Here is a 1,064,592-nt window from a genome sequence, read left to right as displayed (position 1 = left end):
GATGAGACAGTCGCTCGCGTGGAGACCAGCCTCCACGAAACTCTCGGTCCGTACGAAATAATTCAGAAAGGAGAACAAGGCTCGGGATTCACGAATGGATATTCCCAGCCGCCATCCCAGAAGGCGCTGAACTTGGTTTCGCAAGCTTGGAATGAAGTGGGATTATCCCTATCAGAGCAGAAGACTGAGACGGCAATCTGGGATTGCGGAGCCAACATTGTTACCAGCTTTCTGCTGTCGGACTATTTCCGAGGTGCTGGTTACAACATTACTACTCAGGATATTATCCGGAACCCTACTTTGTATCAGCAGGCTTGTCTCATCGACTCCCTGTTGGAGACTGAGAACTAGTGGCTATTCTGACAACAACGCGTGTGAGCCGGGAACATCGGATCGAATACTCTGTGAACTGATTAGTTCTATTCATACTTGAGCAAGTTAATCCAGACAACCCACTTGTCACTTCAGATGGTTCTGAGATCTGCACTACATGCATATCATATTGCAGTGTATATGACTTCTCTACAACGGTGTCATCGAACAATTCATGACTTGGTATGAAGTTTCAAATCCAGACATGCAGATGCATGAGTTCTATGTTTCTGTGAGACGATTTCAGTAACACTATTCTGAACCTCGATGTATGCAAAGCGGCTTTTCTTTTTTCCCAGTCAATCTTTCCTCATGGCACCGCTGTCTACGTATTAGCCAGACGCCCATTTACTCGTGCGGAGTGTTGTAAGTATTTTTCACTATATATTTATATTGCGACTGTACTTATTTTTTGTCAAATGGCCTGAATCCATCACTGGACGCATAACTAGCACACTCCATGCTGGCTTAGCCGGCCAACCTCACTGCACCACGGTCAAAATCGCAGCCGGGCCACTAGACCGATGGTCATGTCGGCATGAATACCACGGGGCGCAACTAAAGGGCAAGTCTTGACGTCAGTCGTCAGTTTGATGCTGGTGGATGTCCGTAGCTGAACATGCGAAGACAACACAGATCGGGAGAATACATGCCGAAATATTCTCCGTCCATACTCCGTACATCATACTCGATGCCGAGAAACCGTACCGTACTCCGTACTGTGTGGAACTTGACTGTCTTGGTGGCTCAGCTCCAGTAGTCGGGCAGGGTTGAGCAATAGTACCAATTCAAGGGCGTGACGTCAGTGTGCAGGAGCGCCAGTCTACCGCTGAGTTGATCACTTCAATGGACATTTGTTCTGTTGTTGACTGCAACGTCAATTATTACGTTGGTTACGGACGACTGTTCTCGTAATCTTGCGGGCCGAAAGTTTCGCGTAACTACGTACTCGTAATACATACATTTCAACCATACATCCTGTTAACAATGTTGCCAGTAATATTACAGTATTGTCGGAAACCCATTCGCCAATGAGAGGGCGCTGGTCCTGTAACTTATCGCGGGTAACATTTACGGTACTCGGTATTGAACGAAAGGTACCGTACGACGCAAGACGCCCGTGGCCCACAACAACCAACGAAGTCTGCATGCACTCCAAACAACAGATGTTCGAGGTTAAGGAGACAGTCGTCATATCGCAAGAACCAGAGTGGCCAATGGCCTGGACGTGCGCTCCATACTCGTAGGCGGTGCCCCGAGAACGAAAATGGATGAACCAGTTTCTTTTTCGAAGCTGGCTCATCTTCCCACTTGCACAATGTATGGCAACAGTCCGACTTTGGACTTGAATTGACTGTCTACTGGGGGATTTGTGAACGAGATTTTACTAGTTCCCAAAATCCACGATCAGACAGTGCATAATCGCCAGAAAATGTCCTGGCTGCTCTCGTATCTCCCCTTTTCCGGAACACAGCGGCCAATGCCGCCAATGGTGCCATCGGATGAAGTCGTCCCTGTGCATATGTTCGATGATACATCGGCTCTCAGAGGGATAATCCTTGTGTGGTTGTTTCGGTTTGACGAGGTTCTTGACCCGGACAAGTTGAATGATGCGCTATCGCAGCTTTTCCAGATGGAGGGGTGGCGGAAACTTGGTGGCAGGTTTCGTCGTCGTGTGAGAACCCAACGGGTCATCTCCCAGTTTGATGTTTATCTTTGCTAACAAACTGATGAGATTAGGCGGACAGAAAACTGGAGATTCATATTCCTTGCCCATTTACAAAAGAACGGCCGCCGGTCCACTTCACCAAGGAACACCTGTCCATGAGTATAGAGGAGCATCCATTGGCGTCGACCTTACCACGGGGGACCGGAAGGATTGCCACATATCCAGGGCCTCGGGCTTTTAATGACTTGTCATTGGGGCCTGGCGCTCCACGGAATTTGAACGACTACATCAATTCTGATCTCCCCCAGTTCTCCCTCCATGTCAAAACATTTGCCGACGGCACTTTGGTTAACTTGGTTCACTCTCATGTGACCACGGACCTTCTCGGGCTAGCTTCGGTGATTGATGGGTGGACACTGGTTCTAGCTGGAAAACCGGAATTGGTCCCTCCGTTTGTTGGGTTTCGGGAAGATGGCATGAAAGGCCTCTATGAACCTCCTCCGGAGGAGGAATACGTACTCTCGGACAAGCAACTGACCGGCTGGCGGCTCGCGTATTTCTATCTGAAGATCCTCCTCGAAGCAAGATACCTTTATCCTCTGGAGTCAAAAGTCGTCTGCGTTCCCCGGGACGTTCTGGAGAGTATGATGGCTCAATGCAAGAGTGATCTTGTGTCTAGAAAGATTACCGATGGCTCTGGGAACGCGCCCTTCATCAGCCAAGGAGACGCCTTGGTTGCCGTTTACTGTCGTGTAATGGCGCACTACAAACCCACATCCAACGTGACGATGGCGCTGGCTCTGGATCCCCGCTCGCGGGCAAAGACGGTGTTTCGTCAAGATGCCGCCTATGTCCAAAACGCACCCACCGTAATCTTCCACCACTGTCCCGCAGACAAAGCTCGCGAGTTGTCCCTCGGAGAACTAGCGCTGATGTGTCGCGACGCTATTACGACTCAAACGACGGAAGCTCAGATGAAGGCTTTCTCGGCATTGTCGGCCGCATCTTTGCGATCAACCGGCGCGGGCGGAATGTACGGGGACAAGGACATGGCTTTCAAGCTGGTTTCGAACTGGCTCAAGGCAAAACTCATTGACAAGATGGACTTTAGTCCCGCGATTGTGAAAGAAGCTCGGGCGAGTGAACCCGGAAAGAAGCGTGGACATCCTACTTATTACCACTCCGGTGATGCAGAAAGTGCTGATGGCCCTCTGCTCATTCCTCTCACGGCGGTCATGGAGATCGACCATTGTGGCGATCTGTGGCTGTCCGTTGTTTTACCGCGTGAGGTGTGGCCAAAGTATCTGGAGTTGTTGAATTCTTTCGGCAGCAATTCCCGGCCGGCCATGCCACCAAAATTGTAAAACTGTGGTGATTTTGTAAAGGCTTGATTCGAAATCATCTGCTTCTGCTGCCGTTGGTATAATGAACAGGAGTCTATCTTTCAGACTGCAGTCTCTCACCCATGAGCCGTTCACAATCGCCGTGGATTACGAACTGTTGCTGGTATGCCACAGCCGAACGTTCTGGCTCGCGGTATCCCGCCACATCAACTGGCATACTGTAGCTTGATTTGACTGCATACTTCTGCAATGTACTTGCTACCCATCAACAATGGTTGAATTAGTATTCGTCTACTCTATCACATTAAACTCATATGCAAATTGACTGAAAAAGACATAAACCCATGACTTATCATACAAGGTACTAGTATCTACTCATGATGTCTGTACATCGAGAGCAAAGTTCGGCACAGAGAACGTGACGTTGGTCTTGGAAGAGAATGCCTCGGTGCCAAAGGCAATGTAGCCCAAGTAGTCGGTGTCTGCCGGGAAATCGATCGCCGCGGCCCCGGTGGGCTGAGAAAGGAGAGGAAGGATGTCGCCGGAGAACCGTTCCGTTCTGCTCGCCGGCACCCACGTCAGAACCTGCTGGCCGACTCCGTTGCGGCCGGTATAGAGATTGCTGGGATACGATTTAGTACGAGGAATGGACAGGAGAGAATGCAGGGCGAACTTACAATGTCGTGCCATTGATGGTCTGAGTGCCAACACTCCCCTTGGCGAGCCCCAGCGGTTGTGTCGCCGCACCAAAACCGGCAAACCAAATCATGATTTCGTATCTGGCATCGCTGGTTTTGGTCGACTGAGACTTGTCACTGTCCACAAACAGATCGATGGCGACGTTGGCGTTGACATCTTGTGCTGCGAGCTCAGATTCGTCGGTTCGAGCTGCTGGCTTGTTTCCAACCCCATACGTCCACTCGACCGTCAGATCAATGCTTCGCAGTCGCCGTAGATCCACGGGCAAGATATCACTGTCCAGCATGATGTTCGGAAAGGCATGCACTGGTTGCGACTCCGGACCAGGGTCATATTGCCACGTGACGGAGAACTCCGGGGCCGTGAGGTTGGTTGCGTAGGTGCCGTTGTTGAACGACGTCACCTGTCACACCCGTTGCATTAGCTCAATCCTTCTGCCGTGGTCTCAATGGCCGGTCGACGTACATTCATGCACAGTGCGCCTGAGTCGTCATCGGTCACGCCCCATTGATTTGGGTTCACTGTTCACCCTCACTGTCAGCATCCGCCGCCTCGGTCACCCCCCTCCTTGCGAGTTTCCGCTGTTCACTCACAGATATACTTTTGTCCTCGCGATGGAGGATGAATGCCAAACGACTTTTGGCAGTAGTTCATCGTCGTGACTCGATCATCATCAGGATTGCCGCTGCCGCCGGTGTTTGGCGGCCCGGTCCCGCCCCAGAGACCGCCCTCCTCGCCGCCGGCAAAGAGCGGCTCTTGCCCGGATGCCTGACGCTGCGCATCGATGCCGACCAGGACGCCGATGGTGGTCCCGATTGGGATCGCCAAAAGGCCGGCGTTGACAAGCCACCGGAACACCATGGGAGAACTGCGATGCGAACTAAGAGACGACCATGAACGGAGCAGTGATGTGATTTTCGACACTCGAAGTTCGTCGCCTGAAGGTTAGGGATGGCGGTGTGCTTTGGACTCTGAGAATCCCGTTATGCAGGACAAAGACTGACAGCACATGTGACGATCATGTTACCTCGCTGCTATATGGGCCTATCAGAGACTCGGGATATCCGGAAGGAGTAGAACAGAGTGGAAGAAGATCAGGGTGCTTATGTAATCAGCGCTAGGGCTCAGCCCTCAGGCAGGCGGATGGAGATCCATCGGGGCCCACAGAGATGGGCGGTTCTCCATGCATGCGTCAAACCCAGGGCCAGACCGCAGACCCTGCTTTGCTGTGAGTGCAGCGCCAAAGACCCGGAATCGCCGCGCTGGGATCTGTCTGAGAGGGAGTGATGCAAGAGCAAGATGGAGCGGGCCCATTTGGCTGCCTGGCATAAGTCAATCATGCGGTGTTCATTTCAGATGTTTCTTTGCAGCGATAGAAATCGGCCAACAATGTTTTTTTCTTTTTGATGCGATGGATACCACTGCCACAGTGGATGGAATTTAGGAGAGACATCATTACCTATTTGAAGTTGATCGATTCTTCGGCTTTTTTTGTAGGTAAGTAGTTCTCATCCATAGGTACTGATTTAGGACAGAAATTTGCAACTGCCATGATTATGATTCCAGCGTAGCGTCCCTTGCTGGCTGCAGGGTGAAGAATTTTTTTTTTTTTTTTTTTTTCCTTGTTCCTGGCAAGCTGACCCTTTCCATGGCAATGGATGGCATGACATGATGATTGCCAGCACAGGCCAGGACCGGTGGATCCCCCAATCCCCGATCAAACCAATTACTGTGGAACAACTGTTGCTAATTTAGTTGCCGCAGCTCCCCATTTAGTTAAGTTTCTCACTTCACACAATCAGAAGCTTAGCCCACCGAAAGGACAGCCATTGCCCAATCACAATCCCCTGAACGCAAAGACCAGCTGTGAAACAGTCCCACAGGGATCCCCAATTCGGGCCAACTGGTGAAATGAATGGAATCATCGATGAAGGTCAGATTCTCTCTTTTGGGCAATCATAATGAGAATTTACAAGAAAAAGTGAGACTGTGTGAGAGCTCTCGAAAGGACCAGTACTTACGAGTAGTATTCCGTAGTGGTCTCCAGATTGCGGCTTTCCCCATCAGTCGAAAGGCAGAGAAGACTGCCAGCCACGTGATTAAGTATCTGAATTGACCCTGGCCGGATCCAGAGTTATCAAAGCAGCAAGAATTTGCCCAGATCCAACCAAACCCATATCCGGCCGTCCCGTCGTTGCCTCGCCCTTATCTACTCGAGGTTGTATCGCTGAACCTCAATCTCCCAATATCCCCCCGGTCTCTCGCTCACCCACACGTACATACATACTTCGTATGTACCTTCGTTCGCTCTGCATCTTGCTGCGGCCAATGTGGAACCCGTGCTGAAAAGGCTCTGTCGATCGTTGTCTCGAATCGATTGCTCCTCGCGTCTCTCGCTGATTTCCCTTCGTCAAACGCTTTCGAGTCGTCCCGCGGCCGGTTCGCTGGAAATCTTGGTCTCCCTTCGCCGCTCGTTAAACCCTGCCTTCAACTTGGGCACGTACCCTCAATCCCGCCGCGGGAAGGTTGGATTGTCGCAATGGATGGGTACCGACGCAACGATACAAATCACCAGGGGCAGAACCAGAACCATCACTGGTACGGAGAGATGATTGAACTGGGCGACCAGCGCGACTACGATCCTTATTCCCACCGGCATGAACCCTCGACTCCCGTTCCGGCCGCCCCGCGGCCCAGCAGGCCGATAGGTTTGGCGTACTCACCCAACTCCGCTAATAGTCTCACCCGTGGATACCGGGGGTCAATGGCGGATTCGTTCACAACCTTGCCGGGGGAATCTCGCGCAAGTACCCCGTTATTCTTGGTACGTGGTGGTCAAACATGCTCCAGTTGGACCATCTCCCCGTGGCTAACCCAACCAACCACCAGCACCCCGATCAAAGCGCCCAGAGCCAGCAGAGTCTCTCAGAGCTCGTCAGCGAGCGGCCGTCTCCCGTGCTGGACAAGAACTGGATCAAGCCAGGCTCTATAGCCCGCCTGCATGATCGCGACGACGCCGAGATCTGGCGAGGTTGGAAACGAACCGTCTTCAAATTGGTTCCCTTCCTCATGTTCACCAATATGGCGCTGTACGTGCTGTATCTTACATTTCGAATTGTGTGCGTCATTTTCGCCCAGCAGGCACAAAGGACCGTTTATGGCGCCGCCTGGGTCTTTATTGCCATCGAGATTGCCGTCGCGTTCCCCAATATCATGCACAACTGCTGGACCATGATGGCGCTGAAGAAGCGACGACGACCTCGGCTGAGGTTGGTGGGAGATGACGTGCCGACCGTCGATGTGTTTGTGACCTGCTGCGGTGAAGATGAGGGAGTGGTGATGGACACATTCCGCGGTGCGCTGGATCAAGACTATCCCACAGACAAGTTCAGGGTCATCTTGCTGGATGACGGGGCGAATCCGAGCCTGCAGGCAGCCGTCAATCAGCTGGCCCAGACCCATCCGAATGCCTACTACATGGCCCGCAAGAAGATCCCCGGCGTGCCTCATCATTTCAAGGCTGGGAATCTCAACTTTGGCCTCGAGGAAAGCAGGAAGCTTCCTGGCGGTGCTAGCCAATACATGGCTGCCCTTGATGCCGACATGGTATGGCTATACAAATCCGACGTGCAACAATCGAACCGCTTTCACTAACACAACCTCCAGATCCCAGAACAACATTGGCTCCGTGCCGTGCTCCCGCATTTGCTTCTTGATCCAAAAATGGCTCTTGCATGCCCTCCGCAGCTCTTCTACAACACACCACGTTCGGACCCTCTCGCCCAGAGCTTGGATTTCTTCGTCCACGTCATTGAGCCCATCAAGGACGCCATGGGCGTTGCGTGGTGCACCGGTTCCGGATATGTCGTTCGACGGGACGCTCTGGATGAAATCGGAGGTTTCCCTCTGGGCTCGTTGGCAGAGGATGTCGCAACGTCAACCCTGATGCTCGGAAAAGGATGGAAGACGGCGTACATTCATGAGCCCCTTCAGTTCGGCACGGTGCCGGAAGACTACGCCTCTCACCTCAAGCAGCGCACTCGTTGGGCAATCGGCACGGTCGACACCGCCATCAAGCTCAAGTTCTGCCTCTGGGGAGATGCCGTTCGTGAAATGACGTTTGCGCAGCGCTTCTCGGGATTTCTCTACGCGACCCTGAGCTTGTACACGCTGTTGCTCGTGGCCTCGTTGTTTGCCATCCCTATTATCCTGCTATGGAGGCGGCCTCTCGTTGCCTTTGCCAACGAAGAGCAATTAAGGTGGCTCATGCGGATCTGCTTTGCCTCGACGATGGCCAACCGCCTCTGTGAGTTTGTCCTCTTCATCCCTTCCGGCTATCACACCGGTCAGCGTGGATCCCGATATCAGCTGTGGATGTCGCCATACATTGCACTGTGCATTGTCCGCTCGTTTTTCTTGCCCAAGTGGCTTGGTGGACAGGCTCAGGCGTTCAAACCCACGGGATCGTTGAGCTCGGCGCTCGAGGAAAGAGATCCGAAGCGGCGGAAGAACATGTTCCGGCGCCTGACAACAATTCTGTTCAACTATATGGCCTGGTTCCATCTGATTTTGGTGTACGCTACGTTGGCCGGGGTTGTCGTTTCTTCATACCGGTGCTTCTACGTTGCCTCTGGCTTCCGCGATGTTTTCCTCTGCCTGACGACCCATGCATTCTGGCCTCCGCTGACGTTCTTGTTCATCTGCACCTCGATGTGGACACCAATCTCCTACGCAATTGAACCGCCAGACATGCCGGATCGCGAGGATCTCCTCCGCCGTGATCCAAAGACTGGTGTTGCCCATCCGACGGAGAAGAGCAAGAAGATTGCCTTTGGCGGGCAAGCAGCGTGGTTCGAGTTGGAGTACACCATCGCCACCATTTGGACTGCTCTGGTTTTCGTTTACTCCTTCTTTTTCTAGAATTATGAGGGTTACGGGCTCCAGTCAATCTTTTGTTTACGACCAGCTTTCCTTTCGGCCACATGTTATTCATCATGTTCTAACCATGTATTATCTAGAACGGAGTTGATGTCGTTACGTTGTCAAGACTTAATGTCTATATTCATGGAACATAGCAGGTATATATTAATGAGGACGATTTCCTATGCTGCATTTTCATGCACCATCTGTTGACTCTCAAGTTGATAATGTCCTCAGACTGGTGGGACTCAAGATTCTTGTAAGGTTCATCGATTCTTTGGATAAATTTGTTGAATTATTGCAGGTTATGTAGCATGTCACAAGTTTCAGAGAAGTAAATGCCGACGGTAATACTATCGTCCTCACCGAGTCTACTCCACCATGTGGGTGGGAGTGACCTCAATTTATGTACATCATCTGACAAACGAAATGCAAGAGACAAAGGAATGACAAACAACAGAGTGAGAAAGGTACTCAAAGAGTGACTGCGATTCATCAGATAATCAACAAGACGAGTTGGCTCCCCAGGCTTTTGAACATTACCCCAAGGCTGCTAGAGGTACCAAGATGTGCTTGTCTACTATGGCGTTTGCTTGATGAAGTACTTTATAATCTCGCGTCCATTGTGTTGTCTAGCAATGTCGAATCAAGCATCACAATATCGTATGCACAATGACCGATTGACACCCACGACGGGATGGACAGCTACAAGGCTTTCGAGATTGGTCTTTCCTCGAGGTACTGATAACGCTGCGCTATAGAACAAGTCTTTTCAATTCGCCTCGGCAGTCGAATACGTAACGTATCTTTTATATCACCCTGAACGATGTCGGGACAATGCGTGAAAATTGAGAAGGGCCTGAAGCCATTGAAATGGATGCATGAACCACTTTGCCGCCGCTTCGGCCGAACTGGTGCATATGATGGACCTTACACAATTGTCTGTAAGGAGTATGAATGTGCTGCAATGGAAGCACTTAATTGCACATGCCTCTCTGGGTGATGTTTGCTCTTTGTTCTTCTCATACCTACTTCTCACTTCGCGGTTCGTACTCTTTCTTCGCTCTTACTTCCTGTTTACGCCTCTGCGGACAAATGTCCTTCAATTTCACCATCTCAACTGTCCATGCTTCCCTCCCATCTGCTGATGTTCCTCTTTTCATGCCCACCTGCCCCCATCCATTGTCTTCTCCATTCTCCATGAAGACGATTCTTTGTTTCTTCCAACATCAACATGCCAGTGTCCGTTTCCAGGTCGTTGGAGAATCATCTTATTAGTTGATTTTGCTGTTGGCCTTATCAACTCCTTCCTTCAGGCAAGGAAGACCGATTCCAGAATGATCAGCTCCTTTTTAGTCTTTCTGAACATTTTTCGATTTTTCTTGCATCATCTCCAAGTGTTCGCCTTCTCATTGCCAATATCTTCCATTTCCATGTAGTTCGTCTTCCCATGGGTATACCCTTTCGTGCTGGAGCATTGCTCACGAGGTGGTCTCAGACAGACAGAGTCAACCGTCGTATTTCCCAATCACCATGTCTCTCGTGGACTCTTTTTACCATCTACCCGAACGTTCCTATAAGAGAAAGTTGCCTATTATCTATTCTTCTTAACGATGGTTTCCCCGTGACTCACGACGTCCCCACTTCCTGACAATCCGCTTTTGTCCAGCGACAGGAGTGTCTTCTCGAAGTCCTTGCGCGTTTCCCATCAAAGAAAACTGAAATGCATTGTTTTGTGCCTAGAGGCCGCCATTGGGTAATTACTCCTACCACTCGCGTAAGGCGACAGTGTGAGGTTCATGGAAATATCATTGGTCTCTTCACACATAACGGCAGAACGTCCCCGTTGGTGGATGTTCAACACATGAACCTCCTGGGGATCGAGTGAGTATCTCCCCTACCATCAGCAATGCCTACAGGAAGCGTGTCGGACGGAAGAACTCCATAAGTCGGATGATGTTCGAATCGGAACTCTGGGATGTTAAGCACAACCTAACTTCCAGAGAAGCTGCGGAGGCACGAGGCCTAGTGCGAGATGACAACGACTGGGTTGCAGTTTTCGAAGCCATCCTCTTTTTGTATGCCTAAAGCATTGCAACGCCTCTTCGTGACTGCTCTCATTCAGGATCCCCCTCTAACCGATCCCTAGAGTTTATGGGAGCGGTTCGCTGAAGAAATGTGCGATGACTCGAATGGAATGAACCTGTAGGTCGAGATTCGAACTCCCGCCACAAAAAGGAAAGACGAAGGGCCAGATGTTTGTTTACTGGTAACTGGACGCGAGCTACGCTGTTAAAGTTGAGAACTGAGCAATAAGGAGAGCAAAGGTCGTCTATTCTTTGTAGTCAATCAGAACGTGAAGGGCGAGTATGTAGTTGCATACACACTCCAGCCAATGTCAGAAAGAAAGGACACAGCCAATCACTGCAATCAGAAGGAGAAACCTTAGCCAATCAGAACACATAGCCTGGACCCGAAAACGGATACTTACCTATTGCTCAGCGCAATGAGAAGAACAAACAGAGCAAACATAACCCAGAAAGGCAGGTTCAACAAAGTGTTTCGCATTGCATGCAGCATTGCAGCAGAACAAACGAGGCAAACAATACCCAGAGAGGCATGTGCAATTAGGTAAGTGTTTCTGCACTACGGACTGCCGTAGTTCAAGCAGCGGTACGACAACAACGGTGGTTCCCTCCGGCGCTACCCATGCTGGTAGTAAGAACAGCATACTCTTGCCTCTGCCCGACGCCATGACGGCCACCATTGGGCTCTGATTGTCCTGAATCGCCCTGATGGCTTCAGCCTGCACGCCGCGAAACTGCATTTCCGCATCCCCAGTCATTTCCCGCAGTGCTGACTCCATGTCCATCGCCTGCAGTTGGCGTTTGCGTGCCATCTGGACTTCAGTCACCATCTCCTCTGGACGGCGCTCCGACGCGTTTGCCGAGCAGGGACGGCGCTCGGCCGCAAGACTCGAGTCCGAGACGCCGGTGCCAGTCGGTACTGCACGCACGGAATTTGGCTCGCAAATCAGAGGCAGAATTGGGCCGCTCGGATATTTCACATGCATACGCCATGCCGGCTGTTTCAGTTTCGCGATCCCAATCGTACAGTATGTCCATCCATTCCTCAAAGTCGATGTCATCGTAATCCTCAGCATTCTCATCCATCAAGTCAAGCTTGCGTCGCTGGTCGGCGCGGAAGTAATTCGGAAAGGCGTTGGATCGTTCCAGTAACCGCCGGCTAATTCCCACTGCGATATCATTGTAGGACGCGATGTCCAATGCGTACTCCAGCCTCGCCTCCGTCTCCCGCTCGAGGACTCTGTTGAGCCGACTGTACGTCCATTCTTGTCCTATTCCTGGATCTGGACCCCACAGGCATGCGTCCTTATTGAAGGGTAATACACAACGCCGACGGCTGTCTAGACGCCCACTAGGAGCCTGATTTGATTGCCACAGAGACAGGTGCCGCACAAACGGCAGTACCAGCCATAAGTACCAAATCACTAACTCTCCGACCTCGCGTGGAAGGAAACGGACGATAAGCTTGGTCTCGGTGATATCGTTGAACCCGGTGACTAATGCCACCATTCCGTCTTCGATGAATATGTTACGCCGGATATTCGATGAGAGGTTCTCGTGTTGTAAGGTGAATAGCTCCGACGGACGCAGCGGTATGCCAGCGGTGACAAGCGTGCAAATCGCTAGTTGCTCTTTGAACCGGGAAATGTCAACAAAGTATTGCTCAATTTTCTCGTTATCAAATACTCCATCACGCATGAAACGCTGCCGTAATTGTCGCTCGTTCTCTATCCGCTGCAGCATCCATCGTTCGCCGTTAACCGGCCAGGTTGTGCGGTCGTCTTTCAAGAAGCTCCATCGAGGTTCGCTGTTCATATGGTTCTCCTGTAGCGTGGTCCACGGAATCATGGGAATCCTAACAGGCCAGGATTCCAAGGTGCCAGATTTTGGGATGCCCAACAACGCTTTCAGCGATTTCTTCGTCGATGCTATCAGATCATGAACAAAACTTCGAAACTCCGTCATGGAAAACTCCATGCCTTTGTACGTCAATGTGTCCTCGTCCACCCAGAATACTTTGCCGGGCACTGTTGGGTCACGTTGAAGCTTTATCCCGTGTTACTGCCACTTTTGGGATGCGTGCATGACCCCGTTTGGATCTGTCCCTAATCGCATCATCCTCTCGACCGCTTCTTGCATCAGCATTCCTCCTCTGATATCAGAACGATCGGTATCATTTGGCTGCTCATGGCTTGACAAGGAAGTCGGTTGGGTTGGCATTCTGTCGGTGACGACTGCGGTATCTTGAACCTCTGAGCAAGATGCCAGCCAGTCCAGTAATGCTTGTATAGGCCCATAAGTCCCGCGAACAAAGAGCGTTCGCACCAGTAACTCCAGATTCTGCGGAAACGCCTGATGCTCTTGGCGGCCAGGATGATCGCTGCGTCCCGAATGCTGGCGGCGCAACAGAGAAGTCGGTTGTACGTGTTCGTCAAAAATGTCTGGTAAAAACCAACAATGAACCACTGTCCTGCTCAATCCCACTAGGATTGTCAATTGCACTCAGTAATGGATGTGAGGCAAGGCGGTCCGGATTCTGCCATATGCGAATGATGTCTCGGGCATTGGGATCCTGCCATAGCGCCCGCTGAACGAGCATGAACCGCGCCACCCTGGCCACCTGGGAAAGCAGATTCGCGTAATCCTTCCTATCATGCCAGCCCGACTTCCTGCGGCTAAGCACGGCCATGGCACACATCAGCACACTCTCATACTCGCTAGCGCGACAGCGCTGATTGAAAAATTCCATGCAAAATTCCAAACACGCCTTCTCAAGAGAGCTCATCAGCCAACCGTCCAGATCCCTATCATCGGTGCCAGCATGGCTATCGCGGTCCACATGGTTCACCATGGCCAACCGCCACAGCCGTTTCCATTTCTCTTTCTGGCGTGAAGTCATTCCATACTTTGGTTGCCGCGCTCGCCACACCCACAGGGCCTGGGTTCGTGCGATGAAGGCTAAGATGTGCTGCCAGGATCGAACGTGTTGCTGAATGCCATCTTCATCCATATCTGCTAGTAACGGGTGGCGTGGAGTCTCGAGCGTTTCGGTCCGCGCCGCCTCCATGCGAATGCTGTGACTGCAGTGCTTGACCGTCCGCAGGCACTTCCGGAACAACGAATCCATGGTATTCCAGATGACTCGCACAGCCTGCTCTGTTGGATAGCGTATACTCTCAGTGGGCGCAGCTACGACATCGAGCAGGTCCTGAAAGTGAACTCCCTTCAAGTATTCAGTCCATGTTGTCAAAAGATAGTTGTTGTTGCCATCGTTGTAATCCAATTGAACCACCTGATCGTCAGGGGCTGGCTCGACGTTCTCCACGGCAACCTGTGGCTCACTGACAGTCTGCTCTGCAACGTCTTCCGAAACGTGGTCCGGCTCCTCGTTACTTTCCGGGTCAAGTGATTGGATATGGACAGGATGAGATAAACCAGTCTCGTTGCAGAAGACTTTTTGCCAGCACACACGCCGAACAGACTTTCGAACTTCATCGGGGGTGCGTTCTCCTTTCTTCAACTGATGGACTTTATGCAAATGTTGGTTTATCACGTCCATGCTGGTACTGATGAATTGACATCGTGGGTAGTCCCGCTGGCACTGCAGACCATCGTCTTGAATAGGTAAGAAGGGGAGCGGCTCGGGCAGCGCGCGGGGGATATGAATCCGCTTTCTGTCCTGCTCGATTGAGTCCCATTGTTGACTGGTCCTGGCGATCTCGTTGGCGTCGCCATCGGACATGCCATGCTTTCGCACAAAGATGATATCGAACTCTCGTAGGCAACACTCCCCGCTTGCACTCTCGGCAGATGAGAATGCGAAGAAAGGGGACAACCTCAAACGGGTGATTCTCCATTACCGCGATTATCACAATGCCTACTGCAAACAATTGATCAATGCAGAAGGGAGTTGAAGAGGATGGGGTCTCGTTTCTCCATGAATGCGGGGAGTAGAACTCCCTATCTTTATTCGTTGCACAGTTCGAGCTACCAAGTTATAACCTAGGTATTATGAATATGTACGGAGTACTAGTTGGTAGTTACTGTTACTGTAACTACGTAACTACGGAGTACTCGTACTCAAGTTAAGTACTCCGTATAACTACGCGAAGTTACAATCTGTGTAGGGAGTATAACTAGGAGTACACCGGCCACGTTATAACTATGTTATTGGTAGTTATACTCCGTAGTTATCCGTAGTTCTTGTTATTACTGTTGAACGCCGCGGGGCTTCCCGGATTTTCCCGAGAGAGGCCCGGAACCTCGCGAGGTATGGCGCGTGCCACGATGCGTCGTTGGAATGCTCAACCCGCACATGTCAGATGAACAACGAGGCTATCTACTCAACATGCCTATTGTATAAAGCAGTAAGTACATCTGTCGACAACGCCCAGGCATGCCGTCGTCGTCTGTTCAAATTCCATAGGAGCCCCCAGCCTTCAATCGCCCCACTTCGTATCGATCTTCCTTTCCGCCCGTGCAAGAAATGGCTTCTCTGTCAGAAAATGAATTCAAGGTTATTCAGAACCATCCCTTGAGCAATTCTCTCGACCGTTTACAAAAGTCACTCCAGGATGTGGAGGATCAATATTCACTTGTCAGTTCTCTTGACGGCGTTGACGACAGATTCGCACAACATTGTCAGAATGTAGTATCGCGACTTCTTCATGCTTTGCAGGGAGAAGAAGCAGCCTTCAACCTTCAGTCGAGTATCAGCAGTCGTGATGTAGCGTCCGAGCTCTTTGATCTCTTCAAGCGTGTTCGAAACGGAGATTTCAGCTACCAAGACTATCGCCCTCTCGTGAAGCTCATCATCCAAAGGGCGTCCGACTACGATATCTGGAGCGCCGTTCTTGATCTCATTGCCAAGCTTTCGAGAGCGACCCCAGTCTCAACAAATCTCCCGCCTGCGTTCGACAGCACGCCCATCACACATACCTCCGCGTCGCTACAAGGCAGCGAACAGATTCGGGCGCTAGTCGAGGCAAGAGTCTTTCAAGAGATCCGGGGCTGCACGTATCAAGATGTGCAGGGATTCTACGAGAAATACTTTGAGGGAAAGGCACAGGAACTGGTAGTACTCATTGTAGCCGTGTGAACCTGAGATAAAGACTGCCATGAGGGAGTCCAGTGCGGAGTACTCCGGACGAGTACTGTCGAGTAGATATACTTTCAGACAGGCCAGCGATGAAATGGTTCAGTTTCTGCACAGTGTCAGCCCAATCATCATAATCAAAACTCAAGGGCTCCCAAGTCAGTACTTCCGTTAAAACTGTCGACGCAGGACAGTCTTCCAGCTCAATGACTGACGGCCGTTGGCTGTGATGCGGCGATGCCCGTCCGCCCAAGGCATCCCGTGGGGCGGATAACTACCAGTAGTTACATACTGTACGGAGTACGTTTGAAGTTATTTTGTGGTAGGTAGTACGGAGATTACATCGAGTCTCGAAAGTTAAGGCTCGCGCGAGAATCCTAGCCTCGATTCTAGTGTACTGTAAGACCGGAGGTTGGAAAGATAGCTGAGATATATGAAAGAACTGGATGAGACTAGCGCTATCGTATCTGGGCTAGTCTGATCCCCCTCCATACAGGGTGAAGGTAGTGGCCAACCCTGTAGCAAGCACTCCCCGTGGAAGAGTCAACAACTCCGCGGTGAACACAACATCAGGATACAACAATGAGAGATAGGCCGCCGCAGTCCACTTGGCAGCAAAGAGACAGAAGGCCTTCAGGAATGGTATCTCTCAAATGGCGACAGAGGCGTGGAATTGCTCAATCAGACAAAGCACACTGGGTATCTAAACACCAAGCAACTATAGAACAATCAACAGTTGATATGTAATCCCGCTTTGATATCGCCAATCGCCTTGCCAAAGGCCTCGATGATTGGCTCATAGAGAACCTTTGACTCCTTCGGTGTACCTGTAAAGATATCGCCGTGACGGATAGGGAATAGGATTCCCCGCAACTCCCTGCAAAGCGGCTTGATGCAATCAAACTCAGGTGGAAACTCCTCTAGAATCTGCCCGAATCCGTTGGCAGTCATATTCCCAATTTTGGCGTTTGCGATCTTCCTGAAGGAGCCAGTATACCAGTCTGTGAAAGAACTATCCGCCGGTCGATCTTTTGGTCTGTTGACAAACTGCCAGCCCCGACGACCGCACTGCCAGATAAGCACATAGAAGAATGACTCGAGATCATGCCGATATGTATGGTCGATATTGAGCAGCACATCGATGGCCATGAACTCCATGGTGCCGGTGCGACAGCGAGCGCCGCTTCGTTGGGTGCCGACCTTCTTGGCGAGATCCAAGTCGATCAGCATCCCCACACGGCCAGTTTTTTCGGAATCGGTTATGATAATATTATTCTCAGAGATATCTCGGTGAAGGATATTATCATAACCGATTCCGAAAAAACTGGCCGTGTGGGGATGCTGATCGACTTGGATCTCGCCAAGAAGGTCGGCACCCAACGAAGCGGCGCTGTCAAAATATCCTGGCCTTTGGAGTTCATGGCCATCGATGTGCTGCTCAATATCGACCATACATATCGGCATGATCTCGAGTCATTCTTCTATGTGCTTATCTGGCAGTGCGCCCGTCGTGGCTGGGAGTTCACCCGGTACCCAGGGAACCGACCGAACTCAAGTTTACTTCGTGAAGTATACACTGGAAATTACGAGAAGATCGCCAATGCTAAACGAGGTAATGTCGGTGCCAATGGCTTTGAGCGGATTTTAGCAAAAGAGTTTCCACCCGAGTTCGAATGCGTGAAACCGCTTTGCAGGGAGTTTCGGAGCATCCTGTTTCCCTGGGATGGTAAGGATATCTTTACAGGTACACCGAAGGAGTCAAAGGTTCTCTATGAGCCAATCATCGAGGCCTTTGACAAGGCGATTGGCGATATCAAAGTGGGATTACATGTAAACTGTTGATTGTTCTATAGTTGCTTGGTGTTTAGATACCCAGTGTGCTTTGTTTAATTGATCAATGCCACGTCTTTGTCGCCATTCCTGGAGAAATCCTGCCTCTTACTGCCTGCCAAGTGGACTGCGGCGGCCTATCTCTCATTGTTGTATCCTGATGTTGTGTTCACCGCGGAGTTGTTGACTCTTCCACGGAGAGCGCTTGCTACAGGGGTGGTGTCCAGCACTCATCCGACTAGGTACCTTCACCCTGTATAGAGGGGTATCAGACCAGGTAGTAGGTAGTGTCGCCAGATACGATAGTTAGCGCTAGTCTCATTCAGTTCTTTCATTATTTTCCCAGCATCTTTCCAACCTCCGGTCTTTAAGTACAGTACACAGGAATCGAGGCGAGTATTCTCGCGCGAGCCTTACCTTTCGAAGCTCGATGTACGGGGATACTCGTATACAACTGCCCTGTAGGTACTCCGTACCCGTCCGGAATTATCTAGTCTGTACAGAGTATATCTCCCGCTTGTTTCCACGGCATCCCCGTATTCCAGAGAATCGAACTCGCCATCATATTCACGTCAACTGGCTTAATGGCATTCTTCCCCGACCAAAGATACATATCCCCCACGATCTGATTCTTCTTCGCACCTTCACCACTTCAAAGTAGCTAGCTACCTTGGCGCATTCGTTAACGATGCTTTGAACAATGCACAAATATCGAATTTGAAATCGAAATCAAAAGTAACTAACTAATCAATAGATGGAAATGAGATACCATATCATCGTCATCATACAATGATACTATTCATCAAAAGACTACAAAACGCATACATAGGTAGGTAGTAGGTACATCAAACACGGCGAGAGTCAGTTCCGTCATAGCTAGTTATATCATGAAATATCAAACAAATATCCCACGCGACTTATGAAGCAACAGCCAGCTGTGCGATCAAGTCCGATGCAACATCGAGATATGGATACGGGCTGGTGACTTCCTTGGGCTTGTTCTTGTACCGTTTGCTGATGGGCCGCCATTCACTGTCGCCGTCAGCGCGAATAACGTTCTGGTAGCCGTCGCACTTGAAGTCGACCATGTAGTTGTTGGCTTCGATCTGGTAGAGCTGGATGTCGATGAAAACCCAGACACCGTATGAGAAGCGCATCGGCGGGATGTTGTCGGGAGCCGACGACGGGCTGCCCTCGGCTGAGGTGCCTTGCACTGCCGCCGCGATAGCCGCCTTGTCTTCCGCGCTTAGGGACGCGTTCATCAGGTTGACCCGTCGGCGCAAGTCGCCGAGGTCGCTGCGGCTACTGTGCGCGCTCATCGACACCCCCGGCGCGGTGACGCCTTCTTTCAGCAATCGGGCCCGAATGAACCACGGGTCGCGGGGGATGTAGTAGTCCGATGGTAGATCGGAATATTTACTTTGCAAAGGCTTGGGTTGGTCTGGAGGAGGAGTAGAGTTGCCTTCTCCGTCTGTGATGGAATGGTCAGACCATGAACCGCCATCGGAAGAAGACAGTTAACTTACCTGACCCCGCGGGGATGATCTCCCAAACACCGCCTTGTGCAGCAATCGCTTTGTACAAACAGAGCATCGCTTCATGGGGTTCGTTCCGTGACCGGATGCCGAATTGCCACTTCCGCGACTTCTTTGGCGGCCCAGACGACTGTCCAAAGGATTCTGGAGGCTCCAGTCGCAGCTTTTCTAGGTCCACAACACTGCGCGCGTGGGGCTTGAGCGACCGCGCAGTAGCAGCCTGCTGCTCCGGCGTTCGCTCCGAAGGTGTGTCCGGGCTATCTAGAGACGTATCCACACTAGAAGGCGCGGAATCTCCCTCTTGCGTCTGGGCTTGCTGCCGTTCGCGCTGTTCCATGATTTGTTCATGGACCCACGGCAAACTGGTAGGGAGGATTCTGATATGACTGACTCGTTCTTCTACCGGCTGTGCAGTTTTCCAGGGAACAGTGTGTTGCGCTGCAGGAAGCGATGCCTCTGCTGGCCGTTGTGTTCCGGTGACAGTCGCTTCGTGAGCGTGAGTCGCTTGCGGAGCTGTCGACGATGAGAGCGGGGGCTGGTCAATAGAAGGCGGCGACGATGGTGGGGACGAGACTTCTAGACTATCTGGAGCTGTTCTGATGTCAGCATCATCATCGAACATTCCATAAGGGATGTGCAGTCACGAACAGTTTGTTTGCATCATCTCGTTTTCGGCAATGATGAAGAAGGCATCTTTGATAGCACTCGGTTCGGGCTTCCGTAATGTCTCTTCGATTTCCTCCTTTCGATAGCCCATGCTCCGTTCGAGCTTCGACACCGCGATGTTGTGAACTCTTTCCTGTACGGAGATGGGTCTGCCAGGAGCGATTCTGTGTGGATCCACCGCCTTGTTCGGGTTCAGGCCTGCGTCGAAAAAGTCCTCGGGGGGCGGCTGCAGATACTTTGGCAAATCCTTCAGAAACCACGGGTCCTGCCTGATCTCGGGGATCGTGATGCGCTGCATAGGGTCAACTTGCAGCATTGCTTTGATCAGCCGGCGCGCTCCTGACGAGATGTACGAGGGCATGTGAAAATTCCCGGCGGCGATCTTCTTGAACAAATTCGGGATGTAGTCATCATCGAACGGCAGACGCCCGACAAGCAAAACGTACAGAATCACGCCACAGCTCCATACGTCCACCTCCGGACCGGCGTACAGTTTCCCCTTGATGACCTCTGGAGCGGCGTAGTTGGGGCTGCCGCAGCTGGTCTTGAGGAAGTTGCCGTCAGTCATGATGTTACTGAGACCAAAGTCGGTGATCTTCACGTTCTTGTCGCTGTCGATGAGAAGGTTCTCTGGCTTCAGGTCTCGATGGACGATCTTATGACGGTGGCAGTATTCCACCGCACAGATGATTTGCTGGAAAAACTTGCGAGCCTCGTCTTCGTTACACCTCCCGCCCTTGACCAAGTAGTCGAACAGCTCGCGCTCGGCGTATTCTAGGACCATGATAATCTCCGACTTTGTCGAGATCACCGTATATCTGCAACGTATGCTAAGTCAGCTACCGGAGCACGATAAAAGGTCGAGGAGACCGACGCACAGTTTGATGATATGCGGGTGTCGCAACAACTGCAGATACTGAATTTCCCGATCGATGCGACCGACCATGTCGCGGGACAGGAGTTTCCGCCGCGAAATGCATTTGAGTGCGACCTGGCGACCGCTGGGCTGGTGGATGGCTAGCTTCACTTTTCCGAACGACCCTTCTCCCAACACCTTGATGGTCTTGTATTGGTCCTTGCGCTGCATGTCGCGCACTGTGGCAGGGGACTGCACCTGCGCAGAGTTGCGCTGCTGGTTGGCATGCGGCGGCGGCGGCGGCACGGGCACAGTGGTAGAGTGGTCGCCATCCCGCGCCGCCGCAATCTCCTGGCGGCCGGGATCGTGGGGAGAGGGTTGCAAGGAGAGCGACAGATCCTCATCGTCGAAGGCGGCGGCCATCGCGGGGACCACAGCGAGTTCTCCGGATCAGCAGAGGGGACGGCAAAGAGCGAGGTTGTCGCGGCGCATGCGACATTCGCTGGGAACGTCCCATACAACGGGGAAAGGAGTGGCCTTTTCGGATTTCCGTTGATCAGACCGTTATTCTTGGATTTGCTGGAATTCTCTTTTTAAGCAGAATCACTACGGTACAAGGTATGCTGTCCAGAGCCGACGGAGGTTAATGACGGTTGGACACCCCCGGTTGCAACCAATCAGAGGAGCTCCCCCCACAGAGAACCACTGGGTGGGGAGAGCAATGGAGACTTCTAGCACTGCTGGTGTCAGCCGGGAAAGGCAAGAAACTGGCGAGAGACGAAAAGGAACGACTGTCCCGGCGATGCTGGAGGAAAAAAGAGCGTTGGGAGCGCACCGTATGCTCTGGCAATTCGTATGATCGAAGATGTGTTGACTTGCCGCCGGCCAATCAGAGGCTGGCAATACCACGGCGGAAACTCATCATGCGTTGTGATTGGTGCGCAATTCCTCAATGTCACGTGATGATATTTGTAATGCCAAGATTGCCTTTGATCCGAAGTTCTGAGTGGCAGCTCGAACGGACAAGAGTTGAGAGCCTCAGGCTCTGAACTGAAAGTTTCTGGCCATCTAGACGGCATACTATATAGCTACACTCTAGGTACCTAGAGGTAGTACTTACATCTATCATCCCCGCCCCATGATCTTCCCATGTTCATCTCCCCTGTTGACCACCCAGCGGCGCAGCGCCTCACCGTCTCGGCACGTATGCAAGCGTTCAGTCTGCCCCAAGATAGCCCATCTACTCTTATCCAGCCAAACCGCCTTTAGCGTGACCGGCGTCATGTCTCCATGGCACAGAGCGGCCTGACGAAGCTGGTCGATGCAGTGGTCAATATGCATGCGCTGGTACTGGGGCGGCAGCCACATATGGTCACGGTAGTACTCGAAATCGATGTGCTGACGGATGGCATTGACGCAATGCAACGTGTGCAGCATGTCCGGACCTCCGTAATACCCTTCCATGGGGATTTGATTATTAGTACCACTATGAGACGTACTATTATGCGCCACGTGCGCGGGGAGCTTCTCGAGCGGTGGGAGAGAGAAGTCCTGGTTCAGCGCAGCCACTTCGTCCGCGAAGAGCCGAATATACCGTCCTGAGAGAAGTGAATCCCACGCCTGGTCAATGTCCGGGGACGGTGGCCCCACGTAACGTGGTTCTTGATCATTGAAGACGGGGAACAGAGTGCCGTTCGTATCAACGTGGAGCGCGTTCGAGAAGCGCTTCCGATGGAGTTTGATTGCCGGCTTCGCAGCGTCTAGATCCAGCGTCAGCTAACGACCTTAACGTCATAGAGAGACGCCATCTCTGGCCGGGTACGGACCAAGCTCAGTCGCGAAGCCATGCTCATAGTCGTCGACCTCTACCTTGATCTTTGAAAACAGATATAGATTCTCGATCAGGAGGATGCCAGCCAGTACGACAGTGGCGAAGAACCACCAAATCGACCGTGTGGCGACGCCGGGGCAGACATATCGAAACAGTGACTCGGTGTGATTGTCTTTGAGAGACTGGTCTGTGGCCGAGTTGTCGTAGTTGGGGACGCGTTCGTACGACGACCACATGGTCTACGAGCGCATCACGGGCTATGTTTGACCGGGCAAGTAGTCTTGGAAAAGGAGTTATGGAGGAATCAACGTGAAGATTTGATTTTGACCCGTGTGGAATGGACATCGCGACCCTTGCAGATCCCCTACATGTTAGAACCAGTCATCAAAACCAACGGGCTTTTAAAGCTGCATGCCGAAAACCAACCACACTACCTTACGTAGCCAAGTATGTACATATATCTTCCCACCGAAGACTGATGAACACAAACAGAAATTGAGCAACTTCTTTGCTACCAGGGCTGTCCCTGCGAAGGCTGTATCGCGTATCCCTTCCATCGTGGAAAAGGCGAACAAACTCGCACCGTCTGGCTCGTTTCAATGGGGCATTCTGGGATATTGCTGGGGAGGAAAGGTCACCAGTCTGACATCCGGTGAAGACCACAAGATCTTCAAGGCTGCGGCGCAGGCACATCCAGCGTTCCTGGATCCTGAGGATGCGAAGAAGGTCGGCATCCCCATGGCTGTGTTGGCGAGCAAGGATGAGGATCCTGTCGCTGTCCAGGGATATGAGGCCAATTTGAAGGTGCCGAAGCTTGTCGAGACCTATCCCGACATGATCCACGGCTGGATGAGTGCCCGATCGAACCTTGAGGATCCAGAGGTCCGCAAACAGTACCAGACAAAAAGCGCCGTCAAAACGAATGGGGGTATCAAAGGATAACAACAGAATCGATCGCTGTTTAAATCAGAACTTGCCATCGAGGCGTCACTCGTCGTCACTATAGTCATTCTGCCCCAAACCTTCTTCCAAAAGTGACTTGGCTTTCTCTGCCGCGTCGACCAAAGATGCGAGGACGTTCATTGGCGTGCGATGCTTGGGCGCGCGTACGCAGGCAAGTTCGACATGGATGTCATCCTTGCTAGGGGGCGGTGCACTGCCAGGACTGGGCGCGCGAGTGATGATAACAACGGCTACCTGAACTGCTTGCTCGCGCGCGGTTGTATTATGGAGATACCACGTTTTCCAGGGATCTAATAAGTCGCCCGGCTGCTCGACCTCAATGCTTCGGTTGTTGTCATTCTCTTGGACAAATGCTGCGTTTCCAGGTTTAGTCTAGTGGTTCCTTGCCGTTTTCTCCGCAGGAGTAGACTTCCAAACATACCACGAACCGGCGTATATCCCATCTCGAAAAAAGATGACGGACACCCCGGCACCATCGCCGACGTCCACTTCATCTGGTCCATGATTGCCTTCAGCGGGGAGTCGAAGTTCCGCCTTGAGTTGCTCAGGTCGTAGAGCGACTGTCGAACATAATCCTTCAGGCCAACCGAGCACGTCGGTCCCCATACATTATCACAGCCGTGGTTCCCACCGCCCGTGTACGCCGTGAGATTGCCGACCCGGAGAGCGACCTCCGTTGTCCAGTTCCCGGGATTGGTGACATTCGGAGTCCAGGCAGCGAGGACTCGGTCTCGGTCGTAGTCAAGCCAGTAGCTCAGCTTGACGAGAAGGTCCTTCTTATCGTCTTCGTCGACAGTGTCTTCATAATACTTTTCCGAGTTCCGACTGTGTTTGGGGTTCTTGCGGATCGAGGGCGGATACGCATCATAACCGAAGAAAAGCTCGATCGGTTTCGGAAACAGCGGTTCGAACTTGATGCGCGTGGAGACTTGTGCTAGACCGTCCAGGCACGTTTCATCCCAGAAATCGCAAAACGCCTGGGTTGCCGGAAGAAGCGAGATGAGGACGAGTCCTGGGACAAAGGCGAACCACAACGCTCGGCGGATAAAGCCGGTCAAGGACGATGGAAACATTCTCTCTATCCGCGAGCTGCGGTTCTCATCCCGTCATCAAACCCGGACTGGCTCGGGCTTACTGGCAGAGCAGGAACACAATCTTTTATGGATGAACGGGAGGGAAACATGATTATTAGGTAGTGGAGCGTGGGACATATGCATGGATCTCATGCCAAGCATAGGTCAACGTCACGTCTGACGAGTAACTAGGCTACAAGAATCAATTTGATGAGCTGACTCAATTATCCAGGTAGATTATTTCTAACTGTCCATCTTTGGGCGCTGACTTGACTCTGCTAAAGGAGACCGTCAATCGTCGTCCCTATGCTGGAGAGTAACAAGAGGATTCTGAGGGAATCCGGAAAAAGCCTAATCCATTCCGTGCAAACAGCTCAAGGTCAACTGGCCTAAGATCTGGGAATATCAATGGCTCCAATGCAGTAAAGTAAACAATCTCATGTATGCCGGAGACGCAGCAAAAGGTAGCGTCGAACAGGGTTGCAGTGCTTACTAGAACTTTGTGCAAACGATGTTTGGCACATTCAATTCAAATTGCAGCGTCTCAATGACGAAGATCAGAATCCAGCAATGCATTGGCATGGTCAAGTAAATGTGTAGGCCTAATATACATGATTTCCCATACAGCTGACTCTCCCGGAGATACATAGCCGAGTCACATGGCTGTCATTTATTGTACATGAATCCCTGCTTCAACTCCCAATCACTCCTGTCCATTATCCATCAAAATCGTGTGGCAAAAACAGTTGGCGAGGGCCACCCCGCGAAGAGAAAACCTCAAAAACCAGAACGCCATGCTAATGCAACAAAATCAGAGACGAGAGGAGAATGTCGTTGAAAGGAAACTTTTCTTCCCGGCAATTGGTGTCACCGCTTGAAAGCGTTGTCGCCACCCATCATAGCGGCTTCACGATCCCGTCGCATACCTTCGAGAACGCCGACAATACCGCCATGCCGGAGTCGCTCGAGGACAACGTTCATGCCCTGCTTGCTTCGGGCAATGGCATCCCGCGTCCGCGTCACGCCAATGAGCTCGATGGTGCGCTGCACGCCAGCAGTCGAAAGAGACGAAAAGAGTCCTTGCCGAGGTGCCTCGACGGCTGTGTCGGCCGATGCCGAGGCAGCCTCGCCGGCTTTGCCCTTCAGGAACCTGCCTTGGCCGAACCGTGACATGAAGGTGACGGTGGTGCGGACGCTGGTCCGCTCTTCACACCCATGACCCGCTGCATCCGGACAATGCTGCCGTTGATAGAATTGTCGCTCAATCACACTCAGAATACCCGTCCATTCCATGTTTCGAGACTCGGTCTTCATCCATCCTTCTTGGGGATCCACCACCGTCGTTTCCAGGATGTAACTCTGACCAGAATTGTCCGGACCGCCGATACCCTTCGGCAATAGCTTCAACAATGCCGATGGAATCTTTGATCTTTTCAGATGAAGCCTGGTGGTGTGCAGGCGCTTTGTCTTTGGGTCGACATAGCGTTCAATCACATCCGAAGTCAGGACATGGCGAGAGTAGGGATTCGGGTAGCGAAGGAAATAGGCGAGAGAGACGGCCGGGAAGGAATAGTCATAGCTCGAGTTGTTCTCGAAGACCTTCATGATGGTAGATTCATCGTGGGACGGGGCTCTTCTGGGTGCAATTCGTGAGTCTCGTGAGGTGGTGATCAGGAAACAGCTTTTGGATTTTCTTGCACTCAAAAAGCTCACTAACCCATTTCGGACTTGATGCGGGGATGAGTCACGTGACTTGATGATCTTGCAGTCATTGTGATCTCAGCTCGGCTGGCGAAGGCGAAGGGGATGCTGCCTGCATCCGGCTCGACTATTACGGAGTTAAAGGGGCCGGAAATGATGTCCACAATGGAAATCCTCAATGGAGTCCAGAGTCCATCGACCATTGCAATTGACTAGATTATTCTTCTTGCTCTCCTGGCAAGGTCAGGACTACTGTGGCTGGAATGAATCCTCGGACAGCATTGCTCAACCAGCATCGCTCGCCATCTACAAGATCCTCTAGCCGGACAACTTGCTCTACGCAGAACCCATATTCCAGCGCATAGCGACGTGTTGTGCCGGCATTACCGCCGCTACTCAGTGGTGGTGTCACCCACTCATGCCCAGTCCTATCGGTCTTTTGGGAGCGGTGTCGAAAGTATGGTGTGGTGATGCTTCCTTCCATGACTTCGTCTTGCGGATTGATCAGTAGGACCTCGATCGGGTCTTGTGGAGATGTAATCCCAACTCGCTCACGCGCTTCTGTGTAGATGTCCCGAGCCGTAGTCTTGTGCGTTGTAAACGCGGACGGATGCGTTCTCTGAGGGTCAATGTAAAGGCGCCATGGCGAGACCGTCAGTGACGGTCTGATGGACGGAAGTAATAGTGACCGAGCTTCCCCGGTGACCGCGGGCTGGACGTCCACTGCGAGATTGCCGTCGACATCAACCACAATCCGGAGTCTCCAAGGCTTGGATCGGTCCGGAATGTACTTGTCCAGCGAGTCGGCGAATTCCTCGGCATCTCTGCGAAGCAAGGCTACCGCCTGATCCCATTGAAATTGCTCCGCGGCGTCCAGGAGCCGATCTCTGTGGTAGCTAAGTAGATAAAAGGGCGAATTCCGAGGCTTGGGATAGTGCTGCGGCGCGTACTGTGCGATGACCTCGGGCAGCTCGGGATCGAAGCGAAGCGAGGAAATGATCTGGAATTGCGCATCCACTGCGCCAGGCAGAGAGGAGTAGGAGGTCATATTCGCATGAAAAGCTAGCTCAGTTCACTGTTGATCTTTGACTTAGGGAATCGGCACAAAATCTCCAGCGAAGCTAGCGGGAGTCATTTGAGAGGGAGCAAACGGAGCAATTCTATTGGTCGATGGCTAAGCTTTGGGCCCAATCCCAGTGAATCTACTGATCCATCTGGATTTTTCAGCGAAATCATCGGCAAACAGCAACAAGAACTCCTCAAGAACAACCCTCGTCGTTCCTCGAGGTCTGGCTGGGTTTGCGCGCTGGTCCTCTTGCTTTTCTCTGTAGACCTTCATCTGGGCCATTGCCATTGACTGGCGCGAGTCACTCCGCGTGAACATACTGGCAAAAATGTCCTCCGTGCCGCCCGTTCCGTCCCTTCAACCCGCGAAGAGTGTGTTCGTCGACAAATCGTCGGTCCCCGCATCCTCGTCAGCGTCGGTGTGGGATCGCATCTCGAAATGGGTTTCGGAGAACAAGGCTCTGGTCTACACAATAGCTGGCGTCGCCGTGGTCGTGACTAGCGCCGGAGTGGTCTACTACCTCTCCGACACGGGCAAACCGGCACAGGCCCCTGCGCCTTCCGGCGCTAAGAAGAAGAGCAAAAAGGAGCGTCGATTGGAGAAGAAGAGAGCAGAAGAGGAAAGAAAAGCCAGGGAAGAGCAAGCGGCCGCTGCTGGTAAGTTTGCAATGGCTGCTGTAATGTCAGAAAAAAAAAAATCTAACCGCGACCGCGCACCATAGCGTCCGAGTCCAAGAAAGCAGAGGAACCGGAGGGGTTGCCCGAGGTGGATGAAGAGTCAGTCAAACTGTTGTCGGAAGAGGTGAGTCGATGCGTTCTCCGCGATCGGCTACTCAGGATTTTAATCATGAATTGCCTCTCCGGATCAGACGCGCAAGGCATACGCCGCGAAACTCAAGGCCGCCGGCAACGACGCATACGGATCCAAAAACTACAACCGGGCTATCGAGCTGTACGGGAAAGCCATTCTTTGCAAGCCGGACCCGGTGTACTACTCGAACCGTGCGGCGTGCTACAATGTCCTGTCTCAATGGGAAAAGGTAGTTGAGGACACCACGGCAGCGCTTGCCATGGACAGCGAGTATGTCAAGGCCCTCAATCGACGTGCCGTCGCCTATGAGCATCTCGGGAAATACAGCGAGGCTCTGCTGGACTTCACTGCGAGCTGCATCATCGATGGCTTCTCCAAAGAGTCCAGCCGAAACGCCCTGGAGCGACTTTTGAAGAAAGTCGCCGAGAAGAAGGCCAAGGAGATTATGCAAGCCAAGGGCAAGAAGCTTCCCAGCGCCACCTTTGTGACCAACTATCTGCAGAGCTTCCGGCCCAAGCCCTTGCCGGAGGGCCTGGATGTAGACGATCTGGATGAGGAGACGGGCAAAGGTCAGATGCGAAAGGGTTTTCTGGCCCTTCAGAAGAAGACGGCGGAGGGCTACGAAGAAGCGTCGCAAGCCTTCTCCAAGGCTCTGGAGCTGGGCGACCTGGGTGACTTGGAAGGAGATGCGCTGAACATGCGCGCAACCTTCACATACCTGCAGGGCGACGCGCAGGCCGCGCTGGCGGATCTCAACAAGAGTATTGAGGTGAAGCCTTCGCTAGTCCAGAGCTACATCAAGCGTGCCAGTTTGCACTTGGAGCTCGGTATGGGTGGATCTTCCTGCACATCCCGGTGAACCGCTAACCAGACCGCAGGAAACAAGGATGCTGCTGCCGATGATTTCGAGTTGGCTATCGCGCAGAACAAGGACGATCCAGACATCTACTACCACCGGGCCCAGCTGCACTTTATCCTCGGCGAGTTCGCCGAAGCGGCCAAGGACTACCAAAAGTCCATCGACCTTGACCGCAGCTTCATCTACTCCCACATCCAGTTGGGAGTGACACAGTACAAGATGGGCTCTGTTGCGTCGGCCATGGCCACCTTCCGGCGGTCGGTGAAGAACTTTGAAGACGTTCCGGAGGTCTACAACTACTTTGGAGAGTTGTACCTCGATCAGCAGAACTTCTCGGAGGCGATTGAGAAGTTCGACAAGGCGATGGAGATGGAGAAGCAGACCAAGCCCATGGGAATCAACGTGCTGCCGTTGATCAACAAGGCTCTTGCGGTGTTTCAATGGAAGCAAGATTTTAAGGAGGCAGAATCCCTGTGTCAAAAGGCTTTGATCAGTACGCGCCCCTTTCAAGCATGCTTGGCATGGTCTGTCCGCTGACGTATCAATCAGTTGATCCTGATTCCGATATTGCTGTCGGTACGATGGCCCAGCTTCTGCTGCAACAGGGCAAGGTCGCGGAGGCGCTCAAGTACTTTGAGCGTGCGGCCGAGCTGTCTCGCACGGAAGGCGAGGTCATCAACGCCATTTCGTACGCCGAGGCGACCCGCACGCAATTGGAGGTGCAGCAGAAATACCCTCAACTGGCGGCTCGACTGCAAAGCATGAGCGCCGGTCTGGGTGGACCGCCGGGCCTGTAAACTCCCGCAGGTTGCGCTCATTTCCTTGCATACGTCTCTTCTCTCCCGCCATGTTTTGAGACCAGGTAAAAGAAGATACTACTCCTGCAACCTTGCCTTTCTCTCAATGTCTTTTCTTACGCTTTCTTTGTTTTCACATTCTTGTCGATTCTGGAGTGTTACGGTGGGAAGTCCTTCCATGACGGTTCCAGACGCGGCCTCGGCCTCATTGTTGACTTTGTGTTGTGGTTGTCTATATCGCTTCAAAACTCCCGCCTCTGGGTCTCATCCTTGCTCTTGCTCTGTTTAATGTCGTGGTCATGTGTCTTTGACCACCACTGTTTGCGGAGGAAAAGGCAAGACGGAAAGGACACGGTCAAGCATCTAGCCTGCTTTCAGACTTCGTGCTCCGTGTGCTGTGTATACTATGTACGGCTTGAATTGATTGAATCAGATTGATTGGGTCTCGGTGGTAATTCACTAGACCGGGATAGAGCTCTGTAATACTATCTTCCCGAGCTTTTCTTGTTTCATTCATTCCGCGTCATCAGTCAAACCACCCTGCGGTGTACTCGTACTGGGTTCGCCCGCAGAGATGCATTTCAAGTAGGCATGTTGATATGTACAGTATTTTGTCATCAGATTAATCGTATCTCTGTTTCTGTCTACCAGCCTAGCCTATTGGCGGGCGACTTGGCCTCCGCTGGTCTTCCTGTTGCTATGAACATCTGCTAGTCGGAAGTCATCATGGCTTCCTTTTCATAGACTTCACCAGCGTGACCAAGGTAGAGATCAAATCGACCAGTCATGTATTTCTCATTACATCTTTCACCTGGTCAATTCGCCGGACGTTGACCGTAGACGGCATAGCTGTGGGGATTATTCGTGGTTAGTTTGATATGGATTGAATAGTAGTGCTGCTCACAAAGGCACGCGGATACTCACAAGTTGAACATCATTGAATATCGCGGCTTCGGGCGTCGGCCCTGACCTTCCTGGCAGAAATCTGGACTTCTTCCTTGATCCACTGCTTGTACCGCGTCAGAGCGGCCATGGCTACGGACTCGTAGTCGCTTGGTTCTGCCTGGAGCTGGGTCCAGGCGCCCACTTTCTTTTGCATGATGTCGGCATTATACGATGTTTTCATGCATTGTTTGGAGACAAAAGGGGGAGGGGGGAGGGAGGAACTGACAAGACGGGGATCCTTTGGCCAGACGCCGTAGGGAATGACAAACTTCTCCTGGATGTTCATGAACTCGGCGTCCTTGAACCATTGCTCCAGCTTGACACCGGACGGACCTCGTAACCAGCTATTTCAGATGCGCCATAGACCTCGTTGTTGTAATACCGGTCGAGTCCGGTATCGTTGATGCTGCTATCCTGAGAGATGGGGTAGGCGTCCCAGTCCAGGAATTCAACCCAGCCGCCAGGTTTGACTGATCTGTTGTCAGTTAGAGGATCAAGATAAGAACCGAGACAGGGAAAACATTTCCGATGGATGGCGTACCGATAACCAATTTCCCAACGTCCTTGAACGAGAACCACAGGTATCGCGTGTGAATGAAGTCAAATGGGTTGCTTTCATATGCCCAATCCGACTCGATGTCATCGACCAGGAACCTCAGGTTCGGAGGAACCATGCCGAGCCCGTCAGTCGTGTGACTTCTGTACGAAATCTTCTTCGGTCAGACTTACAGAGTCGGCTGGACAGGGCTCAAGTCACAACCGATCAATTTCTTGGGCGAGGTTCTACATAAAAGACGACAGCAAGCAAAGATATATTCCTGCTACGCTTGGAGCACTTCAATCGCAGCGCAGAATAGCGATTCTGCACAACACACGGCAAAAATAATAATTTCAAAGACGTAAGTATACGGAGAAGGACTCGTACTGTAGAATTGTCGACATTGTGGAATGTAGTGGTGTTGCGAAAATGACAGGACATTTGTGGCAATGTCGGTTATTAGACCATGCACACAATCCATTGCCACTCTACAAGATCAAGCAACACGTCTAAACAGGCTTACAGATTGGCTGACACTGTGTCTATAGGTAGCCAATATCTCAAGGATGTGAATGATGATGTGTTTTTATCACTTCATCATTTCATCAAATGTGCTATTTGGTGATCTGCTGTAGGTAGAATGGAATGATTGAAAAGTACTACCTAGCGGGAAAGGTGCGCCACACCCTACACCTCGATGTTATATGTACTTGATGGGTAGAATGTGCAGATACAGTGGCTACCAATTACTACCATCCGCCTACCAAGCATGATGGATGGGTTACGAGGTAAGTAGAATTGAGGCCCTACTTTCGTTGACTGATGTACCTACTACTCATTCAGATACCTAGTAGAGACTCATAGTGGGTGCGTCGACGTAAGGCAATATCTATTGTCAACACCAGCATCACAGGCGCGAAACAATTTTAATCGCTACCTAGGTACCTGAGGTATGTGACTTCATTTGGCTCAGGAGTGCTCCTTGACTGCGTTCAAGTCGCCTATGATGGCACTGGGAGGTCAATGTGTTGAACTCGACTAGCTACTTTCTGTTTGTGTACAGATATGAGTAGGTCACTCCCACTCGTACGAGTCAAGTATTTGGATGTGTTTGTGATAACTATAGATGGTCTTTGATCTTCGAGTTTCACCCTGTCAGAGTGATACAGAAATTCCTGATCCTGGTACCGGCGTTGGAGAGTGTCATGAGTGTCATGAAGCGCTTCTTCATTGCCTGATCCGATCTACCTAGTAGTCATGGGCATCATCTCGAGGAATTATCTGGTCTCTCAGAATTGAACTTTGCATTCAAATTGTGTCTAGATTTGTACACTTTCCCTTCTAACTCCCATCTCCTTTCAACCCAACCCTCTATTGACATCGAATTATAGGGAAAGAGTGGCAATAACAGTCTGCTTCTGAACACCACAATCCTGGCACAAACGCCGATCAAGACATCGTTTAGTGATCGTTCACCAGCACGTACCGATAGCGCGCCTTCCCGTTATCCATATCGACGATGGCGGTATTAGCCCCAGACATTGGGCGTTCCTCGATCCATGGCTTGATGTTGTGTTTGACTGCCAAATCGAGCATCTCCCGGATCTCACTGGGACTTCCAATGAGTGTGCCGGCAAGTTGGCGATTGGCATTGATGAGTGAGAAGGGATTCAGTGGCAGCGTTCCATCATCAGGCGCACCCAGTTGAACGAAAGTGCCACCGACTTTGAGGAGCTCAATGAAGCTGGCCAAGGGCATCTGAAGATTCGTCAGTCGAGTCGGTCCTTTCGCTAGCAGGAAGTTGGTGAGTCGGGAACTGGCATACCTTGGCCGAGGAAATCGTCGAAATAATCAGATCCAAGGAACGAATATCTTCCTTCTCCCAACCCTTATCATCGTCAGTGGCAATATATCTGTGGGCTCCGAGTTTCAAGGCATCCTCTCGCTTGTCGGCGCTCCGGGAAATGGCGACCACCTCGTCGGCACCGAGCGCCCTGGCGAACATAATTGCGAAGTGGCCCAATCCACCGACCCCAATGATGCCAACTTTCTTGCCGGGGCCAGCGCCATATTTGCGCAGGGGAGAATAAACAGTGACGCCACCGCACAACATTGGGGCCGCGTGTGCTGGCGGGAGACCATCGGGGATCTTGAAGACGAAATGTGCTGGAGAACGGTGGTACAAGGCGTATCCGCCATAGGACTTGCCGCCGTTCATGTACACGGAGTTGTACGTGGTGACTATGTCAGGGCATTAGGGCTCGCGGTCGGACTCGCATTCCCTGCAGGGGCCCTTGCGGCTCCGGCAGGAATCAGTCTGAGCTCCCACACCGACAAGGTCGCCGACTTTGATATTCTTAACCTGGGAGCCAACCCGCACGGCAGTTCCCACGATTTCGTGGCCAACGCAAACCGGGTAGTTGGCTGGGCTCTAAATGCAGCGTACGAGCGTTAGCCGAATGATAATATAAAGGGCAACAGAGATAAACAGAGTGCACCATCCTTACCCAGCCGCTGCGCAGGGTGTGTAAGTCGGAACGGCAGATTCCGCAGTGAGTGATTTTAACATCGACGTCTGTTTCTTCCCATGGCTTGGGTTCGAACTCCCCCCAAACCATCTTCCCATTGACAGAGTCGGCATCCAGGCCGAGCCATCCTTCAAACTTGTAGTCGGTCATGGTGATTAGGGTTCAACGTGAGGTCCGGTCGATAGTAGAGACTTATCAAAGATCCGTGAGTTATCGATTGAATGCTACCAGACAGGTGGTTTGAGACGATCTGACAAGAGGGAGAGATGCAGGTCTTTTATAGACCACAGTTCGCAATCTACTTAGATATCTTGACGTCCATGGAAGAATAATCTCAACGTCCAACGACATGTCTTCATTCATTGTTGAATCATCAAGTATTGTTGATTGATAAGCAGCTTGAACCCTGTTAGATGGAAAAAAAAATTCTCTTTTCACGTTGTTCATGGATGGGTTGTGAGATCATCATACTGTATTGGACTCTTCTCGCCAATCCCCTTGGAAATGCGAAATCAGATCTTGTGGCATCTCCTGTACTCGACGCATCCGGCATCAATTGAGGATTCTAGAGACTGTGCGTTGCAATGGATCCTGTGCAGAGTAACTCCGTGCTCCGACCATAATCTCCGTCAACACCGGCGTGCTCAAGCTGGGACTGGATTCAAGAGTTCGGACGGGAAGAAGTTGTTGACCGCCGGCACCGGAGCACGGACCAGATTGCCAAGCCTCTCCAGAGTTTTTTTGCCTGATTTAGGAAAGCGCGGATTTTATACATCTTAGCGCCGCCGATCTGCCGTCTTCCATCTGCCTTTTTGATCGTCGACTCTCCGACATTGACGATTCCTGCTTACGAATTGTTACTCATTATTGGTCATATCATACAGTACTTGAATGCTAAAAAAGGTTTGCCGATGCTCTCATGAAGTCACTGAACTGACGCTAGCGTCAGTTTTTTTCTCATCGGTACCTACAGTTAACCTTGGCTGAACTTCATAACGGGGTACACCGTAGGTATAGTGTTCCTTAACTTCCTCCATATGACTTGAGCCAATCGGAATCTGAAGTCTGCGTTAACAAGAAGACAAGAATTGACATCATGACTTGAACCTTGGCCGCTTGGCGAGTACAGATTGTCCTCGGCATTACATGCAAGTTCCACTTTCAGTCCTCCATAGTAGGTTATCGTCAAGAGGCTGCACCGTATCCGTCCAGCCTCGAACTCCGCGTTCCTTGGAGAACCGTCAGGCCGCAAAGTCCGATCCCACCAACAATAGTTATCCCCGATAATACAATCTTTAGCACCCCATACCCATCAAACGCTAAAAGCCCGCGACAATCTTGTACCGAGGCGATCGCTCGTCACATGGTTCCAATGCAGCAAAATCCCGTCCTCATTGAGCTCAGTTAGGTGAAAGCTGGAATCGAAGGAGACCGTTCTCGACTCTGCTTGGAAAGTTTGGTCTCCAAGGATAAGCTTGTTAGCGCATCCAGTAGGTAGGTATATCCGTAAGCATACTACCCTATTAAGTATACTGCTATGGTACGGGACAAGCCTCCCTCGCCCCCGGGCCGCGGCATGGTCGATTTCCTAGTGCACAAGGCTAGAAATAGCCTCTGGAGCCTCTTTCTGTCCATCGTCAAATGTCCGGATTTCTGGAGCGTTAAACCTACTATGTACTGGTGAACGGCTCAATTCAGCGCAATACCTATGCACTTGGCTGTGAGAGCTAGAATTTCGATCTTGGATCAACACTTTTCATTCTGGAGCATTTCTCAGTTCAGTCGATGATAGCTCATCGAAATCGGGTTGCTTGCTTCGAGAAATGGCAAACCACTTCTGAAATGACAACTTTACTACCTAGACAATAAGTATTGAAAGTCACTTACGGAAAGCGGCTGCGAAGAGAGCTCATCATCGATGGCACAACTCTTCATGACCAGGCGCTCGCTAACTGGTACTTATTGCTTTGGCCTAGGAATTACGCAGGGTATGTCTTCCTGCACGCTCACACGACCTATGTATTTACTCCCAAGTCACGGCGCGGGAGTTGCATCAGCAATACTCAACGAGTCCTAGTACCTACATCGTATTCCGTACGGAGTACATTCTCCTGCACTTCGATTACCTAGTAGCCAACCTAGTTGGTAGGTAAGTATTTCTGTCAATAATTCGGTCTAAACTACTCCGTACGGAGTACTCGATAGGTACAGTGGAACCCTCTAAAGTGTCTTGTAGTGGCCCGTAAGACTACTCGTATGAGTCTTGCAGCAGATCAACGCTCTCCGTTCAGTTCAAGACCCTCATTATGTGGACAGTTGTTTGCGATTGTCAATTCGTACCCGGACAACTTGAAGCAAATGGCGACGTCCGTCTTGGTGTTAAACTCGTCCCTTTTTGAGAATCCTGTAGGATACAAGACGTTTCATAACGCCCTTTCAACAACAAACAACATCAACAGATCAAAGGCCATCAAAATAACGAACTCTTGCTGATTTCAGGTCTGCCACACGGCTGCTTCCACGGCGGAGCATTTTGTTCAAGAGATTCGTCTCAGATACAGCCTCCCTTCGATTATCTTTCATGAGTGTGCAGACTAACGACCCTGAAATCCGATCAAGGCCCAGACCAGAGGTACAGTTACGGTTGGTGGTCAAGTCACTTTTCGGATCTGACGCCCTCAAACTTGTCCATTTCTATAACTATAGGTACTTATGAATGTTCAAAGGAAAGATGTGTACTTCCTCCTACTCCGTACAGAGTGATTACCAAATTTCATCCCTCCGTTCCTTGCTTGTCGAAGAACAGTTGCTTGCTAAGTCGCTACTTTCTGTCGACTCTCAAAGTCATGGCCTGAGCGGCATCTCGCCGTCCTACCTTCACTTGAAGTACAGTACCTACGACCGCCGATCGCGATCCCCGCGGGACCATAAACTCAACTATACTATCCATATAAATGGGGACGCCGCTGCTCCTACCGTCATACTGTTCGTCTTTCAGGAATTCCGCTCGAAGACTCGCCACGAAAAAGTGCTACCATACAATCTCAAAGAACTGTAGCTTTGTCATCTTCCTGCTTTGTCGGTCACAATCTTGTTCTTTGGAGTAAATGAACACAGCCGAAGACGTTCCTCTGCATGCTACAGGCTTATTGACTGCTTTCAACCGTCCTTTGGTGTCCATCATGCTAGAGTATTTGGATGTGTTTGTGATAACTATAGATGGTCTTTGATCTTCGAGTTTCACCCTGTCAGAGTGATACAGAAATTCCTGATCCTGGTACCGGCGTTGGAGAGTGTCATGAGTGTCATGAAGCGCTTCTTCATTGCCTGATCCGATCTACCTAGTAGTCATGGGCATCATCTCGAGGAATTATCTGGTCTCTCAGAATTGAACTTTGCATTCAACGATGACTGTCAATCTCATTCTGTCAATGACCAGCCTAACTTTTTCTGCCACCGTTTCCTCATACTGTACGCCTAAAACGTCCTCGGTGGTGCCTCACTTCCATGCTAGCCACCAGCGGTGATAACCGGCCTCCTCATTCATGAACGCCGATCATGAATCCAACAACATCAACTGTGTCCCTCACGCTAGGTAGGGGTCTGCTATCCCAACGACGACCTACTTGAAATACACAGTGGAGGTCGTAGGGAATGTATCTTCATCCATTACCAATGAAATGCGGCACATACAGCCTCTCCGTGAAACCCCTGCAATCCTATGAGTCCTGCCAAACCTCTCTGACGCGCGCTCTGAACCAAATTACAGGTCAACTCACGTCGGGTGGATGCTGCTCACCAGGGAACCGCTCCAAATCAAACGCCGAAACTGTGAGCAAGGGTAACTTCGTCGACCGCTCCTTACCCGATTGTGCGTCCGACACGGTTCGGAGTTCGGAGGAATCGACGGGTTGCATATCACCATATCATGATGATGGACGAGAAAATTGCTCGTCGCTCTGACAATCATATTGCTGGCAAAAGGGCGACCCTCGTCATTTTCGTACACCTGCCCAAGGGTATATCCGAACCAAGGAGCGGTAAATGTGAAGGCTCCTATTTCCGCCCACAACTGCGGCCCCTACACCCTAGGTTAGGCCTATCTCAGGGGTTGCTTATCACGTGGTTCTCCTCGTTGTAAAGAGACGAAGTTGGGTTACAGTGGCTAGTATTCTTCTTCCGCCGCGTTTAGGCTCAGGTCGGGCCGCCGGGGAAGCAGGGGGACCTCGACCCGGCAGCGATGATTGGCAGGAGGGACTACGAGTAGTTGCAAAGAGCTGGGGCGATGTGCACACCAATCCAGACCTCGAGCCCATTGAGTGCTTCCAATGCTCGACTGGCTCAACCGACGCTCACTCCCGATCACAAAGAGATTACTCGTACACTAGTACTCCGTGCATGATTCGTCATCAACAAGGATCTCCGTCCTCTACGGCAGCTCAAGCATAGTATGCGAGTATGGAGACGCCTCCTGTCAACACCAACCTTCCCGACCTACGGCCGTTTCCAGAGGCCACTGGCAGTGCCCAGGTTCTTCGTGACCGGAATTCTTCTCGACCCAAATCCATGTCCCTGGTCCATGGTCAGTTGGTGTCTTTGCTCCCTGGAATAGCTACTCCTTCAAGTAGTACTGTACTATGAAGTACACGTTGACTCAGTCGGTGGAGAGGGCAAACCCGGTTCAGTAAAGAGTGTTTAGAGTAAGACACCCCTGTCACGATTTACCCCATGCGGTGCCAGCTGTTACCCTTTTGGCAGAGGTGCAGCAACGCCGGCGGGGAACGAAAAGTGAGCATCTCGGTCCGCAGGTATGTAGGTTATCGACTTGCGCACATAAATACTGATCCGAGGCAGCAACCGCCGGTCACAGAAGTGCAACTTACAAAGACATTCTGGCTGTTGGGATCAGCTCTCGGAAACTGTTCCGAAGGGTCTTGTATCCAAATCACGAACTGAGTACTTTCTATTTGAATCGTTGACGTGTGATCAGTCAGTCATCGACCTTCCTGGAATTCAACAGAGGATTATTCCACCATGACGGAACCATCTGCTCGGGAACAAACAACCACCATCAACAATGCCCCGGCAAACGTTGAAGTGGACACCTCGGTACGAGAGCTCTCCATTGCGGTACACCAGAGTGCATTGCTTACTTGAGTCGCACAGTTTGAGAATGACTCTTCTTATGGCGATGAACTGTACGTGGTGTGACAACATGGCGCTCCGGATCCCATAAGCATGCTCACACATGTTCATCAACATATAGATCATCGTCCAGTGCATCTCTGACATCGTCAGTGATTGATTATCGCCATGAAAATGGCCGTCGCTATCATAAATTCCGCGATGGGTGTAAGACTTGCTTCTTGCCTGACCAACCAACAGCTGCAAGCTAATCGTTATTTCATAGCGTATCTGCTCCCTAACGACGAAACAGAAAACGACCGCCTGGACATGTTTCATGAACTTTGTCTCACACTATTGCACCGGAAGCTCTATCTGGCCCCGATCAAGAACCCCCAGCGGGTAATTGATCTGGGGACTGGGACAGGTATCTGGGCAATTGATTTCGGTGAGTTTGCTAGCTGGGATCGGCGGACCCAAGATACGGAAGCTGACTTACTGAAGCGGACCAACATCCCGAGGCCGAGGTAAGGGAATACTAGGGGGAGCGATCCCAGATGGACAGAATGCTGACACGGGATGTTGGCCGTGCCAGGTAATCGGCTGTGATTTGAGCCCGATCCAACCGACTATGTCAGTTTAGCATAAGAGCTCGTAGCTAAGTGACTGGGCTGACGGGGATTTGCAGGGTTCCTCTGAATGTGAAGTTCCTTGTGGACGACATCGAGTCGGAGTGGGCATATAAACGCGACCCCTTTGACTTCATCCACGCGCGATGTCTGGCCTTCTCGATCAGGGACTTTGGGAAGCTGATCAAGCAGTGCTATCGGTATACTGACCACTGTTCCGTTTTCTTTCTTGACTCTCTGACAAAAAGCAGATCAGTAAAGCCCGGCGGCTGGGTTGAATTCCAGGACTGGGACGGCTATCCCATGTCTCCAGACGGCAGTCTCAACAGCACCGCGCTCCAATAATACTACGACGAAGTCTGCGGCGCGTTCGAGGATGTTGGCTATGAGGTGCGTCCCGGGCCCAAGTTGGAGCATTGGTTCAAGGAGGCCGGGTTCGTGAACATCCACGTGGAGAAGTTTGTCATTCCCTACGGCGTCTGGCCAAAGGATCCCCATCTTGTCAGTTATCCCCTTTGCCCCCAGACGGTGAATCAATAACACTCCAGTACTGACCTCTTAGACAGAAGAAAGTTGGCGCCTGGAACCAGACCCAGGCCGAGGCGAACGGCTTCGAGGCGATAGCCCTGGCACCTTTGACGCGGTTCAAGCAGTGGAGAAAGGAGGAAGTCATTGTTCTTGCCAGTAAGGCCCGCGCCGACGGCCGGAACCGCGACATTCACATGATGTTCGACTTGTGAGTGTCCCCGTTGCTACTATTATCCGGCATTGCTATACACTAGACCACTAACCACAAATATCATCCACAGCTATGTTGTCTACGCCCAGCGTCCCGAGAACTGACGGGCAATACTATTTACTCCTGTCGTGCCTGGACAAGTTGCTCGTGTAGCCTCGGCGGCTCGGCCTCTCGCTCTCAAGGTCCGAGCCGTCCACGTTAACAGCAATGGAGGAGCCCCAAATTGTACTGCAAATGTCCGTGGCTCTGTGGTTAGAAACATCTAATAGGAGTGTGAGAAGTCATCCATCTGAAATGGTTCTAAGCAGTACATTAGTTACTCGTCCATTTCTTTTTCATTCCTGCAAGCCCTTTCCACTCCAAATGATGCTAGTCAAACAAAATCATAGGTCAACCGATTCCACTACCTACCTACCTATCAAGTGGCCAAGTAAAACAGGTCACGAACATTTCGCTCTACTCCTACACCTGACATCTTCTGTCAATTCGGTCCTGCCTGTGGCTTCCAAATCAAATCTTGATTCTTTCTCTTGTATGCTACCTACTAGTAATGTACCTCTGTCAATATAAATCGGTCTACATAAACACTCGATACAGTGGAACTCTAATGTGTCTTCGAGTGGCCTACTACTAGCGTACTTCATGAGTCTAGCGACAGATCAACGCACTCCGCTCTGTTAAAGACCCTCACCATGTGCACTGCTGTTTGCGATTGTCCATTCGTACTTGGACAACTTGGAGCAATTGGCGACGTGCGTCTTCGTGTTAGACTCCTCGTCCCTTTTGACAATTCTGGAAGAAACAAGACGTTTCATAACGTCCTTCCAACAACAAACATCAACAGATCAAAGGCCATCATGATAACGAATCGTTGCTGCTTTCAGGTCTTGCCACACGGCTGCTTCCACGGCGGAGCATTTTGTTCAAGAGATTTGTCTCAGATACAGCCTCCCTTCGATTATCTTTCATGAGTGTGCATACTAACGACCCTGAAATCCGATCAAGGCCCAGACCAAAGGTACAGTTACGGTTGGTGGTCAAGTCACTTTTCGGATCTGACGCCCTCAAACTTGTCCATTTCTATAACTATAGGTACTAATGAATGTTCAAAGGAAAGATGTGTACTTCCTCCTACTCCGTACAGAATGATTACCAAATTTCATCCCTCCGTTCCTTGCTTGTCGAAGAACAGTTGCTTGCTAAGTCGCTACTTTCAGTCGACTCTCAAAGTCATGGCCCGAGCGGCATCTCGCCGTTGCGGTGGCCGTCACCAACTGCCAATGGTTTGTTGGTTCTGGCATCTCGGAAGCAAGGCGCATGAACGCATCCAAAGTGCACCTGTCGGTGCCCATTTTGCAATGCAAGGCCGATGCCCTGAAAACAACCGTTGGCACTTTCCAAGCTCCGAACCACTAGGTTAGGCCTACCTCAAGATTGCTTATCACGTGGTTCTTTTCATTGTCAAGAGACGAGGCTAGGTTACAGTGGCTATTTTTCTTCCGCCGCGTTTAGGCTCAGGTCGGGCCGCCGGGGAAGCAGGGGGACCTCGACCCGGCAGCGCTGATTGGCAGGAGGGACTACGGTAGTTGCAAAGAGCTGGGGTGATGTGCACACCAATCCAGACCTCGAGCCCATTGAATGCTTCCAATGCTCGACTGGCTCAACCGAAGCTCACTCACGTTGGATTTCCCCAACTCCCAATCACAAAGACAGATCGATTACTCCTACACTAGTACTCCGTACATCACTCGCCATCAACAACGATCTCCGTCCTCTACGGCGGCTCAAGCATAGTATGCGAGTATGGAGACGCCTCCTCAACCCCAACCTTCCCGACCTATGGCCGTTTCCAGAGGCCACTGGCAGTGCCCAAGCTCTTCGTGACCGGAATTCTCCCCGACCCAAATCCATGTCCCTGGTCAGTTGGTGTCTTTGCTCCCTGGAGTACTAGCTACTCCTTCAAGTACTGTATTGTACTATGGAGTCCACGTTGACTCAGTCAGTGGAGAGGGCAAACCCAGTTCAGTAAAGAGTGTTTAGAGTTAGACACCCCTGTCACGATTTACTCCATGCGGTGCCAGCTGTTACCCTTTTGGCAGAGGTGCAGCAACGCCGGCGGGAACGAAAAGTGAGCATCTTGGTCCGCAGGTATGTAGGTTATCCACTTGCACACATAAATACTGATCCGGGGCAGCGACCGCTGGTCACAGAATTGCAACTTACAAAGACATTCTGGCTGCTGAGATCAGCTCTTGGGAACTGTTTGAAAGGGTCCTGCATCCAAAATACAAACTTCATACTTTCTATTTGAATCGTTGACGTGTAATCAGTCAGTCATCGACCTTCCTGGAATTCAACAGAGGATTATTCCACCATGACGGAACCATCTCTCAGGAACAAACAACCACCACCAACAATGCCCCGGCAAACGTTGAAGTGGACACCTCGGTACGAGAGCTCTCCATTACGGTACACAGGATGCATTGCTGACTTGAGTCTCAGTTTGAGAATGACTCTTCTTATGGCGATGAACTGTACGTGATGTGACAACATGGCGCTCCGGATCCCATAAGCATGCTCACACATGTTCCGTTAGTCTCCTCATCAATCCCCAGATCGCACTTCCCTCCCCCATCGGTCCCGAGTTCGCGAATCATTTCGAGGAAAGGTTTGATTTTCTGAACGCGTTCCGCCTCACTGCCCTGAAGCTTCTTTAGAATGTTGGTGCGCGCACGGTTCACGGCCAAATAACTGGCATCGTTCTCGAATCTTTCCTGCTCGTAGGACATGAGGTTTTTGGTCCGGACTGTCGGATCTTTGGCGATTAAGGACCCGAGGTGCGCCTTAGGTATCGCTGGCTATTTGTTTTCTTACGTTTCGTATCCACCGTGCCGGCGCATGTGTGCGGACTCATTTCTTATTTATGTATGTTCCTGTTTTCTTGCTGGCCGACAGGAGAATTTTGAACGAACAAGCGTCTTTGCTTTCGAAGCTGTCAGACTTCGGATTCGCAAGCGGACAGTAATAGTATGAGTGGGTCTGGTTGGTCGCATGAGCAGAATATGGAATCCCACGGTCACACATGTAACGAAGAATCCGATCGCGACCCTCTTCCATCGTGTCAAACTGGTCGCCAACGTTGAGTGTGGTTGTTGGTGGTTTCAGTTGGGACTCCATCTCGAACTCAGAGCAAAGGACGATTGGCGATAGAAAGCAATGAAGGACAATCGGAGATAGAGACAGAGATTGAGATATTGTTCGTTCTGTTGGTGAGAAGACACGAGAGAGAATCGAAGTCCTGAAGAGTGCAAAATTTCTCAGGCGCCTAAAATGCGACTTCATGCGACAAGCGATACCTGACCCTAAAGGGAAGCGGTGTCGCGACTACGGAGTACGGAGTGTTCCGTTCTGCTTGATCATTTAAAAAAAAAGTCACCACGTGACCAAATATTATGTAATACCTAGTTACTAAGTTCATCTTTGCTCCACGTGGCTAAAACAGGTTTAGTCGGTTTCGAGTGTCGACAGGCATCAGCTGACTCTCTGACCGTGACTTGGGCTCACATGCGGGGCCCGTGCCCTAAGCGCCCCGATAAGGCAGCGTGCATGGCATCATTGCCTGATAAGCGTCGAGAGCTGCCTGCTGGGCGATGAGGAAGGAGCGACCGACAAATGGATTGAAGGAAGGCGCTCTCCTCTGTCTCTCTCTCTCCCACATATTGTATTTCCAGCTCTCTTGCATTTCTCTCTCAATATTAGCCTATCTCTCTCTGGTTTCTCGTCCCAAACTGCCCTCTCCGAATCTTCCGAGCCTGACGTCCGGGCAGAGACGCCAGTGACGCATTCCTCTTCCAACGCCCCCGCTCCGTTCGAGTCATCCTCCTGTCTAGACACACCCATCGTCCATCGTCATTGGTCGCTCATCGACCACTTCTACTACTACCTACATTTTAGCACTCTGTGGTAGCGCCGGCAGATGAAGGAAACTCCTTCTTTGAGTTCCTTCCCTCTGCTCTGAGATATTCTGATCCTCTTTCTTTCATTCCTTCCTTCCTCGAAAGTATCGTTTCCCCCTGCGACTACCTTTCCCGGCAGTTGACGGGGCTCAGGTCCTCCAAGCGGAAGGAGCCCGCTGTGTCATTTCCTCACTTCCCCTCTCTCCCTTTTTTGCTCTCTATCTTCATTCCAAGGCCAGTCACATCATGGCTGACCCCCGCGGTATGTTCCCTCTCTGGACGGGAATTCTGCCTGGTGCTGACGGACTCAGTGGTCATCACTCTCCAGCCAATCAACCACCATGCCGGACCTGGCCGCTCCATCGTGCTGACGCCCGATCGTGCCGCGATTCCCATCGGCAGAGCCTCCAAGACCTTGTCGAAGAACTTGATTCCCGCCAGCGACAATGCCTGGTTTGATTCCCGCGTCATGTCTCGAGACCACGGCGTGCTGACCGTGTCGTTCGACGACAAGGTTCGTGCTTCTTGGACGCTTTGCCGGTCGGATGGCTGACCGTCGTGGTAGGTTGTCTACATTCGAGACGAGAACTCCATGCACGGGACCCAACTCAACGGGCGTCGGATCGTGGCCCGACAGGACATCCCTCTGAGTCCGGGGGACATCTTATCGTTTGGGAATAAAGTCTCGCGGGGTGATGGTAGGTATGACAGCCGTCATTGCTGGCCCGGTGCTGACTCTCTTGAAGAAAGTTTCTTCCCGGTTGATGTCCGTTTTGACTGCAGATGGCACGGGTATGTTCCATGCTTCCCCCAAACTGGAGGACGACCGGGCACTAAACCTACCAGCGTGACAACAGAGCATCGGTCGACAAGGGCCGGTCCAGTCTATTCTGGCATAAATACCTTTTCGGTTCCTGATGATGATGACGAAAATAGCGATGACGGTGTGGTTGTTACCGGCTCCAGATCCGTCCACAAGGTTGACCCGACGAGAGACTCCGACTCCGAGTCCGTTTCCGAAGATAGTAACCAAGCACTGGATTCGGCGTCTCCTGCTACCTCTCCCGAGGCCGAAGCAAAGCAGAAACCTGGAAACTCTCGCCCAGCGAACAGCGACACAGATACGACTGTGGCTCCAGTCTCCACGGAGAGTCCTCGGTTGCCGGCTGAATCTTCGCCGCCGGGGGCATTCCCGGAATATCGCGATGCCTCTGAAGGCGTGGAAAGCAAAGTGAACGAGGGTTCGGATAATGGTTCCGAATTCGAAGTCTCTAATGATAGTGAAGCTACGAGTGAGTCGGAGAGCGAAGACGACCATCAGGCACTGGATTACAATGATCGTCCCATGAGTCTGTCGGAGTTCAACTCGCAGCCTCCTGCGTCACCCTGGTCGTCGGCCCCGGCTGCGACAGCAGCAGGGTCGAAACCGCTCGGTGGAAACACCAGGCCCTCTTACACATCACAGCCTGATCCGAGGGATACTGTACAGTCATCTCAGCCGCCAAGCGACAGCATGTATCCGGCAGACATGACCCAGGCAAGGCCCCCTGCCGCTCCGGCGGGTTATCAACCTCCATGGCCGGATTTCACTTTCCGAGTGCCCAGCCCTTCCGATAAGGCCATGGCTAAGCCGGCCAACCATCACAATTACGGATATCCGGAATTTCCCGCGACATTCGACCCTTGGGCGGTTCCGTATCCTTCTTCGATCAACTACAGCGGCTATCGACCAGGACCGGTGAACCCTCGGCTGCAACCTTTGGATGAGCAGTTCTCGTATGCTGCCCAACGCCCATCGTCCCACTCTTCTCCCAGCTCGAATGTTGCGAACGCTAGTGCCAGTCCGGTGCTCCCACATGCGACTGATGCAGATCGGTCCGACGCTGCCCCTGTGCAGCCGAGGTCAGATGAGAGGAAGACTGCCTCAACCGGCAGCACCCGGCTTGCTATTTCGGACATTGTAGACAAGCTGTCTAGCGAAAGTCACCCTCCGGGTTCGAGCAACCGGTTGAAGCGTAAGGCAGCCGAATACGAGGCGGATTTGGGGGAGTCCTCCGGTCGAGCGGACGAGTCGCAGGTCGACTCGCTCCCGGATGCTCAGCCACAGCCGGACCTGTCGGCGATAACGATTGCGGAGAGCCAGTTGCGGGAAATCAAGTCACTGGTTGAGCAACGCCGAGCGTCTGCGATGGAGCATCGGTGTAAGCGTGCGAAGACGGGCGTCTCTCTCCGCAGCATTGCCAAGTATGCGGGAGCCGCCGCCGTGGGTGCGGTCATTGGAAGCTTTACCACGATTGCAGCGCTATCTGCGCTTCCAGCGGAGTACTTTGAGCAGAGATGAGCTCGAGCTAGATACCACTGGGTTCAGGGCGTTTGGCTGGGGGGCCGCGGCGTTGATTTGCGTGGGTCTTTTTCTTCGTGGGGATCTATGGATAGTACTGGTTACGGACTAGGGATTGTTATGGCTTGCTGGTTCACTCCATTCAATATGATTGATTGCTCGGTACGAGATGAAGCATAGTCACAGGTAGAGTGACGGAAGCGGTAGAGGAATACGGTAGAAACAACAGGAGCCTCGCCGTAGCCATCCATCGATGGGTCACAGCAGGTCAAAAGTCATGCATCAAGCCACGCGTATCAGGGGAGCATGAAAAGTATTTGTAGTAGCTTGCAGCCGAATCATGCACGCACAAGCCCGAATTCCATCATGAGCTTAGGGACTGCACTAGTCGTGTGCACGAAGTTTTATTCGCCACGGCATTTCTCCATCGAACACACCAATGTTGATGTCTGGTTCTTCGTCGATGGCACATCGAGGGCCGGATTCTCGGTGAAGAAATCCGCCGGTCGAAGATTGAGCTGATATGACTCCACGGGCCTGATCTCCACGTTAGCCCTAGCTCCCTTGAATAGAATTCCTGGGGGAATTTTAGACGTACATAACGGGCCAATCCTCCACCCGAGGGTTATGCGTGATGCCAAAGACACACCAGACGACGACGTCCTCATCGACGACGCTTTCCCCACGCTTCACTGCGTCCGACACGCCATCAATCTCTCTCTGGCTCTGGAGCGTGTACCGCCCACCGGCATACAGCTCGCCGTCGCGGTACTTGGTCACCCAGACATGATGCTGCGCGAACCGTGCCCTGCGTGCCTGGACGGAATCCGGGTCCGCGAGGAGAAGCTGCGTTGGCAGAGGCGTGAACTTGTAAGCGACGGGTCGCCCGCTGATGGGGTTCTTGGTCGCGGTGTTGACGATCTTGACGATGCGGTTGAGGTGTGGTGCAGCATCGAGCCATGAAGAGCGCTCGATGGGGGAAGAACGGACCTGGTAATAGTTGCCCTGTGGGTTGGTTACGCGGTTCTGCGGCACAGGGTGTGATTCTTCGACCAGGACCGTGTTGCGGTGCCCGTCCACGGCCGGGTCGATGCGCACGGAGAAGATGTGCTGATGGTTCTGCGCCAGGACGCCCGGCCCCACGACGTTGCCGTAGTCGCTCTGCTGCTTGCCCGGGTCGATGTTGACGACGCTGACGATGCCTGTGGCGCGCGTCTCGATGGAGATCCCGCCGGCCTGATCAAATTTGTAGGCGAAGATGTACTCGTAGTTAGCGAGTGTGATGATGAACTGCACGACGAGCTCGCGGCTGCGGACCACGACGGCGCGCTTGGTGCGCCAGTTGGTGTGCTTCCAGCCGATGCCGTTATCTTGCTCGTGGAGGCAGACCACGTTGGGCATTGGGTTTGGTTGGCCATCGCTGGCAATGGAGATTGCGTCGAAGTACTTTCCTCTCTTTAACTTGCTGCATAGGAACAACTCTGTGGGTTCTCTGCACCTACCTTGATAGCACCAACGCAGTCACATCCCAGGGTGAGGTTATTCGCGTAGTTTCCTGCTCCACCGTCTCCAAAGTCGAACGCTTGCTTTCGATGGAACGGCGGACGAGCATCCGCATAGGGCACAGTCTGATCGCCTGTCAGCTTTTACCTGCAACGCAGGCGAACTCTGATACTTACCATTTCGCTGATACTCAACCTGTACATCACACTCCGCCCATCATACCTCACATCATGAATCGTCGCACCCTCACGCGGGTTGAACCCAACCCTAAACCTCCATTTCTGCCACTCCACCAGCGACTCATCCGTGACTTTGAACGATGGCCCTTCTGGCTGGACGATATTCAACGGTTTCAAGTCCTTCCTGGTGCCCTTCTCCAGCAACTCCGGCACATACTCGGCGGGCTTACAGTGATCGATGATATTCGCGCGGTACTCGGACTGTATCAGCGGATCTCCCTTGCCGCCCGTTGCAAGCCTATCAATCCTGACGATCTCCCTCTTGTGAAAGTCCATCACCGGAATGATCGGCAATGGGTAGGCATAGAAATTCGAGTCCGGGTTCCCCGAACGGGTGTCCCGTGCAAAGATCAAGCCCTGGAAATACCGCCGCTTCTCATCGGCGTCATCCAGTCCGCCATAGGGCCAGGGCTCGATGACGACCTCGAAACCCTCCGGGAGCCGGAACTCTGCCAGCGCTGCCTGATAGAGGGGTGACGCTTGACAGGTTTCTACAAAGATTCCGAATTCATCGCTGTACATTGACAAATGTTACCAACCTATCCTGCCCGGGGCAATGGAATGATACAACTTACATCGTCAGCGCAGCATGAAACTCACCTCCCACCTCCTCACTGTGGACAATCTCCTTCGTCTCAACATTGACAACATCATCGTGAAACACGGGGACTTTGTCCGAGTTAATCACGTCGTACTGACATCTGGCCAGGCGTGCTGGCCGTGGAGACGAATCGGTGAGTTTCCCCGAGTGTTCTAGTTCCAGAAAAGGAACCAACTCAGCCTTTGGTGGCTCCTGCGCGTAGATGGAACGGAAGAAGATTTTGACTTTCTCTGGGTACGCGCTGCGGATGACATTGCGCGCGGTGAGCGTCTCTTCGATGGAGAGCGGTTTCAGTGGGTGCGGGGGCAACATCTGTGGCGGTTCTACTGCCTTTAACCCGTGCTGATATGCAGTAGTATGATGGTCCAATCCCAGCCAGTGCGATCTGACCCTGCAGTGAGTCCGACTTGATGATTTAATGCTCTTCCTTGGAGATAGTTTATCTCAAAGACGATCGCATGATCTTTGAATGGATCAAATCATCAAAATACTACCAGGGGAAGCCACACTGGAGGGGAGGGCGATACTGATAGCCATGAACGTCCACAAGTCACGTGCAGTGAGCATTCCAAATTCCGGTTTCGTATTCACAAGAGAACAAAGAAAGGAGATAGAGTAGGCGAGAATGTTGGATGTTCCGCGAAGGAAACAAACGCAACCAATCGAAGCTGAATGGAACAGGAGCCAAGAGGAAGCAAGGCCGCTCGAGCATTGGATCAGCTTCGGTCTACCATCAGCGACGACTAGCGAGCAGCATATACTCCGTAGTAGCTCTAAACTTTAGTTTATGGACAGGTCTTTCTCCGATAACAGTGCAAAACTCAGTTAAAATGGGACTGCTCCGGTCTACTTCTGAGACGAAAGTAAGACAGCATGTTTTCTGTGGTATCGCTTCAATGTGTCTACCGGCTTGGCCCGCGACCAGCACCGAAGACTTCGGGTTTGGTAAGTCTTCGATTTACTTTTTCAATTAACTCGGTGTCTAAGAGATGGATCATGCTGATTCCTTCCAAATTTATCATCAGTAACTACAGTATCATACATATCACGATCAGTCAGCTTCATCAAGACGACATGAAGTGACAACACCACCGGAACCGAGTGGATTTCGATCTTTCCATCTTCAATCCCTATTGCCAGGTATCCAACGGTGGTACCTAGCTGGCAACACATTCAACAGTCCATCATCGCTAGCACCAACGCCAGCTGTATCCCAACGTGCTGGAGCAAGAGAAACATGCCCTATGCCAGCCTGATTGTTCTGCACGAAATGGAATCTCATGCCGTGAGCCACCAAATGATTCAGAGAGGCTTCGTCGGTTTTCTGCAGGTATTTGATAGTACCACTATCTCGGCGGAGATCTGTCAAGCGGCTGAGTTGAGCCCCGTGTGCTCCATGAATAGTAGTAGTATGTATCAGCATCTTTTTCGGCTGCGAAAGGTTGGCACCCTTCTGTCCGCAATTGCAGGCAACCTGGCGCTTCCACCATGAAGTGGATGCATGTTCGCCGTTGATGCTTCAATGCCTGGCAGTTGTCGGTGGCGGTATTAGCCTCGTCTGATAATGAAAAGTACTACTACCTACCGAAGTACTAGTGCTTCGGTAAATACTACCAACCCAATCTTGACTTATCGCGCCTTCATGACTTCCACCAACATTCCCTGCCCTCAATTGCCTGATACTCGAGTCGACTGTTCCACAAAGTCATAATGCTACTGCTGCCGTCTGCACTCTTCTGCCTGCTTTCCAGCCCCATCAGAGCGGTTAGTACAGTACCTACCTACCTCTGTACCCTCTCTCCTGCTTAAAACTGAACTTCCGTTACGGTGAACACAACTTAGGAACTCGTAGCGAACGTCTGCCAAAACTTCAACCTCCCTGTTTCTGACCCCTTTTCTTCCATCCAAGTTCCCTCGAACAAGTTATTAGACCACTTACGCATTTACAGTTGTAACAGTACCACTGGATGGAGTATTCCTACCCATGTAATCTGCGGAGGCCGGAGTACCTAGGGCAAGCTATATCACGTGACGATAGTACATTCTGACTGACCAATTGTTGTCCAGGGAAAGTTCCACTGAACCCCAGGGCACCAGCGATCATGTGATCCACAGTCCCCACGCTCCCAGGGTCCGTCACAATGCACATTGCACACCGTCATTCCAGTTGACGCAGTTGCACTCCGTCGCCTTAATTTCCTCAGGCGGGCAGGCCTATCGGGAGCTGCTGATTGATCAGCACCTCCACAGTAGTTATCCAAATAGGGATATGAGTAACTTCCTAATAAGATTTAACGTACGGACTGGCATGCAAGGGAATCCTGGGAATGGGGCCGATTTGCATAAAGACGGACCCCGCTCCCACAATGATCTACGACGAGGTTGACCTATTTCTTACGCAACTCTTCCCTCTCCCTACTTTCATCCTCTTCTCTTACAGAGTACACTTTCCGCTTCCTCCGTAAATGCTGCCTGTAGCCTAATAGATCTACTGTAAACCCTCTCTGAATTGTGCAGTCAGTCTCTACTACTGATAAAAGCAACGCTTGGTCGCTTTGCTTTTCACTGGCCTGGGATTACCCGGGCCGTGCCCTCTAAAGGAGATGCTAGCTCTCCTAAAGTAGCGCTTCACCACCATTTTGACCAGTGCGACGTGGTTGTCTGAGAGTAAAAGTCACTCCTTACCAGCACCTTTTCTCAGCCTGCATGTCGATGTGCTTGAGCCATTGTCGCTGATCAAGAGTTTGCTCGATTACCGTATCAGATTCCACACGCACAACGTGCGGCTGCTTCGAGAGAGTCGGCGGGACGTAGTGAAGTGGACTCTAGATTTCGGGACGAGGAGAAAACGCCACAAGAGTGGGACCTGGTCATCGACGTGGGCAGGTTCGACGCTGAAAGTGGTGCTCACGCACCCCGCAGGCAACTCGTTCCTGGCGTCCGTGAACATTGTCACATAGTACCTTGGAATGATGCCGATAGATAGTTGGAAGTGCGTGTCGAGTATCGCGTACATCATGGGCACAAGACCCGTCAAGGATCCTTCGTAGAGAGCTGCGGCGCTCTTGCGGTCCATACAACGAGGACGGGGCTTGTCGCATAGTCATCAATGCTTGGCGGCTGCGGCCACAACCGGGCAACTCGGGCGACGAGTACGTCGCCAATGCCATCGGCACCGCCAACCCCGGTGTGGGCTTCACCGGCGTCGTGACAGGGGAGCCCTTGAATCTGCGCAACACCGGGTTGTGACGTTGTCTGTCCGCGTATTCCATGACGGAGCGATTTGTGTATCGAGTATTCGACATGCACACCTATCTGCCCCAGAATGCGCGGTGGCAGAACACACCCACACAATGACTGGAGCGCCAATGCGAGATCCGTGGCGACATAATAGGCAGTCGTCTTTGGCCTTGGTGCAGGCGATGAACTTTCAGGGCAACAGTGCGGAGCCGCCCCCTGCGCCTCGTCCGGCTCAACAAGTCCTTCGTAAGTTCCGTTCGAATTCTCACATTATCCCGACCTACTCATGCGCGGCTCTTCCCAGTCACGGCGCTGCGCGGTTCGGGAACCCCGCGGTGACGCCCTCCAACCGCGGGCCCCCGGTAACTGCGACAAGTTCCTCATCACCGCTTTGGTGGCCAGCCACAGAGCACGGCGGGAATATCTGACAAGGAGCCCACCCCATCCGGTGATGAGTTGGAGTTCATCGAGATTCGCAAGTCCGCCTTCCTTGGCGAGCTCCTCCCTTGCACAGCTCTGGAACCAGGGTTGACTACCGCTCCCCCGCCCGACAATGACAAAAGGCCCCCTCAATCCCAACTTCAAACCGACAGATGTGCCGGCGTTCGTGGCCCTGATCGCATCTCACGTACCTCAGAACGAGAAACAAGGAATCATCGTCCTCAAGGCGTTACGCCATATGGTCGGCGTCAACAACGACCAGGTACTGCTGTACATGGGAGGTGAAGGCGGGGCGGGTAAAAGACAAAACGTGTGCGCAATTAACTCCTTGGAGCGCGGCGACGAATTGATGCTTATGACGCCAATAACATCGTTGGTAGTACGTACCATACTTGCCTGGGACATCACCCCGAACAGATAAGCCCAGGAAGGCAACTCCGCGGCCCAAACGCCGATGGTCCAACAAGACGCTGATGGTATTAGACTAGATCAGCATGGTCGGCATTGCGGCACTGAACAACATCCACCGCGCCATTCAGAACCTCCGCGGAGTTGACTGTTTCCCCTTTCACAAAGCGGAATGGCGATCGGCGCACGCCCGTCGACTAAGAGCGCGCCGCGTATCGGAGTAGACAAGCCTGCGCGCTGGAATTCCGGAACGACAAGGCTTGGAGTGATTTTGCCGGGATATCAAGAGTAAAACGCGCAAATCTTCGACTGTTTAGCTGGTTTCGATCCGAATCATCTTCAGGAATCCGTGGGATTAGGGGAAGGGAGAAAATCTCTGTGTATGGAATGTAGATGTCGCCATGATTACGTATAAGTATTCGAGGCTCGACATTCCGTGGATCTGCCTTTCCACCCGAGAGGAAAGTTGTGCTCTGATTCATCCCAGTTGATTGAATGAGTCGTCGCCCAGCAGACCATCCTCCACAAGCTGAATCTCTTCTCGCGCTTTGAGCTGAGTCGCCAGGACCCGGACAAGATCCCGAACCAGCCCTTCCAGGCGCGCATGGAAACCCAGACATTCGATCGATACTGCCGGGTTTGGAAGCGCTTGCTTCGATATATCCTCCGCACCGCCTCGGACACCGCGCAAGGGACAGCATTGCAGACGATGCTGGGACTAGGGAATAATTTGTTATCTTGGACGATTTCGAGGCTGTTTGCGATGTTTTATTTTTTTTGATCCTTCCAACCTCTGAATTCGACCGGATCTAAACGATGGAACTCACGTGCTTGCGTGGCCTGCTGCGCGAGAACGGCGCCTTTATGGCCGAGTCGTCCAGGACCGGTATCAGCCCTATCTTTAGGACCCGGACGTCGGCACCGAATGGAAACGGGATAAGGACCACCTGCGGGAAGGTAAAGTAGTACTCCAGCAAGCGGCTCGAAAACGTTCGGGCACCCGCGCTACTCACGCATACAAACGGTGCTTCCGAAGTCTCCCCAAAACTTCTTGGACGTGCTCGACGTGCTCATCCTCGTTCTTCGAGTAGATCAAGATGTCATCCAGGTAAACGATGACTGTAATATCCACTAGTCCGCGTAGTGCCTGGTGAATGTACGCCCAGAAGGTTGCGGGGGCGTTGCATAGGCCAAACGGCATAACCGTGTCCTCGAAAGTGTCCCCACCGAGTGCGAAAAGCCGTTTTCCACTCATCTCCTCGTCGACAACGGATGCGAGAATAGGTGTCGCGAAGGTCAAGCTTGGTGAAGACTTTGGCACCTACAAGGTGATCTAACATCTCATCGATTCTGGGGAAATGGGTACCGATTCCTAATCGTAATTTCAATCAAACCTCGGTAATCAACACAAAACCTTATGGTGCCGTCGGCCTTCTTAACAAACAGAATAGGCGCTCCCGCCGGGCTCGTTGATTCTCGAATCCAGCTGCGTTGCTGCATTTCTTCCAGGTACTCACACAGGACATCCAGCTCAGCCTGGGAACACGGGTATAAACGACCATACGGGGGCGTAGTGCCTTCCTTCAACTCAATCGCATGGAAGATTTTCTCCGGTGGTAACTCGCTTGCCTCCTCGGATGAGAACACAGCGGTGTATCGTTGATACGATTCCGGAATCTCCGATCCTGTATCAGGACTCAAGATGCGTTCCGCGGTCAAGGCGAAAATCATGTTGCCCCTTGCGATCTTCGCGAATCTCCTTGGCTTTTCGATCTTGATCTCGGGGGCCTTCTCGGGTTCAACCCGGTATCTCCATGTCCGATCGGTCCAATCGACCATTGGATTGACATAGGAAAGCCAAAAGTCGCCAAGAATCATGTCGTAGCCGCATCCTTCCGTGTCAATGACGTTGAAGGGGCGTCGAAAACGCTGTGCTCGTCCTTCCGAATCAATCGCGGAGAATTCGATTTCCGTGACCGCATAGCGCGTTTTTGTTTTGTCTTGGAGGAATCTGACCGGTGGCTGAAGATTATGCGGCGGTGTCCACCCTTGTCGAAGCAAAAATCGATAATCGATGAAATATCCATCCGCTCCGGAATCCAACATCGCGGATGTTCTGACCACCCCTGATGGCAGGTGCAAGTCCACGGTGATGTCCATTCGTCGCGCTGGTACCTCTCTCAAACCAGTGAACTCGTCAGCGTTCCTCATAGCTATCACCGTGTCGCCTTCCTAGGCCGAACTGTCTCCGGAACCTGAGCCCGTCTTCGACTGCTCCTGTTTCTTGAGCGTTCGGCAACTCCGGGCTAGGTGTCTGAACCGATTGCAAGCGTAACAGCGTGGGCCATCACGCGGGGATTGCCTAGTGGGACTCGACTTGTCATCGCGCCTCTTCCGGGGATCGGTTTGGCCGTGTTGATCGGGCTTTCGGTCTCGGTTACCTGATGGCCCGTTTCCCGATCCAGTTCCGCGGTCCCTATCGGAGAACTTCCGCTTCCGTAACTCGCTTTGTTTTTTGGCGCCGTCGAGCGTGGATTTCCAGTATCGCTCCGCTAAGGCCACCATGTCCGCAATCCTCAACGGAAGTCGCTCGGCACGGTACAGATCCTTCCGCAGCCACGGTTGCAGGCACGCGTAATAGTAGAGCGTCTTCCTCTGCTCCCAAGTATCGGAACGCTCCTCGTCATTGAATTTATTGTAAACTTCTTCGAATCGAGTCAAGAAAGCAGTCTGATTCTCGTGGTCCTTCTGAAACAGGCCATCCCTGAGCTCGACCACTGCGTTAAAGAGGCGATTCCGAGGGTCTTCCACTTGATCCCGAAGCCATCTCTTGAACTCCGCCCAGGTGTGTACGTCTGGGTTGCGCGAATTCCAGGCGGACTCGAAATCTCCCCCGATCCGGTACACGGCGGAATTTACCTTCGACTGCTCGGTCGGGTATTGCTGTTCCAGAGGCGAGAAATATCGCTCCATCTGCTGAGTCCATTTCTCATAGTCCCGAAAATTGCGCGACCTTAGGCTGAAGGGCGGGTCGATTTTTGGGACCTCAGATCGAGGTGCCGCAGATTGACGCTCCAAAACCTGGGCAAGGCGGTCGTCGTTGCGCCGCCGGGCTTCGAGAAGTTGTTGATGAGACGTTGCAAGAGCCAGAATTGTATCCGCGAGGGTTGCTGCACTCGCCCTCCACTCCGGGAAGTCAATGTCGTGGGTCTCATCGAACCTGACCGTGAATGTGAAGAGGGAACGGCAACCTCATCCATACGATCGGGTTCCATCGGCACTTCGTCGTGGAACGGGGCGTTAGACTGTTCCTCGTCCGCGATATTCAATAATAAGCAAGGAGATCCTCGTGGGTACGACATCTTTGACGCGAGGGCTACTGTCAGTGAGAGCAGCCTCACTTGTGATTATCTGTTTAACGCCGGGTGGACGTGGCCGAGTGGCACGTGACCCAGAGCCAGACTTGGTACCGAACGGAGCTCTGGCGACGGCGGCATTCGACGAAGTCTTCGATGGACGCTTCCGATTCCTCTCAACGATATCGTTTTGCATGTGAATGATGGTTGCAGGGGAGAGAGGAGTAGGTAGTGTTGTTTTTTTTTTTTTTTTTGTACGAGAAGGGGTTCCGGCGGAGCTGCAACCTGTCGCCTGTCATTATTATACACATGTTTGTTTTATACAATGTGACCATCACCTCCATCCCAGAAGGCACCTCTAACAGAATGCAGGCCACGATGGGCCCTTTCGATCGCAATCGTCCCTACGTATGGCATGGGGCCTATTTGCATAAAGACGGTGAATGAAATTAAAAGATCATGTGATATGTCACGTGATTCATAAATTTAGTTCCGCGATTATTATTATTATTATTATTATTACTAATTAACGCCGCGTCGGGTTGCCCCGGATTCCTCCGAGGGCTGGCCCGGAACCTCCCGAGGGGTATGGGCGGCGTGCCAAGCTAGTAGAAGGGTTTATGTACACATGTTTGTTTTATACAATGTGACCATCACCTCCATCCCAGAAGGCACCTCTAACAGAATGCAGGCCACGATGGGCCCTTTCGATCGCAATCGTCCCTACGTATGGCCGTTTGCGGTGAGGGTGTGGGTACTACTTGGGAGGTAGTGTAGATGCCTGTCTCGCAAGCCTTGAGCTTATGCGGTGCGCCGTCTGTCTCTGGTGGTTCGCCGAAGTGCTGGTTTCGGCTGGCCGGGTGCTCCCGTAGGGTTCACCTGGGGCATATTGTCTTGTAGAACTTCGTGACCTCCAGCAGCGTCGAAAAGTCCCTCGGTTGTAGACTTTTCAGGTAGGCCACGGCTTCCGCCTTGTTGGCAGGCGGGGGGTCTTTTAGGCCATTGTCTGAAGGTGCGTCTCGCGCGTCGACATAGTACGAGATGTTCCGGACTTTTGCTGTTGCCGCAAGAGCATGTCAGCCGGGCGTCTCTGTGCTGGAAGCGTTCGTGGTATGCCTTGAAGTCGCCATGTGAGGACCGTATGGCAAGCCAGCGATGGAGCGTAGGGCGCGGGAGGTGAAGCTCCGGGGGCGTCTTGGTGCTGTACTGTCGGGAGCTGGAGGCGATCCATTGACGGTACCAATTGGATAATTCGGGTAGCGTCCTCTTCCACCAGCCCTCCTCCGTTTCTTGCCGTAGTCTTTTGCAGATAGTACGGAGACTGCTAGCTGTGGGTGTCGCCTCTGGGGTCTGTTGGGCCGGTGGCGACGTGTCCGGTAGGGTGGCTTGTCGCGCAAGCCTGTCTGCCAGTTCGTTGCCCTCAATTCCGGTATGGCCTGGCACCCATTTCACAGTTACCGTGTGTTTCTCCATGAGCTCGCGTAGTGAGAGAAACACCCAGTTTGATGAGACGGGGGCTTTTCCTCGGCAGCACCGGATGACGGAAGTACTGTCTATGCACAGCCAGTAGTGGCTAGCTCGTGGTGCCAGTTCGAGGGCTTTCTCTAAGCCTTTAAGGGCGCCTATGGCCTCGGCGTCGAAGACGTGTGCTTCCGCACAGATTGATGCATAACCTGTTGTGAGGAGATTGGTTCCCCTGTATACTGCGTACCCATAGCCTACAGTGCGCTGGCCGTTTAGGGATCTTTCGGAGCCGTCGCTGAAGATGATGACATCGGTTGCTGGTGACGCCGACCACCAGGTTTTGAAGGCGGAGGCTGCTGCTTCTTTGTCCTGTTTTCCCGTCGGATCTTGTAGACATGCTGGTGAGTAGTGTGGTTGTGTAACCAGCGGTCTGATGATTGGTGGCAGAAGAGAGCCGAGGATCTGGATCTTTGTTTTGGGAACCTGATTGGCACCCGCTCTCCGGCCCCGTTCGATGCGAGGTAGCGGGATCCTTTTTACAAGTGGGTTCTTGTGGTCGACCACCTGCAGTCTCAGGGCGAATCTTAGTTTGGATCCCTCCAGGGCAACCTCGGCGGAGGGAAGGTCTGAGTCTCGAAAAAGGGTCGCTCTGCGGGTCGTCTTGTAGACTGGTAGTACCCCGCGGGCTGCGAGGGTCAGGGTCTTGTCAATGGTCTCGACGTGCCAGCCTAGTCTGGTGCTGACTTCCGGGTTTCCTGGTGCTTTGTTGGGTTTCGTGCGTCCTCCGTACCATGCTTCCGTTCCATAGAGAGCACTGGGCAGGACGCAGGCGATTGTGGCTTTTCGAAGCGCAGTGGCGGGAGGGCCGCGAGCCGTGCGTGCAAGGTCTTTGATGTGCCTGGCCACGGCGCGTGCCTTGGCAGTCCTTTCCGCGACGTGTCGCTTCCATGTCAGCTTCCGGTCAAAGAAGACTCCTAGCCAGCGCAGAGCAGCCTGGGCTTGTCCGGGCGGTGCTGTGATAGGTTCGATGGTCATCTGATCTCCAATCCGTATCAACGGATTCCTTGTGTGCCTTTTCCGAGTTAGGTGTATCGCCTCCAGTTTTTCGGGAGCGAATGCCACTTTGTTCGAGTTGCCCCATTCTAGGATCCTGCTGATGTCTGTGGCTAGGAGGCCGCAATTGTCTTCTAGTGATCGACTTGTCCGGAGAATGCATACGTCGTCGGCGTATCCGAAGAAGTGACTGGTGTCTTTCTGTAATAGTTCCGCCATGTATAGCATGAAGAGGACTGGGGATAGAGGTGAGCCCTGCGGAGTGCCGCATTTGATGGGGTGAGTGTCTGTCAACTGGTTCTCGAGGCGGATGCAAGCCGCTCTGTCCGTAAGGAAGCTGTCGATCAGCCTTAGTAGAGGGCGGGGCCAGCCCTGATCCGCCATGCGTTGCAGTAGCCTGCGACGGAGGACCGCGTCAAAGGCGCCGAGGACATCCATGGTGACCATTGTCGCTTCCTCATTTTGTGATAGGGCCGCCTCCACGTCATGGGTTAGGGACGCCACAAGGCCATGGCGGAGCGTCCAGGTATCGCTCCTAGGTGCTGGTGGCTAAAGACTCCAGCCTCGAGTGCCGTCAGGGCTATTCTACGCGCTACTATCCTTTCGAGCCCCTTTCCTAGTACAGAGAGTAGCGCGATCGGTCTCCACGACCGTGGCGAGGATTTGTCTCGCTTGCCTCCTTTTGGCAGCAAACCACCTCTGTCTTCCAGACGGCCGGGAAGTGGCTGAGGTGGAGACATTTGCTGTACAGCCCGTGGATGAGGGGCCCGACGTATTGCCAGCAAGCTTTCAAAAGTCGGACAGTAATCTGGTCCTCGCCTGGGGAGGTGCTGCTGACTCTGATGGTATTGTATTCCGTTTCCTCCTCGGAGAGGCATGTTGTCCAGGGGAGTCTCTCGCTGCCGTGCCAATGTTGCGGGCCGAGCGGGTCGTAATCCAGGTCATCGGACGGATCGAAGCGGTCTAGGAGTGCCCTTCGGAGAGCTTCCGCCTTCTCGAGTGGGCCTTCGACTGTGGTGCCGTCCACCTGTAGCGGTGGTGTCTTCAGGCGTGGTTCCAGTTTATGCCACCCCACGATGCGGTAGAGGTCTTTGTCGTCTTTCACCTCGTCTATGATTTGTGTCCAGTATCTTCTCTTGGCCCGGCGCACGGCGTTTTGGAAGCGTTTGCGTCCCCCTGGGGTTCGGTCGTCCCTAAGCCATCGGCGGCGCTCTCTAGCGCATTCTTCTGTCCACCAGGGTGCGCTGCGTTGGCCTTGTCGCGGGGGATGGCCAGACGCTTCGATAGCTGCTTCGAAGAGTTTCGTCAGTGCAGCCGCGTATTCATCCAGTTCCTCTGGGCCCTGTATGCTTTCTATGTCCGGCAACGTTATCACGGCAGTTCTCATGAGGCCACCGAAGCGTTCAAGGTTCCCATCTGGGACGTGGTACAGCCGCCTTTCCGGCGGGGGCGTGCCCCGTCCCGGGACTGTTGTGATCAGTGGGTGGTGATCTGAGCCATTATCCAAGTCCGCGCGCACGACGGTGCGCGCAAATGGGATGTTGGAGAAGGTCAGATCCAGGACGTGCCCTGCGTCGTGTGTGGCGACGCCCGGGTCCCCGATGAAGGCTACGCCAGCCGTGGCAGCCCAGTCCGCGATTTCTTCACCGCGGTAGCGGTTGTCCACGCCTGGTTCAAAGGTGTGGTGATGGACGTTGAAGTCGCCCCCGATTATGGAGCCCGGGTGGGGTGTTAGGGAAGTGACGTAATCTATTACTTCGTCTGTCCCTGGTTCTCGGTATATATTGAGGATCTTGATGCTGTTGACCGAGATCCAGAGTATGTCCCTACTTGGGGCCGTTCTATGCTGGCACACTCGAAGGTCCGTGGTTTTTCGGGTATATGTGAGTACTCTGGGCCGCTCCTCCATGAGGGTATCGGGGTTGTTCCATGATTCCACCGGGGAGGAGCACTCGTACGCTGGGTGGTTTTGTGTTTTTGTGCCTGCTCCTACCCAGGGTTCTTGGATGCAAACGATGTCGCACCCCTGCTCGTAGGCTAGTTGCAAAGCTGTGGTGGGGTTGGGCATCGTTCTGCGTACGTTAGCCCAGCAGATCGTGAGGTCTGCTGAGTCTCTTTGTCTATTAGGGTAGCGGCGTCCGCGGCTTCTCTTTCTATTGTCTAACATTAGTTGGCTGATGAGAGTTCTTCGTCGACCTCCATAACTGGGAGGAGGTTCTGGGCAGCTGGCAAGGGTCTTTCGTTGTTGTGGGCCGGTTCGCTGGTCGGCTCGACCGCGGGTCGCTTGCGGCTGTTATTATTCTGCGCCTTATCCTCTGTTTGGATTTGGGCGTTGGCCGCCTCCTGCGTTCGCGCTTCTTTAGCTGCGCGGGCGCCCTGTGCCCGGATGCTACGTAATTGCCTCTTTGTCGGTCTTACGATAATGCCGTTCACTCTCTGTGGAGCGGTAGGACATTTTTCATGGCCCGAAGGGAACGGTCCGTAGCAGTCCGCACATCCAGGTGGGTTCTGGCAGTTCGGACCTGTAGGCCCGGGGTGGTCAGTGGTGGTCTGGCCGCAGTGTGAGCACCGGGGAAGGCGGTCGCATTTCGGCGGATGGCAGTAGCCTTGGCACCCTGGGTCATGTCTCCGGATTGGAGGTTGTTTGGTGATCTGGCGGGCTCGTTGACTGGTGTTAAACAGCCGGAAGCTCTCCGGCTTCTCTAGGAAGGAAACTATCCAGGTAGTGCGCCCTGTCTTGGGGTCTGCCCCATGTCGGGAGGGGCGGCAGCTGACTGGCTTGATTCCAGTCTGGAAGAAGACCTCGTCGGCGATGAGCGGGCCCGTTTCCATCGGCCTGCCCTCGTGGTCGCGGATAGTGCTCGGTACGCCCGGGACCGCGTAGTTTAGCCACTTCTGGGGGAGATTCACTCCCGTGGCCCCCAGGGCTTGGCAGATCGCCTTGATCGATTCCTCCTTCGTCAGGAGGTCTCTCGTGGCTTGGTTAGCGGGTGTGACCGCCCAGCCGGTGTTGGTGCGGCTAACTTCCGGGATGGACCCCATGGAGTCCAGGCCGGGGACGCAGCCGACCAGGGCTTGACGCACAGCGTATGCCTCGGGGCGCGCTAGGAGGCGCTCGCTCGGCATGGTGATGAGGACTCTCCGGTCTTCCGGGGGGCCTTTGCGACCAGCGCGTCCTGGGTGTTGGATCTTTGCTGGGGTAGGGGTGTTCTTCTTCGGGGGTGTCCGCCGAATCGTGGTGTTTTCGAATGCCTTGCCCTTTCCAGGAGGGCGGCGATCTCTGCCCAGGTGGCAGTTCTTCCATGGTTGCCCTGTGGGGGTTTGGTGCCAGCTAGAGTCGCTGGAGGGCTGTCGGCGCGTGCATCTCGGTAACCAGCAGTATTCGGCACGGTAAGTGTGCCTAGCGAGATAAATTTTATGAAGTTCTTGCAGACTTCGTACGCGTACTTCTGCTTTTCTTTCGTGGGCTGTGCAGCCACGAATTCGTCAATGGTTGTGGCGAGCGCGTCTAGCACGTCGCGTTTCAGTTGGGCTTGGCGCGCCTCCTCGTCAAGCTGACTACGCAGAGCTGCCCTCGCCACGCCAGCGGTTCGTGTTGTCACGCTGCCACCTTCGGGAATCGGCTGCGGGGGTTGAGCCGGGTCTGCCCGCGCTGCCTTTTCGCAGCGTGTGCGGTGGGTTGGTTGGGCTGAGCATCGTCGGCCCTTTCGTCGCTCCCTGGGGAGCTTTGGTACCCGGCGGCCCCCATTCCAATGGGTGAGCGGGGGATTCGGGTAAATTGCTGTGGGATAGAAGAGGAGAGCTGTCGTGAAGCCTATTCCGAGGTGCGATCCGAACGTACCCCCGGCTCACTGAGTAGTTGCAAGATGGGCTGTCGCCTTGTCGCAGGTGCTTCCCGCTGATTAATCGCACGTGACCATGCCAAGGCCCATTAAGTCACGTGATATAGAAATGCACAAGGGTAAGGAGTACGGTGCTTTGGCTTCTGAATGAGACCCTGATTGTGTAGCTGAAATAACCTATCTTGCTTAGTACTATGTATGCTTGTCAAGTTCGTCGGACGAACTTGAAGTTATGATTTTTATACCGTACGTCTTGCCTTTATGCGGAATTGACTGTACGGAGTAGGCCTACTATGCTGCATATTCTCCCTGTGCGCTGGCGACTGGGTTTACAACTTCAAGTGAGCAAAACAAATAACATTCATAAACACAACATTTTGACGTCTGATCTGGAGACATACAGGAAGTAACCGGGCCTCGCTACTGGACTGGAAGAGGTATTGGTACTGTACTCTCCATGTACTATTCCATTTTTCCGAAAGTCTGGATGAGTCCTTCGTTTTCCGCGGCGAAAAAATTACCTCCTGGGGTTGGTGAGCGATGCTTCGTTCCGAACACCGGATTTCGGCTGAGATGCTTCGGGAGAGAACACTGATGATTATCCTGGAATTGTCATCTCAATCTCTTCTGCAGACCGATTGTCGATGCTCCGACGATGAGCGAGAGAGATGTTCCGCTTTTCCGAGCATTGCCGATGTATGTACATGTAATTGCATAAACCGCCACGCTCCATAGACACAACATGGCTCATCTCAACGCTCATCCATCAAATATAACTTGTTGTCGGCTCCGTGACCATGATAGCGTCAATTCCTAGTGCAATGTCAAACAGCAGGTCTTTCAGTTGTTGCAAAGGATGCGATGACTGGATGAGTAGCCTCTCCATGTAACTGTTTGTAACGAAACCATCCACTGCGTCACTCCCGCTGGCCGATCTAGGTTCTGATTGGCTGACAGCGCTCAAAAATAACGCAAATGACGATACCGGAACGGTTGAGCTCAGCTTTTGACTTTGCTTTGGGACTGCTGAGCACTGCTCTCACACTCTCCAGACTCTCTCGACCGGCTGTCTTTTCCCTCCAATTGCCCCTCCTCCTTCTTGATCGCCGAGGGCCTTTGCCTGTGATTACGAACCCTCGTTTATACTGTCGATATCCCGTACGCCATGTTCCGAACAATGTTGCCGCGAGCACCGCGGCGGACTGCGCTCTGCTCCGCCTCTCCTCTGCTTTCCTCGACCTCCGTGCCGGCTCCCTCGGTGGCTCTGTACACTCGGTTACGACGGGGTTATGCCTCGGCGACAGGTACGTCAACAGAAGCGACTGGTGTGGTGCATTGGTGTTGACGTGAAGCAGAAGAGCATGACGTTGTCATCATTGGAGGTGGTGTCGCTGGCTACGTTGCGGCCATCAAGGCGGGCCAGGAGGGCCTTAAGGTACGAGAGTCTATAGATACAGAATTTGATGAACTTTTGTCCTAATCCTCGCAGACGGCATGCATCGAGAAGCGTGGCACACTCGGTGGAACCTGCCTGAACGTCGGATGCATTCCCTCAAAGTCCCTGCTGAACAACTCGCATCTCTATCACCAGATCTTGCACGACTCGAAGAAGCGCGGTATTGAAGTTGGCGATGTGAAGCTCAACCTGGCTCAGATGATGAAGGCCAAGGATATGTCGGTCGAGTCGCTGACAAAAGGCGTCGAGTTCTTGCTGAAGAAGAACGGTGTCGACTACATCAAAGGCACTGGCTCGTTCATCAACGAGCACGAAGTCAAAGTGAATCTGCTGGAAGGCGGCGAGAAGACATTGCGCGGCAAGAACATTATTATTGCGACGGGCAGTGAATCGACGCCATTCCCCGGCCTGAAGGTCGATGAGAAACGCATCGTGACCAGCACGGGCGCTCTGTCGCTGTCGGAAGTACCGAAGAAGATGGTCGTGATTGGTGGAGGCATTATTGGGCTGGAAATGGTGATTGCCCATCTCCGCTTCACAATACTGGAGATCTCGAACGAGCTAACCCTGTGCAGGCTTCCGTTTGGTCTCGCCTCGGTGCGGAAGTCACCGTCATTGAGTACCTGGGTCAGATTGGCGGGCCCGGCATGGACGCCGAAATCGCCAAGCAGGCCCAGAAGATCCTGTCGAAGCAAGGAATCAAGTTTCTCACCAACTCGAAGGTCCTCAGCGGCGATGACAGCGGCTCGACGATTACGGTCAACGTTGAGAGTGTGAAGGGTGGCAAGCAACAAACCCTCGATGCGGACGTGGTGCTCGTCGCTATCGGCCGTCGCCCGTACACGACCGGCCTGGGGCTGGAGAACATCGGCCTCGAGGTGGACGAGAAGGGCCGCCTGGTGATCGACCAGGAGTACCGGACCAAGTACCCGCACATCCGCGTGGTCGGTGACTGCACGTTCGGCCCGATGCTCGCGCACAAGGCCGAGGAGGAGGCCGTCGCGGCGATCGAATACATCAAGAAGGGCTACGGGCACGTCAACTACGGCGCGATCCCAAGCGTGATGTACACCTACCCGGAAGTCGCCTGGGTTGGCCAGAACGAGGCGGAAGTTAAAGCGGCCGGTATCAAGTACAACGTGGGCACGTTCCCATTCAGCGCCAACTCGCGCGCCAAGACGAACCTGGATACGGAAGGCTTGGTCAAGTTCATCTCCGACGCGGAGACGGACCGCATCCTCGGCGTGCACATCATCGGCCCCAACGCCGGCGAGATGATCGCCGAGGCCACGCTGGCTGTCGAGTACGGCGCGTCGAGCGAGGACGTGGCTCGCACATGTCATGCCCACCCGACGCTATCCGAGGCGTTCAAGGAGGCGGCCATGGCGGCGTACTCGAAGCCGATCCACTTCTAGACGCGTTGTGACTCTTTTCGCTTGTACTGCTAGCTACGTTTCCTTTGTTCGTTATATTTGAATCCTAAATAGCTCTGTCATATACTGACGTATCATTTCGTTCATGCCGCTGTATTTTTGTTTTGCCTCCTCGGCCGTATTATCATACCATTCGGGCCACTGCATACACAATCCGCTTCTCATAGCGACAGTCAAACCAGCGTCAACTAACAAGCCACTTCTCCCACATTTGCCGTCGCTTTTCTCTTAGATGTAGTCCGAAGAAAGCCCCAAACGCTCCAAGCGCTCGTCCCATCTCTTAGCGCCCTCCGATTGAATCCGATTGAACCGGAACCTTGTGCGGAGCAGAGGACGATGTGAAAAACTCGTTTGCCCAGTCCATTTCCGGGGCGAACGGGTGGACCCATTCCAGGATGAGGGCGTCAAACACCTCGGTGACGATGGCGATGGCGTCGTCTCGGACTGGATTGCAGCATTCAATGTAGACTGGAGACTTGGTCAGTAACGGACAGGTAAAATGGGTAGAAAAGGGAAAAGGAAAAAAAAAAAAAAAAAAAAAAAGAAACCGTACATTTCACCTTCGGCTCCGTGCCCGATGCACGAAGAGTAAACTTAACGTCCTTTTCAAGCCAGAGCGTGATCATGTGCGTGTTGGGATCCGTGGGCAACTCCGGGATATTATTCGGGGTATCCGAGTCGTAGCCACGGGTCAGGTCGCGCCAACGGAGGATCTTGAACTTGCCAAACTTCTTCCCTTTACCCCAAGGCCCCTCGCGGATCTTCTGGAAAAGTTTTGCGGTGATCTCGGCATCCGGAGAGACGATATATGAGTTAAGGGTCTCGTGGTGGCCAAAGCGCTCAAAAAGCTTCTGCAACTTCTCAAACGGCGTGAGGCCCTGCGCGCGCCACTGCCCTTCGGCGAGGAGGAAGACGGACGCCGCCGTGATGCCGTCCTTGTCGTAGCAGATCTGCGGGAACATGTACCCTAGGGCCTCCTCATAGGCAAACGGAACGACGTAGCCTTCATCCTCTAGCTGCTTGGCGAGGTTACCCATCCACTTGAAGCCCGTCGGGGTTTCGCGGTACTCCACGCCGTAGGCTCGAGCCATTTTCTCGAGCATCGAGCTCGATACGGTGGTTGACAGTACCACGTAGCCCTTCTTGGGGCAGGGCTGCTCGAGCGATTCCAGGATGTGAGATGCGAGCAGAACTCCGATTTGGTTTCCCGTGAATGTGTACCAAGATCCCCGGCTGCGCGAATTGTCAGCAAGAAAGAAAAGAAAAAAAAAAAAAAAAAAGAAAAAAAAAAGTAAGCAAACATCTAGTCTGAACTTACCCAGGTACGACCTGAGCGACAGCAAGCCGGTCGGCGTCGGGATCGTTTGCAATGATCAGCTTTCTCCCACAGTCCTGAGCCGCGAACATGGCCTTGTCGAGCGTCCCATCCTCTTCTGGGTTGGGTAGCGGCGTGGTCGGGAAGTTACCGTCTGGCTCTATCTGTTTGGCAACGGACAGCATCCTCTTGCCGATTCCAATCTGGTGCATGATATGGGGAAAGGGGATCCCACCAACACCGTGCAGTGGCGTGTACATGAAAAAGGTGGGCATAATCAGCTTAGGAACGGTGGATAACTGCTCGCAAAAGGCTTAACCCTTGCTCATCTCGAAGGCATGGATAGAAAGCACCTACCGCAAACTTTCTGATCTCCTCAACCCACTTTCCGATCGACGTGTGGTAAGCGGTGTTGACAAAGAGCGGATTGCTATCAGCTAATTCTGGTTTAACCGGACGCCATGCCTCTGGCCATGGCTCAAGGTTCTCCTTGATCGACTGGGAGATTTCCGCGTCTTCCGGCGATTTCAGTTGAGTACCGTGAGAAAGGTAGCTGGAAGTCATCAGCATTGCGGTACGTCAATCGTCAAACAGATATATGCCCTAACACTTTGTAACCTGTTCAAAGTCAGCGTTATAACTATGATTTGCTTGGGCTCGATGTCGAACCATTGTCCATTGGGGGATTCTAGAATTTCCCGTTAGAACCAGCCAGGACGCCGTATGCCAAATAATGCTATTGTTGACTTACATGACTGGCAGTGATCATCACCCCGGCCGCCGCACCAAAGTACTTCGTTGACCACGACACAAACGGGGTGGTGGCCAAAACCGTATGAAAGTATACCTTGAAACCTTCAGCCAAAAACACGTTCACAACGTGGTGCGCGTATTTGACTGAGTTATGTCGTGCGTCCATGCCGACTACGACTCCTTTTTTCAGATTTTCTGGATCCTTCTTCTTCAGCCACCGAGCCAGACCTTGTGATGTCTGGATCACGGTCAGGCTGTTCATGAAAGCGAAGCCGGCATCCATCTCCGCACGCAGGCCCGCTGTTCCGAATTTGATTCCTGGGTATCGCAATCAGCTAGACAACTTGAACATTTCTGGGACTGGTATATCATACGACGACGAAGACGGCGCTCGAGCTCTTTTTCATTGTTTTCGTCCTTCAGCTTCTGGATCACTTTGCGCGTTTCTGGATCCTAAAACCCGTTAGATAAGCTAGACACACAAGTAAATACCGCTGTTGGCGAGGTACTTTGTCCCATGCCAGCCATTTATTTGTCAAATGCCACAAGGGTGCCTGTAGTCGTCGAGGGTCATTCGCAATTCTGGTCAATGTTGGGATTGCAGGTGACTTGCCTCGGGAAACGACATAATGATATGATATTCCTGGCTTTTTGAGAGGATATACACACTGCACAAGTTCTAGGTTGCTTCCTCGGTCAGGTAGGAGCACAATATAGTATGGTAAGTGATTCTGATCCGAGTTCGATCGATTTTGAGGACGCTGCTGCGGGACAGTCACATGGACGAGGTACAACTGGCGGCAAGCAGGCAACCTACTGACCGGGACCTAATGAGAGCATACCGCCAGAGACAGGCTTGGAGATTTGATCATGAACTCGCCTTGCACGAGATTCCGTACTGTAAGTACCTATGTACAGTACCTAGTAGTTACTTGACCGACGTTGCGCCAGGTGTAAGGACGCGTTGTTGGTATTGGTAACCTCGTTAACGGAATCGTTATACATTGGATACGCTAGCCTAACCAGGTAGTCAAATGAGTTATTTGCAGTTATTTGAAGTTATACTTTACTATTGGAATTACATAATATTCATGCCTTGCAGCCTCAGGCCGCAACATGCTTCAGCCAGTCAGGCCACTCATCGGCATCACGACTCCGCCCCTCGGCAGTCGGTGCATTAGTATGAAGTACAAGAACTTCAGCTCAGCAATCGCTGGGAGCAAATGGTCATCATGGTGGCTCTTTTCGGAATTTAAGACCATAACTCAGCGAGTTCGGATCACTTCCTGGCTGTCCATCTTCGACTGCACCATGGCAGTGTCTAAGCTGGCCGCCTCGGTCGCAGTCCGTAAACAAAGGGTTCTCTCAAGAAGGGAGATCGAGGGCTTGATCGCGGAGGGCCAGCATATCATCATTTACGACGGAAAGGTTCTCAAGACGGATGCATGGCTTGAGTTTCACCCTGGTGGTGAAAAGGCCATCAAACATATGGTTGGGCGAGATGCGACGGATGAAATCAATGCGTAAGTCTTGATCCAGACACCAAACATTCGGGTTACGTGCTTATGAATGTACAGGCTCCATTCGCAAGAAACTTGCCAGCGTATGCTTTCGTTTCAAATAGGGCGCATCGAGAACCGATGGACCAACTTCGTGCCTCCGATCCAGGGCGGTCAGTTCCGACCTTATTCGCAGGACGACAGCGAGTCGGATGACTCCAGCCCGCCGCGCTCGCGGACGCCTTCTATTATATTCGACGAAGCCATTGACGAGAAGACCGGATTGCGACGCAGACCCTCGACAGCTACATCCACGTCATCCTCTCCGTCTACTCTCCCAGCGGACCGCAAATCTGGGCCTCGCCCGCTTTTCCTCGACGCGCGCACACAGCAAGAGATTGCCGCTGATCTGGCAAAGTATCCTCCAGTTGATAACGCCAGTCAGGACGCGATTGTACAAAAGTATCGTGAACTGTATCGCCGACTTGAAGCAGCAGGCCTGTTCCAGTGCAACTATTCCGCATACCTGATCGAATCATGTCGCTACACCCTCTTCGCCGCCCTTTCCTACATTTTTCTCCGTCTTGGCTGGTACGGAACGTCGGCATTCTTCCTCGGTTGCCTTTGGCATCAGCTAGTTTTCACCGTCCATGATTCAGCGCACATTGGTATTACTCACAACTACCACTTCGACACGGTACTCGCGATTCTCATTGCCGATTTCATCGGCGGACTCAGCGCAGGCTGGTGGAAGCGGAGCCACAACGTGCACCACATAGTAACCAATTCCGCCGAGCACGATCCTGATATCCAGCATCTGCCATTCTTTGCAGTCTCGCACAAGTTCTTCACCAATATCCGCAGTACATACTACGACCGCGTCCTTCACTTCGATGCCGCGTCGCGGTTTCTGTTGAAATTCCAGCACTACCTCTATTACGTTATCCTGGCTTTTGCGCGATTTAACCTCTATCGGCTGAGCTGGGAATACCTTTTGAAGCGGCAAGCGCCCCGGAAGGGCCCTGCATGGTGGCACTACTGGCTGGAAGTTACAGGACAGGTGGTTTTCTGGTACTGGTTTGGATATCGGCTGCTATATCTTAGCATCCCGGACTGGGGGAACCGAATCCTCTTCCTACTGGTCTCGCATGTGACCACCTCGCCGCTGCACGTCCAGATCACGCTCTCCCACTTCTCCATGTCTACCGCCGACCTCGGTGTGCGCGAGTCCTTCCCGCAGAAAATGCTCCGCACGACAATGGATGTTGACTGCCCCGCGTGGCTGGACTTCTTCCATGGCGGCCTCCAATTCCAGGCCGTGCACCACCTCTTCCCTCGCTTGCCCCGGCATAACCTCCGTGCGGCGCAGCAATATGTCAAGGAATTCTGCAAGGAAACCGGCATTCCCTACACGATATTTACCTTTGTGGATGGGAATAAGGACGTGGTATCTCACCTCGGGGAGATTGCGAAACAGGTCAGGATGATGGAGGAGTGCACGAAGAGCATGACGAAGGAAGGGATGATCTCGTATAATTGATCTTTCTCTGAGGACTCATGCCGTGATGTATGTACATAGTAGGTAGATGTTACGAGTCATGGTCATGCGTACGCTGGATACACACAAGATGCGCTGATGAACATCGTTGGTCTATCCAGTTGATCTATTTACAGAACTCCTATCATGATCGTAACTTTTAGCTAGGCAATGCCCCAGCCATTGCCATCTTCTTTGCATGCTGATCTCTGCGACGATGGTTGGCCCCTCGTCCCCGTCCTCCCCCTCGACCTCTTCCTCCACCACCACCTCGGCCTTTCGTACCACCTCTGCCAGGCTCACCCCCTCCTCCTCCTCCTCTTCTCCCGCCCCGTCCTCGTCCTCGTTCTCGTCCTCCTCGTTGACCTGATGCCGCAGAATCATCCTCTTCAGCATCCTCCTCGTCTTCCTCCTCTTCATCATCTTCTTCTCCCTTCGTTGGCTTCCGATAAGCCGTCGACTCGAGTGGTGGCTGCCCGGCTCGACCACCAGCCACTCCCGCATCCAGCGCCAACTTCCTCTCCAACCGCGCGGCCTTCTTCGAGTCCCGCTCGAGCATCACCGCCCAGCCCTCAATCGCCTCATCCGTCATGCCAACCTCACGCTTGAGCGCGGCGCGTGCCGATGAGCGCCTTGTCGCCGCATCGCGCGCAAACTGCTTCGGGTCTGCTTTGTAGAGACGGTACAATTTCAGGTCCAGGTCTTCCTCGTCGTCAACATCTACAGACGAGGGGGGCCGCCGGTCACGAGGAACGATGTCACCGTCGGCAGCGACAGCGCTGCGCGTGGCGGCGACGCTGTCTACCGTGCCGCCGACGTCTGCAACGTCGTAAGTGTCGTCGCGTTCGTCGTCGTCAGAGTCGAAAGCTGCCAGCGCGGAGAGGATCGCGGCCTTGTTGGTGGCGTGCTGTTCGCTGCTGCGGTCCGCAAGGAGGGTATCGGCTGTTAAGTCCGCATGGGCGCGGCCAAAGTGCACCTTGCCGCCGCCGATGCCTTCGTTCTTTGCCGCTTGGATGATCTCGTCGTCGTCGTCGTCGTCGAGATTGGCGGCGACGGTGAAAGTTGATTTTGCTCGCGGCGGTGATGGCCGTGCTGTTGGACGAGGGGCTACATGGTCGTACTGTTGGATGATGTTGGGGTCCGGAAGAGGCTCGGATTTGTCGAAGGTCTTCAACTCCGGCGGGAGCGTATCGTCCAATAAATGAGAAATAACCTCTTCGACATTATGATTGTAAAAGTCCAAGAGACGAATGACGTAGCCTCCTCCTAGGTCCGGGAAAAGATCTTGGACTTGCGTGACAAGAGAGAGTTTGTGGGCATGTAGTTCCCCGTCAACGGGCTCCGCTTGATTAGCGCGCCCTTTGCCTTTGTCCCGCCGTTTATGCCGCTGGTATCGACTGTGAAGCGGCTTCATCTCTTGCTGATAAGTCCGCAACGTAGCAACCAGATCTTGCCCTCGCTTCTGAGGGGTGGTGATCATGTAGCGCTCCATCCGGATCAGCAGATCGGTGCTGCACACGAGATCTGACAAGAGATTGCCCTGCCGCTTGGCGGACCCGGACCCAACGGCAGCAGCCTCTTTCAAGGTGAAGAGATGGTCCAAGAGAAGCGACAAATTCGGCTTTGCTCCCTTGAGAAGAGATGTCAGCGCCACATAGACATTAGCTACCAGGGCGCTTTTCAAATCCTGGTTCCCTCCTGCTTGCGTCAAGGATCGATACGAATCCCAGAGCGAATCCAAGTAGTCCGACCCGGTCATCAGAACATGGCCAGCCGACGGTAGCGTGGAGGCCAGCACCGTCAACTTCCTCATTTCATCAAGCAACTCTGGCTTGGCTGCAACGGGCGCAGAGAGGCGTTTTGAGACAGTCGCCTTTCCAGTTTCTATACTGGACGATATCGTTTCCGAGTATTGTGACCAGAGACCAGCCAGCAGCTCTCTCAGCGCTGGATTCGCATGGTAACACACGGCCAGGTCCCCGAGCAGACGCCAGTCCAGCAATTCCTTCGACGGCTGCGATATTTCAAGTATATATTTCTTGAACAGCAGGAAAACTAGCTTCCGAAGCTTTTTGCCTTTCGGCCCTGCATGCAACCGTGCATCTCCAGCCGCAGCGAGGTACGAAGTAAAGAACGGCACGTTAAACGAGTCTGCAGCCGCGCATTTCTCGAGCTCATCCTGCTGGGAAATCTGCAGGCGCAGCTCAATCAAGACCATCCACGCGTCCAGAATGGCGTCCCATTCATCTTGAGGGATCGAGTTCCGGACTGGAGGAGGAGGGACAGAGACCAGCAGGGGTAACTCCATGATGAGATTCCATGCATTTGGCTCTCAAGGGACGCGGGGAGTAAAGTGATGATTTCGATTATCATACACGCCGCGACCCCCGCTGCTAGGCATGATCGATTTCAAATACTACCTGAACAATCTGAACCGCATGGTTTTAAGGGCCATGCATATCTTCTCATTATTCCCATCGTCAGCGCTCGATTTGTCCATGTTAGTCATCATCAGTCATCTGTCCCAAAACGGACTAGCGTTGTTTTCTTGATCTAACCGAGTTCGCCAAGACTTTCACACGCACACAGTTGCTTAGGCACTTTACCGGAAAAGGAAAAACCGCCAAATTGTCGAATCGCAAAGTCCATAAACTTCACGAGTCTGCCTCTCTTGCTCCTTTTCTTCCAGTGCCTTTCATCACCTTACCGAACCTCGTTGTTCAGGTCTTGATTGGCAACCTCGCCGCCTAAAACACCGCCACCATGTCGTTCCAGAAGCCCGAGAAGGATTTCGGCGAGGGTCCGGTGCGTCAATCAAAACTAGCCTTTCTTCCTTCGACAGAGCTCAAACTGACTTCAATGGCTAGAAAATCCACAAGATCCGTATCACCCTCACCTCGCGCAAGGTCGCCTCGCTCGAGAAGGTCTGCCAGGAGCTGATTGAGCGCGCACGCGCCAAGTCGCTCCACGTCAAGGGCCCCGTCCGCCTGCCCACCAAGACGCTGCGCATCGTGACCCGGAAGACGCCCTGCGGTGAGGGTTCCAAGACCTGGGACAAGTATGAGATGCGCATTCACAAGCGTCTGATTGAGTGAGTTCCCAATTCCTCGTTTTCCCTCCGGGGAGCTCGCTGCTAATTCGCGTTTTACCTGGTGCAGCCTGCATGCCCCCACCGAGGTCGTCAAGCAGATCATCATCAACATCGAGGCTGGCGTCGAGGTTGAGGTGACCATTGCGGCCTAAACTAAGGTGGCAGTCACTACGGCGGTGTCAATCTTCGGTCGGGATGTTGCGGGGTTTTGTTACGACTTGTATGACCATTACGAATGTCGAACTAGATTCTGCGACGACGGAGACGGTCGATTGATACCGAATCCTCCAGTTGATAACGCCAGTCAGGACGCGATTGTACAAAAGTATCGTGAACTGTATCGCCGACTTGAAGCAGCAGGCCTGTTCCAGTGCAACTATTCCGCATACCTGATCGAATCATGTCGCTACACCCTCTTCGCCGCCCTTTCCTACATTTTTCTCCGTCTTGGCTGGTACGGAACGTCGGCATTCTTCCTCGGTTGCCTTTGGCATCAGCTAGTTTTCACCGTCCATGATTCAGCGCACATTGGTATTACTCACAACTACCACTTCGACACGGTACTCGCGATTCTCATTGCCGATTTCATCGGCGGACTCAGCGCAGGCTGGTGGAAGCGGAGCCACAACGTGCACCACATAGTAACCAATTCCAAAAAAAAAAAAAAAAAAAAAAAAAAAAAAAAAAAAAAAAAAAAAAAAAAAAAAAAAAAAAAAAAAAAAAAAAAAAAAAAAAAAAAAAAAAAAAAAAAAAAAAAAAAAAAAAAAAAAAAAAAAAAAAAAAAAAAAAAAAAAAAAAAAAAAAAAAAAATAGAAGATTTCACAGTTCCGTCTCGGAAAACATCTTCGGGCCTTCGTATCAATTTCTATGACATCTCTATATAGTGTACATGTCATGGATATACTCAACACTTGTCATCAATATCCCAACCCAGAACCAGAACAATGAGCGCTCCAGCGCCGAACCCGTTCCAATTGCGCCCGGTCACCCAGAGATCAAACAAATGCGTAGAATTACAACCACCCAATGACAAACGACAGCATAACCCAGTACAATCAGAAGTCGAATCCCAGCCACTCCGTCCTTGGCGGCACTGGCGGGATAACCCCATCCTTGAAATAGCCATTCTTGAGGAAAAGCTCGTATGCCTCTTTGACCTCAGGCGTGTACTCGTCGCTTTGACCCTCGATGTCCTTGAGAACCGCTTTCTCGGGTGGCCCATCAGGGAAAAATATCCGGACATAGGTCTTGTTGTCGCCCGGATGGAGGTAACACGGCACGTCGTTCTTGTACTGTACAGGCTGTCCCTTCCACATGGTGAGCTTATTTGTAGCATCGCGCGTAGTCGGACCGTTCAAGTCCGGAAGCGGATTCAGCTCCTTTTCGCCGACCTTGAGAATAGGTTTTGGACCCAGAGGTGCCTTCCCTTCAGCAGTTGTAGCCGGTGCGGCCGCTGTCTGGGTTTGCGCTGCAAATCCACCAGTTGCTGCGGGCTGCTGTTGTGGCTGGCCAAAGGCAGGAGCAGCTTGAGCCTGCTGTTGCTGTTGCGTGCCGAATCCGCCAGTGGCGGGCGGTTGCTGCTGCTGCCCAAAGCCTGTTGTTTGTTGATTGGCGGCAGCAGCAGCAAACGGCGAAGGTGCCGATGACTGACCAAATCCAGGAGCTGATGTCTGGCCAAACGCCGGGCCAGTCTGCTGCTGCTGACCGAAAGCTGGAGCACCTTGCTGGGTAAACCCGGTTTGGCCGAAAGTCGGTTGTCCAAAGGCTGGCTGCCCGAATGCAGGTTGGCCGAAGCCCGGTTTCCCGAATGCTGGTGCCTGTTGCTGCTGTTGGCCACCGAATCCAGGTTTACCAAAGGCAGGTTGTCCAAATGCAGGTTGGCCGAAACTTGGTTTCCCAAATGCGGGTGTTTGCTGCTGCTGTGGTTGTCCAAATGGCCCTGTCGGTTTGCCGAATCCTGCTTGCGGCCCTGTCCTTCCTTGGATGATATCGTGCCGATTAGGATGTTCTTTCTCACCGTCTTTAATATATTTGACTGCTCCTTTGAGATCTTTCAGGATATTTTCCATCTGTCGAAGAGCTTCAGCGTGCAGGTTTTGAGCTTCCTGGATGGCAACGTGCATGTTCCCCGCGGCAGCTGCTTCATAATGGCGTAGCCTGAGCTCTTCCGGACTAATCTCGCGCATTGGTCCCCCAAAGAGTTGTCTTGGGGCATCTTTTCCTGGGCCATAGGCTGAAAAAATCCATTCTGGCCGGCCCTTACCGGGAGTAAGGTCCGCCCGAATATCTTCTGCAGTCACGCCATAGCTTGAAAATCGATTAGCCGACAATTCGCGTCTCTTGAACTGAAATACTTACTTGGCGGGCGCACTTTGTGGAGGTTGAAAGCCTAAAAATTCCACGAGTCAACGTCATGATGTCTCAAATCTAGACAAGAAGAAAAAGGACACTGAAGAAGTTGATAGCTATCAGTGTACAAACAAGGACACGCGACGGGACAAAACCTGAACGCTCTTAGACTCACCTCCCGCCTGCCCTCCCCGTCCACCATCACCCAGTACACCAAAGCGATTCTGCGTATTGCCCTGCGATATGGCCCCTGGATGCTCGTAGCGGCATCGGGCTAGAGATCGGGACAAACCCGGTTAGCTTGCATTGCTTCCGATTGGCGACGTCTTCTTCTTCGACAAATGGGCCCGTACCGCCGTACCTGCACCGGCCCTGCTGAAAATATGTGCAGACAACCATGCTGCAGGGCTGGAGAGGCTGTCTTCTGCTTTGTCTGCTGTTTGAATGTCGATTGACTTCGTTCTTTCTTAAGCAAAGTTGAAGATCGATTTCGAATACAGTACCTGCCTGAATAGGTTAAGCCATTACAAAACTTTCTAAATAGGTTAGTCGCATCTTGGCATTGGACAGCTGGTTATCTTATCGAATTGATAAGCACTGAAGAAGGCATCGACTTCAGCCTGAAGACGTTGAGGACCCAAGTGGCAAGTGAAACCGCAATGTGGAACTCTTTATAATCAATTGACGTAAAGAGCGACACACATTAGCGACACAAATATGGATTGATTTCATTGTGCACCGCTGCAATACATCCCGGAAACGACCCTAGCCCATGCCCAAACTCCAGTGCAAAATCTAGAATACATCCTTGACATAAGAAGCCGAATGTCTGGGAAGCCGGAGATCATCCCAACTGATCCCGTCAACTTTACGGCCACTCAAAGATTCCACTTCGCTCGGTAGATTCTGTGATCTCCCGGTCGCGAGCCGTCGCATCAAAACCGTGTCTTTCGCGCCTGGTAGCGTCGAGGCTTTCCCATTGAGGAGGAAATCCTCAAGCCACGACTCTTCCTGTTCATCAAGAGGCAAGCCGACGAGTTCCAATGCCCTTTCTGCCCGTGATTTCCCTGCCTCTGATTTGATGACGCTCCACACTAGCTGCTCGAAGAATTCTCGCCGGGCGTTTTCGCCGTGCTTTCTGCTAAAATAGAACGCTTCGGTAACACTGGCGCGGCAGAGGATCTCGAAGAACGATCGGCGGACTTTATCTGATTTCAAAGGGGGAGAAACAGTGAGGTAATACGTCACAGCCAGAACGTCGTCATGCTTGGGTAGGTTTTGGAGAGACAGAACATGGAGAATCTCATCCGGAAATGTTGGTATTAGAGATGGCTGTGTGAGATAATCTAGCGCTCTCTGAAATCGAATTTCTCTCAGCCGGCAGACTTTGGAAAACCAGATATGGGATGCCATACCCGAAATTCAAGGCGATCTAGATACCATAGCCCGTGAATGAACATCTCATACTGCTCCGGGAGATAACATCGTCGCGTAAACTGCAAGATCGCATCGCCAGGCGCGCGGCAGTCTCTGAGGAGGTAGTAGATCACTGCCTGTTTATGATGGCTGGGGAACGGTGACGAGATGATTTGTCGATACAGGTTCCTGAGATCCTGGTTGATTTTTGGAGGATATGCTTGCTGAACTACGACAGCCTCAGTATATATCCAACCAGCTCCACGGCGAACAGGTACGTACCTCCTTTGACACCGAGAAGACCAAGTAAGCGATCAATAAAAAGTTGGTTTTCCAGCGAACGACGATTGACCAAGATCTGTTCAACTGTTTTCTTATCGTATGCGATACTCTTGTTGAAGTAGAACGTCGCCTCGAACTGTTCCCATGGCGCCATCTTTGCGCTGTTGCAGTATCAAATTCCCCGGCTTTATGGATTCAAGAGCTCGTGTTCGCGATCATTGCATACAGTATCAGAAACGCAGGCGGTGAGGAGACTGGCCAATCACGAATCACCATCTGCATAATGTCGCCTATCCGCTTTTGGAAAGCTCATAAACAAACAAACCCGACATCGGCTCGTTCGTCTCGTCTTCTGCATCGCTCTCGTGTACAGTTCCCCCAATCCCACAATGGCGTCTGTCAAAGAAGGCAGACCCTCGCGGCGCGCCGCCTCGAAAAAGAAGCTCGTTGTCGAAGAGACATCCGAGGAGGAAGAAAGCGGCAATGTCACCCCCACGCCTACGCCGTCCGTCTCGACAGTGCGCGACGAGGATGAGGATTTCACGCCTGTGCCAGCAAAGAGGCGCGCAAGTCGTCGCAAGACTGCGGATGTTACTAGCCCCTCCGTTAAGAGACGGTCCCGAGCCGGTCGACGGTCTGGCGAGAGCGTAGCGACCACCGAGTCAGAGGCATCCCAAGTCATGGAGAGCGTGGAGGAGCCGGAAGGGAGCACCATCGTATCGGCGCGCGACGAATCACAATCACCATCGGAAATTGCCCGAACTGCTCAAAAGAAGAGGAAGAGTTCGGCATTATCCCGTAAGCGCCGTGAATCAGTTACGCCGACACAAGAACAATCCTCACTTCCTACCCCTTCTCCTTCAGCGTCGCCGGAGCCGTCAGCCACGCGATCGAGGCGGGACTCATCCAGTCCCCTCGCGGACATTACCCAATCCGCCGCGAACCGTCCCCCGTCACCGACGAAGCAAGTGGCCGAGCAGAAGTCGCAGATTTCCATCATCAATCCCCAATCGTCAAACCTGGAGAAACCGATGGACATCGTAGTCAAATCGCGCTCGCTTGGCCTGCCCGTGGTGGAAGAGCCCATGGGCCAGAAACCGCGAATGGTTATCACGCATTTGGTGCTGACCAACTTCAAGAGTTACGCTGGTAGACAGGTTGTTGGCCCTTTTCATGTGTCGTTTTCGTCGATTGTTGGGCCGAATGGTTCTGGGAAGTCCAACGTAATTGACGCTCTCTTGTTTGTCTTTGGTTTCCGCGCCAGCAAGATGAGACAGGGCAAGATTTCTGCCCTAATTCACAATTCGGCCACCTTCCCTGACTTGCCGTTTTGTGAAGTCGAAGTTTACTTTCAGGAGATCATCGACCTGCCTGGTGGCGCACACGAGGTTGTACCCGATTCCCAACTGGTCGTGTCGCGTCGAGCCTTCAAGAACAACACAAGCAAATACTACATGAATAGGAAAGAGACCAACTTCACGACAGTCACGACGTTCCTACGTGAACGCGGGATTGATCTGGATCACAAGCGCTTCCTGATCCTTCAAGGTGAGGTTGAGTCGATCGCCCAGATGAAGCCCAAGGCTACAAACGAGCATGAAGATGGATTGTTGGAATATCTCGAGGATATCATTGGAACCTCGAAGTACAAGACCCCGATCGAGGAGGCCGCCGCCGAGGTCGAAACTCTCAATGACGTGTGTATGGAGAAAAACAACCGCGTGCAGCACGTTGAGAGAGAGAAGAACGCCTTGGAGGACAAGAAGAACAAGGCGTTGGCGTACATTCGAGACGAGAACGAGCTGGTCATGAAGCAGTCTGCTCTTTACCAGATTTACATCTCCGAGTGCAATGATAACATTCGGGTGACGGAGGAGGCAATTGTTCAGATGCAGGAAATGCTGAACTTGGAGCTGGAGAAGCACGAAGGCAGCGAGTCTGGGATCAAAGAGCTCGAGCGAGTCTACAAGCGCAAGACCAAGGAATACGAAGCCCTTGAGAGGGAAACCCAAGCGATTCTCAAGGAGATGGCGAAATACGACAAAGAGTCGGTCAAATTTGAGGAGAAGCGTAAATTCTTGTCGAGCAAGCAGAAGAAGCTGGAAAAGACTATGCAGACAAGTCGTCTGTCCGCCTCTGAGTGCAAAAGCTTGGTTGAAAAGTACACTTACGACATCGAGAAGAAGACTGCCGAGATATCCGAGCTGGAGAAGGAGATGAAGGTGGAGGAGCAGGAGCTCGCACAGATTCGTGAGAGTCTGAAAGGCAAAACCCAGGGTCTGTCGGATCAAATTGCTGAGAAGCAGAAGTCTCTCGAGCCGTGGAATGCCAAGATCAACGAGAAGCAGTCTGCAGTAGCAGTTGCCCGGAGTGAGCTCGATATTCTCAAAGAGAAAAGCAGTGCTGGGGCAAGAGCCATAGAAGAGGCACAGGCAAAAATCGCGTCGATCCAGCAGAGCCTTGAGGACAAGCGGGCCGAGCTGGAGCAGCGAGAAGAGGAGAAGACCAACCTCGAAGCTGAGGTGGAGAATCTCCGCGGTGAGCTTGCCAAGCTCTCCAAGAAAGAACCTGAGCTTCGAAGCCAAGTGTCGAGCGCACGCCAAAAGGCAGACGAGGCTCGCGCGAGTCTCGCCAGTACTCAGAACCGGGGCAGCGTGTTGTCTGGATTGATGCGGTTGAAGGAGTCTGGGCGCATCGATGGCTTCCATGGACGACTCGGCAATCTGGGAACAATCGACGAGAAATACGACGTGGCGATTTCAACGGCATGCCCGCAACTGGACAACATGGTGGTCGACACGGTCGAAGTGGGCCAGCAGTGCATTGACTATCTTCGCAAGAACAACCTCGGCCGCGCGAACTTCATTCTTCTGGATCGATTGCCGAAACGGGACATGTCACGCATTTCCACGCCAGAGAATGTGCCCCGGCTGTTCGACTTGGTCAAGCCCAAGGAGCCGAAGTTTGCCCCGGCGTTTTACAGCGTTCTGCGGGACACTTTGGTGGCCAAAGACCTGCAGCAGGCGAACCGGATCGCGTACGGTGCTCGGCGATGGCGCGTGGTGACACTGGACGGCGAGCTCATTGACACGTCCGGAACAATGAGCGGTGGTGGCACTCGTGTAGCGCGTGGTGGCATGTCGTCCAAGCTGGTCGCCGAGACAACCAAGGAGCAGGTGGCCAAACTCGAGTACGACCGTGACGAGATGGAGAAGAAGTTGCAGGCGCTACAGGAACGACAGCGCCAGCTAGAATTCTCGATCCGGGAGAAGTCGAACGAAATCCCCAAGGTGGAAACCAGCATCCAAAAGATTGGTATTGAAATCGAGAGTGGCAGGCGAAGCCTTGCAGATGCGCAGCGGCGCCTCAAGGAGCTCCATGCGGAGCATAAGCCCTCAAAGACGGATGACAGCCAAGCTTGGGCTCTGGAGAAGCAGATTGCCTCCTTGGAACGGGAGATTGAGGCACTGCGGGTGCAAAAGGCCGGGATTGAAGAGGAGATTCAGACGCTCCAGAACAAGATCATGGAGGTGGGCGGTGTCCGTCTGAGGAGCCAGAAAGCAAAGGTGGACGGGCTTAAGGAGCAGATCAGCATGCTGACTGAAGAAATCTCCAACGCCGAGATGGCCCGTTCGAAGAACGAGAAACTGGTCAAGAAGCACGAAAAGGCCCGCTCGGAAGCCGAGGCGGAGATGGAGCAGTTGCAGGAGGAAATTGAGCAGCTGAACAATGATGTCAAGAACCAGGCCAGCGATGCTTCTGGGTCGAGGCGTCGAGCCGAGGAGGCACAAGAGGTGAGCATTTCGACTCTGAAGATGTGTGTAGGGTACTAACGAAGGCAGGCTCTGGAAACCAAGCGAAGCGAGCTCAAGGCGCTCAAGAAGGAGCTGGACGAGAAGACGGCGGAGTTGAACGAGTCGCGTGCCGCCGAGATTGAGATGCGCAACAAGCTCGAAGAGAACCAAAAGGTGCTGGCTGAGAACGAGAAGCGCCGCCAGTACTGGACAGAGAAGCTGTCCAAGCTAAGCCTGCAGAACATTAGCGACCTGGGCGAGGAGGAGACCTCGACAGAGCTGCCTATGTACACTGCGGACGAGCTGGCCGGCATGAACAAGGATTCTTTGAAGGCTGGGATCGCGGCGTTGGAGGAGAAGACGCAGAACGCGTCTGTGGACCTCTCCGTGATTGAAGAATACCGCCGGCGTGTTGCCGAATATGAGACCCGGTCAGCGGACCTCAAGGAGGCGCTGACGAATCGCGACAACGCCAAGGCGCGGCTTGACAGTCTGCGCTCGGCCCGGCTGACAGGGTTCATGGAGGGCTTCAGCATCATCTCGCTGCGTCTGAAGGAGATGTACCAGATGATCACCATGGGCGGGAACGCCGAGCTGGAGCTGGTCGACTCGTTGGATCCGTTCTCTGAAGGAATCCTGTTCTCGGTGATGCCGCCGAAGAAAAGCTGGAAGAACATCAGCAATCTGTCTGGCGGAGAGAAGACGCTGTCCAGTCTTGCGCTGGTCTTTGCTCTGCACCACTACAAGCCAACGCCGCTGTACGTTATGGACGAGATTGATGCGGCATTGGACTTTCGCAATGTGAGTTCTTCCTCTGCCTCTGGGTTCTGGGGATGTGCTGACTGTAGTAGGTGTCGATTGTGGCGTCGTACATCAAGGAGCGGACAAAGAATGCACAGTTTATTGTCATTTCGCTACGCAACAACATGGTATGTCGGATCTCGTCTTCCTGGTGTCATGGACTATGCTGACGGCACCCCAGTTTGAGCTTGCATCTCGCCTGGTTGGCGTCTACAAGGTGAACCATATGACCAAGAGCGTGACCATTGAGAATCGGAACTACATCAAGGGGCGGTCGCAGCAACAATGAGGGTTTTTTTCATGTTTTCTTTCCTGTAAATAGCGGGTGGGACGGTGCATAGGTTGGGTTTGATGAAGTTCAATTGATGACTTATCATACAGTACAAACGCGTAGGTATAACATCTCCAAAACATCCTGCATATCTTCAATCAACTCCGAATCTTCTTCTCCCCAAATCCACCAACCCCTCAAAAACCTCCCCCTTCGCCCTCCCCCGCTCATCAAACTCGACTCCTTCTTTCTCCAACAACGCCCTTTTCTCCGGCAATCCCCCACATCCTTCCTTCTCGCCCTTATACCCACACAGCGACCGATCCGCCGCCAGCACTCGATGACACGGCACCTGCGGCGCGAACGGGTTCGTCCGCAACGCGTTGCCGACAGCGCGCGGTGAGGAAGACAGGTGATTGGCTAAAACCCCGTAGGTGGTCCATTGTCCCGGGGGAATGGACAAGAGGGTGCGGTAGACGCGTCGGCGGAAAGGAGTTAGGGTTGGGTGGGTGGAGATACGGCGGAGGATGGTGGCTAGCTCTGGCTCGGGTTGGTCTTGGTTGGTGTTGGAGGGCCGCATCACGGCGGATGAGTCATTGTTTGATTTAATTCTCCAGCTTAGATTGATAGGGACTACCTAGGGATTGTGGTTGTGGTTGGAGAGGTTTATATAGTTCTGTGCAAGTATGTACTTCTGGTGTTGATGGAGATATGGCCAATCAGAGAAGATCGGATCCTGAGAGAGGTTTGTTTGTTTGTGTCGAGGCTGGAGATACCGCGTGTTGAAGTGTCAACTGGTATAAAGGAAATAGTATGAAGTTCACAAAGATACTCCGCTAACGCCTGCATGCATGAAACCTACATCTATGCAGTTGGTCAAATTCAACTCGCCATAACCCCCAATCCTTGTTGTTTTTTTTTTTTTTGTATTTTTTCTTCTTTTTTAGTTTGTTTTGGTTAATTCGCGAAAAACTTCTTCACCGTCTCCCGCTCCTTCTTCTCGGCCTCCTTGATGATGCGATGCACACGGGCAATCTCGTTGGTAATCGCGACATCGTCCGGTGCCAGCTTCTGCGCCTCGTGCAGGTCCTTGAGCGCATCGTCCTCCTCCTTGAGGCCGATCTTGGCGACGGCGCGGCGGTAGTACGCCTTGGCGAGGTCGGCATCCTTGGGCTTGGTGTGTCTAGAGGCTTCCAGGGCATAGCCGGCCCAGGTCTTGCCGTCCTTGAAGCGCTTCAGCTTGTTGGCGAGCAGTGACGAGTTGGAGTGCAGCGTGAAGCGCAACTGCTTGATCTTATCAAAGGCCTCCTTCTCCTGTTCCTCCTCCGCCTCCGGGTACTCGTTCAGGTAGCGCAGACCCTTCTGGTACTTCTCGATCGCAATGTCCACGTCGCCGGCCTTGAAGAGCTGGTTGCCCAGCTCCTTGAGCTCGGTCGCAATCTTGACCACATCCGATGGGTTCAGCTCTCCTTCGTAGTCCTGCGGGTAGTCTTCGTAGGCGTCACCGGTGCCGTCGACGACTTTTTCCTCGGCCTTGGCGTAGTCCTCGCCCTTGAGCTCGCCGCAGTCCACGATCACGCAGTCGTCCACCGGCTTATCCGACTGCGTGGGGGTGTTTTCGATCTTGCGCACGACGTTCTTGCCGTTGATCACGCGCCCAAACACCACGTGCTTGCCATCCAGGTGCGGCGTAGGCACCGTCGTGATGAAGAACTGGCTGCCGTTGGTGCCGGGGCCCGAGTTGGCCATGGAGAGCAGGAACGGCTTGTCATGCTTGAGTTCAAAGTTCTCGTCCTCGAACTTTTCGCCGTAGATCGACTCGCCGCCGGTACCGTTGAAGGCCGTGAAGTCGCCACCTTGGATCATGAACTGCTTGATGACGCGGTGGAAAATGCAACCTTAAGACCCAAACAAGTGAAAGTTAGCAGTAGTCGATTTGAGTGGTGCGTTCGCCATTTCGTACCCTTGTAGTGCAATGGCTTTCCGGACTTGCCGACGCCCTTTTCACCCGTGCACAGGGCGCGGAAGTTCTCTGCGGTTTTCGGGGCGACTGTCCTGGTCAGATCAGCTCTCAACTAGGACACTCTCTTCTGCGTCGCACATACCATCGCTGAACTAGACATCAGGTCAGTCTGTTGAAAGTTTCTTCATCTATATAAACACGGGAGAAACCTACCAACTCCAGCGCAATGCGACCCTCCTTCCTACCGCCAATCTCGATGTCGAGGAAAACGCGCGGACGATCTACCAGTAAAGAGCAAAATTGTCAGTGGTTTCCCCGAAGAAACACTGGAGATTTGCAGCTTACTTTGCTCAGCCATGATGAAGGTATTGCACGAATTGCAGGGACAGCACGAGAATCAGTACGCAGAAGACACTCGGGAGTAGCAAACGAAGGGAATTTCACGCTCAAGGAAACGAATTCACGGTGTAGGGAGAAGAGCCGGAGCTGGTGTTCAAGAAGCTTCCATGCGCGTTTCTTCACCGCGGCTTGCCCCGCCTAGCCGGAGCCGTAAGAGAATCCAGAAAATACTGGAATTTCTTTCTTTTCAGAGTTAAAAAAACTCTTCTCCTTAAAGCTAAAAAAATGTTCTTGGGGAGATTCTTTTGGATATTCACATTCTAAAGCATTCCAAAGTTCCTTCCTGAGCTTTCTTTAACTACACAATCCATGGTGAGGCTGTCTATAGTCTATTCACAATGGGAATCATGAACGTCCAGACGTGGTATTGTTTCGAACACAGTCCAAAAAGAACTTGGTTATTCCTCATGACCCTTGCGAGTTCTTGTCCTGAGAGTTCTTGGGGGGGTCGACCTCAATCTCAATCGTCACCTGCATACGGTTAGCTCCGGCTCCATGTTATGTCGAGGACTCAGGAAAACTATGAAAAGCCGAGTCCTACTGCGCCGTCTTCGCTGCGGTAATCGACACCCACCGGCCCATCATTCTTCAGCTCTACTTCCATCATCGCCTGGAAGACGCCGTTCTTCACTCGTTCTGGCTTGTAGAGCTCTGCCACTTTGTTGTAAAAGTAGTCGTACAGCCTGCGCGCGGTCTCGACATCGGCGGCGTTATGGAAATCAGGCTTATTGCCTTTCTTGACATGTCCGTAAAGGGTAAACTGCGATACTGAGAAGCGTCAGAACAGCGCCATAAATGTTGAGAAAGGAAGGATATAGTGAGACATACCGCATAGGATCTCGCCTTCAATGTCCTGCACATTGCGCTTCCACTATCGAACGTAAATCATGTGTCTCTTGATTCGGCCCGAGAGTGACCTACTGGCGAGCCGCTCGATTCATCCGGCCAGAGCTTCGTCTTGAGAATCTTGGACGCCATCGAATCAACCTCCTTCTCCGTGTCGCCCTTGCCGACGGCGGCAAAGACCAGGATGCCGCGTCCGATGGACGAGACCAGCTGCTGGTCCACGCTAACCGACGCGGATTTTACTCGTTGCAGAACGGCTGCAGACATCAGAGAGCGATCAGCCTTGTGTGGCGCTTGCTCGCATACCTTTCATTGTGACTGCACTCGATAAGTAGTACTAGGTAGTACTATAATCAACACTGCGATTCAGTACTTCAGTTGCTCCAATGTACCTCTCTGCGTGGAACGCGCAGTTTATGCAGTCAGTCCAAAGACAATACATCAGCTCAAACACCGCGCCGATGTATCACACAGCCCGAAGGCTCTTGATGCCGCCATCCAAAGGGCACACCCCTCATCCCTCAACACTCCGCAGAAACTTGATCTCCTTTCGGCAGAGGCGACATGCTCTGATTGGCTGCTGAGTTCTCCATTTCTTGGCATTTCTTGGCATCATCAACCTGCCAGGGCTTCTTCACAAGGGCTCAGGGTTCGCTGGCTGAGGACACGAAGACTCGCTGAATCCCCTGCGTTAGATAGTCGTCGCGCGCGTCTTTGTTATACGGTGTGACTTGTTTCCGTCTGGTCCGCTGTCGGACATCCATCCAGAGCGGCGGCTCGAACTCGATTCGCAGACCGGTACATCATGACATCGCGAAAGACACAACAAGAGATTGACAAGACCTTCAAGAAGGTCGCGGAGGGTATCGCGACCTTCGAGGGCATCTACGAAAAGATCAAGTCGACGTCAAATCCAACGCAACGAGACAAGCTCGAAGAGAACCTGAAGCGGGAGATCAAGAAGCTGCAACGATTTCGAGACCAGATCAAGACGTGGGCCGCCGGAAATGAAGTCAAGGACAAGACGCCTCTGCTGGAGCAGAGGCGGGCAATCGAGACCGTACGTTACAACCCTTCGCAAGGAGACGTATGCGCTGACAGCAGGAACAGTGCATGGAACAGTTCAAGGCGGTTGAAAAGGAGATGAAGACGAAGGCATACTCGAAAGAAGGTCTATCAGCAGCCGCCCGAATGGATCCAAAAGAGAAAGAAAAAGCGGAAGCGTGCGAGTTTTTGTCGACCATGGTGGACGAGCTGCAGCAAAAGATCGAGGCCATGGAGGCCGAGGAGGAGTCAATACAGGTGTCGATGCGAAAAGGGAAGAAGGACCCGGCCAAGATGAATCGGTTGGCGGACATTGCGCGGATCACGGAGCGACATCGCTGGCACATCAACAAGCTGGAGCTGGTGTTGCGATCGCTGCAGAACGGCAACGTGGAGACCAGTCAGGTGCTCGACCTGAAGGAGAGCATAAAGTACTACGTAGATGACGGGCATAACGTCGACTACTCCGGGGAGGACGAGACGCTGTACGATGATCTGAACCTCGACGAGGAGGAGGCCCAGTTCGGCATGATTGTGGACACCTCCGACCGAATATCCTCGTCCCAGCAGCAGCAGCAGCAGGATAATCAGCAAACACAAGACGATGAGCCGGAGCAGCCGACGAAAAAGGGGTCAAAGCTGGACGTGGCGGGCACGCGGAGACCAAACGTCCAGTCGACCAAGTCACCACTGCCCGTGCTGGCGACGTTGCACGCGAACTCGACATCATCGTCGACATCAAGTAACATGAAGCCAGCACCACCCCCAACCCGATTACCGGGGGAGACGCTCAAGTACGCCTCAGCGGCGGCGGCAGCCGCCGCGAGTGATAAGAACGGGGTTGGTATTGCCCCATTGCCACCCCCGCCGGGAGCCCACGCACAAGCCAAAGCTGCCTCCGTTGCCTCCCCCCGTGTCTCGACGGCACAGTTGCCGACCAGGGCGACTCCGGCACCAGCTGCTGTGGACGAGCCTTCGCGGCGGGACTCACCTGCTCCGGGCAAAGGTTCAGCTGCCCCTGACGCAGCGCCGTCCAGTCAACCGTCTGGGAAAGGTGAGGCGAGCACAAAGGACTCGGGCGCCCAGACGCAAGTCAACGGTACTGGCAAGGAAGAGAGCAAGAGCGAGGAGTCTATCTACCACTTGCCACCTGGACTGCAAGACCTTATCCAGTCGTTTGAAACGACAAAAACGCGGGTGTCGTCGACATCGACAACATCGGCCCCATCCGTCCAGCGACTGCTCGCCGCCTCACTCAACACGTGCCCCGAGCCGGGCGATGCGGAGAAGCCCCGGCACTACGAACCGCAGAACCCGTACAACACGCCGCTGTACTACCCGCAAGAACCCCTTCCGACCCTGGACGACCGGCGACTCTTCGAGAACGGGCGCATGGACACGGATACGCTATTCTACATCTTCTACTACCGGCAGGGCACATACCAGCAGTACCTGGCGGCCAAGGCGCTGAAGAACCAGAGCTGGCGGTTCCACAAGCAGTACCAGACGTGGTTCCAGCGTCATGAAGAGCCCAAGACCATCTCGGATGAGTATGAGCAGGGCACATACCGGTTCTTCGATTACGAGAGTACATGGTAAGTTCCGGGCCATTGATTACTTCTAGTGCAGTACACCGCCTCTGACTATCCTGAACAGGATGAACCGGCGCAAGGCTGATTTTAAGTTTGTCTACAAGTATCTCGAGGATGAGCTGTGAGGCTATGCCGGTTGTTCATTCTCTTATCGGTTTCCCTTTGCTTTTGTTTTCCTGGGATTGGGCGGGTTATGTCAGCGCGCGCAATGGGGTACGGTCGGGCTGGGGTATGGTCATAAAGCCTAGTGCCGAGATCATCAACTTTATTCAATTCAGATAACAATGCTTGATGATCCGTAGATCAATGTATTCGATCAAGTAAATGATTCCGAACCGACTAATCAGGGCGATCGAATCAATCACGAGATGGGACTCGATGAACTGGCAAGACCTGCTGCAATGGAGGCTGGTCGAGTCCAGCATCCATTCCCAGACACGATGAAGAGGATCCTAGGCTTTTGAAACAAGTTCGATGCGATGAAAACTGGTTTGGCGATCTTGAACGCATCGGTCCATCACCAGCTGAAACCGACTCGTACTCGTACTCCCCGCATCATGCAGGTCAAACCCGAAGACAAAAAGCGGGAAACGATTCTGTTACGGATAACAAGGTATTCAGTTGGGGAGCCCTAACAACTTGAACTCGGGTGGCAATGCTTCCAAACACGACTTCAAAAACACCTCATCCCCAGATCATGGTGGACGACAGAGTCGGGGCAGTACACTTGGGTTCCCCCGTCCAATCGGAGATTGTCAACCGTGAGGAGAGGGATGGCATGCTGCGCCAACCACCACCTCTTCTCTCACAACCAGCCGGATTGGAAGTCAAAGAGTCAAGGACTCGGTGTGCGAGATAAGATTTGACGTTGCCGAGTGGTCGGTCGGCCGTGCTACCTTTATTCCCAGCTGTCCTGCCTTCTCCATCTTCTGGAAACTGTTTTTTTTTTTTTTTTCAAAGAGACTCTACGAGTAGTTGTACTAAGAGTAAGCATACTCACGAGGATCTCTCGAAACGAAACAAAAAAGACGCATAGCCCAGCACTGTAGGCCTACCCAAGGAGGCACTTGGCTTGGACCAAAGTACGTTGACCACTGAGTTCATCGCGGCCCACTGCTATGCAGTCAAGATTCCAATAAGGTCTGCTCTTGGGGTCCCAGGACGAAGATCAGTCAGTTCGTGCCTGGTTTTGGGCTTCTAGAAGCCTTCTCGACATCGTCAGGCCTACGATAGGCTCGATTCGTTCTCCGCAGACAAGGAGCCTAGTAAAAAAAAAAAAAAAGGTGAGCTTCGAATCAGACTGAAACAAAGCATCAATCCTTGTCCATGCCAGGATGCTGGATCATGGATGGAGCTGCACCTAAACTCCTCAAAGGTCCTCGAGCCTCTCGGTCTTGTTGTTGCGGTTGCCAGGCCCCAGACTATGGAGTTCACAACACTTTTCAGCCGCCAATACCCCAAACGAAAAGTATGAGCATAACGTGCCAAGAAGGGATTAATTAACTTTAAACTAAAACGGTTTGGCGTGACAAGATCGTCTTCTAATTGGTTCTTTGTCATCGAGTTCGACGAATGATATTTGATTTTACACTTGGCATACTCCGTAGTTAAGACTCCACTCAGCAGACTGCGGACGAAAGAGGAAAAGGCAGAGACCAAAAACTGTGGCTTGGTCGCTGCCGCGTGACTTCGGCTCGGGACTCGTGACTTGTCACTTTCCGATGGTTTTTGTTAAGAGATGACGATGGATTGAATTGGTGTGAATACGCTGTTTCAACAATAATCGAGTGTATAGTACGGAGTACAGTACGAGTATACGGATACACAGTACAAAGTTGTTCTAGTATTAGGTAACTATGCGTTTTTTTGTCCAGTCTGGGTCCATCCGAGGGGTCCAAAATCTCCGAATCCTGTCAAGCCAAGTGCCAACTGGACTAAAAACTCAACTATACAGTACTCGTACACCAATTTGGCCGTACTAACATCTTCAATCGGTGAAGCGATGAGCCGGCTCTTCGGCGGGCTTTGACTCTCTCGGAAAGTGTTGGCAATTGTTAGGATTTGGACGGGCCGAGGAATGGGTCATGTCAACGAAATTCTGGGTAACTCTGGCATTTGGAAGTGACTCGGAGTTAAACTCATTATTGGCCTAAGACAGAGGACCTGATCAGTTCGTCGGTGAAGATGACGCTGCCCTGCAATCATGACATTAGACGCTGATGAGGCGGCCGATGCTGCCAGTGCGAGCGTGATCATCGCTACAGACTTTCAGCAGTGCCATCAAATCCAGACTCAAAATGCTCCATGGTCTCGTATGTGAGAGGGCTTTAAGCGACTGACCGATTGTTTGTCATGCAGTGTGCATGTTTATTGACCCACTACGTATTTACCTACAGAGTATGGACAGGGCCGTTTCGATGAAAAAGATGGCTTCGAGCAACTGTTTCTTCCTGACTGTTTCTCAATTCCACAATTTCCAACTTTGAGATCCAAAAGACTGGGAGAGGCCGAAAACGCAAGGAAAAAAAGGATAAAGAGCCCTTTGTTCGTACAGACAGCCAATAGAAGCAAGGACAGAGTATCCGCAGTGGACGGTTCTGTTGGCTGCGCTTCTGTAAGGCTTGGAAAGACGCTAAATCCTTCTAGCGTGCTTCTAGCGCTTCTATGGGGCTTCCAATTGAGTTCCAAACCTTCGATGCATTAACCTATTCCTCCGCTCAATCCACTCCCCAGACCTGCTGCGGTCTGATGCGGCCTCATTCTTGCAGCGAGGCCAATCATCGCGATCCAAAGCGCACAGCTGAGGGCCTCGCTTTGATTCCAGTCAGAAACCCTGGGGGATCCTCACACATAATATGTCATTGGTCAATCCCAATGCCGGTGACAAGAAGTGTCGCTGCCATCAGTCGGGAGTTGCACATTCAAGTCATTTATTTAAATCCGGTGCCTGTCCAGTCTTTGTTGTCTCTTTGAATACTATCTCCACGTCCATTTCTCCTCGACATCGCTCACATCACCCTCGTTTGATTTCATGGCAATTTGGATTCCAAAGTCGAAAATGCAGAGCTATCCTCCCTCTCCCGCTTTGGTAAGTTGTCTCGACAGCAGCAATTGGCATTCGATCGATTGCCAATGACGTACCACCACCGCCAGGACGGCTCCTTCGACATTGACTTCATCCACCCGATGGAATACTCCCTCTCCGGCACCAGCGTCGACCCCATGCAGCAACCCATCTTCCCCCACAACTACGGGAGCTCCTTCCCGGGCCAACTCGATTTCTCCATGCTGTACTCGTCGTCGGTCGATTCTTCCTTCCCGCCGCCGTCTCCGGCGGCCTCTGAGCCCGTCGACGACTACCCCCAAATGCCCATGGATCTCCCCTACCTGGACTCTCCGTCCCCGCTGGAACCGTACGAGCCATATAGACCGTCGTTGAGCGTCCCGATCCCGCGATCTCACGGCGGTATGGACGGAGGACAGATGTTTTCCTTTTCGCCGGCCGACCAGTCGCCGACTTTTCCCAGCGCTGTACCCGTCCCGGCGCCTCGGCGGCGGCAGCAGCTTGACAAGTAAGTCAATATTATCTTTGCTGCCACCTTTTTGTTTTTTTCTTTGATTTCTAACATCGGCTTAGTCGACCCCCCCGCCACACCTTCCCCTGCGAACAATGCGGAAAGTGCTTCACGCGGGTCGCCGACGTCAAACGTCACCAGTCCAGCGTGCATGAGCCGCTGCGCACCGACTGCCCGGTCGAGTCGTGCTCGCGTAAGGGCTCTAGCGGCTTCCCGCGGAGGGACCACCTCGTCGAGCATCTGCGGTCCTTCCACCACTTGTCCATCCCGAAGCGGGCGGGCGCCAAGCGCAAAGCCGCTGCTTTGAATACGGACGGTTACTAGACACGACCATGAAATCCGAGGATCGACATCATGACTTTGATGACGATGACGTTTCTCCTTTGTTATTTTTTTTCTCTTCTTTTTCCTTTATGTAACCTATTGGGTTGGTGTTTACGGGATGATTGATTGCATCGCAGAGATAGATTTGGTTTGGTGTGTCGGATACCGTCCTCGGGTGCTTTGACGTTGTTGATGTTCTTAGATGTTTTCGGGGGTCATGATTCTTAGACGGGTTAGAGGTGTGTATGGTAGACGGGGCTTTGGTTAGGGGCAACTCGATCAATCAGTTCTGGGTTCATAACAGATCAATTCACTACTACAAGTATCTGTAGGTATACATTGTAGTATGATGAACAAACGCAGTATTGACGAGAAACTTCTCTGGGCCAGATCTAACCTCTGCTATAGACCGTTTAATCCTTCAATGCCGTCCCTGGCTGACTTCGGGCACACACCAATCCCCCTCGTCCACGGGAGTGACGAATTTCGAAGATGATGGCCTCATCCAATCTCGATCCCGATCCCGCAGGAAGGTTAGCATACAGCTTTCCCCGGAACATCCCTCGACCATTGTCAAAGAACCTGGCACTAACGACGCAGACGGATAAATACAATGCCGGTTCTCCAACAGGTTCCGGCCCCCTCATTTTCATTTATTTCGGAATGAACCGAATGGACTAAACCGTCTGATTGTTTTTTTTTTTTTTTTTTTTTGTCAGGCCCCAGCCCTCTGCACTCTGCAGGGTCCTCTGCCTAAGAATGGTCTCGTCCTCAACTATTCCTCGAAATGGTAGTTGCAGGGGCCCTGTTATCCACCACTTTACCAGTAGGGTGATCCTCGGGCCGGGTTGGGATTTTGGTTTCGAATAGGAATTAGGATGTGCATCGGGGATTTTTCCAATTTGACGTGCTGCTGGAATTGTTTGGCAGGCTACTTAAGCTTAAGTTTTATACCTAGGTACCCAAGGTAAGTACTAAGAGTCAGTAGGAAGAAAAAGATCAGGCCTCATGGATCGTTCCACTCGTTCGTTGGTTTGCTTTGGTTCGAAAGGCGAGTCTTGTCTCAAGGTCTGGATCTCGCAAACTATTAACTACTAGGCAGTTCATGGATTACTCGTACTCCGCATCACTACTAGTCCTCCAACAAATACTGTAGTCACCCTAGCTACTTTCGTAGTTGATATACATATCTAGCATCCATTGATCGTTGCCGCTGTATCCGCGACTCTTTTAAGTGACCAGGGGCTTGTACTTAATCCGGGATGGAATCTTATCAATCAATCCGGGGAAACATTGCGGAACTTCGAATTGAGCAGGGATTGATAGTAAGGTTATGCCGGACAGAGGAGAAAAAAAAGGAACACGAGAACGCCTGGATGCCCGTGAAAGATTTTCACCATGAAACATGGACGGAACAATAAGCTATTATTCGGCTACTCTATCGAACCGAATAATAGTAACATAACCTAACATGTCACCGGGATTGGAATCCTCCCGCCCCCAATTGAGTTCATATTCGTAGTTTGTTCCTGGAGGATGGAGAAAGTCTTTCTTGGAGACTACTTTACTCCGTACCTAAACCACAATTGGGACCGGGTGAACCAGCTGCAGCGGGTGGACACTGGACACGCATCTTGAAGACTTTGCAATTTTTTGGCTTTTTTTTTTTTGGCAGATGCAAATTCAAGTCTTTCAAGACGGTGGAATCGGGGACGTTGGTTGACGTGTGTAGGGACTGCAGTCTGCATGTGTCTATAGGAGCAGCAAAATGCCAAAGGTACTCACCAGGGCAATGAAGGAGTAGCTGAGGTGTTGGGTTTGACTCTCCAACGGTTCGACCGTTTGATTATGAAATGAATGAATTGAGCGGTTCATGTACGGTGCTTGGAATCCCTGCCTGCTTTGGAGGGAAATCGCGTTGGAGAGTTTGGAGCGTGCTAATCGATGTTTTCAATTCGGCGTTGTGGGAGGACGATGGCCTACGGGTACTTTACAGCAGTCTTCACCAGATACACAGCCGCTCCCCATCTTTTTACGATTGTACCCGGATAATCAGATATTTGATTTTCAATTCTGATCATCAACAAGCGGACTCGTGAGGGATCAAGAAGCTGTCCTCGTGCCCATCGGCCAGCTGGAATGTATACAACAGGCCTTGACACGAATTGACGGACATGTCTCACTTGCAAATCCCGGCATGCTAGTAATGCACCAGCCGCTGAGTTACGAGAACCTCTTGCCAAAGATTCTCGGCTCCTGCTCCCTGCGCTCAGCCAGCTTCACATTGATCCCATCCAAATTGTCCAAAGGCAACTGCAAGAATTTATGTTTATTATGCCATGTCACCTGGCTTTCTGCAAAGCCCTCGCTGCTCTCCGGTGCCGGCGGCGGATCAGTCACCTTGGTGATCAAGTACGCCGTCGACGCCTGTGCGATGCCGTACATCAAGACCCCGATAAACGGCGTCTTGAGTACGACGGTAAACCCAAACGCGAAGCCAAACAGGACGCCCTCGCGATCGAGGAACCACCTGCGCTTCTGTTCTTTGGTGAAGCGGATGCGGGAAAAGTACGGCTCCAGCTGGCGACACGATTATCAGGGGTGACTAGCTTCAACATGGTGGGATGATATACTCACCAGCTCTCGCATCAGGTTCCTTGAGGCAAAGTAGCTCTGCAAAAACATAACAAGGTCCCGCTTGGGCAGCACCATGCCGGACCCGAAGATCACCGCGGCCGGAACGGTGCCTACCGACTTGCGGAACGTGTAGAAGCTGGCTGCCGGCACGACGAACCGTCCGATGACCGGAGTCAGGGACAAGACGTAAATGCTGAGCCACATGCCCATCCGTCGCGAGTAGCGTTTGAAAAACGAACCGACCGCCCTGGTCACGGGCGGCTTATCATCCTGCGGTCCCGACTTCTTCGAATACCGCGCCAGATTGGGGTAGTACATGGCTCTAAGCATCGCAGGATTTTCTGCCTGGTGCTTCTGAATATAGGTCTGGTCCACCCAGTACAGGGACAGCATGAATCTAGCAAGTCATTGCTTAGCAGCGTCGAACCGCGAGATTGACAGGTCGACACACATCTCGTCCAGCGTCGGCGTGACGTAGCGCATGAGCGTCATCAGGAGAAACGGAATCTGCAGGACAGACTTGTTGATAAAGTCCAGCCCGCCGACTATGGTATCATCCCATTCTGCGCGGTCCAGGTCGAAGAGAAGCGATGCAATGGCAAGCAACAATTTGATCAACACGATCTGTACCTTTCTGTCAGAGTAAATCTTGGAGGACGATAAGAGCCCGTACCGGAATCTGAACTATTAGGTGGATAAACACTCCCGCTGCGACAGCTGCTGCCGCCTGGTGGAAGTGCTCATGCTTGAAGAGCTCCGGATTGCGAAGTGCGCGAACCGCTGTGTAGATCCGTCAGGCGTCAGCCCACTGCCGCGCTTCCTGTCTGAACTGCACTTACTGCCAACAACCGTGAGCTGCACGCCCCGGAGAATGGCATTGGGTTCGAAATTAGCCATGATGGAGTTTTCAGCCCAGTCTCTTCATTCTGCGTGCCGGACACTGTTTGATGACGACTGATGCAAACGATGCAAACGTCGATCCGACTCTGACCGGGTTCAACGGGTCAGCGCGTCCGTCGATCCCGAATCTTATCCGCCTATCATGAGCCAGCATGTGATGAGATGCCTCAGGCAACGGTCCGTCGATCTTCTCTTCATACTCCCGACACAAAAGATTTGAGGGTTGACTCTGTGGACAAAGAATGACTTGCGTCATTCTGCAGTGTTTAAGCATGTACCAGACAGATTAATAGTCTTCAAAGTGTCGCTCTCTATCTTCCAGGTCGCAAATGGAGAACCTCCGGCCGCCGCGGCGGTCGGCAACGGTGCCAACGCATCTGATGGCCCAGGATCGAATCGCAGACGACCAGTCCGAATCGCCGCATAATAATAGCAGTGACGGGGTTCTCTTTCTCCACCCGTCTGCAAAGATTGTCAAGTTCGCACCCGAAGCGCCGCCTGGCGCATCGCACCCCGCACTCTCGGCAGACTTTGACTATCCCGTGGACACCATCGAGACCCTCTCTTGGAGATCCCCGACCGAACGGACCGTGGCAGTTGGGCGTCTGGTGCTGGAGCGCGTGCACGGGCTGACGCTGTTCCTCAAATGCGGAACTGTCGTACAGCCGATTCTGAAGAATTCGCAATGTTGGTGCGTGGATCGCGTTTCGACGTTTGTGCTGCGCATCCGCGCCTTGACGTACTACCGCATCGAGCTGCCGAGCGATACCGACGAGCATCAGAGTCTGATCACGCAGTTTACGAACGTTTTGCCCAAGATTCTTCGCTACGAGGTCACGCCGTGTCCGTTTCAGCGGGGCTTTAGCGTGGAGATCCCCATCGACGCTCGAACTCCGAAAAAGAAGAAAGCATGGCGGCCAAAGGAGCGGCGTGAGAGTGCGCCTGCGGTCGCCACTCCGTCGATGGACTGGGGCGCTGCCGGCTTGGGGTTGAGGTTGCGGCCGCGGAGTGCGGGAGGATCTGACGGGGGTGCTACGGACGTGTCCTCCATCTCGAGAGGGGGTTCCGAGCAGGATGCTTCCATCAGCGGGTCTGATGCGAGCGGTACAGATGGTTCCTCTGTATCAAAGGGGGAACTCATGGAGGGGGAAATTTCGGAGGATCCTGTTCCAGTGGTGCCCAGGAGACGTATGACCGAGTCGTCCGAGTCGGTCACTAACATCCTGGCGCGGTTTCAACCTATCCCCGAGTCCGACTCAGAGGATGAAAAGGAGGAAGGGAGCGAGCTGTCCACTAGTGTCGACTCGTTTCATTCCATTGAGCCACCTCGGGGTTCTCCATCACCTGCAACCACTCCACCACTGTCGACGTGCGATGTTGCTTCCGAGGATGTCTCCTATGAGAATGGACCGCATCATAGTAGAGACGTTTCGGAGGTGACGGTGACACTGGAGATCGTCACGACGGTTACCAATGAACCTCCCCCAAACCAGGGCGCTGAATCAACTACGACAGCGGACCAACCCACGGAAGAACCTGCGAGCGAAGTCCGACTTTCCGCGCCAACCACATTCGAGCAGCCAAGTCGTCAGCCAGACTCTTCAGATTTAGATGACGCTAATCCTAAACCTCGAGACCTATCTCCCGCCGCTGGGACATCTCTTTTGCGCTCAAGATCTACCAAGCGCGAGCTCTCTCCCCTTCCCCCTTCATCCATCCTCACCACTACATCTCCGCCTCCTCGCTCAAAAGGCGAAATCGCCGGCTCCCTCATTCAAAAGACATTCACCTTCGTTGTGATTCCGCCTCTGCAGCTTCTTCTCCTCCTGATTCTCATCGCCGCACGGATTGCCGGCGCCGCGGCACCGCGGCCGACGCCCTCGGAACCGGTGCGGCGTATCACCGATGGGGAAGATGACTTTGGAGTGCCCACGACGCCGCGAAGGATCTCGTCGCGTGCGTATCGTCGGCGGGGTGATAGTGATGATGAGCGGTGACCACGACGACTTGTTTATTCGTGTATGTATCATAACGTTCGTTTGACACCGTGGCTGGTCCACGTTGTGTACTATTTCTTTCGTCTTTGACTCGGGTCAGGAAGGGATGGGGTACGGGATATGTTGAGCGGGCATTTGGCAGGCTATGTACTTATATATACATGTTGAACTATCTCGTATGTAGGCACCCTTAGTTACTCTCAGTAATAATGTAATATTTCATGAACTCAGCGCTCGAGGTCATTGAAAGCATCACATCATCATAGCATGATATCATCTCGCTGTCTTCAACATTCGATCTATTTGAATCCCATGCCGTAATCAATAAAACCCAAACGCCAAAACTCCCATATTCCCATACAACAAAAGAAGAAAAACGCTCTCACCTCCTAAAAAAAATCCATCATATGTATACATCAGCAATCAATTAACTCTTCCCCGCCTTCGCCTTCGCCTTGCCCTTCTTCTTTGCGCTCCGATCCCTCTTCTTCAACCCCGTCATCCCCGCCTTACACACCTCCGCGTACCGGGCATAAAACGCCTCGAGATCCTCCAACTTGACAATCGTTGAAAACTTGGTCTTTTTCCCTTTCCCCTGATTGGATTTCTTTGTAACTTTCCCGCTGCTGCTGCTTTTTGGGTTTGGGTTATCGGTGCGGCCGTCTGTGGCACGGATGAGGATCGCTGGGGAGGAAGAAGAAGATGATGATGCTTCCTGATCTGTTGAGGTTGGATCCGCTGGGAGACGTTTTTGGATAAGATAGACCGAGCCGTGGGCGGAGCTGGTTCTGTGTGCGAGGAGGGTTGAGAGTGAGGAGAAGAACTGTGCGCTCATATTTAGTATAAGATTGGGAGTGGTGGAATGGGCGGGGGGAAAGGGGGTGTAGTTACCTCCTCGTTGCTAAGATGGGGTGCCATTGTTCTTTATCTACTCCGCAGATTCTGGCGTCGATGGTGTCGGTGCTTGTTTTTCAAGGCAGCGTGGTGTTTTTTTTCTTTTTCTGTGAGCTTTAGCGGAGGTACCTAAAAGCTAGCGGGGAGTGGAGAACCAACGGCCCGTCTCCGCCGACAAAAAATATATCCAGACAGTAAAAAAAAAGTCATAATCACATTCACAACTTGCGATCGCGCAAATTGAAACATGGGACCAAGACGAGGACATGTTACAACCGCTCTTCCAAGACAATTACGCGAAGAGCTCGGGCTACCGGATCGATATGGCGAGAGGAAACTACGGCGACAGCAGCAAACGCAAAGCCTCTCGCGAAAAGAGCGGCGAAAGGCAGAACGAGATTTGAAGAAGAAGAAACAAAAACAGCGACAATTCCAACGGCATCCGAGCAGTGAGGAAGAGGATATTTCAGATGATGAAGTTGAAGGCTTTGAAGATGACGAGGAGGAACTTCCCGAAGACGCGGAGTCAGCGTCATCTTCAGAGGAACCCGACGAGCAGGACGAACCGAAGAAACAACAACCGCGCAAAATCCCCAAGCATGTCCAAGAACAACTCGCGCAAGATGACGCCGAAATTGCCATGCTAGAAAAGAAACTCGGGATCAAGGGCCGCAAGAAACTGCCCAAGATCTTTGAGGAGGAAGGGCTTGCCGAGCTTTTGGGTGATTTGGGAGCGGACTCGGAGGAAGACGAAACTCGGAAGCGGAAACGGGACGATGATGAGTGGTTGCAGAGAAAGAGACGAAAGGCGCAAGGTGTGGCTTCCGAGGATGACGAGAGTGAAGAAGACGAGATGCTCGGCAGTGAGGATGAATTGGGCGATTTGGACGGCATTGAGGAAGACGAAGAAGATGAGGATTTGGAGGATGATGAGATTATGGAGGGCGACGAGGACGAGGAGGAGGTGGGGGAAGAGGATGAAGACGGCGAGGATGGGGAAGAAGAGGAAGAGGAAGAGGAGGACGGAGAATTCTCCGGCTTCGACGAGGACGACGAAGAAGACGAAGATAGCAGAAAAGAACAGCCAAAGAAAAAAGAAAATCCCTACGTCGCCCCCGTCAGCTCATCGAACCGACCAAAATACGTCCCGCCCTCCCTTCGCGCCCCAGACCCCGACTCAGAGGAACAAGTCCGTCTGCGCCGCCAGGCGCAAGGCGCGCTGAACAAGCTCTCCGAATCCAACCTCATCTCAATCCTAGGCGAGGTCGAGAAGCTCTACCGCGAGTACCCCCGACAGAGCGTGACGTCCACGCTCGCGACGCTTCTTCTGAACCTCGTTATGGATCGCGTCTCCCTGCAGGACACCTTTGTCATTCTGCATGCAGGCTTTATCGCCGCCATCTACAAGGTCATCGGGATGGACTTTGGCGCGGAGATTGTCCAGCGGCTCGTCGAGAACTTTGACAAGATCGCCGCCGACGAGCAAGCGAAAGAGGGGAAACAGAACCTCAATCTGATGTCGTTGCTCTCGCAGCTCTACAACTTCCATGTCGTGGGGAGCAATTTAGTCTTTGATTACATTCGGTTGTTCTTGCAGGAGATCAACGAGACCAATACGGAGCTGCTGCTGAAAATCATCCGCAGTATGTATTCGTCACTTCCATTGCGTGCCTTTACCAGACTCTGCTAACTTTCGGTGTAGATTCCGGCCCTCAACTCCGTCAGGATGACCCATCCGCGCTCAAAGACATTGTACTCCTGATCCAGCCGGCCGTTGCCCGCGTTGGCGACGCCGCGCTGTCCGTGCGAACGAAATTCATGATCGAAACCATCACGGACCTGAAAAACAACCGCCTTAAGGCGGGCATTGCCGCATCGGGCCTTGCAGCAGAACACATCGCCAAGATGCGCAAGATCCTTGGATCGCTCAGCAGCCGGACAACCCTCAGAGCCACCGAGCCGCTGCGCGTCTCGCGGGAGGACATCCGCAACGCGGACAAACGGGGCAAATGGTGGCTCGTCGGGGCGAGCTGGCGCGAGGACCCGCTGGAAGCGGCGCGCCAGGAACTCGCCAATGTTCAGACCGAAGCACCATCAAAGGCAGACGATATCGCCGTTCCCGACGCCGAGGACGGCGGCATCGACCTGCGCGCCCTCGCCCGTTCGCACCGCATGAACACGGACGTGCGGCGCGCCATCTTCATCGCCATCATGTCTGCGAGCGACTACCGGGATGCGCACGTACGCCTGACAAAGCTGCGGCTGCGTAAAGCCCAAGAGTACGAGATCCCGCGCGTGCTCATTCACTGCGTGATGACGGAAAATCTGTCCAACCCTTACTACACATTGATCGCGCGCCGCCTCTGCGCGGAGACGGGCCGGCGGATGAAAATGGCATTCCAATTCACCCTATGGGACGTCTTCAAACGAATGGGCGAAACCCCCCTCGACGCTGAGGAAGAAAACCCGCACCCGGATTATGACGGCGATGAGGCGGAAAGCATCACCAACCAAGCCATCATCAACGCAGCCAAGTTCTACGGCGCGCTGGTCGCGGACCACACCTTGGGACTCAACATTCTCAAGATCCTCAACTTTGCCTATCTGCAGAGGAAGACGAGTATCTTTGTCGAGGTCCTCCTCATCACGGTTTTCCTGGAGGTGGACAGGTTGGCGAAGAAGCGGAAAGATAAGAAGAAGAAACCACCGCTGCCGCCGCCACCATCGAGGCCGTTTCCGGATGATGTGATCGTGAGTACCAAGCTCGATGATTTTGAAGAAAAGACCAATCGCGATGCGCCAGCGAGTGCAGAGGACGGTCCGGAAAAGATCTTTGTTCAGTTGAACTCCACGGCACCACAAATTGTCAAGGGGTTGGTGTATTTCATTCGGAAAGTGGTGGCGAAGACGGACCTAGTGTCGGGGAAGGAGAAGAGTATTGTGAAAAGGGGATGTGCTGCTGCGATTGAGGCGTTGGGTGAATGAAATTATTATATTTCCTTTTTTTTTTTTTTTTTCATGATGTATTATGATTTGCATGCATATGGATAGATCTGGCGGAAATGTGTGGTTTAAATGATGTCCCATTCGATTACTACCTGCCACGTCCCCTCGACAGTGCGCCCTAGATCCATCTCCCATGACAGTCCACGGTAGACGGCTATCGTGTCGCCCGGTAGCACTAACGCCGCGCTGCTCCTCTGTGCTGATTTCGGCGGACCCAGGACGAGCAGATTCTTACACTCTTCCGAGTCGTCAGGGTGGACAACACGCGCTCGTGCTAGGATCATCCCCGCCGAGGGCAGTGTTTCATGCCGACAGGATTCCACCTGCGCAGTGAAGAGATACTTGTCCACTGCGGCCGTTACGTGCTCATCCCGCTTCGCGGCCATGTCCAAGATCCACGAGCGGGCCTCGGCTGCCATTCCCCCGGGCGTATAACTCGGGGCTGCGGCGCGCTGACGGGCGCGTCGGTAGGCCGTGGACGGAGGCGAGAAAGCAGCAGTCGGAGAGGTCTGGTTACGGTCGGGGCTGTCTTGAGGTGGGGACCGTGAACGAGGAAGGACAAAGTTTGGTCTACGCCGGATTTGCGACGATGGTGGTTCGGGTGTAGCAGAGTCAACAGTGCGGTTTGCAGAGAGTACAAACCGCGGAGGATTGCGAAATGGCGTTCCCGATGAGCTGTCCCGGACAGGCGAATCCGTTAGGACAAACTGCCGACGAGAAGAAGCTGGCGCGGGCGTCGCAGGTTGACGCCGTGCGGGGGTGACAACGGGCTGTGGGCGTTCTGTTAAGTTGTCACCTGCATGCTCCGGAGAGGATGGCCTGTGAGCTTGCGCATCGGCCCAGGTAATAGGTTCTAGGCTGATTCGTCGCCTCTTGCTACGGTCCGTCTCAGGAGGGAAAAGCTCATCGAACTCCGAATCCAGACTGCATCGTTCCAGGTCGATATCTCCGTGTCCGTCGCTGTCTTCCTCCTGCGATTGACTCTCGACATCCTCAATAACACGCTGTTGTCGTGGTCTTGGATGGCTCTGAAGTACAGGTGAAGACTCATCATCGCTACCCTCTACCTTATCTGCGGGCGGTTCATCCTGCGGAAGAACAAAGCGAGGAGTGGACGCAAATTGACTTCCCGGCGGTGGTGTCGAAGCATTCAGATTGAACCGCGGACCCCGCTTGAGAAGCGTGGAACCGGGAGTGCCATGCTCACCCGGGTCATGGGTCAGACGAAATCGCTACATCTGTCAGCAAAAGAAACTACCCTGCCTACATCGGAGCACGAACCGGAGGCATCCTGCAGGGCGCAGCCCGCCATGATGTTGGCAATGGTTTAAAAAAATGCACGCGATGACACGCCTACCGCGTAAGTTATCATGATTTTGCCGGTCCTATTCTCACCGCCTAAGGATCACCGACTCGATCTCCGGGATCAACTTGTCCAGCGAGTCAATGGCCTTCACATCGGACGGAACGTCGCCGACATGGTCATTCCGATTGAGGAGAACTCCATGCCACCCGGCAGCTAGCGCACCATGGTAGTCTTTCTCCACGTCATCGCCCACATGAACCTTTGTCCAGTTCGCAGACTCGGGCGCCTCGACCAATTTGGCCGCCTGCTGGGCCGTGACATCAAAAATCAAGCGATGCGGCTTCTCCTCGCCTGCCTCATAGCTCGTGATCACCAGATCCACATCATGATCCCCCTGTTCTTCCGCGGCCGCGACCGACTGCGCGTCCAGTTCCTCGTACCCAGGAAGTAGCATACTCGACCGCTCCCGGTCCGCGCGAACATTCCCAACAGTCACACCCAAAGCCTTCAGCACACCCGGTACCCGGTCATCCGTATTCGAAATAACCCCCGTCACCACGCGCTGAAATGGGCCCTCCTGTTTATACCGCCTAAGGGCACTGAAAAACTTGCTGACGTCGTCATATAACGCATAGCCTTGACTGCCCGCGAACAATTCCTGCAGCGCGTCGGTCAAACCCTCTGGCAGAGACCCGGCATCATGCCCGCCATCACGAAGGATCTCGGTAAAACAGCGCACGATGACATTGCTCCACCATTGGCGTGGCCCGCCGTACTCTCCACGCAGAACCTTTGCGCGACCGTAGTTCGGATGGGCTTGACTTTCGGCTTTGTAGGCTTTTTTGAACGCCGTTTGGACTCGAGCAGGTGTGACGAGAGTGGGCGACAAGCCAAAGGAATGCGCAACGGAGGCGTAGAGCTCGGGAACGGGGCGGCGAGGACGGAAGAGCGTTGAGTAGGCATCGAATGTCAACAGCAGAACGCGGGGGGTCATTGTCCGGGACTCAATTTCTCAAAGCAGAGCAAGCTACTACTACTGTACATACTTTGTATAAACAAAGTTGACCTGATATCTGTGCTCGCCTTGGTTGAAGACCAATCCCGAAATGGGATAGAATACACGTAATTTTTCAACTGCCTTGTTAAGCCTAGTCCATCCGTTCAATTGACGTAGGTTAGCTCCGGCTCCAACCCGCATCTCCATCGCATCAACCTGCTGACCTGCAGCTCACTCGGCCTTCAAAAAGTAACTTGGGCGTTCTTCAGCGAAGATCACCCTGCAGGATGGACCCCGACACCGCACCCTCCGACCCCAAGCCCTCGCCCTTCAATTACATTCTCTCTTTCATTCTCGTCGGACTCGCCTGGGGCTTCACCACGCCCTTCATCCGGCGCGCGGCCGTCGACTTCAACAAGCGCCAAGAAACAGCCACCGCAGGGAAACCAGCAGCAACAGCGATCACTCTACGAGCTCGCATCAAGCGCCTGATCACGACGGTCGTGAATCTGCTGCGGACTCCAGCGTATCTGATTCCATTGGTGTTGAATCTGACGGGGAGTATGTGGTTTTTCCTCCTCGTTGGCAAGCATGGTTAGTAAAACTATCATAATTACCTACCCGAGTAGTAGTAATGATAAGAAATGAGCTGGGTTTGGGGTTGTAATGGAACGATGGCTAACGGGAGGTGGTGGAACTTTTAGAGCTCTCGTTGACGGTTCCGATAACGAATTCTATGGCGTTTTTGTTTACAGTGCTTGGGGAGTGGTATGTTGAAGGGAAGATGATTTCGGCGAGGACATGGTTGGGAATGGGATTTGTGTTGGCAGGGATAGCAACATGTGTCATGACCAAGGGGGGAGATTGATTTATTGATCGTGCTGCTGGCGGCATGGATCTATCTATGTATACATACGTGTTTTTGGATTGGATTTGATCAATTGACGGAATCAAATGCTGGGAAAGACACTTCGACTCTGAGAACGCGTCAATTATGATTCTCGAAGCGCAAGTCTTGAAATTCTTCATTCCGTACAACCCTCCCAAAGACATCAAATACATCAGTGTAATATACAGCAGATCAACGCAATGCGGTATCGGTTGAAGCAAGTTTGTATCGTAACCCGTTTTAGCAAACATCATAAAACAATCATACCAAGCATGATTCGGTAGAGAAAAAAATAAAAAAAAAATCATAAACTCCATGAAATAATCAAATCAAACACCGCGGAACTATCTTCGTCAGTATGACTCTCAAAAACTCACGGTTGGAAAGGAACACTCACCATACGAACAACCAAGAACCACATTGCTCCGAAAAACTTGAACAACGATAACCCCGCCACGCTCCACAGAACGACGGACATGTAGATATTTGCGCGTCGGCTCTGCTGCACCTTGCGATCGCCTTCTCCAAAGTTGTCCAGACCGGCCGTAGCAAGGACGGTGGCACCCAGCGCAAAGTTGCAAAACACCCAGACCAGAACGACCGCGCTCCGGAAGCCCTTGTAGTAGTCTTCCTGCTTCTCGGCTTCGGAGACCACACGCTCCTCCTTGGGCGGCTTCTCGGCGAACTTGGCGAGTTCCGCCTCGTACTGCGCGTTGAGATCGCCGTCGTCTTGCGGAATCTCCACGTCCACTTTTCCGCCGGGCTTGATGTTCGCCGAGGGCAGCTTGTCGGGCTTGTCATCGCCCTTGGTTCCCCAGGTGACATCGTGCGTGTTGCAGAACGCGTAGATGTTGAGTACGTTGATATAGGTCGGCGTGAGGAGAATATACTGAATAAACTGCAGGAATCGTCAGTACGTCAAATACCGCAGATGGAAATGTGCTACATACGCAGGTGAACATGTGCCACGGATCCAAAAAGATGAGAGAAGCCAGGAACCACATCACGTAGGTCGAGCCCAGCGACACGATCAAGGTGAAGAATTGTCGGTTGCTGAACAGATCACCAAACGTGAAATCGTTCACCCGTACCTCAGCTTGGATCGACCTGACCGTTACGAAGATTGCCGCAAAGATGAGGTATATCATGACCACCACCCAGAAGTACACCATGGTCATATAGAACTTGTTCGATCCTTGCGGTCGATTGCCCAGAGCCAGAACGAAACATGTCACCAGAGTCGCGAGATAGATCCATTCAAAGATGACGCCCAGAACGACTCCAACGGTGCCCAGCAGATTGTGCGCCCCGAGATATTCCGTGAGAATGTGGAAGACCAGGAAAAAGTTACCGATGGCGAACCAGGCAAACAGCATGCTGACAAACTGATAGAAGAACTCAATGAGAAGCATCGTCTTCCGCATGAAGCTGTGGTCGCTGCGGCCAATCTGGTAGAAATGGGTAACCGCGTAAACGGCGGCGAAGAAACTTCCATTCAACCAGCGTCGCCGCTGGAGAATGAACTCGGCCATGCGGTCAGGCACATCCGTCTCGCCGCTGGACGACTTGACGTACGACAGAATCCACTGGCAGTTGCGCTTCGTGACAATTTCGAAACACAGGATACGATCCTCGGCCAGATACATGTTGGCAGTGAAAATACCCGCATTAGCGCCGTGCATCTTTTCTCCAGCAAAGTACTTCTCCAGTGGACCTTGGCCATTCTTGTCGTTCAGAAGCGCCACGTAACGGTACGCTGAAAAGGCACCCGGCAGCACCGAGATGAACCCAAACGCCGACTCCAGTGGCTTGTCCAGGATGTTGCTCATCTTGTACTCGAAATTTTGCGTCGCCACCAGCGGATTGATGAGTTTCTTACCATGGTCAAGCATTACCTTGATCTCACCGCAGGCGCCACCGCACATGGGCTCAAGATCGAACGCCCGCCATAGCTGGTAGATCGAGTCTCTCCCCGGACGAGTTCCCGCATCAATCAACACGCAGATATTGGGCTCCAGTACGCGACCAAACGCCTGGAAAAACCACCGATGGGAGTTGATCTTCTTCTGGTTCTTCTCCTTGAGACAGAAAATCATCTGCACAGGGACACCAGACCGCGGTTTGATGGAGACTTGCTGTCCCTTGAGCTCCAGGCCGACCTGCGTGGTGTACTCGTAGATGTGAGCTGTCACGTCCTTGCCGTTCACTTGCTGCTTCGCAATTCCGTCCTGGTACACGCCCAAACCAGCCAGCACGGCCCGGGTGCGAGGGTTAATCTTGGCACGACCGTCGCTGATCACGCAGACAACGATCTTCTTCCACGCCTCCTTGCCCCAGGTCTTGCTGTTTGTTCGCGAGCACATGTACTCGATATTCTTGAACACGCCAATCATGGTCCGGGCGAAGAGAAACTCGTCTTCATTGTACATGGTGACTGCAATGAAGAGCTCGGTGTGCCGGGGCCTGGCAAAGAGTTTCTGGCGCAGTGTGAAGCGCTCGTTGTAGAAATCTGCCGGATCACATGTCGCTGCGGAATACCGCATATGGGTGAATTCATCACGACCCGGCGGCTCTACGTGCGGCACCTGATTCAACAACTTGGGCGGAATGGGGCAATCTAGGACCAAGTTGCCGTCAAACAGCGGCACCTCCTTCACGGTTTTCCATCGACGGATAGGCGGGGGACTCGGGTCGGGAGCCGGCGTCGGATGGTCATGGTATTCCTGCTGCGGCTGGGAATAGTCGGCCTGACTGTAAGGCGACGGTGCATAGGGAGATTCCGGCTGGACGATCGGCACCCGGTCATCATACGGGCTCGAGTTTGTTCGCTGCGGATAGTTGGCCGGGTCGTAGTCTTCCTGCGGCGTTGGCGTGGGCTCATATGGTTGGGTGTAGTAGGCGTTGTGGTGATCCTCGGGCCGCAGACTATATTCTTGCGGGCGGTAGTGCTGCTCGTATCGCTCACTATGACCAAAAGAGTTGTGGATGCCTTCAACCGAGTACTGTCCACCAGATTAGATTCGCCTATGCATTCTTTTCCCATCAACTCTCAACACACCGTGGGTTGCGCAGCCAGCTGATCGCTGGAAGGCATTTGCAAGTAGGTGTTGTGGTCATTTGTGTACTGGTTCGGATGAAGACTGCTCCCCAAGGGCTGCGCCGGTGACGGAGTTCGATTGCCGATCTGATGGGGCCGCAGCACGGGCGGCGACGTGGGGTTGTCGTCGTCTGGATACGGCTCTAGAGTCGCGATCAGCACTGACCGTCTGACGCGATCCAGAAAATGCAACAGATAGCCAGTGTCTGGTGTCCCGGTTTGGCTAAGAGTTTACCCCAGCCAGCCTTGGACAGCGGGCAAAGTAGGCGGAAGGCGATTGCGCTCTAAACTCACCGAGCCGATTATAAGACATGATGCCGCGCAGTCGGTCCGCGACCGCAATTCCTCGAACGTTGAATCTGCGCTTCAAGCAAGACTTGTGCCCAAGCAGGCGGCCGCGACAAGAATCCTCACCACCGCTGATTTCCGCCCCGTCTAGTACTCACGGCGTGGGGGATAGGGGAGGCCAGTATGCCTAAAAGTAAACCCAGGGATCGGCGACACAGCTGGGTGATTCGAGGGCAAGGATTCGCCTACAACTCTCCAGAATCTCTGGAGAACATTGGAAAAATAAGAGCAGAGATCTTGTTTACAGACGCCGCCACGAGCTCCAATCCGCAGCCCATCCACAGCCGCCCCGAGGGTGGAGCCGCGGGTCCACTCGTCTGGGCCAAGCCCTAATTTCATGCCGAATTGGGTTAGGGTACGAAGTCAACAGATCACCGGTGCTATTCTTATCCCACTGCAATGAAAGGCGCATTGTGAAGGAGCACAGGGAATTTACAGCTCAAACAGACTAACAATAAGAAGCAATAATGTGGTCCATAAGCTGTCAAGAAATCAGAAAAATCACAATAATCACATAACTATTGTATGAAATAATGCTGCCTGGCGATCCGTCTTTCTTCCCTCCACAACCGTCTTATCAAACTGGGGGAAATTCGCTGTGGCTTCGGTCGAATCACATTGTTCGTATTCGCCGGGCTCAGCCATGGTCTGTCATCAGTTGCTCTGCTGCGTTCCTGAGATTGGCCAGACAACCGCGGCTGTTAGTCACATGACCAGAAGGATGATGTAAGCTTATCATGTGATGTGAGCGCAGGAATTTGAGGCGGTGCCTCAGGCCAAAACCGCGGCCGTTGAGGCTTTGAACCTTCGGATGCATGCGCTCTGGAAGCTAAACGGAATCGTGAAGAAACAATCATGCAGTCGACTCAAACTTAAGAAGCTCACAATCATGCATCTCATGATGCCATGCCGGATATGCCCCGCCATGACTTGCCACCCGTAGCGGGGTTCCACCATTTGCGACTACGACTGCGACTCACTCACTCGGCGAGTGCCAAATTGCAGGTTGACCACTGGCTTTCAAACGACACATGGATAACGTTGCATAGAATTGATGACGTGCGCGAAGTGATACTAAACATCAAAACTAAGGTTGGGCTGGGCATTGGGCTCGAGGATGCGCTGATCTTTCCTGCTGAGGTCATACTTCCGAGTTTTACTCTTGTCCAAATGGACCGACATCAAGGGTTCAATGGCAATGCGAAATCCACGTGTGGCGCAACAAAAACCTCCTCGTCAAATTGACATGGGTTAGGATGATAACACAGGAGGTGGCAACTCGGGTTCGACATCCGCTGCACCATTTCACTTTCTCATGTTAGGAAAGGCCATAGATGTCTTTTGCAGCGACTGCAAGCTGTCATGGCTATTCTTCCAGCATTTGCCGATGATATCCCCAGTAACGAGTCTTCTATTGCTGGGAGATTTTCTGGACGCGGCCAGCGATCGTGTTCAAAGTATTCATAGCAGAAGATCTGCCATGGTGCGACGGAATAGATGATGCATTATATCAATTTGTGACAATGATCTTTGACATAGATCGCTTCCATATCAGCCTCCGATGGATGCATTGCGTATTGGCAAAGTCAGCGACCTTCAATTGGCCATTGTCAACAAGTATATTGTTTGGCTTGACATCTTGATAGAGGATTTTTCGAGAGTAGATACATATACCAGAACGATTCCACAAAGGGCCGAACCCATGTGCTGGGAATCCCAATCTCCTTCATGGGCTTGAATAGTATAATGTACCAGATTTCCTTGCTTTGCGTATGCCAATCTCATTGCATTGGTTCATTTATCATGAACACCCAGGTACGTGATAGTCTGGATGGGATCCCAGACGTTCGTAGATCAAACTTTCGTTGGTTGAACGATCATGTCGCGAACACCTCGTTGTATGTAGTACTGGTTACTAGGAAGGACCTTGGGATATTTCACAACTGTACTATTCTCATCGGCTTCGCAGATGATTCTGGTCCAGAAGAACCAATCGACAGGCATTGTGGCGGCTGCTTTACGTACACGATTTGTCCCCAGACTGTTCGTCAACCGCGGGGTTGTTTGACCCTTCATGAGGGTTGACATTCCGTACAATATCAGGAGAAGCAATGGGGTGGTTGTGGCAGTATTCGCTCGCTGATTAACCTAGCATTACCTCTTGTATAGATCTCCGACATTCTTACCGAAGGTTTATTTTTGATTGTCTAGTTCCTACTAGTGGTACTCCACGATTGATAGAATCGAAATGCAAACCCAGAGCGATGGCCAAGTGCCAGCAAGGATCGGCAAGAGAAGACAAATAGATCTCGAGAGGTCAATTTCTTTTGACGTGCTTGTTGAGGTTGGAGCTCAGGCGGTGCTTGGAGTGGGAGCTCTGACGGTTGGACAGTTGACCCCATCAACCTGGCGCGGAACGCGTCAAATAAGTCCAGTCCGTCGCCGTTTCTCAAGGTTGACCCCCATCCGCTGAGGCAGTGATGATACCATGTCGTCCCACAAACTCCCAAATGTGCCTTCATTACGCAAGCGGCAGCTTCTGCTCGAATTGTATGTTCGACTTGGAAAGCCATTGGCTTCATCGCTAACCGGCAAAAGCGCAAGTTTGAAGCAGGCGCCTCCGCCAGGGATATACGTGACTATCAACAATCCTACCGATCCGACATTCTGGAGCGGCGTATTGTTCGTGCAGAAAGGTTGTCTATGCAGCTAAATCTAGCGCTGCAAAGGGTGTTGACAATTCCATAGGCCCGTATGCTTCGGCAATTCTGCGCTTTACGATCCGATTCCCTCCCTCTTATCCCGAATTACCTCCGCTCGTTGTCTTCAGCACCGATATCTTCCACCCCCTGATCGTGCCCCTGACCACCTACACGTTTACGACTGGCTCGTCAAGCGAGGCTCCGGTCAGCGCGACGGATGAGGAACGACTGCCGCCTGGAGGCTTCAGTCTACGACATGGATTTCCGCACTGGTTTGGCCGAGCGCAACGAACCGCGTCGAGCTCGGCAGACTCGTCCCGCCAAGTGAGCGGCAGCGGCAACACTCACGATGAGCGTCAGCAGTCGGCCGGCGAGTCCAGCGGGGATGGGAAGGAGGAAAGCGGCGGTCAATCTCGCCCGCCATCCAGCGAGAAGACCGCACCGCGCTTATCGCCCGCACCGGCCGCTGCCCCTTATCACCAGACGCAGCGGACAGTCCCAGTAGTGGAATTGCTCAACTACATTCGGTCAACTTTTGACGATGAGGCCGTCCTCGATTCTCTTCCATTCGAGGCAGCCGGCAACCAAGGCGCATGGCATGCCTGGAGAGCGCACCGCAACCCCAAGAGTACGCGGCGCGACGCGGGGATATCTAGAACATCTACACCCGACAGCCAGGCGAGGAAGAGCACGCCGCAGACGCGCCCACCCGGCGAGTGGAACTGGGAAGGCGTATGGGCAAAGCGGGTGCGCAGTGGGATTGAAGCTAGTCAATCCGATGCGATGCTCTTTGGACATAGCCTCCGCAGTGATGATCCGGTATGTCGCCGCGTCTCGGATTGGAAGAGAGGACTAGCTGACGAGGACAGATTCGATTTTTCCCACTCGACGAAGCTGGTTTGAACAGCATCAAAGAGAAGATGATACCCAAAACAGAAGCCGAAACTGATGCTCAGTGATGTTTACCTTAATCTTGATACCCTTTTCAATCTGTTATATAGACACCATGGTGCAAATGAAGCAAGTACATCTGGGCCCGCTCCTTCCTCATGTACTGTCCACCACCAAACAACAACATCGCCATGCCCTCCCTCTCTCATCATGCCTCTTCTCGGCCCAAACCATGAACAATCACCATGTCCTTCAGCGCCGCTAAGCTTCGGACCACGGTCCTGGCCATCTCCCTCGTCATCGTCCCCATCGTGGTCCTTTTTGGCGTTGTCGCCGTGGTCATCGCCTGCGCCGCGTTCTGCATCTCTCCCGACCCGTCTCCTCCTTCTCCTCCTTCCCGCCATCTGCATGGTCAGCGTCGCCGGCGCCGCGCCTGGCATGATCTCTGGATCCAGCCCATCATCACCACTGGTGGCGGTCGCGATTCGGACGATAGTAATGGCCGCGGGAATCCACCCCGCCAGTCCACCTCAACGGCGGGGGGCACCGATTGCACTGAGGCGTATATAGAGCATCGGTTGCCGGTCGAGGGGCGCGAGCACGTTTAGTTGGTTCGGACTTGTATTTTTTTTTTTTTTTTTTTTTTTTTTTTTTGCTGTTTTCTTTCTTGGATAGCACTAGTTCTGACGGTTTGCTGTAAGGGATACAAGCAGCGCGCGCTTGATTGTGCTGGATGGACATATGTTTGAGGGTGTCAGGATATGGTATGGCGTGTTGGATTCGGATTGAGGGTCTGTACAGTGTTGTGGAGGATGGGTCATGTTTGGTGTGAAGCCACCAGCTTGCTTCGTATGTAGTGACCATTGCGACGACTCGGTCGTCTCTACACCATTTGGCGAATCAGACATTGATTTCCGTTGGACTGTGTGTCGACAGTTAACATGCAACCGAGAACGGACCATGTTGCGTAAGCCTACGCGCAATGCTGGGAAAGGTAGGCCGGTTCCATGTCTTAACAGCACAACCAAACTATCCATTATATGTTCAGATGACGCGTCATTAATTCTACATCATGCCCCTGCTTCTTTGGTGACCGGAGGAGCATTCTCCTCCTGGCTAACCGTCCCAACCTTCATCTCCTCATCGGTCGAATGATCCTCCTTCAGACCCACCTTCGTGTCACTGAAGGCATCGATCGTGTCGCGGTACGCCGGCACAAAGTTGACGGCAACGGCATAGGTAAACGAGCCGACGAAGAAGACCAGCGGCACGAACATGGCCTTGCCGGTGCCGTAGCGGTCGGCCGCGACACCCAGGAGCGGCGGCACGCACGCACCGCCGGCGACACCGCCGACGATGAACCCGGAGCCGCGCTTCGTGTGGCGACCGAGACCACGCATGCCGAGGCCGACGATGGTCGGGAAGCAGATGGACTCGAAGAACAGGCAGAGGTAGAGCATGGCAATACCCGTGTTCTCGCGCTCCGTGATGGACGGCGCGATGAAGACGATGCACAGGGTCATGTAGATGCCAAACACCATGCGAGGGCGGAAGTAGTACATCAGAAAGACGCCGACGAAGCGGCCCACAGCGAAGGCGGCCTGTGCGCCGGCCAGCAGCTTCGAGCCGACGGAGGAAGAGGTGTTGGAGCGGGTTTCAGTCGCGTAGTTGATGAAGAACCTAGTCGGGGAGAATTTTTTCAGTCAGTTTTACGGGGAAGCCCATTGGTCGAGACGGTTGTACTCACCCTGCAATTGCGACCTGTGCGCCCGTGTAGCAGAACTGAGCAAACGCGGCATGGAACAGCTTCCATTGCTTCCAGAACGGCTTGTCCTCCACCTCGATCGTTTCCTGTGCCTGCACGGCCATATCGGCGTCTGTGACCTCGGGGATTGTTGAGAAGAAGAAGACCACTGCTAGGATGAACACGAAGACCGCAACTGCCAGGTATACCCATTGCACATTTCTCATGGCTTCCTCGTCGCTGAAGGTGAAGAACACGTATGAGCCCAGGACGGGCGAGACGACGGTACCGATACCGTTAAAGGCCTGTGAGAAGTTGATCCGGATCTCGGAGTACTTCGGCGGGCCGCACACTAGTCCATCATTAGTCGGAAGCTCGTCAGTAGGGAATTGAAGTAGACATACCGGTGATGTACGGATTCGCGGCCGTCTCCAGCGAACCAAGGCCATTGCCGATGATGAAGATGCAGGCACAGAAGCCGCCGAAGCTGTGCGCTTTGATCGCGGGAATGGCCAGCAGACCGCCGAGACCTTATGCATGGTTTAGTCGATGATCTCCAGGCGGGTCCAATGACACTGACCATAGAGGAAGAGTCCCCAAATAAAGACACAACGGTAGCCATAATGACGAAGCAGCCAGGCGGCATGGCCGACGGAAGCCAAGGGATAAGCACTGCGATTGTTAGCTGTCGCGCACCGAGGACCAGAGCTGCGTGGCGGTCCCGTACCCAAAGTATGCTGCTTGGATGCCCGAGGATCGGGCGCGGGTGATGTTCAGCGTGTTCTGAAAATGCTTATTCAAGGTATCGATGAGACCGTACGAGAACCCCCAGAGGAAAAACAGAATGGTGACCAGGCAGACCGGGTAGATGGACTGCCGGAGGGTGATCTCGGGTCTGTTTGTGCGCTCATCTCGGGCGCGCAGGGAGCGTTTCTTCCAGAATTCCTTGCTCAGCATGATTTCAGGACTTGCGGGGGGACACTGCGGGAGGAGACCTGGAGCTGGAATCGCGACGATTGGAGGGCAATCGGGTCTATTAAATAACGAGTGGCCAGCTCGGGATAATATTACATTCAAAGGCCGAGAGGATCACTTTTTTGAGCTCAGGTTAATTCCAAAGAAGCAAGTCAGCTCAAACCTTAATTCATCCAAACTTCATTCTGACCCTCTTTTCTCGTGAAACCCGACTGGGTCATTCTTCTTTCTGTGTCATGGTTGTACTCTGTACGGTAATAAACTTAACCTAATTGTAACTTATCAGTTTTCTGGAAGGTTTTTTGCGACGTCGATTGCTCTCAAACACGGGTTCTTGCAGTCGTGATTGGCTCCGACTCCCGAAAAGTTACCCGTTCTGCTGCAGATCGCGCATTTCCATGATCCATCGCCACAATACTTAGTTACAGTAACTAGGTTAATGGAATGCCTCAGGCCACTGATTTGCCATCCCCCCGCAAGCCTCTCCCCAACCCCCACACTCTCACTGCTGACTCGCTGAAGTGCCAAGCCTCTGAATCCGGGGGAGTGTGGATGACGGGGTAACGCTTTTCCGTTATCCCGGCCAGAACCCGCCACTAACCGAGTCTCGTATTATCCTTCCCCAGGAATCTCCCGTCGGGATTTTTCTCATCGTTTTTACCCCAGTTTCTCCAGTTCTCCGCTGTTCGAGAATCATGCCAGAACGCGCAGAAACCGAGCTGCCCCGGAGCTCTGTTCTCCGCCGGAAGAGGACCTGGAGAGCATGCGATCGCTGCAGCACCTCCAGGACACGATGCGATGGCGCATGTCCTTGGTTAGTAACCCAGGTATAGAGTAGATGGAGTGGGATCATGCTGAGTAGAGCTCTTCGCAGTCGACGATGTCTAGGTTGTGCTCCCGGAGTGAATTCCTAGCCTGAGCATGGCAGTATCATCATCCGATGAGCGAATTCAAGCTAACCGTTGGCTTGCGATAGAGTATGGCTACGCCTGTCACTATGATCGTCCCATCAAGAAACGTGGCCGCACTCGTCGAGTCCCGCGGTCGCCTTCTGCCGGCGGAGCAACAGAACCAGCATCCGCACAGAATCGTCCCGACCAAGACAATGCGAATCCCGAAGCCCGACAGGAATCTGCATCGCCCAGTGCGCACTCGCAGCAGGGCGACCGCTCGATCAGCGCCCTGCGCGGCCTCAGCATCCCCGATCTCATCGACCATGGCGCGCCCTATCCGCTGCGCGCCTCCCTGAACAACGCAAATCGCAAGACCGAGTCGCAATGTTCGCCCTCCTATTTCGATCCCCCCATCGTCCATCGGCCCTTGGATTCCTCAAAATCGCCGACCAACTCGGCCGGGCCGCATCGGCAAGCGGCCAACGGGGATGGATCCAGTCGTCCTGCATACCGATGTCTCGAGCCGCTGCTTCCGTACCTGGGCGACATTATGCCGGAGGAGATTGCATACCAGCTCTTTGATGTGTTTCTCGTCGATCCCGGCACGTCACTGTTTCGTTGCGCGTCGCCGTATATCCTGACGCGGATCTTTCGGAAGAAGTCGCTTCTGCATCCGACGAATCCGCGACGGCTGTCGCCGGCCTTGTTGGCGATCATCCTCTGGTGCTGTGCTCAGGAGGCGGATATTCCCTCCCTGTGCGCGCCGGGGTCAAGGCTGAGGATCTCGAACGCGCTGTATCAGCTTAGTTTGTCACTCATCGCAAAACGCGACCGCGACATGCGGAGGTCGGACGTTGCCGATGCCGGGGGACAACCCCCGGACCCGGACGTCCATCGAATACCCCAACCGATCCAGCACGAGGATCAAACCGAGCTGCTCGACGACGTCCTGACATCGATCCTCCTTTGTATCGTTATCTCCGGCGGGGATTTCAAGCCGGATTGCATGTCGTGGTGGGACCGAGCGGTCCGACTCGCCATGTCCATGGGTTTGAATCGGGAAGATGAGAACAGCCCTCCAGTCCCAGCGTCGCTGGAAGTCATTGAACACCAAGAAGAGCGACGGCGCGTGTTTTGGTTGCTCTACTGTCTTGATCGTCATCTTGGGCTCTCATTCAACCGCGTCCTACAGCTTCCAGATTCTTGCTGTCAAGTCTACGGTGCGTGTCGCCTATTCGGAGTGTTCTCCCCTGCCATCCAAACTAACGGACCTAGCGCCCTTGCCCGAACATATCTGGGAAAGACTGGACGAATTTGAAAGCTCTCTTCCTCCCCGAGTCTATGGCCCACCTATGGTGGTCACCGGGACGGGCTTCTTCGAGTACTTCCTCCCGCTGATGGCGATCCTGGGCGACATCATCGACCTGCATCACCGCCGCCTGCACCCACGCTTCGGGATGCTCGACGACGGGCCTGTAGTGTCCGTGATCGAGGACATGCTCGCCCAGTGCCAGGAGGGCCTCAACTTCCTCGCGCAGGAAGCAGCGCATAAAACGTCGCATGAGGAAGCCACGCACACGCGCATCGTGCTCGCCTACAGTACCCATATCCTGCACGTGCTCCACGTGCTGCTGCACGGGAAGTGGGACGCGATCAGCATGCTCGACAACGAGGACGACTGGATCACTACGCCGGATTTCTCGATCTGCGCGTCGCACGCCATCGCCGCGTCCGAGGCCGTGTCGACCATCCTGGAACTTGATCCGGAGCTGACGTTTATGCCGTATCTCTTTGGTATTTACCTCCTGCATGGCAGTTTTATCCTGTTGCTGTTTGCGGATCGGATGCCACAGCTTGGGCCGAATCAGAGTGTCGAGTTGGCGTGCGAAGTCATTATCCGCGCGCATGAGGTGTGCGTTGTGACGCTGAGTACAGAGTTTCAGGTATTGTCTCGGCCATTTTGTGTTTTTTTCCGGCCGGATTGAGTTTGCTGACGGCTGGCAGAGAAACTTTCGCAAGGTTGTCCGCTCGACGTTGTACAGTGTCCGAGGAGAGGACCAGGAGGAACACAAGATGGCGCGCCGGAAAATTCTGTCGTTGTACCGATGGACCAAGGGGGCCAGAGGATTGGCTATCTGATGGCTTGTCTGGATTGAATCATCGAAATGTGTATACTACAATGTAATGTACCTGGAGTTGGCATTTTCATGGTAAAGCTTGCCGAGCTTCAGAGCTCGAGTCATGAGAAGCAATTATTATTAGCCCGTCGCGTAATGATCGGAATTAATTGAGCTATCATCACGGTCATGAGACACAAGTTTCGTGTTTTTTGCACCAGTAACAATATAAGCGAGGTCCGGATGATTGGGAATATATCCTTCGGATATAAGGCCGATTGCAAACGCTGCAGGGACTCTCCCCCTCCCGTCGGTAATTTCGGAGCAGCCCTACAACAAACCTTCATCCAGACAGGAACAACCATCGTTGAATACCGATAACCGAGATATGTACTCCGTAGTAGAGCTAATATAACCCAATTCACACTCCCGTCCAATTCCAAACTCCCCATGCCCTTTCACAAAGTAGAGTCCAAAAAGTAAATAAAAAATTGAACCCATCATGTCATCAACAACCCTCCTTCTCCAAGGCCAAGTCTTCGCCGTCACCGGCGGCGCAAGCGGCATAGGGCTTGCAACCGCCAAACTCCTGCACCGTCGCGGCGGAACAGTCTACATCGCGGACATCGACGACGCCGCGATCGCCGCCGCGGAGGAATATTTCAACGGCTCCTCGACAAACGGACACGTTGAAGAGAAGAACAAGTCGAATGGGAACGGACCCGTCCAAAACGGATGCAGCAATGGAACAGAGACCACTAGTACTACCGGCAAGGTCAAGATCACCAAAGTCGACGTATCACGACGAGCCGAAGTCGACGCATGGATCGACTCGATCGTGGCGGAAACGGGCCGGTTGGATGGCGCGGCGAACGTCGCGGGCGTGATTGGAAACTGCCATGGCATTACACCAGTCACGGAGATGGAGGATGACCAGTGGGATCGGATCATCGGGGTGAATCTGACGGGAATGATGTACTGCCTGCGGGCGGAGTTGCGGGTGATGCGGAATGGGGGCTCGGTGGTGAATGTTTCGTCGATACACGGGTTGAAAGGTACCTCTATTCCTATACTTGCTTTTCTTTTTTTCGCCCCGGGGAGTAATCAATACTGACTGACTTGTTACGTTAAGGATTCGCCCGTCATGCCGCATACGACGCAAGCAAGCATGGCGTGATCGGCCTGACCAAAGCTGCTGCAATGGAGTGCGGTGATCGAGAAATCCGCGTGAACAGCGTTGCGCCAGGCTCGATTTATACACCTTTGATTCAAAAGGAGTGGGATGCAAAGGGCCGGCCCAAGGATGCTCCGTTTAGTGAGCCCACAGCCTTCCGCAGACTCGGAACGGCGGAGGAGACGGCAAATGTCATTGCGTTCTTGCTGGGGCCGGAGAGTACGTTTGTTAGTGGGAGTGTATATTCGGTTGATGGGGCGTGGAATTGATGTTGTACATATTCAGTATTGCGTTTCCTTTCCGCATTGGGTTTGATTTGTGTTGGGTTAAGTTACTTTCATTCGATGCACATAGACGACTTTCCGCCTTGACAAGAATAAAGTATTGAGCTGCAAGAGGTCACATGAATCTATTCCTCCATTTGCATACTGTTTTACAGAGAAACACTTGCATTCATAAAGGTGACTTTGAATGAAATGATCACCACTGCGACCATCGGGCCGATTGTTGAATTTTAAGCAGGCTATGGCACATACAGCGGAAGCGCGATGGAACGGACCGTGGAATCAGACTGGATTGTCTAGCTGACTTGCTTCCGCTTGCTTGTTGCTGGGTTGTATCCGTCGAAGGACATCATTCCCGAGTATTGAGGTTCAGCAAACAGGCGCTCAAAGAAGCACGTACCTGACAAAGGTCCACATTCAACAAAGACTGGCGATTAAACCGATAATACAACACCATTCGCCTGGAGGATTGACACCAAAGTATGAGCCGTGTCATATCAATGGGTACATACTATACGGTAGTACTTAGTAATACCTCTCCATGAAAACGACGTCCAGTAATCTCATTTGTTTGAAAGAATACCCCTTTGATGACCGTCATAGATGTCGGAACACTATGAATCAGATCAAACCTCCCGGTGGACAATTCCATAGTACAGTAGTCCTACTGCTGAGTAGTAGTACTACTGTAGTAAAGTACCGTACTGAGCAGCCGAGTACCGAGCCAGAGCCGAAGAATGGTGAAACATTTCAGGTCATAAGCATAGCCCATACCTATGTCAACTGACTTTCGATTTCTAACGAGAAGTAATCACTGACTCGCCGATCCATCGTCAAAATGGAGGATGCGCGTTCTTCCACGCCGGCTTCCACGCCTGGACCCTTCACCGCCGCCTCGTCTCCAGGAATGCGACAAAAACTTTTTTCTCTCCAGGAACCCGTCGTGTTTGAAACGGTACTGGAAATTCCTCGACAACTTCTGGAGCCCAGAAAATTCCTATGAGAGGAAGGACGGCCAAACCGTCCAGTACTACCGCTGCTTGATGTGGTCGAAAAAACGACGGTAATGTGGCAGCTACGTGTTCTGTACGCGCGTATGTACTTACTTTTCTTGCAAACAGGGCCTCAGTCACATCCGAAAATCGAAAGCGCAAGAGGACCCGCCCGAGCAGCAATTGCGTGCCCAATGCGCCTTCGAAAAGACCTACACCTGGACGGAACGGTTACTGTCCGGCGGTGCAGCCAAGCTCAAGAGCACAATCACACATTGGATGACCTTGATGAGGAAGAGGTCAGTTATGCCGTATGTGCTCCGAGCAGAAGCAGCGAAAGGCTATTTAGCCACAGAAATTCATAATAATCTGCTTCGGCACCATTCTAAGGATCTTGAGGTTTCAGGTGGGAAGGCGATTGATTACGATTACGTTTATAATTTCTGCCGCCCATACAAGGATAAGTTCGCCACGCACCGCACCGGTAACAGAAGTGAGTGGGATCAGCAGCGGTATCGGGCGGCGGAATGGCTGCAGACGAATGGCTGGTATTTTCAGGAAATAATGGCCATTTGGCAGTCAGACAAGGAGGTGTCATTTGGCTTGGTATTTGCTCATCCAGAACGACTGGAGGCGCTTGTCAAGTATGGGTACCTCACCGTGATGGATTCAACGCATAATACCAACAAACTGCGCTGGCATCTCTTCTCGCTGATTGTGCGAGCAGAATATGGGAACTGGATTCCAGCTGCCCATATTCTGACCGCGAAATTGGACAGCGATATTGTCGCGTCGGCGCTGCGGCAAGTGCGATTGTGGTGTGAGGGGCATGGCGGTTGGGCGTTGAAGTACATGTTGACGGACGATTCAGCAAGTATGTTTTCCCAATTTGGGTTGCGATTTTATCGAGATATCTCCCCATTTGCCACTGTCTTGTTGGATACTGACCAGAATATCGTGGTCAGGCGAACAAGCGGCCGTCAGAAAAGCCTTTTGAGGATTTGCCCGCAGAACCGGTGCATCTTCTTTGTCATGTTCACTGCGAACGCACCATAAGGCGAAGGTTTTCAGGGGACGCAAATAAAGATGTACGCCAGCACCTTCTTGCGGCTCTGTGTTATCGACGGAGCGCGAAGCAGGGTGCTTGGAATCTCTTGAAGGAGCAATTGACCCCTCTCCTCTTCTAAGACTCCGGGAAAGAGGCGGACTAAGCGAGATGAAGATGAGAAGCGACAAAAACCCCCGCCCGGCATGCTCCACGGCACATCTGCCAGGTGTTTTCGCAAACCCGTTCTGGAATTTTTCGACGAACTTGATGCCAAACAAGGTCAGCCAGCCGGACCAGATCAGTCACGGGAAAGGTGTTGCTCAGGGTGCAATACCCATTTGGCACAGTTGCCAAACCTCGCACCGGCGGAAAAACCGAAGGAAGCTCGTGGCAGAGCCCTCTTAAACCTTGAAACGCAGTTGAAAGCATCGGACCGAAAGATGCATCGGATAAAGAAAGAAAATTCCTTGAAATATTGCCAACACCGAGCGGAGGCCGACATCGGCGCCTTGATAAGGCCCTGAGCCCAGAGCCCCCGAGTCCTAACTCCGCTCCAAATGTGTGAATAACTTTTCAGCAAATGTACTCACACAATGGGTGGCCTGGAATCTGGTAACCGCAAGACCCCCAATCTGCTGATCGATACAAACTATACATTTCCCCATGTGGAGAATGACGAGGTAAGTGGTCTGAACTCTGAAGGCCTCACATCTTCAGGCCGAGCTCCAGTAGTGGATCTGTTCCTAACCTTTCTGAAAGGAAGCCCTACCGGCAAAATGCATACACAAGCAGAGGGTTTATAATCCCACCCGCTGCAAGGAACATTTCACATTGGGCAAGTGCCCGGTGTATAAGCTTGGAAAGGCTCATGAGATCCCCGACAAGCATCTGATCTGGCGTGAAATCGGGTTCGCTATTTTTGTGGGGGGAAAGGCCATTTTCTATGGTCGAGGACAAACACTTCCGGAAGGTCTTTCAAAGGCTCAGACCCGATTTCCAGCTCCCCGACAGGAAGACGCTCTCGACCACGATCCTCGACGACACTGCTATGACGTTGTGAAGTCACAGGTAACGGAGAAGGTGAAAAGCATACAGTTTCTCAATGTCACCTTTGATGAGTCCACCAACATTAATGAAAGACTTCTCAATATGTCAATCTCAACACCGGAAGCCTCGGACTATTACGAGAGCGAGGTAATGGGGGACCTCCGCTTATCTGCGGAACAGATCTCAGAGATTGTTGTTGAGAAGTTGACACGTTTTTTGGGCTCATCTCCAGATTGGTCCAGGATCAACTCAATGACCACAGATACATGCAGCACGATGAAAGCCGTCTGGAAGATCCTGGAAGAAAAACCAATGTTTCAACACACCTTCTTTATCCCCTGTGACTCTCACGGCCTTCAGGTGGTTGTGAGGGACCTAATTTTCCTTCCAACCATCAAACCTGTCTTCGATCCGCCGCGGCCGTCGTCAACTATTTTCGATCTTCCCCCTTGCAAACTGCTATTCTCTGAGCAGTAGAGATAACATCGCGCGCTCACTCGTACGAGTGTCGAAACGAGGCGAGCTGCCTCTACATGAGTCTCATGTCCAATTAGTTGCGCGCGATGTTGTCGTCCTCGTAATCGGCGGCTTCGACGTCTCCGGGGTGCGGGCGGAGGAGAGTTGCAGCGATGATGGGATTTGGGTTGCCATTGTCATCATACAGGACGATGAGTCGCCCGGATGATTCGACAAAGGTTCCTGCGGGGAATGCAGGGTGCATCGACGCCCGATACTTGACACGAAAGTCAATTTCGGACTCTGTAGGGACCCCCGGACATTTGAAGTCGCAAGATAGGTCCGTTGAACCTATGGTGGTTCGAGCGTGAGGCTGGGTCTGATCGGGCGGTTCCATCATAACAGAGAACGGACCGAAGATGCGGCCAGAGTTCTGGTGGGTGGCCATGTTTGCTTGGGGCAGATTTTCTGCAGAAAGTAATGGAAAGAGCAGAGTGATGGAAGAGGAGGGAGGAATCACAATTGCAAACGGTAACTTTGAGCGGCTCCATAACCGAGAATCAGTCAGCCGACGATCGAGTGCCTGGAGGAAACCCGCTGATAGTGTGCGCGGAGAATGAAATCTGATGAGATTCTTCTGGGCCTGTTTGTCCTGTGGGAGCGTCCTCGCCCAGATGATCCAAGGTCAAACATTAAATGTCCCGCATGCACCGGCAACCACGCCTTCAAGGACTGCTGGTATGTCCGCCCCCGAGATCAGCCCTCAAAAGACGCCGATTCATATTTTCTCACAGGTTCAACAGAAAAGGAGCACTTAACAACCCGTATTATTATCTCATACGCTCCGTGGGTATCGAGGGTTCTGCACGGTTTGCTACCTACAAGGTAAAGAAACCTTGGGCGGGGACCCTGGGCTAAAACCTTGTGTGCTCGTTACAAGAAGGCGGTGGTAGAAGAGGTGCTCCTTAGCAGTACTACGTCTGGTAGTTCGCTGGCGTAGACTTTGGATGCTGCCTGATGCGTTCACAGAGGGGTATTTTACTGAGAGATGAGAGAGAAGAGCGACTGAGCGAGGGAGGACAGGATTTTATTCGTAGTGTTGTGGGCCAAAGGGTGGAGCCCTTAAGCATCTCTACCACTTAATCACGTGCCTGCTAGACTATAACAGGTGCAAGGCCGAAGCCTAGCCTGTAACCTGGTCCGAGTTGCTCAAAGCCTCAGAGAGGTCGGAGATCTCTGCCTCTGATGGCAGCGATGATGGGATAGGAGCCTGAGAGTCTTGAGTCAAAAGTTCTGTGCAAGTCGAAGGGCGAGACTTCGACTGTTCGACAAATACCCGTTGTATTGTATTTGTACAGGCTACAGTGGAGGAGGACACTCTCCTTCAGGTTCTGTTTTTTGGCAACTTGTCGATGTCACTTCGGCGGAGTGGTCATTGCCATATGGACACTCCATTCGCTCTATCATGTCCAACTACCTCTCTAAGGGTCTCTTGTTGCTCCATCCTAGAGATAATACAGTAGCCGCACGTGGTGATGGGTTCATGGGCGTTATCGTTCACAATTGGCGCTTGGCAGGAGGAGGCTAGGTGATATCTGCATGCGACGAATCACTATGATTCAAATGGCATTTCGTAGGTCGAGTACGGACTCCGTATTAAAGTGAGTTTGTATGCAATGAATCGTTGAGAGAGAGGAATGCTGATAAACAGAGAAAAAGAGGGGAATGACGTCAAACAGAAGACCATCGTTACTGAAATGCACTTGTCCTAAATTGGTTAGCGTATTCTCTATCAGCAAATGAGGATGCAACGGTGTTGCTTTACTTGCAGTGCAAGCCGAGAGCCGAGGCATTACATAAGCAGTTCGCGAAGACTTTCCGTTCCAAGAAGACGGGAAGAACGAGAACGGCAGAGAGCATGGGTCTTGGATGATATAGATCGGAGCTGTCGGCCTATCGACGCTGAGCCTGGGCACCAGCATTCCATCCCGGACGGCGCTGGATCGAACTGCCTGATGGGGTAGGCCTATCATCGAGGCAGTAGGGAGCTCGACATGCGGGGTTTCAGTATCACAACGTCTTCTGCAAGATCATCACTACTACGACTACTACTCGTAGGAAGACAGCTCAAGACCGAAGCGCGTCCCTATATCAGGACCGGAATTGCACCCTCCGCCTGGAAACTCTGTTTTTCCTCTTCCACTTTTCGCCCGTATCATCATCGCTCCACCATGGCTGGAAATCTTGAAATTGAACTCACCGCGCCCAATGGGCGGAAATGGCTGCAGCCAACCGGTCTGTTTATCAACAATGAATTTGTTCCCGGCAATGGCGGGACTATCACTTCCATTGATCCGGCGTACGTACTTTTTTTTTTTTTTCTTAGGAAGTTTCGACGGGATGGAGCTGCTAACTAGTCTAGGACCGACACTGAAATAACCACTGTCCATGCTGCCAGCGAGGCGGACATTGACCGCGCGGTGCAGGCCGCCAAGGCGGCGCTGAAGCATCCCTCGTGGAAGAAGCTGCCCGCGACGGACCGCGGCAGACTGATGCTGCGTCTGGCGGATCTGATCGAGGAGAATAAGGAGATTCTGGCGACGATCGATGCTTGGGACAACGGCAAACCGTACGCGGTCGCCGTCAGCGAAGACGTCGTCGAGACCGCCATGTGCATTCGATATTATGCCGGCTGGGCCGACAAGGTTTACGGCCAGACTATCAGCACGACTCCCGAGAAATTCGCGTATACGATTCGCCAGCCCGTCGGCGTCGTCGGCCAGATTATTCCCTGGAACTACCCGCTTGCCATGGCCGGCTGGAAGCTTGGGCCGGCCCTGGCTTGTGGCAACACGGTCGTGCTCAAGCCCGCGGAGCAGACGCCGCTTAGTGCGCTCTTCCTGGCGCGCCTGATTAAGGAGGCTGGCTTCCCGCCTGGCGTGGTGAACATCGTGAATGGCTACGGCCCCGAGGCGGGGTCTGCGCTCGTGCAGCACCCCCTTGTAGACAAGGTTGCCTTTACTGGGTCAACTGTGACGGGCCGTCAGATCATGAAGATGGCATCGGCGACGCTCAAGAACATCACGCTGGAGACTGGTGGCAAGTCTCCGCTGCTAGTGTTCAATGACGCCGATCTGGACCAGGCAGTCAAGTGGTCCCACCTCGGCATCATGTCGAACCAGGGTCAGATCTGCACGGCCACGTCGCGGATCTTCGTCCAGAGGGACATCTACGACAAATTCCTCGAGATGTACAAGGAGGCCGTCAAGACGACCTCACGAGTCGGCGACCAGTGGGACGAAAACACATACCAAGGGCCGCAGGTGACGCGGCAGCAGTACGAGCGGATTCTGTCGTACATTGAAATCGGCAAGCAGGAAGGGGCCAAGGTTCTGTGCGGCGGAGAACCCTACCGCGACAGCAACGGCAGCACCGACTACAGCAAGGGCTTCTACATTGCGCCGACGGTGTTTACGGACGTCAAAGACTCGATGCGCATCCAGCAGGAGGAAATTTTTGGGCCGGTGGTCACGATCTCGCCGTTCGATACGGAAGAGGAGGCCATTGAGCGCGCCAACAACACCACATACGGCCTGGGCGCGGCGGTGTTCACGCGGGACATCCAGCGCGGACACCGCGTGGCGGCGGAGATTGAGTCGGGGATGGTCTGGATCAACAGCTCGCAGGACAGCGACGTCCGCGTGCCATTTGGCGGACAGAAGCAGTCGGGTATTGGCCGCGAGTTGGGAGAGGCGGGATTGGAGGCGTACACACAGATCAAGTCGGTGCATGTCAACATGGGAACTGTTCTGTAGGTATGATTTCCTCGCAAAAGGATGTAATAAGTTGGTCAAGCAAAATTGAGTTTTCACCCGGAGCTCACGATCGCAAAGGTGATGTTGAGGTAAAACGGCCGTCATTGGCAGCGTGCCATGATGACGTAGAGGCGACATCAACGGCTCAATCAAAGTTATCAAAAATAAGAGCATGTTAGCGCAGGCACAGAACAAAACTTTTTCTCTGAAGAACAACTCGAACAATGCCCGAGTTCAAAAAGGTCGCCGTCTTTGGCGCATCCGGGCAAGTTGGCCGCGCCATCGTCAACGCGCTCGCCCAATGCCACAAGCAAGACTTCCAAGTCATCCAGATCCTCCCACCGGGGCATCGACCGCCCGAAGGTCAAGATCGGAATGCCAATGGCAACGGCAAAGTCGAGAGTCGCTACCTCGACATAACGCACGCTTCCCAAACGGAGCTGGTCTCTGTGCTGACCGGCGTAGACGCCGTGGTGAGCGCGCTCAACGGGCCCGCGTTGCTGGCTCAGCGAGCCATCCAGGATGCTGCGGCGGCAACGGGCGTCAAACGGTTCTATCCGAGCGAGTTTGGGATGCATCATATTTATACCAAGCCGGGGGATGATATGGGGTATTTGCATCCTGTAAACCCAATACCCTTTACTCCTACTACTACCTTTACCCACCTTTTTCTAAAATAGACATGTAAACTGAAAGGCTTTGTTTTTCTTTCTTTGGCAGGTTTGGAATCAAAAACGCCTCGCCAATGAATCCGCCATCAAGCACCCGGCCGTCCTCTCCGGCGTCATGACCTACACGCTCATCGGCTGCGGCGAGCTCTACAACCAAGACCGCGAACCCGTCTGGTGTCCCTGGACGCAGACCGATGCCTCCAGCTACGAGATCCCCGTGGTGGGGGACACGAGCCGCGCGGTGGACTTTACGCACATTGACGATCTCGCCGCCTTCCTTGTCGAAACCCTCTGCCCCGATGGGCGGCGGTCGGCAAACAATGCAATGTTGAACTTCATCAGCGAACGCATCAGCTACGATACCATCACGCGGCTGTTGGAGCGGTATGCACGTCGTCCCGTGCGGTTCCTGCACGTCTCCGACGAGGATTGGCATCGGACGATGGATATCCCTTCCGTGGCGCCGGAGAGGCTCAAGACCAAGGCAAGTAGGACGGCGTTCCCCGTGGATTTCTGGTTGCTGGTTCGCGGGATCCAGGGGCAGGGCAGGTTTACCTATGCTCCTGGACAGGTGCATAATCATCTCTTCCCGGATGTCAAAGTTACAAAGTTTGAGAAGTATTTGAGTCAAAAGTTTGCTTCGGAGAATTCGAGATGAGAGATGTTTTCCCTCTTTGCGTAAAAATGGGATATTCAAAAAAATGCAAAAGCCAGGCGTCTATCAATTCAAGGATTCAGTTATTTTAAGTACAGCGTTCAGTTTTGCAAGGTCAAAACATCGCCGATCCGTAATTGTAACCTCCCGGATAGAATGGCTCGCTACGAGCCGGTATGTTGATCGGCTGTGTCCCCCCGCTCAAAGGTGGTGGTTGTCCTCCATCCGTCTTCTCCTGATGCAATTGTCCCGGTACCAGCCCTAGACCCGAGCGCTCCACCCCTTCCATCGGCTTCGGTTGGTTGAGCTCGTGTAGAATGTCAGCGCCGAACCCTTCCATAGCCATGCCAGACCCTGCGGGGTGCATGCCCTGCGGCGCGCTCTGCGACCAACACGGCGGGGTATCGTAACCCGATATCGCCGGCATCGTCATGGGCAGTGACAGTCCCGCGCTGTTGGGCACGCTACCGGGCTGGCTCGGCCCTGCGGAGGGGAATCGGTCCCACGGCGTCCGCAGGCTGATCATGTCCGAGCTGTCCGGGGTATCCAGCATCTGCCGCAGCGAGCTGGCCCAGTGGTTGGTCTCCCGCGGAGGCTCCGTCAGCCCGCCGGGGGCGGCGAACGGCGGCTGCATCCCCAGATCCTGGAGGTTCATCGGGTTACCCTGTAGGGCGCCCGCCTCCACCTCATCTGTAACGAGGCCGCAGTCACGCTTGAGCACGCCCAGCCAAATGGGGTTGTCCGCGCACGTCTGGTTCCATGGATCGTCGCTGCCGTAGATGATCAAGCGCGCCTGATGTTGAATGCGCGTGTCCGACGGCACGATCCCCATGCTCAGCTGGCTCTGTATGTAGGCTTTGAGCTCCCGCTCCAGCCGCATGAAACAGTTAGCATCCTCGGGGTTCGGCAATCCGCTGCTGGAGGACCCGGTGCGCGCGTGGCCGCCAGCGGCCGATGATGATCCGAAGGAGAGCCGCTTATCGTCGGTGGCCCTGTACGGGTTGAGTGTGTTGCGTTCTTCCGCGATCAGGTACGGCGGAACCGCGTCCTGCACCAGCCGTCGTATGTGTGGTTCAAACCCCCAGTCGCCCTTCCATTGTGCCATGTCGGCGCCGTTCTTAAAGTGCGCGCCGACATGATCAACTCGGTCCTTCCAGGTCGTGAATGTCGCATTGCAGAAGCCGCACCGAGACCTGAACTCGTTTGTCGTGCTTTGCCATCTGTCCATGAAGGGCTCGTACTTGACGTTGTGCATCAGGCGTAGGTGCTGGTTGAGGTGATCCTTCCGGTAGAACGTCCGCTCCTGCATCGTCTTGTCCCGACATACCGAATAGTTGTGCCCTTCAAGGTGATCCTCCGTCGGATTGGGAGTCAGGCAAAACGCACATACATCGGTGCCCTCCGCGTCCTTGATCACGGCCCCAAATGGTGCGCATATCCATCTCTCCAGCGGCAGGTGCACCGACTTCTCGTGCCGCTGCCAGTCGTACTTTGCCGGGAACGAGTCCGTGCAGAACGTGCACTGGAAGATGCGCGCCCCGCGAGGTTTCTGCCGCTCAAACGGCGGCTGCTTGCGGCGGCGGCGGCGCTCCTTGCGGTCAGCCGAGTTGAACGACTTGAGCGACGAGCGGTGCGAGAACGCTGACGCAAAGGACATGTCCGAGATAGACGACCGGTTCTCCGTGTCCATGCTGCTGATGGACGGGGCATGGAACATGGAGCTATAGCTCGAATCGTTGCTGGACCCGGTCCGGCGGGAGGACGAGCGGACATGACCGGACGATGGCCGCTGTTCTTTCAAGCCCGGGAAGGAGGTAGTGGCCATTGCTCGGAGAATGTCTCTGGCGGACGCGGGCTCGTTCTCCGGCGGAGAGTGCTTCCATCGCTCCAAGGGAGTCATGAGTGACAGATCGGCGGCGGAAGGCTGCGAGGCAGAGGGCAGGGGATTGGGGAAATTCGAGCTTTGAGCGGATGCACTGAGAGGTGATTCGCTCTGGGGCGATGGCCGGACCTTACCGCGACGCCGCGCGTTGGCGAGCCAGTTGGCGATCTGACTCCGCTTCAGGCCGGTGCGGTTCTTGAGTTCATCTTTCTCCTCCTCTGTAGGATACGGGTGGTGGGAATGTTCCGAGAGCCAATTCTTCAGGATGCGAACCGCCTCGCGCGAGAATCGCGCACCGGACTTTCTGCCCCGGCCCTCAAAGTCGTCCAGGGTGCTTCCGTTCAGGGACTTGAGCGCCCGCTTGCCCGTTAACCCACCGGTGGCGGTCTCCGTGTCCTCATTGACGGTGTGTAATGTGTCCAGGCCTTTGTCGTTGGTATTCTTATGCGTGAAACTGCACTCGCGATACAGGGAAATGCAGCATGTGCAGCCATTTTTTAACTCCCCCCGCTCGATCAGAAAGCAGTCCAGGCCCATACGGCGGCAGAAATCACATGGCTCGGGGACCTTGAACATGGGATAGTCGGATTTGAATGCCGGGTAGCCTAGATTCTGAGCACTTTCGGGCGAGTCTGCATGATCGGCGGCGGCGGCGGTCTCTGCCGGCCGCTCGGTTTGCTCAGGGGCAGCACAGTCCACGCCCTGGTCCATGGTGAGTGCTTCCATCTTCTCGGCGGCATCCGCCTCGTCGAATTCAATGCAGTCGGACGCAATGTCATCGTCCGAAACATGGGCGCTGTCGTCCTGATCGACCAAGCGGGATGCTCCCTCAAAGTCAAAGTACTCCATCTTGCTGCGTATCTGGGGTCGAGAATTAGGCCGGCCGATTGATACAAGCTGTTCTGGAGCGATCTTCGCTCTTTTTAATCAAGGCCTTTTGCATGCACTCCGGGCTGGCGAGAAGAGTGCGGCAGGGTATCCCTGAGAAACGCAAGACTGAGAAATCGAATGATTGAATGGAAGGAACCCGAAGGAGAAAAATACTCCCCGTGAACAACAAGAGCAGATGGAAGAATCGGCCAGCTGATCAAAAGAAACCCGGCTCAATTGCGGCTGTGAGATGACAAAAAGCCCCCAGGCTGCGGTGTCGGCTATAAGCTTAACTTTGAATAGGTAAATTGCTGTCAGCGTTCTAATTTCTCGCATCCCGGCTCGTGCCAGAGATGGCTACTCGCTGTTAAAAACGACATTAGGTTACTTATCATTCTTATGCATGGATGGTACATACCTAGTAGGTACTGTAGGTTTAGAGTCTGACTCGGAGTTGATCAGCCAGTCCGTGATTGGGACCCCACTGCTTCGCGGCGCTTGCAAGTCGCGCCCTGCGAATGACAACGCTATCCCTTTTCGGGCATAGTGGAGACGCCAAGAGGCGATACCGAGATTCGGATTCGGCCAGCCGAGAATCGCGGTGAATGACCGAATGCGATTCTGCGGGGATAGCGCTATTCCCAATCGGGCTACAAGTACATCTACTACAAATGCCGGACGGAGTTCGGAGAAACCGCTGCAGTGACTTGCAGATCACGTGCTGACCTGATATAGGCTAATGCACCGCCGGCTGCATCCCGAACAGCCCTAACTGCCCAAATCAAGCCCCCTTGTCTAGACTGATGCAGACAAGCTCAACCGAAGGAGCAGAAAGCCGCATTGTTGGACAAATTATCGACCATTCGTGTTGGCGCGGAGCCTCCATACTCCTACAGCCGCATACAATTTTGGCACTCAAATTCTGCAGACACTTGAAAGCCCAGAAATGCATCTCTTTGGATGAGGAATTTGTTCAGCTGTCGTCTGGCTCCTGATGGTCTCCCTGCCTGTCGAGCTCCATGTGTCAAGCTTTCTGTGTCGAGATATTAACCCACGTCTCATTTACTCCTTGTAACAACTTCATCGACCCATTGGTCGAGTTCCCTCCGCAAACTGCTCTCCGCCAATCGAGTTGTTCGCCATGGCGCTGAATTCAGGAGTATGGAGCTGCCGAGAGTTGGATTGAGGAACTCGAAAACCTGCCTCCGGAGGTCCGCCAGTCGATCCATCTGAGCCGCTTCTTGTGCGGAACGGATGATGCCGGGAACAGTTTATCATTTGCCCTGCGCCTCGCAAGGCTTCTTCTGGAGTGGAATGAGCTCGACGCGTTCTCGATTGACATGCCGAACGACCTTCAAGCATCTGGGCACCAATACAATTATGAGCTTTGGTCATGGGCTCTACATCAGGCCTTGCTGACTGCCTTTTCCTGAGGCCGGAGGCGAGAAGTCCCGAAACGTACACTAATCCGAACATCTTCCTCTATCACAACGTTGAGCATTATATCGAGGGGTGTATTCTTCCCCTGGAGCCGCAATGCCTGGCGAATAAACGCCGCTTAGATTACTATCGTGATGTCTACCTTATCCTGGAAAGTCCAGAAATCCCTGGGCCGCGGGGTAGAGATTTACCAGAGGCTGCCAACAAGGACTGTGAACGCATTTGAGAGGAACGGGGCATTGCTCTTCGGCGGGGGATTCCGGACCAGGCGAGAAAGGCACCGTGTTGACAGTGAGATGGATTTCCCCCTTGGATGAGAGAACGTCGCCAACCGGCCACAGCGCCCGCACCTGCCACGTCCTCGGATCCCATACTGTGGATAATGAAGATTTGGAAGGAGTTGCCGACGTTTCTACAGCTACTGCCGCAATGACGCGTTGTCTTTCGTGGAACAGGAAATTGGTTTACTAAAGATGACTTGATCCATCATTCACAGAACCACGGAGAGCGAGGCGATTGACGTTTGATTTGAAAACCCGGAACGTGGCAGAAACATGGAACGACGTAATCCAGCCAGATGAAAGGATTCTTGCGATCCCACATCTGCAGGTGATTCAAGGTTGGAGTTGCCTGGTGCCTTCCTGCCGCTTGCGATGTGTCTTGACTCGCAACTGGGGTTCACATCACCGGGAAACCGACCACGGGACCGTTTTCAACAAGGAGGGGATGTCTTATTTTCACTCTCTCCAGCCTCCCAGGCAAGATCCCGCAGGACGACTTTCTTTTCCCGCGTCTTTCTCCTGGGGCGAGTGCCGATAATAATAGCGAGATACCTTCCTAGGGACTGAAATGATTAGTATTCTGCAACAAATTGACAGCCCATTGGTAAGGGGGGGGGTTCTTTAAACGGCGATGGTAAAGGGGCAGGGGCCCGTCCGCGAGGTTCCGAATTCATTTTTCAGAAAGCATGTCAAGTATCACCGAAAAATCAGGTCCTTTGTTTCACAGGCTACTGTCACTGCTTGTACTTTGCCAGTTCGGTATCTAACAATGCCTTGCGTGGTAGCCATGCAGGGATGAAGCTCCCGCGCCTTAAATCAAGTCGACACAGTCGCGGCACGGTGAATTGGTGGCCATCTTACTCGTACAGTTGTTGGTATCTGGCGGGCGAGCAGATGACATGCTTCAACTGATGTGTTAGGGGTCACAATGGCCGTTCTTCATCTCCTGCGGCGCCAACATTGATGTTACCTGTTAACTGCCCCTTTTCAATGGTTAGGGCAGACCAAATTCGACCTAAACATGGGACACTGGAAGATATGGATTGGTCTCGGCGGTGGTTCCCACTTTCGAATTGGTCCGGAGGAGGTACATTGTGTACCAAAATTTCATGGTTCTTCCCCATTGACGACTGGTTTGACGATTCGCGTTGTCAGTTTACTTGACCCCGGCAAAGCTAACATGCCACGTCAAGCCCTATCCCACGCCTCCCTCTCCGCATCATCGATAATCAACAGGTGTCGTGATAAGACGACACGGATGCCAATCATCTGAATCAATGCCAGCACCCGAATTGATTGACTGACCTCTAATGATCAGCGCGCTAGCACCATCATTGAAGACCTGCGAGTTCAAGTCTCGCCACCTTGTCACCTGTTTCCTAGGTTCCGGTCCGAGGACCACACATCGACACTCTAAGTAGCTGAACTTTGACAGTTGACACTATTCAGGGGATTCCTATGATCCAGATATCCCAATGGAAGCCACTTTGCCAAGGAAACGGGAGACATGATTGAAGCTTACCTCCTAGACGAAAAGGTGAGATAACGAGCCAACTTCTGGGAAGTCGTTCAAAATCGCAAGCTTCACCGCACCAAGTTACGCCCGCAACGTTCAGCGGGGCATGGCGCCGCAGTGGGCAGGCAGCGCCACTCTCCGTCAGTCGTAAGCCAATGACGAATGCCAGTTCATCTTTCTCCATTGAAATGATTTGATGATGATTGACAATCCCGCGGTATCCCGCAGCTTTGTTCCGCATTGTCCAGTGCGGCTGAGGCTCGAATATCGGCTCGCGATGGCTCCTACCGACGGCCGTTGATCTGATCAGGACGAGGCTCCTGTAGCCGGAGGCGCTTTCGGCTCATCAGGACTCCCGGTAGGGCTGAAGTCTCGTTCCAATCGCTTGCTTTTTTTCTGACCCCACGACCCCCATGATGTGCGGACGCCGCCGTCTCCATCATCGTCTGGGCATATGTACCTACCTACATAGGGCAAGCCACACCCATCCCGACACTACGCGCCGCGTTCATCATCAGAGTCTATGCAAGTTGAACGGGATTTGCGGAGCCAAGCTTTATATATGTTCTTGTTCTATTTGGCCATTTTAACTCTTTGCTTTGCCGGTAACACTACAGCTTGGCCTTGGCGTGCAATACGGGGGGGAAGGGGGGAGGGGGGAAGTTGATCCCATCGATAGCTGCCATTGATACTAACCACTTCAGTTGTCAGGCGGGTCATGATGACAACTTCAATTGGTCTTCCCATTGGCACACCTAAGAACACAGACCTGCGCTTCCAACACCAGCGCGGAGACGAGCATCTCCCCTGGTGTCCTGAATCAAAGAACCACTCGTCAGTACTTCCTACTACTCACGGAGTGGTCATGCCGCAACGAATCCGTTTCGGCGATCCCATCGAGGACTGTTGGCAGATCATAGGTACTACCGTTAGGAGTTAATGCTCTTGGAGGTACGATCGTGGTGGCGAGGGTTGTGGAAACTGGCATCCTTCGATTAGTTAACCACTGTAGGATTCGCGCATCTTCGACAGGATGACTCGGAGGAGATGCTCACGTTAGTTGTCTAAGTACTACCTAACCTCTCAGTTAGTATGGAAACAAATGCGCTTCTCTTGCTCCTAAAGCCTCCGAAAGTCAGAGCCAGAAGGTGGCTAGAAATTCGAAACTGATCAATCTGACCTCTGGAATTCTTCTCCTTCCTGTGAAGACTTTGTACAGAGGTGGTTTCAAGATGTCCGATAATACTATGACCAAAACCTCACTAACCTAGTAGTGTATGTAGGCTACTCCGTACATATGTACTCCTCATACTAACCCTGTAGGTAATGGTCTCGGCCGACTTTTTCGGTTCGCCACTACATGTACTTATACGAGTCGCTCAAGTTGTGCGAGTCAGTCTGCATCCCATCCATCGGCTTAGCGTGTGTGGTGCCAAAACCTCAAAACTCATTAGCCTAACTAACGGAACGGTTGGACTCTGATATTTCCACCATAGAGTTAACTAGTTAGTACTATTTTCTCGATGCATTCCAAAGGCATCTTAACCTCCCGATAATCGTTCGTAGGACTTCGACGTCAATGCTCTTTTTTATACCGTGCTATTATATACTATTGCTAAGGGAGAGATTTCAGTCAATGCGGTGGCAGTAAGCAACGGAAGATCTCAACACTTAGTTTAGGGCATGGCAGGTTCGCACGTGATGGATTAGGGAAAGGTAGAGTAGCTACTACGAGTACTTGTTTACCAAAAAAGAACTCCCTGTAATTATATGTAGGGTAGAACTTCAGTCGAATTATCAAAAGAAGCACAGTCTAAACATCGATAAGTACTACTCTCTTAGGGTTAGGAGGAAGGCGTGTAAGGCGCTCTTCGACAGGATCCAGATCCATGGCGCATCCCGATGTCCACGGGCATCTTCCTTCAACGTGGTCTGTGCCATGCCCTGGAGTATTCGTGTTTGTAACTTAACTACATCAAGACCGATATGGACTTCGCCCTCGGAGCTAGCTCTCAAGAACGACAGCCGTAGCATGTTTAAGGAGATCCTAGGCCACCGACAAAGTGATAGGCTACTATTGTCACGATGGTTTACTCGATGCGGCCATGCAGTAGTCATGAATGATCTGATCAGCAATGGATCATTCAATGGATGATCTCCTACATTCCACCACTTATCTTCGCCCATCCATGTAGCCTTACCATTCCCTGAAACCATCAGACTACACACCAGATCTAGACCCAATGACATCTCAAGAGTATTGTATAAGAGACCCGTCACAGCTTCATCGCCCACACTTCCCGGCGCCACATCTTGACTCCTTCGATCTCGCTCGTCTTCAGATCTCGCCGGACAATCCGTGAACATGATTCCCAGTCCGCTTCGTCATCGCTGTCATCGGCATCCATCTCTCCCAGATTCCAGGTCGAAGCTGAGCTCTTCCGGGTGTCCAGCCTGCTACCGACTCGGACCTGGGTGACCTCATCGCTATCGACAGACTCCAGGGCAACGCACACGCCAACGTATTCCACGCGAAGATCGGGGCAGTGGCTAACCGTGTCAGCAATGCCATAGCGGATCTGTCGGACAACATCTTTGATCTTGGTGTTGCCGTGGAAGAGGACCTGAAGCGCACGCAGCGACTTGAGACCTGTGAACTGGAGCATCAAGAAATGCTAGTCCGCATTGTCAGCAAACGAACCGGTAGTCAGCCCTTCCACGTTCCAGTGCTCACCAGGCTATCGGAGTTCAAGCCTATCATCAACTCCTCCAGTTGGCTCCCGTACCTAACAAGAGCCAGGACGCTCTTGCGATCAAACATCCATCCTGTGTCATCCTCGTTACGAACGACCAATCTGCGAAGGGTATGCCCATGCACCTTCAGGACCGCTCGACGGATGTGTTCAATGCGGACGCTGGTCTGTGGTGTCAGTATCGGCGGTTTTGACTTGTAACTTCGTTCGAACAAAAACAATTCAGTCAAGCCATTGAACCTGCCGAGAGCCTGTAGGAACTCGGGGGTTACGTTGTCGGTGTGGATGGACGTGAGATTTAGGGGGTGGTTTGCGCTGGACAGCATTGCCCAAAACGGTCCCTGCGCGCCGACATTCAATAGGGAAAGATGCTTCAAAGCCGAAAGGTCAACACCCTTGGCAAGAACAAGAGGGCGTACGGGAATTAAATATACGGACAGACTGTCCAAGCGCAATCCACGGGTCGTGCGCAAGTACTGCTCCTGGGCGTGCGAACTCGGTGCCCTCTCTTCAGTCACATCGTCCTGACTGTTGCTGGACTCATTTCTGACCGGTTGCTTTCCTTTATCCTCCGTCGACAGCTTCTCCGTGCCGGTCGCGGTGACATCTTTCGAGGACTCGCCCTCTTCGTCCGTTTCATCTGAAGACTCTCCGCCTTCATCGCTTCCCGAGTTCACATCGGGGTGCTCGATATCAACCATATCAGAGAGATCATCCCGTTCCCAGGGCTGAACGGTACTGCTGGATGCAGAGTTGGTCACAACCGCAGATCCAATGCCACTATGTGCTGTCCCGCTCGCAACCGACGTCTCCGGCTGTGACACCCCCTCGCTCTGAGCAGTCGAAGCGGTGAAGGCTTCTGTTTTGCTTTTTGTGTCAGGAGGTCCATTTGCTCCGTCCCTCCAGTCGAACGGAAATGCGGGCGGGTGGCTCCCATCCTCGCAAAGCTTGACCAGGTAGTTATAATATTTGGCATCTCGCGAGCCGTTCATGTTATCTCCACTCGCGTTGGAGGAATCCTGTGATCTGGAAGCGTTAGCGGGAGAGCTCTGCGCTTTGCTGCTCTCCGAAGCAGCCTGCAAGGATTCCTTGACCTCCTGCGCCTCCAGGTACTTGGCTGAAGCTTTTTCCAACTTCTCCAACGCACGGGCTGGCTTGCTCGCGCGTGAGCGTTTGGAGCTTTTCATAGACAATAGATCGTCAACAATCGATCTCACTTTCGCCACAAAGTTGCGATCATCATCTTTACAAAGCCAGACCTTCGACGCAGCCTGGAGCTCCCCGTAGGCCGCCATCATGGCCCGATCAAACTCACGGTCAAACTCAAGATCCTCGGGGTTGTCACTGGAAACACCCAAGACCTGTGCCAGGATTTTCTCCTGCAAAGCGCGTTCCTTGCGGAGTTCATTTTGGCTGGAAGTTCCGGCCTCCGACGATCCAAGCTCATCAGAGCCGGGTGGCGGTGCTTGTTGACTTGGATTCATGAAGTCGTCATTTACGTCGTCCGCAACGTTTGCATTTGTGGATGGTTCTGTCCAGGAGCGCTTGCGAGCCTTGGCGGCCAGCCCCTCCGACAACGACAGTGCCAATGACTTGATCGTGCTGGAGGAGGATCCGATACACGAAGCAATCTCGGGGAGGTATTCGTACGATTCAACATCCAGCACGGCCAGGCTTTTCAGACCGGAAAAAAGAGAAAAATTCCTGGGCTCCAGTGTTGGCCTGTGAGTTGCAAGCCGTTGTACTGGCTTAGGATTCATGTCTGTTCTTCGTGATTGGGAGTAATTACCATGAGACGGATAGTACGGAAGTCCTGGAGGATTCTGTGGAGGAAACAGTGCCTGTCCGTGAAAGATATGGCCTCCAGTGAGGTTCCCGTGGCTGGTGCCGCCCGACGACTCCGTAGGTTGATTATCGAGGAGTCTGATGATGGACGCTGAATGAAGGGACGGACCCGGCTGAAGCCGCACATGTAGATGCTGCAGTGTCCGTAACTTGCTCAAATACTGGAGAACGGATTGGGAGATTTCGACTCGGACATTCCATCTTGTGTGTCCAAGTCAGCTCTCTCTCGCGTGGGCGGTTACTGTAATCACAATCTCTTACTTGAACGACTCCAGAACCGCCGTCCGTTTCAGAACGGCTAGAATCAGCGTGTTCAGAAACTTCCCCGCAGAATGTTCATATTTCAACTCCTGCTGCGCCTGATCCGAGCTATAATTGTTCTCCGCATCCAGTATGAAAGTCTTCATGTACTGGGCGTAGTTGTAGTCGGCGGAGGCCAGGGCCTCCAGGATGCCGGCCAAGAAATCGACCGGTGGCTGATCGCATACTCTTCTGTCGTCCAGAAAGACATGGCGCACCGTCCTGTAGAGCACCGATGCAGCGATTGCATGGAACTCACGAGACGTCCGAGCGACATTGACCAAATCAGCCGGGCCAAGCTGTTCAACCCGGCGATTAGTCGGGGGGGTTGTGGGCAAGGGATCCCGCTCCTACTCACAAACGATAGGATAGTCTTCATTGTTTCGAGAGGTAAATCAGTCAAATTTGGGCCGGCGGGCGTTGTGGACACCGACGCTAAGACCTCACCGGCGCCCGGCGGGGGCATGGCGAGAGATTCAGGCGGCCGGTTCTACAGTGGTTGAGAGTGGGAGAAGGGTAGAATCTGCAATGAAGCGAAGGGATGATATGTAGTCTGGGGGCAGCACTTGGGAAGGCGCGGGCTCTCAAATCAAAGAAGCGACAAAAGAGGCAGGAACTGAAAATAATAGCGATAAAGAGGAGTTGAGGAAGGAGCGGGCCAAGATTCAAAGAGATGGAATATCAACCTGAAGGGCTCTCACACGCAAAAATGGAGGAGAATAGTAGAGTGTGATTGGGAAAGGTGATTGTTGATCAAAATACTACACAAAGATAGAAGAACAAAAAAACGAAAAAAAAAGCAACGAAAAATGCCAGCAGACATGCACCCGTGTGATTGGAAGACAGCGTGAGGCAAGCGTCAGATGGAGTGCAATACTTGATCTGCAGTGCAATCAATCCATGCTGGCAAGATGGACGGATCTTTTTATACCTAAGGAGCACGAAACATGGCAAATTCGTAGGCAACTATCATATCAGCTGATATCAAAGAGTTGGAACAATTCTGGAGTCGATCAAAAGTGAGGCAGACAGTCATTCTTGTACTTTTGATCAGGATTCAAAACGCTCCTGCAGCCATGCAGCGAGATGAAGCGGAGCTGGGGCTAAGAGACTGAGCTTAGTCCACAAATCAGGACTCTCCAAGGGCAGGTTGACAGCGCTGCTGCCTGAGGCTGCCATGGCTCTCTCTCGTTCAGATCCGGCTTTGTGTCGGTTTGCATTCTTTTGTCACCCAACATTCTGTTGTGTGAGGCTTAATTACTTGGACAAAAGAGACATCGTTTCGATGCTTTAAAGCTCTGGGATCATGGAGTTCTGGGTCTGGATCAGGACGCTAGGTATCAGCCAGGCACTTGCTTTAGGGTTTAGGTATGTACTTATTACATTGCGAAGGTTCTTACAGAACTTGAATAGTACTTGGAAGTGCCAGTATAGGAAGTCTATGTTATCAATGCCCAAGTGTCCAATGTATGTCGGTATACGCATATCTTTGAGCTGCTGATTCATGCGGGAAGCTGCAAGATTCAATCTCAACAGAAACCCGGTGGCTCAATGCAGATTTCAACGGTTTCCAATGAGTACTACCTACTTCATAGGTACTGACTGCACCACCTAAGGTAGACCTCACCAAATCGAGAGTTGCTGTGACCAAAGCGTACTCCAAAGGCGATTGGACTTAAATGCCCATGTAGCTCTGGACAGTCATTCACGAGATCACACTGGGCAAAGAAAACAGTGGTACCGGGTCTTGACAGAGCAAGGGACAACCCTACGAGGTCTCTGTTGGAATTCAAGAGTCCGAAACATAGGTATCACATCACCACTTTCGACAACGATTTCCAGCGTTGCTTGGCCCGTTGTCCAATAAACAGGTACCAGTTCTCTGCATCCGTCCATACTGTGTAGAGGCCCCTTACGTCAATTGTCTAAACCCGGGCTGGTACGAGTCTTCGACTTTTCACAAGGCGCAAAGAATAGTTACGAAAAACCTGAGTGATTCGAGACGGAAAAAAAAAAAAAAAAAAAAAAAAGGAAACTTATTGGAATCGGGTCCACGTGCATTTTGACGCAACTCATTCAAAGAAAACTGGATGTAGAGTGTGTGGGCTTGCAAAATAGCAGAATGAAGCAGGTACTCCCATTACCTATGCCGGGGGTATCACAGACATCATGCTTCTTCCTTCAGCTCGTTAATCACCTCATTAAAAGCCTCGAGAATCGGCCCATACAAAATGTTGGGGTCCTTTGGCGTCCCAGTGAATATCGCACCATCTTTTAGATGGAAAAGGATCGACAGGAATTTCCTGCAGAGGCTTGACACGCTCGAATTCCCGTGGAAATTCGAACAGGACATCATCGAACCCTTTGAGGTCCATTTGGCCGCGTTTGCTACGTGCAATTCTTTGGAATGGCCCACAATACCACTCCGTGAACACGCTCTCCGGCTTTCGCGGCCGTTCATTGACCCGATTCACGAATTCCCAGCCACGACGACCGCACTGCCAGAGGAGCACGTACAGAAAGGACTCTAGATCGTGTCGGTAGCTGTGATCACGATTAACCAGCACCTCGATGGCCATGAACTCCAAGGTTCCGGTGCGACAGCGAGCGCCACTCGGCGCGCTGCCGAGCTCCTTGGCAAGGTCCAGGTCGATCAGCATTCCCGAGTGGCCGGTCTTGTGGCGATCCGTAATAATAATATTGTTTTCAGAGATATCGCGGTGAAGAATTTTTCCCTTGGAATAGAGAGATTGATGCGCCTTGATTGCATCCCGGAGCGCTTCCAACAGTTCTAGGAGCGACTGATATTGATGAATCGGCCGGCCAGCGGGGAATATGACGAGACAGCGAAAGATGCGGTTATCGTATGAGCCGTCATTGGTTTCATACAGACTGGTTCCTCGCTCTGATTCCACGTCGTACGTTACTTCACTATGCCACTGGCCCGAACGCTGCCGATTGGACCTGCTTCGCTTAGATTTCGAGCCGACGCCACCAGACTTGCGTTTCCTCAAACGTTCAGAACTGCCTGCGAAGGTTAAACTATCGAGGCTGCTGAGTGGCCGGGACCGGTCACTGGACAGGCCGGAACCTTGGGGCTGTGACACAGGCGACAGCGGGTTGCTGGGAGCACTACGGAAAGTATAAGGCTCCGCGAATGTCAGTCCCGAGCGCATTTCGCTAATGCTGGTGATTGTGCGATATCCAACTAGTTTGGAGATGCCTTCAACTCCTCGCTGATTGGCCCGCTCCAGAAAATCCGCTTCCGACTTTCGTTGGCCCGATGTCCAGGAGAATTTAGCCACATGACTCCATTCATCTGAATCCGAAAACTTAGCCAGGTAGCAGGCGGTGCCGCGGCAAACGATCGCCCGTTGACGAGTAAGGGGGGTCGGTTCCAGCTGTAGTTCCACCTCATCCTCTTCGTGTTCTACGCGTATAAAGTGACGATCGCGGTCTATCCTCATAAACGTGTCCAGACCAAGCTCTTCTTCATTCATCATGGTGTACCCGGCAATCACCCGAATGAATAGTTCGGGCTCCTTGTGGATGTCGAATGTAGCTGGGCTGTAGCATCCTGAACGGTCAAAAATCCATACCGTCATTGTCGAGCCGCTGATGGTGAATCCGTGAAGATAGCGACGGGTGGGTTGATAGGCAAATACATCCCGTGCATACCGGGCGAGCTGTACCAGCGGGCACTTCACGCTATGCTCCGATGCCTTGAGTTCGCCAATCACCTCTATGTCTCTCCAGTTATGTTTGGTGTCCGAGGGACTTCTGTTCTTTCGTTTGAGAATCACGTCAATCTGCCGCGCTGCTTCACCACCGATGAGATCTCGCGGGAGCTCGATCGTGTAATACCGCCGTTGTTCCATCGAGAGAATGTTGTCTTGAAGTCGAAACAACCAGGCAAGCACCTCGTCTTGGGACGGTGACTTGCTGAGCCCAACCCAACCACCGTCAACATGCTGGTCCTTCACGGATCGATAAACCTCTTGTGCACGATCCGTCCATCTCTTCCCTTCGAAATACTTTTCAGAAAATCCTTCCACATTTCGATAAGTGCAGTCCCGAATCTCTTGAAAAAATAAATAGAATCTGTCTTCTTCCGCGTCTGTTCGCTACTACCTTGCTGGGACTGTGAGGTCCTTCTGATCGGCGTGTTTTCCACCACCGGATGTGCACTTGTCGGTGGCGGAGTTACTCGAGAGATCTCGGCAGTGAGATCCAGCACCGAGCTCCATATCTCGACATCAACTGCCTTTTGAACGACAAGTTTCACGAGCGGCCGGTAGTCATCGTAGCTGAAATCGTTCTTGCGGACACGTTTGCAGATATCGAGAAGTTCGGACATTAAATCACGACCGTTGATTCTTGAATGGAGGCTTAATGCGACTTGTGAGTTCGACAAAGCGAATAGAAGATTCGTTAGCAGGTTACCAAGGTGCCTGGATCTGTCCTCCGCGCCCTGGGCAGAATCGGCCAAAGAATGAGCTTGGTCTGCCTCTCGAAGTGCTTCTATGAGGGTGTCCAATGAATGGTTTAAGGGATGGTCTTCGATGACCTTGAGCTCTTTTCTCGACAGAGAAGCCATCGAGACATGTAGACCGGGAGTTCTGGAGTTGGTAGTCGATGTGCAGTTCTCATTGCGAAACCAGATGATATTAGTGAAGGAGGTATGAGTGAACTTGGAGAACTGAGTAGAGTATGGGGTACTATTCTCAATGATGAGTTGATGTAGTTCTGGCGCTTTGAGAATTCTGATCTTGGAGTTGTGGAGAATATCAAGAAGTGCGTTAATTAATAGTTGCTACTTGAAAAAGCCTGTAAGGTGCAACGGTGGCCGAGCCTTGCCCTGAACTTGAAAGGGAGAGATCTGGGAAAACAAGTTCAATACTTCACAAGTATCAACCGGTCATCAATCCTGAATCACGCTAGTCTGGATTTGGATATTAGTTAGTAGTTACGTTTACTCGTAAGGCAACAAGGCAGCAACCTCCACATGGCGGCCGGCTCAGGCACAAGCCAACTGCCAAGTCTGCCAAGCTCAACATTGGAATGCTTTGTAATATGGCCACTTGGCCATTCATCACCAAGAAGCACTCCGCAGTCAAGCACTCACTCCATCGAGCAGCATAATCACGCCCAAGATGCTGCTCTTCCACCTCCTCGCCCTCCTAACACTATGGGCGACATGGGCGCATGGCGAGCACACGTCCAACTGGGCGGTGCTCGTGTCGACGTCCCGATTCTGGTTCAACTACCGACACATGGCGAACGTGCTCTCCCTGTACCGAACGGTCAAGCGCCTCGGGATCCCAGACTCGCAGATCATCCTGATGCTTCCTGACGACATGGCATGCAATCCGCGCAATGCCTTCCCGGGGACGGTCTACAGCAACGCTGATCGCGCCGTGGACCTGTACGGCGAGAACATCGAGGTCGACTACCGCGGGTACGAGGTGACAGTGGAGAATTTCATCCGGCTGCTGACGGACCGGCTGGACGAGGACGTGCCGCGCAGTAAGCGGCTCAACACGGACGCCGGCAGCAACGTGCTCGTGTACATGACGGGCCACGGCGGCGACCAGTTCCTCAAGTTCCAGGATGCGGAGGAGATTGGCGCGTGGGACCTGGCGGACGCGTTTGGGCAGATGTGGGAGAAGAAGCGGTATCATGAGTTGCTCTTCATGATCGACACCTGCCAGGCGAACACCATGTATACGCACTTCTACTCGCCGAATATCATCGCAACGGGGTCCAGCGAGCTCGACCAGTCGTCGTACTCGCACCATGCAGACACCGACGTCGGCGTCGCCGTCATCGATCGCTGGACATACTACGTGCTCGAGTTCCTGGAGAATCACGTCAAGAATGCTAGCTCCAAGGCTACCCTCGGCGATCTGTTTGACTCATACGACGAGTCCAAGATCCACTCCAGCCCGGGCATTCGATGGGATCTGTTCCCGGGCGGCGAGCAGGAGGGCCGTCTCCGCACCGTCGTCGACTTTTTCGGTAACACGCAAAAGGTCGAGGTTGAAAATCAGAACTCAACGGGGCCGGGATCACTCAAGGAAGACATCGAGGCAATTGCGCAGTTGATCGAAAAGTGGAAGCAGCAGCGGCCTGCTGACTCGGCTCTGAACGACACCGTCGTTGGTGCTTCAGTCAGGGAGCCTGTCTCACAGCCAACGAGCAAGAAATCCATGCTCGGAGCTAGGAGAATGGCTGATGAAGACGGGTGGACCAAGCGACTCTTGGGTTTGACTGTCCTGGGTGCCGGCGCAGGGTTATGGGTCGCCGGATCAGTACTCGGGAAAGCATAACCTAGGTTGCTTTTTTCAAATGTGTAACTATTATCATTTCATGTACATAGTTGGTCATGGCGTCATTGGTTTAGAGATATCTATTCATTCCTGAACAGAACTACTGTACTGCCTAGATCCCTTCATGCGCTCACCGGACCATCAACGGAAACAGACAGCAAAGTAACCACAATGCAAACAACATAACGATGCCAAATGATCCAATCCAAAAACAAACAAAACACAAAGACAACGATCGCAAGGGAAGTCATCAGTCATGCCACAAATGAATGAGAACGATATATCAGAAAAAGAAAAACACACATTGTATCAAAATGGCAGCAACATCAATCCGGAAGTAGAGAGCCATGTATCAGCCAACCACGCTCCGGAAGCTCAACGCCTCGAGAAACGCGCCGAGATCCTCCTTCTGCACCTCAACAACGCAGTGCTCGAAGCTATCGATCCGCACCCGTGCGTTGGTCTCCTGGACGACCTCCTGGAACGCGATCCCGAAACGGTTGCGGACGAGATTCTTGCTGAGGGACGCCGGGGACGCGTCCACGTCATCGTCCGTCTCCGAGTCATCGGAGTCGTCGAGGTCGGAGGTTGTGGACTCGGTCAATTCCTCCTCCTCCTCTTCTTCTTCTTCTTCGCCTTCCTCGTCCGAGTCTGATCGCTCCGTGGCTCGTTTGGCTCGGCGCTCCTCGCGCTCCTTGCGTTTCTTCTCCTTGGCTTCTTTCTTCTTCTGCCGCTCTTCTCGCTTCTTTGCGAGTGCAGCGAAGTCGATAACGCCGCCGCCGCCGCCAGTGCCGACAACCACGTACACGCCTCGGTCCTCGTCCAGGCCCGCTAAAACCAGTGGCGTTCCCACGGCGCGCTTCTTGCCAATCTTAACGCCCTCGGTGCGATCCCGCTCTTGTACCTGGATGGCTTCCGCAACCCACAGAGCCAGTTTCGTCAACGCCCCCGGATTGGTGAAGAGCTTCACGTCAGGCCCATCTTTGATCACCGCAATGCGGAATGCTCGGAGGTGACGAATCTGGTACTTGGACAGAAGCGTCGTCCCCGTGCGGAGGATCGCTCGATGCAAGTGCTGCGCCAGGGGGAGCGCCTCGAGCAGTAATGTCGGCGACTCAGAGCCTGTCGGGGAAAGCGCGTCATATGCACTCCAGAACCGCGGATGGAGGTTGGCAGGGTCCGACTCAGATAGCTCGGAGTGGTTTGTTCCATTGGCCGTGCGAGGACGGTACGTCGTGTCGGCATCCCAGGACGATATCGAGCTAGGCCCAACTTCCAGAATCGCTCCCAGGATAACGGCAACATCTGTGGCTGATAAACATGCCTTCCATCCCCAGCATCGCACAAACCCCCAGCCTTCTCGGTTCGCGCTATGGCCCGGCGCGACGGGAGGGACCAATCCGTCCAGACCGTACATTGGCGCGTATTTCAACAAGCGAGACCGCAAGACCCGCTTTAGTTCCATGTCCATATGCGTGTATGTCTGGTGGCATTGTGTCAGGCTGATTCCCATCTTGGCCAGCAGCTTGTGCAGCCGTTTCCGCCCATTCTCCGTCCAGACATGCAATCGAGACGCAAGGTACGGACTATGCAGCATGCTCTCGTACAACGACCAATGTCTCACGAGAAGAAACCTGGGCTCCGGCGACAATCTGATGGACGTGTCGGTGGGGGAACGCCCGGTTGTCGGGATCACATCGGAGCTCCCACCCGGGCCGTCACGGTAGGTCTCGGACGGATCTGGCGGGTTGAGCCGATGCACTTCGTCGCGCAAGACTTGTCGAATACGCTCGCCACGGGCTCCACCCCAGCCAGCTGAGCCTCCGGCCTCTGATGAGTGAGAGATGCCAACTCCGGACATGGTCCGACCGGAGACCTCCATGCTGGAGGTGCCAACAATGGCCAGCCAGAGGAGGTCATTATCCTCGCGACCTAACTCCGAGGCGAGGGAATAGAGCATTGAGGAGATAGGCTCGGAATAAGCCGTGCCCATGGAATAGTACTCTTGTAAAACGCGTTCATGCTTCCGCTTCAGTCGTAGTAGCCGTCTTCGTAGAGCTCGTGGAGACGGCTGCCTTTGTATGGTGGGGGGTGTACTATCTGGCTCTGGCGACGGTGACCTCGAAGAATCTGAGGAATTATGCCCTATCACGCGTCGCGTATTGCTGGGCGAGGAGAGGACCGGTGAGCTCTAAACCGCATATCAGTTATAAATTCTGTCATCTCATGAAACACCTAGAACTGACCATCGAGTCGCTCCGCCGCCGTTGTCGTGGTGGCGCGTCAAAGTCGCTCTCGTCCTCATCACCTTCATCCCGACTCGACCAATGCTTGCGTTTCCTGCTATCCGAGCCCGGAGCGCCATCATCTTCGCTGTCTGACCCATCACTGAGACCATCATCGGCATCCTCGTCGTCAATTTGGGGCATCTCCATCAATGCGAAATATGCCTCACGCTCCTTGGTCATTTCCTCCTCGATATCCCCGTCATCAAAGACAATAATCCCGCCCTTGCCGGACGTGTAAGCCTGCGTGATGCAGCCTCGATCCACGCCGCGCAGTTTCCGACGCATGCTAATCGCATTCCCATCGACCTCCTCGAGCGCCTGGCGCTCCGGCTGGCCATCGAACACATTGACCAGATTCCAGGGTCTGCGTGAGTCGATCACCCACACTTCCACGCCACCCATATCATCCACCACCTCCTCCCCATCCTCCGACGTGCTCGTCAAGCACAGCATCTCACCGAGGTCGACGAGGCCGCCAACGCCGAGACACACCACGACTCCGCCGCTGCCGCCCTCGGAGGTGCGCATTGGACGCACCAATTCCCGTCCGGCGCGTGCCAGGTCGCCATATCCGGACACAGGCTGAATCTTATGTGGAATGTAGTCCCGTTTCAGCAGGGTGGTCAGGATTCGACAGGCGCAGAGCGCATCGGGTTCAAGTGCGACGAGGATCAGGACAGGCGGCGAAAGCGGGTGGTGAGAGCGGAGTAATTGCAGGTAGAGGTGCGCTATAAGACGGCGTGGCAGATACATCGCGTCAAATGTTCATCTGCACGCATTGAAAAGAGTCGAGATGTCCGTTTCGTCTCCGGATGACGCGCGGGAGATTCGCCGTTTCGATCGAGTGGTTGGATTTAGGGGAGCCGAGGACAAAACATGACGATATGATCAAAGCGAGAAACAACTGAAAACACTCGTACACGCCTATCAAACTTGCTGGCATTGGCTGTGGAATCGAGGTGCCAGGCAGGAGTGTTCCTCTGGGAATGAATACCTTTGTTTGCGGACTGTTATCGCCGCGCACGCGTCGAGACGCCAGTCCACGCTATGCCGTTTTAGGCAGGGTGTGAATTTGCTCATTGAGGAAATCTTGACACCTCAAGTTTCAGGCTCAAATCAGTACTCCGCAGTTCCTGTAGCACAGCAGACTGGGATTGTCCTAGGAGCCAAAGCGATGGCGATTCAGTCTGATACAATCTTCTTGTTTGCACTGCACCGACAAACAGTCAGTTTCCCAGTCCTTTAATGCGGCCATTGAACTTTTCCGAGTCAAAGCATCGGCTGTGTTCACAATTTGTGTGTCGCGACACTCCAGAGACTGCGCTGCTTGGTTTTGGGCTCTCACTCTACAGGAACGGTTCAGGGTTCAACAACGGCCTGGACCTTCATTCAATCCTACTACGGCAATGACTCGGGCAATCGCTCCATGATTAACGAATGTTTTCGAAGAGTACTAGTACTCAAGGTGATCCCTATGCACACTCTGCTCGTTTCACCAATTACGTTCGATGGACCTTGAACGGATGCGCCTCCGTGTTATACACATACTTGTTCCTTCCATGACGATCAATCTGCCACTCCCCATCTACACAATCAGTCAGTTGACAATCCCAAATCCAGCACGCAATCATTCTCACTTACCGTCAACGTTGATCAGATACAGGTACTTCAATACCTCCGCGAAGAAGAAGCTCTCCTGGGAGTTTCTGAAACCACCACCCTTCGGGTCATTGACATCGTTGATGGCCGAGTATCCGCTTCCCACTCGGGTGATATCCTTGATTTGACGGAACGCGTCCCAGGCCCAATCGCGGTACTGCAAGATCCTGTCAGTTAAAAGTCCCTGGGAGACGAAGGGAAGGAGGCGCGGTACCTTCTTGTTGCCTGTGACACGGTACGCATAGTAGTAGCTCTCCACGACCTCTGGCCGCAGGATATAGACCGGATTCTTGAGCCAGAATCCGTACTTTTGGAAGAACGCCTTCTGATCTTCCGGGACAGACTCCGAGTCCCAGCTGAATGTCTCCGGACCAATTTTAGTCGCGGTGCTCGCGTAGGTATGATGCCACGAGTCGACCAACTTCAGACCGTAGTCGATCAGGTCCTGACGACCAAGGACGGAACCGCCCAGCAGGTAGTTCCCGCCAATAAAACCAGTCAGATGTTGGCTGTCATGCTGCCGGGTACGGTCAGTTCCATTGTAGATGTCCACAAAATAGAGATCCTGATGTCCTTCTGGATACGATGTGAGATGCTTCATGGTAGACTCGGCCGCTTTGATCCATCGATCCTTGTACCGCGCGAAGCGTTTCGGATCATACACCCACATCTTGATCAGATACTCGTAGAACGAATCATCGCCTCCATTCCAGTGGACAAGGGCATCCACGAATTCGCCCGTCTTGATGTCGATATTCGAGCCGACCAACCCCGGAAACGGCTCGGCCCATTCGGGCTTCGGATCGAGCAGATGCGACTCGGTTCTCTGGGCGAGGCGCGCATACTCGTCATCGCCCGTGAGATCCGATAGATGCGTCCACTCCAGCACCAGCGTACCGGTCGTAGCAAGACCGTTGGTCGTGGCACCGTCAGTCCCAGTGCTGTTAAGCTTGAGAATGTTGTGCGGAATGCCGCTTTCCGTGTCGAACGCGTACTTCAACGCGTCGGCGAGATTCTTCGCCTGCTCCAGAATGGCCTCCACCTTTTCCTTGTCCTTGCGGCCCTTGACAAAGTGCGCTCCCGGACCGGTCAGCAAGTCGTAGCCGGACAACAGGCCGCCGAGGAAGCGGATCGTTGTCTCGAAGAGGCTGACATCCTCGGCGACAGAGTGCGAAAAGTCAATGGTGGGGATATAGTCCAGGATCTGATGGACAATTTTTTCCTTGCCCATGATGACTGCCGTCGAGAGGGCGTCTACGGCTGAGGCACCCCAGCCACCCCTGTGCAACCATGCTGCGTGAGTCAAACCGCCACCACAACACTCAGAGTGGAAGGGCGAGGTTTTCACATACAGACTATCATCATAGCCATTGTCCACAGGATGAAGCTGGTCATGCGGAAAGGCATGCTTGTAGTACCCGTCCCAGGCAATCTGAAAGACTTCCTTGATCTCCTCGGCACGGCGGTGGGACGATTCCTCAGAGGCTCTCTTTGGCAATGATGCCGACTGCCCTGCGGCAGCGAGAACCACAGCGGCGATCGAGATGGACGAAACGCGCATTGTTTCCAGCGAAATTCACCGATCACTGTCAGTTGTAAGAATGATCGACAAGGAGATAGCACTGATGAAGCGAACGGCGGACGAGTAACCGAACGAGCGGACACAACCGGCATCTATACCCCGGACGGGTCAGGGAATGAGGGCACCGAAGAGCGAAACGAATGGAGATGGTAACAATGCTCGAGGAAACATTCCAGAGAACGTCGCATCAAGGAGCCCCCCACGGCACTATTCGAGGCCTGAATACCAGGACACCGTCTCCGACAATGCCATAGGTGGGCTCCTGCAGATCTGAACCGCTAATCAAAAGAGTCGGAATCCCGTTGGGTTGCTCCGTTGTTCGCGGAGAAAGAACAATTGAAATCGCAAATGGAGGTGCTGGACTGATTGTAGTAGATCTAATTGGCGAATCACGTCTTGTTGTGGTTTTCCCAGATCGAGTAATTCAGCCCAAGGTTCATCACTAGGCCGACTTTTAGGGCTAACACCGGCGGAGAATCTGTGTTTAGTTGCATCTATCGTGATGATCTGCTCTGTCAATTCCCTTAAAGAGTATGGAAATTTTCAGCTGGTCAACATGCGGTCACGCGGGGAGAGACGGCAGACAGAGGATGTCACAGTACTTTTTAAACTAGTAGGTAGTACGGCCGTCAGTTACATCTGCCATTTTCCTAGCCCAAAGCAATCCGAACCGGCTATTCCGAATGCTCCGTGACCGAAGAATTAGTCGGTAGTATTGTATTATCGAATCAGTCGAGCGGGGGATGGTGCAGGTCTATCCATCCAAGTACCAGTACCAACCACGAGTACTGGTATTAGCGGGCAGCCCAGCAAGGTTGGAGATGAGGTTGCTCAACACCGGGTGACTTAGCTTCGAATCTATATTCCATTGACAGCGGAGTGCTCTGTACGGAGTACACTAGTAAATAACGTCAGAATCACAGAGTTTCGCAGTCCAAAGCCAGGTCATCAAGACCAAAAGAACCTCCAGCATAGTATGCTCGACAAGAAACCGACAACGTGCCCCATTTCGGCTGCCAGTGCATTCTCAAAGAAATGCCGAGGCCTGGCAGTACAGTAGTGCATGTTACCATAATGTCACATGGCTGATTTCAACATGCTTCCCTCCCACGACGAGCACATCTTCCTTTCGTCTCTCGACCAGATTCGCAGACGGCGGTCAGGCACCAGGAACATCAACTCCAGCCAATCAAACTGCACGACTTGACGGAGAGTGTGGTTACAAGAAGCGGGGTCGGAAGCTGGAAAAACATTTCTCCAGCGATCTTTTGCCAGGATGCTGGTGTAGAATGTACATAGTCAAACCCCGTTATGGCGATACAATCCATCCCTCCAGTAAGTATCGCAATAACGAGAATAATGTCACTCCTCATTATTGTCGTCAAGTGGTCAAAGGGTTACTACGCTTGGTCAAATCAGGTAGGAGTTTGGCAAGATTGAATACTTCAAGTCTATCTTATCTCGTATTTATATCTCAATTTGATGGTAAATTAATGTATTTTATGGTATGACTTGAAATTTTCAAACTTGTTAGGTATTAGCTCCTGCTGGTAAACTTTTTCTGCGCGACAAGTTGTGTGTTGAGGAGCCTGGTATCAACCCATGTTCTATGCTCCGGAGATTCAGCAGCATACACAATATATAAACACGCTACGAAACACAATGACGCCTCGACAATAACCGCCTCTAAAAGTAACACACGGATCAACCACCACAATCGCCAATTCCCACCGCCACACCCGTCGGCCAAACCCGTCACTCGCGCCGCTCTCACAAGGAACAAGCAAGCAATCAGGGACGCATGAAAGCAAAAGATGTCAAGACTAGACGCCCAAGCCTACCTCATCCGTCACGGCTGGACCGGACCCGGCAATCCCCTGAATAAACAACCCGGCAAACACAAAGGCTTGGGCCTAACGAAACCGCTCCTTATCACGCGCCGCGACGACCGCAGGGGCCTCGGCCAGAGATCGAGCAAGGATCCGATCGCGAATCAGTGGTGGTTGAAAGGGTTCGAAAATGCGCTAAGGGGAGTGGGCAGCGGTGAACGAAAAAGCGGGAACGATGAACGTGGGCAAGGGATGAGTGAACTTTATCGGTATTTTGTGAGGGGGGAAGTGTTGCCTGGGACGGTTGGGGCATCTGCTCAGTCTGACAAGGAGGAGGAGGAGGAAATTGAAAAAAAGAAGAAGAGGCGACACGATTCGGAGGACGAATGCAAGAAGAAGAAGAGGAAGAGACGCGATGCGGAGGACGGGGAGGAGAAAAGGAAGAAAAGTAAGCGTCCTGACGCCGAGGACGAGGAAGGTTCCGCGAAGAAGCGAAAGAAGCGAAAATCTGAAGACGAGGAATCAAGGAAGAGGAGGAAGGAGGAAAAGAAGAAGAAGCACAAGGAAACGGAGGTTGTTGATCAGAATCAAGATGACGAAAACCCTGAGCCGAGTTCGACTTTTACACGCTCAGAACGGAGAGACCAAGATACTCAGGAGAAACGAAAATCCAAGACAAAAGAAAAGGACAAGAAGAAGAAGAAGAAGCGCGAGGATAAAGAGCGAAAACGGAAAAAGGCCCAGGACGCATACCCGACACCGACATCGATAGCATCACCGGCGGACTCGAGTCACTCGACAACTACTACCGGCATAGACGACGGAGGAAACAAGGATACCCAGAATCAAACCATACATCGCAAGAAACAGAAATGCGGGTCATGAGTCATGATTCATGTACATAATAGAAACCTACATAGAGGACATCATTTTATACATCACGCTGCTGGCAATTTACCCGGCCGATTGGACAGGATCCAAGGCCTTCTTGTCCAAAAATCATCCTTGATGATGTCGACATGCTCCACGACCACCTTGGCTTTGCGGCGTAACTTTCGTAGCTTCTCCTGCTGCGTACGGGAGAGTTCCTCTGTCCCGCGGGAAGTAGCCGGGGTTTCTGTTGTCGTCGATGATTGTGGGTCTTCGAGCTCATACTGCCGATACACGACGCTGCCCTTTCTGAAAATCTCCGGCTCGTTGTTGTAGTTGATTCCGAACCGGCTGAAGAGGATCTCGTTCTTGTCGGAGGATACCGTTCCCTGTCCGTCTGCTTGAGCATCACCATCCGGCGGGTTCCATCCAGGGGTGAATTCATACCTGCAGCGCCTTCTCAGCCTTGGTGTTGCTCATGCCTCCCTTGAGGACAAGATTCCAAAATGTCGTGTTGTATAGATTATTGATATGGCCTGGTGTATATAGATATGTCAGCGGCAGATGCGGGCGACTTGAAATCAAAATCAGTAAGAAAACTGACAGTCCACCTGTCGCCAGCTCAGATAATCTCGTAGAATCCCCGCGGTGGGATACACAACGGCTCTCCCATCAAAGGTCGGCAAGTGCGACGGCTCCAGCGGCTTCTCAGGGAAGAATTCCGGCCAGTGGAAAATATACGAGGCCGTGAAGCTAGAGACGATCGTGGACACAAGTTTGCTTTGACACCCTCCATCGTCAGCATTTTTGTCCCGGAAGAGGGAGGGGCAAAGAAAGGTATCACCCACGAGCTCCGTCGCTCGAATAACTGGCAACTCGGATGAAACACGAAACTGAAATTCCCTGTTAGCCGGCTTTAGATGCATAAAGTAGACGAGAAATCTACCTGTACTCATCACTGACGCCATACGCAATGTTCAGATCCGGGAGGTCCTTCATGACGTCCACGGCGGCGGCGTTCATCAAATCCAGCGCCCTCCGGTCATTTGGCTTTTCAAAGCCATATTTATCACTGAATCTGTTCCATTATTCATGTTAATGGTCGCTCAGAGGATGTAGATGGGAATGCGCACTTATGGAACCCCCGGCCGTCGATGCGCACCACGATCCATGATTGCGGGAGCAGGTGGTCTGGTTGCTCAAAGTCGCGCACGTATTCGAATCTGCAGTCATGAGCTTAGTTACTTATGTTTTGAGTTTTGATCTTTTTATGTGCTTACTTGGAGTTCGCCATTGGCGATGGTGTTGAGAAAAAAAATGATGGATAAAGGAGAGACGAAATATATTCCAGATCAGAGAAAATCAAGACTTCAAATTCCATATTTCTGGTAATATTCTCTCTATCACCCATGAATGATGATATCTACAGGACGAACACTACATAGAAATACTCCAGCCAGAATAAATCATTAGATTTCTAAACTACTGCGACTCATCGCCCGTCTCGCTGGCCTTTTCAACCCCCTCGCCCGCCTTGTCCTTCTTGGACTTGAGTCCAAAGAAGTTACGACTGCTTCGCGCGTTCGACTTGTCTGCCGGGGGCGCGGTCGAGGTGGTACTGTCAAAACTCTTGCCCAGAGCCGGTTCTCCGTCATTGGCATCCTCATCGATGTCTCCGGAAAACGACTCATTCTTTTTCGCAAATATCCCACCGCGATCCTTCCAGGACAGGTTGAACTTGCTAGAACTGCCCTTGCGCGTGAGCTTTTGGATGAACGACTCCTTTGTTCCGGAGTTATCGGACAGGCTGTTCGAAGGGATTAGGTCGAGCGAGTCGCCAGACTCTGTGGCCACGGACAGGGACCGAGAATTATTGGACCTCCGTGACAATGGCGGCGAGCTGTCATCCGGATTGCTCTCCAGATCTACGGACTTGGGCCCTCCGCTAGATTCTTTCGAGTCCTTTGACTCCTTGTCCTTGGCCTTATCCGACTTCTTGCCGAATAGCGTCTTGAATGAAGGGGCCGCCGGATTGAGCTTCGTCCCCAGCTGGTGCGACGACGCAGGCCGAGTGCCAATGGGCGCCTGTACCGGCCGCTGTTGCTTCTCATATGGTTCCTGAAGAAAATCTGGCTCCGCAGACGCCATGCCAAGGGGTAAATGCGTCGAAGACCCGTACGGCGTGGATGGGCGACGAGAAGGAGCCAATGACCAGGGCTGATTCCAGTCAAGCCCCAGCGAGCCGCGGTGCCCCGGCCCATCCTTGCTTGACCACCCGAAGGGATCCGTAGACAGATGCGGGAGCTGGTTGTCAAATGAAAACGTCGATGACGGACGCGGCGATGACTCTCTCCGAACAGCTCCTAGGATCGAGGATGGATCGATCGGATCATGCCTCGGGCTGAACTGATTGTACCCTTTATTTCCATCAGATGATGATGACTTGGCGTCATCCCCCGAGCTCCCGGACGTGAACATGCTGGAGGAGAAGATGTTCGCAAATGCGCTCTTCTTCGACAAAATGTGGTCGGACGAGCTATCAGCGGTAATCTGTCCCGCCCCGCTCCGCGGGAAGAAGGACATGGGGTTGGCCCAGTTTGCCGCCTGAGCGAGCCGACGGCGCCGCACATTGGCTGCCTCGAGATCGTCGAAATTGCGCGGGAACGATCTGCTTTGCCCCGACTTCAAGGACCCCAGCAACGGTGGCATGTCTACCATGGTCTTACCGCGCTGGCGGTTGAAGCCGAATAGCCCCGATAGCCGCCGCGATGCGCTTTGTACTCCAGAAGACCCCTCTCTCGGAGCTTCCTCTTGAGTGGTCGGCGGGAGATCCACTTCGTGCAGGCTCCCTCGTGGGCTAGTGAAGAACGAGGCAGACTTGGTTTCGGAGGAAACGGAGGGTGAACGTGGATTGTCCACCGTAGCCGTTGTTGGCCCGGGGCTTGTTACCTGAGTGTCAACGGCAGGCGCTGGGATGTCCGTCGGGTCTTCATCTCCTAGAAGATCCGACGGAAGCAAGGTATCTGCTCGAGGGCTCATTGGGAAGGACGCATCGGACTCGGAGGGAAAGAGCTCCGACGGGCCTGGAGTCTCCGAGAAAGTCATGCCGTTGTTGATGTTGAAGAATGTAGAACCTGGAGCAAAGGTAGGAGAATGGCCGGATGTGCCATTGTAATTGGTCGTATGGGAGAACGACGAGTCCATCTGGAACGCCATGGGTGGCGGCACGCTATTGGTAAGTGAGCCACGATGGCGAGGTCGGCGCATCATGGGAGCTTGGGATGAAAGATCCAGCTCGATGGGCTGCAGTGCAGCAAAAGGCCCGGTGCCATTGGTGCGTTGGCTGTTCAGCCACTGAAGGCGCTCCTGGGCCTCCTGGTACTGTTGCTGGGCTTGCGTGTGTAGGTTGACGAGGGCAGCATATTGTGCATGCAGACTGCTTAACCGCGCCTCCCACTGACGAGCTTTCTCCGTATCGATTCGGTCTAGCTCCTTGCCCTCTTCACTGTCGCCGCCTTGCAGCCGTTGCCTCTCGTCCTCCAGTTTCTTGATGCGCCCGCCCTTTTCTTGAATTTCCTCGTCAATGCCTTTCATCTCGGCTTGCTCGGCAGAAATTTTGCTACGAAGTTCGCTCGCTTGTTTGGCGGCTTCCTCCTCAACCCGCGCCTTTTCCTCCCTTACTCGCCCAATGTCCTTGCTCATCTGCGCAACGGCTTCCTTCCAGCGCGCGATATCCTCCCTGCGCTTGCGGCGCTCGGCTTCCTTTTGCTGCAAGAGCCGCTCGCGTTTCGTCTTCTCGCTCTGCACCGTCCGGTTGACACTTTCTAGCTTGTTGACGTGCTTCTTCAAATCCCCACTTGCCTCATCCTTCTCCTTGACCCGCTGTTTCAACTCGTCCCTTTGCTTCTCGAGCTCCTTCAGGGTCGCCATATGTTCCTCCTCCTCCTCCTGGATCTGCCTGTCCACATTCTCGTGTTCCTGTTGGAGCGACTTCAATCGCTCCGCCAGTTGTTCCAATGTCTCGCCAGTATCTTCCCGCGAAGCTGTCCGTTGTTGTTCGTCGGACTGTGAGTGTGACGGATCCGGAGCGGCTGCGGCCGGCGACGATTTCCGGCCCGGGCCCGATCGCTTGTGCTGAGGAGGACCCGCGCTGGGTTCGCGAGCCATCATCGGCGCGGAGGGCGGGGCCAGCGCGGCGGCGGGGGGCCGGGGAACGTAGGCTTGGATGGTCGGACCTTCGACGGAGGCATCTTGTTGGGTTTGCGACAGAGGTAGCGGCTTTGTTCGGACATGAAGGACGGCGCTGGCGGTTTGGAAGTTGGCCGCGCTCACAGCAAAAACGCAAATATGGTAGATGTGCCCCGGAATCAAATCGCCGATGGTGACTGCGGTCTCGGTTCGTTTTGTCTCTCCGACTGCAGTTCCGTAAGCTCCTGTCTCCGCAGGAATCGCAGACCACATATTATCACCTTTGGCACCGTTGACCTGGACGATATGCTTATGAACTGAGTAGTAATACTCGGGCTGTTTCCATGCGATCCGTATTTCTCGCGCCGAAATCTCTTCGAGCGTCACTTCGGGGGCCGGTGGGATGTCCAACCCGAGCTTGTCGACAAGAACCTCATTGGGGGTCTGCAACACTTGCCAGGCGCGGTACAAGAGCCTAAACCAGAAAACCCGATCAGCAATGTCGCGACCACACCGGCAAACCGCCCAGCGGCGGGGATTTCTCACCAGCTCAGCGCCCAAAAAATGGTGCCCGCTAGAAGCAGCGCCATGGCACCTCGGACCCTCACTCGGGGAATCACGGTGGAATAGGCCTCGATATTCCAGAATAGCGGCTCATGCATCCCCACATGGTAGTCCATCCACGAGCGAGACGGACGGCAGCCCCGACAGCGGCTGTCAGCGCGAGTTTGCGTGGGCGATGGAGGAGAGCATTCTACCGCAACGGCGTGGCCATTGAATTTGCCGGCGAGGATCTACATCACGTGATGGTTCTTGCATGCGGTCACATGACCCGGTCTCTGTCCCGAGATTGTGGTCGGATGCCGGGCCTGCGGTGAGCTTAATAACCATGCCACAATTACGGATACATACTGTAGTAACTACTGGCTTACAGCAGTGGACGCCCTCCATCATTCCGTTCGTTGCGTCGTTGACTTCAATGGGTGATCTGTAATCATTGAGTGATGCCGTCATCTCAGGAAATGTGCATCTGAGCCATTTGTTGCGACTTCGATCCCGAAGAGCTTCGGGATTTCCCAGGTTTACCTACTCCGTACCGCTCCTCGGACTGAGGCAGAACAGCACTCCGGCAATGTCAAGACGAGAAAGACTTCGAGTCGCAAAGTCCCATGCTGATATGCTCTCAGTCATGCTCAATGAGAAGAGTTGTGACATCCAACCCTCGGGCCCAATAAATGCCAGCCCCTTAACCGTCATTTGACGCTTCTGGCGATTGCAGTTCTCGGAAGTTCCGGCTCATCAAGGAAGCGTTTTAATGCTGGCAGATCGGATTTGTGTCAAGTATGGGGAACTCATAGACCGGACGGAGGAAGCGACTATGCGTTTTGTTGCCGAGAACACGTCCATTCCAGTCCCGAAGGTCCTATGCGCTTTCACCCATAGAGATTATACTTTACATTGTGATGGAAAGAATCAAAGTGGTCATGATCGGACGCTGTTGGATTGATCGAAGCGAAGAATCAACAATGAAGCTTCTCACACAGTTGAAGAACATGATCCTAGAGATGCTACAACTGCGGCCTCCAGAAGGAATAGGGGTCGCTTCAGTTACGGGAGCTGTACGATTGCCGGTTGCCGGGTGGCCCTTCCCTGCGGTTTGGGCCTTTTGCCAGTGTTCCAGACTTTCATCGACGTTTACTACGTGGCGCGGATTTCGACCCCAGCTTTGAGCCCGAAATCCAAGAACTGATGAAACAGCACAATCGAACGTGGCCGATCATATTCGCTCACGGCGACCTCAACAACTTGAACATTCTCGTCTGGGGGGATGAGATTATTGGGATCGTTGACTGGGAAACTGCCGGCTGGCACCCCTCTTATTTGGAATACAAGACAGCTTGCCAAGTGAATCCGAGTAATTCATTTTGGATTGACGAAATCGGCAAATTTCTCACCCTGCTATCAGACGAACTGGCGATGGACCAAACTGGCTTGAAGCATTTTGGCCTGTTTTGAACGTACAATGCTTGCTGCTTCGGCTAATACCAAATGTTGACGTGGGTGCATGCCATCACTTGACGTCCTGTTGCCACGCATCCTCCGGAGACACCACAGCCTCCGCTAGTTGGTGAGTGAGCATGGGACGGGTCGACTGTCCGGGTGCAGGGAGGATATCAGCTGGAAAAGAAGTCAGTATCTCTATGCCTAGAATAAGCCTCTTCCAACTTCACCGACATCCGCACCTTCTCATGATTGATTTCCTCCATCCTCGCGTCAGCCACTCCATCTTTTCTAACACATCTCTATGGTCCCTTTCAACAAGTATCAAACTGTTCTTCTTGCTGATGATGTCCACGACGTGCTCTCGTGGCCAGAGGGTTTTAGCTGAACTATTAGTTCGTTACGTGCTGCAGCGCACTAGTTTTGTACTCATTTATGTAGACATGTGAAAACTTTGCGCTCAAAGAATCTCGATCACTTTCGCCATCGAAAGAAACTCAGTAACAGTCGAGGACCTACCGACTTCCGAACTGTTCACAGTGTTGGCCCAACCGCTAAGATGAGTGACGTTCATGAGCGACTGCTCTTTTCATACTGCCGAACTTGAAGACAACGAGAGTTTGAATTTAGCACTCCCAAGTTTATCCAGAGCAGTAGCGTCCTTCGTACAGCATTTTGGAAAGCTATATCTACCTAGTAGGTATGGGATCCCTAGACAGTTGGCCCAATGCTTGACCTTCGCCCGCTTCGCAAGGCTCAAGCCAGCACCTACGATCAAGTTACTGCCCGGCTTTATGGTTGCCGGACCGGCATCTCTGGTTGTTCCTGCAGCAAGGTAGTCATGTCATCGAAGCAAAAGTACTGTAAGCACCCTCGGAAGGAAAATTGGTTACGCCTGCCCTCTGAAAATCAGGGATCTATGATCATACCATGTTTGCAGCGCGGCTATTCGAAGTAACTCTCAGGGACATGACACCACCAACGTTTATCATAAAGCTCGGGACTGCTTTTACGCAGCAAATAAGCTTCTCGTTTGGATATTGATCGCAAAAATCAAGGATGGAGACCGGCCGGCAGAGGTCATGCGTACGGCTCCCAAGCAAAACAAAGAAGGCTGGAATTGCGTTTGCTGGGTGCAAGAGGAAGAGGGTTTGGAAGGGCTCCGTGAGGGCTCTTGGTCCCAGGCTCAAGTCACAAAAACACATGGTTCGGCCAACTTCGGCGAAAAATAATAATGAAGTTAATGGATCGGGATTCAGCCACAGTGGCGGTGCGAGTCGGAGGCTGGGATGTCTTGAATCTTAGTTACCTAGTTAGGTTAGATCACTACATCTAACAACAGTATCTTAGTCAGCAATGCATGTGATCGGCGTGAGTGGGCCGAGTGACGCTGTTGAGTGTTGAGAGGACAAGATGAGGCCCAACACTCTGTCGTCGCCTCACTGTTCCCACCCACGCTTTGTGATCGCTTTGTCTGCGGTGCAGTCCGCTTGTTTAATCTCTCCGGCAGCCGCCTGGTGCGTCTTTTCTGTGTCTCGGGCCCTGTTCACGCAATGATCGCTCGTCCTCTGTACATGGGCGCCGGGATTGTCACATGATAATCGGCAATCTTCATCGGGTTCCTCTGCAGGAGTGCGCTCGGCACCGAGAAATCTTACGAGCGCTGCCGTTTTGATCTCATCTTGATTCGTTCGTTTTCGGATCGTAATCGGACATTGGTTGGCAGAATCCTCTCGCCAGCTGCCCGGAATGCAGTACGTGCGAAGCCTGAGCGGTCCGGTATCCAAGACATGGAACTCGATCAACCCGGCGACGCTGAGCGGAGCCATTGATGTGATCGTGGTCGAGCATGAAGATGGTGGGTGTGGCTCGGAGGAGCGGTGATCGGAAGCTATGATGCTGATCGTTGTCTAGGCACCCTGGCTTGTTCGCCGTTCCACGTCCGGTTTGGGAAATTCTCCCTGCTCAGGCCGTACGAAAAGAAGGTACTCTGGTGGAGAGTTGGCAACATCGGCAACTCATGGCTGACACAGCGTACAGGTCGAGTTCACCGTCAATGGAGTCAAGCAGGACTTTCCGATGAAGCTGGGGGAAGGCGGAGAGGCATTCTTCGTCTTTGAGACTACGGATGATGTTCCAGCGTCGCTTCAGACGTCACCACTGGTCTCGCCGACGGGCAGCCCGAAGCCGTCGACTCCCGACCTCCCATCACTGCAAGAACCGCCGGACCTGGACCTGGACCGAGCCCAGCCGCCTACTGCAAAGAGCGACCGCGAAGGTTTGAAGGCAACATCGACGTGGTCCGCAGGCGATGCGAGTGTATCCAAGGAGACCGGTATGGCCCTAAATTTGACTACCCGTTGACGCAGTTCTGACACGCTCCAGGAACAATTACTCCCGTCACCGGCTCGCCTAGCGGAAACCCGGCCCGCTCGCGCGGAAGCTCCTTTGGTGACCAGATTCCGCCTCTGAAGCTGCACCGTTCGTCATCGGACAATGTGCTCCATGGCGGATCGGCAAGCCTGCAGAGCTCGCCCCGGCAATCTGTTCTCGGCAGGGACGATCCGCGCTTGGAGCGCCGATCAACGAGTCCGCCGCCGGTTTCGCCAGAGGAGGCCGTATCTCGAGCAATCTCGCTCTCCAAAAAGCTATCTATATCCAACATCCCCTCGAAAGTAACAGAGACGGGTGATTTGATGTTGGACATGACTGGTTACAAAAGCAACGAGGAAGATGCCCTCCGAGCCGAGGTGATTGCACGTAAAATCCTCGCAGAGGAGCTAGAGGGCAACTACGACCTCGGTGCGCTTATTGGAGCAGATGAGCGCGGGAATCTGTGGATCTACAGCAGCGAAGAGGCGAAGCAGGAGGCAAGTCGGAGGGCTGCGCTGAACTCTCTGAAGTCGGAGGGACGCAACGTGGGAGATGACTCTGTCTCGGATCCAGGCTATCACAGCGAAGGCGACCAGAACGTTCCGGGTACCCCCGTGCAGACGCGCCATCAGCGTGCCCAGTCCGATGTTCAGCCGGGGCCACCCACTCCGCCACAAACGCCGCCGCAGAGCAGCGGCGTTGGCGATCCGAACCGCAATTACGCCAAGACGTTGCGATTGACCAGCGACCAGCTCAAGAAGCTGAATCTGAAGCCGGGCCCCAATCCCATGACCTTCAGTGTTAACAAGGCGACCTGTCCTGCGACAATGTATCTGTGGAGCTATCGAACCCCGATTGTGATCTCTGACATCGATGGCACCATCACAAAGTAGGTGTCTTGAATGTGTTTGTTGGTGCAGTATCTGACATTCTTTAGGTCGGATGTGCTGGGTCATGTGTTGAACATGATCGGTCGAGACTGGACGCATCAAGGAGTCGCAAAGTTGTTCACAGATATCGTCAATAACGGGTACAACATCATGTACCTGACGAGCCGCTCGACTGGCCAGGCCGACAGCACACGCGCGTACCTCAACGGCGTCCTGCAGGACGGCTATCGACTGCCCAAGGGCCCGGTGATCATGAGTCCGGATCGGACCATCGCCGCGCTCCGGCGCGAGATCTACCTGCGGAAGCCCGAGGTGTTCAAGATGGCCTGCCTGCGTGACATTTTGAGCCTCTTCCCTCCAGACCACAATCCATTCTACGCAGGCTTCGGCAATCGCCTGACAGATGCGCTCAGCTATCGGTCGGTGAATATCCCGTCGACGCGGATCTTCACCATCAACTCCAACGCCGAGGTCTCGCTGGATCTCCTCAGCCTCAACAAATACAAGAGTAGCTACGTGTCGATGAGGGAGCTCGTGGACCACTTCTTTCCTCCCGTCAGCCTATTGGTGCAGGGTGGCAGCGAGGAGTTTACGGATTTCAACTACTGGCGAGAGCCCGCCGACCTAGACAACTTCTCTCTGACGGCCAGTGAGGATGAGGAGGAAGAAGAAGAGGAAGATGATATTGGCAGCGACGTTGTGTACAGTGACGAGCTGGGCAGTGAGTACGAGGACGACGAGCACAACGGCATGACGGATAGTTACATCTCACGAGACTCGCTCGCTGAGGATGTGGATGACGAATCGGATGGGGAGTACTCGGACGAAGAAGATGACTTGGCCGAAGATCAGAGATGGCGAGGTGCGCGTCACTCGCGCAGGCCTTAGATCTGGACGGCATTCAATCAGACGACGGTTCTATGGGCTTCTTGACTGCGGATCAAACATCGCAATGGGTTTGAAGGTTTCGTTTGGGACAATGTTGCATGGCACTTTGAGCTGGTCTATTGTACATACACCTACATATGCATCGCCGATAGAGAGTCGGCCTGGCGTATAGAGCTGAATTGTTGCATTTCGTTACGATGCAGGAGCTCTCCATTTGGCGTTGATTTCAGCGTTGCTGGCCTGTCTGCCTGAGCCCTGAGGCGACAATCCATTACATAAGCAAGGCTTTGTGAGGGTGCGCTAATCCAAACTTGGCATAGCGCGTCCGTTTGGCTTTGAGCCTCTGAGCTTGACCTCTTGTCCATCCATCACACCTCCAACGACTTGATCTGCCCTGGAATCTCATCATTAAACGAACGAGATCATTCCCAGAATACATGCTTCAATGACAGGCGATTGGTCGTGTTAGCCGAACTTTTACTACAGAAATCGCGTCATGCCGGACCGCTGAACGTTGATTTCATTTCTAGCCACCCATCGATCATTCTTCTGGATCATTGAACGAGCCGAACGAGAAAGGGCCGACGATGGCATCGCCGCGTCCGACACAAACGTCACATCCTCTGACCCCGCCAGCAGAAGGCACGGCTAATTCCGGGGCCGCTTCAAGTCAGGCCAACGCCGGCGCGACGACGACCACTGCGACGACAACGGCGGGGATGACGAACGGCGATGGGGCGACCACGGCAGCTTCAGCGGCGAACGTGCCGCCGGCTGTTCCAGCGACATCACTCAGCGACTCTGGCAAGTCGCGACGACCGCGGGACGTGCGGCTGATCCACATGCTGCTTGCGTCTCTTGGGGTGACGGCATACCAGGAGCGGGTGCCGCTGCAACTACTCGACTTTGCCTACCGGTACACATCATCGACACTGCAGGACGCGGTGCATCTCACCATGGAAGGCTACGCGGGGAGCGCCGCGCCGGGGCAACAAGGCGACCAGCAACAACAACAGGGGCAACAACCTACCGTGACCACGGTCGGCGGCCGCGGCGCCGTCGAGGTCAGCACGGTGACGCTGCAGGCGCTGCGGTTGAGCATTGCGTCACGACTGCATTACCAGTTCCAGTCGGGCCTGCCCAAAGAATTCCTCATTGACATGGCGCAGGAGCGGAACCGGATTGCGCTGCCGGGCGTGGCGCGCGGCGGGGCGGACCCGGCGACTGCGGCGAAGAATGCGTTTTCGAGTGTCGAGATGGGTGGGGTTAGGCTGCCGCCGGAACGGTTCTGTCTGACGGGTATGGGGTGGAACCTTCAAGATGGATGGGAGAGTGAGGGCGAGGAGGAAGATGGGGAAGAATCCGCTGGGGGTGGTGCGTCCGCGGCGCAGGCTAGCAACAGCAACAAAGCGGGTGAAGAAGGCGGGGAGGAGGAAGACGAGGGGGATGGTAAGATGGAGGATGTATTCGGCGAGGATACGGCCATGGGTGAAGGAGAGGACGAAGATAAAATCATGACGGATGCTTGAAACTGGCATAGGGATTGTATCTTTCTTCCGCATGGGTTTCCGGAGTTTGGGCGCAGTCTGGATGGGAGAAAACTTTGGCATGTACAGTACACTCGAAAAGGTCCTTTTTAAAACCAACAGATGCCTTATAATATACAGGTCCAGAGCATTGAACGTCATAGATCCCAACACACACACACACCGTCCCAACGCCAATGGAGACTCACTCGTAAACCATGGATAATGCAATCCCCAATTCATCTCATCCGACCCCCCTCATTGCCGGGCTTGTTTCCTCCGCTCCTGATCCTCCCTCATCATCTCCATAATCTCCCTCCTCCTCCTCTCCACACCCTCCCGCTCTTCCTGCTGCTGTCTTCGCCGCTCCTCCCTCCCCGCAAACCACTCCTCACGCGCACGATCCTCCTCATCGGGCCCCGCGTGCGCCAGCATGCACGAATTCATGGCGAGGCGCTGCTCGCGGCAGGCCCAAGGGGTAGTGAGTGTTCGGCCGCGGGCGCAGTCTGCGAATGCTAAACCGAGCAAAAAATCCCCATCAGCAATCTATGCAAAGAATACGAGAGGACGTTTAAAAAGGGTTTTTTTTTTTTTTTTTTTTTTTTTTTTTTTTTTTTTTTTTTTACTTTTTTTTTTTTTTTTTTTTTTTTTTTTTTTTTTTTTTTTTTTTTTTTTTTTTTTTTTTTTTTTTTTTTTTTTTTTTTTTTTTTTTTTTTTTTTTTTTTTTTTTTTTTTTTTTTTTTTTTTTTTTTTTTTTTTTTTTTTTTTTTTTTTTTTTTTTTTTTTTTTTTTTTTTTTTTTTTTTTTTTTTTTTTTTTTTTTTTTTTTTTTTTTTTTTTTTTTTTTTTTTTTTTTTTTTTTTTTTTTTTTTTTTTTTTTTTTTTTTTTTTTTTTTTTTTTTTTTTTTTTTTTTTTTTTTTTTTTTTTTTTTTTTTTTTTTTTTTTTTTTTTTTTTTTTTTTTTTTTTTTTTTTTTTTTTTTTTTTTTTTTTTTTTTTTTTTTTTTTTTTTTTTTTTTTTTTTTTTTTTTTTTTTTTTTTTTTTTTTTTTTTTTTTTTTTTTTTTTTTTTTTTTTTTTTTTTTTTTTTTTTTTTTTTTTTTTTTTTTTACTATACCTTTGATTTCAGCCGCGCAATACCCGCGGACTCGTTTGTAGTAGAGTTCTCGGACTTGTTGTTCTTGGTAGGCGGAGAGGGGGAGGGGGTTGCGCATGTTGAGCTTGGAAGAGTTTGTTTGTTGATTTGATTCTGTCTGGGGTTGTGCTTGTGTTTGTGATTGTGTCGTTGCGGGTGCGGGTTCGGGGGTTGTTGATGTTGAGCTCTGGGCTGCTCCCATGGTTTGGAGGACGAGAGTCGAATTGGGTTTCGGTCGCTAGGAGAGACTTGAGAGACGTAGGTACTAACTTAAGTACGGTTCAATTGACAGGAGACTATCGACTCATGTTGCGCGTTCAAATCCGTCCAATGAGAGAGAAAAGAGCAGCCTTCATTGGTTTGTTTTTCTTTTTCATTCTCATCACGTCGGCTCGATCGCGATTCTCGGTGGTTTGATACTTTCGTCAAGAGGACTACGGAGTAACTAAGTGCAAACAGTGCAAATTCTCTCACCGCCTTCCATAAACTATTCAGCCTACTGCTGCAGATCGGATATTTTGATATCGACGCCGAAACGGCAGCTCAGCATCAGCATCAACTTCGACAGAGCCGGTCTCTGCCTTTTGACCGGAGAGGACACTCACTTAATTCAGTCAAAATGTCGTCCATGCGCAACGCCGTCTATCGACGGCAGCACCGAGAACGAGGCCAACTCTCCGGCCGCGAAAAATGGGGTATTCTCGAGAAACACAAAGTACGACCTCCCCGAGAAGATAAATAAAAAACAACGTTCTCTCAGAGAAAATCAAGTGATTAACGATATAATTGATAGGATTACTCCCTTCGTGCCCGCGACTATAACCTCAAAAAAGCCAAACTCAAGCGCCTGCGGGAAAAGGCGCGCGACCGCAACCCCGATGAGTTCGCCTTTGGCATGCTCTCCAAGTCCACGGGCCGGGAAGGTTGCCATGGAGAGCGCGAGCATACACATCTGAGTCATGAGACGGTGAAATTGCTCAAGACGCAGGATGCCGGGTATCTGCGGGTGACGGCGGAAAAGATTCGACGGGAGATGGAGAGGTTGGAGGAAGAAGTGCGGCTGCAGGATGGGTTGAAGGAGGTTTTTGATCGGGAGAGAAGAGGGAGTTCTTATGATGATGAGGAGGAGGACGAAGAGGAGGAGATGGACGAGGATGAGTTCTCAACTGGAGGGAAAAAGAAGAATACACCGAGCAGAAAGATCATCTTCGCGGATGATCGAGCCGAGCAGGAGCGATTAGCAGCCTCCTCCGGAGATGAATCGTCTTCAAGCGAAGATGACGAAGAAGACGAAATGGACGACAACGATGACTCGTTCGGCGCACAGTTAAAGAAGAAACAGCAACAACAACAACAACAAAGTCAACCCCTAACGAAGAAACAACTCGAAGCCCTCAAACAAGCGGAGCGCGAGAAACGCCTCGCCCGACGCATCAAACGACGCACTGCCGATGCACGGCGCAACCGTCTCGCCGCCCTCAAGAAGCAGTACGAAGCAATCACCAAGGCGGAGCGGGAGCTGGAGCTACAACGTGCGCGCATGGCGCATGCCATTGGCGGCGTAAATAAGAACGGCGTGAAGTGGAAGGTCAGGGAGAGGAAACGTTGATCTTCTTCTTTCTACCTGTTTAAATCTTCTTGTCTTTAATAATAGAATGACATGAAACGTTATGAGTACAAAAAATCATTGCTTTTTGTCCAGATACTCCATCCGAATACCAACCGCGCGCTTGTGCGCATCCAACCCTTCCACGGCGGCCAGCTGCATCACCGCACCGGACAGATTTCGCAGACCGTCGGCCGTGAGCCGGGAGGCGGTGATGTGTTTGACGAAGGACCCAAGGTTGACGCCGGAGTACTGCTTTGCGTAGCCGTATGTTGCTGCAAGGATACATTGTTAGCAAAAGCTAGGAGATTTATGAAGTGAAGAGAAAACTTACGGAGAGAGTGGTTGACGCCGGCAGAGTAATCGCCGACACTCTCCGGCGTCCACTCGCCGACAAACACGCTGCCGGCGTTCTGCACATGCTCCACGGCTTCATCGGCGTCCTGCAACTGCAGGATGAGATGCTCGGGCGCGTAGCGGTTGCTTAGGGCGAGCGCCTCGGCGGTGTCGCGGACGACGAGGGTCACGGAGTGCTGGAGGGAGCCGCGCACGATATCGACCCGCGGCAGGGCGCGGGCCTGACGCTCCAGCTCGTCCTCGACGGCGCGCAGGTAGTCCTCGGGCGGATCGATGGCAATCAGGACCACCTGGGAGTCGACGCCGTGCTCGGCCTGGCTGAGCAGGTCCGACGCAACGAACGCCGGGTGGGCGTGGCGGTCCGCAATGACAAGCACCTCGCTGGGCCCCGCGGGCATGTCGATGCTGACGCCCGCCGACGTATCGTTGGAGACCAGCATCTTGGCCGCCGTCACGAACTGGTTTCCCGGACCCAGGATCTTGTCCACCTTGATGATGCTCTCCGTGCCGTAGGCCAGCGCGGCCACGGCCTGTGCGCCACCCGCCAGGACAATGCTCTCCGCGCCGACTTTGTGCGCCGCGTACACGATCTCCGGCGACACCGTCCCGTCGGCCCGCGGCGGTGACGCGAAGACGATCTTCTTGCAGCCCGCAACCATTGCGGGGACGCCCAGCATCAGCGCCGTCGACGGCAGCACCGCCGTGCCGCCGGGGATGTACAGTCCCACCCGCTCGATGGGTCGCGAGAACCGCGAGCACGTCACACCCGGCATTGTCTCGACCTGCAGGAGCTCCTGGTCCTGTTGAGCGGCATGGAATTTCTTGATGTTCTCGAAGCTGAGGTCAATGGCTTTGATGGTCTCCGGGGGAAGCTGCATCAGCTCTGGCGGGAACGGCGCCCTGATCACGGGCGACGTGAGCGACGTCGCCTTCTCAAATTTGTGCGTGTACTTTAGAACCGCCGCGTCTCCATTCTTGCGGACGTCCTCGATGATCGGTTTGACCAGTCCCACGACAGCCTCGTTCGACTTTTGAGATGGCCGCCGCAGCGCCTCCTCCAGTTCCTCTTCGGACGTGTTTGCCGTGTACAGCCGTCGCATCTGGATGCGGTCGCTCTGGGGTTTCGGGTCGGGCGCTTCTTCGACGGCCGGCTTCTTCTGCGTCAGCCCGACTTTCTCTGCCCACGGGCCCTTGGCGTCCCCGGCACGTCGCTTGACCTTGAGGTTCTTGAGGTCGAGGTTCCGCTCAATGTCCTCCAGGCTGACCCCGGCAGCCACGCAGCGGGTCAGGGCAAAATACAGCAGATCCGCTGCCTCAGCGGCAATCTCCTCCTTCGTCTTGGCCTGGCACAGCTCCTCGGCCTCCTCCATGATCTTTGCCTCGATCAACTTCGGCTCGTTGAACAGCCTGGCCGTGTAAGACCCGGGAGGTGCGGACTCCTTGCGCGACTGCAGCGTCTTTTGCAAGCGGGAGAGACCCGCGTAGGGCCCGAAGCAGGTGTTGGTGCCTAGGTGGCAGAACCCACGGCCTTGCTGCTCCGCGACAAACACGATGCAGTCCGCATCGCAGTCAAACCCAACCCGGCGGAGCACCTGGGTGTCGCCACTGGTCTGACCCTTGTACCAGAGTCCCCTCTTGCGGCTCTGGTACACGCCGGTCCCCGTTCTCAGCGCCTCCGAAATGCTTTCCTGACTACTCCACACGAAACCGAGCGCAACGCCCCGTTCGTCCGTGACCAAAGTGGCGTAGAGTCCACTGCTCTGGTCCGCGACCGCGGGCGCAGTGACGAGTCTAGCAACGGGAATGCGAGAATCAGACTGTGGTTCGAAGGTGACTCGGTCAGAGGGAATTACGGCCACAGTGCGCAGCTTGACAGTTTCCCGGACAGCATCCTCGGTCGCATCTTCAGCAAAAACTCTATAAATTTGTTGCGTTTCCGGATTGAATCCAAACTTCTCTGCGACTTGAGACACATCGCCCGTCAGACACACACCGACGTCTTTCCTCCCGTCCTGATCCACGATCCATTTTCGGACAACATCCACGTCCTCATCCGACGATGCATACACCACTAGACGAGACGCTGGCACATCCTGCTCTGCAGACAATGCCTCCAATTGGCGCAGAGAAACGAAGACCTTCGCGGCACCGGCATTGAGAATGTCGACGATGTCGCCGGTCACGGCGATATCCGTGGCGTCAACATATACATCGAGGCGGGCGAAATGCTTGCGGATGAACTCAGACGGCTCCGACACGCTCGACGCCTTGATCAAGACTCGTCCCAGGTAAGCGATTTGCTCCAAGGACACAGCATCATTGGCCGATGAGGGGCTTTGGGAGAGCAAGATTGGGGTCGCCATGGGGTCGCAAAGAGGAATTGAGTGACTTGAGATCAGAGATCCTTGGACAGGATCGTGTCTGACCTCAATCCTTCGACCAAATGCTTTTTTAACCTGTCGAAAATTGGACAATGCGACAGAGTCACACTCAATATGAATGATTCATACCGCCCCGCGGCTCCGATAGGAATGGAAATCAAATTTCGGAGATCTTTCAAGATGAGAAAATTTGAAAGCTTAAAGATGCGATTGACCAATGAAATGCCAGGATTGCCGTAACCTTCTTCAAACTTTCTAACCTTGGCCTTTGGACCCACTTTTTCAGAACAGACGAATCAATTTGTTTTGGTGTTTACCTTGACTATTTGCGGAAGAAGTTAAATGTATTTCGGGACTCGGACTAACCCTTACTCCGTAGTTATCTCCGGTTACAGAGCAGTTATTCGTCGGTAAGGTGGATATGCAAGTAAAGAATATCTTTGTGAATCACATATGTTTGGAGTCTCAGTCCGCAGTACTGAGAAATAAAATAGCCAATCGTTACATTATGTCTTCGAAAGTATCAATTCTTGAACGAGCGTTGGAAACTACATCACACGAGAAGGTACTATTTTCGTAACAGCTGAGATTACAGTATGTGATTCTGCACTTCCGTTCCTGCACAGCTGCACTGCATCTTCCTTCGTTCCATGACATTACAAACATCATTCGGAAGAGGAAACAGGATCCTCCTCAATCATTAAATGATTTGTCCCAAACGACTCTGTGCAGGCCATTCCTCTGACCTGGAAACCTTGCACGCCAACAGGAATCACGGCAACGAGGTCCGCGAGTGCTCCGTGTCTAAGATCTGAATCCATCGGCACGATAGCAACACTGGAGAGATCCCCGTTGGCTGTTGCCACAGATAAGCCATTGGGACTCTGGTCCAACGAGCGGGGACATTGGCCATAACATACATGTTCATCATACGCATAGAGTACGAATTCCTCATATAGAGTGGTTGACGTTGAAGTGTCCTCAATCCTGTCATCTTCCACCCAGTCACCGAGTCTCCTCTCCTACTGTTAGAAGCCCAGAAGGCTGCGTTCTAATACCTCTGCCGGCCCAGTTTATTGAAAATATGGATTCGAGACAGGTATAAGTACCTTAGTTACTTTGCTTGTGATTATTAAAGTCTCCTTCCATGAAGATCTGAGAGCTATCCGGGAGGCTCTGACTGCACAGTTCATTGCACTGGTAGACACAATCTGTGGTTCACGGACTACGAGTTTAGGTCCTACATCGATGTGCCTGCCCAGAAAATTGTTCCGAGAGTACTCCGTACGAGGTCGTTATTACCATTCACTGACAAATTACTCTAGTACGACTGAGCTCATCATCCCATGTATGAGAATAGTGCGGAGTACGGAGTACGGCGAAGGGTTTTTGGATCTGGTGTCCTTGATTCACAGCAGAAACCGACGCCCAGGAGGCCTCTACATAAATCCCTGCGCAGCCCCCTCACTCTGGCGCGAATTAGGGCTACAACTGACACTATCCTCCGTATCCATGATCTCCGGCACACCCACGATAGTCTGCGCTGATGATCGTGGCTTGTCACTCAGCGTTTAAACAACGAAATTGGGGGATGATCAAGGCTCCCAGTGAAGTTTAGCCGCTTGCAGGTAGTGTGTATACTATTTGTTTGACCGTTTGTCGGACTCATACACGCCGTGTCGTTCGACAGTAACTCTACAGTCAATACGGTTTGTATCGTCGCTCCTCTCTTTGCTTCTTCTTTTTCTTTTCGCGATGCTCCGACTTTAGTTTCGGCTTGGACTCGGCCGTCGACTCGGTCGAAGCAGACGACTCAACCCACGCGCGGACGAACCCGTCTTCCGCACCTGTGAAGAGTGTCTTGGACTAGATTATCCGTGTCAACAGCCGCACATGGGTACCTTGGCTATGTAGGGGACCTACCTCCTCGTCCATATAAACTGTCCGGATAATCTCCGGACCATGACCGCCGGGCAAGCGCCAGACAGTTGAGCGGTCAATGTCCCATTTTGTTGCGGGGATGAGCGGGAAGAGATCGAGTCGGGGGTTGCTGGTGTCGCCCGCGGCGAGATATGAGCCCTGACTGCTGGGCAGGATCTGTACGACGTACTGGCAGCTGAGCAGCTGTCGGACGTCGCCAAAATGGATCGGACTGGGGTCATTGGCGGTAGACTCGCTGTCCGGGTCTGTGACTGGGTGGATGGAAAACACCTCGTCGTGGCTGAGCGCGTAGACGGTGTTGTCGGACAGGAATCCGGCACGGTGGATCGAGCCGTGGTTGATCACCTGCAGCAGCACGTCGTCCTCGTCGGCGATAGTCGTGTCGTAGATGTTGACAAGCCCGTCGGTGCTCCCGGAGAGCAGGACATGTCTGCGGGTGGGGTGGAATTGAAGCTGTACGGTCGGTAGTTGCCAAAGAAAATCACTTTGTTGAGGCACATACCTCGGTCACGTCATCATTGTGACTTTCGATAAACTCCCGCTTGGGCTGCTTTGGTGATCGCACGTCCCTGGAAACACGTCAGCGGCGGGGTCATGAATTTCAATCCGGGGGAGTGGCTGTACCAAAGCGCTACAACAGCCTGGGACTGTGCCAGCTCAGTTCCAGACACTATCGTGTTAGTTGCCGGGTCGCATTCGAGGGACAATATAGCACGTCCATTTTCTGAAAGGGCCCGAAATATTCCATGGCCAACCTCTTTAGCCACAATGCAAACTCCAACTCGCTGAATCGACAAGGAGAAATATACCCGTACTCAACTCCACGGCCGGGGCCGCGCCCCCTTTGGCGCGGATATCCCACAGCCGGACTGCACCATCCCGACCAGCCGTCGCAAGGTATCCAGATCCATTGACGTCTCTGTATTCCTTCAATGATGTCACGCCCGAATGCGCTTTTGTCGATGGGGTCGACACTAATCGCAGCGTTTCGCGGTCAAACACGCGCAGCGAATCATCCGAAGCTGTCGCGGCCAGGTGCTTGCCCGGTGACGACGGCGACGCCACCAACGAGTATATGTAGCTACGCGGAGGTAGGCTTAACGATGCGGCAGCCCTGGAATGGAGCTGGTGCATGAGGGTCTCTCGCACTGCTTCGGTTTGCGGGAAGGGATTGGAGAGATTACTCGGTAGCGGAAGATCAGGAGACTGGGCCGACTGAATTTCTTCCGTTGTATGAGGTGCTGGAGCAAATTACTATCGGATCATCAAGCTACAGAGTTGCTGCAATTTTTTTTTTTTTTTTTTCTTGTCTCGAAGTGCTCACGTTCAGTCTGGCCAGCTTGAGTGGGCCGCTTACGTGATGACCGCTCGACGGACCCGAGGTAAGCTAAACTGTAAACGGTAGGTCATTTTTGCGTATTCCAGCGGTGCGGCCGGTGCCGTATCGACCAGAGATTTCTTCCAAACTTCAAGGCTCGATACGACGTTCATCGAATGCTGCGCACAGAGGTATCTTAATCTTGTAGCAGGCCAGGACAGCTCACTGGACGAGATCCTTGAGTGAATGGCACTCATGGTATCCTCGTGAAACCATGGACTCGGTATCTCACAGCTCAAAAACGCAGCACTGGTAGGCCTAACATGTCCAGAGGCAATGCGTCGTTGGTACTTTGAGGGTTTGGGAGTTTAAATTATGAAGTGGTATGAGTGTTTTGATCTCGTGAAATCCATTGAAGACGTCCAGTACGAGAACTACTGTACCAAATAATACCAACATCCTGTATTTAGTGTTAGAGTTGGACGCTTCCGCCGATACAATTAAAGACTTTCAATCCAGCCACTAGAATGAAGACTTATACGAATCAGACTCATGCTATCGGCTGGACGGTAGAAGGATCAACATGGACATGATTTTCGGTGAGAAAGTCCCTAATCTTGGGCCTTTTGACATCGCGAAATCACCTGTTATTCGCTGGATGCAAGCCATGTCGTCTAGATGAGACGATGCCTGCATGAAACTATCGTAGTAGGAGGAGTGCGTATACCCTGTCAACTGTCACCAAAGGTTCTGGAATGCTACAGTCCGGTCACTGAGTTCCCCAACAGGCTTAAAGGATTCCTCCGGAGCGCCGGAACGAACCCAGCCGTATGCACGTCGAGATTCAGGGCAAGACCCTTCCCCACTTGGGAGACCCCCATCGAGGCCAGCGGTCATGCCGACAGCCCGACAGGACCCGTCAATACCTAAGGTACCTACTATGATGCGTCGACCAGGGTGACCTAGGTCGGGGTGACAGGGGTTCAAGTTTAGGGTTTAACCCTAATCATGCACACTAAACCTTTCTCGGAGAAACTCTCCGAGTTGGGGATTTTTGGGCCCCTGACCGGAACCCGGATCAGCCAGTCCGAGCCTGAACGTCCCGGCATGAAGAGAAATCATCTGGTTTTTGTGGCCAATTTTGGTCTCCGTTGATCGAAGAGGGGCCCGATAGCGTGCTTCGATCGACTCGAGGCGGAATTTAAATCTTCAGGACTTCTTTTGCCACTTTGACTTTCTCCAGAAAGGAGATCCGTACCAACCCTTACCAACCTTACCTGCTGGACGAGGACCTCTTCCCGCTGCAGACGACCACCCACAGATCACTCTTCCCAAGCGCCTGGTCAACGGCACACCCAGAGCCAGAATCCCAGACCGGACGGACCCAAGAAGCCGGGTCAGGCGTCTGCTCGGACTGGCCGAGGCTGCCAGGGCTTCGGCGAGAGATTGAAAACCCCCTGTCCGGCGGCTTGCATCAATCGGGTTAAGGGGCGGCGCCGGGCGGACTGGGCATTGCTTGGCGGGTTCCTCTCTTGGCAGCGGACGCCTCTGTTCCGGTTAGCGCCCAGTTAGTGCTGGAGACCCCGGGCGGGAGCATCCGCCAACCATTCCCAGCGCTTTGGTGCTTTGGCCTCTGCCGGTGTGGGCGGCCCACTGGGTGTATTACGCACCCAATGGCAGCCCGCCCGGATTCGGCAGGCCAAATTGGCTTGGGGCTGCCCGGCTGCATTCAGGACTTAATAGCGCCCAGTTAGTGCTGGAGACCCCGGGCGGGAGCATCCGCCAACCATTCCCAGCGCTTTGGTGCTTTGGCCTCTGCCGGTGTGGGCGGCCCACTGGGTGTATTACGCACCCAATGGCAGCCCGCCCGGATTCGGCAGGCCAAATTGGCTTGGGGCTGCCCGGCTGCATTCAGGCTTGGAAAAAAAAAAAAAAAAAAAAAAAAACAAAAGACACTGCATGGAGGGTTTCATGATTCAGCATGGACGAGCAGGAGGCGACTGAGTGAGTCATTTTCCATGCATTCAAAATGCACTCGTATCGATGATTTATTCGCGGCGGTATCTATCTCCAGCATCAGTCTCTAGCCTTCGGTAGTTCCTCGTAGGTTAGCTGGGAGGTGGATGAAGAGGCCTCGCTAAAAGTAGCCCATCAGCCCCTCCCGCCCAAGCTCCCAGTCCCAAATCTCCCTCCCGGATCATTTTGCAACGGCCATGAACTGGCTTCTCCCCGATCCGCTGGGCTTTGTACATTTTCATTCATGACTCGTCTTTTCCGCTTTTCCGCCCTCCCTTCGCACATCCCGTTGCGACTCTCGTGCGAAGATGTACACACATCCGCCTTATTCATATCACAATGCCTATCCACACACTTCCGCGCCCGCCATCGCCCCTTTTCAGCCGCGACAAAACCCGGACGCGACCAGTAGTCACCACCTGAACCACTCCCACACCAACCACGCAGCCTACGGCGGCGGCTACTCTCCCTACACTCACAGCAACGAATCTTTTACTGGCGTGGTCGCCTCTGGGTCCGATTCGACCCCGACAGTTTCCATTCCTGCGACCACAATTCCGTTTTCCTCGTACAAGTAGGCCGACCCGAACTTTTCTTTTTCCTCTCGTACTCGTACTGACGGATGGATCCCGGCAAAGACTGCCCGAACAGTACCCAGACTACGAGGAAAACGGGCGGCTTTATCATGGATACCGCCGCGGCGTCTACCCATTTCCCTGCGATGAGCAGGAAAAGGACCGGCTCGACTTGTTCCACAAAGTCCTGACCGAGGCCCGCGCTGGCGACGGGCTGCTCTACTCGCCGCTGCCACCGAGCCCCCGCATCCTGGACCTGGGCTGCGGCACGGGATTCTGGGCGATCGACATCGCCAACAAGTACAAGGATGCCACCGTCGTCGGCATCGACCTGTCTCGCATCCAACCCGAGAATCGCCCGCCCAACTGCGACTTTTACGCGCCCAAAGACTTTGAAGCGCCCTGGGCGCTCGGCGAGGACTCGTGGGACCTGATCCACATGCAGATGGGCACCGGCAGCGTTGCCAGTTGGCCGAGTCTGTATCGGCGCATCTACGCACACCTCCGCCCGGGCGCATGGTTCGAACAGGTGGAGATCGATTTCGAGCCACGCGTGCAGAACAAATCCCTGACGGAGACGGCTTGGTATCGCTGGTACATGCTGCTCAAGGAGGCGACGGAACAAACGATGCGGCCCATCGCGCACAGCGTCCGGCAGACCATGGCCGACTTGAAGGCCACGGGGTTCGTCGAGGTCGACCATCAGATGGTCGGTCTGCCGCTGGGCACATGGGTATCGGACGTCCATGAGAAGGAAGTCGGGCGCTGGTACAGTCTGGCGTTGTCCGAAAGTCTCGAGACCATGAGTTTGGCGCCGTTCAGCCGCGTACTCAAGTGGCATCCCGATCAGATTCGCGCGTTTGTGCGCGAGGTCAAGGCCGAGACGTTGAGCAAAGATATTCAAGGGTTTAATCTGTTGCATATTTATCGAGCGCGGAAACCTCCGGAGAATGCATAACCTTTTTTTTTTTCTCTTTCTTTTTCTCGTTTCACTCTGCTTACGAAATAGAGGGCGCCTGATGTCCTTCCAGCAATGGTGGCCGCTTTGCTCTACGTTATGATCGATCGATGGATGTTCTCATTGGATGGGAAACTTTTTTGCGCGAGTCAAGCATTTACGACGACATTTGAGTGCGCAGTCGTGTCTGGCGTCTATTCATTTCAATTCATGGATTTGGTCTTGCATGGTAATAGGATGGTTTAGTGGTACATGGTGAATGAATGTATGCATTGAATAGAATATACCTCTCCGTGTATCATTCAAGATTCAAATACTCATCCAACGCGCATCATGCTTCCTATTCTACTAGTTATTGCTTTCGTTTCCTTCCCCGCGCCCCCGTTCCATTCGGGCGCGCTTCGCCATCATCCACCGCATTCATCCACTCCCGACCCGCACCGGGACTCCGCCGACGCATCGTCCCCGGACCCACGGCAACGATCTCCTCCTCACTCTCGCTATCCGACAGATCCAGCAAGACCGGCATCTGGAACGTATCCGCGTCGGCGTCGTCCGCAACGCCGCCCTTGGGCGGCTCGATGGTCAGCACATCCGGCACGTCATCCTCGCGGTCGAGCCGTTGCTTGTGAATCTCCTCTGCGGGATGGATATCGTACTCGTCCTCGCGCTCCTCGTAGGGTACGTTCTCCTCGACCTCGACAAAGTCCGGCGCTAGCGCGGACCACTTCTGCGGGCTGACTACGGACCAAATGTAAATGCAGCCGGACTCGAGGCCGCAGGCGGCGATGAGTGGGCGGTTTGGATGCCACTCAACGACGCCCATCTCCTCGCGGGGTCCTTCGAGGATTTTCACGAGGGATCCGTGGCTGCGTTCCCAGATATAGATGTCCGGGTTCATGAAGGTTGAGGCCATGACGAATTCCCCCGTCGCGGAGAAGGCGACATGGTTCCAGCTAAGCCGGTTGACCACGTCTTGGAACTTGTGCTCGGTTTCAAGCTTGATGCTGCTCGGGTCGAGGCCCATGCCGAGTTGGGAGAGGTCCGGCATCAGGACCGTGCGGATGACCCGGTCGGAGCTGTTGACCAGCAGGTCGCGCCCGTTGCGCGCCAGCCGGATCAGGATGATGACGCCGTTGCAGAGCCGCGTTGAATGGATCGTCCGGCAGGTCTGCGTCTCAATGATATTGATCCATCCCTTTGATGTCCCGGTGATGATGTGATTGCCTAGCGCGGAGAAAATCGTCACGCATGTGCTATTCTTCGCGTCCTGCGCGGCCTGTTTGGCGGCCTTGGCGGCGTCCACGCCCTCGGCTTCCTGGTTCTGCGGTCGGAGGGGTGCCGACGGGAGGATGCGTTTGATCGGTTTCGAGTTTGAGATGTCTACTAGGACAGGCTGGTCTTCAAAAAGCGATGCTACGAACAGCCAGCTGCTACCGTCAGCGTTTTACTTCGATGTGTGTGCACATGGTGTGAACATACTGGTTGTACGGATGCAGCTCGGCGACATACACTGGCGCCTCGAAGCGAACCATGCGCACGCGCGAGCCATCCTTAAGATCCCACAGGATACATTTCCAGTCCTGCGACGAGCTCAACAAGTATCGACCATCTCTGGACCAGCTATTCCAATGTCAACACGCGGCACCAAGGGAATGCTTCGATGATCCTATGAATCGTACCTCAAAGACTGCACTTGTCGAGTATGCCCTCGCAACTTGCGCGCCACCCCATTTGTCTCCAGATCAAATACTACCACTGTTCCGTCTACCTAGACTTCCCATGAGCGACATGTATCAACACAGTCATCGACCATCCGTACCCGTCCCGCTGCTAGATAGTTTCCTTTGCGGCTGAACCGGAGACACGTCGCATGTCCGCTTCCTGGGTGAAAATGTCAGAGCACCTCATCCAATTTCAGATCGCATAAAGGGACGCACTTAATTTGCCAGTTAATGTCTCAGGATAGTCCTGAGCCAGGACAAAGGGGTCAATTAGAGCGAGGTTCATGATCAATGGGGCTCAAAATGCGGTGCACCATTGTTGGGTGACTGGGCAGTGATGAGAAGATGAGCAAAAGAAGCCTGCCTGGACAGTCCAGGAGGAAGTGAATAATATCAAGTTCGTTTTATTCTGGTCATGAGAGCTTCAATCGCAATCAGCATCCGCATTGAGAGCTCTGGGTTGGGCTGCTGAGGGTTGAACAATCCCACGTGCATCGACACAAAAAAAAAAAAGCGGGTAAATCACGTGACCAAATATGCCGCCTTTGACGACCCTCGCTCGCTGATTGGCTGCCGCGTCTCCCTAGCAAAACTCGACGCTCATCGCCGGGACAAAGTGAGGCAAACTTCAATCCTTCTTCAGCCCATCCTCGCCGTCCGCCATCCCCCCGTCCGTCTGCCATCCGAGACTATCGCGTTTCGCATCGCGGTATCTCTTCTGCCAGTCGCGGTAGTCCCGTCTTGCTGGCTTTTCCGCCTGGTTTCCCACAGTCTCCCCCCGTCGGAATCTTCACCACGACCGGGTCCCCGTCCGCCGGTATAACGGGCGCCCTCGTGGCAAGGGTTGCCAGAGGCCTTTTCGGCCAGCCCGTTTCTCTTCGTTCCCTTCCTCGCCGACGGTGCGGCGACGCACGCGCTTGATTTACGACGATCCCACCGGTTCGCCGCAGCGCCTTTGGTCGCTCCGTCTTCTCTCCGTGACTAGACCGCTCGTTTCATCCTTCTCCATCGTTTCGCTCACTCTTCATCGTCGAAAATGTCGAACGTCTACTTTCCCTACTCCAAGGCGCCGTTGCGCACGGTGAAGGAGATTCAGTTCGGTCTCCTGTCACCCGAGGAGATCAAGCGCATGAGCGTCGTCCATGTGGAGTACCCTGAGACGATGGTGAGTGTGCTGCTTCTTTGTCGCGAGTGCACCCCGGTGCTAACTTCGACGCAGGATGAGCAACGGCAGCGCCCTCGTGCCAAGGGTCCCAACGACACGAGACTTGGAACTCTTGAGAGGCAGTTCTATTGCGAGACGTGCGAAGAGGGCCAGAAGGAATGTCCCGGGCATTTTGGCCACATCGAACTGGCGACGCCAGTGTTCCACGTCGGTATGCATCGCCCGTGCGGATATGCATGAGGATAACGTTGACACCTCCGCACAGGATTCTTGAACAAAACCAAGAAGCTGCTGGAAATCGTCTGCCACAACTGTGGAAAGATCAAGGCCAATACGGTTAGTCATCCCTCATGGGATGGCAAATCAAGTTTGGCAGTGCGTAGTATGCTAACATGTGTGTGATCCCGTCAGAACGATCCCAAGTTCCTCGAAGCCCTGCGGATACGGGATCCCAAGCGACGATTTGACATGATTTGGCGCCTGTCCAAGGATATTTTGATCTGTGAAGCCGACCCTCCGGAGGACGAAGAATACAATGAAAAGGGCCCTAAGCCAAAAGGCCACGGAGGCTGTGGCAATGCGCAACCCGTCATCCGCCGCGAAGGCCTGAGCCTCATGGGGACGTGGAAGCCCAACAAGTCCGCCATGATGGACGACGACACGGACATTCCGCAGCCCGAGAAGCGGCCCATCACCGCTGCCCAGGCCTACAACATCTTCCGGAGTATCTCCCAGGAGGACGTCCGGATCATGGGGCTAAGCAATGACTATGCGCGCCCTGAGTGGATGATCATCACCGTCCTGCTTGTTCCCCCTCCCGTCGTTCGCCCCAGTGTCATCAACGGCCGGAGTTCAACCGGGTTGCGAGCTGAGGATGACCTGACCTTCAAGCTTGCAGAGATCATCCGGGCCAATCAGAACCTACAACGCTGCGAGCAGGAGGGCGCCCCGGAGCACGTAGTCCGCGAGTTTGAGGCGCTGCTGCAGTACCACGTCGCAACGTACATGGATAACGATATAGCGGGGCTGCCTAAGGCCATGACCAAGTCAAACCGCCCCGTCAAAGCCATCCGTACCCGTCTAAAGGGTAAGGAGGGCCGTCTCCGTCAGAACCTGATGGGGAAGCGTGTCGATTTCTCCGCTCGTACTGTCATCACCGGTGACCCCAACCTGTCGCTGGACGAGGTTGGCATTCCCAAGTCCACGGCGATGATCCTGACGTACCCGGAGGTCGTGACCCCGTACAACATTGAATTCCTACAGAAACTGGTCAACAATGGCCCGACCATCTATCCCGGCGCCAGATACATCATCCGAGACAATGGCGAGCGGATTGACCTGCGGCTCGCGCGCAAGACTGGTCAGCTTCTCTACGGATGGAAAGTCGAGCGCCATCTCCTGGACGGCGACGTAATTCTCTTCAACCGGCAGCCGTCTCTGCACAAGGAGTCGATGATGGGACACCGTGTCAAAGTGATGCCCTACTCCACCTTCCGTCTCAACCTGTCCGTCACGACGCCGTACAACGCTGACTTTGACGGCGATGAGATGAACTTGCACGTCCCGCAAAGTCAGGAGTCTCGGGCGGAGCTTCAACACCTCGCGATGGTGCCTCTGAACATCGTCTCCCCCCAGCGGAACGGTCCACTCATGGGTATCGTGCAGGACTCGCTTTGCGGGATCTACAAGATCTGCCGGCGGGATGTGTTCCTCACGCGCGAGCAGGTCATGAATATCATGATGTGGGTTCCCGATTGGGATGGAACCATGCCGCCACCTGCAATCATGAAGCCGCGGCCGCGGTGGACTGGAAAACAAATCATTAGCATGGTCCTTCCGCCGGGGTTGAACCTCCTTCGCGTGGAGAAAGATGGGGCGCCGCTGTCCGAGAAGTTCTCGCCCTTGAACGACAACGGTCTGCTCATCCACGGAGGCCAGCTCATGTACGGCATGTTCTCCAAGAAGACTGTCGGAAGTTCCGGCGGCGGTGTCGTGCACATAATCTACAACGAGTTCGGACCGGACCAGGCGATCAAGTTCTTTAACGGTACGCAACGTGTCGTCAACTACTGGCTTCTGCACAACGGATTCTCCATCGGTATCGGTGATACGATTCCTGATGCGGAGACCGTCCGCAAGATTGAAGCGGCCGTGCGCGCTCGCAAGGAGGAAGTTGATTCCATTGTCGCCAGCGCCACTGCGAACACGCTAGAGCCATTGCCTGGTATGAACATTCGTGAGACGTTTGAGAGCAAGGTTGCCCGTGCCTTGAACAACGCTCGTGACGAGGCTGGTAGTGCTACGGAGCAGGGTCTCAAAGACCTCAACAATGCCGTCCAGATGGCCCGCTCTGGGTCTAAGGGAACAACCATCAACATCTCCCAGATCATGGCTGTCGTCGGACAGCAGTCAGTCGAAGGGAAGCGTATTCCTTTCGGATTCAAGTACCGAACTCTGCCGCACTTTACCAAGGACGATTACTCCCCGGACGCGCGTGGCTTCGTGGAAAATTCGTACCTCCGTGGCTTGACGCCCACGGAATTCTTCTTCCATGCCATGGCTGGTCGCGAGGGTCTTATTGATACCGCTGTCAAGACCGCAGAGACCGGTTACATCCAGCGAAGGTTGGTCAAGGCATTGGAAGAAGTCATGGTGAAGTACGACGGGACGGTCCGGAACTCCCTGGGCGATGTTATCCAATTCTTGTACGGCGAAGATGGCCTCGATGGTGCTCACATCGAGAACCAGCGGGTCGACATCATCAGGTGCTCCGACCAGCAATTCCGCGAACGGTTCCGAGTGGACCTGATGGATCCGGACTACACACTTGGACCCGACGTCCTGGAGCAGGCCACCGAGATTGCTGGCGACATCGAGGTGCAGAAGTATCTCGATGAGGAGTGGGAGGCCCTCTGCGAGGACCGGGAGTTCCTGCGCAGCATCGCCAATGGAGACGAAGAGATGATGCAGCTGCCCATCAACGTCCAGCGGATCCTGGAGTCCGCCAAGACGACTTTCGGCATCAAAGACGGGTCGATTAGCGATCTTCACCCCGCCGAGGTGATTCCGCAAGTGCAGCAGCTCCTGAATCGGTTGGTCGTTGTGCGTGGCGATGATCCTATTTCCCGCGAGATGCAGGAGAACGCCACGCGGCTGTTCAAGGCGCAGGTGCGCTCGAAACTCGCCTTCCGTCGGCTCGTGACGCAGTACTCGATGAACAAGCTGGCATTCGAATACGTCCTGGGAGACATCGAGCAGCGGTTCGCCAAGGCGGCTGCGCACCCAGGTGAGATGGTGGGCGTGTTGGCGGCGCAGTCCATCGGTGAGCCGGCCACTCAGATGACCCTGAATACGTTCCACTTTGCCGGTGTCAGCTCCAAGAACGTCACTCTCGGTGTGCCTCGTATCAAGGAGATTCTCAATGTGGCCACCAACATCAAGACTCCGTCGATGACGGTTTATCAGGAACCGCACCGACGACATGACAAGGAGGCCGTCAAACAGCTGCGCAGCGCGGTCGAGCACACGAGTCTCCGCTCCGTGACCGAAGCGACTGAGATCTACTACGACCCCGATATCCAGTCCACGGTCATCGATGCAGACAAAGATATGGTCGAGTCGTACTTCATTATTCCTGAGGACGTGACCGATGACTCGAGCCATCAGTCGAAGTGGCTGCTGCGTATCATCTTGAACCGGCCGAAGCTACTTGACAAGGGCCTGACGGTGCAGGAGGTGGCCACGAAGATCAAGGAGGCGTATCCTCGTGACATTGCGGTCATCTTCAGCGACGAGAACGCGGACGAGCAAGTCATCCGTATCCGCCAGATCCAGGATTACAAGGACGACGAAGATGACGATGACATCGAGTACGACGTGACCTTGAAGAAGCTGGAGCAGCACCTGCTGGACACGCTGACCCTGCGTGGTGTCCCTGGCGTGGAGCGAGCCTTCATTAACGAGAAGAGCATGGTGCGCACACTTGAGGATGGCTCGCTGTATCAAAGCAAGTCCGATCCGCTCTGCCGCGAATGGGTCCTGGAGACTAGCGGGTCCGCTCTGAGCGACGTGCTGGCGGTGCCCGGCGTTGACACCACGCGCACATATTCCAATCAGTTCATCGAGGTATTCGAGGTGTTTGGTATCGAGGCGGCGCGCGCGGCGGTGCTGCGGGAGCTCACGCAGGTGCTGGCCTTTGAAGGTTCATATGTCAACCATCGCCATATTGCCCTGCTCGTCGACATCATGACCACACGGGGCTATCTGACGCCTATCACCCGCCATGGTATCAATCGGGCCGACAATGGTGCGTTGATGCGGTGCTCGTTCGAAGAGACTGTCGAGATCCTGCTTGATGCTGCCGCGTTCGGTGAACTGGACGACTGCCGTGGCGTGTCGGAAAATCTCATTCTCGGTCAGCTGGCCCCCGCGGGCACGGGCGAGTTCGACGTGTATCTCGACCAGAACATGCTCAACACGGTGGTGTCGAACAACGCCGGCATGGGCATGGTGGGCGCCAAGGACGGTGTCATGGGCGAAGGTGGTGCAACGCCGTACGACACCGGCTCGCCAATGGTCGAGGGTGGTTACATGGGCATTGTGGATGCGGACGCCAAGTTCTCTCCGATCCGGCAGGCTGGGTCGGAAACGCCGGGAGGGTTCAGCGCGTACGGAGGACTGGGCAGCGGCTTCAGTCCTGCGCCGACCAGCCCTGGCGGCTACTCGCCGAGCAGTCCGTTCAACCCCACGAGCCCGGCATCGCCTGGCTTCTCTCCGTCGTCGGGCTATTCGCCGACTTCGCCCGGCATGTCCATCACCAGTCCCCGGTTCGCGGCGTCTCCTGGATTCTCTCCGGCCAGCCCGTCATTTGCACCGACGTCGCCCGCCTACTCACCAACGTCACCTAGCTATGCGCAGGCGTCGCCATCCTCGCCGACATACTCGCCCACGTCTCCCGGCTTCTCTCCGACGTCGCCGAGCTACAGTCCGGCGTCGCCCAGCTTCAGTCCGGCGTCGCCTGCCTTTAGCCCGACGTCCCCGAGCTACAGCCCGACCAGCCCGGCGATCGGCGGCGTTGGTCGACATTTCTCGCCGACCTCGCCGACTTCTCCCAAGTACTCGCCGGCGTCCCCTGCGTGGTCGCCGACGAGTCCGGAGAACTATTCGCCGACGTCGCCCAACCTTGCTGGCTCACCGACGTCGCCTCGCTACAGCCCGACGTCACCGCGGTACAGCCCGACATCGCCGCGGTACAGTCCTACGTCCCCTCGATACAGTCCGACCTCTCCGGCCTACAGTCCGACGTCGCCTCGACAGTAGGACGCTGGCTGAATATATCCTGATTTGTACCACTACGAGTTTGTCTGTTTTTCGATCGTGTTGTCATTACACCTTGTTTGGGGAAGTGACTCGTTTATGGATTCGATGTTTATTGTCATGATTGCAGCGGAAGACCGTTAATATCCCGCGATATTTTTTCCTCCTTGACTGTGCTGTTATGGGTTCATTCAAAAAAAAATTACCGAGATGCCCCAGCCCTTCGATAGCCTGGAGTTCAGAGATTGTTGTTTGCTTTGATTCATGCATGCATCCATACGAAGCTGCTGCTTGGTCAGTTGCTGTATTTGTGCGATTGTTGAGGTTCATGTACACAGGTTGCGACGTGGTCAGGACAATACAGTGTGTTTGATTTGATCTTCTCATCGCCGTGTAGTTGATGACAGTTGATGCGTTGATTGCCCCAGTATATCCATTATATAACAGTGATAGTAAATGCCGAGTTATAACTCGTAACTCAGCTCCGACCAGGTTACAACATCAACGAGCATCTGTACAAGTGTCCAGTTCAAACCCTCTTATTAGTCGACAGTCATCGACCTCGTGATCATGATTTCCCGATTTTCCACGGACATGATGCTCTTTGCGCAATAGAAATCCCCGCCTGCTGCATCAGTAGCAACAATGAAGTCCTGGCGGCGGCTGATTCTGCCGCTCCTTGGTATGTACTCCGTAGCGCTTTCGAATGCTCAGCGTTACTCATAGGATAAACATCGCAGTCTGGTCGCAAGCAACTCTGATTGCGTGTCAAAGTGCGGACTCCTCCGAATCCGCTCCAGGCGCAGATCATGATGGGACAGGGTCCGATTGGGACGGCTCAGGTACCACCAACTCTTCGAGGAACTCAAAGCAACAATATGCTGACGGAGTTGATGGAGATGCCGTGGAATCCGCCCTGCGCACCCTCCGCGAGCTAGAAACGACCGCCGCACCAAGCGAACGACCTTCGGGACTTCTCGGGCACACGCTCCACTATGCGAAACAAGCGTTCCATATCTTATTCATGAACGGCCCTCCGCTCGACGACCTGTCGAGTAGCGCTGCCCGCTCGACAGCAAGGATCGATCCGGTGCTGTCAAAGGTTGTGACGGAGCTGGAGGCTGTCGCTACGGAGGCGCAGAACCCGGACGCGATGTTCCTGCTGGCGGAGATGAATTTCCACGGCAACTTCACGCACCCGCGGAATTTTACGGAGGCGTTTCGATGGTATTCCGATCTGGCGGCGTTGAACGGGAATAGTACGGCGCAGTATATGCTGGGATTCATGTATGCGACCGGCATCGGCGGAGCGGTCGAGCGAGACCAGGCCAAGGCGCAGCTGTACCATACGTTTGCGGCAGAGCAAGGGAATGTCCGGTCGGAGATGACACTCGCGTTCCGGCATCATGCGGGTATCGGCACGGCGCGGGACTGTGAGCGCGCGACGCATTACTACAAGAGAGTGGCGGATAAGGCTATTGAGTTTTATCGGTCCGGTCCGCCCGGTGGCCGCACGTTGGCGCGCGAGGCGTACCACTGGGCGGATGAGGAGGGCGGCGTGTACGGCGAGGGCGCCAGCGCGTCGAGCTCCGGGCCCAATGCGATCCGGGACAGCCCGCATTCCAGCACGGAGGCGAATCTGGAGGATGTGCTGGAGTATTTGGATCTCATGTCCAAGAAAGGCGAGGTCAAAGCCACTTTTAGTCTGGGAAAGATGTACTACGACGGCGCGCGGGATCTGCCGCGCAACTTCCGCAAAGCAATGAAGTACTTCAAGGCGGTGGCGAAGCGCTACTGGGCCAAAGATGGGTCCATTCTGGCCAACCATCCGAGCGGGATCGACAAGGTGGCCGCCAAGGCGGCGGGTCATATTGGGACGATGTACCTGCGCGGCGAAGGGGTTGAGCAGAACTTCGGCACGGCGATGGCGTGGTTCAAGCGGGGGCTGGCGAATGGCGACACGCTGTGCCAGCACCAGATCGGGCTGATGTACCTGCACGGCTACGGCGTGCCGCAGGACGCGTTCAAGGCGGCGTCGTACTTCAAGTCGGCGGCGGACCAGGACTTTCCCGCGTCGCAGATCAGGCTGGGCGCGCTGTTTCTGGACCAGGGCGACGTGCAGGCCGCCAGCAAATACTTTGAGCTGGCGGCGCGCTGGGGTTGGATGGAGGCGTTTTACTATCTGGCGGAGATGGCACACAATGGAGTAGGCCGGGAGCGGCACTGCGGCATCGCAGCGGCGTACTACAAGATGGTCGCCGAGCGGGCGGAGGAGCTACACTCGGCGTTCGGCGAGGCCAATGCCGCGTTCGAGCGAGGGGACCGGGAGACGGCGCTGATCGGCGCGCTGATGGCTGCGGAGCAAGGTTACGAGAGTGCGCAGGCCAATGTGGCATATCTGCTGGACGAGCAGCGGTCGGTGCTGTCGCTGGACCGGGTGATATCATGGGTGACGGGACGGCGACGACAGTCCTCTTCAACACTCCTGCGCAACGCGGCCCTGGCACTCATCTACTGGACACGCTCCGCGCGGCAGTCCAACGTGGACTCACTGGTTAAAATGGGCGACTACTATCTTGCCGGGATGGGCACGGCCCCAGATCCGGAAAAGGCCTCGACGTGCTACCACACGGCGGCAGAGGCGCACCACAGCGCGCAGGCGTATTGGAATCTGGGGTGGATGCACGAGAACGGCATCGCGGTCGAGCAGGACTTTCACATGGCGAAGCGGTACTACGACCTGGCGCTGGAGACGAACCAGGAAGCCTACCTGCCAGTCAAGCTCAGCCTGATGAAGCTGCGGATCCGGCATTTCTGGAACCGCATCACGCGAGGAAGCGTGAATCCGATTCGTGATGAAAAGGGTGAGTTCATTCTTAACCCCTTCCAGTCTGATTAATATGCTGAAGCTAAAGTGTCAATTGTAGAAAATAAACCCTCCCGCTCATTCCAAGAATGGATCATCGCCTTCCTCGAAAACGACGAGGAGGAAGAAGCGATGTACCGCGCGCAGCTCTACGGCCGTGAAGGCGGCCAACAACCCGGGGGCAATGCGGAGGACCTCGGCGGCGGCACGGGCGGTCGCCTTGGTGATGACACCGGGGTGTACGATGAGCTGGACCTCGATATTGACGAGGGCGTGCTGGAGGGGTTGATCATCGCGGGGCTGGCTGCGATGTTGCTTGTTTTGGTGTATATGCGACAGCAGCAACGGAATCGACAGCAGCAGCAGCAACAGCAACAACAACAACAACAAAATAATAATAATCCGAACCAGAATCAGGGTCAGGATCAGCAGGAGCAGAATCGTGACGCGCAGGGAGATAATGATGGTGATCGGGGACTATTCCCTCGGCCAGGGCAGCCGGAATTTGCGCAGTGGGTTGCGGGGGGAATTGGGCATTGATTGATATTTCGCGTTTGATTTTTGTTCATGTTAATGTTTATTAGAGTGTACTTTATTCTGTCATGAATTTAGACGTGCATCAAATAACATAGGTAGTAAGTACCTACCAAGTTATTGTGAGATCCAAAGCCGAGGTACCGATAAGATAGCTCTATCTTATCAGCTTATCATCTATCAACAAAGCTCCGATAAGCTGGGGAGCTTCACAAAACTTCCACTTTCCAACAACATTCAACATCTCAATCCCACTCACATTGACCAAGACCGAATGCCAAAATGACCGAGCAAAAGGAAGACGATCAACACGCCGAAACGCAAGAGCAGAAACAACCCCAGAGACCAAACCCAAACCCACGAAAGCGACCTTTTCCCTCATCAACCTCAACATCAGCAACCCTCCTCCGTCCATTTAAATCCCCCCTCATCCGTCCTCCTCCTCCTCCCACAACCACCACAACCACCACCCAATCCACCTCTACGAACAACAACAAACCCACCACGACAGCAACAGCAGCACCTTTGACAAAGTTAATCGACAATGTCAATGCTACTAGCCTCAACGATCTCCAGAAACAGCACGCCGCCCTCCACGCCCGTCTACTCTCCCTGCGGTCCGAGCTCGATACCGCGCAGCAGGCACTACGCATTGAGCGCTCCGGCCGCGATGAGGAACTGCGCGGACTGATCGAGAAGTGGCGACGGATCAGCCAGGATGTGGCGGAGGAGTTGTTTCCGTATGCGCGGGACAGAGTGGAGAGGATGGGCGGGGTGAGGGTTTGGAGGAGGAAGGAAAAGGAGAGATTGAAGAGGGTGAGGGAGGAGTGGGTGGATGATGATGAAGGGGGCCTGGATCCTGATACGGATCGTGATGAGAAGGGTGGTGGGGAAGAAGAAGAAGAGGAGGACGAGGAGAATGGGGAGGATGAGGTAAGTGTTTTGATGGGGGTGGTGACAGTGGCAGGGTGGATGGGATGACTGACGAGATAGGAGACCTTTACAATGGATATGATGCTGGAGAACTTACGGATTGATCTGGGTCTTATAGGGTATGATAAGGAGGGTCAGCGGTGGATCAGGCCAGGTTAGAACTAAAGTCATATTCTCGTGATGTATACTATACTAATAATGACGGATCATGATGGATGAATCACTCCTTGCGAATGTACTTTTCAAACAACTCGCGGACCACCGAGGCGCTCTTCTTGGGGATGCGCTTCTGCCCATTCTTGTAGTCGACGAATGTGACGCCGAAGCGGGATTGGTATCCTTCGGACCACTCAAAGTTGCTGCTCATGTCAGCATCGACCTGCCAGTAAGCGGGGGGCTGGGGGGAAAGGGGGTACGTACTCCAACAAACTCCATGCCAGATACATCTTAACATTGACTCCCTCGTTCGCAGCCTCGACCAACGCCCCGATATAATCCCGGTAATACTGCTGCCGGAACTTATCATCCAGCAGCTGATCCAGCGGCATATCATTCTCGCCCTTGACGCTGGTCCCGTTCTCCGTGACATAGATCTTCGGGTTCCCATACCGGTCCGCAAGCCACTTGAGCAGTTTACGGAAGCCCGGAGCATGGGGCCGCAGCCAGGGGCAGTTGGACTCGGGGCCGATGGAATTGCCGAACTTGTCCTCGAACAAGTGGTCGAGGTTGCCCGCGACATCGTCCTCGGCGGGCTCACCGTCACGATGCCGGATGTAGTTGGCGCAGTAGTGGTTCATGCCGTAGAAGTCGTTGCTGCCTTTGACCAGGGCGATTTCCTCGTCGGTGAAGGTGGGGAGTCGGTCGCCGAGCTGTTTCCGCATGCTGTCCGGGTATTTGCCGTGGTAGATCGGGTCGGCGAACCAGGAGATGGCGAATTCGATCTTGCGGGTGCAGGCCTCGATGTCGCGAGGGTCTTCGGGGTCCCATGGTTCGGCCCAGTCACCTACTCTCGTCAGGCCCAGACTCTAACCACTTTTGTTGGGAAGGCGTGGGAGTGGAAATGGAGGGTACCGTTCAGCGTGATTCCGATTTCTCCCCCATGCTTCTCCTTATACTCCCTCCGGTAAATGTCAACCACCGTCCCATGTGCCACCAGCAGTGTATGCCCGACGATCCACGGCTCACGCGAGCCGTCGCCCTCGGGGCTCAGCTTGCGGTCACTGGTGCGGCCGGGCGCATGCTTGCCCGTGTTGTAGCCCAGCACAGAAATGCACCACGGCTCGTTGAACGTGATCCACTTCTTGACGCGCGGGCCCAGCGCATCGAACACGACTCGCGCATACCGCGTGAAGTCGGCAACGAATTCTTCCTTGTTCAGCGGGCCGCGGTACCGCCGGTACAGCTCATCGGGCAGATCCCAGTGGTACAGCGTCACGACGGGCTCAATGCCCGCGGCGAGCAGCGCGTCGACCAACTTCGAGTAGTACTCCAGACCTTTCTCGTTGATGGGGTCGTTGCGGCCGCCGAGGGGGATGACGCGGGGCCTTCCATATGAATCAGCCAGGAAATAATCAACAGCAAGGATGGTGCAATACTCACCATGCAATCGAGAACCGGTAGACCTGCGCACCGTACGACTTCAGGAGCGCAACGTCCTCCTCCAAGCGATGGTACGAGTCGCAGGCAACGTCGCCGTTGGTCCCGTCCTCGACCTTGTCGGGGGTCTTGCTGAAGGTGTCCCAGATGGATGGCAGCCGGCCATCTTCATTGTAGGCGCCTTCAATCTGGTAGCTGTAGGGCATCACTCGTTAACTTGTGCATCGTCCGGAGCTCCAAGCTCCTGCAAGGTCCTCACCTGGCCGTCGCAAAGCCCCAGCGGAAATCCGGCGGCAGAGTTGCGGTGGTCATTGTGCTTGTTGCTCTTCGGATCTTAACTCGTCTCTACAAATTGACTCAATTGAACTCTGGGAAACAAGAATTCGAGAGGTCTCTTCTTCTCTTTTTATATCCCGCTGGTTCTCGGCATGACTGGAAATCAGAGCTCAAAGCTCCATCCGTAGGCACGGACATTTTTTTCCATGGGGGCCGCCATAGCCGTGGCCCGCAAAGATGACGGAGAGGCCGCCGGAGTGGAGAGCTTCAAGCCTTCAACGGTCCTATGAAACTAACTTACGAACGTGTCATTTGATCATGATTCAACGATCCGGAGCCTCGGCGGTAGGTTTACCTGTTGGCCGACACTCCGCGGTGTATCCGCGTATATAATGGGAGAGACATTCCCCGCAAGGCACGTGGATCGGCCACTCATACGCTAACTAAATTTAGTAAGTTGAAATACGGCAACGAAGCTGATCCAGGGAAAATTTCACAAGGAACAGCTCGCTAGTAAGTTTCAAGATGGACCTTGGCTTTCTATGGACTTTGATTGGCAGGATCTGCTTCGCAAATAGGCTAAATACGGTCTTGGCATAAGAACAAGTCGTATTGAAAATTATAGATGAGAACCCCGCAGATCTCGCCCTGCCCTGAGCTCCAAGCTGGTAAATATGAACTAATAATAATGAGGCTCATGAAGAGAACTCTTTCTAGAATACTACTATCCATGTGAAGCATGCAATGTATTCCTTTGGTGACCAGACCTGCCCTGAATGTAGCCAATCCCAAGCGCCAATCTGTAATGCAACCTCTGAAAGAAATCCGAATACAATAGTCCTCCGTACTCGTACTCCGTAGTCAGAAAAGAGTATCATGCCGAGAGTTCCATCCCATCCTCCTCATCCTCAAACTCCTCCGCCTCATCAATCGCAACGCTTCCGCTGAGCGGGCGGTGTTTCGACTCCAACGCAGAATCGTCGGTCATCGCGTCGACTGGATCCAGATCGGAACTCCCGACGATCCGCGCCCCCATGTCGACCACCTCGCACAGCTCGATGATGCTCTGCCGGCTCAGCGACCGGAACCCCGCCGTCCGAACCACGCGACCCCAGTTCGCCAAGCAGAACTGAGCCGCGCGCCGTCGCAACCACGGCTCGTTGGCGCGTCCGGCTTTCTCCCAGATGATGGCCGCGTTCTGCACGTCGAGCTCACGGCTCAGCCGATGCACGCAGAGCAGCTGCAGCTTCGGCATGTCGTATAGGTGGGCCATGACCAACATGCCGGCCACATCCAGGATGCTCGTGCAGTACGTCGGATGGTCCGAGATGCTGTCACTGTAGAGATAGTATAGAAACGCACGGACCACCGAGTACGGCTCCGGGATGTGCATCCGCTTGGTGTGATACTCGGCCATCTGCGCTGAGTACAGACGCTTAAAGTGCGGCCAACGCGCCTGCAAAATGAACCGGTGCACGTGGATCGGAGGAGATGTGGGCGCCGTCGGGGAGAGAAACGTCGTTTGCGTTGGTGACTGCGCTGGCGACTCGGCTGTGCTGTCCTCGCCAGGCTCTTTCTCGTCCTTCTCGGCCGTGATGATGAAGTCCGTCCCACTGCCCGTCTCCGGTGGCTGATCAAACACGGCGAGCAAGTCCGCACCTAGACTTCGCTGCTGGGGAGCCATCGGGCGTTCAGACGCCAGAATCCGGTTCTGCTCAGACATTTCCAACACAAGGTCGTTGCCTAGCAGTCCGTACTTCTCCAGATCAAGAAACATCACTTGATCTAACGTATTATCGTCGATGAGGCCGAGCGAACCACCAGCCCCGCTGACTACACTGCCCAGCAGCCACACTTTAGTTCCGTTCTCATTCACAGCAGAGTAATGCCAGCGATATCCCGGCCGGAAGATTTCCTTGCCGTCTGCCAGCCGTTGCCAGCGCAACGAGTCTAGCTCCAGGGACGACATGTTGCATGTGGAAGGCCGGACGGTCTCAGACGGCGTGCTCAAGTCCAGGAGAGCGCCAGACGTGTACACGTGAAAATGAGTGCCCGCGAGAAGAGCGGGAACATGCGGCCCAGAGTGAAACTTAACCGACGAAACGGCGCCAGGCACGGTGGTTTTGGTGCGGTGGTTCGGGCGAATCTGGACGCTGCCCGAGTTTGCAGCATAACCTCCAGCGCGAGACGTCGATTGTCGTGTTGGACTAAGCGCGGCACTAGGGCTATGTGACGATGGCAACGGAGAGTCAAAGATGCTTTTCCTGGTTCGTACCGGGCTGCCCTTGAGGTCTAGCCAGAACAAATCTGTGCTCCGCTCCATGTCGCTGCCGAGACCGCCAAATATCCAGAGCCGACCACCCCAAATCCAAGCAGTATGATCGAACCGGGGCGTGAAGCTCCATGTTGGCGACCAGGTCCAGGTTTTCAGGTCCAAGTAACACAAATCATCCAGTACAAGGTTGTTGTCGCCCGTAATCCCACCCGTTACGAACAGTTTGTCTTCGTAAATCACCGCCGCATGGCGAGCCCGGCCCCGCGGGAAAGGACCGCGCACTTCGGGTTGGGTCCACGTCGCAGTTGGAATATCGAAAATGACGATGTCGGATAGATACTCTCGGTGCTCATTCTCGCCGCCAAAGACAATGAGCTTATCTCCTTGATAGAGTGTAGCAGTGTGTCCTTGGAGTCCATCACATCAGTCCACAGCGAACTCTAAAGTTGAAATCATGAAAGACACACCCATGCGGACTCCGGGGATATCGCCATAATTGTCCACCAGTTCCCATGTCAGGGATTTCAGGTCAAGTCTGAGAACATGGTTGTATACTGTCCCGATGTTAGAAAGTTTTGTTTACCAGAATCGTGCATACTCACCTTCATCGGTATACTGATCAAACCCCCCAAAGGCATAGATCTGATCATTCCCGCAGTATGTCACGGAGGCATTGACCAGACAAGCCGGCACATTGCCCGCGGCCTTCTTGATAGTCGGGCGGTAGTCAATGCTACCCCGACGACCTTTCCCCGGGCTCGTTGGCATCAGGTATGTGCTGCGGTCGGGGACGGCGAGCGCAGCGGAAGACATCTGGTGCGAAGAGCCGTATGGCGATCGAGCAACGGTGGTCCAAGAGGCGGAGGACATCGGAGAGTGAGACCCACCGTCGTGGGACGGAGAGAAGTCGGCCGCCAATGCGGATGCGCTGCTGGGTGCAGATTCTGAGTGCCGCGCCATCAGAGCCAGAACTGGAACATGGCGAATCTATTGATGGGATGCTGACAGCGAGCTTTTTAACGGCATGGAATATTCGCCATCATCGTGATCCGCATCGACGTTGAAACTTCAGGCGTCTTTTTCTTCAAAGCCAACTGGTCAAACAAAACCATAACTGGCGCTAAACTATTTTCGGTTAGGGCTGACGCTTGACTAATGCGTCTTGGCGATAATCGCGCTAGTCCAATAATGGATTAGCGCAGTCCGTTGCTATGGAGCAATCATCCGCTCCTTTATTTACTCCTCGTCCATGAAGCTTCAGTCTCACCCTTTTTCTTCTTCTCATCCTCATCTTCCTCTGCCTTTCTCACTCTGATATGCACTATCACTGCATTGTATAGTTGGATATCTGCTTGGTACTGCATATCATACTCTATTTCCCTGCCATTCCTGTCTCCAGTTTCATAGTTCTGCGCCAGCAAGCCGGCTTCTGGTCTGTCCATTGGTTTACTCCTGACCGTCCATATGGCGACAGCTACAGTGAAAACACCAGTCAAGTCTCATCGTGGTCTTTTCTCTGGAAAGAATGCTGGCGGTCGGCTCCCGTTGACCCCATCTCCAGCAAGACCAACCAGAGACGATGACGACTCGAAAGACTCCGAGCCAGAGACTCCGACTCGTGATTTGGCAGAAGGCTCTCGCGGGTCGCACAAGTCGGTGTACGGAGGCAACCTCGCCTCTCACTTTGCCAAGTCCAAGTCTCGAAGCTACCGCGAGTCGCCCAAGTCCAACATTGCTCGGTCACGCCGGTCCCCAAAGCACCTCGAGCTGGGGGTTTCCGATTGGACGCTCACCGGGACTGGGCCAGCCTCGAATCACACCCCAACCAAGGAGCGCACGCGCAAGGATGCGACGAGCCGGTCTCGCGCAACGAAAACGACGATCCGTATTCCCCACAATGCAGGCGATCGGTTTATCCCGAACCGCATGGCAAGTGAGGGCTTGACGACCATGGGAGCCGCGAAACCCGAAGAAGGCCAGCGCCCCAAGTCAAACGGTAACGACGGTTCTGCCGTATTGGCCAACGCGGCGAGTGCCTTCGACATTGGTGGCGGCCGAGCTTCGGACGACGATTTGACTGCCGCCTTGGAGAACCTGGACCTCGATGACAACGAGTCCAGCAGCACCCATCCACGGCCAGCTCCTGATAAGGTTGCCTATGAATCCTCCCTGGCCAATGCTTGCGGCGTGAACCTGAACACACGCATTCTTGCCTTCAAGCCTCCACCACCGGAATCCTCAAAGCCCATTGACCTGCGGGCTCAATACAACCGTCCCCTCAAGCCGAGCAGTGCTCAGTCGGCCCAATTCCGCCGCCGCGTTCCGACAGCGCCCGAGCGGGTGCTGGATGCTCCCGGGCTGCTTGACGACTACTACCTGAATCTCTTGGACTGGAGCTCCGGCAACCAAGTCGCCATTGGTCTCGAGCGCAACGTCTACATTTGGTCGGCAGACACGGGAAGCGTGAGCTGTCTGCTGGAGACGCCACCGGACACCTACGTCAGCAGCGTCAAATGGAGCGGTGACGGTGCGTACGTCGGCGTTGGTCTGGGGACGGGAGAGGTCCAGATTTGGGACGTCGAAGAGAGCACCAAGTTGCGGAGCATGTTCGGTCACGACACTCGCGTGGGAGTGATGGGATGGTCCAAGCACACGCTGTCGACAGGTGCCCGTAGCGGGCTCGTGTTCAATCATGATGTCCGCATCGCGCAGCACAAGGTTGCGGAGCTGGTCTCCCACACCTCGGAGGTCTGCGGTCTGGAGTGGCGCTCGGACGGCGCTCAGCTGGCGACGGGGGGCAACGACAATCTGGTCAACATCTGGGATGCTCGGTCATTGAGTGCGCCCAAATTCACCAAGACTAATCACCGAGCTGCTGTCAAGGCCCTTGCCTGGTGTCCATGGCAGCTCAATCTGCTTGCAACCGGCGGCGGCTCGTACGACCGTCACATCCACTTCTGGAACACGACCACTGGTGCCCGGACCAATAGCATCGACACGGGCTCCCAGGTGACCAGCCTGCGATGGAGCAACCACTACCGCGAGATTGTCAGCACCAGCGGATTCCCCGACAACTCCCTGAGCATCTGGAGCTACCCGACTCTGATCCGCAACGTTGAGATTCCTGCTCATGAGACTCGGGTTCTGCACAGTTGCCTCAGCCCTGACGGTCAGATGCTCGCCACGGCGGCCGCCGATGAGAGCCTCAAGTTCTGGAAGATATTTGAGCGGAAGCCGGGTACCGCTGCTGCTGCTTCTCGCGAAGGGGGTGTTGGAAGCAAGGGCCAAATGGCGAAGTCCATGACAATTCGATAGATTTGTTGTTTTGTTATCCTGTCTCTTGCATTTGTTCGGACTTCCTATCTGGTAATTTGGGTTGGTCGGTCGGGGATTGGTGTTCCGGGATATTTGCTTTGTTGTTGAAGATTACGCTCACTGAGCTTAGACTGCATGTTAGTTCAGGGCATAGTAATCAATCGATCATATTTGCTTGAACTAGAGTCGACATTCGGCTTCAGATCCTTGTCACGACGTTAGGATGGGAAAACTCGAAGCTTAGGGCTGAACGGCAACTTTTGATAAAGGGGTGTGCAGTATGAGCCAAAGCATGCGGATGCCAAGACTTTGCTGACTAATTCTAGGCTACACCTAGAGCAATTCCGCCCGGTGATGGCGACTTTGCCTCATTCAACTCCCGAGACTTCACCTCCAAGACCAGCCAAGTCGCCGGGCTAGCCCCCTCTCCATCATCTCGATTCGTACAGCAGAGTCCAGAAGGAGAATCGCACGATCGCTACGAAGAAGGAAAACTCAGGGTCAGGAGGAACTGAGGCACGATTCCGCCGTTGTCGGAGGCTCCCGCCTCCATCTCTCTCCTCTCTACTATCTACTACACTAGCATATACCTAATACCTAAGTTCGCATCTACGAGCGTCGGCTGAAGACCGCCCTTCGCAACGTCCCTTCTTGGATCACCATGTCCAACTCGCAGGTGGTGAGTGATTGTCTCCTGCCGGCCTGCCTGTTTCCTGCGTGCCGAGTCCTTTACTTCTCCTGATCACTCGGCTGATCCGGGAGATGTCCAGGGCACGGTATATGATCATGTCATCCAGGAAGTATGCGCGGCGTCGCAGGTCGACTTTGAGGAAGGGGGAGTTGATCAACAGACCCTCGAGGAGATGCGAACGGTTCGTATTGAGTTCCCTTTTTTGTTGGCAGCCTCGTGCAGTTTTTCATCTGTAGACACAACACCGCATCTTGTTTCCCATTCCCAAATCAATCCATGGCTTCTCTCTTCCGTCGTTTTCACTCAAACATTCCCTTTTTCTGTCCCAGTTGGAGGCGATGAGATCCTCTTCTTGCTTGGTCTCTCCTCGCTGGGTGAGTCATCTCTCCCTCCGGCAGAGGGAGGCCAAGGCGGGGTTTTTCCAGGATTTTGGGAAGGAGCCACCCTGGGACTTTCCGGCTTTATATCCGCCGCCCCAACCCCCAACACAACCCATTGCTTACCTGATCACCGGCCCCCAGCCAATCACCGTCTTCTTCCACTGCCAATGATGATTGAACACGCTTTGCTGACTTCTTCGCCCAGAGTTGGCAGCAGAAGCTTTCCTCGCTAGGCGTCGCTCATTTCCCCTGGGATCCTCCGCTGCAGCCAACCCCTCCCCCTTCGCAGCCTTCCCACCCCATCCTCCCGCCCATGACCACTGTCCCGTCCAATGCCCCTCAGCAGACCCCCGCTCTTCAGCAGTTGCAGACGACCTCCCAGCCGTCGCAACACCTTCCCGCCACCGAACCGCCCGTCAGCCATAACGTCGGCAGCATCCCCGGCCATATTCAAGTCTCACAGCCGCAGATCAAGACCGAGCCTGGGGTCAATGGGTTGCCGCCGGTGACTACGATTCCGCAGACCATGACCAATGCGCAGGCAGTTGCCCGCGAACGGGCCGTGAATAACCTCCAATCCAAGTATGGACCCGCCGCGGCAAACTCAGTAAGTCAGCTCCAGGCACAGGGTCAGGCGGCCCTGTCACTGCCGGGACAGCAGCGTCCACCGAACGCACAGCCGCCCGCCTCCGTTCCACCAGACGTCAGGCCGTACAATTACCAGTACGTCACGGCGCAGCATCAGCAGCCGCAGCAGTCGCAGCAGCCGCAGCGAATGCCGTACCAGCCTCCGCAGACGGATGGTGCTAGCGACGGCTCGCGTGAGGAAGCCCTCGCTTCGTGGAAAGCGGAGGTTGCGCGGCGTCGAGAAGCAGCCCGTCGGTTTAATGGCGAGGCCGATCGCTTGCTCATGGAGCGGCTGCGATTGCAGTCGCTGAGCCTGGAGGGTGGTGGACTGCTGACTTCATTGGACGAACAACCATCGTCCACCCTGTCGCGACGCAGGGAGACGTCGTCGGGGCCGGCCGCGCACGACGGTCCAGATGAAGACGACGAGGACGCGATCAATTCGGACCTGGATGATCCGGATGATCTGGCGAACGAGGACCAAGACGGTGAGGATGCCATTGGGCAGGTGATGCTGTGCACGTACGACAAAGTGCAGCGTGTGAAGAACAAGTGGAAGTGCACCCTCAAGGACGGGATTCTCTCCACCGGGGGCAAAGAGTGAGTACCATCGGCTGTTGTTACTACGGCGTAGACTGCTGACCGGCTTCAGGTACGTTTTCCACAAGGCACAGGGTGAGTTTGAATGGTAGTTGCATTCCTCTTCCGACCCCATGTCTTCTACATACACCCTTTTAGATGTAAACCATCTCCATGCGGCTGGCGGCGTTTTGGGTTTGAGATTGCAGGTTATGACGGATCCGATGACGGACATGCATGTTTCAGTTTTCAATTGAGGAACGCTTCGAGGCTGTACGATGAGAATCGATGATGAATGTGATTAGGTATAATGGTGATATCCCCGGTTATACACTGGCATGAGTTATTCAGCTGTAACCCAAGTTATGATCATCGCATCTCTTGGCGCGTGGATCGCCCCATCTTGGATCGATCGTCAGCCTAGAATAACTACTCGTAATAACTACTTGACTAACGTACCTTCAATGATGCCTCTGTTTCGCCCCATGTTTCTGCAGATTTTCAAGAACTCTGAAATCGTCCCCCCGTTCTTGACTCCCTGAGTTGATCCCGATGCGACAGTAGCAGTAAAACTGCTCCGTACCAGCCACGCAAGGGTCTTCCCCGCTGAAACTCGACGGCCCAGGGTCCCTCTAGACCGCCGCGTTGGCTGGGGTACGTGTAGTTCGACTGTAATCGCTGATGAGATATCCGGCTGCTTTTGTGTTCTCCAGGGGGTTTTCCTGCATTTTATCGAGTCTAGAGAACACACATGTCGGATTCCCGCATGGATCGACGAATGTCGGTTGATCAAGGTCAACCAACGTTCCAGGTGATCGTTTTGGTGAGTTTCGAGACTTTTGCCCTGTGACCGATGGTATACGCCGCCACAGTTCATTGACTCACGGAGCATCAGGGATACAAAGATGTATCCCAGGGCGCAAGGAACGTCGTCCGCGCGGCCACCAAGGGGGATCCCGAGAAGCTATACGGCACTATTGTTGCTGAGGAATTGACCGAGTACGGATGGTAATTTCAGCGTTTTATCATGTAACTTACCTAGCTAGAACATGTATGATCAATCTCAGAGGGCGGTTCCTTTGACTCGAAGCCCTGTCGTACGTACCCCGTCATGCATCCTTCTTGATTAGCTGAGTCAGGCCTGACATAAGGCGTAGACTGATCGCCGATGCAAAGATGGCATCTTTCGGCCGAGCGAGTGATCGCATGTTGTGTATATATATATATATATATAAAAGCCTTCTGCAACAGTCGACCGGATATGCCATGATCCGATATCGCCAGCAGCGAGACGACTCAACCACGAACCTTACTATTGCATTCAAACACTACACAGGAAGAACCGCTCCTCCTGCGCCTACCGATGAGTCTGCGGAATCGACAAGGAATCATGCGGGTTGGTCTTAAGATTCTATCCCATGAACCGAAGAGGGAGGGAACGGTGTCACGCATCAGGTTCCATTCCCACGATTTGCGGAGAGAGGTACTATGCATGTGGAACAGTGAAGTGACGCACAGAAAAAAAAAACGGGAAAAAGGGACTCTGCTAACCGTCGAGCAGGGTCCAGCCGGCGGTCCCAGAGAAGACAACATCACCGGACTTCTGGTCAGGTCCGCGTCTACGTCATGGACCAAGGGCTCGGTGGTGGCCGTCGACGCCGGCACCATGCTGTCCGGCATCATCCGGACGCTGGAGCCGCACATGACGGTGTCCGAAGATGGCAAGGCGAGCGTGACGGGCGGCCCGTTTGTCGGCCTGCAGCTGCCGCACAGCACGGCGAAAGCCAACGCCGCGTATATCTTCCGCGAAATCATCGCCGCGGTACTAATCACGCATCCGCATCTGGACCACCTGGCCGGGCTGGCCATCAACACGCCGATTGTCGAGGCGAGCAATGGGCCCAAGACGGTCGCCGCCTTACCGTCGGTGATCGCGGCGATGAAAAACCACATGTTCAACGACGTGATTTGGCCAAACTTGTCCGACGAGGACGGCGGCGCCGGACTGATTACGTACCAGCGCCTCGTCGAGGGCGGGAACCCGCATTTCGGCCGTGGGGAGCTCCGCGGGTATGTCCGGGCGTGCGAGAACCTGCTGACAAAATGCTTGAGTGTCAGCCATGGCCACTGCAAGCAGCAGTATCACCCGGAAACGGGTCGACATCATCGCGTCGGCAGCGGAGTGTTCACTGCGGACTCGATGATGGTGCCTTCATCGCTGTCGGTCGACCACTCCGAAGCCGGGTAAGGAAATCCCTCCAGGACTCGAAACCACCGCTTTATTGACGGGGTCTTAGGAGACTTTACTCCCCCACGAGAACCCGGCTACCCAGCGTCAGCGGCAGCAGCGGGAAAGAAAGCGCCTGGGCAACGGTTGAGTCCTCGGCGTTCTTCATCAGCGACGGCCCCACGGGCAACGAGATCATCGTGTTCGGGGACATCGAGCCGGACTCGGTGTCTCTGGAGCCGCGTAACCGGCGGGTATGGGAGATAGCGGCGCGCAAGGTCGCGGCCGGCACGCTGCGCGCCATCTTCATCGAGTGCTCGTTCAACGACTCGGTCGACGACCATTCGTTATACGGGCACCTCTGCCCGCGACATCTGGTCGCGGAGCTCAAGGTGCTGGCGGAGCGCGTCGTCGAAGCGCAGCAGGAGTCACCGTCACGCTCACGGGGCCGTTCCTCGAAACGCAAACGCCACGATTCGGACTCGGGCTCGCCACGGACCACGCGGACGACGCTTCCGCAGCTGTCCGGGCGGAATCCGAACCACACAAGCGAGCAAAACCCGCACGAGGAGAGCGACGACCATGCCAACGCCATCATCATCAATGAGGAAGACGATAACCAAGCAAGTCCCGCCCCGCTGGCCGGATTGACCGTTTATATCATCCATATCAAAGACACGTTTAGCGATGGCCCGCATCCGTCGGAGCAGATCCTGCAGGAACTGCGCGCGCACAGCGAGGCTGCGGGGTTGGGCTGTCGGTTTTATGTCCCCAAGCAGGGCGAGGGGATTTGGATATGATTATTGTTTCTTAACCTTGAGGCAAATCCTTGTTTCGGTACATATTTTCATGATGTTTTATGATTAGACGAGGTATATTATGATTTGTACGTATGTTCATTACTGTCCATAGTTGTAAAAAAAAAAAAAAAAAACAAAAAAATTGCCAGGTATTTGGCGTAAAGGGAATCCTACAGACAATGATTACTTCTTCCTCACCAAGTCAATAACATCCACCCACGCCCCATCCTCCCTCGACGGCCTCTTCAACTCCCCCAGAATCTCCTCGCCATCATAGGCAAACCCCAGCAACGCCTCCTCGGCACCCCACTCCCCCATGGCCATCAATCCAATCGGCACGCTGGACTTGGGGTCATACCCCACGGGGATATTGACCGCGGGACAGCCGACAAAGTTCGCCAACCAGGCAAACTCCATGTTGCGCGTCGTCTTGCGGGCGTCGGAGATGCCGTGCGTGAGGTCGCACTGGCCGCCGGAGATCTCCCAGCCGGGCAGCGGCGTGGTCGGCGTGACGATGAGCAGGTCGCTGCCGCCATCGTCGGACCGGGAGTACGTGCGGAAGAGGTCCGCGAGATGGCTCATGAGCAGACCGCGCAGCTTCTGCGCGGCGACGTAATCCAGGCCCGTGGAGTGGCTGCCGCTGACGGAGACCAGGAGGCGGGTGTGCGGCAGCCATTTCCCGGGGTCGGTGCCCTCCAAGCCGGAGGCGAGCTCGGCGAGGATCGTCAGCGCGTGCGCGCGCTGTCCCTGCGTGAGGAAAGGGATTTCAATATCGACGGTCTTGTAGCCCTTGCGCTCGACGTATTGCTGCACTGCGGCGTCGAAGCGCTCGCGCACGCTGGGTTCCGCGCGTGCGATCCACGAGCGGACCAGACCAATCGTCTTTGGGCGCGGCTTCGCGCCGATTTCGGTTCGTGGATCCGGAAATCTCGCGCTCGTACCGTCCAGCTCCGCCGGCACCGGCGCCGCCATCAGCCGGTACGCCAGCGCGAGGTCATCCACGCTCACGGCCATTGGGCCCAGGACGCCGACGCTCGGCGCGATACTCGGCGTCGGTGCACCCGACACGCGTCCGTGCGTGGTCTTGAGCCCGTACACCCCGCAGAACGACGACGGGATGCGGATCGAGCCGCCGCCGTCAGCGCCCAGGGCGATGGGCACCAGGCCCGCGGCGAGAGCGTAGCCCGAGCCGCCGGAGGAGCCGCCGCAGTAGTAGTTGGGATTATGAGGGTTCAGAGGGGTGCCATAATTGGGGTTGTTGTTGTTGGTATCTGTAAAATCAGCATCGACCATCATATCTTTTTTTTTTCTTGTGAATATTGTGGAGAAAGTCATACCGATGCCAACCTCATGCATGTTCGTCTTGCCGATGATAATCGCCCCCGCCTCCTCCCATTTTCGCACGCACCACGACGTCTCATCAATCCCGCGCTTAAAGTCCAGCTTACTGCCCAAGCAGCGCCCGTATCCCTTGAGATGGACCTCATCCTTGACCGCAACGGGCACGCCGTCCAACGGACCCAACGGCTTCCCTTCCTTGTACCGCTTCGTTGACTCCGCGGCCGCCGCACGCACCAGATCCGCACGCGTTTCGAGGAATCCTACCGAGAATTTCCCCGACGGCTTCCCATCCGATCCACGCTGGATCAATGGTAGCAGAGCCTCGACAACATCCGTCGGCGAGATCTCGCCCGCGAGATACCGCTGGTGGTAGTCGACCGAGGTGTAGTAACCCGTCGTCTCGGAGCTGAGTTTCTTGACCGGCGCGGGGATCTCCTTCGCTTCGGAGGAATCCGTCCATGAAGGTTGTTGCACCGGAGTCACCGTGGGGTCGTATCGCGGCGGGTAATTTGCCAGCTCGGGCAGCGAGTGGAACGTGTTCAGCTCGGCATTGCGCCAGAGAAGGTTTTGGAGGAAACCGGACCAGTGAACGCTGGTGTCGACGAAATTGAGCACGTTAGTTTCTCAATTATTAATCAGGAGGAGGGTGACAGTGATAGAATGTGAATACAGTTTTGACCTACATTGTTGCGCCAATCTCCAACGATGAACCGCGGAGCACGGGGAGGGAGATGTCCTCGAATTGGTTCGGGACGTCGGGACCCTTGCGCCGTTCGGGATAGTTGTGGAATTGCTGGGTCATGGTTGATTAACTATAAATTAACGTGGGGATTGGATACTGATACGGAGAGGGTTGTTGGCCATGGGATGACGATGCCAGGGTTTATGTGCAGCTGGTTGACCGCGGACTTCGTCGCTTGGGGGACCGAGGAAGAACAAACATGCAGAGATAAGCAGTCCCGACGCCCGAGTCGAAGGGCGTAAATATTCTGACTGTACTCTGACTGTTTTGGCTAGAAGCTGAGTCTGTGTACCAATAATGGTTATAGTTTTCTTTCCCACTAGCCTAGATTAGTCAAAAGACAGTTCAAAGAGCAGCTAAAACAGTGCAGATATATAAATCGTGTTTCGTGAGCACGTGAATAGGGCTGGACCTGAGATCTGTCCTCCCAGAACTACCTGATTTCGACTTCCCTGCCAGTTCTCTCCTGGCTAACTCAAAGATTGCGTTCTGAGCGAGAACTTACCGTTATTGAACCGTCATGGACAGGAACATCCCGCGTTGGGGTTTTCCCAGTGTCCAGCTGGTTGTCCTAGGGCGGTTGTTCGAGTCATTGCAGAGCCCATATGTCACCTCTTGGCTTCAGAAGCCAGTCTGATGCTTGCGGAGCCTGTTCAGAGTCGGGAACTCCAAGAATAAAAAAGTGATGCCTGCCCTGGCCCGGCGATATGCTCATGTTAAGTCCGCGTAACACCCAAAGAGGGCATGTTAAGAATGCCGTTGATCTTCTCCTCGATGACGGCAAACAACGCCATTCCGGTTGTGCATCCCTTGCGACAGAAAGAAAAGTCCCTGGATTCAAGACGAAGTGCCTCAAGATGGCCAGCAAGCCCATCGTGCTAATCACCGGCGCCAATCAAAGGATCGGCTTCGAGGTGGCCCGCCAGCTGCTTAGCGCAGGCACTCACCATGTCCTATTGGGCGCGCGCTCCCCAGAGAAAGTTGAGGACGCGGCCCAGCGGCTCCACAGCATCATCGGCCCCGATCCCCATCTGACTACAGTCGTTATCGACGTCACCGACGACGACTCCATCCAAGCCGCCGCGCAGTTTCTCAACCACAAGTTCAAGAAGATTGACATTCTCATCAACAATGCCGGTATATCAGGAACGACCGGCCCCATAGCCAGCCTGCCCCATCGTGAAAAGTATCGCGCCGTCTTCGAGACCAATGTCTTTGGGACCGCGGCCGTCATCGAGGCATTCTTGCCTTTAATCCGCCAGTCCGATTACCATGACCGGCGCATCGTCGATGTCACCTCTGGCTTGGGCCAGATCAACGTCGCGTATGCTCCGGATTCCGAATATGGTGCCCACCAGATCGAGGTACCGTTCTATCGCGCCAGCAAGGCGGCGCTCAACATGATCACGGCCGTGTATGCGGTGAAACTCAAAAAGGAGGGGATCCTTGTCATCACTGCAGCGCCGGGATACACCCGCACCGCCTTCACGGAGCATCAGGGATACAAAGATGTATCCCAGGGCGCAAGGAACGTCGTCCGCGCGGCCACCAAGGGGGATCCCGAGAAGCTATACGGCACTATTGTTGCTGAGGAATTGACCGAGTACGGATGGTAATTTCAGCGTTTTATCATGTAACTTACCTAGCTAGAACATGTATGATCAATCTCAGAGGGCGGTTCCTTTGACTCGAAGCCCTGTCGTACGTACCCCGTCATGCATCCTTCTTGATTAGCTGAGTCAGGCCTGACATAAGGCGTAGACTGATCGCCGATGCAAAGATGGCATCTTTCGGCCGAATAACAGGCCGCAAGTTGTGTATATATATATATATATATAAAAGCCTTCTGCAACAGTCGACCGGATATGCCATGATCCGATATCGCCAGCAGCGAGACGACTCAACCACGAACCTTACTATTGCATTCAAACACTACACAGGAAGAACCGCTCCTCCTGCGCCTACCGATGAGTCTGCGGAATCGACAAGGAATCATGCGGGTTGGTCTTAAGATTCTATCCCATGAACCGAAGAGGGAGGGAACGGTGTCACGCATCAGGTTCCATTCCCACGATTTGCGGAGAGAGGTACTATGCATGTGGAACAGTGAAGTGACGCACAGAAACCCCAATTGTTTGATGAATGCCGGACTCCAGGACCTCTGAAGAAGGTGTCTCGTGGGTCCTAAGCTACTTTATGCTTCACATAAACAATTTTGAACTTGGCGCAGCGAAGTAGGTCAGGATCGAATGACATTACTACCATTGTCCAGATCACCGGGTTTGGCTGTCGGTATTGGCGCACCCAAGTTGAAGACAGCAGGAAAAAAAAAAAAAAAAAAAAAAACAAAAAAAACAAAAAACCTCTCAACTGCTTGAACAGTCTAGGTTTCCAGGACCGCCCTCTGTCGTGACAATGGCCGGCAAGAATCCAGTCAGGTTCGTTGATAACGTCGACGGTCTGACAGATGTGATGGATGTTTGGATAGACACGTCCAGTTCTCGTTCGAATTTGACGTCATTGATGACAACCCTAGACAAACGAAATCCAGAGGTTGATGGACGTCTATAACAGACAAGCTCCCTTGAAGTCCAGCACTCTGGGAAAGGACGGCAAAGGGTCTTGAGAAAGCAAAACTATGGCTTTAAGGGACGGCTGTTTCGAGGTGATACGAAACTCTCTGGCTTCCTGAGAATCGGTTGTTGACGACGCCATTTGGAGGGTCTTTGGCCGCCGGCACCGCTATGAGGGACAAGGGATCGAAGTCAAGCTTCAACGCTTCCAGAGGCTTCACTAGCCCTTAGGAATAGTACAAGGCAAGTTAAAGCCTTCTACCCGTATCTACAAAACACATCGAGTCAAATCTTCAAACGAATATTATACCGCTCCAACGTCAATGCAACGCCTGTCAAAAGAGCCGCATACGAGATCAAGATGGCCATGGCCTGCCACGTCTTCACATCCAGCGTGGGTACCGTCAGATTCACCGCTCCCGTCAACAAGTTCGCCAGCAGAAACAGCGCCAAACCATTCCTGTTGAACGCTGCCAGGATACGGCTGGTTGCACGGCTGACACAGCGCGCCTCGGTCTCTGGGTCCTGGGCACGGTGCACGGACGGGAAGAACGCCGTCTCCAGTGCGCAGAAGACAAGGATCTGTGCGGTGTTGAACGCCGCCACCCAGAGCACATAGGGCATGTTGGCCAGGCGCCGTGACACGGGGATGCTGGCGCCATAGCCGAACGCGGGCGTGCTATTGAAGAAGAACAGCACAGACCAGAACAGCGTGAGCGCCACCAGGGCAACTAACAGCCGCTTGCGGGCTTGCTTAGGGGTGCACGTCTCGGACGTGCCCCGAGGGATGATACGTAGGCCTGTGGCCCGGCCCGCAAGGAAGATGGCCAAATATCCAATGAAGGAAAAGACACCCTCCCGGTTTTGCGACAAAAGGTCCGGCCCACGCGGTGAGACAAGGATATACCTCTTTAAGTCGGTCGATTCCAGGGCCACTTGATATGCGACTGCAACCAAAACAGCAAGAGCCTCATAGGACGGAACAGCGGTGTACACTGTGTGAAAGATCTCCACAAAGGGGGGCAGCAAACCCAGGGTAAAGAAGAAGTTCCAGTGCACGCCGTACTCGGTGACGTGCTCGGCATAGTCAAGCCCTTTGACGCTATAGAGCCTAATCAATCCCAGGACCAACAGCGGCAGCGAATGTCTCAGCGCCGCCACCAAGCGTTGCGCAAGAGGCAATGGGCCTCGCCCCGTCAACGACGACTGCGACTGCTGCTGCTGCTGCCCTCTGAGAATCTGACGGGCTGACACGACGCCTGCGGAGAAAACAAACGAGCCGACGCCGAGATCCATCAACGACGTGCCCCAATTCTCCACCTTGGCGAACCGTCGTGGAAAGACCTTGAAGTCCACCGCCAGGATGGCAAGACACGTAATCACCAGCATGCCTCCGCGGTATGTCGTGAGAAACGGATGCACCGGGACGGGATCCAACTGAGTCGCATTGTTGCTCTCATTCGCATGCTGTCTCGCTGTTGGCGGCGGTTTCGCCTGTTTGGTTGCGCGCGGTGGCGATTTCGCTTGCAGCAGGATCAGTACCGCGGGCGACGCTATCAGGACATTGAGCAGCAGAGGCTGTGAGGCATAAACCGTCGTCGCAAAGAGGATCGCGCAGACATTTAGCAGGAAGTCCGTGGTAAACGCAGCCGGCGAATACGGCGAGAAGAACGACAGACGTGACTGGAGCGTGGACCAGGCGAAGCATGCCGACTTTTGTCGGCCGAATCGACGCGCGTTAGCATACACCATCCAGCAACCCACAACGGAACCATACTTACCGACGCCACGAACGTCACGATACTGATCTCGCCGATCGAACCTCCGGAGAGGTTCGAGACGAAAGCTTCCTTTCGAACTTTGTAATCGTGGTCCATGTTGATGGTTTCTGAGATTCCGGGATCATCCGACTTCAGCTTGAGAAACCAGTTCCAGAACGAAACTAAGCCTCGCGATCGACATTGAGAGAAATCTAGATATTTAATGACATTGCTTCGATCAAGAATCTGGAATGGTAGGTACAATTGCGTTGCGTTGAGAGGACACGGTTGCTTACCAAGCACCGAAGCTCCTCGAAGCTTGAAGCTTGGACTGGGCCGTATGGATCCCCTACGTATCAACTAAGGTTAGGGTTAGGGTTGACTAGAACCCGAAATCTGCCGGTTCCCTCATCCGACGGCACAGCAAGCAACGCCCCGGACCGGGAGTATAAGGCAACCCTACAAGTCGTCAACGATCCCAGAAATGTGCCATGCCCTTGCAGCTGCCCAAAAATGTAACTCTGCTGTCAAGGCTGTCAGGCACCGCAGCTTTGGTTGCGAGTTTTGAGGGTCAATGCCGCATGCATAGTATAGTAGTTCCTCGAGGGTTTAGTATCGCCGAACGATTCTTCCAATCCGAGGCTCACCACGGAGTTAACAGATTGTACTACTGAGTCGTCTGATACTCTCCAAGCACCCGCCAAGCTGGGACCGGAGCTTAGGAGGCGTCAATCCTGGTTCGTTTTATCCGTAAAACCGCGACCTGAGTGGCCTTGACTGGAGTAAAGTTATCCAACTTAGCCCTGTCAAGTGTCAATCAACCCTGGGTGATTTGACAGGTTCATTTTAGTTCGTCTTTGATATGAGCGCCGCCAGCGGTAGGAGTACTAGTACTGTACCTATATTAGACCCCCGCACAACTTCAACATCTGCATTTCCGCAGCTCCGCTAATAACATTCGCTGAAAGAAATCGTCGGGGATTGGACGGTCCAAGAGTTTTCTGGACGTCATAGTTTCCTTTGCAGGAATTTGCAAAGTTGCAGCAATCTTGCCAAATCTCAAAAGGATCATTTAGGTTGGTTTTTTAGGGTATTCTAATTCGTTTCCGATCAGATCATCCCTGGCACGATGCCAATTTTATCCATCGCGTTTTGACTTAGTCAACTTATCTTTCTGGAATTTCATGATGGGGAAGACACGCGACATTCTGAATGGATAACTTAGTTCTTGGACGGAAGAGTGTAGGCCTACCCCGAAGGCAACTAACGCGTACTTGTACGGTTTCAAGTTCTGAAGGAGAAAGATGATCAGGTTCACGATTCCATCCTAACCATCCCACACAGATCAACCAGCAGCCTGTGCTCTTCGGGCTCCACCAATTCACCGAACAAACAACACTTGCCCGAGTTTTACCCATTTTACTGGCTTCGGAAAGACCGAATTCTTGTATGTATGTAGACGACGAGGCGCAATTCTCAGGGAGGTCCCCAGAAGTCTGAGCCATGGTAACCCAACTGTCCCGCCACTTGGACATATTGCCCTTGGAGTTTAGTAAGTACGGAAGTAAGCCTTGGGAGTTGGACCCTGGGTTCGCCGAAACCGTTCCAATCTCTTTCTCACATTTCGTCTGATGGAACACCGCCGCAATATTGCAAAGGCATTAGTTAGACAAAGTTATTTTGCGGCATATTTTGTGCTGCAATCTTTGCAAATCTTTGACATCTATGCTAGTGCCAAGCAGAGGAGCTCGGAGTCTCTCAATGTGGTCTCTGACATGGCCACATTCGCATGGTACAAGGTACTTGCTCTCTCTGGTGGCAATGAAAAAAATGATTTCATTGCCATAATCGAACCATCGAACAGAAAATAAAGCCTACCTGGTAGTTGCAGACTTCTGGAAGTTGAGGAAGATGACTCTCCGGTTTCCTCCATGACATCCGATTGATCGTCGAAGCTGCGTTAGTTTGTGCGATTAAACTTAGAAGCACCTTGGATTTGCAACAACTCCTCCTTTTTGATAATTAGGTAGTAGTAAAGTAACCTCTTTTTAGCACGGCGGTTCTCACACCGCGCAGAAAGAGGCTTGTCAAAGAAATTTGACGTAGGGCGCGGGCTGATCAATCAACATCGAATTATTAAGGGCCTAGAATGTATGTGAATGGCAAAAAAGACGTCAGTCCATGAGAAAGACGGAATTATGTCCTAAAGGCTTAGCGACTTCAATAACCTTAAAACCTTAAAACAAAGAGTAGCCGCACACCGGCCATGAAGGTGTGTAGGTATCTCGTAGATTCAGTGCGCAAGCATAAATCATTCTTCAACTGAAGCTTTCCGCCCTGAGAGTCTGAGAACTCTGATCTTTCTTGTCGATGCGGCTGTGGTTTCTGCCCGCCGAGAACGGGGTCGAGTGTGCAGTTGCTGCCGTGCCATTGTCATTGTCATCGTCATTGAGGGGGATCGAAAAACCCGCACGGCAACAGACGACCGGTACCAGGATGAGTATGGACGACAGACTTCGCGAACCGAGCATGTCGGAGAAGACCGACGAAGGGACAGTCTCCGCGTCCAGCGTGGAGAATTCGTCATCGACGAGAACGACGACGACGACGCCGACGACAGCCTTGCACGTCGATTCGAGCTCGACGTTATCGATGAGCGGGTCAACGCCCGGCCCAAAAACCGCGTTATGGACTACGATGAAGTCGAGGCTCTCCTGTCGGGCCGGTCCAACTTGCCGCCGGCGCGTAACCGCAACCCAAATCCCGACCCAAGCAATAATGCGGACAAGGCGGTCGAGACGGCATCATCCAAAGGAAGCGAGAGCCAAGTGGCAGGAACAACAACGACAACGACAACGGCAACGACGGGAAGGAAGCGTGACGGCACACGCAAGGGCACCCGGACGATGACGCCGGAGCAACTAGAGCGCAAACGCGCCAACGACCGGGAAGCCCAACGCACCATCCGGCAGCGAACCAAGGAACATATTGAAAACCTCGAGCACCAGGTCGCCGAGCTGCGCGCCAAGGGCGAGCAGATGGAGCGAGTGATGCAGCGAAACGCTGTCCTAGAGGCGGAAATTGCGCATCTACGGCAGCAATTGGCTGTGTTGAACAGCAAGCGGGCAATCTATTCGAGTGTGTGTAAGACAGTCAGCCTGCTTCAACCTAGAAAAAAAAGAAAGTCTTGAAGCTGAATAAAGGATTCCCCTCTCCCAGCAGACGACGCAGACGAATGTCAATCCCAAGTCAGCTCGACCGAGGCCACCAGCAGCAGCGTTCCGTCTCCGTTCAATAGCCCACCGGAACAGATATTGGGCACTCTGCCCGGTCAGATCCCCCCGGTTGCCGCCGCACACAGTTCATGGCATGCTGCTGCTGCTGCTGCTGCTCCTCCGTACGCTCCATCCCCCGACGCAACAGCAACAACAACAACAACAACGGGCGAGGTGAACCCGTATGTCATGCCGGGACAGGTTCCGAGCAACCCCCACGCTGCTCAGCCTCCTCCGTCTCTTTCTCCGCAACCTTCTCGTCCCCAAAGCGCGAGTCCTCCAATGGTTGCGGGCCAGGACCTCGGCGGGCTGGAATTTCAGTTCCCGCATCATACTCGATTTGCTCCCGCCGGTCCGAGCTCGTTTCCCGCACAATTATCCGAGCAGTCCATGGTTGCCGGCCATCATCATCATCATCCGCAGGGGATAGTCCCGATGGAGTTGTCGGCAATGGGGTACGACACCAGCAGTGCAATGGTTTCGCCGACGACGTCCCCGGAGCAGCAGCAAATCCAGCAGCAGCAGCCACCGATAAGCGCGCCGCAGACAACAGAGGTCTATCAAGAACATGTGCCAACGATGATCCCATCATCGGGAGTCAACAATCCGTACATATGTCCGCCATGAGGAGTGAAAATGGTGACGAATTGGAAGTAACAATCCAATGATACCCATACATTTCGCTAGTCCCATATATATGTATGTATCATCATGGATATCGAAAATCCCCAGAGTTTAAAACTCAAAGTCCTATTAATGGTAGAATGATACCCCCTTACCATTTGCACTAAGCCCATAGTGTACGAAGTATGCGCCATCGAGCAACATCAGCCCCGGAAATCCCCCGCATCTATCGGGTATACCGGGCCTGCAACTGCTTTGCAATGGTTTGCAACTGAATGTTACTTGTCCCCTCATAGATGGCCCCAATCTTGCTGTCCCGGAACATCTTCTCGGCAATCCCCTCGCGCACAAAGCCCATGCCGCCCAACCACTCCACAGCCGACCCGGCCACGCGGCCAGCCACCTGTGACGCGTACAGCTTGGCCATGGCGGCGTCCGTGACAAAGTCCTGCCCGGCCTCCTTCTTGCGGGCAGCGTTGTAGACCAGGGCGCGCGCGGCGGTGATCTCGGTGTACGCCTGCGCCAGTTGGAATTGCATGCCCTGGAAAGTGCCAATGAGCTGGCCGAATTGCTTGCGATCGTTCCAGACGTAGCTGTGTCGTGTTAGCAATGAACGTCTACCATGTCCAGTGACAAACATACCCCGCGGCATTCTCAAAAGCGCCCAGTGCCAGACCAGTCATCTGCGCGGCAATTCCAATCCGGCCCTCGTTCAACGTGCTAATGGCAATCTTGTAACCCTGTCCTTCCTCGCCCAGGAGATGCGACTTGGGGATCTGCACGTCATCGAAGTTGAGCACGCAGGTGCTGCTGGCGCGGATCCCCAGCTTCTTCTCCTTCTTCGCGATGCTGAACCCGGGCGTGCCCTTCTCGACGAGAAACGCCGTGATGCCCTTGTATCCTTTGCTGGGATCGAGATTGGCAAAGACGATGAAGAGGCCCGCCTCCATCGAGTTGGTGATCCACATCTTGGACCCGTTCAGCCGGTACCCATCCGCCGTCTTCTCGGCCCGCGTCTGCAACGCAAACGCATCCGATCCGGAGCCCGGCTCCGACAGACAAAACGAACCCACGGTATCCGTGGCCAGCTTCGGCAGCCACTTGCGCTGCATCTCGGCGGATCCGTACTTCATGATGACGGTGTTGACGAGCGTGTTATGCACGTCGACCATCACGCTGACGCTGGGGTCCACGCGCGCCAGCTCCTCGATCGCCACGATGGCCGAGGTGAAGTTCATCCCCGCCCCGCCGTACTGTTCGGGGATCTCGATGCCCATCAGGCCTTGCTCAAACAGCTGCTCCACCAGGGCCGGGTCCATCGTCTCGGCCTCGTCCATCTCGCGCACTTTGGGGCCGATCTGCTCCTGCGCGAACTTGGACACGGACTCGGCCATGAGCGATTCCGTCTCCGAGAAGTGTGTGATGGGGGTGGGTGTCAGGTGGGCGAGGTCGTCATCATTCCGGAGGCGATGTGATGTGGAAAATGCCCGGCCACTGTGACTGTTAGCTTCATGCATTCGGAGAACCAGTATTCGGTCGCATACCATTGCAGCGGGGACGCAATAATACGCGTCCTCGCGGAGAGCGAATTCCAGCGAGCGGTTCGTGATAAGGGTCGCAAAGCTCGGGACAGCGTCGCCATGTTGTCGAATCTGTACAAGTATTGTACAACAGACGAGAGCAATGTGTCAAAAAAGATCAGGGAACAGGACCGGCCCAAGAACCGAGCATGATTGAGTTGAGCCGTTCAATGGGGTCTGCCTCGGTTAACGGCGGCCTTCGTCGGTTTAGCCTGATATGGTAGTAACTTAGTAGCTACGACTTTACGAGGACCGAGCATGTGATATCTCCGGACTGTGACTGTGCGCCATCATGTGGCGGTGGTGTGGTGTGGCGGGTGTGCCCGACCTTCAACAAATGCGGGTTTGTCGGGGATGGTGGCGCAGCAATGCCACGGACCAATCAGAATGGGGCCGTTGCCAAGAGCGGTAATTGACACGCGTCCCATGGCTCCATGCGTAACAACCGCTGGCGGCGGCCAAGCAGCTGTGACGATTGGAAGCAGAGAGTTGCTCGCCTTTGGCCAGTTGAGCACTTGAGCAGGGATGAGCATTCAGCAATCTATATTCGGTTTAATAGCAGTTATCTTTATCTCCAAGTGTTGAATGTTAAATTTTGTCCTTTCCGCTGTGAATACATAATTCATTCCTCTCACACTGTTTGTGGCTGGAACCCGCTCCGCCGCCGCGCGCCGGGCTTGAGCTATTAATAGATTCTTCCCGCGACTCGTACTTAGTTTTTGCCAGAGTGACGGTAGTACGTCATTGGAATCTTATACAAAAGGCCTGCATTCTCACACTCAAAAGTCGACTGCAATTCCGTTAGAGTGCACGTCTCTTCCCATTGTTGACACAATGGCTGCGACCCGGAACGACCCTCGCCTGCTCTATAGCATCAACAACATCCGCGCCTTTCACCTGCAAAATGGCCAGGAAACAGAAATCACTCCCTCCCCGCAGACCCTCTCCCTCTTGATGGTCCCGACGACGTCCTCGTACCAGGACGGGAATGACAGAGGCCAGCAGGAAGAGGATTTTTATCTGCATCTTCATATGCCGTCGGAGCTGGATATGCCGCTGCCCGCCACCACGCAGATCTACCACCAACCGCCGGATAGTTACCTCATTCCCCGATGGGATTTAGGCCCGCAGGCGGGCGCGTTTCTTCGACTGAAGTTTCCCAGCATCGGGACCCGGCCGGACCAGGTGACGCAGGAGGACGTTGATACGTTTGAAACGATCCTGGCGCAATGTACGGCGTTCCTGGAGCGAGCGCCGCCGCCGCCTACCAAAGGCGGCTCCACCGCAGGAGGCTATGCGCCGTACGATCCTTCGGCGTATGCGCCCGGAGAGGGATACATCACGTCAAGCGGCCAGCCGGCGCATCCGGGGGGACACATTGTATTGGTCGATGAAGCAGATGGGAGTGTTGTGGGTGAATTGTCCGAGGGATATCAAGTAGTGGAGGATCCGGGAGTGAAACCAGGATCGAAGAGTAGGTTTCTTTCCTTGCCGGTGGCTCTCCCCGCAGTTACTGACTTTTGATTTCAAGAACCCGTTGAGATTACTCTTCCGGCCGAAGGCCAGGGCAATAAGATTAGTGTCGCCAATGTGTCGGACGATTACCTCCGACTGGCCCAGCACCCCGCATATAAAAAGTCGACGCTTGTGCAAACGTCGGCCACGGCGTCACGGCTAATCGTGACGGGCTCGACCATGCTCGCGAACGCGCTCGCCAGCGGCGCCAACAGCTTCACGCAAAAGACCAAGCCACGGCCGAAGCCCGTGTCCTTCTCCCCGGCTGCCCGATCGCGAATCCGCAAAATCAACACCTTCTCCGAGTCGGCGGCGGAGCTGTCGCACAAGACGGTGGGACAAGTGGGCAAGATCGTGCAGGAATTTGGCGCGTCGCTGGCGCGGCGCAAGGAGCGCAGCAAGTACCCCCGCGGCTTCGACGAGAACGGCAACCCGGTGCCGTTCAAGCCGGGCATTCTCAACAAGTCGATGATCGCCTTCACCACGCTGGTGGACGGCATCGAGCAAGGCGCGCGGACGGTGCTCGCAACAGGGTCCGCCGCCGCCAGCACGGTGGTCGGGCACCGGTACGGGCCCGAGGCCGGCGCCGTCGCGCAGGACGTCACCGGCGGGTTCAAGAACGTTGGCCTGGTGTACATTGACGCGGCGGGCGTCAGCCGCAAGGCGGTCCTCAAGTCCGTCGCCAAGGGCATGATCGTCGGCCGCATGCGCGATGGACAGCAGGTCGTGGTCGGGTCGGGCGACGGCGGCGTCGTCTCCAGCAGCGACATGCACGCCATGTCACCAAACCAGCAACTGGGTGTGCCGGGTCCGTCCGGGAATCCGTACCATCGGGCACCGTCGCCAGGTCGGAGGACGCCCCCGCCGCCCACTCCTCCGCCGCCGTACGGCGCGCCCAATACGTATTCGTTGGGCGGGACGCCGATGAATAGCGGGAAACGATAGGTTTCTTTTCTGTTTCTCTCTCTTTCTTTTTGTGTTTAAACTGGCTTATGGGGGGTTAAGGGTTTGATTCTCATGTTCATTCCGCTGTGACAGCATGGTTGCTTTATGACTAACCTTGGGGGATACTGATGCATAGAAATGAATTCAAATCGTGCTTCTTCATCGAATTACTACAGTACCTATGTAGTATGCAAGGGAGACGGACGGCCCGGCGCCATTCGGTTCAAGCTGCAGGGTCCTCCTCGTGCAAGCGCCAATGCTTGATTCGCGTGGCTGGACAGAGAGGGAAATAAATAATGCCGTACTGTAGTCCATCGGTAGGCTTTAGGTTAGTGCAGTAATCGGCATATAGGCATATATGCATGCCAATTGTGTACCTGCACGAGCCGGTTCGGATCCGATGCTTGTCCAGGGTCGGAGCAGTATTTTTTGTTTCGAAACGTTCCACCGCTTCCTTGTCTCTTTAGGCGAATTCTGCGCCGGGGTTTGTTCGTAAGATCAATCAACGGAGACAATCAGCTTACATTACTGCTACTGTACCCCGCTGATGATAAGCAGTACCTACGGCTGAAGTCTGACGCGATGGTACTGTATGGCATGGAGAAATGTTGCAAGTAGCGGATGAGTTTGCTTCAACAGCCGAGTTTTAATGCATCAAACAAATTGTACTTTGTGCTGTACATACTTGCTGCTGTTTTAATCGTCGGAATCTCGGAGCTGATCGAGTAAGTACAGTACAAGTACTTGGGGCAACCATTATTATTGTGCAAACCAACATGTACCGATCCCTCACCGACAAGCTTGCCGAAATTAAGGAGGGACCTAGGTACTGTAAATGTCAACTGGCCGATCGATAAGATGTCGCTTACATCGAGCTGTTGGATTCTGGCGCACGTGCTACTGATGTATCTTCGGCTCGTCGGCTCCATTCTGGAAATGACTGCACTCAACATGTCGTGGCGATGGCATTCGGACTTGACGTTCAACCCAGTCTGCGATAGCACCGATGACGAGTGGCTCGTAGCGTGCCAACACAGCAACAGCTGGCGGCGAGAACCCTGTCGTTACAACCGAGAGTTGCGATGGATCAGGCTAGGTTCGGCCTAATCCATTCATTTTCCAAGCGGTGATTGCTTGGCCATGGGTGGAGATGAAGAGCCTCAAAAAGAGGAATCGAGATACTTACAGTACATACATGTAGTAGGTTATGCGTCTCGGACAAAGGCACGAACCCAGATGGATTTGCAATCAGCATTCAGGATCTTTTTTTGCGAGATTGTTACTGTACGAACACGGAAGTATGAGAATTGAAGACTCTCGGCCTAGTCTCAGCGTCGGACTTCGTGGCATCAGCGCGGCGGCCATGTGGAGTGACTGCTGTGGTACCAGCCCCGGTGGGACGTGCCAACGCAGGAACGATCAGATCGATGACCCTTTGACTCTTGAAGTCTTGATGCCATGGATGGAAGGACACCTTTTCAGCATCTGCCATTTGGAATGATAAAAAAAAAAAAAAAAAAAAAAAAAACTAAAACCAAAAAGTCCGTCCAGGATGGAGAGAGGAGGAAAGAAGGAAGGAAATCCGGAAGATTGTTCGGGCCGGGCACTCCTGCTCCAACATGAAACCAGTGGGGCGTGCCTTCCTCGGAGGGCACTTTGACAACAGAACAGAAGGCACGACCATCGATCGCTCTTGCTCTTGCTGTGAGAGTACCAAAGGGCAAAAACGGTGGGAGGTTAGTCAGCATCCTGCCAGGTGGCATGGCAGCATCATCTCTGGCCACAATTGCAGCATACTATTGTATACGGAGTACTCCGTATGGTAGATGAATAGGGCCATGCAAAAACAATGGCGTACATGACGAGTCGATCGGGGCGTCATTAGTTAGGTTTAGTGGATGGCGATCTGTGAGAGCAATGCCGATTTTTCCAAGACCAAGAGTAGACAAGATGATTTGTTTTTTTATAAGTACGGAGTACTCTGTACAGTATTAATTTTATTATTATGTACGGAGTACCTTCTCGAAGTACTATTTACTATGTACCAGGGCAAGGTAGGTAGGTACAAGTAGACCGTCAACTGTCAAAGATTACATAACCTACTGGCCGCTTAGATCATCGGGGACGACCCGCTTTTCTCCCCTTGAGCTCCGGGGCCGAACCAAACCCAGCCAGGTCAAGCGCCAAGCACCAAAACAACAAACCTTCGCCCTGAGCCCGGCTGTCCTCTGCGATTATTCCATATTCCCTAAACCCTGAACTGAACTGAGAGATCCCTTCTCTTCCACACCCCCCCCCCCTCCCCTCCCCTCCCCACGCCCGCTCTCTGTCGTGCTCTTCAATCTCCAGTTACCCCCTTTTCCTCTCCGTCCGTCCGCTCGCTTCTCCCCAGGCTCCTGCCAGAACCTTCGTTCGCCCTCGTCGCGAACAGTTCGCTACGATACACGGAGAGTCTTCGCCCACGTTGTCGCGCTCGCCGCCCCCCGTCAGCATGTTTCCCAGCCAAATTCCCTCGCATCCTTGTTGATTCTGGGTTTGTGGGCGCGTTCGTCTGTGTCTGGGCCGTGCTGGCACCGCGAACGTTGAATGGGAGTGTCGCGGTCGCGCGGACAGTTCCCCCTGACTGATCCCCCTGCCGTAGCAGTGCTGGTGTCGCTGGTGTGCATCCTGCGTTGGTTGCTGGGGAGTCTTGCTGTCAGGGTCACTGCAATTCGATTGCAATCGGTGCAGTGTCCCGCTCTCCGAGGATCTGCCGCGCAGTCCTGCTGAGAGCCTTTTTGGCCCCAATTGATCCCTCTCTCGCTGTGACTCGAGACCGAGTCAGATTGCAATTGCATTGTCCTTGCCCTGTGTAACGCGATCAGAGAGGAAATCCCGAACATTCCGGTAAGTTGCTCGCTGTCATATCAATCGCGATCGTCCCCGCATTCCTCGAAAAGCATGCGGCCGCCACGTGCATTCTCCCGCTGACAGATGTCTCCGTCCCCATTAGTGTCGATTTCTTTTTTCTTTTTTTTTTTTTCTTTGATATTCGGATCCTCTTGCTGGAGGTCCGGCTGAAGTCCGACACGCGGGGCACGGCAGAACACATCCAACGGACTCATTTCACCCCCCCTCGGTGCGGCACGCTTGTCTCGAATCCCTTCCCTGTCTCCCCGTGCCCACTTCCGGAACAGGAAGAAGGCATGTCGACTGATATGCAGACGGCCCGCCCGTACAGTGCCTCGCAGCCCCAGCATGCGTATCCGCCCCATTCCGCCGCAGCGTACAGTCAGTCTTCCGCACCGCAGTCGGCTCGAGATTCCTCTTCTCCCCAGCACCACAGTCGCGAGTCCAGCTCCAATGGTGTAAACAGTGGCTCGTCCTCATCGGGCCAATTGCCTCGCGCATCCGGTATGGCGGCATCTGGACACGTCCGCGCGCGCTCGGCCGCACCGGGCGACATGATGGGAACCCCGGCCATTCCACCGCGGACCTCGTCCACGCAACGGACCCGCAATCATTCGTATCAGCCCAGTCAACGAAGTCGCAATGGTGACGGTCGCGATCGTCGGGATCGACCCACCGACGACGGCCGCTCCCGTCGACGGGAGGAGCACGACCGACGGGACCACCGTCACTCAGACCTGGTCACCGAAGGGAGCCGCATCATCAATCAACTGGTGATCACCGATCCCAGCGAAGACATCGAGCGAGAAGCAGCACGCCAGAAAGAGGTCCAAGGTCCGTTTGGCTCGGCCAATGACGACGGTGCCGATGATGCTGGCCGTGCCGTCGTGCAAAGGCGCCATCACGACTATCCACAAAACTCGAGTGGCCGGCGAAAAGAAACCACGTTTGGTCAATACATCCTCGGCCAGACGATCGGTGAAGGAGAGTTTGGCAAGGTCAAGCTCGGCTGGAAGAAAGACGGCAGCGTCCAGGTTGCCATCAAGCTCATTCGAAGGGAGAGCCTTGGAGGCAATCCGAGCAGGCTGCCCAAGATTTACCGGGAAATCTCGATCCTCCGAGGGCTTTCCCACCCCAACATCGTAAAGCTGCACGAGATGGTCGAAACCGACCGCCACATTGGAATCATCATGGAATACGCCTCGGGCGGTGAACTCTTTGACTACATCCTTCACAACCGCTACCTAAAGGACAACGCAGCCCGGCGACTCTTCGCGCAGCTGGTGTCGGGAGTCGGGTACTTGCATAAAAAGGGCATCGTGCATCGGGACCTGAAGCTGGAGAATCTGCTTCTGGACCGGAATCGCAACATCATCATTACCGATTTTGGCTTCGCCAACACCTTCAATCCGAACGACGAGTTGAGCGAGGAGATTGAATACAACCTGACCAACAAGGAGTTTGTCAAACGGATGCGCCTGGACAAGGTGGATGCCAACGGTATGAGGCGCGGTGATTTGATGCAGACCAGCTGCGGGAGTCCATGCTATGCCGCTCCGGAGCTGGTCGTCAGCGATTCTCTCTACACAGGCCGCAAGGTCGACGTCTGGAGCTGCGGCGTGATCTTGGTAAGCGATTGTTCATTTGTTTGCCTCTCGATTCACTAACGTGTGCACACACAAAAGTATGCGATGTTGGCTGGCTATTTGCCGTTTGACGACGACCCTGCAAACCCCGAGGGAGACAACATCAATCTTCTCTACAAGTACATTGTCAGCACCCCTCTGACGTTTCCCGAATGGGTTACGCCGCACGCTCGTGATCTCTTGCGGCGGATTCTTGTCCCCGACCCGCGCAAGCGGGCCGACTTGTTCGAGGTTGCCCGTCATAGCTGGCTGGCCGAGTATTCGCACATTGTGGCGCACATCACCAGCAATACCACCAACATTGCCGACATCGCCACGACCACTGTTCCGTCTGAAGGCCTCAATGAGGGCCCATCTCTGACCCGGAGTGCATCCGTTCGCGAGCCCCCCCGGAGCTATCAGACCAGCCCATCTACTCTCGGCGGCCTCAACCATCATCAAGGAAAGATTACCCTGGACGATACCGAGAAGTACAAAACATCGAGAGAGGCCAAACGCAGGACTGTCCAGGTCGAATACGTTGCTCCACAGTCGCAGACTGCTCGCGGCGATGGTTCGACGTCCGACTCGTCCAGACGCCAGGCCGAGTTGGCGGCTGACAAGCCATCGCCGAGCCATGCGCCCGTTGCCGATGCTGCGACTGGGACCAGCCAAGGCGTGCCCCATTCGGCGTCGGAGTCCGCGGGTGCCCACAGCCAGGCGCGTCCGACTACTGGGCATTCGGTGGCATCGCTCGGCGCCGGTCGGCTTCCGTCGCAGGGCTCCTACGGGCAGCCTGTGGCCCCGACGGTGGCGGCTACCAACGCCCAGGGTCGCCTTACGCAACCCAAGAACGAAGGCACCGGTCCATACAACATTTCGTCGCCGGGACCGGCAGAGGGCGACGCGTCGGATCACAGCCGGCCTGGCACCTATGTGCCGTCGGTCTCGAGCACGCCACCGGCATCAGGAGCTTCGTCCCGAGGACATCGACGATCGAACACCGTCAGCAGCATTGGCGAGAAGATTTTTGGGAGGCCAGCATCGATATTTGGCGGTCGGTCGAGCCAGACTGTGCGTGCGAAACGGGACAAGAAGTATCCTCCAACCAGCATGAAGGAGCCGTTTGCAATGGACGAGCCACGGCCGTCGATGGATTCGCGGCGGTCGACCGGTACACACAGTCGTTCCGGAACCATGCAAGGTCGCAGCCGACGATTCTCGCTTTTGAGAGGATTCTCCAGTGGGCGGAGCGACCAGCAATCCGACGGCGATCGTCAGGAGCAGCAGGACAATGGGCGACCGGCCACCGGCCCGGCCGGGGCCTCCATGCGCCAGGCCAGTCAGACCCTCGGGTCATCGCGGGTCGAGTCTCCCACGGCCGAGTCGCCAATAGAGCCGCATCCGCAGGTCCAAAGCTACGAGGATCACATCGACCGACAATTTGCGGAGCTGCACAGCAACCAAAGAGCCTACGCTACCGAAAACTGGTCAAACCCGGAAATGCATCCGGACGCGTCGCAGCGCGGCGGTGGCCGCGGGTACCCGGGTCGGGAAGAGTTCAATGGACACGAGCGCAGCCAGTCGTCGGTCCATCTGGGCCGGCAGAAAGGAGCGGTGCTCCAGAAGTCGAACCGGAAGTTCGCCGACGCGTACGAGTACGAGCGCAATCCGGGGTACCATTCGGGCAGTTCCGGCGCGGCCCGCAAGGTTATGGATTTCTTCCGTCGGCGGGCCCGAGTTCGAGTTGGAGACGATCGGTGAGGTTTATGCGAGCCGCTTTGTTTTCTTCTCTTTCATATTTTGGGACATTGTCGATTTTGCATTGGGCAGTTACTTCGGGGCGAGGCGGTGCCTCGACGTGTATTGACAGGTCTCGATGTGACAATGCTCAGGGCATCGAAATCGCGCCGATTCCGGACGTGGCCGCGTGCATCAGCTCGATTCCGATACTCGATAAGTCGATTTGGATATTGGCTCGGGAAAAGTAGCAGTGATACCCCTACGTGTATGTTGTGGCGGGATTCGATTTCGACTCGATGAATTGCTTGCTTGTTTGCGACTGATACCTATCACGCTACGTTATTGGGCCCGCATGCGAGCCCTAATGCTAATTGTTGGGTTGTTTGTGTGCGGAATGTCCTCTTTTTTTCCTTTGTATGTGTTGTCCGTATGTGTGTGTGTGTGTGTGTATGTATATCGCCTTGTCTTCGTTTTCTTCTACTTTTCTGTGTGCTCGGGGAGGTTCGTTTTCCTTTCTCGAAGTCATGCCAATGTCTCTCTTGGATTGATTGCTTCAGCATGAGGAGCAAGAGGTTCATTCGTACTGTCCTATGGTTTTTCTGTTCCGTTCTTGGTCCTGTCTATTCCTTCGGAAAGCATTTACGTTCTGCCCTGTATAAAACCGTCGGGACCTGCTTGATGTCGAGTCTTGCATGCTCCTTGTTCCTTTAATGATGGGATCATTCCAGATAACGTGTAGATATGGTCTGTCAATGATTGATCGTCAGGGCTCCAGTTTATCGTTTCTCACATGCTCTCATCGTGGCATTTCCCTGTGCACTCTTAGCAACAAGGCCCGATTAATGGAAGATTGATTGGATTGGTAGATTCATGCATGTCCTGGCTACTGGTTCATTTAAGGCTTTGTAGGTGTTGATCGAACGAGATCGGCCTCTGCTCGTCTGACAACTGCTTGAAATTGCTCATGGTCCTTGACAGTCAACGAAAGTAGACGATAAAATTCCCTTGCTATGAAAGAATGGGTACATGCGACCATAGGGTGTGGAAAACAGGGCTTCCCGTCCGCTCAGCCGTACTTAAGCCACACGCCGGCTGGTTAGTAGTTGGGTGGGTGACCACCAGCGAATCCCAGCTGTTGCATGTTTTTTTTTTTTTTAATTTCCCCTTCAACTGCGACGACATGAACTTCTAGAAACATATGATAAGTCGGACCTAGAAGCAGCTCTCCTCATGTCCTGTGGTGATCATTGTCAGTATTTTGACTCGAGTGGTCTGATTGATTCAATGACAGACGAGTAAAGTACTGCCTACTACTATGTATTATCGTACGCTACTTAGATGTATTCCGATCGTTTCTGTTCGGTTGGAATATCAAAAGGAGGGTGAAAACACCAAGAAAACGTTATCAAAGGATACATAGTTACGAAACCATCGCAAAGGCGATATATGAAACTCGGTTATAGCAGGATAACTAGGTATTAAACAGGGAATCCAGTGACCCAAATCCTGTTGTGATGGACGACCAGTTTGAACAGCCTTTGAGTGATTGCCTCCGCAGGCAAGACAGACATCCCGGATACATACTGTACATGTACATAGCTTGTTGTGGTGGTCTCCTGTGTAGTGTGTGTCTTCTTTCCCTGTTCTTTTTCTTTCCCGGCCGGTCTTCCATCATTTGGCTCCAGCGCGTCGGGGCTGATGAGTTCCTACGGCATGAGTTCGTCAGTCAGCCTTTCGCAATGAATGGCCGCTAGTCTTCCGGGGATTGTGAAGGATAAAATGTTGTCAAAATGGTCGGGCATGTATATATACCTATAAAGTTGTTCAGTGTTAGGGTTGACCGAGGCACGCGTGTGGAGTTAGTACAGTAGATCGACTAGTTGTCTCCGGATTGTTGATTTTCCAACTTTTGAACAGTGTGCCGTAAGTAATCATCGGTCAGACTTAAAAAAAAAAAAAAAAAAGTTTGGTTCAGCGAACCCGGGGCTCATGACTGCGATAATACAAAACTACAAGCCGTCTTGGAGTGGGAGATGGTGAAATTGACGGAGCAGTGCACGGAGTACCATCGGTACCTTGTGGATGAGTCATGTGATTGTGATTGATGGCTTTGATGGCCAATTCCAATCCAGGTTCATGCCGGAGTACATAGGCTTACCTACTATCGGAACAACCGAGCCATTGTATCAATCACGACTACCTACATACCTACTGTACCTATGTACTAGGTCTAACCTCGGAACTTGCCCAACTCACACCTTCCGACGCTAGCCTAATGATAACGACTGACGTATGTATGATCGACGACGTGATTTCAGTACATACATATGATTCCCATAGAACATCACCACCGTGCGGGGAGGAAAACACAGTGAAATTGGTATACCAGTACCTATAGGCCTACTCTCTCGAGTGCGGGGAAGGAATATAGTTATTCGTCTTTGGAAATTTCTTTCTCTCTGCTGTGCGGGGTAAGCCTAGCTAAGCAAGCTGTCGCGATAATATTTCGTTTTCGTACGAGGAGTGAGCAGATAGGCTACGGAGTATGTAGTGAGTTTTTTTTCTTCGTCGAGGAGATTGACACGGAGTTCACTCAGGGTGTGTGGTTAGTTTGCTCGGTCCGCGGGTATTAAGATGACGGTTGATATGTAGTTTTATTTTTTTTTTTTTTTTTTAGCCCTAAAAAGCCGAAGCCCCAGATTTCCATGTTTGGTTCGGCTCGAGGAACGAAATCCGAATGGAGCCTCCGGTATTTGCGTTGTCAGGAGATAGTTTGGTATTGTTGGTCTTTGGGAATATCCTCGAATCAGAGGACTCGGCTACACTTGAGAATGGGTGATGATTGGTGAGAATCAGAATAAGCTATTTTAGCCGAGAAAGCCGAGGAATTTTCTTGTGCATGATTCTGCACGATATACAGATTTTGTTGGCTGATCATCTGGAGTAGGTATGGAATTGCCTAACCAAGGAGTTCTGTTGGCATGTGAGGAATCTCTGAGCCGAGATCCAATGGACGACTTACGCAAAAATTCAAAGGTACACTACTCGGTGCTTTTGTGTTTCAATTGTTCCGCGAAGAGAAGAGGATTGGATTGTAAACCTTCCATTCTATTCCATTCCATGTGATAATACTCTAATAGTAATACTGCATGCAAAAGTCAACTCCAAGTTCAACCACGCCCGTCCAATCTATGTACAGAATATGATAATTGACTCGATTCCTTGTCCCAAGCTGGCCTCCTGATTCGCCGACAGCTTGATTGATCTTCCGGGTCCTCCCGCAAATGTCTAAAAGTGCATCTCCAGCTCCATCAGGTCTTGTCAGATGTCTCGGGCTCTCGGGTTCTCACGCTCCGCATGTGGGAATGACATTCGGGAGGCTGCAGCCAACGGGAGAAGGAAAGGAAGAAAGAAAAAAAATTAAAAAACTGGAGCCAAGGAGTGAAGGAACAGATACGCCGAGCCGATTCTAACCGAGGCGAGAGCGGTTCCCCGGGTCGAGAATTCTCGGTTGGAAGAACGAACGAAATCAAGTTCGATGATGATGACGTAGGGGTATTATGAAGAGAAAAGGATTGGGTATTTGTTAAATGTTTAGTTGCCACCCTTGGTAATCACGCGGTCAAAGCCGAGCTTCAGGAATCGGTTCGAAAAGCCCCCCTGTGTCGAGACCGAAGAAGAGGTCGACGTGTTGCTGTCGGCACGATGGACGGGCTCAGCGGTCGCAGTGTCGACGGCGATTGCGGGTGTGGGCTCGTCCTCCCGGGGAAGGGGTGGGTGGGAGTGGACGGTAGGAGCGAGGACGAGGAACTTGTTCAGCTTGGTCAACATGATGTTTTTAGACGTGAAGTTGATCAAAGATAGTAGATTCGTAGTATTGTATGTATGGATACAGAGATGCTGCTATCAAGCTGATCGAGTTGATGATTGTTGTTGGAGAGGAAGAAAGAGGTCGAGGAGGAAAGGACCTCGTTTAAATATTGCCTCCTTGTCCACTGACTTTCATCCGTGATGCCCGGACAGCCCATGAACCAATCCAGCGTCCAGAGAAGGAACGTGGGCTGTGGATTTCCTATTTTGGTACACCGATGGAAGGCACAAATGTTGGAGAAAGCTCAAGTTTGTTTAACTCAATTACTTTAACTAAGTACTTCTCTGGAACGTTGTGATTTGCGCGGACTTCCCTCCCCACTGCATATCCGGTGAGGATCACGTCAGACTTTCGGAGATCCATCTTGGAGCAGTCTAAAGTCGGGGGATAAGGTTAGTCTAGTCTCGCCTTCGCAAGGGAGTCTCGGCGGGGCCCCTTTTTTTTTCTCATTCATTCTGGAGGCTCCAGCTTGAGAAATCCTGGAGGGACTCCGTATTCCTCGTGACTGACTGACAGTTTGTCCGTTGTGGATCTGGTGGATTCAATCTTGTGCTTCTCGTTTTCAGGAATCACCGGGCGACTTTTTCGCAGACTGTCCAAGTCACCCCCGTTCTGAAAAGGAGATGCTGTTTGAATTTGATAAGCTCATATCGTGATCGACTGGCCCTTTGGCCTGATTATGCAGCCATCTGCAGGCGGATAAGATCAAACCATGCTATCAGCGTCAATCAACCTTTACTCGGACGAGTACTCCGTACGGAGTACTCCGTACATATATACGATCATCATCGTGGAAATCTGGAGGATAACTCTTCATGCCGGGTTACTGCCAACTTGGGAAAAGTCGTCGATCGGGATTTGGCGAGCTGACTTGATTTTTTTGGTCAACTGTCTTGTCTGCATCTCGGCTTCTCGCCACAAGGTTGATGATGATCCATGCCATTGGCCACACTCTCTGCAGCAGTGTCTTGATGCGGCGCCGGGCCGTTCGGCAGCGCCAAAGGTACTTTGCCCAGATATCGCACAAGAACGTAAGTTAGGTATCCCTGACCAACGGCGCTGACATGGTGCATCATGTATGGATCGATCTTGTCACGTCGGTATACTCGTAGTATGTATGTCCTGGATCGCCCCCGCACTCTCCAGAGTCAAGGCTGTCGGTACGGAGTACAATAAACAATAATAGTGCACTTTCTAGCCCCTTGACTTTCCTTGCACTCGGCCCATTACAAATTGATTTTTTTTTTTTTTTTTTTTTTGTCCGCGGAGTGCTTAACGAACTTCGGAGGATGCAAGTCGCCGGCCCTACACGCATACCTTCTTCTCAACCAACAAGAATCCCGGTTATGCACTCCTCTGTCGTCGAATGATCTATCTGCTGCCTTGCTCTGTGCGCACGTATACCCCGTCAAAATGGCCCGTGACCAGTGTCCACTGTGAACTGTCCATGGCCTACGGAGTATATGCATCGATCGGTAAACAAAGAAAGTTCCTCCCTGTCTTGTGGCAACGCTGCCTGTGCAGGAGGACTGCAGGCGCAACAGGGTTGTTGTTAAAGGGTCCATCAACGGTCCGGCCATGGGCCATATGCTGCAAGATTTCAACTCTCCACGCCAGTAACGGAGAATAACGACGATTCCTGATCCTGGCCACTACTAGGCTTTTTTCTCATTGTCGAAAAGAAACATCGTACATGCTGAAGACTAGATCTGTCAACAAAGAATCGAAAGCAATGACAATCGTCCCTGTATTCTTATATATAAGAATCGGATATCGAGTAAGTTTTGGTCGGACTACCTATGTTATGTAGGCCCTTTTGTCATCATCATCGAGCATTGAGGGGGGGAGGGGAAGAAGAGTACTATTTTTTTTTTTATGCCCGCAATATCTAACAATGTGCACCATCTACTTTATCGAATACGATTGCGGCTGCGTCATTCGCCAGGACAGTATTGTCTGCTGCCCCGACCGGGACTCACCGGATCATCAAACCAAGTCTCGCACGATGCGCTGGGAGGGCATCAAGTGTCCCGCGCATGAGAGAAAGTAATGGGGCGAAGCTAGACTTGTTGTGTGTCGGGTAGGTAGGTTGTGGAATTCAGATTTGTCATCCCGCCAGGTGGCAGAAGTTGTGAGCCTGACTTGATGAATGGCAGAGAGTGATTCAATGATGCGGATGGCTTGGTCGATGGTTCCGCGGGTTAGTATTAACTCGGCTATAGGTAAGCGACCTTGTTTGCTTGCGATGTGGCGTGTGATGGAGTTGCTGATGGTGATTCGCAGTTGGCCCTGAGGACGGCAATGTTCATAAGAAAAAATAATAAAAAATACAAAAAGAGAATGGACTCGCGGGGAATCGAACCCCGGACCTCCCCGATGCGAACGGGAAATTATACCACTAAACCACAAGCCCATCTCATTGACAGTGATGTGGAGGGTTCCAAAATGGCCTTGTATCCTAAAGAACTCCCAGATTAGACTTTAGGAATGACGACTCGGTACAATAATGCTTTCCAAAACCCAAGAGGTCTAATAATAAATAATGCCCGCTGGTAACATCAGCGACACATGCACATGTCTTCATGTCCATAGAGATCGATTGGCAGACCGCCACGTCTGGTCCGGACGGTGAGCAGCTGGCCGAGCGCATCCGCGCCTTCATCCACGACCGATTTCAGCAGGTACCTCTGCCGCGATTCATCCGGTCGGTGCAGGTGCATTCGTTCGACTTTGGGCGTGTAGCCCCGGAGCTGGAGATCAAGGATATTTGCGATCCGTTTGCGGATTTTTACGAGGAGGATAACGACGACGATGATGACGATGACGATGGTGAGGAGGAGGAGGAGGATGAGGAGGATGACAAAACCGATCTCGAGTCCAACCCGTCGCCGTCAAACGTGCACAACAACCTCGGCTGGCCCTACAGTACAAGACAAAGGGATGATCGCGAGTTGAACAGCCCACCGACTCCGTTTGGCCTCGCAGAGCATGTGCAGATTGCTCGGTCCGGTTCCCCCGCGATCCCCGGCGGCACGTCCAACGTCGGCTACCATCATCTCATGCTGGGCGGGCTGTCCGGGACGCAGACCCCGCTGGCGGCCGCCGTCGCAGGAGCTTCATCCTTCCCCAGCCGGTTTCAACCAGGACCATCAGACGCGCGGCGCGTGTCGTCGCCGACGGAAGAAACCCCACCGGGAGTAAACATGGACGTTGAAGAGCACGGCTCGCCATCGCGGCCCTCAACGGCAAATACCAACCCGTCCGGACTCTCCCACGGCCATCAGAGCGCAGCTAGTGACCCTACAACAACGGGATCCAGCGGCGAGCCTCCCACTACTACTACCAACAACAACAACAACAACAACAATCCCGATCCTGCACGATCACCACGACCATCACCTCGTCCCCGCCATTCCATCCGCGAACAGCAGCGCCCCGAGGACTTCCAGGTCCTCTGCCACGTGAAATACGCCGGCGACATCAAGCTCTCGCTCACCGCGGAGATCCTTCTCGACTACCCCATGCCGAGCTTCGTCGGCCTGCCGCTCAAACTCAACATCACGGGCATGACGTTCGACGGAGTCGCGGTGGTCGCGTATATCAGGCGCAGGTGGCATCTGTGTTTCTTGGCGCCGGAGGATGCGGATGCGTTGTTGGGACCGGATCATCAGAGGGACGGGCACAATGATGCCCCGGGGCACACGGCGCAGTCGCAACGTCGCTACGGGAGTAGCAGTCTCCTGCAGCATATCAGGGTTGAGAGCGAGATTGGCCGCCAGGAGAACGGGAAGCAGGTTCTCAAGAACGTGGGTAAGGTGGAGCGGTTTGTGCTGGAGCAGGTTCGGCGTATATTTGAGGATGAGTTGGTGTATCCGAGTTATTGGACTTTCTTGACATAATCATCAATAAATGGTTGGTAATGTGTACACGGGGTATTCTAGGATTGGGCTGATTGTAGCGACCCATCTGTTGCTGCGTTGCTCATAAAAGCAATAATACACTGTCCTATCGATACACACATGACATCCCGCCCCGCGACCTTTTGAAGAGAATCATCATGACTCGCATCCCCCCCCCCCCCCCCCCCGGAAATGAGACAACTCCTTGATAATGAATTGACTTCACCGATCCTTCTTGGGCGTGCCATCCTCCGGCGCCACCTTACTCCCCAACTCATGGTACTCCCTCTGCAGGCCCTCAACCTGCTTCTTCAGCACCGCCATGTCCCGATCCTTGGCCTCGAGCTCCTTCTTCAGCCGCGCCACCTCGTCCTTGTCCCCACCCTCGGCAACCTGCTGCCGCAGAAACTTCACCTTATCCTCCAGGCGCAGCACCTCGAGGATCATGATGTACGTGCGGTTCAGGATCAGCGACAGGAACAGCGTGAAGCCGCACAGGTACATGTTGCGCTGGGAGTAGAACCGGCGGGCTTGGACTTCCATGCGTTCGGCACCGAGGGCGGCAACGGCTCTACTATTGATGTTAGTTAGGACTGGTCTATTTATTTGAATTGGGGGGGAAAATTTTTGGCTGACCCTCCGCCAACGGAATCCTTGCCATAGGATGCAATCTCGAGTTGAACTCGGTACACGCGGTTCACGCTGTCGATGAAGAGGATGAGGATGAAGATGAAGGTGATCTTGATCATTGCCTTGTCAGCATTCTGTACAAAAGTAATAGAGGAAGATGGTTTGTGTACCTTGAGACCGTACTGCAGTTTTGCAATTGCAGGACTCTCCGAGATCAACGTGAAGAGCTTCCGTCGCCAGCTCGAGGGTAGCGGGATGATGAGGCCAAGGAAGACAATCATCTCCAGCATGAGGAGAACAAAGACCTTGAGGAAAAAAAAAAGTCAGCACTCTCAGAGCTTAGCCTCTGACCCACGATTGCTTACAAGAGTGTAATAGAGAGTCATTTTCGTTGGTGTTGTGTGTGTGTCGACACGCGAAGCAGACTTGCTAGGGAAAAGTTTAACTGTCAACAAACACGCGTCAGATGGATGGTAGAAGAGATGTAGAAGGAAGAAAAGAGACTTGCAGTCAAATTGATCAATTTATCTAAACAAGACTAGACACCGTGCAGGCAAAACCTGGTGAGGTGTCCTTTTTTGATGGTCGGTTTGTCGACGATCGCAGCCTGCACGCTTGGATTCAAGTTACAACAACTTGGTCAAAGACGTCATCTGGAACTACAGAGGCACGTGACTACTTCTTGCTAGATGTATTTCCGCCAACTGGCCTAACGATGAAGCTGTTTTGTGACATGTCGATTCATCATCATCAACGTCATGCAGTCTATCCCTGCGTCTCGATTTCATACGCATTACTCTTGTGCTTCGGCTCGAAGCGGAAATCCTTATGCGCCGGTCCCAGGAACATCTCCGTAATCTTGATCCAATCCTTGTAGTTGTCGCTGCCCAGCAACGTCTCCAGCTCGTTCCGTCCCCGCCACGCCGGCGGGCGATCCTGGATCCGCGGCGGGAGGTACTCAAGAATGCCCACGGGCACGTAGCGGTAGGCAAAGCTCAGCCACTCGAGCAAGAACCGCCGGGTGGTGCCAACGCCGTGCTCGTCTGACCCCCAGGCGTCGAGGCCGTAGCGCGCAAACTTCTCCACCAGCGCCAGCCGCTCCGACGCGGACTTGTCCAGGTACTGGCCGGCCTGGATCTCCTCGAAGATCCATGGCTTAATCAGCGCGCCCCGGGCAATCATCACGCTGTCGACGTTGGCGTGATGGATGTGGTCGTTGTAGTCCTCGTGGCTGAAGCAGTCGCCGTTGCCGATGAAGAAGATCTTGCCTCCATTCGGCAGCGTCCGCGGGTCGGGCTCGCGAATGGTGTCCGCCACGTCGTCGGCTTGTTGGCGGAGGTTCTTGACCAGTGTGGCGCATTCGGCGATGTATCCCCAGTCCGCGCTCTTGGTGTACCGCTGCTGTCGGGTGCGACCATGCAGTGTGATCGCAGCGACGCCCGGCGGGCCGAGGCCTAGCTCAGTCGCCTCGTACCCTCCGAGCAGGAGACGCTCGGCGATCTTTAGCGCGGTCGGGCTTCCGTCCTTGGTGCCCGTGCGGATCTTCACAGTGATTGGAATCTCATTTGAGACGGTGTTCATCCCGCGGACGATCTTTTCCAGTTTCGACGGGTGATCCAGAAGCGCAGAGCCGGCCCCTTCGCGGTACACTAGGTCGATGGGGCAGCCGCAGTTGAGATCAATCACCCGGAGATTGGGCGTGAGATTCGCCATGACTTCGGTGGCTTTGACTGCCACCCAGGGCTTGTTGGCGGCAATCTGGGCGCCGAATCGGAAGTCCTTCGAGTTGTCGTACCCCTTGACGATTTCTGCCGCCCGCGACGAGACAGTTGGAGGTCTCATTTCCGACTCGTGAGCCTTCATCAGAGCCCACTCGGGCTTATGACCTTGGATCAGTGGCAGGCTCATGGCCATTTCGGAGTAAGTAAACTGAGCGCCGAGGTCTGTACAAAGACGACGGAACGGCAGGTTACCCTGCGTCGTCAAGGGAGCAAGCACGGGTGTTTCGGGTCCAAAGTATATCTTCCTCTTTTCGGATGGCAACAATGGTGTTTCCACATACGTAGCCCGTTGTTCCTCCCTCTTTTCCTTTTCGTCCGCTGGCTCCTCCGCAGCAGCGTCCGGCCCGTCTCCCTCGGATTGTTGGCCTTCTGGTTCGGCCTTGCGCTGATTTTGTAAATTCTCGAACTGCTTGGAGGTCTGCTCCAGCCAGTTTACGTATGCATCTGCCTTTGGAGTTTTTGTCTTTTTCTTCGCAAGTGCTTGTTTGTCCTCGGTCGAAACCGAGTTGACGATCCCTTCGCTGTTTGCCATTGGAAATTGCGGTTTTGTCCTTTCTTTCCGTTCTTCGTCCTCAATCAACACGAGCTCTTTCCTGCCATCTGGTGTGTCGCGCTCCGCCATGTGCGACGACACAAACCGACATCTCCAGCCGGATGGACAGGTACCCCGAACCTCCCACACTGGACATACACCGTTGAACGTCTTCAGATCCTCCCGCTTGTATTCCCTGAGGTATTTGCGCAGGTCATGCTCGTATCTACAGCCGTCCCCAAAGGGACATTCGTCGGGTGAAAACTCAGGCCGAAGCATTCGCGTCCCGCATAGGATTTTCTCATCCTGTGACTTGCCGAATTTGCGGTGAGTGTTCATGCCGCTGCTCTTTGGCCGCTTTTTGAGTTTTTGTTGCTCTTGATGAGTCGACGCTTCTGCCGTGTCATCGTCCGGTGTTGTTTGTGACGGTTCGGCAGAAAATGTCACCAGAAACCTGCGAGATGGTTAGCAATGGAAGATAAGGATTGCTGCTGTCCTTGCAGCTCTCTTACTCTTTCTTGATGGGCGCAACGCCCTTCATCCGAGGTGGGATATCAGCGCCCTTGTTCTCGCCATTATCTGGCGCTTCATCCAGCTTGGTCTTCTTGCTCGGCGGTTCTTCATTTGCGTCGGGTGAGTTTCTGCGATCCAAGCCTGTCTGGCTCGAGTTCGTGCCATTCAATTGCGGCGCCGATTCGGGCTCCATGGCCGCTGCGTAGCTCAGAAATAAGAAGTTTCTCGACGTCGGCTTGATTCGAAGCCGTGCCGGCTGCCGTCTCGACCTTTGCGACCGCAGCGATGCGCACGGAAAGCCGACCTCTCTTGCCGATTCAACGACGGGCATTCAGATTGTCGAATTTTGCTGTGGCCAATCACCATGCCACCCACGGATGTTTGCAGTGTTTGCCTGTTTAAGACTGTGGGTCCATCATTCACATCACTGATTGGTTCCTGGCTTGGCTCCATTCAGAGCAAGCCCGCCTCTTACATAAGACACTTAGTTAACCGCGTTTGGCCGCGATCGGCGTGCTTAGAAGCCGTGCAGAACAAGTCGAATGCTTCGAGAAGCAAAAGAAGCTTTTGCGCCACGACGGACCGTCAGGGCTGGCTGCCGACACGTGCAGGGGCGTCGGAGGCTCCGAGAAGGGACGGCGGAAGGGGAGGATTTTCTTTTTTTTTTTTTTTTTTGCTCGAAAGCTGCATTGAATGTGCCGGTCTGCGGGACACCAGCTGATTTTTCCGGGCTCATTGCTCGCTTGCTTTGCGCCTTGGGGCGGCCAAAGTTGGACCGGACATGCGAAGGTTTCCGCTGACTCGCTGAGCTTGTCGCGCCAGAACCATATCGAACGTTGCAGAGGAGATTTCTATCGTTGCGGTCGGATGAATGGACATGGAAATCCGCCGACGCGTCGAATTCTCATATATAACTCTGTACTAGTCATACGGTCATAGATCTACCTGTCTTCCACTCTTCATGAGCGTACTTCTGTCAACACTGCAGCACTTCAAGAGAATCTTCCAATGCAATCAACACTGGCATACTCCATCCATCACTGGAACCCCTTTGCCCTGTCAACAATTCCACCCTGAACTCTCAAGGCTGGATTGTGCAGTGCGCTGCTTTTCTCTTCAGAGTATGTGCTGACGTGAGCCAATCAGAGTGCAGATCCACTCGGTCGACCCAGAGCGTCGGATGGGAAGCACGCTAAAGAAAACGGCGAATCACGTGGCATGTGGACCCGATGAGCCAATGGAGACGCAGACAAGCCAAGGTTGACTCTCGGCCTGGAGCATGATTGGACAAGAGTTGCATGTTTCTGGTAAATTACCTATCCGAAACGAGTAAAGCCGAGTTTGGCAGTCACACGCCGAGCACCCGATCCAGCCAGCGCCGAGTCTATGTAGGTTAACTGATATCCACCCGAGTCACCCGACTAGGAAATGATTAGTGATCACAATTAAGTTAGTCAGTCCATGCTGGGAAAGCTGCAGACCCCGTTTGGGGCTCGCATTGTCTGATTGAATTGACTTGTTGAGGATGCAGAGGCAGAAAGTGTTCGATCTGGATTGGGCAAGGAAGAAGCCAATTCTGGAATGCAGCTTGCCCCCCTTTCGTCTCCAAACCTGCTTGCTTGGAGGCAATTCCGGCGGAGACGGGGTTAACTACCGCGGGTTGGATATCTCTGAACTCCAGCCTTTTCCCGATTGGTGCAAGCGCATTACCAGCATTACCGCGTAATACGAAATATGATACAGAACTACATTACTGTACGCGACGCGGATGCATTCTGATCTTGCTGCTCCTTGGGTGATGATCAGCCGTCGGTTCCATCCTCCACAGTGAAAAGCAATCAGTTGTCGAGACTGGCCATGATAGATGGCGTCTCTCTCTTCTCATCCGACAGATCCGCAGCGCCCTTGCACTGCAGCGCGAAGGCTAAGGTGAAATTTAACCTAGTTAACCACCCGCGCAGTGCCGGGCGGCCCCAAGAAGCGGGTGTAATATTACAAACCTAATACCGGCTCCCTTGGAACAGTTTGACCCCCATTGACCCATTCTGGCATCCATCCCAGCACGAGTCTGTCTCTCAATTCTCCGCCAGAAATTATAGTTATCCATTAGTTATTTCTGAGATGGCCATTTGATCTACACAGAATAAATTGTCCTCCCATTCCTGCGCTTTGGCAGTGCTCTCTCTCCATCGTGGAGGATCGCAGACGCGCTCGTCGCTGACATCCTGGTCCTCCTCTATTCCAGCGGCATCCCGAGTGTGTCGGTTGTTGGCGCGATTCGCCCAGTATCACTTCCAGACGGCGGTTGGCGTTTCTTCTGCCTCTCATTCTGAGGTCATCGACTTCTCAGTCCAATCCATCCTCGAAGCGGACAGCGGCCGTTTCCCTGCTGCATCTTTCCGACCTCCCGACATCTCTCCCAGGGTTGACTGGATTCGCTCCAGTCTGATGCAGGAGACGAGAGACTCGCAAACACCCCCTCTGCTTCACTCACCATCCCCCAGCGACCCCGATCATCCATCCACCAGGGAGTCCACTCCCATCCGGACCCCCGTTGGATTCGACACAATCTCCGTTCGTCGACAGCCCCTCAGCTTCAAGGATCCCGGCAAACCGGGAGACGCAGGCAGCCGCGCCGGTGACCACGACGCCCGCCTGTTGGACCCCGGTATTCAGAGCGACGGCAACAGCATTACTTTCGACCACATCGCCATCGACGACGACGATATCCCCCTCTTCTCGTCCCCCAAATCGCACAAAATGACCAGTCAAGCGGCGCCCATCAACATTGCCACCCGCTCGACCTCGGTGTCTCCGCCCGCCCAGCAAGCCTCAAATCTGACCTCCGCTCTGCAAAAAGCCGCCAACAATGAGCGCAACGACATCCCGAGTACCACCGCCACAAATCCCAGCGCCACCTACAAAACCGCGCCCGGCCGCAAGGACTCGCTGAGCACAAGCATGGCGCAGTGGGGAAATGGTACCAAGCCTATCAGCGTCACGGGATCCAATCGGGAGAAACCACGACGCGAATCCCTAGCAGGTAGCCTTGTGGGTGGCATGAGCTGGGGCGGTATCTCGGTTGGGAGTTGGATTCGAGATGAGTTCGTGTCCCCCCTAGCATTGACCCCTTCCTGGCACACATCTCTCCCTTTCCCGAATTTTGTGCACCTCACCCTGCTCTTGACGCTTGGTCCCGGCGCACGTATCCCTGTCGTGGGACTGAGTGACCCCATAGCGAGAGGCTTCATCATGCTGACTTTGGTGACCATAGTATCATCATGACAGGCACGTCGCCCTTCACAGGGTTCCAATCGCCGTCTTTTCACTCCTCCTCGTATTTGCCGAAATTGGAGGCCAATTTCATGCGCGACTTCAACTGCTGCGGCGTGACGCTGCCGACGCTGCATGATCTACTGCAGCATTACGAGGAGGCCCATGCTCAAAAATCTCCCCAACCCGGCCACCGTCCGAGCCAGGCGGACAGCCGGGCGGCCGCCATGGCAGCTGCCGCTATGGCTCAGCAGCAGGGCCAACAGTCGGGTCATGATCGAGGCATCCAGTCTCACCGGGTCGGCAATGGTCAGGCAAAGTACCATCCCGGCCAGCAGCACGGTCAGATGGACTCTTCCAATGCCTACAACTCCTCTCATCAGAGTCTGGACATGGACACCATCGATGACATGGAGTTGGATGACGCGATGGGGGTAACGGATTCTTCATCGCAGATGTACTCTTCACAACTGCACTCCGGACAAGCCTTTGGCTCGCAGAACCAACGAGGCCTGCAGCTTAATCTTAGCATGCTCCCATCGCACCAGGCACTGAGAGGGTCGCAGCCCGGAACTCCCGTGGCCAATGGCCAGAATGTACTGCAAAATAACCCCACTGTCTCGTCGGTCAATACGCCGACCCTGACGTCGAACCCCCTCCAGAACGCACAGTTCCGCAACACTCCCGAGTCCTCTGGACCGGGAACCCCGGCTGAGCTGGATGAGAAGGTCATTGGTGGCTTCAGCGAATTGTCGATGCACGGCAATGGTTTTCCTGGTGGGCAGCTCTCCGCCTTTGGCGGCAGCAATGATATGGTCAATCTTTGCATCGACGAGCCTGCGAAGCGGTTGTTCAGCCCCAACGGTGGAACTGGAAACGCCGCGTCCCCGGCTCACATCAAACTGGGGAGCTCTCAATATGGACCGAACAGCGAGATCGCTCGCCGGATACGAGAGCAACAACTGCGCGCTGGTGTTCCAGACACTACTGGGTTACTTCCCCACGAAGAGCCCCGGCCATATCGATGCCCCGTTATCGGCTGTGAGAAGGCGTACAAGAATCAGAACGGTCTCAAGTATCACAAGGCGGTAGGTTGCTACGTCTGATTTTGAGTCAGTTATCCACCACTAACAAAAGAAATCGCAGCATGGTCACAACAATCAGCAACTACACGAGAACGGCGATGGTACGTTTTCCATCGTCGATCCAGAGACCTCGGCACCGTATCCAGGGACACTCGGGATGGAGAAGGAAAAGCCGTATCGATGCGAAATCTGCGGGAAACGATACAAGAACCTGAACGGGTTGAAATACCACAGAGCACATTCGCCGCCGTGCAATCCCGAGCTTTTTGCGGCTCGCAACGCTGCCGTTGGCGGTGTTATGCACGGCCAAAACATCAATGTTGCCGGAGTTGGCCTTCCGGGCATCGGCGAGGAGGGAATGATGTAAGCCTGGACATGGGATACAGCCTCTGGTTGCTGCGGCATGATCCAGATTATTCCGCCGCGCATCTGGTGTCGGATTTTTCGCTACTCTTACCAAGTGATATGTCAAATCCCGTGCTCGAAAGACTCGCTGCAGCCGCTGGACGGCGCCCCAGGTCCTATCAAACTACACATTGGTTGCCATCACATCACTTGCATCGCCGAAAGGATTCATCTCCTGCACTTTTTCTTCACCAACTCTCTGCAAATGAAATGATCTCATGCCATGTGTGACGAACCTTGGCGGAATATATCATGTCGAACCACGATGCGACGACCAAAAAAGAATGCATTTTCACGGGCTTTACATCGGAGCATACTTGTCTGGTCCCCTCTGGGAAGGATGATGATAGACGGCGCTATAATCCTTCCTGGCTAGAACGAAGCAGGAAGCACTTGGGCGGTTTCTGTCTATTTACACTTTCTAGTTTGTCGTTTTGCTTTCTTTTTCCTTGCTTTGGGATCGGGCATGGCAGGACAGGACAGGGCGAAAAAAAGAAAAAAAAAAAAAAAAAAGAACAACGGAGAGTGAGAGGGCCGAGAGAAAACGAAAAAAGTACTGAGTGGGAATTGCTCTTGTGTTTTTGTTGTCTGTTCCTTTTTTTTTTTCTTTTATTTTCAGCGTGTTTGATTGATGTACGAGTCTGTGTTGATAGACCCCTGGCTGCTGTTGCTTTTCTTTCTCATGACAAAGTTCCAACAACAATCGATCATCATCCGATGCACACAGGACAGGGGGTTCACAATTTGCTGGCGTTACAAGTTGTTTGCCGAGACTCGGTTGTTAGGCTTTGTTGTTGCTCTTTGATCTGATACCTAGTAGTATTTCGAGCTCCTCTCTGATTCTACAATGCAAGGTGTTGTCTGAGTTTGAGCAATTACTCTACGCCGTACCCATTCGTCAATCCTCATGTCGGCTGAGGGTTTCCCAAGGAGTCCGTTCAGAAGATCACGTGACATGCCTAATCTATACCTAGATAACTTATTATCCATCCAAGGACTCCGTAGGCGGTGTGTGTTGAAGATACTTTTCTGCCGGCCTAACATGTAGACCGCCTTCATTAATGGGGAAATTTTTGCTTGATATTATCCTCGAGACGAGGAGACCTCTGAACAACCAGAAAGCCCGCTGTTACGGAGGTACACTTTCTCCAGTTGATATTTATAGTTGCGTCTATGGGATTGACGGATTGACTGAGTGGGATTGACATTCCTTGTTCTGGAGCATTGATCGGCCAGAAAACTGCAGTCATGGCACCCGGCCGGCTACGCGAAGAGGACGATTTCATTCTGACGCTGTCGGATAATGACGATGCTGCGATTGAGGATGATATCGTTGACGAAGAGGAGAAGGAGGAGGCAGTTTCATTGAAGTCCTCCAAAAAGCGGAAACGCGACCAGACGGAGAAGTCGAATCGAAAGACCAAGAAGCAGAAACAAACCGCGACGCAGCAACGACAAGGAAAGAAAGCGGCGACGAAGGTGGATGTTTCCGAGGGAGAGGAGAACGAGGATGATGATGAGGAAGAACAGGAACAAGGGGAGGATGACGGCGCGCTCAATTCGGATTTTGAGTTCGATGTTGGAGGGAATGCTGCGCAGGGTGTGATTGAGGATTTCGATGGGTGGGGTGTTGATGATGGGAAACGGAATGGGGTAACTGCGAAGGGTAGCAATAAGAAGGGTGTGGATATTGATGAAATTATTGCTCGACGCAAGGCGAGGAAGCAGGAGGAGGAGGAGAAAAAGAAGAAAACGGAGAAACGGCAAGTGTCGGGGTCAGATGAGGAGGAGGATGAAGATGGTGATGATGACGAAGAGGGAGCGGATGCCGCGAGTGATGGCAGCGAGGAGGATGTCGAAGAGCAGGAGAATGAAGATGGTCCGAACTTGGATGACGACGAGCTGCTTGCGCCCGATGGATTTGGAATGGGCGCCGGCAGCGATAATGAGGAATCTGAAGGGGTTGAGGATGAAGACAGCGAGGCATCCGATGGCGAAGCCTCCTCCGGCGGTGACGATGGCGATGATGACGACGAGTCCGTCGCATCCGGGGTTGCTCACCCCCTCGACGAGGCATCGGACGAGGAAGAATCCGAATCACAAGATGCCGAGGAATTGGCGAAGCAAAAGGCCTTCTTCGCACCGGAAGAGGAGGGGACTGAGAAAAAGGGCAAGTCTAAGAGGAAGTCCGACGACACGGGCAAAGATTCATTCCAGAACTACAATCTCTCCCGTCCAATCCTCCGCGGCCTGGCGGCCGTTGGCTTCACCACCCCGACCCCTATCCAGCGCAAGACCATCCCCGTGGCGCTCATGGGCAAAGACATCGTCGGCGGCGCCGTGACGGGCTCGGGTAAGACCGCGGCGTTCGTCATTCCCATCCTGGAGCGTCTTCTCTACCGACCACGCAAGGTTCCAACCAGCCGGGTCGCTATCCTGGTGCCCACCCGAGAACTGGCCGTCCAGTGCTACAACGTCGCGACAAAACTGGCCACCTACACCGACATCACTTTCTGCCAGCTCGTCGGTGGGTTCAGCTTGCGGGAGCAGGAAAACGTGCTCAAGAAGCGTCCCGACGTGATCATCGCCACTCCCGGTCGTTTTATCGACCACATGCGGAATTCCGCCAGCTTTACGGTGGATACGCTGGAGATTTTGGTCCTGGATGAGGCGGATCGCATGTTGGACGATGGGTTCGCCGACGAGCTGGACGAGATTCTGAAGACGATCCCCAAGTCGCGCCAGACGATGCTCTTCTCTGCTACGATGACCAGTTCGGTGGATCGACTGATCCGCGTGGGCCTCAACCGGCCGGTCCGGTTGATGGTTGATGCGCAGAAACAGACGGTCAGCACGCTGGTGCAGGAGTTTGTCCGCCTGCGCCCTGGGCGGGAGAACAAGAGACTGGGGTATCTTATCCATCTGTGCCAGGAAGTTTACAAAAACCGGGTCATTGTGTTCTTCCGTCAGAAGAAGGAGACGCATCGGGTCCGGATTGTGTTTGGGCTGTTTGGGCTTAAAGCTGCGGAACTTCATGGCAGCATGACCCAGGAACAGGTTCGTTACCCTAGAACCGCTGGAGGAGGTTCAGATCTGGGCTAATGGTTCAAACTAGCGTATCAGAGCAGTCGAGGACTTCCGCGACGGCCGAGTGGATTTCCTGCTGGCCACGGACGTTGCCTCTCGCGGTCTCGACATCAAGGGCGTCGAAACCGTCATCAACTACGAAGCTCCGCAAAAACACGAGATCTACCTTCATCGAGTCGGCCGGACGGCACGAGCGGGGCGCTCCGGCCGCGCCTGCACCATCGCCGCCGAACCCGACCGCAAGGTGGTCAAAGCCGCCGTGAAGACCGGCAAGGCCCAGGGGGCCAAGATCGTCAGCCGCGTCGTGGACCCCAAGACTGTGGATCAACTCTGCGAGAAAATCGAGGGCATGCAAAGGGAAATTGAGGAAATCCTCGAGGAAGAAAAGGCCGAGAAGGAGCTCGCTCAGGTCGAGATGCAGGTCACCAAGGGTGAGAACCTGATCAAGCACGAGAAGGAAATCATGTCGCGCCCGAAGCGGACCTGGTTCGAGAGCGAGCGGGAGAAGCAAGAGGCCAAGAAGCGCGGCTTGATGGAGCTCAATGGACCGGAGTCTGTGCTGAAGAAGGAGAAGCGCAAGCTGAGCAACAAGCAGAAGAAGCGGTTGGATGATACCCGGCAGCGGAAGGAAGGCAAGATTTGGAAGAAAGGGAAGAAGGAGCGCGAAGGGGGTGCTGCTAGTACGAAGTTGTCGAAGAAGGCCAAAGCGAAGGCGAAGAAGAAAGGGCGGAAGTGATTGTCATTTTGACGTTGTATATTCCACGGCGCATCTGTGCATGTCATAGGGCGGTTCTCACTTTGGCCGAGAGGGATACATAATCGACCTTGCATTTGCTTGCATCTTGGGAAGAGAGATATTTTCCGATGATTGGGGGAAATTTTGGTCGATCCCAGTTTTCTTGAAAATCCGTCCTCTCTAACCGTATTTGGATTAGCGCAGACTCAGATTTGCACTCCGATTTTGCTCCGAACTTTGAAATTTCAACCGGGGCCCCCTCAAAAAGAAAGAGAAAAAAAAAAATTGTATGACAGTGGAACTTCACGTCAGACTTGGAGACACCGATTGGTGACTCATGGTCGTTCGATTCTGGATTTAAACAGTCATAAGGCGTGTCTTCTGACTCGCAATCTCTTCTTGAAAAAACCAGGTTCCGTCTCCGACCGAGTCCTTCATTCAAACAAAGCTTCAAGTGTACCCGCCGTCTTGAATCCGCCGAGTTAAGAGTCATAGTACTCCACTCGATCGAACCCTTCCTTCACCATGCCGATGTACGTACACATCCTCGGCTTGAATCGGCACCACATGGTCCCTTCTAACTCGCATCTAGGCTCAAAGATCCCTCGAAAAAATATAAGCGCTTCAAACCGCTGCATTTGCCGGACCGACAATGGCCGAACAAGACCATCGACAAGCCCCCGCGGTGGCTGGCCACCGATTTGCGAGATGGTAATCAGAGTCTGGCAGATCCGATGGTAGGGATGATTTCAAGGTGGTTTTGAGAAGGAGGGTCACTGATCGGAAACACAGGATGGCGACCAAAAATGGAAGTACTTCCAGATGCTCGTCAAGCTCGGGTACAAGGAAATCGAAGTGTCATTCCCGTCAGCGTCACAAACCGACTACGACTTCACGCGCCGCCTGATCGAGACACCGGGGGCGGTGCCGGATGATGTCTGGCTGCAGGTGCTGTCCCCATGCCGAGAGGACCTGATCCGGCGGACGGTGGACTCGCTCAAGGGCGCGAAGAAGGCGATTCTGCACCTGTACCTGGCGACGAGCGACTGCTTCCGGCGCATCGTGTTCGGCATGACCAAGGAGCAGACGATAGAGCGGGCGGTCAAGTGCACGGAGTATGCGCGGTCCATCACCAAGGATGACCCGTCGATGGCGGGCACGGAATGGCAGTTTGAGTTCTCACCAGAGACCTTCTCCGACACGGACCCGGACTACGTGATCCAGGTCTGCGAGGCGGTCAAGAAGGCCTGGGGCCCGAGCGAGGAGCATCCGATGATCTTCAATTTGCCGGCGACGGTGGAGATGACGACGCCGAACGTGTACGCGGACCAGGTCGAGTACTTTTGCCGGCACATGTCGGACCGCAAGACGTTTGCGGTGTCGCTGCACCCCCACAACGACCGCGGGTGTGCAGTTGCGGCAGCAGAGCTGGCGCAGATGGCGGGCGCGGACCGGGTCGAGGGCACCCTGTTCGGCAACGGCGAGCGCACGGGTAACGTGGATCTGGTGACCCTGGCGCTGAACCTGTACACACAAGGGATCCACCCGGGGATAGATTTCTCGGACCTGAACTCGGTCATCAAGGTCGTGGAGGAGAGCAACAAGATTCCCGTCAACGAGCGGTGGCCGTACGGTGGACAGCTGGTGGTGTGCGCATTCAGCGGCAGCCACCAGGATGCGATCAAGAAGGGCTTCATGGCCCGGGAGGCCGCCGGCCTCGGGCCGGAGGATCCGTGGGAGATCCCATACCTGCCGCTGGATCCGCAGGACATTGGTCGAACATACGAGGCGGTCATCCGGGTCAACTCGCAGAGCGGCAAGGGCGGCGCCTCCTGGATCATCCTCAAGACTCTGGAGCTGGACCTGCCGCGGGGTCTGCAGATCGATTTCAGCAAGATCGTGCAGCGGGAGACGGAGCGGCTCAACCGGGAGCTCCGGCAGAGCGAGATCGTCGCCCTGTTCGAAAACGCCTACCACCTCAAGGGCAACGCACGCTGCACACTGGTCGACTACAACATCACAACTGAGCGACCCACCGGGGATACCGGGACATCCCCGGCCTCCGGCGGCGACTTGGCCAAGGCCGAACCCGGCAACGTGCCCAGCACGCAGCACCTCAAGCGGCGGTTCACGGGCATCATCGAGATCGACGGCATCCAGCACGCGATCACGGGCGTCGGCAACGGCGCCATCTCGTCGCTGGCGCATGCGCTCTCCACCCTGGGCATCGACCTCGACGTGCAGGACTACAAGGAGCACTCCGTCGGCAAGGGCCGCGATGTCCGCGCCGCGACTTACATCCAGTGCTCTGCCGCGGGCAGCAGCGACTTGGTCTGGGGGGTTGGTATCCATCAGGACGTGGTCCAGGCGAGTTTGGCGGCGTTGTTGAGTGCTGCTAGTTCGGTACATACTCCCCTCCTCTCTCCCTCTCCCTCCTTTTTCTTCTCATAATCGAGTATCACGAATACTAACTCGATATCTACAGTTCCTGACATCCCGTGCAGGCTCCCCCGTGCCATTCCAACCCGTTCGGTCAAATACCTTCACCGATGAAGACCTGCAACGTCTCCAGCAGCTGACCAATGGTGATGTCGTTGCGGATAGCGTGAAGAAGCAAAAGGAACAAATTGAGAAATTGGAGGCGGAGGTGCGGAAGCTTTAACTTTTATTTTTTTCTTCGCATGGTACTCCGTACGAAACGCCGAATAAAAAAAAAAAAAAAAGGTAAAAATAAAAGTTGATTTTTGCCTTTTCTGTCGGTGTTGATGTTCGTTCGGTCTCTTTCTCAAAAGAAAGGTCGAAAAATGAATAAAAAACAATGATCTATGAAGAAAAGTGCTTCTACGATGCATTTACGAAATCAATCAAGATTTTCAGATGATATTTTTCTTTTTTCATTCACAAAATCCATAACGTATATATATATATTCATAGGTTAAGGATAAACTACACACGAAACAATCAACGAGATGGATAGCAATTGCAACCACAATAGAGACAGAAATCAATCATCAACCCATTTCCTTCCTTAGTGTACCCTTGCCTCAAGATCCAACGCCCAGCGCAACACAACAGCAAATGCAAAGTAGAAAAGAAGAATGAAAAACGCCCTAGCGCCGTAAAGAGAGAAAGGAACGCCTGGTTAACCATGACCGCTAATTCCAGCACAAAGCGCGTCCGAAGCAACGTCTCGTAAAACGTCAACGGTTCGCTTTGTTTTCTTTTATGTCGCGTCTGTTGGTATCTGTATACAATATCTACATGTCGCATAGCATAATGATAAAAGAGGGCGAGAGAGAGAGGGAGGAAAGGTCGTCATGTCGTCCGCTCGTCATGCTGGTCCGTTGCGTTGATCGGATTGATTGGTCTGATCGGGAGCGTCGTTGCTGTCGTTGGTCGAGGCACGTCCGACGGCGGCGTCGTAGCTCGGGATCGGCGGCGAAGGTGGTGCGTCGCGCACAAGTGGCGCCTGTGAAGTTGCCGAGCCGTCCTCGCTGTTCCGTCGGCTAGGGTCCGGGCTGCTGTACTCCGGCGGCGGACTGCTAGGCAACGGTCCGGGAGCGTCCAGAAGCGGCTCCGTGCCAAGCCGGCTGGAACCCTCGCCCGCGTCCTCGTGCGAAGGAATGTGGGCAAGCTGCGCAAGGGAAATGTCCGTCGGGGACCGCTGCGGGCCGGGGCTGGTCGGCGGGCCCGGCCGGACCCCGGCGAATCGGTATCCCGCGCCAAGGTATCCCCGGCTCGCGGCAGCACCAGAGGTATCGCAGCCCGTCTCCAGTAGGATGCTGCCCTGCTCGCTCCCGTACGGCGGCGGGGGTGCGAGGCTGCCAGTCATGGGAGCAAGGCCCCATTTCTTGACGTTGGCCTCGATGAACACAAATCCCATCTGCCCAAAGTTCACGTGCACAGAGCAGGAACCGTTCGCTCCAATCGTTGGGAAGAAGTTGGGCGACTTCAACCCGTGCACCACGTCGTCCAGTTTCTTCCCGTTCCGGGTGAAGAAAATGGTTCCAGATCGCGGCCGATATCCCACTCCAATGACATCCCCTTGGGCAAACTCAGGCCCATAGTTCGGAGCGGAGAAGGGCTGATTGAATCTCCTTTGCCCGTTGGAGAAATAAGCGACTGACGTCTTATGATAGCCTGGCGACGTCCGTTAGAATGCTTGCGGTTCTCGATGTTCGGACTTGACGGAAGCATACCTGGAAGTCGAAACATCGGATACGGTTTCGTAGACATGCCGACGGCAATCAATGTCGACGCCGGCTTGTCGTAGATCTTGGCCTCCCAGTAATAGACGTCATTTTGCTTCGGCACCGGAAGATTGGTCTGCACGCTGCATTCCGAGTCGAAGAATTCGATTTCCGTCCGAGCTTCGACGAAGCAGTTGGCAATCTCCAGTTCCGGCTCGAATTCCCAGGCCGACACGCCCTTTTCTTGAATCGCCAGAAACTGAGATAACGAGATATCGGTCTGCATCGTCTCTGGTGGATTGGCTTGAATAAAAGCTGCACCAAAGTCATCAGACGTTAGCCCATAAAGTCTTCCTTTCCCCACGTTAAAAACGATCGCACGTACCCTTCGCTCGGAGGTACTCGGCCCGCGATATCTCATCCATATTCTCCAGAGCCTCCGCCTCCTCCCGCGCAAAGGCCTGTTCATCATCAAACTCTCCCGGCCGGCCTATCCGATCCAGCAAGATGCGCCCGCGGCGAGTGTACCGGAGGAAAAAGACAACGGCCAAGACGATCAGGGCGACTCCGGCCGAACCAAATGCCGAGAGGATCCCGATCAGGATGCCCTTGCCGGTCGAGCCGGAGCTGCCGGCGGTCAGCATCGCTGATCCTGCGGAACGATAGTTGGGCGGCATGATGAACGATGCGGTTGCATGCGAAAAGACTGCGGTGGGAAAATTGGCGGCTGCAGTCCCGAAGGGTGTTGTCTAGCGGTGACGTCGTCAACGTCGGGCGTCTCAATCAGCCCAAGATAGGCGGGGAACCGGAGACGTCACGGGCACATCCAGGGTGCAGGAGGGCAGTCGGAAGGTTCTTGCGGCGGACCAGCGCGGCAACACAGATGAGAGCGACAAGGACGATAAATCGTAGGGTCCTGACGATGAGGAAAACGATAGGAGACGTCCCTGGGGACGAGCGTGGCGGCGGATTGTATGATGATGGCTACTGGTGATCTCTGATGGAGAGAGCGGTTTGGTTGGTTTGTCTTGATTATGTAATTGAACTTAATAGATGAGTGCCTCAGGCAGATATATTATGCTGCCATCTTCAGCCACCAGGATGAAACAGGATGAGAAGACGACTTTGAAGGATTCAGTCGATGTGGTAGTAGTAGTTATACGGAGTAGATAAATCACTGCCCTGCCTGAAGATGGAAGAGATGAAATGATGAATATGGCTCTGCCTTGCTTGCCAGGGGAGGAGGATTTGGTATCTGCATTCGGAATGATCGCCAGTGGCATTAATTGATTTGGCATTTTTGACTTTGTTCGCAGTTGGCCGTAAGCGGCATCGGCCTTCATTCAACCCTTTTTCCCTTTCTCGAGTCCAGCCAGGAGTACAGTAGTAGTAGTACATAGTCGTACGCTTGGTAGGTCTGAAACAGAAGGGAATGCGTGGAGAGTGAGATCTCGATCGTTCGGGCTTGTTCCATTATGCTCCAGATGATGCGATGCCCGGCTTCTCCCTTCAGCCACCATCTGATGGGCCAGCCTTCTCCATAAGCCCCAGATTTAGATAAGTACTGTAGTCTGATAGATAAGTACCTACCTACCGACGTATGCAAGCCAAGGAAGCTCAAAGCCGACGCCAACCGAGCGAACCGATGCCTCCCTCTGATCCGTACGAATACGTTGCTGTCCCTTGAGCGGTCTGTAGATTCCATCACCCAAACTTATCAGCAAGGACTTCAAATGCCAAAATGACGGTGGGCAAAAGTGGTAGCAGAATGACCGCGACGGTCAACCCCATCGAGATTCCCAACATTCAACGTTATCACTTCGAGATATCGCTGTCGGGTTCCAACTGCAACAAATATCCAGGTAAATCATCGATCAAGAAGAGCATGGCAGCGACCGTTAAGTACTAATCAATGGTTGACACCCAGCAAAACAACATGCCCGCAAAGTCGCCGCCAGACTCGGTGTGACCACCGGCCTTATCTATCTCGAAGGGCAACCGACGGTCTTGGTCGAAGACTCGGATCAGCCGGTGCCATTTCGCCAGCGACGCTATTTCTACTACTTGAGCGGGGTGGATGAGCCCGACTGTCGTCTCACTTACGATATCAAAAGCGATACGCTGACACTCTATCTACCCTCGTATGACTTGCGCCATGTGATTTACAACGGCCAAGGGCTGACCCCGGAAGATGCCCTCCAAAAGTACGTTAAGAATATCCCCTCCGCTTTCTAAACAAACATGATCGCTAACCGCAATCAGGTACGACATCGACCAGGCACGGTATATTGATTCCCTCTCCTCGGAAATTGCCTCCTGGGTGCAACGCCATGACCTGAACTCCGACATCTTCGTCCTCCATGCCTCCCAAACGCCGCCCTCTACGAACGGAGCACGCATTGACGCGACCCGCCTGCAACCAGTCATGGATGCTCTACGGGCCATCAAGGATCCATACGAGATCGACATGATTCGGAAAGCAAACATTGTGTCTGGACTAGCCCATACGGAAGTCCTGCGCCACATCGGCAAAATGTCCAATGAGGCCGAAATCGCAGGGTTATTCCTCAACGTTTGTACCGCCCACGGGGCCCCAAAGCAGGCGTATGAGATCATTGCGGCCTCCGGGGAGAACGCGGCAGTGCTACATTACATCAAGAACAACCAGCCGTTCAAGAACCGCCAACTGGTCTGTCTGGATGCTGGGGCCGAATTCAACTGCTACGCCTCGGATGTGACCCGCACCTTCCCTCTCAATCCCAACGGGGAATGGCCGAGTCCGGAGGCGCGCAATATCTATCGGGCCGTAGAGCGAATGCAGGAAGAGTGCATCAAGCGAATCAAACCCGGTGTTCGATTCGCGCACCTTCATGTATTGGCGCACCGGATCGCGGTGGAGGAGCTGCTGAAGCTGGGGATTCTGAAGGGCGGCACGGTCGAGGAACTCCTTGCGTCCGGAGTGTCTACGTCCTTCTTCCTCCATGGTCTCGGTCATCACATCGGGCTAGAGGTGCACGATGTCTCCGAGAAGCCTATCATGGCTCAGGACGACGGAGAGGTCCCCAGTGTGTTGGCACCGACAATGGTCCGGTCACCCTGCACGTTGTCGGCCGCGCCACTGGAACCAGGTATGATCGTTACAGTGGAGCCCGGCATCTACTTTTCATCGGCAGCGCTTCGGAGTGCGAAGACGCTGCCTATCGCGCAGTACATCAGTTTTGACGTGGTGGAACGATACCTGCCTGTCGGCGGCGTTCGGATCGAGGATGACATCTTGGTCACTCCGGACGGATATGAAAATCTTACCACTGCTCCCAAGGGAGAACGAGCATTGGAAATCATCCGTAATAGCCATTGATGGGAGGAGTTGGACATGGTTTCGGGAAATTCTAAACTTGACAATTGGAAATCTAACAACGTCCACCTTGTACACTTGTTCGTGCCACAGAAACCCAGCCATGTTTCGGCGATCCACATCAACGGACTCGGCATCTGTGTATCCGTGTGAGCATGAGCAGATCGTCGGTCCAGCACATTATGCATGACAACGGGGTACTACAAGTTGGATAGGTGTATCAGAATCGTCAGAACCCGATCATGAGTCACACCACTGTACAGAGTAGCTACAGCGATGAAATGCGAGGACTGTACCCTCCCAAAAAAGGCAAAAAAAAAAAAACCTAATCATGAGATTCTGACTCATACAGTACCCGTAATAGTTCATGAGAATGATCTGATCCGAAAAGCTAATTTTATCTGATTGTCCCCATGGCGTGATTAGTGGTGCCATCAAATGCCTCCATTTCCCGTTCCTCTGCAGAGGATCCTAGGTTAATTGCGTCAGTCGAAACGATTTAGGGCTGGAAGCATCCCCAACTGCGCCATTCTTGCAATCTCTGATGGGGCCATTGAGAAATGCCGTGTCGCAATCTATGCTGTACTTTCGACAATTCATCAAGCAATCCCGGAAGATCCCGAGTCGGACCGTTTGACAAATGTTTGCCATCTGCGGGCCCCCTGCGATGACTCACCATAGCTAAGCTACCGTAACCTTATCACCTCATCTCTGCCTGAACTATAAAAATTTGGGCCACCCATCGAGTCATCCAAGATGACTCTTCCTTGAGTATCTGCCTCCCTTAATAAGAGGGAGAGTCGATCTCTACTCTTCAAGTCTTCATCATGACTTTTGTTCACCCTGCGCAGGGGGCAATGGGGGCCTGATCATCTGCACTCCTCTCTACACACTCTCGTTTATACCGACCAATTCGTCTGCAAATCACGAAGCAAAAAAGCAAACGCCGTTCTATCCCGCACAACAGCAAAAACAATGGGTCACCGTCATAACCGACGTCGCACACGTCCGCGATCGCGCAATCGAGTCAATCGGTCGACATCTCCAACGGGACCTCAACCGCCGTCAACATTGCCATCAGCCGGCTTTCAGCCACCCTCCGCTTTGACACCCCCGGCATACCATATCGAACCAATTGCCCCTATCTGGCCTAGCGCGTTCGACTCATGGCAAGCCCGAGGGTATCTCCGGCGGGTGGTTGCTCCTTCGGTTGAAGATGATGAACATTACCGTCTGTTCGGCGGTGAACCCGGCGACGATCTAAGCCTGTGTTACAGAATGCTGGATTATTTCGGACGACTCGACTATATCGACCCATGACATGACGAGCGGACCTTGAGTTGTGTCGCTCTCTCCCCCTTCCCCTCAGTCTGGGCTCGCGTGTGGCCGCCGATGCGATTTCTATTCCCATCCCTACCTTTCCTTCCGGCGATGCTGAAATCCCAGACGACACACCAGAGACGCGGAACCACAAGCCGATCGACTTGTAGCAATGAAGACCGTCGTCAAGACGGTTGGATTGGTCCATCAATGGCTTGCCCGCGCGACTCTGAGTGTTTCCCATGCTTGGCGCTTCGGCAATTTTTTTTTCCGTGAGTGGATGGCGCGCTTCATACCTGGCACCGGTGTCAGGAACACTTCGACGTTCCAACGGGTGGTGCTCGTGCTGCTGCTGCACTTGAGCTCTCCGCTGCGTTCGTCGACTCAAGGTGAAACTCAGCGCAGATATGTTTGGCAACGTCGGATATTGGAAACTCACAACATGGGCTGGCGGCCATTCATGAGAGCATGTATAAAAAATCAGTATATAGACATGTGCTTAAAAGAATAGACGTATTATTGAGCTTTGTCGAAAGAACTATTGTACATACTCCGGAGTTGGAGATGACTCGTACGTTTGTGTTCAGGCCCAAGGTTACGCACGAAAGTGATTCACGTGACTTTCTCTCCTCGGATCATGTGATTCGCTGTAAATGCATGCAGAAGGCGGTCTGGACACACAGCTGTGAACCGTGTCCTTTCCGGCATTCTAGGAGTGCATAAAGCTGCCAGTGTTCATCCTTTTGCTGAACCTTGTCATTCCTTTGGTTCGCGTTCATTCTGTGGTCGGCCATGTGCGCACTGTCTTGATTGACCCTAGCAGTGTTTTGTTCTCGGGTTTCTATTCAGCGCCGACCACGGCGGGAAAAGCCGTGAGATACAGTCATCATGTCCTCCAGAGAGTACAACTACGATGAGAATGTATGAGCTGCCCACTTCTGTTGAGAAATTGGAGCCTCTGAATACTGAGCTGTTGTGCTAGGGTCAATTCTTTCCTTTCTTCGTGCTTACGTTGACCGGCCTGGTCACCCTCCCTCTTACTTACAGTTTACTTAAACCCCCGAAAAGTGCGTATCCAAATGCCTTGAGCGAGAAAAGGACGAAACGTGTTCGACTGACCGGGACTTTTTCTTTTTTCCCCCTGGCCTGCAGAAGTTGAAAGCACTGCTCCCCGAATAAAGCCAGACTTTAGACCGCAACATGACGACATCATCCAAAGCCAGAAGCGAAAACGGCTCCGCAAGGAGCGGCGGGTGAGGCGCGCCATCGCCGTGGTTGTCGGCTGGGCAATCATCGGTTACATGATCTATCTGATTATCGTGACCCGAAGAACGGCACCGAAGATCTGGGATCCATATGAGATTCTTGGAATCTCGAGGGTATGTGCCTGCGGATGCTGGTTTGGATCCCTTGCTAACTTCGCCTAGAGTGCGGATGAACGTGCCATCGCACGGCGCTACAAGCGATTGTCCCTGCTCTACCACCCCGACAAAGTTCGGCCGGATCCCTCGAAGAACGAGACGATGGAAACGCTCAACCAGCGTTTTGTAGAGTTAACAAAGGCCTACAAAGCGTTGACCGACGAGGAGATCCGCAACAACTACCTGCAGTATGGGCATCCAGACGGCAAGCAGAGCTACAGTATCGGAATCGCACTGCCGAAATTGATCGTGGAGGAAGGAAGTGGAAAGTACGTTCTGATGTTGTACGCAAGCCTTCTCGGGATCCTTCTGCCCTACATCGTAGGAAGGTGGTGGTATGGCTCTCAGCGGTACACTCGTGAAAAGGTTCTGGCTGCGAGTGCTGGAAACATGTTCCGGGAGTACGAGGGCACCATGATCGGTGGTCCCATTGTTAACGCTCTCTCCACGGGAGAAGAGTACAACGAGATGCTGAGCGGCCCAAAAGCGGAGGCTGGTCTTGCGAAGATCGAAAAGAAGGTGTTTGCTCTGGACGAGAAGACCTTTTCGTCCAAAGACCGCGACGTTCTGCGTAAGATCGACAACCCCGTCCGAAGGAAGGCTCTAGCTTTGCTGTGGGCGTATTTGAATCGGATCGATCTGGAGGACCCTGTGCTCAACGAAGGTTTATTCCCTCTCCTGTGCGCCTTTCGGCCAGCTAACATGGTTTGTAGAAAAGTACGAGGCCGGATCGATTGCTCTTTCGCTTACGGAATCCTTCACGGCAATTGCGCTGGCCTTTGGCAACCTAATTCCCATCATTGGCGCTTATCGGATCTCTCAATGCATCGTCCAGGCCATCTCTCCGGGATCGTCACCGCTCCTGCAGCTGCCATATTTTACACCCAAAGTGGTAGAGTCGGTTGAAGGAGCGGACGTCAAGACGCATCTGAGCGTCCAAAAGTATCTGGACATGCCCGAGGGACGGCGACGCAGCCTGACTGTTGGGCCCGGCCTGCTGACTGAGGACCAATACAACGCGGCAATTGCTGTCGCCAAGCAGTTGCCCTTGTTTGAGATTTCAAAGGCGTTCTTCAAGGTCGTGGGCGAACGAGTGGTTACTCCCAGCAGCTTGGTGCAGTTGGTGATCAAGGGCCGTATCGTCCCTCCTGGGTCGACCGGCGTTCCGGAAGTGAACGAGAAAGACCTAGAGGACATCGACCCGGACGAAACTGACGTGAATGCAATCATCGGTCGGAAAGGAGCGACGAAACAAAGCGGCAGGTCCGGGGACGGGAACGACGCAGACCGTGTTCAGCCTCCTCTGGCGCATGCCCCCTATTTGCCACGTGACCATCCACCACGATGGCACATCTTCCTCGCGGACGCCAAGCAGGGCAAGATCGCCGTGCCGCCATTCACGTTCACGACGTTCGACAAGCCAATCTTCGACGAGCAGGGCAAGCCTACCTTCAATATGCAAACGTTGAAGATGCAGTTCCAGGCGCCGCCGCAGGTCGGCAACTTCTCGTTTGTTCTCCACATGATTAGCGACAGCTACATGGGCTTCGATGTCAAGCAGGAGATTACATTGCAGGTGGAAGATCCTTCCAAGGCGGCGGTTCTCCAGGAGGAGGATGACATCAGTGAGCCGGACGAGGGTAAGTCATTCCCGGTCGCAGCCAATCTCCCCCCGTTTCCTCTCCACTGACTGGCCCTCACCGCACAGACTCCATTGCCGGACAAATGCAGGCCCTCAAGACTGGCGTGCCACCGAAGAAGAAGAAGGTGGTGACTGAGTCTGACGATGATGAGAGCGACACGGAGGGCGATGAAGAGGATACCAGCGAGACGGACACGGAAACCGACACGGATGAAGAATAGTTTAATCTCCCTTGCATGATAATACTCGCCTTTGGTCTGATTTGGTTCTGCTGGTTTCGTGATTGTAAGCTAGTTTATTGAAGGGACATTTTACAGCATGCTTCTACATGGCAGACATGCTGCCGTAGATGGCGCGTGTACTTCCATACTGCTCATGATTATTGTCAATATGATTCTACTCGTAAATTAATTCCTCATTACATCTGCAGAATGAAATGATGGATACCTCTATCTGGAATGGCTCCTGCGCAATTTTACCCGTTCTTGTTGTTCGCTTGTCCAAAAGAGCGGTCAGGTTCAGCGCCTTTCCTTTGTAGCCTTCTTTTCCCAAAGACTGATCCATCTCCTGTCAGGTTCAGAAGTAGAGGCGGTCGTTCGATCACATCGCGATCCGTATAAGATTCACCAAACACGAAATGACGCCAAGAAGTCAGCAAAAGTCAATTCAATTGCTTGGTATAATATAATCAGGGCCTGGTTCATTGATTCCAAAGTGAAAGTGTCCAGATTTTGAGCCATCGATCTATTTTCCTTTTTTTCCTTTTTTTTTTCTCCTTGTTCGGTCCGATGTGACGATGGAGCTTAACTTAATCAACCCCCCCTTTCCAAATGACGCCGTTAACTTTGCACCTGCGCGGCGATCGAGAATGATAGGACGAGAGGTAGTTAACTTAGGTAGTCCACTTGCTTCGAGAAGTGACGGAAGATCATCACCAGGATTCGAAAAAAAAAGGTTCAGCATGGTTGGTCCACACTCCACAGCCCGCCGGGGTGGCCAGCCGAACGATGCTCTCGGCACACATGGCGATGCATGTCTGGTCACCTGGCGTCTTGGCCCCTGGGCAACTGAGCCAACCTGCCGGCAGTCCACCGTCCGTGAGTCATGGTGCCGCCCCGGCTAGCCGCTGGATGGTCGGGGGAAAAAAACGGGGAAGGGCTGCAGCCGGCTGCTGCGCAGCGATGCTTGCAGGGGATGATAAGTTAACGGTGTCTCGACGGTATGGGGTTTTCTTTTCAGGTATAGTGCCTGTTTCTGTCGCATTTTTTTCCAATCGTACTTGGAATTTCCAAGATGTTGTTGGTTGTCTTTTCAAACTAGATTGAATCCTGAGGCAGACCTGAGCCATCTGATCCGAGCACACAGTCAAACTAACGATTTGAATCTGCCAGATCTCTCGCAGAGTCGCAGCTAGGTTCCGAGAGCTTCTTTGGTTCGCGCGGTTGACGTGCATTTGCGTTGACCAGCTTATTACCTCTTTTGAAGTATACATTCGATTCGATCCATTGACTTGTTCTACAAGGTTGTGAGAGCAATAGAGAACGGAGTACCTGCCTGAAACGAAACAGGGCGAGGGTGGGAATTGATTTCCGGGGCTTGTCGGTCCTGTGCTCCGGACGGACATCCTTTGTCGCCGTTGTTGGCTTGAGGGACCCCGTCGCGGCTGGAGCCGAGTTTCGTTTCAATCGGTTCCTCCGTCCCGTCGGTAGGTAGGTTATCTGTATGTATCTCTGGACCGTCGTAATGGCGTACCCTGCTTCTCTGCACCAGGAATGAACGAGTTTGGCAGTGCATGCGTGTGATTTCATGCAGTGATAGTTGCATCTTCGCAGACGCAATCTCCAGTGACCGGATGAGCGAAGAAACCAAGCCCCGATTCTGATGGACTGTTGTGGCCATTTTCCGACCAAATTCCTGGGAAATAACTTAATCGAGCACGGCGCACCGGACTAGAGATGAGGCTAACTTAGCCCTAAAACAATTAGTTAACCAAAGATCTTACGGCTAAAATGCTGACATACAGGAAACCAGTGGGGGTCGACTGTATCGACTGTATATTATGAGAAGGCGCCGGAGTCCTGGAAAGGACTGGTAGGCTGGTAGCTCCGCAATTGCGTGGCCCAAAAGGCCAAATTAGGATGCATCTTGAGCCCGATGGGATTTTTCTGAGTTCTTTTTGATCCTGGACCTCTACGGTCCATTCTGAACCAGTACAGTAGGTAGCCAATAGCAGAGGGCCAGGTCACGCTTCGAACGGCCTTCAACGCACCGATCAGCGTACTGAGTCCTAACTGTATTCATGCCCGAAGGCTTTGACGGCCATTTGACAAGCTGACAAGGCCACGGCTTGCTGGGAAAAAGGAATCACCACCTGGACGGAGCGGGAAAAAGGGATGCTGGAGTGCTGTACGAATCCTTTTTTTTTTATTTTTTTTTTTTTTCCTTGCTCTCCTCTTACCTTGTCTCAATGTGACAAGTGCCTGTTGAGTGTTGTGTCCGAGGCTGCCATCACTTGTCCTCAGCTGTGAAAGGGGAAGAAGCGTGGACAGGCTGACTTCCCAATCGCTCTGATCGTATCCTGATCCAGGCCGAGTGGTCCGAAAGTGGTAGGGATACAAACACACCCAAATCAAACCCAACCCCCCCCCCCCCAAAGACCAAGCTCCCACCACGGGCACATCACGAAAAACGTTCGGTAGCCAAATAGAAACAATATTTCCTCTAGTCCCCGATTGCCGCCAAGTGGAAAAGGAACGCAGCCGGCACCGAATGCCAGGTTAGAAACCTATGCAATCCACTCGTTGCTGGACCCAAGCCACGATTGGCCCCAGACCAATACTTTTTCCCTCCCGCACGAATTGAGACGACTTTGAATGCCCCTCACTATCACCAACGTTATTCTTCCCTCGGTAGCGCGGGCATGGTGGACGATGGCCGCAGTGTGTTGTCGAGACTTTCAATATCATGATATTGCTCCCGAGGATTGACTCTCTGGCAGGACAAAATCGAGGTCCTGGCTGGAGGACTGCTGTATTGAACCGACTGGCCATTTGTGTGCACCGACAAAACCATGGAGGATTCCCCCACTCCCGATGCGCGTTCCCGAGCTCGCCCGCGACCACATCAAGACTCGTCTGAGGAGGGCCCTGCCTCCAGGTCCAGTACATCGGAGCACAAGGTGCAGATTCCCCGGCTCCAGCGAACAAACCCGGCCAAATCCTCCGCCTCCTCGGAACGACAGAGGGTCAGCCATGCCTGCGAGCAATGTCGACGCCGGAAATCCAAATGCGACGGCGTTCAGCCGACGTGCTCGCGATGTCGAGACAACAACTTGGCGTGCGTGTATGCTGACAGCAAGAAGGACCGGATGAAGAGGTGTGTATTCCTCCTTAAGATCTCTACCCTTCCAGCCACCCCCTGTAGTGTCGTGCTAGAATAGTACTATAACTATACATGGAACGGGGTCGAGGATCCTCAGTTGGCGATCACATCAGCTGATGGGAATCAAATATGCATCCAGAGATGTGCAAAACATGATCACAAAACTGTCCACATACGAGACACTTCTGTCAGATCTCCTGCCAAGCCTGGACTTGGAAAAGCAGCAGACCGTCAGAAACACCCTTGGTGATTTGGTACGTGGAAGCCCAGTGCAAACCCCCTTGCCAATTTTGTTGCTCGTCTTGGACAAGACCATCTGCGTACGATCAACGGCACGACCCAAGGACGACCGCTAACTATGATTGGATGTGCAGAATAGATCCATGCAGGACGCCGATCTAGGGTCTGCCGGCGAAGGCACGGCGTCGGTAGACGATGGCAATGAGGATGAACCAGACCCCAGATCCGAAGGGTCGGCACTTAGAGACGCCACAGGAGAAATCGCCGGCACTGTCGGATCGATTGGCTATCTGGGCCGGTCGTCGGCGGCGTGGTGGTTGACGGAGCTCACTCTTGCTATGGATGTGAACAGTACGCCGAACTGCTGCCGTCTCTCACATTCTCGGTCAGCTGACTTGAGACCATCAGATTCCGGACAAGCTCCCCAGGGTCAACCCTTCGCCTCCTTCGGCAGTGCCAACAGGCCAGATGAATTCCAAAAGCTGCTGGTGGAGAGCTGCCATTATTTCACCGACTATTACGATCTTTCTGATTTCGGTGTGTTTGGGGAGAACGTCAGCGCCTCACAGCTTCCTCCTCGTCAAACCGCCGATTATCTGGTTCACACCTACTTCGCCAACATCCACCCCTATTTCCCCGTGCTAAAGCAACATGAATTCATGATTCAGTACCAATCCATCTTCGATATTCAACATCCACCCTGCGGCGGCGTTGTGTGGGCTGGCATTCTCAATACCGTCTTTGCACTCGGCGCTTTGTACAGCCAGCGGTGTCGCTCTCCCTTTGCCGCCGGCGCAAATGGTCATGTGCTTTACTTTCTTCGATCCAGGATCTTGAGTCAAGAGCCCACCCAAATGAACGGTCTGCGTTCCCTGGAACACGTCCAGTATATGGCCATTACCTCCTTCTACTTCTTTGTCAGCAATCAAATGAACAGGTGGGACACTGCAACCTAGCCTTTGCTCTGATTATGAAGTCAAGGGGCTGACTCGCTGTTCACGAGTAGAGCTTGGGCTCTTATTGGGCTTGCATATCGCTATGCTACATCGCGCGGGCTTCATTTGTTTAGTGCCACTGATGAGTCCGACGGCCAGGGAGAATACCATGCCAGGCTATGGCGGTGTGTGTGCTCCCTGGAACATCTGCTATGTGTGTGGACCGGGCGTCCTTCCGCAATTCCCAGTCAACGCTTTCCCAGCGACTGGCCTTTCAAAGGCGGTGAAGTCGGGGTCGATACCCAAGAACAACTCTTCTCTCAAGTCCAACGTCAGGCTGAGAGCCCAGTAATTCCAGGGCCAGCACACATCATCACTCCGGCCGCGGACATGTTCACGGTGTCACTTTATCTCGATCGTCTTGGATCAGAGGTTCTGGAGCAACTCTACGGTCCTCACGCCGTCAACTTCGTCTGGGCGGATATGCAAAGACTGGTGAGTGATCTGAATGCAAAGCTGAGTCGTTGGTATTCGAGCTTGCCCGGGGATCTGAAGCTCCCCACAGTGCAGCCGAGTTACCCTCGACGAGAGCAACTTTACCTCGCTCTGCGTGTACACAGCCTAAGGATTCTGATCAACTGGCCCTCTTTGCACTCAGCCTGCGATATTGGCACTTTCGCACCGACTCCAGAAACATTCACCCGATTCGATGCGGAAGCGGCAGAGCACTGCAAAACGGCTGCTCGGGCTATCATGGGTCTTATCCCTGACGCCGACATTAGTCCCGCATTGTACGAGTCAATTCCGTGGTGGTGTATTTCTCACTTTGTGATGCAAGCAGGTGCCGTGCTGGTCGCCGTGATCCATTCGGACTCACTACAAACCCCTGTATCGGAGAAACAGCAGTTGCTGGTCGAGTCCATCAATGGTCTTCGGTGGCTGATGAACTTGTCCGAGAATGATGCAACGGGCCATAAAGCTTGGTATTCTCTCGGTCAGTTGCTTCTGTTAGCTGCGACAAAGACTGGGATGGACGTCAGCCTGCTTTCTTCATTTGTGCCTGCGTCACTTCTGTCACCTGACAAGGGCGCTTCGCTGGCGTTGGCATCTTACAGTCCAGTGTACTTCTGACTACATGCCAGGAATCTGGAGATTCCAAAATTTATCTGGTTCGAGGAACGTCAACACGTTATCAGTTAGCGAATGGTTCCTGCCTTGGATCCCGTATCTCACATAGAGCCTTCAGGGGGTAACAGGCAAGATATCTGGGCCGTTTCGGGATTTCAACTAGACACGTGCCCTGCAAGATGCAATTGCCACCGCTTGCCTCCCTCCGCCCCACGGGCGGAGCCGACTTGATACCCAACAATCCTGAGCAGAAATGTGTCCTTCAAATTCACAGTGAACCATTTCGGATTTACCAGAATTTGACAATAGAGACAACTGCATTTCAGCTGGAGCGTATGAATCACACTTGGTTCGTGCATTTGATGCCGGATCGAAATGAAAACAGATGAATGACCTTACGAGCCCGACGAGTGTCCGGTTATAATTTCCCAAAGGTATGTCCATCGGCGTCAGCCAAGTAGCAGGAAGATGGACTTGTTATCGGTCCTGAGAGCCGGTGCCGGTGGTATGGAATGCATTCCGGACGGGTAGCACGTGGGATGCTGCGAACGGAATTCGGCCGTCATGGGCTGACCCTTGCCCCTGAACAAAGCCAGCACTGTCTTGGTAGGGCACCGTCCAAGTATAATCGGGCGAGTTCTCAGTTTTTCGACAGGCTACATCATCGAATTGATATCGTGGGCTGTACACGTGCGCGCCGTCGATGAGGTGGGGGCACTGGAATCCACCGTCGAAAGAGACCTGGTTGAGCGAGGGGATGAGATTTGGCTGTTGTTGCTGTTGCTGCAGTGCTTGGACATCGATGCCAGCACCGTAGACGGGAGAGTAGGCCGTTGCTGGTGGAATCGGCCAGGAGCCATTGGAACGAGGGGGGGCCGGCGAGTCCGACGATTGCGCAGGCTCTGATGGCGTACTGGGGTCTGGAGATGGATCCTCGGATTGGCTTGTTATTAATTCGTTCTGCTCAGTGGACTCGGACGAATCGGCGCAGTCGACGCATGCCGTCTCCAATGACTTGACGTACTCGTTGATTTCTTGGAGAATTCGGTGAGGGTCTTCGATGGCCATCTCGGCTTGCTTGATCAACCCCAGCCTGTCTAAGATGGCGTGGGTGCCCGGCTGGCCATGGGGTGACACCTCCAAGGGAGATCCTGGGAATCCTTCACCATTGACGCATCGTCTATATAGTTCCTGCAACGCCACCAAGTGGATAGCATGCTGCGAAAGGAGCATCTCTACAAAGCTAGAGCCGTGGCCGCAAGGAAGAAAAGAAATGAGGTTTTAAGTCAACAAATCGATTGTCCACGTGCCTTCCAGCAAGAAGAAAAAAAAAAAAAAACCTACCCTCTCGAATAGATCTTATCCTGTGACGTCTTCTTGTCCCGGAAAATGCAGGCCTGGTTATACGACAGACACCTGGTGCAGGGCTGGTTGCCATCGCACTGGATTGGACACGAACGTTATGAGCAAGGATGATCGGGATCGAGCACGTGGCGTTGGGATCTACCTTTGACTTCTTTACTCGGCATCGTTCGCATGCTTTCAAGACGTGCTTTCGTTTTGTTCTGAAGGAATGATGTGGTTTGCTTTCAATAGGGACCGATGATCCCGTATAGTTTGGATCAGGAAAGATTGCCGCTGGCTGGCTTGAACAACTCGGGTCGATTTTGGGGTATAAGGGCTTTGGCGGGCGGGACATCTGCCTTTGCGTGAAGGAGGGAAGAACCTCAAGGGAATGTGTGGTATTCGCTCTGCTAAAAAGGAAAGACAAGCAGGGGAGATGAGCACGGAGTGGCCACAGTGGAGTGAAGGTGGCTGACAGGGAAGTGCTTGCCGGTCGAGTCAGAAATAGGAGAGCCGGGCAAGAACAAAGAGGGAGGCGTCGTTGAATATGAACTACACAGGTACTCGTCGTCGGGCGTGGAGATGTGCGATTCATCACGGGGGATCTGCCGTGTTCACCGAATCACGTCTGACGATGACTGGCCACCTTCCTTAACCCCTCTGACGTGGAAGGAGATCCTCCGATTGATCGGCTTAGAGAAGAGCTGCTCTCTGCCTGATCTGTCCTCGATACCTGCATGCAACTGAACAATGAAAATCAAGGGCTCCAGCGTGGCGTGGAAGTGATTAGTTGGACAGAGCGGATGTGCCAGCCACTTCGTTATGGCATGCATGCTCGGGACAGACCTGCTGACTACCTGGTGGAACAATGGGAAATTGAGTACTCCAACCGCAAAACACCGTTCAGACGGGGTCAGATCCGTCGATGACCCGCTCCATCTGCAGCTGCGCGGCGTCCTGTCCAATTACCTTCTCGGGGACCATTCTGCGGCAGCGAGGTTAAACCCAGGCACCGCGTGGGAGAGGCGGTCACAAACTCCCAACCAATACGGTTAGGCGTGCGTGTTAAGCAGGACTCAGCCTAATGTTTGATATAAGCGGAGAATTGCCAACGAGTTTTGGGGTTTCCCTAAGTAGGGCAGAAATGTCAATGACTCGAGCTGGAGGAAAGGAGGCCAATAAAGGAGGTTTGACGCGGAGGATCACCCACAGAAGAACGTCTTCTTCAGCAGAAGTGTGTGTACCCAAGCGCGCATGGCGAGGTCGTTGCTCCATTTCCTTTGCATTCAGCCAGTGGATCCTGGCTGATCTTGATTAAGGGCAATGACTAAGTTTCGAGGTTCGTCAACGCTCGGGATCCAATCGCAGTACGAACGGAAAATGCATGCGCTTCGCGTGACGAATATGACAAAAGTGCCCGCCGTTTCTTTGGGCACCCAGGAGACTTTTTCTGCTGGCTCGGGTATCGGCAACTTGGAGCATGATTCTGACGGCACGCGAAAGGAGAACAGTAGGTAACGACGAAGATAGCGTCTTGATTAAAGCCAGCGAGCGACATCATGTTGGAGCATAACCGGGTCCTTTGCTGGCCTATCAAACGATGCGAGCCACCTTCAAGGCACAATCGACAGCTTGACAGCAGCTTGGCACATCTATATCTCGCAAGATTGAGCAATCGCGCTGTTTACTTTGACGCTGCGCCTGAATCCCAGACCGCCAGACATCGACTACAGATCATGGGGGTTTTCACCGGCCCTTTTCACGGAGGTTTTCCTCGCAAGTGGGTAGCAATGAGCGTTTCTCCGATTCAAGGAAGGGTCTTCAGGACGCGGGTATATACGGCCGTCGCTGTTTTCTTTTTTTTTTTTTTTTTTTTGATGATCACTATGATCTCATCACACATTGCTGAATCCACAAGATTTGCGGGTTTTGCACTATTGGAACGTATGTACGCCGATCCCGACAACAGCCGTGCATGGGAGGAGTTGCTTTTGTTCAATATTACTGTCACCCAAAGGGGACAACGGCCAAGATATTAACGATTGCTGTTACTACTCTTCAAGGATAGAAAATGACTCATTTCGAAGCCGAAGCGGCGTCGTGGCAGTGTCTCGTCGATAGGGTGTGTTTCTGTTGAGGCGCGCGGCGCCTACTAGGCTCCTGTCAGTGGTGGTTGCATTTGGGGGGTTGGTTGATTCCGACGGGCCGAACCGTTCGGGGGCACAAACAGTCGAACTAGCCAAATGCATTCTTGTCATCTTATCATCGTCATCATGATCAACAGCTTTGTGTGGCTCAATGACAAGGTGGCATTACTTATGCACACGTACTCTGTCTTATTGTACAGCATCAGATCTTTTGTCTTCTTTTTCGTTGCGAGGCGAGAAGTCTAATCCGGGCAAGCGAGATTGCCGACACTATTTTTTTTCTTTTTCTTTTTTTTTTTCTTTTCTTTTCTTTTCTCCAGATCAGCACTGCATTGGGCCTGTTTGGCTCCAGTCCTTTGAATCGAACTGGAGCCACCTTTGCAATACGGGGCGGGCCCTACATATACATGGCAAAGTAAGCTGCATCTAAGCAAGTAGCCTGGGTACCGGAGGGCTGCCGGGCGACGTCACCCCAGTGAGTTTCAATTGGCTCTTGAATATTGAATGCTGAAACTGTCATGACTAACGTATTCCTTATCCTCGGCGATTTTATTGGACCTTTGTGCGAGATTTGGTTTCCTATGTCGTTTTTATTTTTTTTTTTCTTTGCCTACTGAGGGAAATGCAGGGTCCTGCGTGATGATTGGGGGAGACATCATATCCTGAAATCAGCTAGACTTTTGGTTTCCTCATCACGAGAATAGACAAGATGGTCGGATTTTCGGCTGTGATTGCTTGAGCGGATCGAGTGGTGCCTTTGTGCCCTTGGGCACTGCAGAGATTATCAAGAAACTTTTCTTTACCGGATGTAGACGTTGGATGAAGGTGATCCAACCGCTCTGAAATGCTCTCTATGATCGAGGGTGATTTGATTGACAATCGGGGGAAGATAGACGAGTTCATTTTGCATGAATATCGAGTCAAAACCAAAGTCGGAAGGAATGAACCTCCGGACTGAGAGAATGGGAACTAAACGGGCCAATTCACGTCCTCTCGTTGACAAATTGACCAGGTCAAGATGCAGGCTAGCCTTGTGCGACGTCAGAGATGACAGGGGTGGTTGAGGAGGAGGAGGAGGAGGAGGTGGTGGTGGTGGTTAGCGCATGTGTTGTGGACAAAGGCTACTAGGAATTCTTCACTTATGGTGTTTTCTTGAAGACAGAGGAAGAAGAAAAATATTGCCACAGTAGGGTTATTCACTAGTGCAATGTAACGTCTCGATGAATGAGCTTGGGAAAAACTGTCTTTTGATGTTCGCAAAAGAGGTAGCAGTGTCCATGGGATCAACGGACTTTGTTCGGCTTCGTTCAACCGAGGCGAAACGGGGAGATTGAATTGGCTCTCTTACTAACAAACTGAAGGGAAAACGCGAAGGATTCCACTGCAAGCTCTTGACTGTGAATTATCTTGGCGAAACCGAGTATTTTTTTTTATGCCGTAAACATAGGAACCTACTACTTCCTCGGAGGCCGATGAGTTCCGTACACGCACGACTGGCACGCGACAGCAACTGAAACAAACAAGCATTCATTCCCAAACGGAGAATAAATCTGCAACAATAACTGGAAAGAAGTCAACACCGACCGCAAAAATTATGCCGATGATGCTCTCAGGAAACAGAAGGGAAGGATTGCTTGATTGGTCTGGATTCTTTTTCCGCAGTGGCCTTACTCGTGAGCTCAGGGACATTGGGACCAGGGTCTGCGGAGACGTAAAGCATCTAGCCCCGGCAGAGTGTTAAGGTAATGCATTGACGCTCAGGCGCTCGGTGGCTATGTATAAAAAGAGAGATGCAAATACTCGTGATGGTATGAAAGGATTAAAGTGCGGTTTATCGGTTTTACACGGTCATCATCGATTATTAGTTTGTCCTCTTTAGATCGGTCAAGGTCTGACGGATTCAACATGGATGGCATTGCCATATCCAGAATTCCTCTGTGCTCATGGGGGGAAATGGGCTTACCAGGCAAGCCTGAATGACGGCAATGTGTACACTTGAGGAATTGATCGTCAGCGAGGTACTTTGTTGTAACTCATGTAGCAGTGCAACGATGAATGTATCTGACGACCCACTGAGTTTAGGGTTCGATTACGTATTTTGGGGTGACACCTACTATGTTGGGTAAGAGTGGAGGTACTGGTACCCCTGGGGACTTTCTCACTTTTGTCTCGGCTGTCACTTTGTCTGGGGTTCCGGAAGGGCCAGAGGACGGAATTTGGCTAAGCTCTCATTGGTCAGCTGCCCTAGGGTTTAGCCCTACCTACTATTGGAAGGCAGATTCAGCCGATTCTCACATCTATGAAGAAGTCTCACAACGAGTGCATTTTTCTTTGCAAGAATCTAGATAAAGATGGTCCTGATGAGAAAAACGACAAGCAAAGTTTGACTGACCACTTGTCTCTACTAACAGTTCTTATGGCTCAACTCTGCCGTGATCGACGCTTGCTGGTGGCAACGTCGTCGGAGAGCTTCACCGAGGAGAGTCGGGGCCAGTGTTCCTGAAGGTGTTGGCGGGGGAATGAGACCTTTTCTTCGTTTCGCCCGGCAGCAATGACATGGGCGCCCAAGGCAAGAGCAATTTGCACTGCGGTACCACCAAAGCGGCCGGTGGCCGGGGCAATGATGACGGAGTCTCCCGGCTGGATTTCCAGCAGCTCCAGCAGACCTGCAGCCACGGTGAAGGCGTCGTTCAGCGTGACAGGCTCTGCAAAGCGGTAGCCCAGCTTGTCGATCAAGAGAGACTCGTTGAGAGGGTAGATGCTCTCAAGTGGTGGGCGCACGAATTCTGCCATGGTACCGCGCCCTGTTGCCACGCAGTTTCCCAGTCTGATATTATATTAGCCCGACGCCGTGGGAGTGCCAATACAGTATAGCCCTGCAAACTCGAGACCGAGGGATCGATCGCGCGTGACAAGGTGGTGAATTCACAAAAACAAGATGGCCGGGCTAAAGGGTCGTCGCATCTGGTCCCATGGCGTGGATCCGTCTAACAGCTGCGGTGGACAGCGTACATGGGCAAGGAAGATGAGGCAGCTTGATCACTCCAGATTGGATCTTGCGGCTGTTGGGTGAGACGTTGGCGGTGAGGATCCTCACCACGGCAGTGCCGGGGAAGCACTTTGGGCACTGGCAGTGAGTTTCCAATGTGACGGGAGCACCGGAAGCCGCTTGAGTCAGGGCCTGCATTTTTTTGTTGGAGTGATGTGATCCCCCTAACGTCTTCCAGCGCGCAAGACGAACAGAGACGAATGTGAAAGGACATGCCATATTGACGACATCACCCATTCTTATACTCTACGCCCTCTGATAGAGTCATAGTAGATGGTGTGATCTTTTTTCCCTTGGTCTTTGTTGGTTATGTGCAGGGTTACATATTTTTCCGCAGACAAGATAGATGCCGAGGCGGGATTCGAACCCGCGAACTCCGAATGCCGGAAGGACAGAAGACTGGGTCACACTGTTTGGGGCCGGCCCGGCGCGCACCGCAGCATTCCCCACTCCGGGGGTTTCTCTTCGGTCGGACTTCGGAGTGCCGGGTTCGATTCCCGTACCGTCGGCTCTACATCTAGAGCTCTGCGAGATACTATAACTACGGCATCCCATGAAATTTACCTAAGACGTAGGTAACTACCTAGGTACCTAGGACCCTAGGTACTCCGTACCTCGTCCGGATTAGAGATTGCTACTAATACCTATTAGATACTGCCAGTGAGCGTAGGGCTATCAGCCTCGGCGGCTAAAGCCCCTGCTTTGGTTTCAAGAGCGCCTGTGTCGTTTATCGTCTCATGAAACAGTATCAAAGAGAAAAGACCAATGAACCGTACGACTAAGGCGCGGAGTCCATGCCGTTGAGATTTTGTTGGACAGCATTGAATCTCAACGAGAACGAGAAGCTAATAGAAGTACTTACTTACACCGTACTCTGTAAGCTGCATGCTACTAGGTACGTATGTTGCTCGTCCCTTAAGACTATTGGTTGCTCGTATCATAATGCGTTTCTCGTGCATTTTGCGACAGTGTTTTATTTTCTCGTCAACTCTCGACCCCGCATCGTGGAGCAGCCGGTTGAGAAGTAGAATCGATCATCTGGGAAGCAAAGTCTCTGCATTAGAGTCTGCTCGGCGCCAAATGAGACAAAAGACATCAGGATCTTGTGCCCTGGGATCTGCCCTTATTCGCATAGATAAGCTATTTCGCTTCACAAGATCCATTTGATCCTGAATCTCGTTGCTCTCACGATAAACGTTCCGATCCGGAAGACGTCACATCTCCGAATGGAGTCAGATGTCCTCGCACCTTACTCGGTTCGCTACTCTTACTATTCTTCTCAAGAGCCTCTCTGCTGCGCCCTTGAATACAACTGCTGCCGGCGCAAGTGATGGACTTCTCAGTAATTCAACTGAAGTCACGTCATTTGACCGCAGCTTCATTGACGATGATGGCCGGCAGGGTTGGACACCCCAACCCGAAGGGCGCGGAACAATGGATATCATCTGGAGTTGTGGCTTCACCATGACTCTCTGCTCCTGGTCGATTCTTTGCATGAACGTACCGGCGCCGAATGAAAGTCTCTTACGGATCTACATTCGAAAGTTATACTTGACTGCCTTGGCGCTTCTGGGACCTGAGTTTATCTTCCAGATTGCGTTGACGCAATGGGAATCGGCACGTCAATCCGTGAAAGATTTCCACGAATGCGGGTATACAGACTGGACCATGAAGCACGCGTTCTATGCGGATATGGGCGGATTCGTGTTGAAGACAAAGGATTGGGTACCATTCCCGGTGAACGCGAAGCAGCTGCACTATCTGGTCACTGAGGGATACGTTGACTTCCCACAGCTTACAACACGAGACATTGCGGACCGGAACAAGGTGGACAGCATGCTGCGATTCATCACGTTGTGCCAAACGCTCTGGTTTGTCGTCAACATCGCGGCACGTGAATACCAGGATCTGGCAATTACCACCGCCGAACTCACGACTGCAGCATTCATCGTGTGCACTGTCGCTACCATGTACTGTTGGGCCCATAAGCCGGCGGACATCGAGACGGCTATTGTCATCGAATCTCACGCGACCATTGCGCAAATCCTTCTGGAGGCTGGTGATCGTGCCAAAAAGCCATATAGTCGGACGCCGCTCGATTTCGTAAGCCGGAAAGAATGGCCATGGTCGCTTTACTGGTCGAATTGGGTGAACATCCTCCGAAATATGGGACTCGACGTCGTCCAGCTTGAGCGCCCTATTGTTCGATTCGAGAACACGGCGATCCCTGAACCCTCTCCGGCGGGATTCCGGGCCTGTTTGATTTTGACCAGTATCTACGCTGCCATCTTCGTTTGCGCGTGGAATTACAGCTTTCCGACTCGTGCGGAACAAATCTTATGGCGCATTGAGAGTCTGGTGGTTTTCGGCTGCCTCGCCGCTTTCTGGGCCGTAGGTAAATACGCATTCGAAATTTACCCGGAGCTGAAAGGGAAAAGGCGCTTATCTGGCTCCGAAGGCGAGCAAGACGAGAAGGCCTCAAATCAGAACCAAGAGCCCACGACTGGAAAACGTCATAAGAGCCGACTCGAACGTATTGCGGACAGCGTCAGAAATAACTCGGTCGGGAAAGATCCGGAGCTCACAGTTCCTCTGAAAGCCATCTTGCCTATGTACGTTGCGGGCTTCCTTTACTGTCAAGCTCGTGCCTATATCTTCATCGAAGATATCATAGAACTACGATCATTGCCAAAAAGCGCATATCGAACAGTGGACTGGAGCAGCATGCTTCCGCACATATGACGGTTCCTCCATGTGTTGTATGATGTCTGTTGAACATTGTGAATGGATGTACGAAACAGCAACTTCACTGCCGCGATGTGTTGAGTCCAAGGTACTATTTACATGTCGACACAATATAAGGATTCCAAGACAGTTTCGTCTCACAAACGGAGCATGAACAGCACATTCATGACATTCAACATCATCTCAGCAAGCTCATGCGTAACAGTACATCCGTCATCAAGAGTCCAACAAGCTTTTTTCTTGAGTCGCGGTGGATGTCAATGGGGACGGCTTCTTCCCCGTGATCGAAATATATGAATAGTACTGGCAATTGCGGTAAGTTGCGACGGCTGCCACGGCATTGATAAAGTACTTTTCGAGTCTGAATAGTGTGATAAAGAAGTAAGGAATGATCGCGCAGATGTAGAATAGCCGCAGCATGGGGCGCACGTTCTCCGAAAGGTCGGAGACCTGCACGTCTACAAATCCCGCCTCCTCCAACAGCGTCCTCAGAGTTCCTTTTTTGGACAATTCATGGGTCGGCATCGCTGCGAACGTGTTGATGGCGTTGAAGCTTCGTACAACACTATCTGGCGCAGTTTCAATGCCCTTGTGCTCGTATTCGTGCAATGTGATGCTGCCACCGGGTTTGAGTACCCGGAAGAACTGCTGGAGAACGTGCGCGGGGTCTCTGGCATGCACAAAGGTTTCCATGGTGTAGACGCCGTCAAACGTTTCAGGCTCGAACGCTTCCAGGTGGTGATAATCCATCTTCTCGATGCTGATTGCGCGCTCCAGCCCCGCTTTTTTCACATTCTCTCGTGCCCATTTCACGTGGCGGGCGACAACGTCGATTCCACACACCCTCAGACCCTTACGTGCAAGGTAGATGGCAACAAGCCCGACTCCGCAACCCGCGTCCAGCACGAGGGAGCCTGGCTTGAGTGCGAGCGAGTTGTAAAGATACTCCTCCATCCTGCGGAGGGCGGCGTTTATGGGGAACGGCCATATTGTGCCTGGTTCATAATATCCAAAGTGCCGCGCGCCGCCGAGAAAGACGCGGTAGCCAATGCGGCTCTCGAGGGAGGCATAGTATTGTTGAAGGGCAGGGTTTTTGTCGATAAGGGGCTCTTGGGAAAGGGCGGGTGAAGCAGCCATTGTTTGGCTGGCGGCTCTGTTTTATTGTTGTTCGACCGGAACGACTGGTGGGCGGTTGTTTTCCACTCGATCGAGGGGCGTAATTGGTCTCTAGTTGGGATAGCAGGACATCAGTACCAACCGAAACAATTGAGTTTAGCGTCTAACAGGAAGCTGACTTAGGGGACTCTGTTTCTGTCAGAAGATGTCTTCAACGATTCAACTTGGGCTCTTTCATAAAATCTCTATGAAGTTTGGAACGACGCGACAAGGGCGATATTTGAAGCTACGAAATTGTCTGGATCGGTCTGGCGGGCCGAGGCACTCTCCTTGGCAGCGCTAAGAGCTTGTCCAATCAGCCACCGCGAACAAAGGATTAACCGCCAGATCGCCTCGATTGGGGACAGCTTCGTTAGCTCAGATCCGATCAATGACTATTGCAGGAAACCTCGCCATTGCTCGTTGGAGTGAACTTGCGGCTTGGGCGCGGCAGTAACTCCACCAAGCACGAGTACTCCGTACGATGGAAGATTGGCGTTTCAACTTCCATGTTCGATCGGAGCTCACCTTCAGCTCCAATCTTATGTGATCAGGACGCCATGAAGAACTGAATAATAGTACTCCGTGCGGAGAGCTACTCCGTCTTTGATCGTTTGATCTTGTTCTACTTTGCAATCGAAATCATCGTCATATTCATTCTATACCAAGGTTATTCACTTTTCGATATGATGCTCGCCTCCCCGTGGCTCATAATATCGAAGCTCTCTTCACTGGCCGACGTCCTTAGCGGACTGGACGTGTCCTCGAAATCACCCTTCGATCCAAAGTTTCCATCCGCGTCCGAAGCACCCCGGAGAGCAGTCGAGTTCTGATCCCATCGCCGATCGCCGATCCACTCAAGACCGTCTCCTGAACCGGCCCCCTTGAACCTGCGTCGGGACTGCTCCTGCTCCTCCAGGGAGAGAACCGGGGACAACGACGGCAGCAGTAGATTCCGCCGATGCCATGCGCCGAGGAACATCCCGTCTGGATCGACCTCGTTCCTGACCTTCAGCCATTCGTCCATGTCCGATCCGTACAGATCTCGCAACTCCTGCGGGCTAAGGATGGAGAAGAACTTGGCCCAGTGAGGTCGCCCGCCCAGCTCCCGCATCAGCCACTCGAACGCTTGGTAGTATCGCTCTGTGCCTGGCGGGTCGCGACGGTACGGGCGATACATGATCGTATTCAGGTACAGGGTCGGACCGGTGCGGCAGGATGGGTCCAGGTACGGGTGGGGCGAGTCCGTCACAGTGGAATCGGAGACTCGCACCTCAACCGGACTGTGCACGTAGACTCCCTTGGAACTGAAAGGGATGCGCGCCGTTTCCTCATCACCGTGGATCCATGCCGACAGTCGAGTGATGGCTTCGGGTCCTTTTTCCAATGGAAGTGCCCACTCATTTACAAACTGCGAGTACAGGCAGTCCATCAACAAGCCTTTCCGCGCAGTCTCGACTGCCTCGGTGACGTGAACCTTGGGCTTGAACCCATACTGCATGCCAAACACGAACCACTCCACCCACGGGAGGATCCGCGGGAACCATCGCGCCAATGCCAGTAAGTTGTGGTAGATGTGGTAGCCCAATCGACCGCCGTAAAATGACGTCGGTGGCGCCCGGAGAGGGAGATCGGTTTTATCAGCGTGCCAGACAACGGCTCGCTTCATATACGGAAGCCACCAGACGCGCACGTAGTGATGGGACGTCCAGAGGCCGTTGGACCAGTTCTCCAAGATCTCAGAGAGCGGGTATAAGGACTGCTTCCAGGCAATTCTAAACGACCGTGTCGCTTGAAGCGTGACCTCAGTGATGATTCCCAAAGCTCCAAGGGACACCAGTGCGGCGCGGAACAGAGACGGGTTGTTGGTCGCGCTGCAGTGGACCGTCTGGCCATTCGCCAGCGTGATCGCTAAGCTTCGGATGCACTCCGAGAGCAGACCATGGTAGACTGAGCTGCCATGAGTCCCGGTCGTAATGGCGCCGGCAATAGACTGAGCGTCAATGCTGCCGAGATTTGGGAGGGTCCATCCATGCCGTTCTAGCTGTTCGCCGAGGTCCCTGAGGCGGATCCCAGCCTGCACCGTGACGACTCCATCCGGCGAGATGTGAAGAACACGATTGAAATGGTCGAGGTTGACGACCCACGACGACGTGCAGGTCAAGTCCGACGGTGAATGTCCACTGCCGACCACTACGACACGGCGACGGCAGCGCCCGGCCAGTTTCACGACTTTTTGAATCTCCTCTAAGGACTGTGGCTGAATGTACAACTCCGGCAGAGAGTAGAACGTCCGGGCCCAGGTATGGTGGATGTGATTCTGGGTCGCGCGGAAGGGGACGTCCGGATCGAGCCGGGCCAGTTCGCGTTCGATGGAGGGGTCCATGTATGTTTGTAGACTTGGATGACCTGCAGATATGCAGATGCTGTCGCAGAATGCGATTGGCTGGTGGCGTTCTCCTCTCTTTTCTTTTTCTGCGCTGGACCCAATTACAGGGGCCAGATCTCAAGACATGATCGGAAAACGAGAACACGGAGCATGAAGGAAGAAAAGACAAGCAGGATCTACTCTGGGAAAAGTCACTGAATCCATTCCTGTTCTTTTTCGCGATCCCCGATGGATTAGTCACTCTCTTCTACCGATGAGCTGATTTCGGATGACTCTGAGGCGTGAACGTCTGTTACCTGGCTATACTTATATGGGAAGGCGGTGAGCTGAGCCGCCATTATCCATTGGCTCACTGGCATGATTCGGTGATTGGTTAGGGCTGTCGGAGCCGGCTCGGAGAACCAAGCCGGAGCAGAGCGAGATTGAAACGGAATCAGGTTAGGGCTTAGGGCTAGAGTTTGGTTATCTTATCATGCTCGCTGATCTAGAGGTAGTTATCGATAGTATATAACGATCTTCCATGACGGGCTGCCGAATCTGACGACATCACGACAGCTTCCATTGTTTCGCAAGCAGTCATGAAGAGGAGCCGATTCCTACATGCCAGACCGCCGCCATGAAACGTGAATTCCTTTCCATCAGCGCTCTGGCGACGTGGGCGACACTGAACGGGATCAAATTCCCCGATATCGCGTTCGAAAAATCGCAATCGTCAAATTCGGATGCAGATGCCGAAGCCAGAAGGAGCGGCGCTAAGGCTACGGTCGCTGATAAAGGATCAGCTGTTTTCGCAAAGGCGGAGAAATATAATGGCGATCCGGAAGTTGAGAGCTCACGACCGGTGACCCTGATTTCGGTGCCGCGGGACATGGTCCTTTCGTTGGACACGGTGCAGGAGTATGCGAAGAGCGATACTTTGCTGCGGGAGGTATTGGATGCAGTAGGAAGCTTCGGGCGGGTATGCAGAAATTGGTCTTTGAGTCCTTGGACAAAAGAAAGGATTGTTGACCAGAAAGAGTAGACACCTCGAGGCGCGATTCTGATCTTTCTCTTGTTGCACATCACATACACCGCCGTAAGTGATAAGGATCATGATCCCGCCGCGGAGGAAACGAAGATACGTGGGGTTTCAAACCCCTGGTCGGAATACATCAAGTTTCTCCCAGAGACCATCCCCATCCCGACATTCTACACCGAGGACGAGCGCAGCATCCTGTACGGCACATCGCTCAAAGATGCCGTCGACGCAAAGCTTGGCGCGCTCGAACGAGAGTTTGAGCTCCTCCGCACATCGACGCAGAATATTCCCTGGTGCCAGCGGCACTGGTGGGCAGTTGAGACCGGGCAATTGAACATTGACGACTGGAAGACGGTCGACGCGTTGTACCGGTCGCGTGCACTGGACCTGCCGGGGACCGGTCATGCGATGGTGCCGTGCGTGGATATGGCCAATCACGCGGGAGGAGATGACACGGTGGCCGTGTACGAGACGGACGAGAATGGAGATGCGGTGCTGCAGTTGCGGTGGGGGAAGCGGATTTCGCCGGGGCAGGAGATTACCATTACGTCAGTCTCTCCATTCAAAGTGTGACGACAGAATGCAGATGACTCTAACGTTGCATTGCAGTTACGGCGACGACAAGGGCGCGTCGGAGATGATTTTTTCCTATGGGTTTCTTGAGAACACCATGCAAGACGCGAAACAACTATTTCTCGACCTAGACATTCCTGATGATGATCCGCTCAAACCAGCAAAGAGGGCAATTTGCAAAGATGCTCCTGGAGTCAGACTATTCTCTATCAACAAAGACAGCGGCGGAAACCATGACAATAACTCTGCATCCACAGGTTGGGAGAGCGGTTTCGTCTGGTGGGCCTGCGTAAACGAAGAAGACGGCTTGAACTTCCAAGTCCTGCAGACGCTTGAAGGCCAGCGAGAGCTTCGGGCGACATGGAAAGGCCAGCCACTCAGCCCAGACACGACTTCCCTTGAGGATCTGGTGCTCTCCGATTCTCAAAAGGACGTTTTCAAGCTGCGCGCCAACGTAATCATTCAAACTCGTCTAGAGCGACAGCTTTCACTACTGGAAGAGACCGCCAGCGCGTTCGACGAGGTCGAGCATGATCCAAGCGGTGACCGAACAGGTATTCGGAGTGAAGTGTACGAGACGATTCGGCGGCTAAGAGGCTTAGAAATCGATCTGCTGAGGAGAGGGTTGAAGGATTTAAGCCAAGAGGTACGCCCGGACGGCTGATATCTCGCATTTTGATGATTACGTGCTGATACACTGTGCCAAGAGAGAGGAATTGATAAAGTCTCCGACGGTCAAGGAGTTTCTTGACAGAGAGAGGGAACGAGATGTCGATGACTTTTCGTGATCAGTAACAGATTCCCAAACTTGAGTGTACCCGAAACTGATCCACGTCAACGGATAAGAAAATCCAACCGTGATGATCTATCATGACTATCATATACCTGATATTGTACAAGAGCAGTAACCTCAATTATCATGTATTATTTCTTCTCATCTCCGCCCTGCGGTGGGTTTCTTTCTTGGCCGCTTCGACCCACTCCTCATACTTGCCATCCTTGACCTTTTGCCGCACAACGCCCTTGAGGACCTCTCCAATGAAACCCACAAAGTTGGATCGGCGGAGGGAGTTCTCCCACGCCCATGCACGGCGCTTTTGATTCTCCCGCTCGAGAAGCTCCATGTCGCCAAACTCCTGTGCCCGGATGCGCAGGTCCCGCACCACAGCCATCAGATTGAACCGAATCTCGCCGGCAGGATACCGCGCGATCCGCCGCTGGAGGACTTCAATGACCTTCTCCGGAAAGTTCTCAGCGTCGCAGGGCCCATGACTGATCGGGAATGGCTGGAGACCATCCAGCTCGTACAGCGTGCCGTTGACCGGCGTGTAGGCGATAAAGTGGTACAGATCCGCGTCCTCGTCCGCTGGAGCCGGGCGCTGCGTCTCGTCGACAAAGGGTGATGCCCGCGCAAACGCGTTGTGCGCGGTGCGGATCACCTCCGAGTTACTCAGGGCCTCGCCGCGGAGATCCGGGGGGAACCCCGCGGTGAACTCCTTAAACGAGGTGAGCTCGGGGCCGATGTTGATCGGTGCCAGCGTGCTCGATCCGCTGGTTTGGTCATGGTTCAGGATCACGGACAAAACGGCCTGTGTCCCGCAGGCATTCTGGATGGTCTGTGCAGCAAAGAATAGCCCGTTCTCCGTCGCGCTCCGGTCGTAGGTGCCGTCCGCCGGTGATGATGAGTCGCGGGATTGGCCGCTGAGCCACTTGAAGAGGAAGATCACACCGTAAACAGGACTGTGTATAAGGAAGTCAGACGCGATTCTTAATTTCATTGTATTGCCCCACACGACAGTATATCATCTACAGTAGTACCTTAATGATCGAATTGTGTCTGGGTCAAGCGAGATGAGCTCTTCGAATTGAACGCCTTGAACACCGAGATTCTCGATCAACGACGTAAACACGCCCTAGAGACTTATTAACTCAGTCCGAACCACTTCCATACATCTGACACAACGTACTTCATCTGACTCGATTGTGCTCCAGCCGCCGCTCTCCGCCATTGTGAGCTTGACTGCACCAATACGGCGCCGTTGACAGATTCGGTAGGCCTAAATAGCAACGCAGTTGATGAGATTGTTCGGGAATCGTCGAGGCAAAGCCAAAGTGCAACACGCAAACCTCGTTCAATGGCCACGGAATCAAGGCTCCAAACGGGACAGCTTCTCTCCTTCAGTCAGTTTAGCTAGTACTCCAAAGAGAAATGATTTCATTATTGATTGTTAAGAGTTCGACGATTGGGACGTCGTTGAAACTATTCCTAAAGTGGCTAGAACATGCTGAATACGGTTAGATTGAACTACCAGATTGGGTTAGGTCTCTCTGGAGGATTGAGGCCTAAGGCTACGAAGCAACAATGACGGACTGAACAGGCATGAGGCTCGTCGTCATTGCGCTCGGTGAGTTTCTCGACTGATTCCATCCACACCACGATGACTGCTCGATTTCTTTGACGGATACGGACCCAATTGTGTGTGGATTGGCACTTTTGACATACACCTGGAGCCTGACCGCAATGGCATTTCCAGTTCCCATTCGCTTTTCTACTCGTACCTGTACTTGGGACAGTTGCTCGAATCCAAAAGACAGACTAGTCTGTGCAGCAATGCTGGGTTAGAATTCGGAGCATGGCTGAATTTAAAGATTTCTTTAAAGTCTGAAGGACAACTCAGCAGTGAATACCTCGAGGCATCCAGATAGTCATGACAAAGTTACTCCGTCTCCCTCATCAACCGTCCTTTTTCCTCCCTATCAGCTCCGTGAACTCACTGATTTGTTCACCTCGCTGCAGTCTCGCTGTTGTCTCTGATTATTTCCCGGTCACCTCATTGTTACTCTCCAAGTTTTCTTGATTTTCGCACCATGGCGACCAAACTTTTGCTTTCACAGCTCCCGTTCACCCGTGGGTATAGGGTTCTGCTGCACAGTCCGCTATTTCTGTACAAGGAAAAAACATTGGGCGTGTTGCCCTGGGCAAAAAAAAAAAAAAAAGAATCAACGTTGTGTTCATTTCCATGTCTGCTTTCCCGCGACTTTTCGCCTATTTATAAAGCCTACGAGGTCACCAGGACAACGCCTTCATCGATTATCCAAATAGCCTGAGAGCATGATTCCTGGCGGTCAGCACCTGCAGTAGGCCACAGGGTTTTCCCATTCGGGAGTGAGACGCATGAACGCTTTGAACAAGCAGCACCCGGTCGCCATCTATGAAACGAGATGATATATGATGTATTTCACCTCTCCAGAGATGTTTTCCCATAATTCTCACTAACCTTTAATACATAAATCGGCCACATGTTCTCGCTGGGACTGGGCATTCGGTCCTCTGATAACGCGTCAAGTTGAGCATACGACCAAATAATAAGAAAAATCAGAAACTCTCCCAGGGCCTGATCCTGGAAGGGGATGGTCTTTGGGGCGTCCAGGATTTTCCTTGCAGCTATTATGCCGTTGCGTGTAACGAGACCCTGGCGACGGGCCGGTACGATGGTCGTGTTTGGGAAATCCCGGAGGAAGCCTGGTAGTATGTGTTCTCTGATTTTTGGACACCATGACAGGTGCGGTATTGCATAGTCTATTTAGTCAAGGCAGCCTTCTCTGTCTGCTGATCGTGCGCTCGCAGTGAGCGCGGCATAGCAAATGCCGTTGGCTTCGTGGGCGCGTCGCTAAAGGTCTTCCTCAAGGTTGTTTACTCGGCTGACATTATGGCCATTAGCACATATCAAGGTACTCAATCATGCGACATCTAACTCAGTTGCAGAGTCATCAGTAAGCATAATTTCGACATGCCATGCGCCCTGACAGAAGTACGCAGCTCCCGAAGCCTCTCCGCCAATATAATATATCGCGATCTTCTGACGCCGTCAGAACATGCGCTGCTGGCATGAAGTTCGCGCACTCGTCACGCACTAGGGTTGGCGACCACGGAACGCGTCTAGGCAACATGGCTGCCATATGATGAACCAGGTGGGCTCGCACGGTTGACAGTGTACCAGGTCTCTTTTCCGATGTTCATTGATGTAAATTGGTTTGCTACCCTAACAATCCAGCTTGGAAGCCTTGCGGACAGTCGGTGGAGCATAACTACAGGTCACAATCACGGTACTTGAACGTCAAGCATGGGAAGAAGAGGACGAACAACTTGAAAGGATCACAGGCTGGCAAATTCGCTTAGTTCGCTGACCTAAATCAGCATCTGACCCTAGATGCCTTAGATGGCAACCACAGCTGTACGGACCGACAACATTCTTGAAAAGTGGCCTCATGTCGTGGAAGACGCCAGAGCGAATGGTGACAGTGCGAATTGATGAATGAATCAGGATGTAGTATCATGACAGTTTTATACTGCCCAACTCTGTCCTGATCGTTTGACAAGTCGTACTACAGTACCGTCGCCATCTCTCTCCTCTCTAGCCATCTTCCTCGACATTGCATAAAAAGAAAAAAAAAAAAAAAAAAAAAAAAAGACGTAGATAAGGTCCTGGTCGATATTACTGAGGAAGCATGGGCCAATTGCATACAGCCTGTCTTCAAAGACAGCTCGAGGTTTGGCCTTTCAAGCACGAATCCTGCACAACATCGAAGAGGCATGAAGAGGCATGGCCGATAAGAGCCATTCTACAATTGAGTAAGTTGGGCTGTTCTCGGACCCGAACGCGTGTAGATGTTGGATAGGCATACCCGTCACCTGAGGACCCTTTCCACTTTCGTGTCTCGCTTGCAGGGACCAGGATTCTGATTTACTTGAGGCAGCCTGCACATGGTCTTCATCGTTTGTCTGGAAAACAAGAACAAGGCAGGTGATACTTGTGTCTTGATCCTGGTGGTTTGATCGAAAACACTTGTTCAGCATTCGAAGTTGCGAAGTGCATTCTTCTGGTAGGGTTCATAACGACCGATCATGAGAAATGAAGTCTCCGAAACCAGAAGCTTGATTAGTTAGTCCGAGCATCAATCAACTGCAATCAAACTGAGAGATCAGCAGAGATACTACGAGTAGTACAGCTAACTACCTGCTTCGAGCACCTTAAGGATTGATCAACTAAAAAATGGCCGATCTTCCGACGCTCAACACATCAGTGGGATCTCGGACAATCAATCCATGATCTACCTAGCCAATGCACGAAACTGTGATAGCCGAGCCTATATATGATCGATGCCGTCGACAATGTAGCCTACCACCGGTGTAATTGTAATCTACTGAAGTCGAACTGTATTCTCCTTTACTATTAATCAAGTACACATCCCCATTCGATCAAGGCTGAATTCCGTCCTACAAACGCCTGTTTTGCACTTTCCTTGCCGTACCCTAGGTGTAAATAAAATACCTACAAAGGCAAGTACGGATTAATGAGTCGACTCAGACAACCCCTTTAGTTTGTACCTTGATTACGGAGTAGTTCTACTCGTACTCCGTACCCTGGAGGAGAAAAACTTCTTATTACTGAAGGCGCTCAGTAACTGCGAAAGCTCTCGATACTGGGAGAACATAAAGGCCTGCGATGTCCATCTATAATGCACAGCGACCCGAAGAATACCACTCGAATGCTTTGATTAGTTAATCAGTCAATCGAGCTTGTACTGTTGACGCGATGTAAGCCTAGTACACAATAGTAACTCGCTTGCATCGGGCTTCATTGTCAAGGCAGCCCAAGCAGCGCTCGGAGAGAAGTAAAACGCATTTCATCAATTCGTCTGAAAGCGCACTCTAGGATGGCGATGGTTTTCGAACTCTCAGACGAATTTCTCCAGCCTCTTCGTGCCTTTCTTGCTTTTCGAGAATCTTTATTAGGTTGTCGACGTTGACATGGGTGTCTGGATGATCGGGTCCGAGAACCTTTTCTCGCCCCTCCAGTGCCCGTCGAAATATCGTCTCTGCCTTTTCGTACTCTCTTCGTTCTGAAAGAATGGTGCCCAAGTTGTTGGCGCTTGTGAGGGTGTCTGGATGATCGGGCCCGAGAGCCTTTTCCCATCCCTCCAGTGCCCGTCGATACATTGCCTCTGCCTTTTCGTACTCTCCTTGATTTTGAACGGCGTTGCCCAGGTTGTTGATGGTCCTCAGAGTTTCGGGATGGCTGGGGCCCTGGAGCTTCCCTCGTCCCTCTAATTCCCGTCGCCACATCGTCTCTGCTTCGCGATACTGACCCAGGATGGTGAAGCTGAGGGCTAGTTTGAAGAGGAGATCAACCTTCACATCGTCTACCGTTGTTTGACCGTCAAGAGCATGCCGAGCATGTGGGAGGTAGCCTAGCCATTCCCTTTTGCTGTCATATTCAGGAAGTGGAAAAGCCTCTTCGATGCGTCGCATCACCTTTTCCGTCCACTTGCCAAGCTCTCCTTGCTTGTCCAGCCAGTTCATCATTGCAAGTTGAACCAGCCGGTGAATGTCATATACGTCTGACTCCTCTCTTTCAGTAATGAACGCGTACGCCTTCAACGTCCCAAGGGCATCTTCCGCTTCTAACGTCCAAGCGCCTTGAGGAAGAAGAGAGCGCGGAATAGCTTTCTCGCTCAGAAAACACATGAACTTCAAGTAATCAGCCGCGAGAGGATCATGGCCTGCAATCTGCTGGAACGAGATGAGCCACGTTGTAGCAATCGGATTCTTCGCCTCCGTATATCGATGGCCGTCTTCAAAATCCCTGCTCAATAACGCGACCATTTCTCTGTCACTCGACTGGCAATCTGGAGATACTTTGTCGTCGAGATCTGTTTCTTGGCCATATATGTCGAGGCTTGTTTGATGGCAAGAGGCAGGTAGTTAAGAGCGTTGAGAAGCTTTTCTGTATTCTCCCGATCGCTAATCTGACGGCTTGTCAGATGCGTTTCCAGGAGTTTGAAACCCTCGTTTCCGCCCATGCCCTCGACCACGAATAAATTTGTGACTGGAACGCCAAGCTGCACAATAAGCTCACGGTTCCGCGACGTGAACAATAAGGAACCTCGCCGACTGAACGGGAGGTGGCGGCCGAGATTGGTGCTACCGTCGAAAAGGGCTGAGCTGTCGGCATTGTCAACAATCATGAGCCAGCTGCCTGCACTCTCATGACTCAGAGCCTGCTTTACAAACTCCTCCACGTCGGCTTTGTCGTCGTTAATCCCGTTGATTTCCAGTAACTGGCCGATATTTCTGTAGGCGTTTCTGAAGCTGACGGCGTCTATGGCTGGAACCCAATAGATGGAGCAATCAGAGTGCATCTCGCGGACCCGAAAGGAAATTTCGAGTGCAATCTGCGTCTTCCCGATACCACCCAACCCTACAATGCCGGTTCTTTGACAGTCATCAGCGTCCACGCCCGGCGGAACAATTGAAAGGAGCTGTTCTATAATTGACTGTCGACCAACAAAATTCTTGTTTCTTCGAAAAGGCACAGCAAAAGTAATGCGTCCTGACGTCGTAGGTGGCTTATGCTCATTCACGTCGGTGGAGACACGGCGAGAGAGGTTGTCAATGAACCCCCTAATAGCCCATCCATTCTCGGCCAGATAGTTACGGGTGTGTGCTGAGATCCTGCTTGTCTTTTTCCAGTCCGACAGTGTTATGTCTCTTAGCCCTTGATCAACATTGAATCGGAAGTATTGATTATCGCATCCATATCGATCATTCAAGCTGCGGGCGACTTTTTTGGAGGACACGGTCATGTTTTTCAATGCGTTGATTATGGAGGCAGGGGAATTTTCGATAGCAATGACATCTCCAAGGCCCGTGCAATGCTCAAGATTCGCATCTGGCGGCGTTTTGGAAACTGCTTCTGGCCCTCCTGGACTAGGGTTTCGCATGGGTTGTTGTACCCAAAATTAGCATCGACGAATTCGATGTCATCTCGACCAAGTCGTATTGATTCGAAGAAGCCGATAGCAGCTGATGTTGCCCGTGCAACCTGCCAAACGGTGCACAACTCAAAGGTGGTCGGCGAATCGTACGTCGTGAAGAGGGTTGGAGGCGCATCAACGTTGTCTTTTGTAATCGCCAAAACCACCCTATGAAGACATCAACTACTTATAAATTCGCGGGTGCGGTTGCTGACATACGTCTTCGTGCATGTTTTGTCCCGAAAGAGCATGTTCTCATGCGGGCATGTCCGAGCAGTCGATTTGCCTCGCTGCCGGCGACTCTTGCATTCTGCTTCCACGCAGAATGTCTTAACTATCAATTTCATTGCATCCTCAAGGCATCTGGCAGAGAACATCGAAGAGGACGAAATGCGAACATCCGAGATTGACTTCGATGTGAAGATGGTAGCGACTTTTCGTCTGAACTTGCACGGCGAACTCGGCGAGGATTCCCATGAGAAGGCCCGCTTAGCCAGGTCTCGGTATGCTCGTATACACTCGTCGACCGTCATACGCAATCTTCCAAGCATAATTGCAATGATTCTGGTCGGCCAGTCAGTCAATGTGGGACCTCCAGCACGTAGATAAACAATCAACGTCACCCTCCGGTGCTTGTGCCTCCAATGAGGTCAAAGTGCTCGCACGGTCGGGGAACATGGTCAAGACTGTTCTCATCGCGGATCTTCTCCATGATATGTTCGAGGATGAGGAGACTGGAGAGGCCCCGAAACCCGCCACCGTCTCAAGGAGAGTCAGCGACACTACGACTTGGGAGGAACTGTGCATCATACCCAAGGAGAGGATCTTCAGCGGCTCTTGCGAAGACATCGTACGTTTAATTTAAGGGGTTTGATCCATTTGTTTGTAACTTTTATCACGTACAAAAGAATTTCCGTCGAGTCATTGAAAGAGCCTGATCACTGAACCGATGATTAGGAGTCAGGGCCTCGAAGCTGGATGCCCCGCTGCCTTCAGCGTCAGTGTCGAGGAATTCCCCTCATCATCGCCATCGGCACGACTGGATGTAGCTACTGCATAAGCTCAGGTGTATGCAACGAATCAATATTCGACACACTACTCTGTACTATCTAGTACTACTAACCGCTGTTCCGTACCACAACTCGGTTACAGTCTAACCCCGTTATGGCGATACAATCCATCCTCCAGTAAGTATCGCGATAGCGAGATATCGCAGATTGAATTCTCATGTGAGTATTGTAATAAGTACCGTTTTTAGTAGTAAATCAAGTTACATGTAATATTGACTTGCCGCTTTGAGGCCTCCCAGTGCGGCCATCCATGGCGGTCCTCAATGGCTCGTTGTCATTTTCCAGCTGTACAGGCACTCTGATTGGTCAATTATCCTCCCGCTAACGCGATATTCTGGACTTCAGGCATCGCGATATCGAATATCGGGAAAGAGATTTATATATGGCGGAGAATCCGTCCCGCCCATGAGTATCGCAATAACGAGGATATCGTGATAACGAGGAGAAATAATGGGGTTTGACTGTACCAATCCTATTCTGGTTTAGCTCGATCGGATTGATTCACCTGGATCCATCTTGCGCCAAACAAAGTTCAGGCCAGCTACAATCATGATGATCTGCCCTTGTCAGGACTCCTCACTCGCATTTTCGTATTATTGTTCAATCTAGAAGTCTCCATTTGATTAACCTATCAATCGATTATCAACACGAGTGATCATCACCAACGTATCCGATGCCTTGGTACGATTATTTCTATTTATTATTTTCTCCCAACTGTAAGTTAACAACAACCTTACTTGCGACTTACTATTCTTAGGTCCAGTGTCGATTCACCTGATCTGCGAAGCAAGTCACCGACGGGGGCTCAACGGGTTGGACCGATAGAGCATCCTTTTCCTGTTGTGAAGTTAACAACCTTTAAACAACTGCGCAGTTGAATGTGTCGAATTGTTACTGTCGATCCTCAATCAATGTCTTGGGGCTTCCGGGGCGTATAAGCAAGTCATGAGTACATCGGTAGGCTACCGACTTAGGCGCCGGACTTGGTGCCTACTGTACTCCTGCTCACTACGGAGTACGGAGTACTTGACGCATATTTATCAAAACGAGGTAGGTGTCTCGACTCAAGGGGGGGGGCAGGGGGCTTCTTCAAGCTGCTGCAGGAATCTACTGGACGGGGATTCATCAGTTAGGCAATCTCTACTCGACGTCAACCGGGCTCTGCTAGCCTAGTTGCTTATCCAGAGAGGAACATGAGTTGTTCGTCGAGCTGAGCGTTCTCACATTCGCCAAGGCCGAGTGGAAACTCTCTATCAAATACTCGTACAGAACATGAATGAAGCGACAGGTATAACAAGTTGGTATGGATTCACATATGCCCATCCAGTACATGCCGACAACCTCAGAAAACCTGCGCCCATCAAGCGCTAAACAGAATCATGGACACCGTGCCAGGATTTAGACATGTCATCATATCTATCATTCTTCGGACATCTTCGCTGTTTTGTTGCAGAAATGTTGAATTCATCAAATGCAGAGTAAACATGTGTGTATGCATGCAACGTTGAGCATCACTCCTCGCACATGAGAGGAAATCCCACTCTCTTGGGGCCCATTCGAACAAGCCGCGCGCGGTAATTCTTTCTCAACGGAGATCACATCGGTTGATTCAGTTCTAGACCGGGGCGAACCTTGAAAAAAATCCGACGTGTTCAGATGCTGGTACTTTGGCCAGCGTGGTCCGTGCATCATCATCATCATCGTCGTCGTCGTCGTCTCCGCATCGCTCTCGGGGCCGTTGATTGGTTCCGAGCAATGCGGCGCGCATTTGTCGGGCACAGATGCGGCTCATGCATGTGTGATTGGGCGAACGAGAAAAACAAACTCTAATTATTCTCCCAAATTGTTTGCTCTTCGTTGGTTCATGTCCACAGTTCCGGCGCTACTGAATCCATGGAAATCAACGGTTGGTCGTGCAGCAGGCTCATGCTCACAGTGCTGGGCGTTTCCGCAGCAGGGAGTCCGGGATACTCGTCTCCGTACGACGGGGCGGGGGCGGCTGAGAAACCGGGGGAATGCTCAAGCGTCCCCGGATAGCTGTAATCGGAGAGATTTTCGTCTTCGTAATCCGAGGTAATGGGCGATCCCGAGTACATCGCCGAGACGCCCGTGGTGTGTGGCGGGTAGATGTGTTGATGGTAAGGCGACGGTGGTAGGGTGACGGTTGACGGCGAGTGGATCGATGCGGTGTAGGACGAGGAGGTTGTCGTCACCGCGAAATCCTGGAGGTAAGGGTAGGGACTCGGGGGAGTAGCAGCACCGTACTGGTCTAATGTGGGAACGTGCTGGGACCATTGAGAGCAGCTCTTGTACTCGTTGGCGACATGGCGCGGGAAGTCCATCAGCTGCGTAGCCAGATGCATCTCCGGGAGGTATGGCTGCCGTGCCATCCGTGATGCAAGGATATGATCAATGTCCTCGATCGGGGACAGAGCCATGCATCCAAGGTACGAGCCTTCGATCTCCGGGAAAAGGGATTCCAACACGAGCGCGGTGCTGCAGAATTGTGCCAGGATCGCAAGTGCTGTAGTTTCATGCTCGTAATCTCGCAGGATCTTGGTGGGCAGCCAAATCAGCCATTTGCGTAGAGGTTGTAGCTTCTCAAACGCCAGGTCTGGAGACTGCATCGGAAGATCATTGCGCAGCGTCTGGACAAATGCTAGCAGCTCATTCACTTGATTGTACAGAATCCCATTGTGAATGACGCGCTCTCGAACAAGTTGCAGCTCGGAGATGGCCGCATCCACGCGCTCCAGATCTTCGTCCCGATACCGAATCGCGCCGCCCAAATATCGAGGACCGAAGGCTTCGCGCATCGATCGTAGCGAGCGCTGGCTCTTCAGGAATTGTGCCGGTTGGGAGGTTTCCCTCCAGAACGGCTGCATTGCGTCCAGGACCTACCATCTGGTCAGTGAAAGTTGACGCGGCGACGGTCGGAGTGAAAATCTTACAGAAAACATTGATCGTTGCAAAGATGTCAGAGTCGGCCAGTCTGTCACTTGCCACGACAACAGGATAGACGCTGCCAAGATCGCGTCACTATTTTCCTTGGAGAAACCCGCCATGGCGCTCTGCAAGCCCTTGAAAGCAATCCCACGATGATGGAAGGCGAGGCTCTCAGTCTCCTTGTTGCCCGTTATATAAGCCAAATGCGACGCGGAAAAGGCCATGATTGCGCTCATCACGAAGTCGCTCGAGACTGCGATTGCCAGGAAGCTACAGGAAATGGTCAACATCATGTAACAGAAAGTAAGGGGAGGGGGAAAGGAAACGGGAACCAACCATGGAATCTTCGAGGCCCATATTGTTGTGGTGCTCAGTCCGCGGCGGTGCAGTTCGATCGACAGACCAGCGATGTGGTGGATGAGGCGCAAATCCGTTCGCGAAAAACGATGCCAGACGGCCGGCGAGCATTGGCGCAACTCGGGAAACGGTGGGATCCCCGTGAGGCGCCAGTTCTCGATTTCTCGATCAATCTCCGGGGTGGTCATGAGATTGGGATTGGTTTGACCCTTGGACGCTTCCTCGCGCATCGCTTGGATGTCCATGTAGTCGCAACGGCAGTTGTGTTTTGTGCAGTTTTTGCTATTACGACAACGGTCAGCAACTTGCGCGTTGATCTCGAGGCAGCAGCGAGTAAATGTACCATTGCGGGAAGGTCTCGTCGCATCGGATATGCCGTCGCTTACAGGTGCGGCAGCCATTCCGGGACTTGGTATGGCTTTTACGCGGGGGGCCACCACCGGGGCCAGCCATGGTCCTCTTATTCTTAGATTCTTTCGCGGTCTTCATGGCAACGAGCGGAGGAGACATTGAAGTGTCTCCAAGGACGGAATAATCGATATAACTTGGTGAGGGGAGAGCGAGCGGTGGAGTGGGAAGTCGGGGAGGTAACGACCGTGGGCAGGCAGACAATACTATCCGCCTTGGAGAGGAACTCGGCGCAATGATATGCAATTGCTCTCTCGAAAGGCGATACTGGAATGCAGTCAAGCAAGCATCGCCGCAGTGATACTCTCCGTACCAAAAATGGAACACACCCAAGCCCAATTTGACAGCAGCTGCAGGGGAGTGAGAGCCAGATGATCAGGGCAAAGAGAAAGGGTTCAAGATGGATAGGATCTCTGAGCCTTAGCTCGACACGTGCGGATGAAATACGAGAGCCGGGGGTTGGAGCCGCAGAGTTGTTGTAACTTAAGATCAATGAAGTCAACTGCAACGGTCACCAGCAGTTTTTCGCTACAGGACCTCTGTAGGTATGTATGGGGCACATAAGGGGGTGGGCGCTGGAGAATAGTACATCCATTAAGCTCAAGCTTTTTTCAGCTGGTGTCGGTTGAGAAAAAGAAGCAGGGCGCGCAGCGGAAATACTTTTAAAGGCATGTGTTTTGACTACAGTACCACAGCGTCCCAAAGGGACCATTGAATGGATCATCATGGGTACAACATACATACGTACAGAGGTTCTCTGAACTATGGAGAACGCTATGATGACACACTGGGGCATGGGAGATGGAGCAAGGCGCCAAGAAACTTGGATTGATGATTTGTGATGACTCAAAGGCTTCCGATTGGGGAAGCATCAGGTGCAAAGCGTCCCGACATGCAATCCAATGATCCCTGGACTAAGCCCGATGTACATATCGGTATGATGATGAAAGGGAGGACTCAACTCAGGAGAAGCCCAAGATGCTAAGCGAAGCGATGGGCCGGCCGATATGTTAAGTGAATTACTGTACATGGAGCGATAGGATAGGGTGCCGACGGCAGAGAGCCTCAGGCTAGTCTGGATCGGGAAATTGGGCAGATCAAGACATGACTAAGGTGCACGGTGGGATTGATGGCCAAAGCACTGGCCAGAGGGTCAAGTCAGCGCCCAATGGGAACACTCTTGATCGGAAGCAAAGCAGACCACCCTGGTCCATGGACCATTGCCATGGCTCACAGATCCATGGTGAAATGCATTGACCACGTTCGGCCGGGTGGAGCTGTGCTTTCTTGGTGACTTTTGCGGAGTCTACCTAGTTACTCCATACTATATTTTGTACTATCAACCTCCAAGGACTTTTCGGACTGCAGCGAGATCCGGCTAATCTCGAATCCAGCACTGCCATTTGGGCCATCAAACCATCTGCCGTTGTAGAGCGCGGTGGCCATGCCAGATTTCTTTGTAGCCACCTCTGTCGCTTCCCAGAGTCGTCCGTGGCCGGATTGTCTTGCTCAGGGCCTTTTTGGCGGCTCAACCGTGGGGTGTGACAGCAAATCGACCACAATGGTCCTGATGAAAACAGCGGCATGGGCGGCCATGCAGACAATGGGCGCGGAATATCTGTTTGACCGGCATGCATGGCGGCCTCCGATGCCAATCACAGTGCAAGGATATATGCTCTTCAGCTGCCATCGGCCGGCCCGCGTTCTCCAATACTTTTTGACAAGCCAATCAGAGGCCTCAAAGTTTAACTTCGCGAAATGGCTCCCAGAACGGATTAGCGTAATCTTGAGCGACTACTTTACCAGATCAGGACTAGTCTACACTCCTTGCAGACTTCGGATTGGCTATGGTGACATTTTAGCGTCGCCAAATGATGACAAATTTCACCAGGGTCCCAAACGGCCAAACCCCAGCGTGCAGTTGAAGCAATCCCAATCAATCAAACCTCTGGAGCAGGTCGAGCCAGGTGGGAAGGATGAGCCATGTGCAGTGTGCTCCAAAGGGACAGCGAATTGCCCGACATCGGAACAAGGCTCATCTTGAAAGGCACGGTTGCAGAGCCTCCTTCCGGAGTACTCAAAGAGCACCGACCACCAGTTATGTACATTGCTCTGCCTCTAGCAACTGCCTCGATACCAAACTAACCTCCCAGACGTGCCATGCCATCGAACCAGGGTCGATTGTTGACCAGGCCCATGCGTGACTTCATAGACTGATCTCATGGGTTCCACGGAGAAACTCCGTGAATAGCCCGCTCTGTCCGCTCATACCCGGAAGGTTATGTACTCCGTACATTGTACCGATAGAATTCTCCGTGTGATCCAAGCGGCGGACTCTGATTTGGCTTCTCTGGGTGAGCGGAACGCTTGGCGTCTGGGCGAATCTTCTCTCAGTCTCAGCAACTCCAGACCGGAGGAAAGCCGGAGCTCCCCGTTCTCGGCTCTGTTTGGTGTGCGCACGCCGCCGACAGCGCCCGAAATGACTTGAAAGGATAACCGAAAAGGCCTGCCTGTCATGCGAGGCACAAATTGCCATGGACAGCCTCTCTGAACCCAGCACAATGGTTGGCCTAACCTTACTCGTAAGTGAGGGACTGCCTTGGGAATGGACTGCTGCCTGTAAGCGGTGTAGCCTGGCTTCAACAAGACAACAATGACCTCCGAGGAGCCTACTGAGCCGCAAGGCTCACACATATTGCTACTGTCGACACCTACCACATACGCCATGATCCCATCGAGCCGCCGAGTTGAACAAAAAGGCCCGATTAGGACACAATCTGCGAGGTACATAACTCCTGTACAGTATTCCGTCCCGTGCAGTCCCTGCTGGGTTAACATTCTTGGACTACGAAGTATACAGGTCACCACATGCTCCCGCCCTTGGCCAAGCCGCCGATTTTAGGCCGGGATGAACTAAGTAAGCTGGCGTGAGACAGACCACTTTGGTCCCGCCTCCCCGTAGTCGAGACTGAACTCCCCCAGGCCCCTGAGCCTTCGGAGTTCGGAGTCCAAGGAAACCTGAACCGGAGTGGTCGGGGTTCATTATAATTCAGATCGCCGAGTCTTGATTTCCAACATGTCAAACCTCTAGTAACTACTACTGTATTAACCGATCCATAACTTTGTCGATTGAACAAGATGCAGGAGTGAGGATGTTTCATTCATGATGTGACCGCTGTTTCTGCATGTTACAAAAGCAACTGACCAAAGCAAAGGCCGAGCATGTATTGTAACACTGAGAATGAATTGTGTGAAGTAGCAAACCCAAAGGGGTTATTATTGGGGAATACATGATGCTCTCCTTCAAGTTCTCACATTGTTCACCACTTCACCTAGCGGAAGGGACAACCCAGCTGAAGCTGCACCAATGTGGAATAACTACCTAATCCATAAGTGGCATGGAGCAGGTCAATCCAAGTCCCACATGGTCGAAAGCTTGGCAGCCTCACTCCACCTCGCTTAAATTTTAGGCCCACATTTCTCCTCTGTTCAAGCAAATGGATCTAACCTAAATCAGTTAGATTTGGTTGAGCTCCACAGACGCCAATTTAGCAACCGATCAAAGCTCGGTTCCTTGATTGTTCCGGCCGAGAACAACTTGAAACCCACTCGAATAGAGTTAAGCATAACTAACGGTTTTGAGTCAAGTTCCATCATTCAAGTCATAATGTACTGTAATGCACCTTATGATTACAAGTATTCAACTTTTCCCAAAAATGGTATATACAATTGAACATCTAACCTTTCTAGGTTAGTGTCTGGTAAGTATCCTGCCAATTTTGGTTCGCGGAGCAATGTTTTCCCGTGGTCCGACAGTTGAACCTCATCTTCGGCCGTTACTTCAATATTAGACCCCTAGTGATGCGATTCTTTCTCGTCGCGTCGGAATTCTGACCAGAGAATATCGAGTGACCACAACCACAACCTCCGCCGATCGACTCCAGTCTCCCACGTGGTTTTTCCGAGAAGAGTCCATATCCCAAAAAGGAAGTCTGCTCGTTTCATGGTTCCAAATACTGAGCATGGCCGAGCTTGTCCGTCCTTGACTATGAGCTTTAGTTAGATACTATTAGAAATACATGCCTGTTCACTTCAAGTCACCATGACATCCAGTTTTGGCCCAAGTGCTAACTGTACTTGGTGACTTTGTGCGAGATTATGGCGATGCATCTGCCGCAATCGACTACATCAGTGAAACGAGTACATGGGATAAGGATCTCACAGCCACGAACTCACAATGTACTCACGATCACCATTATTGTACCGCGATCTTCAAACTGAATAGCGGCACTGCAATACTGCATGCAGATAGGCCGCCGTTTCAACAAAGTGCAACGAATAGGCTATCAAACATTTTCTAGATCAAAAGTTCCTGTTCATTTTTCCACATGGGAACCAATGAAACGGTGGACAATAAACAATGTTTTTTTTTTTTTTCTTGGATGACAAGTTCCTCGAGGTAACTAGTGAAAGTACTTCTGAGACATGAACAGGCATCGATAGTCAAGATTGGTCAGTGCGGTGAAAAGAAAAATCACTCCAGTACATACAGAGCGGAGTCGGAGTACTACTACAGTATCAAAACGCAATTTCTGCTCCAGTTGCTCCAGGCTTCATCACTGATCACATCATTCCTCACGTCCAATGCACACTACGAGTACCTAGTAGGAGTTTGAAGCAGCCGGTTCGACAGATGCCAGCTGAGAGGCTGTGATTTAGAAAGATTAATAAGTTACTTAGTGAAATGGTCCAACCAAGTCCTTATCCTAGCATGCTGCGCATCCAGAGAATCCTATGAGTTTTATGTACTAGTTACGTGCCTTGGATTTTGTCATCGCAGTAACTGGATGGATGGCTCTCGTTCCTCTATCCAGGCGCTGTATTCATTGCCCAGTCCGCACCAAGTACAGTACATTCTGCGGGACCTCGCCCTTCGTCTACTATCTGCAAGTCACACCAGTAGTAAGTATGAACGAATCGGTAGCAATTGGCAGCATGGTATATGTACGGAGTACATTCAACACACATCTGCAGTCGATGCCCTCCAAATCTCATCTGATATCTGATTCGTGGGAGGATTCGAGTGACATCATTCAACATGTTCGCTCAGATCATCTTCGAATGGATACTCCGTCCAGGAGTTTAACATGGATCAACCCCAAAAATAGCATCTTCAACAACTCTCACAAAACAGCTTAACACATGCTTGCTTGCACGACGAACCCGGTGCATTTGGAAGTTTATTTGCTAGGTACATGTATCCTTCCCATTAGTTAATGCATGGAACAGCAGCTTTATGGGATCAATGATGACAGAGGACTGGTTGGTCTTGGTACTTGCCAAGTTGCTGATCATCGGCTGGATTTTCCTGCGAGAAATGAGGGAAGCGAAAAGTTTGTGCCCTAGATAGATAAAATTTCGCAAGACCATGGCTGAAGATCACCGTCGAACTTAGGCAGATATTGGTTAGAAAAGAGCTGAAACACTGCAGAATATGAACCATATCCCACTGTCTACCCTCCAGCAACTGATCTGGTGGTTAATTTGTCACTCCTGCATTGATGTCATGCTCTCCGCATATCATGACCGTGCCACATTGTTCTAACAAAAGCAACTAAACAGATTCTAAGTATACACATGCACGAAACGCTTTCTAAGCACGAATCAATCATGAAAACGGGTACATCGAAGCGAATCCCTTCCATTACCATCATGACACGGGCGATTCACCGCACAGTTTAGGTGAACGCAAATAGATTTGATTAGCATCGGTTGAACGTGGACGAGGGAAATCGGGAAGATTGGGAAGAAGGATGAAAAAGCCATCATCAAGAACCAAGAAATGCTCTTTGCCACACAAGACAAAACAACGCCGTACATCAAAAAAGAATAAAAAAAAAAAGTCTAAATCTGATAATGTGATTGCAGCTTCTGCGTGACGGCCGGAGGCAGTTGCGAAAGAAAAGAGTCGAAGTCGGGTATCAATTTTTTGTAGCCTTGCAGGACCTGTACCAAATGTCAGTCAAATATCGTGATAGTGAAGGAGGCTTGGAACGCACCTGCTGGAAGGACTCTTGGACATCACGATACTTCTCCATGCTCAATGTCTTTTGAGGTAATGATGCAATGGTCTGGAAGTACATCACCAGACATGACTCCATTGCCTGCGGGTTCCGCATCACCACCCGATTGAAGCCCAGGAAAGCCGAAGCCTTCTCCCGATCAAAGTCTATCCGGGACAAGGACTTCAAGAACCCATCTGCGTACTGGTGCAGGTGCGGCGCCAGACGTTCGGAATTGAAAATCCCCAGCCGGCCCAGGGCCAGCGCGGCATTCTCATTCAACGACCCGGACACGTTCTCGTTCGACAAGATCGTCACCAGCGCAACAAACAGCTGGTCCAGGTATGGAGATAGATCTGCACCCTCGTGCAGCGAAATCTCACCGAGAGACCAGCAAGCGTTGCTTACCAGGGCAAAACCCGTGTACTCGTCACGAATCGAGTCCAGATCAAGTTGCTTGAGCAGGATCGGGAGGATGGTCGGAAGGTACGGCTGGAGATGCGGGAAGAGATAGGTGGCACAGTCTCCGAGTAAAGCGTACGACGACTGCCGCACCTCATCGTTGCTATCGTTCATGCAATAGCAGAGGAGATCAAAGAACGGAGGCTGTGCGTTCGCGACGAGCTCAGCGCTCTTCGCCGGTGAAATCGACTGGATGATGGCGCTCAACAGGTCCAAACTGGTAATCATAAAGTCCCTGTCAGGCTCCGTAGCATCTGGGTTCTGCGCAGCATTGATCGCCTCTTGTAACGTCTGGTAAATGAGCTTGATGCATCGCTGAAACATCGGAGGCGCAAACGGCGTAAAGGCCTCGCCGTATGCCGTCGCAACGTAGCCCAGGCATTCCAACATGGGGTACATCTCCTGGCTGTCGTCCGGCACCTTGTTGTACCGATCAATCAGAGCCGGCATGAGGATGTTCACCATCTCGGGCTTGGCCAGCTCCGCCTGCACGCTGTTGGCCAGAGTCTGCACAGCGTCGTAGAGGATCGCCATGTTACGCTCCTTGTACCTCGCAAAACACTCTACAAACCGACGAAGAATCGGCTCAACATAAGGGATGAGGTTTGTATCTGCCTTGTCCTCGAGGCTGGTAAACGCAGACACGGCCGCTTCTTGAACCTTCTTGTTGCGATCCAGCATCCGCTGCAGCAGTCCGTCGATCATCGGCTCAAAATATTGCGCCTTCGCGGCAGGTTCCTCTAGATGAGCAGCCCATTCCGAGTATCTACCCAGACACCAACACGTGATCGTGCGCACTACAGGTTGCGGATCATTCAGAAGCGAAATGAGATATGGTACCAACTCGGGCAGATGAGGAGTCACGGCCTCCATACAGCCACCAGCGATGGCGCCCAGAGTCAGCACGGCTGCTTCACGGTTCGCCCAGTTCTCATGACGCAGCGTCTCTTTGAGATAGGGCAAGATCAGGTCGAAGATGGACTCGTGGTACACTGTCGCAAAGACGTCCAGCGCCGCAGCGGAGCACTTCCGTACGGACCACTCCTCCTCGGGGTCTCCCCAATCCGAATCGTCGTCGATCTCACCCTCGCTCAGCTCGTCATCATCCGTTGGCTCCGCCTTGCCGGTAGCAGCAGTGTCCGATGCTGCTTCTACGCGGGCGCCCTTGGCTCGAGCGAACTGGGGCTTGAGATCCTCCGCCCGATCCTCCAGATCGGCGTCCTCCTCTTCACCTGCCAGCCGGATGGCGTCATCTTCGTCGTACACCATGCTTTGGAGCAGCAGAGGGACAATCTTCGGCATATGCGGCGCCAAGGGCTGGTGCAAAGCCGGCGTTTCAGCGGCTGTCAGCCAGAACTCGGCGGCATCCAGCGCCAGTTCTGGATCCTCGCCGTTCTTCTGCTGCATGATAATGTAGTCCACCAGGCCGCCAAGGTGGGGGATCAGCTGCTCCGCAGCAACATCCGCGAGTTGAACAAGCGACTGGCAGACGATCCGTCGCACGTCGGTGCTAGGATCATTCGCGAGGCGAAAGAGGCTCGACATGAAACTGTCAAAATTGTCGACCAGCGCCTTGGGCTTGATTGCCAAGAACGCTTGAAGGGTGTTGAGGGCCATCGACCGCACAGCAGCACTCTGGCTCCCGGTAAACTCGAGCAGACGCGGGATGATGACTTCCAGCGGGCGCTGGCCGCCGTAATCCTTGTCCAACAGTTTGCGATTATCCTCGCACACCTTCGACAGGGCGGACATGGCGGCCTCCTGCGTGACCTGAGGGACATCCCCTGGCAAGTTTGCCACCAAGGTGATGAGTTCCTGCAGTACCTGTGGCCATGCCAACAGCCCGCCTTGTTGTAGTATCTCCGTGATCAAACTTCCCGCCGAGTTTCGAATCTGATGGGTCGGGTCGCGTAATCCCAGCAGCGTCGCCCGGCGCACATTCTCCAGGCTCTCTGGCCTGACGGTGTTATAAGCAACATGTATCTTAGTCTTCAGGTTCAATGCGGCTGCAAATCGAACCATATCATAGGTCTGCTGGTCGAGGCCAGTCACAGGTGGTACTTGCGGGGTACAAAAGATGTATGTCAGGTAATTGACAAAATCTGGATTGGAGGTTGCTTGGATCAGCATCTACGACAGACATGTAGTTAGCTGCATGCAAAGCCCTTTGGTCGAAAAAGCAAGCAGGACGCGAGAGATACACAAATGGACCCGCCAACACAGATTAGGTACATACCAACTCAGCGCGTTTCTGGACATTCCGATCTTGCCCATTGAGAGAGTCTCTCAAACAGCAAGCGAGCTCCCTCAATGGTTGATCTTGTGGTTGCCAATGCATTTTGCGATTTGTTCTGGACAAAAACCGCCGAATTCGAAGGAGGAAAAAAGGGACGAGGGGCAGCCGAGACTAGAGATGTGATCGATCAGACACCAACTATTCCTTCCACCTCTTGGAGAAAGAAATATATTAGCCCAGAATGACACGAAAATTGCACGCGACTCTCCACACGAAGCAGTCTGCATATCTGCGAAATAGAATAGTAGAAAATCGTGCGAAGAGAGACCGCGGATATAAAATCATGGTTCAAAGGGGGGAGGGGTTGTTGTACCAGCACCCACGTCAATCCAGACCAAACAAGAAGATGAGAATGGAACGGGCGACACCACCAGTGGCTCGAGCCCTAGGATGAGAGCGTCTTCACAATAGTGAGAAGCTTGGAGGGTTGAGCATTCGCGACTCTGCCACAGTGGGCGACGTTTTGGATGCGAAAGGCTGAGTGTGGAGGGGTGCTGTAGATACACCGCCTTCCATTTAAGTTATGAAACAGGGTTTGGGGTTTGTGTCGTGCCTATCATCGGACTCAACTTCAATGCGACAGAGGACAGCCCTGGGAGTTTCAAGGTCATATTGATTCATAGATTTTCAAACGGTCGAATATCATCAAATCTTATCCATAGTCAGAACCCAAAGAGTATTGTTATGTCTAGTTCTACTGTTCAAGCCCACACCAGCTTCTTGATATCATAGACAAGTTGCTCCAGGTATCCAGTGCGTCTACGAGCCTCGGCCAGTGAGATGATGTTCTTTTCTTCGATGATGGACATCCGCTCGGGATGCCAGCCGTCCCCGGCCATGACAGCTCGCTCGATCTCTCGGCAGATCGCTTTGACCGACGCGGCTTCGCTGACTCGACTTGGACTAGATGAGGCGGCCGCAGCGGCGGTGACGGAATTTGAAACAGGGATCGCCTTGAAGGCCATGATGCGAGTGGTCGACTTTTGAGATCCTCGGAGCCAGGAATAGAAGTCCCAATCGTGACGGGATGACGTTCCCGATGCGTCCTGCACCGTCGGGTCAAACTCGCTACGCAGGGATCGTGTGTTCATGCGCAGCTGATTCGTTTTGCCATCTTCGTAGACAATGACGAGCCCCACGTTTTTCTGCTCGTTGGTCTGCGCTTCTGTCAGCACCGACGTGATGTAGGTGCCGTGGTGGATTTGTCGGATGGAACACAGATTGATGCGCTCGAACGACAGCACCTTGTCCGTATTCCAGTCGAAACGACAGTTGTAAACCGCGGAGTCTGTGAGCAACAAGACGGTCTCTTCAAATGGGAGGGTCCGCAGCGTGTTTGGCTGTCGCGGACTCAGCATGGTCCAGCCGCCCAGGAGCTCCTCGGTCTCATTGTCGACGACGATCTTGCTGCATGCATCGATCGCATTCTGCCGGAGTTTTTGGGCAGAAATGCCAGGGTCCACCGACTTTAGATCCACCTGAAACTCGGAAAACACGTCCATGGACACACTTCCCAGTAAGTAATCGATGCAAGCCTGGGAGAAGTAGTCGTTGACAATGTTGTTATAATACCGAGACAAAGTCAGTCCCAAATCACTCAAAGCGCCCCGATAATTTCGTTTCCGGGTGCGAGTATAGTCTCCCTTCAGCGCAGCTGTGGATGCATACTGTTTGGAGATGGCGTCCCCGTTGTCGGCCCATAGAGTATTGAACCATCGGGTGGAGTCGTCGCCGTGGAGATCGATGGCCAACCCTTCACTTTCGAGCTGCTGCTCAAGGGCCCTCTGGGCGAAGGCGCACTGAGCAACGCCCGTTCGATCCAAGCAATCCATGCAGTTTGTCCGGACGATGCCGCTCTGCTCGCGGAGAACGGTGCTGCCCTGCACCACCGTGTAGCCAAAATCATCCAACGTTGTCTGCAGCTTGTCGACCAGTCTCCGCACATTGTCAAACTTCATTCCGCGGCATTCCTGGTGAAAATCAAACCATTCGAATCCGAGTGTGAGATCGCTTGAATTGACACTCTCGTTGAAGTTGCGCACGTATGCTTCGTACGCCTCACCAATCTTGATTTCGGGCTCATGCTTGTCTACAAGCGACACCGCTTGTACCTTCCCGTACTTCTGGCTCAAGTCACGGAAGTGGCGGTTGAAGGCGACTTGGTTTACGTCACTCGACCGGTGCATGACCGGCGCCGGTCGCAAGGCGTAGGGTGACTGAGAAAAGTACAGGGGTATCGAGCCGCGTATCTGCAGCAACGAGTATACCTTCCGAGAAGGATCCCATTGCGGCGTGGACAGGATCTGCTCCGTCTCGACGGTATTAGCAGCGTTCCCCTCATCATCCACGCCGCGTCGGAGGTATCGTAATCCCGGTCGCTGAACTGATCTCCGGGAAATAAGAGTGAGGAGATAATGTTGCGCATGGCCTCGTTCTGTATGGCGGGGACTGATATCCTCCAACCGGTCTTCGGACTCCTCGCTGGGATCGATGGCCCCTTCTATTGTTGCAGAGTGGTCTTTGGTCGGAGCTACAGTGAACTCGCGTTGGCCAACGAAGCCCTGGATTAAGGGCAAAGCGAACAATTCTCCGCTAGGATCATGATCAATGAACGGCCTTAATAAATGCCGGTTCCAAAAATACTACTGCAGTCGTCAGTCTCTGCGCCGAATCGAGAAGGAATCAGGCGGAGAGACAACATACCAAAGGATCTACGACACTATGAAGCGGCAGATGGGCCTTCCGTGTGTGATGAACCCCAAACCGCCGCGTCAGATCGTAATCGTAGGCGAAGAAGAAATTGCGCGAGGAGAAGAGCAACTTCGTATACCGAAGCAGTTTTGGCATGAGATCAATCGGCTGGGCCGTTCCTGCCACCGCGCTCGCTGCCGCTGCCTCCTCTGCCCCGTTCACTTCTGCAGCAACTTCACCCTCTGTCACGGCCTCCTTCTGTGTACCAGCGTAAGCGGCGGCTGACCGGTCAGCATCGGTCGAGGACTTGCGAATGCTGTCCTCGGATTTTCCGAACTCGGTGCTGCTCGCCGCGGCTGGGCCGATCGGAGCAGGCGGACCCCAGTACTTCCAGGGTGGCCATCTAAGCTCGAAGCGTATACGGCGACCGCGAGGGTTAATGACCTCCTGGGCAATGTTACCAGTGCTATCACTACCTGCCACCGGAGGGTGAGCGGCCGGCGGCGATGTGCCTGTGTCGCCGGTTGGCGTCACGGGGAAGACACTGTCTTCACTAACATTACTCTCCGTATCGCTGACCTCGGAAAGGCATTGGTCAGACAACCCCTCTTCCTTCTCCTCGGCTCGCGAATTGCTTCGCACTTGCTCAATGGCATGGTCCGCATCTGCTTGCGAAGATAACGGAATCACAGCAACATCGGTGACGGCATAAATGGGGCGGCCCAGGATCTGCGCTACCTGCTCGCGCCTCGTGATAAAGATGAGGAATGAATGGGAGGCGACGCTCAGAATCCCTGAGGCGATCGCATGAGTACTTCTTGCCCAGCAGCCACAGACACATTACGCGCCGTGCATTCTCATAAATTGGGGAACAAGCTAATCTCAAACGGTCGTTCTTACCGACAACGCCATAAGCTTCCAGCTTTGCGCCCTCGGAATTCAAGTTCGCAGCTACAGATGATGGTGGTAGCGCCGAAATCTTCTGCGTCTTGTAGGCGATCTGAATCGAGGGCAGGCCACTGCTGCCACTGTTGCGATGCCCATTTCCATTGGGCTGGAGAACGAGTCCGTCGACGGCGGCGAAGATGAGGAACCTTCTCACTAGGCTAGGCATCGTGCCTAAGCTATTGCAGAAGGACCAGGCAAAATCAGATCAGTATGTGCATGATCGTTATTTACAGTCATGCGTAAGCCTCTAATCAGGCGGTCTATGCATGGAATTTCCGCGAGATCGTTGGTAACGAAGCCCAACTCCATCAAATACATCATCGCGCCGCAAACACGCGGATCGACTGACCGAGGGAAGAAATGCCAAGACTAAGAGCCCGAGACGGACTTTCAAATTTGAACAAAACTTACGAGTACGGCGGACTGTATAGCTCATACATAGCGATCAAAATTGTTTCACACCTGTAATGCTGGTATTGCCACTAGGTCTTGCCTTACGTTGACGCACCGACTATGAGTCTCTCTACCTTGGGTATGTATCTGAATGGCACCAGTACCTACTCATTTGATGAATTGATGAGATGCTAAAAACACATCATCCACATCCTTGAGATTGGCTACCTATAGACACAGTGTCAGCCAATTTGTACGCCTGTTCAGACGTGTTGCTTGATCTTGTAGAGCGGCAATTGGCAGCGGCAACTCATGCACGGTCTAATAACCGACATTGCTACGAATACTTACAGTATCCTGTCATTTTCGCAACACCGCTACATTCTACGATATTGACAATTCTACAGTACGAGTCCTTCTCCGTATACTTACGTCTTTGAAATGGCTGCTTTTGCTGTGTGTTGTGGAGAATCGCTATATACTGCCGTGCTGCGATTCAAGTGCTCAGGTTGTACCAGGAATATATATTTGCCTAGTATTCATGTAGAACCTCGCCCAAGAAATTGATTTGCACAATGGTTCAGTCAACATCGGCATTGATGGTTCCTGGATTCATCTGTCGGACCTTGACGCGCTCGCAAAGAATGTCTCGCACAAACAGGGCGGTATTTGACAAAAGTTTTTGACACAGAACTTGTCCCCAGAGCTCAAAAGATGTTAGATTAATAGTATCGTAATGGTGTGTTGGATGAAAGGAGAGTTTTGGAGAGTGACGGGCAAGCTTCCTGTCGGTGTGTGAAGCCGCAGATACTGTGTTGCCTCGGTACGAAGTACCACTCCATACGAGGATATAGTTCGCTCATTTTGTCCATCACCACAGTAATAGTTTCAAGGCATGGCTACATACGTAGAGAAAACTGAGGATCTACCATCCTCTGAGCTCTCCCATGACCAACGACAGCAGCATCTAGTACAGAGTTCTTACGCAGACGGAGACTCATGACCGGTGCGTGGACGTAAGGCAAGGCCCGGTGGCAATACCACTGTTACAGCCACAGAACAAATTTTGATCGCTATGTAGCTACTCCGTACAGGCCGCCGTAAAAACTTGTTTAAAAATCGAAAACTCGAAATCAAACCACGCAACCCTTTTGCAATTCAATCTAGAATACAGGTCGTGCTATATACAAGGCCAGTCATCCCAAACGGACCATGCAGCAGAACGCAAGGATCATCCAGTTCGCTGGAAGCAGCAAAGACAGATTAGCCAAACACTTTGCGATCGAGCATTCCCACACCGGATCCCACGCTTGATTCACCGATCAAGACATCTAGAAAAAACGTAGCGTTCATGCAGAACAGAAATACCCCTTGGCGGCAATGGAGAAACAACGTCGGAGTTCACCCGCTTTGGCAAAATCAGCGGCCAGATGTAGCGGGTCAAGATTCAGAACAAAACGATGTTTTACAGAATCGTGTTTAGAGACTTTGCTAGCACCCCGGAAAGACGGCACTCAGTTGCTGTTATCTCGGACGATTTTTCTGGGTGAGTCCTTGGGATGAAGATGATCTATCGCTATCTTCGCTCCGCTTTCGCGTCGGACCTGGCTCGCCGTCGTCTCCTTCCTGCAGTTCTGTCAACACGATCTCGGCATCATACGAGAGCATAAGACCCTCTCGGTCACTATGCCCATTCAAGAAGGCAATGCTAGAAGAACTCCGCCGGTGCGGATCCTGACTTCTTCGCGCTTGCATGGAAAGGCGGGTGGAGTAGCTAGCAATACCATCAGTGGGGATTCCATCTTCATCCTCGTCTTTGGTTGCCAGCGTTGTCCGGCCGTCCGGATCCGTCCGTGACAGATTGAGGAGGTAGACTCCGGAGAAGATGACCAAAAACCCGCAGAGTAGTGAGATGGTGCTGACTGCGTCCGTCGTATTGAAGCCTTTGAAGAGAATGAAAGAGGCGCAGAGAGTGGCAGTCGTGAAGGTGACATAATACAGAGGATTGACACTGGTACCAAGTCAGCAAGTTGGTTCTCCAGACCGGCTTCCATACTTACATGTTCGTCGAAAAGGCATTCAGAGCTTTGTTAAAGTAATTCATCTGGGTGAGGATGCAGACTACTGTGACAATCATAAACACATACGTCGAAGCATGTGTGAATTGGTTGTTTCCACCAAACGTCAACTTCACCGCAATGCCAAAGGCTTTGACGGACATGACGGAGATCGAGCCCACGGTCGAGCAGATGGAGAGGAAGATCAGAGGATTCTTCTTCCCATGAGTCGGCGCAACCCGGTAAATCATGATCGTGGAGAAGATGGCTACAGCCAGACAGTACAAAAGAAACCCTGCAAATGCGATGAGTCTCCCAATAGAACGTTCGACTGAACACCCATTACGTACCTGGACTCAAAGCATAGTTTAGAATCTCATCGATCGTTTCCACCGGCTTGTCCGGTGGAGCATGCAGGACAATCACGATGGAGCCAAGCAGACTCATGGCGCAGCCAAGTTTTCCCAGGATCCCTAGCCGCTCATTGAGAAAGTATGAGCCGAGAACCGCGCTATCCTTCAATCAGCAGAGGTCCCTCGAAAAACGTTGCTACGACTACTGACCCTATCAGCACGCTCAATGCTCCCAGCGGAGTAACCAGAATTGCGGGGGCAAAGGCATATGCGGCGAAGTTCGCAACTTCCCCGATAGCCACTGCATTCGCTTGTCAGCGTGCTTCCTTGGCGCATACGATGCAAGAAATATACTTGTGACGATTCCTCCCCACCAGATGGGACTCTTCAAGTATGAGAAACCTTCCCCCTCAAATCCATGTCTTCGTGAGGCATGCATGAGACCCTGGACGATCCTTGGATCAGTTGCCCAACCCCGAAAATTCGTTTCGGCGAGCCCTCGCCGAATGCTATTCCTGGCAAACGAGCACGAACCTTTTTTGTGATTACAAAACTAGTCCCTGGTACGTGTCAGACTTCACTCAATCGTTTTGCATGGATAATCTCGGGTACTCGGGACGTACCAATGGCAGCGGTGGAGAGGACGGCTAATGCCAATCCGATGTATCTAGCATCCTTGTCAGATATCCCGAGCCCAAACGCTGCGCGCACAAGTGCTCGATCGATCTGCGTACTTATCCGACACCATCTTCTACCGACCCCGGTGCGCACAGCAGTGCCAATCAGCCAATGCTTCCTATATCGTTTGGATTGAATCGTTCACGCTACGACCGAAACTGGTAGAGTCGAATCGACAGGCAACCGTTTCCAGGAGCATTCAGTGTGTTCGGTACACTCGGTCACTACAAACAGTCTTCCGGTACACGACTGTGCAGGAAAGGATCCGGACCTGTCCACCCCGTTGTTGAACGTGAGCCAGTCACGTTCCAGTTTCCCAATCAAATTAAACGGTCGACTCGGCGCGAAGGACGTCGGAGAAACGCAACGAAACAAACAGCAACATTCAAGAACGTCAAGATTCGATTGCAGGCCGGTGGAATGTCTGCAGGTCTCAACAATGGACGCGCGTCGTAAGTCAGTAGGGCTGTAACGAACGAAGTGGCCAGGTTGCGACTGGGCTGCGACCAGGGGTCAACTGCAACGGCCGATTAAAGGGGAGGAAGGGGGAAGTAAAAGAAGAAACAGCGAACGGAAGGAACGAAAATCAAAAGGTGTCACTGTGAAATGTAGATCGGCCTCCTAGAGTACATCGGCGTTGAACACCTTGTCCTTTGAACATCCTTCAATCTTCATGTTGGGGCTGGACCGAACGCTTTGGATGAGGTGTGACGATTACATAATCAGGATCATGATGGACAGATGGAGTTGCTTTAGTGCCTCAGGCCTTCAGCGCTAGTCCCGTTAGGGACTAGGGTGTTGCTGACACAACACCTCCTGCGAAGGTGTTGTGATTAGCTAGATCATGGCAACTGTGTCTCCGACTGTCTCGTACCCTGCTCCCCACGTTGCGAGTGATTCTCAGCCGTCTAATCTCGCGCATGGGTGTCTTCGCGGCATTCCATCTGCACCTGCGGTGGCGAGCGAGTGCTCTCGTGACCCTGGACTGGCATTGACACTTTCCTTGTCCTGTTCTCTAGACTAGCTTGTTTTCAAACGCAATACGCGACGATCGAGCAAGGCAATACGCTCAGTGTGCCGATCGTTGGACGGGGCTACCGAGTCCTGAAACCCTTCTCGATCAAAGTGGATTGGGATTTGAGGCTCGAAAGCGTCGACTATCCAAACTCTTGAGGAACTGAGCTTTCGTGGGAAGCTTGCGACGAAGAAATTCGTCCAACTGTTCCGAGTTCCAACTGTCATCTTGTCAACCCAACATGGACAGCTTCCAGGGATGCCGTTCTAAAGTAAGGCTACGTACCAAGAGACACTCAAGAGTCGAGACAATATTATTCGACTGTACGCCTTGATCACGCACATGCTTGTTCAGTTAATGGCATAGTATCTATGCTTTCTGGCAATCTGGCCTCCGGCGACGACCATGGTCAACAAAGCATTCTGTATCTCTACTTCATTTCATGAAATACAAGGTGATGCATAAGATACGATGTTAAGTACCCATTCCTCTCACCAGATCAACATCGTCCCGTCCCAAATCTCAAACCCCAACGCAGAAGGGCCAGTATCACTGTCCCACGGCATTGGGTAGATGCAAACTGCTACTACATCCTGGTATCATACAGAACCGTACGCACAAAAACATAGGAGCCAACGAACCTGTTGGCTTGCAAATCCACCAACCGAAACGCCGTCCGAAGTATCTTGGAAAATCTCGGAGCTGCTAACCTCTCCGAAGAGATACCGGCCCGCAAACGCCAACACAACGCCAGAGGAAAACGAATATGGCGCAAACATGAAATATAAAAACGAAATGTTAATCCTGCACTGGTAGAGGGGTACGTACCTGGAGATATAGTGACAACCACAGGAGCCAGGCATATCATCCAGCTCCAGTCCGCGGAGCAAGTAAGTAAGTGGACCGACTTGACAGGGGCAGTTGGGCATCAACCATCCGCATTGGATGCAATTTCGACGAAATAAGTAGAATGTGTAGAGCTGCTAGGTGAATTAAAGTCAGAGGGCTTGAGGCGGCGGGCGATGATCCAGGGGATTCATGACGACCGAGATCGCTTGGTATTGGGCGTCGGAGAGCTGAGGTGATCCAAGTCATCTTCCGGGTCGCGAGTCCGCTTGGCAGAACCGCGTTCACGCGATGGAGACGCATCGCCATGCGAACTATTCCTGCGGGCCGCTTCGGCTCCGGTTCTGGGCTCATCGACGTGAACGTAGTCGTCTCCGAACCCCAGTTCATCAACGCCCTGGCCATCCTCTTGGCCCGCATCTTCGGCAGATTCCACAGGCGATGCTTCGTTTTCGTCGATATTTTCCTTTTCGGGATGTGTAAAGATCTCATCGTCCAGGCCTAGTAGATCCTCTGGTGCCTCAGAAATCTGTCGGCCTTCGTCTGTTCTCGAGGAAGTCTTGGTGGGTTTCGCTCCATCCAAGGCTTCCTGGAGAGCATCGTCGGCCTCCGGAGCAAGCTGTAGGTCATTGTTGTCATCGTCGCGGGGGGAATTTTCTTCATGAGAGAGCGTTGTAGAATCATCCTGTGACTCGCCTGGAGCATCGACGAATTCTATGGCAGTCTTGTCCTCAACATGCCACTCATCACCATCAAAGTCGCCGGGTTCTTCATAGTATGTCTCATCCGCGTCTGCGGTCTGCGACTCATCTTGTTCATCGTCCTCGTGATCATTGTCTTCTACGACATCCTGTGCTTCTTCAGGCTGACCTTCACCCGGTTCATCTCCAGGAAGGGCAATCAAACTGCCGCCATCCTCGGCTGGGGCTTCGGCACCTTCTTTATCTTGATGGTCTTCAGCACCGTCTGCCGAGGGTTGCATCAGAGTTTCACCGATTCCGGCCCGCTCTTCAGCTTGGTATGATGTTTTCTCCCGCGCTTCGCTACCGATGGAAGAGGCTTTCTCGGGGAAAGAATGGGCCTTGGTACCATGATCAACATCATCGCCTTCGAGCACGTGGGCAGGCTCTTCAGCATTGTCACCGGGATCCTCAATGTCGGGTTCTTGGTCTTCTGTCGTTTCAGGATCTCTGTCCGCACCTTTAGTGTGCTTGAGATCCGCATCATCAGCGCTCGATTCTGAGACAGCCTCAGGGGCACGATCCGCATTCTCATCTGCCTGTTCGATGTGTTTCGCTTCATGACGTTCTACCACAGCGGCTTCTTCATGTTCACTCTCCGCAGTCTTTTCAGCAATCACAGGCCTATCAGCATCTTCTTCAGGAGGCTGGCCCTCCGACACATCAGCTCCACGGTCGTCTGTCTCCACGGGCAAGTCATGCTCGGCCTCATCCACATCCTCTTCTTCATAGGTTTCCCACGTTTGGGCGTCTGAGATACCCTTGCCCTCGTTGGCGATCTGCTCCAGATTGGACAAGACCGCAAGGAGAGTAGGCTTTGTAGTCAAGGTCAAATACAATGGCTCTGGTTCCTCGATGCCGTCGTTTTGGCACAAGAATAGGTATACATCTACAATCTGAGACAATGTCACCTTGCTTGCATACATATTGTCCTGGAACATGTTAGACAGCTATCAAACAGCGCCTGAATCGGAAAGTGCTCACCTCTGCAATCTGGATCCCCAATGAGTCGATATCAAAAACAAGCGCATCCTCAGCGGACACATGGTCACCGAGGACATGGCGACATGATGCCATGAGGGTTGCAAGATCCTCATACACAAGGCTTTCATCCTCGACGAAGAACGTCTCCGAGGCATCGCCCTCACGGGGAGGGAACATCGAAATTTCGTTGCCTTGATACAAAACTTTGACCGGATGAAAGTATTCGTCGTGGTGGTCAGAGTCTTGAAAATCGCCCTCTGGTTCTTGCTCCTCTTCTTCACGTTCCTCTTGGGCTTCTGCTACGGCTTCTTCCTCAGAAACCGCATGAGGACCATCAGACTGTTCCTCGGCAACTTTGCTCGCCTCTTCCTGGGGGCGAGCATCACCGAGGTCCCCTGATGCCTCGTGCCCATCATCTGCAACTGCAGCGGGCTGCTCGTCTTTGTTCTCTACTTTCTCAACGTTGTTGTCATGGCCTTCTGCCTGGTCTTCAGAAGTTGCGGTCGCAGCCGCTCCTTCCGTTACTTGGGCCACCTCCGACACGTCGTCGGGCTGCTTCTTGTCGTCCTGAGCGGCTGCATCCGCGACATAGCTTTGGTCGCCATTGACTGCCTCAGGATGTTCTCTTTGCTCTGTTATTTGTTCAGAATGCTCCGCTGGGGTTGTCGTAGTCTTCGCCGCTTCGACGGGTGGTTGTTCTTCGTAGGCAACCTCCGAGTCGACGATGGGTGCATCGGCATCCTCTTCGTAATCATCGTCTAACATCTCCGACTCGTACGTTGTATTCTCTGACACGAAAGACCCGCGCTCCTGACGCGTTGTTGTTTCGTGGGGTGCAGCAGAATATGGCTCGGACGACTCGCCGACATCGTCCATCATGTCTGCATCTGCACCCTGATCCTGGTGAGCCGGCTCGGGGGACGCATCGCGTAGGTCGTAATCACCGTCTATGTTAGCTGTGTCGTCCTCCATCACATCGATGTCGATCTCGAAATCGTCTCCATGGCCTCCATAAGGAGATGCCACGTCCATCGTATCGGCGAGAGGGTCTTCCATGGCTATAGAGGGTAACTGGATGGCGGAACTCATCACAACGGATTAGGGGTCAGGGGGAACTATGGTGGCGAAGCAAGTGTCGTGAACGATTAAACGGATCCCAGAAATAAAAATGCAAAAAAGAGGTCAGAATCGACACCTCTGCCGCTGCTCCATCTATCAAAGCTGCAAAATGAAGAGAGTGAATGGTGAATCAGAATCTCATCGTCCATCCGTCGTGGCCACTCGGAATGAGAGGAGGCGTTGATGGTGGAGAGACAAAAACTGGAGGTGCCCGACAGCTTGGAGTAAGCGAGCGTGTCGTGCACAGACCACCGCGATTGCGGCCTGATTCCTGAGGCAGAGACGCCTCTCCCAAACGGGTAAATGAAATTACGTACGGGGTGTGAGTAGTCTAGAACAGCTAAGCCAGCAGACAACCACTGAACGTCCCGACTGTTGAGGACACCCTGTCACCAGGCCCTTCTCGTCTTGTCTGAAATTTGGGGAAAAAGGCTGGATCATACTGCCACCATGGTACGTCCTCTACACCATTCCCACGGTCTTGCGAAGACGTGCTAATTCCACACACAGGTTGTCCTCGCAGCGTCCATATGCACTCGTGGCGGGAAGGCCGTGCTATCGAGGCAGTTCCGCGAGATTGCGCGGTCGCGAATTGAAGCGCTCCTCGCGTCGTTTCCGAAGCTGGCGCAGTCCGGAACGCAACACACGACGGTCGAGCAGGACAATGTCCGCTTTGTGTACCAGCCACTGGACGAGCTGTACATTGTCCTCATTACCAACAAGCAGTCCAACATCCTGCAAGATATCGACAGCTTGCACCTGTTTGCGCAAGTGACCACGAGCATTTGCCGAAGCTTGGACGAGCGGGAAATTCTGCGCAATGCCTTCGAGCTATTGAGCGCATTCGACGAGCTGGTCACCCAGGGATACCGGGAGAACCTATCGCTGAGCCAGATCAAGACGTTTTTGGAAATGGAGAGTCACGAAGAGCGGATTCAGGAGATCATTGAGAGGGTGCGTCGAGATCACGAGCGTGAGCTTCTGCGCCGACTGACAACTCGCAGAACAAGGAACTCGAAGCCAGCGAAGAGCGCAAGCGGAAGGCCAAGCAGCTCGAAATGCAACGAAAGGAGGCGGCCCGAAGCGCTCGCGGTATTCCTCCTCGCACTCCTTCATACCCTGTGTACACGCCACCCACTCGCCCGTCGGTACCCGAGACCTACGACACATATGAGGCAGAGAAGAAGAAGGCTTTTGCAAAGTGTGTTCTTCCGAACTTCAAGCATTTCGTGACTATCACTAACGAGCACAGGCCTCTGCCGACACGCGGAAAGGGCATGCAGCTCGGCAAAAAGTCTAAGGCTACAGATATGTACGAGAAAGTTCGTGGCGAACTGGGCCCGGAGGCCGAAGAGTCATCACCGCTGGTGACTCCCCAACCATCAACCCCTCAAGCACCAGAGGCTCGAGCAAGCCTGGCGGCTGACCGCGAGCCAGTGCACGTCACCATTGCCGAGACCATCGCTGCTCGGCTGAGCCGAGATGGTGCCTTGAACTCCTTCGAAGTGAAAGGGGATTTGCAGCTGCGTATCTCGGATTCGGCCTTTACCCGGATCAGGATCAACCTACAAGCGAATCCCACACACAATGCCCAGTTCCGAACACACCCCAATGTGGACAAGACCGCCTTCACCAATTCGAATGCCATTCAACTGCGGGACCCATCCAGGCAGTTCCCAATCAACAATTCGATTGCTGTGTTACGGTGGCGCGTCGCCAGCAACAACGCCGACGCCAGCGAGGTCCTTCCAATCCACTTCACTGTTTGGGTGAACAAGGGCTCCGACTCCACCACCGTGACGGTGGAATACGAGTTGACGGGGTCGGATACGCTGCGAGACGTGTCGGTGACAATTCCGTACAGCTCTACAGAACCGGCCGTGTCCAGCTTCGATGCTGTGTACGAGGTGACTGGAGACAGCCTGGAATGGAACTTGGGCACGGTGGACTCGAGCAACTCGTCCGGCAGCTTCGAGTTTGAAGTGGCTGGCGAGAGCGACGAGAACGAGTTCTTCCCGATGAACGTGCACTTCAACAAGACAAACCCGTTTGTCGACGTTGATGTCACCGGAGTGGCTCTCTTGGAGATGGCAGAGGGTGTTGGTTTCTCCAAGGAGGTCAAGACGGTGGCCGAGGGCTACGTGATTGAGTAAACTTGTCCTGTGTGATTTTCTGCTTGTTGATGAACTGAATAGATTAAACAACCAAATGCAATCTCTGTAATACAGTTGAATCAGCGCCAGAAAGCTCCGCCATTTTGTAAATAGCTTGACTTGAGTATCTATGACGCGACAATTGTCCTTGCACTCTCCTAGAGCTGTACTTAGTTTTTAACAGGGCCAACCTTTCCCCGCGTTTTCAACGATTGACAAACACGCGACAAAAGAGAGTGTCGATCTGGCCATGATACGAGACGAATAACTCTAGACAATCTACGGCCAATCAAGGGACTCATATCCAGAGTACTTCTCCAGTACATTCGACGACAGAACCGAACCGCCATGTCATAGACCAGGATCTTGACGTTTGACACCCAGACTTAGGACTCGATCTCCTCGCCGGTCTCTCCGAACGAACCAACGACCTATCCCATGTCTGCGCCATCAATGCCCAACCTCAATACTCTGCGTCGAGGCCGAGGCGGGTTACGCGGTCGCGCGCGAGCTCCCCGCGGCTACCCCTCCGGAGAGGACCATCCACACGACAGCGACAGCTGGCAGGCCAAGGACCGAATCATCCAGGGCACGGATAACGATGCAAGTATCTCGCGCCTCAGCGCGGTAGAGCTAGGGTATCTGGAGGATCAGTTTGCGCGGGCGGTGGCCCCGTCGATATCGTCGTCATCAGCACAATCTACAACATCAGGGCCCGGCACCAACGTGAGGAGGCTGCCTATCATCAATCGAGGTATGCTCTGTTGCCTTTGACTGCATGGCATCTATTGCATGCTAACAGGATACTTCTAGGCACTTATGTCCGCACAACAGCAATCGATGAGCTCGTCAATCGATTCCTGGAAGAGAACGACAGCGACAACGATCAACCACCGCGGAAGAAGCAGATCATCTCCCTAGGCGCGGGGTCTGACACGCGAGTCTTTCGGATCTTTGCCCGCCGACAGCGTGAGAACCGCGAGCTGCCTGTCTACCACGAGATTGATCTACCTGCCAACACGGCGAGCAAGATCCGGGCCATCCGCGCGTCGCCAGACCTGCTGCAGCTGACGATTGGGATCGGCCCGGAGGGCCGCAACGGCGAGGGGGAAACTGGGAGGTCAGTACAAGTAGAAGTGTCGGACGCGGGCGATGCCCTCCATTCGGCCAATTACCATATCCACCCGGTTGATTTGAGGACACTCGCACCACCCAGTGGCGACGAAGCGGAGTCGGGGACATCATCGGCGTCCATGTCTCTTCCCGGCGTCGACACCACGCTGTCAACCCTCCTCATCTCGGAATGCTGCCTGGTATACCTGTCTCCCGCGGACGCCGCGGGCGTGGTCAACTACTTCGCCGCCCGCTTCCCGCCGTCGACACCGCTGGGCCTGATCATCTACGAGCCAATCCGTCCAAACGACCCCTTTGGCAAGACAATGGTCTCCAATCTCGCAGCTCGGGGAATCCATTTGCAAACACTGCACAAATACGCGACGCTGGAGGCGCAGCGCCAGCGTCTCGAGGAGCATGGCTTCTCCTCTGGCCAAGGAGTGGCGGACATTGACTTTATCTGGAACCATTGGGTTAGTGAGAAGGAAAAGGAGCGCGTCGCAGCCTTGGAGATGCTGGATGAGATGGAGGAGTGGGTGTTGTTGGCAAGACACTACTGTCTGGTATGGGGATGGAGAGAGGACCCGGATGCGTCAGGCCAAAGCGTCTATAGGCGTTGGAAGGAGGTCAAGTCGCAAGACACAGAAATGGACCGATAACTTGGTCTTTGAAATACTATGTACATGAAAGTAAAAGCCAACGCCCTAGCTATGCAGATATGAACGAGAATAATGTCTATATGCATCTGTCGGGTATCAACTCGGAACCGCAACAGCCTCACGAGAGGCCGACTGTTCAGCGACATCACTGACTTGCGGACTCGCTTCTATCGTATCCTGCTGCTGTTTCAAATCCTTCTTGCTGGGCTGCATGGCTCCCAGGGCAATCGCTTCTTCCGGCAGTGGACGGACATACGGCTGGCACACCCACCAGGGACGGCCGTACTGGGCAATGGTGGCTTTCGAACCCTCCAACTTCTCGCCGTCGGCGTCCGTGAGTCGATACATTGCGTCGTATTTATCTGGGTCACGTTCGTAATCTTGAATGCCCTGCTTGACGACCCCCTCCACCATGGAAAGGATCTTCTCGAATGAGGCAATGTCTCCCGCGCGAGTTCGGGCGAGGGCATCCCGGATATGCGTGTGCTTCGAGACTAGCGGTCTCAAGAGCTGAAAAAGATGACCTTGCATGGCCGTGAGGTTCGGGTCGTACGTTCTCATCTCCTTGTCTTTCTTTTGCTTCTTCTTTGGCGGCTCCTCGGCTTCTTGCTCGGCTTGCTCAGTGCCCGCCTGAGACTCTTCCGGAGCCGGCTCCGGGTCGGATGGGATGTACAACGGTTTTCGCTCAGGTGGTCGCTGGCCCAGTACGTATTGATGGATTATATCCATGTAGCGTCGCATCACGGCATCCATGCGGTAGCCGCCATGCCCGGTGCGGCCGCGCCAGTACTCGCGACCCTCGCTCCCAGCGGGCGGGGGCTCAGCGAAGATGCTAGGGTCGGATAGGTTACCCTCGGCGCTCATGACGCCGTCCGCTCCCGTCTCCTCGAGACATCGTTCGAGGTCGTCGTGGTTGAGGATGTTGCCGTTGGCGAAAATCACCGTGTCCGGCGGCAAGTTATCGCGAAGGTACCGAATATAGCTCCAATCCGCCAACCCCGTATTGTGACCTTTTTGCTCCCTCCGCCGTCCGTGCACAGTGATGATGCTCGCGCCGGCGGAAAGAATCATCTTTGCGTACTCGAGCGTTTTCTCCTTAGTCTCTAGGATGCGAAATTTGGCGGTGACGGGGATCGGGAGCTCCGTGTGAAGCTTGTTGATCAGACGGTAGATCAGGTCCCAGTCTTCTTGCAGGAAGGCGCCGTAGTGGCCCTTGCGCGCGATGCCCTGAGGACAGCCCAGATTCAAATCCACCGCGTCACAATACGGCGCAACATGGCGCGCGGCTTCTAGGAAGTCGTCCGGGTTGTTTGCGCAGAACTGGACAAAGAGAGGGCGATCAAAAGCCAGGTTTCCGTCCAGAAACGGCACCTGTTCACCTTCGGCTGTGGTGCGAATCGGCTGAAAGTGTTGCGCTCGAAAACCGCCAGTTTCCTTGAACAGACGAGCATGAAACATGGGCGAGTAAGCCAAGATGGGCCGTGAATCGGACTTCATGAACGAGCGGGTGAGCATTCGCCACGCCTGGTCAGAGGTTAGTCCAGTTCTCGAACGTAACTCGCCGAACGCGGTGAGAACATACGAACTCAGAACGATCAACCATCGGCGCAACCACATATTTAGGACTGCCGATACTCTCGTAGAATTGCCTCCCGGTCAATTTCCTCGGAGCAACCTGCGCGGCTGCCCCGTCGGCCTCTTGAACCGGTTCCTGCGCCATAGCGCTGATGGCCGCGCCTGACCGGAAAGACCTGAGAGGACTTCTGCCCCAAACGGGGACTCTCAAAAACCTGTGCAAAACTATTTTGAAAGTTTTCCACACTCCCTTTTCCTGTTCATGAATGAGTGGCTTATTGGAATTCAAGTCCTCCGTCAGGTCCAAAGGATCTGATATTTTGTCCGCAACAACGTTGATCCGATTCCGAGATAAGATTTGATCTTATCTTATCGCGCTCTGTTCGACCGACGCCGCATGCTCAAGTTTTGTTAGACCGAGCTCGAGTTGATGTGAGTGTGGACTCGGTTGCATCGACATGCGCTGGAATCGAAGGCGAAGCCAATGGTTTTTGCCACTTGTACAGGGATAGAAGCCAATTGAGGTTCGATCAACCAAGATTTTCAGAGGAACTACTCCGTACTTACTATGGCTTCGCATGCACATGGAGGTAAACAACACGTTCTAAACAGCTACGTACCTAAGCACGGTTAACATGAAAAGTGTCCACGACCGTCATTTCACCGGACGGGCAGTACCTGGCCCAAGTCACTGGGAGCAAAGTATCAATATACTCGGCAATACCGCTCGACGATGGGTCAAGATTCATCGGTTCAATAACATTGAAGGAACCACTCGCGTCGCAATTGAAAGTCATCCGAATATCCTCGAGAAAAGGAACTCACGACTCGAGATATCAGAAGAAAATTTCAGTATCTTCTTCTCTTCCGCGTCGGATCCTGTGTGCCGGGGAAAGCCGAGTCTCCGTCTACGATTTAGAGTCGGGCAACTGGGTAGCTGATGTCGACAACCCCGGGGGCACTTGTGTCGAGTTCGGGGCCAACGAGTCCGAGGTTCTCATCTTGAATGCGTGGATGACGAAAGCGAGCATTGCAGATGTTGACACCGGCCGGATAATGGTTATCAAATCGCCCAAGGCCTGCAGCCCGCAAGCCCAGGGTCACGGCTACCGTCCTCGAACGGGACAGTTTGCCATATTGCTCAAGCCGGAGGCAACCGATTTGCTGACCATTCACGAGCCGAGCAGTTACGACGTCATCAATAAAGTCTCTTTGCCGACTGTCGATGCACAAGGATTGAAATGGAGCCCAGATGGCCGGTGGCTTGCCGTATGGGATACGGCGAGCAGTGGTACTCGTGTGTCAATCTACACGGCGGACGGCCAGTTCCTACGCACGTACACGGGGCCGAAGGATTTGGACAACACCCACGATCTCGGTGTGAGGGCCGTGGAGTGGGCTCCTGCCGACAAGGATCAAAAGACGCCTTACTTGATCGTCGGGAAGAATGATGGGACGGCAGACGTCGTCAATGCGCGCACGGTGAGTTTTCCCAAAGAAGGATTGATTATGTTTTTTCTTACGCGCTGCAGTTTTCCTGCTCGACCGTGCTATCACATACATTCCACACCCCTACAAGCGCCCCGCCGGTTTGGCGCGAGCAAGCATCCCCTTCCAATGGAGAGGCGGAATATGCAGAGGCTTCAGCGTTTGATACAACTCCGGACTCCTCCGGATTGCCCCGCGGTGTGTCCGTTCTCCAATTCTCGCATGATGGCAGCTTCCTGGGGACGGTAGACCAGTCTCGGCCGAACGTTGTCTGGATATGGTCATTCCGCCCGTCGATGGGGTTGGTATCCGCTCTCATTCACAACCATAACGTGCGCCAAGTACTATGGCATCCATCCAGAGAGGAACTTTTGGTCACAACTACTAATCCGGCGCCCACCGTTTATACCTGGTCGAGTGCTGAGCATCCAGCAATTGCCAGAGTCCCAATTGCGAGAAACGATGCCGGAAAATACGAGGTTGCATGGGTGTCACCTTCGACTCGCGATGAACCATCGACTTTCTGGTTAACAGCCTCGGGAGATGCCGTGCTCGGACAGGTGACAAACCTGGGTGAAGGAGGACAGAGGACCTTCAACATCGTCTATTCCACAGCGCGATAGCAATGGAAATCTGTACGAGACATGTATCCGTTACCCTTGGTACTGCCTGACGAAAGGATCATTTATCGTGCAGGAACGGAGGATAGCGTAAACGGCGAAGATGCAGTTCACTGCTGCCTCACAGTGAACAGCTGCCGGATAGACAGATGGAAAAGAATACGCAAGCAGACCCAACGCCGTCCAAGAAACAACAACATAGGTTTGCTAGAAAGCTGAAAGGTGTTAGCCAAGACCCGCCATGGTGAATGCTACTGCTGCCCTTCTACGGCAAACAAATCATGGGGGTCGCATAACGTTGACCAGGGCGACACAGGCTAGTTTGATGCTGCTGGAGGCGGTCGAGGAGCCCATAGAGATGCGTGCTGCCGTCTTCCCAGACTGTTGGGCGCCCCGATGTTTCCAGACGAGCGGGCTGGATGTGATCCACTTGGGCATGCTCCAACAACTCGTCGTGTTGACACCAACTCAGTTATCCCAAGAAAGCCAGTATAACAAGACAAGGTATGGTATGCTCCTAACATGAAACTTGCAGTAGAGGCGATCAAAAAGTGTTGTTGCACCTGACAGTCTTTTCCATCAGCATTTGTAGCTCGGGTATTCTGGGTCATCGTTAGACAGCCAATTAGACAAGGATGCGTCGAATTTCTTCTCCGCTATTGTATTCGAAGTATCGGGAGCGCCGTCATCGCAATACGGGGTCGAGACGGAGGGCGCACTGCTAGTCACAATTTGTTCCCTGGGCAAACTGGCAGTCGTTTACGGGTTGCCAGTCCATCAACCCCGACTGAGCAAGAAGGTCGGCAATTGAATTGGTTCAGCGGTCTGTAACAGGGGTTGTTTGTATCGCTCCAGCGAACCGGTTGTCCATGCACGAAGGTCGGCTTGGAGCACAGTACATCAGCGGTCGACAATGTTGGACGAATTCGCTGCCAGAGCCCCTCGTTAAACAGCACGACGACGTCAGTTAGAGGCAATGGTCAAGCAACGCTTAGCCTCGAGGCGCTCCTTTTGGGTGTGGTATTTCCTTGGGCAACCTCGCTGCTTCTTGGACTTCGAAGCAGGTTGTTAGACATGCTGGTCGATCAGGTGGCTAGACTCAAAAGCTCAGACAATGGACTTCCAATGGACTTCAGAACAAAAGGCAGACAATGAGACTATGAACTACCAAAGGGCAGTTGAGGACATGTTACGATAACAATTGAATCATCTACCTGGATGCAATTTTCGGCGAGCATATACAGTACCTTATCGGGGGTGCGGGCACGAGTTGTACGAAATCCACAACAACAAGGTAACAGAAGACGGTAACGACGTGTAATCTTCTCGACAAACACGAATGGTATCTGATTGCAGGTGGCTTGCAGGGTGTATGTGTCATTGACCTCTATAACGAAAAAAACTAGCCACACAGGAAGATTTTGTGTGTCCTTTTAAGCGAATATCACATGACCGGTGCCATGTATCCAACCCGTAATGCTCGTAAAACACCGTCTGTAACCCGTAAATTCCAACACGAGTAAAGTTGACATGGCCTGCAGTCTGAGTATGCATGAACCGCGTAGCCAATAGCCAATAGAATGCCTGGTATCACGTGAGTGAGGGTTTAGGGTTTGACTATATGCTTAGTCATTCCCCCACTGCGAATTTCGCACTTGGCCTAGGCGGATCTCGCTAAAGCCTCCCGGATTCTGAAGTTTTCCCTTCACGATTCCGTTGAGCATCACCAACCGACACAATGGTGAGTTGCAGCGAATTGACTGATGAGAAGTCAAATCTTAACCTCTCGTGAATAGGCACCAGCAGCGTCCGGTGGCAAGAAGCAGAAGAAGAAGTGGTCCAAGGGCAAGGGTACGTTCTGCGCATCCGTTACGGGAAGGGAATCCGAAACTCGATCTGACGATTCCTATAGTCAAGGACAAGGCCAACCACGCCGTTGTCCTCGACAAGACCACCCAGGAGAAGCTCAACAAGGATGTCCAGTCCTACCGCCTGATCACGGTGGCTACCCTGGTTGACCGCCTCAAGATCAACGGCAGCCTCGCTCGGCAGGCGCTGGCCGAGCTGGAGGAGAAGGGGCAGATCCGGCAAGTCGTGGGGCATTCGAAGATGAAGATCTACAGTACGTTCAATTCCTTTCACTACCCTCGAGTTTTGTTGTATGGTTGAGGCAGTCGCTGATGATGCGTTTTCCTTTTACAGCTCGCGCCGTTACCGGGGAGTAAAAAAGTTGTTTCCCTTTGGGTTCGATGTTTTTCTAGATCTTCGCGTTTTTTTACGGACGTTACGGATATCCTACGAGAGCTTGGGCGGTGTCTGTGTGGGCATGCATCAGTTGGCATTGTTCAGAAATCCGATTAGGATGTAGGACAGGACATGTCAATTTGTCAATGTCAATGACATTTTTCTACTGCAGACACGATAACGCTCCAATTTGCCAATCCCATATCGTACAAAGGAAACAAGAAATATGGCAATCAGCTTGCGTAGAATTTCCGGTTCAACTCGCTCCTCTTGGGCCGATTGCGCTTCGCACCTTCGCACAACGGTCTTACCTTCCCGTCGTCTTCTTTAGGCTTTCCATCCGACACTACCTTACCAATGGGGAAATACTTCTGGTGATTCGAGTAGAACTCCACCCAATGTTTGACCTGCGCGCGGACTTTCTCCAGCGCTTCGTCCCGCTCCTGTTTTGCCCGCTGCTCCTTGTGGAACGCGCTGAGTGACCTTTCATGGGGCGAATCGTCATCGTCCTCAATTGGTATGTACATCTCCTCCACGCCGCGCAGGTCATCCGTCAGGTCCTCACGGAAACACCCCGTAACAAACGCCCGAGTCGCATCGCGACCGACGAAGAAATTGTAGCTTCCGCCCGGCCCGTAAATCGCGCGGTTCGCGCTGACGTCGAAAATCGTCCCGTTGATTGCGAGGTAGAGTGGTAGATTGGGGTCTGTGCCGTTGTAGAGAGCAAGTTCGTCGGGTGTGAGGTTGATGGGGCCTTTCTACAGAACCCAGAGGTCGGGTTAGACAACACGGAACGGTTCAGCATCATCCTTTCTACTCCAAAACGAAATGTGCAGACGGGAAGAAGGAAGGAAAAGGGGACGTTACAATCCATCGCTCGATTCGCTTCGGCTGTAGCCACCATGGCCGTTGATAACCCCAGGTAAAACTATCACCGCTCGTCAGGTAGTAGCTCAATCCCGCACCTAGGACAACGAGCGTGACGATAACCCGAATGATGTCGAGGGTGCTGATAAAGCGGCCTTCGTCATCGTCGTCGGTGACGATCCGGAGTTTGCGTTGATGCTTCTCTTCTGGCGTTTCCGTCTCCGAGTCTGTTCGCACGTCGTCTGGGGATGTCTCGCGTGGTTCCGATGTCGGGACGTTCCGGTGTCGAAGAGTGCTCATTTTTCTTTTTTTTCCATCTCGATTTTCTCTAGGTGTTGTGGAGGTTCTAGGTGTGTTCTGGTTGCACTCGTCGGTTGGTGACTGGGATGTGTCAAATCATCAGATGGGTCAGATTAAAGTGACCCATGACGTTGAGAGAGGACCTGATGCTGCACAAATACCATCCTCTCTAGATGCCGACTTCAACACCGTTTTACGGATCAGAACTGATGTGGTTCAGTCTCAACTCTATAAGTGACGATGTTGGTACGTACTTAGTTGGTACGGTAGGTAGTTACTACTACTTCTCAAGGCATGAATGAATAGTAGTACTATAGCTGTGACAGTCATTGGTTCTGACAGATACCTGTAGTATACTACATACATGCTTATTCTTGCTCCCATCCCCTCGAGAAAATCTCATTCAATGCATCCTGAAACACCCGACAGTTCATATCAATCAGCCCCCGCTTGTCTTTCGCTTCGGGGTTGCGGATCACCGACACCAAGCAGAGGTATCTATCATCCGTTAGCATCGCCCGTTACGGATCGGGACCGGAGGTTCATTACTTGTTCATCTCCATTAGATGGATCATGCTCCGATCATGTAAGATGACATGGCTCTCCGCCTCGCGCACTTGATCACCCTTTGGCGTCCGATCAGGGTGGTCCCAGGAATACAGCTCCGAGACATCCACAATCACGTCGATATAGTCGGAGCACATCTCGTAGCACGCCATGTCCACCGGTCGTGTGTCGGACGCGATGTAGATCTTGCTGAGCACGTCGAAGAGATACGTTTTCTCAAAGCCGCAGTTGTTGGCCAGGATGGTGATGAGGTTTTCCAGCGCCGGAAGCTGCGGAATGAGCTTTTGAATCACTTTGCTAAATGCCTCGAAAACCGAGTAGTCGTAGATGGACGTCAGATAATAATGCACAGGTGCGTTTTCGTAGCCCGCGTCGCTGAGCTCGTCCGAGATCCGCTGGACAATGTCCTGGAATGTGTCGGTGCGGTATTCTTCGGACAGTCCGTCGACTTTGTGGATGAACACCTCGATGTTGATATTGGGATAGTATTGCTGCACAGTGAGGATAGTGCGATTCAGGCGCGCTACCGAATCGAGGTAGTCGTCCTGCGCATCGATCACCCATACCAGCGCCCCGAGCGAACCAAAAATATCTTCTAAATCAAAGGATGGTTCCAGATATTCTAGCTGTCCGGGAAAGTCCCAGACTTGAAAGTCCATAAACGAGCTGTCGTCTCGGTCAGGTAAAAGTGCCCAGTTCGACAGGGACCGAACATACTGTATGGAATCTTTCTGTATCCTTGTCGTTGATTCCAGAAATAATGTCTCGTTTGGCGGCATTTTATGGAACACAACACTGGCAATGGATGACTTGCCACTCCTAGGAACAACTCGTCAGTCGGACAGGTGCTTCTCTGATTGCAAAACGCCTACCTTCGCAAGCCCATCAACAACAGCCGGGGTTTGGCATCTCGCGCTCGGCTGGCCGATGGCTGGCCAGGTCGTGTCAACGTCTGATTCGTACCCTGCAATATTTTTCCAAGTCTTAGCTGCGCTTCCGTCCGAGTTATTGGAGGCTGTCCATGCAAGAGGGAAGAATCCACAAACAACTCCCATGGCGGGCCTGGTACCACGAAGATGCGAGACCGACAAGGAGCCACCGGCATTTTACCGCCAGCATGTATACAAAGTGAATTTAATCAACGAATGAGCAGCTGCGACGCTTAGAAACCGACGTCGAACCCCAATCCAAGGTAGGTTCGGGCATGGTCTCCAACAAGTCGCGGCGACATCACGTCAAGCAACATCAGCGCAGCCGGTGGAGATGGTGATCATATCTCGAGCCATGTCTTCAAAAAACCATGCAACGCGCCGGCGACTTGGGCTGCTTGGAAGCGGCTGCACGTGTCCGGGAATGGAGCTCTGATGGAACAAAGGGAGCGAGGGACCATGACTTACGTCCATGACGATCGGTCTTGCACCGATTTTTTCCAAACCAGGAAGTCTAGATTTATAGATTACGGTGATGAAAGTGGTCGGTTCACAGCATTCTGCTCGAATGGTATCAGTGACATGGCACTCGAAGTCGTACCCATTGGCGGATCTAATTTGGGTAATCACGCATCGACGGCGAATAGAAAGGGGGACGCCATACAATTCCGATGCCTCGTGTTTGTTTTTGCCCTCTTGCACCCGCTTGCTCTTTCTTTGTATTTGGACACTCCAGCTCAAGGCAGAGCTGACATTGTCAACAGCGCTGAAGTAGTGGGATCCAAAGAGCTTGCAAGCCACTGCACGTCCAACTGAATTGCAGCTTCGCAGACCAACCAACCGCCTTGAAGTAACGGTGCGATATTTCACAAGGCTCAGACCGAGTTCCTGCGAAGACGAGCCAGTATTTGAACTCGAGACTCCTTCACAGTGAAGTACTTAGTCGGGGATGGTAGCTGGCGCGGAGAATTCCCAATGGCAACTATTCGAACCTCTCCCTCTTGATCAGAGGACACACCGGCAGTGCTTTGTCTGCAGAGCTTGGATCAGTTGAATGCGTTCACCGTGCATTTCGATGGCAGCGCGGGGTATTACTGGCACCAGTACGCTGCAGAAACAGTAAGTACCTTACGTTTTATTTGAACGCAGCCGTGTCAGATCAACAACAACTGGACGACCAGCTTTAGCCAAGGACCCGAGGAAGGTGTGGAACTTCAGACCCAATTAACGTCGCATGAATCGGAGTCCAATTGTTGAATATTTAGAAGTAGTAGTGTTGTGCGGTTCATGCGCGCAGGGTACCATGTACCTGGCCGAATCAACGCAAGTACTCCGCAGGCCTAGCCGTAATGACCTGGTGGTTCGGTATTTTCAATACCAACACCGGACTGTTCCTAGGCCGTGATTCTCCGCGTCGAAAGCCTCCAGGCAGACCAATATTTATCGCGTCGATTGACGTGCGTTCTATGGTATGAAAATGTGAGTCCTCCACCGTCAGCGTCGATGAATGAAATGATAAGTAAGGCGCCAAGGGCCCAGCTCAGAAAGTGGTTCCTTTTGGAGTTTTGGTTGTGTCGTTCCGCCCTACGAAACATCCCACTCCCATGATCTCTCAACACAGTCACTGCCAGATCAATCCTTCTTGGAGAACAGTTGGCTTCCAATCGCATCCAATGAACCCGTCTGCCGCCCGCACAGCTTGTGAAACTTCGATTCTCGGGTTTCTCACACCCGGCACGAGGCGTATGTCAACAACAGATGTTCGGGTCGACTACAACCTACTCGTACACACGATTCGCTATCGGTTGCAAGAGGACGAATGATGGAACCCTGTGAAAGCGCGCTTAGAGCTACCGACGATATTGTCAAGTCTGCCGCTCAAACTGCTGTCGAGGTCGTCAGTATCTGGTACGAGTTCGCCTGGTGCCACGGTGTGAGCTTTTTGATATTCAATGGTCACTACGAAGCCTAATAGTTATATTGACTTCGGGCTTGTTTTGGTTCTCAAAATGAAGGCGGTACATTCTTTTGTCTGATGCAATGCTGGCTGTTTTGTGTTCCTAGACTAGGACGTTGCGGATGGATCTGCCTCTGACGCGATGACCTATTTTCGATGGCGACATAGTTTACAGTGTGACCTGCCCGTCAGGAAGGTCTTTCTCCCATAGTCAGGAGCGCCGAGCATGTGTCAAGAGATTTCGTACCATTTGCGATGTCTATGTCATCGCATGGAGGTTGCGAGCGAAGTCGCATTGTTGGATCTCGAGACTGGAAAGAGATCAATTTGGACCGAAGATTACTATCCGATTGCTATGGTGTTATTTTTGCGGGGAAGAGGTATGCAAACACCAAGTGCCTTCAAGTTTTCGGCCTCGTCTAACAGTTTCGTTGGCAGCGACTCTGATCGCGTGGGTTACACACATCACAGCGATACGCAAGAGAGCTTCCTTGATCCGTCTGCCAGAGTTATATGAAGGGCAAAATGGTCATAGTTGACTTTGAACCGAGTCAACCGACGCCGCCTCATCCTGTCTACATTTGCGATCTGAACTGCGATAGTTTCCAGATATGAACAGCTCCTCCGATCTGTGGTTGTGGCACGTGGACGCGGATGAGGATTCTCTGGTAGCATTCGAGATCGACTGGGACGCCCATTCGTCGGAAGTGCAGCAGGCCAAGTGAGCTTTGGTTGAACGGCTATTACTCGACAGAAGACATTCTTAGCCATCGCTGCTTGATCATTGTATGGGCAGAGAGACGCTTGAGTCATCAGATATGGAGCCAACGCAGTTCAGAAATCTCACCTATGGCCACATCACAGTGCGGAGTCTGCCTTATCGTGCTTTCTACCAGAGATTTGCGCGTTCGACCTCATGGACGACCATACCATCGACAAGTTTGACTGTCCAACGGAATGAATACGCCCCGCACGTTTCACCCTACCCGCCGTTTAACGCCGTTCTAGTCCCCACGTTGTCTACAACTGGGCCAGCCGTTACAGGATGCTCGAATTGTAGACGCCGAGAATAAAGCAATCGGTATATGGTGGTACCAAATGCATACCGGAGACGTCGGACTTCGCAAACGATTGGGCTCCTGGTGCCCACAATTTCCCCTACCACTCTTCGGCGACCGTGACATCACTGCATGGCCAGCGGAGACGGCGTCAACTCTGGGTTCTCAATCCCAACTTCACTCCCGACCTTCCAGGAGCGACGTCTTTTCCTCCACTGGAGGAAAGTGTGTGACAGGACAAAGCCCTTTGATGTGCCTATCTCCCGTTCGTGCATAAGAAGCTTATCCGATGTCTCACTGACCAACCTATCTCCACCATTGATGACTGAATGCAGGATATCATAGGACAGAGAAAAAGATCTTTGCCAGCCGTGGCCATCCGGTCCCGACTCTCATCCTGCACAACAGCAGCCCCAGCAAGAAGTCTTTTTGCGGGCACGCTTCTGCCAAAAGTTAGTTTCTAACGCTGAACGCGAGTCCTCCGCTTTCCGGAATGCGTTCGATGCCTCTTAGTAGCGACGCTCAATTCATTGTTATGTTTAAGCCAGACGAAACTCGAGGGTCAAAAGCCATTCGGAAACTCAACCTCAACTCGGACCAAGCGCAAAGCCTGAATCGTACTACTATCTACCTAGATAGGTAGGTAGGTAGTTAGTAATAATGCTTTGAATGGTCAGCCGGCGTCAGACAGTTTCTCCGTTGGTCATCATGGGATACACAGGGTTTCAACAACAGGAATGAAGTCTTTACAGATTTGCATACGAGTACTAAACTACCTTACTTGTACTCGACAAACCCCAAAATCATAGGCCTATGCCGAATTATTAAGTACTTTGACCCATTATTTTTGGTCAATTTCGAACATCTCTCTCTATGGAGCATTTGAATGTTGGAGCCATCCAGAGAGACTCTAGCCACTACATAGGTTACCTAGGTAGGTAGGTAGGTTACTAGCCTCAGTTAGGGACTAGCGGGGAGGGCCTGAGGCACTGAGGCTAAGTTCATACCTAGGCCAGGCTTGTGTCACGTGATCTAGGTAGATAAGATAAAGGTTGGAGGTCGGTACCTCCCACACAGAATGCCAGGGCCATTCAAGCCTCCAACAGTAGGGGTTATCGAGGTAGGTTTCCAGGTACATACTCCGTACTAGGTAGGTATTTAGTACCTTCGGCACAGTAGGCACCTCGGTTTTTGTATGCTGATTTATGGTTGATGGTGAAACAGAAGTACTACCTACCTAGGTACATATTCGACCAGCGTTTAGTCAGCACGTTGCTAAGCTACAGCTCTTTTGTTAGGAACAAGAGCACCTCCTGGAGGGGGACTGGAGGGCCTGAGGCACGAGGCAACCAAGCTCTTATTAGTGCAGCCCACACATACGGAGTATTCAGGGGCTTTCTCTCCTTAAGAGGTCTCCTAGATTTCGTCAGATAGTTGCATGGATCGTTCCATTCTTGGTCTTCCTTTGAATAGGGCACGTCTAGTGCCATAAGAAGGCAAGTTGTCAACGGAATACCTAGTCCGTACTGTAGTACTCGTTGATGTTCGGGAACTGGGGCCAGGTTCGGCCTAACCTGGCTGCCCCTCCATCGTTTCTAGAATCCCGAGACTTTGATGTTTTCACTATCTATGTACGAGTACGGATACGGAGTACGGAGTAGTACTCCGTATGGTTTTCTGATAGTCTCACTATGATCTTTGAGGCACAAAAACTCCCGCAAAAATGGTTCAAATTTCGCTGAAACCTGGTGATATCCGCGATAATGCCTCTTCGGCACCCCTAATAACTATTTCAAAAGTAGAAATTTCATGTCAAGGTGGTGGCAGTACGCGACGGAAAAGTTCTGCACCTTGAACTTGAGATTTCGCAAGTGATAACTATCGAAAGTACTCCGTACTGACTCCACACTCCATGTATGGAGTACCCTAGTGAGTTACAGATAAAGAAACTACGCGTAAAGTACCAGCCAAAGTTTCCCATTTGGGTAAGAAATCATAGTGAAACTATCAGAAAACCATAGTGAAAATATCAAGGTCCGAATCCCGGCTAGATCTAGCATATCAGGAACAAGTTGATAGCTTCAATTTTGATTGCGTCAATGCATCCATCCATCGACCGCACAGCGCACAGCTTCGGTATCTAACGGCATGTCTGGGAACGCGTAGCTGGCGAAAAGCGTTTGATTCTCTGGTCTCTTGCGTCCACAACGACGACAGTGTCAAAACAGAGATGCTGTATCCGGTTGGGAGACGCGATAGCTAACTGCAGCCCGAACTTCAAGCGATATCAGACCTGTTGCACGAGAAGGAATGGGGAAACGCTGTGAAAGCGCGTACGATATCGTCAGCTCGTTGCCTCTGGAGCTCCTGCTTGAGATTGTCGAGTATCTGGAACCGGCAGACATAGTCCGAAGCCGGAGGGTGCGCATTTTCCCATTCTTCGATAAAAAAAAAAAAAATAACTCAGCTAAGGCACAGCTTAACTGGTTGTCCTAGGTCTCCAAACGATGGCAGTCTGTTTTCTCGTCTGATACGATCACTACGTTTCTCGTGCGCCGAACGCTAGCGTTCCTGGACATAGAGCGCGCAAATGTAGCTGCTCCCGAAGCGACGACCTACTTCCGATGGCAACATGGTTTACAGTACGCCCGGCCTGTCAAGAAGATCTTTCTTCCATGGTCACAAACGCCGAGAATGCCCATGAATGCTACCTACCATTCGCGACGAATATGCTACTCCTACCGTATGGGGAGCACCACCTTTGTTGAAATATTGAATCTCGAGACTGGAGAGAAATCAACTTGGACCGAAGATGAAGAACTGATGCACAGCTATTGGAATCTCCTACTATCAGATCGCCATGTTGTTATCTTCAAGGCGCCGAGGTATGGAGTAACATACCTGGTACAAGTACTATTTGTTTCCAGTTTGCGGGCTTGTCTAACGGTAGCTCTGGCAGATGTGCCTTGGCGTGGGATACACACACTTTACAGAAACACGCAAGAGAGCTTCCATGTGCCTTTCAACATGCTTCTCTCGAGAAGGACAAATTAATCATGGTTGATTCTCAATCAAAGCCTCTTTGCACTGTCTACATTTGGGATCTAAGCTCGGGCCGCTTCCGAAAGATAGGTAGCTTCCCCGACCTGTGCTTGTGGCATGTGAACGTGGATGAGGACATCCTGGTGGCATTTCAGATCGACTGGGACACCCATCCGCCAGAAGTGCAAGAGACCAAGTGGACTTTGACTGGGCGGCTGCTCGACAGAAGGCATTTTCGCCTGTCATTGTCGGATCGTTGTGTGGACAGAAAGATCCCTAAGCTATCGAAACGCTCCATCGATATACCTTTTTACGATTGTCGCACCTTTGGCCATAAGACTGTAAGGAATCTGGACTATCGTGATTCCCAACGCCACAAAATCAACCTCATGTACGACTTCGCCACCGACAAATTAAGCGCCCAATGGTACGATCTGGTCCCTCCCGCTTTCGATTATTTCAACTACTTTTCTGTCACCGTCCTCACCTCCCGAATTCTCTACTTCTGGTACAAAAACACGGAGCTCAATCTCTTCGACGCAGAAAACCGCACCATCTTCGTGCGGCCGTACCAATTGCATACTCGAGAAATCAATTTTCGCAAGTTCCTGTGGCCCAGCCAACGTGGCCGACATGGGGCGACAACCGATGACGAACGACGACCCTTCCTGATCTTCGGCGACCGTGAGGTCTTTTGTGTGGCTACTGAAGATGGCATCCAGCTCTGGTTCTTCAATCCGAAATTTACCCCCGACCTTCCGGATGCGGAACCTTTTCTTCCTAGCCAGGAGAGTGGATGAGCCATCAACCAATGTCCCAACTTCCATCCTGGCGTGATGACCTATTTGCGATGGCAACATGGTTTGCAGTGTGCCCGGCCTATCGAGATCCCCCCCCATGGCCTAAATCGCCGAGAATGCCCGTGAAGGGAAGGGTGCCTACAATTCGCGACGACTGTGCTACTGGGATCTAACAGAGAGTGGAAATTGCAAAATCGAAATGTCGGCTCTCGGGACTGATCGATTTGGGTCATGGGCGCACCACCATTGTTGCCTAGGAAGGGGATATCCTCCTATCAGATCTCTATGTTGTTATTTTATCGGTATAGTGTGCGTACAGGATAATTTTCTCTTCAATTTGTCGGCGACGTCTAATAGCAATGCTGGCAGATCTGTCGTCGCGTGGGATCTACAAACATCAGAGCCATACGTGAGAGAGCTTCCTTTTTACAGCAATCAGATCTCCATCGAGAGATGACAAAGTGTTCATAATCGAAGCGACTCCGCTTACATTTGGGATCTAATAAGCTCGGATGGCTTCCAACTGATAAATAGGTCCTTACATATGTGATTGTGCCACGTGAACGTGGATGAGGACGTGTTGGTGGCATGCGAGATCGACTGGTACACACATCCGCCGGAGATACAACCAGGCCAAATGGACTTTGACGGGGTGATTTCCCGACCACAAACGTGTGGAAAACCGAACCAGCTGGCGTCTGAGGCCAACCTGCTGGCCCTTAGAATGTTCCAAACACACCCTAAAGAATCCTGCCCAGGTCATTCAGTCCTCGAACAAATCAATTGCATACTTTCAAAAATCATATCAAGGATTAGTCAAGTGCTAGAGGAAGAGCAAAGTAATTTGCGCAGCGGGGCAACCCTCGACAGGAAGCAAGGCAGCGAGGGTTACCTAGGGTTTTGATTGACTGTACGAGTGGTTACGCCAGTTGCCCTCGATCAACAGTTCAAAATACAGCCAGACCTCCATCAGGTCGATATCACATCAGAGAGTCCAGTGCAGGTTTACCGTCTACCATACATGCAGGGTCTATTTGACAAAACGTGCACGAAACACACCAGCCCACCCTTTTTGTTCAGTTTGTGACTTTTTTTTAGTAGCCCGCAATTGACTTGTGCTCATCATTCTTCCCAAACAAACCCTCATCCAGATTCTGCAGGCATTCCGCCTTCCACTGCTTTGGCGTAAACTTGTCGACAATCGCCTTGAACGCTTCCAGCGTGCAGAACGACTCATCACCGGGCAAATGGTTCTCTGGCTTGGCGGCGCAGCCGGGGATGCGGACTGGTTCGTCATTGTAGCGGATGCGGACGTAGTGTTTGCGGAGCTTCTGCTTGGCGGACTCGTCGAGTTCGGAGAGGGGGACACGTGCTGTGCTGCCCGAGGACTTCTCCGGCGCGGCTTTGCTTCCCTTCAAGAAAGACAGGATTCCGGACGTCGACGTGTTCGAAGTAGTATTGGAAGGAGCGGGCGATGATTGCGGCTCGTCGGCTCTCGAAAAAAGTTCAATGGCAACGGAGGAGGTAAATGGTGGCCACTTCTCGTTGTAGGCACCCAGACTAGCGAGGATGGCAGCCAGCGTAGTGTCGTGGCACCCACTCATGGCGAACTTGATAGGCACTGAACTGCCAGGCTTGGAAGACACAACGTTGCTGCGCCAGCCGTTCTCCACGGCGGTACTGACCATGCGGTCGACGACATCGCCCAACAACGGACCGATGCCGAGTCGTCGATACTCGGAGTTCTCCTTGTATCCGCCGTACCACTCATCGACGGCGATCTTTTCGACGATCTCACGGGCCTTCTTATCGTAGAACTCCGAAGGGAGCTTGGTGGCCGGTCCGTGCGCAAGAGTCGCGTTGATCGTGTCCATGATTCCCGACAGACGAGGATGCGAGTCGACCGCTACTCGCTTGTTCTCCGGCATCCACTTCGACCATAGTTTGTTCAGGTACTCCATGTCTTCCGTGTTGTTCCCTAAAATGATGACAACTCAGCAACGTCAACAGAAACAAACGGGGAGAGCAGCGCTAACATCTTTCAGCCGCACGGTTGGCAAAAGCTCTCGACAATTGACGGAAGCGCCGACAATTAGCATCGTTGGGGAACACCGTCTCATCAGCCGGCGAGCGGACGACAATCGTCGGAGGGGTAAAGTCAGCGGTGCGAGCAGATGCAGGGTACATTCCCAGGAAGGCCTGCTGCATTGACTCGAGCGCGCGCGGGATCGGGCTGGATCGGAGATACATGTCCTCCGCGTTCGATTTGATCTTGGGGAGGAAACCAAGCTGATCGACGTAGAGATGCCGTAGGCGCTGACCGAGACGGAATGTGGTCTCTCGCCCTTTGTCGGTCAACTCGCCGAATTGACTACAGAGTATTAATCTCTCGTCCGCCGACAACACATAGAGATCTAGCCTACCAAATCTTGTCGACTTCCCCCGCGGGACCCGTGGTCGCAACGGCTTCATCGTCATGACCAAAGGTCTCGATTCTCCTGCGCCATTCCAGCGTGTCCCATTTGGAAACATCTTCACTGGTAGCCACCATGGATGCCATGCGGCGTGCCACAGCGCAGTATGGCCAGTCTGAGCACACGGTCAGCGTCTACCAGGAGAGTTCAACCTAGGATCATGATTACATGTTGGAAGGCCGGTCTAGTAGGAACCTCATTAGCAATCAATCCCTGCAACTTGCACTTGGATCGGTATGTAAATACATTTTGAAATCGAGCAGACACCGGCGTTCGTTCACCTTGTAGTAGTCACTCGTTGTCAATGCGACGACCGCCAGGAATCCACAATCAAGGAAGAGTACCATGGCGTAGAAACTGAACCCATTAGTTTTCTGTTTGCGCATACCCTGCGAGTTACTTGACTCACCACTTGCACCAGCTGGAGCTTGAGTTCCTTTGGATACAGACGCTCCAGCTCCTCTTTGGAGTAGGGCTCTTGGAATTTGAGCGATGACATGGCGCAACCAATGGACTGAATTGAATAATCGCCGAGTTGGTCGTATCTTCAAGTACTGTACAATGAAAAATTAAAGGACAAACTGCACGGTGAAGTTTCTCAGACAGCTACATCAGCCAAGCTTGTTGACCGTAATTTCCGACAAAACACGAGAGGGCTGATAGCTTGGGCAGGCGGTGAGAGGTAAAGATCTGGGCCAGACCGCTAGTCCTGACCGGGGCTAGGGTTAGGGTATTTCGTACCGAAAGTCCGCAAGTCTATCGACGTTCAGTGTGACCACAATGCCGCATGGTGATCTTTCATTTGATATCAAAGAGATATATCAAAATGGTAGAATTGGAGTGAATATATATATATCGTACAATTAAAGGTCGGGCAAATACACGCCTTTCTATGCAAAGACCCATACCCCAATGCACCTCATCCAGGGACAACATACAAGTATGCATGTATACTACTCCGTACTACTAATCACGCACTTCCGTGAGCCTTCGCCTTCCCAAGCTCGTCATCGCTGATCTCCCATCCACTCTCTGACTCGCTAGCACTCCAAGCAGAGTGGCCTTGCTTCTGCGGTGCCTGCGCCAGCGCCTCCTGTGCTGCGGCGACCCGCTCTTCTGTCTTCGCCTTCTTCTTACCCTTGTTCTTCTTCTGCGCATTGGCAGCCTCCTGGGCTTGACGCTGCAGCTTGAGGCCCGCTTCTTCCTCAGCCGCGGCGCGCTCCAGGCGGTCAAGGAGCTTCTCGCACGCCGGAGAGAAGGCTTGCGCGATGGGGAAGTCCTTGACCTTGAGTCGCATGTAATCGAAAGCGATGACGTGTGGCATGCTGGTCGGGGCCGGAATTTTGGACACAGGCGACCGCGGCCGCGTGGGCAGCTCAATGTCATCGCCGGGATTTGTCTGATTGTCCGGATCGATGTCCGGGGGGGCGGCACTCGGAGTCATCGAGGCCGCCGGGTCCTGGCCCTTGCGCCGAGGGTCGCCTCTGTCATGGAAGATGGCCGTCTTCTGGTACCGCTGGCTGAAATGCGTCAGGAGCACCATCTGCGCATTCATGCGTCGGCCAACCTCCAGCGCCTCATCCACCGTGCAATGCCGCTTCGCAAGGGCGGAGCCCCTCATGCTGTTCTGGAATGTGGCTTCGTGGATCAGAACCGTGGAGCCCTTGCCAATCTCCGCAAATTTGGCGGAGGGCCGGCAGTCGCCCGAGTAGGACAATTTGAAGCCGTCCGACCACGAAAGCGTGACCGCCATAGCGCCCCGGCAATGGTTAACAAGCACGCAGCGAGCGTCCTCCAAACCAGTGGCAGATCGCAGGAGCACCGAGCGACTTGAGAATTCATTGAAACGGAACTGAGACATTTGCGGACGCGTTCCAGGCAGATGAGAATCCGGATACGTCCCATCTGCTCGGCAATGTCGGTAAACAAAGGTAGTCTGGGGGCCAGCCCCGTTCTTCGAATCCTGCGCGACATAGGTCGCCAGGGGGAGCAGCTTCGAAAACCCATAGTCTTCGACCCCGGCATATTCCTCGAGCCAGTCAATCATCGTGGGCTCAGCCATGATCACAAGGCGCTTCTCTCTCAAAATCTTCTCTACATCGTGCTCAATTGTATTGTAGTCTGGACAGTGTCCAGGATAGTTCTCTTGATACCAAGCCTTGATAACCGATGCAGTTCCCAGATGGTGGTCCGCATGCATGTGACTGATCCAGATCAGGCGAAGATTCCTCAAGACTTCCCGCAGTTCGTCCGGCGGGAAGCATCGCCGTAGCTGGCCGATGGTGTTCTCTCCGCAGTCAAGCAGGTAGTATCCATGGCCGGGCACGCGGACCAGCGTTGCAGACACATTTCGGTACTTGGATGGAGTGGATGACCCCGTCCCCAATGTGAAGATCTCCGCCTCGGCTCCCGGAAGATTCGCCTGCAGCTTCTTGAGCCAGTCCTGGAAAGCGGGTTTTTCCATCCGATGTTTAATGACCTCCATTCTTTGCTCAACAGCCACTGGAAGACCAGACCGCAGGGGCTCCCTCGGATCGAAGAGTGGAACGACACTCGACTCATCGACACTGAAGTCAGGCTGGATGTTGATGATCAGGCCACGACGGGCAGGCTCTAGCAGGCCACCCATCAACAAGTCCTGGGAGTTTGGAGAGCTGGAGTCAGAAGTTGCCCCGCCCTGCGGCAACGTCACGTTGTCATGAACCGGGATCAAGAAATTGTTGCTGTTAAGGCGTGCCAAGTGCGTGATCGACCCGGCAGCACTCTTCATCGCGAGATAGTTGGGACAGTAGTCGGTCCCCGAGACAATATGCTTGCAATGGGACATGCGCGTGACAAACTCCCGAAACCGGGAATCTTGCCCGACGCCAGGTCCTAAGATCCAGACAAAGACGGACAAGCCCGACGTTACTGCAGGTGACTTCCACTCTGGACGCGACAGTAGATCATCAAGGTAGGCCACAGTTGGGATGTCCATGAAGGCAAACCCTTTGCCAAGCCGCGGAGGTCCCAAAACCATCTCAGGAGTAACGGTTTTGCCGTCCTCGGCCACAACGCTGAACCCATTCGTTAAGCGACTATAGTCGGGGCCAGGTGGGACCTTCAATTCCTTTGCTTTTTTCGCATCGAATTTCCCTCTGGTGTCATGACTCCGCACGATATAGCACATGGATTCCGTCGACGGCCGTGTCGGCGGCAGTTTGTTGACCGTCGCACCAGGCCAGGGAGTACGCACGAGGACATTGATGTCCGGTACCGGCTCGCTGCCTCCGGGCATCGGGCCACGATAACGCTCCAAGTCTTTGGTTTCAGGATTGCGAACGAAAATCGTGGCGGGCATCTGGACCTTGGAGAGCGGGGTCTCCACGAGAGCGTCTAGGGACCAGTTGGAGTTGAACATGTCCGAAACCACAGCGTGCCGCAACGACTGGTCTCTGGCAAACTGATCAGAGACACTACCCGAATCAACTCTTTCCTCGAACTCGTCCAAACTGCGTTTCCTCGGACTTGTTGTTCCCGACGAGGCTGCGGAGTCGCCCGTAGGCTTCAGCGGCATTGCCCACACTTTGATGTTCCCATCCGACCACGAGGGTTTTTCAAACGGATCCTTATCCTTATCCCCACCAGTAGGACGATCATTTGACATATATTCCTTAGTCCGGAGCGGAAGTCCCTTCCTGAAAATGAACTTCCTTGCGGTTGCAACCAAATGCGTGATATTTCTCCCTCCATGAATATTCATCTCGATAGTAGGTGTGGTCTTCTTGTCCATCTCCGCCTCCAGCCTAGCGAGTTCAGCCTCAGCTTCTTCTTTGTTCGGCAAGGTACTAAGATGGCGCAACCGACGCATCCTTTTCTCCTCCATGGCCATCTCTTGGGCAGATGTGGCGCTGATATGCGCATCCGCCACGGTCAAGATGACTCCCAGCAGTCCGCCCGCATTATGCCACCCCGTGGGCCCCGTTATGAACAGCTCCTGGAGGCTGGAGAACTTTGTCCCAAGCTCCGCAAACGTCCTTTGGGTACCCTCCGCGGCATGACCAAATAGATACCGCTTATTTGTCGTATCAAGAATGAAGGTTGTGCCGGGGGTATCGGCCGTCGGCGTGCAGAGGATCTGAAAGTAGAACTTCATTGGCTTCGCACCCACAGGGGCCGGCGGGCTTTCGGGAAGGGGAGGAGCGTAGCGATTTCGATCGACAAGGAGGTATCGCGCACAGAGTTTCGGATGGTTGTTCTGCGGCGCCTGGAACACCTGCAGACCCGGAAGCGCGACCTGCGTCTGCGACAGCGGCGGGTGTAGAAACTCGGAGCCGGTCTGTAAAAAGTGACGCGCCGGTTTGGACAGCGTGCGATGCTGATGGGAGATAGCGGCCGGACTGAACGTCCAGGTCCAAGTCGCAACGGACCGGGGCAGAGAGGTCCCGTGGGTGGCTGTTGAGAGCAGCCGCCCAGATCTACGCCAGGAAGCCAATGTGACGGTTTTGTGAGAATTCCTATGGAATTCACGTAATAACCGCAAGCATCACCTGGTATAACCTTTCTGACCGAATAGCGAAGCGGACTTGTCAAGACTGGGTATGAATCTGGGGTTTGCCGTTAAATTGAGGTCAGTTGCGGACAGCAGTAATAATTTTCTTCTTGGTAAATCGAAACGTCGAGTCACAGGTACGGGATGTACCCCGTATTAGCCATACCGTATCTGATTTAGCGCAAATCAATCTCTCATATTACATTTCGTACGCTAATCTCTTTTCGATTTAGAGAATACCAAGTAGATGTAACAATGCGGTATGGCATGTATTATTGGCAGCAATGGACTGCTCCGAGTTTCTGACTCGAGTGTTCGTCTGTAGGGGATGTGTATGCCAGGTCTGCGAGACAAAAACAACTCCGTTATCCTCCATTCCGTATGTATCCCACACATATATATACAAAGCCAGCCCAACCCCAACGCCGAAAAGCACAATTGTTACTCCAGATGTGACGTTATCCTCGACACTCGGTCAAAAGCAGCATTCATGCTGGCACATAATAGCTCGAACCGACGCCTCAGTATCTCTGCACTGACTTTCGTTGACTCGCCTTCCACGATCAACTGGTAATGCAAAAGTGCTTTTTCCGGTTTAATCCCTCCACACATGTCACTTGGAACACTCGGCCTTTCTATCGCAGGCACTTCGTCGGCAAAAAACGCGTATGGAGAATCTGACTCGTCGAGGTTCACATTGGGATTCGCCGTCCCACATTGTATTGTCTTTGTCAACTCAGCTGCAGGAGGTCGCTCGAGGCAAGGAACATCGGATTTAGATTCATCCAAGCTTGATAGAGGCTCCACGACACGAGAAGTTTTGCCAGACAGCGCTTCTGTGTCGACTGCTGGGCCCTCCGGCACATCCAAGAGTGCAAATACTGGTGTATTCATGAAGCTCATATCCAGGCCAGAGTTCCAACCTGGAATCTCACGCATGTTTATGCCCTGCTCCGGCACCATGACCATTCCGACTTGGAAATGTTGCTGAGGCTGGCCTTGCAACTCCTGCGCGTTTTGCAGATGTGTGTTGGCGTCCTTGGCAGGAGGGTTGGACTGCATTGCAGGTTGGACCATGGATTGTGAGGTGGACGGAGCAATGACCTGTTGCTGTTGCTGTTGCTGTTGCTGCTCCTGCTGCTGTTGTTGTGCTGCTTTGGCAGCCATGTCATTCAAGAAACTCGAGAAATGCGGAGACGAAAGAAGCATGCGGGTCAGATCAGTCAGGCGAGAATTCTCTTCCATCAGAGCTTGATTCTGCATGCGCAGGTCGTTCACTTCGTTCGCCTTGTTCGCCACTTCATTTTCCAATTGGGCGATGTATTCTGATCACCGGGGTCAGCGTGTCGCCCAAACTGCGTATTCAGTGCAACACAAACCTTTTCTGCGTGATCGAAACGCGCGTGCCGACACCTTGTTGCGAAGTTGACGCCGCTCCTTGCTGCTCAACTTCTTTCCTTCTTCACTGGCCAATAGCCGCTCGTCTTCATCCATCTCACTCTCGTCTTTTTGCTTTCTAGTCGGCTGGGGCAAAGATATCACGGGACGAGACGACCCAGAGCCTTCCTGCTTCGTGGCGCCGCTCTGGTTATTCGTGTTGTTCATACTGGTGTTATTGTTGTTGTTGTTATTGTTGTTGGAGCCGTTGGTGCTTCTGTTGGCGGTGGTGGCTGTTGTCGTATTCCGGTTGTTTTGCCTCATCTGTTGTAGAATGCGCGAGATTTTCTCCTCCACGACGGGATCGATGTTGCGGCCAGAACGAGTGGCTGGCTGCGTCGACTGCGGCGGGGGGACCGTCTGTCGGGTTTGATCTTGCTGATGCCGTTGTGCTTGGCGCATCATTTCGGCCTGTCTTTGTGCAGCGGCGCGAGCCATGGCTGCCTGTTGGTGCACTCCGGGATAGACTCGCCCGATTTGGGTCGGCGGAACTGGCGACACGTCCTGCCCACCCAATGCGGTTGGATCCACGAACTGCAATTTGTTCCCATCCGACGGGAAGTAGAAGCCAGACAGGCCAGTAGAACCGTCCGGCTCGGCATCCATCTCAGAGGAGCTTTTGGCCGGGACCGATCCAAAGTCGATAGGGGACTCCTCCTGCTTAAACCCAACAACCGACGAAAACATATCACCGCCCAGAGTATAAGCCTGACTGCCAGTACCAAAGCTGTTCAAGGAGTCATTGAACACCATGCCATGTGCAACCGCACCAGGCGGTAGGCCCGTTTGTTGCTGATGGTCTCCATACTGATGGCTGGGACCCGAGAACGGAGTTGACTGGGATTGACTCGCGGCGTAGGAAGATTCATTACTGCTAGAATCCGATACGTTCCTTGATGGTTGTGAAGGGATGGAAGGGTTCGACTTGGCGGGTTCGGAGGGTGTCAGTTGGTCGAGGTTTAGGAAGGATTCCAGGTCGGGTTCGTAGGAGACATTGAGGTTCGGCAGCCCTGGCGTCAACGGCAACGCATTGGAATGGAGTTCGCCTGCCGAGGCCATGACCAAGTGAGGTGGCGGAGGTTGTTTATCGATGAGCGGTGATCCGGTTGATCAGAATGGACAATCGAGATCGAGGAGACAATGAAGTCGGAAGGACCGGAGGGGAAGGGAAGAAATGGAAAAAAGCCAAAACCAGGTCGCAGGAATAGTGAGATCAGAGACTAAGTCTTGAAATTGTTGGCTGGACAGAGCACAAGAGTTCTCTCGTCAGGCAAGGAGACAAGTTGATCGAGCAGCATCAGGGGGGGGGGGTGTTTCAGCGGAAGCTCGCGGTTAAGAGCGCTCGGCTTGTCGGAGGATTGGTCAGAATGGCGCCGGCCGATCCTTAGTCATCAAAGTGGGTCCAGGATGCCAAGACTTTATGCCAAGCCCACTAAGCAGCTTCCAGAAATAGCATGGGGCGGATTGCGTGTTCTTTTCTCCGCCGGCACTTGCTCCAGGCAACACAGTTAAATTCAACCCTGTTGGCTTCCAACTTGCTGCGAGGCATATTGCTGATCTGGATGTCCAATTGGCCCTGTGCAGTCGGGTTTTCATCGGACCGATCTGGTATTCCTTTGATTTCTCTGCCAGCGTGAGGTTTGTTCGGCAGAGAAAGACAGAGCGTCGGCATCTCACTTTTTCCGCATTCCGAGACAATCGTCGCTGCTGAACTAAACTAAATACGGTAAATAATGTTACTTCCATATACAGTATGGTGGCCGACACTATCTCAATATGGAATAGTGCCGCATATCCTGATCGGTCTTCCGATCTAGGGCTCAGGGTTCGGGCCCCCGATTTTCAGCTGGGGTTGGGCACCTTGGCAAGCTTGGCTTTTTCTGTTGTCATTTTCCAGGTCCCAGCATTCCGCCCTCGCAGGGCTGTGATTTGGCCTCCAGTCCATCGTCACCGACACTGCGTGCATCGGAGTTGATCCTGTGAGCAGTGCCGAGGTCCCTCTTTGTGCGATTGCATTTTTGGGCCGGTCAATTGCCATGTAATCGGGCCATCTCGAAGGCAAATTGGCCCAAACGAGCAGGATTCCACAAGCCAAAGTCAAAAAGATTCAAAGGGTTGGGAGGGCCATAGAGGGCGGGAAGTTCGGAGTATCTGTAGAGCCGGAACGGGACTGGACATCCCAGAGCTCCGAGGATCACATTGTTCTCCGTCCATGTGCCCGATGGATCTCCAATCGCCGATCCAATGGTTCCTCACCTACTCCGTATGGCTGAGCGATCTAATAATCTGATGTTGATGTTGCGCGCCGCCACTTTCGCCGAGTATGGCTGAGTATGGCTTGTCTGATACTATCCAATGCCGCTGTGAAGTCCTCCGTATAGCGTCAGAAATCCACTCTCACTGGGCCCAACGGAGATTATCAAGCACTCCGTAAAGGATCTTTACTGCTAAAAAAGGCGTTGGATTCCGCTGAAGGATCATTCGTTGGCATTCAAAGTTCATGCTCCGATCTGACACAGGGCCTCAGTAGGGCTTTTGTCCGACATTTCGTCAATTAGTTATTTTGTTGCTCTGCGAACTTGCATGCCGTTTTCTCGTCAAGTTTCTGTGACAGCCGGCAACAGTTGCCGACGACAAAGGTTGGACTGCATCAGATCGGTCGATCATCTACAACCCTGCGGCTGCAGATCGCGCTCGATCCGCATATCAATTTCGAAGTAAGGGCCCACAAGCTTGAGATGTTGTTTCCATGTCGCATTTGCTACTCCGTAGTTGTTCCGTGATTAGCCGTCGAATTTGGTTTCTGGACGACCCTACGTTGGACAAAATCAGCTCCATGGGTTTGAGCGTGTATGTTCTTTGCGCCCAACCCGATGATACGGGGGCTTGGTTGCTATGCGACAGTGTCGTTGACAACGAGATCTTTTCGCAACCCATCAAATGTAACGTGGATATTCCCACCATTTTTGACCTGACCCATCCAAGAATCAGTTGCCGGTGGCCATTGCCAGCAGTTTCGTTCACGCTCACTACTGTCACAGCAATGCAAAATCATGGAATGGGTCCCTGGTAAGCTACTATCTTTGTAGCAAGTAAAGGTTGTTGGGGAGTCATCGATTTAGGGGAAAATGAACGTCCTCCATGGACGGGTATACGACGTACTTGCAAGGAAAAAGTATTCACACTCGGTCCATAGTTCGAACCTCCAGTTTTCCAAATCAGCCACACGTCAGCCGCGATGCACTCTCGATGCAGTGCAGCATTTGGATCGGGTCGTCGAGAGCAGCAGAGCATTACCTAACGGCCGACGTCCCATTCAAAACCTCAATAACAAGATTCAGCAGGTCTCGACGAATCGATCAATGGTAAGATTAGTACTCAGAGCAAAAAGTAAAAGAGTTAAGGTGCCTTCTTGATTCTCCCTCAAGTTTAACCTAGCCTTTAACTCCCCATCTCATCCAGCGCAACAGGGTTAAAGGCTGGGGAGAACAGCCACCCTTGCAACTTGGAAGTCACAGGCCTACCAACTAGGCCATTGGCCCTAGACATGTTACCAGTGCTCCTGAAATTGTGAGTGATGAAGGAACTGTGAGATGCCTAAACGGGAGGGAGTTGTTTTTCGAGATGCACATTCGCTCCGCGGGCAAGTCTGTTCATGCCTGCTCCAAAATCAGGAGATCATTACCTACTACTGTACTCAGCATCCTATGGTGCAATCGAGGCTAGAGTTTCTCCAAGGCTTTCCATGGTCCAGTCAACTGGCATAATAGCGCTATTTGGAGATCCGAAGCTCGGCTTCGTGCCCCAAACCCGCCACCAGTACAGTACTGACTTACACACGGGTCATGTTCGTAGTTCAACCTACACATATACATAGAACTTAAAATATCTACCGCAGCGTCAATCCAATTGCATCAATTACCTTCAGTCAGTCACGAAAAAGCTTTACCTACCGAATAGCAGGGGAAAGAGAAAGGATGGCCTCTCCTCCCCGCGGACCACCAATGCCAGATCCCACACCAGCTCCCCGGCCCTCTCCAGTAACCCTCAAAGGCCGAACAGTTACACTGGAGCCCATCAATGCATTCCACGCAGACAAACTCTTCCCTCACGCGAGCGGGCCAGAAAACGCCTGGATCTGGGACTACATGCACTATGAACCGCCCTCGACGGCCGACCAACTGCGTGCCCGTTTAAACAACTTTGCCGATCCAAGCAGTGGCGTCTGCCTCTGGGCGGCACTCATCCAAAACCAGAACCAGGACCGAGATCAAAAAGAGCAGAAAGAACATGACGACGTGGTCGGCTATCTTGGGTACCTAAACATTGTCCCCAAGCACCGCACCATTGAGATCGGAAATGTCTTGTTCACGCCCACCATCCAGCGCACCACTGCGGCCACGGAAGCGGTGTACCTGCTGCTGCGCCACGCGTTTCGAAATCTGGGCTACCGCCGCGTAGAGTGGAAGTGTGATAACTTGAACGAAGCGTCCAAACGGGCCGCCCTGAGGTTTGGGTTTACTTTTGAGGGCGTCTTTCGACAGCATATGATTATTAAGGGTTGCAATCGTGATACAGCGTGGTTTGCGGTGCTGGATGGCGAGTGGGAGCGGTTGGAGAAGGCGTTTGAAGGATGGTTGAGTCCGGAGAATTTTGATGATTGGGGAAGGCAAAAGAGGAGGTTGGAGGAGTTTAGGGCTGAAACTATGGATTGCTTTTGAGACTAGTAGATACCTATATAGATAATGTTTCCATGTATATCCGCTTTCTAGTCCCTCAGGTTCCCATGCGCTTCGCCAGTTATAAGACATGAGCCAACAAAGAAATTCCCAACATCCCTTTCGGTTCGAAGGTCTTCATGTGGGCGTTCTTGTGCGAACAGGAGCATCCCAAATCATCCATTGGGCCAACGGTAGTTTACGTGGAGCCATTCGACAAAATGAGACGACTGACAACTCGAGTGACAAGTTCCAATTGTCCTTGGATTCATATCCAGGTTGTCTAGCTTCATAAACACGACAACTCAGCCGCAAATACTGTAACGGGAGTCGATGTCTGTGCCCGTCTTGGGAGTACTGTACCGTTATTGTAGCACGTAATCCCTTCGGGCAACAAGTCGGTTGCGCCGCTGGCGCAGTTCAATTCAATCCTCAGAATGGCTCCGTCTTTGGCGCCGTTTTTTGTCGTTGTCCATTCGTTTCACTGCGAGCTCGTTTCGGCTTCGAAACCTTCGAATAACTATCGCTCGTGTTACTTGGGTGCCGTACTCCGTACTTTTGACAAGCAGCCATGTCAGTGATGCATCATTTGCCACTTCTGGTGACCGTATATCTCCGAGCAGTGAGCGCAAGTAATCTCAGTGGCTATGCCAAATGTACGACGTATTCCCGTTAGATTCGCGCCTTGTGAAGACGGAGAATGCCCGTTATAAACAAACATAGCTGGTCGCACAAGCGAGATTTTAGACAGCCCAGCGTCGATAATCCAGCTATCAACTGTCAAGTGCGGCAGTGCCACGATCAGACCGCGTCGTCAACACAGGCGATGAGAATGCAGTGCCTCTTCTGGATCACATACCATGGCTTTCCCTCCTCGACGGCTAAGCCGTTGGGGTTAGAGGTCCTGCCGTTACGAGCTTAGCGTACTCGGAAGCTCTGCTAGGGCTGAACCCTATCTAACCCATGTAGAGCCTATCGTGCCCCACAACACAATGCATAAACCAGCAGGATCTCCTGCTTCCTCTCCTCATCCCCCCGTGCGCTCACAAAACCGATGTAGAAACTTCCCGTAGCTGCTACGATCTACAGACGTGAAATCTCTACTTTAGCCTCCGGACTCGAGATGCCTGCCTTCTCCAGGTAACTTTGGCAGAGCATCTCACTCACCCCTTTGTAACCTCATGGAAAGCACCAAAACCGGTCACCCTTTTTGTTACTCCTCCCATTGCGGCTCACCCTACGCAGCAAGGGGTGTCAACCGCGCTCCGGTGCCGTTTCTGTGGCCCTCAGGTCAGTCACGGAGTGTAGGGGGCACGTGGACATGTACCACGCACCGGACGCCCTTGATGTTAACTCCAAGACTCATGGCACCGGTCGCCTCCTCCGCGGGGCGCTGGTGAAGGCCTCCAAGGCCAGGGCTTTCGCGGGTGGCCTTATAAACCCTGCTCGCCGCAATGTATGCACCGGAAAGTTATGCGTCAACTGCATTAAGTCATTGAGCCGTTTTGTACGCCTTCCGCAACGGTGATAAAATGCCGACATCGAGCAGTTGGAGTCTCCTGCAATGAGGCGGCAGTACTGCTGTTGCGATGCGATATTGGCCAGGTTCACATTGACATGCGATCCATGGCCGCCAAAGATCAACATTCATTTCTTCCTCCCCCGCATGGGAATCCTCGCCCACTCTCTAAGCGCGGCTTCAACCCTCAGCACGAACTCAAACTTGTACTGAGACCTCCAGCGAACCATACTTGCTCCAACGAGCGCGCGAGATTTCTTGGACATGTTAATCTGTACCGCTCGGAGGATAGCGTTTGCAAGGGGGAAGACCGAAAATAGTTGACGACCGCCGCGGCGGCATCGAAGACGGGTTTGATGGCCGGAAGAGAAATTAGGTCCCTCACAACCAACTGAAGGCCGTGAGTCACAGGGGATAAAGAAGGTGTGTTGAAACATTGGCTTTTCTTCCATGATCCTCCAGACAGCTTTCATGGTGCTGCATGTATCTGTGGTCATGGAGTTGATCCTGGACCAATCTGGAGATGAGCCCAGAAAACGTGTCAACTTCTCAACAACAATATCTGAAATTTGTTCTGCAGTCAACCGGCGGTCCCCCATTACCTCGCTCTCGTAATAGTACGAGGCTTCTGGGGTCGAAAATGGCATATTGAGAAGTCTTTCCTCATTGATGTTGGTGGACTCATCAGAAGTGACATTGAGAAACTGAATGCTTTTCACCTTCTCCGTTACCTGTGACTTCACAACGTCATAGCAGTCGTCAAGAATCGTGGTCGAGAGCGTCTTTCTGTCCGGGAGCTGGAAACCAGGTCTCAGCATTTGGAAGACCTTGCGGAAGTGTTTGTCCTCATCATAGAAAATGGCCTTCCCCCCCACAAAAATGGCGAACCCGATTTCACGCCAGATCAGATGCTTAGGCTGGAGGGCACATTGATCCAGGCGCTTCTGCTTTTTGTCGGGGATCCCATGAGCATTTCCAAGCTCCAGCCGGCAACAGTTGCCGACGACAAAGGTTGGACTGCATCAGATCGGTCGATCATCTACAACCCTGCGGCTGCAGATCGCGCTCGATCCGCATATCAATTTCGAAGTAAGGGCCCACAAGCTTGAGATGTTGTTTCCATGTCGCATTTGCTACTCCGTAGTTGTTCCGTGATTAGCCGTCGAATTTGGTTTCTGGACGACCCTACGTTGGACAAAATCAGCTCCATGGGTTTGAGCGTGTATGTTCTTTGCGCCCAACCCGATGATACGGGGGCTTGGTTGCTATGCGACAGTGTCGTTGACAACGAGATCTTTTCGCAACCCATCAAATGTAACGTGGATATTCCCACCATTTTTGACCTGACCCATCCAAGAATCAGTAAATCAATCTCTCATATTACATTTCGTACGCTAATCTCTTTTCGATTTAGAGAATACCAAGTAGATGTAACAATGCGGTATGGCATGTATTATTGGCAGCAATGGACTGCTCCGAGTTTCTGACTCGAGTGTTCGTCTGTAGGGGATGTGTATGCCAGGTCTGCGAGACAAAAACAACTCCGTTATCCTCCATTCCGTATGTATCCCACACATATATATACAAAGCCAGCCCAACCCCAACGCCGAAAAGCACAATTGTTACTCCAGATGTGACGTTATCCTCGACACTCGGTCAAAAGCAGCATTCATATCCACTACTGGAGCTCGGCCTGAAAATATGAGGCCTTCAGAGTTCAGACCGTTTACCTCGTCATTCTCCGCACGGGAAAATGTATAGTTCGTATCAATCAGCAGATTGGGGGTTCTGCAGTTAATGGATCCCAGGCAACCCATTTTGTGAGTACAGTTGCCGGGAAGTTATGTACAATCGGAGAGGTACCGGCGGTCGGAGAGTTGTTCTGTTGAACTTGCTGGTGATTGATGATGGAGAATGAGAGGTTCAAAACTTCAGAATGTCGGAGCCGGGAGTCTGGGGAAGACATTATTTGGAAAATGTCGAACAATGCTTTCATCTCGAGAGCAGTTGCCCGGAATATCTGGAAATATATCGACCCCAAAAACCCCGAGTGTGGGATGTCTTGGAGGAACCGAAGCTTCCTGATTTCCGGAACTACGAAGTGCGGAAAACTCGGACAACCCAAACCGGAACCGAGGAGCCAGAGGGCGAGATAATTGAGGTAAACAGCGCGGCCGACTTGAGCACGAAAGGACTCCAATCATGGAAGGCCGACCAGAGATGTTCGGGGATCGGAACGACCGGTATAAGATCCAGAGGGATGCCGTCACCAGCCTCAAGGAATGAGTCAGAAAGTCAGTCCCGGATTACCACCTCAGGTCAGCATGCAACCCGAAGGAAGAAATCCACGTGCGGTATGCGAACTTGAAGAGGTCAGTCGGAGTCGACTCGGAACTGCATCGACAACTTGTCAAGGAGCAGTATCTGAAGGTGACCATGGTCCCACGCAAAAACACGGACCCTATCGCCTGGGTGCGACAATGGGAATGTGCAATGGCATTGACAAAAGAATGCAACCTCGCGCAAGTAGCATACGCGGGTGGCTGGATGCAAGACTTCGGGAAGGCTCTAAAGGCCATGGGATACGGCATCTGGTATGAATCCAACAAAGCTGTGTTTAGAACACAGATATCGAACAACACGTTGGATTACCGAGAAGTGGCCCATACCTTCCACGCATCGGTGCGCGAGGACGGGCTAACAACCACGGCACCCGAGTCGATCATGAAAGGGGCGTTGGTTTCATTCAATGGCGCAGAACCCAGCGATGATGACTCCAATGACGATGGAAGTGGTGATGAGTCGGCCAATGAGAAGAAGCGGAAACGGTCGCCGACGCCACCGGCGCGATCGAAGAAGAAGCTGGAGTGTGCGGCATGCCGAGGCAGAACGCACAAGACAGAAGACTGTTATTTCCTGTTCCCGGATTGAGGTGCCCAGTGACTTCCGATTCGACGAAAGAGTCAAGAAGTCGAGAAGCGTCTGAAGTCCAACAAGAAGTTGCGGCAAGAAGTGGAGAGGCTGAAGCACCGCAAGGAGAAAGAGAAGGGAAGAGGACAACATTGACAAGCCGACCAACCCGGAAAGTCTCAGGGAAAGGTGATTATCCTCAGTGCAGCCATTTTCCATGTCACCGATTACCCGCTATGACGACGGTCGGCGACATTGGATTCCGGAGCGACAAGTGCGATAACCCACTGTTAGGAGCCTAGTAATGTGGTAATGAGAGAACACTGAAATGTACAATAGAGCAGGGATGTGTGTGTATATGACGATCAACTAACGCAGCGAAGAGAAAAGAATTTGTAGGGTTGACTCGTTGTCTCGATATCCCAAGATCCTTCCCTTTTGGTAAGTATTACTCGTAATTACCGTAAACCTCTTCACCGATTTCACCCGTCGTCTGCTCCGATACTTACCGGCCCAGCCGGTACCTACTACAGTACCCTATCCTTGGCTAACATTCCAACACACCCCCCTGGACACAGCAAAAGCTATGTCTCGTCGCGTGAAAGCCTTTAGGTCTATGACTTGAGTAGGACAGAGTTCGACGAATACTGTAAGTATGCGTTGGCGACGCCGTCGAAGCGTCAATTCTATCAACAGCCAATCCCTCAATACTTGGACTCCCGACACCAATGTCCACTCTTCCCTCCAAGCTTCTCCAACAATTTGACCTCCCCAATTACCATGCCCTTGTCAACCGCCTTGCACATATCATACACGGTCAATGTCGCACCCATTACCGCCGTCATTGCCTCCATTTCCACCCCAGTGCGCCCAACGCATGTCACCGTAGCCCTGACCTGGATATGCCCATGGTCATTGTCTCCACTGCCCATCTTTTGTCCTCCTTCACTGTCAACCGCATCTGCTACCTCATTTCCCCTCTCCGGCGGGTGCAGTTGAACGTCAACTTCAACCCCAGTAACCCCGATACCGGGATGGCATAACGGCACCACATCCGCGGTGCGCTTCGCGGCCATGATTCCCGCGATGCGCGCCGCGCTGAAGACGTCGCCCTTTTGGATCTCACCGGCCTGAAGCAGGCGGCGAGTTCGAGGGTCGGTGAACCGGATGATGCCCATCGCGGTCGCGCTGCGGGTGGTGACGGGTTTGTGTGAGATGGGAGTCATGTGCACCTCGCCGGAGGGTGTCAGATGTGGGAAGGATTCGTGAGAGGGTGGTGTTGGGCGCTGCTGGGACTCAGGATTGGCGGCCATGGGCGTTGGCGATTTGGATCTGGTGCTGTAGGCGCGGCGGGATCGCATGAAACTGCTTGCCCAGAAGGAGTCAAGGAGGTGTGTCGGTACCGTTGTCGGCAGTCCAGGCGGAGTCCTTCCAGTACGGTGGTCTACGAGCAAGAAAGCCCCGCTGTCAGTCTATGTTCATGATCCTTGCATCCTAGATGCTAGGTACACATTCATAGTCATCGTGAAATCTCATGATAGGTATTCCGTACAGCTGGGAGTATGCAATCTACCCACCAATTAAGATCATCGGCCGATTCTTCATCTTCTCTAGCTCGCCAATCCCTGCATGTTTCGCTTTCTTGCGCTTGACGGCCATGCCGATGACGTTGAGGAGTTCCCGCTCCCGCTCGCCGATGGCACCGTTCCCTTCCTCGTAAATGTGAGTGGCCCGTCGTCCGGACTCCAGCAAATTCAGAGCACGCATTGCCTCCTCGTCGATGGGTTTGCCATCGTTTTCCCTTCGGATGATATCGCGGAGGGATACCTCTGCGTTGCCGTGCAGACACACCTTGAGGTTGCCGTCCGCCGTGATCCGCAGGCGGTTGCATGTCCCGCAGAAATCATGGGTCATGCTCGTAATGAACCCGACTTTGCCTGCAAAGCCGGGAACTTGGTACGTTTTACTCGTGTCATTTCTGTGGTCCGGCACCTTTTCCAGCGCGGGATAGGCTTCGCGAATCGTGGCGAGCATCTCCCGGAAGGGCACCATCTTGCCCTGACTCCACTTATTGCCGTCAAATGGCATATACTCAATGAACCGCACCTCCATGGGCTTGTGGCGGGTCATTTCCACAAACTGCACCATCTCCCGGTCGTTCAGCCCGCGCATCACCACGCAGTTTATCTTGAGCTTGATGCCTGCGCTCCGCCGCGCATTCAGCTCAAGAATCTGGTCGATCGTCTTCATCACCGCGTCGAAGCCATTCCGACGAGTCATGATCTGGAACTGAAACGGATCCAGCGTGTCCAGACTCAGATTGACCCCCGTCAAGCCCGCCTCGACCATCGCGTCCACATGCCGGTGCAGCGTAATCCCATTCGTCGTCAAACAGAGCTCTCGCAGCCCATCCCGGCGCAGGTCGCCAATCGCCTGCATCAGCGGGACAATATCCCTGCGCACAGTGGGTTCGCCACCAGTCAGTCGGATCTTGGTGACGCCCTGCGCGACAAAGAGCGACGAGAGATAGACGATCTCCGGCGTTGTCAGGTTATGAGCCGGCGGAGAGAGCTGCACGCCTTCTTCCGGCATGCAGTATAGGCAGCGCAGGTTACACCGCTCGGTGACGCTGATGCGGAGGTAGTCATGTTGACGGTGGAAGCTGTCGGTCAAGAACTCCGAGAAGGGCTTCGCGGACTGGATGCGGTCTCGGCGCGAGGCGAGTCGCGAGGTGAGGTCTGACCTCGGCGGCGGCGTGTAGACCGGCGATGATGGGCTTGTATCGCCCGCCGCAGGGGAACAGGTGCTTTGGCATCGGCTGTATGTAGCTATTCGGTGACGACCGGCTGCTGGTCGTCGAGTCAACCGGAGATAGGAGGGACCGGCCAGTCTCAGGAGGCGAGACTTGGCCTGCCTCTGGAAGGATGGTGTCGCCATCTTCAATCCGCCGTCATTGTGGGTTCATCGGAATAGACAGGGTGTCTACAAAAACAGCATCCCCGTCTTCGTTCTTCTAATCCGTGAGAAACTCCCCGGAGTTCAAAGTCAAGGCACAGATCTTGATTAGGTAATACGTCATTGTAGCCAGGGATTCCCCGCATCTCTCCGCTAGACGGGATTATTGAAATGTCAATCGTCCACCAGTCGAGACTAGAGAATACAAATTCATGATTCGAACATTTCTATCATGATCAATCATTCCACACAGCATCCGATTACAGTGTCTTCTTTGGCCCCGACGCCGAGAACAACAATACCCGCCCAACTACCCTGGTTTCGACACTGTCAAAGTGCTGACGTAGCTCATTTTCGAACATCTGTTGACTATCGTCCCGATTGGAGAAAACTCCCTTGCGGTTATACAGAGCGAACAGCAATCGGCCGATGAAATTATGCTTGACACCCCGACCGAGAATCGTCGCGCCGTACACCACCCCTCCCTCCGCGATATACGGCTTCAGCCGGCGCAGTAGCTGCGGCTTCTCCGGGCCGCCGGGCATGCAGTGGAACAGATAGAACAGCGCGATGGAATCAAATGGCTTCGAGCGCAGCTTGTCCTCGGGCAGCGGCTGCGTGACGTCATGTTGGATGCACTGCACAGACTCGAGCCCCGAGCGCCGCCGTGCGGTTTCTAGCGCGTTGGGGTTGAGATCGATCAGCGTCAGGTCGGTGTCGTTGGGGATGTCCTCCAAGAAGTAGCCCGTGCCCACGCCGATGTCGAGGTGCCGGTGGCCCAGGTGTTGGCGGTAGAACGGCTTCAAGACGGCCTGGGTCGGACAGCGCCATGCATACGAGTTGGAGAAGCGGAGGACGAACAGGTCGTAAATTCGCAGGACAAGCGGGTTGTAGATGGCGGCGCCCTGTTCTCCTTCCGTCGGCATGTTGGCCGTGATTGCGAAACGATGACACTCCGGCGAATGAGAAAGCGACCGAAACACAGGCCGAAGCTATCCCAGCGGCTTCGAGTTCGAGAGAATCACCGAAGCACGAGGCAATAGCAAAACAAAAAGGTCGCAGGAACGTGAAGATAACATCAATGAGCCGGCCGTGAAACCCTACAGACTCTTGGGGTAATTAAAATCCAAACCCATCAAATCCGCCGGTTAGAGAAGCTGGTTCCCGCTCAACAAAGCCAAGTCTCTTCCTACAGTGCCCAAGTAGGTGTAGGTACAAGGTATAGTAACTAGTACATAGTTACTCCGGAGTCATGTCTGATAAATCACTCCTCTCAGCTCTCTGACTAGTGAATCGCTCCAATCCTTGACTCGCTGCAAACGCTTAACTTGTATCGTGACGGTATCGCCATCGCATTGAGTGAAAGGAGCTAAAAGCTTCTTTCACTGACAAGAGACAACGTCGCCGGAGCTTGCTTTGTCCGCCATTGGTGCCTCGGCAGATGGCCGGGCTCTCCTTTTGCGCTTCAAGGTGGTGGATAAGGGTCGCGTCGTCGAACCAATCGGGTCTTTTTTATGCACGATTACTTGCTCCAGTCACGTGATACACACAGCCCTACTGCCTGATTGGGCAGAATCCTTAGGGCTCATCCTCTGTTCTTCAGCCGCGTAAAGAGCCGTCCTCCTTGCAACGCTGCAGGCTCGATGATGGGAGCCAGCACGGCGAATAGACGCGTTACTTGCAGACTCGTGGATTGCCGATTCTACCGAAACTCATAGTCATGTTTGACCCATGCACTTGAGACGATCGAAGTGTGGTACTGTACTGTACATGCAGGGAGGAGTACCTCGTACCTCGATACTAAGCTCGTAGCTCGCAGCATGATACCGAATCGGGAAAGGGAAATTCGTTTCAGGGCATTCGACGACTCGGCAGACTATACAGAGGACATGTACTCCCTACAGGGAGGGAGAACCTCTCTTCGTGGATTGGTTCAACACCATGCCTACTCCCGCTCATGGACCGCAAGAACAACGAGGAATGAGAAGACAGCGCCAATTTCATTTTTGAGACCTCCATGATGTATCAGCCAGCCATAATCATTCATCTGTACACAAATTCACTCGTCATCATCATCCTCCTCTTCCACCTCCACCTCGCCCTCTCCTTCACTCTCATCCTCATCGGAGTCTCCCTCGTCTTCATCTTCCGAGTTCTCTTTTTCGTCCTCAATAGAAGTTACCCCATTGACCTGGTGGTCATCTTCCGACACATCAGACATAACCAAGTTTTCCTCCTCGTCTTCCTCGCCCTTAGCCCTCCTCTCGTCGTCCTTGCGACTCTGCTCGAGGAGCGCCGCTCGTTCTTCGCGCTGTTTCCGCTGCGTTTTGACGAACGCACCAAGCGGCGTCGTCTCCCACTCCACGTCCTTCAAAAAGTTATCCACTTCAGCCCGATCCTTCGGGGCGAAGTTCACCTTGGACCGCCGTTCTTCGATCCATCGAGAATTCAGCTCGATCTTTTGCACGAGGACCGCAATCATCTGGTTGACTTTGGCGTTTTTGTTCCCGCTGGTCCGCGAGCTGACGCCCTTAAGCCACCGCTTCAGCATGACCACGACGGGGAGCGATAGTTCGGAGAAGGCGATGTTCTTGGACCACAGCACAAAGAATTCGGACAGGAGCTCAGCTACCTGCTCACCAAGGCCGTCCTGGTACACGCGCGTCCGTAGGTACGACTTGGGAGCGCGAATGGACGTGTTGAAGTCTAACGCTTTGAGGGTGCTGGACTTGGGAGGCTTCCGCATCTCAGGTGAGTTAAGCACCTCAAGGAGTATGGGGGCCAGGGGAATGTAGGTGCCCGTTGCCCGGGACAGCCGGAGCAGCGCACGGGTGAGTTGGAAGCGAAGAGGGAAATACTGCGGCGCAGGAATGAGCCGCGTCGCTCCGAGAGTGACCTGAACCACCGGGTAGATGAGAGGCCGCAAGGCCGACTGTTTCCCGGCCTTGGCCTCCACCAGCGCGTCGCAATGTTGCGACAGAACCCGGGACCAAAAGTCCAAGGAGTGCACGTATTGCCAGTTGTAGATGGCTTTGTAGGACTCTTTCGTAGTGTGCGTGATTGTCTGGCGAAGGTGAATGGCGAGTTGCCGAATAAGGGTGAACCCGGTCGTGTAGGACACGTTCTGATCGATCCCCCAAAGCTCCACGGCCGAATTCTTCATGAGGTTGATTCCGGGGAGCGAATGGACGGTGGTGGTGCGGGAGCCCTTCACGATTCCCTCATACGTCGTTTTCAGGACTGCCTCGCGGATGCCCGCATCACCAATCACCACCAGGCGTCGCAGGACGAGGAACGCTGTGATACGTGTGGCCTCCGAGTTCACAAAATCCGACCAGATGTCGACCACGGTCCGGACGAGGACCTTCAATAACTTCCGGAATTGCAGGAGATACGGCAGCATCCGCTCGATCGACGAGAGAGTCAATTTGAGAGTAGATGCATCAGACAAGTTCGTCAAGAGATGGTGAACCGACGTCGTATGAGACTTGATCAGCGGCGACAGAGTCTTGAATTTCTTCGAATCCATGGACACTCGGACCTTGCCACTGGCTGTCTCCTTGACGGGGAGGTGGTGGCCCAAGACCTTCGGCACGTGCTCCAGAGCTGTAACCAGCACCTGGTGGTAGACGTTGGAGTCGGAAATGGAATATTTGCTGACCTGGGTGTCTGCTTCATTCAAATATGCGGCCGCCCGGAAGGCCAACACAATTTGCCGCATCGCTCTGATCGAATGCTGCTCCTCCATTGACTTCTGCCATTTCTTGACCATGGCTACTGTGAGTGTCTCTGCTTCCCCTTCATCTTCGTCCTTGGACGGCTTCTTCTTCTTTTTGGCCGGGCCGTCCTCTTCACCTTCGCTAAGCTCGTCCACTTCCGCCAAATCGCCGTGGTCGCCGAATTCCAGTAGTTCCGCATCGTTTTCCTGAAGATACTTGTAGAACTCGGGATCCTTTTCCTTCAGAGCCTCTAGCTGTCCCTTGTGCTCGTCAAAATCGCCCACGCTGCTGGCGTCGGAGTCTTCGCTCTCGCTACCGCTACCACTGCGCGAATCGCCACGCTCGGATTCCGAAGCCTCGTCCTCAGATTCTTCGCTGCGCTTTCGCTTTCCAGTCTTCGGAGGAACTTCCTTCTTCTGTGCCTTCTTTCCCTTTGCGCTCGGTTGTTCTGGGAGCTCGAAGCCGCCTGCGAAGAAATCGTCGACACTCATTTCAGCAAAGGCCTTTTCTCTCGCCTCCTCTTTAGGGTCGGCTTTTTCTGCCGCCTCTTGCTCCCGTCGCTCGGCATTTTTGGCCTTCTTCTTCTCCATCAACTGCTGTCGCTGTTTGATTTTGGCAATTTTCTTGCGCTTCTCCAGCACATCGGCGAGATGCTTTTTCTCGAATTTTTTGGTCGACTTCTTCACTTTCCCAGCCATTGTTGCGGCGGGTTATCCTGCAGCGCTGCCAGCTGCGGATCTTGTTGCCAATAAGTAAAGAAGAAAACTGGTTTATTGCGTACAGGTTTCACGATTCAGGAATTTCTGCGCGCGTTCAATTTTACTACATACGAAGAAAAAAGCGTGAAAGGTGCACGGATCACCCGCCCTGCGCTTAGTAAGCTTGGCCATTTGGCCAACCTTCCCGCCCAATCAATCGATTCCACTGCTCCAGCGGAAGCCATCGCTGAACATGTATCCCCAACGGCCATTGTCCTATGCGCCTACGCCGTACAGCTATACGCCGAATCCTTCTCTATCAGCGTCCATTAATCTCGATGAGGTTATTAGTGTCTGCTAAGTACTGCCAACGTGTCTTCGCTGACCGATGAGCAGGAAGTGAAGCTCGCATCGAGCCCCGCGGAACGAGACCTCTATGAAACGCTGGCCGAAATATACAGCATCATAGTCACCCTCGATGGGCTAGAAAAGGCGTACATCCGAGATGCGGTTTCAGAATCGGAATACACAGAGACCTGCTCTCGACTGTTGAAACAATACAAATCGACACTGAATGATGAAACCGTTGCGCAGGAGTTTGTTGATCTTGAAACGTTCAAACGGACATGGGGGGTGCGTTGACAGCCGCAGCATTTGTCATCTTCACTAACTTTGAAACAGCTAGAATGTCCTCGAGCTACCGAACGATTAAGAGTCGGGCTCCCGGCGACTGTTGAGCAAGCATCGCATGGCACCCACACTCCCAGCAATGCCCCGGGAGGCGCAGGTACTGCTCCGTCAACGGGAGCACGCGGAGCTTTGATTCTGGCTGCGACGGAGAATTTTATCACCTTCTTGGATGCGCTGAAGCTTAACATGGTATCGAAGGACGCGCTGCATCCGTTGCTGTCCGAAGTCATCCAGTCGGTTAACAAGGTGACTGAGCGGGACTTTGAGAACCGCAGCAAGATCATTCAGTGGCTCATTACCCTGAATCAGATGCGAGCAACGGAGGAATTAAGTGAGGAGCAGGCCCGAGAACTGGCGTTCGATATCGAGCAGGCATATCAGGGCTTCAAAGCAACGTTGGATTAGAGATATAGCACATGATATATCACGACGGTTCATGACAGTATGATACCCAATCAATTTCGACGTGGTGCCTTGTGTTTAGTTGGGACCCAAACCTATAATACCTTATCTTCTGGATATCATTTCGCGCAGGCTGTTCACACATCGATGCCCCTGTTGAACTATGGAGTACGGATAACCTATTTTCCTGTTCGAGGTAAACGCAATCACGTGACTGTATTCTAACGAATAATAATTGAGTCCATGGGCTGAGTCAGCATCAACTTATATGCCATATGGATGTTGCCTCAATGCGGAGGTGTTGAGTCAGCAACACCACTAGTCCCGTTAGGGACTAGCGCAGGAGGGTCTGAGGCACTGAGGCAAATGGATTAGCGCATATCGAATACCAATCATCCAATCCGATCATCCAGTGATTTTGACCTTAGACTTACAGACTGCATCGTTGCGAAGTCGCGACAAGCACTCCGTTCTTTCGCAACCAAGCTGCCAGCACGCGCTGCTTGTACTGGAATAACTGGCCGTGTCTTCAGCATTGGCAGCCATGGCGAACTGCATCGATGCAGTCGACTCCGATTCTTCAGAGGCAGCACTTGCTTGAGTCGATCTAGGACAGAAAGAAAACTCAAACCACGCAGACATACATTCAAGGGAAAGCTTTCGGATCTGCTCCTCAAGGTAGAATACAAAGATGGACGCAGAGTACCCGCCGTTGCCATCAGCACCGCGGTCATCCAGCGATCCCATCGATCTCAAGTCGACACAAAAAGATGCACCAAAATCCGGTCGGAGGCTTTCAAGGGAACTGAGCGTTGGTGCAAATGGAACCAAGATTATTTACAGGATTCTCGCGCGAGATGGGGATGTGGTGCTCGAGTACGTTGATTCGGCTGCGACCAGTTCGATGACCACCTATCGTTGGCAGGTTCCTAGTGGCAACCTTGTGTGTAACAGTCCGTTTTTCGCTGCCATGCTTGATCCCACAAAGTTTGCCGAAGGAGCACGATTTGGTGAAAGAAGGCGTTGGGCGACCCCTTCTGGTACGGATATCGCTAGCGAGCCGAGTGGCCGTCCAAGCGAACAGTCTTTGATGGAGGATCTCCCAATCTTTAGCCTCAATGTCTGCAGCTTCAGCGGAAAGAATAGAATAGATGCTTTGGAGTTGTTCCTCAAGATACTTTGTTTCGGGTCCTCAGCGACCGAAGAACGGCAGTCCCGGCTTCTCGAGGAAGTCAGAGAGCAACCCGTGTCTGTAACTGCCATGCTGCTTGATATCTCGGACACGTTCAGCTCTGCACAGATCGTCATTGATACCCTCAGGCAAGCGAATTATGTACCGACTGTCAAGGGAAAGGCCTCCCTTACAGTATTCTCCCCCGAATTGTTAAAATTGGGTGAAGAACGCATACGCCAAATCATCTATATAGCCATGTGCCTGGATGAAAATGCCATCTTTCGGGTTCTTACGCACACCCTGGTCCTCCTAGGCTCTGCGGCTTGGGTAGATGGAGCCGGAGTCCGAGACACAACCGGCCGACGATGGACATATTTTCCAAATGGAATCGAAGGTAGAGGCCGACCTCTGTTTGCCCCTCTGCTATTCAGGCCTCGTTCGCTAACTCTAGGAAAGAGGAATTGTACTGCAGACGCCAGTTTATTCTCAATACGATAACAGATATTCAAGCTCACTTCCTGCGCGCGTATGGGGCATTGGAGGATGAGGAAAAGAAGGACGAATATCCTCCGCACGGGCACGCCGCGGGTCCGCCGAGGCAACGTCCAATACAGTGCCGCCTGGGCTACAGCAATTCACGGGCCTGCGACTCCTTTCACCTCGGGGAGATGATCCGGTTCTTTACTCTACGCAGCAAAACGATCTTCCTTGGGTCGACACTCATCGATCCAGACTTCGATGTTGATGGAGATTGTCACGGCATCCGCAACGTCAACGAAGACAACGACAACGAAGAACCAGCACAATCAACACCAACTAAAGGAACAACAACAGACATCCTTTCCATTCTAGCATCTCTCCGTCAAATCCCCGACTATCAACTCGACGCAAGCCACACCGGCTGCGGGATAAGACGGCAACTCCTCCCCGTTCTAGACTGCGTGGACCGCTTTGTCAGCCATGTTCGTGGTGTGGTTGGGTTGAGCGACCCGTCGGTGTGGAAAAAATCGCCCGTGGGGATGACGACCAACGCGCATGGCGTTCCCAGATTCAAGCAGAATCCAAACTCCTGGTCGAACCGCGGTTTGACCAGAGCCGAGATCGTCGAGGTACATGGGTCCAACATCATGAACATATATGTGCGACAATCATCATCATCATCGTCAGCAACGTATCACCACCCACGGGTGGTCGAGTCTAGTAATAACCAGACTGTAACGGTTGAGAAAAAGAAGCGAGGGGCGATGGGGAAAGCCGTGCCGCCGCTGCCGCCATCGTCGTCATCATCAACATCATCAGCGTTGATGAAGGTGGCCAGACCACTTCCCATTGAAAGAGAAGCGTGGTTTTTGTTTACGGCTAAGAGGAGGATTTGGGATGCTTAGATATTTATGCTGGCATAGCCGATTTCTTCTCAGTACCTCGATACATCTCATGCATCGGAAGCACAAGAGCTTCTCAGCAGCAAAGATCAACAAGCACGGTTTGTTCGTACTCTAGTTGTACATAGACTCAATGCAATACGTCAATTTCCTCTAATCCTGACGTCTTTTCCAACTCTCGCAGCTCCTGACCGAACATCGGCAGCGGACTCTAACGGTCAAAAATTTCCCTTGATAGATTCATCGGTGGCTGGATACTACTGTACAATTTGAGGAGATTGTCCAGGAATATTTTGCTGTTCTTCGTTTTGTGTGCACGTTGAACGAATATGGACTTGTAAGGTGAAGCTCCGAGTTAGGGTTTTTGAAGCCTGTGATTGAGACAAGTCAACCCATTGGTCAGGTGCTTGGAAGGTTAGGGTTTTTGAAACTCAAGTCTGTGAGCTTCTTGTCATCGAATAACATTGAGGATCGAGGAATATTGACGGAAAGTATGACGGCCATCTATTCATTCGGTCTCTAGTCTATCGATCTAATAACCAGCGATGTATCAACATGATCTGCAAGTGAACACGATATGTTTTGTCCACGTTGTACAGTAGGAGAAAGTGTAAGAAAAAACAACATCGACAGAATATATCAACATTTAAAATATACCTCGTACAGGAATCTTGAACGTGATGAATCTGCTCAACACCTGGCTCAGTATACATATCCAAGGTCAAGATCGATATTGGCGGTTGTCGGCGGGAAAAACGATCCTGTCAGCTGACCCGTCGCGGGGTCGTAGGGGAAGTATTCGTCGAAAGCGCCAGCGCTCCCTCGCAAGCTGGACGTAGGTAAGCTCTTATCAAATAGATCCATCGAGTCCGGATCCATGAAGGGAATCGTCGGAGTTGGCATTTGCTGCTCGAGAAAAGACGTGTCGAGGGAAGGGACGAAGTTGACGGAGGATGGATCCAGAACAGGTTCCTCGCCGGGTAGATCGCTAATGTCGATGCCCACCTGGGGCGCCAACCGGCGTAGGAACTCATCGCACAGACGCCAGGCGCGCTGGGCGGAAGAGTTGAACTTAGACAGCTCGTAAAGCCACTGGATCGCCTTCTTGACCGTTCGCGACACCTCCACCCCCTTTTCTGGTACATGTTCGGCCCGGAATGAGAGCTCGAGCAGCAGGACCGTGGTAGCCTGCATCAAGTAGTGCAGAACACACCACCAGGGGGACAGTCGATAGAGTGTAATTGGGTCCACACTGTCCGGCAGGAGACTGAGGAGTTGCGTGGCCGCCTCCACGCACTCGGCGGCAGTCTTTGTGCAGAACTCGTAGATATCATCACTCTGGCAGTTGCGCTCAAGCCGACAGAGGCACGGGCGAGTAATCGCGACTCTGGTGCTGTAGAAGAGCATTGCAAGGCCAAGCTTCTGCGTGGACAGAAACCCCCCAGATTGCGTGTGGGTGCTGAAGTCGTAGACATCCGGGATGTTCGCAAGCCAGGCGTTCGTCTCGGACAAGAGGCTTTGAATCGTGAATTCAAGACTCGGCCATGGTGCATGGACAGTTTCGGCGCTGTAGAGCTTCATGATGGCCCTCTTGGATATCGAAGACAACGTCGCCAGATGAGAAAAGTAAAGCGACATGCTCGTGGGGACATTCTTCAACCAGTTGGAAGTCGTCCCAGACTCGGCTTTAGTCTTTCCGCTTTCAGTTGTCGAGTCGTCTCCCTGGGCTGGGCTAGGCATGTGCGATGGAGGAGATGGGTTCCAATCATGCAGCCATAGGCCCTTGCGAGATGTATCGCTCAACATTTCGGACGCATCTTCCCTGCCGAAATCTCTCTCGTCAAACGGTATTGGCACCGGAGTCGTGCATGCATTATCCATGATGCACGAAGGCCGGCCAGTCATGATACTAAGGAGATGATCCAGAGTATACAGTGCCCACCATACACGGTACCGAAGCTCCTTGGAAGTGTCAGAGATCGAACTGCCGACGTTCCTCAAGTGAAGTCCGAGCGCGATTGCTCCACGAACAGCACTGCCGGAAACCTTCCAAGCTCTGCCATTTGGCCCTTGGGTCAGTACTGCTCATTCTGCCCTCATCCGACTCCGGATCGTACCTGTTGATTTGCCCCGTAGCCAAGAGGTAGAAGCCAGTAAGCCCTTCGATTTGAAGTTGCTGCAGGTCTGGGTGGTCCATCAATGGGTCCTTCATGCTGAGCGCTCTCGCTCGCGCAAAGAAAGTCACATGGTCGTCTTCAGATGATTCCCAATTGGCGCGGACCAGATGGGAGTACACTGCAGCGATAGCAAAGATCAGATTCAAAACTGCCAGCCACTTGTTTCCCGGCTTGACAGTAGGCTTGCTGAAGAACAGCTGATACTGGGCAATGAACGTCGACATTCCAATGATGGGAAACGTTGCGTGAACAGAGCTGAAATACGCCTTGAAGAGTCTATCAGCAACGTCGCGCGAAGGAAGTTCATGGGGTTGGACAGGATCGGGCAACTGCATGTCTGGACTATCGGCATAATAGCTTAGAGACACGATGGCCGAGTCAACATCTCTGCCGGGGGTGAGCGGAGGAGATGATTGTCCAACAGCTGTCGGCTCTGCGATTTTTCCATCCACTTCTCTGAGAAGTTTCTGGAGCCAGGATATCTCGGAACTGCTGCCTAGGAATCCGGTGGCACGAGCATTCTCGTCTCGATTGAAGTCTTCTTCCACATGATCGGTCTCGCCAACAGACCTGGCCGATGGGGAGCCCGAGGATCTTCGCTCGGTACAATCCCCAGAAAGTAACTGGCGGCCCCTACTAAACATCGAGGTATCAGATTGACCACCAAGACCACCGTCACCGGCATCCTGCACTTCCCATTAGCGATACGTCCGAGCTCCAGCCTCGCCGCTCCTACCGATGTCATGGCATTGCACATGAGTTGTTCGTCGGAGACTCCGAAACGCAGACTCATCTTTCGAATGACTTCCTCGTATGTTTGCACCTTGGCCGACAAAGTTGCAAGCTGGCTGTATTTACGTCAGCTTCCGTTACGTTTGTGATGTCCTCTGTCGAGGTCGTACCGCTTTGATTTCTCTCTCTTCCCGTCTGTATAACAACAGATTATACCAGCTTCTCGGCAGTTTCTGCAGCCAGACTTGTCCCCAGTACATTTTGTCTTTCGCTGCCGGCATGACTCGCAGGCTCGTCGGACATGGCGTCGGTGAAATCGTCCGAGAGAGCTGAGTCCAGCTTCCGATCCCTCAGGTAATCTTGGTATTGCCATTTTCTTCCCATTGTTTGACTCCGGTTCTTTGGCAGCCGGATTGCGCTCATCCTAAGTCAGAAACGCTAATGAGCCTCTGCGGATAAACATTGGCTGAAGCGAGCAACATACTGTCGCCGACAATGGACTGTATGTCGTCGGGTCTTGGTATTGAAGCGAGTAAAAAGGTGGTTGCATTGGCCATTTCTGAAGATTCATGGCATCCATTGTTGATTGAAGTTCTGCTGTATTGACTGGACTTGTTAATCCAATGCGTATTAATGTTTTCCTGCATCGTCTGCCCTAACAAAAGAGCTCTTTATCCTCCCGATCAGGGGCATGAGTGACTCAAGGGGACTTGTTTCGCACATGTATAGTCCTCGAAATGACTCGACGTACCTAGAAGCAATTGGATTGCTTGAATGCTATTATCTTGTGTGTCTGCCTTTCCAGAACGAATCCTGATCAACAATTGGTCTCATGATTTTCATACAAACTAAGACAGACACACACGCCCATCGCGAGATAAAAGTGCAAGCTATAGATGCGTCATACATGACTAAAACAAAGTCTACGCTCCAGATCTACTCTGATGGTCCCGCTTTTTGGAAGAGCGCCCTGAAAGGGGTTCTCAGTCGCTCGGAAACTAAATGCGAGTGGAGACTTCAAGCTACTCAAAAGAGATCCTAGGCGAAATGCATGCTCTTGAGCACAAGATTAGGCGTTCTGGGGAAACTTCGAAGCCCAGGGCTAGACCATCTAGCCTTCCATCATCTTCAACTCGGAAAGCAAGTCCGGTGCGTGGACTTTCAGCGGCAAACGACGTGGCAACAGAGCGGTACCAGACATGGACAAGCTGATCCTTTCGCGATGGCAGGTGACATTTCGAAGCGTTGCCTCGCCTGATGGATGAATTCTGGAGATTGAACATGCGAAGCCTTGTTGACAATTGTGCGGTCATCCTCCAGCTGTACCTTGAGACAATGCTGGCTTTTCCCTGGAGAGACTGGCTCGTTCTCCATCGAACCAAAGTCCTGGATTCCCAGGAACCCAGACCGCTGTATAGGTTACAACATAAGTACTACTACTATCGGGCTGTCAGCCGTGGTAAACAATCGGATACCGCATCTGTTGGCTGCCACTTAAACTAGTATGTATGTACTCTATTAGTATACGGCTTTTCGCTGAACTGTATTGGCACACGAAGTCACGATCTGTGCCGTCTTTTCGTCGCCGAAATTCGACCGCTGACATGATGTGGACCTACCGACATTTCTCGGTAGGATTGATCCTGCCCAAGCCATGGACAGAAGGTTGTCAACATAACTCAGGAAAGGAGACTCAAACAAATCTATAGAACGCATCATATTGACGTAGTACATCGTTCGATCCATTTTGGCTCGCATTCATACTACTGTTGAGAACTCGAATGATAACTTCAAGCGAGTTCTTGTTGTTTCAAAGTTCAATTTAGGGTTCCTGTCCTGAGTCGCAAAATTGTCGAATCCTAAAAATTGCGACTTTTGCAAGACAAGGGGTCTCACTCACCGTTTCGGCGTCTTCTCCTCACCCTCAGCCCTGATTGGTTTTAACTACTCGTAAGTCACGTGCTTTGAGTATGACCACATATGATTGGTTGAGAAAGACGTTACGAGTAACTCCGTACTCCGTATACATACTCCGTACAAAACCGGTGCTGGGTTGGTTTCTTAGCCCTAATCAATGAGCCATGAGCATTGATGAGCCTCTTGGCCGTCCTGGCTTGACTGTTCCAGCCTTCCAGTTTTTCCAAGTGCGAGGGATTTTTTCGAAGCGAGTTGGAGGCTCACGTACTCTGAGAACCCTATTGGTTTTTGAGCGGCAATCCAACGCTGCGGGTTTGGCTCCTTCAGCATCGCGTTCGCAACTGTAGCGACGGTGTGAGCTAGCACTCCAAAGGGCAGTATCTACCCTACTCGTACGGAGTAATTGTAGTGATGAACTAGAGTTCCGTGTGGAAACCGTACGAATAGAATTTCACGACGGCCGGCTGTCTCCGTAGCTACTTAAGTACTCCGTACAGAAAGGATCATGCAGACCAGATAGTGAGTGCATGATGCAGAATCGATAGATGCAGATAATTAGTGTAGAACCACAGATCGTACATACGGAGTACAAGCGGATCGACCCGAGATGAGTCTCAGTTCTCATATCGGGGTGGACACGACGGCATCCAAAAATCTCTGGGCAGTCGTTAGTGCGGAATATGTACAGGACGCAACGGTCTCGAAAAGCACTGAGTACGGAGTATGGGTAACTAAAATAGAAGTAAGTATGAGCATCAGTCCAGTAAGCAATACTATCCTATGCCTTCACTGCACAGATTCCGTCTGCGCCTTGTTATCTTGAACCTCCTGTGAACTTTTACGAAAGGCTCAGAAAGTGTTTTCGTCTTCTCGACTTTTCGTTTGTCGTTTGATCCACTGAGTACGGAGTTAAATAGTGAGATTAGTTTCGTTTTGACATTTCCAAATCCACTTGTTATTACTGTCTGTGTGTTCAAGGCTGCTGCGGTAACGCGGTTTAGCGGTCGGGATTTGACTTGGGAGACCGATCTTTTTTGATGTATCACAAATTTGACATATAACTAAGGTACTCTGTTGTAGTCAGCCTCAGTCCAAGGGATCAGCGCAGAAGGCTCTGGGAGGCTATACTCCGTATTAGAGTATGCATCACAAATGGACAGTAACCCGGGATCCCCGAACTGTGCCCCGTGCCCTAGGAGGTGCAGGGCGGAGTGTGGCCACGGACAACTTTCTAGAGGTACCAGGTAGGTACAAAGTACTGTCTTCCTACAACCACTAGTGACCTGGCGACATGTGAGAGGATCAGAGGATAGTCTTTTCAAGTAAGAGTTCTGTGAATATTACATACACCATAGTCTGCCGATTCGTACAATCACGGAGTACCGAGGTGCGAAGTACGAGAGTTACGAGTATGCGGCTATACTTGGTAATTAGCCAGCTTCATGCCACTGAAGTTCTGAACTAGGCTAGGTAGGTACTTAACTTAGCGGGAACCATCTATTAGGGTGCAGCTGCTACACACAGTAGAAGGGGTGTGCAACTCAGCGATGGCCGCACGAGATTGTCATAGCTCTCAGCGGACGCACAGAGGCAACGTGAGAAATAGAAAGTAAGAAAAGCATAGGGCGGGAAGTACGAGAACAAGTTTTTACAATGCCGTATGTGCTAACCACTATCTCTTCTTAACTTGAGACTGGGACCTTGGGTTCAGATGTGAATGACAAAATTTGATATTGAAACTCCCAACTCTATCAAGTACTGTATCCAAAAAATCACATGGAGACGTATCAAGTACATAAATCGACTCTATACGAAAACATTCCGCCATGATACGGAATCCGACGCCAAGATAGTGACTAGACATACACGAAGTAGTTTCGACACAGCGGACACGTGCTCTGGTTACTACTCTTGAACCAGCGGAATAAGCAAACCGAGTGGAAGGCATTCTTGCACGTCGCACAGCGCCTGTTCGGCATCTGCATGTCCGTTGAAATCACCGAGTAGCAGATAGCGCATTCGCTCTGCCCTTTGAAGACACCCTGCACGTTTCGTCGGAATGCGAGAAGCCCGTCGACGAGGTTGTGAGAGAACATGATAACTCCTTGGATAATGAGAAGCCAGTTCTGCCATTTCTTCTCGTCGACCAGGGCGCGACTGCGCCCGGTGACAACTGCAGGCTGCAGCGGGTATGCTCGGGGCAAATTGACGGCTATCGCTACAGGCGGTGACTCATCGTCAACCACAATCGAAGCAACGAGTTCCGCGGTGTTCCATGACACCTTGACCGTAAGTGGACGCTCTTCATCCTTGTCTTGAGTTTGAATCCAGTCAACGACGCCTTGCAATGCCTCTTCGATAATTGATGGCGATATCTGAATTTGTCAGCTCGGCCAAGACTAGCGATTCCCAGGGGTCGCTCTGGTTGCCTTACATATTTCTCCGTCCATGCTTCGACCAAGCCCTTGATCTTCTTCTTACTATCAAGCCACCAACTCTTGGTAAGGATCGGAAGATGCTTGAGAGACAGGAAATACAAGTGCACAAGGAGCCATTGAATCTCTTTTTCTGAGGACTCGGACTCATCGAGTTCGAATGTTTTGACTTTGAATTTGGAGGCATCGATGAGCTTGCCACCTTTTTCGAGGAATTCGAACGTGAATTCCAAAAGAGGGTTCAGAGCCCCATGTTCCTTTATGTCCGCTGCATAATTTTCTTGCACCGGTACCGACTGGGTTTCGATTAGTATCAGTATTCTCGGTTTTTCAAATCGTCTAGACTTCTTACAGAATTCGCGAAGTGATCAAACACAATCTTCCAGCTCAGCAGATGAGATCGAAGGCCGACCCAGACGCCGGCATCCCTTGCGTTTGCAGAGAGAGCATCCGCACGAGGCGGTTCCAGCAACAAAGATAATAGCTCGTCGGGAAGATGCACGGTGGTTTTGGACAGTGCCACCTCGAACGACACCTCCTGTTGGGCTTTCGGTATGTACCGGTGGAGAACTTCGAAGGCTGTTCGCTGGATAGCTGAACACTGCACGGCCAGAAGCGGGAAAAGATCTCTAACATTGGGAATTTTCTCGATGGAAATCGTGTTCAGCTGGCGCCGTAGAAGATCCACCGTCATATCACGCGGTTGATTGTGTTCACTTGCTGAATCTGCAACTTGTCAGGCAGGAAGAAGTAGATTCTCGCGGATTAACCTTACCGATTCGGCTCAGTAGAGATACGAGAGACTCGAACAATTTCCCCTTGGAATCTTTCCATGCATCCTCAAGGTCATCGTTTCCATCTCCGTTTGCCATGGAGTTGAACAATCCAAACAGTCTGAATGACGCGTGTAACACAGGTATTTCAGCATCGCCGGCTTTCGTCTCCTTCCACAACTTGTCCAACAGGTCGAGGCTATCAGCCCAGTGAGAACCAAATATCTCTCCCAGCGCCGGCAAAGAAATTGCAAGAATCTTGAATCCTTCAGCCAATGCAGAAAGTCCGCTCCCCGATTGAAGACATTCGATAATGTGTTTTACAAGGAAAACAACCCGCGGAGTTGGGATCGACCCTACCACGCTACGGTCCTCTTGAGCGAGTATATTGAGCAAGGTCATGGTTGTCAGACCTGTACGCATTAGTAGACGTGCTCACTTCGGTTATAGGTCTAGCTTACCATGAACAGGATCCTTCTCCAGATCGATTCCTGTAATCTCAGCAACAAGTTCATTGCATAGCCTCGTTCCCGCGGCACTGGAGAGCATAATCGGTCCCCATACAGCCAAACTGGCCGCTGCACGCATAGCATTCATCTTGCGAATCTCTCGCGTAAGTCCAACAAGTGTACCCGTATCGGGACGAGATTCTGACTGGGACATAATTCTTGCGTATGCCTCGCCGACTCTGTAACTCTCTGGCGTTTGGTCTGTCAAGGACTTGAGGATCTTGTCCCAAAAAGCCAAAAATTCTTCTGAGAGAGATCCAGAAGCGTTCGTTTCTGATGCTTCATTTGAGTTAATCCAGTTGTTAATGATGGATCGGCCTCGGTGGACGATCCCCAGGTACTCGTCTCGGTCTTCTGGAAGCTCCAGCCCGGTTATGCCGAGAGAGCCTTCGATACTCAGGTCATCATCAATCAGTTGAATGGCCAATGGAAAGTAATAGAAAATGCCTTCTCGATGATTTTGGTCAATCGAAAGAAGAAGGCTCGGATATGAAGAAAGGATCTCCGTAGTAAAGGCTGTCAAACGAAGCGCCGCTGACGCATTATTAGAATCTCGTGCCACATTCTCCGGATTCTTTGAGAACGACTCGGGGAGATCAGGCTGAATTAAGTTCACCGCGCCGCCCAAAGGACTAGTAATGGCACTGGATCGTCGGGGGGGCAAAGCTAGAAAAACTTCCAAGGACTGTTTCCAAGTCTCGCGACTTGGCAGCATAGTACTCCCGAGGTTGGGAATATCATCTGCTTTGCAGTTCTGGATCAGCTCTTTGGCGATGTTGACCAATGATTCGACACTGCCCAAGGGTCAGCGAGGTTTTTAACCCTATATTTTTCGGTCACGGCTACTTACGACAACGACTCTGGCCCGACCTCGAGTAGATGGCGCCTGACGACCTCTAAGTCTGACGTGGTACTCACGTCCTTTGGCACCAATTCCTTGAGGCGCCGCTCGAGGGTTTCAGCGTCATGGGCAATTTCGTCGGTCGCTGACTCCGAGAGATGAATTAGTTTTCCAATCAACTTCGGACCATGAACGCCACTCTTCAGGTGTTTAGACGCTCTTGGGCTCTTATCAAGGAGCAATGAAAGTCCATGCAAAGCACCCGTGACAGACTCAGATGACAGCGCGTCAACAATTGCTGTTACGATGCTGTCGAGAACTCCGTCCGGTAAGCTTGGGTTTTCTGAGACCGCCAACACAGCACTCCAATCAGAATTTTCGCCATCAAGCGCTTTGCGCAAACGCTTCATCACAACTGAAATTAAATCTGAGGTGCCTGGGGTCTCCTTCAGATTGACGGCTGAGAGGAGTTCCAGGACTGCAGGAGATAAAGGAGCCGACTCAGTGGCGGTCATATTCTTCAGAGACTCTTCGAGTATTGTGTCGAACCCCTCCCAATCGCGGCAGAGCAGGATAATAGACACAATATGTTTACTAGACGGGCTCAGCAGAAGCGCGGGAACTAGTTCTCTGAGGGAAGGAAGCAATCCTCCCGTGTTTTTCACGACTTCAGGAACATTGCGAATGGCTTGTTCAAGTACTGCTGCCGCAGCATATGGTTTGCCATTCCGAGAATGCAAAACTTGTAATGAGCCCTCCAATAACGGCACATTCGTGGTCTGAAATATCTTGACAATTCCTGGCTGATGATGTGTTTCCCCCGTTCTTGATAAAATAGCTGCTTGAAGGGTGAAGAAACGAGTTGCCTGGGCTGAAACTTCATCTTGGGAAGGCCTGAATTCTTTTGATTGTTCTGGACGTGACAGTTTTACTGCCTCGAGCAAGGCCTCTGCAATATGTACCCAAAACTCGCTTAGGGACTCTTGGTGCCCACGTTCAATCAGCCTGACAAAGGCACTCGAGCAAATGTCTTCGCCCGTTTGAGAAGGCAAAGTATAGTGAGAAGGTTGCGAGGGCTTAAGCACATACTGCTCAAAGATTGGCAGGAGATTGTTGCGGACAAGATCTCGCCCTTCCTCAGCTTTCAAGACAGCAGATAGCCACAACCCCAACTCAATAAAAGACCTCCAACCTGCCGTGAGATTCTGTCGTGGTTCGTCCCTCGAGCCAAGTCCTTCCGAGAAATCATTCGCCAAGGTCACCGCCTGAGTGTAGCTAAAATCCTTGTCACCTTCTTCCTTCATTCCGTATTTTGCTAGGGTTTCTCGTGGGAGTAACTTCAAGATCTCCACGAGGTTTGGCCAAAATGACTCTGCCGCCCCTTGGGAGCCCTTTTTGATATACTGTTGAAGCCTCTTGGCAACAGACGTCTTTCCAGTATAGTCTGTCGTCCAGAAATGCGGTCGAGTCTGTGTGATCAGTAGCAAAGTTTCTGAAAGTTCTGCTGCCGATCCCAGTTGCGGTGTCGATATGGCCTTGCCGATTAGGACCGAACTGATCACCTGCCAATCGATGTCCAGACCTCCTTTGACCACTGTCTGGAGAATGCTGTAAACCGCCTTACGTGCGAAGGAATCCTCATGGTGCGCAAATGCCCACAGATTTCGGCTGTTCAACAAGGTTTCTATCAGCTCTTGATGCTTTTCCAATTGTCCCGAAGGGGAAGAGCCTAGTCACAAATGAGTCTCCTGAACATCAACTACGGGCGCGAAACATACTCAAGATGCGGTTGAGAAGCAAGATAGCCGTGGCGAATACTCTTGCAAACTTTGCCTCGGCGTCATCTGACTTCACTATTCTCTCGTCGCTGAGAGTTTTGGCGGTTTGGTGGAGTATGACATCTTCCGCAAACTCTAGAATGGGACCGAGGAAAAGTCTCCATAAATTATTCCGTTTCTCCTCCGTTGGAAAGACATCAGAGATCGACTCAGCCACGGTGCGAGACACAACTCTGTCAGTATCGTAGAGTCCGGCCAGCCAAGCGCCGATGACATCGGGTAAATGACGAGCAATTCGCTTGCCGGCCAAGGAAGCCAACTGCCCCTGGATTATATGTGCCAGATGTCTGATTCTGCGAGCATTCTCAATGGAGGCGCGAGGATACACTTTCACCTGCGATTATCTTAGCGCATGCTTTCCATGGCCTGCGAATGTTCTTACCCAAGCCTCCAGGACACCCTCCTCAACCTCACCGCCCTGCTCTTTTATTCGGGCCAAATGATCCTTGATATCTTCCAAAGCTTTAGTTTTCGTCGTGTCATCTTTTTTGGAGAGATTCTTAAAGGGCACAACCAGAAGCGGCTCGGATATCCGGGATAGATCTGGGGGCTCTGCAACATATGATAGCGATGACGGTGCAAAACTCTGAGAGGAAGCCGTAGAAAACCCCCCAAACGCGCCGAAGCCACCGGCAGCTGCGCGGCTGCTCGACGCCTTGGGCTTGAATTTCTTGCTCATAGCTCTGCGGCGGGGTACTTGTATCGAGCAGATCAGTATCCGATAATCGTCAAACAGATCTCTTACGCAAAACTAAAAAATGATGAGGTTCCCCGTAACCACCAAGTGGCTAAAGTTATCGGCACTGCCGATATCAACCTCTGATCCACGCGCGTGCTGCTGATTGCGTGCGATGGACTCGTTCATTCAACCTCAGGTGTTCCATAGGTACCTGTTTTGGGAAATATTGAACGCTGAGTAATAGTTACTTACATCACGTGATTTGGCGTTTCATGTGACGTAGAGACCAAGCTTTTCTTGACGCGTCAAGATGGGGATAAGTGGGCGACTGACCGGACGAAACGACGGTGGTGAGTTTTTCTGCTGGATCTGCTGATGCGCAAGCACAGTTGTTCTCCAGAGGTTTTGACATTCGATCACCTGGGTGAGTCTGACTGGAGATAAGGCCGTGTACTACCGTCGCTTGTCGCCCTGGTCACTCCAATACCACCACCATGAAGTTCGACATCGAGTAAGTGAAATCCTGCGTCTGAGGCCTGCTTAATTGAGTCGAAGTCTCATGGTTTCAAACTAGTGGTCTCCCTGTACTCTTTCCCTACGAAAGGGTCTATCCGGAACAGGTCCAGGTTAGTGGTGTTGAATGAGTGCTGGACAACTACGATTGATGGATGCAGTACATGTTCGATGTGAAGAAGGCGCTCGATGTCGGCGGTCACTGCGTCCTTGAGATGCCTTCGGGCACAGGCAAAACTATCACTCTTTTGTCCCTCATTATCGCCTTTCAACAGTACCATGGCGACTCCCGAAAGCTGATTTATTGCTCTCGAACTATGAGTGAAATCGGTAAATGCGGCCAACGTGGGCTCGAATGGCGGACGGCTTACACGAACGTATAGATAAGGCTCTCCATGAGCTCAAGATGTTGATGAAGTATCGCGCATCGCAACTAGGGTACACAGAAGAATTCCGAGGATTAGGGCTTACCAGCCGAAAGAACCTGTGCTTGCACCCCTCGGTCAAACGCGAGAAGAGTGGTCAAATCGTCGACGCCAGGTGTCGTAGTCTCACTGCATCATTCGTAAAGGAAAAGAAAGAAAGGGGGGAGAATGTTGAGCTTTGTGTATACCACGAGGTGTGCGACCTTGCACGGCCTTCATGGCCTGATGCTGATATACAATCTGTCAGAATCTTGATCTCCTCGAGCCTCACGATTTGATCCCTCCGGGGGTGTACACATTCGACGGCTTGATACGATACTGCAAGGAGAAGGTCACATGTCCATACTTTACAGTGCGACGAATGGTAAGTCAAAGCGAGTTTTCTTTCTGTTGAAGTTGCGCTAATATCGGTCAGTTGCCATTCTGCAATGTCATCATCTACTCCTACCATTATCTATTGGATCCAAAAATTGCGGAACGAGTGTCCAAGGAGCTCTCGAGAGACTGCATTGTCGTTTTTGATGAGGTGTGTTCCTGGATTCGATTCCATGATGGCGTGCGTTTCTAAGACTGAATCAGGCTCATAACATTGATAACGTGGCAATCGAGTCCCTCAGGTCAGCCATTCGTTCAAAGATTTTTCCAGAGGCGATCTAACAAGGCCGTAGTATCGACTTGACAGAAGACTCGCTCCGGAGAGCTTCGCGAGGGGCAAAAGACCTCGAACGCAAGATTGAGGAAGTGAAGGCCACTGATGCGGAGAAACTTCAGGGAGAGTATGCCAAATTGATTGAGGGTCTTCGCGAGACAGAAGCCGCGAGAGAAGAGGATGCCATCATGGCGAACCCCGTATTGCCTACGGATCTCCTGAGTGAAGCAGTACCAGGGAATATTCGCCGTGCAGAGCACTTTGTTGCATTCCTACAAAGGTTTATCCAATACCTGATGACGAGGATGAAGGTGACGCACACAATATCGGAGACACCGCAGTCGTTCCTGGCTCATCTCAAGGAACTCACATTTATCGAACGCAAGCCTCTACAGTTCTGTGCGGAGCGTCTGGCATCGCTTGTTCGGACGCTGGAACTCATCAACATCGAAGACTACCAGTCACTCCAGGAAGTTGCCATGTTCGCGACACTATGCGCCACTTATGGCAAAGGCTTTCTCCTGATCCTTGAACCGTTTGAATCAGAAACAGCTACTGTGCCTAATCCCATCCTACATTTTACCTGCTTGGACGCGGCAATCGCAACCAAACCTGTCTTTGACCGATTCAGCTCTGTCATCGTCACTTCAGGAACTCTCTCGCCTCTTGACATGTTGCCCAAAATCCTCAATTTCACGCCAGTGTTGCAAGAGTCGTATACGATGTCATTGGCTCGCCGGTCGTTTTTGCCTTTGGTTGTGACTCGGGGATCGGATCAAGCGCAGATCTCATCGTCATTCCAAATTCGAAATGACCCGGGTGTCGTCCGCAATTATGGGAATTTATTGCTCGAATTTGCCCGCATCACGCCCGATGGTCTGGTGGTCTTCTTCCCCAGCTATCTGTACATGGAGAGCATCGTGGCGATGTGGCAGGCGATGGGGATCCTGGACCAAATCTGGCCGTACAAGCTGATCTTGGTGGAGACGCCGGATGCACAGGAGACGTCACTGGCGTTAGAGACGTATCGAACTGCGTGCTGTAATGGCCGCGGGGCCATTCTATTGGCCGTGGCGCGCGGTAAGATTTCGTACGTCTTCTAGGTGCACCCTCCCAGTTCGATCAGAAGTCTAACCAAGCAATTATGCAGCGAAGGAATCGATTTCGACCACCATTACGGCAGAGCTGTCATCTGCATCGGGGTGCCTTTCCAGTATACCGAGTCCCGGATCCTGAAAGCGCGACTCGAATTCCTGCGCGAGAACTACAGCATTCGCGAAAACGACTTCCTGTCTTTCGACGCCATGCGTCACGCTGCACAGTGCCTTGGCCGTGTCATCCGCGGCAAGGACGACTACGGGGTCATGGTTATGGCGGACCGCCGGTTCCAGCGAAAACGCAACCAGCTCCCCAAATGGATCGCCCAAGCCATGCTGGAGAGCGAGACCAATCTCAGCACTGATATGGCCGTTGCCAACGCCAAGAGCTTTCTGCGCACCATGGCTCAGCCGTTCAAGGCCAAGGATCAGGATGGGATCTCGACCTGGAGTCTGCGTGACGTCGAGGCGTATATCTCCAAGATGAGGAGTGAGCAGAAGGATCAAGCTATGCAAGATGTCTCTGCCGCGCCGACATCGGTAAATGGGGCTGCGGTTTCTGGGAATGGAGCCGGGGCCACTGAGTATGACGATGAGATCGTGGATGAGGATTTGATGATGCTAGATGCGCCGTGAGTCCTTGCTTGTGATACCGCATGTGTCGGGGGTTCGATGTGCCAGGAAGCTCCTGCGTTTGGATCGATATTAGGCGGTTATGATACCATTGTTTTCCTGTGTACTATATAGTGAAGGTAGACACATTCCTGGGGAAGCCCAATGAAATATAGAATCCTGAATTTCGAGTCATAGGTGTATATAATTGACAAACATACAATTTTTTGCCCCCTGTAGATACAGCCCAATCAACGCCGGCGCAATTGACTGGAAGATCATGACAATAACGCAAGCATCTCACATGCACATCAAACCACAAAGTCATGCGCGGAAAGACAGAGAAAAAACATCAGGTAGTTATGCTACAGGAGCAAGAACATCCAGCGAACCGGTGCCGACCGTGTTGAGCTTGCCCACAACGATACGACTGCTAGGACTGTTGAGGTTATCCCAATCCCGCTCGAGGACCGCCTCCTTGAGGAAGCCCACGGTGGTTTCGAAGCTCATCTTAGCAAGCGGCGATGTGCTATCCTTGACGAGGCCATGGCGGGTAAAGCCACGGAAGCCACCGGAGTGGGTCATCACGTCGCTGATGAGGTTGAGATGGCGGTAGTCAACGTTGATGGAGTGCGAGGCGAAGACTTCGGACATCTCGCGGACGATGGAGGCACGGGCGGCCTCGACGCCGTAGTAGACAAGCATGTGGTAAATGGAATTGGTGCGGATCGAGTGCGGCTTGATGACGTCCTGGAAGTCGCGGAAGGCGAGCAGGTTGACACCTTCGATGTCGAGGTATGCGCCCTCATTGGACGCCGGGTCCGCCTTGACGTACGTGCACTGACCCAGCCCAGGGATCGATTGGATGACTGCGGACCGGGCCGCGGACTCGACCAGCGGGAGAAGCAGCAGCTTGGGTGTGGAGATGTCGTACTCCAGACGGATGGAGCACGTATTGCCCTTCTTGGGGTCGAACTTGAAGGCGGTGATCTCCCGGTATTTGCCCTTGATATCGTTCTCACGGAGTTTCGCTTCCTTTGCGAGGTTAAGCCGTTTCGCTTCGGAGTCACCATCGACGGACATCTCGTCGTCATCGCTGCCGACTCCTTCCGACTCGCTGTCGTCCGAGTCCGAGTCCTCCAAGCGCCGACGGTAGGCCTCATCCTCTTCGTCGGGACCTTCGTAGCTGACTTGGTTCTTGCGATTGGCACTGCTCTGTCTGCGCTTGGCATCATCTTCGTCCTCTTCCTCATCGTCGTCACCACCATCGTTATCACCAGCCTCCGGTCCCGTGTACTCTTCGACAGTTCCAACAGACACGCCAATCTCTGGTTGCGCTGCGGAGAACGCGCTAAGGTTCTTTTCGTTTTCGCGCTTCTTGATCTCGTCCGTGGTGAGTTTGTGCAGCCGACTCACGAACGAGGTGTGCAGCGCTTTGAGAAGATCCTCCGTTCTGATGGCGTATTCCTTGGTGTACTCCTCCGGGGGGAAGAATTCTATGTGGATGTCGTAGATCTTGGACTTGGACTGGCCCTCCCCCGTAGTGCTCTCCCGGATTTGTAGCTTATCGATCACCTCCGCAAGAGTCAGTTTGCTGATACCCTTGGCAAAACGCTCGCCCTGCTCCTCGGTGATCTCATCATTCAAATACACTTTCATGGTGGGGGTGGCAATGTGCGTGCTGGCGTTGAGGATGTCCTTCAGACGAGGCAGACCCAGTGTGACGTTGCGAGCACTGACACCAGCCAAGTGGAACGTGTTCAGTGTCATTTGCGTCGAGGGCTCTCCTATTGATTGTCCGGCAACGACACCAACGGCTTCGCCAGGCTCGATGACCGAGTTCAAGTATTTCATCAGGAGCACACTCTCGAATGACTTCTTGCTCAGGAGGCCCTCCACGCCCGCCTTCTTGTCTTTCAACAGCTTGTCGGGATTCTCCTCCTCGTACTGCCAAGTCGTTAGCACTGGGGACTCTATCAAGGAGCGAGAGGATAGTTACCTTCTTCAAGGCCTGAGAGAAGTTTTCGGAGACGCTGCCAAGATGTCCACCTGGATGGTAGCGGGCTAGTACCGGATCCATAGCATCCAGTTTGCCCGTCTTCCGGACCTTTTTCATTGCTTCTTTGTGCCACCTGGTGACTTCCTCCTTTTCCAACTTCCGGAAGTCCTGGGTCATGTTGACTTGAGCCATGACGGAGACGTAATTCGACGCCAGGAAACTGAAGTCCTTAAGATGAACCTGCTTCGTGATGTCGAGGCCGTCCTCGCCGTAAAGGAACTGGATGACAGATCCATCGGACGAATCACGAATTGACGAATCATACTCCGCCTTCAAGCTTTCCATTCCCTTGATCAAGCAGCGCTGCAAGTAACCCGATCGTGACGTCTTGACGGCAGTGTCGATCAAGCCCTCACGCCCGGCCATGGTATGGAAGTAATACTCCTGGGGCTTGATGCCCGTTAAGAAACGACCACAGACATATCCTCCAGCCTGGGGATGGGTATCGAAAGCTTGGAACGAAGGCAACGTTTTCCCACTGACCATCACAGGGACACGGCGACCCTCCAAAACTTGCTGGCCCAAGTTGCATGTGATCAATGCGTGATTGACACCACTGCCCTTGGCTCCGCTGGTCGTCATCACGGACATTTGATTATGAGGGAACTGTTTGGCAAGACCACTCGGGATGCAGGCAGTGGAGACTGCGGACGTGAGCTTGGCCGTTCGAGCGTTAAAGACGCTATCCAGGCCCGACTGTTTATTATCGTCTCGCAGGACGTCCTCCAAACGGCGCTTCAACTCCCCATCGACGTCCGGGCCCGAGGCCTGGTCAAGAGTAACGTATTTGAGAGCTACCTCTCTCCCTATCGCGGCGACTTCGCTGAGTTTCTCTCGACGACGACGATCGCCTTCGGGAGTCAATCGAAGGTCGTCCATACCGCAAGTAAAGGCACGCATGTTCTCGTAGCGGGTCAGAAGTCGACCAAGAATGCTGATGAACTTTCCCGCGACAGTGGGTCCGTAAATCTCATGAACAGCATCAATGATACCTCCGGCGGTAGCACCGATCTGCTTCTTGTCTAAGATTCCACATATGAATTCGCCGTCCTTGAAAATCACATCGCCTTCTTCGCTCCCTTTACCCCATCGATCACCGGGAGTGGACGATTTACCGCGAAGCGTCACGCCCTGCCGGCCAGGAGGCATGATATTCTTCAGAATTGTGGTGATCACCTGCTTTCCGGTCCAGAGACGCTTTGGGCGGTGGATTGCCGGTTCTACCAACTGAATCCGCTCCGTGACAGTGTGCGAATTCTCCGGTCGCAAGCAGCTATACAGCAGTTGTTGGTAATCCTCCTCATCAAAGAAAGTGTCCCGGCTTGTCAGATGCGTCGAGACGGAGATATGATCTTGGATCAGACCTCTCAGAGGCTTTCCCGACGTAGCCACCAAATATTGATTGTCGGCATTAGCGAGCATCAAAGCCTCACTCCTCCCTGATACACTCTGGGGGAAATGCAGGTTCATCTCATCACCGTCAAAGTCGGCATTATAAGACGTCGTGTTGGCATAGTGAAGGCGAATTGTCTTTTCGTTCGGAAGAACTCGAGCCTTGTGCGCCATCAATGAGGGCTTGTGAAGGGTCGGCTGACGGTTCATAAGAACCACATCACCAGTGGTCAAATGACGATGGACCTTTTTGTTGCGGTTTCCTTTCATCTTGCCGTTTGATGGAGCCAGAAGTTGATTAGCAATGGCAATCCGCTCGTCCAGAGTCTTGAATTTGAGGTTGATGATCCGGCCATCTTCCGATTCTACTGCACTCGCCCCAGGCCATCGGTCTCCGTTGATCACGGCCGCCTTCATCTCAAAGAAGTTGTTCGTGGTCACAGGCTCAGGGAAGGTCAATTTTCGAGCGAACACCAAGGGGACGCCAATTTCATTCGTCTCGATGTTCGGGTCTGGTGAAATAACACTCCGGGCAGCGAAGTTGACACGCTTACCCATCATGTTCTTTCGGAACAGACCCTCCTTCTTCTCCAGCATTTGCTTGATACCGTTGGCGGCTTGGGCAGCCGCAGGGCCGGAAAGGGCGCCTCGGTCCCTGTCGATAAGAGCGTTCACAGAGTCTTGCAGCGCGACCATGGCTTGCAAAAGATCTCGATAATTTCGCGCCCTGGCGGCCGAATCCGAAACGCCAGTCTGTCGCTCTCTACTGATCTGATTGAAGATATCGCAGCTCTTCAGAATCTGTGTGAATGCGGAGTTCTGCTGAGCTTCCATCACTTCATTCTGGCCCTGAATGGCCGCCGGACGAAACTTGTTTGGTGGTACAAGGATGTTCTTGATAAAGAACATTTCCGGCTTCACAACCTTCTTGAATCCCGGACGAGAGTTGTAAACCAGGTTGAGAATCTCACTTTCCTTCTCAAACAACAGGCAAATCGAGGCATAAACCTCTGGTGACGGCAGATACCGATCTTCCGAACCGTCATCCCGGCCAGGGCGATCCTCCACCACACTCGAAACTACGGCGTTGGCTCGAGCAATTTCTTCTTCGGCTCCATGAACTTCAGTAACTACACCATCGCTATCATTGCTGGTGACTCCATTGGCGGCGGCCTCCTCGGAAGGCTTGCTGGGCTTCTTGTTCAGCTGTCGCGCCTGCTGCAGGACAATCAGGGGATTGGGCGGGGTTAGTCCAGCGACTTTCACGGCGAGCCTCGCTTTCTCGGGAAGTGCCTTGCGGAAAATCTTCGAGTAACGGTCTTTTCGGTAGGATGGTGCCGGGCTTTAGGAAAGCAGATGTTAGCTTCGCCGCATGCATGAAGGAAGTACAAAGGCATCCTACTAGCTGCAAGTGGCGCATTTCTTGACAAAGACAGTTTCCTTGAGAAATTCCCTAATCAACTCTCGTCGGGCTTCGGTGGCCACAGGATCTTTTGCACCGCCACGAGCGCCGTCCACTTTTCCCGACTTTTGAGCTTCCCGGATTCGGCTTCTGACAAACTTTGTCCGTTTCTCGATCAGATCCTCGGGATCATCTTCACCTCCAGACGCCTCATCCTTGTCCCCTGCGGCCGATCCAGTTTTTATAGTGTCAATCATCGCGGCATCATTGACCAAACCATACTGCAGGAGTCGCAGTTTGCAGACGTAGGCGTTGAGTTGGACACGGCCCATCCGCAGCCGAAAACAATGAGGGCACTGCGCCCGGATCAGGCGGTACAGTTGGTCGAAGAAGGTAACATTGTACACATGAATGGGCAGCTCGATATGCCCAGGATGGCCGGGACATGACCATGAGCTTGCGCGACAGGTGGTGCATCTGTTTGAGCCCGCAATCAGAACGGTTCGACGGCGAGTTGGGCCACAAGTCGGAGAAACTCACACATGGTCACCCCAGGCACCCAACGCCGGATCATAGAGACCTCCCGGGATTGGATTATTGAAAGAATCCAAAGTCGGCGTGTTGAGGATGCGCTTCACAGAGATCTTCTTGATCTCCTCCTCGTCGAAGACATCGAAGGCAATGTCGCGAATCGCCGACGGAATTGGACGGGCAAAAAGCGACATGGTGAATTCTAGTGCAGCCCATCGCAGGGCATAATGCGACAGTACAATTCCGGTCCAGCCAAGGCTGTCGCAAACTGATCCGATGCGATGCGGTCGGTGGTGGGTGAAACTTTTTTTTTTGCGGCGCCAATTTTTGCCTCCTCACACCGCCTTAAGCTTCCGCCAATCACAGCGCACTCTGCCAACCCTGCCAACCTTCAGCAGTGTGAGACTTCACTCCAGCTTCGCCATCGGTATTTGACAGCCTGAGCTCGGATTCGCCGCGTTCTATCGTCAGTTAGCCGCGGAACTTGTGGGTGAGTAGGGCCCAGCGCCTCAGTAATCATGGCCGACGTGTCCGGAAACGTGCTGAAGCGGCCTCATCCGGAGAACGATGATGCGAACGCGCAGAAACGATCACGTTCTAACGATGGATCTCCAATGCCGGCCGGCAATGCGCCCGCCGCGGGCAAGATCGATATTGAAAAGATGGTGGCAGATGCACGCGCAAAAGCGGAGGCTGTCCGAGCCCGACTGCAGGCTGCCAAATCAGGAGCAGCGGCGCCGGCAGCGGCCACTCCGAGCCCTCCGCCCGCTTCCACGGCCAGCACTGGGATGTCTCGACTGGAGCAGATGAAGGCAAGGGTGGCTGCTGTGACTGGGAAAGTAAACGCTGCTGCGCAGGCCCGCGCTTCGACTCCGAGCTACCAAAAGCCGACGTACGATGATGAAGGGCTTCAAAAAGCGCGGGGTGGTTTGGATGTAGGTCTGCATCCAGCCCTCTTGTCCGACACGATCGACACGAAAGGCACAAAAGGTCGGCAAGCGATGCAGCCCCGGTTTGGAACTACAATGGCGAATCGCCGCACGGAGTCGCCCGTGCCAACTTCACAAGCCGAGAAAGAGAGGCCAGGGCTGGATTTGTCGGGTCCGTCACTGGAGGAAATCAAGCAGAACCCGTATTACGATAGCAATCTGCATGCAGCGCCCAAGGCGCGGCACTCGCGACAACTCATTTTTAATCAGAAAGGCAAATACATCCAACAAGCAGCGGCGCTGAGAAGACAGGCCCATTTGGAGGAGATGAAGAAGCGCATTGCAAGCATGGCACGCCAGGCAGGTGTGGATGAGGACATGGGCGTGGAGCGAGCTTTTGAAGTTCCCGAGCCGCCAGCCATCGAGTGGTGGGACGAGAATCTCGTCAACGGCAGCGACTATTCTGCCATTGATGATCCGAAGAATCTTAAAATCGATACCCCTGACTCGATCATCACAATCTACATCCAACATCCTATTCTTATTGATCCTCCGCAAGAGAAATTGATGCCGGCACAGAAGCCCATGTACCTCACGCCGAAAGAGCAAGCCAAGCTGCGTCGGCAACGCCGCATGGCAGAACTCAAGGAGCACCAGGCCAAGATCCGGCTGGGTCTCGAGCCGCCCCCGCCGCCCAAGGTCAAGAAATCGAACCTCATGCGGGTGCTGGGCGAGGAGGCTGTGAAGGACCCCACCGCCGTCGAGGCACGTGTGAACCGCGAAATCGCGGAGCGGCGGGCCAAGCACGAAGCTGCCAACGAGGAGCGCAAGCTCACCAAGGAACAGCGACGAGAGAAGCTTGCCGCCAACCAGGAGAAAGATGCGGAGCGAGGAATCTGGATGTGCGCTTACCGTATCGACAACCTCTCCAACGGGCGCCACCGGTTCAAGATCAACAAGAATGCCGAGCAGATGGCCTTGACGGGGATCTGCATCCTGCACCCGAAACTCAACCTGGTCGTTGTAGAAGGCGGCCTCCATTCCATCACACAGTACAAGAAGCTGATGCTGAACCGGATCGACTGGACGGAGAACGCGCCGCCCATTCCCACGGACAGCAACCGTGGCTCGGCAAGGGAATGGCTGAATCCGGAGGACGAGCATGGCGAGCTCAAGGATTTGGGCTTCAACACGTGCCAGTTGGTCTTCGAGGGCCAGGAGAAAGCGCGTGCGTTCCGCAAGTGGCACGGGAGTCGCGTCTGCGAGACCGATGCCGACGCCAAAGAGCAATTGGCAAAGGCCAAGGTGGAGAATTTGTGGAATCTAGCCAAGACATGGAAGCAAGCTGCTGCTACGTGAGTCCTCTGGGGCGTATCCTCTCTACTGCGAGTGCAATCAACATGGTCACCGTCATGTAGTGTACAGTATTGCTAGGTAGATGGAGGAATCATCATGGCTATACACTCCAATAGTACCGTTTTCTGTCAAAGACACCATACCTGACCAACTCCTTCAGGAGATCAGGAAGATCAATGCAACTGTGAAACCCCTAACACCCAATTTAATGCACAGATAACCCACCCCAGACACCACCTTGGTATCAGAGAAACAGATACATCTGCACCGACATGAAATTTACTGCGACGGCGGAGGTTGCTGCGCCGCATTATTCCCGCTCAACTGTCGAAGGATCTCCAGCTGCGCCTTGACTTGCTCAAACGCGGCTTGGTTATTATGCTGGGGTTGCTGATGCTGTTGCGGTTGTTGAGCCTGTGGCTGCGGTTGGAACTGAGGCTGGAGCTGCGGGAACTGCTGGGCGAGTTGTTGATATTGCTGAAATAATTGCGGGTTTTGTTGCTGAAGGTGCGGCTGTTGCATCTGCTGCAACGCAGGTAAAAACGCTGGATTGATGTGTGCGCCTGGCGGTAATTGACCGAAGAGATTCGTAGGGGGTTGTTGTTGCGGTTGTCGTTGTTGTTGTTGTTGTTGTTGTTGCTGTTGCTGGTGGAATGGCTGCGGGAATTGAAAAGGGAATTGAGGGATACCAAAAGGTTGGAACTGGCCCTGCGGGAGCTGAAATTGTGGCTGAGGCTGAGGCGGCTGTTGTTGTTGTTGTTGTGGTTGCGGTTGTTGAGGCTGCTGTCCAGGATACTGGTACTGACTGGCAGCGCCATTCCGAGTGTCTGAGCGATACTCGCCGCCGTTCCAGGCACCTCCTCCTCTTCCACGACCACCTCCTCTCCCTCCTCGTCCTCCGCTTCGGTCATATCCTCGACCCCGTCCTCGACCGCCGCGGAACGCTCCTCGGCCCGGATAGGGCCCGTTTTCGACCGGCGCTTCCTGCCCGCTTACTATCTCGTGGTAGTTCTTTGGTCGCGCGAGCGGCGTGTATCCATCGTCGGCCGCTTCGCCGTTGTCATCGTAGCTCAATTCCGACTGGCTGAGTTTCGACGGACCCGGTGGTTCCCGTTTGCCGCCTCGGCCGCCAGATGGCTCGCCCCGTTTTTCCTTCTTCTTTTGCTTCATGCGCCGTTTGAATTCGGCCTCGGCTTCGTCGTCTGAGAATTCAATCTCGTCCTCTCCGACTTCCTCGTCGTGGATATTGGATGCATCGCTGCCTTTCATGCCTTTTAGGGGTTGCGTGAAGACAAAGGTCGAATGCTTCTCCACGTAGAAGATTGGCATGCCCTTTGCGAGGCCGAACTCGTTGATCTTATCCTTACTCTGGTATCGAATGGTGTACAACGGCTCTTCGACCCTGCCCAACGTCTCATATACGACACCTATCACCTTGCGATCCTCCAGACAGAGGACGGAATTGGACTCGAGAACCTGATACTCACCCGACACGTTGGCTTTGATCAAGACGATGTCGTCGATAATGTTTTCAATCCGGCCAAGCAGCACGATCGACATGTCCGGTGTCACCTCAATGTCCGGAATAGGAGGAGCCTCTTCTTCCAGTTCATTCGCTGTCTTCAACGGCTTCCCTCCTGGTGTCTTGCCATCGCCATCGTCATCGGAGCCGCCCTCCGCTTGCATGAGGATCCGAGCGGTTTCTTCAACGCTGAGCATGGGGTAATCTTCATCCTCGTCCTCTTCGTCTTCGTCGCTGCTGTCGTCCGACGAATCGCTCGAGGTATCCGTGCTCGATTCATACGGTGACGAGTCGGTCTCCCACTCTCGCTCTTCTTGACCTTGAGCGTCGCCTTGTGCGTCACCGCTGACGGATGTTTGCATGGTGTCCGCGGGCTGAGCCGCTGATTGTTCTGCGGCGATTGATGTTGTATCTATCCCGGCTGCTTGTGCAGCAAGTAGTATATCCTGCGGAATTTGGGCGTTCGAGTCCACGGTGACGGTTGGGGCCGTTTGGGACTGAGCGTCCGATTTAGACCCATCGGCTGTCTCTACCTTATGAGATGCTGCTTCTTGGGCTGCGTCAGGCGCGTCTGTCTCCATGACATCTGCATGGTGTTCTTGTTGATTTTGCTCGACGCGTTGGGACTGCGACTCAGCGGAGCCTTGGCTCGTCGATTCCGGGACACTTTTCCGCTCTTGTGCACTCGCGAGGACCGAAAGACCAGGAAGGACGGAAGTTGACTCTTTCGACGAGCTCCCAGCATCTTCTTTTTCAGCCGGTGTGCCTATATGGACAGGGGTTGCACCTGTCAAAGGAGTGTTGTAAAAGTCACTGCTATCGTCGACTGGCGCTGGATTGGGGTTGGTCGGGGCCTGCCCTTGCGAACCCCCGCTGGGTATAGATGTGTTCGATTGATCGGCCATGCTTATTGGCCTTGAAATGGTCCGGAACAGAAATCAATGGCGATTTCCTGGAAGCTCAACGTGGCAATGAAATCAACTGAATTTTTGGCAGAATTGCTCAAGTGGCCGCTTGGAACGCCGTACTTATCAGCTTATCAGATCAGATCAGAGATTGATAAGATCGCCAAGCTTTCTCAACGCCGCGAGGTGAAAGTAAATTGTTGGGAACGAGATTATGACATCCTAGCGTTTTCGGCAATGTCGTCCTCTTCGGAAGATGATCTTCCTCCTGAAAGGCAAAGAGCCTCTCGCGCAGCTCGCAGGTGCGCCAATTCCACTGCGCGTAAGCCAGTCACTAACCCCAACTGAAGAGCTCCGTCCCCCTTCTACGTCCCACTGCCCGTAACGTTTTACATCCTCCTCATCTCGAACGGTCTCGCTGCCGCCTACGCACCCATCCAAGACTGCGATGAGACCTTCAACTACTGGGAACCAACGCACTATCTTCAGCATGGCCACGGACGACAAACATGGGAATATTCCCCCGAGTACGGCATCCGCAGCTGGCTCTACATTCTCCTCCACGCGGCCGTCGGCAAAGTGAGCTCCGTATGGGCCTCGCGTAAGACGACGCAGTTCTATGTCATCCGCTCCGTTCTCGCCTTTGTGTGCGCCGCGTGTGAGACCAGGCTGTACTCGGCCATTTCGCGGTCGCTGAACCCGCGGATCGGCGTGCTCTTCCTGCTGATCGTCACGTTCAGTCCGGGGTTCTTCCATGCATCGGCGGCGTATCTGCCGTCGAGCTTTGCCATGTATACCTCGATGTTGGGATTGGCGGCGTTGTTGAATCGAAGGGGAAACCGCCGGTTTGCTGAGGGGATTGTATGGTTTGGCGTCGGCGCGATCGTCGGATGGCCGTTTTCGGGCGCTTTGCTGCTGCCTCTGTTGCTGGAGGAAATGGTTACTGCCGGTCTTTCGGGCAGGTTTTACTCTACCCTGTGGGACGTAGGCCGTGGAGCATATGATTGCATGTTGATTCTGGTGGGTAGCCTTGTCATTCCATGGAAAGAGACCTGGGCTGATAGCATCAGGGCCTCGAGGTGTTGGTCGACTCAGTCTTCTTTGGCAAGACTGTCGTGGTGCCGTGGAATGTTGTCGCCTATAATGTCTTTGGAGGTCAGGGCCGGGGCCCGAGCGTCTTCGGCACCGAGCCATGGACCTTTTACGCACGGAATCTGCTCCTCAATTTCAATGTCTGGTTCATTCTGGCCATGTTAACCGCCCCACTCGTCATCCTACAGGCCCTCTTTCGGAATCAGACGGCTCAAGGCCAAAGCTTCATCCGATCCATTACCTTCATCTCCCCGCTGTACATGTGGTTGGCCATCTTCACCCTCCAACCCCACAAGGAAGAGCGCTTCATGTACCCGGTTTACCCGTTCCTGGCACTCAACGCGGCGCTCTCCCTCCACTGGATCCTTTCCTACATTGGAACCAGTCGGCCAGGTACGCTGATGGGGCTCATCCCCGCAAAACTGAAGCTAGCAGCTGTGGTGGCATTCTTGTCCCTCAGCGTGGTTGCAGGTTTGCTACGCAGTCTCGGCGTGGTCACCGCGTACCGCGCTCCGATGGAGATCTACAATGCCCTGGAAGAAGTCCGGGCGACCAACACCAACCATACTGTCTGTCTGGGCAAGGAGTGGTACCGTTTCCCGTCGTCATTCTTCCTCCCGGGCTCGATGCGGGTCCAGTTCGTGCGGAGCGAGTTTCGCGGACTCCTACCCGGCGAGTTCCCCGATAGTGAGAGCGTAGGGGCCATCCTCGCGGGGACGTCCAGCATCCCCACGGGGATGAATGACCGGAACGAAGAAGATCCTGGCAAATATGTATTGTTCATTCCCACTAACTGAAGTCACCGAAGCTAACATCCACGGCCCCAGGTGAATCCGACTGAATGTACATTCCTCGTGGACTCGTCATTCCCCAGTCGTCCGTCACCGCCAGAGCTCGAGCCAGACTACATCCAAGACGTTGAATCGTGGGAGAAAGTCTCCTGCGCAAAGTTCCTGGACGCTGGCCTAACGCCGACAGTCGGGAGATTGGTCTGGATTCCAGACGTATCATTCCTCCCAGATCGATACAGGCGACGATGGGGGGAATACTGTCTTTTACGGCGTCGTAGTTTCAATTCCCTGTATACTACTTGAGAGACACAATCCAAGAATCTAAACTGCCCTGAAAACGAAAAATCAGCAAGTTATGGAAATGGCAAAAGTCAGGTGACCGCATCGCCCTACCTAATTCGACCAGCAGAACCTCTCCTCTCCGCACACAAGTCGGCATCAACGCAGAGGTTTATCGCATTGGACCCCCGATTTGGCAAAATTCCCAAATCGGGTAAAAATATCCCGCCGCACTGCGATCCATCAGGGCACCGCCAGACCAAAACACCGAGAAACGTAATCCCTAAGCATGGATGTTATCGATAGGCCTACAATGCAATTTACGTCGGGGGAGAGACAAAGGGAAAAAGGACGTTGATCGACTGCCCCGATCCATCGCTCGAGGGAGCCTATTCAGGAAAGACGTCACTAACAAGCCTCTCTCTCCTCGGACTGTAGGGCAGGGAATATCAAGATTCAAATGTAGGATTTCAAATCATCTGTTTTCTTCGACTATTTGTTTTCTAGACTGTATCCTTTTTGAAAGGAGCAGAAGTTTCTTTTTTTATTATTATTAGAGACGAGAAAAGAGACAAAACAAAAATGACCATGCAAACCGCCCTCCATCGAACCTACCACCGCCTCTCCATCCCGGAAATCATCTTCTTGGGAATCACAATCACCTCCGTGATTCTATATGGTTTCTTGCAGCTAGTCAGACGAAACAGCAGTGGCAAGACCTCCGCGCAGAGGGAAATCGGCGGCAAGAGCAGCACAAGGGATGTCGAGAAACAAAAGCCTCAACGGAAACCAGGCGGTACGGTAAAACTCCATCAGTCACATCAATCGAACCAAATGCTAAATATAGTATGTATTGCGTGATGATCAGAATGGATTCCCTCGTCGTTTCAGAGACCAACTCCAAAACCGTATCCGAACTGGGATATTGAGAAGACGAAGCCGATTCCGTATCGTCCGTTTCGATATGGGCCGTATGGTTTGCCTGATTGGGGTTTGTTTTTTTTTTTTTTTCTTTCTTTTTGTGATGGAATGAGATTGCTGATGTATGTCGGTGCAGCAAGTATCATGTCACTATGGGATTGAGGAATATGAATTGGGATGAGTGGATTGGTATGACCGATCCCATTCCCATCCAATCTCATCGGTCGGTACTCTGTCGCTGATTCGTGCAGAGCTCGATAATGAGTTCCCCAAATTCCACGCGAATAAAGCACGTCGGATCCGCGAACGAGGCGCCAAGTGCTGCAAGACGGCACCTGAGGCGATGGACGGAGCGATCGAGCTGCTGGAAGAACTGTACGCTCCTCCAACCCATGCCCCCTTCATCAATGCCCCCGCAAAAACAAAAAAAAAAAAAAGGGTAAGATGATGACTGAATCATCGAACAGATGCTCGTACCTCCCCGCGCGGTACCCAACCCTATACAAGAAAACCCCCGTCGGCATCGACAACCTCTACACGGGCGAATCCTTCAACATTGTCCAACGGCCCTTGCCCGAAGACCCCATGATGACCTGCGCACGGCTCGTCCAGGATGACCTCGCCCTCATGTTCGAGCGAGAAGACGGCCAATACTACCTTCTCGCGGGCGCCATCCTTCTCCCGGGATTCTGGCGCCTCGAGGACAAATTCGGCATGCCACTGAGCGAGATCCACACCTCGGGAAACGTGCCACAGTACCGCGAGAAACTCGAAAGGGGCATGATGAATTTTTTCCGGCGTCTGCGGCCCGAGGACCCCGTGCTGCGCAACAATTACTTCATCCAGGTCGACGACCAGCTCGCCTGGTCGACCAGCATCGGCTCCGAGGATGATGAGGAGGTGTCGTGGAACACCGCCGAGAAGAACCGTGCCATCGAGCATCATTACTTCCGCTCCGAGCGTCAGTCGCTCCGTCGCTTGCCGCGTTCTGGGGCAATTGTGTTCACGATCCGGACGTATTTTGTGCCGATTACGGAGATCGTCAAGGAGCCGTATGTGCCCGGGAGACTGGCCTCGGCGATTCGTTCCTGGGGGCCTGACGTCTCGAGGTATAAGGGTCGGGAAAAGTATGAAGAGGTGCTCCTCGAGTATCTGGACAAGAAACACCAGGAGCAGTTGGACAATGGGCTTGATTTGGAAAAGGAGGAAGAGTATCATCGTTATCCTCTGTAGTCGGCCTTTTTTTTTTTTTTCTTCTGTCATGTGTACATCCCACATGAATGACTTCTGAGATATGATCAATGTACACTCTATCCAACTATTGCAGTCGCCGTCGTCTTGCTCTGTCGCCGCCGTCGTCGTGTAGCCAACTCCTGCTCCTTGTCCTTGCGCCATTCACACTCCTCCCGGAACTCGCAGATCCGACACTTCCATGCATCCATCACCTCCACACCGCGTGGTTCGCGCTCCCCCCGCCACCAGGTCATTTGATCTCCCAAGTAGTCCATCAGAACCACAGGGTCGAACAAGAAGGACCGACTGCCAAGTGGCTCCGGCACTCCAGTTTCCCCTGGCTCCGCCGACAGGTACTTCGCCGTCAGCACCGGCGACAGTACGGTCGGGTACTGCTGGAGGAACTCGGGCTGCGTATGATACGGAATCGACGGCGCTACGTTGCCAATGTTGCTGGTGGGCAGGAACGTCCGCCGGAGCTGATTTTTCATCAGCTTCCACAGCCGCGTTAGGTTGTTGTGCTCCAGCAGGATGGTCATCGAATCCTGGCTCGTCACGGACATGGACGAGTAGTCCGGGTCGGACGACTGCGAGGACACCGCGTCGAAGAACTGCTCGTTCAGCCCGCCCACCTCCGCGATAAATCCGTCGGTGAAGACGCGCTCGGGATCCAGTCCATAGCGCTGTGCAAGCAGTTCGACCGTCACGTCGTCGCTCGTCACCATCCGGTTCAGCATGTGGTAATACAGATGAAGCTGGAGATGGGTTGGTCGGAACGACGAACTTGACACCGACGGAATGGAGCGACTCCCTCGCGTCTTCACGTCCGTCATGTAGATCCGAGGAATGTCCCAGCCCGGATTGTAGCCATACCTTTCGAGGCCAGAACCCCTCTCAGGTTCCTGAAGGCCCAAATCTCGCAATCGCTTCCCACCCGCCGCTGGCGACAGCAGATAATCCGTCAGAGACATTTGATACTCCGGCAGTGCTCCCCGAGCCAATCGCGCATTCGCGTAGTACTCTGCGGCAGACGCCTCCAATTCCCGGTCGGGACAAACATAGGACAGCTGATCGATCACACCAGTGACAATCTCACCCTCGACCACGCCCCAGATTTCCAGCTCGCGCGTCATGCCGAACTCACGGAGCGTCCGCAATCCCTGAATCACATTCCATATTCTCAACGCCCAGCCGTCCTCTTTGGTCGTGATCTCCACGGGCACCGTCGTATGCACTTCATCCTCGAGTACCTTGTGAACGGCACTGCCTTGCTTCATCGCCGGCGTTCTCCGTTTTCGCCCATGCTTGGTCAAAGTATACCAATACTGGAGCTCGCACCAAGCGGGCGCAATCAAATCCGACACAGAGAGCGCCTTGTTCGGCGGCGTGCGGAATCGAGCTAGCGGTGACCGCTGATAAACTTCCTCAGACTCGGCCTTGCTCCCGGCGTCCGCCTCGTCATTGCCGATCGTCGAAGTCCAGGCAATCTCCCGTTCCCGTTGCTTCTCGCGATCAATTATCCGTCCCTCAGTGGAGTTCGGATGTTCTACTAAACGCTTCAGTCAGGAGTCAGCTTTTCACCAAAACTGATCACAAAAATAGAACATCTCCCACGCAGAATGAAGTAGCAACGTACAAATGACCGGAATGCTACTGTCCCTTGCCACCGGGTCTGACCTCTGTGCAGTCCGGCGCAAAGTTGTAGAATTGATCTGGCGCTGCTGCTGCTGCCGCCACCGTTGCTGGGAATTCCAGGTCTCGCGGCCCAACACCTTCGGCACACGCGAAAAATGCAAGGGGTCATAATCCTCGATATCCGGAACAGCGGTCGCTTGCGAACCAGACGAATTTTCCTCGACCGCCGCTTGTGAGCCCGACTCTACTACTGCTGTCGCTGCGACGGCGGCGGTGGCGGTTGAAGTAGGAGGAGGAAAGGTGGTGTTTGACGCGGCAACGCGAGCCAGCAGATCGTTCAGTAACTCCTCTTCATCAGTTGAGAAATCGGAACCATAGTCACTGCTATTGTTATCATTGGATAGAGTGGAGGCCTGCTTGAGTGAGGATGGCATTGCAGGACATGGCTTGTGGCAGACTGGTCGCGTTGTCGTGCCCCGAAGGTTTGTTACGGAACCGTTCAGGAAGTAACCTACGTTACCGTAAATACCTTTGTTATTGTCTGCTTGGCGTTTCACGTGAGTGAGTTCGAGAAAGTCACGTGCAAAAGCCCAAGGATCTTGCGGCCTGAGGCAACAAAGAAGGCGTCGTGCTAATTTTGGGTTTTGGATCTCTTGATATCTCTTGGCGCCAAGCCCCGCCAGAGCCAGGATGATCCAGAGTGTCGGAGGGTCCACAGCCCCGCCAGCAACGTCATGGTGCGTTGACTGTTCTTGGCATTTTCACGTGAAATCACAGTCACTTCTGGCTGTGAATGATCTGATTAAAAATACAACATTGAACTCCAGTAAATAGTAACGGAGCACCACAGTATGGGCTACTCCGTACAAGGGCGACCATGAGACGGTTCCAATTGAGAAGCGAGAAACCTACTATCCATCCCTGCAGAACTCAATGATCACTTCAAGTACCTAAGAGTACTCAGTCTGCTTCCTCATGAAGTCACCTCGATTGCTACGGCGACCGCCTCTTGTAGCTATTTGTTTGATTAAACGATCGCAGACGGAATATGGACGGTCAGTCAAGCCAGACATACCAAATGATGCACTGCTTAGGGAATAGTCTTCACAATTTCAATTCAAATCATTTGTAATCCACACAGACTCTATTAAGCTCTAAAGACGAGATTATCATAACTCGTAACCGTTGTAAAAAGTAACCGACCCAGAGTACCCAACTCCAGAACCCGCTCTAACAACGGAAACCATGCAAAGGGTATGTACAAATGCAAGCAATGCAAGAGTAGTGGTCGACCAAAAAGAAGATCAGAGAAACCAAGAACAGAGACGGAATGAATGACGGATCACGACGATGGACGAGTCTGTTCCTTGGACTCTGCAAGGACTCCATCGCCAGATGGAACGGGCCCCGCTTCGATCGCTGTTCGCTCCGAGTTAACGTCCCCAGATACTGTTTCTCTGTCACCGTCAGAAGACGAAGGGATGCTCTTCTCCTTCATACGCTCCAGAGCAGCCGCTGCCTCGGCGGCATACTTGCAGCGAGCTCTGATCGTTGCACCGTACTTATAGAAGAGGAAGGGGAAGGGGACGCAGGCGACAGCGAGGAAAGCCGGGATGGAGGAGGCCCAGTGGATGCCCAGGTTCTCGTACATGCGAGTCGTAAACATGGGGAAAGCTGCTCCGAAGAGAGAGCGAAGCACGGAGCTCGCTGCAAGCACGGACGCGGAGTAGACGGTGTAGGAGTCGATCAGGTAGCTCATAAGACTGAGGAAGACCAAGACCATGCCGAAGCCGAAGGGAACGCCAGCAGCGATACTCGCCAGCCAGTGAATCGACGGATAATTGGTCCATGCAAACCAAAACAGGCCAATGGGAAGAGCAACGGAGCCAATCATGGTTGGAGGCAGTCGAGCCTCCGGAGGGGCTATACCGCCATGCTTCTTGACTTCCCTGAGATAACGTTTGTTATCAAACAGACTGTAGGCGAGGGAGAACAACATGCCGACCATGATGCCCAAGAAGGCCAGGCCGCTAATGCCGATGCTCCAACCACGGTGCATGTGGTAGACGATGGGGAAGGCCGCAAAAAGCATGTAAAGCGTGCCGTAAATGACTGCCATGTAGATCGACAGGAGCAGAACAATCGGTTCCAGGAATAGGAGTTTCCACGGGCGGGACAGGGAGGCACGGATGGCAACGGCCAACTTCGGCTTGCCCCGGGCATGATCAATATGCGACACATAGACTCTGCCGGTCATCTTGGACAGCTTGTTGGCTCGTGCACGCAGCAAGACGGGCGCGTAGGTTTCGGGGATGAACAGCGAGCCGAGGATCCAGACGGTGCCGGAGAATGCGGCCAAGAGACCCATGACCCATCTCCAGCCGGCGGACTCGCCCAGAAAGCCACCCACAATGGGACCCACGACGGGACCCAGGAACGGTGCGGCGGCGAAGAGACTCATTGCGACACCGCGCTCCGAAGCCGTGAACATGTCGGCAATGACGCCGCCGGCATTGGTGAGAGGCGACGATCCAAATGCGCCGGCGAAGAAGCGCAAGATGATCAGCGTCCACGAGTTCGGGGCACCGGCAGCGCCGGCGTTGAAGGCTGTTAGGGCACAGTAGGTGCCGAAGAAGAGGATCTGACGACCCCACAGTTCACTCAGAGGAGCCCAGAGGAGAGGACCGATGGCAAATCCCAGGACGAACAGCGAGATGCCCAACGTCACCACATCCTGTGAGATACCAAACTCTAGAATGATCTCGGGTACGCCGCCGGAATACGCGGATGACACCAGGGCTACGGCGAGGGTCGAAATGGCCATGATCAAGGTGATGTACCATTTCTTGACTTTGGAGAAGCGCATCGGATCGCGGGGATCATTGGGGATCCACGAGATAACATAGGGGTCATCTTCGGTGCCCGAGCCGGGGTATGGATAACTGGCGACCTCTGGGGTGACACCGGCATGGTCGATAATCATCCGCCAGTATGGAATGCGTGTTGGCGAGACGGGTTCCGCCTTTTCGTCATTGCGGGCCGCCATGGTTTGTGGCCGACGAAGGAAAAGATGAAGAAGGATCAGGCGGGCTGCTTTCTACCCGTGCGCGGGTTACAATCGATTGCACAGTCGTTCGTGGGGGATCTGTCAACAGCGAGAATAAAAGTGGTTTATATCACCACGAAAGCCGCAGAGGATAGGAAGAACTCGGGCCGGTTCTTCCGTATTTAATAGATTAGGGGGGGGTGGTGGTTTACGGAGTAGAGGTGAGGTTTAGGAAAAAAAAAAAAAATCGACCCTAAAATAATAAGAAATAATAAATGATCCGCCATGTGTCTAGCAAGGACGCACGCTGTTGGCCAGTTCGCCAGGATTCGCAGCCGATTGTCACTTTGTTTCTTTTGACGGAGATCCAGAGCCGAGGATCACTATCAGGATGCCGATTTACCCGGGTGGGCGCCAAGCTCAGCCGGTCTCATCGGCCCATGATTAGTCAGAACTCAGATTTTTCCCCTTTGTTCCTTCTTTCCTCTTACAGTACTCTGGAGTCCTCTGTATAGACTCCGTACGTGTATTTCTATTGTTTGCTCCAAATGCCGCCATTCTTCATTGCTCATCAAGCATGAATTCTTCTCTCAGTTCACCCGATCGGATATCCGATTTTGTCACATCCATTAGTTACGTCCGCTCCTTCGTCCTTGGCACGGAAGGGTACACCGCCGAGAGCCGAGTCCACTGCGGCTCCACTGCGAGCTTCTCACAGCCCTACGAGTACAAGCGTCCAACCAGTCTGCAGTTCTGCTTGCGGCAACCATACTTGAAACTTGTCGTCTGTTCAGCTTTGCAGACTGAACTCGCCCTTGCAGCGAAGACTATATAGTGTATTTTAATTGGCAGTGCAGTCGATGGTTTAGACATGAACAGCAATCCAACTCTGGCTAATCGTGGGTTCAAAACAATTATTAAAGCAACTAACAAACCTACTCAGGTAACAAATTAGTTCTGCCAGCTGACCATGAACTAGACGGTCTAGATGCAAGCGCCGTCTCAATAAAGACAGATGTCAGCATGATTGGCCTCCACCAGTCGTTGATCATGACGAGTCCATGGACTCCATGCACTCACTTATCGAGCAATGAGGTTGCCGAAATACAGAAACTGTTGGACCCTGAGCCGCGGGACTCGGGACTGATTCACTGATAAGACAGGCTCAAACATCATACCTTTTTCGGAAATGTTACCTCGGTATTTCCGAAGATGGTTTAGGAATGAGCCTACCTTACAGATCTTGGCATGCAGCCAATGTGGAAGGAAATAGCTTGACCAAAAACCCGATTCGGGAGGGAACTTACGTGTACATTCAAACTCGTCCTCGTACGATGATCAACAGGGTTACCCAGCAGCACTTCGGCTGGCCCGTGCCTGTCGGTGTCAGTTACCGCGGCTCCTCGACATTGGCAAGCTTGTCAAGTTTCAGAACTGATCTGATCGGCAAAACGTCATGTTTGACTTCCGAGTCCCAGCTGCACATCCTCCGTATACATGTGAATCGGTACATACTGATGTTTTTGGACCCCTGATCATGTATGACCCGCCGTGGTGCCTTACGCAATCATCTGCAGAGCAGACAATGGACATCCGGTTGACAGATCGAGATCCAATGTCGGGCTCGGCTGTCGGCTTCCCGAAGACTGTATCCACTACCCACGAGTACGGAGTAGATACAGTACATAGTACTCATATGTTAACATGGTTATCGGATTGAAGGGAGTACTTACTACGTGGCCGATGAAGAGACCAGCATGTGAATTCACTTCGCGATCAGGCCTGACCAACTGCATTCCAGAACAACCTGCTACGTATTCGGATTAATATCAGTAAACCGGGTAAGGACGGAGTACTCCCTGATAGAAATCAGGCACCTACCTACTCCATGCTGTACTAGGTATCAGGCACTGCTGCAATGGAGTTTACTGAGAGCTGAGAATGAATGAAGGAAGGTCAGCAGAGTACACCTCAGTACATCTTGTGGATTATCATTATTTTTAAAAGGACCGATGGATGTAATCAAAATTATTATCCCATCATTCGAAAGACTGTTTCAATTTGTCTTCATATCTGATTCGTGGACAAATCTGTGGGAGGCTATTCACCTGCAGAAGCTGAATAGTTGTGCACTCCACAATAGTTACCTTCGGATAGGTACCTATTAACTATGCTATATTGACCCCTGACCAGAGATATATCATTGGATCAGCATACTCAGCTGTCAATACTGAGAAATGACAGCTTCGCAACTGTCATTCAACCTGTTACCTATATCAGAAGAATATATTGCACCATAATACCGCTGACTCGACGATCGTTGAGTTGTCACTGCTAAAGCACTGATACATTTGGCAGAGCCAAAAACGCGAAGCTTCAACAAATAAGTACTAACCCTGTGCCCTTTCAACAAATGGAGACGTTGAGGCGATAGCCGATGCCAACGACGCCTTTTTCATCACCTTCTTCTTCTTCTTCTTGTGGCCATATTTCCTCAAGCGGAACAAAGACAGATGAATGGGCAACATCACGCCCTACGACACGGTTTGTTCTTCCATCTCAATCTCGGTCGGTCGGTCGGTCGGTCGGTCGGTCGGCGGCAGCGTCTGCCTAGGCATCAAGGTCTTACCAGTCTTCACCCACGCTGTTAATTTCCACCCGGGTTAGCCTATGACACATACTCAATGGCTAAACTTTACTGTCCATGGTCAGCAAAGACTTGGGCAGGTTATGATACATACGCGGGTAGTCAAGAGAACGGACTACTACTTGGAGAGTTTGCATTGCTTAGTATTTCTCCTCCGGCCAGAGGGGGTTATCAGGGCCGTATTGAAATTCATGATGAGCAAGAGAGAAGCTCAAGGGATAAAAAGTACATTAGGCAGAAACACATCCATGATAAATCCAACGAGTATTGGCGATTCATCACAACTTCAAGAGGCGAAAGAAGCGGTAAGAAAACTTTGGCGACTCCGATATGATACAAGACGCGCAACTCTCAAGTCAGACATGAGTTGGGAATATCAGCGAAGATTGAGATTCGACAAGAACTTAAGCTACAAACGGCTCAAGAGAGGATCAGAGTATGTCAGAATCGAGACAACTCGATTGTCACGATGATAAATAATATACACCCAATCGACCCACTTGCCATTGCAGCTCAGGATGAAACCCAGAATAACCCTTTGAAACAAAAAAAACAAACCCATTAACTCTCGCCGAAGTCATAAACCATAAACACAAAGCCCCATATCGCCAACCCGGGAATCAGGAGTCTAAAAGAAAAAACTTGTCATGATGACCCATGATTGGGAAGTGACGAGACACCTTACGAGCGCTCGCCACGCAGGCGGCGGGCCAGCTGGATATCCTTGGACTGGATGGTGACACGCTTGGCGTGGATGGCGCACAGGTTGGTGTCCTCGAACAGGGAGACGAGGTAGGCCTCAACGGACTCCTGCAGGGCACCAATGGCCGAGGACTGGAAGCGCAGATCCGACTTGAAGTCCTGAGCAATTTCACGGACCAGCCGCTGGAAAGGAAGCTTGCGGATCAGAAGCTCAGTGGACTTTTGGTACCGACGGATTTCACGCAGAGCGACGGTACCTTGGCTGAAGTCAGCCGACTGTCGAGGTTGATGGTGCAGGATGACACGACTTACCAGGCTTGTAGCGGTGAGGCTTCTTAACACCACCGGTCGAGGGAGCAGCCTTACGGGCGGCCTTGGAGGCGAGCTGCTTCCGGGGGGCCTTGCCACCAGTCGACTTACCTGAAGTCACGTGTTAGTGACGCGTCCAAGGGGATCATCGAAACACAACGCGACGACAGCGAGGTCATCGTTGGAAAGGATAAGGGGAAGCACTTACGAGCTGTCTGCTTGGTACGAGCCATTTTTATTTGTGTTTTTTGATGGAAGAGTTGAAGTTGTTGATGAAAAGTTGATGGAGACGATGAGTGTGGTGATGACTTCCAGTGTTGGTTGTAGGCGGAGACAAGTGAGTTGAAAGAGGAAGAAAGCAAAGTGGGTGGGGGAAAGGTATTTGTAGGAGCCGGGGTGTTGGTTGATCTTGGGTCACAGTTGGATCAAGAAAAAAGTCTGGGTGCGGAAAGACCGTTTTCGAGCGTGATTTTTCGGGCACGAATTTGCCTGGCAAAATCAAAGGCTTGTTTGCTGGGAAATCAAAATCACTAAGCGAACCTGATTCCCGCCCGCCAATCAGATTGCAGGATCACTGATCGGATGCCTGTCACTCCTTCCCTGATCTTAGCCGCAGGACTCGGGACACTGGGTGAACTGACGCGCTTCTGGAATCATTTTACACGCATACCAGAGAACTGCACCTCGTGTACAGTAACTGATCATGATGATCAAATTGCAAATTGATGAATTCTAGCCACTGATTACTCTCGCGGACACCCCGAGTGCAGGATCAAAGGTTATCCCCAGATCAGAGCTGCGGGAAGGTACCTCGCTTCTGATTGGTCGATCCGTTTCTTAGCGCGTGATCCTGACTCCTCCCCGGATCTCCTCGTGCATATAGAAATCTCAACCACTCGGAACCCAATCTCTTCTCTTCATCCTCACCATCTCCCCAGCTTTCAGAGTTGTCCCCGTGCAATTTTAGACTTTTCCGTCAACCTTTCTCACAACTAATCTTCTTCAACTTCATCAGCCTCATCTGTCACAATGACTGGACGTAAGTCTAGACCACCAGAGCTCTCGTCAGCCTGGTACTGACTCCTCTCAGGTGGAAAGGGTGGCAAGGGCCTTGGCAAGGGTGGTGCTAAGCGCCATCGCAAGATCTTGCGCGACAACATCCAGGGTATCACCAAGCCCGCTATTCGTCGTCTCGCACGCCGTGGTGGTGTCAAGCGTATCTCCGCCATGATCTACGAGGAGACTCGTGCTGTCCTCAAGAGCTTCCTTGAGAGCGTCATCCGTGACGCCGTCACATACACTGAGCATGGCAAGCGGAAGACTGTCAACTCTCTTGATGTCGTCTACGCCCTGAAGCGGCAAGGCCGTAAGTACTCTGTGATCATCAGGGTCTCGAGTCCTGTCTGACGCGTCTTTAGGCACTCTGTACGGTTTCGGTGGTTAAATGCTTTCTTACTTTTGTTACGGTGTTCAACGCGCTCCGGGGATTTGACGCGTCGTTGCGCTCTTCTGGGTCGGTTTATGGTATGACTGGGTTTGAGGTGTTTTGCTTCATGGTTCATGGGTCTGGGATTGCATTTTTGATTCTATTGAGACGTCTGGGCTTGGGCCTTGCTTCTTGTATCATAGTGGCCGTTTATACAGGCGGAATTCACGCGATAAAACGCAAATGACGACTATGACCCTTTACTGTTTGCTTTGTAGACTCGGATACTCGGCGGTGGCGTCCGCTGGGGCTCGGAATCAACCTGTATGAAGACCCGTCGTACCTGGACCTCATGCATGTGATATTGTGAGGCGAGTCGCAGCCTCTTGTCAGCCTAAATTGAAGGTTCGACTCGCGGTGGTCGTGACATTGCCGGCATGGGGCACTGCAATACAAGTAGTACTCGTATGTCGGTATGAGTCATCTCAGCTGACAGAGATGTTGAGATGTATCCTGTTAATTTCTGTCTGTTAGACGCGTTCGCACGGTGTACAATCCCGTTTAACCAGGGGGCTTCTGGACGCGTTCGAAGGAAGAATTCTTCGATTTTGACTGATGGCTACACGCATAATATACGGCGGCCTTGATGTTGCTCTCGCAGTCATGTCTTACAAGGCAAGGTCAAGCTAGAGATCGCGGAGGAAACATCCCTGGTCATCTTCATCTTGTGATTATTTAGCCGATGGCACCATAAGTACCTCGTCGTGATATGGTGACTTCAGGGCCTCTTTTTTTCGGTCTCGGCTCGATGCTATGATTCCATCAGAGGCTGGCCCGCGATGGCCCTGATAATGCCGGCATGGGATACTTTGTTGGGATGAATGTATGAGATTTGAATCGCCTCTACAGAATGTTATCTGTCGAAACGTGTGATTCGCGCCGTGTATTGTGGTTGTTGGATACTATGCTTCAGCGCGCATCTGAAGAGAAATCCCATGATCATGGTCTGTTGCGCATATATACGACCTTGATTTTGCTTCTCGGTCATGTACGAGGCATGAGCAAGCTACCTGCGTAGCTACCTAGATTGCTGGAACCCCTTGAGTCTATCCTCGGGTGTCTCATAGCCTGCTCATCTTCGCCTGATTCGCGCCGTACCTCATCGTGATAGAGGCGATTCGGCGCCTCTTTTCCGTCTCTGGTCGATGATTTCAGCGGATGACGGGCCCGTGACGATTGTGAGAATGCTGGATCCGTTACTATTATTCTAGTCTGGCATAAACCATGGGGAATGATGCGGTGTTGTTGAATTCATTCGTCGGTGTACTAAAACCGCTTGACAGGGATATATATATTCACTAGCAGCTCGAAAAGGGACATCCCATCTCACAGCCAGTCATTCATGGCATCCCCCATTATGCATCTCATATTGCGTCTAATATTGGCAGAACAACCCAGGACAATATCACATGGCCCAATCCTAGTTTAAGAGTCACCAGCCAAGTTTTTAACACACTCCCCGGGGTGTTGCGAGTTGGATGGATGGGTCGTTGCTCGTGCAGACCGAGAACCAGTCTTGACGTCACAATAGTTCTTTGGCCAGTTGCATGGAAGCAAGATCATTTCAAACTTCCAATAACTAATTAAACTAAAAAGAAAAAAAAAAAAAAAAAATAAAATTTACGGCCATCATGAAGTCGACCCAACAGTCGTAGACTCGTAGGGCTTCGAAAGAATCCGGAACATTGCGAGGCAAAAAATAACTACGCATGTAGCATGTCCTAGTTTCGATCCAGGGACCTCCGGGTTATGAGCCCGGCGCTCTTCCTCTGAGCTAACATGCTTGACGTCGGAAATGATGCACCAAATTGTGATACATGGTGGGGGTGCCGAGGCTAGGCGGTCTAGCGGTACGCTCAGGCCTCTGATCTCCGACCCTTCAAAAATGACTACTCCGTAACCTAATTACTGTCGCCTCGAATCCGCTTTTGCCCGGTCGCCAAGGATTGTGCAATTGTTCCTGAAGCATATCGGCTCACTACTTGTACAAAGTAGACATCGGACTTAAAACGGAGTCAAATTACGACGGGAAAGCACGGATGGATATTTGTCATCGCTTGCTGTTCTCGTGCGAGTACTTCATAATCCGTATGGTACCTGACAAACGCCTCAACCACCTAGGAGGTACCTACGGTGCCTAGGTACTATGTACCACATTCGTGCTCGTTCCGGACTGGCATTTGTATATCCGATGAGTTGCACCGGGATGGATCGGTACTAATCATCAGCGCGAAGTGTCTCTTAGAAATCATCATTCCTCTTGACATCTCTTGTCCGGAGTACAGTCTTGTCTCCGAATGTAGAATTGAGTAGATTATGATTACTCATGTATGGATGCATAGAGTTTGGGTATCGTTCACAACTTCACATTTGTTGAATCCTCGCCAAGTCGACATCCATGTTGTCAGAGGATGGCGCAATTTCGGAAGAATAGTTGTGGTCAGCTATGCCGGGGTATTGATATTGTAGCATCGCTTGACTATCAAAGTTGAAACGTGGGCATGATACTAGGCCTGTCCTTCCCACCTACAGCTACAAGTAGACAAAGCGTTGGGGCACGATCAGCAGTAGGTCTATGCTACAGTGTACGAGGACGACTCGCAGCAATAAAAAACGTTGGGGGAAACGGTCGCTTCAGCGGTTTGTCTGTTGTCACCGTTGCAGAACGATGGGAAAATTTTTTTCTGCTTCATTGTCATGAACTGCGCGAGTGCATGAAGCAAGAAAAAAGATTTTTTTTAAACTCAAGCATGCCGAGTCAAAAGCGCCGAACAGGAAAGCTAATTCCGGACTTTGACACATTCGGCATGCTTCTAGAAGCCGAAAATTTTTCTAGTGCCGATCTTCCGTGTCTCCGGCGGGCATCGGTACGGCTCCATGCATTGTTTTCGATTAGATAACCTAGCCTTATTCAGTGCTGTAACGTTACAATACGATCGCGGTAATCTGTTTTTCGAAGTGAGGGAAGAAAAAGTTAAAAAAACAAAAAGTTTGTGCGCTAAAAACCAATCCCTGTCAGATTTCAAGAATAGAAAACTTAAACCTGCAGGTTCTTGCATAAACTCTCCTATGGTAAGAAAGCAAGAGAGAAAAAAATTTTCTTTTTTCCCTCTCGGCCGTTTCAGCATTAGCTTGCAGATGATTTGTCCATCTCGTAGGGCTGGTGAACCTGTGGCTGTGCTGCATTGCTTGGGAACGATGGAGCACGTTGTCGTTCCTATGGTGAAATGTTGAGTTGTTGAGATCTGGGGTTTGCCCGACAAGCTAGCTGGCTCTGTGGCCAGATGCCTGAAAGCAGCGTATCGAGACGCAGTTGCAGTTGTTACTCGGAAACCTGCCTCGGAGACATGATTCCGAGAGCATTGAAGAGAGTCTGCTCAAGTTCAGCTACGAAGTATGTAGTTACATATACTGATCAGTGAGAAATTGTTTGAATTTTGAGAGAGCGATAGCATTGATACTGATAGCCTATTGGCCGATATAGCCGAGCGCGTATACATACTCTATCTCACCCGTTTGAACCCTAGATCGCTATCTTGATAAGGGTTCTTGAGTACTCACCACTCAGCACTAACTAGTGGTAGCTGCCGATTACCGGAGACATGGGAGATTTACGATCTCCGTTGTCGGCCATCGGCAACGATCAATCTACCTAGGTAGGTAGGTGGACAGGCTCGCCCGTGCTGGGCATTCTCTGATTCACATTGTCAGAGTGTCAACAACACTAGTACAACCCGATCGAATCCGATCTTGCAGTGATCAGTCATCCTCGTACTTCTCCCGGACTCCAGCCAAAGAACATTGCCGTCCGAACTGGCTCGACTGGGCAGTTCACAGCGATAAGTACCCCGGATTTTCTCAGGCTTACATAAGGGTTCTGGACCCAACCTCAGGGTCTGGTACCTCTATCATGGGGTCTGGCCAGTTTGGACTCTGGACCGTGCGCACAAAGCCTCCATCTGACAGGAAGAAAAGTAGGTTCTCGTTTAGAACCCAAGAGTCAAACTGGAGAGTAGTAAAATTTTCACTTACGAGAAAAGTAAAAAGTAAAAGCCAATTCTATGATTCGTGGACTCTTCCAGCCGCGCCCGTCGTACGTAGAGGATTGATTTTCAATTAATCAAGTATTGACCAGGCCTCATTAATCAGCGAAAAAGCTTTTCCCAATGCCAAAATGCATCGCCGGCAGTGCCTTGCGAGTCCAGAATTGATCTGGTCATTGCGGCTGTCGGCCGAATGTAGCCGAGACATGCTTCTTGGCCAGTTGCCTTGGATTCCGTCATGTCAAGTGCTGGACCAGTGTTGGTGTCATCGAGAAGATTCGAGAGATACAGATTCTCTGAGACTTCGCGGGGGAGGATTTTCGAGTCAGCTGATTATGCCGAGAGCCTGAGTCAGGTGACCAGCAAATCTCTCGGTCAGCTGATCACCCCGGACTCTGGAGGGCTCAAGTTTCCAGTGTGCTGCGGAACCATCTGCTGCAATCGCCATTGTTTTTGCCAGCACATTCGGTGAGCTGCTCGCTTGTGGCTGAGTCGTCCGTCTAGCGAGGGAGTCGGGTACTCGGTACGGAGTACACCGTACAAGTACACCGTCGCCTCTTGGCAACAGGCCGTTCGGACCGAGTCACCGACAGCGTGGATGGGAACATGTGGAAACTGGGATGGGATGATGTGGCTAGTGTGTGGCTAGTGATGATCGACCGATCTAAAACAAAAACGGAAATACTTGACTGCATGAATTGTGGCTGAGGAGAACCCTTTTTTCAGTACCCAACCGAGTACATACCTAGGTACTGTACAAGCCACACCCGGAAGCCGGAATCCTTCGGGTGAGGCCCGAGCGACGGTGGGACGGAGCGAGGGATTGGATATATCCGCGTTGGTAACGCGGCTGTAATCACTAGTATGACAGGGATTGCCCTGTTTCAACAGTACTGTCTGTACCGACTCCATCTGTAATATAAAGTTTTACGCAGATGCTTGCAGTTGCAGCACGATGACGTTGCGGCTTGGCAGGAGAAGAGGATGGGATTGTGCAAATGAAGCACACTCTCTGTCGGTGTAAATATCTTTATAATCATCATGTCCCAGAGAAAAAAAATCACACAAAATTCACATCGCCTTTCTTTGTTTCTCCATTATATTATTATTTTATTATTATCCAACCAACCGAACTGTCCCTGCCTTGATTCATCCGCGTCTGCCTAGGGATCAATCAATCAATCAATCAACCTATCCTGATCGAAAAAAACAAAGCACGCGACTCATTCTGACCCGCGATCGAGTCATCACTGCCGTCTCGGATTTCAACCTCGCTCGTCCGAATCGGCGCAACCGTGGATTGTCCGTTGCCGGGGCCCGAATCTTCCACCTATTTCGATGGCCAACCAGTAATCCGCACCGCCTGGTGACCAGCACCAACGATTTCCGCATCGATCATTGCACGGCCACAGAGCCAGCGGAGATCCGCGGATCCGGCCGTCAGGAAAACCTTCCCGCCAGTGTCTCCAGTGATATATTATCGCGCCCCTCCCCCGGTGGCGAGTCCCGTCTGCCATCCTGCGGTCTCCACCCCCATCCACCTCTGACGTTTCGCAACCAAACGATGCTCGTTGATCCTTCTGTACGTAAGGATCTCATCACTCTGTGGCCGCCCGTCTGCATACAAGACGACCCGCTCCCGCCGCCTGATTTCCTCCCCTCCGATCCGCAACTGTCTCATTGCCGTCCCGCCGAGCAGCACGTCTCCCACCACCATCATCCTCCTCCGTCGCTCGACTCTCCGTTTCAGTCGCCGTCGCGCAATCATCTCACATCGCCGTCCCACGTTTCCTCCGGTGCTGCGTCTCCCGTCTTCTCGTCGCCGTCCTTCTCCGCGGCCCGCACTCCCGTCACGGCCGCCTCCAACGACTTTTCGTACACAGCCGGGGACGGCGGCTTGTACGACGCTCCGTTGATGAGTGCCGCCCCGTCCTGCAATTCCGAACCTCAGATCCATGATCCATCGCTGCCGTCCTATCTGAACGGCACCAGCCCTTATCCGACACCGCATCTGCACAACGGCTCGCCCATGTTGGCGCAACAGCAGAGCATCGCAACCAACCCTCACGGCTGGGACAGTGACTCCACCCTCCAGCTGCTGAGTCCGGTTCGCGCGCAGAGCGGGATTACATGGCTACACGGTGCGACGCGCAAGCGGCCGGATCCCTCTTGGTCCACGAACAAGCCCCAGGGGAATCCTTCGCAGACGACGTCGTTTACCCCATCGTGCGACACATCGTCCTTGTCGCAGTCCGATACCTATCCCAGTACGAAGGCGCTGCCGACTCCCGTGCAAACGCCTGTGCACAGCTCTCTCCTAGCTGCCCCGTTTCAAAACTACGACCCTTCCTCACAGAATGGCGATAATGCCGCCGCTGAGCAGGCGATGAGACAGGCTGTCATGGAACAACAGCAACACCAGCAGCAGCAAGCCCAGCCGCCAAATTCGGGTGAAGACGGCTCCTTCCACAGCTCGCTGGTGCCTTCCGTTTCCGGCATGAACCGCAACTCCCCCGTTACCCCCCAAACCACCACTGCTTATGACGACCCCGATGACGGCTCCAAGGCGGTAGTCCATGGTGAGGATCGAGCTTCTGATCGCTGGATGGATGAGTACTTACAGTTCGATGCGCGCCCAGACTTCAACGGCCAGGTCCCTGTTGGCGTGCCCAAACTGAACCGCACCATCAGCGATATCTACCAGGATGAACTGTACAACGCGACCGTGGTGCCGTCGCCGCAAGTCCGCAAACCGAATCCGAGCCAGCAGTTCACCTCGTCCGCGCCTTACCGGAACATCATCGCCGACCGCCTGAATGCCGCCAGTCAGGGCCACATGTCCGCCCGATCGGGGTCGCCAAATACCATGCACCGGGAGAGTTCGCCATTTCGCCAGAACTCGCCCTTGGCCGCGGAATTCGAGAGCACGCGCCTGTCCGGCTCGGGCCTGAGCACCGCCATGCAGGCAATGGCCAGCCAACAGAGTGCGCAGACGGAACCGAAAACAATCTCCCCCAAAGACGCGCTCTTGGAGTACCACGAAGGCCCCAACGACGCCGCGATGCCGCTGTTCCCGTCGAACCAAAACGGGTCTGATTTTGGCGGTTTGGATACGGACAGTCTGTCGCTGCGGCGGCAGAGCGCATCTACGGTTCCGACTACGCAGTCCTATTCTCAGATGGACTCGTTCCCGACCCAGTACACGACACAGGCGGGTTTACAGCAACCGCAGTCCAACAACTTTCTGCAGCAACACCACCACCACCCGCGTCGAACGGATCCCTATCTGCAGCCGATGTCTGGTCTACCAGCTGTGCCGTCTACGGCCGAGTCTACAGTCGCCGATGGAACGTCCAGTCGACAGGAGAGTATCCATCGGCCGGATGACACATCGTCGGATAGCGGCACCTACACCTGCACCTACCACGGGTGTACGCTTCGCTTTGAGACGCCCGCGCAACTCCAAAAACACAAGCGTGAGGCGCATCGCTCTACCATGCCCGGCACGCGCGACGGCTCGCTGGGCATGCGCAACTCTCAGGCGGGGCCACACCGGTGCGAGCGGATCAATCCGTCGACGGGAAAGCCGTGCAATTCGGTCTTCTCCAGACCCTACGATCTCACGCGACACGAGGACACCATCCACAATTCGCGGAAGCAAAAAGTGCGGTGTCATCTGTGCACGGAAGAGAAGACCTTCTCGCGCAATGACGCGCTCACTCGGCACATGCGGGTTGTCCACCCGGATGTGGACTGGCCGGGAAAGCAGCGACGCCGAGGAAGGGACTGAAAGGGCTATTCTCGAATCTACTCGTCCACTCACGCGTGGGGTTTTGCGCGGTAGCTTTGCGCTGCTGCTCTCGAGTTTTTCCCTGGCAATCATGCCTTGGGAAGCCGTCGACGTCATCACTATGCCTAATCAGGCAGTGATCATCACCCCACAGTCCTTGTTCATGATTGGCTGCCTTATCTGGAAGCGTCTCCACACCTTCATGAACACCAATGACGTCATGGTGCTTACGCTTGGTCTTTGATCTTGGAAGAAATTCAAGAAAGGAGGAGAACATTCTTCATCCTGCGTTCTACAGTCCATTGACAAGAATCTCGGGGTTTGATTTGGCGGGTCTTGTTTTCTTTGGGCGTTCGACATAGACGGGTTCGTGGTTTCGGCATTTCCGGGTCTCAGCAATCTTTCCGTGTTTCAGCGTGTTCTCGAAAGTTGTGTATGGTATGATACGCTTCATGATGGTCTGGCCCTCGGGATGATGATCATCTCACGTCTTATGAACCTGCATTTGGAGGGTGTTTTCATGGGTTTTTGTCTTATGTTTGTTGTCTGGTATGACACGACTGTATATGGGCACGATGATAGACTGTACATTATGCGTTGTATAAATAGCATCCAGTAAGTAAGTAATAATTGGACATTGCTGAATATTGACTTCCAATTGATTCGAATCTAGATCTATGTTCTTTCCGTATAGCCAAGGTCATGAGTTCCGAGTACGGTTTGAAACCAGTACTGCAAGCGCTGCGGAGCTTGCGGATAGCGATGGAATAAGTTAACATGTCTTTGTCATTGATGTAAGTCTGATGGTAGGATGCAAGGGACAATGTGTGAGCCTTTCCTTTTCCGTTACTTAGTATTCACTTGGGCTTAGTATGAGATGTGGCCATGTAGAGCTTCACATTGCTAGAAACGGGGGTCTCTATTGCACTTGGTTGAATTTCTTCTTCATCATCTTCTTCTTCTCTCTGGGATGGTGATTCTTATGGTAGGAGATACCATGCATGGTATTTTCTGTCATCTTATATAGGGTCACCCGAGTTGATTTCCATGTCTCTCTGAACGCTGGCCAGATAACTTACAGTTGGATAAACTCTGTGAAAGTCATGTTTTGTGGGAGTGTTATGGGGATTTAGGCCTACTAGTTATCTCGGCAAAACTTACAATCAGCTACCTACCCTGCAAGTTGCGAAGCAAAGACCTGACAGATTGCTCGGACTACTGACCGAACCAATCTTCGAGATGTCACTGTTCACCAAGAATGAAGAAAAGGCACCCAGTTTTTATTTTTATCATAATATGTACATCTATGGTGATAAGTGAATCGAGATGTAAGATGAAAAAAAAAAAAAAAGTCCCGAACTGTGATGGATCGCTACATTTTACTCCCCAAGAACGGCAGCCTGGTTGGGGAATCACTTATTAGCCAATGACATCCTAGACGTCCCAAAAGGAGTAAGATACATAGTACTTACCATAGCATCCTCATACCTGGCTTCCAACCCAGTCCAGTGTTCAAACTGGTAGATCCCTTGGCCGACCAAGACGTCCAAGCCGGGCACAACGACCCACCCAGCGTCGCGTGCCAATTGCATCAGAGGCGTGACGGCGGGCTTGTACGCCATTTCGAGGAGGACGTGCTTGGCTTCAATCTTGCTCGCCGGGCGGTGATTGAGGATAGCGCACAGCAACTCGCGCATGGACGGGTCGATGGGTTGGTCTCCGGGAATCGTGGCGATGGCGACAAGCACGTCGAGAGAAGCCGGGTCGACATCCTTGTTATCGCCGAGCACTTGGATGTCATAATCGGCGGGGAACGTCGAGATCATGTTCTTGATCTTGGCCGGCGACCGCCCCAGCACATAGATCGGAGAGTAGCCCATGTTGTGGAGAGCGTAGATGGCCGCCCGCGCGGTCCCGCCGCCCCCGATAACCAGCCCGCTTTGGTTGCGCCGTGCCCCGTGGGCTCCCGCTTCGCGCAGGCAGCGGATCATCCCCTGCCAGTCCGTGTTGCGGCCGACCAGTAACGTCGACTGCCCGTCATCGCTGACCCGGGGCACGATCGTGTTCACCGCGCCGATCACATGCGCCTCCGGACCGATTTCATCCAGCAGCGGGATGACGTCCAGCTTCAGCGGAATGGTTACGGAGGCTCCGCCAAAGTCTGGCGAGCGGATGAACTGTTTCACGTCCTCCGTGTTGTCGGTTTCCACCCGCTCGTACTTATGCGGAAGGCCGGCCTGCGCGAAGAGTTTGTTGTGCAGGGCGGGCGAGCGCGACAAGGAGATCGGCTTGCCGAAGAGGGCGAATCTCTTGGGCTTGATCTCCCCCATCAGCGACAGGCCTTGGCGGATTTCCGCGGCAGAGAGTTGTCCCGGAGCAGCTTTGAAGGGGAGCGCCGGGTGGGACACTGGCGTCATGAAGCGATTCAGGATTCGACTTAGCCCGCCCTTGTCACCCATGTTGATCGCGATGACCGGGACGTCGTGGGCCTTTTGGGCCCAATCCTTGAATGACTTCAATGCCAGGTTGTCGTCCAATGACTTGGCAACCCCGACCAGCTTGATGATGTCGCCGTACTGGAGGGCCTTGTTGTAGTATTGGATCCAAGACCCATTGCTCCACTTCAGCTTGCCTTGCGGGTCATGGTGCGACGCAATGATCCTGGAGTATCCCTTCATCTCTGTCACCGCGCGCAGGACGTGCTCCGGGAATGTAATCTCCAGATCCACAAACTCGCACCCGCTTCGGAACGCCAGGCGGTATAGACTCAACGCTGCATCGTGGGCATCGTCCGGGAACCGGCCGCCCTGGCTCCTCGTGCGAATGGTAAACACAATAGGGAGAGAAACATGGCGACGGTAGAAATGAAGCTGTGATTGGACGTAGTCGACGGATGGGATGTCACTGTCCGATTCCGGATCCTTCAACAGATCAACGCGTAGTTCAACTGCGTCGCACCCATTAGCGACCACCTTGAGCAGGTCGCCGCTTTGTCGAAGGTCAGGTAGCGTGAGCGACACGAAGAACGACAGATCCTTCTTCCGGATAGCAGCCAGCGGATCCAACTTGCCCGTCACCTGCTCGATGAGTCGTTGGAAATCTCCCAACGCAGTCAGAAGCTCCGGTACCGGGCAGTACGGGCTGTAGTACTGAACATTGCTGCACTCTTCGTACCAGGGCTTCCGCCGTTGCCACACACTCAAGATGTCTTCAACGTAGGCCGGCCGAGTTTTGTCAAGCTGCAGGTACTCAACGACGTCGTCGATGTTTCGCATCACAAGGAGAACATTGCCCTTGGTTTTGTGATATTCGGTCAGAAGCTTCCTCGCCTCCGGCGTCTCGACCACGCCGCCGCCACAGGCAAAGACATGCCCAGTAGGCCGTTCGGACATGACCGACTTGAGCAGCTTCAGTTCAGCCTCACGGAATCCCTCCCAGCCGCTATCCTGGATCATCTCAGGGATCGTCTTGCCCTCCCTCTTCTCCAGTTCGTCGTCAAGATCGACAAACGGGCGGTCGAGGATGTTGGCGATCCCCTGTCCCATCGTGGTCTTCCCACTGCCGCGCATGCCGATAACGAATATGGATGCGGAGGATCGCTTCGAGCGAGCAGCCTCAGCTGAATCCCCCTCATCGACTTCTTTGCCCTGGAGGTTCGCTCCGAAGCTCTGCTTCAGGGCATCCCACCACCCGGGCCATGTCTTGGCGACGCAATCCTTCTCCAGAATCAACGTAGGCTCTGGAGCCACGAGAGACAGCACACTGAAGCTAAAGGCCACGCGATGGTCATCATAGCAGTATACCCCGCGCGCGGGATGCTTTAACGTCGATCGATCGATACCATCGATCTCAAGACCGTCGTCGTGTTCACGGCAGACTACTCCGAATTTCGCCAGCTCGTCTTTCATGGCCTTGATGCGATTGCATTCCTTGACTCGCTGATTGGCGATGCCGTATATACGGGTTGTATTAGAACCGTCATGTCCCTGCGCAACAGCAGCGAGGACCGAGGCCGTCAAGAAAGCATCGGTCATGGGCTCCATGTCGATGTTGGGAAGGGGCCGCAGGACACCGTCGGCAGGGCCAGTCACTGTGGTCGAGGTCTCGGTCTGCTCAACTGTGCAGCCCATTGGACGAAGAACTTCGACAGCAAACCGAGCATCGCCTTGGAGAGAGCTCGACCCGATGTTAGGAACCGTACATGTGGTCCCCGTGATGGCCGCAATGGCAAGCGGATACGTTGCGGAGCTGGCATCGCTTTCGATCACGTATTCGCTCGGGTTGGTGTACGATCCCTGTGGGATGTGGTAGGTGTGTTCCTCGGTGGTAGACTTCTCAACGTTGATTCCGAACGAGCGCATCATGGCCGTCGTCATGTCGATGTAGGGCTGGGAGATGGGTTTGCCGCCGACCAGCTTCAGAGTAACTGGTTCCTTCGCATATGGAGCGCACATCAGTAGCGACGACACGTACTGCGAAGACACCTTTGCAGCCAGCTTGATTTCGCCTCCCTTAAATCCACCCGCGGCGGTAATCTTCAGCGGCAAACTACCAGTCTTCTCAACGTATTTGATTTCGGCTCCGTTGGCAGTAAGCGCATCGATGAGGTCGCCAATAGGCCGCTGTTTCATGCGGTTATTGCCGGTGAGAATATTGTAGTCAACAGAGGTCTTGGAGGCTAAGGTAGCGACGGACGTCAGGAATCTAGAGGCTGTCCCAGCATTGCCCAGGTACAACTCCGCGGGGGTCGCCTGGAGCTTGCCACCGTTACCATGGACAACGAGTACATCCCCATCCTCTTCCCACGAGAACGTGGCAGCACCCAGTTTCTCAAGTGCGTTAAGCATCACCTCAGTGTCGTCTGAGTGCAGGAGGTTCTTGATGCGGCAAGTTCCAGACCCAAGCGCAGCGAGCACCAAGGCACGATTCGAAATGCTCTTCGAGCCCGGAGGCGTACACACCACGTTTAGGTCCTTTGGTATGCCGGGGTTGACGGTGATGCTAGGTGCCAGAACCGCTTCGATGTCCTCGTTGGCGACAACGCTGGCTTTTGGCTCATGAGTCTTACCAATGGCCGAAAGAAGCACGATCTTCTTCTTTGGTCCATCGTTCTTCTTATCCAACGCCAGGTTCGCCATCACTTGCTGGAGAGTGCAACGCTTGCCCGCCGAGAGCTTTCTGATGCGAGCGTCTTTCAAGGACGTGGGCAGGCCATACTTGGTCAAACATTTGACAATTCGCGACACACCCACTCCTTTCAAGATTCCCAAATACCTGGCCAGTTCAGCTTCCTTGACCATGCCGATCGCCACGCACTCTCCGTGCAGAATCTGAGGGGTTAGAATTGCCTCGATGGCATGGCCGATGGAGTGACCGAAGTTCAGGAGATTACGCAGACCACTCTCGCGCTCGTCCTCCGAAACGACAAAAGCCTTGTAGCGGGCAGAGGCCAAGATACGCTGCTTCAGGATGCCCTGAATGTTATCGAAGCGACCACTGCCTGGCGGGCTCCTGGCAGCGTTCATGATCACTTCGGCACACTCCTCCAGGGCTGCGAATTCTGTATCGTCGGAGATCGCGGCCGTCTGCAACCGTTAGTTCACCGTCTCCTTCCTGGGCGCATCCGAACGTTACCTTGATGACTTCAGCCATGCCATTGATGAACTCTCTTTCAGGAAGCGTGTTGAGGAACTCGAGATCGATATAGATCCGCTGGGGTTGCCAGATGGCGCCGATGAGATTCTTGCCCAGAGGCGTGTCGATAGCAGTCTTCCCTCCAATGGACGAGTCCACCATCGCGAGCAATGTCGTCGGGACCTGGACGAAACGCACACCTCGCATGTAGGTGGCGGCAACGTAGCCAGTCAAGTCACCAATCACACCCCCTCCCAGCGCAATTATCACCGTGTCACGGCCACATGGTGGGCTTTGACTGAGCATCCAGTCTTCGATCTCTGCCTTGGTCTGCCGAGACTTGGAGATTTCGCCCGGCGCAATTTCGTGGATCAGAAGGCGGGGCACAGGCGACAAGCCGCTCGCGGCCGCATCGAACGACCTTGAGAAGGTCTCATTGTAGATGGGCCCCAGATTCGTATCGGTGATCAGCACGTAGGTCGTCGATGGGCAGCTTGATAGAAGATCTTTGGCCACATAGTTGCGCCAGAGCCCAAAGTCGGCGATAATACTTTCGCGGCCGAGGACGCTGATTTTCGAGGGCTCGGCCGTCATATTTCGTCTAGAAGATTTTCGGCGAACCGGCGACTGTTAGTATGTATGTATCCGGTAGGTGAGATCAATTCATGGCGCAGGTTTCTCCTGTTCCATCGCGACTATGTCAGCATCCACCACCGCTATCGCGATTCGAGGTGATGTTGATAGAATTCGAACCTGCGCAATTGAAAATATCAAAAGCTGCCGTTTCGGCGCAGAACAGTGAAGGGCTCACGGGCGAAAAACCGAGCAACAACACCAATTCCGTGCCAACCGGCGCAGTGGACGAGAAAGTCAGATACTTTGTGTGAAGTCATGACTCAAAAAAGGACATGATTTTTTGTTGCTCCGATATCGCCGTCGATTCTGCCGCTTCTCACCGCCTTATCAATAGTCCAATCACATGCTGTCTCCTCAACAAGGGCCATCAAGCCCAATTTACAGAGCAAGGACCTAGAGGTACCTACACCAAGGGTATTTGACTGAAGATCCTAAAGCTGACAAGGCAGTCTGCTGTTTTGACAATTATGTGATTGATACGGAATTCAAATCCCGAGCACAGTATGTCTTCAGATTTTCCATACCTGGGTATATATAAGTACAATTACTCGTAACCCCTCATCATCTCGTCCCTTGAAACGCCAAACCCACGAAACATCATCAATCTATATGAAGTACTCGTACAGAGATTCGAACTTAATAGCGACCATAGCCGGTATTGCGACGCGGAGGATAGCTGTCTCGGCCCTGGCCGTAGTAACCTCCCCGCTGATTACCACCACCGTATGAGCTGTACCCAGAGCCACCCGACGGTCTATAGTAGTCTGGCTGAGGCTGATTGTATCGCGGAGGCTGGTTGCCTTGCCCATACGAGCCATGCGTCGAATGGCCATATCCACTTCCAGCTGAATGATAGCCTGATGGCTGTAACGGCGGTGGCGGCCCCTGGTATGGTGGCTGGTAGTAGCCACCGCGGGACAGAGGAGGCGGAGGACCACGGGAGAATCCTGCTCCCGGAGGCGGAGGGCCCCAACCAGGAGGCGGAATGAAGGATGGATCAAGATGAGCAGCAAAAGGATTCGGCCGATCTGCAAAGCTCGGCTTACTAGGACCGTAATTGATAGGTCCATTCCCCTTCCCATTCTGAAGGGGCGCTCCTCCGTAGGACCGGCCATTGTTGCGCGCCTTGGCTTTGACGATATTGATCTCCGTTTGACTCAATGCTGGGGGAGCAAACTTGACGCCGCGGAGAATCATCGACTTGTGGACGTGGGGCGACTTCGGAATTTCATAATTCACCCTGTTGTAGTTAGTTTCGTCATGCAGCTATTTCGTGGACGGAGCAATGCGTACATTAGTGACCGATCCTCGTCCAACGTAGGCATTTTCCCATTATCAAAAGGAGGTGTCAAAAAGCCATGAGGAACGTAGAGCTCGTTTCGCTCAACCCTCCCCGCCAGTCCGTTGCTAATCCGCATGTTGAGGTGCAGCTTAGAAACGCCTTGCTTCTTGGAGTAGAAAGCTGCAGTGATGTGCTCGTAGAGCGGATGGCGATCCGAAATAAATAGCACATCCTTTCCAACTGTATTCCGCGCTTTCTCCTCCTCAGTGAGAAGTGGATATCTCTTCTCCATTGCTGCAAGGAGGCGCTTCTCGTCGATAAACGGAAGCAGGACGACTCCCTGCCAGGCAAACTTCTTGCCATTGAGATCAACTTCGAACTCCTCCGGGTAGAAGTCGATGATCTCACTGTCAGGGCTGACCATGAGATCATGGAAGATTTTTGGAAGTGCATGATTCGATGACGCTGGAAGGACACCCATCAACTGCTCGAACGGGAGGAATGGCTTGCCCTTTTCAAAGTGCACTTCCATATCCGCGATATCCACAAAATCCGCTGCAAAAGGAGCATAGTGGTAAGGATAATACCATGTCCAGGATGGGCAACCCTGGAAATAGTACAGTAGCACCCACTGCAACCCCTCGGCATAGGATCTTGCCACTTTTCGTCGAAACTCGAGATCCTTGGGATCCACGCGGAACTTTTGTTCGTAGTATCTGTCCGCATATCCTTCTTCCCAGAGTCGGACGGTGTCCGGTGGAAGTTCGTCGACATCTTTTGCTGCCACTGGCGTGTCTCGCCCTGGTGTTCCAGGTTCAGCGTCATCGTCATCATCCTCATCCTCATTTTCACCAAGCGGCCTTTTGCCCAATGGTGTGGTCGGCTCGGCTGTTTCGTGCGTCCCACTCTCGTCCGGAACGCCATTCGACATATTGGAGCCTTGACCACCCTTCAGAAGCTGGCTTTTGAGAACAGCAGCTGCGCTCTTATTCGCCATGTTCGCTTTGTAAACATTTCCACGGTTGACAACGAGGCTGTGCGTCAGCTCTCTGGTCTCCCTAGATAGGTTGCCGCGGCTAGGCGTGATGAGATCCACGGCAGTCGGCGCCGCGAGGTCCCCTCCAAGCTTACGCGTTTTTGTTGGCGGCGGGCCAGACTCGAATGGCGCATAGCTGGGTGAGCTTCTCCGTCGTTTCCGGGCCCTTTCCTCGCTGCGCATCTTCTCTTCCTCTTTGCGGCGTTTCTCGTTCGCCAGCTTCCTCTCCTCGGCCTGCCGTCGCCGACGGAAGATGGCGTCCTCCTGCTTTGCCAGCCCCGACAAAATGAGTTGAACATGCTTGAAATCCACCTTGCCATCCTTTGTAACGTAACTATCCATGTACGGGACACAGTCACGCCAAATTGAAATGAGGGTATCGATTCCATTCTCGCGGATTTCCAAAGACGGCAGATGTGGGAGGAAATCATTGCCAACAAAGAAGCACATGAAGATCCAGTCGTCCAGCGCACGCTCGAGGTCAAAAGGGAAAGGCTGGTTAGGAACGTGCATCTCGGCAGCCAGGTATTCCCTGAGAATCGAGACGTGCAGCCAGATGAATGGCTTCAAGGCCGGGGATTTGTGCTTTTCATCGAATTCCCCACTCTTCTCCTTGGCTCGACCCCTACACTCTTCTGCCTTGTGACCGACTTGTCCACATAGTTGGCATGTCCGAGGTTTCGATTCCTGGAAAAACACATCCTCTCGGAGAACGCGGAAATGCGGTTCGTGTGTTGCAAGTCCCAACATAATTAAATCGGCATCCTATGTGGCTGTTAGCGTATTCCGTCTGGAACTGGACAGTGAAGTAACGAACCAATCCATACAGGACATGACGGGTGTTCGGGTCATGTTCTGGAGACGCTCTCTGTGATCGGATAAACTCCATAATCTTATGCTCGCCCTCTCCGGGAACAGTGGAGTCCGAAATGATGACTTTCAGCTGCGACAGAATCAGTATCAGTAACGGTAGTAGGCTGCCATATTCCACGCACCTTTTCCCAGGCCGGATCGGTATTGAGTTTGTACGCAACCCAGTATCTCAGCGAGGTTGCCAAAATATCCATGAAGGGTGTTCCCGGCGTAATAACATTGCTGTCCCAAGTTTTCTTGATGACATTTTCCACACTGGTCGGCGCCGAACCATCACCATTCTTCTTGGCGAGCATCTTTTGGAACTCCTCTTTCTTCTGATCAGCTTCTTTGGCTTCCTGCGCCGATCGGAATCGACGAGAGCGTTGCTGGTTCATTTTGGCGCGCGGCGCAACTCCATCTGCGTGACGAGAATATGTGTTAGGACGAAAAACTTCAGAGCACGGATGTCGGATAGGGAAGATTACATACCCACTGCGATCATCAAGAGTTTCCTTGGGCGCACCATGTTCACTACACGGTCCGTGTATTTAAAGATTTCCAGCATCATTTCCTCTTCATTTTCCGGCGGCGGCCTCCCTTCTGGATGGGTGCACGGATGAACGATACCGTTCATATCCAGATAGAGATTGTCGAACTCTTCCCCATTTGGATTCGGCTTCGTGGTATCAACGGGAATGACTTCTCCATTAACTTCATACGGCTGCTCCTCGATCACCGGTGAGATGATCTTGGGATACTTGTTTGACAGCCACCGAAACAGCGCCGGAATACCCATGGTGGCTGCGGTGTTTCTGTCGCGTTGCGCTCCGATTCAAAGATGAACACGAGTTGAGACTCTCCAGCTTGATCACGACATGGGCGACCGACTCAGATCCGAACGCAAACTGATACACCCGTGTATCCGACTAGATCAAGGGCAATAAATACGGAGATGCCGATGTCTCCGCAGAAGTTGAACTGGCGATAGTCGGTTCACGTCAAAATCACCAGGTTCGAAGAGTTGGTGAACTGCCAGGGCTCGGCATAACGTTTTCCCGGACGCGATCAAATCTAGTCCGATTTGGGCATAGTGCATGCAATTGGCATGCATTCAGGGAACCAATCAAGGAACGTACTCGGGCTCAGGAACGTGCTTAGGTAATCAAATCAAATTGACCGCTTGTCCACTTCAGAACCACTTGGCAATTTGATGAGGGTCATGGGAAGACTGTCTGAACTCTGATCAGTCTGCGGAGCTCCTTGCGCCGGATCTCTCGTCCATGTTGTGCGAGTCGCAGTGGGAGTCCACTGCGACCATGATAGCCGAGCATCATGTTCCGAATATTAGAATCGCAGGCGCCGGCCAAACAGACGGCCACAGATACCATCAATGTCCTGAGCAATAGGTTACAGAGTGCAACTCTGTTGGAGGACCGTCGAGCAGCAATTCTGGGTCTAAGAAGCTTCGCCAAATCCTATCCGGCGTCTGTGGCATCTGGGGCGCTTAGAGACCTCATCAGTAGCATCCGCAGAGACGCGGAGGACGTCGATACAATCAAAGTGGTTCTGGAGACACTGTTGACGCTGTTTTCGCCGGATGAGAACAGTGTCAGTATATTCTTTGTGATCGCCCACCGGACTTTGAGCGATGACTGACCAGAGGCACAGCCGGAGGCATCTGACGAGATTGTTCTCTGGCTAGCAGACGAATTCACTCAGGTGCGCTGCCCGAAGGACCTGCAATGATCCCCGCTTACAGGTTGAAAGCGCCAAGATAATATCACGGCTCTGTTAGACTTATTAGACTCTAGCGACTTCTACTCTCGTCTCTATGCCCTACAGTTGATGTCCCAGATCTTTGCTGCACGGCCGGATCGGACACAAGAATGCATTTTCACCGCACCATTGGGCATTTCCAGACTCGTGAGCGTGCTGGATGATGTCAGAGAGCCTGTGAGGAATGGTATGGATGTGTTCTAAGAGGCTGCCAGCGATGAAGCTAATGCTCAGTTTGATGCAGAGGCACTCGTCCTCTTGATCGCCCTTACCTTCTCTTCAGGGGAACTTCAGAAACTTGTTGCCTTTGAGAACGCATTCGAGCGGACTTTCTCGTTGATCAAGGCTGAGGGCTCTCTATCACAAGGCTCCGAGGTAGTTGAAGACTGCCTGTCACTTTTGGCCAATCTCCTCCGTCTGAATGTTCCCAATCAGTCATATTTCCGGGAAACTGGTTGTGTCAAGAACCTCACAGCGCTGTTGCTTGATGCCACAAGGGCACCAGAGGAGGAGTCTGAGCTACCAGTGTGGACCGTTGCCCGAATAGAAAAGAATCTCTGGGGTTTGTTATCGATCATTCAGCTGTTTTTGACCAGGGGAAGCATAAGCACTCCTGTAAATCAGACGACATTCTGGCAAAATGGCATCATGGAGCAGGTCCTACGAATCGCCTTCAGCAAGAACTTCAGTGCCAAAGTGATATCGAAAGTATGTTTACTCAGCTACGTCAATTGAGCAACTGCTGATGTCGGGCCAGGCTCTAGAAACGTGTGCGGACTTGATCAGGGGAAATTCGACTCTTCAAGAAAAATTTGCCGATGTCGAGGTGACTTGGTACCATGCGCCTAGCCAAGACAAAGCCCCCAATGGTCACCCTGAGTCGATCAGGATCAACGTCATCGAGGCGTTGTTGAAACTAGCACTCGACCCAGCACCTATCTCCGCCTTGGACACCCGTCTCGCCGCTTCCGAGTGCTTGAAAGCATTCTTTGCTAACCACCCCGGAATACGCCTGCACGTTCTGCGAAGGGCAATCGATGGCCATGTCAGCGGGAATGATCAGATTCCAAACATACTATCAGTCGTCCTGGAATCTCCAGAGAGTCGAGGAGTAGTCGACCCTTACCGGAAATGGATAGCGGCTGTCCTCATGTTCCATCTGTTATTCGAAGACCCAGAGGCGAAAGCATTGGCAATGAAAGTGACGGAAGGGAACGCTGAGGAAGGTGAAGAGGTTATTACTTGCGTCCAATGTGTAGCTGGGAACCTTGTCACAGGCATGCAACGCGGAGACGACGAACGAATATCGGTGGCATATATCATGCTACTCTCCGGGTGGTTGTTTGAGGACCCTGACGTGGTAAATGACTTCCTCAGTGAAGGAAGTACCCTGCAAACTCTGATTCAGGGCATCAAGCATAGCCCTACTGGCAGTGTTCTTCTCCCCGGACTGTGCTCTGCTCTCTTGGGGATCATCTACGAATTCTCAACCAAGGATTCGCCGATACCTCGTGCGACACTACATGAAATTCTGACTAGCAAGCTTGGGCGAGAGCAGTATATCGATAAGATCACCAGGCTTCGGGAGGATCCGCTTGTACGTGATTTCGAGGTGTTGCCTCAGACCGCGCAAGGCGATCACGATGGCGGATTGCCAGAAGTGTTCTTCGATCGGACTTTTGTGGATTTCCTGAAAGACAATTTCAGTCGTCTGATTCGCGCCATCGATCGGGATCCGGGCATCGAGGTCCCGGTGATCACGAACGGAATTCAGAAGGGAATCTCTCGCGAGCTGGTGGACTCCCTGCGCGCACAGGTCGACGAACGTAACCAGACCATTCAGAAGCTCGAATCCGATTTGCTAGGGGTCCAGCAGAAGTTGGATCAGGAGCAGTTGGACCATCGGCGCACTAAGGATTCCAGCAACCTGGAATTGGCACGAATCAGGCAAATCAACGAGGCTCTTCAGAAAAATCATGAAACCGAGTTGGCTAAAATGGAGGAGAAGCTCAAGCAACAGCGCGACCAACTTTTGAAGCAGCATGATGAGCAACTTCGGGCCATAGATACTCAACTGAAGGACACTATTACCGACTACGAGAGCAAGGGTGCCAAGTTACGGGAGCGTTACGAGAGAGATGTGGCCGACCTTAGAAAAACAGTCGAGCAACTCCAGGCTAGTCTTGACAAGGCCAACAAAGAGCACTCCTCGGAGCTCCAAACTGCGCGCGAAGAGGCATCTGCTAGGTACGCGGCTCTGGAGACGCGGATCAAGGAGATGGAGCAAGAACTCGAAAAACAAAAAGGCCTGGTTGCTCAGCTGGAACAAGAGCTAAAGGAAACCCGTGATGCTCTGAGCCAGGCCAAGGCAGAAGTCGAGTTCAAAGAACAGGCCCGTAAGGAGATCCAAAGTGAGCTGGAGGACCTCTTGATCGTGTTCACCGATCTCGAGGCCAAGCGAAAAGAGGATAAGGTAAGTTACTGAAGTGCGACTTGGCCAATGTCTACGCAGTCCTGCTGACTTGCAGCAGAAACGATTAAAGGAATTGGGACAAGAGGTGTCAGAACCAGAAGACGAAGATGACGAGGATGACGACGAGGAAGAGGCGGAGTAGATTGATTCTCGGGACTGAATTACGATACCCTTGACAGCCTAGCGATCAATTCGGTGGGAACGTCAAGTCGCTCATACATACATGGGTACATTCTACTTTCCCATAGGTAGCCCTCCGTTTCGTAGCCAAACGGGGTGCTTAGGGTTAGGGCTTGATCAGACCATTATCAGGAAAGGCGGTGAGATTTTCGACCAATCAAAGGCGACTTTATATAAAAACGTGAAGCCTGAGTAAGATTTCTGCCACTGCGGGGATGACTCACATTGGCCCCGCGACGGAACAGCAAGAAAAAAAAGTGCTCGACTTCCAAGAACAACTTCAGTAGCCAATTCGACCTGGAAACACACCCACCATGTCGATCGACTTCCCCAAGGAAGAGGAGGTCGTCCTCAAGCGGTGGCGAGAGATCAATGCCTTTCAACGCCAGGTCGAGCTGTCGCTAGGCCGCAAGCCGTACACTTTTTACGATGGCCCTCCCTTCGCCACGGGTCTCCCGCATTACGGCCATTTGCTGGCCTCGACGATCAAGGACATCATCCCCCGATATTGGTCTATGAAGGGCCACTACGTCGAGCGCCGCTTCGGGTGGGACACCCATGGAGTGCCCATCGAATACGAGATTGACAAGAAGCTGGGCATGTCTGGGTCCGAGGCGGTTGAGAAGTTGGGAATCGCCGGGTACAATGCGGAGTGCAGAGCGATTGTTATGCAGTACGCGGCTGAGTGGAGGGAGACTATCGAGCGACTAGGGCGTTGGATCGACTTTGACAATGACTACAAGACCATGAACCCCACGTTCATGGAATCCATCTGGTGGGTTTTTAAGCAGTTGTTCGACAAGGGGATGGTTTACCGCGGGTACCGAGTGATGCCCTACTCGACAGCACTGAACACTCCGCTGAGCAACTTTGAGGCTCAGCAGAACTACAAGGATGTCCAGGATCCCGCCATCGTGGTGACCTTTCCTTTGTTGGACGATCCTCAGACTTGTCTGCTCGCTTGGACCACGACCCCGTGGACCTTGCCCTCCCATACGGGCCTGTGTGCACACCCGGATTTCGAGTATATCAAGATCTACGACGAGAATTCAGGCAAAAATTACATTCTTCTCGAATCATTGCTGCGCACGCTGTACAAGGATCCAAAGAAGGCCAAGTTCAAGATCGTGGATCGATTTAAGGGAAGTGCGATGAAGGGCTGGAGATACGAGCCGTTGTTCGATTACTTCTACGAGCAGTTCAAGGACTATGGTTTCCGGGTGCTTACCGACGAGTATGTCAGTGCTACCGATGGTGTGGGTATCGTTCATCAGGCCCCGGCTTTTGGTGAGGATGATTACCGCATTGCCATGCGGGAAGGAGTGATCACAGATAGCCGATTGCCGCCAAATCCCGTGGATGACCGGGGTCGTTTCACGGCCGAAGTGCGTGATTTTGCTGGTCAGTACGTCAAAGATGCCGACCGCGCCATCATCAAGCATCTCAAGGGAATCGGTCGTCTGGTTGTTGATGGCCAGGTCACACACAGCTATCCTTTCTGCTGGAGATCGGATACCCCTCTCATCTACAAAGCCGTGCCGTCTTGGTTCGTCAAGGTTGGTCCAATCATCCCGACGCTGCTCAAGGGTATCGAGGAGTCGCACTGGGTGCCCTCGTTCGTCAGGGATCGACGCTTTGCCAGCTGGATCCAGAATGCCCGAGACTGGAACGTGTCGAGAAACCGTTATTGGGGCACGCCGATTCCGCTATGGGCGAGCGATGACTTCGAGGAGATTGTGGCTATAGGCAGCGTAGAAGAACTCCGGCAATTGAGCGGGTACACCGGGGAGATTGCGGATCTGCACCGGCACAATGTGGATCACATTACCATTCCCAGCAAAAAAGGCAAAGGTCAACTCCGTCGAGTCAGCGAGGTCTTTGACTGCTGGTTCGAGTCGGGCAGCATGCCCTACGGCTCCCAGCATTATCCATTTGAGAACAAGCAAAAGTTCGAGAACAGCTTCCCGGGAGATTTCATTGCAGAGGGTTTGGACCAGACCCGTGGCTGGTTTTACACCTTGGCCGTGCTCGGGACGCACCTCTTTGGCAAGTTGCCGTTCAAGAATTGCGTCGTGAATGGAATTGTGTTGGCAGAGGACGGGAAGAAGATGTCCAAGCGGTTGAAGAACTATCCCGATCCTATTCACATCATCAATACCTACGGTTCGGACGCCTTGCGTCTGTATCTGATCAATTCGCCGGTGGTGCGCGCCGAGCCGTTGAGGTTCAAGGAGTCGGGTGTTAAGGACATCGTCAGCCGGGTGCTGCTCCCTTTGTGGAACAGTTTCAAATTCTTTGAGGGCCAAGTGGCGTTGTTGAAGAAGGTCCAGAACATTGACTTTGTCTTCGACCCTAGTGTGGAAGACACCAATACGAACGTGATGGACCGCTGGATTCTCGCCAACTGCCAGAGCCTCTTGAAATTCGTCAATCAAGAGATGGCGGGCTATCGACTGTATACAGTGGTTCCGCGCTTGCTGGGCCTGATTGACGACACTACCAATTGGTACATTCGATTCAACCGGGGTCGTCTCAAGGGCGAGAACGGCGTGGACGATACCTTGCACGCACTTAACACGTTGTTCGACGTCCTTTTCACCCTGGTGCGCGGACTGGCTCCGTTTATTCCATTCATTACGGACAACATCTACCAGCGGCTGCTCCCGTTCATTCCGGAATTCCTGCGCGGAGAGGATAGTCGTAGTGTCCACTTCCTACCGTTCCCCGAGGTGCGCGAGGAGCTGTTTGATGAGGCTGTCGAGCGAAGAGTTTCCCGAATGCAAAAGGTCATCGAGTTGGGGCGCGTCTCGCGAGAACGACGTTCTCTGGGCTTGAAGACACCGCTCAAATCCATGGTGGTCATCCACCCAGACCCGCAGTATCTGGAAGACGTCCGGTCGCTGGAGAAATACATCTTGGGCGAGCTGAACGTTCGGGACCTAATCCTGTCGTCGGACGAGGAGAAATACAATGTCCAGTATACCGTGACTGCTGACTGGCCGACTCTCGGCAAGAAGCTGAAGAAGGATGCCCAGAAGGTCAAGAAGGCACTGCCGTCTCTCAGCAGCGACGCGGTGAAGCAATTTGTCGCGGATGGAAAGATCATCGTCGACGGCATCGAGCTCGTGGCGGAGGATTTGGTCGTCCACCGAGGCCTCAAAGAGAGCGATTCGTCCAAGGGCCTGGAGACCAATGCCGAGGATGATGTGCTGACGATCCTGGACGTCAACATCTACCCAGAGCTTGCGCACGAAGGGGTTGCGCGCGAGGTCATCAGCCGCATCCAGAAGCTGCGCAAGAAGGCCGGGCTTGTTCCAACGGACGATGTCAAGGTGGAGTACAGAGTGCTCTCTGACCCGGACAATATCGGCCTCAGCGACGTGTTCCAGACACAGGCCGCGGCGTTCGAGAAGGTGCTCCGCCGGCCCATCGACAAGCAAGAGTTGGTACCTGCTGAGGGTGAGAAGGAAGAGAACCTCATTATTGAGGAGGAGCAAGAGGTTCAAAAGGCTACATTTTCATTGAGGCTGTTGAGATTGTGAGGCTTTGCCTTATGACGCCCAAATATTAGAACCAGAGATACTACTTGCGGTGGAGAGATCGATAATACAATAAAATGTCTATTCTCAACCGATTCAATTGACTTGGATATTATGTCTTCTATTTCTTCTTTGCCGCTGCCTGAAGTAACGATCAGTACTAGGAATCTCGATTCTCCGCTGAGAAATGCAGACCAAATAACAATCCTTCAACTTCATAAATTCCTTTGCACACATATCCTTACGAACGGAGTTGTAGTCCGCGACAACACATCTGCCATATGCAGCAGCCTAATTGGAAATCAGCATCAGACCTGTTCAACACGTTGGGACGGTCATTGCTGAGCACACCTCTGCAGAGCACTGGGCGACGGCCTGAGCGAACTTCTCGATGGGCCGGACCCTTCCAGACATGATCGCAACTCGGAGAGATGGGTGATAGTAAGCGTCTGCACGATCGTTCAGTTAACCGAGCCTTGATTTGCTGCTCGTTATGGAGCACAACGCCGCAGGTGGTTGATGACCGGACCTGCCTCAGGCTCACAACTTAAAGAGTTAGAGTCACGTGACAATCAGGAATGTATTTCACAGTGATGGGGATAGGCGAGCGCTGATTGGTTGGGACGTGTCGCGCGGCGAGGGATGCCGCATGGAGGAGGAGCGAAAACAAAAGCCAAATAACAAAGCGAGTCCATCGAGGCTCAACGACGCCAATTTGCCGTGCGATGGTTCTCACCGCCGAAGCAATTTTGGCTCCCGAATTGCCGCAATGACTTTGGATGATTGCTCAATCTGCGGTGTTGCTGTTGTTCTTGCTGTGTATATGAATTCTCGTCCTCCGAATGAAGGCGCTGTAGTCCGACTTTTCGATGCCTCCCTTTCCGGCTCAACGGCGGACTCTGTTGGATGAGGACCGATATCTCTCTGATCAAGGTTTGGATGGGCCAAGATCGTTGTCGCGGGCTGTGCGCTAACATACCGGCCGGGAATTAGATGTCGGTCTCCTCTATCAGATCATCATTCGCGCCGAGCGCGACCCAGATGTCGAGCGCCGGCCATTCCGTGCGCTCTTCGCCGCGTACGATGAGGTGATTGCGGAGCATGGTCCTGAGGCCGACCAGGACCAGGTCTGCATGCGGTTCCTGTTCAGGATGGGTGCGAAAGGGTTGCGCGACCAACCCCTGTTTGAGCGGTTCGAGGAAACGTTGCGGGCGATGGGCATCGTGCTGGAGATGGATAGCACTGGAGATGGTAGCGAGGAGACCCGCGCGCAACATACTTCCAGTTTGGGCGTCGACCCGCCACCGCCCACTGGAGAAGCGCTTGACCGAAGTATGCCTCCTGCGGAGGATAGCACGCAGCACCGGACCAGGCGACGGCGCGCCTCGTTCAATTCCATGTACGATGTTGGAGAAGATGCGACAACGCAGAAGAGCGTTCATCGTCCGAGCTCGAGGTCGTCCATGTCGCGGCTGGAGATCGGCAAACCGGATTTCCCAGAACCTCACGAAGACATTGCCGATAAGCGTGCCGCCGCAAAGCGGGAGCGTGCGAGCTCCCAATTGGATCGGAATCAACTATTGGCGCAATTTCTGGAGATGGGACGCCGCTTGATGGATGGCCTGGATCCGTTGGCGCAACCCACAAAGCCTCAGGAGATTCCTGGTAATGGAGATCATGTTCCCAGCGTGTCGATGCCACCGACCACCAGCGGCCAATTGACGTCTTCATCCTCGCGGGGCTCCTATCGACGATCAATCTCGAATATGTCGAGTGACAGCGAAGAGTCGTTGTTCGATGCTGAGAGGCAGCGGACAATCGTGGATGTCAACGTTGCGGATACCATGCCGCCGAAGCCTAGCCTAGCTGATATGCTACGGGATGCCTCGACCTTTGCTACGTACCGGCGAAGAATGACCGCACGAAGGATTTTGATGAAATGGCTCGAGAAAGCGGTTCGGTCCCAGCAGAGCCACCGTGACATGGAAGCCCTCGCCGTCAACCGCGATCGGGTAACGCTGCTTCGCCAGGCGCTTGATGTTTGGCGGGCACAACTTCAGAAAAAGCGACAGAACATACACACGGAGCGTTTCTTCAAGCACTTGGAACGCCGTGCTGCGCGCGCCCGCGACCTCTACTTGATGACAAAGGCTTTCACCCATTGGGCTCAAGTCACGTCCGAGAGGGTGGCGAGGACGGCGGCTGCCAGGCAGCATATCTTGCTCCTTAAATACTTTAACGCTTGGCGGGAAATCACCGCGGTCAACGAACTAAAAGTGCATCGCTTGAATGCGAAGAGACCTTTAGATGCTTGGAGGAGGCGATTGCGGCGAACCCGCGACGACGAAGCGACAGCGGACGCCGTGTTGGCTGCGAACCTCAAGAGGAGATACCTGTTGTGTTGGCGCTGGGCTCTCTGTTATTCGCGCTGGGCGCCCGAGTACAGCGATTACCGGCTGGTGCGGCGGTCTCTACTTTGCTGGATTCGAGCTCTGCGGACTCAGCGCGAGCGAGAGCACGAGACAGAACAGCAATACCGTCGGGGCCTTGTTCAAGACGCATTCCAAAAGTTGCTGGCAAAGTCCCGGTTGGTGGCGGCAGCGCAGACAGAGGCGGATTCGAGGTATCGGAACAAGCTGCTCGCCGCGCATTTCGAGTCATGGCGGATAGAAGCTCGTCTGGCGCCCCCGGCTGCACAGGTTGCGAAGAAGGTGGACCGACGCATCCTCAAGACCGCCTTTGCACATTGGAGACTGCGTTTTGAGGCCATGCAGCAGGCAAAGGAATTTGATCGGCTTAGAGTCATGCGCAATGCCTGGACGAACTGGAATGACCAACTGCGTTGTAACGCTCTCAATGCGCGGATTGAGGAACGCTTGAAGATGGAGGCAATGTACAAGTGGATCCTTGCAGAGAGATGCCGGCTGGCACAGCGTGTCCGCGACCAGCGTATTCAACGGGACACCTTTGCTATCTTCATTTCCACGGCTCGCGAAATGTCGCGGGAGTTGATGCAGCGAGAGGACGAATATGTTTCCCGGCGCGATCGTGACTTGGTCCGGTCTGCGCTGCATGTGTGGAGGGAAAAATTGGCACTCCAACGGCGGCGCGAATTTGCAGCGTCAGAGTTCTATTCGCCTCGCGTCACACGCGACGCCTTGGTGGTTTGGTCCGCGAAGCATCAGCATGTTAGGAAGCTCGAACGTTGGGCGTCTGATGCGCGCTACTATTTCTTGATGTCCCGAGTGATCAAGCAATGGCGGCGGGCGACGGCGAATGCCGCGAAGAAACGCCGCCAGGACGCTTATCAAGTGGTCCGACGAAAAATCAAGATGAACCTTGCAACGAATGCGCTGGGAGTGTGGCGCGCCAAAGTGCAGCATGTGGCGGAGTTAGAGCAACAGGCTGACCAAATGAGACGGGAGCGACTACGCGCCGTGGCCGCGGGCGCGTTCACCCAATGGCATGAGCAGGCTACGAAGAAGTTGCAAGACATTCAGGATGCGGATGTCTACTACCATCGCCAACTGGCTTACGACTCTCTGGCGCGCTGGACCGAGGCTTTGAGTCAAGTCCGCGCGCTCGAGGAACAAGCCTATCGCATCGATCTCGCGCGTGTGACGGAGGCCGCGTCGGCTCAGCTCCGGAAGCTCAGCCTGCGCATCTTCCAGGTCCGCAGCTCGATCGAGACGGCCGATGCTATGCGCGAGCGAGTCCTCCGAAGGCATTTCCGGAGACTTTTCCACCACTGGCTGGAGAAGGCGAGAGCGCAGCGCGACGCCCGCGATTCACCGGGACCGGCATTTTTTACGTCCACCACGCCTCTGCCGACCGTACCCGAGGAGACGAGTTTGGAGCCTACCACCCCCGGCCCGGCACAATTCGAACCCACTCTGAATGTCAGCGAGCTGATGACGGCGCCTCGGAATCAGAACGAGATGGTTTCCACGACCCCAACAACCACACCAGCGTATCTGCTGTCGCCGTCAAAGCGAGCTGCGCGTGCCCGGTCGTTGGCGCAAATGTCTTACACGCCGGCCACACCGTTGTACTCTCCGTTTCCGGGGCGTCTACGAGGCTTTTCCAGTGCGAGTCGCCCGCTATCCAGCCGAATACAGAGCAGCCGCCGCCCCTCGCTGGGCACGATGGTGCGGTTCGCTGTTGAGGAACCAGAGTCTCCCAGCGAGGCACGAAGATCGAAGAGGGATTAGCTGTCTCATGTTGATTTGTGTACAGATTATGCCAGCGACTTGTTTATTGGGTGTATTGATGATTTATCATGTTTCATGCATTCGGAGATACCCAGTGTGCATTTGCATGAGGTCGGTATCGGTGTCTGGTATTCGGTCAGTCATAGGAACTATTGTACGAAGGCACTGTAGATGAGCAATGGAGTGGATAAATAAACTGAAATGCCTCATCAAAGTGTAAGAGAGACCGTGATTTGGCACTTTTTTGTCCGCGAAGTTCAAATCAAGTTGCGGATCGCAGAAAGGCGGCCTATGATCAGTCGTCATCGTCATCCCGTCGCGTCGGAGAAGCAACAATTGACCGCGTCCGCTTAACTTCCTCAACTCTCATTTTGGAGCCTCGTGCCAACCAAATCTTCTGTCTCGCCTCTTGTGCTCTTTGAATACTTCCTGGCCATGGTGTAGCTGGTCTCACCGTTTTTCTCCATGCGCGCGGTTCTGCCGGGGAGGCCGCAGTCGAAGCTCCAGGCTCTCAGCACTGTGCTGTGGGATGGTCTTCGTATCGTGGTATGCCTGCACTGGCTTATCTGAAAAAGAGATAACAATCGGGCTGACTTGTGGCTGTTTTTTACTAGGCATACATTTCTGGCCATGCACTGGTCATCCTGAACGGCGCCCGATCCCTACTCCAAACCATCTACATCGACGACGCTGAAGAATCGCTTGAGGCTGTTGCGGTCCACGAAGCCACGGGTCGGATCGCCGTGTCTGGAGGCCCTCAAGTGTTCGTCTACTCTCCGAACGGGCTCAAGGGCGAGGCGCTGAAAGTGAGTTTCCGTCAGGTTGACAGGGGGGGTTCTCGCTTGTGCTGATGAGTTGGCGTTTGTGGGATAGTGGACTCTTGTGTACACGTTTCGCGCCGATCATGACAACGACTACCAAGACGTTACATACCTCTCCTGGGGCTCCGCCGACGAGCTGCTGGTGGCACATTCCAGCCTGGCGCTGTGGCACCTGAATCCGAACGGTGAGCCGCGTCTCGCGTGGAAGAAGAAGCTCGCTCGCCCGGCAAGGATCGCTCGTTTCTCGCCCGACGGTGAGCTCGTCGCGTCGACGGGCCAGTACGATCGCCTGGTCAAGCTGTGGCGGACACTCGCGTTTGGCGCGCAGAATGTCGGCTTCGAGGTGTTCTATCTGCCGCACCCGGCGACCGTGACAGGGATACATTGGCGCACGCGGCGCCATCGCCAGGAATCTACAGAGAATGTACTATATACTATCTGCGCGGATAGTAAGATTCGGATATGGACAAGCACGGAACCCCAGGCGCTGTCGGCGATGCGTCTGTGGGCGGAGATTGACATGTCGGTCTCGGGTCCTCCCCGTTCCATACCTGAACGTCGGTACGGCTTTGTGATTGACGGCGGTGAGTTAGCTGCCGCCGCCGAGAGAGCCGTGCTCCGAAATGCAGAGAAAACGAGCCCCTCTTTGGAACATCTGGCCCAGATCGCGCAGAGGGGCGTGGAGGCATGTGTCGTTGTGGATGACGCCGGCCACATGTGTGTCTGGGGTCTAGACAATGTGGGCTCGAAAAACCGGGGTCCAGACAACATTTTCAAGCTCCTGCAGGTGGAGGGACTGAGGTTCTCGTTTCCATCTAGGGATGCTCCAATGGACGATTATACACAGTTTTATACCTTTGAGGGATCGGCGCCGGATGGCTCGCTCTCGATTCTGGTGCATCATTTCGATGGCCGTATAGAATGGCTAGATTCACCGGTCGATGCGCTGTTTGACCCCCGAGCTGCGCGGCAGAACCGGCTCGTTTCTCAAGGCTTGTGGTCTGGCCATCAAGAACCGATCAAGAAGATCGTTCGCAACGCTAACGGCCACGTTCTCGTGTCGCGGACTGATGACAACAACGCAGTGATCTGGCGGCAAAGATCGCGCCCGTCGGGTCCAGCTCTGGTTCGGCAGAGCTTGCTCGCATCTAGCGAGCATATCCACCGGACGTGCGTCATCGGCGATGGGAAGGTCCTTGTGAACCTCCACCACGATGGCATCTCGGTATGGGACATACGGAGTTCACCAGCCGAGCAGCTAGCTCGGTGTACCTCAGACTTGCCTCGCAAGCCGCTCTGCGTTCTAGAGGTTCCCGCTCCGGAGCAGTCAGACAGGCTTGTCTATGTTGCTGCGATCAGCGCGGACTTGACAGGGACCGCATGGGAGATCAACCTAGCAGCGCTCAAGCCAAGGACTGGGCATGGCAACGAGGTAAACGGGGAGATCCCCTTTCTGCGGCAGTTTTGCACGTTTAGTTTGAACGGTATCCACGAAGATGTTTCATATATTCTTCCAGTTGATCCGGCCGGACGGCATGTGCGGACAACCGGGTTCCTGGACCTGTTCGCGCCTGACATTGCGCTGTCCTATACCGAGACCGGAACCATCCAGACATGGGCTGTCAGAGTCGACAGAGCAAAAGGCAAGCTGGAGTGGCTGCGAACATCGACGGTAGAGACGGGAATTGCAAACCCGTCGCTGGCTAGCGGAAGCTCGATCCGCAAGGCTGCCCTGGTCGACCAAGATCGCACGCGGTTAACCATCTGGGACACGAGTGGTGCACAGTTGGAGTTTGAGGAGCGATTTGCGTCACACGACATCATCAAGGATTTGGACTGGACGTCCACGCCGGACGAGCAGTCGATCCTGGCAGTCGGATTTCCGTATAAGGTTGTGCTGCTATCGCAGCTACGGTACGATTATCTCGATGCGGGTCCGTCGTGGACGCAGGTCAAGGAGATTCGGACCCGAGACCTGACTCCGCACCCGATTGGCGACTCCTGCTGGCTGAGCAGCGGCAACCTTGTCGTCGGCGCTGGAAACCAACTGTTTGTGTACGACAAGGACGTTGAAGTTCGCAGTCAGTTGGTGTCGCAGCTGCGGATAGCAGCACGGGACGGGACGGTAGACCTGTTTGACGTGGTGACGAGGCTGAACGGACCCTTGCCGGTGTACCATCCGCAGTTCCTCGCGCAGTGCATTCTCTCGGGCAAGATGGATCTTGTCCATGTGATCCTGGTGCATCTGCATCGGAAGCTCAAATTCTATACGGAGGGCGATGAGCTCGATACTCTTCTAGGGATTCCTATCGAGACGTTTTATCAAAAGGATGTATGTTGCCGATGCCGCAGTGAATGCTTGTGCTGTGCTGACTCGGAGTAGGATACGGAACGCTACAACGAATTTGACGATGAGCCAAAAGTTGTGGACGAGGATGTTGCCGATGCTCTGTCAGAACAACTCACACGCGTGACCCTGCCACCGCTTTCTAGCCAAGAGCAGTTCCGGCTGGTGGATACGATTGAATGCGTTGCTACGGTGGAAAAGCATCGGCGGTCCATGGACGACAATGCCGCGCGGTATCTATTGTTCTTCCGCCAGCATATGCTGCGGCGAAGCCAAGGCGTGGCCAACAAGGACATGGTGTCGTGGCGGGAGATTGTGTGGGCGCTGCACAGCGGCAGTCAGGATATCCTGACAGACTTGGTGTCGCGGCAGTTTGGTGGCAAGATGGTCTGGAAAGCGGCGCGAGAGAGTGGGATGTTTATGTGGCTGTCGGATTCGGCTGCTTTGGTAAGATATCAACCAGTTTGGCAGGGTACTTGGCTAATGGGATTCGTAGAAAGCGCAGCTGGAGATCGTCGCGCGGAACGAGTACACCAAGACGGACGAGAGGAATCCCGTTGATTGTTCGTTGTACTACTTGGTGCTACGGAAGAAGAATGTGCTGCAAGGGCTGTGGCGGATGGCCAGCTGGCATCGCGAGCAGGCAGCCACGCTGAGGCTGTTGAGCAATAACTTTCAGGAACCCCGGTGGAAGACGGCGGCATTGAAGAATGCGTATGCGCTGCTTGGGCGGCATCGGTTTGGTGCGTTGTTCCTTTTCATTGCCCTCTTGTTTTTGGCGCCTTATTAACAACGCGTTGGTAGAATACGCCGCGGCGTTCTTCATTCTCGCAGATCGCCTTGGCGATGCGGTCCAGGTTTGCATCAACCAGCTCCAGGACATCCAGCTGGCCATTGCGATTGCACGGGTGTATGAGGGCGACGACGGCCCGGTGTTCCGGCAGCTTCTGGAGGAGCGGATCTTGCCGCAGGCCGCCGCGGACGGTAACCGATGGCTGGCATCGTGGGCATTCTGGATGCTAAAGCGGCGGGGGCTTGCCGTGCAGACCTTGATTGTGAGTGACATCTAACCCGCCCTTTTGAGATTCAGACTGACCGAGTACGAGTCACCGATCGAGTCGCTCCTCCCATCCCTGTCAGAGCTGCCTAGTCCTCCTTCGGACAGCGCTGGAGCCGTTCCACTACAGGCCAAGTCCTACCTATCCAACGACCCGGCCCTGGCGGTGCTGTACGAACAACTGCGCGAAAAGACATTCCAGACCCTCCAGGGCGCGAGCCGGATCTCCCCCTCCGCTGAATGGTTCTTCGTGATGCGCAACGCGCGGCTCTACGACCGGATGGGCTGCGACCTTCTGGCGCTCGACCTGGTGCGTCACTGGACGTTCCTGCATCCGTTGACCACGACAACCACTCCCGTGCAGGGGCGCCATCACCGCCGGGCTAGTAGTCTGGTGATTGATGATCGCGATCATCAGCGACACCCCGCGGATGAGTCGGCCGAGGGTCCGCTGCCGTCGTCGCCGTCCGCGACGAAGGCGAAGGTGGCCCCGACGATGTTTCAGGAGCCGGATGCGAATACATTGTTGGATAGTTTTGGGTTTTGATGAGAGAGTTGCATCGCACTGGACCGTATAATGATCCTGTAATAATATCTCTGGCTTGGGGAGGGTGGTGGATAGCATTGATGGCGGTTGACCGTAGATTAAATCTAGACTAATGGATCACGCATTCAATGATGAATTGGAAGCATTGGATGGACCACTCATGCTTTGAGAGAGCCGGAATCACGGACTCCATCATCCACACCGTGAGCCAGACAAGTGACGAAACAACCTCTACGATTGGAATAGTATTGCATCGCGGCGGCGTTTGCGCTTATCCTCGTAGACTATACAAGTATGGTATTGACTAGACCGGAGATGATGACAAGCCGTTAATAGTACACGAGAACAGTGAACCCAAACTCAATTCCGCAACCCCAGCAGCAGACTTGTATTCTTTCCTCCCTCCTTTCCATCGCCACCACCTGGCAGATACGTCACGTTGGGGTCATTTGCCAGAGTCTGGGCAATCTCCCTTGTGGCATCGATACGACGGATCTGGATGAGGCCGTCCCCAGCCTTTGCAACAGCCTTGCTGATGATGTCCGCACTTTCGGCCTCACCCTCTGCACGGATGACGTTTGCCTGGCGTTCCTGCTCGGCGCGCTCGACAACGAACCGGGCACGCTCGGCGTCCTGCTGGGCGATCTGCTTCTGCTCAACGGCGCGGGTGAACTCCTTGCCAAAGGTCATATGCGTGATGGAGACGTCCTCGAGCGCGATGCCGAACTGCTCTGCACGCCGCATCAGGTCCGTGCGGATGCGGTTCGAGACCGCTTCTCGCTGGGTGATGAGCTCGGCGGCGTCGAACTGCGCGACGATGGCCTTGAGGACTTCGTTGCCGATTGAGGGGAGGACTCGCTCGTCGTAGTCTGTTCCGTAGGACTAACACTGAGTTAGTCCAGCTCATGACTTCCTGGAGAGAGAAAAAAAAAAGAAAAAAACAAAACTCACCTGGTAAATCTTAGGCAGCTTCTGCACCTCTGGTCGGTGCAAAACCCGGAGTGTCAGACTGACCATCTGCAGGTCCTTACTGCCCGTCGTGGTGGAAATGTTGCGCGGCTTTGTGCGGACGTCGTAGATGATGCTCTTCTGCAGCCAGGGGATCAGGAAATGCGTGCCTTCGCCGATGACCTTGTCCTGCACACCCGTCAAGCGGTCGAAGATGACGGCGCGCGACCCGCCCTTGACGTCGTACATGGACGCGTCGATCAGCATGGCGGCCGCCACGGGCGGCAAGGCCCATCGGAGGAGAGCGTTTGTCATGTTTAAATATTCGGTTGTTGACCTTGTTGGCTCGTTGATCAGGCCGGTTTCAACAGCTTGATGATGTCCCGGATGTTCCGCTCGGCACTACTGGCCGTAAATCGTAATCCTTGTAACTGTACTCATATTCCATATTAGGTTTAGCGCAACTAATCGATCTCAACTTCCAAACTTCCGAATCATCATCGTCTCTCCCCGATTGATTGACTTTTTGACGTCGCGAATCGAACGACCTGCTCTACTCCTGTTCAACGGTTCCAATTCCTGATCCTCGCCACCATGCACGAGCACGCTGATCCTAAGCACGGAGTGTGAGTCTCCTGTTCCTCCTGCCAGACGCGGCTGAATCCGCAATCCTTCCATTGAACAATTCAATGCTAACGACGACATAGTTACTTGGGCGGCTGGGGTGACTTTGGTACGTATTCATCCATATTCTACACCGAGCCGACTGCACGAGAGGCAAACCACCGCGATGATCTAGACCAGCATCTAACCCCGATCTCCGAATGAACAGGTTGCCCTACCCCCCAGCGAGGCATCGTGACCTACATGCTCTCGCCGAACCGGCAGCGTCCGTTTGCCGGCGCCGCGCACGCTGCCATCTTCAACACCTTCCGTCGATTCCGCCATCAGGTGCTCTACGTGGCTCCGCCGTTTATCGCGGCCTATTTGGCCATGAACTGGGCCATTGAGCGGTGCGTAGATCCATATCCTATTCCTCGGGCCTCTAGTGTGTTAAAACAGGAACTGACGGGAGTAGCAATGAGTATCTCAACTCCAAGGCTGGCCGTCTGGCGGAGGGTGTCGAGGAGTAAACATGTCTATTCTGTTGGACTATAGAGCAAGGCATGGCCTGTACAGTATGGATGGGATGCATTGCATTCGTTTCGTTAATTCAAATCATATATTCCATCTGTTTTCTAATGTTTGCATTTCGATTTGACAATGCGGCATTAAACCTGGCCGAGCCGCGATGTTTTTTTCGCTTGGGTCCGGCTTGGGCATGATAGCAGATAGCAGTCGCCAGTCGGCCCAGTGGACCAAAAAAAAAAAAAAAAAACCCTACTTTGACCACAGTCTGACCAGTCAAATCACAAGATTTTGCACCTTATTCGAACCTTTTTTTTTGAGGCATGAATTTTCGACCCCTCATTTCTTTGCTAGCTATTTCTTGCCCACTACTGCCATACTCTCTCACCGTTTGTTCTTTGATCCCCTCGCTCGGGTTCTGATCTTACTCTTTTCTTCTGCTACTCTTTGAAGACATTGATTATAATTGTGAGAAGACCAGCGCCGTGTTTTAAAAAAAAAACAATTCATTGAGCAAAAATGAGCGAGATCACTCACCCCACCATCAAGGGTATATATATACCCCTCGGAAAAGAATAACCCCATCCTGTTTCAATTGAAGCTCACGAATTGAACAGATGGATGGTTCGTCGAGGCGAACGACATGTGGCCCGGGCAGGCCATGACCCTCAAGGTCAAGGAGGTCCTGCACCATGAAAAGTCGCAGTACCAGGACGTGCTGATCTTTGAGAGCACGGATCACGGCACGGTGTTGGTGCTGGACAATGTGATTCAGTGCACTGAGCGGGATGAATTCTCGTGCGTTTCTTCATCCCTCACGGCTGAGTTCTGCTGGCTGACGGAAGAGGGGTGCAGGTATCAGGAAATGATCACCCACCTGGCAATGATGTCCCACCCGAACCCGAAGAAGGTCCTCGTCATTGGTGGCGGTGATGGTGGTGTGCTGCGTGAGGTGGTCAAGCATGAGACGGTTGAGGAGGCCATTCTCTGCGACATTGATGAGGTACTTCCTTTCAAACAACAAAAAAAAAAAGTCAGACAGCTAAGAAGGTACTAGGCCGTCATCCGCCTCTCCAAGAAATACCTCCCCGGCATGAGCATCGGGTTCCAGCATCCCAACGTCAAGGTGCACATCGGCGACGGCTTCAAGTTCCTGGAGCAATTCGAGAACGAATTCGACGTGATCATCACCGACAGCTCAGACCCCGAGGGTCCCGCCGAGAGCCTTTTCCAGAAGCCCTACTTTGAGCTGCTCAACAAGGCCCTGCGGGATGGAGGGGTGATCACCACCCAAGGTTGTTCGTTACCTTTCATACTCCCCTGCAACCTCTCCTGAAACAACACACAATGAAGCACTAATTTTCCGTTTTTTTTTTTTTTTTTTTTTTTTTTTTTTTTTTTTTTTTTTTTTTTTTTTCTTTTGCCATTACTTAAAGTAAATTATCTCTCTCTGTAAAAAAGGCACCTTGCTAACGAGATCAACCTTCTTCCAGCCGAAAACCAATGGCTCCACCTCTCCCTCATCGCCAACCTCCGCAAGGTCTGCCGCGAGGTCTTCCCCGTCGCCGAGTACGCCTACACCTCCGTCCCCACCTACCCGTCCGGCCAGATCGGTTTCATGGTCTGCTGCAAGGACCCCAACCGCAACGTGCGCGAGCCCGTCCGTCGCTGGTCCAAGGAGGAGGAGGAGAAACTGTGCCGGTACTACAACGCCGAGATGCACCGTGCGAGCTTCATCCTGCCCAACTTTGCGCGGAAGGCGTTGGGTGATTAGCTCATTATTCTTCTCATTCCAATTCTCAGCAGCGGTTGTTTTGTTGTTTCGGATATATGTGTGTATGATGGGATTGTTGATAAAATTATCAAAAAGCAAAGAATGGATACTACCATGTGTTTGATGTACCGTTCGGGTTGGGTGTCAACAGTATGTTATGAATACAGTTACAGTATTATATGTATGGCGTGTATTTTTTTTTCTTCATTGGAATTACATTAAAACATAAACGACCTATATAAAACATTTTTCAATTTCACTCTTTATCCTAATCCCATTGCATTCAATCCGAAGAAAACAAAAAAAAGGGAGAATCTAAACCAAGTTCTGGAAAGCCCGGTTGATCGGCGAGCGCACCTTCTCGCCCTTGTAGAACTCGATCGTCGCCAGTGCCCGCTTGCTGACCCCCTCCGGGGTGAACTCGAACTTCTCGTAGAGCTTCTTGTACGGCCCAGAAGCACCGAACCGGTTCAGGCCAAACTGCTCATGCGAGTACCGCTCCCAGCCAATCGTCGACAGCGCCTCGACCGACAGCACCGGGATGCCGTCCGGGATCACCTCCAGCCGGTACTCCTTGGGCTGCGCATCGAACACCTCCCAGCACGGGATCGACACGACGCGGGCCGCCAGGTTGTGCTTCTCCTTGAGGTAGTTGGCCGCGTCGACGGAGAGGCCGACCTCCGAACCCGCGGACACGATCGTGATGTCCGCGTTGGCCGCGTCCTGAACCACGTAGCCGCCCTTGAGCGCCTTCTCGATCGTCGACGTCTGCAGCTGCGGCAGGTTCTGCCGCGTCAGCGCCAGGATACTCGGCGTGTGCTTCGCCGTCAGCGCAGAGTAGTACGCCGCGCTCGTCTCGTTGCCGTCCGCCGGCCGCCATACCATCAGGTTCGGCGTCGCGCGGAAGTGCGCCAGCGTCTCAATCGGCTGGTGGGTCGGGCCGTCCTCACCCAGACCGATCGAGTCGTGCGTCGCGATCCAGACCGTCCGCACCTGCGACAGCGCCGACAGACGCACCGCACCCGCCGCGTACGACACAAAGTTCAGGAAAGTGCCCGCAACCGGCAGCACGGTGCCGTACGCCGCAAGGCCGTTCATGATGGCGCCCATGCCGTGCTCACGCACACCGTAGCGCAGGTAGCGGCCCGACCACTCGCCAATGCCGTACTCCGGAGGCTGGAAGTCCACGGCCGACTTCCAGCGGGTGTTGTTCGAGCCGGTCAGATCCGCAGACCCGGACAGCAGCTCGGGAACCGCGCCCTGGATCGCCTCCAGCACGGCCTCGGACAGCTTGCGCGTCGCAACGGCCGGGTCCGTCGGCTTGTACGTCGGCAGGTGCTTCTCCCATCCCTCGGGGAGGTCGCCCTTCAGACGGCGCTGCAGGTCGGCGTGCTCCGCCGGGTACTCCGACGCATACTTGGCCAGCAGGGCGTTCCACTCCTGCTCCTTGGCGGCACCCTCGGCCGAGCGCTTGTGGTACAGGTCGTAGACGGCCTGGGGCACCACGAAGCTCTGCTCAGGATCGAAGCCGAACGCCTTCTTGACGTTCTGGGCATCATCCGCCTTGAGCGGGTTGCCGTGCACACTACCGGTGCCCTGCAGCTTGGACCCATAGCCGATAGTAGTGGTGATCTTGATCACGGACGGCTTGTCCTTGACCTCCTGAGCCTTCCGGATGGCCTCCTCGATACCCTGCAGGTCGTGGTCGCCATCCTTGACCCACAGTGTGTGCCAGCCGTAGGCCTCGAAACGCTTCAGGACGTCCTCCGTGAAGGCGCACTTTGTGTCGCCGTCTGCATCCATTAGCCCTGGTTCATCCGTCATGCTCTCGAATCACCTTACCAATGGAGATGTGGTTGTCGTCGTACAGCGCAATCAGGTTGCCGAGCTTGAGGTGGCCGGCCATACTGGCAGCTTCGGCGGCGACGCCTTCCATGGCGCAGCCATCGCCAAAGATAGTATATGTGTAGTTGTTGAAGAGGTCATAGCCGGGCTTGTTGAAAATGGCGGCGGAGTGGGCCTGCGCGATGGCCAGACCGACAGCGTTGGCAAAGCCCTGGCCGAGAGGACCGGTGGTCACCTCAACACCGGGGGTCTCGTGGGCCTCGGGGTGGCCGGGGGTGATGCTGCCGACTTGCTGGATGGAGTTAGTAAGGTCTTCTACTTCTTTTGTCTTTTCGATCTACGTACTCGGAAGTTCTTCAGGTCATCCAGAGAAACATCATAACCGAAGAGATGCAGCAGGGCATATTGCAGCATGCAGCCATGACCGTTCCTGGGGTTCATTAGCAGGCGCTTCGACCGCCCACGACAAGGGGAAACACTCACGAAAGCACGAATCGATCCCGGTTCACCCATTTAGGATTCTTGGGGTTGAAGTTCATAAACTTGTTGAAGAGCACATGGGCCGTGGGAGCCAGGCCCATGGGCGCGCCGGGATGGCCGGAGTTGGCCTTGGAGGTGGCATCCACCGCGAGCACGCGGATGGTGTTGATGGCCAATTGATCGACGTCGGAGTAGCCCATGGTCGGCGATACCTCTGATGATGGCAACGGTCAGCAGAGAGCTCGAGGTCCAAGCCCAACAATAGCACCAGCACGAGCAATTGCGGGGCGGGGAACAAGCAAATCGGACATACCAGTTCAGACCAGACACGGGAGATTGCACAAAAGAAAAAGAAATCGATCCAAGGCGACTCTAGACAGGTCGATCAGAGGATGTCAAGAAGAAGAGAAGAAGAAAAAGAAGAGAAAAATTCCGGCAGAGTTGGAGATAGAAGATATTAGAAGCCAGAAAGAGAGAGAGAGAGACGGAGAGGGGAGGGGCAGCCAGTTTGGCGGGGCGTTGGAACGGCTCTTCTTGTCTTGTTTTCTACTCTCAACTTCACCTAACGTAGTTTTAGTTTCTCCAGCGGTGGGGGAGATTGGGAACAGCCTGGGTGAAAAGTCTGGCCTCTGACTCCTCGAGCAGTCGAGATCTAGGTTAACCTCTGGAATTTCTAATCCATCTTCTTCTTTCAAAATGCCACCCAGTCTAAAGCAGATAAAGAGACAAATCCAATTGCTCCCAGACCCCCCCGGGCTTCTTGCATGCTTCTGCATACTTCTTTTTTTTCCCACGTCTTACGTCATTTTTGCCTTTTTATGTCCCATCATCATTTTCATTTACCCTATGTACGATACTCTTACTCGTACGGCGTTGGCGTTGGCGGGTGGAACGGAGTTGAAACCGCAAGGGCAATACCCGATGGACCATCCGTCCAGCAATAGGTTATTATTATTATTAAATCCTCAGTAATCTGTCAACATACTGTATTCCCCTATCCTCGCTCACCGGCCACTGCCCGTGTGCATTGACTAATCCTGAATTCCTGCTGCCGGACAACACTCCGGCAGGTCCGCCGAGTGAACAGATGCCGCCTCAGGCACCCAATTTAGCCGAAAATCGAGGTTCGGCAGGTCCAGTCTCGGAGTTTCGCCGGCTTCCTTCTGCCGACGCAGCCGTCCCGAAATCGGACCTCGTCGAATTAGCCGATTGTCGATTCGACACGGGGGTTCTGAACTTCTGGAGAGAGTACTATTGTCATAAAACTCATCGGTAGTTAGTATTCCTGCTAACTATTATTTAAAAGAACATCATGATCCACAAACTGTACGGAGTACATGCATACAAACAAAAATCATGGTATATAATTCACATCAAATTGAAATCCAACGCCACGCCGGCTATCCAAAATTCCAACGGTCCAAACCCCAAACGAAGATCCAAGGGCATTAGGCAACCAATCGAGGATCCCATCCGTCAAAGAACCCCAAATCCCCAAGCTCATCGTCAAGCGCCGGAATGGCAATGCCAGGCGCCGGGAGATCATCGCCACAGCCCGAAAGGCTCGGCTCTGAGTAACTACTCGCGCTCTGCGGCCCGACCAGGTCCGGATAACTGTGCGTCGTCAGGTCCGTGCTGCTCGCCGACCACGCCGTCGGTGACTGTCCGTGTGGCGGGGAGGCGGCGGCGCCGCCGACGCCTGGCCGCGTCATGGGATGGCCCGGTGCGGGCGCGGATCGCGCTTCGGGCGATACTAACGATGGAAAGTGGGATGGGCCGTCGATGCATTCTTGCCCACCGTAGATCCCGTCGTAGATATTGCCTTGGCCTCGGTCGATGTTGCTGAGGATGAATTCCCAGTCCTCGGGGGAGACCGAGGGTTTGGGAACTTCTCGCACGGCATTCAGATCAATTTCGAATACATTGAAATTGTGGTCTCCGGAGAGATCGCCAGAGTGGCGGCGATCCACGTCAGCCGGGGGTAGTTGGTACACAGCGTGGCTGTGAGTGACTGGGCTCGCGGTCGCAATCGTGGCACGTCGCCCCGAGGACTCCGACTTGCGGGCCGGGGTCCGGGTGTCGCCGTCCACCGAAGGACGGCTCTTCACCTTCTGCTGCGCCGCGGTCATCTCTGTAGAACGCGACTTTGGCGATGCTTCCGATCCGCTCTTGGACGAGGAGCGTGAAACACCCTCCCCATGCGGGTTGGAGAGCATGCTGAATTCCGCAGCTGCCGCAGACGATTCCGCCTCCAGCTGCTCAATCACGTCGGACAACAGCCGCTGGCTCTCCTTGACCAGCTTGCCGTCCCGCTTGAGGTCTACATTCTGCCACAGTAGGCCCAGTCCGGCTAAGTACACCAGCTCAGTGCGGTTGATCGACAGAGAAAGACTCAGACGACGCTCATCCAGGAGCTGCAGGATCTGCACGATATGCTTGCTCGAGTCTGCCAGGGCCAGGATGGACGGTCCGGCGACGTTCGGGGCGCCGTAGCAAGCGGCCGGTCGGTGCACCAAGGCCTTGATGAAATAGTACACCATCGACTGATTCCCGTTAGCGGCGAGTGGAAGGATTAAAAGAGTAAAGTTACAGTGGTCATACCAATAGCGGCGAGCGGCTGCTCGTCACGTTCGTACTCGGCTTATCCTGGGAAAACACCAACTTCAAATGCTGCGGGAGGTCCTTTTCCCACGAGTCCAGCTCATCCGCGAGGGCTCTGAACCGCGAGACGCAAATCTCGTACTGCACGGGAGCTGGGTACATGTTCTCCAGCACTTTGGTCAGGATCTGCGTCGCCTTGAACAGCGCCAGCGCGCTCGACAGACGAGTATGCTCTCCGGGCAGGGACGGCGAGAATCCAGTCTCGGAGACATTCTCGTCGTCGACATCGGCGGGAAATTCTGTGCTGATGTCATTCTCGCGAAGCATCATCGGAAGGCCGGTCAGAGCAGCCGCGAAGCTGACCAATCAGCAAGGATGGTTCTCTCTCGACGACCGAACCAGAGAACCACTTACCGATCGAGAACATATTGACACCAGAAGACCTTCTTCCGCGTCTCGGTGGTCAGCGGATCGAGCGCAAATGGCGTCTGGTTCTGGTGCAACCCAAGCATCTGGCAGACTCCAACGGCTTGACCGCGATAGCGGATCAGCGTCTTGTAGTCTCCGTTGGTGAGGCAGTAGATCTGGGCGAGCACCAGGCACTGCAGTGCCGGCATCGACAGATCGCCGCAAAGCGATTCCAAAACCGGGAACCAATTCTTTTCAAACACAGTTGGATCTTGGTGTGTGCGCGACTAGACCGGTAATCAGCAACTTAGGTCTTTCCAATGACATCGACCGCGATGGCATTCACCTTGGCCGATAGGGCCGCAATGCTAAAGATCAAATTCAATTGCGCAACGACAAGCGGTTCACTTTGCTGCAGCGCAGCGGGGTCTGCAAGGAATCGATCGTACGCCTTGAGGACGGTCGGCCGGTGAACCACCGGGTAGAGCGGCGCCCATTCTTGGAAAAAAATGTTAATTAATTGATCAGACACGAGCCGCGGCGGGGTCTTCTGCGGCTGCCCAGCAGGATGGGCCATAGGCTGCGGTGAGGCGGTCAGGGCATCCGTCGAGACCGTCGACGGTGACCGGCCATGCTCGAGCAGCTTGGCCGTGAAGGTCGCGGAAAACGCGCGCACACTGGACGGCCCCGCAAAGGGGTTTTCCGGAGTGGGATTTCTCTGAAGCGCGCGAACAAGAATTACTTTATCCGTGTCTGATGATGACGACTTGGACGACTCGGTCGCCGAGGACGGCGACTGGGACCAACGCCCCGGAAGGTTCGGGTGCGAGGCCGAGTGAAAGGAATGGATCCGCGACAGCACGTCAATCTTCTCATCCTTCTCATCCAGCAGACTCTTCAACTCGCGGACCTCCGCCTCCAGACACCGCACGCGGTCCTCGAGGGACTCGGTGTAACCCCGCGGAAAGGCGCGACGGCTGAGTTTGTCGCTGGTCTTGCATTCGAAGCCGACGTTGGCGCATTGGGTGCAACAGGGGCGGATGCCGTCGCAGCGGATTTTCTTGCTGCGACAGCGATCGCAGGCCTGGGCAATCCGACTCTGGGACGAATTGCCCATGCGGATGACTTTCATTGGGAGGATGCCCGGCATGGTGGCGGTGGAGGACGGTGCACAGCGAAGAATCTGATCATTTACACATGGAAAACCACCGCGGGTGCCGGTAGAAGACGACTTGGGAGGTGAAATCGATCAAAGGGAGAAGGCGAAGAAAATGGGTCGGGGAGGACGGGAGGATATAATCCCCTATGGAGAGAAGTACGAAAACTCTGGCCGCGGCGCACAAGGATTGGATAAGCGCGGAGATGAAACGGAAAGTCTGGGGAAAAGCGGAGAATCTCTCGATTGGGTCATGCTGGATTATGCCAAGCTGTAATTTCAAGGTTCGGTGTGGTATTTGAGACTCTGTTCTTCCTTCACAAGTTCACTCTGAGGTCTGAAAATCGCCAGATACCTTTCTCTTTTTTTTTCTCTATTGAGTCTACTATTGTATAGGTATCTATGGCTGAATGATAATAATCTAGTTTAGAGTCCATACTCGACTTGGATCCAGAAAATGCTCCATTAATAATCACAAAACCAATGAACAAAACTATCGCGAAATAAAATACCACTAGTAATTTTCCAATTGTCAAGATCACATGAGCCACGTGCTGAATGCTGACTCATCGCTCCAGGGTCATTCCACATTGCCGGAGAGCCACTCAGGGTCGGGTCATTTCTGCCCCAGAGAAAAGCCGCATGACGAAAATAAGTCGCCACCAACTGGCGTCTTTTGTTCTCTAACCTAGGCTATGCCCCTCTTGGCGGTCTTGAAAGTCTCTCCGTTCTCCAGTCGATTTGTGATTTCCCCGGACTGGATTCGATGCGGTGGCGGTGGACCCAAGGATTGGGTTGGTCGACAACCAGGGTACTTACGGAGTAGAGAATAATAGTACTGACTGGTCTTTCACAGTATTAACCATTTCGAGTTATTGAGAAAGGTTCTTCGGCCTCCTGGATCGGAACACTCGGGAACGACTATATGCGGCTTTATCGAACATTCAAAGTTTTCATCCTTCGTCACAGGTTGGATCGTTTGACTGGTCGGTAGCTCTGATAAGACTGCGGTGGCTGTGAAAGTTTGATCAATTGGCTTCCGGGTTGACGTCGATGAGAAGATCATTCCGGAATTGATCGCCTGGGATTGGTTCAAATTGATTCTCAGGGGAAAGCTTTGGCTGATTGCCGGCTTCACGAGACGGGATGGTTGTGAAGTTCTGATCAATAACCTTCTGGGTTGACGTCGATGGCAAACTCATTCCCTCTGAAAACCGACTTGTCCACTGAGTTGAACCCTGGGATTAACACCCAGTTTGCTGGACAACGGATAGAACTTGAGTTTGTTCATCGCCGGTGTCATCATTCATAATCGCTAACCAACACAATCGCTTGCTATGTACATCAGGGAAGCAATATCCACGTCGAACGAACGAACGCTTGGCCCGCTTGGCAAGGCACTTGATCCCCTTGCACACGTGCCATAATACAAGTCCAACAAAGGAAACTGGGGAAACAGCGAAGAGAATAAATAATGAAACCGCCGGGCCAAAGTTCAGTAGTTGATCATCCTCGCCTTGATATGTGGGAGCACGTCTGGCGGAAGCTCCTCTTCTCGGACCAATCCCATGGACAGGAGATCGGCCCAAAAGAAGAATGCCCGATCCTGCGCGTAGGAAATGTAGTCGAACTCGTCCTCGCCGACCTCGAGACTAAGCTCCTCTTGCTGCTGAGACGGCGAGGAGGTATCGGCATCCCGCGGAGGATCCACTCCTGGCACCTTGGCCTGCACAATACCCCATGCCACCCACTGCGCGGAGTTGAAGACGCGCCAGAGTCGCGTCTGGCGCATGAGATACTGGACCTCCCGGTCGACGGACTCGTCGACGTTCTCCTGCTCCGCCAATGATGACCCCGACGACGGTGCCGGGAGGCTGAGCGCCGGGCTCTCCAGGGAGAGCGGGGCCATCCGTGATGATAAGGGGTCGGACGCCGGCATGATCTCGGGCGACGCGTTATATCCAAGCTGCGACCGATGGTTCACGTAGGCGGCAATGAAGCGGTACTGTTCCTCGGGCCTCGGATAACCGCGAGTGTTGCAGGCCCAGGACCGATGAGGATCATGATAATTGTAACACCATTCCGACTTTGCCGATGCGTCAATAGACAACTCCAAACACACCAAGGAAAATGGCTGCTTTTGGGAACCTACAAAATGGTTGGCAAACTCGTGGCCGCGCGTATTGGCCGAGGCATACTCAAAGTCAATCACGACCAATTGTTTGTGGGAGTTGGCCGGCAACAGCAGCGGCGACTCCTCAGCCGGCTGCATCCGAAGCAGATTTCCATATTGAGTCTGAGCCCGTCAGCATACACAACTCGCTAGCAAAACACACATATCGGAGAGAACTCACATCGTTATGGGCAAAGACCAGCTGCTTATTGATCTCCTGCAGCCCGCCGAGCGTTTCAATCAGCCACTTCCGATAATTTTCAACCGCTTTTCGAAACATCGGCCATGGCACGCCGCAGGCGAAGCCGCGCCGGAGCCATTCGGGCCCGGTCTTCCGGCCACGGCCCCCGGAAAAGACGTGCCGGTCCAGCACCGAAATCACCTGTTCGCAGCGGTCCACCCATTTGTCCCAGTTGCGGAACACAAACGGCCCACCGTTGCGCTCCTCGTCGAGTAGCTCGATCCCGTCATGCAGTTCTCGCATTCGCTTCGCAATGTGCCGGGATGTCTCTGGGACGCGAAGGTCATGAGGGGTCAATGGTTGAGCATTGAAGTACTCTTCGAACCGGCCGTTGTTGAACGTCCCCAGCACCCGAGGGCCGATGTTCTTACGGCCGAGTCGGCGGAGGATCTGAAGTTCGTTTTCACGGTCGATAAGGTGATCAACCTGCGGTCCGTAGATGCGCAGCAGAAGTTTCCTATGGCGTGGTTAGCATATATGTCAGCTTTGAAAGAACCCGAGCAGACGACTTACGGAGGCGGTCGTCGTGGTGCCGGGTTGGATTCGCCATCGCGGTTTGAGGGCTCCGGCACCGATTGCGGCGGGCCAACCACGTAAACCGCATTGGTCAGCGCACCGCTGAGACGTGTCACTTGGATCTCGCCGCTGCGGTCCATGGGCACCCGCCGCCAGCCCTTGAGTCGCAGGGTATGAGTCAAGCGAACGATCTCGGACTTGAAGGTAAGCCAATGCGAATTCTCCTTGGTATTCTTTGCATCACCATCGTCATCGTCCACTGCGGAACCCCCGCCGTAGCCCAAAGTCTTGCTGTTATCAAGAACGGCATCTACGCTGGGAACCACGCAATCATCATAGTAATCCGAGTCGGAGCCCGACCCTCTTCGCAGGCCCTTGATATGGGCCGACCGACGACGGGGCAGGCGTCGGTAGGAGGACACGCTGGGAGGCACATCCTTGAACGTAGCTGCATACTGCTGCAAGATCTTCTCTAACTGATCCAGCGCCGAGTGCCAGTCAGCGGTGTCGTTGTGTTTTGCAACCACAGCGCCATCTTCGGAACCCGATGAGGGTGTGGGAGTGCTGCCGTTGCTGGCGGTACGCTTGGCTCGTTCCTGCTGCAGCCACGACCACACCTGATGGAACAGCACATGATCCGGTCGAACGGCCCCGCCGTCGTCATCCTCCTCCGTCGCATCAAGTCGCAGGTGCGAGACCTGATGTCGCAGGGAGACCACGGGCGAAGGCTGGACGACCGGCGAGCGGGCCGTGACCCGTTTCGTCATGCTGGCCTTGTACTGTTTTGGAAAATACGAGTCCTTGACGGCCGTTCCGGGCCCTCCGTTGCTGATAGTACCAGAAGATGACTGCGTCTGGTCCGCATTGGACGGGGCATTCTCCGAGCCCTGTGCGGGAGCAACCTCTTTTTCTGGGGGAAGCAAAACGTCAGCCCTTCTGCTGCACACGGACTGGTAGACTGCAACACACGTGACAGCACTTCCCCGCGACCACCTCGAGGCGTTGCGCCCATTAACCGGCAGCAAAGAATGAGACACAATGGGGGTTTTATGAGAGAAACTCACCTGGAGCTCCCGGTTGGGCTGGAGGGCCATTTCTATCATCATCCACCTGCAAGGCGGGCATGGTCTCTCCTCCTTCTCAGGCCGCTAACAGCCGCGCGAAACCTGTTCGGCGTTCACGAAACTCCGCTTTTAGCCACTTGTTTCCTTCTGATCGGTCCTACAAAGACAGTGGAGCTCGAAGCACTCCAAGCACTGTGATGGCAAGAGATTGAAGGCTCATTGACAGCCAATACGGCATGGAAGACCACACGGGGAGCTTCCAACCTGCAAGAAGCGGATGGAGGGGCCGATGATGGGAGATGATTGATGTCGGTTGATCTGGACGATCAACCAAATTCTCTACTCGTTCTAGTCGAACCCCGTTTACCTGCTTTTGCTCTTAGGCCTAGAGGGAGTTTTGCTCTCGAAAACGGTCGAGTGTGATGGGTGGTGTGGATCATAAAGAAAAATGACGATCACATGGTTTGCAAATTCAAAGAACGTCATTTGAATCAAATTATCACTCTGTGACTTCTTTGAATATTATTTGAAAAGATATGAAAATTGGCTGTGATTGGCCAGCCGCCGCCAGCGGACCTTGAGGTGGTTTTCTCTTTGCCGGCAAAATCACGCGAATAGAGTCGCATCCGGTCGAAGACTGGAGAGCCCATGCTTTTTTGGCTTGGATATATTCGAGGTCGAAAATTTTTACTAGAGCATAACTCTGCGAGATAATACTCCCAACCGTCATGATCTAGGTTAATTACTCAATAAGAATACCGTAACGGCATAACCATTTCGCGAGCCAAGCTCCCATTTAAATCCATGCAAGGAAAACCGAAAGTCACCGTCACAGGAGCCTATCACAAACGCCGCGTAGAAGATGATAGAGCAAAAAGGCAAACTCTAATACATAGTTAAAAAAGTACTGATACAGGCCAATCATACGGCGTAATGACCGAAGTTAAGCCCTCGCCCATTCGACCACCTCGAGAGCGCACATGACCAGCACAAGCGTCGAGGGAAGGATCCTGAAAGACAGTCAGTTTCGGCCATCTTAGATGACTCGACACTGGCCACAACTCACCAGATCAAGTAGCTCTGGAACAAAATCCGAGACATGGCGCCCATGAACACATTATTGAGTTGACAGATCTGCGCCAGCTGCAGGGCCGAGGGCGCCCCCGTTAGCAAGAAGCAGACAACGACAAAAATCGGGTCGTCTATGATGCTGATGGGAGCGTATTTGGCCAGCAGCGCTAGTATCGGCGCCATGATGACGGTCGGAAGCAGCATGCGTGCCACCAGAGAGGCAATGATCAAGTTGCGCTCCTCTTTCGGATGCGTATAGTCGCCTGCGTCGCCCGTGGGCAACGTGTTCCGGGCCAAGTTGGCTCCCAGAACGACGAGAATCAGCGGAACTGCCACCCGGCCGTTCTGCTCAATGGCTCGCGTAATGGAGTTGCGCACGAACGTTCCTTCGTTGAAAAACAGCGCTTGGAGCCGCGGGATCGAGGCGACGAGGATGGCAACCAGCATCGCCCACAGAGGGGGATTCATGAACGCCCAGAGGCCGCTGAAGAACCATGCCAACCACGATGCTGACACAGTCAGGGTCTTCTGCACCCCAGCAGGCAGGGCATGGAACATTCTCCGGCAGCAATCCTGCAGCGACTTGAATGATCGGGCCAGGACGTGCCGCATCGAGCGACGACATCGATGCCAGAAGCCTTTGAAGCCGCGCGCAGACTGACCATCAAATGCCCGCTCCTCGAGGCGGGGAAAGCTCAGAATGTCTCCATTGGGACTGCGGTATGAGGAAATGTGGCCGGGCGAGGACGGTCCGCTCTCCTGATCGGCACCGTCGCCGTCCTCATCATTGTCACGGGCCGAAGCCTGGGCCCCATCCTCGGTAGGGAGTTTGGTGTACGAATAAGGACCGTGATAGACTGGGGTTTGGGTCCCGGAGTCGAAGTCGGTGGAATGGCCGCAAGCGGGGTCCAACAATGCCTCATGGGAGCGCACTGTTCGGATCAGGGGCTCATCAGGATCTGTCGGGTGAGGATGGTCGGTATACTCTTCTTGTCCTACCCTTACGGAATGGACGCTGGCCTCTTCAACAAATCGATCCTTCGGTGCCAGCAGCACATGGTACCCCCAGCTCCAACGGACCAGCTGCCCCAGCTGCTGAAAGATCAGCAGATAAAGGATCCCCCGTGCGGCCACTTCGCCATCGGTATCGTTTGGGACCCGATGCCAATGCAAGCCGGTGAGGGTTTTTGACAGAGACATAATGAGGGAGATGGGAAGTGAATTCGAGTTGCCAAACACCTAGCGCAGTAACCGTGAGCATTTTGATCCTTGCGCGGAGAGACGTGACCGATGCGCACTGACCGCCATGGCCGCGACGAAGTTGGACTGCCTCTTCTTGAAGCGGAAGCATGCCGCGATTAGTTTGGCGCACAGGTATGACACGCATGTTTGGATGATGAAAATGACGGGAATGATGGCAAGCCCAGACAGCTTATCGAGGGTGAGCTGCGAGGCCAGCTTCGTGAAAACTGGGATTGATTAGGACCAGACCCATGCGCACGGGGGCCGCTCCGCGCTCTCACCTAGGCATGGAGTGAAAAGAGCGACATTGAGGTTTGCGACCAGCTTCTGGGCGTCGGCATCGAACATGCCCCTCCGGGCGGCGATGTATCCGGGCAAGCTTACACAGAAGACCTGCAGCACTGCCTGGAATACGAGAAAGACGAGGGAGAAAAAGGAAGGATGGTTGTGGGCTGACGCGGAGGAGGGCTGGAAGATTTGCTGGACGTCATCGCCACCAAGCTCGAGGGCTAACGATTGCGCTGTAAGTCGGGATGACGGCAGGGCTAGGCCCATGGTCCTGGTGATGCCTGCAGTGGGTTGTTGCTCAGGGAGCAGAAGATGGGCGAAGGGGAATGGTCATGATGGACGGGAGGAGAGGTGTGAAACTCTTTTTCTCTGAAAATCTTGATTTTCATCCCCTGTTGATGTGATCTGGAAATGATCTCACAGATGGAGCTGGAGCAACGCTGTACATCGTCTTGGCAGGGCCTTATCGATAAAGGATTCCAGTTGGAGTGAATATGTACAGGGGATTATGTACAAGAAAAAAGGAACTGTTTATCGTTGATAATTCACCGGTTGTAATTCAAATCGCTGAGCCATTCTGAGATTTCTCATATTCACCCAGCGCGAGAATCATGTAGTATTGATCTCCCCAAAACACCCGCAGAGAGCTGGATTGCATCAGGCGCGGAAGCATGTCGATCTGCCAAGATCCGATATCCGTTTCTGGCAGCCATTTTTCCCTGTCCAATCACCTCTCAGCAATGGGGCTCGTGCTCTGCAGGCGCAGCTAGCCACTGGTGCAAGTAATCATTGGCTCTGTGGCTGAGACTGAGCCACAGAGTGGCTGTCGAGGCTTTCCCTTTTCGATCATTAGTGAGTGGTAGGATTATGTCATCCAGAGATCCATTTTGCCAGTTGACAGTGACAGCTTTTACATATTGACGGCGCAAAGTGCAAAATGTCTGCGCGTCTCTTCCCAGTTCCCACAAACGACCAATCTGAATCGGGATTCGCGGTGGCCAAGTCCCTGGTCCACCGTGGTGGCAAACCTCTCATTAACCTCGTTGTGAAAAATGCTTGGTTAGGTTTGCGAGCTCTGGTTGCTCCTCCGGACAAGTTCCGCATTATTAACTTACAGCGGTGGTTCTCACTTCCGCACCCTGGACTCCCGAAAGTCCCATTATTTCCTCGCGAAAATCTCTGCATAGGTGGCATCATTCACTTCCGTAGTCACCGATCGATCGACGCTGAAGTTTTTCCTGGCCGTATCTCTCTCCCCTCTCCCGGCCTCCTAGTTTGCCTCCTTGCCCCCCGTGGTATAGATGCGAGGCGTTCGATTGGGAAATCCTGGGCCGACCGTAGTTCTCAAAGCCAGGGAAATCCCAGCAGACGGCAAACCACCGTCGACACCCACGGATTCTATCTCCCGTTGGGGCCTTTCGACTCGCCGGATGATTTTGCCATCGGCCGTGACAGAGGTTCGACTTTGACGGTACCTGGTTGCCCATCTCCGTCGTCTTGCCTCTCCCCCCCCCCTGCGTCTTCCACGAGAGCCTCCAGAGTCCGTTGCTCTTGTGCGGTTTCTGTTTCCTCCCGCGTGGACGACCGGATGCGGAATTGCGCTCGTTAAGCTGTTCTTGTCTCACGGTCTCTCCCTCGTCTTGGTGACTCCCGCCTGCGCCTTGACCCCGTGGGTGGACACAATCGCAGCTCCCCCGCACAAACTGTCGCTTATCTTTGCCTCGACCGGTCGCTAAAGCATATTATTTCCGTTCTCCCCCAGCTCCGAGAAACACCAAAGTCGGAAAACTGCAATCTACGGCACCACGAAAATATTGTCCGGACCGACAGCGCAAAACCCGCTGTTGAGACCTTCCCGTGTAGGGAATCGGTCGTGAAGAAGGTGAATCATAACGGGCCTTCTCAGCCAGAACAGGGGGTATCCGTTGGGTCAATACCGGCCTGGAATCGCACGAGATGGATGATCAAAAATGCCCAATAGTGGAGGATGTTCCCGTGTCGCCAGACTCTGAGCAGGGCTCGGAGTCTCCCCTCTCGCCCACTCTGCCATCAGAAACCGTGCAATCCCCGAATCGCACCTCCATTCCCTCCTTGCGAGGACCGGAGCCTCCCAGGGGAGCGGCGAGATCACCAAATCCCCTGGGTCAACTGGATGCGGCCCGCCGAGGTGGAATTCCACCACGGTCAATGCCGGCCATTGGGGGTCACCCAGGGACCCTGAATCAAGAAATCCTGGCCCGCATGAAGGCCTTTTCACTCTCTCGCCAAGGCGCACCGCCAGGACAGAATGTCGCTTCGACCGACGCCTCCGGGAACGGAAGCGCAACGGCAGCTGTACCCAACAGCCCAGTCAACGTATCGTCCGGAGCGATCACTGGTGGGTTTCCCGGGCGTTTCGCTCCAACAGCACGCCCACAGCCTCACAACTGGTCATCTGCGCCTCCTGTATCCTCTGCGAGCCCAAAGTCCGGAGGATTGGCGGCGAAGCGAAAGAAGCCAGGACTCAGGCTGTCGGATGCCTCCAACCCAGCGGGTGGCGACAATGGCACGCCAGGATCCGGAGGTTCGACAAATGATGTGACCAAGACCGTGTTTGAACAGTATGCCGATATTATCGACGCCAAGTCGGGCAAGCTCAATCTTAAGAACAAGGTCGTGATTCATGGTGGTGGGATCGAATTCTCGTCGGGCCACAAAATTCAGATTTCCTTGGATGAGATTGATAGACTGGAAGAGCTGGGCAAGGGCAACTACGGAACGGTCTACAAAGTACGCCATAGTCGGCCGCAGATGCGCAGACCAGGCATGGGAATCTCGGGCATTGTTAGTCGACCGCCCGGTGAATCCAACCAGTCGGAGCCAAAGGATAATCTTACGGGCATTGTGATGGCCATGAAGGAAATACGGATCGAGCTCAACGCGGAGAGGTTCAAACAGATTCTCATGGAGTTGGAGGTTCTCCATCGGGCCGTCTCTCCGTTTATCATCGACTTCTACGGCGCGTTTTTCCAAGAGGGTGCAGTATACATCTGTGTCGAGTATATGGATGGCGGCTCTGTGGATCGATTGTATGCCAAGGGCATCCCGGAGAACATTCTGCGAAAGATTACTCTGTCCACTGTGATGGGCTTGAAATCGCTCAAGGATGACCATGAAATCATCCATCGAGATGTCAAGCCGACCAACATCCTCGTCAACACTCGGGGCCAGGTCAAGATTTGCGATTTCGGCGTCAGCGGCAATCTGGTCCGGAGTATGGCCAAGACGAACATTGGCTGCCAGAGTTACATGGCTCCGGAGCGCATTCAGTGCGGCGATGCTTTGGGCGGCGGGACATACAGCGTACAGAGTGATGTATGGAGTCTTGGGCTGTCCATTGTCGAATGTGCTCTGGGACGATATCCGTATCCACCGGAAATCTCCAGCACTATTCTCAGCCAACTTCATGTAAGCGCGCATTCATCGAATAGGGCGAGTTTCACATGGTACTGATTCGCTTTTTCCATCTAGGCTATTGTCCATGGCGATCCGCCTACACTGCCGGCTGATTCTTATTCCGAGAACGCCCATGCGTTTGTCCGCGCATGTTTAGATAAGAACCCTAATAGCCGACCCAGCTATGCCATGCTCCTGCGACACCCTTGGCTGGCGCCCCTTCTCGAACCGCCGCAGAACGCGGACCCCAACGCGGAGCCGGGATCGCTGACGGCCGAACACGAGCCGTCTCCCCGTCCGATACTGCGGACGAAGAAGTGGCTGCATGGGTTCAGGAAGCGCTTCGCTGTCGCGAACAAAGCCGACAGGCGCCTACGGAGCGGCCGGCTCTCCATGCTGTTCAACTCGATGCCGTTTCCGGCAGTCCTATTGTCGAAGAACCATCCACGCAAGCATGACCCCGTCCGTTGTACTGGCAAAGCGATTGGTTTTCTGTGAAATGTCTGTGAGCTTCCACGACCACGGCGCGGGCGCCGGTTGGATAACAAGAAGGCATTGTCATTGGGTCTATCTATGCCATCGTCGTGGTGCATGTGTCTTGATCATGTTGCAAACCCTGCACCAGTTGATGTCTTGTATCTGAAGTGTCGGAATCCTGTGTACACCACCCCGTCCTTTTTTTGCATATTCAAAGCTGTTCTTGTGCAATTATCCGGTGGCTGACTGTATGGTCCATGTACTTGGACTCCGTACATAGCACACGAATAGAGCGAGATACCGTCCTGCTACCATCATTCTTCCCCTGTTTCTTCCGTCTGTTTCTTTGCCATCCATTTACTAATAAGCTGCAGCAAGACCATCGCGCGGCTGATGATGATCCTGGCCAGCCCGATGGACTTGGTAGAGAACATTGCCTAAAAAAGTTAAGTGTTGCTCTCGCATTGCAAATTTTCCGCAGCGTAAAATCTCGATTTGAAATTTCACTGGTCAAACAAACAGCAGACCTGACACCATCGAGACCCCGCGATTATCAATCAATCAAATCACACTATCCCGGCCTGAACAGACAGCGTACAGGACTATAAATCTAGGATATAAGACCCGGTAGTCTTGCCTGTCTTTCTCTCGGCCGGCATGCTTGCTGGGTTCTCTGTTCATGCGCGAACAGCCTCTAGAATCAGGTTAAGAACAACCCCTTTCGCAAAGAGATCCTTATCGACTGTTATTACTCCCGGAAAGCAGAGCGGACGGCCTACAGTAGTGGCATTGGCCAGGCAATCGGCATCGTCACATTCTTCCACGATTTTTTCCCGTCTAACTGGTCTGTCGGGACATTTGCCTTGGAGACCTCAGAGCAATATTAACGCATCCGAGTATTCGACAATGGCGCCAATCGAAACCAAGACCTACGACTACATCGTGATCGGAGGTGGCAGCGGCGGCAGCGGCAGTGCCCGCCGCGCCGCGGGCTGGTATGGCGCAAAGACGGTGATCATCGAAAGCGGACGCGCGGGCGGCACCTGCGTGAACGTCGGCTGCGTGCCCAAGAAGATGACGTGGAACTTTGCGTCGATCAATGAGAACCTGCACGCCGGGCGACACTACGGCTACGATATTCCTCAGGACGTCAAGATCGACTACAGCTCCTTCAAGCGGATCCGGGACGCGACCATTGCGCGGCTGAACGGCGCTTACGAGCGCAACTGGGGCAACGAGGGCATCGACCTGGTGCATGGCCGGGCGCGGTTCGTCGAGCCCAAGGTTGTCGAGGTCACCCATGACGATGGCAGCAAGACGCGGTACACGGCCAAGCACATCCTGATCGCGACGGGCGGACGGCCGATCGTTCCCGACGTACCCGGAGCCGAGCACGGCATCACGAGCGACGGGTTCTTTGAGCTGGAGGAGCTGCCAAAGAAGTGGGCCGTGGTGGGCGCGGGTTACATCGCCGTGGAGTTGGCCGGCGTGCTGGCCGCCGTCGGTGTCGAAACGCACATGTTCATCCGCGGCAACACGTTCCTGCGCAAGTTCGACCCGATGATCCAGGAGACCATGACGGAGCGGTACGAGGCCGTCGGAATCAAGATCCACAAGAACCACAAGGGATTCCGCGAGGTGCAGCTGCTGCGTGACGGGAAAGGCCCGGAGAAGCTGCTCAAGGTGATCGACAATGACGGCCAGGAATACGAGTTCAACGAGCTGCTGTGGGCCATCGGCCGCACCCCGCAGGTTGAGGATTTGGGGCTGGATGTTGCGGGAGTGAAGCAGAACCACAGCGGCCACATTGTGGTTGATGACTACCAGAACACCAATGTTGAGGGCATCTACGCCTTGGGAGATGTTACCGGCCAAGCGGAATTGACGCCAGGTAAGAATCGTCCCGTCATCACATGCTTCAAGGTACTAACCCTGCGGGTTTTTTTCTTAGTGGCCATTGCCGCCGGCCGCCAACTCAGCAGCCGCCTCTTCGGACCTCCCGAACTCAAAAACGCCAAACTCTCCTACAGCAACATCCCCACCGTCGTCTTCGCACACCCGGAAGTCGGCACCATTGGTCTCACCGAGCCGCAGGCCCGCGCCAAGTACGGCGACGACAAGATCAAGGTTTACCGGACGCGCTTCACGGCCATGTTCTACGACGTGTTCCCGCAGGAGGAGAAGAAGAAGAACCCGACGCTGATGAAGTTAGTCTGCGCGGGCCCGGAGGAGAAGGTTGTCGGCCTGCACATCCTGGGTCTCGGCGTGGGCGAGATGTTGCAAGGGTTCGGCGTGGCGGTGAAGATGGGTGCGACGAAGCAGGACTTTGATAGTTGTGTGGCAATTCACCCGACGAGTGCGGAGGAATTGGTTACGATGCGGTGATAGATTTTATATGAGCTACGTTGTGGCTATGATGGATGTACACTCTACTCTTTGGTGGTTGTTTTGACGCATTGTGTACTACATATGCAATAATAGACAAGCATGTTTTTTATTGTAAAGAAAACATTGGTGAGATGATTCATCGTTGGTACATGCAGCAAGAACTTGAAAGCTGCAGTTTGAGATTCGTCGTAGATTGGTTTTTTGTGGAGAGATGATGGTTTTATCTCAGACTGATATCGACATCACCGAATCCAGCCATTGACACCACAGAGCACGTCTTCGAGGACTAGTATGTACTAACTGCGGGATTGTATCGGAGAGCTCGGCTGCGTCTCAATGGAGGAGAGCGGAGAGCATGTCTTTGGACGAGACTGAGTGAACATTTGATCCTCCGACATCCATATATCCGCCAACACTCTTCCTTCACCGAGGCGTTACTCCTTCAGCGTCGCTCGGTATGGGATCAGCCCGCAGCCAGTACGGGCACTTTTTTTTTCCCTCATATTATTTAAAAAATTCCCGTCTGCACTCTCTCAATCATACCGTCCGATACCGATCATCAACCCTCCCCCCATAACTCTCAATCTCCGCAATCAATTCCTCCCTCTCCCTTAACTTTGAGCGAATAAAATCCACCGTCTTGCTCAGCACAATGCTCTCACTGCGGCCCTGGCCCTCCAAACCCGGAACCAACTCCGTCAACCGATCGAATCCTTCCCGGATCGCGGCGCGACGTTTCTGCTCCGAGGCGATGTGGTTGTTTTTCTTCTCCTGCTCCGTCAAACGCGGTCGTTCGGCTCTCTCTCCAGTTCTCGTTGGCTGCTGCCCGCGATCAGTCGTCGAGGTGGTGGATCTCCGGCCGTGTGGTTGCTGGCGGGAACTGTTGCTACTGTCGCCGGTGGGCGTGATTCGTGACATAGTACTATGAGGAGTCGTGGAGGAGGATGCGAAATCTGGCGAATTTGTGTCTGATCGCGCCCACATGAGTGTGAAGCCTTTCGGAAGGAGTTCTGGTTGGGATGAGAAAGGGGAGTCAAGGGGGAATCACAAGCAGAGGATGAAAAGCATGTGATTGAGGGATCCGGGGTCTCGAAAGTCGAAAGCTTGTTTTTATTGCTTATGTAAGCTGAGCCAAGCCTATCCTGTCTTGGCATTTCTAGAACAAAGGACCTTTCCATTTTGGCTGGAGTCAAAACAGTTCTCGTTGGAAAGTACCCAGCTTGAAAGCAAGAGAAGTCGCGAATCGTAGTAGATAGATGGGCAGTGTGAAGATTACATAGGAATTGACGATACAATCACCGTACGATCGCATCGACGCCGTGATCTCTGGAATCATTTCTGCCTCAACTCACCGCTTATAGTAGGCTAGACCCCATCTACGGAGTAGGTATGTACTCGTATGCTATCGAGACGAACAGGACCCCTCCAAGTGCAACCGTCGGAAAGGGAGATTTTTATTTTTGAAGTTGTCAACCCGCTCGCCTATATCCATCGTGGCCCGAAGTCCTCACGCCACCGCAAATGGCAGACGAAAAGACCCCCCTCAACTGCAAGGAGACTGATGTCCCCCCCCCGCCATACGAGGAGTCTCCTAATACAACTACTACTACCGCCGCACCACGTCCGGCTCTCCCACGCCCACCTTTCCCCCTACGAATACCAGCCTTAGACGACCTCCGCAACAAGCGGGTGATCCTAGCCTCACAGTCTCCCCGGCGGCGGCAGATCCTGTCGTACCTCGGCCTGCCCAACATCGAGATCATTCCGTGCACGGAGCCAGAGGATTTTCCCAAATCGCTCTCGCCCGTCGAGTACGTGCTCGCGACGGCGACCAAGAAGGCACAGGTCGTGTACCAGCAGGAAGCGGTGAACGAAGAGAAGGGTGAGCCGGCGTTGATCCTGGCAGCGGACACGATTGTCGTCGATCCCGTTCGGGGGTTGATCCTGGAGAAGCCCCGCTCCGAGGCGCAGCATGTCGCCATGCTGCAGGATCTAAGGGATCTGGGTGAGCATAAGGTGTATACGGCGATTGTGGCCATGGCGCCGCTGGAGAGCGCACGCCAGCCGGGATACGCGATGGAGTCCCATGTCGAGGAGACGAGCGTCTGGTTCGACAAGTCTGTGACGGATGACTTGATCCGCGCGTATGTCAAGACAAGAGAGGGCGCGGATAAGGCCGGCGGGTATGGCCTGCAAGGGCTGGGTGCGATCCTCGTCGACAAGATCCAGGGCAGTTACGATAACGTTATCGGGCTGCCGCTCAAAGCGACGCTCAAGTTGATTGAGAAAACCCTCGCCAGAGCAGATGACGATGAGCGTTTACCAGATGATGGAGAGCTGTCGATTTCGGAAGAGGAAGAGGAGCATTCTTAATGCGTTACGTTTCGACATTCATTGTTCAATTTCTGTACCATTTTTTTTTTGCACGTTGTAGCTATCGGTTGGCCGGATAGATACCCGGATCGCGCAGCAGGAATAATTCGGATAGACGATGCTAGCATCAAAGCTCGAAAGGATAGTATTCCCTGACGTGGTACATTGATTGCGGATATATAAAGTACATACATAGGGGTCCTGTCAAACCTTTTTAGGCCGTCCAAACCCGCTTGATCGCCTCCGTCAGGCCGACGTCATTTGTCTCGAATTCATAGAGACCAACAGCGACGGCCAGTGTCGAAGCACGCAGAATCCAGGTGAGTGCCGCACGGGTCTTGGGGACACGCCTTGTTGGGAAGTAATCGGTGATCATCGCCCTGAACAATCAAAGTCAGCGGGGACGATTCCTAGAACGTGGCCGTCGACTACTCACTGGAATCCGATATGCGAGTGGATGACCAGAGTCGCGCAGAGGATCGAGTCCATGACGGGGCTGAGAGTGCCCGCGGCAAAAGGAGCGACTGTCAGAGGAACCAGGGAGGCAGCGACGATTCTGGAGGGAGCGGATATATCAGCACCTGCCCTAAAATGATTTTCTCTTTTGTAATTTTTGTTCCCGAAGGGAAAAACAGTACCGTTCGAATGTCCAGTGGTAGCTGCCGTGCGTAGGCGAGGTGGGCGGAACGGGAGCGGCATCATTCACTGGTCGTCATCCGTCAATTTCGCTGCTTCATCAATTAAACAAGAAGAATACGATATCGGACATACTCGTTCCCTTGATGACCTCTGCACGACCGACTTGTTAGTGGACTCTGCTCTTGCACACCTTGTCGGCGAGGACACTCACGCGGCTGGGCCGGCAGGATCTGTCTCTTCCCCGAGGCATGGAAGAGCGCAATCTGCGAAAACACGGGGTTCTTTCTCTGCAAAGGACGCAGCAGGGTCGACGCGACGGGCGACGCCCGGGTCGAGTAGGGCATCATCGCGGTCGTCGGGAAAACGGTAACCGGTCGCAAGACCGCGGAGGGGCGGATGAGGGAGGCCATGGCGTCACGACGGCTAGCTCGGCTGCCTTGGTGAGATGCGAATGTCGAAAAACTGCACTCTCTGTGTTTTCGCCGGGATTTACACCCAATGTCAGCAACCAGGAGAGTGCCTCGTTGATGCGTCTGTGTGAAGTCGAAGCTTCGGAACTTCCTCGGGATACGGGAGCAGAATGGTCATCGAATTGGCGGTCATGTGATTGGCTGGACGATATTTTACCCGAGACGGTCCGATCGGCCGACAGCAAACACACTACAACTTGCTTCACTAATACTACATGCAGTCCTCATCGCATCAGAAGCAAAAGGATTAGACTACAGCATAGAGCTGGAACAAATCAATTGCTAGCTAACTGGCAACTCTCAGGACGCTTATCTAAACAGCCAATGTCCCCGGAAACTGTCATCAGTCCTAGTACTTCAACACCGCCTTGCCAAAGTTCTCGCCCGTGAACAGAGCCACGAATCCCTCGGCTGCTTTGTCAATGCCATCCGCCTCCCAGATCTTCTCCTTGATGCTGCCCTCCTTCAACCACTTTTGAACACGCTCCTGGTGCTCCTTTCTGTACGCTTCAAAGTCAGGATCTCCGACAACGAACCCGCGGATGATCAGTCTCCTGTTCAAGATTTCCCAGATGTTGCGGATGGGATAGTGCTCTTCGGGGGGCTTGTTGTACTGGGAAATCAAGCCGCACACGGCAATCCGGCCCCATGTTTTCATATTATTGAGCGCGGCCTCGAAGTGCTCGCCGCCAACGTTCTCATAATAGATGTCGAGACCTTCTGGCGCGAGGCGCTTGATGGCGTCGCCCGGCTTCTCCTTTTTGTAGTTAAACCCGCCGTCGAAGCCCAGCTCGTTGATGATGTAGTCCAACTTGGCATCCGAACCGACGCTGCCAATGACCTTCAGCCCTTCGCGCTTGGCCAAGCTGCCGACCACTTGCCCGACAGCACCACTGGCCGCCGACACAAGAATTGTCTCTCCTTTCTTCGGTTTGCAAATCTCGTAGAACGACGAATACGCCGTCAGACCCGGCATCCCCAAGATGCCCAGAAAGTGGCGAATATCAAGCCCCAACGGGTTCTCGATGCGCGTGAGCCCCCAGGCTTTGATCTCGGACGGCGTCACCTTGATGAACTGCTGGAAGGGCAGGAAGCTGAGCACAAGGTCTCCTTCCTTGAAATCCGGATGGTTCGATTTGAGCACCTTGGCAATGTGCGTGTTGTCGATTGGCTTGTTGAGCTCGAACGGCAGGGCGATTGCCTCAACCTCGGGGGATCGCATCCGTTGGCGCAGATAGGGATCGTAGCTGCCATAGAGGTTCTGCAGCTGAAGGCCGCCCTCGGGGGCGGGAGCGCTGGCGTCATAGTCTGCCACCTCTTCGACAACGAGGTCCTTGCCCGCAACGGGCAGGCCGTTGGGAATGCTCTTGTAGATCAGAGCTTTGTTTCCAGGCATGGTGATGGATAATCTGGGTGAGGAGAAGTGTTCAAATTCAGAGGACTGAGTAGAGCTGCTGATTGAGGTTGACGTGCCACGGTTGCAAGGTAATGTACCTAGTACTTTACATCGCCATTTTATAGTCGTGCTGAGACATTGTCGCTTGCGGCCCAGAGATTACCAAGCGGTTCCATGATTTCTCCATCCTCAATTCTCTATTAAAAAGTAAAGTGTATCAGTTTTGATCAGGAACTGAACGCTTCAACCGGAGGGCGGGCACCACGCAGATCCTCCTCCGAGGTAGTTCCATTTTCGGCCAACTCGGAAGTTTTATCAGATCTTGAAATCTAAGCATAGGCCTTCCAATAATGTTGGTTGGAATCAAGGTTCTCGCGTGACATGTGGCATTTCTGACAACTTTGATGCATCTCTTTGAGCTTTGCCTCCTTGGAGAGGCGAGCTCTAGAAAGATTTCTAGAGGGTTCATCCCCACCTCGAAGACTGTCGGTTCACTCCGTCCCGCTAAAGATGACAGTTGATAGGCTGGAATCTTTTTTCTTAACCATCCATGGGCCACACACCTGATGCCTGATGCGGATGGCCTCACAGGCCTTGCAGTGCTTTGCACAGAATGTCTTCGCCTAGTCTCTAGCAATACTCAATTAACCTCGGCCGAAGTCCCAGGGAGATGGGAAGCCTCCAGTTTGATAACATACGGAGAGAACGATTCGTACCTGTGGACGACGGAGCGGATACGTTAGTTAACCTTAGCGGGGAAACTTTGTTGATCCTGTCCAATGATCATACCGCTTCGAACAATGCCAAGCCGCATCAATTGGTCCGAAGCCCGAATGACGACAGAGAGGATTAATAATCCCATATCTATGTAGTACTTTTGTCTTCTCCATCTGAACGACAGGCACGGCACTGGAGTCCCCGATGAGTGCTGCCAACTCTTTGGCAGACACTGTTTTGTTGCTGTTGAAGTCTTTTCTGGCGGAAACAATCTCAATCCACCTTCCTACTAAGCCTACTACCGTCCTCGTAAGTACTACGGTAGTACTCATTGTAGTGCTCTACTAGCTACGAGTACTCCGTGCTATGAACGTATTCTGCTGTGCAGTAGTCTTTTCGCTACAATAAAGTATGATTGATTGCATTTTACAGGGTTGATCTGATTTGCCTCCAAACCCAGTTTTGCTCACTGCTCAGTACGAGTATGTCAGGACAAGCATGTCGGCTGCTCAATTCAGTTCTCACCATGTCTGCCCTTTCAGTCGAATGTGTTCGTCCCAAACAGCGATAGTACTACTGTTCTCTACTCTACTTCACTGCAAGTACTACCTACATCCTGACTTGATACTACTCGACCAGTATGACAAAACACAGGCGGGATGTAGTGAGATGGACAATGGTCTGGCCCCCAATGCCTCCGAAATCAGAAAACCACGAGACATAAAGTCACCATTCTCGTCGAGAAATGCGCACCTTGGCTCGTTGAAACCATTGAGCAACTCTAGCCCTAAGCCACTCCTTGTGAAGTAACCACCATGCCCACCAAGGTCTCGGGTGGATAGCTGAACGCTGGACAGAGCCAGAAAGCGTTGCAAGCAAGACTAAGTAAGGCGGTAAAATCTCAAAAAAAGGTAGTTTTAACGGAGTGAAGGCTGAAGGAAGCGCTTGCCTCAACGCCTGTGCTAAGAAAACGAAGGCACAGCAATAGCCAAGATGTCGCTGAAGGGGCGTCAACCGTCAGTTAGTTGCAATATTATCTCTACACATTTCTGTGCCTCGTTGAGGAAGCTGCCCGTTTTATACAGATTCTCGCGGATATTGAAAAAAGTAGGGCGCCTATTCAGTACAGAGTACACAGATAGCACAGTCCAGTGACAGCACTGTAGACCTGCTAATAATACAACGAGTACGGTGTAGTTGAACTCGCCTCAGCCAGTCCATTGTCACGAGTATTCGATATCTTCAGCTCACGAAACCAATCAAAAGCCAAATCCCATGCTTGAGCTTTTCGTGTTTATTCGTCCTTTATAACATACCGACAATGTGAATGACATGAGGTTTCGCTTGTCGCTTGTGAAGAAATCGATCGAGATCGGAAGCAGCCGTTTCCCAGTGTTGTATGGTAGAAATTCTCCGACTAAGAACAGCATCAAACTCAATTCAGTTAGATCGAGCCTCAATCTGGATAAACACATGCTGAGTGAGCGCCCTATTTCAAGAAGCATGGTTACCATACGAAGTGTAGAAGAAGCCGTTGTGTGCTTTCGATGAAACTCAGACTTTTTAGCGGCGCGTGCTTGCTGCGAATTTGCCCCACAAAACCGATCTCCCCTGATCTCCAACTTGATTGGTCTCTCTCTGCAAATCATGGAACCAAGGATGTTTTAGTGGCCGCTGGTAGCAAGCTTGGCTTCAGCCAAGCGCTGATGCGGCTCCTTTAGAGCCAATCATAACCCAGCAGTTCCAGATCTTGATGTTCTATTTATGGCTGATCTCTATAGAGTTTCCCCAAGGCAACGAGCAAAGCTCATTCGCCGCGATTCTTCCCATCATAGTACATGTACTATACTATCGTAAAGAGACGCGGGTGTTTACAGCGGATCGAGACATATAAACCGATTATCCTGCTGAATGCTGAACTATAGCGTGCATTTCCCCCCTGCAGCTGGTTTCTGCACATCGATTGTGATTCCTTTCTCCCTGTTCCCGTGTACATTTCTCTCTTGTTAGCATCGGAGTGTTTGCTGATTGTCTGTACTGGACGAACCTGGTGCTTTCCAAGTCTCTTGTATCTTCATTGGTTTTTGTTGCATATTATTCATTGTACATTGCATTCGACTTTTCCAGCACCATCATCATGCTTCGCGATCTTGTTCCTCTACTTTTGCTGGGGATCGCTTGGGCAGGCCCGGTGCAGTCCGGCACACCTGACTCTGTCTACGACTTCAATCCCGACATGGCAGAGTTCTACTCAAAAGTCAGTGACTACATCAACAGCGCCACCGACAAGTCTGCCTCTTGCGATGTGTCGACTGTTTCCCTGCCTCCCGACGCGTCTGGACTGCCTGCTCCCAACGCAACATTAAAATATGTCCTTCTCGGCATTGGCACGCAGGTAAGAACGTGAGGTATCCGGAGATTGCATCCCTCTAAACTAACGTGCCGTCTTTGTGCAGAATTACACCTGTGTGGATTCTACAGCGAGCACTGAGCCTAAAGCTGCCGGCGCGGTTGCCAACTTATACGACGCTTCCTGCTTGGCTGCAAACTACCCGGACCTCTTGCTCCTCGTTACAAAGATCGGACTGAACCAGAGGATAGCCACCGCCGCCATGTCCGTCTTGCCTCCGAGCAATATCAACTTGGTCGGTTACCACTACTTCAGTGACAAGACCACGGCCGTTTTCAATCTGGATACTACCGCGGACCGCCAGTTTGGAGTTGCTTTATCGAACAAAGTGGCGCAGACTCCGCCGCCGGCCGACGCGGTTCGCGGTCCTAACAATGAAGGCAACGGGGCTGTCGACTGGCTTTATCTGCGCACTATTGATGGGACCACGTGCGGTTACACGTCCATTTATCGGGTGAACACTGCCGGTGGTAAGCCCCCGGAGACATGTGCGGGAATGCCGGAGGAGTTTACGGTGGACTACTCTGCAAATTACTTCATGTATGCTTGAGATACTCCTACTCATGTTATGGAACGAAGTACTCCGTAAACAGTACAGTTGTATGATGATATAGAGCAACTAGGTTATCGATAGAGGGGTACGGAGTACGCATTGAAGTCAATACCTACAGGATAGGGATCAATCACACTACTTTGGTCTGAACCACAATGAAATGCATAGTAGGTACTATTGTGAAGAAGTCAAGTCGGATCACTCCATCTCTTCGTATTTAGATATATTATACACTAAAGGCGGTTGTTATCAGTCCACCCACCGTGAAGAGCCAAGCCTGGCTTCCTTTGGCGTTCAGATTATCCATCATTGTCAGCGATCCTGTGACTTCGAACCTTTCAGTTACTTTGCGCGATTCGGGGCGTCGAAAAAGAATATCACACAATCACGAAACCTTAGTTTCGTCCAGGGTTACCACCCTTGGAACGCTCTGTGGTGGTGGTAGACCCTGTTTGTGTGCTACTATCATTGGCACAGTTGGAATCCTGGTGCAGATCGATTGCTCTGATGGCCACAGATAAAATTTCTAGGTCAAATCAAAGTGATGCCAAAGACGGTTATGTCCTTTGCCGTCTCTCAGGCCGTTGGGCGCTTCTGATTATTGCTCCTAGGTAGTGTTTCAGCACTCTTCAGCTCGCATATACCGTCCTAGCATTCAAGACGCTACTCTATGATATATTGTTCTTCTCTGGCTTGGCATCGTATGAATTTGGAGAAGACACACGAGCAACCCGAAAGCACGATCTGTCAGCCATGACGAATCGTTCGGGGTCCGCATTCATCATGCCTCAACTATTGGCTGCATTCACCTCCAGGCTTACTGGCAAGCTCAGTAAGAACATATCCGCTTCTCCGATGCTCAATGTACAGGTACTAGCTACTCAAGTTTGGAACATGTCCCGGCAACAGTAAGCGCCCGAAGAGTCGTTTACGCGTACTCTGCACCAATCCATGCCATCAGTTTCAGCTAAAGAGCAGCTCCATCACAAGACTGGTTGCGGCAGGCCAGTGCAATATATAAATGTTGATATGTCCTCACTCTGTAAGTCTTCATTACGAATACTGAAGCTTTACGTCCTACTCTCTTGTCAAAAATCCATAGGAAAAAGTGCTTTGTTCCCGGTATTTGGTAGCTTGGCGAGCCAGCATGTCTCGTGCATTTTCCACTGCAGCACGGAAACTAAGGAACTCTCCTGGAACAAGAATGGAACAACCAAGGATGTCACATGGGTTCAACTCTATGCCGAAAAGGCTGTCGATCTAGTTCCTCAACTTCCCGATAAAGGTGATTCGGCAACTATACAGTAGGTAGGTACAGATTGACACGAGCTTTCTTATGTAGCCACGTCAACTAACAGGAGATTAGGGGCGACCCCCATGAAACTCCAAGAAACAACGACCCTCTCCACGATTCTATCACATTGATGAAGGGTGACATTCGCATCACATCTGCACATGTGTACCCTAATGGCACAGTCATTGTTTCAAAAGCGGAATATGGTCGAGTGAAGCTCCAGTGCATTCCTGAGGCCCCCGAAGGTTCCAGTCCTTCCCAATGATATTGGGGTTAGTTCGTACGAAAGGCTAGGGGTCGCAGCGGTGAGGGACGCAAATTGCCGTCATGAATCTTAACGTATACGTGGAATGAGCAGCGGGTTAGTCGAGAATAATCGAGAAATAGTAGCACATGTCAGGACCCGTACACATTCTTATCAATAATGGATTCCGTAAGTCAAGCCAGGATCGAATGCTTACCCATGTGTTCGTCGGTCTGATTGTGAATTCAGTTCTCGAGTTTCAGAAAAGGATGCTCCATCAATTGACGAGCTGTTTTCCTTTCCTCCGGGCGCCAGGTAAGCATCTCTCGAACAAAGGACGAAAAAGCCTCTCGCTCCTTCCCTTCGAGGAATGATATTGTGTCCGACAGATTATGGGACGCAATCAACGCAGAATGGCAAAATTCGCCTTAGAATGTAAGCAGTAGACTCCACGACGCGCATGCCCGAAACAGTACCTTCGGTGTCAAAGAAAGGCCCACCAGGAAATTCTTGGGCATTCTTGCAAAGCTTGCCAACATCATTCCTGATGGCTTCGGGCCAGTTGAGAGTCGACATTGTTTTGGATTTCATGACAAATTCCCTGGGAGGTGGGCCGAGCAGGGCGACCATTTCAGCGAGATGTGACCTCGCGTTATACTGGCCGCCGGTGTCATGTATCTGCTGGAATAATCCTCTACTTCCGAGGATATCCCACAGCTTGAATACTGGATGATTAGCATCGAAGCAAAGCTGGAGAACGGAAACAAACAACAAAAGGATAGGCCGCAAGGATATTTACGAGCCTTACCAGCACGCCGAAATTCCATATATCTGCTTTGGAGTCCCAACGACATCCAAGGATAACCTCAGGAGCACGATAATGATCAGGTTGGATAGGATAGATGCCATGTTGCTCCCTTGCCTCTCCGTCTGGAGCGGATCGTTTGCCAAGTCTTGTCGCCAGCCCAAAATCGACTATTTTTGGGAATATATTTATATTTGTCCCATCAAGCGCCCCAAAGTCACTATGACAGCGGTAGACCGGTCTACCGCTTTGATAATCAACCTTGTATTGCATCAGATGTCGTCGCTTGATAAAGTCGAGGAGAATATTCTCATTCTCGAAGCTCATCAGGATATTTGCCAACTTTAAATCTAACGGAGGTAAGGCTACCATAGCTCAGTTGCAAACGGAGGATACTAACCTGTGTGAACAACTTTGCATTCTGAATGAAGATAATCAAGGCCAACAAGTAAAAAGTAAATGTATGCCTTCTCAATTGGCAGCGGAACTTTGCGATCAACGAAACGCCGCTGAAAAATCCAGAAGGGTTCTCTAATCGGTTCGTATACAAGGCAAATGTGCTTTCCTTTTGGACCAACTATTTCAAAGTCCTCCAAAGGAGGTGCGGAGAATCACGCGACCTCGATGCTCTGGGTTTTGAAGTGCAATGTATCTTTCATTTTCATTTTCATGCCGAGCATTATCAACACCGTTGTTGTTGGTGATCTTCAATGCCACAATTTGTTCGGTCTGCTACTCGAGCCTGCGTTTCACCCCAAGGAGTCAGTTTCTCGATGTAAAGCAGAAGAGCACGATGGGAGTAGTACCTTGAAATATCTCGGGCCAGCCAAACGGTTGATTGAGATCCCCAACCAACTTTCGCTAACAGTTGGAATCTCTTGGCCAGAACTTCCCCTGGTTTTGCTGGGTAGAATGCGGCTGAATCGTAGCCAGGGCATACCTCCTCGTCAACAAGTTCTCGCTCAGGAATTTGCGGTCCTGACCCCGGTGGAAATTGCCATGGCGACTTTCTTGCGAAGGATATCGTTGTACTTTGAGGTGCCATATGCAACCGCAGGAGTTGTGAAATGAGTCTTCTAGGATTAGTGGAGGGCTTCTGAATGATCATTTTTCAATGGAACAGATGACAAACTGCCAACTCATGAGGCTATCCAGATCAGGGTTTCACCTTGAATTCTTGCGGTCGTTAGGGTTGCGGGCGTAATCAGCTAGATCGGTTTGATTTGTCACGTGATATGAACATTACTAATTCGTAAATCACGTGATCAGTGCCCTATCGAATATCGCGCTAAGCACTTTTCGGTGCTTTCTCGGATGCTTTGTTTCCTTTTTGGGCTTGTTAACATTCTCCATCCATCCCTTGTCCCTCCTTTTACCACGTCCTCGTCTCACATTCCCCTCCCAGTCGTCTACATTGCGCGGTAAGTATTACCTGGCGAATCTCCTATCTCAATTTGTTTATCCAATATCATCTGGGCTTTTCACAATGTCTCCCCAGGGACAAAGTGGACAATAGTGCAGTTCATGCAAGCAGACGCGTCCTGTTGAGGACTTCGATGTTAATAAACACGGCAAGAGGAAGATGACTTGCAAAGCGTCACGCTTCAAAGCGTGTGGAGTTTGAAAATTGGGACAATTTCATTCAAATCCTTCTTGCTTGGAACAACGGGCCGAGTCCAATAGCTCAAATCTTACGGGGTCAGCGCAAAACACTGGATATGAATCTCACATTCAACCTGGTTGCTCTGCCAGTTAGATTTGGCTTGCTACTACGTGGAAAATCGAACTCGAGTAACGTCGGGAACGACCTCCCCTCCAGCGCCTTTTCCATGGCACAATCGAATACCGCCATATGTGATCTCACCGAGATCTTGTAGAAGGGGACGTATTTAATATCATGGATAACCTAGTGAGCGATGCTGTTTCCGATGAAAACGCTCTCAGAGATTCTGTAGGCACTGGCAGTGAACGCTAAAGGAAAGAAAAAAAAAAAAAAAAAACCCCTGAAATCATCACGTGAAACACGTGAGCCGTAAAATTGGTCTAGTTGATAAGGGTCGCCAATCGTGAAATCACATTGTCTGCCAGAGTGCAGCGAGCAGGTACAACATCCTTTGATGCACAAAATGGCCGCTAGATAACCCCAAACTGAGATCAATGGTTCTAATACTGCTCAACCATAACGATTGCGGTCGTCCCTCCACATACTTACTTACAATACTTCCCATTCCAAGGATAACTAACTACTAAGTAACTACTGGAAATTGATGCCATGGCATGGAGGGGAAAGATTATGACTGATTCCCCGATATGATCAATTGTCGTAGATCGTGTATGCTATTTTCATCTTGCAATTGATTCTGAAGTCACCAGTTTTTGCATTCGGAATGCTCAGTTTGCTTGCTGGTTCACCACTGAGACTTAAGGATGGATTGGACAAGCAAGTTCAGTCCTTATCAGGGAACCCTGCTTGTCAGATAAGATAAGTACTTTTATCAATCACGTGATGGTAGCGAATGATCTTGGCGCTAGACCAGGATTGGAATAGCGCATTCAGATTTGCAGCCAGTGCAGAGCAGGGAAAAAAAAAGCTCCAGAAAATCTCGTTTTCCTACGAATCTGCATTGTTATCGACACAATTGCCAACGGCCGCGCCTTTTATCGTTATACGGGCAAGTATTTATTCGAAAAAAGCCTGTATATCGCAGTCGGCTGCGAAAACCCCGGTAAATTTCGGATTGCGGAGCGCCTTGATTCGTGCGTCGTTTCCTTCGGCCGCTTTACCTCGCTGTGCACGGCGCTGAATCTTCTCGACGACCCAGAATAGCCGATCATATCCCTTCAGCTATCGCGATTTGATTGTAACAATGGCGCCGCCGCGTGGAAGAGGAGGTCCGCCACGGGGTCGAGGAGGTGGTCCCAATCGTGGGCGTGGCGGTGGACGTGGTATGCAGATACACAATCTGCCCGAAAGCTGGAGAATGATACTGATACGTCTGATTCTCAAGGTGGTGCCGCTGCGCGAGGACGGGGGGGCGCTCCTCGCGGTAGGGGAGGCAAAGGTGTGTCTTGGCTCGAGGTGGAAGTGGAGGGATAACAAAGGTCATTAACATGCTTTGTCGCAGCAGGGCGCGGTGGTAAGGCGAAGAAGGGCGCCAAGGGTGGACAGAAGGTTATCATCGAGCCTCATCGTCACCCCGGTATCTTCGTTGCTCGCGGAGCCAAGGAGGACTTGCTGGTCACCAAGAACCTGACTCCTGGTGAGTCGGTCTACGGCGAGAAGCGCATCTCTGTCGAGAGCCCTGCTGGAGAAAACCAGCCGCCTGTGAAAACCGAGTATCGTGTGTGGAATCCTTTCCGGTTAGTCCGTCCCTATTGTGGCCCGCATTGAGTCGATGCTGAATCGTCTACTTTCTACTTGCAGGAGCAAGCTTGCGGCCGGTGTTCTCGGCGGTCTCGATCAGATTTACATGAAACCCGGTTCGAAAGTTCTTTACCTTGGTGCTGGTGCGTTCCCTTTGATGAGCGTTGTTTTGCGAGTACAATATCATGCTGATCCTCGCGTTAGCCTCGGGAACCAGTGTGTCTCACGTTGCGGACCTGGTCGGCCCAACTGGCACGGTGTATGCTGTCGAGTTCTCCCACCGATCTGGCCGTGATCTGATTGGGATGGCCACGTGAGTGACACCGTGAAAATATGTTCAGTCGGGATTGAGCTGATGGCGCTTCAGGAAACGGACAAATGTCATTCCCATTGTCGAAGATGCCCGAGTAAGTCGGATTTGTTCAAGTAGCTATGGAATTATGACTAACTTTTGTCTCCCAGCATCCGTTGAAATACCGGTATGTTTCTTTTTTTTCATTTGCTTGGCTCCTCGTACTTGCTGACAAAAACAGGCTCCTCGTCCCCATGGTCGATGTCATCTTTGCCGACGTTGCCCAGCCCGATCAGGCTCGTATCGTGGGCCTTAATGCCCATACCTTCCTCAAGAATGGCGGCGGAGTCCTGATCAGTATCAAGGCAAGCTGCATTGACAGCACGGCCAAGCCTGAGGTTGTGTTCGCTCACGAAGTCGAGCGGATGCGAGCCGAGAAGATCAAGCCCAAAGAGCGTAAGTAGACGGGACATCCTTTCCACGCGCAGACTGACATGACATTTGCTGACTTCTGTCTCCCACAGAACTCACACTGGGTAAGCTTCTAAGAGACCTGTTGCTGGAATCGCATATCCGTCGACTAACAGCATTCTTGCAGAGCCCTTCGAACGCGACCACTGTATCGTTGCTGGTATCTACCAAAGAACGCAGTGATGTGTCATCTATCTGTTCTTGTTATGCCTGTGTTTTGTGTTTTGGCGTTCAGTATGGTTTGAATGTTACGGTTCTGTGTTTGCAGTTTCAACCTGTGCGAATGGACTTGAATGGACTCCAAAGGGCTATTTGCATTGCCAAAGTGAGATTTTGAGAGGAAAATTTGCTACACTGTACAGCAGGGAGGAATCAAATGGATCGATTTACCCATCGGCATCGGCGTAGTCATTGTTACCGTTGTACGCCTAGGCATGCTTCGGGCCGAGTATTTTCCCACAGGTACGGAGTACACCGTATGTAGTATGTACGAGCAGAATGGCGACCAGGATTTGGAGCATGTGTGGATTCAGTTCATATTTAACTGACAGGGGCGTCCATGGACTTTTTCAAGTGGCCTGATTTGCAGGCATCCCGGATGCCTTGTATCGGAAGTCGGCAGTCCCTGTAACTTCTCGTTACCGGTGGTAGGTTAACTGACAGTAATTTTGAGGTAGGCCGGAACAATCTTTTTTCCGAATTATCCGGGGAGTGCGGGGCCATGCCGGGGCGCTCGGGCCAGTTCGAAGGTTCTTTGATCAGAGCCTCGGAAGGTTAGGTAAGCCTTCTCCCTTTGTGTCGTACTTTTGGAGATCCATATGTGCGGTATTCGATAAGCCTGTTCATTATGCATGAAGTATCTGGCACTGATTTTCCGGATCCTTTCCCTTTAATTCCGTATATTTCCGGGGCCTGCAGTAGAGAAGTACCGAATCGCAGTACCGACACCTCCACGCCCGACGGGATGTGGGATTTTGTGGGGATGGCCTGATGGGGAAGACCTTTTGCTCTTCAGCTGTCAACACTTTATTATATCCGTCCGAATATATATAGTAGTTTCTGAAGTATCTCTTGTGTTCCCTGTGCCCAGCTTTGCTCCATAGAAGTAAACCAATGTGCTCAGAGACTGAGTGAAAATGACCAAAACGCCGAAGGACCTGAAAATATGCATAGTCGGCGCGGGTAAGATGCAACGACTGAGCTTGTAATGCGATAAGCTGCTGAACATCGATCACAGGCATGGGAGGCCTTGCCTGCGCCCTGGCACTGGCAAAAGAGGGCTTCACCAACATCCATGTGTTTGAACATGCTCCAGACATGGGATTCGTTGGCGCAGGCATCCAAATGGCGCCCAACATGGCTCGAATTCTCGATCGTCTAGGCGTGTGGGAGCCGATCATTGCAGAGGCTACCAAAGTCAAGGACATTAGCATTAGAAGTGCGTGGCGATGACCTGGTATATGATGCTCATGTTGCTGTGCGCGCTGACTGTCGGACAGGAGGAGCTACGGACGAGGAATTGGCCAATGTCAAGTTTGATTATATTCGAGAGACGTACGGATACCCGCATGTGGTTGGTCATCGTGCTTCGCTGGCCAACTCGTTGTACGCAGGGTGCAAGAAGGAGCCGGCGATCAAGTTCCACCTTAACACCGCAGTCACGAGCGTCAGCTCATTTGGTCCGAAACCCACTATCATTGCGTCGCCTCGTAATGGCGAACCCCCGTATCAGTTCGAATCGGACGTACTCTTGGGCGCTGACGGTATCAAGAGCACTGTCCGGGTTGAAATGTTGAATCTACTCAAGGTCGACGCCCAAGTGGTTGACACCAACCAGGCTGCCTACCGCATCATGCTGCATCGTGACCAACTGAAGCATGACCCAGAGCTCCTCGAATTGATCAACAACGACCAGGTGGTGCGGTGGATCGGCCCCAAGAGACAGATCATCGCGTACCCCGTCTCCAATAAGACCATCTACAACATTGCCACCACGCAACCTGATGTGAACTTTGCCGCCGCACCGTCGGCTACCTACACGACCACGGGATCGAAGAAGGAGATGTTGCGTGTGTATGAAGACTTTTGCCCCAAGATCCAGCGGATACTCAACCTGGTACCCGATGGGGAAGTCGTCGAGTGGAAACTCCGGGTGCACTCGCCGCTACCGACCTGGGTGCACGGATCAGTTGCCCTGGTTGGCGACGCATGCCACCCGACCCTGCCCCATCTGGCGCAAGGTGCTGCGCAGGCCATCGAGGATGCTGCCGTCATTGCGGTGGTGCTCTCGCGTCTCCCCGACGCGTCACCCCAATCCATCAACACCGCGCTCCGTGTCTATCAGGAACTTCGCAAGGAGCGTGCCGAAACCCTCGTCGAGCTGGCCGCGATATCTGGCAAAACCCTGTTCAGCGAAGGCGAAGCTCAGCAGGAGCGAGACAAACAGTTTGCCGCGTTTATGCAGGGAAAAGGCAAATCCGTTCCAGATAAATGGGCTGATGCCGATGTCCAAAGAATGGTTTACAGTCATGATTGCACCATTGAAGCGAAGGAGTCATTCGATGAGTTGTTCGCCAAACTCTCGTCGACGCAAGCAAATGGGTCCCGGCCACGCATTTGATATGACTCTTCTGTAACGATTGTGTATCAATGTAAATGGGCTTCTGCAAATAAGTCAATAATAGCGTTTTGGTGGAGCCCAATGGATGGTACTATTTACAACTGAACGTCCGGGATAACGCAATTCGGACGGCTTTCTGGTGAGATGAAGAGTCAAAACCGTACCCGAAGACACCTAGAAGAGTAATCATGAACATATACGTTGAAAATAAAGGAAAATGGGCCCAGACCTCAGATGCACTTGATCTTGACTGCTCATAGCCCTAATCACGTGATTCTAAACGTGAAGCAAAGTGAGCAGGGCATCTCAAATTTGGGCAATGATACGGACCGAAGAGAATGTAAAAACACATCATTGACAAGCTATACGTCCGGATTGCTGAATTGTCGAAAGGGAGTGAGGGCCGGGGATCTGGGAGAATGGGTTGTCAGAGTTACGGTGCTGAAAACTACTTACCAACTGCTGCCGCGGGGAAGAAAGTGCTCTTAGTACGGAGTACGAGTGCTAAGATATAGGTATAACAATTGATTGCTTTCTCCTAACACCCCGGACCTGGTGTCCCGGCAGCTTGGCCATGTGGCTCTTCTACCATAGAACAATCCCTCTCTTTCGGCCGGATCAAAGCTGTTTGCTTCACGTTGCGCTCCCCGCCCTATGACCAATCGTTCGCGCTAGGCGTGACTTTACCCCAATCAGGGGTGGACTCCTGTGAATGATTAACAAAGCACTCTTGGCCATCGTGGAAGGCCCCTGTCCCTACGTATGGGATAGTACGTGAAGTGGCTCGGAGGGACAGTGTAATGTTGCGAAGCCCTGGAATCTGGCAATACAACTCAGGATCTCTAACAACCGCATGATGAATCGAACTCCATACGTAGCAGCTATGATACCTTAATTTAGATTTACTTGCCTGGACTCTCACTTCGAGCGCTCGTGATTCGTGCTCCGTGCTTGTACCCGAGTTCGGAGATCTTGAGTCGACTTGTTAGAAGTACAACATTCCCCAGAATTGGCATTGATCATGCCAAGTCGTCGCTCTCACTGAGTCCATGAAGGCTCATTCTTGTTGACGGTTATCATCTCCTGGCATTCGTTAGTATATCGGTCAGCTATGAAAGTCGCTCCTTTGCTCAGATTCTTCTGGCCGTCTCGGTCACGGCTGGTCTTTCACCTGACCGGCACAATGGGCGACAGCATATCGAAGTCTTATTGGTAGTGGGCCGTAGTCGTCAACAACACGCTCGTGACCCGCAGGCACCCTCTGCGGTGATACCGAATGTCTTGTGTGGGCCACAGCACATATACGATACAGCATACTACTGGAATCCTCTTAAATTTGTCCCTCATAGCAACTTTGGTCATATCATGTCCATCGACACGTGGGCGGAAACCGAGTCCGGGGCCCGGGTGGAATCTGCCGGCGCTAACCTGCTCGACCTTCACTACAATGACACGAGTGCTGCGACTGCCAACAGGATATCCCCAGCTGAGATCGACGTCACCTACGTCGGTCCACCATAGATCAGTCCCGGGTCGGCCCCGGGCAATGGGATGAATCCAATTTGGTCTGAGAGGACAAGGTCTGACTGCACCTACCTATCATCTTCCTCAGTACGAACTGATAATGGTAGTACTTCTACTCTATGGAGCACTTTAGTAATCTTATCGACGTTATCAACAGCCATAATAGTATCCAATGCAAGGCGTTTGAAAAAAATTGCTGATCGCAACGGCCCGACTTTGCGCCTGCGCAGATTACCTCAACGTCTGACGAACTACGAAAGGATGGCGAAGACCTGCACTCGGACGAACGCGCTGTTCGTGGGGCGCAAGGGTGCTGCATTTATCCATTGAAATTGTGATATAATTACCTATTTTGGTATAGTGTATATCGGGAGGGTACTGCAATTATCCGGCGTGGTGATCTCCGCTGCAGACGGAACTCCTGCGATCCTCCACAGTAAAAGAGCCGCCTTCGAAGATTCCATTTCGCTCGCCATGTACGTTCTTTGAAAGAAGGGCAGAAGGACACAAGGAAGTGGCAATGCCCCAATTATCCACGGTCGCCGAAAAGGCGCTGCCAGCAAAATGCAGAGAATTGGCGTACTGTCCTACCATGGACCTCATCGCGACGGCTACCGAGGACGAACATTTACATGTCTTTCGTTTCAATGGCCAACGAGTCCTCGACGCCGATTTCGCTGGAGATCCGTATCTTGACGAGAATGGCGAACTGCGGTCTATCGCTTGGAAGGAAGACGGTAAACATCACTCGCGCCCTTACTTTTGCTCAATCTAATGCATTCCGTAGGCCATCTTCTTGCCGTCGGTGACGGCCAGAACAAACTTCGATTGATTAGTTCATACAATGGGAGAACGGTTCATAACTACTCTTGCCGGCCTCCTGATGCCGGTACTGCAAAGATCACTTGCTTGGGATGGGGCGTCAATTTCACAGACAGCAAAGCTGCCTACCGCCATCTTCAAGAGAGTGACGGTGCATTGTCTGCAGAGGATTTGCTCGCTCCAGATACCCATCCCCAGAAGGCCGTTGTTCTTCTCAAAGCTGACCTTCCTCGCGAGCTGGCTCTTCTCGATATGGAGGGCTCGCTGCCGAAGCTGAGCACTCTGCCCGCAACCGGGGCCGAGTGAGCTCCCCCAGTACCAGAAGCCGCGAAGGATATAACTGACGCAGTTCCAGAGATGACGTTTTCAGTAGTCGGGCTTCGATCGATGCGATATTCCACTCTAACCGAAACTCGAGCGACTCCGTGGACGTTTTGCTCGTCGGCTTCGAAGATGGCACGATCCACATTAGGATTTTTGACTGCTTCGAGATCGGAAGCATACCCGTTTCTCCCTCCGCAGAGACTCTTTTGTACGCCTCGCAACCAATGAGCTCAACCCATGCATTGCTAGTCGCCGAGTCACCGAGGGAGGAATCCGAGTCGAGGCTGAAACTCTTCACTGTGGATCTAAGGTTCATTACCAAGTCCGGGCGATATCTTTCCTTGCTAGCTTCAAAAGTTACCCAGTTCCAAAATCTTCTCCGGTACATCAGCCAGGTGCAGCGGCAAATCCAATTGGAATGGAAGAATATCATCGAGTTACCGGCTCGGTACATGAGAAGTGTTACAGACGAGCTTCAGACCCAATGTCATTGTGACTTCGTGACAGCGATGTATCACCTTGTGGTGACGGGGCATTGCTATGCACCCTTGAAAGAGTTTCTGACTGATATTGTGGGTGACAGAGTAAGTACATAGACTAAGTCCTCGCCAAGTCCATTCAAGGATAAACTGACCAAGGACCTGTAGGGACAAAAACGATGGGAAAAGACTGTATCCGGAGGTTACGAAAACATCCGCCGGCTCAGCCATGAATGCCTGCTGCCCGCACTAGAGCGATCCCAAGTGCTTTTGAGTCGACTAATAGGAATTTCGAAATTCCAGAAACTGGGGCCAATCTTCGGTCTTGAGACACGCCATCTCCAGGAGATAGTTGAGACTGTTGATTGCCTCCATCTTTTGGTTCATAAGATCTTGCTGCACAGCGGCCGTGAGCTTCAGGAGTTCATAGCATTCTCCAGATGGTTACAGCATGAAATCGCCGTGCAATCGGCTGAGCCCATGTCGCAGACTCTAGAAGACCTCATCGAGAAGAGTGATCTGATTGATCATGGCACAACTCTTGCGTATATTCGTGGCCCATTAACGCGAAGTGCATTGCGAGACTTCATTGGCACTACCTCAGGAACGCCCGGAATGTCTTCAACGGAGGAACCTTCCTCCTCGAAATGGGCTTCTGGAGAGCAGGATGGATCATTTTACGAATTCTATCGTCGGATGCTGGCTCTACATGAGCAGCATGAGGCTAATCCGGATGCCTCTCAGCCGGTCGAACTCCCCAAACTCACCGATTTGATCGGACGGTTGGAACGGCAATGTGACCGGGTGTTTGCACAGATTGCATTGGCCCAGAGGAGAAGCATTCTTCATCGCTGCTCCTTGGTTCTCCACCCAGAGAGTGATAGGACGGTTCTCGCAATGACGATGACCGGCGACAATTACAGTCCTGACAGGTCTTCAATCTACGTAGCCACGAGACTCAAAAATTCTCCTCATACGTGTACGTTCACCGCTTTTGATCGGCAAGGTTGATACTGAGTTTTCGCTCCTTAGTATGCATCTATCGCTTATCACTGGAGTCAGTCAACGGAGTCAGCTCAACTAAGGAGACTTCAGTTGCCACCCTGAGCCTGCAGCAGGGCGAAATCAAACAAGTTCAATTTGTACAAGATGGGACTATTATGGTATTATACACTGATGCGGGTTCGTGACCTTTGTGCCTCAACCTCGATGGCCATCACTAACTGCCGTTTTTCAGAAGGGCATTCATCCCTTCTCCAATTTCCTTCTGCCCCCCAGGACAGTGATCATGCAGATTCTTTCTACCCTTCCTACCAAACTTGGAACGTGACTGCGAGCTCTCTTTCGGATCTTCCGGAAGCTGCGCCGCTCGACTTCTCGACTACTCATGCACAACTCGTGCTCCATGCCTTCCCTTCTCACGGACCCAAGTCACGGCCCGGTTTCATCAGCGTCAATGGGCGCAACACGCGACGCGCTGTCTGCGTCTTGTATGCGGATGCGCTCCATTACGAGGTTCTAGACATGGACAGTCGTGTGGAAGACGGATAGTTTGATGGATTCATCCTATCCCACGGCTGTACTCGAGCCACTTACTGCTCTGATGGCGCCGGCAACATGGCAGTGGAGATAGGACCGTGCTGTCACCTGGAGGAGCCGCAAGCGGCCTTTATTCGACCTGGCTGCAGAATTTTGCAGATACAACTATGTCGTGCAGGGCACTGACGGTCATCAGAGTACTACCGGAGGCTTCGTTGGTGCTAGATCTCCTGCGCCACAGAAAGAAGCAAACCCGCGGAAAACCGTATCTGTCAGTATCGACACTACCTACTGTATATCTATCTACCTAGGTCATGATAGGCCATAGCCCTTTGTACAGCTGTACATAATACTTCTGATTGCCCCTCCCTTTTCCATTTTAGATCTACCGGTTTGGGCAGGTGGTCAAGCTTGGCCCTTAGTCATCCAAATCACGTGTTTCCGATCCCGCAGACGATTCTTGGACGAAGCGTGGTCGAACGGTTGCAGGCTTGCAGACGAGAAGAAAAGGCAGAAGAAAAGAAAATCAGGAGTAAGAAGAAGGCCCTCCTCTTCTGCCATTCCTCATTTTTGCGATTTCTTCGTCTTCTACTTTGTTCTCCTAGCAGTCTGCCCGTTCCAGTTTTCAATTTCGCTCTTTTCACCGGAAACACTCGTCATAGCAGATCCACAAACACTCCAGGGACCAGACTGCCGCCTTTTTCCCACTTCCACCAAACAACAAACCGGCCTTCCTTTTCCCGGCGCATTTGTGTTGAATCTTTTTCTTCTTCTCTTTATCCCCCGCGTAGACGCGTCTTTCTTCCCAGCGATTCTCATCCCCTTTGTATTATCGGATCCTCCCTGGCTGTTTTTGACGCATTGCCAACATGAACGTCACTTTGGTCTTGGAGGGCACCTTATCGCCTGGTGAGTGACCGATTCTGTCGACGCGCGCCTCTGTCGCACGGGCAAGTCTCGGAAACTAATCGCAAGTCGCTGACGGTCGATAGATACCAATACGCGTCAGAATGCCGAACAACAACTCGTTCAGGCCGCCGAAATCGATTTTGTGAGCCGCCCCTCTTTGTCCCCGTTCCCATCTCGATCATGCCCTCAACCGACATTCGATTGAATGCGAATTCTCTTTGCGCTGACTGAAAATAGCCCGGTTACATTACAACACTCTCCCAGGCGCTTGCCAATGAGGAGGTGCCAAGCCATGTGCGAATCGCCGCCGGTCTCGCCTTGAAGAATTCTCTCACATATCGAGATATTACTCGTTTGCGAGAAGTCCAAACGCGATGGATTCAGCAAGTTCCTCAGCAGACAAAAGCGCAAGCCAAGGAGCTCGCGCTGAAGACGTTGGGATCGGCAGATGGCCGTGCGGGACAGTCTGCGGCACAGTTCATCACGGCCATTGCAATCATCGAACTGCCTCGTAATGAGTGGCCGGACCTGATGGCCACACTAGTCCAGAATGTAGGCAGTGGTTCCGCTTCACTGAAGCGAGCGTCTCTGGCAACCCTAGGTTTTATTTGCGAGTCCCGGGATGCCGATCTCCGTGCCGTCCTCTCAGCGCATTCCAATGCTGTTCTCACGGCCGTCGTCCAAGGTGCCCGACGAGATGAACCAGATAATGAAGTTCGACTTGCTGCTCTGCAGGCCCTCGCCGACGCCACCGATTTTATCGGCGCTAACATGAACAACGAGGGTGAGAGAAATTACATCATGCAAGTTGTGTGCGAAGCAACGCAAGCGCAAGATACCCGAATACAGGCGGCTGCATTCGGTTGTCTGAACCGTATTATGAGTGCCTACTATAGCATGATGCGATTTTACATGGAGAAGGCCCTGTTCGGCCTTACCATTATGGGAATGAAGAATGAGGAAGAAGATGTTGCCAAGCTCGCGATCGAGTTCTGGTGCACAGTATGCGAAGAGGAGCTGGAGATTGAGGATTACAATGAAATGGTATGACTATCCTTCTTGATTTTCTCTGAATTTCGTCTAACGAATGCCTTCTCATAGGTTGGCGATCCTGCCATGATGAAGCAGTCGTTCCAATTCGCCCGTATAGCCTGCCGTGAGGTCGTGCCGGTTCTCCTGCAACTCATGACGAAACAAGATGATGAAGCATCTGATGACGAGTACAATGTCTCCCGTGCTGCTTACCAGGCCCTTCAACTGTACGCCCAGATTGTGAAGAGCGACATCATCCCACCAGTCTTGACCTTTGTCGAAGCCAACATCAATGACCAGGATTGGCATCGTCGAGATGCTGCTGTGGCTTCTTTCGGCGGTATCGTCTTGGGTCCTGAAGAAGGCGTGTTGGTGCCCTTGGTGAAGCAGGCGCTGCCCGTCTTGATTGGAATGATGAATGATAGCTCTGTCATTGTGCAGGACTCGACTGCGTTTACCTTGGGTCGGATTTGTGAGTATTGTGCTGAGGGCGTCGATAAGGACAGCCAGCTGCCGTCCTTGATTGCTGCTCTCTTCAAGAACCTTGACAATACCCCCAAGATCGCTTCCTCGTGCTGCTGGGCTCTCATGAATATTGCACAAGCCTTTTCAGCGCCACACCATCAGACAAACGCCCTCTCAAGGCACTTCCAAGCTGCTGCTGAGAGACTTCTCGCGATTACGGAAAGGTAATTTGTTCATATTCTTTCTTGCTTTTGGCTCTCATGCTAACAGATTGCTAGAAGTGGCACCGATGTTCAGTTACAGGGCGCGGCTTATGAGGTTCTGAATCAATGGATCAGCAATGCGGCGGAGGATACCCTGCCTATGATTGCCAGCGTCTCTGGCGTGATCCTCCAGCGTCTCGAGCACACAATTCCCTTGCAACAACAGGTGGTTAGCGTCGAGGATCGAATGGTCCTCGAGGAAATGCAGTCTAGTTTGGCAATCGTTCTTTTGGTAAGTCTTCTTCTCATTCATTGGAAGACTAGCTAACCCGAAACAGGCTGCCATCAACCGTCTGGGCAGCGAGATTCGACCTGAAGCCGACCGTATCATGCAGATCCTACTTCAAGTTCTTTCGTCGCTACCTCCTAGCTCCAGCGTTCCCGATCTGGTACTTGCTGCGATCGGCGGCGTCGCCAACGCTGTCGACGAAGACTTCCTCAAGTACATGGAGTCTTTCCTTCCATTCCTGTATAAGGCCCTGGAGAACCATGAGGCACCAGGACTTTGTGCCATGGCTGTTGGGCTCGTGGGCGACATTACTCGGGCCTTGTCGGAGAAAGTTCAACCTTATTGCGATGCTTTCATGAACCACATGCTCAAGATTTTGGTACGTGAACACGAAGCGGCAAGAATCGTGCAATCTCATGCTGACTTGGACAATGAAGACCAGCAGTGGCTTGCGAGACACATTGAAACCTTCTGTGCTTGTTACATTTGGCGACATTGCCCAGGCCATTGGCACTCAATTTGACCCTTACTTGACCGTTGTTGTCCAGGTTCTTCAGCAGGCTTCTCAGGTGTCCTTGGCTGAAGACGTCGATGTTGACACCATCAACTATGTCGAATCCCTTCGTGAGGGCATTGTGGATGCCTGGAGTGGAATCCTACTTGCTTACAAGGACAAGCCTCAAGGTCAGTTCATTGTCCAAGATTCTACCCCTGCGTTGCTTGTTCTGGGCGTTTCTGACGTCTCGATAGTTGTCCAACTGCGGCCCCATGTGGAGTCAATTTTCCAACTCCTGCATTCGATCTACGAGGACCCCCACCGCGGCGAGGGACTCTCCCGGTCCTCCTTGGGAGTCATTGGCGACTTGGCCGATGCCTTCCCCAATGGCGAATTTGCAGAGTATTTCCGTGCTGACTGGATCACTCAATTCATCCGTGAAGTGCGATCCGAACGTCAGCTTTCTGAACGAACCATCAATACCGCACGTTGGGCACGTGAGCAAGTCAAACGTCAAATCTCCATGGCCACTGCGGCAGCCATGTCCTGATACCGTGCTGAACGATGGTATTGGCTCGATTACAGGGCTGGGGTCCGAACCTCCTCCGATCCACTGTCCCTCCGCGTTCTACAGATCTCATAAACGAGGAAAGGGAATTACTACGGATGTTCGGAGGCCGCCCGAGTCCTACTCTGATTCCTGGAGGGGTAAGCTTGATTTCTCAGACAAGCGATCCTCACGAATTGCCCGATCCCCGATCCCATACCTCGCCTCCCCCAATACCACCGACTCCTTTTTTTCCCCATCGCTCCGTCTCACCCCCTCCTCGCACGCTTGAGTTTCTGTATTTTGGACATGATCATCCCCGTTGCTAGGTTGCTAAATCCTGTTTAACACAGCGGCCGTTTTCCTGTCGATCACCCCCTACGCATAGCTCCTTAATTAGACAACAACCACGACACCTTGTTCCCCTTAAGTCATGTATGCCCGAGATATCATGTAACCTCATTGTGATGCGAGGATCACGATAGTACTGCACCAATCCTGGCATGTTTTAGACCGAATGAAAGGTACGGAAAATGGAATGTCGGCTTCATTATTGGCCTGCTGTGATGCTATTCGTCGATTGATTGACGGCACTCGTAGAATCTAGCAAGAGGATGAGCTCTTCAACCAAGCTATCTTCGTGAGTGTACGAACTGCTGAGTATCACCCCCAACTTTCTAGGCTCATATTATTCGGTTTCCTCATTTTCCCAGCCTCATAGAGGACAAAGGAGGCATAACACGGCCTATTACTAAAAAGGGTAAGCAATCCTTGAAAGAGGTGTATAGTCACGTGATTTAAAGTTCTTCGTGGCCAATGACCGCCTTTGCTTTTTGCGCACGTTGATTGGTGGCAGCACGAATTTCAGGGTTTCTTGTGCAGAAACCCTAGCGCACACCAAGAAAAAAAGCTACCAACCCAGTCTTGAAAATACGTGCAGCACCACCGTCGTGATCCTCCTCAATCTCAACCACCCCGTTGCATTGCAGCGTCCATAGAGGTATGTACAAATTGCAATTCCTTTCCCTTGCTCGAACTGTTTTCGAGAGCCCGAGGGAGGCCATCACCCGCCGAATGGATTGGTTGACACGACCTCACCTCATCCACGACACGGGCTGAAGACCCCTTTCTCCTGGGCGGTGGAAAGGGCACTCTTTCTGGCTCGAGGGCTATTTGGCTAACGTCTACCGCGTTGGGGAAAAAAATTTCTTTCCGGCCCAATGGAGGGGTACGGGAAGGATTTTTTTTTCTCATGATGCTTTGCGGCCTTGATGATCAGATACCTCACGTCCACGGAAATCGTCGATTTGAGAATCTCCGTGAAACGCTGCCGTCAAGATGACTCGCACCTCCGTTCTTAACGACGCTCTTGTTTCGATCAACAACGCCGAGCGGGCTGGCAAGCGCCAGGTCCTGATCCGGCCTTCCTCCAAGGTCATCGTCCGGTTCCTCCGGGTCATGCAGAAGCATGGTGCGTTACGACACACATATCCTCTCCTTTAGTGTCATGGGCGGGGTCCGGGAAGAAACGTGTGAGATTATCATCGGGTATATAACTAGGCAGCGGATCGAAGCTCGCTCCACGACGCTTGCCTTTTAAGTGCCCGAGAGATTGAGACCGGAGGTTGCGCAAGCAATCTCTTACGAGGATTCTTACACGTTCCCGGACCGCGTCCCGTTCCTGGCAATGTTTAAGTCCTCGTCACATTGCTAACATTATATCTTTGTTTCAGGCTACATTGGCGAGTTTGAGGAGATCGATGACCACCGCTCCGGCAAGATTGTTGTCCAGCTGAACGGCCGGTACGTTTTTCGACATGTGTTTGCTTATCTTGAGGGACGTGCGTGCTGATACTCTCTCTCACAGCCTCAACAAGTGCGGCGTCATCAACCCTCGCTACAACGTCCAGCTGCGTGACCTGGAGAAGTGGGTCGTGAAGCTTCTGCCTGCGCGTCAGTTTGGCTTCGTCGTTCTGACCACCTCGGCGGGTATCATGGACCATGAGGAGGCTCGTCGGAAGCATGTGGCTGGCAAGATCCTGGGTTTCTTCTACTAGATGCCATTCAGGGCTGCGTATGGAAATACTTGTGATAGAGGAATGATCATGGCCTAAAATGGTTATGAAAAGTTGATGATTCATACTTTTTTGGTATCGTGTTAAGAATGATCATTGCGCAAAACGTTGTCTGGGAGTGTGGAAAGATTCTCTGGTCGGACATCGAGCCGAGGTAACTTTGATTTAAGGGACTGCGAGTCCTTAGTATTTTTCTCCGTAGGCCCTTGATATGCCATTGCTCCTGCTCAGTCAAACAGTGTTGTCTATCAAGCTTCTACTCCTTCCCCTCGAGAAGGCATCATGCCGTTGGACACAATCTACTTGACCCGGCACGGGGTACGTTCTCTATCTTACCGCCGACCCGGCCCAACTGACTAACCTCGATATCACCACTCCTCAGCATCGCATGCACTGGACCCTGGACCACAAGACAGGGACATATTCCAGCGTCTTTCCAACTCCCACGGGCAACGCCGCCGATCCGACACTGACATCCCACGGTGTGCGACAATCACACGAACTTGCCGCCCATCTGACAAGCGACGCGGTCACACCGAAGCCATGGCGCGTGTACTCGAGCCCGTTCTATCGGTGTCTGCAAACTATCCAGCCGAGTTTCGAGGCATTGCGGGAAAAGGGTATCGACGTTGGCGAGGGCGTCAGAATTGAGAATGGCCTAGGGTAGGCGCTCCTTGCTACATATACCCCCTAGTACCTATACGTAGTGCGGTCCTACTCTTGTTACGGGGCGAGACATTTATACCTACCATGGTGACGTATACTTGAGTCGATGAACAGAGAATGGTTCGGCGCATCTAGCTACTTTACACATCCCCCGCCGGCATCCCCGGCAACACTCCGCAAACACTTCCCGTCGCTCATCCCCGCGAGCCCGAGCCGCGTGTATGTCGCGCGCGTCACGCCTTCCGTCCACGGTGAGTCTATCATTCAGCTTCACCACCGGGTCGCCGCCACGTTGGCCGCGATCATTGCCGACGTCGACGTGGAGATAGCGACGTATGAGGCAGAGACGGGTGACAAATCCAGCAAGGCGATCTTGATCTGCTCGCACGCTGCGCCATTGATTGCTATGGGCCGCGTCCTGACAGGGGCAATGCCGAGTGATCCCAACACGGAGGATTTTCACGTCTTCACGGCCGGTTTGAGTACGTTTGTTCGGCGGCGGAGGCCGCAGCAACAGCAGTTATCGTCTCCGAGGGGAAGTGTTGATAGGCGGTTGGGCCTTCTTGCCCCCGGTACGAAAGTCAGTCCGGATAATGTTGTTGCGGTGCCAGATTGGATGGATGGGAAAGGGGTAGGTGGTGGTTGGGATTGCGTGAAGAACGGGGATTGTGGGTTCCTGAGTGCCGGTGCTGAAAGAGGATGGTAAGATCTCTTCTCCACCCACTGATGAATAACCTAGTAACTCATCCTCTGTAGGCATTTCAGTGGTGAGGAGTCTTTCGATACAGGTCCTATGGATTTGGAGCAAGACTCCAAGTTGTGATAACTACTACCTATTCTCTGCATTGGTGATAGACGGAATGCAAGACACTCATGCAGCTATTCTTCACCCTGTATTACCTACTGATTCCTCTGTCGTCCAATCAAGACTGGGAAGGACGTTAGTCCAAGAGGAGACGGATGGGAACGTCAATAATAACTAGCATGTACAGAGACGTCTATAAATCGGGAAAACTGTCTATCCTGCTTGTCCTTCAACTTCAGCGTCTGGACGCGCTTCCTGACTGTTGCCGGGGTTGACGTTTTGACTGTCGTTTCGAGGATCGGCATTTGCATGATCCAGAGCACGATCATTCCTAGTTTCAGTTTCTCGCTGCGCTCGCTCGGCATTCCGGGCAGCTTCCGCCGCGGCAGCGGCTGCGTTGTGCGCCCGGACTTGTCTCTCGCCAATACCGGGCACAAGACTGGCAAAGAACAGTGCAAGCAGTCGTTCGACGCGACGGAGTGTGCTCTGATTGTCTCCTCCAAATGGGCCGCCGCGAGGACCAGCCGCAGTTGCAGCCTCTCTACCATCACGAGCTCCACCTTCTCGCTGCCCACCGATCTGACCGCCGTTGATGAAACCTTCGAGTTGTCGGTGAACCGGCCCCATGACCGCTTGGTGGATGCGACGGGGGAGGTCCGTCTCTGACAAAAAAGCAATGACCACTGACAGACAGATAAGGAAAACCCTCGACCACGTCCCCGGGTCGCTGAACATGTAACAGAAAAAATACAGTCGGATGAACAGCCAGAGCCTTCTCGCGAAACGAATGATGGTGCCTGCGCCATTGTTCCGTGCTGCTTGGTTCAGAACGGCCTGCCGGACAAAATTCTCCATCGGCTGTGGAGGCATTCTCGCAGCCGCCTGAGCCCTACCCGTCTCGGAAATCGTAGTCGTGGGCGCGTGGTTAAAAGGAAAACGGCGGTATAATGTCGGACTGGGCGGCGCCACAAGAGCCTGTTCGCCAGTCGGCGAGGTGAGGAGGTAGTAGTTACGTTCAGCCAGTGCTGAGCTAGGGACACTCATTGCACTCTGGGCCGATGGCGGTTGCACCTGGGGAAGACGAGAAGCACGAGAGTAAATTTGGTTTAATCGCGAAAGGAAAAATTCTGCCTCGGCTCTTCTCGATGGCGGTTTCCCATACTGCGCATCAAGAAACTCGTAAAGCTGATTCCGCACCGCAACGATGTCATCAAGCGGTGGAATACGGTCCTGGGAAAGCATGACATCAAACCGGAGGATCTCTTTCCCAAACCGGTATGCCGGTGAATTTTCAATATCGGTGCTCAATCCACCCGGAGGAAACGGGGTTGCACTAGTATTCGAGGACCTGTTCAAGATCTCTGGCGCTGCCGCACCAGCCGAAGTCGAGGTCGTGCCGGTGGGAAAACGTGGTACCCGAGTCGTATGATTGCCGGGAGCAACGTTACTCGCAGTCGATATTCCAGAAGATAGACTCTCGTTGACAGCAGCCATCTCAGATTCCCTTCTGCTCGAGTCCCCGTGCATTTCCCGCACACCTTCATTTCTCGAAGCATACCCAGCCGTCGATGGGTGGAAACCGCTCAGAGTCTGCTGTTGGGCAGCCCGGGTTCGGAGGGCGTTATAATTCACAGTATATCGATCAAGATTCGGGCTGTCGGATACAGTCCTTGCGTCAGTCATGCCAGAAGATTGGGATGGTGGAAGGACAAGATGTAGGGTATGTGGCGAGCCCTGGGCAAGTTAGTGAATCGAACCCTGGATATTTCTGAGCTTACATACGTTAGAAGGCTCCAGCAAGCTCTCTAATCTAGCGTTATCATCGTTAAGAGGGCGCCCACGATAAATCAATCGCATTTGATCTCTTGATGGACGGGAATGAACGACGGTTGTAAGATGATCCTTGACATTGCCGATGGTGAAAGTTGCCGGGAGGCTCAGTATCAGCTGATAGTTTACATCAAAGTCTGGTGAGAGAATACGGAGGGAGACTGTTGAGCTTTGAGTCTCAGGCACTTGTCCGTCATTTCCGGCTCCAGTCGCGCTTGAACTCATGTTGCTAGCGTAGGAGTACTTCTCGTGGGCAGAGCCCTCTTCAGGTCTAACGGTCCGTAGAAGCAATAACTGCGATGGATTGCACTTGATGTCAGAGATGAGCCATCCGGGTGAATTCCAGTAAAGAGACAGGGAACTCACGGCTTGGTGCAAGCTGTCGCTCCCACGTGCGACAGGTTTCAGTGCACCATGAGTGGATAGACTCGAATCAAACCTCTTCTTTGTAAGGCAAAGTCAACAGCCACCACCAGACTGCAACCCTACTCCGAACAGCCGCATTCAGTTCGTTTAACTACCGCAAAATAAAAATACGATTCTCCTCACTCACATCTGGAAGTTGGGCAAGCTGGCCGTACCATCGATGTCGTCGATTCTGGCGGGCGGTGAGAGCGGTGCCGTTACGGTACGTAGTGGGCGCTAAGCTTAAATAGGTAAATAAAACTCAGCTGCAGAATGTATAAGACAGTTGACAGTTGATGAAGGCAACGTCATCGCGGTAAGTTGCGGGACCTGCGAATAGTTGGATCGTGAAATCGAGTTCTGTGATGATCCCAGTCGATGCGAGAAAATGGCATCATGTATGAGGACCCAGGGTGCGGTCTTTCGCCAAAGAATTCCCATCGTTGCTGGGAATGCGCAAATTTGCTCTTGTCCAAGACGGTTCTGTTGCGCTAGGATCCCCCAAAATACTCGGCATTTTTCTCAGTCTCGAATACACAGAGATCACACCAGGAATGGCCATGAAGAGCCATTCAGTACGCGGCTGAGGATGGCATGGAGAAACACCAAGGTTACCTGGCACCCAATCCCGGTGGGATTGGGTATCGCCTCCCTTGGTGTTCTACAGTTCTACCGCGTACGTCGAAGAGAGAAATTGAAGGCCGAACTGGAAGACAGCCATGAAGACATTCCCCGTCGCCGGAGAGTACGTCCGTCGGGACCATGGCAGGTTCAAGTGATGTCGACGCTACCGTTGAAAGCGATGTCCAGACTCTGGGGCCGATTCAACGAACTTGATCTTCCAGTATGGCTGCGGATTCCCGGATTCAAACTCTACTCGTGGATATTTGGAGTGAACCTCGACGAAGTTGGAGAACCCGATCTGCGAAATTACCCGAATCTCGCATCTTTCTTCTACCGCACGCTGAAGCCCGGTGTTCGACCCATCGACCCCGATCCGTGCGCCGTGGTATCGCCGTCCGACGGACGTATCCTTCAATTCGGCATGATCGAGCGGGGCGAGGTGGAGCAGGTGAAGGGGATGACTTATAGCTTAGAAGCCCTGTTGGGAGAAGCCAGCCCATCGCGGGAGGCACTTGAGAGCCATGGATTGGAAACGAGTGGGGATGGTACCGACAGCAGTAACATGGCCATGGACGAGGAGTTTGCCAGGGTCAATGGCATCTCCTACACGTTGCCTCACCTATTGTCCGGGTCGCAGAAAAACCCCCAAAAGCAAGGGGCCATGGATGCCTCGACACATTCGACGGAGAACTCGGAGGCCAAAGTCAAGGAGGATCTCGCATTGGGCGAAGGGCGGCCATGGTACGCGCCCAAAACAACACACCATGCTTTGTATTACGTCGTGATCTACCTGGCACCTGGCGATTACCACCGTTTCCATTCCCCAGTTTCCTGGGTGGTCGAAAGCCGGCGGCACTTTGCTGGCGAGTTGTACTCTGTCTCCCCGTATCTACAGCGCACACTGCCCAATCTCTTCGTCCTTAATGAGCGTGTTGTGCTCCTCGGCCGCTGGCGGTGGGGGTTCTTTAGCTACATTCCCGTTGGTGCGACCAATGTCGGATCCATCAAGCTCAACTTCGACGCGGAACTCCGAACAAACAGTTTGACCACCGACACGGCAGCGGATCGCGCTGCAGCGGAAGCCGCGAAACGTGGAGAGCCGTACTCTGGATTCATCGAGGCCACCTACTACAACGCCAGCAAGACTCTGCGAGGCCACGCGCTGCAACGAGGCGAGGAAATGGGCGGCTTTCAGCTCGGCAGTACTATTGTCCTCGTCTTCGAAGCTCCCATGGGAACCCGACGGAGCTTCGATCAGGGATGGAGCAGCGGTGAACGGAAAGGCGGCTGGCGCTGGGCCATTGAGAATGGACAGAAAGTGAAGGTTGGCCAGAAACTGGGCCGTGTGGAATTGTAATGACGAGCCTACTCGTGTTCTCATCACTTATAGACTTCGTGATACACTGTATATACTGCATGATATTCAGACTTTAATAATAATAATCAATAGAAGGTCAGGTACCGAGGTACCTCTAGGTGCCATAGCACTGGAGGTAGATGAGATGAGCGAAGTTGGTCCGTTGGAGCTGTTATTTTGCGGCCTGAGGCAGACAACTATACAGCTTGATAGGGCACTTGACGCGCCAAGAAATCTCCCCGAGGGATGGATTAGGTAGGTATGGCCTGAGAAATCAGGCTAGGAATCACAGTGGAAGTGAAATTCACACGCAGTGTTGAAGGTCAGTTGAGAACGACCAACAATGCTTCAGCATTGAATCTTCCCCTTGTTCTTTCAGTTTGGCAGCAATCGCCAAAGGCCATGCATAACAACGATGCGTCGACACATGCTACGCAGAACCCCTGCGGACCCCTCAACGCCGACAACAACTTCAGTTCAGGACCCGTCTCCCCGCGCGACAGCTCCGATATTCGAAACGCCAACGGGGCCTCAAGCTCGTCGGGATGCGAGTCGACCTGGTCCTGGCGCTGATACCCTGGAAGGCGGCACTGGGCCAGCATGGCAACAGCAAATGGACCTTCCTGCGGATGCCATGGATCCCGCTGAAGGTGGTGGCGATCTCGATGAATTGGAGCTAGAGGACGAGCCTGTTGAAGGGGGCGAGGAAGGCGGAGAGGAGCAGGAGCATGACGAGGAGGAAGAAGATGCGGAAATGATTGACCGAAGTCGGTACTACAGAAGAAGAGGATAACATTGCCTTCCTGAAAGTAGTCGATTTCTAACAATGCATGTTTTTGCCAGATCGGTCCCCCTCACCGCTCCCTCCTGATCTCCGCGAAATCTCTTCGCTAGCATCCTGGACGGTGTCTACCTACAAACCTGGCTGCGGCGTTGCGGCCCTGCGACACCCTTCGCCCACGCAGTACTGGCAGTCGGACGGTCCCCAACCGCACACGTTGACGCTGCATTTCTTCAAAAGAGTCGCAATAGTCAAGTTGCGAGTGTACCTTGACTTTGAGCTCGATGAGAGCTACACTCCTACCAAGATGGTGTTCCTTGCTGGCATGGGGGGAAACGACCTTGTCGAGTTCCAAACATGGGAGGGCGAGGCGCCCTGTGGTTGGGTGGACATACCATTGGACGGGGTCGGGGGACGAAGTAATCGACGGAGGAAAAGAAAGGGTGGACGTCGACGGTCGTACGTCCTTGATTCATCGTCGGATCTCGGAATCAACGAGAGCGAAGAGGATATCACCGATGACGATAGTGATGACCCGGACAACCCCTATGAAGGCAGCACGCTGAAAGCAATGGTTCTTCAGATGCGCATTTGTGAGAATCACCAAAACGGCAAGGATACCCATGTGCGTGGCTTTCAGGTTTTCGCTCACGACGATGACCGGCGGCGCGTGCACACGGCGTCTCGGAGTCGACGACAGAGCATGCGCAAATCTCTTCAGGGTAGTCGTGAGAAAAAAGAACAAGATGGAGAGGATGACCGGATACACACTCTGAAGGAGCCAGATTGGATGGGGGAACCGGTTATCCGATAGTCATTTTTTTTTGCAGGATTTCTCTAGTTTCAGGTGGGAGTCGCTGGCGTTCGGTATAGAGAGCAGTGATACCCAATGGTCTTGTTTACACAGAGGCATTGGTCTGCATGGACCATCGTAATTTCAATATTCGTGATCACTTTTTTTTCTTTACAAAGTCCGATTATCATCTGGGACATACAGTGTTTACCGGGGCATCAAAAATCCCCATGCCCAACGGACAAAGTTACTGCGTCAGCAACTTCTCCAATTCCGCCGCAACGGCGTCTCCAACTTGACTCGTTGACGACGAACCGCCGATATCAGCGGTACGAATACCGGCTTCAATAACGTTGCGCACGGCTGTTTCGACAAGACGAGCCAAATCCAGCCGAGAAAGGGAGTACTGCAGGAGCATGGAGACAGAGAGGATCGCAGCAACTGGGTTGACGATGCCCTTGCCAGCGATGTCAGGGGCGGAACCTAGTCAAGTAGTCGTGTTAGTGGTTTCTAACTTTCCCTATAGCCTAGGTAGAGAACGTACCGTGAATCGGCTCATAGATACCGTTGACCTTGCTCTTGCCGTCGGGGATCCCCGTCAGACTCGCGCTGGGCAGCAAACCCAACGAGCCGGGAATCACACTCGCTTCGTCGGAGATGATGTCACCGAATAAGTTGCTGGTGACGATGATGCCGTTCAGCTTGCGGGGATCCTTGACCATGATCATCGCCGCGGAGTCGATCAGCTGGTGGTTGAGCTGCAGCTGAGGGAACTCGTTCGAGATGACCTCGGTGACGACCTTGCGCCACAGCCGGCTCGTGGCCAGGACATTGGCCTTGTCGAGCGACCAGATGGGCAGCGGCGGGTCATGCTGCAGGGCAAGATGCGCGGCGAGACGGGTGATCCGCTCTATCTCCGCGCGCGAGTAAGGTTCGGTGTCCAGCGCGTTGCCGTCGCCTATGTCCTCCTTGCGCTCGCCAAAATAGATCCCGCCCGTGAGTTCGCGGATGATGTTGAAGTTAACGTCTCGACACACTTTCGCCTTCAGCGGTGAGATGTCGACCAGCGACGGCGCGGCGAAGTAGCACGGTCGAAGGTTTCCAAAGGTGCCCATTTCCTTACGCAGCTTCAGCAAGCCCTGCTCGGGGCGCACGGAACCGGTGCCCCATTTCTATTCGAGCATTGATGAATTAGCCATGGGTCGTGTTTCATAAGGTCTCATAAGCACATACCGGCCCGCCGATGGCACCGAGAATCACAGCATCTGCAGCTTTCGCGGCGGCAAGAGCTTCATCGGTCAGTGGCACGCCTGTGGCATCTATTGAGGCCTGTCTTGCATTGCGATGTGCTCAGTAACAACTTGAAGTTGTCGAAAGTCCACGGGCCACCCCGCTTACCCCTCCAAGCAGATGTTCTTGAAAGTTGAAGCTAATCTCATTGCCGCGGTGCTTCTCAATAACGCGGAGGACCTGACAAACAAGGGATCAATGTTCATGCCATACAAACCGTATGCTCTTGAGACCTACCTTGAGAGCTTCGGCCGTAACCTGTCATCAAAGGATCAGAAGCTATCCTGAAGAACGACTAGCAATAACACACCTCTGGACCGCAGCAGTCCCCCGCAAAGACCACGATGTTGTACTTAGGCATGGTGACGAAGGGAAATCAGTTCAACTAGGAAATGTGTGTCGAAGATTGAAAGAGAGGAAAAAACAATAAAAGTGATATAGTGTTGGAGACTAGAGCTCTCCGCGGCACATTGTGATCAAGGACTTCCGATATTCCCGCATCTCCGATGCCGGAGGGCCAAAGCTGAACACGAAAACACCTGAGTAGATTTGAGGAACACTACTAAATTTTTGTCATTGCATGTACAGTAATTATGCTACATGAAGGCAGAAGAACTAAGGATACGGGGTACAGTAAAAAGAGGGGGAAATCATAACCAAGAATAGCCAACATTATATCTCCCTTCGACGCCGATCCAGCCCAAATATGACCCTAGTATGATACTCGAAAAGTCCACGACAAGGTCCATACAGATTAGGTGCTGACATGCAGAGTACGTACCCGACATCGATGTCGCCGAACGTTAAGTCTTTCGAATGAAATTGATCTGTAAGACTAAAGGACGCCCGCACAGCGAGACGATAGAGTTCACGGAAGCTTTCCCGCCGCCCGTGCTGCTCGACGCTTGAGAAGGTCTCCTTCAGCAAGCCAATTGCTGGCCTTGACGAGCTGCACGATGTTGATGAACTGCTTCAACGCCATGACCGGTGCAGAAATTCCCGTGATCACCCAAGGCCAGAAACTGTCAATCTTGTTGGCCCGGGCGAGCTCCAGGGCTCCGGCACTGTATGGACTGGCGAACAGAGTCTGTGGAGGTGGCTGGGGGGGTTGGGTTCTGGAAGTCCGAGGACGGCTGCAGGAGAGACGGCGACAACATTGGAGAGGAGAACGACAGCAGGTAGAGACCGATGAAGAACAGCTCGTTCAGGGCACAGCAAACAAACAGGACGGTCTACGCGAAAACGAGACGAATTAGTCGACGCATCTGGGAAGGAAGAAGATCGCAACAAACCCTGTTGGTATAGTATTGGTGCAGAATCCAGCTTCGGCTGGAATCCACTTTCTTGTGGCTCTGGTCCGCGCCGCCCCTCGACAGGGTGGCATACATGTGCATATAATGGCTGGACAGATCCAGACTGATCAGGCCCTGGAACAAAATGGACCAGCGTGGCCAAGCCGAGCTCAAGAACACCAGAAGGCAGGCAGTCGTACATCGATCCGTCACCATGTCGAGCACGCTACCGAATGTGGTGGATTGATTGAATCGCCGCGCAAGGTATCCGTCCAGTGCGTCCAACAAGCAAGACACGCTATAGAGGAAGGAACATGTGCGTGGGTGAAGAGGCATGTAGTAAAGTGAAGCCACGGCAAGGATAACTCGTACATAGCCTGAACTGTGGTCAGGCTACAAATGCAGCTTTGCAACACAAAGATAGCCCGAACGTACCGACAATGTTCGGCCAAAACAGAAATATGTTCTCATGCTTCTCCTCTTGGGCTCGCTTTGACTTGACTGGTGTTCCATTGCCCAATGGCTGCTCATCCGGCTTTCCGGCAGTTTCAGGAGGCGTTGCCACTTGTTTTCTCGTTCGCGCACTCATCTTGTGTGTATGGAACTTATGGTCTGGCAGATGAGATACTTTGAACTGCGAGTACAAGCGCCGGGTAGGCCCCGCCTGATGTTCGGGGATTGTTGACGAAGAGGACTGGCCAGGAGAAAAGGACAACTGTCAGCAATGCTAGAGATTGACGAGTCCAAAGCCGATCTGAAGCATGGGACCACAGCATATAAATTTCTCCGTCACTCACTCAAAGTCCTAAACTCTCAAGGCCTGAATGACTGCCAAACCGGTTTCGTCGTGCCTGGCAGTGTAGTGTAGCTGGCTGGAGGACAGCAAGAGGCTCCCTATTCAAGATGCGCACTTGATGCACAAATCAAGGAATGGAAAGAGATCATGCAGACTGGGGGAAGAAGAAAACGAGGGACGAATCCCCAGCACGACAGTCGAGAGATCGCTGAGGAGGATACGAGTTTGTAATCAGGCATCTGATATGATAGATTGCGATCGCGACAAAAGTGACTGAGATAAGGAGCTTTTTCGGCGACGTTGTATTCGTATTTTACTTCATTGGGAATCTACCTTAACCTTTTAGGTACAGCACACACTAAACCTTTTTTAGGTTATTACTCGTAGTCTCCGCGGAATGCCGACACTAGCCATCACCAAATTCACCATCGGGTGGCCAGGATAACCAAACCCACTAAACTGTAAATGGAAGTTCACTGACTTGATCAATCAGCATACCTAGGTAGGAAACTATAATCCTCTCCTATTTCCGTACTTTCAGGTAACTACTTACAGAAGTTACAGTAACTACCTAGGTACCTACTCGTCGTGCTGTACGAGTAAACACGGTAAACTTACCACTGACCCCAGCTGTCAAGAGAAGTTCGCAAAAACCAATAGCCAACCAGTAGGACTATGTATTACCTAGAACCCTGCATACTGTACAGTCATGTGTCTCGCGTGATTGACAAGATTTGAAAGATTTACAGGAAACACCGCCCACAACTTCAAGTTCGAGATCGGCGCGGATCAGTGGCTTCTTGCCTGCGAAAGTCTCTGGCTTCCTTGGTGCCCATGCTTCCGACACCACCTTCTTGTCTTCGCTCCCAGCCACCGAGACGCACAACGAGGCACGTCGCATTGTCCGCATTGGGACTCACCTCAGTCGCAAAGTTGACTACATCGCGGGCTGCCTGTTCGGGCGTATGAGCCTCCTTGATCGTGTCGACAATCTCCTGGTCAGGAAGCACCCCGCTAATGCCATCGGACATGAGAACCAAGAAGGAATATTGTGCTGGCCCCATCTCGATGCGCCGGATATCCGGTTCTGCGGAGACTCCCAGGCGCTTGGAGTGAATGTCCCCAAAGGCGCGGGTATTTGCCAATCCACTCATCCGTTCTTCTCCGAAGGAGTCAGTGACAAAACTCGTTGCATAACGACGCAAACGCGACGCCTCGGTCGGAGACGAGGGATGATGGTTGGTTGTCAAAGGAATAGCAGCCCCGGTGGCAGTATCACAGAGTAGGATTCTCGTATCGCCAACATGAGAGACAAGCAGTGATGAGGAACTTGCTGGATGCCAGAATGGCGTCGGTGTTGGCGTGGAAATCATAGCCACGCTGCAAGTACTGCCGCCCATGAAGCGTTTCGGGCCGCCTATCGGCGGACTGCGATACTGACTCGGGCTATGAAGGATATCATGATCATTCAGCGGCTTCTCGGACTGCACTGGATCGTCCTCATTCTTGGCAGCCTGGGCAGAGATAAAGTCCAAGTCGGCCTTAAGATAGGCATACTGAATCACTTCTTCCATGGAGACGCCATATTCAGGGATGTCATCAGTAGCGTTTGCGGAGTCGCCATGGCTAGAGTGTCCTGAAAGGACTCCGGGCGTTGGAAACGAGAAATATGCCGGTTTGAATCTCTTGAAATAGCCACCGACTAGCTTTTTCCAGGCACCAATTAATTTTTGCTCTAGTTCGCGGATCTTCTCCATGTTCGCCGCCTGAATGATGGAAAGGTCATGGGCATAACCTGCAGCAAACCGCCGATGCTTGTGGTTATTTGCAGACGAATTTGGCTGCAAGCTCGATCGGATCTCGAACTCTTCAGCAGCCTTTTCGATATAATCATGCAGGCGGTCCCTGAGGAAATCACTGCATTCGGTGCCTCCATGACCGTCAAATACGCCGAAGTAAAAGACTTGTGGGTCTCCGCTAGCGCTTTCCGCCGCGCGTGCCTCTTGCGGCGAGGACTCGAAAGCATTCTCGGATCCCGAACGCCGGCGAATCGTTACGGAGAGAGGTACCCGTTTTGCAAACGCGGGCACCTCAATGACACCTGCTTGGTAGGTGTCCTCATTGTGCCTCCTGGAACCGCGCGAGACTGCTGCGCCGAAATGGTGCTTGGCACTCCGCAGAGGGATACGTACGACGGTCGTATCCCGGATCAAGCCTGCCGGAGCCTGGACGGAGGCCGGGGGTCGGCCAGAACCAGTATCTGGTGTTGACGCGGCACGAGGAAGTTTATGGAAGGATGTGGATGGACCCCGTGAGTCTGGGTGGAGGGAGGATCGTGGCAGATGCGTGACAAAGTAATCGTGGAAATATCGTCTATCAGCTGGGCGACAAGGGCGGGCTAAGGAGGCGACGAAGACTGTTTGATCTGTTAGCCCATACTCGGATCAATAATGATGTTTTTCATCGACAGGGGGGGATGTTACTGTAGTTTTCGGCCAACGTCCAGCCATGGACGGTTATCCGGTTGGTCGGACATTGAAACATGGATATCACAGCATTGGCGGCGCACAAGATGTCTCAATGACCAAAGAGGGCTCCTTGACTGCGATGTTGCGATATGGGTTTGGGCCGCAGAGCCGCTCGTGGCAGCACAGCGTTCTTGATGATGCCGTATTTTTCCCCATGCAACTTCTAGGCACGGCACTGCGAATCGGCATCGCCGCCGTATGTATGTACGCCGTACGAGGACTAGCTTGTATGTTGACAGCGACAGGGGCGTAAATTACAGCAGAATTACACTCAAGTTGCCTGTTTTGAATTAACATCGTATGTTTGGGAGCTGCCAGAAACGGCATCGTGTGGTGCCGGTTCTGGCACCGCTCTTACGGTTTGCCACGGCCACCCGTCTTTCTGCCACGCACCTTTCGGTTGGGCAATCACAGTTTGATCCTAAGAAAGTGACCCTTTTCCTACCGTGTTGCAAAGCCAGACATGCACCAGGCAAGACAACCGCTTCATTCAACAGCCAATAGCCTATCTGGACTCATTAGTGACTTCATATCTAACAGTACTTATGAGTACTCGAATCAACCCGGAGCTTGATGAAATTGGATTTTCATTCATTCAAGTAAACTTCGTGATTACAGCTGGCAATCAGCTGTCTCACTTTCACCTGACATGATGGAAGCACAACCCCTGTCATTCCACATCATCGATAGAAAGGGCAATCGGAAAACATCCAGAGCTCAGACAACTAGTACATAACACAGAGAATGAATCGATTGCCAAGCTGGCACCGTTATTCCTTGAATTCCTGACCTTCACTTTGTCTCCTGTCTCTGGTGATCTGTTCATTCAGCGGAGGCATACCATAGCCGATGATCACCTTGCTCATGGTGACCATGCGCATTCGACGACGCTGCTGCGAGTAGTCCCCCATCCAGGTAATCGGGGTGAGTCCCAACCTCACCTTCTGATTCACGAAGGTTCTGCTCTCCGCGGCATCCGTGACCATCATGGTTTCTCGGTTGAAGTCCTCGTGAGGCTCTGGAAAGTGGAAACGAATCTCGTACGGTGCAGAATGGAGATTGAGAGCCAGCCTATGGGCTTCCCTGACGATTTGCTTGAGGGAGTCGCGGGCAGCAACGGCCAAACTAGGGCGCATTGCAGGGCCTATCAACCTCCACAACCTCTCCGAATGATTGTCCTGCAGTGCTTGGCAGATTTGATCGAAGTCAGCACGGTTTCTGACGATATCGATCTGCCGGATAGTGGCTGCCAGCAAGGAATGCATCACAATGGAAGCGGCGTTCTTTGCTATTCCAAGACGTCAGCGCCCTTCTTGAGCAGCAAGTTGTTCCGGTTACTATAGAGGTACTTACCGGCATGAAGGTTCTTCTTGAGCGACAGAAGCTCTTTATCGACAGCATGGTCAACGCCCCGGACGACATTATAGAATTTCACAATATCTTGAATGATATAGCGGTTGATCGCTGTGATCACAAGCAGACACCGTATGGTAGGGTCATTGGAAGGCGCAGCTAACATCTTGTGATCCGGAAGGAAGGAGAGCACGTATCCGATGTTCAATCCATTGGGTTCATCAACTCTAGCAGTGAAATTGCGACCAAAGGCATCGGTCATATCCCAGAGGCCATGGAACTGGCTGCTGAAGTATGCCACTTTATGCTCAAAGGCATCTACCACAGTGTTGCTGGTCATCCCATATCCATTCTGTGGTCTGGAGACCTGAGGCCGCGACGCGAAATGTCCAGCATAACGATATCTCACTAGGTCCTGATTGGGAACAGACGACTGCGACGATGCAAAAGGGCCAGCATGGTGATTCGCAGTGAGAGGGGAAAGGGTGTTCTGCTGGTGCGTTTGTGGCATGGGAGCCGGCGGCCTGGTCCAAAGAACCATGCTATTGCCGTTGCCGTTTCTGTTGCGATTGGAGTTGTTACTAGGCAGAACATTTTGTGGACGTTGAGCAATGATCTTGCTCTGCCGAGCAATGGTCATCTTCTGCTTTTCGATAATGTTCTGCAGATGCGAGATTTTGGCCTTAAGGGAGGAAATCTCATAAAATTGACCACGAGAATGCTGTTGAGTTGTCTGAAGAGCTTCCGTGGCCCTCGCTAGCTCATTCTCAGTCTGCAGGCAACGGATCCGCAGCTCCCCCAGCTCCTGAAGGATGGGATCGTTCTGTTGATGCTGGTGCTCTGGGAACTGTGTACTGGGACTGGCAGACCTCGAGCCGACCGGATCCTGCGCCTTGATCTCGATGTTGTTGGCCATGATGAGCAGCAAAGGCACAGGCACAACGGTAGACGATTGACGAGGGAGAATGACTTTTTCGTGAACGGAAGATTCCAGGCGGTGGCTTTGCCGAGCCCTGAAGGCGACACTGAAGTCAGGAAGATGCTCACGACCATGTGTAGGGCTTCAATGAGGAATGAGTGAGGAACCCTTTACTCCGATAACAAGCATTAGGATAGGGTTCATGCTCGTTGAAGAGCTCTTCTGATCAGCTTGCTACGCGGAGCCTGCTATGCGTCCCTATTGTACCCGAAGGGGACTCTAGAGATTCATTTCTGAGCTCCGCGACATGATTTTGAGCCCTTTATGGACGAGATTATCACCAGAAACATCTGTGATGATGATGACCAGTTCACTGTCCAATGAAGAGCATAGCTGCGGATGTTGCGGCTGGAAGACTAGTAATTGCACTCAGTTTCATACCATGACTGAGGATTCATTTCATGTTTTGAGTTCTATAGCAATTGTTAGGGTACAATGGCGGCAGCACACAGTCACAAGGACCGCATGTTCTCAGCCGATTGGACAAGCAAGCATCAGATGCTACCAATGTCTCCAAAAGACAAAGAGATAAAATCTCCATGGCCCCTATTCATCGAACGCCTATCACAGGATTGAGTAGACACGCCAGCCAGGAGTACAACCATAACTACATGAAAATAATGGTGATGTAAAATAGTCTACTTGCAGAAGAAACAAGGAATAACAAATGACCTACCATGAGCTCCCACGTCTTCAAATCGCCTTCGTACGGGAAAAGAGACTGCTGTAGACAGCGTCGACAACAGGCTGCGCGCTGATTTGTCGGCCACCAAAGAATCGTCCATTGAGGCCCTTGATGGCGTTCTCTCCGCCCTGGACTCGGTCGAACTTGAGGTAGATGTCGCCTTGCGAGTTCGGATCTACAGCAATGTGAACCACGTGACCATATTTTTCTTCGCACTCCTGGCGAACGTCTTCTTCCAACTCCTTGATCCAGTTTTCGCCCTCTTCCCTGCAAAAATGTTAGTGAATCTGCCACGGAGTTGACGGAACGAGCGTCGACTTACTCTGCAGGGTCAAACATGTTCCGCAACAATACGCATCGACTTGCCATGTTGACATTGACCGGCAGTGGCTTAGTTTCTGTCTTCGGCCGGAGCATCTGACGCTGCTCATCTGCAGACTGTTCGGGTTGATCTGTTCTCGCCAATTTGCGCATCAATGCATCTCTGCTATAATTGTTGAAGTTCACACCAGCAACGTCTGTATCATCCAGCGCGCTGGCACCACCCGCGCCACGATCATTGTCTCGACCCCCAGCACGGTCGAAAGTGCTGGTACCGCCGGCATGCACTCCGCGGCCTCCATGGCCAGAGAATGAGGAACCCTGGTACCCTTGCTGACCTTGGCCCTGGAAACGTTGCAGTAGATTGGCCGTCGATTCAGGGGTGAACTTATCGTTGCCAAGGCCAACGCGGATCGGCCGACCAGCAAGGTCGAATCCGTTCATTTTCTCCAAAGCCTCCCTAGCAGAGTTGGGGTCACGGAACCTATGCAGGAGAAAAGGGGCGTTAGTACTCGAACGACTTGGAAAAAAAAAAAAAAGAGCGGGAAAACATACTGCACAAAGCCATAGCCCCGGCTCCGGCCAGCCTCGTCCTTCTGGAGCTGGACGAATTCTAGTTCACCAAAAGGTTCGAAGACATTCTGGAGATCATTCTCAGTGATACTGAAATGAATGTTACCAACGTACAACCTGTGAAACGGCGCGGAAGCGGAATGACCAGAATCGGAGTGTCGGGCCTGACGATTCTTCTCGGCTTCGGTCAACTGTGCGATGATGGGAATCCCTAGAAGTTTCTGGCCAGTGAGCTGAATGGCAAGCGGGACAGATTCTTCGTTCTTAAATTCAACGTAGCCCACGCTGGTTACCACGGTTAGCTTAGGTGATCAGAACACCAGTCAGGAGAGAAAGTGACATACCCTTTCGACCTTCCACTCACGCGATCCTTCACGATCTGGGCTTCCTTGACGGGGCCCACCTTCTCGAAGAATTCAATCAGTTCTTTCGTCCTCAGGCGCGCGGCAAGTTGTTGGACAAAGATGGTTCTCTTGTCACGCTCATCATCGTTGGGTGTTGGTGATCGGGTGCGGCGCCTGGGGCTAGGGCTACGTCGTCGTCCGTCGCGATCACGACGGTAGTATCTGTCGTCATCACGGTCCCTGCGGGATCGTCCCGAAGGGCGATAGTATCTGTCGTCGTAGGGAGAGCGTGACCTTGTTCGCGTACGGCCTCCACCGCGGTAGTAATCACCCCCGTAGCGGTCGTCACGGTCACGGCGACGACTCCGACTTCTCCTTCTACTTCTATGGCTCCCGTTAGCACTGCCATGCTCGCTCCTCGGACTCCTCAAGTCATCTTCGCCTCGATCGCGTCTTCGATCCCGACTGCGATCTCTGTGCCTGCGCTCCCGGTCAGGAGAACGGGGGCGATCACGGTCACGGTCGCGGTCGCGGTTACGGTCATGGTCGCGGCGTTCAGATGGATCCTCTTTCAGGCGGCCTCCGTCCCGTTCTTCAGATGATTTCTCCGTTGTAGCGGAAGCCGCAGCGGATTCGAGAAGCGCTTCCACATCGAGCGCTGACATGGCGGACAGTGCGCTAGTATCTCCTGAACGATAACTGACAATGAAGATCGACGATGTGGCGGAAAGGGGTGATCACTTTCAACAAGCTAAAGGCGAAAGCAATATCGATAACGGATTTGCAGACCTTTTCTCTGGTGCAGTCAAGGAGAGCAACGGAAAACCAGCCGGCTGTTGAACTCTCAGGGCACGACTGAGGCGACCGGAGCTTTGGGCAAAGAACAAGCGTGAAGGTTTGAGAGTCGAACCGCCGAACAACGCAGTGTTTTCTCTGGAATCGATTAGTAATGCATTTTAGCCACGTTTGGAAATTACAAGATATACCTTCCTATACAAGTAACTACCTACGTGCACAGGTACTGTACCTACCTCTAGTAGTAACTATACGCAGTCCGGAGTACCCCGTACTCCGTACGGAGTACCTTACTCCATACCTTACTCCGTACATACGAGTACTGAACAAGTACCCCGTAGTTGATACTCCGTACGAGTACTCCGTAGTTACGAGTACGGAGTACATATTATGTACTCGTATGGAATACTCTGTACGAGCTACTGTAAGAAGTAACTAGGTAGCCAGAACAATACGGTAACTGTCGGTAAGTTAAGGGGTAACGGACTCACCGAGTAATGCAGTAACTACTCGTAGTAGGAGGATACTCTGTAACTTACGAGTACTTACCTCAGTCCCGACTCCGTACATAGTGGTAATTTTGAAGTTGCAGTGCCTCGGCGAATGGCAACAATGAAGCAATGACGAACAATATACTACGGAATAATCCTAGACTTCAGGCTAAGGGATCGTCTTATGTACTACCGAAGCAAGATAAGTAATATCCATTCTCAACAAATAAGATAACATGACAAGAGTACCCCCTATTATAGATTACAAACCTTCGAGCTCTATCGGAAGTCCGGAAGCGAAAGGAACCCAGCGAGGAAAAGGAAAAGTCGACGGATATCATCAGGCTTGCCATCAACGCTATGGAAATTAACGACGACCTTCGAAAATGGCAAAGTTAATCCGTCTTGATCTCGGTTGGCGGAGGCAATTGAAGCTCGGTGCCGAAGACACGGTCCCAGAAACGGCTCGTCACACCGAAGCCATTCTGGAAATCGGCAAAATGATGCTGGAGATGGTACTTCTTCAGCTGCTTGTAGTAGTAGGGCAAGCTGCAGACAGGTCAGCGATGAAAAGCCCCTCACCCATGATCTGCGGATTACTGACTTGCGATGATGAAGAAAATAATGTGTCATGTCGTAACATACGTATCCAAAGATACCGCCACAATATGCCAGAACGGCAGCATGCCAGTTGTAGAAAATCACTGCGTGAGCAAACTTGTAGAAGGGTGCAGCAAGAATAACGAACAGCGCCGGCGGTAAGACCAGTCGGTACCGGTCCATTGGCAAGTAGTGGTGGATGCCGTGGAGGAGAAAGTGAAGGGAGATTCCGACACGATTATCAGGTAGCCATCTATTTACCCGTCAGCATGAGCGAGATGAGGCTCGAAAGAGCAGTCACGACATACTTGTCGATATGGAATAGAAATCGATGCATGACGTATTCAACAAGAGTCCAAAAGAAGAGGCCAAACAGCCAGTATCCCGCAGCAAGCACGTAGTTATTGAAGCCGGAAAGACCAACAGCTGTCCCATATGCGACGCATGGCAGCCAGATGATAGGTACCAAATACCAAGGTGTCTTAGATAAAGGTTCTAGGAAGTTCCCGAATAGCGGCGCGGATTCCCCGCCCTTGTAATGCCGGGGACGATGGACCTGTGAGAGATAGAACTCCTTGGAAAAGCCACCATACCAGAGCTGGGGGAACAGTGGTTTGCTCAGGTCGAGGAATTTGTGCGTGCGGTAGTCCGCAACAATGTCTGTTTCCTTCGATAGGTCTTCTTCCGATGCCATTCCAGTACTGGCATATACGCGCGGGCCGGACCCATTCGTTTCAGCAGTTGTGGCACTTGACTTGTCGTCTGACTCGAGGAAACCGACATGGCATTCCTCCAAAATCTCGTACGCAGCCTCAGTGTGGATATGGGAGATGGGATCACGCATAATCTTCGTCACGTCGGAACCTGCATGCTGCAGAATCAAATCGGCACCTCCGGGATGATCGTCCAGAAATCCGGTCACGTCATATACTTTAGAACCGATTGTCACAAAACATGACTTCTTCGAGTTGTGTGATCGAACTTCGGCTTGTGTAAACGTAGGCAGGGGTTTGCCTGGCATGATGGGTTCAGCGTGAATCTGGACGGGAGAAAAATGACCACAAGACAGCAGTGCAAAGAGTAAGCTAGTCGAATGAGGAGCAATAAAGATTGATGGGCACTGCGGTGGTGGGAGATGGGGCTTCAATATGCGCAGATTGTTGATTTTTTGAGAAGCATGGAGCAAAGCCATGTGATGGGTTTGAAGTCTGTTAGGTTAGGTTACTGAATATACGGATCGTACGGGGTACCCGTCAGTTACGAGGCCATACTCTCGACTCCGTACGAAATTGCTCAGAAATTGTCAGCTGATATTGTGAGATATCCCCTCACCAGTCACCACCATAGGGTCCCAAGCTTCAAGAAATTTACTCTCCTATCCTTTCCTCAAAGTGAAGTTCTCTTTGCAGCATCTGGGCGCCAGTGGATGGGAAAGTTTCGATGTAGGTAGTTATGAACGCTCCACCGCATTACGGAGTCTTTACCAATCTTCCCGTAATTATGGAACAATCAGGTGCATTAGTTAATTACCGTGTGCACGTGATTCCATCATGCCTTACGGAGTACTCCGTACAAGTTACAAGTAACTAGCTTAGTCATCAGTTCGGGAGAACCCATTCCGAATAACGTGTAGCTTCCTAATTAAGTATGTACGAGTAAATACTCCGTAATTTTTGTGTACGGATACTCTGTACCTGCAGGCTGCAGCTAGGATAGCATCAGCCCATCAACTCGCCCCTAGGGTTTGAGCCCTAACGCACCTCGAAGTTCCGTGTACAAAAGCATTTCTGCGTCCCAGAATCCTTCATCGATGAGATGAGGGGGAGCATCGACATGATGAATTCATCCAGTAGCTCTTTCTTCCATTGTCACCTCTGTCGTCCATCCTGAAACTTCCAGACCAGGAACTCATCTATTTCGCACCAGTTCATTCCAGTACTACGAGTAGTACTAATGCTCGTAGTATCTACTCCATAGTACTACTGTTAGTCCTTAGTGAGCCCTCTCACTTTTGCACGATCGAGGACAAGTTTACTGCCATCTCTACATACTTGTAATAACTAGCTCTCCAGAACTTGAACTCGTAGGCAACTGCTGTATTAGGCATTTATTCGATTTTTATCAGAGTTGTCAGCTTAACTGCGAGAAACTTCAACTACTACATAGTAGGAAGTGAGATATAGCCTTTTAACGTTTGACTCTGCGAGTCCACGAAGTTGAGACATCGAGTTTAACCTTTGGTGGATTACGAGGAAAATACTCTGAACGATGCACGGAGGCCCGTACTGGGGTTTTCTTACTACTTACTACATACAGGGTATGGGTACGGGAGTACTCGGACAGTAGTCGCCTACGGAGGATTAATGTGTGAGTGCGTCCCTGGAGCACGGATTGTTGCAACTCGCAGCGAGCGAGGTGTTTTCCAGGTATGCAATTGCGCTCGATTGCATGAAGGAGAGCTACGGAGATATTCGATGCGGAGTTGCCCGGCCGCGAGTCTCGTAACTCTCTTGATGCTGGCCTGGAGTCTATGTATTCTGAATTTCTGATTGAGGTATTATTTTGTCTCTGATTGTCACTCGAGTTTCATCCTTCGAACCATGTACTCATAGCTTGCGCTGTGAGACCCATTGCCTCGCTTCCGTCGTCAACCAGCCGAACGAGTTGGTCTGAAGAACCTGGGCCAAGAAGCCCAGAGGCCATTATTATATCTCCGCTCCAGAGCTCCCAGGCCCTAGGGCTCGCACTGGCAAGGCTCAAGCAGCATCGTGGCGGGGTGCCAACGTGCCAGCGCCACTCGATTTGGGAAATTAATTTACTAACTAGTAGGTACTCCGTACGGAGTCTGTACGGACCACGGAGGACCACACTGTACCATGGACTACGAGTTAGTCGTGTTCTTGGCCAGTATGGATCGACACTGGGATTTTTGGTGATTGAGGTCGTTGAACTGCAAGAGTGCAAGTCTATTGTGGTGATTGTCCCATCCTCCAGGGCTAGAAAGCGCGTATTAACGCCTATGGCCTCGGAATGAGAGTAAAAGAAGCTCACCTGTCAAGCTTCGGACGTTTTTCTCCTGTGATGCGACTGAAACCAAGTTAAGCATGCTAGTGCCCGGTGGTGACAGTGGTCCCATTCAAGAACGCAATTTTAAACAAAGTTAAGAGTCGAGATTGCGGGATGCAAACTGAGTGGACGAGACGCGACCTCACGCTGTCGAGACTCGAAGCCCCAAGCCACAGAGGGAAAGCATAGACGCTAACAGCGCGCCATCATTCCCAGTCTGGCCGACGCCTCTCGATCTGATGCTCTCAAATTCTTTCCACGCCCTAACCTATTTCCCCATCGAGTACTCCGTACTCCGTACGGAGTAGATGAGTACGGAGTAATACTAACCTAAAAATGCCTTCAAGGTTGGCAGAAGAGCCGATCACAAGCCTAGAGCAACTAGCGGAGCTATCATCTTGATTTAGAGCGAACACACTTGAGCTTACATATAAGCGAGACTTCTCAAGCCCCGCGGACATTGCTTGAACGCTTTGGGTACTTCAAGGTGATCAAGGGCTTCGGACGCAATCACGGGACCAATCGTGAACAATTGTCAAGTAAGGCAGTGTCAGGACTGATCGCGACAAGCCTGGGAGGAAAAGAAGGGCGAGTTGTCAATCTCCTCAGATAACACCAAGCAAATATGTCATCTCCTGCACCGGCGCGTCCTCAAATTCATCCAATTCGCTATCATCTCGCGCGGCTGCAACAGACGAAACCACATCTGCCCTATGGTCGGCTTATCTGTGTCGCTGCAGCCCCCTCCGTCACGTCAACGGAGATGTTGCTGGAACTCGCAGACTTGGTCGGGCCATACATCGCCATTTTTCTGATCCAGGCCGACGTGATTGACGACTGGACACCGGAGACGGGGCATAAGCTCACCGTGATCGCCAGAAAACATGATTTTATTCTGTGGGAAGGCGGCAGAGTGTTGAATGTCAGTCCCAGCGTGGTCGGGAAGTCGGAGGAGGAGAGATATCATGCGACGCAGATTATGCAACGGAGATACACCAAAGGCATCGTCCAAATTGCCTCTTGGGCTGGATTGGCGTCTTACTGGACCACTCCAATGCCAGCAGAAATGCAGGAACATGACCATTTGATCCCTGCTCTGAAGAGCGCCGCTCGAGAAACTGTGGCTAAGATCTCACGGCTGGTCCAGACGGAAATCACTGTGGAAGATGACGGGCAAGGATCCGAGACCGCTTCGCAAACCGACAACCCCGCGCGCCGTGCTGAAGAGGACCTTCCGATCAAGTTCTCGAATATCTCGATGACTCAGTCGATCACGCAGTCTTATGAGTCATCCGATAAATTCCATCACGTTTTGCAAGAATCGGAGACAGCGGTTAACCCAGGAGATGGTTTCGAGGGCGCGGAAGAGACCAAGACCGTTTCTTCAGCGTTCCACCTTGCCCGAGGTTTGATACTGGCGCTTCCAGCGGTTGATAACCCATACCCTTTCGTATGGGATTACCGTGACAGTTGCCTAGCGGCCGGTCGCCTCAACCGGGATTTTGTGGCAGGCTTCCAAGTCCACGATCATTGGACCGTTGTCTCGCGAAACCCCAATATTCTCAAGGGGACCAGCCCAGCCGCGGACCCTTATGGAGATAAAGAGAGGCAATCGGGAGAGGATCCCGACGGTGGGTTTATCATTTTGTCTCCGCTGCCAGGCGCGGAGGAGTCGTACGAGGCCGATCAGATTGGAGCTGCTCTCGAGGAGCTCATCAAAAAGGCTATTGACGCCACTGGTGACAACAGCGGCCCAGTTGTACCCCCGAACCGCATGCTTCATATCCCTGTGATCCCGCTGGGAAATCAAAAGAAGCGTCAGCTATCATGACCGGTATGACTTGTGCACTTGGTGGCATGCAAGCGATACTACCCTAGAACATCATCCTGCTTACGGAACTTTTCATACATAATGCATTGTTCTGGTTGTGGATTGATCGGTATGTTAAACGCGTTCGAATCGATTGTTATTGAAGGATTAGTATCGAATGCACAATGGTTCATGAGCAGTACAATACAGTATCTGCCCTAGGTTTTCTAGAAAGAACGGAGTCGGAATGGACCGTGGTTCTCTGCTGTCGACGGAGGAGCGGATGACACCAGGCGTTGCCCTGATAGGCTAATTTTTTTTTTTTTTTGTCCTTATCAACCGACAACCATAACCTACACAGTTCTTAACTGGGCATAGTTTAACCGTCTGAAGAGACAATAAAACTCTCAATATCTCCCTACTCCGTATCGAAGTCCGCCAGTTTCGTTTGCGAAGTGCAGTGTGTGTACTAGTAGTCCTCGTATTGTTTGCGAGCAGTGTCTCCAAAGGTTCACGGTCAACATGATAACAGCTGTTGATGACGAGCAGCCTTTGCATGGTACGTCTCATTTATATACGATTCGGTCCGAAATTGTCGAGCTTGACCACTGATAAGTGGACCGTCCGCGGCACTACCAAAAGAGAATTACAGTGTTTGATCTTCCTCAGTTATACCGCAAGCCAACTGCAGAGGAGCTCCTTCAAGCTTTAGAATTACTCGCAATCAGGCCTAGAACTTTCGGCAGCGCGGTCGGTGATGCGCCGCGAAAAGTCGTCGTCGATCCAGCCGGCGTCTCGCGATATCTCACGTCGATAGTGTCTAGTTCGCTCGCGTGGATCGAGTCCCACGAAGCGAGGGAAGAAGTGTGGAATGCAGCTGCAGTCAGGCTGAGCGAACGGTCTGGCCGAACTGCCATGCCGTCAATGTCACGTGTGTTTCACATACCACTCTCCGCCACGCAAGAAGTCGCTCTGACCTTGCATGAGCCATCGCTCACCGCTGACAACTTGGGGATGAAGACTTGGGTGTCGTCCTATGTGCTGTCGCGGCGTCTGCACACGATCCTCGACGCCGTACCCGAACTCGTTCCGTCAGAGTCTACCACCTCTCAATGTAGCCAGCAGAAAGTGCGGGCCTTGGAGTTGGGATCGGGGACTGGGCTGGTTGGCTTATCATTTGCTGTCCTCCGCGGGGCATCGGCATCGGTTCATCTCACGGACCTGCCTGCTATTGTACCCAATCTGTCACATAACGTCGAGTTGAACCGTAGTGTGCTAGAATCGAGTGGCGCGCAGGTATCGGCTGGTGTGCTAGATTGGTCCGTTGTTCCCGATACCGAACCAACACGCGAGGACCGGTACGATATCATCCTCGCTGCCGACCCGCTGTATTCTCCCGAACATCCAAAGTGGCTTGTGCAAACGATTGCTCGATGGCTCAGCTCTGGCGTGAATGCACGTGTTGTCGTTGAAATGCCGCTGCGTGAGGCGTATCTTCCGCAGGTTGAGGAGTTTCGGCAGAGGATGACTGAGATTGGTCTCGGGATAATTGAGCAAGGCGAAGAAGTCGCCTATGATGACTGGGAGACTGCGACAGGGGATCTGATGGAAGTGCGGTGCTGGTGGTCTGTATGGGGATGGAGCGAGAAGGTTTGACATTGGGTACGACAGCCCTACTGATTTGACGTTGTTATGATGATGAGAGACGACGGTCACAACAGACCTAGATAGTATAGACTCATGAAATAGAGCATATAGAGCATCTGACAGACCTCGGCGAAACCCGGACACCAATTCCTGCAGCACGATAAGTTCCTGGTGCCTCATTAGAGTACCGGGGGCCTTCGCCATCGCGAATTCGCTCCGCCATTCTGAATTCCAGGTCTTCCAACGTACGGAGGGCACCCTTCATATCAAAATTAGAGCCGCAGGCCTCCCCATTGGACTTCCCCAAAGGATGATGACACCTCTAGCATGAGGGATCAACCCCTCAAGCATGCAGAACGTCCGACATGACGCCATGACCTTATGACGTCACCTGCGCTTTGGAAACAGTCAGATGCACATCCATCCTTTGAAAAATGAAGCTGATCTGCCGGTGAGGGAAAAGAAGCATCAGAGGAGAAAGAAAAAAGTAAAAGAAATGGTGTTCGGTCTCTTATCCATCATCTCGATCCCGACAGTGACCGGCATCTCACTAGGGGCAAGCGAGCAACGGAAACGGAACCGTCGGCGAGATGACGAGAAACGCATGGCTAAATTCTTCATGGATGTGTACTGCGATGGGCAAAAAGAGGTAGTGCAGAAGTTGAATGGACAGAGAGTTGTTTTAAGGAACAATAAGGTACCTTGGACTGTACCTCCGCCAGAACTGTTTTTTAGGTCCTGGATTACGACATTTGATGCTAATGGCGGAACCTGTACATCAGGCATATCTTGACCACGCAGATCCATCTCTTGGAACCCATTCAAGTCATACCGCGCAAGCATTCTACATCGCTTATCCCGATGAATCTCGAAAACGCGGCGATGGGCTTGTGAGTTCCGTTTCCGATGATCCACCCATGCTCAACTGGCTTTATGTCGATAAGGATACGATGGAAGTTAAATACGGGAATAGAACGCAAAGTATAGAGCATATTGTTGGACCATGGGATTGGACCGAAGGGGATGATGAAGAAGTTGGGGTGGTACTGGAACGGGCAGAGGCATTCGCTGCGGTCGAAGAGGAAGAGGACGTTTGGGCACTCTATTATGATCGATATGATGAGGGTCTGGCCGGATATGTCGATTCTGGGAAGAGGGTCATCCCGGTCAGCATTGACAGGACTTTGGTTGAGCCTTCGCAGCAAAATAGGTGACATCGGATTTGATTTCTATTCTAGAGGTACACTCCAAGTTCATGATATTGGGTATCATGTACTCCGTATTCTGACAAAGGTATTCAGTGTGACTCAATTTTCGCTGCTCTGGGACTCTGCCCTCCTCTTGCGACTAGCCATGATTGCTTCTTTCTTTCGCCGTTCTCGTCGACGGTCATATGCGCTCTTCGTACTGATCCGATTTCGTCGGGCCTCACGAGCCAGCTTCTCATCCCCTCGCAACTTGGCTGATGCTTGTCTGGCCTTGACGCCATGTTTCTTGAGATACTTCCTGTCCTCTTTACTGAGGTCTGGGAGTGCATCCAGCAGCCATTTCTGCACGGATTTATCTTCGGTTCGACCTTGAAGTTTTTCGCTGATGTCGATCATGTTCGCAATGCTCTTGACGTAGGGGATATCCTCTTTCGTATAGAAAGTCACTGCAACGCCACCCTCGCGACCTGCACGACCTGTGCGACCAACACGATGCACATAGGCTGCGCTTGATGTGGGTATGTCGTAATTGATGACGCCGTTGACGCCGCGGAAATCGACGCCTCGAGCCAACAGGTCAGTGGTGACAATGATCCATATCTCCCCTTTGCGAAAACCTTTCATGATCTCGGAACGACGCTTTTCGGAAAGGTCCGAGTGCAGGACTGCAATGCGCGAAGAGCCTCCGGCCTCCACAGGGATATCGTAAAGCAACTCGGAATACAGAGCAACTGCACGAGGAATCGTTTGCGTGAAAATCAGAAACGGTGGCCTCAGCCGCGGTTCGTTCGAAGGAACGGGCGCAGTCGGATGAATCAGCTGCCGAAGACCGAGCAGTTTACCCTGTTCATTGCTCGCATAGACCAGTTTGTGTCTGATGTTTGGAACAGCGGTATCTTTTAACCCGATGACGACCCGAATCAGAGGCGCGGCACGACTGACGCCTAGGGAAGCGCGTCGGTCCTTGATCATTGACTTGGTGAACTCCTCAATGCTGGAACCCATCGTAGCAGACCAGAAAGATATTTGTAAATCCGCATTTGTGCACGCCTTCCAGATTGCCGTTGTTTGGTCGCGGAAGAGGGGATCCAAGAGTACATCCGCCTCGTCAAGAACAAGATGCCGAACCGAGGGCAAAGGGGACACAGCTGTTTTCTGTTTCGCGGACAGCGCGTTCACTAGAACCAATGGTGTAGTCACGAGGATGTCGCTCTTGGTGAGGGCAACGTTTCGTCGTCGTCTTTCATCATGTGACTCGTCCGGCTTTTCTTCATCATCGTCGCTAGATTCAGTTGACGATGAATCTTCACCTTCTGTATCATCTTCCAGTTCTTCCTGATCATCTACTACCCTCATGCCTTTTCGCATGGCCGTAACCTTGACACCAGTCCCGAGAGCAAGCTTGCGACCCTCATTGGCAATCTGTCCAACCAGCTCCTTTGTCGGGGCAACAATGATTGCGAAAATCTCACGTTTACCCGGATTTTCTCGATGATGACGAACCACCTTGTGGATCAATGGGATCATGAATGCTAAAGTTTTGCCGCTGCCTGTAGGGGCAACCACCATGAGGTCTGGATTGGTATGAGTCTCTGTGTCGCTCTCCGTTGATACGGAGATGCCCCCAAGAAGTATAGGTAGGCTGCCGATTTGGACTTCGGTTGGAACACGAAAGCCTTGCTCCGCTATATTTTGCTCGAGGCGTTTTGATATGGAATATCTCTTGCGTAACGCTCCAAAAGACGTCAACGGCTCCGGGTACAGTTGTCGTGCCTGCTTTTGCTGCTTCTTCGTCATAGAGGCTATCATCTTGTCTATCTTTTTACTCTTCGTCTTCCCGCCCAGTTTTATGGCCAGAATCTCCCTCAAATCCCTTAGATCGCTGACCTTGATCTTGTGCGACTTGAGAATGGAGCGACGCTGCGCTTCATCCATGCTTTTCGTGTCCTCATCTTCAGCAGACTCTTGGTCGGCCTCGCCTGATCTTTGTGAACGTTTCAACACTGTCTCATTCGCACTAGACGAGGCCCTCTTCGGCGCTCCGAAGAAGTCTAGAGTCTGATCATCGCTTGCCTCGGAATCATCGACCGTCTCTTCGCTATCCTGTCGTTTTCGCTTCTTGGACGATTGGGTATCAGCGGAGCGAAACAGCTGGGGATTCTCGGATTTGCCGGCGGATGGAAGACGAGAGGATGCGGTGGCAATCGGTTTGGGTTTGATATTGGATGAGCGAGTCAGGACTTTGAGGGCATCCATGACGACCCTCGCGTCTGCTTATTTGTTCGCCGCTTCGCGTTGACAGAGAAACACAGTCGAGTAACACGTCGAGATCGATGGTATCGCGGTCGTCAATACTGCGTATGAGTAGCTTTGAAGAAAAAAATATCATTGGTCTGAAAAGTCCAGCCAATCAGGAGGCTCCGTTTCGTAAATGGGTCTGGCATTAGTTATCCAACCCGCTCTTCATGCTGACAGGATAGAAGTACTCCGTACTCCGTACACTTTGGAGAAACTGACAAAGACCAACTTACGTTGTTTCTTTACCATGTTACTTGCCTGGTATATGTATCTGCGCAGCTAACATCTCTCCATTGTCTATCATACAATAGTACAAGCCGCCGTCAACAGCACAAACAAAGGAAATGAAACACAGTTGTAGATGCCGATGGTGTGTCGATGCGAAAATCAGGTCATAGGAAGAGTGTGGTATGAGAATCTACCTAGTGACCTCTCGCGTGTTCAGGCTCTCCTCGGTACCCAACCAAATGACGGCGGCCAATGATTTCGCCAACAGTGAAGAAGCCGAGCACCTCTGCGGCAGTCACACCGATCAGGGCCAGCTCCTTGTTGCTGAGGTTGCGCACACGATTGATGATAGCCTGAGGTGAGCCGACGGTATTGCTCAACGTAGAGGGGTTGCGGAGCGCATTGAAGAGTGGCGCGAAGTACGAGCGGAACGTAGCCAGATCACTGCAACGATCGAACCGTTAGAGCTAACAATCCGTGGTGACGAGAGTATTATGAATAGGAGAATGTAACTTACGGCGGGTACATGTTCTGGCCACGGAAAACAAGTCTACTGAGCTCGAAGCCGACTTTGGTGTAGTAGATAGTCGGGGGAATCATGCCTGCATAACATCCAGTTTAGCAAATTGCACCAGGAAATGACAGAGTTAAAGGCGACAAAGAGCCGCTGAAGGGACTATGAACAGAACAGGAGGGGTTCATACGGTCCACGAAAGAAATGACTCGGCCGGCCGGGCCTCCGATCTTCCTGAGCGCACTACCAATATTCTGCGCGGCATTCGCGATGACCGGTCCAGCTGTGGAAGTCACCCTAGACAAGCCTTCCGAAGCCTTTGACGCGGTCGATGACGCAGCCTCTCGGGTTTTATTCGCTGCTTGTGACGAGGAAGAGTTGTGGCGGATAGCGGTCCTTCGGGTCAGGAATCGCGACTGCCGAAGCACGGCGCGAGATACCGTTGTAGGGGTCATAGTGCCTTCAATCCTTCGAGTCGGCGGTCAGGGCAGACACTTGGACGGCAAGGATGGAGAACAAAGTGGTCGGGGTCCCTGTTGCAAGGGCAGAGGAGACTCAATTGGCGGGCCTCGAGCGAGTGCACCTTCTGACCATCCAGGCCGATCGAGATTGCGGAAGAGTGGACAACACCGGAGAAACTAGGAAATCCTTTCAATCACGTGATAATGCTACAAGTTCCCAGCTCCACTTTCCATAACTGGATAACTAGTTCGTAAGTTCGTATTTCCGTTGCTTTACGTTATGTAGGGTTAACTATTTCCAGAATAGGCACTCCGTAGGTAAGCCATCAATGTGAGAGTGTGGAACTAGACGTCCGAATGAATGTATGAATCTATGGATGACTAATGACCTAGATACATGTAGAGAACCACCAAGAGAATAAAGCCCCCGAATGGTGGACTGCACAAGAGCTGGACAAGCCTAAGCGAGTGCTGACTAAGCACTACATCCAACAGAGAGTCCACTTGCAGCTTCATTTTCTTGACAACCATCATGTGCAATGTGCAGCTCTACGATTATGAATCTTCTTGAGAATATCCCTCCTTCTGATCATTGGGAAACTCCAAGCCTAACACATGCTAACACATGCTATTCAGCAGGTCCAGATTGTAACTACTAACATCAAGAAAGGAAAGGATCACGCTGTTAGGTACTATCTACCCATATCCCGAGGTTGAATCATGTCATCCCTTGACGCGAAGAGGCTGTCAAATCGTTCATCTTCGGTCCCGGCGCCACATTGGAGAAGTCTACCCTATTGGATTGGTCGGCGAAGAAAGGCGACGATCATCCTCTTATGAACTTTGCAAAGGGATCCCAGCAGAATGAACTGTACTCTGAAAAAGTACTTATGCGTGTTTCAGTGAGCAAAGTTGCAGACTGCAGAGCCAGTGGACTCAGGTAGAAGCTTTTCAGGAGGACAATCGACATGCCGATCCATGATTCTCAAGATCTCTTCTACAGAAGCTTCCCATCAGCCATGTGAGTCTCCAACCACCCAATTACCATCTTCGTTCTCGCCAAATCAGCAAAGTTGCCATGATCCGGGGAGATCACCTCCCTGTAGACAGGATCCTGTCTGACATCGATATAATCTTGGACATCTCGGAATGTGATCTGAATGAGGCAGTCAAAATCCGCCATGCCTGTCTCTGGAAAATCGCCAAAGATCTGGTTCATCATTTGTCTTGTTCCCGTGGTATTGTGCGTCTGTGCTCAATCACGATTCAGTCCAGAGACCTTGGATCCTTTGTGAGACAAGAAGATTTTCCTCACCATTGTATAACCAAGGATTCTCTTCTTGATCAGAAGCTCTTTCACGAGAGGCGCATGCTTTTCACTCGTGTAGCGATGATAAGCCTCTTCGTCCATCCCTGGCAATCGATACGCACAAATAGTGAGAGCAAAGACACGAGGAAGCTGTCCCGTCATGGTGACTGAGTACGGCGAATTCTCGAACATATGCAAGCTTCCCTGCCTGAGAATAGCTGATTATCTCTCATCAAACGATTTTGCCTCCTTTTATGTTGTTGCAGCCGGAAATTGGTGCTCTACGCATACCCTGACTTGTAGCATATCCCTCCCCACTAGATATCTCATAATTGTCCATTTTTTGTGCTACTGTGTGGCAGAGGGTCCTGGATGAGTCTGGAAACGGTAGGGAATCCGGATAAAAGCGGGGAAGAGAAAGAGCGAGTACACCAGGAGTAATTCAGACACATGATGCCCAAAGCACTCGGATGCTGGATCTGTACAATTGCGCTTGTACGACGCTCCTAACAGTGTTCTTCAAAAGTGGATTGCATATTACCTTCAATATTATGGAAACTGGGCATTCTTTATCAGTTCGGAGTCACAGAATCAGTGGCTTGTAGTGGCAGTTGTGTTGCCACACGAGTTTGGTTTCTCATGCTTGACCCTAAGTCAATCCATTGTTAGGCATTGTTAGGAACTTATCGGGGATATCAGCACAACAAAGTGACATTCATCTTCAGTAAATGACAATAACTAGTAGTTGTATCCTCAGTTTCCCTTGTAACACCAATCTCAACAGTTCTTGGCTCTTGTTCAAGGATTGGAGAAGGTCAAAGCTTCCACCTACTAATAACTGGGACTGCTATTAGTCTTTATTGTGACCAGTCATCGGCCTGAAGCCGTTTGTGAACACTGGACTCTGCTGCACTTTATCCCAATCGTGCAACATAAAACCATTCTGCACGGAGCATTCAACCTCCTCCTGTCCGCGAGCCAAAACCTCTGTGTCGTAGGCGTGAACAGCCTCGCAAAGACTTGCACTGCCTGATCTTACAAGGAGAATGGCTTCTGTCAAGTGACTGACATCGCAGATGCAGTGATTAAGACCCTGTCCTCGATCTAAACCACCTTATTGTTAAACTTGGGATATTTCACGCCTCGGGACAGAAATACGCACATGGAGGCATAGGGTGTGCAGCATCTCCGACAAGGGTCATCCGGCCACCGCGGTTGTTCCACTTCTTGGGAATCCAATAGCTAATATCTGCTTTGTGAACTTGAGTGTCGTCGGGAATCCATGTGAAAGCGGATCTAGCCGGTTCGCCGAGAGTTTGGGCCTTTTCTTTGATGAGCTTCAGTCGCTCACTGTACGACAGCGAGTTGTCGTAGTCCGCAAACCAAGCCATTGCCAGATGGAAAATCCAAGTCTCTGGATGATCTGGTCCATCAGGCATGCTAGAAACTATCGATAGGTAAGAATATTTTCAGGTGAATTGCAATAGTTGGTACATGAAACCCACTCGATTGGAATGCATGGAAAGATCGATCGCTTAGAGCTAGGTAACTCGTCGGAAACCTTTCTCTCAGATATCGAGCCTTTTCCGCATCCCCATAGCACACGGTCATGTTGGTATGAAAGATGGGGAACTTGGTCACGGCGGCCTTATCCGCACCGCCAGCGGCGAACTCGCGGACCTTTGATCGCGGACCATCGGCTCCGATAAGGATGTCCCCGACTGCGTTTGTACCGTCACTGAAGATTGCGATGACGCCATTTCCAGACTCGTTGAAGGCTATATCAATGAGATTTTTGCCGTACTGATTGCGTCAACATTATACGGCTCTTCTGGAAGTTCAAGGGTTCAAGCACCGTACCTGGACATCAATGCCTTCAGCAGCGAGTGCTCGCATCTTGCTGCGCGGCACCCTTAGACCCTTCTGATAAGGAACTCCAGCCAAGAGATTGCCAGACTCTCCGTGAATGATTGGATATTTTCCACCTGCATTGATCGGAATGGCAGGATTGCATGACACCTTATCCAATTTGGCAAATATATTGGTAGGAAGCAACTTCTCGAGACGATCAAGTGCCCAGTGAATTGCCATTGTCCATTCGTTGCTGCGATAATTCATCATGACTTCCTTTTCAAAAATCGTGTACTTAATCCCATTCTATGGGCCGTCTTCGTTAGCAGATTCCTTGCACCACTTCGATCTAGACCTCGCACCTTCTTCAATGCTTGTGCTAGTATCAGTCCAGTGATGCCTGTTTCTCAATAGTGAGTAATGACACTCGAAAGAACTTGAGTTTCTCACCGGCACCAATGATGATGACATGAAAGTCTTTCTCGCTCATGGTGCAGATGTCCAGGGAAAGAGAGATCTGGCCATCTACAAGTCAGTCCCCTGATTGTAATGGTACTCTCGTCGTGGTCAGAGCCCAGTATTAGACTCCAGAGATCTTGTTTCTCCTACCTAATTTCTCGAATGGCCGAAGGTAGCCGCAGTTTCTTAATAGTGTTATCAGTTGCTCGAGACACCGTTGCAAACGAATCGTCAAGAGTCCACAGTTCGTTTCTCCGACTTGTTTGCCACTTTTTCATGAAGAGTAAGTATCGGACCAAAAGAAAGTTGGATCAGAGTCCATTAAATAACTCTCAATGTTGCTTCCGTGCATGAGTACTATGAGCCATCAACCGGCTAGTTGCACAGAAAATGTAACCCGGCTTGGAGAATGGATACTTATAGAACAATCATCCTTGTATTCACGTAACATTCAATTTTGTTCTGATGTACTCCGTAGGTAGGTCTCGGTTACAGTACTCCCTTCCATATCCATTGCCTAACCCGGAAATTCTATGGGGCCAACTCCAACTTGCCCTAAAATCTCAACAGACTTGCAACGGAAACAAAAAGGTACTCTGTACCTATTATGATTGAATTCTGATACTTAGATGCTGCTAGTTCTTCATTGTCTTGAGTTGCGAGTTGGTGAATCGGAGCGAGCTAACAAGCAACATCATGGAATCGTATCCCTGCTGTCATTTGACACCAGCGTACCAGTACAAATAGCCGAATGGAGGAAACACCAGTTCTTCGCCAATCCGAAGCTCCCAGAGATTCAAGGTTTCAATTGATCCCCTCCGTTCAGGTTGAAGCAAAGCAATTATTTCTTCTGGAGTTCGTCCACGAAAACATGAGGCATAGCTATCCCAGGCATAGAACAGAGGAAATATTGGGAGTATGTAAGTGAAAAACAGGTGGAAAGGTGAGTACCAGAAAGACGTGATTGTGAAAATAAAGAACGATCAGGAGCAATGTTACGTGGATTAATGCAGCAGGAGTGCGATGAGCAATTTCGAATATCCTGATTCAACTCGTCAGTATCAAGTCCAAATAGTCTCGCACTCAATGCCCTTTACAGACACAAACGCATCCGCACCATTGATAGTGCTCCTGAGCACCCTCCTCGCGTCCTCGTCTCTGAAATGATGAAAAGACATGGTAAACAGTCGACATTCCTTCGGCTTTTTGTGATCTTTGTAGTTCTGCTCCGTTCTTCCAATTAATGATAAATAATCAACAGTAGTATTCGTAGCATCAACCGGCTCAGTAATGTAATGAATATGCTTGCTTTTTTGATGGATTTCTGCCCAGGCTTCCCTGTGTGAGTGCAAATCAGCAAGGACAAATTCCACGGGTGGCAAGCGATTTTCCACCAGCTTCTTGTTAAGTATTGACTCGATTAGGGAGATTGGACCCTCTGAGCCAGCGCAGCAGTTAATAAAAATATAGGACGAAAGCTTCTTGAGAGTGGGGTCTTTCTCCTTCAATTCGGTTGATGATAGAAGATTAGACACAATCCATCACGTCGCAGGCATATGCAGCTGGCGATTCGACCGGAAAAGCCCTGTCGTTCGTCATCCATCTGCAAGAAGTCATATGTGCGTAGTTTCGCAGAGCCAAAGGTGTCCACTTGAGGTCTTCGATATCAACGGCATGATGACGAGGAAAAAGAGTAGGTAATCTTTTGGAGCATTTGCTGTTCTCTGTATTTCGGAGTTCCCCTGCTTATCCATCCCAAGTCCTTCGGACCCCTTAAAAATTGATACATACAGGTGTCCGGATCGACGCACAAAGGATTTTATGGCAAGCATACCTTCTGTACATCTGCTGTTATCAATACAGCCTGTGCAACGGTCCCAGTTCATAGTGCGCACAAATGCCAACTATTAGTCCTGTTTGATTCAGGACCTTGATGCACAGTTACACTAAATCTAGTACCTATTAGCGTAAGATCTGCTTTGACATTTGTGGATAACTGGGAGCAAACAAAAACAACCCAGCTCGGTGGTTACAAAGGTCTCAACACATACTTATGAGACTTGTACCTCATCTAAGGCAATAACGACTACCTACAAGAGCCGCTGAGGTCGAGGGGTCAGTCCAGTGTACCGGACGGCGAGGTGTGTACTCCTGGGACTATCCGCAGCCTTTGGCCGATTTGCAGTTCTCAAGAGTGTTTATTTTGCAGAAATTACCCTGGAACGTCAAGGAATGATCTTATGTGGTACGTGGCTGACAAGTTCATCCATCGATACTACTTCGTTAGCCCTAATCCTAACTTAAACCTTTCCGACTCATCTTGGATTGTTTCTGGTCACTACCCTAGCCTAGCTACCATGTAGCCGTCAATCATTTTACGAGTTCTTCACATTGGCCTGCTCCTCCTTTTCCTCTTCATCTGTTTCGCGCGTTGAAGAACTCGAATCCTTTGTACTCTCTTCAGAGAACAGATATAGATCTGGGTTTCCGAGGGGAACTGTGGCAAAGCGCATCAGCGCAGCCCGATTCACCTCCGGCGTTAACTGGGCGCCGTCGCCAATGAGTTCTTCCAAGTAAGAGAAGTAACGAACAAAGAATCCCGGCGTGATAGTGTTAATGAAGACAGCTTCCTCATCGAATGGGTTGCTAAAGCGGTGCGGTAAACGAATTGGAACGGTAACCATCTCCCCCGCCTTTGCATCGATATCAGGTCTGCCCGGAGAATGAAATCGTACAGTGCCTTTCTGTCATCACGTTCAGAGATGGATCTGTCAGCTGGAGAGGGACGCAGTGTTGACGTACCTTGACGAAGAAGCCCTCGTCATGCATTTCGTGAAAATGGAAAACAGGGCCAGTGCTTCGTGGAGGCAATAGGCTTTCAATGACGGCAAGGCGATACTGGGTATTCGATCCGTCTTCAATCACCCGGTATAAATCTGCGGATTTTTCATCAGACTGTCAGCATGTGAGTGAAATTACTTTGACTAACATTGGCCCAGACGGCGCCATGGCACGTCATCTGGTTTGAAATGATTCATTCGCAGTGTTTTCGCATATTCAGAGGTTGTGTGGTCCATGTTTGAGCAGTAACTGCCGTTTCCAGAAGCCGGTTATGAGTTGCTGAAAACCCAGAACGTGGTGAGTTCCCAGAAAGTATACTCAGAGGGTATTTAATGTGCATGTAGACCTCCAATTTCAATGCTCGGTAAGACGAACTGCACTACGTGAAACTACAGTCAGACGAGGTCAGGGCCAAAAAGAAGGATCGAGACTATGTCGCCATACGTGGTACAATATAGTCTTGCAAGCGTATGCGCAAAGCAAAATTCACAAAATATGAGTATGGTAAGGCTCGGATTCTGACAGAATGTCAAGGGGAGAGTACGTTTCACTCTTCCTTCCAATGCACTTCCAGAAGACATCGACAGCTGTGGGACGTATAGGCAGTGCGGCAGCTAGTCTTCCACATATTGGTCAGTTAGTAGTACGGAGCAAGGACAAGTCAAACGCACCACGAATGATGAGCTAGCACGTTGAATGAGTTGCATCCATTCTTTCTCCGTCCGCGGTTTCACATTGTGCATCGTGGTCAAGGTAACATCTCGGCGGCGGTATATCTTTTCGTCATGTGGCGCAAACAAGCCATGCTCAGGGGAAACCAGCTCGTTGATCAGCAGCACTGCTCGTGCGTTACGTTTTAAGACAGATACTAGGTCTTGTAGCACTGCCAAGCAGTCTTCATCTGACATATTCCAAAACAAATTGAAGGCTGCGTAGATTATATTTTGGCCGGAATCCGAGTTGTCGACAGCGGCTTGCTGAGGAGAGGAGGCCGAAATTTCGCGCTCATCGAGCGTGATGTTTGTGAACGTTTGAGTAAGCAGAGTTGAGAATATCTGGTTCTGTCTCCCAATCTCAACAACTCTCAGTAGTTCATTTCGTCTCTTGTCGAACCATTCGACAAAAAGAAACATCCCAGGATCTAGACCTTAGGGTTAGGGTTAGCACGGAGTCCCGTCGAGTTCGCAATTAGCTTTAGACTAACCACTCCGAATAATTCCTTCCATGGCAACTTTGAATTGAGCTCCCTTGTCAGGGTGCGCTGCGTGCCAATCGTACATCGATTTTCCCCAACTTGAGCTTATTAGACATGGCACTCAACATGCAGCGAACTACTTACACGTAATCAAAAGCTGGCTGGCCTTCCCAGTAATCATTCGGCATAATTTTGAGAGCATCAGCAAGATGAGCACTGGCAACACGAGTCTCAAAAAGTCTATGATAGCATTAGAAATGGCACTATCTGCAGGCTTGTTGACGTACTGGAAACATAGAAATGCCCTGAATCTTGCATCCTTGAGAACCTCTTCCGAGATGGCCGTATGTGCGAACCAACAGTCAGAGACCTCTTTCACAATATCCTCACATGCGTTGAGTCGCAGTATGCACAGAAGTTTCCTCTCAGGCAGGCCTGTCTTAGCAGCAAGCTCCGAAACGTGGGCTTTACCATGCAGAGGGATGGCATCCAGGATCCTATGTTCTAGAAGCGCTAAAAGCGCTCCATGATCCCAGTTACATGAGACATATTCATGAAGAAACTCATGCGGTCCATTCAATAACTTGGTCAGCTGCTTGGTGAGGCCGAATATGGTTCTCTTGGCCTCCTCGATATTGCTCCTCCGGTCACCCAAATAGGTTGGCTGAGAGGTCCACAGATCTGTTCTGGCACCGACATCGAGCGATGGCTCCGTTATGGAGTTCTCTTTGAGACGCTCAATGAGATCAGAGGTCTGCTGGAAAATTTGCTCTGCTAGAGAGATCAGAGTGACTGGCATGGGCGCTGTCATCCTCCTTGAATTCAATATCAATGTGAGAGAGACTGCGAGTAATGAATATGTTGCAAAACTCCTACTCAAGAAACTTAGCTTAAAGATGGATAGAAGTCGTCACAGGCCAAAGAATCGTCTCTAAAACAGTATCAGACGAATTGAGTAATTGGGCCCCGAGACTGTCGAAAGTCTGTGACATAGATGTGGTCTAGTTATACGACCTTCTTTCTTTGCTTTCACATGCTCCAATAACTGAAAATGTAGTGTTCCAAACCAAAGCAGATCTGTAGATACTACTAATTAGGTACAAGTATGTAGTAGTACTACTACCTACCTCCTAGATGCTTGGACTCCACTGAACCGGGACGCCAAAAGTTCCAAAATAAAATGTGTCTCTCTCACGTCATTTGTCATTGTAATTTGTAGCACAATGAATGTCACACGTAAACAACCAGAGCAGATATTCATGCCTCTTCTGTCATCATATTGGATGCGCGAAAGTTCCGACCGTCAGACCAGGGTTATCACGTGACAATAGCAAACCCTAGACTAGTTCTGATCCATGGTGCAGCGAGAATATCCAAGCTCACCACCGTAGTACAATTAGTGGTGGAACATGTTAGCACAAGGCATGTAAAGAAAAGTGAATCTCATAATCCAGGGGGTCTTAGCTCGTACTTATAAGTAGTAGTACTCATGAGTCCATAGTACAAGACTGGTACAGTTTTCGCACAACAGTCATACTATTACATGCAGGTAATGTGACTTGCAAGCGATATGAAATAGCTCAAGCTAGTATGACATTGAATTCACAGCTTGAGTAAAATATTATGGCAGATTATGACCAAGCTGCATCATTCCGCAACGTATTCAATTCTGTGTAAAGTCGTTCAACAGCATCTGCAAGCCAAGAATCGGATGACAGGATCTGATCTGATCAACCCTCTCAGAAACAAAAGTAAGTGTGTTCTTTGTGTACCGCTTTTGGTTCGTCACATTTTCCAATTATTCTTTGAGCTGTGTCCAGAGCCTGGTCTGTCTGGAATCATTCATCTCGGACCCAACTGATGAGTCGCCTCTCTTCGCGACGAACAAGCTCGACCAAAGATGACAAGTGGTCCTCTACTATCACCAGTCGCAAGTAGAGGGACTAAATTCTCTCGTAGAAGCGGGGAATTCGTGACACAAGGACTTTCTCGAGTCGATGCAGTTGAAGTGCCATTGCCATATCGGTATTCTGCATCCCATCGAAAGTGATCTGACACCGAACTTGGGCTAACTGATACTGGGGGACGACCGCCTTCTTCATCTCGCTCCGTGAAAAGTCTGTCAGACGAGACCAAGGCAATTTTTGACCACCGGATCAATTTCGAGAGCACCGATAGTGGCTCTGATTTCCGCCTTCGAAACGGACAATTCTCGTGCCGAAGCATGGATTCCACTCCATACGCCATCAGACTCAAACTCAAGCTCATACTTCGCATTGGGATATCTCGTGCAAATTGCATCGTAAGCTTCTTGAAAATGGGTCCCGCTGTTACTGAGAGGCTTTTCAAGCGATATAATAGGAGAGAGTGCGGAGCGGAGATATCCATGGAGTCGCGCCTGCGCTCGTAAGGTAGACATAATTCGTCACGAGTTCATCCATTGTTGTGGGATGACAGCTCGGACGTCCCGCATGGTATTCATCGCAAGACTGGAAATACCGGATGTTCGCTGGAAGATCATGGCAGAGACTTGGATATTGAGACAAGAGTCTAGGCAGCACAAGGAAACGCAGAACTGGAATGAGAAGGCACAGATTGGTCACCATCCAGACAAATGAATTCTGTCGAGACACACGGCTGAGCCAGCTTTGAATGTTATCCGCACCTTGAAAAACGTGACGCGTCAATCGATGCTTTGTGGCAATCTGCGGCGTTGGCTTTCTATTCATGTCCCGATTATGTGGTGACTTAACGTCAGGAGTCTTGCGTGACTGGACCCATGAATTTCCAATCACTTCGGTCATGTTAAAGGAAATGGAAGGCATAATTAGCTCGGGCCCTTGGAATGAGGAGGAATCTGTTGCCAATGTTGACTCCGGTTGACTTATTCTTTCAAACTAATTGGTAAGGTTAGTCAACACCATCCACGGGGTCAATGATAGTCACGACAACTCACAATGCCCGAGAAATCTCCTGGTTGGATGACTTTCTGATGATATATTTCATGAGCCAAAGTTCACAGTGCTTCTTGCTTGGCTGGTTGGTTACGAAGAGTAAGAGGGATTTTGGTGCTCAAGGAATGCACGAGGGTTAGTAACTCGAGCTGCACTACCCAGTCGTTCTATCCTATGCTAATACCTATAAGAACAGCTGAACCGAACTCCCAGACAAGATCTTTAGGATATCTCACTGCACGTTTGTTAATGTTGCAAATTCCGCGCATGGCGCCTGCCCCTCCAGGCACGCCACGATATGCTTTGCGTCGTCTTTCCACAACTCCGCGCAGCAAGAAGAGGGTCAAGCAGGTCAGTAGACTGCTTCATGTACTCAACGAGAAAAAGGCCGATGCGCTGCGGGAGAAAGGTCTCAACGTCGAGGACTTGGATGAAGTGGAACAGAAGCAATATCGGCTGGAGATTATGGCAGAGTTGGTCCTCAACGTCTTGGAGAGGGCGGCTGGTCCGGAGCAGGTGCAGGACCAGATTTCAGCTGCGGCGCGTGAGATGAATGCTGTGGATGTCGATATATCGATGTATCTCTCCAGCTGAAGGCTGGGTCATGTGTACGTACTTGATGATTGACTACTTGTACTAACAAGACCCTGCATAGACTTTGAGCCGTGAATAGTATTGCCAATGGATACCATCAAAGGACCAACCATCTCCAGGTACCCATACAGATGCCTCCGAAACATTTGCGAACGAGCCCGACCTGAAGATTTCCACCGTCTCTGTTTGCGGACACACCCGGTGCCGCCTCTGTTTGGAGTTGATAAGTTGCCGTCCTTCATCTATTCCTAATGCTCGGTCACTTGCTCTCCATTGATACTCCTTCAATGCTTTCCCTTCTCCAGGGCCATTGTGTCTCCAGATTCTACGAGGCCGTTCCACAAGGAAGGAGCGCAGACGTGCCCTTTTCCTTCCCACTACCTGTCCTGCGTCTTAGCTTCCCCCCGGCAGTGTTGCTCACCACCTGGCACCTTCCCACTCTGCCAGCAACTGCGGCATTATAAATACATCAAATGCTTCGTCTCCCTCTCATTTTCCTTTTCTTCTCTTCAAATCTCGTCTGCTCAATTGGACTCGTTTACCATTGCCATCTCTGCATTGTTGTGACCATGTCGTCTCTTCGCTCCATCCGAGGGATACCCCGCTCCAAGGCCCATTGTGGCCCTCGTGGTCCGGACCAGGTGAGTAGGGCCCCCTCTGAACCCGTCTTGACCTCCTCTCTCGGTCTTTCTCCTCCTGCTCCCTCCCGTATTCCTATCCCTGTTCGCGGCCCACCGCCGCCGTCATCGCCCTTGGCCCTCGTGTCTCTTTCCACCCCCTCGCCTGTCCCTCAGACCCCCGCTTCCCCCTCTGCCGGCCTCTCTGAGCGCCGCAAGGCCCGGGAGAACCGGGCGCGGCCATGGGTTGAGAACCTTCCCATGAAGTCGAGTTGTCCCCATTCTCATGTCTCCCCTTCTGTTTCTCCTGTTTCTTCTCCTGTTTGTCCTTCTGTGTCTCCTTCTGTTTCTTCTGGTTCTCCTGCTTCTTCTGTTTCTTCTGTTTCTTCTGTTTCTCCTTCTGTTTCTCCCGTTTCTTCTGTTTGTCCTTCCGTGTCTCCTTCTGTTTCTTCTGTTTCTCCTGCTTCTTCTGTTTCTTCTGTTTCTCCTTCTGTTTCTCCTTTTTCTCCTTCCCCTCAAAACCCCCCTTCCCTCTCTACCGTCCTCTCCGAGCGCCGCAATGCCCGGATAAACCGGGTGCGGCCATGGGTTGAGGACGGCCATACAAGGACGCGCGCGACAATCGGTAATCAGCCAGCGCGCTCGGTTCGCTTTCCTCCTCTTCCCCGTCCTCCTTTCCGCCCCCGTGTCCGCGACAAGGTCGCCCCCTCAGCGATACCGAGCTCCGTGCTGCCGCCGAAAAGTATCCTGGCCAAACTTGCGGACGAGGCCAAGGAGAAATCCACGAAGCGCGTCCAGTTTTCCGACATCGTCCGCATCCAGCACGTCAGCTGCTGGATTTACCCGAACAAGCACGTCTTTTCAGAGCGGGCTTCTCGTTCTGGGTAGACTCCAGGGCTGCGTGTTTCCCCTTTGGAGAAGCCAGATGAACGATTGCTCGAGTCTGAGCTATCGCCAGAGGGGAGTATGCACTGTTCACAACCCGGCTGTTTCTGGTGCAGGATCGCGCGCTTTGAGTAACGCCTTGCCTTTTCCGGCGTTCGACTCCCCGAAAGTGCCGACGTGGTTGGGCTTGGAATCTTGGAAAGATTTGACAACGCGAAAAGGTAGCTAGCGCCTTTGAAGCGTCTGTTGATCACCCTCCGACTTCCATGCCATGTTACTCGCCGGTATGATGCGGGAGAGACGATGCCCTCACACAAGGCATCAAGGCTACGCAGTGCAGCGTCAAAAGCGTCGACGGTGAGTCTTGCTACTTCGATTATTCTTCTTCATGTTCTGACTGCTTGAAGCACTGCACTGGTCAACATTGGGTTGTGTTCAGTGTTTCGCTTGGGGCCTGCAAGGAGGGCAGTTCCCCGGGGAGGATTGGTGAATGTGTGGAATACCAGGTGAGTGCCCCCCATCAAGGATTTCGTATATCGAAATGCTTGGAGGGGGTTGTTTATCACAAAGTGTGTCAACCCGAGGTCTTTGATGGGCGAGTGGAAGATCAATATACATGCTTGTTGTTTGCGTCAATCAGGTTGCTGGTTATGCAGATACTGTTTGAATCAATCGCCTGTCAGTCAGTGAACTGGAGCACGCAAGATCGGATTACCGGATGGCAGTCAAGCATCCCCTGGGTGTAGGTAGATTAGATTATGGGCAATCCATCTGTATCCATGGAAAGCCTTGCCAGCCTTTTGAATAACAATTCCCCAAAACGCACCAAATTGATACGATTAGAGTAACGTCTGTTGCCCTGTGAAATTAATACTGCATGCCCTGTGAGGCCAGTTTCCCTTGACCAATACGGAGTACGAGTACACTAAACCCGATTTGATTCTTTTTCGAATTGGGACTACCTACGGAGTACTCGTAGTGTCCTGTGAGAATTACGTTCTGCCCTGTGAGAATATAAAAGGACCCTGTTCGGAATGCTCAATTTGGTACAACTGTTCCGGCTTGTGTCGTGTCCCGTCTTCTGTCGGATTACGTTACATGACTAACTACGTAACATTGTGAAATTTGAAGATTTTCCTGGGACTACGACACGACGGAGTACTTATTTTTAGGTACCTATGTACTAGTACTCGTAGGCCTGGCAGCCTGGCTCGGCGACCATCGGATCGGAGAAACTGTCTGGCCGTGCAATTGCCTGGACCATGGGCTCGGCGATGTTTGTTGGCTTCGTGAAATTTGACAGCTCAAACACCGCTTGGTTTGGGCCGTTCGGCTCAGGAAAACACTCTGGTCACTGAATTGTACTCGACAACTTATTTCACCGGTTAGCATGAAATCGCTGAGAGAGACTAAAGTCCGATTCTCATCACAACGCCATCTCAAGCCATGTGCTCACGTTGTCTCTGCCTGAGAAAACAGCTTCTTCGCGCCGTGAAGCGGCAAAACATCCCACACCGGACCAGCGCGTATCCTCGATGTTATTGCTACTACACAAGACTTTCTGACCGACCTGCCGTTACATCCATACCTGGCCCCAAAGTCAGGTATTGCAGCACTTCCACCGCGAGCGCCAAACTACAAACGCAGGCAGTAGATCATCGAGAAATTGGAACAGCTCAGGAACTTTTTACGACATCCCTCTATAGTCCTGGTTCCCCCCTCTTCCTGCCGAACGGAACGCATGTCGTCAACAAATTGATCGCATTTCTTCGCGCGCAATACCGGCAATATGGGTTTCGTGAAGTTCTGACTCCGAACATATATAAGAAATCTCTATGGGAGGTTTCAGGCCACTGGCAGAACTACAAGGATGACATATACGAAGTGCGTGGGCGAGGAGCCACGGGCGAGACGGAAGGGGCACAACCAGGCGAAGACGAAACGTATGGGTTGAAGCCAATGAATTGTCCCGGGCACTGTCTTCTATTCAAATCGCAGAGGCGCTCGTACCGTGATCTCCCCATACGATTCGCTGATTTCAGCCCTCTGCATCGCAATGAGATTTCGGGATCTCTGAGTGGACTGACCAGAGTGCGACGATTCCATCAAGATGACGGCCACATATTCTGTCGGCCACAACAGATCAAGAAAGAGATTGCCTTGGCATTGGGATTTGTGGACATGGTGATGAAAACTTTTGGACTGGGGCAGTATCGATTGGTTCTTTCCACCCGGCCAGAAAAGGATTTCATCGGAAGCCTGGAACTATGGGACCGTGCCGAAGCGCAATTGCGAGATGCCTTAAATAACACGGGCCGCAGTTGGGAAATCAATGAGGGCGATGGTGCATTTTATGGGCCGAAAATCGACATTCAGCTACAAGATTCAGATGGGAAATATCATCAATTGTCGACCATCCAATTGGATCTTAATCTGCCCCAGCGTTTCGGGCTCGAGTACCAGGTGCCAGAGGGAGAGGAGGACTACAATGCTGACACTCCAGGGAGGGCAACCCCGGTGCTGGTCCACCGCGCGGTCTTTGGATCGTTGGAACGTTTCTTGGCCCTGCTGATCGAGCGGTCCTCAGGTCGTTGGCCATTTTGGCTATCTCCACGACAGGGTATCATTCTCACTGTTCAGCAAGATGATGCCGTCCTTCGCCAGGCAGAGACAGCGTTAACCAAGTTCTCGGGGTTTCGAGCACTCTTATCCCGCCCTGATGACGAAACTTATTCACCACCTGCACCCATCAGTCCAACGGATCCCACCTTTCTGATTGATCTCGATACAAGCAGTCAATCCCTGGGAAAGAAAATCCAACGAGCGAAACAGATGAAGTACAACCTTATATTCGTGCTGGGGTCGCGAAACCTCGCTGATGGCAGCATTGAGGTGGACATCTCAGGGCAACTCCAAGGTTGCGGGGACGACAGGGCTGGCTTGGTACGCCAAGTATTCGCCGATTATGCGACGGACCCTTCATTGAACAATCCGCGTGCAATCAAGATGCAGATTGAGGATGTATATCCAGCCCTGTTGCAGCTGGAGCGGAACTTCGTGTGATGGTGCTGGAAGAATTGACTGCATACTCTGTAGGTTACCTTAGCCTTTCATATCCCGAATAGAATGTACATTAGCTAGATGAAACTGCGGAGCAGAACAGATTTCTCATGCCAGGACATGCCTTCCGGGATCATCCGGAAGTACGTAAATTGATTGGATGTGATCATGCGTCGTTCTGGATGACTTGGACACTCTTCAGTAGCTTACGGTACTCATATACTTCGCGAACGATGAGACGTCCCTAGTCCCTGGGCGTCCGTTCAACACAGCTAGTTCGTAGTTCGGGAACTTCCAAGTAAGGTGATGTTTGCCTTTCATGATTCAATTCAAAGGCATCCAATCCATCGATTACGAAGTGCTTGTACCTTTCTAGCCAAGGAGATCCACGTACGATGAATTGGAGACCATATTCTTCGTTCATACTAGCTATTGCCTGGGCCGGAAGAGAAAAAAAATGTCAAAGTATGAGACCATAACGGGAGTCGAACCTGAGAAGTTGAATGTAACTCGGCCATGCAGGAGCATGGAACTTGAAATTGAACACATCATCCATCCCGACAGTGCAGCGCTGAAAACCACCAACTCCAGTCAGTTCAAGCTACGTTAACCAAACTGGGTTAGGGTAAGTCAGATACATGGATTGTTAATTTAACCCAGGACAACCAATAATGACGGTCTGCTCACCGCGGGCGCTTCTGATCGCGCGCGGCTCGGTAGCATCACAATTTAGGTACAATACCCCTTCCGGTTTGGCGCGGGCCAGAGTTCTGCAAGCCGCATCATCCATCGATTAGCTACGGTACAGTTGTCCTCCCGTCGGTACGGAGTACGGAGTAGTTGTGGAGAAGAAAAGAGAGCGCGGTGCTGAGTGAGCCTGACAGATCCATGAATGGGTCGACTCCCAGAACCCCCACGAGTTTTGCTGTCAGCCACTTGACGCTAGCCTTTTGGCTTGTGCAGATCAATAGTCCCGTCCATGGCCAAAAAGGAAGAGACAACCGACCTTCAACATTCTCATCATCAGCACTTCAACTGATCGATGATGCACTTGTTGTGGTGAATCTTAGAAGTCCTCCATCCACAGCTGCGGTGGCGTCTTTAGCGCGCCTCCTCCGGAGGAATGGCAGAGCCCACTCCTCGCAAGTCCACCAGGAAGAGTGCCTTTTCCTGCGAAGCCTGTCGAAAGCGAAAGGTGCATTTCAAGCTCCTCTGTTGGATATAATACATGACAAAATACAAAAACTTAGTTTGAATCGAAGACGCGTGTGGCTGATACGCATCACAGGTCAAGTGCAATGGTGCCACTCCCTCGTGCGCTCGATGTGCTTCACGCGGTGAGCCGTGTGTCTATGCAATGTAAGCTACGGCTCCTTAAGTTAATCTTTTGCTCTCGGCCCCGATTTCCTGCTTTGTTACGAGGCTGATCAGTCGTGAATCGGTTCAGTACACCGTCAATATCGTACACGAAGAGTCTCGAGGCCAGAGTCGCACAACTGGAAGAAACACTAGCAAAACTCCAGGGATATCGCTCGGACAAAGCCTCTGAATCCAGTCCGGGCGGGTCGACCGGTGTGCAATCTAATAGCCCTGTAGGGAATACATCCAGGGAAGAGGCTAGTGAAGATGTGCCAGACTTGACAGGGGGCTTTCAGGGACTGACGGTGGAAGACGATGGGCGTATCTCGTTCCATGGGCAAACTAGTCTCTTCCACCTCCCTGGAGAGGTAGTTAACGAAATGACAACGAGCTCCCAGGTTCCAGCGGAAATGGAGGCCCGAAAAGAGCGTCTGATCAACAATGCATGGCAACAGCGGGCATTTGAACAGCTCTCCGGCATCCCGGTAATGCCTTTTATTCGAACATGAATAAGAATGCATATTAACATCAAAAACCAGGAACCTATACAATACTTGCTTGATTTCCATTGGTGCTGGATTCAACCACTCTTCAACTTTGTCTACCGTCCGGCATTCACACGTATGGCTCTCTGCTCATCAAAAGGAGATCTCACAGACTGGTAGGACTCACTGCTGAGTAGGCGACATGAAAGTGGCCGGACCGTACTATTCGGATGCACTGCTTAATGCCATCGTTTCACACTCGATCCGATGGTGCAAAGACGAGCCTCGAGTGGTACCACTGCTGGAAGCATATGGAGGAAGTAACAAGTTCTTCGAAGCCGCCATCAGTGGCGTCTTTGATGCTCTCAAGACCGGTTATCCAAGAATTCCAACAGTACAGACACTCTTGTTACTCAGTGCTCAAGAGTGTGGTCGAGGGAATCGAACACAAGCCTGGTTGTACAGCGGCATGGCATTTCGATTGGTAGAGGACCTCGGGATATCGGTCGATAGTCGCAAGTACTCCAGATCGGTTCCCTTCAGTGATGAGGACATTGAGGTCCGCAATCGATTATTCTGGAGCTGCTATTTCTGGGACAAACTAATATCGCTCTACTTTGGCCGATCGCCCATGATACAGCACTCACGGGTCAGTCCACCACGAATAATATGTAAGTCCCAATGACCGAGCCGATCGAACTCTGCCTGACGATGGACCAGTGGATGACACTGCGGAAATCGACATCTGGTACCCGCACGGAGTGACCTTTCCAGAAGGCACTCAATACCCCCCAATGCAGGCTCATTCGACATCATGTTTCATGAAAATGTGCAGCCTCGCCGAGATCCTGAACCAAATCATTATCCATATCTATGATCCATTGCGGCAGACCGGGGAGACCGAACTCAGGAATTGTGTTTCGGAACAAGAAAAGAATCTTCGTCGCTGGTGGGACAACCTGCCCGACTACTTGAAACTTGTGACAAGTCGTCTTCCTCGATACTGTCCCCCTAGCCATATCGTCACTTTAAAGTAAGTCGCTCTTCATTGCGCCTTCGAAGCATCAGCTGAGCCATTTTTGTCAGCTGTCTTTATCACACGGTAAATATTCTCCTTCACCGTGCGATTCTGTGCGGTCGGTCTCTTGGATCCAGCAGAGAACAGCCAGATGCGAAACATCTCATTCATTGCTTGAACTCTGCGACCTCAATCCTTGCGCTATTTGATTTGTATCGCCGTACATTTGGCGACGGCTATGTCGTTCTGTCGTTGGCATACAGTGTATATACAGCATCGTCAATATTTCTCCTTGAAATCAAGGCACTCAAGTTCGCAGCACCAGCTACCGTTGAGAAGGTTAAATACTGCGTTCAGTCTTTGAAGCGACTACAGGGCGCCAACCCAGGTATTTCCATCTCCCTCGCCATGAGAGCTTGTGCTGACCTGCGAATTTGATAGTTGTCAAAACTGGCCTGGGTCTCATCCATCAGGAGTTGCAGAAATTGCATGTCGACATCGACGTTGCATCTCCCAGCTCACCTCCTTCGAATATGTCTTCGATACATGCGAATCTCTCTCAAGCAAATCACCAACAGCAGCAGCAACAGTCCATCAGTAACCATGAGTCCCCGATACCGCCATCCAGCTCTGTACCAGCTCCAAGTTCGATACTTATCGCTGCGCAGACGATATCCAAGAACTCTCCACCAGGCCCTTTCGAGCCATACGATTACCAGCCGCACATGGCATCCTTTGCCGTCCCACAGCAACAGACCGCCTTTCTCACAACGCACATGTCCGGTACTCCGCATTTCCATTGTGGCACCATGGCACCCGATTCGATGCTGAATCTCGACGCCTCGGCGCCACCATACGATAATCTGCCAGAGGTCTACCAGGCATTCTTCGACACTGAGCCTATCAGCGCCAATATGCATCCCGGAGAATACGATCCGGCTGGGTGGGGAACGTCTCCGAGGGGAGCATCCCGATGATTGTCTCAGACTCATTTTCTGAACCAGCTTTTCTTCGTGCAGGTCTGGAACGTTCTTAGTCTTCCAGTACATATTGGCCAGTCGTGTGTTTCCGACCGCCCCTTGTCATCAGCTACGTCTGGTTCCTGCATGATACCAGAACAATGCTTAGACTTTCAAGATGCCGAGTACGACTCAGGACAGGATTGTCGTTTCCCCGTAGTGTCCGCGATCTCTCCTTGCGACCGTCTCCGCTGGGGCAGGAGTGACTCATTGAGAGCCACTTCAACTTCGTGGGTGTCTACATGACTTGCATCCATATTGTAGGCCTACTGGCACAAGAATGGTCTCGTCTCAGAGAAGCACACGTTCCGCCATGACTTTGGGATAAACCCATCACATGCCTTGCTAGAATTAACTCATCAATAAGCTATCATGGATGAAGAGAGAAATAGCAGACAAGGGATAAAACTAGCACATTATCAACACATGTCGATCAAGTCCTGGTCTCAACGTGAGCCTGTTTCTCCACGTCCGAACGAGCGTCCGAGTCAACCCGTAGCTTTGGCTCAGCCCCCATATCTGCAGAGTCGGGGACCGGACGTGGCTTTGCCCGCCAGTAGAGATACCAAGGCCCCTCGAAGAGCTCGCCCATGCGCTCCATGGGGATGCCCTTGGTCTCCGGGGCAGTGATCCCGAGGATAATAAGACCCGAGAAACATATGCAGGCCCAGAAGATATAGGCGCCCCAGACATTCAACGAAACAAACATGTTCGGTGTGACACGAACGACGGCAAACTGATAAAACCAGTGCAGGGACATATTGATCGCGTAAGCGACGTTGCGCTGGCGTGTCGGGAAGAGCTCCGTGCCGTATAGGTAGGGAACCGTGCAGAGACCTATTGACCAACCCGCTGCGTACACGAAAACGGATGCGATGGCAGCCTCCGAGGCCCGTTTGTTGGAGCTCGCGTCTGGAATGCCCATATACACGGCCATGTAGACGTGAGCGGCCAGCTGGAGCAAGAGGCCGACAAGGAAACACGGCCGACGGCCAAATCTGTCAATGAAGACCCACGAAAACGCCATCGTCACGACCAGCTTGACAATTCCGTACGCGCCTGACGAGATGAGGGACTCGGTGCTTTCCTTCACACCAGCATATCGGAAGATCTCGGGGACCCAGTACGTGATTCCGTTCCCGCCAGTCCATTGCGCAATGGCGTGCATGGCAATCACCAGCCAGAATCGAGCCCGGTAGTTGCGATTCAACTGCATCTCTTTCAAGATGGACCACATCGAAACCCCCTCCAGGTCGGCGATCTTGGAACGAACCTGGGCGTCGATTTCCTCGAATTCGCTCAAAACAGCCGGGTCGGTTTTCTTGGAGCCTCGCAAGCGGGCGAGAACTTCCAGTGCCTCGTCATGTCGCAGCTTCGACGCCAGATACCGCGGTGTCTCGGGAATGTGGAAGAAAGTTGCAATGAGGGTTAAGCCTGAAGGGATCAGGGGGATTGCCTGAACCAGGCGATACTGTGTGCGAGTAGGAGCCATATGTTTCTCAGCGGCATAGTTGATGAAGAACCCTAAGCCACTCGCGCGTCAGCCCTTTTCCAATCACGACAAGTACCCGCTCGTGAAATACCTACCTAGTGCAAGTGTGGTCAATAAAACCACCATATACGTGCTCACAACCAACCCACGTGTGCGCGCAGGGGCGATTTCACTCAGATACAGCGGTGCAATCACAGTCAAAGCACCGGAGCCAAGACCGCCGAAGATGCGAGCAAAGAGAGTGAGACCGTATATCCCAGAGGAGAAGATCTGAATGAACGTGCCGACCATGTAAGTGGCCACAGCTATTTGCCATGATCGCAGCCGACCGAGTCGATCGTTACCGAGAACCGCAATAATAGCACCAAAGGCGGAGCCCAGGACCATAAAGGACGAGATGTTAGCCTTGCGATTTGCAAGACCAGTTTCATCATTGGTCCAATTCTCTGGGATCAAGTTGTAGTCTCGCTTGAATGACTTCAAGCCGACATTTGCGCTAAAGCCGCCCTCATCATAACCTGTCCATTGAGTGAGTTTGATGCCCCTTCGCCTTCATTTGTGAACAGTTGAGATGATCAAGGCCGACAAACCTTTTGGTATGCCTCCACAGGCAACCAAGATGACCACGCTAGCGTAGTACCAGTTGGTTCTAAATAGGGAGAGACGTTCGAGGAATCTTGAGGTGGAATTCATTGCGGATGGCGCTTCAATCACCTACCGACTACGCCGGTGACCAGCAGAAGGCGGGGTGCATTCACCGAATTTAAGTACTGCAATACTGATAGGGGGAACTGGCATGAGGAAAATTCAGTCCAAATTGACAGCGATTTTAGTTTCTTGCTACCCTTGTCCTGTTGTTAGTCTAAAACTGACAATTACAGTATGTATCTGCGGAGTCTGGAGGATCATAGGGTACCGGGATGTGGTCCACTAGCTGGAGCCAATTCCACCTAGGGGCCTAGCTTATAAAGACTATCCGTCGTCGGTATGCCTAGTTTAGATTGATCTTCGGATTCTTTCCGCCCTGTCTAGTCTAAGGATGGTCTAGCCCTCGGTTACGAAAAGCCTATCACAGTCGAAGATGATCTCATGCCTGAGCACCGGACAATAAATTCAATGCACAAGAGAAACTGGTACTTATTATGTCGTTCTCCTTGAGACTGAGAATATTGTGACTGAGAGTCATTGACCAGAAGCAGGGAGAATACCGCGACGAAATAGGGAAATCGGATCCCATCAATCGGATTAGACGTCGACGAGGATTGACTCGTCATTGCAGCATTCAGGTCGCTTCAGGATTGGGTTTAACCTATGAATGCGATAGATGAGTCCCGAATCAATGGCTTCGACAAATCGCGATGCCAATCAGCAGGAAACGGAGGTTTCTGGGGAGGTCAAGGGAAGAGTGCCTCTTGGGTCAAGATGAATGAACTGAACCGAGAAAGCAACACTGCAGTGGTTACCATGGACCTCGACTCACCCACACCTCGTTCCTGGACCACTCCTTGCAATCCAACGCCTCGGATACCATCCGTTTCTTGAGGTCGCCGGGAGCACTGCATTGGTACGATGGTGCCATTACCTAGTTGTACCGTAGCAACGTGCAAGTTCAAGTTCCTGTCGAAAGTTGAGTCCTTCAAAGTCTGTACTGCTAAGGACGGAATACAAGCAACCAGTACTCGTACGGAGTGCTTGTAGCAGCCAGCTTTACTGTAAGAGGTACGGAGTAATCGATGTCCGAGAACGAGTGCATGCTGTAAGTACTTTGAGTTTGCAAGTGTAGGATGAGCATCGCGATCTCGCAGACTCATAACGAGGTACCTTAACACTGGCGCAGGTACCGTACTCGTACCGTTGGGAAATTCCTGCGGCCCGAATGCAAACCAAAGCAAACAAGCTTCACGCTTCGGGCAGAGGCCCATATTTCTATTCTATGGAAACCAATAGTAGCACGTTATGGGTTTCCTGGCTGTGGAGAATGGGATTTTCTGACTCTTTATTGGCTAAGTTAGTCTTACAACCCTAACCCTCCGAGTGCTCAGATACGGAGTTGTCAGAGGGTATGGTCCAGTATGTGTACGATACGTGTATCGTTACCGACGCTTGTGTTTACAGCAATGGGCGCGTCATTGTTCTGTTTTACGTCGACGATGTTCTCTGGCTCTCTCGCCGCTCCGACGCCGCCGAGCGGAATGCTATCCGCAACAAGCTGGAGCAGACGTTCGTTTTCCGCTTTATGGGCGACGCCAGAACCTTCCTCGGCATACGTATCGTCCGCGACCGCACTGCTCGCAAGCTCTGGCTTTGCCAGGACGCTTACATTGATAAGCTTGCGGACCGTTTTCATCTTGGTGGCGTCCGACCCCCGCTTATTCCGATGACCAAGCCCCCTGCGCCCTTCGACGGTCAAGCTTCCCCCGGTCAGATCAAGGAATATCAACAGAAGCTCGGCTCGCTTATGTACGCTGCGGTAGCAACCCGCCCGGACGTTGCCTACGCCGCCAGCGTCCTCTCACGCCATGCAGTGAACCCTTCTCGAGAACACCTCGACGCCGTTGACTGTGTTCTCCGATATTTGGACAACACTCGTTTCTTCGCTCTCGCGAGTACGGCTCAACGGACGTTCCCTCGTTCACTGCATCCTCTGACGCTGCTTTTGCGAACAACCTTGACCGCAAAAGCACAGAGGGTTTTCTGTTCACCCTCTTCGGCGGATCCATCGACTGGAGATCCGGCAAGCAGCATACTGTTTCCACTTCAACCACGGAGGCTGAGCTCCTCGCGATGGGTGCCGCTGGTCGTCAGCTTGTTGCCTGGAAACGTTTCTTCCACTGCATCGACTTCGATCCAGAGCAGCTTTACTCCATCGCTGGCGACAATCGCCAGACTCTGCGCCTTCTTGTGGCGGACACCCCTCAGCTCCAGACGAAAATCCGCCACGTCGACATCAATCACTTCTGGCTCCGTGAAAAGGTCCAGGACGGTGACATTCACGTCTTCTGGACTCCTAGTGCAGACCTACCAGCAGATGGTCTGACCAAACCACTCCCGCGCCAGCGTTTTGAGCTTTTCCGTTCCCAGCTCGGTCTTGTTGACATCCAGTCCAGGATCCAGACACAGTGATGCGAGCTTCAGAGCGCTGAGGGGGTGTGTCAGAGGGTATGGTCCAGTCGGACAGCCAGTCCCCTGCTCTCTTTCTTTTTCTCAGACCTCGTTCAACAAGTGCATGCACCACTTGTAGTCAGCTCTTATCTCTTCACTCAACGCGAAGCAGCTATTCCCCCAGCTAGACGGCACAATTCCTAGTTGGATCGTGGATCCCTTCGCAGCATTCTTCTCGTCAGCTAAGTCTCACAATGGCCAACTCGACGAGAACCACAGTCATTCTTAGGGGACCTGAGAATTGGGTTGACTGGATCGAACAGATCCGAAACAGGGCCTTGAACTCTCAAATCTGGGAATATGTCGACCCTTCCACTCCTGACGACAAGGCTCCAACCCTCACGAAACCGGAGTACCCGGCCATTGACACAATCATCCCCGATGCTAGCACCCGTGAACCTTCATGGTACGAGAAACGCCGCCTCGATCAGCTCGAGGAACAATACCGCATCGACATCAAAGAATACTGGAACGCCGACAAGGCCCTCAAGGAACTCAACCAGTACATCCAAGACACTGTCGGCCTGCATCTCCTCCCTCGTATCCGTCAAAACTCGGGCGCCCGCGACCGCCTCAAAAGGCTCCGGAGTCACTGCGCCCCTGCACCATACGACCGCCGCCAGGTCGTGCAACTCCGCGTTAATAAGGTCAAGGAGGGACCTTCCAGCCGCAACCTCGACCGTTGGTTGCAAGACTTCGAAACGGTCATGTACGAGGCCAGGGAGGTTGGCCTCTCCGATGCAGACAACCACAAAGCCATTCTAACGTTTTTCGCTCTCGTCGATAATTACTTCCCATCAGCTGTCGAAGGATGGGAACGTGATCTCAGCAAGCTTCCGGAAGAACAATGGCCCTCCCTCCATGAGATCATCATTGACTTTAACCGTCTCAGGAACTTCCGCAAAGCTAGAACCTCTGTCGCAGACGCTCTTCCGAATAAGTCCCCTCGCTCACGAGACGCTTCCTTTCCCACCCTGGGCGGCAAGGACGAGAACGGGCGCACACGCGATCGCAACCAGACAGCAAACAATGACAAGTTCCAGATTCCTCCGTGCCTTTGCCGTGAGAGGCACTTCTACACGAAGTGCCCATATCTCAATCCTCACCGAGCTCCACCAGGATTCCGGCGCGACAGGCGAATCGCGGAAGATATCAACCGACGCCTCGCTCGTGACCCCAAGAAACGTGAACAGGTCGCCAAAGCGCAGCAAAAGGCCCTACGGGAGACATCCAACGCCTCCGCCCAACCTGCCACTGCCACTGCTTCCGAGCCAGATGATGACACGCCTCTGCAAGTCCACGCCGCAACGTTCTCCACGCCGGATACCTCAAACTATTCTCTTCGTCGGTCATTTATCCTGGACACTGGCTCCAATGTGCATGTCTGCAACGATCGCAGCCGCTTTCAGGACTTTACTCTGTCCCAAGACACTCTCTACGCCGGTGACTCCAGGCCAACCATTCTCGGCCGCGACAAAGTCACCATCGAAGCCAAGTCCCCTAGCGGGAAAACGAAGAAGATCACTCTTTCCGAGGTCCTCTTCATCCCGTCCTTCCACACCAATGTTGTCTCTGCGGCTCGCTTGAACCAGTCTGATGTCTGGTTCGATAACATGACTGACACGTTGAAGCTCGGCCGCACTAACCCTAGGACCATCTGTCTCTTGGAACGGCGGCATCAGCAATGGGTGATCGAGTACAACCCCGTCACCGAGACCAGCCACTCATCCCACTCTTCCCAGGACGGCGACAACTCTTCCTCGTTTCAAAGCTCACGTACTCCCAAAACTTTGAGCGGCACTATCTATCAGTGGCATGTGCGTATGGGCCACATTGGACTGGAACCCCTTAAGCGCCTTGCTTCTGCCTCCGAGGGCATTCGGGTCGTTATCGGTGGTCCTGACATTTCCACATGCGAGACATGCAAATTCATCCGAGCTGACCAGCAGATATCACGTGTTCCCATGCCCCGAGGCACACGACCTTTCGAGAAGATCCATCTAGATCTCATCAACTTGAACGAAGGCATCGACGGTTCCACGTGGGTCTTGCATTTGATCTGTGACTTCACGGCGTTCGTTATCGCGGAACCGCTCTTTTCGAAACGGCTCGCTCGCGACAAGCTTCTGGCCATACTGGAATACATCCGGCGTCAGTACGGCCAAGAAGTCCGCATCATACGAGGTGACAACGAGACGTCCCTTGAACCACTGCTTCCCTTCTTGCGCTCCAGTGGCTACGTCTTCGAGACCTCCTCGCCGCGTACTCCTGCTCAGAACGGCATCGCTGAGCGTTCTGGGGGGGTGATAACACGCTTCTTATCATCTGGCAAATTGGCTAAGTTCTTTAGTTGCTGCATACATTATTCTCAGTCTGGTGGCGATTGGCCAGGAACTTGAGAACCCATTCGGCAAGGATGTCAACGATCTCCCGCTGGATCTCTACTGCGACCAGCTGGCGTCGGAGTTGGAGATCATCAGCGCTGCTCCTCCGCCCAAGGTGGAAGATTTCATGCCCCGCAGCGACAACCTCGTGATGTACCCGCTGAGTTTCGAAGGGTACGATCACTGGAAGAACCGCAGTGTTGATGACATCCGGGGTGCGCTGCGGACCAGGGTTGTTGCGCATAAGCAGGGGCGGTCGGCGGCGCAATCACAACAATCCCAGTCGGCGACGGAAGTGAGCGAGGGGGGTTCCGGGACGACCATGGCTTGAGTTGATTCTCTTGTTTTGCTCAAAGTTTTAATATTCTTTCTGAGAGAAAGCATCGCAGCAGGCAAATGCGCCATACTCCGATCAAATTCGGCTGTCACCATCTGTCGCTGCTAAAACTGAGTTAGACGCTGCAAATATTCCATTAACTATAACTACTAGAAATAAACATTCATCATTCTTCATAAAACCCGAAGATACCAATGCCTCCCAAACACCATCCAACCATATTACGCCTTGAGCAACGTCTCGAGACGGTCGAGCAGAATATCCGCTGTTTGCAAAATCCCATGTCAGCACCAGACCCACCGAACCTATAGCATCGATCCACTTACCATGGTGTTGCTGGAACACCAGCATCGGTCGCAACCTCACCGCGCTGGTGCCGCTTCCGCCAATGTTGATGCCCACCGTCTTTGCCTTGGCAAGCAATTCATCCCGGTTCGGCGAGTCCCAGGCAATAAATGTGCCCTGACCCTTACCGCGCAGGTTCTGGATCTGATGCGGGTACTTCTTGGCCAGAGATTCGAGTCCGCGGTAGAGGTAGTCTCCGGTGCGAGCCGTGTTCTCAACCAGATTGTTCTTCTGGATCTCCTCGTAGATGGCGCGGAAGAGGAGGGCACGGGCCGGATCACCCATCCAGGTGTTGAACTGGCGGTAGGGCTTGTTCGGACGAATCGCGGGGTTGCCGTAGTAGAACCCAGCAGTCTGCGCCTTCTTGGAGAAGGTCACAATGTCCGGAGGGGTCTCCAGGTTCCAGTGCTCATGGGCCCAGAACTTGCCCGTCGCGCCGACGCCGGTCTGCACCTCATCCACGATGAAGAGCACGTTGTTGCGCTTGGTGATCTCGCGAAGGCCGCGGAAGAAGGCTGGAGATGCATGATTGTCACCTCCCTCGGACTGGATCGGTTCGACCACCACGGCGGCGACGGGGTTGTGGTATGTTTTGATGATCCGCTCCGCCTCTTCCAAGCAGCGCTGCTCCTCCTCCGCGTTCTCCTTGGCATGCTCCTCCAGCGGATACTTGAGGGCCGGGAAAGGAGCTTGGGGCCAGTCAAAGGCCGGAATGTCCAGCTTGTGAATCGGTTTGCTCCGAGTGGTCGACAGACTGCCAAACAGACGGCCGTGGAAGCCCAACTTGAAGGGTTGTCCTCTCTGCTCCAACTCTTTGTTGTATTCCGCAATATCAGACTCGCCGTCATCAAGCAGTGGACTAAGGCAATCTGTGAGCAAGGTAAACCTTCGGTCGTCTGGCGATGGCATCGTACGCACGTCAGCTGCCGATTGTGTTGCAAATCGTATTTCAGCTTGGCCAGCTGCTCGGTGATGGCCTTTCCCTCTGCGAGTTTCTCACTCTCGGCGGCGGGCGCATTGCTAACGGACCGATAGAGGTCATCAATGGCAGTTGTCTGGTTGATTCTCCCCGTCAATGACAATTCTTCGAGAAGAGCAAGGAACGGGTTACAGACCAGAATCACTGGCCAGCGCTCCAGCGCCGAAGTGTATGCAAAACTCTTTGGATCCGACGTGCTATATTGTGCTGTTTGGCGGCATTGTGTCAATTGGCGGGGCTGGTCAGCGTTGTACAATTATCCTATCGATGTTTTGTTCAGGGAACACAATCGGAGGTCGTATAGGAGAGCGAAGAAAGGTTAAATACTTACGCTGATCAGGATCGTACTCCATCTTGCCGGTTGTTCGACGATTCTATCTGTCTTGTCTGCTGAAGCTTTGCGGCGGGTGCGGGGATATTATTAGAGGGGTGACGGTGTTTGTCCGATATCGGCGGTATGATTACATAAGGACAGACCAGAGTCGGCAAAGATCGGAGGACTAACTAGTCATGAGAGAACATCCAAAACTATATGTACAATACACTCAACAAACACCACAAAGCGCCAATTCAGTACAGAGTATGTCAGAAATCTATTAGAAATCGGCGTCACGGCCGCCTCAAGATAATTGCACTGATGAATCATCAATGGGCGACTCGGCATGGTCATCGATGTAGAAATACCTCAACGCCGGAGCCTCGTCAGATTAGGCACAGGAATAGCGACTACAGCCGATCCATGGTCATGGCTGAGGGCAGAATGTTCGCTCTGAAATTGTAATGGGCATGAACCTCACTAAGAAAAGATACTGCCAGCATATGGACCTGTGTTATGTTCGAAGCATGTCATAAAAGCGACTACTCTACGCCATCTACATGCCAACAGTCAAAATTCATCGCTCCGCAGATTCAGTGCTAGATTCGTCTCGCCGTCTTGTGCTCATCATGCTATCCAAATCCAATCCACTACGCTCAATGGATATCCGTTCACATCATCATCATCGACATGAGAGAGTTCGTGGCATATGCCTACAGCCCGTCAGCAAATGCACCAATTTCCCAAATGTATTCCGAGTTCACTCACCATCGGCTTGATATCAGGATGCGGCACCGCATCAAAGACATGGTAGTCAAGCTTCAGATCCGGTCCGACGTTAATGTAAGCGCCCTTATTCTCCGTCGCATCACAATATCTCGGTGCCGAGAACACCGTGATGCACCGCCCATCGTGCTCAATCTCGTAGCCGTTCATCCGCACCTCGTGCGACCGGATAATCGCCTCCAGGCCGTTCTTCTCGCAGAAACGCTTCGTCACGTCTGGCCCGAACTGGAAGCCGACGCCACGCTTGCTGGGTCCGCGGCCCGGAGTGGGCTGGGGGTCCGTCCAAAGCATCTCCATCATAGGGCCGGACTGACCCGGCTGCCGCTGGTTGTGCCGGTTGATCTTGCGGATGTCGTCCAGCGTCGTGTTGTCGTCCGAAAACAGGCCGCCGTGCAGCACGAGGTACTTCTTGCCGACCAAAGTTGCCAGTGGAAGGGCGGAAAAGGACTCGGAGAACACCTGGAACAGGCGCTCGTTGTATTTGGCCTTGCATTCGCCCTCGAAACCATACACCTTGTTCATGTCATCTGTCTCGTGGTTGCCCCGGTTGAGGAACATGCGGTTCGGCCGCAGCCACTTGTACGCGTACAGGAGCAGAGCGATAAGCGTTCGATTTTCGAAACATGGGCGCATGCTAAGCTTGCTTTGGCATGGAAAGCGCAGCATGCGACTCGCATCTCGCCGTTTCTCTGGCGCCACTTTTGACTCGTATTTATCAACAAATTTTGCATCTTGGGAACAGTTGTATGAAAAGGTCAAAGTCTGGTGGGTTGTCGCGGTGTGCTTGAAACGAAATCCTCCCTCTTTCCAGATAATCTCAGCGAGATCCGCCATCGCCGCGTTCAGTTGTGATCTTTGGGAATCTTTTGAGCCGACACTACCGGGCCCAGAATCAACTGCATTTTCGAAGATGCGGTAGGAACCGAATCTTACTGGGAGTGCGTCCAAGCTGAACGTGTAACTTGCATTCAGAGTCTCATGCTGATCCTGAAAATCGTTTGCATAAGCATGAAATGGGGTAAGCTGGGAGTCCTCCAATTACTCACGGGCCTGTTCCATTTACGGATCAACTTGATGAACTCATCCCAATCGTCAATCTGCAAAGGGCGCTTCTTGCTATGACGCTTGCACGTCTTGTTTCTCTTCCCTTGGTTGTTGAGTAGAAATTCATCAACAGGGAGAAGCTTTTTGCATATTTGGCAATAGTTCTGCTCATATCCTTGAGTGGCCATTGCGGGCGGTCAAAGGAGCAACACAATGAATGGAGAATATTGGCAGTTGAGGTTGCAGTTGAACAAGGAATGCGACAAACCAGGATGGTGGTGGGAGAACGCGTAGGAATCAAAAGGGGAGGTGTAAACAGAAGCGCGCTGCTGACTAAAAACAAATCACGTGGATCAGTGTAGTAGTCATATTCCTCTTAACTAAATTTATGAAAATTCACGTGATTTGTCTTCTCCTTTCTTGCTCCTTTTTTTTTTCCTTGTGTTCAGCTCAGTGTCTTTTAGGCCTTTATGTCTTCTCTTGTGCCGTCTTTTCCGTCTTTCAGGCCGTTTAGGCTTTTAGCCGCTTCTTTTCCATGGTTCATGTGTTTTCAGCACTCTTCAGCTCGCTTGTACCGTCCTCTTTAGGACGCTACTCATTTGTGTAGGTTTTTCCTCTGGCTTGGCATCATGTGTATATAGAGCTCCGATTGCCCATAGAGTCGGAGAGCAGAGTTCTAGCTAGCAAGGTCTTGTGTTTGGTTCTCTCTCGGTCCAGGATAAGCCCAGTTCTGTCCGATAGGAGTACAGCGTATTATTACGAGTACGGAGTATGTACTCCGTACTCCATCCTCATATTGAGCCGTTTTAACGGCCACACCTGCTTTGCTGCTTGGCAGCATCCCAGCATGAGCCAAGCCTCCACCTAATGTGCTCTGCCCAGTGCCGAGACCGATTGCCAGATCTTGGTATCTCGGGAAATACCCCGTGAAATACAAATACATGGCGTCTAGAGCCCTATGAAGGCAACCCTTCGGTCAAGTTCCGTCGACAGTGGTCGCGCACACTGAAGGAATCTGTATGATGTGGCGAACAAGACTTTGTGGCGGACAGGCGGCAATCAAGTAACAGAGTCCGAGTTGGCTGCTCGGAATCCCGATACAAGTCGTTTGCGATCAGCATCTCGATCTCGTGACAATCAAGTCCAGTTGAGAACCTGACACTCGAACTGAAGTTTTGCAATTTCACGCATTGATTTCCTTTATAGAATGGATCATGACTGGAGAACCTAGGAAAAACCCCAAGTCAAGTAAGTTTCGAATCACGAGCTCTTCGGGGACTGTCCGTTGAAGTCGGGGGAAGCATGTTCAAAGTTTCTGGTCATTTACAACTGCTTCGGCAAGGCACTATTGTTTCCACTTCGACAAGTTAGGGCATCGGCAGGAATCGCCACAACGAGCTGATTCATCTCGTCGGGGATCCTCCGTGACGTTCTAAGCCCGGCTGATTGTGTGATGTCCTTTATATCTTCCTTGAGGCCGCGCGTAGCGGCACGCCTGATGTCCTGTAGCTCTGTAAGTCCGTACTTCATTCTTCTATTTTCTTCCCTCGCGCCAGGCACATCACAGATCCTATGACCAGCGGTCAATGCCTCTAGATGCGTTACTTCGTCAACATGCTTACGATTATCAAGCGCAAGGCATTCTTGTTTCACAAACGTTGCCGGACATACAAGATACCAACATCTGCTGCCTCTCCAGAAGCACACCACGCTTGTGTGCCCGTGTCAGAAACGTCCAAACTCGCTCAAAGAATCCCATGCCAATCATGGGACAGTCATATGCATGTCGTGGATCCTGCTCGATATCCATTGTCCGCCAAAGCACTTTACATACCCCATCCTCACTCCCTGGCAGATGCGGAAGCATTCGAGGCCACTCTTGGGATCAGCAATGTCGTGCTTGTTCAGCCTTCCATATACGGATTCGATAATTCATGCCTCCTCGATGCGTTGAGACAGTTGGGACCGCACCGGGGCCGTGGAGTGGTCGTCATTGACCCTGAAAATGCTGACCAAAGAGAACTAGCCCAATGGCACGTTTTCGGTGTCCGAGGAGTTCGCGTGAACCTCAGATCAGTCGGCAGCACTCTCTCCGGCGAGGAGTTAAAGGCCACACTTCGCAGACATGCAGAGATTATCCGACCGTTTGGCTGGGCCATCCAAGTGTACATGCCTCTGAGTCAGCTACCTGATATCGAAGAGTGTATACCCCGGCTCGGTGTGAAATTCATCGTCGACCACTTTGGCACGCCAGACCTGTCCTCTGTCGCGGGGAGAAGTACATTTAACCCTTACGACATACCCGGGTTTGGATCAATGGTGCGCCTCCTTCAAGCTGGACAGACCTATGTGAAGATTTCTGGGCCCTACCGGTTTTCTACGAATCCGGAGATGAAGGATGTTCGAGTATTGTTGAAGGAGTTGCTTGATGTTGCTCGGAACCGGGTCGTGTATGCCTCCGACTGGCCGCACACCCGCTTTGAAGGGTTCGACATCCGGCCATTCACGGAGTTGTGTCTCCAACTATGCGGTGATGACGAAGAGATGGTGGATCGGCTATTTCGGCGGAATGCGGAGGAGCTGTGGGATGTCTCGAGATGATTTCCTTTCGTCCAAACAAGAGTTGTATTATTCCGAACCATGGGTCCTATAAGAGTATAGAATTCGGCGTCTTGACATCCACCCATTTCCTTCTGCGTTGCCAAAGAGTCCGCTATATGTGAGTCCGGATATCCTTGGAGATATGGAGTTATAAATCCGCATCATGATCTTGACGTTGCCACGCTCGTGCAGACCCATATGTCATCCTAATAACCATTAAGTAGCATCAAGTGCCCATGTTGGTAATTAACCCTAAAAGAAAAAAAAAAAAAAAAAGCCAGAGACTAGACTCAAACTCACCACAGAGTAGCAACACCACAATCTGCTGCCTGTTCACACTGGACGTTCCTCGCCCCTGGCACTGGGGTGCCTGATTTCATGTCAGTCAAACCATTGCCGGAAACGCTCGGAGAACCAAACCGTACAATCGTTCACAATGAGAATCTTCCCATCCAACACTTTTTTCTAGATTGAGGTTTCATCGCAGCAGACTGGTGTTTGCACCATCCCACTGCCGTCCCGCGCCAAATCACATTTCCATACTTTGCCGGTTTCTTCCTGTGCCTGGACGCTGACCAAGCTCGATGGGAGAACGGTGATGAGCGTGAGAAGTGATATGGGGAGAAACATCTCTACTAATCTCAAATTGTGCACTTGTTCCTTTGATTCGGGTCTCACAGGTACCAATAGCAGGGTGGGCTCTAGTACTATGGTTGGAAACCCTGATGGTTTAAATGTACAATGCCACCTACGGCATCAAGGATGAGAAATGAGGGGGTATTGGTATGAAGTACATTGGCTGGCTCACACTTGTCGAAGGAAAATTCCGTCCCATCCATTGGTTATTTGACTCGAGGTGGGTGCAGGTACATACTCCATAGAAGACGGTAGACTAGGAGCTGGGCTCAAACAGTTTGCGATGAAAGGGTACTAGATTGGGATTGAATTAGGGCTGGAATGTTGAGTTGTGCCTTGCTTCCAGGACTCCTGGTTCGAGTATGTATGGAACTTGGCTCAGATGCAGCTGCAGAATCCATTGCTGCAGCCGCATCGGGCGACGAACGTCGCTTGAGAGCTGAACAACAGTACTATGTACCAGGTATTCCCACAGCACATAGTCGGAAGTTGTCGTCCATGGTACCACAGATTGAATGTACAATCTTCGTACCCTGCTACGTACGTACGGCGGACTAGATTTCGACGACTTATGAACGAGGTCTGTCTCCATTGTCGTTGAATTTTGACCAGTTTAACCAATGGCGAGCACTACTACTGCAAACCCCAACTCATCCAGGCTGAGTGGTACAGCATCCATCTGTAGCCTACCAAATCTAAGTAAGTACCTCTTATGGTATGATGTAGAAAAGGGCACTGCATTTATCTCTACGTTATACCTAACTTCGTATATTATCCCATGGGTGCGTCAATTACCCTACTAGGGTACGTTTATCCATGTGGGAAACGTAGATCAACCAGTTTATTGTACACTTGGTCCACCGAAAGATGTACATTTGGCTCCTTATATGTAGAGGAAAAAAAATTGCTTTCCTGCCATCTTAAAGCTTCGATTTCTCTTCAGCATGCTCAGCATGTTCTTCTTCTCCCTGACTTTTCTCGATCGCATACGTCTTAGCAACGGAATTCTGGCTGCTTCCGGACCCGATATACTCGGAGAAGGCCAGGTCATCACCAAAGAGTTCGGCAATTTCCTCGAGGGTCTTGCCACGAGTCTCACTGGAGAGTAGGAGTTAGCATATCCCACCATGATAGGCACACGAATGGGGCTGCCGTACGGATAGAAGACGAAGAAGGAGAAGGCGGCCACGGCGTCGCAGGCCACGAAGACTGCATAGTATCTCCATCCAATAGCGGTGAAAGCCATGGGAGACAGCTGGTTGAACAAGAGACCAACACCGGTTCCCATGAAGGCGCAGACTATGATCGTTTGTTAGCGAAGGTTGCCAAAGTGATGGACTTGGGCGTCAGGAAGTAATCTTACTGGCTGTAGCGCGCGAGCGAAGTGCAGTAGGGAAGATTTCCGCAATGTAAACCAGCTGAATGGCGTTGTAACTAACAAAAAGTTAGCCTTTGTCAGGGAAAATACGATACGATCGACGAACCCAAGGGAGAATATGAGAGAGAAAATGAACATCCACGCAATGGTAAATCCTTGACCGACTTTGTTGTCGCTTTCGGCAAAGTATTTCGTGAAGACCATGATAAGGATCATGTCAATGACGAGAGCAACGGACGTCCAAGCCAGAGGGAGCTTGCGGCCGACCTTGTCGATAAAGCACAGGCAAATGGCGTTGGCAATGGGACCCATCATGCCTGGCAGCCGATTAGTGTCTGATTCGCGCATAATACGCAAGCACCCACATACCGTAGCCAGCCGACACCCAAAGCACGTCGCGGCCGGTGATGCCGACACCGGAGAACAGACTGGTCTGATAGTAATTCACAACATTGACACCGGTGGTCTGCAGGAACACCTGCAGGCCAATACCCAGCAAAAGGCGGCGCCGGTACGAAGGCTTGATAAACAGCGCCCACCAAGACTTGATGGTGACTTCACGCTCGAAGTCAATCTGCTGGCGGATCTGCTCGAACTCGCGCTCGGCAAAGTTCATGTCGGCGCCAATGTCCGAATGCAGCCGCTCAATAACGGCCTTGGCCGCGTCATAGCGGCCTTTCTGAATCAGCCACCGCGGGCTTTCGGGCAGCCAGAACAGGCCGATGATCAGGATCACGGCGGGCACGCATTGAATGCCCAGGGGAATCCGCCACTGGGCATTTCCCACAGCGAAGCTCCCAAACAGGCCAATCCAATTGGACGTTGCATATCCAATCGAGATCAGCTGGGTCTGCAAACCGACGGTGATACCTCGGATCTTTGGGGGCGCGATTTCGGCATTGTAGATGGAGCTGACTGCGTAGACCAACCCGACCGCGAAACCGGCGACGATGCGGCCCACCAGGAACATCTCAATGTTGACCGCGGCGGTTTGGAGAATGGCGCCAATCAATGCTAGGGTTGAGGCAAGCCAAATGGTCTTTTTGCGACCGAGCAAGTCGCCCAAATAACCACCAGCCAAATTGCCCACGCCTTGACCACCACTGTAGGTCGAGACAATGGCACCGATCATGTTATCGGACGGGTAGTTGAAGTAGGACGGAAAGGTCGCCTGACCCAGGGTCGTGCTAATGATACCGGAATCATAGCCGTAGATGAATGACCTAGTGTACGGCCAACCGTGGTCAGCCGATTCTCTACGTCTAGGTGATGGGCCAACTAGAAGATGTGTTCTCACCCTGTGGTCGCAAAGATTCTGCAATCAGCATTTGATTAGCAGCCGGACCTTGCCATGCCGACCTTTGTTATGCCAACTTACGAACAACGGATTGTGTAGGATTTGCCGCCCATTGCGATGGGAAAAGCTCAGTCCCGGACTGACACAACTCGGTACCAAGAGCGAGGCGGTGGGATTATTGAACAAAGAAGCTACCCATGGCCTCTGCGGCGATCAGGGGCACTTTATGTAGATGATGGGTGAGAGAATGGCTCGTGCAATATCATGATTCTACGAGGGAAAAGCCGCCGTTGAGAAGCTTCTTCAGCATGTGCCAAACTGGGGCCAGAGAACAAAAAGAAGCTTCACGACCTCGATCGACCCTGGAACGAAAGCCGAACAAACCGTGTGATTGGGCCATGGCGTGATTTTTCGCTCGAGGGTTTCCCCGTTCCCTGACATGAAAGTGAAAATTTCGACCAGACAAGAGGCTGCGGTTACGAGTAGGTTAGACCTGACTCGGAAAGAGCTGGATTGGTGCTGAGGCACCAAGCTGCCCATGGGGAAACTTGTTGCGGGGTGGCTAAACCTTGGCTGCACGTTTGAGAGCGACTGGCGTCCAAAGCCGAGCCTCCGATTCGCCAAAACCGAGAATTCCGGCACATTGTGCCAACTCGCGCCGTTTTTCTCGCTGAAACTCTCGCAAGTAATACTTAAGTAGTACTCGCAAGTGAAAACGATAGGTAGTAGGTAGGTACTTGTTATCCGGATTGCTGGAATCAGCAATAGCAGTGTGGACGCTGACAATGGAATCCGATCATATGAACGTGATCTAGATCCAGCCACCTCGGGCCTTGGAGCTGAGAGAGAGAGTCTGAGCGGTCAGAGGTTTTTTTCTTCCACCACGACCTTTTTCGACTCATTCATTCGACTCATGATTGAGGGACTGTCACGATTTCAGAAGGCGGTCGACCTGTGGTCAAAAGAAAAGAAAGCAAGAATGTACTAACCCTGCTCCGGGGTACGCGGCATTTACCTAAATAAACTGCGAACCTGAGTCCGAGTAACCCAACCCAACCTTGTGTTGAACTTATTGAAAGCTACTCCAACACCACTTCACCTCAACATGATATCCCTTCTTGCCGGCGTTCAACAACTCCGCATCTGCAACGATCCCTGGAAACTCGAACAGTGAGCCCCAAACATCGAAATGCCTTAGCACTTAATAGTGCACTCAACTCCTGGTAGCCTATAAGTTGCAGTAAGTGCCAAACTTACTCCGCCAAACGTGACGTGAGGCATCCATAGCGAACAAGGGAGGAGTCCCGAGCACAAAAAACCCCGTACACGGTTCGGAACGCGTCTTGCCTTGTTTTGACGTCCAATGTCGATATCAGAATCGTTGGTACAATGGAAGAAGAATCGAAGCGAACAATCCGCGACTCAATCATAGGTCATCCCAGGTCTCATCAACAGTCTTCTCGGCACGGTTGGTTCGACAGCAACTCGCATACTGGGCGATACTCTGAACAGCCTCCTTGATCCCAGGGATTATCTCGGATCAGTTCACCCTTTTGTGTCGAGGATCGAGGAATCCCTCCACGACCTTCGCCCGGATATCCAGATGCGCTTTCTGGCATTGACCATCTACCCCGGAAAACATGCTTACTTTGTCCTAGATGTCAACAATGTCGACTATGACTATGAGACTGCTCATTCCAACCTGGCACCGATCCCGGTCTACGTTCTTCGCCTATCGAGAAGACCAAAAGTGTTCAGACACCGTCAGCTAGATGATACTCTCGCGAAGGTGCTTGCGGAGATGCACAATGGACACGGTTATGACCCTTTGCCTTTCGTTGAGGATTATCACAAAACGGTCGAATACCGTAACCCGCGCAGCCTCCAATCCCGATTGATTAGTAATACCACTCAACCCACCTTGTCTACGTGATAAAAAAAGACAATCTTCCGGCGGGTCTGTCATCAGATCCCGCATTGCACAAACGTCTACCGACCAATCTTGCTCTCCGAGGCCGTTGCGTCGGCTAAGGCGATTGCTCGATGGTGGCAAGCCTTAGTTGCCTTGGAAACTTGCATTGGCAGGGTCATGGAAGTGGGAATGTTGAGTCTCGGAAAAGCCATGTATGAATTCAACCCGATGTTTTCCAGAGTGGAATCAAGGATCGTGAACTCAACCAGATCTAGTCGCGTCTGTGTTGGGGAAGGGAAACTTCAGTCGGGAGGGGCGGAAAGACCAAATGCGCAATTGCACCACCAGTTCCTTCAGCTATCCGTACTTCGAGTACGGCGAAGGAGGCTCTTCCAGCTTTCAGCAGACATCGTTTCAGCGCTTCTGTTTCGAAAGAGAATGTCGCGTTTTGGGCGCTTGGAATAGCACCTTTTCCACTGTACCTTTTTTCCATCAGCAGGATAAGTGAAAGCGCCAGTTTAGACTCCGTTCATGAAACAGTGATGCTGTGATGAATTTCGCCGAGTAGGTACTCGGTAGGTAGGCCGATTATGCTAGACGTCTCCTCCGTACGGAGTACTCCGTGGTCGTACGTACATCGTAAGGTACATGCTAACCGGGCGTTGTGCATCTGATCAGCATACATCATTGGTACTCACGTCAGTCACCTTCTCCTCCTGCACCCGCACACACTGATCAGAGCTGTCAACTGCCGAGACATCGCATCGCCAGCCCGCTAATGAGGAATGATGATGGACCAGGTCACCTGACTTCCAGAACCCACGGCAAGCTCCACTACGGTTCAATCGCCGATGAATTTAGCCGATTTGCTTCCGCAGGAATTTTCCGAAAAATCAACTGTCATAATCCCCCGTCATAGGTCAAGTAAGACAGAACTCCGTAGTCGTGAAAGGGAAAATGCTCGAAGCCGCAGGGCTAAGTACTAGATTATATGGTTTCGTGAGATTTGGCCAAGGCCCACTGGTGATGAAATGTCTTATATTAACCGTGAACATTGTAGAGAATTTGACATGGAACAAAACAAAGCTGGAAGCTCTCAGCACATTGGACATACCATGATCCGTTCCCTCGAACACCTGAGAATTAACCGTGATAAGCGTGTCTTCCCGCGGGGTCTGAGGGGCGCATCCGCCAGCAGAGCTGCAAAGCATCACGAGGACACCAATCATGGTGATAATAATGGCCGTCCAGCTCCTAATCTGTAATACCCGATCATGGCCGGCACCCCACCGATTGCTCCGGTATAAACGGGCAAGTTCTACGCACTGCAGACGCAGCTTCTTCTGCCATCTGACGAAACCTGGACAACGCTTGGGGAAATGAGCGTCGCAAGTGCACTTACAAAGCCCAATATCGGGGTCTACACCAACCCCAACCATGATCTGTGGATCGCAGAGGCAAGCCCGTCGTTAGACGACGTGAAGACGGGCGCCGGCCTCAAACCCGGCGAAGTTACGGTCGAGATCCGCAGTACGGGAATCTGCGGGTAAGGTTCGGAGACTGGAGAGGCTGGAGGCCGTGAAGGCTGATTCGGATGCGATTATAGATCAGACGTGCATTTCTGGCACGCAGGTTGCATTGGGCCGATGATCGTGACCGGCGATCATATTCTGGGGCATGAGTCGGCAGGTGTCGTTGTCGCCGTCGCGCCCGACGTGACGACGTTGAAGCCTGGCGACCGCGTGGCCATTGAGCCCAATATCATCTGCAACAAGTGCGAGCCATGCCTAACCGGCCGCTACAATGGATGCGAAGCCGTTGAATTTCTCTCCACACCGCCCGTACATGGTCTCCTCCGCCGCTACGTCAACCACCCTGCGATCTGGTGCCATAAAATTGGCGACATGAGTTTTGAGAAAGGCGCGCTGTTGGAGCCCCTCAGTGTCGCTCTCGCGGGCATGGACCGGGCGGGTGTTAAGCTGGGTGATCCCGTTCTCGTAGCCGGTGCTGGCCCTATCGGTCTTGTTTCTCTCTTGTGCGTCAAGGCCGCTGGAGCTGCGCCGATTGTCATTACCGACATCGACGAAGGCCGGTTACGCTTTGCCAAGGAACTGGTCCCCAGCGTCCGCACATGCAAAGTTGCGGTCGATCGAACTCCCGAGGAAAATGCGGCGGGAATTCTGGATGCGCTCAACGATGGTCACGGCGATGCCCCTGACGCGATCCGGCCGAGGGTGGCGCTGGAGTGCACCGGTGTGGAGAGCAGTGTTGCGTCGGCCATCTGGAGCGTCAAGTTCGGGGGGAAGGTCTTCGTCATCGGGGTCGGCAAGAACGAGATGAAGATTCCGTTCATGCGCCTCAGCACCTGGGAGATTGATCTGCAGTACCAGTACCGGTACTGCAACACCTGGCCGAAGGCCATTCGGCTCGTCCAACACGGCGTGATCGATCTCTCGAAACTGGTCACGCATCGGTTCCCCATTGAAGATGCCGTCAATGCTTTCAAGACGGCAGCGGATCCGAAGACGGGGGCCATCAAGGTCCAGATTATGAGCTCGGAAGAGGATGTTAAAGCTGCCGCCGGTGCTGCTCAATGAGTTTACATGTAAATAAGTATCTTCTTTGGGCTGAGTGTGTCTATTTAAAGAGTATAAATAACTAGTACTACTACTTACTCGTACAGCCAGCAATCGAGAATAAGATCCCCTGTTGGATGCTTAGGGTCGGGAACTCTTTGTTTGACCAGACTACGAGTACAATGCATGATATTCATGTTCTTTATCCGCTCCATATTCGTCCTATGTTTGACGGAGGGTCGGGGTGTTTGAGAAGTTCGACAGTTGGTATACCACAATCAACAGGAGACTCCTTACAGTACGGAGAATGCACAGAGGAGGCTACTCCGTACCCGGTGCTTTGAGACGCTTTACCGTCAACTGAGCTCGGCTTCGGCTTGTTGAGCTTTGATGATGGTGGGGAATTTTTGAATCCCGAGAATGATTATGAAATGAAAAGCAGGCGGAGATTTGACAGGGCACGCAGAACCGAGGTCAAGCCTTAAAGAAGTATTCGAGGTACAGTATTACTATTATTCATTACTTACTGAAGAAGGGAAATGGTTCCTGGCAACACACCATGGAATGCAAAAAGAAAGTCAGAGAACTCCCGCAGCGGACAATTATCGGACTTGGCACTCCAACCTCCCCAGCCGGGCCCCCGGGTTTTTGCTCTTTCCTGAAATCTGGAGTTCTGGACAGACACCCCGATGAACCAACCGTTCGCAGGGACCAGTTCCAACGGTGGCATGACCACTCATGGACACCTGCCCAATCGGTTCTGCCCTGACCCTGAGTCCCTGACACTACCTAAAACCTACTTACCCGAATCGGTATCCACGGAAATGGCTGAGTAAGCGCCAAGAAAACCTCGGATCAAAGGCAGCAAGGCGAGTGGCCGGGGTAATGTCGGGAATTCGGAAAAACTAATTTACCTCCTCCGCCTCTTCCGCTTCCAGAGTCCAGACGAGCTCATACTGTAGTGACAGTGTCAAAGTATACCTGCACAGAGGGAAGCCAATGACCGCTGCGGCCAAGACGGGATCATCCCGATCGACAGGCATCGTATTGCCACGCACTGCGATTGGCGAATTTGGCGTGTACCTTGGTCATGGCAGAGCTTGGATAATGGATACCTACTGTACTGTACATAGACCTAACCCTGACAGAAGAGTCAGGTCAGGGCAGCCTCGGCATGCTCGGAGCTCGGGACTCGCATCGGTCGGAGAACGCTGGTGGAGGAGTAAGTACGATACAGTACTATTGTACTCGTATGGAGTCCATCTACTCAATCAGACCATCGGGAATGATCGAGAAGAATGGGACAATGTCACCATGGCGCAGGCGGGACTGGGAGTGCGACGAACCCCGCAGTTTCGTTTATGCAGGACAGGAAAATCGAAACATTTCACTCAGACCAGGGCAGCCGACAAGCATACTATATAAAGGGTCCAATGATCCTGCAGTAGTCTCTCTCCCTCGAAGCGCGGCCGTTCGTTGCATGTCCCTGTTCAAGCACCGTTGAGCTGAACTGGGCATGACCATGTTGACCAAGCCCTTCCTCCTCGCACTCGGTGCCTGGGCCGCTGGCGCTCTGGCGGCTCCCGCACCAGCAGCGTCGTCTTTGGAGCAATGCCCCGGCTACAAAGCGACCAATGTGCGGCAGACTCGCCATTCCCTGACCGCCGATCTGAAGCTGGCCGGCAAGCCTTGCAACACCTATGGCAAGGACCTAGACAATCTGGTGCTCAAGGTTTCCTACGACACCGGTACGTGACTTTGCAAGCGGGCCCGCCGCGGCATTGCATTGTGGTCGCTAAACTCGACACATCGCAGATACTCGCCTCCACGTCCAGATCTATGACCGCGATGAGGAAGTCTATCAGGTCCCCGAGTCGGTGTTCCCTCGTCCCAAGGTCACCGACGGCGCGCGTCGTCCAGCCTTGAAGTTCGACTACACCAAGGAACCCTTCTCGTTCGCGGTCTCGCGCAGAGACAGCGGCGAGGTTCTGTTCAACTCGTCCGGCTCCAATCTGGTGTTCCAGTCCCAGTATGTCAGGCTCCGCACGGAATTGCCCGAGGAACCCAACCTCTACGGCCTGGGTGAACACTCGGACCCTCTGCGTCTCCCGACGGAGAACTACACGCGCACAATCTGGAATCGTGATTCGTACGGCATCCCCGAACGGACCAACCTCTATGGAGCTCACCCGATCTATGTCGACCATCGGGGGAAGAAGGGCACCCACGGAGTGTTCCTTCTCAACTCCAATGGTATGGACATCAAGATCAATCGCACGACGGATGGCCAGCAGTATCTCGAGTACAACACCATTGGCGGCGTCATTGACCTGTATTTCTTTGCGGGTCCTTCGCCCAAGGATGTTGCCAAGCAGTACGCTGAGGTTGCGGGCTTGCCGGCGATGCAGCCCTATTGGGGTTTTGGCGTAAGTGACAAACGGTGTCCAAAGTAAGCAAAGGCTGGGCCGTTTCTAACATGCTGGCTTTCACAAACAGTTCCATCAATGCCGCTATGGCTACCGGGATATCTTCGATGTGGCCGAGGTTGTGTACAATTACAGCCAGGCCGGCATTCCGCTTGAGACGATGTGGACGGACATCGACTACATGTACCGCCGCAGGACCTTCACCAATGACCCCGAGCGCTTCCCGATTCGGAAGATGCGGGCGCTGGTCGACTATCTGCATGAGCATGACCAGCATTACATTCTCATGACTGACCCTGCGATGAGCAAGAGCGACAATCCGGCCTATAATCGGGGAACGGAGCGAGGAATCTTCTTGAAGAACGCCGATGGTTCCCAGTATGAAGGTGTGGTGTGGCCTGGCGTGACTGTGTATCCCGACTGGTTCCACCCCGACACTCAAGACTGGTGGACCGAGGAATTCAGCATCTTCTACAATCGCGACACCGGGATTGACATTGACGGTCTGTGGATCGATATGAACGAGCCGGCCAACTTCTGCGACTGGCCATGCGAGGACCCTGAGCAGTACGTCGAGGACAACGACCTGCCCCCGGACCCGCCGCCGGTGCGGGAGAACCCTCGGCCATTGCCTGGATTCCCGGACGAGTTCCAGCCTCCTCGCAGCCACTCCAAGCGTGCGTCGGGGTCGCGCAAGGGCAAGAAGATTGGGTTGGAGGGCCGTGACTTGCTCACTCCGCCCTATGCTATCCAGAACGAATACGGCCCGTTGAGCCAGAAGACGATCGACACCGACCTCGTCCATGCTGGAGAGGGCTATGTCGAGTATGACGTCCACAGCTTGTACGGAACGAGTAAGTCTCCCCTCTTTGAAGCTGCCAGTCCGGACTGTGTCCCTGCTAATGCATTGAAACCAGTGATGAGTATGGCTTCGCGAGTTGCCATGCTGGCACGTCGTCCCACTGTGCGGCCGTTCGTGATCACTCGAAGCACGTTCGCTGGTGCGGGAGCCCACGTCGGTCATTGGCTGGGCGACAACCTGAGCAACTGGGAGCACTACCGGATCTCGATTGCCCAGATGCTTGCCTTCGCGTCCATCTTCCAGGTTCCGATGGTTGGATCGGACGTCTGCGGCTTCGGAGGGAACGTCACGGAGAAGCTGTGCGCTCGATGGGCCCAGCTGGGTGCCTTCTACCCGTTCTTCCGCAACCACAACGAAATTGGCAGTATCTCCCAGGAGTTCTACCGCTGGGAGACCACGACGGAGGCGGCTAAGAAGGCCATCGATATTCGCTACCGATTGCTTGACTACGCGTACACCCAGTTCTACCGTCAGACGGTGACTGGTGAGCCTTGGCTGCAGCCCATGTTCTACGTCTACCCGAACGATCCCAACACCTACGGCATCGACACCCAATTCTTCTACGGCGATTCGATCCTTGTGAGCCCCGTCACCGACGAGGACGCCACCTCCGTCGATGCTTACTTCCCTGACGACCTCTTCTACGACTGGTACACGGGCAAGCCGTTCCGCGGACGGGGCAAGAAGGTCACTCTGAAGAACATCGACTTCACCACGATCCCGATCCACATCCGGGGCGGCAGCATCATCCCGGTGCGTGCGTCGAGCGCCAACACCACGACCGAGCTGCGCAAGAAGCCGTTCCACCTGATCATCGCTCCGGGCCGCGACGGCAGCGCCAAGGGCAGCCTCTACCTCGACGACGGCAACTCGCTGCACCAGAAGGCCACGCTGGAGCTCGACTTCTACTACAGGAACGGCCGCCTCCGCGTGAGCGGCAAGTTCGGCTTCAGGGCTGCGGTGAACGTCGAGTCCATCACTCTTCTGGGCCAGAAGGCCAAGCCCAAGGCCGTTAAGGCGAACAGTGCTGACGCCGACGTTGAGTTCAACGGCGAGCGTGAGAGCGTCACGATCAAGACAAATCTGTCGCTCGACGAGCCCGTGGAATTGACGATTGAGTAGATTGAGGCTTCTGAACCTCTTGGGAACTGAAGGGGTGGAGTGGAGGTTTGACCTGTTCAGTTGTTGACCTGTTTCTTTATCTTCTTGGTGTACACTACGAGTACATATTACTCTGTAGTTTATCTTAATCGATTTTTTTTTTTCTCTTCGCGATTTGTATTGTCCTTTTTACCCTGACCATGCTCTCGGACGCACCAACACAGTTGTGTCACACTAGAACCGTTTCAGCATAACGGGCAATTCGTCTGAAACCGAAGCTCCAAAGTCTTCAAACTCGTTTCGATCGTTAGTTTTTGCAATGACCACCAACCTATTCTCTGGGACTAACTTATTTCAAAACCGTTTTGTACCAATGCGGTGGTTTGTTGAGCCTTCTTAACGGCGTCCATGAGTCAGGAAACCCAAGTCGCTTTACCGACGTGACAGGGAGCCGGCTACGATAGGTAATGATGAATTTATTTTCTTGAACATGATATCTTCCTTTATTGGCGGCTTCAAGCAATGGTTTCTACTTTGGAGATTTTGAGACTTGAGGTATTGTTATGGGAATGGAAGGAGTAATCCCTTTCGACTGTACCTGCTCATTCCACGGTTTCCCGCCTAGGTGCGTTCAAGGAGTCCATAATCCGATTCTTATTTGACAGAGGATGTGAAGTAGTATATACATGCGTACTCGTACATTGATATCGACATGCCAAGGTAGCAAACTCACTAAAAAAAATCCCGAAAGGACTCAAAGACAAATCTAGATTTGCTTCGAGGGAGAAAGCAGCTGGTCTAGAGTACAAATAACAAAAAAGGGTATTATGTAAAAAGTACAGTACCTGAGAAATGACCATGTCGATTACAGGACAAAGCCGACCAAGACAACCAGAGACGTGCAAAGAGCGATCAGGGAACCCGACACGCGAGAGCTCAGCACAGCCGCATCCGGCGCCTCCAACTCCGAGGCAGCGGCGGACGACTCCGCCGACGAGTCGTCATCGGAGTCCGTCCCGCTGGTGTACGTGATGCCGGTAATCGGGTTGGTTATAGCATCCTTGTCGGAAGACGACGGGGACGAACCACTGGTGCTGGAAGAAGGGTCGGAGATCTTAGTCTTTGTCGAGTCGGAAGTCGAAGAGGAGGTCTTGTCGTCGTCATCCTTGTCATCCTTACCATCCTTGTCGTCCTTGTCGTCATCGTCATCATCATCATCACTGGGCGAGGAACCTCCAATGACCTCGATGCTGTCGGCATCGCCGCTGTGGTCGCTGTAGTGGTAGGCCTTGCCCGGGTTCGCGTTCTCAATCTTCACCTCCTTCACGTACATGGAGAAGGGAGCCTGCGAGTAATCGGTCTCGCCGCCGGCCCACTCGATGGTGCCAGGGCTGTTGTCCGGGTCACCACCCGCCCAGATGCCCACCAGCAGGCGCATCGGGGTCTGAGGGTAGTGGTCGCCCGCTTCGCTGGCCTTGAGAGTGCGCACAACTTTCCCGTTCACGATCCATTCGAGCTTGTCCTTCTGCCAATTGACCTTGTATGTGTGGAACTTGGTCTGCGGCGAGTCCACAGGGACATGCGTTTCAAGGCCGTAGATGGCCTCACCCTTGCCAAAGTAGTTGGTCTGGATGTGGGCGTTGTCCCCTCCAAGTGCTTCCTAGAAACACACAAAACATCAGCGTCAATTGTCGTTCCCTCCAGCTTGGAAAACTTATCCGCGGGGGGGTGGGGCGGGGGCTCATTTTCTTACCCAGTCAATCTCATCCAAAACATCCGACATCAACACGATGCTGCTCACGATCCCGGTGCCCGGGGCAGTCTTCATGACAACCTCGGCAGTGCCGAAGAAGAAGTACTTGCTGGTCTGGATCGTCGGGGACTGGCCCTTTCGGGCCACAGTGAGCTCGACGCCATCCTTGCCGTACGAGACGGGACCCTTGACTTCTTCCCAGTCGCTTGATTTGCCCTTTGTGAAGTCGGTCGTTAAGGTCTTGCCCATGGCTGGGTTGTCCGGGCAATCTGTAACAAGAGTAGGTACGAGCATTAGCAAGCTTTTGGCGAACCCCTCATACTAAGCAGCGCACACCTTCTTTCAGAGGATTGCAATCCGTATAGGTCTGAGCAGCAACCAAAGGCACCGCCAACAAGGCGGCGAGGGTCGCGAGCGGACGCATTGTCGTTGACGATTGGATCTAAGAACGAAACAGGGGCAACCAGGCAGACTGAAGCGGGATGGTACTCCAAGAGACTCAACAGCAAGAGGCGGGAGAAGGCGCCCTTTATGATAGCGGACTTTGAGCACTCACCGTCTTTCCATCGATGCCCTTCTCCGCTGCGGCTGACGGTTGATTGCTCTTCATCTGGAGAAGCCCTTCTGAGGATACCTCCTCCAACGCCATTTATTGAACGTTGAAGCTGCATGCTTGGCTCAGCGGGACTGTGATCCAAGCTTCATCACAATCTGATTTGTCATGGAAGCGATAGCGTTGGCACTAATAACCACCAGAGCCCGCATGAGGTTAGGGTTGTACTAATTTTGACATCTTAGTGACCGCAACGTTGCCAATTCCGGTACTTACTGTAGTAGTTAGTTTACTCCTGAATCTGATCCACACTCTGCAAGTTAAGTACTTACACCTATCTATCTTCAAGGATTGGATCAAATCACGATAAAATAGAAAATCCTGTCTGGAGAACCTGGCCGTCGATCGGTTCCTTCTTGATGTCACTGATTTACGCGTCAATGACGCGGCGGAAAACCACGTGAGCGGCAATCAATGTACGGATCCACAGGACATTGAGTATGCGGTCGGCTGTTGAATTGTTCTTGTTCAACTCCCGACATGGATACAGTAGTACTACTCTCGAGACCTGTCCTAAGAGTGCGGTCAGCTTGATAATGTGGAGTAGATGCCGAGCTGAAAGACGATCAGATATGAACAGTCAGCCCTCAATCTAACATATGCCCCACGGGATTGTTGGTAACTTGTCGAGTGTTAGGCCTAATTGATAGAAACTACTTATAGGTAAATACTAACCAGTAGTAGGGCAGCTAGGACATGCCTGAGACAGTCGCCTGCTCACCACTGTAGGAGTGGTACAGAATGCTGCCCTGGCTTTATCATTCTTGCTGCCAACAGTCATTCGGAGTCTGATTCTAGTGGCAGTACGGAGTACTGGATGTGCCAACTGAAACATGCGGATTCATAGCAAGTTCTCGTGGGAATACTTCGAGCTCTTGGGTTACGGGAAGTGATACAGTTACTACTCGTATTCCTCGATCCGATACTACCTTGTACGGAGTACCTAGGCTACTCATAACCTCTTCGTTCAACGTTTATGGGCCATTTTGATTTTCGCAATGGTACTCTGCACTCGTCCTTATGCCGCCGAAGCGAAGCAGAACAGTTGACACAGTTGCTTCAGAAGTTGGCCAAGCGGCATTTGATTGGGATTAAGTTAGTCTTTCGGCCCTGTTGCAAGCCTGCAGTGCAAAGAACGAAGAACAACTCAATCAGCTCTCGAGGCTCCGACAGTTGGACAGTAAATACTACTCGTACTCCGTCGTGGTTGGTCAAGAACGTCAGGATTCAACAACTTCACCATCAGCTGTCAGCCCAGGGCTTGGCATAAAGGCTACCTACGGTAACCTCTCGTACTCGTACATATCTGCTCCACAAGACAAGGCGAAGCTCGCTTGCATTCTTGCCCAGGTTTTTCCGTTCCGAGAGTCTAGCAAAGGCTATCGGGCAAGGCACTTGGCAATCAGCATCGTACCAGGGCGATAGTAAAAATGGAGGCTCTGTTGAACAGATTCATGGTTTAATTATTTCGATGCAAAGAAGGCATCGGTTTCACCAGCTCCTCAACGTGTCGGAAATTCCACAGCATTGTAGCCTACCTATACCCTAATCGCACCGTCGCACGCCATGTCCGCCCCAACTGACAATGCATCGGCTCTGACGCGAAGACGCGCACCGAAACCCTCCACACCATATCAAAACGTTTTTCGAGTGCAATTCCCAACGTCGAATCAGACGGCGCAGTCTGATTCGCATCCCGTAAAGAGACAATCTGTCAAGCGGCGGAGTCATCGCAAATCGAGACTGGGATGCGGGAATTGCAAACGCCGACGAGTCAAGGTGAGCCCAGGCAAAAAAAGGTTCCGGATCGCGCACGTCGTCTGATGAGGTCAGTGCGATGAAACACAACCTCACTGTGAGCGATGTCGTAAATACGGGATAACTTGTGATTTCGAGACTTTGGGAGATGCTCCCTTAGATTCGACCCTCGAAACCCTGTCCCTCGACCTGATCGAGGACACCGTACGGCGGCTCGTGGGTCTCGATCAGTGGAGGCACGAGAAACTCGTGCGCTTGGGCCCCGATTCGTCTCGATATACGAACCTTGCCTATCTTTATCACTTCATTGTCGACCTTTCCCAGGTGATGCTTCAACACAATCTTCGGAAAGTCATGCAGACGGACATGATCAAAGTCGCCTTCTCGGTAAGACCTCCCGGGTCTCATATGTAATTTACAGACATGATATCCATTCTGACAGGTTTCACGACTAGTGTGACCATTTGATGCACACGATTCTGGCGGCCTCATGCCTACATCTCAACCATTGCGACCCAGGGAATAAGGCCCGACAAGCGCAGGAAGCATACCACTGGAAGAGCGCCGTCAATTTGTATCGCAAAGCAATGCGGTCACCAATCGGACCTCATAATGTTGATGCGCTGTTTGGGACCTGTATGCTTCTAGGCAGCAGCACTCTCTGTCCGATGGGGTTTCGGCCGGAGCAATCCTGGGTATTCACCTCCAATCCGGCGGATTTGAATTGGCTGGCGCTGCAAAGTGGTCTCCGCTGCCTGATCTTAATGGCTCACCCGTATATCCCCACCAGTATTTGGAGCGTTCCGTTCTTTGAAATGGGTGAGGAACAGCGAGCACTCCAGGACGACCGACCCGGTCGTGAGGGTCTCCACCAGGGTCTAGCAGATTTTTGCGGGATTGACGAGACAACCACGGCGGAAACGAGTCCGTATCATGACCCTCTGCGCATTCTGAGTCCGTTATTAGAGTTGAAGCCCTGCGATCAAGTCGAAAACTACAATGTCGTTGTCTCGTTCATTGGTCGTTTGCAACCGGAGTTTATCAACCTCCTGCGGGCCAAAGACCCTCGCGCTTTGATGATTCTAGCATACTGGATGGGCCGCATCTGCCCAATGTCATCGTTCCAGCCCTGGATTGTGACTCGAATCGTCCCCGAATGCATCGCAGTCTGCATGTATCTTGAGCAGACGAGCACGGATCCGTTTGCGTTGAGCCTACTGGAGTTTCCGGCGAAAGCGTGCGGATACTGGCGAGATAGCAATGAAGAGTTGAACCCGCTGATGACGACCGCGTTGAGCAACTTACATTTATCTAGTGCATCTTCTTGAGAAGCTCGCCTGGTTACCACAATCGCCGCTCTCCTTGATGACATCTGCCAGCAAATCCATTGTTACTCGTCTCTCGCACAAATGGTAAGCACTTCAGAATTCGGGCATACATCACACGTATATGGACTCGTCTTGTTTATCATGCGATTCTCGTCCGCCGGGCATGAGGATACCGCAATCAGTTAACCGACTATTGTTAGGGTTCTAAAACCAACTGTTGCAACAAGCAGGTGCCATAGAGAATGGGAAAGCACTTGCTGCTCTGCACATAAATCCAATCTAACCTATGAGATGTGGAATACATGCAGTAGACTGGGTAGTCCAAGCGAGTCATCCATGGAATACAAGCACTTGTGAATTGTGACAACGTTAGGGCAAGCGGGGGATTTCCGCCAACCATCTGTCGTCCTTTTCTTCGAAGTCTGTAAACATACGTACTTGTATGAAAACAATGGTGTATCTCCTTCAGCGCAAGTAGGACAGGCGAGTAAACGTGATGAAATATCACACCGCTAAATACATGCGTTTGTTCGTATGAAGTAACTTGAAGCGTTCTGCTGAGAGGAACCAGTCCGAAAGCCACTTCAACGTCCCTTGAATTCCCGTGCCACTCCGATTTCCCGTCCTCCGCCGGGGGAATTAACTGCCGCAAGCGGAATAGTGTACAGTCTGCATGTGACTTTCTCCGCCCCCCCGGCCCGTGGCAGGCCGATCTCAATTCCGCGAGTAAGCGGGGTTATCCCGCTGCTCAGTTGCGATAAGATCGAAGGATGAATACCGTGATTGCGCTGCATCGATCGGTGCATTTTTCCTCAGACTCCCGACGAAAACCTTGTATATATTTCGGTTTCAGGTCGAATTGACTCTCTATCAATGGTACCTACTCCGCTGTTTAGACTTTATCGGTTTGGCAGAACCCCCGCGGGAATACCCCGCGCCGGAAGAGCGTTGACTGACTGAACAGGGTACCTCGGGCCGGAATCTTGGAAGCGTGTATTCGACATAAGAAAGGCCTGCATCGATCTCAGAGAATCCCGCGAGACTTTCAAGAAACAAAGATTAGTACTGCACAACAACTGAGAGCAATGTCACAACGCCCGCCCTTCAAGGAAGTGGAGGCATCTCGGCCTGAATGGGACGAGTCCCGCCGTCCGACATACACGCGCACGCGGAAACCATCATGGACGCCAGGTTCCGGCCCCAACAGCAACGACCACGTCGGCAAGTCCCATGTTGAAATTGATCCCTACGCGGCGGGCCGTCCCCCGCAGGACAACTACAAGCTCCTGATCAGCGCCATTGTCCCGCGTCCGATTGGATTCGTGAGCACCATCTCCCCGGATACCAACGGCGATGGCGCACAGACCGCCAACCTCTCTCCCTTCTCCTTCTTCCAAATGATCTCCTTCGATCCCCCCTTGTTCATCCTCAGCACCACCGGAAACAAACTCGGTTCCAACCCGCCGACCAAGAAGGACACCGCGCGCAACATCCTCGACACGGGCGAGTGCACCATCAACATCATCTCGGAGCACTTCCTCGAGGCGGCCAACTTCTGCAGCATCGATGCACCTTACGGCGTGTCCGAGTTCGACATCGCGGGCCTAACGCCGGCCCCCTCGGCGATCGTCAAGCCCCCGCGCGTCAAGGAGGCCGTGTTCAGCGTTGAGGCCAAGTTGGTTGAGAACCGCGAGTTTCATTCCCGCGTCGATCCGTCCAAAGTTTCGGCCACGTTGCTTGTTCTCGAAGGGGTGCGGTTCTGGGCTCGCGAGGATGCGATCGATGAGAAGCGCACGTTGATTGATATCGACAAGTTGCGCCCGATGGCGCGGTTGGGAGGGATCACGTATTCCCGAACCAATGATCTGCTCGAGATTCCCCGTCCCCAGTGGGACAACTTGTCCGATGAAGATAAACAGAGATTCTCCAAAAAGGATCGATAGACGAAACAGAAGTCATGAACGTTGTTTTTTTTATTCTTTGAATATGATTCATCTACATACAACTGCCGAGAAAGCTACAAAGGGTACTACAACAATATACGAAGAAAACACCAAACAGCTTCCCCCCTCCAAAGGCGCTCATCGTCATTGCCGGAAGAGCGCTACCGTCGAACAGAAATTGCTCGTGTTGTCCCCTTCCAGCACCAACGCCTCCCCGGATGTAGAGGTGAACATGTTCTGGCTTGCCTTGGTGCTGATGCCGAACATCGTTACCTGCGAGCAGTCCACCTCGATCATGTTCTCCTGGCACGACTCCGTGTCCAGGCAACTCTGTCCGTAGTTTTCGAAGAAGCTGTACAACCCGCCGCCGTAGATGTATACGTCCGATGAGCCCAGCACCCGCAGGCCCCAGGCTTTGCGGCAGCCGTCGGTCGTGCAGGAGGCGAAGTCGGGATCGTTCCACTTGCTCTGAGGCTTGAATGGAACCAGGGCATTGGGATTGGCTTGGTAGTACCTGCAACGCCATGTTAGTGACAAAAACCACCAATACATATAGTACTATATATGAAGACGGGGCCCGGATCGTCAAGGGATGGACGTACGGCGTCTCCGTCTGAATCAGTCCCATGAACACATTCTTGGCATTCTGAAGCTGGTAGTTGTACAGCTGGTTGTGCTCCGACCCCGTGCCGTAAAACCACACCGGATTCTGTGACTCGATCAACACGCCGCGCCCGTTGTAGATGTTGATCTGTTTGTAGTCGTCCAGGTCGAGCTCGTGGTCCGACACCCAGAACCACGAGTTCTCCACGTACACGCTCGCCTGCTCCGTCACATGGAACAGCATGAACGCTCCCCGGCACTCCGGGTCGGGCGTCGTCGTCACGTCCGGGGTCTTTGCGCATCGGTCGCTCTGCAGCTCCGTGCCCGCAGAACCACCCACGCGGAAATGCACATCCCACATGCCGGCCGAGCCCGCGCTGCTGCCGGCCACGTTCCACTGCATGAGGATGGCGCCCGGAGCAGGGCCCTTGGTTTCGAGGATCAGGTCCGAAATCTCCACGTCGCCGACATCGCCGGGCTCGCCAATCTGCAGCATCGGGATAGGGTTCTCCTCGTCCTGGAAGGCTTCCCCGGTTGCCATCAGCAGCGGCCAGATCTCGCCGGTGATCTTGATATTCTTGGGCACTTTGATCGTCGACGTGATCAGATATGCACCGTGGTCAAAGTACACAATCTGGTCACTGGTAGCGCTGTCAAAGACTTTCTGAATGGCTGCAGTGTCATCCGTCTTCCCATCACCTTTGGCTCCGGCATCTTTGACGCTGACGAATGAGCTGGCGGGCACATTGTTGTAGAATGGCCTCGTTCGCTCAAAGATCCGCCCGTTGCTGTCCAGGAGACCACTGGGCTTCGGCGGCCGCTGGACGGGACCCTGAGTGCGCGACTTTTCCACAGTCGGCGTGGATGAGCATGCGACGGCTTGATTGGTTGGCGACGTACGGGTCGCGCTTGTACTCCCAGCGGAGCCTGACGCGGTGGACGTCTCCGCAGCGGAGGCGACGGACGTTGTTCCGACAGACGCAACGTTGCCATTTGATGCGATCACCGGTGCCATTGCAGAGGACGCTGCAAACCGAGTTTCCGTGGATGCCACGGACTCCGAATTCTGAAGACCAGCGCCAACGGATCCGGCGGCAGGCGAGGGTGCGAGCACGGGCGTCCTAGCTGGCACCATCGTCGTGCTGGTGACCGTCACAACCACCGGCGCCGGGCAGACATCGTCCCCTTCAGATAAGCTCTCAGACGCATGTCGCTTTTCAACAACGCCGGAGTTGCCGGGCGGAGTGTACGTGTTTCCTTGCACCCACGAGTCGACGACCGAGCCGCCTTCCAAAACGGTGCTACCGTCAATATGAGCCACAGCTACCTGGGAGTTTGTAAAGTCAACATTGTCGAGAACCAGCACGCCGCCCCCAATCGGGTTGCTATCCTGCGTCCAGGCCGTAACAATAGATTCCCTGGTCGTCGCGATGCTGCTGTCCAGAATCATGACAGATCCCACGGTCATCTCGGGCGGATTGTTGGACATGTTCAGAGCCACACCGCAATCGTTGACGGTGATCGACTTGAATGTCCAGGCCCAGTTCCAGTTCATGAACATGGCCGTGTTGCACCCATTGAAGGTCAGGTTCCTGGTCGTGAACTGCTGGTTGCCAAGGAACATGCCATAGTTCCCGCCGTTAAACACCAGGTCCGACATGAAACCTCCCGATCCATTGTCCATGAAGATGCCTTGCTGCACATTGTTGTCGCCACCGCGCACCATTTCAAAGCGAATGTTCTGCAAGCTCGTGGCCTGTCCAACTTGCCAATGGATGCCAGTTCCCGAAGTTGGCGGCATGCCGGTCAGATCGATCACGAAGTTCCTGATGGAGCGGAAGAAGTTGTTCTGGTTTGTGTACCAGTTCTCCCCCGTGTCGGTGTAAGGGTCAGAATCGATGACCGCCATGCCCGTGAAGTCTGCCGAAGCTTTGAGCACGGGCAGATCGAGCGCGTCGCCAACCAGCTGCGTGTAATAGTACTGAATGATGGGTTTGGACACCACATACGTGCCCGGTGGGAAGTAGACCAGGGCCGGAGTGGTGGTCGAGGAATCGCAACCTAGACCACACCGATCCCCACTCGAGATGGCGGCATTGATAGCCTCCGTGTCGTCCGTTGACCCGTCGCCTATGTGCGTCAGTGAGTGTCTGCTCTGAGCGTCATGGTCCGAACTCACCTTTCGCACCAAAGTCCTTCACATTCCGGAAGATCTGGTAGTCAGATCTTCCAAAGGCGGCCACTCCCTGGCGCTTAATGCTAGCCACCCAGAAGTCGGATGCTGCTGGAGCATTTGCTTGTGGCGTGGGCGCAGCCTTTACAGAGACAGAGACAGCCAACAGGCCGAGAGCAGTGAGCAAGTGAGTGAGAAGCATTTTGGTATCGACAATCGTGCTATGATAAATGTAGAATTCTCCGGTATCTGTCCAGCAGATGCGGAATTGTTATCTATCGAAGGAGGGTAAATTTGGACGCGGCCTGACTGGGCATCAGAATCATCAACATACGCTGGTAATGACTCCAACCCTACCAGCTGTCGGTCAGAAAGGAATGACACTTGAATCAAGGAAAGTCGCTGCAACAGACTCACACCCTGAGAAAGCCGCCAGCAGCGTAGACAAGAAAGGAGAGAAGCAGTGGCAGAGACAATCTCTGCCACGGAAAAAAAATAAAAAAAAAAAAAATAAAAAGGAGCGAATTAGGGCTGGGCTTCAATAAACAAGCGGCCCCGGAAAACAAAACAAAAGTGAATGAGTGAAGAGCCCCCAATGAATGGGAGTGAAAAAACAATATTGACGTTCTATCCGGGAAATATCCTCTTAATGAGGAACTATTGACCACCGCAAGGCACTTGGTACCCGGACGACCCTAGTTGCCGAATGCCGACCTTCACCAGCAGTGTGATTCGACACCGTCGCTGAACTCCTCCACAAGGGATCGAGACGACTTCACTCCGCCGGGGTGTCGCTCAGGCACCGAACCGATGATTGGTGGGTTGATCTCCTTGCGCGTCCGAGATGAAACGCTTCGAGTCTGTCTGGCAGGAGACGGTGTTGAATTGTGTTCGAAATCAACGTTGATCAATGAGGGAAGAGTGGCCAGAGTCGGGTTCTTTGCTGTCGGCCAAGACGCCTGGAGCAATGGGCTTGTGCTGGATCTTTGATTCCACACAAAGAGCGAGCAATAGTATTATTTACAAACAGAAGGGTGATTGACAATGGGCCATGGCGATGCCTGCGTTTAAATATTTCCAAAAACACTCCCATTCTCCATTTACAAGCTCTCCGCACGCCTCTGTTGACGCTCAGTGGCCTCCGGGAATGCTATTGTGGCATCTGTTTGACTGATCATTCCTCTCGTGATTATGGTTGTCATCACGGGGTACGGAGTACCTACCTCTACGTACATACATGTCGGTAATTCCATGTGATAACTCGAGTCTCAAGATTGAGAGAACACACGCTGATCACACCCTTATCCTCCGACGATCAGCGTTCGGTTAGTTTTCTCCCAAGCAACCACAAACATGCTGGTGCCCATCAGGATCTCACTGTGCAACGGGTTCCAAACAGTTCTGGTACTCCGTACGGAGAAATTCCAATCAAGAATGCAACTGTGTCAGACAGACATGGCATCGCAAAACGGAGAGGAAACCCCTGGGTGTCTCATCGTGTATAGAGATTCTGACAAGTGTTTCCTGGAGGGAAACCCCCTGTCCAATGATGGATGGGGTCATGCTCGGTTCTGCGGCGTCCGCGAAACTTGGTCAGTCAGGGGCTCCTGGAACACCTAGAGCCCCGAGTCTCCGTTACTGACCTCCGCCCTTCGGCCAGGCAAATTCCAAAATTTCTCAAAGCCTTAGCCCTTACGGAGTACACTTGATCCTGATTCCTAGGTTAGGTCAATCTGTACAAGTCAACGCGTTTTCAATGTTTTCCACTGCTTGAAATTTTCGTTTCGGAATGCCAAGTTAGTGGGCTTGTGCTTGGCAGTACTGTATGTACATCCGTACAGAATGCCAAGCTTGTCTGATCAACTGGTCAAGGTGGGAAAGTCAACCTACGTCATACGTGACTCTTCATCGCGGGAAATTGACCGACGAACTCGTACGGAGCAGTACACTTTGTCCTTGAATAAAGCAGACCTTCATCGACATTGTTCCCACAATCGTAGTCTTTTGTATTTTCTTTTTGCATCCCCTATGGCTTTCTTCAGAATGTGTACGAGTAGTACTTACTCGCTCTAATTCAGATTCCTATGCCTGTTGAGGGAGATCAATCTACGGGAGACTTCAAATGCAGGAAACCTACTGCTCGCGACAGGATGATGTCAAGTTGGAAAGGCCTGATCGGCACGATTACCATTCCATGCCTGAGATTCTGAAACCTAGTAGTCCATGCTTGATTTTGATGATCCAATGCTGGTATATAGACCGTATCTATCGTCAAGGATGATCTTCGCCCTCAACAGAGTGATCTCCGCTCTTTGGTTGTTCATGACTTCATTGATCAAGGAGACATTGATCTAATGATGACTTTCGTGACAGTGAAACTGGGGGTGACGATAGTGAACGACTAAAGCTGTTCCTGAATCCATAGGATCAAGTCGACTCATTGAACGAAAAGTTGTCCTGCTGAGATGCATCTGGAGTGGGAAAAGTTATCCATGTTGAATGTAGAGTTCTGTACAACTTCTGAGCTTGGTAGCAAACGAGACCGATACTGAAACATAAAAGGTCAATGAGTTGACCATCTCAAAGAAATGAGCAACTGCTCTTTGACCTCATTGTCTTGTTACTACTGTTGAGCAGGGTGCTGCTCACACAGATTCATACGATTGCGTCAGTAATCACGGATTTCGTTTTCACCAAGGTTGGCACTTGATTACTGACGGCAAAGAAATATACTTACCTTATTCTTTTGAAGATTGAACGGCCGTCGAGGTTTCCCTATTAATAGATGGCACGACATGAAAGCAACTTGTAGGTTGCAAAGAGTCCCAGTCGAACCAACTGCCAAATATCATCAACGCGGAGTCAGCTGACCATTGAATTCCTCATCGATGGTTTTTTTTTTTATAGCAAACAAGAAGAATGTCGGTGCAGTGACATCCCGAGGAATGCCATCAAGGACTGCATGTCTGCATCATCTGCATAATCAGAATCCAGGAAAAGATGTGGACTTATCCATAAGCCATGCCACATGATGCTGGGTACCATCCAACGGGATCTTGACTCCATGCTACCAACCACATACATAGCTTTGTCTCGAAGCTTGGTTTTGACGTCTCTTTGAGAGACTAACTGGAAAAAGAATGGATCCGCGATCGTCACAAAAGCAATGTCGGTCAGTCGGACTCGGCACTGAGGTCGAATCTTAAGAGTATACTGTATACCCCGTATACATGTTCTGTTTCCGTCCCTTTGAAGGATCCCGGGTACGGTACTCCTGGTGTATATTATTCGGCACTCGGCAGCAACCCAAACAAGACCCAGGGTTCCAACTCTGAATGGGACAATGGGTTGACCCTAAGCTCTGAAAGGCTTTGATTTGACAGCGTCCGAGTATTGCGTACACAGGCGAGGAGTACGGAGTACAGAGAGCGCGTCCAGGACGATGTACATACCCGGAGTCACTGCATAACTTTGTATTTATCGGCTTTGACGGCTTCTTCGGAAGAAGGGCAAGGATAAAAAAAGCACACGATAGGTTAGTTAGTGGGGGGATTAGTCAGCGGCGTGTCGTATTTCGGCGCACCAAGGTGCTAGCCTGCTAGGGCCCTAGAGGTGGCGGTTCATTTTTCAGCCTGAGGCCCACCATCAGAGTCCAGTCCCTCATTCCACAATCCACATCATCCTTCAGGCCTTGCTCAACTTGCTCTGCATTGTCAAGCAATCCTCACGAATGTGGCCTTAATTCATTAGTTCAACGTAGCACTCTTCCCGGATCTATTCCTGGGACCATCCATTGTCTGCATTATCAGATAATCAGGCAGTGCAAGCACTGTTGACCCCAAATACATACAACGGTTTCTGGCATCCTGTCCCCCCTTGTTTTCTTTTCAGCCCGCATGAACTGAATTTGCATCCAAGCCCAGCCCGTGCTGTGACGTTGTGGAATACTTAAAACCCAATCACTCGAACTTTTATGCAACGGAGTGTCCGGCACAGCACACTGCGCCTTCCCCTCCCCTCAGCCTTTTAGGAATCTCTAGAAAACATCCTCAGGAAAGCAGAAATAAACAATTTGCACGTTATATCACTCACGCCCGCCGCGGGCAAATACGAGACCACAAACTCTCTCTGCGGCTGTTCATCATACCACAATAATTGGCCTGTCAAAGCACGTGTTCCGATCAACCCTGACTCGGCGAGCTCTGCGCCAACCTCTGCGATTCCGCTTTCTCCGTCCTCCTCCCGCAGTCCTGTCAAACTCCTCTTGTGATTGCGCCATTCCCGGAGATCTTTTCCACGCCGTAGACCATTCGCCTCGAGTTCAAAAACCCGTGTGGGGATTCCCATACTCCATAGCGGCTCATGATCCATCAGTCGCACCGGCGACGACAGTTCCGTTGAGCATCCCTCTCCAACACAATGTTGTCCGCTCCGGCAAAGTCGGCCCGTCGGATCTCGTCACTGTTCGCCCTGAAGTCGCGAGATTCGGCCGCGCAGTCTGATTCTCCTTCTCCCGATTTAGGACCAACTGTGGACCATAGACGGAATGGAAGCTCCTCACACGTGAGCCCACGCCATGTGTCATCACCAGCGGCACATCCTTCAGACATACGGCCCACGGCAGGCCTGGGCAATTTTCCCGTACCCGATGATCTCTCCGCCCTGCCCCCGCCTCCGCCATTGGTTGCGATCAACCAGGACCTCGCCGATGACGGCGCGCATAACCCACAGGCACGCGGAAGGCGCTCCCTCAGTTTATCGCGGCCCTCGAGTCTTATCGGCCTCTTACCTTCGCGGCCGTCCTCACGCGCGGGATCTCCTGAGGCGGGCAAGAGAGGGAGTCTGGTTTCTGGCAAGCATGCGCAGCCCAGTGCGAGCCCCATGGAAGCTCGCTCCGCGAACCCCGATGCCTGGATCGCCGGATTGAATGAGAAAGTTCCTTATGATTTGGGCCCTCTCGTGCGAGGCGAGCCGGTGCGTTACCCTTTTTTTTTTTTTCCTGCATGTGATGAGTGAAATGTTCTCGCAGGATGACGGCTGATGTTCACCAATTTGGCCAGATCGAAGAGCTGTGGAACGAACATGGCGATACATATGTCTATCTCTTCCCCAAATTCACCCAGCCCGGTGCGTCGTTCAAAGTAGATTCTGCCATCTTCGCAGATTCCCCTTCGTTAAACTACATGGCACGGGGTACCGATCCGAAAATGGAAGCATTGCAACAATCAACACAGAATTTGACCGTCACCGATTCCGACGGCATGCCGGAACAGGATCAATGGGCCGATCAGGATTGGGCGAGTACTGCCAGCAATCGCATGGCAATGATCGAGGAATCTGAAACTCAGGAGCTGCACCTTTATCTCCCGATTCCCTTCAACAGCGACGTAACCAATCGACAGAACGGCCTGTCGCCAGAAGATATCGATTCTTTGTTACTCTACCGCAATCTCTTTGCGTTCTTGCTTGGCCAGGCCCTCATCTCCACGCCCCGGTTCCCCAGCCTATTTTCGATTTTGCTTGAGGTCTCCGAATTGCTCCGACGGTTCGAGTTTTCCAACCTCGACGGATCCACCTTTGGTGAGGTTGCCACCACCAGCTTCGCCAACTACTGCGATGAGCTTCAACTGGCAGACGTCCGCAAAAGCCGCGAGAAGACGATCGAGGCCATCGTTCTGGGCGAGAAGCTGCGGTACTTTCCGCTGTTCCAGGAGGGATTCGTGCATGGCGTCGGCAAGATGTCGGACTTGCGCCAGCTACGGAGCCCCAAGTACGACCTGATCAGTACCGTCACGCAAAAGCGGCTTGAGCGAGGCTACATCGATCTGGAGAACCGATTGAAGGTTATGCGGGGTAAATTAGAGGACTTTGACTTTCCGTCGTTGTTCGCCGGTATCGCCAACTCCAACTCAGCGGCCGAGAACAAAGTCGTCCGCTTCAAGATGTGGAAACAGGCCTTCATGGCGATGCGGAAACACGTCATGGGATTCTACCGCCAGAAATACGGCTCATGGCCTCCCAAGGCCAAATCGAAGAAGAACGACTTTGAGGAGAGCGGGCTGAACCGGCTGCTGCTCAAGGAAGTTTACGAGGACTTCTGTAACCTCTACGACATCCTCGCCGACCGGACGCAGTTGACGACGCGGACCACAGACATGGCATCCGAGGACCTTGACGTACCCGATCCGGTGGAGGCAGTGTACCGGGGCATGCGTCGCATGATGAGCGAGTACGATCGCAGCACGCCTCCCGTGCAGCCTCCGATTCCCTTTGATGTCCCGCAGCTTCCCAGCTTATCGGCGGTGTTCCGGAAACCTCTTGACCCCAAGCAAGAAGCAAAGGAGCGCACCAAAAAGTTGGCGGACTCCGACATCAATGCGATCCTTATGGCGTCGTACAGCCGCGAGAGCCTGAGACCCACTGATTTCGTGGAGAGCTTCATGCAGTTCGAGCGTCGTAGCGCGCATGGAAAATGTCTGGACGAGCTCATCGACAATCGCATCGGGCAGTGGCTTTTCCTCTACGCTGTCATCCAGTCTCTGCCGTTGCTGGTCATGGACGCGCCTGATCTCCGGCATACGCAGGGCGTAGAGTACTTTTTGTGCGTCGCCCCCCGGGGCGGTGCCCCCTGGGTGCAGAACGACTCTAAGACGGGCCGGAGTTGGTTCGGGGTTGCCGGCGGCCAAGGCGTGGTCAGTCTGCCGTCGGACGTGGTGACCAACGGGGTGGAAGGCGTGTATCGTCGCAGCCACTGCTGGCAAGTTGCAGAGCAGTGGGCCGAGAAGAGCGTGACCCTGAACTCGCCGATCACGAGTAATGAAGATGCGGCCTCATTGTTCTCGTCGCCCACACCGGCGCCGCAGTCGTCCATCGGGTCGACATCGGATATGCTTAGCCCCGGTGGCACGTCGCCAATCAACGGACCGCGGACGAACTCTCCCGGCTTGCTGACAGCCGGCCATCGAGGCTCGATTCATCCGGGGCTGGAAGCCCTTCCCCTGCCCGCTGGGGTGATGCCGGTGGAGCCGCCATCGAAGCCATTTGTCCGACACAATCCGACCATGAGCTTTGACGATATTCTCAAGGACATTCCGAATGGCAAGAAGCGATAAAAAAAACAAAGTTTCCTTTCTTTCATTCATCTTTGTTTTTTTGTCTTTCTTTCTCAGCGTTTGCATTTCGGACCTTCACCAGTAAGTGCGTTTTGGTTGAGAGGAGGATCAAAACCAAAAACAGAAACGGACACTTCGATCAGACTTTATGGATTTCACATTCACAGTCCCTACTACTACCTAATATTGTACTGATTTATTGGGGATCCGCGAGATCCATCTGTCCTTTTTGCTTTTCTTTCTTGTTCCCATTGTTTTGTAGAAGTCAACAAAAACAGGAGACGTTGAACCTGGTTAATGTATTCTAATGGGGTGCTTTTTCACATTGCATTGTCTCTACTACAGGATACCTTGCATTGGACTAAATTAGAAATCCATGAATTAATGAGCGTCGATATGTATTGATTCGTGAGATGTTCTGTAGTTGTACGAGTAGTCTATCTTTCACCTCTCCGTCACGAAAGGAGATCTCAGAGAATGACCGTGATGTATTTGGGTCTTATGGCCTTACGAATCCCTCATATAGCACGAATTCGGAGGTCAGTCTCAACTCTAGCATTGCAGATCAGCCCTTCAATAAATAAATGGATGTCGACGACCAACCAAGATAGACATTCAGCAACCATGTTGTAGATGAATTATCACAGCCAAGTCTAATCGAATTGCTAAATAGTCCTTACCAAACCGGTCCTCTGAGAGACAAGATAGTCACAGCAACATCGAAAACTGATCAAAATCTAGTAGTCAATAATACATCCGGGAAAAAGAGCCGTCCATCATGTAGTGGTTTCCTCCTCTTCGTCCTCTTCATCTTCATCAATCGGCTCAACAAGCAGGTTCCCCCCACGCCCGATGCGCTCCTTGACGGTGACGGTGCCGGCGGATTCCACATCATACACGGTCCGGGGCATGGGCGACACCAACCGGAAGCCATACTTGTGCTCGAACCCTTCTGGCTCCGAGACGGGTTCCGGCCGCTGTTGTTGCCCTTCCTGCTGCTGCTGCTGCTGGAGGATATCGTAGCACTCCACAAACGCATACACCTCCTCCAGCTCCGCCTCTGGGCGGAACCGGCGAATGACCCGCTCGCCCGATGGCATCCGAATGCTGATGCGGATGGCATCGGTGACCTCCGGGCCGGGCTCGGCGGGGATGGACTGTGCGCGCCACTGCCGCCATTGCTGCAGGTCGCGCGCGCGCTTCTCTTCGGCGGCAATCCGCGCGGCCGCCTCGGCTTCGGCACGTTGCCGCGCGGCTTCCTCTTCGCGGCGCCGGCGGGCCCGTTCCCGGTCCTGCTCCAGGGATCGCTGGTACGCCGAGTCCTGCTGTTCTCGGAGTGTGCGCGCCGCCTGCTGCTCCGCGCGCCGGGCACGAACGCGGTCCAGGGCCTCGGAGTTCTGTGAGATGGCGGCGCTGAGCTTCTGCAGGAACTCGGACGGGGTGGTGGCGCCGGAGATCCGCGCGATCGTGGACATGGCGTTGGCGCCGGCGTCCGGGGTGTGGACGATCACCGCTGCGAATGGGAACTTGGTGCAGCGCAGCGAGTTGGCCACATGGTACGCTTCCGAGTCACGGACGTTGCCGCCCCAAAGCAGGATGCGGTTGTCTGGGTTGGTGATGTACTCGACAACCTCGCGCGACAGCAACGTCTCCTTCACCCACCACGTCGTGTGATCGTGCTCCGGCGACAGGAGCACCACGACGAGGAATTTGAGTTCTCTGTGCGCCATCTCTAGCGCCATGTTATACCCATTTTCGAGGAACGGCAGCGGGTGGCTGCCGAACTCTTCCTCGAACTCCCGAATGAATCTCGCGGCGGTGTCTTTGGGCGCCAGCGGTCTTCGGCCACTCGTGCTTCGCAGGCCCCGTAGGGTCGGAGTGACGCCGATACTATTGAAAAAGCGAGGCAGAAACGGGAAGAGCGTGCCGAGTAATCGGAAGGAGCTGTAGAGCAGCCGGTAGAGTAGGTTGAAGGGGGAGAAGAGGATGCTGAGGAGGAACGGGGGCCTCAGCGGAGGCATATCCTGCGGCTGTGTAGTGACGCGCGGAGCAGGTTCTCGACCGGCTGCTCGCGCGGCCGCGGGCGTTCGACGAGGAGGAACATCATCATCGTCCAACATCAAGTTCTGGGTACGCCGGCTCTGCGGTGGTGGGTCATGGAGCGCCGCGCGTGCTTCCTCGAGGGGATCGGGACCTTCGCCGTCGTAGAATTTGGAGATGGCAATCTTGCAGAACAGAGATTAGCTTTGAAATCGTCGACAAGTTGTAGCTACTATATAGCGAGGCATGTATCTTACCTGCACGTTCCATTGCGATCGCCGCAGCAGGGGAATGGCCGCGGCAGGGTCCTGGCCAGTTACAGTCGTGAAGGTTTGCAGAGCAGCCCGTTCGCTCTCTGCCAGCTGTCCAACATCCGCGGCGTCTGTCGAGGACATGGCGGACCAAACCGTTTCCTATGAGGTGGACGAGTCGGAGGGCGCCATACGAGATTCACGGCTAACTGGGCTGATTGAACGGTTGCGTCAGGATCTGCTGGACTCGGCGACAAGAGACAGCAAAGGTTGAAGCAGCTTCGGAGGGAGTTGGTTGAAGGAGACGACGATCTGGCCAACTGGTCGGAGCTTGTCTACCTACTATTCATCATCCACTTCCGTACGGAGTACCTAGTCCGTCGATTTAAGCAGTACTGCCGTACGGGCAATATGACCTTTAGCCACCCACAATGGCCGATTTTACGGGGCTACAAACGGACTACGATGCCGATCATCTCCACGATGACTCGTTCACTTGTTGACTTTGGGCGCTCGTCGCTGCACTGATCCATAACCTAGTAAACTGTAATCTGCCATGCCCCAAAGCACCATCGAGACCAAAGGCGGTGAAAGCCAAGCTCATGCATGACGCGAGGCCAACCGATTCGACGCTTCGCAGTTTCACACAAGCCTCGCCGATCAGACCTCTGATGTAGAAGTAATCTGTCCTCCCACTCCGTGACCAAGCCCCGACCGTAGAGTGTGGACGGTTCTGCGACACTGCGCGGGTGTCTGAATCCTTTGGGGCCGATCAGATCGACAACATCGAATATATTGGATTCTGTCAGATCACTCTCAACTTCCCCACCCATCCTCCATCTGTCCTGCGGCGTACGGCATCTAAACGTCTTGGAAGCGTCCCCCCATTGATCTGAACCCGCCAGCACTCAGCGTTTCGGTTGCTAGTAGACGGCCGTGAGTCTTTGCACAGATTTCGGTTCGACGCCCGATTGTCCGGCTGCGGGGAAGATTGTCGTCGGCATCGTCACTCCGCGTCACCCGCAGCGAGGAATGCGGCTTCCCGAACGCCGTCGTTCCGCGATCTCCCTCGCTGTCAATTCAATGGAGACTCTTCGGGGCTGACTCAAGGCACCTTTGATCCGTTGGCAATCATGGCCTCAACTGGGAAGCCTGGCCTCGACGAGTCCCGTCGCAGCACGGGGTCTCCCAAGCCAAAAGGACGAGGTGCGTGGCACTCTTCCAGCCATCACGTATTGTTGGTGCAGAGGCGTTAGGGTTATCCGGCGGCTCCTCAGACACTTGACTGCTGTGATCGCTGGCTAACAGGCGCAGGCATATCTGAAAATGCAAAGGACACCCTATGCCGCAATGTTACCATCTATGGCAAATGCCGATATGAAGATAAAGGTGCATTCGGGAATTCTACCGGCCTGTCCTCTGTTCGATCTGCTCTTGAGGCTGACTGTTATCGATACGTATAGGCTGCGCATTTAATCACGATCCAAACAAGTTCAGTACAACGCATCAACAGGAAAGGTGCGCATTCGACATCACTCGGGTGCCGTCCCGCAGTCGGACCTCACCCTGGCAAGGCGGATCTCAGTCGTAGCTCGTACCGAAGCTGATGGACCATTCCACTGCAGCAGCAAGAAGCGCCTGAACGTCGAGTCCCCGAGTTTTACGCCCTCGCTTACCAGCAATGGCTCCTCGCCCTCGGCGTCCTCGAAGAAGTCCACAATCTCGCCCCAGGCGGCCAATGCGGCGCCCTTCCAGCCCAAAGGTGGAGTTCCCGCGGACGTCTGAGGTGCGATTTGCGTCAAGATCTCAAGCTGACGGCGAGCAGGATCGAGTGCGAGCACATCCACTCCGTCCGAATGGTCCGTAGCGGAAGTGCAGGACTTTGTCCCGCAGGGCTTCGACGCGACGATGGTAAGTGCGCGCTTTCCTTTTTCGCTCTCCCTTGCTTTTGTTTTCGTTTCTTTTTTTTAGGACAACAACAATACGGCGGCGATGGTGACGGCCGGTGACGACGACGACATGGCGTCCTCGGGTGACTTGTCCGGTCATCTCAACGCCCTTGCGAATCCCTTCGAACCCCGGAACATCCGGTCAACCTCGTTGCCCTTTGAGTGGTCGCCCGGCTCCTTGTCACCGTCCCGGGCCTCCGTCCAGCGACCATCTCCCAGACCGCGTTTCCCCCGTCCAGCTTTGGCTCGTCATCGTGCGGTGCGCTCTTCTGCTGACTTGGGCGAGTTTCAATCGCAGGTGTCCGTGTCGGGACCAGGGAATGGAGCGCTTAGTCCCGCCGCTGCTTCGTATGATCCGTTTGTTACTACCCCATCTACTTTGGCTGCGGGCAACGGCACCGTGCCGGCCAACCCTTATTCGCAAGACACGACCGCCGCCGCCGCTACGCTAGGTGCTGCATTCTATCCGGCCCAAGCTGGGTATCAGCAACCGGTAAGTGTTCTCTCGTCCGCGTTGGCTTAACTGCAGCGTTAACTGCCTGTCATTCAGCCTCAATATCACCTCTACGCGCCTGTCGGACCGTATAGCCAGAACCTCACGAGTTATCAACGAAATGTCCATGACCTGTTCCTCCCAGGCGACCTCCGAGAAGAATTACAAAGGAAAGCCGCCGCCACTCTTCAAACGTTGCCAAGTATGCTACCGCAGGCATTTCCTCTCCAGGACAACAATGCTGATTTCTCATCACAGATTCGACATTACCGACACATGTGGAACACTTTCACTCGCTCGTCCCGTTGGATCTTTCCCATCAGAAAAATGCTGCCGTATTCGGCTACCCAAGTTGGGTGTACAAGGCGCAGTCGAGTAAAGATGGGAATTATTACGTGCTTCGACGGTTGGAAGGCTTTCGCTTAACCAACGAGAAAGCGATCCGTTCCGTCCAGGCGTGGAAGAGAATATGCAGTGCCAGCATTGTGACCATTCACGATGCCTTTACGACCCGGGTCTTCCAGGATAGCTCGTTGATTTTTGTCATGGACTACCATCCGCTGTCGAAGACTCTGGCAGAGCAACATCTCGGTGCCGGGAACCGCTTTCAAAATCGGCATAATGCGCCTATTCCGGAGCAAGTGCTCTGGAGCTATGTCACACAAATCGCGTCTGCATTGAAAATCATCCATAGCAGCGGGCTTGCGGCTCGGGTGTTGGATCCTAGCAAGATTCTGCTAACGAGCAAGAACCGAATACGGCTGAATGCCTGTTCCATCTTAGACGTGGTTCAACATGACACGGAGCGATCCATGTCGGATCTGCAGCAAGAGGACTTGGTGAAATTTGGGCAGCTCATCCTGACACTCGGAGCGAATGCGCCGAATGTGATGCACAGCCCGGGCAAGGCTATGGAACACTTCTCGCGTGCGTACAGCCCGCAATTGAAGAACTCAGTCCTCTGGCTCTTGAATGCGCAGCAGAAGGATCAAGAGCGAAACATTGATATGTTCATCAGCGGGATTTCCTCTCAGCTGATCTCCACGTTTGATTCAGCACTTCACTTGGATGACCAACTCACGTCAGATCTTTACCGGGAGTTAGAGAATGGTCGCCTGGTGCGGCTGCTGACGAAGCTCAATTTCATCAACGAACGTCCCGAGTACGAGCACGATCGACAGTGGTCCGAGAATGGGGAGCGATACTTTCTCAAACTGTTCCGGGACTATGTTTTCCACCAAGTGGATGCGCAAAACAATCCGGTGGTCGATCTTGGCCACGTGCTAATGACCCTCAACAAGCTGGATGCGGGTACGGAAGAGAAGATCATGCTGATCAGCCGCGATGAGCAGAGTTGCTTTGTCGTTAGCTACAAGGAGCTGAAAAAGGCATTGGAATCGTCGTTCCAGGCATTGTTAAAGCCTTCTGCTGCGACGAATGCCCCGAGCAGCACTCCCCGGCGGATTCACTGATCTGCTCGGTTGGACCCGTTGGATGTAGATTCGGCTCAGCGTCACGCAGCTTGGTTCGGTTGGACATTGGTTGAAGGATCTGGACCGGATACGGAGATATGTACTCGGCTGTATGTATTGAAGTATAGAGGTAGCTGGATCAGGATGTTGGCCGAAATGTTTCAGCCTTCGAATTTTGCATTCATGAGATTTCGTATGGGTATCTATGCGGAGAGGATCATCTACGACAAGCAGGTGGTCCCAATGGCAAATCCGGCGCGTCGATCAGTAAGTAGCCTCCGCTTACAAATCAGGGACTATCCCGCTGCGGTGCAGGTTATGAGGGTGTGCACCGTGTAGTCTGGAGACAAACCACGACAGACCAACACCAGACCGTCACTCCTCCTGCTGCACAAAGGGATTGGCAATCTCCTCGCTGCCGTCGGCTGGGGAGATGAGCACCAACAGTGTGCCGCGAGCGACAATCAGGCCCAGCGACCGGGTGGTTTCGTTGCCATTTTCATCTTCCGTTTTGTTAGCCACATTGTTCAGAAGACAGCAGAGCAGTTGCCGACATACCGCGCATGGTCTCCTTGACATCATCCAAGACAAGATTCATCAATTGATCGTATCCCTTGAGGATGCCGCCGACTGCAACCAATTCGTCAGATAAACCACTGAACCCTGACACATTGGGGGAGATCAGCAAAGACTCACTCTCTCGCCCGCCATTGAACTTCACATTGACCTTCTTGTCCATGTACTTGGACAGATCCAGAATGTTTTCCTTCTTGGGTTTCTCTTGCTGCTGCTGCTGCTGCTGTGCACCGCCACCGGCACCGCCACTTCGCTGGGCGCCACGTCGATCTCCGCCGGCGCGACTGCTGCGGCCGCCGCGGAATGAGCTTCGGTCGGCCATGACCACGCTGTTAAGAGATACTCAGACTGCAGGACCTTGTCTGAAGGACCGCGAGGGGCGGCGAGTCGCTGAGTCCGCGTGCTAGTCTCGTTTCGGTCGTGTCTTTTTGAGTCTTGTGGCCTGGAAATATCGTAGCAGAAAAGTGAGGGTGGGGTGTCACAGCCCAAAAGCGACAAACGGAGCGCCCGGAGAACCAAAAGGCTCAAAGCAAGGGCCATGGCGGGCACACGGACCCCGCCTGCCTGTCGGATGAACTCTGCTCCGTTCCGAGATTAGTCAGGCGTGGCCCTTACTATGCCAGTTGGCGGTTGGCCAGGCCAAGCTGGGGAGACTGGAAGGCTTGGTAAGGCGTGGAAAAATGCGCACAATCCGAGGAAGCCACGGGGAAATTCCGTGGTCGGACATGACACGCCCGATACCGAGTCAGCGAGCATCCGTGCCTCCTGGTCGAATCAGAACGCCCCGATAATTACAGAACCGTTACAATGAAACGAACGCCAGCCAATCCGCGGCAGCTCCGACGTCCCCAGCGGAATCATCCGGCGGAGCCTTGCCTCCTCCGCTCCCTCCACTTGGGCACTCAGCCTGCAGGCTTGTCCAATGTCCACTCGTCGGGCTCCAGGGTCGCAGAGTGTGCCGGTACTGGTAGGCCCAGGTCATGTCGGGGTGTTGGCGTCGTGTGGCTGTTACCCTTTGAACAATGATCTGTGCATTCCCTGGGTTGGTGGTCGTGGCAAGGGTGCCAAGGCGCGAAAGGCAATGAGGTTGAGGTCACATTGCCGCCCTTAGTCCTACGTGAAAGAAATCATTGCCATTCCTCTTCCCTCCGTAGTTGGGAGTCTCGGTCTCGAATCAAATCGTATTGATGACCACCCATAACCAACATCACATTCCTGTGTTGTTCATGTCTCATGAGCCAAACTTCTAACTCAGCTTGGGGACCTTGATTCTGGAGCGTCCCTGGAGAGTTTGGGCCCTTTGGGGCTGGAATCCCTGCAAGCGCTCTTCCCCGTGCCGAACCCAACGCCGGGCTGATTCTTCCGCTCCGGCTGGCGCCCGCCTCCGCCCAACCCCCCTCCTCCCCTCTCTCAACACACCCAATTTCTCTCCTTCGTATCCTACTTCAACCCTGTAAATAAATTTACCACTCATGTGTTCCTGACCAGATGGACTCCAGAACGGCACCGTCCGATTCTCCTTCCAACAAGAGACCGCGCTCACCGTCCGGGGATCAGCCGCCGGTGAGCAAGGCTCCCAAGACCCAGGCCAACCACCTGCATATCAACTACCTTGCGCGGCAGTATCAGGAGAACCTGCCCCTCGTCTCGACCGATGACAGCTTGCACACCATCTTGCGCTTGATTGGCGAGTACGACGGCGTGCTCCAGCGCCATGAGAGTATTGCGGGCAACCTGGGCGCCTGCCCGCTGGGCCCGATCCTCATGAAGCGCTTCGAGCGCCTGTTTGACGGCCCGCCGCGTGTGCTCAAGTCGCATGGCAAGGATGGCGGCAATGTAACCTGGCTGGACGTGATTGAGTTTGCGAAAAACAAGCCCGAGCAGTTCAACCTTGAGAGGACTCGCAATGGCGTGCGGGTTTGTCAGTTCTATACCAAGCAGTGTCGCGTCGAGATTTCCGAGGAGGATTACGTCCTGATTGCGTCCGGCATGCCCCAGAAACTGATTCCCCAGCAGCCCATTGATGAGGACGAGGAAAAGGAGCTGGGCGCGCTGGAGATTCTAGAGAAGAACCTGCAGCAGATCATTCAGATGGCAGACTCTGGTAAGGCGTGGATCGTGGCCTAAGAACGGCGCAATGGGTTGCTGACGTTTGCAGCCGCTGCGCGAGCTAGGCAATTGACCTATCGTCTGAGAAACCGTCGCAACGCAATCGCCAGCCGACGAGAAATGGCGATGCGGGAACAGCAGCGGAACCAGTCGGCCAGCCCGGCCCGTCATGACGGCATGGCTGAATCGGGACCGACTAATGGCAACCCTGGCTATGGCACTTCCTACGGTCCATCGACGGGCTTCGTGGCTGTGAATAGCATGCGCCCGGGTGATGACGATCCGTCTTCCCAGTTCATGAGGTCGCATCCAAACACTGACAACATCACCATCATCAACGGCACGTCGATCAAGGGGGCATCGCCCCAGACGCGGGCCGAATTAATGAAGAAATTCTTCACCACCTCGGAGCGTCAGGCACGCGGCTATCCGGACGGCGATGCCCCGGCCACCGGTCATTCGCGGGCCGGCGGCCGGTCACGGGCCCGGGACTGCGGATTCGTCAGAGCATGGCGGATACGGCCACGCTGCCGGGGCGGTGCCCATCCCTAACACCCCGTCATCACTTCTTCCGCAGCCCAAGTCGTCCCACCAGAGCGATCGGGATGACGGAGGGCCGTTCAAGATGGAGATGGTTGCGCGCATGGAGCAGCTGCAGCGAGGCATGCGCATCATGCCGCCATGTGACCGCTGCCGTCGGCTGCAAATGGACTGCCTCAAGAACCTGACCGCCTGCCAGGGCTGCACGAAGAAGCACGCAAAATGCTCCTGGAAGGAAGTCAAGGAGGAGGAGCTGCGGCAATACCCCATCCCCAATCGCCGAACGGATGATCCGGCTCAGCTGCAAGACACTCGCAATGGGGGATCCCGCGAGACGCAGCGCAACGACAAACGCAGCACGCAAGCGGCGCCGAAATCACCGCCGAACAATAATACCTCTAACGACTCTCGCCGAGCGGAGTCTGCCCCTACCGCACCGGTCCCATCGGCCAGCAGCAGCACCAACGGCAACGAGCACCAACGCGCGGCCAGCGATCCCCAGAACCGCCCGCCAGTCTCCACCCCCAATGACACGAACCGCCGCAAGCGCCAGAGTAACAGCGCCGACGATGACGATGATGGACCGGACTCGGAAAGCCGCCTGATGCAGGCCATCCTCGACACGGTGGCGCAGCATGATCGTATGCAGGCTGCCAAGAAGGAGCAGCAACTGCGACAACAGCAGCAGCAGGAGGAGAGACAGCCGCGACAGGACTCGGGGCAGGCGGCGAGTTAATGATGATATTGTATTATTCTTTCTATTGCAAATGTGGGCGTGGGACTGGGATGGTAGCTCGGAGTTTGTTGGTGGTGCTGGGATTTCATTCAGGACGGTTCCATGCATTGCGATGTTCTTAGCAGGACTCTTCTCCTCACTTGCATTTTTCACGCGGACTTTGGTGTTTCTGATCTCGACTGATGAACTTTGATGATGACTTGCTATGGACTCATCTTCGTGTAGTAGTCATTGATTATTATTACACACCCTGTAGCCTGTATCTAGGTATTTACAGTGGTTTCTTCCGAAATGCCATGCTCGTTACAAGTTGTGAATCATCCCACCATCTCACCAAACTCCTCCTCGTCCGCGGTGCCAGCGTGGTCATCGTCCTCGCCGTCATCATTATCACGCTGGACGACCGGGAGCGGCATGCGCGCAGCATCAGCTGGTTTCTTCCCAATCGCTCTGAGTGACCCCTCGGGGTCCTCGATCCATCCGCCCATCTTCTCCATGCGCTCGACATGTTCGACGCTGACGAGGAGATTCAGGCCCGCGCTGAGCGCGCGCTGAACGCGCGCTTCGCGGCCCTGCGCGATTAACGTTCGGAAAACACGCGTCAGGAAACCAGACAGCGTCTCCAGGCTCCAGTGGTCCGGAATTGCGGCGAGCACGTCATTGACGTCGAACCACGGCGCGAACCGCGCCAAGAGGTCGCCTGTGCGCTCCACCCGTTCGGACACGTCCTCGATCTGCAGGAACTCAGCGAAAAGGTGCGCGAAGAGCTCCCGCTTCTTCTTCCCTTCTTCCGACGCCTGCGATCCTTCCTCAGATGGTGGTCCTGATAGCGCGGCAGGAAGCATCGCCGCCGGCTGGGAAATCGATGCGCCGCCGTACAAACAGTACCGGATCGCCGAGTCGTAGTCGCCCAATCCGTGCGTCAGGAGATGCAGCGCCTCGCGGTGTCGCCCCTGCCTCCCGTCCAGGATAATACTCTCTGAGACCAGCTCGTTCTGGAACGGCTCGATCCGCGACAGCACCGTCGAGATCGAGTACGGCAGGTCGCCGCCCGGTGCCGACGTGTACTGCGTGCTCGGCCCACCTAGCAGCTGTAGCAGTCGGAGCCGCGACTGCCACCACGCGTCGGGAGGCGCGTTTACGGTGATGAAGTTGAGGTAGGTCGGCTTCGGTGGCTGCAGAGCCCGATACGTCGAGTACGACTCCTTCAGCAGCGTGCGTGCCTCCGGTGACGATTGCAGCACGTTCAGCACTGTGTCGAGATAGTACCCGATCAAGTCATCGGCGTATTGGCGGTACTGAGGACCCTCAAGTCAGTCAACATAGCTCTCCCAAGCAAAGCAGCACGCGAGTAGGGCCCATACATGCTTCGCAAACACGAGATGCTCGAGATAGTCCTGCACAGCGTCCGGCGCCCGTTCCTTCAGCATCCGAACGACACTCGGAGGATCGAGCTTGACGCGACTGCTGTCATCCGAAAACACCTGGATACCCAACGTCGGATTTCGGGAAGCGAGCCACGTCCCGTATTCTTCAACAAGCTGTTCATCGCGGATGCGGACGAGATATTTCCGCATGTGCGCCTCCGCGGCCGATGCCGTGAAGTCCGGATCCGCCTCCGTCCCTTGGTCGGCAATGCGTCGCCAAGTCTCGAGTACTCGACCTGACATCTTTCGGCTTTGGTACAGCCGACTCAATACAAAGAGTCGATTGTACTCTTCCAAGAGCACCACAGCTCGATCAAAGCTGCCCTTCCAGTTATCGACCAATCGATAGAGCTCCGCCCGGACCGCGCCCCCCGGCCGAGATTCGCGTAGTAACTGCGCATCTTGTTCCAGCAGTAGATGCAACAGTGCTGCGTCCACGCTGTCAATCACATACGCTTCGTCCGTCACACTGCCATAGCCTCGCTTGCCCTGCCAGACGAGTAGATATCGCTTGACCATATCCAACAAAAGCTGCGCCGGGACTCGACGCCCGTGCTCGCTGTCAGACAGGTGCTCCAAGTAAAACTCGGCAACCTGTGCGAGTCCTCTTTGGACCCATATCCCTTGGGGACCTTGAAGTACTTCGTCTTGAAGGAACGGAACCAGCAGAAGTACTAGTCGGGGATCAAGATCGCTTTCCGTGAGAATTGCCTCAGTGGTTCGCAAGTCGGCATCTGTGTATTCCGGTCGGTCCTTCGAAAGCAGATCAGCAAAAAGAAGCAATGCAGCCTTCTGCCTAATGTACGCCAGTCCAAGAAAATCGGCCTCAGTTCTGGCCTCCGTGTTCTCGATGGATTGGATGAGGTCTACAACGGCACCCCTGCGTAGGAATTTAAACCGACCATCCTCCCACACTTGTGCCTTCTGGAGGACGTCATCGAGGTGTAAGGGCAATGGATTCCTCAGGACACGCCAGATGCGATTCCCAGACCATACAACCAGGCTGCTTCGGACCTTGCCCACGTCACGCGCAAAGTTCGTTTCCTCCCTGATTCTTTCAGCCTCCCAAGATTCCACTGACTCCGCGCTGGATGATACTCTCCCGCTTTCAGGGTCAATCTGCTCTTGTGACTCGAAAAGAGCTTTTTCTTCACGAACCCGCTCGATACTCGTTCGGGTTCGCGGGTCAGGCTCTTCCGATGGCATGCGTCGTCCCGTGTTCTGCGGTGACTTTAGTCTAACCCGTCGTAGAAGATCTCCCAGGCTAGAAATGTTCACTTGGCTAGGTCCTGTGGTTTGGCGAATCCCGACGTGGTTTGCATCCTGCGTCGGGATGGGTAGCATAAACTTCGGTCGTTCCCCTTCTCCAGGGTCAACGTCCCACTGCTGAATTTCCAGGTACTTGTGACGGCCGTCTCCAGTACCCACCACTGCGAGGATATAACCTTCCTGTGAATCACTTCCGTGTCCTTTTGGACCAGGATGTCCATCGTCATCGACGACAACAGCTTCAGGATATCTCCGAAACTCCATGGTTCCGCGGACAACGTCACCATCCATGTTGACAAACATTCCGACGCCAGGCTCTGTCGCCTCCGTACCGGTTACTAACAGAAACTCGGAAGGCGTTGGCGAGACAATGTGCGGCTTCAGTGGTGTCAAGTTCAGTCTCGGCGCTGGAGGTAATGGCTTATGCCTGTCCACCCCTGCTTCAGGAGCGGGCGGTGCTAGAAAATCCCTTCCTGAAGAAGGCTCCCGAGGATCCTGTGAGGTAGACCTCCTTGGTGAATCGGTCGACGAGATCGATTCCGTTGAATCATTTCTCAATCGATCTAGGACAGAACTGCGCGAGCTTTGTTGCCGTCTGCCAACTAATCCTTCTATGGGCGTGTTGAGACTAGTGCTTCGCCCATGTCCACTGGGCGAATGGCGTGGTTCCCTGCTGCCGTATGACGCTGATGATGACCGGACGAGCGATCCGCCTTGGGGAATATCCTCTACCACTCCGGTCTCGAACACTTCACTTGAAGAGGAGATTGGGAAGAGATGGATCTTTTGCTGGTGCTCAACGTCCAGCAGCGAATAAGACGTCTCATCAGCCACGCACGCAATCGTGCCGCGACGTGACGCTGCAAGACATCTTGGAAACTCAATGTTCCGGATCCGTCGCGCCTCATCGCCAATGCGCACCAGCATGATTCGGTTTTGCACAGCAATCATAACCACCGGAAGCTCCGGCGCATCCTCCGAAGGGGTGATATTTAGGTCAAGACCCCCAATCCATTGGCAATTCTTTACCTTGGTGTTCTCAAAAGCAGGGGTGAGCTCGGGCAGGGTGTAGAAGGTGACGACCCCGTTGGAGAGGATGCATGCTTTGCTCGCGGCGGGTAATAGAACGATCTGTTGAATTCCATGTCTTTTGTCTGTGGATGAGCTCTGCGATATTGGCAATCGTGATGCGAGAATGAACGTCGGCTCGCTTGACTCATTGGCGGGATCCGAAGGAAGCGTGACGAAATGAAGGATCTCTGCCGCCGAGGTGCCAATGTACAAATTTCCACCTGCACAACGGAGCTGGGTCAGACAACAATCTCCCACAGCAGCTCAGGGAGATATACTCACTCCAATATTCTACGCATGTAATGTGCACATCATCTCCCTCGCTGCTCTCCAAGGGAACATTGTCCAGCAATTGGCGGAGGACATATGGCGCTGCCTGGTCGGTGGAGAGCTTTCTCCGTTTTCGAGGGCCAGCGCTGTCCGCCATTGAGAAGATCCCACTTCCCTCCGCGCTGTAGAATCATGTCCGAACCAGGGCGAAGGCAGCGTTGCGCTCTTATCAGACTATTGATAGACCGCGAGGACCGAGAAGCTGCGGTTGATTACCTAATGGGATAACTAGGTATTAACTAACTAATCTATAAGGAAGGTACCGAGTCCAAGTATTCGTACCAGGTACCTCTACAGTCTCTACATGACATGATTTACTCGTACTCATAGGTTAGGTTACCCTATAAAAACCAAAGTAACCCTTATGTTGAGTAAACCTGCTGCTTCGTTACGTTAGGTCGGCTAGCACGGGCAAGAGTCCTTCAAGGCCAGTTGGCCAATGTCTCAGAACGGACTAACGTCGGCCCGGTCGCCCCAAGACGCGCGTATCAAGCAATCTACTTGATGCTTACTGTCAGGGAAGTTGACTACAGCGGTCCAGTTGGTGACGGGAGACCGCCGGTTTGTGGAGAGAAGTGTCTGGATTGAAGGCCTCCCGTGTATATATTGATTGAGCCTGTGAGAGATGGATGCCCTTGCAGTCGGCGAGTCTAATCTTCCACCACCTCTACGGAAGCCAGATGGCCAGGATGGCTCGGCCACTGACGACAATGTCAGCGGCGAAACAAACAAGTTCCAGCGCGCGATTGCAGCTTGGCGCGGTTCGTTCATGGATTTTCCGCATTCCCTTTGGCCATTCTAACGCGCACTCTGCATGCAGGTATTGACTTGACCAATGCGATTCCCAAGCTGGACTCGACTGCCTCGGAGATCGTTGCAAATCAGCGTGATGCTCTCGTTCAGAGAAAGGATCTTGCTCAGAAAACGAAGGATTTCAAGAAACTGAGCGATGCTGAGAAGCTCGCGGAGTACAAGGGACTTTTGAAAGGTGAGCAACTGGCCATTTATCCTCACAAAGCAGCTGCTTATATATGAAACCGCCAATAGCATACCAATCCTTCATTGATACCCTCACGAGTCACGGGAAAACATCTTCTTCCGCCTTCTTGCAGTTATACTCGTCGTTGTCCGAGGCGCCGGATCCGTATCCGCTACTAGAAGCATCGGTCGATTCGCTTGTCGCATCAGAAGATACCGTGCCGAAGCTTACCTCAGAAAAGGAGCAATTACAAAAGTCGGTGGAGCGATTGACCGGACAACTGGAATATACTGAGAAGCGACTGGAAGAGGAGCGAAGCGCTCGTCAGAAGCTAGAGGAATCCCAGGAGTCAAGAATCAAGGAAATCGAGTCGTCTTGGGAGGCGGTCCTGACCGAAAAGACGAACAACTGGGAATCCAAGGAGAAGAGTTTGGAGGAAAAGATCGAGAATCAGGATCGCTTGTTGAAGGAGCTTAAAGCATCTCTGGAAGTGTCTCAACGTCTGGGCAACCAAGAGAAGGCGGATAGCAGTCGCAATGCTGCTGCTGCTGCTGAGCTGGAGATTGCCACATCCGAGCTGGAAAAGGCCAATCTGCGGTTGTCCGAGGTCGAGGCGCGCAATGAGCAGCTGCGGCTCGAGTTGGCGCACGCTGTGTCCCACGCCAGTGCCGCGCCCAGATCAGTAGATGATGATCCCGCGTACTTGCGATTGCAGTCGGAGAACCAGGCCTTACTTCGAAAACTTGACGCCGCACGGATTGAAAGGGACAGTAAGAGGCACGAGCTGGAGAGTAAGATCCGTCAGGTAGAGCGATTGAACGCCCAAGTCACGGCCGAGAAGGAAGAACTCCGGAGCAAGCTGGACAAGTGTGCAGATTACGAGGATATCAAGCGGGAACTGGAGGTTCTAAAGGTAAGAATCTCTTCTCTGGTGTTCAGTGTCAACAGCAGCTGACCTGGAATAGTCCATTGAGTTCTCGATGGGCGACGACGATGTTCCAGGCGTCGTTCCGGATGAGGCCACAAACGGAGCATCCAAGTCCAAGGACAGTTCATTGGAACAGCTCCTCATGGGGCGTAACAAGAAATTGACCAACGAGCTCGCAGTGCTACGTGTTTCACACCGCGAACTGCAGACCCAACTAGAGAATCTCCAGCAAGAGCTGAGCAGGACGAAAGAGGAGCTTGAGAAGTCGCAGCAACTATCTGCAACATTAGAGAACGATCTCATCCGTATGCAGAAGGGCTCCAACGCGTACCCATCGGCAGCGATGTCGGTTGCGGGTACGTATTCCTCACGACACCACCCGTCGCGCCGAGGTGGGCCTTCATCGCCAACATCATCGATCATCTCCGGTTTCGACCAAGGAGCGGCATCCAACAGCACAGGTGGAGGAGAAGCGATGGGCGGTGGCTCTGGGGTTCTCCCGATGGTCCAGGCGCAGCGCGACCGGTTCAAGCAGCGCAACGCCGAGCTAGAGGAAGAGCTCTCCAAGACCTACGAGACAGTGAAGTCACTCCGGCAAGAAGTTGCGTCGCTGCAGCGGGACAACCTCAATTTGTACGAAAAGACGCGGTACATGTCGACATACAGCAGCGCCGCCTCCGCATCAAATTCCTCGTCAGCATACGGGCGTACGCATACGTCGTCGGCATCCTCCTCGGGGCTTGATCGCTACCAGTCCGCGTACGAGGCACAGCTGTCCCCCTTCGCGGCATTCCGGGGCCGCGAGGCTGCTCGCGCTTACCGTCGGATGCGCCTGCCAGAGCGGCTCGTCTTCTCCATGACGCGCATCATCCTCGCGAACCGCATGTCTAGGAATTTGTTCGCAGGGTACTGCTTTGCGCTGCATATCCTCCTCTTCGTCATGCTGTATAAGATGACCGCCGTGGAGATTGAGAAGAATCACATTGACAGCATCGCTGGCGCGGCTGCGGCTGCGGCTGCGGGAGCCGGCGCCGGGGGTGGTGCCGACAATGCAGCGGCTCAATTGCAAGGGGATGATTGGCAGCAGGAGGGATTCCATTGATTTATAGTGTCATGTTAGCGAAGGTTCCTTTCTTTTTGTCTTCTCGACTTCATTTATTCTTCCATGCTCGTGTATCAATACTTGAAGGTCATGAGCTTGCATGTGTATATTAGAGATTCAGAGTACCAATGTATCTAGAGGTAATTATCGAAATCACTTATTATACCCATCAATTTCAGCCTGTATTGTGATCGGTACGCACTGCCTTGTCTACGAATCTGTCCAAATGGATCTTGTATTTCGTCTACGTTCACCGGAACGATTCAGTGTTCATACTGTACAATTGAAACTACAAAGGAAACTCGAGATATGAGAGTCGAACGCTCCACCACATACACACAACAACGTACAGGTCATCGATCTATGAATTGAATGATGAAGGCCCTCGCGGATACGAGCCTGAGCGAGAGAATGTATGATAAACTCTAAAACGTTCCGTCCGTTGATCCTCTGCTCTTTACGAGAGCATCCGGCTCATGTCGTTGCTGACACGCTGGAGGTCCAGGAGACCCTCGACAGCACCGTACGCGCTGACGGCGAGTTCCTTGTCCCTGCATCCGATGGTCAGCAGTGGTCCTTGAAAAGGACGATAACCATGATGGTACGTACCAGATTCGTCGCTGGGCAAAGTCCATGACATCCTTGGGAGTGATCTTTCCAATTTCCCGCTCAATGTCCTCAGGGCCCAGTCGACGGCCGGTAGTGATAATCTGCCGGCCAATGTCCTCGGCAACGGCCGTGGTGCCGTCCAGGGACAGAAGGATCGAAGCCTTCAGCTGAGCCTTGGCACGCTCAACCTCGGCCTCGGTGACGTTCAACGACAGGCGAGACCACTCGCGGAGGGTGAAGTGCACAAGGTCATCGAGCTTGGTCTTGTTCTCGCTGACAAGGTAGATACCCCACAGGCTGTATGAGGTTAGTTGACCCGCATTCAGGAAACATTGTGCTGATTCGGCACTCACCCAGTGTCGCTGTAGCTGGTAGAGAAGCTCATGAAGCTGTTGGCCAGGTTGTGGTGGGCAATGAAGCTGCTCAGCTTGTTGCCGAGGTAGGACGAGTTACCCATGGTGCGGTCCCAGTTGCCCTAATTGCAGTTAATCCAATGGGCACCCCAACGTAGCATGCTCTTGTAACTTACCACAATAGCCTGAGTGAGCAGAGCGACAAAGTAATCATCATCCTTCCAGCTGACACCCTCGACGGCCAGAGCAATGTGGGCGGTGGACATGGTATCGTCTCGGATGCGGACCTCCGACCCGTAGAACTCGGGCTTCTTCTTCTGCTCAGCAATCAGAGCCGCAGCAGCGGTAGATGGCGGAGCGGATGGGAGGTTGCCAAAGTGCTGCTCGGCCAGCTTGACGAGCGTCTCATGCTCCACGCCACCAGCGCCGACCAGGACAATCTTATCCGCCAGGTAGTTAGTCTTGATGTAATTGACCAGATCATCGCGCTGGATGCTCTGAATATTCTGCTTAGGACCCAGGATTGTGCGGCCGAGGGGCTGGTTCTGGAAGGCCGTCGCATGAAGGTGGTCAAAGACAACCTCCTCACTAGGATCATCAGCAACAAACTCCTTGACTCTCAGGGACGGCCTCTTACGGGATCTTGTCCACCTCCTCGGCTTCCCGCAGAATCACGTCCCGCTCTCGCTCAATCGCGGCGGGCTCCAACTTGGAGTTCTGCAGGATATCGGACAGAATATCGACCGCCTTCGGCACATCGGAATTGAACGTTTTGGCATAGTAGACCGTATTCTCTCGCTGCAAAGATCATCAGCACCTGCCGCAGAGGAACCAATCGCGCTGATCCCATTGCATCACCGTACCGATGTGTATGCATTCAAGTGGGCACCCATGTTCTCAATCTCCAGCTCCAGCTGTGATTGGGTTCGCTTGTTCGTTCCCTTGAAGGCCAGGTGCTCCAGGAAGTGCGCAGTGCCGTTCGTCTTGTCGGTCTCCGCACGGGAGCCGGCATCGATGTAGACGCCGATGGTGCTGGTGGCGGCGTGGGGCTGATACTCGGTCGCGATGGTCAAGCCATTGCTCAGCTGGAGAGCAAAGAAACCGTCAGCACCGGTCACAAACGAGCAATTGCCTCACTGGTAATACCCACCGTTGTCGATTGCGTCCGGTTGGGCAGGACGACAGGGGAGGCATATCCGCGCTTCTTGACGGCCTGCAGGGCCGCGCGATTGCGCAGAGCCTGGTGCAAGTTGAAGGCGAGCCGACGAGAGGCCATGGCTGCAGGCAATGGGGGTCGTAGGAGAAGGTGATGGAGGGAGCAAACAAGAAGCGAGGGCAACTCGTAAGGAATTTGGCGTGTTGAGGTCAGGTTCGATCCGGCAATCAAATTGTTCAGCCAATCACATGACTTGCTTTTCTCACCGCGCCGATTCCGTTCCGGCTCAAGTTCGTCTAAATTCTGACTAATCATTTCCCTCTCTTTCTCTTGCACATGTTTTTGAAAATGAATGAATGCATCCCAATGAGTATAAAAAAATGGGATCTATTCGATTGGTGTTCTTCATTCTATTCATATTCATAGCTCCCTACATACAGCAACTATTGGAATCTACTCGCAAACCTCTTGACGTTCTCGACAAACGGAATATCATCGGCAAAACCCAGCTCCCTCGCCCGAGATGGATCAAAGTATGGCGACCAGCTCCGCACAATCCGGTCGACATCCGGGTCGTACTTTTCCTCCACGAGGGCTCTCCGCTCTGGGCCACCAATCTGCTCCAACGCATCCAACATCTCCTGGACAGTAACGACAAGGCCCGGCAGGTTGACGGAGCGCGAGTTGCCAAACTTCTCGGCGGGCACGTCGCGAGCATGAATGATGTTCTTGACGACCGTGTACGGCGAGCAGATCCAGACCGGGATGTCCTTGGCCACGGGCAGGATGGCCTTCTTGCCCTGGAAGGGCTCGCGGATGATGTCGCTAACAAAGCTGCTGGCGGCCTGGGTGGGCGCGCCGGCGCGGACGGTGACGGTGGGCAGCCGCACGGCTCGGCCATCCAAGTAGCCTTTTCTCGAGTAGTCGTTGAGAAGGATCTCGATGGTGAGTTTCTGCGACCCGTAGGACGACAGCGGCACAGGCGGGAGGTTCTTCTCGGTGATGACGAAGCCCGGCTCCGTAGGACCGTAGACGGCCAGCGACGACGTAAAGACGACCTTGACGCCCGGCGTCACGGTCTTTAGTCGGTCCAAGATGTACCGCGTAGCGTCGAGATTGACGCGCATGCCGAGTTCGAAGTTGGCCTCGGAGCCGCTCGACATGATGCCGTGCAGCAAGAAGACGCAGTCATAGGGCGCCTCGGCCGTGATCAGGCTGTCGACGACCGACGGCACCGTCAGGTCCGCCGCGACGCTCTTGATCTGGGAGGCACGGTCGGCGACCGATTCGGGGACGGGCGGTGCCCTAACATCGGTGATGGTCACGATGGTGTCGGGCGGCGATGACCGCACCAGTTCCGCGGCGAGTTCCTGGCCGACGTAGCCGCCGGCGCCTGTGACGAGATATGAGGGCATGGTTCAGTCTTCGAGATGTTTATATACCCCACAACAAGTGTCGAAAGATTTCAGAGGAGTGACCAGCCAAGTGATAGTATAGTATAGAAAGACAAAAGATACAATCACGACGTTGCAGCAAGTGGGATCCTTCGGACTATTTATTCTGTTCCACGTCGTCTTATATTTCATTACTTGGATTCTGCTCCGTCTGGAGTCGGACGAGAGAAGTCTTGAGCGCGCAAGGGTCCCCAGCATCAACCACCCGGAGTGAACTCCGACTCCACTGACGTCGAGCTTCCGAAAGGGCACAATGTACATATATTTTGCATGTGAGATCACGAGGCTCGCTCACGCTCGGTTCAGAAACCGATCATCGGAGCCGTGGAATCTGCATGTCCACCTATCCGAAGCGGCGTGGGATGGGATTTTTGGGCGGACTTGGTCGCCCGCCGTCCGATGCCCATCGGAGTTGCCCCGACTTACTCCGCTCTGAACTTTATTAGGGTTAAAGAACTTACAAGTGAAGTTACTCAGCGATGAACAGGTACATGTAGCCGATAGAAGATACATCGGATGCTTGTTGCTTATTCCTTTTCACAAGCTATCAAAAGTTCTATGTCGCTAATCTATTAATTGCGTCGTCGATCGACAACAGGAGATACTCAAGACCCATACAAGCGTAACTCCGAGCATATGCAAGTGACAATCATCCACCAATTCATCCAATAATAAAGTACCTTCTGTAAGAGCATGATGCTCTCACAATCTGGTCTGGATCATCTCACCCAAGTAACCCAATTCATCCATAAGCTCTTTCAACATCGTCGACTGCGTCATATATGAGTTGACACTGGAATGGTTCGTCGGTCCCTGCGTGTCAGCCTTGCCAGACACAGTATCGGAAGCGCACCACCCTTGATCTGACACGGCCACGGATGTCGTCGAGGCCAAGTTCTCCAGATCAGTGAACATCCCGGCGTGGCGTTTGGAGTCAGACCCGGCGATTCGGTGGTAACAGTCGTCGATCACCAGGGTTGACATCCCAAAGTCACAATCGGGAAGGCGGAACATGTCGGAGAAGGAGGGCTTCTCCATTAAAGAGGACGACTCGGATCCAGTGACGGCAGACATTTCAGACATGCGACGCCCATCGCTCAAGGTAGGCGTCGTCGGCGCGGATTCCTGCTTCGAGAGGCCAATGTGCGAATCGGTGCATGATTCAGCATATGAATGATGGGACGGGTCCGGATTGAACGAAGAAGAGGACGTCATGGACGCCGGAGAAATCATGTCTGTATCCGTGGCCTCTGTATCCGAGGTCCAGTCTGGGAATGAGCTCCTTTCCACCAGGGAGTCCATGGACAAGTCCGATGAATCCACAGTGGTGTCAGAAAAATGACTGCGCAGCACTTCCATGCTCGCTAAACCGTGTTTGGCATTGATGGCACGTAGTTCCTCCTCCATGATGGAAGAGGGCGAGTTAGGCAGGGTTGGGAGTCTCTTCTCCGTGTCCAGAGGGGTTGATTTATGGTCGAGTGGAATTGCGGTGCGAGGTTTCTCACTCGATCCCGGCGTGGGCGTATTCTGCTCAGAGAGACCTTCTCGGTGAGGCTCGAGATTAGGAACCCGGAGCAATCCCGAGGAACCCTGATCTTGTGCTTTCCGCGTTATGGTCAATGGAGCCGGCAAAGGGGAGCCATCTCTAGTCCTCGACGAAGCGCGACGTTCCTTAAGCGGAGGCCTAGGGGAATGTCCGTTGTTTTCCACTACAGCTCGTCGCAGTGGCAGCCTGCTGATGCCCAAGCCATCAGCAGGGCTGCTAGCAGGCGATGTTGTACGTGAGCTGTCATTGGATCGAGATCTGGATGAAGGCGCACGGGCCGTTCCTCCCTTCGGAGAACGCCTGGGATGTTCATCCTCTCCACTCATGTTGAGCAATCGAGGTTGGGTTATGTTCAAAAAAGCGGTTTTCAGACCCCGGGACGGCGAGGGAGAAACGGATCGCGCCGGCTGTTTCCGAAGAGGCACCAGACGGAATCGCGGAGGATTGTTAAAGGCAGCCGGCTGGGACGTGCCCCGAAAATCGTGGTCAGATGCCGAACTCCCACTTAACCCATGGGGCTGCTGATGCAGTGGTGATGACGTTTTCAGGCGAGGGAGCTGAGGCTTGGGCTTTGGCGGAGTCCTCGGATTCATGTATTTGTCTTTTGGGTCCATTGTTCGATGTTCAGAGCTAGCGGGACTGACGCTGTTGTCCCGCGAGCGGAGGGCGTGAGTGTCGGGCAAAACGAACGGCACATTGAGGACGTTCACCGGCTGTCCGGGCAAAAGAGGACATGACGTCGTCACAGGGTCTCCTTCATTAACATATTCAATATCGCCATCGAGGCGGTACTGCTGCAGAATTAGCGTCTGCTCGGCCAGATCATCTTCGCAGCGCGAACATACATAATACCAATACGTTACTCCCATCTTCAATCCGCCACTACGGCCGGGAGAATAGCTCCGAGACGTCCCATCGCAAATTATATCGGTGAATGTATGACAGCCGCGCCAATGGCCAGCACCGGTTCGTCTGTCATGTTCCATGGGGTAGGCTCGCTGGAAGTTATCCCACGACCCTAGCAGCTCCACCTTTCTCACAGAAGGCGGAGTACGCCTGTTGAGGCACTTGTCAGCCATTATATCCCATGACCATTGCGCTGAGAAGGAAACTCACAGAATAAAAGTCACTAGTGTGGTTGATGCGGACATACTTGCTAATCGACAACACAAATACCCAAGGAAAACAATGCAGAACGAACGCCAATGGAACAAACAATTTGATAAATAATCCGACCAGGGACGATTATGAACAGAAAGAACGAAATGTAAACAAAGTCTGCCTTGGAGAGGAAGCGTTCCTGGCGAACACCAGGCGAGCCCAGGCTGCCGGAGGCGTTGCTATGTATACGTTGACAAGCAGAGAAGCGCCTTGCGGGCCGAGGATGGATCCGAGAATCGATAGCCAGGTCCAGACTTCAATCGCTGCTCGTTGGACCTAATGGGGATGCAGGTACAACGCCCGTCTGGGCCGCGGCGGCGCAACTCCCTTGCTGCTGAAACGAGTTAGAATCAAATATCAGACGTCCTGAGAGCCCTGAGACGGACAGATGCTGGAACAGCAAAAGAGTAGACGCGGCTCATTAGCCAGACTTCCAGAAAACTACCAGGGAGCTCTCGATGACGCTCCCCCAAGGCTGAACAGCCACACCAATGACAAGCGCCAGTTCGTGGAGTAACAGGCGCTTAGTGAGTTCGCCCGACTCTCTCAACGATAGCAGCACGCGCTGACAGCCAATGATGTGGTCATCCTGGCCCTTGACTGAAGCGACTCCTAATGAAAGGCTGTTGTCGGCTGGCGCAGAGAGATACCGACAGGGCTGCAGTTCTCACTGCTCAGCGATGCGTTGGCAGCGGAAAAAGAAAATGTCAGAGAACAGTTCATCGAATCCAAAGCTTCCGACGACTTGAAGTTTATTTAGCACAGGACGAATTAACTCAGCGAAGACTCCGATACGAAGACAAAATTCAAGCTAATTTACAGGATGCCGTACCAATCGCCGCGTTTAGATTTTCGGGACATGCGACAGCCATCAAGCGGAGATCCGGACGGATCAAGCCCATCTTTTTCATCTCGAGTTCTTTTTCTTGTCTCGTCGAACAAGGTTGACCAAACAGATTTCCGCATGCGGCGAAGATCCGACAGCATGAGATCATTGGGTCAGGGGTTGCAGGCCAGTTGGCCAATCAGAATGCAGCGTTTGGGATAAAGATCCCACAATCAGCCAAAGCCATGTGCTGAGTGCGGAAATTTGGGTTTTTTCTCTGAACTCGTCCAGAGTGTCAAATGATCTAATAATTCTCAGAAAATTCTCAGAAACGATGGTGTTTCTACGATAAACTTGCCATTGCCAGTATGAATGCTCAGCATCAATCAGTCTACGCTCAGTGATTGCAAATTACAAGCGATTAAGGTTGCTACCGGCTGCGGCATTGGCAAAGGAGTGTTTGTTTCATCAGGCGCGGTCCTGGGTCGACTGGCTGGCTAAACGCTGATCCTTGCAGGGGCCATGGTGGAGGCGAAGAACCACCGAATCGGCGATCCAGGCAAAGGGGTCATGCATATCATCATATGTAGGGATGATCCGTAACAGAATCAGAGATCATCTGTCTCGGTCTGGGAGGCAGGAAAGTGAGAGTTTGAATTCAATATCGCTGAAAACGGAGAGTTACAGTTCTATCCATGATCGACACATCAAAAGCAGAACACCTGGTCACTCATCTTGGACATCAAATTACCTTTGTCGAACCCCAGCTCTGCCAAAGCATCTCTGGTCGCATGGATCATCCCCGGCGGACCACAGAGTAGAACCTTGGTATCCTTTGTCGCAGGAGGCAACTTTTCTCTGAGGACGTCCTTCGTGACAAACCCGGTGCCGTACCGCCACCCCTCCCCTGGATGATCAAGCATGTACCATACCTCGAGCTTGTGCGGGTATCTAAAGGCAAGTTCTTCCAATTCCTCACGCAGCAAAATGTCTGCCTCGGTGCGGTTCGCATAGATCAGACTGATCTTCGTGTCGTCGGCCTCATCTTCGCAAATTGCGCGGATCAGCTGGTACATGGGCGTGATGCCGGTCCCGCCGGCCACCATCCCCAAATGCTTGCAGAGCCCGCGTTCGTACCGCATTGCGCCCTTGGGTCCGCGCACCTGGACGGTGTCGCCGACCTCGAGATTCGCAAAGTACTGACTGGTCATGAGACCGTCCGGGTACAGCTTGATGATGAGCTCTAGCACGCCGAGATCGCTGTCGTTGGAAATCGGCGTGTAGGATCTCGACACCGTGGTGCCGTTGATGTCAGCCTTGATCGAGATGTGCTGGCCAATGGGCAGACCGAGCACGGCTCTCGTATGTGGCAGAGCAAAGGTGTAACGGATGACATTGGGAGAAACGGGCTCTTTGCGGACCAGAGGAAGAGACTTGAATTCGTTGGGCGAGAGGAAGACAGATTCGGAAGGGGGCGGGCTGTCCTCTTGAGTCTCTGTGCGGCGACCGGATAGACCGATAGCTGCGATGGCCAGGACAAAGGCACTAGGGATGCCACTCCCCAGGGCGCGGCCGACAGCGCCGGAGGCAAAGCTTATTAATTTGAGCCAAGACGGAAACAGTTTCTCTAGTGTTGGCCTCTCCCGACTCATTGCATATGCAGCGAAGAATAATCCGGCCAGGAGACTCATTGCCGGCACTGCTGGTGACAATGGAGCTTCCGACGGCTGCTCTGGGACCTCATCCTCTTTTGATTCTATGCGTTCCGTGGCAGGCTCCTCTGTGACAGGTTCGGATTCAGATTGAGCCTGTTGAAGTTGAGCTTGCTCTGGTTGTGTCCGCTCGGGTTGCACCTTCGCCTCTGTCTCAATTGGCGCCTTCTTCTCCCCCAGCGATCCAATGAGATAGTTACTTAGGAGCTCATTGGCGATGTCGGAATGATTGTTATCCTCGTAACCTTCGGTGGCATCCGTCCCGGCGACTTCAAGGAGAACATCCTCGCCGCCCGGATGCTCGTAAATATAATCTGTGATATTGTATACTGAAGAGCGTCAACAACGGGCGAACGACAGAGAGTATATAGTAATATTACCTTTTCCCCGAATGACGACCCAGAGGTCCTCAGCACTCTTGTGCGCAGCGACTTCTTCCAGCGTGTAGGTTTTTAATGTCGATTCTGCTGACATGTTTCTCTGTTGTGCGTTGCGAGTGAAGGGTTATGCCCTCGTTGAATGAGCCCTAAAGATATATATCCCCACGATGAGCGGAAGAGAACGAGGGGATCACAGAGAATGGAACATTTATCAGTAACGTAAGGAACAGATCATTGTTTTTTATTCTATGCTTCTCAGGGGACGTTGCAGTATACCAGACTCTCTTGGTCTCGATACGTCGTTCTCGAAGCCTTGCACGGTTGACGCGGTGGCCAGATACCGACGTCGGACTCCGACACCCATCGTCCCTTTGCAGCCGGTCCGGTAACCATAAATGTCTCTACTCGTATATGTATTCGTGCTGATCGAAAAAAGCAATTCGACAATGTGCTGCTGGGCATTGCTATTTTTGTCACAAGGCTGAGTCCCGAGTCGTTGACTCCGGAATGTTAGTTGTTGGTACGGAGTACATAGTACCACTTTTCGATCGACAATCCCGATCCGGAGGATATAACATTACTCAGTACTGTCTTTCTCCTCTCTTCTCGCATCTGTTATTACATATCCAGAGTGCATGATTGGATGAAATCGAGTTCTCCGAATGAATCAATGGCAAAAACTACCAGAGTTTGACCTCGTGAGTACAGGTCAAGACAGTCACTCAAGGTACCTTCAAGTCTTTGGGCTGCCATCGCTAGAAGCCCAATCTATCCATTTTCATGCTATGTACAAGCAGTACTGTACAGTATTTACCTATGATAAATTTCGGATACGTAATTACGGGGCGGACCATGCGTGATTCCACCATGTGGCCTGATACTGCGGCTAAGATGGATACCTCCTCTTCGCAAGGTATATAAAAAGTTGTCGATAACCTTAAATCTTACCTTCTATAACTCCTTCTTCAAGAAATGCTCTGGCTTGTGCGTGGTCTCGTAATCGACATGGACGAACGAACGCTCCACATCCGGCAGCGATTCAAGTTTCATCTGCAGTGATTCGGCTACGTCGTGCGTCTCCATCAACGACGTTGAAGGGTCCATGACGATGTCCACCTCGACGAGTAGACGGGGCCCGGATGTGTAGGCGCGAACGGTGTCGATGGCGGTGATCAGGGGTGAGTGCGTCATTGCTTCCTACACATCAATATGGACTAGTGAAGACCGGATCAGGGACTCACCGATGTAGGTTATCAACTGCTGCGTTTTGATGTCCGCTGTGACGCCTACCAGCAGTTGAAACTCCGAGTATGCCGTGCGCAGCCACAGGCCGGAGATCAACACCGACAGGATCATGGCGCCCATCGGATCGATCCACCACCGCAGTTTACTGCCGCCAACTGAGGACAAGATACCAAATCCGTTGATGAAGAGATCGTTACGGTGATCTTCCCACAGAATGCGGACCTGAGAGTACTGGTTCCGAATGGCCCAGCAGTAGAGAAACAACGAGAGCTTTGTGCAAAAGGCTACCACGACGGCGACCACGGACGGCAGGTGGAATCGCCGAGTGTCCTCCTCACTGCCAACGCTGAGCTCCCGGATGGAGAAGACAATCAGGATAAGCGAGACGGCCGTCATCAGAAAGCAGAAACAGATGTTGCCCGCGGTCTCGAGTCGGGCCTTGCCAGCAGGGAACTTGCGCGGGTCCACGCGCGCCACCGCCTTGTGGCACAGCATGAGGGTCAGGTTGGAGGCTGGGTCGAAGATGGCGTCGGCCATGGTGGTGAAGAGCGAGAGGGAGCCGGACGAAATGGCCCCGTACATCTGCACGATGGACAGCACGACGTTGGCGGCAAAGCTGCCATACACGGCAATCTTGTACTTGAGTTGATGTTGGGTGTTGAGTTCCCGCGCGGCGCGCACGTGTTCCTCGACTGGGGTTAGCAGGCGCTCGATGTTCTTGTTCTGCGTCTCGTAGAATCCCTGCAGCTGCTTCAACTGCGACCTGCCCAGAATCGAGGGCGCGCACCGATCTCGCTTGCGCGCCATGTTTGCCTTGATCGCCTTGATATCATCGGGAGACTTGATCTTGGTTGACAGCTGAAAGGGATCGTTGAGCGTCGTATATTGTGGCGGAGGGTTCCCTTCTTCATCTCGCGGCGTCACGCGCATCTGAGGGGCCGAATCGGCCGGCTCGATGGCCGTGCTCGTGGCCACGGGCCATGATGGACGCGATGCTTGTGATGTCGATGGCCGGGCATCTCGGTGAGGGAATGGATGGGGATGGAGGGAAATGGAATGGCGGAATTGGTCATCCATGATGACGCGTGTGCGTGTACTCGATTGCACAGGGTGCTTTCGTTGTTGTGCAGGCCCCTCTTGAAGCGACGGGGATCCTTGCGAATCTCCGTCTTCTGAACCAGAGGAGCCGTCGATAACGGAGATATCTCGATAACTTTAAGATGTGCTTAACCTGGTTTGGTTAGTCAATAACCTACCTACGGAGTAGTCAACGCCGTTATCGGCAGCATTATGTAACTAATACAGCTTCCAATCAGAACCGGCGAAATCGCCAAGCTCAGCGCCTCAGGTTGCGTCTCGATGGAGGCTGAGCAGCAGCGTGAGCCGTGAGGCCGTGATGGGAGTGGCAGCCAGAGCGATTAATTGATCACACTCGGGCTGTGGATGCTCGGCCCGGCGGGGTCTGCGAGCTTTCGAACTGCTGGCGGGACCGAAGACCGGAAGAGGAACGAGTCGAAGAAGACTCGAATCTAGATCGACTCCAGACCGCGTTGCGTCGACGTACTACGTACTTCTAGTAAGCAGACGGCGTCAGATGAGCACCACCTGTTGATTAATTAAGATGGCTCGCACTAAGCGCTAAAAAGCCAGCCGATCCCTCAAGCAAATAACTGGGCGATGAGAATATTTCTGGAGTAGAGCTCTGACCTGGCGCCGCGTTGCGGATTTAAGGCAGCTTCCGGCATCGAACTCACAACTTGGAAGCTGGTCGCTGGCGATCGCAGTCACTGCTTCAACCAAGGACTCAGGTCTCGCATATGCCCATCATGAAACGTGTCTTTCACGGCCTGCAGCGCCGTGCGAGTAAGCCCAGGGACCCGTTCGTATGCTACTACTAAGTAAAGGTAGAGCTAACAGCACGGCAGCCCAGCCACTGGACCAGATTCGCAGAACAGAAGAACAGTACCCCCCGGATTCTCCAGAGGCAATTGTCCTTCGAGAAATCGTAAGTTGCGCAACCACATACAAACTAGGACAAGCATTAATGAATACTACTCAAAGAATGCTTTCTGCGAGGCTGGGCTTGGGCGTGATAATGCGGTATGTTGTGTTCGCCGACTGTTTTCATAGGCGAGCTTCTGACGACGGTTCGATAACCCCAGGACTATGTGCATCTCCCGGCCATTGTGGAAGCCGCCGAATCGAGTCCCAATGCTGCCAAAGAGGCCGCCCACCGCATTCGAAAGTACCTGTCGAACCCGTCGAAGCCGCAGGGCTTCGCCCAATACAATGCTGTGATGCTGATTCGAATTCTGGCCGATAACCCGGGGGAGACCTTTACACGCAACTTCGACGCCAAATTCGTAAGCACGATCAAGACGTTCCTGCGCGACGGTCGGGATATGTCATCGCAGCACTTGCTGCGGGAGACGCTCGACGTGTTTGAATCGCAGAAATCCTGGGATGAAAATCTGGCCGAGTTGCTCGCCCTTTGGAAAAAGGAGAAGAAGCGGGTCGGTTCGCTACTGAATGGGGTGAGTTTTGTCGAGAAGCGGTATTCCCCTCGATTGCTGACGGACCACCAGCGCCACGGCCGGGTGCCTCGACAACCCCCGCCGTCAACGTTCTCCCAGCATTCCTCACAGGCGTCGCGGCAGCTTCCGCCGCCCGAGGAACTCGCGGCGCGGATTGAAGAGGCCAAGTCATCCGCCGACCTGCTCCGGCAGCTCGCGGAGACCACGCCAGCCACTGAGGTCCGATCGAACGAGCTGATGAAGGAGTTCTCGGAGCGCTGCCACCTGGCGGCGCAGTCGATTCAGCGATACATGAACGCGGAAAACCCGGCGCCGGACGAGGATACACTAGTGACGCTGATCGAGACCAATGACCAGCTCTCCATGGCTCTGTCCAAGTATCAACGTGCGCTTCTCAATGCCCGCAAGGCAGAGAGCCAGACCCCCGGAAGCGACACCAACAGCAACACACGAGAAACAGCTGGCACCGGCAACTCACCTTACCTGCAGCAGCAGCAATCACCACAACAGCCTGCACGTCTCAAGAAGCCACCATTGTTTCCCTCCCCGTCCCCAACGGCGTCCGTGCAGTCGTCGCAAGTGGTCCCAGCCAACACGGCACCACCCCCTTCGGGGTCACTGTTCAGCACATCGCGCTACGAGTACAACCCCAATGATTTCCGAGTCGATAACCCCTTTGCGGACCACAATGTCTCCCCAATTGAGCGGTCATCCACGAACCCGAACGGAAATTCGAAGTTGGCTTAACTATTGACTGACGCATATTTTTACGATTATGAACATATTTGTCGTTTGTCGCTTCTTGGATGTAGTATTCCCAATGCCGGTCGTTGGATGTTGTACGGTAGCTTTTTCTTTCGCTCGTCTTCTCTTGTCATGCAGATGCACGGAGACGGCACGGCAAACCTCCATGTTTTTCTTTTTCTGTTAGCCTGACTGGGCATGTTATGACTATCTTCAATGTTCATAATTATAGCTGAATGTAGCTTTTATCTAATTCGATTCATCACTACTCCGTATTGTTCAGCCAATATCCATGAAGGATTGAACTATTAACCATTCTAGTATACTATTGAAGCTCATCCAGTCATCATTTGAAACTTTTTTCCATTCCTAAATGAAAAACATTGCTCGCTCAGAACATGTCCCGTATGAAAAACATCAGGAACTAGAAAAAAACTCCAACCATCTACGCCTCGGTGATAGCGCGACGGATCTGAGCGCCTCGCTGTCGCGAGCTCAGATGGGCGGATGAACGGGCAACGGTCTGGGGAGCCTTCTGGACAACCTCCTCACCCTCGGTCAGGATGAGCTCGATGTGGCATGGGCTGGTCATGTAAGGGTTGATCTAGACGAGTGATTAGTCAACGCCTTGAATATGCAACGGAGAATGAAGAAAGGACGTACACGGCCGTGCGCCCGGTAGGTGCGTCTGCGACCCTTGGGAGCCTGGTTGACCTGGATGCGCTTGATGATCAGGTTGCCGGTGTCGAGACCCTTGGTGTCGGCGTTGGCTTCGGCGTTCTTGAGTAGGTTGAGGATGTGCTTGACAGACTTGACGGGCCAGCGGGCCTTGGTCACACCGTGAACCTTGGCTGCAAGGACATTGTTAGATCCTTTCCAATTCCCAGTGAAAATGAACGTGCGACAGCCGCGATAGAACCAATAGAACCCAGACAATTCCTGGGTCGAATCTGAACCCAGCGGAACTCGACGGAACCCTCCTCCATTCGCCGAAAAAAACAAAACGAACGCATCGAATCAAGGTACGTAGGGTTACTCACCCTGAGCAGTCCGGCTAACGTCACCCGCAAATCGTCGGAACGGAACGGCCTCCTTATGGTCCAGGACGTTCTGGAGGTACGCATAGGCGCGCTGCAGCTTCATGCCATTGATGGCCTGGGCGGTCTCGCGCGTGTTCTTGAAGCTGACACGCAGGTAAGAGCCCCGAGCGCGGGCGCTCTTCGCGGCCGGAATGTCCTGAGCGGCGTATCGGACCTGGAAGAAAAAAAGGATCGAAATGTTAGCCAGAAGTTATGAGACAGCGTAAACCGGCCGGATAATGAAATGTAATGCAGAATGGAAAATTCGAGAGACAGAATCGCCCGCGTAGATGCACTCACCATCTTGAATTACCGGCGAAGAGTGGCCCTGTGTCGAGTCGGATAGATGTTGTCGCTTTTGCTGGTCAGCAAGTCAAGTAACTGAAGGTGGTGCGGTTTTCAGTCTTGGCACGTTGAGCCCTAAGCGAGCCCTAGCCTAACCGTTTCGGGTGGCTTCTCCACTTACTGTAGAGTCACGTGATAGATGTACTTTTGAAATCAGGCAGCTTCAGGCTGACTCCGAAGTAGGAGGTTGTCTCCTGGAAAGAATCGAACGACGGCTCATGATCATTAAAAAGTACTAGATCTACGATTCTATGTACAATCACCGCTTCTTCTGTTCAGGAACCTGCGTGAGCAGTTCACCTTTCTCAATGGCAGACCGCAAATTGTTTAGAACCAGCAGCTCCATCTCCTTCTGCGTTTCGTAGGTCATGGTGCCGATATGCGGGAGGAGCATGGCGCGAGGGTTGTTCAGCAGGCCCGATTCTACCTGCGGCTCATTCTCATACACGTCCAGACCGACGGATGCAACCTATTGTTGTCAACATGGTCTGCAAAGTTACTTGGTGTTCGATGTACTCACCTTGCCTGACTCGAGCGCTCTGACGAGCGCCTTTTCGTCAATTAGAGCACCGCGTGCCGTGTTCACAATCACCACTCCGTCCTTCATCTTCGCCAACTCCTTCTCGCCGATGATGTGTCTTGTGGAGGCATTGAGAGCCAGGTTCAGGCTGAAGACGTCGGACTGGGCCAGCAACTCGTCAAAGGAGACGTACTTGGCACCGTCTTCGAGCTCCGGAGGCAGCTTGTTGCGGTTGTGGTAGATGATGTTCATTCCGAATGCGCGGGCGCGACGGGCCACTTCCTACAAACGGCTGAGTCAGGCTTCACAATCGGAAGAAACGAGGTGACGTACTCTGCCGATGCCGCCCATGCCTAGAATACCCAAGGTTTTCCCGTTCGGGTCGTGTCCCAAGGTGGTTTTGCCGTGCCATTCGCCTGATCCGTCAGTGTAAGAGTCGAGAAGAAGAGTTATTGAACCATCATACCCGCTCGAATGGCAGTGATGGGAACATAGGCCTGTCGCAATGCGCCAATCATGAGGAAAATTGCGACATCTGCCGTAGCATTGTTGACGGCAATTGGTGTGCTCGAGATGGCGATTCCTGCTCCTGGTGAGCATCGGCATTGACAGCGCCATGCCATAGTGCATGCATACCTGCTTCGGTCGCAGCATCGACATCAATGTTGTCGTACCCAGCGCCATTGTGGCAGATGTACTTGACGGATTTTGGCAGGGCCGAGATCAACTCGCGATCAAACGGACCGGTATGCTGTCATGACGGATCAGATCAGAAACCATCCTGCCCGTTGTGAGACTTTTGCTTCGCACCTTTGTTGAGATGTTCGACCTGTAGATTGCAATGACATCGTCATATTGGCCCGACTTGCAATTTTCTAGAAACTTTTCCCGTCCGCCTTCGGGGAATTCCTGTCGAGTTCCACCATTAGAGTCGATTTTGTCTTCATTGCGATAGACCCGCGTGTTTGTACCTTGAGCGTCACCAGCGAAGAGAGCGCCTCCCACTCGGCGCGCGCATGGACGATATCACCGATAAGCAGAGCAGCTTGGGAAGGCATGTTTGCACAAAGGCGTGGGTAGAATAGAAAACTCCAAAAGAAAAGATGATTAAGAAGAGAATGAGAGCTACTGAATGCTACGACAACCTCGACTCAATTTTACCCGGACGTCATTCTTCTTTGTCACCTCTAGGAATTCAACCGGCGCCGATTTCAACGTGTTTGACGCTGATCGACTTCCGAATTGCTTGTCCCGTCCTCCACCGGACACTAACCAGATCAGGCTAGCGCAAAGGTCAATAGCCGACACCCCACGTGGGGGCACTCTGCCTTTCATTTGCCGCTTTCGGACCCTCGGAACCGCCTCCGAGCGGGTATACTGTAGTAGGTATCATTCAGCCCTAAATGGATTCGCTCCGATGATGGTTTTTATTCAAGATGAGTCGATGAGGAAACGGGTGAGCTTTCCGTTCAAGTGATCGCCGGGAGAGACGGGCGTTAATATCATCCAGGTCCAGCAAGGACAGCAAAAGTATCAATTTTGTGTGAATCCTTTGAGAGAGACTGTAGCCGCAAAAACATCGTGGCTGTTCTCTTTCATCGTGGCGCTGTGGGGGTGGCATCTGAACCCCGCGATTTGAGCTTTTGATAGCTCATTGTCTGTGTTCGAGGGCATTTGAGCGTGGCATAACCTACGTGGCATGGAAATTGTATAAATACTAGCTTTTGCCGGTAGTCGACAGCTTCAACACAGCTGTAACATCGGTTGTATACTGCTCTACTGGTCTTTGCTTCCATCAGATCCAACCATGGCATCGGCCACCGTGACAGAATCAAAAGCCCTCGTCTTGCACGGAGCCAAAGACCTACGACTGGTAAGTTTCTCACAATCTCCAATATACGACACCGCTCGCTAACCATCCATCCACAGGAATCCCGTACGGTCTCCCCTCCCACCGGCACTGAGGTTCAAGTCGCCGTTCGTGCCACCGGCATCTGCGGCTCGGATCTGCACTACTACAACCATGGACGAAACGGGGACTTTGTCCTGCGGCAGCCGATGGTGCCGGGCCACGAGTCCTCCGGCGTCGTGACGGCCGTCGGCCCGGACGTGAAGACGCTGCGCGTGGGCGACCGCGTAGCGCTCGAGGTCGGGGTTCCCTGCGGCGGGTGCCTCCTCTGCAAACAAGACCGCTACAACCTCTGCGTCAACATGCGGTTCCGGTCCAGCGCCAAGGTCTTCCCGCACTTTGACGGCACGCTGATGGAGGTCACCAACCATCCGGAGCACATGTGCCATAAGCTGCCGGACAATGTCTCGTTCCTGGGCGGCGCGCTCGCCGAGCCGCTCGCCGTCTGCCTGCATGCTGTGCGTCGGTCCCGCCCGCCAACAAAGGAAGACGTCGAGCTGGCCCGCAGCCTTAACGAGGAAACGGCTGCACTCATCTTCGGCGCCGGAGCGGTCGGCCTCCTCCTCGCCGCGGCGCTCGCCGTGTCGCAGAATTTCACCAGCATCATCATCGCGGATATCGACGCCGGCCGCCTCGAAGTTGCCAAGTCCTTTGACCTGGGCCTCAAAACGACTCTCATCACCCGCTCCGCCACCCCGCCGCCGCCCAAGGATGCGCCGCAGGCGGAGCAGACAGCCTATGCGCTGCAGACGGCGCAGGAAACCGCCAACCTGATCAAGGAGGCGCATGGCGTGCCGAATGGGTTCGCGCGCGTGTACGACTGCACGGGTGTTCCCGCGTGTGTCCAGGCGGGTATCTATGCGTCCGCGCCGGGCGGCATGTTGGTTCAGATCGGCATGGGTTCGCCTGTGCAGACGCTGCCCATCGGCGCCGCCGCGCTCAGAGAGGTCGACCTCGTCGGTGTGTTCCGGTACGATCGCTTCGCGTACCCGGCAGCGCTCGAGTTGTTGAAGAACGACGTCTTCAAGCGAATCGAGGAGAAGATCGTGACGCATCGGGTCAAACTGGCCGAGGATGGTCAGGGCGTGAGGGCCTTTACTCTTGCAGGGAAGGGAGTGGACGAGAATGGTGTGCCGGTAGTCAAAGTCATGATTGAGGGATGAATGGCATGTGTTTCCAAGTTATGGGATAACGACAAGGCATTGTGTGTCATGTACTTTCTCATTGTAAATAGTTTCTATATATATATACAGGACGTTATTTGAGCCCACCGGCGAGTAGTAAGCTTTGGCCTGTCATGTAGCCCGTCGTCACCAGCATCGTCACCACATTCGCTACCTCCTCCGGTGTTCCCAACCGCCCCAACGGAATTGACGCCGCTGCCTCCGGATACGCGGCCGCGTTCGGGATCATGCCCGTGTCGCCAATCAGGGCGGGCGCGACATCGTTAACGGAGATATTATACTCCGCCAGTCTGGTCGCCAGGTTGCGCATCATGCCCGTCATCCCGGCTTTGGATGCAGCGTAATCTGCGGCACGTCAGTAGTGTCTCTATCAAAAGCATCGATCGCAAATCACGTACGGCAGCCATTGATGCCACCACCGTATCCCGCAATCGACGACATGAAGACGATTCGGCCCCAGCGTTGCGCCTTCATGCGCTCCACCACGCCCTTGACGAGGATGAATGACGCACGAAGATTGACGTTGATGGTGTAGTCAAACTCTTCGATCGGAATGTCCCAGATCTGCGTAATGCGTTTGCCGTACCCGGCATTCGACACCAGGATGTCCGGTCGCTCCCCGTGCTGTGCATCAATCTCGGTGAACATTCGCTCGATTTGCTCTTGCGAGCCGACGTCCACTTGATGCACGGTTATGCGCAGATCACCGTGCTTCTCTTTCAGTTCCGACACCAACTTCGTGATGCCATCTCGATTGGTGGAATACGTCAATGCCAGATGTACACCACGTTCGGCCAGTTGTCGCGCACATGCAGAGCCGATCCTAATCGGGTAAGCTTCGTAGAACCTGACGCGGAGAACTCAGATCAACTCACCCACCAGATGCACCGGTGATCAGGGCCAATCGACCCTTGATGTCATTGAGTTGTGCGTTTGCCATTGTGGAATCAAGAGAAACACGGCTCACCAACAATGTACCCTTCGGTACGGTCGGGGGAAGCTCACGGGTATATATACCCCACCCCCGCATAATCCGCATCGGAGCTCGGCCGAGGATCCGGAGCGAAGACCTTCTTCACGCGGTATCTGCAACCGGACGATATTGGACGTCAAAACAGCAGACTGCTTGACATGTCCCCAGCCCAATTTGAATTTTGCCACACCTGCGACCCCGCGGTTGTGTACATATTGCCATCCGACAATGTATCAAGCCCAACGAAACCGGTCGCCATCTGATCATTGGACACGTAGTCGCCGACGGCTCCCAAGTCAAGCCACGAAAAGTCATTCGCTGGGCTGAACTGCATCTGCGGTGTATCAGGGAGCCGGCTTCCCAAGCCGCTGGGAGGATGATACTCCTTGCTAGTACGTGTATCGCGAGCCGACGTCGGCACCGATTTGGTCTTCCAGAGAAGTTCCAGGAGACGCGCATACCGGGCGCCCGTATCGTTTGGTCCAGCACTTGCACGTTTGAGTCGCTCTGTGGTGCATGTGACGAGTTCTCGGACTATGGCCTCTTCGTTGGCCGTCACGACGCCGAACGACCGAGCCTGCAAAATCTTTTAGTTCATGCTAATTCGAGGATTCCGAAACAACGCCATACTTTGTACAAGAAAACCGCAGCATAGATGCTGTAACTGCGTAAGGTTAGTAGCGCACATGGATCGCCAGCAATCAACTCACAGATAGTACCGCAGTGGCATGAACCGTAAGTGCTGCTCCGGATCGACATAGTTGACTAGAATCGTCAGGTACGCCTTAGCTGCGTCCACCGACTCATAAATAAATCGGGCATCCGACATGGATGCTACATTGCTGAAGACTGCCCGAAGGTGTTCTCTCTGCGCATGAGCGCCGGTTGTCGGTCTCCTTGCCATGGCCTGTGAGATCGCAGCTTGAAATGCGAATGCGTTGGTGTAAAGTCGAAGATATTCGTACGACATTTGGAGCGCAGCCTTGAGGGGCGGCGAGCCTGCCGATAACATTCAGTGCGTGTCCCGTAGCTAAAATGCAGTGTTTTCACGTACAGGCCAAGGCGCCCCATTCACGATTCCACCGCGAAATCGCTGCCCGGAAATCGTCTGCATATTTGATATAATCGCCCATGAGCATCATTTGGTTACTGGTACGCATGCCAGAATATAATATGTCGTGCACGTTGCCATACAACTGGGTCAGGTCAAGCGTCGCCAAGATGATTTTTGCATAATCCTCGTCTCCGTCGTTGACAGGCTGTAGAGAGGGAAAATCTTGACTCATGAAACCTGTCATGGGACCTGGTCCGCGGGACCAAAAAGCCCGCCCAATGCGAACCGACACTAATCGATCCGAAATATAGCAGCAGATCCACGCCAAGCGCCTTCTCGCGTCGTTTTCCGCATCCCCTGCTTGGTCGCCTCGGAATGAGGTGCGGTCCAGGCCAAGGAAATAACCCGAGCGCAGTGCTAGCCCAACGTGCATCCACGCTGCCCGGTCTTCCTCACCTCTTCCAACGGAATCGACTCGACGGCAGAGACCTTGCGGTTCCCACTCCGCCAGTAACAACAAGGCCTCTACTGCTTCGACGTCACAGTCTGCACCGGCAGCAATTCCTGATATCAGTTCATGCATGTATTTGGAGCAATATTCATGAATATGAGGCGAAACCACAAGATCCTTTGACGCGATTGTGAGGACTGCCGTCAGCAGATGCTTCTCCGCTGAGGCAAAATGGTCAAGATTCGCACTGTCGAAGTATTTTCGTGGTACAAGCGGCAGGTAAGGATGGAAGTTGCGCTCATAGCGCGCAATGAGCTGGGAGACGATTTCAGGATCCAAAGACCCATTCTGGACTAACTTGTAACTTCTGATCCCGCCGTTGGCGCTGGCAGTAGCTGTGCCCATTCCATGTGCTGCTGCAATGCTACCTGCAACGGGCGCGTATGGATTTCCCGCATGACTTCTTTTCTCAGGATTGTCGGTGCCACGTTTCGCGATATCGGTGAGGCATTGCCAGGCGTCCGACGGGTTTCTCGGCACTCCCGAGTTGATTGCGCTCTCTGCGGTGGATGCTGAATCATCATTGTCGTTGACGGGCTCCGAATTAACGGGATGCCCGTTAGCGTCGGCATAGATGTCGGTGTTGTTGTATTGTTGTGGTTGGGGGATCGAAAACGAATTGGACTCCAAGCGCACGTCACTCGGTGGTGCTTCGTTCCTGGGCGACTGCTGCTTCGCGGGCTTCGTGCCATTCGCAGCAATATTCTCAACCTTGCTCTTGCGCACCCGTCGACCGCCACGATTGGAGCTTCCCAGAATACATTCGCGGCCGTCTCGTCGACAGCGCTGGCAGGGCGGGGTACCTGGATGACCGCTGCCATCTCTGCGCAGCGAGTAGATAGGTTAGCGGCTTGCCTTGCCCGCAGACAATCAAATCACATGGGACGCCACCAACAGATCGCATCGGGATTTGCGCTGACGGCAGTGTAAGCAGGCTCTGGACACCCGCTGTCTCGGCCCGCGCCTTCGATGACTCGGAGCTTTCTTGGTCGCACTACCGGACGGTTCGGGACTCATCGTTGCCGACTAAGCAGCAATGGTTTGACCGACAGAAAGGACTATAATGCTTGTGATGTACAAGCGCCATCTGTATCTGCAATTTACCAGGCGGCACTGCCTTTCTGATCATGGGCAGACAGGACCTTGGAGCGTTGGCGGTGTTGTGCATCTAATGATCGTTGTTCAAGCGGAGTATAAAGTTACTGCCTCAGGCACCAAGTCCTTCCCCCACAATGCATGGGGTATGACCTCTAAATCTAATCAACCTTTGGGGTTACACCCTAAGACGGTCCGGATCTAAGCAAGAATGCATAGTTCTGTACCATGTCTAGACAGCTACAGTACTCCGTACTCGGTAGTTGAATGTCTGGTCTTGAATGAACGAGTACTAATTCTTTTGGTATCCCCAGGCGTCATGACGGATAGTACTATACAATAGTTTCAATAGCCGGAGCCGGCAATGCTCTCTTTGTGTCGGCAATTGAACCGATCGCCACCCACTGCATGTGATGCCTGATGGGGACTGCGATGCAGTGGATGCAGCCCGAAGAAGTACAGATATATTCCGTACCTACCACCTTACGGAGTACTAGTAGTTTATAAAAAACAGCACTGTCAAGTGTCGTACCACTGTTATTGCTGCCATAACTGCTTAGAGATTGCCTTCATTTCAAGACTCTTACCACCGGGTGGAATTTACAGTGAAGGGATTGAACTGAAGCCATGGCGTCCACAATTCCATCGCTGTTTTCTCTCAGCGGGAAGACCGCAATCGTAACTGGAGGCACGCGGGGCATTGGACAGGCCATGGCCATTGGCCTAGCCGAAGCTGGAGCTGACATTATTCTTGTTCAGGTGAGACCAACCAGAGAGCATCCAGCAAACGGGAAGACGGTAGCTGACATGAAACTACGCCCGTTAGAGGGATGAGTCGAATACCAAAACCCGTGATGAGATTGTGAACCGCATCGGCCGCAAGGCCATAATCCATGTGGCCGAACTGTCTGACAGGGCCGCGGTGAAAGAGATCATTCCTTCCGTGGTGAAACAAGGTTGGAAGCCGGATATCCTGGTCAACTGCGCCGGGATCCAACGAAGACACCCGAGTGAGAAATTCCCAGACGAAGACTGGGACGATGTATGTCGTATCTGCCGGGACACTTTCTGCAGACCGAGTTGATAAGCTAATGGACTTCTGAAAGGTCATCAACGTCAACTTGACATCCGTCTTCACTCTTTCCCGCGAATTCGGTGCCTACTTGCTCTCTCGAGATGCGTCCGAGTTTCCCACCGGGCGACGGGGATCCGTGATCAATGTTGCCTCCTTGCTGTCCTTCCAAGGAGGCTTCACCGTGCCAGCATATGCCGCTTCCAAAGGCGGCATCGCTCAATTGACAAAAGCATTGTCCAATGAGTGGATGGCAAAGGGAATCAACGTTAATGCCATCGCTCCAGGTTACATTGATACGGACATGAACGCTGCCTTGATCAACGATCCCAATCGGTACCACAGTATCACGTCTCGAATTCCAGCTGGCCGTTGGGGTAAACCTGAGGACTTCAAAGGAGTGGTCATCTTCCTGGCAAGCGATGCCAGTGCTTATGTGTCGGGGGAAATCATCACGGTCGACGGAGGATGGATGGGCCGATGAGTTTGGCAGTTATTGTGAACCTTTGTTGTCATAATGGTCACCCCGTTACAATGCAGTGTCAGAGCAGGCCTCTTCTCTTTATCATGACATGGTGCTTCTTGAATCTCTATGGCTCCAACTCGGATTACGAAGTCACTACGCAATAGACTTCGAGCTTTTCTGTCTCATCTGAGACACCACATCAATCACACATTGACTTGGGGGAGCTTTAGCGCTCCGTAGGGAGTCCTGAAACCTGCTCGCAATCTCGAACAAGCGTCCGCTGTCAATTAGTTGCACTGCTTATCTATAGACGTGGATCGTTAGGTGCGCCAGCGAAGATCCACATGTTAGAATTATGGTCACTATAAGACGGAAGTACCAACGGTTCATGTCGACAACTTTACCAGAGGCAGGTACAAATCATGCAATGCACGTTGATGACGTCAATGACTGCCGTTAAGCAGAACAATGATGTCAAACGTCGTGAGGCCTTCAAATTCCCCTTTCTTCCTTTACATGTTCTTCCCCGATCATGAAACATAACCCGAATGTGTAGAGTATCTATCTGAGGCATACAATAGACACTTATATAATGCCTACGTACTCCGTGGTTGACAGTCGAGATCATCTTTGACGACGAAACATTTGGTGTCTTGCAACGAGAGGTGTCGGAGCCGCATATTCTGCGTCAGGAAAGATGTAGGGACCTGGCCAGACTCAGTAATCTCGCGAGTCCGCTCCTGAAGACGCCATTTCGAATCTCCGGTATAACCCTCACATCCTCGCCCGATTCCTTCCCAAAGGCATACTAACTTGGGACCTTCGCAGGAAATCCTGTTTGGAGGAGGAGAGGCAGAGGGAATGATTGGCAAGCATTTGAATGCACCAGCGGATAGGTACTTGGTGTCGATCCCCCGAGGCCAGCAACTGGACGTGCAGAGCATATGCCTGCCCATGTACTCCGTATCTGGCAGGAGAAATGTTCGGGCACACGCTTGACCTTGCCGGCATTGAACGACGTCAATGCGAATGCTGCACTGTAGTACTGACGAAAGCGAAAATGATTCGAGAATGGATGGCTTCAACTTCTCCTCCGACGACTAGTAGCCTAGTGAAAAGGGACTGCAATCGTCTAGGCGGCTCTTCGAACAGAATGAGCTGAACAGCCCTTGTTCGACAGCACTCTAACAGAAGTGTCGCAGAAGTGCTGCTGCGGACCGGCCCAGCTTTCCATGGTTCATTCTGCAGCGAGCGAAGCGAGCAATACCTCCGGCCAGTCCAGGCTGTGTACCAGCAACTTCGAGTACTCTGATTGGCTGGAGTTTCTCCTTCTGATTGGGTAGGTTCTCTCATTCTGATTGGCTTCTGTGTGGATGCTACGACTCGCCCTTGCCGTTCTCATTGGCTACAAGGAATAGGTTATGTGTCGTTCGCTTTCCTATTGGTCAATAATCCGTACTCACTGCGTAGCTCGCGTCCAGTAAACAAACATCCGGCCCTTGTCTTTCTTTCCTGTGTCGCGTGTTGAGCACGGCTTTCGACTTGAACAGGTTCATTCCATTCGAAATGTCCAAGGACTGCTCCCGTTGCCGTCGGCTTCTGCCTTTTGATCAGTTCATTCCCCTCCTCAAAGCCCCCGACGGTGGGACGTACACGAAGATGTGCTTCCGCTGCCATTAAAACCTCCGCGAGGCCGTTGCCAATGTACGTCTATCCCGCTCTCTCTGTTCGTCCGATTCTCGCTATTTCCCCAGTACCGCAAGCGCCGACGCTCTGACAGTGGAACTTCCCTCCGTCTCGATTGCCCCGTTTGGCCCCTCGCCCTCCCCAGGATGTAGCGGAAAATCCGAATGCTTCTGCAGCGGGGGTTTTTGACAATGGAGTTTCGCTTCCATCGCGTTCATTGCCCCCTTTGGCCGCTCGCCCCTGCGTGACCGGAGCGTAACCGTGGACAAGTGGGAGTTGCTCTGCCGCCGCATTCAACCCGTCGTTCCTCATGAAAGTCCGGCCTTCATTGACGCCCTCCGAATTTACTTTACCAAGGAGCGCGTCAGACAACCCAATGAGGATCGGTTGCGGGCCCTTGGTCAATCAGTGCTGTTATCTCGGCTGTGCATGAGGGAAACGGGGCTAGCCAAGCCTCTGAGGATGAGGCGGGAAACCTACATGCCTACCTTTGCCTCTCATTACGCTGCCAGGTCATGGTGACTGAAACTATCTGGGTTGAGCGCGGGTTGGTAAACGGGGTCATTGGCATGCTGGAAGACGTTGTCTGGCCACCGGACACTGTCGGCCCATGCAGCCAACAACCGATGGCGCTTCTGATTTACTTCCCCGGGTATAATTGGAGACCGTTGAGTATATCTGAGGAAAGGCCTTTGGTTCCGGTCTTCCCATCGAGACGGGGATTCTTGCATAACAATGCTGAATGTTCTCGGTGCCAGTTTTCTGTCACGGTTGCGTACGCGATCACGGTGCACAAGGCACAGAGAAGCACTGTGCCGAGGGCTGTTCTGAACATAACGGACAGAGAGTTCTTGACCGGGCCACAGTACGTCGCCATCTCCCGGGTGAAAACCCTTGATGGCATTCTGTTTGAAGAGCCATTCGATTATGAGCAAATGGTGAACAGACACACATCCCCCATCGTCCGCATGCGTAATGGTGACTACGATCGTTGCAGAGGGCAGCACATGGAGGAGCCCTTATGTGCATAATCCTCCGCTTTTCGATCTCATTTCTGACACATAACTCCTTTCGGTGCATACTTCTTTTCTGTACATGACTCCTGTACGTAGCTCCTTTCTGCACATACAACGTTGTCTTGAACCTCTCGCTCCGGCTTCGCTCGGTGCGCCCCAGCTGGCTTTCCGGCCGCTAGGCCGCTATTCTGGCTGTCACTGCAGCCGAAAGTTTGTGATTTCGTCAGCGCCCCCCAGGAATCCAGGGGGGGTATGATCAGGATAAAGCGCGGAGAACAACAGTTGCTTACTGCCTTTTTTTTCAAACTTCTTCGTGCTCGCATAAAGGGGACGAGGTCGTTTGCCCTAAAAGGAAGAAGGAGTTGGCTATGGGAGAGCGGTGCTGCGTAAATTCGCATCTGGGATTTGGTGGAATAGTACCTAATTCAGGGTTCAAGTCCTCAATTTCACGCGCTTGACCGAACGATACGAAAAGTGTTGGCGGATGGCCCAATGGTCCCGCACTCCTGTGCAAAACACTGCTGAAGCTCTGGATGGCCCTTCAACAGTGTAGAGAACTCCGTTTCGCGGAGCTCTTTTGTGTTCAAGTTCACATCACTCCAATCGATGGTGACTTTGTTTTGCAAAAAGCCATCAGTAGCATTGATGGAAACCCATGACGAGCAAGAACCAATACTATATATACAATCAATTTTGGGTCACCATGTAAATGATTCCTCAACAAAGTCAATGGAAATTCCTCGATCCATGTGCTTGCGCGCGGCAGACCTAACGTCGTCTGCAAAGGCTCCTGGCCCGCAAACCGAAACAATCGTCGCCCCAATCCGGTTGGGGAGAACTTCGCGAAGAACTACATCCGGTCGACATCGTCCGGGAAACATCTGCACTGTGTCACTGGGTGACTTGATTTCGTGGCGGTGCCTGGGCTTGGAGACAAAGAGCTTGATAGTCAGGATTTGTCGTCGGTTCGGCATTCGCAGAATCTGATCCATCCACTCCCGTACCCAGTTCAAACAGTCCGTGTGGCGGATGGCCCAGATTAGGTAAATTCGTTGGGTCGCAACACAGCCTTCGTCCGCTCGCAACAGCAAATCTCGGACGTATAACATGTGATGGGTGATGCCTGCACCACCCGAAAACAGGACGGCCGTCCCGTAACTTCCCATGGGACATGCGTTGGAACAATAGGGCCCCTCAATGAAGCCAACGGTTCGCAGGATGCCCTTGGGACAGCTCAATGCCCTGTTGTAGAGTTTTCGCGTCATGCCCGATCGTGCCGCCACAACCAATGAGACGGCTGTCTCTTGTTTGCTCAGAAGCTCGCGCGGATACATGCCAATGGAACCCTGCTTGTCCGAACGAGACCGATTCAGAATAGACCCATAACGCTCCAAGTCGCCCTGTATCATGTCTGCTGGATGTGTTCGAGGTGTCACGCAGATTTCCGGGTCCACCCAGGCAACGGAAAATGGATGCGACATCCACCAGGAAACGGTCGGGAAAAACACGTACACATGACTTCCAGGCTTGATATGCGCCCGGCGAGGGAGATGGAACGTCACTCGGCATGCTTCCCCTGGCATGGCTTTTATTAACACTGTCGTCATCTTTCCACGGCTGAAATTGAGGTAAAATCGGCGAATCCAGCGCAGGCTTCGCTCGAATGCCCACAGCGCCATGATCAAGCAAGCCCAATGACGTTGCGGCAGCCTATCGATGCGTACGTGGATGTAAACACCGACTAGAGCAGTCAATGCAAAAAGCTGATGCAAGTGCAGGAATGTCTCATAAAACGCATGCCGGATCGGTGACGGTGAATGACTGATCAAAAGAACCATCGCTATTGCTCCCACTGCCCCCCAGCTGAAAAATGGCGTCGTGCGGATACGAAAAAGAGCATCCGACAGACTGACTTCGTTTGACGCATTGATAAACCACGCGATCACATGCACGACAGTTTCGACAACCACAATGCGGCCCAGCCAACGGTGGAACAAGTTGTAGGTATCGAAACTGACACCGAGGAGCCAGATCAGGATATTGTTTCGTCCGGCAAATATGAATAGTGGAACCATATTCAACACTGCCAGATTTCCCGACCGCCCCCGAAGCTCCGCGATCAAAGCTCGTTTCTCATTGACAGCATAGTCGAGCAGAGTACAATAGGCCACCTGGCTCAAGAGGTAGACGACAAGGAGCGTCGTCTGCAGACGCGATGGGAGAATGCCCATGTTGACCGCACTGGACAACTGAAATTCGCGATGGTGTCTCTTGGCCAAGAGGGAAGCATACACCACATGCTTTCTGAATTTTGGCCACCATCCTCGTTCCTCCACGCTCCAGTACATTTGTGCCCGTGGCGCCGCACCTAAGCAGCTCACATGGCGAATGTACGCAGCACTGAACTCGTATATTCGATATAGAAGAAGGGCAACCGCAACCAGGCCGAGGAAGCCACATATAATTCGGATAATGAGGACATCTCGACGGATATTGACGCCATTAAGGCCTCTGGAATATCCATAGATGTACGTGTAGTTATGAGCCAAAGAGTCCGTAGAGTTCATGGAGAGGGTCTTGACGCGACAATCCGATGACTCCCAAGTCCCAACCCTCTTTCGAAGAAGAGTCGTGGCCACCAATAAAGTAATGTACTATTCGGCAAGGTTCGACAATTCGACGTGAGCAATCTGGGCGTACGACTCAGCACGCAGTTGGTCATAGCAACAATGACTTGTCACATAACGTACCCTGGCAAGTACTTGAGCGTCTGAGGTACCAAGGACGGTACAATCTTGGTGCCGCAAGCCTTACCGCGATCGGCGGGGTCAACGTCTGAGGATGCTCGATTACAAGATACTTCACTTGTTGGTAACCGACAAAGAAAAGTTCGACAGATCGACGTACCGATGGCTCACGGTTGAGCTGGTGCGTAAGGTGCTCTCGTCGTTCTCGAGGATACGGGAAGAAGGAAACTCTGAAACCTGTGCCCTAGGTATGGACTGTTGCGAGGCGATTAGGCGGCTGGAGAGAAGACTGCGAGTCCATTAATCCGTGGTGCTGCTAATTTTCACAACTCCAAACAAAGACGGCCCAAAAAGAGCAATCTGGGTCAGATGTTAACGGCCGAAGGCTTCTCGTCCATTGAAACAAAGACAATGCGTCTAGACTCTTGGTCAACCAAGTCCTTGAAGTCAAAAGCGTGAATGAAACCCAGAATCATATTTCTGCATTTCATTGCAGTGAGTATGTAATCTTACGGTTGTTTAAGTATGTAGAAGCTGAAGAAACACAATCATGGACAGAAGAAGAGGCTGGGCCGCTGGGGATGCCGTCGATCCCACATCCTTGCCAACTATCCGGATCTTCGAAACGCAAGGAACGACACTGGGACTCTGGGGGCAACGTCAAAGACGTTTCTCATAGGTTGTTGCATCATGCAAAATGCAGGCGTACCCGGCGCAGTGATATGCAGGACTCTGGCCCACCCAGCCTCATGCCGCAAAGACGATTGGGAATGGAGGTCGATCTGCCCACACTAACAGGTCGTCAAACTTTCTTCCGCTAAACAGCTCAATCGCGTCCATATGCTGTCCGCTTGGCATGCATATCCAGACGCTGTCAAGCTGTGTCCAACCTGGGTATGCCTGGTGAGTTGGGGCCAGTCAGCCCCGACGGCACCCAACCACAGAGTACTGTAGGTACCCAAGACGGATTGATCGAGTATTGACCCTCGTAGTCGTTCTAACTGCGATAACTAGCCTAACGGGATGGTTTATCACAAAGTACGTGTACAATCATGCCACGGAGTGCGTGTGTTGTGTGTTGTCAATTTACACCGGTTTGGGATTGGAGGCTGAAGTCCTGCCTATGATCGATGAGTGGCTGCTGGCTTGCAGATCATTTTCCCCCTGTGGAGATGGCTTTCTCCAAACAGGCAATTTCGCTACGGAAACAAGTTCCATTGGTCCAAGGACTCTATGGATCAAGCTGATTTGATTGGCAAACGAGAAAATCACGTGATACATACCAACGCGTGAAAGGCCATTGATTGACTAAACCGCTTTAGGTAAGTAAATGGTAAAGTGAACTAGTTAATGCCTATATAGGTTTAGTGGATTGGCAGCTCTCCGAGCAACTCTTGGACCAAGTTGCTTGCTCCGACGAACATTCCCAGTTCTTTTTGCGAGACTGTTGCTAGCTACTTCTCAATCAACACACCAAACAACGGCATTCGCAAGTAAGGGATACTATACGCGCCGATATAACTCGATAAAGGGACATATTTCTGGGTTACCTACTGTACGCAAGTATACTCTTTGATTCAACCAATTCCGCGAAGTGCCCTTAGCTTGGAAGGGTGAAAGCCTGCAGGAGCTTCCGCGCCTCCCATTTAGAGGCTCTACCGTCACACTGCACCATTTGCACGCTGTATTATTCTTGCGCTTCATGGCAAACTGCTCAGAGACCTACAGCGGAGCTATTTTGCTTTAAGCGGCAAAAATGGACGAGCAAGGACAATCCAGTGATCTGCAAGGCGAACAACGCCTGAAGGCATTGCAAAATTTTTACTTCCTTCAGCAGAAGGCTGTGGCGACAGCGGTCATTGGTATACTCGAGCAAATCGACTCTCTCGACTCAGTGGATGCCAGAAGTGTGTCATCAGAACCTTTGCGTGAAACTCCCTCCGAAGAACGCGAGTCGTTGGATATGAGCGACGGGCCCGGTCGAATCAAGAGCCTGGCGAGGATGGAGCCCTCGACCTTTCACGAACTGGTTTCCTGGTTGACAGAGAACACGGACCTGGCGAAATCTAAGCGCCGCCGAGGACGGTTGACTCCTGATGAGAAGGTCCTCATTTTCCTTTACATCACCACAAGAGCGGCGTCCTATAGGAATGCAGCTGAACTTTTCAATTATTCCTTGGAAACGATATCCACGTAAGTCAAACTGCGAAGGAGTGAGCTGTTCATTGCTAAAGGTAGGAAATAGATCTTTTCATCAAGTGTTAGATGCGCTCTGTGTACTATGCCGACACACAGTTCGGATACCTTCGTTTGCATATAGTGAGAAAAGGCTCTGTGACAACCCAGAGTTTTGGCCGTATTTCAAGGGCTGTCTCGGGGCTCTGGACGCGATTTATATTCCAATTACTGCGACGTCCAATCAACACCCTGCTTGGCGGAACCCAAAAAACGTCGTTTCTCAAAATGTTCTGGCTGCTTGTGACTTTGACATGAATTTCACGTATATATTTGCCGGTATGGAGGGCTCGACGCAAGACAGCCGTGTTTTCTTGACTGCAAGGGAGAAGGACAGTACATTTTGCCTTCCCTCAAATTGCTATTTTCTTGCAGATGCCGGTTTTTCCAGCAAATCACGGTTTCTGCTGGTTCCGTATCGAGAGGTCAGCTATCATCCGCAGGAGACCCAACAGACTGTGCACCCGCCAGCTAATCCCCGCGAGCTATTTAATGTTCGCCATGCCACACTGCGGAGTGTAATCGATCGCACTCTCAAACTCTTCAGACGGCGATTTCGTTTGCTGAGAACCGCAAGAGAAGGATTCTCCGTACGAACGCAGGTTAATCTGATTTTCGCCTTGGCAGCAGTCCATAACTTCATCAATCAACGGCAGGGGTTGGACTTGGATGGGGACTCTGAGGGCGAGGATGACAATGATGAGACATGGAAGACCAGCCCCATTGTGGATGACTATGACGGCAATCTGATGATTCGAAAAAGGGATATAATTGCAAAGGAGATGTGGGAGCAATCCCAAAGGTCAGCTAGCTAGCATGGTAGCGGAAAGGCAACAACCATAGCAACTGGACAAGAACAACTAATTCTTCCACTTGCCTGGTGAAATGAGATGGTGATATCGAAGATTCCAGTTGGCCCCCGTCCTCTGTGCTTCTGGATATCCATCAGAAATAAACTTTCTCGGGTTTTGGCAATCGGTACGGAGTGCTATCAGTTGGAAAAGAAGTCAACAATTGCTGTCTCTTTTTTCAAAAATGAGCACATATCCAGTGGCCTCTGATGTCAACTGTGTTAATGGCAGGCTTGCTGAGATAAGCATTCCCCGATAAGAGACTCCCCCCGAGCACCCGCTGTTGATCCCCGCATTGATTTGCCAATTCATAGATGGCACATTCCGGCACTATACTATATTAGGCTAGGGCCGGAATGCGGCGGCCCTTATCGATTACAGTCGTGCCTTCGATCTGGTCTATCTTCCCAAGATCTTCCCTCGTCTCGAATCGGGCACTCTGTCACCTCTCACTGAGTCAAGCTCCTAGGTGACGATGCCGCCAAACCCAGCGGCTTCATCAGAGTTGGGAAGATCGCCGACGCTGTCCCCTGTCCCCGACACCGCTGCCTCGACCACGTCAGATCACTCCTACAAACGCATTTGGCGCATATGCTTGATCATCTTCGCGTTGCTGAAGGTTTCGAACTCACTGCTCGAGCCGCCGCTCGTCAAACTGACAGAGATATCCAGCTGCAAACAGCACTATGGTTCTAGCTGGTCCTTGGGTCGTGACTGCAAAGTCGATCCGGTACAGAACAGGCTAGAGTCGGTGATCCAGTGGCAGCGGTTGTTGGATACTGCACCGGGGATATTATTGGGTGTGGCTTATGGGATCTTATCAGATCGATATGGTCGGCGTATGGTTCTTGCACTGGCGTTGTTGGGAGTTATGTTGGGTGCTCTCTGGACTCAGGCAATGCGTATGTCCTAGGCGGTTTGATCTGATGATTCGTGACTGACTGATTCAGTGTTTTGGTCAAATGTTTTCCCTGTTAGACTGACATGGATTTCCACGATATTCTACCTAATCGGCGGCGGCGGACTTGTCACGACCGCCATGATCTTTACCATGGTTGCTGACATCGCTCCGGAGGAGAAACGGTGTGTTCCGTGGCCTCGCTCTTCCTACAGAATCGGAACTTACTAGGAGGACTAGGGCATCGAGGTTTTTTCGGCTGTACGCAGTCACACTTGTGTCAGACATGATCGTGTCCCCCGCCAGTGCCGCATTAACCAAAATTCAACCCTGGTGGCCCGCGCGATTCGGTTTGGTGTGTTTAGTAATGGCCATCCTCACCCTTGCGCTGTTGCTACCGGAGACTCTTCATCTGCGCCGCCAACGGTATGCCGCCTTGGAGGGTACACTGATTCAAGAAGAGCCGGAAGACGAGGATGACCCTGTGATATATGCGGACGTGCCGAAGAAAGGCTTCTGGCAATTTGTCGACGCAGTAGTTTCGCTTTTACGGGATGTGCGGTTTCTGTGGGCGTCCAGGTCGTTGCTCATAACTTTGGCGCTTTTCTCGATAGGGCACCTGTATGACCAGTCCGCCGATTTCTTTCTGGAATACATCTCAAAGCGATACGGATGGCGGATATCCCAAGTATGTTGCTGGTCTTGACTCTTTGGAGTGTAGGACTGACATATTTGACAGGCCAGCTTCTTACTTTGGTACCGCAATCTAGTCAACCTGTTTCTCCTGAGCTGTGTTCTCCCCTCTATCAGGTCGAAATTAATCCGTCGTGACCCGAACGTTCGCCGCAAAGATATGTGGTTAGCCAAGGCCAGCATCATATGCCTGGTTATCGGCTCTTTTATCACGGGCCTGTCGCCTTTGACATGGATGATGTTTCTAGGTACTCTGCACAGCGTATCCTTCTAGCTTCGGCAATCTGGCGCTAACATATCCATCATTAGGCCTAACCATCTTCTCGCTTGGCCACGGCTTTGTGCCCCTCGTCCTAAGTTTGGCCACGGATTTTGTCCAGCCAGGTCATACCGGGATGTTGTACTCGGCGTTGGGCGTGAGCGAGACGATTGGGAAACTGACTCATCAGCCATTACTCTCTGCCAGTTTTCACATCGGGATGAGCGTGGGTGGGATAGTCATCGGCCTCCCGTTCATGGTCATTGGAGTGCTGTTGATGACCGCAGGGGTCAACCTCAACTTTGTGAAATTCCCACAACCGGCCAACCATTTAGATTAATATGTATGGTGCTTGTACGATTTACAAATGATGAATCATATAATAGTTTCAACGATAGACCAAGGACTAACGAATGGATGTTCATAATTCGCAAATTGCCTCTTAATGAACGTGCTGAGCCAAGTGCACCGATAGTCCGTTGAAATCATGCTGAGCAAACATTTGACAATGGAGAAGCGATGGCTTGTCCGGAGACGGTTTATCTCGCTCTTTTAACAAAGCAATATGAGACTGGAGAACGGCATTAGGGTTAGGGTTATGCGGCCCTGGAGAATGATTGCCTGTACATTACGGAGCATCCATTAATAGACCAACAGCTGTCAAAACTACAAGCTACTAACCATACAAATCGCTAAGCCAATTGACTTGTGAAACAGATGTGAATTGTGCTCAAGTCGGAACAAAGTGATCAAATACTAGAGTGATCAAGCCGCTAATCGATTCATCGAGCTATGAGGTCATGATTACCTACAGACCAGCAAGCTATCAACACAACCAGGAACTATTAAGCTGACGAAGGAAAGAAATCTCAGGTATATACCTTACCTATCTGGTGAAAAGCCATGCGGAAACGAATGGTAATACGGTCCAGACAGTCATGGCACTATTCCGAGCTGTCTCGATATCATCCCAACATGTTACTAGTACGCAGTGGTGCATTCGCTGCAGATCTTCGCTCTTCGATGCCACTCTAAAGCATGGTCGGATACCTACGTCGGCAGCAGCAAGGTTACAGAGCAGCCAGAACTACAATGACTGGAGTTCAGCCCGATCGTTCGCCACCGTGTCTGAAGAAGACGCCGTTTGCGCCAAGGGATCGGCTGCCATCCCTCCTCGCGATCAGACGTCACCGTGGGAGAAAGTAGTTGTCCTGGGCTCCGGGTGGGGAGGATATGTCTTCTCGCGCAAACTGTCCGACAAACAATATGAATGCACAGTGGTCTCGCCACGATCGTACTTCGTCTTCACGCCGCTACTGACCGAGACGGCGGTGGGAAAACTCGATTTCTCGAGCATTGTGGAGCCCATGCGTGATCGACACGGTCGGACGGATTATATCCAGGCGGCGGCCCGAAAGGTGAATATAAAACGCAAGACGATCCTTTGCGAGGCAACGATCGTCAAGAGCGGTGTCACCGAGTCACCGCGAGTGGAGGAAGGGGAGCGCAAGTTCGAAGAGGGTCCGGATACGGGAAAGTTCAAAGGTCAGCAACATCAACGGAAGTGGGAAGCAGGGCAGCTGTTTGAGATTCCCTACGACAAGTTAGTCATTGCGGTGGGTTGCGTTAGCGAAACTTTCAAGACACCGGGCGTGCGGGAGAATGCGCTGTTCTTCAAAGATATTGGCGACTCCAAGCGCGTGAAGCGACGAGTGAGGGAAGCCTTCGAGCTCGCCGTACTCCCCAACACGGACGAGGAGATGCAGCGAAATCTTCTGCATTTTGCCATTGTCGGAGCGGGGCCGACGGGCACGGAACTGGCCGCGACGTTGCGGGATTTCATCTGTGATGACATGGAGCAGTTGTATCCGGCTGTCAAGGGCAAGGCCCAGGTTTCGTTGTATGATATCGCACCGACGGTACTGAGCATGTTCGACAAGTCGTTGTCGCAGTATGCGATGGACACGATGAAGAAAGAAGGTATCAACATCAAGACGTCGCACCATGTGGAATCGCTCCGCTGGGGGCCACCGAACACGCCGGGTCCGCATGAGATGGATCCCAAGGGATGTCTGACGCTGAGGACCAAAGAGGAAGGCGATGTTGGGATTGGCATGTGTGTCTGGGCCACAGGAAACGCCATGAACAAATTTATCAAATATTCCTTGGACAAGGTGGACGACTTCCCGTCATCCTCAGCCGTCATGAAGGGAGACGACGAAAACAGCAACGGGATATCCTCCGAAGAAGGAAACTGGAAGGTCAAAAAGGCTCCCAAGATCGGTGCACTGCTCGTCGACGGGCACTTTCGTCTTCAGCTGGAAAACGACAAAGGCCAGACGGCGGTGCTCCGAGACGTGTTCGCCATCGGTGACAATGCAATGCCCGAGACGGGAGCACCACCGGCAACGGCGCAGGCAACATCACAGGAAGCAAAATGGCTGGCCGACAGATTCAATAAGCGAGATCTCGACAAAGTACCCGGGTTCTCGTTCCACAACATGGGCTCTCTGGCATATATCGGCAGCTCGAAAGCATTGATGCAGATCCCTCATGAGGAAATCCCCGCAGGATCGGGCAAACGACGCAATCCTTACCTGCCGGAAGGATTGACGGGTCGAACGGCATGGTTGGTATGGAAGCTAGCCTATTTGAGCATGGGCATGAGCTGGCGAAGTCGGTCGAGGATTCTCTATCGATGGATGATCAACCGCATGTTTGGGAGTGACGTCTCTCGATTTTAAGCATTTCCTACATTGTAAAATAGCCTAACAACGAAACATAAATGGCAATCCCAGAGATCCTGGTTTTGGACTGCAGAAGCTTGCAGACTTATTTCCATGCGCCCGGGGACCAGACCATACAGCGCTAACCCTAACTTTTCCGCAATGGGCCAGGCCTTTTAAGCTTTAGAGCAGGCTTTTCACATGAGTCTTGAAATCGGTTAATCCAACCGGCAGGTTCTTCGTCTGCAACGAAGGATCAAACACATTGCCGTCCTTCTTCTCCAGGAAGAAAATGACCGGCGTCTTGGCCGGATCCGCCTCGACATGCTCCACGGTGAGAGTCTTGTCGGTCGCCTCCTCGACCAGGGCCACGATATCCTTGCCCGAGAGCCAATCGTTCGCCAGCGCCAGCCAGCGGTTCTTGTACTCGGCGGGATTGCGGAACGTCTCAGCCAGGACGCGGCCGATATCCGAGCGGAGGACGAATGGGTACTTGGTCTCACCTTTGCCGGTGATCTTGGCGGTCGAGGTGGCGAGATCCCATTTCACGAGCGAGGTGAGGACAGAATCGAAGAACCCGTTGATGGTGGCAGTCCAGCCTGGAGTTTTTTGTGCCGTCAGAAACTGACTACATATGCAATATGTGGGGGGACAACAGAAGGGTTTGCGGGGAGAAAGAAGAAAGTTATGCTTAGAGCACGACTGAGAGTGGACTGTGGGGAAACTAAGGAAGAGAAAGCCGGGATATTCAACCCGTACCATCGGGAAAATTGGCAGCCTTGACAGCCTCAAACGCCTCGACCTTGGGCTTGAAGAACTCAGCATCCACGTTTCGGTGGTCCATGCCAAATTCGCTCGGGATGAATCGCTTGACCCCCTCCGCCTTCGCGCGGCGGATCAACTCCAGCTGGTCCTTCAAGCCGGCCGGTCCTGAAAGATAAGCGCGTATCAGTAACTAGGACTACTACCTACCAGATTGTCCCAAGGCTTTATAACGTTGAGGATATCGTACCAACAGTAGAAACAATTGCATCGATACCGGCGAGACTGATGTCTGGCTTCTGTGTCTGGATGCCAGCAACAGTCTACTTCGAGTTAGCGTGTTGTTACTTATTTCAAGGACAGATCAAATCATCAAAGTCGGTGAACGGACCGTTTCCTGTCGCGACAATGGAACAACTTCAAATCCTTCCTCGGCCAGGACGCGAGTAACTAAGATGGCATCAGCTCAAGAACCAGTTCGAGAACAATTCAAGGATGCGGAATTGACATACTCTCACGACCCAACTGGCCAGTCGCGCCAAAGACAGCGATCTTCTTGTACGACATTTTGGATGGCGACCGTTTGATGAGCAGCTCCGGCTTGTTCGGTCTACAAGTAGAAATACTGCAGTCGAATCGAGTGATCGTGATGCTGGAGACCAGGGCTTTTGTGCCGGGTGGGATTCAACTCTATATATATTGGAGACTTTTGCTGCGGAATCCCGCTGTCGGATGCCGGACGGCTCGGCTGGATTATTGAGACGCCGCTGGTTTGAAGACATGCTTAGAGTACTTGTGAACTACGTTCCAACAAACATCGGCTCGAATGACGCCATCGTATGTACGTGGTTCTCGGGGCTACCCGCTGCAAGCTCCATTGTTGATGCAGAATCTCCGGGGACCCTGTGGTGGGGCTCTGCAGGTGGGAGATACCGGAGTCCGACCTTGACAGCTCGTACAGTTTGCCTCCTCGATTCTTCAGCCAATCTTACCGGCTTGATGATCTGTATAAGGCTACAGCGATTGGAAATTCTGCACTCGTGTGAATATAGGTAGTAGTATCAGTGTATTATATACAGGCTTGTGATGTACAGTACCATGCCCAATCACTAAATCCATGATATCCAATCACGGTGATCGGGGACTATTACATTGTTGTCGTGACCCAGAACGCCCGCTGACACGGAGAACTCATTGCAGCTGCGCATTATTGAGAAGTTTGATGTTCACCAGGCTGGTTGTCCTGATCCGGATTCGTCAGTTGCGTCGTATACCCTTGCTGTTGATCGCCGAAATAGCTGAGCACGTCTTGCGGCAGATACTCGAGCCAGGGAACAAACTCATTGGAGAATGAGAAAGGAAATGCACCCTGGTTTTGGAGGTGATTGACGTCGACATCCTGACTTCCAATCATTGTGCCACCAGCATACGTGCCAATGTGCGGCATGGGAACGTCGTACGTTGGAGGGTGACTGGGAAGAGTTTGAGCCGCACCCCCGGACATCCCGTAGCTGAGAGATGACGGACCAGCTACAGGCGCTGCTGGCACGTCGTTGTAGGCCACATCGCCGGAATTGGCATAGGTGTCTGTCATCATCAGATTGTCTCGAGATCCGTCCACATGAGGCGCGATGGCTTGATATTTCGGCGTGCTTGAAGCAGTGGTGTCTGGGGAATACGATGCCGACGCTTGTCCAAATGGAGCTCTCGAACCAGGTGCTCCGGTCTGGATGGAGGCCGAGAAACCTTGACGAGTTTGTTTTTGTCCCTGCTCTTTGGTTGGTTTATCATTCACCGGCGGCGCAGGCATTTGATACAACAGGCTGAGGTTGGGTTGCGATGAATTGATTGCACCGGTGAGGGCCCATCCGATTGCTGCAATGCATTCATTAGCGGCGCCCAAGAAGTGCTGCGTTGCGGGGTTGATAGGAACTCACCATGACTTGGATCGATCCCGGGAAACCGGGCATCAGTTGAGTTAGATTCTTGAATACTTGCACCCGTCTCGTCAGCTTTGTGGCTAGTTTGTCTATCGAACGAAGGCTGTGACGGAGGCTTCGTCAAGGGTGGACGGCCTGCATGCGCCGGAGAAGGTGCCACATTGAAGGTGCTCTCCATTTCTTCTGCTGTATACAACAGTGGATCACCGACTCCCTTTGCTTTCTGGTCTAGAACAGTGAGAATGTACCTTGTGCCCTCCCAGTAAGTTTCCAATGCTTTCAGCGCCTTGTAGCATCGTTGATAGTTCTCCTTTGCAGCCGAAGCCAGTAATACATGCTTAGGGGTCAACTTTCTCTCTGACCCGTTGGTAGGGTCGATTTCTGGAACAGAGATCTCATTGCTCTGGTCCCCTCCATGCGCGGGCGGAGAGCCGGATCGAGACGATGGAGACGAATAGTACGCACTCTCCATCAAAAATGCGCACGCGGCAATGTACATTGGCTGGCTGGTAAAAGGATTGCCAATGAAACTTTTGCCGTCAATGAGCTCCGAGAAGGACAAAATATCGGCAATTGTTTTCGCTGACGACATGGACAACTCTCGACTGTTTGGGTATAATTGCTGTATTCGGCCGCCGAAGGCATGTAGAAGTGTCGGTTGATGCAAAAGAACGATCAACGTATGAAACCACTGTGACTTGATTAGCGAAGCGTCAGTAGTTAAGGAGGGCGCAGCGTACAAAGTGAAGGAGAATGAAGTTGGTCCCCTCTTGTGCTCTCACGTAGGCTTGGAAGTTGACTGCGTTGAAATGGAGTTTCGGCGACAGCCGTTGGTATATGCCTTTGGCCGTTAGCATCGCTATACCTTGACGATGCAAAGACACAATTACCTGTTAAATCACTCTCCATCGCAGCGAGACGCTTGAGAGTGTCCTCATCTATATTATTGTCCTCTATCCCATTGATCAAGTCGGTTACCCGACCATAGAGGTGAATGATCCGAATCAAAGGCGGAAAAGGTGCCGGCCATCCATTCGGGAGTTTGGACTCTGACTGCAGTGGAAATCGCAGTTCAATGTCCTCATCGCGCAATGTAACTGGCCTCCCTGTTCCCGATGAGATGACGCGATCGAGGAAAAAGACACTCCAAAACGTGTCTACTCTTTCCCGCTCCAAGGCTTTCTCTTCGGATGAGCTGGTGGTAGCATCATCGCCATTCTCTTCGGTTTCCTCGTTGTCGTCTGGGCCCAACTTCCCTGCCTGGCCACTGATGATGGCCTTTGGCGTCAAGCCTGTGCGCCCGTACCTGTGTTTCAGGCCTTGAAGCTTTTGCATACCCAGATCCTGCGCCATTCGAATCGCTATTCCCAGATACATCCAAAGGCCACTGTCATGATAGCAACCAAATTCCTCGTATGCAAGTAAGAGACACGCTTGAACACCGGACAGCGTCGGACAGGATAATGAATCTACCACCGCGCTCATCGCACGTTGGGCGAATGGTTGACCTTGACTCGATGGCTTCGTATCCTGTTGTGGCTCACTGCCATCTATACTAGGCGCTTGGGCGGAACTTAGCAGCGGATGAGGAGAGAAGCGAGCTGCCAAGGCACAAACGGCATCCACCAACATCGTGTCAAGGCGTTTCTCTTTCAGATCGACCAAGAAGCGATCGCGCTGTAGAAAGGGGAAACTACAGCCAAGGTGGACAAAAAATAACTCGCACAGATGAGTTACCAGATTACTCGTCGGTAAGCCATCGTCTCGGTCGTAAAAAGGAATGGTGTTCGATTGGCCCGTTTCACCTAATGCGGCAGCCACCGAGGACTCAGGGTCCTTGAGTTGCGGGCTGCGCAGTGATGGTAGGGAACCTGGAATGCGTCCACGGGGTCAGATGTTATCCGGAATGGAATGCCGGGCTATCCTTACCGGAAGACTGGGAGTGATTCGTCTTTCTCCCATCTCGCACGCGTACCACCTGATTTCTGTTAGCTGGCCTGACCTACGATGAGGAGCAAGGCGGTCCACCATTTGCTTGAAGCCAGGGACAATAGCCGTGGGCCCAAAATACCGGAAGTATGGGACGTGGGTTCGATGTTTTAAGCCTAGCGAGGAACGACCTGAAACTCTGAGCATCGTCTCTTACGGTCCCGTTACGGTCACCGACGTACTGCTCACTGGACTCTCCATGGCGAGAGCCTTATCCTGACCCTGGTTGGCCTTGGAGAGTGTGTCATCGGCCGCGGGCAACTGCAGGCTCGAACTCTTAGCTTCGTCAGGAGACTTCACATTCGACGCCGAGGTGTTAGTTGTTTGCGTTGCCACCGTGAAACGAGCCGCTGCGGCTTTCTCCTCGTTGTCAGATCTACTCGACGGGAGAGCGGTGCTCGATGACGTTTCGGCGGATTGAGGCTTGTCCGGTTCCGAGTATCCGAGACAGGTATGCTTCATATCGATACACGTTTTACACACTGGGAACTTTCGTCAGGAAGACTGGGCCACGGTCAATTGACGGGTCAGGTCGCACTGACCTGGTTGCTCGCCCGAACATCGGATCTTGCGCTTGCGACACGTCAGGCATCTGCAGGAACATGAAGTTAGTGGACAGGTCGTCTGCGCAAGTTTTGATTAGCACATACGCCGCGTTTATCCGACGCCGCTTGGTTTGCGGCAGGCCATCGCTGGATACAAAGCGGATGGGCCGGCCTTGCGACTCGCCATCCTTTTTCTTCTTGGATGGAGGTCTGCCCATGACTATCGCCAGACCATGGATCCCAATATGCCCAACAGCATCAAGGCGCGTGACAGTCCGGAAATCCGGGGGCGGGGAAAATCAATGCGCTATGGCGCGGAAGGAAACCAACAAAAGCTTTGAAATGGATGAGTTGCGAGATCCATGAGAACCGACGACGTGAACAGATGCAAGAGCACTACGGTCCTGGGCGAGGCTTTCAGGGACGGTGTTGACAGCAATTGAGAAAAAGCTCCCAAGCGCACGGAGTAATCACCGGGTTGCGAGTCCCAAGGAGCACCGTTGGCTGATCCCAGGGTTCCAAGACCGAAGCCGAGACCAATGCCAAAGTCAAAGCCTCTGAGACAGAATTGAATGCTTTGACCAAGCACCTTTCGTATTTTTAGCCGGATGCGCCTCTGGACTCGCATTTCCTCGACGTCGGGGAGGTCTCGCCGTGAAGCCCGCCAAGGGCCTGGGCCAGGCGATCGCAGATCTGAATGATCATTTTTCTTGATGATGGTCTGATCATCAAAGGAAGCGAGACTTGTTCAATTTCATTGAATTTTAATTCTAAAAATGTGTTCTTGCATGATTCTAGAACGGCCCACTCACTTTCCAAACTCGTATTAGTTTACAGTATATACATACAATCCATAGCTAAACCCGTTGAGGTAAGTAGCTAGATACGTAACCTACTGTGCTCCGTACTGTATTTTCATACGGACTTTGTACGTTACGTCACCCAGTGACCAGTGTCCCCAATCCTTCTCGTTTGCCCAACTTCGGTTTATCGATGCCAGTTGATCGCTTTAGACAGAACTGCAGTGACAGAATACTGGCGTGTAGCTGATTCGTTCGGCTTTCTATTGCCTAGAGGCACCTGTCTTCCTTTTCGAATCGGTATCTCTAGAAGTAGTACTACCTATCTTCGCAGTCGAACAATCGCAAGGGGGTTCAACGCCTTCCATAAAAGATGAGTGCCAAGCACAACAGCATCATCTTGATGTCAGATGTCCACAGCGCATGATCGAGGCTCGTTCCCAAGGAAGTGCAGTATAAAAACATGTAGCTTGGACATACTCGAAGTGTCATCTTCACTTCATACTAGGGAAGAACTTGAAGGATCATCACCTCATCATGCCAGCTACAACCAAATACAGCTCGTACGAGTACAGTACCTCAGCGTCGGTAACGTCCACCCAGGATGGCGAAACTACGACCCGAGACTGGGGCAAACACAGTGCGCAAAGGGTGTATCGTGATGACGAGGGCAACACCACCGTGAGAACATTTACACACACCCTGGGCGAAGAACCTGTCATCGAGGAAAAGCGATACGACAGAGAGGGCCGATTGCTAGCTGTTGAACGCCAGAGGGGCGGTGAGGGGAGAATTGAGAGCCTCGACGAGGAGGGCCGTGCGACGATCGAGGGCGCAAATGAACAGAAGGGCACTTGAATGTCATTGACTCATCGGTGGTCTACGAATGCTGTAGGGCCTAGAGAGTACTTTATTATCCTTTCATTGGCCGCGCTGACTCGAATGCATGACTGAAGATGAGGACGCTGAACCCGAGCTTCGAGAAATGGTGGAGGGCTCATCACCATGGATACGTTAGCGACTGTTTAGCATGCGATGAGGAAGTGGAGGCTTTTGAAGATCATGACAATGATGCTTTGTGTAAGCGATAAGCACTCAGCCTCGTTCATTGTAAGTAACGCTATGTGAAATGTACGTAACCCGGAATCTTTACGCCACATGGCGTAGTATGGGAAACGTTTAGACCGCTTAGACCGCAACCTTTAGACCAACAATCTTCTCCGCGGCAATACCATTCTTGTATCGCTCCTCTGCCACAGACCAATTGATCACCTTCCAGATTTCAGTAACGTAGCCAGCCTTGTTGTTTAAATACTGCTTGTGATTAGCAAGGGGCGTCCTGAGCACTCACTCGATTGCAACGTACCTGCAGGTAGTATGCATGTTCCCACATATCAATGCCAAAGATAGGCACATCTGGCTCGGTGACTGGATCTTGGTCCTTGGTTGTCACGATATCCAGTCTCGCATGAGGACCGCCTTTGCTAACAAGCCAGCCCCAACCACTACCCTGGATTCCCAACAAGGCAACCTTGAACGCATCGATAAACGCCTCAAGCGAGCCCCATTGCTCAGTGATGGCAGCGTACAGAGCCGGTGCAGCTTCGGCATTGATAATTGCCTCCTTTGACCCTGGCGGGGTAAGATTCTTCCAGAAGAGCGAGTGGTTGATGTGACCGCCGCCATTGAACTTGATCTTTTGCTGCAGCGAAATCAACTGCGCCACGTCATTTGCTTGCACAGCAGCCACTTGGGCTGCGAGAGCGGCATTAAGGTTGGTTATGTACGTTTGATGATGTTTCTGATGGTGCAGCTCCATGATCTGTTTCGAAATCACGGGTTCTAGAGCCTAATGATCGGTGGGAATGACATCAGCGAGCTTTCCCCTGCAGTCAAGAGACAATGAACTTACATGGTAGGCATACGGGAGGGGCGGTAGAGTGTACGTCGGGGAAGCCATGATGCTTTTAGACCATCGGTCGGTAAATTCAAGGTAGAAGGTGTGGTGTTGCACCAGTCAGTTGAGGGGAAGGTATTTGATACCTACCATAGTACATCTCGCAAGGTCCTCACGCATATAGTCGTTCTGGTGTGATTCATCGAGTATTGGCTCAAAGACAGATTATGTTTGCTTAAGCCTCATGGTTGATTTGGAAAACGTAGTTCGCAAGGAGACTCGAGAGAAATCATGCAGATGGCCGTCCGTTAGTCCACTCGCCCTTGGGCATATGGTTTGGTCCAACAGATAAGTAGTACCATTGGACTCGAGGCGAGTATCCTTACAGTGATGAACATTGCAAGGGCGATGGTTGAGCACTTTCTTCAATCATTCAGCCTGCAACACCTCCAATACCACGTAATGTCTTGGTCCAGGCAGCTCAGCACCGTCATGTTTTACCTACCTGGGAGACATTCAAGTGCAAGTAGGCCAACCTACCTACCTCTACATGTACCTAACCAACCTATTGTACAATACTGAGTCCTTCCTCAATATGAGATTCCAGGGATAACTAGAGTGTTCGTCCGGTAGTTAGTCGTCCTTGTGATTATCCCAAGCCTGCATGGAATCTAGACTCGAGTAAAAGGCGCTGTTGCGATCTTGATCAATGAGAACCCCAAATCCGAGGCCAAGTGAACATCATTGAGATGGTCAGTATGAGTAGTACAGGAGTACATATTGACTCAAAGAACTTCCGCTCTGCTTTCTTGGGGCGGTGCCTGAGGCCTTGCCGCCTTGGTGGCAGCAGTGGGGATCGGGGTGGGGTGACGGCCAAATTTCAACTTCCTGGACGGCTTGACCTGCGAATGAGGAATTTCAAGCAAGTTTTCATAGTTAGAAGCTGTATTGCTGATGAAATTAATCTGTATTTTCAATGATTTGCAATGGAAACTGCTAGCCCTACTCGTAGTCCGTCCTAGGCAAATGGATGACTAAGGGGCTCAGCCAATCAAGTTCGTTCCAAGATTCAGGTTGCAAGTTCTCCTCCAGCAGTCGCGAAAACGCTTTGTGTTCATCATCAACTGCACTTCCGCGGCGCTGACGTGCAAGATAGTATTTCATTCCTTCTTTCTGTCTTCCTCTTATTCTCTTTTCACTCTTTGCACTGTCTCTTTCATTTTGTTCTTTCATTCGTCGTTCTGATCTCAAATCATCCGCGCGACTGCCGACGAGTTCTGTACATAAGAAGGGCTGAATGAATCTTCCGTAAGGCGACTCGAAATGGCTGCTTCTCAACCACGACAATGGGGCGTCACACCGCCGATCTCTATGGCGCTCCCAACCGCAGAAGAATTGGCGGCCGACAAGGAGCTTACCGAAGAACTTGTTGCTCAAAACAACTATGAGAGTCCAAAAGAGACAGAGCGCAGGTGAGATCGTTTGCTCGCGGATACCTCGAACAATCAGTATCTAAGAAGATATAACAGAGAGAAAACGCTCCAGTTGCTCAAAAAGGTTACCATCGAGTTTGTTAAAGAAGTTGGCCGTGTAAAGGGCCTGTCCCCTGCTGCTATTGAAGCAGCAGGTGGCGCCCTGTTCACGTTCGGAAGTTATCGCCTCGGCGTTTACGGACCTGGTGAGTGTCGACAGGTGCTCACATGCATACTTGATGCCAACAATGAGAGTCCAGGATCTGATATCGATACCTGCATCGTCGCACCGAAGCATGTCCAAATCGAAGACTTCTTTGCCCACTTTCCTCCAACGCTCGAGCGAATGGCTCCCCCTGGGAATATCCAGGAACTAACTCCTGTTCCCGATGCTTATGTGCCTATTATCAAACTTCAGTACGCCGGTATCAACATCGATCTCATTTTTGCGCGACTGATGCTTCCTTCTGTTCCGGAAAACATCGACCTCAAAAACAATGACTGTTTGAGGGGATTAGATGAGAGGGAGGTACGATCTCTCAACGGGACGCGGGTAACTGACCAGATTCTTGATCTGGTCCCGCAGCAGAAGACGTTTCGTCTTGCGCTCCGGGCGATCAAACTGTGGGCACAACGTCAGTACCTTCACGGTATGAAACGAGAGGTGACATTGCTGACATGCCCTGTAGGACGTGCTATTTACTCAAATATTGTGGGTTTTCCAGGGGGCGTCGCGTGGGCAATGCTAGTTGCGCGCGTATGCCAGCTTTATCCTCAGGCTACTGGGTCTGTCATCGTCGGCAAGTTCTTTCGAATAATGAACAGATGGGCTTGGCCCCAACCCGTTCTTCTGAAGCCCATTGACGATGGCCCTCTCCAATTGAAAGTCTGGAATCCAAAGGTGAGGGTTTGCGCCTGGCTGGTTTGTCTGCGGGGGGGCGCGAGTCTTGCGATGCTGACAGGAGCAGATTTACCATGGGGACCGCTATCATCTCATGCCTATCATCACTCCGGCGTACCCCTCCATGTGTGCGACTCACAACATCTCGCTCTCGACAAAGACCGTTATTCTTCGTGAGCTTCAGCGTGGCGGCGACATTGTGGACAAGATCTTCATGAAGCAACTGAAGTGGAGTGATCTATTCGCTCGTCACACGTTTTTCTCTCAAGACTACAAATATTACCTCTCTATAACTTCCTCAAGCAAGACGAAAGAGGCACAAGCCACCTGGTCCGGCCTTGTGGAGTCGAAGTTGAGGCATCTCGTCGGGGCGCTGGATCGAAAACCAATGATTGCAGTAGCACATCCTTTTCCGAAGGGATTCGAAAGAGTCCATGTTGTTAAGGACGAGAAGGAGGCGGAGGCAGTCAAAAACGGTTCTACTGCGTATCAGGTGCATGACTTTAAGACAGAGGCTGGTGAGGAGACCAATCACGCAGCACAGAACGGTGTCCAAGACAGCGAAGGTTCCCGGACAAACGTCGACAATGGCCGTGTGATCTACACAACGACATTCTACATCGGGCTGGAATTGAAGCTGGAGCCTGGTCAGTCAAAGTCCCTTGACATCTCGACAGATGCGCAGATTTTCAAGTCGACGTGCACCTCCTGGCAAGGATTCCAGGTAGGTATCAACGATCTGAGCATCACTCATGTTCGAAAGTAAGTATCTCCTCAATCATGGTGGCAGTCAACTAACAGCACAAGCTTCGACCTGCCGGATGATGTTTTCCAACCCGGCGAGACACGACCCACACGACCGAAAAAGAAGGTCGTCAAAAAGGCCGAGACCGGTGCCACAAAACGCAGCATCGACGCGCTCGACGTAAGTTTTTGGAGCCGATACCGAGGGGAACCAGCGTTGCTGGGCGTCTTACATTTCGGCTGTGATTGTTGGATTTGTGACGTGGTATATTCTAACATTTTTGTAGGATTCTACACAGCGAGATGCAAAACGCCAGGTGCCCTCTACAGGTGTTACGGGAACTGCAACTCCTGCATAGGATCAGGATTCGACAGACGACTGAGACCGATCCACCCGCGTCGGGGCTTGCCCCCTCCTTTGTGGTACAGTTATCATGTGCCGAGTACAGCCTGCGCTGGTCGCCAAGCGAAGGGCAGTAGTATGTTGATTGTCAACGGCCTATAACTCTGAGCCACGGCGTTTCGCTCCATTGGAGCCACCGTAATGATCCTGATTACATTGCCAGGTTGGTCAGTTTTCTTCGCTGTCCCTTTTCCAGTCGTTCTTCGTTTCGTTCCCAACCAATCTGTCGGGAGGACTGTGGGCGGATTTTGCCGCGCCGAAGTTACTTAGACCATATTGAACACCATTATCAGCGCCCGAGGATTTGGGCATGTGACGATCACATAACAGTCGCAGAGAACGTACTCTAGCTAGCTACCGAGGTAGTAATCTGATAATATCACTACTTATGTTTGTATTCGTGCTGATTCCAGGCATTGGTCCTTTCTCTTGTAGTTGGCGATCAAATGCAAATCCACAAACTCGGACTGATGGTTTCAACCCTGATGCCTCGAGGCGTCCTCTAACCAACATATGGCACTGTGAGAAGAAAAATTTCCTACTCCAAATAGGTAACCAAACTCGGAGTTTTCTGTACGGTCTCTCAATGACTCAATAGTAGACTGTGATCTGCTGCCTGCATCCCTGGCGGGGTAATCTGAGCCAGAGGAAAGACACGGCAATTTCTTGAGGGGCGAGGCTACTATCCAGACTCGCTGCTGAACTGCACTCGCAGGAGTATCGAAGAAGAGTGCTTTGTGTTTTCGTCTTGTGACCGTTGAGCTTTATCAATCACTTGGGCTCACATTATTCAGATGATCGAGGATAGCATATTAGAGATTTTATTTTGAATGCTCAACTCCATGCCGAAGACGTAAGCATCCGCTTTAGGGAGTAGGCAACAAAATTGCAACATCGTATGGATTCTCCAGTCAATCGTTTAAATTAGCGTCTTGGTTGCGTTGACGAGCACTTCAGACCACAACAACGTTCTTCAGCCTCCAAGCTATTGAATACTTTAGTACCCTTTTCACGAATCTCCCGGATCTCTTCAAATAAATTGCACCGAATACACCTTACGGATCAGAATGCCATTTGTCCAAGAGCCTCTCAAAGTCGAGGATTGCACGCTCCTCGTTGATTTGGCCAAGGATGCCTTCGAATCCACAAACCAAATGTTCTACACTCTGCCGATCTCTGAATCCTCTCGGCGGCATCTAGGCGAATACAGACGGAAACGACTGTTCGCTGACCTCGAAGGGCAGAAGGAAGAGGGCAAGAAGTCGGGACAAAAATTCAACTTCAAAGCCATTGATTCGGAGACGGCTGAGGTAGCGGGTTGTGCGTGCTGGTCAATTTACGAAGATGATCAGGAATTGACCCAGCCGATTGACGAGCAAGTCAAGGGCCGTATCCCGTCGGGGGTGCCCGAAGTACGGGTGGACGCTATGGCTGCTTTTTGGACTCTGCTTTTGCGCAAGAAGCGTGAGGTCCTCGGTCTCCCTCGGCCAGAGCCCGGCCAAGGTGTTGATGGTGTCACCAAATTGCGAAAGAGGGTGGAGTTGGATCTCCTGATAGTGCATCCCAAGTATCAGGGTCGTGGAATAGGGAAAATGTTGCTGCAGTGGGGTTTTGAGTACGCGGAAAGGGCTAAACTGCCAATTTATATTGAGGCCACCGAGGCTGGGCGACCAGTTTACGAGAAGGCAGGCCTGAAGGTTGTGGATGAGGATCTCTTTGATTCGACACAGTATGGAGGCATCGGACAAGCGAGATTTTTTGTGAGTTCTTTGTGTTTATCCAGGCGGTTTTCTCAAGCTGACAAAAACCTAGTTCATGTTGAAGGATGATCAGCCGAAAAATTGAATGAAATTGGACAAGTCATGGTACGTGCTACATCTGATTCTATACCAATTGATGTAGTTCTCTGATTAATGTGATTTATCTGGTCCTGTATAATTCTCCTGCAGGATGATGGATTCATCTCCGAAAATCGCCTCACAAGACAGCTAGACACTCCGTTAGCCACACCAAATCAAATGCTCCGATTTACGATCGAAATCCGTAGATAGTACTCGCACGTGTAGGGAGCCTACTTTGTGATGTCATGGAACTAGCATGTGTACATCCATTTTATTGTCAAGATGGTGAGTTTGGAGCCAAAAAATATTTACTCGTAAGAGTACCGAAGAGTTCGGAGATGGTTCCGGGCTATCTCCGACCTCTCCACACTTCAGTCGGATGATTGCCGGTTTCCGTTGTCGGCGCAGAATACATACAGTACATGTACAGTCCCGTTCACGTACAAGGTCAGCAAGTACAAGTACTGAGCCGAACCTCAGATCTCGATTGCTTCGTAGATAAAACACACGGGGTTTCTCCGCTTCTACGTGACTCTCGCAAGCTTGATTCCGGAAAATATCACATAGAAATCATGTCAGACCTATCGCGCCTTTCCGCCTCGGAGGCCTTGCGAGGCCTTCGGCAGGGCGATATCACAATCGAACAGTATGCCCAAGCTTTACTCTCTCGAATAGCGCAGCGAGATCCAGTAGTGCATGCATGGGCATATCTTGATCCGGAATATGTTCTGGCTCAAGCCCGTGAGCTGGACAAAGTATGCCCATCCGCCCGTGGTCCTTTGCATGGCCTTCCTGTGGCCATCAAGGATGTCGCCCTGACCAAAGGTAGGTTCGTTTCTCAGCCGTGAGGTCAATGTGCAGCTCTGACCATCTTCGCAGATATGCCTACGCGCTACAACTCCAACATTTTTCGCGGCACGACAAACTCCTCTGTTGATGCCGCAACTGTGATGACACTACGAGCTGCAGGTGCCCTGATTCTGGGCAAGACACATTCGACTGAATTTGCTGCAACGACAGAGGGCGGGCCCTGTGTCAATCCGCACAATGCAGGCCATACCCCAGGTGGATCATCCTCCGGCTCCACTGCTGCGGTGGCTGATTTCCAGGTTCCTGTTGCCCTGGGAACGCAGACGGGAGGCAGTGTGGTGCGGCCGGCTTCATACACAGGGGTATATGGATTCAAGGTGATTAGCAAAAATCCCCAGATTTAGCAAAGCGGGCAATATACTAAAAAATAAGGTACGACTAGCCGACATGGGGTGCAATTTCACGGGAGGGTCTGGCACAGTATTCCATCACCTGCGACACACCCGGCTTCTTTTCAAGAGATGTTGACGATCTGAAACTTCTCGCCGAGGTCTTCCAACTCGAAGACGATCATCCTGTGCCGGAAGAGCCGTTTTCTGTTCGAGGCGCGAAGATCGGCTTCCTGAAAACACATGTGTGGTCGTTGGTTCCCGCTGGGCCGGGATTAGTTGCTGCCTGGGAGAAGGCAAAGTCATTACTGGCGAAGCATGGTGCTGTGGTTGAAGAGATCGAATGGCCAGACAGGGATTTCGAGAATCTCACCCAGTGGCATTTGAACATCATGAACGGAGAGGGTAGATCCGCTTTCCTCGGGCGTAAGTTCCCTTGACGTGATTTGGATTAGATGATCGTCACGACTAACGTGTACAAGAATACAAACTTGACAAGGCCAATCTCGCCCCGTTCCTTGTGGCGCAAGTCGAGAACCACGCCAAGGTCAGCCGTCAGGCATTGCTCGATAGCCTTGACGGGTCTGCTCGTCTGCGTCCAATCTGGGACCAATTTGCCGTCCAGTATGATGCTATTATCACTCCGAGTGTGCCGGATGTTGCACCTGAAGGCCTGGAATATACCGGCGATGCACGATTCTGTCAACCGTGGACTCTGCTACACGCCCCTTGTCTTAATCTGCCCGGCTTTGTGGGAGAGAAGAGGCTTCCAATCGGGCTAACTCTGGTTGGTGCCAGGTATCATGATCTGCATGTGCTGCATGCCGGGCAGGCAATAGGGGAGATTTTTGAAAAGGAGGGAGGATTCTTTTCTAGTAAATAATCCACAAGTACGTTAGACAAGGCCGAAAATGCATGGTTCAGAGTGAAACTCTAGCTATAGTACCTAGGTATTTGTGACCTGAGCTAGTCGTCAAGAAAGACGGATTGTCCCGGAATCCGCATCAATAGTATTTCTGTAACATAACTAGGCTCAAAGTTTCTGACCAGACAGCAGCATCCCTCCATCACTTCGAATCGTTGCGCCATTGATATGTGCTGCCGCACGGCTTGCTAAGAACACCACCAAACCGGCAAAGTCCTCCGGTTTTCCTAGCCGTCCATTCGGGGACTTCGAGGCAACAGTCTGCGCACCACCCTGGATCTCCAGCAAGCCATTTGCCATTTTAGTGGGATAGAAGCCCGGAGCTATCGCATTAGTGAGAATGTGGCGAGGTCCCAGTTCGACGGCCAGCGTCCGCGCAATACTGATAGCTGCTGCCTTGGACGCGGAGTATGCGTAGGTGCCGTTAGCCCCGATAGTCCCGATACCAATACCAGCAACAGACGCGGTGATGATGACCCGGGATGGGTTCTCTTGTGTTGCCTTTGCTTGAAGGAGAGGCGTGAACCTGGACGATGATGTTCAGCCAGCTGGGCATGACGTTGTAGGACTAGGGTCTTACTTTTGAATAAGATAGAAAACGCTCTTGACGTTCAGGTCCATCACCTTGGAGAACGCAGCTTCGGGATACTTGTCAAAAGACTCGCCCCAGGTGGCGCCCGCATTCGCGAGCAGGATATCGACGTGGTCGGTGGTCTTGCTGACCTCTGCGACCAGCCGGTCCAGCTCTGACATCTTGGAGTTATCGGCTGGCACCGCAATTGCTTTTGCGCCTGGCCGCTTGTTGGGCAAGGCGTTCAGCGCTTCAACAGCTTCGTCGCATGCTTTGGCCTTGCGCGAGCTAATGTATACTTTGCTGCAACCAGCCTGGAGAAGTCTAGATGTTAATGTTTGATTAGTATTGATAAACATGAGCTTGAAATGCAGTTGGTGACAGACATACCCGCTGGCAGCATGCAGGCCTAAACCTCGCGATCCGCCCGTAACAACTGCAACTTTGCCTTCTAGGGAGAAGATGTCCTGGAAATTGTCCAGTTGGACCTGGGCAGCAGCTGTCTTCGACATTGCAAGAGCTCGTTTGAGTGTGTCCCGACCGCTGTCAAACGATAGTAGGTAGTAGTAGTATGGATGTAAGTGATCGCAACAAAAGGCTCGAGATTTACTGGAACAGAAATATGGCCGATTGATTTGATGGTAGGCCTAGTAGCTGAACAGCTCGACTACATAGTACTGTACAGTATTGCAGTGCTGTTATCCAGGGACCATCATAGTCCGTCCTTCCTGGAGCCGAGGAATAGTTGGTAATGAAACGAGCTTTACGAATCTTAAATGGGGCCAAGTTACTCCGTCCACTCTAACATCCGAGGAACCTCGGAAATCTCTCCGGTTATCAGATCCATCTCCTCCGTGCTCCGTAAATCGAGGAGCACCACATGCGGAGTACATAGGTACTACCGTACTCTGTAAGTAGCCACAGCTTCACTGGATTTGACCTTGCCTGAATCTGGAGAACTACTGTTTCTTGTATTCGACCCTGTGATGCTCGAATTGTCAATGCAAGAAAATGGCTGCAAAACCCCAATACCTTGCCATTGCAGAACGGAAATGGCACCAACTCAACTCATCAATCCCACCGGAATGGCGTCTCCCGGATCGATATATCCCTTACGGAATGAAGTTGTCGCCACTAGACTCGATCCATAAAATTGACGAATACAGAAAAGATACTGGTCAATTGTTCGATGTTCCACGAGAATGCGGACTGCTATCGGACAAGGAAATAAGGATCACGGAAGGATTTGATGTCCGCGGGCTTCTATCTGAGATTCACACCGGCAAGCTGAAGGCAAATGATGTTGTGAATGCGTTCTGCAAGGTTTCGCCCTCGCGTACCCTATGGTCGAGAAGTGATTGCTAATCGTCGTAGCGCGCCGCAATAGCCCAACAACTGACACGGTGTCTTTCAGAACCGCTTTTCAATAGTGCCTTGGAGCAGGCTCAACGTCTCGATGACCATCTACAGCGCACCGGCCGAGTCGTTGGGCCCTTACATGGCCTCCCTGTCACTGTTAAGGATAGCTTCAATATTGCAGGGGTGGATTCGGCTGTTGGAATCACCGCCCTGGCATTCAAACCCGCAACGTCAGACGCATCATTGGTGCAGTTACTTCGTTCCCTTGGTGCGGTGATCATTGCGAAAACAAATGTCCCCCAGACCATGGGCTTCTTGGACACTGTTAATCATCTCGCTGGCCGCACCCTCAATCCGCGGAATCGACGACTGACCGCTGGTGGCAGTTCCGGCGGTGAGGCAGTCGCGGTAGCGATGTGCGCTTCAATGGTAGGTTTCGGCACTGACCTTGGCGGAAGCGTCCGAATTCCAGCAATGTGTAATGGTATATACGGCTTCAAGCCAAGTGATGGTCGATTGCCGTTCGGTGGGCAAGCGACGGGACAACCGGAGGGCAAGTTCAGAGTCGGGTTGAAACCAGTAGCAGGGTTGCTCGCTCGGTCAATAGCCGATATTGACGCTGTCATGAGAGAAATTGTTCCGCGGTCTGAGCTGTTTGACTCGGACTGCATTCCGGGCAAGTGGCAGAGTGAAACGCCGTCACTGCCCGAGAGTATTTCTCAGAAGCGACTCACTGTGGGTGTTCTTCGTTCCGACGGTCTCATTGCTCCACTCCCGCCAGTTGCCAAAGTGCTGGATGAAGTTGCACGAGTTTTGAGGCGGACAGCTGGCGTTGATGTCGTGGAGGTGCCCACGCCGCCACTCATGTCGAAATGCCAAGCTGCGGCAAACCGACTGATGGATGTGGATGGCTCAGGTCCGATCTTGGATCTGTTGGCTCAAACGTCCGAGCCGCTTATGCCCTATCTTCAGGGGAAAATGGTGCGCAGACCGCCGCTCAAAATCGACCAACTCTACGCCCTTCAGGCGCACCGCAAGGAGCTGGAAAATGCGATCAAACAGATTTGGACAACAGAGGACGGTCGCAGAGTAGATGCAATCATCCTCCCTGTTGCACCGCACCCGGTTCCCGAGATTGATCGTTGGGGTGGAGTGTCGTACACATCAACATTTGTCCTTTGCGACTATCCCGCGGGCACGATTCCGGTACGAGACGTTACCGAGGCAGATCTGGAACAAGAGCTTGATGATGCGACGAAACAGCCGTTATCGCGATCCGATGCTCTCAATAGGAAGCTATGTATGTTCTTGGTGAACCGTTTGCATCATCCCACTTACTCTAACGACGAGGAATTAGGGGACAAATCAACCGTTGATCGGCGAGTGTATCTCAATTCAAGCCTAAGTATTCAAGTCATCACCCCACGGCTCCATGAGTATGACTTGTGCCAGGCGATGAGGATCATAGAAGACTCAATACGGAAGAATGGGCTAATGCAGAACCTGCCGACACCAAAGTTATGAAATGCACGTCCCAAAGGACTGTCATGTAAGAATGCACTCTTCGTATGAAAGACCTCATGAGCGTGATCGGCGCAGGCATCCACTGTCATTTGATCGGACTCGTTTCATGTACGATACCTAGTCACCAAAGAAAATCAAACTGCGAAACCTCAAAGATCCAACTGGGCCCATTCATGTTCAGTTCTGCTCGACAGAGTTCTCATCCTCAACTTTGGAGAGCTCAACTGTTTCTGCTATTTGTCCTTGGATTGATTGAAGAGGGAGGACGTGAACTAAGTGCGGACGGAGCGAGTGGGTGACATGAGCACCGTTCCCTTGAATATTGGAATTACGAATTTCTTCGCGAAGCCTACTATCAATTCGCTTGACGATTAATTCTAGATTGATTTCATTGCTGACATGACAAGGATCAAGTAAAGCGTTAAAAGATGTCGTCACATTTTCGTACGCGCATCGCATCACAAAACAAGCCCTGATTTCAATGCAACAGTTCTGCACCAATCGCCCAGATCATCAGATCATAACTGGAGAAATGGAAATTGTTAACTGAGCGTCATAAACTAAATAGCAAGGCCATTGCCCCAAAACGTTATGATAATCACCTGGCGGGTTGGCCGCGAAGTCAGTCCTAGAAATGACAAGTATGATTTTCCTCTCAGAGTGCGAGGACTTCATGGACATGCCGACTATGCATTATGCATCGCGGTATCATGCTGGGCCATTTCTAGTTCATTCCCATCGGGATTCCTTTTTGCCTTTGAAACTTCTCGCGAAAGCTTTTTTGTGGTCTCCCCTTCAGCATGAGATTCGCGGTCAGTAGTCGGCATTACCGTTGTCGATGCTGATGAGCCAAGGTCAACAATAGGCTCGTGAAAAGTAACAGCGCTGGCATGGCGAACGAGATCCGAGGCATAGACGTTCGACTTTTGCGACTGGCCGCTCCAGACAGCCATGAGTAAGGCCAGAATGCTGAGGAACATTATGGCGATGTTACGGCGGTCACTTGCCAAGACCTTGATGTAGTTGATCAACAACGTCCGCAAGTCGATATCCCTAGCGGAAATGTTTGAAGTTTCCACAAAGGCTTCTGCTCGAGGTTTCAGGCCAGGCCCTTCGGGAGAAAGAAACTTCTGCGGCTCAGGACCGAGATCATCGAGGCCATCAAAATGTTGTTGGTTTAAGGGCCTAGCGTCTTCCTTGCCGTGAACAAACTGCTGATGTGGTCGGATATCCTCGTCAGCATGGATTTCACTCAGGATTCTGCGCTCTAACTCGGTTCTGACGTTGGCCGGCAACCAAAGCCCAACCTCGACATCGACTTTCTCCATCTCTTTCCAAGCGGCTTCCCATGCATCTGCCTTCATCAATCCGTTTGCCGCAAACACTCGGATTTCCCATTTTTTGCCGGCGTCACTTCGTTTGGAAATGTGTCTCCCGCAATCAGGACATTCCTCCCCTTCAGAATCGCTGTCCTCATGCATGTAGTTTTCTTCTCCTGAATCTTCCTCATGATTTCCCAAAAAGTGGCCATCCCGCAGTCGAGGTTGTCGCAACTCGAGGCTCTCCAGAAGTCGTTCTTCAAGAACATCATATGAGTCTTGTGGATGAGAAATCAACACGCCACGGTCTCGAAGTACGCCAGATCCGACGACCTTTTCCTCTAGTAATTTCCAACGCTTCCAAAACTTCTCTGGCAAAACCTCTTGTAGAATGCGTCGACTTGGTTGCGGTAACCCGGGGGCTAAAATCAGGCTCGGTGGCAAGAGATTGCAGTGGAGTAAGACCAGAGGATATTCTTTCTTCACTGTTTGTCTCTTTCGTGCAGAGCGGTAGCCTGTACGCATTTTTGGCGGCGATTCTGGCGCGCGCATTGACGATGGAAATCGCTCGTATGCCGGACCCCGTACTAGCCTGGATGGGGACGCATGCATGTCATCTTCGTCCTCTGTGTGCATTTGCATTTGCACAACGGAGCTGGGACGTCTGAAAGGCGAGTCTCGATCATGAATTTGTTGTCTGATAGAGCCTCCATGCTTGGCGTAATTCTTTGGATACTTGTTGTCTATCGGATGCACGACGACCGAATCTGGGATTGAGGAAACTGACGAACGGCTGGATGGAGGAGAATCCATTTGGTCCGTTTCATCATCTGCATTGCTGAGAGCTTTGTCACTGGAGGAAGACGACGACATGTGGTCCAAAACCTGGCAGTTCGTGTTTCGTTCGGATTCGCACTCCTCCCGAGAATCGTGTCTCACATTCCATGTGGTTTCCGCAGCAGCAGTCGCAGTCGACGTGTCCAGGTCGAAGTCCGTAGGACACTGGCCAGAATTGTCTAATTCATGGGAAGATAATCCGTCCATAACTTTGCGTTTTGAGCAAGTGAGCAATTCGTTCCGTACTGCCACGCTGGGGCCTTAGTCAGCCAATGTTATTTGGTTTTTAACGATCAGGCGTGCCTACTCTATCGTTCTGAGCCCTCAAAAGTAGCAACGATCATACTCATCATCGAAGCATGGGAACTCACTTTACGTCTGTCATAGGCCCATGTGCATCGGAGCTAGCAGTTATTGTTGGTGGTGTTTGCAAACGTGCCGTTGTACCAGGCAACCAGCCTGACCAATCGTTCACTCGAAAATCAGCAGGAGCCATGACCATCAGTACTCCGTCTGTATGTACCATTTTGTTACAGTGCATCATACGGAGTTACGGACACTCCCCACGGAATACCTCGTACATACGACCATAGCTCTGAAAATTACAATTAAAGAAGGATCTGTCCTCGCCCAACTGTGGCTCTCCGAGTCTCTGTGGTTCCACGTGCACAAATTTCGAAGACTGCGGTTGGCAAACTGGAAATGCAAGTTAACCTTCTCCGTACCTTACTTCAAATTTGCGATTGTAACGTCTTGTACGAACTCTGTACCCGTACGGACTCACGGAGAACGGAGATCATTGTCATCGGATTCGGATTGGCGATGGCAAAAATGCAATGATCTCCTGGCAATTAACACAACCTAAACTAGATATGGAAAATGGCGATTACGCCCCTTGGGATTGCATCCGGCAGGCTCCGCGATCCCGATTGGTCAGCCGAAAAGTTTTCGGATCGAAAACAACAAAAAAAATCTCGCCCTTCCTTCGGGCTTCAGCCGTGTCTAAATTGTCCAGGTTTCCCAGCCTGAACATTCTGGCCTCTCCTCTCCCCCTTCTACCTCTTTTTAAAGGGCTTGAATTCCCTTGATACTTGGTCACAATGGCTGCTGTTGCTACAGAGACCAAGAACCAGCCGCTGAGCGGCATTCAACTTTACTCCCGTTTCGCATTTGCTGGCGCTGTCTGCTGCTCCGTCACTCACGGCGCATTGACGCCCGTCGATGTGTAAGTTCATGCCTCAGGGAGTTCTGTTAGATGCGATATGGCCCGGTGAAGCGAGAGAGAAAGAAACTCCTGGCTTAGGGTGACGATTCGCTCTCACATCACATACCAGTACCAAATTGGCAGTCCCGGATGCTGACCAGATTGAACGAATTTAGTGTCAAGACCCGAATCCAACTGGACCCCGTCACGTACAATCGTGGTCTTTTCGGCGGCATTCGTCAGGTCATCCAGAATGAAGGTGCCGGCGCCCTGCTGACGGGTCTTGGGCCCACCGTTGCGGGTTACTTCCTCCAGGGTGCCTTGAAGTTCGGTGGTTACGAGTTTTTCAAGCAACAATCCATCAACTTCCTGGGCTACGAAACTGCCCGCAACAACCGAACCTCGGTCTACCTTGTCTCGTCAGCTCTTGCGGAGTTCTTCGCCGACATTGCTCTCTGCCCACTGGAGGCTACTCGTATCCGTCTCGTGTCTCAGCCCACTTTCGCCAGCGGTCTTGTCGGTGGTTTCACCAAGATCCTCAAGAATGAGGGTGTTATGGCGTTCTACTCCGGTTTCGGTCCAATTCTCTTCAAGCAGTATGTGGCATCACCAAGTATGATTTCTGCACACGCAGTAGGCTAAAGCTTCCCCCTAGGGTTCCTTACACTATGGCCAAGTTCGTCGTCTATGAGCGAGTTGCGGAGCTTGCGTACCGCTTCCTTGACAAGGAGAAGCTGTCCGACGGTGGCAAGACTGCGGTCAACCTGGGATCTGGCCTGATTGCCGGTTTCGCTGCTGCCATTGTCTCCCAGCCCGCCGATACCATGCTGAGCAAGATCAACAAGACTCAGGGTCTCCCTGGCGAGAGCACCACTTCTCGTTTGATCAAGATCGGCAAGGAACTTGGTTTCCGTGGCAGCTTCTCCGGTCTCGGCGCTCGTCTGTTCATGGTCGGTACCCTGACGGCCGGTCAGTTCGCCATTTATGGTGATGTTAAGCGTTTGATTGGTGCTGTTGGTGGCATTGAGATTTCCAAATAGATTGTATAGACATTGCTAGTATGCTCGCTCTTTACCAAAAATTCAGTTTCCATAGGTGCAATGTATATTATGCTTTGGTTGATATAATGTCTGCAGTTTTTGAGCGCTCTTACGACTTTGCCAACTTTACTTCCAAATAATAATGGTGGTTTCAACAAATCGTGGGGTTCCAGGCAAACTGTCAGATTGTGTTTGCTGTTCAGGGTTTGATTGGATTTGTTCATTCACGGATTGATCAAGTCAAGGCCTCAAGCTACGAGCTACAAAACCCTCCAAGCGATCAGGAAGGCAGAGGAGCTTACCTGAGTGTTCCAGAATTCGAGCACGTTTGGTTCCCCCTCGATGGATGTTGTGAACGAGGTACCGTTCGCGGACAGAAACTGATACATGGGTAGGTAGAGAGTGCTCATCGCCCAGCTTATACGCTCCTATGGGTTGCGCCGGTTGGTTTCTGTTTTGAGATGAATTGACGTGTGCTCCAAGCAGGCCGTTTCTTGCATCTTTTAACCATGGCAGCTGCCATTTTTTGAAAGCGATGCTTCAGGACAGGAACTAGGCGTCCCTTGGAGGACTAGGCCTGCGCTGGGCAGACATGTTGAGATCGAAATGACGGGTTGATAGATCATTCAAGCTCCACACTTGAACTCCGTGGCATACGTTCTATTAGCACTCCTGTTTTCCATGGGGCTTCATTATATGTCTTCGAATTCGAATGCGTCGAGAACTCAATTCCACCGTCTTGTGATGGCCAACGAAGTACTAGTCCTTCTGTGATCTTGACAAGAAAATCAGACGCGGGTGGAACTGCGAGCAGCAGCAACAAGCTTATCTATTCCAGGGCGTGAAATTGGACTGGAACGGCCTCCATTCGACGTGGGCATATCCTTCCGTCACAATCAGACCAGTTCATCGGAAAACATCGACCAGTTCATCGGCAAAGCATGGACCAATATGAGGCGGTAATGCGACAGTTCAACCAATGTGATCGTGGACCTAAGATGAGAGTGTTTGGTGTCGACGATGAGTGTGAGCAGGTGGGCATTGAAAAAGAAACCTCTGGAACAATGCGGCAACCTTGATTGTCATTCCGCATACTGATGGCATCGTTGTTATGGTCACACGTGTCAGCTGAACTGCTCTCTCTGCTCGGTGAAAAATGACACCTGCTTGACCGCCAGATGGATCTGCACTCTGCAGGTTAGATACCTCTAGACTTCTGCACAGTGCGCGCTCTCTTCTGAAGGCCATGAATTGCCGCCATATTTTGCAGGTTTGACCTAACGATTGGCAATCGGCACCAACATTCCGAGATCGGAAAGAATTCCGAATGCCCGGGGGTTGGACCGACCCGTTTCACGTGATTACTCATTGGGCAATAAGATTGTGATGGAAAATTATTGTTGTGTTGAAGCTGGAATTAGACCAAAGGTACTAGGCTAGTGATGAGAGAAGGACTGTAGTAGTACTGTGCCATGGGAATGTAGAGGCTCCTTCGTTGGTGGCTCATTGTTGTCTGCATGTTCTCCAGACATGTCGGTGAATTTGTTGTTGACTACACCAACGTGTACCCTGGTACGGAGTACTTGACGGAAGGATTGAACTGAAGCATGATGTTAGCGATAAGGCGGACAGGCCCTTCCAGACTCCAAACGCATCACAAAAAATTTATCCGGCATTGACTCAATCAATGTCTGTTCGCAATCTGACATCCCCCACTTTCGGCAGGGTTATGAATGCGGGCAGATTGCAGGAGACGTCCTAGTCTTCTCGCCGAGGTATCTTCATGTCGTTGGTGCCCCTTTCCTGCTAGAAGGCTCGCGTTGGGATGAGTCAATCAGAGTTTCCCCGTACCCGGGGAGAGGAAAATATAGAGCAAGCATTCGTCACGTCTGCAGGCGGTCCCGTGGAAAATGTTATTTCTTTGAAGGAGTCAGAAGAGACACTGCGAGTCGAAGATCAGACGAATACAGAGATCATGCACGAGCCAGTCCGTCAACAATATGGCAGCCCGTCTTCCTATCAGTTTCGTCGAGTGGCGTCCAAGACGCTGGTGTCCTTTGGGCCAGATGATCCTGAGAATCCATTCCATTGGGGGAAGGCAAGTAAAGCAACGCTGAACTCATACCAACCCAGCCCTGCTAAGGCAACTGTCGCGCAGGGCAAAAAGTTTTTCGTCGTTGTATCTGGCATGATGCAGGTTATGAACAGCACCATAGGATCTTCACTGCCGAGCGGCGCGATGGATTTCATTGCCGAAGACCTCAACATCACCACGTCGGAGCAGTTCGTGCTCCCGATTTCGTTGTTCCTCGTCGGATATGTCATCGGTCCGTTGATCTGCGGCCCGATGTCTGAACAGTACGGACGAAGATGGCCTCTGACGATCGGATATGTCATGTTCCTCGTTTTCACCATGGCATGCGCTCTGGCTCCCTCTTTGCCGGCGTTATTAGTGTTCCGACTCTTCAGTGGGATGGCTGCCGCCGCTCCGATCTCTATCATCACAGGGACGTATGCAGACGTATACGATGATCCAACCAAACGTGGCCGAGCACTGGCTTGGTTTATGGCGGTAAGCGGCAACAATTTCTCTGACAGTGACGTCGTACTAATCGAGAAGTGTACCACACTTGGCCCAATCATTTCCCCGTTCATGTCGGGTTTTGTCGCAACAGTCAGTTGGCGCTGGGCGTTCTGGCTGGGATTGATCATTGCAGGAGCATCTTGTCCGTTCATCATATTCTACCCGGAAACGTACGGCCCCGTCCTTCTTCATAAGAGGGCGAAAAAGTTGCGAAAGGAGACTGGCGACCAAAGCATCGTCGCTCCAATGGACCTCATGTGTCGGAATTTTCGAGAGACAATGGCCATCACGCTTTCCCGGCCGTTTCGCATGATCATCGGCGAATATATCGTATCCTTCACATGTTTGTACCTCTCATTAGCATATGCGATTTTCTATCTTTATTTCCAGGCATATCCTATTATCTTCCAAGGTGGAGTCTCCGAAATGTCTCACAATGGAATCCAGCTGATTCCGTTGCAGGAGTGTATGGCATGAGCCCAGGTGTGGCAGGCTTGACGTATTTGCCGAGTAAGTCCCTGGTTGGCAGCTGCAGGTGTTGAGTGCTGACTATGATCAGTCGGCATTGGTGCGTTCATTGCATGTGGCATCTTCATCTGGTATGATGGCTACCTCGCCCGTGCGAAAGAACGCGGGTTGAAGTGGGCACACAATGAAGACTACCGCCGCTTGCCATTGGCTTGCATTGGAGGGCCTCTTTATGTGGTATCACTGTTCTGGCTGGGCTGGACTGCTTCTTCCGACATACACTGGGTGGTTCCGATGATGTCTGGTGTCATCTTCGGCTTAGCGTATGAATTGATTTTCATGGCAATGTTGAATTACCTTTCGGACGCCTATGAAATATATTCGGCTAGCGCGCAATCGGCAGCAAGCTGTTGTCGAAGCATTTGCGGGGCACTGCTTCCATTGGCAGCAAGGCCAATGTTCGACCGACTGGGGATCAGCTGGGCGTGCAGTCTCATCGCTTTTCTCAGTCTCGGCGTGTCACTGATCCCGTTTGCCTTTATTTATTGGGGTCGCACGATTCGAGACAACAGCAAATTCTGCCAGCAACTACGGCAGCTCAAAGAAGAGGAGCGCCGTGCATGGGAGCAGGCGAATGCTGGAAATCAAGCGGATGATGTTGAGAAAGCCAGGACGGCAGCGGAGCCAGGTGAGAGCGATGCTGACAGAGTTTGAATGGTTGCGCTACCACGGCCAGGGTCGACGAGATGGTTGCAATGTTGACGGCAGCCCCATGTCCCACAAAGCCCACGTTGTCAGGTAGCCACCAAACCAGCAGCTCCGCCCGAATCTGGTCGACGAGCATGAATTCTAAAAAGATCCGCTTATGGCATCAATGTTTTTCTCGGGGACGCCTTATTCTCTTGCGGCAAGAAGCTCATTTCTACCGATCTCTTTCCAATATGGCAGTGCCATTTGTCGCCATCGCTGAATCGGTTTTCAGGTCGAATGAACTGCGTCAACTGTCGACCGGGGAGGGGTTTGATAGAGGACAAAAATGGCATTATGATGGTACGGCGTTTGGGGTATTGTTACCTTTCGGGCATCAGATCATATGTTATTATTACATGGCCTAATACTTAATCGGATGAATAATGAAGTCGTTACGATAAAAGGAGCTGCATCTGATTCTCACATTCAGATTGATCGTTGGTGGTACTAACGTTTTGGAGTCGGCCTGTTGAGCCCTAAGCCCTAAACCCTAGGTATGATAACATCAAGGGTTTTTTTGTAAAATACCCATGTTACTCACGTGATCGCATAACCTGAACTCACGTGCATACACGTGCATAAGAGTATGTCCGCTCTTGGCATCGTCCGGGACATTGGGTTTGGGCTTTGGCGGACACTGGCGGGCAACAGGGAGAGGACGCGCCCGCGCATCAATCGAGGGTCTCTCTCGTTTCTGTTTTCCTGGGTTTGGACTTGGAAGGTTGAACCTTCGGTTAATGAGCCAATAGCCGTAGCCTGTATAGTTTCTAGGTAGGTGATTGTACACTGATTGGGTAGAGTTAAACGGTTTAACCTAAGCTCAGTTGCAGAGTTTCGGTTCTGCAGAATGGACGAGGTTGTTGCGTAAGTTTTTACCCCGGACCTCGGTATTTGACCTTCGACCCACGATGGAGGATGGACTAGGGAGGAAAAACAACCACTGCTATTTCACGTTCACCGGTTGCTCGAGTGCTCTACAAGGACATCAAATACTGTAAATATCTCGAACTGCTGACCTCGAAATGTTTGTTATCTGGTTCGCGACCTCCTACTCATAGATTGGCAGTGCTCATAGACCAGCATCACCAATTCGTTCGTCTTCTGCATGTGATTTTCAAGATTCGCATCCATGGTTCTGTCAACAGCCCTAGAAGTTCAATCCACTGCTCCCTGACTACAGCGTGTGTGCGGGAGACTGTTCGACTGCATTTGATCTAACAGCTCGCCTGCATCGAGAACTGGAACTCCGCGTGTTCACTATTGCGTAGAATGGCGAAACGAGTGACGATTTTCGACCCGCCTCCTTTGGACACGGCCAAAGCAGGCATCGAGAACATTCTGGAGTTGACTCCGATGCAAGACATTGGGCCGGTATGCATAGAGGTGCGAGCGATCGTGCTAACCACAACTGACGTGAATCGAACTATTCAGGATGTGTTCACGAATAGCCGTCCTCTATGGCATCCGCCTGGAGCCCGAGGCGTATACGGCGGAGCAGTGATTGCACAATGTCTGGCCGCAGCGCAGCGCACCGTTCCTGAGGGCTTTACGGTTCATAGTATGCACTGTTACTTCGTCCTGGCTGGGGATTCGGAGATTCCCATCATATACCACGTCGAACGGGTACGCGACGGAAGAAGCTTCGCGACACGAACAGTCCAAGCACGACAGCGCGGGCGTCCGATCTTCACCACAACTCTCAGTTTCAATAAGGATGACAGCGGGGGCAAGATCAAGGTTGAGCATTCGTCGCAGATGCCATCTGTGCCCCCGCCAAAGGATCAACCGCCATCGAAAGCATCTCAAAGTCCGTTTGAAGTTCAAAGAATACGGACAGAGTTCGGTAGGATTGTCATCATTCAGACTCCTGACGGGCATAGAACACGCTGACTGACTGGACTGCGACCAGGCTCCGAACCCATCGAACAGCGCCGTTTAGTGCAATGGTGCCGCGTCCGCGACAAGATTTCCGAAGAGGGTGGGCATCGAGCTCATCTCTCTGCCCTTGCATACATCTCTGATAACTACTTTATCGGTACCGTACCGCGCGTCCATAAAATCCCGCGCTTTTCGTCCCCAACCGTTATCGAGAAAGCGTTGAAGGCGCTTAAGAACCCGTCTGACCTCGGAAGTGACTTCGTCGCGAACTATATCAATGAAGTTGCTCCCGGACGGCAGGCCGAAATCCGCAAACTAGCCGAAAGTCATGCAAACGGTACTGCCATTGATGCCCGGAAAATCTCTTCCATCATTCGAAGCGAGGATCCGAGAGAGATTGGCATGATGGTCAGTCTGGATCACACGATATACTTCCATAACCCCCGCGCTTTCCGGGCCGATGAATGGATGCTGTGTGTAATGGAGAGCCCCTGGTCTGGCGATGGTCGGGGCCTCGTTCAGCAGAAGATCTGGTCCCGGGACGGAGTGCATATCGCTACCTGCGTACAGGAAGTAGGTCATTATCGTTTCCCTGAAGATTTAGGGACGGTGTTCTAATTTGGATCGTAGGGCGTTATTCGATTGAAGCAGGACGAGCCGAAGGCAGAGTCAAAGTTGTAATATCAGGAGTAGTATCTAAGTAGAGATGTTAATAATAAACCTCCATCGAGAGGGCACGGGGAAGGCGATTGTATTGTTGCCAGAACATGCATCCTGATCGAATGGCTATGCGAGAAATCGTGAACAAGTCGCTGACATGCAACAAATTCTATATACATGAAATGGCAAGCCAGTAATACATGATCATCCGAACTTGAGATGCTCCGTCGAGAATACAAACGGACGAAACTCTAGCCATTAGTACAGTGCAACCCAGATTGTTGTATCATGATCGAAATGGCAAAATGTAGGCATTCATCTTGCGTCCGCAGCGAGTTTGACGCTATCCAGAGCCACAACTCGAGGACCAATATAATCCTTTCGTCGAACAAACCACCAAGCGACGACAAAGAGCGTGAGACCACCAGTAATCAAGCTCGTATAGTTCATAGATTGGGCGTCGGTAGGAAGCGCGTAAGGGAAGCAGAAAATGACGATGAAGGCCATGATGTAGATGCAGCTGAGAGCGTTGACGATAAAACCGATGGGACCTTTCATCCAGAAATAACCCGGCTGGACAGAAGAGCGGCCACTTAGCAGATGTGGCAAGATGGCCGCCAGGTAGGACAGGGTGGAAAGTTGCACGTATGAGCCCACGAAAGCGTTGAATGCCGTTGTTGACCCGACGTAGATGCAAGCGAGCACCGTGATGAGCACACCGCAAACCAAGGTGGCGTTGAAGGGATTGTGCATTTTCTTGTCGACTTTGCCAATCCATGTCGCAAAGGGAGTCGCATTGTCGCGAGCAAGAGTCCACAGCGTGCGGCCAGCGGTGATGAAGCATCCAATGCAAGTGATCACGGTCGGTAGGAAAGCAACGATCAGCAAACCAAGGGCACCGCCTCTCGAGCCAGTCGCTTGTCGGTAAATCTCTGCCAACGGGAAGGCAATGACACTGTTGAGAATTGCGTCAAGGTCTTGAATCGAGTAAAACATGGCAATCATGTACAGAAATCCGGTGAAGAAACCAACACCCACTTGGGCCAGAACCGCCTTGGGGATGTTCCTGCTTGGTCTGGAACGTATTAACGTCTGTCTGCTATGCGGCGAAATTGAAACACTCACTTTGGGATTTCCTCTGCCAGATGAGACGTAAGATCACAGGTTCCTACGCTGTAGGCACCGTTCAGCATTCCAAGAACAAAAACAAATGCCTGACTCGTGTAACCGATATCGCTCGACCAGCTGCGCCAAACAAATTCGTCGGAAGCATGGCCAACTCCGTTGACGTACGGCATCACGGCGCAGACGATGATGCTGACTAAGACTCCTCCGACGATGAGGAATGCACCAATGTTTCCAATGGTCGGCAAAAGTCGATTAGCAAAAAGCACGGTTGCGCAGCAAATCCACGCAGCGAATATCATGCCCAGGAAAGCGTGCCATGCTTTGGGCTCGAAGTCGGGATGCATCAAGGCGTACATGGAAACAGTCTGGTTACCAATGATGGACGCCATTGAGGCGGCTCCAAAAACCCAGGCCAGCGTATTCCAGTAGCCGGCAAACCAGCCACAAATGCGTCCATACTTTCCGGCTGTCACTGATGCCCAGTGGTAGACTATGTGTCCTTCCGTTAGATGCTCATTGCCCATCATGCAGTCTTATTGATTGTTGACATGAGAACTTACCGCCGCTGGCGGAGGGGATAGCCGAGGCCAACTCGGCAATAGAGGCAGCAACGAGCCAGTAACAAGCCGACACGGCGATGCTGTAAAGGTCCTATTAGCCTACAGAACACCATGAGATGCGGGGGCGGTTGATGTACAATTCATAGATTACACCCGCAGGACCTCCATTGGCGATATTGATTGTCTGGAAACAATCGAGTCAGCATTGAAGCAGTACTTCCATAGACCTGGATGGTAACAACATACCACACTGCCTCCTTGAGCAATCCAAGTGTTCCCTGTTGTAACAGCAATCGCACAGATGCTGAGGAGGTTGAAGTTCCGCTCCAGCTCCTGCTTGTGACCAGAGGCATTGACTTCTTCGGATCTGTGATCCTCCGGGACCGGTGCTTCCACACTTTTGACCTTCTCCGGCGAAGATACTTTGGTATTCTCCATTATGACCTGAGAACGAAATTAAGAGAGCGCGAGACGGTGCAGACCCTTGCGAGTAATGGAGCGATATTCACGCGGAACGGAGAAAAAGAAACAGCGAGAGAAGTGATAGGCTAGATGACAAAAGCTCAGGTCAGGCGAGACGCGTTCCCCATGTTCCTCTATTCGCAAACGAGTGACTGAAGTTGAGATTGTGTTTGTCCTACGACTAGGACTCTTTATGCTCTTATCGCAGAGGTCGCAGCCCCGGCGAATCTGCCTTGTACTTGAATCTTATCCACATAACCTATCGCCGATGGTCTAAAGGGGTGCAATAATGCGACTCCAGGGTCCAGATTCAGAGATTTCTGGCCATTGGGAGCAGATGCTTCTCGCTCCATTCCGGAAAATGTGGCGACAGGAGAGTGTGATTGGCCGATAAGACCAGGGGAGCATGGAGATGATGTCAGCAAATCGTCTCAAAGAGGAAATTCCAACAGATCGCAGCCAGGGCAAAGCACTTGTCACGTGACGATGTTATCAAAGGTATTTCAGAGAAGTTGGGGTCGGGGCCCATGATCCATCGACTGAAGTTGAACGGGTCCGGGATGGTTGTCCTCCGTACGGAGTACTCCGGATAGAGTCCTCTGTGCTCCCGTACTCGTACCTAGTAGTTATTTAGTGGTTCATTGGGCGAATGCGCGAAGCCTGAGAATGCTGAGGAGTCTGCACGGACACGCACCCAACCTCAATTGCACGTGGCCTGTGATCGTCGGTTAAGTAAGGAGTCCAGACTAGGTCATTGTCGGGAGTTATTACTCGTAATCAGGTATGGAGTTACTCCGTAGTACGAGTAGAGAACCTACTATATACATACTACGAGTACTTCCTCGGCCAATTGTGCAAGTGCTTCATTCTCATCCATTCAGTCATCATCTACGAGGAAGTGGCTTCAAGTTTCAACACTTTTCGTAGTCACCTGTCGGCAAAAGATATTAAGGCAACGCCACTGCAACGAGGCGCCCTCCTTCGTTGTTAGTGCTATGTCGCAGAGCCTTGCAGTCGAAGAACCCAGATGAGTTGATGACAGGACAGACGGGCCGGACCCTGCGAAAAAGACACTATCCCTCGATAAAATAGTGCTCGTAACTGTCGTACTTTAGTCTCAACCCGCACCAGGGGCTTCGCTTGTAAAAGCACGGACTTGAAGTTGAACCGAGTCCAAAACACAACAAAAACATAACTTCCTCTTCATCAACCAGCCATCCCGTCCCACCGTTAGTTCCGTAGTCCGAACGGGAATCTAGATCCACAGCCACCCAACCAGCCAAAATTGAGTATGAGTGAGACTCCGTACGGACTACTACGGAGTACTCCGGACTCGGTACGAGTAGCCGAACCGAGTGATGTACTCCGTACGAAAGAGTACCTAGGTTACTCGGCAAATATTCTTTTCCCTCCCTCAGTCCAACTAGGGTAACTTCGATGCAAAACAGACAACCGCGAAGGCGCAAACTATAATACGGAGTACTGTACGAGTACTGAAGTACTGTATACTCGGAGTTACATGGTTACATACAGTAAATAATGCTAATAAGCATTAGCACCTTGCCGATCAAGACGCTAGTATGTTGTCCACTCGGAAATGCTTCCTTTCGTAAAAAGGATGTTGCCACGGGGAATTCGTCGATGCAATTCGACAAGTCGCGACAAACTCCGTAACTACTCGTAGACTAGTACTCCGTACCTATCCGGAATACTCACCAACTAGTTAATTAGGTTCAATTGCCTCGAGTCCTGAAGCTTATTCAGGGTCCGATCCCGGGATCCCTAGCACCTTACAGGTACAGTACCTACAACTGCTGCATTTGTTACGGTCCAAGAAGGCCGACGGTACTCCGTACGTTACATAAGTACATACATAGTTCGTCAAGACCGGGACAGGCTACCAGCCTACCACCCCATGGCCCATGCATGCCCGAAACCACAGTGGGCTAGTGGAACTTATGTTATAGGATCCACTGACATAAGTACAGACTGCCATTATTCGAATCAAAATTCCCGAGGGACATGCAGATTGAAAGCCAAGGTTGTACCTGCAGACTCTGCAGTTGTCCACAACGTGGCAGGGGTCTGTAATCTGTATCTAGCCCAATGGAACAAACGGGTTTGTCACGGTAGGCCTACTCAGTACGGAGTACAGAGTACTCCGTACAAACTCCAGAGTTCAGCCAACAACGCCATACACCTACTCAGCGGGCTGATTTCACATGCTTTGAAAAAGTATTGTCCTGTCACGATTCCGTACTCCCTACTCAACTACTTCCTTGAGGACGGAGCATTCAAGTCACAAAGTCAAATAGTTAGTCTAAACCCATTGATGACATTGCGTTTTCTCATGGACCCATTGCATGAGCGCGGGGACCGCCACAGATCTGGAATCGATGCGCTAAAATTTAAAGTTTGACTGTGGGCCGAACTCCGTTCCTCTCAGCGAATCACGAAGGGAGACAAGGGTATCCATTTGATTACGAAAACTGAATGCCCTAATTCAATAGGTAGCGATCTGATCGATAGATCGGACAGCCACGTGCAAAGTTTGCAGAGTCAAGAACTGATATTCCACTTTAGATGCTGCTTAATCAATGTTCTAACTAGTAATAGTATTTCTTGCTTGCTCGCCGAAATCGCGCGCCCGCGCTTGGATGTCAATTGAGGTACTTGCCAAGGTAGCTAGAAGCGAGAATGGCCAGCATGTCAAAAAAGTTTGGGTTTTGTCGTTGGTCCTTGGAACATACTTCAAGCCATTTCCTGGAATTGACCGGCGTGGAGAGACCTCCACCGTTTCCAGTGTTGGTTATCTACACAAACTCTCTCTCCCAGCTTGCTCTTATCAAATGAATGCTTTCTGTAATCCTGGAAAACAGTGGACTTAAAAGTACCCGGTTCTTTTTCATGAATGGGCTGTTCACTGGTTATTATCCTTGTTTGACCATCGCTAAGTTTCATCGCTGCGACAGCGACTGAATCTGTGAAACCATGGGCGCCACTTCACCAGAGTTCGCCCAAGCGTTCAGACGCGAGACATGGATCCTCTTCTCAATCGGAGTTCTGGTGGCTATTCTGCGATTGTAAGCCTCGAATGAGAACATGGCAGCAAGCAAGTGTGCGAAGGTCTAACCGGTCTGATCGCAGTACTGCACGCATCCGACGGCTCGGGATCCGGAATCTTCAGGTCGATGACTATCTCATGGTATTTGGACTGATATGGTACACGATCCTTTGTGTCGCTATCAACGAAGTCATCTTCGGCGGAGGATCGAATTTGATGACGCAAGAGGACATTGATAATTTGACCCCCGAAACACATGCCGAACGAGTACGTGGTAGTAAATGGGTGTTTGTGTCTGAACATGCCATGCAGCTCGCCATCTGGAGCTGCAAGGGCTGCATGCTCGTGATTTACGCTCGTATGACAAGCGGACTCTCAAAGAAACGTTTGGTCAATTACCTGTCGATATACGTCGGGCTGGGCTTTATTGGTTCCGAGCTGGCACTCTTCCTTACTTGTATTCCGATTCAAAACTACTGGGCTGTTCCCACACCGAACTGTGCGTCCCCCATCGTTGTCTGATTATTGCAGGATTTGACTCTGACAATTTCATAGACCAATGCTCCAGTTACCAGCATTATGAAATCATTCAGGGTTGCTTCGCCATCACCGCAGATATTGCGATGTTGGTAGTTGCGATTCCAATCGTCGCTCGCATTCGCGTGCCGCTGAGAAAGAAGCTGATCCTTCTCATTTTGTTCGGCATGGGTATCTTCGTCATCGTCTCCGCCGTTCTGACCAAAGTGTACTGCCTGGTGCCGTCGCTGATTTCCTACGTCTACTTGAACTGGTACTTCCGTGAGGCCACGGTGGCTGTGTTGGTGACGAACCTGCCCCTCGTCTGGTCCCTCCTGCGTGACCTATTCCCATCAGTTGGCAGCTGGGGAGGATCGAAGAAGACTTCGGACCGGTACCATTACCAGGGCACCGGTACAGGTCCCTCGGGCAGAACATTTTCGTCGCGTCGACGTTACGGTCCTGGCAGTCAGATTCAACCCGATTACGATCTGCAAGATCTGGAGACGAACGGCAAGGCCTCCGGGTCTGCGAGCACCTCCGCTACAGAGGAGCGGAATGGTGCGAGCAGCGACGACGATTCCGCTCGTGCTCTTCATATCCGACAGGACATCACGGTGACGATCCGAAGTGAAGAGAAACCCGCAGAGTCCCATGACCACCAACCACAAAATTGGCCATTGAAGACGCATCCATCACCACCACGGCCTGGTGCCCAGTACTGAAACGAGGCTATGAATTCTATCATGCTGTAGTACTGGTACTACAGCCCATCGATAATGACTGATACTTGGCGTTATGAGAGGAAAGGAATGAAATTTTGGCGTTAAAGGCATGCGACTTTCTTGTCTGCTTTCACGGATGGACGCTGGATGCTTGTACTACCGGATGTACAGTAGTACTAACTATATACCGTTCATTTCCTGTTCATTTTCTCATCACCAGAGGATGTCGGCACGAGGGACACGAGGGCGTCCAATTCTCCGAATTCGCCTCACAACTTACAGAATTGCAAGACTCGCAAACTTTGCACGGACATTCCGAAACTACAGTCCAGAAATCCGGATCTCGTTGCTGAGCTCTGGTAGGAGACAGAGATCGTTTGTACTAAGCGAGTTCCTGTACGATTAGTACCTTGACCACACGGAGATAGAACTCTCCGCAATCTGCATCGAGAAATCAGGATATGTACATCCGAATGATCCGATGGTATGGGTATGCTGGAGCATGTGGGGTACTTACACAGTCATGGTGTTGCTTGATTGATTATTCTCTACCCATGTACTCCGTACCAGGTAGGTAGGTTAGTTTTCAACACGGAGAGATCACTTGCAAAAATTCCTCCTCGTACGTTCAGTCCAAAGTGCTGGACAGCTGAGCTCTTCCATCGCGTACTGCCACCACCCTTTTGCGATATGTAAACAGGAGTGCCGACTGCCGAGAGAGCATTGTCCTGGATGTCTCCAAGTTCAAGCGAAACACGAACGAATTGTGTGGGTGTTTTGGTGCCCTAAATTTCATAGTGAAACTATCAGAAACAATAGTGAAAATATCAAGGTCCCCATTTTCATGGCTTGAGAAAGCCAACCGGGCTTTCAGTCGGATTCCATCATTGTGGATCACCAACAGCCTCGCCTCGTTCCATGGATTCGACTTCTGTAGAAGACTGAAGACTTACCAATAAGTCATGTCCAATTGTCCATCTTGTGATCGGATCCCTCGGAGGCCCTGCTCCGTCATCGGGAATGAGCCGCCGCATTCTGAGAAAGTCCTGTTCCATGGTTCTGTAAACGATATCTCAGTTTTGGAGGGTACCTTGAGGGCGCTGGGAACAGGAACGGAGCACGTGAACCGAGTACAAGAGGGACGCTGGGAAGTGGGAACATACTCCGTGCCTCGAATCAACTTCCATGGTTACAGTACTCCGTAGATTGTGGAAAAATGGCCGATAGGGCTTTCAAACCCCCTCGTGCCTTTGTTCTTCCGCCTGAAAGTTTGCATGGTACCGAAACCCGTGTTTAAATTCAGGAACTCAGAGCGACATGTATGTACAATCCAGTATTCCTGTCATAATGAGCACAAAGCTTGGTTTCGAGAGTCGGGAATGCTCCGCTGCGCCCATGATGTGCAAATCCCATGTCGCCAAACGCCTTTTTATGTGAGTTTGTGTTGATTATCTGATGAATCGCAGTCACTCTTTGAGTACCTTTCTCACTCTGTTGTCTGTCATTCCTTTGTCTCTTGCATTTCGTTCGTCAGATGATGTGCATAAATTGAGGTCACTCCCACCCACATGGATGGGCAAGTAGACTCAGTGAGAATTGACAATAGCCTTACCGTTGGCATTTACTTCTCTGATACTTTGACATGCTACATAACCTGCCATAATTCAACAGTTTGAACGCAAGTCCATTGCAGATGATTTCAGAGGCGTGACTGCTCTGGGCTATTTGGACAGCACGACTCGGACGAGTCATGAGGAGCCGGGGGCCTGAGACTCCTGGACAGGACAGGAGGTTCATCATGCGGTTTGCCTAATGGGCTCGCAGAATCGACCATGAAAAAACGTTGAGTATACTGGTTAAGTTCGACAGTACGGAGTACGGAGGACTCACAGTCTTACATTAGCATGTACTCCGTACCATAGTGAAAATTCTACATAGTCGTCTTCGACGGAGTTCCCGTCGCTTTCCAAGGACAAGATTTGGTGCTTGCTCCAGGGTTTGGCTGCCAGAAGTTCAGAACTCAGGTATGTACAGACAACAGAGGTAGTACTGCACGTATTACCGAATATTTGCCTATAATAGCAAGTGAAATGATATTATATTAATTGTAAACAGGTTACCACTTCCGGTATTGGGTTATTGACGTCAGGAGTCAAATAGTGAACGGAGTACTTACTCCGTAAGTTATTCGTAGTAACTACGGCAGTTATACAAGTTGTCACCAACATGGAAAGTTTATTTTGTACAGGTAACTGTTACTCCGTACACTGTCAGAGAGGCCTTGCCCTATCCGGTCTAGCGCGTCACCTCGCCTAGGGCTGAGCCCTGAGGTCCACGATCATGTAGTTAGTCGAGAGCCAGGTTGGTCTGTTCCTTTTGGATCATCGGAGAGGAGTTCGAAGTGAGCTGGAGGTGTGATCCTGGAGTGGAGAGCTTTCAATGAGAGTGTGTCTTTTCCTCCTTAGCCCAGTTCCGGGATAGTCCTTTTCCGTCATACACCAAAACCTTGAATAGCAAGTGTGATTCAAAGATTAATTCAACCACCAAACTGATCACATCACCTAGCGGATCAGTCGACCCTTCCAAAGCTTCGATTTTGCATCAGTTGTATCACCACAACTGATAGTACAGATTTCCACCTAATCTCTTTAAGCATCGTCTACACTGTTTCACTAACCGCTTGAAATGACGATACATATTCGCACGATGGCGTGCATACTAAGCAACGGAGCGAGCTCATAGATCAATCTGAAAGCTGCCGGATGCATCTAAAACACTCCTGGGTGACCTTGCGCCCTTGCGGGCTTCGAATACCTACAGCAGCGTAAATGCTGCATCATAATTCGAGCTCTGTTCTCAAGACTACAACGAATATACATTGAATACTCCGGGGCATGGTTCACTGATAGCTAATCTCTTGATTGTAGAATGCAGGAACTCGTACGAGCTTCAACGTCCCTATTGGAACCATCCTAGACCATGACGTCATCACAATCAGGTCAAGCTGCACTATATTAATACAACAATGTCCAACAATCGACAAGTATTCAGGAAGTTATACTACATATTTACTCAAGTTTCCGTGTCAATTTACCTACTTTTTAAAATATGCCAAAAACTGCGAATAATTTAACCGACTCTATTTCAAGGTGACGTCAAGAAAGGAGGGGTAGCCTACACTGCATCTGCAAAAGCCCAATCATAGTACTAGGGCGCACAGTACCTTGATATTAGCTAACCCTAATAACCCGGATTGACTTGAAGTACTGTCCATCTACCGGCTACCGCGCTTCGCATGAAAAGGTACATACTAGCTGGGGTTCTTTATGTATCTCACGGATCCTAGATCTGACCTGAGAAATTGTGTTTTCGTCACATTTTCTCTCCTGCCGAGGACACGACACAGAAATCAACCTTCCGAGCGACGACCACGGACTTTTCGATGCAGTACGAGTCTACGGCAGCTCTCATGTGACCTTGTGCAGAGTCCAGACCGAATCGACTCCCTTCTTCAGCAAATCAACCAGGTGGTATCAGTCCCAGCACGAGAAACTTTGGCCGCATTATCCTCCGTGATCCAGATCTGTTATCTTGATTCCTTCTCCCGCAGTGACGAGGATCAGTAGTTACTGCTGAATACTAGCTATCAACACTATCAAAGACGTGATCATGTCGCAGAAACCAATCTTCGTCGCGACCCATCCACGGGCCTGCTCCACTGCGTTCGAGAGGGTAATCGCATCGACGGGACGACAATGATCCAGCTCACCTGTCAACAGGTGTTCATGGCCCGCCGGAATACCCTGCAGTGCATCCACGAGCCCTTTGGCGATGCATTTTACTTCGGCCCCGAACGCCTCAGCGTGAGGTACGAGCATGATGAGAAGGCTCGTCGGGAGAGCGGGTTCAGCGAGTCTACATATCGGACCATATTCGACCGCATCGAGAGAGAGTCCGCCGAGGTGTCTCATTATCTTCTTGTTCTCCTTTCAGATCGAAGCAATCTAATTGAAGAACAATCTCCAGGGAAAACGCATCTTCATCAAAGATATCATCCACTACTTGGTCCCGCCGGACGGTGCGCCCGCCAGCATCGCACCGTCGCTGATTCAGCACACTCTGCCAAAGCGCGGAATTGGCACGAATGGCGAAGAGCTTGCCCAGCAGAAAAAGACACCTTGTAACACCCCGGCTGAGCCGGGCAATCCCACCGTTGTCCCGACCTCGCTGCTGGCTGGGTTCCACTTCACCTTTCTCATCAGGGACCCGCATTACAGCATTCCCTCGTATTACCGGTGCACCATCCCCCCCTTGGATGCTATGACGGGGTTCTACGAGTTTTACCCATCGGAGGCGGGATACGACGAGTTGCGCCGGGTGTTTGACTACCTGCGCCAGGTAGGTCTTGTTGGCCCAAAGACTGCAAGCGTTGTCGAGAACGGAGACCATCATGATGGAACCGCCGCCGCCACCACCACCACCACCACCAGCAATGGCACGACGACCAACATTGCCAACGGGACCAACGGTGACCAAAGCGAGGACGTCGAAATCTGCGTCATCGACGCGGACAATCTCCTCGACCACCCGGAGACCGTGATCAAGGCATTCTGCCGCAGCGTGGGCATTGAATACGACCCCGCCATGCTCAAGTGGGACACGGAAGAAGACCACGAGATTGCTAAAGCGGCGTTCGAGAAATGGAAAGGGTTCCATGAGGATGCTATCCAGTCGACGGGGTTGAAACCACGATGCGAGGTAGGTGTCTTCACTTTCGGCTCTTTTGTTCAGGCGGCATTGGTAACTTGGCAAACCAGCGCAAATCCCGGAAATCGGAAGAAGAATTCGACGCTGAATGGAAGCAGAGGTTCGGCGAGCAGGGAGCGCGCATCATTCGTGAGACTGTGAATCGCAACATGGCGGATTACCTTTACCTGAAGCAGTTTGCTCTCAAGGTCTGAAACAACGTTTTCTACTTTTTTCTTTCTAAGAGAAGGGGAATATGAACCAAGCTCATTCATTCATGCTGTACCTGCTGGCCGAGAATGATACTCCTCAAGAAACCAAACTGTGACACCCAACACAATAATCAAGTTGGAATTGCGATGCATTGATTCAAATAACAAAAGAAATGCATGGAAGTAGGCAGCCAACGTTGACGGAAAAAGGATCATCAAAAACGTACATCTATCGTACTATACAGCACTGTACCCTCCCCGTGGCCCGGGCCCTTGCAGCGTGTTTACGACTCGTCGGATCCAGTCCTGGAGTATGTACGGAATGTCGCGGATTGTGTCGCCGTGTGGAAGTAGATCCCAGCCTCTTGCACCGTAACGGTTGTAATTGAGCCAGGACCCGAAAATCAAGTAGGCAGCAGCGCCCAGGAAGACACTGATCTGTCAGCAATGTACTCTCTTGACAATGATTCCATGACAATCGGAAATTGAGATCACTGACATGATGATTAGCCATGTGAAGAACCCCCAGTGACCGCCAGACTTCTTGGGATGCTCTCGCACGTAGTTCTCGCAGGCGTAGCGGGTGCGCCAGTCCATCCGAAGAACGTAGGATTTGTCATCTACCGGGCCGAAGCTCTTGAACCGCAAGCTACGACGATCGTCATCGTTGGGCTTGTGGTCGCCGCCCTCGTCTTCATTGTCTTCATTTCGCCGACGTCGTCTCGATTCGTCAGAGTTTTCCGCCTCCGGCAGGCCCTCCAAACCTGTTCGGTCCGGGTCGCACTGGAATTCGAACACTGCCGACGCGGGCTTGCCGCGTTTCTTGTTCGAGTCGGGTTCGTGGATCTCACCCCCGGATAGCTTCACGCGCACGCCCTCCGTGTCTGGATCCTGCCCTTTGAGCCGTGTGATTTCGGGATCCTTGCTGCCTCCACCGCCGGGCTGCAGGCCCGCGATGGGCAACTTTCGCACTTGCTCAACCTCGCCGTGGATGATCTTCTCCTCGAAGCCGCACACTGCAGCTCAGCCAGACAGGCCAACGGTTAGTACCTCTGGCCCCCCAAGGTCAACAATGGCAAAGGGGCAAGCGCACCGTTCATCGATGTCCCGCATCGCAAATCTCCGCGTATCGACTTCTTCCCGAGAATTCCGCAGATATTCAACACCCACGTCGTGTTGAGCACGTAGTCATCAAACTCCTCCACGTGCCAGATTTCATGGACACCTCCTAGCGGGCTCAGGTCGAACTGCACGCCGTCAACACGAACATTGGAGCAATCGAAGCCGACGGCTGCCGCGAGCGAGGGTACGACGAAGGACGCCAGAGCCAGCGCGGGCTGTGGGTGTAACCACATGATGGGAGCCCGGAGAGCGATCTCTCTCCTCTTGCTTGGGTTGCGCGGACGGTCGGCCAGACGATGTTAAGGGGTAGTTAGTATCAGATCGGGACTCGCTGGTCAACGCGTCTCGCAAGCGGGATCTAAAATGTCCCGAGGAGAATGATACTGTTCACGTGGATCGAGTTCTGCGGTGGACTTCGCGTAGAAGGCTCGACATAAGATTGGGGTGAGATGAGCCAAGACTGGAGAAACGGAGCTAGTTAAGTTAACCAGCTCAGATAAGTAGCGGATCATCTATCTTGGTTATCAAGGTAATAACGTTTCCTTCCTTATAAGGTTAGCTTATTGGCATAAGAGCCTGAGTTTAAAGTTACCAGTAATACCTTCTTAATGCAGCAATAAGACCCTCTTACGCTCGGATCACATGATTACACAGCAGTCCCTCATTCGAAGCAAGTCGGGTCAAATGGGCCTGTCGAAGTGAGCAAAGGATAGTATCTCAATGAATGCCCATGTACTCATAGTGTAGTCCAACGTTGACCAATCTGTGAAGCAAGAGCGATAAGTGCCCAACATGCTACACCATCGCATGGTACGAAAGCCTCGACGACGTTTTGAGAAAGAATGCCCAATACTGAACACCAGAAACAATGTCTAGCTCTCCAAAGAAGAGGAAGCCTCCGCAGGCGACGACACCCATGTACGGCGCGAAGATCAGGAGAAGATCAACCGGTTCAGCCGATTGCACCAGCGGGAGGGCATGCTGGAGGAGCAGCTCAAGATGAAGCAGGTTTGTATCGTTCATCCTTCGTTGGCCCCGCGACGGTGAGATAGCATGCTGAACGCAATGCAGAAAGATAAAGAGGAGCTAGAGGAAGTCTCAACCGAATTGGAGCTGGCGGACGAGGACGAGTTGGTTCCGTATGCCTTTACTTTTTTTTTTTCCATCTACAGGCGGGATGATCGATGTGCTCACTGCAAAATAGGTACAAGATCGGCGACTCCTTCATCAAAGTGCCTCTCAGCGACGCCCAATCCATGCTCGCGGCTGCAACGGAAAAGATCGAGAACGAAGTTAACCAATTGGAGGAGTCGCTCAGCAATGTCCGGGAGGAATTGTCCCAGCTCAAGGTGGCACTTTACGCACGCTTCGGGAAGAGTATCAATCTGGATGTCTGAGGCTTTTGTTCCTGTTGAGGTACTGTGATGGGAGATTCTTAGACTCTGCTTCGATTCTCTTCCTGAAAGATTGTCATGGTATCTTCTGTGCACATTGCGCATCATGACGAGCATAAACAGAATCGATCCTTCAATCGCTAACCTTTTAAAAGAATGCCAACCATAACCATGCTCAATGCGAGAAACTCCAAGTCAACGTCCATTCCCGTGCCAGAATCGATATCATCACGCTCTCGCGCGCAAAAGGGACAAAGGAAAAAGAAAATGCACAATGTGGAGATTAAATGTACACAATCCGTTCAGCCTTTGATACGTGGCAACGTATATATGCAAGATGATCATGACACCCGTGTACGTGATCAGCTCTTGAAAACAAGCAATCCCATCATATGATGCTGGCGATCGTCATGCGTGAATTGGACGAACTCGACCGAGCTGGTGGGTTGGACTGGAGGCTATTATTGTTCGGTTCTGTAGGCTGCGTAACCGTCGTCGTCTGTCGTTCCGACGCACGACGCTGCTGCTCGTTTTCCAAGTACTGGACGGTCTGCTCAATCCACTCCCACCCTTCCCAACGCTCCAGCTCTTCTGAGCCATAGTCGGAGGATCTACAGGTACCATCCACGTGCAATGATTTTACCGATGTCACTGCTTCCAGTTGCGAGCCAGTTTCGCTCCCCTGCCAGATCCAACTGCTAGTTGTCGACGCTTGCATGTCCCCGGATACGTATGCAATGATTTCTTCATCTTGGTCAATCGGTCGAGGATCGTTCCGTTGCAATCGATCCAAGAGACAGCGCAGAAAGAACGCGATGTACCGCCCGCATGATGTTGTCACCGCATGCGCGTTTCCGATGATTTTAAATGCCTTGATACACACCAGAGCAGCTGAGAAATCCTCTCGGAAGATGAGAATGAGTAAACAACGCCAGATATGCATGCATAACATCGTTGTGGCCGAGGAAGCCAGCAACGCTTTCCAATCCTCCTGCGGGTCACTCGGACGCGATGGTGACCCTGCTGTTGGAGGATGAAGGCACCGGGAGAGTACGCGGGTGGTGTCGCGCGCGATCGACAAACAGGTATCAAAGGCAGTGGACCTCGCCTCAGATGGGCAAGCGGGAGAGATATTATGGCGATGGAGGATAAATCTCGCGTTTTGCAGATAAATGATCGGCGGCAATGAACGCGGGTCCAGATACTGATCGGATGAAGGGTGATAATGGATAGGAAACGTTGCCAAACAGGCATTGAAATGGCGATCAAAAATTTCCAGAGTGGCCGCTGTGATCACTGGCGACCGTAGTGTTTTGGCCAACTGCCCGATCGACCGCACGACATGAATTGTAGCCAGAAGAGGTGTGGTTTGCTGAGCCTCGGGAATTTTCCCCGAATCAGATATAAACTGCTCGTCGACAGGGCAGGGAAGGTCAACGTCGCAGTCATGATCATGGATCGACATTGGCTTCCCCAATTCAAGGGACAGCAATCTGCATCCGATCATCCATCAGCCCAAGGTCGTGACCTGGACACCAAAACGAAGTCGGTCAAAGTACATACCGGTCCCAAGCATAGATCCCCCACCACAGTCGTTTTCGCATTTCTTCCTCAATTGGGGGCCACGGTCCAGATTCCATATGTAATCCAATGTCCTGGGCAATGCGCACGGCAGAACTCAGCCACACCCAACTGGCAGACTTGGAATTCATTTCAAAGAGGCCGATGCTCATCAGCAAAGCAACACGAGCCTGATCCAGGGTGAAGTCGTCACTCCACACGTCGATGACGTTGTTGGCGATGGTAAGAAACTTTTGGGCTCCCGATTTTTTATCTGGCTCCAGCGTGTGCAAGACACCGCATGCGAAGACGCTGAAAAGGAGGGCGGCCCATTCGCGGCATACGCCACGGAGAGAACCAGTCTGGTATATCCTTTCGTATTCGTTGACGAAGGTCGGCCAGTGCAGAATGGGCAACACTGCATGGATGCAGGAGTAATATTGCCTCAACAGCCGGTCCGCCACCGGCTTGGGTGGAAGGGTGGGAGCGTCCACGGACAATACTGATGACGAGCTCTTTTGCCGGTAAGGCGGAGGCACCTTCATTATGCCTCGGCCCACGTCCCGGACATGAAATCGGACGCGAGATAGATCCTGGGCGACGGTGAGCCGGGTACGGCGCGGCGGCCGACCGCCGATGTCGGGCAGCTTCAGGACGGGCTGGCCGCTAGGGTCCAGGTCTAGGTCTACGATGCTCTCTCTCAGCATTCCGGATCGCAACTGCTGGAGTTGTTGCTTCGTGGAGTTGAGCTGCTTTTCGAGATCCTGCATTTGCCTAGGCGCGGCGAAGTCAGTCCTGGATCGTTGGGGGCAAGTGTGATGGTCACTGGCAGCGCGGTAACGTACTTGATGGACGACATGCGCCGGTTGGTCTCCTTGGTAAATTGACAGCGAACTTTGCGGTTGGTGCACTCTGAACAGCTAGTCGACTCGGAAGCATCGCACTAGGTACCCCGAAGCGTCAGCAATTCCCCCCAAGTGGGCCATCTCGAACGGTCTGCCCACCTTGACTTTGCGCTCTCGGCAAGCATCGCAGCTTGGGTCCTTTCTCCGCTGGCGGTACGCCCTCTTCTGCGGAGGATGGGTGACGCTGCCTGTGAGGGCGGGAATCATTACGGGACCATCTGGAAGAGAGCCGTTGGAATCGGTGATCGTGGACGAGCGGTCCGCCGGCGAGGCGGAGGCGGAGTCATAGGAATGCGCATATGGCGAGGAACCGGACAATGGCAAGGCCGCCGTTGGAGGAGGTGGAGGCTGCAGGAGATGCGCCATGTGCAGGCCGCTGCTAGGCCGACTAGGGGGTGCGGACGAGACGGCCGGGGGAGCGGGCGCCAGAGTCGCGGTTGGCGAGGCGCGTGATGACGGGCCATACACTGCGCCGGAGTGGTTGGCGAGGTGGTGATTGTTATTGCTGCGAGAGGGATACGAAGTCATGATTGACGACAGCATCAATCATCATTCGCAAGTCAGCGCTGGGGGAAAACAAGATCCAAGGGCCAACCGCCGAACGTAGAGGGCAACGACAGGTCGGGGACCAAGCCGATGGAGGCGACGCCAGCAGGTGGACACGACGAGAGGGGGGTTGCGGTTCGAAGGGGAAGGTGAGCGACAATCGGACTGGATCGAGGCGTAAAGAATAAGGCATCCGTCGGGAGGGAGTTGTCGAGAATGCGTCGTTCAAATCGAATTGCAATGAAGATCAGAGGGCTCGGTGCTGGCCAGAGAGGGAGAGAGTCAACACTGAACAATTCTTACTCGCGCGACGATACATGTCTGACATCAAGCCTACGGCAAAATGTCCAATTCAACGGCTGTGGTAAAAGGTACCTTAGAAGTGAATAATAACTAAAAGCAGAACTCGGGCGTGAAACTCAACTCTGGTGGGCGGATTGGAGACGAGATTCCCAAGTCCCGTGACAGTGCGATTCCAAGTGTTTGGGAGCGCCCAGCCCGGCTCTGCGAACCGACGCAAGCACAGTCTCCGGCACATTGGCCCAGCAGAGAGGGAGATGGAGGTCCCATGGGTCAAAGGTTAAACCGACGACTCCCGAGCCGGAGGCGGTTCAGGAATCTCCCTCCCCTGGACCCTGGTAAGTAATTTACGAGTACGAGTACTCCGTAGTTACAGAGTATGTCCATCAGCAAATACCTCCGCACACAAATCAAATCTCGTCAATCAGCCACACTAAAAAAAGCGTGGCACGGGCCTGGAATTACACATTACAGTATGTAAAAGGGTAGGTAACCTAATAACCTTGTAACCGGAATGGCCACAGAATACATCCAGATATTACGGATTCGAGGACCTGGCGATGAGGACAGGGTTGTGGCCACGGCATTTCCTCCTCGATTCTGAATCAAGGAATTCTCGCTGCGAGGCTGCTCGAGAACCCAAGCCGACCCCTTTGATACTGTACTCGTACTTACTCCGTACTGTACTCCATCCGTCATGAGATCATTCAATTCCGGGTTTTCTTTCCAGGGTGGCGAGCAGTGTCCCGTCACAATGGGGCAGCGGAACTGGGGGGTCGCCGTTAAACTTCGGCTTAGGCGGCTAGCCCGGAGTAGGCTCGAACCTAGGCCCTGATGAAAGCACCAGATGCACCAAAATGAATGCCCTCAAGCTGGGGCCCGAATTCTTCCACCTGGCCTGGGTCTTGTGTTCTCTCTTTCCCACGAGTTCGAGTTCTACTTATCTCGGTTCGGCATGGCATGGTGCACAGAGGGATTGAGAGTGCTGGTCAGCTTTGTGCCAGCCAGCCTCGAATAACTCAGTCATCCTCTCATGGCCGCTGCCGACATGCCGATTTGTGCACTTGCAGAGCCAAGAACGCATATCATCACCGGTGGATGATGGATGATGGATCAGCTCCCAGCCAACGGAATCTCCCGACTCGCCCGTTAAGCAGGGCCATGCCGCCATGGTCTCATGGATCCCATTCCCCAGCTTGTGATTTGCTGACAGTTGACTGGATCACACGGGACTCCAAAATTCTCAAAGCGAATCGCTTCTTTTCATTTCTTTCCGGGATCCGACGCCAGAACAACCCTAACCAAGAGCGTCTGACCCAGTGAAATCCTTCGAAACAACTCCGAGTTTCCGACACTCCGTTCTCCATCATCCGTGGCATGCTGCTGGGAGTCCTGGCTCAGAGCATCTCATACGACTGATATATCATACGACGAGTATGGAGTACGGAGGCACTGTACTCGCTACGGATGAGAACTCCACACTTCGGAAATAAAGTCGATCGACAGAGTACTTCTGACATCAAGTCCCGGAAGAGCGCTTTCATGACTCCGAGTATATAATTGTTTCGCTTGGCGCGCTTGGCAGATGGCGGTGTACTCGATGAACCAACGGCGGCCAGAAGCTCACGGAACTCAGAAGCAACGGAATTGAGCGATTACTGAAGCCACAACGGCATAAACTGTTTCCCGAGTACCCGTAGTCTAAGTGCCCAACCTGCAACATGACTCCGTAGGCTACAAGTAAACTTACTTCCGACAAGATAACACGTTGAAAAACTTGTAATGAATGCTGAGCTGCGAAGACGTAGGTTACCCAATCCAACAATGATGGACATCTGCAGAATGCTCGACCAAAAGGATAAGTTACAAGAATGCACACGGAGTGTTTAAATCGAGTCATGCAGACATTGAAACCCCGACCCTTGAATTCCACTACAGGTCAATTTTGACATTTGCGCATGTAACATACCTCACAGGTACTCCGTACTACTGTACCTTATAACCTATGCAGTACGGAATACCTGAGACGTAGGTATTTTCCCGATCCGTACGGAGTAGAGCATACTCCGTAATATATACTAGAGAAAAGGGTGCAGGCACGGCATTATGCAACCGCGCATACGCAACTTTTCAGGTCAATAGGCAGCTGGATCCGTCGTTGTCTAGGTAAGGTCTCTTTATGATGCGCATTCAGTTGCTAGTACTAGGAGTAATCAGTTTTGGATGAAGGATTACCAAGTCAGAATTGGAAGATCTGCCTTCCGACTCCTTTTGCGATGTTCCTGGGGATTAAGTGCTAGACGTCCACAGCAAAAGCACGAACATCCTCGAAGTCAGTCAATTCGAAAGATTATCAGACGCATTCGGCGATGGAGAATCGATCATGGCCCGAATAAAAGCACTGATCACCGTACCCTGTCGTCGTGACGACGTCCTGTCTTGCTGTTCGTCTGTAACAGAATATCGTCAATGCCGAATCTGTACAAATGGGCAAGGGTCTTCGTCATCCTTCATCATGCTATCGTTGATTGACAGCGCTTCAGCGATTCTCAGCGGTCCGGGCTTGCCACTTGTCCATGATGGTCGTAATAATCTTTGAGAATCCTTCCATTTCCTCTTCCGCTGTCGAGCCCAGCGCGGCCGGGTTGAGATTGCAGCCTACGTACACGGGTAATCCGGTGCGCCGCGCGAGCACCTTAGACGTCCGAGTGGCATAGTCAATGCTCCCTGGGGACGAGAATAGTGTCGTCGTAATGGCCGAGGCAGGATTTGTCCGCTGGGTACCGGTCAGCATTTCCCGTCACCACTATACCCTCTCACTGTCCGAACTATCAAGTCATACATCCGGCATAGAGTAAACGAAGCTTCCCATTGACTTTAGTGGCCCTCCACCTTGAACCGTGTCACCCGGCGCCGTCGTCGAGAGAAATACGAGCGTCGATGTCGCCAGGAATGTGAGATGAATATGAAGGGTAGTATGAGGAGTCTTTGGCAAAGGAAAAGATAACTCCATTGGCTGCAAAGACGGCGACACTGACTCCATGGTGCTGGCTAGCGAGCTGTGGCGGAAATATTCCACCGAACTCGAATGGAACTGCCTGTATCAAGATTAGTGGGATAGAAGGGCGAGGGCGTTCATGACAGATCTCGCCCAAAGGACCAGGTTGGCCCAACTGAAAGTGATGGGTGAGATACAGACCTACACTGTGAGTTTATTGGTCAATTGCCCAAACCTGTGACTGATATGGTGAGCGGTGTGTAAAATTGATAGGTACGGAGGACTTCGGACTACAGTTTTTTTCAAGAGGTAGGCCTATTTTGTTCAAATATTCTGTAGTGAATGGTGCTCTTCCAGTTCTCATTCGATAGTCCTCTTTGCCTGAGTGCATTGCCATTTTAGTGGATGACTGCGTTGTTGCGTCAAAATGACAGACCCGAACACTCCGGATTCGACTCTAGAAATACCAGAACCCGATGTTCGTAGTTGGGATGGCGACTTCGATCCCATTGCTGATGCAGAGGAGCGGCGGGTTCTGTTTGCAACGCTGGATTCTTTCCGGTACAGTAGGGCTGCTATTGCGGATTGTGTTGCTCCTTTGTCGAGTGCTGAGCACTTTGTCTGACCATGCGTCAGATTTGCGCTTCAATGCCGGATTGTCTACTGAACTTGACTAACACTGCGACAGACAATATCGCCAGGCTGCTCATCTGAACATCACACACCGTCGCCGGCAGGCATTTTACGCACTTCCTTCTGAGCACTGGCAGATGCTGGCCGAGCCGCCATTCTCCATCTTGGACAGTCTGAACAAAGTCGACGATGCCATTGACGCCAACGCAGACATTGCTGACGCCATTCTCGATACGGGACTTCGCTCCTTTGGTCTGCCCGCAGATCCCGATCCGAATGACCCGCTCCAGAACTGGCATGGCACCGCCACAAGCACTGACGTAGGGAAGGCTCACTCGACCATTCGGCAATTTTACCGGGACTGGAGTGAAGAGGGAAAACGCGAGCGAGAAATCTGCTACGATCCTGTGATAGCTGCTCTCGACGAAACATTCCGGGATCGGGACAAGCACAATGTCCGCGTGTTGGTCCCCGGCGCAGGGCTGGGTAGATTGGTGTTCGAGATCTGTGCGGCCGGGTACGAAGCGGAGGGCAATGAAATCTCTTACCACCAGTTGCTGGCGAGCAGCTGGGTTCTGAATCATACTCGGGGTCTCAAACAGCACGCCTTGTACCCGTTTGCCCTCCATTTTTCTAACGTGCTGTCACGCAAGCAGCAACTACGAAAGGTGTTGATACCCGATGTCCATCCCGGAGCGGCCATGGTCGCTGCACAAAGAGAGGATGGGTCATCCTCCTTTGGCTCAATGAGCATGTCGGCGGCAGATTTTATCACTCTTTATAGCCGGGAGTCCCAGGCAGAGGCGTTCGATGCCGTCGCCACAGTATTCTTTATTGACACGGCCCCAAACTTGATTCGTTACATCGAGGCAATTCAAAACTGCCTGAAACCAGGGGGCATCTGGATCAACATGGGGCCGTTCCTGTGGCACTTCGACAACGATGATCGACGTGCTGATTTCAAGGATTACTCGCACGACTCGAAAGATAACCATGATACAGGAGAGGAGCTGCAACAGGACGGGATCGGAGAACCGGGTAAGGTGGAATTGACCGAGGAGGAGGTCATGCTCCTCGTCGAGCGGATGGGCTTTGAATTCGTACGCAAGCAGGATCCCGCCGAGCGGCCATTCTGCGGTTACATTCAAGATCCGGAGAACATGTTGCAGAGTCTGTATCGGCCATCATTTTGGATAGCGCGCAAGAGATGACAGATTACTCCTCAGTGTCCCATCATGATAGTATACTGTAGACAATCCTCGAGTACGGGTCACAAAAGACGGATAGGCCGTCATGCCCTTCACAAGGCTCATCATCGCCACCTCATCAAGCTGTTCCTCTCTAAGGCTGGAGATTCGCAGATGGAGGTGTTTCTCCGACAACCGAACGGTCATATCAGCGGAATATTCAGGATTTCGTATCAAATTTCCTGCCCTTACAACTCCATGATCCTACAGGTAGAGGCTGTAACAGAGGGCAGTCGGCCTCCGACTGGGGGAAGCCCGCTGGAAGTGCGAGCAAAGTGGGCGGCAACTGGAAAGCATGAGAAAGGTGGACATCTCAGCAGAATATGACCTGTTGAGATACATGACAGTATTGTGTTTGTTAAATGCGTCTGAACCATGTGTCTGGTTCGCTGGTGGTGTTTCAGAATGCGCTTAATCAGGCAAGATCTGTCTGATTCTGTCTGACGGATGTTCGCCTCGATACATCCGGGCTTGGTGTTGCTTCTCAACAGGAGTCAGCAATCTTAGCTCGGTCCCTGAATCCATTGTTCTCCTGTCGATCCGAGCTAGCATGCCACGTAACCTGCTCACTTTCACCACTGATGAGTTTGGGAATTTTCTCCAAATTCAACAAGTCGGTTCCTGCGAATGAGAATAGTCGGACCAAATGCTCATGCGCAAGCGACGAATGGTTTGGATGGACACTCGATGAATTTCATCTACATAACCAACTACGAGTACGGAGTAGGTACTCCGTACTCGTAGTGTAAGGCGAAATCACATCCAAAGTACTCCGTACTCGCTGGGATACCTGGCACCAACCTGGATATATATTTTACTGATCCGGAGGCGCTTGCTGGAGCTGAAATCTACCGAGTATTCACTCTTGTTACCTACGGGTCCGTGACATTCTCGAGGAACTTTTTCGTCCGGCCTTCATGTTCGTTCGCCATCGTCGAGCGGTGGGTTCCTCTTCATGCGTTGACTCCGTTGAGCAACTGAAATGAAGGTGACTGCTGGAAGAAAGAGGTCCGTGCCCTTGCGGCTCATACTTCCACTTTCCAGCTCAGGCTGAAGTGGGACCGTTGGTTCATGAATGACTAATCCTCTTAGTATGTCACGTGATTCCAATGGATCGCTTTGGTTTTGATTTTGACTACGAGTAACTACCTAGGTTAATTGTGCGTGGAGTCGTGGACTGTGCCTGTGGCAGGCTGGGCTAGGCGTGGGGCGGCAGGGCATGCCGCAAGAGCCTCCCCGGATCCGATAACCTCGAGGATACAATTCCTCCGGAGGTGCTGGTGATGATGTATGTACTATGTATGGATGTATTCAGGGCAGTCTTCAACCTCACCGCGTTGACAAGGCCGGCTCCTGCAAATGCCGCAGGACCAAATGTGAACAAGCTCAGAGTGGCGAATTGTACGGATGTAGGTATTGGAGTACCTATGTAATAACCACGGTACTGTTCGGAGTATCTCAGGGGTAAAGTCATGCCGTACCGGTCGGTACTCGTAGACGCGAAGACACGAACCGTCGTGGACAACCAGGTACAGTATTGCTCCGGTTCCGATCTTCAATCTCAACCCAAACCACTCCGGATGAACTGTCAAAGAAACAAACGACCGTCAACTCGGAAATATTCCAGGCAAAATCATCCAGGAAGCCTGCCGGTTGGCGAGTCTGGCGCACAAGCTCCCGGAGATCCAAGGACCCAGGTCCGAACTCACGGCCAACCGTTTCAAATGCCCAACAAAGAACCAGCTGAAATCCCCTCCTTTCTGCAGACGCCAGACGGCAAATGCAGTGCAGACTCGGGTGGCATTCTTCCATTCGCCAGACTCAGCTGTGATCACGTGTGGGAGAAAAGGAACCCGTCTGTGGGCTGGGCAATAATGAGAGAGCATGTTGCCAACGGTGCCTCAGGCTCGCCAGGGCCGCCGATTCGCTGGTGTGCGCGTTAGTGTGAGGGTTAGCCCGTTCAGCCGCCAGCTGCGCCCAACACGAAAGCCTCCAAAAGGAAGAGGAAAAGGAAAAAAAAAAAAAAAATGAGAGAGTCGCACCGTCGGGACACTCGGTGCGGAGCAAATGAAATATTCCCTCGCAGTCTGGACATACCGTACCTTTCTCAATCTTTGCTGATTCCATCTCTCTTCTTGCGCGTGCGAACAATCGGTTCTGGTGCGCTCCATCTGCAGCCATTTTCCTGCGTCTCTCTGCGCCAGTCGCTGACCGCGATTGTCTCCGCAGCCCAAGGTGGTGGTGAACTGGTTGCGGACAATTCAATTTAATTTATCTTTGACCCCCTGCTACCAAATCGGTCCTTTGCTGAGAGCAGGATTCCGCAAATTGTCTCCTCGAGCGCTTAGATACGATCCCCATCTTCTCGCCTCTGTCTTTCTCGCTGCATTCCATTACCCGTTGCTCACCATCTCCCTCGTGCCTTGCTTGCCTTGCCTCTACTTTCCTCGCGACTAAAGCAACGCCCGCTTCTGTGGCCCCGTGGTCCTCCCGCCCCTCCTTTTCTTCTCTCTCCCCTCTCTCTCTCGTCTTTCTTTCCTCTCCTCCCCCCCCTCCCTCCCTCTTGGCTCCGTGTGTGAGCGCATTCAGTCCCCATGACTTCCCGGCTGAAATCGCTGGGGTTCACTAAGCGCAAAAACAGCAATAACTCAATCGCCTCCTCCTCACAAGCGTCATCCACCGCACCAACGTCCAGCGCCGCATATATCCCCCCAGCGTCGAGCACCTCCTCGACGAGCCCACCGCCGCCATCCACCTCGTCGACAACGAGCTTACCCATGAACGGCCAAAATCCCACCGCTCGTCCTCCGAGTTATTCCTACCATCCCGCTGGCGCAGGACGGCCGACAAGTCCGATGCCACCTCCAGTCACCCAGCCACTGACCCACCCGGCCCCGCTGAATCCCGCTCTGCAACAGTATGGCCAACCGCAACTGCCTCCGGCACCGACGAATGCACCGCCGGGATATGGCTACCAACAACCACAACAACCCCCTGTGCCACCCCCGATCCCGGCGAGCCTGCCTCCCCCTGCCGTGCAGGGAGGGCCGCGAAAGCCAGCCGAGATCGAACAGAACCGGAACAAGCCGCAGTTGATCGTGGGCATCGACTTCGGCACGACGTTCTCTGGCGTGGCCTTCGCTTTCATCGCCAATGGCGAGGTGCGAGAGGACATCATCACGGAATGGCCCGGCGCCGGCACCTTCGCGAAGCAGAAGATTCCCACCGTATTGTACTATGACCAGTATCAAAAGGTGGTTGGTTGGGGCCCGGACATCGCCGATGCACTTTCTCCCACGGGCTATCCCAAACCAGGCGTGCAGAAGGTTGAGTGGTTCAAGCTGCAGTTGATGATGTCGGGCAATACCTATATAGACCCCATCAACCTGCCTCCGCTGCCGCCGGGCAAATCCGAGATTGATGTGGCCGCCGATTACCTGTTCAAACTGCGACAAGCCATGCGTAGCCAATTGCAGAAGACCCTTGGCGAGGTGTTTAATCGAGAAGAGCGTAACATCAAGTACTTCTTGACAGTGCCCGCCATCTGGAATGAGGCTGCTAAAGCTGCCACACGCGCGGCTGCTATTCAGGCCGGTTTCCTGCGCGATGAAAACGACAATCGACTCACCCTGATCACCGAGCCGGAGGCGGCAGCCATGTTCTGCGCCAAAACCGGACTGCTCAACCTCAAGCTGGGAGACGCCATCTTGATCGTGGACTGCGGCGGTGGAACCGTGGATTTGATCGCGTACGAGGTGGAGGAGGAAAATCCCTTCACGGTGTCCGAATGTACGGCAGGGTCGGGTGACTCGTGCGGCTCCACGGCACTCAACCGCAACTTCAGCAACATTCTGCGGGCCAAGATCCGCAAGATGAAGTTGCCCGACGGGTCGCGCACGGTAGGCAAAGTGTATGCCAAGTGCATCATGGACTTCGAGAATCGAATCAAGGCCGACTTCCGCAACAACGGACAGAAGTGGGCCGTTGACGTGGGTATTGAGGCCGATTACCCCGAAGCGGACATCGAGGAGGGTTACATGACCTTCACGAACGAAGAGATTCTGCAGTGCTTTGAGCCGGTGGTCAACCGGATCTTGGAGCTGGTCCGCAACCAGATCATTGCCATTCAGGCGCAAAACCGGACACTGCAGGTGCGTATCTGAATACATTTTTGCAGCGAAAGAGCCAATCCTGAGCTGACTTGTTTCTTTCCCGATAGAACGTGCTTGTTGTTGGTGGGTTCGGTGCGTCTGAATACCTGTTCCAGCAGATCAAGTTGCACGTCCCGCCGCAGTTCCAGTCCAAGGTCGTGCGACCGATGGATTCGGTGGCAGCAATTGTCAAGGGCGCCGTGACAGCGGGCATCACGGAGCGACTCGTCACACATCGTGTGGCCCGTCGTCACTATCTGATGGCGACGCTGCAGCCGTTCAAGGAGGGCTACCATCCGGAGCAGTACCGAGTCCCGAGCCTTGACGGCAAGGATCGGTGCAAGTACACTCGACAAATCTTTGTGCAAAAGGGTGAGCGTGTCAAGATCGGCGAGCCGGTCAAGGTCAGCTTCTTCCGGCAAGTGGCGCCGGGAGCGTCCTTGATGTACGAGGACGTTCTCTACGCGTGCGATGAAGACGTTTGCCCGGAATATGTGAAAGACCCTCGTAAGCTACCCAAACAACTAGGAGATGAAGTTCTCGCATGGGAAGGATGCTGACAGAGTATTAAGGCATCAAAGAAGTCGTCACTTTAACGTCGGACCTCTCCAGCAAGAACCTGGAGAAGGATTTCGAGCGCATGGATACGCCAAATGGTACCTTCTACCGAGTCTACTTCGACATTTACCTTACCTTGGATGGCTCCGAGTTCAATGCAGAACTGGTGTGCCAGGGTGAGGTGATGGGACGGTGCTCCGCACGATTCAAATGATTCTTTTTTTTTTATCTTCTGGTGACTTTCACCACTTTGGTAGAGTTGATTTCGTCATGATGTATGCATTATTCAAGCTGAACTTGATGTTGCTTGTTTGAATGCGGTGACCTCTGTTTACATTGTCGAATTTTGGAGTTTGAACTTTGGTTTTGCATCTTGGTTGATCTCTTGCATACGATCCTTGTGAATACCACTGCCGCCGTGTATCTACATACCCAGATATCATTACTGTTTCTCGGTAGTAGGCACCGGGTCGCCCTCCGTTAATGAAGCGCGGCATATTAAGTGCTTGTGTTCTCTTCAACTTGGTACATACATCTCGTACCGGGTCAAGGGCTGGAAACCATCCCGGTCGGCTTTAGCTTCAGCAACATGAATGGATGATTATTGTGAGCAGTTCCCTTCTTAAAATGAGTCCCGTCCTTGTCTTCCTGACTTAGATGCACATCCTTCAGATATTTCGCTACCATTGTTAGCGGAGACGGTTTGCCATCTCTCTCCTCGAGCAAAGACGATGACGTTGGGTTCTTCTCGATCATCGGCGCTTTGCTATATTGCTTGTCAATTTCGAGACCCGCATCTTAGCGACGTGAAGTCCGCGTGACGAGTCCAACACGGCCGGCAAGCTCCTTTGCACCGGTCCTCGGGATGATTTACCCAGAGCTGGGATAATTCGCTATGAACCTATCCACTATCCACCTATATTCGAATTCCGACTATGCCGGAAATCAAGAACAGTGATTCGAACGCCATGAACCCTGACTCGGAGTGATTTGATGATGACACCAGTTAACCCTTGAAGCGCTATTACCTAAGATCTGCAACTGGTCAGATGATGACCTACTGCATAGGGATGGTTGTTAGTACTACCTATTACTTGTAGTGAGGTTGATGCTTTTTTCTTTTTTTTTACCCGGGATTGCCAAACCTCCTCCCACAATCAAGGGAACTGACGTGGGCCCCTGCTCAAAACGAGCATCAAAACACTGCAGTGCAACGACGCCACAACCAATTGACTACGTTCTATTACCATAACCATATTGATGAACAGATCGGTGGAATGCGCTCGGATTGAAGCGATTGCGAAGCCGGCACACCAGCACCCCTCGAAAAAAAAAAAAAAAAAGAAATGGGAATCGCGGATCTCCTCATAGATTGGTGAAGATTGCCGATGGAGAGAGCTTTTCCCCTTTGGGAACTTGACAGCTCGACACGTGGAGGTCTGCATGAACCGTGCCGGAGTTGTTCAGTCGTTGAAGGTGTGTGTGCGTGTGTCTGAGGAAGGAATGGAGCTGGGTATGAGTGATGCGAGTTTGCCAGAATCTTCGAGCAGGACGGAGTTCTTCAGTCAAGAACAAAGCTGACGTTGAATGTGTCCGGGGACTTGTGGATCGTTGGACAGAGCCTCCAATGGCCACTCCATGTGGTTCGCTGTACGAGTTCAGTGTATGTACAGACGGTGACTATGCATGCAGGGATGTTGGTCGATTGTATAGCGAGTACAGGTAGGTCCTGAGAGACCACTCATTGGTCGTATTGAACCACAAGGTCCAGGGAGTCAAGGTACCAAGTACATACGAGGAGTTCCGAGTTACAGTGTCCAGCATGGCTAGCAAAGTCGAGCCGTGATCTAACTCGACGGTCAGTATTTAGGCTTAAACTGCAAACATATCCTTGGACCTTGGGTGTCTTGTCAGAGAGAATTGAGTTTAGCAGATCAAATCTGGAATCCAGTCACGCCGACGATTTCTCGTTCGGGCAGGCAAGTTGACTTTTTAGAGCTCGTAAGTTCGTAACCCCGAACATCAAGCCCATATTATTTGCCTGTGAATCTCCAGTTCTCGACTTGACGTACTCCCGTAGGTGTATGCAGACGAAATCATGCCCCGTCAGGCCCGCCTGATCTTCCTGCACCGCCTCTTGGACTTTGGAGAAGCTTAGCCAGAGAGGAGGGGCAAGACACGAGACAGGATTTGGTTGGTCCTGGGGTTCCTAGCATTCTGCTTCAATCCGTCATACTGCAGTCTGGATTCTTGTTCACAACTTTTGGTCCTTTTGTCGTACTCGTACTCGTACGAGGATGACGTATGTACCTACACGGTCAGGTGCAGAGACAGCTTTTGAGGCTCCCAACTATGAGTGCGAGTATACTGGTAGTTCCAGCACATTCATCTGAATCCTCCTATCAAAACACCGGATTGATTGTTGAGTGGTGATCGTTACGGGAATTGGTAGCTCCATATACCGAATACGGTTTAAAGGGTAGTTTGCTGAATAAGCACATTGGCTCCTCGGTTGAAGCTCCGGAGAATACATACATCAATGACTCGACACACTTGGCGAGTTCAGTTGTGGCTGTGCTTCCGTAGTGCCCACGTTCACCGCGGGATGCCAGAGCAATCAAGTCGGAACAGCCCGAGAGCTCGGATTGGCTCGTTTAGCAACGATATGAAGTCATCGAGCACACAAATCAACTGACGATGGGTTCTGCACTGGATTTTGTTGACCTTTTCCTCGCCCGGACTCCCCGGAGACTGGGCCAGCGGCAACCGCGCTTCACGCGCAGAACCGTGCACGGCCACAGAGCAGAAGAAAATTCAGTGCCGCCGTAATTCAACAAAAACAAAAGAGAAAAAGAAACTGGATACAAATATTCAGCTCAATGTGATACAACCTGGAGCCAAGGATTTTCAAGTGAGAAACAGAAAAGGAAAAAAAAAAACCAAATTGCTGGCCAGTTCATAGTTCATACTGACAGATGTTCATTGGTGCTAGCAATTGGATTGACTATGAGATTTCGCCGCCATTATTTTATTTTGTCCAAGTATTCCGTGCAATCATTCCGACAAAGGTGACTCGGAAACAAAAAAACTGGAAAAAGAATAGCAAGCATTGAGGCCCAAGCCTTTGTGCTTGTGGAACGGCAATTGCATTCATGAATTAATTCAGATATATGAACCTACGAGTAGACGAGGTTTTTTGGTCGCTGGACGAAAAACCGTTCACCGAAACGTGTGTGTCCAGAGTACAGTACTGTACATACGTACTCCGTACATAATAGGCCCACTTCGAAGCGAAGCTCACAATGCTCTCTCCGCCCCAAAGTCCACCGCAACTAATCAATCAACAGACATCCGCGGCGCAATTGCCATGACGTACGACGGGGATTACATTGGTTCCTGGCCAGCCAGAGCTGCCAGATCGACAACCCGACATTCTGAACTGGTGGCAACTGACGATGAGCAAACAAATGGTGAGATGGATCTTCCAACGAACGCTTGTTATCATCACGCGCCAAGTTTCACATCCCCAGATCATCACCTGGTGGATCAGGCACTAAATAAGCTCCATAGCCTCCATTCCAGTGATCCAGACTCTCACTCCAGCATTTGTACTCGTAGTCCTTTACCACTCTTAGGGTATGAAAAAGAGACTGGCCATTACTAGCGGCGCAACGTTTCATTGCTCATGTCCAACCAAACTGGACGATCCACGACGCAGACCCGGTTGCTGGGCCTGATCTTCGCAGCACCGGACTCGTGAGGCTTTTACGGCCCTTTGACCCATGAAATCCGAATTGCAGCCCAAGACAGAAAAAAAAAACGATCCGATCATGTGGCAGGTGCTGCATTTTGTGGGGAAAGCTCTGGCCACTGCGCCAGGCACCTCGCTCAGCAGAACTGGCAAGTCATGGATTCAGGCCTTCCGTCCGAGGATAAGGGTAGATAGTAGTAGTATTACGCGAACTCATTTAAAAAGGAAGTCCGAATCGATGAATGGCTCCAGACCTTGGTATAGACTTTTATTCTTGCACGGCGTGGTGGTAGATCCAGGAATTTCCCCTCAACTCTGCGTTGCCCTGTCACTTGATCGTCTGTGAGTTTGAAGGTCTTGTTCAATGACAAGCTTCGATCAGCAGAATTTTAATGCACCCTCGGATCACGGAGGCTTACCTCCTCCCCGATCAAGCATGGTCTGTTCTATCTCGCTGCTGGCATTGTCTGTTATTGGTGTGCTTGTCAAGTGGCTGTGGAAGTGGTTGCCGTCGTTGCTCAACAAGAGCCCTCGCAAGGACCTTGTTGATGATGATGTCACGCATCTGCCCCCGTACCCTTGCGAACCGATCAAAGGGCGGCGGAAGTTTCACATCACCATGGGCCTGCGGAAACTTGACGAGTACAACTGGTTGACCATCGACAAGAATTACATGCGGGAACATGAGGTCCGCCTGGAACTGCTCCAGAACAACCGAGAGAATGTCATTCAATACTTGCCTGAGTCATATGCTGCCTGCGAAGAGCTCCTCGAGATGGTCACCAACTTTCTCTGTAGTCGGTTCCCAACCATGTTCAAGATGAAGAAACGTGGGCGTGAAACCGAGATTCACAACCTCAAGACCAATGAGACCTTCACGTTTGGCGGGGCCAATCCCAGCATGCATCCCTTGGAGATTGCGGTACGCTTGACCATGGAAGATCTGAGCGTCTTGATGAAAAATGCGGATGGCGAGTATTACCTGTATGCGCACATTTCCCCTTGTTGAATACGTTCTTTGTCGCAAGTTAATGACTGATCCCATGCACAGCGCAGCCAGTGCCACTTTGTTCCCGGTGGGATGGACCGTCCACCGACGCATTGGATTTACATTATCCCAGCTCCATGGGCCAGTACCACAATGGAATGAGAAAATCGGACGCTCAGTTCACAAGTAAGCCTTGCCATTCGTACCTCGGAAAGCACAAAGTTCCAGTCGTGCTAACCGAAAAATCACAGATTCATGTGTCGATTGACCCCCAAGTCTCCTATGGAGCGGTCCAACTACTTTTTGGAAACCAAAAGGACCAATGAGGATCTCTGCACCACATTATTTCGTCCGGACAGCCTCATGGAGGAGGAACATGGCCTTGCTCCGAGCAATGTCATCCTTCGACGGGAGAGGCAGACTTTTCGCCGACTGCCTCGTACACAGGCACTCCTGTTCACGGTCAAGACCACGCTGTCCGCCTTGGACGAGCTTTCTCCCGAAGAGGTTCAGAACCTCGCTGCAGAGATTGTTAGCTGGCCAGATGATATGGCCAAGTACAAAGGACGCGACGTTTGGGGGCGGACGGTGCTTGAGTACGCCGCTAGCTTGCGTGACCGAGGGAGAGAGCAGACGAAACCGAATGATGATGCCATGTCATGACGATTTCCGGACTTGTTTTTTCTGAGGGCATTTTTGCATCAAATGGGTTTGGGTGGCTGTCTGAACACTTTTTTACAGTACTAGCACTTCCTAGTTGTCTATTACTAATGTCGCATTGTTCGCACACAATGAGCTTGGACGTGGACTGCCGCTGAAGGATAGTAATCTGAGATGACTTGTCTTTGAAGGGAATAGTTGTACTCGGTATTTAGTTCAAGAAAACAGAGATATTGGAAGAGTAACTCCATTAGATCCTTGCTGATGGTCCGTAGGTTGGGACCGCAGTGCTGGCAGCATACATCCTTGAGACACAATAGCGACTCGACTCATCACCGTTGATGGCCAAGTACCAATTTGGTACAGTACAATCAACTAGTTAGATACCCGGTATTTTGCAAACGTCGATCATGATGTTGCTATGCAAAGTACATGGGACTCGTACTCCATACTGACTTCAAAACATGACGGCGTGTCATAGGAATTTCAGAACCGAGGAGTCGGAAACAAGAGCCTGAGCCATTATCTTAGTTAAAGGTACCTAGAGCTAGTCACGGACTGAGCATATGGCGCTGAGTAGTAACGTCTAAGCCAAAGTAGCAGCTTTCTATCTTTATCTGGAGCAGGGTTATGCGAAACACAAATACTGATCTGCAGAGTGCAGAGGTTTCAAGTTGATCATCAAGTCAAGAATTGAAGGATGCGTGAGGCTAACGATTGGTTCAAGTTGGCCTTGCTAAGGGCTGATCTTTCTTAGCTGGCGCTTGGATCTGGTTCCTGAGGCTTGGCAGAGCTTAATGAGGAAAAGCACTAACCGTATATAGCATTACGTGTAATGATTAGCTTCCTAAAATAGGCAGATGGAAACCCTGTGGGACACACCCAGTTAGGGAGCTAGTAGGTTAAAGCCCTAACCTCTTCCTCCGTGTTGATCGAGTTCAAACCTCAAACAAAGCACCTCGTCCACTCGTTTGTCCAGTCATGGTTTCTTTGATACGAATGGTCCTCATGACAATGTGGCAAATTTGCTTCATGTATGGAATTTTCAGTTACGATTGGTGCCGAAACTGAACAGGAGTCAAGAATCCCGAGCCACAAGACCTGATCAAGCTAAGTAGTGACTCAGGTACTGCCGGTACTTTAGGGAGGTGTTACTACTACATCCGAGAAATAAAATGACAACAAAATCCTTTGGATTTCTCAGCTCTTCAGATTCTTGATTCTTTCAGTAAATAGTACTGATAGTGAACGAAGCTCCATCCTTTATGTGCTGTCAACATGCTGTGGATGTCAATGCTCTACGTCCTCCTAGATCACAGCCACGCCCTCCACCACATGAAAACAAGAGCTGCTCAAAAACCCAGCTTTAGCACCCAGGAGCGACCATTCAGGATATCAAACCACTGTCCTGTCGACATCTACCCGGCAATCATCACACAGCATGGAAGAGGCCCAAGCACGGGAGGATATCGCGCTCAGCCCGGCAATACAACAAATTTCACAGTCAGCGCAGATTGGCAGGGCCGAATATGGGGGCGAACGAATTGCAGTTTTAATGGGCAAGGAACAGGTCCAAAGGCAGAAGGGGGTTGGTATGGAACAGGCCAAGCATGCCTCACAGGGGATTGCGGTGGAGTGATTGATTGCAAGGGAACTGTGAGTTTGACAAGACATGATCTCTACCAAGAAGTATTAACTCTAACAATTTGATCTTCAATCTAGGGTCACCCAGCAACGTTGGCAGAATTCACCATGTCATCAGATATGAACCTTTCTTTTTATGACATCTCCCTCGTCGATGGCTACAATCTTCCAATGGCCATTGTGTCGCTGCACACCGAGTCCGATGATTCATCGCTGGCTAGCATTCCGCCTAATATGACGAACCCAGTGTGTATCGGCAGTCCGAACTTCTTGTTGCCTCTGGACAGTATTAGTGATACGGTGGCTACTGTACCAGTCAACGTTACCGTTGATTCGATGACTTACAAGACCCCATTGGAAGAGTCCTTGGAGAGGCATGCAGTCTCGCGGTGGTGCCCGTGGTCTCTCCAACTACAACCTCCACCGAAACCTGGCGACGGTGTTTTCCCATATCCGGATGACAATATCCCTCGTCCTGACTTTGATCCCTGTCTCTCCTCTTGTTCCAAGTATGGGAGGGATGAAGATTGCTGTGCCGGAAACCATAATTCACCCTCCACTTGTGGTCCAAATCTGTACAGTAAAGCTGCGAAAAGGGTGTGTCCAGATGCATATAGCTACGGTAAGTGACGGAAACTTTCTTTGCATCATGCTACTAGTATCGACCCTGCGCTCACCTGTTCACAGCCTATGACGATACAACGTCGACTTTTAGTATCCGGGAAGGTGCGGGATTCGAAGTGATCTTCTGTCCCAAAGGTCGTTCGACCAATATACAGAAAAGTATGCATAGCCAAGGACAGAGTCTTTGATGATTGTGCTCGGTTCAATGCAAGGCTGGAATGGAATTAGTACCTGGTACTGATAACATATTCCTACTAATCACGTGTTGCATAAATCTGATCTATCATGGACTCATAATATTTTCCTCAATTGGATGCTTGTAAACAAGGCACTCATGCGCGTGAAACGCCTTGAACATGTCCAATTCTTCACTCGCTTCAAATTCCTCTTTAGGAAGCATCTTGCAGGCAGCACTTTTAATTGAGCACAGCGTTCACAGCGTCGATTCTTCCTTTGCAATCTTACAGAGCCTGGCTATTTTCCAATTTCACGACGAGAAAGCCAGTCTTCGTTTATCAAATACTCGTGATTCAGCACTCTGTGCACAGCGGAGAAACATGGCGCACAATGGCATGACCGATGAAGACACGGAAGTAATTCTCCAGCTTCTGCAAAACGATGTTGAAGAGATACTTCAGAACCAAAAGGGAAAGCAGAAGGAAGGAGAGGAGACTGAAACAGACGCCAACCTCAAAACGGTTATCTCTGAGCTTCAGGCACAGATCATGCTCTTGACCGACCGAAGACTTGCTCAGAGCATCACAAACGCTGTTTGTGATGACGGTGCTGTACTTACCCTTGCAATGCAAGAGGAGGCTAGGGCCACTGATGATAGGCGGCTGGCGCTTCGTCTTGCCGGACACAACGAAGAACCACCGCAAAACAATGAACAGCTCGAAAATGAAGCATTTGAACAGCTCAAACGCCTTGCTATTGTGAAAACCGACAATGAGCATGAAGGTGACGCCTATGGATGCCCTGCGGAAGTGTACAATGGAGAAAGTAGCAGACAGGCGGGACATTCAAGCGATCGTCCCACGAGCCTGATCGAGTGTGATGTCTGTACAGAAAGAAAGTTCAACTTCGACACTATCAGGGTTCCATGCGGACACGTTTACTGCAGAGATTGCATCATTCGACTCTTCACTGACTCGCTGATTGATGAATCCCTCTTCCCACCCCGATGCTGCCGTCAAACCATTTCGTTGTCGCGAGTGAGAATCTTCCTCAGCATCGCGCAAATTGCTGCATGTGAGGAAAAGTTCATTGAAGTCAATGACCCGAGTCGGACGTATTGCTCCCGTGCGACATGCTCCAAGTACATCCCTCCTACTAGAGTTCAGATGTACGTTGGTGTCTGTGAAGCGTGCAATACGCGCACCTGCGTTCTCTGCAAGAGAGAGGCCCATGACGGCGAGTGTCCTGATGAGACAGAGGAAGTCCTGGAGATGGCCAGAGAGCGAGGATGGAGGCAATGTTACAGGTGCGGTACTCTGGTAGAACTCAGTTATGGGTGCAATCATATGACGTGAGTGAACACTAATTCTATCAACCATCGGGCCCATGATCTAACAAAATCCATAGCTGCCGTTGTCGAGCAGAGTTCTGTTACGAGTGTGGTCTACCCTGGAAAACGTGCCGTTGCGATCAATGGCGAGAGGACAGGCTCGTGGAAAGGGCCCGCGATATTGTCGCGCGGGATCAGGACGCAGGCGGAAATCCGGAGCCAGCACGTATACGCCAGGTTATGGACCATCTTCGAGAGCGGCACGAATGTCGCCATGAAGGCAGATGGAGGCGACTCGACGGAAGGTTCAGGTGCGAGGAATGTCGGTACAGGCTGCCGGTTTACATCCTGGAATGCCGACGGTGCAACCTCAGAGCTTGCCTTCGATGCCGACTGAACCGACTGTAATCGTTCATCTACCATGGAAACGGAAACATTATTTCGTTGTCGAGAGTACTAGTACTCACTTCGTGTCATGATCATTTCGAGGTCAATCAAGTACCTAGGTACTAGTACTATCACAACTGAATAGGACATATCGACCTCAGATAGGCCCGACGTCATACAGTACCTAACCTAAAGTGGTGTGTGCATCTAGAAAACATGTACGAGCACGGAGTACACCTAATCTGTCTCTCTGATTCCGATCGGTATCTTGTAGGCTGGTCCCATTACATACATAGGAGGCCAACAGCAGAGTAGAGCTTTGGTAGTAGTTACCTAGGTAGGTAAGGACCTGGTAGTTCCATCGGAAAGTCTGCAAGTCTTGCAACTGCATGCTTGCCGTCGTCCAGTTACCTTCAGAGAGTCCAGGCTCCGTGAGACCGACTCCGTAGCCTCGCCCCAGCGTATATCGGGATCAGCTGGATTGGTGCAGAATTGCTGACGTTACGAGACTCTTTCTCTTGCTTCAGGTAACGGTACATGTTTTGAAGTACTATCAGGGCAAATTGCACCTGACTTCGCTGGCACAAGGTACGGAGTACTACTGCTCACTTTGATCGAACCTGGTTGAATGCAGGAATTGATTGAGCAATAAGCCCTCACATTGCACATACTGTCGTTGGTTGACGTGATGTCATTGTATCAGCTTAGGCTAATGGATACATTAACTCAAATTTAGCTATAAGTACTAGGTACCTATGTTAGTTCAACCAAGAGCATAAATATGGACAGTTCGTTGCACCATGGGCTTAGAGAATCTTCTCTGTAGACACTACTGGCTCTCATTCCGGATTGTGAATTCGTATTCTTTACTCATCATGCCGCTCGAACTTACCGTCTCCGCGGGCCCCAAGGCGCACTTTAGAGACACTCCCATTCCGACCCCCGGCGATGATGAGGTCGTGATCAAGGTCGTCGTGTCTGGGAGCAATCCCAAGGACTGGAAACGGCCCCAGTTTCAAAACTCCAACCGCAACGAGGGCGACGACATTGCCGGCGTGGTGCACCAGGTCGGAAAGAACGTGCGGGATTTCAAGGTGAGCGTCAGATCCACGTGAAGCAGGGGAGCAATTGCATGGATTGACGGATGGGTCAGTCAGGCGATCGAGTGGCTGCATTCCACGAGCCTGGTGCTCCCAATGGAAGCTACGCTGAGTACGCTGTGGCGCCAAATCACACCACTTTTCACATCCCAGACAATATCACCTTCGAAGGTAAGCGATTGAGGGTGATCTCATCTATACGAAGGCCGCGCTGACATTGAAAAGAAGCTGCGACGATTCCGTATGGTGTACCGTCTGGTTTTGCCATCTGGGTCTTGACTGATCTTCTCGCAGACTGGCTGCGGCTACCGCATTAGTCGGCCTGTTCAAGAATCTGCGGCTCCCAGCACCATGGGCGCCAGCCACGGACCCGACGCCGTTGCTGGTCTATGGCGGATCGACCTCCGTGGGTGCCTTTGCGATCAAGCTCGCGCGCCAAGCGAATATCCATCCCATCATCGCTGTGGCCGGCAAAGGCACGTCGTATGTTGAGATTCTGCTAGATCCTCCCAAGGGCGATGTGATTGTCGACTACCGTAAGGGAGCCGATGCCGTAGTGCAGGAACTCCAGACGGCACTGAGAAAGTCCGCACCGGGTGTCTCTCAGTTCCCCTATGTGTTCGATGCCGTTTCCGAGCATGAAAGCATCGACATCGTTGGGAAAGTTATTGATCCCAAGGGAGCGGCTACATTTGTGCTCGACTACAACGCCGATGTCCTCCCGCCGACCGTCAGGCATACCCTCACATTCGCCATCGACGTGCACAGCGATGTCGCCGCGAACCGCGACTTGGGCTTCGTCGGGTTCAGGTACTTTGGAAAGGGGCTGAGGGATGGCTGGCTCTCGGGGCATCCGTTCGAGGTGCGCAAGAACGGTCTCGAGGGCGTCGAGGCTGCTCTGACCGACCTCAAGAACGGCAAGGCCAGCGCAGTCAAGTATGTGTTTAAGATTGCGGATACGCCGCAGTTGAAAGCTTGAATTTCTGCGCTTCGGATTGTTCGAGTCCTTTACAGGCACAAGGGGTAGGCCGTAGATTCTCTCCGGCCGCGAGCGCATTGCTGAATATCAACCCTGCGCCGCAGAATAATCTACACACTCTTCTTATCAGATGTCGTAGATGGCACTATAGTCATTGATTATGCGATCGCCAAAAATGATTGGCCTGAACGCCAGCCACGAAAATCAGGGGGAAACGAAGAGAGGATAGGAAGATCGCGTAGCAGCAACCCCGACATGAGGAACAATGGGCCTGGACGGTAGTATCCAAAATGGTACTCCAAACTGCTGCAATAACCTCGGCTTGAGCTCCCTTCTCAACTGCGAGTATCACCCTGGGGCCAATGTTCGCGAAGGCAATCCATGCAATGCGAGTCAAGACATCATGTCACTGCCAAGGCAGCACCTTGACGATGCCGGGGGATTTTCTTGTCACTTAGGCCAACGCCAGCACCGGTATCAGTCAAATGAAGGACCAGCAAGCCAGACTAAGATATGCTCGCTATACCGCCGCTCTAGCCAAGTGGCCCAACCTCATCAATGCCCGAGAGTAATTAGTGGTTCTCAAATGTCGCGTTCGTTGAGAGCAGTACCGGGATCAAGACCAGTGATCAGCACGACATGTCCTCGAGAGCCCAGAAGCGTCACATCCAGTTACGAAATCCGCGACGGCATTTCATACTGCAGAAATATCGCGTACCCAAGCATATATTAAACGCTTGTCGTGGAATTCCACTTCTTTCCAAATACATATCTGGCAGTTAGAAGGAATCAATTTTGAACAACGGAAGTCAAGAACACGAGCCTCCTCGGATTGCCGTTGTCTTCCCGCGGAACTAACTGCTCAGCAAGCTGGCCGTCTGCAACTGGCTGTCCGGGACGGCTTTGAACTTGGCAGTGGCCAATGGGTTCACAATTTGTCCATGAATATATAAAGTTCAATTAGGCCAGTAGCATCGGCATGTTAGAAGTCGCAGCACATCATCGTTTTGAAGCAGCTTGGGATGAGCATGGGAAATCATTCCAGGGAAGGGGAGACAATAAACATCACTCCTCGGTACGTGACCTTCAACCAATCGGAGATAAGATAATACTCTTCCGATATAGAAGGGAACCCACCGTGTGCGGGAAAGTTTACTGTAAGAATCTCCGTTCCTCCGACTGACCTTCACTGCCACTTGTCTGGCCCCTGAAGGACATCAGGCTCACCTGGATCTGTGCAGTAGGCTACTCCTCTTGCTCTGCCAGCTTCGATGAACGGCACAGTGCAGCCTCCTTAGTACATCTGGGTTTATTGCATCAGGTTTCGATCTTCCCGTTGGCCACGGCTCCGACTTCGAGCTCTAGTTTCTTCTGAAAAAGTGCAAATATTCAAGGTTTCCATTCTAAGCTCTTACTTCGGGTGGTCGGGATAGCCAAGTCCTTGGATGCTGCAATTTCCTTTTCGTCTACTCGGTAGGTACTATGTACGATGCCCCTCCAATTCGGCTTACGTTCCAAGATTGTGTCGAAAACAAAGCATCCTGTGCATGGAGTGTCGGTAAAGTTCCCCGCACTGATAGCATGTAGTTGATCGAACAGGCGGACTCGTTAATCCAATGAACACAGTGACAGCGTGCTCTGTAGGCACCTACCTAACCTAGGGAGTGTTATGTTTGATGACCTTAAATAAACAACCCTCAAATTCCTCTAGGACATGCAGCCTAGATATCTAGTAGGATGAACTCCTGCAACTACTAGGTCGCCAGCGAGTGCTGAGTTTCATCAGGCAGATAATCGCCGGACACTGGCAAACCCCCGCTTAGAAATTCGTCAACCGATTGTCGAATTACAAAATTATCGTTCGATTCTCGGAGATATTACATACATTACTGTTACTTTACTAGGCATTCTTGATCGAATCCAATGGAATGCGGAGATTGATCGAGCATTCGAGCAACAAGTCATCTCATTCCCCATACCACACGTGATGTCATTGCATCAGGTTAAGCCAAGATATAGCAACACCAAACAAATTACTAATTGAACTAACTGAACGACAACGATAAAAGCGGCCAGTTTCCTGCATCGTGGACCTTCATAGTCTCCTTTGTAGCCTCTGTACTCCGTAGACCCTCATTTCGGATTGTGAAATTCGTACTATTCTTTACTCATCATGCCGCTTGAACTTACCGTCTCCGCGGGCCCCAAGACGCGCTTCAGGGATACCCCCATCCCGACGCCCGGCGATGATGAGGTCGTGATCAAGGTCGTCGTGTCTGGGAGCAATCCTAAGGATTGGAAACTGCCCCAGTGGCTTAATACTGACCGCAACGAAGGCGACGACATCGCCGGCGTAGTGCACCAGGTCGGCAAGAATGTGCGCGACTTCAGGGTGAGTCTGAATTCGCTTGAAGCGGGAGGGTGATTGCATGGATTGACGGATGGATAAGCCTGGTGATCGAGTTGCCGCGTTCCATAAAATCGGTGCTCCCCATGGTAGCTACGCTGAGTATGCCGTGGCGCCGGAACACACTGCCTTTCACATCCCCGACAATATCAGCTTCGAAGGTAAGGGATTGCGGGCGCTGGCATGCATAGAAAAAGAGACGCTGACTATCGACTAGAAGCTGTTACGATCCCGTACAGTTCACCATATGGCTCAGTCTTCTGGTTCCTGACTAACATCTCGCAGACTGGCCGCTGGTACCGCTTTAGTCGGCCTGTACAAGAACTTGCGGTTACCAGCGCCGTGGGCGCCAGCCACGGACCCGACGCCGTTGCTGGTCTACGGCGGATCGACCTCCGTGGGCGCGTTTGTGATTAAGCTGGCGCGGCAAGCAGACATCCATCCCATAATCGCCGTAGCCGGCAAAGGAGCCTCGTACGTTGAGACGCTGCTAGATCCTTCTAAGGGTGACGCCATTGTCGACTACCGTAAGGGAGCCGATGCCGTAGTGCAGGAACTTCAGACGGCACTGAGAAAGTCCGCACCGGGTGTCTCTCAGTTCCCCTATGTGTTCGATGCCGTTTCCGAGCATGGAAGCGTCGACATCATCGGAAAAGTTATTGATCCCAAGGGAGCGGCTACATTTGTGCTCGACTACAACGCCGATGTCCTCCCGCCGACCGTCAGGCATACCCGCACTGGAGTCTCAGACGTGCACGGCGATGTCGCCGCGACCCGTGACTTGGGATTTGTTGGGTATCGGTACTTTGGAAAGGGTCTGCGGGATGGCTGGTTCTCGGGGCATCCGTTCGAGGTGCGCGAGAACGGTCTCGAGGGCGTTGAGGCTGCTCTGACCGACCTCAAGAACGGCAAGGCCAGCGCAGTCAAGTATGTGTTTAGGATTGCGGATACGCCGCAGTTGAAAGCTTGAATTCCTGCGCTTTAAAATCTGAGCATTTGAGTACCTAAAGTACGATGAAGTAGTAGTTATCGTTCAATTTGACGTCTACTACCAACGATATTCCTGTTGGTACTGTATCTACCTAGGTACCTACGCACGTAGGTAGTAGTACTTATGTACATTGAAAGTCCCTCTTCGTCGCCCAAGTTCGCACCCAGCCACGACACCATCTTGCCCTGGTTGACAACGAAGCGCCCCAGTGCTGCTATAGCCGGGAAACAGAATTTCCAGCCTGAAAGAAGCATCAACGAGTAGTCTCTGTAAAGCATGGCACCTTCCCGAGAGAACTATCACAGTTGTAGAAGTACTGTCAAGTCCTAGTGTGTGTGTGTGTGTGTGTGTCTATTCAACGTCCAGGGTCAGGCCCTTAGGGGGCACGTGACATGAGCCCGAGTCGGACTATAGGACGGGCGGAGTGATTAGGTACCGCCTATCTGTGACTAGATACATATGAATAAGTCATAAATGGTGAGGGGCCGCCGATGCTGCACCGGCCGTGGCCTATTCTTGCGCAATGCCGGAATTCTCCCCAATCCAGCCCATGTCCCAGGTCCCTCATCCCGCGGTGTTGCAGTTCCCAGGAGTACTAGTCACCATCCTCCAAGTCCATGTGATAGGTCGGCGTAGAGGAATAACCCTCCGTGGAGGGAGGAAAACCCCGACGAGCATCGATCGTGGTATCTTTCGTGGGGAGGTAGTGGTCGCCTCCCTTAGGGCCCGGAAGCCCGATCATAGGCCTCGGAGTGGCCGCCGCCAGGAAGCTCGTTCAGTCAGTCTTTTGTCCATGACGAGTCGAGAAGCGTCAGAATCTGTTCGATGAAGGCCGCTCTCTTTGTCGTTGGCTTGTCACGCTCGACACGATCCAATTCAACCGACGCAACGGGTTCCTGGGGCGGCGCTCGACAGGGGGCTCACTGAGAGCCAATGTTGGCCGCTCTGCTCTTGGCCATCACCAGAAGGTGATGTTACCAGGCTGCACCACGAGGAGGTGGCAGAGTCAGATTTCGCAGCCCATGTCAAGTCCTAGTACGGAGTACTCTGTAGGGGTTTAGGGTTGGGTGAGCCACGTGATGATATGGAAGGCTCTGATCACGTGTTGATACGGTTCGTGTCGAGAACATCCCCGCTGAAAAAGCTTGGCTTGATTTTTCTTACTCTTCTCTTTTTCTCCCTCCTCCCCCCCTGGCCACAGCCAGGAAAGGCACCCTATACTTTCGATTTGAACTGCTTATATCTCTGGAGTATACTGCTACGTTGAGTTTTCTGGTTTTTTTTTTTTTTTCTGGATCAACGCCACCATGAAGTACGTTCTTGTGTCCGGAGGTACGTCAGCGTCACGCGTCGCTTATCATAATTTTTGTGTTGGAGTAGCTTTGTTAACATGATCCTTGCTTCGGGGCAGGTGTCATCAGTGGCATCGGAAAAGGCGTAATCGGTGCGGCTCCCACCTCATCCTCGAAGTTAGCACATATGATAGCTGGAGATTATTTTTGTCTTGATCTCTCTATGCACGTGAAGGAGTTGCCCTGACAGTTAACCGTGGTTCAGCGTCTTCAAGTGGCCTCCTCCTGAAAACGATAGGATGCAAGATATGTATTATCCTTCCCTAAGCGCACTGTAGACCAATTGTGCTGACAGCTTTATACGTGACGTCTATCAAGATCGACCCGTACATGAATGTCGATGCCGGTACTATGGCTCCGACTGAGTATGTAAAATGAACCCAGACGCCCGTGGCTTAAAACACAATGTGCAGATTGGATAGTATGTTTCTGATGCTGTGAAACAGACATGGAGAAGTTTTCGTCTTGAATGATGGCGGCGAGGTGGATCTGGACTTGGGTAACTACGAGAGATATCTCAACGTCACTCTCACGAGAGACAACAACGTAAGTACCCTGGCCACTTTCAACTTATGGACTGGTCTCTGATAAGCTAAAGATTACCACCGGGAAGATGTATAAACATGTTATCGAGAAGGAGCGTCGTGGTGATTACTTGGGCCGCACGGTTCAGATCGTACCGCACCTCACGGATGCAATTCAAGACTGGGTTGAGCGCGTTGCGCGAACGCCGGCGGATGATAGCAATGAAGAACCTGACGTTTGCGTTATTGGTATGTCCGAAGTTGAAATTGCTTTTGAGTGGGGTTTAACCTTTGATCCTAGAGCTCGGCGGAACTCTTGGTGACATCGAGAGTGCACCTTTTGTTGAAGCTATGCGCCAGTTGCGCCGGCGAGCTGGGAAGGACAATTTCCTTCAGATCCACGTCTCATTGGTCCCTGCCATCCATGGTGAGCTGAAAACAAAGCCTACGCAACAAGCGATTCGCGATGCGCGTTCGGCCGGGTTGAGCCCTGACCTGGTATATTTAGCCCAACTCACGTTGTTGTCAATATTTTTTTATTCTAATGGGATATATAGATTGCGTGCCGCTGTGAGAGATCGCTCGACAAAGCGACGACAGATAAAATTGCCATGTTCTGCCAAGTCGAGCCCGAGCAAGTCGTCAGCGTTCATGACGTTGCGTCCACGTATCATGTTCCTATTCTCTTGGAGCAGCAAGGCTTCCTGACCCAACTGTGCCAAGGTCTTAAGATCAGTAAGCAAAGCATTGCTCCGTCCCTTGTGACAAAGGGTGAAAAAATTTGGAGACAATGGAAGACGCTCGCCACGTCCCAAGAACATGTGTATGAAACTGTTTCTATCGCCCTGGTTGGCAAATACGTGTCCTTGCATGATTCTTATCTCTCGGTGATCAAGTCACTGGAGCACGCTGCCATGGCGTGCCGCCGAAAGCTCAACATCATTTGGGTCGATGCGACCAACTTGGAGCAGGAAACCAAGGAAAGCAACCCGGAAGCTTTCCACAAGGCGTGGCATGATGTTTGTACTGCCGAGGGTATCCTCGTTCCCGGTGGATTCGGCGCTCGAGGAACCGAAGGTATGATTGCCGCGGCGCACTGGGCTCGGACAAAGGGCAAGCCATACCTTGGAATCTGCCTGGGCATGCAAGTCGCGGTCATTGAATATGCCCGTAATGTGTGTGGCATCAAGGGCGCTCACTCGATTGAATTGAACCAACAGACCTCAGACCCAGTGATCATCTTCATGCCTGAAATTGACCCCGTGAATATGGGTGGGACGATGCGCCTTGGGTCACGTCCGACGATCTTCCAGCCGAATACGGAATGGTCTAAACTACGATCTCTTTACGGACTCGATCGCACCACCATCGATGAGCGCCACCGTCACCGATATGAGGTGAATCCCGAATACATTGACCGTCTCCAGGCTGCGGGGCTCCACTTCATCGGCAAAGACGACAAGGGCGAGCGGATGGAAATCATCGAGCTGAAAGATCATCCCTGGTACGTCGGGGTTCAGTTCCATCCCGAATACCTGTCTCGGGTGCTTGCTCCCAGCAAGCCGTTTTTGGGTTTCGTGGCCTCGGCGGCCGGCGTGTTTGATCCAGTCGTGAAGGCCTCGCAGGCCAGGGAGGCGGAGCTGGCCAACGGCGTGTCGGAGATTATCATCTAGGCATTGTCATAGAGATAACCAAGGGTAGATCTGTCCCTATGAGACTTGTGACGAATGTATAGATGAGTTGGCGTTATGAGATATAGACGTGGATTGGGTTTCTAAGGTTGGGGGCGGCGGCGAACAGAAGATAGATTCGGGGGAATTCTCGCTAGGATATATGTACCTAATTACTGGACAATGAACTTACTGTGGTGACTACCCTTCCCTCCACCATCCGTCCGACAGTAACTAGGACTCTTTGCGCGACTGAGTCCACTCAACTTGTTCCTCCACGTACATTCGACCATCAAGGCTTTGGGATGAGAGGTGGCCGTTGCTTCGCGACTTTGGGCACAATGCTGAATATCCAAACCTGCGCCGCATGTAACTAGTAGTCTTGCGGAAATTCGGCGGCTGCCTTGCTCTGATGAAGTTTTACAACATGTTTCTTCATGGAAGTTGTAGATGGCACTACAGAATTCCAATAGAGGCAGCACATTGGCAAGGTGTATTGCGTCAAGAGTTACGGTACCTAGAGGTACTGACGCCAGCTACGCCGCAGCTCCAGCGGAGAGGCACTGCGTCGATGCCCCGAAGTATTCGCACTCGCGTCCGAGGGAGAGAGCCGCCTGGTTATTCAAAGTGTAAAGTTAAATGTCACGGCCGATCGAACTGAAAGCTGGACCATGAGAGCAATCGAAGGCTCGCAAGTGTCGCATTCGCCGAAAGTAGTGCTGGGAACAGGATCAAACGTCTTCTCTCGAAACCACAGAAGCGCCATGTCCAAGTACCATGGGTCAAACCCGTGGCCATTCAGCGGTGCCTCAGTACACAAGTGTTACTACAAAAGCATATTGAACGCTCATCATGAGATTCCACTTTCTTTTCAAAAAAAAAAAAAAAAAAAAACATGTCTGGTCATCAGAATAGACCAAGTGTAGATTTGGTGCATGGCCGCAGGATAATCGAAACGGACTGACAAAGACCGAAATCTGCGAAACCACTCTGAATGCCACGATTTATTGCGGTGTTCCTGCTGGTGTAGAAGTTACGAAAGTGGCGGAGATAGTGCTAAATGAGAAAGTGGCAAAGGGCGAGCATGTGCGTCAACAGGGAAAAAGGCCGAGTTGTAATCGGTGAGAAGTATGGACATCCATCAGCGTGATTTGCCAATGGGATTGTGGAATGGCTCCAAATAAATGACCAACATGCTACTTTACTTCTCTTTGTTAGTCCTTAAAGCCAAAGAGTCTTTTGAAATCCTAAAATTTATATCCGTCTGTCAGCAAAGCGCCATCTTAACAATGGGATCTGACAAAGACCTTCCTGTTCGCCTGCCATGTATGAGTTGCATGGAAGACTTCTGTATATTGATAGAAGTTTCCCACAAAGAAGCACTTGAAAATCGAGTGAGTCGCTCAACATTGACGGAACTGAACTTTGACAAACATGCTCCGGACGGACAAGCAGTGCAATGCGGGTGATCTGAGACGGACATATGTGTTCAATCATGACGATAGACCTACACAGATGGTCAACTTAACGGGGTTTTTTGTGAAGAATGCAAGTCCCATCTCGAGAATCGAAACCTATATAAGGACTTGGAAGACTTTCTGCACTGCTCTACAAAGTCACATTCGAATCAAGTTTCTGATCGTCTTGATCTGCAAGGTTAATCACTGACTATCGAAGCGGTTTACTTACAGCCATGGCTCCCAGGGTCCCGCGACCACCGCCTGTCAAAAGTCAGATGGGCAAACCACTGATTCACAAATTTGCAAAGTGCGGGCATACAGTTGAAGAAGACAAGTGCGTGCCACCACCGAAGAAACTCATGAAGAAGGCAGAATGGCCATCTTCTCGTGACAACCTGGTCATCTGGGATCTGAACTGCATGGACAGTGATTGGAAATCCACTGTGGAAGAAGCTGTCTGCAAACTCATGAAGGACCAGATCGCCATTATGGAGGAGATGCGTGTGCCGAAAGCCAATGTTGGCGAGACGAAGACTGTGAAGCGAGATACGTCTCAAAATGGCATCATCCGCATCTTATGTCCACGCAACAAAGAAGGACGGGAGCAAATTCTGGAAGCCTTACAGCTTCATTGCCAGGCCGGCCAGGTCGTTGGACGGAGACATGTCCCACAATTGGAGAGCCTTCTTGGCTGAGGCCAAAAACGACTCGGATTCCAAATGGCGGCTCTACGGCAAGGTTTGCGCGATGGATTTTGAGATTTCGGAGATCATGAAAAAATTCGAACAGAAATGGAACGAAGACGGCCACGAAGACAGCCACGAAGATGGTCACGACGATTCGTTAACATCGTTTCCTAATTTCAACGAGGTCGAATATTTTGACCCAGACCAGGCCGACCACTACAACGATGATGAGATCAATGAGCTCATTGAATTGTTTGAGGAAGAAGCTTAGTGGGAGATCAATTCTGTAGTCACAGTCTCGACCGTATCCTAATGGCAACTTTCTCTGTAATCGGTCCATCTGTGGATAGGAAGTTGAGGTTCTTGTTGGAAGTACTGGGTAGAGGTGGAGTGGCATGGGTAATGAATGTACTCTACCTCCAGAACGATTGTTGGATACAGCGAAGTACAAGTATGATGGAAGTTCAGAACCATAAGTAAGTAGCGTAGGTGTAGTTACTTCAATCACATAGCCCTAATCGGAGATGGTTTGGAGATCGAAAGGGTGTGCATATATATCTAGGCCAAGTGGTTTACATACAAGTACGGCAATGTGCACGTATAACTATACCTACTCTAGGTAACTTCGGTAACTTACTTACATAAACTCCGTACCTAGTTACATAACTTAGTTACATGCTCTTGGCGCTTCCATAATCGGTGTAATCCTCAAATTGGGCGATGATGATTGGTCAGATGCTCCATGAAAGCTTAACATAGGTTAACTATCTCAATCTCATATGGTGAAAGTGTGGATGTGATTGAAGGATGGGTGGAAAGCGATCTGCTCAGATATAAGTAGCAAGACTTGTGTAAGAAAACAACGCCCTGCTTCTTTGTTTCAGGGCATCAGCGTGAGCAGTTCGCGTTACTGATCAGTCGACTTCAAGGCCTTGGGATGAGAACTATCGTCACGTGACTTCGCGTTTCGAACGCGCGACTTCACCCATCCTTCGCGCCGCAGTATGAGAGTCGATTGTCAGGTGTCCAGCCACAAAGGACTAGCTGGCTAGCCATGGTTTTCAAGCCATTTCGGCCTCCCTTGATACGTAAGTCGAGTCAATCAGCTGCATCGACGTCGACAGATGAAAATGAAACGACTCGGCCGGGGAAGCGGCCGCGACTCAGTGAAGACAAGGCTGCCGTCGACAATGGCGAAAAAACGGAAACACGTGTTGAAAACTCATCTGGAAATTTGGTTGGAAAAACACAGCCCTTGTCGCGCGGGCCGCTGACACAGATAAAGAATGGGTCGCCCGGTGACACTGTGGGTGAATCCGGCCCTCACGCGTCAAGAATGAGGGGAAACATCGGAAACGATGTCGAGGCATACTACAATGTCCTTTGGTTCGTCGAGTCCTTATACTTCGGCGTTGGCTGACGGATTGGTTTGATGCGATGTATTCGCGATTGGCTAATACCTTTAATACCATTGCGCAGGCGGAAGTTCACAGTCAAGAAGCACAAAACATGGGATGGTGATGGGATATTATCCGTCCGTGGAGGATACGGGTACCTTCGGGACGTGTCTGGTCGGGAAATGGGCCGAATCATGATTAATAGGACGTTGGAGCCGGGCGAGAACCTCTCAATTGGGGGAAATGAGGTGGAGATCGAGTCAGAGATGTCAAAAGAGGAGTATCTATCAGGTCGGAATTTGCTGGGGGGAGCAAAGAAAACCACTTCACCTTCCCCAGAACGCTTGATTCACAAACGGCAAGATTCGAGCAAATCGGCGTCAGTATTCAAACCCCTGACAGTCCCCAGTGCAGCACAGAGACCACCCAGCAGAACAAGCTCTGGTGGCGACAAACCACAGTCCGCCAAACTTAGCGCCTTAGTTACTACGAGTGCGGCGGTTAGCAAAAGCTTTAGAAGTCCGTTGCAAATCAATAGCCGCGTTCCGACCCCGAGTGTCAATCCTGTTCCCCGACATGATCCCAATGCCCCGGGCGCTCTGGTGATGAAGCGGCCTTCATCCGCGCCAAAAGGGAAGACAATCGTCGACGTTGTGGTCGACCCAATTCTCGCGAAACATTTGCGTGAGCATCAACGTGAGGGAGTCAAATTTTTGTACGAATGCGTCATGGGAATGAGAGACTTCAACGGCCAGGGAGCTATATTGGCAGATGAGATGGGACTGGGGAAAACACTCCAGACCATTACGTTGTTGTGGACTCTGCTGAAACAGAACCCGATCTATGAAGATCCTCCAGTGGTAAAGAAAGCTCTGATTGTCTGTCCTGTCACCCTGATCAACAATTGGAGGAAAGAGTTTCGCAAATGGCTTGGGAATGAGCGCATCGGAGTGTTTGTGTTTGACGACAAAAGGAAACGTATTACGGATTTTACAAGAGGCAGGGCCTATCATGTCATGATCGTTGGATACGAAAAGCTGCGCAGCGTTCAAGAGAGTCTCAGCCAGGGTCCTGGGGTTGACATTGTTATTGCTGACGAGGGCCATCGGTTAAAGACCTTGCAAAACAAGAGTGGTCAAGCAATTCAAGCCCTGAACACACCGAGAAGGATTATTTTATCGGGAACTCCTATTCAGAACGATCTCAGCGAGTTCTTTGCGGCTGTTGATCTCGTGAATCCCGGTGTACTTGGCTCATACAAGAGTTTCATGAAAGAGTTTGAGGGCCCAATCGTGCGAAGCAGGCAGCCAGAAGCGACGAGAAAGGAAATTGAAAAGGGCGAGGCAAGAAATGAAGAGTTGCGAAACCTGACAACGATGTTCATGCTGCGTCGGACAGCTGACATACTCTCCAAATACCTTCCTCCGAAGACCGAATACGTGTTGCTTTGTAATCCTACTTCAGTACAGGCTACCATTTACCGTCATGTGCTGGCATCACCTGTTTTTCAGACAGCCTTGGGGAATACCGAAGGGGCGTTCCACTTGCTTACGATCTTGAAGAAATTATGCAACAGTCCGTCTTTGCTGAACCCGAAGACGGGCGACGAGCCCCAGAACTCAACAGTCACAGCATTGCTGTCCACAATCCCTCAGAATCTTCTCCGCTATTTTGCGCCTTCATCAAGCGGGAAGATCCGAGTTCTCGATCAACTCCTGCACAACCTCCGCACCACTACTACCGAGAAGGTCGTTCTCGCTTCCAACTACACGTCTACGCTGGACCTTCTTTCCACATTACTCACATCTTTGGGGCTACCATTTCTTCGCCTGGATGGATCCACACCATCCGGAAAACGACAGCAGCTCGTCGATGAATTCAACCGCAGCCCCGCCAGCGCATGCTTCGCATTTCTCCTCTCCGCGAAAGCGGGCGGAACGGGTTTGAACCTTGTCGGAGCAAGTCGGCTTGTCCTATTTGATGTGGACTGGAACCCAGCGACCGACATGCAGGCGATGGCCAGGATCCACCGCGACGGCCAGAAACGTCACTGTCGGATCTACCGCATCATGATGAAGGGCGGACTCGAGGAGAAGATCTGGCAGCGGCAAGTGACGAAGATCGGACTCGCAGACAGCGTCATGGAAGGTGACAAGAGCGGTGGCAACGTGGCGCAGTTCTCGCGGGAGGAACTCAAGGATCTCTTTCGACTGTACGACGGCGAAGGCTGCCAAACGCATGAGCTATTAAACTGCAAGTGCGGCGCGCGAGGAACACCACCGGCCGAGGCGACCCCGTCAGGCGCCGTCCAATCCGACAATTCTTTCACCGGAGAAGACGAAAAGGACGAGGAAGACGACAAAGACAGCGATCACCCCGATCTACCGCCGCTGATCAAAGCCTCAGAACTCAAAGAATCCCAGACCGCGGCTGCAGATTCCACAGCCGGAACTTATAACAAATCAAAATCCAAGAAGGATCATGCCCGGATGCAGCAATACCTTGCTCAATTCAGACATATAGACCCTGCGGTGATGGCGGCAGACTCATCATCGCCTTCGGAGGATATCCTGGATGATCCAATTCTTGAGGGACTTTTGAAGGAACCCGAGCATGGCGTGGGGTTCATCTTTGCAAGGACGGGAGTTTCATCTGGTGGGTGAGGTGGAGAGTAGCAGGAGGAGGGCCGGGGGGAGAGGGCAAATATTGGGATTAGGGTTAGGGTGAATACGCCAGTTGGTTGTATTTGGTATGTTTTAGATGGGAACAACCACTTGCATTAAGACCTCGCCTACGTAAGGTACCAACCTTAGGTACCTACATAGATAGGTAGACAGGAAACATGAATTGCATTATTTGGATAGTTGCTAACCACGAGTCATATATACCATGCATCATCAGTTAGACATAAGAAACGTGCGCCATGAACAAACCATGCATATGCAATCTGATCAACATAACAGCGTGAGAAATGAAAAGACATCATCAATATCGAAACTTCCCAACCAGACTAAACGTATACGCCGCCTCAGCTTCGCTCTTCATCTGGATCATGTACACGCGGAACGCGCCGCCGGTGACACCGCCCTTCTCCGCAATGTTGCCGCCCTCATGCTCCTCCCAGACCGACACGGCGATGCCAGTGCGTGCGACACGTTCGAACGAGCTCTCGCCCAAGCAGACGTCAAGTAGCGTCTCGCCCGCCGTCTTGCCGCGAATGATTATCCGTTTCTCCTGTGGCAAGATCGGGCGACGCGGGGAGGTGCTGCCACCTATGGGTGGAGGAGGGTTGGTGCCATCAGCGGCAGTGGCGGCTGCGGCGGAGACCTCGTCGGTGTTGTTCTCTGCAGTACCGGGCCGCGACAATGACCTCGGCGTCGCCGGCATGATGGTCAGGCGCGCTGGTCCCAAGTCTCGCCACTTGGTCGTGCTCTCGCGGACGTAGAGTCTGATCTTCGCGTTAGACAGGCCGATCCCCCCCGAGTTTCGGATTGCTTCCGCCATCGACGCCAATTTCGATCCGCCCATCCCTAGTGAACCAGAGTCGTGTTGACTGCCGTCGCGGCTACCTGTCCGGGACGTGATGGTCGATCGCGCAATGTTGAATAGTCTGTTCCCGGCGCCAAATCGCTTCAGAGCCGAGAACGCAGTGCTCATTGTTCCAACGCTGCTTTCGGATGCCAATCCCACCGAGGGCGCATGCTTGGCGGCTCGGTAACTGTTCTTGCGACGCGGGAAGCCGAACCAACTTGTGCGCTTCTCGGAGCTCGTCGAGTTGTACCGTGTGAGGGATTCTGGCTGGCCGCTGTATGGGTCCCGTGAATTTTGGAGAGCAATATATGTCGGGTTGTTGATTCTGGCGTGATTGATGAGACCATAGAGGACTTCGCATTCTTCTACGTTTCGTGTCCGGAACAGGACGTTGTTGCTCTTTCGAATCTTGGATCTCTCGAGCGGTGGAGACCGGACGCTGATGTCGATGGCAGTGCCTCGCCGAATCGGAACAAGGGGCGTCAATTCAAGGGCAATAATCGGTCGCTCTTTGGGTTTTTGGTTCTCGTTGTCGCAACTATTCGCGTCCGCCTCTGCTTGGTCGGACTGCGACTGCTTGCCCGTGATCTCGTAGGCTTCGATCAGCCCAGGCGATACGACTATTGTGCACTCGTCAGGACACATGCTTTCCCACTGACCATTCTCGCCCCAATAGAACAATGACGCAATGGCCTTGGTCGATTTCGCCGGCTGTGAGGGCACCCTGGGATGAGGTCCCAAGGACGCGGAGTTTGGTGGCGACAGGGTACCGTTTTCAGCAGGAGTATGCGCGGTTGGCGATTCTCGCTTCGGATGCTTTGACGGAGAAGCGATTGGCATCGGTACCTCATCTTCCGAAAGATCATCTTCATCTGAAGTATACGAAGATGACGAGTCTGAAGGCGAGTCCGAAGTCGAGTAGTCCATGCTGTAATGTCGTACAGTGGATGTTTCGGACTCCGAGGATGTTTCAGATGCAGTCGATGGTTCGTATTCATGTTTCAATGGGGACGAGGTCCGCCGTCTTTGCCGCATAGCTGTAGGAGTGAGCACAGGCGCTGTCTTCAGCTGGGCAGAGCTGGGTGTTCGATGAGGAGGCGGCGTGGGTGGCACGTCCGACCCGCTCTCTTTGCTTCTGCCTTGCCTACTGCTCGGAGTCTTGATATCGGGCCAGTCCTCTTCATCGTCGGAAAACACAGAAGGCGAGGCTTCTTGACTGGAACGACTGCTTGGCCGGAGTCGTTTGATCGTCGGCATCTCCGTCGACGGAACTGAAGATACTCTTTGGTGGCGGGGTGCCCGTGGAGACTCATCCGGAGTTGCCTCTCTCGAGGACCGAGGGCTTGGAGAATTGGTCGACACATCAGATACCGCTTTGGTATTATCTTTTGCGCGACTATTGCTCGGAGATGTTGTCGCAGGCAGCAAGCCTTGCCTCTCCGGAGTCGGCGATGACTTTTTCGGGCTGCCAGACTGGGGTGATTTCCCTGCTGGCTTAATTCGTTGCGCCTTGGCCCGCCTGAGAGTTGGCGGTGTTTTGTTCTCCGGTGTGGATTTCTCTGCCAACTCCTTTGCGGACGGAAGCGATGCGCGCGCATCCACGGAGGGCGTAGGAGATGACTCGCCTGCACGGGGGCTATACTCAGTGAGAGCGGAAAGAGAAGAAACAGACGCAGCACCATCTGCGGAACTGAATATAGTGCTGGGCCCTGAGCTGTCAGCAACGGAGCTCTTCCCCAAGCGGCTGATGACACTGGCTTGTTCTCCAATCGGCACATTGATGTCGCTCGGACTGGGCAAGCGTAATGTCTTCTTCGGTGTCGAAGTTGTCGGCTTGCTACCTTCTTCCTCGGTGCTGCGGCGGCGGGATTCCTTTTCCTTCGCCAAGAAGCTCTGAGTCCGAGAAATCGCTGGGGGAACGGGGTCTGAGCCGAGCATCTCAACCCATTCCAACGCGATCTCTTCATCTTCGATGGTTAGACAAAGCAGCTCTTGCCATTGGCGATCGTCCGATAATTGACCACGGATCATAACAACGATCTCGCCCCTGGAGTCTCCCTTCCTTGATGACACGCAGTTTTTCTCCACTGGAGGGAAGAGAAGCCAACGGTCCCTATCATCAATTTCGCAGACCAAGAGGTCGCCACCCTCACCTGCTCCGGGTGCATTATCTCTCAGGAGCAGTTCAGCCCGACAGTCAATTCGTTGTCCACTGGAATGATGCAGCGACAAGTTGAAGAAGTCACGAGCCAAGACCCGTCGTGACTTGTCAATCGTGACGCCAGTTAGAACACCTAGTGTCTCCGGATTCCGGGCTCTGGTGCTGTCGATCGCGTTGGCTGACTCGTCTTCAAGTCTCGCCCGCTCCTCATGCGAGCGCCGACGAGCCAGCTCAACAAGTTCACGGTAAATGCCTGCAACCTCTTCGGCCTTGGGAGAAGGGGCCACATGATTGATGCCCTTGAAAGTCTTCGAGAGGTACTTCAGTCTAACTAGGGGCCTCTTCAGCAAATAGGCAACATCCACTTTCTCGCCATTGCTGTTGACGACGTCACCGTTCTCGTCTCTTTCCAGGCCTTGGTCTAGACTCTGAGTCTCGGCATTTGGCGAGTCCCCCTCCTCTGGCGGTGCCAAGTTAACTACCACGTCCTGGAAGCCCATGCGCCATGCCTTGAGGTAATCGCGATACACACGCTGGGCTCCCAGCGCCCACGACAGCAGAGCATCACTGTCCTCAAGAGGTATTCGCTTATGCATGTTCTTTAACCGTTCCAGCACGACACCCATATCCACGATCGGTCTGGTGAAGTTAATGTCATCAGTCGGGTCTAACGAGGGGCGGAAAAGGCCAGCAGCCACGGCCGAATCCGATCGAGACAGAACGCAGGTCAGCAAAACAGGAATGACGCCTCCAACCAGCGTCCGGAGCTCGCGCATATACTTCGCCTCATCGGCATTCAATTCCTTCATTATATCCTCGAGGGTAGCAGTTTCCAGCCTGGTCCTGTTGCTGCGAACGCTTCGAGTAGATCTCACGCTTCGGCGGCTTGACTTTGGGTTTGACAGCACGGACATCAAGTCGGAGTGTTTTGTCAGACGTCTTTGCAGTCCAGTAGTGCTGGCCGAGGGCACATCTGAATCAAATTTGTCCCTCTCCTCTTCCTGGAGATTCGACTCCTCCTCGGCGTTCGTTGAATCCTCAGCTCCATTCTCAGTAGAAGGTCCAATCACGGAGGGAATGTCGGCCTTATCCACCATATTATCCACTGTAGAGTGTTCATCTCTGGCGCTGCTTAATGTTTCCTCGGACGCAATGGTGGAAAGACGCGCACCTGTGCTTGGGAACGGCTTCCTGACTCTTAGTGGGAGAGCAGGTCGATCGCTGGACTCTTCTCGTCGCACGCGCTGATAATTGTCTCTCGGGAATTTCGTTGGACTGGTCAAGTCTTTCACCTTAGTTACTTTTCGATTTGGTGTACTGTTGGCCGTGTATGTTAACGGAGACGAGTCAGGACTTTCGGGTTTCGAATCCATCAACTCGGCGCCGGGTTTAGGAGACGTTGACCTGCTCCTACGGCCACTGGTATCGCTAGTTGATTCTTTGTGATATTCTGAGCTCTTCTTTCGTCGACTTCGCTCTCTAGAGATCTCGGTGTGATCGCGTCCTTTGTCCGAAGACTCTGACGCGAAAAGTTCTCGCGGAGAGTTTTCCTTACTCCTGCGACGTGTCTTCAAGGGAGCCGGCATATCAACCACCGATACGTCACCACCATCACTGTCCACGAAAGGATCCGGTGTATTGGATAGCCACGCTTCGATTTTGGCTTCGCGATTGGCTGGAGAAATCGGCTGTGGAGGCGGAGGAGGTGGCGCAAATACTTTTTTTGACTCTCCGAGGACCTGGTTGATAATTCCTCTGGGCTTCTTAAATGCATTGGGTCGATCATAGCCACGACGTCTCCGTCGAGAGAGCTCCGTGAAGTTAGCCTCACTGGCAGCCCAGTCATCATCATCTTTCGGAGGAGGAGTGGCTCGTCGTAAACCTTCGACCTCAGAAGCGAGGCTCTGCTTGTCAGAATCGGCTGACGTTGACGACTTTGGTGAAGATGAACGTCGCGAGGCATGCTTTTCCTGATGGGTGCGGCCCACGTTTGGTCGTTTTGAAGGCCTCCTCGCTGGCGTATTAGCTGGGGACCTGCGAGTTGACGGTGAAGGGTGGAGTTTGATCCCATCTTTGGCCAAACGGGAAGGGGTCAGAAGAGCCCTTGCATCGTCTTTCCTGTCTGCAACAGAAGATGACGATTTTTCAAACTCGTTTATTTTGTAAACGGTGATGCGCTTCGGTGTCGGAGCCTTGGTCTGCTTTGGCGTTGTAGGCGGGTTCCGGACTTTGCGCCAGTGCTCGTCGCTCACCACCCGTTTCTTTGGTGTGCTGTAGCTTCTCTTTCGAGTTCCATTCTTTTCGCCGTTTGCGCCATTCGGTATGCGATTATCGGCTTTTGAGCGTGTTGGTGTCTTTTGGAGTTGTGATTCCTTGTCCGCCTTTGACTGCAGAGGCAGGTTTTCCGTCGCTTCGTCGTCCGCCTTCGCGGCGGGATCGTTGACGGTGATGACACCGCCACCCTGCTGCTGCCAGAGCCGGATTTTGGCGCGCACTGAGTTGGTGTCATAGTCACCGAGAGGCAGACCGATGTCGATCGGTTTCGACTTGCCGGGGGTGCTCTTCGAACCACCCTGGTGGTGTCGACGGGGGGTCGTCGGAGTGGGCATTTGGTCTGGAGTGCTGACGGTCAGCTCATTTGCGATACTTTTCAACAGCGTATATTTGAACTTGGAGACGCAGAGAGTGGTAAATCATGTGGCAGGGTCATGTGTTTATATATTTTGGCCGGTTGATAGCCCGACTCTGGCACGGCGTAACTGGCCGCAAAACAGACAACGCTGGTAACGAGAGGAAAAAAAGAAAACAAACATACCATTCAACAAGCCTGGTACACATGCTCGAGGATCAAAAACATAGAGCAAAGAGGGACTTGGTCCGCCAGAAGTGATCGAGCAGCGATGATGTTCACCCAAACTGACTGAGAGTATGACGATGCACGCTGCCCCGGTAACCAGAAAAGAAGGGCGCTGATTGGCTGATTGCGATCATGAGATCGTCGAATGATCAGAGACCAGGCGCTTAGCTAAGCGTGCTGTTATCTCCTTTCGGCAGGCAGAGTTACTAATTTAGGCTAGCCATTGGACTAATCTCGTTTAAGTTAGTAAGCCTAATACACTTACCAACTTTGGCAACTCAGCCTCCAGTTTCGGAAGTGCCGGTTCCCGCCAGACCAGAGACCATCCGTCGATACTAGTAGGTTATCCCTTGCGAGATAAGTAGCTGCTGCGATCTCAAGGAAGTCACTGTACGGAGTGCTCGGTCAGGTACCGTCTGCAGTGATTATTTATTTCGTTCACAGTGGACCTTTGGCCACGACACCACTGTGGCTTCCCGCCGACGTGGCACGGACAGACCCTCTCTATTTACAGGGATGCAACGGTCCACCGTCCTGACCGCCGATCCAGAAATCAAGGTCGAGAAATGTCATTCTACCGGAATTTCTTCTGGGCATTGATGTGGTTGACAACCCGGAAAGCACCAGATATGGCGGCCAGGCTCTGGCGGATCAGAACTGCAATGGGGTTAGCACCGGTGGCTGCAGACGACCGCACAGGGGGCTCCATTCGGACGTACAGGCTGGCACAACAATCCAAGGGAGGTTCATTAGGACAAAGTACGCCAAAAAGTATAGGGGCTCAGGCCGACTATGCGATACCCCGTGGACATACTGCTCGAAGAGACTGGTGGCATAGTAGAGGGTAGCGCCATAAAGGTGAGCGACGCTGGCAATGATTTGCAGGGGATGCCGCAGAGGGTGATCAACGATGGTCAAGTATGCCACCAGAAGACACAGCGGACCCCAGACCACCTGCTCGGATCCCGGTCAGATATGATCAGGGCTCCTCATCCTGCATCACGGAAGAGACAGACCACAGTTATAGTCTCAATGCTGGTCACAAATCCGTCCGCAGTTAGGTACCGCGAATCTGACTTGGAGTATTCCTTCCACAACTGCGCGAGCACGTTCTGTGATCCCGCGATCTGCGCATGGTGGGTGACGAGGTATCCCTCGAAACCACAGTGCAGAGCACCAGCTATGAGTTCAAATCAGCTCATCTGAACCAAATGTAGCCGCTGTCGTCGGGACGTACATAGAGTAAACCACAGGACGTTGAACAAATCGCCGCAGGAGATAGATGGACGCAAATAGCGTGCCACGATGAGTGCAGAGGCGAGCACCGCCGTCACGCCGAGGGAAAAGTATCCCAAGATCAGGACCAGGGGCCGGTCATTGGGCTTGTAGCCGACGATGTCGACACCAATTGGGTAATATGGGTGCGGCTCCATGTTCCAAGGTTTCCGTAGATCAGCGAACAATCCAACAAGCTTCTTCTGATGAAGAATATCAAGCAAAATTTTCGAGACAGTACTATGCAGCTACTCCCAACAGCTGACCAAAAAGAGGCTAGCGTGATGGTTCTTGGCGTAACCGCAGGAGACGGGGCACAGAAACTCCAGCTCCCAAGCTCAACCATGGCGTCAAGATCCGATCGCAGGACCTCGCTGAGGCTGGACCTGCCTCAGGGTCCGCCGTTGGAGTCGCCGCCGGGCATAGCGGCCCTGTTCCTAATCCGCTTCGACATCAAGAGGGGGTGAGTATCGTCCTCCCCGCCATGTGGTCGAGGCATATGTCTGACGTCGACGCTGGCTAGATACGAAATTGCGTGGAAGGAGTCGTTACCAGGAGGTATGGCGATGTGATTTGAGACGTTAGGCGCAGAGCATGGGCTGAGATATATGCGAAAACCGCAGTGGAGCTGGAAGGAGTCGTCGAATACAAATCACTACCATCGGGTCTCCATAACGTAACAGAGGACCTCGTGTAGGCGCCCCATGACAGATCGTGCGCGGTGATCAGGACTGAAGCGTCTTGACTGCCCAGATACTTTGTTCATGGTCGATATGCAGGGATCAGCGCCTTTGTGAATCGACCCGGCGCTGAGAGCGAGCGCAATGCACTGATGCTAGCAGTAGGGATATTGGTCCCCTTGAGCTACGGACGTCTAGGGAAGAGCTGGCGACATGCTGCCGGTTTGAAGATGCTCGCAGAGTTGGTTGATCGAAAGTGCGCCGTTGTCATGATAGTGGACTGACGGGTTGGGTTCAGGCAATGCGTAGACGATATAGCGAACAGGCAACCATTGGCCGAATACTGGGAGAAGCATCGGGTTCAGGATGACGACGCCCAGATTGAAACACCTCCGGAGTCGCCCGCGACGTTACGGCCCAAGCCGGTTCGGAATCGGCCCGATGTACCGCATTGGAGACAGTCTATCAGCGAGGCCGCCGGACCGGGTGGGATATGGCCTCTGCTGGCTCCGCTCCATCCTGCGGCTTCGCTGCCAGATTTTATCTCCTGCTTTGGACCCCTGGTCTTCCCCCTCTACCGGGCGTCGTTGTTGCGCAAGCGCATCTTATTCATGAGCGAGGCGCCGGTCCATACAACCTGCGACTACGGTATGCATAGTCATCTTATCCAAGGCCTCCAACTCTGCTAACTGCTGCAAGTATATGACCTTGCACTGCTATCGACCGTACCGCAGTCTCTACTCCCACTACTCCCTAGTGAGGGCGTCCCACCTTTGCGCCCACGCCCGCTCTTCAACGTTGGTGTGATCGACATCTCTTCTCTTTCCTCGGCAACCGGGCCGGACGACTTCTCGCGCTGGATCGCGTGCACCACAGACAGCGTCCTGGCTCACAAGCAGGCCTTGTACGACATCCTCGTCACGCTGCCGCCAGCCTACTCCAAGAACGCGGCACGCAAGGTGTATCCAAAGATCACGTTCTCAGCACCATCCGTTTCATCGAAGGCGGTGACTCTGAAAGCCACGCAGCGCGATGCCCGTCGCTACACTGTTCTTCGCAACGGTCTCCGGCGACTTCCTCGCAGCAATGACCCCGAGCCTTTCGACACCACAGACACTGACGCCGATGCGGATATCGACTCCGACGCGGCATCTACATACTCGACAGCCTCGATCGTCGAGCCAGTTTCCTGGCCACGGCTAGCATACACCTCATTCCTATGGTGGGCGTCGGCAGGCGAAAAGCGCAGTGGACTCTCCGAGGAAGAGGAAGAACAAGACGAACACGACCGAAGCCTTCTCACCGGCGGCCACGACAACCGCCCGAACCCGAGCGCGGCCTCCGACCCACATGATCCGAACATCCAGCCGCAGGAAATCGCACTGATTGCCTATTTCCGTCGGCTCACAACGGTGATCTTCACCGTGCTTGCGGACGCCGTGGCGCGTCAAGATGACCGCGACGACGGCGTTGCGGACTCCTCCGCCATTGCTGCCGACGACGACGACACCAACAACAACAACATCGAGAGCGAGGTCAACCGTAATGCGCAACACAACACACCAGACGAAGAAGAGGAAGAAGAAGCCGCCAGCAGCGGCGAGGACGACAATGACGACCGTCCCCTCCTCGGTCGTAGATCACCATCGTCGTCCTCGTCCGACGTGTCCCCAGTGACCATCACGGCAGACGACATGACGCAGATGGGCCTCGACGTGTGGAGCGTCGCGGACCGGGCGTTTGTGCAGGAGATGCTGAAACTCTGGTGGGGGCGCGACGCGAATGTAGATGCGACTCGGATCCGATGCTGTGGAATTCCGATTCTGTAAAAATTCTTTGAAGGAAAAAAAAGTTCACATGGAAGTGTTGAGTGCTCGGGTCAAGGGCTTGTTGGATATGGTGTCAAGCATTGCGGATTGTATATATTATGGTATAGGACGTTATGGTACTGCTATGAGCCTTCTTTGCATGTTGCATCATAGACTTCTGGAGAATTTATTCATTCTTGATTCAGGACAAATGTAAGCCGTACGCAAACCAACTTTTGTTCATTCCATCTCCCACAGATGACAATTACAAGGAATGGTTGTATCCCGACACACTATACACATTATACAGAGGTTGAAGCATAGGGGAAGTGAAGTATGTCCATCACCACCAATATCGAGATTTATCTTACCGGGCCGGGCTCATCTGTCTCTGGTACATGAGCGCCTCCTGCGGCCAGTCACCCGCCCAATTCGTCGGGGTGGTCGGCCCCGATGACGCCGCCGTTGCCGGCGCATCGTCGTCCAGGCGGAGCGAGGCCATATCATTACGGAGACTTTCGTGGCCGTCCCCGCTGGCGGTGGCGTGGCCGTGGCCATGGGTGGATCCGTCCTGGGCAGCAGTGCCCGACGAGCCCGAGGTTCCTGGCGGTGGTTGGACCTCGATCGTCGGCGACGGTTGGACGGTCTGCCTCGAAAACTCGGGCCCAAAGTCGAAGCCGTCGTCTGGGCTGACGAGCGGAATGCCGCTGCCGCTGCCACCCTTGGGGGTGGAGCCGCTGTTGCCTTGCGCTGGAGCGGAGACGTCCAGGTTCAGTGGCGGAGGGGCCGGCCGTTGTTGCTGGCCGGCGGCATCGCTTCGACCGTCAGAGGGACTTGTGGGCAGGGGCTCATGATACGCACCGTGGTTCAGAATCTCCTGGAAATGCTGCTCCTCCAGATCCTCCTGCGACGGGTACGGAGCATCAACCAGCTGGTGACGTCTCAGTTCCATGCTCGCTGGTGGCTGTGACGCTGGCACCGGCGCGCGGGACACTTGTTCGTGCTCGGGCACCGTGCTGGCTCGTCGCTGACTGCCGCTGCCTTCGATGCTTCCCGTCTTGGAGCGCCGGATATAGCGCCCGTGAGACTCGCCAGACTGCGTGTCGCCGCCGTCTGCATCCCGGATGCTGAACTGTGCAATTGTTCGCATCTTCCGGGTAACCCATGAGCCTAGGATTTTGCCTCGCTGCTTTTCTCCGAGGCGAGACCGCGGGAAGTCGCCTTGCGCTACAAACGCCACGATGTCAACAACAATCTGGTGGTCGTTGAGGATGGCATTGACGATGACCGGAACAAGGGACGCCAGGTACGATTTGCGCGTCACCTCGACAAGGACCACGACGAGTCCCCCCGCTTGGAATACGGCGCTGGACAAGTCAGCACATATGGGAACCTAGACAAGGGGACATGCACGTACCATCCACCGGGCACAATGTTTCGGTGACACCTTTCGACGGAAGCTTCAATGTCCATGGGGAAATGATTCAGCCCGTTGACCTCAAACGTCTCACCGATGCCGCCCAAAACAAACAGCACCTGCATCTCCACAGGCTGACCACCAGGGCCAATTGGTCGTGTCACCGTATGAAGGAACCCTAGATCACCAGTCCGGACATATTTCACGGATGTGTCGCCACCGACGATGCGCCCGTTAAACCTTTCCGCATCGAACTCCTGCTTGCTGCCATAGAAGGCATTGACGCAAGCATCTGACTGCACCCAAATCTCACCGTATTCGCCAACGCGGCATAGCATGCAAGTCTCGGGGTTGACGATCGCAATCTGCGTGTTCACCGGAACCATTCCTGAATCTTGGACGCGAAGGGCCGTCGGATCAACGTCCGGATCAACCGGGTACACCAATCCCCGCCGAAGGGCCCGCATGTCCAGGAAAAGCTCGATAGGTTCAATGCACATATACGATCGGGAGACGATCATCGGATTCAGCACGTGCGAATAGATCGTGTTGATGGCCGTACGGTCCAGTGCGGCCGAGGCAAAGTGCAGTCGCACCTTCTGGTCTGTGGACAATCCATTATGCATGAGCATCATTTCAGAACAAGTTTCCGGAGGAAGCGTCGCTCTTACACAAATCCACCCGCGGACGACCATCAGTCGCGATCATCAAATTCTTCAGCTCTTGCAGCTGGAAGCCCTTCGCCGTCATGGTGCTGATAGCGTAGTCCAGCATCTGCGTCGTCGCATATGTATCCTTAATCTTGTACCGCGCTAGCGTGACAAACAGCGATGTCGGATTCTGTGCAAAGTCGACGGGAGACACGAGGTACGTTGGAGCTCCTGTGGACGCTTCAATTAGCCGAACAAATTTCCTCTCGAGCTCGATTCTGAATACTGACCGATGTAGATTCCCATCAGGCATGTGTGTAAAAATCCCAAACCAACAGTGCTTCGGACACTTCCAAGAACCGGACGCGAGCTCGTCATTTGGCAAGTTTCCTTCTGCACCTTGCACATGGCCATGAGGGTGTCGTGATTCAGTTGAACGGAGATCCGCCTCTGGTCAGCCGTCCAGTAAGTCCAGATGATGGCCGGATGGGAGGTCTTCAACCAAGACTCCTGCACGACATATCCCAGGTCACGGCAGCTGTGAGACTGCTTTGGAGGCTTAGTCGTGTTGTAGATCGCCGGGACGCCAATACGGAGGACCTGGGCCGACTGCTTGATGTACTGTGACACTGACTTTTGCTTCAAGACGTGATCGACATCGTTGTTCACGATAATGGCTTTGACCCCGAAATCCGCCACGACATGCAGAAAAGCTGGCGCATCCTCGGAGAGTCGGTTCTGATCGATCGGCGCCATCGGGATAGCGATAACACCGAGGCAAAGGCAGGCGTGGACGGCATATACATACTCCTCCGAGTGTGTATACATCAGAATCAGATGATCGCCTGGTCGCACCTTGACTTTGTTCTTCAGATACGTGGCAACGCCAGCCACTTTACTGTCGAATTTCTTCCATGTGATGCCCTTCCCTTCGCGGCCCCGGCCATCAATCGAGCAGTAGCACAGTTCGTCGCCGTGTCGCGCTACGCGCCAGTGCAGCAGCGACACAATGTTGCTGAAATTGTTCAGCGGCGTCGATGTTCGATCGTCCATGACGACGTCCCGGTAGTCGACGCCCGAATATTGCTTGTCCTCCATGGCCAGCATTTCTTGTCTACTCGCCGAAGACGAGGGTGACCATAAGCCACCCACTGGGTCGACGCCCAGAGGCAGGTTCATCACCGCTCGATCAGCCCCGAACTTGACGTGCACGCAAGGTAAGGTCCCATTGTCAAACTCCTTGCGACAGAGCATGTTTCCGATCTCCTGTCGGCCATTCTTGACCACCCGAGGCAGTGTATTGGGTGCGGCGATCATCACGCAATACACGCGAAGATGATGCTCCTGGTACAGGACTTCCATACATCTCTCCGATATGGTCTCGAGAAGGGCCATATCCAGTTGGCGGGGAGGTCCACCGGATTGAGTGGGCGCCGTGGAGGCAGCATAAGATTCCAGTACCACGACGGGAAGATGTTCCTCGTTCACGAAAACGTCGAAGGCGGAACAGTCGTTCACCTTCGGAACATTTCTCATGATGCTGAGGATCAGGTGCTGGACGAAGAAGTATCGATGCTCTACAACTTCCTGCCCATGCTCGACCCACTCCACTTTCTGCCGCAGCCGATCTTCGTAGAGGCCCAAAACAAAAACTTTGCCGTCGATGATGCAGCCCAGAAGACCCGTCCTAAGAAATTCTGGTTCTACCAGCACCGGTGTTGGGTTCCCAGGCTCGAATTTGTACGGTCGCGCGTGGAAGATGGTCTCGGTGTGTTTGGGCAGCGCCCAGAATCCACCTGAGAGGGACGGGGAATCGACCCAGATCTCCCCAATCACATTTGGAGTGCACAGCAGATTGGTCTCTGGGTCAACGACGGCCAGCGTCGCATCCGGGATGGGATACCCAAAAGCACCCACACGGACTGTATTTGTCCGGGATTCGGCCTGTTTTCGAGCTTCCTCTCCCGTAGCAACGACGACAACCTCGTTAGACTTCAGGGCCTCTTTGTCAAGCAAGACCTCGGCTAGCTGGTTTTTATCATCATCTTGTTTCTGAGTAGTAACTGGCTTGCCGCCAAGCAAGCTGCTCCCAAACCCGTCGTTGTTGCTTTCTGTTTTCTTCTTCTTCTCTTCTTCCTCCGCCTGTTTTGACTCTTCACGCTCCTGGGAATGTGAAAGCGGACACCCCAGCCGTTCTTCTCCTCCCAACCAGTCCCGGACACTGATAACCATGCCGCCATGCTCCGGAAGGCAGAGCATCGGGGCGACAATTTCCCTTGCACGTGGATTCCGCATCGGTCTCAACCATCGATCCGCTAAGATTTCATGGAACTCGCAGTCCACTGTGAGCGTATCAATGAGGCAGAGCTTAACGCTGGAGAAGTTTGGCTCTGAATTCTTTTTGAAATGCCGCGTGCTCATGGGGTCCTGTTGGTAATTGTACGCCACGCGTTTCAAGCCGGGGTAGTCTGCAGCCATGATGGTCGCCCGGTATTTGGTGATCAAGTGCGCATACAAACCAGGGGTTTCCAGCGCTTGTTGTTCTAGCCACACAGTGGTATGCCCTCCATATACAGTGAGAAGCACACCGAGGATCATACCAATGCCTTGTCTGGGATCCATGTAGCTAATCAGTGTTTCTCCATGCGGAAGGCGTGTCTGCTGGGCCGATTTGCCTTGTTCACCAGGAGCAGAGGCCACAATGGCGCTGAGACATGCCATCTGGTGCATGATAGTTCGATGGCTCATCACAACACCGCGGAGATCCCCCGTCGGTGCCCTCGAGAACTCGATATATGCCAAGTCAGGAACGGCAAGAGGAGGTGTGTCGTCCTTTTTCTTGGGATGGTAACTCCCGAATTCATTGGTCTTCCACCACTCTACCCCTCTGGGCCACTGGAGCTTGTGCGCGGCGATGTCGCGCTGGAAGGCCTTGAGATTGTTCTCAGTGGTCAAGGCAAGATGCGCCTGGGTGGACGTGAGGATGACGTTGAGACTCGCATAGTCCTCAAGGTTGTTGATGGGCACCGCAACAACCCCGGCAATGAAGCATCCCATCAGGGCGACCGCGAACTCGATGATCTCGGTATCCCGATACACCAGAGCGACTCGATCCCCGCGATACAGGTTGCTTTTATCGCGAATGATTTGGGCAACTTTCTCCGCGCGGCTGGCAAGTTTTTCCCAGGTAATGGAGGCAGTCTCCTTGCCTTTCTGGTCCAACACCCAGTAGGCGGGCTGTTTGGGGTGTTTGCGAGCGCGATGACGCAGCACCGCGGGAATGTTGTCGAAACTCGACATGTTCGTGTTGGCATCATGTGGATCCTGTGCCGTGATTTGGGCATCGCGCGGTTCTAACGGCATCAAATGATCTAACATGACTCCTGGCGACATTTCCGGAGCGGGCGCCATTGGTGGCGGCGCGTTAGCCGACGGAGAGAACGCGTCCGAATGTGAATAGCGATGAAAGCCTCCACCATAGCTTTCTCTGTGGTCGTCATTTTGGTGACCGGCAAAGTCTGAAAAGTACGCTTGCGAATCCACCATGGTCGACTGCCTCGTGTGACCGCCGCTCGGATCATAGAGATCCTGCACTGGCTGGTCATATTGGGCGTCATAATGCATCTCCGGATTGAAGGCATAGTTCTGACTCAGCAAGGTCGCCGTACGAGAATTCTCATTGCTGGTTTGAGGAGGAGGTTGTTTCGGGAGGAAAAGGGAGTCCACGGACGTCCTGGATGCGGCACGCTCCGGTAGCTGTAGGGAGGCCGGCTCCTGCAAGCGAACCGGAATAAGTTTCTTCGTTGATTACAGCACAAGCATGTATGTCGCGCTCACCTGTGCTCCCGGATACTGATAGCCGTCGCCGCCGGGATAGCTCGAATATCCCTGGACCGAATGGCGCTGCGGACTGTGAACATTGATAACCGGTCCTTGAGAGCCACTGCCATCCTGTCCGAAGTAGTAAGAGTACAGCTGTGCTTTGCGCTTCTGATACCTGCATGCGTGGTAAGCATATGCGACTCAGAGGGATGATGCGTTTGTGTTGCCCCGCGGCACCGGGCGAAGACCGCGGGCGCATCGATCTAGGAGGAGCTTGTCGAGGCGCGCGTACCCTTTCTCCGTGATGTCACCTTCCTAACGATCGCGAATGAGGTTAGACTCCGAAGCAACACGGGTCAAGAAATACGTAGAGGCCATGAGAAACGTACCTCCAATTCGCGCTCCAGTTCCTCGAGCGCCGCACGGAACTCCGGGTTGTCTTCGGCCATGGTTGTTCTGTGCACAGCCAATATTGGGATTCTTAACAGATCATCCGAGAGCGCATGGGATGCAGCCAACCCGGGATCACCACTCCTACATGGAGGACTGCAGGCCGTGGTCAGAGCCAAAGAGTGACTAGTAGAGCGAGACGGAGCGGGACCGTAACGGTCGGCCGGGCCGCCGCGGGTGTCAGTGTCTCACGTGAGCGAGGGGAAGTTCTTGCGTTGGGAGGTCAAGATGAAGGCGACAGCGACTAAAAATGAGTTCCTGGTAACTACTGGTTGAATCGTATAGAAGATGTCCAACGCTGGAGACCGTCGCTGCGATGATGTGAATGACTTTCAAGGAGTCGACCGATGGAGGCCTATCACTGAGGGCTGACTATGAATCCAAATATATGTATGTATGTACCTCCGCCAGGCCAGGAATCCGCCCTCATATATGATTCTCTACTACTTATCCTCCATGTTTCATCGAGTCTGTGTATTTTAAAGATTCTGATCTGGTCGACCGTAGGGGCCTGTCATGTCTCAGACGGAGACGGAGACTTGCGCGACTCGCCCTCAGGGCGCATGAACAATGAGATGGTGAAAGTGCCAGGATTGGATCCAGAGCGCGATAAATCACCGCATGATCAATTGCCAGCAACGGTATATTTGAGTAGTCTGGGTATCGATTTCATCCTAAGTCATGCTACGTCAAGTCCAAGTGATCAACTTGAATTGTGGTGCCGATGATCAAACGGCCGGAATTGAAAACGAGAGTAAAGTTACGAGGGAAATGCGAAGGATGACATAAGCGGGTGTAAAGCTGAGTAAGCAGTCCCAATAGGGTTAAGCTGGATCACCTGACTAGAAAGGCATGATTGGCTTAGGAATTCGATGCTCCACACACACAAACGGCAATCCGCTAAGCGAGCCACACCAGCAAATTCCTTCTGCTCAGCGTCCAATTTCCATCGACGACCGCTCACGCTCGACGCTCTGCCTGTCCTTCTCGACAATCGACAACAGCGTCCACCATGTCCGACACCGGCGAAGTTGAGGTCGAGAGCCCGGTTGGCTACTCCAACGTCATCCCCAAGGACGTCCAGACCGACTCCATCAAGCTCTTCGGCAAATGGAGCTATGTGAGTATCCTGGCGCAACATTGGCCATTGCTGGCAGAAATGGCCAGGTGCGGAAGAAAAGGGATACTGATTGTACACAGGATGATGTCGAAATCAGGGACATTTCCTTGACGTATGTGAATTCGCTCGAGATTCGTCGAATGCAAATGACAACGCGCGTGGACAATGACTAACGCCGGATTGTGCCGTACAGCGACTACATTCAGATCCGCTCGCCGGTCTACCTGCCGCACTCCGCCGGTCGCTATGCTTCGAAGCGGTTCCGCAAGGCCCAATGCCCGATCGTCGAGAGGTAATGCACCCGTGGGCGCTCGGATGTACACTGGAAATTTGGTGCTAACGCATCGGGCGACTTGTAGACTGACCAATTCGATCATGATGAACGGCCGCAACAACGGCAAGAAGCTCAAGGCCGTTCGCATCGTCGCTCACACTTTTGAGATTGTACGTGTCATTGCTCTCGTTTGAAGATACATGGGACCGCTATTCTGACTCTGCTCCCGCGAATAGATCCATCTCATCACCGACCAGAACCCTCTGCAGGTCTGCGTTGATGCCATTGTCAACTGCGGCCCTCGGTACGAAATTCGGTTTTCCCTCAAAGCTCAGTACAGTGGAACTAATCATCTGCCGACAGTGAGGACTCCACCCGTATCGGCAGCGCCGGTACTGTGCGACGACAGGCCGTCGATGTTTCTCCGCTCCGCCGTGTCAACCAGGCCATTGCTCTGCTGACGATTGGTGCTCGTGAGGCCGCTTTCCGCAACGTCAAGTCCATCGCGGAGTGCTTGGCGTATGTAATCCCGCCGCTCGTTGACCTGAAAGAATACTAACTTCGGGTTTAGTGAGGAGCTCATCAACGCCGCCAAGGGCAGCTCGAACTCCTACGCCATCAAGAAGAAGGACGAGCTGGAGCGTGTCGCCAAGAGCAACCGGTAAAGGGATTCCTGGGTGTTTTGTGGTTGCTTTGGGTCTTTCTTTGCGGGTTCGTCAGGTTCCATCATGTACGCGGCTGTGTAGGAATAAAGCAGCCCGGAGACGCAGGACTAGAAAATATGTGGTCGGCTGTCGTCACGTTGAATGCTATCATGAAAAGTTGATATGCACATGTCTTCTACTCGTAGGGTGAGGCCGATCGAACGTTCAACTGCCGGAAGCAAGTAGTAAAGCAATTGGAACGGAGTAATGCTTTTCCAAGACTAAATTTCCGTATATTGTTCCATGAAGTACGGAGTACTGCGTAGAGAATCCGATGATGGTGTTGGCATTAAGGCGTTGATAACGAATGCCGCTATCAACTCGGATTGATTCGATGGATGGATCTGATAAACCGGCGACAAAAAAAAAATTCAACATCAACTCTTCATCCACGATCGACCTGAATTCTCAACAACCAGCAATTCCAGCGCCATGGGCAAGAGAAAACTCGGCGCGCTGGAAAAAGTCGAGGCAGATTTGTAGGTTTGCCAGACGACGACCCCCTTGAATGACAGCGGCGGCTGATCAAATTCTTACTCTAGGCCCAATCTCCAGCAAAAAATCCGACGCGATCCTCAGTGAGTAGACTCGAGTTGCAATAGCGATAATCGCGATCGCGGGCGCTAATTGAATCACCGTGCAGGTCCTACGTGGAGGATTTCCTCTCGCAGTACTATCAGTATGAGAGCCATCGCGAAATCGTCATGGCTGCGCCCTCCGGCAGCGCGGAGGCCGGCCTCATCTCTCTCCGGGAGCTCATCGATTTCATCGCGCATGTGGCCGACTGCTATCGCGACATCACGAAAGACTTTCCACAGCAGTTGATGGACATGCTCATGCAGCACCATACGGTTCTGGAGCCGGAACTCCGAGAGAAGATCGTTACAAGCCTGGTGCTGCTGAGGAAGAAAGACATTATTGACTCGATAGCGTATGAATCCATCAGAGTCCCCGTGATGATTTGCTGCGTTGCTAAACTGGTGTCGTGTCTAGTCTTCTCAATACCCTCTTCCCCATCCTCATCTCCACCCCGAGTAAAACCCTGCGAGAGCTCCTCTTCAACAAGATCCTGTCCGACCTGCGAGCGTCCAATGCTAAGGCTACGAATCACAAGCTCAACCGGACCATGCAGACTGTTCTTTACAATCTTGTCACCTCCGACCGGACATCGCCTAAGGCGCTCTGGGCGATCAGGATCACGCGGGAGCTGTGGAAGCGCCAGGTCTGGACAGAAGCCAAGGCCGTTGAGATTATGAAGGAGGCAGCGCTAGCGGACAACGAGAAAGTGATCGTCGGCGGCGTCCGCTTCTTCTTGGGGAGCGACAAGGAGCGCGAGGAGTTGGACGATGAGAGCAGCGAAGAGGAAATTGATATCGGCCGGATTCGGCACCAGACTGGCATCAATAAGAAGACCAAGAAAAAACAACGGCAGCTTGAAAAAGCGGTAGCGACTGTGAAGAGGAAGCAGAGGAAGAAGAACCAGCCTCATTTGCTGAACTTTTCAGCTCTACATCTCCTCTACGATTCTCAGAGTTTCGCGGAAAATTTGTTTGAAAAGCACTTGCAGAATACCAAGTCGAAACTCAACCTCGAGCAGAAGCTGCTGGTGCTGCAGTTGGTGTCGCGCTTGGTTGGTCTGCATAAGCTGACCATTATCCATCTCTACTCGTACTTTCAAAAGTACCTGACACCGCGTCAACCATCGGTCACGTCGTTTCTGGCTTCTCTGGCTCAAGCTACACATAACCTCGTACCCCCTGATATGATCGAACCGTTGATCCAAAAGATCGCCAACGAGTTTGTGACCGAAGCGGCCGCTGCGGAGGTTGCTTCAGCTGGTCTGAACGCCATCCGTGAGATCTGTGTTCGACAGCCACTGGCCATGAACGAGACATTACTGCAAGACTTGGTACTCTACCGAAAGAGTAAGGATAAGGGCGTTATGATGGCGGCCAAGAGTCTACTAGGTCTTTATCGAGAGGTGAATCCAGAGTTGCTGAAACGGCGCGACCGAGGGAAAGACGCGACACTGGCCTTGATGTCTGGGGAGCAGAAAGAAATTCGCTTTGGTGAAGAAGCGCCGGGAGAAATCGAAGGCATCGAGCTGCTTGAGAAGTGGAAAGAGGAGGAGCGACGCAAGAAGCGAGCAGAGAAAGGATTGCCTCCTGACGGGGATGACGAGGAAGAGGAAGATGAGGAAGCAGGTTGGGACAAGTGGGACGTGGAGGAAGATGATAGTGATGATTCTGGTAGCTGGATTGACGTCGAGAGCGACGAGGACATTGTCTTGAGTGACTCTGACGATGATGAACGTCCGAGCAAGAAACTCAAGCAGGATGATGAGACGTCTACAACGGTGGCGGAAAGTGGTCAAGGAACGACCAATAACCCGCAAGAAACCGGCAGCAAGCCAGTCAGCAAGCTCGCAACGACTAAGATTCTCACGCCCGCCGACCTGGCCAAACTGGCGGAGCTCCGCCAGACCGCAGCCGTGACGGCGCAGCTTCCGTCTGTCAAGGCACAACGCGCAAAAGCCGCCAGGCTCGCCGCCGCCCAGCGCCACGCGGATGACCCACTGACAGCCGAAGAAATTGAGAGAATGTCGGCCTCCAAGGCCAAGCAGACTCGAGAGGAGCGAATCGCGCACGCCAAGGAGAACAAGCCGGATCGGTCCGAGTTCAAGAGCAAGGCGGCGCGCAAGAAGGAGCGCAAGGAGCAAGAAGGGAAGAGCTTGACGAACAAGGAAAAGGCACGCAAGAAGAACGTATTGATGACACTAGGCAAAGCGAGGGCGAAGAGCAAACGCAGCCTTATCGAGACGCGAAAAGCGCTGAAAGCTCATCGCGAGCGGCAAAAAAGAGGAGGGCGACGGGGGAATTGGTGATCCTAACGTGTTATGTACATTCATTCTTCATTGCCTACCCCCAATACATGCCCCGAATATCAGGACAGAACGGATGCTTAAAGTACTTAACCCTAAGCCTTGAGCCCTTGGTAAGCACAGAATAATAACTAAATCACGTGATAGCATTCCGGAAAAGGTTATATGGCAGTCGCGTCAGTATCCGCGTAAAAGCGCGTCACAGCGCGCCCAGCCTCCTCTTTGCTCTTTATCCACTTCACTCCCGAAGGAAACTAGCCCATGTCCTCGAAGATCACGGTTCTTCGCCCTCGAGCAAGCACACAGTTTCATTCCCAAGATGTCCCAACCAGCAGCAACCATGCACTCGTCCAAGAAGCGCCGATTCCAGCCCCGCATCACGAATTACTTCTCTTCCTCAACGACAACGACGGGGAATACCAGCGAATGTGACGAACATGATTCCAGCACTTCGTACGACAATTACTCCCTACCAACCCACAGTGTCACGCCCATACTCGCACCGGACATTCTCTCAGGGCTCTTGGGCGTGGGCGCCCGGGTACGCAAGTCGGTCGCGGAGGGCTACAAGACGGAGCAGTCGCTCGCGCGTCAGAAGAAGCTGAACGAATATCCATACCCTACTACGTCATTGCCGGAAAATAGCAGTGGCGGTCGGTGCTACGCGGAGCTGGAGCCGTTCTGCGGCATTCATAAGATTGGGAACTACGCTGTGCAGACGTTTCCGCGACCGCTGGAGGAGTACGACGCTAATGATGGTCGGACTGTTGTCAATGACGAGGGGGACGAGTTTTCGATCCCGTCGAGTAGCCAGGAGTCGATGGCCTCACAGTCGAGCAACATGAGCAACAAGCGGCCCCTTGCGATGGTCCACTCGGATGATGAGGACGAGGAAAACGAGGCAACAACCCCGGGCTCGGACGGTGTCGCTCTGCCATCTCACCGACCAATCTACACACGCGCACGTCAACAACAACACAGACGTGTCTTCCGAAGTTCCAGGATAGGGAAACCCGCCGCGCTGTCTATGCAAAGCGTACCCCAGGCCAGTGGCCCGGACACGACGGCAATGGACATGGACGAGGATTTCGGCGAGGCCACGTTTCTGCGTAGCAGGGAGGAGGTTGATTTTTGAGTGCCGCAAGGCGTCGAAGTGGTGTCACCTTTTCCTACATTGATTGCATCATGTTCGCTTCGTTTTGCATTATTTTATTTTTTTTGTCTTGTACTTGATGGAGCTGAATTGGACTCAAGGGACGGGTGTTTGGCGTTGGATGGGGAGTGTGCTCATGGGATTGTTCCGACTGTTCTTTGTCCTGGTGGTTTGTTCTATGCGGTATGCTGAAATGAATACGCCTGTATCAAACATTCTGACGGCATAAAATGGAATACTGCGGAATTCCAGCGAGTGAACCGCGACATACGAAGTACAACAGTTCGGTCTAATAATTAACACGACCAACAGAGGTTAACCACTCCGCTTAGTATACAGGCCAAACCATATATCATGCATAAACACCTCATTAACGATTATAGTTCATCCTTGACTGACGGCGTCGCCGATGTGGATGATGACGATGACGATGACGTCGCATTCTTCGCGCCCTTGCTCCTCTTCTCCTTCCCTTTGTCCTTCTTGCCTTCGCTCTTCCCCTTGGGCTGCTGCTCCGCCTTTATGTAAATCTGGCGCAGAGCGCGCTGAATCTCCTGTGCGCGCTGCGAAATGTCGGCCACCGTGAGGACGGGGTCGTCAGAGGCCTTGAGCGTCGACTGTTTCTCACGCTGAGTAGTGAGCCATTCGCTAGCGGAATTGAGGACTTGCTGCAGGCGATTCAGATCTGCGGGAGTGTAGAGCGTGTATGTTGGCGTGGAGGATGATGGTGGTGCTGAGGATGTGTCGGATGAAGTTTCGCTCCTGCTGCTGCTGCTGGCGTACGGATCCTCGTCTAGATCGGACTCGTTGGTGGCAGCGGCGGAGGTGCTGGTCTCGCTGCTGGCGGATTGTTCGGAGCTGGAGCTAGAGCTCGACGCCGACCGCGCCGAGGAAAACGCTTCCTCATCCGCCTTGATCTGCTGCGTGACCATCTCCAGCACCGACTTTGCCCCCTCGAGAAGCTTCTCAAGTTGAGCAACCTGGTCGTCCCGCGCCGCGTGTTCTTCCTTCCTGCGGACTGCCGGGTCGACGATATCCCTCAAAGATGACAGTTTCTCCTTCAAAGCCTTGATCTTCGCTTGTTGGCCATCCCCGTAGAGCCAGTCGTTGACATCTTCCAGCCGTCCTTTGAGCGTGGCAGCTTGTCCGTCCTTGAGCGCGATGACAAAATCCTCATCTTCCAGCAAGCCCCGGGCGTGGTAAACGAATGCTTCCAACTCATTGAACGCTTCCTCGCGCTGTACTCGCTCGCGATCCGCCGCATCGAATGCAGCCAGACGCTTCTTGATTCGGCTTAACTCCGCACCTGACAATGGTGGTCGTCCGAGTGGTGAGGATTTGAGGGCGATCTGAATGGTCTCAACTTTCACCTTTGCTTCGTTGTTTGCCTTGGATTCAGTTGCGTTGGCTGCACTCGACTTTTCTGTGCCTGACGAGGTCGAGGTCGAGGCTGAGGTTGATTGTTCCTGGGATGTAACAGATTCTGGTGTTTCGCTCTTCTCCTCTGCAAGTGGCTTTTGCTCGTCTTTCTTCGAGCCGAGCCCGAAAAATCCTTTGACATCGTCCATGACGCTAGTCTTCTTGCTCTGATCAACCTCGCAGCTGACGGAACCAGCGACAACCTCCGGCTGGCCATCCGTCGGGCTCAGACGAACAGTGAACTTTGTGGTGACATTAGCGGGTGCGCACCCAAACTGACTCTTCAGCTTTGCCACGGACGCGGTCAAGTTTTGAGTCGCAACGCTTGTAACCGGAACCTCAACAGGGTCGTCTCCCGCCGGAATCAGCTGGTAGAATCGGAACTCAAAGTCCTCCAGGTTCTTGACAGTGACTTCTTTCTCCACACCGGCCAGCGAAGTTGAAGTGAACAGTTTTTGCTGCCTTTCCTTGCCATCTGAGGTCCATTCCACTTTGATGGTGTAATAGCCAGCGTCGGCCGTACGAATATCCTTGACTCTGAAACTCGGACTCAACGCGGCCCCCTTGAATGCCGCTCCAAAAGCAGCGGCCTCGTCGGCATTTACACTATTCCTGAGCTTCTTGGAATCTCCAACGGCCTGCTCAAGCTGTTTTTGAACGAATGGCGTCCGAGTCAGCCCGCCATGGAGGATCACTGAAGTGATCTTGTCAATTCCCAGGCCAGCCGCTGCCAAAGCATCATCCAAAGGTTTCCGAACACGACTAGCATGCGCCTCGGCTAGTTTCTCGAAGTCTGAACGTTTCAGGTCGTATCTGATCGTCACGTCATCATCAAACACGCCTTCCAAAGTCGACCCAGTCTCTGTATTTGCGCTCAGAATGTGTCGGACTTTTCCGGCCTCCTTCCACAACTTGGCCATGGCCTTTCCATGAGCCTTGATATCGGCTTCGGTTGTTCCCTCTCTTAACTTGTTACTCGCGAGTAACTTGTCTACCATATCATCCACAATGAGCTGATTCAAGGAGTCGCCACCGAGAGTCCTGTCGTGCCCCGTGCCCAAGACATGGACCTCTTGAACTGTCTTGTTAAAGCGTCCAAGCTCCTTGATAGTACGGCTCTGGAACCGTAGAACAGTGGCGGTCGTGGACCCAGCGCCCGAGTCGTAAACAACATGATACTCAGGATCCTGACCTTCTGTAACGCTGGGGAAAGTCCGGGTCGTTGCGTAGTTGAGTCCCACGGCCAGGCCATCGCTGATCAATGCTTCCACGTTCAGACCCGCGAGTTCCGCTGCCAACTTGACGCTCCTTTTTTCTTCTGCAGTATAAAAGTTCGGGTAGGTGATAACGACATCCTCAACAACGCTGCCCTCTCCAGCAAAGTTTTCAGCGTTCACTTTGATCTGCTTCAGGAGCATGGCAAGTATCTCCTCAACCATAAAGGCATCCTTGCCCTCGGAGCCTCCTAATTTGTTACTCCGCAGCCCGACGGTATCCCTGTCTCCGGGCGCTCGCTCAAGGCGTAGAGCCGGATACCGGCTCTTGTAAAGATCGATAATACCGTCGTTGTCTGCGAATGAGACCCCGAGGAGGGTCTTCAAGTTGATATAAACATCATCTGGGAATCGCGGCGCGAGGGCGAGCGCATCACCACCGTAGAACCGTTCGGGAAAGACGGCGTCACTCTCACGGGCAGGCTTGAACGCGACTGCGGCAGATTCCTTGCGCTTCGAATCCTTCGTCGGCACTATCTCCAGCGGGATGCCAGGCTTCACTAGGACGGCTGTCAAGTATTCGGTCCCGAAATCGATGCCCAGCACGGCAGAACCCGCTGCCGACGCTGGCGTAGCAAAGCAGAGGAAGAATATCAGGAGCGGCGCGATAAGGAGAGTGAAGAACGGGGCGGACGTTAAACGTGGCCCGTTTCTTCGGCGAGCGTGCGTCTGCATGGTGATCTGAGTATATTGCTGTTCGCCGGGACTTGCGCCCTGTTTGCTGCTCAATGGCACCGTAACAGCATGCAGCGACTTGAGATTCCCTGAAGTCTGGCAGTTCTCAGGATCGAATCTCGAGAAATCAGCGAAGACAGTTCAAATGGGACTAGGTTATGTAGGAACTAGCTCCGAACAATGCGTGGAATCGAGTGTTTCAGACGCATCAAAGACTCTAGAATAGGTATTGGAGCAAGACGAGAACGTTTCTAAGGCTGCTCAAGATTTCCAGCCATCTTTGGGGACAAGTGTCCGAAACAAACCATGTGGACACCAGCTTCGAACAATCCAGAGAGGACACTTTGCGTCTTTGCCATCGAGGTCCAGTAAGCCTATCTCAGATGCAAACATTTCCAAACATGGAATGTTTGCATTGACTACCTAGGTTAGATTCTCATTTGTCAAATGCCCATGGTCTTCGACTCTACGGAGCTTAATCATCACCCGAATCCGAGTCACTCATCCACCCGTTGTCGTACTGTTCTCGAAGTTCTCCCAAGCCATTTACGAGCGCCTCTCGTTCATCGATTCCAACGGTTCGCGTAGCCACGGTCTGCAGCTCCTTCAGTGAATCACGAACTCTTGTCGTGGTTGACAGAGCGGCCAAAATATTGACACCAGATTCCGATTGGAATGTAGGAAGCATATCCCGAGGATAACTATCGAGGAAAGGGAATCGTAATGGAGCCGTATATCTAGCGAACGACTGGATTAGTATTTGTACCGACTGAAAATAGTAAAGTTCCATGACGTACTTTGCAACCTCTGGTTTGGAAGCGTAAACCGGTAGCTTTCGTTCTAACTCTGTATCTGTTTCGGGGGGCTCGTCGCGCTTGCCAGCTGGAGAGTCTCCACGGAATACTTGGATTTGAGTGAAAACGCTGGAGCTGCCGGATGACGTGCCCTGGAAAGTATGATCGATATCAAAGCCTGTGATTGCTTCGTCTGATTCGAAGAAACTTGCCAATAATATCTCGCTCTGCTGAGCATTCAGGAATGAAGACTGTAAAGAGAAGATTGTCTGCGTTCCTCCACTCTGACCAGCCAATGCAGCCTCGAAATCGTGATTTCGGCGAAGTCGCGCCGGCAAGGTAACAGTTTCAATTGCTGCTGCGACAAGGGCAGAAGTATACCATTGTGATCGAGGATCAATGGAAACATAGCCGGGAAGCGAACGGGGAGGATCAATGATAGGGCAATATAAAGATGCCTGCGGCGCGATGGCACATAATGTCCTGGCCGTATTCGACATTTTTAGGAGCTGCTTTTGCTATAGAGTGGATTGTTAGAAAGCAGCAAGACTGCTGGAGATATTCTACGTACCCGTTGCTGTTTGGCTCCGTCTTCCACCGCCCATACCCAAACTCCAGTTTTTGCATATTCATCTCTCAATCTATCGATGTACCTCGCCGCAAATCCACCCCAAGAATCATCAGATCCAGTAAATATCTGAAGAGCACCAAGCTGATCGCACTCTTCGGCAAAGGGCCGGACGTCTCGATCTAGCAAGTCGTGCTCTTTATCCAAATCCCGGAACAGATCTTCCCCAGTTGTCCAGTTGTCAAAGGGCATCAACTGGGAGTGAAGCTCATATTCGTTAAGTTGGACTATGGAACGAGGATGATAGAACAGTCTATTGAAATCGGACCAGTACCTTACGGTGTCTGATTTGAGCGGCGGAGGAGTGGTACCCTCATCCAGACTCTTCTGGTACTCTGCTTTCGGGATTTCTGGCTGCTTTTCAACAACCTGGGTGCCATCCCTGGAGGATAATAGTCAGTTGCGAATCCGATTCTGCAGTTTACCTACTTACCACAGGGCGGCGGGGACATCATCGTCCGATTCGTACAAGGCATTGTATTTACGCAGAGTGCCGAAGCCGCCTTTCAAGTCATAGATCAATGTCCGGGGAGTGAAAGTCTCGCTACCATCGGCACCGATGCCAGGGCGAAAATGGACATCGTGATCTATCGGAGACTGCTCGTTCTCGCCATAGGTGAAATATGATTCCTAGTCAAAACGTCAGAGCAGGAACTTGCAGAAGAATATGTACATGCAGAAGAACCTGAATATTCCAGAAATGGGTAGCAATGTAATTGCTTCGCTGGCCTAGCTGGAGGGTGATCACTTCATGCATTCTGAGCCAAGAGAGGGCGTAGCATCTTCCAAAAGGTATCGATCAATGAGCCAACAACACTTTTCTACCGCGGGGTGATCGTGATAAGAAACGATAAGCTACTTTTGTTATTCACGTGACATCTACAAGCACGTGGACAGCATATCACGTGACTGTTGCTCCGGCAACCAAGCGCCAAGGCGCAGGGTTCACCACACCGGGACGCGGGCGCCTCCTGTTGTGTTGTCTTTCGTTCCGCCAAAAACACACACCTGGATCGGTAACTCGACCCTGGCAAAGCGACAACTGAGGTTTAGCTTGCTCAATCACACTGCACATCTACCGTCTCTTGTCATGACACAGTTGCTAGCGTCTTGACAATTCACGTCGCAATGGATTCATCACCAGGCTCGACATCCCTCTCACCCACAAAGGGGCCTCTGTTCCCCACGACGCCGGAACGAATGAACCAACAAAAATTCGCAGCATCACCATCAATATTCTCCGATGACAAGCGTTCGCCGGGCAAACAGTCAGACGTCCAGGCGAAAATCGCCATGTTGAACAATCTCTCTCGCCTTGGAAGTTCGACCGGAAGTACTGGTCCGTCGCAGAACCATAAGCCGGCTTCAGCGACATCGGCAGCCGCACTGCAACGAGCTATTCTGGGCCGCGAAGAAGCGGAAGCAGCGCTTGCCACGGTCAAGGCAGAGCTGGAGGATGCGAAAGATCGGGAACGAGATATCAGCAAACGGCTAGAATCACTGCTCGAAGAATTGCAGGCAACGAAGCAACGCCAAGCCCATGAGCGGTCGCTATTCGAAAAGGAGGTGCGCAAAGCGCGAAAAGAGGCGTTCCGCGCTAGTTCGACATTGGTCAAGGTTCAGGAGGAGTTGAAGTTGTGCAAGACAGAGATCAAAAGCCTCAAGGAAGAAATTCGTTTGGAAAGGGACTCCAAAGAAAAGGCGAAACAAGAAGCATTTGAACGTGCCTATGCATTGGCCGGATTGACAGAAGAACTTCAAGGGCTGAAAGACCAATTGAGATCCTTCGAAGCAGTCGCCCGATCAAACAAATGGCAAGCGCATGCGGTGCACATGAAACAGGAAGGCAGCGATCGGGACATGTCTCCGGGCGAAGAGGATGCTCCACGCCACCGTTCGCCTCGCAGACCGAAGCGAAGTGCAGATGCCATCGAGCTTCAAGGTTCGCCCTGCCGAGAGAGCAGCCATGAAGACGAGACGCCGCCGAAGAAGGCTCGACTCTCGCGCCGGACTTCGAACAAAGAAAACGAGGACCCGGATGTCGAGGAAGACCAAAACGATCTAATTGAACAGCTCCGAGCGGAAATTTGGTGGGAACAACGGCAACGACGGAGAGCTGAGGACATGATTCATTTTATGAAAATGGAGTGCCAGTTCAAGCGATGCTCATGCCGAATCGCGGAGGAGCAAGGCTATGAGTATGTGCATGATCGCGAATGGGCAGAAGCCCACCCTCAGCATCAGGTCAATCCCAATTTGGAGAACGAAGATTCAGGACCTCGCGACATGCCAGAAGACCATGTTGCATCACCGCAGTCACCAGCTGGCAGCCCCGCGTCAGCCATGACCCCGCCGACACCACATGAAAGGGACGATACGCAGATGTCCCGGCCCACCAAGGCATCGCGGGAGTCTATTGTGACTTTCTGCCCGGAAACCGGCACTTTCAAGACAGTCCCGTCGCCGCAGCATCCAAACACTCTCCATGGCCCACTGGAGCGGAGTCATACAGGGTCGCTTGTCCTTCCCAATGCTCATGAGCCCGACGAAGCATCGCCGGAAAATGAGCGATCGTCTACTCCGGAAGGCTATCCCCAATCTCATTACATGGATATCTCTACCACCCAGCCGAGTCATATCATGGGACCTTCATTCGGGCATCCCGATGAACCAGCCCCGTCGACCAGCAATGAGAACACTGTCGAGGACCGGCCGTGCAGTCGGAGATCCGCTATGACACCGGTAGAAGACTACCCCGGTACAACAGACCGGACCGTGCTCCAGACAGTACCGCTGCGGACCGAGGACCACCAGACCCGCGACCCGTCGGCCAAGATTCCTGGCACTCCAGTCACCCGCGAGGAAGCCCTGGCACAGATCCGCGCTCGAAGGGGACGGGCGCGCACAATGGTCAAACGTTCAGCCAGTGCCAACGCAGCGCCTCCTATCCGCACGGCCGGCGGAATGAACGTTCCGCCAATTCGAGGAACACAACGGATTCCTGGAGTTCGAGTCGGTTCTGAGACAAAGAGCGAGCCGGAGGTTCATGTCGGTGGTGATCGACGAAGAGACATCTCGGCGCATGTCAGCGCTCGACGACACTAATAGCCAACCCTGCTCCTTGGGCCTTTCGATTCCTTTTCTTTCCGTCTTTTGAAGTTTAGTTTTCTTTTTCATGGCTTCTTTTTTAGTACGGTTTGCTTGCTTTGTGAGTTAGTCGGGCGTTGGTGCAATGGTGCTTATCTCTTCCTTTTCCTCATGGCATCTTGTTGCATTGAGCATAAGGGCGGAGTATATCAGCAGCTCTTAGCGGACTTCCTTTTTGCATCTTGTCTCTTGTGTTTTTGGAGCTGGAAAACATGCATGACCCGCGTTAGAATGGGGTAGAATGGGGGGCGTTTGCATGGTTGCATGTGATATCCGTACCAAGATTGCTCGGGAGCAGCATGCCAGATGAATGGAATACCTCTAGGTTCGGGAGTCGCATGTCCAACAGTCAATCGTTTTTTTTTTTTTTTGCCATGTATTTTCGATAAAATACTCGCTCGCAACTTACACGCCTTTTCTCCTATTATTAGGAAGGCCTTTCACCGAGGCTTGAGCTTATAAGTATCCTGGCCGTTCAAGAACTAATATACTAACTCCAGTATGCTCGCTGAGAAGAAAGCCTCCTAGCAGGTCTTGTCCTCGAAACAGGAGATCGATATGGCCGGAATGGAGAAGAGTAGCGGGGGAAACCACGCTCGCACTCCAACCTCACCCAGACGTAATCAAACGCAGCAAAATTCCTCGACACGCACGGTGTCCTCGCGGAAAACGCAACAACATCTGCTTCAACAAGAGGCTCGTCGATACAGCCGGGGACTTCATGGAGGGTGATATTGCACCGATCGTACGGGGTAGTGCTCGAGACCCCAACTTCAACGGAAACAGAGCGAGAATCGACATTTCGGGGGGTTACATTGGGGACCGAGACGCACTCGCCGGCTTTGATGTCGACAGCCGGGGAGCGGATATTGGCGGCGGCAATGTCGCGGGGGTGGTGCTTTTGGTCATGTTTTTGCTCGGGTGATGGGATTGACGGGTCGAGCACGTCGAGTTCTCGAGGACAATTGCGATAAAAGTTCACCCAGACAGATCCGGTCGTGACGGCGGTCGTGAAGCACGTGCAGAGAAGGAAGACGAAAGAGAACTGGAAAAAATGATGCATTAGTAAGGGAACGATGGCTTAGAAAAAACACGAGGGCGTACGATGAGATGCATTGTTTATGACAGACGCGGTGAATGCCAAATCGAAAGGATTGGTTTCTGGCCACAAGGGTAGATCGTGTCTCTCCAAAATTAAGACTGCCACGAAGATTGAGAGGGAAAGACTGGAGAAAGATTGATTAAGTATTCCAGTCCTGTTTATCTGGCATGTTCATAGGGTAAATCTTCACGGAGATTAGTTCACAAATAGTTACACGAAACTTGGGTGGTTAATGTGTATATAGGGGCACTTCTGAAGATCTGGCGAACATGCCCATCGCATTCCAAAGCTGGCAGGCCACATTCCAAGTCGCGTGTTTATGTGGAATAAGCGGCTGCCGCCCGGAGTTATTTCTCAGATGGAATTTTGAGCAAAGCTCGATACTCAAGTTTGCGTTTGGGGAGTGGTCTATCGCGTGCCTTGATTACCTCGACGGTACCCATATATCTTGTAGCTGCTGGCATGGAACGTTACCGGGACTGTCGACCGGGGGATGCAGAGGGTGGTGTAAGTGTAGTCGTAAGGTGGGAACCAGTGAATGAAGCATGTCCTCCAACTCAATGAAACTGCGAGTTCTGCGGAGAACCTGTGGGAGACATTAGATAATACCAACCTATGCCTATACATGGCAGAAATGGTGATGTGATAAGTTGGACAAACGAGGGCCAGAATCCGGATGAGTAGGTTTTAGCAGACTTCGGTGCATCTTCAGACTCTTTCCTTTGTACTGTAACTCCTGCAGTTGGACCCTAACAAGTGACTTTAAGAGGAAGAACGCATCGGCAGGACCGAACTCCTGTCATATACTTGCCAGTGGCTATTGGTTTTCCAAGAGCGTCTGCTGTTGTTCCAGAATTAAACCTGTCGATGCTGGATACATACCCAGCAATTGGATTTTCAGTCGGATTGCCGAGTCAGCCTCAACGGAAGGGAAAACCGCCTTAGTCGAGCCTTGTCAAGCGCAACATAACGTCTGGGTTCAGCCAGTCAGTTGGAATGTTGGTACGTATACATGTCGAACCCCTCAACGAATCCTGCTTCTCACGGTGTTCTTTCAGTGTAATAATAACACGCCGATTTCGCTGCTGAATCGATTCAACAAGACAACGACACCTCGGCCATCAAGCCCGCCTTCAATTGCGCTTCGATACAATGTAATCTTCACCCCGATGCGAAAGAATGGTTGAGCTCCGAAGTCGAATGGCTGTGGAGGTGGCAAGATCTCAATCCTGAATGTCAATGGGCGAGTCTACCATTGACCGATTTTCATGGTGAGACGCGATTCGAGAGAGACTAGCTGGTTCTTTCTAGTAGCAAGCAGTGGCACTTGTTCTCTTGGGACAGGGAAGGTGGGAAAGTTTGGATTTTGTCCAGCCGTTACCAGACGTCAGCTGGATCCTCGGCTTCTCCGTTTTCTCTGTGAGTAGCAAAAATGCCTTCGAAGTCACATCGTCAGATCAGTTTCCAAGTGTTCTCTCCGGTCATCTTTCTGGCTGTTCGATAAAGGCGCTGTGGTTTCGCTCCGCAACTTGTTGCTAGCACGATGATTCTCATAGCCAAGCAGTTCCGCACTTCTGTCCTTGTTCTTGCAGCCTGCAGGGGGCCGCCGGATGCAGGTCCGTGAACACAATAACACGAAGTACAATATAGCTATTGTACGGCTGTGAAACTGACCAACCAGAAGCCTCTGAAGTAAAGGGTGTTGGGTATGGAGGCACTGAAAATCTGAACAATCCAAGTCCCCTGAAATGAACCTCCCAGTCATGCAGAACGTTATTTAACGGGCACCTGTCAAGCCCTTATCTCATAACCAAATCGAAATCTTCTAAGTAATCTACCGAGTCCTCTGTACGAGTACGGAGTAGTTGAATAGAACATGACGGCTACCGAGTCGTTACATAACCTACCTCTAGGTACCTAAGGTACGTACGAGTAGTAACTGCGCCTACTACGTAGTCCTTCTGTTCTGTTCTTAAGGATTAGTCAAAAAGCAGGAAAAATCTTGGCCCAAGAATCAGATAACCTTGGCGAGTTCGGTGCGAGTCATTCGGACTCGTAAAAGGTCCATTCCTTCCAGGTTCGGGCTGTTAGCTGGGTATATTAGGTACCTACTAATACATACTGTAGATGGTCATGATCAAAGCCTTAGTTAAGTAGTACGATTACTGTGAAATAAGATTTTAGGTTAAGTTACGGTTAATCATATCCATCCTCTCTCTACGGAGTACTCGTAGTCATATATGGATAAACATCCATGGCCGACTTAACTTCCCGAGCCACTAGGCCTACTCCCCCTTGGCCCCTAAACAATTAGAGAGGTGCTAGTGATTTGTCTTTGCAGCCATCTGAAACAGAATCAGAACCTTTGATTAATTTAACAGGTACATAGTACTCCGTACGGAACATATTTTAGGTATCCATAGTATGTAGGTGAGGAAGTTATTCGAAATTTCCACTTTGTCTCCCATCCAACAATTGAACTGGCATTTACATGCTGACTGGCCACATTCAGACGCTCTGTTCTCTGACAACGGACCGTACAGTGCGAGTAAGAAGAGTAGGAATAATTATGTGAACCAAAGCTGCACTTTCTGCGGAGTATCTACGGAGCACTCCATGAAGAATGGGATGTTCCATGGGCATAAGGTAGGCCTAACTGTCTCGTCAGCACTACTGTATACCCCGAACGCCCCGTCCTTTTTAGCCCCATCACCATGCCCTCCAACAGGATTCACGCAGGCAACAAGGTGCTGACACTGCTGAGAGTTTTCCGTACTGGACTTTCTATACCTGTCAATTAATGTGGTTGCTTTACTCCGTACTCCATAGATGGGGTACATTTCCATGTTGGATCATTTGAGTTGGATCCATGTTGGTCGCATGGAGTATAGTACATCCTCCATGCAAAAGTAGGTTATCTTAATACAGTAAATGATGAGATTCGCCAGTTATTGAGGTCGTGGGCCTGCTGTACTCCGTACATTGGATCTTCATGAAATTCATTGGTTAGCTGGATTGCAGGATCATCAGGGTCATAGCCTATCTGTCGGAAACCGCAGACCAGTGATCAGCTCCTTCAATCCTCCAGGAGAGTAGAGAACGTTAATGAGTTCACTTGGAAATTAGCGGTCTTCGTCTCTCAACTATAAAGCAAGCCCTTTCCCCCTTCATCGACGCAAGACATACGAGTACACTGCTTGAAGAGCTTTCTCACTGTTTCAAAGTGTCCAAGACGTTGCATCACATCATGAAGTTCTCAACCGCTGTCGCAACTCTTCTTCCTCTTCTGGCCTCAGTCGTGAGTGCCTATCCGCCGACTGACAAGTTTGTGGAGATCATTGCAGACGAAGCTGGGAACTGCGCTCTTCACTTCCACAATTGGGGGTCGAACGTGAGACCATGCAATGTCATCACTGAACCCATTGGAGTCCTTGACCAGGCCACGTCCAAATGCAAGGCTTTTGGTATGCCAGTTCCGTGCACCCTTTAAAGATCAACTATGCAAGCTGAGAACGCCTTCCACTGACTACGGTTGATAGACGGCTCGGCTCAATCTCCTCCGGTTCTATCCTGCCACGACACCGCCAACACTTTGATTTACAGTGGCCAGTATTACGGGGGTATCTACGCCGTTGGCACGAGTAGCGGGTTTGCGACCAGATTCCCTCTCGGGACCAAGCTCGGCTGTCGAACCTACCTGCTGCCTTATGAAAGCGATGAACAACCTGGTGGGGAATGGGTGCAGAATGGCTGCGATATCGATCCGCAACTTATCATGCCGTACACTCAGTGGTACAATCGCCACTGAAAATGGCTCCTAGTCTTCTCTCAGAACTAGGTAGCTGGTTCTCATGAAGTCCGTCGGCAACTGCATACGTGAATTCGTACGTTGGGGAGATGCCGGGTGAGATTGAGTGAGCATTCCCCAGGGCATGGATGCTGTTGTGCTAGTATGCACCTGTATGGTACCGTTGTGTACGGAGTACGTTGATAGTATGTATTCGTTAATAGTATGTATTACTAGTACTTCCATAACATGTATGCCAGATTACATCAGGGTGTGTTTGTTTGGGTTGTGCTTGACAGTCACCATCAATGGTGGTGAGTTGGACAGCAACACTCATGACAGATTTACTGTGTGCTGCACGAGAGCGCCGACTGGGATTTCCCTTACATGCCGGAGCTCCACCGCCGACAATTTCCGTCAAGCTAGCTTTTGCCATGACCATCAACAAGGCACAAGGAAAGTCCTTTTGGAGCATCTCGGCGTGGACTTTCGTCGATCTGTCTTCAGCCACGGTCAACTTTATGACCCAATGTCCCAAGCAACGAACGCATCTGAGATTACTGTCAAGACAAAGGATGGGGAAAGGCAAGTCCGGGATGTTGTCTTTGAGGAAGTTCTAAACCGTTTATAACGGAATCCTCATTGTCATTGCGATATTGTACTCTAAACTCTCTTCCGTAACGCTCAATCTGAAGATCCTGTGCCGCTCAGGTTCGGCTCTTCTCTAAAACCTCGCACCAACTTCCTGCCTCAGACCCCTGCCGTTGACCACACGAGCTCATGTCGCTTCTCCCTTCTGCCCATCCCCCTTGAATATCTTCACGAAGTGAGTTACTTCCAGCTGTTCAACTCTGCCAACACAGATGTATCAGGTTCTCCACTGCCTTTCAGCTTCTGATTGCCGTCTGTGACCCTTATGAGGATCTGCATTCGCTTTCAAACACCAGTCTGTCTCTTATCAAATCTGCATGATTCACACAGTCCTCTTTGCTTCTCCAAAGTGCGCTGACGATCCAGCTCCAGTACGACCTCTTGACCTACCTCAAAAAATAAATGGTCAGTAACCCTAACTTCGAAGCGGAGGAGTGCCGCATCTTTACGGTCCGATTTCATGTTTTCTACCTATCTGATGGGAAACGGGCAAAGTTTTGTCTGCTTCGACATACATTGTTGTTTACCTGGCAATGCAGGATGGAAGAATACTCCATTGCCCCGGTTAGGCGGCGGGGTGTTCGTCGAAGGCGCCATCATGGGTCTCTTCGAAGCCGCCGGGCGACGCTCTCCGATAGTTAGTAACGTCGAGACCTTGATATTTCTCAACACGCCGTCTGCTCCTCCACCTGCTCCCCCGCTCTCCGCGAACCCATCGCCTCCGACGTTTGCAGCCTTCCCTTCAAACTGTTGGTTCGTGTGCTGACCATCTTCCAGGCGCCAAAAACGCTTCAAACGGGTCAATCCACTAATGCACTCTCAGACAGACAGAGAGTGACTGGTGATGGCCTCAACGATCAGATAGATAATGATCAGCCAGCTGTCCTCTCTCTCGAGCTATAAAGCAGGCCATTGTCCCCCTTCGTCGGCCGATATATTCACTCCTGGAAACCAGCAAATGTTGGAGCTTCTGATTGATTAAAGGAATCGGAGATACCGCATCTCATCATGAAGTTCTTCTCGACCAGCGCCATCATTGTTTTTTCCTCTCCTGGCCTCAGTTTCCGGGGCAATTCTGGATCATAATCCGGAGGATGCGGGTTAGATGGAACTTGTTGCGGAGGCGGGAGGAAACTGCTACCTCAAATTCACGAATTCGGAACGAGAGAGAACCCATGCACTATGCGTACTGAGCGCATGAATTGGACTCGTTGATGGGCCATTTACACATGCAGAACTATTGGTAAGCCGAGAGCGTACTCAGTTGGGACGCGGTCCACTCCCTTGGAAGACAAATCGGTTGTCGAACCAACAAGGAATATTTTAGGTGGGAAGATGAATCACCAAGCCACTGCGTTCTTTTGCGCAAAGGGGCTGTGACATGAATCCTCCTCTCGTCGAAACCACAGGCATCGAATGGTACGATCGTCAGTGGTGATGGTCACATTTTTATTTTTTTCCAATTGGCTAGATTTTCGGTGAAATTCGATGACAACGCTGTGAATTATAGTATCCATCTGTTTACTCAGTCTTTAGGTTAAGCAACTATCGCGATAGGGAGAAATAGGAGGTAGCTACCTACTACTGCTAATTTACAGCATCGACTCTTTAACACAGACGCGATCATGTGCCATAGTCTGGGAAAATTGACCCTGAAGATCTCTTGCCTCTCTTGCCTCACTGCTAGAAGACTTGAACAATCAAGTAGACTGTTGCATCTGTGATCAATTTAGGGTTTGTTCACCAAAATCATCCATGTTGATCTTAGAGCCTCCACCAGGAATACTTGCAGCTAAAGCGCACTTGGGCGAGATGGTCGTGATCGCTGGACCAGAGGCTTGCCAACTAGTACTAATAGTACAACTATCTGGACGATGGTCGTTTCAAACGGTGGTCTTCAAGGATGCATCGATCTTGGCAGGTATTACCTCTTGCTTTCGAGTCGTAAGCTCCACGCTTGTGAGCTGAGCGAGTCAGTTGATCCCAAAAATCTTATCTTGCTACACAAGAGGCCTCTTCCAGTTTAATAACCATATTATCCATGACCCGTCATATAGAACTACTCGCACTGTATGAAGAGAGTCTTGATTGCTAGCTTGAAATACAATGCATACGGTGTTGATGCTCGTTATTTCATGAAACAAACTGTCCAGCGAACAGACCATGGATGCGGCCAGGCCGGCCACCCTTCTAAACATTCAACAATAACTATTTCCAGTCTGATTACGGACGAGTATTTCTGGCAAGACTTTGTAGAGCATTACAGATTTTTGAATCACACAAAGGTTCCGCCTGAGTGGATATAGTTGGGAGACTGGCAGTATGGATTGTTCGTTTGCTGGTGGCCTGGTCCTGGTAGGAACAGTCAGTACTATCCAAGCCGAGGAAACATCAAATTAAATGACTCGTACAGTGTCTCTACAAAGACACATCTTTGACAGTAGTACGCTTTGGGACTCTTGGGCAAGCCTTTTCCGCCCATGAACTTCAAGGGCTAGTTATCCGAACCGTGTTTCACTGAGTGGTATCTCTAAGTGACCACCGGGTGAACAAGGATTCCATCCTGCATGACAGCAAACGACTCGACGAAAGATTGGTCAACCACGTCTCCCTGGTTCTCGAGCTATAAATCAAACCGTCCTCCCTCTCCTTCGTTCACTCAACACACAAGCTACAGGAAGGTATCGAGCTTCAAAGCTTTCTCATTGATTCGCGGAATTGAAGACGCCAGCACATCGCATCATGAAGTTTTTCTCGACTCTCACCGCCGTTGTTCTTTTCCTTCTGGCCTCCGTCGTGAGCGCCGATCTGGACCACAACCCAGAGGGGGCCGGGTGGACAGAGCTAGTTGCGGACGCGGAAGGCAACTGCTACCTTCAGTTTACCGATTGGGGAACGGAAGGCTTCAAATGCAATGTTCGCACTGAGCGAATCGGGATCGTTGATCATGCCACGTACACATGCAAATCTATAGGTATGCCAGTACCAATCACGGATGGAAAGTATGCTAGTAGAGTCCTGATCGACTCACTATGAACAGATGGCGCAAGAGAATCCCCTGCAGTCCCCTCATGCAATTCCAACGTGGAAACCTATATTTTCAGTGGCGAAGGATGGGGTGGTTTCCGCCGCAAAGGTCTCATCAACGGCTGGGAGCCCGTATTCCCCCTTGGGGTTCAGATCGGTTGCCGGACATACCATCGAACCTTTATAAGCGTGGAAGAACCTCCCATGATATGGGCGCAGAGGGGCTGCGACATGGATCCCTCAATTGTCGAGGATGAAGGAGTTGAATGGTACGATCGGCAGTGGTGATAATGGCTGCTATTATCCGGAATTTAGTGAAGTTCGTTCACAAGTATGTTGTTTGTTCATTGGGAAGTGCCGAGTTTTGTTGAGCATCTTCATGTTAGATGCTTGTCAGATATACTCACGTATTCGTTACTCTCGTGTGCTACTTTAGCTGATATTACTTTTATCACTTTTCTATAATCAACTCACATTCAGCTTGTGAAAACGAGTCAACGATAGCAGACACTTCGTTGATGTGGCTATGGGGACTGTGAAATGTGTTGTAGACTTGTAATGAATCCAAGACTGGGGCGACATTTCTCAAATAGTATGATGAATGTCTGGCAGTTGATGACGCATGCAAAAGTAAGTAGTACCTGGTAGACAAGAACAGCTCTCTTCTGATTGATTCCCCTTAGTTGTAATACTACCTAGGTACTATGGAGTACTACTCTCTACTAGGTACCTACCTACCTCTAGGTGCTTAGTAGTAGGAGTAGTAGGTACTCTTAAGTTCAATGACTCCGTCTACAACATAGATAGTAGTGCTCACGCTCCAAATCTGAAGACAACTGCCCTGAACATCCTTTCTATACTCTAGAAATTGCATCAGAGCCAGAGGACATGAACAACCAAAGAGTTTGTTGCATAGTACTAGTACCTCGTACATAGAGTAGTCATAGCCATTTGGTCGATCTAGGGTTTGCATCGCAAGGCCTTTTTCAACGACGACATCATTGCTACAAGGCCGAAGAGTGAATAGCTACTACGGAGTAGGTACTCGTGAACTCCATGACGCAAATGATAAACGAAATACGGAATAATGACCGCACGGCCAAACCAAAAGTCTACCATTTACGTTTCGATTACTGTAGATCAATGTAGGAGTTTAGAGAACTCAGGCCAGATGTCTAGACGATGAAGTTCTCGGCTTTGGTCAGGGTTTCCGAATGTAACTCACCTTAGGTTAACAGACCTAAACTTGACCTGCGGAGGATTGTGCAGTTACTCAGTTACCGTACTCGTACAGTATTCACTGACGCAGTGGGGGTGTCCACCACCAAAGCCCCGCAGTAAGTATGTAACTTACGAGTAGTCTAACCGACTATGGCAAGTGGTGGCTCAACTTCCCTGTTTGAGAGCAGGACCGCTCGGAAAGCTATGATCGGACTTTGACTGGGAACGCTCCAAGAAGTTGTTGCTGGAGCTTTGTTGGAACTGGTAGGTACTGGAAACTGCTCGTACATACTTCACATCGATACATAGTACCTAATTGTTCATCCTGGAAAGAATCGATCAAGAGTACTAGGTACTCCAAGGAATGCCGGACTCGCCAACCTCTTCACGACAAAAAAGGTGCAGAACCGGGTGTCAACGTTGCCGATTAAGACGCCGAAAATGTATGCCAATCTCTGTGCCCATTGTCTCAAACCTGCTACGGTTCTGTACTGACTGACATCGATCGTAGGCGATGAGGGGAAACCCCGGTGTCGAAACTGCGTGGAAAAAGGGTTTCGGTGCGAATATGGGACAAAGCTGACGTTCTTGGAGAAAAACGTGAGGACATTGGAGTCAGAGCGTCGCGGTCGGGATCCGAAGAAGTATCCAAGCATAGAGGTAGGCCTACGGATTTGGCCCATAACTACGAAGTAGTGCTTAGCAGAAATTCGTCGTTGTGGAAGCTGACCAATGAGGGATTCTAGTTTGTGGACGGGAGGTTTCCGAGCAGCCCGACACAGCGCATTGAAAATAAAAAGCTGAGTACATCTCTCGACTCTTCCGGTGTAAAACATGGCGATGTTGTCACCAGCTCCATTCACACGACACCAGGGCAAGAACCCACACCCAGCGCGGGTTACCCTGTTACAATTACCGAGGATGACCCCTCGGATCGTTTGACCACATCGGAAGACGTCGCAGCCAACAGTCTGTTGTCCCTGAGCGCCGACGAAGCGCATCGCCGTCCTGAATTCGGTGATTCATCCATTTATCAGGATGATAGTAATGGGGCAGTTTCCTCGGCGAGATCTATGATTGCATCTTACACTACTACTCATCGTGAAGTTGATCCTCAAGGATCTGTGGACGAACAGACAAAGCTCAAACTTCTGAGACACTTTCGATATGAGGTTGCGCCGTGGGTTCGTTGAAAAGCTTCACTCCAGATCTTGGCTTTGAGGCTAACGCTACTCAGCTCGATATCTGTGATCAGACCCAGACTTTCGGCATCGTGGCCATCCAGACGGCGATGGAACCAACTCCAGTCGCGTCCCAGCTGTTATCGTCGATACTTGCGCTCGCCAATACATCCTTGAAGTCTTTCAATTCAGGTGATGCACGTCAGAATGCCGATTGCCAGCCGATCGGGGCTGCCAAGGATTCCTGCTATGCCTTCACGCCACATGTAGTCGCGAAGGATGGTACTACTTCGACACCAGCTCTACTCTCGTTTTGCTTGGATATGATGAGACTGTTTATATCAGATGTGCGAGGCGCGTGGTTAGGGATGAATTGCAACGAAATTTTGAACTCAATTCTGATCACAAATGTGCGCTTTTTGAACTTGAGCTCTGCCACGTATTTGCTTTGTTTGAGGCTAGGTATAGTATTTCAACGATCGGGCGTACAAGGAAGCTAACAGTGATTAGCTGCCAGTAAAATACTAGCGACTGGCGACTTTCGAAGTATTCTTCCCCTACCGGACACCACTGACGTACCGGTGATCGAGCCGATGAGCCGTTCTGAACAAATTTTTCATTACGCCAACAGACCTTTGTTCCTTTGCGCTAAAGCCTTCACTCTCTGCAGAGAAGGCCCTCAGCAAAGAACCGAGCACATCCGAGAACGTTGGATGCATCTCGTTGATGAGCTCCAGAACTGGTATCGCAATAGAAATGAGGAATTCCTGCCAATTCTGGACTTCAGTTTCTCATTGGAAGAAACCGGAGACACGCTGAATACCAACTTCCCTTCCATTGTGTTCACAAATGGCGCGGCTATTTTTGGCAACCAGCTTTATCACACAGCCATGCTGGTTTTGCTCTCCCGTAAGCCACGAACGATTCAAAAGGCGGATCTCCGCCAGCAACATCCGTCGATCCTGTCGCCGTTATGGCATGCGCAGCGGATATGCGGGATAGCGTTGAATAACGTTCATAGAGAGCACTGGGATCCCTGTCTTCTTTCGTCATTCATTGTCGCGGCGAGATGCATGACGCACGAATCGCAGCAGTTGGCAATACTTGAAGGGCTTCGGCACATTCGGAGCCTTACAGGGTGGAATGTCGAGTCTGTTATCTCTGACTTGCGCGAAGAGTGGAGGTTTATGGACGGAGTCTGATTGGATTCTCATCGAGCGGTGAAAACTCGATATGGATCATCAATGCTTTCCTCCTGGTGTAGGGCGTATCCCCATGCAATCTCCAGGTCTTTGATTCTCCAGGTCATGCCCCATCCTGTGGTTTTTTCGATTGAACGGATTAAGTTGGAGATTATCTCATGCTCGGATGGGTGTGTGAACAGACGACCAGCGATCCAGAGCGCTTGAGTAGCATTGTTTAGGCAGCCGTGATGTGGATTTGTCAAGGAAATGCCACACACGCGACGTGCATGCCAAAGCGGGGTCGTCCCCGGATTAGAGCGAAGCTTCAGGTCGGTGGGCTTGATGCTGAGCAGTAAAATGCATGATGCGTGGTACAGCTGATTGGAGGAGATTGCCGCCCAATGGACGAAGAATATCCGCGGAAAAGGTTTCTCTTGGATAGTTTGAACTGGGAGCAGCTCCCTGGGTCGATGGTCATACCAGTCTTGCAAATCGTCCCAGAGCCGGAGCCAACGTTCATAGAATGAGTCGCCGGTGCAGCCGTTGTCAATCCCAAGCTCTGTGTACGTTGTATGATCCGACAACAGCTCACTGACCTTGGCACTAAGATAGACCGCATAATTTGCATGCATGTCTGGAGTCTTTTCACCATAGAACAGCCGACGGGCATCAATGTGATCATGACCAGGAGGAAGCCATTTCGAAGGAGGCAATAGTGTGCGATGGATGCCATCTGATATCATGGCACCACAGACGTCTACTCAATTAGCAAAGCTCCAGTAGCAATGACTTCAGTACTCACCCATTCTTGCATAGCACCAGAATACTGCCCGCAGAAGACCGTCACTAAAGCCATGAATACCAAAAGCGTCAAATAAGGCCGCGCATCCCTCGAGGTGCCTTCTCCAGTCTTGCGCCCGCGCAGACATCATCTCTAGGCAGCAGAGTATAACGCAAGCTGCTACAACTTTTTGGTCCCGAACCTCAAGGAGAGGTCTAAGGAGTCGGATGGATTCCTGGTAGAGTTGCAAGCTGTGGAATGAGTCTTGCTGGCTGCCCTGCTTGCGTTCTATCTGGCGCGCAGAAATGGCAAGCATTGCATAGTACAAAGCAGAGAAATCGCGCGCCAAAGCAGGTATTACAATTCCAAAATGGCGCTCCTGATCAAACATGTCCAGCTACAGCACTATCGTCAGTCTCTTGTTCTGCTTATCTGCTACCATCGTAGAGTGCAAGGAAGCGAGAAGCTTACCCAAGGGGCGACCTCTCCAATGTAGTTCTCAAGATATCGAATCTGATTACTCCTTGAAACAAACAGCGGTGCCTGCGATGTACCACTACCTGGGCCAGCTTGTTCGTCATTGACGAAACTGGCAGGGCCCGTTGATTGGGCGACATTCACAAGCATGCATCGTAGCTGTTCCCGCGAGGCAAGATACCCAGGATCTTGTGAGAAATTGTCATTGGCAATTGCCCAGTCGTCCAGAGGAGCGTGAACATCCACTCGTGGAGAGACATTAGCAGAAGTTCTGAGATCGGAGTCCCCCTGCTCGGCAGTGTTCCAATGAGAGACTGGAGCATGCAATGTGCTCCAAGAGCCTGTAGATGATGGCAGAGAGGGAATCATGTCGGGATTGATCCCATGCTTGATGTTTGACAGAGATGTCGCTTTCGATCTGTGGCGAAACCCGAAACAGAGCGCAGACTAGATATTTGTCGGACCCTTGACGCACTGTATATTACTGCAATCTTTCGTGGTTAACACAGTTCGGAGTACTCCGACCTCCGTACCGAATTGCGATCAAGATCCGCGTGGGATTAGGCTATGTGCTGCCTCGCTCACGTGACGCAGAGTATTTATTACGGAGTACTCCGTCTTTATTGTTGAGTGGTAACTTGAACCTAGCCGAACGACGCCCGCAGAATGTGTTGCCTGCTGCTGGTCGGTCGATCGGTCCTTGCCGTCCTTCGGACCCTCTCACTTCGTTTCGGGGCACGCCATGAGGAAATAGTAAGTAATTTCATGTCTTAAGGAATCGTCAAGCGCGGACAATGTCGGTCCCCCATCATTCATCGCTGCAAACAGTGTGAACATTCACCTCTCTCAAGATTGCCCGGACGTCCGTGACTTGACGGTCGTTGAGGAAAGCTTCATCGCTCTGTACATTATGAAACTCCGACCGGGACCTGCGCTCAATGGTGTGAGTTCTCAGTCCCTACGGGGTCACGCAATTGTAGTCCCCCAAAAACCCTTCCTGTTTGCTCGATTTTTTTCCCAGTCTGTCGCTGCGACCTGAGGAACGTATTCGAGTCTTTGTGGTTGGCAAGAATTCACCTGATCAGGCGCCCCTGAAGCCACATCGAGTACGAAGGATGACGTATTGCGTGCCCTCCAATGGCTCGTCCAGAGCGATGACCTGTATAAAAATAGGGCCAGGATCAATCACACCACCTCGGACGAGTGGGAGGGTGAGTTCTTTCCTCAAACTTTGGTAGAAAGCATCGCCAATGTCTCAGACTCGGACGCCAACGAACATGAGGGTGGGCCTGGAGGCTGGCAATTACGAGAATGAGCAGATTCCTTTGGCGAGCGCCTCCGGTCCAAATCCGAGATGCGCGGCATGTTCGTCAGATATGACATGGCAGGCATGCCGTGGATCTGGCTTACTCTTAACCCTTCTGACCTCCGGGATCCGTTGGTTCTGAAGCTGGCTGGAGAAGACGTCTCCACTTCCATGTCAGCCTCTGATTCATCCCGCTTGCGGCCGAAGGTTGTGCTGTCAACCCGGTGGTGGTGGCAGAATTGTTCGACCGAATTTGCAAGGCCATGCTTGACGGTCTTCAGGTCAACAACGGGGCCATCGGGGACCTAAGCGACGTCTTGAACTACTACGGCATCATCAAATCAAACTGCGGGACACCTGATTAAGTGGATTCTTGCCAACCTGAAAGCCTCGAATACGTTTCTCGAGTCGCAGCTGGGAAGAAAATCGAGCGGACCGGAAGTGCTCTGGGGGGACTACAATTGCATGACCCCGTAGAGACTGATAACTCACGCCCTTGACCGTGTCCCGGTCGCAGTTTCATAATGAGGATAATCGGATGGGACAGAGAAAAAAAAGCTTTTCTCAACGACCCTTTAAGTCACAGAGGACGCCGGATAATCTTGACAGAGGTGAATGTTCGCACCGTTCTCGGCGGAGAAATTTGGAGGATCGACGTCCGTGCTTGACAATTCCTTAAACCATGAAGACAATTCCTTTTGGCATGAAGAAAAGTTATTTCTCGATTGATGTCTATGTGGACGGAGGTCATGTGCTGTCTCTTTGTTGCGGAGCGAAACCACCTTCGCATGGCTCTCAGACCATTTCACTCGCTACGTTCGTTTCAGGACACCCGAGCAGGATCTACACTGTTCAGGGTGAACCTCACAACTCTCTTACCGTGCCCGTTGCATCCAACAATCGAAGCACTACTCATGAGAAGGCACTAATATTCTCTCCGAGTAGGACTGCTTAGTCCTATGACCTGGATTTGTTCATATAGTATTGATACATAGCGTTTTCAGAGCAGTACTCAAGAGTTCAGGTCCAGCGTGAAGTCCACATCATCGACCACCATAGTCTTGATACTGCCATTTGCAGGATTCGAGCAAAGTTGCAGGGCATCCATTGCCTTTTCCAACGGAAAAATATGCGTGACCATCTTCTTCAGATCCAAAATCCCGCCGCTGAGACAAGCAATAGCCGGTGGCCAAGTGTCCGTGTAGCGATTGATGAACTTCAGATCGATCTACCCTCGAATTAGTGTGTTTTATTTCGGAGTCAGCAAAGAACACGAACCTCAGCCAAAGACAGATGCATAAAAGGTAGATTGTTTAGAATCGATTTTCCAACCCCAATGAGGATCACCTGCCCTCCACGACGAGCAGAATACGAAGCTATACAGACACTGCTTTGAACACCAGTACACTCAAAGACCGTTTCTGGGGCCGAGTAGGCATCTCCGAAGAGTGCACGGATAGCTTTGGCGTTCTCCTGGGCGTCGAGGTCTCGGTTAACCTGATAGGTGAGGCAGCTAGGAACAAGCTCCTTTGCAAACTCCAGTCGACGGGGTTCCAGATCGGTGATGACGACGGGGTGGGCTCCGGATGCTCGCGCAGCAGCGAGAGTGATCAGGCCAATGGGTCCAGCACCACAAACGAGGACGCCGCGACCCAAACTCAGGCCGGCGGTCTTAAGGCCGCTCATGGCGACAGACAGGGGCTCGAGAAGGGCGCCTTCGGCATATGACAGGTTGTCCGGCAATCTAGAGGGTACGGACGAGTCAGTCCTTCTGATCATGAGCTCGGGCTGCGTAGAAGACGAACTTGTGCAGCCACTTGGCCGGATGCACCTTGTATCTTTGCATGGTGCCATCATAAGGATAAACCCCGGCAAACTGGACCTCTTCGCAGAGATTATACCGCCCTTCCATGCACAAGAAACATTCTCGGCACGGCACGCCGGGTTCGATAGCTACTCGGTCACCTAAATAGCAGTTAAGTCTATCGCATTCAACAAGTAATAAGGGCTTGACGGACCTGGTTTGAAATTGGTGACCCCTTCGCCGCAAGCCAACACCACTCCAGACGCTTCATGGCCAATGATGCCATCACTTTCGAATACCAATTCCCCGATGCGACCGGTTTTCCAGAAGTGTAGATCAGAGCTAGAACATCCTGATTGTCAGCTATGATTTGTTGGTCGATAAATCAACATGGCTACGGACCCGCAAATCCCGGTAGCTTTGATGTGTAGGAGGACCTCTCCACGCTTGGGCTTGTAGACCGGAGCCTCGACTAGCTTAATCTGCTGATCTGCAGTAACTTGCAGCGAGGGATTCGGCAGAGGGAGATTCTGTAGAACCTCGGCATCAGGAAATGAAGCCTTGGTGCCGGTGGCAGGGCCGTTCTGAGGCTGGTCGGGGAGCACTGACGGAGACATCTTGACAACTACTACGACTAGAGGCGATTAGAGATTACGCTCTGCTCCCGACGTGGGAGGGAACCCCAACTTATAAGGACAGGTCTAAGCTGCAGCACCCCTGTATCACAATCGATGGTCAGTGCATAGTACTACATAGTATCCCCTCACCGTCACCCCGCCGGTATAGACAGCGAAGTCAGCGAACCGATCGGCCAATGATCCGGGGTAAAGCCAAGACTTAGGGCTCGGATGATCCCAATCAGGAATGCGGTGGCTCCGATTTCCCAAATTGGCAATTCCGAGCTCTCTTCAGCAGGTCCATCTTCGAGCCACCGCGATCAAGTCGAAGTGGGACAGGTCTTTGGGCCATGTTATAAATACGATCATCGTACTTGCTCATTGTATGAGATGCGCGTTACATAGTGGTTTGTCTAGAGTCCTGATCACGAGATCTGGTGTAATCATGGTCGAGTCAACAACAGCCAACCGCTCCGATTCAGCGGAGGCAACGTCCGCGCTGCCCCTGGTGAAGCAATTATCCTCGGAACATGACCTGGTATTGAAGACATTCCGGCTGTTGATCTCAGATTTGTGCCAGCAATTCAATGGCGGACATCCGGGGTAAGATTGAATTTCCCCCACCGATTACTAGAGCTCGTAGCTGAAGGGGATGCTTGGTGCAGAGGCGCCATTGGAATGGCCGCTATAGGAGTTGCTCTCTGGCGATATGTTATGCGCTATGCACCGCATACACCAGATTGGTTCAATCGCGACCGATTTATCTTGTCTAATGGTCGGGATCTTCCCTTCGCATCTGAATGACACGAACTGACAACTACAGGCCACACGTGCTTGTTCCAGTATACTTTCCTCCATCTCACAGGCTACAAAGCTATGACTTTTGATCAACTCAAGTCCTACCATTCCGAGCGCGTTGACTCGATTTGCCCCGGACATCCAGAGATCGAGCACGAGGGTATCGAAGTCACCACCGGCCCGCTGGGACAAGGCGTGGCCAACGCCGTCGGGTTAGCAATGGCCACAAAGCACCTTGCGGCGACTTACAATCGGCCCGGTTACGACGTCGTGTCTAACCATACCTGGTGTATGGTTGGAGATGCATGCCTACAGGAGGGCGTTGCGCTCGAGGCAATTTCCTACGCTGGACACTTGAAACTGAACAATCTGACAATTATCTACGACAACAACCAGATCACCTGCGACGGCTCCGTGGATATGACAAATACAGAAGACGTGAATGCCAAAATGCGAGCTTGCGGGTGGGATGTTATTGATATTGAAGACGGCTGCTACGATGTCGAAGCCATCGTCATCGCTCTAGAGAAGGCGAGGGTGTCCAAGGAGAAGCCTACCTTTATCAACATCCGGACTGTCATCGGTCTTGGGAGTGGCGTCGCAGGGACTGCTGATGCCCACGGCGCTGCGTTTGGGGCCAAAGATGTCGCGGAGCAGAAGAAGGCATATGGATTTAACCCGGAGGAATCATTCGTCATTAGCGACCGAGTGAGGAAGTTCTTTGAAGACCTCCCTGCTCGGGGCGAGGAATACGTCAGACAGTGGAATAAGCTTGTTGATGCCTATGCTGCTGCACATCCTGATCTGGGTGCTGAATTCCGGGCTCGAATTCGCGGAGAACTTCCGGAGAACTGGAAGACCTTGATTCCTACAACGTTCCCCGACAAGCCGACTGCAACCAGAGCTTCCTCGGGACTCGTTTTTAGCCCCTTGGCAAAGGAAATCAATACCTTCATGGTCGGTACGGCAGACCTGTCGCCGTCGGTCAACATGACCTGGCCGGGAAAGGTTGACTTTCAGCATGTAAGTTGAGCTCCTGAACCAAAATTAAGCCGGTCATCTCTGACAAGACCTGCAGCCCGACTTGAGGACAACATGCGGCATCAACGGCAACTATTCCGGGCGATACATCCACTACGGCGTCCGGGAGCATGCCATGTGCGCCATCTCCAATGGCCTTGCCGCCTTTGCCCCCCACACGATCGTTCCGGTGACATCCTCTTTCTTCATGTTCTACCTGTATGCCGCTCCAGCGGTTCGGATGGGCGCTTTGCAGTGCCTCCAGGTCATCCACGCCGCCACCCACGATTCGATCGGCATGGGCGAGGACGGACCCACGCACCAGCCCATCGAAAACGCGGCCCTCTTCCGCGCCATGCCAAACCTGCTCTACATCCGGCCTGGAGACAGCGAGGAAACAGCCGGAGCCTGGATTACGGCCATCGAGGCGAAGAACACGCCGACGATCATTTCAACCTCCCGCCACGCTGTGCCCCAGCTCAAGCAGACTCGGCGTGATGGGGTCAAATTCGGTGCATATGTTCTCGACGAACCCGCAGATGGCAAGGCGGACGTTACGCTGATCGGCGTCGGCGCAGAGCTGTCCTTTGCATTAAATGTGGCAGACGAACTGAAGAAGCATAGTATCGTGGCGCGAGTGGTCAGCTTCCCATGCCAGCGTCTCTTTGAAAGGCAGACAGTCGAGTACAAGCGGAAGACGCTGAAGCGGCATCTGGGCATTCCTGCTGTGGTCATCGAGCCGTATGCGCCGAATGGGTGGGAGCGCTACGCAGATGCGGGCATCTGTGTGACGCGCTTCGGGCGTAGCTTGCCCGGTAAGGCTGCGTACAAGTACTTTGGGTACGACACGGAGACTTTGGTATCGAAGGTTCTGGGATATTTAGAGCGGATCAAGGGTGATGAGTATCTGAGGAGAGAGTTTGTGGAGCTGTAGATATCATAGACCGGGTTAGGTCCATTCCTTATTCCTCGGACATCAATACATATTACGTCCGTTAGTTGTTCTGAGCCCATCTGTACAATGCACTGTTTCCTGTACACCATGATAAGCATCGCTAGAGACACACTTTCCAAGATGGAAATGATTCCGAGTACTGGTTTGGCCCCTATGTACCGAACACTTCGTTCAGCTTGAGCGGGTTCTGGAACCCCCTCCTTTCCCACATCTCCATAGTCCGCAAGTAGTACGCATGCTGCTCTTCTTTCGTGGGAATCCTTTGGTCTGCAACGCCTCTTGCGGCGCGAGACGCGTGTGTCTCCACTAAGGTTGCATCTCCATCCGAGTCGCCGTCTGTAACTGTAAACTCATAACTTCGGAAGTCGCAGTTTTCCCAGGCGCTGGCTACCAGAAGATCAGTACTGCATATCAACGTTTACCAATACTCAATGAGTAGACTGCACCGTGTTCTTCCTCGCCAATTCCTGTCCAATCTTGAGTGAAGTAATGAAGAAACCCGCCATGGCTGACTACAGCCACTTCTTTTTCAGGTCGTGCCTTGAGCCATTTGCGGGCATCTCGGGCGCGAGCAATGATTGCATTGGACGACGGAGCAAATCGTCCTCTCTGTGCACCGGATCAGTGAACGTTGACAACAGTCGAGGTCGCGGGACGGAGTAGACCTTGACATGCCAATTTTCATCCAGCAAGCTCAAGTCTACCACTTTCCCCTGCGGTCCAACAATCCCTCCAAACTCCTCTTCCAGCTTGGACACCTCGCTTCCCGTGTCGCAAGCCACATCGCTCGTCTCTTGCAGCTCGGGCAAAACAACGATCTTCACACCACGGTTGATTGCCGGCTGAAACGAACACAGTGCTGTTTGCACCGCTCTCCGCAGGGGCGACGACACAATCAGCTCGATTGAGGATTGATAGGGAAATCTTGACTCCAGGGCCTTGCATTCAGCGATGCCCGCCTCTGTTAGACGAGGATCGTGAATCAAATAGGCGTCTCCGCCTTTGTTGTGCTCCCCCTAGTCGTTGTCAACTGATGAGTACTGTACATTTACTCTGCATTTCCGATTTTCAACTAAATGTACCTGAGCATGGCGCACACAATGAAGAATCGGCGCCATTTGTCGAGCTGCTCCTAACACAAAGCCCTTCCTGACTGCAGTCCGCATCAAGAATCCGAATCCGAGATGTTGTTCTCCAATTGTCAGATCCAGTGGGGATAAGTTGGGGAAACAAGCGACCAATCAGCGTGGTTGCAGCTGACATCATGGAGATCCATCAATCATCTCCACGGATTTGTCAGCACTCAGCGGTCCCCCGGGGCGGTAATCTCAACGGTCAGTTGGCCGTCAAAGTCGCCTCGGAACGAAGAGTCGGAGAACATAAATGTGAGGGATAACTGTCCGCGCCGTGCTCGTCGTGATTTCTGCCGGCATGCGCTGAGATATCGCCGAACTATCTCTGCGAAGAGCACTCCCCTCTGGACCAAGGGGATGGCTTACCAAACCATGTCCTCGAGCAATCGAGGCAGGGACAGTGCTGTTAGTTCCGAGGTGGAGGATACGGGCGATGAGTTTGACAGCCAACATGGAATGGTCCCAGCGACAAAGCCAGCCGAGGTCACGGGGCAAAGCTTCACGCCGCGCTCGCTGGCCGTCGGGTTGCTCATCGGCAGCTTCATCGTCTTCTCCAACACCTACTTTGGCCTGCAGACGGGATGGATGAGTTTGATGACGATGCCGTCGTCCCTGATCGGGTTTGCCATATTCAAGAGTCTGAGAAACCATCTTTCTTTTCCATTCACGCCGGTCGAAAACGTCCTCATCCAGACCGTTGCCGGTGCCGTCGGGACGATGCCCCTGGGCTGCGGGTTCGTGGGCGTAATACCTGCCTTGGAATATTTGCTGAGAGATGGCCCGGATGGTCCGTCGGGCGACGGAGGCACAGGAGAGGGAGGTCCGCTGAGGGTTAGCTTCTGGAAACTGGTGATTTGGAGTCTAGGGGTGTGCCTGTTTGGGGCCATTTTTGCGGTTCCGCTGCGCAAGGAGGTTATCATCCGGGAGAAACTGAGATTTCCCAGTGGCACGGCGACGGCGTTGATGATCCGCGTGCTGCATGGCGGCACTGCCGGTGATGAAAAGCTTGCCGACCGCCGCAAAATCGGGGATGCAGACGGAGACGAGCGAGAAGTTGAACGTCAGAGACTGCTAACAGGCGAATCATCCGATGAAGTTGAAGCACGAACGATTGCCGTTAGTGGCAAACATGATCAAGGCCGACGCCGGGATTGGAAGGCGAACCTTCGATTGCTTATCGGGGCCTTTGTCGTGTCTGCCGTTTATGTAGGGCATTGTAATAGTTCGGTTGGCACAAATGTACTGACTCGAGACAGACTCTATTCTCCTACTTTGTTCCTCAGGTTCGAGACCTGCCAATTCTCGGTTTGACCCTGGCACAGGACTGGCTATGGACTTTGAATCCATCGCCGGCCTATGTTGGACAGGGCATCATCATGGGCCCGGCAACGTCTATGCACATGTTGGCGGGAGCTGTGCTGGGATGGGGTATTCTGTCACCGCTTGCAAAGCGCAAAGGCTGGGCACCGGGTCCGGTCAGCGACTGGGAGAATGGCAGCAAAGGCTGGATCGTGTGGGTGTCACTGGCCATCATGATGGCGGACGCCATCATCAACCTCGGCTGGCTGGTGGTGCGCACGGCTGGTCCGTGGGCCATTGGCAGCCTTCGGTCTCTCCTCAACAGAGCCCTCCGCGGGCGTTCTTCATGCATCGAATATTCTGCTCTGGGCGCCCATCCAACCACAGCGGAGGACACTGAAGAGGACGCACCGCCAAAGGAATTGATCTCGGCACGCACCGTGATGGTGCTCCTCCCGCTGACGCTCGCCCTCAACGTCATCTGCATGCACATCGCGTTCGGCAGCCTCATCACCCCAGAGCTCTCCACCATCGCCACGCTTCTCGCGGTTGTCCTTTCCGTCATGGGGGTGCGCGCACTGGGCGAGACCGACCTCAATCCCGTTTCGGGCATCAGCAAACTCACCCAGCTCCTCTTCTCCCTTGTCACCCCACCATCCTTACACACCCGCCGCAGCGCCATCGTCACGAACCTCCTCGCCGGCGCGGTTTCCGAGGCCGGCGCCCTGCAAGCCGGCGACATGATGCAGGACCTCAAGACGGGCCACCTCCTCGGCGCGAGCCCCAAGGCGCAGTTCTACGGACAGATCATCGGCAGCCTATGCGGCGCGGTGCTCTCCACCATGGTCTACCGCCTCTACACGCACGTCTACGACGTCCCCGGCGAGCAGTTCCAGGTGCCGACGGCGTACGTGTGGATCTTCACCGCGCGGCTCGTCACGGGCCAGGGCCTGCCGCGCATGGCGTGGACCGTCTCGATGATCTTCGGCGGGATCTTCGTCATCACCACGATACTACGCATTATCTTCAACGCGGGACCAAAGAGGACGCAGGGCATCGTCCCGTACATCCCCGGCGGCGTCGCCGTCGCGGTCGGCATGTTCAACGTGCCGTCCTTTACGCTGGCCCGCGCCATCGGCGGCCTCATTGCCTGGTGGTGGTCAAGGCGCCGGCCTGCCGTTCAGGGTCAGGAAGACGCCACGTCCAGCGTGATTATTGTTCTCGCGTCCGGGTTGATCCTCGGCGAGGGCGTGCTGAGTATCGTCAATTTGATCCTGGCTAGTTGTGGTGTTCCCCATTTATAACATAATTGTCCCTGATAGATGATGAAGTAATACTGTATGACAAGGAAAAAAAAAAAAAACGTAAGATATGCATCGATGATTCAGGAATGGATTTCATTGTCGCTATTCTCTATCAATGCATCAAATGCCTTCAATACGATACACCAAGTACGGGTACATCACAATGAAACAAACCTCGATAGCTAGGTAGCTAATTTCTTGACTCAAAGTGAAGAACGTTGCACATGAGCTGATTCCTCCATAGCTGGCATAGCAAATTCATGTCAACGTTCGTTTGGCGGTCCGGCATCCATCACGCAGCATCCATTCCACGAGGTCTCAGTACCAGACTGCGGAATGATTCGAGTAGTCAAGAAAGGAAGAAAGAAGAAAGCAGTGTGATAAATATGAACACAGAAAATCAAAAATGGCAAGAGGAGAAACGATCAGTTTGGAAGGATAGTCGTGTTAGCGTTGGTGCTGTGTCGGGGTTGCAGGCCTCGATGACGGCCCACCAGGGCCATCAGGGCCCGAGCGGGAGCCAGGAGGGGTCGGGAACGTCGGCCCGTTACGGCTGGGCGACATGGAGCGTCCTTCGCCGTAGAAGCGCGGTGGCCCGTTCGGGGGAGGTCCTCGGCCGCGCGCGGGCGACTGGGGCCGGCTCGGCGGTTTGCGGGGTTGCAGAGGTCGTGCTGACAAGCAGGTGCGAGGACAGATACCCCGGACGCTGCCATCCATGGTTGTACAGAGGCACTATAATCCGTACATTAGTTCGTGTTGTTAGGGTTGGAATCGAGGGGACTTACCCAGCCGTCATCGTAAGTGTGGAGCAGTCGCACCAGTTGGCCCGCACGCAGTTCCATTTCGTCCGCAAGGGAAGGCGTGAAGTCCATTTGTACACGATGCACATTGCTCGGAGCCCCGCCGTTGGGAGTCTGAGGTCTCGAGCCGGCAGCGTTGCCGGGAGGGTTCGGCGGAGGTGGGTTAGGTTCATTCTGGTGTTGGGTAGCTGCAGCGGCAGCACCAGCAACACCAGCAGCAGCGGCGGCTGCCGTAACTTCCATGGCCCCAGCGTCACCGATACCAGTAGCTCCAGCAGGCCCAGCATGACCGGTAGGACCAGTAGCACCAGACGCTCCGGCAGGACCAGCAACGTTAGCCGCATCAGTGGCACCGGTGGGATCGGCAGGACCGCTAGCGACAGCAGGACCGGGAGCACCATTAGCATCAGCACCATCAGCGCTACCAGGGGTATCAGCAGCTCCAGTAGCCCCAGAAGCAACGGCACCAGCTGCGCCAGTAGCACCAGTGGCGCCAGCACCAGCCGGGGTAGTTGTGCTAACAGGAGTCAAGTCTCGAGTACCAAAGGCACCATCGGCCGAGGACACTGGAGACGGCACGAATGACGGCTCAGCACCGGCGTCGAATGGATTGACCGGATCGTTGAACGGATTTTGACTTGAATCGCCGCGAGACACGTCCTGTGGAGAGCTGCCGACGGCCGGCGTATTGGGTTGTTGATTGGACACAGCGCGAGCTGGGCCAGAGGCAACGGCAGCGACGGCCACTCCGGTACCCATCGCGGCTGCAGCCGCAGCAGTGCCATCGGGGGCCGGAGTCGAGTGATAAGTCGGATTGAACGGGGTAAACGATTGTTGCACGCTCACTCGAGGCGCCTGGGATGGCGACACTGGCTGTGGCACGCGTGTCTCCTGACTCGGTGGCACATTGGCCATGGGCGGCGGCTGGCTCGTCCAGAACTTTTCATTTGCCTCGGCCGCGGCCGCAGCCTCCCTGTTCTTCTTCTGCTGACGAAGCCAAAGTAGGGCCAATCCCGCAATCACCGCCACGCCGAGCAGAACGCCAATGGCAATGCCCGCTTTTTGACCGGCGGAAAGGCCCCCTGATCCAGAAGAACTGGCCGCTGCGGTTGCAGTTGCCGTTGATGAGGCCAAGCCTAGACCGGCGCCGGTGACCCCTTTATCCGCCGAAGTCGTCGACGTGGTTGTGGAGAGGGTTGTCGATGAAGTAGTGGAGCTGGTCGTGGTGGTTGATTCCGTTGTGCTGGTTGAAGTCGTCTTGCTGGTCGTCGCTGTCTCTGTAGATTTGTCCTTGCTTGTCGTACTCGTAGTCTTGCTTGTCTTGGAAGTACTGGTCGTCTTGCTCTTCGTCGTTGGCGTCGGAGTCGTGGCCGGCTTGGGGGTGTTCTTCGGGGTCGTCTTGGTCTGGTCCGGGAAGATGGTCACATAGCCTCCAATTTTGCCGGTGAAGGTAGGTTTCGCGGTGACGTAGACAGTCTTGACCGTCTGGGCATCGGAGTCGTCGGCTCTGGGCGCATTGTTTTTGCCCGACTGGCTATCATTGTCGCCGCCCAGGCCAAAGAAGTCTTTGATATTATCGAGCCAGTCCCGGCGAGGGTGACGGTGTTGTCGGCGGCGGTTGCGAATGTGCGGCATGGTGCCAGCACCGGTATGAACCGCTTTTCGATAGTAACGAGCGAAGTTCAATCAATGCACCCGGTTCAGAATGACTGAATTTCACCAGTGCATGTGTCGAAGAGAAGGTGGGAAATTCGGCCCTAATTGCCAATGGCTATTCCTGCGCGCAGGCAGTGGTCGGGAAGTGCCGCATCAACGAAACGAACGAGGGATAAAGAACGGCAGGCCTCTCTGGGTGCCAGTCCCACGAGTATCGAGCATGTACCGAAGGGAGAGGATCACAGAGACATGCCCGGTCTCTGAAGGAAGAATTGGAGGATGACAGCCCAAAGGGGGCTGGGCCAAAGTTAATCGACGCTTTTTTTCTTTTTTTTCTCCGGAGACTCCGTGATCGAACACAATACGGAGTACTGGAATAATAATAAGCTCATGGACACATTGAACCTGGTTGAGCCTCTGCAGCCCGCCGTATATTCGTATGGATTCCGTCACGACTGTACCCCAACGGGGAAGTGTTTGCTCTGTTTTTCCCTGACCGGGTCTGCCAATGCCTCTGATTGGAGACATAATCCTTGTTCCTGGTAACATTTCACAGAGATTTCACAGACACCAAATCCGCCCCCCGGCATGAGGAATGACCACTCGGCGTTCAGCGTCAGGTCTCGTTCGTATGATGAACGAGCGGCACGAGGTGTGATTGGCCTCTTGGAGATGGAATCTAATCATTCCCTTTTTGGTTTAGTGCCAGGAACCGATGCGGTCCCGTGGTTCGTCCGGCGTTTCACCCGGTTCCGTGATGTCATTGGTAAGCTTGTTTTGGCAGGTTCTCCCACCTTCCCACGAGGGACTAGCTCGTCTTGGCGTAAAAAAGTGACGAATGCTGATTGGCTGAAAAAGAGATCTCGTATTCTGCCCTTTCATTCATTCCATTCATATTCATTGCATGCATCTCGGCTACAACGGCTAACCTTGAGTCCTCTGACAGCGAGACTTTCAAATAGACTTTGAGTGAATGAACCAAGGACACGGATGCTTCAGAATGCGAGATGAGTTCACTAATTTATCGTTCTTGAGAAGCTGCTCCAACCGTGGTCCCGGCATGTCTAGTAGCCGAAAGTCCGATCCATGCATGGACGATCTGGCCTCTCTGGAGTGTTGGTTTGGCCGAAATTTCCAGTCCGGATTTCAGCCCGTAAAGAACGGGTGCTGCAATGCCTGTACAATGCAATTAGCCCGTGCGAGTCAACGAGTTTTCGCAGCAATATACCTCTTCCGCCGTAAGCCGTCGAGAGCTCTCGTACACCAGCAGGCGACTGACAAGGTCCCGGCCGCGAGACGACGCTCCCTTCAACAGCTGCTGCCAAGGTTTGGCGGGATACTTGTTGAACTCGAATTTGCCCCAGTCAGGGAAGTTGGTGCACTCCTGGATCTCAGAGTCAGGATCGTCCTGGCCCCACGTATCACCCATGGCGACTTACCGGCCAGATCTCCTCGTCCGGCGTGCCGAGCGTCGTAAAGATGGACTGAATCAAAGTAAGATCGCTCCCGACAGGCCCCGCGTCAAACAACGGCTTGTGGTCGGGGACAACGGCTTCGGCCACGACACAACCGGCCGCCCACAAATCCAGCGCCGTGCCGTAGCCTTTATAGCCAAACAGGATCTCCGGCGGACGGTAGCTGGTGGTTCCCACGTCAATGATCTTCGCGAGCGGATCTTCCGATCGTTGCTCGTTCTCTTTCCACGCAATGCCCAAGTCCGCCAGATAAGCCGGCCCACTGGGCGACTTCAGCAGGATGTTGGAGGGCTTGATATCGCGATGAATGATCCCTTGACTATGCAGATGCGCCAGAGCCCGGAACATGTCTCGCAGGTGGGACCGGACCTGCGTGGGAGTCAGGGCATCCCGGCGGAGCAAGTGGTCCAAGCTGTACTTCATGAACGGGAATACCATGACCAGCCGCCCGCCGGAGAGATCGAACGAGTCGAGCAAGGGGATCACAGTGCTACCAGCGGCCTGCCGGAGGAGCTGCACTTCGCGTTTGGCGTCGTGAGGGGCCTGCATCAGATGCGGAGTTGTCACCTTTAGCGCAACCACAGACCCATCCTCAGAGCGATGGCGATAGATCGTCGACATCGGCCCGTCGGAGTGGACATGGCAGTTTTTATACTGACCAAGGTCGATCCCCTTGCCACTCGGTTCCTCATCGTCCACTGGTTCCTCGGCCTCCAGCTGAGGGGAGCTGATGATGGGAGCAGCTGAGTGTTTTTCCTCTGCCTCATCTATCGCTTTCTGCACAAGTTCATCATATTCGTCCTGCAACCCAATGTAAGCTTGCTAGTCTCTGGCGATATGTCCCGAACAGCACACCTTGGATGAGGCCTTTTCGTATGCTTCACCCTCGTACCTCCTCGCCTCCGACTGGGCTTCCGCAAAGCTGGCAGCGGGGGATGCGTACCGATACGCCGCCGTTCTAGACAGCATGAATGAGACTACAAGTCCATGTCGAGCCGGGGTTCCTGCCCTTACATTGATTGAATTGCGGTTAATCTGTCTGTAAAACTGAGCTCTTTCTTCCAGTCCTCGCTCATCTTGACCTCTTCCTCGACTGATCACTATAGAGGATTGACTAGCACGTAAAATGACTCTCTCCTCTGCTCACAACAGCACGCCGCTTTTTCTAGTCGGTGGAATCTTATGACGGGGGGACCAGTCACGAGCCAGACGGAGTCGGCCGCCGTGGCGCTAGATCAGAAATGGAAGCTCGGCAGTCTCCCTCCCGTAAACTTGAGGCCTCAGGCATCAATTAGGTAATGCGGATCGATCAGCCTCCGCATGAAGATGGCCAACGGGTGTTGCTGCATGTTGGTTCCTGGATTGCGCCGGATTTGCGAATTTATGACCTCTGGCACCTTTTTCGAGGGATCCGGCCTTGTGCGCACGTCGGAAAGGCGCTGTCACGATTAGCTCTCGGACGCATTGCGCCGGAATCGCCTCCGAAGCGTTCTAGGGATTATGCGAGTCGCAACGTAGACGTATACGACGATGGATGCGTCACGGCAGGAATATCCGGCGTTGCTGGTATGTTGTGCAGATGCTCTATATCGCATGGCGACTAACAATCTTCCCCGATCTTGAGCAGACCGTTTTACAGCCGCCACAGGCCGCGGCAGTCCTCAATGATCGGATACGGCTGATCAACAAGATCAACGCGGATGTCGCGGATTGGCTCCAGGTCGGTTCCGGTTTTCTCATACAAGATTACCTGAACTAACCTTACGTCCGGGAGGAGTAGGAGCGCCGGCGGGTGGAAGAAGTCTATGTACAAGGACTGCGCAAACTGGCACGGCGGCCGCAGCTGGACGGAGGAGCTGCATTGGGGTAAGAGTGCCTGGGAGGTTTTTCCAATTGTGCTTGCTAATCGAGTCCTTTGTAGAGTTTTCCAAATCCCATGGCAGCGAATCGTCAGCGCAACAGAATCCTTGGCAGCATCGCACGAAACGTTCGCCGCGAAGATCGAGTCGGACGTGGAGCGACCCCTGAAGGAGTATGCCACAAGAAATCCGGACCTTAGCGCGTTACCTTCAATGCACAATGACCTCCTTAACCTGTCCAAAACCCTGGATGCGGCGCAAAAGAAGGCGGACAAGGCCAAGGACAAGAAGGCAAAGGGTGCCGACAAGGCGAAGCTTTCCTTGTCAGAGGCAGCGCGACAATGGGAGGCGCGTGCGCCTTCTGCGTTTGAACAGCTGCAGGCAGCGGATGAGAACCGTTTGATTCACCTGCGCGACGTACTTACACAGTTCCAAACCCATGAAGTTGACCAGATTGAGCGCGCGCGAGAGATCGCCGAGAGCTGTCTCAATGTTCTCCTGAACGTCGAAACCGCGGATGAGATCAAGACGTTCGCGGCCAAGATTAGCGGGGGAAGGGACGAGACTGCTCAACGGCCGAGCACCAGTGCAACCGCCGCGACCACTACAAATGTAGACATCCCGGCTCCCACTCGGACTCAGGACGAGACAGGCAGCCAATATTCCAATCAATCAGGTCGGGCGGCTGGTCCGTCGCCGCCAGGTAGGCTGCGGAATCATATACGTTTACCGCCTTTGAATCGAGCTGACGTACACAGTGTCCGAACCCAAACCCACTCCGAGGATGGGCGGGCTAAGGCGGTTAGGGACTGTCATGAACCGGCGGAAGAGCATGGCTTTCAACCAAAGTTTTTCATCCCCAGGCTCTGAGAAGAAGGGCCGATCACCATTTGCATTCCGCAAGAGCGAATCGAAGGATCATGCACCGTTGCCGTCGACCCCGCCCAGCAACGAAACTCCTGACACTGTTGCAGAATCTGTAGCGACACCGTCGTCGTCTCAGCCTATGCGGAATGGGCAGCGGGTGTCGGAAGACCCTGATGCCATTACGCCAATTCCAGAAGAGAGCGTGGCTCCAGCTACAAATGGAGCGACCGCCCATGCTCCGACGCCGTCGGCTCCCTCTGAGTCAGAACCGGCCAAGGTACGTCCGACAAACTATGCCATCTCGCGAGCTCATGACTAATTCTGTAGCCACGAGTCGATTCAGAGGGGTATTCGGAACGGCCGGCACTCGATGACGAGATTACGCGAGCTCTACGGGAAGCTGCCGGGTACGCGAATACTATCTGTCGTCTCGGGACTGGACTGTTACTGACAAACAAGCAGGACCGAGGACACCGGCTTGCACCTGACCATCCGAGATCAACCGATTCAAGAGGATGAAGGCGAAGCAAAGCAGGCCTTGGACGACACGGCAAACGCCCTTCGTCTTGTAAGTGTCCAGTTTACAGAATGCGTTCGCGCAATCACTAACATCATCCAGCAAGGCTTGCAGTCCGGGATCCGACGGAATGCAGGCACTATCCGAGGGCGCCGAGATGTACGGAACACAGTATTTGTACCAACTCCTACGTCTGCCGACAGTGGTCCCACCGGGAGCTCTGTATCATTAGAGGCGCCTACGCCTTCTCCCGGTGCGCCGCCGCCTCGATCCGCAGGCCCACCCCCGCTGCCTTCTGGTGCAGAAGAACGTGCCACATCGGACACTACCTCTGTCCATTCGTCACACACGTTGCACAGTATCTCTGGGCCCGTGATTCATCCGGAGCTGCACGAACCAGGGCTGAATGCGTCAATCATCGAAACTGTGAGTTCGTGGTTCGCCGAAGGCACCGTCACCAAGTCGTTTGTCGTTGGGGAGCTAGCCCTGGCCTACAATGGCGCCTTTGAAGCTCAACAGATGAGCACGGTGCGGCTGGACAACTTCCCGATCCTCGAAAAGGTGGCTGCGAACCCGCATTTCGTCACGGACGCAGCATCCAAGACGGATGATGACAGGCGGGGAGAGTACACCGTGGCACTGTCCAGCATCAATCGACCCGCTCCGACAGTCGCCTTCAAATATCAGATCCACATCTCACCCGAAGACCAATCGCGATACTCACCCATCATCCTCAAACCCGCTTGGAACATCCAAGAATTCCAAGCCAGCGTGATCATCGCCTACTCCCTCAACGAATCCTTCGTCTCCAGCACGCCGCTGGAATCCATCGTGCTCAAGAACGTTCTCATCACCGTCGGCCTCGACCTCTCCCCCGAGGAAGACCCCACGACTAAGCAACCACGCGAGGTAGCCCGCGCCACAGGCGCCATGATGTATCCCGACACCGGCGCATCCTTCCGCCGCAAGCAGTCCGCCGTGGTATGGAAGCTGCCGGAACTGGAAATCAAGGCCGGTGCGGACAACAAATTCCTCGCACGATTCACCACGGCCACCAGCTGGCCCCGCCGCGGCAAAGTCGACGCGCGGTTCGAGTATCAGACCGCGGACGCGGCGGCAAGACTGGGGATCAGCGCTGCCGCATCTTCTCCCCCTTCGTCGGGCGGGGCGCAGGAGGCGGAATCCTCGAACCCTTTTGCCGATGAGAGCCCCAGTCCCGAGAAGGAGAAGACGACGTGGACGCCTGTGCCGACGGTGCGGAAATTGGTTACGGGGAAGTATACTGCCTCATAACTCAACACTTTTTTTTTTCTTTTTCCCCTTCCCTCGTTTTGTCTTTTCTTTCCCTTTTTCTTCCCTCTTTTCTTGTATTTTCCTTGATCTGGGCATTTTGATTGTGTATCATCTCGTTTGCGCGCTTTGTTCCACCACCACAAGGGGTTGTTGTGGTTTCCTGGATTATTGGACATTGGACTCTGGACATTCGTTGTGATTTCTCGAGTTTGTTGATTACTATTAATGTCTCTGTGAGCTTATGTTGTAAGGTAGAGAGACTGAGTGAGTACCAGAAAATTGTCACGTCAGTTCCTAAAGGTAACTCTGGTACTTTAAAATTATGTGTAGCCATGGAGAGGCAGAGCAAAAGATGCAGCAGTGTGAGGAAGACGGATGATACAGTTCGGAAAACCATCCTTGGAATCAAACAACTCTATTATTAACACAGCATCATTCCAAATCATAATCAAGAGAGTGATGATGATGATGATGATCAATGTCTCGCCGCCCTCGTAGTCTTATCATAAAACTCCAACGTCATCGCTGCCAGGAAACACGGTATATCCTTTCTCTCCTCGACCCAAAACTTGATGAGATGGCGAATCTCCATCGCAAAGAGACTGTTGGGCCCACCGGAGATCTTCATCGTGCCGTTCTCGCCATCAAAGATGATGGAATTCTCCTCGCCATTGCCCATACTGCCCGGTCCGCGGGCGTCCGGCGGCGCGTTTCGATCCCCGTGACGGTATTGCGGGGAAACATGGAACATGGACGTGACGCGCACGCGGCCGTTGGGCAGGAAATCGAGCTTGTAGCCCAGTACCGAGGCCACGGCTTCGCGGAACTCCGAAGACTTGGCCGCCCAGATCTCCTTGAGGCGCCGCATGCGTTTCTCTTTCTCCGCCACGGTGCGCTCTAGCTCCTGCAGTTCCAGCTTCAGGCTCTCGACGGTGCTGACGGGGACGACTTTGACGTTGTGGTGCTCACCCTGTAGCTGAGCCAGGAGGTCGCGATTCTCCTGCCGCAGCGTGCGCAGGGTGGAGAGTCTGATTTTTTCTTCCTGGGCCGTCGGGTTGTCGCGCAGCTCGAGGATGCGCGTGCGTGATCGCTCTTGGAGGCTGGCCAGCTGCGCCTTGGTCGCCTCCAGTTCTCGCTCCAGCATTTTGGCGTTCTGCTCAGATTTGGATAGAGCCTCTTGCAGCTTGCGTGTTTTCCGCGAGAGTACCGCCACCCGCTCCGACTCGTTCTCGTCGCTTTCTGACGGCGACAGCGGTCGCTTGACTCCTCGGGGACCGGTCTCCTGCGACGCTGTCTCCCGTGCGGTCAACTCGTCGTGCGCCTTCTGAAGTTCAGCGCGATACTCATCCACGAGATTCTCCAACTGCGCAATCTGCTCCGCCTTTTGTGCATCGTAACGGCTGTCGTCTGCATTCAGCGTGATTTCCTCCGTGTCAAAGGCCTTGAGCTGCGCCCGGAGATATTCCACCTCTTTGATGGCAAGTGTTCGCTGACGCTCGAGTCGCAACCTTACCCGACTTTCAGCGTTGTTTGCTGAGGAACCAGAGGCACGGAACTTTTCGAGTTCCTGCTTCAATTGTCGTTTTTCCTTTTCTAGTCCTTGGATAATCTCGTCCTTTTCCAGTAGTTGCGGTTCAACACTGCCCAATTTATCGATGAGGGTAATCTTCTCAATGCGCTCCTGCACGAGGGCTCGCACCACAGCTTCCGGCGAGTCCAGAGAAGCTGTGGCCTCATCCGACTGCAGTAAACTTCTCCAGGAATTTCGCTCGTCTTCCAATACCTGTTTTTGAATTCGAACATGCCCAAGTTCCGTTTCCATGTCCTTCATCAATTGCAGCTGGTTCTCCAGTGCCTTCTTTTGTTCCTCAACGACCTGAACGTTCTTTTGCACTTTGCGTAAATGGCGTAGTTCTGCAGCCAGCTCGCGGTTGATGGTTTCGAGATTCCTAGTGTGAGCAACCTGCTCGGAAAGCTGTCTTTTAAGAACGGCCATCTCTTCACTCCCGGTCCCCTCGGTCCGTAACCGCAAGTTCTCCGTCTCGAGGTTCGCAACTTCGCTGTCGCGCTGCGAGAGACGTTCCTGTGCGCTCGCTAAGCTCTCCCGTGCGGTTTGTAGGTCGCGTTGTAGATCCTCTACGGTTTGGGCGAGCGATGAACGGATGGTCTCGAGCTCATTTATTTGATACTTGAATTGTCGCTCTTGATCGGCGAGTCTAGCGTCTGCATCGGCGATGTCTTCTTGCAATGACTGGTTCTGGTCCTGCAGTGTGCGAATCTTCCGCTCCAGCGCGGCCTTCTCGCTCAACGCGGCCTCCTGCGTTTCCTTCAGCTCCTTGGCAAGAGCCTCGGTTTTGTAATTTGCGCGCGAATTCGCGGCCTCGGCGCCCTACCCATACGGTCAGCACCACACGAACAGTCGGAATCGCACAAACCCACCTGCGCCTTCCGAAAATCAGCGTCAGCTTTGAGCTGAAGATCTCGCAGCTCTTTCTCATGTCGGAGTTCCGCTAATTCGCGTTCCTGTTTGAGATTCTCCAGTTCATACCGTAATGCGTTCACCTGGACGCGCAATTCCTCGTTCTCCGCATCTAACGTCGTCAGTCGCATGAATCGGCCAATTTCAAACAGCTTGTGCTCACCATGCTTCTGCGGCTGAGAAGGCCGAACCGACTGTCGAAGCGATTGCTGAGAAGGCCTGCTAGGGGACGGAGGCAATCCAGCCAAGAGCACGTCGCTCGGTGGACGATTCGCGCTCATCTGCGTCGCGAAGTGAGTTGACTGACCTCAGCTGGCAATTCAACGCGGAATTCTAACAATCATACCTCGCCGGCAGAAAACTTGAGACCATAGTCTCGCAAATCACCGAGCAGTGCGCTTGTTTACATGAGAGCTCTTGATTGTTGCTTCATGACCTTTGCCGCGAGTCCCGCCACAGCCGTTGCTAGCATGACTAAGCACAGAAGCGGAGAGCGCTAATCCTAATTTGGAATAGTGCAAACCATCTCTTGGCAGGCCCAGATTTCCTTTGGAGAGAAAAATCAATTTTTTTGGTCTGAAAATCTACAAGCAGTAGAAAACAAAAGTCCAACAAGGAGAGAAAAGGTTAATTAGTCGAATCAGTCACCATGGGCAAAGATAAATCGGAGAAGAAGGAAAAGAAGGAGAAGAAGGAGAAGAAGCGCTCGGAAACGGACGGCGTTCACAAGCAAAAGAAGGAAAAGAAAGAGAAGAAGGTTCTCAATGAAGCCGCAGAGAAGGAATTGACGACGAAAGTCCTGGAGGGATTGGACAAGACAGAGTCCATGACGCAGTCGCAAGAGCGAGAAGATGTCGAGGTGCCCGATGCAGTCGACCGCCCAGTTGGGGCACTGGTGCCGTTTGCGAACCCGTTGGTGGAGGATAAGACGGCAAAGAAGGTGCTGAAGACCGTGAAGAAAGGTGCGCTCAGTTCCGCTCCCTGTTGTGTTGTTCTCGCGGACCTTGTGCTAACTCGATTTGACCGCAGCCGCCGTCAACAAGTCCCTCAAGCGAGGTGTCAAGGAAGTCGTCAAGGCCGTCCGCAAATCGCCCATTCCCTCAGCGAACGCCCCCCTCACGAATCCTCCGGGCGTTGTGATTCTCGCCGGAGACATCTCGCCCATGGACGTCATCTCGCACATTCCGGTCCTCTGCGAAGACCACGGCATTCCGTATGTCTTCGTCACATCACGCGCAGAGCTCGGGGCCGCAGGCGCCACGAAACGACCGACGTCGGTGGTCATGGTGACGCCAAAACCGGCCAAGAAGAAGGAATCCGGAGAGGGCAGTGACGAAGAGGACTTTGAGAAGACATATGCGGAGCTCGTCAAGTTGGTGCTGAAGGAGCAGCAAAGAGCGAGGTTCTGAAGGGTCCGTTTTCTCTGTTGTTCTCTTTGATGTGCTTTATGCTTGGTGTACATTTACGATTGAGTTCGGATGGGTTGTTTCGCCTGGGCATGCATTTCATGGGTTTCTATCTTGACATGTCGAAACAACATGGCGTTCTATTGCGGTGTACTCTCGAGGTGCAATTAATGGGAAGTGATCTTAGTTCTTCATATCTAAAGCTCGCATGACTATTTACATGATGATGACCATCATCACACGGAAACTGAACTCAATCAAGCCCGATGGTACTGATGCGGCGACGCAACATTGACGCCCAACTCTTTCGCTACATTCAGAACCCAGGCAGAATCACGGAGGAACTGTCTGGCGACCAGGATGACGTCCGCCTTGGGTTCTGGGCCGGACACGGCGGCCTCCGCCGCGGCAGCCTCCTCTTTGATAGTAGCGCCCTCGACGATATCTCTTGCCTGAGACGCCGCCGTGATGCCCCCCACGGCACCAATGAACAAGTTCTTGATTCCAGCGGCATGCAGTTCCTTGCGTACGCGTCCGGCAATATCGATCTGGTAGCCGCCAAACGGGTCGATGCGCTGCTGGGGATGGTTGCCGCCGGAGCTAACATCGAGCAGATCCACGCCCAGACTCGGCAGTTCCTTGGCCAGTCGGATCGTGTCTTCCACCGTCCAGCTGGCCCCGGCTTCTTTCTCAGCGTCGGTACCCTCGAGCCATTCCGTAGAGCTGATGCGAAGGAACAGTGGCATGCCCTCAGGGAGCTCGGCGCGGACTGCAGTCAAGACCTCGCGCAGGAATCGCGTGCGATTCTCGAACGAACCACCATACTCATCCGTCCGGCGATTCGTCACCGGGCTGAGAAACTCCGTGATCAGATAGCCGTGCGCGCCATGCACTTCGATGGCATCGACGCCCGCGCGAACCGCGGTGCGAGCGGCTTTGGCAAACGCCCGCACCAACTCGGCAATCTCCTCGCGCGTGAGCTCCCGCGGCGGGTGATAGGGCTTGCGCGGTTCGGACTCGTCGACAGTCTCCCAGGTGAATTTTTCGCCTCCAGATGGACCCACCACATCCTCGGGCCATCCAAAGTCTTCCTTCTCTGCTCGCAGGCTGCGCACGCCAAACTGCTCTGCCACAAATGGCGCCAATGTACTCGCCTTGCGCCCGGCGTGCGCCAGCTGCACAGCCACCTTGGCTCCCTGCGAATGCGCAAACTCCACGACGCGCTTCAACCCTTTGAACTGCTCTGAGTTCTCATCACCCCAGAGGCCCACATCCCACGGGGTAATGCGGCCATTGGGAGTCACGGCCGTCGCCTCGACAATGATCAGGCCCGCTCCCTTGAGCGCAAGATGGCCGAGATGCACCAGGTGGAAGTCGTTCATCGCGCCGACTGCCGGCGACGTAGGATCGCCTTCGCTCGAGTACATGCACATTGGCGAGACAATGAAGCGGTTTCGCAGAATCACATCTCTGATTTTAATGGGCTGGAAGAGCGTAGGGGCTGATTTGCCTTCATCTTTTGCTGCAATTGGCACGCCGGCGTTGTTGGCCGGCGTGAAGTAGGGCACACCAGAGGCTGCCTGGGGCTTTCGGGAGGCCATTGTCAAACACCAGGAATGATCTCTATTCTATAGAAATCAAGATGATATGGAGACGAGAAGTTCTGGACGTCGTGCAGGCCTGAGATGTAATTCTTATATACCGCAGTTCTTATTTCCTGGGCCCTAGATGTGCCTTGAACTGTAACAAGCTGCCTTACAAATCAACCCTCTCGAAATGTGGAGAAACAGAGACTGCCGGACCAAGGGTTCTCTTTGTTCGATGAAAATTCAGTAAAAATTCCATCATCAACTGTTCTTGGGACTGCCGAAAGCACGTTTGTATGGAGCCGATCCCGAGTTCCCGAGTGGCGGGGGTTTTTCCGGCTTTTCAGATTTAGGCATGATGCAATTCGGGCCCTGGTTGAACAACATGCCCATATGGCCGGTCTTTTTGGCTGGCTCAACTGGAGTTTCAGTTTGCAATGATTATTAATTCAAGTCTTGTCGCATGAGGCCTGGAGAATCGTGCACGGATGCTCATCGAATACGCCCCTGAAACCGTGGGCATCAAAGGAGAACACGGTTTTCCAGCCATTTTCGCTTGGCCGAGTCATCTGTGTTCAGGAATGTAGGCTAGTTGAGCTCTTGAAAGCTGAGACTGGTCATTGTGGGAGAGAATCTCAATAAACATTGCTGTTGTGTGAGGGCAGGCTTTTACTCTGCCATTTCTGCTTGAGGGGTTTGACGTTCTCGCGGTTAGCCTAGGCGGGCTGCCCCGCTTCGTATCACGTGATCTCAAAGTTTTCTGATTCTGATCAAACTTTGATGCAACTTCTCAATTTCGGCTTTTGCAGTTTCAACTTTTCAAGTTTCAAGTTGCGCCACTGCCGCGGCGGCAGTGCCGCCAGTCCGCCACGGCCTCCGCCTGACGGGTGACCTGGCGCGGCTGGCACATCAGAATTGTCAGGTTGGAGAATCTTGCTGAATTCGACGTCCACACCTTCCACGGTCCCATGGCATGCTCGTCAACGCTGTGGGCTATGCTTCTATGCTATCCCTTTGCCGCGCAGGTCATCATCACTAAAGTACTGTCAGTGATCAGAGGATAGCATCGCTAGTTTGCTCCTGGTCCGTCCAAGAGTCATAGAGTGTACATCGTGCTCGCTCAGGGAATACACCATTTACAGCCTAGAGCGGGCTGCTTATCCTCATTCCGAAGCTAATCAGATGTTGTCAACACCAAAATGAAAGCAGTTCGATCTGTTGCATGTATGATTTGGATTTGACCTCAAATCAGCCGACACCTCGATTGAGATGAGAAAGTTGCCTAGAATGCAGAAGACCGCATGCTGGGGAGAAGTTTCAGAATAGCAACTATTCATATCTACAGCACATAGATCGGTATGATTCGGCATACAAGCATTCAAAATTGGCCATGTCATGCCCTTAATAGTAGTACTATACAAGGAATTCGCTCCTTGCGAAGTGTTCACGCCGGCTCATCCACCTTCAAAGCACCATAATGCTGCACTCGTTCCGTGGTCGCCGAGTACCCGGAATCGAGGCCGCTCTTTGCCACGGTGCGCTGGAACTTATTCTCCGCCAGCCGGCCCGGGTCCTGATTAGACCCGATGTCCGACTGGAAGCTGGCATTCTTAGCATTGGGGTTGACATCGCCCTGTGTGATATTCTTCCCAGGCATATTGGTGTTACCGATGTTCCGTGCCGTCGACATGACGTAGTTAGGCGCGGGGCCACCCTGCTGGCCGCTGCTCCGGGCCTCTGGCGGCTGCTGGCCACGATCTTGTTGAGCAGTCGTGACATACTCGCCAGCCTGCTGGATGCCTAGGTCGCGTTTCGCTTGGCTTGAGCCGCCAACGTATCCTCCCACGGGGACATGTGCGCCGGGAAACGTGCCCTGGCCGCCTAGGGCCTCCGGATATCGTTCTTTTGTGTCGGGACCATCACGGGCAGGGGCATCCTGGGCCTTGGGTAGGGTCGTGGCTCCCGATGTGTTGGTGGTGTTCAAAGTGGATTTGCTGCCGGAAACGCCGAGCGGCTCGCTGCCTCGGTTTTCAGAGAACCCGCCTCCTTGTCGCGTCGATTCGGCAGCAAGAGAGTCGTTGGCGACCTGGCCGGCTCTTTCTCGGATGGGGTTGTTGAATGTCCGTGGGTCGGAGGTGACCTGAGAGGTCAGCATTCATTGAGAATTGGGCTCGGTCGGTACATAGGTACCTTGGTGCCACCAGACGTGTTTCCGCTGGGAGTCCCTTGCATATCCATTACGCTCGTCTTTGGGATAATCTGATAGTACTACAAAGTGAATAGATAGACTGATTTGGCCTGTAGAGGTAATATATACATTGCTAAGTTTAACTGCACGACAGAACTATGCCCATGGAGCATGGTTGAGCGGAGGAATACGTCATACTGACGAGTGATGCCGATCGGATACGTCAGGTCGCCTCACCGTCTGGACGCCTGGAACGGATAGATGGAATACAAGCATAGCGATCTCTGTAATACCGCTTCTCGCTGAGCCCTATGCTTCTCGATGGCCCGGCGCTCAAAGCTGCACTGGTGGTCTCTATGGCGTCCAGTGTGTCGACACTGTCATGAACCCTGGTTGTGAGAAAAATTACACGTGTAGAACTCTTGACCTGATCAATCAAGATTCAAGATATTCACTAGTGACCTTCATTAGGGTTACGGTGCAGCATAGTAGTATTCTTCGAATGAGTGCTAGTCTCCGTTTCGATGCATCGAACGCAGTTGCAGACTGAGTCATTTTCGCATTCAATACAAACTGTACACAGCTGCATAGTGCTCAATATCACATCACACAGAGAACGCCAAATATATGGAATTATCCTGATCCTTCATCGAATCTACCGGGCCTTCGCATCCTTGGGCAAATCATCCAAATTGTCATGACCTTGCCGCCCAACCCCCGAATGCGGCTCCGTCAGTGTCTTGTAATCATCTCCGTCGATGCGAACACTACTCGTCGCCGTTGCAGGATCCCGCAAAGCACTGTTGCCTTCACCAGAGACCGGCCCCGAGACGCTACCCGAACCCACCCCGGTTGTTCGCTGGTCGGCAGACTTCAGGTCACTCGCTGCCGGTGGTTGTTCGGGAAGTGGTAGGTTTGCCTTAACCCGTTCGACTTCGGCGGCCTTGTCTGTGTTACTGTCGATGATGGACTAGACATGGTGTTAACATTGTTTCTGTGTCTGGATTGGCGAGTCAATAGAGCGCACCTTCATGGCTGAAACGTTCGACACAGCCGGTGTTCTGCCTTTGTGTAGACGGCTAACATGCGATTCAGCCTTGCGAATCTCGTCTTTGGTGGCGTGGAAAGTTGCGTCGGTCATGGTGCGGGATATTTGGAAACTGAACTGATTGTAGATGGTATTATGAAGATACTGCAGTTCAATGGCGATTCTCAGTCTGTTTGAGACACGAAAATGAGAATCTGATTCCGAAAATGATTGTATTTAATCAAGTCCCGGCCGCGAGGTGTTTGCGGCGAAGTGGAACATGACGACATCCCTAGGGCTGTACCCACGTTACTATCTTCCAGGTAAAGTCCAACTATGACATCATGGATGTCCAAGACTTCTTCACATAATCGTAAATCGAGAGTGCTAGTTGTCCTTGCTGAAAGTATGATCGGAATTACTCGATCGATGCACAGACCCAGACGATTTATCAAATCTCCAAAGACTTTGGGAGAGTTGATTCGACGCGGCCAACCGATGAATCTCATTCGCCTTGCTCAATGATTGTGCTCTCAATGCAGCGCCCATATGCCCCAGAATATAGGCGGCACATGTACAAGATAACGTATTCCTGTGCCTCAGTTTGCTCGAGGAAAGTATGTACTAGGTAGAATACTTGGTAGGCACTGATACTTGTGTCTAAAGCAGCCATTATCAGGACGAGAAGGTACCAATTGGAGAAATTAGTAACTCTTACCAGCTTGCATACTAGGGCACTGTCCTTAGACATGCTTTTTGATTCTAGCGATTGATAACTGACCTCCTGATGCCTGGTCAGAACATCCCTACCCTGTTAGATTAACGTCTTGAAAATTTCCAGATTGGGAAATTTTGCAAACCGCACAAGATTTCGCCGGACTGATCCCTAGACAAAAACAATCGGGTCTAAAAACCGTCAATCCTCAACCCCCAGATGAATAACATCTAATCACGAACTTGCCATGGATTTCAAGTTTTTACCGTCCCAACTGCTCATCACAGCGACTTTTGTATTAGGGTTAGGGCTGCAACATCTCACCGCCCGCCCCTCCGATCCGGCAGAAAATCATCTCTGGATTTGGAGGGGCTCTGGTCAGTTGGCTCAGTGCTCTCAGTACAGTTGAGTCCTCTCGAGGTCTCTCTCCAATTTGCAATCTCGGTCCATCATGCCACGCGATCCATTGATCGGGCTGGTTGGAAAGGTTAGTTTCGTCCTTAGACACCGCGTTCGACGCTGACAAAAAAGTTTCGCAGCCCTCAAGCGGCAAGTCGACAACATTGAACAGTCTGACGGATGCTTCTTCGAAAGTTGGTATGTTTCTCCGAAAACAGACATGCAATATGATAGTCCATGTGCTCATGTGCTATAGGCAATTTCCCGTATGTTCTTTATCGGTCCCGCCGCATTTCCGCACTGACCGACCTTGTCAAGATTCACGACGATCGACCCCCAGCGCGCAATTGGTTACCTCCAAATAGACTGCGCATGCAAGCGCTATAATTTGTCGGACAGATGCAGACCCAACTACGGCAGCTGTGTCGACGGGCGACGATCGGTGCCGATTGAACTACTGGATGTCGCTGGCCTCGTTCCGGGGGCCCATGAAGGGCGAGGGCTGGGCAACAAGTTCTTGGATGATCTTCGGCATGCGGATGCTCTGATTCACGTGGTGGATGTCAGCGGCACGACAGATGCCGAGGGTAAGACTTCCACTCGATTCGCCGGTCCAGAACGTCGTTAATGATGGTTTCCAGGCAAGGAGACACGCGGGTATGATCCGTCGAATGATATCGTTTGGCTGCGATCAGAGATTGTGCGATGGGTGCAGGGGAACCTGATGGAGAAATGGTACCGTAATTTTACTTTCACTGCGAGAACAGGGTTAACGAGCGTAGGGGATCGATAAAGCGACGACATGTGGCAACTAGTAAGGATGTCCGTGATGGTACCAAGATGAATGCTCACGCAAGCAGAGGCGAATCCCGTGGAGACATTACAAGCCCAGTTTTCCGGATACGGCAGCACCGCGAAGATTGTGCAGCGGTGTCTTGACAAGCTGGATCTAAAGGAGCCTCTGGAGGAGTGGTCTAATGAGACGATTGAGAAGGTGGTCAACGCTTTTGTCGATGAAAAATTCCCGACAGTCTACGCATTGAATAAGATTGACCATCCCGACGCGGACAAGGTTAGTTGCTTCCCACGATCGACTGAGCAGGCTGTTGATCCAGGCGTAGAACATCAGTAAAATCGCGCGCATGCAAGACCCCAAGACCATTGTACTGTGCTCGGCAATATCAGAGGTTTTTCTCCGAAAACTCGCGAAGCAGAAGTACATTCGATATGTCGAGGGGAGCGAGTTCATCGACACGCGGGAAGACTTGATAGAGATGGGAGATCCAGATGGCGGAGGCCTGAAAGAGATGGACGAGAAATTGAAAAAGTACGCTCTGAAACCTGGTGGCCGAAATGATCAACTAACGGATGTAGCCGAGTCGAAAATCTCAAAGACATGGTCCTGTACCGGTTTGGATCTACGGGAGTAAATCAATGCCTGACGAGAGCGGCAGAGCTCCTGGGCCTGGTGCCTGTATACCCGGTACGGAACATTCACACCTTTGGGTCGGGATCTGGCAACTATGTGTTTCGGGATTGTGTGTTGGTCAAGAAGTAAGTCCGAAGCCTGCATTCGAACCCTCTTTGGAACAGTATTCTGAAAACTGACGAAAAAATTTAGAGGCAGCACCGTTGGAGACGTGGCCCGCAAGGTCATGGGCGACGTGCCGATTTCCTATATCGAAACTGCCGGCGGCGTGCGAGTATCCGAAGATGAAGTCGTGGGGGTTGGAAAGCACGATGTACGTGTGAACATTTGCATCGCGAAGCTGGTATATACATCACAGACTAATTATTACTCGACAGATTCTGTCCTTCAAAGTAGGACGGTAGTGTACAATCCCCCACAAGAATTAAACAATCGAATCACGCGTGTTTCTAGACGACGTCAGTCCAATAATGCCAAAGCAAAACAAAAATGAAAGGAACAAAAAAAACAGAAAAAAAAAAGCAAAACTTACACTCCCCCTCTCATCCTCCATCCCAATCACCGGCCCCGGCGCCTCCGGAAACTCCTTCTCCGCAGCTTCCTTCCCCTTCGCGGTATCGCGTCGCGTGGTCGCGGAACTCAGCGTACTATCCGCGATCCCTTCATTCTCGTCATGCTCCTTGCGCATTTTCGCACTACCTTCGGTCTCCGGATCGGTGGTGTCGTTGGCGGCGGCGCGGCGCACGGCATGGTCCTCCGTGCGCGTCCCCTTCCAGTCTTGCCATGGGGCATTCTTTGCGTGGGGGTTGGCGGTATCGGGATCGGTAGTCTTTTTGTTGTCCCTGGGTGTGTTATGTTGGAGCCGTCGGGAAGAGGAGAGGATTCGGATAGTCCTGGTAGGGTTGTGGAGGGGACTGATTGATCGTCGACTGAGTAGCATTGAGAGAGGAACCGGAAGGGTTGGCTTTGTCCAAGACATTTTTTTTTTTCTTTCGTTTCAAGCCATTCGATAGATAAAAGAGAAGAACTCGATGCTTGGGGTAATGAGAAGTTGGGCAAATCATGGTGGTTTTGTTAGGGTTCTCTAGAAGTCTGGGGGTGAGAGAGGATCCTATATGACGTCGCCATGGTGCAATCGTCATCCATCTACCAACCGCCCTGGCTACAATCAAGGCAATTTTCACTCTTAAAATAAGGCATTCGATTCAAGAATAACAGTCCACAAGATGCAATGATGGCATGCAATGCAATAACAAAAAAAAAAAAAATGTACGCCAGATATACTCTAACAAAACAAATCCACGCCACAAGGTCACCCAGCCTCCCTCCTCCCAATCTATAGTATTTACACACATCCACGGCACCCACCCAATGCATTGAATCCCACTCAACGAATCGCCTCGATCGCCGCATTCAACGGCAGCACATGCGGCGTCGTCTGCGCGACCGGATGCCGCCGGTCCCATTTACGGAACGCGATCGTCCGGCAGCAGTTATTCTCGGGCACGCCACCGACGGCCACGAAGCTCTTGGGGATAAACGGCCGGTCCTGCAGCGACGCGGCGAGGATGCCGTACTCGTGCGCGAAGACCAGTGCGGACGCGAACTCGGCAGCTCGGTGGGATGCCTCGGCTCCGACGATCCTAACCAACCTTCAGTCAGAGAGCGGGATTGGCGAAGATGGACGAGTGTGTGTAACTTACACGTATAGTTCAAAGAAAGTGTCAAGGATGTAAATGTCACGCGTGCGAAGGTCCTTCTGGCAGAATGGCTCGATCTCTTGCACTGTGTCGTTGGGCCGCGTCACCGGCGACGAGGTCCCGGTCCTGCGGCTCCAGAAACTGACGCGCTGGCCGAGCTCGTGGTCGATGCGCAGCAGACGACACCGGAATTTCTCGTGTTTGGCTTTCAGATGCCACGGGTTGTCATCAGAAGATGGTGACGACGGCGGGGGGGTCGGGGAGGTCGGGGAGAGACCCGACTTGTGCTCGGGAAAGACTTCGAAGAAGCTCTCCGGCTCCTCGCCCTCGCTGACCTCCTCCATCTCCCCCGTCAGACCCAGTGCCATGCCGATCAGCCGCGCGCCGCCAATCTCGTCCGCGCCGCTACCTTTGCCTTTCCAAAGATACAACTTGCCGAAGGGGGCTGAGATGACGAACGTAAACGCGGAGCACAGGTTCTCTCGCTTGAAGTCCACCTCGTCAAACACGATCTGCCCCAGGTGCCGCCGGCCGCACAGCATGTAGAGAGCCGATGAGCTGGATCGCGAACTGGACCCGCGGCGCGTGATCATGATTCCTCCCAGCGCCTGCACAAAACTGGCCGGTTCTTTGCCCTGCCGCAGGACTTCCAGTCGGGTGCCGTTCTCCCGGGCCACTTTCCGCGCGAAGAGCTGTGCGTCTTCGATGGCTGCCTCGCTCACCTCATCGCCGCACCAGAGATAGACGTCCGTCTTCGACCCGGCGATCGTTTCGTACGTGTGCACGCAGAGGTACATGCTCCCTTCGAACATGATGTATTCTTGATTGACCGGAAGATCCTGCCGTTTGCCGTCGCCGGTGATCTCCCAAATCTGTTTCTTGATCGTCCTGATTTTCGGGGTATTGAGCTCTGCAGTGACCAGCAGCTGGGGATCGATCTCAACCCGGTCACTGCTCTTGGGAAGGGTTTTGAAAAAGTCCGAGATCACCCTCGTCGACTCCGACGTGCGAGGGATCGGCGACGTCACAGGCTGTCGGTGATCAACGCCCGCTGTGTCTGTTGAAATATCAGCAGGCTTTGGAGGAACGGGAGGAGCGCCAGCAACCTTGGACGCGTTTGCGCCAGACTCTTTCGGCGAATCTTGCTTGTTATTCTGGAAAAAAGAACTGCCAATGCCGCCCAGCCCGAGCTTTGACTGGTTCGCAAGCCCCTCTCTTAATCGCGTGGCGAATGAGGGGGACGAACTCGTACTATCCGGCGATGGCAGCGACGCGGATTTGGGCGGTGGCGTCGGCTTAGCACTCGAGGAATGCGTCGGAGTTTCTTCGCACGTTGCTTTCTGAACAGTCGACAGTTTCGGAGGAACTTCCGGCCCAGTGCTACGCTTAGACGGGGTTTCGAAGGCGGATTCATCTTTCTTAGAGACGTCAGGACTCTGGGTCAGAGTTTCGGATTTGGCGAGCTCCGGAGACTTTGCAGCTACGGCCGGTTTGGGTCGCCAAGAGGCCTTTGGAGGGATGGGAGGGGAGTCTTTCGCCGGTGTCGAAGGGGCCTGATCCTCAGTCTGCCTGAAAGGTTCAGGCCGAGGCGAGGTTGATGGCACCGACTTCTCGCTCACCGTCGCCGGCCGCTCCTCTTTGGCGCTTGCCTTTGCATTCTGGGCGGCAGATGTGGGTAGCCTTCTCTTCGGACCCCGTGCCCGCCCCTTGGTCAGAGGCGTAAGCGGACCAGAAGACGTCGGCACGGAATCCCCTTGCTCACCGGTAGTGGGAGGATCTTTCCGAGCAGCCGTCTTTGTGCCAGAAGCGCCACCACCGACACCCGGCGGGCCACGAGCCAGGACGTTGGCCAGGTTTGGGTTCAATCGCCCTGCAAGAGATCCCTTAGCAGCAGGTCCCCGAATGGCAGTCGGCGCGGCTGACGCATCCGACACGGTTGACGGTCCAGAACTGACCGGGTCGACTTTGCCTCGCGGCGGATCGTTCCTCGGTGCAGGAGCTTCCAATGGTTTGGCAAGCTCTTCGGCGGGATTGTCCTTGGACGGACTGCTCGGCTTCGAGAGGTCGGGCCTAGAGAGCTTAAATGGGGAATCTTTCAACGGCGACGGCGATCGATCGGCCAATGGCGACGCCGGAATCGACGACGACGGTGACTTGCTGGTATCCACCCGCATGAGATTTGCTCGCTTCGAGAGAGCCTCGGGCAACGGGTCTGGCTGACGTCGATCGCTATCGGTCGCCGCCGGCCGGCTCGACCCACCGCCAGCCTTGATGGCCTCTCTCTGTTTCAGCAGGCTCTCCCTGAGCTCGTCCACTCGCTCCGTCTTTCTGGGCCCACCGGTAGCATTCAATGCCGCCTTGCCTCTGACGATGTTCTCCTTGAGCTCGTCGGGCGGTTTGTAGGTGGACCGCTCGGTTTTGCGTAGTTTATTGAACACATTCTTGAATTCGGGCTCTTCCTTCGCTGTACTCTCGCTGTTTGTCTCTGTCCGACGGAGAGACGATTTGAAGTCGATTGTTCCAGGCTGTTTCGGCTTCGGTGAAGGTGTATCAAGGTGAAGCTTCGAAGTTGTTGAGGATGTAGACCTGAGCGGAAGCACTTCCGGCTTCTTCGAGGGCACCTCAGGCTTCGATGGTGTTTCGGCCGCTCGCGAAGCAGGTTCCGGCTCTATTTCTTTCACTGGAGACTGATCTTCGGTAGGAGCAGTCGCAGCGTCCTCAGTCCTCTTTTCCGGACTATTGTCCCTGGTGCCCGCTCGACCGGCAAAAGACTCATCCTTCGACGGGGTCAGCTTCCCCAAATCGACACTCGACTTGGACTGTCGCGATCGATTCAGATCCTTCAACCACGCCAGCGACTGTTGCACTGCCGGGGATTTGGATCGCGGCGACTCGGGACGGTTGAGCGCGCTTTCCAGCCACGTGGCCTTGGTTGGACTCCAGCGCTTAGTTTCGCTCCTGGTTGGACTGCGGGAAGCGTTAGACTCCGGCGATTTGGGAATATCGATGGATATCGAGCTCAGCGACCGTGCATGGGACCGGCTCGGTGACGAACCGTCCCCTGCCGCCCGCCGACGCTCCCTGGTGCTGTCACTCGCTCCCGTTTCACCGCTCCGCTGGGGTTGCACCACCGTTGCCTCGCTGTGGCTTGAGCTCGGTCGAGAATCCATAGGGGAAGGTTCGCGCGCCGTCCGCGATTCCGCAGCGCTCCCCAGGGAATCTCCATAGACGGACCGTCGATTGCCCAGGGCGGCATTACTCCGAGCAAAGCCTGTGCCAGCATGCACGCTACCCCGTTTTGATACGCTGTCGGACCGCTTCATCATGGCGCTCTGCACGAATCCGCCGAGGCCCTTGGTTGGAGAGGAAGAACGCTCGGGAGAACTCCGGCCGGGTGAAAGGGGTGTGCGGTCGTCAGATGCAGTCTGATCGCCTTTGCGCTCCTGTCTCTGCGCGGACAAAGGTACCGGCCAGCCCAAGCCCGTCGTCGACACGGAGGAAATACTCGAGAAGCGATTGCTCGCGCTGCTAGTCCCGTGCGTGGAACTAGTCCGAGACGGCGAACGTGACCGGTCCGTCCCGGATTCGGGCTTCTCCGATTCGGCTGTCGACTCACGACTCAAGCCGGGCAGCTTCATGCGCCCCGTGCCATTGAGCGACGGAGAGTCCGACGCGCTGACGTCCTGCACGCTGCGGCGATACGCGAGCGAACCCACACCACGGTCTGGCGTCTGACGGAACCACGAAGGATCTTTCTGCTCAAGAGCCTGCGAGATCTCCGCACGCGACTGCATTGACGGGTTTTCCGGTGGCATTGCTGTTGCTTTGCCGTCCGACGCCGGATCGAGTTCACCACTACTCGAGTCAACCAGCGGCGCACGATTATTTGTGGACTCGTTCGACGTTGAGGCGTCAGCGGGCGTCGTCTGAAACTCGGCGTCGCTGCAATCGGTATTTCGAGGCGGCGTTGGTCGTAGATCCAGCGGCGGATCAACAACGGACGAACGCTTGGACAGACGGAAGTTGAGGTCTGACGTGGAGGACAATGGAGAATCCTTGGTGGGAGAAATAGACCGTGCACGTTCTGGTGAAAACAAGAAAAAAACATGGATCAGCGTGTGTCGTTTTCCTTTTTTATATTGCCTCTTGTAGCGTTGCGCGCTGTGAAATTTTTCCCTCCTCACTCCGTTGGGTTATGGGAATGGATCTCACCAGCACGCCGAGCCTGACGCTCTTTTCGGCCCTGGAGGATTTCCTCCTCTAACTTTCTTGTCCTCTCTTCATCCTCTCGGTCTCTTTTGGCTCCAAGCTCACGGATTCGCTGCAGGAACTCATTCACTTCTTCTGAGCTGTCGTTCGTCGCCATACTGTTATGATTTTATATCCACGGGCTTGATTCCGAACGGGTTAACAGGCTGCGCTGGATGTGGGATTCAGCTTCGACAATATAAATGGATTGAAAGTAGAATCCAGGCGCAGGAAACCTATATCTTAGGTACAACGCAAGTCATAATGATCTTCACGCAAAACCGGAACCTCCAGATCTTAAGCATCCCGACTTGTCCGAAGGGATGAGTCCGATGCGTGTTGACTGTGGAGCACACTGGAGGGACTCCAGTGTTATGTAATCAGCCTCAATCACGTGGACATATTCAACCCAACATGGGTACCCAAGTTCAGGAACAGTGAGTTTTTTCTTGATTTGTGGGCATTGTGCAGTGAAGCTCAGTCGAGCCTTTGTCTGTACATTGAGGTTTGTTGGAATGTACTTAGGTAGTAGTAGATTGAACGGGATTGGCGGATGTTGACAGGATAGTTACTATGATAGACACTATGAACACGACTCATTGGAATGGCAGATGCTTCAAAACCAGGGTATCCAGAAAAACTGAAGCTGCCCGAGGCGGATCAATGATCAAACTCCTGAATCACGTCGGCCCGTCGGGTGTAGCTCGGGTGCGAGAAGGCTCGAAAGTGCCCAAGGGCTCTCGGCAACTTAAAACACCATCGGCAAAGCTCTGACCCAGCTCAGTACAAAAACAGCCGGTCCTTAGCATCCTGGACAAGCCATTCAAGGCCCTCATGTAGATTCAGCCCCGTCATCGCACTGCACCGGAAGATTGTCCACTTGTGCGTTCTGATCTCATCTAACCGAAGGCCCTGTGTCACAACGTCATCAAAATCAAGGTTCCCGCAAGGAATCCACCAAACCCAACGGAAACACTCGGAAAAGTCTGATTGGGAACATAGAAGCATACCTGTCGAACCTCATTCTCATCCATACAACCCTCAACATCGGTTTTGTTCAGGAAAACCAACAGACTGGCGCCCATGAGCCGCTGTCCGTAATTCAGTTAGTCTTAGCCGAACCCTCTCTGCCAGCGGGGGAAAGGAATTCGTTCCGTACCTCCTCCAGCAACAACCCGGCCAGCTCCTCACGACAATCGTCAATCCGGAGCCGATCCGTGGCATCGACCACCCAGACCAGGGCATCTGTTTTCTCAAAGTAATTCCGCCAGTAGGAGCGGAGGGTTTTTTGGCCACCGACGTCCCCTGAGTGTCGGTCAGTCTCCACTAAAAAAAGAATCGTCTGATGGGAAGAAGACGAACAAATATTCAACTTGTACCTGTCGCTCAGAATGTTAGCAAACATTACCCTGCCATGACACACAATCATTGTCTTACCCTTGAAAATCAATCGTCTTGATGATAAACCCCAAGGTCGGACTGACAGTATTGACGTCCTCTTGCATAATCTTCTTGACGATGGTTGTCTTGCCTGCATTATCGAGGCCCCTACGACCGACAACAACATGGTTCAGTCAATGCACCCGCAGAATATTTAGGGTCAGGCTGATGCTTACAGCATCAGAATTCGCATTTCCTTATCCTTGAGCCGGGCTTTGCGGAGTATGGACAGCATCTTGACGGCATCTGTGAATCAGACTGAAAATTATGAGGTGGAAAGATTGGAAGATGGTCGAAAGCTCTCCCAAGGTATCCATGGGCATGTCCTATTCACTTGTATATATGCACCCCGATTTCCTAATATGGAGATTTTCAACAGCTCACCTTCACACGCTTGACTCGCAGCTTTTTGTGAATTTCAGCGATTTCTCTTTTCGTGCAATGATTCAGGCTTTGCTGAGCTTCTCCTGTTTGTTTTCAAACAGTTGACTACAAGCACTTATGATGTGAGGGCGCTCATCCTGCACATTTCACCCTCTTAGATATACCTAACCAAATTCCCTGAGATCTTCCATCTCAACTCTGAGAAACTGTGCACTGAGAGCCTTCCATCAAGTCCTAAGAACTCCTATCATCATGACAGACACTAGGGAAGAGGATAATGCCGCCCTGTGGGCAAAGTACCAGCAGGTTCTCCGCTCTGACAAGCTGCCAACCACCACGACAAACAAGCCTCAGATGTACCCTCCTGCTACTTCGGATAAGACGAACGCTCCCCAGCCGACACCTGTCTCTGAAACTGACCCGTTGAAGATTGAGCCCCGCGGCACGGTGAACAATGTCAACAATGCGAACGGAGAGGAAGAATCTTCCTCGCAGGGGGATGTTGCCTCTTTGGACGTTCACCCCGACGACCAACTTCCACAGGAGGCTGAAGAGGATTGTGACTCTCCCACAAAAGTTGGATCTCCCACAGCTCTGCCCTCTTTCTTGTCGGATGCCGCCTCTTTGGCCTGTATCTATGGCTCAAGGCCAGAGATCTTGCCTGAAGCCGTCAACGGTGATCAAATCCCTGAGTTCACAGGTAAGTTCCCACCTCTCGACAGGAGTTCTCCAGACCAACACGAGACAGGCAAGATGAGTTCCATGTCTGAGGAGTCGGACGTTGTGCTCATCCAGGCACGAGCAAAGACCACTACTGTCCCAGCAATTACTGCCGCAAACACCACCAACAACAACAACAACCAGACTGGTCCAGCCAGTGAACAATCCCTCCCCAAGATCAGCGTCACTGTCGAGGAAGGCCCCAAACCACCAAGACCCCGCCCTCTCGTGCGCACGGAGGAAGCCACGGAGGAAGTCAAAGAAGAACTCCGCCGTCTCAGCGAAAACCTCCTGGCGGGGATCGACCGCCGCAACGTCCACGACCTCCTCGAAGAGGAAGCGCAGTTTGCCTGCTACGAGACGCTGCAGATGGTGCGCGACGGACCGGGCACGGATCCCAATTCGGCGGTTTACCGGCACATCGTGCGGCGGCTCAACGTGGTGCGTGCGGACTCGGTGTTTCATTTCCCCAGCGGCATGGCGGAGAAGGAGAAGTGGGAGCTGCAGTGGATGCTCTATCGGCGTGACGAAGCCGTGTATCCGGACCTCAACGAAGACGGGGAGCTGGTGCTCCGGGAAACTCCGCTGCCGGAAAGCGAGAACAAGACCGACATTGTGTCCATGGCAGACGTGCTCGCCCGCTTGGCCCGCTACCCTTCGCCGCGGGAACTGCGCGAGTGTGTCGACTGGGTCAGTCAGAACGCATTCCGCCGGACCAACGCTGACATCGATTCCCGCGTCAACTGGCACTACGTGCGCCCCACGGTGGTCGCCGAGGCATGGTTCCGCGAGTGGCTGTATGCCTGGCTGGACGGGACCCTGTCGCTGCCGCACCGCGTGGAGATCCGCCGGCGGTCCTTCTTCGACGGCACGGCGCACCCGGACGGCTTCCAGGGCATGTTCATCCCGCACCTGACTCCCGTCGAGCTGCCCGTAGACCCGACGGACGAGGAGTCGCGGCTGCACCGGCACGAGGTTGTCGATGGGTACCGCGTGAATTACGTCAACAATCAAGAGCGGAACAAGAGGGCGTGCATGGATGCGCAGCGGGCCGAGTATCTGGCGGCGATGCGCGGCAACAAGCCCTTCACGATGCCCCTTGCGGCGACGATGACGGCGTCCACCCCGACGTCCACGATGCAGTTATCGCGCCCGCCGGCGCCTGCTCCACCCCAGCATCACCGCCGGGGCCCTTCCCATCCAAACATCTACCTCCGCCCCGCCGAGGAGCGCGACGCCGACGAGCTCGCCGCACTGTATGACTGGCACGCGCGGCACACCGCATCATGCATCGACACCAACCCCATCACCCCCGACATGATCAAAGCCCGCCTGGCTGAATCCCGGCGCGACAACCTCCCCTTCATCGTCGCCGTCAAGCGACAGCCCCCAACCACACCCACCTATCTCCATCCTCACCACCTTCATCGCCGCCAGCGCCGCAAGACCACGACCGACCACACCCTCAACAATGACGTTCCGTTCGAGAAACTCGCCGGCGCCATCCGCCTCACCACCTTCCTCGGCAGCCAGGGGGGCGCCCAACAAACCATCGGCCACCACACCGCCAAAATGGAAGTCTTCGTGCACCCGCATCGCCGCCACCAGGGCGTCGCACGGTGCCTCGTCGACGGCGTGCTCGCGATCTGCGACCCGCTCGCCGAGCCGTCCTCCTCCAGCGGCGGTGGCGGCGCATCATCGCATGCCCATGGCCTCCTGTCGCCAACGGCCACCCCGTTCGAGTCGTATCGGCGACTGCGGCGGATCCTCGTGGAGATGGCGTTCCCGCAGACCGACAAGAAGGGATTTGACCGGGTGAAGAACTGGTTGGAGAGGGAACACCGGTTCCAGGAGCAGGGCTTGTTAAAGGGCGTGGCGAGGAAGTTTGATCAGACGTGAGTTGGTTCCCCTGATTTCTTTTCTAGCTTGATGAACTGGCCCCGTTGATGATCGTGTATAGGCTCGACGTCGGATACCTGGTCCGTGAAATCATGTACGTTCCGTAGGGCCAAAATTCGATGAATCTCCGGTGTTATATATCGGGATTTTGATTCCAACACTGCTGATTTCCAACTGCCATTGTTTTCCTTGACTGTTACTTGTGGAATTGTGACCGAGTGTTGCTATGAAGGATAGTCAGCATCGTGTATGGCGGGTCGACTTAACTGCGTACCTGCTGTTCCAAGGGGCATGCTACTCATCCGCTACGCAAATCAACAGGATTAGATGTCTCGTTCAGTAACAATAGATTCCGCCCGATAGTTCCAGGCAATAACCCTATCTAGTCGCGAGGATCAACAAAAGCAAATCCCTGCATAAGCAGGAACAAAAAAAGAACAAAAGCCTCGCCCATCGCCAAGTTATTTCATAAAGAATTTAAGCAGAGTGAATCAAATCAAACATGGGATGTTGATAACACATCCAGCAAACGGCCTCCGGTTCAACGGCCAAGAAAAGAACAAAGAATCACGGACTGAAAAAAAAAGAAACAGATGCCGCCGGACTCAAACATGCCATCAAAGCCGTGGCAAGGAAGAATTCAAAAGTTCAGTCACACCAACATCGTCCAGGGACAGCTGTACAACCTGAACCGTCAAACATCGACATCGACACGTAATTCAAAGAGCAAGCCAAAGAATTTCACAAAAAGCTGCCGGGTTCCAATGCCCATGATCCTCGACACGCTGCCGTGAGAAAACACAATACGCCAACAAATGTAGAAAAAGAAATCAAGACAAAACAAACTCCCCCAAAAATCACTTCGCCTCGTCATTAGGTCGGTGCTTATCTTTCGATCGCCAGAACATCAGACGACTGATACGATTGCTCTTCTTCTTTGCCTTCTCTGCATCATCCCGTGACGGCTTCGCCTCGAAGCTCAGCTTACTTCTCTCCTTGTGCGCAGCGCCAACAAGCCGCGACAGACTCACAAGGCTGGACCGCTTGACACTGTGCGAATCGCTGCTCCCCGGCGGGCGCGTGTGCGAGAACGCACTGGATCGTTCCTCAGACGTCCGATTATAGAACGCCGAGATCCGCCCGCGAAGATTCGTGCGAGTAGATGCGCTGCTAGTCAACGACGGGACATCTTCCACGGATTGCTCATGGAATGGATGATTGAACGTGGTCTGGTCCGTCATGGACGACGCCGTCGCGGACCGAGGGCCGTCCAAAGACATGTTGGACGGGTCCGGGGAGGGGAATGGGGAGCCTGATGACGGCTGCCGAGGCAGTGAGAGCCGGGGAACCAGAGGACTGACGTCCATCGGCGACGAAGATGGGCGCTTGTCAACTGGGACCATCAGAGGCGAAAAGTCCGGGTTCGACACAATGGGCGGACGAGCCTGCCAATCATCCTGTTCGACGATCTCGACCGACCTGACAGGCTCAGCACGCGGCGACGTCTCAGGAACAGCCGCAGGTTCATGTTCAATTGTATCACCGGGGCCGTCTTCCGCTACTAGAGGCTCTTCCGTGTGTTCCTGTTGTTGAGTTTTCTGAGAGGCCTCCGACGAGGAGTCATTTGCGGGTTTCTGAACTGTCTCTTGCGAGGACCCCTGAAACGGCTCGTTCACATCCGCTTGGCTCTCATCATCATCCTTTGTATCTCCGGTTTCTGAGTCCTTGACCACGGTGTCCACCGTTTCACTGCTTGATGGCATTGCTGGGCGGTCAGTATCGACGCTTGACACACGGTTGCTGTTGGAAGCCGAGTGACTGGTAGGCGACTGATTGTTGGCCAGAAACGCATCTTCCTCTTCCTCATAAAAGACATCCTCATGAGCCATGGAGGCATCCGGACCCAGCCGGGAAAACCCAAACGCGCTGCGATCGAATGGCGGCATCTCTGGTGCGCTCTCCGCACGGCGGTGATAGCGCATCTCCGGGCCCACAAACTCGCCCCGACGACCCCCGCTGTACATGCGCTTTGACGCCTGCAAGAAAGCACTACCAGCCACTCGAGGCGTGCCCATTTCGGGCGTGTTGAACGGGCCCAGGGCGGCATCGAGATCAATCACGGGACTCATCCCCTCGTTCTCCATGGTCTGCTCGTAGAAACTTCGGGGCTTCCACGACGACTCGAATGCGTCCGGAGTTGACGGAACCGCGGGCTCGGCCGGTTTCGGCGCATCCGGATTGGTGGGTGTTCGAATGATGACGGTGTTATCCTGGTCAAAGTCCACCGCAAGGGATGCAAGGTCCGAGTCCATCCGTTTCAGGACGGGCCGCGCAGGCGAGTTCGGTCCCGCGACGGGCTTCTTTACACGAGTCTTCTTTGTCTTGAGCGGGAAGATCGACCCGGCCCAAGACCGTACCTTCTTTTGCTTTCTGTGCAGCTTCCTCGTCATTGCTGTGAGCTCGCCCTCACTTTCCGAGTGAGAGTGGGCACTCGATGCAGACTCCCACTTGTCCTCGGACAATTCTCCAGCCTCCTGCTGCTGTTGCTGCTTTTCAGAACTCCGCCGACTCGCCCCGCCGCGCTTCTTCTTCTTCTTCTTTTTCTTGGACTTTTTTCGATCCTCTTTTTCTGACGCTTCTCCCTCTTCTCCAGGTGCACCGGGTTCGAGAGAGATTTCGTGGGAAAGACAGCTGCGAGGGCGACCGACGGAGGACAGGTCAATTGTTGGCGGAGGAAGGAGTAGCGATGCATCTGCCGTTTTGGGCCGAGGCTTAGCGGCAGATGGGGAAGATGAAGAATTCAACAAAACGTTGGGACTTGCGCTGTTCGAGCGCGAGTGGCCCGGGCGTATTGTAGATAAGCTGTCACCCGTATCCGTAGAAATCATGGACGACGGGCGGGTTCGCTCGTCGACCGCGATGGTGTTCCGATAACCTGGGTGGAGGTGGGTGGATCGAATGACTGGTGAGGCCGGAGGAGAAGGTTGACCCAGAGCGGTCGTTGAACGAGAGACGGGTCGAGAGATGTCGTCAAGCAGAGGACTCCTGTTTGCTGGGCTTATTGGAGCACTCCCAACCCCTACGTCCGAGCGACCGGCCTTGGTTACCGCACTCAGGTCGATGCTGGACAGGGCGCCAGATCGACGGTGGGCATGGCCCCGCCGGCCTGGACCACGGCCACTCATGCCCGGGCCAGGCGGAGGAAGGCCCGCCGAGTTGGACGGAGGGCCGACCTCGGTGCTTGCCGAGAGCCTGGGGCTTGGAGGGGCATCTCCGACGAATTCACTGGGTTGCCTGCGATGGTTTACCGGACGCGGGGCCCCTGCAACGCTGGACGTCGATGGCTTGGGGGTGTGGATATGGCCCGGGTTGAATGAAAAGGGTGGAAGAGGAAGAGGGGTGTGAGACTCATCGGAGGAACCTCGTCTTGGGGGGAAGACGAAAGGGGGGTTGGGAGGAGGGAGTACGGATACATCGGATGGTCGTCGCTCAAAATCCGACGGTATCGAGCCCAACGAAGGAGCGGAGCGTTGGGGTTGCGGCGCCACGGAAACCGAGGCCATGGCGTTCTGTGCCGGGGGCATCAGCACCACGGGAAACGAGGGAGGGTGCACAATGAATGATTTAGTCCTTTAATCCTTTTAATCCTTTCCTTTTTTTTTCCTTTCTTTCTGTCTGCCTCTGACGATATTTTTTTTTTAAGTTGTTGAAGCGACTGAACAGGTTTACAGTTGGCAGAGGGTGGATGGAGGATCCAATGGGGACATGAGGAAAAGTGAGGGTGAAAACGACGAAAGACAGGCGTAACGATGCGGTCGGAATTGAATTGCGAGGAAGTAAACGGGACAACGGTCTCAGTGAACCCGCAGCGAGACTAAACGAGCGGACTTTGGGTCGACACGCGGCACGAACCGGAGGGGAGATGGTGGTAATGAACGGACGGCCACCAGGCTGGGCCAGACAAAAAGGGAGCGTTGCGACCACCGCCTCCGGGGGGGAATTGGACAGCGAACGGGGCGAAGGACGGAGATGGGAAAAGGGAAGGAGGAAAGAGAGAGGAGAAGAAGAGAAGAAAAGAAGAAACCTCCAGGGAGAAAAAGGCTTCTCCCAGGCGGGCTGAATGCGATGGACGGGATGGAAGTGTTGTTCGCTGTGGGCTGGAAAGGGAGCGAGGATTGTTTTTGGATTTGAGCCTGAGGCCACTCTGCGGAGCGCTAATTGGTCCGAAATTTTAGTGCCGCTGGGGGCGATTACATAGGCCACTTTGCAAACTCTACCTACGGAGTACAATACAACTCAAATGTTACTGTCGGTAGATACGGTTTTCTGTACCCGTATTCAGTACGAGATGTTCTGCTGAACATGCTCCTACTGTTTTTTCTGTCTCTCGTCTTGTACATACTGTACTCTCTATGTACTGTACGAGTATCTGAACTTCCCACGGAAAGAATCGATATCATGGAGCTCGTAACGGAGCACCACCCGAGTTCCGAGCCAATAAACAACTGCCCAGTCGGAATTAGGTCCTCAAAAGCCAATAGGATGTCGGAAAAAAGAATGCCAAGAACGGTTGTCGTTTCGGGTTCGCAAGTCAAAAGAGAGGTCCAATTTTGACAAGACCTGCAGTTTGGGGCCAGGCAGCCGCCCAGCGCCCTGCAGGGGAAATGCTGTGGACAGGGGCCCCTGAAGGTGATTGGTTCAATGCGCCACTTCTGTGGCGGTGCGTTTCTTATCCAGCCAATCAGAACCGTATGCCAAGAACAAGCTCCGAAGTTGGTCATGTGTTCCGCCAGACCTCCCAAAGGCAGTCTGACGCTCATCTGATTCTTCGCCCTTACATCGACCAGACCATTATTGATTTCGCAGGTCTGTTGGAAAAGGGGAATGTCTTTGCCTGAGGCATCTGAATTAGTCATGGCAAGATGCATCTCTTCCAGTCATAGTTACTATGTACATAATACTCGGTATCGAAGCTCTTACCCGTGACCGGGTCTGATGCGGAAGATCAGAGCTTGAGCACCGACAAAGGTCTGGATACTGCGATGAGCAAGGTAATCAGTTGATTCGATTCTCCATCTTCTTCGGACAGAGTTTGCGTATTCTCTTGCCGAATGACGTCGGCATACGCGTCCCATGATCCGTGCTCTTGCTCCTCAATCTTTCCCAACATTAGTGCTCAGGACAGATCTTAGCCGTGTCCGGGCCGAAACAAAGGGCGCGGAAGACAAGCGAATGCCGATTCTAAAGAGTATTTTCCGACTAGTGCCTTTTCATAACTACATCGCGTCAACGGCGGGTTGCTTGGAGGCTTGTCCATCGACTGCCATTAGGCTCCTTCAATCGTTGGGTCCTCCTGCTGACGTTCATCATCTCCCGGCCGAGCACACTGGCATGGAGATCGAGGCAACCATACCTGATCTGAGTACGGAGTACTCCGTACTCATGAAGCTTTTCAAACGAGACCTGGCGTCAAGCAAGGATCGAAGAGTACAAATTTGCTTATTTGCTCACTCAACAGGGTTCGGAGGAAAGACGGGGAAACCTTTCCTCCTTTGCTGATCAACGGAGTGAATCGCCCGAGTGCTCCAAGTTAGGCCTTGAAAATCAAAGCCAGTACATACCTTCAAAGCTCACGAACTGCATTCCAATATTAGAAAATGCTTACGATCAACAGTCCGCTTCCTAGCCTAATCTCGACTCCTGAAGCCCAGGAGAAGGAGGCGGGAGGAAAATTACCCGAAATGGAAACGCCAGCATGAGCATCACGTGACCGTAGCTCAATCCTCTGATGCCTAAGGCATCATTGCACTGCCTTAATCCAGCCTCAGGCTCAAACCCATCGTCGATCATCCCAGACTAACCAGATCGGAGTCCTACCGACCACCATAAGCCCATGATTCTCCGCGACACACAATAGGAGCGCGGTCCGCACATTTTTGAATTGTCCGTCCGGATGAATCACTAGAAACCAAAGCTGAAAGCCATAGCCGCAGAGAATGACCGACGAATACAGCGCCGTTATCGGACCCGGCAAGCTCAGGCTCAAAGGCGTGCAGGACGGACGTGTCGAGAAAAAGAAAAAGAAAAAGAAGAAGAAGGAGGGGGAAGAAGCGGGTGAGGGGGAGGAAGCGCGACAGCGATCGATGACAAGGTCGGAGGAACCGGAGGCGCAAGAACAACGAGAGAAGAGCGAAGGCGTTGATGAGTCGGGTTCCGCTCGGGAAACAAGTCAGGAGCCGGTGGGCTATTACAAGACGGAAGCGGAGAGAAGGTATGAGGAGGCGCGACGGCAAAGGGTATGTCTTTGTTTCCTTGGTTCTCTTTGTTGTTGGGATTTGAGCTAATGTGACTTTAGTTGAGAGAACGTCTTCGTCGCGAAGGGGTCAAGACACACAAGGAGCGCGTTGAGGAGTATAATCGGTACTTGAGTAAGCTGAGCGAACACCACGATATGTGGGTTTTCCCTTTCTCTGGTAAGATTGGGGTTTCCTTGCTGACTTGATTGTTGCAGGCCCAAGATTGGTCCCGGGTGATTCATTCAGTTTGGGCAGTCTTTGTTCGTTTCCCGGTAAGATGTGTATTACACCAAGCCGTTACGCCTACTCGTGCCTAGGATGAGTCTACGATGAAGATGAACCTGTATGGTACGGAATATTAGACCCGTCCATTCTATTCTGACGAGGTCTATCCTATGAACATCCACCCCTAAGCCATGATGAACCACACATAAATGGTAGCTGGATACAATCGTAATCCATGTCACAAAGCAAGGAGCACGCCCAACGCCATGCGATCGCAAACCGCTGAAACCAAGAACCTCCAAGAGAAAAAAGAAAAATGGTCCCAAACTCCCCAAGATTGTGTGGGAGCGTTGTAGTAGTCGTGACGATGAGGTCAATTACACTCCCTTGATGACCGTTGTCCGCTCGCTGTTCAGCTTATCGGCATTGCGGGCATGGGATTCCCGCTTGCAGTCTTCTAACCCGCTGCAGTTGTGCGACTCGAGCATGCGGTGCTTTTCGCAGAAATGGCCGTTGCAGAAGGAGCAGTCGCCAATGATGCGCTGGGCGGGCGTCTTGCAGTCCTTGAAGGTGCAGCGCTGCTTCTTGGGCGCCATGGTGGAGTTGTTGAGGTCTCGGCCGGAAGCGTAGGTAGGGGACTTGGGAGATGGAGGACAGCTGAGGACCAGCTCGGAGCCGATAAGGTCTGCGGAGTAGGATAGGCAAGGAAAAGCGGACGTGGATGGCGGAAAGAGAGCAGGTGGTCACCGAGAGTTGGGAGTTGTTGGGACTGTAAGCGAGAGTCGCCAAGGAGATCGCTGAATTGAACTGGACAAAGGACCCAAAGGCAAGTCTAGAGGAAGAAGAGGGAAGAAGGAAAGAGAGTCACCGGGGAGGACGAGGTATCGGTATTTATGATTAAAGGACGGGTTGGCTGATTAAACCTTGGGCCTCAGGCCTTTTACCTTTTTTTCTAACCTAAGGCGGTCACAGGGGGAACAAGTTGATGACTGATCTTCGCCTCTCGGGAAAGCCGGTGGACCCTTTCCCCCTTCCCATTCTTCCATTGATTCTCCCAGAACGGGCCTCGGTTCCTGTTTGGTAGTTAATTGTACCTTCTCAATGGAGTACTGACTTCGATTTCAAGTAACTGGACTAACTGGACCGGGCCATGTTGGCCAAGTTGGTTCAGTTCAGTTCCAGTTCTGGTTCCACCAATTAACCTAATCCTCTCTAGGAATGCATCCCAAGTCTGGATCTCCAGGGAAAGGCGCCCGACCAAACTAGAAGCTTCTTGAGCGGCAAATTGCGAAGCCTTGCCTCTTCTCTTCCAGAGTGCTGACTCATCTCGGAATAACTAGGTAATAGCCGTCAGGTTTTTCTTCATTCTCGTAAGCGAAGTTACTTCCAATGAAGGATGCTTCAAACCGAGAGCGGCAGATGAAACTAGTAGGTACTTACTTCTCGTACGAAACCTTGCCAAAGCCACACTAACTATGTATACGTCACTGGCACCGCTTCTCATGTATGTATGAGAATAGCCTTTGCAAAGCATCTCTTACAGCTGCCAATCTGCCACTCATACATATAGTTCTCTAACCGATCGCGAATCCAACGCTCTTTCTCCCTGCCAAATGATGCAATTCTCTGCCGGAGTTACATTACATAGATTGCCTACGTGTCAATCCCCGGCGGATCGCTCCCCCGCCGTGTGATCTGTCTAGTCTATTCTCCTAGCGAGCACTTGGCGTGGCTGATTGGCAACATGGACGATGCGCTGGCGATCGACGAACTCAACTTTATCCGCTGGTCTCGTGACTTCAGCAAGGGTGTTCCTGATCATCGTTGCTACTAGTCATGAGCGAAACGCTGTGCCATCGTGATGGGTAGTGATCATCTCGTCGATGGAAAGATTGAGACATTGACTTTGCTGGCCAGCAGTTCAATTTTAGATATCCTCGGCATGATGCTACTATTCAATTACAGTGCGTAAGGATCATCATCCTCTCAATCGAATGGAATAGGCCGTAATCCTCCTCCTCCCATCCGCCGCCGCATCTCCTCGCCCGCGGCGACAGTGCTGGGCACCTTGATGCCGCAGCAATCGCCCCAGAAATCATTGTCGTGCGAATGGCGATGCGGATGTTCATGTCCATGCTCATTGGCATGCTCACCCTCGGCCGGCTCGCTCATCCCCTCAGCCGCCGGGATCAGACTGCCAAAGAGGAAATGCTGCATGATGGGCAGCTTGCCCAACACCTCGCGGACAAACATCTTCTTCATGCCGCCCTCGATTTTGGCCCAGTTGCGCGCACCGGAGATGTCATCCAGCATCGGGCTGTGCCAGCGCAGACCTTTGACCGTCTTGACGCTGTCCACCCACCGGACTTGGTCCAAGTAGAGATACTTGTCCCCTTCCTCGTCGAGCACGGCGCCGTTATGGATTGCCCGGGGTGTGATATACCGATGGTCCACGAGCTGCGCCGCGCCGAATAAGAACGGCAGGAAGTGGTAGTCGTCCAGCCCCCAGACGCCATGCGAGCCAGCTGGCTCCAAGTAATACGTCGTCTGGATGCGACGCATCAGAAACATGTAGCGTCGGTATACGCAAAACACCAAGGACTGGAAGTCCGACCGAGTGACAAGCCGCAGCTCGTACAGACAGAGCAGCCACATCATGAAATTCAACTCGTGGCCCGAGCCGTAGTCTAGCCGGTCTCGCGACCCGAGCGAGTGGATGAGATATGTCGAGACCTCCTCCACCGCCGCCGCGTCGTTGATGCCGAGAATCTCGCGGTGCCATGCCGGGCTCTGCGCCGCCGTGTCGTCAAACAGATCCCGGAATGCGGGGTTGCCGAAACGCGACCCTCCCTGGTCAACGGCGGGGTGCTTGTCGACCAGGGCGTGTATCAGGTCGACACATGTCAGGATCTTGCGGATATTCTCCGGCACCGACGCGTCGTCGTTGTTGTTGTTGTCATTCGACACGGGCAGGCCACGGACGGTGTCCGACAGACCAAAGATGAACGCAACAATGAGCTCGTACGACGGAGACTTGCGGAACAGTTCAAAGTCATTGGGGGACAGTATTCGTTTCCTCGGGCGCTGATACGTGTGCGCGGTCAGGTCAATGGGGTCTGGCAGCGTCGGCGTTGGTGGCGGCGGCTCCGAGGAAGCTGGCGCTCGATCGGCGCGTTTTTTGCTCGCTCGGAGCTCTGCTAACTTTTTGGACAGGTCTGGCTTTCCTGAGTTATCATCGACTGCAGCCATGGTACATTATTTATCGAGAAGCAGAGTCCAAATCCTCCGGCCATGAAGTCATCATGGCTTAGTTGCCTCAGGCTTGTCTCAACTGGGACTCCTCACCGCCGGGCATGCGCCCCACACCCTAAACCCTAACTATGTCCCAATTTGCTCTAGCGCGCCCCGGTTCAAAACGCTGATCGTCATAACCTAGTAAGTAGGTAGTGCTCGAGAAATAAGAGCCCATAAACAGCCTCGGTCGATGATACGTCAAACTGTTTCCGAGAATGAGCTACGATCCTGCCGCACGCTGAGTTCCATCAGAGGACCCAACTTAGCAGAGAGCTCAATGAGCCTGCTGTCGTCCCACTTCAAGCGACAGCAGACGCGCCATTGAGCCTATACCAGTACCCAGCGCTTCACCATGACCGCGAACGAGAACACGCCCATCGTAAACAACCCATCGTCCCCGGTCGCACGACGCAGTTATAAATCGACGGATACCGTGCCGCGAGAAACCGGTGGTACTCCCGAGCAAGCCCCATCGCAGCCGAACCAGGATCCTGCAGCAACCAGAAGTAATACAGACCGGGAGATTCCCCCGACCGCGAACGGCGGCGACTCGAATCCGTCATGGTGGCAGCAGCTTGCGGAGAAATACGGGTCATTGGAGCTTGAAAATAAGGGGAGCGTTGCGAGAGATCATCTAGCGTTGGGTATGAACGTTCCCTTCCCTTCTCTTTCAACCTTTTTTTTTTTTTCGACAAAGTTGACTTGTGTAATTTGAATTGTCAAAGAGCGCACATTCCTCGCCTGGCTCCGCACATCCCTCGCCTTTGCCTCCATCGGCATCGCAATCACGCAGCTTTTCCGCCTGAATAGCTCTATCGCCAGCGACACACAACAATCGCAACCTTCCGGCGACAAAAACTCCGCCACCCTCCTGCCGCCTCAAAACGATCAGCCCTTCACCCTTCTCGACCTCCTCTCCCCTTCCTCCTTGTCCCAGGGGGGAAATTCACCCCGCCTGCGCAACGTCGGCAAACCCCTCGGCGCGACATTTATCGGTATCGCCATCCTGATCCTCCTCGTCGGCTTCCGGCGCTACTTCGAGGCGCAGTACTGGATCGTGCGCGGCAAGTTCCCGGCGAGTCGCGGCAGTATTGCGCTTGTGACTTTTGTCGCTGCGTCGTTGATCGTGACGAGTTTGGTGGTGATCTTGGCGATTGCGCCAATGTCTTCGGAGAAGTGACCTACATTTCAATCTTTCGGATGTATCATAGTTATGATGGAGGTATGATGATTGTTTTTCTGTATGTATGCGCTATGTTGGTTCCAACGAGATGAATTTCATGACCTTTCGGATACAAATATCATCCAACCTCAACACCAATGCAAAACGCCGAAAAAAAAAAAAAAAACCCTAGGTCCTGGGAATAGAAGAAAGAAAGCAACCAGAGAAGAATCATGACGCCCCCGCATCCGGATCGAGATAATTCTCCTTTTCCGCCGCCTCGTACTCGGCCACCAAATCCGTAACCACTGCCCTGGCCTCATCAAACTCGCCCAGTCCCTCGGCAAACGGCGGCTCCTTCTTGTACTGTTCCAGGAACGCGCTACGTTTCCGCAACCGGTCGTACTGCTGTACGATACGCTTGAAGAGAGTCGCAACGGAGGTGTGGTTTGCGAGCATCAGGCCACTGACGCGGTGCGTGTGTTGGATATACGGCGACTTCTTGGTCAGCGCGACCTGGATGCTGGCAGGCCCCCAGGGGATGAAGGACGCGAGGCGGCGCTCGCGGATGCGCAGCAGTGACTTGTGCACGTCCGTCGGGTCCGCCTCGCCCTGGATGATGTTGAGGATGCTGATGTAGCAGCTGGACTTGCTCGGCGTGACGGACACCATCCGGTTCTTGGGCTGCAGCAACCGCCGCATCACGTCCAGCACGGTCGTCTTGCGGACGGTTTTCGCTTGCTCGATGTTGTCGCCCGTGAATGGCGTGTAGGAGGTCACTAGGAAGTGGCAGCGAGGGGTTGGGATCAGCGATGCGATGATTCCGACGAGGTCGTTGTGCATGTATCCCGGGTATCGCAGCGTGGTGGTCGATGCAGACATGACGGTCGATACCTGCACGAGTTTAGCTGTTGCCATACAAAGGGAAAGAAAAAAAAACGAATGCTCGTACCAATTGGTTCGTCTGCTGGAATGACGGCTCCTGAACGTGCAACCGGTCCGCAACAATCCTCGACAACGCCCCGTTGTCCAGCACTACGACCGAGTCCGCATTCTGCGCCAACCGCCGCAAGGCAAGCAAGCTATTGTACGGATTCACCACGACATCTGCCGCCTGCGAGTCCGGAAACACCGAGTACGTCTGGATCAGCTTCTTGGGGAACCGGTCGTTCATGTGCTCCATCAGATAGCTGCCCAGGCCAGATCCGGTGCCACCTGCAATAGAATGTAGCAGCATAAAACCCTTCAAACAAGTCAGACATCCCACCCTACCCATACCTAGAGAAGTTGGGGGGGGGGGGGGGGAACCGGCACCTCCAGCGAATCACTACCATCGGCCTCCCGATCAATCATGTCAAAAATCTCCTCCTGCACGCGGTCTCCTGCCGCATAGCCCGCCGCCCAATTGTTCCCTGCGCCGCTCCCATCGGACCCAACAAAAAAGTTCTCCGGGTTGTAGATGTGCCTGTACGGGCCGCTTTGGATGCCATTGATGACCTATATGTAGAACGCCCGCGGCTCAGTACACACACGATAACATCCAATCGACGAAACTTCACGTACTCTCGGTTCTAGATCAAGCAGAATGGCTCGTGGGATATATCTGGTGTCGTCGCTCTTGCGGCCATGTCAGCATGTCGCATTCCAACCCACACTGACGGATTCGATCGAACACACCTGGTAGAAAAACACATCCTTGCGATCGCCGCCCTCGGTCGCGAAATCCTCGAGGTTGCCGTCCGGACTGATGCCGTGCTCCAGGCACAGTTGTTGCCAGAACTGGCTCCCGACTGAACAAAGTCAGCATTCGTCTCTGGACCGAGTTTCGCGAGATGTGTTGCGGTGGTTGTACCGTTGTTGCCGCATTGGCCGGCTTGGATGGTGATTATTTCGCTGAATATTGGGTCAGTTCTCAGCTCAAGTGTAATCGACTTTTTGATGGTGAGCTCACCGAGGCATGGTTATGGCCGCACCTTCATTACTGGCAGCTTGTCCTCCCAAGCAACCACATCGCGTTGAGCCGCGTTTGGATCGTGGATTCGTGGGAGACGAACTGCAAAACGCTGTTTAGCGCAATTTTCCTAAGAACTGATTTTCATTTGCAACATCATAAAAATTTTAAACCCCATCTATCCATCAGGATATGCGGGGTCTTTACGTCATGCTCAATTAACAGTCGGCATGAAATTGATCATCCAACTGATCTCAAAAACCCGCTCTGCAAGCATTGACAAGGAACGCAATTCCAGCGACAACTCCATCAACAATAAACACATCCTTACCCTCTTCTCCATACGCCTCAACACACCCTTGCCGAACAGCCTCCTCCATCCCCGCCATCCCCGCACAACCCAGGCACACCGCTCGCACCGGGCGGGAAGAACTCCTCGACAGCAATCTGACCGTAGCAGCCGTGATCCTCCGCCGTACTTCATCCGCAGGGACCTCGTGGAGCTCAATGGCTGTCAAGCCCGTACTTTCCACGCCGGCAAAGCGGCCATTAGTAGCAGTAGTATTCTCAGCTATGCCGAACATTTGGGCAACGGCGGTCGTGAGCTCAGTCTCCCAGATCTTGCCCGTGGTGACGATGCCCCATGAGGAGTTCTCCTCCTGCGTTGTAGTCTGGTCATCTGTGATCTGAAAGCTGCTCGCCAGTGTCAAGGCGGTTGACACTCCGACCTCGAAGATCCCGGTCACGTAGACACGTTTCTTATCATGACGACGGATCATGTCCTTGATCATCCCAACCAACGGATGCGCCGAGAAGCAGGCGACCAGGAAACCATCGTAGTCGGAGGCGGAGACCAGCGCCTCAATGTGAGGACGGACATGAAGTGCAGATTGGATGGAGTCGGCGCCCGAGTTGATACTGGGCAGCCCAGAGATTTCCCTGCCATCGGGGAGTTTTGTGGTTGTGGTGTGCGCGGTAAAGTAGTCGAATTGGATGTCTGATGGATAATGGAGGCCGTCAATGATGGGTTTGAGCGCGTCGGTCATGTGCGCTGAGATGTTGGGGTTGATAATGAGAATCTTGATGGAAGGCATGTTGCTTGTTCTTGTCTAGTCTGGAGTGAACAAGAGATTCAAGGTAACCTACTAGTACTTAGGTAGGTAGAAATCCAGGAGTGGAGTAGTGAGCACTACGTACCTACGGTAGTTGACGGTCTGCGCCCAGTGGGTGTTCCTTCTACATGCTGATCATGGTGCCTTGTAACAACCATAATCACTCTTTATTCAGAACCTGGCTAACTATTTCTTAAAGATGGCAGCCACTGTATCATATTCGTACTTCACCTCCTTATGCCAATAAACCGTCGTGGTGGGTTTCGCAATCAGCCAAGCTTGATCCAACGCATCCACGACCTCCTGCGGCAACGGCCCCTTCTGCAGATCCGCCAGGTTGTTCTTCAGATGATCCAAGCTGCTGACACCGATGACAATGCCGTCATCGCCATCCAGCACGCGGAGCGCAGAGTGGTGGACAAGCCACCGCATCGCCGTCTCGATCATTGTCAGGTTATGCTTCTCGATCACCTGCTCTATCAGTTGCAGCGCACGGAACGTCTCGTCCTTGTAGTAGCGGGCCCGGTACAGGGGTCCCGCGGGTCCGGCATCGCTGAAACGACCCTCCTCGGGCACAAAATCCTTGCTCTTGATCTTGCCCGAGAAAAGGCCGCCCGCGAGTGGGTTATAGATTACGATGCTAATGCCGAAGCGACGGCAGGCATGGATGAGCTCGGTTTCAATTGATCGTGCTAGGCAAGTCAGTAGCCACCCAGATCAACATGAGAGAGGGAACTCACTGATGACATTGTACATCGCCTGGTAAATGGTCGGACGTACCCATCCTCGCTCCGCACAGATTGTGCAAATCTCCGCGACCTCAAACGACGTGTAATTGCTTAGGCCCAACTCCACGAATTTGCCTTCCTTGTGCAGCTTATCCACCTCTTCCAGAGTCTCCGCGAACGGCACTGACCGATCCGGCGCATGCAGATAAAAGATGTCCACGCGGTCGGTTCCCAGTTCCTTCAGCGATTCCTCAAAGTGCTTCCGCAATTCAGCCGGCTTATGAATGCCAAAGGTGTTCGGGTAGACTTTGGTCGCCAGCTTCAGACCCCGCTCCTTCCAACGGGCCTCCCGTGTGAAGCCTTCTTGTTGCCCGCCGATGTAAGTCCGGGCAGTGTCGACTTCATTGTAACCTTGCGATTGGAGGTAGTCCAAGTGTTTGTTGAATTCGTCGAGGCTTGTGATCCGTGCCCCTTTGGCGGGGTCCGGGCCGTACGTCATCAGGCCCAGGATGACGCGGGGCTTCTTGCTCGTGGATACGAGAGGCATTGTTGACATGCGGGCGAAAATGCTGGAAAAAATAAACAAGCTCCGAAACAAGGATCTTGCAGCCGGAACAAATGGAAAGATGCCGGCTCTCCTCGAATTCACCGAGATTTGATAATCTCACTGCTGGAGTACTGCTATGTTCTTGTATTTAAACTGTGGTGGGGTAGAGTTGGAGTCGTTGGGGAAGTCTACGAGTGTCATCGACTCGCTTTTATGTATGTTGCGTTGTAGACTGCCACTCGGTCAGAATCATTTCGAAACTCAATTGATTTCTAATCACGCAGACATTTGATCGGTGATGACGAAGTGCTAAGATTCTTGACGAGCCAGGCGGTGCGCTTTGTCTCCAGTTCTATCTCCGGTGGCAGTTACTTTCGTTATGGATTCGCCCTAGATGCCACTCCCCCATTGACACCTTGTCTCATACTCGGAATTTCGGCTCGTCCGCTCATACCCAGTCAATGCTGTCACGAGCCTAGCTCCAGACAAAGGAATAGCTTGAACTGTAGTATTATTCCTACAGAAGTCACACGAGCCTTCGTTTTTCATCGGAGGTAACCCTTGCGACTGGGCAGTGAAGTACTAAATGATCATCTTCATGGCTCGTTCGATATGATTGTTCGACAAAACTCCCGGTCATGCGCCATCCCATGCTGAGCTTCCATTGCCGAGGACATGAACATTCCAGACATGAATGGCAGCCGTCCGTGAGGTTACAGTATAAACGGATTGCTCAATGTGTAGAACGAACTCGGGGTGGAGAACCGCCATGTCGGGTTAGGGCTAGGATACACTATCAATCCGCCTCTGGCCGGAACGTTGATTGCACAAATAGTCCATACAAGAATGGGTTTGCATGGAGGTGCACTGCACCATGCCCCATATAAGTATATAAGTTCCATAGTTCCATGGCGAAAACGGCGTTAATGGGATATTAACGCCGAAAAGTTTGCATGGAAATTTGATTCCTCCGTTTTCATATGATGCAGTGCGATGGCCCATCGAATCTTCCACCGATGCTAATGGCCTCGACGCGATACTGAGTTTCTCATTATTGGGGAAACTCAGCTGGATTGCACTCCCAGTCCCTCAATTGACAAAGAAGTACGAGTGGCGCGTCAATCTCGAGCTTTCGATCCGATAGAGTGGTGGATGAAGAGCTCGTCAAGAAGCCGGACGCGGAAAAAGTCCTTGAGTTCTCGCATGGTTTCGGTTTCATTTCTAGGCGTGATTAAACGATGGTCAGCTTTGGCAGAGGAACAATTCTTGTCGACAGCCATCAAGATGTGACATTTGAGACATGGGACCTTCCTCCATGTCAGCCCATCTGTAACAAAGAAGAGGTGTGCCGAATGCGATGGCAGGGATATGTTGTATGTACCTAGCCCCAATGAGCTGGGGCAGAGAAACTCACGTTCAGATCGAAACCTGGAGCCGTTCTCGAACGGTTCTGCCGACCGATGCCAGTTCCCGGTGAAGCCACTCATTTTTAGGCCCCCAGCCAATACTGGAAACATGACTGCGTCCCCCACGGCAAAGCTCTTCCCTCATGGTGAATTCTGCGGCGTAGACTCCGCGCAACCAACACTTTCCAATTAGTACGCTCCCCAAAAAGAACTCCCCGAGACCAGTCCGCAATTTGATGTCAAGAAAAATTTTCGACAAGGCGGAGATAAACAATTTGATAGTTCTAAGTATCGCAATGAGTCCTCAGCAGATCACAATGTTTCCTCGGTTAGTGGCATGACTTCCCAGTCTAGTCTTACCGCTTCCCCGGACCGTTAAGAAGGCCGAACGAACTGGATTCAAGGCAATAGAACCCCTCTACTGATGTCAATTGGCAGCTATTCCCATTCAGCCGCCAAACCGGCGGCCATGCATAGTACTGCAGTATTGATCTTGATTGCGTCTTGGCTAGTTCTGAGGCGTCTCTTCATTTCAATTGATAGTATTTGCAAGGTCGATGTCCGCTCACTCAGGCAGCTTGCAAATCGAACCTTCCGGCGTCGCATTTGTCGTCGTCCATGCATGACACGTCAGTCACATGCAGGCAATGCATTGTTCAGACATAGATGTGTTCGTATGTCCCCGCTAGGAAGACAGCAAGGAATCAAGGAGTAGTGATCCGTACAGAGGGCCTACCCCGAGGCCCCCGGAGGTCTGGGTACAGTAGTAAGTAAAGTACTCTCTAGAGATAGGTACTCTGTACAGAAGAATGACTGAATAGAATCCTCTAATCCTGCAGAGCTCATCCTTGAAGAGAGGAATATGAAAGACAGAATACATCATGAGTGCGAGTCGGATCGAAACTCAGCAAACATATCGACTGTGCCTAATTACATGAATGCGCCAATGTTGTCAACCGCACACTATACATACATACATCCACTTTAGCCACATGCCACACCAATCCAAACTCGGCTTGGAGAACCAAGTCCAATTACCGACATTTACCTCTTGACACGATCAGGATTGAATGTATGTAAAGACCTTTACCCCCACATTTCTGTTCTGCCTTCCTCTGGACTGTTATTACTCCCAAACTCGTTGCGTTCTCCGATTACCACAAGCAACGCAATGGCTTCACAAAACCAAAGACGCCCTCGTACCTGCCAGGAGGAGCCGATGGAGACGAGGCGCTGCTTAAACCACTCAACGCGCTTGTGTCGGCCAAGAGGGACGGGCTTGGCACAGACGCCGGAGGCTTCAACCCAGATGGTTGGAATCGAGCCGTGACTGCGGTGCACGAAGTACCGACCGGATAAAACATCCATCGAGAGAGAGAACTGCGAAAGTCGATACCGCAGACATTTTGTGAGAGAGATGGGGGAAGTGGGTGCGATTCAGGAGCGCAAAATCTGGCCGAGGTATCGATGAGAATAAAAGCGACAAAAGCACCTACCCGAAAGCATGGAAGTCGAGAAACATTTAATTTCAGGTGCATCCCAGCATAGCCATTTTTCGATTCCAAGACCTTACGAGCAACTTGACGAACTATGCGAGGGCGCTGTGGCTACTGGGGTACATATGGACAGAATCATCATCCGATTCCAACCTCACTCGGCAACTCCAAATGGGGCCCCTGATTGTCGTCGATGAGTACACTCGTTTTGCCTGGATCCTCTTCTCACACACAAAAATCACCTCACTCTTCAAAGCCCACATCAACTTTCTGAACAGACCAATTCAGTTGCGAGGTAGAACGGCTGCGGACAGACAAAGGCGGAGGATGCCGAAACTGTCATCTGACGTGGATTCCAAAAGTCCCTGTGCCTCCTCTACGACGAGATCCATCATCAACGAACTGCTGCTCCAAATGACGACGTCACCCTGTGCCCTGGCACCGGAGAGCATGAGCTTCTTCACGAATTTCTCGCTCCCCTTCTCCAATTGGTCGTCTACCCTTGAACTCATAAAAAACGGGTTGCCAACAACGGCTGACCATCCTCGTCTTCAAAGCCGGGCTCGTACTCCGATTCGGAATCTACATCTTGCCCTTACAAGTACACCTGCTCCTACGCTTCAATCCGGTCATTGATATCAGAACCCGGCAGCGGCGCAAACTCGGGTCGCAAGGCCAATCGTTCGTCTAGCCAAAACAGGTGGCGTGGTTCGTCGTTGTACCGTTCGAAACATCTATGGACTTGGTGGCTCGAAACAATAGACGATGTGCTTGCACAACAGGAACCAGAAAAGCCCTGCACCCACAGACTTACAGACTTCTTGCAAGCGGCTGCACTTCTGAAGGCGGAGATATTCAAAAATCAAATCAACGTCAGCCTCTGATGGCGGCTACAGGAAGTCGGCCCTATGGTGCTCCGACGCACTTTCGCGGGCCGAGACGCGAGCGTTGTGCAGGAAGCGGCGCCGTCACACCGCCGGTAACATGAATCTCACTGCGTTTTTTTTTTCCTACGTCGAAGCGATGAGCTTTTCGTTTCGAACGCTCAAGAGGGGTAATCCTGCGTGCGTATTGTTTACCTGCATGTCCCGGACCTTTTGGATGGGGCCGCGCTCTGAGCACTCGTTTTCAGAGTATCCAACTTGAAACATCGCCTTTGAATCTCGCGAGGCGATCGGGACCCTGGGATGCACTTCGAGTCTTGGACTATTCTTGGATTAACTGAGTATCTGACTACTACTAGTAGTAGCTGGCTCCCACTGAGCGTGTAGAGGTGCAGTTATACCAGATTTAATCAATCCTGTACCTAGTCCACCAGTTTTGTGGTGTAGGGAAACATTGGAAAAGCCTGTGAGGATGGAAGGAGGAAAGGTTGGGAAGAAAAGAAGCGGGGAAATACTATAGTTCTGGCCAGGCCTGAAACTGCCCTTCTCCCAATATTGGGGTTGGTTAGGCGACTCCGAATGTGGTGGAATAATGGTCGTCGTTTTGACTGAATACCCTAACCCTAGCCCTATGCCAGTTGGACTTTGGCATCATTACAGTATCATCATCAGTAATAATAACGATAGCATAGCAGTGGTTTCAGCGAGGAGTACGAATAGTGCACCATCCATATTAGTATCGTACCAAAGGCTACAGCGTGGACAGCACGAATAAAGACATCATAGATTTTGCCCAAGCTCGAAAACGAACCACCAACGCCCTCAATCAACGACACAAACATGCAACCATCTATCAATCAATACAGTCGAAAATCTCTATTTTTCTCCCTCTTACACAAACACAAATCAAACCCAAGTAAACTTCGCCTTGACCCTTTCCGTTCCCGCGCTCGATGATCCTTGTCTTTCACGACCACGACTCGTGGGTGAAGAAGTAGTCGGAGTGGAAGGCGTAGCGCCACCATTGGTGGCCCTGACCCCAACCCCGGCGGCGTCCTTGGTCGCCAGTGACACGAGGTCGTTGAATAGAGTCTCCAGTTTGCCGTCCCGGATGTACATCTCCAGCGTCTCGTTCTCCTGGTCCAACTCGGCGCGGATATGCGGCCATTGTTCTTGGCGGAAGCGGCGCTGGAGGACATCGTTGGAGGAGTGGAGGATCTGGGATGGTGTGAAGCGGGGATAGAGGGGTGTGTTTGATTCTTTCTCGAGCATATCTAGAGAAAAAGAAGCGGTGCTTTAGTAAGAGTGGAAATTATTGAAGATTGGGGGTTTGGGGTTTGCTTACCCTCCGTGGCACACTCTGTCAGAGTCCGCACCAAGGCGGTCTGCCGCACCTGCGCCTCGACATCGGCGTCCAGCTTTGGCTGCTTCTGTCCCTTCCCCATGCTGGCCCAGTCGTCTCGGATCATGCACCGCCGCCAGATCAGCTTCGCCAGAGCCTCGTGGTAGGCCGGCTCGGTCTCAAAGTAGCGGCCGAGTCGGAGGAACCGTAGCGCCAGGTGGAATTCCCGGCCGAGCAAGGGGCTCTCTTCCCCGTCGGGAACGCTGACCGGGTCCATTAAAGTAAGGACATCGATGGCTTGCTCGACTGTTAGCGACTCGTGGTTGACAACCCGGGCCAGTGCGTCCTCGAGAAGCTCCCTGAGGGCCGGCCGGCCACCAACAATATGCTGCGCAAAGTGCTCCATGGCCAGCTGGAGCTCCGCCTTGCGGTCAATGGCCCCCTGCAAGGCCGGCGAGATGTGATCGTAAATCAGCTCCTGGAGGCCCGTCGTTTCCAACAGGTCGTCCAGTTTACGGATCTCATTCCGCGACTCTGACTGTACGCCGTCCATCTTCTCCCAGATTGCTAGCTGGGTGAGTTTTGCAAGTGACAGCTCGACTCGCTTGTCCCACACCTTGGACTCGTGTTCCAGAGCCAGCTTCTTCAGGGTCGCCGACGCGGACTCGTAGTCGCCCTCTCCGAGAATGTCATTGATCCAAGACAGGCGAGCGCGCGACCAGTCCTTTCGGAGAAAGCGGGTGACGTAAGGCTGGTACTCGTTCATCGACAACATCATGCCGGGCTGCCCGGTGATGATCTGTCGACCAAAGAAGGCTTCGGCCCATGCTTCTCCAAACGTCTCAAAGTACCTGCCAATCATCTGCTGGAATTCCTTCTTATTGGCCACGACTGGGTCCTGCTTTGCCCAAATTCTTTCATTCGGAGGAGCGCTCACTCCCGCGAGCTGGTCCTGAACTTCGACCATGAGCTCTACCAGAGCTTCCATGTCGCGGAACTGCTCCGCAAGGGATATCGCTTGGCGCAGCTGACCAAGAGCTGCGGCCCTGAAAAGCTGCCATTTGCGCTGCTTTCGATGCGTCTCCTCAAGAGCTGCACACTCGTCGAGATACTTCTGCTCCGCCTGGGCGGACAGCCAGCGGACACGTTCATTATGCATCTGGCCAAACACCCGCAGTCTACGACAGCTGTTCTCCGCAATTTGATGCCATGTTGACGCGGTCGACTCATCAGGCTGTTCGCCCTTGGAGCTAACCTGCTGCTGCCAAGACCTGCAACTATCAAGCTCAAGGTCCAGCAGGTGGTCTGTCTCCGAGTACACGATGGAGCGAGACGTCCAGAACTCCGGCAAATCCTTGTACGACGACACAACACCGTCTTCAAAAATTTCCTCCTCCAAACCAAAGTTGCTAGCATGATTTTCTCTGAAATGGAAAGCCGTCTCCAGCACGGCTAGAGACAACTCACCGGCTTGGAGAATGTGATCCGCGAATTGCGGGGACGACCGCTGCGTTGTTCTCGAGTCCCGCAGGGTATTGAAGATCCAAGGAATGACATGCTCCATTTGAAACGAGTCATGAATGAACCAGTGCCGCACATGGTCATTCCCGGCGGCGCCATCCGGTGTGAATTTTGTTTTGAATCTGTCCGACATACTATCCAGGACGCGCGACAAGAACGTCTGTGAGCTGCCCGGTCGCCTCCTGAACCCCTCTTCAACCTTCCACATCGCCCGTTGCGCGGCAAGTTTCTCGGCTGCCCATAGCAGCTCCCACCGCGCTTGGCGCGAGATTGGAGCTCTACGCCGTAAGAGCTCTGTTCCGAGATCGCTGATAGCCTTGGATCGTAACCGGAGATGTTGGTCAAGTGAGATTGCAGCGCTCGGGACAAACTTGGAGCTTGATCGTAACAACTCGTCGCAAATCGCTAGTGCCGCCTCTTCTATTTCCTCGACTGAGAACGCAGGATCACTCTCGCTGTCAAAGTCCAACGGATTGTTCGTCATTGTACCGTAGAAGACCGCTTGCTCGAGTTTTTGTTTCGCCGTCACGCGAATTAGCTCCGACTCGTCATCGCGCTTCTCGCGCGGCAACGTCGCGATACGGAGCAGGCCAAACCCGCGCACCATTACCAGGCAGCCTGAAGACTTGATCTCTGGGCTTTGATCCTCAATCCCGCAACCTATAACCTCATACTTGCCATTTCCTCGGAACTGGAGGCGGTCCTGAAACGGCGTCGGAGCGACATCCATGAGCAATTGTGCTGACGGTGACGCCGCCACTTCGGACAGAGAGAGAACAGTGATGGCTCCGCTCGAGACAATGAACGCCGTATCGAGCGGCTTGGGAACGTATAATCGCGGTGTTGGAGTGCTCGAGGCCGACCTGGCGTTGATGGGATCGACTTCATGGGTCGATAAGACTTCGAGTTCGTTGTCGATCAGGTTGCTCTTTATCACAGCCATACGCCGGAATTCACCTCCATATACAAGGAGTACCAGCAGGAACAGCAATGTTTCCTGATGAGGCTCCTCTGGTTGCGATTGCGACGATGACTTGGAGTCCTTAGGAACAGTGACCAGATCGAGGATCTTCACGTCATAAGCGGCTCCATAATCATCACGCTCCGTATGAAGAGCGTGACGGACATCGTCGCGAATGTCCCGTTGCAACCGCATCACATTGACTCCATTCCAATGCGTATCCCATAGCTCCATCAAGCCGGACGAAGATGCAAGGACGACATCCCGTTGACCGCGCTGCGAGGAGTTGCCGGGCCGAGCGGCGGCAACATCCTTCTTCCACAGGTGACCGCCCAGTACACTCTTGAGGCTGCCAAATAAACCCGTCGGCCCCATTTTCAGCGCATTTTTGAGGAAGTTGGCGGAGATCGTAGGCTTCCCCTGAGGATCCCTTAACGTAATGAGGCAGACGCGGCCAGACGACAAGGTCACCAAGACACCGGACGGCTCTGCATTGACTACATCCATCACCTGTTCCCCAGACATGAGTCCCGAGATCGCGCCTTGCAGCCCGCTCTGGCGTTGCTTGGGAAGTCCGAAAACGGCCACATTGGAGGCGCTTTCCCAGTACATAATCCTGCCGGTGTGGGGACTTATCACCATCAATCCTGGGGTAACTGAAGTCGGACTGGACACAAAGGTTCCCATCAAAGCGGTTTCATCTGGCGTTCTGCACCAGTTGGGAATCGCGATCGAAAGGACCTCGGCTGCCGGATTTGAACTGGTCGATATATACCTCCAAATCAGTGCGTGCGACGCGGTCAAGACAAGCGCGTATCCATTGTCGCCAAATACGCATCGCGAGGAAGCTAGATTTCGATCAGCTACGAAACTCGCCATTGAGTATGAAAGTCAAAGGGAGCATACCGCCTGAGCTTGCCTCGAGGACTTGATCTGGTTGGGACGGAAGCTGCGAAACAGTGTAGTAGTCATTTTGCGACTGGTGACGAGCATTAGCATTCAGAGCAGAATGTGTAATCCACAAAATACTGTACCAATACTATCGTCCTGTCGGACGCATCCGACTTTTCGGTCTTCTTTGGCCCTCTGACGGGGAGGTTCTTTTGCGTTGCCTCCACTCCCTCACCATCAGACGTCTCAATGCTGGTGATAGGCTTCGAAGGCCGGCGCGGCTCCCTTAGGCCCGAGTCAGCGGCCGATTCCGGAGCTGAAAGAGCGTTTTCGCCTAGAGCTGATCGCTGTCGCTTGGCCTTTGGCGGTTTCACCGATTCATCGGAGCTCGTCCTTTGACGCCGGCGAGAGCTTCGAAGCGCGCGACCTGTCAATATTTCCGGTGCGAACATCTTGCGCTCAAGTATCACGGGTGAGTTGGATTCATTTGCAGGTCGTGGGCGTGAGATTCTGGATTTACGAGGGCCAGGAACAAGCGCAGTGGCGGGAAAAGAGGCGCTCTCCGCGTGTAAATGCAATGAAGCTAGACACTCGAGGAAATTCTCGGCGCGGAGAGAAAGACAGGCGTCGAAACAGGACGCTTTGTTGACAGCACAAAGCTTGGGTCAACATGGTTGACTTGGGGAAATAATGCATCTTACCGGATCGGGACTAGCGGATTATGTATTCTGCAGTCCTGATTACATAATCTGGTTATTCCCGGAGTTACGCTCTCCCGTTTCCCACGGTTACCGTAGGTAAGGAGTCGGATCGAAGCACGACAGAAGAGCCGGTTCGGGTGCTTGGCCGGAGCAATATAACTTGGTCCCTGTCAAAGTCGCCAGTGGACGACTTCGTAATGCCGAGCAGTTGCCATCATGCTCGGAGCTCAAGGGTTCGCAGCTGAGACACGTCGTCTTGGACTCTGGTGCCTGTCATGATGCTGTGCTCGATTCCCCGGCGCATCACGGCGCGATCTCTCTCGGTTTTCCCCCGGAAGAGATGGCCGTCGACAGGACAATGGCTTTCTACGCAAGCGGCCACGGATTCAGCGCCGCTGCGGACGGCTCTCTTTTTCCCAGGCAGGTTTCTGAAGGGCCCCGCTTCCAGAATGGAAGTATCGGCTAACCATGCGACAGGCCATGGTGTCCATCGCGTCGGCATGGCCACGCCATGGCTCGACGCATTCCCCCGAACCTCGCGGCCGTTCATGGATGAGATGGACAGTATCCTGGGCTTCTCATTATCTCGCGTGATTGCTGAGGGCCCAAACTCCAAGCTGAACATGACGGAGAATTCCCAGCCGGCAATCATGGCAACATCAATCCTGATCCTTCGTGTTCTCGAGCAGGAGTTCGGATTCCAGACAAAAGACCGAATTGACGTCTCGCTGGGGCACAGTCTGGGAGAATACGCGGCGTTGGTCGCGGGCGGATACATTGACTTCTCGTCTGCGCTGACCATGGTGCGCCGGCGCGCGGAGATCATGGCCGAATGCACTCGCAAGGCCACAGAGACATCCGGCCAGAGCTTTGGAATGATTGCCTTGATCTGCGAACCGGAACATCTTCCGGGCCTAATTTCAGCCATCAATGACTTTATCGAGCCCGGCTCCGCGGTCTCCAGAGACGATTCTAGCGACGATACGTCCCCCTTCCAACAAGTCCGTATCGCGAATATGAATTCCAAGAATCAAATTGTGCTTAGCGGGAATATCGAAAGAATCCAGTCGCTGCTGGTTCAGCTCCGGCAGTTTGGCGGCCATGACCCCCGTGCGGTACGATTGAAGAGTGATAGTCCGTTCCATAGCCCGATTATGGAGCCCGCAGCACGATATATGAGACACGCATTGGAGCAGGTCCCCATCACCTTCCCAGCGACGATGCCATGTATCTCCAACGTGACAGCCTTGCCGTTCCGGTCCAAGGAAGACTTGAAGGACCTGCTCTCGAGGCAGTGCGTTGATACAGTGCGATGGTGGGATAGCATCAAGTATCTCGACCAGGACCGAGGCGTGAAGCGCTGGGTTGGCATCGGACCGGGTAAGGTTGGGAGGAATCTCGTGGGCAAGGAGGTCGGGCGCGTCCCTACCAAGGGAGGTGGTGTCTGGGCCATATGCGACCCGAGAGATGTGGAAGATGTCTTGAAGGAGCTTGAGAAGACGGAAAGCGAAGATCTAGACTTGATATAATTCTTTCTTATCAAAACTATTTGCTATCATGAACTTGCTCATGCATTAGACTGTTGAAACATCGTGAATGTGCTACTAGCCCTCGAGAGCATCTGTTGTCGCAACTGCCATTTCAAGCATTTTATTCCGTCGCGCTCTCAACGCGGAAGGCCTGTCTCCAACTCTATCAGACGTTCCATCCAGTGGAGTCTTAACGCAACGCCCGACACGGCGCATTTTTGGACCCCGACTGGGACGACCGAGGACCCCGCTAAGCTTCGTAGCCGAGCCCTGTCCAATTCGATCAAAATCTGTCGGCGTGAGTAGCCTCCGCACACGTAGGCCCTCTAAGCGAGTCCAAAAAAAAAAAAAAAAGATAGGAGACCATATCACAGTTCAAAGCTGAGTAACACCCGGTGCCCACGAAGTGCCGATCCGATTGACCTCATTGATGAACTTCCGATCTGTGATGCTCACGGACGGGCGAGTAGAAGTCACCTTCGCAGCCGCGGTATGATCATCTGGGTTATAGAACGGATTCTGAAGCAACCGGATATACGCTGACTGTAGAGCGCGAAATGCCTGCAAATCATATGAATTAATCTGAGCACAAGTGGGAAGAAAATCACGCCCCAAGCATACCGGCTTCAAATCCGAATCTTTAATTCCCGTTACCGCTGTCGTCCGAGCATCGCCCGCACCTCCCGATGGAAGCTGCTTGCCACCCGCGAGATCGACAAAAATCAGCAACTTGACGCCCGTGTTGGTGAGCCATCCGTAGACAGCCAATCGCTCGTCCAGCGCTTGGAGCAGGCCCAGGTCTTGATCTACAGATGTGTGCTTGCGTCGAAGATCGAAAATATCCAGACAGGAGTTGATCAGGAAACTGAACTTGAGCCGGGATTCGGTGAAGGGTGGAAAAAGGGCGATGTGTAGTGGATTATCCTGGTTAATATTCGATGCTTAGCCTAGTACTGAAAAGATTGTCAGAAGTTTTGTAGCCGTACATTTTTTGCGACAATCCCGATACAGGCAATGGATGGCATGGCCGCTGAATTAAGTGCTGAAAGCTGGCCGGAGCGTCTATGAACTTGTGAAGCTGGTCCTGCTCTTTCGTTGAAACCCGTCGAGAACTCGAGGTGGGAGAGGTGTACTCGTACTCCTGTCGAGCCCAGCCAATCAGAGCCCGGGTGGTTTTCAACGCCCGGCGTTTTGCTTTTCTCTGCTATCCACCTCCAAGTAATTACTACATAGTACTATTAATCGTAGTGATTTAGTTGCATCCGAGAAAAGAAACAAAGATCTCGTTCTCTCTACATATTCTTGAACCTGAAATGCTATGTAGCTGGAAAACACGGGAGCAAGCCCGGAATCGCCTTTGGTTGTACCTGAAGAAATAAGACTTCAATTGTCACTATCTTGTTCGTAAGTGTGCCAGCAACGATCATGACATCGGACTGCCGCGGAGACGCGCGGAAGATAATCCCCAGTCGGTCCTGGTCGTATCGCGGCATCGAGACATGCATCATCTCGACGCCGCAGCAGGCGCGTCCGAAGGTCACCGGCCACAGCGAGCTCTGCCGGGCCCAATTGATGATTTTATCCAGCGTGGTTCTATTTTTGACCGTAAAACGGCGGTCAGCCTCTACAATCTCTACAGTACTTTCCCATATAGCGTGCAAGAGGTCGTCGTACAGTTCATATTCCATCGCGCTCTTCTTCCGTTCTTGACTCGGCAGAGCCACCTCTCACCGGATCTTTCCCGACGCGGTCAGGGCAGTACTGCCCTCATCTCTGTGCTGCAACGCAGTCGCGGGTTTCGGTGCAGTGCTTGAGATTCGTGCTACTTGCGGCAGGAAACTCAGAGGAGCTGTCCGAAGGGATGCTATGGCCGGTGAGTCTTCGAAGGACATCCCAAGACGAAGTCTGAGAGAGAGGACGTACGGCGCAAAAGCCCCGCTCGAGTCAACGATGCCATCTCGAGTTCTTTCCAGATATTCAACGCATGAAAGGTGCGCAATCTTGAAGAATGCAAGGCTCTGCTCTAATCTCAATCGAGGACACAGTCAAACCTCGTTGTTTATCTCTCACATCCATGACAAGTCATCCCGGCGTTTGGCCAATCCCGGATCGCGGGATGAATTCTTCCGCCCATGATTCCAAATTTCGCAAGTCTAATAGTCTATGCAATACGAAGGCGAGTAGAGCATCGAATTTAGTTGACAACTGACATAGGGCTACCCCAGAGGCCCAGACCCAAATTAGAAGCTATCGCTTCACCGGGAGATCCACAGACCAATCACAGTCCTCTGACTTCTCCAATTGGGGCCAGAGCCCAGAGCTTGGCAGCACTAAATATGTATTTCGCCGTACGGAGTTGAGGGAATGCCCGAATTTTTCCGTGCCTAGCCAGTCCCGGAACCTTCCGATGATACGATTGCACGCAACTGCATGACCACCTTGCTATGTTGAAGAATACAGAGTAGTCCAGCCTCTTCGTCCAGTAGGCAACTCAATCATATGCAGGGAGTCTCTCGACTCGACTGCAGTCGTTCTGACATATGGCCGCTTGCAGTGGCCACCGACTGTGTTCTCTCCTTCGATAAATACCTAGTACACACTTGAAGATTCAACTCCATGTCCCAGGTCCCTGATCCCGCGATGTCTCAGTTCCCTAAAGTAACCGCTTCTCGTCCGACTACACAGACTCTGGAAAGAGTTGGTACAAGGGAAAGAGAACCCGTCCGTAGAGGGAAAACCCTTTGAGAGTAGTATCACTGTCTGTCAGAGATTAAGGAATCCATCTTGGACCCGGAAGCCCAGGGTGTTGGCTGCCTAGTGATCTGCCATGAGAGTCGCTGCGTTGGAGGCACGGACCATCGACCAGCTTTTTCACTGACAACTCGAGAAATATCAGTGTTCGGCAAATTCTCTGGAAGCTGCTCCTCAACGCCGTTGACTTGTTCCGCTCGTTTTGAATGACTGGACGTGACGGGTCTCTGGAGCGTGGCCTCCCTGATCTTGAGCCATCACCTTTCAGGAGGGTGACTGCATTGGCTGGCCTGCACCGCGAAGAGGTTGCAGAGTTGGACTTCGCAGCCCCAGCTTGATAATCTCGTCTGAGGACAACGAACCAATCAGGATGTCATGAAATAATCGACCTCAATCCCGCTTAGTCAAGAAATACGAGTAGCTGTATTAACTACCTAATAAGGTCAAACTTACCACGTGATAATACGCAAACCGTTTAGTGCGTTCCGATGAAGACAGGCCAGTTACGGTAATTATTCTCAGGCACACCCAGTTTCCGGGGAGAATGAACACCGTTCTGTATCAAGATTACCACTAGTAATTTACCTCCAGAAAGGATCATTCCGACCATCTCCCGCTCGTCACTAATCGCCACAACCACATCTCGCGAACATTGTCCGAGATACAGAACCCGGCTCTTTTCAGGATCGCACCGTTCATGCATTGGGATCCCGAAAAGAACTCGAGATGGCATCGTTGGCTCGAACAGGGCTTTTGCGCCGTAAGTCCCGGCCTCTCTCAACCTTCAACTCCGTGCATCCTTCAAAGGCTCACCCGCCGCAGCATCCCTCCGAGCAGCTCCCCTGAGCTGCGTCCCGCAAGTCGCACGCATCTCGAGCACGGCGCCGAAACCCGCGACTGCGCTGCAACACAAAGATGAGAGCGGAGTTCCCCTGACCGCGTCGGGAAAGATCCGGCGGGAGGTCCCTCTGCCGAGTCAAGAACCGAAGAAGGGCGCAATGCAGTATGCGCTGTACGGCTAACCCCTATTTGTCCCATATGAGTATTGAGCGCAGAGGCTGACCGCGCAAACAGGACGACGCTGGATCAAATCGTGAATTGGGCCCGGCAAAGCTCGCTCTGGCCCATGACCTTCGGACTCGCCTGCTGCGCCGTCGAGATGATGCACGTCTCGACACCGCGGTATGACCAGGACCGTCTGGGTATTATCTTCCGCGCGTCTCCGCGGCAGTCCGATGTCATGATCGTTGCTGGCACACTTACGAACAAGATGGCCCCCGCTCTACGACAGGTCTATGACCAGATGCCCGATCCCCGATGGGTGGTCAGCATGGGCAGCTGCGCAAATGGTGGTGGGTATTACCACTACAGCTACTCGGTTGTTCGGGGCTGCGATCGTATTGTCCCGGTGGACATTTACGTGCCAGGGTGTAAGTGGGCAAATTCCCTGGAGAGGCGATCCACGTTGCTGACATAGTTGTCTAGGCCCGCCAACTTCTGAGGCGCTCATGTACGGCATTTTCCAGCTGCAGAAGAAGATGAGGAATACGAAGATCACGCGCATGTGGTACAGGCGATGAGCAGATTCCTCGGGCCATACCGAGGAGATTGGGTGTAGTTTTAGGAGATAAGTGGCAAAAGTCAGCTTCCCTATGTTCTCTAGCTTGTACAGTGCCAAGTCTGTCGTTTCTTCAGGTGCTGCCAAAGGCGGTTGGGTCTGCTCTCGCGTTTCCTAGTCATTCAAAGAATAGAATAGCATTGCGATTTATACAATCCGTCTACTGGCTATCCCATCTTAACCATTGACCACAACACCTCCATTTGGGTGGAGGCATTGTCCCGAGATATAACTACTATCCGGGCTAGCCAGGAACACAAAACAGGTTGCGACCTCGCTGGGCTGCCCCGGCCGGCCCATGGGCACCATGTGGAATTCTTCCATTGCCTTGGTTTCCATCGTCGACGGGATGAGCGGTGTCCAAACTGCATACTCCATTAATTGATCGCCATCGGGGGAAGATCTCTGAAGAAGTCACGTACTAGGTCCTGGGCAGACGCAGTTGACGCGAATGCCCTTTTTCAGCTGCTGATTTGAGAGAGCCCGGGTAAAGGCGACAATGGCGCCCTTGGTCGAAGTGTAGTCCAGGAGATCGCCACGGCCAATGTAGTGGTTTACGGAGGAGCAGTTGATGATGGTGGCGCCGCGTTTCATGTGCTCCAGGCAGTACTTGGAGAGATAGTAAAACGGGTGAATGTTGGTGTCAAAGGTGCGTTCCCATTGTTCCCTGCGCAGTCAGGTCAGCCACTGCCGCGAGACCTCCACAACTAGGAATCAACAACAAACATACTCCGTAAGTTGGCTTATGTCCTGCAACATATGCTGGAACGCCGCATTGTTGACGAGGATATCGACACCACCCATCTCCTTGATGGCCGTGTCGACGACCTTTCTACAGTTTTCCTTCTTCCGAACGTCAATGGCCAGGAGATGGCACTTGACGCCGTGCTTCTCAACGTCACGCTTGGTGGCCTGCGCGTCCTGCTCTTCCTCGGGCAGGTACACTAGCAGGCTTGAGGCGCCCTCCATCGCATAAAGGATGGCCACAGCCCGGCCAATGCCCGAGTCACCACCGGTGATGATGGCCCGTCGGCCCTTGAGCTTGCCCGCCGGTTTGTAGGGCTGGAACCCGCCATCGTCGGTCGGAAGTTGGTCATCTATCGGTTTGGGATTGGGCATTTTATACTGGAATCCCGGCTTATCCTGATGGTGCACAGGGATCCGGTGCCCTTCGCGTCCATGTTAGAGAGAAATGCATACCAATCGGTTCAAGGTTTCCGGGGCTCACCGGGCTGAAATTGATCCGTAGCTGGAGCTGCCATTTTTGTCTTTTCCTTTGCTTGTCAAGCGCTTGAAGCAACAGTCCTGAGGAAAGATCCACTGCTATCGGTCAAAACTGTCAAAAGTAAGAGCCACACATGGCAATCCTCGACTCTCTGGAAGCCCAGATATATCCTGCTCCAGTGAAGCTCTGTCACGGTGACGTTGGTAAGAAATTAGATGCCAATGACATCTTGCCTCGAGGAAATACCCTGTCGCGGATCGGAAATTTCTTCCTACGGGGCTCCTGCTTGACCAGGGGTTTTTCGGATGGTCTTTATATGCCTCTAATGGCCGTTGTTCTGGCCCGATATTGGTGGATCATCGCAACCGAAGTTGCGGACCGAAATTCATTGGATTCGAGCAATAATAGCCTACTATATCAATGTGCCCTCCACTCTATTGAACTCGTGTCCCCAAAACCCGTCTGAAGTCGAGATCAATAAAACTCGCAACATGGCCCGCATCAGCCTCTTATTCCTGTTCAAAGTCCAATGTCCAGCATTTTTTCGACTCGCGAGTATGTATACTAGAGAGTATATGACGACATGGAGCGATCGTTGTCCAATCAGATGGTTGTATCACATGATAGAGACCCGTATACTATTATCACGTGATATTTTGTGGGGACCAAGATTTTTTTTTCTTGTTCAAAGCTGCAACTTTGCAACAGTTGAACATTGAGATCTTCAGGTGCAACGCAGCAATGGCCGACGCCGCGACGGTCACGCACTCCATTACGGAGTCGCCGCACTCGTTTCTTCAACCATCCAACGAATTGCATCAAGCCTCGCGGCTTTTGGCCAAGAATTACCTTGACCCGTTAGCAAACAGTCTCTCTACCTTCCAACAGCAACGACAGAAGGTCCAGAAGAAGCGCAAACGATCAGAGGCAGATGTAGACGGCGGCGAGAATCTGCGATTGCAAAAGCTCTACGTGGATGGGTTCGTGGCTGGTCAGGTATGGGAGCAGGCCATTCGGATCATTAATGCGACGGCGAACCAAGTCACACGGGATCTCTCCGCTCTTCAGAACGAAGCGCGACGGGTAGAGAGGCAGAGTCCTTCAGAACATTCTTCGGATTCTGAGGAAGAGGAGATTGCGGATGAAGAGAGTGTCCAGTCAGGCTCAGAAGCCGATGAGGCGGAGGAGTCCGAGTCCGACGGGGTGGAGGAAGGTGTGGAAGATGATGAGGAGGCGGTCGACCATGATGAGGACGAACTGGCAGAAGGAGGCGAGTCCGAGTTAGAGGACGAGGAGGAGGAAGAGGAGGAAGAGGAGGAAGAGGGAGGGGGAACCTACGTTGAGGACCCGTTCGGGCTGAACGATGGCTTTTTCTCAATCGACGAATTTAATAGACAAACGCAGTACTTTGAGCAGCTGGACGAAAGAGGCGAAGATGAGGAGGATGACGATGATGAGCCAATAGACTGGCACGCGGACCCCAATGCCATTGCGAAACCGGCGGAGACTTCCAAACAGAGCAAAAAGAGCAGTCGACGGGAGGCCGACGGTGAGGAAGACGAGAGCTCCGAGGAGGAAGACGGCCCCACATTCGATCATATTACTGGTGATGCAGACTCGGACGACGAAGAAAAGTCTGACGACGGCTTGGGCGAGGATCGCGAATGGATCAACACCAACGACATCATGTACGATGATTTCTTCGCCCCTCCAGCGCGCAAAGCTTCAGAGAAGAAAAAGAGCAGACCGCTTCCAAAGACGCAGCCTGAACCGCAGTCGCAAGAAGATCTGGAGAGAGAAGTTGAACGGGCAATGGCAAATGTACGCCGTGATCTGTTTGAAGATGACGATGTCTCCGACGAGGACAAGTCGGAGCAGGAGAAGTCACGTGCGGGAAACCAATCTACGCACGAGAGACAAAAGGCAAGGATCGCAGACGAGATCCGCCGCCTGGAAGCCGCCAATGTAGCCAAGAAGGAATGGATGTATGCTGGTGAAGCCAGGGCATCGCAGCGTCCGTCGAACTCGCTGATCGAGCACAACCTCGAATTCGAGCACGTCGGCAAACCCGTACCAGTCGTGACGAGCGAGACAACTGAGGAAATCGAGCAACTGATCAAGAGGCGCATCATTGCGCGCGAATTTGATGAAGTAATCCGGCGCAACCCCTTATCTGTGGCCGATGGCGAAGGGCGACGAGGCCGAATCGAGCTAGACGACAACAAGCCGCAGAAGAGTCTCGCAGAGCTCTATGAGGCCGATCATCTGCAGGCTACGGACCCCAACTACGTCGACCCGAAGGACCAGAAGCTGCGCAAAGAGCACGAGGAGATCCGGCAGATGTGGAAAGAGGTCGCGAGCCAGCTGGACACTCTGTCCAACTGGCACTACAAACCGCAGCCGCCACAGGCGCAGATCAATGTTGTTACGGACGTTGCCACCATCGCGATGGAGGAGGCGCGGCCGACCGCTGCGGGTGTCGGCGTCGACGAGCAGAGCCGGCTGGCTCCGCAGGAAATTTACAACCCGCGCGAGCAGGGCGCGCTCAAGGGCGAGGTGGTCACGAAGAGCGGCGCGGCGGTGGCCAAGGACGAGATGAGCCGGGAAGAAAAGGCGCGCCTGCGGAAGAAGAAGAAGAAGGAGGCCAAGAAGAAGGCAGCTACGCAGACCACCACACAGAACAGCAAGGAAGAGGAGAAGAAGCAGCTTCTCTCCGACCTGAAGAAGGGCGGTGTCAAGATCGTTGGAGAGAAGGGAGAGCTGAAGAGTCTCGACGGCAAGAAGGTCGGCGAGAACAAGAGCCAGGCCGATCGATTGAAACTGTAAGGATGAACTTTTTATATAGAACGGGTATGTTTGTGTATATTTCCGGTGCAAAGGTTAATCTCATTTTCGCCTCGTTATTCTATAAAGGAACAGATTTTCCCGTGCGTATGCACTCGCATCCACAAAGCCCTGAAGATCTTCCACGTGAAATTTCTTCTTGATCTGCTTTATGCACCTTAGATCCGCTCTTCTCCGCCTCTTATAGCAAAAATAGCAAACCGTATCCGGCCCAATGAGCCGCTCCATCGTCTCAATGAGCAGCGGGAACGCCGGCTCGAAATAGACGCAATCCGCCGCAAGCACGACGGCAGGGTGTTGCGGGATCTCCTCTGGCGGAGGATGCGCCCAGTCGAGCACGACGGGCCGCACGCGGGGTGCGAGGTCCTTGTTTAGCGCGATGTTCTCCTCCATCAACGGGAACATCGCCGGTAAGTCAGTGATGTAGATTAGGTTATCATCTTGACCATCATCGAGTGGGGGGCAGCCACGGGCGACAGCTAATCCGACCAGGCCGCCGCCAGCGCCGAGTTCGACTCTAGTACATGACTCGAGGTTAGTAGGTCTGGCGGTTTGGAGATGTGCTGGGACTAGTGCATACTACGGACATAGTTTTCCCTCGAAGAAATTCACTCTGTTCGCGCAGGAGATACTCTGTTAATAGCATTCCGGCAGGCCATAGTTGGCCGCCGCAGCCAGACTTGAGGTCTTCTTTGAGAAGGAGGGGCTCGTCGAGGAGCCCGTCAAAGGTCAGGGAGGTGATTCCGGGGAGCTTTCGTTCCCGCACGGGGACCAGCGACTCGTCGAGGGCGAGAACCGCATTTTCGTCCTGGTCGGACATTTGGCATGATATGCTGTTCCTTTTCCTGTCTGTGGCCATTTCTTGGTGGGAAGACAAAAAAGACCTGCCCAAATGGGAAAGAAAAATGAGAAGCGGAACAACGTCGGCCCGCCAGCGCTCGATCATCCACTCCAGAGTTGAGACAGCCAGACTCAAAGTACTTCTCCATTGAGCTGTCGTGCACTCGACATCCCATTGCCGCCACGTACATGATAAGCAAATACTACGTTGTCCATCCAACATTTTATCCCAATACATTGGCCGTACACGACATAGCTGAGGGTGTCAGAGGTTGTCAGTCATGGTACTTACTCTTAGTCTACTACCTACTATACATTATGAATAGTTCCGCAAGCCATGGCTCACAGGTGTCGTCAAGACGGTCGGCGCAATACCATCAGGGTCTCCCGGAGACTCAGTTTGCCTTCGAAATATAGTACTGTAGATGTAGGTTAATGGCGGGCGATTCCAAATGAGTGTTCACTTCAAGTTGGATCCGGGGCCACTTTGGTATGTAGGATTGATACATGAAGGAATAGCCAGAAGGAACAAAAAGAATCTCTAGAAACTCCGAATTATTTCGCCGTAATCCTCTTCTCCGGTTATGTAGAGGGCTCAACCCTATCACATGCATCCAGTAGGAAACCAGCGAGGCACCGTTCGATTTAGGACATGCACTACACGCTCTGCCGCGCGGCTACAGCTGGGTTCGAAAAAAAAAAGCTTCCGTTGGATCAACGCATCGAGCGTCAACTGTCATGAATTTCACGGGGTTAGGATTCATCAACTCCAAGCACAAGCTAGAATCGCCTGTTTCTGCGGGGGGGAATCTGACGTCATTCCAGATCCGGCCAAGTTCTTCCCAGTTCGGGCATTGATTGAAACTGAATGAATTAACTGAACCACTCCGCAGCCGGACCAAGGCACCGCATTCTCTTCTCCTCTGCAAAGCTATCGACAGTCCATCGCCCAGGCCAGGGTTCAATGCTGTCATGACGACGTCATCGTTGATGCACTCGGTCACGTTAAGCGCTAGTCTCAGCGACGGGGGTGGTTGAAATACGCCTTCAAAGCCGCTTGTCTTCTCTTCTTTCTGATACGACCTCTGATCCGAAATATCTGCTCTTCTTATTGCTTAATCTACTATTCTTCGAAACTTAATAAACAGCAATGGCAACCTTACAATGTATGTCCATGTCTGCCACGGAAAACAAAGAACACGGTGATACTAATCAATGGCCCAGACTTGCCGGCTGTCAAGCCCTCTGCCATCGCCTTGGGCGCCGTGTTCACTCACACTGCCTCTCTCGGAATCCTGGCCCCCGTCTTCGGGGATGTCTACCACCGCGCGCAGTCCGCCAACACGAAGGAGGAATTCGTCAAGTCCAAGGAGACGACGGGCGCAGTCGCCGCTTGGGGAAGCTCGGCGGTCGGGAGCGCCTTGCAGGCGTACGGTGTCGGCGCGCTGATTAACGCGACCGGCACGCTGTCCTACAAGGGCGCTGCGTATTTGGGGAGTTTGATCTTTTTCGCCAGTTCGGCTCCGAGTGTATGTTTCATTTCGAAACTTGTTGCGGTAACGCTTTGCTGACGAAGGTGGATAGTTCCTTGCCCAGATCTTCTCGGAGAAGAGACCGTTAGACACCGTAGCTGTGGGATTGGTCAGTCGGCTGTTTGAGACTGTCGGGCTCAGTTTGTTCTTGACCTGGTGGGGGACGCGAACGAATCCTTTTGATTAAAGGAGTTGGTGATTGCCGTGAGATTTTGATTCCGTGGTTTACCATGTAAAGTATCATAATGTCGGGCGACCGAGTATCATCTCGATGCTAGCACAGGATATATGATTGATTGATTCCGCATCTGTTAATTGTAGACATCTCGAAGAAGCTGTCACATTGCCATCCTGATTATGTACAATGTCGGAGCACAGAAGGTGCAATCTAACTCTATTGTATTGCCTGTAATCTAGACAAAAGTCCGGCATGTATACCTTCAAGAATTAGCATCCATTCAAAGAAATAACAACCTCGGAGGAAAAAGACTTACTTCTCCGGATACCCATGCTCCCGGTCCACCTGATACTTCGCATTCGAATTCAAGTTCACCGGTAGCGGCGGCAACCCATTGGCGTCGAGTACATTCTTGATGCTATTCCGATCCCGCTCAAATACCGCTGCCACGCCCTTTCCCTCGCCTTCCTGCTTCACGGCCACCAGCTGTTTCTGGCCCGCGTCGCCGATCTGCAGGACATCATCCCGCGGCGCGGCCTTGCTGCCGACGGTCAGAAGGCCCGCCACATCGGCCTGGTTGACGACGGAGGGCCGCGGGTAGTTGCGCCGTGTGTCACGTTTCCAGTACGGGTTGTCCGCGATGTCGGCCGCGGGAAGCGTCACGGGGTCGTCGTAGCTCTGCGGGGGCAGCGCGCCGGGGTTCGGCGTGCGGTACTGAGCGTTGATCGGGACACCCGTGGAACGCTCGGGGACGAGCGCGAAGATGCGGCGGATGCGCTCCCAAATGCCGGTTGATTGAAGGGTGTATTTCTGTTGAAAAATTTTCAGTACTAATTGACTCGTAAGCGGCATTGGTGGTGGTTCTCACCTGATTCACAGGGATCGCATGCGCAGCCGCTGTGGCTGCTTTCACCACTTGTTGGCGGGTCATTGTACGGGCGGTGGTGCGATCTGGGAAAGTCAGCAGGGTCGTCAACAATGTGGCAGTCTCGATGGAGTCCAATCGGTGTTCTTACATGCACTCACTGTCGCTCGGTAGGTGATCTCGAATGATGTGAAGCGTTCTTGGACTCGGAGAGGTTCACAGAGATTCCGGGAAATCAATCCTCCGAGCCGGATTCGCCAAATTCGGTAATTCCAAAGAATCTCACCAGGGCAAGTCTCTTACTCGAACGCACAGAGGATGAAAAGGTAGGTGATTTACAACGCAGAGTACAAATACACAGAGGCTATTCAACTCACTCGGACTCCTTCTTCTCGCCGTCCTGCTCCCCTGTCTGCTCACCGCTCTGCTCGCCATTCTCTTTGCCCGCCTCCTTGTCACCCTCACCACCTTGCTCCTTTTCGCCCTCTTTCTTCTCCTCTTCCTTCTCGATCCTCTCTCCGTCAGCTTCCTTGTCCTGGCCCTCCGTCTTCTCCTCTCCCCCTTCCTTGCCTCCCTTGACCAATTTCTCAACCGCTTCAACTGTCGAGGCGGGACTGCCTGGCTCCGACACCAGCACCTTGCCCTCCTTATCCACCACAAAGACACCCCGAATAGTCCCCTTGGGGCTCTTCTTCAGCCCAATGCTGCCAATTAGCGACGCCTTGGGGTCGCAGAGCAATGGATATGGAAGATTCTGCTTGGTCTTGAACGTGGTGTTTGCCTTGGGCGAGTCTGTCGAGAGCCCGTAGATGGAGAGGCCGGTGGAGGTGAGCTGCTCGTAGCCGTCACGGAACAGGCATGCTTGTTTAGTGCCTAGGGTTGTCAATCTAATTCCATTTCCACGTATAATAACTAGTACATGAATCAATGGATTGGTACTTGTGTAGACTTACATCCAGGAGTCGACGCCTTGGGATACGTGAAGAGCACCACGCCGGACTTGCTCTCGTCGACCAGCGCTTTCAGCGACGTCTTGGTGCCCTCGTGCGTCTCGATCTCGCCGCCAAATCCCTCCAGCGCGATGGTATCGCCTACCTGGGGCGCGGCGACCTTGTTACGGTTACCATCACCGTTGTTGGTCTTTGCCTTTTGTTCGCCGGATCTGGTTCTGGACTTCTTCTCCGGCGCCGGGGCAGGTTCGGCAGGGGCTTTCCGCTTGCGCAGCTCGACAACCATTGGGATGTTTTGGCTTGCAGTGGTTGAACAGAAGCAACCAAGTACTCGATGAGATAGATGATTCCAAGTTGAAAGTTAGGTTTCCCAACAGGGGGCTTTAAAGGGGAATGTTAGATGATGGCTTGAATCAGGAACGCGTGCCGTAACAACTGGGTTTCGCGTTGTTTATTAATGAAGAACGAACCTTGTCTTTATTTGGCCATGGTCGACTATGCGACTCGAATATTAGGCTTGTCCCGTCTCTAATATATGGCTTTACTTGACCTTTTGCCAGAACAGACAATTTTCAAGCCCTACTCCTCTTAGCACAGGACCCATGAGGATCTGTAAGGTAATGGTAAACCACTAGGGTAAACCACCCCGCAACTCGGATCGGGGCCGAGCGACTATCATCAACACAGCACTTCTTGCCGGTAAAATAAGAGAAATAAACATCCTCGCTGCTCGCGCAGTCTCTGATGATGACCGTGCCCGCAGAAGAGATCCCCCAGCCCGGCCAATGGCCCGTAGATCCGCAAGAGGATGAACCGGTGCGTGAGGACCGCATATGGGTGGATGGGTGTTTTGATTTCAGCCACCATGGTGAGAGAACCATCTACCCTCGTCAGAAGGTTACTTCTGTTGAGTCGACGTGCGGCTGACACGATCGCCTCGCCCAGGTCATGCCGGTGCTATGCTCCAGGCCCGCCGCCTGGGCAAGGAGCTCTACGTGGGGGTCCATTCCGACAAGGCGATTCTTGAGAACAAGGGCCCAACTGTAATGACATTGGAGGAGCGGTAAACATATCTATTCCACCCACCTGATTTTCTTTACTTCTCCTCAGCTGACACCGCCGAAAAGAATTGCCGCCGTGGACGCTTGTCGCTGGGCCACCAAATCCATTCCACACGCGCCATACGTAACATCCCTGCCATGGGTCTCGCACTACGGCTGCTACTACGTCGTGCATGGCGATGACATCACCTCGGACAGCAGCGGCGAGGACTGTTACCGGTTCGTCAAAGCCGCGGGGCGGTTCCGTGTCGTCAAGCGGACGCCGGGTATCTCGACGACGGACCTCGTCGGCCGCATGCTGCTCTGCACCAAGACGCACTTCGTCAAGTCCGTAACAGACACACTAGAAGGTAAAGAGGGGCCCGAGAGCGCGGAAGAACGACAAGCATACAGCGCGGATCTCCGACAGCGCATCAAAGACTATGCTACGGATGAAACAGGGCTGAATCCGGGGCCGGAGGTGTGGATGTGGGCCGGTAGCGATGTTGCGAAGATTGGCGAGAACGTCGAGGTCGAGGAGGCCGGGTCATTTACGAAGCTTGTTGATGGAAAACCGCCGCGGCCCGGCCAGCGCGTTGTCTATGTGGACGGCGGGTTCGATCTCTTCTCGTCGGGCCATATCGAGTTCCTGCGGCGCGTGTCGCAGGCTGAAGAGGAGGAAGGACGTGCGCGGGGTTGGTACGAGCCCGCAGCTCGCGAGAAGCGCATCGCAGAGCATGGCGAGGATTACGGGCCGGCGTATATCGTGGCGGGCATCCATGACGACGCGGTGATTAATCACTGGAAAGGCCTCAATTATCCAATCATGAACATTTTCGAGCGAGGGCTCTGCGTGTTGCAATGCAAGGTAAACTTTCCCCTTTCCCCTAAGAACTCTCTCTCTTTCTCATCCGTTCCACCACTAACGGGAGGAAAAAAAAGTACATCCACTCCATCATTTTCTCAACCCCCTTCACCCCCACCGAGACCTTTCTGCGCGCGATGCCGTGGGGTTGCCCGGACGCCGTCTACCACGGCCCAACGACTTTCATCCCGCTGACGTACGACCCGTACGTGGCGCCGCGGCGCATGGGCATCTTCCGGACCATCGGCGAGCACCCTTACCAGCATGTTAACGCCGGCGAGATCGTCGCAAGGATTCTCAAGAGCAGAGACGCATACGAGGCGCGACAGCGCGCGAAGCTGCAAAAGGCTCTGCTGGAGGAGGAGCACAAGCGGAGAGAGGAAGCGCAGGCAGCCAATTAACTGATCCGAAATAACTTCTGAGGTCGAGTTAATCTCGATCCTCATGCATATCCAGCTCAACTCTGGATTATTATGCAACATGCTGGTCATCACGATATATGGACATGCAGATAACGACCGTAGAAGTCCTCTATTGTGCTTCTTTGACTGCTCTATGTATAGAAAAAAATACAGATATGCACATCATGAGTCATCATCAAAATGCAGAGAGGACAGCCCATGACACAAAGAAAAAACCAACTTTTGACGGATATCCCGAGAATCAGACAAACGCCATGAACCGAATGCAACGCTCGAAATCACAAGACGCCTCGCTAAGTTAGTAATAACGGAACAATAAGAATGCTCTGGGAACGTTGTCGTCCTGTCATGACGACTCGATCTTCTGCGCCTCTCGTTCTCGCTGTTCGCCAAAAACGCGCCTGCTCATCTCCAGGACCATCTCGAAGCCCTCTCGGCCGCGCTTGGCATTCTCGCGGAATCGCTCCACGCTGGCCTCCTCGACCTTGTTCTTGATCTTTTGCCAGCCGCTGCACAGCGCGGTGAAATAGGCCTCCTGTTGGAAGTCCGTCTTGGTGGCTGGGCACTGCCGCGACGGGCGGTAAACGACCGTCTCACGCACGTTGAGCACGTTGGACCACGTCAGGTTTGTCGAGCACATGGTGACCTTCTTCTGCACGGGGTCGATATAGGAGACTTCGTAGACGTAGGAGTACTCATCGCTGCCGAAAAGGGAAGTCACCCATCGTGGGACGGCTTGCTTGCATGTGATAAGGCGTTCGGTTCGTAGCTGCTGCTGTCAGTCTTCCATCCGAAAGTCCTTGCTAATTGGGCAATGACACGTACAATTCCCGTCGATGGATCGACCCTCCGCGATAATGTGTCTACTGCCTTAACGTGTGTAGACTTGCTGTTCCATGGGCAGTATTTTCGCCAGTTGGCTGTCGACACTTCTTCCCACGAGTAGTTGAATGTGCAGTCCGCGGCGAAGACTTTCATGTTTCCCAGGAAAACGGGCCCGACACCACCGAACGAGAGACTCCCAAGCCTTTATCGGCGGAGAAAGGGATCGGACTGAGACTCCCTTGGTAGGAACCAGGCGCGGGAGAATGATCGTGTCGTAGATGGGAATCAACGGTCGTGATCAGCGCCAGAATCAAATTCGAAATAGGTACGGATGGATAAACACAAAAGTGTGGAGGTATATTCTGATGTCAAGTTCGGTTCGGAAGGCAATTGAAAAAAAAAAAAAAAAAACCCATCGGAACTCGGTTCGGTGAGCAACCCGGGTGGAACCGGGTGGTGCTTCCAATCAGAGGCCAAGAAATTGTGCTACCTGCAAAATTTATCCGGTTCACCGTTCGTTCCCCTGTCACGTGACTGAATGATGCATTCGGCCGAGGATACGCTTACATCAGCATCCCCTTGATGCCTTGCTGCCTTGCTGCCAGATTTTGGAGGCAACACATGGCTCGGAGCCTCGGACTGCACAATTGCCTCCAACCTTGAGGCTTGAGCTCATGCAGCAGGTTACCGTTGCAGTGACCTACATACCATCGCAGCAAGGATCACCGCCATGCTGTTCTGGAACAGAAGCCCAAGATCCACCAATCGAACTTTGATCAATCCGTCCCCAGTCACTCCCAAAGCCCTGGACACACCGTGCATTGAGGTCGTATTCGTCGGACTGGGGTCCAGGATGGTTACGAGGCTTTGTGAAAGGTTTTGGATGGGAACGGACTGTATATCTACAGCAACTGCAGTCCATTCGAGTAGTAGGTTTAAAACGAGGCAGTCAGGAACAAACTACTCCGTACTGTACTCTCCGTACAAGCACAAGAAGTTCCGCCCAGTCTCATATTTGGACCTTGGAGAAGGATGATCTGTACCATGGTCATATCAAGGCTAAAATATGGAGGTGGATAACTAGTTATCAAAAAAAGGAACAAGGGAAAGACTACCCGGACTGACCGCATCGCGCAGCTTCGTTCTTTTTTTGCCGAGTTGGAGGGCCTTCTTTTTCGGCTGATGGGTTGGCGATAGAAGCAAGATCGATCTAAGTTTAAAGTAACTAACCTATGCGTGCAGCAGAGCTTCCCCCAAATTGCGCCAATGGCCGTTTCGGTTGCAGGCACGTTTTGTGCTACGCCGGAAAGAGGAAAGAGCTATCCACATCGGGCAGGGACTAGCGCTGGAAATGGTTTAGTCGGGATCCAGAAGTGATCGCTGCATTTGAACGTTCCTCTTGAGTCTCGACGTGTTGTTCTCTTCAGTCTTCACCAGTTCTTGCAAACTGCGAAGAAAGACTGCGAGAGATCAGTCATTTTCCCAACACGTCTGCAGTTTCGGCAAACCGCGGATATTCCTCTTTATCTTCTTTTTGTTTTTTACATGTCAATCGTCTCGTTGAATCTCAACACCCCGTTCGCCTTCATCACCCCATTGGCACCCTCCGGCATCTTGAACGCCCATTCCGTCGACACGTTGAGAGGCCTCTGAGACGACGCCAGGGTGGTTGCTGGTCGCGCCACTTCATCCGACGTGTCCGCGACGAGGACCAGGCCTTGTTCTTTGATCGTTTCGATCAGCGCGGGCATGATGTTCTTTGCATCGGTCAGATTCGTTGTTCAGAATACCATTGAGAAAAGAAACATACCAGTAAACTTGATCGACAGATCAACCCCATCAAGTTGTTGCTCTGCGCTATTCGCGCTGCTTCCTTGATGGACATTGACGACCGCCCACTGGACAGAATTGCCGGATGCGCCGCCTCTTCCCCCGTAAAGTCGCTGATCTTGCCCAGGTCATTGCACAACAGCACGGGATCTAGCAAATCTCAGCGCAGATTCCCAGACATGAAGGGAACTAAACTTACAGTTTGGCTGCTTCCAGTTCAACGCCGTGCAGATATTGGCATTGTACGAGGTAAACACGATGGACCGCATAAAGTCCGGATTCCGTTCTCGCGACGCGCGCGCGTGGTCAAACACCACGGTGAGAATTGCGTCCGCAAAGGTGTTGATATCTGCGAGCGCGTGCAGGCCCAGTTGCGCCTCTTCTGTAATCGACGGATACAAGATGGTCAGGTTTACATGGACCCCCAAAGGCAGATGCTCGAGGACATCCTTCAATGCCAAAAACGACGTCGCAAGCTGCCGGTGGATCTCCGGGATGTCGTTCGGGGTCTTGTCGTGCAGCCACCCCAATACAGCGCGCTGGTCGACACCGCGCCGTCGGCCCAGACTGGCGAATTGCTCGTACGTCAACGAGCAAACGGGAATGTCGATGCCCTCGTGATCGACCGCGTACCGTGGATACAGCACCGGATAGCCATCCTTGCTCAACTGGACAAAGAGCTGACAATAATCCCCAGAGAGACTTGAGCCGGTCACCAAACCGTTGTGCTCCGTATCGAACGCGCTCGTTGCTTTCCAGTACGTCGCAAAATGCGTAATCTCAAGCGGATCGCCGTGGTACGGCTTGATCACTTGATAGTGGAAGCGGATGTAACCAATAGACCGCAGTCGAGGGTCCAGCAGCGGCAAGCAGCGCGAGCCCGCGCTCGAATTCTCCCCCATGAAGTGGTACGGAAGGGCCACCGTCTTCGCAATGACCTTGGAGCCAAAGGTCGGGAAGATCTCAAAGTCAATGGCAAACGTATCCAGATGATCAATCTGAAACGAGACCATCCGCGTATCCTCTTGGATCGGCAGCATGATCGTCCGAGGCAACGCATCCGACAGTTTGGATGACATGGTCATACGAGCCGCCGGGTACCGACCCGTCTGATTGAACACGATCGGGCCGGGGCCCGAAAGATCAAAAATGATCTGGACAAACGCCTTGGCGGATCAATTCGGCGTACGGCACCCATGACGAAGGGAGTGTAGCCAGAAGGCCCTTCTGCGGCGGCGTGTACTGTGCTGGCGCGGCCGATGTCGCGGTGGTTGAGGATGCCGCCCGCCATGGTATCAATTGTCTTGTTCGTGCGGGGACAAGCGAGACGCGTCGAGACGAAGACGAAGTCGTAGCGAGCGGCGCGTGTGAAAGCCGTCGTCGTGTCCAGACCGGGGGTTTCGTGATCAGCCGCGGCCGCATGGCGCGGGCCAGGCACGGTCCGCACAGAGAAGACAGCATGGCTGTGGTTGAGATCTGATAGGTCATTCGGCGAATATCACGATGACAGGCTCAACGACATCATGCAGGGTACAATTCATGGGTCTTTCTCCCTTGTTCCAATTTTTGATATCCACCTCCGATATGGAGTTCTTCCTCGTTGTTTAGTCAACTGGCCAATGGCGGAAGAGGATGAGTCAGCACCATGGCTCAGCGGTTCTCGGTCCTTCGGGCCAGCCCCAACCTCCACCATGATCGCGATCTCGGGTTAAGGTTTCTGCGTACGCCCCCAGTCTCGGAGCTTATGCAGCGTCGCAGACCCGCTCAAGCACAAAAAAGACAAAACAGCGGTCGATCCACTCTCCGCCATGGTCGGCGTCATGCCAGGGGGTCCTATCCCGGCGCCGGCTCGCCGGGATACATATCCCTCCTCGGTGCCGTTCAAAACCTCCGCGGTGTTGACGCCGGATACCAACGCATACCTCATGGGGACGATGCCTGCGATGGCGGTTGGGCCCATTGCGACTCCGCATGCTGGCCCCCAGAGTGCCTCGGCCATTTACCATCATATCCAGGACACGGCCGCCAAGCGGATTGCGACGCTGGAGTATCTCCGCAAAACGTGAGGATGACCCGTGTTTGATGATTGTCGATCTTTCTCTGCGTATGGAGTACTGAGAATGGAATTAGACATGAAGGCAAAGTACATTGGTACAACACGGTCCACTTCTCGCGCGCCGATCTACAGCGCCTGCCCTACTTCGAGTCGAGGAAGCTCGGCCGCCGCGCCATTCACTATCTCCTCTTCGGCCTGTCATTACCGCCGATCCTCGACGTGAGCACCACGCCGCTTGAGTTCCTGCGGGCCCTCAATGCGCTGCTGTCCGAGTTCGAAGCCTTCCAACAGACGCATAACCCGGACGGGCCCCAGTCAAACGTCCGCGCGCGCCTGCCGCAGATGTTCCGTCGCGCCACGCAGTCTGGCACCAAGACACGACGAACTAGCTCGGCCAACGAGATGGGGAATCCACTGCACCTTGGTGACTCGGCCGACGTTAAGGCCATGACGGGAAACCTTGCAGCAGGATCCGCCGCGGCGTCGACGACATCGTCGGCGGGAAACACCGAGGGCTTGGAACTGCTGCCGGGAGAGGAGTACACGTATCTCATGACGCCGTCGCTGCCGTTTGAGCCGGATTATTTCGAAACATTTTTGACGCTGTGCGATGTACTGATCGATTGCTATAACCGCTTTACTGCGTTGGTGTCAAGCCCGTTGATTTGCTCGTCGACCATGGGAGAGCTCTTTATTAAGACCGATGCCAAGCTGCGCAAGGTGATCATTTCCGGCATCGTCAGGGAGTTTGATGAAGCGTGCCGGAACGGTGCTAAGAATGAAATGGCGGGGGTTAGCCGGGTTGTTTTGGGAGGGTTGTTAGGATGATGACTACTCGGTACGGAGTACATATCTGACATGTTATCTTTGAGCGACGGCGTTGGGGTCGGGATCGGGTTTTCATGATTATGTGGATGCATATTGCACGATGCAATGCATGGCGCATGATTATATATTTCCTATTCGTACACATCCTCAGTTTATATATAACATGCCTGCAGATCTACTACTGCTCTTCCGCAGGAACCAGAACGCCTTTCTCCTCAAGCAACTTGGCCAACTCCCCGCTCTGGTGCATCGACATGAGGATATCGCAGCCGCCGATAAACTCCTTATCGACGTAGAGCTGAGGGATGGTCGGCCAGTCGGAGTATTCCTTGATTCCTACAAACGAGTCAGCTCCGTTCATAGGCCCAAACCAAGAACAAAAGCCAGCAAAAGGACTAACCCTGCCGCAACTCCGGATCCTCCAGCACATTGAACGCAGTAAACTTCTTCGGATCCACGCCCTGCAGTCCCAGGATCTGGATGGTGGCGCGGGAGAAGCCGCACTGGGGGGTCTCGGGGGTGCCCTTCATGAAGAGAACGACTGGGGCCGAAGCAATGGCCTTGTCGATCGCGGCGCGCGTCTCATCGGAGAGGAGGCGTGCTTGGAGAGGGGAGAGTATTCGGGGTGCGGCGAAGATGCTGCTCGTGGTGAATCGGGGTACTGCGGAGCGCGCGGCGGCGCGGGATGTCGTCTGTTCCGAGAGTCAGCTTGCGGAATACAGCAAGTTTTTGGACTGGTCTTTACAGAGAAGAGAGTTCTCGAAAACATGGTGAATGCGTCTGGTGAAGTCAACTGTCAAAAGTTAACTCTTCGAGTTGACGACATCCGCGGACCTGAAGATCAAACTTGGTACAATACTTACCACGTTCTTACTTTTTACGGATTAGCGGTGATGTGTTAGCCAATCAGTCGCCGGAGCGCCCAAACAAGTGATGTTTCTGTTTGGTATGAGGACTCGGTACAGCTCAGTGATTACAAATGTCGATCCTCCGAGTAGTCATCTCCGAAGCCTCCCAACTCCGAGGTCCAACTCGCAATGGCCTCCTTCACCGCCGAACAGCACCGCAATGACGGCAAACACCACATCCTCCTCGCCGCCAGCGGCTCCGTCGCGACCATCAAACTGCCCAACATCGCCGCCGCGCTCGGCCGGCACCATCCCAAGGTCTCCATCCGGATCATCCTAACCGAATCCGCCGCACAATTCCTCCGCGGTCAGAGCGCCGAGCAACCCGCCGTCGAAACCCTAACCGACATTCCGGGCGTCGACGCCGTCTACCGCGACCGCGACGAGTGGGCCGAACCGGGCTGGACGCGCGGCGCACCCATCCTGCACATCGAGCTGCGGAAATGGGCGCATGTCCTGGCCGTGGTTCCCTGCTCGGCGGATACGTTGGCGAAATGGGCAAATGGATTTGCAGATAATCTGCTGCTGTCGGTACTCAGGGCGTGGGATACGACGGGGTTGGTGGATGCGGGGATCAAGGAACGGAGGCCGATGGTGTTTGCCGCGCCGGCAATGAACACCGCGATGTGGCGCCATCCGGTCACCGCGCTGCATTTGCAGACGCTGCGGGATGAGTGGGGGCGGAGTGCGCCGGGTAAGAAGAATCCGTGGATTACCATCCTCGATCCCATTTCGAAGGAGTTGGCTTGCGGGGATGTTGGCGATGGTGCCATGATGGATTGGCGCGACATTGTCAAAGCAATCGAGAGTTATCTCGGGCTATATGTACAGGAAGGGTAGAATGAAAAAAAAAATGGTACAGGTCATGCGAAGGATACGGCAGAAGTCTCATCCCGGGACTCCTCGCGGTCATACCATCCAAAGTACTGCGCGAGGTAATCGCCCAGCAAGCCAAGCGAGATGCCTCCGCCAGTGATCCAGCAGCCGTTCTTGAACCACCACCAACAGTTCTTGACGTCCTTCAGTCGCACTCTCCAAATCATGATGCCGAGCGAGAGGAGCGCGCTGCCGCAGCTGCCCGCAAAGAAGATGGGACCGGCACCGGCCGCGACGCCAGCCGCGGTGAGGAGCGCTACCTGCACGGCCGCCAGCCCGGACAGCACCGCCTTGGTGTTGTGCTCATGACGCACGGCGATCGACCTGATCCCGGCGGCCACATCATCCTTGATATCCATATGTGCATAGATCATATCATACATGACCGTCCACGAAATGCAACTAGTATACAACGCCGAAATCGTCGCCAGGACCTCTAGACGACCGAGAACATCGATGCCTAGCGCAGGGAAGCCCATCATCGCGCCCCAGGAGAACGTCAGCCCGAGGACCACCTGCGGGTAATCCGTAAATCGCTTCGCAAGGGGATACGTCGACACGAAAAGCAGGCTCGGAATGCCCCAAAACAGGCATTCCGTAGGGAACTGCACGAGCACACCCAGGCCCGCCAACAATTGAAACCCTGTAAACACCAATGCCTTTTGCGGAGTAATTGCGCCCCGGGCAATGGGCCTGAACCGGGTGCGTTCGACGCGCGGGTCCAGATTGCGATCCCAGAGGTCGTTAATGGTACAACCCGCACCGCGCATGATCAACGCTCCCGTGAAAAACAGGGCCGAGGTGCCCAACACTGTCGTGGGGGCCACCATCGGGGTGGCAAGCGGCGCAGCCATCAAGGTTGAGAACAGACAAGGGAAGAAGAGATAGTATGTGCCGGTGGGCTTATCCAGACGGATCAATTCGGCGTACGGCACCCATGACGAAGGGAGTGTAGCCAGAAGGCCCTTCTGCGGCGGCGTGTACTGTGCTGGCGCGGCCGATGTCGCGGTGGTTGAGGATGCCGCCCGCCATGGTATCAATTGTCTTGTTCGTGCGGGGACAAGCGAGACGCGTCGAGACGAAGACGAAGTCGTAGCGAGCGGCGCGTGTGAAAGCCGTCGTCGTGTCCAGACCGGGGGTTTCGTGATCAGCCGCGGCCGCATGGCGCGGGCCAGGCACGGTCCGCACAGAGAAGACAGCATGGCTGTGGTTGAGATCTGATAGGTCATTCGGCGAATATCACGATGACAGGCTCAACGACATCATGCAGGGTACAATTCATGATCAAATCCTGAGCCGTGTTGGATCTACAGACTCGGAAAAATCGGCTCGATCCATCGTCAAAACTTCTTTGATCCATGGCCGGCCCGAAGCCGGACTGCCGGAGAATAGCTTATGTAATCAATTAGGGCTCGAATCAAACTAAACCTTACTAGGCAATTAGATATTCAACCTAATTCTTGTAATTCACGTGCAACTGCTGTGGGAGCAAGCCTTCATTCAAGTTTCAACCAACTACTTAGGCAATCGTTTTATGCCCAATGGCAAGGTCATCAGGATCTCTCATCCAGTACTTTGAAGTGGACCAACTAAGCACCCTTGTATGGATATTTCAATCGCTCGAGCTGTCCCACGTCGACCTCCAGCAACAACCTCCTCACTGCCAGGATGACAAGGAAAACAACTAGGATCCACAATCAGCGACTTCACACCAACATCGAATCCGCAGGGGAGGTAGCTCACATCCAGGAACGAAATACAGCGCAAACTGCTGGTTAGCATCCCAGAACCATCCCAGCAGACCCCAACCCGCCAGAGCCGCACTCAGCGCCGTATCTACTCGAAGCACGACCGGAACGGCGGAAGCATGATAATTCGGTCCCGGCTGCAGCGGCTGATGGTGTTGCTGCTGCTGCTTGCGGTCGTCGGAGGGAAAGGCGTGAAAAAATCGCATCAGGTATGCACTCATGCCCAGCGACGCCATGCAGAGTAGGATGGCTATTTGGTCGGCGATGGACGATCCCGAGAATAGGGAGGGGAAGTAAGCGACGGCGGCTGCGAGGGGGACGATGGTGAAGACGGTCTAAGGACCCTGGTGATCAGTGTGGGCAAGCAAAGGAGTAGGTTGGAATGGGTCATACGTGGTAGAATGCATTCTGGCGGTTGTTTTCCTTGCGGAGGTTCTCGATGAGACGTTCTTGTTCTGGGTGTTGTTAGCTCGTGACCCGTCTTCTGGTCGCTCAAGTACTAGGAAGTGCGGTTATGATAGACCTTGCTCATCGAGTTCGTCCCGAGGGCCGTCCTGATCCTCATCGGGGTACTTGAATGTCCTTCGCAGGCGGGCGGCCATTTTGTCGGTGTTGGCCAGAGACTTTGAGCTTCGTTGTCTGCATCATGAACTCAAATCGGATAAAGCACATGGACACGACACAACGGTCCCGGCCCGATGACGATGATAGTAACGAGTCGTAACATGTAACTTCGATAACTCATAATAACTCGTATTATCTCAAACGCCGATCCTTGGAAGATTTAACATCAAACAACAGCTTCAAGAAATACTGTTCAGTCAGTCGAACATTTCAATTCTCCTTCAAACACCACCACCATGCTCTCCCGACAATCACCGCGACTCGTCCGACGAGTCGCACCATCACCGACCACAATTCTCCTTCCCCGCCGCACGCTCATCCCCGCCCCATCCCCCAACTCCGGCCCGCTCCTCGCACGGCGGCCCGACCGCGCCCTCCCCAACGTCGATCCGCACGAGACGCGCACGAAATGGATGCGTACCTTGCCTTTCTTCGGCGTGGTTGTCGGCCTCGCCACGCTCGCCATCTTCAACTACCAAAAGTCGTCGAGCAGCGTGGTGAGCAGCACACTGTATGCATTGCGGAAATCCCCGCAGGCGAGGGAGATCCTGGGGTCGGAGATTTACTTTGCAAGTAAATTCCCCTGGATCAGTGGGACGATGGATCAATTGCATGGGGTGATTGATATTTCGTTTTGGGTCAAAGGGACGCGGGGGAGGGCGAAGATGAGGTTTCGGAGTGTGAGGCCGGATCGGTTGAGTTATGTAAGTCTACCCTTTTTTTATCATTCATCGTGGGAACGGATACTGACAAAGGGACTAGTTTAAAACAGAAGAATGGAGTCTGGAGTTGGAGGATGGGACGGTGGTTCATCTCCTACAGCCGGATGAAGAGGATCCTTTCCAGGTGTAATCTCTACTCATTGCATGGACGATGTCTGAGCCGAAACAAAACGCTAGAATTGTATAATATACACTTGTACACTTTGAAAATCATGAATCACTCGAACTCGTAGTCGAACTCGAAGAAGTCGCAATAGTCGGCCAAGGCTTCTTGAGGGCATCCTGAATCTGTACGATACACCCTTTTGGACCACTGACGGCACCTACAAAAGAAAGGAAAAAAAAAAAAAGTCAGCCGAATCGACTCGAGAAACTTGGTATAGAAAAACGAAAGGAAAAAGCATACCATTCACCACAACAATCCCATTCTCGCGATCAACCTGCAACACCCGCAGATTCTGCACCGTATTGCGCTGACCACCCATTCTCCCCGCCATTCTCTTCCCAGGATACACACGCGAGCCACCACCCTGGCTGGGACCCACGGAGCCGATCGACCGATGCGTCAAACTCACACCATGACTGCGATCCTGACCACCCATCCCATGCCTCTTCATCACACCCGCAAACCCTTTTCCCTTGGTCTTTGCCCGTGCATCCACAAACTGGCCCACCTGGAACCAATCCGCATGGATCTCGGTCCCCACGGGCAACAAGCCCGACTCATCCCGGACGCGGAACTCGCGCACCACGCTCTTGGGCGGGACGCCATGTCTCGCGAAATGGCCCAGCAGAGCTTTCGTCAGCCGGTTGGGCCGCCGCCAGCCGGCACCGACTTGCACGGCGTAGTAACCATGCGTCTCCATGGTCTTGTGCGAGATGACCTGCACGCGGTCGAGCTGCAGTACCGTGCAAGGGATGCGCTTGCCCGTCTCCGGGTCGTAGACGGCGGTCATCCCGCGCTTGATGGCGATGGCTCCAGTGCGCAGCGGGAGGGTGTTGGCTTTCAATCGCCGCTCATAGGCTGCGGAGGGGGAGGAGGCGAGTTGGGGGAGGTCCTTGCCCGTCGTATAGGGCGTGTGCTTGGGCGGTTGGATCGAGCGGATGCCAAAGTGTCGGACTGTCGATGTCGGTGTTGTTGTCCTGGGGAATTTCGTTCGACTTATCGACAAAACTTGCCCGGGCAATCGTCCCCGGAAAAAGCCCGTGAACATGCCGACCTGGAACCGTAACCCTGGCGGCATTGTGGGCAAATGATGGTTAGAGATGCATCAACGGATTATCCAGACCAAAATCCTCAAAACCTCTCCAAATCCATGCCAAGAACAGGAACTCAACGAACCAATCAAACAATACAAACAAGCCAAACAAGCAACCGCGGGAAATCCGGAACGTCATGGCGCTTTTTATTATCAAATGAATCTGCAGCCTCAGCCCTACGGTACTAACTTGTGTTTAAAAGAACCGTCAGCCTTGATTACCTTTTTTTTTCGAACAGCATTTCCAAACAATGCTTTTGAGAATGACATCACTCGCGCGACTCCGACTCTCGAACCGCTTCGCCGCGGGGTCTCTACGGCCCTCGCAATGGACAACAACAACAACAAGAACATCACCACACCAGCTCCAAACAGCAAACCCAAGCGCACCACTCCACCAACTCCGACAGCAACGATGGACCAGCTCACAACTCCGACCACCGACACTACGCTCTAATACCCGATCATCATCACAATCATCACTGTCCTGGCGAAGATACTTCTCCTCAAACCAGCAATCGCAGCAACCCACCTCCCTCTCCGCACGCCTCAAGACCCTCTCCCGCGAATACGGCTGGTCCGCGCTCGGCGTCTACCTCGCGCTGTCAGCGCTCGACTTCCCCTTCTGTTTCGCGGCAGTGCGCGTCCTGGGCGTCGAGCGCATCGGGCATGCAGAGCGTGTCGTGGTGGATACCGTCAAGGGGTTATTGAAACGGTTGTTTCCGTTTGGCGCAACACAGGAAAGTCACGGGGAAGGAGGGGTTGAGGGTGGTGAAGCGGGTGGTCTTGCTGCTCGGTTCGATGATGATCATCATGGGGTTTTGGAGGCGACGAAGGCGAATGAGGGTGAGGGAGCAAGTAAGTGTCTCTCTCTCTCTCTCTCTCTATATATAGGGGTTGGGGGAATTTTGAGAATTGACTAGGTTAGGTATATGGACACAACTCGCTCTCGCATACGCAATCCACAAGAGCTTCATCTTTATTCGAGTCCCTCTGACGGCGGCCATCACACCCAAGGTGGTCAAGACCTTGAGACGTTGGGGGTGGGATATCGGGAAGAGACAACGTTCATAAAGAAAAAAAAAATCCACGATTCCGATCGACCAGACCCCGCTCATTGATAGAAATGTTTCTTTTAGACAGGCTGTATTTCTGATGTTATTGTACTCTAGACTTCATTAGTTAATCCTCTATGTACGGAGTACCCCAATAGAGAAAACTCAATCAATCCTACTCTCACACCAGCCAACCCTCTCGACGCCAAACACCGTCCCCCGTCCCCCAATATTAAAACCGCGGATATTCCTCTTTATCTTCTTTTTGTTTTTTACATGTCAATCGTCTCGTTGAATCTCAACACCCCGTTCGCCTTCATCACCCCATTGGCACCCTCCGGCATCTTGAACGCCCATTCCGTCGACACGTTGAGAGGCCTCTGAGACGACGCCAGGGTGGTTGCTGGTCGCGCCACTTCATCCGACGTGTCCGCGACGAGGACCAGGCCTTGTTCTTTGATCGTTTCGATCAGCGCGGGCATGATGTTCTTTGCATCGGTCAGATTCGTTGTTCAGAATACCATTGAGAAAAGAAACATACCAGTAAACTTGATCGACAGATCAACCCCATCAAGTTGTTGCTCTGCGCTATTCGCGCTGCTTCCTTGATGGACATTGACGACCGCCCACTGGACAGAATTGCCGGATGCGCCGCCTCTTCCCCCGTAAAGTCGCTGATCTTGCCCAGGTCATTGCACAACAGCACGGGATCTAGCAAATCTCAGCGCAGATTCCCAGACATGAAGGGAACTAAACTTACAGTTTGGCTGCTTCCAGTTCAACGCCGTGCAGATATTGGCATTGTACGAGGTAAACACGATGGACCGCATAAAGTCCGGATTCCGTTCTCGCGACGCGCGCGCGTGGTCAAACACCACGGTGAGAATTGCGTCCGCAAAGGTGTTGATATCTGCGAGCGCGTGCAGGCCCAGTTGCGCCTCTTCTGTAATCGACGGATACAAGATGGTCAGGTTTACATGGACCCCCAAAGGCAGATGCTCGAGGACATCCTTCAATGCCAAAAACGACGTCGCAAGCTGCCGGTGGATCTCCGGGATGTCGTTCGGGGTCTTGTCGTGCAGCCACCCCAATACAGCGCGCTGGTCGACACCGCGCCGTCGGCCCAGACTGGCGAATTGCTCGTACGTCAACGAGCAAACGGGAATGTCGATGCCCTCGTGATCGACCGCGTACCGTGGATACAGCACCGGATAGCCATCCTTGCTCAACTGGACAAAGAGCTGACAATAATCCCCAGAGAGACTTGAGCCGGTCACCAAACCGTTGTGCTCCGTATCGAACGCGCTCGTTGCTTTCCAGTACGTCGCAAAATGCGTAATCTCAAGCGGATCGCCGTGGTACGGCTTGATCACTTGATAGTGGAAGCGGATGTAACCAATAGACCGCAGTCGAGGGTCCAGCAGCGGCAAGCAGCGCGAGCCCGCGCTCGAATTCTCCCCCATGAAGTGGTACGGAAGGGCCACCGTCTTCGCAATGACCTTGGAGCCAAAGGTCGGGAAGATCTCAAAGTCAATGGCAAACGTATCCAGATGATCAATCTGAAACGAGACCATCCGCGTATCCTCTTGGATCGGCAGCATGATCGTCCGAGGCAACGCATCCGACAGTTTGGATGACATGGTCATACGAGCCGCCGGGTACCGACCCGTCTGATTGAACACGATCGGGCCGGGGCCCGAAAGATCAAAAATGATCTGGACAAACGCCTTGGTGTCCAGGAAGTTGTGGCCATACCGGCGCAGGGGAATGATTGGGGGCGGCAGCTCCAGGTCCGGGATGCCGTCCGCAGGATCTCTTTCCAGAGCGTTCATGTCCGCTTCTCCTGATGCCGGCAATGCTCCTTGTTGTAGTCCAGTGAGCACTCCAATTGACCGCTGAGGAAGACTCTGATCGGGCCGCTTCGACCACAACAGAACCATACACTCTAAATGCCCTTCCCATGCCGCATAATACATGGCCGGCAGGTTCTTCTCATCCACGACGGATGGATCAACGCCTAGCTCCAGCAGCGTCCTCAGGCCGCTGACGCAGCCCTCGCTGGCGGCATGAAACAGCGGTGTCCATCCATAAAGCTTGTCCTTCTGATCCAAGTCTGCGCCGTGCTGCTTGAGCAGCAGCAAAAGCTCTGGAGACTTCCCCGACCGCGCAACCAGATGCTGCGGAAAGAGTCCCTCAGCATCAGGCAACAGCGAAGCTCCTCTTTCAAGAAGCATCTTGGCAATGGGGACCGATCCATGCTGGCAGGCCAAATTGAGAGGAATGTGGTCAGAATCAGACGCAGGATCAATCCGTGCCTTGCTTTGCAGCAGAAGCTCGGCACACGCCAGCTGGTTTCGCACAATACTATGGATCAGCGGAGTAAAATTATCGTGATCCAAGAGATTAACGGTCTGCGGCCCTGCGGCGATCAGGTCGCGTGCCATGTCGACCCGGCCATGCATACAGGCATAGTGAAGCGGGATGCGGCCGTACACGTCAGAGCGCGAGACATCCACACCGCTGGACAGGCCAGTTTTAAAGACGAATGTCTGTCCCGAAATCGCCGCTTCATGGAGACAGTTGCGTCCGTTGATGTCGTCTTCGGCATGGATGTCGACCAAGCCACTCTCCAGCAGAATCCCCAAAATTTCGTCCGTGAACTCGTTGGTGGCCGTGAGGAACAAACGCGTAATCCGGTCACTTGCGTCCGGCGACGAGCTCAACCGGCCAAGCCACTCGCGCAGCGCCTGCAGATTTCCACCGGCGGCGATCTGCAGCACCTGCAGATCCGACTCTTCTTCCTCACTGCCCACGTGACTTGTGCGATCAGCTGGACGCGCGGCGTCGAACTGGATGTTCTCGCCTTCGGCCCAGGCCTCGAGTTCTAATCGGGCTGTGGTCGCCCTATCGGACAGATCTCGAAGAACTTCTCGATTGAAGCAGGGTTGGACTTCCACCGCCCTATGGAGATACAGCTCTCTCATGCGGGACTGACCGGGTTAGCAGCTCGGGCCATGAACCCCAAGCCAAAAACGTACCTTGGAAGTTTTGTCCCACTATGACCGTTAGCCACAGAATATTGTACGGAAAAAAAAAAAAAAAAAAAAAAAAAAAACAAAAAATGAACGCACCTTTTTTAGGATCTTCGACACGGCCGTTTCATTGATCTCCACAAATTGCTTCACAACGATAGGTGAGTCGACAATCATCTCCTGGAAGGGATGCAATCTCACCTGCAGTTTGTTCAAGTCGCTGTCAAATGATTGATACCCTTCGAGTAGCGATACAAGATTTGCCGGGGCCTTGGAGTTGGCCGTTCGGCGCGACTGCACAACCCGTTTCTTGTCAAGGAGAGTTTTCAATCGTAATGAGAACTAAACCCGTCAGTCAATAATGGCAGCACAGTGGACATCAATGAACGCACCTCGGACTCCTTTTGCAGGTAGAACACGTTGACCTTTTCAATCTCTCGTTCCTAGAACAAAGGGTACCAATCAGCATGTTCCCTACGATCCCCAACTACCCAAAACGCTACGTACCAATCGGAAAAAGAAAACCTCCTTATTCGCCCGCAGCGCCGCCTGCGGATCAAGGGTTCCTGTCTGTGCGCTATCGAGCGCACCCTGGGCGGTGATGGTCGGTGTCGCACTCAATTGCTTGATGAGCTATAAAACCAAAAGAGAGAAAAGTTAGCGCCTGCTCTACTTTTGCAGCACGCTCCCCCCATCAACGAGTATTATTGGACACACTTTCTTGAGTGCTTTGTAGTTGATAAAGCTGGCAGCGTACTCGGGCAGATCGAGCTGCCGTCGCTGGATTTGTTTACCAAACTTCCTGCGGGAGGAGACGTGGAGTCAGCCGCTGCACTACGACCTGGATACGGTGCTCATCCAGCGAAAGGCAAGAGATCTTGGGCGGAATGGACTAGGATAGAGCTGCATGCATTGCGGCAATGGCATGGAAGGACATACATCTTGAAGAAGATGGGATCTCCAGAGACGGAGCAAGCAACACAGTCCGATCACGGAGTGCGTGGGAGTGTATATATGTAATCGTCGATCAGAAGGAGACGGGCAACCTCATCGACAGGTGGAACAATGCGAACAAGCACGGGCCGATGATGCACAACAAATAATCCGACCTTCGACAGGCCCGGCTGGGAAGGGTGAATTTGATGAGAGGTGCCGCGCACGAGTATCCACCGAGCAGAAAGCTACTATCTTTCAGATATTGAACGCCAACGAAGCTGTATCCATCATGCGCCTTCTTCCGTCCACGGTTTCGTACAGCGCGCGGCTTGCCGCCTTTTCGAAGCGCGACGTCTTTTAGGGCGGGAAGAATCGGCAGAGCTAGGCGACGCTATCCGATATGCCTTGAGGAAGCAAGTCCCAAAGCACAGTACTCGTTTGAGGGCAGCCGGAGACGAGGAACAAGTCCGAGAGAGCACTGGATTCAAATTTCCCGTTCCGGAGCTGCTGAATAAGCCGCTCTTTCGACGAATCAACGACAGAGAAATCGAGACCTGGCAAGGGAAGGAGCGCGATACGTACGACACAGAGAGAAAAGAGAAAGAGCAGGGGGAGGGGGGGGTCAGAAAAGGAGAAGAGGGAAGGTACAGACTGAGAGGGGAAGGGGAAAAAACCGCGGGGCCTTCCTTCCCTGTTAAGCGCGCACAAAAAGAGTCAAATCTTAGGTTAATATGGGGAGACGAAACGTGGCAATGCCATCTCCGATCATTTCACTACCCGGACTGACCGCATCGCGCAGCTTCGTTCTTTTTTTGCCGAGTTGGAGGGCCTTCTTTTTCGGCTGATGGGTTGGCGATAGAAGCAAGATCGATCTAAGTTTAAAGTAACTAACCTATGCGTGCAGCAGAGCTTCCCCCAAATTGCGCCAATGGCCGTTTCGGTTGCAGGCACGTTTTGTGCTACGCCGGAAAGAGGAAAGAGCTATCCACATCGGGCAGGGACTAGCGCTGGAAATGGTTTAGTCGGGATCCAGAAGTGATCGCTGCATTTGAACGTTCCTCTTGAGTCTCGACGTGTTGTTCTCTTCAGTCTTCACCAGTTCTTGCAAACTGCGAAGAAAGACTGCGAGAGATCAGTCATTTTCCCAACACGTCTGCAGTTTCGGCACGCTGCCGAGTTGATCTTCATGCAGATGTAGCTGCCCCAAAGCTGGATCAGGGAACAGACCAATCCCAGAATGGCCGTCTAACCGGAGGTGCGCTGCAGATCATCAAAGCTCTGATATAGATAAAGACTCGAGGAAAGATATCAAGAGCACTGTTTGACATTAAATACATACAATCACTGCTACCTACACTAGCAGTTGCTCCTGCGCAGTGACGACAGTGCAACGAGCGATCAATTGATTGATTCCCCGACATCGTCTTACCCCAGGTCTGGGGATCAAAACCGACGGAACGCCGAATCCGGAATATCCTGACGAACAGTCCAAGAGATAAAATAACAAAAAGAGAGAAAAAAAAGGAATGGCGTGTGCAGTGACGTGGGAGTCTGGTATCCTCAAAGTGAAACAAAAGAAGGAAATCCAAAATCGTCTGTACAGAAGAACAATGGACTCGAAAAATTAGATAGAACGTACACAGGCAACACAGCGCCCGGAGCATACACCGTGATCGAGAAAAGGAAGGGTGATGTGAGAAATAGACGAGAGTGAAGAACAACGAAGGAATGGCAGCGTCGGCCCATCTAGAAGTTTTGCGCAATGCCGGAATTGGCAGGCGGAGGAAACACGCCCGGACTCTCGATTCGCGTATTGCGGCGAGCCTGCACGTCACGGATGACAGGAGGATGCCCGTCATAGCCGCTATCCGCGTACGGATCGATGTACGGATCTTGCCCATAGTAATAATGATGGCCGTCGTCGGTGAGGTCCGACTGGTCGCCTTGAGAGTACCCAGACGACGCATTCGATGGCCCTCGTTGGATCCCTGGATCGTGTGCACCCACGGCGCCGATGACGCCCACCTCGCCCGAGTCGGGTCGTCCAGGTCCTTCGCCATATCCGTCTGCGTATCCCACCGTGCCCTCGCTCGGCGTGTGTTGGTGATACCCCGAGTTACTGCCCGTATCGGAGAGCGGGATACTGCCGCCGGGGCCGCTGGAAAGATTGGTGGATGGCTTCCGCGGATGCGAGGTCGTGCCCCACCCCCGATAGCCCGAACTGTTATCGGGGGAATCGTATCGGTCTTCGTACGAAGTGGTCGCTATGCCAACGGCCGGTAGCGTGGGATCCTGGTTCGGGTTGTACCCATACTCCTCGACCTCCTTCCGTCGCTCCTCCTCCGTCAGTTTGTTCGCCTTGTGCTTGCCCCACCACCACAGCAGCAGACAGATGATAACCGCGACCGAGACAACCGGCACGACGACCGCGACCGCGATCGTTCCCCCGGCAGACAGGCCGCCGGTGTCGTCTGAGCTGGGCAACGAGGGTGCTGACGAGGGAACTGCAGTCCCCGTCACTGAGCTGGTCTCCGAGCCGGTGCTAACGGGATCACTGACTGTGCCCGTCTTCGTAATGACGACGGTTGTCCGTGAAGACGTGATCGTGATGGTCGATTGAGTCGGCGACTCATCGGACGTGGATTCAGAAGAAGTGGTTGGTGAGGGTGAATCAGTCGTGGAGTCATCAGAGGACGTGGACGTGGAATCCGATGACGAGGAATCGGAAGTAGGAGTCGGAGATGGAGTGGGATTGGAATTGGACGATGATGATGTCGAAGATGGCGGGTTCGGCGATGGTTCGGGCTCATCTTGCGACGATGTCGGTCTAGGCGGTGGTGGCCTGGGCTCGTCTTGCGACGATGTCGGGTCGTTGTTCGTCGGCGTCGGCCGGGGCGTTGTCTGACTTTGCGATGACGTCGGCGCCGGAGAGTCCTTTGACGACGAAGGAGGAGGATCCTGATCCGTGGGTTGCGGCGCGGGGGTTGGGCGACCGCCGCCGGGAGCTACAGGCAAGGGGAACCACTGGGTCAGCAACGCGATTGAACCATTGCTCTGAACGCGCAGTGAAACTTACGCGGTGCCGATTCTGAGGCCATTGTCAATTGTCGCTCCTAGCCACGCGGACCTCAAGCCTTCAAAGAAGGGACTTTCCGAGGGGCGGGCACCTTCAACCGCAACTGCGACGGTTCCAGGACATGTGTCAAAGAAGGAATAAAGCAAAGGGGATTCTCCAAGAACCCAAGGAGGGAGAATGAAGGTAAGGGAGAGACGCAAAAGAAAAAAAAGAAGAGTTTAGAAAAAATAAAAAGAATAAAGGGACCGCAATGGGCCGAACGACGACGGGGAATGCAACTCGAACAGAGCGAAAAGGGCCTCCTGGGATGCTCGAAGTTCCCAGAATTCCTTAGTGAACAAATACGAGCGTCTGGGCTGCCTTGGCTGGAAACCTTGCATCCACGATTGCCGATTTGGGTCTAGCGCATCACCGAAAACAGGAATGGCGGTGCTGGCTAAGCCCACTGCGGCTTAGTTTGGCATTTGCAGGTCAGCTGAATCACGTGATCGTCTTCTGTTGGTGGCTCTCTGTGGTTGCGGCTTTTGAGCTGCCAGGCAGGGTTTGTGGAAGAACTCAGTCGAACCTAGAGAAGGGTGAGACCGATCTGAGGCGCGCGTGTTTACCGAGTGAGGTATATTCTGTATCAGACAATCGACTCATACGAGCAAGACAAGACAGATTAAATTGGCCTTTCTGAAACCCTCAGTTGCACACTTGGATTCAACCCTTGGATCGATCAATCCTTGACCAAAATTATATAGATGGTCGAATATAACCTATTCACAGGATGGGTTTTTGAGAACAACAGTGAAATGTGTTTCCAAAGCGAAAGAATCAAAGTGTGACGAAAAAGAAAGAAAAAAAAAAAAGAATGCAAATCGAAGAGAAGTCTATGTACGCTGTTCAACATGGAAAAAAAAAAAAAACGAGACCCACGTCGATCAAGGTCAGGTCAGAAAAGAAGAAAATAACAAGAAATAGAATACTTATACACAGAATATTCATGATCCAGAAGCACCCGACAGATCATGCTCTGAGATGCAGTGTCATCAGAAGCGAACCAGGAAACCGAACGGAACATGGAGCCGCCAGGGCTCTGCTTATGACCCCCGCATGTCCCATTTTGGTCGCAGACTCGACTGGAGATCGTCCATGGTGCCAACCGTATCCGCCGGCAGACGGCTGACCCGGTATGCGCCCTTCCGAATATTATGCAGATGGACGGGCGAGATACCACTACCATGGCTGCGGACACTGCCCGCATCGCCCGCCCCCGCGTCAGGATTCTTGAATCGCTGCGGGGGCGCAAAGTCAAGCGCCGAGTAGGCTCCCGATTTCCGCAATGCGTGACTGCGATCAGTTAGCCGAAACGATGTGAGAAGGCGAAGGGGAACAGGTTCACTTACGGGCTAGGAATGGCAGAAAGTTCGTCAAACGCAGAGACGAGAGGGGAATGCGCCGGAGCCGCCGGGGTGTATGGACGAAGGCCACCCCGTGGAGTGTCCGGTCGACCCTCTCGCTGGTCTTTGATGGTCTTGCCGGGCGCGTAGTCGGTGGGCATGATCGACATGTCGTCCTTGATCAAGTGCGGCGATGGGAGCTCGTGAAGCGGCGGAGGTGCCACCGGCGGCTTTTTCGGCATGGCTGGTAATCGGTTGGATGCGGACGAGAATGCGCGAGGCCCCGGATCACGGTGTCCCATCGCGGAATTGCTGCCCATATTCCGCGGCGGCGGACGCGGCGGTGGAGTCATGGCCCGACGGCCCGGGCCTTGGGCGAATGGCTTGGGCGGCATCGGGAGATACTCGCCCGCCACGTCATACACGTGCGGATCGCCGTAGAACTCCGGCCCAAAGTCTTCGTAGTAGTAATCGTCTGGGCCGTTCTTGTTGTCATCAAAGTACTCCTTGTAGAACGACCGGATCCTGTTGGCCCGTTGCTCCGGGTTGTCCGACGGATCCTCCGGTGGCAGAGGGCGAAGGCCCACCGTCAGCCGTTTGGGATCGAAGCTGTCATCCAAGGCACCGAAATGTTGTGTCAGACGATATTTCGACAGGCGATTGGCTACCGATACACGTTTCGACATGGGACGAGCGGTAGACAGGCGATTGGACGATTCAGAGGGATTATCCGTACCAGCCTGGTCAGACTGGGCCTTCTCCGCCGCCTTCTCCGCCTCATCAGCAGCGGACGAGACTTTGACGGGGGAAGACGTGGACGGGCCGTCTCCGTAATCACTGCCACCATCGCTCGACGGAAACGAAATCCGCGGCGCCTGGGATGAAGTGGAATGTGCATCGATGGGTGGCTCTCGAATGGTCGGAATGGTCTGATCGAACGTGTAGGACGACTGGCGGTCGTGTGCACCAGATTCGTACTCATCCAGAGTTGACTGTCGAGGTGTTTCGTGACTGGTTTGTTTGGCGGTGGCGCGGTCGACATCTTTCGTGTGGCCGCCGTGCCCCGGAGCAAAATGATCATTCTCAGCAGGATCAAGAGAAAAGTTCCCGGTGAGGCGGTTATCGCTGGAAGCGGCATGACGACCAGGCTCCAGGACCGCTGGCAGGGAGGATTCCTTAAGGGAGCTGTTGCGCTCACTCGGATTGGCACTGCTGCGGGCGGGATTTGGAGCTGGTGACGAGGGTGGGAGATCCAGATCGAAGTCGTTCAAGGGCTGCTTGACGTGGGCTTGCTCCATGTTGGAGATGGGTTCCTCGCGCGGATGGGGGGAGGGCGATGGGGTCAACCGGGGCGGCGGAGGAGAAGATCGAGACATCCTCGAGGCATTCCGGATCAGTCCGTCATGCGGGTCGTCAGGGCCCGTTCTCGGTGAATGGGCGAAGCTGGAGGCGTCATCTCGGACCCATCTCGAGTGCGAGTGAACCGAGGCGGTGTCGTTGTACTTGGACAGGCTGGTTGCGGGCCGATACTTGTCATCTTCGGCGGTCATTGCTCTGCTGATCTCGCGGAGGGACTCCTTTGAATCCTGCAGCTCTGGCGGCAGCAGATACGGGCTATTGCCGATATCCAGCGACAATCCCCCGCGTTTGTGGTGGCCCTCCTTCTCCGGATCATTCCCGCCTGACGGGACGACTTCCATGCCAAAATCCAGCGACTTGTGCTTATCATTGGCATCTTCATACTTCAACCTGTACAGAAGAACAATGGACTCGAAAAATTAGATAGAACGTACACTACGATCACAGCCCTCCCCTTTTTTCGTTGGCCTGAGTCACGCGCTAACGAGGTGAGCAGTATAATGATCTAGGTGTCAATTGGGCAGGTACACTCCTGGGCTGCGTCGCCAGCGTCATGGCGCCCATCCCAATCGCCTTCTACTTGTACGGGCCCAAGATCCGTGCGCGCAGTCGGTTTGCGCCGACTTTCGAATCTGCAGCGGCGGCGCATTGTGACGATGACTGATGATGATCATGACCAGTATAGACTTGGTGTGATCGGTATATAGACTTGGAGTGTTTTGCAGTGCGTTTTTGGTTTGGTGTGATACCCCGGATTGTTGTGTGTTAGTTCAAAAGCCGAATTGGTTTCAAGAGAGATGTTTTACTCGACTAGGAAATCCGTAGGTAACCATCTTAGTAATCATAATCAAACAGAATCATCAAAGATTTTCTTCAAAACACGTCGAGAAGAAGCCGCATGGGGGATTGCCGCCTGACGGGACGACTTCCAGCCAAAATACCAGCGACTTGTGCTTATCATTGGCATCTTCATACTTCAACCTCTTCACATGGCGTCGATGCAGAATGAACAAAACAACGGCCGCGCACACAACGGGGATTCTACGTCATGACGAGTTAGTCTTGCTGCTCGGGGGGGCACTCTGTTGCGTGCGGAGCCGCTTACAGCACCCCGAGGACCACCGGCAATGTGGTCGACATGGAACTGGCGGGTTTTTCACACTGCGGCGAATTATCACCGGGAGTGCATCTTGAGTTGGAGGCACTGTCGGCGCGACGGACAATGGACGGAGACTCCAGGGAGGTTGTCGCAGGGGGCCTGGGCGTCAGGTGGTGGTGCACATGACGGTGCGCGTGACGCGCAAAATGTCGATGGGGCATATCTCGTCCTCCCTGGCCGATCCCGCGGTCTCCGGTAGAGAATCGACCTCAGCAGGCCTTTGAGCACATCCAGTCGCACGACCGGCAATCCGCAATCAGAAATTCACGACGACACCAAGGCAATGAATTCGTGACTTTGGCAGCAGGCACACTGTCCCCGTGTTCCCAGTCTCAACTGGCCAGATATCGCGATTGGGTTCAGTCTCAGTCCACTTGGGCGCAATGGTCCAAAAAGGGGTAAAGAGCGAAATGGCCGAAGCGCACGGGGATAGAAATGAGAGACGAGGGTGAGAAGTGGTGGGAAGAGAGGAGAAAACGACCGACTGGAGGCTCTGCCTGATTTGTGTTTTTTGTTTTTTTTTTTTTTTTTAACTGAGAGAAGAGAAGGGAGGGGGAGAGGTTCTCCTGGATGGCCTCGTTGAGGGCATGAGAAAGCTGCCGGGCCAGACACCGGCCCGGGCAGCCTGAGGCAGAAAACGCGGTGGAGCCACCGCCAAATTACTTGATGGAGAAAACATGAGGCTTGACCGCTTCGCATCAGCCACCCATTCCTTCGTTTGTGCGATGGCTCTTTCCTCATTCAGCAAGATGAAAACTTAGTTCCTTCTTGCCGTTTGCAGAAATTAGGAACCGCCCCACCTGGTGGACCAATAATAATCAGGAATAAGTATCGCGTTCTGTTTTCCTCCAACACTTCCACCGGACTGCGGGATGGACATACCCGTCCATTGAATGCTGCGTTGTAGAATGTATATAGATACGGAGTACTCCGTAGAGCGTTCTCAAATCCATAGATACTGCTACTGTACCCAGGAGGTACAGGTACCAGGTACCAACCGATCAGGCAATTATTGCAGTGAAGCACCGTCGATGAACCGTGGTTTCAATAGTGCCACGAGAGCGGGGCTGCCCCTGGCTAGTGTCAGGAACCGGCTCTCCCCATCCAATCATCGAGCGGCTGATTCTCCCGAGCGGATCGAGATCACGTGGTCCGATCGAGTTCCAAGATTGTGGTGCCTGGATTTTTGGGCAGCTCCGGCAAGTCTTCTTTCCGCACGCTGATCCCAGGACATAACACTGTACCTAACGAGTAGGTAGTCTTGCATGGGGATCCTCAGCGTCAGGCCAATGTATGAGTCGTACTCCGACAAGACTCCCGAGTTATTCTTGTATGGATAGTACTTACTCCCTCGTATTCTTATTCTTAGGACATGGTCAAGTCTCAGATGATAAGAGGTTATGCGTCACAGTCTCGACGACTCCGCGCTCGACGCAAGGGGCAACACATGCCCCTGGAACATCGACTGGTGCATGGATGATGGAGCTCAGCTTCTGCAAGGGGCTTCATTATCGTTCATTGACGGTTAGACCGACTGTGATTGACACGAGTTGGCCAGGAAAGTCTGGAGGAGTCGAGAACAGGTCAGAGATGGTGCCTTGGATGGATGGAGCATGGATGGGATTTCAGCGTCCGCATAACCTTGTAGGTACTCCGTGCGGAGAGCAGTTCATCTCTTGCGACACAGCATACGGAGGAGTTGGTCCATTTGCATTCGACAATGGAGTACGCAGAGGAGCAACTAACTAGCAGGTACATACCGAAGTACAGATTACTTCCTGCTCCTTGAACATTCCAACATGGTTGACCGTGAACTCGTAGGCGCACCCCATGACCACAACAACTATTTTCCATTCCCATACTTTGTACCAATACATAGGTAGTTACTCCGTACTTTGTAGGAAATTGCTCAAGTCGCCGAGGAAGCGTGCTGTTCAATCAATCTCCCGTTAACTGTCAGCCAGCGAGTTCCATCGATTCGATCAGTAAGACTCTCCAGCTCTCGGAGTACGGGGAATACTCCGTGTCTTAACAGCCGAGAATCAGAGCACGAATCCCGACTCATTCGTCCGATAATGCCATGGCATGCCGATAATAATGTGCGGCAAGGGCCGAAGGCAGGCTGTTCAATTGGAAATCTCTCCCGAACTGAGTGAGAGAATCAGAGAATCCGATCCTGAACCTACCGAGTTAACCGACGGAATGTGACGGGATGAACTGGAAGGCCCTGCAGCGTTCTAGAAGAGTTCTTTGCAGAGCCAGGAAAAATTTGCTGCATGGAAAATCCCTTGAAAATCCCTAATTTTAGAGGCAGGCCATCGCTTATCATCGGCTAACATCGGCGATGGGGAGACAGGCCAAAAATTCAGTCTCAGTAATAACTAAAAGAAAGTAGACCGCTTCGGCAACAAATTCTCAATTCAAGATTGCGAGCTACAAAATGGATGATCTGCTGTGCTTGATTTGATATGATTCGACCACAAAAGTGAGACACGTCAATGCTTACAAATATCCCACCAACTGTCATGAAGAAAACAGAGTTTACGTGTTCTCTTGGGACGAGACGCCGAGCAGTGCCGTGTTCCGACTCCCAACCCGCAGCGCTTGGCTTCGGAAAGCAACTGCAATGCAGGATGATGTCATGCAAATTCATCTGCTTCAAATTTGCCTGTTTCGGATGAAAAATGCTATAAGTCCCAATGCTACCTCCATCGTGTAAACAAGGAGAAAAATTTTTCTTCGAGTAAGGATTGAGATTCAACAGTGTCTAGGGACACACGAAGTAGCTATGAATGCATTGGATCGGGATGTCGAAAAGGCCGAGCTTGAGACTCTCCCGTCTCGTGCCAAGGCGGAGGACACCGGCAGGGAGTATCTAGTGAGCAGGCAATCTTCCAGATTATCTTCCTTGTCGACCACGACGACTTCCAGCTCCTACTCAGACGATGGCGACGCTCTCGAACGCCATCCGACCGCATTGAGCCGCATCGCAACCCAACGGAGCCAACATAGCGGAACCGTGGGCGCGGATGTCAAGGCGCGAGTGAGCGAGAAGCCTCTGCCGCCGTTCGGGGCGGGGAAGCCCTATCCGCCACCGCTGCCGCAAAGGGAGGAATATGTGGTCGAGTTCGACGGGCCCCGGGACCCGTTGCATCCGCAAAATTGGCCGCGTGGGAAAAAGTAAGTCCGAGCGCGGAATCATGACCGAAAAATGGTGTGGGAGAGTATGCTGACCAAGGGTCTCCAGATTGATAACGGCCTGCGTGCTGGGTTATACGACTTTTTGCGCGTCCTTTGCAAGCAGCATCTTCTCGCCAGTAGTCAGCAATGTCGCCGAGGTGCATCATGTATCGTCCGAGGTTGCTCTGCTCGGTTTGTCACTCTACGTCTTGGGCTTCGCAACCGGGCCCGTCTTCTGGGCACCCTTGTCCGAGCTGCGAGGTCGCCGTCTGCCGATTCTCCTCGGCATGTTCGGGTTCACTGTCTTTCAATTCGCAGTCGCTACCGCCAAGGACCTGCAGACTATCCTCATCAGTCGGTTCTTCGGCGGCTTCTTCGGCGCCTGCCCCATCACCGTCGTGGCGGCCGTGTTCTCAGATATCCTGAATAACAATACCCGCGGACTGGGGATCACCATCTTCAGCATGGCCGTGTTCAACGGTCCGCTCGTCGCACCCCTGGTCGGCGGATTCATCACCGAGAGCCATCTCGGATGGCGCTGGACCTCGTATCTGACCGGAATCATGGGCGCCGCGGCGCTAGTCCTTGATCTCTTTTTATTCCAAGAAACCTACCCGCCCCTGATCCTCGTTCAGAAAGCCGCCGAGCTGCGCCGCCGCACCAAGAATTGGGGCATCCACGCCAAGCAGGAGGAAATTGAAATCGATTTTGCAGAGCTGATCCACAAAAACTTCAGCCGGCCGCTTCGCCTTCTCTTCACGGAGCCGATCGTCTTTTTGCTCAGCGTCTACATGGCCTTCCTCTACGGCCTGCTTTATCTATTCATGACCTCTTACGCCATTGTTTTCCAGCAGGTTCATGGCTTCGACAAGGGAATCGGCGGTTTGCCGTATCTGGGCATTGCAGTGGGAGAGTTCCTGGGCGGCGCGTTCATCATCGCCATGCAACCTTGGTACACCCGCAAGCTCAGGGCAAACAACAACATCCCCGTCCCGGAATGGCGTCTTCCGCCCGCCATTGTTGGCGCCATCGCTTTCGCCGCCGGCCTGTTCTGGTTCGGTTGGACCGGGTACACCAAGAACATCCATTGGATCGCGCCAACATTATCCGGTCTGCTGACCGGCTTTGGTTTGATGTCGATTTTTCTGCAATGCATTAACTATCTCATTGATGCTTACCTCGTTTTGTAAGTGTCCATGCACTCCTTTGTTCAACAGAACTCGATACTGACCAGTTACAGCGCCGCCTCTGCCATCGCAGCCAACGCCATTCTTCGTTCAATCGCCGGGGCTGGCTTCCCCCTCTTTGCCACGTATATGGTACGATCACAGCCCTCCCCTTTTTTCGTTGGCCTGAGTCACGCGCTAACGAGGTGAGCAGTATAATGATCTAGGTGTCAATTGGGCAGGTACACTCCTGGGCTGCGTCGCCAGCGTCATGGCGCCCATCCCAATCGCCTTCTACTTGTACGGGCCCAAGATCCGTGCGCGCAGTCGGTTTGCGCCGACTTTCGAATCTGCAGCGGCGGCGCATTGTGACGATGACTGATGATGATCATGACCAGTATAGACTTGGTGTGATCGGTATATAGACTTGGAGTGTTTTGCAGTGCGTTTTTGGTTTGGTGTGATACCCCGGATTGTTGTGTGTTAGTTCAAAAGCCGAATTGGTTTCAAGAGAGATGTTTTACTCGACTAGGAAATCCGTAGGTAACCATCTTAGTAATCATAATCAAACAGAATCATCAAAGATTTTCTTCAAAACACGTCGAGAAGAAGCCGCATGGGGGATTGATTCGTTGGATTGATTAGACAAATCTCTACTCCGTAGAGTGAGTTCTACAGTGAGGCTACAGTAGCTGCAGTAGCTAGGGGGCCTGGAGACGCCCCTCGTTCTGCGAATGACCCCTCTTCTGCCCCGACTGACCCGCGGCTTGGTTGCCTCCGTCTCGCGGATTCAACGCCATCGCTCTGCATTTCCCCGTCTGTTTTCCAATTCTACAACAACTTCTGCGGATATGTCTGCGACCATGGACCCCGAGACCAAGAAGCATTACCTCGCCGATTCGCCGCCGACCATCGTGAGGCTCGAGATCAAGCCGCATTTCGAGGCGCTGCCCGATGAGAAGCTCCGGCGATATGCGCATTTCATGAGTCGGTGAGTATTCCTAGCTCGAGCGCGGGTCGTTTCGGCATTGTATTCATGTGAGAATGCTCCCCGGCTGATGGGTTCCTAACCCAGTGCTTCCTTCGAAGGCACCCGGATCACCCTCCGTCAGGTGTCGCCTGAATCGGAGCCCATTTACGATCTAATCGTTGCCCTGTACAAGTCGGTCAATGGCGATTGGGAGTCCCTGGCCGAGAAGACCGGGGTTAGTAAAGAAGATCTGCGGTACTTCCTTGAATACGCCGCGCAGTTCCTGGGGAATGCGGGGAACTACAAGGGCTTCGGAGACTCCAAGTTCATTCCGCGGCTCAGCCCGGAGGCCTTCAAGGCTCTCGCATCGGTGAATGAGGAGACCCAGGCCGCTTTCGAGAAGGCCAACAGCACGGGTGGCGGCATCTACGAGACTGCTCCAGCCCGCATGCATCTGGGCTATCCGGAGAAGGGACACATGACGACATACTATCCGGACTCACCGACCATCACCAAGCAAGAGATCACGGCTGTCGGGGATTTTTTCGAGAAGAAGGGCCTGCCGCTGGAGAACACCCGACTGCGAAAGACCCCCAGCGGGGACTTTGAGCTTCTCATTGCGTCCGCAGATCCTTCGCCGCCTGCGCAGGACCGCGATCTGGGCGAAGAGACCTCGTGGGAGCTGGACGGAGCCCTCAAGGGCAAGAAGCTGCGGCTGGTATATGGCGATCATCAGAAGGAAATGGGCAGGATCACGAACAGCATCAAGCAGGCGGCACTCAATGCCGCCAACGACACTCAGAAGAAGATGCTCGAGCAGTACGCCAAGTCGTTCCACACGGGATCCATCGAGGCGTACAAGGAGAGCCAGCGGTTGTGGGTTAAGGATCAGAAGCCGGCGGTGGAGACGGATATTGGTTTCGTCGAGACGTACCGAGATCCGCACGGCGTTCGGGGAGAATGGGAGGGCTTCGTCAGCATGGTCAACCTGGAGCGCACCAAGGCCTTCAGTAGGCTGGTGGACAACGCGCCCGAGTTCCTCAAGCGGCTGCCATGGAGCAAGGAATTTGAGAAGGACCAGTTCAACCCGCCCGACTTCACCTCGCTGGAGGTTCTCTCGTTTGCCGGTTCCGGCATCCCTGCGGGGATCAACATCCCCAACTACGACGACATTCGGCAGAACCTGGGGTTCAAGAACGTGTCGCTGGGCAATGTCCTCAACGCCAAGGCGCCGAACGAGCCGATTCCATTCATCGCGGAGAAGGACCTCAAGCTCTTCCAGGACAACCGCGACCGCGCATTCGAGGTGCAAGTCGGCCTGCACGAGCTTCTGGGCCACGGGAGCGGCAAGCTGCTGCAGGAGACCGCACCCGGCGAGTACAACTTTGACGTGAACAACCCGCCCATCAGCCCGCTCACGGGCAAGCCCATCACGACCTGGTACAAGCCCGGCCAGACCTGGGGTTCGGTCTTTGGCGCCATCTCGTCATCCATGGAGGAATGCCGTGCGGAATGCGTCGCCATGGCCCTGTCCTGCGACTTTGACATCCTGAAGATCTTCGGCTTCGGCGACGGCACGACGGATCTGAACAACGAGGCCGGCGACGTCCTCTACATCGGCTACCTGCAGATGGCGCGCATGGGGCTCCTCGCGCTCGAGTACTGGGACCCGCAGAGCCGCAAATGGGGGCAGGCGCACATGCAGGCGCGGTTCAGCATCCTGCAGACCTTCCTGCGCGCTGGCGACGACTTTGTCAAGCTGCACTACACCAAGGATGATCTTTCCGACCTGGAAATCCACCTCGATCGCAGCAAGATCTTGACCCATGGCCGCCCCGCCGTGGAGAAGTACCTGCAGACCCTGCACGTGTACAAGGCCACCGCGGACGTTGTCGAGGGGACCAAGTTCTACGAGGACATCACCTCCGTCGATGACTGGTGGGCCACCAAGGTCCGCAATATCGTCCTCGAGAAGAAAGTGCCCCGCAAGGTCTTCGTGCAGGCGAATACCGTGCTCGTCGAGGGGGATAAGGTCGTTCTCAAGGAGTACGACCCGACCCCGGAGGGTATGATCAAAAGCTACGTGGAGCGAGATATCTGATCGCTATAGAAAAAAAAAAAAAAAAAAAATAAAATTAATGGAATTATTAACGTAACATGGTAGCCAAACACACAAAATATGTACTATCCAAATAAGATGAGAGAAATCATGAGATTCCACAACGCTTTTTTTTCAAAGCAGACTTGCATATTTGTCCAGCCCTTGAGGCTGTCCCTGGTTCTGGTTCTGGTTCTGGTTCTGAGTCTGTCCCGACCAAGCATTCAAACTCCCCATGTTTGCCCCCGTAGGCATAGGGCCAAACCCGGAGATGGGCGGATTAGCAGACGACGTCGACGGAGGAGGTGGGATGGAAAATGCCGCATAATTCGGGGTCGGAGTCGAGGATGTCGACGACGTCGCAGGGAGAGAGTTCCGCAACGAGGAAAGGCTTGAGAGAGGTTGTGATGACGACGACGACGACGACGTTGTTGTTGTTGTAGTTGTCGTCGATGCGGTGGTTGGTTGGAGGACGGGAAACTGGGATTGGGAGGAGGTATTCGATGCTGTCCCGGTTCCCGGGCGACTCGGCTCAAGGGAAGGGAAGTTGTTCATCATAACGCCGGTGGAGTCCGGCGTGATGGAGCGGGACGTTGAGGACCAGGAGAAGGTGGGGGAAGTGATGGCGGGGGCGGTGGTGCGTGGTGCTGCTGTTGTCGTCGTCGTCGCTGCTATTGAAGCCGGCCGTCGGGACGCATTGTCGTTGCTGTCGAGAATATCAAGACCATTGCGGTTGGTGCTGGTGGAGCTGCTCCGACCCAGTACGAGCCGCTCGAAATCGCTCGTCGCCGAGGCCGATCCGTTCACGCCCGATGAGGATGCAATCAGGAGACTGTCATCGTTGGCGCGAGACGTCGTTGCGCCGCCATCGTCCCGAGCAGAGAGCTCCTTCAGTTTGCGAGAGTGCTCTCGCTCGACCTTGCTCGAAAATGACCGGATTACCCCCATGTACTGCTCAAACTGCGACAGGTTCAACAGCGGGCCGAGCGCGAACGTCCAGAGGATCGGCAGCACTTGGAGCGCGAGGAACTCTGTGTCAACAATCTGGCCCACGCGGAGGAAGACCTTAAGCGCGGCCATCATCACAGCCGGCTCCTTGGTGCGGATGGCCTTGAGCAGGGGCACGAGCTTCTCTTGCACCGTGTACTTGTCCAGGATGGATGTTGCATTGGGCTTGGAGCCGCGCTTGTCGTCGCCCAGCACGCCGGTCAGGCCGTCCGGCCCGAGAGCCTCCTCGCCGAGGGGCTGCTCGGGTGACCCGCCGCAGAGGACCACAAACGACTCGAGGCCCCGGATCTTGATGGCCAGGCTGTTCGTCTTGCTGAACGTCGACGCGATCGGCGGGAACACTTCGTTCTTGACCGTGCTGAAATCCAGCACCGGCAACATGTGCGGCAGACACTTCATTGCCGCGTCCACCAGTGAGTGAGTCGGCGACTCCATGCCTATCTGGATGAGCGGCAGGATGTCTGGTTTCGTCGTCAGCATTCCGGTCGCTGATCAAGAAAAAAAAAAAAAATAGATACACTGACATTCTTTGAACTCCTTGCCCGGGCAATTTTCTGCGATCGTTTCCATATGCTCCAATACTACCATTAGCCCGGCATCCCGGGTCGCGTCCCTCTCCTGCACCGCAGGCCGATTGCCGCCAGTCAAAAAGATGTCTCGCAGCTTGGAAACCACCATCTCCGGAAACACTCGGCGTCCATTGGGCAGTTGTTTAATGATACGGAAAACATTCTGCAGGATAAGAGACAATAGTTCCCGGTCCTTCGTCTCTTCCAGCAAGGCACCCAGAATCTTCCTCTCGAGGACTGACGCCGGGAAGTCTGGGAGAACTCGCTGCAAGCCGCGCAAAAACTGCGACTTCTCGTGCGGCGTCTTTGCCGGAAACGACTCCAAGAACCGGATCGTGGACACCAAAAGGTTATCGAAATACGGGGACTGCTGCAGCTCGCGCGCGTTTAGCCGCTGAGCCGGCCGCCGAGTGATAAGCCTAGGGAGGACATGGGACGTGAGGTCCTTGGGGATGGGCCTTGTGCAAAGGAAACTGTTGCTCTGGGACGGGGTGGTGGAGGGAGACGCGAGGAGCTTCTTATAAGTGGCTATACTCCCATGTGTCTGTATAGGCGACCTATGGGGAGAGTTATATAGCGCAATAATGATCAAACCAAGAGAAAAAAGATCGGCCGCCGGAGTCACATTATTGTCGAACACAAAGTCCGGCGATGTATAATCAAGGTTCAACTGGACGGACGCGGGAAGTCTTGTATCCTGGTATAAGACTTCCGAGAGAGCCAACGGCGGAAGGTTAGACGGCGAGTTGGAGCCCTCGGGCGGGCTGGCGAAGGCTAGGCCAGCTATTTTCCAGTCGGATTTGGCATTGATGAAGATGGCCTCTGGGTTCAAGTTCCCATGCACCAGCCCGGCGGACTCATGGAGAAACTCCAGACCCTTGGCGATCTGCAGCAGCCCCTTTTGAATCTCCAACTCATCGATCTCAATGTCTCGCCGCCTGCGCCTCCCGTCCGGCTCCTCAATCATATAGCGGCTCGCCCTGGAGCCCCCTTCCTGGACGTCCTTTTCCCGCAGCAAACCAGCCAAAGAGGCCGTCACCGGCTCAGTCGCAAACATCAGACCGCCGCTCCGCGTCTCCTCCACGGGCTCCAACACCTGGAGCACGGATGGGTGGCGGAGACGCGTGAGGGTACTGATCTCCCGCTTCAGCCGATCGACAACCTCATCGTGAAGTTTCCTCAGCACCGTCGAGCTCGACCGGCCACCAAATGCCCCCGTCCGTGGGTCCAATAGCTTTCGGTCAAAGATGAAGATTGACGCCGCATTGCCGGTCGACTTTTTCTTTCCCTCGTGGATTTTCCATGGGCCGGAAATCAGAACAGGTTCTTGCGAGACCTGGTAATTAGACAATATGTTCGAACCGAACGACTTGAGCGCCGACGAGAACATGGCGTCAATGCGGGAGCCGATGGAATGCTGCAAGAATTAGGACGCCATGAACATGCCGCGTTGGGCTCCAGCCCGACCGAGACAACGTGGGAGTTCTTTTCAAGGGCTGGTCATGTCCGCTTTAAACGCAGAGGATTCCAAAGTAGGCGCCGTCAGCAATTCTCTATGCCTTACGACTCACTTTCAGCCAGACCAGTCGGTGTCTGAAGCTGTCACAAATATTCACGTGATTTGGTGGCATGCTAAGAATGCCAAGAACTCGGCTTCCAGGCACCAAGGCATCAACGCCCTTCGAGCGCCGCCGCCGTGGCTACCCGCGCCGGAGTCCGGAACATACTCCGATCGTTTTTCTTTACCGATTGGGGAAGAAAACGCAAAAGACACACAGTGACTCACGCTGTTCACGACTTTTTAACGCCTTGTTTCTGCTGAATTGTCATCTATCCTTCAAGTCTCTTTGCTGAGCTCTTATTTTAGCCGTCTAGTCTTCTCTATCACAAAATTCTGCTCGCGCCGCCCAAAATTATCCGAGAATTGCCTCCCTGTTACAATGACACTATCGCATCGATTGACGCTGCCGTCATTGCGCGCAGCCACGACGCACCCCGTCTCGATCAAGTACTCGGCCGCGGTGGCGACGCGACTATGGCAACGATCCTATAGCAGCAATGCGCAGTTGCCCGACCTCGACCTCTCCAAGCTGACCATCACCAAGACGACGAGCCCCAAGGAGCTGATCCCGAACGAGAAATTGGTGTTTGGAAAGTCGTTTACGGGTGCGGCGTGGCATTGCGCACAGTCATAGAAACAGGGGACGAGCTGACACTGAGCTATGTTTGCAGACCATATGATCACGGTCGATTGGAACGCGTCGGAGGGTTGGTTGCCGCCACGTATCATTCCGTACCAGAATCTGAGCCTGGACCCGGCAACCTGCGTGTTCCACTACGCATTTGAGTGCTTCGAGGGAATGAAGGCATACAAAGACAAGCAAGGCAGAATTCGACTATTCCGGCCGAACAAGAACATGGAGCGATTGAATAAGTCGTCGGCACGCATTGCCCTACCGACCATCAACGGCGATGCTCTCATCAAGCTGATTGGCGAGCTGCTCAAGGTCGACAGCCGGTTTATCCCCAAGTAAGTTTGTGCTGCCATTGGGTTCTGTGCGACGGGAATTGACGATAACAGCGTCAAGGGTTACTCGCTCTACCTGCGCCCCACGATGATCGGAACGCAGCGTGCGCTGGGCGTCAATCCACCAACCGCGGCGATGCTTTTTGTGATCGCGAGCCCTGTGGGACCCTACTACCCGACTGGATTCAAGGCGGTGTCGCTCGAGGCCACCGACTACGCTGTGCGCGCATGGCCTGGCGGTGTTGGCGACCGCAAGCTGGGTGCCAACTACGCGCCATGCATTGTTCCGCAGCAGCAAGCCATGTCGCGCGGATTCCAGCAGAACCTCTGGCTCTTTGGTGAGGAGGAGTACATCACGGAGGTGGGCACGATGAATCTTTTCCTCGCGATCAAGGACAAGGAGACGGGCCAGAACGAGCTGATCACGCCGCCTCTGGACGGCACCATCTTGGAGGGCGTGACGCGCGATTCGGTGCTCGGCCTGGCTCGCGAGCGACTCGTGCCGGAGGGATGGAAGATCTCGGAACGCAAGATCCGGATGTCCGACGTGGCGCAAGCGTCCGCGGAGGGCCGACTCCTCGAGGTTTTCGGCGCTGGCACGGCGGCGGTTGTCAGTCCCGTGCGCAAGATCAGTTATCGTGGCCAGTTGATCGACTGCGGACTGAAGGAGAACGAGGAGGCGGGAGAAATTGCGAAGCGCATGAAGGACTGGATCGAGGCGATTCAGTACGGTGAAGAAGAGCATGAGTGGAGGTAAGTGCAATCTTGAGTCTGATGGGAGGAATGATGCTGATTGGCCTAGTTACATTGTCGAATGAGCAATTGATCAACTCTGGCGTCGAAAAGTCCTTGGAGAAGTCTCTTGTATATCAAGTGCATGATATTATATTTTTGTAATTGAATCTGTATTAGATGTCGAATACACAGGGGACAGATCCCCAATGCACATAGTCAAATCCAACTGAAAACCCGGGGTGTCCTTTCGCGCCTCACTTTCCAATGCCGATGCTCCTCCATCTCAAAAGGAACTCACAACAGGATTAACAAGAAATTTTTTTTTCCAGACGGTAGTACCTACTCCGTACTCCATGAGTTTTAGGCCATGTTCCTTCAAAGGTGTTCATTCACACTCGAGTCGAGTCGATCCAGGAGAGCAATTCCGATCCATTCATCTAGTGTACTCCGTATGTACCAAACAGCGGGCAGGACGAGAATGCCTTCAGATGGTCGAATAGCTCCGTCGCTTATCCCTTTATTTACATACTAGTACATTGACCTCGTGCGTGTCCATATTTACGATGCAGGCTGGCTGATGGAGTGCCGACCCAACTTGCCAAAAACTCGAGTTAAAGTAGTTTCCTAATCAGGTTAGAACGACCAACTTTAGTGCTGAGCTGAGCGAAAGGACCCACAGAGCTTAGGGTATCCGTCTTGTCCAAAAATGGAAGTTAAGAGCTTCCACAACATTGGAAATTAGGGTTCCAAAGGGATCGGTTGGATCGTGGTAAAGAGATGGCTGCATCAATTAACAGAGCAGAGTGCAAGAATACAAAGAGAATGAAACAATGAACAATGTGTTGAGTTGATCTAGCCCTGCCAGTAACTAAGTCAACAGAGTCATGATTAACCTTAAAATTAGCACCTGGCCATTCAGCCCGGGGTTGACGGGCTGCAGCTCGGTCCAAACTTGTCCCATACCGATCATCCACCAGCCAGGCCAACAGGGGATTTTAGGGATGACTTTACATATCTCCATTATCCACTTCAGGTCAAGGTCAATTCCATTAAACATGGCCACACAAAGCAAAATCAACACGTTCACTTCATGCATAGTAGTCGAGATCATGATACAATCGCTTCTTTGACGTCTGGCATGGGCCCCTGCAGTTTGATAGGCGCTTCGATGAGTCAATAGGATTGTTGTCTCGACGGTGCCTGTTTATATCATTCGACGGGAGAGCAGTAGCCAGGTCATCTTCGCAACCCACGCTTCTCTCGTCGAAAGGCTGATCCGCGAGATACAGATCCATCATGGGGTTCTCCTTCAGCAAGCCCGCTGTACTGGCCAAGGTTCCGACGGACACCGTCCTCCCTCTTCATTATTTTGATGACCAGGAGGTAAATCGAGCGATCCGTCTCCAAATCAGTCTCTGCTTGAGCGATGTATTGGATGCGGAAAAACTCCGCGGCGCGTTCGCTCGGTTGTTGGAGATGGAAGGGTGACCGTGCTGAAATCCAGCACCGGCAACATGTGCGGCAGACACTTCATTGCCGCGTCCACCAGTGAGTGAGTCGGCGACTCCATGCCTATCTGGATGAGCGGCAGGATGTCTGGTTTCGTCGTCAGCATTCCGGTCGCTGATCAGAAAAAAAAAAAAAAATAGATACACTGACATTCTTTGAACTCCTTGCCCGGGCAATTTTCTGCGATCGTTTCCATATGCTCCAATACTACCATTAGCCCGGCATCCCGGGTCGCGTCCCTCTCCTGCACCGCAGGCCGATTGCCGCCAGTCAAAAAGATGTCTCGCAGCTTGGAAACCACCATCTCCGGAAACACTCGGCGTCCATTGGGCAGTTGTTTAATGATACGGAAAACATTCTGCAGGATAAGAGACAATAGTTCCCGGTCCTTCGTCTCTTCCAGCAAGGCACCCAGAATCTTCCTCTCGCATTTAGTGATGCCACTTGCGTGACGATAACTTTTCTTCATTCCTTGACGGATGCCATGGGCTTTGCGGCCATCCTGCGGGCATGGCTCGCGATTCTCCACGGCAAGGAAGAAGAAGTGCCGGCTTTTGTCGGCTTCGACACTGATCCCATGTTGTCGGTCCTCGAGAAGCAACCTCCGCCGCGCTTTGTCCTCGCAGATAAGATTCTCCGTGGCTTCTCCCTGTTTGTCTACGGAATGCGGATGTTGTTCCAATCCTACTGGTACAAGGACGAAGAACGAGTGCTCTTCTTGCCCGCAGACAAGGTGGACCGGATGCGTCAGGACGCTTTGAGGGAACTGGCCGCGCAGAACCCTAACGCCGACGAGGTGCCGTTCGTCAGCGAAAATGACGTCTTGAGTGCGTGGTGGACAAGAATCTTGACACGAATCGTACGACCCGCCGCCGACCGCACCATTACCATCATGAATGCCTTTGACTGCCGGGGCATCCTTGCCCAGATGGGCCTCATTCCGTCCCCCGACGTCGGGTTGGTCACCAATGCCGTGAACGGCTGCTGGACGGTCTTGACCGCCCGTCAGGTCCTCGAAGAGCCGCTCAGCTCTCTGGCATTGCAGGTTCGCAGAAGCCTCGAGCAACAACGAACCGTGGAGCAGGTCCGGGCGAGCCTGGCGGAGGTCAAAGATGCCATCGACAGAACGGGCTACCCCAACGTGATGGGTGACTCTGGCATGATGATGATCACCATCTCCAGCTGGCAGAAAGCGAAATTCTTCACGCTCGATTTCTCACCGGCAGTCATCAAGGTTGGGACGCCGCTCGAAAAGCGCGATAACCAGCTGGGTCGCGCATCCTACATTTGTGTCATGGGCACGACTGGCGATGGCATCCCGGTTACCAATGGGGGCGCTGTGATTGGAAAGGATGCAAAGGGGAACTTTTGGTTCAGCTTCCAGCTGCGCAGTGCGTATTGGACTAGTATCGAGCAGCAATTGAGGGAGATGTGACTGTTCATCCCTATTATTGAATGTGTTGAGTCAATGACTATAGACTTGACATGGCTTTGTTTAGTAATAATGGTACTCCGTACAATCTCTTCAACCATGGATGCAGCTTCCCCCCCCCCCCCCATTCCATATACCTTGACATTGAACTACTCGGCAGCATTCGTACCGCATGCGAACAACGAGGCCGGAATCGAAAGAAGGCAGCCACGTGGCTCACGTGCCTGACAGACGGGGGTTACCTTGTGAGCCTCATTCTCCCATGTTGGAGCTGTATTCTGTAAAAGATCTAGCGTTAGGATTGGACATGAGACTCGGCTTGTGAGTCCAGTAGAACCGTGTATCCTTCCCATGACGACCATCCGCGCAAGTCAATCCGAGAGTGCGCGCTTGTATCCATTTTCCCGAGTCCTGCATGGACCAGACCGCCGCAAGCGTGCGCAAGCTTCCAGCGGCAGGAATTGCTCTCAAGTTGACAGGTACAGCAACTTATCGTTCAGACAGTCTATCCCATCACCCATTTGTTCCACGTCGACCTCGTGCGTATCAAGGTCTCCACGAGACAGGGCTGGCTGATTTCTGCTGGAGAATTCAATGAATTGGCGCAGGGTTGCTCGATTGAGTTGCATAGGATCACCAAAATGTGCGGAGCTTCGCACGAAAAATCCACAAGCTTGTCGGTCGATCAGTCGATCTGGTCTTGCTCTCAAGAGGCTCAGATACTTAGGAGCTAAAGTCGGCCTATCGGCCTGTAGGGCTGAGGTGCTGCGGTCTGCAACTTAATCCGTACGTTACAAGTATTTTGCTTCCAACCGCTTTTCGTGTAGGTACCACATGTTCCGCGCATCCAGATTCCAGGGACTGGCAGGGGATTATGATCCGCGTCAGGATAAGGTCAAATGCAGATCAACATGGCCATCGTAATCTACGAAGGCTGCTACATATATATACAGAGCATGACACAGTCGATTCTCAGATATCTGAAATGGTTTCCTTCGCAGGCCGAAGTTTGCTTTGAAGAATAAATCAAACTGGTTTTTCAACGGTGCTCCGTCTTTACACCATTCGACGAGAGACTACCTCCTTCTCAGTCAACACTTCTCTCGTTGAAAGTCTTGCCTGCGCGATACGGGACCTACTACCCTACTGCTTCACCATGGGTCAGCCATTTAGCAAGTCCGCTACACCTGCAAAGATCCCGACGGACACCGTCCTGCCGTTGAGTTACCTTGACGATCAGAAGGTATATCGAAAGATGCGTCTTCAAGTCAGTTTATGTTTCAATGATGTCCTAGATGCGGAGAAGCTTCGCGGCGCTTTCGCTCGGTTGCTGGAGATGGAAGGGTGGAGGAAACTGGGCGCTCGTTTGCGATTGAATGTCAGTTTGAACTGGCTACGAAAGGAATTTATTTAGATGGTAGATCTGACAATATCCATGGGCTACTAGTCTGAAGGGAAGCTGGAGTATCATCTCCCCGCGACATTCAATAAAGATCGTCCGCCATTTCTGTACAGTTTCGAGCATTTTGGATCGTCCATCGCGGACCATCCGGTCGGTTCTCGTCTCCCTCGTGGCTGCGATCAGCCGATGATTTTTGAAGGAGCAAGCAAGTTGAGTTCACTGCTGGGAGACCCCCGCATACCTCGCGATTACAAGGAATGGATCAAGTTAGATATTCCCCAGTTGGGCCTTCGAATAGTCACATTTAATGATGCCACTTGCGTGACATTAACTTTTCTTCATTCCTTGACGGATGCCATGGGCCTTGCGGCTATACTGCGGGCATGGGTCGCGATTCTCCACGGCAAGGAAAACGAAGTGCCACCGTTCTTCGGCTTCGACACCAATCCTATGTCGGCGGTCCTCGAAAAACCTTCGCCGCGTTTTGTCCTCGCTGATAGAATCCTTCGTGGCTTCCCGTTGCTTATGTTGGGAGTGCGCGCGTATCTTGAATCACTCTGGTACAGGAACGAAGGAGGAGTGCTTTTCTTGCCTGCAGAGAAGGTGGAGCAAATGTGCCAGAACGCTTTGAGTGAGCTGGCTGCGCAGAACCCTGACGCCGACAAGAAGCCGTTTGTCAGCGAGAATGATGTTCTGAGCGCGTGGTTTGCAAGAGCCTTGATGCGCATTGAACAACCCGCCGCCAACCGTACCGTCATCGTCACCAATGCCTTTGATTGCCGGGATGTCCTCGCACAGATGGGCATCATCCCGTCCCCCGACGTCGGCCTGGTCACCAATTGCGTGAACACGTGTTGGACTGTTGTGACTGGCAGTCAGGTCCTCGAAGAGCCGCTGGGCCTTCTGGCATTGCGAGTTCGCAAAAGCCTCGAGCAGCAACGAACCGCAGAGCAGGTTCGAGCGAGTTTGGCAGAGGTCAAAAATGCCATCGACAGGACCAGCTACCCAATGATAATAGGTGACTTCCATATGAAGGTACTAAACATCTCCAACTGGCAGAAAGCGAGCTTCTACACGTTGGACTTCTCACCGGCGGTCACAAAGGTTGGGACGCTGCTCAACAAGCGCGACAACCAGCTGGGGAAGGCATCCTACATCTGTGTGGCCACGATGGGCGTCCCGTTCTCGAATATGGGCGCGGTGGTTGGAAAAGATGCAAGAGGGAATTGGTGGTTCACCTTCTCGATGTGCAAGAAGCTATGGTCCGGCATCGAGCAACAGTTGAAAGAGACATAACCTGCTTTCCTTCTTGGATGACTTAGCAATGACTGTACGGACTATAAGAGGCACTACTACGGAGTAGTTGGAGTCCTGATGGTCTTCTGATGTGTTTCCTAGCTGCATACTTAGATATTTGGATGTCGATGGCAAGAGAATCGCGGTGTTTACCGTGTGTTTTGAACTCTGACAAACACTGTTCAAAGGACAAAGATACAACAGTCTATACTTCAAGCTCTCTCGGAGCATTCCGTACTAATACTTAGGTATTATGTAGTACTAGGTAGCACGAGAAAGCTCCCAGCGACAGGATTACTCTCGGAAATAGTGGGCAACTATCTGTGATTCGTCGCTTATCCCATTGTTCCTCTCCTGCATGACCAGTTGTCCATGAAGCTGGCTGGCTGGATGCTGGAGCGCCGACCCGGTTTGCTGGGAATTGAGTTTGCGCAGCTTTCTTGATCAGGCCATAAAGGCTAGGATCATCTCGTACAAGGGGCATGGAGCTTATCGGCGCTGCTCTAAAATGGTGAACTAAGAGTTTCCACATTCTTGGTAACTTTTTAGGGTCTGATCAGGAAGATCAGAGCCAGCAAGGCTGCAAGCTGTCGAGGTGATGAAGAATTCATGCAAGGTGATCAGTCTCTTTGAGGCTGGGGCTACAGAGAGATCAATCACTGTACATTGATTCATGAGCCGCGCATCAGCCATCCCCAATGATCCCCTCAACCAACTGAAGTTAGTTCCTTCAAATTTCGACTCAGTACAAATTCTACTGTGAGTCTGGCTCCATACAGATCATATACATCAGGGACAACCAGGGGAGCATCTAGTATACTGCAGTATCCACTCCAAGATCAAGTCGACTCCATTCGACATGGCCACACTGAGCGGAATCTACGGATTTCGCTACATACAACTTTAGGCAAGATAAATGGACTCTTGCACCTCGGTACTTGCTCAATTCAAGTGCCGTATCGACAGTGTTCTTTATTTATTCGTCGGGAGACTGGTGCCCAGGACGTACTCACAATTGACGCTTCTCTTGGTGAAATCCTGGCCGTCAGTCTATACCGGGAGACAATAACTGCAATGTGTCTTTCCTTCAGGAAGTCAGTTGCGCCGGCCAAGGTCCCGACGGACACCGTCCTGCCTGTGAATTATTTTGACGGCCAAAAGCTAACTCGAGCGATTCGTCTCCAAGTCATTTTCTGCTTCAACGATGTCTTGGATGCGGAGAAGCTTCGCGGCGCATTCGCCCGGTTGCTGAAAATGGAAGGGTGGAGGAAACTGGGCGCTCGTTTGCGATTAAATGTTAGTTTGAGCTAGTTACGAAAGGAATCTAGATGGTTAATCTGACAATATGGGCTAGTCTGAAGGAAAGCTGGAGTATCATCTCCCCGAGACATTCGATGAAGATCGTCCGTCCTTTATATACAGTTTTGAGCATTTCGGATCCTCCATTGCGGACCATCCGGTCGGTTCTCGTCTCCCTCGTGCCGGCGACCGGCCAATGATCTTCGAAGGTGCAAGCAAGTTTCACTCGTTGCTGGGAGATCCCCGAGTCCCTCGCGATTACAAGGAATGGGTCAACTCGGACATGCGTTCTTTGCCTCTCGAGCTCGTCATTCACGTCGTGAGGTTCCTGGAGCAGGCTGGTGTGATTCGAAATCAAAGAGTATGGGCACTCGATATCTTCGAGCGATACAGTTCTCAGGAGTGTCTTGACCCGAACGCTTGCGGCACTGGGCTTGGACACGACGAATGTAGCGAGTGCCAACCCAATGTCCTATACTCGATGGCTATCTGGCTTGCAGTTTGGTCGCCCGGTAAAGAAAGTTTTTTTCCCATTGTCATGGTCAAGACACTTTGAAGACGTGTGCAATCCGCGGCGATTATGCTACACCATGCCCGGCCACAGAGTTGCCGTGTTGGATCTCGAAACAGGGAAAAGATCGATCTGGCCTAACGAGAGGGAGCTTCATCTTCTACCGGTCAAAATGTCTGATCGTGATCTTATTAGGTACGGTATCAAAGAGATTGTAAGGAAGGTGGCTTGTTCTTGTCGGCGCCGTCGAACAACAATAGCCTTGGCAGGAAGGTCAAAACGTGGGAAATCCGTATATCGCAGATGATGGGAGAACTTCGAATCGTCACATTTAGTGATGCCACTTGCGTGACGGTAACTTTTCTTCATTCCTTGACGGATGCTATGGGCTTTGCGGCCATCTTGCGGGCATGGCTCGCTGTTCTCCACGGCAAGGAAAAAGAAGTGCCGGCTTTTGTCGGCTTCGACACTGATCCCATGTTGTCGGTCCTCGAGAAGCAACCTCCGCCGCGCTTTGTCCTCGCGGACAAGATTCTTCGTGGCGTCCCGCGGTTAGTCTTCGGAATCCGCGCGCGTTTCCAAATGTTTTGGTACAAGAGCGAAGATCGAGTGCTCTTCTTGCCCGCGGAGAGGCTGCAGCAGATGCGTCAAGACGCTTTGGGGGAGCTGACTGCGCAGAACCCTGACGCCAATGAGAAGCCGTTCATCAGCGAGAACGACCTTTTGAGCGCGTGGTGGGCAAGAATTCTGATGCGCACTGTACGACCCAGCGCCGACCGTACTCTTGCCATTTTGAATGCTTTTGATTGCCGAGGCATCCTTGCACAGATGGGCCTCATCGCGTCCCCCGACGCCGGCTTGGTTACTAATTGCGTGAACGGCTGCTGGACGGTCGTGTCCGCCCGCCAGGTCCTCGAAGAGCCGCTCAGCTCTCTGGCATTGCAGGTTCGCAGAAGCCTCGAGCAGCAACGAACGGTGGAGCAGGTCCGGGCGAGCTTAGCGGAAATGAAGAATGCCTATGACAGAACGAGTTTCCCTATCATCGTCGGTGACTCCGGTATGAAGCTGCTCTCCATCTCCAGCTGGCAGAGAGCACGTTTCTTCACGCTCGATTTCTCACCGGCAGTCATCAAGGTTGGAACGCCGCTCGAAAAGCGCGATAACCAGCTGGGCCGCGCATCCTACATTAGTTGTGCCATGGGCACGAGCGGCGTCCCGGTCGCAAATGGGGGGCTTGTGATCGGAAAGGATGCTACAGGCAATTGGTGGTTTAGTTTCCGGTTGCGCAGTGGTTATTGGGCTGGCGTTGAGCAACAGTTGAGGAAGATGTAATTTATCATTTCGGATGGGTTGAGTCGATGACTGTACTCGAGGGTTGAGATGAGTTTGGAGTGATGATGGATTCGTCCCTTAATCTGGAGGAAATCACAACTTGTACTGCTTAGTGATACCCCGTTTTCCATTTCGAATGTAAGTTGATGGACAGTTGGTAGTTCAGTTACTCGGCCGCGTTGTTGAGAACGGGGGGTGTACATTTGCAGGTGGGGTGTGTATTTCCGACTCCGACATTCGTTCCGGTTTTTTTTTTTTTTTTTTTTTTTTGGCCCGGCCAACACGACATCCTCGCCTCAACTTCGACCTGTCGACCTTGAACTCGAATACAGCACGCCAATTAAGACCCTCCGATCAACTCCTCGACGTCACATCCGCACAAATTTTCCAGCTTGTTCTGAATCCAGCCCCTCCCGCCTGTAGGAGGATCGGCAGACCGCGTCGATGGAGTACTCGTAAATGTTATCCAGCCTGATTGATCGGTTCCCCCACCTCTTGCTACGATTATGAGAGCGATTGTGCCTCGCTGCGCCGTGCGATTTAATCCTCGCATTGTCTACTCGTCACAATCGAGCTTCACACCAGCCACCGCTTGGACATGTCGGCAATGTCAAGTACGGTCCGATATCTTACGGACGGCGTCCAGGAAAGATTATCATGCCACCGCGAGACAATTATCTGGCGACATTGGAGCCAGCGGCGGCGATAGCAGGGAAAAGTCGCGGCGCAAATGGGCCGTTCGGCTGGCTGCAGCAGGAACTGTGCTGGCCGCAGGATTCATGTTCTCGGATGACGTCCGGCACGCATTTGCGGCGGCACAGAGGTCCGGGCGCGTGGTGACCGCGTTAGCAATCTGTATCAATGAGTGAGTGAGGCGCGCAAAGAGAACTCTCTTGGCCGGTCTCGTAGTGCGATGCTAAGCGCTTGTGCAGCTACCGAACAACGTTGAACAAAAAGGACCTCAGCCCGGAGGAGCGTGCCGAACAGCTTCGCGCATGCCATAAACGTTCTGCTGAGCGCACACTGCGAGTACTAGAGCAGAATGGATCGATCTTCATCAAACTCGGGCAGCACCTCAGCAGCATGGGGTATCTCCTGCCGCTGGAGTGGACCACGACGTTTATCCCGCTGCAAGACAAGTGCCCTGTGTCGTCGATCGAGTCGATTGAGCAAATGTTTCTGACCGACACCGGCAAGTCGATCGACGAGCTTTTCTCGTCATTTGATCCGCAACCGATTGGCGCAGCGTCGTTGGCTCAGGTGCACGTCGCCACATTGAAGGAGACGGGGCAGAAAGTGGCCGTCAAGGTTCAGCATCCGGCTCTTGCGGAATGGGTGCCGCTGGATCTGGCCCTGACTCGGATGACGTTTGCGGCACTCAAAAAGTTCTTCCCAGAGTATGACCTGGAGTGGCTGTCGCGGGAGATGGATCTGTCGCTTCCGCAAGAGCTAGACTTCCGGCGGGAGGCGGAGAATGCGATTCGGACCAAGGAGTACTTTGCAGAGCACTCCAAGGCGCCGTTGGTGATTCCAGAGGGTACGTTCATTCCCTTTCTTGGTAGACTAAAGCTGACCGGTGCAGTCATGTGGGCGCAGAAGCGCATCCTTGTCATGGAGTATCTCACCGGCCACCGGCCGGACGACCTTGACTTCCTCGACGCCAACGGCATCGACCGCGACGAGGTGTCCGCGGCGCTGGCGCACATCTTTAATCTCATGATCTTCGGGGCCAACGCCCCGCTGCACTGTGACCCGCACGGCGGCAACATCGCGATCCGGCGGCGCCCGCGGGGGAAGCCCAACTTCGACATCATTCTGTACGACCACGGCTTGTACCGGGACATCCCGGCGGATTTACGGCGCAACTACGCGAAGCTGTGGCTGTCGGTGATTGACGGTGACGAGGCGCAGATGCGCAAGTACGCGTACAAGGTGGCGGGCGTGACGGACGAGGATTTCCCGCTGTTTGCCAGCGCGATTACGGGGCGCGACTACGCAGTGGTGTCGGACCGGAGGATCGTCTCGACGCGGGACCTCGAGGAGAAGCGCAACATCACGCACGCGCTGGGCGAGGGCATGCTGCAGCAGCTGGTCGAGTTGCTGGGCAAAGTGCCGCGGATCATCCTTTTGATTCTTAAAACCAATGACCTCAGTACGTTTTTTTTTCTATCTTTTGTTTCCTTTTCAACTCTAACTCTGCACAGCTCGCAGTCTCGATGAAAACCTACAAACCCGCCAAGGCCCTATGCGCACGTTCCTTATTCTCGCCCGCTACGCAACCAGAACAGTTTTTGAGGAGGAAATGGATTCCATTGCGGAGGAAGGGGGTCTTCTCCTTCGGCCGCGGAATCTCTGGCGCCTTGTAAGGGCGTGGACCGCGTATCTACGGGTAGAGCTCAAATTGCGGATCTACGAGGCATGGACGAGATTGGGGTTTGCAGCGGCGTAAGATGTACCATATAGAACGATAGACTGTAATACTACTCCCTGATGGCTCATTTGATTCCAGGCTTGGAAGCGTTGACGGGAAGAGGAAAAGTACCAACGATCTGTGATATTGCCATGCTCTATGCTGCAAGCCATCCAACACAGTGCCTGCTTTCGCCATTTCGGTGGGTTTGTTATTTAGTCCCGGGATACTCGTGAATGTGGTCGCGGCGAGCCCTGATGGCTGCTAAGCTATTCTGCCTCCTGGAAGTCCACCAACAGGGAGATCCTAGGTCGTCGAAGTCTTGGAGGATCTGGTCACGAAGTGAAAGGTAGTAAGTACTTTACTATGTCTGACAGACGGAACGACCACTAGGCCAAACAAAACCTAAGGTATTCTAAAGGTACTCTAAAATGGTTGGTCCAAAAAGTGGTTCATGATCCTTCTCACAGTATCCTAGTGATCCTTATCGAGTTGGATACGATATGCTAACCGTGACGCAGATTGCATTCGAGCGCAAACGATTGACGAAGTGCCCAGGACGTACTCACAATTGACGCTTCTCTTGGTGAAATCCTGGCCGTCAGTCTATACCGGGAGACAATAACTGCAATGTGTCTTTCCTAGTTCATCTCAAGTGCCAGTCCTTCATGGATCCTTAGACGACATTTCTTGCAAGTTATTCCATACGCTGGAAACTTGGAAGGGAAAGGTGGTCGATTTCACCGCTACGATTCTCCATACGTTGATTATAGCTGTATTTCTCTGCTCTTCCAGATGTCTGGAAACTAACACCTTTATATACAGCCGGGACATTGTGAACATCATGCTTCCGTGGCAGGCCAACGCCAACACGACATTACCGGTTCTTTGCCTCTCGAGCTCGTCATTCACGTCGTGAGGTTCCTGGAGCAGGCTGGTGTGATTCGAAATCAAAGAGTATGGGCACTCGATATCTTCGAGCGATACAGTTCTCAGGAGTGTCTTGACCCGAACGCTTGCGGCACTGGGCTTGGACACGACGAATGTAGCGAGTGCCAACCCAATGTCCTATACTCGATGGCTATCTGGCTTGCAGTTTGGTCGCCCGGTAAAGAAAGTTTTTTTCCCATTGTCATGGTCAAGACACTTTGAAGACGTGTGCAATCCGCGGCGATTATGCTACACCATGCCCGGCCACAGAGTTGCCGTGTTGGATCTCGAAACAGGGAAAAGATCGATCTGGCCTAACGAGAGGGAGCTTCATCTTCTACCGGTCAAAATGTCTGATCGTGATCTTATTAGGTACGGTATCAAAGAGATTGTAAGGAAGGTGGCTTGTTCTTGTCGGCGCCGTCGAACAACAATAGCCTTGGCAGGAAGGTCAAAACGTGGGAAATCCGTATATCGCAGATGATGGGAGAACTGTCTTCTATCTGGACTCTCCTCCAGATTACTATTTTAAAGGACAAGGCGGTCATCGTCCCAGAAGCCACTAACAGGCTCTCCCCTCACGGCGTTTGCGTTTGGGATCTGCACCAAATCAGTCTCCCTCGTTCTCTGATCGGTATTTGTACCATGCGGACGCGGAGGAGAACGTGCTAATATCATTCCAAGCCAATTGGGACGCACATCCGCCGGAGGTGCAGCAGACTAAGTGGCCGTTAACCGGCGGGAAGCAGCTTCACCAGAAACGCTTCCACTCTCGCTGGGGGGTCGAGGTGTGAACCGGAAGGATCTCTCGCCAATACGCAACGACAGTCATCGCACTTATGGCCACAAGACTTCAACTCTCTTTCTTTTTTTTTTTTTTTTTTTTTTTTTTTTTTTTTTTCTTAATTCGGATCGGTGTGCACGATCCACCTCAAGTACAATTAGTCCGTCGACCGGCTAAGCCTCCGATGGATTGACTGCTCGGAGCCTATCAACGACCTCGTTCCGGGCCCTTGCGGCTCTTCCGCCCCGCAAATAGTCTACCACCGCTGGGTGCAGCAGTTCAGGGGAGTTGCGATCTACAACGTCGATACCGGCACCATCTCCGTGCGCCCGTACCAGTTGGACATTCATGGAGTCGACGTCCGCAAGTTGCCGGGTGAAATCTCTTCTCTCTCAATATAGTTATTCCTTGCGATGCTTTGGCGATCGTGAGGTCTTGGGCGTGTCTAGGTAGCGACAAGGGCATACAGCTCTGGTTCTTCAATCCAGACTTTGTACCGGACGTCCCTGATGCGGAGCCATTTCTTGCCATGGAGGAGAGTGGATGAAGAAAGTTTCTTTGGCCTCCTGGCTTAGTTACAGTTGGTCTGGTAGGTACTATGGATAAGTGTGGCCTAACTAGCAGTAGTTTCCGGTGAAATACTAATATTTGAGTAGTTATTGCCCTTGGCCCTGACCTTAGTCTCGTATTCGTAGGCAGAAGTAGCTTTGTTCCGGTCCACTGACTCGTAAAGGCACACGTTTGACAGCCTCAACAAGGCTGCGGGGCCGTTCTGCCTCCAGGAAGTTCACGAACAAAATGAGCCTGGCCGCCGTGGTTGTGGAGGAAGCTTCTCTCGCTCATCTCAATCATGATGAAATAGTGCTTGTGTCCGAGTGATTTGGTTCAGTTTGAAATCCGCGAACGACTAACCCCCGGTGCAGACTACATGCGAGTGAGGACAATATCGAACGAAAGAATGCAGAGAGACTATCCAGGCCAAAGCGAACTTGACATTATCAGCTCTTTGCCCCTACAGCTCGTGGTACATGTCGTGGACTTCCTGGATCAGGCCGACGTTATTCGAAGTCAGAGGGTATGGTATTTGCTCAGTGTTCCTCTATACGAAAGAGAAGGTGATCCATGACAGTGCTTTTTTTCTTTTCTTCTGACAGGAAATCCGTCTAAGGTTTCGAAGCGATGGCGCTCCATTTTCTCGAGTGATGCACTTCTCAAGAGTCTCTTGCCCCGGACGCTTGCGGCACTGGGCATGGAAAGTACGAATGTCGCGGGTGCTAACCCAATGACCTATATCCGATGGCTTGTTGGGCTGCAGTTTGGTCGTCCTGTCAAGAAAGTTTTCCTTCCTCCCTTGTGGAGACACTCAAGACACGGCGCAGACGTTGTTTTCCATTCGCGACGACTGGCTTTCGGTATTCCTGGTCACACAGAAGTCACCGTGCTCCATCTGGAGACTGGGAAGAGATCGACCTGGCCCCTGGATGAGGGGCATAGTCTTAGATTCATCATTCTGTCCGACCGATATCTTATTATTGGCTCGAGGGATAAAAGGTAAGTGGGAGAGGTGGTTTCCGTTGCTCTTGCCAGCGTCGTCTAACATCACTTGTCCTGGCAGTACCTTGATAGCGTGGAATCTGCACACATCCCAGAAGGTGGTAAAACGGCATACACCTTGGAGTGACGTTGAGATTGTTATCGTGAAGGACAAGGTGGTCATCGTTCCTCGGTTCAGTTCTAGTGACAATAGGTCTTTTTGTGTTTGTGTTTGGGATCTACATGGAAATCGGCTTTATGAATTTGGGTCCTTCTCTGACCTGTATTTGTGGCATGTGGACGCGGATGAGAACGTGCTGATAACAATCGAGTTCAACTGGAATGCACACCCGCCCGAGGTGCGGCAGACCAAGTGGACGTTGATCGGCGGACAGAAGCTTCACCAGAAACACTTCCGCGTCTCGCTTGAGGGTCGACCCGTGAACATACTCGATTTTGGGCCATCACGCAATGACTACTATCGCAGCTACAGCCACAAGACTATAACCCTGATGGAGTCTTTATCAGAGAATCAAACCATCCTGCACATCATGTACGACTATGCCGTCGACCGGCTGAGTTTCCGATGGATCGACTGTGCTTATCCCATCACCGAACTCGTCCTGCTTTCATGCGGCTCTCCTACTCCGCACATCATCTACCGCTGGGCGCATCAGCTCAGGGGGGTTGCGATCCACAATGCCGATACCGGCACCATCTCCGTGCGCCTGTACCAGTTGGACGTTCACGAAGTCGGCGTTCGCAACTTGCTGGGTGCTGACCTGCCGCCACCCTCACGGCCAATAGGCTTTTTCGATCTTCTTGATTGTGCCTCGCAATGCTTTGGGGATCGTGAGGTTATTGGCATGCCTAGCGAGGACGGTATACAGCTTTGGTTTTTCAATCCAGACTTCTTGCCAGACATCACTGATGCGGAGCCTTTTCTTGCCCTGGAGGAAAGTGGATGAAGAAAGCAATTGGCCAGGCACGGTTGAAGCTACTCCGTAACTGACCGAGGTCAAGTTCTAACAGGTACCTACCTACCTAGGTAGGTATGTAACTTACCTTCCTAGGTAAGTTAGGTAAATAAGTAACCCATCTGCTAGTTATCTACGAGTGTCTACTTATGTACGTTCAACCGATGACCTCATCTTCAATACACCGTTCAACCTTCCATTCAACAACTTGCATGAAATGACTCTTAGAGATGCCGAATAGTGAACGCTAAGAAAAAAAATGACCCAATTCCGCCTGCGCTTGTCTTCTCCTCTTTCCAGAACCTTTTTCCTCCAACGACCACAACCACCACGACCGCTCCGAGTGCTTCATCATCAATACTATCCCCGACAGTGGTTCTCGACGGACAAAAGCAATGACCAAACTCAAGACCACTCGCGACCCAAAACATTAGGCCGTCATCCACGTGTATGCACATGCTAACCAATCCGATAACTTAGTAAAGCTCTATAAGTACTGATCGAGTTGATATTGAACATCAAAAACAGTCCATCACAGCCCCCCTGGCGGCATTCATCATGGCGCTGATCCTCGCAGCGTACTCGATCAAGCGCATCCGAGATGCAAAGTATCAGCTCTCCGGGGCGCCGTCGTCGCCGTTGAAGGCGGCGTATGAGCGCAGCGAAGAGCGGCGGCGGAGGGCGTTGCGCGGGCAGGAGAAGGAGGAGGAGGATTGGGTTGGGAAGGCGTTGGAGGAGAAGAGGCGGGAAGACGCTGATAACTGACTGAGTAGAGGGAGATCCAATTGACCATGACTCTATATTCTATTATACAGAGGTATAGGTTAGGGTAGTCTAAAGGAAAAAAAAAAAAAAAAAAAAAAAAAGAAAGAGAAAAAGACTACCTAGGTACTATTTATGATGGAGCGTCGGGGATGTACAGAGAAAAGAGAAAACATGTCCAGGGGCTTTTTTATGAAGGGTCACAAGATGAAGGTATCCTCCCTAACTGTTTCTCACCCTCATGCTTCATCACTCCGATCAACTTCTTGAGATATTCGTAAGTCAGCATCGTCGTCATCGCTGCCGGCACCGCCCGGATAAGGTTCGTGCCGATGCCCGAGTAAAACGCGCGCCAGCCTTCCTCGCGTAGGATCGTCTCGCATGTCCGCCATACCCCCGAGTATCGCGGACGGTTTGGCATGCCGTCAGAGCTGGCTGCGCCGGGGGGCCGCCCCTGGGCGTGCGCGGGCAGGTCGAGCCCGCCACGGAAGGCAATGCCCTCGGGGGAGGAGCCCGGCGGGTGGCGCTGCTGGGTTTGCAGACGCGTGCGCAGCACCTCGTGCGGATATGTTGCGGTGCTGGCGCAGACTTTGCTGAGGAACGTCGCCAGCGAGATGCCCGCCCAGTGCGACCCGCCTTCGTCCGGGTGCTCGCCGATGCCGTACCCGGTCAGCGCCATCTTGAAGTACTCGTACAGCGGGAATTGGATCGCCACGTGCGATAACCCCAGCAGCGCCGGCGTCAGCCCCGAGTAGAAGGCCCGCACGCCTTCTGTTCGGTACATCTTGCGCGCTGCGTCCCACGAGTTGCGGTAGTAGTACGGTACGTAGCCGTCGCCGTTCGCGCCCCGCCCGCCTTGCGACATCAGCCGGGTCTTGATCACCCAGATGGGGTTTGTCACTAGCGTCGAGCACGCCCCGGCTGTGATTGATGCTACCATCCGTGCCACCCACCAGTTGTCTACTTTATGTTAGATTGTGTTGAAACATCCTGTACAATGCGTTGCTGCTCACCTGTTCGCGCCTCGAAAAACGCTCTCGACCGGTCGTATACTGTCAGATAAACCGCCCACGTTGGCAGATACCCTAGGAGCATCGGGCCCAGCCCCTGATATAACCCTCTGATCCCTTCCTCCCGCCAGATCAGGCGTCCTGTCCCGATCATCCCCTTGTATATTCGTGTTGTATTCGCCAGCTCCCCTCGTCTTTGGCGCATGAACCCGCCCTGCGCCTGGAGTTTGGTTTTGATAACATCGAGCGGACATGTCACGATGCCGGACGCCATGCCGGCCGCCGCCCCGCAAAAAGGCGTCACGTAGTAGTCCGGGATTTGCGTCGAGTAGATCTGGACGCGCGCCAGCAGCCCGTGCGGCGTGTACGGCCTCGGCTCATGGTGGATGGACATGGGCTGTTGCCGCTGCTCGAAGTCCTGTGATGATAATGCTGATGTCGATGCGTTGCCGTGGCTCCGCGCCGGAGACATCGTAAGGCTCGGCTCACCCCCCTCGAGCCCACGATTGTAACCGGTCTCCCGTGTAGGTCACTGGCGGGTCGCGGATTCGAGCACAGCGGGCGCTCGAACCCGGAACCCAGGACCCCTGCGCTCTAGTGAAGATGGCGATGCCAGCTTGATCGATCTTTGTCTTGCTCGGTGCGCTAATGCTGCGTCTGGGCAGGGCTCTTCTCAGGCCGGCGTCGGACGGAAGGTCCTAATAGAGATCGCAGAAGGGCACTGTTCTATGATGCCGTGTGGGGATGCCTCTTCACCTCTTGTCGACCCGATCTGATGAACAGAGGGGCGGCCAAACACCAAAGCCGCCGACAAGGAACCTGCCACAACCCAACCCACCAAAGCAGACTATTCTACAGAGTCCTCCTCACGGCTCGCGAGGGCAATCAAATCCAAAGGAGGGGTGGTCGCGAGGAGAAAATCGGCCGAATGGGATCGTAGAATAGAACGGAACCGCAGGGAAAGCGCAATACCGGAGATACCAGGCAGCTCAATGTGATCGCAAACTTGTGCAGGGGCTGCAAAGCGAAGGTCTATGCTGTACAAAGCGTGGCGGCGGTACTGGGCATTTGGAGAATGAAATTTGGAGGGTGTGTGGATTTATTTCGGAGCGGAGAGTGGAGAGCAGAGAGGACGAGGGAGTCACGAGGTTCCGGCGTGAGGAGAAGATCGGAGACTCTGCGGTGCCGTCATGTCGCCATCCGGTGAGGGAGAAGGTACATTTACCAGGGCTGGTCTGAACTCGCAACCTCGGCACGGAGAGAAATTGTCCTGAGCAAGGTCAAAGTGCGCGGATTGAACGTGATCGTCACAAGAATCCCGCGTGCTGGGCTTCCAGCCGGAAGCATTTGATACGTTCAAAAATCTGCGACTTCCATGCGGCTTCCAGAACGTAAGATTACGGCCAAATTACCAAGTTGTAACTAACTTTGTGTATTTTCTGCCTCAGGCGCCCACTAACTACCTCGATCGCTTCCGCATTTCTTCCGCAATTGTCGGCAGACACCATCAAAATCAATACCAATCGGCCGCGATTCGGTTCCCCCTTCGCTCAGCCTTTGCGACCACCGTCCATTGCTGCTCCCGAGCAACCGTGTCACCATGTCTGTGCCGTCGCTGGCCAACTACATCGTCAAGCGGCCCGCTCTGCGTCGCTGGATCCAGCCGATTGCCGAGTGGTATGCCAATGCCTCCGGCTACCGACGTCTGGGACTGAAGTAGGGGTTATCCGGAAAGATTGATAGGTGATGATGGGTTCTGACGGTGGCTAGGTCTGATGACTTGATTCCGGAGGAGAATGAGCTGGTCATGAAGGCCATCCGCCGCCTGCCTCCCAAGGAGGCCTACGACCGCGTCTTCCGCATTCGCCGGGCGTTCCAGGTGCGTTGATTCTGCGACGGGAGTGCAGGTTGGGAGATTAGAGGGCAATGCGTGCTGATTGTATATGTTCTTGGATAGTGCTCGTTGTCGCACACTCTCCTTCCTCCGGAGGAGTGGACCAAGCCGGAAGAGGTATGCTACTCGTCCATTGGCTTCTGGCACACGATGCTGATGACAATTACAGGATAAGGAATACCTCAGCCCCATCATCCGTGAGCTCCAGAAGGAGCAGCAGGAGCGCCAGGATCTGGACAACCTCGTCCTGAAGCGGTGAGAAGTCGACTGCATGCCGTGATAGACGTCTCCTCATGTGCTTGTTTTAGAAGGAAAAGGAAAAAAAAAAATCATGTAGGAGATATTCCTGTACTCTACTGTACAAATCAAGAATTTCCTTTGTATTGATCTCTACCATGGCTACTATCCAACCTGCCAGTACGGTGATTACAACATCTACTCCAATGCTTGTATATCGACGTCCACAATCTGCCACATATACCACATAAATAAACTCCTGCAACCCAATCAGCAAGCTCATCGCTCGATCACAAGTGAACTACCAACCTATAGGGCCGGAACTTCTCCGCCAACGCCAGCATTTCCGCCTCCGACATGTACTTGAACTTTCCGCCTTTAGTCTTGAGTTTAGACACATCGCGTCGGACAAAATGCGCACATCCACGCCTAACTTGGTCAGTAAGTGACCACCGATCAATGAAGGGGAGACGATTGGTCCGGGGAAGGAAGGTAAAAGAAAGGGAACAAACTGAACACCCAAATCTCCCGTCGAAAACACATCTGTTCGCTTGAGGGTAAAACACGAAAACATCTCGACCGACCACTTCCCTAGGCCGCGCACGGCGATCAGCATTTCCATGATCTCCTCGTCCGATGCCGTCAGCAGCTTCTCCGTCGTCAGCTCCCCGGACGCAAATTTGGCCGCAAGGCTTTGTATGTATTCTGCCTTCCGCTGCGAGAGGCCCGCGGTGCGCAGCGTGCTGAGATCCGTTTTGGCAACGATTTCCGGCGTCGGAAAAGGCGTTGCACCTTCCTTCTTTTCTTGTCCGTTCGTCCCGTCTGTGGTTTCGGGAAAGAAAAGACGGACAAACTTCTGCTTGATCGACTTGGCCGCCGCGCCGGATACCTGCTGGGAAATGATACTGCTGGCGAGGCTCTCCCATGGATTGACGGGCTCCGCGAGGCCCTCCGGTGTGAACAGCGGGCACCGTCGCCGCTCGATCAACGGCTTCATGCGCGGATCCGCCGCGATCAGATGCGCCTCCGCCTTCTCCAGAAGATTCCCCGTCGTGGCCGCTACCGCCGCAGCTGGGTATGCGACGGCGGCGCTGTTGCCCTGCGGCGAGACCAGCGGGACGTTTGTCTGATGGGGCTCGATGGGCCGGTCGAGCACTGGCTCTGCCGCCTCCTTGGCCAGATTCCCGTCACCATTGACGACAGGGCGGTCGCTCTTTGCCTTTGCCTTGGCCTTGGCTTTGAGTCTGGGTGGCGCGCGGTTCTTTGCAACACCTCCATTGCTGGCAGCGTTCTTGGCTTTCGCTCTTGTTGCTCTGATTGCGTTGATGCTCGTTTCCGTCTTCTTTTTGCCACGCTTCTCCTCCCGCTCTTGTTTGGCTGGCACCGCAGCCGCCTGTGCGCTGATCCGCTGCGACCGTCTCAGCGCCATTACGATGTGCAATCCACGCTCCAGGCGCGGAATCTGCGAGCCCGTTGGGAGAAAGCCCAGAGGGCGTCGGAACAAAGAGATGAGATGGTGGTGAATGGCCACGGTGAGTAATATCCGTACGAATGTTGCTACAGCATGCCTGCCTCTTTCAAACCAGCCGCAATTCGAGGACTTTCCAACGTTTTCAAAGCACTCGGTGCTCTCCACGATATTTAATTTACTCTGTACTCATCATTCCATATCATCCCCCATTCTAGGCAGACACTCCCATATTACAAATACAATATCCCAATCAGGAATAGCCAAAGGTAGTTTGTTAGCCAATAGCTACACGCTAATGTCATCTTTCTAAATGACATCGTCTCTGATTGGACACTATTGCGGCAATGGGTGACTCGGTCTAAACTAGTTTAGGAAGGTGAACTAACCGTACCTCTCTTCTGCTGCTCATCGTCTCATGAGTTCGTGTCGACATTTGCTATGAGCATGTCTCTATCATGACCACATACTGTAGTTCAGAACTCATCATTGCGCCCTCACCACGCCCGCAAAATCCGCCTGTGACATGATCATCTTCTTGTATGCATTGATGTCACCGTCAAACTTCTGCACCCGTCCATTATCGCACACCCAGAGACTCGTGCAGACCTTTTGGATGAGCGTCACGTCGTGGGAGACCATCAACACACCGCCCTGGAACTTCTGCAGGGCTTCCGACAGCGCGTCCATGGCTTCAATGTCCAGATGGTTCGACGGCTCGTCCAGGACCAGGATGTGCGGGTTCACCAGTGACAGGCATGCAAAGGCCACGCGCGACTTTTGACCTCCCGAGAGCGAGCCGAGCTTCTGGAGGCCCGTCATGCCCGTGATACCGAAGCTAAGACGGCGTGTGAGCGCGTAATTTTCTATATAATGCAGTAATAAACAAAAGGTCCACTTACGCTCCGAGATGTCGTCGATATTCCTCGTCCGTCTTGCCCGGGTAGTTCTTCGCCATGAACCCAACGGCGCTGTCGTTCAGGTCCAGCGCATCCACGTGGTGCTGCGCAAAGTAGCCGATCCGCAGTCTCGGATGCGACGAAACCAGACCCTTGGTCGGCTGGAGTTGGCCGATCAGGAGTTTGAGAACTGTGGTCTTGCCGGCACCGTTGGGCCCGACAATGCCAATTCGCGAGTCGAGCTGCACGTCCAAGTCGACGTTGTTGAGCAGCGGCTTGTCCTTAGTGTACCAGAACGAGACATCCGACAGTTGGATGATAGGAGGTGAGAGCTTCTCCACCTCGGGGAATTTGAAGTGCACGCTATATTCTGCCTCTGGAGGTTGCAGTACAGGCATGCGCTCGAGTTTCTTGAGCCTCGATTGCGCCTCCTGAGCCTTGGCAGCATTGTACCGGAACTTGTCGATGAATGCTGCGGGAATGTCAGTCTGGCCATACTGTATGATCATTGGGAGAAAGTTAGTACCTTGCAAGTGTGCCCGCTGAGCCATCTGATTCTCGTATTCTCGCCTCGCAGCCCTGCGTCGTTCTTCCTTTGTCGCATAGAACGAATCTAGCATTCATAAGCAATTTGTCAATCAGCCCGCAATGAACGAACGTACCAAAATTGGCTCCCCTGTAGTAGTCCAGTCGCTCAGAGTGCTGATGAATGATATCGGTCGCGACTTCGTTCAAGAAAGCCCGGTCGTGGGACACGACCAACACAGTGCTCGGGTAGCTTTGGAGGTAGGTGGACAGGAAGGTAATGGACGGTACGTCCAACATGTTTGACGGTTCTAACGGCTGTCAGAACATCCGGCTCTCGCGCATAGACTGGGATGCAACCTACCGTCCAGCAGCAGCAAGTCCGGCTCGCAGAACAGAGCCCGCGCTAGAGCCAGTCGCATTCGCCAACCACCGGAGAATGTCTTGGTGGGGTACTGCTGTCGCTCTGGCGAGAATCCCAGACCAGCCAGGATGCTCGCGGCACGCGATTCTGCCTTGTCAGACTCCATCTCAGCCAGTTTGGCATGGATATCGCTGAGCGTGCTATCCAGAGCATCGCGCTCTTTATCCAGCCTGGCGGCATCTTTCGATGTGTCTGCCATGGAGGATCTTTGAGCCTCGATTTCTGCGAGTTGCTTGGTGATTTTCTGCAAACAGTCAGCTCATTCGTCTTTGACTCTCGACGGGTACGAACCTCCTGCTCTCTAAGCAGATGCTTTCGCCATACGTCTGCGTCGAGAACGGACTGCAGCGCAGGCGTGTCGTCTCCAGTAATCTGGTCGGGGCGCGTCAGCCACGGTCTTGATATCCTTTGTATGCCTTCCTCACCTCTTGCTCGACATGGAGGATCGAAATATGAGTCGGAATGGCGACTTCTCGTCGACTCAACGCACGGAGCAGCGTACTCTTTCCGATACCGTTCTGCCCTACCAGACCATATTTTCGGCCGTAGGTCAGAGTCAGCGAAGCATCCGTGAGAATTCGCTTGCCGGCAATCGAGATATCGATGCCTTCGACCTTGATATCCTTGCTCTTGGACTGCGAGTCCGCGCCCATTTGCAGCGGATTGACGGCCATGAAGAACTCTTCGTATGACTGCTGCTCGCTCTTCTGAAGCAGGCGCGATCCTTCGTACTCGACAAACTTCATGGCCTTCTTCTCCTGCTTGGCGCGGATCTTGCGCTCAGCCTTCTCCAGCTTCTTGCGGTCTACACGCGATTCCACCTTGCGCGTGGCCGCCGACTCGAGGTCGACATTGCCGCCCACCAAGCCGAGCGTGGAGGAGATATTCCGCTGGGAGCCGACATTGATGGCCTGATCAAGCCGCTTGGCACCGACTGAAGTCTGACGGCGCTCGGCATCGACTCCGTCGGCGGAGTTGAGCGAATTGATGAATTTCTCGACCAGGTTGCGGATGGCGAGCTCGTTTTCAGGCGAGAAGTCCCCGGATGCAGATACCAAGATCTCTGTCACCGTATCGGCGGCTTCGGACAGGGGCGACGGCGCATTTGGGTCAGTGTCTTCTACATAGGCTTTGGCCGCATGGGTGAGATAGCCCTAGAAAAAAAAAAGAATGTTCAGCATGACACTACGACCAACGGCACGGCTTAGTACTCACCACAGAGTACTCCGATATCACATGGTCAAGGCCCGGAATCTGGGCCTGGAGTTCCGCCTCCATCTTTCCTTGCCCGCTGCAATTGTAACCAGAATTCCTCCAAGCTTGTTAGGTACATCCAATGTCAATTGTGCTTGAACTCAGCGACTTCACGCGGGTTGTGGATAACTTGGAAGTTGATGCTTGATAACCTCTCGGTGGGGTTTGACCTTGGGAGCAGCTTATTGGCTATAAGGCGGACGAACTATTCTAAATGAAGTATTATTTGGTATGTCATCAAGAACAACTAGTACAAGACTGGAAGGAACTGGATTTATCTGCCAGCCCGCTAAACTATATATAGAAGGTTTAACTTCTATGCTAAACCACGGGTTCAGGTTAAGCGGTTGATGATGCTGCGCCAACATTGAACATAGTATGTAGCACTTGGACCGATCTTTCTATCCAGTGTGCACCGAGCATGTGTCACGCGCTTCAACGTGATACCTTACCGATTGGTATGTAGCTGTCCAAATGGCATTGCAGAGCAGTAGTTCAGTTCCTGGCAGACAGAGTGCTACTATTTACCAGTGCTTCTTACTTACGGACAGTACTATTGACATCATGATGCTGAAGAGTGGACAGGCTATTACTTGGGGAATGCCAAACATGTGTTGATACTTTGTGATCAGCGCCGCTTCTAAATGTCGCCCGCTGGGCGTGAAATCTGGATAGAGAGCCAGAGTTCAACGCGGGTGTCCCAATGAAGCAAAAGACAAGCTCACAATCGCTAAAGACTGGCACATCCCATGAGTCGTAAGGGATACGTCTCCGCTGCCCTTGAAGTGTCAAGCTCGACGGGGTGCGAGCTCGGATCTTACTGTGGCCCCGGGATCGGACCGGGTGCAGGGCTACCGCGCCGGTGGCGGCGTTGTATTTGTAGAAAAGCGGTAGATCAGGTTTGGGGTCAGATACGCGGAGAACGTAAAATTGCTATCGGGAATCTTTTAGTAGATGGACTCGCAGGCCATTCACCGGACGCTGAGCTGGTCGACGGCGTAGTTGTACTCGAGATACATCGCAGCTGGCTTGTCAAGAGGAGTACTACAGTCGAAGAAGAGATGAGCCACGGTCTTGTGGTCGAAAGTCTGGGAGGGATAAATGACGCAGCTGTTCACGGCATGACCAGCCGGCCGCGGCAGGTGAACAATCCTCGTCTCAAGCAGCTGCCCGTCCTCGTCGTCCACTTGGTTTGACATCCAGCTAGGAACTCTGGAGGCTGTCTCCCAGAGAATCTCGAACGCCACAAGGATGTTCCCAATCGTATCCACATGGAACAGTCTGAGATTTGCAAAGATGCGAAATCTCTTGAACTTGATTTGAGCTCAAATCCCAAGCGTAGATTGGAGAAATTTCTCCATGTGCACGAGAGAGATGACCTTGTTCTTGACAACTGAATACAGGCCGTGTGTGCCAGGAATTGGTTGAACGAGGTTTTGTATGTACATCCCACGCCGCCACCAAGCGATGCAAGCCCATCCTAGTTGCAACAATCAAGTGTTAGTAGTAAACAACAGTCAGTGATATCTAATAGTTACTACTTATGTTCTGAGCAATTCCATAACGTTGTCCCGATCAGATAGCTTGTTGGAATCGGCAGATCATCTTTGCTGCTAGGACAAGTCCACCTCTCAACAGTCTCAACATTTAGACTCTACCGCCTTGTCACTTCAGCCTTCATTGTTCCCTTCCTATTCCTACAACGTTTTGTGCGGGAGGCTCACGCCTGAATTTTTTCCAAAATTAGGGTTATGCTCACAGCAAGGCCCGTTGGAATGCCTTAGGGTTGGATGGAAATCACCAACAGGATTTAATCCAGAATAGAGTGCTTTCGGCCGCAAAAGCAAATATCACTAACGTTAATACTTGAGTACTTATTATTTTCCATTTTGATAGAATTCATGGGAAATTGAAAACTGCAAACACCAAATAGTACGGAGTACATTATCGAAATGCTTCACCGATCCAGCTCAGGGTGAAGGTGGGAGTTAATGCAGGGTTCATCCTGTTCAGATCGTGCGAGGGGCTCTCATTTGCTGGATTCTAAAAATTGTTCTGACACGGTCTTACTATGACTTCTATCACTGCAGTCAGGGATGGCAATGCCAGGTCGCAAGGACGGAGGGTGTTCTCAAAAAAACTCTCCTTCCTACATGCGCTGTCGCAGAACGCTCTAGATTGATTCTCTGACGGATGCTGCTACGACTCGCTGATACAGTTTGAGCGGCAGATGGCAGGAGCCACTGATTAGTGACATAAACTCCAGCCAGATTCAGATTCTGTCTGGATCATTATTGATGTTCTATTGACCTCCCTTGCTGCTCAGGATTCGTTTATTATTGTCGAATGTCATATAAACAAACCGATTCGCGATAGGTGTCTTCAGGAACAAGGTTGCATGCAGCCAACGAGAAACGAGCTTCGAGATCTGGAGGAGCTTCGATAGGACCACGAAGCCACGATCTCGGTGCTAACCTTAGGCCGTTTCGAAAAAAATCCTGGCAAATTGGGCAATCAAGACAGCGATACTTGCAATGGCAGGGCCAATGATGTTGAGATAGTTTGGTTTCATCATGCAAAGCACGCATGATGCATATGCGGATAATCGCAGGCTCAATGCGCGTTTCCACTTAGACAGTCCCTCAAGGGGAAGAACGTGTCGAGTCGTAAACACCATGGGAGAGAACTAACCTACCGAACTAAATAAGGTGTGATATACAACTGGAGATCGAGCCGCCACGGGTCGAGCTCTGTGCGGCTCAATTGTCTGTTCCTCGGTTATTCTTTTCAGGTACGATCTGAAAGCCTCCACAAGCAATTCGACAGGGCCCCCAGCAATGAGCAACGATTCGCTGCAGAAGGCCGACGGAGTTTATTAGTAGGACGAAGTGCCGTGCCGCTGTGGCAGGATTTGGTGTCATTCAGGTGCTTCGGAGCCTTGCGGCAATACCTAGTACTGTGTCCCTGCCTCGTCGAGTGTACCCTGTCCTTGGTCGTTAAAGTAAGTTCCAACAGCATTTCATGATTAATTCTGTACAGAAATAAATCGGAGAGTTTTTCAGGCAGATTGCTCGAATTGAGGGCTTGCGAGGTGGAAATCCTCGAGGGCAGATGAATGGCGGAGCTGAGATGATTGAGAGCTGTGACAACAGCTGTGATTGGTGAATACTATCAACCAATTAAAAGCCTTAGTCACATTTGTTGTGAGGAAGGGCTAGTTAACCTAATACGGTATGGCTTAGTATTGTTTGCTTGGGAATGGATCCTCGATCTGTCAGCCCTACAAAAATGCTCGTATTTCTTCGTGGGGTACTCCGTACGGTGTACGAGTCCCCAGGCAGTCCTTTGATCCCTTCCTGACACTCCGGGAACTGAGGCGGTTTTGGTGAAGGGTATTACTGCTAGGTGATCGTATGTACTTCACAGTCGGATGGTCTTGACTCTGCAGTCACCTACTGGAATACGTACATACAGTACTTAGTCTCTTGTCCACCATGGTCGATCAGACGCCAGGGCGAGTTGGACTATTGATCACAGTTGACAATAATTGGAACTTCCACGTTGATCCTGGGATCCAGGAGGGCATTCTTCCTTGATTCCTTCTTAAGTGACAGATTGAGAAACTGAAATAACTACCTATGTACCGACCTAGGTACATAGGGTGATCTACATATTTCCCCGTCGGTATGGCATCAAAAATTGAATCTTCGCTCAAGCTGGTGCAAAGCAGAGCTCCGCCTTGATCGGCCTGCCAAAACCTTGGATTGACTCTGACCATGTTGAGGACTTGGTTTAAGGCTAACCTTCTTTGAGGGAAAAAAGAAACGAGCAAGGATCACTAACTTAGTCTGATGAAAATGAGATTGTGATGTTGGTGCTGATCGATAGTTAGGCCTACAGAGTACATACTACTTTTTGTTATTGTTGCTGATCGCGGCTTAGTCAGATCAGTACGGCTGATCGGGCCCTGGTGTGTTGTTTCCGTTCACGCCGCCGCGCTGTAAGCTCCGACTCTGTTGTTCATGATCTCCTCCATTTTCATTGCTGACCTGTTCCTCTCTTTCGTCTGGACAATCGCATGGCAGCTTCATAATGACCCGCCTCTAACCCTGTCCTCTTCCCTATCGCTGTTCTCAACCTCCTCCTCCATTGCACCCACGACTCTTCCAGTGTACTCCGCGTTCACCTGCGACTGCCGATCACAACACGACACCCTCATTCCCCAAAACCCTTGTTTGTCCACCAGTTTCTGCGTCGGCGCTGGGAGTCGATGGCACCGTAGCCTCAAGCAGAGCCGTGGACCTGGTCGCCGCCGCAGCCACCATGAGGAGAACCGCTAGTGGGCGCCGTTGAGACTGGGACGACCATAACAGCGTGACGTGCGTTCTGGCGTTCCTGCTTGCCGCTATGGAGCATATCTCCACTGTAAGTGCGCTCCTTCCTTCTAGCGCTCCTTCCTTCTGGATGCGATCCTGCCTCTCTCCATTTGCGCCTTCCTCTTCTTGCCTGCTCCTCCAACGCGCGCCCAATTCTGGCAACCGCCCTCCTTCCTCCAGAGCACTACTTGCTGACATAAGGCTTGCTGCAGTTGTGTGCCCTCAGCACTGTCGGTATTGCCGCATCGGGCTTTGCTCTGGCCCGGCCAGACAATCCCTCGCGCTCTGCGACCGCCGCGGCTCGCCGAAGCACCACCTCCCATGGTCTCCCGCCCCTGTCCATCAGCTCATCCCGCTTCGGAGACACCCGCTCAGACCTGCCCACCCCAACATCGGCCGTGGCGTCCAGTTCCCAGAGCACAGGCCTGTCTCACTCCGGGATTGCAGAGCGGCGCAGGGACCGGCGTCGACGCCGGGCATACACCAATCCATCCAACCGGCTGTCAGACTTGTCCCACCAGGAGAGTGCTCTGACCAGTGGCCGTCCGTCCTCCTCGTGGCGGCGGCGGCTCTCATTGATTTCGTCGTCGCACGACCGACCACCCTCTCGCGCCCGGCCGACGTCGGCGCATGGTACGTTTCCACCCGCGGAGACTGCCCTCAAGTCCCCGAACAAGCTGGTAAAGCGGGCGACTTCGCAGCATGGTAACGTGTCTTTTGAAGGCAATCGGCCCCGAACCATGTCAACTTTCAGCCTTCGCCGCCCGGCCACGAGCCATCAGCGAGACGCCGAATTGGAGCAGCGAGTCGCTGCGGACAGGGACAAGCGCTGGGATATGCCATTGAGCGCGCGCCTGCCAGATACCGATGCTAAGGACACGGTCTGGCAGCCTTACTTTCGTTCCCGGCACAACTCGGAGACGAGGCATACTATCCGGCCGCCGGACCCGTTCTTGTCCCGGCATCCGGTTGACTATCCTACCTTGATGCTCTCTACCTCGATCAATTCCCCAGTTGACACACCTCTTTACACGCCGTCTTCCCTTCCGTCAGAATTCCCCCGAACGTTCCCTTCACATGACGCCAATCCTGAGCAGGCACAAGACTTACCGTCAACTGACAACCCCCCTTCACCTCGCTCTCCTTCGCACCGGGAAGATACCGGCCTAGACCCGCAGGTGGAACCTCTCAGGCCCAGAGACGTAGATCGCCCCTTGGAGAGCATGCGAACCCAGGACAGGCGGCACGCATCAAATCCATTGCCGCCGTCCTCGCCAATGTATCCTCCTCGGCTTCGGAGAAAGAGAAATTTCAGCGACTCTACCGCATTGCGTCGGCCTCTGACCGCACCCAATGGCGAGCTGGTCGAATTGCTGTCGCAGCCTCAGGAATCAGGTCCGAATGGCCTAAGCCCGTGGATCTCGGGGCACGGACGGACTGCTTCGGTAAATCCGAACACCAGTCAACAGTCGTCCAATGCCACACCGCCATCGGTCATTCGCTATGCGCGAGTCAAACGACCTTCGGTGACGACGTCGGATCGGGCCTCGACCGCGATTGGATCAGATGACACGCGCATTTTCACGTCAGGAGACGAAGATGACAAGAGCGACTCGGTCTTTGACTCGTTTCGTACGCGTATCAGTTCCAGCAGCATTCCAAAACACCGCGGTCCTAAAATCGAGACCATATTCCACGATTTCTTGGACGACGACGATAATTTGGACAATGATCATGCCATAGACAGCATCGGATCGGATCAAGATTGGTCGGCCACGCAGGCAACATCGCGGTCGTCGACGTCGAGCAGTGACTTTTTCAACGACTCCTGCAATGCCCAAGGCGACCATTTCTCCGCGAAACAATCGGATGCAGCATCGACACCGTCCCCTCAGCGCGTCAGTAAAGACACTTCTCAGGAGGAACCACTCCCGAGCCCAACCCTGTCCGGGTTCGAGGTCGAACAGAACAATTTTGGCGGTCGTAAAACGTCGGGGACAGCTGCGGCAAGTGAACAGAATCTGGCCCGCAAGACATCGAATCTTGGGACCAAACCAAGCGTGTTTGACTGGTCTGAGCAGCCTTGGGCAGAACGAGATCATCCGGACACGCAACATCGGCCAAGCACTGTTGACGGGAAGCAAGCCATGGGATTCCGAAGTAACCGGGTAGCCCTCCGGAAACCGCCATCGTCTGTTCATTTGCGTAGTCAGAGTGTTCCTGTTTCGCGAGAGCTTGCACCCATGACAGGCGGTAGGCGTGGGTTTGGCACCTGGGGTTTGGGACATAAAGGCGCCACGGAGGACTGGGACGGAGACTTTGAATTTGGCGATTCCGATAGCAATTCCGAGTCTGGAGGGGGTACTGGCGAGAAATCGGCAAACACGCGCACGGTCAAGGTGCCGCAGGCAATAATGGAACGACAGGCGAGCGTGCATGGGCAGTACGGGCAAGTGCAGGAGCTGACACTGCTGGTGGAGGAACTCCGGCGGCTCCGTTTGCAAGGGAACAAACTACAGGTGGTGCATGGCCCTTCATACGAGCTTTGGAAGGAGGCGGAGGGGATTGTGAACCTGGCGACGTTTGACGAGGACGAGAACAACTTGTCTCCGCTCTCGCCATCGTCTCGAAGCAGCTTGGAGGATTATTTTGAAACAACCCCGTCGCCACCACACAAGAACCGAAAGCGTGCGGATAGTGAGGTGCGGCGACCGCCTCTCTCGGTGTGGGCGAATCCAGGACAAACACCCCCTCCTGGTCGTCGGGAACGCCGGGATTCGTCTGCGAAAGCCAAATCGGTGCTGGAGACGATTTATCAGCAGCGCGAATCCACGAACGGGTACTCGCCGTCGCAGCAGAAGGTGGCGTTTGACACCCAGTCCCTGCGGGATCTCGTTGTCCGCGCCGGGGTTGTAACGCGAGCATTGAAAGAGGTCATTCGACGAGCAGAGGACGTCAATGTGGCTGACGACTCTCCGAATTCTTCTCCTCCGCCGGCACACAGGGATCCTCCGTTTCGTCGAATCTTTGACCAGACTCCGGAACCATGACATGACTCTGAATGAAGGTCTGGATCGGATATGATGATGACACGTCGGCAAACTCCCTCGTTTTCTTTCTCACTTCCTTTCGTTCGATATCCATTCCTTTGCGTGCACTCTGATGTTTTGGGCCATGGCATAGACGGGATCAAAAGCTGTCACTTCCTTCGCAGGAGGTTTGATCTTTCTGTTCGAGCGACGCTCGTTGTCAAAGAGTTAAAGACTCTTTTACAACCCCTGGGTTTCCTCCATTTTTTCCTGTTTCTGTCGTCTACTTGTTTTCACGGGCGAATGCTTTTTTTGTCTGGCCAGGGCGTATGATGATTCTTGATTGATGGATGGGCTGGAATGGGATGGGATGGGACCAATGTTACGAGTATTACTATTGACATTCCATTACTGATGGTTATTGAAGCTACGTGTATCAAATCGTGGCATTAATGATACGACATGCAAAAGAGGAATCATCGCTCGATGGACCCGAACGGCTACGGTACATGTACACCGAAGAATGGACAATCAACGCCAGAACCAAACCCTGACCCCATTCAATCATCACATAGAACACCGCCATTGCAAAAGGAAAAAAAAGGACACCCTCTCTCAACAAGTCAAAGAAAGAGAGAGAGAGAGACAGAGATCATCGACCCAGCGGAACATCATGTCGATGCAAATCCTTGGACCACTCCGGAAGAATCCGATCCCGTTCGTAGAGAAAGCCGCAATTATGGCAGAGTGTCTACAACGAAAAAAAAAACGCGCGGTTAGCATTGTCGTTCGTCTTGTCAATTGAGGAGATTTTGTGGGGAAAGGGAAGGTTTTGACCAACCTTTGGTCCAGCAGGACCATCCCGGACATTCCACACGGCTGAGCCCCAGACCTGACAGTTTGAACAGCGCCAGGATTGGCGTTCCCTATTGTTTTTTTTAGTGTTAATGTAGACAAGAGGGAAAAGGAAGTAATGGAACGTACCAGTCGGTAAGCTGCCCGCCGCCACCGCCGTAGCCCGAGGTATCCGGTGTTCCCCGAGCACCCGGCGTTGCGGCGGACGGGCTGAGACTACGAAGGCGGCGCTTTCGGCGGGTTGTGCGGCCGGCGGCGTGATGGTGGTAATCATCGTCCTGCTGCTGTTGCTGCTGGGCCAAGCCGGCGGTCGACGAGAAGCGGGCGGTTTCGCGGCGAAGGCGACGGATTTGCCGCTCGCGGTCTCCCTCGCGCTTCTCGATTTCTTCCTTGGATAGGGTTTCGACCTTGGGTTCCCACTCGTCGGCGAGGGTGTCCGGGTCGTATCGCCAGCCGGCCTCGGCGCCGTTGGCGGCCATGTTGTCGATTTCGGGCCCGTAAGATGACGTGTATGCGCCGCTGGTTACCACCATCGCGCCGCTCTCGCACACCTCCTTTTTCAGCTTCAGCACCGCCTCGTAGATCCCGTGCGCAATTGCGCCCGCCCATTCCCCCGGAAGGCCCAGGTCCGCACATGTCACCCGCGCAAACTCCTCCGCCACCCCCGGCGGATGCAGCAGCGACCACTCGAACTTGTCCGTGTACAGTTTGTTCTGGAGGTTGATGTTGAGGTTGATGATGCACCGGTACGTGTCGTCCGGGTTCAGCGTGGGGTCGTCTCCCTCATCATCTACCACGAGCGACGCGTTGGCCACCGTCGTCGCTCCTTGTTGCGGACCTGTCGAGCTTTCTGGCGTCGCGACGGCCGTGGTCGTGGCCGTGGATGTGACCGCCGCCGCCGCTGCTGCTGGAGTTGTCGAGACGGCCCTCGATGTCCTCCCGCCGGTTCCCGCTGCTGATCCCGTTGTAGCTGTTGGACCCGGTTGCTTCCCGTGCGAGCTCTGGAAGAGATCGTGCAGCGCCACGCCCGCATACTCCTCCAACTGCTGGCGGATCTGCGTGCTGATGGCCTGCGCCGTCGCCTGCGCGTTCGGTAGGTCCAGGTCCCGCACGAACGTCGTCGCAAACTCCTCTGGCGTCGACAGCGCCTCGTGCAGGTTCCACAAAAACGTGTCTTTGATGCGATACGCCGGGACCGGGTCCGGCTTCCGGTACGCCGGGAGCGTCGCGTTCACTCCCGGATCCGTTGCCATCCGGGGCAGCGGGAACGGCTCCGCCGGTTGGTGCGCGGGGACCTCCAGGTCAATCCGGATGGGAATGAGCGTCAGCGGCAATTGCGACTGGATGTACAGCTGTTCGGCACAGCTGGCCGCAGAGCAGGACAGCAAATCAGTACCCCTGGTTCGATCCTGGGGGGACGGGCGAAAAAGGTGTTCCCCCCAGACAAACATCATACTTACAGTGGTCTGACCAATCGCTTCACCATCCAGTCTCGAAATATCCCCTGCACCTCCACCGGCCTGTCGGTTTCCTTGCCCACTTTTTCTGAGAGCGGTACTCTGTCGGCCGCCGAGTCCTCTCTTCGACTTCGCAGCCCCGTTGGGCGGCGGGGGCCCTCGCTGTCGTCAAAATCGTCATCGTCAAACCCATCCTCGGCGTAATTGATCGCTGTCGTCCCGCGTTTTGTTGTCCGTGTTGCCCCCGGTTGCGTCGGCGGGATGACGGGAGTGAGGAGCGCGTTGGAGTAATGGCGCAGCCGGGGTGGGTAGGACGTGATGTAGCCCCGGACGGGAGACATCTTCCCCTCCTGCTTTTTCCGTCGTTCCTCCTGCATGTGTCGAGAGTCGCGGGGAATGTCAACGCATCGCTAGCTGGGTCGTACACCCGCCGTTCATCAGCAGCTTCGAGCTAGTAAGCTTTGAAGCCCTGGTGCTGAGATCTGGGCAAACGAAGGTCGCCGGCCGCAGAACAAACCCCCCACCTGGGCCTCAGTCGTGCGTTCGTACTTCTGAATAGTCCGTCTGATTGTAAAACTCCAAACTCCAACACAAACAACGATTTCCAGAGAAAAATGCGCTCAGAATTGACGTGATCACGGTTTTTGTCGCGTCTTTTTGCTCTGGCTCGGCGTGTGCCTATCCCTAGTTTGGCAAGTCACGTGAAAATAGTGGTGCATGCTCTGACCAATCAGCAATAATGCGGATAAGTCTCCGGCTGCGATTATGTAATGATCTCATTCTCAAGGTCATGTTCTTGACAAGTTCCCTGTCGCCAACGCATTGCTCAAAACATGAATGTAACTGTACTAGGTATATCGGTAGCCAAAATAAATACACTGACAGTGAGCATTTCCAAAGCGGACAAATAGTAATGACGCCATTCTTGCCCTGAAAGACAATGCGACCACAAGAGAAAAGGAAAAAAAAAAAAAAAAAAGACGAAGTCACGCTGAATGCTTGGGATATCCTGCAAGAACCAACGGATGAATCAATGCGTGACGGGGTCCAAAGCAATGCACCCAGTGCAGAACTATCGTAGCCCAATGACGCTCTAGGAACGCATCAGTAAAAGCAGTTCACTCGGGTATTGGAAATAGGATATGCATACCATTTCCAGTGTCCATACTCTCCGAATCCATACCTTGAGTTTGCCCTCAACTCCGGGCACGTTCTCCAGCTCGACGCCCTCCCACCAACATCGCCGAGCCGGCTTTCGCCAAAAGAGCAGCAATTTCTGCGCCATGCCCACGGATGCATTGTTGGAGAGGTCGCCCCTGATGTCTGTCCGGAGCTTGGCTAGGGCCAGGCTGCAAATGACAGCCTTGTTGGGCTCGGGTGCCCGGTGGCCCCATCTATCATCATGGTTGAAGCCACTGGAAGTCAAAAAGTTTAGCTGTTCTGTCAGTCAAGTCCTGCTGCACGAGGACTTACCCCGCGGTAAGCATCTCGATCAGATGCTGCTCCGTGCTGCCGGGCTCGTTACTTTTCCGCAAGCCCGAAAAGATTCCATCCTGCCCAAGGAGGATCTGGCCCGCCGCACGCTTGACTTTGATCATCTCAGCTTGGTCAATGTCAGGTCGCGGCGGGATTACGTAAAAGTCCAGGTCCTCCCGAAGTACGATGATGCCAGCGCGGTCTTGCAGCATGTCCCGCGTCGAGTTCTGGGATGAGTCGGCGGCATCTAGCTCCGGAGAGCCTGATGGCGACGGTGACGCTGACGGGATCGACTGCGCGACGACGCGGAAGAAGTCAAGCATGTACTGCAGCGAATTGGGGTCATACTACGAGGGTTAGCACTAAACTTATTCAATAGACCGATCCGATCGACTCACGTCTACCGAGTAAACTTCACCCTCGTGGAAGCCACCCATGTGCCCGTCTGGCAGCAAGCCATTCGGGAAGAGCGAGAGCAGCACAAACTCGGGTAACGTGAGGAGCTCATCGCGAGACAAGGTAAACCGAGTACCTCTGCGCGCATTCAGCCTGCATCCAGATATTCATTCCCCGACCCCGTGGCCCAACTCACCTCAGGTCAAGCGTGATATGCGACTCGCCATTCACATCTACAGACCCGCCCAGTAAGCATACACGGCTTGTAGAAATGGAGGACTGGGCAACATACCTCCCAATGTGTTGAGCGGCGCGCCGGCCTGCTGCACCTGGGTGATGATGCTGGCGGCACCCCCGGCGGCAGCCATGACGTAGGTGAATGCTTCTATCGGACTCGACCCTTCAGTGTACGGCGGCGGGGGCTCTCGATCGTCTGCAGATTTGCCTGACGATTCGCCCTTGCAATCACTGTCAAGCGCGGCCTTGGTATCCGCAACGACCGGGGGGGTGGGGAGCTGCTCCGAATCGTCGTCGTCGACAGCAGCAGTGGTTTTAGTCACCGCCGCCTTGAAACGGTTGGCAGGGGGTTCCGGAGCGGAGGACTCGTAGATGGACGAGAATGGCGGCGGGCCGGGAGAAGAAGCGCGGGACGAGGAAGAGGCGGAGGCGGAGGCGGAGGCGGGAGCGGAGACGGCGGCGGCAGCAACCTCGAAGAAGGGAGGCTGGGGTGGCGGAAGGTCGTAGGAACAGGAGTCCTCCGCGTCAGGAGCAAGGGGCGCCGTGGGAGGCGTGCCCACACGATAGGTCGGAGGCGTCGTCACGGCGGTGATTTAGGCTAATGATGGGATCATGAGTTTGGGGAACTGGGGTGTGGTTTGCGCGCGTGAAGTTGGGACGAGTTGGGGTTCGGTCTTGCTTTCGAGAATACTCTCTCCGTGGCCAGTTTGATTCGGACTGATCAAAGCGGAGCGACAGCCACGAGGCAGAGGATGCACTGAATCAGGGCGTGCGGCCGGAGATGAGGTCGATGTGGTCGGGCATCTGGACCAGCTGGTTGATGGTACTCGGGGCGTTGGCGTGTGACAGTATAATTACGATCTCGATAACCTGGGTAAATATCAGTTATACTATTTGCACACCCCTGCAGCCGATCAGGTCACTCTAGTACTATGAAAGAGATTTAGACCACCTCATGAGCATGCATTCAATTCTTTCATTGTGATTGTCAAGATCCTACCCTAATCACTCCCCAGGTCTCCAATTCCAACGCCATGAAATGCATACCCCGGCTTCCCATCTCTGAAATCATCTTCAATTATCACATCATTCTCGGCATCTTCCTCTGTTCGCCCCGCTGATCCAATGGCTCCTAGCACTCATTATCAGCGGAGTCCATCCCAGAAAATGACTCTCTGCTTACCGAACTAGCTCTCTTCTGCCGTCCAAGCGGTACCTCCCTCGACATCTGCTTCTTCTCATCGGAGGGGGGAGTTCGCACCCGCGGCGCCGCGCAGACGACATTACCGGATCCTCGGACTCGAATGCCCGCATCCACGTCCAAGTGCACCATGCGCGCGAGATTTTCCGCCGCGTGGGCTTTATTATTATTATCAGTAAGTTGTGGCAGCGCATCCCGCAGCGCGTCAGTGATGAGCCCCGCGAAGAACCCGTAGCGTGTCCGCTGGAAGGCATGGAGGTGGTTGAGCGCCTGCGCTGCGGACGTATGACTGTTTTGATTTTCATTGTTGTTTTCCTCACCCGCATTCTGCGAGGAAGTCTTGCTGCCACTGCGGCTGCTGTTGTCGGCGACGTTGACCGGTGGAATGGTGATGACATTCCGGTCGCCGATGATGCTGATTGAGGCGTCGATCTGGATGGTGATTGCGGCGTTTGTGTTGGGCGAGTCATCGCCACCGCAGTAGTCATCATCGTCGTCGACGGAGATACTGGCGTTGGCATTCTGTGCGCTTTGAATGAAGGGCGGCCGTGCGGCTGTTGTCGTCGTGGCCCTCGTTGGTGCCGCGACGTACAACGGCCGCTCGGACCCGGACCTGGTACGTTGGCGCTGAAGCTCCTGGAGGAGTAGAAGGAGCTTTTGATCGGGATGGGACAGGGGATCGGATGGTGGAAGCATCTCTGACGTCTAATACAAAAGCACCCACTCGTCACACAGATGTATACAGTAATGCTGGCACGGGTGAGCAAAGCAACAGCGACAGCATGCAGAAACTGCGGAAGCAGCGATATTTGGATGTTCTTAAATAGTACCAACATGCCCAGTCGACAATGATTCTACTTTATTATCACTCACTACATTCCCTCAACAGAGCATAACGACGCTGGCAAGCCGACCATTTTTGCCTTCTTTCATTGATTGAATCAGCCATCAATCTCAATAAGGCCAACGTTCCCGCTGCGCATTATGTGCAACACCAACCGCAATGCGAGCCGTGCACATGCAATCCCTGCAGCGAACAGATTTACCCTCCGGACACTTCCCCCATTGTCAGCTTGGACATGAATGGCTGCATCCGGAAAAGCGCCTGCGGAGACAATAGGTAGCACAGGGCTGAATGGGCGATTGATTTCCACTGGCGGGCATCAATAGGCCTGCATGAATAGGGTTGAAGTAGAGTCACGTGAACATATGGACATGCGCTGACTTTCTGATTCGACGGTGCTGGCTGGCAGGCCTGGTTTCATCATGCGAGATGTTCAATAAATGGCCTATTGAGAACCCCCAGTATATATATCAATGGCCTATTGCATCTATGAGGTTATCAATCTGGACTGGAAACCGCGCCGCCGTCACCACTCACCCTCCAGTCAATCATGATAGCGTCCCGGGTACCCCCGTCCACCAGGATGCAGCGGCTGCGGAGTCTACCGTAGTCAGCTGAACCGTCTATCGAACACTACGGCCATCTGACAGGTACAAAGAAAAAGAACTTGTTCACCCGTAGAGTTTCTACTGGGGACTGACTTCACGGAACTCATCGCCCTCGAGCTGCACCTCTCGGTCGCGGATCCGGCGCATCAGAGCAAAAAACTGGCTCTCCTTGAACTTTTGGCTCTGGTCGTGGCTGACCCTGTCGAGGATTCGCCCCGCAGTGCGCGCGAGTTCGTCCGGGTCATCCCGCCGAGGCTGGCCGTCTTCGGTCTTGTCGTCAATCAGGTCAGAGCCGATGCGAATTCGCTCCGCCGTTGACGGTCGTCTTTGCGTGGTATCTGTGCCGTGATCTTGAATTTCTGCCGCCTGCTCTTCTGATTCGCTTTGAGAACGTTGTTGTACTTCCAGTTGCCGCTTCATCTCCTGCTCGGCTTGATTGAAAGCCGCTTCGAATGCCGACTCGTCGAAGGCCTCTTGCTTCGTCTGAGGCTCGTTTTGGATGACGTTCTGCCCAGTCGGTACCATTCCCAATGGTGTCTGGTAGCTGAATGGAGATGATGGAAAGGCTCGATGGACTTGCTCATATCGTTGGTGTGCTTGTTGTTGTTGTTGTTGTTGCGAAACCATTTTCTCCTGTTGAATAAACTCACTCTGCCAGCCTTGATTTGCTGCTGGCTGAAATTGTTGCTGCGGCATAGGTGCCGGCCCGGATATTTGTAGTTTCTGAAAGTCGGCCGCCCAGTCCGCGGCGTTGGCGGAGAACGCTTGTTGAGGAGCATGACTGGGAGGAGCGAAGGGACCGGGTTGTTGGAATTGGGGATTGGGATGATTCGTAAAACCCTGTTCGAATGCTTCGAATTCCGCATCCAAGGCGCCTGCATTGGGATTTTGTGATCGGAAGCCCTAAGTACTGTCAGTATGAATCCGTCTTGATCAGCGGCCAAAACAAACTTGAGCGGGAGATTGACGGTTCACCAGCCGGTCCTGCTGAAGCGTCCGATCAGCAGAGGTGTGCTTTTGGAGGTTTTGGAGCGGATTTGACGGGCCGCAGACAGCGTCGGCCATGATGACAGTCTTCCGGATGGTGGTGGCGAGGGACTAGACGGTTGACACCAGGCTCGGATATGTATCGGTCGAAAGAATCATATAGTATACAACGAGACAAACTCACAGATGAACGGATGAGATTGTGGCGGAAGATGAAGATCTAGAGCGATTCAAGAGTACAATGTCTTGGGTATTAGTATCGAACCGAGGTCAGTACAACTCTCCGCGGGGAATCGATAAGATAATCAATGTGAATGTTGCCTGAGGTTTCAGGCAGACAAGTTTCCTAAAAAGTAGGTACTCCGTACACGGTCTTGGCATCCATAGGTAGGTGCTTTTGGGTGAGCTGTCCTAAGTCTAGACAACCGCAGCACTCGCAGCAACGACTCTCAAGCGGAGGAAACAATTGGAGAGTCGTGTGAGTGTTTTGACACCGGACTAAGGTCTTTTTTAGAGTCGCAATCATGGTTAGTTTGTCGTTCCTTCTCTGCAAACACCGCTGACCATTCTACCAGGCGCAAGTCATCTCCAACTCCGGCCATGATGACATGATCGTAGGTCGATCAGAATCTTCCGGGGGACACTCGCTAAGAATGTACTATTCAGCACGATGCGAGCCTGGATTACTACGGCCGACGGCTCGCGACCTGTTCCTCCGACAAGACGATCAAGATCTTCGAGATTGAAGGGGAAACGCATCGACTGGTCGAGACATTAAAGGGGTATAACACCACTTGACAGGCAGATGAGGATTGCGATAGCGGGGAGTGAATTCGTAGCTGATATGGCTCTGCAGTCATGAAGGGGCAGTATGGTGTGTGGCATGGGTATGGCCGGTTGATGGCGGGATTTTTTCTTCTCTCTCAACTCGGCTAATCTCTGGCAATGTTTAGGCACACCCCAAATTCGGCACGATCCTCGCATCCTCGTCCTACGACGGCAAAGTTCTAATCTGGCGGGAGCAATCGTCCGGTGCGCCGACTGTCTCGGGCAGCTCGTGGAGTAAAGTCTTTGACTTTTCGCTGCACACCGCGTCCGTCAACATGGTGTCGTGGGCGCCGCACGAGAGCGGCTGCCTACTCGCCTGCGCCTCGTCGGACGGCAACGTCAGCGTGCTCGAGTTCCGCGATAACAGCTGGACGCATCAGCTCTTCCACGCGCACGGCATGGGCGTCAACGCCGTCAGCTGGGCTCCCGCCGCCGCACCGGGCAGTCTTGTCAGCGCGACGCCGGGGCAAGGGCAGCAGCGGAAGTTTGTCACGGGAGGGAGTGACAATCTGGTCAAGATCTGGGAATTCAGGTATTGCCTCACCCAACCCCCTGAAACTACTACCGAAGATATCGGCTGAAAAAATAGGGATACAGCCAAGAATCCAAAACCTACAACCCCGTGCAAACCCTCGAGGGCCACACGGACTGGGTCCGCGACGTGGCGTGGTCGCCCAGCATCCTGTCCAAGTCGTACATCGCGTCCGCGTCGCAGGACAAGACGGTGCGCATTTGGACGTCGGACGCCGCCACACCGGGCCAGTGGAACAGCACGGTGCTCGAGTTCGATGCCGTCGTCTGGCGCGTCAGCTGGAGTCTGAGCGGGAATATCCTGGCCGTGAGCGGCGCCGATAACAAGGTCACGCTGTGGAAGGAGAACCTCAAGGGGCAGTGGGAGAAGGTCAAGGATATCGAAGAATGAACGACTGTGTATGATTTGTTCTTTTTTCTCATTCTCCTAATACAAATCTTCTCTACACGTTCAAGGAAATTAGAAAATATAAATGAAATCGATTCAGACCATTAACTACGACTATCCAAAAAGCAAATGTCACCTGTTCTCCCGCTCTCGCCTCCGCCGCAGGCTCTCCTCCACGCCCCATCCATCACTCAGCAACCCCTTGACTTCCTCCAGGCCCATCCCGCTCATCTCCGGATAGATGAAATAGATGCACACCCAGCCAACCGCACAGACCGCCGCGTACGAGACAAACGTCCACCCGGGCGACAACAGCTCCATCATCGGCAGGAACGTCAGTCCAACGATGAAGTTGGACCCCCAGTTGGTCGCCGTTGCAAACGCAGAGCCCAGCGAGCGGACCGACAGCGGGAACAACTCCGACTGCTGCCACGGCACGTTGCCGAGACCCGTTGCGTACGCGGCCACGTAGAGCGTCATCGAGATGAGGATGACGATGGGCATTGACGAGTCGGCGGCGGCGTTGTCGTTGTCATCGCCGCCGCCGCCGCCGTTATCATCGGCACGACGGCCGATCTGGGGCGTGCCCGAGGGGATCTTCTCCAGACGGAAGAATGCCAGCGCGCAGCACATCAGCGCAACGACCATGAACGGGACCGAGTACAGCAAGATCCGGCGGCGGCCGATGCGGTCAATCACGGAGAACGCAAGCAGTGTGAAACAGAAATTTGTCACGGCGACAGTCAGCGAGGTCAGCGTTGGCGATGAAAAGTGCAGTGATGCGAAGATGGTCGCCGAAAAGTACATCAGGCTGTTGAACCCGCAGAGCTGCTGCAGACCTTGCAGCATCATGGCGATGATCAGCGCCCGCCGATTGCCGCCCACCCGCAGGAGCTCGGACAGCGTGTGCCACGAGCGCTGGTACCACGTCTCGTCCAATTTGGTGCCCATCTCCTCGCTTTCCTCCGCCACCTCGCGCTCGATATCCCGCAGCACCATCTTGGCGCGCTGTTCCGCGCGGCGGTTGCCACCAAAAATTCGAACCAAGACGGCCTTGGCTTCATCCGCACGGTCTGCCCGGACCAGCCAGCGCGCTGACTCGGGCAGGAAGAGGAGGATGCCCAGCTGGAACACCGTGGGCACCGTTCCCAGCCCGACCATCCATCTCCATCCTCCCGGCATGGTCGAGAACAGCCAGCCAATCACGTAGGCAACGACTTGGCCGCCGGTGATGAACAGACTGAGGATGGTGACCAGCCTTCCTCGGATCTCAGAGGGGGCCAGTTCCGAGATGTATCTGGTGTTGTCAGCAGGTTGTTCAGCCTTAGAATGACTCGGAGAGAACCACGGAACACGTACAAAGGAGAAACCATGCTGGCCGCACCCACCGCCAGACCAACGGCACTCCGGCCGGCGATCATGCCGGCGACGGTGGAGGTGTAGGCCATCAGCAAGGAGCCAAAGGCGAACAGGCCGTCTGCGACGAGGATCACATGTTTGCGTCCGGCGCGATCAGCGAGAACGCCGGCCAGAGGGCTCGCAACGAGTGCAAACAAACTGGTGCACGAGGTGATCAGGCTCTTGTCCAAAGTGGTCAGAGGGCGGTTGGAGAGGTCGGAGCCGATGGAAACGAGGGTCGCAGAGATGACGCCGGTGCTTTTGGTACAGTTCCTCAGGGTCAGCAAAGGAGAAGCACTCACAGTATAATATCCAGTTGGTTCTGCTCACTCGTATCCAAAAAGCAGACCGCTGAGACCGGCGGTGAAGGTCAGCGACCAGACGAACAGGGAGCCATGGGAGGGCTCGGGGGATTCGACTTCCTCCTGGAACTCGGCAGACTCTCTGAGAAGGGGGGCCTCGACGGCAGCACGGTCGTCAGACGCGTGAGCCATGGCGTGGGAGCTGGTGTTGAGAATGAGCCACGGCCATGGACAAGGATTAAGAATATGGATGGCTGACTCTTAGCCAAACTGGGTAATCATGAAGCTGGAAATCCGGGGAAGCAGAGCCGGCTTACTTAATGGTCTCACGGGATTTGGTGGATAATGACCTTACCTTTTTCGGAAATCTCCCAATCTAGTAACTCCGGCTAGGTTTGTACTTTTGGGGATTACTTTTTATTTCTTTCTTGAGTCGCTTCAGGGACAGAATCGATTGGGAGCTCAATGGAGATTGGGCATTGGTGATGGATTGATTGAATTGTCAGGCAGATTCGCGCGGACAACGACGAGCCTTGGTAATATTTAGAAGGGCAGTTACTCCGTACTGACCGATTGAACCGTGCCGGCGGCGATATCTCCCCAATGCCTGCAATCGACCATGCCCAAGTCCAGCCCCATTCTACGGGCTAGACGACAGCGCGTCCATGTGCTGCGCATTCTGATCGTGGCGCTCTTCGTGTTGCTCATCGATTACACACGTGTCCACCATGAGCTCTCCCATCCCGGATCATCGCGCAGCGAACCCTCAACGACAGCGAAGACAAACACCGACCGCATCTTCATAGCCAGCACCCACTGGAACAACGCCGCCATTCTGCGCTCTCACTGGAATGCCGCGATCCTCAACCTCACGAGGGCACTGGGCCCCGAGCGCGTCTTCGTCTCCGTCTACGAGAGTGGCAGCTGGGATGACAGCAAGGCGGCGCTGCGGGAGCTCGACGCGGAGCTGGAGCAGCGGGGAATCCCGCGCCGGATCGTGCTGGACAAGACCACGCACGAGGATGAGATCTCCCGACCCCCGGCAGGTACGGGGGAAGGGTGGGTCGACACACCACGAGGGAGGCGAGAGCTACGTCGGATTCCGTTTTTATCGAGGCAGCGGAATCTAAGTCTCCAGCCGCTGGAACGGTTGGAGCAGCGGTTTGATCGGATATTGTTTCTAAATGATGTGGTGTTTACTGTATGAGCAGTGTAGAGTCTCCTAAAATCTCAAGTAAAAGTTCTTGTCGCCGGAGGCTAACACCGCAAACCAAACAAAAACAGAATGAGGACTTTTTTGAACTCTTCGCAACAAACAATGGCGAATATGCGGCCGCATGCGCGCTCGACTTTGCGCACCCGCCGTTGTTCTACGATACCTTTGCCCTGCGCGACAGTGAAGGCCACGAGGCGGTGATGCAGACATGGCCATATTTTCGTGGACGGCAGTCACGAGAGGCGCTGCAGCGCGGGGAGGACGTTCCCGTGGCGAGCTGCTGGAACGGGATGGGTCAGTGAACTGTCTCCTACATCTCCTCCTCCCCCAGCTTGAGATGCAATGGACTAACCCCAGCAGTGATCATGGATGCCGCGCCATTCTACGACGAAGCGCACCCGCTGCGCTTCCGCGGCATTGCCGACAGTCTCGCGACGCGACACGTCGAAGGGTCAGAGTGCTGCCTGATCCATGCGGACAATCCAGTCAGCGCGCAGAAGGGCGTCTGGCTGAACCCGCGGGTGCGCGTGGGCTACAGCGGGAAGGCCTACGAGGCGGTACAAAACCAGCAGCGAGAAGGATCATACTCCCGCGTCTGGGAGAACCGTCTCCGACGATGGTTCACGACGGACCGGATCAAGGTCTGGCGCGTCATGCAGCGGGTGCGCGCATGGGAGGCCGAGGACCCGACAGGGTCGCGCGGGGAGAATGGGGAGTTCTGCCTGATCAATGAAATGCAAGTCATCGTTGCGAATGGATGGGCGCATGTTTGAACCATTTCGCCCGGTACTATCTATCTACTACCATCTACCGCAATCAGTCATTGGGGACAAAATGTACTTTCAAACTAATATATACTATATATATAAACCGTCGAGTGATTTACAGCGGTTGCCGAACAGCAGACTTGAACTACAATATTACATCCACATAAGCACAACATTCCATAGGTACCCAAAAAAAATCAAGAAAGAGAAAACTCACCGGCACAATCGTCGTCGCATCCAAATCCCACACCCCTTCCTTCGCATACACATCCTGCGACAACAGGTTGCGCACCTCCTCAATACTCTCCGCCTGGTAAATCGCCATGCTGCCCTTGAACGCCGGCGTCTCGCCCTCCACCGGGTGCCGGTCATTGAACATTGCGCCTAACCCAGAAACCCTCCATCAGAATCCAAATTGTACCCAGACCAATTGAAGACCCTTTTTTTTTTTTTTTGGGGTTAAAATGAAACCCACCGCCAGCAACAATTGTTCCATTCTCAATCAACGGCTTCAGGTTCGCCAGATGAGTTCTACAACCCTATGCTTAGTACCTAGCACGCCTACTACTTTGAGAGAAAAAGAGAGAGGGTAGTACATACGGACGAATCTCCAATCTCTTCTGCAGCGCGCCAGGCTTGTCCGGCACAATGCAGAGAAACTCCTTCTTCTGAGACATGATTGCTGACGATAGAAAGGTTCGTCGAGGGAGAGAGGAGAAAGAGGAGAAATGCAGGAATGAAGTCGACCAAGTGGGATTTAGAGGACGAGATCGGATCAAGTTCAGAGACATATATATAAATTGTCCTGGGGAACACGGTACAGACTCTGCCTCTATCCGTGTGTCGGCTATTTATACTCGGTTCTCATCGGATGTCAAATCTAGGGCGTGAATTTCTAATACCCGGATGGAGAATAATTATGGTTCCTGGCCGGAGTTTGTCCGGTCTCGTGGGATGGATTTGCATTGCGGGGTTCGCATCGTGCCGATAACTGACTGGACCAGGAAGTAAAGAATCATCAAGATTATATACAAGAAACACATTCATGAACTAGTAGTGGATCTATATCACGACAATGCCGACATACACACGCATCATCATCAACCCGGCGCCAGACCAAAAACCGTACACAACCCGAACAATCAAACAACGAACTAAACTGGACCCCGTGTCTGCGATATCCAGAAATATCCCATGATTCAGAAAAAGATTAGGGCATTATGTATAATCATCGAATGAGGTGGGAAAAGAAACGGAATCACTGCTTGTCCTTTTCCTTGTCCAGATTGCCCGGCTTTTCCTCAGTGTCGATGTGCCACACCACGTAGTTGGGCAGCCCAATCACTTGGTAGCCGGCGCGCTTCGCCATCTTGGCAAAACCCTCGGTTTCTGCTTGGTGCTCGAACGAGTACGCGGGGAAATTGATGCCTGCGCCAATGTCAGTCCTGGGATAGAGTCCACAGGTGGAACGGGACTCACCTGATCGGTGGACATCCGCCTTGACCAGAATGTTGACGCCGCCGATGCCGTCCAGTTCAATCTCCTCGTCCTTGTTGTTTCGCCAATCGCCCATCTTCGCCATGTGCGTGCGCCCCGTGTCATACTCGGCGTATCCCTCGACCAGGATCTCGTCCGGTGGCAGCGATTCCGCCAGTTTCCGCCCTTGATCCGACTCGATCCATGAGTTGTAGTCGAACCGGCCCTCGATGTCATGCCCGTCCACGTATCGGTGGAACCAGATGTCTGCTCTGGGTCAGCGAATCGTCCCGTAGAGAACAAAAAAAAAGACTTACTCGGCACGAGAATGTCCTTGTCGTGCGCGATAAAGTCCTCAATGATCTTCTTCGGGCAGTCCACAATGTCAACGTCCCGCCAGTAGACCCACGAATGATCGGGCTTCAGCGCCGAGTAGAGCAGGTAGTTGCGGGCACGACCCATGGCCTTGCGGCGCTCCGCCTGCACTTCGAACGCGTGCCGCGAATCGACCTGCATGTCGAGAGTGACGCCAAAATCCTTCTGGATGATGGTGGCACTGCGGAAGGCGATCTTCTCCTCGACCTGATTCTGCACGCGGTGCAACTCCGACGTCAGAACCGCCATTGTGTCGTCCGTCGAGTCGCTGACCAGGAACGCCAGATCGATCAACTCGTGCGGATAGGTCAGCTCGGAGAGGAGATCAAAGTACTTGGGCAGATACGGCGCCGCGTCGCGCAGCGGGGTCAGGATCAACACACGCTCACGGTTCTCGACCGCCTTGGTGGTCGACTTGATGGGATTGAGGTCGACGGTGCTGATGCTCGACGAATTGACCTCGTACGGCTCATGATTGTTGACCACCACGGGGGTCTGGAATCTCGAGTCCCACTCAGCAATCTCGTTGTCGGACATCATCATGGGGGATTTCGGGGGCCCGTAGCAGTAGAATCTGACCACTTGGTCAGCAAAAAAAACTATTCCTTTTCTCCCTCCACAGCCAAACATCAGCCATTACCTTTGCACTTCCGACGCCGTACTTGTGATGGCCCGCCATAAGATCACCACCAATCCGGCCAAGACTACTGTCGCCAAAAACCGTGGCCGCGTCACCAGTACTACGACCGCGCGCCATGGCGGTAACCTCGCCCGGGCGGCTTTCCATGTGATTCCGCCTTTGGGAAGCAACTTCATTTCTCAATGCAAACGGGGAACAACGTCGATGTCGGTCAAAAAGGATGGCGGACGGGGGACAATGAGTCGACAAGGCACAGGCACAGGCCGAAACTGTGCAGCCAGACCCCCGAGCTGCGATTCCGAATCGTCCAGGCCAGATCACGAACGACGCAGGTATCCGGTACAGAAGCGAGTGAGTTGGGGGGGGGTGCTGTCTGTTACAGGAACAGCGAACAATGAATGGGGTACTTTGTTCCTCAGAGACCGCGTAGAATCAGTTCCAAAAAAGAAGACAGTTAAATAGCAGCAAATGATTGGAATCTGAGGCTTTTCGGGGTGAAGTCGCGAGACCAGACAGGCAAAAAGAGCCTGGATGAACAGATGGCCCAAAGCGGTTAGCTTCGTGGTCGAGAACGTCAACTGATTTTGTTCCGACAGTACTGATTGGCCGGACGGAAGCGCTATATTTACCTACGAGCTGGGCTTGTTATGAAATGATCTTCCGTCAGAAAGCAAACACAGCAAGATCCGGCAACATCAGGCATTTTTTCTTAAAAAGTACAGAGTACGACAGGTTAGCAGCCCCCGTACTAATGTCTTGTTGACATTCAATTGACCAGCAGAGATATAATTCATGTCCTCGACAAAGTTACTCAGGCAGCTGCATAACTATCATTGACGTATCTCAATCTTAGCCGCCTCTTTATGCAAGGATTTCAGCTTTGCAAGGAATAAAGCCCACACTGACAGAAGTATTCGTTAACCTCCACAGTTAGGTCCAAGTTTCAACCGGTCCTGATGGCATCCATGAGGCCTACTCCGCAATACTGGCAGGAATTCAACCAAGTTGAGAGGAATGTTAATCTGAAATTCTCATCATGACAATTGTTTCAGCAATCATTCCAGGGGTTTAAGCATTTGGAACCTAACATGGAATACATCAAGGAAAAATCGTGATCAGAGACTCTTTTGGCTAAGATTCTCAGTGTTTTGACTCGTGTTCTCGTTTCGACATAAGTTCGGACAAATCAGGACATTAGGGTTGTGACGAACACGGCAGCATAACATCCATCCGACCAGTGACAAACAGCATGACAGGAACCCATGAATCATTAGGCGTGGGGTAACATGATGCAATGATGAAAACAAAAGGCCATCCATCGCCGATCATCACACATCAGTACTAAGTACATTAGGTATTCCATAACATCATGAGTGTGTGAGCAGGTTTCTCGTTACATGTCGAGGGTCGTCTCCTGCGGTGGACTGCCATGGCAAGGACGACGACGGGCAGAGCGGGGACGACGGGTTCGTGGCCGGAGGAGTGCTTTGCCAGAATGAAGGATGACTGCCTGTGAAACTGCTCGCGGCAGAGCTAGTCGCCGACACTGCTATGGGCGAAAAAGATGATGAACCCTCCAATTCATTGCCCGCAGCCGACTCGCAAATCACGCGCGGACCAGGCAAGTCTTTCGTCTCATCGCCGGCATCCTCGGAGCTCGATGATGGCGGCGGCGGCGGTATGGCGCGGTGCGTCTCCGCCTTGACCGACCGAACCGTCAATTCATAGGCCTTTACGCGAAACTCCATTTCCCGGTGGCGGTCGAGGAGATCCTCGTACTCCTGCTTAAGCACACGGATCTGCTGCTGCAGGTTCTCATTCTCCGCCTGCAGGCCATTCATCTGCTGCTGGAGGTGCATGTTCCGCAACTGGATCTTCAGATGCTCCGTCAACTGCGGCGGCGCAGGCTTCTCCGGAGGCAGCAAGTGCTCGATGATCACCAGCATAAAGTCGATCAGGAAGATAGCCGCTTGGACGATGTGCTCTTTGGACTGCGGCAGATTCTTGGCCGGGTTCCACCCGGCCCGCTGCAGGAAGAGATCGTGCACGCGGCTGTCCAGTTCGCGGTGCAGCTGGCTCAGGTTCTTGCGGCGATTGCCCTCGGCGATGCGGTGCTTCTCGCGCTGGTCGTCGCCGTCGCTGGATATAAAGTCGTTCTTGCGCTTGCGGCCGCACAGCTGCTGCAGTGGGGGTTTGCGGGTGATGTTTCGCGGCGCGACCAACTCCATGATCTCGGCGCGCGTCAATTCATGCGGCCAGCCGGGAGGGAACCACTGTGTTGTTGTTGTTGTTGTCGTCGTCGTCGTCAATGATGACGAGGTGGAGGAGGCTTCCCGCGGCGAGAATTCATCCGAACTGGTCGATGACGGCGGAGAGAGGCTCTGAACTCGCGGCGACCACCGCCCGGTGGTAGACTTGATGGGGAACGAGTCCTGTGAGTTGGGAGGACTCGGCGCATGATACGCGTATGATGACGTGGTGAACGGACCGAACGGCCCGGGAGGAAGAGGCTCAACTGGAGGCAAAGGGGGCAGTTTCCGCAACGTTGGTGGGCTGGCGGCGCGCTCCATGTCCTCTGCGCAAGTGTTCAAGATACTGAGCGGGACATGTCAGCGCCGCGTTCGTCTGTCGAAAGAGGAAGTACCAAACTCACGGCAACGAGCAACGACGCGCTGCGTCTCTGGTCTGGGAGTCGTCCATCATGGTGAGGGGTACAAAACTGATGTATGTGCCAAGGAAGACGAGGCAAAGAGCAAAACAACACGACCAAACCGGCATCAGCTGGGATTACAGTGTGCAATGTACAAAATCCCACCGAAACAAGAACGAGTCCAGACAAATGAAACGAGCCCGCAAAGATCGTGGCCCTACGAGGGGAGACACGGCCAAGCACGAAGAGCAAAAGCATCCACGTCCCGTCTTATTATATATGCGCTAGCCTGATCATTGCATCTGGCCTCTTCTCTCAGCCTTGGATTTCGCAGATCTGATCTAGAGGAAGAGAGGTTCATGCACATGCACATGGGTCTGCAGGACGTGGGCCGGATCCACGAATCTGAAATTCTAAAAGAAGCAGATTGGATTGAGACCCTGCCCTCTTTTTGCCGGCAGCTGGCCCAAGCCTCAACGAGGCTTTGCGTCGACCAGCCTCTTCTCATGAGGGTTCCCCGGGAGCTTTGCTATGGCCCTGGCAACTCCGGCATCAATTGACCCTTTCCACCACATCGTAGCCCACCGAATGGCCCTACAGGAACATGAAGCATCCTTTTTTTTTTTCTATCCCAACCGAGCAACAATACGGCCTCGGAGACCCTCAAATTAACTCTACGCAAGGGTCCCCAGATCTGCAAAAACTGCAGACCCAACTTGATGTCGGTCATTACGAAGCTCTCAATCCCTCCAGCAGTACTACTCGTCAGAATCGTCATTAAACTTTTACGATGCGTCATACTTCAAGATCTTAGCTGGCCGATCGGATACACTAAGCGAGCGAACGAGTTCTTGAAGATCTCTAGCCAGCCCTTGCATGCAGTTGGCAACAGCGGAGCACCCTCCAAATCTGTCCGAGGTAAGGTTTGACCTAACGAAGGATCAGAAGCCGGGGCAAGCAAGAAGTTCGAGAACTTCATTAGAGAACAACAAGGCCCATGTATTACTTAGTACAGTACGATCTTACTAGTAATTTATCAGTCACTGAACCGCACACGACCACCTTCACATTTCCATTACCTAGGTGCTTACCATTGTAACGGCCTTGACAGGGGGGGTCTTCTCTTTTGACTGTTCTCGGTGAAAGCTACAAGTAAGGGCAGGGCCCTTTATTTCCTCAATACATACTGTTGTAGATCACCACACCTACTCGTACATATGGAGTACTGAGTACGAGTAGATATAGCCCTGGAGACTTGGAAATTCCAGATCAACAGCAAGCCACTGCAGAGATCCTTTCCCCCCCCTCTCCTCTCCGCGCCACGAACAAGCCAGCCCACTAGATACATGTACTCCGTATGTACCAGTACGTCCAATCCAATCGGATCGTTATTTAACCTCAAAGTCCCAAACACCAGGAACAAAGCTTGGTTCCAAGGTTCATTCGTGCACTGGGGCAATCTAGAACGAGGCACAGTCGGGGCTATCAAAGTAAAAAAAAGAAAAAAAAAAAAAAAAAAAAAAGTAACGGAGCACTCCGTAGCCAGTCGATTCAAGCGAAGATCTCCAAATCTCAAAATATGGTCCTGACGCAATGACCAACTCCTCGAGGGTCTGACCGCACTAAATACATAACTACGGTAGATACGGAATATGAATTGTGCTAGCTTGCCCTTGCAATGTCTGTAACTCGTAGTTACTCACTGGCTCCGGTACGGAGATCTCATCTGGGAAAGTTTGGTTCATGGTCGACTTGAAATTGAATGATTCTGTCTGAGCTGTCATATGTATCTACCAATCTATCTTTGCTGATCGGGGCAGGTTCATGCCATGGTAGCCAAAACTATATATGTATTGATCCTGGGAAAGTCTTGCAGGATTGTCTGAGCGCAATGCGCCGCTCCTTTCTCTGGGCTTGAATAGTAGTGTTGAGTCGAGGTGCAGTCTTCTTGTCAGAGTACTGGCAGTCTAGCTCCAAAATAGGTCGGCTGTCCGAGGAGGATGCTGGTAATGCTCAGAGCCAACTGCAACGAATGATTCTCACTAGCAGATGGGTTCAACAATACAGAAGCTCAACCTGACCATGCGGAAATGGGCCACTGGACATCCAACGCTCTGTAGTCTACCGCTCTCTCGCATTTGATGTGTCCATGTAGTGGATTGAAATCTACTGCCCAAGCAAACAAGGAGAGAACCAAACCAACCGTACAAAAACAACGCTCAAACAAAAACCAAAGAAGGATTGATTATTACCATACAACAGTCGCGAAGGAAATTAACCCGCGATATAACAACGCAACCAGCGTAATCATCTCCGATCCAGCCCTTGATCGAACCTCGAGACCGGCGAGCCGACTAAGGCTTCTTACATCAGCAGCGCAAGCAGACCGCACACCAACGCCGTCAGGCCGGTCGGGGGCACCAGGTTGCTCACAGCAGCATCCTCGGACTCCGAGTCATCGCCGCTGGTGCTGGAGCCATCCATCGACGTGGGGTTGCGCTCGTTGGCCTTGCACTCGTACGTTCCCTGGATGGCATCGTTGTCACGAAGGTCATCGAACTGGCTGCAGTCGAAGTCGTTGTTGCTCTGAACGTTGAAGCCGCCGCTGACCTGCTCCAGGGCCGGGAACTCGACTCTAGATTTCCCGTCAGCATCAAGGTGTGTGGCAGGCAAAACCTCTCCACCCTCGAGAAAAGAAGAAACTTACTGCTCAAACTTGCCCACGGCATCCACAGCACCGGTGACCTTCTCCAGGTTGGGGAAGCCCCGGATGTCGGTCAGTTCGTTGTTGTGGGTGATCGACAGACCGCCGTTGATGGTAGTCAGCCTCGGGAAGGAGATGTTCTTGAGGTTCCGGTTGTTGTCCAGGCTGAGGTCACCGCACTCGGTCAGGTTCGGCGCCCGAATGGTCTCCTGGTCGACGGCAATGAAAGCCAGCTGGCCGGACAGGGACTTGAGGGAGGGAATCTGGACATCGCTGGTGTTGCGGAAGGTCATGTTCTTGCCCTCGGCCAGGTTGGGCAGATCAACCTTGAGCTTGGGCGAGTTGGCGGCAATGTTAAACAGACCAGTCGAGTTCTTCAGGTTGTTCACATTGATCTCCTGCAGAGCCTTATTGGCGGTGATATCAAAGTCGCCCACGGTCTTCAGCTCGATGCCGTTGAGGTTGACCAGACCGGTGTTGGTGATGCTGACGCTACCAGCGTCCGTCACACCCTTGGTGAACTGCAGGCCCTGCAGCTCGGGCAGGGCGGCGAACTTGATGGAGCCGACGGAGGAGAGCTCATCGAAGTTCAGGGAAGTCAGGCGCAGGAGACCCTGCAGCTCGAAGGTATCGCCAATGCTGCTCAGCTGCGGGGCGGAGATCGAGGTGATGTTGGCGGCGCCGCGCGCGATCAGGCTCCCCTCGATCTTCTGGATCGAGCTGAAGGTGAAATCACCGGCAGCATCCTCGTGGAAATGAATATCGCCCTTGATGGTGCTGCAGCTGCCGAGGTCATCCGCATCTCCCTGGGACTGGATCGTGATCGGTTTATCGCTGCCGTCACACTCTGCCCAATCGGTCGGTCAGGTCCCTGTGTATTGTAATAAACGATTCCCCGAGCAAGGGGGACTTACTGGAAGCGGCGAGGGCCAGGCCACTGGCCATCAAGGCCTGCAAGAGGTATTTAGTGTAGGCCATCTCGACGACAACCGACGATGGTCAGAATCTGGTTTGAGGACACACAAATCCGTTAGTCGAGACGGCAATTGCACACACCACGGAGATTGATGATACGGGGGAATATGAATTGGGGGATGCGAAGAGTAGGGTGGCTTTGTTGCTGTTCCCGCATTCCAGAGGAGTTGCTCTTTCCCACGCCATTCTCTCCATATCATGCAGGCAGCCAGCAACACGCCGATGAGGGAGCATTCCCATTCCGGACAGACGGACGCAAACGGGGAGGGGGGACAGACTTACAGAATGATGGGTGGTGATAAATGCTGGGGGATAGCCGGGGCGGAATAAGCGCGAAGTGAAGGGATGGAGAGCGGACCGAATAAAAAACAAGACAGAAAAAAGAGCGGCGAGAAAAAATTCAACAGAGGCGTCGAACGAGGGAGAGAAAGCAAAAGACGAAGGAACAACTGACCACACCACCAGTTGTGGCAAGAACGAGGCTTGGGGAAGGAGCGATTGGAGTTGGATCAAGGGGAAGAGAGTAAAATAAGACAGGAAGGACCCAAGAAAAGAAGGAGCGAACCAGGACACCCTGAGGGAGTTGGTCAAGAGGGAACCAGGAGAAGGTCTGCATGCCGCTGATTGGCGGACCGCGATCGGCTTGGCCTGTTCGAGCCTATCTTGACCGGTTTTGGTCACCAAAGTCTGAAACAGAAGGGTTCCGGTTGGTTCGATCAGGGATGGAGAGTTTCGGAAGAATGGTAGTTCCGGTCCGGAGCCCAAAGTTGGCCTCGAGGCTCCGACCGAGGAATCTTTGCTGGACCCTGGTCCACAGGAATTTTCCCATGTTTGAAATCACCAAGTTAGTATTTATGCAGCGACAACAGGCTTCGAGATTAGACAGGTCCATTATTAGAGACAATTGTCCCGATGTTGTGCTCGAAGACGTTGTAGTGATACATACATGGGCTTGCTGGACAACAAATCCATGGGGTAGTCATCGCTCCACTGTTGTGTCGAAGCTGGAATCGTTGATTTGATCCATGGCATACGTCAGCCCACAGGAACAGGAACTCTTCGGACGCGTTCTTTGCCAGAATCGCCCCGGAGTGGAGTGGATTCTGCAAGCTGAGCCTGCGAGAGTCTGAGAGATCATGAACGAGGTCCGCCATGAACGAACGGTACGGTAGTTCTCTTCATGACCCGAGGCACAGTCAAACTCTCAGTGACAAGATCTGGTGAATCGATAGGTAATCTATAAGGAGCTTTTGTATCCTGGGATGGTGGATATCCAGAGCAGCATGAATATTAGATAGATCGCGTCGAGAAAAATCACAAATCCAAAGGAAATTATGGACTCGAAGAATGACAGAAAACAATCACATGCATATAGTAAACAACGTTCCAGTATACAGACTAAATGCAAAAAAAAGAACATCACATCATTCATACCATACTACCATCGCTAGCAAAAAAAAAAAAAAACATCTCAACCATGGGACAGAACAGACATGACCGCATGGACTAACCACTGCACATCAGGCATGCCTCCTTGTTCTCAATGCTGCACTGGAGCACCTTTTGCGCGTAAATGTCCTCGTCCCGCTCCTCGCTCTTTCCATCCTCCTCGGGGCTGTCCCGCTGACCGGCAGCGTCCAGCGCCCCGTCATTGCTCACAGTGCGAGGAGCTTCATGCGGCAGGCCACCGGCCCGCCGCAGAGGGTCCGACACCCCGTTGACGGGCGAGCCATGCGGACGCGACACCACCGCGGTTCCAAGTCGCTTCTTGCTGATGACGTCTGCCCGCGCGACGTTCGTGTCCGCCACCTTGAGCTGCTCCTGGTCCACCGTAAACTGGATCGGCGCAGATGCTGCCATCGTGCGCAGGTAGTACATGCCCGTCTTCAGACCCATCTTCCACCCGGCAAAGTGCATGCTGGTGATCTTGCCCATCGTGGGCTCCTTCATGTGGATGTTGAGCGACTGCGACTGGTCAATGAACGCCCCGCGATCCGCTGCCATCTGCAGAATCGTCCGCTGCGGGATCTCCCACACAGTCTTGTACAGCGCCTTGATGTCCGCCGGAATGTTGGGAATGTTCTGGACGGACCCGCCTTCCGCAATGATGCGGTTCTTCATGTTGTCCGACCAGAGCCCGAGGTCGACCAAATCCTTCAGCAGCCAGGGATTGACCACCTGGAACTCTCCCGCAAGCACACGCCGAGAGTAGATGTTCGACGTGTACGGCTCGAAGCACTCGTTGAAGCCCAGGATCTGGCTCGTGGACGCTGTGGGCATCGGAGCCACCAGCAAACTGTTGCGAACACCGTACTGGGCGATCTCAGCCTTCAGCGACGCCCAGTCCCAGAGGTCCGTCGGGGTGCGGTCCCACATATCATACTGGAGAATGCCCTGCGAAACGGGCGAGCCCTGGTACGTCTCATACGGGCCCTCCTCCTTGGCCAGCTGAACCGAGGCCGTCAAGGCAGCGTGGTAGATGGTCTCGAAGATCTGGATGTTCAGCTGCCGAGCCTCGGGAGAGTCAAACGGCAGGCGCAAGGCGAGGAAGGCGTCCGCCAGACCATTGACACCGACGGCGATGGGCCGGTGGCGCAGGTTGCTCTTACGCGCTTCGGGCACTGGGTAGTAGTTGATGTCGATGATCCGGTTGAGGTTGCGGACCACAACCTGCGTGACCTCGTGCAACTTGCCAAAGTCGTATTCCCCACGGGCGGCATCGACAAAGGTTGGCAGTGCCAGCGACGCCAAGTTGCATACCGCAACCTCATCTGGCGCCGTGTACTCGATGATCTCGGTGCACAGATTGGAGCCGCGAATGGTACCAAGGTTCTTTTGGTTGCTCTTCCTGTTGCAGGCATCCTTGTACAGCATGAAGGGATTGCCAGTCTCCGTCTGCGCCTCGAGAATGGCATACCACAGCTTCTGCGCCTTGACCGTTCTACGACCGCGACCTTCCTTTTCGTACTTCTCGTACAGGGCCTCGAACTCCTCGCCATACACGTCAGCAAGGCCAGGGGCCTCGTTGGGGCAGAACAGCGTCCAGTCCTGATTCGCCTCGACGCGTTTCATGAACAGGTCCGGCGTCCAGAGGGCATAGAACAGGTCACGTGCGCGAACTTCTTCTTTGCCATGATTCTTGCGAAGATCCAAGAACTCAAAAATGTCCGCATGCCACGGTTCCAAATAGATGGCAAACGCGCCAGGGCGCTTGTTGCCTCCTTGGTCGACATACCGAGCAGTATTGTTGAATACGCGCAACATGGGAACCAGACCATTGGAGGTACCGTTGGTGCCGCTGATGTATGAGCCCGTGGCCCGAATGCGGTGGACATTGAGACCAATCCCACCGGCCGTCTTCGAAATCATCGCGCAGGTCTTCAAAGTGTCGTAGATACCTTCGATGCTGTCCTCTTTCATGTCGACGAGGAAGCATGAAGCCAGCTGAGGCTGAGGAGTGCCTGCGTTGAAGAGAGTCGGAGAGGCGTGTGTGAAGTACTTCTGGGACATGAGGTTGTAGGTCTCGATGGCCTTCTCGATGTTTTCTCCATGAATGCCCACAGCAACACGCATGATCATGTGCTGGGGGCGTTCTGCCACCTTGCCATTTATGCGCAGCAGATACGAACGCTCCAAGGTCTTGAAACCGAAATAGTTGTAGTTGAAATCACGGTCGTAGACAATGGCCGAGTTGAGCTCATCGGCATGCTTCATGACGGTCTCGTACATCTCTTTCGAGATCATTGGAGCGGGTTGGTTGTTCTTGGGGTTGACATAGTGATAGAGGTCCTCAATGACGGCAGAGAACTGTTTCTTGGTTTGCTTATGCAGGTTCGACACTGCTATCCGGGCCGCGAGGATGGCATAGTCGGGGTGCTTGACAGTCATATAGGCAGCGGTCTCGGCAGCCTGTACATACATCGTCAGCTTGAGATAGATGGTCAACTGGATGAGAGTTCACATACCAAGTTGTCCAGCTCCACCGTAGTCACACCCTGGTAGACGCCAGAGATGACCTTTTGTGTGATAGCGGCAGCATCGACATGCTCCATGTCCAGGCCGTAGCAAAGCCTCGAGACACGAGCTGTGATCTTGTCGAACTGCACGCGTTCCTTTCGCCCATCTATTCGACCCGTTAGTTCCAGGACGAAGTAACGTGACAACGCACTCGACAAGCATCTAATCGTGATGTCAAGAATGACTCACCTCTTTTGATGACGAACATCTTGTCTTATGATGTGTTATGATCGGAGAATGACTGGATCGTGTACACCCAAGATGCTTCAAAGTAGTACTTTCTGCTCGTGGTGGCTATAGGGAAATGGTGTCGAAAGAAGAGGGGATGAATGCAAGAGACGTGTCGTTGTAGTCACAAACCAACACTTGGAACAATTAACAAATCACAAACGTGCACCTTTCGAAGGTTGAAGGTACACAGGAGAGGATGGTGGGAGACGAAGAAGAGAAAGTCGAGGGCGGAGGGTTTTGAGAACGAGACGCGCCAGACAACGCGATTTTCGTGTTTGGCGGAATCGGATCTCTTGGCTTACAAAACGCGCGACCCGTAGTCACGTGATTTGATTGATTGATAATCATCGCGGTCCACTTTGAGAGGATCGACCCAATAATAAGTAGTTTCTGGACCACCTCTAGCTTCCAACTCAAGCCTGCATACATATCAAAGTGACAACAATCCGTCTGCACTTTGCAGAAGAAAGGCTGGGCTAAATCGAACAGTATGACGGACGATTTGGAAAAGACTTTTCATGTGCTATCATTGGCAATCACTCCATTAGGACGCAGGAAAGCAGAGCGTCGAACCTTTTGCGCTTTGTATCAGTGGTGACTTGACGGAATCGGAACTTCTGGATTCTTTTTTTTTTTTTTGTTATTGGGGACTTCGAAGTTGTTAGTCAAACACTCCACTTAACTCCTGCACGTCTTTCGTGGCTTCGACATCCACTGACTAGCGTACGGAGTACTTCTTAGAGCGTCCGGAGTACAGAAAGCACTGCACATCTACACAAAAACTATTAAAGGTAACCATGTACATTGAGCAACCAGCTCAATCTGTAGAAAACAGTCCCAGAAACGAAGGAGAGTTATTATTGGGTCCACCACAAGACCCGGTGGTCTCGGGAAAAAGCAATGGACGATTTACAGAAGGGCAGCAATGCCAATGACGACAGCAGCGATCCCAGCAGTAGAGCCAAGCTGCAGGGCTGGAGCAGCATCCGGCACGTCGGTCGGGGCCGCATTGCCAGAGGACGAGGAAGAAGAATCATCGGAACCAGAGCCGGAGTCGGAGTCGGAGTCGGAGTCGGAGTCGGAGTCGGAGCCAGACGAGTCATTGGAGCCAGTTGCGGTAGAGGACGCACCCCCCGACGCAGTGTTCGTTGGGGTAGTGATTTCTGCCGAGTGAGCATGGACACGCCGATTGAACCCTCCGGGATTACGTACTGACGGAGTGTCCGTTATCAGAGCAAATGTCTGCATACGCCTGCAACGCGGCCTGCGCGTTGGAATCGCAAGCGTCTCTAATCGACTTCTGGATATCAGAAGAATCGGATCCGCAAACTGCCTTGAAGTCGATGGGATCGGGTTGCTCTCTAGTACATCGTTAACACCTATGATCACAGTTTCCAATCGTCCAACCCCTACCCGACGACGGTAAGCAAGCAACCCGGAGTCAAGGCCACAACGGTGTGGCACAGGGCGATGGCGGAAAGAAGCAGACCCGGCTTGACGATGCGCATGTTGGATTCTCGAGGTGCTCGCAATTAGAACCTAGGGTCCTGGCGAATGACGGTTCTGCGGGATTGAGTGAAAGAAAGGAGTGACAGTAAAGGAACGACTGTGCAAAAACGACCTAAAGAACGACAGGAAACGATCGATGTGGTAAGGAGGTCACAGCATCGAGAAACAGAGGGTGAAGTTAAGTCTGACTGTCTACGAGTATATTTTACGGGGACTCCGAAAGTATCGAGGTGAAACACGCTAAGGCGCCACATGCACCGCCACAGTTGGAGAAGCCAAGGCTAAGAAGGTGACAGTTAACATTCACCCAAGGAGAACTGAACGAATCAGGCACATAGCTCGACGTTTTATACACTTGAATCTTGAAAATACGATACTAGTAGTACCTCACTGAGTTATGAATCCTAATCCTCTATGTACAGCCATTGTCCTACAACAACTCTCTATCTATCCAACTGCTGCTCTATACCTACTAGTATATATGAAACAACTGAACTTCGACCCACCAACACGGAAACACTTACTACTAGTAGTTTACTCATTGCTCCATGCAGGGTCTTCTTTGCTGATGATCACCTCCTGAACCGGCAGGCGATGATCCACGATTTGTCGACCATTGACTAGATCATTTTCCAAGGCTCTTTTGTTCGCTTCCTCTTCGTCTTTGGCAATGCCGGCCTGGACATGGCGCTTGATCAACCTTTTTCGAGCGGTCTCAAAATCGACCTCCACAAACCACAGCTCGTCCATGAGATGCGCGGCAGATTTCCACGGCTCTTTATCGAGACTCAGATAATTACCCTCGAAGAAGATCACGCGCGATGTGGGCGGAATCGGGATGTCGTCTTCCACGGGATCTTTGACCGCATGATCGAAGCTGGGTGCATACACGGTCGGCGTGGACGGGGTCAGGGTTTCCCGAAGCCGCTTCACTAATTGCAGAAACTTGTCTCCATCGAAAGTAAATTCTGCTCCTCGACGGGCCGCAGCATGGGCGGGATCTGGCATCGCAGCCAATTGCGCACGCGTGAGATGGTATCCGTCCATGGGGACGAATGTGGCTACCAAAGGGCGGTCAGGATATTCATTCACATAGAGGGCATTGACTCGATCGGTCATGACAGTAGCCAGTGAAGTCTTGCCAGATCCCGGGATGCCACTGATGCCGATAAGCAAGCGGGATGTTGCTGGAGCGGACTCGAATTTTGCTGATGGTCGGTCAGCAGGTATCCTTTGTGTAGCACCAATCCAATCAAATGGTTGACTTACTCCATATCTTCTTTACCAACCGGTCTACTTGCTCCTCCATCGCGGGGGTGAGGAGTTCTGAAGTATTCCTCAAGCTAGTACTACAACGTGCGAGAGTCTCAGGTGTTCCTTGGCAGAGTAACCAGCAAGTGAAACCGCTCTATTGACGTCAACCCAAAGACAACCTTGCGAATCCGGTCCCTGTTGAGCAAAGTCAATCATTGCTTTGGAGCATGGAGATTGGTGCCATGGAGAATGGGAACGGACAGAGCATGGGCCAGTATGCTATCCTGGCTTAACCGATTTTGGTAGTCAGCGTAGTATTTCGAGGGGAAACGCTTGGCATTTTTACCTATTCAGGTATGTATGAGTCTCTCTACGTAAAAGCCCCTCCGAACATTAACAATGCGGGGCACCGGCCGGATATTTATGCGGGACTTCCGCTGTCTCTAGAGCTGCTCTCTTCAAGGCCCTTCTGATTTTGCGCCCCGAACCAAACAGGGTCATTTGAATCGACATGCAGTTCTTTGTTCGTCTTGAGAAATCGGCTCGACTTCGCTGACGGTCAATGCTTGTACCCGTCCCGGCTGAATGGCGTGAACTGATGGCGAAGAGTCCGTTTCTAGGCTTTCCAACGTCCGACTCCTGTATGGGAGACAGGACTGTCTCCAGCCGTCTGCGTACCGACCCGATTTCGACATCTGTCGATTACAGGATGATCGGCCTATGTTTGCCACGATCATAAGAGGTGTCTCCTCCAGCAGCAGTCCCTCATGGTATAGCCACACACGAACTACAAGGGGAGGATGCACGCTTTCTACTGCTGGCATCGGCATTCCTGGCTAGGCTCTTTCGGCAGGGACATCGGGCGCGGGTTTACTCTAGCATTCTGTTCTCAGTGATGCCATGCGTTCAATCTAGCTCTTACATCAAGGACAGTATCGTGCAGATCTGTACCAGTTTTCGCAGATTTGGCCATGATGACGATGTTCCCCGACTCCTGCACCATATTAGCGTCTGTCAAACTACTATGCAGCACCACGGCCGAGGCTCCAGGGTCATCATTATCATTCATGAAACACATGCATCCCGCTTACCCAGTTCTTTTCACTTCCCCTGTTCAATGGGCTCTCTGGGTATGACCCAGGTTGTGGATTTCAAATCTTAACCTCCTCGTTTTCAATTGCTACGGGAGTTTCCCAAATGCTGAACGGTCGCCATGGAGTCTTGGTAGTGGTGCTGCATGTCATGGACGGACCTTGCATAACAATCCACAGGGGCACACCGGGCGCTATCATTTTTTGCGTGAACTCGTACATGCCTGCACGATATTTCGTCCTCGTTGTATCGGCAGAAATGCACCTGTGACAAGATATTGCTAGAATAAGCCTTCGTCCGATGTGGCACGTGCAAAGATTCTCGCCGAGGATCGAGGTGGTCGGCAGTAGAACTCGTGGATCCTGTCTCTGGCATTCATCCGAATTGACCGGTTTATTTATTATTACTGTGGCAGTCAAAATATTTGATACGAGGGGGCATGCTGCATGTGAAGACGGTCAGTGGACGCTGGCAAGCCAATGCAATCACTGGCCAGTGCGGTATGATCTCTGCTGGATTCTCCTCCTTGTCGTGCCGGTCTCCTAGGGCACTACAAATCATGTGACTCATGGATCAAAAGCACCAGGGCATTCATTCGAATGATCCGACCAAACGTCTCATCCGAGGACTTCAAAGTCTCTACAATTCTCCATAGGTGAAACCGCCAATGGCTTTGCCATGTGGTGGACTTTCGTTTTTCTTTGCCACTTAAATCATGATGCTTTTCCTAACCCTCTATGCGCCAGGAAAGACAATATAATCACAGTGCCTGTGCAAGGACTGCGGATTACATCTTGTGTGTCGCAGCCATCCATAACCTCAACACTCCCTAAAAGTAGTGACGCCTGGAGAAGATGGGATCGCATCGGTCGATCTCACGGCAAATGCATTAATGACCTTCCCTTCCCTCTGTTTCTCTTGTTCAACCAGGAGATGCCATGGCTTCCCTTCCATGCATGATCCAAACAACATAATATCACGGCAACACACCAGACGACAGGCCAAAGCACAATGTTTGGAGAAAAGGAGAATTCAAAAAAATTCACGTCTCGCCAGGAGACAGAGGAAAAGAAGTCACAGCTCGTTATTATTATGATCATTATTCAGCCCTCGATTTGACGACTCCGATGATCGGTCGATCATGCGCGGCAGTCCAGCTACCGCCCACCACGAGTCCGGAATGTCGTCTCGACGGGCCAGCCGATCGGCAATGCCCTGCATCTGGTCCGGCGCCGAGGCCTGCGCCAGGACGGTTGATATCGGCGGAAGTCTCCGCGCGGGGGGCTGGTTGTCCTGTGTCATGCCTAGGGCGAGGTTGTGCAAGAGAAAGCGTGCGCGACGGCGCACCTCGGAGACATCTGGGCGCTGGCTCGAAGAGTCTGCTTCGGTATCGGAGTCCGTCGTGCCATCTGGGGAGTCGCAGGGATTAAAGTAATCTGGGTAGGGATCCAGCATCAGGTGCATAGTTGTGGGTTGGTTCGTTGCCGCCTCTCCTCCCGAACGCGCCGACCTGGATGTGTGCGTAGAGGATGCTGCGGCGGCATTTGATGTAAAGGACGAATCGGCGCTGGGCAGCGTGGAGTCCGGCGTGATGGTGGTCAGGAGCGTCTCCCACGTGTCCTGCTCCTGGTCGTCGTCATCCGGACTCGCGCTTCGCTCCCGATCGCCAAGTCCATCGATCACCGGTCGGTGAGGCGATGCGCTGCCTCGGGTCTCGTTTGTTGACCGGTTCTCCGGGCGATGGAGGCCCATGCGACGACGGAACGTCCGTAGACCAGAGCGTTCGTCCTGGGTTTCCGACCGCGGAAACGTGGTTTGGGTGATGATGACATCTGGGTGAGGCGCATAACGGACTTCACCATGGTACGCCAACGCCGGCGCGAATCGTGGAGTGTACAGGGGTTCATCCGAAGGCGGGCGCGTGGTCGGGGTGTCGCGATCGGCTGACGCGCTACTAGATAAGGGCATCTCGAAGCGGAGGTTAGACTCTCGTGGAATGCGCATGCGCCGACCAGGTCGGTTGTGGCGAATCGCGTCGCGGAGCAACATTGGGCCTAGTTCTCGGATCGTACTGTCAGGGTCAGGCGATCGCGACTGGCGCCCGGGCCGGGAAACGTCGTCTCCATCGTGATGGTAAACCTCCGACGTCTGCCGGGATAGTGAGGAGCGCAGTGGTGCGTTGCTTCCATTAGCGCGCGACAGGTATCGCACCGCTCCTCGTCGGCGAATCGACGAGCGCGCTTGCGCCGACGGGTCGCTCTTGAGAGACGCGGACTTTGCCTCAGCCGAGGACGGCTCCCGATACATCCTGCGCGCATAAACATTAGCCACCGCCCCTCTTCTCTCTAGAGCTGGGCTTCTTAGAAAGAAGCGACGCTCTAAAACGCTATCGAGTTGACTTACGGGAGACCCATGGTGCCAGCAGGTCACGGCAACACCCAACTCGTCGAACTGTCGCGACAAAAGAAAACAATATCAGAGGAGTTCAGCAGGACACGCGATCCGGCAGATTATCTTCCAGAGGAAAGTCGAGGTCAAAATCACAGGAAAACACGAGGTGATCTTGTATCGCGGCGTCAGGAAGAACCAGGTTTGCGCGGATCGCAGAGCGCGCTGGGGGAGGCGGGAGGCGATAGCAAATGTGGACCAATCAGACGTCGTGAGTCGCGCTGCGCTGATGCGCCAAGCAAACATTGAGATCAGTTATTCAATATCTTTCACGTGACTTTGATGCCCCAGGCAGAAATTCATTTATAATCCAATCGCACAGGTTCGTGTGCTTTTTCCAGGGCCTGCACGCACTGTACCGCACGACCTCGAGTCACCTTGTAGAGGCAGCTCATTGTCGGCAATCCAGATAATCATGCCAATGGTACAATCGCTCTCGCCTGCCTCTCCGTCCCGCATCGCCTCCGAGATACTAGTATGATCGAGCTCAGTCTCGCCCGAGTATCTCGACTGGTGCAGCCGTCGTTACTGCGCTGGAAAGCAATCCATATTGCCGGAACAAATGGCAAGGGATCGATCGCCGCGTATATATCACGCCTCCTGACGGCGGGTGGGGTTCGATGGGGTCGCTTTACTTCGCCACACCTGATCGACCGCTGGGATTGCATCACTGTAGACGAGCAAGTGGTCCGGGAACCGTTGTTCCGCCAGGTCGAGGATCAGGTCAAGCATCGGGACCAACGGCTGGGATTGGGTGCAACAGAGTTCGAGCAGCTCACGGCAACCGCATTCGAGGTATTTGATCGCGAACAGGTCGATGTCGGGGTCGTGGAAGTCGGGTTGGGTGGTCGACTGGATGCTACCAATATTCTGACAAATGTTCTCGTCTCTGTCATCGCCAATATCGGACTTGATCATGAGGCCTTTTTGGGTAACAACCTCGAGGCGATTGCAAGTGAAAAGGCAGGCATTCTAAAGTCTGGAGTCCCATGTGTGTTGGATGGGACCAACGACCCGGTGGCGCTGCGTGTGCTGCAAGCCCGCAGTGCGGAACTTAAAAACAATGCGGCCATCGCCGAACCCAGGATGGTTGGTCGGCAGTTCCCGAATCTCGCGCAGCTGTGGGAGCAGGGGGACTTTGAGCCGCACCAGAAAGCTAACATGGCTTGTGCCGTGCTGGCGGTGCAGAAAGCTCTCGCGCAGATCAAGCCCGAGAAGAATGTTGACGATCTGGTCCCGGTCCTTTCTAGTGTGCAGTGGCCCGGCCGTCTCCAGCACATTTCTCTCCGTGATCTCGTGGGATACAAGCAGCCAGCCCTGTTGGATGGCGCGCACAATGGCCAGTCAGCAAAGGTTCTGGGACAGTACGTCGATCGTAAGTTCCGCCGGACGGAACAGCCAGTGACCTGGGTCATTTCTGCAAGTCGTGGCAAGAACCTTGCTGAGCTGTTCGGTCCACTCATTCGGCCCGGGGACAGCGTCGGCACTGTCGCCTTCGGTCCCGTGGACGGGATGCCTTGGGTCCAGGCTGTGGATCCGATCCAGCTTGCAGCGTCTGTCAAGTCGCTGTCTGGCGTCACCCACGTTCGCGATTTTGGCGGGCAGCTTCTGATGGCGATGGAATGGGCGTCTGCGATGGCCAATGGTGGACCCATGGTTATTGCTGGCAGCCTGTATCTGGTATCTGATGTCCTCCGTCTCCTCCGTGATCGATCTTCAGGACGATATGCCGAGTACGAGTAGACTCTGCAATAACATCTCTGGCGACTGGCGTACACTGGACAATACTTTTGTGTGAGATCGATGATAGCGGCTTTGGCAGATAGAGACACCAATTCGAGCAGCAACACCTGCAACAAAAGACTTTAGTACAACTTTGTGAGCATGGCCACTAGCACAGTAATCATGGTAATTTTTTTTTGGGAGAAGCAGTTAGTACTAGTAGCTGTTGGGGCTGCGGCAAGCATCAATCATCAACTCCGGCACTGCGGAGACACAAATCACCTCCGTTTCACACCCTGATGACCTGCATAAACTGTGAGTGTGGTGGTTCGTCCTTCTTTCTCCAGATTCTTCATTCTCATCCAACTGACCGCATCTGATAGCAGCCAGGCTTGCGAGGATCGTGTTTTAGAAGGCGGTTTTTTGGGCTGGCTGTAAACAACACCTCCGTCCCGCCGAACAGCGGTGGAAATTATCGCAACACCACTATTGTGCTCGATCGCTCGAGAACTGAGCTTCTAAACTCTCTCTCTACGACTGTCTCCGTGTCCCCCAAATCGACCAAATCCTCTCGCTCCGGGCCCCCCTCTGCCTACCTGACATGCGGTCCGTATCCCCGCGTGCTTACGGTTCCCCTCCTTCGTACCGTTCCCGCTTGAGGCTGAATATTGTGCCGGCATTGGTTCCGAGATTACACTTGTGAATTGTTGGTGCTTGGGGAGGCTCCGTTGTTCGACTTTGCGCCATTGAAGATGGCGGGCCGTCAGGACCAGGCCGGGGATGGCGACACGGCCGTGTCTCGTACTCCCACAACGCCCGGAAAGCCTCGACTGCAAAAGTCCAACACCAGCCCGATCAAAAAGGAAGAAAAACATCAGAAACAGGCTGCCAAGGATGTGTCGGAGCTCAAGGACTATGTACGAATTTTTCCCGTGGGATTTGGCCCGCTCAAGTGGAATGGACGGTGCTGACGATTCATCGCTGCAGCAATTGGGCGACTGTCTGGGCAAGGGTGCCTTTGGATCGGTCTACAGAGCGCTCAATTGGAACACGGGAGAGACGGTAGCCATCAAGCAGATCAAGTTGGCGGATCTGCCCAAGAGCGAACTGCGAGTGATCATGGTTCGTGGGTCTTCTTGTTCCATGGTTCCGGAGCCGTCTATATACTAACGAATCCATTGCTTTCCGCAGCTCGAGATTGACTTGCTCAAAGCCCTAGATGTAAGCCAGAGGCTCGCGATTCTTGAAAGCTCATGCTTGATATTGATTCGACCAGCATCCAAACATCGTCAAATACCACGGTTTTGTCAAAACGCCAGATACCTTGAATATCATTCTAGAGTACGATTTGCCCGAGTTCAGAGTCGGCCCGACATCGGTTCCAGGCTGACGATCTCAGGTACTGCGAGAATGGCTCGTTGCATTCTATTGCAAAGAACTTTGGCCGATTCCCAGAGAATCTGGTGGCCCTGTACATGGAACAAGTCCTACAAGGCCTCCTGTATCTCCACGACCAAGGCGTAATCCATCGAGACATCAAAGGTGCGAACATTCTCACCACAAAGGAGGGACTGGTCAAATTGGCCGACTTTGGGGTCGCCAGCCGCACCACCGGGCTGCATGAATCGAGCGTGGTGGGGACGCCATACTGGATGGCCCCCGAGGTCATCGAGTTGTCTGGTGCCACCACGGCTTCGGACATTTGGAGTTTGGGGTGCACTGTGATTGAACTGTTGGAAGGCAAGCCTCCGTATCATAAGTTACAGCCCATGCCCGCTCTCTTCCGCATCGTCAATGACGACCACCCTCCATTGCCGCAGGGCGCATCGCCGGTGAGCAGTTCTTCTTCCTTTCCCCGCTTAGACGGGACGAAGAGGGGCAAATGTCTGACTCGAGAGACAGGCGGTGAAAGATTTCTTGATGCAGTGCTTCCAAAAGGACCCCAATCTGCGAGTTTCCGCTCGGAAGCTGCTGAAACATCCCTGGATAGTCAATGCGCACCGATCCGAGTCGGTCGTGCCGAAGAAGCCGACTGAGTACGAGGAAGCCGTCAAGAGCGTGCAAGAATGGAATCAGGCCCTTCGATCCCCGGATTCGACAGTCAGGCGACCGCAAAGGTCTGATCCCAACAACTCCGCCCATCACCCACGCGCCGCCTCGGGCCAGGTCGGAGAGTTGCCCAAGTTGACCATACCGGACAATGCATCCAAAGCGGACGCGGATCGGTTTCGCTCGCCAGTCATGGAGGATAACTGGGATGACGACTTTGCCTCAGCGATTTCGCCCCGAGCGCTCGATCTCCCTCATTTGCGCCCGCAGGATCATCTGGGTGGATTGCTCTCGTCGGAACGACTCAAGGCGTTTGCTTCGATTGATGGTCCGAACGCGCGAGATGCATCGGATAGCTCCGTAGAAGGCGAAGCCACGGTGAAGGGTCCAGTGCAATCTGAGGAAGCCGATCCTCTGGAGACCATTCGGCCAGTGCCCCGCAAGCCGTCGAATGAGGAAGAAGGTCAGCACAAAGGCAGATCTCGCCGGACGACATCCAAGGGCTCCTATCTAAGCATTCCGATCCTGGGTCGCCCTGCAACCCCACAACCGAGACCCCCTCGACAGGCGCATCCAGCCGCTTACTACGAAGAGAGTGCGGTGGAAGACTACTCGGATCTCATTGAAGCCAATGACGATGTTCTCGAACGGAAACTCGGGGTCCTTCAGGTAACCGCTTCATGCTCGGTGCCTGTTTCGCGAACTAACAGTGAAATCTTTCTACAGGAGGCCGAAGACGACGGTCCTCGGACAACGATGCTGGTCGCATCCCAAAAAGAGTCGATACGTAGTACCAAGTCGGAGGAGAACCGATCGCGCCGTCAGCAACAGCAACGAAAACGTAGTTTCATCAAGCGCAGCCGATCGTCGATTGAAATTCAGAAGTTTGCCGAAGATGAACACGACGAAGATTTCTCGGATATTCTCGGCGTCGAGCAGCGTGTTCTGGAGACAGCGGAGAGTGAAGATGGATCCGACTTCATGCTCAACTCTCGACTGTCCAATTATTCGTGGCTCGGCGATCAGGATGACGAAGATGATCCGTTCGCTCAGCTGGAGGAGGGTTTCGACGAAATGGACCTGGAGGCGAATATCGCTCGAGACAAGAACGCCCGACTCCGGAACCAGGTCGAGAGCCTGGTCAGCTCCTTGAAAACATCGCAGGACGACGACGTCCTTGCCGATATTTCAGAGCAACTGGTCTGCATCTACAGTGACCTGCCGGAGACAAAGAACATCATCTTAAGCGCGCACGGGATGCTTCCCATGCTGGAGATTCTCGAGACGTGTCGCCGCCGAGACGTCATTTACAACTTGCTACGGATCATCAATTCTCTTATTTACAATGACTATGAGGTCCAGGAGAACCTCTGCTTTGTCGGTGGGATTCCGATTATCAATCAGTACGCATCAAAGAAGTATCCTCGCGAGATCAGACTTGAAGCGGCTGCTTTTGTCCAGCAAATGTATCGGTCTTCCACTTTGACGCTGCAGATGTTCGTCAGCGCCGGTGGACTGAATGTGCTGGTTGAGTTTCTCGAGGATGACTATGAGGACGAACGGGATCTCGTCTTGATCGGAGTCAATGGCATATGGAGTGTTTTTGAGTTGCAGGTGCGTGTGCCTACGCGAATCCTTGGATGAAGCTTGCTGACGCGTGCCTTGCCTTTTTGTCACAGGGGTCAACACCCAAGAATGATTTCTGCAGGATCTTGACACGAAACTCGGTCCTAGATCCCTTGTCTATTGTCCTTAGCAAAGTGCTGGACGAGGATGACGAGTTGGCGGAGATCGAAGGACGTATCGCGAATATCTTCTTCATCTTCTCTCAAGCGGAGAATCATGTCAAGGAGATGGTTGCGGAAAGGACGGTGTTGCACAGTGCGTGCCTCCCATGCCGACATTCGAACAATCTAGTTCTTCGACTGACAATTGCCATTTAGGGGTGCTGAAAGAATTGAAGCGAATGACACCAGCACATCAGATCACCATGTTGAAGTTCATCAAGAACCTGTCCATGCTCTCGACGACGCTGGATGCGCTTCAGAATTCCAACGCCATCGATGTCTTGACTGACCTGCTACGGTCCACGATGAAGAAACCTCACTTCCGGGAGGTGTCGAACCAGATCCTAAACACAATCTACAATCTGTGCCGCCTCAACAAATCCCGGCAAGAGGACGCCGCTTTGAATGGCATTATCCCGCTTCTGCAGAAGATTGTCAAGACGGAGCGGCCGTTGAAAGAATTCGCGCTTCCCATTCTCTGCGACATGGCATATTCAGGCAAAGTTGGTCGTCGGGAGTTGTGGCGCAACAAAGGCCTGACATTCTTTATCTCCCTTCTGTCCGATCCTTACTGGCAAGTGACGGCATTGGATGCCATATTTACATGGTAAGTGCATCTCGTGTTTGGAATGACAGTCTTCTCATAGGGCGTAGGCTTCAGGAAGAAACGGCCAAGGTCGAGGAGCATCTCTTGAAAGAACGCGTTGATGGGCTCACCTTTACGGACGCCATCGTTCGATGCCTAGCACTGTCCAAAGCTAATGCGTTTGAGAACATCCTCGAGCCGCTCCAGAAACTGTTGCGTCTGAGCCCGCCGATTGCTGCCACCTTTGCGCGGTCCGATCTGTTTTCCCGAATCGGCCAGAAATTGCACCACAACAAGGCTGCCGTCCGTCTAAATCTCCTCCGTATCCTCTCCAGCATCTGCGATGCAGCGGAGGAGCAAGGTGACCTGCTGGCGCAGTGCGGCCTTCTTGACGCGATCCGAGAGCTCGAGAACGACCCCGCCGTTCTCGTGCGCGACATGGCAGGCAAACTGGTCAAACAATTCGAGGAAAGCGAGCACCTGACCGGCGCAAAACGGCGAACCCTCATGAGACGGACCAGCATATCCACCATGTCCCACCAGAGCCTCGGCCAGAACCTGTCGCGACCTACCACGCCCCAGGTCGGCCGGCCCGGCCAGTCCAGGGGCTTCTTCGACGTTCGCGACGCACCATCACGACATCCACGCAACGGTGGCCTTAGCGGTCCCGCGCCGCATCTTCGGCCACCGAGTCGCGACGGCAACAGTTCCGTTCTGGGACCTGCCGGTGGGAATGGAGGCGGTGGTGCTGGTGCCGCGGCGGGGCGCAGCCGGGTCCCACGGCCCAGCAGGCTGTCGTTGATGGGATCCTTGCCCCCGGACGACACTAGGCCGCCGACCCCGTCCTCCAGCCGTTCCCCGTCGGCCGTGAATCCTCCCAGACGACGACGGATGACGAACAGTGACCTTGAATGGTCATGACGATCGTTGTTGTCGTTCTTTCTTTCTTTGTCGTACATCGTCTTCTTGAATTTCCTCGTGTGTTGATGGTAGTGAGTTCAGTGAGTTCAGGTAGAGATGGTGACGGGAGAGGATCTCCTGCTTGCATAGCACCGGCGCTGTGGGTTGCGATTGTGTGTGTGTTGGTTCAATTATAATATATTAGACCTTGTCTTTCTTTTTTTTTTTTTTTTTTTTTTTTCTCACAATTCGACGGAGGAATCCCAGAACCTGTCGCGACCTACCACGCCCCAGGTCGGCCGGCCCGGCCAGTCCAGGGGCTTCTTCGACGTTCGCGACGCACCATCACGACATCCACGCAACGGTGGCCTTAGCGGTCCCGCGCCGCATCTTCGGCCACCGAGTCGCGACGGCAACAGTTCCGTTCTGGGACCTGCCGGTGGGAATGGAGGCGGTGGTGCTGGTGCCGCGGCGGGGCGCAGCCGGGTCCCACGGCCCAGCAGGCTGTCGTTGATGGGATCCTTGCCCCCGGACGACACTAGGCCGCCGACCCCGTCCTCCAGCCGTTCCCCGTCGGCCGTGAATCCTCCCAGACGACGACGGATGACGAACAGTGACCTTGAATGGTCATGACGATCGTTGTTGTCGTTCTTTCTTTCTTTGTCGTACATCGTCTTCTTGAATTTCCTCGTGTGTTGATGGTAGTGAGTTCAGTGAGTTCAGGTAGAGATGGTGACGGGAGAGGATCTCCTGCTTGCATAGCACCGGCGCTGTGGGTTGCGATTGTGTGTGTGTTGGTTCAATTATAATATATTAGACCTTGTCTTTCTTTTTTTTTTTTTTTTTTTTTTTAGTTCGTAATTCGACGGAGGAATCACTTTTTTTTTTTTTTTTTTGTTGTTCCACCGTGTGTACAGATCCACGTGCTGCTTGATTGGATACTTGATCTGATCGATGCACAATAGCCGATCTCAATGCTGTTGCGTAACGGCAGAGTAGCTTGAGGATAATTGATCACTATCCGAGGCCAGGAGGCCCATCATTAACTGATTGATGTGCGGGACGCTGGATTAAGGGCAACGGATGCGAATCCTCAAAATATGAATGAACTGAGACAGGACTATACTATCTGGTACGATATTGCCAAAGCGTTGTCATGTACATGGCTAGAATAGTATGTATTAAAAAGCTCGAGATAGGTACCAAAGTCGCAAACACAGAGAGGTAGGAAAGGAAGAAACGCAGCACCCATCTATCCCCTCAACGTTGATAAATAACTCGATTGAACTGCAACAGAAAAGAAGAAAAAGAAACAGAAACGGATCACGGATCATGCTTCATGCCAATGATTCATGCTTCAATTCCCATCCATCAGAGAAGAAAAAAAAAAAAAAAAAAAAAAAAAAAAAAGGAGAGATATAAACCCCATCAGCCGTCCCTACCGCCATTCAAATCATTGTTGGTCGACGGCGACGGTCGTCGTCGCGTTCGCATGCGCGCCTTCTGTCGTGTCGATGAGCGCTGCGATTTCACTAGGGCCCTTTCCGTGCTCTGCTCCTGCTGCTGCTCCTCATCGTCGTCAGACTGCTCACGCTGAGCATTCCTGCGTCCAATTTCGTCCAGTTCCGTAATGTCACCTGGCTTCATTCGCAGCCACTGCATTCGGGGCCCGGTCTTGGACCGCTCTGATACGCGGAAGCCGTAAATTTTCGGCTCGTAGATCTTGCCTTTGCCCAGGCTCGGCGCGAAGTTCTGGGTAAGCATACCGTTGATCTGGGCTGGCTGGTCGGGAGGTGGCTCTGCGAAACAAGCGGCGGTTAGCTTGATGTTATTACGTTGAGGGTGGAAAGGAAGAAAAAAAAAACGTAACTTGCAGACAAAGCGGCCTCAGCGCGAAGACCGCCGATATCCAGCTCCGGAAACGTCATCAAAAACAAACTCCCAAATGTGGTTCCAAAGAACGCGCCGTCGACAGACTGGAAACGACTGTTGGGCGGAGTATACAGGTCGTAGCAGCTCGGGCAAAACAGCTTGACTGTGTCCTGGCCCGGTGTGTCCGTTCGTCCCACCGGAAGTACCTTGGTGCCGTTGCAGTAGACACGCGGACACACTCCGAAATGTTGCATTTCGTACTTTTCCAGCATCTGCTGAATTCCCTGCCGCGACGTAATATAGCGCTGGTGAATTAACCCGTACAGAAGCTCCGCCGAGCTCTCAATCATGCTCAAGTCGCTGGCTACTCTCGCATGCCTTCGCTCGCCCGCTCGGCGGTAAACTAATGGCTTATCACCCAGCTCATCCTCGTCCTCATCCTCGTCTTCGTCCTCCTCTTCCTCTTCGTCCTCCTCGGGCTCAACGTCGAGGATCATCTCAAGAGCCTCCTTATACATGGGAACTTGCGATTGAAGCCCCGTCAGATTGAAGTCATCCTCAATAAAGTCCTCAGACACTTCGGCAAAGTATTCATGGCCCATGAGGGAACAGAAGGACGAGATCCATGATTCACCCCCACCTTCTGAGGACGACATCGCGAACGACCCGGAGAAAGTCGACGGTGTCTGGGACGATGAAAGCGGACTTAAGTCCAGCCTGCTCAGGCCCTCGGCCAACGTCGGTACCGTTACTGTCGACACCTTGCTGGGATGCCAGAACTTCTCTTCAAGGGATCAGGTGGACTGCGCCTCTGGCAAAATTGTTCTCGAGGATCGTGCGCCACTGTACAGTGTGATGATTGGCCTAGCAAAGCGGAGGATGGCTCATGAGGTCTGGCCGGCTGGCTACCGGACTCAAAGACCTCGGCAATGCGATGATCGGCACGATCCACGGGAGGCTAATTTAATCAGCTAATCTACTCCGGATGAGCCTCGCACCAAGTAACGAGATCGGGAGCGGCTGGGCGAGACTTGAATGGAGTCTCCGTCCAGGGGGGTAGAAGCAGCGAAAGAGAAGAGCGGAGACTCTTAAAGTGTCGGGGATGGAGAATCGGCAGCGGAAGAGGGAATCATTGAACACGGACAAGCAAAGGACTCACAGGACTCGCATTACACCGTCATCGTCGTGGGAGGAGACTGTGTGCTTTCGAGTCTATCAAGAGGGTCCCGCTGGTGTGGATCATCGCAATCACGTGACAAACACGGCGTCCTTTTGGGCTAGATCTCGATCTTGATCTCCCACAAGTCCGGGACGAGTCGTAGTAGTACATACTGCTGAATGCTGATCCATGCTATGCTGCAGACGGATTGGCCAATGGCCTCCAAAAGGCCGTCATGCAAGGTTATTTTCCGTGAACAGGAGCCTGCAGGCGAGAATCTCATATCGGCCTCTAGAGATCACTTTCGACGGTAGCGTCCCGGCCTTTCGCACGCGCTACTTTGAACCGGAGCAGCCTGCGGTTCTCCCGCCGAAGACATTCACCACGGTACCGGCTTCTTCTTGCTGGTTCGTCCGTGCAATTGGCACTGGCGCATCTACGTTGAACTACGATTACTTGTTTCAATTCGGAGACACCCTCGTTCCGCTGGAACTCACCCAACCGCCTTCAGCCGACCAGGCTTCCGACGAGAGCTTCCATCGTTTCCATGCGCCGTTCAGCATCTTCCTCGATTGGACCCGGTCAGAGCAGACGAGATTGTTTCGTCTGTACCTCGCCCAATGCCAGCTGAGCGACCTCCCCCAGCCTCTGAGAGACGACCTTCCGACCCCAGATCTAGTACTGAAGACGGGCAGGGGGGACGTATACGATGCCAATCTATGGCTTGGGCTTCCGCCGACCTACACGCCGCTCCATCGCGACCCGAACCCCAATCTGTTCGTGCAGCTGGCTGGCAAGAAGCACGTGCGGCTGATGTCACCAGAGGCCGGAATGCGCATCTTTAGCGAGGTTAAGACAGCTCTTGGACAACACGCGGATCGTGGCGCAGCAGTCTTTCGAGGTGAAGAGATGATGCAGGGGATGGAGAAAGTGCTCCTCGAAGAGGCCATCTGGGGCGAAACGAAGCCGGAACGGCAGGATGAGACGGGATTCGAGGCGGTTCTCGATGCAGGAGATGGGATATTCATTCCCAAGGGATGGTGGCATAGTATCAAGGGCGTGGGCGAGGGCGTTACGGCATCGGTAAGAGCAAGTTGGTAAGTGCACGTTGCTGATCGATGCTGACAGTAATAGGTAAATTGGTGGTTCCGGTAGGCATTGAATGGAATAAACAACCTAGGAGAACTTTTTCATCGTAGCACAGCGTCAAGGCTACTTTAAAATGAGTGTAGAACTGACAGATGGTATGAGTCTGGTCTGGCTTCTAGAAAGCTCTCATACGTTCTTGGCATTCAGCAAGTCCATCGTCTATTAAAGGCCTCCATCAGCTTGACAACATTGAAATTTCAGACGAATGACGAAATCAAACTCTATCCAGCGTTTCCTGATTTCTCTCTTCCTGATCGCTGCCGTTTTCCCCTGCGCTGTCGCCACCACACTCTACTTTTCCGACAGCGAGCTCGATTCCACTTGCCCGCGAGAACCACCACCTGTCGACCAGTGTTCGCTCTCTTCCTCGCATTCAGACCTATTTATGTTCCACGGCCTCGTTCGTGCCGCGGCACGATCCTCTCCACTCCGTCCTTCGCTAGCGAGCAACTACTTCTCTAGACCCTTCTCAGCCACCCGCGCGACGATGGCTTCCACTTCCACCGAACCCTCGACTCAGTCCCAGCCGGAGCAACAGCAAGGGGAACAACCCCAGGACCAAACCCCTAAGCAACTCCCAGCCCTCCCATCCGTTGAAGATGCCACTGGTGCCAAGAAACTCGACGTCAGCAGCGGCGGCTCGGTGGCCCTGGACGAGCTGGGTCCCCTCGTGGTCAATCAGGACGGCACAGTGAGCCGCATCGCGAATTGGGATAAGATGACGGAGATCGAGAAGAGGAACACGCTGCGGGTGCTGGGGAAGCGGAATCGGGAACGCATGGAAGCGTTGAAAGCGAAGCAAGCTGCAGAGGGGAACGGAGAGAACAATGCAGAAGGGTCTTCGTGAGGGGTGGAACATATGATCCCTACGGGATTGCATGTACAAGGTGAATGGCGTTTACTTCGGTATAGGTAATGGATCGTGTCATGCATTAATGATACATACATTCTTGCATTCATTGTGCAACCAAACTTGACGATGTTTTGTAGAATGTCGACGACCTTTTTTTTTCTTTACTCTCAACCGCCCTTCGAAGAAGACGCGCCCGTCCTGACGTCAGAAGAGCCGCGGTCCCATCTCGGGTGCTTGGTATTCGTCAGGCCAAAGAAGCAGTCGTCGTCCTCGAAGTAGAGATAATACAACAGATCGGACGGCATGGTTGTCTTGTTCTGACGGGCCGCATCTGCTTTGACGTCATCTCCAATTCCGAAGCGAATGAAATCATCACAGTTTACCTTGAGAATGAGGACGAGGGTCTGGTGGCCAAAGTCGGGGTTGGTAGTGTGACGCCGAAGCGAGCGTCGAGCTGGATGGATGCAACATGATGATACTGCCGTGATACTAGAGCATGAAGCTGCTTGGTCGGGGATCGAAGCAGTGGGAGGTTGAGTAGTCCATTATTTGATGGTATGCATGTAGGCCGCTCTCAACCAGGGTCCCTGCACGACGAGCCGTAGGTGATCAGGTGACGCCAGGTCTAACCGCTGTTAACCGTGGACGAGATCAGCGATGTTTCTGCTCTGATCTTCAGTTTGTTCCTCCAGTACGTGGCAGACGCGGATCAATGCATGTAAATATTAATGTTATGCTCGGGCTGTTGGCGGCGAATGGGACTGCGGGGTTCAATTAATCTGAACATCGTCATCTCCGGAGCTTGGCAGTGTATGTTTGTTACGAAAGTTACGACGGGTACTAATACAAGACTAGTACGACTTTGTTACCACACAAGGTCCAGAAGATTGCCACGGATTATGGTATCATGTATTGGTAATACAAATACATGACAATTCCTCAGCCTCGGACCGAATGAAGACATGCTCACCCCGCCGAGTAGTAAGTAATAGGATGTAGATAGACAGCACTGCAGTCAACAACAGAAGAACTGACCGACCTAAGGGCCCTGACATAGAGCAGCCATGACCGAGCAGACTAGCCAGTCAAAACGCTTTGAGCCCAAGGAGCCTGTGCAGCTCGACCCGCCCAAGGACGACCCGATTAGCAAGGAGGAATTGTCCAAATGCGATGGTGCGTCATGGCTGGCTGATCTCTTCTCCTGAAATTGATCGTGTTGTTGACTCGAATCACTCGAACTTCTTGCAGGCACGGATCCTAATCGTCCAATTTACGTCGCGATCAAAGGAACCGTGTTCGACGTGACCCGGAACAAGGCATATGCACCAGGGGGAAACTATCATGGTAAGCTCATTCTCTGCCAATTCACCAGCTGTGGTTCAATGCGGAAATCGCTGCTCGCTGCTAACGCTGTTTGTTGTCTAGTATTTGCCGGAAAGGACCCCTCTCGAGCCCTCGCCAAATCCTCCCTCAAACCGGAGGATTGTGTCCCGGATTGGTACGATCTAGATGATAAGGAAAAGACGGTCTTGGATGAATGGTTCACGTTTTTCAGTAAGAGGTATAACATTGTTGGTCGCGTGGAGGGGGCGACCAACAGGTGAATGAAACCGGGAAGAAATAGGCTTGATCATCAGCGGCATAATTGCTCGGGAGTCATGATACGAGTACCCCTGTACTTCTGGAATCTGTCCGTTCTGGTCTATTATTATTTTGGGTAAATACATTTCCAACGTCAATGCCTGTCTTATGCTTTCCCACTCTTGCGCTTCTTCCGTTGCATGCGCTTGCGAGCAATGATCCGGTTCCTCTTGGCTATCTTGTTCTTCTCCTCCTCTGTTGCGGGCTTCTCGGTTTTGGCCTTTTTCGATTTTCCTTCGCCCTGACTCTTGGACGAGCCTCGTTTTCGTTTCGTGCCTCGGGGTGGTTGTCTATCTTCCTTGTCATCCTCGCCCGATGCCGACGATTCCCGCTCGTCTTGCTGCTTCTTAACTTTTTTCATCAAGTTCCGCATCTTCTCCTGGTGCTCTTTCCGGCGCTTGACCACCTGTGCATTCTCGATCGCGAATTCAACGATGAGTCGCTTCTTCTTCGTCTTGCCGTTCTCCCCCTTGACCTCAACCGGGTGACCATTGAGCCATCGAAGACCCATGAGCGCGTGGCGGTGCGTGTAGTACTCGATGAATCCGTAGCCTCTGCTTCGCCCCACGCCGCTCTTCTCGCTGATCTTGCTGCCGTCGCGCCCTTCGAAGATGATTTTGGCCTGCTTCACAACGCCTTTGCCCCTTTTGCGGCGCCGCAGGTCGTCCTCCTTTGTTTCTTCGTAGCCGCGCCGTGCTTCTTCCGGAGATAGTGGTTGACGGCGGCCTTTCGCCACGTCCTCTGCGAAGCCGGCAATGGCCCTCCGCGCCAGGGCTTTGAGGTCCTTTGAGCTGATTTGCCGTGGAATGTTACGCACGGACAGTCGAGTCAGACTCAGATGTAGGGACGGGTTGTTCTTGATGAGGGCCTTGCGCTGCTTCAGGCTCTCTTCCCGCAACTTGATCTCCGAAGGTCCGAGCATCTTGTAGAGAGGAGAGCTGGAAGGGATTGTGCCTTCGTTGAGGAGGAACAAGCGCCGCTTGTCCTTCTCCCGGCGCGTAGCTCCTTCTTCTTTGAGTTTCTCAGCTTCGGACTTGCTCACCGCATGAGTCACGATCAGAACACGGTCATCCATAGTGTAGCGGCCTGCCGTGTCGACCGTATCGTCCTGCAGGACGGAGTTCTTTACTTTGGTCGCTGACTTTTTGTCCTGTCGTTTCCCCTCAACCGGTTGCTTAGATGCTTCCTGGACACACAGCGCGGCGTCTTCTTGTCTGTGGAAACATACAAAGCCGGTTCCCCTGGGTTTCTCAGTTTCGGGATCAACAACGACGCGCGCGTACCGGACAGGGCCGAATTGTCTGAAGTGTTGGTAAAGGATATCGTCGGTACACGTGAATGGAAGGTTTCGAATGAACACCGTCGATGCGGTTCGATCATCCTCTTCATGATCCTGATCTTCCTCGTCTTCCTCGTCTTCTTCCTCATCTTCCTCCTCATCTTCCTCATCACCTTCTCCCTCACTCTCCGAGACATCGCTGTCAGAGTCCTCTTTACCTTCATCTCCCTCAGACGCCGATGCCGAAGCCTGTTCCTCGTCCAAGTTTTTCGACGTCTCGTTGGCCTGATCCTGTTCCATCGCATTCTGCGCATTCTTCACCTTCTCCCAGACGCTCTTTTCCACTGCCCAGTCAACCGCCAGCGGTCGCCCATCAACCTCCTTTCCGTTCACACCTTCTATCGCCCTCTCCGCATTCTTCCGCCCTCTCAAGACAACGAACCCGAACCCAGTCTGGTATTTGCCTTTCTTCGGAAGAATCGCCTGCTTCACCTTTCCATAACTGCGAAACAGCGCCGCCAGTTGCTCCGGTTCCTTGATCGACCACGGCAGATTGCGAATGATCAGCTTCGGTGGCTGCTGCCGCTCCTTTTGCAGAGCGCGCTCCGCCTTGAGCTTCTCAGCGGTGGCCGATGGCAAGCTCTTCCCACTTGCCTCATCAATTTGTCGATGGCGAGGCTGCGCGACCTCCACTTTGATCTTCCTGCCCTCGAATCGAGCCCCGTTGAACTCCTCCAACGCGCGCTTGGCATCGTCGAGATCGGCAAAGGTAACGAACCCGTAGCCTCGGCATTGCTTGGTCTGCGGATCGACCACAACCGTCGCATGCTTGATCACGTAGTTCTGGGAGAAGAACTCAGCCAGACTCTCGTTGGTCGCCGTCGACGGGAGAGATCGCACGAAGAGTTCCCTTCGTATCGGCGGCGTCTCGGGGAGTTCCGCCGTACCGGCGCGGGAGGAATTGGGCTGCGACGCATCGGTGGACGCGGCCTCATCGGCCTGAAAGCTCCCGCTTTCGGATAAACGCCGTTTCTTGCGAATTTCTGTCATGATGCTTGCATAATCAACCGTCTACTGGGATATTTGGTATCCGTTCTGGTTCACTTGGGAAAAAGTTGGCGGCAGAAAATTGAATGGAGGATTCAATAGGAAAGCGGTGAACATATCAGTCTTGGCACCGCCTTGCTATCTCTACGAGCAGAAGGTACTATTTGGTACAATACGAGTCGGCTCAGTGATCTCCCTCACTTCCTTACGCAGACTCGGAACTCGTAGACTACGTATTTTCCGGGCTGGACCGCCAGCCTAACACGCATCGTCCTCTTACAATATGAATCCCGACCCGAGTCACGGCTCGGCGCAGCCTGCGCCCGCTCGTGCTGCCAGCACAGGCTCGCGTCCAGAGTCGACGACTTCCACAACACCAGGACAATCAACAACAACAACAACAACAACAACAACCCGTGCCAAAGTGGAACAACCCACTCCACAGGCCCTGCCAAACCGTACTGCTCCGTCCGCGATCCTCGTCTCACCTCGACAAAAGGGGAACCCGGTACTCAACTACATCAAACTCGTACCATGGGAGTGGGCGGCCGACATCCCTGCAGACTACGTCCTCGGCGCGACGACCTGCGCGCTCTTCCTCTCCCTCAAGTACCATCGCCTGCATCCCGAATACATCTACTCGCGGATCCGCATGCTGGCGGGGAAGTACCGGCTGCGGATCATCCTGGTGCTGGTCGACGTGCCGAACCACGAGGACAGCCTGCGCGAGCTCTCCAAGACGTCCATCGTCAACAACGTGACGCTGATCCTGTCCTGGTCCGCGCCGGAGGCCGCGCATTACCTGGAGCTGTTCAAGTCGTCCGAGAATGCGCAGCCAACGGCCATCCGGACGCAGCAGGCGCAGTCGTATCGGGATAGCCTGGTTGACTTTGTCACCACGCCGCGCAGCATTAACAAGTCCGATGCGACGAGCCTGATCTCCACGTTTGGGAGTCTGAGAGCGGCGATCAACGCGCAGCCGGAGGAGATCAGCGCCGTGCCTGGGTGGGGAGAGAAGAAGGTTCGACAGTGGTGCGGCGCCGTGAGAGAGGACTTTCGGACGGAGATTGCAAAGAAGCGCACGGCGGGAGGGCAGAAAAAGTCATCATCATCGAGCGACCGCGTGCGGCCTCGGGATACTGGTGCCACGGTCTCCGGTGAGGTTGAGGAAAATAATGGGAGTACGACGACCGCAGAAGCTATCCCGCCGCGGAACAAGCAAGACGAGGAAATGAGCGCGGGAATCATGGAAGCTCTGGCTAAACTGCGAGAGCATGGTGGATGATCCCAAGGAGAACTAAGGGGACTACAGTGTCTGCAACACGTCAAAGCCAGGGGGACCATGACTTTCAAGCCCTTTTTTTGCAGACTCAACCGGCGGCCCAATGGGGAAACTGAAGGCTCCGAAATATTGATGGGCGATTTGATTCCATGGCATCGAGTCTGCCGCGTCCCTGCAGTTTGGTATCATGTCAAGCTCTTTCCGAGCACCAATTTTTCCCGTGCGAGGGAAAACAAAGAGGAGATGTGTTTGGCTCGGCACATATACGGCGGATACACCCCTAGCTACTCGATAATCGCTCCTTCTCCGTCTCATCCTCCGTCCGGCGCGGCATCCACCTCACAAGATATCTACCGTATCTATCACAGACCCCGTGTATATGTACATTCCTCGCAGATCATGTCTAAAACCCCGTGGCCAACCACATCGAACATTACCCAAGATAAGCCCAACCAAGAAGAATCGTTGATCCAACTCCGTCATCATGAGAATCGTAACCCCTTGGATGGATCCCACACACCTCCCCTTCCGGCACCCGCCGCACCACTCCCTTGTCCAGCACTCTGCCCCGAACTAGGTTTCGGTGGCTGAATCCCCGACGGCACGCTATTCCCCGGCGTGGGAAGTGGTCCACCGAATCGGATCCCCATCTCCGGGGACCACACCCTGTTGACAGGTTTCTCGGGTGTGGGAGCAGCAGGGGCGGGGACGGAGTTGGGCGTCGACGTTGTGACCTGGGTGGATAGAGGCGCTGGTGATGCGGTACTGGATTCCTCTCGCACGGGTTGCTTTTGGCTCTGGTTGGTTACGGGTGGTGAGGAGGGCGGAGGGGCCGATGACTGGGAAGATAATTTTAACCCAGCCATGGCCGCGGCGTTTGTGATATCGCTAAACAGCGAAATTAGCTCAAATGAACTTTCTGAACAGGAGGTCGGCAGTCGACTCACTTTTCCAATGTACCCGCTTCCATCCTTCTCTTGGACACAAACGCTCGACAGTCCTCGCGGAATCTCCCCACGATCTTAGCCAGGTCATTGTAGAATTTCCGACCCGTTTCGATGTTGGAGAGGAGCTCCTTGTATTTGTTGTACCCGTTCTCGAGTTCTTGCAAGGCCCGCTCACGTTCTCTGCTTGATGAATCCCCTCTGCGCACCCGGTTGAATGCAGCGTTCGCTTCGCGCAATTGAGCAGTGAGATTTTCTTGTTCTGTTCGTTCCTTCTCCAACATTTCCTTGTCCGTGTCGTAGAGCTTCAGGTGGTTGTTGAACAAATCTTCGAATTGGCTCGCGGAAATCGGCTGCATAGGGAACTCGCGCTCGAGCCGTGCAGTCTCTTTCAAGAGCGCCGGGTCTGCGTTTTTCGTCTGGTTAGCTCATACTTGAAAGGTGAAATAAGGGAAGTCACGTTCGAGACATACTGATATCGTCCGACCTTGCCTTGTCCTTCAACGTTTCAATTCGTCGTTTTCGCCGCTGCTCCATCCGACTCACTTCGTTTAGACAACTTCGTAGTCGGCTAGCTTCCCGCTCCAACTCCGGAGTCAGTGTTGCCCGCTGACTGTTCGGGACATATGATTCCAGGTCGCGATTGGTTCCGGTCAGAACACGGAGGATCGCTTCCGAGTCGCGAAGTTTATTATGAATCAACTCGTCTGTGCTCTCGGCGGACGTGAAGTACCCGTTAATCTCCTTCGCGTTCGCGTACAGTTTCTGACCCGCGACTTCAGACGGCTCCCGCGTCCAGCGGTCAGTGCCGTGCTTGATGCGCGCCCGGTCATCTTCCTCCTTTTCGGCAGACAAAAGGTCTACACCCTCCTGGTACACGGCCAGGTCGTTGGCTTTGATCTTTGCGATGTCCGTAAAAGATCGCCGTAGCCGATTGAGGCCGTCTTGCTGCCTGATTTCTTCTGCGCGGGAGACTAGGGTCGCTGGGATACCCAATGGTTTTTCTAAAGCCTGTAGAGAACCAGGAAGGTTCAAAGATTGCAAAACACTGTAAACACGGCGTCAGTCTTTAATTGCCTTTACCGTATCGGCTGGACTTACTCTCGTATTCGATCAGTCATTGACTCCAACTCGCCAATGATACTTTCATTTACCAACCGATCGCGGCGGTCAGAGTAGATGCTCGCAGCAACATGCACTGCATACGGTACCAGTTTCGCCAACAACGGCGGGCCCAATGGAGCATTCTCTCCCAGCATAGAAATAGCGTCAGTGACCTGTGAAGGAGCTTTGGGCGTCACCATCGTGGCGCGGTCTAAAGGCTTCATTTCGGACTTTGGAGGAACCGGATGCAGGTAAATAATATCGTTGTCCTTCTCTGCTCGTTTCAAGTCCTCCGACACGCGATTCTTCAGCCCGTTCAAGTCGCCCAGAACAGTACGGTTGATCCATTTCGATTCTTTGAGCGCCTCATTCACGCACGCGAGGCTATCCCGAAGACGTGCAACCTCCTCTCCATATTTTCGCTTGTCAAGGCAGTCCAATGACTGTCGATACTGCGCCGCAGCGGCGAAATGATAATGTTTGGCCGTCATGTGGTGGATCCAGTCGGTGCTGATCGCGTCGGATTTGACGGCATATTCGCTTGCATCCGCGTAAAAATCGGATACTTTGGCTGCCAATCGAGCAATCGACGCATCCTTGAGACCATCCTTGACCGCTTTTTGCCAGAAGCACTCCTGCGCCTGCGCTAGCATGAGCTCCTCGAGACTCTGGAGTGTCATCTCGTCCATGTCCTCCGGTGGCGACGCGCGAAGGTCGGGAAGAATGTCTTTTCGGAGATGTTGGAGCACACCGGCCGCTTGGCAGAAGTAATTACAGGCCTGCTTGAGCCCGTCGGAAGTGGTCCGGTTCAATGAGTACGCAAGCTGCGAGTAAAGCGAGGCAAGATTGAAAAGGATGTTGGCGAGCTCGAAGCGGAGATTGTTCTGCGTGACTAGACACAGGGAAAATCAGCACTCCAACCTCAACCTCCTCGCCGACGCAGTCCTTGAGATTTGATTCTACTTACTAGGCCGGCCTGTATTGAACCCGAAAGCAGGGTACCACACAAAATCAACGCCAACCTTGAGAACACCACTCATCAGCATGGCAATCCAACTTGACATGAACAGGTGTTCCTCCACTCACATCAACCGGAAACTTCCCACCCAGCCATTTCAGCTGCGCCGCATAAGTCACCAACCTGCTCACCCCGCTGACATGCGGTTCCTGCACGTTGATGGCCTCAGATCGCAGGCGATCAAGGATCATCAAATCTTCCGCAAACATGTCCGGGCGCTGGTCATATTTGGAGGATATGTACTGGGTGATGGCGTCGGAAAGAGAGACGGCGTGAGAGCGCCGGAAGGGCAGCTGGAGGATGTTGCTGCAATTCCGCATCAGAAATTGCTCGACTTAGCAACTTGATCCGCGGAGCACCACTCACGATGACATGATGTATGTGCGCCTAACGCGGGCTGGGAGGGAAGCATGGAGATGCCCCCGCGCTTCGACTTGTTTGTTGACAGCCTGAAAACAATCCCACCTCCTCGCAATCTGAATGGATGACGTTGGGTCACGTGCGTCGATTTTGTTATCTTATCGTGGCCTTCGGGTTTGTCATGTTTGCATCGTGCTTTCTCAGGTCCTGCAATAATGGTCTCGCCTCTCCAAAGATTGATTGAGGAAGAAACAATGGGCTGTAATGCCATGCATCCGTTCTCTTGGGTATCAAGTTCCTAATCTACCTACACGTATATGAGGTCATTCACGTCAAGGGCTATACTATCATGCTTTCGGCCCGGTGTACGGAGTACACGATATGGAATATAAAGCCTTGCCGAGCTGTTCTCGGACAGTTATGCATCGCAAAATATTTGCAGGAAATCAGATATCGACATGCAAACACCCCATCCCGTGACCTTTTTCAAAGTAGACAATAGCGAGGCTCACGATCAAGCTTCCAATGCATTGATCTTGGTCTTGGTGTACTCAAAAAGACTGAACAGGATCATGTTTTGGAAACTGGTCCGCAGAAGCGACACCGTCAGTCCTTTGTACATGCTCGACCGTGCAACAGCAACGGTTGCCTCGCCAATTTCCTCGGACCTGCCAAGGAGAATACTCTGGGCGCGTGTCTTGCGAGTATCAAGGGAATATGTCTAGGCCAAGTCAGCGTGCGTGTTGGATGGAGAATTCAGGTGATACCTACCACAAGCCAGGGAACCGTTCCGCATAGTGCTCCGGCGACCATTGGAGGACCGAATGGCGATTGCGCCGGTTTCCCCATCTCTTTGGCGATGATCTGTTTCACCGTTTCGTAGACCCCAAAGTACAGGCCGGTGCCGATCATATCCCTCACAGCATGGAGGTAATATCCAGTATAGAGTCCTCGAATACCGTGACGGCTGAGGATGCGCCTAAAAGCTTGAATAGTTCCCAGGCGGGGCAGCTGTCGGACACGGGGATCATTGACCGCACCAGGCCGCGCCTGAGAGCGATGGGACATTAAGACCGACGTCTGCACGACATTCTTGGCCAGTTCAAAGGGGCCTGTTTTGTATTAGCATGTGAAACTCTGGAGGAACTCGAGCCGAAACGTACAGGCAAAGGGTGACGCCGCCAATCCGGCACACATGCCAGCGACGGTGAAGGTCATGATGGTGGCCACAGTGGGCACACTGCCCGGCTGATTGTAATAGACCAGAGGGGACACCCCCGTGTGCCGCTCGAATTGTTCGGAGATCCGGTACTTGACCACCTGATAGGTACTAAAACTGACCACGCGGACAAAAGTCACGCTCATAAGAGGTGGAAGGAAACCTGAGCAGTTAGACCAGGTTATTGCGCACGACGTTGATAATTGTTCATACCTGCAGTATAGCCACGGAACCCTTCAGTCCGCCATATGTACTTTGCACATTCTCGAATGTTGGTGAAATTGTGGCTTTGCAAAGTCAGCTTTGTGCCCAATGAAACTCGCGCACCTGGGACCTACGTTTGCATGCGAGTTTTCAAGTTCTCGAGCGGCGTCTATCATAGCATTGTTAGTCTTGGTACTCCCGATTGAGCTTCGGCACATACCGCTGCCAGCGTGGCACATATTGTCGAAGTCGCCGAAGCCACTTGAGTCCGATACTTCTTTAGGAACCGGTTTCGCTTTTTGACGTCGAAGACCCATGGGTACGACGACATTGCGGCAGCAGAAGCGCGAGAGGTTGGTGACGAGAAGGGACCGTGACCGGAGTTGTCGTTCATAATCACGTTGGGAAGTCTGGCATTGGGATGGAAACCGCGCAATCACCAGGCCTCCAGCAGGATTGACAGAACCAGGCTGTCTCTGACTGATTCGCGACTGGGCCGGGGAACCCGATGGAACGCAAAGCGGTCTCTCAGTGTCTGAGATGACCGTTTGGCGTCCCACAGATTTCCATGAACCGGGATGCGACACCAGAGTGCAGTCTGGGCAATTCAGATTTCTCCCAAACCTGAGTTGGCTCAGAAGAGGCGGATTGACCGAGGGTAGAGTTGCGGGAAACTGAGTTCACCCCAATGGCGGAACGGAACCGCGGTCGATGCGAAATCGGCTCAATTGTCGACAATGCGCAGCTCGCCGGACCGACAGCTGATCAGAACCGCAACTTGGAACCGGGAACGAGTAAATGGAGAGATGAGAGCGGCGAACTCGGTCACACTGCCGTCAAGCAATGAGCATTGCGAATGTTCTGACGGGGTTTTGCGATGCGCAAGAAAGAAAAACGAAATCTCGGATCGGCGAAACGCACCTCCACTTCGCAGAAGCTCTCGGCCAAAGTTACAGTACCGAACTTTCGGATCTCACCCTCAACGCCTGGGCGAGATGGTCATGCCACTTCTCTGCAAAGAATGGTGAATTTAATTCCCAGCAGCGAGACTTTCAAAGCAACAAGGTGTCAAGGCAAAACGCCATCTACAGCGGTTGGAGGGAGGGGTATCGCAGCCAGACGGCACGAGGAGGTGAAAAAGACCCGACGAGGACGAAGCGCATGTGAATCCACAGTTCCCTGTTGCGGTTTAGCGGCTTCTTGTTTCGGACAGGGCCACCATGGATCGTCTGCTGAGAGAAAACGAGGATCATGTCAATTATCAATTGAAGTTTCAAGCTGCATGCTGAGAAAAGGGCAGAAGCGGAGGGGCGGGAGTCGAGAGTGATCTCATGGTCGCGATGGGGCGAGAGTCGGCAAATGATCGCGGACGCTTGCAGGGGAGCTTGATTTAGGCTACCTACTCGTTATCGAACCCTAGCTCTTGGGAGCCGATCGGGTTTGGAGGATCTTTCACCCTCTGGCAGTTTAATATACATAAGTACTCCGTAGTACAGTATAGGTTATGTATGCCATAGGGCTGTCGTGACTTTCTTTCCGGCTAGCCTCGATGCACATACTAAGCCAGTTGGCCAATCATCCTCTTTGACCCCAGAGCTTCTGGCTTGACTCTACACCCAGACGGGAAAATCGTCGTCTGCTCAAAGTCTCATGGAACCTTGCCAGTGACAACTGAAGCCTCTTTTGTCGATCAAGCTGAACGCGGGGAATGATTACGAAATCACGCTCATATGTGAGATTTCCAAGCAGATTCCAGCCCATGAAACCGCGGAGTACCAGTAGTCGTACTGCGTCCGGAGTGCTGTTTCGTAAAATAGAGGCAGAAATGATGGATCAAACGCGACTGGGATGAATCAATTCAGTGACTTGGTCGGGTTCAGCCTCAGTCAACTCTGGAATCCGGATGACGATCTCAATCCCCAGCAGCAGGTATCTCTATCATAAACATCGAACGGAATGATCTCTAGACTGGAGTTCACATAACCTAATCTGTACTCTCTATGTATTTGTCAAGGCTGAGGATGAACCGAGGCATGGTTCATTGACGTATCGTAGGCGATATGTTCACGTGACTACGAGCTTACGTTGCTGACATAATCAAATGTCTCCACCCATCGCCAACCACCTTCAAAGCCAAGGTCAACCAAATTTTTTCTCACCAACTTATCTACAGCACAGGTCTCCAACATACCCTTGTTGATGGTATCAAGCTCTGCTATTCCATCTACAAATTTTAGTTCGAGACCGAGATCGAACCAATGCTTGTTCTAATCCCGACGACACCCGCTATTTTCCATGCGGTGGCCGGGTTCGCTTATAGCATACATCCTGAAGACCCCTTCCCTGCTCTTTCTTTTTCTTCCTGCCAGACTCAACGAGGGCTAGAGATGAGAGAGTCCTCTACAGTCTACATTTTTTAAATCCAAATTCCAGGTCAACAACACATGATTGAATCACTAACCGGCTACAGTACTACTAACGGTACAGATCTCACCACAGGAACGAATCAATCATCGTGAGCAAAAACATCTGATTGACTGCAAGGCATTTTCGAAGACTCGTCTGTCCTGTCCATGACGGCACGAGGTCAAAATCTTGCCGAGAGAGAATTTGATGATATTGTTCTCCTTCGTGTTGCGTCGGCTGTCGATATCTTTTGATACCAGAACACGGCTGGCGTGTCAATTGGGGGAGAGACATTCAAGCAGGTACCCGTGTGCTTGGACCTTGATCTAGGCGCGCACTACAGAAGAAAAAAAAAAAAAAGTGGACGATTACAGAGTGTTTGGAATGTATGTTCAGTACTGCATATGCAGGGTGCTGAATACAGACTCGAAGTGTATGAGACAATTTTCATGGGATGCAGTCAGGAAGGGGTTTCAAATGACAAGCTTTCAACTCCCTGCAGATTCTCGATGATGCAGTATGATCCTGGTATGCACTGAATGCTTGCAGTGTCTCCATAATCTCCTGTCCATTCCCATACTTTGTAGAAAAATCTTCAGGATTATCCCTCCTCACATCCAATGAGAGAGATCAATTATCCACGATCAACATTCATACAGCGAATCCTCACCTCCTTCCACCCCTACCGCCATGATCATGCCCTGATAAATATCCCGCATCCTGGGAGGTTTTCCCTTACTCGAGCTGATGATCAACTTATGTAGATCCTCGAATCCCGCCACTTCGCAGCATCGCCGATGGGGAGGTGTAGAGAGAGAGGAACGGAGGGATAATAATGATGGAAGATCTCAAGCCCAATATAAACACCCCCACAAGGCCACTATTCATTCTTCTGTTCAAACCACTCCTTGTTCGATTCATAATTCCGTGGCAAAGGTTTCGGTCATTTTCCTAGTCGCTCCTTTCTCTCTGCTTTCGAGGCAAAAGATTGACCAAGGCCGACCCCGATCCCCAATCTTTGTCTGACAAAAGAGAAGCAAAACATGGCCCGCTTCAGTTCCTTGTTGAACCTTGCGACCGTCCTGGCCCTTCTGGCCGTGGCCGCCCATGCCCGTCCCGCGCCCGCGGATGGTGGCGTGGCCGGAGTTCCGGGACTCGACAACTTGTTCGCTAAGGAGGACGCCCCGTCGAGGGAGGCGACAAAGGACACCGACAAGAAACACGAAGAGCTCAACAGCGTGGATAAGGTCCAATCGCTGGCGGATGAAATCATTGCTGAAGCCCAGGTAGGCCCCCGGCACAGGATTGTTGCTCGGTACCTGACGCTGACGGGTGCTCAAGGCCTCTGAAGCCTCATCGTCCGCTAGGGCGACTCCTGACGTCCCGACGCCGTCTTCGGGTAGCACAAAGGCTTCTTCTGTGCCCTCAGCGTCGCCGAGCTCAAAGCCCTCTGAAAGTCCGGATAACCCGCTCCAGAACGTTCCCCTGATTGGTGGTCTGGTGAATGGTCTTCTGGCGTAGTATGCGAGACTACTATCATTGTCAAAGGCCCCGGTAGAAAGATGCTGGAGCGGGAGCGGGTGTGGATGGTCGGCCGGTCTGACATCGCGTTGCCATTTTGGCAGTCTGTGGAGTTTGCAGATTTCAGAAATCCCAGATTTTCTCGTCGGTGCAAGTTCACCCAGTATCCCGAATTGTTTGCATGATCGTTTTCCACCTCGGTGGTGTAGACTTGGCTGTCTCCCGTTTGTGGACCAACGATCCTGCAAGTTGACCCGGTAGAATGTCGGCCCCAAATCTATCTATCATCATATCAACAAAAGTCCAGAGGCTCTCGCCTTGCCATGCAGCGACATGAACCGCAAAATCAATAACGCGGTCCATTACATGCCGCCGTTGTTGGGCAACGACAGCAGCACCACTGGGCTGAGGACAGTCAAGGAGATGGAAGAGAAATGCCCATCCAGACACATCTGTCGGATGAGCCAGGCACCAACTGAGCATCTTTTGAATCAGCACATCCTCAACATCCGCGTTACAACCACGCGCCATGACGTCCGCGTGCAATTGGCGCATGTAGCTAAAAGCGTAGTAATTACTCGGATGCAGCTCAGCCGCTCGAAGCACGACATTAAACTCATCTACCAGCATCTTGCCGTGATCCACAGCTGAGTCGAGCTGCATCCTCACCGTCCACAGACGATGCTGCCATAGTGTCGGGGATTTCGTATGCCGATGCAGCGGCGAACACACGTATGTCGTCAACAAACTCATCTCTCGCTGCAGGAGAGCGGACACAAATCCACTGTTCAGTCCATCTCGCTTGACCAATGCTCGGATCCGCCGCTTCCGCCAGTTGCACGCGGTGATAAATTCGCAGTCGAACAGGAGGATGACCTCGCTGGCAACGCTGTCGCGAGCGTCATGCTCGATGGTTTCAATCAGCTGCGAATCACTCATGCGGTGGCATTTGTCAAAGTATATTTGTCTGGCGGTCAGAAATGCCTGCGCAAGAGCTTTCTTGTTGATTCCAACAGCGGAGCCATCTTGCAGCAATGACCCGCCCAAGCCGGGGGGCAGGACTTCTATCTCCAGAACTTCTTCGGAATTTCTTGTATATAGGATCTGCGCCAGACCTTCGTAGAAATCTTCGTTCTCCTCGATAACATTGGACGGTGCGTCTGGGCCGGACATGGCGAGGTGTATTGGCGCTGGGACGGAGTTGCGGGCAGATGAATGGCAGATCTGGTTGAGTGTTGTGCGTTGTCCGTCGGGTCTAGACGTCATCGTCATCTCCATCTCGGAATCTCTTTTGGATTTTAGCTTCACGCTTTCTCTCACTATCTGACTTTTGCCAATTGTTCTTTTGTTTCTTGTCCTTGTCCCGCAGTCAACTCATCGCCCATGCGCTGGAAGTCCGGGGGCTGAAGTTCAAGTCGGTCGACCAAGCGACGTTCGTTATTCCTGACCTTACCTCTCTTTTTCACCATCTCAATCCATTTGTGCGCCACGCGACAATATTACCTTCAGGATATATTGGACCAAGCCTGGTCAACGGGCCTCCCGACGCCATGATCTCCATCGTGGTCATTGTGTTCCTGGTGAATCTGGCCATCTACCTGATCAACACAATCGGCGCAAACACAATAGACACGCTGGTATGAAGGATGCAAACTCGCGCCGCAATATGAATCAATACTAACAGCGGCATTCGCTTGATCGCTCAAACAGCTATGGATTCTCTATCTCCGCCTTCCTACGTCGCTTTCGAAAGATGCCCGCAAACACCGCGAACTGAAGCGTGAAGTCATTCGACTTCGCACCGAAATGAATTCGACCAGCTCGCAAGACGAATTTGCGAAATGGGCGAAACTCCGCCGCCGGCATGACAAGACGCTCGAGGAATTCGAGGCATTGAGTGCGTGCATCATTTCCTACCGACCCTACTACCGAACCTTTGATCTAACCTCGGGGAAATGAAAACAGACCGCGCGATCGGAGCGAAAAGGAGTTCCTTCGACTGGACCATCCGAACCACACGTTGGCTCAGTACAACGGGTGTTAGGCTGCTCCTACAAATGTACTACTCGAAGACTCCCATGTTTGACCTGCCTCAGGGTTGGTTCCCGTATCCCATCGAGTTCGTGCTCTCCATGCCGCGTGCGCCGTTGGGCACAGTGAGTATCCAGGTCTGGGGGTTCGCGTGTGGGAAAGTGATTTCGCTAGTTGGAGATGCGGTGATCAATGCGGGTAACAAGGGCCAGAAAACTTCAAAGAAGGCACAGGGTACTGGAACAGAGAAAAAAGAGCTCTAATACTGCCCTCTTCATGCTAAACGATCCGATGAATAAACAATAGATTCGACCTTTTCTACGACACAGCTTATTCCCGTGGATGATGTTCATCAGATATTACAATCGAGTCTTCATTGGATCCAGGCATAAAGCACAGGATCCTCTGTGCTTGACTCTATGATTGCTATATCATCATATGAACATGAGAGACAAAATGTAGAGAGTCCGGCCCCTTCGACAGGGCATCTGCAGTGAGCTCAAGGCTCACTGCCGCTTTCCATAAGCTACAGACTCGTGAAAAAAAAGGAAAAGAGAGAAAAAAATAGAACTCCTCGCCTCAAGAATGAGCCCCATTGAGTTACCCCATCTCCAACCATAACCCGAGGGTCACAGCCGAAGATGCACAGGCAATCGCATCACTATCGAACCACGACGAAGAGCAACCCTTGTTGGATATTCTCCAACGCCTTTCCCCTCCATGGCCCATCCACGCCATTGTTTCCGTCCGTACGAACGTCGCATAGACGGCCAAAGAGGGCAAAAAAAGAAAGGCCCAGGGCGTAAGCCGCTATCAAATTGCTTTTATGGCGGCGCGTTTCCGCAGTGCCTGCCAGTGATGCCATGCGCCCCAGGGGGGCAACATGGTGCAGGTTGTCCGGGGACTTTCTCCCAAAGCTTCGGTAGGTGAAGAGGTACCGGGTGGTACACTCTTGTATGTGAGCTTTGAATGCGATTCTTTGAGCGAGGAGTTGGGAGAGAAAAGAAAATTTCGCCGTCTCTCGGAGAATTTTTGCCTTCCGACTTGAAAAGTTTGCATTGTTTGTCTTCTCACTTTCGCTTATAAATTACAGTAGGTCAATTACTCGGACGGGTTAGTTCGGTTAAGTACGGAGTACCGAAGTAGGGTAGGTACCTAGAGTAAGCACAGGTACTTGTACCCACTCATAAGGCAAGTAGTTACTTGTGCGGTGCCGAAAACTCCTCGGAGATCAGCGCCTTGTCCAGTTGTCCTTGGTGCTCGCCCAAGTTTCTTGTAGTGGACTCATTCCCAAGTCCTCAAGTTCTCCAGAAAATCTTACTTGTACTCCAGGCTGCCTTCTCACAATACACGATCATCGGGAGTAGTGTTATGTTCAACAATTTGAGGGTATCTACGCAGCTTACTGCCGAACCGGTCCCAACTTTCCACTCATTGGATCTTCATCACATTGAATTCTATCGCGAAATACTCCTGTAGTCGAGCCGTCCGCACTATGAACTGATGAAGGACGATAAGGATGGCCACCCGTTTATGGTGTGTTAGTAGATTTAGTAGATCTGGGTCCCCTAGCGTTGTCTCACGGATCTCGTGTAGTACGTTTGTCAGTTTAGGGTTAGCCGGAAGACAAACTGATGGTGATGGAAAAGTTGAAGGCTGCCAATGTACGAGGACCCTGCAGGCTACTTGAAAACCCATCATGGCCATGTACTGTGAGAAAACTAAAATTATGATTCAACCGTAAAGACATCCGTATAAACATGACACCCTCTATCCGCATCTATGAACAGAAAGAACAACAAAGTCCCATAACAATGCACCGAAAGCAAACCACCATGGTATCTTTAAAAGAAAAAAGGCCAAAGCAGAAAATAAAATCGAACCCAAAGGTATGTGCCTCAAATCACCACCAGTCACCCTGCTCATACATCGCCTCAGCAACCTTGATAAAGCCAGCAATGTTGCTGCCCGCCAGAAGACTCGGCAGAGCACCTTCGGGCGTCTTGACGTATTCCTTCGCGGTCTTCAGACCCCAGTTGAAGGCGTTCTCCATGATCTTGTGCAATCGCTGGTCCACCTTCTCGCTGCTCCAGGACTCCCGCGAGGAGTTCTGTGCCATTTCCAGGCCGGAAACGGCAACACCACCCAGGTTCGCCGCCTTGCCCGGGGCGTACCAGACGAAATTGGTCGTATTAGTCTCGCGATGGGTCTCGAAAACGTCGATCGCCTCCTGGGTCGAACCCATGTTCGAGCCCTCGGCCACATATCGCGTACCAGCCGCGATAAGTGCCCGCGCATCATCGCCGGAGATCTCATTTTGGGTGGCACACGGCAGAGCAACGTCGACCTTAGTCAGGTTGGTCCATGGCCGGGCATTCTCGATGTACTTGTACTTTGTGGCGTAGGGTTCCTTGTCCGCCAGGGTGCTGATTTGCTGGCGATCCACCTTCAGAGCCGCAATCCGCTCAATCTCCTGGGGCGTGAACCCTTCGCCGTCTTCGTCGCGCACGACGAGGGCGCCCTTGCTGTCTGACATCGAGATCACTTTCCCGCCAAGTTCGATGGCCTTCAACGCGGCATACTGCGCGACGTTTCCGGAACCAGAGATGGCAACCCGCTTCCCGGCAATGGACTCCTTGCCATTTGTGGCGTACTCGATCATCTTCTGAACGTACTGTGTCGCTTGTCAGAAAAGGTCTCTTCGGTTTCGATCCGTTGGCACTCACATAAATGAGCCCGTAGCCAGTGGCTTCCGGTCGGATCAAACTGCCACCCCAGCTGTTGCCCTTGCCAGTGAGGACACCCTCCCACTGGTTGCGAATTTTCTTATACTGGCCAAAGAGGTATCCAACCTCGCGTCCGGAGACTCCAATATCCCCAGCGGGGACGTCGGTGTCTGGGCCAATGTGCCGCGCCAGTTCCGTCATGAACGCAACACAGAATTTACGGATCTCATTGTCGGATTTGCCCTTGGGATCGAAATCGGCGCCTCCCTTGCCTCCGCCGAGGTTCACTGGGCAGGAACATCCGTCAGCTTGCCGTACCGCAAATGTTCTCTTTACATTGGAAACTCACATCCTGTCAAGGCATTTTTGAAAATCTGCTCGAAACCAAGGAATTTGAGGATGGAAAGGTTGACTGAGGGCCAGTCAGTCAGATCTGTAAAATCATCTTTGCAATCAAGATCCCAGGCAACGTACCAGACGGATGGAAGCGCAGGCCACCCTTATAGGGACCCAGCGCGGAGTTGAACTGCACACGGTAGCCACGGTTCACTTGCAGCTGCGTCGGGATCAGTACGGCTCGGCTCCTTCTGATTTGCTTGTTTCCCAGCAATTTACCTCGCCCTTGTCATCTTCCCATACTACGCGGAACTGAACTACTCGTTCCGGAATCGCAGCGATCCGCAGAGCTTTGCGATACTGGGGATATTTCTGAAAAAGAGTCGAATTCTCGAGCGTGATAGCGAGTTCTATTCATTTAATCTTAGCTCGAAACAGGGGCTGCGTGAACGAGATTGACGATACCTTTGTAGGCCTGCTCGAACTCGGGCTCGGAGGGAAGGACAGTCATGATATTCAGAGACAGAAGAGACCGATATGTAAGGAAACGGGCGACACTGGAAACTCAAAAGAAGGCTCAACGGGCAGAATATATGGAAGACTGGTGCAACCCCGGGCTACACAAATGCGACAGTTCTCAGAATCGTACAAAACGCAGAGAAGGGAAAGAGAAAAAAAAATCCCACCGCAAGGAAGAATAACAGGAATAAATAATTTCTGGTGCGGTGGATATCCCCAGCCCGACGGCCGGAGGCCTCCACGCCGTGGGTGAGCCTGAAAGCAGCAGGCGCAGTGGTTTTATATTTCAGCATGTCAAACAATCTGCTAATATATTATCAATTTTACTGATAAACGGACATGGATCATCATTTCTCCGCCGGGCACTGGAGTTGACTGGAGTTGGGGGTTACAAAAGATCGAAACGATCAAGTAAAAGATTCTGTAACCTTCGGGTGACGCTCACCGTAGCTCGCGAGTTTTCCCGATGGCCCATCATCTAGCGCTTCCCGAAAAATTTCGGGATTCCGAGATCGGCGTTGGCCCTGGCCACTACCTGTTATGAATTGTCCTACTTACTGTCCACCTGAAAAGCCCGAACAGGCGGGATGAAAGAAACAGTGGGAAAGTGAGGTGTTTTGCAGGACCTAAAAAACGATCGATTTCGATACAGTAGCACAAGATCGAATCTGGGGTTCATCGACCGAAGATTCTGTTGGAATACGCTAGTCCACAAAAGGAATAGTCTGTATGTACCCTACGATCTTGCCGTTCTGAGATCCAGCCACACAACCCACAGGGCAAAGAATCTGATCCTTGAATAAGAAGGCCTACACGTGATCATGGAGCATCCACTGGATCCCAGTCTTGGTGTCCATCAGCAACTGCATCGAAAAAAAAAAAAAGGTATCCTTACCAGTCACAAGGTATTCGTCCAATGCGTCCATGGCCTTCATATCCTCATCCGATATCTCGGCCCCGTCAACCTGCGCATTGGAAATGATCCGATCCTTATTGACGCTCTTGGGCAGTGGCACGTATCCATGCTGCAAACTCCACCGTACGAGCAACTGCGCCGGCGTATAGCCATATTTTTCTGACAAGGACACGATCGTAGGGTGGCGCATCCGATATCCGCGAGCCAGTGGTGCGTAGGCTTCGACGACGATGCCATTCTCCTGGCAAAACTTTGTGATCTCGGTTCGGGTGTTGAATGGGTGTACTTCGATCTGATTGACGGCCGGGCGGACACGAGGGTTCGTTGACAGCAGCTCCTGTAAATGCTTGACACCGTAGTTGCTCACGCCCGCCGCGCGGATTTCATTGTCGGCGAGGGCATCTTCGATCGCGCGCCAGCATTCCAGCCGCTTGGCTCGCCCGCCATATGGAGAGTGGATCAGGAACAGATCGATATAGCCCAACCCCGAGGCCCTGATGGACTCTTTGATCGACCGCCGAGTTGCATCGTAGCTAATGTTCGAAGCCAGTTTCGATGTGAAGAAAATATCTTCCCGCTTCACTCCATTGGGCTTGCCCTTCTCGGCTTCGAGGAACCGCAAAATGGAATGACCGACTTCTCGCTCATTGTGGTACATCTGGGCACTGTCGAATCTTTATATCCATTGACATCGATCAGTTAGGTCTCGTTGCATTGGTGTGAGGTTCGGATGTAGGGCTCTACCCTCGATAACCAGCCTACAAGCTGTTCGATCAATTCTTCACAGCAGCCTTCAAAGGAACCGTCGACTCACCTCCAAGGCATACTTCACAGCATTTTCGGTTTCTTTTCCCGAGGTTAGGTAGACGCCCAAATGAATCCGTGGCATTAACACCCCATTGGAAAGCTGTCGACGGCCAAGAGCTGTCAACTTCCATGCTTCCATGCATCGGATCACAATATGCAGCACGACTCACTTGGATCGTAGAAGAGAGCGAATAAGCAGTCTTCGGTGTCGACATGGTACTCGCAGTAGTGGGTTTGAAACTATATAAGCTAGTACAGTGCTGAGTAGTACGAGTACAGTTTGCCAGCTGTGTCTGAACTGATGGCCTGAACTGCTGAGGCGACACTGGCAGTTGTAGTATTTCTACAGGGCACCTCATCCTCCATGATACCTAATACATATGTACATACAGTTCTCGGCGGGATGTCCGGAGTCCTCCGTTTTCGAGCCTTGCGAAAATCTTAGGCTAACCTATGACGCAAGTGGGGTTCCAAGATGAAGTCACCAGGCCAACCATTCTGATTCAAGCACAAGATGGCGACCTCTTCGCACTGTTTGCAGCGAAGAAATTTTGTTGGAATAGTACCCTTTGCATTGATCTCTCAAAAGCTGGCTCCCAATCCGCTAACCCCCGACTACGCGGTCACGCGAGCAAGGATGTCGTAAGGTCGCAGACCGCAAAACTCCAAGACTGCAGGTCAAACGGCCAACTGGCCATATGATGGCCAAGCTGACGAGAACAGCTGGCCCGAGCGGTGGGCGCCGGTGGCGGTGCAAATTCATCAGCCACAGGCTCGGTCATTGCGGGATTGGGCCATCGAGGCCCATGAATACTCGTACTTAGCCGAGTTGCCGGCCACAGATTGATCGGAGCTGACCTGACAACGGACAGAATCGATCTATCAACAAAGCCATCAATCATGTTCATGTTCATGTATGCAACCGTACTGCAATGCAGGCGGGAGTGGTGATGAACTGTACAAAGCATTGGGTCCCATGAGATGCATCGGCAACGACTTCCCACGACTAATTACAGTAGGTAGTACTATCTACGACATGAAGCGAATTGCCTGATAGTACCTCATCCAGGACCTACTATATATATAGACTTGAAGTATCAATCTTCATCGGTCGCAGCGGGAACGTATTCCCGGCCCGGAACGTTGAATCAGCCCCGTTTCGAGCACCCGACTGTCGGCAAGTCCGCGATTGCATGTAGATTCAGGCCTTTTACCTTCAGCCGAAGGACTGGATATGAATACTGGCCCGGGACATCAGCAATTCGGTGATACAGCCATGTATGAATCTGCAGAAACAGCGTTTCAGAGTCACGACGATCTGCCATTCGATGTCTTTGAATGGTATCCCCGATATCAAAGCTGCCAGCGGTATTTCCTCGACCATGCTCAGCACAATGCGACTGTGCAAGCCCTCTCCGCGTTCTTGAACATCCATCTGCCGTTCCAGAGGCAGCCCTTTCCGATCTTCAATTCTTCATCTGCAGGGACGACCGGCCCTGGTCAGCAATCTCAGTCCGGAACCAACGCGCCACCGGCGGTCTCTCTCGTTCCCTACATCCGCCGCCTGGTGGCCACCGGAATGGACTTTCCCGGAGTTCTACACGGCTTCTTTGGTGATGACTGGACGGCTGGTGTTGGACCAATTCACGAGCAAGAACGACGCAATTACCTTTTCGCAGCCAAGAGCGGCGGCTGGGCAATGGTGAAGAAACACTACGAAATGACTCCGGCGGAAACCGTGCCTTTTCTACGGCCTCTGCAAAGTCCCCTCGATTCAGAAATCGAAACCGCCGAAAGAAAATGGAGCGAATGGCTGGCAATGGAGGATTGGATGGTTGGACCACGGGCACCAGACACACTTGTTGAGTCGTCTTCCCTTGCGTCTCTCCGCCGAGAATCGCGTTCATGAAACAGCCCTGGGACATTGACTGCCGTCGTGCGATGAACTTTGTCTCGGCGTCTTCGAGATCTTCATTCTATGTTGTCATTGCTCGACTACAAGATCAGACATTTGATCTCCGCACACGAGGTTCATGAATCATGAATCATGAACTCGCCCTCCAACTCACGTCATGTGAAATTTCACATGGAACTGGAAAGAAAGGGCGACGAGAACTTACAAGGCACACGCTACTCGGCGAATCGATTGGTATTTCTGAGCTTGATTGCATTACTCGTTCTGATATTGTTACAGTTTTCTCTATTTCTCGGAAGCTTCTGTAGTTACTACATAGATTTAACCAGGGTCATAGAGTCGGAATCATGGAATCTGAATCTGAGGACTTCCCACATTATCTACAGAGTCCCTGTTCCTAGTTCTACCGGGCTTTCTTCCAGTGTGTCCGCCATGACTGTAATTGTACCTGAAGCTAAAACTTTCGGTTGAAAGACTCACTCGAATCGTTGGTAGGTTGTAGTACCGGTTCGGCAGCCATGCGACTGACGGGATCCCAGCTTTCACCTCAATCCGCCTTCAAATTGTATGCAAGTCCGCACTCCATATACAGATCTAAATCATCCTTTTCAGAGCAGAATAGTACTAACGAATCAAGTAAAGCAGTGCTTTTGTTCTTCGTGAACAGCTGTTCTTCTCAGCGCAGAAACGTTGATGTCTAAACAAGTCACGTGACGTAGGTCCACAGCCGGGACTAGTGCCATTGTGTCAGCCTATCAGATGCCCAGTAGGCTACTGCTGAGGTCCGTGATCCACTGGAGGTCATCTTCAAGGATTCATTCATGTGCCGCAAATCATAGCGATGATCGGCCCTGTTCCTGTGAGGCCTGCTACGTTGATTTGACATTGCGAATACTTCTCATTCCAGGTGCTACATGTCTTGATTGATTCCTTCCGGATATTGATCGACTAAGCTCAGGGTCGGGTTGACCATGCACAACTTGCCCTGACGATGGGAACGCCAGTCAATCAATGGAGGAAACTGTTCCAGCAATGTCTCACCCGGCGTGTTGGCGTCCATGATCTCCAGAAACTGCTGGGTGTATTATGGAGGCGTTCTCCGCTGGCGGAGGCCTCCATCGTCGATGCGCTTCTCGAATGTCGTCCGGCGACAGGTCAATATGACCCGCTGATCTCGCTTTATATGGATCTGTTGGTCAAGATTGGGCTTGTGAAGATACCTACCGTCCTTAAAGAATTGTTCCAGTACTGCTCAATTGCCCCGAAGGATGAGCGTCTCGTTGATCTTAACGCGAAGACGCCCACCTTGATGACAGATACTCGAATTGTTCAAGATGTGATGATCTTGCTGTCTTCGGGTAATTGTTCGTTGTCGCTCTCTGAAACTGTGGCCATCTTTGCTGTTCTCGCGGACTGGATTTTGGCAATTGCGAGGTGGCATAGCAGCAGCCTCAGCGAGGATCAGCAGACAGGCGGGATACAAAGCTCACCGGATGCCTCCTCCTTGTTCGAATCTTTGGGCATCCTGTTTGTTGCCGTTTCTGGACTCGAGAAGGGTCTCGAGGCCCTATCGTTAGATAAGCCCGAGGGTACGTGTGAGATACTGTGGTCAATCATCGATCGTGTTTCTCACGTGCCGTAGGATTCAAAATCAAACTAGGGCAGGCACTCAATGCATATCTGTCATCATATAATGGCATCTCTGTGAATTTGCGAAACCGACTGGATAATTTGCAGAAGGCGTTTGATCTTTATGGCGAGCCTCCGTCTAAGTCGCTGGATATGCCTATGATGGAAGCCGTCAATATCAATGTGCTGCAGTTCGAGGAATCCGTCATGGACAGGCCCGTGGTGAATGCTAGAGCAGGACTATACATCTACATCAACGCTATGGTGAGGTTGCTGGTCCTTCGTGATGATGCCGATGCTAATGGCTTAGCTCGTCGGGCGACCTCTTGTCGATGACACCATGCTGATGAATTACTTATCAAACCGATATGCTGTAAGCTTTGATCATCGATTCAATATTGGGAGCATTATTCTAACGATTGCTTTTAGGGTGATCCTCAGATGCTTGTTGAGGAGCTCATCACTGCGACCTTTGACGTCCTGTCAAATGCCATGTACAGGAACGAGTGCCGTCGAAACATGTTCGTCTTCCGCTCATTTCTCGTCAACAAGTTACCGCCTTTCCTCGCTGGCATGGCTGCGACGTCAATGGAACCCATTCCGATGGAAGTCTGCATCAGCAACGCTTTGAGCCGAGTAGATCCCAACGCGTTCCCGTCCTTCTCACAGATGTTCGAAATGCCCGGGAACACGGTACTTTCAGATGTTCGCCAGGAATTTCTGTTTTCCTGCGCTCTCCATCGGCTCATCCCAGAATCGAGCATTGAGCGTTTGTTGGGAGAGAATCCCATGCAGACCTTGCCTGTTGGAGGCCGGTATATCAAGGACAATATCATCAGTCAGATTACATCGAGTCAAGACCGGGCGGATCAACTGATATCGGAGATCGAATCCATGGAAGGCAACGCAGGGATTATCGTAGCCGCCATCACGGATGTGAGTGAGTGAAGTCGAGGTAGTAGACCTTGTTTTTAACGTGGGACCAGGTAATGCACAGTCTCTGCAATCAGAGGGAGACAGTGACGTTGAAGACCCTTTGCAATTCCCTGTCTCGGCGACCGCAGGTGTTGGATGTAATGCTCCTTTTCCGCAGTCCTAGAGCGATCCTGCAGCCGCTCTGCGTGCTTTTGGATACATGGCGGTGGGACGAAGACCAGGGTCAGTGCTAACATTGTATCGCTGAGAATGACATTGTTTCTGACCTTCTACCAGACGAAAACCAGCCCGTCTACGACGAATTTGGAAGTGTTTTACTCCTGGTGCTGGCGTTCAAGTACCGGTATGACCTGACTCAGTACGACCTCGGCATCTCCGATAGCCAGTCCTTCGTCTGGACACTATTGGACCGTGGGTCGTGCAGCATGAAGTTGGAAGATTTGTCAGAGAAGCAGCACAAGAACCTGGGGGCATGGATCTCGGCTCTATTCATTGCCGAAGGGATCAGCGAGGACACGATGTCATCCTGCAGTCCACAGGAGTACTACTTGCTGGTGTCGACACTGTTTAGCCAGACTGTTGGGGCCTGCGAGATGGGAAAGCTGGAGTTTGAAACACTGAAGGGGGGATTGGAATGTGAGTACTGTGGTATTCCGGTAGAATCCTTTATTAGACTGACTGGCACCAGATCTTTTGGAACCGTTCCTACTTCCATCTCTGGTTTTCGCGCTCACTTGGTTAGGAAACTACATTTGGGAGTCGGAGGCAGAACCGACAATTGCCCTCAAAGCGCTCCACGCGTTGGTCAAGCCTAATTCTATCTCGGGAGAAGCGGATGCCATCCACAAGACAGTTTTGGGTATTGTTGCACGTGGACTGGAGGAACAGCTCCATGACTTGTTCAAGCGACATCGAAGTCGCACTGACATCAAGCCCATCTTGGATGTTCTGGAGCCCTACGTCTCTTTCAAATGCAATGGGAGCAGCAGTCGGCGGTCAGACTCCGATCGACGCTCGGAACTGGACACTTGGACGACCCATGCCGGAGGCCTGATGGGAGTTATCCAGATGACCTTCCACTCTCTGGTAATTTGGAGCGCTAATCCAGAGTCAAACATGTCCCCACCGTCCTACACTCATCGACTGATCCTCACCGGTGTTCGACTGCTCTCGGCTACACGGGTCTTGCCCGTTTTGATTGACGAACTGCATGCTCAGGTTCAGGCGGGAAACCTTGATCTAGCCCTCGATGTGGCGGCGACCTTGATTTGTGCGCCGATGCCGGAATCTTTCGCGGTGGATCAGGCCATGTTCCGCCCTCTTGTGGAATCCAGTAAGGAAGCACAGCCGCAAAGCGCCCTTCTTACGTTGCGAGACGCACTTGGGCTGCAGTATGAGAGCGTCCCCAAGATTGCGGAGAAGGATCCGTTGCGGGCGGAGATCATTGTGCGTCTGAACCGTCGAGTAAATGCTCTGCTGGCGATCCCAGAGGATGTCACCAATTTGGATATGACCAACATCATCGAAAACATCAACATGGATGCAGGTGGCAACTTCGCGCCCGAGGTTTCCAGCGAGCACAACGAGATGAATGTGGGAGCGGTCACCGACGGTCCCACCGACGACTTTGATCAGATGCTGAAAGACGCGGCAGCGGCTGGCGGCAATCAGGCGCAGAATTCTGGCATGGAAACGAGCAGGGGACTGGACGGCGGCATGGGCACGGCAATGGACACGAGTATCGACGACATGTTGAATGCCGCAAGCATGGGCAATCCTGAATTGCTGACAGATTTGGATATGGATGGGATGTTTGGATAATGGATAGAGTACAAGAGTCCTCGTAGGGGCTGCTAAACAATGGTCAAGTTCCTCCAGGCAAGACGACTCTACCTCGTGGCTATGGACAATTGTCCCTGTAGCAGTGCGAGTATGATGAGAGCTGTAATCTGTTACTCTTCTACAGAGGGCTTCGTACCAGGTACCCTACCCATTGCTCCGGGCAGGTGCTTTTGTTCGTCTCAAGTGCATAACCTCCGGAGGGCCTCCGTACCTCGGCTAACCTAACCTCTCATCACTATGTACTCAAAACATAGGCCTATATTCCTGTGTGCCGTGCCCACAAAGCCTCATGATTGAGGTTCTTTGCTAAACCCTAACCTAAGCTCCACCCTTACCTAGCCCTCTGCATGTGCAGACTCTCCTGGGCCATGTTATGATTCCCGCGCACTCGGCTGTTCCAACTTCCATGAACTGGACGAAGGACTCCGTTCAGGCGTCCACTCGCAGGTTACTCCGTAACATGGCTCGTAATTACCACGTACTTCCGAGTCCTCCGAGAGGGACCTTCCGTAGGTTCTACCTACTCCGTATACTGCTCAACAAGTAATTGGGAGTCGTAAGCAGCTCGTATATAACTTACCATGGCGTCGGTTATCCAATCTTGTATCGCGGCCAAGGGTAGGTTTATGAGTATATCGCCAGTCATGCACGAACCGATGCAACGGTATCCAATGAAATGATCCACCAGATTGGCTAGTCGAGAGTTAGTTTCTCTTCTCGAAATTCGTCCTTTTTCGACCGTGAAGTTGTCAAACCACTAAAAAATATTGAAATGTAAAGGAATGAGTTACGAGGTACGAGTACGGAGTATGTACCTCGTATGACTGTCAGGAGTGCACTACTTTCACTGGTTGTCTTGCATTCAACTTATTGATTTAGTAGAGAAGAAGGTCCTGGACTCTGGAATCGAAAGCGCTCCTTACACTTATGAATATGGTTATGGAACAGGGTACGAGTTAGGTTAGGTTATGCGTCGAAAGACAGCAGCCGTTGCCTCTGCAATTTGTTACCTAGGTTAACCTACCAAGGTATATGTTCTACATATTGAGGTCCTTGCATAACGCCGTTACGCCTACCAATAAGACCCAATGTCCGCGGTAGTTCCGTACTTATACACTCTGTATGGAGGAGGTTGGCCTATGTACGGAGTAAGGTACGGAGTACGGATACTCCGTACCAACCTAGGTTAAGGTACTCATACGAGCACATTGTTCTGCAGCTTCTGCTCCAGTTTACTCCATGCAAATTCCCATCTCGTTCCAGACCACGTGCCGATTTCTGGCAGGTTAACTGAGGAGAACTCCGTACAATTTTTTTTCTATCGACTGGCTAGAACGTCAAGAGTTCGGCTGTTCCGGAGCGGGTTTCTGTGAGTTTGAAACTAGGAAGTCCCAATATTGAGGCGTGGGTGCCAATATGTCCATCCATGCCGTACTCGTACGAAATGTGGAATGTACCGTATGGTACGGGATAAGGAGGATGGATTGATTGTTACTTGATACTGATAGGTTGTAGTCGTTGTCCATTCCACCTGGCGAATCATAGGTCACTCCGTAGGTTAATTAAAGTTAGCACGGAGAACAACACTCTGTTTACCCAAGAAGTTAAGTGGTCAGCTTTTTGCATCCTGGCCAATCAGCAATCTCTGAATGCAAGAAAATCAATCATTGGCCCAATTTTAATTACTCAGACGTTCAAAACAATGACGCTTTCCCTCTTTGAGCGGTGCCTCCGAGGAATGTTTCAGTACGGAGTAAATGTGAGTGCCATGGAGGACCTTCTCGTTTCATACAGTACTCGTACGGAATACTGTATATATACTTTCAACTCAACTGCTTGGAGGGCGATCATTCTCAAATGAAAGCAGGCATTAATTCATTTCGGACTGCATTGTCGATCTGGAGAAGCCGGCAATTTCGGCATTGAGCATTAACCTCAGGGCGTACGAGTTGGTTATGAGGTAACAATGCACTCCGTCGTCGAGGTGGATTGTGTGGCTTTCAGTTTCAGGAGTAAGTACGGAGTTATATATAACTATGTACCATTGGCCGTTCCGCATTGATTGATGCATGTTCATGGAAATCTTCCATACTGTTGTCCTTTCTCCGTACTCCGTACAGTGTACGAGTATATATTCCGGCTTCGAGGAATAATAAGAATTCAACGAGTCCTGACTTGTTCCTCCCTTGGCAAATGACTTTCTCGCTCCCAGTGAGAAACCAGTCTGGAGTGGAACTGGAGACGGGCGGAAGTCCAAGCTTCGTTCCGGGCGGGATTGTGGGGCTCGCATTATATAACCTGCTAAATAAGGAAAGTGGCTGAATGCCACCAAAGCCAGGCAAAGCCCGACAGCCTTGGCTGCAGTGGCAAAGAGCTTGCAGTTTGGAGAGCTTCGCAGTGATTCAGAGACCATATTCTCCCAGATGAAGGTTGAAAGGAAAAAAAAAAAGATGAACCTCGAGCAGAATACGAGATCCATCGCTTTATAAGTTTTCTTGGAATTGCTGAATCGGAAGAGCCGGACCGCGTTACCCGTTGCCAATGCTTCAGGAACGTGACCATGCCAACCGGCCTGGACCATTGAGATGATGACTCAGCGCCCACAGTGGGTGAAGTGTGAACAATGTGACGGCTTTTTGTTATCTGCAAGCTTCACATTTTTCTCTGCATCCGATTCGTGCGAGGACAGTAATTTAATCTGCGGTTGGCCAGATGCAATATGCAAGCGGCGGGAGTTGGAAATGGACCTGCAGTAGCGTGGTCTGACTTTTTTTTTTCTCCTCTCTCACCTTCCATTCTCACAATCCTCCATAGGCTCCATTGACCATACGGAAGACATGGAAACATGGGATTGTTCTCCCTCGCGACGTCCAGGATTACGCGTCTGGACTGAGACGGGTGATATTCAAGCAAGAGCTTGATCAATTGCATCCATCAAGATCACAGCTGGGATTTCCGGGATTCCCGAAATCTCACAACACGCGACATGATTGCTTTGTAATTGACACGATAGCTGCATGGATGCTGCTCAGCTCATAAGGTCTTTGCACAGAAGTTTTCCCCGGCCGTTTTCCTCGACGCCAACCGCGCCAGTGGTTCAATTCACATAAGTACGGAATATTAATCTATGCGCGGCTGTGCTATGATTTATTGTGCATCATCGCGTGACAACGAAATTGCCCATCACGGCAACATGCCATCAGACCCATCATGTCCCGGAACAAAAATACATCACAGACTTGCACGCCTGCATCGGAACTGCATCACTGCATCGGGATTTTGAATGATGTCGATGGCGTTAGTACGGAGGATTTTCATCATAATCATCCGACCATGTGCTTCTCACGATCAAACTTCAGCAGAGCCAGACGGTTCAAATTATTGAAACCGAGACCCTATCATTCTCCCCCAATCGTGATCTGACGATAAACAATCGCTGTACCCCGAAAATTCCTGTTGATTAAAATCAGTGATAAGCGATCCAGTCGATCACGATCTGATCGCACTCTACTCTGTACGAGTCCTCGCACTCGAGAGTCGAGACACGCTCCCAGTCTTGGCTAACTCCATCTTGTCTCACCGGGACGCTAGTCCGGGATGCCGACTCCAGCAGCTTCATCGATAACTGATCGCATGCGCAGAGATCGATCAGCCAGATCGATCAGATCCTGCGATCCCAGATTTGCGGCGTCAGATGATGTGACTAGTTCTTGTATGAACCGAGTACATACATTGGTCAAGTTCGTCATGGAGGGGCGCGGTTGGTTATTCCGTACCAATGAATGGATGGTACCGAGCACTCCATGTTTGCATGTACGGACTACGGAGTACATACAGTATGTAGGCAGAAGAATTTTTCTCGCGAAACTCGGCATTGCTTTGGCCGAATTCCTGTCAGCTTTCACTTCTCAGCAGTCAGAACATGCACGATCGTGAAAGAATTGTACAACGACGACGGAGCACGCCATGGACTGACTCGACTTTCTCCACGATCGGCTCCATCCACAGCCTGTGCATGCTAACGAGGACAGTTAGGTTAGGTTTAACCTACTCGTCGATTAACTTCCAACGCCTAGGTTAAAAACGTAAACAAACCCGGCTGCCCCGTACTACGGCTCCTGGAACCTGTTCCTGGCCCACTGGGTCCGATGGCTCACGCCTCACGGTCGTAGACCTCCATCTGGATGAGCTAAACTCCTCTCGTTCTCCGCCCTTCTTAAAACAACCGAGCCAATGCTCGGGCAATGGGCCGGCGATTGGATTCTTCCCCAGCGTCTTTGGTCAGGGACTCTCTATCGACACTAATCCGGTTAAGACATGTCCCGGGCTTCTGGCTCATCTGTCCAACCGGCCCAAGTCCGACCTCTTCTACATAGACTCAGGAGTCAGGACAAATGACCAACTGATGCCAGGTCCACCATAACCTAACCTATCCCGGTGGCGGAAAAGTCCAATCCAGCGGTCCACCGCAAACCGGAGTTAACCTTGGAGCGTTGCCATTCCAGCTCCGGAATGAGAGCCAAAATGTTGTTCCGTTCAGCATAAAAACAGCCCTAAAAGTCCTCACGCTTTGGACCGGTACGGACTGCGAACAAGAACTCGGATTGAATCCAGAAATGCAAAGCTCTGACGGAGTACTCTTCCCTGCAGTTCAAAGCAAGCCCGATCGAGTGCTGCATGCAGCCAGCTCATTGTGGAAAAGTCCGAGACTTGCACTGGGGCCTGCGGGGCTTCTGGAACGAAGCTCCAAGCGTGCTAAGCGCGAAGGCGACGCTTGACTTTTAGCCTTTCTTAGCTTGCCACTAGCTAACCGAAGGAGAGACCGTTGCCGAACCGTCGTGATGGCCCAGCTGTCAGTCTGTCACCTTTGACTGGCACTCTGCGAGCTTCTCGTCTCGCACCGTCACCCCCCGTTCGCCCCGTCCGGTGGAGCAAATCATCGTTCGCCCTCGGCCAGAACCCTGGGGACCATCCGAGAAACGTCCCTCGAAAATTAAGCTAAAAGTAGACTCTTGGACAGTTCTTTACAGTATTAGTCGTGTGTGCGTAGTTAGCAGGAGTCAGACGGAATCGCTAATCACAGTCTCCTCTTCAACGGCCCTGTTTCGTTGCCCCTAGCCCTTGGGCCTTGATTTCTCCTCACCTTGGTTTTTTTTCTTCCCTGCCCTTGTTTGTCCTCTGCGCTGGATTCCTTCTTGCTCAATCGCTTCGGATCTGGCTCTCCCTCGGCGCCTCTCTCTCTTGCTTGGGATATTATATTCTTGCTCGCTCTTCAATTGGGGCCTACGTACTGCAAACCACAGTACTACTGCGCTCGATCCATCGCTGCTGGAGCGGCCTCCACTATACGCTGGGTCAATTAAATTGGAGATCAACACCCACTCCTTTTGCCCTTGCGTACGTGTGTCGCGCGTGTCTTGCAGAGTCCTTGTGTCCTCCACCAATCTCGGCCGGCAACCTCTCCAGCCCGGATGTGCAAAGACACACCCAGAAGTGGCTGAGAGTTCCCGAGTATTTTTTTTTTTTTCTTCGCCTCGGTTTCATACAATACTATTCAGGGCTATCCTCTCTTTCGCTTCTGGTGCTGCCGGCCCAGTCACTCGTTGCTCTGGCCGTCGGTCAACAACAACCCCTTGATTGGGTGATTTCTGGCTCTCAAAGGACTCGAGGTCCCGTTGTTTACATCGCGCATAATTCAAAGTACAAACAAACAACCCTAATCGGCGCGGATCAAGGTACGTCTCGCCCAAGTCGAGGGATATGGTGGCATTCCATATTTACCCTCCCTGCCATAGGACATTCCCACCCCTTGTGCCGTCCAATAATCACAATCTATCGGGATAGAGACCCCCTACATACTATCGATTCCTTGGTCTCTATCGATAATCGACTCCACAGTGTCAAGATTCCCCGCTTCTGGACCCTGGTCGGCTTGACTCCTTCGCGTAAACATCTCGCGTCCTTCGTTCTCCCTCATCGATACTCCCTGGGTGTCTGTCTGCTTCCTGAGCCCGTCGGTGGCCGCTGGTGACCATGATCATTGGGATCTGCCTTCGTTGAAACGAATCCGTCTCCCTCATATCCTGCCCTTGGATTTGGTGAGAGCTGCTTTTGGAGACGCAAAGAGTACCATCAATTTGGTCGATCCTCTCGCGGGACACGGCGAGATCATGGAAAGTCGACCACCACCAAACATCGCTCCATTGAACCTCCGCAAGGGCAAACAGCGCCCAAACATTCCCCATCTGACCTTTCAGTCTTCTGCGTCGTCGGCTCGCAAAGGACAAATGACTCCCCCGACGACGCCCACCACGAGACAGGCCGACGGCTCTGTTGACCAAAACAACAATCCGGTCTTCCACAACTACCTCCGCGCGTTCTATCCGTTCCACCCGTCGGGGTCCTTGTCCCCGTCCACCGTCACCCTCCCGCTGAACCAAGGCGATATCATCTTGGTCCACTCCGTGCACGTCAATGGCTGGGCCGATGGCACCCTGCTGGAAACGGGGGACCGGGGCTGGCTCCCGACCAACTACTGCGAAGCATACGATCCACTGCCCATGAGACCCTTGCTGAAGGCCTTGACGGACTTTTGGGATATGATCCGGGGTGGCTGCGGCACGTCACTGCGTGACTTTGGCAACCAGGATCTGATGCGAGGCTTGATTGCCGGGGTGCGATTTCTTCTGGTAAGCGACCACCGTGATCCTCTCCGGTTTGGCAGATGATTGACAGTGTTAACTTTCTAGGAAAAATCCGAATGTTTAACCCGTGAATCGCCCTTAGTGCAGCAACATGATGCCCTGCGCAGGAACCGCAAGGCATTGTTGGCTGATCTGTCGTCCCTGGTCAAGACGGCCAAGCGCCTGCAGGAGCTGGCCAACGGCGTACCCACCGAAGAGGAGGTGGAGGCGGTGATCGATGAAATGCTGCTCAAATCTTTCAAGATCGTCACCCGTGGGGTTCGGTTCCTGGACGTCTGGAATGACTATGTTGGCATGACACGTACGACGATCTTGGAGATTGAACAATCCAGTGGTCCCTGCGATACTCCCCTGTTGACTCCGTCGACGGATACGTTTTCGATTTCCGATCCCCTGGGTTCCGTCGCATCTCCGACGGAGAAGAATCGGGGTGCAAGTCGCACCAACCTCAGTCGAGCCTCGGATCGGTCGGACAATGGGACCTTGCATGCTCCTCAGCGCGCGTCCATGCAAGGCAGCAAGCGAGTCTCGGTCTCGCATCGAGTGTCGTGCGCCGGGTCATCCACTGCATACCGCAACCCGAACATGGCTTCAGAGCGTCTCAGTGCCGCGTATGATGGCTTCCTGGGCGTTCTGGGCTCCTTCATCGGCCTCCATCTGCATTCTCGGTCGTCGAACGAGTTGATCATGACAACGCAGCAGGCGGTGCAGTCATGCCGCGCCCTGCTGACCGTTGTCGAGGCAATTCGTGACCATGACGTGCAACGAGCATCGGAACTGGAACAAGCCAAAACCACAATGTACGAGCGAATCGCCGAATTGGTTCATGCCGCGGGTGATGCTTTCCCGTCGAGCGACTCAGATGACGATGTGGTGTTCATGCCGGACGAGGGGAAGCGCCTAGTCGCTGCGGCGACAGACTGCGTGCGAGCAGCTGGTGGCTGCGTGGCCAAGGGTCGCTCGGCATTGGAGCAAATGGGAGACTTTGAGATGGAGCCATCTGCCGACGGCGTTGACTGGACGCCTCGACACTCGACTGGGAAAGGGCCGGATCAGCCCAACATGCGTCTTCCCCCGCCGCCGCTGTGCATCCCGGCCCCAGACGCGGCCCCAGTTCCGCTTCGTTCGGACGGTACCATGTCGACGTCGATTCTGTCCCAAGGTGGTGCGACCACGAGCCCGACCGCAACCAACGGGAGTACCGTCGAGTCTACCACGACGACGACGGAGGGTGCCAGTCCGTCAGATTCGACATACCAGGAGAAAGCGCAGACGCGCGGCACGGCCAGCACGGAAAGCTCGTTTACTTATCAGAGTGCCATGCGGGACTCGGAAATGAGCGGTGTCTCGCAAACGTCGACTCGGGCAACGTCGCCGGATGTTGGTGGCCAGCAGCAGCAGCAACAACAACAACAACAGCAGCAGCAGCAGCAACCGCAGCCGCAGCAACAGGCGCAGGTGCCCACGCTCAAGGGTAGCGTCAGCCAGTCCACGCTCGCGGAGGAGAATGAGGAGACCGAGGCGAACGTGCTGGAGAAGACATTTGCACACGAGCTCATGTTCAAGGATGGCCAAGTTGTTGGCGGTAGCCTTCGGGCGTTGGTGGAGCGGTTGACGGGGCACCAAGCGACTCCGGACGCGACGTTTGTGTCGACGTTCTACCTGACTTTCCGACTGTTTGTCTCGCCGCAAGGGTTTGCGGAGGCGCTGGTGGACCGATTCGACTACATTGGAGACTCGCCCCATGCGGCGGGCCCCGTGCGGCTGCGGGTGTACAATGTGTTCAAGGGATGGCTGGAGTCGCACTGGCGGCACGACTGCGACAGTGTGGCGCTCCCATATATCGCGGAATTTGCTCGTACCAAGCTGACGGCGATGCTGCCCAACGCAGGCAAGCGACTGTGTGAGCTGACGGAGAGGATCTCGACGGTACACGGGCCGGTTGTTCCGCGGCTGGTGTCGTCGATTGGCAAGACCAACACGGCGATTGCGCAGTATGTGGCACCGGATACGCCGATGCCGGCGCCGATCATGTCAAAGGTGCAGTACCATCTGCTCAAGCAGTGGAAGACGGGATCCGCCAATGTGAGCATTCTCGACTTTGATCCGCTGGAGCTGGCGCGGCAGATCACGATCAAGGAGTCGCGGATCTTCTGCTCGATCCTGCCGGAGGAGCTGCTGGCGACGGAGTGGATGAAGAAGAGCGGGTCGCTGGCGGTCAACGTGCGGGCGATGTCGACGCTGTCGACGGACCTGACGAACCTGGTGGCGGACTCGATCCTGCAGCTGGAGGAGCCAAAGCGGCGGGCGGCGGTGATCAAGCAGTGGGTCAAGATCGCCAGCAAATGTCTGGAGCTGAACAATTACGACTCGCTGATGGCGATCATCTGCTCGCTCAACTCGTCGACGATTGTGCGGTTGAAGCGGACGTGGGAGTGTGTGTCGCAGAAGACCAAGACGACGCTGGAGTCCCTCAAGGAGATTGTGGACGTGTCGCGCAACTACGCGGTGCTGCGGCAGCGGCTGCAGAACCAGACGCCCCCTTGCCTGCCGTTTGTCGGCGTGTACCTGACGGACCTGACCTTTGTGGACCATGGCAACCCGGCGACGCGCACGCTGCCGACCGAGCACGGCGGCATGGAGGTCATCAACTTTGACAAGCACATGAAGACGGCCAAGATCATCAGCGAGCTGCAGCGATTCCAGATCCCTTACCGGTTGACGGAGATCCCCGAGCTGCAGGCCTGGATGCAGGACCAGCTGATCCGCGTGCGCTCCAACGGCGAGAAGAGCTTCCAAAACTACTACCGCCGCTCGCTGATCCTCGAGCCGCGCGAGACGATGCCGTCCGTCCAGCGCACCGCGACGGATCTGAGTGCCAGCAGCGGCAACAGCAACAACAACCACAACAATGGCAACGGTTCGACGGGAACGACAACACGAGACAAGTTCGATTTTCTCAACTGGACGAATTCATCCAAGATGAAGTCCGTGATGACGACTGGCTAGACATGAGTCCCGACATTTATTATCGTATATACTCTTTTTTTTTCTTTTCTCTCTTCTTCGACCTTGTTCTTATATCGAATCTTTTATGATTTACGAAGATACCAGATACCAGATTACCTATGGGCCATGGGAATCGTTTTCAGATGTTGAAATGTTGAATTCATGTTCTTGCAAATAATGTTTTCAACTTACAAATTTTTGTTCTTTGTTCTGGGGAGGCATTTTGAAGCATTTTCGGTTCGGCATGGATTCTTTTTTTTTTTTTTTCCGAACATTCGAAATTGATCTGTAACGTACTTTGCTTGTTGATAGTTGGGAGTTAGAGAAAAGTTCTGCCCGTGAATTCAACAGATCAACGGAACATTGTGTTTTGGTTATTATCTACCTAGACTACGATTTATATTCATCTTCATACTTGTTCAGCCTGCGATTGACAGACATCTTGTGCTACCTAGGTACGTACTTGGTCCTTTCTGTCATACCAAGGCCGAGAACAACATTGATTTTAACCCTCCGGAGAACCGAGTTTGTGTTTACCCATCTTTTTTGAACTCCGCTTGTCCAGTCCAACCGTCTCCGACCAACGACCCCATAAATAGCAATTCAAGATACGGAGTAGGTACAGAGTACTCCGTACGGATAGGATCTGACTTCTTGCGGTAGAAAAAAAAAAAAAAAAAAAAACAAACCTAGCAGCTACAAAGTACTCATACATGTATAAGTTGGGCCGCTATCTAAACAATTTGATAGTAGATCGAATGATTTTGATCTTGATCGATCGATGCATGATGCATGCATGCATGCCAACGCCAACGTCAAGCAAACAAATAAACAAACAGACAGACAATCGGACCTTATTTTCGAAGTGAGTCATCGATCGACATGTATGGATCAGATCCACCACCAATCGGATAGGATAGGAGATCCAGAGTCCAGACTGTAGAGTCTAGAGTGGCAGCGGATGCATGTGTGCTACTCCCGAGAGGTTAGGTACTAACGTATCCATCCATGCAGGGATGGATGAGCTTCCTTGTTTGCTTGACAGGTATAGTGTAGCATGCTCTCGGGGAGTGGAGGTGTGATGGCTGACATCCGGATAGGAGGAAGAGATCTTGTGAGGGATGACTCAGAAAGTCGGTAGGTAGGTAGGATCTTGGTCAAACAACTATCAGTGTATTGGCAAGTCCATTACCAAATGCTTTCATTCAATAAATGACAATTAGGTAGATTGTATTATACGGAGTAGGTACATGTACAAAGAATCCAGGCATCACGTCGTAACATGACCATTTCTGATTGAGTTCCTAGGAAGCAAACGATCAATCCGGCCACGGGGCGAGATCATGCATGACTCCATGCCACCCATCCCGCCGTCGAACATCATCATCTTCATCGACCCGCTCGTCGGGGTCAACCACGCTCCGTGGCCGGGAGTACACACCACCCTGCGAAGAAACGGTGGCAGCGCGAGGAATATCAACCATATCCTTGCCGCCGCTCCGCGATGAATGTCGGGAGTGATGAGAAGATCCCGGACGCGAACGCCCAGCTTGACGTCTCCGGCTCCCGCCCGGACCATGGCGAAGGATCACACCCGGGATCGGGTCGACTTGTTCGCGCGCCTCGGGAACCAGGTTCAAGTATAGAGGGAAAAGGCATCCGACCGCGATCAGCGGGAGGATCACAATGAACGAGCGACGGGTCGGATGCTCGGCCATGTTGCGGGCCAGTCGGTAGGCGAGTTGCGGCCAGGGGAAAATAGCGGCCGCGCTCACGGTTGTGGTCAGGATGGCGGCGCCGCGCTTGGTGCGGCGGCCGAGCCCCCGCAGCGAGATGGCGAAGACGGTGCTGAACACGCCGCTCTCGAAGAAGAAGAGCATCAATCCCATGGCCACCCCGGCCACTCCGGTCAGCTGCCGGATGAGAATCGCAACGACGAGCATGCCCACGTACAACGCCAGCAGAATCCACCGCGGCGGCAGGAACCACTGCGCCAGTGCGGTCAGAAACCGGCCAACGGCGAACATGCTTCGCCCGATGAGGAAGTAGTCGAACGGCTGCAGCGGACCGGGGCACGCAGATGTGGACCCGGTGCATCGGTTCGCGACGGCCAGGGCCTCGAACGTCGTCGACAGGCCCTCCTGCGCCCCCGTGTAGCAGAATTCTGACAAAACGCCCAGCCCAAGCGTCAACCATACCGTTGGGATCAGGCCGGCGACTTTGGACGAGTTGACCTCCTTGCGCTTGTTCGCAAGGTCCTGTAGATCATCGTCCGACGCCTCCGGCACCGGCAGGTAGTAGAATGCCACTGCCAAGAGAATGTCAAAGAGCGAAATGGCGAGGTACGTCCATTGCACCTCGACCAAGCGCGCCGCGCTGTGCACCGACTTGAAAAACACCTTTCTCGCCAGCAGCGGTGCCACTACGCTGCCAATCGCTTGTACCCCTTGCGAGAAGTTCAGACGGACCTCCGAGTTCTCCAGAGGTCCGCACAGCGCGATGAACGGGTTCGCCGCCGTCTCCAGGATCGCCAGCCCAGAGCCCACGATGAAGTTGGACACCGTGAACGCGGCAAACGACGTCAGAACCGCCGACGGCCAAAATATCAACGCCCCGCAGGCGTAGATGCATAGCCCCGTGATAAACGTCCGCTTGAAACCCCACCGCGAGAGAACCCACCAACCCACCGTCATCGGCGCGGCCAGGTACCCGCAGTAATACGCCGCATGCAGTCCTACCGACCCCCACTCGCTGACACCGGTGACTTCCTGGAACTGGTGGTTCAAGATATCTAGGAACCCGTAGGCGACGCCCCAGAGAAAGAACAGGATCGTTATAAGGGCGACAGGTGGGATGGACTCGCGGTTACTCATTTTCAGCATACTCTTGGGTTTTTTGATGGTGACAAAATCGTAAAAAGTGATGTTCTGCGGAGTTGACCCAGCGTCTGTTGCGACACTGCTCTCCATGTCGGCATGGCCGGGCGGCGGCGCGGCGAGAAAGTCCATGATGGTCACATATTCCTCGGGATGAGTCGGCTCGGAAGAAACCTGGGTTGCGCTGCTGTCGCTTCCGCGGTTAGACACTTGGGGTGAACCCGAGAGCCGAGAACCTCTACGGTTGGGTGCCAATGCCGGCGTCGCGGGGGGCGGCTCCAATCGAGAAGGAGGAGGCGAAGCACTACGCGCATCGTAATAACGAATCTCGTTCGCACTGGCCGTCACAGTATCACCACTCCCGCGAATTAGCCGGGGCAGGAGACGCGCGGCCAGCGGCTTGAGACTGGGCACGCATGCGCAAATGATGCCGATATTGACCTCGACGGATGACCACATGAGTGTGAATGCACCATACCCTACACACCAGGGATTAATGTACTGAACAAAATCATTTTCAAACCAAAAAAAAAGAAAAGGGCATGTCCTACATGAGAAATCCTGCGACGAGAGCGACTGGGTTCGGCGCTCCTCATTATTCTGGATTGTAAGCGCTCGCGTCGTTGCGGCACTTTGCAGGTAGGCAACCCGCAAAACATCGACGACTGCGGTAAAGAAACCGAAGCTAAAGGTCACAACGAGAATGATCTTTTGTTTCTTAGGCAGTCGCATACGGGTGAGGATCGGAATCGGGAGGAAGAATATGGCAACGTCGGTGGCTAGATTGACAGGAGCGGACGACAGATAGAGAGTAACAATGTCCACGCAATGCGCATTTGGAATGTCACTATAGATGGCAGCGCGGACCGGCGAGCATTGAAACACATTGAGCATGGTCAGCGCCAGGCCGGCGGCATTAACGACGAATATGGTGGTATAGTTGGCCCAGCGGAAGGATTTATTGGTGCGTGTCAAGGTGAGGTAGAAGACGAGGATGGAGGTTTTCAGGGCCATCAGCGCGGGGTTCTAGACAACGCCAGTCAGCAAAACAGAAATGAATTTGCGGGTCGGTGGGCGGTCCGACGCACGTAAAAGACAGTGGCAAGGTACTCGGCGGTGTTGAGGGCAACCTCGTTGGCGGGCAGGACATCCTCGGAATGCAAACCGAGACCTTTGAAGGTGGCATAGCTGATCGAGACAACGAAGGCCAGATCAATCAACTAAGGTTCGTCAGCAGAGGGGATACAAAGTGGCGGGAGAAAGTCACCACTCACCCAGGCCAGCAACATGATATAATCGTGCAGCGCGACCCGGCGAACTATCCAACATCGCGAGAGGAACCTCAGCGCGACGAATACCGACGCCAGGATGAAGAAGACAATCGTCACGACCCTGGACGGCGTGGCGCGGTTGTCCATGGTGATGGCGATTAAAGTCCCAAGCTTCCCAATGCTCCTCGTTCTATCCTCTCCGGACTTTCTCCCAGGCGTTCCAGTGTATATGGCAAGCGGGCAACGTTTGGGCCCATCACCTCCATCGTCCCCTCAAGGCCGGCACGACGCACCTGGAACCGCTCGATGGCGTTTGTGTTGAGCTCGTGTATGGTGGCGCCGCCGCATGTACATAGTCCAACAGGAGGGTGAATACTAACCAGCTGGACTAATTATTCTTATATCAATCAAAGTAAAGAAGGAAATTAAAAAAGAACACAAGAAGATCAAACAGCGTTTTCCCAATATTCCGGGTCGACCAGAGGAAAAAAGCTGATCTTCAGGCGACGGAGATTGGAGGAGGGCCGGTTCTGTCTTACATAATTACCGAGCAAAATGCATTAAATGCGGAGAGAAACGGGACAGCTTGAGCCCGTTTTAGCTTTTTACCACGGACTTCCTCCATCGTGGTCGACGTGGGATGGGTGTACAGATACAGGGCAAGCTGCAAAGTCGATGATCATCGACAGCGGTGTCGTCCCTCGAGCTGTGATTGATGGGCCTGATGGGAGTATTGTAGCCTTAGAGGTGATAATTTTGGGCCGTCACAAAGGCCATGGACATGAAGCGAACCTCTCCTTTTTCGCCGCACAATACGGAGGCCCGGAGTATCAAGTATGTAAGTATGTACTGTACCAAAGCTGGGAGCTCGGGCCACAACCGAGAGTCCTTGGTGCTCCTAGCGCTGACCGCTGCAGAGGATCAGACGACTGTCATCTTCACGTGACCGACCAGCGAGCCCTAATCATCACGTGATAGAAAAGCCCTGACTGAATTCAGCCATATCCGACAACCCGTCCCTTTAGGAGGAACTACTCCGTACTTAATAGTCTCCTCAATTAGGTTAAGTTGGAACTGCCTCATAACTAATAATGGGGATTCCGAAGTGCACCCCCTGGTTTTCAGTTTTATATCATCATCCATCGCCTTCCAACACAACTCCTGGGTCGAAATGTCGTACAGTAGAACAAAAAAGAGTCGGTCTGCTCGCTCTGATGACTGAAGTTCATGCGCCAAGTTCTTTTGCCCAATCCCTTGCGCTGGCTGTTACGAAGCCGTCGCCTCACTGCACGCGCAATTCATGCCAAAGCCACAATCACATATTCACCCATGACAAACTGCCAGTGGCATCCTATTCTGGCTTGGTGCTGAAAATAACACCATCATCTCAATATTTTGGCTCAGAGCAAAAAGTTTTATCATCATAACCTCTGGACGGAGCACTCTGTACCTGTTGGGAAGTCAAAGAAGCTTGCTCTTGAAAGGGGGAAATATCGGATTTTGGTCCACATTCCAGCTTCAGGATACGAACTGTTCAGTCTGTTCTCGACGCCGAGGACAAGGCTTGCTCATCACAGCCTCACAGTGCTCGCAATGGTACGGAGTATACGGAGCACAGGATGTAGTGTAGTTTCATTACCTGAGCCCCGACACAAGTCTCCGTCCAATACGATGCGAAGGTGCAATGGGAGGAACATTTTTTGGCATCATTTCAAATCTTTGCATTTTCCTTGAAATTCCCGCAGCTAGCAAACTTCTGAGCTTAACTCCTTATGAACTCGCTAATCAAACTGATCATCAAACGGTCGATCGAAACATGTTTCATTTCAGTCCATCCAACCACGCATTTCATTGTTTCTAACCCAAAACCTAAACACAAATTCATCCCGTTTGTCTTGTATTTTTCCAGAACCGGCTGAAATCTCTCAACTCGCCAGGAGCCCTTTTAATTTTATCATCAAGCCGGACGCTGCCGACCGTCATCATTGATTCGTAAAAAACTCCCTGACTGAATTTGCAACACAGAACGGAAGAAGGCAAACGAAGCGATATGTCCATGTTCCACACGCCCTTTGGCACATAGGATCCGAAAAGAAATATATGCAAACAAGAAAGAAAGTACCATCGACCTTACTCCCAAGCTCCGGAAGTAAAGGATGGATAAAGAAGACAAGTCTATAATATGCACAGTAGAAAAGAAAAAAAGAAAAAATTGGCTGTGACCGTCGCAGCCACGCCGTATTGATCGACGGAAGAGAAAAGAGCTTCATTTAGTTCTCGAACCACCAGTCCACAGTAATCCGGCCCAGATCCTCATGGGCACCGATCGCCGCGAAGAGGTGGCGCGACATGTCGATGGAGGTCGCGGAGCAGCCGGGGCACATGTCAACCACCTTAGCCTGGACTGGGGGGTTCCCATCGTAAGAAACGCTGATAGTCTTCCCGCAGAGGCTCTCGTTCATGATGGCTTGGGAGAGAGCGACAACGTCCTCCTCAGCGCCCTTGTTTATGGTGCCGCAGTAGCTGGGATTGGTCTTGAGCTCCGCAGTGTCATAGAAGGTGCCATCGCCGGTTTTGACATCAGCCGAAGGACTGCCACCGGAGGAGCCGCCGTCTTCGTTGCCCTTCTGGGGTGGAGGGGTGACGGGGGAAGTCTGAGCCGGTGGAGGATTGTTCTGAGTTTGAGTTGTCTCAGGGACTTCTGTTGGCGCAGGCGGAGGCGGGCTCGGCGGAGAGTTCTGAGACTGAGTGGACTGAGGCTCCTCCGTCTGAGGAGGCGCAGGGTCCTCCGTCTGGGCAGGGGGGGAGTTGGTCTCGGGAGCCGGCAGAGCGGACGACGACGGAGTCACCGCCGGTTCCTGGACAAAGGTGGTCGGAGCCGGGGCGGTCTCACCGGGGGGGACTGTGATGGTGGTGGTGAGAGTGACCCATTCGGTCTCGGTGACGGTGGTGTAGACGACCTTGCCATGGCCATGGCCGCGGCCCTTGCCCCGGTGGTTGGTGACGGGAGAGGCGGAAGTGAAAGCGGCGAGAGCGACCGCAGCAGTGAAGAACTTGGAGAAGATTGCCATTTTGAATGGTTTGTGAATCAAAGGACTGACAATTGCACGCGGAGACGCGGAGTTGGATTGGTCAATGAGGGAACCAGCCGGGCGATCCCAGGAGTGTTTTCGCAGATGTTGTAGAAAGGAGAGAAGGTGGTCTGCACTGCAGAAGCGATTGACAGGCCCACAAAGGAGGGTATGAAGTTTTTTTTTCTTCAGGTCAGGGAGTGACTATGTAGAAAAGAAGATGACGGTCGGGATGGGATGAGAGGGCTAGATTCGAGGGGGAATTGGGCACAATTTAAAGGTGAGCTGACGGGGGCTAAACGGATGAATGATTGACTGCTTGAGTGGTACCGAATCTCCGCCCCGGTGGCACCGTAGGCTCAGAACTCCGCTCCGCCCTAAACCAAGGCGAGGATGGCTCGATGGATCTCTTCAGCCCAAGAAAGACCCGTAGGACAAACTCAACTTCGATCGAGCCATTCGAGCCCACCAACGGGCCACCGGACAAGAGCCAACCACGTCATGCGCATCTCGCATGCAAGATGTCTCCAATCCTGAGCGACTCAGTGACGTGTCCGCGCTGTGAACACTCTACCGATAATCTCAATGGTTGCCAGCTGCCGCCCGAAAGCAGCGGAAACTCCCCTGCGAACAAATCTATTCAGGCCATCAGCAAAAGTCTAAGCCCAGGCACCAGGGGCAAATCCTCGCACTGAACATGGACTGAATCCAGTAAGGTCAGGAACACGAATCCGACAGAGTCAGCCAATCAGCAGTCGCGATCCGACTTTTCGTTCTGTCCATGCCGAATTTTCGCGGTTGGCCCACTGCGCCGGTGCCACGCGGTTCCACAAATCAAACTCCGCCTAAACCTTTTACGGAATACGTTTCAGGCACGCACAACATGGCCCTCGTAACCAAACCCAGTTTAGCGTTGGATGACCTGGGCCTGGAACCTGGACGCCTTATGGCCTGAGGCATCAGTTACCAACTCCGGCGAATTCTGGACTCTCCAACTTGCAATGATGCAAAGTTGTGCAGAGTTTTGCGCAGATTTTTCTCTTCATCAATTCAACCTGCTCCTTGCACCAGACTACCGAGGGGTTTTTCCTTTGCCACCTTTGAAGTCACATTTGCAATCAAGCCTTTGAACCGCGGCAGGTCTGCGTAGAATTCTGCCCATTGCTCAAATGGTAGGCCGACGTCCTATCGAGCTTGAGCTGCCTCAGAAAGTCGTCGAGCAATGAGAGGCGAGGTATTGAGAACATTGAACCATCTCGATCTCATACATAGGTACCAGGTACCTACCTCTAGGTAGTTCTCTACAATACTACTACCTTCTACCTACTCCTTAGCTCCATAGTATCTATTGTCTTTGTCGGCACAGGTCCAGAAGTTTGTCAACTCGTACTTTCATTGTTCCAACCGTCTTCCCATGCCGACGCTTTGCCCCTCGCTAACCTATAGGTACCTCCTTACTATTTCCGGCGAAGAGGGAGAGCACAGAACATCAGAAGCACACAATCAGACCGTTCAACCGTTTTACCGCCGTGGGGGCCGGCAGGTGGAAAAGCAACCCGCAACCAAGGATCAGCAAGGGATCGGGAAATCAACTCCTAGGATATACCTACGGAGTACCAAACAGTTCTTTGCGGAGTACATAGGAACTGTAGTGAGCGGATAGGTAAAGAAGATAGGAAAAATACCTCACCATCCAGCTCGCATCCGATGACTCGGAACCAAACAACTTACGTGGCAAAAAGACAGAGCCGCGGCGCTTTACCTATCGATAAAAATCTGATGGAACATTGCAGAGCTTGCTATGAAGCCATCAATTGCATGACGTCGAAGGTCTTAGCCGGTGGTCAGGTTATTGATAAAGGATGCGATCGGGATGAGAACCATTAGATAGAACCGGTGGGCCCTGACAGGGCATCGAAGTTCTAGAACGCTTCTGAAAGCTGTACATACTCCGTACTCGTACGGAGTATTCATCCTGGATCCAACGACAGAGTACTCCGTACCTGTAGGAACATACGGTACTCCGTACCCATCACGTTAAATGGTATTATTATTGTGATAGGCCACAGTGATCACAAATCTTCTCGGCCTAGGCCTAGACCCAGGTCGAGGCCTTGTTGCTCGCAATGCATAAAGACGAACTTCGACCAGCCTGTAAGTTGTGGGCTCCATAGAGCGATGGACACGGAGCCTGTGGGAGACATGTTTTTGATGTGTACACGCCTTTTGTGAAACAGGACTCTTTGCAGGAATGAGCCCAATGCACCAAAGCGCTGCCTTGCTGGCTGTCAGATCACAAACCTGTCATCGAACGCTAATCGGCAAGAAGTAAGACGACGAGTAAGGATTGATAGTAGTAGTAGTAGTAGAAGTAGTAGTAGTAGTAGTAGTAGTAGTAGTAGTAGTTGTTGTTGTTGTTGTTGTAGTTGAGGACTTGATGGATAAGCAAATCAGAGGTTGATCGCTCCTGGACAGTTGGTAAGCCACAGGACATGAGTTTAGATTCCGCAAGATTGAGATAAAGAGTCTCGATCAAGCATGATAATCTATTGACAAATTGGTTGCCACTGTTCATTGTTCATGATACTGCCGAGCTCCTTCTCCAACTTACTCCCCGGGGCAAAGGCAGCGCATGGGATATCCAAGAGCCCATATCAATCGACAGAGAATGGCGTTCTCCATCTCCCACTGTGACCGGAATCCTGCCAAAAATTGGAGCCCATTTCTTCGTCGATCTTCGTGGGAGTGTATGCGGTTCAGTTACTGCTTGCACCTCTGTCTCGCTCTTTCCGCCGAGGAGATATGTCGTCAAGATACGACCCTGAGACGTTTTGTTGAGGAATCGCCGGATTTTCTTTGGCCCAACTCGTCCCAAGAAGCCAAAGACGGCCGAAGCGAATAGAATAGCAGCGGCGAGAGAGAGAACGATCAAAGCCGGAACGGCATACTCCCATCGGTACCGGATTCGTTTTCGCATGAACGTGACAGCAGGAGTATTCGATGACGGCCTGGTAAATGCATCGTCGAAGTTCCCTGCAGTGGAAGGTTGGACTCTTACCCCGTACAGGCCCCTAGTGCCAACGACAGCATTGGAAGCAAGATCTGTCCAAATCAAATTCAGGATTTTCGCAGTGATTTCTGCCTTGCTGGAAAGTTCGAGGCACCTTCGAAGTGTGGCAAGGTCCCGTAGCCACGAATAGTCGGGAACGGGATCGACCTGCGGCGCTCGGAACATATTTATCAGGTGCCTAACGTAGAAGTCGATCCCTGGAAGGTTTTGGTACTGTCTGCTGAAAACGATCGCGCCACTGGGACCAATTTCGTATCCAGGAAGGTACAGAGACTCTTGCCTCAGCGTGTTAGGCTAATGTTGCCTCGGTATGTGTCCGATATCAACCCCCATAGTGGCCGCGCGTCTGCGAGTTTTTTGTCGGAACGTTCGATTCCCCAGAGAGGCTTGGATGTTTCATTCGGGTAAACTTTGTCCACAATTTCGGTCACCTTCAAAGACGACAAATCATCGGTTCCGTTGAACTTGAACGTCACCCTCTTGATTGTGGCCTTGATAGCCATGATGCACGAGTAGAGCGGGACTGTCCAGCTGCTTCCCACTAAGAAAAAAAGAAAAAATTGGCTGTGACCGTCGCAGCCACGCCGTATTGATCGACGGAAGAGAAAAGAGCTTCATTTAGTTCTCGAACCACCAGTCCACAGTAATCCGGCCCAGATCCTCATGGGCACCGATCGCCGCGAAGAGGTGGCGCGACATGTCGATGGAGGTCGCGGAGCAGCCGGGGCACATGTCAACCACCTTAGCCTGGACTGGGGGGTTCCCATCGTAAGAAACGCTGATAGTCTTCCCGCAGAGGCTCTCGTTCATGATGGCTTGGGAGTAGGTAGGATCTTGGTCAAACAACTATCAGTGTATTGGCAAGTCCATTACCAAATGCTTTCATTCAATAAATGACAATTAGGTAGATTGTATTATACGGAGTAGGTACATGTACAAAGAATCCAGGCATCACGTCGCAAACAAACAACCCTAATCGGCGCGGATCAAGGTACGTCTCGCCCAAGTCGAGGGATATGGTGGCATTCCATATTTACCCTCCCTGCCATAGGACATTCCCACCCCTTGTGCCGTCCAATAATCACAATCTATCGGGATAGAGACCCCCTACATACTATCGATTCCTTGGTCTCTATCGATAATCGACTCCACAGTGTCAAGATTCCCCGCTTCTGGACCCTGGTCGGCTTGACTCCTTCGCGTAAACATCTCGCGTCCTTCGTTCTCCCTCATCGATACTCCCTGGGTGTCTGTCTGCTTCCTGAGCCCGTCGGTGGCCGCTGGTGACCATGATCATTGGGATCTGCCTTCGTTGCTTCCATGAACTGGACGAAGGACTCCGTTCAGGCGTCCACTCGCAGGTTACTCCGTAACATGGCTCGTAATTACCACGTACTTCCGAGTCCTCCGAGAGGGACCTTCCGTAGGTTCTACCTACTCCGTATACTGCTCAACAAGTATAGAGTCGGAATCATGGAATCTGAATCTGAGGACTTCCCACATTATCTACAGAGTCCCTGTTCCTAGTTCTACCGGGCTTTCTTCCAGTGTGTCCGCCATGACTGTAATTGTACCTGAAGCTAAAACTTTCGGTTGAAAGACTCACTCGAATCGTTGGTAGGTTGTAGTACCGGTTCGGCAGCCATGCGACTGACGGGATCCCAGCTTTCACCTCAATCCGCCTTCAAATTGTATGCAAGTCCGCACTCCATATACAGATCTAAATCTTCACTTGCAGCTGCGAATAGTACTAACGAATCAAGTAAAGCAGTGCTTTTGTTCTTCGTGAACAGCTGTTCTTCTCAGCGCAGAAACGTTGATGTCTAAACAAGTCACGTGACGTAGGTCCACAGCCGGGACTAGTGCCATTGTGTCAGCCTATCAGATGCCCAGTAGGCTACTGCTGAGGTCCGTGATCCACTGGAGGTCACGAGAGAATAGCAAAGAAACGGGGAAGAAGAAAAACGTCTTTCAGGGACGGTCCAATCGGTGAACCACGACACGAACTACTATACGCGGTCGTGATCAAGGAACGGTTCTTGACTGTCTGTGTTGAATCATCATTTTCTTGACTCGATCAAAGTACTAAACTTTATCGCCGGTTATTAGTGAAGATGAATCAGCTCAAAGCCTGAATCAATCAATCAATCCATTGATTGCTCAATGCCTTTCAGTGTCTGTGTCCACAAAGAAGCCGGCTCGGTCCAACTTCTTTCAGGATACCGAGAAGAACAACTGGCAACGCAAGAGGGATCGCAATTTGGACTAGCACACGATACTTCTCAGTTACTTCGAACAACACGCGCGACAACAGGTGTGCACATACCCACGGTTACAGCAGCGGCGATAAGACCGGAGACATCTCCAACATCGAGATCACCGAACAACATGATGGCGGCCGACAAGCAAGCAAGGAGGAATAATCAGAAATGTTTCAGAACAGAAAACGGAGTCATCATGGCATCGTTCTTATAACTTTATCGGATGCAGAGGACATTGAGCCTCCATGAGGGTACGAAGAGAGTAAGCCTCTGGAGAGAAGCCCAAGGGCAGTTAGGGTACATGGATATATGCGCCAAGGTACCTGTAGGTAGGTACTACCTACCTCTAGGTAAAGCCCATGTTGATTGGCATGAGATATCAAAGATGTCAGCGCGCTTGTGCTTAGTTCTTTCCAAGCCAACAAAAGAGACAGAAAAAACCCCGAAGTTGCTCAGCCATTGCTGCATCAAGAGCTGCAGGTTGACTGACTAGCTAGATCCAATTTGGACTTGTCTAGGACAAGAGTGCTCACGGTTAGTCTAGTAGTAGGTACTCTCCGTGCTGCTTTCTGATAATCATGCGCGTAGCACCTGCAAGTTCAGCGGCTAAGTACCAGATTTCAGAAGGTCCGATACGGAGTATCTACTACTCCAAACCTTGAGGCGTTACGCGCGCTTAACCTCGGGCGGGCTTGAGCGATTCGCCCTTTTACCTTTCCTGTCGGCTGACTCGGCTCTCCCTTCAAGTTAACTCAAGTGTTAAAATGACTTTTGCTAATGGTACGATTATGTAAGCGTACTTGCCTGGCTCTGTTGTCCCAACACGGTACGGAGTACGCAGTAGTGAGGGTAAGTACTTTCCAACGTTATTCTCTCTGAGACAAGAAAATGAAGATTGACGGCGGGAAGAGGTTCCGCAATCAGGTCAAGCTAGAGGTGACTTCAAGAGCAAGACAATTGACAAGACTTGGATTCATCGATGGAAGCATTTGCTGAACAACATAGTCAACCCAGGTACACCTACAAATGACTGTTGCAAGCCATTCCAGTCAGCAAAAGCATACATGCACAATGGTGAGAGTGAATCAGGGGTATTAATGATTAGTATTCAAATGACCAAATGAAACACAGTCACAGTCCAAAACAGGGGCATGTATAAAAACAGAGATGTTGCAATGTACCAAACAGACATGACGAGAAAAATCCTTTTCACACAACTGCAAATGGATATGTGATCGTGTCGGCGTAGCTAGTGCACTCGCAGCCTTTGCTTATCAACACCTGGAACTCCGAGATGGGCTCAAAAATATCACTCTCGGAAACGTTTCATTCCTATCCTCCGAAATCCACGAGCGACGTGTCAAAATTGAGATTCAACTGCTGCATGCTGTACAGGTGGGAGAAAGATCTCGCTGATCATCGACAAATGCAAAAGTCAGGGTGGTGAAATAGCCAGACCGTTCATCAACTTGGGGAGCGGCTTCCTTCGGGCAGTGTTGGCCGATTTGGATATGCGCGGCATGCCCTGCACCATCCGAGGCTCCTTCATGAACGCATGATCCAGTTTGGCAGGCACTAATACTGCATCAGCTATGGCTAGCGGCATGCCGACAAACAATTTGACTCACCTCTCTTGATGACTTCCGAGTAGTCATCCACCATCCCCTGCTGCGGCCGCGTCTGTGCAAAAGAGGTGGCCGCCGCAGATCGCCACAGATGATTGGAGGTATCGGACAGAAAGTCGGTAGTCATGCGCCCAGAGAATAGCGATGAGCGCCCACGGTTGCGCTTCGACAGGATGATTTCATCGAATAGAACGATCTTTGGGTCCTTTGCGTTGGGTTTCGCCCGTTCGCGCTCGCTGATGAATTCGTTGAAACCTAGAAATGTCAGCTTGGAGACAAACGATAGGGAGATGTGCTTACATTGAGTATGCTGCAAGTGAGCCATGTACTCTGCATGCTCTGCGGGCAGGCTTCGCAAAAAGGCCTCGACGTTGAAATGGTACGTCATGCCCGCCTTCTTCTGTTCCTTGCTGGCCGGCAGCAGGAACTTCTTGTACGTGTACAGTAAGCTGGCGAAACAACGCACAAACGCCGCGCGCACTTGCTCCGGGTGAAACGCAGCCGGGCAGACGATGCAGATCATAGACGCGCATCGACCATGGACGACGGTTCTGCACCCTGTGCACTTGTACATCGCCTCATCGGCCTTTTCGTCGCAGATACTGCACGTGGACTTGTCCGGATGCGCCTGCCGTTGCAAGCAGTGTCCCTCGATCAAGGTGGTACTATCCGTATGGGACACCGGCTGGGGCACGACCTGGGGCACGATCGTCGACGCAGCCACGGTGGACGCCGCGTAAACTGACGGGGCATACGTTGACGTGCCGCCGTAGTCGGTACTAAAAGTCGTCACGGACAGGTTGGAAGCATGGCCCAGGAAGGGCGTGCTTGGCCGCCGGGACATGCCCCGTAGCTCCATGCCAAATGACGAGCTGCGGCGAGACGTCGCATCGAAGTGGCCGGACCGTTTCTCCCTCAAGGATGCCTGAAGCGCTGAACCCGAGTCATTGCGCGAGACGGACGTGATTGGAATTGGTGGCGGCGGGAAGTGTCCGCTCGATGGCGAGCTGGCGCTGGGCGACGGCGGTGAGCCCGTCTTCGACGTCGAGCCCGTTCCGGGCCGCTCACTGCCGCGCGAAATGCCCCTCATCGGGCCTTGTTCATCCCGGGCATGCAGGAATGCGTTATAGATCGGTGTGGGCGGCGGCGGCACGGCGGGGTCATTGCCAAAGGCAGACGAGTTCAGACTGACGTACCGCGCCAGATGGGTCGGCTGGGCTTGGGCGTTGAAGATATGTGCGTGCTCGGACGGGAAAGAGTCAAAGGGGAAGGACTCGATTGCGTAGGCGGGTGGACCCGGCCGAACGCCGAACCGGTGATGGTGAGGCGCAGCCAGCTGAAGCAGGGAGATCAGCTTCTTGCGCTGGTGGCGGGGCAGCGGAGTTGGCGGCACATCGCTTTCAATTTTATCCTCATCCAGGTCAACCAGAACGTAGTCTTCCGGCGGCAGCTCGACCTTCTCATATCGCCTCTCGATGCCGACCATGTACGGACAGGGGGCGTCCAGGGCCTGAATGAGCCGGGCGGGCAGCACGGGAATCAAGACCCCGGTCCAGTGGAATGGGAACAGGAGATCTGTGAGAGCCTTGATGGCCAGATACAGCATTGACGTGTGCGACGATATGAAGATGATTCGAGACTCGACTAGGGCATATTCAAACAGCACAACGATGTTGTTGATGGAAAGGGATCGGAAGAGAGCATAGAGATCCGTGTTCCGAGACCCAGGCAACTCGTTATCCGCCTCCTTACGGGCAAAAAGCCTTAATTCGCGCACGGCCAACTCGACTTGCGTTTTGGAGGAGACAGGGCTAAACGCTTCCGTACAGAGATTCACCACGTAGCGTTCCAATGGCTGCCAGATGCCCACCGTTGGGGAACTCGCGGGCACCCTAAGCACGCCGCCGTTGGTCCTTGGCACGGCGATGGCCTTGAGCCATTCTTTCCAGAAGCTGGTCATGTTTGGATCCCGGCCTAAGATGCCATACGCGCGGGGGATCCAGAACCCGGTGTCGTCCGTCAGGCCCTCAATCTTGGATGCCGCCCCATGCCGCACGGGGCGGAGGAGGTCAGCCATCAGCCCGATTTTCTCTTCTACGGCACTGATCTCGTCCTCTAACTTCTCTCGTTCCGGAGAGCCCGACGGCACCGTGGGCAGCTTCGCGAGAAGTGCAGACAGCTTGGCGCGTTCTTCCGCTAACCGGCTTCCCAAGCTCGCAGCCAGTTCTCGCTCTTCGTCTGTCATGTTGTCCTTGCGCCACTCCTCACAACATTCCTCCAAGGCTTCGGCGGCTTTCTGGCCCAGTGGAATCCAGAGAATCACGCACATGCCGTGCAGCTTGGTCCCGTCAGCGGCGGTCATGACGAAGCCATGCCATGTCGAGCGCGGCTTCTGGTCAGACGAGACGATGTTGATGTCGTTGGGGAACGCGAACATGGGTACGTAGTCCGGAAACGTGCCTCGTTGCGATTGTTCCTCGGGAGGTGCGTTCCTGGGCGGGTATCGGTCAAGCAGAACTGGCTCGAAGCGGCGCTTCAAGGGATGCATCGAGGGCGAAGTCTCGAGGGGCTGCGGAGAGGGGATAACCGAGTTGTAATTGCTGAGGCGCCGAGAAGTCCGAACCGAGGCTGCAAGGATCGTGGGTAGTATGTCAGCGCTGTGCACCCGCTGCATGCAATCTGCTGCGTTGTGTATCCATTGGGGGAAAGCCACGAACCTTGTCGAGCAAGAGACGGCTGTCTTTTCATGCTGTTCATGTCACGGAAGGACATGTGGCGGCGCACGCTGCCGATGCCCGACTTCAACGGATTCGTCGAAGTCGGCCGTTGTTGTTCCTCCGCGGCGGGCTTCTGCGGACGGGGCCGCGGCCGGGGCCGGGGCTGCGTGATGGCGCCAGCGCTCAAATTGAGGTCGGACAGAAAAGACTCCCGTTCCGAGGCGAATTTCATCAGGGCTTTGTCAAAGTCAAAATCGGAGCTGCCATTGGAGACCTGGGACGTGCGATTGGGGGAGGACGCTCCCCGGATGGTTATGCTGCTCCGATTACTGCTGGACTCCTTGGGTTCTGTGATTCGGGTGTCCCCGGACACCCTCGAGAGGCGCTGATATGAATTTCGGGCGCCGGACCGCTGGTCGAGGGACGTCGAGGGGGGCTGCTCATCGGGCTCGGCATCTTCTGCAATGGTATCCGAGAGGGTCGGGCCGGGGGCGCTCTGCCGGTTGGCCTTGTATTCGTCGCGGAGCTTGCGGTAGGTATCCTCGATCTCCTTGCCGTCGACGCCGGCAATCCAGAAGAAATCGGCGAGGGGCGTAGTCGACTCGGGGGCCATGGTAGCAGCAGACCCAGGAGGAGGCATATTCTGGGACGCTAAAGGCGGGAATTCATCGCAACGACGGATGGAAGAGGCGGAGGATCGAAGAGAGAAGGGGATGATGATCAACGGCGAGCCATGCTGGTTTCTGGTGGTTCTATTTTTAATCAATCGTGGGATCAATACTGAAGGGAGTTAGTCTGGAGATAACCTAACCCAGGGGTCTTGGGGGTGGGCGAGGATGTTGGAGAGCGGGGAGATTTACGGAGCGAGTCGTGTCGATTCTGTTTTTTGTTTTTATTTTTGCTCCAGGAAGAAAAAAAAAAAAAAGTCGAGAGAATAGCAAAGAAACGGGGAAGAAGAAAAACGTCTTTCAGGGACGGTCCAATCGGTGAACCACGACACGAACTACTATACGCGGTCGTGATCAAGGAACGGTTCTTGACTGTCTGTGTTGAATCATCATTTTCTTGACTCGATCAAAGTACTAAACTTTATCGCCGGTTATTAGTGAAGATGAATCAGCTCAAAGCCTGAATCAATCAATCAATCCATTGATTGCTCAATGCCTTTCAGTGTCTGTGTCCACAAAGAAGCCGGCTCGGTCCAACCGTTCCCATTTAACCATTTCACATGGGGCTAATCCATCCATCCTGCAGAAGAACCGTGGCCGGACTCGCGATGAGCAATGAGTTTGAGGGCTGTTCAGCCGGTACCCTTGGCTATTAATATTTCAGAATACCAGGATGGATGGATTATTTCAGTGATCAACGGCTGAAAGATTTATCCGGCTGAGACTTCATTTAGGTACCTTACATAAGATATGAATAACTAGTTACTGTTTATGTCCACGGCTTACGAACAAGCAGACATGGAGACGTTCTTGTCGAGTCTGTTCCGAAGAGGAACCCTCCTCTTGCCGAACTCCTCCCTGCATGTCGAGAAACGGCCATGGACGGACCGTTTGGGACAGTGGGTGCATGCAGCTCTCCGTTTTGGGAAAAGAGCGGAGAAGTCGACTCACTCTCTGACGACAACTGCTGGCCTGATTGGGACTAGCGCAATGAATCCCAATCCGATTGCGGTTAGTCTAGTGGTAACCTCAGCCATGGGCCAATCCCGTCCGCCGAGGCATCGTTCTCGGCTGGCCTGTTGGACCCCTGAAGGCCCTCACAAGATGTCGTGCGTCGTCATCGACATGGACTTCACCCACGAACCAGACATTAGTTAATTGGCAAAGGGGTTTGGCAGAAAAATCCTCAATTGTTCTGTTTCTTCGTACTCACTGAACGATTTCAAAGCCCCTCGGTAGTACAGTAGGGAACTTAGTCATCTGCTAGCACTGCTTCTGTGCCATTTGCTGCTTTTGATTCCTTTTCGTTGTCCTGAATCACTCCGTACAGACTTAACCAAAGTACAAGTACAGAGTGCTAGGTATGCGATTCGTACTCTTTCGCCATCCGATCAAAGAACTCAATAAATTGCCCGGACGCGAGTCCGAGGTTGATGCAATGGTTTTCGAACTTGTCTGCTCCGGGAGACACTTCCAGTCCAGAATGGCGTGAGACCCCTTGGAGACGCTCGTGACGGGGTCTGCGAATTTGAAGCTGCTTTCGACGCTCTTCTCGCTCTGGGCATCTGCGCAATACTTAGAAGGCTCCATGGGAAGAGAATCCATCGTCGTCAATGCGATTGATGTCAAAGCTCATCCTCTTCTTGGACCCTTCCCTTGAATCTCGAGGACTGGAGGTGAGAAGTATAGTACTTAGTTGCTCGTAAGTCTGCTTATCTTTGAGATAAGATGGAATTTCCGATGTAAAACCGATCGAACTTGGGCTCACTGAGAGAAAAGACTCGGAGAGTCACACCCTACGACTGCTACGAGTTGATACATGCTCCATATGAGGAGACTCGCCGTTTTGTGAATGCACTTTTGAACTTTGCGGATACAGACAGCGAGCATAACCTACGCTTATGTAATCGTCTAAATGGTGAAGATGATTGCGGGACTAGCGCATCGGGCCTGAGGCTGATTGGACGTTTGGGATAAAAGCCTGTCAAAAGCGCGACTCGCTCAAGCTGGCCCGAGAAGCGCGAGCGAAACGCCACAAGGCTTGTTGTAGGAGCATCTGAACTTGAGAAGTCCAGTAGCCGCTGAGCTTGCAGGTGTCGCGCATGTTGCCGTGTTCCTCTCCTGAGCAATGGGCACCAGGAAATCGTAGACTAACCCTATTCTTGACCCAGACAAGTCCAAATTTGATCTAGTCAATCTGCAGATTCATCAGCACGGTGCAGCAATGGCTGGTATACAAAGAACAACATCGGGTTTTCTGTCGGTCAGTCCGCTTGGCTTCAGCAAACCTGAGAGCACAGGCGCGCTGACAGCCTTGTCATCTCATGCCGGTTAGCATGGGCTTTTTATATGCCCTAATCTCCCTTGGGTTTCTCTTCAAAGCGGCTGACTCTTTTCAAAATACCCTCGTGGAGGATCAATGCCCTCTGCATCCGGCTTAATTGCGAGGACGATGCGGTGATAGTTATTTTCGCTAGAATTCGAGTCTGGTTATTGTGACTTGGTTTCTGGTCGGCCACCATTATGTTGTTCGGTGATCTCGATGTTGGAGATGTCTCCGGTCTTATCGCCGCTGCTGTAACCGTGGGTATGTGCACACCTGTTGTCGCGCGTGTTGTTCGAAGTAACTGGGCATACGTTGACGTGCCGCCGTAGTCGGTACTAAAAGTCGTCACGGACAGGTTGGAAGCATGGCCCAGGAAGGGCGTGCTTGGCCGCCGGGACATGCCCCGTAGCTCCATGCCAAATGACGAGCTGCGGCGAGACGTCGCATCGAAGTGGCCGGACCGTTTCTCCCTCAAGGATGCCTGAAGCGCTGAACCCGAGTCATTGCGCGAGACGGACGTGATTGGAATTGGTGGCGGCGGGAAGTGTCCGCTCGATGGCGAGCTGGCGCTGGGCGACGGCGGTGAGCCCGTCTTCGACGTCGAGCCCGTTCCGGGCCGCTCACTGCCGCGCGAAATGCCCCTCATCGGGCCTTGTTCATCCCGGGCATGCAGGAATGCGTTATAGATCGGTGTGGGCGGCGGCGGCACGGCGGGGTCATTGCCAAAGGCAGACGAGTTCAGACTGACGTACCGCGCCAGATGGGTCGGCTGGGCTTGGGCGTTGAAGATATGTGCGTGCTCGGACGGGAAAGAGTCAAAGGGGAAGGACTCGATTGCGTAGGCGGGTGGACCCGGCCGAACGCCGAACCGGTGATGGTGAGGCGCAGCCAGCTGAAGCAGGGAGATCAGCTTCTTGCGCTGGTGGCGGGGCAGCGGAGTTGGCGGCACATCGCTTTCAATTTTATCCTCATCCAGGTCAACCAGAACGTAGTCTTCCGGCGGCAGCTCGACCTTCTCATATCGCCTCTCGATGCCGACCATGTACGGACAGGGGGCGTCCAGGGCCTGAATGAGCCGGGCGGGCAGCACGGGAATCAAGACCCCGGTCCAGTGGAATGGGAACAGGAGATCTGTGAGAGCCTTGATGGCCAGATACAGCATTGATCATCGGTGTTAGCAGATGAAGTGAAATGATAACAAAAGTCGACTTACTTGCCAAAGAGAAGTCGTCGACAGTATCCACCTCGAAGGGATTTTCATACAGAGGATTTTGCCCGAAGTCCAAGCCATCCAAGTAAATTCCATAATGGGACGACATCCAAATTCGTTTGAGACCAATGCCAACGTCAGTAGTGAGGCTGGTGTTTGTTGATGTCGTCAACGGGAATTGCTTTCCCACATGGGAGTTTAGGTAGTCGAATGACTCGAAGTTATCCGGACCACTGGCATTTCTAACATTCTAGATGATCTCCTCGGATTGCGGGGATAATTCCATGAAGCAGATGGGGCAGTCGCCTTCGATGGGCTTGCGATTGTTGGATTCCTGTTCTGTTTGGCCGGGGCCGGGGTCTGCGGGGGGAGCTTTGGCGAAGATCTCCCGGAGTTCCTGGAGAAATCAGTCCTTGTCCTCTCTTGGAGAGACGCGAAAAGGGAGACGTACTGATGAGAGGAATGCGAGTTGGTACCGCAGATGCTCTGGGGCTTTGAGAACATTCACCAACACCTAGATCCGGTCAGTCAAACACACTTTGTCCGAGCCATGCTCAGCGCATTTCTACCGGGGTTGTTGCGGGCGAGGCATGCTCATTTCAAGGATCTTCTCGCGTGTCGGGACTGTTGTCGATTGGATCGGTTTGAACGCGTCATTGATAAGAGTCACGTGGGAAGTCACGTGGAGATTATATGTAGCTTTATCACGTGATCAGCTCCGAAGGGCCTCCGTGCATACCCCCGGACGCTGAGCCTCCGGAGTCCGGACACCGGAGGGTTTACCTAAAGGGAAGATGTAACGGACAGGCCAAGTGAACCATTAGTATTAATATTGTATTAATAATGCAATTCCTCTATGAATACCTTCGAGTACGAATACGACGACTGCCTGGCCCATCGGACACATACCGAGGCAACATTAGCCTAACACGCTGAGGCAAGAGTCTCTGTACCTTCCTGGATACGAAATTGGTCCCAGTGGCGCGCTTATTTTCAGCAGACAGTATCAGAACCTTCCAGGGGTCGACTTCTACGCTAGACAATTGATGAATATGTTCGGGGTGCACATAGATTTTATCGGCATCGACTATACGAGGCTAGAGGACCTTGCCACGCTTCGAAAAATGCTGGAATTATCCAGCAAAGCAGAAACCACCCCGAAGATCCTGAATCTGATTTGGACCGATCTTGCCTCCAATGCTGTCGTTGGCACGAGGGGCCTGCACGGTGCCATAGTTCAACCCTCCACTGCAGGGAACTTCGACGATGCATTCACCGGTCCGTCATCCAATACCCCTCCTGTCACGTTCATGCGGAAAAAAATCCGCTATCGATGGGAGTATGCCGTTCCGGCCTTGATCGATCTCTCCCTCGCCGCTGCCATTCTGATCGCTACGTTGGTATTTGGCTTCTTGGGACGAGTTGGTCCACGGAAAATCCGGCGCTTCCTCAACAAAACGTCTCAGGGCCGCCTGTTGACGACATATCTTTTCGACGGAAAGGGCGAGAGAGAGGTGCCAGCGATTACCGAAACTCATACACCGGGGTCGAGTTCGACGAAGAAATGGGTTCAGATTTTTGGCAGCATTCCAGTCACTGTGGGAGATGGGGAACGATGTTCTCTGTCTATTGAGATGGACAGTTGATTCATGAACGATGAACTTATCCCGTGGCTTACTGACCTTCCAGGAGCAATTAAGCTATGATTTGTTTGGAGATTGACCATGATTGTCGGCATTCGCATTGTCGGTCATGTAGAGTAAATAAGTACGACTAAGTAATACTTGGTGTATAAGGGGCGCTCATTTTAGGGCTGGTGAAGTATTGATCGTGTATGGTCAGAGGATACGAGTTGCCTATCTTGGTCAATCCCTCCATACACTTCCGCAAATCCTGTCCGACACCATCCGTTGTAGGTCGAAGCCAAGTTGTTTTCGGTTTGGTGCTTGCACTCACAAGTCCGCCTGCGGCGCCGCGGCCGAAGCACAATGCGTGCTTATATGCAACCTGAGAAGCTGTGATGAACCCCGTAGCAGGGTGCAGCGCAGATCACGGTTTCTTACGGAGCTGCCACGGTCGTAGACAACGGGGGGAATTCTTTTCTCAAGCGTAAGTCTGTATTAGTGGATGACTACCGTTTCCGCGTCAGCAGGTTGCCGGTCATGAGAACACCCCGATCGCCCATGGCCCCGCGCCATTCGATGGAAAGCTGACCGAGGGCTGCGCGTCCAGTCCGCTTGAGGTCTCGCTGAAGGGCTTCGACTCCCTCGTCCTGGTCTGCCTCCTGCTCGATGAGGAACGCAACCTGAAGAACGTCTCGAGGATTCAACATGGGCTTCTCTGTCTCGACAGAGTCCGGCCTCTCCATGTCCCAGTTGAGAGACCTCTGCTTGAAAGGAGGTTTGGGGTTGAGCAGCGTTTTCTGATACGGTCAGAGCGGGACGCTCGATTGGGAAGGAGAAGACCGTACCTCGATGACTACGGGCCCGTCCCCGACATTCTCCAGCTGCGCCTCCAACACATAGCGCAGGAGTCGGGACTTTCCATATGGCCCCAGGGCTTTGTTCTCGATTTCCAGCGCAGGCAGCTCCGAGGCCTTTGTTCGCACACTCAGGCACGGCTGAGCAACGAACTGATACAATTTTCGGAACGATCGGACTCGGCCACTGGCCGCATGACTCCCATCGGCCATCAAAGTCTCTGTGTAACTGACACTCACGGCCAAGATATGATTACCCTCTTCCTTCAGGTCGAATTGAACGATCTTTTGAATAGACTGTCCTTTTTCTAGCCGCCCTCCAAGAGGCTCGTTCTCGACCGGTTGTAGTTCGAGCTGCACCACTTGCGAAGGAGTCTGCATCTCTGCAAGGATGTGGACCGAGGTGACCACCTTGGTTTCATTGTCCTCGGGGATTTCATTGTTCGCACACAAAGAGCACGAGAACGTCTCTCCAACGTAAGCTGATCCAAATGCTGGTGGGAGTGTAAGCTTGAACGCAGTCAGATCATGCCACAAGTGTAGTTCATTGGAGACCAAGCCGCACGAACATTTGGACTGAGAATGAATTGACTATCGAAATCATTCGAGGGGTACGCCAAGGAAGCCTTGGGTGAGATCGCAGTATTGTCCGCCGGCAGCGGATGCTGATACGACAGCGATGGCCGCGAAAGTCTAGGATTCCTCAGCGAGAACGTCCTCCATCGTCGCGATTGTGTGCATACCGGAGAACTACTCTGCATCAGCTATGATACGCAGAAGTTCCTGGGCGGGTTTACCTTTGAGAGACACAGAATGCGGTTCTTTCGGACCGTCAGCGCCGGAGTGCGTGCGTGGTCGCGCCATGGTCACAAATCAATTTCAAATAATAAATAGAAACTCGATATTAGACAGTTGGACGCCTCATCAGCTTCAGGAATACATCTGAAGTCTCAGCTTAATACTCTCCAAACTCAAAACCGCCTTGATCATGTCTTAAGACAAACAGTGCAAACACCTCTTCATCCCTTATCGGAGTTATCGGATCTCCCCTTCGTATCTGATCAACCCTCGCCACGAGGACTCGATTTCAGGCGCCTTCTCCTTCCTTGTGATCGAGGGAATCGGACATGCAATCGAGCAGGGTTCCATTGATTCGCGAAAATTCACGCAATAAATACACGATCTGACAGCGACGTTCAGTCACAATGGTTCGTTACTCGACCGCATGGTCAAGTTCAACCACGCGCGTCTATCCGCCAACAACAACGCCCTCCGCATGCGCCGCCAGCGGCAGAAAACGAACCCATGCTGAATCCTCATCGTCCGACAGATCTAAGCGACAACGAATCACATCCAGCAGTAGTACGTCCAATGCGTTTCGTGACTCGCGGCCCGTCGAAGTCATCGACCTCACCCAAGACGACGACAATGAGGGTTCCCGTTCCAAGTCTATCTCTACCGGGACTAGCAGCGGCCCACAGGAAGCGACAGCCGTTGTTGTTCCTAGTGAGCCAGTCCGCGAAGAGCGGCGTGCAAGGAGGTTTCGAACGCACCCGCCGCGATCATATCTTGAGAAACTGGAGCGAGCAACCACGCAGCGCATGTTTGTGATCGGTCGCAAGCGGAAAGGCACCGAGGAGGTACCTGAAGAAGAAGTCTACATGGTTGGTACGACGGGGAATATCTATCGAGTTACAATTGCGAAGGAGCCCTCGTGTACCTGTCCGGATGCGCGAAAGGGGAATCAATGCAAACATGTGGTATATGTACGCTCACCGTCCGGCCAGCAGGGTTTCGTGCATTGACTGACCGGATCTAGGTGTTGGTGAATGTTCTCAAAGCCCCAGAGCATCTGCGGTACCAACTCGCATTCCTCTCATCAGTACGTCTCCCTTTTCGCGTCTCTCCAAGAGAGGACAAGGACTGATTTCTCCAGGAACTCCGGGAGATCTTCGCCAAAGCTCCCCCCGCAGACCCCGGCCCCGGCCAAACAGAACAGGAATCCAACAATCGCAAGCCCATCGAAGGCGACTGCCCCATCTGCTTCATGGAATTTTCCCCGCAATCCGAGGAGATCATCTACTGCCGAACCTCGTGCGGCAACAACGTGCACAAGGCCTGCTTTGAGCAGTGGGCCGCATCAACCGCGAAGAACACGAATGGCGTTCGGTGCGTCTACTGTCGTGCGCCATGGCCGGAAGAGACCAAGAAGGTCGATCTCAAGGCGGCGTTGGAGCGGAGTACGGTGTCGCACGAGGGTTATATCAATGTTGCCGAGAGTTTTGGGTTGTCGCGTTTGCGAGGTGAGTCTTAGATACGAGTGCCTGGTATCGAGATACATGGATTGCTGATATGGGGGAAATAGATTATTCGACGTATTATCCATACCGTCGGTGGGATAGCTGGGTTTAGACTGCTTTGTTGTCGCTGTTTCCGTTTATTTTTTTTATTTTTTTTTCTTATATATAATCATCACATGATTTATACCTGTATCATCGAGTGTTCCTATGTACCTTTTGATACCCAAGAAAGCTTGCGCCAGTGTATTTACAAACCCAACTTGAACTCCGAACCGGTCCATGCATTCCGTCCCAACCAAACATGTTAGAAACAAGCCCTACTGTGAAACAACCCTCTGCCCCCGTCGCACCGTCGCCGAACTCACCCCTTCCTGTCCCGTCATCCACGGCGGCATCCGCTCCGGATCGATGACGCCGACCTCGGCCAATTTCCGGAATCCGCCAATGACGTCCGTGCCTGTGAATGTCAGAGTTAGAGTTGGCGTCGCGATGCCTATACCGTCATCATCCTCGTTGTCGTCGTCCTCGTTATGATTGCCCTGCGTAGATGGCGGATCGAGCAGGCGGATGTCGAGGCGGTCCAGGGCTACGGAAGATTGCGGTGTCCCCGCCGTTCCGAACCGTCTTGCGATCATTCGCTGTCGCCGCTTCGCGGCGCGAGGATCGGTTGCTGCGTGACCAGAGGAGGTTCGTTTGGCGCCGCGAGCATGGTCGTCGCCGGGTGGCTCCGTCTTCGCCTCTGGCGATATGTTTTCTTTGTCAACCGTTGCGGGGTCCTCGGCGCGATACTCTTCCGGGGCAACACTCTCTGCGAGCCGCGGGTCCGCCGGGGTGCCCTCGACAACAGCATCCGCGAAGATACTGAACGCGCCGTTCGCGTTGTTGGTGCGTCCCGGCCCTCGCAGAGCAAGGAGGGTATGCAGGCTCTTGGCCGCAAGTGATGTTGGCTGGAGCTCGTAACGGTCGTGTGGCCGCGACAGAGCCTTCGGAATCGCATCTCGGACGAGCCGCTGCAGCGACCGCGCGTCGGACACGCCCGACTGAGGCCGAGGATTGATGGGCTGCGATAGTGAGGTGTAGACGTACGGGCTGCTGTCCGGGAAGGCAACGTAGAGAATCCTCGTCGAATCGAGGTACACCTCTGGTCGATGTCGAGGGTACTGATACGGCGAGTCCGTCACAAAGATGCGCAGAAACGTCACGGGCAGTGTCTTGGATCGCGCCAGGTAGTAATGGGCCTTGACCAACGACGCGATTTCCCGCTGCAGGTTGGATAGAAACGTAGCGGCGTGTAATCGGGGAATGTTCGCCGACAGCTCTGTCGACTCGTCGTCCTGATCCCGGCGTGGCTTTTTCTTGTCGTTCACCGAGACCAGGCGCAAGGCCGTCCAGCGCTGGCTGGCGGGATGTTCATCGATATACCGGAGATCCGCCATGGCGAGTTGCGCCAATGTCAAGCCATGCCGCCAGTCTCCCTCGAGGATCCGATCAATGACCTCCCGTTTACCGCCCTTGCGGCTTTGCAGGTCCTCGTACGCCTCGCGCACTTCGTCCAGCGTCTGCGCCGCGGGGTAGGGACTCGTGTCCTGGTCTCCGGCGGCATTCTCCAACTCGTCCCGCGCAAGAAATGGAGGAAAAGCGTCCCGATGCTTTTCGGACAGCCATGTTAAGACCAAGTCCAGCAACGACTGCCGCGACAATCTGCCCAGCGTTTTTACGAGAGCTGGTGCGTTGCTCGGTATTCGGAGTGAATTGGGCAGGCTCGAGACGGTGGGCGCCCGGACACACTTTGTCCGAGCCATGCTCAGCGCATTTCTACCGGGGTTGTTGCGGGCGAGGCATGCTCATTTCAAGGATCTTCTCGCGTGTCGGGACTGTTGTCGATTGGATCGGTTTGAACGCGTCATTGATAAGAGTCACGTGGGAAGTCACGTGGAGATTATATGTAGCTTTATCACGTGATCAGCTCCGAAGGGCCTCCGTGCATACCCCCGGACGCTGAGCCTCCGGAGTCCGGACACCGGAGGGTTTACCTAAAGGGAAGATGTAACGGACAGGCCAAGTGAACCATTAGTATTAATATTGTATTAATAATGCAATTCCTCTATGAATACCTTCGAGTACGAATACGACGACTGCCTGGCCCAGTTCATGAAAGTCATGCAAGTCGACTTAGCAAAGCCAGAGTCGAAGTGCCGCCGTGTTGGGATGGCCATGAGCAAAACCAACAAGTTCACTATCTGATTCTGCCCTTGTGAACTTTGTGAACTCTTTGTGACGAGGACAGGGCGGCGAATGGTCGAGTATGGCCCTCTGATAGGCTTGAGATCTCTCGGAACAATCTCCCATTCGACCGTGTCCCTGAATCCCGGCCACAGGGAGGGGTTTAACAGAGTCCAAAGGTCGACCGCACCAACAGCGGCTTGATATTCCAGAAGCTCGCGGGGCGGCGGGACATGCAGGGATGATTGGCCATTTCTAGCGCTCAGCGCGGTAAGCCAGCAAATGCTGGTAGGCATTTCATAGTTATGTTATGTATGTACGGAGTAGTATGTACGCATACAGGAGCAGCAGGGTCATTGAAGATTATGGAAATTCAACTCGCTTCCTTTCGTGCGGGGAGGATGGGACAGACAGCAAAGTGGCAGGTAAATTAAGATACCAGAATTGGCAGTGGGAGGGGCCCGACTGCTGCCGAGGCCAAATGTCTTTTTCCGATTCTCGGTCCCGGTGAGGTCGAGTCGATGTCATCCGGTGGCAAGTCGAATCAAGATACATATGTAGTATGTACGGAGTATGGGTGGGAGAATTGAGCATCGAGTAATATCCCTTGAGAAAACACCGGATAGAGTATGTAGTCCATCTTCAGTCTGGTGATCGTCGCTGTGAACTGTTGAAGCAAGCAAGAAAGAGACTACTTGGCGGAGGTCATAGCGCCGGTGAACAGGGACGAGAATCGAGACTCGAATCAAGGTTAGGTGTTTTTTTTTCCGCCCGAATCGACTTCGGCACATACTCAAGGCGGATCGGCGTGAATTAGTCATCGCCCCTCGCGAAGAAAAGGAAAATTCCCGATACATTCGCACTTCACGTCTGAACATCGCTTTCTCTTCTCAACGCCCTTATCAGCCCTCATAACTGGCAAGTACATCTGCCGCTGCTTGGGTTGACAGCCTGCAGGCACCGGCTGCAGGCAACGTCTCTCTCCGTTCGGGCTTTGCTTTCTGCCATACGCATTCGTACCCGAGAACCCTTCGGATCTCCAGTGTGCGTGCCCACCATGTCGAGTTACAACGGGCGGCGCGCCCCCAACTTCTCGCAGTACCTGGAGGATTTGAATGCCGTCCCATCGCCGTTTGAGCAATCAGCTCAGCAGAGTGATTTCAACATCGATGCCGAGCTGGCTCTGTTCACCAATGCCGAGTTCTACGACTTTGGCCATTTCGGCGACCTGAACATGCCGCCTGTCTCCTACGAGTCGTCCGAGACGAAGACTGAGCATCAGGACCATGCGGGCATGGACAAGCAGCAGAATGTCGACTATGTCGACTTCTTCAATGGTGAGTACTGTCCCGTGTTCGCTGATTCTACGCTTCGCCTGGCATGGCCATGAGGCACGAACACCTCTGCCGAGTTTCGTGGTTACTTCCGTGTGTGTGTGTGCATGTTTACCCATGTGTTTGCCACTTTTTATTTGCCGTGGGTTCCAATATCAACTGCATGGATGCAGCCTTGTACTTTGATCTGCAGTCTGGCCCATCCAGCTAGCAGGGGTGTGCGGTTTTAGCGGCCGCAGCGATTGGCCGCCAGGCACGAACTGCACCTGCTCGATCACGTCATCTGCACGTGACCTGGTGCATTTTCGACGTTGCAGACCCTTGAGCGTTGCTGAGATGCGATTTTCTTGATTTTACGTGTCTTTTGGATGGCATTTCTCTCCGTGCCAGGTCGTTGCGCTTGGATTGTTGAAGCTGAGTTCTAACTTGGCGCTTGTGCAGCGGACCTTAACCACATCCCGGAATATCCCTCGACGGACTTCCAGCCCTCCGAGTCGCAAAATTACTTCTCCATGTCGTCGCCATTCACAACAGTGCCGCCAGTGCAGAATGCGACCTACAGCACAGTCCCTCCTGCGGACAAGTCCAATCCCGTCACATCCCGGGCTCCTCCGGCCGCGGCTCCCACATCAATAGCGACACCTGCCGCTCCCACCCAAACCGCCGGGACCAAGCGGAAACAGGATCCCAAGACCATGGATGAGGCCGCTCGATTAGCCGCCGAAGAGGACAAGCGGCGCCGAAACACTGCCGCCAGCGCCCGATTCCGCATCAAAAAGAAGTTGCGCGAGCAAGCGCTGGAGCGCACCGTCAAGGAAACAACGGAAAAGAACGCACAATTGGAGGCGCGCGTGTCACAGCTCGAGTTGGAGAACCAATGGCTGAAGAATCTCATCACCGAGAAGAACGGCGGTGACCTCGACGGACACAAGAACGAGGCCGACATTGCGCAGATGTTCAAGAAATTCCTCGCGCAGAAGAACGAGCGTGAGAATGCCGCCAACAAGGATTCGAAGCCCGCAACTACGACTACGAGCGTTGCAACATCCACGGTCAGCACATCAAGTGTCGGCACCTCGACATCGTCTGCTTAACCAGACCAAAAGCGCTTGAACTTAATGACGCGCCTAATGCGCACCTGAACGGGTTGGACGTCTTTTCTTTTTCTAGTTCTAGTAGATGATTTGGCGTTTTCTAGTTACGTGTCATGAGGACTGTTCGGGACGGGTGGTATTCTCACGTGTCATTTTTTTTTCGGTTTGTGATATCTACAAGGTGGAAACTAGGGAGGATGTTACAATACACCATTCCACGAGTATATTCGAGACAGGAGCCTTCAGACCAGGACCAAGTCTCGTAGTTGAGTACTGCCGTACCTCGGGTTGGTCACTCTCTCAAACATGTCTGCAATCATTGCATGAAATCACAACTCAACGACTTAATATATACAGCATCAAACATGGAATGAAAGGAAAAAAAAAAAAAAAGAAACACTCAAGAGAGGAATCGGAAGAATCCGCCCAGCGCGATTGATCGATCATATCCGAATCATCAACTGTGGAACACCAACCAACCGAGCAAAACCATTGAATGGCAGCAGACATGTGGTATCACCATACGAAAAAAAAAGAACTAAGAAACCCAAGAGCAACCGCAACCGCAAGCAGAATCACAACGCAGCGAACAATGACGGACCCTCGGAAGCAAAAAAAAAAAAAAAAAAAAAAAAAAAAAGGGAAATTGGGGAGACCTGTCCTGACGAAACAAACACGAGTGATCAAGAAAAAGCAAAACAGCAGACGTGTACTTTAGTCCGTGTACGTATATGCATAATAGTTTGGATTAATTCATCTCATTCCCGGATTCAAAAGTCAAGCGTTCTCATGATTCCTCTCGTTAGGCTGTGTGGGTGAATCGTCATGATCGTTGTCATGTTTCTCATTCTCGTCGCTCGTTTCGCTGCTGATTTCCCCCCATCCGGAGCTGCGTCGGCTGATCCGTCCCGCGGGGGTTGCGTTGTTCGGGCTTGATGTCGATGATGTCAGCGGGTTATTGGTCAGCGGGCTGCTGCCGCCGATGCTGCCGGCCACGCTGCCGTTGCGACTGTGCGACTGCAGGCCGCTGCGGATGCTGCCCGCGTCGCGGTTGTCGCCGCCGCTGACTTTGCTGCCGGCGATGAAGCTCGTGCGTTCGCCGGCTCCGGGGGTTAGTGGGGAGGTGCCCGTTGTAGAGTAGACGCTGGTGCGCTCCGCGCTGGCATGTCCGCCCATGCTCGGTCGGCTAGCACTGACCACCCCCGAGGCGTTGGTCACGGAGGTGTTGGACGCGTCGGCGCCGCCGGCGTTGGGGCCGCTGAGGACGCTCAGCGGGAGGCTTTCGCGACTCCCGCCGAAGACGGACGACGGGGCAATCGCGCGGATCGAGGCGTTGGTGTCTAGCGAATTGCGCCGGCGGCGCTTCGACGATGACGCCAGCGTCAGGATGGACGCATTGTCTGTCAGCAGGCCGTTGGCCGTGGCGGCGTGGTACGTAACTGGCTGCTGTGTTGTGGCTAGATGCTGAGGTAGTGCCGGCAGTGACGAGTGCGGATACTGGGCGCTGAACTGAACTTGCAGCTGGGCCCCAGAGGCGGAATTAGTATGCGAATGATGATTCTGGTTGCCGCCGTACAAGGTGGCTGACGGTGCGGTTGATTGTACCGTCGTCAGCGTCGTCGTCAGCGACCGGACTGAAGGCGTCGGCGACGAAAATGTGCTTCCTTCTCCGCCGCCCGTCGTTGGTGCGTTCCCCGTCACCATCGTCCCCGCTTTGGAATATCCCGTCTCGGACCGCGCTGTGTCGCCATTCGTAGATACCGTCGGCGCAGTCGACTTGGCGCTTGTCTCCGGAGCTTGGTTATCGAGACTGGAGCTCCGCGCACTGACGGAGTCTCGCGGGAAATCTTGTGTGTCAGAATTCGCATCGGTAGCGTCTCGGTGTCGCACCCCCGAAACGGTGCCCGATAGTGGATATGGGTTGTTCTTGACCGGCGTCGGTTCCTGTTTCTTGCCTTTTGATGCGCTCGCTCCGGTCCGCTTACTTGACGATCCGTTCATGTGGTCCGCCGACGAGTTCTTCAGGTGGGTCAGCCGTTTCACCCAGCTTGAGAACGGCCGCCGTCGTGCCTGGCGATCTGTATAGCGGTCAGCTACTGACTTCTTGGTCGCTGAAGACATGTACACCGTACCTCGAGAGTTGGTCGATGTTTGCGCCATGGCCATAATTTCAAGGGGTCTTGTGCGGAGTCGATTAAATTATTGCACAGTGAGCGAATGACTCCACGGATAAGTCATTTATAGGTAAAGATGAATCGGTCATGTAGAGCGCAGCGGACAACTAAGCTCTTCGGCCTGCAGTAAATGCTGTGTGCACCCGAATCAACCAGATCAATGTGGAATGGGAGTTCGTCAGGCCGCTCCGGCTCCGTTACCCAAGCTGTGCGCCAGGGATAGACAGGCCAGCCCGTCATCGATTGCCATTATAGTCACGTGATTATACCGCAACGTTCATGATTGGAGACGCTGCAATCCTACGGCATTGATGTTACAGCAAGGGGTTGTAACTTTAGCACTGACTGCGATCCGATCGAAGAAGCTTCAACGGAGCTTGTCGCTTGTCATTCAACAAAGAAGCCAGGCTGAGTAACAGAGCTTATTAAACTGCAAAATAATTTGCCGATATATCACGTGATAGACCGTGCTAACCGAATGAGGAAATCAAGCGGTACTACTCCGTAGTTCTTTGTAGAAGCGCACCTTCCTTGAGCTCCATGCGTGCATATCAATGCGTCAAGGCCGATGATTTCCTGAAAGAGGCCATATTTGCTGGCGCAAAGTGATAGAAATATTTTGGACATGATACGCAGCAGAAATCCCGGTCCACACGGCCTGCCCCAGCTGCAGCGTCGTCATCATCCATCCGCATTGGAAGCGTGAAACTGGAATCATGCCCCCCAAAGCGGCGATCAAACCACTGCCGCCGGACGTGGCGGCGAAAATGAAGTCGTCCATCTCCATCACTCATCTGAATGGGGTGGTGGTAGAGTTGGTCAAGAATGCTCTTGACGCCGATGCCGGCCACATCGACATCGTAGTCGACTATGGAAGGGGAGGCTGCGTGGTGGAAGATGATGGCCACGGACTTTCCACAGCCGAGTTCATGGAAGGCAGTGGCTTGGCCAGGCCACATCGTATGTTGCTTCATTCACCATATTGTCCTGGATACTCACCATCATCATAGATACATCCAAGGCCGGCCGTGGTAATATCTTTGGGTCCAAAGGCCTGTTCCTGGCAGCGTTGGCTGCAATGTCATTGTTGACTATCACCTCCCGTCACTTTGACGAGCTGGAGACAAGCACCCTTATCCTCCACCGCTCGAAAGTCGTCTCCAGGCTGATTCCTTCTCCTGTCCATCATGGCTTGAACCACAGACATGGCACCCGAGTGACTGTCAACGACTTGTTTGGCAACATGCCGGTCAGAGTCAAGCAGAGGGCCTTGTCATTGCAAAAAGGTGGTGATGTAGACAAGGAATGGAACGAACTAAAGCGAATGTTGACTGCTGTGGGTCTCGCGGTTGCACGACCGTTCAAGTTCCGACTGTCGACCGCTGATAAAAGTCGGACAATGACTCTGAGAGACCAAGCATCGCCGGGTGAGGGTGTAGGGGATGTTGAACGCACACGATCTATTCTCTGCCAGGCCGGCCTGATTTCGCGAGAAGTAGGCGATTGGATCACGTTGTCTGCCAGCACCCTTGACCTCTCAATTAGGGCGTGCCTATCTTTAGTTCCTTGTGCTACCAAGCAAGTCCAGTTCATTTCGATTGGTATTCTGCCAGTGTTCAACACGTTTGACAACCCCAATCCTATCTACCGTGAAGTCAATAAACTATTTGCCGCTTCGAAGTTTGGCCTGGACGAATCGTCGGGTTCAAAAGAGCAAAATCCCGTTACAAAAGGCTCGACAAAGGGTGTTGATCGTTGGCCCATGTTTCACATTCGGATCGACATTTCCAACTCATGGGAAATGTTTGATCAGTGTGAAACGATTCTGGAATCAAACAGAGCTCTTCAGCATATCATAGATGTTCTAGGAGCTATGATTAACCAGTTCCTGGACCAGCACCATTTTCGACCACGCGGGTTGAAGCGACCGAAGACGTTCGATGCGAAAGCTGTACAGCAAGCACATGTGACGCAAATCGCTAAGACGAATGATATTGAGAGAGCAGCACACCAGAATGCCTTCGTGACCAGGGGCACTGAGGAAGGATTGGACAGTCAGATAAAGTTCCCTGCCTTTCGGAGGCAGTCTTGTGACGCAAGCTTCAGGAACTGGTCGCGAATCAAAAGCGGTAGCGAGAGGAATCTCGAAGAGCTCCTATCATGTCCGCGCAAGCCAGATAATGCACACTTTGCACCCGACCAGGCTCGGCAAACGGAAAACGAGCATCAAAGTCCGGGAAGGGGAGATGAGCTTGTCTATTGGACTGACCCTACCAGTCGCCGAACGTTCTTAGTCAATTCGCGAACTGGGCAGTGTCTGAAAGCGAGAGATGCCGGCAGGAGTAATTCAGAACAGCTTGCAATCAGGAATCGACCCTGCTCTGCCGGGATGGTAACAGGCCGCGTCACTAGGGACACGATAGTCCGACCACAGTCGGCGCCAGCTAGGAGCAGTTCTCACTGGCTGGAATCAGTCATGGACAAGTGGCGGAACCCAGTGTTTGCTCGCACGGAAGAACCGATCGTCTCTGTGTCTTCACTTACAAATGAGCCTGGGAATCCGCCAATGTCACACTTTTGTGTTGGCAACGACGGCGGGGCTGGAATAACTGGCTCGGGTGAGAAACTGACTAAAAAGGGACTGGCAGAAGCGAGGATTATTGCCCAGGTCGACCGAAAATTCATTCTCCTGCGAGTGGCAAGTTCAGCTGGCAAAGGTGAGATGCTGGTCCTGGTCGACCAGCATGCTGCGGACGAACGATGCCGAGTCGAACAGCTGTACGCTGATATGTTTGTGTCGGAAACGTGCATTGACTCACAGCGGGTTTCCATCAACACATTCGACCTAATAGAGCCGATTGACTTCATGATCCAGCGATCTGAAGCCCCTCTCTTTGCCCAATATCATCCGTTCTTCGCATCTTGGGGTATTCACTACACAATATGTGACGTATCCGGAAACAAACCAAGGATCTCAATCACTGCGCTCCCGACCCTGATTACGGAACGCTGCCGCACGGAACCGAAACTGATCATCGACCTGTTGCGGGAAGAGATCTACAGCCAGAATGACACTGGTGCAAAACCCATTCGCCCGAGTCGTGTCTCCTCGACATCAATGCCTCTATGGATTGATTGGATAACGTCGTGTCCGAAGGGCGTAGTCGAGCTGTTGAAGTCTCGCGCATGCCGGACAGCGATCATGTTTCATGATCCATTGTCAATGGAAGAGTGCCAGTCATTGGTCACACGGTTATCGCGATGTGCGTTTCCCTTTCAGTGCGCTCACGGGCGGCCATCTATATTTCCTGCATCGAATCTCGATGTTCTGCGATTGGGCCAGTTGGGTAGCAAATTGGATAGGGATGAGCGGGGGTTTATAGAGGCGTTTCGGGCATGGAAATAATATGTAATTACTTCGAATCATACATATAATTTCAGAGAACGTATATAGACTTTTCCAACGTTTGGACACTGCTTTTTCGACTCAACATACGTACATACATATCTGACCCAACGTCGACCGGATTCAGGAAATGGAAAACATGCCAGCTAATCACGCCTTGGCCTTCCTGCTACTCCTCGTCCTCCTCGCAGGCGGACCACTGGGGGACGATGCCACAGGCGTCTGCGGCTCCGGTTCAGGTTCAGCCTGGACCTTTCGTGCCCGAGTCTTCCTCGGGGTTTGCTTCGGGACCTCCGCGACGGGGTCGACGGGTTTCGCGGGCTCAGGCTCGGGCTGGGGTTGTTGAGCCTCAGGCTCCGGTTGCGACTGCGCCTCGGGCTCAGGCTCGGGCTGGGGCTCCGGGTCGGATTTGGTCTTTCTCGATCTGGTGGATTTCTTGGGGGTGTGCTTTGAGGGGGTCACGGGGGTTTTGGTCTTGGTGGCAGGGGTTGGGGGTTCTGGTTCCGGCTGGGGGTCGCGCTCTGCAGCCTCCTCGGGCTGAGGCTGCGGCTCAGGCTCATCGGACTTGGCCTTTTTGCCCCTGCTCTTCTTCGAGGGCTGTTTGGGGGTATCGGCGGGTTTTTCAGCGGCGGGGTTTGTCGCGGGTTCTTCGGGCTGGGCCTGAACTTCTGGCTGAGCCTCCGGCTCGGGTTCGGGCTGAGGCTCAGGTTGCGTTTCAGTCTCGGGCTGCACGCCGTTCGTCGCCGTAGACGGTGCAGGGGTCTCGTCGGTAGAACCCTTGGTAGAATCCTCTCGGACAGCGGAAACCTGATCAACGGACTTGATGGCCGGCGCCTCAAACTCATAATCCATGAGCTGCTTCAACTTCTCCGCTTTGAGGTTACGCCGCTTCTGCTCCAGCTGGATGCTCTTGGCCCACTTGTCGCGCGTCTTGCCGCGCTCGAGCCGCTTCTTCTCGATCTTGTTCCACGGCGTCTTCTTGAACCGGCGGTTGGCGCCCTTCCAGATGTCCGGGTGCAACTGCTCCGACGGCACGAACTTGCATTTCAGGATGTGACCGTACATGAGGTAGTTGTCCATCGTTTCGGCGACAATCTTGGCCACGGTGGCCGAGGCGAATTCGATGAAGGCGTAGTGCTTTGATCGGCCGGTGATGCGGTTGCGGGAGAGCCGCAGGCGGGTGATTTCTCCGAATTGGGAGAAGTAGGCGCGCATCTGGTGCTCGTAGAAACCGTGGGGGATACGACTGTATCCTGGTTAACACAAAGCTAATGACTGCCGTGCGAAAATTGGCACTTACCCAACATAGATCGTCCCCGGCTCTTCTGGCTCATTGAGCTTCTTCTTCTGTTTCTTCTGAATCTTGCGTTTGGTTTTCTTCGAGTCTGGGATGCGAGGAACCGGCTGGCCGGGCTCATAGCCCTCGTCTCCCGAGGGATCCTGCTCATCGCCGCTGCTCTCGAAACCTTGGACGAGCTGGGCGATTTGGTCGTCAATATCATCTTCGTTTTCGTCGGACTCGGACTGGCGCTCTTCCGAGGGAGCTTTCTCCGTCTTCTTCTTTTTCGCCTTCACGTCCGCAGGCTTCTTCTCCTTCTCCTTCTTTTCCTCCACTTCCTCCTCCTCGGACTCGGAAGCGTTTGGTTCGGCACTGCTATCGCTATCATCGCTCAAGAAATCGGCCGCCCGCTTTCGCGGCGCAGCCTTGCGAGTGGACTCTCCTCCATTGACGCCATTCGCAGCTGCGGAGCCATTGGTCTTGTCCTCTGACTTCTTCTTTAGAATCGATTTCAGCGGTTTTTCCTCCTTAGTCTCCTTTGTCGTTGCTGATAACACTTTCTTCGATTTTTTGGCCGGAGGATCTGCTGGAGCGGTTTGCGCTGCTGCGGGTTGTTAGCAGAGGAAACAAAAACCATGACCGAACAATAATGGAAGTTATTTAGAAGCAATCAATCGCATACCCTTGCGTTTTTTCTCCTTTTCCACAGACATGTTGCTGGTTCCAGCTCTGATGATTCTGAGAAGAGCGCAAAAACCCTGGGTAGATTTTTTGTTGTAGTATCAAGCTATCGTATTGTACGGTAAAATTACAGATTTTCCGGTTCCAGGCTCATCCGCTAAACCTAACAAGGCTAGCGCTCATGATAGGTCTCCACATACGTGACAGAACGGCGCTCTTCCGTATCACTGAGTCCTGAGCAGAACCGAGTCCAATGCTTGAGCTTCACGAAAACCAAATCCGTTCAAGCCATGGGCAAAAACACCGGCAAGCTATCGCACGAGGAGATATGGGATGACTCCGCGCTAGTCAAGTCATGGGATGAGGCAGTGGAAGAATACCGCGTATGTACGAGCGCTCCTCACATACTCCCAACTCTTTTTTTTTGTAGTATTCATGTTTATCCTCGAGCTAACTTCAATTGCTGGAGTTAATTATTATTATAGCACTACCATAGCATTCATGCTCGAGGCGAAAATGTGGAAGAGATCTTGAAAAAGGCCGAGGAAGAAGGCATTGAGCGCGCGGTGCAAAGCGTCACAGGCGGTGACCAACAACAGGGTGGTCACCCGATGATGGTGGAGGACACCGGCGAGCAGGTAGCCAACCACACACGATGGGCGATTTCCGCGGAGGATCCTGCTTCGTGTTGGTTGCTGACGATGAGGGTGTCTAGCGGGACGAAGAAACCAACGAAGCTGAACAGGGGGCACAGACAGCGACGCATGAGACTGCTCCGACTGGAGACCAGGTTGCCGATGAACCCGGCGAACAACCGGACACTTCTGCTCAGGCGCAAGCCGCGGGTGCGACGGTGGCGAATGTTCCCGAAGCGATGTTGGGCCATGGTGAGCATGCAATCCTTTCGAATAACCCATGGAGGGGATCTTTCTGACGCCATAGCAGTGCAAGATCCGGCGCTGAAGAATCTCATGATGGCTTGGTATTTTGCGGGGTATTATACGGGTCTGTATGAGGGCCAGCGACTGCGAGAACAGCAACAGCAGCAGCAGCGGTGAGAGATGGCCTTTCGATCACAGTAATTCGCCATTGCAGTTCGCATCGTCAGGATACTTTGTGCCGGACGGCCAGCGCAGTCCGGGTGCACTTCGGCAGGCGGCCGACCTCCGATCTCGTCGTACGGACACGCTGTCGACGAGAATTGGTTACACAGTGTGTCGAGGCTTGGCTGAGGTTCAATTGCAACGACGATACGAGAATGACGTCCGTCCACTGCTCTCACACCGGATCCCCAGGCTCCATTAGATTATTCCGGATCTACCCTCCACGCCTAGTTGTAACGGCACATCATGAAAAGGCAGATTCTCAAGTGTCCCAGTCAATTGATACGATTGTGCACAGCCCGGCTCTTCGAAGCAAGTCTCCGTACCTAGATACAGCGTAGTACCGATCGCTCCCATTGTACCAATCATCCATATAGAAAACCATCAATCAACAACGGCATGGGTATTCTCAAAAAGAAAAACCATCAAAGTCTGGTACCATCTCCATGACATCACAAGACAAGAAAAGGAAAAAAGCGGAAGAGACTCAGATACCGTTACTGGTTAGTTGGCTTCTCACATCCGATCCGTCCAAGCAATGCCTTGCGATCGGCCTGATCGCCCAGAACCCCGCGGCGAGAACGCACCGAGCCGGTTTGCGAGAGTCTCGGGGCGGCATGGTCGGAGCCCGTACCATCCGCAGAAACAACGGGGGAAGACTCCTTGCTGCGCAGGCGCGCCTCGGTCTCGCTCTCCTCGTCTTCCTCCTCGTCCTCGCCGTCACTGCGCGAGTCTTCAGTGCTGCCAGAGCGGATGAAGCCGATCGCGATCTTGACGATCATCACGAACCAGAGCAGGTTCAGCACCAGCAGCGACAGCAGGAAGGACAGGAAGATCCACTTCACGGTCCGATTCATGCAGATGGGCCCGTCGATGTTGAAGTACGGCGCAAACAAGTGCGCGAACCGGTCCGGGTACCCATCGGTCGTCAACATCTCGGCCGTCGTGCCCGAGTAGCACCCGTAGGCCATGACATCGGGCACGTTCTTGTAGATCGACCAGCATAGCATCGGGAACAGGATTTGCCGTGCAACAAGCCAAGTGATGAGGAACACCACGAAGGCGGCGTTGCACAGGTTCTCGTACCCAAAGTACTTGAAGATTTTCGCAGTCTGCGTGGTGTTAGCATAGTTTCAGCTACCTTGAAGTTCAGTGACATATCTCGTACCGGCAGGAGAAAGTCAACGACATCCATCAGGCACAGCACGACATTGCTCACGTTGTAGAACCGGTAGATGTACGCTGACGCCACCAGAGTACTCGTGATGAGATGGTGCGTCAGCATCTGATAGTGATCCTTGCGCGGCGCCTCGATGTTGATCACAAAGATCTGCTGGAACCAAAAAGAGAGCTGTGTCAAGATGTACCACTTCTTGGCCATTCCCAGCTCCCGTTTGGGCCAATCGTACCAGATGGCCTTGAAATCACCCCAGTAGTTCGAATTCTTCCAGAGATACTAGCAAAGACGAACAAATCAGCCCAACAATGTCCTACGTCGCGCACTCCGGCTGGCATACCCACCATGCCAAAACTCCAGACGCTCAGATCGTAGACAAACAGCCACGCCTGCTCCGCGAATCGCATCGAGGCCTTCTTCTTCAACCCTGCCTTTCTCGCCAGCGGCCGGAAGATCCAATCAATGAACATCGCCCGGATCGCCGTGAGAGCCAGAATCGTGCTGAAAACATAGTACGCGTCATCCCAACCGGTGCTGTACAGACCCGTCTCGGGTTGGTAATAGGACAGCTGGAAAAAGGGCGTCGTAAACGATCGCACGGTCGGGTAGAGGTTGTGGGCGGCGAAGAGGGTCAACAGGATGGTCAAGGAGACCCCTAGAGCAGGTGCGTCAGCAATTTTGTCCTCTTTATTCCAAGGCATTGGACTCTACCGATCTGGTTGTTCACCGCCCACTCGCGGAACGTGGTCTCTCGCTTCTTCGACACGCGTCGAGACCCATTGGACGTGGATGTGCAGGCACTGAAGTCCTCGACTGATTGTTGTCGCGGCGGGGAGGACTGTTTTGCCATGGTGATTGATTGGGGGAGACAGGGGCAGAAAAGCAGACTCAAGACCAGAAGAAGATGGTCCAAGTGCCAGAGTAATCTAGCCAGCGTAACTCGAGGGACCAGACAGGCGGTTCATAGGTTTGTTGAACTTGACGATCTGAGAACTTGGGAGCTCTTGTTTTGCTTTTCGGGGCTGGTGGAACTCCTGGGAACTCCGCAAAATTCAATGGCCCCAGCAACAAACAATTAATAGGCACAAAGAATCAGATGTCACAGCACGATCCCTGGTTGAGTCCCAACAGATCTAAAAGGCCCATCAAGCAACCTTTTCTTGCTCTGTCGACCATTTCAAGGCGACACAATGAGACAAGGCCTCGAGGGTTGCAACTTGCAAGACTCGAGATTCGGGAAGTCGGAACTGACATGCATGACTCCTTCACCGCATAACTGACTGTTCCAAATCGCTGATCAATCAATTTGTCGCAATGGGTGTTATGACTACAACTAGGTTAGAGCCTGGAGTTGACCTCGGGGCCCTACCCCTCTTGACTCCGATGCCAGTCAATCCAGGATGCACGCAGTGTCGCGCGTGGCGGAGCTACTGGCGGAGAATATAGGTCGATCATGTTCCGAACGCCACTGGGCAGCAGCCAGCTTTCTGAACAATCATTGAGCTCATTTGCTACTCTATACTCCGTACTCTACTACTCTATTTATGTTTTTGGACCCCCGCTGGGCCGTGTCCCCTCCTCGGCATCTTCCAACCCCGCGGTGAGGTTGTCAACGAACTCGCCCGCATTGTTCCTTAATTGCGTCAGGTCGAGTCCACCATTTCTCCCGCGGCCCTGCATCACTCGAGAAATCGCCCGCGCAACTTCTTCTTCCTCCCAAATACTGCTCCCCGCCTTTGGTACGCTTGGGTCGCTGCTCTCCATCGCCACGACGGTGCGCCAGTAGATGTCGTCGCGGGCCTTGAGCGTGTTGTCGCGGACAACAGCATTGCGCGTCACGCTCAGACCATGAAGCTTCTTCAACGCGTTGCTGAGCGCGGTGATTCCCGCCCCAACGGCTTCGTCAACCTGCTCCGCAGGTGACGGCGGACTGAAGAAGAACCGCCCCGTGGCCGACAAGTAGATGAGAGCGGCGCACACTGCGTCAAATACGGCGAAAGAAAGCGGTCGTAGGAAGCTCATATTGTGGAAGAGACTCGGAGGTGGAATCTGGTTGGCAAGCACCAGAGGCGACGCCTTCGCGACAGGGTCGAAGGTGCACATCACGTAGATGTCAATAGCAGCCAGCACCATTGCACTGGTGGTGAACCATCTCCTCCATTTTCCAGCCTCGACTCCCGCAAACGGCGCCGAAGTCACCAACCCCAGCAGCGAGAGATGTAACAGATGAGGCAGCAGACTATGAAGTGGCAGGTAGAACAAAAGGCTCGATTTGAAATCGCCCGGAGTGCAAAACGCGCAGGAAATAAGCGCATCTGGCCCGAAGCGAAGGTAGATCTTCCGCGCCGCTAGCGAGGTCAATTTCTCCTGCAGCAGAGTATCCGCCTCCGTCAACGTCCGGCCCGGCCGATGACGAGCGAGTCGAGAAAATATAACCCCCACTGGCGTGTCCAGTCGAGAGCCTGTCTGACGGAACACATTTGGATCTGGCGCAAACGGGTGAATCGGCAAACTCAGCGTCAGAAACACGATGATGGCGGCGAATAAGACATTCAGTGCGCGGTTCGCGGAAGGAGGAAGTGGCCGGGGAGGAGGCCGAGATGCGACCACGGCTCGCAGATTGCGGTAGGCATTGATCGCCTTAGGGAGCAGAACGGGGCCGAAGAAGATCAAGAGCGATTTGAGACTGATCATTCGTATCGTTAGTTTTGTGACAGTAGTATCTCAAGTTTGAATGTTCGTTGCTTACTTTGAGAAGGTAAACAATGAAGCAAGTGAAGCACTCATCTTTGAACCCGTGCTGCATGTCTAGATTCCAGTGAAGTGGTATATTCGCTCGGCTTGAAGCCTGGACATGTTTGTCGATTGAAGAGTGTTGGAAAGTGTTAAAGTTCAGGTTGTTAACAATGACAGTGCCGACTGCCAACGCCCGACGAAACGTTGAAACTTCCGCAATTCGCAGCGAAGTAGGGGAAAGTTGTATGCAAATTGTAAACTCAAAGAAATTCGTTCATCCTTATTAACTATAGTTAGTATGTAAATAACTACTTACGTAGTAAATTGCAACAGTTTAGGAATTTGCACACTCGTCAGTGTCAACTGGGCCAACCCTAACAGTCGTATCAATTACCTAAGTTTCGAAGACCACGCCATGCTTGAGTGCTGTACTAATCATAAAGATGCCATAGCCTTAGATTAGAGCGATAATCACAATTGTATATCATGCGAAATGTCAGAAGTCAATATAAATACAAAACGATTGGGTATATTTCTGAGGAAACAACTGAACCCAAGACCCCATGAAACGCCTCCCTGCAAAATCCTGGTCACACTTCTCCCTTCAAGGCCGGGTGATGAGCCAACTTCGGCGTCATTACATGGGCTTCTGAGGCGGTCCTCATCTCGACCGGGCTGGTCGGACTGGAGATCTTCAAGGGAAATCGCTTCGAGTTTCGAAAAGACGTTCGGGTACTGGAACGATACGAAGGGAGCGTGTCGCCACGGTTCAGACCCAGCTGGAAGGACCGATGACTGCTCTTACGCTCGACGACCTTGTCCGCGACGGCGCCGTAGGAACGGACTTGACGAGCGGTGAGGTTGTTCTCGCTATCTGCAAAGATGAAACTCTGTGAATCCGGTAAGTTTGACGCTCCAGAATCTAGCCAGGGAAAATACATACAGCAAAGAAATTGAGGATCCCAGCGGTCATAGAGAGAAGGCCTGCAGACGCAATGATCCTCCAGAAAGGGGTGTCCAAAGCTTTCTCGCTGTACGCTTCATTGTTGAGGTATCCAAGCACCGAACACCCGAGCACGATCATAGCGAGGGAGAGAACCATCAGCCCAGACTCCGGGCCCAGCTGTGGCCAGAAGCGGCTGAAGAAGTTCTGAAACATCGGCAACTCGGAGAAGATGAGGAAGACTAGAACAGGGGTCAGTTCAGGTCAGAGGCCCGTCGATTGGGCGTAGACTTACTGCTCACGCTTGCAGTCACGACATGACTGACGGACTCGAAGAAAAAGAATGCGTTGTTCAGCTTAATCTTGACAATCATCACCACGCTGGCGGCAATTACATCCAGCAGAGCGACGATATTGACGACCCGGAGGATGTTGAGAATCACATACCCTGGCCCTGCCAGGGAACCTTTGAACAGGCCAGCCATAAGCAAGGGAAACGATTGTTTTCGTAGCCGCGAATATCGGATCAAGACCCGCTGTCCACTCGAAGAAGTAAGAAAGAAGAGTCGTCGCGATCTGACCAGCGGGCGTAGATTAGAAGGAAGAAATACAACTGCAGCTCATAAAGGAAGCTGAGATTTGGATCTAAGTCAACAACATGGCGATGCTGAAGAAGACTTTGTCCTCCCAGGCTGAGTCATCTCGACTGCAGAATACTAGCATGCAAAGGGTCTGGACTGTTTATTGAGGCGCACAATGCGTCTTTGGTACTTTGAGGCTCTTGAAACAATGACTATTCATGACGAACAATAGTGGCCATTCAACTCTTCTGTTGTCCCAGCCATTGATGCTGGGTGAAGATTGAGCAGAGCAACGCGACTCATTGGGCGGCCGGCTCTATTGTCTGTCCATTCAAGCAAAAGCTTGGTTATCTTTGATCCATTCCAAAGCGATCTTATTGTTGATGGGCATGTATCCGTTTCGACCCTGGAATGGAGTGGCTGTGAGTGCAAGATGCATAGAGAGATGAAACTCGTTGATGCCTTTAGCGCCTGACCTTCCTGAAGTAGAAATTGGAAAACCTGAAAAATCTTATGTAAGCGCCTTCTTTCAGACATTTCTAGCCGCCCAGGTCGACGAAACCGCAACTTTCTGCGAGCTCCTAGATCGATGTATGATTGCCCTCCATCCCACAGATTTAGCTTGCATTGTGAAGACTGCAAGTCGTGACTTCGTGCCTCACTACGCACGGCCGTGCTAAAACCCGCAAGGATCTCAAAGTTACCTCCCAAGACTGCTCGAGATCGGCTGCCTGTCTTGTCTATCCGCGGCGCTTACAACAGACTCCCTCCATAACCCTGCACGTTCTAGGTTTTGAAAGGGTATGGCTACATGTATTATCTATCCTCATACCCTCTACTTTTTCCATTTCTGAGGGCTGCAAGGTGATGGGAGGTAATGCCGGCACTCCGGCACGAGCACCGGAACCCAGCCTTGATTCTGTTCTAAGCGTATGATGGACCCTGGACGCCGGTGGGCAGCGGGGGCTGGATACTTATTGTCTACAGTAGAACTACACATCTGCTATTTGCGTAGTCTAGCACCCTTACAAATACTCCTCATCTCTTGAGCGTCAGACCTGGGACATACCGCAGCATCGTCCGTGGCCAATACCAGAGATATCGAGGACCCTATGGTCAATGTAAAGACATCCAAGCCTCAATTGATCCAACAGCTGATCCCCGACCTGAAGTCCGGTGGTGAAGTATCCAAAATACTCTGGGAACGTTGGCGTCATGCGACGATCCGAATATAAGTGCAATTTCCATTTAGTCCGATAAAACAAGAGACTGAGTATCGTAGCGATTCATGGCCTCAACCCCACCAACAAAGAGTTCCATGCTGAAGAGGCTTGGATGTCTGGCATAAGCTGTGGCTAAGGGACTTTCTCCCTGCCCAGTTACCTCGTGCGACGATCATGCTATTTGGGTATAACTCCAACTTGGCCTTTCAATCCTCAGCAGCAGGTGTTAGGGAGCATGTCGACAATCTCTTGAGCAGACTATGGCTAGCCCCTCAGGTAAATGGAACCAGGAATCAGCCCGACGGTCTTACCTACCCTAACCGGACGGAATACTAGGGAGCCGAAGTGAGGCCGTTGATATTCATCGCCCACAGACTAGGCGGCAAAGTCGTCAAACGAGCCCTTGTGCAGGCCAAATTCGGGGAGAAGTACTTCTCCATCTACTCGACTACCCATGGCATTGTATTCTTTGGCACTCCCCATCGAGGAAGTGTCCCTGGCCAGATTTGGCGATATCGTCCCAAAGATCACAAGGACCATCGTTGGTAATCAAATTCATTGATGTCTGCGTTGAAACAGAACGAGTTCTGCGCTAGTGAGCTAATTCAGAGCTTTCAGCAATTGGTTGAGAGTTATCAGTTCATCAGCTTCATGAAACGAGGTCACTGAAGGGCATAGGATTGGTTCATCTCCCGCTTGCTTTGGTACAGGTCGCCAGTTTCATGCAGCAAAGCACCGTCAGTGTCAGCGAATACTTGACTCTGTTAAAGGACGGAGAAGACACGCAGGCAGAGTTCAAGATGCCTACACTGAGCCAAATCAAAGAAACGCAGCCTAGAGCTGTCGAGATTCTCTCCGTGATGGCCTACCTTGACCGGCACGAAATTCCCAAGGCGATGAAAAAATGATCGCCTGCCGGCACTCGTCAAAGCACTCAGCGAACTGAAAGCATTCTCTCGATCACAGAAGGACGGGTGGCAGGTTCATTTTCTCCTCATCGTCTTGTCCAATTGGTGACGCGACAATTGATTGTATTTTGGGGGAACGATGCATTATTTGCTCCGGAAGGTTTGGCAAGGGCGTATGAACTCTATCCGGATGCCACGTTCGGGGATTGAAGATGCGCAGCTTACCTGCCACCTGCCCAGTTTATACTTCAGCTCACCAAGGATGTGGAGGGCGAGCTTCGGAGAAACCGCATCCATCCTCATGCGGGTATTGGCTTCTGTCTGTAGTCTCAAGGTCGCTACCAGGAGGAAAAGGAGCTTGATTTAATCGTTCTGGAAGACAAGAAGGGCTGGGTCCGGAACAACCAGAAACTATGCAGTGTATGGCATATCTGGCCATTACTGATGAGCGCCAGTGCCTGTGAGAAGACAGTGCTGAGATAGACAAGCAGATCGTCGAGTTCAACAAGAACTATGGAATGGATTCCAATATCGCGCTAACGAGCATGTCTAACCTTGCAGGTTCGTATCAAAATCTGGGCCGGTTGAATGAGGCAAGAGAGCCTCGGATTAGAGAGTGTCAAGAGACGCAAGGAAAACATTAGGTAGTCCGACGCATCCACATGGGCGCCAAGTGCATCTTGCCAGTTTTCATTCCGATACCTAGTGGTCAACAAAACAATGCCGAGGCATTGCTCATTGAAATACTCAAAGAAGAGACGGTGGCTCTAGGCCGCATGCATCGGTTAACGTTGGACGCAATGTATCAACTGGCATGGGCAAGGAAAGGCAGGGCAAGACTGCAGAAGGGTCTAGAGGGAGCTAGATGATGCGTGAGCTTGTCCGCGGTCGAACGATGGCATTGGATCCATAGTCCCAGTGCGCAAGCTGCCGAACAGGATTTAACAAGTGTATTCCCGACGGGAAACTCTGGTGCAGTGGGAGATGAAAACAGCATCAAATCCATCTCGAAGGTAGAAGACGGATTTTTGGAGGATTTCAAATGGATTGATTTGGGTGGGGGTTCCACCAAGCCATGACTCGGATGAAGCTGTGCCACATCTGTTGGCGAACTTTAGACTCGTCAAGTTGCCGCCACGATTCTACAAGCTTGAAATTTCTCTCCTCTTCAATCAGTATAGGGATCGACTTGTCTTAACTACTGGTGTAAACAACGTGCAACGAACACAATGTCCCGGGGCAATCAGCGCGAGAGAGACCGCAAGAAGACCCAGAAGAAGGAATTGGAGAAGTCGGTGAGTCTTTACGTGCTTCCGCGTGCGAAGGCTCCAGCTGCCTGACCATAGAAAACTGTAGAAAAAACACAAGAATACTATGAGCGGCCCCGAGTACCAGCGTGAGAGGGAGAGAGTGGCTGCGATCATGCAAGAGAAGCAGCGGAAAGGTATGGTCGAGGGCGTCGGGAGCTAACGCGACTTTCCTCCGATCTCTGACATGGGATGAAAATGCAGCGATGGAGAGAAAGGCTGCCGAGGCAGCGGCAGCAGCGGCAGATGCAAAGAAAAAATGAGGAAATTGCCGTCGATCTGTTCAATCTTTCCGATCTCATCGCTTCATTTTGAAGCCTCTCCTTGACGCACAGACGACGTACGAGATCCATGACATTCCGGCATCATAGCGGCCGAGCCCTCCGATTGATCGTCGAGCCTTTCCTTTCTGCCTTGTTCTTGTGCTTTTCGTCGATAATAATATATCTATATACCACATTATCTACGGAAAGATGGGACTACTTTTATTGCCGAGAAAGAGGAGGAAGCTTCTGTCGTGGGTCGCTTCTGCATGGGCTACGGATGTTGACAAGTCTTTTGCATTTGACCCCATCTTCTCCAGTGCGTTTTTAGCGTCTGTTTTGATCCCTGCAAAGCACCTTGCTTTTTCTATCTTGGAGTCTGTTGTTGATTCTGAGACAGAATGGAATTTTCTATCGACATCCTGTTTGTTCCGCGATTTGGCTAGCATACCCAGTACGAGTCGTCTACAGTGTGACTTGCAGTCCCTCAACGCTGATTCGGTTGCAGACTCCAAGTTTCATTCCCAAGAACCCGAAGTGAATCCATTGACGAAAAGGAATACTAGATACAAATACAAGTACAAAAGCAATGACCGAAAAGGCTCGACATGATCATGAATTCATAGTCGAGAACGAAGTGAAAGTGAAAAAAGCTGCCCGCCCGCAGACCGCTTATCGGGTCCAGGGAATTTCGCCTGAATACCTGTCAGTACGTCCCCATTGAGGAATGCTAGTTTCAGTGACACGTACCTTCCATCCCCCCAACTGCGCCGATGCCAGCGCCGTCTGGGAATGCACCCGCACCGCAGAGGCATGAGCAGTCGCAAGCTCCGCCGCTAGTCCAGGTACCAGTGCCCTGGACGACACCGGAAGTCTGCGCGGCAGGTGCTGCTTGTGACGTCGACGACTGAGCCCATGCAGAGTCAGTCGAGGCGGAAGATTCTGCTGGCCAAGCGGCAGCGGTTGTCTGGGCCCAACCCGCAGCCTGCGTCTCTGCAGCTGCAGTCATTGTCTCGGTGGTGCATGTACCAGTTGCACTCACCGCGGCATTTCCGGCAGCATCACCGAGACCCCCTGCACCAGCACCACCGGCAGCACCGCCAGCGTCATCACCGTTCTTCAAGGCGTTTTCCAAGAACGCTGCATGCGACTTCTCCTCAGTCGGGTTGATACTGAAGACCATGCCAGCTCCACAGTGGTTCCCTTGAGCGCAGTACATCCAGATCGGCTTCTCAGTCATGACCTGAAATTCCATGGTCGGTGGCGGATTGACGGTATTGTTGGGGTTGGGAATGAACCCAGAGTCCACGCCACCTTCCATTGCCACGCATGGTTCAGCAAATGTTGATTGTGTCACAGTGTGGTTCTGCGCCATGAAGACGAATTTGATGATGTCGCCGACTGCCGCATGAACAGAGTCTGGGACGTAGACAAGGCCAGCGTCTCCACCGACAATCACCTACAGCCCTTGGTAAGCAACCCTCATGCTGAAGAATGGTTCTGCATTGGGGACAACGTACCTCGTGAACTTGCCCGGGCTCCATGGCGTAGTCATTCCACACTTGATTCTCAGCGCCGGCACCAGCATTGCCCTGGACGATCCAGACATCGGAATGCTTTGTCTTCGTTGTCGACATTTGCCAGGCAGATGCTTCTTGTTTCTGGCTGTTGCTAGGCCACCACGATGTCTCTGCATTCTGTTGCTTGTCGCCAGACCACCAACTGCCCAAGACTGGCGAGGGGATGGAGGCAGCGAGGAGAGAAAGAGCGATGAAGCGGGCCATTTTGGACAGCAGTGTTCCTGACACTGAACGAACGAGACCTGCTCGAGGATAGATAGAAAATGAATCAATCCGAATAAAAAGCGAAAGAAAAGAGAAAAAGGGAACGAAAAGAATGGCTTTAAGCCAGGAGCATTAACGATGGCAGCAGAGATATCCTCTCTGATCTCTCTCTCCTGGGTTTGGATTGGAACGACCATGGGCCTGGTTATATGGCTTCGTTACCCCCCCATCGACGCCATCAAGGAGAAGGAGAAACAACTCCATGGTTTCATGCTTTACCCCGTTATGTTCATGCCATGCTACAGGTTCATGCGTTTCCCGCAGGTTCTGCAACAGCTACTGTGATGTACATAGTATCGATTGACCGCGATGAGGCGCAAACGAATACGATCTGGACTGTGGTTTTACCTGAAAAGGAAAACGTGAGGCTTGATGCATAAGAGGCTGTGAGACTCCCCGACACCATGTGTCGCGGGTTGCAGAACGGGGGGTGTTTGATCTGCTTGTTTCACATGATGGACTTCGTACCTAGTGGTTCTTGGCACGATCAAGGTGCAACGAATTTACTTCAATTGAGTTTTGTAAAGTAGATTTTGGAACGATCTTAAGCGAATTTGCATGAAAATTCGTAATATAGTAGTCTACGAGTACGAGTACAGTACTCCGTACGAGCAAACTTGTACAGGTTGGTCAAAATGCCTCCTCAATGGTCATAGCTTGCTCCGGCCATCCTTCTTGAGCATCTCCTCCGCCACCTTCCGGCGCTGTATCTTCCCCGTCGCGGTCTTGGGAATCGCCTTGAGAAGCCAAACCTGTTAAGGGGAAAGTCCCCATGCATCAGTACTTTTGGTTTCACCACCAAAATAGCTTGGTCGAGGCCAGGGATGGTTCTCTTACCTTCTTGGGCACCTTGAATTTGGCAACCTTCGTAGCGGCCCACGCTTTCAGCGAGTCCTCGGTCAGACTAGCATCCTTTGCAACAACGGCTACGCCAATGTCCTCGCCGTAATGGCCCGGATCTGGGATCGCAAAGGAAACCACTTCCGCGATAGCGGGATGCTGCGCCAGCGTGTTGTCAATTTCAATGGGACTGATCTTTTCACCACCCTTGTTGATGAGCTCCTTAATACGGCCCGTGATGGTCACGTATCCGTCTGCATCCTGCTTGCCTTGATCGCCCGTGCGGAAGAAGCCGTCTTTGGTGAATGAGGACGCGTTGGCGGACGGGTTATTCAGATAGCCCTTGGTCACATTTTCGCCGCGGACGCACACTTCTCCCTCGGTGCCCCGCGGCACTTCCTTACCGTCCTGGTCCAGAATCTTGACCTCGACGCCTTGACCGATCCCGACGCTACCAGGCCGGCGCTCGCCCGGCGGCAGCGGGTTACTGGTCATCTGGTGGGCGGCTTCTGTCATGGCATAGGCCTCCAACACCGGCGCACCGAGCGCCTTTTCCAGGTCATGGAACGTTTGAGGCGAAAGTGGCGAAGAGCATGATCGGATGAACCGAATCTTGGGAACGGGTTTGGGCAGCGGGTTTTTGAGAAGAATCTGGTGAATCGTTGGCACAGCGGTGTACCAGTTGGCCTTGTATTCGATAAATTCAGGCCAGAATTCACTGGCAGAGAACTTCGGCGGGACAATCGCCGAGCTCCCTGCATGAAGCGGCGCAAGGAATGCCGCGAGCAGTCCATGGACATGGAATAGCGGCATGACGAGGTACGTTCGATCGGCCGGGGTGAGCTTGTAGGTGTCTTTGATATTCTCTACGTTCTGTCAGTAACCTCCCCTTGCAATAAGCTGGGAGAGAGACGTACTCATAGTTCGCGTCAAATTCCGGTGTGTGAGCGGCACCTACATCGCCGTTTAGGGCCTGGTTCTTCCAATTTCGACCAGCCATGGAAACCACTTACAGCCTTGGGTCGCCCCGTTGTCCCGCTTGTATGCAACACCAGCGCAATGTCATCTGGCTGCGGCTGTAGGACCGGTTGACCGCCTCGACCCTGGAGCTTCCCCAGTTCCTTCACATCCAACACCACCTCATTGCCATTGGTATAACACTCCGCAATCGCAGCTTGGTATTTCCTCGCCGCTCTCACGGCTGGCCCATTCTTTGCGTAAAACCCCTTGGGAATCAATGCCAGCGCCGAACTCAGATCGTCGATATAGAACTCGAACTCCTCCTGCTTGTAGGCCGGGTTCAGCGGTGCGGCGATGGCACGCTGCCAGGTGCTTGCGAGAAACGAGACGATAAACTCGTAAGAATTGGGGAGCGCAATGGATACGGCGTCTTCATGCCGAATGCCTATGTTTGCCAGCGCCTTCTGGAAACTCTCAATCTGAGCGTTGAGTTGGCGATAGGATACCACGAGCGGCGAGGGTTTTCCGGGCACGATGAGCGCCGTTTCGGGGCTCTCTCGGGAAAAGGACGTTGCCAGCGTCGCCATTGTGTAGATAACAGGTTTATATACAGGAAGGAAACCTTGAATCAGAGTACAGATTGAGACTAGGAACCAGTCCTGGATATTTACGGAGCTTATGTACTATGCGCTCAGTATTCCCAGTAGTGACGCCGTTATCGACTCCGGACTCCTGGCCGTGATTGAACCCGTTCTTTGCCGATTGTTGGCTCCGCATTTCCCCCTCATTTCCGAGTACAATGACGTGAGTGTGCTTGAGTGTCAATTGCTCGCTGAGTGGGACATCGGAAAAATCTCGCTTCAAGAGCTCATCCTCTGAATTAAGGGCAGAATTGAACGACAGTTCCTCGATCATCCTGGCATGCATGGAAATGCTGTCAAAGATGTCCGAACCCATGTGGCTGAAGAACATCTGTGTGTAACGCTTCCGTATCGCACGTGGAGACCTCCGTAAATTACGTAATATAAACAGGACAAACACGCCAAGCTTCAAGCTCTGAGCCGCCAACCGCTACCTTTGCTTGACATGGATGGACCTTGGTGATTCTATCAGCAAAGAGCCACTTCTTTGCCGATTGTTCACGTCATGGCGCCCGAACCGAGTCGGCCTTCCGGCGGCGGTATGCTGTCGCTTTATGCCAACATTCCGGATCCAGAAGAAGACAATTCTACGACGCCAGGAACGATATCGCGAGCTCCTGTTGTCTTCAAACAGAGCTCAGAGACCGAGTCGCATCAAGATAACGGCACAGAGAAACAACAGCAAATCGCTGCTGGTATATTCTGATTCCGCGTTCGACGACATGGATCAGCGTAGGTAGTTGCTGACGTGAACTCCATAGCTTCGTTGCGTTTCCAGCCTGTCAAACGACCCCAATTATCAAATCAAAAATCCAAATCAACACCAGGAATACCGAAGCCGGTCTTCAACGCAAACTCGGCAACTTCAAGCGATAATGCAAATGCTACAGGCGCGCGGGCTCCAGTGAAATCGACACTTGCAGACTGGGCAGCTGCGGACGACGATGATGTCAACGGTTTCTACGCTAACAAGCCGCAGCGCGGCGGGCGAAAGAAGCGGAAGAAGAATCGCGATGCGCAGGCAGCAGTGATCAACTGGGACGATATCTACGACCCTTCCCGCCCGAATATCTATGACGAATACAAGCATAGTGACGAAAAGATACGCGAGATCAGAGAGTGGAAGGATCGCTTATATGCCCATCGCATGGCCAGGCAGCGTAGTAGTGATTTAGATAGTGACGAGGAATATGCTCGACCAGCGAGTAAGTACTTGGGAACCGTTGAGTTCGAGCCGATGCTGATCAAAGCAGGACAATTTGCTCCACCTCAGTCTTACAATTTCGCGCCGCCTCCGGATTTGAACGAGCCATCTCGTACCCCTGATGCCCCTACTCCTCCAGATGACGCTCCCCCTCCTGAACCCGCCTATGAACCACCTCCTCCAGCAGAGGTTCCCAATGATGTTACTGGCGAAGACGCCTATGTGCGTCGACTTCGAATGACCGCTGCCCAAAGCCAGGGTTCTATTGACCATCAACCACCGCCGCCTCCTGTTCCTCCCGCTCCTTCTGCTCCGCCATTGTCTGCCTTTCAACCCCCGTCCGCAACCATATCGCGTGCCCCTGTTCGCTATTCCTTACCTCCCGCTCCGGAAGACATTCCTGCTACGGAGGAGGAGCTTGAGAAGGCATTTGCGGATGACCGACCTGCAGAGAGCGACGAAAATGCTCCTCGTTCATCAAGACCAGGCCAGAAAGGTTTTGCAGAGCGGTTTATGGCCAAGTACGGCTGGACAAAGGGATCCGGCCTGGGAGCGGATGGTTCCGGCATCACAAAAGCCCTTCAGGTCAAGGTTGAGAAGCAAAAGAAGAAGCCTGACTCGGAGGGAGGCGGGTTCAGAACGCCAGCGGGTCGCGGTAAAATTATCGCGGAAACAAGAAAATCAGAAGAGGGCAAATTTGGCGCAATCAGCGAAGTCATCGTGCTTCACGGTATGCTCGAGGGACTGGATCTGGATGCTGAGATGGAGAGTGGCAATCTGGTGCAAGAGATTGGTGAGGAATGCAACGAAAAAGTAAGGCTGTAGAAGGCTTCTGGTTCGCGATCTCAGCTAACAGTAGTTCTTAGTATGGTCGCGTCGAACGTGTGTTCATCCACAGAGAGTGCGATGGGCCTGTTCCTGTTTTTATTCGGTTTACTAACCAACTTTCTGCACTACGGGTGAGTCGTCCTCGGTCCAATATTGACCTTGCGCTATACTGACCAGGTCAGGCTGTGAATGCCTTAGAGGGAAGGGTTTTCAACGGAAACTCCATAAAAGCCAGATTTTTTGACGCGGAAAAGTTCGAGCAAGGCATCTACGAATGAGATTCTACACCACTTGTGCGCTAAAATCGATGCGATCCATTCCCATTCATCCATTAGCAGTTTACTCTCCAACGCCACAACCGCCCATCCTGCCCGCTTCACCTGAAATGCGATCAAACCGTATCCATCAAACCCTTCCAGTAGCCATCAGAAACGAGTGCTGGCCTTGGCTTTGCCCTTGACCTTGGCCTTCAGCCGCGCGGAGCGACGCAGGCGCTTCTCCGCCTTGCGCCGCTCGAAGATCTCATTGACTGTCTTGCTCATTTTGTCGATAGCTTTCTTCAGCCAGGCCAGTGCTGCCTCTCGATCGCGCATTTCCTCACGCCTTTTCTCCTTCTGCTCGCGCTTTCGCCTTTTCTCGCGTTCCATCTCATCGCGATTGTGACTCTCTGTGGACTCGGTTTCGCCTTGAGCCTTGACGCGGCCCACAATCAGCACATTTGCGGCTGCCCGTTCCATGCACACGTCGCAGTAGCCAACCATGCAGCTCAGTTGGGTTTTGCGAATGCGTTCCGGGCAGATCATCTTCGTGATATAGGACCATTCGCAGCGCTCGACGCACACATGACCGCAGTAGGAAATCTGCTGAACCACGTTGATACACATCTTTGTCAGTTGGGTGTCTGCGTTTTGGGTTAGCCTAGTTTTCCGGAAGGAGGAAACGAAGGGAGATACTCTTCGCGAGACGAGACTGGTTTCGCAGTCTGGGAGTCGAGGCGGAAGCTGTGATCCTGCTGACTATTGCTCGAAAGTGGTCCCTCTGAATATGCTGCTGCTGATGAACGATGAGATTGATCGGATCTGGATGACAGAGATGAGCGTGCTGGCTGCGCTCATTTAATGCCGTGTATAACTATGTGTCAACGACTTGTCTTTGACGGCATCTTCCTTCCTCATGGTCGGGCAGTTCTTCTTCGATCACAAAAGTTCCGGCTTCGACCGACGACATCGAAACTATGGACGAATCCTTACCACCGGTGTCTACAACAATGCCATTTGGTCTTGCTTGTTGCAACAAAGGGCAAGGAAGTTATGGAGACTTCCGTCCAAAAGACGCTTCACGCGAATTGTTTGGTTCTGCTTTTCTCTTTGTACTTATCACTGTCATTTCCAACGCAGACTGCAGCATTTTCCATGCTCAACTTCAGTAGACATCTCAAAGCAAGCACCAGCATGACCAACACATGCAGAGAAAAGGAGGGTTTCCGTGATCATGTGACTGTCACGTGAAAGGCTACAATCTGAGTATTTCCTAGTATGGTCTAGTGTACGTTGTGTGAACTGTTGCCATCTTTGGCGGTGAACTCATTATCAGGGTTCTTGAGCGACGCCGTGGCCGCACGCCTTTCTGACCTGTGTTCTTCTCCTCGCTTGCTTTTCCAGCCTCTACAAGCGGCCTGTAGTCAACAGAAGTAGACCGCGTCTGGCGACTATTCCATCATGTCTCTTTGCCTTAATCGCTTGACAGAAGAGCGGTATGTCGGGCACACTTGGTTACCGGACCGGAAACTGATCGCAAGCAGCAAGCAATGGCGCAAAGACCATCCTTTTGGATTCTACGCGAAGCCCTACAGGACGCCCCAAGGCACTCTGGACATGAAGAGATGGGAATGCGGTATCCCGGGCAAGCCCAAGACGATATGGGAAGGGGGCCTGTTCAAGCTGGACATGATTTTCCCTGACGGTAGGCCGTCTCTCCGGAGGAGTTAGTTAGTTGGGGCGATTTGCTGACAGATCTCCGATGGTAGAGTATCCGACCAAGCCACCGAAATGTGAGGACCGTTATTCTCTTAAGGGCGCTGATGTGAAGCTGACCTTTACTAGGCAAGTTCGTCCCGCCACTCTTCCATCCGAATGTCTATCCCTCGGGCACGGTTTGTCTGTCCATTCTCAATGAAGAAGAGGCCTGGAAACCGGCCATCACGATCAAGCAGATTCTGCTCGGTATCCAAGACCTGCTGGACGATCCAAATCCCGAATCTCCTGCGCAGGCGGAGGCGTATAATCTATACCGGAAAGACCGCCCGGCGTACGAGCGCAGGGTGCGCCAGGTGGTGAGGGAGAATCCATGTCCATGAGAGCGATTTTACGGTGTTGGGTTCATCAGCTGGCTTTGCCTCTGGTTTCGGCGAAAGGAGTTTTCGTTGGGCGATGGGTACAATTTAGCGGGCGAATGATTTTGGTTTTCTGTTTTAGTGTTATGCATCATGAGCTTTCATGCCAGATTGTTCGAATTCATTCCAAGAATATTCATCGTGCATGAATCGGGACACCACCGATGTGCCACCCGCAGTCTCAGTCCGTTGAGGCCTGAGGCAGCCGTGGGGAAGCCTTATCTTATCACTGAGTCATTAGCCTCCTCCGATCTCGCGCCGAACCACAGAAAGCGATCCATATTTTTTTTTACAGTCGGAGTCATTCTTCTCCCTCGTTTTCTCTTCGAAGAAAAATTCCTTGGCCATTGAACTCTGCGTAACCCATTCTCCCTTTTCCTCTTTGTTCCGACGGTCGCCGGCCCTTTTGTCGCCAATATGTGTGGGATTTTTGCCTGTCATCAGTACGTATCGATTTGCCGCTTTTTTTTTTTTTTTTTCCTGTGCCCCGCGCAATTGGTCATAGGAAGAATAGGGCTCACGAGACCACTATAGTCACCCCGATGTACAAAGTTTCAAGCCAACTGCGTTGCGCATGGCTAAGGCGTACGTGTTCCTCTTTTAATTTGCACGCGGAGAGCGCATTGGACTGATTGGATCGTGCAGCTTGCGCCATCGCGGTCCCGATTGGAGTACGTCTATGCGACTTGAACCAACGTCCTGGAAGCAATGGAAATGCTGACAAGACACCATTCTGTACCAGGCGGAAACTTCGTGGATAACAAGACAAGTGCGTCGTCATTTCTGGGGGCGAATTGGGTCCGTTGCTGACAGGAGTCCGCTTTTTTGTAGTCCTTGCACACGAACGTCTCTGCATTGTCGGTGTCGGTGCGTTTTCCGCTCTCGCTTGTGTGTCGCTCAGGCTGATCGCTGCTAGACTCCGGTGCTCAGCCCCTCGTGAACGATGACCGATCGCTTGCTCTGGCTGTCAATGGCGAGATTTACAATCACCGTATCCTGCGAAAGTCTTTGGATACGTACAACTACAAAACCCACTCCGATTGTGAGGTGATCATTCCATTGGTATGTTGGGCCATGTGGGAGTCGCTCGATACGAGAAGAGTACTGATTGATGAGTCGTAGTACATGAAATATGGCATTGATGCCCCAAAGCACCTGGACGGCATGTTCTCGTTTGTCCTCTATGACAAGAATGAGGATCGCGTTATTGCCGCCCGGGATCCTATCGGTATCACCAGCTTCTATCAGGGCTGGTCGTCGGAGACTCCCGGCGCGGTGTACTTCGCGTCGGAGTTGAAAGCCCTGCATCCCATCTGTGACAAGATCATTGCCTTCCCTCCGGGCCACGTTTATGACTCCAAGACTGACACTACAACGCGATACTTTGAACCCTCGTGGTGGGACCCTACCAATGTCCCCTCGACACCCATCGACTACAAGGCGATCAGAGAGATGTTGGAGCGCTCGGTTCGGAAGCGTCTCATGGCGGAGGTTCCTTTCGGAGTGCTCCTGTCGGGCGGTTTGGACTCGAGTCTGGTGGCATCAATCGCTCAGCGGGAGGTCCTCCGTGCCAGAGCTGCGCAGGAGAATGCCATCGCGGCGGCCGGTGCCACCTCCGATGAGAATGGCCTCGTCGGCATTGATGACTCCAACTCTTTGTCGACCGTGACGCTGCTTTCTCAGCTGCACTCCTTCTCGATTGGTCTGCCTGGCGCGCCCGACACGCAGGCCGCCATCGAGGTGGCCAAGTTCTTGGGCACAAAGCACCATGCTTTCACCTTCACCATCGAGGATGGTATCAACGCGCTGTCCGACGTCATCTACCATCTCGAGACGTACGACGTAACCACCATCCGTGCTTCGACTCCGATGTACCTCCTCAGCAGAAAGATCAAGGCACTGGGCATCAAGATGGTCCTCAGCGGTGAAGGAAGCGACGAGATTTTTGGTGGATACTTGTACTTCCACGCCGCGCCCAACAAGGAGGAGTTCCACAAGGAGACTGTCCGGCGCGTCAAGAATTTGCATCTGGCGGACTGCCTGCGGGCGAACAAGTCCACATCCGCATGGGGCCTGGAAGCCCGCGTGCCGTTCTTGGACAAGCAGTTCCTCGAAACCGCCATGAATGTGGATCCGCAGGAGAAGATGATCACCAAGGACCGGATTGAGAAATACATCCTGCGTAAGGCGTTCGACACTTCGGACGAGCCTGGAGTCCAGCCGTACCTGCCGCACCACATCCTCTGGCGGCAAAAGGAGCAGTTCAGCGACGGCGTTGGGTACAGCTGGATTGACGCGCTCAAGGATCACGCCGAGCGGATCGTCACGGACGAAATGATGAAGAACCCCAAGCCAGAGTGGGGTGATGATATCCCTGACACAAAGGAAGCGTAAGTCCATCCCTTTGACTCGCTTTTTTCCCGATCTCCTTTCTAAACAGAGCAGCTACTGGTACCGCATGATGTTCGACGAACACTTCCCGCCGCACTGCGCAAGCACCGTCAAGCGATGGATTCCGAACTGGTCGAAGCAGACCGATCCCAGTGGCCGGTAAGTGCTACTTGTCGAGCGTGCCTCCGAGTTTCAGATGACTGACGCTTTACAGGGCTATTTCGATACACCATAACAAGTACGAGAACGTGGATTAGACAGGTAGATACGCTGTATAGACTATAGATTCCCGTCAATGTTTTTTCTCTGTTGTGTCGGTCTACATTTGATTGTTCGCGGCTATTTGTGATACGTTTTTGCGATAAATGGCGGGCGCTACTGGAGGCAGATTCCATCCATTTCGATATATTCGTTATTGGACCTTCGATTGATTCAAAGCAATGAAGACACTGGGAGCTATGCCTCATAGAAGATTGTCTGGCTGTCGAATTCTTTAAGCCGGAACTGCATTGAAGGCAGTAGTATTCCTAGGGTTTAGACTCGGCAAATACTACAGTACATTGCTTGCACCCCGGCGAAGTGAGTGATTGGTCTATGAGTTGTAGTGACGATCATTGCCCTATCGTTCGATGCCTTCGTCCTCCTGTCCTTGGCTCTCCTTTTTGCTGGGGTGTGAATTTCTCCATCGGGCCGATGCATGTCGTGGTTATGAGGAGTCTCTGGGATGAGGGGTTGAGTGCCGGTGTGCCACTCTGTTGAAGCATTGAACCTGCTACAGTGTACTCAAACAAGTGGATGTCTTCATTCAAATTCACGACCGGCTACCAGTATTTCGTACAAGTCGTCAATTCATCGCTGCAATCGCGTCTGTGATCCATGATTACTAGACCAGTTGACAATTGACGGGATACGCGCGTTTGCCTCGGAAGTGGAGAGGTCAGTGGGTAAGTCACATGACCTTGCCAACCGGACCTAGCGACTTAATTGACCAATCAGCGCGGTGAATTTTACCCGTGCCTTTCCTCTTGTCCCAACCAAAGCCCGTGCCCCGGCAAGTGGACAAAGCCCCAACGCAGAACACTTGAGCGCTCTTCACGCCCTCTCTTTTTGCTCTTGTCCTTGAGTAAACAACACTTCTCGCGTCCGCACATCCACCCTCTTCTCGAGTACAAACACTCATCAGTCACCATGGCTACTCCGCCGGCGTTCTCCGATATTGCCAAAGCGGCCAGTGATGTGCGCGAATCCCCTTCCCGGCAAAGTATTCTCGGTCCCTGGCGCTGACGTTTCCTTTGTTGTTGTGTTTAGGTCCTGAACAAGGACTTCTATCACACCAACCCTGGTAAGACTGTCGGAATGCTTTTGAGGGAACTGGGTTGTTGATTTTCTACGTGTAGCCAGCTTGGAGGTTAAATCGGTCGCTCCCAACAATGTCACCTTCACCGTGAAGGGCAAGTCCTCCCACGAGGGCACCACTGCGGGCTCGGTATGTGTGGTCTGGTCGCGTAAATCGTGAAGACGTGTGCTAACAAACCGATACAGCTGGAGGCCAAGTATGTCGATGCCCCCAATGGTAAGTCGAATTGCCGTCGCCATATCCTGTCATTGATTCTCGGACTGACGGAAAATCTGTGTCAGGTCTCTCGGTCACCCAGGGCTGGACCACCGCCAACTCCCTCGACACCAAGATCGAGCTGGACAACAACATTGCCAAGGGCCTTAAGGCCGAGCTCCTGACTCAGTACCTGCCTGCCAGCCAGGCCAAGGGTGCTAAGCTGAACCTGCACTTCAAGCAACCGCACGTGCACACGCGCGCTTTCTTCGACCTTCTCAAGGGACCCACCGCCAGCCTGGACTTTGTCCTGGGTCATGAGGGCATTGTTGCCGGTGCTGAGGGTGCCTACGACGTCCAGAAGGCTGCCGTCACCCGGTACTCGGCTGCCCTGGGCTACATCTCGCCTCAGTACTCGGCGGCCGTGACTGCCAGCAACAACCTGACCCTCTTCACGGCTAGCTACTACCACCGTGTGAACAGCCAGGTGGAGGCTGCCGCCAAGGCGACTTGGGACTCCAAGGCCGGCAGCAACGTCGGCCTGGAGGTTGCCGCCAAGTACCGTCTGGACCCTTCGTCGTTTGCCAAGGTATGTCTTTTTTTTTTTTTTTTTTTTTTTTTTTTTTTTTCCGACCGTTTGTGTTGGAGGTCATTGTTTGTTCTAACTTGATCGCAGGCCAAGATCAATGACCGCGGCATCGTCGGCGTTGCTTACAACGTCTTGCTGCGCCCTGGTGTGACGCTTGGCCTGGGTGCCAGCTTCGACAGCCAGAACGCCAACCAGGCGGCCCACAAGGTTGGCGCCAGCTTCACCTTCGAGGGTTAAAAAATCCTATTGGTATGAGAGGGTCGTATGCGACGATTCGAACGAACTACATGTACCTACCCCTTCCTCGTTGGCTACATGATTGACAACGTGGAAGCATGCAATTCTGTATCAAATAGTGAAAGACGGGTTCTTTACTTTCTGTACATCCCCATTCCAAATAAGTCTATTCTAGATAACAATAACTCAATGTAAACGTATGTGCAAAGAAAGTCACATCTTCTGATCCTTCCTCCTCTCTACCATAACGCCTTCGCGAAACAGCGACCCCACAAAGATCCCCCCCAGCAAGATGCCCGTGACGATGGTGAACCTCGCCAAAAACACACTCCCTGCGTCCCGGGCACTGTTCTCGTCAATGCCCATCGCGCGCAGCTTCCGTTTCTGCCTTCGTTCATCCTCCGCGGCCTGCGTACGAAAATGCGCGCCGGCATTGAAATGCGACACGGGATTGTCGCGAACAAACGACGTCGGGTCATCCGCGTCGCGCCGCTCATAACCCGCCGCACCTTTCCGCTGGTCTCCGCGCGCGGCATACGCACCGTATCCGCCGTGGGCGTAGAAGCTCGGCGGCGGGCCCTTGAACGGGCCCCGGCGCTGGCTCAGTCCGCTGGCGGGCCGGGACCCCATGTAGGATCGGCCGGTGGGGGTGGTGCCCCCGCGCTGGTGCATGTCGCGGTTTGTATGCGCGGTGGAATGGATGCCGTGCTCGCGGTCGTAGCGTGCCCGTTGGAATGGGTTGCTGAGGACATGGTAGGCGGCGGAGATGGTGGCGAAGCGTTCCGAGGCGGTTGGATCGGAGCGGTTGCGGTCTGGATGGTAAGCTAGCGAGAGGGCATAGAATTTCCTATAATATATAGAAATATGATTTGGCCACCCCTCCTCAAAAAGGGAGGAAGGTGGGTTGGATTGGTGAGAATGTTATCAACTTATTCCTTTAGACTTTGTATGTGCGAGAGAGAGAGAGAAAGACTTGCTTCTTGATTTCCGCCGCCGATGCGCTGGGCGGCACCTCGAGAATCTCATAGTAGTTCTTTCCGTGGTACACTGTCGTTGCATATTGTCGTCGAAGGGAGAGGAGGACTCTGGAGGAGTGATAAGGGTTTGGGTTGGTGGTATGTTGACATATTCTCGCCTGCAGACGAAGAGGCATCACATCTGCATTATACAATATGTCCGCGCTCGAACAAAAAGAAAAAAGAAAAGACAAGGCTTTTTCTCCCACGTCGGAATGACGAGTGTCGCGTTCAGTGCAAGTCAAACGAGGGAGTCAAGAAAAAGTTGGGAGGTTTTTGGCGTCATTACATATAATTTCAGTTGCGATGTCGGAGTTGGTAATTTTGATACGAAACTCGGACTTATCGATACCGCGCTAATAATTTTCTGGAAAGGCTATCCGAATAACCTCCAACGTCCCGCCGAGATGCAGCTTGCATCGCAGGGAGAACCATCTCGGCGGAATCTGCCAATCATCTAAGAGTCGGAGGCATCTATACAACAACTCAGACTAATGAGTCAGACAATCAGTCGATTTGATGTATAAATCCAGCGTCTTGTGAAGTCCTTAGACTGTACTCGTACATAACTAGTAACTAGTGAAAAAAAAAGTTTGGAGAGAGCTGATTGTTCGGTCAAATTGAATCGACCATGCATCTCCGTCGCGACCACGCCGAATTCGACATCCCCACGCTGCAACGATTCATCCATGACCATCCTCTGGGGATCCTCACCACAGCCATCAAATCATCCGACTACCCATCATTGATCCAATCCAGCCATATCCCATTCATCCTCGATGTGGCGGAGGGCTCGTCCTCCTCATCGTCCCCGGGGGTGCTGCGCGGCCACATGGCCAAGCAGAACCCTCAGGCCAAGGCACTGATGGCCGCACTGGCCGCAAAGCAAGCGGAACAGCAGACCTCGTCTGCCCTCGAACTCGACGACGAGGTGCTGGTACTCTTCACCGCCACGGACCACTACATCACGCCCAAGTTCTACGTCCAAACCAAGCCCGACACCGGCAAGGTCGTGCCGACATGGAACTATGCGGCTGTGCAGGCCTACGGCAAGATCCGCGTGTTCTGCGACAGCAAGTCGGAGGAGACGAGCAACTTCCTGCAGCGGCAGATCGAGGACCTCTCGCAGCATGCGGAGACGGCCATCATGCATTTTGACGAGCCATGGAAGGTGTCCGATGCGCCGGTGCCGTATATTGAACTGCTCAAGAAGAACATCATCGGAATAGAGATAAAGATCGAGCGGCTGGAAGGCAAGTTCAAGATGAGCCAGGAAATGAGCGTTGGCGATCGCAAGGGCGTGGTCGAGGGATTCGAGAAGTTGGGGACGGATATTGGGAAGGAAATGGCAAAGTGTGTCAAGGAGCGATGGGAGATTAAAGATAGGTTGCGGTGATTTTTCCTTGAGTCATGAACCATAGATGTAGAAAGAAAGTGAAATTGCTCTCAGACTGGACAGCCCGCTTTGAAATGTTATGTCATCACTCACGATTCAACTCTGTACACAGTTCAAATGCTAGATTCATGTCCAAAAACACATGTCTTCGACATTAGTACTGGATCTCGCTCTCTTTCCAGCCGTCCCCTTCCTCGTCCTGTACTGACGAAGCAGAGATTCCCTCGCCGCCACGGCCGCTCTTGGAGGTTTTCCCACCTCCTACCAATCGCCCGCCTCGGGCCCGCTTGACGCGACACCACATGCCAACATCTTTGTCCAAAATAAAGGTCCAGATCACCCGCACCCAACTGCGATGGCAGGGCAGTGGTTCGTAGAATTCCTTCGCAATACGATGCAGCTCCGGCAGGCGCGTCCATGGGACGGCCGGGAAATCGTGATGCTCATTGTGGTAGCCCACGTTGTACGTGAGGAGATTCAAAATGCCGTAGTACGAATATGTTTCCGGTGGCGGAATGTTCTCCAACGGCCCAGTCCCGGTACTCTCTTTCGTGCTCGATCCTGCCAAAGGCTCCGTCAAACTGCTCTTGACGCGGGAAAAAAAGTAGTGCTCTGCGATAAAGTGGCCCGCGCAAGGGTGCAGGGAGCCGGCTAGGAACGAGCTCACAAGCAGGTATAAGAGAGAATTGGTAGATCCACAGAACCGGACAAGAGCATAATCAAATGCGAACTCGGTGACGAGGTTTAGGGCATGGATGGAGGTGAAAGGCGGCCTGTAGATGAACATTGGACGAAGAGCATAAAAAAAGACCTGAAACGTGCAAAAGAACGCCTTTCCCAGAAGAGAGTCGAGGAGAATGGCCTCAAAGGCGGTCGGGAGATCAGTGTCGAGGCCATCGACCCCGAGGGATTTGTGGTGTGTCAGGTGATACGGCTACAGACGGTCAGATATTGCCCCCCTTGCTATACCGACATTACCAGGACAAACGTACTCTAAAGGCTGCACTATACGGCAGACCTATCGGCAGATTGGCAAAGATGGCCAGCAGTCGATTGGCTAGCGCTGACTTGAAGGCCAGGTTATGGGATATCTCATGAATAGCCAGAAAGAGATTTTGATTTGCCGTGGCCCCAATCACGTACGCAGTGACCAGAAACTTCCACGAAAAAACCGGGGTATCACGAAGCAAGTACGCACAGGTAACCTGGAGGGCGACGACGGCGAGAACAAGGTATTTGGTCAGTGGTTCGGGGCCGCACAGCTTGGTTACCTGGGCCGATCAGCAAATGCTCAACAAAATCCGAGCTTCGGAATGGTTTGCGCACCTCGGGATGTGCCTTGATGATCGCTTGCCGTCGGGTTCGATGCGGCTCTTCAGTATATGTCCAGAAGAAATGGTCCACCGACGAATCGTCCGGTGGTGGTGCCCTCACAGACGATGTCTCGTTGGCCGCCGTCGTTGCAACGCGGCGATGGGACGCCGACGTCGAAGTCATTGACGCCATGGCGGAGAAGCAGGAGGCGTCTGATCCTGAGAAAGACCTGCTCAGAGCATTGGATGTGGAAGAATCACTGCTCACTTCAATAATATGTTGATGGTACCTGGCCTGACACTTGGCGGGAACCGGAACTTGCTGGTTTCACGTGGGGCAACCCTTGGCTGTGCTAAAAATAAGCTAACCCGTTTTGGAAATTTTGTCTTGGCGCCCATGGGTCTGTGCAGATCCCGCCTAGCCAAATATAGTAACAGAGGAGGAAGATTCCGTAATCGTTGCAACATGATCCACCACCAACCGAATCACATCTTCACTCCTTATTGAGGGTACACAGACAAGCACCGCAGTCGCATGCTTCATTTACTTCCGTCGTCGATACATGAATTGAAATTGAAATGTCCAGTCAAGAAGAAAAAAGCCAAGAGGAACGAATTTCTCTAGCCATTCAGGCAATCAATGCGCGTCAGATTCGCAGCATCCGGGCCGCTTCTCGAACGTACAATGTGCCACTGTCCACTCTGGTCCATCGTCTACAAGGCCGAAAGCCGCGGGAGGCAATTCGTCATCAGAAACTGACAGCTGACGAGGAGAAACTCCTCATCGAACGGATAGTATCCATGGATGAACGAGGCTATCCCCTGAGGATGGACTCCATGAAACGAGCAGCGGAGGTCATCCTCGCCAGGCGAGACGGCTCGCGCTCCTCGCCGCCTACGATGGGTAGCAATTGGGTTTTTCGTTTTGTCAATCGCCATCCAGATATCAAAGACAGGTATTCTCGGTCGTACGCCAAGGGTAAACGTGAAACACGTGGAAGTCCAGAGGTCATTCGCGAGTGGTTCGAGCGTGTACGGAGCACCATTGAGAAGTACAGCATTGCATGGGAGGACGTTTACAACTTTGATGAAACTGGGTTTCGGATGGGGATGATTCATGCAGCCAAGGTCGTGACAGGGACAGACAAAACGTTTCGTCGAAAGGCCCTCGAACCTGGCGATAATGCAGAATGGGTCAGTGTCATTGAAGGGATTAACTCATCCGGCTGGGCATTGCCCCCGATGATCATCGTCAAGGGGAAGCGGCGCTTGTCTGCCTGGTCCAACGGGCTGCCGGACGGCTGGAGGATTGAAGTCAGTGACGACGGGTGGAGCAATGAAAAGCTGGGGTTGGTCTGGCTCAAGGAGATCTTCAACAAACACACCAAGTCCCATGCGCTTGGCCAACACCGGCTGTTGATCCTGAACGGATACGGCGGCCACAATGGGCCCGAGTTCGACCAGTTCTGCGTCGAAAACAGCATTATCCCGCTCTATATGCCGGTTCATTCCGCCTACTTCTTGCAGCCGCTGGATGTTGGCTGTGCCACACCTCTGGAGCAGAGTTACCGGCGAGAACTTGAACTACGAGTGCAGTTTGGCATTCAACACATCGACAAGGATTGGTTCCTTGCCATCTATCCTTCCGTTCGCGCACAGCCCCTGAGTGAGGAGAACATCCGGAATGGTTTTCGAGACGTTGGACTGGTGCCGCTCAACCCCGACCTTGTTCTTTCGCGGCCTGGCCGCAGGGCAAATCCATCTGCTTACTCGGCCCCAGAAGATTTTCCAGAGTTCTGACTGTGCGTGGCGGTGCCATGGAATATGCACAACAGATTGGTTATTAGGGCGAGGTAGTCTCGGGGATTGCCCACCCAGTCCCGCGTGCGTCCCGGATTGCCTAGTCTTTTACAGATGAGGCACGGCTCGCCAGGATCCAAAAGGACAGCAAGCCCCAAACAGCGATGCTACTTCATGGCTGGCTTAGCACCCCAAATTCGAAGCTGCAGGCTGTAGCTTGCCACAATATTGAATACTTTCGGCGACTTCAGATACTTACCTAGAAGAATTGTAATTATAGTATTGATGATCCGTTGCAGGTCGTGAGATATTATACCGTTCTTGACAGGATCATAGCGGCAGTTCGATCAGACGTGCAGATTTTGTTCGCCGCGCAATCCCTCTCCCGGTCATTGTTCGGTATGGTAGAGATCCTAGACCCTAGATGGAATGGTGTTCTGCCTTGTGTCTGGATGAAAAGATATGACTACAGTACATATACTCGGAAGTCGCAAACGCTGGGCCATTGGTTCATTCCTCAAGGAACGCGTCGGCGTCTTTAAAAAAGGGTATGTTGAAATGAAACCATTGGGGTCCGTTGGCGGCGTTCCCCCTCCTACTCATCGTCAGTGACCTCTTCCTGAAGCTCAAACGGCATCCGCATGAGCTCCGTCATGACTTTCCACGCAAACTCGCCCGCACCCCCGGGCAGCGCGGCGTTGCACTCTGCCGCGGCCTGCGCCATCAGCGCGCTCGTCGTCACGGCCTTCTTCTTCGGGGACAAGACACCCGTCAGCCTCTGCGTGTTCGTCGCCGCCATGAAAATGTACCCCACGATGAATGGCAGTTGGTTCTCCCGCTCGATGCAGCCGACGCCGTAGATCGACCTGAGGCGCTCTTCTAACGCCATCTTGATGTGGCGGAGGGCTATCCAGCAGGACTGGTGAAAGATGAGGTACGGGAAGGAGAACTCGAGCATCTCGACTTGCAGCGCGTTGCGGAGGTTCCTCAGGAGATCCGTCATCTCCACTCGACTGGATTCTGCAAGTCTTTTCTTCTCACTGTCACTCTTGGCGGTGACGGTGTGCTTGCCCTTGCGCTCGAACTCCAGGATATCTTCCTGGCCCTCAGCGCCTCCGGTCATCAACTCCCAGTTGGATGCTGAGAGGATCTTGTCCAGCTCCGCCTTTGTGAGGTCCCTTTGCCCCGTACCGAGACAGAAGCGGTCCTTGAAAATCCGCATGACCGGCGCCAGCTCCTGGAAGCCCATCCTCCCCTTCTTGGACGCCTCCAGCCGCGTAGGGTTGCGTCGGTCGCGGGCAAACGCTGTTGCAGAATAGCCCATGCTGAGACAAAAGCGCTTCGGGTAGTCCTCCGGGGTTCTTGGAGGACCACCGGGGAAGATTTGATCTCCATGAAGCATTTCAAAGACCTCCATATCCTTCCATTGAACCTGAAGCAACTTCTCCTGGCGCAAAGCATTGTACAAGTGGTACGTGTAGAGGATCGAGCCCCATGCTCCCGCAAAGGCCACGCCGGCTTCCTGGTACCGGGCCAGGAAATTGTACGACCACAGGCCGCAGAAGACAGGGTGCCATCTCTGAAGTCTGAAGGGCTCCCCAAGGGGCATCCGTATCTTCTTCTTGATCTCTTGGACGATGTCCGTCAGAACAAAGGTCTCGATGTCGGCCATTATCCGTCTCAGGATTTGGTCGATCTGCCGCGGCCAATTCTCAATCCGCAACGACTCGTGGAATTTGAAGGCAACGTTTTCGATACTATTGTTGACCGTCACCGCAACATTTCGGAGATCCTCGTAGCCACGGTCGACGTCTTCACGCAGTTCATGGTGGATGTCAAGGAAGACTTGCACGGCGAACAACAGCCAGTATGGGATCTGCTTAGTCTTGAACATTTCGCGAAGCCCGCGAGTGAGCTCCTCTTCCGCTGGCATGTCCGGGCCCGCCTTGCACAGATAAGCAAAGTCGGTGAGGATTTCCATTAGAATCTGCTGATCTTCCAGGAACTTCCCTCTCGCGTCTTTGGCGGACCTGTCACTCTTCGGATCGTACGTGCCGTAATAGCCGGGCTTATACTGGGGCACCTGGCCTTCAACCACGAGATCTGCAAAGCTCCGCAGCAGCATGTACGTTGGCCAGTAGAAATTCTTCGTGTCCTCGTACATGCGAAATTTCATGCCATCGCCAGGTTTCTCCCGATAGGCCTCGTTCTCGCCTCGTTCCATACAGAGGGCAAGAAAGTAGGCAACCAGGAGTTTCTCGGAGCCGCCATGCTTATCCAGAACCTCCTTTATCTCCTCTTCGATTCCGCGGGCAAGGTCCAATGCGGTATTCATTGTCAGGGACGCTGCAACCAAGCTGAACGCCCCCATCTTGTACCCAGCCCATGTCTGATTGATAACCGAGCGGAGTTTGTTGAAGTCCTGGATCATAAGCATGAAAGCAAAGTAGGCCTCTTCAATGTCTTGAAGGCGCTCGGCCACGTAATTCGCGTCAGGCTGCTCGGCGTTTTCGTCCTTCTTGGCCGGAGGAACATTGGCTGTTTGCACAAACGCTTCGGACGGCTCTTCCACCTCGAGCTTCTCGAACCGGTTGGCCAGCTGGTCGGGCCCTTCATCACGCTGCTCACTCGGCATCCATGGACGCAGCACGTCCCGGACATGCTCAAGGATCCTGATGAAGTAGTTGTGGCGCTGATTCGACTCCTCCACCTGAGGGATCTTGGGGAGTCGAGAAGTGATTTCTGCGCCATAGCTGCGTCTCACCGCTATGGCCCGGTTGAGGGCGCTGATGAAGCTGGTGGGAACGCGCACTGCAACCTTGGCCTGGCCCGCAATGTATTCCGCCAGGCTCACAAAGTCCTTGATCGCAATGGTGTAGGTTGGGAGCTTCCGCTGCAACGTCTCTTGCTGCATCTGGCTTTGCGGAATATGCACGCCTTGGCGTGCCATTTTGCGGGCCTTGTCTTTCAGACGCTAAGATGGACGATGCTGCTGCTGCTTCTGCTCGGGCTTCTCCGAAACCACGAGGTCGGACGAGTAGCCGAGTTTCTTGGCTGTTCGTGCCAGCCATGATGCGACCGCATCCGTGTCTGCCTTGTATTGCAGATAGCTGCTCGTAAGAAGGTCGGAATGCATCTTGGTCCACTGATGGCAGTTGAGCTTTGCAGGGTATCGTGGAAAATCGACATAAATCAGGTAGCTTCAAAAACGGATTGTTGAGGAGGGGCGAGAGTTGAGTTGTTGGGAGATGAATGGTTCGGCTGATGATTTGGCCAGGGCTTTATGATTTGACGTTCTTGGTGGAGAGTTGAACCCATTTTATGAGCCGTTGAGATTTTCGCATGCGAACGACGGTACTCCAACAGCCATCATGTATTCCGTGAAGTCTACTCCGTACCTGTGCCCGCACCCCGAAAGAGCGTAGTCTGAACTGCTATTTCCGAGCAGGACAGATGATTGGCATGAAAGATTCCAACAGTGCCATTGCACATGGATCAAGGTATCTTTCCTCAAGAGCTCCCCTCCCCTCCCCCACAATTGGACCTTTCTTCACGGTACTGAGGTGATGCTCTCTACCTGCTTTCAATCTGCACGTAAACTCGATCAACTAGTATCAAGCGGAATATCAGATCCTTGAACAATCTACAACCCTCCCTCCTCAGAAAGCAATTCCAATTCCCTAAAAAACTGCCAACTCAACGAGCTCCTAGCGGCGGCACGACCGCCTGCATCCACGGCAGAGCTTGCTCGCTCGCGGAGAACCACGATTCGGCCGATCCGGTTCCAAGGATTCGTCCCGCGGCAGACTGTTTGGCGCCGCGCCGTTGGGACCGAGTATAGCGAAACGTTTTTAAGGCATTCTGAAAGGTTGGATCCCAACATCCCCACCGACAGCATTTATTGGGAGACCATTCCTTTGCATCATGTAACAAACGCCGCCCCTGCGGAAGGAATGACTTCCATAAGGTTCGGGGTTTTCGCCGATCGCGGCCAGGTTCGCGCGGAATAGGACTGGTCCTTAGATTCTCTAAAGGAACCAGAACTCAGAGTCGCTCACCGGTGCGTCACACCAGTACCTGATAAACGAGCAGATCATAATGGGCGTGTGCACAGATGGCACTGAGGCCGCCTGCTGAAACTCAGCCGGGAATTGGTCCACAAAAGACACGAACTGCTAGATAATTCTGTGCGAGTTCATGGTTCAAGTGATCGATTTCAAGATTCAAGGACCGAAGAGTCGACCGAAGAGTCAAGGGTCAGTTCTTACTTCTTATACCAAGATATTGATGCTGGCGGCTTTTCGCCATCGAACATAAGTTGAAGCATTCCTCTCTTCGGCATACAACTCTTCCGAGCTGTATAGTGAGTCGAACTGTTCCTTCTCACCTTCCAAGTTTATATGTCAGATAGATTCAGCTGACGAAATCTCCTGGATATCTCCGACCGGAGTCGGTAATGAAACTGCTAAAGCTTTCGGGGTCAATCGCCATGTTGGACGTGCTGTTGAGGCGAGGTTTAGGTCTTGGAAATAGACAACTTCTCTGCAGAGATGTAGTAACAATGCGAGGGGAAGATGGTAAGAACTTGGTACAGGTTGATTTACGAGGTTCAATGATGGCACTCAACGAGAAAGAGAACGGTTGTCTCTCGAAAGGTTGTTCTATATCCACCTCCTGGTCTCGACTCTCCAGAGTCAAGGAACAGTGAGTGGCACCAAGCAGATGATTGCTGGTTCAATCTTGAATCCAAATGGACGGCAGGTAAGTATCGTACCTCGCCCAAGCCGCATTCAGAAAAGTGCTATAGGTACCTACCATATTTGGACTAGTTTAAGCTGGAATCTGGCCAATCATATTTACTTTGGACACTTCCAGCACGTCCCTATGGCATACAGACCATCCTACCACTCCGGACATGAGAATCAAGAGAGGATTTTGGCTGGAAGCCGCTGCAAACACGCACCTTTTAACATCATGGTCTTGAGAGAGAAATCAAAAGTGTTAATGGAACCAAGAGCAACTCCAATGATGGCCAAACCTCGATAATTTGCAAGAGTCGAGCTTTATGTACGTACTAGTTGGTTGAACAGAACCTGAATGGAATAACAAGGACTTCTAGGTACTTTTCAAGCTCAACTTTGCAGTACTCCGTAGGTACAAATCTCGTCAATATCAAATGCAAAGAGCCTGCAACTTGCAGTTGAAGTATCGTTTCGTATGGCACGCCAAAGTAGCTTTCTTTTAAACAATCGCATTGGACAAGACAGTCAATCTGGTGATATGCGTGAGATGTATTCAGTACTAGCTTATTTTCTAGATTTTTTATAGTTACCTATGTATTGTTCCAAGCATCATGATGTCAAGGATCATGAATGCCAAGCAGGACAAGTAGATACCAAAGCAAGCTTGGGCGTGGCCCTTGAAACTAGGATTTCTCCTAGTAATCATCGCCTCGCGAGATCACCTCCTTGACAGTGGGTCGAAGGAGGATGGTCTAGAAGAGGTCAGCGCCAAAAAAACTGATGTTAGCTACTGATGGAGTCAAAACTTACATGCTCATACTGAGCCGTATAAGAGCCCTTGATGTCACACAAGGGCGGATAGTCCTGTACAATTCCTGCAGAAACCAGGTTGTTGAGCTAGAAAGAGTTAGGAATCGATCCAAGTCAAGCCCGAGCAAGGTCGGAACATACACCCAAGAGATACTTCTCCTGGCCAAGTCGGTCCAAGTACCGACGGCAGAAAGGCAGGGTGCCGAAATTCTTGTTGATGACGTTCAGCAGATTCTTGGCCGAGGAGAGCCGCAGCGGCACGTTGGGAGCATCGGCGACCTTGGCATAGTGAGAGACTTCCATCTATTTCATCATCAAATCAGCAGGAGTACCGCAATAGATGGTGCCAATCCGGTACGAACATCATCCCTCACGTATCCCTTGCCAGTGCTACCGAAGGTCTCAATGGCAAAGATCTCGCCCTCCTCCATCTTGGTCTGGTCACCACCCTTCACGATCGGCACACTCTTGCCTCCGTGAATGAGGTGCTGTTCAATGTTGTGTCCATTCAGGTTGCGGATGGCCTTGACGGGATACGTGGTCCCGTTGATCTCGACTTCGTAGCTCTCCATGGTTTCCTGGATTGCGGCGCCAATGTCACACATACGGACATCGATACCAGCTTCCTATAATCGAGTTAACAGCAGACACAGTGGCTCGGGAAGACGATTACGTACCCGAATGCCCGTGTTCGTCGCGTCCTTTACAGCTTCGAGAAGCTTGTCGTAAACCGGATCAAAAGTCATGGTGAAGGCACTGTCGACGATCCGCCCGTTGATGTGCACGCCAAAATCAACCTTCATCACATCACTCTGCTGGAGAACCATCTTGTTGCCCGTATTCGGCGTGTAGTGCGCCGCACAGTGGTTAAGGCTGAGACCGCAGGGGAACCCCATGCCACCCTTGATGTTATCCCCTTCTTCCAAACCCTCACGGCCGGTCAGCGCGCGGACCGCATTCTCGATTCCCTCCGCAATTTCAATCAGGGTTTGACCGGGCTTGATGTTCTTCTGCGCCCACTGCCGGACCTGGCGGTGCACCTCGGCTGCCTGGCGATACTCCTGAAGGAAGTCATTGTTCATGCGGTCCAGATACCGCTTTTCCTCGTTGGTAGTCCTGTAGGAGTTCTCATTCTTGTACTCGCAAATCTCGCCTTCTGGGTACTGATTGTTGGGGAACAACTCTGACACCGGCACGCGTGGCGGGGAAGTCTGCTGTTTCTTTCCTCCCTTCTTCTTCTTCTTGGACTTGCGTTTCTTCTTCTTTTTCGCGGCTAGAAAAGAAACAGAGTCAGTCCGATGGACCCTCGGAGTCCGTTGTTTGCAGCGTACCACCTGCTGGAGCCTCTCCTTCACCACCTTCATCATCCTCTTTGTCATCTTCCGAATCTTCATTCTCGGCGACATCGTTGTCGGCGGTGGCGGAGGGGGCACCGGCACTGGCGGTGCCATTCTGACCGTTCACTAATATCGAAAAACCGTATCTTATCAGCAAATTCTTTTCTTACTGGCGGGGTGAGGGACACAGAGATTTGAATCGGCTGGAGAACTGTCGCGAGCAGGAAGGATTCACACATACGGTCAAGTTTTTTGAGGTCTTCAGCAGCCTGGGCAGCCATGGTGGACGTTGTAGACCGTGGCTGGCAATCAATGGGGTGTGGAAAAAAGAAAGCAACGAGACTCGCGATAAAAATTGTCCGTCTTATCAATCGGATGTGGAGGCAACGGTCCAACTCGGCCCGGGCAGAGACGGAGCTCAGAATCTGAATCGCCCGCCTCGAGCTCTCGACAGATGATTGCAATTATCGAGTCCCAGATCGGATCTCTGCGTGGCCTTACTCGAAGTATTCCGATACATTCTTGGACTGAAAAAGAGCTTCTCGTTTACTGAACTGAGATAAAATTATCGTCATTGCCCACCAGCAACTCGTCATCGATCTACGCTGAGTCGCATCCCCTCAACTCCAAACCATGAGAAACCCCTTTGTTTGAATGACGGAGAAAACAATACACAATGGATGGAAATCACAACGGCACAGCACCGGTGGTTTCGATTGCATCGAGGAACACCAAGGAAACATGTCATCATAAGAAATGGAGACCACCAGAAAGCAGAACAAACGGCAGAACGCCTGTGGCAGAGGAAAATAATAAAGAAACTAATGACATAACCGGACACACAGAATAACAAAACTTATAAAACGGCTCGAATGAAAATGTCGAAAGAAGGTCGAATGAAAGAAGGCCGACAGCCCGGCGGCGTGAGGGGAAGTCCAAACGCAACGCTTAGAAGAAGATATAGGCCAGAAGGAAGCTCAGTAAACACAACCCCGCCACGATCTGCACTGGAACTCCTGCTTCCGTCGCCGGAGGGGGTTGTTGTAGTTGCTGCTGCTGCTGCGGCAGTGTAGACTCGGCACTGTCCGCCTTGCGCTGACGCAAGCCTTGCTCGGCGAGCTGTTTCTTTAGCTTATCAATTTGCGCGAGCGCATCGGCCAAACGCTCTTTCACGTCATCGGCCGCGGCAGATACGGCACCGGAAACACTGGATGTCTCCTGCTCTGTCTTCAGCGGCTTCTCGTCTTTTGATGGCGGAGACTCTCGTTTGGGTGTCTTCTCGGCAAATTGCGGCTGCGCGATGGGGGCATCATCAACTCTCTTTGCAGCGCCTGGAGCTGGAGTTTCGTACGGGGCTGTAGGAGACGAGAACGATGGAGGCTCTTCCTCGACCTAGGTATGACATGGTTAGCGACGCAGCAAGACCAGCGCCAGACTGCTTTGCAACACGCACAGTTCCATTCGTTGCGCCCAACGGTGGAAGATAGTTGACCCGGATCTTGCGTTCCTGGACCGCCGACTTGGGAACTTTCTCGAACTAGACATCGCGCGAAGTCAGTTAACAGGCACGGGATTGCTGGCGCTCGGATCCGACGGCATACAATTGATGCGATGTTGGAGTACTCGTAATCCCCAGTGATGGCGACGGACTGAACGAGGAATTTGTCTTTGCATTTGGCATCCAGAGGAGGGTCTTCCTTCATCGCCTGCAATAATACTATCGGATTGTCAGATCTCGCAGTCGTCGCAAATGTCCTCCGGCGACCACACACCCTGAACTTCCACGCTCTTCCCCGGTTCTATGCGGCCGGAATTCGGTCGGACACAGTAACTGGCAGCGACGTTAGCGGAGGGCGCTCCAAGCAATGAAGATTCGACGTAACGCACTGCTTCGGAGCGGTGGTTTTAACCTGTCAAGTATTCCCGAGTCAGCCAGGATGACACCCCTGGGCACAGCTGTATACCAACCTTGAAAGCAACCGGTTCATTGTTGAGATTGCGTAGAAACATAGACTCGCTAACTTCTACATTAAAAGGGCCTGCTGCATGTTAATCGCCGCAGATTCGCAGATGACAAATAGCCACAGCGACTCACGTCTGAAGCCGAGCTCAGTCGGCTGGAGCTCGACTGCCATGGTGAACAGAGGGAATAGATGTGAAAGACTCTTAAGAAATAGAACGAGAGAACCAACAAGTCAGTCAAGGAGAGCGAAATGACCGATAGACCGTGGCAAGAAAAGTGAAGGATTGAACTAGAAGAGGATCCCGGCAGGCACATGCGTCGAGTTGTGTGAAGCTGGCTGTAAGGACGTTACAAATGGAACCTGCCGCAATGCTGATGTAAGCGCTTGGTATTTGGAAATGTTACCGTACTGCACATTACTAAACCTAGCAGTCAGGTGATGTCATTGCATGGATGCTGAACACAGTGAGAAGTGTGAACATGAACGCTGAAGACTGCTCATCTGAGCGCTCTGACTCTGGGATCCTCTAGCTGTTCGAGCCGCTACTTCTGTAGGGATCATATGCGGATGGAGCTGGTGACAAGAGCGTCTGGAGTCTTGATACAAGAAACATTTTCAACCCCAGACTTAGGCATCAATCCTTCAGGTTCTCAATGTTACAATTGCAATCATAGCAAAAGCTAGTAGAAGAGTAAGAGTTCCAGTCATAGCCATCAGATCGTTCATCCATGAGCACGGTATCTCTGTTCTGGAATATTAAAGAAAACACCGAATCATAGAATCAATAGTAAAGTAGCCGGAACCATTCGCAACCTCACGTCACTCCCCACTCCCGCATGATTTCCTTGCAATAGTACTGTATACCTAGCTACGACCAGTGGCTCCAACGAAGTTCAGCAATCCGGCCGATTCACCCGCTAGTACTGCAGCTCGATGATTCTCGTGGCAGCCCGTGACTCGACTGAACTCAGTTCCTGACAACCTCACGCGATCCCTCTCTTCGAGCCCGCCAGTACGACGTTCCAGTTCCCCGCCATGACCGCCTCAGACCTGGATCAGCTCATTGAAATGGGCTTCGAAAAAGAAAGGGCAGAGATAGCAGTGTCCAAGACAGGCAGTTGTAAGTGACCTGTTGAGGGTGCTCGTCGCAAGCGGCACTCGCTCACCAGAGCTTTCCACAGTAACCGACGCGATCGAGTGGCTTGAAGCGAACCAAGACAAGTCGATCGACGAGATTAAGGCCGAGTCAACAAAGTCGCCGGACAACGGGGAAGGGCCACCGCTGAAAGAAGGAGAGGAGCCGCGGAGTCTAGTGTGCAACGAGTGCGGGAAGAAGTTCCGCAGTCATGCCCAGGCGGAGTTCCATGCCTCCAAGACGCAGCACGTCGACTTTTCGGAATCAACCGAAGAAATCGCCCCTCTGACAGAGGAGCAGAAGAAGCAAAAGCTGCAAGAACTACGAGAGAAGTTGGCGGCGAAACGGGCCGCGCAAGCGGAGCAGGACAAGATCGACCAGAAGAGAAACGAGGTAAGTACTAGTGTCACGGCTATCCTGTGATGTCGCTGACCAATGGTGTAGGAAATTCGGCGCAAGAGCACCAAAGAATCCCTTGATATCCGAGAGGAACTCCAGAAGAAAGAACAGATGAAGGAGGCAGCAAAGAGACGACAAGAGAAAAAGGAAGAGGCTGAGGCTAGGGCAAGAATCAAAGCAAAGATTGAGGCCGACAAGGAGGAGCGCCGACGGAAGGCCGAGCAAGAACGTGCCGCGCGAGCTGGTCAGGCTCCTCCACCGCAGCCTGCGACTGCTCCCACGGCGTCAGGTCCTGCGACGTCCAAGCCAGCCTCAGCATACACAGAAACTCGACTACGATTCCAGACGGAAAAAGGGAATATTATGAAGACATTCCCAGTGGATACGACCTTGTTCGAGGTAGCCGCAGCGCTGAACAGTGAAACTGGGCTGGAGATTCAGTCTTTCACTCAGAACTTCCCCAAGAAGGTGTTCGATGCGGAGTACTTCGGAGAGACGCTGAAGGAGCTTGGTCTTGTGCCTAGTGCTAGCCTGATTGCCAAGTGATCCTGATGTTCGTCTTGACGCAGCAACGCCGACCTTGCAATGTTCCGGATGACAGTAATGGCAAGAAATCGCATGAGAGGTATTCCAATCGCCGTCGAAAGCACATGATACATTCAGCAATCATTACTTATCAGTTAGTGTCTAAATAACTACGTTGCATAGGTACCATTAGACAATCAAGAGATGATGACTGCCAATATTTTCAGATTTCTTCAATCCTGTCCCATTCCCACAAACACACCTTTACATTCGATAACCGTAACCTCTTCGGTGCAAACATCGTGCTTTATTGTTCTCGTTCGTATTAGTCCGTCAAGAGCAAATCTACTGATGAATCAGAGGAACCGCCGCCTTTAGCAGGCCGTTTCGTGTCTGAATCAGATGGAGTTGGCAATTGCTATCGCACCCGAGAAAAGAAACTTGAGAAGTCTGGGAACTAGGTTGCATATCGAGTTTACAGCCGATTCCAAGGAGGCCCAGGCCCATCACTCCGTTTAAATCATGCGAAGCCTTACTGTTCCTGACTGGCCGCTGGGGTCATCAAATACGGTACCGGCAAGTCAAAACCAGATGCATCGGTTCAGTTACTACCAAGATCGCTTTCTCCGGATCAAAATGAAATGCATGAGCACAGGTGTCGGGTGGAAACTTCTTTTAGCTCATTGAAAGCGTTTCCTGTCTCGGGGTCAGTTAGAATGGGGGTCACATTTCGTTCTTCTCTCGGCCCTTCGACAATTCAGTCAAGGTGGCCGTGAACGCCGAATACTAACGGACAAAATGACGGGAAGTCCAGTGAAGACCAAGAAGACTCTAATATCTGGTAGCTGTCGCGGTCCGGGACATTCTGCGATCGTGGCTACCCCGTTCTTCATCCATGCGGATTCCATACTTGCCAACGCACCCCAGGAATCGTGCCTCTCTCTGATAAAAGGCGCAGTTCGACAAATTGACGTAGTGCCGATGCT

General features: G+C 52.9%; 407 protein-coding genes and 2 non-coding genes across 409 annotated transcripts in view; 193 read left to right on the top strand and 216 right to left on the bottom strand.

Moving 5' to 3' along the window:
• VTN31DRAFT_1209 (uncharacterized protein) overlaps positions 1-351 on the top strand; it is a gene marked incomplete at both ends in the record, with an annotated part of 4,869 nt that extends 4,518 nt beyond the window's left edge. The window contains one exon of the mRNA XM_069401241.1: positions 1-351. This exon is cut by the window's left edge and continues 4,518 nt beyond it. Within this exon, the coding sequence (XP_069264065.1) occupies positions 1-351 (351 nt within the window).
• A 1,453-nt stretch (positions 352-1,804) lies between these two features.
• On the top strand, positions 1,805-3,405 carry VTN31DRAFT_1208 (uncharacterized protein; the record flags this gene model as incomplete). The annotated part of the gene is made up of 2 exons (XM_069401240.1): positions 1,805-2,047; positions 2,113-3,405. The coding sequence occupies 2 exons, from the start codon at positions 1,805-1,807 to the stop codon at positions 3,403-3,405; spliced, it is 1,536 nt and encodes a 511-aa protein (XP_069264064.1).
• Positions 3,406-3,759: 354 nt separating this feature from the next.
• Positions 3,760-4,944, bottom strand: VTN31DRAFT_1207 (uncharacterized protein; the record flags this gene model as incomplete). Its single annotated transcript, XM_069401239.1, has 4 exons — positions 3,760-4,006; positions 4,062-4,486; positions 4,549-4,604; positions 4,677-4,944. 4 exons carry the CDS (start codon positions 4,942-4,944, stop codon positions 3,760-3,762), a joined length of 996 nt encoding a protein of 331 aa, XP_069264063.1.
• A 1,678-nt stretch (positions 4,945-6,622) lies between these two features.
• Positions 6,623-9,003, top strand: VTN31DRAFT_1206 (uncharacterized protein; the record flags this gene model as incomplete). The annotated part of the gene is made up of 3 exons (XM_069401238.1): positions 6,623-6,907; positions 6,973-7,689; positions 7,750-9,003. The coding sequence occupies 3 exons, from the start codon at positions 6,623-6,625 to the stop codon at positions 9,001-9,003; spliced, it is 2,256 nt and encodes a 751-aa protein (XP_069264062.1).
• Positions 9,004-11,909: 2,906 nt separating this feature from the next.
• VTN31DRAFT_1205 (uncharacterized protein) lies at positions 11,910-12,788 on the bottom strand (the record flags this gene model as incomplete). Its single annotated transcript, XM_069401237.1, has 1 exon — positions 11,910-12,788. One exon carries the CDS (start codon positions 12,786-12,788, stop codon positions 11,910-11,912), a length of 879 nt encoding a protein of 292 aa, XP_069264061.1.
• A 733-nt stretch (positions 12,789-13,521) lies between these two features.
• On the bottom strand, positions 13,522-14,832 carry VTN31DRAFT_1204 (uncharacterized protein; the record flags this gene model as incomplete). Its single annotated transcript, XM_069401236.1, has 1 exon — positions 13,522-14,832. One exon carries the CDS (start codon positions 14,830-14,832, stop codon positions 13,522-13,524), a length of 1,311 nt encoding a protein of 436 aa, XP_069264060.1.
• A 4,100-nt stretch (positions 14,833-18,932) lies between these two features.
• VTN31DRAFT_1203 (uncharacterized protein) lies at positions 18,933-21,495 on the bottom strand (the record flags this gene model as incomplete). The annotated part of the gene is made up of 4 exons (XM_069401235.1): positions 18,933-19,486; positions 19,542-20,141; positions 20,199-21,034; positions 21,095-21,495. The coding sequence occupies 4 exons, from the start codon at positions 21,493-21,495 to the stop codon at positions 18,933-18,935; spliced, it is 2,391 nt and encodes a 796-aa protein (XP_069264059.1).
• A 702-nt stretch (positions 21,496-22,197) lies between these two features.
• Positions 22,198-23,139, bottom strand: VTN31DRAFT_1202 (uncharacterized protein; the record flags this gene model as incomplete). The annotated part of the gene is made up of 2 exons (XM_069401234.1): positions 22,198-22,832; positions 22,899-23,139. The coding sequence occupies 2 exons, from the start codon at positions 23,137-23,139 to the stop codon at positions 22,198-22,200; spliced, it is 876 nt and encodes a 291-aa protein (XP_069264058.1).
• Positions 23,140-23,890: 751 nt separating this feature from the next.
• Positions 23,891-24,939, bottom strand: VTN31DRAFT_1201 (uncharacterized protein; the record flags this gene model as incomplete). Its single annotated transcript, XM_069401233.1, has 2 exons — positions 23,891-24,219; positions 24,288-24,939. 2 exons carry the CDS (start codon positions 24,937-24,939, stop codon positions 23,891-23,893), a joined length of 981 nt encoding a protein of 326 aa, XP_069264057.1.
• An 867-nt stretch (positions 24,940-25,806) lies between these two features.
• On the bottom strand, positions 25,807-26,544 carry VTN31DRAFT_1200 (uncharacterized protein; the record flags this gene model as incomplete). The annotated part of the gene is made up of 1 exon (XM_069401232.1): positions 25,807-26,544. One exon carries the CDS (start codon positions 26,542-26,544, stop codon positions 25,807-25,809), a length of 738 nt encoding a protein of 245 aa, XP_069264056.1.
• Positions 26,545-26,857: 313 nt separating this feature from the next.
• Positions 26,858-27,688, bottom strand: VTN31DRAFT_1199 (uncharacterized protein; the record flags this gene model as incomplete). The annotated part of the gene is made up of 1 exon (XM_069401229.1): positions 26,858-27,688. One exon carries the CDS (start codon positions 27,686-27,688, stop codon positions 26,858-26,860), a length of 831 nt encoding a protein of 276 aa, XP_069264055.1.
• Positions 27,689-28,034: 346 nt separating this feature from the next.
• VTN31DRAFT_1198 (uncharacterized protein) lies at positions 28,035-30,172 on the top strand (the record flags this gene model as incomplete). The annotated part of the gene is made up of 5 exons (XM_069401228.1): positions 28,035-28,362; positions 28,428-28,507; positions 28,575-29,343; positions 29,395-29,868; positions 29,925-30,172. 5 exons carry the CDS (start codon positions 28,035-28,037, stop codon positions 30,170-30,172), a joined length of 1,899 nt encoding a protein of 632 aa, XP_069264054.1.
• Positions 30,173-31,461: 1,289 nt separating this feature from the next.
• On the bottom strand, positions 31,462-31,791 carry VTN31DRAFT_1197 (uncharacterized protein; the record flags this gene model as incomplete). Its single annotated transcript, XM_069401227.1, has 2 exons — positions 31,462-31,592; positions 31,659-31,791. 2 exons carry the CDS (start codon positions 31,789-31,791, stop codon positions 31,462-31,464), a joined length of 264 nt encoding a protein of 87 aa, XP_069264053.1.
• A 1,325-nt stretch (positions 31,792-33,116) lies between these two features.
• VTN31DRAFT_1196 (uncharacterized protein) lies at positions 33,117-33,873 on the bottom strand (the record flags this gene model as incomplete). The annotated part of the gene is made up of 2 exons (XM_069401226.1): positions 33,117-33,413; positions 33,481-33,873. 2 exons carry the CDS (start codon positions 33,871-33,873, stop codon positions 33,117-33,119), a joined length of 690 nt encoding a protein of 229 aa, XP_069264052.1.
• Positions 33,874-33,909: 36 nt separating this feature from the next.
• VTN31DRAFT_1195 (uncharacterized protein) lies at positions 33,910-34,333 on the bottom strand (the record flags this gene model as incomplete). The annotated part of the gene is made up of 2 exons (XM_069401225.1): positions 33,910-34,086; positions 34,163-34,333. The coding sequence occupies 2 exons, from the start codon at positions 34,331-34,333 to the stop codon at positions 33,910-33,912; spliced, it is 348 nt and encodes a 115-aa protein (XP_069264051.1).
• Positions 34,334-42,470: 8,137 nt separating this feature from the next.
• Positions 42,471-43,392, top strand: VTN31DRAFT_1194 (uncharacterized protein; the record flags this gene model as incomplete). The annotated part of the gene is made up of 4 exons (XM_069401224.1): positions 42,471-42,593; positions 43,070-43,123; positions 43,178-43,209; positions 43,272-43,392. The coding sequence occupies 4 exons, from the start codon at positions 42,471-42,473 to the stop codon at positions 43,390-43,392; spliced, it is 330 nt and encodes a 109-aa protein (XP_069264050.1).
• A 1,485-nt stretch (positions 43,393-44,877) lies between these two features.
• Positions 44,878-46,972, top strand: VTN31DRAFT_1193 (uncharacterized protein; the record flags this gene model as incomplete). Its single annotated transcript, XM_069401223.1, has 5 exons — positions 44,878-44,893; positions 44,943-45,145; positions 45,197-45,329; positions 45,378-45,423; positions 45,478-46,972. The coding sequence occupies 5 exons, from the start codon at positions 44,878-44,880 to the stop codon at positions 46,970-46,972; spliced, it is 1,893 nt and encodes a 630-aa protein (XP_069264049.1).
• A 404-nt stretch (positions 46,973-47,376) lies between these two features.
• Positions 47,377-49,627, bottom strand: VTN31DRAFT_1192 (uncharacterized protein; the record flags this gene model as incomplete). Its single annotated transcript, XM_069401222.1, has 5 exons — positions 47,377-47,509; positions 47,571-48,418; positions 48,475-48,600; positions 48,652-49,228; positions 49,290-49,627. The coding sequence occupies 5 exons, from the start codon at positions 49,625-49,627 to the stop codon at positions 47,377-47,379; spliced, it is 2,022 nt and encodes a 673-aa protein (XP_069264048.1).
• A 3,974-nt stretch (positions 49,628-53,601) lies between these two features.
• On the bottom strand, positions 53,602-54,105 carry VTN31DRAFT_1191 (uncharacterized protein; the record flags this gene model as incomplete). Its single annotated transcript, XM_069401221.1, has 1 exon — positions 53,602-54,105. One exon carries the CDS (start codon positions 54,103-54,105, stop codon positions 53,602-53,604), a length of 504 nt encoding a protein of 167 aa, XP_069264047.1.
• A 640-nt stretch (positions 54,106-54,745) lies between these two features.
• VTN31DRAFT_1190 (uncharacterized protein) lies at positions 54,746-55,615 on the bottom strand (the record flags this gene model as incomplete). Its single annotated transcript, XM_069401220.1, has 1 exon — positions 54,746-55,615. One exon carries the CDS (start codon positions 55,613-55,615, stop codon positions 54,746-54,748), a length of 870 nt encoding a protein of 289 aa, XP_069264046.1.
• A 21-nt stretch (positions 55,616-55,636) lies between these two features.
• Positions 55,637-56,377, bottom strand: VTN31DRAFT_1189 (uncharacterized protein; the record flags this gene model as incomplete). The annotated part of the gene is made up of 1 exon (XM_069401218.1): positions 55,637-56,377. The coding sequence occupies one exon, from the start codon at positions 56,375-56,377 to the stop codon at positions 55,637-55,639; it is 741 nt and encodes a 246-aa protein (XP_069264045.1).
• A 1,184-nt stretch (positions 56,378-57,561) lies between these two features.
• Positions 57,562-59,724, bottom strand: VTN31DRAFT_1188 (uncharacterized protein; the record flags this gene model as incomplete). Its single annotated transcript, XM_069401217.1, has 1 exon — positions 57,562-59,724. The coding sequence occupies one exon, from the start codon at positions 59,722-59,724 to the stop codon at positions 57,562-57,564; it is 2,163 nt and encodes a 720-aa protein (XP_069264044.1).
• A 1,719-nt stretch (positions 59,725-61,443) lies between these two features.
• On the bottom strand, positions 61,444-62,403 carry VTN31DRAFT_1187 (uncharacterized protein; the record flags this gene model as incomplete). The annotated part of the gene is made up of 1 exon (XM_069401216.1): positions 61,444-62,403. The coding sequence occupies one exon, from the start codon at positions 62,401-62,403 to the stop codon at positions 61,444-61,446; it is 960 nt and encodes a 319-aa protein (XP_069264043.1).
• Positions 62,404-64,284: 1,881 nt separating this feature from the next.
• Positions 64,285-65,990, top strand: VTN31DRAFT_1186 (uncharacterized protein; the record flags this gene model as incomplete). Its single annotated transcript, XM_069401215.1, has 4 exons — positions 64,285-64,423; positions 64,475-64,554; positions 64,609-65,091; positions 65,151-65,990. 4 exons carry the CDS (start codon positions 64,285-64,287, stop codon positions 65,988-65,990), a joined length of 1,542 nt encoding a protein of 513 aa, XP_069264042.1.
• Positions 65,991-66,288: 298 nt separating this feature from the next.
• On the bottom strand, positions 66,289-68,704 carry VTN31DRAFT_1185 (uncharacterized protein; the record flags this gene model as incomplete). The annotated part of the gene is made up of 10 exons (XM_069401214.1): positions 66,289-66,476; positions 66,562-67,241; positions 67,327-67,622; positions 67,681-67,876; positions 67,932-67,941; positions 67,993-68,011; positions 68,075-68,394; positions 68,451-68,529; positions 68,586-68,630; positions 68,690-68,704. The coding sequence occupies 10 exons, from the start codon at positions 68,702-68,704 to the stop codon at positions 66,289-66,291; spliced, it is 1,848 nt and encodes a 615-aa protein (XP_069264041.1).
• A 683-nt stretch (positions 68,705-69,387) lies between these two features.
• VTN31DRAFT_1184 (uncharacterized protein) lies at positions 69,388-71,115 on the top strand (the record flags this gene model as incomplete). The annotated part of the gene is made up of 2 exons (XM_069401213.1): positions 69,388-69,599; positions 69,654-71,115. The coding sequence occupies 2 exons, from the start codon at positions 69,388-69,390 to the stop codon at positions 71,113-71,115; spliced, it is 1,674 nt and encodes a 557-aa protein (XP_069264040.1).
• A 157-nt stretch (positions 71,116-71,272) lies between these two features.
• Positions 71,273-73,420, bottom strand: VTN31DRAFT_1183 (uncharacterized protein; the record flags this gene model as incomplete). The annotated part of the gene is made up of 1 exon (XM_069401212.1): positions 71,273-73,420. The coding sequence occupies one exon, from the start codon at positions 73,418-73,420 to the stop codon at positions 71,273-71,275; it is 2,148 nt and encodes a 715-aa protein (XP_069264039.1).
• A 455-nt stretch (positions 73,421-73,875) lies between these two features.
• On the top strand, positions 73,876-74,355 carry VTN31DRAFT_1182 (40S ribosomal protein uS10; the record flags this gene model as incomplete). Its single annotated transcript, XM_069401211.1, has 3 exons — positions 73,876-73,917; positions 73,980-74,203; positions 74,271-74,355. 3 exons carry the CDS (start codon positions 73,876-73,878, stop codon positions 74,353-74,355), a joined length of 351 nt encoding a protein of 116 aa, XP_069264038.1.
• A 903-nt stretch (positions 74,356-75,258) lies between these two features.
• Positions 75,259-76,951, bottom strand: VTN31DRAFT_1181 (uncharacterized protein; the record flags this gene model as incomplete). Its single annotated transcript, XM_069401210.1, has 4 exons — positions 75,259-76,510; positions 76,562-76,592; positions 76,728-76,826; positions 76,906-76,951. 4 exons carry the CDS (start codon positions 76,949-76,951, stop codon positions 75,259-75,261), a joined length of 1,428 nt encoding a protein of 475 aa, XP_069264037.1.
• A 396-nt stretch (positions 76,952-77,347) lies between these two features.
• On the bottom strand, positions 77,348-78,404 carry VTN31DRAFT_1180 (uncharacterized protein; the record flags this gene model as incomplete). Its single annotated transcript, XM_069401209.1, has 3 exons — positions 77,348-77,908; positions 77,968-78,197; positions 78,251-78,404. 3 exons carry the CDS (start codon positions 78,402-78,404, stop codon positions 77,348-77,350), a joined length of 945 nt encoding a protein of 314 aa, XP_069264036.1.
• Positions 78,405-78,639: 235 nt separating this feature from the next.
• VTN31DRAFT_1179 (uncharacterized protein) lies at positions 78,640-83,134 on the top strand (the record flags this gene model as incomplete). Its single annotated transcript, XM_069401207.1, has 4 exons — positions 78,640-82,044; positions 82,093-82,845; positions 82,896-82,973; positions 83,027-83,134. 4 exons carry the CDS (start codon positions 78,640-78,642, stop codon positions 83,132-83,134), a joined length of 4,344 nt encoding a protein of 1,447 aa, XP_069264035.1.
• A 939-nt stretch (positions 83,135-84,073) lies between these two features.
• VTN31DRAFT_1178 (uncharacterized protein) lies at positions 84,074-85,437 on the bottom strand (the record flags this gene model as incomplete). The annotated part of the gene is made up of 5 exons (XM_069401206.1): positions 84,074-85,014; positions 85,080-85,166; positions 85,222-85,231; positions 85,293-85,360; positions 85,425-85,437. 5 exons carry the CDS (start codon positions 85,435-85,437, stop codon positions 84,074-84,076), a joined length of 1,119 nt encoding a protein of 372 aa, XP_069264034.1.
• Positions 85,438-85,883: 446 nt separating this feature from the next.
• On the bottom strand, positions 85,884-86,637 carry VTN31DRAFT_1177 (uncharacterized protein; the record flags this gene model as incomplete). Its single annotated transcript, XM_069401205.1, has 5 exons — positions 85,884-85,949; positions 86,053-86,246; positions 86,307-86,349; positions 86,400-86,581; positions 86,631-86,637. The coding sequence occupies 5 exons, from the start codon at positions 86,635-86,637 to the stop codon at positions 85,884-85,886; spliced, it is 492 nt and encodes a 163-aa protein (XP_069264033.1).
• Positions 86,638-87,129: 492 nt separating this feature from the next.
• On the top strand, positions 87,130-89,085 carry VTN31DRAFT_1176 (uncharacterized protein; the record flags this gene model as incomplete). The annotated part of the gene is made up of 3 exons (XM_069401204.1): positions 87,130-87,384; positions 87,435-88,963; positions 89,025-89,085. 3 exons carry the CDS (start codon positions 87,130-87,132, stop codon positions 89,083-89,085), a joined length of 1,845 nt encoding a protein of 614 aa, XP_069264032.1.
• A 3,007-nt stretch (positions 89,086-92,092) lies between these two features.
• On the top strand, positions 92,093-92,859 carry VTN31DRAFT_1175 (uncharacterized protein; the record flags this gene model as incomplete). The annotated part of the gene is made up of 2 exons (XM_069401203.1): positions 92,093-92,532; positions 92,598-92,859. 2 exons carry the CDS (start codon positions 92,093-92,095, stop codon positions 92,857-92,859), a joined length of 702 nt encoding a protein of 233 aa, XP_069264031.1.
• A 2,223-nt stretch (positions 92,860-95,082) lies between these two features.
• VTN31DRAFT_1174 (uncharacterized protein) lies at positions 95,083-96,393 on the bottom strand (the record flags this gene model as incomplete). The annotated part of the gene is made up of 5 exons (XM_069401202.1): positions 95,083-95,439; positions 95,497-95,893; positions 95,948-96,120; positions 96,170-96,276; positions 96,336-96,393. 5 exons carry the CDS (start codon positions 96,391-96,393, stop codon positions 95,083-95,085), a joined length of 1,092 nt encoding a protein of 363 aa, XP_069264030.1.
• Positions 96,394-96,725: 332 nt separating this feature from the next.
• Positions 96,726-98,393, top strand: VTN31DRAFT_1173 (uncharacterized protein; the record flags this gene model as incomplete). The annotated part of the gene is made up of 1 exon (XM_069401201.1): positions 96,726-98,393. The coding sequence occupies one exon, from the start codon at positions 96,726-96,728 to the stop codon at positions 98,391-98,393; it is 1,668 nt and encodes a 555-aa protein (XP_069264029.1).
• A 427-nt stretch (positions 98,394-98,820) lies between these two features.
• On the bottom strand, positions 98,821-99,311 carry VTN31DRAFT_1172 (uncharacterized protein; the record flags this gene model as incomplete). The annotated part of the gene is made up of 2 exons (XM_069401200.1): positions 98,821-99,216; positions 99,285-99,311. 2 exons carry the CDS (start codon positions 99,309-99,311, stop codon positions 98,821-98,823), a joined length of 423 nt encoding a protein of 140 aa, XP_069264028.1.
• Positions 99,312-99,534: 223 nt separating this feature from the next.
• On the top strand, positions 99,535-102,272 carry VTN31DRAFT_1171 (uncharacterized protein; the record flags this gene model as incomplete). Its single annotated transcript, XM_069401199.1, has 2 exons — positions 99,535-100,930; positions 100,990-102,272. 2 exons carry the CDS (start codon positions 99,535-99,537, stop codon positions 102,270-102,272), a joined length of 2,679 nt encoding a protein of 892 aa, XP_069264027.1.
• Positions 102,273-102,358: 86 nt separating this feature from the next.
• VTN31DRAFT_1170 (uncharacterized protein) lies at positions 102,359-103,583 on the bottom strand (the record flags this gene model as incomplete). The annotated part of the gene is made up of 2 exons (XM_069401198.1): positions 102,359-103,525; positions 103,575-103,583. 2 exons carry the CDS (start codon positions 103,581-103,583, stop codon positions 102,359-102,361), a joined length of 1,176 nt encoding a protein of 391 aa, XP_069264026.1.
• Positions 103,584-103,684: 101 nt separating this feature from the next.
• VTN31DRAFT_1169 (uncharacterized protein) lies at positions 103,685-104,593 on the bottom strand (the record flags this gene model as incomplete). Its single annotated transcript, XM_069401196.1, has 1 exon — positions 103,685-104,593. One exon carries the CDS (start codon positions 104,591-104,593, stop codon positions 103,685-103,687), a length of 909 nt encoding a protein of 302 aa, XP_069264025.1.
• A 290-nt stretch (positions 104,594-104,883) lies between these two features.
• Positions 104,884-105,464, top strand: VTN31DRAFT_1168 (uncharacterized protein; the record flags this gene model as incomplete). Its single annotated transcript, XM_069401195.1, has 2 exons — positions 104,884-105,190; positions 105,301-105,464. The coding sequence occupies 2 exons, from the start codon at positions 104,884-104,886 to the stop codon at positions 105,462-105,464; spliced, it is 471 nt and encodes a 156-aa protein (XP_069264024.1).
• Positions 105,465-105,814: 350 nt separating this feature from the next.
• Positions 105,815-108,895, bottom strand: VTN31DRAFT_1167 (chitin synthase I; the record flags this gene model as incomplete). The annotated part of the gene is made up of 5 exons (XM_069401194.1): positions 105,815-105,829; positions 105,883-106,383; positions 106,436-108,487; positions 108,544-108,725; positions 108,877-108,895. 5 exons carry the CDS (start codon positions 108,893-108,895, stop codon positions 105,815-105,817), a joined length of 2,769 nt encoding a protein of 922 aa, XP_069264023.1.
• A 2,523-nt stretch (positions 108,896-111,418) lies between these two features.
• VTN31DRAFT_1166 (uncharacterized protein) lies at positions 111,419-112,591 on the top strand (the record flags this gene model as incomplete). Its single annotated transcript, XM_069401193.1, has 4 exons — positions 111,419-111,480; positions 111,529-111,626; positions 111,679-112,451; positions 112,502-112,591. The coding sequence occupies 4 exons, from the start codon at positions 111,419-111,421 to the stop codon at positions 112,589-112,591; spliced, it is 1,023 nt and encodes a 340-aa protein (XP_069264022.1).
• Positions 112,592-113,593: 1,002 nt separating this feature from the next.
• On the bottom strand, positions 113,594-115,224 carry VTN31DRAFT_1165 (uncharacterized protein; the record flags this gene model as incomplete). Its single annotated transcript, XM_069401192.1, has 5 exons — positions 113,594-114,203; positions 114,271-114,619; positions 114,672-114,797; positions 114,848-114,939; positions 114,995-115,224. The coding sequence occupies 5 exons, from the start codon at positions 115,222-115,224 to the stop codon at positions 113,594-113,596; spliced, it is 1,407 nt and encodes a 468-aa protein (XP_069264021.1).
• Positions 115,225-115,937: 713 nt separating this feature from the next.
• On the top strand, positions 115,938-118,274 carry VTN31DRAFT_1164 (uncharacterized protein; the record flags this gene model as incomplete). Its single annotated transcript, XM_069401191.1, has 5 exons — positions 115,938-116,056; positions 116,117-116,130; positions 116,219-117,355; positions 117,411-118,078; positions 118,140-118,274. 5 exons carry the CDS (start codon positions 115,938-115,940, stop codon positions 118,272-118,274), a joined length of 2,073 nt encoding a protein of 690 aa, XP_069264020.1.
• Positions 118,275-118,754: 480 nt separating this feature from the next.
• VTN31DRAFT_1163 (uncharacterized protein) lies at positions 118,755-119,695 on the top strand (the record flags this gene model as incomplete). Its single annotated transcript, XM_069401190.1, has 2 exons — positions 118,755-119,307; positions 119,385-119,695. The coding sequence occupies 2 exons, from the start codon at positions 118,755-118,757 to the stop codon at positions 119,693-119,695; spliced, it is 864 nt and encodes a 287-aa protein (XP_069264019.1).
• A 5,612-nt stretch (positions 119,696-125,307) lies between these two features.
• VTN31DRAFT_1162 (uncharacterized protein) lies at positions 125,308-127,068 on the top strand (the record flags this gene model as incomplete). The annotated part of the gene is made up of 2 exons (XM_069401189.1): positions 125,308-125,612; positions 125,676-127,068. The coding sequence occupies 2 exons, from the start codon at positions 125,308-125,310 to the stop codon at positions 127,066-127,068; spliced, it is 1,698 nt and encodes a 565-aa protein (XP_069264018.1).
• Positions 127,069-127,226: 158 nt separating this feature from the next.
• VTN31DRAFT_1161 (uncharacterized protein) lies at positions 127,227-127,688 on the bottom strand (the record flags this gene model as incomplete). The annotated part of the gene is made up of 1 exon (XM_069401188.1): positions 127,227-127,688. One exon carries the CDS (start codon positions 127,686-127,688, stop codon positions 127,227-127,229), a length of 462 nt encoding a protein of 153 aa, XP_069264017.1.
• A 37-nt stretch (positions 127,689-127,725) lies between these two features.
• Positions 127,726-128,322, bottom strand: VTN31DRAFT_1160 (uncharacterized protein; the record flags this gene model as incomplete). The annotated part of the gene is made up of 1 exon (XM_069401187.1): positions 127,726-128,322. One exon carries the CDS (start codon positions 128,320-128,322, stop codon positions 127,726-127,728), a length of 597 nt encoding a protein of 198 aa, XP_069264016.1.
• Positions 128,323-128,509: 187 nt separating this feature from the next.
• VTN31DRAFT_1159 (uncharacterized protein) lies at positions 128,510-131,125 on the bottom strand (the record flags this gene model as incomplete). The annotated part of the gene is made up of 1 exon (XM_069401185.1): positions 128,510-131,125. One exon carries the CDS (start codon positions 131,123-131,125, stop codon positions 128,510-128,512), a length of 2,616 nt encoding a protein of 871 aa, XP_069264015.1.
• Positions 131,126-136,659: 5,534 nt separating this feature from the next.
• On the bottom strand, positions 136,660-139,747 carry VTN31DRAFT_1158 (uncharacterized protein; the record flags this gene model as incomplete). Its single annotated transcript, XM_069401184.1, has 4 exons — positions 136,660-137,058; positions 137,118-139,182; positions 139,243-139,580; positions 139,640-139,747. 4 exons carry the CDS (start codon positions 139,745-139,747, stop codon positions 136,660-136,662), a joined length of 2,910 nt encoding a protein of 969 aa, XP_069264014.1.
• A 1,735-nt stretch (positions 139,748-141,482) lies between these two features.
• On the bottom strand, positions 141,483-143,159 carry VTN31DRAFT_1157 (uncharacterized protein; the record flags this gene model as incomplete). The annotated part of the gene is made up of 1 exon (XM_069401183.1): positions 141,483-143,159. One exon carries the CDS (start codon positions 143,157-143,159, stop codon positions 141,483-141,485), a length of 1,677 nt encoding a protein of 558 aa, XP_069264013.1.
• Positions 143,160-144,434: 1,275 nt separating this feature from the next.
• VTN31DRAFT_1156 (uncharacterized protein) lies at positions 144,435-145,610 on the top strand (the record flags this gene model as incomplete). Its single annotated transcript, XM_069401182.1, has 1 exon — positions 144,435-145,610. One exon carries the CDS (start codon positions 144,435-144,437, stop codon positions 145,608-145,610), a length of 1,176 nt encoding a protein of 391 aa, XP_069264012.1.
• A 352-nt stretch (positions 145,611-145,962) lies between these two features.
• Positions 145,963-148,651, bottom strand: VTN31DRAFT_1155 (uncharacterized protein; the record flags this gene model as incomplete). Its single annotated transcript, XM_069401181.1, has 2 exons — positions 145,963-147,801; positions 147,857-148,651. 2 exons carry the CDS (start codon positions 148,649-148,651, stop codon positions 145,963-145,965), a joined length of 2,634 nt encoding a protein of 877 aa, XP_069264011.1.
• A 746-nt stretch (positions 148,652-149,397) lies between these two features.
• VTN31DRAFT_1154 (uncharacterized protein) lies at positions 149,398-151,118 on the bottom strand (the record flags this gene model as incomplete). Its single annotated transcript, XM_069401180.1, has 4 exons — positions 149,398-149,483; positions 149,540-149,714; positions 149,772-150,837; positions 150,910-151,118. The coding sequence occupies 4 exons, from the start codon at positions 151,116-151,118 to the stop codon at positions 149,398-149,400; spliced, it is 1,536 nt and encodes a 511-aa protein (XP_069264010.1).
• A 1,835-nt stretch (positions 151,119-152,953) lies between these two features.
• On the top strand, positions 152,954-153,853 carry VTN31DRAFT_1153 (uncharacterized protein; the record flags this gene model as incomplete). Its single annotated transcript, XM_069401179.1, has 1 exon — positions 152,954-153,853. The coding sequence occupies one exon, from the start codon at positions 152,954-152,956 to the stop codon at positions 153,851-153,853; it is 900 nt and encodes a 299-aa protein (XP_069264009.1).
• A 53-nt stretch (positions 153,854-153,906) lies between these two features.
• VTN31DRAFT_1152 (uncharacterized protein) lies at positions 153,907-155,132 on the bottom strand (the record flags this gene model as incomplete). The annotated part of the gene is made up of 7 exons (XM_069401178.1): positions 153,907-154,227; positions 154,286-154,374; positions 154,443-154,618; positions 154,687-154,731; positions 154,785-154,916; positions 154,972-155,061; positions 155,119-155,132. The coding sequence occupies 7 exons, from the start codon at positions 155,130-155,132 to the stop codon at positions 153,907-153,909; spliced, it is 867 nt and encodes a 288-aa protein (XP_069264008.1).
• A 188-nt stretch (positions 155,133-155,320) lies between these two features.
• On the bottom strand, positions 155,321-158,616 carry VTN31DRAFT_1151 (uncharacterized protein; the record flags this gene model as incomplete). Its single annotated transcript, XM_069401177.1, has 3 exons — positions 155,321-158,253; positions 158,308-158,501; positions 158,573-158,616. The coding sequence occupies 3 exons, from the start codon at positions 158,614-158,616 to the stop codon at positions 155,321-155,323; spliced, it is 3,171 nt and encodes a 1,056-aa protein (XP_069264007.1).
• A 3,160-nt stretch (positions 158,617-161,776) lies between these two features.
• Positions 161,777-164,178, top strand: VTN31DRAFT_1150 (uncharacterized protein; the record flags this gene model as incomplete). Its single annotated transcript, XM_069401176.1, has 5 exons — positions 161,777-161,885; positions 161,942-162,012; positions 162,068-162,362; positions 162,413-163,289; positions 163,338-164,178. The coding sequence occupies 5 exons, from the start codon at positions 161,777-161,779 to the stop codon at positions 164,176-164,178; spliced, it is 2,193 nt and encodes a 730-aa protein (XP_069264006.1).
• A 587-nt stretch (positions 164,179-164,765) lies between these two features.
• On the top strand, positions 164,766-165,707 carry VTN31DRAFT_1149 (uncharacterized protein; the record flags this gene model as incomplete). The annotated part of the gene is made up of 1 exon (XM_069401174.1): positions 164,766-165,707. One exon carries the CDS (start codon positions 164,766-164,768, stop codon positions 165,705-165,707), a length of 942 nt encoding a protein of 313 aa, XP_069264005.1.
• A 255-nt stretch (positions 165,708-165,962) lies between these two features.
• Positions 165,963-167,038, bottom strand: VTN31DRAFT_1148 (uncharacterized protein; the record flags this gene model as incomplete). Its single annotated transcript, XM_069401173.1, has 2 exons — positions 165,963-166,219; positions 166,819-167,038. 2 exons carry the CDS (start codon positions 167,036-167,038, stop codon positions 165,963-165,965), a joined length of 477 nt encoding a protein of 158 aa, XP_069264004.1.
• A 417-nt stretch (positions 167,039-167,455) lies between these two features.
• VTN31DRAFT_1147 (uncharacterized protein) lies at positions 167,456-168,445 on the top strand (the record flags this gene model as incomplete). The annotated part of the gene is made up of 2 exons (XM_069401172.1): positions 167,456-167,551; positions 167,630-168,445. 2 exons carry the CDS (start codon positions 167,456-167,458, stop codon positions 168,443-168,445), a joined length of 912 nt encoding a protein of 303 aa, XP_069264003.1.
• A 75-nt stretch (positions 168,446-168,520) lies between these two features.
• On the bottom strand, positions 168,521-171,162 carry VTN31DRAFT_1146 (uncharacterized protein; the record flags this gene model as incomplete). The annotated part of the gene is made up of 2 exons (XM_069401171.1): positions 168,521-168,717; positions 168,777-171,162. The coding sequence occupies 2 exons, from the start codon at positions 171,160-171,162 to the stop codon at positions 168,521-168,523; spliced, it is 2,583 nt and encodes an 860-aa protein (XP_069264002.1).
• Positions 171,163-172,881: 1,719 nt separating this feature from the next.
• On the bottom strand, positions 172,882-174,255 carry VTN31DRAFT_1145 (uncharacterized protein; the record flags this gene model as incomplete). Its single annotated transcript, XM_069401170.1, has 5 exons — positions 172,882-173,046; positions 173,104-173,574; positions 173,624-173,690; positions 173,746-173,845; positions 173,931-174,255. The coding sequence occupies 5 exons, from the start codon at positions 174,253-174,255 to the stop codon at positions 172,882-172,884; spliced, it is 1,128 nt and encodes a 375-aa protein (XP_069264001.1).
• A 2,508-nt stretch (positions 174,256-176,763) lies between these two features.
• VTN31DRAFT_1144 (uncharacterized protein) lies at positions 176,764-177,988 on the top strand (the record flags this gene model as incomplete). The annotated part of the gene is made up of 2 exons (XM_069401169.1): positions 176,764-177,029; positions 177,094-177,988. 2 exons carry the CDS (start codon positions 176,764-176,766, stop codon positions 177,986-177,988), a joined length of 1,161 nt encoding a protein of 386 aa, XP_069264000.1.
• Positions 177,989-178,340: 352 nt separating this feature from the next.
• On the bottom strand, positions 178,341-179,998 carry VTN31DRAFT_1143 (uncharacterized protein; the record flags this gene model as incomplete). The annotated part of the gene is made up of 5 exons (XM_069401168.1): positions 178,341-179,418; positions 179,471-179,611; positions 179,671-179,759; positions 179,811-179,872; positions 179,929-179,998. 5 exons carry the CDS (start codon positions 179,996-179,998, stop codon positions 178,341-178,343), a joined length of 1,440 nt encoding a protein of 479 aa, XP_069263999.1.
• A 750-nt stretch (positions 179,999-180,748) lies between these two features.
• VTN31DRAFT_1142 (DNA-directed RNA polymerase II subunit RPB1) lies at positions 180,749-186,196 on the top strand (the record flags this gene model as incomplete). The annotated part of the gene is made up of 4 exons (XM_069401167.1): positions 180,749-180,877; positions 180,932-181,088; positions 181,143-181,213; positions 181,289-186,196. 4 exons carry the CDS (start codon positions 180,749-180,751, stop codon positions 186,194-186,196), a joined length of 5,265 nt encoding a protein of 1,754 aa, XP_069263998.1.
• A 642-nt stretch (positions 186,197-186,838) lies between these two features.
• On the top strand, positions 186,839-189,599 carry VTN31DRAFT_1141 (uncharacterized protein; the record flags this gene model as incomplete). Its single annotated transcript, XM_069401166.1, has 4 exons — positions 186,839-186,875; positions 186,934-187,035; positions 187,093-189,057; positions 189,121-189,599. The coding sequence occupies 4 exons, from the start codon at positions 186,839-186,841 to the stop codon at positions 189,597-189,599; spliced, it is 2,583 nt and encodes an 860-aa protein (XP_069263997.1).
• A 276-nt stretch (positions 189,600-189,875) lies between these two features.
• On the top strand, positions 189,876-190,685 carry VTN31DRAFT_1140 (uncharacterized protein; the record flags this gene model as incomplete). Its single annotated transcript, XM_069401165.1, has 2 exons — positions 189,876-190,526; positions 190,590-190,685. 2 exons carry the CDS (start codon positions 189,876-189,878, stop codon positions 190,683-190,685), a joined length of 747 nt encoding a protein of 248 aa, XP_069263996.1.
• Positions 190,686-190,746: 61 nt separating this feature from the next.
• On the bottom strand, positions 190,747-192,434 carry VTN31DRAFT_1139 (uncharacterized protein; the record flags this gene model as incomplete). Its single annotated transcript, XM_069401163.1, has 5 exons — positions 190,747-190,885; positions 190,947-191,529; positions 191,598-192,070; positions 192,126-192,317; positions 192,382-192,434. 5 exons carry the CDS (start codon positions 192,432-192,434, stop codon positions 190,747-190,749), a joined length of 1,440 nt encoding a protein of 479 aa, XP_069263995.1.
• An 838-nt stretch (positions 192,435-193,272) lies between these two features.
• Positions 193,273-195,633, bottom strand: VTN31DRAFT_1138 (uncharacterized protein; the record flags this gene model as incomplete). The annotated part of the gene is made up of 3 exons (XM_069401162.1): positions 193,273-195,080; positions 195,141-195,227; positions 195,276-195,633. The coding sequence occupies 3 exons, from the start codon at positions 195,631-195,633 to the stop codon at positions 193,273-193,275; spliced, it is 2,253 nt and encodes a 750-aa protein (XP_069263994.1).
• Positions 195,634-196,137: 504 nt separating this feature from the next.
• On the top strand, positions 196,138-197,988 carry VTN31DRAFT_1137 (uncharacterized protein; the record flags this gene model as incomplete). Its single annotated transcript, XM_069401161.1, has 1 exon — positions 196,138-197,988. One exon carries the CDS (start codon positions 196,138-196,140, stop codon positions 197,986-197,988), a length of 1,851 nt encoding a protein of 616 aa, XP_069263993.1.
• Positions 197,989-198,649: 661 nt separating this feature from the next.
• On the top strand, positions 198,650-200,378 carry VTN31DRAFT_1136 (uncharacterized protein; the record flags this gene model as incomplete). Its single annotated transcript, XM_069401160.1, has 4 exons — positions 198,650-198,667; positions 198,759-198,860; positions 199,265-200,286; positions 200,339-200,378. 4 exons carry the CDS (start codon positions 198,650-198,652, stop codon positions 200,376-200,378), a joined length of 1,182 nt encoding a protein of 393 aa, XP_069263992.1.
• A 638-nt stretch (positions 200,379-201,016) lies between these two features.
• VTN31DRAFT_1135 (uncharacterized protein) lies at positions 201,017-203,292 on the top strand (the record flags this gene model as incomplete). Its single annotated transcript, XM_069401159.1, has 3 exons — positions 201,017-201,088; positions 201,827-202,509; positions 202,563-203,292. The coding sequence occupies 3 exons, from the start codon at positions 201,017-201,019 to the stop codon at positions 203,290-203,292; spliced, it is 1,485 nt and encodes a 494-aa protein (XP_069263991.1).
• Positions 203,293-203,475: 183 nt separating this feature from the next.
• VTN31DRAFT_1134 (uncharacterized protein) lies at positions 203,476-205,435 on the bottom strand (the record flags this gene model as incomplete). The annotated part of the gene is made up of 3 exons (XM_069401158.1): positions 203,476-204,563; positions 204,630-205,225; positions 205,317-205,435. The coding sequence occupies 3 exons, from the start codon at positions 205,433-205,435 to the stop codon at positions 203,476-203,478; spliced, it is 1,803 nt and encodes a 600-aa protein (XP_069263990.1).
• A 797-nt stretch (positions 205,436-206,232) lies between these two features.
• Positions 206,233-206,991, top strand: VTN31DRAFT_1133 (uncharacterized protein; the record flags this gene model as incomplete). Its single annotated transcript, XM_069401157.1, has 1 exon — positions 206,233-206,991. The coding sequence occupies one exon, from the start codon at positions 206,233-206,235 to the stop codon at positions 206,989-206,991; it is 759 nt and encodes a 252-aa protein (XP_069263989.1).
• Positions 206,992-208,233: 1,242 nt separating this feature from the next.
• Positions 208,234-209,825, bottom strand: VTN31DRAFT_1132 (uncharacterized protein; the record flags this gene model as incomplete). The annotated part of the gene is made up of 2 exons (XM_069401156.1): positions 208,234-209,661; positions 209,730-209,825. 2 exons carry the CDS (start codon positions 209,823-209,825, stop codon positions 208,234-208,236), a joined length of 1,524 nt encoding a protein of 507 aa, XP_069263988.1.
• Positions 209,826-212,395: 2,570 nt separating this feature from the next.
• On the top strand, positions 212,396-212,899 carry VTN31DRAFT_1131 (uncharacterized protein; the record flags this gene model as incomplete). Its single annotated transcript, XM_069401155.1, has 1 exon — positions 212,396-212,899. One exon carries the CDS (start codon positions 212,396-212,398, stop codon positions 212,897-212,899), a length of 504 nt encoding a protein of 167 aa, XP_069263987.1.
• Positions 212,900-213,833: 934 nt separating this feature from the next.
• On the bottom strand, positions 213,834-215,249 carry VTN31DRAFT_1130 (uncharacterized protein; the record flags this gene model as incomplete). The annotated part of the gene is made up of 3 exons (XM_069401154.1): positions 213,834-214,200; positions 214,250-215,101; positions 215,152-215,249. 3 exons carry the CDS (start codon positions 215,247-215,249, stop codon positions 213,834-213,836), a joined length of 1,317 nt encoding a protein of 438 aa, XP_069263986.1.
• Positions 215,250-216,021: 772 nt separating this feature from the next.
• On the top strand, positions 216,022-217,647 carry VTN31DRAFT_1129 (uncharacterized protein; the record flags this gene model as incomplete). Its single annotated transcript, XM_069401152.1, has 2 exons — positions 216,022-216,661; positions 216,719-217,647. The coding sequence occupies 2 exons, from the start codon at positions 216,022-216,024 to the stop codon at positions 217,645-217,647; spliced, it is 1,569 nt and encodes a 522-aa protein (XP_069263985.1).
• A 3,185-nt stretch (positions 217,648-220,832) lies between these two features.
• Positions 220,833-223,925, top strand: VTN31DRAFT_1128 (uncharacterized protein; the record flags this gene model as incomplete). Its single annotated transcript, XM_069401151.1, has 2 exons — positions 220,833-222,164; positions 222,222-223,925. 2 exons carry the CDS (start codon positions 220,833-220,835, stop codon positions 223,923-223,925), a joined length of 3,036 nt encoding a protein of 1,011 aa, XP_069263984.1.
• Positions 223,926-230,116: 6,191 nt separating this feature from the next.
• VTN31DRAFT_t9 lies at positions 230,117-230,188 on the bottom strand. Its single transcript has one exon. It is a non-coding gene; the product is annotated as a tRNA-Ala (tRNA).
• Positions 230,189-230,357: 169 nt separating this feature from the next.
• Positions 230,358-231,674, top strand: VTN31DRAFT_1127 (uncharacterized protein; the record flags this gene model as incomplete). The annotated part of the gene is made up of 1 exon (XM_069401150.1): positions 230,358-231,674. One exon carries the CDS (start codon positions 230,358-230,360, stop codon positions 231,672-231,674), a length of 1,317 nt encoding a protein of 438 aa, XP_069263983.1.
• A 222-nt stretch (positions 231,675-231,896) lies between these two features.
• On the bottom strand, positions 231,897-235,461 carry VTN31DRAFT_1126 (uncharacterized protein; the record flags this gene model as incomplete). The annotated part of the gene is made up of 6 exons (XM_069401149.1): positions 231,897-232,245; positions 232,311-232,414; positions 232,475-232,609; positions 232,670-232,749; positions 233,102-235,071; positions 235,130-235,461. 6 exons carry the CDS (start codon positions 235,459-235,461, stop codon positions 231,897-231,899), a joined length of 2,970 nt encoding a protein of 989 aa, XP_069263982.1.
• Positions 235,462-237,578: 2,117 nt separating this feature from the next.
• On the top strand, positions 237,579-239,855 carry VTN31DRAFT_1125 (uncharacterized protein; the record flags this gene model as incomplete). Its single annotated transcript, XM_069401148.1, has 3 exons — positions 237,579-238,234; positions 238,405-239,491; positions 239,550-239,855. The coding sequence occupies 3 exons, from the start codon at positions 237,579-237,581 to the stop codon at positions 239,853-239,855; spliced, it is 2,049 nt and encodes a 682-aa protein (XP_069263981.1).
• A 1,286-nt stretch (positions 239,856-241,141) lies between these two features.
• VTN31DRAFT_1124 (uncharacterized protein) lies at positions 241,142-243,716 on the top strand (the record flags this gene model as incomplete). The annotated part of the gene is made up of 2 exons (XM_069401147.1): positions 241,142-242,950; positions 243,009-243,716. The coding sequence occupies 2 exons, from the start codon at positions 241,142-241,144 to the stop codon at positions 243,714-243,716; spliced, it is 2,517 nt and encodes an 838-aa protein (XP_069263980.1).
• Positions 243,717-244,241: 525 nt separating this feature from the next.
• Positions 244,242-246,378, top strand: VTN31DRAFT_1123 (uncharacterized protein; the record flags this gene model as incomplete). Its single annotated transcript, XM_069401146.1, has 4 exons — positions 244,242-244,249; positions 244,309-244,453; positions 244,509-246,119; positions 246,202-246,378. The coding sequence occupies 4 exons, from the start codon at positions 244,242-244,244 to the stop codon at positions 246,376-246,378; spliced, it is 1,941 nt and encodes a 646-aa protein (XP_069263979.1).
• Positions 246,379-247,047: 669 nt separating this feature from the next.
• VTN31DRAFT_1122 (uncharacterized protein) lies at positions 247,048-248,550 on the bottom strand (the record flags this gene model as incomplete). Its single annotated transcript, XM_069401145.1, has 3 exons — positions 247,048-247,856; positions 247,916-248,221; positions 248,292-248,550. The coding sequence occupies 3 exons, from the start codon at positions 248,548-248,550 to the stop codon at positions 247,048-247,050; spliced, it is 1,374 nt and encodes a 457-aa protein (XP_069263978.1).
• A 1,097-nt stretch (positions 248,551-249,647) lies between these two features.
• On the top strand, positions 249,648-251,264 carry VTN31DRAFT_1121 (uncharacterized protein; the record flags this gene model as incomplete). The annotated part of the gene is made up of 3 exons (XM_069401144.1): positions 249,648-249,768; positions 249,834-250,110; positions 250,169-251,264. 3 exons carry the CDS (start codon positions 249,648-249,650, stop codon positions 251,262-251,264), a joined length of 1,494 nt encoding a protein of 497 aa, XP_069263977.1.
• Positions 251,265-253,469: 2,205 nt separating this feature from the next.
• VTN31DRAFT_1120 (uncharacterized protein) lies at positions 253,470-255,865 on the top strand (the record flags this gene model as incomplete). Its single annotated transcript, XM_069401143.1, has 6 exons — positions 253,470-253,502; positions 253,564-253,648; positions 253,734-253,960; positions 254,009-254,666; positions 254,716-255,642; positions 255,711-255,865. 6 exons carry the CDS (start codon positions 253,470-253,472, stop codon positions 255,863-255,865), a joined length of 2,085 nt encoding a protein of 694 aa, XP_069263976.1.
• Positions 255,866-258,714: 2,849 nt separating this feature from the next.
• VTN31DRAFT_1119 (uncharacterized protein) lies at positions 258,715-261,331 on the top strand (the record flags this gene model as incomplete). The annotated part of the gene is made up of 5 exons (XM_069401141.1): positions 258,715-259,019; positions 259,165-259,279; positions 259,400-259,616; positions 259,674-260,202; positions 260,272-261,331. The coding sequence occupies 5 exons, from the start codon at positions 258,715-258,717 to the stop codon at positions 261,329-261,331; spliced, it is 2,226 nt and encodes a 741-aa protein (XP_069263975.1).
• A 474-nt stretch (positions 261,332-261,805) lies between these two features.
• VTN31DRAFT_1118 (uncharacterized protein) lies at positions 261,806-263,027 on the bottom strand (the record flags this gene model as incomplete). Its single annotated transcript, XM_069401140.1, has 3 exons — positions 261,806-262,571; positions 262,673-262,770; positions 262,836-263,027. 3 exons carry the CDS (start codon positions 263,025-263,027, stop codon positions 261,806-261,808), a joined length of 1,056 nt encoding a protein of 351 aa, XP_069263974.1.
• A 3,768-nt stretch (positions 263,028-266,795) lies between these two features.
• VTN31DRAFT_1117 (uncharacterized protein) lies at positions 266,796-267,168 on the top strand (the record flags this gene model as incomplete). The annotated part of the gene is made up of 2 exons (XM_069401139.1): positions 266,796-266,837; positions 266,902-267,168. The coding sequence occupies 2 exons, from the start codon at positions 266,796-266,798 to the stop codon at positions 267,166-267,168; spliced, it is 309 nt and encodes a 102-aa protein (XP_069263973.1).
• Positions 267,169-267,375: 207 nt separating this feature from the next.
• On the top strand, positions 267,376-267,693 carry VTN31DRAFT_1116 (uncharacterized protein; the record flags this gene model as incomplete). The annotated part of the gene is made up of 2 exons (XM_069401138.1): positions 267,376-267,613; positions 267,662-267,693. 2 exons carry the CDS (start codon positions 267,376-267,378, stop codon positions 267,691-267,693), a joined length of 270 nt encoding a protein of 89 aa, XP_069263972.1.
• A 484-nt stretch (positions 267,694-268,177) lies between these two features.
• VTN31DRAFT_1115 (uncharacterized protein) lies at positions 268,178-268,560 on the top strand (the record flags this gene model as incomplete). The annotated part of the gene is made up of 2 exons (XM_069401137.1): positions 268,178-268,439; positions 268,520-268,560. 2 exons carry the CDS (start codon positions 268,178-268,180, stop codon positions 268,558-268,560), a joined length of 303 nt encoding a protein of 100 aa, XP_069263971.1.
• A 772-nt stretch (positions 268,561-269,332) lies between these two features.
• Positions 269,333-270,610, top strand: VTN31DRAFT_1114 (uncharacterized protein; the record flags this gene model as incomplete). Its single annotated transcript, XM_069401136.1, has 1 exon — positions 269,333-270,610. One exon carries the CDS (start codon positions 269,333-269,335, stop codon positions 270,608-270,610), a length of 1,278 nt encoding a protein of 425 aa, XP_069263970.1.
• A 219-nt stretch (positions 270,611-270,829) lies between these two features.
• VTN31DRAFT_1113 (uncharacterized protein) lies at positions 270,830-271,750 on the bottom strand (the record flags this gene model as incomplete). Its single annotated transcript, XM_069401135.1, has 1 exon — positions 270,830-271,750. The coding sequence occupies one exon, from the start codon at positions 271,748-271,750 to the stop codon at positions 270,830-270,832; it is 921 nt and encodes a 306-aa protein (XP_069263969.1).
• A 688-nt stretch (positions 271,751-272,438) lies between these two features.
• Positions 272,439-274,154, bottom strand: VTN31DRAFT_1112 (uncharacterized protein; the record flags this gene model as incomplete). The annotated part of the gene is made up of 1 exon (XM_069401134.1): positions 272,439-274,154. One exon carries the CDS (start codon positions 274,152-274,154, stop codon positions 272,439-272,441), a length of 1,716 nt encoding a protein of 571 aa, XP_069263968.1.
• A 619-nt stretch (positions 274,155-274,773) lies between these two features.
• On the top strand, positions 274,774-276,536 carry VTN31DRAFT_1111 (uncharacterized protein; the record flags this gene model as incomplete). The annotated part of the gene is made up of 4 exons (XM_069401133.1): positions 274,774-275,115; positions 275,179-275,723; positions 275,785-276,394; positions 276,456-276,536. The coding sequence occupies 4 exons, from the start codon at positions 274,774-274,776 to the stop codon at positions 276,534-276,536; spliced, it is 1,578 nt and encodes a 525-aa protein (XP_069263967.1).
• A 129-nt stretch (positions 276,537-276,665) lies between these two features.
• Positions 276,666-277,757, bottom strand: VTN31DRAFT_1110 (uncharacterized protein; the record flags this gene model as incomplete). Its single annotated transcript, XM_069401132.1, has 3 exons — positions 276,666-277,488; positions 277,567-277,661; positions 277,716-277,757. 3 exons carry the CDS (start codon positions 277,755-277,757, stop codon positions 276,666-276,668), a joined length of 960 nt encoding a protein of 319 aa, XP_069263966.1.
• Positions 277,758-281,461: 3,704 nt separating this feature from the next.
• Positions 281,462-282,277, bottom strand: VTN31DRAFT_1109 (uncharacterized protein; the record flags this gene model as incomplete). The annotated part of the gene is made up of 1 exon (XM_069401130.1): positions 281,462-282,277. One exon carries the CDS (start codon positions 282,275-282,277, stop codon positions 281,462-281,464), a length of 816 nt encoding a protein of 271 aa, XP_069263965.1.
• A 122-nt stretch (positions 282,278-282,399) lies between these two features.
• On the bottom strand, positions 282,400-283,395 carry VTN31DRAFT_1108 (uncharacterized protein; the record flags this gene model as incomplete). The annotated part of the gene is made up of 1 exon (XM_069401129.1): positions 282,400-283,395. One exon carries the CDS (start codon positions 283,393-283,395, stop codon positions 282,400-282,402), a length of 996 nt encoding a protein of 331 aa, XP_069263964.1.
• Positions 283,396-283,412: 17 nt separating this feature from the next.
• On the bottom strand, positions 283,413-284,415 carry VTN31DRAFT_1107 (uncharacterized protein; the record flags this gene model as incomplete). The annotated part of the gene is made up of 4 exons (XM_069401128.1): positions 283,413-283,734; positions 283,786-284,130; positions 284,190-284,328; positions 284,379-284,415. The coding sequence occupies 4 exons, from the start codon at positions 284,413-284,415 to the stop codon at positions 283,413-283,415; spliced, it is 843 nt and encodes a 280-aa protein (XP_069263963.1).
• Positions 284,416-286,498: 2,083 nt separating this feature from the next.
• Positions 286,499-288,392, bottom strand: VTN31DRAFT_1106 (uncharacterized protein; the record flags this gene model as incomplete). Its single annotated transcript, XM_069401127.1, has 4 exons — positions 286,499-287,533; positions 287,588-287,852; positions 287,919-288,221; positions 288,283-288,392. 4 exons carry the CDS (start codon positions 288,390-288,392, stop codon positions 286,499-286,501), a joined length of 1,713 nt encoding a protein of 570 aa, XP_069263962.1.
• A 1,516-nt stretch (positions 288,393-289,908) lies between these two features.
• VTN31DRAFT_1105 (uncharacterized protein) lies at positions 289,909-290,391 on the top strand (the record flags this gene model as incomplete). The annotated part of the gene is made up of 1 exon (XM_069401126.1): positions 289,909-290,391. The coding sequence occupies one exon, from the start codon at positions 289,909-289,911 to the stop codon at positions 290,389-290,391; it is 483 nt and encodes a 160-aa protein (XP_069263961.1).
• A 517-nt stretch (positions 290,392-290,908) lies between these two features.
• VTN31DRAFT_1104 (uncharacterized protein) lies at positions 290,909-291,259 on the top strand (the record flags this gene model as incomplete). The annotated part of the gene is made up of 3 exons (XM_069401125.1): positions 290,909-290,929; positions 290,980-291,131; positions 291,208-291,259. The coding sequence occupies 3 exons, from the start codon at positions 290,909-290,911 to the stop codon at positions 291,257-291,259; spliced, it is 225 nt and encodes a 74-aa protein (XP_069263960.1).
• A 2,992-nt stretch (positions 291,260-294,251) lies between these two features.
• Positions 294,252-297,209, bottom strand: VTN31DRAFT_1103 (uncharacterized protein; the record flags this gene model as incomplete). The annotated part of the gene is made up of 3 exons (XM_069401124.1): positions 294,252-294,353; positions 294,407-297,001; positions 297,108-297,209. The coding sequence occupies 3 exons, from the start codon at positions 297,207-297,209 to the stop codon at positions 294,252-294,254; spliced, it is 2,799 nt and encodes a 932-aa protein (XP_069263959.1).
• Positions 297,210-297,868: 659 nt separating this feature from the next.
• Positions 297,869-300,972, bottom strand: VTN31DRAFT_1102 (uncharacterized protein; the record flags this gene model as incomplete). Its single annotated transcript, XM_069401123.1, has 3 exons — positions 297,869-299,809; positions 299,871-300,652; positions 300,759-300,972. 3 exons carry the CDS (start codon positions 300,970-300,972, stop codon positions 297,869-297,871), a joined length of 2,937 nt encoding a protein of 978 aa, XP_069263958.1.
• A 1,751-nt stretch (positions 300,973-302,723) lies between these two features.
• On the bottom strand, positions 302,724-304,357 carry VTN31DRAFT_1101 (uncharacterized protein; the record flags this gene model as incomplete). Its single annotated transcript, XM_069401122.1, has 8 exons — positions 302,724-303,210; positions 303,260-303,551; positions 303,607-303,767; positions 303,820-303,910; positions 303,964-304,054; positions 304,144-304,169; positions 304,233-304,276; positions 304,344-304,357. 8 exons carry the CDS (start codon positions 304,355-304,357, stop codon positions 302,724-302,726), a joined length of 1,206 nt encoding a protein of 401 aa, XP_069263957.1.
• Positions 304,358-306,338: 1,981 nt separating this feature from the next.
• Positions 306,339-308,928, bottom strand: VTN31DRAFT_1100 (uncharacterized protein; the record flags this gene model as incomplete). The annotated part of the gene is made up of 2 exons (XM_069401121.1): positions 306,339-307,820; positions 307,873-308,928. 2 exons carry the CDS (start codon positions 308,926-308,928, stop codon positions 306,339-306,341), a joined length of 2,538 nt encoding a protein of 845 aa, XP_069263956.1.
• Positions 308,929-309,441: 513 nt separating this feature from the next.
• On the top strand, positions 309,442-311,144 carry VTN31DRAFT_1099 (uncharacterized protein; the record flags this gene model as incomplete). The annotated part of the gene is made up of 4 exons (XM_069401118.1): positions 309,442-309,444; positions 309,502-309,945; positions 309,996-310,192; positions 310,244-311,144. The coding sequence occupies 4 exons, from the start codon at positions 309,442-309,444 to the stop codon at positions 311,142-311,144; spliced, it is 1,545 nt and encodes a 514-aa protein (XP_069263955.1).
• Positions 311,145-311,582: 438 nt separating this feature from the next.
• On the top strand, positions 311,583-312,916 carry VTN31DRAFT_1098 (uncharacterized protein; the record flags this gene model as incomplete). The annotated part of the gene is made up of 2 exons (XM_069401117.1): positions 311,583-311,898; positions 311,958-312,916. 2 exons carry the CDS (start codon positions 311,583-311,585, stop codon positions 312,914-312,916), a joined length of 1,275 nt encoding a protein of 424 aa, XP_069263954.1.
• Positions 312,917-313,012: 96 nt separating this feature from the next.
• VTN31DRAFT_1097 (uncharacterized protein) lies at positions 313,013-314,636 on the bottom strand (the record flags this gene model as incomplete). The annotated part of the gene is made up of 2 exons (XM_069401116.1): positions 313,013-314,440; positions 314,499-314,636. 2 exons carry the CDS (start codon positions 314,634-314,636, stop codon positions 313,013-313,015), a joined length of 1,566 nt encoding a protein of 521 aa, XP_069263953.1.
• A 423-nt stretch (positions 314,637-315,059) lies between these two features.
• Positions 315,060-316,602, top strand: VTN31DRAFT_1096 (uncharacterized protein; the record flags this gene model as incomplete). Its single annotated transcript, XM_069401115.1, has 3 exons — positions 315,060-315,081; positions 315,135-315,973; positions 316,024-316,602. 3 exons carry the CDS (start codon positions 315,060-315,062, stop codon positions 316,600-316,602), a joined length of 1,440 nt encoding a protein of 479 aa, XP_069263952.1.
• A 1,735-nt stretch (positions 316,603-318,337) lies between these two features.
• Positions 318,338-318,824, top strand: VTN31DRAFT_1095 (40S ribosomal protein eS25; the record flags this gene model as incomplete). Its single annotated transcript, XM_069401114.1, has 4 exons — positions 318,338-318,340; positions 318,396-318,450; positions 318,512-318,721; positions 318,802-318,824. The coding sequence occupies 4 exons, from the start codon at positions 318,338-318,340 to the stop codon at positions 318,822-318,824; spliced, it is 291 nt and encodes a 96-aa protein (XP_069263951.1).
• A 252-nt stretch (positions 318,825-319,076) lies between these two features.
• Positions 319,077-320,010, bottom strand: VTN31DRAFT_1094 (uncharacterized protein; the record flags this gene model as incomplete). Its single annotated transcript, XM_069401113.1, has 2 exons — positions 319,077-319,601; positions 319,711-320,010. The coding sequence occupies 2 exons, from the start codon at positions 320,008-320,010 to the stop codon at positions 319,077-319,079; spliced, it is 825 nt and encodes a 274-aa protein (XP_069263950.1).
• A 368-nt stretch (positions 320,011-320,378) lies between these two features.
• VTN31DRAFT_1093 (uncharacterized protein) lies at positions 320,379-321,980 on the bottom strand (the record flags this gene model as incomplete). Its single annotated transcript, XM_069401112.1, has 5 exons — positions 320,379-320,508; positions 320,560-321,243; positions 321,295-321,396; positions 321,450-321,541; positions 321,975-321,980. The coding sequence occupies 5 exons, from the start codon at positions 321,978-321,980 to the stop codon at positions 320,379-320,381; spliced, it is 1,014 nt and encodes a 337-aa protein (XP_069263949.1).
• Positions 321,981-323,689: 1,709 nt separating this feature from the next.
• VTN31DRAFT_1092 (uncharacterized protein) lies at positions 323,690-324,002 on the top strand (the record flags this gene model as incomplete). The annotated part of the gene is made up of 2 exons (XM_069401111.1): positions 323,690-323,843; positions 323,902-324,002. 2 exons carry the CDS (start codon positions 323,690-323,692, stop codon positions 324,000-324,002), a joined length of 255 nt encoding a protein of 84 aa, XP_069263948.1.
• A 2,829-nt stretch (positions 324,003-326,831) lies between these two features.
• Positions 326,832-328,363, top strand: VTN31DRAFT_1091 (uncharacterized protein; the record flags this gene model as incomplete). The annotated part of the gene is made up of 3 exons (XM_069401110.1): positions 326,832-326,942; positions 327,018-327,406; positions 327,481-328,363. The coding sequence occupies 3 exons, from the start codon at positions 326,832-326,834 to the stop codon at positions 328,361-328,363; spliced, it is 1,383 nt and encodes a 460-aa protein (XP_069263947.1).
• Positions 328,364-329,457: 1,094 nt separating this feature from the next.
• Positions 329,458-331,336, bottom strand: VTN31DRAFT_1090 (uncharacterized protein; the record flags this gene model as incomplete). Its single annotated transcript, XM_069401109.1, has 7 exons — positions 329,458-330,341; positions 330,400-330,734; positions 330,787-330,952; positions 331,006-331,021; positions 331,084-331,118; positions 331,182-331,194; positions 331,247-331,336. 7 exons carry the CDS (start codon positions 331,334-331,336, stop codon positions 329,458-329,460), a joined length of 1,539 nt encoding a protein of 512 aa, XP_069263946.1.
• Positions 331,337-331,807: 471 nt separating this feature from the next.
• VTN31DRAFT_1089 (uncharacterized protein) lies at positions 331,808-334,972 on the bottom strand (the record flags this gene model as incomplete). Its single annotated transcript, XM_069401107.1, has 1 exon — positions 331,808-334,972. The coding sequence occupies one exon, from the start codon at positions 334,970-334,972 to the stop codon at positions 331,808-331,810; it is 3,165 nt and encodes a 1,054-aa protein (XP_069263945.1).
• Positions 334,973-335,809: 837 nt separating this feature from the next.
• On the bottom strand, positions 335,810-337,864 carry VTN31DRAFT_1088 (uncharacterized protein; the record flags this gene model as incomplete). Its single annotated transcript, XM_069401106.1, has 2 exons — positions 335,810-336,693; positions 336,748-337,864. 2 exons carry the CDS (start codon positions 337,862-337,864, stop codon positions 335,810-335,812), a joined length of 2,001 nt encoding a protein of 666 aa, XP_069263944.1.
• Positions 337,865-340,782: 2,918 nt separating this feature from the next.
• VTN31DRAFT_1087 (uncharacterized protein) lies at positions 340,783-341,526 on the top strand (the record flags this gene model as incomplete). The annotated part of the gene is made up of 1 exon (XM_069401105.1): positions 340,783-341,526. One exon carries the CDS (start codon positions 340,783-340,785, stop codon positions 341,524-341,526), a length of 744 nt encoding a protein of 247 aa, XP_069263943.1.
• Positions 341,527-343,170: 1,644 nt separating this feature from the next.
• Positions 343,171-343,860, bottom strand: VTN31DRAFT_1086 (uncharacterized protein; the record flags this gene model as incomplete). Its single annotated transcript, XM_069401104.1, has 1 exon — positions 343,171-343,860. The coding sequence occupies one exon, from the start codon at positions 343,858-343,860 to the stop codon at positions 343,171-343,173; it is 690 nt and encodes a 229-aa protein (XP_069263942.1).
• Positions 343,861-345,478: 1,618 nt separating this feature from the next.
• VTN31DRAFT_1085 (uncharacterized protein) lies at positions 345,479-345,973 on the top strand (the record flags this gene model as incomplete). Its single annotated transcript, XM_069401103.1, has 1 exon — positions 345,479-345,973. One exon carries the CDS (start codon positions 345,479-345,481, stop codon positions 345,971-345,973), a length of 495 nt encoding a protein of 164 aa, XP_069263941.1.
• Positions 345,974-346,656: 683 nt separating this feature from the next.
• On the bottom strand, positions 346,657-348,889 carry VTN31DRAFT_1084 (uncharacterized protein; the record flags this gene model as incomplete). Its single annotated transcript, XM_069401102.1, has 2 exons — positions 346,657-347,396; positions 347,530-348,889. The coding sequence occupies 2 exons, from the start codon at positions 348,887-348,889 to the stop codon at positions 346,657-346,659; spliced, it is 2,100 nt and encodes a 699-aa protein (XP_069263940.1).
• Positions 348,890-349,167: 278 nt separating this feature from the next.
• VTN31DRAFT_1083 (uncharacterized protein) lies at positions 349,168-349,833 on the bottom strand (the record flags this gene model as incomplete). Its single annotated transcript, XM_069401101.1, has 1 exon — positions 349,168-349,833. The coding sequence occupies one exon, from the start codon at positions 349,831-349,833 to the stop codon at positions 349,168-349,170; it is 666 nt and encodes a 221-aa protein (XP_069263939.1).
• A 1,133-nt stretch (positions 349,834-350,966) lies between these two features.
• VTN31DRAFT_1082 (uncharacterized protein) lies at positions 350,967-353,324 on the bottom strand (the record flags this gene model as incomplete). Its single annotated transcript, XM_069401100.1, has 1 exon — positions 350,967-353,324. One exon carries the CDS (start codon positions 353,322-353,324, stop codon positions 350,967-350,969), a length of 2,358 nt encoding a protein of 785 aa, XP_069263938.1.
• Positions 353,325-353,577: 253 nt separating this feature from the next.
• On the top strand, positions 353,578-354,419 carry VTN31DRAFT_1081 (uncharacterized protein; the record flags this gene model as incomplete). The annotated part of the gene is made up of 3 exons (XM_069401099.1): positions 353,578-353,667; positions 353,721-353,957; positions 354,006-354,419. The coding sequence occupies 3 exons, from the start codon at positions 353,578-353,580 to the stop codon at positions 354,417-354,419; spliced, it is 741 nt and encodes a 246-aa protein (XP_069263937.1).
• Positions 354,420-355,107: 688 nt separating this feature from the next.
• On the top strand, positions 355,108-356,975 carry VTN31DRAFT_1080 (uncharacterized protein; the record flags this gene model as incomplete). The annotated part of the gene is made up of 2 exons (XM_069401098.1): positions 355,108-355,984; positions 356,047-356,975. 2 exons carry the CDS (start codon positions 355,108-355,110, stop codon positions 356,973-356,975), a joined length of 1,806 nt encoding a protein of 601 aa, XP_069263936.1.
• A 699-nt stretch (positions 356,976-357,674) lies between these two features.
• On the bottom strand, positions 357,675-360,162 carry VTN31DRAFT_1079 (uncharacterized protein; the record flags this gene model as incomplete). Its single annotated transcript, XM_069401096.1, has 4 exons — positions 357,675-359,007; positions 359,090-359,835; positions 359,886-359,997; positions 360,098-360,162. 4 exons carry the CDS (start codon positions 360,160-360,162, stop codon positions 357,675-357,677), a joined length of 2,256 nt encoding a protein of 751 aa, XP_069263935.1.
• Positions 360,163-363,654: 3,492 nt separating this feature from the next.
• On the bottom strand, positions 363,655-368,873 carry VTN31DRAFT_1078 (uncharacterized protein; the record flags this gene model as incomplete). The annotated part of the gene is made up of 8 exons (XM_069401095.1): positions 363,655-364,173; positions 364,233-364,529; positions 364,586-364,959; positions 365,009-365,419; positions 365,468-366,309; positions 366,366-368,085; positions 368,135-368,528; positions 368,577-368,873. 8 exons carry the CDS (start codon positions 368,871-368,873, stop codon positions 363,655-363,657), a joined length of 4,854 nt encoding a protein of 1,617 aa, XP_069263934.1.
• A 494-nt stretch (positions 368,874-369,367) lies between these two features.
• VTN31DRAFT_1077 (uncharacterized protein) lies at positions 369,368-372,193 on the top strand (the record flags this gene model as incomplete). Its single annotated transcript, XM_069401094.1, has 9 exons — positions 369,368-369,384; positions 369,448-369,499; positions 369,548-369,716; positions 369,770-370,005; positions 370,059-370,175; positions 370,227-370,337; positions 370,391-370,428; positions 370,480-371,550; positions 371,611-372,193. The coding sequence occupies 9 exons, from the start codon at positions 369,368-369,370 to the stop codon at positions 372,191-372,193; spliced, it is 2,394 nt and encodes a 797-aa protein (XP_069263933.1).
• Positions 372,194-372,529: 336 nt separating this feature from the next.
• VTN31DRAFT_1076 (uncharacterized protein) lies at positions 372,530-377,747 on the bottom strand (the record flags this gene model as incomplete). Its single annotated transcript, XM_069401093.1, has 4 exons — positions 372,530-374,116; positions 374,169-376,962; positions 377,023-377,499; positions 377,563-377,747. 4 exons carry the CDS (start codon positions 377,745-377,747, stop codon positions 372,530-372,532), a joined length of 5,043 nt encoding a protein of 1,680 aa, XP_069263932.1.
• A 324-nt stretch (positions 377,748-378,071) lies between these two features.
• Positions 378,072-379,841, top strand: VTN31DRAFT_1075 (uncharacterized protein; the record flags this gene model as incomplete). The annotated part of the gene is made up of 1 exon (XM_069401092.1): positions 378,072-379,841. The coding sequence occupies one exon, from the start codon at positions 378,072-378,074 to the stop codon at positions 379,839-379,841; it is 1,770 nt and encodes a 589-aa protein (XP_069263931.1).
• Positions 379,842-380,117: 276 nt separating this feature from the next.
• On the bottom strand, positions 380,118-382,265 carry VTN31DRAFT_1074 (uncharacterized protein; the record flags this gene model as incomplete). Its single annotated transcript, XM_069401091.1, has 1 exon — positions 380,118-382,265. One exon carries the CDS (start codon positions 382,263-382,265, stop codon positions 380,118-380,120), a length of 2,148 nt encoding a protein of 715 aa, XP_069263930.1.
• A 237-nt stretch (positions 382,266-382,502) lies between these two features.
• Positions 382,503-384,451, top strand: VTN31DRAFT_1073 (uncharacterized protein; the record flags this gene model as incomplete). The annotated part of the gene is made up of 4 exons (XM_069401090.1): positions 382,503-382,567; positions 382,616-383,285; positions 383,336-384,130; positions 384,185-384,451. 4 exons carry the CDS (start codon positions 382,503-382,505, stop codon positions 384,449-384,451), a joined length of 1,797 nt encoding a protein of 598 aa, XP_069263929.1.
• Positions 384,452-385,009: 558 nt separating this feature from the next.
• VTN31DRAFT_1072 (uncharacterized protein) lies at positions 385,010-386,581 on the top strand (the record flags this gene model as incomplete). Its single annotated transcript, XM_069401089.1, has 5 exons — positions 385,010-385,223; positions 385,296-385,398; positions 385,485-385,537; positions 385,600-385,723; positions 385,816-386,581. 5 exons carry the CDS (start codon positions 385,010-385,012, stop codon positions 386,579-386,581), a joined length of 1,260 nt encoding a protein of 419 aa, XP_069263928.1.
• Positions 386,582-386,658: 77 nt separating this feature from the next.
• Positions 386,659-388,650, bottom strand: VTN31DRAFT_1071 (uncharacterized protein; the record flags this gene model as incomplete). The annotated part of the gene is made up of 2 exons (XM_069401088.1): positions 386,659-388,130; positions 388,218-388,650. The coding sequence occupies 2 exons, from the start codon at positions 388,648-388,650 to the stop codon at positions 386,659-386,661; spliced, it is 1,905 nt and encodes a 634-aa protein (XP_069263927.1).
• A 908-nt stretch (positions 388,651-389,558) lies between these two features.
• VTN31DRAFT_1070 (uncharacterized protein) lies at positions 389,559-391,262 on the bottom strand (the record flags this gene model as incomplete). The annotated part of the gene is made up of 1 exon (XM_069401087.1): positions 389,559-391,262. One exon carries the CDS (start codon positions 391,260-391,262, stop codon positions 389,559-389,561), a length of 1,704 nt encoding a protein of 567 aa, XP_069263926.1.
• A 3,328-nt stretch (positions 391,263-394,590) lies between these two features.
• On the bottom strand, positions 394,591-395,153 carry VTN31DRAFT_1069 (uncharacterized protein; the record flags this gene model as incomplete). The annotated part of the gene is made up of 3 exons (XM_069401085.1): positions 394,591-394,868; positions 394,924-395,031; positions 395,129-395,153. 3 exons carry the CDS (start codon positions 395,151-395,153, stop codon positions 394,591-394,593), a joined length of 411 nt encoding a protein of 136 aa, XP_069263925.1.
• Positions 395,154-395,949: 796 nt separating this feature from the next.
• On the top strand, positions 395,950-396,364 carry VTN31DRAFT_1068 (uncharacterized protein; the record flags this gene model as incomplete). Its single annotated transcript, XM_069401084.1, has 3 exons — positions 395,950-395,959; positions 396,011-396,286; positions 396,339-396,364. 3 exons carry the CDS (start codon positions 395,950-395,952, stop codon positions 396,362-396,364), a joined length of 312 nt encoding a protein of 103 aa, XP_069263924.1.
• A 1,754-nt stretch (positions 396,365-398,118) lies between these two features.
• On the bottom strand, positions 398,119-398,190 carry VTN31DRAFT_t8. The gene has a single exon. It is a non-coding gene; the product is annotated as a tRNA-Met (tRNA).
• Positions 398,191-402,013: 3,823 nt separating this feature from the next.
• Positions 402,014-404,239, top strand: VTN31DRAFT_1067 (uncharacterized protein; the record flags this gene model as incomplete). Its single annotated transcript, XM_069401083.1, has 1 exon — positions 402,014-404,239. One exon carries the CDS (start codon positions 402,014-402,016, stop codon positions 404,237-404,239), a length of 2,226 nt encoding a protein of 741 aa, XP_069263923.1.
• A 1,379-nt stretch (positions 404,240-405,618) lies between these two features.
• VTN31DRAFT_1066 (uncharacterized protein) lies at positions 405,619-410,467 on the bottom strand (the record flags this gene model as incomplete). The annotated part of the gene is made up of 3 exons (XM_069401082.1): positions 405,619-405,639; positions 405,712-409,824; positions 409,874-410,467. The coding sequence occupies 3 exons, from the start codon at positions 410,465-410,467 to the stop codon at positions 405,619-405,621; spliced, it is 4,728 nt and encodes a 1,575-aa protein (XP_069263922.1).
• A 678-nt stretch (positions 410,468-411,145) lies between these two features.
• Positions 411,146-414,478, bottom strand: VTN31DRAFT_1065 (uncharacterized protein; the record flags this gene model as incomplete). The annotated part of the gene is made up of 5 exons (XM_069401081.1): positions 411,146-411,749; positions 411,803-413,592; positions 413,645-413,770; positions 413,823-414,100; positions 414,172-414,478. 5 exons carry the CDS (start codon positions 414,476-414,478, stop codon positions 411,146-411,148), a joined length of 3,105 nt encoding a protein of 1,034 aa, XP_069263921.1.
• Positions 414,479-415,014: 536 nt separating this feature from the next.
• VTN31DRAFT_1064 (uncharacterized protein) lies at positions 415,015-418,073 on the top strand (the record flags this gene model as incomplete). The annotated part of the gene is made up of 6 exons (XM_069401080.1): positions 415,015-415,290; positions 415,351-415,401; positions 415,450-415,645; positions 415,703-416,166; positions 416,216-417,931; positions 417,990-418,073. 6 exons carry the CDS (start codon positions 415,015-415,017, stop codon positions 418,071-418,073), a joined length of 2,787 nt encoding a protein of 928 aa, XP_069263920.1.
• A 352-nt stretch (positions 418,074-418,425) lies between these two features.
• On the top strand, positions 418,426-421,653 carry VTN31DRAFT_1063 (uncharacterized protein; the record flags this gene model as incomplete). Its single annotated transcript, XM_069401079.1, has 1 exon — positions 418,426-421,653. The coding sequence occupies one exon, from the start codon at positions 418,426-418,428 to the stop codon at positions 421,651-421,653; it is 3,228 nt and encodes a 1,075-aa protein (XP_069263919.1).
• An 866-nt stretch (positions 421,654-422,519) lies between these two features.
• On the top strand, positions 422,520-425,861 carry VTN31DRAFT_1062 (uncharacterized protein; the record flags this gene model as incomplete). Its single annotated transcript, XM_069401078.1, has 2 exons — positions 422,520-422,583; positions 422,644-425,861. 2 exons carry the CDS (start codon positions 422,520-422,522, stop codon positions 425,859-425,861), a joined length of 3,282 nt encoding a protein of 1,093 aa, XP_069263918.1.
• A 465-nt stretch (positions 425,862-426,326) lies between these two features.
• On the top strand, positions 426,327-430,633 carry VTN31DRAFT_1061 (uncharacterized protein; the record flags this gene model as incomplete). The annotated part of the gene is made up of 7 exons (XM_069401077.1): positions 426,327-426,407; positions 426,476-426,667; positions 426,735-429,014; positions 429,066-429,476; positions 429,526-429,772; positions 429,834-430,084; positions 430,136-430,633. 7 exons carry the CDS (start codon positions 426,327-426,329, stop codon positions 430,631-430,633), a joined length of 3,960 nt encoding a protein of 1,319 aa, XP_069263917.1.
• A 360-nt stretch (positions 430,634-430,993) lies between these two features.
• Positions 430,994-431,896, bottom strand: VTN31DRAFT_1060 (uncharacterized protein; the record flags this gene model as incomplete). Its single annotated transcript, XM_069401076.1, has 2 exons — positions 430,994-431,515; positions 431,585-431,896. 2 exons carry the CDS (start codon positions 431,894-431,896, stop codon positions 430,994-430,996), a joined length of 834 nt encoding a protein of 277 aa, XP_069263916.1.
• A 279-nt stretch (positions 431,897-432,175) lies between these two features.
• Positions 432,176-432,714, top strand: VTN31DRAFT_1059 (uncharacterized protein; the record flags this gene model as incomplete). The annotated part of the gene is made up of 4 exons (XM_069401074.1): positions 432,176-432,207; positions 432,289-432,314; positions 432,414-432,594; positions 432,660-432,714. The coding sequence occupies 4 exons, from the start codon at positions 432,176-432,178 to the stop codon at positions 432,712-432,714; spliced, it is 294 nt and encodes a 97-aa protein (XP_069263915.1).
• Positions 432,715-433,228: 514 nt separating this feature from the next.
• On the top strand, positions 433,229-434,483 carry VTN31DRAFT_1058 (uncharacterized protein; the record flags this gene model as incomplete). Its single annotated transcript, XM_069401073.1, has 5 exons — positions 433,229-433,259; positions 433,327-433,507; positions 433,565-433,712; positions 433,767-434,004; positions 434,203-434,483. 5 exons carry the CDS (start codon positions 433,229-433,231, stop codon positions 434,481-434,483), a joined length of 879 nt encoding a protein of 292 aa, XP_069263914.1.
• A 3,773-nt stretch (positions 434,484-438,256) lies between these two features.
• Positions 438,257-440,967, bottom strand: VTN31DRAFT_1057 (uncharacterized protein; the record flags this gene model as incomplete). The annotated part of the gene is made up of 4 exons (XM_069401072.1): positions 438,257-439,351; positions 439,410-439,767; positions 439,824-440,104; positions 440,164-440,967. 4 exons carry the CDS (start codon positions 440,965-440,967, stop codon positions 438,257-438,259), a joined length of 2,538 nt encoding a protein of 845 aa, XP_069263913.1.
• Positions 440,968-442,468: 1,501 nt separating this feature from the next.
• VTN31DRAFT_1056 (uncharacterized protein) lies at positions 442,469-445,028 on the bottom strand (the record flags this gene model as incomplete). The annotated part of the gene is made up of 5 exons (XM_069401071.1): positions 442,469-443,059; positions 443,126-443,269; positions 443,328-443,844; positions 443,901-444,813; positions 444,968-445,028. 5 exons carry the CDS (start codon positions 445,026-445,028, stop codon positions 442,469-442,471), a joined length of 2,226 nt encoding a protein of 741 aa, XP_069263912.1.
• Positions 445,029-446,029: 1,001 nt separating this feature from the next.
• On the bottom strand, positions 446,030-447,238 carry VTN31DRAFT_1055 (uncharacterized protein; the record flags this gene model as incomplete). Its single annotated transcript, XM_069401070.1, has 1 exon — positions 446,030-447,238. One exon carries the CDS (start codon positions 447,236-447,238, stop codon positions 446,030-446,032), a length of 1,209 nt encoding a protein of 402 aa, XP_069263911.1.
• Positions 447,239-448,505: 1,267 nt separating this feature from the next.
• On the top strand, positions 448,506-449,177 carry VTN31DRAFT_1054 (uncharacterized protein; the record flags this gene model as incomplete). Its single annotated transcript, XM_069401069.1, has 1 exon — positions 448,506-449,177. The coding sequence occupies one exon, from the start codon at positions 448,506-448,508 to the stop codon at positions 449,175-449,177; it is 672 nt and encodes a 223-aa protein (XP_069263910.1).
• A 347-nt stretch (positions 449,178-449,524) lies between these two features.
• VTN31DRAFT_1053 (uncharacterized protein) lies at positions 449,525-451,501 on the top strand (the record flags this gene model as incomplete). The annotated part of the gene is made up of 2 exons (XM_069401068.1): positions 449,525-451,015; positions 451,079-451,501. 2 exons carry the CDS (start codon positions 449,525-449,527, stop codon positions 451,499-451,501), a joined length of 1,914 nt encoding a protein of 637 aa, XP_069263909.1.
• Positions 451,502-452,386: 885 nt separating this feature from the next.
• VTN31DRAFT_1052 (uncharacterized protein) lies at positions 452,387-453,865 on the top strand (the record flags this gene model as incomplete). Its single annotated transcript, XM_069401067.1, has 2 exons — positions 452,387-453,371; positions 453,432-453,865. The coding sequence occupies 2 exons, from the start codon at positions 452,387-452,389 to the stop codon at positions 453,863-453,865; spliced, it is 1,419 nt and encodes a 472-aa protein (XP_069263908.1).
• Positions 453,866-455,389: 1,524 nt separating this feature from the next.
• On the top strand, positions 455,390-456,241 carry VTN31DRAFT_1051 (uncharacterized protein; the record flags this gene model as incomplete). The annotated part of the gene is made up of 1 exon (XM_069401066.1): positions 455,390-456,241. The coding sequence occupies one exon, from the start codon at positions 455,390-455,392 to the stop codon at positions 456,239-456,241; it is 852 nt and encodes a 283-aa protein (XP_069263907.1).
• A 214-nt stretch (positions 456,242-456,455) lies between these two features.
• On the bottom strand, positions 456,456-457,290 carry VTN31DRAFT_1050 (uncharacterized protein; the record flags this gene model as incomplete). The annotated part of the gene is made up of 5 exons (XM_069401065.1): positions 456,456-456,621; positions 456,678-456,797; positions 456,880-456,946; positions 457,013-457,030; positions 457,092-457,290. 5 exons carry the CDS (start codon positions 457,288-457,290, stop codon positions 456,456-456,458), a joined length of 570 nt encoding a protein of 189 aa, XP_069263906.1.
• Positions 457,291-457,699: 409 nt separating this feature from the next.
• On the bottom strand, positions 457,700-458,746 carry VTN31DRAFT_1049 (uncharacterized protein; the record flags this gene model as incomplete). Its single annotated transcript, XM_069401063.1, has 1 exon — positions 457,700-458,746. One exon carries the CDS (start codon positions 458,744-458,746, stop codon positions 457,700-457,702), a length of 1,047 nt encoding a protein of 348 aa, XP_069263905.1.
• A 2,854-nt stretch (positions 458,747-461,600) lies between these two features.
• Positions 461,601-462,423, top strand: VTN31DRAFT_1048 (uncharacterized protein; the record flags this gene model as incomplete). Its single annotated transcript, XM_069401062.1, has 2 exons — positions 461,601-461,858; positions 461,920-462,423. The coding sequence occupies 2 exons, from the start codon at positions 461,601-461,603 to the stop codon at positions 462,421-462,423; spliced, it is 762 nt and encodes a 253-aa protein (XP_069263904.1).
• Positions 462,424-464,209: 1,786 nt separating this feature from the next.
• VTN31DRAFT_1047 (uncharacterized protein) lies at positions 464,210-465,042 on the bottom strand (the record flags this gene model as incomplete). Its single annotated transcript, XM_069401061.1, has 3 exons — positions 464,210-464,391; positions 464,441-464,681; positions 464,773-465,042. The coding sequence occupies 3 exons, from the start codon at positions 465,040-465,042 to the stop codon at positions 464,210-464,212; spliced, it is 693 nt and encodes a 230-aa protein (XP_069263903.1).
• A 459-nt stretch (positions 465,043-465,501) lies between these two features.
• Positions 465,502-465,877, bottom strand: VTN31DRAFT_1046 (uncharacterized protein; the record flags this gene model as incomplete). The annotated part of the gene is made up of 2 exons (XM_069401060.1): positions 465,502-465,511; positions 465,576-465,877. The coding sequence occupies 2 exons, from the start codon at positions 465,875-465,877 to the stop codon at positions 465,502-465,504; spliced, it is 312 nt and encodes a 103-aa protein (XP_069263902.1).
• A 1,759-nt stretch (positions 465,878-467,636) lies between these two features.
• Positions 467,637-469,079, top strand: VTN31DRAFT_1045 (uncharacterized protein; the record flags this gene model as incomplete). The annotated part of the gene is made up of 10 exons (XM_069401059.1): positions 467,637-467,715; positions 467,778-467,831; positions 467,895-468,129; positions 468,194-468,276; positions 468,338-468,446; positions 468,501-468,540; positions 468,596-468,612; positions 468,667-468,881; positions 468,950-468,961; positions 469,024-469,079. 10 exons carry the CDS (start codon positions 467,637-467,639, stop codon positions 469,077-469,079), a joined length of 900 nt encoding a protein of 299 aa, XP_069263901.1.
• A 953-nt stretch (positions 469,080-470,032) lies between these two features.
• VTN31DRAFT_1044 (uncharacterized protein) lies at positions 470,033-471,516 on the top strand (the record flags this gene model as incomplete). The annotated part of the gene is made up of 3 exons (XM_069401058.1): positions 470,033-470,078; positions 470,134-470,334; positions 470,396-471,516. The coding sequence occupies 3 exons, from the start codon at positions 470,033-470,035 to the stop codon at positions 471,514-471,516; spliced, it is 1,368 nt and encodes a 455-aa protein (XP_069263900.1).
• A 712-nt stretch (positions 471,517-472,228) lies between these two features.
• On the top strand, positions 472,229-473,037 carry VTN31DRAFT_1043 (uncharacterized protein; the record flags this gene model as incomplete). The annotated part of the gene is made up of 2 exons (XM_069401057.1): positions 472,229-472,286; positions 472,733-473,037. 2 exons carry the CDS (start codon positions 472,229-472,231, stop codon positions 473,035-473,037), a joined length of 363 nt encoding a protein of 120 aa, XP_069263899.1.
• Positions 473,038-473,560: 523 nt separating this feature from the next.
• Positions 473,561-476,216, top strand: VTN31DRAFT_1042 (uncharacterized protein; the record flags this gene model as incomplete). Its single annotated transcript, XM_069401056.1, has 6 exons — positions 473,561-473,777; positions 473,828-474,164; positions 474,218-474,770; positions 474,834-475,644; positions 475,698-475,847; positions 475,903-476,216. 6 exons carry the CDS (start codon positions 473,561-473,563, stop codon positions 476,214-476,216), a joined length of 2,382 nt encoding a protein of 793 aa, XP_069263898.1.
• An 857-nt stretch (positions 476,217-477,073) lies between these two features.
• On the top strand, positions 477,074-480,148 carry VTN31DRAFT_1041 (uncharacterized protein; the record flags this gene model as incomplete). The annotated part of the gene is made up of 8 exons (XM_069401055.1): positions 477,074-477,113; positions 477,197-477,255; positions 477,351-478,157; positions 478,215-478,834; positions 478,889-479,105; positions 479,152-479,481; positions 479,540-479,786; positions 479,853-480,148. The coding sequence occupies 8 exons, from the start codon at positions 477,074-477,076 to the stop codon at positions 480,146-480,148; spliced, it is 2,616 nt and encodes an 871-aa protein (XP_069263897.1).
• Positions 480,149-481,483: 1,335 nt separating this feature from the next.
• Positions 481,484-482,202, top strand: VTN31DRAFT_1040 (40S ribosomal protein uS8; the record flags this gene model as incomplete). The annotated part of the gene is made up of 3 exons (XM_069401054.1): positions 481,484-481,616; positions 481,879-481,948; positions 482,013-482,202. 3 exons carry the CDS (start codon positions 481,484-481,486, stop codon positions 482,200-482,202), a joined length of 393 nt encoding a protein of 130 aa, XP_069263896.1.
• Positions 482,203-482,502: 300 nt separating this feature from the next.
• VTN31DRAFT_1039 (uncharacterized protein) lies at positions 482,503-483,709 on the top strand (the record flags this gene model as incomplete). Its single annotated transcript, XM_069401052.1, has 4 exons — positions 482,503-482,538; positions 482,603-482,883; positions 483,001-483,588; positions 483,643-483,709. 4 exons carry the CDS (start codon positions 482,503-482,505, stop codon positions 483,707-483,709), a joined length of 972 nt encoding a protein of 323 aa, XP_069263895.1.
• Positions 483,710-483,904: 195 nt separating this feature from the next.
• Positions 483,905-485,548, bottom strand: VTN31DRAFT_1038 (uncharacterized protein; the record flags this gene model as incomplete). Its single annotated transcript, XM_069401051.1, has 2 exons — positions 483,905-485,425; positions 485,474-485,548. 2 exons carry the CDS (start codon positions 485,546-485,548, stop codon positions 483,905-483,907), a joined length of 1,596 nt encoding a protein of 531 aa, XP_069263894.1.
• A 766-nt stretch (positions 485,549-486,314) lies between these two features.
• VTN31DRAFT_1037 (uncharacterized protein) lies at positions 486,315-487,907 on the top strand (the record flags this gene model as incomplete). Its single annotated transcript, XM_069401050.1, has 1 exon — positions 486,315-487,907. The coding sequence occupies one exon, from the start codon at positions 486,315-486,317 to the stop codon at positions 487,905-487,907; it is 1,593 nt and encodes a 530-aa protein (XP_069263893.1).
• Positions 487,908-488,322: 415 nt separating this feature from the next.
• VTN31DRAFT_1036 (uncharacterized protein) lies at positions 488,323-489,502 on the top strand (the record flags this gene model as incomplete). Its single annotated transcript, XM_069401049.1, has 2 exons — positions 488,323-488,674; positions 488,751-489,502. 2 exons carry the CDS (start codon positions 488,323-488,325, stop codon positions 489,500-489,502), a joined length of 1,104 nt encoding a protein of 367 aa, XP_069263892.1.
• Positions 489,503-489,728: 226 nt separating this feature from the next.
• VTN31DRAFT_1035 (uncharacterized protein) lies at positions 489,729-491,132 on the bottom strand (the record flags this gene model as incomplete). Its single annotated transcript, XM_069401048.1, has 6 exons — positions 489,729-489,964; positions 490,026-490,653; positions 490,715-490,810; positions 490,880-490,951; positions 491,009-491,029; positions 491,082-491,132. 6 exons carry the CDS (start codon positions 491,130-491,132, stop codon positions 489,729-489,731), a joined length of 1,104 nt encoding a protein of 367 aa, XP_069263891.1.
• A 664-nt stretch (positions 491,133-491,796) lies between these two features.
• On the bottom strand, positions 491,797-492,652 carry VTN31DRAFT_1034 (uncharacterized protein; the record flags this gene model as incomplete). The annotated part of the gene is made up of 3 exons (XM_069401047.1): positions 491,797-492,003; positions 492,064-492,440; positions 492,499-492,652. The coding sequence occupies 3 exons, from the start codon at positions 492,650-492,652 to the stop codon at positions 491,797-491,799; spliced, it is 738 nt and encodes a 245-aa protein (XP_069263890.1).
• Positions 492,653-493,626: 974 nt separating this feature from the next.
• VTN31DRAFT_1033 (uncharacterized protein) lies at positions 493,627-495,403 on the bottom strand (the record flags this gene model as incomplete). Its single annotated transcript, XM_069401046.1, has 2 exons — positions 493,627-495,275; positions 495,343-495,403. The coding sequence occupies 2 exons, from the start codon at positions 495,401-495,403 to the stop codon at positions 493,627-493,629; spliced, it is 1,710 nt and encodes a 569-aa protein (XP_069263889.1).
• Positions 495,404-496,157: 754 nt separating this feature from the next.
• Positions 496,158-496,652, bottom strand: VTN31DRAFT_1032 (uncharacterized protein; the record flags this gene model as incomplete). The annotated part of the gene is made up of 1 exon (XM_069401045.1): positions 496,158-496,652. The coding sequence occupies one exon, from the start codon at positions 496,650-496,652 to the stop codon at positions 496,158-496,160; it is 495 nt and encodes a 164-aa protein (XP_069263888.1).
• Positions 496,653-496,675: 23 nt separating this feature from the next.
• On the bottom strand, positions 496,676-497,656 carry VTN31DRAFT_1031 (uncharacterized protein; the record flags this gene model as incomplete). The annotated part of the gene is made up of 1 exon (XM_069401044.1): positions 496,676-497,656. One exon carries the CDS (start codon positions 497,654-497,656, stop codon positions 496,676-496,678), a length of 981 nt encoding a protein of 326 aa, XP_069263887.1.
• Positions 497,657-498,412: 756 nt separating this feature from the next.
• Positions 498,413-500,307, bottom strand: VTN31DRAFT_1030 (uncharacterized protein; the record flags this gene model as incomplete). The annotated part of the gene is made up of 4 exons (XM_069401043.1): positions 498,413-498,671; positions 498,727-499,209; positions 499,281-499,583; positions 499,643-500,307. 4 exons carry the CDS (start codon positions 500,305-500,307, stop codon positions 498,413-498,415), a joined length of 1,710 nt encoding a protein of 569 aa, XP_069263886.1.
• Positions 500,308-501,323: 1,016 nt separating this feature from the next.
• Positions 501,324-502,549, bottom strand: VTN31DRAFT_1029 (uncharacterized protein; the record flags this gene model as incomplete). Its single annotated transcript, XM_069401041.1, has 3 exons — positions 501,324-501,477; positions 501,533-501,781; positions 501,837-502,549. The coding sequence occupies 3 exons, from the start codon at positions 502,547-502,549 to the stop codon at positions 501,324-501,326; spliced, it is 1,116 nt and encodes a 371-aa protein (XP_069263885.1).
• Positions 502,550-505,219: 2,670 nt separating this feature from the next.
• Positions 505,220-506,425, top strand: VTN31DRAFT_1028 (uncharacterized protein; the record flags this gene model as incomplete). The annotated part of the gene is made up of 1 exon (XM_069401040.1): positions 505,220-506,425. The coding sequence occupies one exon, from the start codon at positions 505,220-505,222 to the stop codon at positions 506,423-506,425; it is 1,206 nt and encodes a 401-aa protein (XP_069263884.1).
• Positions 506,426-506,942: 517 nt separating this feature from the next.
• Positions 506,943-508,060, top strand: VTN31DRAFT_1027 (uncharacterized protein; the record flags this gene model as incomplete). Its single annotated transcript, XM_069401039.1, has 2 exons — positions 506,943-506,963; positions 507,047-508,060. The coding sequence occupies 2 exons, from the start codon at positions 506,943-506,945 to the stop codon at positions 508,058-508,060; spliced, it is 1,035 nt and encodes a 344-aa protein (XP_069263883.1).
• Positions 508,061-508,463: 403 nt separating this feature from the next.
• Positions 508,464-509,265, top strand: VTN31DRAFT_1026 (uncharacterized protein; the record flags this gene model as incomplete). Its single annotated transcript, XM_069401038.1, has 2 exons — positions 508,464-508,748; positions 508,834-509,265. The coding sequence occupies 2 exons, from the start codon at positions 508,464-508,466 to the stop codon at positions 509,263-509,265; spliced, it is 717 nt and encodes a 238-aa protein (XP_069263882.1).
• A 93-nt stretch (positions 509,266-509,358) lies between these two features.
• VTN31DRAFT_1025 (uncharacterized protein) lies at positions 509,359-511,515 on the bottom strand (the record flags this gene model as incomplete). The annotated part of the gene is made up of 1 exon (XM_069401037.1): positions 509,359-511,515. The coding sequence occupies one exon, from the start codon at positions 511,513-511,515 to the stop codon at positions 509,359-509,361; it is 2,157 nt and encodes a 718-aa protein (XP_069263881.1).
• Positions 511,516-511,979: 464 nt separating this feature from the next.
• On the bottom strand, positions 511,980-512,754 carry VTN31DRAFT_1024 (uncharacterized protein; the record flags this gene model as incomplete). The annotated part of the gene is made up of 3 exons (XM_069401036.1): positions 511,980-512,229; positions 512,303-512,387; positions 512,490-512,754. The coding sequence occupies 3 exons, from the start codon at positions 512,752-512,754 to the stop codon at positions 511,980-511,982; spliced, it is 600 nt and encodes a 199-aa protein (XP_069263880.1).
• A 27-nt stretch (positions 512,755-512,781) lies between these two features.
• VTN31DRAFT_1023 (uncharacterized protein) lies at positions 512,782-516,410 on the bottom strand (the record flags this gene model as incomplete). Its single annotated transcript, XM_069401035.1, has 9 exons — positions 512,782-512,937; positions 513,806-514,009; positions 514,076-514,219; positions 515,139-515,173; positions 515,232-515,516; positions 515,575-515,872; positions 515,930-516,226; positions 516,283-516,320; positions 516,371-516,410. 9 exons carry the CDS (start codon positions 516,408-516,410, stop codon positions 512,782-512,784), a joined length of 1,497 nt encoding a protein of 498 aa, XP_069263879.1.
• Positions 516,411-518,754: 2,344 nt separating this feature from the next.
• Positions 518,755-519,456, bottom strand: VTN31DRAFT_1022 (uncharacterized protein; the record flags this gene model as incomplete). Its single annotated transcript, XM_069401034.1, has 4 exons — positions 518,755-518,922; positions 518,971-519,123; positions 519,182-519,315; positions 519,369-519,456. The coding sequence occupies 4 exons, from the start codon at positions 519,454-519,456 to the stop codon at positions 518,755-518,757; spliced, it is 543 nt and encodes a 180-aa protein (XP_069263878.1).
• Positions 519,457-526,911: 7,455 nt separating this feature from the next.
• On the top strand, positions 526,912-528,528 carry VTN31DRAFT_1021 (uncharacterized protein; the record flags this gene model as incomplete). The annotated part of the gene is made up of 1 exon (XM_069401033.1): positions 526,912-528,528. One exon carries the CDS (start codon positions 526,912-526,914, stop codon positions 528,526-528,528), a length of 1,617 nt encoding a protein of 538 aa, XP_069263877.1.
• Positions 528,529-529,648: 1,120 nt separating this feature from the next.
• Positions 529,649-532,364, top strand: VTN31DRAFT_1020 (uncharacterized protein; the record flags this gene model as incomplete). Its single annotated transcript, XM_069401032.1, has 8 exons — positions 529,649-529,720; positions 529,814-529,884; positions 529,973-530,369; positions 530,424-530,505; positions 530,567-531,040; positions 531,090-531,402; positions 531,456-531,775; positions 531,829-532,364. 8 exons carry the CDS (start codon positions 529,649-529,651, stop codon positions 532,362-532,364), a joined length of 2,265 nt encoding a protein of 754 aa, XP_069263876.1.
• A 475-nt stretch (positions 532,365-532,839) lies between these two features.
• VTN31DRAFT_1019 (uncharacterized protein) lies at positions 532,840-534,591 on the bottom strand (the record flags this gene model as incomplete). The annotated part of the gene is made up of 3 exons (XM_069401030.1): positions 532,840-533,930; positions 533,994-534,416; positions 534,489-534,591. The coding sequence occupies 3 exons, from the start codon at positions 534,589-534,591 to the stop codon at positions 532,840-532,842; spliced, it is 1,617 nt and encodes a 538-aa protein (XP_069263875.1).
• A 701-nt stretch (positions 534,592-535,292) lies between these two features.
• Positions 535,293-535,820, bottom strand: VTN31DRAFT_1018 (uncharacterized protein; the record flags this gene model as incomplete). Its single annotated transcript, XM_069401029.1, has 1 exon — positions 535,293-535,820. One exon carries the CDS (start codon positions 535,818-535,820, stop codon positions 535,293-535,295), a length of 528 nt encoding a protein of 175 aa, XP_069263874.1.
• Positions 535,821-544,847: 9,027 nt separating this feature from the next.
• VTN31DRAFT_1017 (uncharacterized protein) lies at positions 544,848-545,852 on the top strand (the record flags this gene model as incomplete). Its single annotated transcript, XM_069401028.1, has 1 exon — positions 544,848-545,852. The coding sequence occupies one exon, from the start codon at positions 544,848-544,850 to the stop codon at positions 545,850-545,852; it is 1,005 nt and encodes a 334-aa protein (XP_069263873.1).
• A 1,556-nt stretch (positions 545,853-547,408) lies between these two features.
• VTN31DRAFT_1016 (uncharacterized protein) lies at positions 547,409-549,276 on the bottom strand (the record flags this gene model as incomplete). The annotated part of the gene is made up of 7 exons (XM_069401027.1): positions 547,409-547,586; positions 547,646-547,787; positions 547,852-547,922; positions 547,973-548,183; positions 548,236-549,089; positions 549,164-549,181; positions 549,245-549,276. 7 exons carry the CDS (start codon positions 549,274-549,276, stop codon positions 547,409-547,411), a joined length of 1,506 nt encoding a protein of 501 aa, XP_069263872.1.
• Positions 549,277-552,454: 3,178 nt separating this feature from the next.
• Positions 552,455-553,672, top strand: VTN31DRAFT_1015 (uncharacterized protein; the record flags this gene model as incomplete). Its single annotated transcript, XM_069401026.1, has 2 exons — positions 552,455-552,621; positions 552,682-553,672. The coding sequence occupies 2 exons, from the start codon at positions 552,455-552,457 to the stop codon at positions 553,670-553,672; spliced, it is 1,158 nt and encodes a 385-aa protein (XP_069263871.1).
• Positions 553,673-555,167: 1,495 nt separating this feature from the next.
• Positions 555,168-558,061, top strand: VTN31DRAFT_1014 (uncharacterized protein; the record flags this gene model as incomplete). Its single annotated transcript, XM_069401025.1, has 4 exons — positions 555,168-555,399; positions 555,467-556,077; positions 556,148-556,931; positions 556,995-558,061. The coding sequence occupies 4 exons, from the start codon at positions 555,168-555,170 to the stop codon at positions 558,059-558,061; spliced, it is 2,694 nt and encodes an 897-aa protein (XP_069263870.1).
• An 844-nt stretch (positions 558,062-558,905) lies between these two features.
• Positions 558,906-560,217, bottom strand: VTN31DRAFT_1013 (uncharacterized protein; the record flags this gene model as incomplete). The annotated part of the gene is made up of 3 exons (XM_069401024.1): positions 558,906-559,700; positions 559,794-560,062; positions 560,130-560,217. 3 exons carry the CDS (start codon positions 560,215-560,217, stop codon positions 558,906-558,908), a joined length of 1,152 nt encoding a protein of 383 aa, XP_069263869.1.
• A 1,755-nt stretch (positions 560,218-561,972) lies between these two features.
• VTN31DRAFT_1012 (uncharacterized protein) lies at positions 561,973-562,578 on the top strand (the record flags this gene model as incomplete). Its single annotated transcript, XM_069401023.1, has 2 exons — positions 561,973-562,185; positions 562,240-562,578. The coding sequence occupies 2 exons, from the start codon at positions 561,973-561,975 to the stop codon at positions 562,576-562,578; spliced, it is 552 nt and encodes a 183-aa protein (XP_069263868.1).
• A 580-nt stretch (positions 562,579-563,158) lies between these two features.
• Positions 563,159-563,635, bottom strand: VTN31DRAFT_1011 (uncharacterized protein; the record flags this gene model as incomplete). The annotated part of the gene is made up of 2 exons (XM_069401022.1): positions 563,159-563,536; positions 563,603-563,635. 2 exons carry the CDS (start codon positions 563,633-563,635, stop codon positions 563,159-563,161), a joined length of 411 nt encoding a protein of 136 aa, XP_069263867.1.
• Positions 563,636-564,365: 730 nt separating this feature from the next.
• On the top strand, positions 564,366-565,435 carry VTN31DRAFT_1010 (uncharacterized protein; the record flags this gene model as incomplete). The annotated part of the gene is made up of 2 exons (XM_069401021.1): positions 564,366-564,397; positions 564,457-565,435. The coding sequence occupies 2 exons, from the start codon at positions 564,366-564,368 to the stop codon at positions 565,433-565,435; spliced, it is 1,011 nt and encodes a 336-aa protein (XP_069263866.1).
• A 144-nt stretch (positions 565,436-565,579) lies between these two features.
• Positions 565,580-568,413, bottom strand: VTN31DRAFT_1009 (uncharacterized protein; the record flags this gene model as incomplete). Its single annotated transcript, XM_069401019.1, has 3 exons — positions 565,580-565,949; positions 566,038-568,168; positions 568,218-568,413. 3 exons carry the CDS (start codon positions 568,411-568,413, stop codon positions 565,580-565,582), a joined length of 2,697 nt encoding a protein of 898 aa, XP_069263865.1.
• A 4,217-nt stretch (positions 568,414-572,630) lies between these two features.
• VTN31DRAFT_1008 (uncharacterized protein) lies at positions 572,631-575,323 on the top strand (the record flags this gene model as incomplete). Its single annotated transcript, XM_069401018.1, has 2 exons — positions 572,631-573,185; positions 573,272-575,323. 2 exons carry the CDS (start codon positions 572,631-572,633, stop codon positions 575,321-575,323), a joined length of 2,607 nt encoding a protein of 868 aa, XP_069263864.1.
• A 776-nt stretch (positions 575,324-576,099) lies between these two features.
• On the bottom strand, positions 576,100-577,758 carry VTN31DRAFT_1007 (uncharacterized protein; the record flags this gene model as incomplete). The annotated part of the gene is made up of 2 exons (XM_069401017.1): positions 576,100-577,548; positions 577,621-577,758. The coding sequence occupies 2 exons, from the start codon at positions 577,756-577,758 to the stop codon at positions 576,100-576,102; spliced, it is 1,587 nt and encodes a 528-aa protein (XP_069263863.1).
• A 1,848-nt stretch (positions 577,759-579,606) lies between these two features.
• VTN31DRAFT_1006 (uncharacterized protein) lies at positions 579,607-581,528 on the top strand (the record flags this gene model as incomplete). The annotated part of the gene is made up of 3 exons (XM_069401016.1): positions 579,607-580,056; positions 580,114-580,258; positions 580,315-581,528. The coding sequence occupies 3 exons, from the start codon at positions 579,607-579,609 to the stop codon at positions 581,526-581,528; spliced, it is 1,809 nt and encodes a 602-aa protein (XP_069263862.1).
• Positions 581,529-581,903: 375 nt separating this feature from the next.
• On the bottom strand, positions 581,904-582,426 carry VTN31DRAFT_1005 (uncharacterized protein; the record flags this gene model as incomplete). Its single annotated transcript, XM_069401015.1, has 3 exons — positions 581,904-582,031; positions 582,087-582,158; positions 582,225-582,426. 3 exons carry the CDS (start codon positions 582,424-582,426, stop codon positions 581,904-581,906), a joined length of 402 nt encoding a protein of 133 aa, XP_069263861.1.
• Positions 582,427-583,592: 1,166 nt separating this feature from the next.
• Positions 583,593-584,765, top strand: VTN31DRAFT_1004 (uncharacterized protein; the record flags this gene model as incomplete). The annotated part of the gene is made up of 2 exons (XM_069401014.1): positions 583,593-584,208; positions 584,263-584,765. The coding sequence occupies 2 exons, from the start codon at positions 583,593-583,595 to the stop codon at positions 584,763-584,765; spliced, it is 1,119 nt and encodes a 372-aa protein (XP_069263860.1).
• A 73-nt stretch (positions 584,766-584,838) lies between these two features.
• On the top strand, positions 584,839-585,489 carry VTN31DRAFT_1003 (uncharacterized protein; the record flags this gene model as incomplete). The annotated part of the gene is made up of 1 exon (XM_069401013.1): positions 584,839-585,489. One exon carries the CDS (start codon positions 584,839-584,841, stop codon positions 585,487-585,489), a length of 651 nt encoding a protein of 216 aa, XP_069263859.1.
• Positions 585,490-585,806: 317 nt separating this feature from the next.
• Positions 585,807-589,683, bottom strand: VTN31DRAFT_1002 (uncharacterized protein; the record flags this gene model as incomplete). The annotated part of the gene is made up of 3 exons (XM_069401012.1): positions 585,807-586,787; positions 586,854-589,477; positions 589,539-589,683. 3 exons carry the CDS (start codon positions 589,681-589,683, stop codon positions 585,807-585,809), a joined length of 3,750 nt encoding a protein of 1,249 aa, XP_069263858.1.
• A 528-nt stretch (positions 589,684-590,211) lies between these two features.
• Positions 590,212-592,595, top strand: VTN31DRAFT_1001 (uncharacterized protein; the record flags this gene model as incomplete). The annotated part of the gene is made up of 4 exons (XM_069401011.1): positions 590,212-590,347; positions 590,407-590,574; positions 590,634-591,478; positions 591,531-592,595. The coding sequence occupies 4 exons, from the start codon at positions 590,212-590,214 to the stop codon at positions 592,593-592,595; spliced, it is 2,214 nt and encodes a 737-aa protein (XP_069263857.1).
• Positions 592,596-593,052: 457 nt separating this feature from the next.
• VTN31DRAFT_1000 (uncharacterized protein) lies at positions 593,053-594,833 on the bottom strand (the record flags this gene model as incomplete). Its single annotated transcript, XM_069401010.1, has 7 exons — positions 593,053-593,146; positions 593,205-593,501; positions 593,558-593,679; positions 593,734-594,145; positions 594,195-594,355; positions 594,421-594,642; positions 594,708-594,833. The coding sequence occupies 7 exons, from the start codon at positions 594,831-594,833 to the stop codon at positions 593,053-593,055; spliced, it is 1,434 nt and encodes a 477-aa protein (XP_069263856.1).
• Positions 594,834-595,156: 323 nt separating this feature from the next.
• VTN31DRAFT_999 (uncharacterized protein) lies at positions 595,157-596,128 on the bottom strand (the record flags this gene model as incomplete). Its single annotated transcript, XM_069408564.1, has 1 exon — positions 595,157-596,128. The coding sequence occupies one exon, from the start codon at positions 596,126-596,128 to the stop codon at positions 595,157-595,159; it is 972 nt and encodes a 323-aa protein (XP_069263855.1).
• Positions 596,129-596,869: 741 nt separating this feature from the next.
• VTN31DRAFT_998 (uncharacterized protein) lies at positions 596,870-598,864 on the bottom strand (the record flags this gene model as incomplete). Its single annotated transcript, XM_069408563.1, has 3 exons — positions 596,870-598,504; positions 598,559-598,769; positions 598,830-598,864. 3 exons carry the CDS (start codon positions 598,862-598,864, stop codon positions 596,870-596,872), a joined length of 1,881 nt encoding a protein of 626 aa, XP_069263854.1.
• A 1,543-nt stretch (positions 598,865-600,407) lies between these two features.
• On the bottom strand, positions 600,408-601,886 carry VTN31DRAFT_997 (uncharacterized protein; the record flags this gene model as incomplete). The annotated part of the gene is made up of 2 exons (XM_069408562.1): positions 600,408-601,741; positions 601,793-601,886. The coding sequence occupies 2 exons, from the start codon at positions 601,884-601,886 to the stop codon at positions 600,408-600,410; spliced, it is 1,428 nt and encodes a 475-aa protein (XP_069263853.1).
• Positions 601,887-602,743: 857 nt separating this feature from the next.
• Positions 602,744-604,114, bottom strand: VTN31DRAFT_996 (uncharacterized protein; the record flags this gene model as incomplete). The annotated part of the gene is made up of 2 exons (XM_069408561.1): positions 602,744-602,985; positions 603,034-604,114. The coding sequence occupies 2 exons, from the start codon at positions 604,112-604,114 to the stop codon at positions 602,744-602,746; spliced, it is 1,323 nt and encodes a 440-aa protein (XP_069263852.1).
• A 740-nt stretch (positions 604,115-604,854) lies between these two features.
• VTN31DRAFT_995 (uncharacterized protein) lies at positions 604,855-606,318 on the top strand (the record flags this gene model as incomplete). Its single annotated transcript, XM_069408560.1, has 5 exons — positions 604,855-604,900; positions 604,963-605,042; positions 605,099-605,137; positions 605,200-605,571; positions 605,623-606,318. The coding sequence occupies 5 exons, from the start codon at positions 604,855-604,857 to the stop codon at positions 606,316-606,318; spliced, it is 1,233 nt and encodes a 410-aa protein (XP_069263851.1).
• A 442-nt stretch (positions 606,319-606,760) lies between these two features.
• Positions 606,761-609,317, bottom strand: VTN31DRAFT_994 (uncharacterized protein; the record flags this gene model as incomplete). The annotated part of the gene is made up of 10 exons (XM_069408559.1): positions 606,761-606,919; positions 606,979-607,166; positions 607,356-607,569; positions 608,023-608,208; positions 608,260-608,541; positions 608,593-608,675; positions 608,726-608,842; positions 608,896-609,010; positions 609,070-609,168; positions 609,231-609,317. 10 exons carry the CDS (start codon positions 609,315-609,317, stop codon positions 606,761-606,763), a joined length of 1,530 nt encoding a protein of 509 aa, XP_069263850.1.
• A 749-nt stretch (positions 609,318-610,066) lies between these two features.
• On the top strand, positions 610,067-611,331 carry VTN31DRAFT_993 (uncharacterized protein; the record flags this gene model as incomplete). The annotated part of the gene is made up of 2 exons (XM_069408558.1): positions 610,067-610,132; positions 610,189-611,331. The coding sequence occupies 2 exons, from the start codon at positions 610,067-610,069 to the stop codon at positions 611,329-611,331; spliced, it is 1,209 nt and encodes a 402-aa protein (XP_069263849.1).
• A 94-nt stretch (positions 611,332-611,425) lies between these two features.
• VTN31DRAFT_992 (uncharacterized protein) lies at positions 611,426-612,292 on the bottom strand (the record flags this gene model as incomplete). The annotated part of the gene is made up of 3 exons (XM_069408557.1): positions 611,426-611,697; positions 611,751-612,175; positions 612,228-612,292. 3 exons carry the CDS (start codon positions 612,290-612,292, stop codon positions 611,426-611,428), a joined length of 762 nt encoding a protein of 253 aa, XP_069263848.1.
• A 169-nt stretch (positions 612,293-612,461) lies between these two features.
• Positions 612,462-614,907, bottom strand: VTN31DRAFT_991 (uncharacterized protein; the record flags this gene model as incomplete). The annotated part of the gene is made up of 5 exons (XM_069408556.1): positions 612,462-612,902; positions 612,956-612,989; positions 613,036-613,324; positions 613,380-614,713; positions 614,786-614,907. 5 exons carry the CDS (start codon positions 614,905-614,907, stop codon positions 612,462-612,464), a joined length of 2,220 nt encoding a protein of 739 aa, XP_069263847.1.
• A 705-nt stretch (positions 614,908-615,612) lies between these two features.
• On the top strand, positions 615,613-616,541 carry VTN31DRAFT_990 (uncharacterized protein; the record flags this gene model as incomplete). The annotated part of the gene is made up of 3 exons (XM_069408555.1): positions 615,613-615,744; positions 615,812-616,027; positions 616,092-616,541. 3 exons carry the CDS (start codon positions 615,613-615,615, stop codon positions 616,539-616,541), a joined length of 798 nt encoding a protein of 265 aa, XP_069263846.1.
• Positions 616,542-618,724: 2,183 nt separating this feature from the next.
• VTN31DRAFT_989 (uncharacterized protein) lies at positions 618,725-619,240 on the top strand (the record flags this gene model as incomplete). The annotated part of the gene is made up of 1 exon (XM_069408553.1): positions 618,725-619,240. One exon carries the CDS (start codon positions 618,725-618,727, stop codon positions 619,238-619,240), a length of 516 nt encoding a protein of 171 aa, XP_069263845.1.
• Positions 619,241-619,923: 683 nt separating this feature from the next.
• VTN31DRAFT_988 (uncharacterized protein) lies at positions 619,924-621,792 on the bottom strand (the record flags this gene model as incomplete). Its single annotated transcript, XM_069408552.1, has 1 exon — positions 619,924-621,792. The coding sequence occupies one exon, from the start codon at positions 621,790-621,792 to the stop codon at positions 619,924-619,926; it is 1,869 nt and encodes a 622-aa protein (XP_069263844.1).
• Positions 621,793-623,728: 1,936 nt separating this feature from the next.
• On the top strand, positions 623,729-625,022 carry VTN31DRAFT_987 (uncharacterized protein; the record flags this gene model as incomplete). The annotated part of the gene is made up of 2 exons (XM_069408551.1): positions 623,729-624,165; positions 624,218-625,022. 2 exons carry the CDS (start codon positions 623,729-623,731, stop codon positions 625,020-625,022), a joined length of 1,242 nt encoding a protein of 413 aa, XP_069263843.1.
• Positions 625,023-625,533: 511 nt separating this feature from the next.
• VTN31DRAFT_986 (uncharacterized protein) lies at positions 625,534-627,248 on the top strand (the record flags this gene model as incomplete). The annotated part of the gene is made up of 5 exons (XM_069408550.1): positions 625,534-625,960; positions 626,009-626,141; positions 626,197-626,644; positions 626,696-626,897; positions 626,959-627,248. 5 exons carry the CDS (start codon positions 625,534-625,536, stop codon positions 627,246-627,248), a joined length of 1,500 nt encoding a protein of 499 aa, XP_069263842.1.
• A 598-nt stretch (positions 627,249-627,846) lies between these two features.
• On the top strand, positions 627,847-629,652 carry VTN31DRAFT_985 (uncharacterized protein; the record flags this gene model as incomplete). The annotated part of the gene is made up of 1 exon (XM_069408549.1): positions 627,847-629,652. The coding sequence occupies one exon, from the start codon at positions 627,847-627,849 to the stop codon at positions 629,650-629,652; it is 1,806 nt and encodes a 601-aa protein (XP_069263841.1).
• A 165-nt stretch (positions 629,653-629,817) lies between these two features.
• Positions 629,818-630,963, bottom strand: VTN31DRAFT_984 (uncharacterized protein; the record flags this gene model as incomplete). Its single annotated transcript, XM_069408548.1, has 5 exons — positions 629,818-630,233; positions 630,394-630,564; positions 630,647-630,719; positions 630,788-630,846; positions 630,909-630,963. The coding sequence occupies 5 exons, from the start codon at positions 630,961-630,963 to the stop codon at positions 629,818-629,820; spliced, it is 774 nt and encodes a 257-aa protein (XP_069263840.1).
• Positions 630,964-631,603: 640 nt separating this feature from the next.
• On the bottom strand, positions 631,604-635,088 carry VTN31DRAFT_983 (uncharacterized protein; the record flags this gene model as incomplete). Its single annotated transcript, XM_069408547.1, has 9 exons — positions 631,604-632,271; positions 632,334-633,027; positions 633,077-633,177; positions 633,227-634,207; positions 634,266-634,314; positions 634,365-634,456; positions 634,508-634,807; positions 634,868-634,917; positions 634,976-635,088. 9 exons carry the CDS (start codon positions 635,086-635,088, stop codon positions 631,604-631,606), a joined length of 3,048 nt encoding a protein of 1,015 aa, XP_069263839.1.
• A 1,770-nt stretch (positions 635,089-636,858) lies between these two features.
• Positions 636,859-637,630, bottom strand: VTN31DRAFT_982 (uncharacterized protein; the record flags this gene model as incomplete). Its single annotated transcript, XM_069408546.1, has 3 exons — positions 636,859-636,984; positions 637,037-637,519; positions 637,583-637,630. The coding sequence occupies 3 exons, from the start codon at positions 637,628-637,630 to the stop codon at positions 636,859-636,861; spliced, it is 657 nt and encodes a 218-aa protein (XP_069263838.1).
• Positions 637,631-638,890: 1,260 nt separating this feature from the next.
• Positions 638,891-641,043, top strand: VTN31DRAFT_981 (uncharacterized protein; the record flags this gene model as incomplete). The annotated part of the gene is made up of 7 exons (XM_069408545.1): positions 638,891-639,039; positions 639,097-639,245; positions 639,300-639,674; positions 639,729-639,940; positions 640,008-640,702; positions 640,748-640,865; positions 640,972-641,043. 7 exons carry the CDS (start codon positions 638,891-638,893, stop codon positions 641,041-641,043), a joined length of 1,770 nt encoding a protein of 589 aa, XP_069263837.1.
• Positions 641,044-642,154: 1,111 nt separating this feature from the next.
• On the top strand, positions 642,155-642,932 carry VTN31DRAFT_980 (uncharacterized protein; the record flags this gene model as incomplete). The annotated part of the gene is made up of 2 exons (XM_069408544.1): positions 642,155-642,847; positions 642,900-642,932. 2 exons carry the CDS (start codon positions 642,155-642,157, stop codon positions 642,930-642,932), a joined length of 726 nt encoding a protein of 241 aa, XP_069263836.1.
• Positions 642,933-643,500: 568 nt separating this feature from the next.
• On the top strand, positions 643,501-645,010 carry VTN31DRAFT_979 (uncharacterized protein; the record flags this gene model as incomplete). The annotated part of the gene is made up of 4 exons (XM_069408542.1): positions 643,501-643,753; positions 643,808-644,115; positions 644,181-644,553; positions 644,610-645,010. The coding sequence occupies 4 exons, from the start codon at positions 643,501-643,503 to the stop codon at positions 645,008-645,010; spliced, it is 1,335 nt and encodes a 444-aa protein (XP_069263835.1).
• Positions 645,011-645,160: 150 nt separating this feature from the next.
• VTN31DRAFT_978 (uncharacterized protein) lies at positions 645,161-646,135 on the bottom strand (the record flags this gene model as incomplete). Its single annotated transcript, XM_069408541.1, has 3 exons — positions 645,161-645,578; positions 645,633-645,947; positions 646,014-646,135. 3 exons carry the CDS (start codon positions 646,133-646,135, stop codon positions 645,161-645,163), a joined length of 855 nt encoding a protein of 284 aa, XP_069263834.1.
• Positions 646,136-646,634: 499 nt separating this feature from the next.
• Positions 646,635-648,506, top strand: VTN31DRAFT_977 (uncharacterized protein; the record flags this gene model as incomplete). The annotated part of the gene is made up of 3 exons (XM_069408540.1): positions 646,635-646,946; positions 646,998-648,282; positions 648,340-648,506. 3 exons carry the CDS (start codon positions 646,635-646,637, stop codon positions 648,504-648,506), a joined length of 1,764 nt encoding a protein of 587 aa, XP_069263833.1.
• Positions 648,507-649,192: 686 nt separating this feature from the next.
• VTN31DRAFT_976 (uncharacterized protein) lies at positions 649,193-650,869 on the bottom strand (the record flags this gene model as incomplete). The annotated part of the gene is made up of 1 exon (XM_069408539.1): positions 649,193-650,869. The coding sequence occupies one exon, from the start codon at positions 650,867-650,869 to the stop codon at positions 649,193-649,195; it is 1,677 nt and encodes a 558-aa protein (XP_069263832.1).
• Positions 650,870-651,762: 893 nt separating this feature from the next.
• VTN31DRAFT_975 (uncharacterized protein) lies at positions 651,763-652,906 on the top strand (the record flags this gene model as incomplete). Its single annotated transcript, XM_069408538.1, has 3 exons — positions 651,763-651,887; positions 652,043-652,462; positions 652,522-652,906. 3 exons carry the CDS (start codon positions 651,763-651,765, stop codon positions 652,904-652,906), a joined length of 930 nt encoding a protein of 309 aa, XP_069263831.1.
• Positions 652,907-654,731: 1,825 nt separating this feature from the next.
• VTN31DRAFT_974 (uncharacterized protein) lies at positions 654,732-656,672 on the top strand (the record flags this gene model as incomplete). Its single annotated transcript, XM_069408537.1, has 5 exons — positions 654,732-655,004; positions 655,065-655,478; positions 655,527-655,902; positions 655,953-656,000; positions 656,050-656,672. The coding sequence occupies 5 exons, from the start codon at positions 654,732-654,734 to the stop codon at positions 656,670-656,672; spliced, it is 1,734 nt and encodes a 577-aa protein (XP_069263830.1).
• A 1,305-nt stretch (positions 656,673-657,977) lies between these two features.
• On the top strand, positions 657,978-659,267 carry VTN31DRAFT_973 (uncharacterized protein; the record flags this gene model as incomplete). Its single annotated transcript, XM_069408536.1, has 4 exons — positions 657,978-658,079; positions 658,140-658,551; positions 658,618-659,159; positions 659,217-659,267. 4 exons carry the CDS (start codon positions 657,978-657,980, stop codon positions 659,265-659,267), a joined length of 1,107 nt encoding a protein of 368 aa, XP_069263829.1.
• A 294-nt stretch (positions 659,268-659,561) lies between these two features.
• Positions 659,562-661,372, bottom strand: VTN31DRAFT_972 (uncharacterized protein; the record flags this gene model as incomplete). The annotated part of the gene is made up of 5 exons (XM_069408535.1): positions 659,562-660,321; positions 660,372-660,864; positions 660,935-661,014; positions 661,072-661,118; positions 661,181-661,372. The coding sequence occupies 5 exons, from the start codon at positions 661,370-661,372 to the stop codon at positions 659,562-659,564; spliced, it is 1,572 nt and encodes a 523-aa protein (XP_069263828.1).
• A 3,015-nt stretch (positions 661,373-664,387) lies between these two features.
• VTN31DRAFT_971 (uncharacterized protein) lies at positions 664,388-665,701 on the top strand (the record flags this gene model as incomplete). Its single annotated transcript, XM_069408534.1, has 3 exons — positions 664,388-664,479; positions 664,544-664,959; positions 665,016-665,701. The coding sequence occupies 3 exons, from the start codon at positions 664,388-664,390 to the stop codon at positions 665,699-665,701; spliced, it is 1,194 nt and encodes a 397-aa protein (XP_069263827.1).
• A 628-nt stretch (positions 665,702-666,329) lies between these two features.
• VTN31DRAFT_970 (uncharacterized protein) lies at positions 666,330-666,716 on the bottom strand (the record flags this gene model as incomplete). Its single annotated transcript, XM_069408533.1, has 2 exons — positions 666,330-666,486; positions 666,655-666,716. 2 exons carry the CDS (start codon positions 666,714-666,716, stop codon positions 666,330-666,332), a joined length of 219 nt encoding a protein of 72 aa, XP_069263826.1.
• A 2,654-nt stretch (positions 666,717-669,370) lies between these two features.
• On the top strand, positions 669,371-670,662 carry VTN31DRAFT_969 (uncharacterized protein; the record flags this gene model as incomplete). Its single annotated transcript, XM_069408531.1, has 4 exons — positions 669,371-669,433; positions 669,481-669,663; positions 669,728-670,459; positions 670,519-670,662. 4 exons carry the CDS (start codon positions 669,371-669,373, stop codon positions 670,660-670,662), a joined length of 1,122 nt encoding a protein of 373 aa, XP_069263825.1.
• Positions 670,663-670,896: 234 nt separating this feature from the next.
• On the bottom strand, positions 670,897-672,014 carry VTN31DRAFT_968 (uncharacterized protein; the record flags this gene model as incomplete). The annotated part of the gene is made up of 3 exons (XM_069408530.1): positions 670,897-671,092; positions 671,159-671,675; positions 671,753-672,014. The coding sequence occupies 3 exons, from the start codon at positions 672,012-672,014 to the stop codon at positions 670,897-670,899; spliced, it is 975 nt and encodes a 324-aa protein (XP_069263824.1).
• A 559-nt stretch (positions 672,015-672,573) lies between these two features.
• On the top strand, positions 672,574-673,178 carry VTN31DRAFT_967 (uncharacterized protein; the record flags this gene model as incomplete). Its single annotated transcript, XM_069408529.1, has 4 exons — positions 672,574-672,591; positions 672,658-672,789; positions 672,853-672,920; positions 672,986-673,178. 4 exons carry the CDS (start codon positions 672,574-672,576, stop codon positions 673,176-673,178), a joined length of 411 nt encoding a protein of 136 aa, XP_069263823.1.
• Positions 673,179-673,563: 385 nt separating this feature from the next.
• On the bottom strand, positions 673,564-676,168 carry VTN31DRAFT_966 (uncharacterized protein; the record flags this gene model as incomplete). The annotated part of the gene is made up of 4 exons (XM_069408528.1): positions 673,564-674,668; positions 674,739-675,509; positions 675,581-675,678; positions 675,740-676,168. 4 exons carry the CDS (start codon positions 676,166-676,168, stop codon positions 673,564-673,566), a joined length of 2,403 nt encoding a protein of 800 aa, XP_069263822.1.
• Positions 676,169-677,347: 1,179 nt separating this feature from the next.
• VTN31DRAFT_965 (uncharacterized protein) lies at positions 677,348-677,809 on the top strand (the record flags this gene model as incomplete). Its single annotated transcript, XM_069408527.1, has 1 exon — positions 677,348-677,809. The coding sequence occupies one exon, from the start codon at positions 677,348-677,350 to the stop codon at positions 677,807-677,809; it is 462 nt and encodes a 153-aa protein (XP_069263821.1).
• Positions 677,810-679,025: 1,216 nt separating this feature from the next.
• On the bottom strand, positions 679,026-679,529 carry VTN31DRAFT_964 (uncharacterized protein; the record flags this gene model as incomplete). Its single annotated transcript, XM_069408526.1, has 2 exons — positions 679,026-679,262; positions 679,329-679,529. 2 exons carry the CDS (start codon positions 679,527-679,529, stop codon positions 679,026-679,028), a joined length of 438 nt encoding a protein of 145 aa, XP_069263820.1.
• A 382-nt stretch (positions 679,530-679,911) lies between these two features.
• On the top strand, positions 679,912-681,328 carry VTN31DRAFT_963 (uncharacterized protein; the record flags this gene model as incomplete). The annotated part of the gene is made up of 2 exons (XM_069408525.1): positions 679,912-680,045; positions 680,173-681,328. The coding sequence occupies 2 exons, from the start codon at positions 679,912-679,914 to the stop codon at positions 681,326-681,328; spliced, it is 1,290 nt and encodes a 429-aa protein (XP_069263819.1).
• A 2,630-nt stretch (positions 681,329-683,958) lies between these two features.
• Positions 683,959-686,287, top strand: VTN31DRAFT_962 (uncharacterized protein; the record flags this gene model as incomplete). Its single annotated transcript, XM_069408524.1, has 3 exons — positions 683,959-685,515; positions 685,584-686,022; positions 686,088-686,287. 3 exons carry the CDS (start codon positions 683,959-683,961, stop codon positions 686,285-686,287), a joined length of 2,196 nt encoding a protein of 731 aa, XP_069263818.1.
• A 3,973-nt stretch (positions 686,288-690,260) lies between these two features.
• VTN31DRAFT_961 (uncharacterized protein) lies at positions 690,261-691,475 on the top strand (the record flags this gene model as incomplete). The annotated part of the gene is made up of 3 exons (XM_069408523.1): positions 690,261-690,808; positions 690,876-690,998; positions 691,064-691,475. 3 exons carry the CDS (start codon positions 690,261-690,263, stop codon positions 691,473-691,475), a joined length of 1,083 nt encoding a protein of 360 aa, XP_069263817.1.
• Positions 691,476-692,750: 1,275 nt separating this feature from the next.
• On the top strand, positions 692,751-693,928 carry VTN31DRAFT_960 (uncharacterized protein; the record flags this gene model as incomplete). Its single annotated transcript, XM_069408522.1, has 3 exons — positions 692,751-693,128; positions 693,195-693,738; positions 693,804-693,928. The coding sequence occupies 3 exons, from the start codon at positions 692,751-692,753 to the stop codon at positions 693,926-693,928; spliced, it is 1,047 nt and encodes a 348-aa protein (XP_069263816.1).
• Positions 693,929-694,096: 168 nt separating this feature from the next.
• Positions 694,097-695,655, top strand: VTN31DRAFT_959 (uncharacterized protein; the record flags this gene model as incomplete). Its single annotated transcript, XM_069408520.1, has 2 exons — positions 694,097-695,268; positions 695,325-695,655. 2 exons carry the CDS (start codon positions 694,097-694,099, stop codon positions 695,653-695,655), a joined length of 1,503 nt encoding a protein of 500 aa, XP_069263815.1.
• Positions 695,656-696,509: 854 nt separating this feature from the next.
• On the top strand, positions 696,510-697,713 carry VTN31DRAFT_958 (uncharacterized protein; the record flags this gene model as incomplete). Its single annotated transcript, XM_069408519.1, has 4 exons — positions 696,510-696,728; positions 696,788-696,905; positions 696,960-696,975; positions 697,029-697,713. The coding sequence occupies 4 exons, from the start codon at positions 696,510-696,512 to the stop codon at positions 697,711-697,713; spliced, it is 1,038 nt and encodes a 345-aa protein (XP_069263814.1).
• Positions 697,714-697,978: 265 nt separating this feature from the next.
• Positions 697,979-698,446, top strand: VTN31DRAFT_957 (uncharacterized protein; the record flags this gene model as incomplete). The annotated part of the gene is made up of 1 exon (XM_069408518.1): positions 697,979-698,446. The coding sequence occupies one exon, from the start codon at positions 697,979-697,981 to the stop codon at positions 698,444-698,446; it is 468 nt and encodes a 155-aa protein (XP_069263813.1).
• A 1,440-nt stretch (positions 698,447-699,886) lies between these two features.
• VTN31DRAFT_956 (uncharacterized protein) lies at positions 699,887-701,090 on the top strand (the record flags this gene model as incomplete). Its single annotated transcript, XM_069408517.1, has 4 exons — positions 699,887-700,105; positions 700,164-700,281; positions 700,338-700,353; positions 700,406-701,090. 4 exons carry the CDS (start codon positions 699,887-699,889, stop codon positions 701,088-701,090), a joined length of 1,038 nt encoding a protein of 345 aa, XP_069263812.1.
• A 1,328-nt stretch (positions 701,091-702,418) lies between these two features.
• On the top strand, positions 702,419-704,660 carry VTN31DRAFT_955 (uncharacterized protein; the record flags this gene model as incomplete). The annotated part of the gene is made up of 8 exons (XM_069408516.1): positions 702,419-702,443; positions 702,523-702,555; positions 702,669-702,709; positions 702,767-702,828; positions 702,910-703,009; positions 703,062-703,236; positions 703,289-703,485; positions 703,545-704,660. The coding sequence occupies 8 exons, from the start codon at positions 702,419-702,421 to the stop codon at positions 704,658-704,660; spliced, it is 1,749 nt and encodes a 582-aa protein (XP_069263811.1).
• A 1,690-nt stretch (positions 704,661-706,350) lies between these two features.
• VTN31DRAFT_954 (uncharacterized protein) lies at positions 706,351-707,074 on the top strand (the record flags this gene model as incomplete). The annotated part of the gene is made up of 2 exons (XM_069408515.1): positions 706,351-706,653; positions 706,712-707,074. 2 exons carry the CDS (start codon positions 706,351-706,353, stop codon positions 707,072-707,074), a joined length of 666 nt encoding a protein of 221 aa, XP_069263810.1.
• A 783-nt stretch (positions 707,075-707,857) lies between these two features.
• Positions 707,858-710,863, top strand: VTN31DRAFT_953 (uncharacterized protein; the record flags this gene model as incomplete). The annotated part of the gene is made up of 2 exons (XM_069408514.1): positions 707,858-708,189; positions 708,283-710,863. The coding sequence occupies 2 exons, from the start codon at positions 707,858-707,860 to the stop codon at positions 710,861-710,863; spliced, it is 2,913 nt and encodes a 970-aa protein (XP_069263809.1).
• A 322-nt stretch (positions 710,864-711,185) lies between these two features.
• On the bottom strand, positions 711,186-716,501 carry VTN31DRAFT_952 (uncharacterized protein; the record flags this gene model as incomplete). Its single annotated transcript, XM_069408513.1, has 1 exon — positions 711,186-716,501. The coding sequence occupies one exon, from the start codon at positions 716,499-716,501 to the stop codon at positions 711,186-711,188; it is 5,316 nt and encodes a 1,771-aa protein (XP_069263808.1).
• An 822-nt stretch (positions 716,502-717,323) lies between these two features.
• Positions 717,324-718,182, bottom strand: VTN31DRAFT_951 (uncharacterized protein; the record flags this gene model as incomplete). Its single annotated transcript, XM_069408512.1, has 4 exons — positions 717,324-717,406; positions 717,469-717,703; positions 717,766-717,929; positions 717,987-718,182. The coding sequence occupies 4 exons, from the start codon at positions 718,180-718,182 to the stop codon at positions 717,324-717,326; spliced, it is 678 nt and encodes a 225-aa protein (XP_069263807.1).
• Positions 718,183-718,368: 186 nt separating this feature from the next.
• VTN31DRAFT_950 (uncharacterized protein) lies at positions 718,369-720,533 on the top strand (the record flags this gene model as incomplete). The annotated part of the gene is made up of 6 exons (XM_069408511.1): positions 718,369-718,487; positions 718,548-718,582; positions 718,648-718,717; positions 718,778-718,945; positions 719,003-719,352; positions 719,404-720,533. The coding sequence occupies 6 exons, from the start codon at positions 718,369-718,371 to the stop codon at positions 720,531-720,533; spliced, it is 1,872 nt and encodes a 623-aa protein (XP_069263806.1).
• Positions 720,534-720,879: 346 nt separating this feature from the next.
• Positions 720,880-726,850, bottom strand: VTN31DRAFT_949 (uncharacterized protein; the record flags this gene model as incomplete). The annotated part of the gene is made up of 7 exons (XM_069408509.1): positions 720,880-721,879; positions 721,930-722,533; positions 722,601-722,810; positions 722,870-726,353; positions 726,417-726,576; positions 726,694-726,716; positions 726,791-726,850. 7 exons carry the CDS (start codon positions 726,848-726,850, stop codon positions 720,880-720,882), a joined length of 5,541 nt encoding a protein of 1,846 aa, XP_069263805.1.
• Positions 726,851-727,863: 1,013 nt separating this feature from the next.
• Positions 727,864-728,910, top strand: VTN31DRAFT_948 (40S ribosomal protein uS7; the record flags this gene model as incomplete). The annotated part of the gene is made up of 7 exons (XM_069408508.1): positions 727,864-727,971; positions 728,052-728,083; positions 728,165-728,263; positions 728,331-728,415; positions 728,482-728,549; positions 728,609-728,764; positions 728,817-728,910. 7 exons carry the CDS (start codon positions 727,864-727,866, stop codon positions 728,908-728,910), a joined length of 642 nt encoding a protein of 213 aa, XP_069263804.1.
• Positions 728,911-729,381: 471 nt separating this feature from the next.
• Positions 729,382-731,833, top strand: VTN31DRAFT_947 (uncharacterized protein; the record flags this gene model as incomplete). Its single annotated transcript, XM_069408507.1, has 4 exons — positions 729,382-729,428; positions 729,492-729,527; positions 729,593-729,880; positions 729,943-731,833. 4 exons carry the CDS (start codon positions 729,382-729,384, stop codon positions 731,831-731,833), a joined length of 2,262 nt encoding a protein of 753 aa, XP_069263803.1.
• A 316-nt stretch (positions 731,834-732,149) lies between these two features.
• On the top strand, positions 732,150-732,965 carry VTN31DRAFT_946 (uncharacterized protein; the record flags this gene model as incomplete). The annotated part of the gene is made up of 1 exon (XM_069408506.1): positions 732,150-732,965. One exon carries the CDS (start codon positions 732,150-732,152, stop codon positions 732,963-732,965), a length of 816 nt encoding a protein of 271 aa, XP_069263802.1.
• Positions 732,966-733,360: 395 nt separating this feature from the next.
• Positions 733,361-736,351, bottom strand: VTN31DRAFT_945 (uncharacterized protein; the record flags this gene model as incomplete). Its single annotated transcript, XM_069408505.1, has 1 exon — positions 733,361-736,351. The coding sequence occupies one exon, from the start codon at positions 736,349-736,351 to the stop codon at positions 733,361-733,363; it is 2,991 nt and encodes a 996-aa protein (XP_069263801.1).
• A 475-nt stretch (positions 736,352-736,826) lies between these two features.
• Positions 736,827-738,530, bottom strand: VTN31DRAFT_944 (uncharacterized protein; the record flags this gene model as incomplete). The annotated part of the gene is made up of 5 exons (XM_069408504.1): positions 736,827-737,088; positions 737,149-737,663; positions 737,717-738,155; positions 738,207-738,403; positions 738,459-738,530. 5 exons carry the CDS (start codon positions 738,528-738,530, stop codon positions 736,827-736,829), a joined length of 1,485 nt encoding a protein of 494 aa, XP_069263800.1.
• Positions 738,531-738,901: 371 nt separating this feature from the next.
• VTN31DRAFT_943 (uncharacterized protein) lies at positions 738,902-740,878 on the top strand (the record flags this gene model as incomplete). Its single annotated transcript, XM_069408503.1, has 1 exon — positions 738,902-740,878. One exon carries the CDS (start codon positions 738,902-738,904, stop codon positions 740,876-740,878), a length of 1,977 nt encoding a protein of 658 aa, XP_069263799.1.
• A 532-nt stretch (positions 740,879-741,410) lies between these two features.
• VTN31DRAFT_942 (uncharacterized protein) lies at positions 741,411-742,036 on the bottom strand (the record flags this gene model as incomplete). The annotated part of the gene is made up of 2 exons (XM_069408502.1): positions 741,411-741,965; positions 742,025-742,036. The coding sequence occupies 2 exons, from the start codon at positions 742,034-742,036 to the stop codon at positions 741,411-741,413; spliced, it is 567 nt and encodes a 188-aa protein (XP_069263798.1).
• Positions 742,037-745,269: 3,233 nt separating this feature from the next.
• VTN31DRAFT_941 (uncharacterized protein) lies at positions 745,270-745,830 on the top strand (the record flags this gene model as incomplete). The annotated part of the gene is made up of 2 exons (XM_069408501.1): positions 745,270-745,486; positions 745,562-745,830. The coding sequence occupies 2 exons, from the start codon at positions 745,270-745,272 to the stop codon at positions 745,828-745,830; spliced, it is 486 nt and encodes a 161-aa protein (XP_069263797.1).
• Positions 745,831-746,117: 287 nt separating this feature from the next.
• VTN31DRAFT_940 (uncharacterized protein) lies at positions 746,118-747,272 on the top strand (the record flags this gene model as incomplete). The annotated part of the gene is made up of 3 exons (XM_069408500.1): positions 746,118-746,394; positions 746,833-746,865; positions 747,238-747,272. 3 exons carry the CDS (start codon positions 746,118-746,120, stop codon positions 747,270-747,272), a joined length of 345 nt encoding a protein of 114 aa, XP_069263796.1.
• Positions 747,273-751,072: 3,800 nt separating this feature from the next.
• On the top strand, positions 751,073-753,091 carry VTN31DRAFT_939 (uncharacterized protein; the record flags this gene model as incomplete). Its single annotated transcript, XM_069408498.1, has 5 exons — positions 751,073-751,151; positions 751,220-751,368; positions 751,455-751,892; positions 751,946-752,351; positions 752,400-753,091. 5 exons carry the CDS (start codon positions 751,073-751,075, stop codon positions 753,089-753,091), a joined length of 1,764 nt encoding a protein of 587 aa, XP_069263795.1.
• Positions 753,092-753,099: 8 nt separating this feature from the next.
• Positions 753,100-754,700, bottom strand: VTN31DRAFT_938 (uncharacterized protein; the record flags this gene model as incomplete). The annotated part of the gene is made up of 3 exons (XM_069408497.1): positions 753,100-753,830; positions 753,876-754,251; positions 754,326-754,700. 3 exons carry the CDS (start codon positions 754,698-754,700, stop codon positions 753,100-753,102), a joined length of 1,482 nt encoding a protein of 493 aa, XP_069263794.1.
• A 746-nt stretch (positions 754,701-755,446) lies between these two features.
• On the top strand, positions 755,447-755,779 carry VTN31DRAFT_937 (uncharacterized protein; the record flags this gene model as incomplete). Its single annotated transcript, XM_069408496.1, has 2 exons — positions 755,447-755,542; positions 755,591-755,779. The coding sequence occupies 2 exons, from the start codon at positions 755,447-755,449 to the stop codon at positions 755,777-755,779; spliced, it is 285 nt and encodes a 94-aa protein (XP_069263793.1).
• Positions 755,780-756,649: 870 nt separating this feature from the next.
• On the bottom strand, positions 756,650-758,058 carry VTN31DRAFT_936 (uncharacterized protein; the record flags this gene model as incomplete). Its single annotated transcript, XM_069408495.1, has 5 exons — positions 756,650-756,865; positions 756,916-757,381; positions 757,443-757,602; positions 757,656-757,783; positions 757,844-758,058. The coding sequence occupies 5 exons, from the start codon at positions 758,056-758,058 to the stop codon at positions 756,650-756,652; spliced, it is 1,185 nt and encodes a 394-aa protein (XP_069263792.1).
• Positions 758,059-758,503: 445 nt separating this feature from the next.
• Positions 758,504-760,810, top strand: VTN31DRAFT_935 (uncharacterized protein; the record flags this gene model as incomplete). Its single annotated transcript, XM_069408494.1, has 4 exons — positions 758,504-758,661; positions 758,724-758,833; positions 758,882-759,879; positions 759,935-760,810. The coding sequence occupies 4 exons, from the start codon at positions 758,504-758,506 to the stop codon at positions 760,808-760,810; spliced, it is 2,142 nt and encodes a 713-aa protein (XP_069263791.1).
• Positions 760,811-760,982: 172 nt separating this feature from the next.
• Positions 760,983-761,949, bottom strand: VTN31DRAFT_934 (uncharacterized protein; the record flags this gene model as incomplete). The annotated part of the gene is made up of 4 exons (XM_069408493.1): positions 760,983-761,218; positions 761,278-761,440; positions 761,497-761,847; positions 761,914-761,949. The coding sequence occupies 4 exons, from the start codon at positions 761,947-761,949 to the stop codon at positions 760,983-760,985; spliced, it is 786 nt and encodes a 261-aa protein (XP_069263790.1).
• Positions 761,950-762,321: 372 nt separating this feature from the next.
• On the top strand, positions 762,322-764,567 carry VTN31DRAFT_933 (uncharacterized protein; the record flags this gene model as incomplete). Its single annotated transcript, XM_069408492.1, has 2 exons — positions 762,322-763,170; positions 763,221-764,567. The coding sequence occupies 2 exons, from the start codon at positions 762,322-762,324 to the stop codon at positions 764,565-764,567; spliced, it is 2,196 nt and encodes a 731-aa protein (XP_069263789.1).
• A 447-nt stretch (positions 764,568-765,014) lies between these two features.
• Positions 765,015-767,002, bottom strand: VTN31DRAFT_932 (uncharacterized protein; the record flags this gene model as incomplete). Its single annotated transcript, XM_069408491.1, has 2 exons — positions 765,015-765,299; positions 765,353-767,002. The coding sequence occupies 2 exons, from the start codon at positions 767,000-767,002 to the stop codon at positions 765,015-765,017; spliced, it is 1,935 nt and encodes a 644-aa protein (XP_069263788.1).
• A 1,167-nt stretch (positions 767,003-768,169) lies between these two features.
• On the bottom strand, positions 768,170-769,574 carry VTN31DRAFT_931 (uncharacterized protein; the record flags this gene model as incomplete). The annotated part of the gene is made up of 5 exons (XM_069408490.1): positions 768,170-768,199; positions 768,252-768,407; positions 768,463-769,299; positions 769,354-769,456; positions 769,513-769,574. 5 exons carry the CDS (start codon positions 769,572-769,574, stop codon positions 768,170-768,172), a joined length of 1,188 nt encoding a protein of 395 aa, XP_069263787.1.
• Positions 769,575-770,028: 454 nt separating this feature from the next.
• On the top strand, positions 770,029-773,034 carry VTN31DRAFT_930 (uncharacterized protein; the record flags this gene model as incomplete). Its single annotated transcript, XM_069408489.1, has 8 exons — positions 770,029-770,064; positions 770,126-770,218; positions 770,279-770,364; positions 770,420-771,060; positions 771,116-771,501; positions 771,552-771,631; positions 771,687-771,792; positions 771,844-773,034. 8 exons carry the CDS (start codon positions 770,029-770,031, stop codon positions 773,032-773,034), a joined length of 2,619 nt encoding a protein of 872 aa, XP_069263786.1.
• Positions 773,035-773,509: 475 nt separating this feature from the next.
• Positions 773,510-775,794, bottom strand: VTN31DRAFT_929 (uncharacterized protein; the record flags this gene model as incomplete). The annotated part of the gene is made up of 3 exons (XM_069408487.1): positions 773,510-775,423; positions 775,474-775,625; positions 775,677-775,794. 3 exons carry the CDS (start codon positions 775,792-775,794, stop codon positions 773,510-773,512), a joined length of 2,184 nt encoding a protein of 727 aa, XP_069263785.1.
• Positions 775,795-776,162: 368 nt separating this feature from the next.
• Positions 776,163-776,922, top strand: VTN31DRAFT_928 (40S ribosomal eS12 domain-containing protein; the record flags this gene model as incomplete). Its single annotated transcript, XM_069408486.1, has 2 exons — positions 776,163-776,475; positions 776,543-776,922. 2 exons carry the CDS (start codon positions 776,163-776,165, stop codon positions 776,920-776,922), a joined length of 693 nt encoding a protein of 230 aa, XP_069263784.1.
• A 254-nt stretch (positions 776,923-777,176) lies between these two features.
• VTN31DRAFT_927 (uncharacterized protein) lies at positions 777,177-778,520 on the bottom strand (the record flags this gene model as incomplete). Its single annotated transcript, XM_069408485.1, has 1 exon — positions 777,177-778,520. One exon carries the CDS (start codon positions 778,518-778,520, stop codon positions 777,177-777,179), a length of 1,344 nt encoding a protein of 447 aa, XP_069263783.1.
• A 1,429-nt stretch (positions 778,521-779,949) lies between these two features.
• On the bottom strand, positions 779,950-780,743 carry VTN31DRAFT_926 (uncharacterized protein; the record flags this gene model as incomplete). The annotated part of the gene is made up of 2 exons (XM_069408484.1): positions 779,950-780,645; positions 780,696-780,743. The coding sequence occupies 2 exons, from the start codon at positions 780,741-780,743 to the stop codon at positions 779,950-779,952; spliced, it is 744 nt and encodes a 247-aa protein (XP_069263782.1).
• Positions 780,744-781,348: 605 nt separating this feature from the next.
• On the bottom strand, positions 781,349-781,834 carry VTN31DRAFT_925 (uncharacterized protein; the record flags this gene model as incomplete). The annotated part of the gene is made up of 2 exons (XM_069408483.1): positions 781,349-781,663; positions 781,721-781,834. The coding sequence occupies 2 exons, from the start codon at positions 781,832-781,834 to the stop codon at positions 781,349-781,351; spliced, it is 429 nt and encodes a 142-aa protein (XP_069263781.1).
• A 1,052-nt stretch (positions 781,835-782,886) lies between these two features.
• Positions 782,887-784,667, top strand: VTN31DRAFT_924 (uncharacterized protein; the record flags this gene model as incomplete). Its single annotated transcript, XM_069408482.1, has 11 exons — positions 782,887-782,922; positions 782,975-783,032; positions 783,091-783,100; positions 783,153-783,421; positions 783,476-783,569; positions 783,617-783,648; positions 783,695-783,906; positions 783,956-784,161; positions 784,209-784,388; positions 784,456-784,576; positions 784,641-784,667. 11 exons carry the CDS (start codon positions 782,887-782,889, stop codon positions 784,665-784,667), a joined length of 1,245 nt encoding a protein of 414 aa, XP_069263780.1.
• Positions 784,668-784,687: 20 nt separating this feature from the next.
• On the bottom strand, positions 784,688-785,242 carry VTN31DRAFT_923 (uncharacterized protein; the record flags this gene model as incomplete). Its single annotated transcript, XM_069408481.1, has 1 exon — positions 784,688-785,242. The coding sequence occupies one exon, from the start codon at positions 785,240-785,242 to the stop codon at positions 784,688-784,690; it is 555 nt and encodes a 184-aa protein (XP_069263779.1).
• A 408-nt stretch (positions 785,243-785,650) lies between these two features.
• On the bottom strand, positions 785,651-790,329 carry VTN31DRAFT_922 (uncharacterized protein; the record flags this gene model as incomplete). The annotated part of the gene is made up of 3 exons (XM_069408480.1): positions 785,651-785,906; positions 785,967-790,047; positions 790,176-790,329. The coding sequence occupies 3 exons, from the start codon at positions 790,327-790,329 to the stop codon at positions 785,651-785,653; spliced, it is 4,491 nt and encodes a 1,496-aa protein (XP_069263778.1).
• A 662-nt stretch (positions 790,330-790,991) lies between these two features.
• On the bottom strand, positions 790,992-791,886 carry VTN31DRAFT_921 (uncharacterized protein; the record flags this gene model as incomplete). The annotated part of the gene is made up of 6 exons (XM_069408479.1): positions 790,992-791,123; positions 791,222-791,302; positions 791,371-791,516; positions 791,574-791,590; positions 791,649-791,759; positions 791,828-791,886. 6 exons carry the CDS (start codon positions 791,884-791,886, stop codon positions 790,992-790,994), a joined length of 546 nt encoding a protein of 181 aa, XP_069263777.1.
• A 401-nt stretch (positions 791,887-792,287) lies between these two features.
• On the top strand, positions 792,288-794,654 carry VTN31DRAFT_920 (uncharacterized protein; the record flags this gene model as incomplete). The annotated part of the gene is made up of 2 exons (XM_069408478.1): positions 792,288-792,735; positions 792,784-794,654. The coding sequence occupies 2 exons, from the start codon at positions 792,288-792,290 to the stop codon at positions 794,652-794,654; spliced, it is 2,319 nt and encodes a 772-aa protein (XP_069263776.1).
• Positions 794,655-795,511: 857 nt separating this feature from the next.
• On the bottom strand, positions 795,512-798,217 carry VTN31DRAFT_919 (uncharacterized protein; the record flags this gene model as incomplete). The annotated part of the gene is made up of 1 exon (XM_069408476.1): positions 795,512-798,217. One exon carries the CDS (start codon positions 798,215-798,217, stop codon positions 795,512-795,514), a length of 2,706 nt encoding a protein of 901 aa, XP_069263775.1.
• Positions 798,218-800,650: 2,433 nt separating this feature from the next.
• VTN31DRAFT_918 (uncharacterized protein) lies at positions 800,651-801,187 on the top strand (the record flags this gene model as incomplete). The annotated part of the gene is made up of 3 exons (XM_069408475.1): positions 800,651-800,950; positions 801,010-801,107; positions 801,166-801,187. The coding sequence occupies 3 exons, from the start codon at positions 800,651-800,653 to the stop codon at positions 801,185-801,187; spliced, it is 420 nt and encodes a 139-aa protein (XP_069263774.1).
• Positions 801,188-803,161: 1,974 nt separating this feature from the next.
• VTN31DRAFT_917 (uncharacterized protein) lies at positions 803,162-804,424 on the bottom strand (the record flags this gene model as incomplete). Its single annotated transcript, XM_069408474.1, has 1 exon — positions 803,162-804,424. One exon carries the CDS (start codon positions 804,422-804,424, stop codon positions 803,162-803,164), a length of 1,263 nt encoding a protein of 420 aa, XP_069263773.1.
• Positions 804,425-804,821: 397 nt separating this feature from the next.
• VTN31DRAFT_916 (uncharacterized protein) lies at positions 804,822-805,649 on the top strand (the record flags this gene model as incomplete). The annotated part of the gene is made up of 2 exons (XM_069408473.1): positions 804,822-805,113; positions 805,195-805,649. The coding sequence occupies 2 exons, from the start codon at positions 804,822-804,824 to the stop codon at positions 805,647-805,649; spliced, it is 747 nt and encodes a 248-aa protein (XP_069263772.1).
• Positions 805,650-805,862: 213 nt separating this feature from the next.
• VTN31DRAFT_915 (uncharacterized protein) lies at positions 805,863-807,590 on the bottom strand (the record flags this gene model as incomplete). The annotated part of the gene is made up of 7 exons (XM_069408472.1): positions 805,863-806,525; positions 806,584-806,874; positions 806,946-807,128; positions 807,195-807,248; positions 807,309-807,421; positions 807,484-807,524; positions 807,583-807,590. 7 exons carry the CDS (start codon positions 807,588-807,590, stop codon positions 805,863-805,865), a joined length of 1,353 nt encoding a protein of 450 aa, XP_069263771.1.
• Positions 807,591-807,836: 246 nt separating this feature from the next.
• Positions 807,837-808,676, bottom strand: VTN31DRAFT_914 (uncharacterized protein; the record flags this gene model as incomplete). Its single annotated transcript, XM_069408471.1, has 1 exon — positions 807,837-808,676. The coding sequence occupies one exon, from the start codon at positions 808,674-808,676 to the stop codon at positions 807,837-807,839; it is 840 nt and encodes a 279-aa protein (XP_069263770.1).
• Positions 808,677-808,880: 204 nt separating this feature from the next.
• VTN31DRAFT_913 (uncharacterized protein) lies at positions 808,881-809,978 on the bottom strand (the record flags this gene model as incomplete). The annotated part of the gene is made up of 2 exons (XM_069408470.1): positions 808,881-809,386; positions 809,435-809,978. The coding sequence occupies 2 exons, from the start codon at positions 809,976-809,978 to the stop codon at positions 808,881-808,883; spliced, it is 1,050 nt and encodes a 349-aa protein (XP_069263769.1).
• A 3,064-nt stretch (positions 809,979-813,042) lies between these two features.
• VTN31DRAFT_912 (uncharacterized protein) lies at positions 813,043-813,507 on the top strand (the record flags this gene model as incomplete). Its single annotated transcript, XM_069408469.1, has 1 exon — positions 813,043-813,507. The coding sequence occupies one exon, from the start codon at positions 813,043-813,045 to the stop codon at positions 813,505-813,507; it is 465 nt and encodes a 154-aa protein (XP_069263768.1).
• Positions 813,508-814,661: 1,154 nt separating this feature from the next.
• On the bottom strand, positions 814,662-818,922 carry VTN31DRAFT_911 (uncharacterized protein; the record flags this gene model as incomplete). Its single annotated transcript, XM_069408468.1, has 4 exons — positions 814,662-815,029; positions 815,101-818,427; positions 818,486-818,558; positions 818,614-818,922. 4 exons carry the CDS (start codon positions 818,920-818,922, stop codon positions 814,662-814,664), a joined length of 4,077 nt encoding a protein of 1,358 aa, XP_069263767.1.
• Positions 818,923-821,075: 2,153 nt separating this feature from the next.
• VTN31DRAFT_910 (uncharacterized protein) lies at positions 821,076-821,725 on the bottom strand (the record flags this gene model as incomplete). Its single annotated transcript, XM_069408467.1, has 3 exons — positions 821,076-821,261; positions 821,322-821,624; positions 821,687-821,725. The coding sequence occupies 3 exons, from the start codon at positions 821,723-821,725 to the stop codon at positions 821,076-821,078; spliced, it is 528 nt and encodes a 175-aa protein (XP_069263766.1).
• Positions 821,726-824,177: 2,452 nt separating this feature from the next.
• VTN31DRAFT_909 (uncharacterized protein) lies at positions 824,178-825,031 on the top strand (the record flags this gene model as incomplete). The annotated part of the gene is made up of 4 exons (XM_069408465.1): positions 824,178-824,211; positions 824,274-824,463; positions 824,526-824,881; positions 824,937-825,031. The coding sequence occupies 4 exons, from the start codon at positions 824,178-824,180 to the stop codon at positions 825,029-825,031; spliced, it is 675 nt and encodes a 224-aa protein (XP_069263765.1).
• A 215-nt stretch (positions 825,032-825,246) lies between these two features.
• Positions 825,247-826,331, bottom strand: VTN31DRAFT_908 (uncharacterized protein; the record flags this gene model as incomplete). Its single annotated transcript, XM_069408464.1, has 4 exons — positions 825,247-825,434; positions 825,492-825,736; positions 825,800-826,238; positions 826,298-826,331. 4 exons carry the CDS (start codon positions 826,329-826,331, stop codon positions 825,247-825,249), a joined length of 906 nt encoding a protein of 301 aa, XP_069263764.1.
• Positions 826,332-827,035: 704 nt separating this feature from the next.
• Positions 827,036-829,120, top strand: VTN31DRAFT_907 (uncharacterized protein; the record flags this gene model as incomplete). Its single annotated transcript, XM_069408463.1, has 1 exon — positions 827,036-829,120. The coding sequence occupies one exon, from the start codon at positions 827,036-827,038 to the stop codon at positions 829,118-829,120; it is 2,085 nt and encodes a 694-aa protein (XP_069263763.1).
• A 60-nt stretch (positions 829,121-829,180) lies between these two features.
• On the bottom strand, positions 829,181-829,997 carry VTN31DRAFT_906 (uncharacterized protein; the record flags this gene model as incomplete). Its single annotated transcript, XM_069408462.1, has 2 exons — positions 829,181-829,655; positions 829,726-829,997. The coding sequence occupies 2 exons, from the start codon at positions 829,995-829,997 to the stop codon at positions 829,181-829,183; spliced, it is 747 nt and encodes a 248-aa protein (XP_069263762.1).
• Positions 829,998-831,128: 1,131 nt separating this feature from the next.
• Positions 831,129-831,697, top strand: VTN31DRAFT_905 (uncharacterized protein; the record flags this gene model as incomplete). The annotated part of the gene is made up of 3 exons (XM_069408461.1): positions 831,129-831,144; positions 831,203-831,507; positions 831,563-831,697. The coding sequence occupies 3 exons, from the start codon at positions 831,129-831,131 to the stop codon at positions 831,695-831,697; spliced, it is 456 nt and encodes a 151-aa protein (XP_069263761.1).
• A 226-nt stretch (positions 831,698-831,923) lies between these two features.
• On the bottom strand, positions 831,924-832,619 carry VTN31DRAFT_904 (uncharacterized protein; the record flags this gene model as incomplete). Its single annotated transcript, XM_069408460.1, has 3 exons — positions 831,924-831,948; positions 832,005-832,498; positions 832,557-832,619. The coding sequence occupies 3 exons, from the start codon at positions 832,617-832,619 to the stop codon at positions 831,924-831,926; spliced, it is 582 nt and encodes a 193-aa protein (XP_069263760.1).
• Positions 832,620-832,926: 307 nt separating this feature from the next.
• Positions 832,927-833,789, bottom strand: VTN31DRAFT_903 (uncharacterized protein; the record flags this gene model as incomplete). The annotated part of the gene is made up of 2 exons (XM_069408459.1): positions 832,927-833,426; positions 833,507-833,789. 2 exons carry the CDS (start codon positions 833,787-833,789, stop codon positions 832,927-832,929), a joined length of 783 nt encoding a protein of 260 aa, XP_069263759.1.
• A 461-nt stretch (positions 833,790-834,250) lies between these two features.
• VTN31DRAFT_902 (uncharacterized protein) lies at positions 834,251-835,809 on the top strand (the record flags this gene model as incomplete). Its single annotated transcript, XM_069408458.1, has 4 exons — positions 834,251-834,371; positions 834,449-834,566; positions 834,631-835,411; positions 835,486-835,809. The coding sequence occupies 4 exons, from the start codon at positions 834,251-834,253 to the stop codon at positions 835,807-835,809; spliced, it is 1,344 nt and encodes a 447-aa protein (XP_069263758.1).
• A 367-nt stretch (positions 835,810-836,176) lies between these two features.
• VTN31DRAFT_901 (uncharacterized protein) lies at positions 836,177-836,808 on the bottom strand (the record flags this gene model as incomplete). Its single annotated transcript, XM_069408457.1, has 2 exons — positions 836,177-836,599; positions 836,656-836,808. 2 exons carry the CDS (start codon positions 836,806-836,808, stop codon positions 836,177-836,179), a joined length of 576 nt encoding a protein of 191 aa, XP_069263757.1.
• A 3,485-nt stretch (positions 836,809-840,293) lies between these two features.
• VTN31DRAFT_900 (uncharacterized protein) lies at positions 840,294-841,369 on the top strand (the record flags this gene model as incomplete). The annotated part of the gene is made up of 2 exons (XM_069408456.1): positions 840,294-840,547; positions 840,616-841,369. 2 exons carry the CDS (start codon positions 840,294-840,296, stop codon positions 841,367-841,369), a joined length of 1,008 nt encoding a protein of 335 aa, XP_069263756.1.
• Positions 841,370-841,547: 178 nt separating this feature from the next.
• VTN31DRAFT_899 (uncharacterized protein) lies at positions 841,548-842,138 on the bottom strand (the record flags this gene model as incomplete). Its single annotated transcript, XM_069408453.1, has 3 exons — positions 841,548-841,705; positions 841,770-842,061; positions 842,115-842,138. 3 exons carry the CDS (start codon positions 842,136-842,138, stop codon positions 841,548-841,550), a joined length of 474 nt encoding a protein of 157 aa, XP_069263755.1.
• A 268-nt stretch (positions 842,139-842,406) lies between these two features.
• VTN31DRAFT_898 (uncharacterized protein) lies at positions 842,407-843,117 on the top strand (the record flags this gene model as incomplete). Its single annotated transcript, XM_069408452.1, has 1 exon — positions 842,407-843,117. The coding sequence occupies one exon, from the start codon at positions 842,407-842,409 to the stop codon at positions 843,115-843,117; it is 711 nt and encodes a 236-aa protein (XP_069263754.1).
• A 23-nt stretch (positions 843,118-843,140) lies between these two features.
• VTN31DRAFT_897 (uncharacterized protein) lies at positions 843,141-844,382 on the bottom strand (the record flags this gene model as incomplete). Its single annotated transcript, XM_069408451.1, has 1 exon — positions 843,141-844,382. One exon carries the CDS (start codon positions 844,380-844,382, stop codon positions 843,141-843,143), a length of 1,242 nt encoding a protein of 413 aa, XP_069263753.1.
• A 360-nt stretch (positions 844,383-844,742) lies between these two features.
• Positions 844,743-845,503, bottom strand: VTN31DRAFT_896 (uncharacterized protein; the record flags this gene model as incomplete). Its single annotated transcript, XM_069408450.1, has 4 exons — positions 844,743-844,837; positions 844,897-845,236; positions 845,295-845,356; positions 845,425-845,503. The coding sequence occupies 4 exons, from the start codon at positions 845,501-845,503 to the stop codon at positions 844,743-844,745; spliced, it is 576 nt and encodes a 191-aa protein (XP_069263752.1).
• A 258-nt stretch (positions 845,504-845,761) lies between these two features.
• VTN31DRAFT_895 (uncharacterized protein) lies at positions 845,762-846,377 on the top strand (the record flags this gene model as incomplete). The annotated part of the gene is made up of 2 exons (XM_069408449.1): positions 845,762-846,229; positions 846,288-846,377. 2 exons carry the CDS (start codon positions 845,762-845,764, stop codon positions 846,375-846,377), a joined length of 558 nt encoding a protein of 185 aa, XP_069263751.1.
• Positions 846,378-846,457: 80 nt separating this feature from the next.
• On the bottom strand, positions 846,458-847,491 carry VTN31DRAFT_894 (mitochondrial 54S ribosomal protein uL3m; the record flags this gene model as incomplete). Its single annotated transcript, XM_069408448.1, has 2 exons — positions 846,458-846,570; positions 846,654-847,491. The coding sequence occupies 2 exons, from the start codon at positions 847,489-847,491 to the stop codon at positions 846,458-846,460; spliced, it is 951 nt and encodes a 316-aa protein (XP_069263750.1).
• A 266-nt stretch (positions 847,492-847,757) lies between these two features.
• On the top strand, positions 847,758-848,580 carry VTN31DRAFT_893 (uncharacterized protein; the record flags this gene model as incomplete). The annotated part of the gene is made up of 2 exons (XM_069408447.1): positions 847,758-848,364; positions 848,435-848,580. The coding sequence occupies 2 exons, from the start codon at positions 847,758-847,760 to the stop codon at positions 848,578-848,580; spliced, it is 753 nt and encodes a 250-aa protein (XP_069263749.1).
• Positions 848,581-848,833: 253 nt separating this feature from the next.
• Positions 848,834-853,321, bottom strand: VTN31DRAFT_892 (uncharacterized protein; the record flags this gene model as incomplete). Its single annotated transcript, XM_069408446.1, has 9 exons — positions 848,834-849,049; positions 849,103-849,272; positions 849,322-851,551; positions 851,600-851,617; positions 851,693-851,935; positions 851,986-852,036; positions 852,101-852,226; positions 852,311-852,395; positions 853,317-853,321. 9 exons carry the CDS (start codon positions 853,319-853,321, stop codon positions 848,834-848,836), a joined length of 3,144 nt encoding a protein of 1,047 aa, XP_069263748.1.
• Positions 853,322-854,275: 954 nt separating this feature from the next.
• VTN31DRAFT_891 (uncharacterized protein) lies at positions 854,276-855,627 on the bottom strand (the record flags this gene model as incomplete). The annotated part of the gene is made up of 2 exons (XM_069408445.1): positions 854,276-855,534; positions 855,606-855,627. 2 exons carry the CDS (start codon positions 855,625-855,627, stop codon positions 854,276-854,278), a joined length of 1,281 nt encoding a protein of 426 aa, XP_069263747.1.
• Positions 855,628-856,687: 1,060 nt separating this feature from the next.
• Positions 856,688-859,666, bottom strand: VTN31DRAFT_890 (uncharacterized protein; the record flags this gene model as incomplete). Its single annotated transcript, XM_069408444.1, has 4 exons — positions 856,688-856,937; positions 856,994-858,736; positions 859,328-859,387; positions 859,452-859,666. 4 exons carry the CDS (start codon positions 859,664-859,666, stop codon positions 856,688-856,690), a joined length of 2,268 nt encoding a protein of 755 aa, XP_069263746.1.
• A 103-nt stretch (positions 859,667-859,769) lies between these two features.
• On the bottom strand, positions 859,770-860,246 carry VTN31DRAFT_889 (uncharacterized protein; the record flags this gene model as incomplete). The annotated part of the gene is made up of 1 exon (XM_069408442.1): positions 859,770-860,246. The coding sequence occupies one exon, from the start codon at positions 860,244-860,246 to the stop codon at positions 859,770-859,772; it is 477 nt and encodes a 158-aa protein (XP_069263745.1).
• Positions 860,247-862,293: 2,047 nt separating this feature from the next.
• On the top strand, positions 862,294-864,233 carry VTN31DRAFT_888 (uncharacterized protein; the record flags this gene model as incomplete). Its single annotated transcript, XM_069408441.1, has 4 exons — positions 862,294-862,685; positions 862,753-863,871; positions 863,926-864,004; positions 864,066-864,233. The coding sequence occupies 4 exons, from the start codon at positions 862,294-862,296 to the stop codon at positions 864,231-864,233; spliced, it is 1,758 nt and encodes a 585-aa protein (XP_069263744.1).
• Positions 864,234-864,702: 469 nt separating this feature from the next.
• Positions 864,703-866,922, top strand: VTN31DRAFT_887 (uncharacterized protein; the record flags this gene model as incomplete). Its single annotated transcript, XM_069408440.1, has 2 exons — positions 864,703-864,842; positions 864,927-866,922. 2 exons carry the CDS (start codon positions 864,703-864,705, stop codon positions 866,920-866,922), a joined length of 2,136 nt encoding a protein of 711 aa, XP_069263743.1.
• Positions 866,923-867,054: 132 nt separating this feature from the next.
• Positions 867,055-868,362, bottom strand: VTN31DRAFT_886 (uncharacterized protein; the record flags this gene model as incomplete). The annotated part of the gene is made up of 1 exon (XM_069408439.1): positions 867,055-868,362. One exon carries the CDS (start codon positions 868,360-868,362, stop codon positions 867,055-867,057), a length of 1,308 nt encoding a protein of 435 aa, XP_069263742.1.
• Positions 868,363-870,436: 2,074 nt separating this feature from the next.
• VTN31DRAFT_885 (uncharacterized protein) lies at positions 870,437-871,841 on the top strand (the record flags this gene model as incomplete). Its single annotated transcript, XM_069408438.1, has 4 exons — positions 870,437-870,662; positions 870,729-871,026; positions 871,078-871,776; positions 871,826-871,841. The coding sequence occupies 4 exons, from the start codon at positions 870,437-870,439 to the stop codon at positions 871,839-871,841; spliced, it is 1,239 nt and encodes a 412-aa protein (XP_069263741.1).
• Positions 871,842-873,751: 1,910 nt separating this feature from the next.
• Positions 873,752-874,702, top strand: VTN31DRAFT_884 (uncharacterized protein; the record flags this gene model as incomplete). The annotated part of the gene is made up of 1 exon (XM_069408437.1): positions 873,752-874,702. The coding sequence occupies one exon, from the start codon at positions 873,752-873,754 to the stop codon at positions 874,700-874,702; it is 951 nt and encodes a 316-aa protein (XP_069263740.1).
• A 1,153-nt stretch (positions 874,703-875,855) lies between these two features.
• Positions 875,856-877,397, top strand: VTN31DRAFT_883 (uncharacterized protein; the record flags this gene model as incomplete). The annotated part of the gene is made up of 2 exons (XM_069408436.1): positions 875,856-876,077; positions 876,147-877,397. The coding sequence occupies 2 exons, from the start codon at positions 875,856-875,858 to the stop codon at positions 877,395-877,397; spliced, it is 1,473 nt and encodes a 490-aa protein (XP_069263739.1).
• Positions 877,398-879,591: 2,194 nt separating this feature from the next.
• On the top strand, positions 879,592-880,539 carry VTN31DRAFT_882 (uncharacterized protein; the record flags this gene model as incomplete). Its single annotated transcript, XM_069408435.1, has 1 exon — positions 879,592-880,539. The coding sequence occupies one exon, from the start codon at positions 879,592-879,594 to the stop codon at positions 880,537-880,539; it is 948 nt and encodes a 315-aa protein (XP_069263738.1).
• A 506-nt stretch (positions 880,540-881,045) lies between these two features.
• Positions 881,046-882,988, top strand: VTN31DRAFT_881 (uncharacterized protein; the record flags this gene model as incomplete). Its single annotated transcript, XM_069408434.1, has 4 exons — positions 881,046-881,404; positions 881,472-882,076; positions 882,122-882,691; positions 882,744-882,988. The coding sequence occupies 4 exons, from the start codon at positions 881,046-881,048 to the stop codon at positions 882,986-882,988; spliced, it is 1,779 nt and encodes a 592-aa protein (XP_069263737.1).
• Positions 882,989-885,591: 2,603 nt separating this feature from the next.
• VTN31DRAFT_880 (uncharacterized protein) lies at positions 885,592-887,164 on the top strand (the record flags this gene model as incomplete). Its single annotated transcript, XM_069408433.1, has 3 exons — positions 885,592-885,738; positions 885,832-886,214; positions 886,279-887,164. 3 exons carry the CDS (start codon positions 885,592-885,594, stop codon positions 887,162-887,164), a joined length of 1,416 nt encoding a protein of 471 aa, XP_069263736.1.
• Positions 887,165-887,432: 268 nt separating this feature from the next.
• VTN31DRAFT_879 (uncharacterized protein) lies at positions 887,433-887,938 on the top strand (the record flags this gene model as incomplete). The annotated part of the gene is made up of 2 exons (XM_069408431.1): positions 887,433-887,621; positions 887,702-887,938. 2 exons carry the CDS (start codon positions 887,433-887,435, stop codon positions 887,936-887,938), a joined length of 426 nt encoding a protein of 141 aa, XP_069263735.1.
• Positions 887,939-888,125: 187 nt separating this feature from the next.
• Positions 888,126-889,417, bottom strand: VTN31DRAFT_878 (uncharacterized protein; the record flags this gene model as incomplete). Its single annotated transcript, XM_069408430.1, has 2 exons — positions 888,126-888,895; positions 888,949-889,417. 2 exons carry the CDS (start codon positions 889,415-889,417, stop codon positions 888,126-888,128), a joined length of 1,239 nt encoding a protein of 412 aa, XP_069263734.1.
• Positions 889,418-890,545: 1,128 nt separating this feature from the next.
• VTN31DRAFT_877 (uncharacterized protein) lies at positions 890,546-891,098 on the top strand (the record flags this gene model as incomplete). The annotated part of the gene is made up of 4 exons (XM_069408429.1): positions 890,546-890,661; positions 890,716-890,824; positions 890,903-890,956; positions 891,009-891,098. The coding sequence occupies 4 exons, from the start codon at positions 890,546-890,548 to the stop codon at positions 891,096-891,098; spliced, it is 369 nt and encodes a 122-aa protein (XP_069263733.1).
• Positions 891,099-891,274: 176 nt separating this feature from the next.
• On the bottom strand, positions 891,275-892,505 carry VTN31DRAFT_876 (uncharacterized protein; the record flags this gene model as incomplete). The annotated part of the gene is made up of 3 exons (XM_069408428.1): positions 891,275-891,335; positions 891,386-891,505; positions 891,589-892,505. 3 exons carry the CDS (start codon positions 892,503-892,505, stop codon positions 891,275-891,277), a joined length of 1,098 nt encoding a protein of 365 aa, XP_069263732.1.
• A 525-nt stretch (positions 892,506-893,030) lies between these two features.
• VTN31DRAFT_875 (uncharacterized protein) lies at positions 893,031-895,670 on the bottom strand (the record flags this gene model as incomplete). The annotated part of the gene is made up of 8 exons (XM_069408427.1): positions 893,031-893,382; positions 893,447-893,915; positions 893,970-894,056; positions 894,106-894,279; positions 894,333-894,636; positions 894,684-894,764; positions 894,818-895,546; positions 895,608-895,670. 8 exons carry the CDS (start codon positions 895,668-895,670, stop codon positions 893,031-893,033), a joined length of 2,259 nt encoding a protein of 752 aa, XP_069263731.1.
• A 4,383-nt stretch (positions 895,671-900,053) lies between these two features.
• On the top strand, positions 900,054-903,072 carry VTN31DRAFT_874 (uncharacterized protein; the record flags this gene model as incomplete). Its single annotated transcript, XM_069408426.1, has 2 exons — positions 900,054-900,071; positions 900,235-903,072. 2 exons carry the CDS (start codon positions 900,054-900,056, stop codon positions 903,070-903,072), a joined length of 2,856 nt encoding a protein of 951 aa, XP_069263730.1.
• A 631-nt stretch (positions 903,073-903,703) lies between these two features.
• On the bottom strand, positions 903,704-905,740 carry VTN31DRAFT_873 (uncharacterized protein; the record flags this gene model as incomplete). The annotated part of the gene is made up of 4 exons (XM_069408425.1): positions 903,704-903,802; positions 903,893-903,977; positions 904,036-905,271; positions 905,367-905,740. The coding sequence occupies 4 exons, from the start codon at positions 905,738-905,740 to the stop codon at positions 903,704-903,706; spliced, it is 1,794 nt and encodes a 597-aa protein (XP_069263729.1).
• Positions 905,741-906,435: 695 nt separating this feature from the next.
• VTN31DRAFT_872 (uncharacterized protein) lies at positions 906,436-907,603 on the bottom strand (the record flags this gene model as incomplete). The annotated part of the gene is made up of 6 exons (XM_069408424.1): positions 906,436-906,456; positions 906,514-906,778; positions 906,837-907,186; positions 907,238-907,373; positions 907,432-907,468; positions 907,528-907,603. The coding sequence occupies 6 exons, from the start codon at positions 907,601-907,603 to the stop codon at positions 906,436-906,438; spliced, it is 885 nt and encodes a 294-aa protein (XP_069263728.1).
• Positions 907,604-908,651: 1,048 nt separating this feature from the next.
• Positions 908,652-909,509, bottom strand: VTN31DRAFT_871 (uncharacterized protein; the record flags this gene model as incomplete). The annotated part of the gene is made up of 1 exon (XM_069408423.1): positions 908,652-909,509. The coding sequence occupies one exon, from the start codon at positions 909,507-909,509 to the stop codon at positions 908,652-908,654; it is 858 nt and encodes a 285-aa protein (XP_069263727.1).
• Positions 909,510-910,203: 694 nt separating this feature from the next.
• VTN31DRAFT_870 (uncharacterized protein) lies at positions 910,204-911,190 on the bottom strand (the record flags this gene model as incomplete). The annotated part of the gene is made up of 2 exons (XM_069408422.1): positions 910,204-911,028; positions 911,077-911,190. 2 exons carry the CDS (start codon positions 911,188-911,190, stop codon positions 910,204-910,206), a joined length of 939 nt encoding a protein of 312 aa, XP_069263726.1.
• Positions 911,191-911,636: 446 nt separating this feature from the next.
• VTN31DRAFT_869 (uncharacterized protein) lies at positions 911,637-912,862 on the top strand (the record flags this gene model as incomplete). The annotated part of the gene is made up of 6 exons (XM_069408420.1): positions 911,637-911,639; positions 911,688-911,726; positions 911,779-911,894; positions 911,969-911,999; positions 912,066-912,472; positions 912,538-912,862. 6 exons carry the CDS (start codon positions 911,637-911,639, stop codon positions 912,860-912,862), a joined length of 921 nt encoding a protein of 306 aa, XP_069263725.1.
• A 129-nt stretch (positions 912,863-912,991) lies between these two features.
• VTN31DRAFT_868 (uncharacterized protein) lies at positions 912,992-914,751 on the bottom strand (the record flags this gene model as incomplete). Its single annotated transcript, XM_069408419.1, has 3 exons — positions 912,992-914,156; positions 914,219-914,515; positions 914,588-914,751. The coding sequence occupies 3 exons, from the start codon at positions 914,749-914,751 to the stop codon at positions 912,992-912,994; spliced, it is 1,626 nt and encodes a 541-aa protein (XP_069263724.1).
• Positions 914,752-915,178: 427 nt separating this feature from the next.
• On the top strand, positions 915,179-916,548 carry VTN31DRAFT_867 (uncharacterized protein; the record flags this gene model as incomplete). Its single annotated transcript, XM_069408418.1, has 3 exons — positions 915,179-915,760; positions 915,844-916,069; positions 916,136-916,548. 3 exons carry the CDS (start codon positions 915,179-915,181, stop codon positions 916,546-916,548), a joined length of 1,221 nt encoding a protein of 406 aa, XP_069263723.1.
• Positions 916,549-916,657: 109 nt separating this feature from the next.
• VTN31DRAFT_866 (uncharacterized protein) lies at positions 916,658-917,219 on the bottom strand (the record flags this gene model as incomplete). The annotated part of the gene is made up of 4 exons (XM_069408417.1): positions 916,658-916,687; positions 916,760-916,926; positions 917,018-917,073; positions 917,143-917,219. The coding sequence occupies 4 exons, from the start codon at positions 917,217-917,219 to the stop codon at positions 916,658-916,660; spliced, it is 330 nt and encodes a 109-aa protein (XP_069263722.1).
• Positions 917,220-917,800: 581 nt separating this feature from the next.
• Positions 917,801-919,209, bottom strand: VTN31DRAFT_865 (uncharacterized protein; the record flags this gene model as incomplete). Its single annotated transcript, XM_069408416.1, has 4 exons — positions 917,801-917,970; positions 918,022-918,285; positions 918,336-918,967; positions 919,034-919,209. 4 exons carry the CDS (start codon positions 919,207-919,209, stop codon positions 917,801-917,803), a joined length of 1,242 nt encoding a protein of 413 aa, XP_069263721.1.
• A 1,191-nt stretch (positions 919,210-920,400) lies between these two features.
• Positions 920,401-921,603, bottom strand: VTN31DRAFT_864 (uncharacterized protein; the record flags this gene model as incomplete). The annotated part of the gene is made up of 1 exon (XM_069408415.1): positions 920,401-921,603. One exon carries the CDS (start codon positions 921,601-921,603, stop codon positions 920,401-920,403), a length of 1,203 nt encoding a protein of 400 aa, XP_069263720.1.
• Positions 921,604-924,047: 2,444 nt separating this feature from the next.
• VTN31DRAFT_863 (uncharacterized protein) lies at positions 924,048-925,365 on the bottom strand (the record flags this gene model as incomplete). Its single annotated transcript, XM_069408414.1, has 3 exons — positions 924,048-924,318; positions 924,391-925,234; positions 925,302-925,365. 3 exons carry the CDS (start codon positions 925,363-925,365, stop codon positions 924,048-924,050), a joined length of 1,179 nt encoding a protein of 392 aa, XP_069263719.1.
• A 1,503-nt stretch (positions 925,366-926,868) lies between these two features.
• VTN31DRAFT_862 (uncharacterized protein) lies at positions 926,869-929,587 on the bottom strand (the record flags this gene model as incomplete). The annotated part of the gene is made up of 3 exons (XM_069408413.1): positions 926,869-929,271; positions 929,328-929,485; positions 929,569-929,587. The coding sequence occupies 3 exons, from the start codon at positions 929,585-929,587 to the stop codon at positions 926,869-926,871; spliced, it is 2,580 nt and encodes an 859-aa protein (XP_069263718.1).
• A 932-nt stretch (positions 929,588-930,519) lies between these two features.
• Positions 930,520-931,118, bottom strand: VTN31DRAFT_861 (uncharacterized protein; the record flags this gene model as incomplete). The annotated part of the gene is made up of 3 exons (XM_069408412.1): positions 930,520-930,773; positions 930,823-930,971; positions 931,024-931,118. 3 exons carry the CDS (start codon positions 931,116-931,118, stop codon positions 930,520-930,522), a joined length of 498 nt encoding a protein of 165 aa, XP_069263717.1.
• Positions 931,119-931,653: 535 nt separating this feature from the next.
• On the bottom strand, positions 931,654-932,428 carry VTN31DRAFT_860 (uncharacterized protein; the record flags this gene model as incomplete). The annotated part of the gene is made up of 2 exons (XM_069408411.1): positions 931,654-932,327; positions 932,389-932,428. The coding sequence occupies 2 exons, from the start codon at positions 932,426-932,428 to the stop codon at positions 931,654-931,656; spliced, it is 714 nt and encodes a 237-aa protein (XP_069263716.1).
• A 2,111-nt stretch (positions 932,429-934,539) lies between these two features.
• Positions 934,540-935,879, bottom strand: VTN31DRAFT_859 (uncharacterized protein; the record flags this gene model as incomplete). The annotated part of the gene is made up of 2 exons (XM_069408409.1): positions 934,540-935,773; positions 935,869-935,879. The coding sequence occupies 2 exons, from the start codon at positions 935,877-935,879 to the stop codon at positions 934,540-934,542; spliced, it is 1,245 nt and encodes a 414-aa protein (XP_069263715.1).
• Positions 935,880-936,390: 511 nt separating this feature from the next.
• Positions 936,391-937,656, top strand: VTN31DRAFT_858 (uncharacterized protein; the record flags this gene model as incomplete). The annotated part of the gene is made up of 1 exon (XM_069408408.1): positions 936,391-937,656. The coding sequence occupies one exon, from the start codon at positions 936,391-936,393 to the stop codon at positions 937,654-937,656; it is 1,266 nt and encodes a 421-aa protein (XP_069263714.1).
• Positions 937,657-938,387: 731 nt separating this feature from the next.
• VTN31DRAFT_857 (uncharacterized protein) lies at positions 938,388-942,978 on the top strand (the record flags this gene model as incomplete). The annotated part of the gene is made up of 10 exons (XM_069408407.1): positions 938,388-938,552; positions 938,623-938,757; positions 938,827-938,856; positions 938,912-938,976; positions 939,035-939,467; positions 939,538-940,353; positions 940,411-941,298; positions 941,364-941,565; positions 941,628-942,078; positions 942,126-942,978. The coding sequence occupies 10 exons, from the start codon at positions 938,388-938,390 to the stop codon at positions 942,976-942,978; spliced, it is 4,038 nt and encodes a 1,345-aa protein (XP_069263713.1).
• Positions 942,979-944,385: 1,407 nt separating this feature from the next.
• On the bottom strand, positions 944,386-945,485 carry VTN31DRAFT_856 (uncharacterized protein; the record flags this gene model as incomplete). Its single annotated transcript, XM_069408406.1, has 2 exons — positions 944,386-944,756; positions 944,828-945,485. The coding sequence occupies 2 exons, from the start codon at positions 945,483-945,485 to the stop codon at positions 944,386-944,388; spliced, it is 1,029 nt and encodes a 342-aa protein (XP_069263712.1).
• A 738-nt stretch (positions 945,486-946,223) lies between these two features.
• VTN31DRAFT_855 (uncharacterized protein) lies at positions 946,224-947,143 on the top strand (the record flags this gene model as incomplete). Its single annotated transcript, XM_069408405.1, has 3 exons — positions 946,224-946,230; positions 946,284-947,071; positions 947,123-947,143. The coding sequence occupies 3 exons, from the start codon at positions 946,224-946,226 to the stop codon at positions 947,141-947,143; spliced, it is 816 nt and encodes a 271-aa protein (XP_069263711.1).
• A 199-nt stretch (positions 947,144-947,342) lies between these two features.
• On the top strand, positions 947,343-947,984 carry VTN31DRAFT_854 (uncharacterized protein; the record flags this gene model as incomplete). Its single annotated transcript, XM_069408404.1, has 1 exon — positions 947,343-947,984. The coding sequence occupies one exon, from the start codon at positions 947,343-947,345 to the stop codon at positions 947,982-947,984; it is 642 nt and encodes a 213-aa protein (XP_069263710.1).
• Positions 947,985-948,157: 173 nt separating this feature from the next.
• Positions 948,158-948,461, bottom strand: VTN31DRAFT_853 (uncharacterized protein; the record flags this gene model as incomplete). Its single annotated transcript, XM_069408403.1, has 2 exons — positions 948,158-948,321; positions 948,374-948,461. The coding sequence occupies 2 exons, from the start codon at positions 948,459-948,461 to the stop codon at positions 948,158-948,160; spliced, it is 252 nt and encodes an 83-aa protein (XP_069263709.1).
• A 593-nt stretch (positions 948,462-949,054) lies between these two features.
• VTN31DRAFT_852 (uncharacterized protein) lies at positions 949,055-949,594 on the top strand (the record flags this gene model as incomplete). Its single annotated transcript, XM_069408402.1, has 3 exons — positions 949,055-949,163; positions 949,239-949,334; positions 949,416-949,594. 3 exons carry the CDS (start codon positions 949,055-949,057, stop codon positions 949,592-949,594), a joined length of 384 nt encoding a protein of 127 aa, XP_069263708.1.
• A 143-nt stretch (positions 949,595-949,737) lies between these two features.
• Positions 949,738-951,960, bottom strand: VTN31DRAFT_851 (uncharacterized protein; the record flags this gene model as incomplete). Its single annotated transcript, XM_069408401.1, has 1 exon — positions 949,738-951,960. One exon carries the CDS (start codon positions 951,958-951,960, stop codon positions 949,738-949,740), a length of 2,223 nt encoding a protein of 740 aa, XP_069263707.1.
• A 280-nt stretch (positions 951,961-952,240) lies between these two features.
• On the top strand, positions 952,241-953,242 carry VTN31DRAFT_850 (uncharacterized protein; the record flags this gene model as incomplete). The annotated part of the gene is made up of 1 exon (XM_069408400.1): positions 952,241-953,242. The coding sequence occupies one exon, from the start codon at positions 952,241-952,243 to the stop codon at positions 953,240-953,242; it is 1,002 nt and encodes a 333-aa protein (XP_069263706.1).
• A 479-nt stretch (positions 953,243-953,721) lies between these two features.
• On the bottom strand, positions 953,722-956,679 carry VTN31DRAFT_849 (uncharacterized protein; the record flags this gene model as incomplete). Its single annotated transcript, XM_069408398.1, has 7 exons — positions 953,722-954,127; positions 954,187-954,589; positions 954,657-955,231; positions 955,285-956,179; positions 956,255-956,309; positions 956,374-956,611; positions 956,672-956,679. 7 exons carry the CDS (start codon positions 956,677-956,679, stop codon positions 953,722-953,724), a joined length of 2,580 nt encoding a protein of 859 aa, XP_069263705.1.
• A 500-nt stretch (positions 956,680-957,179) lies between these two features.
• Positions 957,180-958,482, bottom strand: VTN31DRAFT_848 (uncharacterized protein; the record flags this gene model as incomplete). Its single annotated transcript, XM_069408397.1, has 6 exons — positions 957,180-957,386; positions 957,437-957,777; positions 957,829-958,047; positions 958,098-958,171; positions 958,223-958,257; positions 958,309-958,482. The coding sequence occupies 6 exons, from the start codon at positions 958,480-958,482 to the stop codon at positions 957,180-957,182; spliced, it is 1,050 nt and encodes a 349-aa protein (XP_069263704.1).
• Positions 958,483-962,171: 3,689 nt separating this feature from the next.
• VTN31DRAFT_847 (uncharacterized protein) lies at positions 962,172-963,293 on the bottom strand (the record flags this gene model as incomplete). The annotated part of the gene is made up of 1 exon (XM_069408396.1): positions 962,172-963,293. The coding sequence occupies one exon, from the start codon at positions 963,291-963,293 to the stop codon at positions 962,172-962,174; it is 1,122 nt and encodes a 373-aa protein (XP_069263703.1).
• Positions 963,294-963,565: 272 nt separating this feature from the next.
• Positions 963,566-964,309, top strand: VTN31DRAFT_846 (uncharacterized protein; the record flags this gene model as incomplete). Its single annotated transcript, XM_069408395.1, has 3 exons — positions 963,566-963,652; positions 963,726-963,912; positions 963,981-964,309. 3 exons carry the CDS (start codon positions 963,566-963,568, stop codon positions 964,307-964,309), a joined length of 603 nt encoding a protein of 200 aa, XP_069263702.1.
• A 1,640-nt stretch (positions 964,310-965,949) lies between these two features.
• On the bottom strand, positions 965,950-967,619 carry VTN31DRAFT_845 (uncharacterized protein; the record flags this gene model as incomplete). The annotated part of the gene is made up of 6 exons (XM_069408394.1): positions 965,950-966,720; positions 966,773-967,059; positions 967,122-967,184; positions 967,247-967,328; positions 967,388-967,518; positions 967,574-967,619. The coding sequence occupies 6 exons, from the start codon at positions 967,617-967,619 to the stop codon at positions 965,950-965,952; spliced, it is 1,380 nt and encodes a 459-aa protein (XP_069263701.1).
• Positions 967,620-968,446: 827 nt separating this feature from the next.
• Positions 968,447-969,565, bottom strand: VTN31DRAFT_844 (uncharacterized protein; the record flags this gene model as incomplete). The annotated part of the gene is made up of 5 exons (XM_069408393.1): positions 968,447-968,472; positions 968,523-969,217; positions 969,288-969,301; positions 969,358-969,450; positions 969,521-969,565. The coding sequence occupies 5 exons, from the start codon at positions 969,563-969,565 to the stop codon at positions 968,447-968,449; spliced, it is 873 nt and encodes a 290-aa protein (XP_069263700.1).
• Positions 969,566-970,584: 1,019 nt separating this feature from the next.
• VTN31DRAFT_843 (uncharacterized protein) lies at positions 970,585-971,259 on the top strand (the record flags this gene model as incomplete). The annotated part of the gene is made up of 1 exon (XM_069408392.1): positions 970,585-971,259. One exon carries the CDS (start codon positions 970,585-970,587, stop codon positions 971,257-971,259), a length of 675 nt encoding a protein of 224 aa, XP_069263699.1.
• Positions 971,260-972,256: 997 nt separating this feature from the next.
• VTN31DRAFT_842 (uncharacterized protein) lies at positions 972,257-975,651 on the top strand (the record flags this gene model as incomplete). Its single annotated transcript, XM_069408391.1, has 7 exons — positions 972,257-972,854; positions 972,908-973,158; positions 973,205-973,267; positions 973,324-973,830; positions 973,881-974,052; positions 974,107-974,466; positions 974,519-975,651. The coding sequence occupies 7 exons, from the start codon at positions 972,257-972,259 to the stop codon at positions 975,649-975,651; spliced, it is 3,084 nt and encodes a 1,027-aa protein (XP_069263698.1).
• Positions 975,652-977,542: 1,891 nt separating this feature from the next.
• Positions 977,543-978,253, bottom strand: VTN31DRAFT_841 (uncharacterized protein; the record flags this gene model as incomplete). Its single annotated transcript, XM_069408390.1, has 1 exon — positions 977,543-978,253. One exon carries the CDS (start codon positions 978,251-978,253, stop codon positions 977,543-977,545), a length of 711 nt encoding a protein of 236 aa, XP_069263697.1.
• Positions 978,254-978,384: 131 nt separating this feature from the next.
• VTN31DRAFT_840 (uncharacterized protein) lies at positions 978,385-978,711 on the top strand (the record flags this gene model as incomplete). Its single annotated transcript, XM_069408389.1, has 2 exons — positions 978,385-978,432; positions 978,487-978,711. 2 exons carry the CDS (start codon positions 978,385-978,387, stop codon positions 978,709-978,711), a joined length of 273 nt encoding a protein of 90 aa, XP_069263696.1.
• A 3,131-nt stretch (positions 978,712-981,842) lies between these two features.
• VTN31DRAFT_839 (uncharacterized protein) lies at positions 981,843-985,385 on the top strand (the record flags this gene model as incomplete). Its single annotated transcript, XM_069408387.1, has 2 exons — positions 981,843-982,361; positions 982,422-985,385. The coding sequence occupies 2 exons, from the start codon at positions 981,843-981,845 to the stop codon at positions 985,383-985,385; spliced, it is 3,483 nt and encodes a 1,160-aa protein (XP_069263695.1).
• A 1,319-nt stretch (positions 985,386-986,704) lies between these two features.
• Positions 986,705-989,679, bottom strand: VTN31DRAFT_838 (uncharacterized protein; the record flags this gene model as incomplete). Its single annotated transcript, XM_069408386.1, has 4 exons — positions 986,705-988,740; positions 988,813-989,287; positions 989,350-989,481; positions 989,536-989,679. 4 exons carry the CDS (start codon positions 989,677-989,679, stop codon positions 986,705-986,707), a joined length of 2,787 nt encoding a protein of 928 aa, XP_069263694.1.
• A 2,123-nt stretch (positions 989,680-991,802) lies between these two features.
• On the bottom strand, positions 991,803-992,603 carry VTN31DRAFT_837 (uncharacterized protein; the record flags this gene model as incomplete). The annotated part of the gene is made up of 1 exon (XM_069408385.1): positions 991,803-992,603. The coding sequence occupies one exon, from the start codon at positions 992,601-992,603 to the stop codon at positions 991,803-991,805; it is 801 nt and encodes a 266-aa protein (XP_069263693.1).
• A 2,578-nt stretch (positions 992,604-995,181) lies between these two features.
• On the bottom strand, positions 995,182-995,838 carry VTN31DRAFT_836 (uncharacterized protein; the record flags this gene model as incomplete). The annotated part of the gene is made up of 1 exon (XM_069408384.1): positions 995,182-995,838. The coding sequence occupies one exon, from the start codon at positions 995,836-995,838 to the stop codon at positions 995,182-995,184; it is 657 nt and encodes a 218-aa protein (XP_069263692.1).
• A 453-nt stretch (positions 995,839-996,291) lies between these two features.
• VTN31DRAFT_835 (uncharacterized protein) lies at positions 996,292-997,319 on the bottom strand (the record flags this gene model as incomplete). Its single annotated transcript, XM_069408383.1, has 3 exons — positions 996,292-996,506; positions 996,789-996,953; positions 997,280-997,319. The coding sequence occupies 3 exons, from the start codon at positions 997,317-997,319 to the stop codon at positions 996,292-996,294; spliced, it is 420 nt and encodes a 139-aa protein (XP_069263691.1).
• A 2,050-nt stretch (positions 997,320-999,369) lies between these two features.
• Positions 999,370-1,002,889, bottom strand: VTN31DRAFT_834 (uncharacterized protein; the record flags this gene model as incomplete). The annotated part of the gene is made up of 4 exons (XM_069408382.1): positions 999,370-999,509; positions 999,563-999,814; positions 999,860-1,002,187; positions 1,002,277-1,002,889. 4 exons carry the CDS (start codon positions 1,002,887-1,002,889, stop codon positions 999,370-999,372), a joined length of 3,333 nt encoding a protein of 1,110 aa, XP_069263690.1.
• A 3,841-nt stretch (positions 1,002,890-1,006,730) lies between these two features.
• VTN31DRAFT_833 (uncharacterized protein) lies at positions 1,006,731-1,007,387 on the bottom strand (the record flags this gene model as incomplete). The annotated part of the gene is made up of 4 exons (XM_069408381.1): positions 1,006,731-1,006,877; positions 1,006,932-1,006,994; positions 1,007,220-1,007,263; positions 1,007,345-1,007,387. 4 exons carry the CDS (start codon positions 1,007,385-1,007,387, stop codon positions 1,006,731-1,006,733), a joined length of 297 nt encoding a protein of 98 aa, XP_069263689.1.
• A 1,224-nt stretch (positions 1,007,388-1,008,611) lies between these two features.
• Positions 1,008,612-1,009,823, bottom strand: VTN31DRAFT_832 (uncharacterized protein; the record flags this gene model as incomplete). The annotated part of the gene is made up of 5 exons (XM_069408380.1): positions 1,008,612-1,008,902; positions 1,008,951-1,009,469; positions 1,009,529-1,009,652; positions 1,009,703-1,009,709; positions 1,009,757-1,009,823. 5 exons carry the CDS (start codon positions 1,009,821-1,009,823, stop codon positions 1,008,612-1,008,614), a joined length of 1,008 nt encoding a protein of 335 aa, XP_069263688.1.
• Positions 1,009,824-1,010,164: 341 nt separating this feature from the next.
• On the top strand, positions 1,010,165-1,011,371 carry VTN31DRAFT_831 (uncharacterized protein; the record flags this gene model as incomplete). Its single annotated transcript, XM_069408379.1, has 4 exons — positions 1,010,165-1,010,725; positions 1,010,779-1,010,841; positions 1,010,896-1,011,262; positions 1,011,325-1,011,371. 4 exons carry the CDS (start codon positions 1,010,165-1,010,167, stop codon positions 1,011,369-1,011,371), a joined length of 1,038 nt encoding a protein of 345 aa, XP_069263687.1.
• A 205-nt stretch (positions 1,011,372-1,011,576) lies between these two features.
• On the bottom strand, positions 1,011,577-1,013,061 carry VTN31DRAFT_830 (uncharacterized protein; the record flags this gene model as incomplete). Its single annotated transcript, XM_069408378.1, has 1 exon — positions 1,011,577-1,013,061. One exon carries the CDS (start codon positions 1,013,059-1,013,061, stop codon positions 1,011,577-1,011,579), a length of 1,485 nt encoding a protein of 494 aa, XP_069263686.1.
• A 1,478-nt stretch (positions 1,013,062-1,014,539) lies between these two features.
• On the top strand, positions 1,014,540-1,015,910 carry VTN31DRAFT_829 (uncharacterized protein; the record flags this gene model as incomplete). Its single annotated transcript, XM_069408376.1, has 2 exons — positions 1,014,540-1,014,819; positions 1,015,258-1,015,910. The coding sequence occupies 2 exons, from the start codon at positions 1,014,540-1,014,542 to the stop codon at positions 1,015,908-1,015,910; spliced, it is 933 nt and encodes a 310-aa protein (XP_069263685.1).
• A 777-nt stretch (positions 1,015,911-1,016,687) lies between these two features.
• On the bottom strand, positions 1,016,688-1,018,076 carry VTN31DRAFT_828 (uncharacterized protein; the record flags this gene model as incomplete). The annotated part of the gene is made up of 2 exons (XM_069408375.1): positions 1,016,688-1,017,988; positions 1,018,043-1,018,076. The coding sequence occupies 2 exons, from the start codon at positions 1,018,074-1,018,076 to the stop codon at positions 1,016,688-1,016,690; spliced, it is 1,335 nt and encodes a 444-aa protein (XP_069263684.1).
• Positions 1,018,077-1,021,640: 3,564 nt separating this feature from the next.
• Positions 1,021,641-1,023,482, bottom strand: VTN31DRAFT_827 (uncharacterized protein; the record flags this gene model as incomplete). Its single annotated transcript, XM_069408374.1, has 3 exons — positions 1,021,641-1,022,736; positions 1,022,791-1,023,373; positions 1,023,452-1,023,482. The coding sequence occupies 3 exons, from the start codon at positions 1,023,480-1,023,482 to the stop codon at positions 1,021,641-1,021,643; spliced, it is 1,710 nt and encodes a 569-aa protein (XP_069263683.1).
• Positions 1,023,483-1,023,740: 258 nt separating this feature from the next.
• On the top strand, positions 1,023,741-1,024,508 carry VTN31DRAFT_826 (uncharacterized protein; the record flags this gene model as incomplete). The annotated part of the gene is made up of 4 exons (XM_069408373.1): positions 1,023,741-1,023,833; positions 1,023,936-1,024,088; positions 1,024,166-1,024,337; positions 1,024,396-1,024,508. The coding sequence occupies 4 exons, from the start codon at positions 1,023,741-1,023,743 to the stop codon at positions 1,024,506-1,024,508; spliced, it is 531 nt and encodes a 176-aa protein (XP_069263682.1).
• Positions 1,024,509-1,025,050: 542 nt separating this feature from the next.
• Positions 1,025,051-1,026,580, bottom strand: VTN31DRAFT_825 (uncharacterized protein; the record flags this gene model as incomplete). Its single annotated transcript, XM_069408372.1, has 4 exons — positions 1,025,051-1,025,665; positions 1,025,722-1,026,009; positions 1,026,075-1,026,385; positions 1,026,442-1,026,580. 4 exons carry the CDS (start codon positions 1,026,578-1,026,580, stop codon positions 1,025,051-1,025,053), a joined length of 1,353 nt encoding a protein of 450 aa, XP_069263681.1.
• A 692-nt stretch (positions 1,026,581-1,027,272) lies between these two features.
• On the bottom strand, positions 1,027,273-1,028,517 carry VTN31DRAFT_824 (uncharacterized protein; the record flags this gene model as incomplete). The annotated part of the gene is made up of 2 exons (XM_069408371.1): positions 1,027,273-1,028,416; positions 1,028,480-1,028,517. The coding sequence occupies 2 exons, from the start codon at positions 1,028,515-1,028,517 to the stop codon at positions 1,027,273-1,027,275; spliced, it is 1,182 nt and encodes a 393-aa protein (XP_069263680.1).
• A 539-nt stretch (positions 1,028,518-1,029,056) lies between these two features.
• On the bottom strand, positions 1,029,057-1,029,894 carry VTN31DRAFT_823 (uncharacterized protein; the record flags this gene model as incomplete). The annotated part of the gene is made up of 3 exons (XM_069408370.1): positions 1,029,057-1,029,356; positions 1,029,410-1,029,651; positions 1,029,705-1,029,894. The coding sequence occupies 3 exons, from the start codon at positions 1,029,892-1,029,894 to the stop codon at positions 1,029,057-1,029,059; spliced, it is 732 nt and encodes a 243-aa protein (XP_069263679.1).
• Positions 1,029,895-1,031,387: 1,493 nt separating this feature from the next.
• On the top strand, positions 1,031,388-1,031,762 carry VTN31DRAFT_822 (uncharacterized protein; the record flags this gene model as incomplete). Its single annotated transcript, XM_069408369.1, has 2 exons — positions 1,031,388-1,031,489; positions 1,031,550-1,031,762. The coding sequence occupies 2 exons, from the start codon at positions 1,031,388-1,031,390 to the stop codon at positions 1,031,760-1,031,762; spliced, it is 315 nt and encodes a 104-aa protein (XP_069263678.1).
• A 1,588-nt stretch (positions 1,031,763-1,033,350) lies between these two features.
• VTN31DRAFT_821 (uncharacterized protein) lies at positions 1,033,351-1,033,691 on the top strand (the record flags this gene model as incomplete). The annotated part of the gene is made up of 3 exons (XM_069408368.1): positions 1,033,351-1,033,416; positions 1,033,478-1,033,565; positions 1,033,633-1,033,691. 3 exons carry the CDS (start codon positions 1,033,351-1,033,353, stop codon positions 1,033,689-1,033,691), a joined length of 213 nt encoding a protein of 70 aa, XP_069263677.1.
• Positions 1,033,692-1,033,901: 210 nt separating this feature from the next.
• VTN31DRAFT_820 (uncharacterized protein) lies at positions 1,033,902-1,034,303 on the top strand (the record flags this gene model as incomplete). Its single annotated transcript, XM_069408367.1, has 2 exons — positions 1,033,902-1,034,145; positions 1,034,200-1,034,303. 2 exons carry the CDS (start codon positions 1,033,902-1,033,904, stop codon positions 1,034,301-1,034,303), a joined length of 348 nt encoding a protein of 115 aa, XP_069263676.1.
• A 124-nt stretch (positions 1,034,304-1,034,427) lies between these two features.
• VTN31DRAFT_819 (uncharacterized protein) lies at positions 1,034,428-1,035,066 on the bottom strand (the record flags this gene model as incomplete). Its single annotated transcript, XM_069408365.1, has 1 exon — positions 1,034,428-1,035,066. One exon carries the CDS (start codon positions 1,035,064-1,035,066, stop codon positions 1,034,428-1,034,430), a length of 639 nt encoding a protein of 212 aa, XP_069263675.1.
• Positions 1,035,067-1,035,150: 84 nt separating this feature from the next.
• On the bottom strand, positions 1,035,151-1,035,672 carry VTN31DRAFT_818 (uncharacterized protein; the record flags this gene model as incomplete). The annotated part of the gene is made up of 1 exon (XM_069408364.1): positions 1,035,151-1,035,672. One exon carries the CDS (start codon positions 1,035,670-1,035,672, stop codon positions 1,035,151-1,035,153), a length of 522 nt encoding a protein of 173 aa, XP_069263674.1.
• Positions 1,035,673-1,036,185: 513 nt separating this feature from the next.
• Positions 1,036,186-1,037,922, bottom strand: VTN31DRAFT_817 (uncharacterized protein; the record flags this gene model as incomplete). The annotated part of the gene is made up of 4 exons (XM_069408363.1): positions 1,036,186-1,036,287; positions 1,036,373-1,037,241; positions 1,037,293-1,037,329; positions 1,037,389-1,037,922. 4 exons carry the CDS (start codon positions 1,037,920-1,037,922, stop codon positions 1,036,186-1,036,188), a joined length of 1,542 nt encoding a protein of 513 aa, XP_069263673.1.
• Positions 1,037,923-1,038,481: 559 nt separating this feature from the next.
• On the top strand, positions 1,038,482-1,040,286 carry VTN31DRAFT_816 (uncharacterized protein; the record flags this gene model as incomplete). Its single annotated transcript, XM_069408362.1, has 5 exons — positions 1,038,482-1,038,671; positions 1,038,738-1,039,181; positions 1,039,230-1,039,993; positions 1,040,047-1,040,139; positions 1,040,191-1,040,286. The coding sequence occupies 5 exons, from the start codon at positions 1,038,482-1,038,484 to the stop codon at positions 1,040,284-1,040,286; spliced, it is 1,587 nt and encodes a 528-aa protein (XP_069263672.1).
• Positions 1,040,287-1,040,433: 147 nt separating this feature from the next.
• VTN31DRAFT_815 (uncharacterized protein) lies at positions 1,040,434-1,040,892 on the bottom strand (the record flags this gene model as incomplete). Its single annotated transcript, XM_069408361.1, has 1 exon — positions 1,040,434-1,040,892. One exon carries the CDS (start codon positions 1,040,890-1,040,892, stop codon positions 1,040,434-1,040,436), a length of 459 nt encoding a protein of 152 aa, XP_069263671.1.
• An 834-nt stretch (positions 1,040,893-1,041,726) lies between these two features.
• On the top strand, positions 1,041,727-1,042,364 carry VTN31DRAFT_814 (uncharacterized protein; the record flags this gene model as incomplete). The annotated part of the gene is made up of 4 exons (XM_069408360.1): positions 1,041,727-1,041,761; positions 1,041,810-1,041,970; positions 1,042,035-1,042,058; positions 1,042,111-1,042,364. 4 exons carry the CDS (start codon positions 1,041,727-1,041,729, stop codon positions 1,042,362-1,042,364), a joined length of 474 nt encoding a protein of 157 aa, XP_069263670.1.
• A 453-nt stretch (positions 1,042,365-1,042,817) lies between these two features.
• Positions 1,042,818-1,045,048, top strand: VTN31DRAFT_813 (uncharacterized protein; the record flags this gene model as incomplete). Its single annotated transcript, XM_069408359.1, has 9 exons — positions 1,042,818-1,042,843; positions 1,042,935-1,042,985; positions 1,043,046-1,043,071; positions 1,043,143-1,043,169; positions 1,043,232-1,043,267; positions 1,043,317-1,043,462; positions 1,043,523-1,044,790; positions 1,044,846-1,044,950; positions 1,045,006-1,045,048. 9 exons carry the CDS (start codon positions 1,042,818-1,042,820, stop codon positions 1,045,046-1,045,048), a joined length of 1,728 nt encoding a protein of 575 aa, XP_069263669.1.
• A 931-nt stretch (positions 1,045,049-1,045,979) lies between these two features.
• On the top strand, positions 1,045,980-1,047,169 carry VTN31DRAFT_812 (uncharacterized protein; the record flags this gene model as incomplete). The annotated part of the gene is made up of 6 exons (XM_069408358.1): positions 1,045,980-1,046,027; positions 1,046,100-1,046,133; positions 1,046,189-1,046,277; positions 1,046,334-1,046,364; positions 1,046,430-1,046,932; positions 1,047,020-1,047,169. The coding sequence occupies 6 exons, from the start codon at positions 1,045,980-1,045,982 to the stop codon at positions 1,047,167-1,047,169; spliced, it is 855 nt and encodes a 284-aa protein (XP_069263668.1).
• Positions 1,047,170-1,047,382: 213 nt separating this feature from the next.
• Positions 1,047,383-1,048,322, bottom strand: VTN31DRAFT_811 (uncharacterized protein; the record flags this gene model as incomplete). The annotated part of the gene is made up of 2 exons (XM_069408357.1): positions 1,047,383-1,048,016; positions 1,048,147-1,048,322. The coding sequence occupies 2 exons, from the start codon at positions 1,048,320-1,048,322 to the stop codon at positions 1,047,383-1,047,385; spliced, it is 810 nt and encodes a 269-aa protein (XP_069263667.1).
• A 494-nt stretch (positions 1,048,323-1,048,816) lies between these two features.
• Positions 1,048,817-1,049,581, top strand: VTN31DRAFT_810 (uncharacterized protein; the record flags this gene model as incomplete). The annotated part of the gene is made up of 1 exon (XM_069408356.1): positions 1,048,817-1,049,581. One exon carries the CDS (start codon positions 1,048,817-1,048,819, stop codon positions 1,049,579-1,049,581), a length of 765 nt encoding a protein of 254 aa, XP_069263666.1.
• A 154-nt stretch (positions 1,049,582-1,049,735) lies between these two features.
• Positions 1,049,736-1,051,087, bottom strand: VTN31DRAFT_809 (uncharacterized protein; the record flags this gene model as incomplete). The annotated part of the gene is made up of 3 exons (XM_069408354.1): positions 1,049,736-1,050,515; positions 1,050,574-1,050,852; positions 1,050,908-1,051,087. 3 exons carry the CDS (start codon positions 1,051,085-1,051,087, stop codon positions 1,049,736-1,049,738), a joined length of 1,239 nt encoding a protein of 412 aa, XP_069263665.1.
• Positions 1,051,088-1,051,473: 386 nt separating this feature from the next.
• VTN31DRAFT_808 (uncharacterized protein) lies at positions 1,051,474-1,052,694 on the top strand (the record flags this gene model as incomplete). The annotated part of the gene is made up of 1 exon (XM_069408353.1): positions 1,051,474-1,052,694. The coding sequence occupies one exon, from the start codon at positions 1,051,474-1,051,476 to the stop codon at positions 1,052,692-1,052,694; it is 1,221 nt and encodes a 406-aa protein (XP_069263664.1).
• A 595-nt stretch (positions 1,052,695-1,053,289) lies between these two features.
• On the bottom strand, positions 1,053,290-1,055,644 carry VTN31DRAFT_807 (uncharacterized protein; the record flags this gene model as incomplete). Its single annotated transcript, XM_069408352.1, has 1 exon — positions 1,053,290-1,055,644. One exon carries the CDS (start codon positions 1,055,642-1,055,644, stop codon positions 1,053,290-1,053,292), a length of 2,355 nt encoding a protein of 784 aa, XP_069263663.1.
• A 2,487-nt stretch (positions 1,055,645-1,058,131) lies between these two features.
• Positions 1,058,132-1,059,864, bottom strand: VTN31DRAFT_806 (uncharacterized protein; the record flags this gene model as incomplete). The annotated part of the gene is made up of 7 exons (XM_069408351.1): positions 1,058,132-1,058,188; positions 1,058,247-1,058,333; positions 1,058,388-1,058,549; positions 1,058,609-1,058,872; positions 1,058,924-1,059,519; positions 1,059,578-1,059,709; positions 1,059,825-1,059,864. The coding sequence occupies 7 exons, from the start codon at positions 1,059,862-1,059,864 to the stop codon at positions 1,058,132-1,058,134; spliced, it is 1,338 nt and encodes a 445-aa protein (XP_069263662.1).
• Positions 1,059,865-1,060,531: 667 nt separating this feature from the next.
• On the bottom strand, positions 1,060,532-1,061,718 carry VTN31DRAFT_805 (uncharacterized protein; the record flags this gene model as incomplete). Its single annotated transcript, XM_069408350.1, has 7 exons — positions 1,060,532-1,060,975; positions 1,061,037-1,061,120; positions 1,061,185-1,061,300; positions 1,061,356-1,061,414; positions 1,061,471-1,061,493; positions 1,061,552-1,061,622; positions 1,061,679-1,061,718. The coding sequence occupies 7 exons, from the start codon at positions 1,061,716-1,061,718 to the stop codon at positions 1,060,532-1,060,534; spliced, it is 837 nt and encodes a 278-aa protein (XP_069263661.1).
• An 864-nt stretch (positions 1,061,719-1,062,582) lies between these two features.
• On the top strand, positions 1,062,583-1,063,627 carry VTN31DRAFT_804 (uncharacterized protein; the record flags this gene model as incomplete). Its single annotated transcript, XM_069408349.1, has 3 exons — positions 1,062,583-1,062,667; positions 1,062,729-1,063,075; positions 1,063,127-1,063,627. The coding sequence occupies 3 exons, from the start codon at positions 1,062,583-1,062,585 to the stop codon at positions 1,063,625-1,063,627; spliced, it is 933 nt and encodes a 310-aa protein (XP_069263660.1).
• Positions 1,063,628-1,064,404: 777 nt separating this feature from the next.
• VTN31DRAFT_803 (uncharacterized protein) overlaps positions 1,064,405-1,064,592 on the top strand; it is a gene marked incomplete at both ends in the record, with an annotated part of 480 nt that continues 292 nt past the window's right edge. The window contains one exon of the mRNA XM_069408348.1: positions 1,064,405-1,064,592. This exon is cut by the window's right edge and continues 292 nt beyond it. Within this exon, the coding sequence (XP_069263659.1) occupies positions 1,064,405-1,064,592 (188 nt within the window).

Source organism: Thermomyces dupontii (assembly GCF_041956625.1).
Source record: "Thermomyces dupontii strain NRRL 2155 unplaced genomic scaffold VTN31scaffold_1, whole genome shotgun sequence".
Taxonomy (NCBI): domain Eukaryota; kingdom Fungi; phylum Ascomycota; class Eurotiomycetes; order Eurotiales; family Trichocomaceae; genus Thermomyces; species Thermomyces dupontii.
The sequence above is the reverse complement of the archived record's forward strand: the minus strand, read 5'-3'. Positions and strand labels throughout refer to the sequence as shown.